Genomic DNA, 918,570 nt, shown 5'->3' with positions numbered 1-918,570 from the left:
CTTTACAAGTGTTCTCAAGGACAGGTGGGGGCAGAAAGGTGACCAAGGTATGGTTCGGGGAAGTTGGGATTGGAGGGAAGGATGTTTGCTATCCCTCTCAGTGCCCAGAACATTGCAGTGGTGGGAGCTTCTGTGGCCCTGATTAACATCACCGTATGTTGAGTACTTTGTCTTCTTACAGTCATAGAGGGTACTTCATTTCCCCAACACTTCCTCTGTCCTACACTAGCGGCATGGCAGTAACCAGGGTGGAGACTGGGAGAAGCATACGAAACTAAAAGGGCCCTGGTTAAAATTAAGTTAATGACAGACCTCTTTTTGGCTTCAGCTGGTGAATATGTGTGGCCTTTTTATTGCTGTCTTTCTGCAACAAGTTTAGGTGTTTCACACAGACACACCCAGAGCTCTGGCTGCTTTTGGGTAGCTAGGATATCCAAATTGATAGCATTGGTGTGTGCCAGATGCACACAGCTGTATTCATTTTGCTTTCAGTTGGCTGGCATGACTTCTAAAAGCTGCCTCAAGCAGAGGTTTCCAAACCCATGCATTCATCTTCTATAGAAGAGAGCATCTGTTTTCCTGGGTGGATTGAGTTTGGTGGTCTCAGGACCATACCCAGGACTATAGCACCTGGGGTGCAGGGCACTGAATAGGCAGGAACACTCAACTATCCTCTTGTCATTAGAGGTTGCAAAAGAGGCCCTTGGACAGGGCTATTTGCACAGCTTCAACCAGAGCTGTAATATTTAGTGGCTAAACAGCAGATGTCATCCTCCCCAGTTGCCTGATCAACATTTCATCCCCCCAAATCAATTCCTGGAGTGACTGCCCTGGTCACTCTGCCCTAGTTATGCTACTGCTTTAGAGCTGGCCAATAGTTAACTGATTCTGCTAAATGTGAGAACTGTTTTAGCCCAAATCATCTCTGTTCCCCTCCTTTCTCTCCATAAGCTCAGTCCTCACAAGTGCTGCCTCAGCCACAACCTAAGGCTCCACTGGTAACACATAAATATGTGTTATCACTGTTGGGCACCCCAGGCCTTTTGATGCTAATGCTGCTACATGGTAGCAGCAATGAAGATAAACTGCCTCTTTTTTCTTGCTTTTAAAAAGCTGCAATAGGCCTTTTAGCTACTTAGAACAGCTTACAGCTATTGTGAATGTCTCAGAGAACAAACAAACAGTTGTTTATCTTCATTTGCTACCATTGTGGAGAAGCATCAACATTCAAACCCATTGGCCTCAGGCAACCGCAATGGTAGCACTGCAGTCTCAGGGTTTAGTGCTCGCTGTGCAGAGATGGAAAAACCTCTTCTCTCTTCCCACCACAGCTGCTAAACCATCTTCCCACATGCCCCTTCCACATCCAGCCTCAATACAACCACCGCTGGATTTTTACTCTAAATACCTGCCCTGAGGAGGGGATGGTACATTTCTTCAGGTGAATTGACCACCATGCTCGCCTCCAGAGCTGTTTTGGGCTCAAAGTAAAGAAAGGAGTATTTTAAACAGGAACACTTTAACAGAACAATTAAATGTATAAAATGAAAACATGTTGCAACTCAAGTAGGATGTGTCCCAGCACCAGGATATACATGTTGAAAGTAGCTCTTAAATGGTTTCCTTTCTCCCCTAAAACTATTTGCAGCGTGCTAGGACACACAGCAGAGGGTACAGTCATTAGGCAAGTCCCAATGGCCATGCTTAAAAACACTCTAGAAAACTAACTCATGTGCCCTCATGAAACATGTGGCATTCCCTTGAGTGTATATATAGGGAAAGTTGCAGACACTGAGGGTCAAGAATCTAGCTACTGAAGGAAATTTTGGAGAGTGTTCAATTGTCTGCACTGCACTGAAACATCTTGCTGTGTCTGGTATCTCTGCCTGTCAGAGTGGTACACTGCTGAACACATACTTTTGCTAGTCCACATACAGTAGGTTACGTATCTGGTCGAAGGGAAACTAACATGACCACTAGCGAAAGAAGAGGACTTGAGTCATTTTTTTCCCTTTGGTCTTCTGTTCCATCAAGAGTCTCCTCCCCTCCTCATGGATCTGAACTCAACAAACCCTACCCGAATGAGGGAGCCCACGTGCATGGCCCAGCTGACTTGAAAGGTCCTCCTCGTGTGTAGAGGTGGCAGGCTCATGCCCCATAGCGTTAGCTGTTGATGGTTTTATCAGACAGTTACTTTTCTGCTATTTTAATTCTGTCAACTGCTGATTCTTGATTTCTGAGGCATCCAGTTTTCAGAAACCTCTACATGATGCTTTATTTCCTGGCTGCCAAACCCTAACAGCACTCAGTGGATTAAAAAAAAATTTAAAAAAATCTTCCCTCCTAGTCCTGCCCCCCACCCCCATCCCTATGCCATAAAGAAAACTTTTGTTCCAAACAAAATAGTCAGGGCTGAGAAGCATAAATACCAGTAAGATAAAAGTAAACATTTAATGCCACTATATTTTGATTTTTTTCAAACATCATATTTTTGACAATATGTTTCACACCTCATATACCACAAAAGGTAAGAGATTTTAGCCAGCAAACAATAAACTTTACATTTTTTAATGGCAAAAGGCTCCACGTAGTCATCTGACCAGCTTGCAAGTGTCTGCGACTTTCCATATTTTTTACTTGTCCTCATGCTATCTGTTCCATCTTTCCATTCTAATAAAATTTAGCTGATAAAATATATATCTGCTACTAATCCATCTCCTGGAACATCCCACTTATAGAGCCAGCATAAGCTCTTTATCCATTGGCTTGTCCACTCCCCACCTCAATTTTATAACACGGTTACTATGAGAAAGAACAGAGCCACAGACAGAATGAAATGGATTCAGCAAATCTACACTTCAATGCATAGCACTTAGATAAGCATTTCCAACTATGATGTGTAAATAAATTATAAAATACAAGCAACTCTATAAAACAAGAACATCCTGAGTTTACAAATAAATTATATCCTTCATACATAGAATATGATGTGGATGTTAGTTACCAGCAGTTTCAGCTTCCCATCAGGAAAGGAAGGAAGTAAAAATTAGAAAAGTTAATATCTATGTATACATAAAATATATATGTGTATGTGTGTGTATTGTATAGTAAATTCTCACACGCACATATACAATATATAAGGTGAATACATCCATATCTATAATAGAGTATATGTAATATAGATATAGCTGAAACTGCCTCGAGCACCATTTCATTACCATTATTAAAAAGTATGCGCAGTATTTGAGTAGGACCACTCAAAGTCAGATTTTTCCCCTTAAGAATGTTTTGAAGTTAGCTGCAAAGATTATCACCCATATTAACTATTCAACTTTCAGCCCTTCATTTATACTATCATCCCATATTTGCCTCCTGCTTAAATATCTATATAGAGATATATCTAGACATACCTAGATATATCACCTCACCTGATCATCCTTCTGTGATGAGGGCCCTGTAAGTGCAACAAACAGGGATCATGAACAGGGAGTTGACAAGTCTTTCATAACTTTGTTAGGATTGTTTGGAAACTTATTTCAGACAGCTAGCACCAACCAGCCATGGATCTCTGGTAATTGCTGAGTATTACTTAACACCCTTTGCACTAGCAAAAAGACCAAAATAACAAATCCAATTGACTTGTACCACTTCTACTAAAGTCAATGACAAAACTTTCAAGGATTTAATAGGGACAAGACAGTTTCTCCCTAAATTTGTGCCTTTATTTAAGGCTGCAGAAATTGGATGTGGTTAGTAAGAAATAAAACATGCAAGCTATCAACTGACTTGTGAAACAAGGGATCTGTTTAGGTCTATTTTCCCTACTCCCATATGGTATGGACTCTTTGACTTCTGCAGCTATGTGCTAGATGAGGAAATTATACAATAAACTGCACATTTTACATTATTTGGTCTCCCCTGTATTTGCCAGCACTTTGCCTACCAATAAGAACTGCTTCTAAAATCCCAAACTGCTTACCAGCTCCCAAAGCCACCCAAACCCCATCATCCTGCCCTCCAACTGCAGATCTAATAAACCACTGATTTAAAGGACTTATGCTGGCTAGATGCAGTCCTCTAAAAGTCAGGCTTCAGGGTACTGGTTTACAAATCATCAGGGCTTGACAGACGCACATTATCTTATTGGCAAGCTAAAATTCCAGGCTTTCAATTGATACAGACAACATTGTATTTAACACTGGTGGTTGCAAGATATCTGCCCTTAAATCCATGACAGTTTGACATACAGGGAAGCTATTTTGGATCATTTTTTATAGGTTTTAAATTTTCTGTCACTCTCAAGCCTATATATGGGAATTAAGAGAACCTGGATTCACAGGCTGAAGACTAGGGAGAAAAATATAAAAAAAACCCTCTAAAATGTTTCAAATACAGTTTTTTTTATGAAGCCTGGCATAAATCAGCTGCATGCTGAAGTATAGCAATATAAATGTTTTATTGGTATTCCTATAGGGTGAATGGCATAACTTAAATGCTTGCTATTTGTGACTTGCCTGGCCATCCCAAACCCATAGCAATAAAACCTTTATAGTATTGTTCACTGCTATATTGTGTGTGTGCATGTGTGTGTGTGTGTTACTTAGTGTGCTCTGAAAAGATATGCATGCCTCTCTGTACATACACAGCTATATTGTTACTGCTTTTCACTCAGAAAAAAAAAAGCCAAACCAGAAACACTTGCGGAGTAGTCCATATCTTTTACTCGTCACATAATTCAGACCCTGAGTTTATGGTAATAGCTACTGATTTAGAACAAACTACGTTATTGAGCTAATGGAGGAACCATTAAAGAAAAAGACTGAGAAGCCTATTGTTCCTTGCATATTTGGGGGCTTTTTGTAATTGCTGCTAGCTTTTTCAGCCTTGCTGCTAGCTTTCACATCTGTAATTCCCAGACACAGAGACAAAAAGAAGAACCTCTTATGTACCTTTTATGCTTTTATATGCTGTTTATATACCTTGCACTTAGTTTGGCCATGGTCAGACAGGATATTGCCATAGTATTGTTCAGCATCAAGCTGGAAACATAAGATTGGAAGGGTCATGTCGTCCAAGCCTTGTACACATTCAGGGTTTGTTATTTCTACAACATGCCAATTAGAGAAATTGCACTATGTGATGGGCAGAGGGTTCCAGGCTTATGGGTCCAGTCCTGCCATATTTTTAGAGTAATTCTGCATATACAGTCCTGGCAGAAACAAGCCACAGCACATGAAGAGAGAAAAGGAGAACACTAGTACAGCTCAGCAAGCACTCAAATTACAAGGTAACTGATTCTTTCTCCCCCTAGTTTTTTTTAATGTAGCTATAACTTCACAGACTTCAATAGAGTTGGTGAGAGAAGAATCAGGCTCAGTATAACTGGCAAATGTTGCTTCATGGAGGGACTGTACTAACATCACTTTTTTGCTTGCATTTTGTCCAAGTAATCCCTTTGGTTGCTTACAAGTAATAGCATTGGTCAGAAATAACTCCAAGGTTAGTAACAGGCTTAAACATGGGGACAAAAGAAAGAGATGGGTATGAAAAAATTCACAAGGAGCTACGGGTTTCCATAACCTTGGCTGTGCTTTTCAGTAGCTGAAGCACTGGATACAAAAGCTTTCCCAAAGTTCTCCTGCAGTAGGAGCCAATCTTTAAGTTTTGCCCAACACTGATCGATTGAGCTCGGCTCCAAGCTCTGCCCAGTGCCACAGGTTCTCAGATCTGGGTTTGATTTGAATTCATTTTTGACAAATAAGTTCAAAGCTTACGCACATCAATATAAATACTGAAGTTACCCGAGCATAAGTGATATCAGAATTAGACCCAAAATGCAAGCCAATACACTGATGTCTCTTTTAATCTTTTGCTAGTGCCTGACATTAGAGAACTTGCAATTTTCTCCCACTTACGTAAGCCAAGTGTTAACCTTAAAACCCAAGTAGGCCAACATTGCTGCCATGTCACTGCTAACCCCTAGACCTGAAACATTCAGTTAATGTACATGTCCAGTACAGCTAAACATCCTCTCTTATCCTCTTATTCCATTCATTGGAAAGATGTCCCATAGCAATACATTTACCATTTTGAATCTGCAAATAATTAAGCATTCCATCAAGTTGCTTTTACATATTTGGATAGGCATTTCGTGGGCTTTGAAATGCAGCGAAAGATTAGCAGCCATATTGCCACCTGCTGAAACTGTTGGACTTGAAAGTTTTTTTTTTTTATAGGTTTTCCTTAAAACATGGCCCACCAAGAGCGAAGGCAATTCAGTACGGTCAGAGACATTTTCAAATGTTCCATTTTGTATTTACAGTGATGCTTGAAATATATAACGGAGGCTAATAAATTCCAAAATAAAAGCCGTACTCACTCAGGCAAAAGCTCCATAGATTCAGATGGCAAATCTTAGCAGATTGTCATTGTTGTATATGTATTACAACATCTCTCAAAAATATTGTCAGGTATTAAAATGTGCACAAAGAAAAAACTGTTTTAGCACGCAATATGGATTTCTGATAAAACTAATAATAGTTATTTAGTGGCACTCATGTCATAAATAAAATATTTGTAAGCACTGTGCTTCTGCTCAGCAAATAAAACCCCTATGGACCAAATTCATTCTTGGCATATACTCTGTTGATTTCAGGGATCAAATTTAGTCCTGTATGATTAACAAGATCAGTACTTTACATATCATTTAAAATGACTGCTAGATAGATGGCAGGCTTATTTGTTATGCCTTGTAATCTTCAAAAGTAATATCACAACACAACAATCAAGATGGTAACCATCATGACCAATGGGTCTAAATATTATATGTAACAGCACATGTAACAAGTACTGCACTATAACTCTGAAAGTAATTCTACCAAGCTAACAGCTAAAGAAAAGGGATTTACAGAAGCAAAATTAAAACCATGTAAGTGATCTGTAAAATGCGTGAGATTTTGGGACCAAGGCCATAAGGACAGTACCATCCGTTCAGCTAAGTCAAGTGTCTGGTAATAAGAACATTTTCTTTGCGTTCTCTCTTTGTAGCATTTAATTTTGTCTGCATCAAGTACTTGCTTGATTTTCATATTTTTCTTGTCATTTATAATCTCTCTATACTAAGTACTATCACATACATACATAATGTACCAATGTCATGCAACTTCTTTTTGGTTAAGGAACACATCGTGCATCCCCCTGAGCCCCTGCTCTAGTGCTGATAAAGTCTAGTGATATGCATAAAGGGAACTCTAACATAATGGTATAGCTGGTATTTCACATGCACACAAGATGGGAATTTCCAATTTATGAAGCCTAGAATAGTTGCAACTTGGCCATCTTATGCATACATAGATTTTGTTACCATCATTTTATTAGGTAGTTGCCTAGTGCCATAAGATCTTAGAAAGCTTTTTGCAAACAGAGGCTTGCTCTTGTATCCATCCTCTATATGTCCACGCAGAATCAATCCCAGAAGTCAGAAACACGAGTGCCAAAGAGCTTTCAACCTCTGGCCTTTATCCTGCAAAAAACTGCTTGGGCACCTACTGTGGTCACACAGAGATCTACTAATTTCAAGCAGATCTCTCAGTAGAAGTCCTTCACATGCAGGACCTCTCAGTAGAGGTCCCTTGCAGTGCAGTTCACTGCAGAATGAACATCTAGACGACCTACATGTATGAGGTCTACAGGAACGTTACCCCTCGAGTCATCAGATATGGAGTCTGCCCATAGAGGTATAACATGGAAGAAAAGGCACCATGGGCAGCTGTCTCTAACCCTTCCCCTGCCTCCTCTCAGCCTAGCTTCTCACTTGCAAATTCAGGAACAGCAGCAAACAGTGTACGGCATTCTGGGAACTGTAGTTCCCTACAGTAGCAACAAAGTTTGCTGTTGCTGGGTGGGGGGGTGGGCATTTCACCCCATTTTTTGCTGCAGAAGTCCATGTCCAGAGGGCAAAAGAAATGCTGAATTAATTGGCAAAAAAATGGGCGTCATTTGTGTCCCCCCAGCAGCTGCAGCAAACTGCACTCAAATTACAAGGATATGCTCTCTGCAAAACCACAGTTCTCAGAATACCTGGCACTCTGCGATGCCCATCACCTGTGCCAGCAACGAGCATCTTAGAGGCAAGCCACTGAGGCTGTTCCACCGCCTCCCAGAGTCCTGGTATCCCTCCTCTTAAGCAGGGCCCAGGACACATGCCTTGCTCACCTACCCCATGTTACTCTACTGTCTGCCCGTAGGTTATACAGTAGTATTTTTCTACCTTAGTGTGTGTGTTTCAGATATATAATATCTCTTACACGCTCTCTATAGAATGCAAGCGAGTTTCCCACATGGAAAAAAATATATGGAATTGAACAAAAATCACTTTCCTACAGGTTTTCTTCCGTTGATTCAACAGAACTTAAAGGCAAATGGCATCACTAATACAGAACTCTGTAGTGTCCTCGTGTCTGTAGAAAGAGTACAATTCTCTGTGAAATTCTATTGGCTATTATAATGCAAACCTATAAAAGAGTGATTTCCCATTTGATTCAAGTAATTTCTATAAATCTTACTAAATTTTTATAGAACTTTTCCATAAGGGATTGCTGGTAGGGGCACAATAACGGTGCATTAATATTGCAGGGGGGCAGAAATTAAATTTAAAAACAGTAGGTAGACGCATACTGAAATAAATATGTTGAATTCTGTTCTCAGTTTCATGCTGACATTTACACTGCAAAAAGACTTCAGTGGTGAAATTGGGAGCAGAACTTATACTTACTACAAAAGCAAAGTGAGCCACCAGACTGTACATGGAAATAACTCAGTGCTATGAAATGAAATGTAAATATTTGCATGTTCATTGAAAGCTATATAAGGACATTTCTTTCCCTATACAGCTATCCAGGTACATGAATAACCAGGTGATCATATGTGATGGGCACCGAAGCCTGAATATTAGTTCTGTTGATGTGAGTGAGAGTTTTGCCATTGACTTTAATGGGATTTCAATTGGACTTTAATAGAATGACGTGCTCCACATAGTCCAAGTGCTATGTCCACTCATCTATAACTCTTGTTTATTTCTTGACCAACTAAAATTGAGCAGAACACACTTGTCAGATGTCACCACATCTATGAAATATTTTAGAGAGACGTGCGCGCGCGTGCACACACACACACACACACACGCGCGCGGTGAAAAATGCATAAGTGGGATAACTCAAGAAATGACTAAATTAAAATGTACCAGATGTTCTGTTCCCTCCTTATAAAACAAATCACACCTTTTTGGAATAATAAGCATGAATCCCTTCAGCTCAAAAGGTAGTTTCCTAGAAAATGATCAGCAACTGAAAATACAGGCTTGGGATGAAAGCATTTCTTTAAGCATGACTCTGGCATCACTAGTATAAGGCTAAAAATACAACAAAAAGGAGAACAAATGGTAAGGTGAGAGCAAACATAAAAGATATTTGCAGTAGTTTTCTTTGTCCTCTTCCATTGTACACTACAGAATATGCAGATTGTGAATATTACTGTGTCCTTGGACAGATGAAAGCATTTTAGGAGCAAAGAATAGATCATATAACCTTGCTCACTGCTGGAAACAATTTCAGAACCATCTAGGAAAGTTAACTTTCTCTTTGAGTGGCCTTACTCTGGTAACAATAAAAGACAGTTAACATTTATTCATATGTTGTACTGGTTAGGAAATAGTTCTACAAACACAAGTTACTTAGAAACAGCAAATCCGAAATAGGAGAAAACACCAAGAGAAAAACAAGCTGTAAATACGTTTCAAAATGTGTTTGTTTTTTGTTTTGCTTTTTTGTTTGTTTTTCTGTTTTTTCCTTTTTCTTTTATTGACTAGCACCATCTGTACACAAGAAAGTATGAACATAAATGTTTGGATAATAAAGATTTGCAAGGCACTTAAACAGTCTTTCTGTGTAATTTCTTTTTTACGAAGCTCTCTGCCATGGTCCTATAACCACCCCTCCTGCTTCCTCGGCTAACGTAGCGGAAGAGTCTTTTCTACTAGCAGTTCTTATATACAAACGTGTCCTCAGAGGCTCCTCAAAGTGCTCTTTCAGGCTAGGAGATTCGACATCCTTACATCTTTCTTTTTTGTTTTTTTTTGCATTCATTGTGTATTTTATTAATTGTTCTTCGGTATAATAAAGAAAATCTCTTCTCTCACACACACAGTTGAGACTTGACACCAACCTTCATCCTCATTTTGTTGTCTTTGGGATGCTGTTCAATAGGAGCGGGAAGGGGACTGGGGTGGCTTGAAATTCTCTTGAGGTTTGTTCTTTATCGGCGTCTGGAAGTGATGTCAAAGCAGGTGATCATCATGAGGTGGGCCTTGCAGAAGTTCACACGGTTTTCCAGACGTTCAGTCACACACTCCAATGCCTCCAGGTACTCCAGGGAATCCAACTCAAATACCTGCTCCAGGTCAACTAGAAGAAAGGAAATAAGCCGATGGGAAGACCAGACAAAAAGCAACACAGATTACTGGGAATCATGGGCCTAATCCAAGCCTTTGAGCCCAGTATTGTTATAGAAGCAGTGGCCAGCAGCTGCAGTCTGTGGGACGGGTGGCTTCAGCAGGGTGTCAGTAGCAAGGAACTTTGCCTATCACCCCTGCTGAGGCCATGCCACCACCGCTTCTCCCAGCCCCCCACTGCCCAGCTGCAGCACGAGTACAGCTTCCACCTAGCAGGGAACTGAGCTAGGATCACACAGCCAGAAGCTGTGTCTGCATTGCCACTACTTCCCCCCCCCTTCTGTGGCATGGATGTGGCTTCCAACAGCCTGGCCCCAGTGCAGCTCCTTGGTGCCCAACCTCAGTACAAGTGCTCTGCAAGTCAGATCCAGCAGCGTTGTGGGCCACTACAGAGGTAGCCTTGATTTGGCGCTTTCATTTAACCTGCACTTGGGGTTTTAGCTAAAAAAAGAATAATATGAATACTGTATGGGTTCCTTCTTGTAGTGTCATACTCTCCTCTCCTCGCCAGAATCAGGAATTACTGTACACTAAACCACACTTTCCACAGCCATATTCTCTGTCAGTGGCTCCCCTGCCAACAACCACAGTACTCGCTGCAAGTAATTTCTACTGACTGGTATGAAACAAAAATGGGTGCATGTCACTTTTTCCTTTAACCTTTTACAGGATATACAGAATATTACATTGTTTAGACCCCCTTTCCATTCAGGCCCCGGTTTGGCATGCACGAGTTTCAATCGATTCTTATTCAGGACATGTACTCAAGTCTTTTTGACTGTCCTATGCACTCTGCTGAACAGAAATCGATTTAAGCACAGGCTTAAGTGCTTTCTTGAGTTTGGGCACCTGGATGCCCAGGGCTGGCTTGATCTATTTGGAGGTAAGTCTAACTAACACATCAAAGAGTTGGAAGGTTTTATTCAAGTAAGTTGCATTGAGTTCAAAGGTCCTCCTGTGATAAAATCATTCATCAGTTCAAGTCAATTCAATTATTAAGGATTCTGGCTAAATGCCATGATCCCGAAAATGACATAACACACATACGACCATAATATAAATAAGTTCAAACAAAGTAACCGAACTACAAATATTATACTAAAAATAGAGCCCACCAACATAAAAACATTAATATAATAGTAAATCATGACATGAATCTATAATATTGTTGTACATAGATTTGATTTTATTGTCTCGGTTGTGGATCTAACGTTAAAATGTATCACTTATATCAGTAATAAAGGATATTTAACTCTAATTGACTTATAAGCAAAAATTGCAAGACGGTTTACCAAATTAGATCATTCATCAGGCTAACATTGTTAAGGCACGCCAATTTCTATGGCCAGTAGCACAGGAAGGAGTGAGGTGGGATAGAACTATGTCCAGGAACCTATTTACAGCTGAGCTGACTGCAGGTGCAAATCCAACGTGGGTCCGGAGCAAAACTGAACTTTTGCCTTTGGATCCACAGTATCATGCCTTAACTCAGGGGTGGGCAATTATTTGGGCCCACAGGCCACATACCAGTTCTGTGGAGCTGTCGTGGACTGGTCAGCACCCTCCTCTGCCCAACAACAGCCTGGAGCCTGCGCTCCGGACCGCCCACCCACTGAGCACTGGCAGCAGTGGTGGTGGCTGAACAGAAGCTGCTGCTGGGAGCAGAGGAAGAGCGGTCCCCACTTGCCCATGACAGCAGCCAGTGGATGGGCAGAAGCTGCTGCTGGGTTTGGGGGAAAAGTGGCTGCCTCCCCATCGTTGCTGCTGGGCCCTTCTTGCTGCAGCGGCTCAGAGCCCGTGCCCAGGCTGCCCTCCAGCTTCTCTCTACTCTAAGCACTGCCCTTCTGGGCAGCCTGGAGACGGTGGTGACAGCAGCAGAGAGAAGCTCCAGGGCAGCCTGGGTGTGGACTCTGGGTGGCTGCAGCAAGAAGGACCCAGCAGCAATGATGGGGAGACAGCCACTTTTCCCCCAAACCCAGCAGCAGCTTCTGCCCATCCACTGGCTGCTGTCATGGGCAGCATGGGCATGCCCATGGGCTAGACGGCACCAGGGCCAGGCAGGACCGAGGAACCCACTGCTGGCTGGACAAAGTCCTTCCGTTGCCCAGGTCAGGCTTATGGGCCATATTTTGCCCACCCCTGCCTTAAGTGCTCTGCAACTGCACTTGTACAAAGTGGGGAGGGGATTAATCTAATTTGCATCTCTCTTCAGAGCTCTGCAGCACATATATTAAGCCAAATAAGATTTGCTTAGACAGCGGTAGGCTGGTTGTAGTACATCTCAGCAAATCCAAGTCTGATTTGCACTATTTATCACTTCCGAACTTGGCTCAGGGCCTGGAATTGTGTAGTCTTTGTTTCACAACCAGGAAATGGAAGCAAAGGCACCAAGTGAGCAAGTGAATGCTGGTATATGTAAATATTCAGTGGTTGCCTTTATAATTTTTTTTTTTTGCTCTTGATAACTAGATGACATTCCAACAGCTTTCACAACACTCTGCTGGTGCAATTATCAAAGAAAAAAAATGTGACTTAAAGGGCAATCACTAACAAAAAACACATCGGCTTAATTCGTAATTTTCCTAAATAAAATAGAATTGGATGTTTAATATACCATTCCATCTCTGATTCTCACCCCTCAGCTTGCCAGTATTACTGATTCTTGCATAACCCTTGTAGTTTTTATAATGTTTATTTCTGGATTTTTATTTTTGACATTATTTCTGGTTTGATTGTGAATTCCTGTTAAGATGAAACTCAATGAACTTTACTCGTTTCTGGCTATAAAGGATCAAAATAATCCCTGGTGTAACTCCATTGGAACTAAGGGACAAATTGACTTCATAGTGTTATTCTGCAGTAGGTGAGATGATTTATAATACAGCATATATGTCTGAGTGATCTGAAGCCAAAAAAAAAAATCTCATTTTCAGGAGCTGTGGACTGAAACGCACGAGTGTTAATCTAGCCGTGGCAATATCCACCATTATAATGCTGTGCCATTCCAGTATTTGGCTGTCAGGCAAAGGACCGTTCAATTCTACTGGCAATGTTTAATAGGAATTATATGCAAAGAGCTGTAGAAATACTGTCAATCTAAACCTGGACTCCTTGGTCACACGTCAGTTCAATTGAGTTTATAACCATATTGGGTCACATCCTAGCCTCCACATCACAAAACCTTCTTATCCCACCCTCAGTAAAACAAACCAAAGGATGCTTATGAGTACAGGCAATAAAACAAGGTCCTTACATTCACTGAGCCATTTATTAGGATCCAGCATCAGGTACTGTTTGGTCACCTCCAGTTCCCTCATTAACCACTCATACTTGGCCTTAACCTCAGCGATTCTCTGCTGGCGATGCTCCAGGATTTTCAGCTTGGCGTTGAAACAGATCACCTCCTGTTGACCGGGAAAGAGGCGTAGGGAAGGAATAGGTGAAGAGTAGATGAAATACATGTGTCAGATCCATTCAGCCAGGCTGTCTTTCAGTCAGCTGTAACCACAACACATTGGGGAAACATGTTGATGGGAACCTACCGTACAATTAGTGCACGAACCCATCTCAGTAAAATATATGGTAGTGTCCCATTGAACACAGTCCGCCTCAGCGTTGACACTTTTTCAAATCACTACACTGAATACATTTTGACTACTTCATTCCCACAGCTGAGCTGTGCCTTTCTTTTCCATTTCCAGTGATCCTCGTTTCATCAGCAGCCCTAAATGTCCAGCAAACATCAAATGGGGCCCTAAACAGTTCACCCAGAAATCCTCTGTTACCTCCTCTCTCAGCCTGGTGCATATGATTAATGTGGCCTTGCACTCAAGGAGGCAGAGCTGGACCAGTCTGCCCTGCGCCTCATCTGCATATATATTTTTGGAGGATCCCAGACTTGTGACAAGATCACCTGGTTCCAGACATGAGTTGGGGAGTAAGGGCTAATTAGCACATACATCCTTTGTGGGGGGTACTTGGAGTACACACACATACTGAGCAGTGCTAAGCTCTGGTGCCACCATGGCTTGAAATGCTATTTGGCTCTGCTGGGTCCCAGCCCAATGAACTATATGGAAATTATAAACCTTTTGGCTTTGGATTAATAACATGCATCATTTGTACTATACTTACCTGGCAGGGGAAATACTATGATCACCAATGTGGTGGTAGTATTTCCCCTGGAAAAACCGTGACCACTAAGGTGATTTTCCTAGGTACAGTGGATAACCACTTTTCTGGCATAGGGTAGTACCTGGGCAGAGGTAATGTATAGTTAACCTTCCACTTACATTTCCAGTGGGAAGATCTTGGCTTTACGCCTACTTTGTGGAACTGGGAGACTCTTCCTTCGCTTGCTCCTGCGGCCATATGGCTGAGGGCAAGCAAAAGTCGGGGGCATCTGAACCCAAGCCTCTTGGCTTTGGCCTGTACATAGGATGCCCGCCAAATGATTGGGAAATATCAGAAGCCCCAGGCAGGAAGGATGTTTGCTGGTAGTAGGGCCAAATATGGTTCTTGAATGACCCATGGATTTGGAATTGATTTGGCTGATTTGGCCTGGAACACGAAACATTTTCCTTAAAAAAAAAATCATTTGTGTTATAAGTAAGTACAAAAAGTGGTGCTTGAAAGTGTGTTTGTGGAGTACTATGCTACGACTTGCAACAGTTTCAAACACGACAAAATCCATCAATTCTGGATGAACTGTCTACGGGCACCCATAATAATTTCCCTATATACCAATATCTACAGGCATGTTTATTTCAAAGCCAGTGTTTCTAAATTTGCCCTTTTCTTCTTTGTGCTCAGGGAATCAGGGTCTGATAATAAAGGAGGTGGGGATACTGCAAGGGGAAGAAGTTGGGGGTGGGGGCAGAGGGCAAAGGGGTCTTATATTCAACTAAATACAGTAATTAAGTTCCTTAGTGTAGGAAATCCATCTCAAACTGTATTGAAGCAGTCTGCACATAATATATGCAATTATTACTGGTAAACAAGAGAGGAAGTAACAATACCAGCCTTCAAGAGCTTTCAGCAAAGGGTTTTTTGTGAAAATGTCTCAATTTTTAAGCAGCTCCAATGAATCAAAATGGTTATTTTATTGTAGAGTGATCAGATACTGAGTACAGACCCCTGAGCTAGGTGTAAATGAGCTAGCTCATATACCATAAGCAGACTGACCATGGCTGCAGCCTAGATGCAGGATGAATTACCTTGTGCTGATCTCTGGTATACCATACAACTTGTTCTCAGGAAAGCCCATTTAATACTAGTCTGAGTGTTTCTATACTGTGCTGCAGGCTGCCATGTAGATATATCCATTGAGGTGTTTGAGGAGGGTGCACAATCATTTAAAAATGTGTGAGAATCACAATCATTTTGACACAATATCATAAACAGAAGTCAAATAATGTGATGTGCTCAAAAGGGATGGGAAGCCTCAGGGATAAAAACCAAGAGACATGAACAGGAAAAACTAGATAAAATATTGTTCAGGGCAGATCCATAGCTGGTGTAAATTCGGTTCCCTCAGCCTTTCCATGAAATTTCAATTGTCACCAGCTACAGAGATGGCCTTTAAAGTTTTTAGATGGTTTTTAAAAGCTGGGAGGACCAAGCGTGGGCAGATGGCCAGAGAAAGGCAAAATTCATAGCCACAAAATCAAAATGATCAAAAGCACAACTGCTTGCCAATCTAAGGGGAGATGGTGGCAGTGGCTCTCAGTAGAGATCCTTCAAGACCAGGACCAGGGAGCCCATGGTAGGCACAGATGGAAGGAGTGTTTGTGAGTATAACAATGATATAGTTGTATTGTTTGTTTTGTTGTTCCCTATTGAAAGTGGGGTTTTTTGATGGATTTTTGTTCTGGTGGGGAAAGTGTTTATGGCTGCATTGTAGAAGGGTTGGGTGTAGCTCACTGCACTCTGCCTTCTGGATAGTGCTGGAAGTAGCCTCTTCCTGAGAACACCAACTCTTTTAGAAGCTGGGGGTGGAAATAAAACCCAGAGAGCTAGAGAGTGGATATGCACGTGGGCATGCTTATGTGTGTACCTTCCAGCATACGGCCTGCTGGAGTCCACTGAAGCCTGCTGGTATGAAGCCTCAGAGAGTGGGGTTGGAGGGGATCTGCCACTTCGGGACTGCAGCTGAAAAGGCTGGAGTGGCAGGACAGAGGCAGCCTGCTGAGGGCCGCAGAGAAGCCAAGAACTCTGGGGTCAAGGGGGAATTTCAGTGCAGAGACAGTGACAATTCCTGCCGTCCACTGGATCCAGCTGGGGACTGAGAAAAAAGTACTGGGCAGATGTGAGTGAAGTGTTAGGAGACAGCTTGTTTTAAACCTTGATTTTATGTTCCGTCTTACCCAGTTATGTGGTAGCATTTTTTCCCCTAATTATTAAAGTTGTTTGTTTTTTTTTAAAATCCTTAAATATTTGTTGTCCCTTCAACTGGGTGTCCCACCTCAAGAAGAGTTTGCAACCTCACGGCCTGTCATAGTGCACTTCCAGTGGAGCTTCCAGTGAAGAAAGCTAACTTGATTTATAGCTGCTCATCTATGAACTTCAAATTTTGATTGTGGACCTCCTGTGAGATGCTGAGAGTGTCCCAAAGGCTACTCTGCACCTTTCAGAATCAGGCCCTTGAGGGAAAAGTGGGAATTAGGTGCTTGGATTACACTCACCTTGCTGTCCCCTCCTCGTCGCCGCTGGAGTCTTTCCACATCATCAATCTCATAGACTTTGATTTCAAAGGGTTCACCAATCCCTCTCTGTCCACTTCGCAGTGGGCCATCCACCCAACGGACCCCAGGGCTATTGGCAGGTTTCCTTACTGGGGAACTTGTATCAAGTGATAAAGCCGGGATGAGTCTTCGTCTCTGAGAACCTAAAAATGCATGAATTGTCAAGTGATGCTAGCACAGTTAATTCCTCTCATTTCTGCTGTTTCCAAAGGAGAGTTCTTTTAACAAATGTATCCAATCCTCTCCCACAGAGAGCATTCAGAGATAACCTAGAGGGACATGAAGGTTTGAGTTTGCTTAACTGTGAACATACAGTACATATAGTATTACAGCCCAGATCCTCAATGATATTTAGGTGCATAAGTCCAAGATTTAGGCCTAAGACAATCTACATCTCCAAACTTGGATCTTGCATATATTTCTTGATGTGCATAGACAGCGGTTCTCAACCTCTCTAGACTCAAGGCACCCCTCTTCCAAATGGAGGCGCCTCTCATCTGACTCAAGACACTCCTTAGATAATGCCAGCTCTTAGTTTTCACTCGTTTTTTGAATACAGAACAATAATAGAGCAATGTTTCTATTGCAAAGAATTCAGAAAGAACAAAACAGGGCAGAAGGGTTTTAATACTATGGATTCCTACTTGAAATCCCTGGGTTTATTTTGTGAATCATATAACAGTGCTAACACTGCGTGAAACCCTGAAACACCCTTGAAAGGATCTCAGGGCATCCCGGCATGCCATGGCACCCTGACTGAGACTCACTGTAAGTATTTGCAGCAGGGTCAATGTCTAAGATTAAATTAGACTAGTAAGGTTTATCTTGGGTTCCCTTGCTTTCTTTGACTAGTGGACCATTTTCTGAGAACAATGCTAACCTGCTCATGCTAAAAAGCCCTGTCACCAACTAGGTAAATGCAAATATTTAGGGGAAATACTTGTAAAGTGCAAAGGGTGCTTTGGCACACAATGTCTATTAAAAGTCACTTGGATACAGGCACTTAGCTAAGAGTCACCTGCATCTTTGAACATTTCCCACTCTAATACCATTGTCATATGAGTAAGGGGATAAAACATTGCTCTGTACACTGGTTAAGAAACTTATTGTAGAAACTTACCTGCAACAACTATTTCTTAATGTGGTTATCATTGCCAGAGTTTCATTAGCCTTATTTATACAAGAATTGATTTAAAAAACTCTCTCACTGGTGCACTACTGTAAATGGCTCTCCAGTGGTGGCCTAAAGGACAGGAAGCACACATCCAAAGATCAACTACAGGCATTTTTAACTACTGTGCCCTCCAACCCCTGGGTAGAAAGCCTACTGTTTTAAAAGTCCATCAGCTGCCCACATACAGCCTACATCAAGGGCAGCCAACCTGCGGCACACATCCATAATTGGCATGGAGAGCCTCCGTGGCACGCAGTTCAGGGAAGGAGCAGGGAACACAGCTGCAGATGGGGCAGGGAACAGAAAGCAGAACAGCAGATTTGGTAGGGAGCACAGGGCATGGGAGCATAAAGCAGAGCAGCAGATTAGGCAGGGGAAAGGATTTGTGTGGCACTTGGGGAGGGTGTGGGGCTTAGTTTGTGGCACACCTGCCAAAAAGTTTGTCCCCCACTGCTCTACATTAACTTGGCACCATTGCTGATGGTGGCAATGCAATGGTCTAGGAGTTTTTGGAAAACTACAGGGTAGACACGGTTGAAATGGCATAGAAACCTGCTGTTCTACTAACCACTGTAAATATGGTGCTGGCTTAATAGCATGTGGAAGAAAGCAAGCATGGGCATATAAAGTGATGGGAAACAGAGAGAAAAAGATTGTAAATCAAAAACAAATTGGTTACGTTTTTCTTCATGGCTTAATATTGTAAGAGAGACAGATGGGATCAAAAAACTTGGTTGGTTGGTTTGGTAGCCGCTGCACTATCCCTCCTAGGAGAGATTAGGAGGAAAAATACAGAACAAAAACAAAAGCCAGAGCCAGCCAGCCTGAATGAAACTATTAAATGGATCTCTTGGCTGCAAGAACTGAGCCACATGCCAGCAGGAAAGGGCTGCAGTATGACTCTATGTGGATTTTATTTAAAAACCAAGATAAAATCATTTAGCGGCATCTCAAGAACTACATTCATTTAAAGTTAAATGTAAACAGCATCTAAGCTACTGTCAAACCAGTGCTTGGGTAAAAGCTAAGCTATATTGACCTTCCAGTGTTTGCATTTGCAAATAACAAAAGTACTTCTCATTTTCCAACTAACATTTGCTGGTTTTCTGCCAACTGCAAATGGCTAGGTCCTTTCCCACTGACAGTGGGTGCTGCTGGTCTGATGAGATCATTTTATTTCCATCATGCCATTTGCTCTGTGAAAAAGCTTATAAAAGTGTCCTGCTGGGCTTCCTGTCCCCAAGCAAGCATCCTGCATCCCAGGCTATCCCAGTTTAAACCCTTTCCAGTATAAAAATCTCTGTCAAGGAAATGCTAGGGCTGCAAAGTGAAGTGTTCAAATGCCTGGAAAGACACAAAGTAAGGTTGCTTGTGCAAGCCTCATTCAGCTCCCTGTGTTCAAATGCAGATTTAATTGTCTCACCAAATGCTGTGTTCTCCTTAGGGCCCTCACAAAATGGGGCAGCTGTTCCACATATCACTTCTAGGCTCCATGCCATGAGCTGACTTTTAAGTAGGAGGAGCAAAAAAAAAGTTTCTGTTGGGCAAGTTATTCTCTAACTGCCTGCCTTAGGGTCCCTTGTTGCAACTGCTGTTGGTCACTGGATGAGATACACCACTGGGCTGATCCCACATGGCAATTCTTTTGCTCCTTTCCTGTCCTGTTTCTATCCTGGTTGTGGCCCCTAGTTTCATTTATTGTACCCTAACCAATCATCTCTGGAGCCTTGCCTCATTCACTGTCCTTCCTCAATCATCATCTGACTGGTATCAACAGTGAAACAACATATTATCCTATAATTAAAGGTATCTCATCATTAGGTTTGGCAGGATTAGATTTTTATTTGTAAATGTTGAATAACATCAATTTCACCACACACTCACAGATGAACACAAAAAATATTCCCATCCTTAATAATAGAAATTTATAGAAAGGGAAAAATAAGAAAAATAATGGCTGATGGAGTGCATGACAGCAATAGGAGCAGTCCTACAGCACCGTGTGGATTGTGGTTTGGACTGCAACTCCCAGAAAGCCCGGGGAACTGGGAACAAAGGAAGAGGAAGTGACAAAGTGGACAAGGGAGCTAGGGGCAAACGGAGACCGAGACTGATGTCAGGTCCGCTGCTTAGCTGGTGGCAGTCCTACAGTGTTATATTTATCATGGCAGGCAGTTAAACTGCACAATCCTGAAAATTTAAATCAATAAAAATCTAAATAAATACTTAAAAACAAGCATTGATATTATCCATCAAAACTACTAGAAAATAAAAATTGAATTCTGCCAAGCCTATTTGCAAGGCATGTACCAAAGTGCACAGATGTAATACTGGGTGAACAATCCTAGCTTTGGCATTGATGGTAATACAGAGCTTCATTCCACAACTCAAGTGCTTTTTCATATGTTTGCATAGACTTTCCCTGGTGTTTTCAAAAGGGAAAGGGATAAACTATAGTCATTCCCTATTTGCCAGACAGGAGAAGGACCTTTGGCTGAATCTCCAACCCATTAAAGACTCTTGTTAACTTCAGTAGCCTCCAACCTATGAACATGGTGAGTCAAAGGTTTCTGTGGTTCACAGTATTGATAAATGAAGGACGCAGGTCCTCTTCAGACATGCATTTACCTTTTTGTATACACAGGAATCCTTCAGAGCAGCGGTGCCAAAGATATGGTCCATGGAGCCCTATGATCCAGCTGGTGGGTCTGAGACTGATCCCACATGATGTATACAGCAAAAGCTGGCCCCAACCCCATGTACTTGCTGCATGTGGTGCAGAGAGCCAGTCTGGTATGTGCTACATGCAACATAGAAGCCAGTCTGGGGAATGCACTATATGTGGTCCCCTGCATGCTGGCTCCTGGGCCAGTCCAGACTGGCCCCATACACCGGAGCCAGAGTACATAGGGCTGGTCCAGTGTGGACACCTCATGCAGCATACAACCCAGGGGAAGCTCTACATATGAGCCCCAGACTGGGGTCAGCACATGGTGCGTGAAGTGCACAGAACTAGGCCAGAGCATGTACTATATGAAGTGCCCGCATCAGACTGGCCTTGTGCGCTGCTCCCAGGGCATGGGGTCAGTCTGTGGGCCCAATCCGATCCACACACTGGCTCTGTGCCCCTCATCCAGCCTGCAGCGCAGGATGAGTTTGACACCGCTGCTTCGGAGTTCTGCCTTGTGCTGTAAGCATGCTCACGGATCACACTCTCTATGTACCTATATGTTAAAGGTGAAACGCTACCTAGCTAAGGTGCTCCTTCATATGCATTGTCACAGGCGCCCTAGCAGCCTGTTACCAAATTTCAACACAAAAAATTGTAAGCATAAAACATATTAAAATTAATGGCCATCCTCAATTACTTATTATGTATATTTCTATAGTGCCTATGCTGCAAGAATAGCATAGCACATTACAAAGCAGGGTAAATATCAGAAGCAGCTGACATTTTTTCATCAAAATGTTTCTCGGCTTTTCAACCAAAACAAAATAAATTATGGACAATTTAATTTTGGTAAAATATTTCCAGGGTTCGCAGGGCAGGGTGGATTAATATAAACCCCCTCCCTTTAAGTAGTAAAATCGTTCTGTAAAATACCAGTTTCCAGGACGAGTATGTCTCTCTGGGTTTTAGTTTATAGTAAAAAAGAATCTGGTTTTGGTTTTCAAAATCAAATATTTTTTACCAAAGCTCAAAAATGATTTTTTTGAAAATTGAAACAGATCCACTTATTGGCATTTTGCTTTTTGTAAAAAAGGTTTTCACATGAAATTCCCAAAATCCCACGTGTTCAAAATGTTTCACTAAAATATAACTAAATATGACATTTAATTATATCAAATACTACTGTATGAAATATACATACACACACCATATATCTGGCATGATTTAACATACTTCTGACTGTTATTAAGGTTTTGTTATTTAGGTAGTATAAATGTGAAAATTGAGACAAATGAGGCCAGATGCTGTACCACCAAAGTGGTGTGACTGATTTCAGTGGGCATATGGCTCTGTCTCTATTGCCATTTATTCTTCAAATTTCCTACCGTTGTGCTTTCAATAACATATCTCCACTCATGGCAAGAGTAGGGAAAGCACTCATTTAGACAGGCTGTTGGGATTTTTAACACCTGTGTCATCTAGGCTCACTTGGAGTATGATGAATTAATTGCTGGTGGTCTGTCCTGCTTCTGATGGAGCTGCACCATTGGCAATGCACTGATAGGAAATGTTAATAAATTACTGAGTCCAGTGTAGATACAACAAGTGACTGACTTTCTGTCTATACACTACAAAAATGATCATGTTTATATATGGCTGGGACAAGATTACAGTTTCTTCTTGCCTCTGACCACAGAAAACATGGTTTATCTCTTGTTGATACCTGAGCCAAAACAATCTTACACAACATGGTTATTCCATGTTTCTTTCTGCTCAGATGGGAAAGAATAAATCTCAGGCTAACATGATTTACCCACACACTTGCTTAACATGATTAGTTTTGTAATTTACTCTGGGCCTCAGTGAGTTTCTTCAGATCACAAAACTCGCCAGTAGCTGAGTGAGCTTTAATATCCTCTCTTTTTATATAATCTGTTAGCATCAAAGTAGGTTAAAGAAAAGACAAGGCAACAACAGTGTGTCCTTAGCTGAGAAGAGGGACTGATTCCTGGAAGGATAACAGAAGAAGCAAGACACAAACAAGACTAAAAATGGTTGCCCAGTTTCCAAGCAGTTCTCTGTGGTCCCTCAGAACTAGAAACGAAAGGGCACAAATGGATTGCAAAGATGTAAATATTGTAAAGGTTTCTTTTTTTTATTTGTCTCTGCCACTGTTTGCTTTCTAGGCCATGAAGCACTATCTATCAGCACAGCAAAGGGACACAACAAGTGCTCAGAGAAGCCTTAGACCGAAGTACTTGAAATTAAATTACATGGAGACCAAGAGCGGTTGTTATCTATGTTGGTCTGAAGTTGGACAGAAGGCAGGGTAGATATGCACCTTATAATCAGTTAGTCTATAATGTGCATCTCTATCCTGTGCCTTCTACATTGAAACCGTTCTATGATACCTGCAGCCAGTTGGGAATTTTTGGATGAAAAATAATTCTAACAGAAAATGCCAATTTGTTTGACCTCAGTTGTTCCCTGAGCCCATGTCAGATTTGAAGAACTTCAGATAAGCCATAGACAGGTTTCCTACACCTCCCTAAGTGTTTTTTTGGGGACCCCAGGGTTTCTAGATGTGCAGTCCAATGCAGTCTCACTATAAGGTGGGTTTCATTGTGCCTAGTTGGTCATAAGCACCAGTAAAACTATTCCCCATCACTCACAGGCAGCCATTTACCCATGCATTCTTGAAACCTATTGCTTCAAACCAAAATGGCCACTTCAAACCCTTGCACCCAACTACCAAGCACAAAACCAGGAATACTAGCACCCTACAACATGCCATGGGTAAAAGCAAGGAAGATGAGGGCATTGGCAATGCCCTGCCATTGCACTGACCAGCTACTGCAGGAAAGTAATTAGTTACTATATGTTCAACATATGCTAAGAGGATCCTAGAAAGAGAACCATGCTTTGATAAGTTCAGGCTTGTCCCTGCCTAGGTGATCCTCCATCCCCAGTGCCAGGCCCCTCTGCAAGAAAGTAAGCACTGTAATACATCAATTAGTTTTTTAAATTTATAAAAGTTATGGAGGGGTGCCCGGAGTCCAACGAGGGGTGCCTTGAGTCCAAAAAGGTTGAGAACCACTGGTGTAGGGGGTAAGAGATATATTTAAAACAGGACTAACTTGGCAAAAATGGGACAAATGGTTACTCTAGGGAACTGACAAGACTCCTTTCATTTTTACTAAGTAACCAATGGATTTTGAGGGATCACACTCCATTCCACAAACTGCCTGTGCTAATGCTTCTAACATTTTTTGTTTCAACTTTTCAATATCAAACCTGAAGTGCTGAACTGCAGCCTGTTTTTACTGGTGAATCAGTCCATGAATCTTGAGGCCAATTAGTACTGCTATCTTACACAATGAAGCTACACCCAGACTGAAGGAAGATTGCGGAAAGAGAAACTACAAAACCTTTGCTGGAGAAAAGAAATACCAGCTGAAATCCAGATCCCCCCCCCAAAATCAATGAGAACTTTATCATTCATTCCAATACAGTCATTATTTGACAAGAAAACGATAGCTTTTCTATGGGTTTTTGAATGATCACATAAAAAATCTTAAGCAACAATATGGTTTCATTATAAATTCTATAGGATATAAAAAAAACTCAGAAAAGTTATCATTTTTTTTCTATCCAGTTTTATAGTAAATTTTCCATGGTGGGAGGTTATAGAAATAGGCTTTAAAAATGCCTGACAAATTGAACTACCCCATCAGGACAGTAATAAAAAAATGGAGAAACTGCAAGCATCTTCTGTGACCTTTGTCAAAACTGTCCCCGTCAGACTTGCTATATTAACTCTGGCAACACCTGTAGACCCTGTCATATCCAGGAAGTTACTGTAACAGAAAACAGAGGGAAGGGAGCAGCCAAGTCAGGGAGAGACAGATTGTTTTTGTACAAGACCCCTCTGCTACATTAACTTTTTGCCAAATGGTTTGAGACTTCAAACTGACAAATGCTGTGATTCCTCTTGTGTTACTAGAGAAGATTTGGACCAGCAAATGAGCCCATGCCTCACAACGCAGCATGGAAGAACCAGTGAAGCCAAAAAATCATCGGGAAATGAAAGTGGATATAGAGCTAATCCAAAGTCTGCCAAAGTCCATGTAAGTTTTATGAGCAATATAAATGGGCTTTGAATCAGGCCCTAGATGAAGCTGGTTTGTTACAGCATCAGCTTGTGACAGATGAAAACACAAAAATAGCAAGGATTGACCAGTTGGCATAGCTAAATGTGGTAGCAGTCTGTCAGACAGGGCGACAGAAACAGCTTGAAATGACGTGATTCAGCTACAACGCTAAGAATAACCTTTGTCCGCTGACTCCACAGAGGCAACTGAACTTGTGATTTTTATGTGATCATTCAAAAACCCATGCTATGCCAAAGAGTGGCAAAAGGGGTAACCAGTATCGGTGCAAACTCAGGGCTTTATTTAGGCATTTTACAACACACCGCCAAGCTCCTAGCCTCCCTCAGGGTATTTAAATTCTGTTCTATAGTAACCAAACACCAGCTTTTCTGCCTAAAGGCCAACAAAACTCCTCAACTGGTGAGAAGTGGTATGGTTTTCTTTTACTGAATCAAGACAATCCACAGGGATAACATTGTTTTGTTACTGAAATGGAGACTGATTGCCACACACACTGATCCTGCACCACCACTTCAGAGACCCACTGAACCTTCCACTCCCTGGAGTTGAGGCCTCCACATCAGGCCTCAACTATGGGTGCCCATCCCTATGTAGTGAAGCCGAGTGGATGACAGTAGCAGGAACTAGCTAGATTAATATGAGCCCACAATCTTTTAATAGGGATTCTTGTCTGGGCAGCCAGTGAGTCACCACTACATTTTAAGACTGCCTGTTTTTGTTCTACCAAGACAGTAAAGAAAGCAGGCAGAAGACAATAGGTCCAAGAGGATGAGCCTTTATTGCACAGAGTCTCACCAAAGTCCGTGTAGTTTTGTAGAGATAGAGGTCTATCTGCATTGATTTGAAAGCAGGAAGAGAGCAAGCGTGAGAGCAAGAAGGAAAGGAGGAAGCTATTTTTTATCTGAGGCTCAAAGGTTTTTCATTTTTGCAGGCTCAGGATAATGTATCTACTTTTTAGAGTGCTTTGGGTAGAAGTAAAATGAAAAAACCTCTTTGTGCTTGCTGTGAAACTGAAGGGAACTTAATCTATTTTAAATCTGCACTGATTAATTAATTGCTTATTAGTCTGGGTGCAGGAGGCACACTATATCTGGGCAGGAATTCCTGCTGCCTCTATTCCCTCTATTTAGTCTCTGTGATTTACCTGATTTCATGCTAAGTGGATTGGGCGAGGATACTCCGCCAAAGCAACATTTTAAGGTGATGGCCACAAAGCAGATAACAACTTGCTCATCTGTGGTAGCACATGTAGAGAAGGATTTAATCGTTCAAACAAATATTCTGTTTCCCATCAAAAATACCCATTTGGAGATGCACATTTATTAATGGGCTCTATGGGGCTGGGAGCTCATCAATCATGACTGTATAATTAATAAGGTGCTGGTAGAAGGCGACAGTGCACCACCCCTCTACTCTGATGCGTTGCTTACAAAGGCAACCACTTGACTTGGAGGCCGGACAGGTATTACATGCATCTGCACCCCCTCCTCCCACATGAAGTTAATGCAAATTCCCAAATGCTCAAATGATGTGCAGGTTCGCTCAAATGATGTGCAGGTTCAAGCAGCCTGCTGAATGGGGTCCCAAAACCAGAAGAGATACTGAGATTTGCTCAGGCGCCATCCCTCTTGGGACTCCTCCCCCTTACGTGGCTTTCCACGTACAAATTCCAACCCAATTCTACAGTGTTGATAAAGACAAAATAAAAAGAACAAAAACAACGTTTCCACAAAAAGGGGCAGGACGTATGGTTGCTCTATAGCAGGCTGCATCTGAACTGAGCTCACAAAGGGGAAAGGAGAGAGCGCACAAGCCATTCATAGCTGCACCCAGGATCATCAGAGTACAACTGCCTTTGTGCAAAGATCTTGCTGTTCAATGTTTTCCTTTCTAACACTGCAACTGAACTATGATGGATTAAAAAAGGGGGGGGGGGAGAAGAAGAAAAGCCTTCTGGGCAAGCAAAGCAGTCACCCCACGCACACACAATTTGTTCTATGCTTTCCTCCCATTAGCAACAGCATCCGCCTTTATTATAGCTTCAGGCCTTTTGCTGATTTGTCAAGGTTGCCTGTCCCATTCCCCCTGCTGTTCCCTTCTTTCTAGCAACTGGGTTTCTGCTTGGCTTGATTTGAAGAAGCTAGACTGACTGTTCCTCTTGCTCCTACTTCCTGTGGGATCTGCCCTCATGGTCAATTGTCCGTGACTGAATCAGCTCCTCCCATTTCCTTTGACTTTCCTCCTCCACATTTATTTTATTGTGCCCTTTGCCTGGTGTGGATCATAAAGCTTCTTTTTCCTCTTTGTTAGGCAATAGCATTTGCAGTGCAGCTTTTACCTTCCCCCCCCCCCCCAACACACTTGTGAGACTTGGGTGAGGCTGTGCTACAGAAAAGATAATCCACCTGCAAAGTTTAGGTAGCAAATTTTGAGCTGAACTTGTTGCAGCACAAAACATTCTGCATGTGCATTGCCATGGCACCTGCACTGCCTCCCATCCCATATCCTGTGCTTGCCCACCCAGATCACATGAGTTACCTAATGGTAAACAAGTAAAAGTCAGAACAAAAAATAGCATACTGATGTTTGTATCAGCAGCAAAGATAACTTTCATATGGCAAAATAGGAACCTCCTTCCCTCAGCACGTATATATAAAATACCGAGAGCTACAGTCTGTCCCGATTTATATTCTATACTACGCTTTGGAAGTAATATAAGACTCAGGGCTAATTCATCTTAAAAATGTCCTGCTTATATGCAGATGTGCACCTATCTTTAATTATATGCCCATGCAGAAATCAGGCATGTTGCGTCTTCAGTGGCACAGATTCCGGGACCTCCAAATAGGCTGTACCAGTCCGGATTATTCCTATTTGTGCCCAGAGTAGATATTTCTTTTACCTGTTCTGTCACTTTCCCTCAATTGCATCTCCATTTTCTCACCACATTCCCTGAATTACTTCCTTGTTTACAGGAGCCCGTCTGGGGCAAATTTATTGCCAGTGAATGAGCACTACTGAAACCAAATCAGGAGGCAGCAGTTCATGTAGCATGGCAGGTTGACAAGTAATTTGGGAGAAGTCCTGGGGGAAGGCCTATGTCACATGGGTTCAGTGTTCAGCACCTACACATCCATCACCTAGTGATTTTGCTAAATAATTATCTCAGTAGGGCTGGGTTTTGGCTCAGCATGTGTTCATCAAGTTTTGTAGTGCTATTGTATATGGAGATGACTCAAGACTGTGTATTGTCCTGAACATTATTGCTCTGCAGTAAATAGATTCGCTTGTCACACTGCCAAGCAAGCCAGAGACCTGGGACTCTGCTGTGACAGCATCAGCTCTAGACAGGACTGGGGCAGAAGAATTCCACTGAGCTAATTCTGTGCCAGCACAGTGAGCGGGTTTTATTTATACCCGGCCTAATGGTGTCTGACTCAATCATGCATGTTGCATGGGGCCTTCACTGTGCACAATAGCCTTCTGCCATTTCCTCTATTAAATCATTCCTATGTTCATACAGCTGAAAGCTCAGTGCTGGCACGTGGTAGTCAAGCGTGTAAAAAATGATTACTCTGATCCTTTTCAACACAGATTTGCTGCATGAAATGGCCTGGCTTTGACCTGGGAAAATCAATGCTGTTGTTTTAATGAACGGAAAAAAAAAATTGTGGCTGGGACCTCACTCATCTCTTTGTGCTATCCAGCCAGTGGTCACATGTTAAAAAGGGGTCACCAGCACACAAAAATTTGTTTCCCTTTATAATTCTTAACATCATTAGTCGTGGTGGGGGGAATGGAGTACATGAATTATCATCACTGTCATTATCATCATCAGTTGTGGATAAGTTCAGATGCAAGGGGTGGAGATGTCCTTTGGCTTTGTGGTACGAGAGAGATTTTGAAATTCCAAACACTGTGGCTTATTTAGTGTAAACATGAACCAAATTCCTTTTCACTTGGATTCAACAAGAAAATCTCTGCCTTTTTTGTTTCATCATTATCATTATGCTCCTGTTTCAAAAGGTTATGCTGCGTAATATCAGTTACAAAGTTTGAGCCAGACTCAAGTTATTTAAACTTCTACAATCCTCAGACTCAGCAGCTCATGTTTTCTTGGATTTCCATTAACAGAGCTAGACCTTAACTTTCTCTGAGGGCTTTTGAATGTGGAATTATCAGGAGCCTCTTAACCCCCAGTCTTAAAAAATATCACAGATACCAATGAAACCTAAAATGATAATGGGAGAATGTGAGGTTAAGAAACTACAATTATGTACAATTATTGTCATGTCTTAACAGCTCCCATTCTTATGACTGTTTTGGTAGTAAAACTAAGCACCAGGAAACATAAGAATTTTACTGCACAGCCCATGAAATGTTGCAGGAAGACACTTTAATAACCTACAAGTCTGAAGGTTCTGGCTGTGAAACTGAATAAAGAAAAAAATCATAACCTGGATTTGTCAGAGAAACTTCATCAGACGACAGGAGCCTAAAGCAGAACTGTGCATCTGAGCCCCCTTTACATGCAGGGAAAGTTCAGATGTGAATCCAAACTCTGTGACTCAGGGCATATGTGTGTAGCAAATCCAACCCCTTTTAGATTTTGGGAAAGTAGCTTGAATTAATCTCTTTACTATAAGGTCCCTGGCACATGTTACACTTAACACATGGTCAACCAGTTAATCATATCTTAAGTAGTTACTTGGCTGCATCTATGGCATGATAAAACAGTGAATAAGCCACAAAGTTACTACACAAAATTACACATATTTTGTGTAATAACTTTGTGACTGGTTCCTATCATGCCATTAATTGAATGTATGGCCAGGCTAGGGTCCCAGCTGTGGGGGTGCCTGGTGCACCCCCCCCCCCCGGCTCAAAGCCCAGATCAGCTGATGGTGCCCCCACTGAGAACCTGGATCAGCTGATGGGGCTCCCAGCTGCAGAAGCGTGGTATTTGTTGGTGCAGGGAGAATCTGGGATCTGGTGAGATGGGATCTGCTGCTTGATCCCACAATCACATCTCCTGCCATGCATGTGTGGCGTGGCAGGGAGTGTGGATCGTACATCAGATCCCATTGTGCCCTTACTGCATGTCTGCTAGGGGCCTAAGAGCCTCTAGTGCAATGGAGGCCCTTGAGCTCAATAGGGTTTCTTTAACTTCTTGTTTTTTTAACTGACACACAATGATCATTAACCAAACCTAGACTAATGGAACCTGCACGCCCTGTAGACACCCCTTCCTTCCCAGCCCAGCCACCTGGACAGAATCTCCTTCTTTCCCAGATGGACTCTTGCCCTTCTTCTCCAGCCCAAGTCCTTTATCTTCCTCCCAACTGAGAGCGCCCAGGTCATGCCAGCAGGCAGGCAACCAGCAATAATCATTTGTGCACTGTTTCCTGCCTCTAACTCGCTACTCGGGCCAAGCTCCCTCTGACCAGAAGCCCAGACCCGAAAGATCCACAGGGCTTGCCCCTGCTGAAACAAGCCCTGTCTCGCATGATTTACAACTCTCCAAGCTTAGATTTGCTTTGCTTTGCTTCTCAGACACCTTTTATTAAAGAACTGAAACCATTACTTTTTTTTTTTTAATTTGAACTAGAGGGACAGAAATGTAAACAGATGCATACTCCTCAGGAGAGGAAACTGTCCAGTCCTGAATTCACACTGCAAGCAGTAATTAGTCATAGACATGCCAACGCCCTTTGATCTAGCCATATAAAACATGGACATGGGTCTCTTTTATATACACAAGCCAATTCCAAAAAAGGGAAGGGGAAACAAAGCCTAAGGAAGATCTCTGTGGTTTCCATAGAAAACCTCATCCTGTTACAAATTGTACCAAATGCCCCTCTCTGTGCTATCATTCCGGTGAGAGGGCTCATTAGGATTCTGACCATTTTGAAACCTCATAGGAAGCAGGAACCCGGAACCAATAAATAACACATGGGAGTGTGGGGGGTGGTTGTGGGGGTAGGCACAAGACCTTCATCCACATTGTATGGGAAATCAAATAATGCCTTGGTGTACAGTGCAAACCTAAGTACCCTCCTGGCTCTCATTTGTTCTTATTCTTACCTCATTGCTCCCCGACATTATATACCTGGAACAGGAAGGCAGTTTTTTCATTTGTTTTAGAAAGCTGAATCTGTGGACTCAGTGATCAGTTCCGAGCATGACTTCAGTGAGTGATGTGCCCACTTGCACCGACTGACCTTGGTCCACTGGGGATAAGGTGCTATACAGCATAATAATAATGAGCATGTTATACTTTTGACCTAAAACTGTCAGTGGCGAGTTTACGAAGTTTGGCAAGTGGCACTATCTTGTCTTACAACATAGAAACGGAGGGACAGAGAAACTAAATAAGTTGTCCCTAGTGACACCATGAGGTAATAGCAGAACTAAGAATAAGATATACGGCCTGCTGACAGCACCATTCTGTCCAGCTAACCCAGCCCACAGTCCTAATTTCCTAAAATGTTATTGTGATTTTGCAATAGGAAGTTTGCTTTGAATGCAAAGCACAAAGAAGTTCAGGATGAAATTTTCAAAAGGGCTCCAAAGTTACTGCTGACTTCGCTGGGAGTTAAGGCAATGTTTTAAAAATCCCACCAATAATCATTTTTAAATGATCTCTGGCTGCATCTACACGAGATGTTGACTGTGCAGTAGTATTGGACAACTGCACAGTAGCATCACAAAAAAGACATCTGTCAGCACTACTGCACAGTAACTTGAGTTACTGCGCAGTCCTTCAGTACCTGAATAAACAAGTACTAAATGGCTGCACAGTTACAACTGCACAGTCAGCGTCTGTGTAATAAATCTTATAGGTTGCAACTCTTTCTAACCCCCTGGCAGTCTGTTAAACAGGAGCACTATACTATAGAAACAGAGAAGGTTAGGAGACTAGGCATAGTTGTGTCAGGGCCCGTTCTATAGGTGGGGATCAAGGGTGGCCAGCTAGACTCCATGGTAGGCAAAGATAAGAGCCAGACAGAGCACATTTCCCCCCCCTATCTACAAACAGCTTTTGGCAGCTCTGGCAGTTTTGCCTCCCTATTTTCAAAGGTCCTCCACCCTCCACTGCTACATGATGAGGAAAGTGACAGAGGTACCTATTCATTCTTAGGGAGAAGAGATTAATGGAAGGAGGGTAGAAACCAGAGAGTAAATAGCTGTACAGATGCTGGGGGTTGGAGAGGGAGGGACAATCTGTCACAAAAAGACTGTTACAAATAAAGCTTTCCACTTCACTTATCTTAAGGGTAACAGCATTAGTGGGTGTATGGTCAAGTCAAGTGATTTGAGGCTAGAAACTAAGACTTCCTGAGAGCTAACCCTGGCCCTATTTCTCACTTGAGATGGGTAAACTAATTAACTCTCTGCCTTAGTTTCCCCATCTATATAATGGAAAGTGTAATAATACTTACCTCAGTGGGAGGATTAGCTAGCAATTGCACACAACTTTGAAAACACACAATGCTGGATAAGTGCTAGAGGTTTTTACAATTAAGATCTGCTTCTAGCACAAGCAGTTGTTTCAGAGCAATAATGTAGTGACCTAATGTTATGGTACCACTGTTAAATGTGAAAAAGCTTGGGCTACTTATTATACTGCTGTGTTAATTTCCAAGATGAAGGCTCATTTCCTTGATGCTGTAATCACGTAACATGGCAGTTTAGAGAGCTGGTAGCAGAATGTAATGGAAAATAGTTTGTGAGAGTGTTTATTTTACGGGCAGAACATTAGCTGGTCAGTGAAACGTATATGTGTCCACTCAAACCCTGGAATTTAACTCCAGCCAAAAGTGAAAAGTATGAACTGGCCTTTTCTTTCAAAAGCTGTTACTGTATTCCTAATACCAAGGCCATAGCAACCAATGCATGAGAACCTACAAGCGCTGCACTTAAGAATACTGAAAGGCGAGGTCTTAATCATAGAAAAAATCTCTCTCTCCAATGTGTCAAGATTTCAAAAGTAATTGTGAAATCTGACAAGACTACTGGTGATTCCCTTAAAGACTCTTGATGGCATCTCTTAAAGGGGCTTTCTGTTGATTCATGTTGATCATGTATGACAGCTAGCATTTCTGTTAATAATAATCATAAATAAAGTGGACAAGGTTACCTGACCTGAAATGAGCACATCTATAGTGCCATATCCATTATGGCACAGTGGATCTATGACAGCAAATCAGGAAGGGTTCAATGCTCTTGACACCACGTATTAAAATAATATCTGTGCTTTAAGAGCTACACAGCTTTGTATGATGTTTTTCATGTAAAACATTACTTACCAGAAGCCTTTGAAACCAGAACAAATCTACTGGAAGAGAATATTTGTGTAACATAAAATGCACCAAACCAACATGGTTCTTTTCATAATATTACTATGATAAAAATATGTGAACAACACCTTGCTCTATCACATCCCAGCCTCTCCTTCATTTTGATCCTGTGTTGAAGTCATAATCCTGTTTTTATGACATCATAAATCTGTTGACATGTGAAAGACTGTGCTACCATCAAACACAGAATTCTGACTTTACTGCTGCAAGATCAAATGGAAAAAAGGAGACGGGTTATAAGAAACCTGAAGCCTTGTTAATTGTCAATCAAATGTTCAACATCAATGGCAATATGTAGGTGAGAAAGTTATTTTTATTTTATTTCAATTTTAAAATACATAAAAATGCCCTGTTATAGTCATGACTGAACCCATTCATTCAATAAAACACAAGAATTAGTATAGCAATAACACAAATATCTCTTCCACACAAACACCAGGTGAGCATCGCGAAGTTCTCTGTAAGACAACAGGTTTGGGCTCTGTTGGGCTAACAGGGTGGGCAGCTTCAAGGAAAAAAGTCCTCTAGTCAGCATTCTCTGCCTCAGATGTTCAAATCTAGGAGTTATTGGCCAAAAGGTATCATTGGCAGAGTTTACGTCTGACAGTGATGACTGTGGAGAAAGGACCTAAACACATGGGAAATTACAGTTCAACAACATGGATGGCAATCAAAAGCCAGAGCAAAGTCCATGCTTAGTGAAAAATAAATAATATTCAGGTCAGTTTTATCCCACATCAACCTGGAGTAGCTTTGAGGAGCAGCATAGGCACTACAGCTTTCTGCCTGCAGAATCTAATGACCTTCTTCAGGGAAACATCATAAGTATATGGAAATACCAAAATCTGCTGCTGACTTCCGTTTATCGCTGACCTTGTATATACACACTGCATTCTGACCCAAAGAGTCAAAAGCCTATTAGATAAGGCCTTACACTCTCTAGATATACCAGACAACATCAAGAAAGAAAACACTGCCCAGCGCAGAAAAAAACCCTTGTCCCCAACTTTGTCTTTTGTACCCTCTACAGAAGTGACTGAGCCCGTTCCCACCAGGTCCAAAGCCAGGAGCATCATTTTCAGCCACTTTGAGTTGGGAGAGCTGCTGCACCTGAGAGCCCCTCACACTCCATCCCTGGCTATAAGGAATCAAAACTGCTACCCCACAAAGTGGGGCAACAGAACCCAGAGCTCTTCTACAGCCACAGTCTAAAGAAGATACCAGCTTCACACACCCATCCGCCTATGTTTCCTCTCCCGCTGAGTAGGCATTACAGCTTTCCCTGCCCTCCAGGCTATCAGAGGAAGGGGAATAAATTGTCAGTCTCAGCAAGACTACAGGTGTTCTTAACATCCAATTATAGGCAGCTCTATGATGCTGGTGTCAACTTTGGAAGTAGGAGGTGAATGTTTGGGGTGAGCTTTAAAAATCTCAGGAAGCAGAACGTTCACTGGGGGGATACGTGAACCCAGGTGGAACATGCTCTGACTTGGCCCAAAGGGATGTTGTGTGTTACAGTCACAAGTACCAATGCAATTAGTGGGCCCCTTAAATAATCACAAAGACATACGGTCCTCCAAGTCTGTCTGTGAATGCTTTTAACGGTTGGAAGACTTTCTAAAGGTCTTTGTATTGCTCAATAATAAAAGGATAATGCTTTTACTGCAACTAACATGTGCAGTTTCATTTTACATAGGCCAGAGTCAGGCTCTGGGAAGGGCACCACAAGGTATCAACTGATTAAGACAAAATTCCAAGACCATAGCAGGTACAAACTCAGAGTAAGGATGGTCTTGTCCTGTGGAAGATGGTATACAAAGGCCATAAGTGCCTTCATTTTGATGATAGGCAAGGTTCTTTGGGTAGATGTGATATCTTTTATTAGACCAACTAAATAGTTGGAAAAAATGTTTTTTGTGAGCATTTGGGCACAAACACCCTTTTTCAGGTACTGGGAGATTCTACTGCTGTTCTGTTTTCTCCAAGGTGGCCAAGAAACTGAAGTATAACAAGAAGTCTGTGAAAATGCAAATGAATGGAAGTTTGGAAGACAATGGGTAGAGGTGGTAGAGGGAGGGGGAAAGGGGGGGAAATGTGTGAAGGAGTCTGCTTGAGGCAGGTTACCTGTGTCAGATATCAGGCAGGTTGTAATGTGACATAAATCCAATATCTATCTTCAGTCCATGATTTTTTGTATCCACTAGATTTATGAAGTGAAGTTCATAGGCTCATCTGCAGAAGGTGTTTTGTAAGTTCCCTTTGAGGATTAGAACTGAGAGATTGGAGAGGAAGTGATTGTCTTGTGAGAAATGGGTACCCACAGGTAATTGCATATTTTTGTCTTTGATGGATTTTCGATGGGCGTTCATTCTGGTACACACTTGTTATTTGGTTTCTTCTACATATTTTCCATCAGGGCATTTGCTGCACTGGATGAGATATATCACATTTCTGGAGGTACAGGTGTAAGATCCAGGAATGGTAATGGTTGTGTTGTGGAGTTCTGTAGTTATTGTGGGAGTGGTGGAGATGTGTTGGCAGGTTTTACATTTCTTTTCCTGGCATGGTCTGGATCCAAAAGAACCCCAAACCCAAAGAACCTTGCCTGCCTATGTCCTTAGATCAAAACAGCTACAAGCAAGAGCCCTTCATTTTGATGACTCTACTAGGTGGATTAATAGCCACCAACATGGCACGTTTATGGACAGATAGTAAACAAAACAGGTTGCCCTTGGCTTAAATGCTCCATCAAATTGGCTAGAACCAGACAGACGTCCCTGGCAGGCACTGTCTCTCTAGCTAGTAGGAAGGGATGGGAAAGGCCCTTAAGGAATTTTATCACTGCAGGGCTTGTATGTAACAGTATAACTTTACATCATCTGATTACAGAGATGACTGCTAGATGCATTTCAGCAAAATAAAAAGACACCTTGGGTTTCCTAAAAAAAATAAAAAAAAAAAAAGATAGTCCAGGATAGCCAGAGTTAAAGTAGATAGTAGAAGAAGCAGCTAAGTCACCCACACAGAAATTTCTTTCCACTTCACAAAATAAATCAGTCTGTTAAAAGTCTTTCTACTTTGTAAGGAAATAGCTTGTAGGTAAGCAGAGCAATTTCTCTAAAAATGGGTCATTTGGTCAAATCAGGCTTACAGGTGGGTCATGGCCATCTTGTGTTGCAGCACCTGTCCTGTTCTGGGAGATTAGGTTAGGAAGTGATGGAAGTGTGCCCGACTGAGTATCAGAATGGCCAGCCCTAGGCAGGCCAAACAAAATGATTAAGTCCAAGAACCTGTCTAAGCTTCCTGGGGATTTCCAACTCTGAGGATTATGGTTCTACATACAGAGGAAAGCCTCTGTTAGCCAGCTTGGCTCATACCCCTGCTGAAGTAAAATGCTTGACATTTGTTCTGGAAAGTCATAAACAGTCCCACAGTCAGAATACCCAGGTGTGAAAGACATCAGAAACAGGAAACAGTTACTGGTGGGACCACTGTGGTTCTCTAGGAAGGATCTCGTCAGAGCATTCTGGAGACCTGGCACGTGCAACACTATCAGTGTGATGTCACCCTGAAAATTCACCAGTTTGAAAGACACACCGCCTCCTTGCATAACAAAGTGGGGCTTGCTTCTCCTTATCTGTTGATGTGATGCCTCACCATGGTATTGCCAATTAGCTTTTGCCTTGTAACACCCTAATTAAAAGGCAAGAAAGCCTAGCAGGCTTGCCACTTTACCATTATTTCTAGGACATTTATGAGAACCATGGTGTGTGGGAAGAGGACAGGCTCTGAATCTTAGTGGCACTGAGATGAGCTCGCCTTCCCAGGTTTAGCCATCTCCTGGTAGGCAGGACAACTGAGAAAGTAACTCTACTGCAAACCTGTAGCAGATCCCTCCACCATCTTAAAGAAAATGGCATTTTTGAGACAACTGTGTCCAGTTGATCCATGGAGTGCTTGTTGGGTAGGCACACAGATTTCAACCTACTTCTAAAAGGTCATAGGTTAAGTCTGCCATGCCATCTGACATAGGTGTAAGCTGCCATCAGGCCCACAATTTCGAATTATACCATTGCTGAGATTCAGAGATGTGCATGAAGCTGGCTGATGGCAGCTATTATGCTCAGGAAATAATTACAAAACAGTACTGTTTCACCATTCTGAAGCATAGCAATGTTCTGGGCTGGATGAACTTCATCCCATGGTACTGAAGGAACTGGCAGAGGAAATTTCAAAGCCCTTGGCAATGACTTTCATGAAGTCGTGGGAGATGGGCCAGGTACCAGAGGACTGGAAAAGGGTCAGTGTAGTACCCCTCTTTTAAAAAGGCAAAAAGGAGGACCCAAGGAACTACAGACCCATTAGCCTTATCTCAATACCAGGAAATTACTGGTGCACATCCTAGAAGGCCATTTGAAAGTGTCCGGAGGAGGAAAGGCTGATCACAAGCAACCAGCATGGATTTATGACAACAAATCATGTCAAACAAACCCAATCTCCTTATTTGACAAAGCAACCACTTAGATGGATGAAGGAAAGCTGTAGATATAGTGTATCTGAACTTCAGCAAGGCTTTTAACAAGGTCCCATGTGGCCTTCTCATAAAAAAATTGGAGAAACGTAGGCTGGAAAAAACTACTGTAAGGTAGATAGACAACAGGTTCAATAGCTACAAGTAAAGGGTATTTATTAACGAGTCCATGTCAGAATGGCAGGAGGCTTCAAGTGGAGTCCCACATGATTCTGTCTTGGGTCTGGTGTTGTTCAATGTGTTTATTAATGATTTGGATGCTGGCATAGAAAGCTTCTTGAACAAGCTGTAGAGAGTATGACACTGGGAAGGACTGCGAACACATTGGAGGACATGAGCACAATTCAGAAGGATCTCGACAGACTGGAAAGTTGGGCTAGAGCTAACGGGATGAAATTCAATGTGGACAAATACAAGGTGCTACATCTTGAGACAAATAATCAGAAACACAAATATAAAATGGGTGACACCTGGCTGGATGGCAGCACTATGGAAAACAATTTGGGAGTCTTGGTAGACCACAGACTCAATACGAGTCAACAGTGTGATGCAGCCACTCATAAGGCAAATGTGGTTTTGGGATGCATCAATAGAAGCATTAGGTGTAAGACACGGGAGGTGATAGTGCCTCTCTGCTTGGCACTGGTTAGGCCTCATCTCGGATACTGTGTGCAGTTCTGGGCTCCACATTCTAAAAAGGACATGGAGAAGTTAGAAAGGCTCCAGAAGTGGGCAACAAAAATGATCAAGGGCTTGGGAGGCAAGTCATATGAGGAGAGGCTGAAGGAGCTAGGTATGTCCAGTTTGTGGAAAAGGCACTCAAAAGGGCACATGATAGCAGTCTTCAAATACTTGAAGGGCTGCCATAAAAAAGAAGGAAAACACCGTTTCTCCCCTGCTGCAGAGAGAAGGACATGGACCAATGGCTTGAAGTTGGAGCAAAGTAAATTTAGATCGGATATTCAGAAAAAAACTTCAGAATAGTGAGGCAGTGGAATACACTCCCCAGGGAAGTTGTGGACTCTCCATCACTGGAGGAGTTCAAGAAGAAAATGGACAGCCACCGTTTGGGGATGATCTAGGCGTAGCTATGCCTGTGTTCCCATGCTTCTGGGCTTTGCTGGCTCTCCCTCCCCCTGCTACATATGTCAGGGTGTTTTTAAGCCTTCCTCAGAGGCATTGGGTGTTGGCTACAGTCAAGGCTGGGGACTTCAACTGGGATATGCCAATGTTCCTGCTGGGAGCAAAGACAGAGGTTCCTGGCTTAGAAGGTCTTGCCCCTCCACTTAGGGTCAGCCTGATTGATCACAATATTTGGGGTCAGGAAGGAATTTTACCCCATGGTCAGACTGGTTTTGACTGGGGGGAGGAGAAGGGGAGTTTGCCTTAGCATGGCCCTCTTCCCAGGCTCTCTTGAGCATATACTGACATTTCAAAGAACCAGGATGCTGGCTGCCAAGGTTCACTTGCATCATCTTTGGTAGGTTAGGGTGCTAGGTCTGTATTGTGTCAGAGTTGATGGTAGTTTTACAAAGAGTTTTGATTATGGTTTGTACAGGATGGTTTGGATAAGGATGATCCTGCTTCTGGCAGGGGGTTGGACTATAAGACCTCCCTTCTAGCCCTACTTCTCTGTTTCCATAAATTCTGTGGACTCATTTCTTTTTCTTGTCTTTACCCTGGGACCCAAGGATTTGAAGACATGAAGAAGCTTTGTAAGTTTTTTTGAAGTCCATCTATTGTCTAATTCCTAGGCCCTGCAAGTGGTCAATTTCAGATTGAGCAGTAAGGGTATCCATCACTGACTGGCGTAGCTAAATTGTATGATATGTAGTTTTTGAATCAAGATTTAAAGTAAACTGTATTGGGTAGACTATGCTCTCAAGCAAAATCCTTTGCTGTTGTTTCCCCAACTCCAATGAGCAGAAATAAAGAAAAATGGAATAAAACACTAAATAACTAAAATTTCAAGTTAAAAGTGTATTGTCCCAGAGGCAGGAAAGCTATGTTGCAGAAAGCACAAACACAAACTTGCATTCTGTCATGCACCTGAAATTGTAGCTGCCTTTCCCTTATACACAGAGCTAAAGGTGCAGGTGTGACTGTAACAGAAATTGCTATTCGAAACAAATCCAAACTCCCACTTAAGGGGCGCATGAGCACCAGGAAAATCACTCAAAGTAGAATATTATTGACATGTGTTAGCCTTGCAGGGATATCTTTCTGTGCCTTAAATCACAAAAATACTAATGAAAAAAATTGAAAAAAAACCCTATAATCAAAATCCTCCTGCTTTAAGGAAAACAACAACCTGAAGCAAATTTAAGCTAAACTATTCATGGGAGAGGTTTTCACAAAGAAAATGTGGACCTGAATAGGGTTTTCACTTGTACGTAAACAAGATCTAAAAAGTTCAAAGCTCCAGAGACTGCCAGCACGGTAGCTGTTTCTTGTTCCGTACCTCCGCTATTACACACCACCTGTGCTTTGCCCTTAACTAGCCAATGCCCCGTGACTTGCCTTGCCTCCTATGGAGTAGCCAGCACCAATGGTTAGCCCAGAATCTGTAGAACACAAGCACACGCCTACCTGTGTTGGATCGTTTCTTTGCATTTTTTAGACTTCGGCACCTGCCGCTGACAGAGCTGCTGTTCTCGCTCATCGAGTCTTGCGCCGACGAAGCACTCCCTGTGGCTTCGCTGTCTCTCATCATGCTCTCATAACCACTGCTTCCCCCGCTGTGGTAGAACAGGGCTGTTTTGCCCATCGCTGGTGGTAGCTCCCCGCTCAAGACGCTGCTGTTGTCACTTCCGTGCCCGCTGCTACAGCGGTGAGGCTTCCGAGGAGGGGTGATTTTGCTGTAAGGTGAAGGCAGCATGTGAACAGCTGGTTTCTCATCTCCATGAAGGCCGCCCCGCTCATCTGTGTCTGAGTTTCCACGCAAATGTAAACCTCTGGCACTCGCGCTCCCTTGAAGGAGCTCTGAAATCCGGCCATTGACAGCTCTGAGGGGCAGTTTTGAAGCAAGCCCAGAGCCTCTGTTTCTGCTGAGGGACTGGGTCGACCAAGACATATTTTTCCCATTGGGAGGCAAACTGGAACTCTGTCCCACCGACTGAGGCAGAGACTTGGTAGAAAAGCTTAGTGTTTTTGTGGCAGAGGCAGACAGGCTTCGGGCCTTAGGGCTTGCCAACAGCAGCTTGCTGACTGCAGATATCTTAGATTGGCTGGCTTTTGGTGAGGTGCCTGCAGACTGGGAAATGCCCGAGTTTGTCGGCGATGATACTGCACTGCGGCTGAGGCTCCGTCCAGCCCTAGGCATGGTGCTGTCTTTTCCAGGGCTCATTTTGGAGCTTACTGAAGAGAGACTTTCTGCCCTTTCCAATGACAAGCACTCATAGTGGCTCACCGTGGACCTTCCCAGGGAATTGGTCCTGCTGGCTAGCTGCTCAAGTTTGGCACTAAATAACTTGCTACTACTGCTGCTACTGGTGTCAATGCTAGAGCCCTTCTGTTTGCCATTCACCTCATCAGGGAAGCTGGCTAGAAAAGAGGCTGGTTGGTTGGATGGGCTACTAGTGCTGCTGCTACAAGCACTGTGCTGAGGGCTAGCCCTGTTCTTCTGATCCAGGCTCGATTTTCTGACAGGGGGCAGTGGAGGGGTTCCTTTGGGGCGAGTGAGGACACAATGCTTGGGGGAAGCAATTTTCCTTTCCAGGGTGGCTTTAGAAGACTGGGAGTGAACAGGAGAAATGACTCCATTGTTCTCAGCAACACAGTGAGAGAGAGCGCCATCGTGTTCGTCCTGCTTGCTGCTCTTCTGGAGCCCGCGAGGGAGGCTGCCATTCTTTGTGCCGTCAAAGGAATGAACAGGGCTCTGGGTTACAGAACTGGGCAGTGCCATTTCACAACCATCCACAATCCTCTTTAGATTGTCAGATCCTGGAGAGCTAGAGGTCTCCCCACTGCTGCTGCTAAACCTGTCATCTGAGTTCTGCTGCTTACTGTGTTCAGGCTTGGCTGGACCCAGGCCAACTTCAGGCCTTGGCTCATCACTGCTACCACTGTTTTCTTTTTTTACATCAACTTCCCTCTTCAGCCACGGGTCTTCAAATGTGATATCCTTCCTCTCACTGGATTCTTTCCCTTCTTGAGGGTGAGCAACTTTAGCGGCTGGAGTTACACTTGTTAGGCCATCAGCAGTCTCTTGGCCCTTAAAAGAATTAACAGCAATACATGGATAAACAGTAATGTTGGTTTTCATTGGGATATAGCCTTCACAGCTACTAAGGTTTGCTGTGTTTTTAATTGTGACAGTAGTTTTCCCCAGAGCTGATATTTTGCAGCCTTTAATAGGTGGCACTTTATTGAAAGCTTCCTCCCCCATTTCTGACAGTATGAGCAAATTGTCGGCCACTGGATTCTGCTGGTCATTTAAACAAATCACGCTACTATTTTGTATGGCATTTGACAACTCAGAGATCGGGGGATCCGCCATTGCTTCACCATGCCCATAGCATGCCTGGGCTATGAAACTGTGGCATGATTGTTCACCGTCACTCCCTGTGCTCATTTCACTCAGCCACGAGCTAATGGATGATCGTCTGCTGCCATCATCCCTGCATTTGTCATCTAGTCCCAATTTTGGAAGTGGCAGGAACTGTGTTATGCTGACCTCAGAAACAGGAGCTGAATTAGAGTAACACTCCAGGTCTTCGCTGATGCTACTGATGATACTAACTGGCCTAGACCCAGAGGCCAAAGCCTGTACAGAACAGTCGCTGTTAAAGCTGATGATGCTGGTTGGGCGTCCATTGCCAAGGACCCCACTGATGGTTAGTTCTTCAACAAGTGTAAACACCAGCTCATCCTCTCCATTTAGCTCCAATGGCTGCTGTACCGTGACCATCGTGGCGCTCAGAATCTCTTTCTTTGACTCTGGGGCAATGTTTTGTTGCTGTTCTTCTTCAAGAACAGTCTCTCCAAAATCCCCACTACTAGTGGACACTGACTTTTTCATGATCTGAGGGCTCATTCCCACCGGAGGGGTTCGGATCTCTGGCTGCAACAAAGACTCACTAGATGCCATCCCAGAGTCCTTGTTCAGGTGTGCGGGTGGTGGAGCAGAGTTGGGCAATACTCCTTTCTGGGTGTAGACCTTGCATCTCTGGGAGGGAGAAGTTGGTGGCTTGTAATCTGAGGTCTTGGAGAGGCTTGCAATGCCGAGCCGTGGTGAACCCATTGGCCTAGGTTTGCCTTCAACAAAGCCACAGGTGTTGAGACCTTCTCTACTACTCTGTAGGTTTGTGCTCTGTGCTAATTGGGAAGAGCTGCCAGTGACACTCCTAGGAGAAGGAGGAGTTGAAACATTAGTAAGAGCTCCAGAAGGAACAGGGGATGGATTTCTCTGAATCTTGCTGATTGTGGCACTGATATTTTCTCTCGCTTCCTTATCTGATTGCTGACAGTCTGGTATGGTGTCTTCCTTATCTGATTCAGATAAGTGACTGAGCTCTCCCACTTGGCCTGGGAGAGGGCACTTAGAAACCTGGTCTGTGCTAAATTGAGCAGGCAGCTCTTCAAAGGGAAATGTGCTGGTCTCCTCACTGCCATCAATGCAGTCCAGCCTCTCCTGAAGCTCAGCAAAGGTGTTGCATTTCAGACAGTCTCTTTCAGATGTGCCAGGGTCTGTCTCACTTACTTCCTCCAACTTGCCATCATTTTTGGTTTTCTGTAGAGCAGGAACTATGGGGACAAAATCTGGTGGACCCTCATTATCTGTCAGCTCCTTATCAGAGAGGGCTGTGCCATTAGGGCCAACATAGATCACAGTGTCACAGGACTGTTCGCTGCTGGAAGAATAATCGGGATCACTTGATAAATGCAGGATAGGAAAATCTGGGTCAACTACATTTCTTGAGTGGAAAGGCCTCAACTGAGTGGGTCTCCGCATTCTCCCTTCTTCACAGGAGCTTTCACCACCAGAAGAACTTGATGTGTACTGTGATGAGAAAATAAATGTCAGCACTATGGACACTTTCCACACAGCACAGCTACAACAGAATCACAACTGCTATTGAGCCTTGAATGCATGGCATAACATACTAATGCAAACTAATAAGTACCTACTCCCACACTATGTGAAACATTATTACAACCTTTGGGGGACAGGTAATTAAGTAAATTAGTTATGTTGTACATCTGGTTAACTCAGAGTACTTAAACTTGGGAATTGGGTATTATCCTTTCTGATTTTTAACATTTGGAAACTGAGACACTCAAAGTTTAACCATCTTGCCACCAGAGGAAATAGCAGTGAACAAATGGCAGTGCTCACAAAAATCAAGTGTCTTGACTCTTGGTGTTTTATGAAAACCAGTAGGCCACGTAACCTGCAGTGAACCCACTGGATGATTGAGTCAGAACACTTCACTGGATCTCTTTTGACCATTATAGCTAGGTGGTTGTCAAAGACCTTACCTAATAAGCCTATGTTGTGAAAAGAGTTCACATTCACAACACAAATGAGGCACACAAGACAAGGAAAATCCTTTTTTTTTTATCATGATAAGGCATGTAGCTGGTGCAGTAGTAGCTGGCCTGTGCTTTCTATGGCCAGACTGCTATGACAAGATACAAACAGAATTGGTTGCAGATCATATTTAACCAGTAATCCATAGACCATCAATTTAAAATAGGGTCAGAAAACTTGCCAGTTAAACCAAGTTAATAATTTGGCTATAAAAGGAAGTAGGCCCCTAGAAGCAAAGAGATCACCATCATCAATCTCCTTTAAAAAATTCTACTAGATTTATGAAGAAACAGCAGGACTAGTGTGTCTGTGTGGGTTAAGACTTTCTGTGCCTTATCTGTCTATGAGGAAAAATGGGGGAACCTGATTCTTCATTTATTTTCATTTCCTTTCATTCTAAAAGTAGTAATATTTATTACTGTTTTAATTTAACTGAAAAAGTGCCTTCCCAGACACTCACACCTCTAAATATTAAGCTTAGAAAGCTATTATAATTTTTTGAAGTCTCTTCTCTATCTCAAGTTGAAGCATTTATTCCCTCAGCCTCTGTTACAAGCTTTAAACCACTCATCTAGCACAAAATACACGTAGCCCATACCCTTAGGAATTATGATTATTGATTTTGTTATCTGCTGCTCTTTAAGACCTCCCTATCTCATTAAGGGCTCCTTTTTCCCCACTAGAAGAAGACAAAGAGTTATACATCTTCTTACCTTAGTTTTCTTTTTCTTCATCCTCAGGACTCTGGATGCAATCTGGATGGTGGACAGTGTTTCAGCATAGTTCCCTGCAGCTGCCGAAATGTGAGCTATCATAGTGGTACGGCAGTTCATATTCCCCAGGGACTCCCTGAGCAACATGGTGAGCTTGCTGTCTCTGCAAAATAAAATGAATTAAGGCTACATTAGGGAGCTACGTTTCACTTTGACTGTCGTGATGTGACTTCGGGTCTCAGCAAGATTTTTTTTTCTTTTTAATGGAATCCTAATTACTATCATACTACAAGTTGGTATTATGTTATGTCTACGCTAAGCAAGATGAGAAACCCTTTGCCTAAAATTGGAAGTCCTTTCCTTTTTTTTTGCAATTCCTCCTTCCTGTCTTTTTTTCTAATTCCCCTAGCAGTTTTGCCACAGCTAAGATAGAAGAGAAAGGAGAAACTGCATCTTAGAGTAGCTCTCAGGAAACACAGTAGTCAAAAGCAAACAGCTACCCATTTCCCTCCCAGTCAGTATATGCAGCATACAGACAAACTGTGGTGTGGCATTTGAGGAGGAGATTAGATTAGATTTATGCCCTGATTGTCTTCTCAGCACTAGGGTATTGGGGTAATTCAAGACTAACCAGCGAGGTCAGTGAAGTTGAACCAGGATAAGACTGGTGGAAATCAGAAAACAATTGAGCTTTAAGAGTCTACACCATTGTTTGTCTATGTTAGATCAAACGAGCCTGCAATCTGCTTGCAGCATATTTTGTTTCTCGCCATTCATGCCCTGATGAAATAGCTTGGTGCCTACGAAAGCTTATACCTATCTGAAATAGTAAGTATCTAAAGGGCCACCCTACCAGGGAGAACAGGAAATTGTAAATATGGTGATTTAAAAGGGAAAGGTTACAAATATAATCCTTTGCTCATTAACGACTTGATATTGCAATCAGTGGTATACTTCCAAAAGTTTTAAGTGGGGACCTCTGACTGCAGGGGCCAGGTCACATATGGTAATGAACTGGGTGCTGAGCTAGGAAATAGAATCCCTTTTGGGTCTTGAAGTGAGGAAGTCTATCCTGACTGGTAGAGGTGTCTCCCACAGCTGGGAGGCATGAGTTTCCCAAGCAAGGATGTGAGCAGTCAGTCACCCATGTGCAGAGGTGAGTCACCCCTGAGTGGTGAAACATCTCCGTGGCTGCATGTACATGAACAGTGGACTGTGCAGTTGTTACTGTGCAGTCATTAGTACACACTCAAACAAATGCTAAATGAATGTGCGATAAGCAGCATTACTGCACAGTGCCATCCCAGCATGAGTGTTTTTAGATGTTATTGCACAGTAGCAATGAGCTACTGCATAGTAGCTCGTTGCTACTGTGCAGTAGTATTGCCATCATGGTTCATGCCTGGTGACACTACAGTGCCGTAGCAATGAGCCATAGCATCTCATGTAGATGTGCCCTGTTAGTATCAGACTCCTAGCAAGGTTGAGCAGACAGGTGCTGGCAGGTGAAGAGGTAGGATGAGGCAGCTACAGATGACCTTTTTGGTGCAGCTGTAGCTCCTGCAGTCTCTTCCTCCCTATGCACTGCTGAAGCAGCTGATAGGGATGTAGGGACCTGGTGGTGTGTCCTTCATCCATGCCTTGAGAAGCCACTGGGGAATAGGAGCAGAGAGTTCTCACACACGGGGCACGGCTAAATGTGCAAATGATGCGGGATCAGTTTACGCTAGAGGAAACTGACCTGGGCACACATTTACAAGTAAAGGACTCATAAGCAGCTTTGCAGCTCATGGCAGTAATCTGCTCCCACCCCTGCCAGCCCTGCACCAGCCAGGGGAAGCTCTAGCCTCCTCCTGGGTGCTAGCCTGGGGGATAGCAGGGAGTCTGGAGCTAGGAGCCAGCTGTCTCTTGGCAGGGGCTGGGACATTGCTCTCTGCTCCAGGGAGCTGCCTGCTGCCAGGGCAGGCTCCAGCACTGGAGCTTGGGCAGGCTCCACCCCTGGAGCCTGGGCACGGACAATGTCCCCCTGCCCTGGCAGCAGGAAGCTCCCAGCTCCAACTCCATGATCACGATTGCAGGGCCAGGGATGGGAGATTCTTCTCTCCCAGTGCCAGCTCCGTGGTTGTGGGGCTGGCACGGGGAGAGAAGAATCTCCCATCCCTGGCCCTGCGACCATGGAGCTGGTGCTAGGAGAGAAGACTCTCCCAGTGCCAGACCCCCAACTGTGGAGCTGGCCCTGGGAGATAAGAATATCCCAGCTTGGGCCCTGCAACCATGGAGCTGGTGCTGGGAGATAAGAATCTCCCACCCCCATTCCCCAATTGCAATTTTGAAGTGGAGGATAGGAGCTCCCTGCTGCTGGGGCAGGCAGACATTGTCTCCACCCAGGCTCTGGTAGCAGAGACGGCAGCAGGCAGCTCCTGGGGGCAAGGAGCAATCTCTTGCCACCTGCTGCCTGGGACTGCATTTGCTCCCAGTCAGCCATCTACATGTGCACTACTGCACAGTAAGTAATTGGGAGTAAATTAGCTACTTGTATTTACAGATAGCAAATTTACTCATGATTAGAGCAAATTACTGCACAGTAAGCATCTGCACGTGTAGAGGGTGATGCATACTGCACAATAATTAACTCTAATCTTGAGTAAAGTGTCTTGTGTAGATGTACCCAAGAGCTGCTAGGATTTCAACAATGGTGGGTACACTCTAAGGGGGCTGCTAGCAAGCAGAGCCAGTCTCAGCAGGCTATAGCAATGGGAAAGAATTCTTTGTTGCCTCATGGGCAAATGTAACTGTCATAACCCAAGGGTATGATTTTGTTTGTGCCTCGGCACTGCAGAATTATTTCCCGCCACGAGGAGCTTTCTTTGCACGGTGCAATTCTCAGTTGCAAAGAGAAAACCCTGGTGCAAAGGAGTTCCCGCCATTCACATGCAAATTTGTTCCCCACTATTGGCTGTTTCTAAATTATTCCCACGTGGTGGCTAGCGATTGGCTTGCTAGCTGTATAAGAGGCTTGAGCGGTTTCCGCCCAAGTTGGAGAACTCCAAGGAGAACCCAGCAAGGGAGGACTCCACAACCATCTGGAGGAGGAGAAGGAGGACTTCACATCTTGTGAAGAACTCTAAGCGCTGCGGAGCCTAACAAACCCAGCGTGTGCCTTAAGAAGGATATAGGGGCCTGATCAACCTCTAGCCTCTCCCCATCGCCACCTAATCCCTTGACGAACCCTTCCCTGCGCGCTTTCGTTCCACGGAGCCTAGCAAACTCCGCGTGTGTGTATCAGAGCTCTTTCCGAGTTATTTCAAGAGGCTCGAGTTTTTCTATGGGTCTTGTTCGTACGAGTTTCGTAACTGCAACTTAAGCGAAGTTTTCTCCTGCCTGCACCACGACCATCTATGGTGTAAGTAAAATAATCTTTAATCAACCGCTACGCGTCCGCCGGCCTGCATTCCCCGACCCACGTGCCAGGGCTGCTGGCCACAGCCCGCCGCGCGCCCCCAAAAGCCTCGGACCGCTCCCGGCCTGCACATGGCAACGAGGATGGGATCAGGGGAAGGCACGCTGGAGCTAGAATTAGTTAAGAACTGCCCTTGGCGCAGTGGAAAACACCAAGTAGAAAACTTTATGGAACTGGGGGCGCATATCGCTTACCACCAGGCGGGCGGAACTGGTGAGAGGTTTATCAGCGGACGCCTTTCGCTGAAGGGAGAAGAGGGAGCTTCCGAAGACGGAGCCCCAAGAGAGAGGGAAGTGTATCTTCACCCCATGGCATTCGGGTGTGTGATGAGTGATGAGCGGGTCCTGTTCAGGCCCCTCGACACTGTGTCCCTCGCCAGAGTCAACCCGGTAGGTGCAGTAAACCCGACCCTCACCCGGGAGTGTGCCCGTTGCCTAAGATGTGCTCGGGAGAGTGAAGAACTGGTGCCAATCGACAGGTTCGCCCCCTTTATGGTAGCGTCTAGATTGAGGGGTCGTGAGCTTCCATCCAAGCTCCGCGAAGACCTGGAGACGGAGGGACGCACCACGGATGAGAGGGTGGCCCCAAAACACAACAAGGGGGGAGTGCTAACTGCAACTTTTCGCACTGTAACCGATCTAATGCAGAAGAATTTAAGTTTGAAAGCCCAGCTGTATATGGCTGTTCGAGCGGTCAAAGAAGCGGCTGCGAAAGAAAATCTTGAGACGCCACGCCAAGATGGCGCCGAGCAAGAGGGAGACCACGTGGAAGAACCGGAAGAGAAGGGTGAAGCTTCGGAGAAACCCGCGAGAGTTTGGCCGGTGACCCCGCCCACCAACGCAGCGTCGCTTCCGGCAACCCCGCCTTCTTGCCGACGGAAGGGAGAATCGAGCGGAGGAGTGCATCCGCCCCTCCTGCCTGAAGCTATAACAGCAGCAGTGACTCCCAAAGTAACAGATCAGCCTGTAGCAACAACCAGCCGAGTTGCTACTGCCTACTATGCTCGCACCAGAACTGAATTGCAGGAGTTGTGCAGAGAATCAAGAATCCAACCTGAAGAAACTCTAGCTGTATGGTTGGGACGCTTGGTCGTGGAACTTGGGTCTGACCTGCTGAACCAGGAAGAAGCAAGCTTCTTGGTCAGGCAAGCTTCGTGGAGTAGAGGACATGTCACTGACATCGACATGGTGGCGTTTAACGTTCACTGGCCTATTCCACTGTCAGCGCTTGTTGCAGGACTGATCCGTCAAAAAGCCCATGCATGGCATGACGGACAGCCAGAACGTACCGGTGCAGAGCAACTCATGCTAGCGATCATCGGAGTCTCGTACTGTGCCTGGAACCCCAGAGCATGTGCACTAGGACTGACATCACTCCAGCGAATAAGACCATGGCCTCACCGTCATCTACGAAATCCTGGAACCGTTCCAGTGACCATTCACAGCATAGATAGTTGTCTTGAGGTTTATGGGCGAAAGAACATCGCTATCCTCTGGATTCTGCTTAACCCAATGGTGAACCAACCCATGAGTAATCTCCTTCGTCAGTTGTCATGACTGTGTATCCTGATGGAGCCAAGATTATCTAGTGATCGGGAATGTCGACACCCAACCGAGGCTCAAGGTGCAAAACACCGCGAATCCGATCTTCCATCATTGCCACAGAGAACACCAGAGGAGCAATACATGTTTGGATTTCTCCTACAGCGTTCTGGACTCAATAAGCGGCAACTTCGGATTTTAGGGGACGCAAGCCAATGGCAACTGGCCTATGAGTTAGGTTTCCATTATCTAGAAGAACTAGACGATGGCTCCTCGACGATTTCATCCAGTTGAGTGTGAAAGAGACGGTTGTCCGGAGTAGCAAACACCTGTATTATATGTTTTAGAAATGATAGTGTGGTTCCATGGAAATTTTGTAAATATTTTGATATATGTTAACTTATCTTCTGAGAGTTTTGTTCACAGATCCGGAATTCAAAGTGCGTGGCGGAGAGAAGCCCCAAGAAGGACAACATCATCAAAAGAAGCGAGGGCTTGACGCGCGACTTCACCATGACGCCCACTGAAGCCCTGATCGTGCAGTTCTTTGTTATAAATCTAATTATGTGTATATGTATTTGTGCTGGTTATTATTTGATTCGATCCCTGGAGGACGAACTTCTTATGTTAGCTAATTTTGTGTTTACCCGTTTAGTTCAATGACCCGTGGTAAGAACTCTCGATGACCCGAATAACGAGTGTATGGCATAATTCAGCTGTGCCTTCAGCAAGGGGGGATGTCATAACCCAAGGGTATGATTTTGTACGTGCTTTGGCACTGCAGAATTATTTCCCACCACGAGGAGCTTTCTTTGCACGGTGCAATTCTCAGTTGCAAAGAGAAAACCCCGGTGCAAAGGAGTTCCCGCCATTCGCATGCAAATTTGTTCCCCACTATTGGCTGTTTCTAAATTATTCCCACGTGGCGGCTAGCGATTGGCTTGCTAGCCGTATAAGAGGCTTGAGCAGTTTCCGCCCAAGTTGGAGAACTCCAAGGAGAACCCCGCAAGGGAGGACCCACAACCATCTGGAGGAGGAGAAGGAGGACTTCACATCTTGTGAAGAACTCTAAGCGCTGCGGAACCTAACAAACCCAGCATGTGCCTTAAGAAGGATATAGGGGCCTGATCAACCTCTAGCCTCTCCCCGTCACTGCCTAAACCCTCGATGAACCCTTCCCTGCGCGCTTTCGTTCCATGGAGCCTAGCAAACTCCGTGTGTGTGTGTATCCAGAGCTCTTTCCGAGTTATTTCAAGAGGCTCGAGTTTTTCTACGGGTCTTGTTCGTACGAGTTTTGTAACTGCAACTTAAGCGAAGTTTTCTCCTGCCTGCACCACGACCATCTACGGTGTAAGTAAAATAATCTTTAATCAACCACTACGCATCCGTGCCTAATTCTAGTCCACCGGCCTGCATTCCCCGACCCACGTGCCAGGGCTGCTGGCCACAGCCCTCCGCGCGCCCCCGAGGGCCTCGGACCGCTCCCGGCCCGCACAGTAACCACCCCCATTTTGTGATGGTCACATCATCATGCACAGATCTAAGCCTGGAGGCAGAGGAGGGTGTTAGGCATGGCTGGTGAAAAGATTCTTTGAGATACCACCTAAATGTGGCCACCTGTCTGAGCTTTTCAATCTTGCATTGTGCCAGGGACAGCAGGATTCCTACTAACCACCTAATCTGTGCAGATGCCAGATTAGGGGTATCAAACTTTTCCATCCCTGTGCACTGTGCCCTGTGTGGATCTGATCAGACCCAGAGGCAGTGCTGGAGGCCAGATAGCAGGGGTCCACAAGCTAGATACAGACTGTGGGCCATATATCTGATACCCCGGTGTTAAATGTTTAAAAAACCCCCAACATTTAGAGCTTTTTTCCCATCAATTAGATTTGTAAAAATGTTTGTAAATTTATGTATTCAATACACACGCCTTCTCCTGGTTAAAGAGCAGTGCTAATTGCTTTCCATTAAGCTACAGGATGATTTGAGAAACAGTCAGTGGCAGGGCGGGAGCACTGCAGTCTGACCTGAAGCACCACAACACTACACAGAGATTTTCTGCTGACAATCTAAAGGAGATGCACTTTCCTAAGGGCATTAAAGGTAGAAAAAGTATTGTTATGTCTAGAAGTGTTCCAAACTGAAGATGATACAGTAGCATACTAGACAGAATGATGAATATTTCTAATGGCTGAAAGCAGAATATAATAGACTAGTAGTATTTATTCAGTACTAAAGGAGTTGTTTCATTAGCTCCAATAGTAAGAGTTTATACTTTTAATCTTTCTATTCACTTCAGGGGGCTTTAAATCAGGCCCTTGATGTTGGAAGCCCTGGGTTCAACTCCACTGATGAGATACAGTGGCATGAATACATACATTTGTGCCAAACATTGGGAATTCTGCATGTGGTTCCACCTTTTGTGTGTTGAGCCCATGCTTAGTTAACTGCAATGATGGACATGCTTCTTTTTTGGACTGCTTAAGCACACAGGTATTTGGGTGGGTATCCAAACATCCGTATTCCAGAAATAAGCTTGAGAAGTTCATAACTTGAGATTTCCATTTCTTGGTTCAGCTGGGTCAGAAATACCAGTAGAACAGTGTCACTTGGTCTTTCTGCTTCTTTACACATTCAAGACTGTACAGCAGATTTGAGATGCAAACAAATATCCATATGGACTATATGGAAACCACCTCACTCATTTCATTTCTAACCTACACCATATTTGAACCCCCAGATCCATAGATAAAGGCTGATGTGTCCGGTTAGTGTCCTTCCTTCCCATCAAGGAATAATTAAGATGTCAAATTCTGTACATCAGTAACTGCCAACCTAAGGCAGAGTTACATGGAAATTATTAACATCTGCACAGAAATCAATAGCAAGCCTTTCATTTGCTCATGCTTCCATCAAATCAAAACATAGACTGACAGGGGAAAGGGCAACAAAATACATTCTGACCATGTAGGTCTCCAGAGGATATGTAACCCATACAGCTATCAGCAACATACTGTGGCGTGATCCTCTTAGAGAGTTATACATTATGAATATAGGACAAACGATGTCATCTGCACTATATCAAATAAAATGATTACGGAAAGAGTGACTATATAGATATAGATATCTATATATACATACCTTTACTCCTTCTGCAAACATTTAATTTGATACAGTGCAGATAACACAGTTGTATGTGTGCATGGTGTGTAGAAACATATACAGTATTTTTGTGTCTGTGCATATACACACACAGATATAGATAGATATATCTATATATGTGTCTACATACACACACACACGCATACATTTCAGCTGCTCTGTTAATATAAACCAAACAAAATGAAAAGGCATTTTTATAAGATTACCCTAAAAAGCAGCAGCAGCTACTAAAATCCAACAATCAGCTCGCTCATTCAGTATTAACTGGCTTTAACTTGGTTATCAGCTCTACTTGCTCTCAGATATAAGGAGCCTCCTGCTACTATTGTATGCTGAAAAATAGCTGCAAAAAAAGAGAATAAAAGAGGGTAATGTTTGCTAATCATAGATTTTGGCAAACATTTTAGACATTGTCCTAACATATGTTTTCTCATTCATGGTTCACTAATCATGTTTAATAGGACTTGCTATCATTTGAAGAAAAAAAAAGAAAGGGGAAGATATTAATCACAGGTATAACTTAGTAGCTGATTATTTTATTTTAATCTGTCCTTATCTCTCGGAAGTAAAATTCATGGTAAAATATTTTTATGGGAGAATAAATTCTAATGTTTGCTTAACAGACAGTCCAAGACATGGAGTAGATGCTTTGTTCTTTTAAATGCTGACATGGCAGTTTTGCCAGACTAAGGAAAGGCTGTAAATTGTTTCATTATGAAAGATGAGCTGATATTTGCAAAAACAAAATTATTTCAAGTGGAGCAGCAGGTTTTACAAAGAGGAGGTCTGGACAAAGAAATGTCTTTTGGGAGGACAAGATCATTACATATCCGCATGTTCTCCCCTGCCTAGATAAATTAAAATAACATGTTGGAAATATCAAACGATGCATCCTCCAGAGCTGATGTTTCCGGGCAAGTGATGCTGCTTTTATAAAGAGTAGGCAGGTTTGAGGAAAGGTCATTGCTTTTCTTACCATTTGAGTGTGACAATCACCCATTTTAAACGGTAAAGGCGTGTCCCTCTGCATGTTTCAAGGAATGCAGGTAATTCCTTTTCTATTCTCTACACAGAGAAACAAAAGGGTACATTTCATGGGCACAATCTCCATGCATCCCCACCATGTCCAATTTTTTATCAGTATTAATTTTTAAAATGTATTTTTGTTCTATCCATTAACATTTTGTGTTTTAGGAAATTTAGCATAATGCAGTCATAGTTGGCAGTCCCTCAATAGGAGATGGATGGTCTTCCAGTAAACAGGGAATCTGAGATCTGTATGTTTGACTGCAGACATGGCAAATAGTTCCAGGAGGAAGGAGTGGGTCCAAGTAATGTCAGATCACAGTTTTTTCTCTTTATCTCTCTTGTCTAGCTGCCTACATAGTGAGGTGAGTTTGCTTGAAGAAACAATGCCTTGTCATACATCATGGCACCACTGGGGACAACTTAGTGCTTGAAATTCCTAGGTATGTTAATATCACATTTCTCCAGATTAGGATTCAAGGTGTCCTTCAATTTCTTCTTTTGTCCACCTCTAGAGCAGTGACCATCAGTGTGTTGGGCAGATAGGACTTGTTTTAGGAGCTGGTTGTCAGGCATCTTTATGATCTGTCCTGTCTAATGGACCTGGTGCTGTATAAACATAGCTTCAATCCTGGTAGAGTCTGCTTGAGGCAGAACACAGCGTTCATTTTTCTGTCCTTTCAACTGATATGGAGGATTTTCCAAAAACATCAATGATAGTAAAATTCCAAAGCTTTCAGGTGTTTTCACTATGTCATCCAGGTTTCACACCCATATGGATGAGTAGGAATGACAACAGCCTGGTAGATGATAAGTTTGGTTTAGGTCCTGATATCACAATTATTAAAGACATGAGTTCGGAGACGTGCAAATGTAGCACAGTGAGATTTTATCCAGTGTTGAATATCATTATTTAGCTTTGATTGTGCTGAAGAAACTGTGCACATCATGGATATTGGCAACCTTTTGAATCTCTTTTGCTTTGCTGTCCCACCACTTGTTCTTTCATTCTCCAATCTTCCTCTGGGTCTCAGCTGTCTTGCTTCCATTTGGAGTTGATGTCATTCAGCCAAGCTTTGAAGGTTCTCCTTTTCATCAATAAGAGCTTGAAGTTCCCTATCATTTCCATCCAGTCAGTCCTAATGTTCCTTGATGTTGTAGAGAATCTCAGGGATTTTTCATATGCCTCAAGGATAGCCAGGGTTCAAATTACAATTTGACTCTTGGGGGGATCTGCAAAAAAAATTGAGCTGTCCATCATGATGCCTTAATAAAATCGGAGACCCTTCCCAGGTTATGATTTTTAAATCTTACAGGGGGGCTCTTGTCTCTTATGGGGGGGACTCAGCACTCCTGAGCTCCCACATACTTTGAACCCTGTGGGTAGCTTTCTAAAGGCTCTCCTAGTAATCAATTGTGTCAAGATCATCAGGGAGGTCAGAGAGTTTATCACTAAGGCACTGCTGTAGATGACCACTTTCAGCAGGATCTTTCAAGCACTCTGAGGGCAAGTGACAGGATTTAGTCAAGTTTAAAACAGAATTCTTCTTTTGTTTCATCATCTAAATGAAAGTTTAGATGATGAAACATCTAAGGTTGATGAAACATCTAGGGTTGAGACACATGCATTGAAAACTGTTGCATGTTGTCTGTTGGTGATGAAGAGTCACAAGATGCTCATTGATGCCAACTGGACATTCCAGCATCTGACTAACAATCTGGGTTTTCATTGCAAAACCAATGCCATGGATGTATTTATCTTTCTCAGTTTTTCTTTTCCAAATACAGAGGTAACCACCACCATGCTCTGTGAGCTGCCCCTCTTGTGTGTGTTTGGACTCACAAAGTGTGGCAAGGTCAATATCAAGTTATGCAAGTTCTCTGTCCACGAGTGCTGTCCTTCCTTCCACCCGGTCACTGTTAGGGTTGTTTATCAAGCTGCGGATGCTCCAGGTTGCAAACTCCATTACTAGATTTGGTCTGCAAAGAGAGTGATCCTACTGGATGCAGTTTTGCAGTCAGGTGAAACAAGACAATTTATATTTAGGGCATCCTTACTCGCCCATACATCGTGTGCAGAGTGGATCCTAAATAGGTCTGCTCAGTTGTGACAGCCCCTGATGAACTGTATAACTGTCTCAGTTCTAAGCACAAAAAGGCCACCATACAATCATTGCCTCCATGCAGATCCATGACTAGGGGCTTCTGTTAATCACTAGCGTCTGCCTCTATCACCACTCACCCATCACTGTAGGACAGGAACAACTTTCCCAGTCACAAAACAACCCTCAGAGAAACAACACCAATTCTTTACAACATTCCAACTTCATACTTGATGAAACAGAATGAACCAATCAACCCTCTAATATTATTAATCTCTCCATGCACATACTTATCAAAGCTGAAAAATCTGCCCTTTCCAAAGGCCTTAATTTCTGTCCAGAAAAATACCTGAATAAGATACTACAATGTGGAGAACTAGAAGAATGTTTCCAATGCCTCAGTCTGAAGGAATATTTCCACAAACAAAACAAATCCCCTTCAACATGAATTCATTCTGGGACAACATCGATGAAAATATTAACGCCAAGCTTGTAGATATGCGAGACAAGCTTGGATGTCATCCTGGTGTAGGATGTTGGTGTATAAGCTGGTAACATCCAAACCTGCCTCACATATCTACAAGAGCAAGATTACAACTCAGAGTACAGACCTCAAGATATGACTTGTTTCAACAATCAACACTTCTTCCAGACCATGGGCACAGTTATGGGCACCAAACTGGCCCCACAATATGCCAACCTTTTTATGATCCCCCTGGAAGAAGAATTCCTCAAGAACTTCACCATCAAACCCATGCTTTACTTGAGATATGTAGATGGCATCATCATTTGGACCAAAAACCTGCAATCTCTGATTGATTTCCATCACAAATTCAGCAATCATCACCCTCCATCAGACTCTCTCTTGCATAGTCAGAAAACTCACATTTCCTTTTTGTACAACATGATCAATATCCAAAATCGTAAAATACAAGCCACCATATACGGATCATATTTGTGGGAGTCCAGTGGGAAAAATAATGCAGCAGGGAAATCAGCATTGATTTGTAGCAGGCAGATCATGCCTGACCAATCTGATTTCATTTTATGACAGGGGCACAAAATGCTTAGACACAGCAGTAGAGGTGGATGTCGTTTTCTTGGATTTTAGCAAGGCCTTCAATACAGTATCTCATCCCATTCTCACAAATAAATTAAAAGGCTTGGACACAGATGTTTACACAGCCCGGTGGGTGGCAAATTGGCTTAGCGGCTGCATCCAGACAGTGGTAATAGACGGGTATCGACCTGGAAGGATGAGGGTAGTGGGGTGCTACAGGGTTTGGTCCTTGGACCTGTACTCTTCTGTTGGCTACAAATGTCCAACTCGGGATCCTTAAAATTCTAGTTTATTAGGCAGATTGAAACACTGTAATCATAAACCTTGGGGCTGGTCCCCACATACACACATGCACACACATACACACACACACAGTAGCAGGCTACAGAGTCAGGTATACCTATCCTACAAGTGCTGGAGTCTGTCGTTGAGGCTTCTTTCAGCGTGGTGTTATCTTCCAGAAGGGGGTCACCGGCTGGTCCTTCTGGCTGGACAGGTCTGGTCGAGTTGGAGATCAAGAGGCTGCCACTGAGGGTCACTTTTCACTGCCTTTTATCTGTCCCTGGCAGACTTTGGTGACTCCCCAGTTTTCAGGTTTGCCCAATCCAGGGGTCGTTGACCCTTGTGGGACTTCCCCCCCTCGGTGGCTACTGGACAGCATCTGTCAGCCCCAGGGGTCGTCCGCATGTATGTGCAGGTTTGGGAGTCCATTGATGAATTTTGAATAGGGCCCTGGGAGTGGTCGATGTGGAGATATTCAGCCCAAAAGTTTGTCTCTGGCGTTGATTAACTCAGGCCAGGGCTTCTAGCCCTTGATCAGTGATGTTTAGAGATTTCCCGGTTGTTACATTGTCTTCTATTGAGTTCTTCTGTTGGTTGATCTGCAGCTTCCAGGTGTTAATTGCTGCCTGCTTCCATGTTACACATTCAATCATGTTACACATTCAATCACTGATTCACTCGCTCTTTCAGGGGCCAGCCTGATACAAGGAAGAGCAGTTTGATTCCTACCCTTGTTAACATTGTTACAATGTATAACTTACTAAAACACATTTAGTTGAAAGTTGAGGAGTATAAAATATAAGCTACAAATGCCATGGCATACAAATAGATAAAAATACCAAACTACAAGGGGAGATACAAAATGCACACGTACAAATTTTAAAACACAATTCCTTATCTTAAAGTGAAAGAGAGAGGAAGGAAGAAAAGGTAGAAAAAGAGAAACATATCCAAAGAGGGGAGAGCAAATGCAGGCAAGAGGAAAAGGGGGCTTTCTGCTACACTTCAATATCTTCATCAGTGACTTGGATGTGGGTGTGAAGTGTACTCTGTCCAAGTTTGCGGACGATACCAAATTGTGGGGTGAAGTGCACACTCCGGAGGGTAAGGAACAATTGCAGGCAGACCTGGACAGGTTAGAAAAGTGGACAGTACACAATAGGACAAGGACAAGTGCAGAGTGCTGCACCTGGGGCGCAAAAATATCCAGCACACCTACTGGCTGGGAAGTGACCCTCTCAGCACCACAGGGGCGGAAAGGGACCTTGGAGTCATAGTGGACTCCAAGATGAACATGAGTCGTCAGTGTGACGAAATCGTCAGCAAAGCTAACAGCACTTTATCATGCATCAGCAGATGCATGACAAATAGAACCAAGGAGGTGATACTTCCCCTCTATGCGGCATTGGTCAGACCGCAGTTGGAGTATTGCATCCAATTTTGGGTGCTGTACTTCAAGAAGGATGTTGATAGACTCGAGAGGGTCCAGAGGAGGGCCACTCGTATGGTTAGGGGCTTACAAGACAAGCCCTATGAGGAGAGACTGAGGGACCTGGACCTCTTCAGCCTCTGCAAGAGAAGGCTAAGAGGTGATTTTGTGGCCACCTACAAATTCATTAGGGGGACACAGCAAGGAACCGGAGATGCTCTGTTCACTGGAGCGCCTCTTGGGGGTAACAAGGAACAATGATCACAAACTGACAGAGAGTAGATTTAGGTTAGATATCAGGAAAAACTTCTTCACGGTAAGGGTGGCCAAAATTTGGAATGGGTTTCCAAGGGAGGTGGTGCTCTCCCCTACCTTGGGGGTCTTTAAGAGAAAGCTGGATAGGCATCTGGCTGGGGTCACTTAACCCCAGCACTCTTTCCTGCATAGGCAGGGGGTCAGACTCGATGATCTGTTGAGGTCCCTTCCAACCCTAACATCTATGAATATACAAGAAACCTACAGACCAACATACATATCTATACAGAATAAGCAATCACTCTAAACACACCAAAAGCTGTAAATTACAGCCAAGTTCTATGATACCACCAAATTTTCACCAAGGAGAATACCTGTGATCATCACCTCACAAATCCCAAAACAAGGACACTCCTCCAGGGAGAGATAGATCATACTTTTGAAAAAGCCACCCGGATACTACACTAAGAATTGCTGCAGTACAAAAAGAAAATCCCCACGAATTGCACGCCATTAGTTATAACATCCTCCTTCCCTGAAACCTATTCAGAAAATCCTCAAACATTTGCAGCCCATATTAGAAGCAAATCCAATTCTTAAACAGAGCTCTCCAGAACCACCCATCCTAGCCTTTAAATAAGCACCAAACCTTGCTAACCTCATCACCGAAAGCAAACTCCATATGACCCAAACCACACCAAATGGATCCAGACCATGCCAGGACAAGAAATGTAAAGCCAGCCAACACATCTCCATCACTCCCACAATAACTACACTACACAACAAAACCATCACTATTCCTGGATCTTATACCTGTACCTCCAGAAATGTAATATATCTTGTCCAGTGGACCAAATGCCCTGATGGAAAATATATAGGAAAAACCAAACAACAACCGCATGCCAGAATGAAGGCACACTGAAAAATCCATCAAAAACAAAAATATCCAATTACCTGTGGGTACCCACATCTCCAATCACACCCTTTCTGATCTCTCATCTCTAATCCTCAAAAGGAACTTACAAAACACCTTCTGTAGATGAGCCTACAAACTTCATTTCATATATCTACTGAATACAAAAAATCATGACTTAATATAGACATTGGATTTATGACACATTACAAGCTTCCTGACTTCTAATTCACCAGGTACCTGCCTGAAGCTTACCATTTGCATTTCTTCACACATTTCCCCCCTGTCCTCCCCCTGCTATCTCTACCCATTGTCTTCCAAACTTCCACCTATTTAAAATTTCAGACTTGTCACACTTTTAGTTTCTTTTCTACCTTGGAGAACTCAGAACAACAGCAGTCTCCCAATGCCTGAAGAATGGTATTTATGCCTGAAAGCTAGCAAAGAACTTTCTTCCAACTATTTAGTTGGTCTAATAGAAGACATCGCATCTACTCAAAGAACCTTGCCTGCCTATTAAAAGAAAGACACCTGTACATGTCGTCTTTTAACATAGGGATGCCATTGTGCTTCAGCAACCACACAATACTCCACAGGAAGGAAATCTTAGCCTGATGGCAAGGAAAATGTAGATGACCAGAGGTTTCTATTCTGCTTCAGTCTTCATCTGCCTTTGCTGCCATTGTGAAGTATTCTTGCTTCATTTTCCTGCTCTGCCATTGAAGACATTTTTTTTTAATTGCTATTAGTCTGGAAATCTTGCTCTTGACTTCAGTGCCATGAATGTCCCTACCAGGAGAACAAAACTGCAGATGGCATTGCTCTCATGGTCACTTGTAGCCCACAAGCCTCTGCACCACATCTAAGTTACCTGTCCTTCCACCCAAGCCCCAAGAATCCATGGGAAAGGATTCACCACACAGGGAACCCACTCTGTAGTGAACATTGAAAGCATGATGCTGACTCAGCTGAAGAAAATGAAGGGAGTGAACCAGTACCATGATCCAGACTTCAAAGCACTACACTCATCATGAAGTCTGACCCAATCCCCACCAATACCACAATCGCTGCTGTGGAGAAGATCAGGAAAAGAAACTGCAGGTGCAGAAAACACTATGTTACGATTGTCACAGCAGGAGCCAGTGCTGCCCTGAGTGCTGTGTGGTTGCCCCAGGCAGGGAGCTGAGCTGCTACACCTGTGGATTCATTTCAGAGTCACATAGTGGTTATAGGGGTGTAGGCTGTAGCTGTGTTGGCCTAAGGATATATGCAGACAAGGTTCTTTGGGTAAATCCAATATCTTTTATTAGACCAACTTACATATTTGGAAAAAAGCTTGCTAAGAAGAATTTTTCCAACTGTTTGAGTTGGTCTAACAAAAGATATTAGATTTACCCTAAGAACCTTTTCTGCTTATAGTGGTTATAGCTCCATTAGCCCAGGGGCATCAAACACATGGCCCATGGGGCAGATCTGGCCCTTGGTTTTGCCCCTAGGTCTGATCAGGCCCACACAGGGCACAGCCTGCACCAGGCTGGTCAGTGGGCTGGACTGGACCCACGTCCCCTCTCCCATTTTCCCTCCCCTCCCTCAGAATATCTGATTCGGTGGCTGTTCCAGCTGGTCTGGAACCCATGCTGCACGTGGTGCAGATCCTGAAGCAGCTGGAATGGATGCTGCATGTGGTGCAATGGCCGCTTGGGTTAGGCTGTGCTGCACATGATGCCCACTATGGGATGTGCACCTCACATGGCACCCACTCCAGGTGGAGCAGGTGCTGCATACATTACTGTCCCAGAGCTGCCAGGGCAGGTGCCATGTGCAGGACATTCCAGCTGGGGCGGCTGCTAAATGCAGTACAACTGCTCTGGCAAGACTGCATTACCCACCATGCCCATTCTAGATACTCTGAGATCTGCATCACGTGCAGCACAGGTCCTAGACTGGCTGGAGCAGCCACTGGAGGAGGTATGCTGGGGGAAGGGGAAGGAGAGAGGGGTCTTGGGCCAGATCCAGCTTGCAGACCAGCCACATGCTACTCATCCAGCCTGTGCGGCCAAATGAGTCAGAGACACCTGCTTTAGCCCACATTTTTCCCAAGCACAATTCTCTGTTCCTCTGGTCTCTCCAGACAGGCCTCACTCCAGCATCATGTCTGCTTTCCTTTTGTCTATTCCTCCTCCCAGTCTTGCCTCCAGGCTCCTTGTTCCAGTCTCCTTTCCCAGGCACTCCTAGTCTGTCACTGGCTTCTAGTCCCAGCCTCCTTGCTCAGCCAGTCCAAGTCTCACTCCCTTCTGGTTCCTCAGGCTCCCTCCTCAAACATAAATTACTTGTCTCCCTTGCCAGCCAGTTAAATTCTCCTCTATCTGCTCCTAGTCCCAGTCTTCCCTTCTAACATCTGTGTTCTAGGATTTCCTTCCCACCTGCCCTTCCACCCAAGCCCAGGTTCAGCTCTTGCCCCATCTTCATTTGAATCAGACAGTTTCCTGATGGTTGTTTTAGCTCAGTAGAAAGACAGCCAGAAGAAAGAGTCTCTTTTCTCTCTATTTCAGTTCCTGTCAACACAAGAAGCACAGCTTTCCAGTGACTTCAGTGGGCTTTAGATCAGGCCTTTCATCAATATATTCTTTGTACCTTAATGCTGATGAAAGTATCAAAAAAGCCAGTAACCAATCATTTTTAAAAAATACATCTGCTAATGTCACAAGTAAAACAATGGCTCTTATGGTCCATTCATCTGCACACAGGGGGAAAAAAAACCCTATAGCTTTTAGCAGTCTCTGCCAAGAAGCCCATGACTAGATCAAAAGGATGAGGGCAGATTAGGAGCAAGAGGAACTGGCAGCTATAGAATAGCTTGCATAAGATCTATGCTGGTCTGTTTTAGCTAATGATGCCAATCCTTCAACTTTATAAGAACTTTATTGGCGAGAGCCAATTTATTCCAAAGGTAACATAAAGAAAGGAGGGAAGTGACCATGGCTTATTAGACAAGTAATGCGTAGCCCATGAGCAGATGAAGTGGTAAGAACTGGATATTACTTACAATATGCACAGGCATTTCACAGGGATTTTCATGACCATAGTTCATTCACTGGGGCTGTATACAGATGTTGCATGTGTCCTGAGAAAAATCATTTTGTCCCGGGACCCTACAAACATTCCAGACAACTGTCCCACTTCAAATCCTGCAGATATATGCAGGATAAAATGTGCTGTCACTTTTCTCTCCATTCCAGTTCTCAGCAACACAGGAAGCACAGCAGCAAAGCAGGCTGGAAGGGCTACACACGTCAGGCAGCTGACAAACATTCATCCTAAGGCATGACAGGATCTGATCCTGCATGGCAGGATGTCCAATTTTGGGATTGGGGATTAGATGTCAATCAGGGATTAGATCCTTATTTGCCAGGGGGAGCCTGGGATCATCTGCGGCTCCCTGGTACAAGCAAGTTGAAGACTAGGTGCCCACACTCAGCTGATTGGCAGCTGAGGCTGAGAACCTAACTTGGGTCTGGAAGTGGCCCCAGTCAACAACCAGCTCACTGTCAAAACGCCTGTGCTCTGAGACCTGTAAAAACCAGGTGTGTTGCCCAGGTGGGCTAAATATGTGTTTTTTTGTCATTGCACGACACCCGAGGATTGGATTGTAGCATCCTCATCCCAGGGTCCCTGTACATCAGGACCTATAAAGTGACATGTGTAGCCCAGTTGGGCTGCATACATGGCTTTTACAGGTCCTGGCACAAGGGATGTTTAAAAACTGTGTGTGTGGCTGGGCTGCACACATGGTTTTCTAACACCCCTGGCGCATGGGACCTCAGAATCAGGGAATGAGTCTTGATCCTGGAGTCCCTGGGCACTAGGGATGTCAGAAAGCCACGTGTGCATCCCAGCTGCACATACAGTTTTTAAAAGTCTGGCGCTCAGTGAGCCTAACATTGGTGAGAAACTCCTTGCTGCTGGGCTCATGGTGCTCCCCATCTGTATCTGGGGGTCAGGTGGTTCTGTCCCCCAGCCCAATTGGGAAGGCAACACCTGTGTCCTGGACCCTTGGGCTGCCCCATGCTGGATTCTGACACTCAGATGAGCCTCAGGCTTGGTTATAAACCAACCCCAACTGGCCACATGTTGGATTTAAGGTGTGATAAAAGCAAGCTGCAAAACTCTTACACATTATATGTGGAATAACTTTGTGGCTCACGGACTATAGTACTGCACCAAAAATTGACTTAAATGTGTGACCAGGTTACTACTTAAGGTGTGACTAACAGGTTAATTGCATGTTAAGTGTGTCAGAGGCTTAAGTGGTCTTGCCATTCCTGTTTTGATCATCTGGGTCAAATTCTGGGACTTTGTCAATTGTGACGTCCACTTACGGCCTTAATGAAAAAGCACTAAAACAGCTGTCCTCCAAATGAACTATTAAAAGGAAGAAAACTAATTACAGTCTTTGGACTTGTTGTTTTTCTGGGAGATTATTTAGGCCAGGGGTGGCCAAACTGCAGCATGGATGCCACAAGTGGCAAAGGCAGTCTCTGTGTGGGAGATTGGGAAAGGGACAGACATAAAAGCAGTGAATAGGACAGAAAGTAGAGAAGCAAAAACGGAGAGAGTACAGGGAAGGAAACAGATCAGGAAGGGAGTACAGGGCTAGAAGCAGAGAGCAGAGCAGCATATTGGGTAGGGGAAGTGGATCCACATGACACTTGGGGTGTGGGAGGTGGGGGGGGTGTGCAGGGCTAATTTGTGGCACACTTGGCAAAAAGGCTGGCCCCTTTAAAAAGATTTAGGCAACTCTGTTAGCTCTTGTTCTTAGTTGTTAAACTTATTAAAGTTAAACCATCCCAGAACACCCCACTTCACTGGGAATTTGATCAGTAAAATAACAAGAATATTAATACTACTAATGGAAAAAGTAAAGCTCAACAGAGAACATTATATTTTAATTTAGCAATAAGCCATTTCAGGATATGTGTTGCTGCTCTCTATTAATCCCAGACCTTGGTATCTTGCTAGGGTCTGGGCCAAAAGCAGAAAGTCATCATCAGTATAGGGGTATTAATATAACATGATAAGATAACATATGCTGGCAAGTGTCTTGTAATTAATGATTCATAAAGGTACATTAACAGTACAAAAATCAATAAATAAAGAAGTTATATTTGAGCAAGAAGCCTCAACTCTTCTCTCTTAGGTATGGGCATTATTTATTAGTTGTAAAGTTTTGTCTTACAGTACTACTCAAAGGCTTCAGTTGTTTTGGGATCCCATTGTGCTGCATGTTGTACAAACATAGGTGGAAGACAACCTCCATCCTAGAAGGCAGGCAAGGTTCTTTGGGTGTTATCTTTTATTAGATCAACTAAACAGTTGGTAAAAAGTTGTTTGCAAGCTTTCGGGCACAAACACCCTTCTTCAGGAATTGTGGGAGACTCTGCTGCGGTTATGAGCTCTCTAAGGTAGAAAAGAAGCTAAAGTAAAGTAGCTTCTTTTCTTTCTTGGAGAACTCATAACCACAGCAGTCTCCCAATGCCAGAAGAAGGGTGTTTGTGCCCGAAAGCTTGAAAAGAACTTTTTTCCAACTATTTAGTTGATCTAATAAAAGATAGCACATCTACCCAAAGAACCTTAGACCAAAACGGCTACAACCAACAACCCTGTATCCTAGAAGGTTCACAGTCCAAAAGATACAAAACAGATAAAGAGAGGATGCACGTCAAACAATTTCACAAGCCAACAAAGACAAAGAATGAATAGCCTAGTTATTTACAAGTTGGTTTTGTTCACATTTTAAAACCGGTAGAGTTAGAGTAGGGAATGGCTTAAATAGGCAAGTTAGGAAGACTAAAGAGTAGAAAAAGTAAGGTAGCTCAAGAGGGACAAAACTCATCAGTTGCTTAGTCATACAGTCTGAGATTCATGGGGAATCAAGACAGAAGTAAGCCTTAAGGAGGGATGTGAAGGAAATTAAAGCAGTGGCTTGACTGTTTCTCTCAGGGAATTCTTGGTATAATTAAGGGCAGCATAGAAGGAAACATAGACAACTGTTAAGGAGTCACTGACTGATGGGTTCTAAAGGGATAACCTCTAGCAAAGTGTGAGCAGCCAATGGCATCCCAGTGAGTTATTACATTGGGTAGTTAGGGTGAGGCTAAGTTGTGAAAATAAGAAGGTTGGGTTTGATGCACAACTGATTGGAGACCCAGCAGAAGGGACTCAAAGATGGGTAGATGTAGTCAGTGGGGGAAAAATCCTAGCAGCACTTTGAAGGAATATGAGAGGACAGCACAGTTGCCGTCATCAGGGATGAAAACAAGGCGGCTGCAGCTCTGAAGTCAGGAAATGACAAGGGGATGGGCAAGAATGACAATATTATAGCAGTCTTTCACATGTCTTCACTTTAAAAGAGCTTAACTATACATCTTTAATATTGTAACATCACTTCTGTGTGCATGTTTATGGGACTCACATAGATCATATATATGCATTTATAATAGCATCTATAATGTCTTTTCCCCATTAAAGAGAGAAAATAGTTAATGACAGAAGGACAGAGCCATAATATTCCCAACTCCATTTTTCTCCTTTAAAATTAACTACCCTCAAATCATCAAAAGGTGCTCATTCAAGAGTTGTAGCTTTTGTATCCTAGACTGACTGTTCCCAAGCTGAAGAAACTTCAGAAGCCTACAGAAAGAGCCAGAGGGCTGTACTGTAAACAGATGACAACATGAAAGCTTTAAGCTTTTATGGGGTTCTCTTGTTTGAGCAGATTAATTTAGACATTACATAAACAAGTAATGAGCTTTGCTCCTCTTGTTCTGCCTTACGTATAGCGGAATCAACTTACAATGAAGCCCTTATTATCGTATTTCAGATCCTCTGTAACTGACATATTAAAGACATAAATGTTCCTGGTATTCATAGCCCCATTCTGTGCAGCACATGGGTCCACCAGCTCTGGGGAAGCTCCTAGATGAATGATGTCTCCTTCATTTCCCTCATTCTTGATCCACTGTGGGGGAGTCACAGAGCTTTCTTCTCCCCAACCCTTTGGATAGGCAGGTGGCCACTGGGTACAAGAGGTAACAGAAGGGGAACATAAGGAACCAATGGACCAATACTGGGCAGCACACTGGACACCAATCTTTGCACACCAGCAGCCTAACTGTTGTCAGGTTTTTTTGTAAGCATCACAGAAAAGGAGTTTGTAAGAAGGGGTTTGAAAGGAGATAATAAAGCAGCTTTATGGATGGTTTACAGGGAGCTTCTCTAAAGATGGCACAGTGCACAAAGCATGAAGATGCTTGTCTTAAAGTGTAACAAGTGGGTGATGGAAGCTGGAATCATGGACTTGTCAGAGGTGAGAATCAATCTTTCCACACTGTATAAGAGAGAAGTGTGGGGATAAACTATAAAGCACCCTGAAAGTGAAGACAAGCAGATTATAGGCTGTGAGATAAAGGAGGGGAACTACTGGCCAGCTGCAGAGAGAAGGCCTAAGAAATCAGTCTTTGCAGCAGTACTCTGAATGGATCTTTCTGTAGCAAGCCTCCATTTGTCAAGGCCAGAAAAAAAGATGCTGCAGTAACTGCATTTAAGAAACAATGTGTGCCTGGATAAAAATCTCAGCTGTGCATAGGGTTACAAAAGGTTGTGTCTGAAAGAGACTATGCAAAAAAAATTGCAAGATTTAGAGATGGCCTCAATGTAAGGGCCTAAAAAGAGACCTGAGTCAAAGACACCCAGATTATGAAACCCATCAGTGACTGTCAGTATGGTGGTGGTATGAGCCAGAGAGAACATTCCCAACCCCTCCTCTACTCTTCTCTTAAGCAAATGGGAAACATTTGCATCTATGACAGGGAAAAAAGAGGAGAGAGTTGTAGGAGGTGAAGAGGATGATAATCCAGGGGAGGAGGGGAGGTCACGTATTTTGCCAACATTTTCTTGGAAGTAACTGCCAAGAACCTGTGCAGAGAAAGAAATAACACAGAGGGAGGAAGGGGCTGAGGAGTGTCAAAAGCAGAGAAGAAGTGGCTCAAATGTCAGGTGAAGCATTCATTGAAGCTGGAGAAGTAGCTGCTTAGCAAGAAAGTGGGCAGAGATGAAGGAACAGAGAACAAATGTGCAGTGGAGGAAGTCAGCCCGGTCATGGGATATTAATCAGCGGGACTCCCCAGAGCAAGGACAGGAGCAGAGTAAGAGGATATTGGGGTAATGAGGGAAGGGAAGGGTAGGGGCAAACCTTGTGGTATGAGAGAGAGGCAAAAGACCCAAAGATAGGAAAGAAAGAGGAATAGAAAGACTGGGTCTTGCTATCAGTGGAGGAAAAGAAAAAGTGAAGGGAGAAGAAGGCTGGGAACAGAGAAGACACCAACACAGGTAGGCTGGAAGCTATAGAAAGGCTAGGTGCCAAAATGTGAGAAGGGGGCCACATGGGACCAAAGAGAGACTAGGGGGAGATCAGAGATGGGGAAACTGTGTGTGGAAAACACATAACAGTACAAAAAAAAATCTGTTTTCCACTATATCATAACTCCTGCCATTTACAATGGCATCGTTAAAGCACAAAACTTCAGGCAAACACAAAGAAGTGGAACTCTAATGCTAAATGATACCGCACCCTTTTGAAAATGTCGGGTCCTAACATATTTTCTACTGAACGGAGGTAGCTCTATAAATCCAATGAGCTAATTAGGCTCCACAACCATATGTTGCAGTAAACTCTGTATGCAGCAATACTGGTGATGCTAGTGGGTAAAAGAACCTGATCAGCACATAGTTTTATATTGACTAGAAGGTGGTGGGATTTTTTAAAAAAACCAAAAAAACCCACAACAAAAAAACAGTCCACATAGTTTTAAATTTAAAATCCTTCAGAGGATTTACTCTAAAAATTAGCAAGTTACATCCTCAGATGGTAAGACAGAAAAGCTCCTTCCCTGCTGTCCCCTGAATAGCTACAGCCCCACACTTGAAAGCATTCAGGCAACTGGAAGAAAGGTCTGGTCCTGTCCTGGCCCAGTAGAAGCAGTTTCAGAGTTTGCAACTCCATCCCATCCTCCCCTTCAAAGCAAATCCATTCCTCTGTGCTGCTTAGCAGCAGCACAGCAGGAATGCCAGGAACAGGGTAGTTGGAGGAGGTCTGTCCAGCATATGCGTGGCCTCTAAAGAAGCTTTAAGTCAAGAAAAAAAATAACAACTAGTGAGAAAAAAGCAGGAGGAAACGTTTCCTGATATCCAGCAATGGGGGCTGCTTAAAAACCACCCTCCCTTACATCTCTCAGCCACAACATATTTTTACCAGTTCCCATGCTGACTAACACAGCAGGGCAGTGGTCTGGTAACTTCAAAGAGATGGCTTGAGAAAAGATGGGAGCCAGGAAGGCCATTGCTCTGGATAATTCAGGCAGCTTTGGAAAGGGATTTCTGTTTTTTGCCGAAGGGGAGCAGAGTTACCTTAGCTCCCGCTGGCTTCACACTGGTTGCTTATTGGCTTGCAGGATCAGGCCTTTACGAATAAGGTAAGGCAGTGATATTTTGAAACGTAGATACCTAAAGTAAGGCATCTAAATCCACCCAAAGAGCTGAAATATGTGATTCATGTTTTAGAAGGCCTGAACATCTCAGCTCCCACCAAACACCAGCCAGAACTGCTCTATAGTGCTGTCCTTTACAGTCATTACCTCCAGAAAAGCAGCCATCTCTCTGGATATCCTTTAGATGGCCGGGCAGTACAGAGGCTGCCTCCATGCCCAATCTCAATGCTGCTCCATAAACTGGTCAACGGTGCTTGCTGGTCTGGTTGATCATGACCCTTAAGGCTGGGGTAACCCTGACAAGTGAGTTGCTAAATCTGGTTCAGTGCTCTGATAGGCATTTATCTACTTCCTGGGTGAATAAAGGATAGGATCTTTAGTGGGAGAATGTATCCTCTTCCCTACTAATGTACCACATGCCAGATTTAGTCCAGTACTGCTTAGAGAGAAGCTGCTCAATTATAGTCGCAACCAACAGTGCTTTGCCCTTCTCCACTAAGGAGCACTACAAATATACCCTAAGTACCATGCCAGGGTTATTTCCTCAAGTGAAATTAACAACAAATGTTCATGATTGTTTCATGAATATTCATGACCTTCCAGGAAGATTTCCTAATTACTTCATTCTGGTTAGACTCATATGATTTACAGTAGCAGCCTTTTTAGTTTACATCCCCGCCCCCGCATCAAGATGCCAGCAATCTTGCACCCGTGACCTTCCCAATTTCCTGCCCTGGAAAGCAGCTCTAGTTATCCTAATTGCAATTCCAAATGGAGTGGTACCTGGAAATAAATTGACTGCTGTTCAATTTCAGAAACAACTCCATTTGGAAATGCAACTTGCATAGATAGATCAAATCTCCAGGAAACCGGGAAGGTTGCTTAGTCAAATACTTGGCATTTTGATTAGAAGGATTTTGCACGCTAGCCTTGTAGTGTGTACAGTAAGATAGGAAAAGATTGGGGAAACTCTACACATTTTTGCTTTAGTGAATGTGCTGCAAGTCATATCAGTTACTCATTTATATCAATGGATAAGTAAATAAAAACACTTCTTCCATATAAAACTTGAAAAGCAAAGTGTAAAACAGTGATGGCAGAAAGCTGATAACAATAAAACATGAGAAATGTCATGGATTTCAAGATTTACTGCCAGTTCTAATCATGTCTCTTAAGTCTGCCTCACACCACTCCAAAACTCCCTTTGAGCAAAACCAAAGACCTGCTAAGAATTTTCAGCTCATCTCCTCCCTACCTGCCTCAGAAAAGTTCTCATGGAAGTCCGGAGAAGTTGTGGGTGCTCAGATCCTCTTGAATCATCAGGCCATATATACTAAGGTGACTTGATATACACAGATTTAGTTACCTAAACTTAGGCACCCAAATTTGAGAAAGGTTGCCATTCCCCTTTGAAAAACAGGAAAGCTGAGATTACTTCTCATATGTATGTTCTACACAAATCAGAGGGGCCACATGCACAAGTTTTACTTCACAGAGCCCTAGCTGGATAAATTTACTGTATGGTCTCAGGACCAAAATTAATTCCTTGGATAATTTCAATAGTGTCAGTCCAGTTGCACCAGGAATATCTGTGGTGCTTTCAGACTACTTAACCCTTAACATCCCTATTCATACTGCCAACAGGAGAGGCTAATCAGGGTAGGAAAGAGATTTGGTACCTGAATTTCACCAGGGACTGGTCAGAGAAGAAAAACACATTTCACAAGTAGTGGATATGCATCAGATGGTACTGACCTTGGCTTACAAGTGGCCTGAACTGCACTTACAGTGAACTGATTTAGAGGTAGGACTTCATAAATCAATAGCCAGAGGAAATGAAATGTAGCTTCAAGAAAGATGATCTTGGGGAAAAAAATCTCAATCTCACGTTTGAAAATAAGCCAAACACTGCTTACTTTTTTCAAAATAAAAGCTAGGGCATAATGGACTCAATTAATTTCCCACTAGAGTCCAGTCACGGGCACCCACTGACTTTACCTGGAGTTGCAGCAGGCTTTATGCAAAATTAGCAGCTCAATATGTGACATCATAAAAAGAATACATTACATTTAAGAAATAAGAGATACCATACTTGACATTTAATTATGTAGAGTGTTTTACAATACCTTAAAAAATTGGGGCAATATAAAGCCTGATATTGCTGACACTAAAGTCAACGGGAATTTTGTCATTGACCTCAATGGGAACAGGATGTTAAATGCTTAATTTCTTCTTTATTTTGCTCACAGTTGGTAGTAGCTTATGTATAAAGGAGTCTGAATGAAACCAGAGACACTCTACTCCTAAGCTAAGTACTTCTAATGTTAAGTAAATGTAGCAGAATCAGTGTATAATGCCAATTTGTAAGAGATACATACATGCCATTTAAACCTCTTGAAGAATTAGATTAGGTGGTATTAATTGCATTTATCTTCATCTTTGAAGCTATTTAAAATATTAATGCTGCATATACATTTTCATGTTATCTGAAGTTTCACTCCCCCATAAATGGATTCTCATATTTATTGTGCCCACTACAATACAATTAATTAAAGAAGCACTTCAATAGTTTTCTGTATCTCTGACACATCAGAGGTCTCTTAGTGCCTTTGACACAGGAGAAAAAGGAAGTTCAAATATGTGGTATAATAATTGTTACACAACTTGCAATTTCACCTGAGCTAACCATAGCATGATATGAAGCCAAGCATGCATCTACCTTTTCTGAAAGTCAATCTCACTTTCTGTGGCATGCATTAATCTCTCCATGTTAGTGGCTACATCTCTACAAAGTTGGCATTCAGAACAATTTGTGAGGCAAGACAGCTACCCTTAAGTATTAATATTTATTTACATAATAAAATGATGATTCTAAAAGATTCTAGGTGACCTAACATGGCACCAGTAATAATATAAAATGCCAGAAACATTAAAAAAAATTCAAGCAGGAACTGAGGCCCCTGGCACATGTTACATTTAAGGGACAAATAATGTGTTAATCACACCATAAATAGCAACAGTGCTACACATTCAGCCAATGTATGACACCAGAAAGTAGCAAACCAGCCATAAATATATTCCACAAAATGTGGAACATCTATGTAGCTCATTTGTATGGCACCATCAATTGATTGTATAGCACTCCCATCCTAATAGACAATCAGCTGCATCAAAGGTGGCATGGGAACTGGGACAGCCCTGGTCCTAATGTCAAAACTGGGGAATGGGTTTCAAGGTTCCCATGGGGGATGCAGGATAAAGCATTTTAAAATATAAGGTGATGGAGTTGAGTTGCATGGGTGGTTTCTAGATGTCCTGGGGCACAAGGACCCCAGGATGCTGGAGAGGCTCCTGATGCCAGTATTCTGCTCCCCTGGGACTTCTAAACACCATGTGTGCAGGTGAGTGGTTCTGGCCCCAGGATAGCCTGGGATCTTGGACTGGACATGGGACTGCCTGGGGCTGATGACTGACTGTCAGCTCTAAGTGCAGGACAGCCCCAAGTCTGTCACTGACTGGCCTGAAGACAGTCCTGGGTCTGAGGACAGTCACCCTGCAAATCAGGGTGGGGGCAGCTCCTCAATGGCACAATTGGGATTGGAGGAATTTCATACCCTATCCCAAACATTGTATCTCCTGCCAAACTCCATGCATATCTGGCATGGCAGGTGATGCAATGTTTGGAATGGGGCATAAAAATCCTCCGACCCCGATCATGCCATGCCAGGACCCAGACACCAAAAAAAGCTTCTATCAACTCTTTTACTGTTTGGAGAAGCAAATCTTTCATACTCTTCAAAGACTTCTCAAACAAAACTCATTAAACAATGTCCCTTGAGGGTCCCAGCTCTGCTTTAACAGCAGTGTGAAGCTGGAGGTGGGCTCTGGGAGGCAGTGTTGCTTGACAGAATCGTAATGTATCTCAGATCCACCAGATTTGCAAAGGGTAGTTGCCAACTGCACTGCTCTGAAGAAGGGCGAAGCATGTTCCATCTATCATCCAATTAATTTGGGCTTATTAACTCTGTCTGAAAACCCATAAAGTGCAAGGAGGGAGCAGTCTTTGTGTTCATGGAATCCTAGGGACAGCATCTATACATGGCCCAGGATTAGGGTACAACAGAGGGAAGGCACAGGCTTCTTGTGAGACCTGGCAAGATTGCTCCTAGAGGCTTGATCCAAAGTTCAGTGTAAACAATGGAAAGAAAATGGGGGTCCCTGGTTAGGAACAGAGGACACAGGACTAGAAGGGACTTCCTGGGTCATCAAGTCCAGGCATTTGATATCACTGGTAGCCATGCAATATTAACCCCCTTAATAAATTATATCAAGATTCATTTTAAAAAGAGATATTTAGCTCCCCATTATTCTTATTTTAGAGCTACATTGCTCTGATGACTAGAAACCTTCCAATTTCCAGCCTAAACTTATTCATGGCTGATTTATTCCCATTTATTCTCATTCCAACATTATCCTTTAGCTTAAATAGCTTTTCTGCATCCCTTGTGGTGCTTAACTCCCTGTTGTATTTACAGAGAGCAAGAATATCTCTTTTCAGCCTTCATTTTGCAAAGTTAAAAAAGCCAAACTTGTTGCTCTTCTCTGTAGCTGTTCCAATTTGAATTAATTACTCTTGACCAGGAATAATTACAGTCCACAGCCTATAGTACTCCAATCTCACCAGGTCTAACTAGTATCTTAACAGTGACATTTATTCTTCCCTGTCTCTATTGGAAGTACTTCTCCTGATGCATCCTAGGATCCATTTGTGTTTTTCACAGCCATATCATGCTGATGGTTCATAGTTATTGATTAATACACTCTAGTTCATCTATTGTTTCCAATAGATGAGTCCCTACCTTATATGTTATTAGTCCCTAAATTCATGGCCTTGCACTCTGAACTACTAAATGTCATCCCATTTCTATTACTCCAATCGTCAAAGTCATCCAATTCTTTCTGTATGACATTCTGATCTTCCTCTACATTGATCAGATCTCCAAGCTTTGTGTCAACAACAAATTTCATTAGCATAATATTACTTTTTTGCAATCAGGTTATCAGTGAAAATACTAAGCAAGATGATCCTTGAGGAACTCCCCTAATAATTTCTGTCCAGACCAACACTTCCCCTTTCAGCCCAAACCATTGTCATTTTCCCTGTTCATTATCCACCTTACAGTTCCCCATCTTAACTAATAATTTCCCATGAGGCAGCATTTCAACTGCTTTACTGACACCCAGATAGATTAGATTGACCTAAATTCTCTTGTCTAAAGAAACAGTCATCACACAATGATATCAGGGTATTCTGGCACAATCTACACTTGGTTGCATTTAATTCAATTTCATTTATCTTCTATTCTTTAATTATTCTTCCTTTCAAAATTTGCTCTAAACTCTGAATACCAATTGGGGTCCGACCAATGGGTCTATAGTTGGCCACATTGCTTTTTTTTTCCTTATTTAAATATAAGGACTACTGCTTGCTATTCTACAGTCACATATACCAACCTGGATTTGATAGATTTCAAAAAATCCTTGTCTCTGGACTTGCAATTTCATGTTTCAGGTCATTCAGTATTCTGGGATGGGATTATCTCTTCCCCCTGACTTGAGCACATTAAACTCATTTCAGTTTTGCTTCACCTTAGATACTGTCACTTCCAATTCTTTAATCTGATCCTATTAGCTACTGTATCCTTGCCATGCTCTACATCAGTGTCCTTCAAAACTTGAGGTAGAATATTCTTTTATTTCTGGGTGCCACACCTAGATTACCTTTGATGTTGACCCTATCCTCACTGCATAGCAGCCTACTTTTTCCCTTGTCTTCTTTTGATGCATATGTCTAAACAGCCTTTTGCTATTTGTTTGTATTTCTTTTGTAAGATCTAATTCAGCTTGACTTTTGATAATTTTCACTTTACCCTTACACCTCCTGACCTACAAGCACTTAGGTACCCAAGCACATGGTTGCCTAAATACATTTGAAAAGATGGCCCTTACTCCCATACTCTCATACCTCTGTTCATCACCTTACGAAAAGGATGGTGATAGGCACTATTTATCATCAATTCCTCTTCTCACAAAATAAAAATAAAGGACAGAAACAAGCAAGTGTCAGTAGCATCACATTTTTCACAGAACATCCACTTCCTTCCTGACCTCACTATCCTCGTGTTCAAGGGAAATCTACTAGACACCTGGAACAAAAATTCATTGACTGGACACTAGGAACAAAGAACTGAACACCAATATTGATTTTATGACACACTATAATATACCCAATTCCTGAAATTCTTCCTACACACTACAGGTAATAATGATCCTCCTCCCATTTGATAGATCTTGATCTCCCAGCAATCAAGCTTCTTTTCTTCTGCTAATTATTTGTCTGCTACCCCTGGAAATTTCTCCTCCTTCCAATTTTAGAGCTCTACCCACTATTCTTAACAACCACTGTCTTTGCTTTCCTTCTCAGACATGAAGAACAATGCCTTGCACTGCAACACTTGTCTAGCTTTATCCCAATTATGCTGTTGGTCCAATGAAAGAAGATATCACACCCCAAAAAATTGTTGCCTCTCTTAAATCTCACAGAATTTCAAGCTGAATAGTAGAAAGCAGGATTTATGGCATGTGTTCATCAGTGGATGATGGTGGAAGGCAGAAGAGTTTTAATATTCTCAAAACAAGTAAGTGGTACAGCTCAGAAATGATGTGTGGTTTGCCTGAGAAGGTGTTTTTATGGGTGAAGCTGTTTAGTCTCCTAATTATAAAAACTTCAAAATGGTAACTGTAAGGTTTAAGAGTATTTTGAGTTTCTAAAGACATCTAAGAAGATATAACACATACAGGCTTTAAATCCTTATGTCCAAAAATTTTCCTATGTTACCCATATATAGCAGAACCTTTCAATTAGTATCACAGAAGGCAGTGAAACTAAGTGCTTGATCTAAATGCCAACATATTAGATCAACAAATTACAAAAGGGAAAGTCTCCATCTCCTAGGTTTGTCTTTTGGCTAAAATCAAGCATAATGGGAGATGTGTGAATTCACAGGCCTAGACTGGGAGCTGCATGTACTATAAGACACAGTAATCCAGAGACATGGATTTGAGGATATATATTTAGTATTCTGACTTTCATTGGCTATTGGATTTCAATATGGAACTATGTTGGGAGACATAAATATATTAAAAAGGGAAATGTACAAGTATATGGATATGATAGCAGTACTGATAATGTACTGATTTTAATTTAATGCATTGATTTCCCTACTCAAACAATCAGGTTGGTCAATTTTTTTCCAACCCACTTCAGATTCTGTGCAAAAAAAGTTGGCTTTGTTATATTCAGAAATGTTCTCTATGGTGACTCCCCCTGGATTATAATTAGGACTGTTGCCTCGCTCTAGGATTTTGCCAATTCTGTACTTTAGCTCTGCCAAAGGGAAATAAACAAAGGAAATTCAGACATGTTGACTAATTCTGCTCTCAGTGCCACCACTGAAGGCGATCATATTTTACACAAGTATAAAACTAGAGGCCAGAATCAGGCTCTTTCAGTACTAAACTAGTGCTTTAATCAGTTGTCTGCTGACTGGGCTGATCTTGTACATTCACAGCTATAGGCTGTCTTTTATTAATACAAGTGGGATGCCAAGTCAGTTGTCATTTTAGTCTGTTCTCATTTGCATAGTTTATTTCCTTCTTTCTGATTTTTGTTGGTAATAGCAGAGATTAGACAGAATACAGAGGCAGCAGCTGTCCATACCATGAAGTCTTCATTCACCAAAATCTGGATCACAGGCCAGAGTCTGTGCCTGCAGAGTGCTAAACAAATTCAATGGACCTAACTCCATCTTGGGTCCAGCAGGTGAAAATGTGACATATTTTCACATCATGAATGACTGGGCAGCCACACCTGTAGAGTGATACATCACCAGAATGGCCCTCTCTCTCTAGCCAGGAGAGCAAGTCTTCAGAGATAATTGGCTTTTGGAGAGATAGCAAAGTATCCTTCAATTACCATAAGAAAGAGAGCTTGTTGGTAGTTCACCAATGGAGAGGTCAGCCAGCAGTGATGCAGGAATTCCCTTATACTTCCATAGTCAGTTAAAAGCTAGCAGAAGAGGTGGGAGTACAACTATCTCAAGAATCTCCCCATCACACCTCTTTTCTTGCTCTTGGGGGTGGGCTCATGCTAAATTCCTTTTTCTCTGGTAATAGCATCTGAAATCCCACCATAGAGGATGGGAAAGGATTAGAAGCTATAGTCTCAATATAAGAGAATGTCTCAGTGTTGAGTTCGTCTACGTGGTGGTTCATTCCGAACCTCCTGCCATGGAAACCTAACCATTCTCAGGATCAATCTGGCGATGGCAGGACTCCCCCATGTAAGCACAGCCCTAAAATTGATCTGGATTTCCCCAATGATTTTTTAAAACTCAGACCTCCAAGATTCATCTCAACGGATTCTGATTCCTAGCACTAAGCTCCTTACTACAGCCAGAATTTCTTCACCTGTAGATCTCAATTAATAAATCCGTTTCTATTATGCAACAGCACAAATGGATCTAAACTGACATTTAATTCAGGGAATTTAACACTGAATGTGTCAACAGTACACACTCACACACACAAACCAAATGCTTATGAGCGCATCTTTGAGAAGGCAGTTTATCTGCTGAATGTACAGAACTAACTCAGCAGAAAAATGCAGCAGCTAATTGGATTACAAATGGAAAATGATCTGAAGAAATTAAAAATCACTTGGAGCATATATTAAAAGTGATAATCCTGTCCTATAAACCTTGTCAGACTTCCTGGTTTCAGAGCACAGCACTGACCTCACCAGCCATGCCCACCACCAACTACTGAGGAAAGGTATCAAATGGACCTTGTTCGGAGACATTTCCCTTACTAGTGTTAGGGTGGCTCTGTAATGATTACAGCCAGATTATTACAGTACTGCTATGACAAAACTTGAAAAATTAGTTACACAGATTTGTTAAGCCCTTAATGTCCATTGTCTGCTTATAATTTAAGATATGCGTCCCCCTAGTTTTGTCTCCGATGAATTTTGTGGGCAAAGAGCAAAGTCTCAAAGGAGCATGAAATAAATAAAGCCAATAACCAATGGACTGTTATGAGAGTTCAAGCCATTATAGCATTGTTAATAATTTCCAGTAGTTGGAAAGTAGTTATTTGTTTCATGTGATGTACGATTTTTATTACAATGTACAGCAAGTGGTTCAATATTCCCGTTTTCTTTACAGCCCCTTAGCTGAATCAGTTTCAAAAGAGTAATAATCACACAGAAGGGACCAAAGTCTCCTGATTTATAATTCATGCATCCCCACTGAAGATAATAGATTTTCATGTGTTGTAGATGAGAGGCGGAGCACTTTTATTTAACCCCTTATTTGCCATATGTAAGGAAGAACTTCATTTTAGTCCTGGTGTTTTTGTTGTAATCATTACATGAGCAAGTGCTAATTAGCCATCTGATAATAACAACTTTTAGTTATCACTGAAGGTTCCATATAGCTCATTACAACCCAGGCCTCCTTCTAAATAATCTCTTACTAATTTTTACTTGGGGACCTTTTGGCTAGCTCATCTGAAAATTACACACTGATTAGCTGAGTGGCATCTAGTGCTGAAAATTACAACATAGCGGGGGAAAAAACCAGCTCAGTTTTGAGCTCTTAATATTATAATAGGTGGCATTAAATCAAGTACTGTGATAGTGAATGTAAGCATCGCACCTGGCAGATGTAAAAGAAAACAAATAGGGTGACAGACTTATAACCCCCACAGGCACATTACATCACACCAAAGTGATGGAGCAGAACTATAAAGCCCTCAAAGTACCTTATCTTGCTTGAAAAAAAGAGGTATTGAGGCAGCGGTGGCAAGGCTGTCTCCCATGGATCCCTTCAACAGCCCAGGCATGGGAGACAAGTTAAGAGTGGGACTGAGTGTAAAAGGGTCATTTTACAAAGGGCAGTCACTCGACCACAACGTTCAGTGTTGTGGGGATCACAGACAGTACCGTGACCCACAGGAAATCCATCCCAAGCCATTATAGTTACTGTACTTTGGGCTTTGTCTGTGCTGTATCTCTGAAGATGCTGCAGAGATTTTTACCTAGACTGTTTTCCTGGGATGTGAAATTTAATTTTTAAATTAAGATTAGAAATAGCTGGATGCAGTCTCATGGAGTACTCAGCATTGAAAGGGATTCTAATAGAAGAACCAGCTCAATCTGGAGATGATTCTGAAAACATCTGAGGATATAAATTTTGGATATGGAAAATGATGTTCCTAAGATACTACACCTATGATACTGACTCCTCTATATCTTATTTCTGAAGTAAAGTAATAAAGAAAAATTACCAGAGAAATCTATTAAAGCTGAAGGAAAGACAATGCATGAAGTTCCACAGAGACGTAATTTATTAATGAGTGTTCAGGATTAAAGAACGTTAAGATGTTTTGTGTAGAGAATGTATCCAATCCATGTTCTGTACAGCTATGTATAAATTAATGTTAGTACAGCATATAAGTATTCTATATATAATAATTAATAAAAATAGGTTGATTGAGAGAGCATGTAAAGGAGACATTTAGGGGAAAGACTCATTGAAGAAGAGTTGTATGAAAATACAGAAGTGATGGAAAGTACAAAAGGTCCAATCCCTCTCCCCTCTTCTCCCCCCACCTTCCCAAATGCCCCCCCCCCCACTTTTAAGGGCCCTACCCTGCATTCCATATGGCTAGGGACAGAAATTACAGATACATTGGTATAAGTGTTTGGAAACTGTTTTCAAATCTGTAACACAACAGACATTCTGTACACCTAAACTGCTTTCAAAATGGCCAAAGACAGCTTAAAATAAACCTGGATGGATCTAGTATCAGACTTAACTAATTTAGGTTAAATCAATTCCCTCAACTTCTGTCCCAGATTCCTTCTACACTCAAGTTAACACAGTCCCCCCCAGCATGCCAGGATGCTTTGCACTTCCCCCACAAACCCCCCTTGCAGTTTAAGCAGCCTAGCCTTGGCCCAAGCTGTCTGTTTCAGCTAAGCAGGAAGGCATGCTCTAGTGCCCCCCAGCTTCCAGCCTGGGCCACTGCATGTGGCTGCATTTCTGGAATCAAAAGTCAATGTCTGTTCACTTGCTTATTGGTTCAATCTACACAATTTACATTAACCTGCAAAGAGTTAATCTATTCACCCTTGGGATTTTTGACAGTCTGTACTTAGCCCTTATGTGACAAACTCCTATTAAGAGTCAATCAGAATTTTGCTTGAGGACAACAGGATCTTGTTTGTAATTGTAACATTTTACTGTGTATTTATTGGATCCTGCACGAAATTCAGTAAAGTTAGAGATGTACAAAATTAATATAAATTTCTTGAACACCACAAGTATGGCCCTTATTCAGCCAATGGAACATAACTGTTTTTGGCTAAAACTTGAGGGACACAATAATTTTGCTCATGGTTGACAGTAGGTGTCTGAGCTAGAAGTATGTGATCTAGAGCAGTGCTTTTCAAACTATCTGATGTGGCAGACCGGCAATTTTTTTTCCAGTGGGCCAGGGACCGGTGTCTGGTTCAGCCAGTGGCAGCAACTGCGTGTAACAGCACTATACAAATGCGCGACCAGCTGTTTCTTTCTCTTTCCTCACCTCACACGACGTGATGTCACCTGGAGTGTTGGAATGTATGAACTGTGGTGCTATGACACATCAGTGTTACGCTTCTGAAAATATATTTCTTTCTTTCGTGGCAACTCGCTGAGGACCGGCTACTGGTGGCTCGTGGACCGGCACCGGTCCGCAGACCACCACTTTCAGAAACACTGATCTAGATCACTCTCCTCTAACCTTGCTTGGCTGAAACTCACCCCTAGCTGGCTAATGAGAATCTTCTGATCCACCTCAAACTAGTCACATGGGCTCCTGGCAGACACTAGTATAATGGCATGATTGGGATCTTAGGAATTTTATGCCCTATCCCAAAAATTATGCCTCCTTCATTATGCCTCCTTCATCATGGCTGCGTTGAGGCATCTGGCCTAGGGTTCATCCATTACCAACGTACTACCATTTTTTAACTTCTCCACCCACTGACCTTCCATTGAGCCATAAAGTTTGTGTCATATCGTACCTAGATTTCACTTGGCGAATTTCACTGGACTGTATACTCTCAGATGACAAAAAATGAATGACAGCACACTGTTCCTTGGTGCACACTGACAGCTGTGCAGCCACGTTGCTTATGTCCTCATTAGCATCACATGTCTTCAGCATGAAACAATGGGTGTATTTGACAATGCTGCCATCAGTGTTCCCCACTGCTGTGCAGTTTCCCACTTTGTCACAGACATACAGCATAGGCAGCCATTTTACTGTTAGTTTCTAAAGCAGAAAGTTTAAGAAACGTTTTTGAATAAAAAGCTAGAACTCTATGAGCTATTAGCTAATTTAGAATGAATTTGAAATCTAAAAGCAGAGATGAGTAGAAAAGAATGAGTTTTGTATTATGCAGAGTTCTGAGGAAAAAGGGGGTGAAATATTAGGTAGGTTACATGAAGAAATGAAGAAGTACAAAAGCTCTCAGTGGTGGCAGAAAAAAGAACAAGGAGCAATGGTCTCAAGTTGCAGTAAGTGAATTTTAGGTTGGATATTATGAAAAACTCTCTCATGGGGAGCACAGTAAAGCACTAGAACAGGTTACTCAGAAAGGTGGGGGAATCTCCATCCTTGGAGGTTTTTAAGCTCTGGCTAGGTAAAGCCTTGGCTGGGCTGATCTAGTTGGTGATGGTCCTGCTTTGAGCAGGGGGTTGGACTACATGACCTCCTGAGGTCCCTTCCAACCCTCATTTTTCTATGATTCTGTTTTCCCTGACTGGTCTACCCAGGCCACCAAGTGGTAGCAGCTGATGAGACAGCTTGCATGAGAGCCTGTATGCAGGAAGCAAAGCATTTTAGTGAATGTGGCTCTTACATCAATGGGTTCCTGTCATACTGAGTTGAACAGAAGCATTACTGGATATGAGGCTGTACTGATGAGGGGACAAATGACCTTACCAGGTACTTAATTTAGTAGGCCTGTCCATTTGGAGTTGTATTTGACATTAACCCCTAAATGATTCCAGATGAAGGAAGAAACACGGGATTTCAATAAAGCATAGCACAGAATTATTGCAAGCCATTGTAAAGGCAGTGCTGCAGAACCAAGAACAAAGTCTTTTGGTTATAGTTAGGGTGACCATATAGGAACATGGGAAATCCTTAGGGCAGGGGTCCAAGCCATCCACACCTCCCCCCACAGAAGCCCTGTCCTCAGTTGTGCTCTGGGTAGCTGCAACAGCTGCTCCCTGGTCCTGACCCCACTACCCAGTAGGGTCAGTCAGGAGCTGGGCACGTGTGGGCAGGTTCCTACCAATCTGGGACTTTTGCTTCAATTTTCTCCAACAGCTGGAAAGCGGAGACAGCCTATGAAATGTGGAACTGCCCCAGCCAATCTGGCACATATGGTTACCCTAGTTATAGTACCATTAAACAGCATATAACATCCAAAGTGGTAGTAATCACTCACCAAAAGAAGTGAGGAGATGGATCTATTGCCAGTTTGAACAGGTTGGGCCCTGGATTTGGGATCTCAAACATTACCAACTGAGGAGCCAGCCCCTACCGTAAACCTCACTTCTACTATATCCCATGAACCTAGGGGTAAGCAGCCTCTGCTCCAGGCTGGGATTATATTCATTAGGGTGTTCTAGACCTGCCTGGGACAAATAAGGCTTTCATCTTTACTATTCATTAGCCAACAACAGACACACTTTCATAGGTATGTGCTTTCTGAGACAAAGCTTGGTCCTCTTGCTTATGCAAATAGTTCCACTGAAGTCAGTGGGATTGATTCTCTTCCTACTAGTTCCTGCTTTTCACCAGTATAATTATCTGTTCAGTGCACTGAAGTTACACCCAACTTACTCTGGTATAAATCTAAAGGCCATCATGCCTCATGTGGCTACTCATATGAGTAAGGCAAACAGGATTCAGCTGTACATGTTTATACTAAAGGCACTCCTCCTCAGACTCAAGAATCCTCTTAGAAAAGGCCAGCACTTAATTTTCACTCCTTTTTTCACTCCAGAAAAACGATTAATCTATTGCAAAGACCTTAGAAGTACCACAGTGTGGAGGAAAGTTTTTAATACTATGGATTTCTATTTGAAATCTCTGGGTTTATCTTGTAATAACAGAATAACAGTGCTAGCAGTGCCATGACACCCTAGTCAAGAATCACTAGTTTAGATTCACTTAAAAGAGTTCTGACTAACTGAATACGGATGGAGCCATGCAGTCTTAGTACCTCCTTATATTTCTCACTAATACCACACTTTCTAGAAAACGTTCTCTGAAAATAGCTCTTTTTCCATCCACCGTATGTGAGCTGATTTGAATTCTTTATCTAATTACTGTCCTTCTGCACAGGCTCACAGCTTGAAAGTACATTAGATAAAACACATAAAATCACTGTTACAACAGACCAGAAACATATTTCCAGCACCAAACATTAACAGACACAACGGATTTAGCTACATTCTTAACGTCAATGGGTTGATATGAAAATGTATATTCAATATGAGAAAGATGGTTTCTAGGATCCCGGGCCCTATCTGTATAATGAGGATGAGGTATTATTACTGACAACTGGTATTAAAAGTGGCTCCCCTCACCTGCCTTACATCAAGCAGCATTGAAAAGAATTGTCTCTGAATACAGACAGTCAGTTTCAACACCCATCATAGCAGAATGCTGTATATACTCTTCTTTAAGCTTGCTAAACAAAACAAAGAAGTCTATTATGGCTACCAACTTTAGGACATCTTCCTTTTCCTCTAGCAGCAGGGTCTCCCAAGGTCCAGAGATTCACAGTTCAATTCTTGGTTGTAACGAGCAGGGTAGATGCGTGTTCTGCTCCAGTCAGAATTCCATGGATTTTGTCTCTATTAACGGGAGTATCGTTTTAGCAGTACTGAATGGAGACTCCAGGGGTCTCCATTCAGTACTTTTGACATCAGCTAGCATAAATTTTGACATCGATTTTCCTACTGAATAGAGCTTTTATCTTTTACCTAACTGCATATACTAGGAAACATGGTGCTGGTCCTAGATAACAATTTGCCTTGATTCCCATCTATAATTTAAAACTAATGATTTGAAAATCTTTTCAAATACAATTTTAAACAGCATGACTGGATAATACACCAGGTTTGTTGATGGGATGAATAAGATAAAACATGTTTATCAAAGCTAAAAACAGCTTTTTGAGGTTAACCTCACCTGTCCTTGTCACAGGCTGCTGGCAAACAGCTGTTGTCTGATGCCATTTGCAAAAACAAAATATTTTTAAATTCAGCTATCTAATGCATTCAGTTCTGCAGCATAAGAATGGCCTGATTTTGTTTAATATTTTACAAGTTGGTTCTTTCCAGCCTGCATAGCTCTAAAAAGTCAGTATCATTTTAAAAAATTCACTGCACATCTGTTCTCTTGGGTTTAGGCCTTCAGGCAACCAACATTCAGAAAACTTTGATCAGTGAGCAGCAACCAGTTGATGTGTGCAGCAGAGGCAAGAGGGTTATTTTGGTTAACTTCCTTTCTAATATGTTGCAAAACCTGAAGGAGTTTTGTTAAAATTTAGAAGGCGGAGGTAACAATTTGCATTTGCACTACAGTTCAAATACTCCTAAAACAAATATAATTGGCCCAGTTCTTCTCCTGTCTAAACCCATGTCAATCTCTTGACTTCAGTGTGTTTAAATCTGCTTTATACTAGTGTAAGTGAAAAGAGAAGCAGGCATGAAATGCTGACCTCAAAGATAAAGGCAAAAATTTTGCCATTAGTCACACCAGAATAAATCTGGAATAAGTTCACTACATGTAATGACACTGCTCTAGATTTACACTGCTGTAGGAGAGAGCAGAATTTAACCTAAGGACCTGGTTTAGTTCTCCATTAAACCTGTGTAAAATGCCAAAATCATCCTATGAGTATCAGTGAAGTTACATTAACGTAAACTAGTGTAAGAGAAGAAATGGGCTCATGGGATTTTTTCTGGGAAGAGTTTTTTCTTCTCCTATGTAATCCTGCTGATAACTTATTTTATTATCAGGAAAGTCTTGGGCCAAGGTCCTTAATGGTATTTAGGTACCTAACTCCTCTTTAGGTTGCTTATCTCCTAGTGAAATCAATGGCAGTTAAGTGCCTAGATACTTTTGAGGACCTGGGTGTGCATGCTTATTAGAAAATATATTTTTAAACATTAACACTGGAAATATCATACTGATACCTGACTTTGGAAAGGGAAAATCAAACAGCCCTACTTGAACAGCAATGCTAGGAACTAAGGAGAAAAACAAGGGCCAAGAGGTCTGTCCCTACAAACCCACTGCATCATGTGAGGCCCAAAATCAATAGGGTGCAGATCCATTTTTACTAGCTGATTACCTTGGCTCTGAATTCCCCAGGGTTCCCAATCACACATATTGGAAACAATATCACAGTACACAACAATTCCACTGGTAGGCAACATTTAACTCAATATCACATTACAAATTAAGCAGTTTATTTTTAGAGCACTACTGCATATAGCATTCACAGGCAAAGATTTTAAAGCTTATCTCATCCAGTTATATGTAAGCATATGCTAAGAGCTCTGTGCTTGAGCCTCAGCCCAATGTAGTCAATCAAAAGGGTCCCACTGACTTCAGTGAGACTTGAATCAAGCACTATGAGAACTTTATTGCATGTTTCGGAGAGAAAGGGACCTTTAAAAATAATTAAGTAATGAAGGAGGTGGACTAGATGAGAAAGTCAAAAAGACACCTAGGAAGAGTACCTGACATCCCACATAATTACAAGGATGAAGTTTTGAAAACTGAAACTGCAGGGATTCCTTTAATATACTGCAAGTTTAACATACCAAGAGCCAGCTAACTTTCTGGCTGTTGGAAACAGGACTGACTAGATAATATATTATTTTCTATATGTATATTGCCAATAATGTGTTACTGTAAATGCTTTACAGACAGACAGGAAGATAAAGGACTTGAACAGAATTAATCAAGATTTTTGTCCACAGAATTTACAAATACATTCATCCCTCAACAAATACAGGACTGTTCATTACAACATATTTGCCCAGAACATGTTCAGCTTCCTTTCACATTATTCTACCAAGAGTGTTTTTAGCACATCCCTTGGGAAATTATTCCATTGTCTAACAGGCTTTACCTTTGGCAAAATTTTCAGCCTAAATTTCCTTTTTTTCCTATTATTCCATCCTAACTGTATCGCCTTGTGTCACCGTAAATAAGTTCTTCTCTCCCCTATGTATTCCCATCCTTGAAATCCTTGCTTTCAGTTTGTCTTTCCCATTCCCCCCTCCCAGGGATGACACTTTAGTTCTTTTACTTGGCTCCAATAAATAAGTCAGCTTTTCCAGAAGGTTAATTATTCTTGCAGCGATCCTTTGAATTCCCTCCAATCTGTCAACCATTTTTCTGTTCTGAGGTACTCAGAATTTAATGAGATATTTTAGGAAATATGCACTAGTATATGCAGCAAGGAACTATTACTTCCCTTGTCTGCAATGCGATGTCCCTTTCCTGCACAAATTCAGCCTTGATTTCTGGGAGGGGAGGAGGGGATTAATTTCAACAATGACATTTGAATGCAGTCATTTAAGGTACTGGAGCTAAAAAAAGAAAAAAAAGAGACTGAAATAAAGATTGCAAAAATCATGGAACATTTTTAGTCTGCTGTAACAAACTGCATCTAACTATGCCACAAATGTGGCTTTTTAAAAATTGTTCAATTGTACATTAAATTAATTAGCACCATATTTGCATGGCAGAAAATCTGTTAATGCTCAGATGAATTTGAACTGGTGTGAAAGAGGTGAGAATGAATGGTTGTATACCCTGATGAAAGTGCCACTAATGCTCAAGATAGCATTTTAATGAATTAAGTGCATATTCGTTTATATACAAAATCAATACAACTGCCTAATTGAGCCTCAATCAAGTTATATTTGAACAGTAACTGCATATGGCTGGCTCACTTGTGCATTGTTGGCTGTGTATGCACTGGCCCTGGACCAACCTAGAACCATTTCCTGATACAATGGCATTCTTCTGGTGGAAATGGGCATTTAAATATTATTAATTCTCATTAAGTCTGACTAACCACAAACACTTTGCTTTTAATTTTCTTTATCTATCATTCTTTGCACACTAAAGGATCTACATGAGATAAATGTGTGAGTGTTTTTAAAAAGGTTTGATAGAGCAAGTTTGGGGGGCAGATTCTTCTCTCACATGATCTTATGTAACCAGGAGCCTAAGTCAACTGAGTTACTCTACAAAATCAGCAGAATAGAGTATCAGGGTCTTTGAACTTGCCAGACTAACATAATTCAGTTATAATCCTTGTGTTATCCTTATTATGTCTGGGATTACCAGTATGAAACTCCAATGCTAAGGAAGACCATTCAGTACAACTGCTGTGACCTGTGTCATTGCCTGTGAGTCCTTGGAAAAGATGCTCAACTGTTATAATTTGGCAAAACTCCACTGAAGCTAATCCAATTTAGAGAAGTTGAGGATGTGGCTTGTTATCTTTGTTAACCCACAGATCAAGCAAGTTATGATAAGTGTATGCAGACACAGTCCAGTCTTGGGGCTTCAGACTGTCTCAGTTATACAAACTCCCTCAGAGCAATGCACATTGCTTGCAAACCTTAGTGTTGCTGGCAAGTGAATTTCAATACTTTGTTATGCTTATATTCTTGAGCTAGAGTTTGATTTTTTTCAATGAAGTGCAGGTAAGAGGTTTCCTACATTTGCAAACTACCATGGCCCTACTCCTTCCACATCAGGTGGATCCCTGTAACAAATCAATCAGAAATTCAAACCAGCAAATGACAGAAGCATAGAAAAGTAAGGCTGGAAGGGATCTCCGGAGGTCATTTAGTTCAACTCCATGCTCAAGGCATTCAAACCATCCCATAAAAGTATCTGTGTAACCAATTCTTAAAGCCATACAACCAACAAATCAACAATGGAAAATCCCTAAAATGAGATTAGTAGCCACATGCTCCAAAAAACTCATCAGCTCAACCCTGACATGTCTGTGGTCCTCACTTCTCACTTCTGATCTTTTACTACATTCACTCTTTTTCCACTTTCCACAACTTCTAAAGTTCATTTTAGTGAGAGAAAGCCTAAAATAGCATAGTTCAAGTAGACTGAATTGCCTTTAGCTAGGACCTGGACAATTTACCTGCCAGCATCATGCAAAAACTTTGATTCTGAAGTTTCAAATAGCTAGTGATGGAAATTATTCTTTACAGATTAGTGAACACAAAGGTTTCTAGCTTTTTTCTAACTTGTAAGATAGTTATCTCACAATCATCAACATTTCTATGACACTCTCATAAAGCTTAATCCATCAGTGATGTTTCTTACTCTAATTCCTCCTTCGCTATAAAGTTCTCTCTTTTACTTTTTCCTTCCCAATACCCAGGGATGAGCTTAGGGGTGTGCGGGGCCCAGGGCATATCAGCCTGCATGGGGGGAGGGTGGCAAGCAGCTGGAGTGGTAAGCCAGCAGTGCACGGTGGCCACGCGGAGTGGTGTTGCCCTTGGCACATGCAAATGGCGCTGTCTGTGGGGTCTGTACGGCACTGTCCACGGCACCCCCTGAAGCACGGGGTCCAGGGTGGTCGTTCCAATTTCCCCCCTCAAGGGACAGCTCTGACACTACCACACTGGGCATTCTTGCATCCTCTAGGCTTCATTGCTTTTTCTTTCATTTTGTTTCTCTCCAGCATAATTTCTGCCCTTTCTAGTTCCCTGGTTTCCTTCTAACTTTTATTTGCCCTCATCTTTCTCTTTTATCTATCCTCTTTTTACTTCTGTTTATAGTTCCATGGGTGAATTTTGAGCCCAGTGAAGTCCACACAAGTTTTTTTTAATGACGTTGATGGAATTTGGAACATGGCCAAAGTCCATGTACTGAGGAGGACACATCATGGGGTGAATACAGCAACGTAGAAACACTGTGATCTCAGATAAGCATAAAAGGTAACTGAAGCCAATGGAATTAATATGTATATACAATGCAAGTTTTACGAGACCTGGGCCCATGGACTCAAGTAGCCACGAGCCTGTTTCTGTCTGCAACAAAGTGAAGAGCAGCCCTGTCATTCACTTCAGCGGTGTCACAACCCAGTGATTTTGGTGCCTCGGCACGGTGGAATTTTCCCACCACATGAGAGCCTCTTGCAAAAGTAAAGGCTTTCTGTTGTTGCAGAAAACCTCCGGTGCAAGAGAGTTCCCGCCATTCAAATGTAAATTTGTGTCCCGCTATTGGCTAGTTCTAAATTATGCACACGTGGCGGCTAGTCATTGGCTTGCTGGCAGTTTAAAAATTAGCGTGACTTCCGCCCAAGTCGGAGAACTTTGAGCACGCTGCTGAGTGCTTCTGAAGAGATCTGACTCGTGGCTGAGCTGATCAATAGACTGATCACCTATCGATTCGTCTCCCCGTCGTCGAGCGCAATCCCAGACGTATCCCTTTCCCTGCCGGCCCAATTTGTAGACAGACGTGCTGGCCTGAGCCCTGCCAGCTGGAACAACTAACATAGTTGTTCAGATGACCGGACCATTTTCGTCGCAACAGCAAGCAATGTAAGTAAAGTTTTACAACCATAAAGCTTTCTCAGCCTCTCTATTCACCAGCCCTCCCCGACAAACGAGTAATTATTGAATCACCTCGAGTTGGCTTTGGCCGTCCAAGACGAGCGAGAGCAGGTGTGGGCTAAAAAGAGATGGTCCAAGTTGTGATAACCCAAGGTTCAATGGAATATCATGTACACAGACCAGGGTCTTGACTGAGGGCCTTCAAGGTGACAAGAACTCTATCAAGCAGCAAACTTGGCCATTAAAATATTATTGTAACTGAAATAGCCTTTATTCATTATTATTGACAATTCCGCTGTCAATTCTTACATTCTGCTTTTTCTTACATGATGTAGGAAACTGCTTTTCTAAGTGGTTTGGGAGTGAGAGGGGGAGTCAGTGACAGGTTCCATCACCAAGTCAGGAGGGAGACTACTGTTGAAGATAAACTGAGGCACAAACATATGGCACTGCTGCATGTACAGCTGAAGATTTGGGGGTGGACCGATCAGCATCTTTTTTGCTGTCTATGCTGGATCTGATTCCACACTGACAGCATTTACAGTATATTATTACTGGTTTACCTTCACATAAATTAAAGGACTCTCTGGCCCATTGAGGCTATCAATGCAGTCTGACTTTACCTCATTTAATGGCATGAGTCTTTCAATTCAATTTGTTTCATACCAGTGCAAGTCCCTGTAATTACTCCTGATTGACATCTATGACAAGCCCAATACAAGTTCTTCAGCTTTACATTCTAGTGGATGGTATGTGAAGCATATGGCAAGGAGCACAATTACAAACAGAAATCAGTGAAGCCTCTGTGCTTCAGTTGTCAGATAGTTCTCTGTGTTAAGTTTTTTAGTTTGTGTTTATGTTTTTTTCTAGCTTTCCTCCTCTCCCTTGTTTCTTTAGAGCACAGAAAAACAGTAACTAAATCAGTGAATACAACAACAATGCAGTGAAGGCAAAACCAGAAGCATTTGAGGTTCTGATTATTGTCTCTTGCCATTTTACACAGATGTAACACCACTGACTTTAAATAAACAACTAAAGATTTACTTTCCCATTTAACCAAGAACAGAATCAAGCTCGTGCTGTTCATTCGGATGAACATTTTTCTTTTTTACACCAAAGAATGAGGCACAGGTTCGGATGATGAATTTAACAGACAACATATCACTGGAGGGAACCTTTTAACCATGATAACTTAACCCAATAGTTTTCTACTTCTTCCTCTTCTTGCTTTAGTGAAAAACAAATCAAAAAGGCCAGATTCTCCCCTCCATTGCTGCCATTTCATACTGGTGCAACTCCCTAAGTCTTCACTGTTAAGTCATTTCTACATTAGGATGAATCAAACCCAGAAAATATTTTTCTAATAATGCTCAGATTTGATGTTGTCCTTTTCACCCCTAGGTCGGAATACATTTTTAACAAAGTATGGCTGATTATCATCACCCTTGGTTTGAAGAAACTGACACAGCAGGAGGTTAAGTGATTTACCCAAGGCCACATAGTGAGAAAGGAAGGATGGTCTCATGGTCAAGGTATTAGACTGAGACTCAAGAGATCTGGCTTCTGTTTTAGGTTCTGGCATAGACTTCCTTTGTCACATAATATCCTTTTTGCCTTGGCATTCCATGTACAGATTAGGAATACTAATGTACTTCACATGGTCTCAGCACAAACTCGAGATACTGTAGCATTTGTGTAATTATGTTGGTAAATATACAAATTTATGGCAGTATACTGAACAGAATCAAGGTTTTGGGGCTCAAATCCACCTATCCACTGTCCCAGACTGCTTCACAGAATAAGCACTGATAGGTCAAAATATATGATTCTGTCAAGAAAACAACAAATTTAGACAGCACATTACAAGACAAGCTTTATTAAATAAAATAAAATCAGCAGAGATTTCTGGGAAAAAAAGGAATTCATACATCCTTGCACTTTTCCAAACGCAGTTCCCTTGCATTCTCATGCTCATTAAAATGTATAAAAATGATTATTTCCCAAACAGCATTACCATGAATTATCACCACCACTGTTGCCTAGCAACCAGAGTCATTTTTGAATAGTGAGCTATATAAACCAGTATCTGGAGTTTGTGCAAATAGATATTCATTTGAGGGTTTAAAAACATTCCTCTCGGAAATCAGCAGCAGATAATGCAGCACTAATGTAAATCTGAGTGCTTTTTTAAAGAAATAAAATAGCAGTAACAATTACTGCACACATCTCAGTAAAGCCTTTTCCCCAGAGCAGCCTTAAGGTTTAGATGACTTGGTCAGCTCTCAGGTTTAGTTCCTTCCTCTTTTTGAGAGTTGGGGGGAGCTGAATCTTTCTAAACTGTATGCAGCTATTTTACATTCAAACACAGGAAACAATCCTCTCCCATTCTTCTGAGGGACACACTGCTACTATAAAAACAATGGGACAGGGATGAAATCAAACAGCAATGCATTTACAACTGATAAAGGGAAGTATTATTTTTTACATATAATGCACAGTTAGTTGGTAAGACTCACTGGTGCAGATATGCTGGAAGCCAAGAGCTTAGTAAGAGTTATAAAAGGAATAGAAATGTATATGGTCTCTAAGAAAACAGATTTCTATTAGATGGGAGTGTGCGCGTGTGTGTGTGTGTGCGCACGCGCACGCATGAGACAGAGAGAATATGTATATACATATATCTCACCAGCATAAGCTCTCATACTCCACGGTGTAACCCTGATCTATTGCACGTGGTTATCCCCAAAGGGATTCTTGCCCCTTCCTCTGACATTGACCATGATTGAAAACAGAATTCCAAACCAAATATCCAGCCTGATTATTCCTACTTTGCTTTGCTAGCTCTCTATTTGTAGAGTTTATGCTGCAGCTAATTTCAATTGGTGTTATTATTTCCAATCTGTTTTAATTTTGCTGGGAAAATGGCTTTCAAGTTATTGGCTTCCAAGACTCCAAAGCCTTGTGGATATGAAGACACAGCCAAAATTTATTTCAGTACAGCAAATGGTTTTCATGGAGATGGCATACACAAAGCCAAATTAACCCCTGGCATAAATATCCACAGCTCCACTGAAGTCAATGGAGCTAAGTCTGGTCTCCCCAGCTATAGATTTCGACCACCATTTTTCACACTTCAGTTTGCACAATGAATAGAAGGTGAGGCCTCCCAGCACAATGCAGATTTGCATTCACAGTCTAGAGTACTGAACTGCTACAGTAAAAATAAAATCTTACGTCGATGTTGTTTAAAGCATGTGGCATATGCATGTTACGAGATGCTACAATATGACAAGGCTCCCAGAAAGCCATACGGTGTGTATTGATAGACTGACACATAAATACTAATGGCTGTTTAGTAACATGAATACTAATAGGTGCTTCATGCCGTATGGTGTTCTACAGAAGTTTGCTGAGAGCACGCACAGCGTTACAATGTCATATACAGAGGGTGCTACCACTCACAAACTGGCTGGTTCACAAATATTTACATTCATATTTTATCCTTAACAGTGTAATAACGTGTCCTTCTCCTAGAAGAGCTGGAATCCTGGCACAGCTCTAGGATAAAAGCTTTCATTGAGATACACCATGTGAGGAGATCTGCGAGATGAGCTATCAGGTTACAAAGACCTTTCAAAAAGTGCAGTCTGTTCCCAGTGATGCACCATGGACCTGGCCCTATTTCTCATCATTTCTCTTTGGGGCAATGTGGCACACAACTAGTAAATGAGAGAGTGTGGACAGGAGACTACTATTCCTGTCACTTTTGAAAAGGCCAGGAAATGGAAGGAAATTTTACCTTTTCTCATCTCCCCTGTCAGAGCTAGAGACAATCTGGTCCAAAATATATTAGCACATTCTACCAAATTAAATTCCAACCAGCTCCTCAGACAGGATTTTTATGAAGGTTGTGTCTGATTGACAGCTGGCAAATCATTTGTGCAGGCTTTACTTTTATGAACAAATTCAGGAGATGCTGACCAACTGGAAGCTTTTTGCTCCTTTTCACAAGACAGATACATATATGAACAACCATGCTGGCACTTCTGCCAACCCAAAGTATATAAACCCAAAAGTAGCACAGGGTAACAGCTGGAAATCACTGCAGGGAGACATTGCCAGTGCAGCAAGGGGAAGACATTTTTGGTATTGCCTTTCTCCATCCAAATCAGGCACTGCCAAGAAAGACAGCTGTTGTATTTGGTAACTATTCTTTGTATGTTTAAGTTCTAGCCCAGGGACCCTCATTAACATCCTTTCCCTCTCCTTTAGGCTGTCTTCTTTTCAATCCACAAAGAAAGATAAGGCATTTTTAATAAATACTACATTGGCAAGTAATACAGTTCATTTTGATATATTTTTCTATGAATTCATATAACCTATTTGAGTTTGACTGAATTTTAATAGCATGAACATTTGTGAAAGGCAGATGTTAAGTTTGCACAGCCAAGTACTCTTGTAAAATAAGTGTTAAGTCATTAAATACCAGAAACCTGAAGAATAGAGTTATAGTCATCCAATTTAGGATGAAAAACAAAACCATTTTGACCAGTTCCAATTAAACCTGAATTTTTAATTTCCAATACCAAGAAAAAAATAATTTCAACTCATGCATATATTTGAGAAACTAATCATCAGTCTGTGAACTTTATATGAAGGGTAAAAAGGGAAATTCAGGGAATAAAATATTTAACAGGATAGTTCACATTAGTTCACATAGCTTTTCCTACAGCTCTCACCTCCAGCCCTCACCAAGTCACCTTCATGAATGGTGGCATTCATTAGGACTCCAGATTATTAGATGTTGACCAGGAGATTAGTCTTTGCTCATGATGTTGGAAGCTATAGCTGCTGCTACCTACACTTCACACTTTCTAGGAAAACAATAACGTTTGCAAAGTCAGAATCATTTAGTATTTGGATAGGGAGGCTATGTGATTGCCTGGGTTGGATACTGAATCCAAACTTGTCCTCAGACTGGCACACATGACAAATAGTCTGAGACAACAATGAAGAGAAATGAGGACACAACATATCCTCTATGTGCACATTTCTTCCAATTTTCCAGAAGCTAACTGCAGTAGCACAGGTTAGTTGTCTGCTGTGACAAATGGAACATATCTTTTTGCAAGCATAAAGGTGCCACTCAAATTCACACAAGACTATAAAAATTTCAGGAACTTTGAAAATGAAGAAACTGTAGCTCATAACGCTGCAGTTTCAGTATATTATATGTTTCACAAGCTAATAAAGACTAAATTCACACAGAGGACAGGAAAATGTGAGTTTTAGCCCCCCGTTTCTTCTGGAATATTCCCTCAGACAAGAAAAGTTTGTTCTTCTGGAACAGACAGTGAGTTTGGCTCCCTAAGGCCTCAGATGACTACAGATCTTTGAACACCTATGAAAACTATGGGCTACAGTACACATTTTTACTCCTCTGGATATTCAAGTCAATGTGACCTTTTTTGTACTAGCCACCACCGCTGAAGATAAGGATATGCCCAAAACAATGCAATTCAGGAAATCAAAAGGTTGATTAAGTCAGGGTTATCATATGTAAGGAATCCAGAGTTACATAAGCAATGTCACATGACCATTGCACAATGTTACAACTAAATATGTAAAAAGACAAAATCATTTGTGTGTAGCGTTCATAGATCTCAATGGAGCTTCTGACTCCATAGACAGATTAAAATTATGGAAGAACTTGGCAACAACATCAATGGATAAAGCTCTCTTATCAAAAGATAAAGCTCTCAAATATACAACTATAGGATTGGTGGTAAACCCAAAAGTTTCCCAAGTATGAGAGGGGTACAACAAGATGTTTGCTTCCTCCAGTACTTTTTATTTTATTCCTGAATGAGCTAAAACAGGTGCTAGCAGAGAATCAATTCCATGTATCCATAATAGGGAATGACCCCATCCCTGTCTTGCTTTATCCAGATGATGCACTAAAAGGGTGTGTATACACGTGAATTTACATGTGCCTATACTTAATGCACCTTAGCCGATAGCGCATTGAAGCAATTTAAGTACATGTCTACACATGAATGCTTTAAAGTTTCTTAACATGGCTCGCTGGGTGAATGAGTTTGCAGCCTGCCCTTGTCAGCACCCTGGACAGCCCCTGTAGCCTGCCCTGGACAGCACCCTAGGCAGCACCCCCTGTAGCCCGCAGCAGCATAGCTGGGTGGCACAACCCAGCACTGGTTGAAGGGGTGGGAGCCTCCAGTCCCCCCAAACGTGTTTGGCCTAAACCCCTCCCTGTGTTCCTGCCTCCCCAGCATTGGACAAGAGCAGGCTGGAGCAGGCCCACGGGACCCTGTGAGGCCGCTGGGTGCCGCCAAGATGAAGAAGTGTCAGGTGCTGTTTTCCAAGGTGCAGATGCTGGAACTGAAGCAGCAGTGGTACCTGTTGGTGTGCTGACTGACTTGGGACTACGTCGGCAGAGGGGGCAGCAGGTGCAAGGGCTCCTGTCAAAGTACAAGGGAAAGTCCCCCCGCAACCCGCTGCAGGGGAAAGGGTCATCACAGCGTGGGCAGGGCCTCTGCTACCAGCTGCCCTTCACCTCTCCCTTGGGGCAGGTTTGCTGGCTGAGCAGTGCAGTCCTGCAGGGGTGAAACACCTCACTGCCCACCCAGAATTCGGGCACCCTTAAAAGCCCATGCTGGGACCCCCACCCAGGGCAGCAAACAGGCTGGGACTGTGGCTGCCCCTAGAGCCTGGCACAGGTTTCCCTGCTCCACCCATTTCTGTTCCAGGCAACCACCCGGCTTCCCTGCCAAACACTGCTCATGGGAGAGGCAGCATGAGCTCCTGGGGGCTCTGCACAACTCAGCCCAGGCAAGCTGGGTGCAACATGGATGGGGGCTCAGCCATGGATAAGGCAAGCCAAGGAGAGAGCCTAGCCCCCACCCACATTGCACTCACCCTGCTCGGGCTGAGCCATGCAGATCCTCCAGGAGCTGACACCACCTCTCCCATGGGCAGTGTCCAGCAGGGAAGCCAGGCGCTTGCCCAGGGTGGAGATGAGTGGAGTAGGGAAAGCTGTGCTGGGGGCAGATGCAGTCCCAGCCTGCCTGCTGTTCCATGAAGGAGCCCCAGCAATGGTTTTTAAGGATACCTGAATCCTGGGAGGGCAGCAAGGCATCTCACTCCTGCAGGGCTGCATTGCCCAACCAGCAAACCTGCCCCAAGGGAGAGGCACAGGGGAGCCACTGACAAAGGCCCTGCCTGCACTATGCTGCCCCCTTCCCCTGCAGGGGGCCATGAGGAGGCCTTTCCCTTGTGCTTTGACAGGAGCCCTCGCGCTTCCTGCCCCTCTGCCAATTTAGTTCCAAGTCAGTCAACACACTGACAGGTACTAGTGCTTCTGGAACCACCACTCCAACTCCAGCATCTATGCCTTGGAGAGCAGAACTCACCAAGTCCTTATCTTGGCAGCACCTGGCAACAGCACGGGGCCCCGCAGGCTTGGCTTCAGCCTGCTCAGTCGACATGGACAGCATTAAGGCACCTTAAGTTATATACACATGGGTTAAGGTGCAATTAGCCTAAAATTGTCATTTTAAGGGTGCATATGTGTAGGTCTGTGCCCTTAATGCACCTTAAAAATGGCTAACTGCACCTTAGATAGGCACATGTAGACGTACCCATACTCACAATAGGCCTCCAAAGGTTACTAGGTGCTTTTCAGAAGTACTGTACCTCAAATAGCTTGGAAATCAACAATTAAATCCAAGGTATTGGTTTTTGGGAATGGAAGGAAGAAATGAGTTTGGTTTTTGCAGGAAAAGAAACTTGAGGTGGTGTCTTCTTTTAAATACCTTGGAATCTATTTTAGCAAAAATCTGACTGGGAATAAGCACACTAAAAATGTAAACATTAGAGCAAAATAAGCCCTTGGGCACAGTTATACTCTTTTACAATAAGTTAGGCATAAGAGTGTTTCTGGCAGCACAAAAGGTCTATAGATCTAAGGCAGAGTCCATTTTATTGAATGGAGAAGAACTTTGGGGTGCTGACCCTATGGTCTACCCGAAAATGGAAAAGACATCTAATGACTTTTTAAGGTAACTTTTATCTCTGCCTAATTCAAATGATGGGGGCAGGAGGAGGGGCTCATGCACTCTGAAACCTGGTGGATAAACGTGAGCACCTTAACTCGTTTAAGAACCCTAAATTACTGGATGAAAAGTAGATCCTTTACATCTACCAGATACCTTAAGAAGGGTATTCTAGAAGCCTCTCCTCTGCCTAATAAAATCTGGGTTGAATGATAAAAGAACATCTATTTTCTCTTCCAGACAATTGGCCTGGGAAATGTACTGAGTCACTGACCTTATATTCCCCCCATACTTAAAACAAGACATACATTTAAAAATTAAAGATGTCAGCATGCAGATGGATACGATGGCAATGAAACTGTCTTGAACTTTCCCTTTTGTAAGATTAAGGAGCGCTCCTTTGGCCTAGAAACCTACCTGACTGCAGTGCAAAACCACAAAAAATAAGAGGCCATGACTAGATTGAGATTCACTCTAATGAGATATGCAGTTGTCACGCAGGTGATGTCAGACCCTGCAATCAGACAGAATATGTTCTTGTGGGAAGAATGACTTAAATCACTGTGTGTGGCCTTGATGGTTCTTTGAACAAATAAGAGGAAAATGGAGGTTCCCATAAGTGAGAAATGTTAAATACTAGGCTAATGAAGAAAAAACAATTTGGTTTCTTTCTAACACTCAGAGCCTGTCCTATACTCTCCAGGCGTATGTGCATTACTTGCACAAAGAATAAAGACCAACGTCAAAAAGAAATCTCCCATTTTGTTTTACTGTCCACTGCTTCAGTTTACCTTTTCTTTTATAATTGTCATAGACTGTGTTTAATTTTAATTTTGTGTGAACTGGTAGAATTGATCATTTAAATGCATGTTTTCAGCAATGACTGTCAATTATATAAATGTTATTATTAGAGGTGCACCAATAAAGATATTTTTTTGCTCGATACAGATGGCCAATAATTAACCAGCCATATCAGGTGATACTGAGCTGATAGCCGATATGCAGCCCAGTAGCTTGGTGAGCAGCATTCGGCTGGTAAGTCTTTGTGGGGGAAGAGGTGTGGGGGGGTAGATTGAGGCCCCCATGGTGGGGGAGGAAGTGGGGCAGGTGCTGCCCAGCCAGGGCAGGACATAGGATGGAGCCATGGGTGGCTCATCTGAGGGACACAGGAGTGTGGGGAGAGGGTATGTGCCCCCCAGATTTGTGTGTGGAGTGAAGGCGGGCTCTCTTCCGTGAGCTGGGGCAGGAGGCTGCGCCGCCCTCTTCCCAGCAGGGGGGCTCAGCCAGGGCTGCACTCAGGGCAGGCTGGGGCGAGGCAGATGGCAGCAGCACTGGGAGATGGGAGACTACGGAGTGGGGCGCTACACCCACCCCAAAATTTGCTGTAACCCCCCCCATAAACTCCCTTCCCAGCACTACTGCTGCCTGCCCTGACCGCAGCCCCAGTCCAGCCCCCCTGCCAGGAAGAGCCCGGTACAACCCCCAGCCCCCAGAAATCTGGGGGATAAATGCCCCCCCATGCCTCCCCCGGGGATGTACACAGCAGCAGGAGCCACCCCCTTACCTCCTGGATGAGCCGCTCTATCCCGGACCCCTGACCCTGCCCTGGCTCAGTAGCACCTGCCCCTGTCCCATCCCCACTCCCTCCCCCACTGAGTGGGCCTCGATCTTCCACCCCATGCCTCTTCCCATGTCCCTTTCACCCCAACAACCTCACCAGCTGGATGTTGCTCTCCAAGCTCCCGGGTTGCATTTATCAGTGACATTATCAGCCACATTGGCCAAAAAAAGCCGATTACCAATAACATCAATTTTCCTTTTGTCAGTGCCGATACGATATGGACAGATATATTGGTGCACTTCTAGTTATTATATGATATATACTTTTTATTGTTCATTTTATTGTATTATTTTGATTAAAGTTATAAATAAACCACTACTCCTACAAAGTAGTATATCAGAGAACCTCTGTGCTCATAACAGGAGAGGCTGAGTTCAGAACCAAAATTTCTCTGTTCATCCTAGCTGGATACCAAAGGATCACATACCATGCCACTGAATATAGGTTTTACCCTTTACTAGAGGGTGCTTGACTGAGTCCATGGTCCTCAGGCTTTAACTGGCTTCCTTTAGCCTCCTCTACACATTCAGCTAAAGAAGCAACATGCACCTCTGAGGCTGGGAGATCACAACCATGATCACAACCATGCCCTGCAGGTGCCAGGCACTGCCAGAACCAGAAGTCCCCTCAGACACAGACTGCCAGCCCCAGCTGAGCATGATGCACACCTGTGGCTGGGAGTCTGTCAACTCACAGGGTTCCCAGACAGAGACCCCGCTACACATGCAAATTAACGCTGGATACCAAACAACTAAAAAGTTAGAACACATTTTCGAGGTCTAACTTTAGAGTTGGCTGGGCCCTTTTTTGGTGCGATAGCTATTTTGCATGTGTAGCTGGTCTCAGTTTAATTGTGCAGTTAACCAGTAACTAGCTGTAACATGTAGAGGGGACCTTACTAAGTATAACTATTCAGTCTCACAAAACACATAAAGTGAACACCCACAAGCTACTTACAACTACCTACTATGTCAACATAGAACAGTACTTACTTGTATGGGATATGCTTGCTGCCATTGACAAGAGCCAGGATGACATTACCCAGTGCTGACAATGAGAGGCAGAGTCCAGAGCCTCCCTCCCGATTTTTGCTGAGTGCTTTCACACAGCTACCTAGGTCAATGAGGTGTAAGCGGCTGCGACCTCCAGACACTGCCATAAACAAACAAAGGAGAGAAAGACAGCAGTTAGCATTCTACTTTTGATGAGCTGCTCTAACAGCAGCTCCTGAAGAGAAACCTTCCCCAGAAAGCAAATGACATTGCTTATCATGACCTACCAGGAGCAAGCAGTCCAGAAAACACATCTAGTAATGTTAGCAATAACAAATGGTAGGGGACCTCTTAACTCATTTGCAGCATCCACTCACGGATATTGTTGTTCATTGCTGATCCATTTAAAAATTGCTGGTGTCAGCAATATGCTCACAGCTCCAGCAGGCCTAAATCAGTGGGAGTCACCACTGTGACCTTTTTTTTTTTGTTTTTTTTTATATATGGCTCCGCTAGGCTGTACTTGAGTTGTCCTTCTCACTACTGACTTTTTGATCCCCCTTGTTAGAATCACACATGTCATTGGTAACTACAGTTCAAGAGTCTGCTTGGTGCACAGCAGTTCTTACATAGTATCCTTGACTTCACTATTTGCCCTTGAATACTTGATGTCCAGTGCCAAAAAAAAAATCACTCCGTCAAAGTAATCATCTCTGTCCGATAATGTCCAGTTTTCTACTGGTTCTGAAGGAACATTTAGGAAGAATAATTAGCCTATTTAAAAACACATCAGAATTACAGGCTATTGATGACCACATCTTTCAAAGATATTTTCATAACTGCAAACATAACATTAACATTACTGCTATTTGTATCCAAATCCCCTTGGAAGTTTCAGACCACAATTTATTTCTACTTCATACCTGTCTTTTGGGAGTGCATGTTATTTGCAGCTGTACACTTGGTGGAACAGCTTATTGTCTTTAAAGGAAAAAGAGCTTCAAAAAATATGTACCAGGAAAACATACTGCATATAAAGAAACAAATTTCCTGGACTTTTAAAGCAGAGATAAGAAGATGGTTGTGTAGGTGAAAAGAAAGAAGGAACAGAGACCAAACTGTGGTGCTATGAATGTTAATAACAGTCCCTCAAAATGGGAAAAGAAAGTCTACGATAGCTGCAGTGGACATTTTCAATGCGTACTCTGTCTTGCTATTTTCCTATCAAATGTGTTAATTTTACAAGTTACAGATGAGCATTCTGTAGATCTGAACATTAAAGTCTACCTGAGGTTGGACTAGTTACTGAACTATTACTGAACTGTCACTGTCTACAGCGAAGTGAAATAATGACATTGGTATTTCAGAAGACAGTTAATAAGTGGACCCAAGAAGAGTTCCTGAATAAATACAGTATATGGGGGAAGTGTGGTATAAGTACCTAAAAAGAAGCGTGATCATTATACTTGGTTACTCAGTCTATAAGATCTGGAACAGTTTGCATGGCCAGTTTAAAAAACATGGTCACTGGAAGCAGATATATATGGAATCGGAGACTGAACTTGTGTATGATGTCGTTTGTAAATAAGGACCTATTTTGTACTAACTTATTTCATTATTGTCCTCCATGTTGTTGTTATTAATTATTATTATTATTATTATTATTCCTTCAGATTGATTGTGCTTGATTTAAAAGCACAGGTGTCTAATTAGATTTATGGAAGATATAAAATAAAGAACCAGTGAGAGTGTCATACCTTTGTGACTGGATCCTTTTAAGAAAGAACAAAACTATTGGTGTGGAACTATCAAGAAGAACTCTATGGCTAAAAACAAAAGCAAAGACAAGGTTAAAAAGGGCTACACGTGGAGAAATGGATACTTGCCACTTTGATAAGAAAAGATGATGGAAAGATTGAAACAATGACTTTATGCTGATGGTACTGAAGATATTTGCAAGATCAGTTTTCTAAATGATTGTTAAAAAGACATTTCCTTTTCCAGAAAGATTTGTGTTTCCCTAAACATAAACTAGGAGGACTTACAGAAATGCATATAAAACACTGTGGATCTCAAGCAAACTTCCTAGCTGAAATAGAGAAAATGCATCTGATTTTTGGGTAGTCGTAAATACTGTTCCCAGCTAGCTGTTTTGGAAGTCATCTGCAAGAAGTGATAGTTTTATACTTAGGATCAGAAATCTAGAATTAAGAGTACTGTTCACAGAAAGGAACTTAACCAAAAAAAAGAAAAGAAATAGAGAATATCATATTTGTGTTTGAGTTTCTGAAAAGGAAAATGCTAAAATTTGACAGAGTATCTCCATCTGTGTACCCTGCACAGAGATAATGGAAAAGGCCAGTCCATAGACAAGGGTGGTGGCCAGTTTCACTGCATCAGGTGGCCATGAGAAAGCTGAAGAGTACCATATTTTTTTTTTTGTTTAAGGAAATTCTGTTAACAGAGCTTGGTTTCTTTAACAACCTGAAGTTCAGGAGCTGTGGTCTAAGGACATGCAGCATGTGCCTACACAGGACAATTTATTGTGCAGTAGTGTAGTTCTCTACACAGTAAGTGTGTGCGTCTACACATGCAAATGCTTAGTGTACAGTAAACCTTGCTAGTCATGAGTAAATCTGATACCTGCAAATGCAAGCAGCAAATTTACTTGCGATTACTAACTGCACAGTAGCACTTGTGTAGACACCTGACCAAGACCAAATCTGCTCCCAGTCAGCTGGCTACCAGGGGGTAGGAGATTGCTCACTGCCCTGGGAGCTGCCTGCTGCAGGGGCAGGCTCCGCCACAGGAGCCCAGGCAAGGACTATAACCCCCTGCCCCGGCAGCAAGGAGCTTCAAGCCCCCCATTCCAAGATCACAATGGGGGAGTGGGGGCTGGGGGATCCTTATCTCTCAGCAGCAACTCCACAGTCTCAGGGCCAGTGCTATGAGATCCTCATCTTCCAGTGCCAGCTACGTGACCGCAGGGCTGGTGCTGGGAGATAAGGATCTTCCAGCGTTAGTCTTGCAGTTGTGAAGCTGGCGCTAAAAGCTCCCTACTGGCGAGGGCTGGGGAACCTGGTTCCCGCCCAGCTCTGTCTCATGGAGCCGGGGGAGGAACAGGATGGGAAACCTATTCTTCACTCAGCTCTGCAATCATAGAGCTCAGCAAGGAATAGGCTCTCCAGACTGTTTTACACCCAGCTCTGTGGTCACAGAGCTGAGCGGGAAACAGGCTCTCCAGCCCCCATCCCGTGATTGCAGAGAGGGGGCTGGGAACTGTTCTGGTCAGGGGCAGGTCTCAGCTCCATGCCCCGATCAGGTGATTGAGGCACAGGGCTTGGAAAGAGCTGCAGGGGTGCTAGCTCCCTGCCCCTCCTTTACAACTCTTTCTAAGTCCCCTGCTCCTGATCAGGACCAGGGCCAGGAGCTCCCTGCTGCCGGGGTAGGGGATATTGTCTCTGCCCCTACAGCAGGCAGTTTCCAGGAGCAGGATGCAATGTCCCAGCCCTGGCCAGGAGAGAACTGTCTCCTGGCCTAGTGCTCTCTGCCAGTCCCTGGGGTAGCACCCAGGAACCAGGGGCTGGCCTAGCACCCAGGACCCTAGAGCTCTCCCTGGTGGTGGCAGGGGTACATTGCAGGGATTCAGAAAGTGGGAGCAGTTTGCTGCCATTAGCAGCAAATCTGTTTCTACGTCACTGCACATGTAGATGCCAGCCCAGGAGTGTTTACTCAGGAATAATTTACAAACAAGTAAACTGCTCCTGCATCAAATGCACATGTAGGCACACCCGCATTATAGGTTTGGCATGTAACTATGATGGGGAAAGTCAACAGAAGGAGATTGTTTTCACTAACACAGAAGTCTCCTTGTAAAATCTCTTCATATTGATAAGAAGGAGACATGATCTATACCATTTCTCAGAACTGTTTGTAGTGGAGGAGTCCAATCCGCTATGTGTGAATGAAGTTAACATAACATACATTTGAGGGTGAAAACAGAAACAGGTACTAAAGAGAGGTACAATATACATACTCATTGTAAATTAGGAGATACTAATATAGTATTAAAATATATATATATATATAAAAACAAAGGGAAGTAAACATTTTGTTATCTCTTTAGGTTACTGAAAAGCACAGGAATATCTGGTAGGTGTTACCATTCCTTCTTGTAATGGGCAGAACTTTTCCTAATGGCATAATGCTTGTATGCTGCATGGTGGCAGCTGGTACACTACCTCTAATTGCATGGTGTAAACTATACCACATTAGAGCCACATGATAGATCCACTGGTAAAATTATAAGAAGAATATTCATTTTTAATACAGATAGGAGTTAAGTAAAAAGCAGAAAAAAGAAACTCCATGTAGATTTAAATACTACAGCTACATTTCAAAGGGCTCAGCCCCTTTTCCAAGGATCTAAGAGAAGAAAAGAAAAGTAGTATGAAAACAGGGAATGATTGCTGCTGTGGATTAGTAAATGGGGAGCACCAAATGTATAAGTTCCTACAACTAATGGAAGCATGAGGATTCATCAGCACCAAGAATCTCTGGTTGGAAGTGTTTTCCAAATGTGCATTGGATATGTTCAGAAGAGAAAAGAAATGAAATGAAACTTAAAAGACTGAATGTTGGGATGTCGGTTGAATTACACTGAATATCACCCACAAAAAAGGAAAAATATAAAGCCTGATTAGAAGTTGAATTTTGGAGTCTAGATTTGGACAAAGGGTTTTAAATGAGCTGTTCTAAACCCTGCAGGAGTCACCAAATAACACCACAACACACTGCATGTCAACCCTAGAAGTCAGCTACTGAGCTTTTGTGAAGCCTGCACATTGATTTTGCCATGAAAAGTAAGGAAAAGTATTTGACTGCTGCTGTTGATTATTCCACATGACTGACACGAGTATATATAAAAAATGTCTGCTGCTAAGATTACTAGGCATTGGGAATGTATTTGCTCTATTTGGTTAGCCTGATAAGATAGTTTCAGGTAACAGGCTGAGATTGTTTCCGATTTTCCCCAAGAGAAAATATGATAAACATAAAGATGAGTTACTCACCAACCTGCATCAAGTGAACTAGTACAATATTTTGTGCAGACACCTCAAGCACAATACAGAAAACTGTTGGTACATCCCTGTTACACAGCTTTGCTATATTTCTTCTATTGCCTGGGTAAAAAAAATAAGCTAGCATACAGAAAAGGGCAGCAGAGATATTTCCTAAACACAGGGCATGTCTACATATGCATTTGATCCAGCCTAAATTTACTCTGGTGTAAAATACTCAGTAATAGGCACTTTCAGGCAGGTGTCTACATAAGTGGGGATTAGAGAGAAGATTTGCACCAAGTTGCCTGCAGCCCTGCAAAGGGCATTTGCCACCACAGGGGAGAGCTCTAGGCTCCCCCTGAGCATTAGCCCAGAGGCTGGCAGGGAGCACCAGGCCAGGAGACAGCTGTCTCCCAGCCCCAGGGGGCTGCCTGCTGCTCGGGTGGGGACAATGTCCCCCTCCCCCAGCAGCAAGGAGCTTTTGGCTCTGGCTCCCCAATCAGGGGCAGGGGACTTGGAAAGAGCTAGAGGGAAGACTAGATCCCAGCCCCCTGCCCAATCTGCCAGTGGGACAACTAGCAGCTAGCTCGCTGCTAGCAGCCCCTCCAGCAGATCAAGGCAGTGGGTTGGGACGTACCCCACCCTGCCCCTCTCTCCAAACCCCATGCCTCAATCACCTGAGGCTGGACAACTTGTTCCCCACTCAACTCCATGGGCACGTCCACACATGCAAGCACTTGTACTTGCAGCAGCTCAAAGAGAAGCGGTGCAAATTTGAGCCGGGGCTTTTTGCCTCAGCGCATGTGCTTGGACATGCACTTTGTTGTGGAGCAAATTGTGCCACTTGGGGCAAAATAACCCTGCCTGACTCCTCCTGGATCTGCAGCCAGGGGGAGCTAGAGCCCAGGGCCAGTACCTGTGCTGTCCCCAGCAGTATAAAAAGCTGCCCTGTCCTGGCCCCATCGGTACAAAAAGCTGCCCTGGCAAGCAGCTCAGGGCTACTCACTCTCAGTATGTGAGGACACTACCCCTTGTGCCAGCTGGACTGGTGAAGCAGCCCTGAGAGTTCCTCGCACCCTTTACCCACTGCAACAGTCTGGCAGTGGGGGCTGCTGCCTGGCTATGACTTCCTGCGCACCTGCCAGACCTGGATGGGGACTGCACAGCCAGTAAAGGCATCTACCTCTCTGGGCCAGCTGCCAGTGGGCTGTGGCTGCAGAGTTGGCTTCTGTGTGGCACTACTGTCATGTGTGCCACTGCCCAGCGATCTGGGCAGCTATCACCCGGAAGATGTTCCGGGTGTGGTGGCTTGCTTTGAACTGTCAAAGCATGTCCTTCTGGCCCCAATTGGCCAGAGGGTCAACTATGGCAAGCTGGGTCCAAGGTGCCAGCTCTGAGCAGGCAGGGTTCTGCCACTGGCCTCCCTAGCAGGAATTTTGGTGTTCCCTATTTGAAAACTGAAAAATCCCTGATAAAAAAAATCCCAAAGTCACTCTGTAAAATACCCCAAAATCCATGTTCCTCCACAATTAAAACAAAAGACTGCTATAAAGAAAGAGAGAGAGAGAGAGAGAGAGAGAGAGAGCGAGCGATCAGTTGGGCAATGTTTTATTGATATATCTACAGTGGTAAAGCAATGTGGAACCCTACCAGTGTATCTATCATAATAATAAAGTGAACTCTAAATGCATATTTCATGAATTCATGAATACATGAATATATATTTTGCTGCCCTCCCACAGGGGCTATGGCCCCCTAACAGGGGCTACAGCTCCCCAACAGGGGCCAAATGACCGCCACAGGGACTACCACCCCCTAGCAAGACCCACATGCCCCACCCCAGACCCCCAATTTCTGCCCCACCTGGCCCCATCCCCTGCCAGCTGCTGCAGCCCCTCCGATGGCTGCCCCACCCAGCCCCACCCACTGCTCCACAAAACCCCCCAATGGCTGCCTTGCCCGGCCCCACCCCCCCCTGCACTCCCAGCTTCAGGCACCATCACTTAAAAAAAAACAAACAAACAAACAAAAAAAATCAAAACCCCCCCCCCAAAAAACCTCCCCCCACCCAGAAAAAAAGCCTTTAGGTACCCTAGAAGCAGGGGCTGGGGGAACTCTGGGGGGGGGGGCAGCAGGGGCTGGGGGGGGGTGTCTCGGAGGGGATGGGGCTGGGCACTGCTGGGATCAGGGGCCTCAGGGGGTGGGAATGAGGCCAGGCACCACCAGGATTGGGGGCCTCGGTGGGGCAGGGGGGGTAGATCCAGGCACCATCGGGATCGGGGGCCTTGGGGGGCAGGCAGGGAATGGGGATGGGCAGGGCAGGGCTGGGGAGGGCTAGGGGAGTGGGCGAGGCCAGGGGAGGTCCCCCCCATAGTCCCATCCCCGCTCCTCCAGCCCCTCCAACCCTTTAGTTACCAGCACACTGCTTCAGCACCAGGGCGAGGGACCAACCATAGAGATGCTCTGGCAACCAGAGGGTCTCTGTGGAGGACCGAATTTCCGGTTGCCTCAGGCTACAGTCTCTGCTCCACTTTTTTTTACCTCCAATTGTTTTGCAGTTGCAGGTAGCAAATTTACAGTTGCAGGTAGCAAATTTACTCGGGATTAGGGAGGTTTACTGCACAGTAAGCAGGTGCATGTGTAGACTCACATGCTTACTTCACAGTAAACTATGCTAATATGCAGTGAAGTGTCTCAGGCAGACGCATCTACAGAAAACTAAATATAATTTGATTGGACTTTATTTGGCCATGGACTCTGTTGGAAAACAGCACAACCTGAACCCACAACACATGCTTCCATTTTTAAATACAAATATATTCCATGTCGTATTAGGGTGGGAGTGTTGTTGTCTTGGTAATGGTCCAGAAAATGTACTACAAGCAAAGATATTATGTGATATCTTTTATTGGACAAACTGTATAGTTGGGAGAAATGCTGGATGAGCTTTTGGGCATCAAGTGCCCATCCTCAGGTCTCTGGGGGTATGTCTACACATGTCACTATGGCAGTGTTGTTACTGCACTGTGATTTAGTAGTTCCTTTTGGAAGTACTGTATTGCACTGTACACATGGCGCACGGTTATTTTTAGCAGCTACTTCACTGTACCAGTGTACTATACTGGAAGAGTGTGTCATTACAGGAAAGTAGCTGCTGGTCATGTGTAGACACCTGAGGATGCTACATCACCATAGCAAGCTGCTACAGCAACGTAGCATCATGTGTAGATGCACCCTGGATGCCCCAAAGCTTGTCCAACAGCTGTCTAAACTCTACAGCCCCGCCAATAAAACATATAACAAAAATCCTTGCCTCTCATAATTTTTTTTCCTATCTGAACTAAGGGACACTGATTTATTATTATGAGAGGGGGAGGAAGTAAGCTGTGAAATGGTTTTGGAAGAACAGTTTTGAGACCAATGATAGCCCTTGTGGAGACAAATGGAGAAATACACATCAGTTGAGACAAAGGTTTAGAAAATGTAGAGCTATTATTGGTCAGTGGTCTCAACAGTCAGTGCCCACTAAGACTTTATTATCCTTTCCACCAGCCTGGTGATGATATAAGAAATGGCATGGTATAGCTGGCTGATTGAATTTGGAAAGATACAAGAGAGGTTTGGTTACTTCAGATTCACTGGAACTGGTACAGCTCTACTGCAAAGAACTTCCTTCATTGCGCAGGAGACCATGGGCAGAATTCTATTTCACCTACCAGATGACCAAAGTGCAGTTCCAAATTATCCAACTACTGCGTCTGAGTGACTCCATTACTCTGTCTGGGGGCATAATGGATCCCACTAAATGGATGGGGGGCAATCCAGAAAGCAATCCTATTCCTATAACAGGGGTGCTTACTTTCTTAGTGCTCCTGATAGGTCAAGGTAAAAGAAAATAGAAATTATTTGATCTCCTTAACAAAGGGAAAGGAATCAGACAACAAACAAACCAGCCCTGCATAACCAGGTTTCCTAGAGAGGCAGAAACCAGCTTAAAATAAGAACTTATCTTTTGCATTAAGTTTTTGTTTTGTTATCCTATTCTACCTGTGCATTGACTAATCTGGTACTTCCCATCATGGCTAAATAAAGACAGTCAAAAAGCCCAAGGCTGAATCCATTCAATCTTCTCAGGTTAGTTTAAGCTGCATAGACTGAACTGATAAGCCAGAGAACAGACACTTACTTTTGATTCCAGAAATGCAGCCACATACCTGCAGTGGCCCCAGCCAGAAGCTAGGGGGAACTAAAGCAAGCCTCCCTGCTCTGCTGGAACAGACAGCTTGGGCCAAGGCTAGCCCAATCACTAGGATGACCACCCATCCCTAATTGGGTGGGACAGTCCCAATATTTAAGCATCAAGTCTTGGTCCCTGGCTGAATGACTCCAGGACAGCCTGTCCTGGGTTCCCCAGTATGGCACAGTGATCCAGGTTTTCCATTTGCTGTGAGAAAACCACATGAAACTGTGGATTTCCCCTTGCAAGCTGTTAGAGTTTCAGCCTGTAAGGGGATGCTTGGAGCTGGGGACAGCAAGACACAGGGGATGCCACATGGATGTGTGTGTATGTACACATGCACATGGCTAGCAATACAGCCCCAGACAGCAGCTTCCCCAGGTGCCTGCAGCTGGACAGCAGCTTCCCCAGGTGCCTGCAGCTAAATAAGGGGAGTGGGGCACAGAATGAGATCCCCATGGGGAGAGAAGGTGTGTAGCAGGGTTTATGGCTGGGGCCTGGAGCTAGAGCTGGGGATGCTGCCCAGCTGGGGTGATGTATGGGGCCTGGGGCAGGACTGTGCAGCTGCAGGGCCTAGCCAGGGAGCAGGAGCCATGGCTGGCTCGTCTGGGGAACGAGACAGGGCAGGGCAGTTCCGCACTGCTGTGTGCATTGCCAGAGATGGGGACATGGGTGGGGGCACATGCCCCCCAGATTTGTGCAAGGGTAGGGGAAGAGGTGGGCTCAGGGCTCCCCTGCCCTCAGGAACCCCATGCTGGCTGCACTGCCATGGTGAAGCAACCCTTGCCTGCCTGGTAGCAGTGAAGGCAGTGGCGCAGAGTTGTGCTTCCCACTGCTGCCGGTGAGGCAGGGGGTGCCCCACCGTGATGGCATGGCCAGTACAGAGCTCCTGGGGAAGGGCAGCAGGGCAGGGAACTGTCAGCCCTCAGTGGACAGCCCACATCCTTTTTTGTCCCCCCGGAAGATGGTCACCCAACTGCCTGCCCTGCAAGGGGAGGTTTGTGGGGAAGTGTAAAGCATCCTGGGACTGTGAGTTAACTTGAATCTGAAAGAGAATGGGGAAAGAAGTTCAGTAAACCGATTTAACCTAAATCAATTAAGTCTGATAACTACATCCATCCAGGTTTATCTTAAACCACTTTCAGCCATTTTGGAAGAGATTTATGTGCATTGAACTTCTGTTGTGTTACAGATATGAACTCGTTTCCAGTCACTTATACCAATTTATGTGTAATTTCTACCCCTAGCCCATGAGTAACTAGACAATAATTAAGATGAACTTTTACACAAGTATCCATTTTTTACCTTTACCTAGTTTTTTGAGAATGAAGAAAGGAAGCAATGCTAAAGAGATTTAAGAAAAAATAAGAAAAGCAAAAATGTATTACCTGTCAAACTTTAGCCATACTGTTTTCACTCACACATTCACATGACACAAATGAAAAACATCAAGAATAGTCAAGAGTGATGGGACTACTGCATTTACTTCATTGAGAAGTCAACAAAGACTTTTTTTAGGTTGGCAGAACTACTCACAATAGCACGTATGTAAAAATGAAGTTCTCTGTGCCCCACCAAAACTTCTAGAATCAAAAGTATACTGGTAGTTCTTGCTGAAGGGAATAAAGCCATATCATATAGCCATATTAAATCTGCAGCAGGAAGGCTCATAAAAATGCCTTAAAGCTTCCTTAATTCCATCAACTTTGATGGTGGTGCTCCAGCTTCTGACCGTGGTAAATTTGGCCTGCAATAAATCTGGCCAGTCAAAAAGTACAGCACCACAATGCCATTTTAACAATCCCTCTTCTTACCAAAATTACACTTTAGCGATTTGATCTTTGACCCAAGAGAAAGTGCTTTCTTGTTTTTACATAGTTACTTAAACCAGTATTTCCACTATCTTCCCATTGTTTTCTTAAAAACCCTTCATTATAGCAAAAAAAGGTCTCTGATAATTGCAAAGAGCCCTATCTGAGACTTTGGAATTCCCTTCTCATCCAACTATCAGCTACATCTGACCTTGCATGGCTTGTTGGGTCACCCAGCTATGGAAATGTCCAGTCAAAGTGGAATGTCCATGGGAAAAAAAAACCATATCTAGCCATAGGGAATGATGCATCTCACATTATAAACCTATAGTATATAAAGTAATCTTCTAATTAATTATTACAGCTAGAAGAAAAAAAAAACATTTTTTTCTCTACACAGGTTTTTTTTTTAATTATAGTTGACAGTGGTAAGAAGCTTGTATGTATGTGTGCGAGTGGGCGGGCATGGGTATATAAAATGCATGGAATATTAAATGGCTGTAGTGATATTCCCCTCAAAACCAGCCATCTTCATTCCTAACAATCAGTTAGCTGAAGCATTCAGTGTCATCCTTTCTACCGCAGGGTGCTTAATTAATAAACCTTTAGTTAATTGAGTTCTGGCTACCAATTCCACAGGGTTTATTACTCAAACATATGCAAACTACATTTCCATTTTAAGCAATTTTCATTCTAGCTCTTACACATTCAATAAGCTGTATGGCAATTCACTGCATTCAAATACTAGGTATAAATGTAGTCTGGGATAGCCACTCCTTGGACATCTTAAATTGTAGCCTGCTGCTACACACAAGACCCTGTAGTTAAGACCACAAGTAGTTAAGACCACAAGTTTAAACATTAAAGCCTGTTGAGAATTTTTCAACAAAACTTTTTTGTCAGAAAATGCCATTTTGTATAACTGGCAACTTTTCACAGGAAAGGGTTGGCTTTGATGAGGTTTTTGATCTAAAACAACCCAGTGAATGAGTTTTGAAAATGTCAAAATACTGCGTTTTTGACATTTTCTAAATGAAATTCCCATTTTGACAGGGTGAGAGGCTTTATGAGGTCTTGGAAAAACAGATCATAAGGAACAATCCTGCCTTACAGAGTTTTAGGGTGTAAATAGGACAGGCAGGCAAGCACTGGTATCCTCTATTTACACTTGGGAAACTGAGATGCATGGATCCCTGCACGAAGTCACAGAGGAAGTCTCTGGCAGACAGGGAGCAAACACAGATCTCCCTCAACCTGGTGAAGTGCCCTACCTATATAACATCATGCTTTTTTCCTCTTGCAGATAAAAGAGATCAATAGGTCAGAAATCCAAAAAGTGTGCATATGTGTGCAAGACAGAAGGTTACCAGACCAAGAGACTGAATTATTTTGTTTATCCACAGATAAAACCAAGAATGGGCACTGGCAGTACAGTACCAGCTTCCACACATCCTCCCCTGTGTCAGTTATGAACTACAGGGGCTGTCTCCTCATGACAAGAAGGGACTTCAGGTGGTATGATCTTAGCGTGGCCTCCATGCTAAGCCTACCAACAGCAATGATGATTGAGACCAATTCCATTGTTTTCATCCTCATTTTTGACATACAGACCTGTACAAACTTCCATGCCAGAAATTAGCACACTAATCCATTTTTTAATAGTCAGCAGATGGCAATACCGTTTAGTCACTAGTGAACCGAGCTGGATCTATAAGGCCAAATAAGTTGGCTCAGCTCCATTTGGAATGGAACCTATGTTCATTCACATGAGCAGAATATTTTGCCCAGAGCCTTTATAAGTAAAACAGTTTACTGAAATGTTGATAGTGAGGAAATAGAAGGGGAAGGTGAATGACTTACTTCCACCTTTGCCGCTCTTCTCCATGCGATACTGGTAGATGTGCAGAGTGAAGAGCATATGGGAGTTCCTGTGATCCTCTTCATCACAGTCTCGCTGGCTACCTCGGCGTGAGGCAATGGCTGCATCGAGAAAGAAGGCAGCCTTCTCCGCTGTGGGAGCACGAAGCTCACTCTGGTTCTGAAGCTATAAGACAACCCAAGGAAAAGAAAGCACAGGATTTGGCACTAGCAGGCAACATATCTTTGTGGCCCCAAAATCAAAGTCCAATGAGCCTGAAAAAATACTAGGAAAGAGGAAATACCCTTCCAAATCAGACCCTCTGTTCCTTTTGCCTGTTATTAGAAGGCCCATCCTGATTCTTTAGATCCACTGCCATGTCAAGGCTCCCTAGAATATATGGCTGTACCTTTGGCTGCAGACACAATATGAAAATATGACAACCAAAAATAATTGCAGGGTTAAAAGGATAAAGGTAAATGTTGGTCTGCTGGGTTACTATCCTGGAGTCATAAACCATATATTATATAACACTACTGTGGATTTGCTGGGGCTTTCTATTTCCAGTTCATCAAAATTCATTTTCACAGGTGTGAACAGGCATTACTAAAATATTTGCTCTGGAGAACTGAGATTGCTCCTTTATCCCCTTTTGTAGTTTCAGAGAGACATAAACACTTGCAGCAGAGATATAAATCTGTGCATCCCTTTTACACAGGTTGTCCAGACCTATGTCTTCATTAGTGTCCTCCCTATCTGCACCCAGGTCCACAAAATGTACATGAGAATCCTCTGTGTTTGTGGCAATGATTCTTTAAAGGAGCAGTGGTCTCAGAGTAAATAAAAAACCCACCTCATCACAATGATGGAAGCAGGGACCTCACTAAAAGGGCTCTTTGGGTATTTAGTTTGGCTTGAAAAACAAACAACAGACCAAAATGCTATTTTTGCATTTCAATAGAGATGGCCAATGATCTGAAACCACAATGGGAGAAAGAGAGAACCACTGAGGCGATTCCTCCCCTGCAACCTTGCTACACTTGAATGAAGGGCCCAAGGGAAGACAGATTCTGCCCCTTCTCTTCAGGGGCTGCCACAGGCCAATGCTGCCCTGATTTGAGCTTCCAGTTGCAATGGCACCTAAAGGCCTTTCGAGGCCTAGAAATAACTTGAAGGAGAAGTCGTTGGGCTCTGGGAAAGGAGAGGACTGTAGGCTGTGCATAGCCCTTGTGGGATTTGGAGAAGGAATGCAAAGCAACTTCCTCATACCTTTGCCCCATAGGCTTTTGCATCTACGTCAGGGTCAGGGCAACCCATTAAATGAAGCAGGACATGTAATGTACATACATTAACATTTGCTGGACCTCAATCATAGTTGCCAGCACTGGGAAAGGAAACTGCTCTTATCTTTCCCAAATGACAGCCGGGATGTGAGGTCAGATCTTATTAACCTGTGATAATGTTAGGAATGCGCGTGTGCTTTGTGGCATCTAAGATTAGTTTGCCTGCCGAAGTGACATGTGATTATGAAATATGATACTGATGACGGTACTGGGATTGGTAATACAGAGCTAGCCCCTCAGACAATGTTAGAGTCATTCCCCAGCCTGTGGGGTAGGCCTATTTGTCTGAGATTTCTACATACAGTGAGAAGTTTCCTTTTTTTAGCCTTTACCCTGCTGTGCAATACAGCCAAGGAGTCAGTTCTTTTCCTTAAAAGGAGCCCAGAAAGGGTTAATAAAACCCTCTTGGAGTCTAGATTCTTAATGAAGAGGACAATTTGTGGTAGACCTGTGTGAGAGTGTTGCCAACAACAAGAAAATGTACAGGACAATATACTGTCTAAAAGGTCTGCTTAAAAATAGCATGACATTTTGTGATTTTTTTCCAATATTAATGTTGCTGATTTTGTATATACATGTACACATTAATCTATTAGCATGAGTTCTACAGAGCTATTCATTTCAACAGTTCAACTATTAATTCAGTTTTGGTGTATGCAACTGTGGATCTTAGATGCAGTTGTTTTCTATACACACTAAATTTTATGGTATATTTTGGGATATTCAGAAATATGGAGGACCTCCGATACAAAAGCAAACCTTAAACATCTGACCTGAGTATACCCCAATGGCTTAGAAAGCAAAACAGCAGAATCCCAACTGGATTGTTATTTTTAAATCTCATGATTTGTAAGCAAGTCCTGTGATATTTCTGAAGTCTGACTTTCCACTTTCAATTGTTTGGGGTTGGTGCATCATTCTGTGGCCTTGCTTCTTCCTTCCCTCTTCTGACTCCTGAATCACTGGTGCTTTTATACTTCTAGGGTGCTTGTACATGTGACGCCATTACCATGTATACATGATGAAAATGTGTACAGTGTGATGCCATTAAGCCACACTTTGTGTGGCTTAATGGCATCACACTGTACATGTGCAAGAGTTTGAGTGGTTTTAAATGAGTTTGCATTGTTGCAAACTAAACTACATCCCAATGTAGTTTAGCTTGCAACAATGCTTTGCACCTATTAGTCAACTTGCTCCCCGGCTGTGGGAGAGGCAGGCAGGCAGGCTCTGCAGAAGAAAAGGATCAGGCCTGCTGAAGGCAGAAACAGGGGCCCAAATGTTTTTTTTTCCCCTGGCAGAGGCCGGTGGGGGGGAGGGCATGAGTTGATGGTGGATCAAGTAGCCCCTGAGCTGAAGGGGGCCCTGCTCCTTCCCTCTATTGTGGCAGCTGCCCCATAGTGCTCCATAGTGGGGTTAGGGAAGAGTTGGATCAGGCTAGGTGCTGCCTTCAAGCTGGGGCAGCACCCAGCCTACTAGCAGCCCACCTGGGTGGCCCTGGGGGGTGCTGCCACTGCAGAAGAAAGGACCAGGCCCCCCTGCAACTCAGCGGCCACTTGGCCCACCAGCAGCTTGACCCCCTGGCCGCAGGCAGGCTCCACCAAAAATAAAGAAAAAAGGATTGGGCCCCTTGCCATAACAGCAACAGAAAAATAAAACCCCTAAATTGAAACAGTGGGTTTCAATTAAAAAACCCACCATTTCTATTTAGGGGGCATGGAATGCAACCCTGAAGACTAAACCCCCGTCACATGTACTAGTGCCCCTAGGAGGCAGTAGCTCCTCAGTTTCAGGGGCTGTAATTAAGCCCTCCCTGCAGGCTTGCTCATACCTTATTCAGTTGCATAGGTACAAGGCCTGTGCTATGTAATAAAAAGAAAGAATGGGCACTTTTGTATCAAGTCAAAATAAAAAGAAGCTTAACAGAAGGCTGCTAACTCTGTTTAATGGTTGCCCAGGAACAAATATGAGCCAGTTAAGGTGTTTCTGCTGGCTCTCCATACCTGAAGAGAATAGGAGTCATTCTTGACCTACCCAGCTCAAGCATTTATTTCTTGGCAGCAATTAATAAGTAGCTATTAATGCTTCCTACAACATTACTAATGCCACTGCTATAAATAAGGTAGTTTACAGAGAGATAAACAGCCATATTACTAGCCTGCAGCTATTTGTGAAGTACTGTAAATATTTTAGCTTGCTGTTTTACCAAAGAGAGATCACACTTTTTTTCATTTGTTGTTGGAAGGTGGTGAATTGTGTTTGCTCTGAAGGTTTTCATGTTTTATTTCAAACACAGGCTCCTGCTCAACATCAGTGATCCTGGAGGTACAAATATTTAGGACAGGAAAGCAGATGGCCCTGCAGCTGCAGGTCATAAAGTTCCTATATACTGTAAACACTTTCAAGTCTACAAAGTTGGCACTTCAAGTAGCTCTTAGTTTTGAACTATCTCAGAGCTACACACACACACACACACACACACACACATACACTTTCTCCTCCCCTAAAGATTGGCTTCAATTTAAAATAAACCCTCGATTCACCTGCATGCCACAGATGGGGTCCTCACAAAGGTAAACCCCTGGGGACTGACCATCCTGTAGGCTGCCAGTTGCCACCTCTGACAGTAAGTCCCTCAGATTTTCTTCTTTTCCCCATACTTCCACAGCAGAAATCCGGACCGAGAAGCGGGCTCCCGTCTTCTCCTTGCGTTCGTTAATCAGTTTGAAGAGCCAGGAGATGGCACAGGGGATAATGCCAAGGTTCTGCATGGAATCATCTTTTCCGATCATAGTATATGATTTTCCTGTCAGGCATGGGGGAGGGGAGAAAATATAAAATAAAATCAGACTTGCTTCAACCAGAGCCTTCTGTCAAGTAGCATTGTTTTGCACAGTAGGAAGAAAGCAAGCAAGTATGGAAAATGACAGCACTGATAACTGGTAGACTGAACTGAGCTGCAATCCTCCTCTTTTGGATCATTCTACCACTATAAAGGGGTTAGAGAGCACCCACCTCTCCCTAGATGGAGATTCCCCTAAAATCCAGGGAGTCCCCAGCTAGGACATACCTGGTTTTGCAACTCCAAGTGCAGAAATCACACCAGAGGGAAATACTAAGTCTGGATAAGGTCAATGGCAGGGAAGCATGCTTTGCAGCAGCCCCTAGAGGTGATTTTATAGTATGATGAGGCTGGAACTGACAGAATTAGCCCTCAAACCACAGAGTGGCATAAGACTCTTTGTGGTCTCCTCTCTCAGCTTGCCCCCAACAGAAGCTTGGCTCATCCCATTATCTGGCCCAGAGTTGAGCCACAGAAGGTGATTTTTTGATACAGATAAAAACTTTTCCAAAGCTTGTTGTTGTTTGGTTCTAGGATTTTGACTTAAAGAAGTCGCTGCTGAAAAACTTCTGATGATACAGAGGTATACCAGGCATGCCCATCATTTTAGGTATTACTTTATATGCCACACTTAAGCATAGAGAAGATCCTTTCAGGATCTTCTACATTTCATAATACTAAACACAACTGATATTGATCGATATATACTTTTTTAGACAATTACTCATGCCTTTATTTTTACCTTATCTCAGTTCACAAGTTAAGGACCTAAATGGAATCTAGCAGTAAGAGGGTCAGTTCAGCAAGCTAATTTTAGACTTTATGACTATTTGTGGGAATGTTTATGAGTGTCTGCAGAAGTAGAAATGGTGGGGAGGGGAGTTAATGATGCAGCTGCATAGACTCAGTGAATGTGTTGTAGTCTAGGTTACATCACTAAAAGACTGGCAGAAATCATGACAGCTACCCTGCTGGTGAGTTCTATCCCTTGCATTACAAATGACTCCTGCTCCAGCATTAAAAAACCATGAAAAACTAAGGGTTAAAGCCTATTTCACTTTGTGTACCAAATGGTAGTTATACAACTGTTGAACTGTGGTTTTTGGCACCTATACAAAATGTAGGATGCAGCTCTAGGTGTGCAAGCAGCCATATGTTCACTAAGCATGCTCACTAGGGAGCTGTGCGGACTGGACAAAGACCCTTAATGTGGGGGGTGAAGAGGAGTGCTCTAACCACCAATCCACAGGTTAGACGTTATCCAGACCCTTCTCCAGTCCTTAAGCTCAATTGCACCTTGCATTTAACATTCATCAAATCAAATGGATGAAGAGCAGTGAGGAAGTTACTACCCCGCTGGGAGCAGGGACACAGGCTAGAACTCAGGAGCCCCCTCCCTTGCAGAATAACATCCACCAAACTTGGCATGTCTACACATGCAATTGATGCACATGAATAAATTCTGGAGCTTATTGCTCTGGAGTTAATTACTCCTGGGTGTGCCATTTGCGTGTGCAACTGGGAGCAATTAACTCCAGAGCAATAAGCTCCATAGTTTATCCAGGAGCAGCACAATGAGCCAGGTCAGAGCAGGCCCAGCTAGCAGGCAGGCAGCCCCCACACTGAAGAACCCTCATGCCCCAGCCAGCCAGGGCAGCATCTACACATGTGCTGCTGCAGAGTTATTTACAAGTATTATTCTGATGCAGAGTAAATTAGTTTACTCTGGCCTAATAGGGGCACATGTGTAGATGTGTAACATTTACTGCACAGCTAATTAGTTACCTGCACAGTAAACTTCTCATGGCACCCACTAAGCCACACACCTTCTGGCTTGTTTTCTTCCCCCTGGCCCTATATAACTTTCTTTTGATTGCTCAGGAGATTTGCATATTTCCAAAGTGGTAGGTTGGTAGATAGAGCTCTTTGCCGGGAAGTAGGAGATGCAGGTGAATGGGGCATAGATCCTGGATCTCCCATTCCCCAGGCAAAACCCTACCTCTAGACCATTGGGCTAAATCATGGAAAGACTGTTGATGTCATGGTTCTCCTCCTCCTTGCTTCCAGTAGAGCAAGTCTGTTTTACCACAGAAAAAAATAGAATTTGAAATTGTACTAAAGTGCCCAGCACTTGGAATTCTACCCTAACTGTTCAAGTATTCATCAATTCTGGGTGCACCAATGGAAAAACAGGGCCTGTTAGCAAATTGGACCATTTAATTACTAGAAAAGTAATGTCTGCTGAGTTTTTTGGGGGGAAGGTGGAGAGTGTGGATTTTTGCTTTTAATGCAGCATAGCTCTAGGGAGAGGGCATTTTACAGACAATAATGCATTTAGTACAGTCATTGCTATTAAAGAACCAGCATTTCCTAACAGATACCTCTCTAGTTATTGTTAGGTATTATTAAAGAGGACATAAAATTTTAAGTTAGAATGTTCATTATTTACAAAAGAATCTAGAGCATTGACCAAACGTTTCCCCTCTTTTCTTTCCCTTTTCTGAATCTTTGAAGCTTGGGTCATATAAATGTTTACAGAAAATGAATCTTGGCTAGACACAGAAAGTTCAATTCATCATGAAAATCATATTTATTTATGAAAGAAGAGGCAGCAGTTTATAATCCAACCAAGGTATAGAAAATATATGGCGTATTTAGGAACCCAATCACAATGCTTGAATATTGACTCACAAGTATCAAATACTTAAAGGAATACCTGACTAGACAGATCGTAAGCAAGACATAGATTAAAAATAGTTGCAACAGCACCTCTACCAAAGAATTCCAAACACAGGACACGTTTGGAAAAGTTAACTTGAGGGTGATTCATTAATGAGGAATTGAAGTTAAAACTATCTCATAATTTTTTATTACTTCTTTTGGAGCAGTGCCTACAGACATCAGGCAGGGTCAAGACTTCATTGTAAAAGCACTGAACAAACCAACAATTAAAAGGCAATGCCTGCTTCAAAGACCTTATGATTTAGGATTTGGGTAATATGCAAAAAATGATAAATGGACAAACAACAGAAGTGAAGATGCAGGAGAAACAGATGTGTGAACAGCATATTCCAATTTCAAATACTGTGGGTACACAACATGGGGAAATATGGGAGTTATTTTTGTTTTCCTTAATTAAAAATAACAAGTCATCTTAGACTCCAAGTGTATACCTCACATATGGAAAAGTAGTAATACCAACCTAGTCTGGCATGGCCAAAGCAGAAGACACAGCCGTCTGCCCCATTCACCACTGACTGGATCACCTCAGCTACAGTCCCAGCACATACTTCAGCCTGCCACAGGTAGAAAAAGATTAACAATGATATGTAATGCAAAATATTAAGACAATATTATCTATATTAACAGCTGTGATCTCACCATATTATTTGTGTTGCAAATAATATAGCGTCACCTCTAAAGGCCTATTCTTGCTTTCTGTACTGGCATGGATTGTCCCCTTGAGCTAAGGAGGCTACTGAGAACAGAAGGGTGACTGGGATTTGGCTCCAAGCCAATGAAGTTTCCCCACAGAATCCCTCTCTTGAAACTTCATCATCCTTTGAAAGAGGGTCTCTGTAGGTTAAGAAATGGCAGATGTTTCTCTTCCAACACATTTACTATTTGCTAAGACAAGGTGAATAAAATGCACATGACAGAAGCAGACAGAATCTGTATTTGGGAGAGCTGGTTGAAAATAAACAATTAATAACATTAACTGAAAATTAATATCTTGCAAAAATAAATTTACCTTTCTTTGTTAAAATAAATCAAATCTGAAAAATTTTCAGCCCATTCTATTGCTTCAAATATTATGGGCAGGATCCTGGGTGCAACAAGTGCTGTAAATGTGTTGTCCAATGTATGAGTGAATAGATCATTTGTAAAGACAGAGAGCACAACCACAACCATTTTGCATCATCTCGTGTAGGCCATGTTTCTAAAGTATTTCTACCACTGCTGTAAATTTCCACAGCTGGACCTATAGTAGCAATATTTAGAATGGGGGGGGGGGGAGGGGAGAGCAGAAATCTACTGTAGATAAGACATTTGTTGGTGTTTTTCCCCACATCCAGTTCACATACTTTTTATAGTAGTGCTTTCTAATTAGTTTTCTTAACTATCACTTTTAGTAGGCTGTATGGTATGTTTGGTTTATTGAGCTCATTAGGCAAAAATACAAATCTAAAAGGAGAACCATGGCATACACAGATCCAAGATAGAAAAACATCTTATTGAACAACAAAACCCTACACAAATATTCACTTGTTTCTTCATGAACTGAGGATATCTTCACATGATTCACAAGAACAACAATGGTTTGGGGGATACTATTAAAAATTGATATCTGATGTCTCCTTGACTAGACAGCTTCTTATGTCACCAGTACGATTAATTGCACATATATTATTAGAAACATCTATTTAACACAAAGACTCAAGTTGATAATCCCATTATTGATATATGCCTTAATCATGTGCTGCTGTTACTTGTAAGCTAAATTCAAGTCTGGCCTAAACCCCCAGAATTATGTAACATTGTAGAAGGGTTGAATTTGGTTCTTAAGCACATTAGTGTTTAGATCCTTATCCAACACATCATACTTTACTTACCTGAGATGCATCTTGGGGGAAAACAGCATCAAAAGCAAACATCTTTGGGGGAACCTGGTTGCCCCTTTTCTGAAAGGCATTCTGACCTCCACAGGACAATGGGTCATACAGAGTGATTTGCTTCTTACGGGGATCAACCTTTAGGAAGGAGCTGGACTCAGAGGTGTCCCTGGTGAGTGTGGAACAAATACGTACCATGACTTTCACCTGTCAGTAAACACAAAAAAGAAATAACCATCTAATTAGAGCATTGAATATACCCAAGTATAGGATTTTTTAAATGGGCTTTCAAATATACTGGGCCAAATTACACTTGCTCCAGGTGTCTGAGCAGGACATGATCTAAAATACATAATGAATAAAGCCAACAATTCCCTCTCCCTAGCCTCCACAAGGAAGTCATGTATTTATAATTACCAGGTACATCACTGTATTTTAATGTCTGTGTTACTCTAATACAGAGGTATTACATCACCTTCTTTGTCTTGCTATTAATATAAATTGAAAATTAACTGCACCCCAGTGGCCCAATTAAGCAAAGCAAAAGGTAATCGAGACTGCCAGGCTATCAGAGCTGGTGCTGTTTCAATAAAATAAGCACATAAAAGCCAGATCTGTAATTTACACCTTTCAAATTCTAATCCAAATGCAAAGACATGAAATGCCCAGTTCTTAGTGTCATCATCAAAGAGTTGTGAAAGAGCCCAGTTTTAATGGTCAGCTTTTGAAATGATCTCCAAGGGACTGGAAGGTAATGAGCAATAAAGGATTTGTTAAAACATGTTAGCTTACAGTCCATTAGATGACTGCATAATAAGGTGTTATTTCTCTGACTAAGATTCATCTCCGTGCATGTAATGAGGTTATGCAGTATCCTTAACCTAACATGTAAGCAATTTGGATATCAGCAAAACGGGATATAATTCAATCTGACTGGTTCCTTTATTTGACCCAGGACACATTGAATTTCCTAGGCTACATTCTCCATCTTTGTCAACTCATTGTATTTACTTGAATCCAAGATGAGGTTCTTTCCCTCAGTCAGCATGGGGGGAAGCCTAGTCTTAGATTCAAGCACCATCCCAGTGTAAGGGGCAGGGAGGCTCAACTCCAGCTTCACCTCTGGGCCCAGGGCTGAAGCCACAGCTAAGTTGCTGTCTGCCCTAGGATGGAGTGGCTTGCACCAGGGGAGGAAACCACATGGTGGAAGGAATGGAGAGGGGAGACCCATGGTGTGGCTTGGGAAAAGTGCAGGAGAAACCATATAGCTTGCCCCCCTGCTGCCTTCTCATCTTCCCCGCCACTGGTTCCTTCAGATCCAGCTCTAGCCCCGCTGGCTCTGAACTGGTCATGCCCTGAGCTGCTGCCATTGCTTTTACCTGACCGGGCTGGGCTGCCACAGGGGCCACTGCTGCTGACAGCCCTGAAGTGGAAGCCAGAGCCACCCAGAAGGTAAGTGGCAGGGGAGGCAGGGAGTTGTAGGGAAGGCAATAGGGGGACAGATGGCAAGGCACAGGTATGGGGGACAAGAGGCAGGGGGGCAAGCACTGGGGACAGGTAGCAGGGAGGCAGGCACAAGCACAGGAGGACAAAATGGGGAGGAGATCTTAAATTCAGGTGTCTTGGATTTGGATAAATATAGTGTATTTCCTTTCAAGTCATAATGGAGATCATTTTGTTCTAAAGCAGAATGACTCCTGACAACCAGGCTGAAATCATGTTTAAGCACCTCTTAAAGATGTGTTGTTATTTTATCAAATATACAGAAGTTTAGGTACATAAGGAGAAGTCAATTAAGTGGCCTCTTCCTTCCAGGGTCAAAGCACAACTACTGCTTTCATGCTGGGAGTCGCCTGCACGTGTATCAAGAGGAGATTATGTCCCCAAATTTGAGACAAAGACACAGCTTCTTTCCCTCCACAGTGCAAAGGGGGCAAACTCATGTTGATACCACCAAAAGGCAGCTTGTATATGTAAGGAAGGAATGGACCCAATGCCAAACCCTGCTGTCTTTCTGGGGATATGACTCTTTGTGGGTATGGATCCTCTTTCACGGTGGCATTAGCTTTTCAAAAAAGAGATGAGAGCAAATCAGAAGCTTTGGGAATTCAGAATCATTTGGAAGATAATGGAATTAGACCATAGATGAATCAGGTTCATTCTCTGTTTTAGTCCACCTTACTAAAAAGGGTCATTTGATCTTAAATCTTTTATCCTAAGAAAAAAAGATTGAGGAGCAAATGAAAGCTGAAAAATCTGGCACCCTGCATGTGACCCAGATACTCTAGCAGTGCCTGCAGCTGCTCCTCTGGAGACAGCCACTGCTGCTGCCACCTTCCCCGCTGTCACGGCAGAATCCTGCAGGAGGGCCGTGATCTCCTTGAGGCCCCCTCTCCGTGTCAAGTCGGCCCAAGGGCACCCTCTAATCTCGCCCGCCACGTCTTTGCTCTTAAGTTAAGTTGGGAGGCTGCCTTATACCCTCTTGGACACGTAAACTCCTGGACCCCTCGTGGATCTTGTCCAGCACAAATGGGTGCTTCGGGGCACCCTAGCCTTATGGGCTACGCGTGGCTCCAACCTCCCCTGATACCACGCCCCAAGCCTCGCAGATGGGATAGACGTTGGCTTGTCTTTCTCTGTACACCGACGCCCCCTCCTAGGGCTCTCCTTGCCCACTCCGGGCCTTCTCTGCGCTGTTGCCCCTTGTCTGGCCCTTCTCAATAGTGCCCCCTCCTGGGGCCTGCTATGCCCTTACTAGGGCTTCTCGATAATGCCCCCCTTACGCCCACACTCAGGCTTCTAAAATGCCGCCCCCTTCCTTGGGGCTTTCCGCGCCCACACCTGGGCTTCTAAAGTATTGCCCCCTTCCTGGGACCGTCACGCCTGCACTGGGGCTTCTCAACAGTTGCCCCGCTCTGGGGCTTGCTACGCCCATAGTGGGCTTCTTAAAAAGGCTGCCCCTTCCTGGGGCTCGTTGTGCCCAACTTGGGCTTCTCCAAAGTTGCCCCTCTCTAGGGCTCGGTACGCCCGCACTGGGGCTTCTCCAAAGTTGCCCCTCTCTAGGGCTCGGTACGCCCGCACTGGGGCTTCTCCAAAGTTGCCCCTCTCTAGGGCTCGGTACGCCCGCACTGGGGCTTCTCCAAAGTTGCCCCTCTCTAGGGCTCGGTACGCCCGCACTGGGGCTTCTCCAAAGTTGCCCCTCTCTAGGGCTCGGTACGCCCGCACTGGGGCTTCTCCAAAGTTGCCCCTCTCTAGGGCTCGGTACGCCCGCACTGGGGCTTCTCCAAAGTTGCCCCTCTCTAGGGCTCGGTACGCCCGCACTGGGGCTTCTCCAAAGTTGCCCCTCTCTAGGGCTCGGTACGCCCGCACTGGGGCTTCTCCAAAGTTGCCCCTCTCTAGGGCTCGGTACGCCCGCACTGGGGCTTCTCCAAAGTTGCCCCTCTCTAGGGCTCGGTACGCCCGCACTGGGGCTTCTCCAAAGTTGCCCCTCTCTAGGGCTCGGTACGCCCGCACTGGGGCTTCTCCAAAGTTGCCCCTCTCTAGGGCTGGGGTCTAAGCACTCCGTAAGCTGCGCCCTCACTGGCGCCGGGGTCTACATGTTGCTGTGGGTTCCCCCTGAGTACGCTGTGCCCTCACTGGTGCTAGGGCCCCCACACCACTGTAGGTCCCTATGAGTATGCTGCGCCCACTTGGGCGCTGGGGTCCTCACCCTCTGTTGTGAGTCCCCAGTGAGGCCTCCTCCAACCCCTATAGCCTCACCCAAACCACCAGTGTAATAAACAACCACAACCAAACACAAGCCTCTTGGCCACAACTTAAGTCAACGTCGCCTGGCTAAACCATGGTGCTCAAACCTCTTCAAGCTGCCCTCCTTCACTCGGCTAGAGCGGTTCCTACAGTGCTCACCTCCTAGCTCCAGGAGCTCCTACCTCTGTGACTGCTGGCAAGGAACTGCCAGCCTGGCTTTCGCCCTGGGTTTTATAAGGGCCAGGCCCTGCCTCCTACAGGCAGCTGATTCGCATTAGTTGCCCTGGCAACCCACAGCTGTGCTCCCTACTCACCGCCAGGGCTCCTTAGCACTGCCAGAGCTTCTCCCCTGCCAGTTTTCCCCTCTCTAGGAGTGGGGCAGCGAGGTGCACCGCAACACCCACCTTTTCCCTGCCCCCAGGCATCCCTGTACCACCAATTGTAACAGCCAAAAAAAAGGATGCCCCAGGTACCAAAAGTTTGAGAAACAGTCCTAAGAAAAAAAAGTTGTCATTAGACTATCAATTAAAGTAATGCCAAAAAAGTACTTGACCAAGTATGTTAAACATGCTCCTAGATTCCTGATTTTATTTATTTATTTTGCTTTGCCTCCCCTTTTCTCCCCCTTTCAATTTACTATTAGAGGCATTCTGTTCAGCCATGCCTTGAGTGGGTACAGCTATCAGTGAGCACAAAGAGAGCTACAACTGCTGAAGCAAGGTATGAATTTCACCAAATATGCTTATTTATTCCAAGTGAGTCTAGGCAGTTTGGGGACAGAATACCAACCAAGTCAATGGGGAACAGATGTAGTGAAACAGTGAGTCCTTAGAAGTACAAGAAAACAAAGGGCAAATATAAGCCTTTAACTGTTTGTTTGCTTTCATTCTCTTCCCTGTTTGCTTTCTCTGCAGTAACCTACCATTTTAAATGAATACCAGTGGTGTAACTAGAGTGAAGAAACTGCCCCAGGAGCCAACTTAGGTGGCCACTGGAAGTCAACACAGCCCTGTGCCCTGGGTGCCTAGCTTTATCACTGTGCCACTAATGGATACCCATATTTAGAACTGACATGCTGAAAATCAAGCTAAATGCAATGCTTTAAATAAAGATTAACTTCTTGGTATGGTTTAAAAATCCCTTTTTTCTCTATGGGTTTTTTGCTGTTATGAACACATACCCTGCAGATACTTGGTCATTGCATGAGCAGAGTAGAACTGGAGACTAACTGACCTCTTTGGGCTGAATAGGGGCTATGGAATTCCCATTATAACCTAATTTATACCAGTATTACAGCACTGTACCCCTGTCCCCTCCCAAATATACTGGAGTTCTTCCTGGTTTACACCAGTAACAGTAAAATCAGAATAAGACCCACTGCTTCTCATTGCTGAACTAGTGTACTTAATCCTGCTAGCTTCCAACAGATGTTACTATGTTACTGTGTTTCCAGAAGCAGATGTTTCATGATCCAGTTTTTTCTCTCCCAGGAGTAAAATGCCAACATAACTTAAATTCTAAAATTTCTTACCATCAGTGGCAAATATGCTGACTACACTACCATCACAAGAAGCTCCTCTTGGAGGCCCCTGGAGAAGCAACGTCTAACAGGCAGCCTAAATGTTTTTCTTATTAGCTCCTAGACTTCTAGTATACAAAGGTTTTCCTCTGAAGTTGTGAAGCAAGACAGTGGCACTATATTGCAACAAACTTTGCTGGTTTCAGCATATTGGTCTCATAATTTACTTTTAGGACACAAGCAAATGTTTCCTATAAGTTACAGAGAAGGATTGCTATATTTCCCTCTATTCAGCACTGGTGAGGCCACATCTGGAATACTGTGTCCACTTTTGGGCCTCCCACTACAGAAAGGATATGGGCAAATTGGAAAGAATCCAGTGGAAATCAATGAAAAGAGCCCAGTGGAGGGCACTGGAAAGAGTCCAGTGGTTAGGGGGCTGGGGCACATTACTTATGAGGAGAGGTTGAGGGAACTGGAGAAGAGAAGACTGAGGTGGACTTAATAGCAGCTTTCAGCTACCTGAAGGGTGGTTCCAAAGAGGATGGCACTAGACTGCTCTCAGTGGTGGCAGATGACAGAACAAGGAACAATGGTCTCAAGTTGCAGCAAACTAAGTTTAGGTTAACTATTAGGAAAAAAACTTTCTCACTAAGAGTGTAGTAAAGCACTGGTACAGGTTACCCAGAGAAGTTGTGGATTTTCCATCATTGGAGGTTTTTAAGACCCAGCTAGACAAAGCCTCGGCTGGGATGATCTAGTTGGGGATGGTCCTGCTTTAAGTAGCATGTTGGATTAGATGACCTCCTGAGGTCCCTTCCAACCCTCATTTTCTATTATTCTATATTTACCAGAAAATTATGAATTGGAGCCACAGATAAGACAGACACTCATGACACTTTAATGATCCCGGAAAATCACTGGACTGCCATACGCCCTTGTCAACTTAGGGAGGCAGTCTGTTTTCTCTACATGCCTAGATGACCAGATTTGATCAACTATATGGCTATCCAGTTTTTTAAAATGCACAGGCTGGCATTCTACTTCTGGCAGTGTCTATAGCTATTCACGTGCACAGGGCTATGAGTACAGGAATAGAGGGCCAGCCTGTGCATAAATGGTATGTTGGGCAATTAAATGATTACGTAAATGACCAAATTATATCGTTAAGGCATCCGGAAAGAAAAGAAAGTCACCCTTAGTGGGTGGCTATTTGCTATTAATCAGATGCAAAGTCTGATTCTGATATCACATGGCTGAAAGTCAGGTGTAGTTGCACAGTTGCACAGTCCATTACATTTTCCCAATCCTAGGCTGAAAATTCAGCATGAGCAATAACAAAGGGTAATTTGCACTAATTTGGCATTTTATAGGAGCCTAATTCTCCTCCCATTTGAACCAGTTTTCAGTCACTGCCACTGAGTTATTCCTGATTTGCGTTAAATTAATTAAGAAGATAATCAGACCCTGGACATGCAAAGTAAGTGCAAGTCACATCCCAAGGAACCTGTCAATGGGTGCAACAGAAACAGCAACAAACAGGAAAAATACAAGATACAGCAGAGGTGCCCTGTGAAATGGGAAGATGTATATTAGCAGCATACATGTAATCCTAGTACACTAACATCTTAAGAATAGTGAAATATATTACAAAACACTTAGGTTTGAGTTATATCCATTTGCTGATAGGAAGCCTAGGTTTATGGTTAAAACAAAAGAAGTCCTGACAGGCAGGAGCTATGGCCTCTATCTTGACCCAACACAGTACTGTCAGATAAATGTTACTTGATTTCTATGTCGTATTCCCCCATCAGTAAAATGGGTAGAATAACTGCGTGCCCAACAGGTGAGTTGTATCGCTACATTCAATAAGCCTGGAAAAGTATTTTAAAAGCCCAGAAGATACTCTAGACATGCAAAATGTTGTACTCATGAAAGTAACTTAACACTGAAGTTTTGTCACATGGAGATTCTTGAACTTTGGTTATGAAAATAGTACATCAAATATACTACATCAGGCAGAACTGATGGAAACACATAGCCCATTGCACTCCCATTTCACAATTTCATATGCAATTTCTGAATAAGTAGAGGCACTGGCTATAAAGCCAGCACAGGACCATGCAATCCTCTACACTGGGGAGGCAGCACAAAGGAAGGGAGAACAATAATTCATGCAGCTCTGGGGACAGCTCCACGAACTTAATAGACTTAAAAGACTTCAGTTCAATTTCAGCAACAGACAGGTTTGAAGATCACAGCTGCTGCTCTGGGAAAAGGAGAAATATTTTACAGTTAATTTGAAACCAGCTGAACAGTGGGATTTAAGAACTCTAATATTTTGTGCTTTTCCTTACAATTTATATTTAAATAAACTATAAATGGAGACTCTACGCCTTAAAGGGAAGAAATTGGGGTTTTTTAAGCTTCACTTCCTTCATGTCATTATTCTTTTGCTCCACTGCTGCACTTCTCAACTAATCTCCTGCAATTAAAGGGTTTAGAAGATAACACTTGTGATTAACAGGACCACTCCAGCAGCCTGCCAGAAGTTCTTACTGGTGTCTCAATAATTGTTCCGGACTTTGGTAGTGTCAAGCGTTAAGACACACCTCTAACTGTTTCTAGAGGGCAAAAAAAATACAAGACATGAAAGCATCCTCTGGGTGAGAGACATACTATTGAGAAACATTCCGGGCCAAATATCTCTCTTACAGCCATGTAAATCTTGATTAACTCAGAAGAATTACCCTGAATTTACATCAGTATGAATTAGTTCAGTATCTGGTCTTCTGTTTCTCCATTGTTATAGTTTCTTTTCTAGGGCATAAACCTCACCCCTTAATCCTGTCCACTCAAGAAGCAGTAGCATAATCCTTGCAGTCTTGTGCATGATTTTGTGGTCTAGGGCTTAATCTAAAGTCTACAGAATTCAATAGACTCATTGGGTATCTTTCCATCATTTTTGGCAGGATCTGGGTCCTGCCTCTGTAGCTTTATTTCCTCTCACATCAACTTTGCAGCCAGTGCTGCTGAATTCACTGATGGCATCCTGATTACAGAAACATAAGTGAATGCTAAATCAGGCCCATATTGCTTACACAGAGTTATGTTAATGAGTAGCTACATTTTTATGAATGTATTTCTTTACAGTGATAGCTGGCTTAAAAGGTCAACGCTCACCCACAGTTGCCACACAATAAATATTACTATAGGGAAATAATGATATCTTTATACCACCGTAAGATAACTGTGACTAAATGTAAACACTTCAATTGTCTCTCCTATTATTTAGATTGCCTGAACCATGTTTCCTCACTTTTCACCTTCTACAGTGTATTTCCATAAACACACTGATGTCTCATAGAGAAATGAATTTGTTAATTGTAGGTTTCTTCTCTGGGAAGCCCATTTAGTGACCTGCCACAGGAACCTTTATTATATTCTTAATCTGAACAAAAAGACAAAGCTTCTTTGGGTACTGGAAAGTAGAACAATCAGTGCCACAGAAAAAAAAATGCTAAAGCCAGCCAGTGATACTTCTGTCTCTCAAATGCCTGCAGGGATCTGTCTGGAGTCTTGGGAGTGAAGCATCGAAGGTAGGGGAAGGTAAGCTACACAAAACACTAATAACCAGAAATGGAGGTTAGAATAAGGGAACATAACAGTGCTTCAACAGTAAGGATATTATTACTTCCTTCTACCAAACTGTAAGATTCAGTTTGGGGCTCATTTATCTAATTATTCAGTGGATATGGCTAGACAGCTGTTGCTCTGGGCAGTGTGCTTGTCTTTGTGAGCTGCTTTATTCATCAATCATTTCAGCACCTTCTGTTGGAGGTGCCTTGTGGAGTGGGGGAAGGCAGGGATTGTGATACATTCAATGGGGAGACAGGCAGAACAGGGCTATTGAGCTATATTAACACTCCATCAGTATAATGGCAATCACTGGCTGCAGGAACAGCCTTACTGGAGGTTAATGAAGAGTGGGCTTTGTAATTTCTCACTGTTACTGCTGTAAATAACAGCGGCAGACATATATTTTTGTTGGAGCCAGCCACAAAACACTACAGTGCAATAAAATCTGTAACCTCTCATTGCTTATGCACACATACATTTTCACATGATGGATGTGATGCTAGAAGCTTTTCCATGGTGCCCAGAGGATTTGGAAGCATTTTGGTAAGTCACCATTTAAGGGAGTCTTGCTCCTTTGAGCTGTGTAACTGATAATGCTAATATGAAATCCAAATGGGTGAGATTAGCATTATCAGTTACATCTCCTTATGTGAAATCCAAATGAGTGAGACAAGGAGATCTGCCCAGATTCAAACAAATGCAGCCTCAGGTACAAAGGCACAGCTTAATAGAAGTCCCTTGGAGAGATTCAGCAGGGACAAGAAGTGAGGTGTACATCAGGTGGAAATTGATGGGGGGAAAAAAGTATCTTCTCTTTTGCCATTCCTTTGCCAGTGTCAATGTGGCAGTTTTAGCCGGGCTACTCCTCCCTTGCTCACCCACTAGCAGGAGCACAAAAAGAATCTGGCCCAATTCCTGACATGTTGCATGTGTATGTAGATGGCAATATAGATTTCTGCCACTGGCACGGACTTTGGATTCTGTGAGTCACAAGGTACCAGGATGCAGCAGGATAAGCAGATCACAGAAAGGCATCAGATGTAACACCCATATCAAGTTTCATTCATGTCTGCATTTTCCACGACTCTGCTAAGAATCAGATTACAATGTAGCATAAGTGGCTGCAACCTAAAGTGGCATCAAATGAAAGGGCATAAACTTCCATCCACTGCTGAGTTTTATACAACCGGATCTGTATATGATACATTACTTTGCCACTTTGCTACCCCTTGAATCCCACAGCAGCCAGCACAAAGAGAACATCAGCAGGTTGTAATTGCTGATCTCAGTGATTTTCCTAGCATAAGGCAAATCTCTGTGTGGCACAAGACTGTCACAGCTCCCTTCTCAGCTCAGGAACAAAACGGCATGGCAAGGGACATAACCAATCCATACTGTTTTCCTGCAGTCCTCAGGTACCATATGGTTCCAGGACTGGAGAGACACTCAAAGGCTGCTCTAAATTATACTGGGAGACAAATTAATCCTGGGTTGCCCCCAGTCCTGGATTTACATCTGATTTATGTACAACATATGAAAGAATGAATTGGACCCCACACCCTCACACCACAGTAAAACCTGTGCTAAAGACAGGAGAACTAGAATCACAGTCTTTACTTGGAAGAAAGTCTAGACAACAGGCCTGCTTCTGACCTAACACAGGTTTACAGCAGAACTGCGCCCTAATCCACCATCAACAGGGAGAGAAAAATTACTCTTCCATCCCTCCCTTTGCAGCTCTGATGAACAGCATAATTGCAAACACAGGTGGATGCCAGGAGTTTCAAAGATGCTAATGAAAGCTCCACTCTTCCTGGGGTCAGATTTTCCTATGGAAAACTGCACATGGGTATTTTTAATGACCTTTCAGACTAGGGTTCCTCAAAAATGCTAAGACAGTCAACAACTCATCTTCACTCTCTGCCCAAAGGCACAGAACGAGACTCCCATTCTTCTTTTCTGCAAACACATCAGCCCTTTAGAAACAATGTGGGCTCAGTCTTCAGATATGAAGGGTGTTGACAGACATGCTCCAGGAGGCAGGGGTGGCACTTTAATTAGCAAGCCACGCTAATTAAAAGTGCCTGAGTGTCACGAGTATCAGTGTCCCCACACTGAAAAATGGCAGCAGGGCTCTTTGAACTAAAGCTCATTGAATAAGTTTTAGTTTAAAGTGTCCCGCCACCATTTTTCAGCACGGGGACACTGATACACATGATGCCAGAACCTACTGGTGTGCGTTAATTTATGTGATGGATTTACAGCACGTCAGAGCAGCCTTGCTGCATGTCTGTAGGAGCCCAAAGGGTCTGAGTGCCAGTCTCCTAGTGCTGTATCAATGGACAGCCCCTTTGTTGTGCAGCAAATATATCAGTAGAGACCTGGGAGATAAGCAGAGCTAAGAGACCAAATCTATGCAGTGACATGCTATGTAGTGACATTGGAGCTGCTCTTCTGCACTTAGCACCCTGTCAAGGCAGTAATAGCCCCCCTGGCTACTGTAGACAGAGAGAATGACTGAGACTTTAAAGAGCTTACTGCCACTTCTCCTAGTCCAAGGGGGTCAAACTCATCTGGTCCCATGGGCTGGATAACTGGTGTGAGGCTAGCCCCATGGGCTGAGTTGGACCTCCCCCCACCCTCCCATGCCAGATCCAGTGCACATGGTGCCCATTGTAGCCAGTCTAGGAGCTGGCAGGAAGAAGAGGTCCAGAATCCTGATAATGGGCATTTAGCTGCCACCACTGGAACAAGCCACAGTGCTGGGCTTCTTGCCATGGTCCTGCTGGGGCTCCAGTGCTGTGGGTCTCACCCAGGCACTTGGCTGTCAACTGGAAGAAGATCTACGATTGCAGCCAGAATCAGGGCAAAAATCAGTGGGCCGGATGACCCAGCTCGGTGGGCCAGATCTTGCCTGCAGGCCTTACATTTGATATCCCTGTCCTTATCTCTTGTTAAACCACCACTGCAGACGCACTGTATCTGTGGCCATGCAGGAAGCCATCTGGGAGCTCTGCTCAACTGCATCCTCCTAGAAATCTGCTCTTCCTTCAAGGCAGAACCCATTAGAGCTGTCTCTGCCCAAGTGTCCTCACGTCCATCTGGAGAAAGGAGAGGGAAGCGGAGAAGTGTTTTTACAGTATCAACCTTGCAAACCTCTGCACTGTCATTTAAGATTCCACATTCCTATACACAAAACAGTATTTCTAAAAGTCCCAGTGTCCTCTTGGTGAAGCAGACAGGTATGGAAAGGTGCGTTATAACTTGCCAGGTACTTTCAGTAGCTTGTTTACCTTAACTCTAATAAGAGTGAGGGGACACTTAGGGTTTCTCAGTGTGAAGGCCGAGAGACAAGGAGCTCCTATATAACAAGTTACTCTGTTCCTTACCTCATCAAATGAGGATTTTAAGGGGAAAAACAAGAAATAAAGGTTGCATTTACAGGTGCTTGGGAATGGAGGGGGGTGTTTAAATTAGAGTGGTTCCCAGACAACCACTCTAATTAAAACAGGTCACTGTCACATGTATTAATCTCCTGCATGTTTAAAAATGGCTGGGGTATGCTTTATCTAAAGCTCATTCAACAAGGTTTAGATAAAGTGCCCCTACAGCCATTTTAAAATGTGCAGGGGACTGCCAGGACCTGGACTGGCTGGAATGGGCACTGCAATACTGGAGCGTTATAATTACAATGCGAACGAGCACGTGTATAGGGAGCCAAAAATGATTATAAAGTTACTCATGCCTTTCAAGTGCTGGAAGACAAACTATATAGGGATTGTGCAAAAAACTTAAAATACTTGGCTTTTATATTATTTATACAAATGATCTTCATGATTGCATGCAAAGAAAGATTTCCAAGCCTGCATATGAAACTGTATGGTGTAGCACCACAAATAATGAGCAGCAATGCAATCAGATAAGAAGGACTTACATTATTTAAAGCCAAGCTGGAAGAGGTGACAAATTGCAGTTTAATGTAGATAAGTGTGGAAAAATATGTGCAGAGCTAAGGTATGAAGGCTGATAATGATATCTGGAATACAAGATGGATGATTTAGGAGACTGAGGAGGAAAAAGATTTGGGAGTTCAGTAGGAGGAAAAGAATCCCACAGCTACAGACCAATAGGCATCTGTCATAAAGAAAACCAGCAGGAGAACAGCCTTGCTGGAGAGAGTTAATGTAAATCCAAGAAGGTGGCATAGTGACCTCGTGATTATGTGGACAGCACGTGAACCAGACCTCTGAAATCAGCACAACTTCCTTAAAAGGTGTATGGTGTGCAACAATGAGTTTAAGACTAGGATTCAGTGATTAAAGCGCCAGGAAAATATTAAGAAAGGTAATGATCTGCTTCCAAAGGAAAGAATGGGGGGATTGTGCAGTCAGGCTTTGTGATCTGATGTTTTTAAATGGTTCTAAGGAGACTTTCTCCTTCAGCCAACAATGGACAGGGTCTTATTCTCCCATCACTTTTACACCAATTCAACAGCATTTGCTTCACTGGAATAAGTCCTAATTTGCTATAGGAGAAATGAGATTGGAATCATACCCAAAATCTAGAAACTAGGAACCACTACTACAAAATGGTAACCGCACGCTACTTTTGTATAAAGGAGCTCAGGAAGTGAAAACAATCAACTGGGTTCCTACTCCAAACAACAGTAATATTTTCCATTATCATGGTGGAAGGTCCATCTGAGGATCTTGAAGTGTTTACAAAGATTCGTGACAGGCTCATGAGGCAATTATTTTTAAGGGGGGGGGGGAGGAGATAAAGCATATGGGGATTAAAGAACAGGCCTATATGAACAGCTCTCTTTTCCCTTTGCTTAGGAATACCAGTTTAGCTAACATTGCCCTTCAATGCAGTTTATTGAACTCAGGGCTACTCAGGTGCTCTGACCTTCAGATAGTAGCATCTGCAGGTACAGACTAAACAGAAGCCAAGGAAATCAGTCAGGCAACCACTTAGGCTTAATGAGACATCTGCTGCTGTTATATTACCAACTGGATATTAAAAACATATTTACTGAGCTTCAGCATAATCTGCAAGAATAAATCAGTACTTAGGGCTTGATTCTGCTGCATGTTTGGAGTCCACGGCACTGCTCACAACTCTCCTCTCCAGTGAGCATGGCAGAATTTGATCCTGAATTCTACCCTCATTTAGAGTTCCTCCAGTTCCAACAGAGTCAACACGGTTCAAGGGGATGCATGTCTTGAATATGGCTCTAAACAACTGATACTTAGAAAGCCCTGATGGTGTTGACCACATGGACTTGGGGCTAAACTGTGCTCTGTTACACTGATGAAAACCCAGAGTAACTCCAGGCCAGTATTCTAGATTTACACTGGTTAAGTGGCACTTTGATCTAAAAAAGGAAGATAAAAAAGATGAAAGAAAAATAAATGCAAGTGCACAGAGAAGAACTAAGCAGCAAGGAGAACTGAACTTGCCTAACACTTCAGTGGGTGCATCTACATGTGTGCTTAACTGTGGAGTTGACTAATTAGCTCCATAGTAAAGCATCACAGTCTACACGTGCCACTATTAGAGTGCAGTAAGTTAATTAACTCTGCCATAGGATAGTACTGTCAGGGTACAGGACAGTGTAATTACGTGCACTGAAACGTGTAGACTGTGGCAGGGGCTGGCTGAGGCACGAGGGTGCTAAAGTATGGGGACTGCCTGCTGCCCTGCACTTTGGCACCCTCATGTCCCAGTCAACAACTCCACCACCTAGCACAGCCACCTGGAGGCCAGGATGACCCCCCCAGACCATCAGCCAGCCCAGGGCTGCTCCACCCTGGTTCAAACTGCTGTGCCATAGACACTGTGCCCGGGAGCAGCTGACTGGCGCAAACTGCACCATAGTTTATCACATTGCCTTAATGGCATATGTAGATGCACCCAGTGAACAGCTAACTTCTTTATTCTCAGGTCTGGTTTACAGCATTGACTCATAGCCCTGAAGAATGCAAAAGCACAGCAATGTGAAATAGGTAAGTGGTGCACCCATCTGCTTAGTCAGTCTCAACACTAATGATTGCAACAATTGCTTGCTGCCTTGTTAAATGCTATAATAAATAACACTGGTGTCTACAGATAAAACAAGTAACTAACCGCCAGAGAATGAACATACCCAGCTTGCTAGCAATCATCGTGCAGACTATAAACAGTGTTCTGTGGTCCTTACACAGGCAAAATTCCCATTGACTTCAACCTTAACTGTCATCTCCTGACTTTGAGTGTTTAACTATGCAACCTTAACATTCCCTTAATGTAGCTGTTCTTTAATGGAATAATTCATTATGTTATGTGTAGCTCAGGGGCTATATAATTCTTTCTTGCAAGTAGCAACCTTTAATGAATGGCATCTGATCAATAATGCAGAATCCAACATTTGAGAATAAATAAAAAGCCTTCTTTGTAAGTTGCAGCTGTAGAAAATGTCAGAACCATTTATCATGGGTCCAGACTGATAGCCTGCAGCTGCTGTCCACAAGGACTATAAAACCTAACTTTGCTGAGTTGTGCAAATATGCCTTTGCATTGAACATAATTAGCTTTTGCCATGACCAAAAAACAAAATAAGGCCTTATCGAGTGAGCACATAATGGACATTACCAGAGTTTTTTAGAATGAAGCTTTGCCATAATGGTACTTTGTTCCTAAGCTACTTTTTACATCGGGTTATTTTATCTGGGTTTCCAGGTGCACTCTAAAACAATCTTCTTTGTAACTCTATACAGTCTGAGCTGCTTAATCTAAATCAGTTTGCAAAATGCATTTATATTTGGATTTTAAAACCTCAGATTAACAAATCAATTGCACAAACAGTACAAGCCAAGTGAATGGGAACCTCTTTACCTCCAACTGACATCCAGACACACAGATGAACCACGTTTAGGAGGATTATGTGGTCTGACTGTACTGGGCAAAGCACAAGCTCCTTTCAAGAAAAAGCCCTCTGAAAAGGCACGTGGCAACTGCATCCTCACATTCTACAATTCATTTTCACTGGAAAGTGGGTGGCAAAAAAGCCAAATTCCCAGCTGGTAAAAGTGAGCAGAAGGGTTGCAAACAAGAAATTTGTCTTTTCCTTGAAAATAATGCTGGAAAGACAGTACTGCAGCTACCAGACTGATCCTGTTGGACTTCTTTCTAAATCCAAAGCACTTGATTTTTAAGTCAAAGATATTTCTTTAGACAGCCAGACTTAGAAATCTCAGCCTAGATTCAAACACCCAGGCTGGGGTGTTTCTCCCATGTACACTGCCAGCAGGAATAGGTGTGCAAACTCTACTCTCAGCTGAATCTGTGCAAGTCCATTGTCTGGAGTCTAGATAACACTGTCTTGGCAACTCTGGGGACTAGGGCTAAGTACAGACAATCAAAAAGCCTGAGGATGAATCAATTCAGTTGTTGCAGGTTATTCTAAACTGCAGAGATTAAACTGAGAAACAACTGTACAGACACTCACTTTTGATTCAGGAAATGCAGCCACAGGTCTGCAGTGGCTCAGGCCAAAAGCCAAGGGGTGCTAAAGCTCGGGTCTCTGAAGCACAGCCAGCATGGACTGTATGTTTGCTTACTCTTCCTGTTACTCCCTAGGTCTCTGGGATTTGCAGTCCAGAATCACAGCAGCAAGACTCTGGGTTGTTCATCACTTCCTCTTCCTGCTTTCAGGTGACTCTGGGATTCATAGTCCACAGTTGCAACCAGCAGTAAGTTTTTAGCAGGGCACAACAGCTCTGCACTCAGGGGAAGTTAAGTTTAAACCCCCTCTCTGACCCCAGATGGGGCTTGCCTGGGGAGACGGTTTTTACCTTCCACCCCTCCTCTATCCTAACCCTTCTCTGTTGGAGCACACAGCCCAGACTAGATCAGCCCAGCTCCGGGCTAGAAAGCATGCTGGGATGTTGGGGGACTGTGATTTAACTTGAACCAGGAAGGCGTCTGGGACAGAAGTTTCATCAACTGGTTTGACCCAAATCAGTTATGTTTAATACTACGTTCAGCCAGGTTTATCTTAAACTGGTTTCAGCCATTTTGAAATTGATTTATATGCACTGACCTTCTGTTATGTTACAGGTTTAAACCAGTTTCTAATCACTTAAACCAGTTTATGTGTAACTTCTACCCTAGCCTAGGAGGTACAGAGGCACACTAATGCTCCTGTCCTCCTTTGGCTGGCCTGAAGACTAAAAGCCATAGTGGCAATTTCTTTCCCTCTTTTCCTGACAGGTCTGAAGCCAAGGCTCTGGTTTATGAAGAACAGCTGAAGCAATTCTGTGGAGTTAGACAAGCAGTAGTTTCATACTTTTGTCCTTTCTTCCCCTAGAGTTGGGTTATAGGGACAGCTGTTTTATCCCTCCTCTCAATTCAGACTGACTTTCATAATCTCCAATGTGGGCATGATGATGCCACTGTGATGTCAGTGTGCACATCTTAATAATCAAATGTTTCCAGAGCTGGGGGTCTTTAGGCCAAGGAAAATGGTGCAGGTCTCTGAGAAAAGCTTTGCACCTCTTGTGTTAATTCCTATAGCAATAGTACTGACTGTTACCCTGAGGGGGGGGGGGAATGTAGCATGCCACACCAGACAGTAGATATGGAAATTGCAGTCAATGTACATGTCCCCAAACTGAGTGAAGCAAGCAGTTCCCTGATGTAATAAAATATCTTTTGTTTCACAGTATTTCGTTTTATGTGGCTGTTGCAGCAATAACTTAGTACCAGCTTGGGGTGGGGGCAGATGGAGGGAAATGATTTTTGATGTCTGGTAACATTCTGTCACTCAGCACAAAATGGGTTAGAAATTAATGAGAAAATTTGTTTAAGAAGTGGAAGAATACATCTTTCCGCACCAGATTATAGCACAGGTGGCACCAGCAATCACGGTAAATGTACTGGGGGTGGGCAAGGAGAAGAGACAATAATTAATAGCACATAATACTTTATCTGATGCTTTTCATGCATGGTATAAAATGAAACTTGATGAAATTTTCACCTGATCTTCTATCAGTATTCCTCAGTTTATTCCTAAAGCAGCAGTTCTATGCTAGGAGAGAGGGGTGAGTTCCCTTTTCTGTCTTGTCTACTGCGTGAATGATGGTTCTATACCATGTGGGTCACTACAGTATCTGAACATGATTTCCTCAAGCAAATGGCACTATTCTCTTGAGTAAGGACTATCCATGTGTGTAGTGAGTGTAACGGAGAAGAGAGTCAGGCCTTTGGGCCAGGATCCAAACTGGAGATGTGCCAATGACGACAATAGTCACTCCAGATTTCAACTGGCATCACTGATGGCAAAACTTGGATCAATTTGGGTTTTTTTCCTTGTCTGTTTAAAGTGTAAAATCTGTTTTCAAGTGGATCTCAGAACTGGTGACAATGATTTTATTCATAAGGGATAATGGATTTGTTTGGATGGAAAAAAAACCCCACAGACAGCTTACAGAGACCAAGGACCAATACTGAAGCACAAAAATTGATAATGTAGTCCTTTTATGTGTTTTTATTAGCTGTTATTATGGTGTTCGTCTTGTTCAATAATTGGTATTTAACCCTGAGATTACTTTTCCAAGTTTATTTCCCTTGTTCAGGGGTTTTCAACCTTTTTGGGTCAGTCTACCCCCAGTGGCTGGTCGAGAAGGAAGGAGTCCCCCAGTGGCTAATCAGCAAATGTGGGGGGGGGGGGGGGGCAGCTGATGATTGACAAGAGGGTGAGGGTCCCCCAGTGGCCGATCAGCAGCAGAAGTGCCAGCGGCATGGTGGAAATGGAGGCGACAGCGCCTGCTGCCAAATACCCCAAGGCCTTCACAAGTACAGAGGTTTTCAACCCCCTCCCCCTTTCTACAACAGGGGTTTTCAACCTTTTTGGGTCAGTGTACCCCTGATGGCTGGACAACAATCAGGGGGTGGCGGGGTCCCCAGGCTACAATCAACAAGTGGGGGGGGGGGTCCCCCGGCAGCCAATCAGTGGTGCAAGTGCCGGTGATGCAGTGGCAGCGGAAATGGCAGCAGCAGCACCCATTGCCAAGTACCCCCTGAAGCCTTCCCAAGTACCCCCAGGGGTACATGTACCCCCAGTTGAAAACCCCTGCCCTAGTTCATTTAGGAAAAACACTGCAGCAGCACTCATCTGATAGGTAGACCAGGCAATAAGTTGCTGGGTTTTCTTTTTTTCTTTGTTGGTTTGTTTGCTTGTTTTAAACAACCAAGGGAGATTTCTAATAGAAACACAGTGAATTCTTACAAAGCATATTTACTATAAAATTCAAAATTAGGACCCAGATCTGGAGCAGAACTGTGAACATTTCCAATGTTTGGGATATTTAGATCTGGCCCATTCAAGCAAGTGAAGGCCAGTGGCCCTCTGTCACAGTTCATACATATGCTGTGTCTACATGATTTATGCATACTATATTCATGCCAAGTCCTGCTCACCTTACTTACCCATGTGGTCATGATTATTCATTAACATTCCAACCGTGTTGAAACACAGTGTCAGCTCCCCAGGTACAGCTGGGGAACAGGTACAAGGCCCTGGCAGCCATGGAGGATGCAGCAGAGGATGCCTTCAGAGGAGCCGATGCCACTCTATACACAACACAGTCTGAGCGATACCAGAACACCAAGAGGAAGAGACGCCGGATCCTCATCATTGGCGATTCCATCCTGAGAGGAACAGAGGGGTCCATCTCTTGCCCTGACCCCATGGCATGTGAGGTTTGTTGCCTGCCTGTAGCTCGGATTTCGGACATCACGGAGAAGATCCTGGACCTCATCCAATCCTCTGATCAATACCCCATGGTTCTCATCCATGTGGGAACGAATGATGCGGCCGGGGTCAGCCCAGACCACGTCATGAGAGACTACAAGGCTCTAGGGGCCAAACTCAAGGAGATGGGGGCACAGGTGGTTTTCTCTTCTATTCTTCCAATGAGCAGACGCAGACCGCACCACGAGGCATGCATTGGTGAACTTAACTGGCAGCTTAGGAGCTGGTGTTACCAGGCGGGCCTTAGGTTCTTGGACCATGACCCACATTTCTGCACAGAGGACATGCTCGGGCAGGACGGGCTTTATCTCTCTCCAAAAGGTAAGCATGTTTTTTCTTCCAGGCTGACTGATCTCATATGGCGAGCTTTAAACTAGGTTTGCCAGGCGATGGGGATGCAGAGGAACAAAAGGACACTTTGCTGTCAAGCCAGGTGACATGCACAAGTAGTACCCAGGTAAGTGACAGAGGCCAGGGCAGGCTTAGGAACAAGGGGGCGGCACATGCACCTACAGGAGGCCTCAAATGCCTCTACACAAATGCTCAAAGCATGGGAAATAAGCAGGAGGAACTCGCCCTCCTGCTAGCTAGCAAAAATCCAAACCTAGTGAGACTCACTGAAACTTGATGGGATTCTACCCAAGACTGGGCAGTGGACATCAAGGGCTATAGGCTGTACAGATGGGACAGAGCAGGGAAAAAATGGTAGGGTGTAGTGCTCTACATCAAAGAGCAATACACATCCTCAATGATCAGGATGGGTTCAGAAGAGGGGCTAACTGAGGCGCCCTGGGTTAGAATTCAAGGGGGTCATGGGGAAAGGGACTTGATAGTGGGCATCTACTACAGACCACCTCTACCAGGGGGATGAACTGGTCCTGGAATTCTCAGGTCAGCTCACGGAGACTGTAAAGTCAAGGGATGTGGTTGTCATGGGTGACCTAAACTACCCAGACATCTGCTGGGAGCAGTCAGCCAGGTCTGACCGCTCACATAGGTTCCTAGCTGGGATACAGGACCTCCACCTAACCCAGGAGGTGCATAGTCCCACCACGGAAAATGCCTTGCTGGACTTGGTCCTTGCCACAAGTGACGACCTGGTGAGTGGTCTACAGGTACTTGACCACCTGGGCGACAGTGATCATTTCCTGCTGGAATTTACTATCCAGCGCAGGGTGATGAAAGCAAGCAGTAAGGCAAAAGTCCTCCACTTCAGAAGGGCCGACTTCAATTAGCTAAGAAGATTAGTAGGAGAGGCACTGGGGTCTCAGAGCTTCAATGAGACAGGAGTCCAAGACAGGTGGTTGTTCCTCAAGGAGATGATCCTCCCAGCAAAAAGGGAGTCAGTCCCAAAGCACACCAAGGGGGGCAGGAGTGCTAAAAAACCCCATGGCTCAGCAACAGCATCCCAGAATTCCTGAAGGCAAAAAAGGAGGCGTAGAGTGGAAGCAAGGGGCTATCACCAAGGAGGATTACACCTCCATTGCTCATGACTACAGGGAGGCTGTTAGGAAGGCCAGGGCAGAGATGGAACTAGGGCTAGTGACAAGAATTAGGGATAACAAAGAGTCCTTTTTCAAATACATAGGGAGTAAGAAGAAGGCACCAGGGAATGTGAGGCCCCTACAGGACAGGCTTGGCAATCTGGTGATTGCAGCTAACGAAAAAGCTGACCTCTTTAACGAATTCTTTGCCTCCATATTCCTTAACAGGGACCGGGACATTTCCCCCACTAGGATTATGGATGGACCCAGGGGAGGCACCACCATGCCTAGGGTCAGGAATGACCTAGTTAGGGAATTGTTGGAGGGGCTGGACATGTTTAAATCAGTAGGTCCAAATGCTCTTCACCTGAGGGTGCTGAGGGAATTGGCAGGGGTCATAGCGGAGCCCTTGGCATGGCTTTATGAGTGCTTGTGGGGCTCTGGCCAGGTACCAAATCATTGGGAAAGGACCAGTGTGGTCCCCACTTACAAGAAGGAAGACCTGGGTAACTATAAACCAGTTAGTCTTACCTCGGTCCTTGGAAAGACCTTTGAGAAAATTATCAAGGAGCACATCTGCAAGGGCCCAGCTGGGGAGGTAATGCTCAGGGGCAACCAACACGGGTTCACTGAGGGCAGCTCCTGCCTAACCTGGTTTCCTTTTATGATCAGGTCACAAAGTCCCTGGACGAGAGCGTTGAGGTGGATGTTGTCTTCCTGGACTTTAAGAAGGCCTTTGACAGTTTCCCACCACATTCTCTCAAAAAAAAAACTAGGTGACTGCAGCATTGATGCCTACACAGTCAGATGGGTGGCACATTGGCTAGATGGTCACACCCAGAGAGTGGTGGTGGACAGATCATTTTTGACCTGGAGGGATGTGGGCAGTGGAGTCCCCCAGGGCTTGGTCCTGGGGCATGTACTGTTCAACATCTTTATCAGCGATCTGGATGTGGGCATGAAAAGCACGCTGTCCAAATTCACTGACGACACCAAGATGTGGGGTGAGGTGGGCATGCTGGAAGGGAGGGACAGAATCCAGCTAGATCTAGACAGGTTACAGAGGTGGGCAGAGGAGAACAGGATGGAATTCAACACAGACAATTGCAGGGTACTGCATCTAGGGAGAAGGAACCAGCAACATACCTATTGGCTGGGGAACACACTTCTTGTCAACACAGTGAGAGAAAGGGATCTTGGAGTCATTGTTGACTTCAGGATGAACATGAGCCGCCAACGCGAAGAAGCGGTCAGTAAGGCCAGCCGCACCTTGTCATGCATCTACAGATGCATCACAAGCAGGTCCAGGGAGGTGATCCTTCCCCTCTATGCAGCATTGGTCAGGCCACAGTTGGAGTACTGTGTCCAGTTCTGGGTGCCGGAACTTCAAGAGGGATGTGGCTAGAATTGAGAGGGTCCAGAGGAGGACCACTCACATGGTCAAGGGGCAGTGGGTCAGGCCTTACGAAGAGAGGCTGAAGGGCCTGAATCTTTTCAGCTTCCACAAGAGAAGGCTGAGAGGGGATCCAGTGGCCATTTACAAACTCACCAGGGGGCACCAGTGGGAATTGGGGCAGGCTCTGTTCCCCCGGGCACCACCGAGGTTTACTACGAATAACGGCCACAAATTGTTAGAGAGAAGGTTCAGGCTGGACATCAGGAGACATTACTTTACAATTAGGGCTGCCAGACTCTGGAATGGACTCCCAAGGGAGGTGGTGCTCTCTCCTACCTTGGGGGTCTTCAAGAGGAGGCTAGATAGATATTTGGCTGGGGTGTTATGACCCCGCACTCATTTCTGCCCAGGGCAGGGGGGTCGGACCTGATGAACTGTTTAGGTCCCTTCTGACCCTAAGCACTATGAAACGGTTAATAAATACAAAATAAATTACATAATAGGGTCTTTACCTTATTCTTAATTCCCAAGTCTGCCTAAATTCTGAAAGCAGCGTGGTCTCTTTGGTTTCAAATCATAAAAATAACCACATACCGGGCACGTTTACACATTCATTTTCATTCGCAGTAGCCTATTTTACTGCATATTAAAGCATCATGTAAAAACTGATGTTATGCTAATGTGCAGTAAAATAGTTTACTGCAGTAAACTATTTTAATAGTTTACTGCACAATAAGCATCACTTAAAAACTGCGTGCACTGGTTAACTGCACATTAAGGCAGCCTAATGCACATTTGTTTACCTCACACTGGAGGTACTAAATGTAATGTACATTATGAAAAGCGCTTTAATGCAAGTGTAAATGTGCCCACATGCTGCAAGATACAGCCAGGTACATTGTGAATGGAAGGGCAATCCATGTCCTTGCTAGTGTGGGACCTAGTAAGCCTCCTAGTATTTTTTTAATTGAGCTGCTACAGTCTATTATGTCAAAACATAAGAACACAGATTACATAAAATTGCATTAGGGGACTTTTTAAAGCTCTGATTAATGGCCTGATACACTGTAAAATGAATCCAAATTGTAAATTTGTACTTAGGGCTTTTCTAAAATATGAGTTATTGGCTTGACAGATTGTAATAACTCCTTCAGCAGTGGTCTTGTCTATGGTTCATATCCTTTCTGCACAGATCCCTGATATGTACAGCAAACCTAATTTACTAGCCCTCTTAGAGCATGACCACGTACAAGTTACAACTTCTTTTGAAATGCATGCTAAAATATTGGAGGTGACCAGGTGGACTTAGCCAAGAGGAAGGTGTGATTTATTTCTGTGATTTCCAACTGAGCATAAGGAGGTGAGGATGGCAACCCAAGTAAAGGACAACAAGAAATTGTTTTTTAGATACATAGGGAGTAAAAGGAAGGCCCAGGGAGGAATAGGACCCCTGCTAAATGGGCAGAAGCAATTGGTGACAGATAGGGGGGACAAGGCTGAACTCCTCAACGAGTTCTTTGCCTCAGTGTTCCTAAGCGAGGGGCACGACAAGTCTCTCACTGGGGTTGTAGAGAGGCAGCAGCAAGGCACCAGACTTCCATGCGTAGATCCTGAGGTGGTGCAGAGTCACTTGGAAGAACTGGATGCCTTTAAGTTGGCAGGCCCGGATGGGCTCCATCCGAGGGTGCTGAAGGCACTGGCCGACGTCATTGCAGAGCCACTGGCGGGAATATTCGAATGCTCGTGGCGCACAGGCCAAGTCCCGGAGGACTGGAAAAGGGCTAACGTGGTCCCCATTTTCAAAAAGGGGAGGAAGGAGGACCCGGGCAACTATAGGCCGGTCAGTCTCACCTCCATCCTTGGTAAAGTATTTGAAAAAATTATCAAGGCTCACATTTGTGAGAGCCCGGCAGGACAAATTATGCGGAGGGGAAACCAGCATGGGTTTGTGGCGGGCAGATCGTGCCTGACCAACCTAGTCTCTTTCTATGACCAGGTTACGAAACACCTGGACACAGGAGGAGGGGTGGATGTCGTATACCTGGACTTCAGGAAGGCCTTCGATACAGTATCCCACCCCTTACTGGTGAACAAATTAAGAGGCTGTGATGTGGATGACTGCACAGTCCGGTGGGTGGCGAATTGGCTAGAGGGTCGCACCCAAAGAGTCGTGGTAGATGGGTCGGTCTCGACCTGGAAGGGTGTGGGCAGTGGGGTCCCGCAGGGTTCGGTCCTTGGACCGATACTCTTTAATGTCTTCATCAGCGACTTGGACGTGGGAGTGAAATGTACTCTGTCCAAGTTTGCAGATGACACAAAGCTATGGGGAGAAGTGGACACGCCGGAGGGCAGGGAACAGCTGCAGGCAGACCTGGATAGGCTGGACAAGTGGGCAGAAAACAACAGGATGCAGTTCAACAAGGAGAAATGCAAAGTGCTGCACCTAGGGAGGAAAAATGTCCAGCACACCTACAGCCTAGGGAATGACCTGCTGGGTGGCACAGAGGTGGAAAGGGATCTTGGAGTCCTAGTGGACTCCAAGATGAACATGAGCCGGCAGTGTGACGAAGCCATCAGAAAAGCCAATGGCACTTTATCGTGCATCAGCAGATGCATGACGAATAGGTCCAGGGAGGTGATACTTCCCCTCTATCGGGCGTTGGTCAGACCGCAGTTGGAGTACTGCGTGCAATTCTGGGCGCCACACTTCAAGAAGGATGCGGATAACCTGGAGAGGGTACAGCGAAGGGCAACTCGTATGGTCAAGGGCCTGCAGACCAAGCCCTACGAGGAGAGACTAGAGAAACTGGACCTTTTCAGCCTCCGCAAGAGAAGGTTGAGAGGCGACCTTGTAGCTGCCTATAAGTTCATCACGGGGGCACAGAAGGGAATTGGTGAGTATTTATTCACCAAGGCGCCCCCAGGGGTTACAAGAAACAATGGCCACAAGCTAGCAGAGAGCAGATTTAGACTGGACATTAGGAAGAACTTCTTCACAGTTCGAGTGGCCAAGGTCTGGAACGGGCTCCCAAGGGAGGTGGTGCTCTCCCCTACCCTGGGGGTCTTCAAGAGGAGGTTAGACGAGTATCTAGCTGGGGTCATTTAGACCCAGCACTCTTTCCTGCTTATGCAGGGGGTCGGACTTGATGATCTATTGAGGTCCCTTCCGACCCTAACATCTATGAATCTATAACTAAAAATTTCTCCTGCTAGCTCATCTGAGAGCTAGGTTTTGTTTTTTTTAATTCACTTGGCAGATTTGGTGTCTGAAGATAACAAGTATTCTACTTTAAGATCCCAGAGCCCTTCCAAAGTACATAGAAAGTGGGTCTGGTAATTTGATATTCGCCTAAACCAAAAGAAAAGATCTAAGCACCCATGCTTTCTACAGAGTTCTTCAAAAGCCAAGCCCAAATTGGAAACTAAATTTTCAAACGGCCCTTTACTATATAATGGGTGGAAACAAAACTTGAACCCATGTACTCCTGAATTTCATGATATTGTGAAATTTGGGTCTTCCTTCCCAATATGCAGTTGAAACTACTATCTGTAATTAAAACAAATTAAAACACACAACAACCAAGCCAAATCTGAGATTTCCCTAGGACATGATTTAAAAAAAAAAAAAAATTTTGGTCAATCAGTGACTTTGATCAAATAGAATGTTTTATTATAAATTAATTTTATATTTTTATATTATAGTTTAACATAAACATTTCTAAATGAAAACTGATTGTGAAATGCAAAATGTAAATTTTCCAATTAGACATGGTCTAACTATTCTATTTTCACATTACAGAGAGGCCTTTTCCCTCCAAAGTTTACCAAAAAAAAATAAATAATGAAACAACATTTTCTGAAGGAAAACTGGTCCACTGGACATTTTCCAATTTATTCTAACAAATATTAGTTTAAATGCTGGTCAATGAAGACAGACTTTTTTTTTAAATTATCAGGCTAGGCAGAACTTGGGGAGTAACACTGAAGCATGTTCTATTGTACTGATTTTGAAGTTTTGCCACTAATTTGAAAACTGAACCAACGCATGCAATAATGTGGTAGATGATGCTTTGTCCATTTTGTACAGTGTCTGTACTTCAGGAATTAAGACAACTCCAGTGGAAACAAAATAATTATTTTAAAATCCTTTACATTAGCTATAATATTGAGGGAAATAAGATTTAGCAAATTGCTATCTACAAAAGAGTTCAAACCTGATAATTATATTATCTTTTTGAAGTAGTATAAGATGTTGCAGAACTAATCTGTACCCTCTCCAGAGATGTTGAGATATCTAAATCTGTATGTGCAGGTGGAAAGAGAGAGACATTCAACACATTTTCACCATTAAGGAAAAGATGCATCTTAATGTGCTAAAATGAAATTACCCAAATTAGAAAGCAGCCAACTCTTGCCAATGCTGCTCATGCATGCAGGCCTGGAAAACTCTGGGTGCATGACAGAACCTCACATCCTGATTCTGGCCCCTCCAGGAAGCGTCCAAGGGGCCATCAGGAAGCAGATGAAGTTTACTTGCCCACATGGGCGTGCAGAAACCTGCATCCTAATCCCTGTGCAAATAATTGCTAAGCCAAGCAGAAACAGAATATTTAAAGAGTCTGTCTTTAAAGCTGTTTTCAGGTAGAATATGGATAGATAGTAAAACTGTTTTAACAACATATACATGTCCCTCGTTTGGCAAAATTTGTGGCCTGATGAGCCAAAACATACAACATGAAATCCAGGCCCCACTGACTTTATTCACCGACTATTTGCCAAACAGGTTAGCATATTTTAGGAACCCAACCAGCTGGGGTCAGTCCAACCTTGAATAAAATATTTAACAGTGAAAAGGATTCTTTTAAGTGGGATGAACAACTTTTCGCTAGGAGCAAAAGAAGAAAATTAAAAAGGGGTGACCATCAGCTAAATATCAGAAAACGATACGAGTCCTATTCCGCTGGGGAAATTCTCACAATAGCGACAAAACTTCCCTTCCTCTGAACTTTAGAAACTACAGAGGTGAAATACCAGATGCTCTGCTATATGGAGCAATCTTGCAGTGGGCAGAAGTGTTTCAATAGGGCTTTTCTAGTTCTAATTACTATGGTTTTGTGGCACTCAATGAAATTAAAATTTCACTTTGAAATAATAAGCAAGGAAAGTTAATTTAGAAATGGTCCAACAAAGCACGTTTTGTGAGCCCTCTAAGTCAGCCTGCAGTGCTCACAATAGTGTGAGGCCACTAAGGCAAAAACTTCAGCTAGATTTTTTAGCATCTGGTTAACTGTGTGACCATTAATCACATTTGTTCTGAGATTATAGTACTAAAAAATGATATGGGTAATCAAATTTCCTGCTACAGTGTGTCAGCTTATTGTCCACGGGTGTCAGGAAGGAATCTTTCTCCCTCCCTGTGAACCTGGTTCACAGTTTATAATTTGTCACTTTCCTCTAAACCAGTGGTACTCAACCTCTTGGTGCCATGGGTCGGATGAGTGGCATGGGACCATCTGCAGGCCTGATGGGGCCAGTATGGTAGGATCAGACCCCACACCACCTCCCTCAGCCCCATGCTTCCAGACCGAGTTCCTGCACAGCCAGCCCCTGTGCATCAATCTGGCATGCTATCTAGCCCACTGGTCTCCCACAAGTCTGGAAATTTAGTAGGACAGTGCAGCAATTGCTGTCATTGCTCCCCCACCACCAATTTTTCAGCTATGGGTACTTCTATGGGTCAGATGTTATGGCTCCTAGTGCTGGACCTGGCTTGCAGGCCTCGGGTTGAGCACCCCTGCTTTAAACCATCAGGGAGCAGCCACTGATGAAATAAAGATTACAGGCTGCAGCCCAACTAATAACTTTCTTCTTATTCTACTGAGTGTGTTCACAGTTTAGTCTGGAATAATCAGAAACCAATGCCCTCAGGTTCTGCAAAGGTCACTGACCCTCAGCCCTAGGATCAAGCTACGTGGCTCAGTTCTCAATGTGATTTCTATGATACTGTAACACAGGAAGACAGGCACTGTCCCTACCCTAAGCAATTTATATAGTAAGAGCTCAGAATTGCCACACTTACCTAAAGAATCCCATGCCACTACATGTGTGAATAGTGTCTTCTAAATGCAAGTAAAAGTTTCAGAGCTTGGTGTTACATTATTCCCAGAACCTGTGAGATGGTCTTCATTATAGTGTCTTTCAGATGCATAGGGAAGATAGAATCAGGTGGAATTTTAATTTTCACCTGATATGAATGGCACCTTGCAGTTTTCAAAACATACCAAATGCTGCACTTCCTATAGCACTTTTATTCAGCCACCAATCAGGCAACAGGGCAAGTACTTGCCAAGATACTCTGCAAACCTCACATAATGCTTCTCACTTGCTCTTATTCCAGTCCTAACCATCTACTAAACAAAAATAGATACATGTAAACCATGTGGTAGACCTGTGAAAGGTGTGCTAAAAAGCATTCAGGGACCACAAGCTAATTTTTATACAAGGACAGAACTGGGGTATGTATCTAGAGATGAAACATTACATTAAACTACTCTGTCATTTGCATATATTAATAGCAAATGCATGCTATACACTAATACCAGAAACAATAGGGTTGACAGTACTGAAATAGTGGCACAGATCTGACTAGCAAAAAAAAAGTTTCAGAACTCCCCCTCCCCCACCTTATTTTTCACTGACAGGTACACATATTACACGCCAAATATCATAGGTTTTTGCAATAATACACACAAGCATTTTTCCAAAGCACTCAGGGCTGGTCTAAGTCTGCTCTATTGAACTCAATGATTAAACTTCCTTGGACTTTGATGGGCGGGAGCAGAGTGGGCCAAAATCTGCGTGCACCTGAAATGAAATTCCCACCCATGCAATACTGTGTATTACATGTCATAGGCGAGACTACAGTATCTTCTGGTAATATGCTGTACTATATGTATGATTTGTATTGCCTATTTGAGGTAGAACAGGAGATTTCTGAGGAAGTGCCAAGCAAACTTATGGCACTCATAACAAATAAAATAATAATCATCACTAAAGATCAGCTCTTCCTTGTGTGGCAGGAGGGAAAGATCTTTCCAGTCAGAGAGCTGTGTAGAGGCTATGATATTGTTCTGAAAAAATGTGAAGGCAGATTGTTTATTCGTTTCTGGTACAAGATTTCTGTATAGAAAGCAAATTACAATTACATTTATCCAGTGAGTTCCCTTTTCTCTGACCTTAAAAAAAGACTAGACATTTTTATTTTCAAACTCATTCCACACTAAATTTTTCTTTTTATTTTATTAGCTCTTTTCCATTTTATTAACAGAACTTTATGAAGTCTTTGCTAGGCAAACAGCAAATCTAATTATGCAGGCTTTTATGGATCAGATTTGTTTGTTATAGTGTACTAGAATGAGCTGGCCCCTATCTATAAGCATACAAACGTGACTTTATGTGTGTGTGATTGTGTGCGCATGTGCATGTGTACAACTATACTCATGATGAAAATACATGTTCAATCCCCCATGCTGTGAATTTTAAATACTTATGTACACAGATAGACGCACAGTTTTTAATTTTTAGTCCTGAACTGAGAAGATACCAGCCTTCTAAAAACTCAAGTTTATTCTTCAGTATCAGGTCACCTAAGATAACCATTTGTACTGAAAAATTTCTTTAAATTCTTAATTAAACCTGTTTAAAGCTTTGCTGAGAAAAATATAACATCTGCGAACAGCTGAAGTCTGAACGTGTGTGCTGAACATAATACTCCTTTCAGAATGCTATTCCCTTTTCTCTCTCCACTTGCCTTTTTTGCTTTCTGACACTCTACAGCTCCAATCCCCAGTTCTGGCTTGAGCCAAACCCAGAGTTGGTGTGCAAGACACATCTGGTAAATGGGTGTGAATCTATGCACCATGAAGAAGTCTGAAAGAAATCGATTTTGGGGAGGTTGGCAGTGAAGCATAAGAAAATGTAAAGTATACTGTTTAATTTCCATGACATCAAACTCATAAAGCCAAATTCTGTGCCCTCTTAATGCTGCGTTGCATAGCTCTGGCAATGCAAAACAAGCTTTAAGTGCCACAGCTGATCAGTAGTGGATTCTTCCAATGTAGGGGAAGTCCCTGGGTAACTACATGACAGTAAGGCCACTCTCTGAGTAAGGGACACTGCCAGAGCTCTCAAAGGTCTAGTGAATCACATACACTGATGATAACCTTATGCAGGTGGGGTGTGGGGGAAGGAAGTGGGGAGTGTTATACAGGTCTTGATTACAGCCAACTTAAGGTTCACTAAGATTCCTGAGGATATATTAGTTACTATAATTCAAACAGTTCAGCCAGTTTTAGTTAGAACTGATGCATCTTTCAGTTCTCCATTTTGTCTGGTAGCTGTTGTATTTTGTTATAGCAGAAACTTTAGCATCACACCACAGTAACCAACCTGGTTGACGTCTATCAAGCTAAGTGACTACTGTTCCTTCTGCTTCTCCTCTCTCCCCAACACTAAATCATTCTGCTCTACATCTCTGACCAAGAAGGGCAGATGGGAACTTAGCTGAATGTACCAGAAAGTCTAGCAGCTATTAATTGAAGAATGTAATGACAGTTTCAGGGAGTAAATGATTTAGGCTAAATACACAGTCAAGCTCAAGGCTGAATCGATTCAGTCTTTGCAGGTTAGTCTAAGTTGTGTAGATTGAACCAATAAGAAAACGGACAGCCATTCAGTTTTGATTCTAGAAACGCAGCCATGGCCCAGGCCAGAAGCCAGGGGGCACTAGAGCAGACCTCCCTGCTCAGTTGGAGCAGACAACTTTGGCCAAGGGTAGTCCACCCATCCTGCAAGGATAAGTTTGCAAGAGAGATGCAAAGCATCCTGGGATGCTGGGGAACCGTGAGTTAACTTGAACCTGGGGAGATCTGGGACAGAAGTTTAATAAACAGATTTAACCTAAATCAGTTACGTTTGATAATACATCCACCCAGGTTTATTTTAAATTGGTTTCAGCCATTTTGAAAGTGGTTTATGTGCACTGAACTTGTGTTATGTTACAGATTTGAACCAGTTTCTGATCACTTATACTGATTTATGTGTAATTTCTGTCCCTAGCCTGAGAGACAATCTATTCACCACAAGTTTTGTCTTCCATGACTTTTCTTCTGCATGGCTTTTTGTTAAAGCATGAAAATGGAACAATTTGATAGAGTAGGTTGTTTTCAGTTGTGTGTGTGACAGGGGGCCTCCTCAATGGGGCCGGGCTCCACGGCCCACCCACCTGTCTCTGGGCAACTGCCCGCCTATCTCGCCTACCACACCTTTGATGTTAATTGATTCAATCAGATGTCAATTAAGCGGGAGGCTGCCCATCTAGTGCCCTGATGCCAGGGGGCGCTCTCTGCAGCTCCTACCAACCCCTAATACCGCAGCCCAAGCCTTGCAGATGGCATCTTGGTGTTCACACGACCACTGGCCGCATACTGGGCCCCAGAATCATCCATACAGGACCCCTCTATGATCCTCTCCTATCAGGCAGCCACTCCGCCATCATCCGGGTTACCTAGACCCCCCGAAGCCATGTTCCCCTCTCGGGTGTGGTCCCCCCGGGACCTTCGGCCACTTGCCCTGGCCCACCTCCAGGCCAGTCGGGACCCCAGGCCCCCGGCTCTTGGGCGTCCCTCACGGTGGGCCCCTGGCCCTTTTGACTCCCATAGTCCTGGCCCCAGCTTGGGCCAGTCGAGGGTACTCTCCCCTTCGGGCTGGGTCTCTAGCCGCTCACTCGCATCCTCGGGCCTCACCGTGCCACTACTCCCTTTCTCCTAGGGGCAATCGCAGCACCATGCCCTGTATTCAATCATGCTCTCGGGGTCCGCCCTCTCTGGGCCCCTCACAACACTGGCCCTCTGGGCCCCCCAACAAACACAAGGGTAACCCACCTGGTGGTGGTGGGAGCTAGGGGTTAAGGCACCCCGACCCGCCTTTCACTGGGGTGATAACTGGCCTGGCATTTCCTGGGGGTTCCCGAGCCACTGAGAGCCTCACCAGGCCACCCACTCCCGGCAGGGTGCAGTTTCAGGTCATGCCCAGGACCAGGAGCCTCCTTATCAACCCCTTGCAGCTCCCCCTTACCTCCAGGTCGTTCTCAGCAGCCCTCCGGCCAGGCGATGTTGCTGCCTGGCCTCCAGCAGCCAAACTGCCCTGCTTATATAGGCAGCCCTTGCCTCTAAAATGGCTGCCCTAATCAGGCACCTGGAGGCTGCCAGCTCCAGGCCCTTAAAGTGGCAGGTACACCCAGTGCACTGCCACAGTGTGAATGTCACTCTTTCCAATGCAGCACGTTTACAAAGCTCCAGTAGCAGAACAAACTCATAGTGGGTGGATCCAGTCCACTAGGGAATGCCCAGGAGGTAAGGGAGCCCTGGATGGAACAGAGTAGCTAGAAATACAACCACTCCACAGTCTCTGATATAAAAACTGTGCCACAGGCTGTCAGGGGAAGAAAGGAGTGTTGGCAGAGCATGCTGCACTCCAACAATTCTCAGCCAATATAACAGCCACTGGACGGAAAAGAATTAAAGATGAGGATGAGAACAGTCCTAAGGTTGCATGAGGGGTTGGAATAAGGGATGATCCAAAAATCTGCAGAATGAAAGGAGATACTCTGAAAGTCTAATTTTTTTTTTTAATTTCCAAACTTGTCTGTGGAAGTGTGAATCCTACCTTAACAGATTCAGCGAGATCACTGCATACTATTCCAAAGGCAACATTTAGATAGTAGGTTCTAAAACTTCACTAAGCTTTAGACAATATTAAATCTAAAAAGAGATATCTATGAGTCCCTCAGTGTACAAAGAACAGAAACAAAAATGTTCTAATTAAAGAATTTCTTCTGTTATCAAGGGGTTTTGGATTAGCACAAACCACATCAGAGGAAGCTAGTTAATCCATGCTCAGTTCATTTGTACATCTGGGAGGGCAAACGATTTTAGCAGTCATTTTTATTTATGGCAGTTATAACATCCTGTCAGTTCAGTGACAGCAAATCCAGCATTATTTTTTTGGCTGAGTGATTAGTTCTCCCCTCCAAAAAATACACATAGGCTTCTAGCCTAATATTATAAATAGACTACAACTTGCCGTGCCATGTTAACTTAAGCAAAATCCATAGCATGTAAATTAATTGCAAAGATAATCTTCAGTGTCTTACAAACATGAACACAATGCAACAGAAACAATAAGTCATTTCAGGAGTGCTTGAACCTAGTGTGAAAACAGTGTTCTTTATTGAGCAATAGAATGACAGTAGACTGGATTTACAGTTCTATGGGATTACTGCATGTTACCATCTCAAAACTTTCTAACAAGATGCACAATCACATATAACTAAAATCGCATTGGAGTTATGCTGTTTCACATGAGTCAGAGTGCTGTGCCTCCATATTTATGTCTGTTTTTTTATGGAGTATATATATTAGTATATCCATACCACCTCATTCTTCATTAGAATGAAATGAGTTCCTTCATTTAATGCCCCAGAATCCCCACGTACTAGTTGTATTACTCCTGGTCTTTTTCTGTTTGCCACAGTTTAGACAAAGAAGGTTTTGTATGTTTTACTAACCAAGTTCTACTAAGTCAAAGTCTGAACTTTCAGGGGAGGAGATATTTTCCCCCCGTTCTTTAAATGAATGCCTTGTTGAACGTTTTGTTGATACAAGGCTGAAGAGAGGTATAGTATACCATAAGGGACTAGTTTACATATAGCAATACGCTGCTTTTTTATTAATGCAATCCATCATTTAACTTATACTCTCTGTTAAAAAAATAAAAGGTTCACATTCATATGTAACAGCTAGAGTAAGATTTGCAAGGCTCATTTGTGAAAAAGATATTGGTACTGTGCTAAAAAATAATTAACATCTGAATACACCCTGAATATACATTAAGGAGCATTATACCAGTGAGCAGAAAAGACAAAATATTCCTGGGAGAAGGGCACTGGATCATGGTATCAGTGGCAAAAGACTAGTGGGGAAGACTGAGCATCCGAGAGAAGGTCAGTCCAAGTACAAGACATGGAGACTAGAGCAAGAAGTAGCAGTGGGTGATCTACTGTGCTGTTAGTCTGAAATAGCTGCCCTAGTTAATGCTGTGAAAGGGCATTTCAAGCAAATGGCATGTGATGGTATCCCTGATACAGACAATAAATACCAGATTTCATAGACGTTAGGGCTGGAAGGGACCTCAAAGATCATCAAGTCCAGGCCCCTGCCCCAAGGGCAGGAAGTCAGCTAGGGTCCAAGGATCCCAGCAAGATAAATGTCCAATCATTTCTTGAATGAGTCCAGAGTAGGTGCCTGCACCACTTCTGGAAGGAGTCTCTTCCAGGTCCTGGGGGCTCGGACAGTAAAGAAATTTTTTCTTATGTCCAGCCTAAAATGGTCTTGAAGGAGTTTATGACCATTGGTCCTTGTTTTTCCTTGGGGCGCTCTGGTGAACAGACGTTCTCCCAGATCCTGATGCACACGCCTTATGTACTTATAAGCAGCCACCAGGTCCCCCCCTGAGCCTGCACTTTTCCAGGCTGAAGAGTCCCATGGCTCTCAGCCTCTCTTCATAAGGCCTATTCTCTTGCCCTCTGATCATGTGAATGGCTCTCCTCTGGACTCTCTTATGCTTCTTGATATCCTTCTTGAATTGTGGAACCCAGAATTGGATGCAGTACTCCAGCTGCGGCCTCAGCAAGGCTGAGTGAAGCAGGAGGATGACATCCTGAGATTTACTTGATTAGCATCTATGGATGTAAGCCAGAGTTTTGTTTGCTTTACTAGCTGCGACATCGCATTGGTGGCTCACGTTCATCTTGTGGTCAGTCGTGACCCCCAAGTCTCTTTCAGCAGTGGTGCTAGCAAGCATAGCACTGCTGAGCCTATAAGTATGCTGCAGGTTCTCCCCCGCCTTCCCCCCCCTGCCCCCGAGGTGGAGTACCTTACATTTATCGGTATTGAATGTCATCAGGTTTGTATCCGCCTACTTACTAAGTTTATCCAAGTCAACCTGGATCACTAGCCTGTCCTCAGGTGTGGACACTAAGATATGCTCCAAAGTTTAGTGTCATAGGCGAACTTAGCCAGTGCGCTTCTGAGACCAATGTCAGTATCGTTGATAAAGATGTTAAAGAGAACCGGTGCAAGGACAGAGCCTTGGAGGTTGCCACTGGTCACGGAGCGCCATGATTCACTGCCATCAACCACTAGTCTCTGGGTCCAACCTCGGAGCCAATTTCCTAGCCATCAGACTGTGGTGTAGCCGAGGCCACACTTGGCCAACTTTTCCACAAGGAGGTCATGGGACACCAGATCAAAAGCTTTTTTGAAGTCCAGATATATGACATCAATCTCTTCTCCCTTGTCCAGGTGATATGTCACCTGGTCATAGAAGGAGATGAGATTGGTCAGGCAAGACCTACCCACGACAAACCCATGCTGGCTATCCCTCAGGGTGTTGCCCTCAGCCAGCTTATCCAGAAGGGTTGCCTTGATAATTTTCTCCAGAATCTTACCGGGGATTGAGGTCAAGCTGATTGGCCTTTAATTCCCAGGATCTACTTTCTGCCCTTTCTTGAAGATGAATACTACATTGGCCTTCTTCCAGTCTTCAGGTACTTCACCTGAGCACCACAAGTTTTCGAATATTTTTGCCAATGGTTGGGTTATGACACCTGCCAGCTCCTTGAGTACTCTAGGGTGTAATCTTCCAGGACCAGCTGACTTGAAAGTGCCCAGCCTCTCAAGGTGATCCTTTACTAGTCAACACCGATGCTGGGTATAAATATGCCCTCACCCTGGCTGTCCCACGTCTTGCTAGGCACGGAAGTCCCATTGGACTGATAAAAGACTGACGTGAAGTATCCATTAAGCAGACTGGCCTTTTCCTGGGTGTCAGTTATCAACTGTCCCGTTTGGTTCAGCAGGGGTCCAATGTTACCCTTGATTTTTTTCTGACTCCCTACATATCTGAAAAAGGACTTTTTAATATCCTTGATATATGAAGCCAGATGGAGCTCGGTTGCAGCCTTGGCTTTCCTGATCCGCTCCCTACAGGTACGGACCAGTGCTGAGTACTCCTCCTTGGTGGTACTTTCAGCCTTCCAGCCTTTATAAGTCTGTCTTTTGATTTACGAGGTTTGGAGATCTGGGGCTCATTTACACATATAAATATATGATTGGTCCAAACCCAAATATTTTTGCCTTATTTTTCTTACCTGCCTCCAATATATGTACTGAATAAGTGGTAAATTGCACAGATTTCAAAGAGCCAGATCCCCAACTGATGCAAATTAGCATAAAAATCAATAGAGCTTCTCTGATTGCCACCAGATGGGGGTTTGGCCTGATCTGTTACATTATCATCTTTTGTTATGGTTTACAAAAAAATATGGCTAAAATCAGTATTAAAAATCTTCCCCTCCCTCGTCCACGATGGAGTAAATTTGGCAGGGTTCAGGGAGGAAGATGACAAGAGTTTGGAAGGCAAGGGGCATGGTTCTGCAGAGCCTGGCAAGCAACGAGTGAAATATGAGCCAGAAAACTAAAGGATGTCAGTGGTGGGAATGGGAAAGTGCAGTGAAGTATCAGGAGCATTTACAGATTATTTCAGTTTGGATTATTAACCCTTCAAGGCTTGCTGCCCACTGATGTAATTGATCTGTCACACTTTCTCCCACTGATGTTTTCCTTTGCTGCCTGTTAATGCAACAATTCTAAGTGAGACTGTCCCTGTCTAGCCTATGCACAGCATCTAGCACAGAGGATTCTCAGTCCTGAATGGGGCTTTTATGTTTGGGACAGAAATTTCATAAACTGGTTTCACCCAAATCAGTTAAACCTGATACTACATTCAACCAGGTTTATCTTAAACCAGTTTCAGTCATTTTGAAACTGGTTTATATGCACTGAACTTATGTTCTGTTACAGTTTCTGATCACTTAAACTTGTTTATATGTAATGTCTGTCCCCAGCGTTAAGGGCTACCACAGATTACGTCAGAAATGTAAGAGAAGACAGTACATTTAACTGCTGCCAAAGATCAGAAATTGGCAAAAAGCAAGAAACATGCAGAAAAGAAGGCTGCAGGAGTGAATAATAATGGGAATAGAGAGGAACTGAGCATTGTGGCCTAAATCCCTGTACACCCCCTATGAAGATGTACTGCCTGCTACAAGACTACAGTTGACAATTGTCAGCACAAATGTAGGGCTCTGTTTAGTTTAAATGTGTAGCTAAGTATTCTGGCCCTGATGGTCGCATGTAAACAATGCTGAGACAAAAACAAGCCAAGAGCATAGAAGCTAGTGAGATTGTTTACAGCAGTGGCACAGCTATTGCATTCCAGCCCCGCAGCGCTCCTGTACTGTGGGCTGGCAGCTTTTAGAAATAGAGGCCTCTAGGTCTGGGCTTTGTAAGCAATTTGCCACACTTGTCATCCCTGCTGTATAAAAGCATTTCCCAGAGGATGTTGTTCTAACAAAATTATCCACTGCAAAGGCCAGCAGCATGCTCATCTTGTCTCAATCAAGACAGCATAAAGAGGAAAGCCAGCCATGCATGTCTATCATTTGGACGATTAGCCTTTTTGACTGCAGACACTATTTTGAAAGGCTAGTTCTCAGAAGTACCTAATTTCTCACTTGGAAATTATTTCTCTTTGTCTGTCAAAACCATGTAGGGATGAATGTCCTCCGAGAGTGGTATCTAGTGGCTGACAGCAGAATCAATGTAAATACACTGGAAACATCCCTGTAACCTCTCTGTGACCAAATGAAACTCCAGTCTTTGAAATATGGGACAGTCAAAAGAAGAGGAAGAAAAAAAACCTTGCAAACTATTCACAGGGAATCTTCACTAATATGTCTGACACTGCTGCTGTCAGTCTTCTTTGCTTACCAAATTTTCTTCCTGCATCTCATCAGCTGCACAGGCTCAAATTATTTTTAAAGATGAAAAGGTTATGGCTAAACAAAAGGAAACACTCATCTTGAGAAACAGCTAATGGTCACAGTATATATCTTTAACCTTGAACTTTACATTTGTATGTTTGAGTTGTAGTACTGCTGCTTTTTAATGTACTTCTGTGAGGTTATGTCTCAAATATTTTAAAAGAAAGGGGGGGGAAAGCTTCCATTTACGTGAATGGTTTACAGAAAACATACTTATGGACCTACACATACTAAGGTCTGATGACAAGTCAATACAATTGGCAATCCCTCGCAGTTGAGGATGATCGTCTTCCATATTGCCTTATCTGTGGGTCCAAAAATGGCTGGCAAGGTCAATCCAAGATTGACAGGTTTTACTGTACCAGTTGAGAAGTAACAGTTAGGCTAGGGACAGACATTACATATAAACCAGTTTAAGTAATAAGAAACTGGTATAAACCTGTAACAGAACAGATGTTCAGTGCACATAAACCAGCTTGAAAATGACTGAAACCAGTTTGAGATAAACCTGGTTAAATGCAGCGTCAGACTTAAACCAGTTTGTCCCAAATCAGTTATGTAATGTCTGTCACAGACCCCTTGCTGGTTTAAGTTAAACCAGACTCCTCCAGCATCCCAGCATGCTCTCTGGGCTGTGTGGGGCTCTATGCTCCACAGCAAAGCTGACCCTTCCCCTCTGCTCCCTGGCTTGAGCTCCAGCAGAGACTACAAGATGTCCCCCCCCACTTCCCTGCCACCACTTCCTGCTAAGCAGGAATTCCCCCCTCCCCTCTGCCTTGCTGAGAGGCGTCTGTGTATTAACTAGCTGACCACAAGCTGACTATAGTCCGTGCTGTGGCAGACGGGACAAAGGCAGAATTAACAGGTAGTTGGTAATGTTGCTCTGTTGTTTTCTTAATGGGTTGATAAACACTGAGGTAGGGGGTAATAAACACTGTTATCAATTCTCTGCTGGGCTGGTCAGGAGAGGGGGGAAGGGACCCCTCCCAAATCAGAGCATCCTGCCAGGGCCTGGCCATGCCCGCATCAGCTCAGCACTACAGAAGGGAAGGGAGGGCTGCTCTAGCGCCCCCCCCGGCTTCTAGCCTGAGCCACTGCAGGTATGTGCCTGCATTTCTTCAGTCCAGAGAGAACGTCTGTGTGGTTACAAACCAGTTTAGCATTACCAGGTTAGGTTAGATTAACCTGCAAAGATTGAATCAATTCAGGCTCAGGCTTTTTGAATGTCTGTCCCTAGCCTTGAAGAAAGAAATTTACACAACAGTTTAAAGATTACCAGACAGCAGTGATTCTCAGTTGGGATCCCATAGCACTGTGGAGTGCAATGAAATCCCTTTAAGGGTGCAGCAAGATGTTATGCAGTATTCACACTGTTATGTGTACAAATACGTACATGTGATTCACAAGAAAAGCCCAGAGATTTTAAACAGGAATCCATACTGCCAAAAGCATTCTGACCTGGTGTGGTTTTCCTAGATTTTTTTTGCAACCAAATTGCTCTATTATTTTTCTGTAGGGGAAAAAAAAAAGAGTTAAAGCTAATAGCCAATATTTTCTAAGGGGTGCCTTGAGTCTACGGTTGAGAACCACTGCCATAGAGTCTATAATAATTACCATATTACAATCCTGAATAGTTTATATCAGACAGTTTGGTATGACAATTTCTTCCCCATTTAGCATTTCTTCCCTCTTCTATACCTTTAACATAGAACAAAGTGCCCAAATTAGCTAGGTTACCTAACAAGAAGAAAACCACAGAACATCTGTCTTTTATGCAGTTACAGCAGCCGCTATTTTCTTTTTGTTACTCATCTGAATATCAGTAAATGTGGACTAATACTGCAGCTGGCTTGAAGCTGAGTTTGCCAAACTGTAATCCCTCTTTATCCTTCCTTCTTGTCTCCTGTATTCTTGGACTCGATGTGGTCCCTGGCAGCTGGTTGGTTTGTGTAAACTAAAAGGCAGTGAGACATGACATAGGTGTTTTGATTTTACTTTTTTATGCAATGGCTGGTTTTTGCATTGAAGGCATGGCTGCTGTAGGACAGCAGGCCCAATGTATAGAACACAGGAAATTTCTTTTTTTTCATTTTATATAAAGTAGACAAAATATTTAGGAAAGACACTGCATTGACAGTCTCAGAGACCAAAAAAGACAACACACAATATAAGCAATAACCAGGTCACTTTACCTACCAATGCACCTCAAAACTCATCCATTTTGAACAGTTCACTGTCCACCCCTGTTTTATCTTGGGCTTGCTGCTCAGACTGCTGTTTCCCTCAGCTACTCTAAGCCTCTGGTCATCTGGGATCTTACTACTCTTGAAGACACCAGATGGTTCTCCTGACTCTCTCCTGCTTTTTTCAGGAAAGCATTTTTCTGTTTGATTTCAAATCTTTGCCATCAATACAGCTTGACCGCCTTCCCAGTACTGCCTCTTCCTACGCTCCCCAGGGCAGAGCCACTGTAGATGGTGGAGTCTGAGCTCCTCCCATTAACTGGCAATTTCATTTGCCGATAAGGAGTGGAGGGTGGGTCACAGCTCCACTTCCTTCTGGCCATTCTGTAGAGATTAATACTGCTAATCCCACACAGTTCAGTAAATGCTGAACCCAGCGCTGTTGGGTTCAGCCACTCATCATACAAGGGCGGTATTATACTGAGGTTCTTCTTACCATTCCTTTTTTCAAGCCATAGAAGAACAAGGCATCATTTGTCCCTCTATTTTTCAATTCCCATTAAGTAGAAACACACCGTGAAGGTGAAACCATCACATTTAATTCTAAAATTTCCTCTGTCTGTGAGAGCCATGAAAAATTTGGTTCATATCACCAGACCTCAAGAAAATGCCCAATTAATCATTCTTACAGAACCTCATGACCCTTTTTATGCCTTCAATCCAAACATTGTTTTGATAACTAGTCTTAAAGATTTTTGGCTTCAGACACTCCTAAAGAAAATACAAAGAACCATTCTAGCTGCTTAACTATCCCAGCTTGATTATCTTATCAAACAGACTTTCAACAACCATTACAAATTTGGATTTTGGTTCATTACATTTGAAATTGTGAAGCAGTATTGAAACATCAGTCTTGCACTTTTCATTCCTTAAATCTACAGAGGAAAATGCTAACCGTTCTTCAAGGAATTGGATGATGGGTAAATCATGAGTAGCAATGGTCTAAGATTATGGTGAGGAATCAGGTGGAGGTGAAAGGGCATTCTTGGAGTTTTGCTTTAAGAAGTTATTTGATCTTGAAATAACTGCTGGGTTTGTTTATGTAGTGGTGTATTTTTAAAAGCATGTCAATGAGACCCAGAACTTTGCATGGCTGTTCCTCTAACACACAGTTATAGGAATCTATAGCAAGGGAAGAAAAACTATTGCTGTGTTTAAAGCTTACAGTGATAAAAGTGGTGTTCTTTTTCCAGTCGCAGATATTTTAAACTTACTTGTGAGCAAAAACAAGTCTTATCTATTTACGCTTCTTTGTAACATGATTACAGTAGAAGTGAGATAGTTTCATTACAAGTGACTGGGTAACACAAATAAAAACTAAACTGTAGTGAGAAATGCTTGCTCTGATAAGTACTCTACTAAAGAAGTCAGTTCATAGGAATATTCCAAAAAAAGCAAGAAATAATCACACTGAAGGGCATGTACCTTTTTTACTGTCTATAGCACAGTCATTTCACTGTCATTGTACTCTATCTCTTCACTCTTCAGCACTTTCACATATATCCAGCTGCTATCTGCACAGTCTGTCTCTTGTGGCTGCCCTTCATCCAGCAGATGTGTCCAAACAGGTGGAGCTGCCTTCTCTTTGCCCTGTAAGTGGCTGCCACTTTTGTGTCAATCTTTTTTCTGAACATCTTATTTCTGATATGGCCTTGCCAGCTGACCCTAAGCCACTGTCTGTAATACTACATTTCAGAAGCCAGCAGTCTGTGGGCATGTCTACACATGCTATTACAGTGCATGAATAAACCATGGAAATTACTGTTCCTCAGTTTATTGCTCACGGGTGCACCATTTAAACACGCACGTGGAAGCAATTAACTCCAGAGCAATAAGCTCCACAGTTTATTCAGAAGTAGCACGTGGAGCCAGGTTGGAGCAGCCCCAACTGGCAGGGGTCCCCAAGGGACAGCCTGTCAGACCAGGGCTGCTTCCCTCAACTCAACATGCTACAGAGGGGCTGGCTGGGGCACAAAGGAGCCTTAGTGCGGGTCTAGCCAGCAGGCAGCCCCCACATTGAAGCACCTTTGTGCCCCAGCAAGCCAGGGCACTTATCGACATGTGCTGCTGTGGAGTTTTTTTACTTTGCAGCGGGATAGTACTTGTATGAACAAGTAACTTTCTGCTGCAATGTATATTCGTTTACTCCAGCCTAATAGGGGCGCATGTGTAAACGCCAAGACATTTATTGTGCAGTTAGTTAGTCAGCTGCACAGTAAACATCTCATGTAGATGTGCCCTGTGCGTGTCAGTCTGCTGGAAGGTTCAAGTCCAAGTTTTGAGCAGTTTATGACCCTGGTACCTGCTTTTCCATGAGTCACACCTGACAGGCATGTGTGAAAATGCATGGGAATCCTGGAAATTTCACCCTCTGTCCTCTTGCTCAGAAATGTTCATTCATTCAACCAGGGAGGAAAAAACAATGGTGTAAGTTTTGGCTAACCACCTAACACAATACAAACAATGAATAATGACCAGGCAGAATTAACACCTATGGAGCCACCCATGATCCAAAAATTATTTGGCTGAGCTACTTGGTGAATATCAACAAATAAGAAATATATGCAAAGGAAAAAAAAAATCAGTAGTTTGCAGAGTATCTGTTAACTAAGAGACTTTACTCGTAATGATCATCAATCAAAATACAATTTGACCAGCTTGTTCAGCGTCAGCACTGGGAGATGGCTTAGAGGAGATAAAGCTGCATGCTAGCTCTCAGGTGAGGGGAAAGAATGGAATAAAGCATCTGGAGAAGTGAGAACTGAGGAAGAGAAAAGGGGATCTGGCAGAGCCAATAGCTGTTCTCTCTGCTCCTTTGTATCAGCAAAAACACTGAGCTTCTTCAATTACACTGCTGCATGGACATACCAAGAAGCAAAGCGACTCTGTGGTTACTACAAGACCTGGTACGCAACAATTCCTATCCTTCAGCCACAGAAACAATCCCCCTGCTGGCAGTGTGGCTACTCAGTCTGTGTGCACCTTGAAAATGGCCTGAGGTTTTGTGCACTTCATCTCCCATCCCTTTATCCTATTTCCCATTAGTCTAACAGAAGAAATTGATATTTAAGCAGAAGTTTTCTCCACACATTTAACCTGCTGACTCACTGATGTAGACTTACCCCTTAAAGCATCACAGGACATTTCTGTGGTGACAAGATTGTGATTCATTATTCTGTACAGTAAATTAAATCCTTCAATAATAAAAATATTACATGGAGAAACTCTTTGGACTGCTAAACCGTATTAAAACAGGATGACAAATGATTTACAGTCTGTGACACTGAGCTTCCATATTGTTAGTTTTACAAATGGTGTTGCTTTGCAGCAAGCTGGTAGGAGTAATAGGTGTACCATTCTTTAAGCTTTAGCTATATTTCTGTATCAGACGTTCAATCAAATGGATTTACTTGATAGGCGTAACTCTCAATGGGCCAGCGTTGCTCAAACAGAACTGTGTGAAATGGCTGCACATCTCGCTAACCTCTTTTAGTGAGAGCTGAATTTGAGAGAGTCCTGAAAATGACTTAGTAAATAAGAAACAGAATAAAAAAAAGATCAGTCAGTACACTGAAGCAAATATACTTCTTATCTTGCAGTGGTGGCATAAAGAGGGATTCGCATTTTTATTAATTATTTTAATGTGACTGAAGTCTCCCCTGTGGATGCTCAGAAATCAGTTAAACTCTTCCTAGGATGACTGGATGGGGCAAGCATGAACACTGCATATAAGAATCAGGAAAAAAGAATTGTAAACTGAAATTCAGTTGCATATGAAGTCTTCCATTTCTAAGGTCCTGCCATTGAGACATCAGAGATCAAGAAATAGTCAGTGTGGAAAGAGCGGTGTCTACTGCATATAAAAGCTTATGTTATACATCTCTGATTTAGTCTACACACTTGGGGCGCCCCCTTGGGGAATGTGTAGATGGCAAGATGCAAATCTACCATGCCTTCTGCCTAAGATCTTTCAAGTCACCTAGAAACTGAAATAATTGCTAGCTCCCCTAATAAAACATTACTGCATTTAAATGTAGCCAGAAGTCTGGACATGTGAGACTTACAATGCCTTTTATGGGTTTGTACTGTAAACTGGGAGTGGGAGTAAGTGAACGAGCAAGTGAGTGAGCAAATGTCCTGAATACAACTAATAAGCTCTGCGTAAAGCTGTAGCAGTAATGCTTAGAGATATAACAAGAACAGTAAGGAAACAGTGAAAAGCAAAAGCATATTTCTCTCTATGTTTGCTGCACAGCAGTGAATTGTTTAAAGCAATCTCCAGAACTCTGCTTATCTGTCCATCCAGTTATTTTTAATTTATACTTCTATTATTCCTGCTGCATTATTAATATGCGCTGATAAGGTGGGGAATCGTTTGGCAGCGCTCTGTTGCAGCAGTGCCTCACACAGCACAATAGTTTTCATGATAAATAACTCCCTCCCATCTGAAAAGATTCATGATTCCCACTCCACACCAAACACAAGTCTCTTGGGGAGTTCTTTTCCTCATTTGTGTTGCTATTCAGTTTCCCAAAAGAAGCATGGGCCCCCTTATGTTTATCACATCTGCACATGTTGTTATCAATCAGTGTGCATGCCTTCACCTTCTGTGTGGCCAGAAAACACACATCCCCAGCTCCACTGTCAGATCTCTTGCCAGCACATACCTTAGCAATGCTCCTGATAGCTGACAGACATTTAAGGCAAAATCCAGCAGTTTTAGTTATTTTCCTGAGTTGCGAAGGCATTCTGAGTGGGACAGTTGCCAGGAATTGGGTCGAGATGTTGTGGCCATTCTAGTGGAGAGCATATTTCTACTGCTAATCAACTGTGTTCAGATATCCCTCCAAGGCCAAAGGGTGCAAAAAGAAAGAAAGGCTTCAAGGGAAGATAATTAATCCCGCACTGCGTACAACAATTTAAAATACATGTCATATCTCCTATGGGAGATGAGAGAAGGAGAGAAAGGATTGGTAGATTCAAGTTTTTCCACCTCCACATAGCTATAACAAAAATATCTGCTTGATGAAGGCTAACTTACAAAATTAGGTTGTGTGTAATACCTTTATTTCTTGTATTTTGATAAACACAACAGCCTTTTCTACAAAAAACCAATTATAAGTTGAGGAAGTACATGGAAAAACCCTGTAGAATGCAATATAGATGTAACCTACCATGGGTCTATAAGAAGGGAAAAGCATTCCATGGAAATTAATCTAAAAATTGTGGAATTTAATAGAAAATAAGGAAAATGTATCAATGCTTTGTATCACTGCACAGATGGAACAGAATTTCCTGTTACTTTTAGAATGATTAACCCAAATTATAGAAAAGCTATCATTTTCTCTTATATCCCATAGGGATTTTTCTTTAGAATAATATTTGTGTATTCCAAAGTATGTTCTGGTTTTATGTAGGAAAACAATTCTTAACGTTAGTAATACTTTTATTCTCACGAACTAACATACTCAGCTAATATGCTACTGGCCAGTCCTGTACCAAGTGACCTTGTGGCTGAATCAATAGGCTCAGCTGGATCATTAGTCAGTGTTGTTACAGCAGTGCTGTAGTGAAGCCTCCAACAGTTTTACCATTCTGTCAGTTCCTCTGAGCCCTGCTCATGGACACATGCAGAGAGGAGTCAAATACAAAGGGAAAAGGTCTAGGGGGTGGGAGGAGGGAGAAAAAGGGCTTTAGGAAGTTTGAGAGAGAAAAAAAATGTGCATAATAAAAGCTATGTTCAATGCTTACCATACACTGCCTGCCATTCTAATAAGATCTCAAAAGAAACTGCATTCCCAGGTTTGGAAAACCATTCAATACCTAATTCCTTATTCAGCACTGAACTAGAATTGCCCTTGTAATTTTCAGTTTCTTTGATCTTGACTTTCCTGATTTGTATTAGTCTCCTCTGCAGGGTTTTAAAACTGAGCAAAGAATTTGGGGGGCAAAGTTTGAAAATCCAGTATTAGCAGTTCAGCAAGTTGAGTAACTATTACATTATAATGCAACAAGTTATTTATTAAAGGATACAATGTTGATGTAAGGAGCACAGGAAGTTAACATTAAATATACTAAAAAGGTCCAAAGAAATCAAAATGAGAATGTTATATTCTAGGGTTTTGCCAAGGGTTTTCATTCAAACCTCATTCATATACACATTTAAGAGATTTCAAACAAATGTGGCAACTGTACTCTGTTACCACTTCAGCATCACAGAAGTATGTCTGAAACAGAAAACAATAGCAACAACAATAAAAAATGTAGCCTGTGGCCAGATGTTAAGGCTCTCTCTGTAGTTTCTTTCTTTAGCTTGACTATACTGCAATAGTCATGTCAACTGAGCCTGTGGACTGTGCATCATGGTTGGCTAGATGTCTACAAAATTACAGCTATGTATGTCACTGTCTAACCTCACACATGCACACTATCACAATACAATACCCTACATGTTATACTGTATATTACTGTAACAGGGGACCCTAGTCCTGTTATGGAGAAGAGAGGGCCAGGGAAGGCAGTGGCCTGGCCTTTAAGGCCAGAACCTTTGTAGCGCAAAGCAGGGGATACTTACCTGCTGTAAGGAGGGAGGCAGACAGCATGGAGAGGTTGGAGAAGACCCCAGCTGTGGAGGGAGGCCCTGGCTACACAAGACAGGGCGACCCCAGCTGCAACAAGCAGCTCACAGCACAGAGGAAGAGCAGGGACCCAGAGAAGGGATGAGGTCAGGCCCTGGCCATGGGCTCACACTTGCTGCAGGACCCAGCATGGGGAGAAGAACAAGAGACTGAGCACACCTGCACCCAAGCGGCAGGAAGCTCAGTCAGCTGATCAGATGAGTGGGGATGAATGAGAGATAAACTCTTCCCAGAACAGAAGAGGGAGACACAGCCGTGCAGGGAGACATGGATGGAAACCCCTCTGGCTAGGAGAGCTGATGCCTGAAAAGAGAGACATCCATTGACTGAGAGCAAAGGAGCAAGCAGACTAAGACAGACTGAAGCCCAGTAGGGCTGGTCATCCACGCACTGGCAAAGAGGAAGGGACAGAAGACCGAGAAAGGGGGCAAAGCCCCATGCAGTCCTGTCAGACTCAGAGCTAGGGACAGGATAGGGAGACAAGGTGCCTACAGCCTAGGCTTAGGTTCCTTAAAGACAGACTCTTGAAAAACATCTCAATTAGTAGCAGGATATGGCAAGTGAAAGAGGGACAAGAAAAGGAGCCAGACTAGGGGACCAGAGTAGGTACCAGGTACTGCCCCACTACAGGGGGGCAGGGCACCCAGTTGTCTCCTGAGGAGCACCCTATTACAGTTACAGTGTGGAACCTAAAAACATGCCCAACACAATGTCTACAACACTGTGGGCATGTCTTCACTGCCTCCTGGTTGCACCAGGGAATGCCCCAGTGAAGTACAGCATATCACCTCCACACAAGCTATATTTTAAAACAGCAGAAGGCAAGGTACAGATGCACCCTACAGATTCACTGAATCAGAGCTGCATTAGCTTTCGTGAGCCAGGGTTCACTTCATCAGGTACTACATAGCCATCTATGCACCCAAAACAAAGAGCTGATTAGTACATGCCCATTACTGCTGGAAGGAAAAACATTCCATCCATTTTGGACTGTTGCACACAGAGCAGCCATGCCCTCCTGACAACATTGACATGCCCTGTGTAGATAAGCCAATTATAAATGTGCAAAACCATTTTTTCTTTGCATGTCAAAGCAAAATCTTGCAAAAACAAAAAAAAACCTATGCTGAACTACATGAAATCTATCTTGCTCCACAATTTCCATTACACAATGCAACCATATTAAAGAATCACAGAAGGAACTTCTAATACTGAAACAAGACATTTGATTAGAATAAGCTAAACACCATTTTCTCTAACCCTGTTCCCTTCCTTTGTTTGTTTCGTAGTATAACTTCTGTCTAGAACTTTCCTCTATCCATCTACGTTTCCATCAAGTCACCCATCCCTACAGAATCTGAGCACATATAGGATCATTTCAGTGGGTACCACCTATACATACCAAAACATTTCCAAGATACATATAATAAAAGTAAGTTTCTGCAATACCTTTGTTTACTAAAAAACAACCTGTTATCCATATAGTTCTTCTTCTAGCGTTCCATCACAGTATTTTAAATGAGACAATTCTGGTATCCTTTCCATTTAGTGAATAAAAAATAAAAGACAGATGTTGACACCTCTCTTGAGTTATACTGCTGCAAAACTGGTCCAAGTGGGATCAGATTGGGAATAGGATATCTGATGTCTGCATTTTGATAGAGGTAGAGATCATTTGATTTTGCTGAGGTTGTCTAAAACCTGATTGTGATGGGAAGGATAAAAGATCTCTTTTTTTGCTTTTTCATCCATTGTTCTGACTGAAAGGAAATTTCTACCAAGTTACAGAGATATCTTTCCACTTAAAGACATAGTAGCATGAAGAACAGTGAATTAGCATGCAGTTTTAAGAGTAAAAGTCTGCCCCTACATTCCAGGTGTAGCTGACCACAGGAATTCCACCCAAGCAAGTTCGCCAACTAAGACTCCCAGTTTGCCACTTAAGAAGAATTGGGGACCAGTCTATCTGGAATACAACCCCCCCCCCCCCTCCCTCCCCCCTTAGGGGCAATGAATTAATCCCAAACCACTTGTAAATAGTTAACCAGGTAGGTGGCTGCTTGGAACCTAATCAGCTAACAAATATCCGGCCATAATAAAAAACCAACAGCTCAGTTAGTGAGCTTTGCAGGAAGCATCCATTAAACACAGAATACTCAGAAAGAAACCTCTCCAGAAAGATGCAGAAAGTCCTGCCAGGAGCTGCATGTAAAAGTGCTGCAGCTGGCAAAGAAGCCCTGGTTCCAGGGAAGGAATTAAGTGCCCTGCAGTTAAAAAGCCTAGATGTGAGGCAGGTAGACTCTTAGCACAGAGGTGTGCTCTGCCTCTGAAGCATGAGGGAAGGCTTCTTCTGTGTGACTGTTCAAGCTGTTTGCTAAGAAATGAGATCCTCAGAAATGGGTGCTCTCTGACACATGAGTGCCTGACTACGGTTCTTTATGAGCCAGCTGGGGAAATTGAAGGCAGAATATGCTTGCAATGCCAGGCCCAATCTCAATAGCATGTGCACGGAGACAATGCTCCTGATGCCCCATGGCAGGGTCAGTCCACCTCTGCACATCCCCTTACAACCACATATGGCACTGCAGGTGCATTCCCCCTTAATTTTCCCAACTGGGTCACACATCTCAAGCCCACCCAAGCTTCTTCATATAGAAAAAATGTCCATCTACATGGTGTCTGTCCTACCTGTGCCTATCTGCCCCTCATCCAAGGCTTTCACCAATGGGGCAGTCCAGGCTTGATACCTTCCCATCAACCACAGCCTTTCTGAAGCAGCACACAGCTCCTTATGGGCCAGGAACCCTACAGTAATCTAGGATGGTCTGAGCTAGTGGCACTGCCCAGTTCACTAGCTGCCCAGCAGCCACTTAGGCTACTTACAGGTGACTTAAGATGGGAATTTCTCACTCCCCTTAAATGAAGCTGTCATAGGTAACTTTCTGACTCCCTACACAAGAGTTAGTCATCTGATGAAATAGTAGTGCAGCAAGTCTTGCCCAGTCAGGCTGTGCTGCTGGCTGCAAGGCAGGGATTTAGGTAGTGGCCCTGCCTTCTCCTCTACCCCTTTTTAGGTTGTTTACAGCCTACAGAGGATAGTTCCTACAGACAGGAGAGGGCAGGGGTTACCATTTATGGCACCTCCTCCGTGGTGGGAGCATGGGTGGGTGAAGGTCTCCTCCGTGCACATTCTCCCTTGCTCACTCATGGACAAGCTGGACTCTGGCCCCATGTTCCAGCCTGGGGTTGCTCTAGCACTGTCAGAACAGGCTGTAGTTTAGAGAAAGACAAATTAACTGTACATGGAAAATATGATTGGGGGAAGTCAGAGATTAACACTGTTTACAGCAACTCTTCCAACTTCTATTAACTTCAAGCAGACTGAAGTGAAAAGTATTAAAATCCTCCTGGTAGTGCACACTTAGTAGGAATCTAGCCAAATTGTAGGAAGGCCTCAGCCAGATCCATTCACTGTGCTTGCAGAAGAAAATCTCAGTTATGAGCAACTCTTACTGGAGGGCAAAAGGCCACCTGGATTTCATTCCAAGTGGAACTAACTATTTAATTTATAGAACAATCATGTTGACAACAACGATGAACACACATGTCTCCTTTAAATGCCTCATGGGGTATTTCTTCTTTTTTCCCATTTTAGTAACCATGGCAACTTTGAAGAGAAAGTTTCCACAGTTCTCTTCAGAAATGGTTTTCAGTGGCAATGAGTAAAGCTCTCATTTGTCCTGTAACAGTTAACTTTTTTCTCTCCCTACATCCCAGTGATGATGGTTTCAGACAGACTCTTTCCCTGCTTCCCTTTAAAAAAGAGCTTCAATATGGATGTCAATGACATGAGCTACTGTACATATTTCAAAAGTTGTGTTTGGCTTTTTGCTGACCTTAAATCAGGATTTTCATAAACACTCACTTAATTCATACAGCCCTGTTGCCAAAAAAAATTGATCACATCCACAAATCTCCTTGGTGAAATATATATACATCTCCTATATGTTATTTTCCCTATGTCCTGTGTATTTAATCAAAACATACATCAATTTTCTTCCTTTCAAGGAATCTATACAATTCACTACATTCTAAACGTGTCTTCACTTTCCACTTCCTTTCTTTTTTTGTGTCCTTGTGACAAGGTATTTAGCAGAATTTGCAGATTTGTTGGGAGTCTGACAGGCCGCACTGTGAGCACTTCTGCTTTAGCCTTGAACTTGCAAACTCTGGGCGAAATAGTTGACTTTGCACCTTAATGCCTGTGCCTACACCACCCCAGCCCCCTTCATTTTCCACTGAGGAAATGAAGCAAATATTCAAAACATCTTTTGACAAGGGCTATTCAATTAATTGCAAGAGTTATAAACTACAGCTCATACAACACATGCTTGTTTTTAAAAATATTACTGTTTTGTTACAGATTGGCTCAAAACTTGTTGAGGCCAGGTGTGTGTAACTGTCACCCTTTGTTTAAGATGACTGTGAAACGTCTTTTAGTTCCATTCTGGGAACAAGTAGAACGATAGCAGTAGGCAAAACAGGTACTTATCTCTATCCTAAACAAAGGCATATCACCCACACAATAGATTTTCATAAAGGTATTTTCATATTTTCTCCCATGCTCTGAAGTCTGAACTACTTGGGCAGACAGGCTTTGCAGAGCATAGTTTTTGGCAGAGGTGTCTGTCACTGATTCACCCCAAAACCAAGTTGCCTTTGCGGTTCATCATGTGGCATGCATGGATATTCTCCCAATGTGGTGTTTGGTCTCTATTTGTAGCTAGTATGAAGCTGTGTTCGGTTTTGTCTGTATGTATTATAGCATCTGATATAAACAAACTTGTAATTTCATGATGTAATGGGAAGATAAGCAAGTAAACTATTTAGCATACACCCAAGGGAGATCCAGTTGATATGCATCCTGGCCAGACATGTGTGATTAAGAAACAATAGCCACTGCAGCTGCAAATGGTCAGGTGGGATAGTTAGCTCTTCTCACACCCAAGAGGAACCCAATCCCTAGACCAGACAAGTTGCTGGTGATGGGTGTTTGAGCAAAAATAGCCATTCCCATTCAGAGAAGGTCGTGTTTGCTCCTTGTACAGACTGAAACAATGGCTAAGTAAACTGGCCCTAAAGCTCTTTCTCCAGAAAGGGGAGTGAAGGGGGCAGAAACACCATCAGTCACATCCTACCTGGTGGAAAGGAAAAAATCCTCTGCGTTAACATAACTTCTCCTCAGAAACAAAAAGGAGATTTGGAAGATATAACAAGCAGGAAGAACAAGCAGGAAGAACTCGCACTCTTGCTTGCAGACAATAACTTTGATTGAGTGGGGCTAACGGAAACCTGGTGGGACCCTACCCATGACTGGGCGGTACACATTGAGGGATACAGGTTGTACAGATGGGACAGAGTAGGAAGGACAGGGGGCAGGGTTGCTCTCTATGTAAAGGAGCATTATACATCTACCCTAATCAAAATGGGATCAGAGGAGGAGAAAGTTGAGGCATTGCGGGTTAGGATACATGGAGGTCGAGGGGAAAGGGACTTGGGGTGGTGGGGGTCTGCTACAGCCACACCAAGAGGAAAAGCTAGACTTAGAATTCATGAGGCAGCTCTCAGAGGCTGTACCATCTAGGGACGCGGTTGTCATGGGGCACCTAAACTACCCTGACATCTACTGGAAGGAGCAGTCAGTCAAATCCAATCGTTCGCATAGGTTCTTAACCTGCATGTGGGACCCTCACCTAATGCAGGAGGTATACAGTCCCACGAGGGGGAATGCCTTACTGCACTTGGCGTTGGCTACAGGGGAGGACCTGGTAGGCGAGCTGCATTTTCATGGTCATGTTGGGGACAGTGACCACCAATCAATCGAATTCACCATATGGCATAGGGTAGGAAAGATAAGTAGTAGGTTGGAAGTGCTTGACTTTAGGAAGGCTAACTTCAGTGTGTTTAGGAGTCTAGTCACTGATGCACTGCAGGAGAAGATTACTGGGGAGATGGGAGTTCAGGAAGGGTGGTTGTTCCTAAAGAAAGCGATCCTTCGGGTGGAGAGGGAGATGCTCTCAGTACGAGGGAAAAGGGGGAAAAGTGCCAAAAAACTTCCCTGGATAAACAGGGAAATCCAGGGGAGCCTAAGGGCAAAAAAGAAGGCATATAGGCAGTGGAAGCAGGGGGAAGCTACCAAGGAGGAGTATACCTACTTGACACGCACTTGCAGGGAGGCAGTTAGAAAAGTCAAAGGAACTACAGAGCTGAGGCTGGCAACACAAATTAAAGACAACAAAAAGTCTTTGTTTTAGGTATGTAGGGAGTAAAAGGAAGGAGCAGGGCAGCATAGGACCCCTACTAAACAAGAAGGAGCAATTAGCGACAAACAGGGGGGACAAGGCTGAACTAGTCAATGAGTGTTTTGCCTCGGTGTTCCTGAACAGGGCTCAAGATAAGTCTCCTAATGGGTTCTTAGACAGGCATCAGAGGGACACCAGCCCCCTGTTGACAGTGACTTGGTGCAAAGTCACTTGGATGGACTGGATGTGATCAAGTCAGCAGGCCTGGATGAGCTGCATCTGAGAGTACTGAAGGAATTGGCCGGTGTCATTGCAGAACCACTGGCACAGCTGTTTGAGCACTCGTGGTGCTTGGGTCAGGTCCCAGAGGACTGGGAAAGGGCCAACGTGGTCCTTATTTTCAAGAAGGAGAGGAAGGAGGATCCGAGTAATTATAGCCCAGTCAGTCTCACCTCCATCTGGAAAGGTCTTTGAAAAGATTATGAAGGATCATATTTGTGGGAGTCCAGTGGGAAAAATAATGCGGCAGGGAAATCAGCATGGATTCGTAGCAGGCAGATAATGCCTAACCAATTTGGTTTCATTTTATGACAGGGTCACAAAACACTTAAACACAGGAGTAGAGGTGGATGTCATTTTCTTGGATTTTAGCAAGGCCTTCGATATGGTATCTCATCCCATTCTCATAAATAAAGTAAGAGGCTGTGACATAGATGTTTACACAGTCTGGTGGGTGGTAAATTGGCTTAGCGCTCGCACCCAGAGAGTGGTAGTAGACGGGTTGGTATCGACCTGGAAGGATGAGGGCAGTGGGGTCCTGCAAAGTTCGGTCCTTGGACCTGCACTCTTTAATATCTTCACCAGTGACTTGGATGTGGGTGTGAAGTGTACTCTGTCCAAGTTTGCGGACAATACCAAACTGTGGGGTGAAGCGTACACACCAGAGGGTAGGGAACGATTGCAGGCGGATGGGGACAGGTTAGAAAAGTGGGCAGTAGACAATAGGATGCAGTACAACAAGGACAAGTGCAGAGTGCTGCACCTGGGGCGCAAAAATATTCAGCACACCTACTGGCTGGGGAATGTCCCTCTCAGCAGTACAGGAGCGGAAAGGGACCTTGGAGTCATAGTGGACTCCAAGATGAACGTGAGTCGTCAGTGTGACGAAATCATCAGCAAAGCTAACCGCGCTTTATCATGCATCAGCAGATGCATGACAAAAAGAACCAAGGAGGTGATACTTCCCCTCTATGCAGCATTGGTCAGATCTCAGTTGGAGTACTACATCCAGTTTTGGGCACTGTACTTCAAGAAGCATGTTAATAGACTCGAGAGGGTCCAGAGGAGAGCCACTCGTATGGTGAGGGACTTACAGGACAAGCTCTATGAGGAGAGACTGAGGGACCTGGACCCTTTCAGGAAGCCGGGGGGGGGGGGGGGCGGAGGGGGGGAGTTATGGAGGCAGGCAAGGTAGGGGAAGCAAGTGACTGGTGCCAAGGTGCAAAAGGGGACAAATGGTGGAGGTCAGGCTGCTTCATTTCCTCCCCTCAAGACTCATCGGTTACCCTACTGCCTGCCCCCCTCTTGCTGCTTTCCCTACTGCAGAGTTCGAGCCATTCAATAACTAAATTCCTCCACTGTTTTACTCTATTTTCAGTCAAGTCTTCTAAGGTCCTACCTCTATGCCAAGATCCTGGAAAATCTGGGGTTTTCTATGTGTCAGGGCTCCCTTGGATCCAAGGCACCCTGCATGGGCTGTCCCAATCCCACCAACCCTGAGTTTCCCTAACAGCCCAAAAGACTTGCAATACTGACTGGTGTGGCCAAACAGAGTCTGTGGAGCTGTGTCATCTGGCCTGTGGGGATCCTTGTCGGTCTAGAAATTTGGCAGCAGAGTAGCAGAGTAGCAGTGGCAGCTCCTAGAGCTGCAGCAATTAGCACTTGTTCTGCCACTAAATTTCCAGACATATGAGGAACCCCACAGGCCAGAACACATGGCCCCACATACCACACTGAGCCTATGGGCTGGGCCCATGCTACTCATCTGCCCTATGGATAAGGTGGTTAAAGCTTGCATGGGGGATGAATGAATTGGGCAACCCGGTATTGACAAATCAGCATTTTCCAATGAAAAACTTGCACTGGAAAACACCAAACCCATTTTTTTTTCTCACCCACAGAAGTCAAAGATTTGCTATGCTGGGAACTTTAGTAACGTCCTATTGTTTCAGAACAAACCAGCCAAAACTCCAACCAACAAAGTCAAGTGTTGACCTTTCTAAACCCAACTCCACTTACTTCAGATAGGTCTACACTTTTCCTTTCATCTAAATTACAATGTTTGAGATGACAGAACTAACAGTTTCTTCAACAGCCATGTCAGAATGTCTACATTTCAAACAGGCACTGCCAAACAACAATGAAAATAATAATAATAAAAATAATTAATGTTTCAACAATCCAGCAAGCTGAAAATTTCCATCACTATATCTGAAATTCTCCCAGTCTGACAGGGAAACTGCATTCTTTATCTGTGGTTATCCATTTATTATGCCTCATACCTATCTCTGACATATTAAAATGTAAATTATGCTACAGAGTTAAATTGATGGGAACACTTCAATGAAAGTATATGAGCTTTAGGTCATAATTATAGGGTGACTCGTAGAAGAAATAATGGAAGAGGACAGAAATGGAATTGTATGCCTGAAACTGCAGGCTAGACATATTTTCTGTTAATGGAGATGTTTCAGAATAAAAGAATTCTCAAGGTTTTTTTTATTAGATGGATTAAACCTGAACATAAGTTAAGTCATTTGAAAAAAAAACTTTCTGTATAGATTTTTTTCCTATATGCACACAATAACAAACTTCATTTGGAAAAAATACCCTATGTGCACCATAACATGAAGCTAAAGCCCAATTCAGCCTTAGCATGACTCCATTTATCATGCTGAATGAAGTTACACTAGAGGTGGATTTGTCTCCAGGGGTGAATTCGATTGGCTTGTTGAATAGATTAATGCAATGCCTTCTTACTTCTGGAGACTCGGTTTCTTTCTTGAATTGTATTGGTGGACAGGCTAATCTGAGCTCTATTTGTAGATATTACAAAACTACTTGTACAAATAGCTTGAACCCTAGTGAAATGGAGGCCTAGAGATACAAGAGGACAGATCAGACTAAAGCAGGAACGCTGCAAATATGGACAGATCAGACTAAAGCACATTAGCAGAACTGTAGATTTATATTTGCATAGACCCTTTCCATGTTATGGGTGAAAACATGCAGCTCTCACTCAGGAAAAATTCCCACTGAAGTCAATAAGAGAATTGTCCAAATAAGGAATGCAAGATCAGGACCAATGCTACTATTAGTTCTTTGCTTTCATGAGCATATCATTCATTATTCATGAATAGAAACTCTATCCTTATTCAGAGACACCCCTTTTTAACTCCAGAAAAATAAGAGCTGTGAGACACCATGCAACTGGGAATCATTTAAAGATTAAATTAAACAAAACAGAGCTGTTCATAGCAAATGTTTGGAACCATAAATAGAGTGCCAATCCTTCTGTGCTCACTGAAGTCAATGACTGTTTTGCCAATCACTTCAGTGGGGCCACAATCAGGACTACACAGCACTTTTCATCCCCAAAAGGAGTACAAAGGGAGAGGGAGGACCTATAAGCCTCTGAGAGGGATATAAACCATGCATGAAAATAACCAACATGGTTCTGTGCAAAAACTGGAGTCATGCAACTTCCTGCCTCATTTTTTCTCTCAGTGTTTAAAAGTGATGGAAATACTTTATGTGTACAGTACATCCAGGATATGCATTACCATTTGTCTGTTACAAAAGGAGAATATGTTTTTCAACATATTCATTGTCTCTGCTTAACAGTCAGCAAATGTGGCCCACCAGAATACACTAAGTTTATATAAGAAAGTACTTTCTTTAGTAACTGTCACAGTGTGCTGCCAAATGCACTATGCCATAATTGCACTTGCAAAGGCCCCATTTGCATAAACATGGGTATTTGTAAAAGGCCAAAGGAAAGGGCTCATGCCCCAGGTAAGACAAGCAGCAGTTCCACTGCTATTCTGCCCCAGAGTTCAACCAGTGGAGGGCATTATAGGTGAAGGATTGCTGAGAGAGCAGAAAGATCAGTATGTCATCAAGCTGGCCTGCTTTCAATATTGTGTACTTGAGACTCTGGAATCAATCAATATTTCAAACAGCTTTAGGTCGGACGAGCAAAAAAAAAAAAATTCAACAAAAAACAAAAGACTGTTATAGGATGCTAATATAGGGCACTGACAGACATGGAAAAAACCAAAGCACACTTTACCAGAAGAGGCAGCATGTTAGTTTGACCCACCTCTGCAGCGTCTGTATAAATTGGGTGCTTTAAAGGGGCTTTTTGACTCTTTCATCCAATAGCTGATTCAATCCCTGTGTGCACCAATCAGCTATTCAATAGGCCTGTGCAAATAGGGAAATATTCAATTCAGATTTGACCGATTTGGAGGACGGTAATTCGATTCGGTGATTCGAATCACTGTCCCCATTCAATTTGGCTGAATCAGAATCGGAGATTCAGCGCTGATTTGGCACTGATTCAGAGATTAGGATTGGCCGGGAAGAGGCAGGCACAACCAGGTGGCTGCAGGTTCTCCCGTGGCTCCTCCAGCTGTGCCTGCCTCTCCCCAGGTGGGGGGAGCTGCAGAAGAAGTCCCCATGGCTGCCCTGCCCAGCCCCATCCCCCACCTGCCCAGCCTCCTGGCACTTTAAAAAAAAAAAATGACCTGCACTCACCAGCTGTAGCAGCGGCTGTGGGGAACCTGGGGTCTTCTGGCAGAGCCCCCCTGCACAGCCCCTGCTCCCCAATCACACCCCGCCACTGTCCGGCCCCACCCCCAATGGCTGCTCCTGCCAGCCCAGAAAACTGGCAATTTAATAAAAAAAAAAAAAGCCCCGCACTCACCGGGTCTGGCAGTGGCAATCAGGGTTTCTGGGCGCCCGGATTGGTGAGTACAGGGCTTTTTTCCCCCCTTTTTTTTTCACTTGCTGGGAGACTGGTGCCAGTTGAAGCACTCATCGAGGGCAGCGGGGGACAACTTTGCCAGGAGACCCCAGTGCCCCCACAGCCACTGCTACAGCCAGTGAGTGCATGGCTTTTTTTTTTTTTTTTAATGCCAGGAGGCTGGTGTCAGGCGGGGGATGGGGATGGGCAGGGCAGCCATGGAGGATTCTCCTACAGCCTCCCCTGACCAGCCGAAGGAGCCGTGGGAGAACCTGCAGGCTGTGCCTGCCTCTCCCCAGCCAATCCAAATCTCCAAATCTCTCTGAATCTTTTCCAAATCCATTCAGAAGATTCAGATTTGATTCAGACCTTTGAATGGGTCTCCTGATTCAGTTCAGATTCAGAGACTCAGGCCGAATCTCCTCCAAATTGAATTGACTACCGAAGCTTCTCACCGCCCTACTACTCAATCCCTACGTGCACCAATCAGCTATTAGATACATGGGTTAAAAAGTCCTGCTGAAGCACCCAATCTATACAGACGCTGGGCAAGCTGGGTCTAACTAATGTGATGACTCTTCTGGGCATGTGCTGCACTCAGTATGGAGGCACACTGAGCTTAAAGTAAAGCTCTGTTTTTTCCCCCTCCCACATCTGTAAGCAGCCACAGAAACCAAGCTGCTTCAGATATCCTGATGGATACGATATGTCACTGCTCCCACTAGTGGTAGCTGGAAACCCATTACGTTAACATAGGATTAAGTCTGATTCACTGAGTATGTGTCACCTGCTAATAAAGCTCCTGCTTTATTAAAAGGTTGCTTACAATAACCAAGCAATTTCATGAGTCCTTTCTGTGAAGTCTGATAACAAATTTAGGTGGACTACCAAAAAGAAAACACAACAGCTCTCATACTCTGTTAATGTCTGGCATCGATATATTTCCTCTTTTCAAATAAAAAAATTGCACTAGTGATACTTTTGAGACCTACCTTGCCCAACCCTGGAGTGTCTTTTACTTTGCTGACTGCCCTCAGCAAACATGGTGGTGCTGGGGGTGGGGAAGTCTGCAGGATACTGCTGAAGCTGGTGGAGAAGAGAGGAGAGTCAGGGACAGATGATGTAGATGGCCGATGTTTCTTCTTTTTAGAAGAAAGGTTCAACTTCTGAGCAGCTCTGTGAGGGAAAAATGACAAGAGTGAAGTATAAAAAACAACCTCAGCAAACAATCAATTATTATTAATGTATTTGTACCTTCACATGTACAAAGACTCCTCAGTTTTGACTTCATTGACCCCAAAAGCTTTAAAGGTCTCGTTTACAACCATTTCTTACTGGCATAATTGCATTGGCTTTGGTGGTCTGCAGTAAGTGGGATCAAAATTAAGCACTCCTGCTTTGTCACTGTATTGTCCGCCAATTTAGTCTGCAGGAGCTCTCCTGAATCTACAGTTCAATAATTACTCATTCAGCCATTTATGTTATAAAATAAACCTCTATCAATTAAATGTTTTGCTATTTGTGTTCACAAAGAATCATTTGTCACCCATAAGCCTTTGGTTAGAAAACGAGTATTTGTGGAATTTTTGGATGTAAGTAGCCACTATTATGTTAATTATGATTAAATGTTCAGGTGAATTAACTGGAGTGTAAGGAGCCTTGAACTAGTTATTTTAAAATTCTCACACCTCATAAAACATGAATCAGTCTGAAATCTGAACATGTGGTGACCCAAGTTATGCTTTTTGCAAGATGGAGAAACTGGAGTTGTATTAACAATTTAGTAAATTAAACCAATTAGACCTTGATTTAGCAACTTAACATTGAACAAGAATGATGTTGTTTGCCTAGGCTCTGAATCAAAAAGCTAAAGGGTTTTTGTATATTACAATGACAGTTTTATACCCTGCTGCAATTTAAAAATAATTGGTCTTTTTTTAATTTGGAAAGTTTTCTAATTTTGACAAAAGATTCAACAATTAAACTAGTCACTGTGATTTTGCTCAGACACCCTTCCCCCCACCCACCCATACATGGTCTATATTGGTGCCAGGTAGGCACCCAAAATCAGTGACAATGTTCGTGTCAAACTTCATAAACTAATTAAATCATTTTGCATCAAAGATTTTGAAGAGCCAAACATGAGTCTATTCGCACTCATCTCAGCTTTGAGTAGTTCTCATCCCTGCTGAGTAATTTTCTCTGTTAATCCCATTTTACCTCATAATAAATTAAGGCAGAGAGAAAACAAGGCCAATGCAGTCACTGACTCATTTTAGTCCTATATGTATACACCAAGCTTCCTATAATCAGAGACCTGAGGAGGAATGTCTTGCATTGAAAAGCTTGTCTAGCTTTATCCCAACTACATAGTTGGTCCAATAAAAAAAAGAGAGCACCTTAAGAAATCCTTGCCTCTTGTGTAACTTCTGAGCCATCATGGCTACAACATCACTCTGCTACTACTTTTCCTGATTTATCACCTAACCTTCCCTTTTATGACCTTTTCTGGAAAAATAAAGCCTAAAAAGGGTATCAACAAGAAATGTACCTTTTTTAGTTACAATGTTCTTTTGACTATGAGTTGACTCTTGACTATGAGTTGACTGTGTTTTACTTTGACATGCTCACAAAAGGATTTATGAATCCCAGTTTTTAAAATGTTTCCTGGCCTAGCTATAGTTATATTTTTCTTTCAAGCAAAATCTTACATTGCATACACAAGTATGAGGCTGTGCACAATCTCAGCTATGAGCCCTAAAAAACCCACTGCTGTATGCACATGCAAACTCAATAGTCTGCTTTTAAGGATAGGTAACTGCTAACACCTCAGGCTAAATTATAGCCTCAATTTCACTCATACAACCAACCCCATTATCTCACGTCCTGGATGAAAGCCAAACTCTCAGTGAGCGTGTCTCCTGAGCAGCATTGTCAGTTTAGCCATGGTCTCTTCCTGCCAATTTACTGCTCCCCAACATCAGGTTGTTCCAGTTTCTATCCTGATCGCTTAATACCCATAAACTACTTCTTGAACCAATGAAGAACATTTTTCTAAAAGAACAAAAAATAGGAGGATAACTGGCCTTTTCAAAACCTTGGAACTATATCCTGTTTTGACAGTTGTAACCTTTGAGATGGCATTCAAACAGAAGAACCTGGATTTTTTTTTTGGCCTGCAATGGTAAAATGTATGTAAGAGCAGCAACATGTTATATCTCTCTGCTTTATCCTGTTTTTTCCAAGAAAAGAAAAGTGTACTGTGTTATATTTGACTGTTTTACACTGTTTCTTTCAAGGAGAAAAAAAAATCAAAGGGAGGAGTATAGTTAAAAAAAAAAAAAAGCATCTGTGACAGTCTTAGATCTTGCTAGTTTTGAAATGTGATCAAAAAAGCAGTAACTAGATAATTCCCCAAGCATTTCAATAGACGAGTATGTTTAAACTGCCTTTAGGCTGCCAGATGACAGTAGCTAGCATGACATTCATTTCTTTGAAAAGCATATGCATGACAGACCTAAGAGGACTAGTAATGACAGCTAACCACAACTTGGTTGTGTAGTCCAGTAGGGAGGGCTGAAGTACCAAACCACTGCTTTTAGGCATGTTAAGTTGATGGTACTGCCTCATTCACTCTGAGGGCCATGACAAATAGGAGTCTGCTGCATATCTACTTGCATGTGATTAGTGGACAGGGCACAAGACTAGGACTCAGGGGACCAAGGCTTAGAACCCAGCTCTGCTAATGACCATTTGCGTGACTACAGGCGACTGATTAGATGGAGTGACTTTCTGTACCCCGGCTTTTCCTTTCACCATTTACCTGTTCTGCCTGTTCAGGCTGTGAACTTTTTGAATAGGAGCAGCCTGCTTTTTGATATCTGTATAGGGTCTAGCACAACTGATCTCAATCTGAGCCTCTAGTCACTACCGACATAATAAATAGTAACAGCAGTGTGGCCTGACATATAACCAGGAAGCTGATCCTACTCAGATTGACCGTACTATCTCATCTGATCCCAGTTGATCCAAGTGTGAGTCCAACCCTGTACTCAGCTCTGCTGCTGAGGATCCCATGAACTGTTTTATACCTTTGTACAAAACCAGAATGTTCATACTTGTCTACAAAGGGACACAAAGGAAAATTAATCCAAATTAACTGTTAAAGCATCTTAAACTGCCTGAAGCCCTTGGGTAGATGCTGTCGTTGGCCATTATTAAAGTGGCTTTATTTTAAACTCATAATTGATTTCTAAGTAACTTAAAATAAATCAACTGAGGTCCATTGTAATAGTGAATGACACATTACTGTTTCATAGTATCATAGGTGGTAGGGTCGGAAGGAACCTAAGCTGATCATCAAGTCCGACCCCCTGCCATGGCAGGAAAGAGTAGTGGGGTCAAATGACCCTGGCAAGGTGATCATCTAGCCTCCTTTTAAAGACCCCCAGGGTAGAAGCCAGGACCACTTCTCTTGGAAGCTGGTTCCAGATCCTAGCCGCCCTCACAGTGAAGTAGTGCCTCCTGATATCCAGCCTGAATCTACCCTCTGCCACCTTGTGACTGTTATTTCTTGTCACTTCTGGTAGTGCTCGGGGGAACAGGGACTCCCACAATGCCTGCTGGTCCCCCGACTAGTTTGTAAACAGCCACTAGATCCCCCTTCAGCCTTCTCTTGTGAAGGCTGAACAGGTCCAGGTCCCTTAGACTCTCCTCGTAGGGCCTGCTCTGCTGCCCCCTGATCATGCGGGTGGCCCTCCTCTGGACTCTCTCCATGTTGTCCACATCCCTCCTGAAGTGCGGTGCCCAGAACTGGACACAGTACTCCAACTGCGGCCTGATCAGTGTCGCATAGAGGGGAAAGATCACCTCCTTGGACCTGCTTGAGATGCATCTGTGGATGCATAACAAGGTACGGTTGGCCTTCTTGACCGTGTCCCCACACTGTCGGCTCATGTTCATTTTGGCATCAATAATGACTCCAAGATCCTTTTCTGCCTCTGCACTGATGAGAAGGGAGTTCCCCAGCCTGTAGGTATGCTGCTGGTTCTTCCTCCTCAGGTGCAGCACCTTGCACTTGTCAGTGTTGAAACCCATCCTGTTCTCATCCGTCCACCCTTGTAACCTGTCCAGGTCCGATTGCAGCCCACTTCTTCCTTCTAGCGTGCCCACTTTTCCCCGCATTTTAGTGTCGTCTGTGAATTTGAACACGGTGCTTTTTACCCCCTCATCCAAGACACTGATCAAGATGTTGAACAGCGGAGGCCCGAGGACCAAGCCCTGAGGAACCCCACTGCCCACATCCCTCCAAGTCGAATAAGACCCATCCACCACCACTCTCTGGATCCAACCCTCCACCCAACTAGTGACCCATTTGACTGTGTAGGGGTCGGCACCACAGTCTCCTAGTTTTTTAATGAGAATGGGGTGAGAGACAGTGTCGAAGGCCTTCCTAAAGTCCAGAAAGACTATGTCCACCACGACACCTGTGTCCAAGGATTTTGTGACCTGGTCACAGAAGGCCACCAGGTTGATCTGACAGGACCTGCCTCTAATGAACCCATGTTGGTTGTCCGTAGGGATAACCTCCCCTGCTGGCCCCTTGCGGACATGCACCAGGATAATTCTCTCAAAAAGCTTACCCAGGATCGAGTAAGACTAACAGACCTATAGTTTCCTGGGTCCTCCTTCCTCCCTTTTTTTGAAAGTGGGAACCACATTGGCCCTTTTCCAGTCCTCTGGCACATTGCCAGAGCACCATGAGTGCTCGTAAAGCTGTGCCAGGGGTCCTGCAACGACCTCTGCTAATTCCCTCAGCACTCTGAGGTGGAGATCGTCCATATCTGCTGATTTAAATATATCCAGTCCCTCCAGAAGTTCCCTGACTAGGTCCTCTCTTACCCTAGGCCTGGGTACACCTCCCCTAGGGCCTACAGGGGTCCCGGTGGGGGGGATGACCTGGTCCCTGCTCAGAAAAATGGAGGCAAGGAAATTGTTAAATAGGTTAGCTTTGCTGTCTGGTGCAACAACCAGATTTCCTAGCATGTCCTGCAGAGGCCCCATGTTACCCAGTACCTTCTTTTTACCCACTATGTATTTAAAAAAGGACTTCTTGTTGTCTTTTATCTGAGTAGCTAGTCCCAGTTCCATCTCCGCCTTGGCCTTCCTGACCGCCCCCCTACAGCCCCGAGCAACCGAGGTATAGTCCTCCCCGGTGGTGGCCCCTCCCTCCCTTCCACTGGGTGTACACCTCCTTTAATGCAGTTTAAATAAGTTTAAATAAGCTACTTTAAACTCACACTACTAGTTAATTTTGGATTAAATTTTCCTGGGAGTCCCTGTGTTAAAGAAGCCCATAGGGACTTTGTAAAAACTTAAGGATCAAGGCTAAAGGATGAGGGTAGTTGGGGCAAGATTGCATGAATATTGTGTTTAGTTTGAACTATCACAAAAACTCCATTGGGATGGCTCCATGCTGCACCTGGTGGTGCTGAAATGAGTCCCTGCTGCATCTGCTCCTCCTGTGCAACCTCCCAAAATGGAAATAACATGGCTGCCTTAGCGTGGTGCTAATAAAGCGTCCAAGCTCTCAGGAGGTTTGCAACACCTTGGGCATGTCTACACATTCATTAATTAATGCTCCCTAATTACTGCACATTTAGTTCAATACTTAATGAAGTACTAACTGAATGTGTAGTAACTAGACTTACTGTTCAGTAGTGCCGGCTCACAGTTTTTTTGTGATGCTTACTGCACATTAGCCTAATAACACTGCACAGTAGGCTATTAGCACAGCTTTTTTACCACTGCGCACAGTGTTATCAGGCTAATCTGCAGCAAGCCTCTCATGTAGACATGCTCCCTGATTCTGGAAACTGGTTGGGCAGTGTCATAGATGGGGATCATACATTAGGCAGAGGGTGGTTGATATGGGCAGGTGTGCAATTTTAAACAAGGTACTGTGGCATCAATTACCAGCTTCCTCCCTGGAGACATAATGAAGAGGATAGTTGCAATGCTACCATTAGCGTAACACAGGGTGGGTGAGTAGGTGCCCTGATTGCTGCCTAAGGGGAGGGTGCCAAGAGGGCAGGGAGTAGAGGGACACCTCACTCAAGGGCTGCTGCCTGCCTGGCTCTGTGCTTTCCAGCTGCAGGTAGCAGCTGGTGTAGGCAATCTGCATCATAGACTGTGAGGCGTTTTGGAAATCATAATTTTGTAGAGTGGCAGTGGAGTTCACTGATGTGGGGTAAGAATTGACCCCCTTTTTTTTTGCTCCTGAAATCAGATTTCTTTTCTTTTCTTTTTTTTTTTGCTCTCTGGATACTAGCTTCAGGAGCAAAAAGAAAGTGTGAAAGTCCCTCTGGCAGCAGCAAACTTCACTGCCAGTCTAGAGACTTGAGAGCTATGATTCCCAGAATACTTTGCATTCCATGACACTGTCTAGATCACTACTTGCTACTGTTCTTGCACTGATAGGCAACAATGTGCTGGGGGGAGGGCAAGAGATGACCGCTCCAGGCACATTTTTCACATTACGCCTCTGAATGGTACTTTCCAGAGTGGTGGTCCAAGTATTCCAGTTTGCCTTGTGAAAATTCCATCTGGACCTTGAATTCTCCCTCAGCCTGAAGACGGGTGTATATGCCTGAAAGCTTGCAAAGAAGGCAATTTTTTTGCTACTATTTAGTTGGTTTAATAAAAGATATCACCTCTGACTCAAGAGCTTTGCGCATCTCTTTTTCTCAGACCAACAGAGCTACAATATAGATCCCTGAAACATGGAAGATATCATGTTTTAGTCATTTGGAAAAATAAACTTCATTGCTAACCATGAAAGAAGGTTTTTTTTTTACCTCCCTGTCTGCCTCTGACATCAGAAACCTCCAGGGAAGAAGGTTTCTGCACATCACAGAGCAATATTCTCACAAAAGGACTCCAAGATACCCAGGAGAATAAACGTCCAACTCCTACCTCCCATGTGCAAAATGGAGTTTCTTTTCTACCTATGAGGATTTTTGCAATCTTTGGATTCTCCGTAGCCTGAAGAAGGGTGTATGTGCCTGAAAGCTTGCAAAGAAAGGAATTTTTTGTTACTATATAGTGGGTCTAATAAAAGATATTGCCTCTGACCCAAGAGCTTTGTGCAGCTGGACCTTGAAGCACTTATAACTAGCAGAAATTAATATACAATTGGTACTTACTAAGAACAATACACAAAGCTGGCTGGAAACGGCCTTCACCTGAGGGGATCAGGAAAGAAATCACACAACTATCTAGCCAACTGAAATATGTCAAGCTTAAGATGGTTAAGAAGTACCAGACTGTTATATGAGGCTCAATCCAGGAGACTCTCCTTCAGCATATTGCCAGCCCATGTGGCAGCAGTTGAAGTTACTGATGTACACAGCTGGGTTATCCAAGGCATGAAAAAACTGCAGCCCCCAATACTTGCCTAGATACTTTTATAAACATCAGCAACCTGGAGGCTAGTGATCTGGATCATCCCACAAAAGGTGAAACTCAAGAGAGATGATGTCAGTGAGTTTGTTTTATATGTAGGTAGCACAACCATGGTCGGGGCAAAGAGCTAAACTCACCAAAATCCCTTCAGCCTGAGTGAGTAGGCTACTTCTGCATTGATTACTTCTGAAAGCAAATGATGTTGGTGCTGTGGTGGTGGGTGAGAAAGCCAATAGAGAACACTGGCTATGAACGTTCAGTTAAGCCTAAGCACTGAGCCTACAACTATGAAAACCAGATGATAGTGCTGCACTGGCCAGAAGACTGGGAGTATGCTCTTTCTAAATTTGGTCAGCTTAGACAATCATCTGGTAGCTGGAAGGGTCGGTTTGGGTACTCCAAGAAGGCACCTGACCATGGAAGTGGCACAACAGAAATGCCAAATCATTGCTGATCTCCCTCTTCCCACCCTCAAAACTGCAGAAAGGGTACTGGAAAGCTGCTTAGACTTCAATCCAAATAAGAGACAGGTATAACTGGCAGAAAAGAGGAAATGCTTTGAAGATCTAGTTTTCCTGTTGACTATAGTTTATATATATAAAAAAGACAGACTCATATGGGGGCAACTTTTACCAAGACATTCAGAGGAAACATTATTTCTCTGGTAGTCAGAAGTAATTTTCCATCTCTCAAATATTCAGAAATGATGACATTATCTTCTGTATTTATGGCTGCACATAGAGGGAGGGATTTTCAAAAGCACAAAATGTGGACCTTACTCTGCCCCCATTGAAGCCAATTCAAAATTGATAAGGACAAAAAGCTGTAGACGCTCACTGGGGTTTATTAAAGAAACCAAGAAGTAACTGTTACAGGTACAAATCAGAAGGATTAGCTGCATTCTTTAGAAATGTATTCAGTGACAGAATTCAATTTTTAACATGGAATGAAGAGAATCCTGGGGTGGACCATTCCTGCTATTCATTAATAATCTGAATACACATTCAACCCTGACAAATACAGATTACTACACAGAGGAACGAATTATTTGAACTACTGATACACATTGATGGCTTCTATATTAACTGTAGCTACTAATAAAAAAAGACCTCAGAATTATTGTGGACAACTCAATAAAAAACACAAACTAATTACACAGCAACAAGTTGAAACAAGTTCAACAAGTTGAAAGAAGCAGTTGATATGTAAAGAAAGGGATAGAGAAGGATACAAAAATACATACTGATAGCATGCCCTCACTGTGAAAGTTTTGGGGTAGGTCCTTGGCTGGTATAAATCAGTAAAATGCCACTGACTTTGATGCATTCAGGATATACAGTAGCAGAAATAAAGAAGAGCCAAAGAAGGGCAAAACAACCAGGGTATAATGGGGGAAACGTTTCTTCTGATGAGATATGGGCAGTTTACTTTAGAACAGTAAGGTGACCAACTGGGTGGCAGGAATAGATGGTAGAGAGCGCATCAGTTGGATAGTGTATGTAGGTCTTTTTCTTAAAACAAGAACACAGAGACATCCAATGACACTGAAGTCCCCTAATTTTAGGATAACAGAAAATCCTTTTTTTTTTCCCACCAGGAAACAGTTCATACAATGAAACATAACTAAATATGTGCAACTTACCATCAAGAGACATCTATAATGTCAAGAGCTTGATTGGGTGAAAAAGAGGATTAGACAATTATGTGCATAATTAAACTATTATCTATAGCTGTATTAAGCAAAGATCAAACCTGATAAGGGACATATACTCTGATGCTTCAGTTCATAATCTACACCTTCATTACCTGAGGTTAGGACAAAACTTCCTGAAGAGGCATAATTTTGTATAACTTGTCTTTATGGGAATTCTACATTTTCCTCTGAAGCATTTGGTACTCAACATTCTTAGAAATATGACATTAGACTTGAGCGACCTTTGGCCTGAAATATCACCTTCTATTAGAGAGAGTAAGAACTGGACTTATGTTCATTTTTATTTGTGATTTTCATGGGAAAAATCTCTCTCCAGCTGCAGAATTACCTCTACTTCACTATCTTTAACTACTTCTAGAACAACTTTCTAGTTAATAATTCCATGTTACCAATGCTCATTAAAAGCACAGATCCAATTATATTCCTTATTTTTATGTATAACTTCCATTTCAGAATAGCAATACTTCACAGCTTTTCAAGTGGTGAGACTGTGAACACTTCACTTGTTTGAGTAACAATTTGCTAAGGGTAGTACAGATTTCAGGCCCACAGAAATTGGCACTTATCTCTGTTAGTAACACTGCTACATCTATACATCTAGAAATGCACTGGCTCCTGTGTATTACTGCTGTAATAGAAAATGGGCCAAAGTCTCATTTAGAAAGCAGCCATTTGCACAAAACCCTAAATATTTTCTCAGTGAACTTTAAGAATTAACACAGCAACAAATTTGGAAATTACTAGCTCCATCTATCTAAGTAAATATAGCACTGTATTTAAATGACAGTTTTACATATGCCACTAGCAGTGGGTGCCTTGGTTTCTATGCACCCAGGTTAAGACTACTATGTCTGGCAATTCCTAGGCATCTCAAATTGGGCACCAAAAAAACTGAAGGACTTAAATATCTGTGACCACATTATTGAAAATGTAGGCCATACTTCTTGCTGTCACAAAAACCAGAATTTGATGATGTCACCACATGCAATCTTCAAATGAGTCTTACTAATTAGTGCAATGCCAAAAAGACACACGGGAAACCTGCAGTTAGTTTTCATTTTCCAATTGAAATGTTTGCAAATATGCAGCTCATGCTGTGCTTTCTTCAGATTGTGTCTGGGATAAATGCATTTATTCTAAAATGAGTCTTTGTGTCTTGCAGGTCCAGAAAAAAGTAGCTTGAATGTAACTGTAATTAAAGTAAACAGTAAGATGATAATCACACAGATGTTGTGCTTCTCTTTTCAGGGAGCTCCAATGTGGGGCATGATCATTTTTGTATCATTATTATTTATTATTTGTATTTCTGAAGCTTCTACATAGGACAACCAGGATCAGGCTCTCATTGTGCTAGACATTATGGAACATGGAACATTTATGGCTCAGCCATCCTAATGGCAGTTTTAATAGCTTTGCAGGCTAGCAGTTCTTTCACACAGTCAGTGTTTAGGGGTTTGCCAAACCCAGGACAAAATGCTGATTTTGCACTGCAAAGTCAACAGTGACACTGAAATAAGCCATGAGAGAATATGGAGAGTGGGAGGAAATGAATGAGATGCGTTTCAGAGTGGTGCTCATGGACATGGTACACAGTGGCATAGACAAGATCTAACTTCTGTCAGTAACATGTTGGCTCCACTCTTTACTAACAGAGGGACATAGGACGGCACTAAATTAATACTATCCTCTTTGGTTCTGAGTGTATGTTCTTGTGTCATAACTTTGTCTTTCTACTTTGCCTTGTAAAGCACTGAGGTCAGTGTTGGGCCGCCCCATTGGCTCCTCAGCCAAACACATACACCAAATGTCTGAACCTGCGGTTCCTCTCGTACTGAGCAGGATTACTATTCCAAGGAGCCAGACTGTCACTTTACAATCTGCTCCAGCTAAAGGACGTAGCCTCAGTGTCCCCCTCCCCAGAGCATAACAGAGGATAAACTATAACTCAGAGTCTTGTTATGCGGAAGAAGCAACATATTTTACTCCTTCTGCCTGGAGTAGTTCTCTCTTTGGGCTTGGATGGAGAATGAATGGAAGATGGATTCACTGCCAGGGTTCCTTCCATTCTGTCGCCTTTCTGCTGCACAATAATTTGCCCCTGCTTTCACTAATGCAGCTGGAGTTACAAACAGTTCCCAGTCACTCAAGAGAAGCAGAAAAAACTATATACTCTGCTGCAATTCCATGTGCAGCCAAGTAAGTGCTCTGACAATGTAGCCCAATGAGACAAGCCAAGAATGACATAAGAATCCTGAGTTGCAAATTTCCTAGATTTATGGTTCCTGTCAGACACTTAATAGCTGCATTTAATTATTTTACAACAGCTTTAAAATCTGAAGATAATTTGAGCTTTCTGCTTGCACTGTTAAAGGTATCATAAATGTCTCTCTAGTGCCTGGTAAACACTTGGACCTTATTGTTCTCCTTATTTTTATGAATGCATTCAATTTCATAGCAACAATAAAGATGGTACTTTGCAGCACAATCTTTTTTTAATTCTTGGGTGGTACAATGTTCATTCTTAGCCTTAGGCAGCATCATAGTGACTGGACTGCACTAAAGATATGCTACAATCAGACAGAAATTCCCTTTTGTGACTGTAATGTACAGTAATATGGGGCCAAATCCCTTCAGTCCTTTTCTTAGGGCATGGCCCATGAAACCTAAGTGCTTCCTCACACAGATGATCTTAGTGACATAGCTTGCCGACCCTACCAAGTATGAAACTATCCAGCCTGCCAGGCTCCCCTCAGATTCAGAAAAAAATGGCAACAGAGGAGTGGCCATTAACACTACCACTGCTTCCAGCTTCCAAATTTTTAGACACAAGGGAAACCTGGCAGGCTGAATGACATGGCTCCATGGGCCAGATCTGGCCTGCAGGATACCCCCTGGCCTAGAATAAATATTCATGTTGTGTGATCACTAAGAGACACATTACTAACTTGACACCAAGGCTAGGGACAGACATTCAAAAAGCCTGAGACTGAACTGATTCAAACTTTGCATGTTAGTCTAACCTGGCTAGGCTAACCGGTTTGCAACTACACAGACATTCTCTCTGGACTGAGGAAATGCAGGCACAGGCCTGCAGTGCCTCAGGCTAGAAGCCAGAGGGTGCTACAGCAGCCCTCCCTTCCTTTCCATAGTGCTAAGCTGGGGGGAGGGAAGGGGGGGGCAGTGACCAGGCACAGGCAGGACCCCCACTCTGCCTGCAGTCCCAGGCTTTTCCCTGCTCACTGCTCAAGGGTGGGCGTGTTGCCCCCAGTTAGCACTCGAGGCAAAGACTGGGGGGGCAGGGGGCGGGGCAGTGCATGATACTGAGCTTTCAATCTCCCTTTCCGTGCTTCTTCATACTGTCTGCAAACCGGACAGGCTTGGGAGCCAGCAGGGAGCTGATAACGCAGCGCTTATCAGCCCATCAACAAAACCAAAGCCTCTCTCATTAGTTCAAGCTCTTCTTAAACAGCTTTTTTGAAGGAAGGAATGGAAGGGTATTACCAGCTAACCTGCTGATTAGCTCCAAAAAGCCCTAAGTGGGCACTGTCCTTTCTGCCTCCCCCGATGAAATTGGAGACACACACACAGACACCTCTCAGCATTAGCTAGCATACCACACGCCTACGATCTGTGGGGCTGGGGTCCGTGCTGTGGGAGATGGGAGGGAGGGAGGAGGAGGGGATCCCTACTTGAGCAGCAAGCAGCAAGGGGGGGGGGGTGGCAAGGGGAAGACAGGCAGACTCTGCTGTACCTGCAGTCTCTGACGGAGTTCTGGCCAGGGAGGAGAGGGGTGAGGCCAGCCCTGTTCTCTGGAGCAGACAGCACAGCCCAAGGCTGCAAAGTATCTGGGATGCTGGGGCACTCTAGTTTAACTTAAACCAGGAAGGAGTCTGGGACAGACATTGAATAAACTGGTTTGACCCAAATCAGTTAAGTCTGATACTACATTCAACCAGGTTTACCTTAAACCAGTTTCAGCCATTTTAAAACTGGTTTATGTGCACTGAACTTATTTTCTGTTACAAGTTTAAACCAGATTCTGATCGCTTAAACCCATTTGTGTGTAATGTCTGTCCTTAGCCCAACTGAAAATCAGACCCCTTTCAAATGTCTTAAGTTGGACATCTAAATACTGAGGAATCCCAAATCACTAGTTATTCTTCAATATCTAGGTTGTAATTCTTTATCCTTACTGTATGTGCAGAGTGAAGGCTTATTAGTAATTGACTTGCCATTCCATTTACCCCTGTTGTCTTTTAACATGCTTTTTGAAAACAGAGTAGTCTTACTATACAGTGCGCATAGTACCAACCTGTTCTTGTAAAGTTCTAGTGGGTCTTGAAAGTCAGACCTATGTCATATAATGCTTGATACAGGAATCAAACTAAACAATTACATTTGGCTAAATAAAATCAGATGGTTAGCATCAATTTAACAGGCAGAAAAAAATAGCTATGTATTTTTGTAAGGAACTCAAATTAAATGTAAGCACTTACCAATTACTGGCCTGGTTGCTTATCAATGGATCTCGTATCACTGGGGAAAACACCTCAGCCAAAGTCCTGACTCTTATGGAACTGAGCATCTTCAAACCTGCACTATAGTGACTGAAAGTGCAGGATGCACAGTACCTATCAGGGTAGCACCCACAGTTACAGCAGTCATACCAAAGATTAGGATGCTGGAACTGTGTTTTCTTCTACCTAGATATAGACGGACAGGCCCTTCCGTTAAAGTAACAGAAAGAAAGGAAGAGTGTTCTGTTTTACATTTACACTAATATTGTTCAAAATGATATAGCTGCACAAAACTGCCACACTTGAAAATTTTACCTGGAAAGCATTAGGGGCTTTGATGAATAGGAGATTGCTTTTAAGATGTCATCACAGAATGCAAATAGATTTTTCCAGTATTTGGCACAAAAGGATTTAGTAAACCACAGAGCCTTGTAATAAGATTGGGTCAAGGCAATAAGCATGCCCTTGTCCAGCTTGCCTGTAACTGAATTGACTAATGATGCAAATTTAAAAAAAATATCCAACATGAACCTTGCAATGAGAGGCCCACAACTTTCTGTCAATTTAATAATAGTCCTTAAAGTCATATAAAACAAACATTTTAACTGGCAGTTTCATGGAGTTTATAAGAGTTTAGTTCTTTTATTACCTTAGATGCTAAGGTCTGACCACCCACAGTGCAGCAAGCTACTTTGCTCCATCTTTGACCCACTCATCACAAAACTCTCATAACATTGTGAGCTAAAGCAGCCAAGCACACAGACTCACAATCCATTTTATTGTTGTTTAACCTTCTGGCTAGCAGAAGAATCAAATGGATATGGAAAGACTGAAAGAGTCAATAAGCTTTGTATTTTTCATTCTTGAGATCATATTTTGGAAGCCCACAAACTAAAAAATAGGAGCATATAGAAATCCATCACACAGACAACCTTTGATAGGCAGTTCCTGTCTTATGTTGCACTTTCAAAGTATCTCTAAAAATTTCTGTACAATTTTGTCTGATGCTTATTTAAGACCCACCACAAGATGACAATATTTCTTTGTGACAGTTTATTCAGTGGTTGCTTAAAACACTGTAGAATAATATTAAAAGCCTAACCCTATTCCAAAATTATCCTGTTGAACAATTGTTCTGACATGGAACCATACCTCCATATGACCTGAGGTTGCACTCAGTATTATCAGTATGCTTCTAAATTAACCTTTTAATATTCCTTGAGCATATGCCATATACTGCAATGGAAAAAACATGTATTTCTCTAGGGAATAAACTACAAAAAGCATTAAAGAATTCAAAAGCTCAAAGCACAATATGGTTTTAAAATATGGGATGTGTTACTTGTGGTAATTGTTCAAATAAGTTCTTGTCTGTCAAAGATTATATTAATTACAGCGCCACGTTTTTCATAAAACAATTTCGGTTTCTAAACTACTAGCAAATATTATTATTATTATTGTTTGTAATATGATGGGCTAACTACGATTGAGGTTCTGATGATAAATGATAAATTCTGTATAGAACACATAAGAAAACAATCCCTGTACCAAAGTCTTAAAACCTAAATAGACAAAACAGAAGGAAGTAGCATTACCCCAGTTTCAGAGCCAGAGCAGAAAAAGAATAAATGACTTGAACAAGAATATAAAGGAATCTATGGCCAAGAAAGGAATTCAACCCAGATCTGCTGAGCAATTCTGAAAACATTTCTAATGATAAAATTGAAGTAAATTTCATGCTCATGATTTTGAATACTGCCCCCCCCCTGCAATTTTCAATCCAAAAAGATTAAAGCAAGGTGGTTGGACTTTTGCAAAAAAAAGTGTTAGCTTTCTGACAAGTTAAGCAAAATTGGCTCTAATTCACAACACATTTCAGCTGACCAGAACCTGCATTTGTTTGAATGTAAAACATGGTTTTGCTAAAACTTTTGCCTTACTCTACTTCCAACCCCTGGTCTAGTGCCTCAAATACAAGACCACCCTTACCCTCTGACAACTCAAGAAGCAATTCAACAACCTGCTTCAAGAGTCATCTTAATTTTTTACTGGCTTTATTCATGCTAAAAGGTAATTTACTGAGAAAAATTCCAGGGCGAGGAAGCATTAACATTGTTGGCTTTTAGTGTTATCAATTAAATAAAACTTTTGTTCTTACTCTTCTATTTTCAATCTTATAAAATGAAAAATTAAATTAAATTAAATGCATCACAGGAAGTAGGAATTTGGTGCCCAAGAGCAGTAAATGGCACAGAGGTGTGACAGACACCAACAGGAAAATTTGCAAAGGATGCAAAGCTCTTTGCTCATTACCTGCAGGTCTTTCAGTGAAAAGCTAATTAAATTTTTCAGTCCTGGGAACATTTCACAGGGCTCCAAGCTTGCTTGTTAATTAAGCAGGGATGTAACTTTTATTTTTGTTTTCCAAGACAAGTATTTTATTTTTTTAAAGCCCTTTTTAAAAGTATGTTTAGGCAACAGCTCACAACACAATACTACCTTGTTAAAAAAGAAGAAATGGAAGGAGGCACAAAGAAAACAACACACTGATGGTTTTTCTGTTTTATGTCATCTAGACCCCAAAGTAGTGATTGACAGCTATCCTCTCTCTCCAGGAGCATTCACATGCAAAGCCCCACCAAGCTTAGGCCTCATCTATACCGATGAGATTCTGCCAGGGGACAGCAGCTGCCCCAAGCAAAGTGCCGGGGCATATGTTCCACTTCATTAATTGTGCCAGCAGGGTACGAAGCACACCAGAGAAAAACAGCTGCTGAAGGGGGCTGCAGAAGACATCAGCATATCTACATGCACCTTCTGCTGGCAGCTAGCTGGTGGGAGAAGCCTTTCTTTTGCTTGGCATGGTGGTGTTTGCCGTCAAAAATGAAGGGTCCAGAAAAGAAGCGGTTTTGAGTATGGATATATATGCTCATCATGTTGCTGGCAGAACTACAGAGTAGATCAGGGATTAAATTAAATTCTACCTCCAATTTTTTCTCTCTTCCATCTAGAATAGATAGTAACACTATCTCACTGACCCATATCCTGAAAGAACTAATCTCTTGAATAAAGAGCAGTTAACTCTGCCCATGGTTTGTTTGTTTTTTTATCAAGGTGATGACAGTGTTTGAGTCCTACTGGGCTTTTTGTAAGTACTACACATCTAAATAACAAGAAGAGCCAGAAAGACCTTTTTCTATTAAAGCAAAGATAAAAGAATAATCCTTTTCTTTCTTTTCGGAGGCAGAACCAGAATTGGTGAGCCAATTTGTCTGTCATGTACATCCTGGAACACTGCATGTGCTCTAACTACAGTTAAACAGAAATTATATGCATGGAAGCTTTAGCTGGTACAGTATGTGAAAGCTTATTTCCAACTCAATGGGAGCACATCACGCATCTTCTTACATCAGTACCAACCCGCCACAGACTTCCATACCTGCTTGAGTGGGTCAGGAGAGGAGGGGGCTGGAGAGAAGGGATGAGATGCAACAGGACTCAAAAGGAGACTCCTGTTGTCTGTTCTTTTCCTTCTTCTCAAACACCTTCCACTTTGGTTTCCACTCCACACATCCTCCAAATCACCCGATATTATAATTCTCTTCATTCTCCCTTCTCCTCTCCCTTCTTCTCCCATGCCCTACCCTTTCTTAATCCTTCTCACCTCCATTCTCCCTTTCCCTATTCCTTCCACTGTGCCTTCCCAACTTCCCTCTGTCACTTTCCCTCTCGATCTTCTCTACTCTACTTGTCCCTGCCTCTCCTTTCCCTCCCCCACTGTTCTCTCTCTCTATCTCTCTCCCCTTCTTCCTGTTACTCCTGTCCTCCCTTCTTCCCCATTCCCATCCCCTTTCTCCTCATCTCTTCCTTCTCCTTCCCAAATGATTCCTCCTCCTCCATGGGCCACATCTCTCGCTCCCACTTTGCCCTATTATTTTCCCCTGCCTCATCTGCTTCCCCCTCCTCAGCTGTGCCCCCTTAAGTCCCTCCCTCTCTTCTCCCTGCCCACTTTCTCCTGCTGTACTCTTTTCCCTAGTCTCCTTTTGACAGTATTTGGGAATGATCTGGGGAATGTGTTGAACACACGACCCAATTCTCCACACAAATTACTCCATTCCTTCTTACATTCTTGCACAACATGAATGGTCTCTTTGCATGCTGTGCACATCTCATCTGGACAGGCCATTGCCAAATGCCCCTCCTTCTTGCACCTTGGCAAATTCAGCTGTCTACAGTAACTAGCCAGGCTTTTATGGGGCCCTGAAGTGATTCCCAAAGGCAGGTGTTGCTACTGAGTCCACCCACAATAACACCCATGCTCTTAAGGCCCCAGTCCCAGGTCTCAGACCTCATCCATGTTCGTTATTCTCTCGCAGTGCCTCAGTATTCAAAATCTTACAGCTCCTTTTCAATGAAGTCCATATTGTTCTCAGGAGTCCTTGGTAGCCCCAAAATCAAAGTGTGCCAGGGTGGGATCTTCCCAACATTCCTTGCAGGTCTCCTAGGATTTTCAGTACACCGTCTCATCCCTAACCGTTACATCCCAGTCTAAATTGCTTGGCATCTGGATTAGGCAATTCACATCAAACACCCAAACCTTCAGTGCCCCCTGCAGCATCATCTTGCTGAAATCCAGCCAAGTCATCTTCAGCTTCGAAACACCTGAGCAAAAACCTTGCGTTGTGAAGATCCTTACATAGAACTGCTTCCTTCTCTCAGCTCTCATCCACCATTCTCCACCAGTGCTGTCTATCCAGTCTTTCCCGCCTCTTTCCTTACCACCATTCCAAATGCTGCTCCAGCCATGGCCGATCCCTCCTAAGCCTTCCAGCCAGACCAGGCCATCATCCTGATCTTGTCCAACAGGCTAAGAAGCTATCTACTAATGGAAACCTACCACAAGGCTTAAGTTAGTGCAGTCCATCTGAATAAGATATAGTGCCCATTGTGCTCAGTCCTCCTCATCGCCAGCTTTTTCAAGTCATAGTGAACCACTACATCAAACATATTTCGACATCCTCTTTACTCTCACAGCTGAGCAGTGCCTTTCTTTCCCATTTACAGTGACTCCTGTTTCTTCACTAGCCTTAAACGTCTGGCAAATATCACCAAACTTCTGTGTAGCTGAGAGGCTCTGTCACCCCCTCTCTCAGACTGTTGCATGTGATTAGTGTGGCCCTGCCCACTATGGGGTAGAGATGGACCAGGAAGTCCTGTGCCTCATCTGCATATACATTTTTTGAGGGTTCCAGGACTTGTGGCAAGAACACCAAGTTCCAGTCATGGGGGAGGGGGGGAGGGGGGGGCATAAGGATCGTTCATAGAGGGGTATCTGGAGTACACACACATACTGAATGGTGCTGGGCTGTGAGATCACCATGGCTTAAAACACTGCTGATTCTGCTGGGGCCCAGCCCAATGAACTATATGATAAGACATTAGCGTTTTGTGTCTGAACTAATATCATGCACAGTTTGTATTATGCATAAGTAGGTACAAAAGTGGTGCTCAAAAGTGTGTTTACGGAGTACCTGTGTTAGAATTTGCAGCAATCAGGGTTCATAGATTCACAGATGCTAGGGCTGGAAGGGACCTCAACAGATCATCGAGTCCAAACCCCTGCCTAGGCAGGAAAGAGTGCTGGGGTCAGACGCCTATCCAGCCTTCTCTTAAAGTCCCCCAAAGTAGGGAAGAGCACTACCTCCCTTGGAAGCCCATTCCAAATTGTGGCCACCCTTACCAAGAAGAAGTTTTTCCTGATATCTAGCCTAAATATGCTCTCTGTCACTTTGTCACCATTGTTCCTTGTTACCCCAAGAGGTGCCTTGGGGAACAGAGCATCTCCGATCCCTTGTTGCATCCCTCTAATGAATTTGTAGAAGGCCACAAGATCTCTGCCTTCTCTTGTGGAGGCTGAAGAGGTCCAGTTGGGTTTTTTTTGGAGTCCACTATGACTCCGAGATCTCTTTCTGCTTCTGTGCTGCTGAGAGGGTCACTTCTCAGCTAGTAGGTATGCTGGATATTTTTGCATCCTAGGTGCAGCACTCTGCACTTGTCCTTGTTGTACTGCATCCTATTGTGTACTGCCCACTTTTCTAACCTGTCCAAGTTGGAGCAAGAGTCAGACCCACAGCTGTCTTTAGTTCCCCTCTGCAGTTTCTGCCCTCCTCTCTGTTCCTTTGTCCCTTTACTGTCACATGCAGCTCACTTCTACATTGTGTTGGGGAGGGGAGGGGGGCAGAACCTGAGCAGGGTCTAACAGTAAGGGGCAGAAAGATTGCAGAGGGAGGATATTTGGGGGGGGGGGGCGCGGCGGCACAGGGCAACCTGATTCCCCCCAGTCACTATTTTCCCTGCTGTAGCAGTGGAAGGGGGATGAATTCAAGACAATGCTCCAATTTTATTTATTTAGTATATGCGGTTCTGGCATATTGTTTCAGCCATCTTAAGGCAAGGTCATCGCTAGTGTGAAGAGCCTGAAGGCCACTAGGTAGCATAGTAAACGGACATGAGTCAACAATATGGAATATGGCTTGAACTTGTCCATAAGGGCATTTGTTGTTATTGCATAGGCCCCATTGGTATAGTTTTGAGGCACAGTGACTTCATCCAGTTCAAAAACGGTTGATAAGTGCCTAAAAATGGTGTGGCTAGTTAAATTTTGGTTGACTGACTGTAGGGTCAAAGATGATGTGGTGATTGATTGGTACTTGTGCTGACCAGTCTTTGTGCTATTGAGTAAGTAAGGAAAAGTTAAAGGATTTTGAAAGGCTGGGCCATATTGGATATCTTGAGGGAAGCCGAGCTGTTGGTGGGTAGAATATGTCCCAGTACACTGGCAAAAGAGGATTATCATGGAGTCTGGGTAGTAAGTTTACTTCAGCATTTGTGTGATGGAGATGAGGGGAAGTACTGTTACTGCAGACTAGTAACCATGGGAGTAGTGGGGCACACTCCGATAACTGGATTCTACACGTGGAAAATTATAACAAATCATCTGGTAGTCAAGTAAATATGGTATGTCTCTTCACATTTACAGTTAAATATATACAGTAAGTTTTTGCAAATTAGAGATGAATTGTGGACTCTCCACAAGCTGCCAATTATCACATAGGCAATGGTTAGGCACCCCATTGCCTGCCCCTGGTCAAACATTGGACAGCAATATCTTAATTACTATTAACCTGTTCTACATTCAAATGAGGAAGTGGTTTACTGAACAAGGTCCTTCTCCACATCATGTCATAGGATAGATAATATTTCAACCTCTTCTTGACAAAGGGGATGTCATGATACTTTATAAGGTTATTTTTAAAAGTCAATCTGATTTTGTAAAGTTTATGCCATTGTTGACCTTTAACAAAGAAGCATTGCCCCCGAGCTTGCCATTTACAGGAAGTGGAGGGGTACAATTTTCTCCTAGAGGGATCCATAATCTGAGCTCTTCTCTATGTTATTTGATTGCCTCATCTTTGCCTGTAAAGGATGCCATGGTTCCTCAGCTTTCCAAGATATTTAGGCACATTAGCGTTTTAGGGAAGAAAGACTTATTAAGCTCTGTCCAGAAGAAGCAACAGTGAGGGCCTGCCTGTGCCCAAGGGAAAGTTTAAGAAACAGATTATACCTCAAAATAGAACAAGCCTATCCTGAATCTCAAGATTTCTTTTAATCATGTTGCCTTCATTTCCTGGCTGTGCCCTCTGGTATAGAAAACAGGATAGGGGAAAAGACTCTATCTCTTTTCTACTCCTTCTTACTCTCTTGGGAGTGATGTGAAGTTAGAAATGGAGGAATGTAGCAGTTCCCGCACTAAAACAATTCTCTTTGCTCTCTCTCCAGTCGTTTAACTACAATTGCAATCCTACGTTTTTCATTTTGAAAATCTGGCCACTCTAAGTAGGTTGGCAGGCTGGTAATTTAAAAACATAATAACCATGTTTCTACTATAGCTGGCCTGTAAAAAATGTGGAATTCAGTACTCAGCATTTCACCCCAAACACATTCACCATTGTATTTGGTTTAAACAAGAGGGGAAAAAAAGAACTGAAACCAAGTGAAGAGGATGTGGGGAAACTGACAAGAATGAAATCAGCAGTGATCTGGCACATAAGGGGTTGCCTACTGATATTTAATAACTCTCCAATTTATTCAGAGCAAAACACTCTCCTGTTGAACATCAGATCAAAATGAAAGCTTCATTCCACCTGTAAGGTATTGATCCATTTGGGACTTATCACTTTGGCTATATCACTTTAAGCCTTCAAGGCACTCAACAGAACCATGCCTGAAACTCCTCAGAGACTATTACAGCCTCTTTCTTCCTCCCCTGACCTTAACTCCTGCGTTTTACTGCTCAGCAGTTTCATAAATACCAATCATCTCCCATCTCAAATACTGTTTGGAAGTGTTAGTATATCTAGACCAGTGATTTTCAGCTGGGGTGCTGTGGCACCCTAGGGTACCTTGAGATCCTTTCAAGTGTACTGCAGGTGTCACACCATGCTAGTGCTGTAAGGTGTACGGACGTGATTCACAAGATAAACCGAGAGATTTCAAACAGAAATCTATAATTTTAAAAACATTCTGACCTGCTGTGGTCTTTCTGAGTTCTCTGTAACAGAAAAACTGCTCTACTAATTTTCCATAGTCAAAAAAATGAGTGAAAACTAAGAGCTGGCATTTTCTGAAGGGTGACTTGAGTCTACGAAGGTTAAGAACCACTGACTGAGACCCTTTCTCCTTGTTCAAAACTAAAAAGCACTCTAGACTCTCTCAAAATGCTGCCATAGACTGCTAATCATTTTACTTTAATAGGACATATTCAATTTCATGGACAAAAGTGGGATGATTTAACAGTCAGCATAAGGAGACTCCTATAAACACCCATACATGGATCCACATGGCGACCCATTCTTCAGGAATTGCATAATTTTTAATAAATAATTTTTCCACTTTGTGCACTCCCAACATCACCATATGCTGTGGATATATACTTTATATGAAACTCAAGCAGTTTCATTCAATGGTAGCCGATTTAGAAAAAGAGGTTTACCCTGAAGTAGCTGATATATATTCCACTCCCTACTCCCCCCCCAATATTTCCCTTAGTAGATTTCTTGGTGTGATCTTTTCTTTTTCCTCCAGTTCTCCTTAAAAAAAGATATGCATTAATATTTGTTATCCCTCCTACAGCACAGAAATGCTAGAATGACAAGTGTAACAGAAATATCATATACTGATAGTGAGAGAGACACGTATAAAGTTATGCAGTACAAGTACAGATTAATATGGCCTCATCTGCAAACAGGAGTTGTTATACCACTGTGACTACAGCAGTTTAATGAAAGCAGGACAACCCCCTACCATAAACCACTATAAATATGTTCAACTACCTGAAGGGTGGTTCCAAAGAGGATGGACCTAGACTGTTCTCAGTGGTGGCAGATGGCAGAAAAAGGAGCAACAGTCTCAAGTTGCAGCAAGGGAAGCTTAGGTTAGATATTAGGAAAAACCTTCTCCCAAGGGCAGTAGTAAAGTGCTGGAACAGGTTACTCAAAGAGGTTGTAGAATCTCCATCCTTGAAGGCTTTTAAGACCCCTAGACAAAGCCTTGGCTGGGATAATCTAATTGGGGATAGTCCTGCTTTGAGTAGGGGGTTGGACTAGATGACCTCTTGAGGTCCCTTCCAGCCCTTATTTTCTATGATTCTGTGATTTCTATGTTGATATTGATTCACTCAGGGCAGACCCACAGGGGGTGCACTGGCATGGTTGCACCCTCCTTTTGAAATAGACCATACCACTGGAGCCTTTGGGGACTTTAAAATAAGTCCTCAAAGCAGGTAATAATCGCCCCTCTTGTCCCCTCCATGTTCAGGGGCACATTCCCTTCCCTCTCTCTCCCACCTGCCACTACTAGTTTCCCTGCTGTCCCAGAGATGGGGGAAGCTTCAGAACTACACCTGTCTGCTCCATCTGGGCTGTGGGGGGGTTGGGATGGCAGCAGCAGGAGAGGTGATGGGTGCAGGAATCCTCCTCCCCACACCTGCCCCTGCCCACTGCTGCTGTCCCAAATGAGGGAAAACAGCAGTAAGGAGCAGGGAAAGGGTGAAAGAGAATGGGAAAGGACAAGCATCTGAGAACAGAAGAAAAAGTGGGGGGAATCGCACCTGCTTTGTGGACTTTAAAAAGTACCTGGAGGCTCCCACAGTGCTGTCTGATGCCACTGGGGGTGGGGGGCAGGGAGAGGGCAAAGACGGCTAGGAGCAGGTGTGAAGCCACCCCTGCAGCATGAGTTACTGCTCCCACACCCCACTTTGCCAAAGTCTGGATCTCCCCCTGGGTGCACCTATTCCCATATGGGAAGGTGGAGAGTGATCTTGTAGGCAATCATCATGTGGGAAGGGGTATCGGTATAAGGCACCTTTATAGCAACATAATTGTGTACGCAGTAGGGCAGTTGTATCAGTATAACTATTTCAGTAAACAGAGTAGTATTTACAACTGAAGTGTAACATCATAACAGCTGGGTATAGGGCAGACATCTCTCTCCATCAGATACGCTAACTGGATGAGCCTCTTTCTACAAATTGAAGACCACACAAGATTTGACTATGCAGTCCTTAATGCCTATTCTATTATTATAGCATAAGCAATGGTTCTTTGATCAGGACTTTTGGCCAAAGTGCCTGTGTAAGGATCTACTTTCTGTCCCAGATAGCAGCTGCCCAAATGGAGATTTAAAAAAAAAAGAAAAAAAAAAGCCCTGGCTGGGATTATGCACAAGTAGTGATAGATCTCAGGAGAAGTGATACATCAGCTTGGGCTCTTTGAATGGTTATATTTCACACCTCTGACACTGCATGGAGACACACTCTGATCACACTGAATGCAAATCAATAATCTTAGATGCAGTTTCTGTCAATCTCACAAGATACGATCTCGATCAACAGACCAATCTCAGATTTACTCATTTCTGAGTTTACTGTATGATAGACATGCAGCGCAAGCTCACTTCTGAAATGTACTGAGCAGCCTTCTGCTCCCACCAGAGTTGACAGGACTTAAAGCTACTGAGCATCTAGCAGGATTGGGCCCCATGTGCCTCACTAACAGTCATGTCTCTGGTCCTGCCCCATACTGAGCGTCCTCAGCTGTTACAGGAGAAAGTAGAAGCAAGGGCTGCTTAGTAACTCCAAGAAGATATTCAGCACCTCGAAGAATCAGGTCATAAAAACCTGTGCTCTGGACTGTATGTGCTATCAAGGGGATCTTTATACATATCTCACAATAAGAAGCACGCTATATATTCCAAATGCAGCTCTGCCATGCCCCTGTAACTGATGCTAGGAGGAAACACAGTATTAGAAGAGCCAAACTTGCTATGATGTTGGTTTTCACTACACCTAAACAAGAACATGGCACAAACTATAAGCCAGTCAGACTGGCCTGTGTGATGGTAATGCTAAAATACTCAGAAGCATATGGGGAAAAAAATGTAACCTATTTTAAGTAACTGTCTTGTACAATATGCAGCAAGCTGAGCTATTCTGAATGTCTGACATACTGGGCACATCTACACAAGATGTTTATCGCGGAGCTCACTAATTAGCTCCACAGTAAAACATCAATATCTACACATGCGGTGCTATTAGGCTGAAGTAAACTAATGAACTCTGCCATAGGATAGTACTTTCAGACACAAGTACTGTCCTATGGAAGAGTTATTTACTCCGCTGCAATGCATGTGTAAATGTTGACAGGGCTGGCTGGGGCACAAGGATGCTTCAGTATGGGGGCTGCCTGTCGGCCGGCCCGGCACTTAAGCACCCCTATGCCCCAGCCAGCCCCTCCACAGTACACTGAGGAGGGTTGGAGCAGCCTCATGTTGGCAGGCTGACCCCCACCCCCTGCCAGCCAGAGCTGTTCCACCCTGGCTCAATATGCTGTGGTCCCAAGCGCACATGCAAATGTGGTGCCCAGAAGCAATAAACTCCAACACAAACTGTGCTGGAATTATTCAGCAGCATTAATAGCATGTGTGGACACATCCAGTGTCATGTTGCCCTGAGCAAAGGAAGTTTAAATAGGTGTGTGTAGTTATTTGGAGATTATTGCTTGTAATTAGGTGCAATTATATCTGTTACGTAAATCCTTTGCAGGTTGAATTAGAGAAGGAAAGAGCCTAAGATAGTATGACTACAGAACATCCCAATCATTCCAAAGCCAGGGGCAGATGCAGATGGGGCACATTGAGTGGTTGCACCCCCCTCTGGAGGTGAGCCACATGCACAGTGAACGCTCAGAGATCACTAGCATGTCATCAGAGCTCCTGCTGGGAGCTCCATACCTGCTGTGAGCTCTAAGAGCTTACCAGCATGGAAAGTCCCGGCTTTCAAGCAGTTCCATCCAGTGCCTGTTGCTGTTTGCTTTTCCCCTCCCTCCTTCCCTCTCCCCTCCTGAACAGATCAGCAGAGGAAAGGAGGGGATCAGTAGCAATGGCGGTGGCAGCAACACTCACCCCTGCTTTCATGGAGCTTGAAGGGTCTGCATGGTCATCATTCATCTCCTCCTTTCCCCTGCTGCTCAACTGGGGAGAAGGAGGAAAGAGGGACAGAAAAAAGCTGCAAGCAGCCACTCCAGGCAGACCCTGTGCCAGTGAGTTTACAGAGCTCACAGCACATGCAGAGCTGTGCTGACATGCCAAAGTGCTCCGAGAGCTCACTGGCATCCAGAATCACAGAGATGAGTTATGACTACACACCCTTCAGTTGTATGGCTCATGTGCAATGAGTTTTCTTCTCTGTGCAGGATCCACACCACTGAAAGGGTTGTGCCTCCACTGTCATGTACCTAGGGCAAATTCTCAGGGGTGTAAACTGACCTCCACTGACTTCACTGACAATTTGTATCACCTGGCCTTCTCTGCCCAGATGCTACCTCCTTGAAATTGCTATTTGGATTCTAAACTAAGAGCTGCTTCCAATCTACAAAAAATAGTATCTTTTCAAAACACAAAAGAAAGGCTGAATTCTAAATATAACTAGGGCAAATTAAAAATGACAGTGCTAACTATTATTAAATTATTAAGTGCTAATTCCTTTCTTAATGGTTTTGATCCATTTAGGTTGTATGCTGATTTTGCGTCAAAGATAAAAAAGGACGTATCCAGATGCATATCTTTCAGATGTATTATTAAGCCATCCATTTATGAAAAAAGTCTGTATAATCTTAGTACTTGTAACTTTTCATGGTAACTGATGAACAGGCCCAGGAAACATATTGTTTTGATTATATTTTTAAACTGTGCGTATTGAAAGTTTTAAAGAAGCAAAGAAGATAATAATAAAACTCCTCTGATTTACTGTCCAAATAACCATAATCATATTACTTACACAGCTTTGCAATCCATCATCATCATCATCGCTACATTCTGGCTAAATAATCAAATGCAGGGAACGTTTCTTCCACTCCATTCATAGACTGATTTGCTCAGATGTTCCATCTGGAGTCATCTTGCAAGGAAGTGCAACAGTGTGAGGGTGAAGAAAGCCAGACACAAAACTCCTACAATCCCCAGAGACAGTGAGTTCCCAGAATAAACCCAAGAATCAAAATTCTCAAAATATTCCAGCAGCACTCCCAAGCTGACCTGGCCCCAAGATGCCAGCTCTGTTGAACTCCATGCTAAGTTTGCACCCAGAATCCACTCTACCAGTACATTTCTTCTCTGCTGAGTGTGTGTGTGTGTGTGTGTGTGTGTGTGTGCGCGCGCGCGTGCATGTGTGTGTGTGACAGACAGACAGACACGGAGACAAAGACAGAAAGAGAGGAGGAGAGAGAGAGAGCGAGAGAGAGAGAGATGTGTAGTCTGGACTAAAGTTAAATGTGATTTGTGTACATGGATGGCTTGTACATGCTGGCCTAGTAAGTATGTGGCATTGTGCAGTATATGGAGATGTGGTCACACACACAGACCTATAACTATGATTGTTTGCATAAAAGCAGAACAAGGTCTGAGTAAAATTCACCCCCACCACAAGGCACTATGCGCCATTTAACCCCCTAAACCCTTACACTGAAGAAACAAATGGAATCTAAATAGTGTGCAATACACTGTATAGACACTGCAAGAGGGAGTTTCAACCAGCATTTCCACGCAGTTGTCAAGGGACCCAATCTTACATAATGCTGGGCTCATCTACACGAGACGTTTCCTGTGCAGTAGACTAATTAGCTGCGCAGTAAACATCTCGGCATCTACACATGCGCCCCTATTTGGCTGGAGTAAACTAAATTTACTCTGCAGCAGCATAGTACTTGTATTTATCACCAAGATAGTATTTACAAGTACTATCCTGCTGTGGAGTAAATTAGTAAATGAGCTTACTTGTAAATACATGTACTATCCTACTGTGGAGTAAAAAACTGCAGCACAGTACATGTAGATGTTGACCTGGTTGGTTGGGGCACAAGTGTGCTTCAGTGAGGGGGCTGCCTGCTGGCTATCCCCACATTCAAGCACCCTCATGCCGCAGCCAGCCCCTCTGCAGCACACTGAGTTGGTGGGGAGCAGCCCCACACTGGCAGGCTGACCCCATGGATCCGCTGCTGGCTGGGGCTGCTCTGACCTGGCTCAACATGCTGCAATCCTGGATGCATGTGCAAACTGCATGCCTCAAGCAATAAGCTCCAGTGTGATAAGGAATAGAGTTTATTGTATCACATTAATAGGCATGTGCAGATGCACCTTCTGAGCATCTTTCAGGCAGGTCTGAGTTCACTCAAATCCCATTAATTTCAGTGGTAGTCAAACATGTGGAACAACTCAAGGGAGCTACTTAGACTCTAAAAAAACTGAAGTGTACCTGCTCTTCTCTGAAAAAGATATTGCATATGTAACTTTCCCACCCCATATTTTATATTGGCTTATTTTTCTCTGAAAAGACTATAGCTAGTAAATCAATCATTGCTACTATACCCACTGGTTTAAGGAGAGCAGTAATAGGGATAGGACAAAAAACCTGGGTTCTTTGCTGAGTTAGGATTCACCTTGTAAAGGTAAGGTTGTAAGAAGTATCCTGGGGCTTATGAAGCTGCAGCAGACTGCTACAAGAGACCGCTGAGGTGCTCCAGCTGTTTTTTGCAGCTTTTTGCTGCTTCTCTGGTGAGCTTCATGGCACTTCTTCAGAGCTTCAGCGGACCAAAGCAGTGGTGCCCTTTGAAGTGAAAACCAAAGCAAGTAGCCAAGCAGCTCATTCTTAATTCAACAACCTGCTAAAAATTAAGCAGGTTGTGAACAACCCAGATACAAATTATCTGGGTTTCACTGTATTTGTTATCGATTCTGAAGGGGTCCCTGAATTCTCTGTCAGTAACAGAAAAGTTCTTGGTAGTATAAACCTTTACTGTTAAAAAGCAAAAATCTTAAAAACATTTAATGACATGGTGTAGAGCTATGATATTTCCATAGCTCAAAACTCACAGGAACCTCCTGATGGAGCAATCTGAGATACAGCTCTACTTTGAACAGTCCCTAAAAGAGATGCACATGGCAATATTAGGCCGAGGGTAGGCAACCCCCAGCACGGATGCCAGAGTGTGGCATGCAAAGGTATTTTGCTTGGTACATGTACCTTGGGGCAGACGGCGAGGAAGGGCCTAGGGCTGTGCTGCCACAACAAGGATGAGGCCCTTGACGGCTTCCCCACCATCTGCCTTTGGCCCACCCTACATCTTACAAGTTGAGGTTGCTGGTGTTTTTGGCACTCTGCCCAAAAACTTCACCAACCCCTGTATTAGGTCTTGTTCTACTTCTCTGTTAACTTGAATGTTACCTCGCCATTTTGCGGATAGGAAATATAAAAGCCCATAAGGAGACAGAAAAGGGACAAAAGCTTTCATTTGAGATGTCTGTGGTAGTACAGGTGAGAGTGAATTAATGGAGCCATGTATACTAACTGCTCTCCTTCATGTTGGCCCAAACAGAGCAGTAAGAACATTCACCTGCTTTTAAAAGAATATGAACCTGGCTTGGATTCTCTGTTCTTCTGGAATAGATAAATACAAAAGTAAAGATCAGAGAAGGAGTAATGTGAGCAACTGCCTACTGGCCGCATTTTCTACATCAGGCCCTGACCTGGAACACCCCTTTTGCCTGTATGGCCTATACAAGGCTTAGTAGAGTTAACATGAGTCTTCTCCCTGACTTCAATGATCTGCATATCACCTGATAGAGAACATGTCAAACACAAGCTCTATGGCTTTGGAGGTGAGCAGCAGAGAGCAGAAGGCAGTACCCTGCTCAGATCCCTTGTTCAAGAGAATCTAGAGACAGAAAAGAGATGATGAGATCAGCTGGCTCATAATCTCTTAGCAGAAGTGAAGGCATTGCCTATTTGGCATGTTTGGTGATTTTTTCTACCAGATTTTCAATATGCCAGTAGTGAGGCTTCCAATGCTTCTTCTGGGTGACTATTCCACAGGTTAATAATAAAGTTCTTCTGTTTCTCTCAGAAAGATGTTTCCTGATATTCAGACTAAATTTCTCTTTATTTAATTTTCTCCAATTACTCCAAGAGCTATACCCCATTTATCATGCTAAATCATTCATCTCTATCCTCAGGGGTTATATACTTCACATATTTGTAGGCTGTTATCGTGTCCACCCCTTATCTGTCACTTAGCCAAGTTATACGTATTCAAAACTTGTGTTTTGCCATCAAAGTCAGTCTTAGTCACTTTTATTTTCTTCCTCTGAATTCCCTTCATTTCTCAACATCTTTGACTACAATGGAACCCAATATCCCTTCACACTTCACCACAGCTGTATAAAAAAGAGGAATAGTTCTTTCTATATAATAATGTTCCTGAACAGGCTTTTTAACTGCCACGTACCATGTCTAATGCTGTCATTAAATCTCTTTGGCATTATTGTTTACCAAGTGCCAAATCCTGCTTGCCTTACTCACAAGGCTTGTGTAACTGGAATAAAGCCCATAAGAAGATTAAGTTCTGGGCTTCTCCCTTCCACTGAATTTGTGAGTTTCAGGTTACTTTCCCTAGCATTTATTCTCTCTCTCTCTCATTCAGGGTTTTGTGCAATGACCATCACCTTGGTACCCAAAGGCCAAATTTTTAAAGGCAGATTAATGGAATGCAGGCACCTAAATACCTCTAAAATGTGCATTTAATAGTCTATTAGTCTATATTTTCCCCAAATGAATCAAGACAAATAGTTTTGCAAGAAAACATAGGATTGTTTGTGGAAGTTTGATATTTTCTTGCATATAGTATTTGAAGTATGTCTAGTATTTCAGCTTTTAAGACAGTTGTAACAGGATATGAATTGCTGCCTTTTTTATTATTGTCCCAGCTCAGCTTCAGCGGATCAGCTGCAAAGGTCAGTGTGTTTAAAAAACAGCTGGTATTTAACAGAAAGTATTGATCATGCCTGCAGAGCCTGATCCACAACCCAATGCAGTTAATGAACATTTATCACCAATTTCAAAGGACTTTGGATGAGACCCATTAAGTAACCTTGAATGTTTTGTATGGTGCTCAGTTATACCACCACTCCTCTGCACATGATCAGAAGCATGCATATTATTATACATATTTATGGGGTACAACTTATACCCTACTGCATTCCAGTCCATTTCAGTGGCCTAAAGCTGTGGACCAGTGGTTAGGAACATACCTATATCTTCTTGAACCCTCTGGGGTACTGGATGCATCCAGGGAGTAGTGAGAGTGCAGGGAGGTTGCAAGTTTTTGCTCTCCTCAGTACAGAGACTGCATTTGTGCCAGGTTATTCCATGGAATGCATGAGGACCAGGGAAGAAAGTTCTCTCTCTCTCTCTCTCCCAACCCACTAAGTAAGGACAATGCAGAAACCTACTCTGAGTGAATAGCATGACAAGAGCTGCAAAACAAGACATCCAATTTAAGGGGCTGCCAAAAATATTTATCTACTGCATGCCTCTAGTGGTTAATGGAAACTGTATATCAGCAAAACAAACCCTCACACACAGAGTAGGATCCCCCATGAATATGTATGATGTATCTTATTCACAGGTGGCAGCAGCTACTAAAATAATAATGTGCCCAAAGAGTAAGACAATGAAGCACTGCCTAAGGATAAATTCAATACTTCATCAGAACGAAATATAACCAGCATCTTAACATATCCTTTTCCATGTACTGCCATTTTAGAGTATTCCAGACACAGAGTAGATCATAGTTTCTCAACCTGTGGTACGTGTACCCCTGGCAGTACGCGAGACACAGGCAGGGGGTACGTGGGTACCACAACACGCTCTCTTTCGCCCTCTTTTCCCCTCTCTCTCTCTCTCGCCCTCTTTTCCTCTCAAAACTATGACAAAAAATTTGGTGCACCACATATTGTGCAGCGCTTTAAATTCCCCAGTAATAATTTGGTGTCAGCCTCAGTAATAATTTGGTTCAGCCCTCCTAGCTTTGGCCTACATCACCTGTACCCCAGGTACATACTTGAGTTGTGCACCCTTGGTGTAAAAGGTGGCAACCCTATCCACACTAGATCAGACATCTGTCATATCATGGCCTTATACACACAGCCCTTCTTCCACCATATGGCACACATTAGTCTGTTAATATAAAATCCCCTGGAAAATTGAGTGCTGGGGTACTTATTAAAATTTTCAGAAGTTAGGGGATACTTGCTTCGTAAAAGGTTGAGAAACACTGGAGTAGATCACACATGAGTCCTCATTACTAAGCCAGGATGGAAATGTGTTATGTGCTTGTCTTCTTAATGTTTTAGTCACTTTTCAATTGCAGGTTAAAAAACATGTGAAAAGATGCCATTCTGACTGGAATAAAACTTCCCTCTCCAACATCCAGTTGTTCTGGTCATTAGGTCACAGAGTCCAGGTGTGAGCAAGACAGTCCCATTTCTATTCTAGTCATCAGTAAGCTCTTTTTTACCTTATTTTTTCACATTTTTTCACATTTTATCACCTTTCTGGGCAGTTCAGAGCCCAGCCTCTATTTCTACAAAACCACTCATAAGGGGTTTGCTAGATCCTGTCCTCCCCTTTGTTAAACTCTTACTTCAGTGAATCAGAGCCCTCCACATGCATCCACAAACAGAATGTAGAACTTAACAAATGCCAATATATACTCCTGTGTTGATGCATAGGTTTGGATATCGATTAGAGCTGGCCACAGTTTGTTTTAAATAACAAATAGTTTTAGTTTAAAATGGCATTTCTCCAAAATTAAAACATTAACAAAAGTGTTACATTTCCCCCCAGAAATCTACCTTCTCTCAAAAATGTTTGCAAGCCTTTCTCAAAAAAAATCAAAATAGCTGTCAAGGAGTTTTGTTTATAGAAGACCCAATATGGACAACAAGTACATTTAATAGTTAATGATTTTTTTAAAAGAGAGAGTGAGTTTTGGAAGGGATAGAAAACCTTAAGAAGCAGAGCTTGAGCCAGACTTCAATCATAAGGAGAATTTTCTGCAGGGAAGATTTACCCATATCTGCTCCCACAGCGTTTCTTGTGCCTTAGAAGCCTGAGCCTTCTGGTACTGGCCAGTATCAGAGAGGATACTAAATAAGGCAGACCACTAACTTGGTCCATTATGACACTACCTATGTCCCTATAACACACTGAAGTTCTCCATGTTGCATCCCCTGCTGCTCCATGTACCGAATCAATTCAATAGTTGTAGACATATCAATATGGTTCTTGTCATATAGAAATGCTGCTTTTTGACATAGCCTTGACTTTGCTGGCTGCACTGATGTATCTTTTACTTGTACAGCTGACACAATTTCTACCAGGGGATGCTACATCTCTCTGACTCAAGGCATCCATGTAGTGCACTTGTAATTTAACAAGGCCATGTGGTACAGCGATGCAACATGGCTCCTATTGCCTAATGAGTCAAAATGAAGCAGTTCTTTCTGCAGTAATACAAGGTAGCCACCAGTTTCTCCAAGTCATTGTCCATAAATGATCCATGTTTTTCTGGTTGCAGGTACATTGCTTATTGCAGCATACACCATTCCATACAGCCCAGACAGATTAAGACTAAAACATCACTATCCAGCAAAGGGTGGGTAAAGTAACTAGTGGGGCTAAGGGGTTGGACTTCAGAAGGGCCAACTTTAGCAAGCTTAGAAGGCTAGTTAGTGAGGGGATGCAACTCAAGAACATAGAACGTATGGGGGTCCAGGAGGGTTGGAAGTATCTCAAGGGAGTGATCCCTGGGGCTCAAAAGGAGTCTATCCCATTAGGTAGGAAGGGAGGTAAGGGGGCAAAAAAGCCCCCTTGACTGAACAGGGAACTCCAGGAGAGTCTGGGGGCAAAGAAAGAGATGTATAGGCAATGGAAGCAGGGAGCAGTCACCAAGGAGGAATATATCTCGCTGGTGCGCTGTTGCAGGATTTCGGTTAGACAGGCCAAGGCGGGGCTTGAGCTCAGGCTGGCTTCAACAATCAAGGACAATAAAAAATCCTTCAAGTATATAGCGGGCAAAAGGAAAGCTCAGAGCAACATAGGGCCCCTGCAGGACAAATCAGGACAGCTGGTGGTTGACATGGGGAAAAAAGCGGAGCTCTTCAATGAGTTCTTCGCTTCAGTATTTCTATGTACCGACCAAGCCAATTCCCCCACCTCGATCATTGATGGATGTCCACATGGCACCAGTCCGCTTATGGTTAGTTCTGAAATAGTTAAGGAGCTCCTGGAGGAGCTGAGTGGGTACAAGTCAGCAGGCCCAGATGACCTCCATCCATGGCTACTGAAAGAATTGGCCAGTGTCACAGCTAAGCCGCTGGGACAGCTGTTCGAGCACTCGTGGTGCCCCGGCCAGGTCCCTGAGGGCTGAAGAAGGGACAATGCAGTGCCCATATTCAAGAAAGGGAGAAGGGATGAGCCGGGTAACTTTAGACCAGTCAGTCTTACCTCTATTCCTGGGAAAATGCTAGAGAAAATAATCAAAGAACACAATTGTGCAGACCCAGCAGGAAACGATGCTGAGGGAAACCAGCACGGGTTTGTCACAGGTAGATCCTGCCTGACAAACCTTGTAGCCTTCTATGACCAGGTCACACACTGCCTGGACGCAGGAGCCGAGGCTGATGTCATCTTCCTGGACTTTAGGAAGGCCTTCGACACAGTTTCACACCCTATCCTCATTGGGAAGCTAGCAGACTGTGGAGTGGACGCCTACACAGTCAAGTGGGTGGCCAACTGGCTTAGGGACCGCACCTAGACAGTGGTGGTGTATGGTTCCTTCTCGGCCTGGAGGGAGGTGGGCAGTGGGGTCCCGCAGGTTTCAGTCCTCGGACTGATATTATTCAATACCTTCATCAGTGATTTGGATGAGGACGTGGAGAGCACCTTCTCCAAGTTGGCTGATGATACCAAGTTATGGGGCAAAGTTAGTACACCGGAGGGCAGGGAGCAGATTCAGGCTGACCTGGACAGGCTGGATCAATGGGCAGAGAGAAACAGGATGCAATTTAATAAAGATAAATGTAAGGTACTGCACCTGGGAAGGAGGAACCCCCAACACACCTAGAGGTTGGGAAGTGTCCTTCTCAGCAGCTCGGAGGCAGAGAGGGATCTTGGAGTCATAACTGACTCCAAGATGATCATGAGCCAGCAGTGTAATGAGGCCATCAACAAGGCCAATCGTACCTTGTCATGCATTAGCAGGTGCATGACTAATAGATCAAAGGAGGTGATGCTCTCCCTCTATGTGGCACTGGTCAGGCTGCAGTTGGAGTACTGTGTCCAGTTTTGGGTGCCACACTCCAAGAGGGACGCGGGGAATCTTGAGAGGGTCCAGAGAAGGGCCACTCACATGATTAGTGGCCTTCATGATAGACCCTACGGGGGCAGGTTGAGAGAGCTGTATCTCTTCATCCTTCACAAGCACTGTTTACTAAGGCGCCCCAGGGAGTGACTAGGAATAACGGGTGTAAACTAGTTGAGAGTGGATTTAGGTTAGATATTAGGAAGACATTTTTCACAGTAAGGGTGTCCAGGATCTGGAATGGGCTTCCAAGAGAGGTGGTGCTATCACCTAGCTTGGAGGTCTTCAAGAGGAGGCTAGATAGTCACCTGGCTAGGGTTATCTGACCTCGGTCCTCTTTCCTGCCAGGGGCAGGGGGTCGGACACGATGATCCATTGTGGTCCCTTCCGACTCTACAATCTATGAATCTATGAATCAGTGATCTTGTTTTTCTTAACAAAGGTTGAAGCTTGTATCATGCACCCTTTGTATTGAAACATGACCAGGATCTGGGTAAGAAAACTTCTGAATTCAGGACATCATCCAGAAACACCACAGAGAGCCTAGCAAAGAGTTTTGTGATGAGATGCACACAAATTCCATAGAGACAATGTGATCCATTAACAATTAGAATTTTCTCCTAACATTCTTCCAAAAAGATAAAAAGAATAGAAAAAAATGGAAACGTGAAACCACACTCAAAGGAAATTAGAAAAACAAATAGAAAAGCAAACCAAGGCTGATCAAGGCATCCAATTGTCATCTGCAGTACAAAATTATTATTCCCCCTGTTTTTTTATTGACAGAATCTGAAGCAGATGGTTACATTAATCTAAATTAGTTTAAGTCCTGACTGAATACAGAAGAATAAAAATCAGCCAGCTGAAAAGAGCCAAACTATGACTAATACAGCCAACATTTCAAAGCAGTCATTGTAACTGGAGAATATTTTTAGAGTTATTATTTTAAGTCAGAAAAAAATTTAGTTGTCCTAGATTTAAAAAAACCAAACACACAGCAAAACAATTTAGAACTAGATGATGTGTGGCAAATGCTTGCAAGTCAGCCTATATCTTAGGACAGGGGGTCAAAGTCACTTGGCCCTCTGGGCTGGATCTAGACCCACTGCTGGAGGTAGGACAAGAGGCAGTAGCATCAGGGCAAGTGGCATGTGGATTAATGCAGCCATTGCTCAACCTTTCACCACTGAAACATGACCTCAGAGGGGGGTACATATCTCAGATTTGAGCATCCTGCCCCTGATTTCCTGGGCTCTCCATGGGCCAAAAAGCCCCCTATTTCTGATACCTCTGATTTAGGAATTTACCAGACCCCCCAACCTTCTCAGAACACAGGAATAAAGGTGCTATTGTAATAAAACCTTTATAACTGCATAGTGCATGGGGTGCCTTACCTTCTTTGTACTCCTTATACAGAGGGCAAAAAGAACTGAAGACCCTCTGTTCTCTCATCTTTTTCTGTATTTGCCAGCAAAGAATCAGCCCATGTTGCACTACTTATGGACAGCGGATTGAGCCACTCCACTAGATCAATGAGTGCTGGGAGGCCTAACATCCTCCAATAGGCAGCACAGATCTGCACCACCCTGCACCATCATTGGGCTAAGAGTGAGAGTCACAGTTCAGCCTCACAATCTAAGCCTGCTGAACTTACATTCTGCTAACATCTCTTCAGACTTTTTATGCTATGGGTACTGACAGAAAGTATATAGGAAACCAATGCAACCATTATGCAAAAATATATGTGTGCTCCCCATTATGGCACACAATAAACTCCAACCCTTTCTCATAGGCTTCTCTCTTCATTGCTTACTCCTGCTCCCTAGCGGCTCATGCAGGCTTCCTCAAGGACCTCTGTCTAAGTACTACCTGTAGGCTTCTGTTGCCCTGAAAACTTCCCATTCAAGATAGCCATCTGGGGAAGAGGTTTGTTTGCCACTACTGGCTCCAATTAGGTTTTCCTTCCACCTTATTTCATTAATCACTTAGATGTCCATATCTTCAGTAGGAAAATACTTAGTCATCATAATCAGGCAACTAAATATTTGCTCATCAGTGCACTCAGCAAGGATATACTTAATCACTGAAATATTTAACAGCATACAATATTTAGGCTCTGAGCTACTGGTGAACAACTAATCAGTTCCAAAGACAGCTTGCAATAACTTTAAATATTCATAGATTCATAGATGTTAGGGTTGGAAGGGACCTCAATAGATCACGTCCGACCCCCTGCATAAGCAGGAAAGAGTGCTGGGTCTAGATGACCCCAGCTAGATACTCATCTAACCTCCTCTTGAAGACTCCCAGGGTAGGGGAGAGCACCACCACCCTTGGGAGCCCGTTCCAGACCTTGGCCACTCGAACTGTGAAGAAGTTCTTCCTAATGTCCAGTCTAAATCTGCTCTCTGCTAGCTTGTGGCCATTGTTTCTTGTAACCCCCGGGGGCGCCTTGGTGAATAAATACTCACCAATTCCCTTCTGTGCCCCCGTGATGAACTTATAGGCAGCCACAAGGTCGCCTCTCAACCTTCTCTTGCGGAGGCTGAAAAGGTCCAGTTTCTCTAGTCTCTCCTCGTAGGGCTTGGTCTGCAGGCCCTTGACCATATGAGCTGCCCTTCTCTGGACCCTCACCAGGTTATCCGCATCCTTCTTGAAGTGTGGCGCCCAGAATTGCACGCAGTACTCCAACTGCGGTCTGACCAGCGCCCGATAGAGGGGAAGTATCACCTCCTTGTACCTATTCGTCATGCATCTGCTGATGCACGATAAAGTGCCATTGGCTTTTTTGATGGCTTCGTCACACTGCTGACTCATGTTCATCTTGGAGTCCACTAGGACTCCAAGATCCCTTTCCACCTCTGTGCCACCCAGCAGGTCATTCCCTAGGCTGTAGGGGTGCTGGACATTTTTCCTCCCTAGGTGCAGCACTTTGCATTTCTCCTTGTTGAACTGCATCCTGTTGTTTTCTGCCCACTTGTCCAGCCTATCCAGGTCTGCCTGCAGCTGTTCCCTGCCCTCCAGCGTGTCCACATCTCCCCATAGCTTTGTGTCATCTGCAAACTTGGACAGAGTACATTTCACTCCCTCGTCCAAGTCACTGATGAAGACATTAAAGAGTATCGGTCCAAGGACCAAGCCCTGCGGGACCCCACTGCCGACACTCTTCCAGGTCGAGACCGACCCATCCACCACGACTCTCTGGGTGCAACCCTCTAGCCAATTCGCCACCCACCGGACTGTGTAGTCATCCACGTCACAGCCTCTTAACTTGTTCACCAGTATGGGGTGGGATACCGTATCAAAGGCCTTCCTGAAGTCTAAGTATACGACATCCACCACTCCTCCTGTGTCCAGGCGTTTCATAACCTGGTCATAGAAAGAGACTAGATTGGTCAGGCAAGAGACTAGATTAGACCAGCTTGATTCAAGAAGACCTGGTTTAGTGCATTTCCGGCAACACAGCTCTTTCTTGTATCTTTCTGCAGCTTGAGCTTCCCTACACATGTGGATTAAGGGATGGGGCTCTGGTGAAAGGGTTACAGTTACTGGGGCAGTTGCAGGAAATAGCTAAACAGCAGTTTTTATATGTTGTGAGTTCAGCAACAACACTCTGGACACTCCTGTGTTGAACTACAGTTACTTATTATTATAATTCTATGGAATCGTATCCAGGGTGGATCTTAACAATTGCCCTCAGTAGATATATGCAGAACTTATACTTGCTCTGCCTCTGGCTTGACCCAGTCTTGTCCTGTGGAGAGAGAGAAACCAAGAATGTCTCTGGTTCCTCATGGCAGAAAAATGGACTCCCCAGTGCTGCAAAACTGGCACAAGCAAACTGAAGCCTGCAGTGCTAAACATGCGAGCTTTGGCTTTAAAGGGACAGTGCAAGGAAAATACAGTAAGACACAACAGCTTTAGCCATCTGAACTGCCAGGAATATACTGTCAGAGCTGTCAGAGTGGGAGACCTTGAAGACAAGATTGGAACAAGGGGTAGGACAACTAGGACAGAAGAAAAGCTGGGGCAGGAAAAGACCAAATTCAATCATAAATCATGGTAGAGGCAGACTGGGGCAACCGGGTGAAAGAGAAGCCAGGAACAAGCACTGAAAAGATGTCAAAATTCACAGTGGAGCTCTCTTCTGTCCAGTAGGGCAGACATCACTTTCCTGTTACAGAATGATTCATATTCTGATGCATGCTGCATTCATGGTCGGTCCACTGACAAAGAACATGCTCCGTACAGAGCCTGCCTCAGAGAAAACTTCCACTGTGCAGGAGCTCCTTCATGCGAAGATCTTTAAACAGAAACTCTCTTTCAGATTTTCATTAGCAAAATCCACTCCCACTGGAAAGTTCTGACAAAATCCATTCACTTCAACAATTATAGTCTCAATTATTTTAATCGCTAAATGACTGTAGATAGGGAGTTGTGGTGAAAAAAGGAAATCACTCACCGCTAAATAAAAACTGTAATAATGTTACTTAAACATCATTTTTCTCCAATTATATCCAAATGCATTAGTTAGCTAAAGGTTGCTAGCAACTCTTTAAGCCCCTCTTGTTGAATCAAAGCATTTGTGCATTATACAGACCTCCCAGGGCATCATCCTGCCTGTTTTCCTGTGAAGCCCAACATCCTTGTGCTCACACTGAACTCACTGCAGTACCAGGGCCTATGCTTGGGTAAGAATGCAATTTGGGGGTGTTAGGAAAAAGTCAACATTTCTCCTTTTTTGCAGAAAGCTTCAGTGAATATCATATTTCCTTTTTGTATGGCATGTGTAAGCCCAGTTCTAGACTAAGTCCTCACTCTATTAGGCATGGGAAACATGCAGAGAGAAAATATACCTCCTACCCAAAGAGCTTAGGAATTTGAAGATAAAAGACGTTTTCAGGTGCCTATAGATGCAGGTAGATGTTTTTTAAAAAGGTCCCTGAGTCCTTAAGGCATTTTATAAGTCCATCTAAATATCTATCTGTATCTTTAGGAGCCTTTATGAAGGCAACTAAATGCTCTTATAATCTAAATCAAATGATCAAAAAGAAGGAAGGCCAGCTAGATATATTTGCCAATAATTTTAACGTATTTATCTCCATACTGGCCTAATAAGACACATTCCCTTCAAAACTAAAGAAAACCCTCTAGCATAAAAATAAACATAGCAGACATTTTTAAAAAGCTCTCAGCTGTCTCCTAAATCTGCTTCCACTCAAGTGAGAGGGCTTTTCAGTGGCAACTTCAGCAGGAATAGAGTTAGAACAATGCTGTGTGCTGCAGAAAATCCTGAGTGCCCCAAAACAAAGGTCTCTCTTGCAGTGGGTTGGAAGAAAAGGGAAAAATAGGTATGACCATATCACAAACAGGTCTTATTATATATTTAACTAGGTATTTATGATTAATACTGGGAGTAGCAAAAGGTGCAAAGAGTAAACTTTAATGTATGTAAAAGATCAGAAAATGAAAGTCTATATGGTTTTAACCAGCTGCTGCCATAAGTATTTTCTATAACAAATAACCTATGAGTTAATCGTGTCCTTTGGCAATTATGTTGTAGCTTGTATTACTGCATTCCATTGCAAGGAATGATAGAACTCATACCAAATTATATCAAAATACTATTTTTTTTTAAATCAGTAATTTAGCATCTTCTTCCAAAGACTGTTTTGCTGAAAAGGAGATTGAAGATTCAATTACTGTTTCTTCTTTTTGTATTATCCTCCCCTGCTTCTCCTAAAATATGACATAATTTTTCAAGCTACCAGATCTGATCCTGTTGTCAAGAGCTTTCTGCTTCGCATCATATCCATTGTTATTAAGTTGAAAAGCAACTCTGCATCTTTTTCTATTGCATGCGTGGTAAAATGGAAACAGAAATTCTGTCCCCTAATATCACTGCTGGATGAAGTTCTTTGGGAGTAACCACCTCTGTGTAACTGACTGTGGCCTGCAATGTGAATTTTACATTCCCTGCTCGTATGCCATTTTCTGTTCCCAATCAGTAGTACTACACTTTCATTACTCTCTTTTTGGAAACCAACAGGCTGCACAAGCTAAGCCAAGCACCTGTTCTTGTAAACTAAGAAAGTTCCCTCCCCCAATGACCTGTAACTATGTACTTCGAAGCCCTTCCTGGCATTTTGAGCCAACTCAGAAAGCCTTTAAATTCAATTAGAATCTTTACTTCTCCTCTTGGATTTGTAACTGTAGAAATCAATTTAGGATGAGAGTGAGCAGGATCTTAAGATGTGCCGTGGGCATAATATTGAACTAAGCAGAGTTCCAGCTACTGCAACATATACACACAGAAAATATTAAATGAGGACATATTTCCATTCTTACCTATCCCAATGACAGCCCTATCCCATCACCTCAACTCCCCTCCTCTTTTTTCTCTCCTTTTCCCTCGATTCTGTTTATGGTGGTGACTTCGGGTGTCTGATTGGTAGTGTCCACGTGTTTGACTTGTGCCTTTTCCCCACATCCAGAGTGACTCCTTGACAGCATTTGTGTCCACAGCTGTAAGTGGTTTACTTCAAGTGGGGCTGGTTTAGCTAGTTGAGGGGTAGGGCTAGGCTAGGGAACCTTGTAAAAGGCAGCCCCTTATGAATAGGGGAGCAACAGAGAGGGAGTTTGCCCTGACTGTAGGAGGGAGCCAGAGAGCAGGAGACAGCATGTGCATGCATGGTCTTTTTTTTTCTTTTGTTTTTTTACAGCGTAGGTATCTTCCAGTGATCAAAGGAGGCAGAAATGGGTCAGCAGTTGTGATCTGAATGGGATGTGCCAGGTTCATGTTCCTCCCAGAGGGCCTGTCTTGGAGGAATAGATTGAAGAACTAGAAGCACAAGTATCCACCCTACATGCTACTGAGGACAATGAAGATTTCTTGGACAGGAGTTATGAAAGTCAGGTGCATGTTGTCTTGGCCTCTACAGGAGAATCCAAAAGGAAAAGATGAAAAGCATCAGCATATGACTACTAGAAGAAGGAGGGTCTCAGAATTCAACAGGAATAGACTGAAGTTGGTAACTGCTTTCAAGTTCTCTGCAGTGGAACAGCTGAAGAAAAGGCAAAGGTGAAGACATCAGCGAGCAAGATCCAGCGGACACAGCAGTCTAGACAGCACGAAGTGCAGGGCTCCAGAGATGCCCGCTATGCCAAGAAGGAAGAGAAGAATGGTGGTGGTTGGTGAATCTGTTTTGTGGGGGGCAGAAACACCAACTGGGCATCCAGATTTGGGGTCCTGGGAGGTGAGCTGCCTGGAGCCTGAATTCAAGACATCACAGAAAAATTGCCAGAGTTCATCCATCCTTCAGCCCACTACTTCTTCTTACTTATCTATATAGGCACCGACAATACTGCCAGGAATAACATTGAGCAGATCAGAAGAGACAATGAGGCTCCTGGCAGGAGGATTCAGGAGTTTGGAACACAAGTGGTGTTCTCATCAATCCTCCATGGACAGTAAGGGTGATCTTACCTCATGTAGGAGGTTGGATTTCTAAATGATTTCTACTTTTCTATCATTCACTTTGGCCTACTCTTGCACTATTCCATGCTCCTATCATTGTAATAGTCAAAGCTGAAGAAGGGCAGTTTGTGCCCAAAAGCTTGTCCAACATCTTCCTCAGCTATGAAATTGGTCCAAGAAAAGATATCACCAAAAATCCCTTGCTAGATAGGAATCATATGTACTAGACATCAGGGAGGCACTGAAGTCCCAGAGGGGAGGGGAGTTGGGAGTCCAAGAAGAACGGTCGTTCCTTAAGGAGATGATCCTCCAAGCCTAAAGGGTGACAATCCTCATGCAGATCAAAGGGGGCAAGAGTGCTCAAAAGCTCCCATGGCTCACCAAAAGCATCCAGGAACGTCACAAAGCCAAAAAGGGGGCGTACACCTAATGGAAGGGAGGGGCCATCACCAGAGGATTATACCTCCACTGCTCAAGACTGTAGGGGGGCTGTTAGGAAGGCTAAGGCGGAGACGGAACTGGGACTAGCTACCTGGGTCAAGGACAACAAGAACTCCTTTTTAAATACACAGGGGGTAAAAAGAAGGTACCAGGTAACGTAGGGCCTCTGCAGGACACGCTAGAAAATCTGGTGGTCACACCAGATGACAAAGCTAACCTCTTTAACAATGTCTTTGCCTCCATCTTTTTGAGCAGGGACCGGGGCATCCCCCACACTGGGATCCCCGATGGACCCAGGGGAGGTGCTGCCAGGCTCAGGGTCAGTGAGGACCTAGTCAGGGAACTTCTGGTGGGACTAGACATGTTCACTTCAGCAGGTCCTGACAATCTCCACCCCACAGTGCTGAGGGAATTAGCAGAGGTCATTGCAAGACCCCTGGCACAGCTTTACAAGCACTGGCGAGATCCCGGAGGACTGGAAAAGGGCCAATGTGGTCCCCATTTTCAAAAAAAGGGAGGAAGGAGGACCCAGGAAACTACAGACCCGTTAGTTTTACCTCAGTCCTGGTGAAGCTCTTTGAGAAAATTATCCAGGAGCACATCTGCGAGGGGCCAGCAGGGGAGATCATGCTTAGGGGCAACCAACATGGATTCATTCAAGGCAGGTCCTGTCAGACCAACCTGGTTGCCTTCTACGACCAGGTCACAAAATCCTTGGACGCAGGTGTCACGGTGGACATAGTCTTTCTGGACTTCAGGAAGACCTTCGACACTGTCTCTCACCCCATTCTCATTAAAAAATTAGGCAACTGTGGTGTCGATGCCTACACAGTCAGATGGGTCACAAATTGGCTGGAGGGCTGCACCTAGAGAGTGGTGGTGGATGGGTCTTTTTTGACCTGGAGGGATGTGGGTGGTGGCATCCCCCAGGGCTCAGTCATCTGACCCACACTGTTCAACATCTTCATCAGCGACTTGGGGGTGAAAAGCAGCTTGTTCAAATTTGCGGATGACACTAAGATGTGGGGAGAAATGGGCACGCTGGAGGAGAGGGACAGGCTGCAACTAGATCTAGACAGGTTACAAGGGTGGGCAGATGAGAACAGGATGGGATTCAATACTGACAAGTGCAGGGTACTGCACCTGGGGAGGAAGAACCAGCAGCATACCTACAGGCTGGGGAACTCCCTTCTCGTCAGCACAGAGAAAGAAAAGGATCTTGGAGTCTCTATTGATTCCAAAATGAACATGGGCCACCAATGTGGGGACATGGTCAGGAAGGCTAACCACACCTTGTCATGCATCTACAGATGCATCACGAGCAGGTCCAAGGAGGTGATCCTCCCTCTCTATGCAACATTGGTCAGGCCACAGTTGGAGTACTGCATCCAGTTCTGGGCTCTGCATTTCAGTAGGGATGTGGACAGCATTGAGAGGAGGGCCACTTGCATGATCAGGGGGCAGCAAGACAGGCCTATGAGCAGAGGCTATGGGACCTGAACCTGTTTAGCCTTCACAAGAGAAGGCTGAGAGGGGATCTGGTGGCTTTCTACAAACTGGCCGAGGGGGACCAGCAGGCAATGGAAGAGTCCCTGTTCCCCCGAGCACTATTGGGAGTAACAAGGAATAACAGCTATAAGTTGACTGAGAGTAGATTCAGACTAGACATCAGGAGGCACTACTTCACAGTCAGGGCGGCTAGGATCTGGAACCAACTTCCAAGGCATGGGGTGCTCACTCCTACCCTGGGGGTCTTCAAAATGGGGCTGGATAATCACCTAGCTAGGGTCGTTTGACCCCAGCATTCTTTCCTGCCCAGGGCAGGGGGTCAGACTTGATGATCTGCTCAGGTCCCTTCCGACCCTACCAACTATGAAACTATGAATCTAGACAGAAAGATCAATAAGAAAGATGAAGAAATGGAGGTGTTCACCCTGCTTACTTTTTACGCACGTTATTCTTTTCTGTTGCCCTGCTTCCTTTGCTTTGTTTTTAATATTGTAAACTTTTTGAGGCAGGGATCATGTCTTGATTTCTTGCATATAGCATAAAGAGAGGGCCTTGCTCTTCACTGAGGACTCTGGCAGCTAAGAGAAGCAGCATGTGATAACAACAATTCAAGGAGGAGGTATTTTGTGTTCAAAACTTCTGTGTTCCAATTATTTCTGACTCCTTTTAATGTTCAAAGTATATTTCAAAATGTATTTTAAAACATGCAGTCATTGTGGAAGAGCCATTGTCAACACTTTTGGGGAATTCTCATAACGGGAGACAAAACTAATCTTTGCTGCTGCAGACTGAAACATTATAAGAAAAGAGAAAGCAACTAGAAAAAGTCTTACAGCAAACAAGGCTGTATCAAGACTAATTTTCATCAAGGAACCACTACAGAATCTATCATATTAGGCTCTAATGTTACAGTTCTTCCAGTACATGAAATTATATTATTATTATATTATGTCTTAAACGGAACAAGCAATAAAATCATGTCATTTCCTCTGGTTCATTTTGGAATGATACTAATTAACATTTCCCGATCTCCAATTACATCACTTGGCTATAATTAACTGTGTAGAAAAATCATTCCTAATGACATACAGATAAATGATCTGTGAACTTGTCTTATTTTAGGCTAAACTGTGAACTTGTTCCTGGGAGAGTATTAGTGTGATGCTAAGCAGTGACAAGTGTATGGAGGTACTCTGAGACATTCTGCACGTGCAAGGACCATTTCAAGAAGCTTGCTACACAAAACATATTACACCTGCTTGACAAAAATGCAACTTCCGGTCCTTCACCCCACTGGTACCTGCTGGCAGATGTGAGGAAACACGTGTAGCGGATGGGGTGCCCTGGACAAAGAAGAAAATACAGTTCTATGAAGCAACACAAACTCTGTGCTGGCCAAACATTTCAAAACAGTTTTTGATGAAAACTAAAAATTTCCCATTAAAAAATTAGTGGACAACTTTTTTCTGAACCCTTGAATTCCCAAAGGAGCTCTCCTCAGACGAACTCTTCCCACAAATGTGATCTGGAAATAAAGAAGAGACTTTCCTTGCCCTCTCACAACATATCCCACAACAGTCCAAAACTGGAACAGCCCAAAACATGATCTTCTATGACATATACGTATTTAATCGTTGAGATTATTATAGCTCCCTCTCATGTCAAGGTCCAGCAAACATAAAAGCCTATTACCTATAAACTGCTAGGGGAGAAACTCCTTCAGCTCAAGTAGAAGAGGCTTGTGCTTTTTAATCTTGAAGGTTCTGGCTTTAATGACCATAGTGTCTGTAAGTACAGTTTGTTGCACATATCCCTAGAAGCAGAGATGATTTATGTAAGATCTATTCTAATAGGGCAGGCCAATCTGAAAAAAGAAGGTGAATGAGCTGGACATTAGTCTCTGTCCCTGCAGTATGCAGGTATAACTCTGGAAAAATCTTTTTTTCTCTACATTTTGTCTTCCCAAAATCAAGGGGCATGTCTTATTTGCAGGGTATATGGTATGCCATAAGATACAGTATTATCAATGGAGTTGTATGATGAAGTAACTGATCATGATCCTCACCAAAAGAGTCAAAAAAGCCTTCTTCAATATAGTGGTAGTACAGAAATATGTAAAGACTTGTAAAACACCATTGTCCTAAGCATATCAAATCCTGAAAAGGCGATGGGAAGAGAAATAATTTTTTCAGTCACAGGTTTTAATACCAGAAGGAGTCTTTATGATAATTGCATTTGACCTTCTACATTACTTAGACAATAGAATTTCACCCAAGAAATGCCAAGTCAAATATGTAACTTCTGTTTATGCTACTGCCTATCTTTTAACTTGAAGAAGAAAATGGAAATAGTACCACTAGTAGAGAAGAGGTAATATCTCTTTCAGCCCACCTATGCTGAGAACACTCAGCCTCAATATGTTTTTCTCAGGAACAGATATTTTGAACATTTACAGAGTATTTTTCTGCCATGTTACTAATTAACATGTCTGGTAGCCAACTAAGTAGGCACATAATATTAGAAGAACACATAGGTGGTATCTATTTTAACAAAAAGACAAAACAAAAAAACGAGTAGGCGGGGACGGCGACACGAGGCCTGCATTGGCGAGGTCAACTGGTGCTTACCGAGTTGGTGCCGCCAGGCGGGCCTTGGGTTCCTAGATAACGACCCATGCTTTCGGGCAGGGGACTTGCTGGGGCGGGATGGGCTTCACCTCTCTCCTAAAGGCAAGCTTGTCTTCTCTTTCAGGTTGGCTGATCTCGTACAGTGAGATTTAAACTAGCCTCACCAGGGGAGGGGGCTGCAGGAAGACGAGGAGACACCACCCGAGCAAGACAGGTGACACATGCAAGGAGTGCACAGGTAAGAAACAGGGGTCCGAACAGTCTTCCTAATTGGGGGGTGGCAAGCACAGCTATGCAAGGCCTTAAATGCCTCTATACCAATGCTCATAGTATGGGGAACAAACAGGAGGAACTCGCCCTCAGAATAGCCAGTTCAAACCCAGACATAGTGGGGCTTACAGAAACATGGTGGGATTCATCCCACGACTGGGCAGTTAGCATTAGGGGCTATAGGCTCTACAGGCGGGATAGAGAAGGAAGGAAGGGAGGGGGTGTGGCGCTCTATGTCAAAGAGCAATACACATCCTCTGCCAGCAAAATGGGGTCAGAGGAGGGGCAAGCTGAAGTGCTCTGGGTCAAGATACAGGGGGGTCGTGGGGAGAGGGATTTAACGGTGGGGGTCTACTACAGACCCCCCCCAACCAAGGGGAGGAGCTGGACCGGGAATTTTCAGGCCAGCTTGCAGAGGCACTTAAGGCAAGGGATGTAGTTGTCATGGGTGATCTAAATTACCCGGACATCTGCTGGGAGGAGCAGTCAGCCAGGTCGGACCGTTCCAGGAGGTTCCTGGCCGAGATAAAGGACCTCCACTTAACCCAGGAGGTGCACAGTCCCACCAGAGGAAATGCCCTGTTGGACCTGGTCCTGGCCACAGGCAATGATCTGGTAAGGGGGCTCCAGGTCCTTGACCACCTGGGTGATAGCGATAATCACTTGCTGGAATTCATCATCCAGCACAGGGTGTCAAGGGCCTGCAGCAAGGCAGTAGCCCTAGACTTCAAGAGGGCCAACTTCAACGAGTTGAGATTGGTGGGAGAGGTGCTAGGGTTCTCGAGGGCAGGGGAACTCAGTGCCCAAGATGAGTGGTCATTCCTTAAGGAGATGATACTCAGGGCCCAAGGGGTGAGAATCCCAACAAGAAGCAAGGGAGGCAAGAGTGCCCAAAAGCCTCCCTGGCTCACCAAGGACGTCCGGGAATGCCTAGTTGCCAAAAAGGCGGCGTACACCCGGTGGAAGGGGGGGAGGGCTGTCTCCAAAGAAGAGTATACCTCCACTGCTCGGGCCTGTAGGGAGACTGTTAGGAAAGCTAAGGTGGACATAGAGCTAGGACTACTGTCCAAAATCAAAGATAATAAAAAGCCTTCTTCCAAATATATAGGGAAGATGAAGAAGGCACCGGGAAATGTGGGGCCCCTGCAAGATGCGCTGGGCAATCTGGTGGTTGCGCCAGAGGAGAAGGCAGACCTCTTTAACAAATTCTTCACCTCCGTTTTCTTGTGCAGGGACCAGGACTCCCCCACCATGATTCAAGACAGACTCGAGGGGAACGCCTCAAGACCTGAGGTTGAGGAGGACCAGGTTAGAGTGCTTCTGGAGGGGATGGACGTGTTCAAGTCAGCAGGTCCAGATGCCCTCCACCCCAGGGTGTTGAGGGAGCTAGCAGGGGTTATTGCTGGGCCCTTGGCACGGCTTTATGAGCGCTCATGGTGCTCGGGCCAGGTACCAGATGATTGGAAGATAGCCAATGTGGTCCCCATCTTTAAGAAAGGGAGGAGGGAGGACCTGGGCAACTATAGGCCCGTCAGTCTTACCTCAATCCTGAGGAAACTCTTTAAGAAGATCATCAAGGAGCACATCTGTGATGGGCCGTCATCGGGGATGATGATCAAGGGCAACCAGCACGGTTTCATTAGGGGAAGGTCATGTCAGACCAACCTGATTGTCTTTTACGATCAGGTCACAAAAGCATTGGATGCAGGTGTCGCTGTGGATATAGTCTTTCTGGACTTCAGCAAGGCCTTTGACACTGTCTCCCACCCCATCCTCATTAAAAAACTAGGCGATTGTGGCATCGATGCCTACACGGTCAGATGGATTGCTAATTGGCTGAAGGGTCGTACTCAGAGGGTGGTGGTGGATGGGTCATATTCGACCTGGGGGGAGGTGGGCAGCAGAGTCCCCCAGGGCTCGGTCCTTGGGCCCGCACTGTTCAATTTCTTTATCAGCGATTTGGACGACAGGGTGAAAAGCAACCTGTTCAAATTTGCTGATGATACCAAAATTTGGGGTGAGGTGGGCACGCTAGTAGGGAGGGAAAGACTGCAGAAAGACCTGGATAGGTTGCATGGGCGGGCTAACAAAAACAGGATGCGTTTCAATATGGACAAGTGCAGAGTGCTGCACTTGGGCAGTAGTAACCAGCAGCACACTTATAAGATGGGAAACTCCCTTCTTGAGAGCACGGAGGCAGAAAGGGATCTTGGAGTCATCACTGACTCCAAGATGAACATGGGCCGACAATGCGAGGTCACGGTCGGCAGGGCTAGCCGGACCTTATCATGCATCCACAGGTACATCTCAAGTAGGGCCAAGGAGGTGATCCTCCCCCTCTACACGACAATGGTCAGGTCGCAGCTGGAGTACTGTGTCCAGTTCTGGGCACCCCACTTCAAGAGGGATGTGGACAACATTGAGAGGGTCCAGAGGAGGGCCACCTGCATGATCTGGGGACAGCAGGGCAGACCCTACAATGAGAGGCTACGGGACCTGAACCTGTTCAGCCTTCACAAGAGAAGGCTGAGGGGGGACCTGGTGACCGTCTATAAACTCACTGGGGGGGGCCAGAAGGGTTTGGGGGAGACCTTGTTTCCCCTAGCGCCCCCCAGGATAGCAAGGAATAACGGCCACAAGTTGTTGGAGAGTAGGTTTAGATTAGACATCCGTAGGAACTACTTCACAGTTAGGGCGGCTAGGATCTGGAACCAACTTCCAAGGGAAGTGGTGCTGGCTCCTACCCTGGGGGTCTTTAAGAAACGGCTCGATGCCTACCTGGCTGGGGTCACTTGAGCCCAGTTTCCCTCCTGCCCAGGCAGGGGGTCAGACTTGAAGATCTACAAGGTTCCTTCCAACCCTACTTCTATGATTCTATTATGTGATTCTATGAAAAGAATCAAATTTTAAGAGGCATGATCCATAAAATGCCCTGTGTGCCAATTTAAACCTGCTTGATGATTTGCAGATAATATATTTTATATTATGAGACATGCATACTTTGTCAAAATAACATATAGGGGCCAAACACTATGAATTATAAAATGTAATTAATTCATTTATGGTGATAATGAATCTTCTTCCCATATGGGTCCCCAAATCATTAAATGAAAAATCCACGTGCCTGCCAATGGAAAGGGGAGAATTTAATGTTGAGCCTCATTAAAAAAGCCACTTTCACAGCAAATACTTTTGGAAAGCTAGGTAGTCCCTACTGTGTACATAGTGTGCTCTATGAAGTAACAAAAAACAAGTAGGGGGGATGCCAATGGAACTTCGGCCCACAACATTCACTGGACTGACTCTTAAAACAGAGCACAAAGCAATTAACATCTATCTCACACGGGACCAAAATGGCCTTATGTTCTTTTATGAGTTCACGGATGGTTGAGAGCATAACATCTTAGCTTTTTTAATTCAACATTATCCAAAACCTGGACAGCAGCCAGACTTTATAGTGATGCAGTTTTAGGACTACATAAGCCACAACATAGTCTTGGAGACTCTTCTGAGAGTTCTGACGGAAAACCGAGTCAGTTTTGACAAGTTGTTGGCAAAAATAACTTCAAGCACTGCCAACATGCTGAAGGCATTCAATATGTTAACAGGTATTATACCATATGCCATTCATGTTACTTCTGTTAAGCTTAGTTTTCATCTTATCCAATGATCTATGCAGTGTTAGGAATTTTGTGAAAAAAGTATTCCTCTGGTTATTGGGATGCTAGTGCTAACAAAATAGAGTGCTTTAAAACTGGAAGAAGGGATTTATTCCCACTCCCTACGTGAGAATGCATAATACTGATGGGAAATGATTTTCACATACTACTCTGCTTTTTTGGTATTGACTTCATAGCAGATAGTCTTTCCGCTTTCTCAGGCTTCCTTGTCCAAGCACAAATAAAGAGGACTATTTCATTTCCTTCTAAAAAATAACAGACTGCAAGATTCTACTCTTGAGCTGTTTCTAGTTAAAACTACCTTTGGTAATAAAAGCACTTATCCAGTAGCTTATTCTGTAGGTTTATGGATGCCATGGGCAGATCTAGTATTTTGAAAAGGAGGGTGCAAATGATGAGGTGCATCATCACATTAAAACCCCCACATATTTTTCTCAAGTTAAAAATAAACTAGAAACTATACTAATACACTAGGGGCCCAGGGCTGTATCATTCCATTTAAGATTGAAGCAAAAACAAATATAACTTTATGGGAATGAGTTAAAAACCATTTGCAAGGCTGTGAACTTCATTACCTGGAGCAGCTAACAGACATCAGAATTGCAGAACAAAGGATAGCTCAATTAGTGGAACATCAAGACCATTAAAAAGAAGAGAGGTTCATAAACATCTGTGAAAGGAAGAGTTTAGAGGGATCAGGAAGATTTTAATGAGTCATGATGCCAAGCGACTTCCTCAACACTGCCTAACTAGAAATTCTGATGCCTCTGCCAGGCAGCTTGTCTTAAATTGTGGATGGACCAGGAATCAAAAGGGGGTGCAAGTGCACCAGCCCACTACCCTCCTGGATCCACCCAGATGGGTACAACTTCTTAAATTAGATACTGGAATAAAACTACTATGAATTTATATTTCCAAACTTCCAGAGATGGCAAACCTTTCTACTTTGGGGCAGAGGCATAACAACCAGGGTCTGCATGCTGAATGGCAGCAGTGATGGTCCAGGCCAGCTGTGGCAGCAGGTGCCATTCTTGCATCCCCTCTAAGGAATGTCCTGGTTGATCACCATGTTTTGCTATTACTTTGGGGAGGAAGAAAAACAGTCCATAAACCACAATAATGTTTGGTTGTTTGTTGTTTTTTTGGGGTAGGGTGGGTTAAACACTGGGAATGGATAACATGCCGACTCATTTTGGGCAATGTTCTTTGTTCAGAGTTTAGAGAGACGACTACCAAACAATATCAATGTTAAATATATGCAAGCTGTCTATGGTTCTAGATTGCTAATGAATTGCAATCCATTCTCAGCTGAATACTGTAGTAATTTGGGGATTATTCACATTAATTACTGGGGGGGGGGGAGCTCTGCTCCTTAAAAATATCAGGAACAAAAAGAATAAAGGTTTCAATTATTCCTTAGAAATGTAGGGCTGGAAGAGGTCTCCTGGGCCCCTGAGTCCTATCACCTGCATTTGTAGGCAATTGTTAAATAAAGGAAATTCCAAAATAACCACTGTAGTTCTCACCCACAACTACAAGGGACAATAGTCTAAATACCTTTATGCTGTTCAAACCAATAGAAGCTTCCAGCCTGTTTCATGAGCTTTGCCACAAGATTTTCAACCATAGAGCACTCAGAATTAAGAAACACCTTCGCTTCAATTGATATAAATGCACTATCCTACTCCCATTACAGTTAATGAAAGATTTAACATAAGAAGTATGCTAGAGATGCATCCAAATTTGGTCAGAAGGCATTCCCTTATTTCTAGAATTGATGTGCATCATAACAGTGTCCGCTGAAGAAAAATGTGAATTGCCTGCTGATGCCAAAATACACCAGAGATCTACTAAAAATAAAAAAGCCACTAAAATGTAATATAAATTCTTTTGGCTATATAGCTCTTCTGCATCCCACTGGTTAATGATTTTAAATAAAATGTGCTTTTCCTCACAAATCTCTCTGCCCCTGACTCCATCTGAATCTGTACAGATTTTTTATTGGCTGCTCTTCACCTGTCTGTTAGCTCTGCTTAAATAGATTATCTGATATAAAAGCACTGGAGTAAATCAGCAGCTATAGGGGAATATGCAAATGTCCTGTTCATCAGAACTAATGGAACCAGAAAGCCTCCAAGTTTCTTTGCTTACATAGCAATGAATTGCTTACCAGAGTTTGGGAAGGTCTCCCCTACCTTGGAAGAGTGCAGTTAAAGGTCAGGAAGTTCCTCTAGATGGCACTAATATGTTTAAATAGGAGAAATAGGAATTTGAATTTGGTTTACTAGTTACTTGCAGCTAACATACCTCATGCTCTGCGCTTTGGAGGTTTTTTGGCTGGACTTTAAACAAGTGCTCCAAAGCAACCCCCAAAAACTCTATGTAGGAAAACAGACAACACAGTACGAAAATCCTCTGAAAACAAAAGGTGTTAGGTAGGGCTTTATTTCTATCCATCTGTCAATTGGTACTAGAACTCACGGTAGCGTTCATGCACATGGCAAAAATCCCCTGGTGGCCACAGCAATTGCTGGCTAGTCCTTTAGCTTGTTATTTTAAGAGTGAGGCCAGCAGCAGCAATTGAAAAGCAAAATGCCTTTAGAATCTTTTTCCTGTAACAAAACATGGTTTGCAAGGCTCTGTACAAGACAGGAGCTTAGAACTAATTATTTCATTGCACACAGTGAAATTTAATTCAAGAACTGCCAGCCACAGCACTTTTCCCCTTCACTCTTTCCAGTGGTTGCCTCCAGATAAACAGGCTTTAGTTATGGTTCACAAATTCTGCTTGCCACGTGTTCTTCTTGCTCACAGTTTCATTTCCAATGAAGATTTTTGACACTCTGGTGGAGTAAACGATAATCTGCTACTCAACTTCTAATTAAGTATCTGGAGCCGATAGTGATAACCTCAGCATCCCAAGCTGACTTGTCACTTTTGAGGCCCTTGCAGTTTCCAATTCAATTTCTAGCTCCTCTGATCATGCAAGAGCAATTAGGTTGTAAATGTAAGTGCAATATAGAGCACATTATTACTGAGTATCATCTATAGGTGGCAGAAATTAAATGTCGTCAAAAGAGGCAGAGAAGCTTCAGCCAAGCGATACAACTGCATTTTCATTTCAGCCTGGTATTACAGTCACATTATATGTACTAGTGAATTCATATCCTTGCTCTTGTGCCTTGCATGCAATCATTGAAAGTGTGTCAGCTGAACAGACACTTCTGCTTGTTCTTTGGTTCTTCTGTATTGGAGTTTAAATAGCATTAGTCACTACATCTGTATTGCACTTCATCTTGCATTTTTGGAAAATACCAGGATTTCTGCAGATCTCTTATGTCTATGAATATGCTAGTGTTTTATGACAATAAATCAATATTATTTTATACTGTTCTCATGATTCAGGAATGACTGTATCAGAATAACTATTCTCTAGAATAACTCCACCACTTTCCATAGGTAATTTACATAGTAAGATAGTTTCCAGACTTTTGTCGGCATGCACTCTTTTGGTGATCAAATCAAACATAAAAAATTAGTTCCATATTGCTTTTTAAAAATATTCGGTCCTTTCTTCATTTATTTTGCTACAATACACAGTCCTGTACTTTCACAAGGCTTGTAAGATACTTTAGATCACCATTTCTATTTTGATTCATGTGTTGAAAAAAAACCCTGGGCTTTGGATTCTTGATATGAGGTGAGAAAAGCAGGTGTATCCACATTTTTTCACATTTTTCTTCAGGAGACATGTTTATAGGGGCCATCACAAAATATATTGTTGGAACACACTGCCCATGCTCACTCCTCCACTGAAAGTATGCACCAGGCTTTCTGTCCAGGTTCATTTGGAGATTCCTGCCCTTTAATTATATACAAATCCATTACATTTATAGTTTAAGTCAGTGGTGTTCAATCTTTTGGCCCTGCAAACCAGATAAGTGGCATGCGGACAGTCTAGGGGCTGGAGTGGGCCCCCAAGGCAGGACTGGGCCTGTGCTGTTTTTCCTGGCCCTGTGTAGTCCCGTGCTGCTCTGCACTGCCTTGCTTGGCCCTGCCCCGCACTGCCCTGCCCTGCCCCACTTGGCTCTGTATCGTGTCACACTGCCCCTGATGGCCCTGCTCAGCTGTGCACCACCTTGCATTGCCCCAATTAGCCCCACTCAGACCTGTACCACCCCACACCACCCTGACTGGCCCCACACACTCAATTCAGCATGCAGGGCCATGTTCTCAATCCTATGGGGCTCCACATGGGTCCAGAAAATCTGACAGCAGGGGAGCGGCAGTTAGCTGCCACTGCTCTCCTACTGCCAACTTTTTGGACCCGTGGAGAGCCCTGCAGGCTGGATTACATGGTTCCACGCAAGTCAGTGAGAGAGTTCTATTAAAGAAAGGATCACACGACAGGACCATTAATGGGTCAATGCAACCAAAACAATGTTTTAAAAGTGAACAATGTAAAGATCCTGGGAAAACAATAAACGCAAAAAAAGAGAAGCTATTCATATGGACATTTCTGAAGAGAGCCTTGATGCATTTAAAATGTGAGGTGCCTGTCTTGTAATATGATAAATTAAGATAATATGTTCAAATTTCCCTGATGCCATTACACTCAATCATACAGGGTGACACTTCTTTGATTTTCACTCTAAGGGTTCATTACATATTGTATAATTTAAACAAAATAACACAAAATCTTAGATGGGAATACTTCAGTCATTGCATAAATATATTTTTCAATGATGTCTATATCACTATTTCATGTTTATTAATAATTGACACGCTACTACAATTTGACAAAATGATCAAGCATTCTCATTTTAGTTTCTGGGTTTGAAGATCAAGCGGCAGACTTCTTTGAATTGTTTTAAATAAACTCTGAATACAATTATTATTGTGAAACGCAAGGAAAATTCACTTGCTAATTCAGATTCTGGTAATTGAGATTCCACTTTCCTCCCTTCTCATGACCTGATAAAATACCCCTGATCTGATAGCTCTGTCGTATCATAAGCGTGTAAGACTGAAGTTCAGTCCTTTGGGTACACAGACAACTATTTATCCAAACTATATTCACGTGGTCCTAGAAGGTAGATCATGCTTCGTCCTACAGCAAAAGGCAAAAAGAAAAACCATTAAAAAGCCCTGCAAAACAGTCCTTGCCAATCTGACTTGGAGACCATTTTTTTTCTGAACTCACATCTGACAATTAGTTTAACTCTGAGAACATAAGCAAGACACCCTGTGGAGCACCAACATATCCAGGCTGGTCTTGCCAAAGACAGGGCCTAAAGTTTCAGATGAGGGAAAAACAAAGAAAGGAACAAAACAAGCCCAGAAGTCAAACAACACAGCTGGTAGGATATTTCTTCCTGGCCTTGGTAAGCAACCAGGAGAAACGCAGGCTTAAGGAACACCTCTGCATCTGCAAGCAATTTACAGAGATCAAGTTTCCTTTCAACCCCCTTGTATCACATGTTCTGATTACCACTTGAAAAAACACATCCACCCCATCATACTCTCCCACACATTCACCCCATCATACTCTCCCTTTCATAACCTCATCTTGAAGATGAGGTTCCTTTACCCAATGCTTTGTTCAGAAGACCCTTCCAGACCTTCACTCTTCTAATGGTCAGAAAACTACTTAAAATTTCAAATCTAAATGTCTTTATAACTAGTTTGTATCTATTTGACCTTGTGCCAAAATTATCCCTTAATTTAACAAGCTTCTCTTCTTCCTTGATATCTACCTCCAAATGTATTTATAAAGACTAACTGTATGGCTCCCAGCCTTTTTTCTGCTAAGCTAAACAAAATCTCCTTGCCTGGGTCAGGTTCTCTATGCCCCTAACCATCCTAGTAGCTTTTCTCTGCAGCTGCTCTGAGTTAAATTTGGCTTTCTGCACATAGGTGATCACACTGTACCTAACTTTCTAAATGGGGTCTAGCCAGTGCCTTGGTACTGCCTCTAATAAGAATATACTGTCTAATGCATCCTAGAACTGCATTAGCCTCTTTCATAGTCACATTTGCAGCTCATAGTTATCATATGATTGACTAATATGTCCAGGTTCCTCTCTTCCTCCATTTTCTCTAAACTGTCAACCCCCATATTATAGCAAAAGTTCTTGATATTAGATCAAGAGGCTAGGTACAGATATTCAAAAAAGCCTGAGGTGGAATAGATCAACGTTATGCTGTTTTCTGTAAGCGGCATAGTTTAGATAGGTAGACATAACACACATTCACCGGGGGGGGGGGGGGGGGGGGGAAGGAGGGAGAGAGGGAGGGAGACCACGCAAATCTTAGACCGGGTTCCACCATTTTTAAATCAGTCTCCGTGTGCTGAGCTTCTGCTCTGTTATGGGCATAGACTGGTTTTGTGTGCTGAACTTCTGTGCTGTTACGAGTATAGATCCATTTCTGATTACTTATACTAGTAAAAGTGTAATGTCTCTACCTGGCCTAAGTGAAGACTTTGCATGCTTTGCTACTAAATTTCATACCATTGATACTAGTCCATTCCACATGGTTACCTAATTCTTCTTGTAGGATAACCAGACCCACCTCTGCAATAGCAATACCCCCTAACTTTGTATCATCTGCAAAATTCTAGTTTGGCCCAAGTTAACCTATGAAAAACAGAATGAGTCCCAAGCCCAATCTCTGGGGAACTCCATTAATAAGATCAAGTAACTCCCCTTTTGATATAACCTGTTGTAGTCTGCCTTTCAGTCGGCTCCTCTTAACCTTACAGTTATAGTATTAATCCCCATTGTCTCCATTTTATGCTAATAATTTATAAAACAATTTTGCTTAAAACCTTGACAGGCTGGAGTCACGATATTGCCTGATCCAAGATGTCATTTATCCTTCAGAAAGGATATTACTGGTCTAAAAAGTTCTTTCCCAGATAAGAATAAGATAGATGCTGGGTTCCATCCCATCTTCTGTTTATCTCCACAACCTTGGTTATTCTTTCCCTCAATATCTCTTCTAAGAAGTTGTGTAGACCTGAAATCTAACTATGTGGCCTGTAGTTGCTTGGTTCTTTTTCTCCTTTTTGTGAATCTAGGCACTAATTTGCAATTTCCTGATCATACTACCCCAGAATTGACAGATTTCTTGACGCTCTATTCAGGAGCTGCTGTTTCATATGCTTGCTCCTTCAATATTCTGGAATGGAGACTGTCACAATCCTAAGGAGATGTGGGGCATCTTGCATGGTTTCTTGAGTTTATTTTACCGAGTTAGTTTAGTCGTCTCTACATATAGGTAACGCTGAACTGTATTTAGCCTTATTGTCCCTGGGTTCATATGCCTTGTGGTATTTGATTTAAAATGTATCTTTATATGTTATAAAAGGGGCAGGACTGCACAATATGTTGACTTCCAAGAAACAATGAGTTTCGTTGGCACCTAAGGAGAGGCAGATAAGCAATAATCAACATCTGAAGATAATGTGTTTAGTCATGAAGATGCCCTCATACACAATGTTAAATTTACATTTTAAAAAGAGAAATCCTAACTTGTTTAATATGTAGAAACAGGGAGAACATTTCCTCCCAAGGGGAAATCAGGAGACGGCATACTGGATTAGCAGATCTTGCTGTCTGAAAGGATGCTCATATATTCCTGGTCCTAATCAGATCAGGAAAAGTTTCTGCTCTGGCAATTGCAAACATGCACCTTTGGACAGGGGGAGGAATAGGAAGTTTTATGCGTAGCGTTGCCCCCACAAGAATCCAAGAGGTGACATGTCTGAGTAGACAAATAAGCAACTGTCCCTAAGCCTGCCTTTGTATCATGGCTCTGTCTTTAGTCTCCCTGGATACAGGGGAGCCTGGACTCCCTCAGCATAAGTAAAGCAGACTGAGTAATGCAAGATGGCAGGATAAATGGCAGGAGGCCCTGGCAAATGAGGTCAAGAGGGAGAAGATGCTTTTTAACCTGTTGAAGCTGGCTTGGGACTGTATCCTTGGATCGAATATGCAGTGTAAGAGGAGGTTACTGTTCTGGTCTTCTCTTTTGTTTGTTTATTTTTGTATCTCCACATGTGGTTACTGATTTCTTCCACAGGTTCTTGTTTTTTTAATAATAAATCCTATTTGTTATCAGTTTATCCACTTATAGTCAGTATTAAGTGTGATTCCAGAGTATTTGACCATACAGGCTTGCCCAAAGACTGAAAAGGGGATCAATTTTTGCTAAGTGCACAATTGGACAAGAATGTGATTCTTCTAGCTGGCAAAACCCCCTCTGCTGAGAGCTGGCAAGGCCTGGGAGAGACAGCTAAGGCTGAAGTGCCACCGCCCAAGGACTTGGCTCCTTGCACATCTCAGCTGATGTTAAGTGGCAACCAGCAGGGAAGGGTTTGGAGCAAAAAGGCTCCAAGGTGGGGAAGCACTACAGAAGTATGTCTCTCAGGCATATCTAGGCTGCATCTGGGGCTGGGGTTTATCAGAGATATTATCCAGATCCCTCACTTTCATTGCAGTAAGCAATCTAGGTTTTGCTTGCATTTCACAAATAATAATTTTCATTACTACATTCTCAATTCCAATTGGGACCCTACAATCCTCATATAAGGTCCATTCTTATCAAAGACCAACTAAGCATTTATTCTGTACTTGGGCCATACTAAATGATATCCCTGATCTCTACCCTATCTTTAATGGACAGTCACCTATTTTAATTGTTTTATTCATGTCATCAAAGACCCTTTTACTGTTCTTTGTAAGGTCCAGTTTAACTAAACATTTGGCCATTCTCACTTAATTCCTGCACTTTATGGCACCTGAAAGATAGCCCTCCTTACTAATCAATCCCTTTCCTTTGAAGACTTTTACTTTTAATATCTTGTTTAAGGCACCTCCCATCCAAATATGTCCATAGTTCTTCCCTCCCATTTCTTCCTCTTGCTGGAGATGCAAGTTCCCAGCAGCTTGTGCATTTCTGTCTCTAAGGGCCTTGTTACACTGTAATTTTGGGCAGCTTCTGGAACTCTTAACCCCTGGATTGTTTTCACATTAACACCTTAAAGTGGTTTAAAACACTCAGTATGTGGCTCAAAGTTACACCACTCCTGGGCAGAGTTATCTCTGATCTGCACAACCCACCTTCTGCTCTATTAACGTGTAGCCGCTCCCCACAGATATGCTGCTCAGGCTGAAGTCCTCTGGTATCCCAGAACATAGTGACCCGTCCCCCATCCTCCAGGGGCAGATGGAAGCAGCTTCCCCCCAGCTAAAGCTGCTTGCGGGCATCTCTGTTCCCTGTGAAGAGGAGCCAAATTTAATGCTGCGGCTCATTCCTTTTCTGTCCTGCTAGGCAAAGAGTTCCAGTCCTGCAACTGCAGCAGCGCCCTGCTCCATGCATTCAGTCCACAAGCAGCCCAATGAGAGCTGGTGGCAGTGGAGTCTGCTGCTGGGAAAGACACTGCTCCAGGGTGGGGTGGCTGCAGGTAAACCTGGGCTGAGGGCGCAGGGCTCTGCCACTGCCCGTGTGTACACAGGAGAAGGTTTCTAGACTAAGGGTGCTCCAAATTCCATGCTAGCAGGAAGCCGAGCAACAATTGTGCAGTTCATGGTGTACTGTGTAACAAGACTCTAAGCAATTTCTTTAATTTTCAAAGTCTGCCCTTCTCAAACTTGAAAACCTTAAATACAGAACTGTTCTTCTCTGTCTTGTAGTTCACGCTGAACTAAATCAGCATATGATCACTATCCAGTATTATTTTCCACAACTAACTCTTGCATATGCTCCTTGCTACTAAACCTGAACCTAAAATACTAATCTCTCTCATTGATTCAGTAACCATTTGATAGAAAAATCTATCAGTTTGTAATGTACTATGATGTTGAATGTCATGTACAGTAATGTTGTACCATAAACTACAATGCCCAGAAGCCTCCAGGGGACTGGAGGAATGAACTGCAGCATGCACTACAACTCCCAGGGTGGTAGGGGGGCAGGAGGAAGTGGAAGGAGCAGCATCAGAGTGTGGGTTGCTGCAGCAAAGAGAAAGAGGTTCATGGCCAGAGAGTCGAAAGGAGCAGCAAGCTTTGACTGTGAGTTGCAGCAGTGGGGCTCAGATGTGGAACCCAGGTAGACAGCAATTAAGCACTTGATGGGACCAGACACTGGCTTGGAGCCCTCTGACGTTGTGGGAGGGTTTAAGGTTCTCAAGGGTGTATATTTTATGGTGTTAATGTTTTCTACCAGTTCCCTGTTCTTAGGTTATTTCACCACAGTGTCACTGTTTACTTCCTGTTAGCCAGATCCTAAGAGTATGTATCTTAATGTCAATGTTTATTTACCTGCATCTGTCCCCCTCTCCTTAGCCTGTTGGTTTGTGACCCTAATCTCCAGCATCTCCTGTATAAAAGTGGGAACTTCCCTTGCCAGATCCCTGTGCCAGTTCCTGGGGTTGTGGGGTTTGGTACAAGCAATTTCATCCAAGAATACCTGTGCCACATCCAAGTCTATACAGACCTCCTAGCACAATCCCTATGGGGCCCTTATTACCTTCCCTTCCCAGAATGATTTTCACCCCAAAAGATACTGTTGTGCATAATATATGACTTCACTGACACACAATACTGCACCATCATCTTTGCCCTATTTCTGTCTTCCATAACTAGCGTATGTCCTTCAAAACCTGCATTCCAAGGGTGATCACCTTCCTTCGTAGTTCTGTTATTCCTATAATTTCTGATGCCGTGCCCCATACCAGGCTTTCTAATTCTTCCACCTTATTGCTCAGGCTCCTTACACCAATGTACAAAAACATTCAGTTGCTTCTGTCTGGCCTTATCTAAGTTCCCAGGAGGCATAGGTACAGTCAATTTACTGGTTGAAATGCCTGCCTGTCTTCTACTTTTAACACCTTGCTTGTCAACAAGTATCTACCACACCAACATGAAACGGATCAAATTCATTTCATTTTGGAACTGTATCACATGTGAAAATCGACTGTCAGATTCCAGTCCTGAAAGGATTCGTGACTTACCCTTTGCAATGAATACCCCCAAAAGTTAAGAGGCTCAAATTCAGGAAATCAGATAGGCACCTGCTTAACTATCAGCATGGCTTTAAGTCACTTTTACTTCAGGGTAACATAGGCAATTGCTTGATGTTAAGCAGATGCTTTAACATCCTTCCAAAATAGGTACGTTGTCTTTAACTGCAGTCTTAGTGATAAAAGCTACTATAGTATCCTACTGACCATGCGGAGACTCATTAAGAACATAATGACAATATTAATACAAATAAAAACCATTTTATTTAGTCCCCTGCCTATATATGACTATGCAACAGGTATTGATATCTCATGATAAAACAGTGTAACACCATTAATACCATGCCGCACCTCAAAACATTTGCAAATTTAGTACTTTGCCTGCTCTTATTCAGCTTGGTTAACCTGGAGCTAATAAGATGAGATCACAGAAGAGAGAGCACAAGCTCTGTAGTCCAGTGGGAATTCCAGCAATACAATGCAGACCTGAAGGCACAATCCTGCAGTAGGTTGAAAGGCTGATTCATTGTTTCTGTACAGTTATTTGGGAAATCTTGTCATCAAAAGATGTGCCAGACGTACAGCACTGTATATTTTATTTAAAAAAACCAAAACCTTACTTCCAGAGAAAATTAGGCCACATGGTTAAATGATTCAGAAATAAGGGAACAAAACATTTCAGATTAAAGATACCTGTCCCCTTTGTGCATATTTCCTGGGACAGTTTTTAATTTCATGATTGCTTATATAATACTCTATTATCTCCCTCATCATCCCTCCTCCTCCCCCTCCCAACCCTGTAACCTTACTTTGGAGAATCTATTATGGTATTTTAATGGTTACCATATGCACCTCAATGTACCTGGCCAATATTATTCTGTCTGACTAAATGGAGTTAAATTAACTGAAACTACTAGGGAGATAAAGCCAGAAATGAAACAATGACAGAGATCAGACCCTTCCAGAGAGAGTATTAAGAATTCTGAAAGAAAACAACAGCAAGAGCTGCTACTCAACAAATGCCAACCTGTCTGGCTCCAACCAGCCTAAAAGATCTCTTTTTCCAAGGCCAGAACCTAGGATCAAAGAGGCATTAAACCTTGAAGATGAAACCTTTGGTGAAACTGGAAGACATGCTGCAGGTGAGACTCTTATAGACATCAGTACTAAATTATATCAGTAGTGGCTGTTTCTTTCAGACCAAAAGGAGAAGGCCTGAGCTGAGTGGAACCTACCAAAATTATGTGGATAAGACTGAGGCAAATACAGGCCTTTTTAAAATCATTTTATTATCCTTTCCCTCTGTTTGTTATATACCTCTAAGGGACTAAACAACACATTTGCTTTGAAGAAGCCAGTTTGGGGTCAGTTTAATCAACTGTAGATCACAAGCTCCCAGAGAGAAGATTTCTTGTAGTTGCCAAATATCATTAAGCCTGTCACATTACCATGGTTGTGAAACAGCAGGGCTACAACCTAGAAATCCCGGCCAGAAGCTGCTGAACCACAGGGTTCCATCCTGGAAAAAGGTGAAAGAAGCCAAGTCTATCTCATGACACCAAAGTTTCCTGACACTTAAATGTTTAATTATGTGGCCCTCTGTGCTGTTATCCTCTAGTTTTTAAATGTAATTTCCTGTGAGTTTTTGGTTAATTTGTTTTTAAAGAAGAAAGAGATTATAAAAAAAGCAATTCCATCATCTAGAACTTTTTGAGCAGTAACTACAGCAATGCCTGTTCTGGACATCTTATGAGCTCCACAAAAAGGGTAGACCTTTTCCAGACCCACGCAGCAGCTCAGCAAACTGTAGGAGAGGAACTGCCTGTGAATGCAAAGATATGGAAAGATGCAATAATAAAATGGGAGGAATGATCAATACAAAGCTTGTCCTCCTCAACCCAATAAAGATTCATTACACAAACTAATATCACTCACTATTTACAGCCTGACTTTTGCAGATCAATTTTGAATGCAGAGGCAAATGCCCACAAAGTGTTGGGCACCTCCATCACACAGAAGTATTGAAATTCCTGCAAAACCATCTACTGATACCAAGTCAAAATTTTAATTTTGCTCCTACTCAACATAAAACATAACATAAGAACTGTTTTCCCAAAGTCTTATTTTTTCAACACAGGTGGTCGATGCACTCAAATATGGTGCCTTTTTTGGCCAAGCAAGTTAGCAATGAAGGCCTTACTGCAGAGTGACCTCAGCAGCTCAACCAAGCAGCTTCAGCAAGTATCTTTTTGGACTAATACTTTCTAGTTTAAAAAATCCTAGGGCACTACCAACTATGATGCCTGCACGAACATTGAAACAAACGAACAGGGAATTAGTTTTCCCTGTGAATTAATGCAAAATAACTAACTTTTTAATATACAATTGCAGCTCTCTCTTCCATTCTGATAAAACAGGTCTAAATATTACTAAAACAAATCTAAATACTGGCCTCTTTTCCTTTCTGCTCAAAAAAACACATTTCAGAGTTTCCCACAAAAAAGCCTGCCAATACACTCTAACTTGATTAATTCATGTTACTGCAGGTTTGTATGATATCTCTGGATAAGACATTTAACTTCAACTGAGTTCTCACTGGAGTTTTCTCCCACTGAGGTGGAATTGACAACAGAATTGTTAAAAGGCAGCAAGTTCACAACACAGACAAATAAGGGGAGTCTGTAAATATCGCCTGACAATTTGCAAAGCTATTTAGGTCTATAATTTTCAAGCAAGTTTTCTTGTTTTCTTTGTTTAAAAGTGTTGAAGTTGTTTTTCCTAGTGTTTAGATCAACATACATGGAAAAGGAAGTCCTCTAGTTAGGCTCACAATAAACACAGCCTGACTACCAGAAGGATAAGCCCCTTTAGAATGTGTACAGTACTAATTAGTTTCCTTGCTAGATATTTCAATTCATAAACCATAAACCCTGAGAGTGTTTTCATCCTTAAAAGTTGCCAGAAATGACAGCACAAATTCCTTTTCTTATTATTTTTCAATTATCCTAAGCAAATTCATGCTTCTTCTAAATTTAAAACATTCTTTTTCTCCAGCTGCCACTCCAGCAAACTAAAATAAAACTATTCTTTTTCTGGTTGACCTCATTTGCCACCAAAAGAACTTCGACCCATCAAAGGTGTGTCATGGATGCAGTTATTTTACAAACTCTGGTGTACACCTTTGCACTTCTTGAAGACTAGATTCTGTAGTCTTCAAGTTTACTTAACAATTGTGTTAATAACATATGAGCCAAAGCAACACTCCCCCCTAGAACTTTATGAGTTCTATAATGCTAACCAGAGTTAAAACATATTGATATTACAACTAATAGCTCAGACTAGGGGCTGGCAAAATACGGCCTGTGGGCTGGATCCAGCCCACCAGGCCATTCTATCCGGCCCAGAGGGCCCCTAAAAAATTTAGAAAATTAATATTTATCTGCTCCTGGCTGCCTGTCAAAGATGACAGGAGCCAGGGGCAGTAGGACCCAGCGGGAGCCAGCAACAAGGCCAGCCTGGCCCCACCCCACCTCCAGTCCCCTCCCACCCCCATCCCCACCAACCAGAAGTCTCTGCCTGCCCCAGCTTTCACTGCTTCTCTGCGTGCCTGCTCCAGCACCATGTGGCCCCAGGCTGCATCACTGGACTGCAGGAGCATGAGGCCCGCACCAGGACCTCGGGGCCAGGAGCAGGATGGGGGGGGTGGGGCGTGTGTGTGTGTGTGTAATGAGGGAGGGAGAGACACAGAGAAAGCAATGAGGGGGAGTTGGGGGAGGGACAGAGAGAGAGAGAGAGAGAGAGAATAGTGTAATGTGGGAGGCACAGAGTATGCGTGTGTGCGCTTAAAGAGAGAGAGAGAGTATGCACATAGGTTGAGTCCCACAAGCACACCCCGCCATACATGCAGACCCCCACACCCATACCCCCTCACATACTCCAGCTACCCTCCCCCCACACACAGCTACAGTCCCCCATACCCACCCACACCCCACATATCCACACACACCCACATGCTCCCTCACCCCACACCCCCACAAACTCCCCCACACATCCACACCCCACATACCCACAGCCCCCCACAAACCTATACACACCCTCTGACCCACCCCCCGAAATATACAAGAGTAAGACTTCATTTTAAGCTATTGTGTAGTCACCTCTATGTACACTACACAAACACATGTAAATCAGGACAAAAATATTTTTTTTAATCAAATTAATGAATGTTGTAGAGTTTGATTTTTAGAATATTTTTAGAATATAATGTATTTTTCTGGTTCTGAGATGGCAAAAATCCTTGCTGAAAGGAGCACTCTCGGGGGCAAGGGGAGGGACTTCTGGTGGCAAAAGTCGGGGGTTAGGGGGCAGGACTTCTGGTCCCAAGATGCCAACCAGGGGGGCAGGGCTACCCATGTGGCCCCTTGACAGCTTGCCAAAACTTGGTAAGTGGCCCTCTGCCTGAAATAATTCTCCATCCCTGGCTCAAACTAATGTCACTCTACTTCCAACTCTTACTTGCAATTTAGCAGAGTGGTGTACTGAGGTAACTCTTCAAGAAGGATTAGCAGCAACTGTCAAAACTCTTCAGTATTATTTGTCCTTCCAACATTATTTTATTCAGCTATTAACACATTTAAAGAATGTTAAAGAAAATAAAAAATCCCACTTTAAGTAAAGAAAGAAAATAAATAAATAAGAATTGGGCAAGTCATATCACATAGGTGCTCATGATACTCTGGTGTCGTACAGTAGATATGACTTCTTTCACCATTTCCAGGATGGAACCCTGTGGTTTAGCATTTTCTGGCCTAGCTTTCTGGGTGGTAGCCCACTATTTCACAATCATGGTAATGTGAGAGGCCTAGCCATATTTGGCAGCTATAATTAACCTTTTTTCTGGGAGCTTGTGATCCACAGTTGATTAAATTGACCCCAAACTGGCTTCTTCAAACTGAATTCTGTAGCCTAAGGTCTTGGCCAACTAGACTGTAATCAACTGAGTTCAACCGGCTGAAGGTGAAAACATGGATAATGACTGGGATACAGACCTATCCCCCAAACTGCCAGACTCATGTAACTAACTGTCTTGATAGCAGGAAGCAAGATTGTTTCATGACATCTTTTACTAAGCCAGCTATATATTGGTAGAGAAGTTAGACAAGCTTTCACACACAAAATGCCCTTTCTCCAGTCTGGGAAAGAAGAATATACAACCTAAATTCAATACCAGAAAAAACAGTATAAGGTTGGCATATAATAGTCATGATGGTCCACGAAATAGATTCATAGATTGTTAGGGGCTGGATGGGGCCCTGCAGCTAATTGGGTCCAGCCCTTCCCCTTCCCCCCCCCGCCCCACTCTAGGCAGGAAGACTACTGGGGTTAGGTGACCCCAGCGAGGTGACTGTCCAGTCTCCTCTTGAAAACCTCAAGGGCAGGTGACTGCACCACCTCTGGAAGGAGTTGATTCCACAGTCTGGACACCCTGACTGTGAAGGAGTTTTTCCTGGTATTAAGCCTGAAGCGGCCTTCCAGGAGTTGTATCCATTCGTCCTGGTCTTCTCCAGGGATGCCCTAGTGAACTGTTGTTCACAGAGTTCCTGAAGAACCCCTTTGATATAGCGGTAAGCTGCTATCAAGTCCCCTCTCAACCTTCTCTTCTTTGGGCTAAAGAGGTCTGAGTCCCTTAGCCTTTTCCCATATGGCTTGCCTTGCAAGTCCCTAATCATACAGGTGGCTCTTTTCTGGGCCCTCTCGAGTTTTTCCATGTCCTTATTGAAGTGCGGTGCCCAGAACTGAATTCAGTACTCCAACTGTGGTCTCACCAGTGCTGAGTACAGCGGGAGTATTACTTCCTTAGTTTTACACAAGATGCATCGATTGATGCATGCCAGCGTGTTATTTGCCCTGCTGACCACCGCCTCGCACTGACAGCTCATATTCACGTGCTGGTCAATGTAAGCGACTGTGCCATTCACCAGAGCACCTGGTGCATGCCGGTCTGTCAGATGGCACCGTTGTCTGCAGGAAGGATTGTCAATTATCGAGACAGGTCCCGGAGGGTCCTCAGTGGTTCTCGCCTGCCATGACTTTGCTGAAAGAAATGTATTTAGTAGGGAGGAAGATGTATGCTCTGTCCCTCTTGGTCCCTTCCTTCGAACCTCCTGTTGATCTTCCTGTATTGGGGCTCTGCCTCCCCTACACCACACCTAACACTAACCAATGATGTCGAATCCCAGTCTTCTGGGTTTGGTCATGGTGTTGGTACACGTCTCGGCTGTTTGAAATGGTATATCACATACAGACGTCAGTTCGCCTCACTCGGTTCTTGCTTCAGAGGGACTGACCTAGCCTCTGCCTGGCCCCAGGTTACCTGGCCTCCTGGTGTCGGTTTCAATTCGCTTGGCTTGTCGTTGCCGTAGCATGGACAGCTGTCTCTCCTTCTCTCCGCAGGTTCCTGGTTAGCCCAATCTGCCTGGGAGTTGTCTGGAATCCATGGATCTGCCTCTGGTAAGTAATACTGCCCATCTGGGCATCTGTCCGCAAACTTGGCCAGCAAACTTTTCACTCCCCCATCCAAATCATTGATAAAGATGTTGAAAAGCACCAGTCCAAGCATGGATCTCTGAGGGACACCATCGGCCACTTTGTGCCAGGACAACACAGATCCGTTCATGAGAACTCTCTGGGTCCCACCCTGTATGTGAGAAGTAAGCATTTTTTTGGTGATATCTTTTACTGGACCAACTGTGTAGTTGGTGGAAATGTTAGACGAGCTTTTGAAAACAAAGTACCCTTCCTCAGGTAAAACAATGACATTTTAACTCAATTAAATGAAAATAGTTACTTAAAGAAAAGGAAGGGGGAAGCACACCTGTGGAGCAAAGAGGAGTTACCAGAAGTAGCTACAAAAAAAGCAGAGGGCAGAGAAAACTTGAATAAAATAATTTGAAAGGAAAGAGAGGCATTACTTGTTAGGGTACAAAAAGGTTACAAGACAGAACAGGTAAACTGTAAGAATCATCTTTAGTTTAGGACTGTCCAAACGGCAACCTGCAGGGGGTTAATATATGGTTTCTAGGCTGCCACCCAGCCACCACTTCCCCTTTCACTCCATGTGCTGCTGCAGGCATTTTCTCTATGCTCCCCTTCCCTCTAATTACTTTTGCTTCCTTTTCCTGGTCCTGGGGACAAGGAGGCACAGCCTGTGGTGCTAGCATGAAATGCATTGGTTGAGGGGAGGGTTGCTCATGTGCACAGTGTAGTGGCTGAGAAGGAAAGGGAGAGGCCAGCCAGCCACTGCACACATGGGCAGCAACCAGCTATGGCATGGCTGGGTGGCCTCTCCCTTTCCCTCTCAACCACTGCACTGTGCACATGAGCAACTTCCCCTCAACCAATGCATTTCATGCTAGCACCACAGGCTGTGCCTCCTTGTCGCCAGCGTCAAGGGGGTTCCACCCCAGGGCAATGGCTCTCACAAATATTTACCCTACTGCAGCAGGCTACATGGCATGTGGCCCCAGGTGTTTGAAGTTGGGCAGTTCTGACTTAATTAATGGTTTCTAGTGCACAATAAATGCAGACAAGGTTCCTTGGGTGAATTTGATATCTTTTATTAGACCAACCCAAATAGTTGGAGAATAGTTATTAAGCAAGCTTTCAGGTTCAAAAACCCTTCATCAGGCTAAGGAAGTTTCAGCAGTTGGTGTGTGCTCTTCCTGGATGGAATGAAAAGTTTTGCTCCCAGACCTATTTTCTGAAGATATTATATAGATATCTTTTGAATACAAGGATAGTAAGGTCAGAGATGGAGTGGTTGTTCAGTGAAAAGTGTTCTCCCACTTGTAACTGGGTGTTTCATCATGTTTTTGTGAATTGCTTCCGGTGCATAATTGTTGTTTAGTTTCACCCACATAGCTTCCATTAGGACATTTGGCGCATTCTATGAGATAAATCAGATTCTGTGACAGACATGTAGGATCCATGGATGGTTTCTGATGTTACTATAGGAGTATTCCAGAGAAAGTTTGATAGAAGCATGTTCATTTGTAATAATTTCAATATGCAAGTCCACATGCTCAATCAAAATGATGGAAATGTCTTCTGTTTATTGCAAGTGGAGTGCAGACTTGATGTTGCAGTTTTCTAAAAGCTACTTTTTAAGGTGGCTCATGGAGAGGTTGGCACACTGGGAGGCCATCTTTGTACCCATACCTATTGCCATGTTTGAAGGAGATGTCAACTGTTGAAAGTAAAACTGTTGTAGGGGAGAACGAAATGGATAAGTTGTGCAATATGTTCCAGTTGTAAACCTAAGTGCTGTTTGTATTCTTGCAGGTATTTCATGCATGCCTTCATGCTGTGGGATGTTAACTGTATGTGCTGGTGACATCCATATTGGAAGTGTGGCCTTCTCAAGTAGGTGGTTTATATTCCATTTCCTGTTGTGAAAGTCTGTTCTATTATATCTCACAGAAAACTTGCTTTTTGAGTGACAATTGGTTTGAGGACAGTTCGTATGAATCCTGATAGTTCTTCAGTGAGGGTACCACAATTTGATATGATGGTTCTGCTGGGCTCCCTGGTCTGTGCATCTTGGGAAGCATGTGAAATGTTCCTGGGGAGGGGGAAGATCAGTTTGTGTCATTTTTCTTGAAACTTGTTGAGTCCTTTCTTGAACTCAAAGAAAGGATTTGAATTCAAGGGTGAATAGCAGCATTCTCACCATGTTCCTTATAATAGCTGGTGTCAGAGAGATGCATGATAGCTTCATAGATGTTGCTTTCTCAGTTGAGGATGATCGAGCCACTTCTTGACTGCTGGTTTGATCATTATTTTGTTGTCAGATCTTAGGGACTGTCTGGCTTTCCTCTCTGAAGAGAGGTCGTAGAAGTGATTGTGTTTATTTCACTGTTAACTTTCTTCCTTAAATGTTATAGTCTTAAAAGTTATGTTATCAGGTAACAGTCACTTTTTGTACTAATTTGAACACACAGGACCAACAGCAAGACAGAGGAGCAAGAAGAGGAAGGGTTGGAAGCAATACCACTCCTTGAAAATACCAATAAATTGATGTCTGCTTCTACCAGCTGAGGATATAGTCTGTAGTTTTCTTCCCCCCAAAATACAAATTATTATTTACTGAAGCATGTAGCACAGTAGAGGCCTGGCTTCTAGGAACTATTGTAATATATCAAGAAGAAGATTCAGCCCTATGTTTGGATGATAGTTTGCAGAAATAAATCTTCCTAAAGGATTTACAATCTCAGATGGACAAAACCAAGAAAAGGTACCAAAGAAGAAAAGGAAGGGCAGGAAAAAGTTTACAAAGATGCAAATTATATGAAGTTTAAATGCATTCTATTTTTTTGATGAGGAAGGAACCTATATGTCATCCTCCCACTCTACTCAGCCTTGGTGAGACCACAGCTGGAATGCTGCATCCAGTTCTGGACACTGCACTTCAGGAAGGATGTGGAGAAGCTCAAGGGAGTCCAAAGGAGGGCCATACGCATAATCAGAGGTCTAAAGACCAGGTCATACAAGGAGAGGCTGAAAGACTTAGGACTGTTCATCCTGGAGAAGAGAAGACTCAGAACAGACTTGATGGCAGCCTATATTAGGGGTGTACATCAGGGCCTGGGGGAGCATTTGTTTATCAAGGTCCAAGTGCAGGGGGGCTGGACCCAATGATCTTGTAAGGTCCCTTCCAGCCCCTAAATTATATGAATCTTGTTATCTTACCTCAGAAGTTTATACAACTCTTTAAGAAAGGGTGACAATATGAAGAAAAAATTTTTCAGTTGATTATCTAACAGTCATAGCAAAATAGCAACATCTTGCTAGGGTTCCATGTCACAGTCATTGTGCAAAAGGTGAGTTACTGTCTGGTGTGAGTTATGGTGATTTCAAAACTGTCATGCATTGCAGCTCCAGGATTACAGAAAATCATTGTGCATTTACTAATTAGGACCCTGTCAAACAGATACATGCCACAGTAGTGTCACATTTGTTCCTTTTCTGATTAATTGACTATAAGAGGAAAAAGTGGTCCTTTTAAAATGATTGACACTACATAGATAGCACCCATTTGGCAATCAGAAAACTGCCCAACATGTAGCATGAGTAGTTAATGCCTCTACTGTTGCCAGGTCTGAAACTGCAGCTGTGAAATACACTAGATTGGCAAGGTGCTCTGAGCTGCACTGTAAGGAGTCTTAGTGAGGTGGGAACAGCTGAACAAAGGCTTAATGCTGGCTCCAATGTAATCAAGCAGAAATGACAGGGGAAAAACCAAAGGCAGGCTGTTACTTCATGGATTGCAAGGAACAACAAAATCAGTGATTTTAGTACCAAAATCCATGGGATTTGGCAAGTGGCCAGTGCCATCTGCATGACTTAAGTGGCTCCTACCCTTACTTGCAGGCCTCTTAAATGTCTTATACTGTATCAAGCTGGCTGCCTGTATCTTTGTGCTTTGTACCTAATTCTACACCTGCTGACTAAAGGAGTCAGACACCAGACATGACACTGAACTCAGGTTCCCAACCAGGGCTTGATTAACACATAGGCAAACTAGGCTCATGCCTAGGGCCCTAAGTGAAGAAGGGGCCCAGTTGTGCTTATTTTACATATTATAATTATTGAGTGAAAAAAGTAATATAAATATGCATTATTAAGTAGAGGTCCATGAGTTTGTTTGCCTAGGGTCCACTAAAGTGTTAATCTGACCCTGTTCCCAACATGGCAAAAAATTATTAAACAGGCCACGGGCATCAAACTGAGGCCAAATGAGTTGCTCAGAGTTTGTCTGTAGGCTGGATCCACAGGCTGGATATGGAGCATGGGGTAAGTCCACAGGCCAGATCCAGAGCACAGAGCCATGTCATCTAGACCACAGAGCCAGAAATTTGGCAGCAGCTATAGTAACTGCAGTGACACCTATCATTTAGCCTGCTGCCAAATTTCCACCCATGTGAGCAGCCCCACAAACAAGATGACACAAGCTCTGCACTACAGATCTGGCATGGAGGGCTGGAAATTTGGCAGTGAGGTGAACAGTGGCAAAATTAATTGTGGGAGCTCCCAGAGCTGCATAAATTAAATCAGCTGCCTCTCACTCCTATCACCAAATTGTCAGCCCCCGTGGGTGTTCCTGCAGGCCAGATCCAGAGTTCACAGCCATGTCATCTGTCCCATGTCATCTGGCTGGAAATCTGGCAGTGGGATGAACAGTGGCTGCCACACCTCCAGAAGCTGCATCTATCAACACTGTCACCACTCACCTGTAAGGAGGTGTTCAATGTGCAGAAGTCTGAGATCCAGCTGTGGTCCAGCAGTTAAAAGTCCCTGTGGCTGGAAGGCTAGAAAACAGTTGCAACTGATGACCAGTAATGACAGTGGAGCTACAGAAACAGTGAAGAGCTCCAGGAGCAGAGGACAAGGACATCCATAAGAACTACTTCACAGTAAGGGCAGCTAGGATCTGGAACCAACTTCCAAGGGAAGTGGTGCTGGCTCCTACCCTGTGGGTCTTTAAGAAGCAGCTTGATGCCTATCTGACTGGGGTCAATTAAGCCCAGTTTTCCTCCTGCCCAGGCAGGGTGTCGGACTTGAAGATCTACAAGGTCCCTTCCGACCCTACTTCTATGATTCTATGAAGGGAGAGAGAAGAGAGGAGATTGGTGTGCTGAGAAACTGGCTGGAAACCTGAACTCAGAGCTGACAGACCTTGGTAAGGAAGCTGGGTGAGTTACCTGCTTCCATCAGCCCACTGCAAAACATCTGGCCTGATGGGGAGCTCCACGGGCTGGATGAAATGGCTCTGTTGGCTGCATCTTTGACAAGCCTAAAATAAGCTATTGGGATAACCAAATATTATTCTTAATTCCAAGAAAGTGCATTTAAACAGAAAAACAACTTACCTAAACACAGCTGTTCCAGTCTAGCTTGAGTGATTCTTGTTTTGCTATCTGAACCCTTCCCATCATTCCATGCTCTTCCATAACTCACCACCCACTCAAAATAGCTGACAGGAAACATGCTCCAATAAAGATGGCTTTGCCTTAGTCAGCCAGTATGATGAAAGTCATGTGGGGGTCTGTCAGTCAGCAAAGCAAATAATGCACAATTAATGCAATAGCAAACCAAGAGAGGAATATGTTAAAAGCATTCCAGTTCCAGCTTTCAGGCCCAAATGCAGAAGACAGAAGAGTATATAGCCCTGGCATTTTTGGGGGGAACTTGTCTGCATAACTAGAGTATGTTCAAGGAGGTCTCCAATGCATAGGGTGACTATATGAGATGATGTGAAATCCAAGACACTGCTTGTCTGTGCCTACCCCTCCACCATAGGGAGTCAATGACCAAGTGTTCTTTACCCCACAGGTGTTAACCATCACCTGTGAAGTAATAATTAGTGTAATTGGGCTTCCTATGTCACACCTCCTGCCCCTCTGCCCCCACGCCCCAAATGCTCATTTTAATTTTTCACCAGCCATCCGGGACCAGCCTCTGAAATCCAGAACATGTATAATGTGAAACAATAAATTACTATGGTTTTATATTGCAGCAGTACAAGTGAAGAGGCAAAGAGGGTATTGACAACCAACTCTCAAAAATGCTAAATAATTATTGAGGGTAAAAATGAGAAAACCACATGATACTGGGGTTGTGATTCCCAAAAGCTGAGCTGATTCTAAAACCAGAAGGAAATTAAAAATGACCTTGTACAAATGAGCCAGCAAATGATGATCATTAACAGCAAGGCCAAGCCAGGCAGTGCTGAGAGGTAACCTAACTGACTATGACTGAGGGTTGCTATGGCCACTGGTTCAGGGAAATTTAGAAGGAAGCACAGGGACAGCAGAGACAGCCATGGTAAAAACTGAAAGGATATGTTCTGAAAAGCCATTCATTGAAAAATACTGAACTAACTGTAAACTAATGGAAAAAGGCACCCCACCAATCCTATCCAGAGCTGCTTCGATTGCAAAGACATTTATTTAATACTTTTTGTGCATTCAACGTTATTGATATTTGCAGGTTTGAGGCAACTCCTTCCTTCTAACCCCAGCCCATTATGTACCCAGACCATACTATAAAGGCCCTGTGTACAAGATGTGGCAGAAAAATGTACATCAGATTGATTTTCTTTCTTCTGTCCTAGCAGGCTATGTCAGCTGAAATACCTCTTAATAATTTTAATTAGTTTCCTTCCTTTTTTGTAAGGTCAATTGAAATTTAATTAAAATTATCTTCATAAAAGAAGCAGGGTTTGCTTAATACTGTTCAGCATCATTTATTCCAGGCAACCTGCACTCAAATAACTGTCCACTGGCCCATGACACTGTGCACAATTTATAACACAACTGCCAAAAAAAAAAAATGAAAATGAATTTGATTTTAATGGGAAGATGTAGTTAATGAGTACCAATTTTTCCAACACAATTATATTAACCACTAAGTTTTGCATTCAGTTCATTATCAGCTATGGACAGCCTAAACAGAGATAATTCTTGTTTAAAAGTTTCAGGAAAGTTAAAGCCTTTTTTGTGGGTGAGAAAAACGCACAGACATTTGGCCCATGTAGATTAGAACACAAGAAGAAAGAGAGTGAGACAACTTAGCAAGAAGTTCATCTATAAGACAAAGTGTCAGCACCATGTTCATTAGATCCTCACACTGAACAGGCCAAAGTCAGGGGAGAAAGTTGCAAAGATAATACAAAGCTCCTTCTGACACTGCCTGATCCTGTAAACCTGTGATTCTCAACCAAGGTGCCACAAAGCCCTTTCAAGGGTGCAACAGTGCCAGCAGTCCCTTGATATGATAACAGTTTTCCAGTACATAGAGAAGTCACTGGTGGGTCCAGAGATGATTCAAGAGACCAATCCAAGATCTGCATGATCTACAGTTCCAGGAGGAAGGAGTGGAGCATGGTGATGTTGGGCTACAGCTCTTTCCCTTCATCTCTCTTGCCTATACGCCTCCACAGTAAGGTAAGTTTGCTTAAATTAGTCAATGCCTTGTCATACTTTACAGCACCACTAAGTATGATTCAGTGCTTCAGGCTCCTCAGCATTTATGTTAATATTGTATTTCTTCAGACTGGCCTTCAAGATGTCCTTGAATCTCTTCTTTTGCCTACTCTAGACCAGTTACCATTGGCAAGTTGGGAGTATAGGACCCGTGTCGGGAGCCAGTTGTCAGGCATTCCTTATGACATGCCCTGTCTGACAGAGCTGATGCTTTATGAACATGGCTTCCATGCTGGTGGTATTTACTTGAGCAACACTCAAAGCCACCACAGCCAGGTGAAGCTGGCTCTGTTTCCAGGAAGGGTTTGCAAAGGCAGATTGGGAAGCAACTGCAACTGGCGTGCATGCCCCTGCCTGCTTTATTAACTACCAGGGAAGGGGGCACTGCAATAGGTGACTGCAACAGGTCACATCAAGTGGCAGCAGTACCATCCCCTTCCTCAGCCACCACAGTTGGCAGAGGGCTGGCAGGGCTGCAGGTGACAGGGCCTCACATAGAGGCATAGCAGCTCTGCCAGGGCTTTGTCTGCCCTACAGTGGGAAGGTGCAGCTCTGGCTGTTCACAGCTAATCCCTGGTGGGGAAAGTGGCTAGGGGGGAATCTGGGTAGTGTTTACTTCATCCCAGTTCCTCCTGCAGCAGCACAGGGACCTAATTGAGACCCCTAGCTCCAGCACATGAGGTGTTGGGGGGTTAGGATCAGAGTGGTCCTTCTCCAGCCTGGCTATCTGGTATGAAGACTGACAGAAGTGCCTGGGAGACAATGCAAGAGGGAGGCTGTGGGGGGGATCAGGACCCACACAAAACGCTTTCCTGGAAGGATTCTCTGGAGATCTGCACCAGCTCTTCTCTGACTGGTGCATGACCTGCTTCCTTGTACTAGACATTAGAACAACAGTTCTCAACTGCAGCCTCACCAAATTCAGAAAAATTATGAAGCTTAAAGAAGTTAAGAACCGCCACCATAAACATGAATGCATGGGCACTCCTCAGTTTACAGAAGGCCAACTGCCTTTTGTATTAATTATTTTTGTCCTGAAAAATTAAAAAATGTTTATTTTGTTCATTCCCTGAATTGGTTACACTTGATTATAAGGGAAAATCTAGATAGAAGGAACTAAATATTCTAAGGGAATTGGTAACGGTATAGTAATTCCTTCATATTTTAGCTGCTAATTTGAATCAGGTCTATTTTGGTAGTGAGTCCAAGCCATTGCTATGCCCCCAAAAGTATTTGCCAACTGTTTATTTTCTGAATTAAGCAGCTTTTCTGTTGCTCATTAATTATCAGCAGACATAGGTTGTTAAAGATGTCTTCTTTATTTCAGACCATTTAAAAATGCTTTCCAAGCATACCAGGCTGCTTTTAAACAGTTTACAGCATTTTACCTATCATATTGCTATTCCTATAGTTTGAATGGTCAGCTAAATCTGATGATATAGGTTCAGTTTCATGACTCTGCAACACCAAACATGCCAAGGGCTTCCAAAATGACCGTATGGGCACTTCAGTAGCAGATACTCAAGCAACTATGTAAAAATGCATTTCTTCTTTCTGTGAACATTTTCACAAACAAAATTTGATCTGTACAAATGATTGCAGGGTTTTTTTTGCAATATTTGCCCAGTTTACTCCAAAATCAGCCTTTCTAAAACTGTTGTCACCAAACAGCTGTCAGGTACTCACAAAGAGTATGACCTAACTTTCACTAAAGTCACTTGAAAGACTCCCATTAATTTAGTGAAGACTGGACTGGACCTAGAATGACCAGAATTAAGCAAACACTGCCAAAATAATATGCAAATATTCATTCAAAGAAATACTCAGAATTTACTTAAATGATGTTCCAGCCATTTTTATTTACTTACCACCTATGCACACAGAACTGAGTGCATATTAATTTAAAACAACAGTATGCTAGTAGCTATATACCCGCCCACAAATAGCAATCTGTGCAGGGAATTAGTTAAATTTTTGTCCTTGTTAGTTAGTTATCCTGATATCAAAGTTTAGAAGACACATTCTTGGATAAGACAAAAACCACAATGAAAAAACAATAATAACCAAATAATAACAAATTTAAGTCCCTCTCTGTATTTTCCCCCAGAGATAATACATTCTCAGCCTGGTGTTTCCTATCCACAAAATTAACAACGATGTGCATTTTCTGAACTTCAGGTTTTTCTTTTTCTTTTTTTTTCCTTAAAAAAAAGCTTGAAGCTGGTTTGGCCGTAGGGAATGTCTTTATGTGTGCATGCTAAAGAAAGATTCAATAAAATAGGTTTAGATGGGCTGTATAGTGGATTTACTTTCTTAGGTTGTGATTAGAGTCTAGTATAATTTTTTTTTTTATGGAAACATAAATATACATTGCAGAGCCTGAATGGAACATTTCTGCCTGTTTATGAATAGAGACCAATGCAGATACAGACAGAGCTTGTACTCTACAGGAACCACTAAATGCATATTTACTGTGGATGTGTAATTCTTCCTGCTATTTGTATTTGACAGAAAACATTCAGTGCAGATCTAATGTGCACAACCACTTAATTCTTTTCATCACATACAATGGAAACCATTCATTGAAAATCGAACAGATACTACAAGTACAACATTGGATTAATTATCCATATTTGAATGCATCCATCCAAGGAAGGAGAAGGAAGCAAGATACTAATGCCAATAATATTTGGAAAGCTGAAAACCAAATCTGAAAAGACCTAACAGTTGATTTGATTAACCTGTATTGCAGGGCAATGGCAACAGCAATCTGGAGACAGATGGAGCAGAATAAGAACAGGACTTTCTAACCTGGCACATGAATTTAGACAACATCAATTCACCCCATCCATTGATTGGGTGGGAGGGGGGAGTCCATAATCACCCCATCTCTTGATTCAGGTGTGCTCTTGCTGACATCTTCATGATTTATCCCAGGACTGTCCAACTGACAGCCTCCCCAAGGGCTTAACCTACATACTCCAGGCTCCTGGTCTGGGCACTTGTCCCATTGCTCCAGCTGCAGCCACTGGAGTCCCCAGGTTCTCCCTGCCTCCTCCTGCTTCCTCTGCCTGCCCTTGCCCCTGAGGGTGGTGTGGCATGGCCTGGGGGGCTCAGGGAGCCCACAGCTGTGGGTTTAGGGGTACCCAGGGACCCTAGATGGCATGAGGGCACTGATGCAGTGTGGCAGGAGGGGAAGGGTGGTCAAGGCATGCTGGATAGTCCACAGGGTGTGAGGCCAAAGGCGTGCAGCCGCCAACCACTCAGAAGTTGGTGATCCTTGATTTAAAGCAGAGGTGCTCAACCTTTTGACCCTGTTGACCACATGAGGGGCTCAGGACTGGTTCATGGGCCGGACTGGACCTCACATGCCAGGGTCAGGCCCCGGAGCCCCACTCTACCTCTGCCCACTGTGATTGAACCTTGGGGCCTCTGCCCAGTGATGTATGAGGGGATTGGGCTTGGGGGGCCTCATATTGCCTCAACCTACTCCCGTGTACAGGTTTGGCTCCAGGGTCCCTGTACTGCCTCCACCCAGTTCTGCATGCAAGGATCAGGCTCTAGGGACCCCATGCCTCCTTTATCTGGTCCCACATGTGGGGATTTAGCTCTGGGAACCCTGCCGCTCCCTGCCTCTGCTTGTCCTGTATGTGAGGATCAGGCTCTAGTGCCACCTCTGCCCCGTGCCACCTCTGCCCAGTCCTGCATGAAAGGCTTGGGCTCAGAGGGCCCCATACTGCCTCTGCCCAGCCCCATCTACACAGAGCCACAGCCTGTGGAGAGCCTCACGGGCCAGATAACAAGGTGCTGGGGACCAGATCTGGCCTGTGGGCCAAGGGTTGAGCATCTATGACTTAAAATAATGGATTCTGGTAGCTTTGCTTGAGCTGAGTGGTACCTTACTTCATCAGTGTTCATTCAATTCCACTGAAATCAACAGTTTGGGTCATGAATTAAGGAATGTACGGATAGCAAATCTAGGCCCTTTTTATTATTCAGTAAAATCTTGACCACCCACAGGGAAGTCAGTGGCAAAACTCCCACTGACTTCGAGAAGGAAAATATTTCACCCTTTTATTGTCATTCTTTAATTTTTTACAAAGCCAAGCTGTAATAGTCCCTGAAGTTCATAATAAAGTTTGACTCCAATGTGCTAGACACAATAAAAATGCATAACAAAGGGCATGTCTACAAGTTCACTAATGTGCCGTTTTAGGTTTAAAACGTTTTATCAGGTTTTATCAAATTGATATATTACACTTCTTTAATTTGTTATTAATTAAACTTTATTAATTTTAATAGGCTTCTCCCTCTCATTTGAGCGTACAGTACAACATGTTTTCAAGTTTCCAAGTGCTAGAGACATTTGTACTGACAGTGCCAAGCTGCACTGAGGAAGCTGGAGTCAATGAGGAAAAAGATATCCCCTACCCTATAGAGGGGACAACACCCAGTCAGAGCAGTCTTGCTGAGCACACCAGGAGGCTGCCTGAAGGAATCACAAAGAAGTCACTAATGTTAGGTGTGAGCTTTGGAGATGGATATGGAGCAGGAGATCACAAGGACTAGGGGCAGAAGTTACACATAAACAGGTTTAAGATGTCAGAAACTGGTTTAAACCTGTAACAGAACAGACGCTCAGTGCACAGAAACCAGTTTCAAAATGGCTGAAACTGGTTTAAGATAAAACTGGATGAACGTAGTATCAGACTTAACTGATGTAGGTCAAACCAGTTTATGAAACTTCTGTCCCAGACCCCTTCCTGGTTCAAGTTACTGTTAACCCCAACAAAACAGAGATCTAGCACCCTAACCTGCCACAGGTAAAGCAAGGGAACTATGGCCACCAATGTTCTGCTTCTATGAAATGTTGTTAATGTATGTTCAAGAGATCCCAGGTGGAGTGCCATGCCCTCTACTACAGAGGAAAGCAAAAAGAGGATGGGCAGGATTGGACCCAGATAGGACCTCCCCAGACAAAAGCCTGACCTTGTTGCGAACAGCCGAGAGGACAGTACTGGGATGTAAGGAGCTGAGAGATGTGAGCAGAACAGCAAGGGAAGATGAATTTAGTAACAGCCCTTTGAGCTGGGGTACAGTTGAAGAGACACTGAGACAAGAGAGAGGGCACATACAGGAGAGATAATACCAAAGGAAGGGAATAAGGGAATGGGGATCAGTGAGGGGAGGAAGAAAGAGCTGGACGGGGCCCAGGCAACTAGCACTGACAGTAATTAATTTTCTTTTCATTTATGTCCTGTTGGCCCAGAGGGAGAGGAGGGTGAACTCCTTACAGCCTGTGAAACACTTAACATGCTTGGATGTCCTCTGATGGGTAAGACATTGGCGTTCTTGGAGTGGAGACTGCATCCCTGTCTCTAAATGATGCTTGCCTGTAGCCAACCATTCCTCTGGCTCTCAGCAATCACACAAGTTTGGCCCTGGAGGGTAGCAGCGGCATGGCAGGCTGATCAGCCCCAACTGTTCAGGGGAAGCTGCACCAAATCAGTGGGCAGAACCCCACTGATGGTATGTATGTGGGGGAGGGAAGAACAAAACAGGGAACAACTCAGAGAACTGGAAAAGAAAAGCCCAATTTCCACTGGTATAAAATGAAAGGGAAATCAGGTCCACAGAGCACTCCTTTGGTGCTGTAGGGACTAGCTTTTGCACCCTTTGATGCTACCTCTGCCTGTCACAAGCAAAAACTTAAGCTGCTCTCTCATGCTAGCAGCAATAAAGATAGGCCCTAAAATGATTCAGGATCCATAAAAGATCTAAGTTCACCATAGTTCACCATATGCATTATTTGCAGCAAATGATTCATTTAGCTCAATAGGGTCCATAAAGGTAGCAGCTATTTCTTCTATCTCACCACTCATTGTTAAGAGACCAGTTTACTAATATTTAATTGCATTCATTCTGAGTCAATGAATTTTAACATTCATTGAAGCCCAAGGAAATCAACATATTATTCAAGCTCTTTATTGCTTATAGTGGTTTACAAACACTTTTGAAAAATCAGAGCCAGTTTTTTTCCCTTCAAACATACAAATTATTGGGTACTGTGGGATTCAAATCCGAGTTGCTTTATGATTTAGACAAACCAAAATTTTAAATTGGATACTTGCAAACATCCTTTTTACTGAGGCTTGTGTCAACACTTTAAGCAGCTGAGGGATTTTTACAACATTTTAGTATTTAAACAAGTAGCATTTAAGTTCTGAGACATACAAATGTCTGCCCAAATGTTTGCTTTCCATTTATAAAACAAATAACATAGTATGTTTTGGCATGTGGTACCTCTCAATCCTCATGTTTTCAAATGTGTTATAGAAGACATTTGGTGTGCTTCAGCAAATCTTATTTAAGGGAATTCTATCATATCATCATTTGATTTCATGATAAAGAACCAGACTTGATCAACGTGGCTTTAATGCATCCCAAACACTTAGTTAAGGTTTACTGTATATATCAGTAACATGAGAACAAAAATATTTACTATAAAAACTTTGCATCAGTATTTGACATGAACCAAGAGGCAGGGAATGAAATACCTCATAGTGTTTTTAAAGTCCGGAGAGTACTGAGTCCAGCATGGCAAGCAGAATCAGGAAGCAGGGAGTTTTGGGTGAATAAGGACAAGGAAGGGAACTTTAGGATTTCCACCAAATACTTGGCTTCCAAACACATGTGAATCAGGTCATTTTTATTCCCTACCCTCTCCTGGCTCCCTGTGACTTCACACCTGGATTCCTACATCCACTCTACCTTTTCCCTACCTGCATGTCCTCTAAAACCCATAGAACCTGCTGCAGATCTCAATAAGTCTGTGTGAACCACAGGCTTACTCTTACTGTCTGCAGCAGCTATTTGAAACTCTAAAACTCCAATGGGAAGGCAAACTGGATAAGAGAAAGGACTCAAGCAGGGGTAACTGGTGAATAGGAAGAAACCTACTATAATATGCATGAGCAATAAGAAAAATCAGCACACAAAGGGGTGTATTTCATGATTTTCTTTTTTTTTCCCTTGAGCCCCATGACCCGATACAAGGCAGAAGGCAAAAGTGGCCTGCAAAGATTGAATCAACTCAGGCTCCAGCTTTTTGAATGTCTGTCTCTATCCTAAGTGCCAGGACAACAAGGGCTTCACAGAGCTGAGCAGATCCAGTTGGCTACCATCCATTTGCCAAGCGAGTGGGACACGTTCCTAATCTGATCCACAAAAGAGGAAGAACCTGAATTTGGCAAAAAGTATTAAATCGCACAGTCCAATATCATATTTGTGATCCTCCACCCATGCACTACGCAAATAACTGCCTTGTTGCAAACAAAGACTTAAGAAGAAAATGCTCTCCATAAAGCTATAATTAGTATTTACTACATTTCTGTGGCTAATGTGGAAATTGAATCTCTGCTGAACTTCTTGCCTCACTGCCCTGTCCTTTTCTTTTCTGGGGGGGCAAGTGTTCAAGTATTAGGAAAACTGGGCTATTTTGTCCACAGCAGCAATGACAGGGACAACCATACTTGTCTCAGTTGCAATGTGGGGAGAGAGACAGGGAAGTTTTCAAAACAATGATTCCAACTCAACAATACTGCTCAAAGAACTAAATCACCCAGTACAAACTATAATATGTAAAGACATGGACTTTTGTTGGTGATATTTTTTATCAGACCAAACGTACAGTTGGGAGGGACCTAAACCAGTGGTGATCAACCTCTCGCCCATGTGCCAGATGACAGAACCCAACACACCTGATCATGGTGGCATGCTAGGGCACATGAGGCCACACTGGGTCACTCCATATCTCAATTTGGTGCACAGAGACAGGCTGGCATGCCACATCACACCCACAGACTGACCCTGCATGCTGACCCCTTGCTGGATTAGGCTGTGGTCAGCTCCACACCACTCATCCAGCCCATGGGGCTAAAAGGTTGAGCACCACTGATATAAACACTTCAAGGGCACATCCACACATGCAGACACGTGCACTTGCAGCAGCTCAGATAGAAGTGGCACAAATTTGAGCCAGGGGATTTTGCCTCAGTGCATGTGCCCAGACATGCATTTTGGTATGGGGCAAGTTGTGCCACTTGGGGCAAAATAACCCTGCCTGCCTGGGGAGCTAGAGCCTGGGGCCAGCACCTGTGCCCCAGCAGCATAAAAACCTGCCCTGTGTGGACCCCAGCAGTATAAAAAGCTGCCCTGGCAAGCATCTCAGGGCTACTTGCTCTCCTGAGCTTCTGGTGCCCATCCAACTGATATCTGGGGACACTATCCCCTTGTGCCAGCTGGACTGCTTCAGCAGCCCTAACCAAGAGTTCCCTGCACCCTCTACCCACTGCAGCAGTCTGGCAGTGGGGGCTGCTGCCTGGCTATCACCTGGTGCCACCTGCGACAGCCTGTGGCCCCAAGGCTGCGCACCTGCCAGACCCAGATGGGACCTGCATGGCTACACCAGAGGCATCTGCCCCTCTTTGCCAGCTGCCAGAGGGCTGTGGCTGCACAGTTGGCCTTTGTGCAGCACTACTGCCATGTGTGCCACCGCCCTGCCATCTGGGCAGCTATTGCCCAGAAGATGTTCTCAGTGTGGTGGCCTGCTTTGAACTGTCAAAGCATGTCCTTCTGGCCCAAAGTGGGGCCGGGAGGTCAGCCACCTCCAGCTGGTTCCCAGATGCCAGCCCTGAGCAGGCTCCTCTGCCTGGGTCCTGTCACTTGCCTCATGAGCTGGAGTCCCCATGTAAAAACTGCAAAATCTCTGATAAAAAAAAATTCCCAAATTCACTCTTTAAAATACCCCCAAATCCATGTTCTTCCACAATTAAAACTAAAGACCACCAGATATCTATCTATCTATCTATCTATCTATCTATCTATCTATCTATCTATCTATCTATCTATCTATCTATCAAGAGAGATGGATCAATCAGTTCGGTAATGTTTTATAGATATATTTACAACATTAAAGCAATCTGGAAGCCTATCAGTGTCTCTATCATCATAATAAAATAAATTCTAAATATCGATATGTTTTGATGTTTCTTTTGAATTTCTTATCATAGAACAATTAGAAGTCCCCATAACCCCTTCACTAAACAGGATGTGGGGATAGCTGCTCTTGCAGCCACAGCTTCTACCAACAGGTCTCATCATGTCTGGCAGCTGTGCACAATAGGTATGTGATGTGAGAAAGGGTTTGCAGGAGGGGGTGGGAAGGGCCATGGGTGTGTGGGTGGGTGTGGAGGGATTTTGGGGGGACTATGAGGAGGGGCTGCTCAGGAGAGGTGGATTCCCTGCCCCCCACAGGGCACAGCCCCCTCCGCAGGACCAGAAGCCCAACCTTTGCAGGGCATGGATGCCCTCCACAGGGCCTCAGCCCCCGTGCATGGCCCACGGCTCACCAGCAGCAGCAGCAGCCATCAGGGCACTCAGGGCCTCCAGGCACAGCACACGCCGCCCTCCCTCCCTTACACCCCCATGGGAGTACAGCTCGGCCCTGGCTGCCTGACACCTGGCACTGCCTATGCCATATCGCACAGGGCTGTGTGCCTTCGGACAGCTCAGGGCCACTCAGGCTGTCACCTGGGGCCCCGTGCCACTCGCAAGGACTGCATGTCGTGCTGGGCCACTTGCCCTGGACTATGCCCTGGCCCACTCTTTTCTGGTTTGTTTGTTTGTTTGTTTTGATAACTGGATAACCAGGTATCAAATTTTGAGCCCACACTGCAAATATGCAGTGCAGGGAATGTTTTTTTGTTCCCAGCATGCCTCTTGCCGCATCTCAAACTGCTCTGAGATGTGGCAAGAGGCACGTGTGAGCTCATCTGGACATGCCACAAAAAGGTACCAAAAAGCTTGTGTAGGTCCCTCCCAGCTATACAGTTGGCCCAATAAAATATCACCCACAAAATTCCTTGCCTCTCACAAAATGTTCCTGGACTACGATGGCTACAACATCACCCTAACACTACCAATACACAGAGGCCTCATTTTTCCTATACTGCAGTTGCTGAGATGCTATCACCCACTTCTCATGGTAATCAACAAGCAAGTTTGCTTGACTAAGGTTAAAATTAAATCTGAGCTAGGAACTCATGACTAGGTCCCTAGCATTTGAAAACTGAAATTGAAAGTAGTAAATCAAGTCCCTCCATTAGAGAGGTGAACACAGTGATATCAAGTAACTTACCCTCCAAAGTTTGGCAATTATTACTTACTTGCATATGAGGATATGATTAAAGTTTGTAGATGCAAAATTGGATCCATTACAACTCTTAAGTCACAACGTAAGTAACATAGATTCATAGATGTTAGGGTCAGAAGGGACCTCAATAGATCATTGAGTCCAACCCCTTGCATAAGCAGGAAAGAGTGCTGGGTCTAGATGACCCCAGCTAGATGCTCATCTAACCTCCTCTTGAAGACCCCCAGGGTAGGGGAGAGCACCACCTCCCTTGGGAGCCCGTTCCAGACCTTGGCCACTCGAACTCTGAAGAAGTTCTTCCTAATGTCCAATCTAAATCTGCTCTCTGCTAGCTTGTGGCCATTATTTCTTGTAACCCCCGGGGGTGCCTTGGTGAATAAATACTCACCAATTCCCTTCTGTGCCCCCGTGATGAACTTAAAGGCAGCCACAAGGTCACCTCTCAACCTTCTCTTGCAGAGGCTGAAAAGGTCCAGTTTCTCTAGTCTCTCCTCGTAGGGCTTGGTCTGTAGGCCCTTAACCATACGAGTGGCCCTTCTCTGGACCCTCTCCATGTTATCTGAATCCCTCTTGAATTGCGGCACCCAGAATTGCACGCAGTACTCCAACTGCGGTCTGACCAGCGCCCGATAGAGGGGAAGTATCACCTCCTTGGACCTATTCGTCATGCATCTGCTGATGCACGATAAAGTGCCATTGGCTTTTCTGATGGCTTCGTCACACTGCCGACTCATGTTCATCTTGGAGTCCGCTAGGACTCCAAGATCCCTTTCCGCTTCCGTGCCACCCAGCAGGTCATTCCCTAGGCTGTAGGTGTGCTGGACATCTTTCCTCCCTAGGTGCAGCACTTTGCATTTCTCCTTGTTGAACTGCATTCTGTTGTTTTCTGCCCACTTGTCTAACCTGTACAGGTCTACTTGCAGCTGTTCCCTGCCCTCCAGCGTGTCCACATCTCCCCATAGCTTTGTGTCATCTACAAACTTGGACAGAGTACATTTCACTCCCTCGTCCAAGTCACTGATGAAGACATTAAAGAGTATCGGTCCAAGGACCGAACCCTGCGGGACCCCACTGCCCACACCCTTCCAGGTCGAAACCGACCCATCCACCACGACTCTCTGGGTGCGACCCTCCGGCCAATTCGCCACCCACCGGACTGTGTAGTCATCCAAGTCACAGCCTCTTAACTTGATCACCAGTATGGGGTGGGATACCGTATCGAAGGCCTTCCTGAAGTCTAAGTATACGACATCCACCCCTCCTCCTGTGTCCAGGCGTTTCGTAACCTGGTCATAAAAAGAAACTAGATTGGTCAGGCACGATCTGCCTGCCATGAACCCGTGCTGATTTCCCCTCAGCATAATTTGTCCTGCCGGGCTCTCACAAATGTGAGCCTTGATAATTTTTTCAAAGACTTTGCCAAGGATGGAGGTGAGACTGACTGGCCTATAGTTGCCCGGGTCCTCCTTCCTCCCCTTTTTGAAAATGGGGACCACGTTGGTCCTTTTCCAGTCCTCTGGGACTTGGCCCGTGCACCACGAGCATTCAAATATTCCCGCCAGTGGCTCTGCAATGATGTTGGCCAGTGCCTTCAGCACCCTCGGATGGAGCTCATCCAGACCTGCCGACTTAAAGGCATCCAGTTCTTTCAAGTGACTCTGCACCATCTCAGGGTCTACGCATGGAAGTCTGGCGCCTTGCTGCTACCTCTCTACAACCCCAGTGAGAGACTTGTCGTGCCCCTCACTTAGGAACACTGAGGCAAAGAACTCGTTGAGGATCACTTAGGAACACTTAGGAACATCTTGGCCTTTAAAATATTTCCATATGAATATTTTATTATATACTATAATATACATGACTGCACTATGCATGAAGAGAGCTTTCTGAGGGGAGAAATATTTTCATAAGTTAGGCGTGATATTCTAACTTCTGGGTGGCAGAACACTGACAAAGTGAACCCTGCTGTGATCTTCAAGAGCTTTTGGGATCTGTCAGCAAGCAGGCAAGTTGGTATTTTTATTTCTATGTTTTAATTATTAGAAAATGTACTTTTCCATTGCTCCAGGCTGACAAACAATAAAAAAGATGCACAAATACAAAATAAATCACCCTGCCAGACCTTCAGATTTAAACACAAGCCATTCCTTTTATATCCCCTAGTCAGTTCTTAACCAGCCTCCCTCTTGAAAACCTGACAAAAGAGATAAGATAGGTTTTGCAGGCACTGTGAGACTGACAGGAGAGGCAAATTCCAGAATCAAAGACCCCTCACAGAGAATGCCCAGTCAACAGCCTCCTTCCATTTACACCAAGGGGGCTGTCAGCTCAAGTACTACAGCTCTGTTTAGCTGGTCTAACACCAAGAGAGAAGAGACTCTCTCAGTTAGCTAAGTAGTGAGTAATTTAAAAAATGAGCAACATGATTTTGGAAGCCTCCATTTTTGGGTGTCCACTTTAAAGTGATCTGATTTCCAAGACACTGGTGACACGGTGACAACTAGAAGGCAAGGTGGAAACGCACTATAATATTTTATATGTATAAATCAATGTATAAATATGACAGAGAGAGTGCATATGCATAAGCTTTTGTGAACCCAAATTCACTTCATCAGATGCTGTGAAAGGACAACATAGAACAAAGTAAAAGGGGAGTGAGTGATTAAAATACAATGGTGGGAGACCAGGAGGGAGGAAGAGTGCTGAGATGTGTATAAGCAAAGAACCCATAAGAACAAATGAGTCACAAAAGCTAATCCAGGTAATGGCGGTAGCTGACATAATAAAACTAAGTGTGGAGGCTCAACATTTTGTGAAAGCAAGGCCTCTTTGAGCTGGCTCAAGCCGTGCCCCTATACCGAGGCACACATTTTTAAAAAACAAAAACCTTTCTCTAGAGATTTAAGCAACAAGAAAAAGCCAGTGCCTCACTAAGAAACGTTAGTATAACATGCCTTCTTAAGAAGAGACCAGTAAGCAAGCAAGTTACTCATACCTTGCAGTACAGTCTGGCTAGATTCTGCCTGGTCCCTTACAAAGTTGCATGGTTGGGAAGGCATGAGAACTAGGCCAGGTGTAGAGCAAAGAGGACACTATACCACCCTCATGATTCTGCATAGCAACACTCCACTCTGCACAGATGTACCCCCTTTATAGCTAAACTAGAGAAGCAAGCATTAGATTTGAATTTAAAATTCCTTAAACGGGGGAGGTGTCAGAATCTGCAGTTTTAGTCTGAGCCCATTTCTATTTTCTACTTGGACCATTTCCTTTTATTTGCAGTGCTGCCTATATATATCTATCTTGTTCATCCTTCTCTTGAAATGGGATCCAGTAACAATAATGTCCTAGCTGTCATACCAGCTGGTATGTCTCCACACACAGCTTGTTGATATTGTTTTGGCTGACTGTCGGTTTTATTGTTGGATTCACCAGAGGTAAGGAGCAATATGATGCTATGCTGTCATCCAAGGACTGAAGATATAAAAGGGGCTGGCTGCACATTATCACGGTGTTATATGAATGAGATCAGTTCTTCAACTAAATCCATTAAAGCTGGGTGTTCCATCATGTGGGTCCTTTGCAGCTGCCTACTATAAAATCTGCTAGCACTTTAAGGCTTTCATTTTCTAATTTCACTCAGACTTTTGGTGGTCTTTTATCCTCCAAATCAACACAATCCAATAAAACCTTATGAACAGGGTCCCCTTCCTGAAAAAGGGGAGGCCTACTGGGTTTTTGGAATATCAAAAAGAGAATCATAATTTGTCCACACAAACTGCCTCTGACCAAAGACTGTGCAACTGAACTGGTGAGGGTTTTTTAGGGTAGCATCCTGGTTCCTTGTGAGCCAAGCATATAAAAAAGTTCAGTTATACAAAATCTAGATCAAAGGTTGGTCCAAACCTATGTGGCCCATAATATTAGGATAGTGAAGGCATGATGGGTTTTGCAGTAGACAACGCCACACAAGGCAGTGCAATGTAGCTTTGACTCCCTGACTAAATGATTAAATGGGTCAACTAGGGGAAGCCTTTCGCATGAGTCCAGCTGAGGGCTTGAATTCACCCTCTGGATCCGTAGTATGAAACCTTTACCATTCTGCTTCTGCACCCCAGTTGGAGAAGTTGTCAAACCTAAAATCTGCCTGACTAAGCAGACAGCTATTCGGACAGTTAATTCAGTCACAAATGGATATATAGCTAGAGTGAAGGAAATATGAGGCACATACTGCTTTAGACAACAGAATATGGCACTTAAAAATGTTGAAAGATTGCACCCCATGAGTCTACCAAGCTGCAGAATAATGGGGTTTGGTACATGTTACATTTTTAGAAAAATATTTTAAATGAGAGCGTTCTCTAATACTCTGCATGTTTGTCTGTCCAATGAGAGTTGAAACATTTGTTCTCAAGGACTGGGTCCACATGAGCAGGGGCATGCTCACAAATAGTAGTGGCACAAATTTGTGCTGCTACTTTGAACCCCAGTGCACGACCCTGTTCATGTATTTTGCAGTGGGACACATTGTCCTCCAGCTCTGGGTGTATTGGGGGGACACGGGGCGGGGTGGAGCAGGAGGGAGGGTGCTGGGGGAACACCCTGTGGCCCAGCCAGACGGGGAGACGCATGTGGAGCAGCTGGCTGCCTGCTCCCCCGTCTCAAGGTACCCTGCGCCCCAGCCAGTTGCTCCATGGCTGGCTGGGGCACAATGTGCCTCAGCGCAGGGGCTGTGCAATGAAGCCCCTGTGCTGAGGTACATGGAGAGAGGGAAGCAGCCTGCCCAGGGCTGCCTACTCCCCCGTCTTGAGGCTGGCTGGGGCACAGGGTGCCTCAGCACTGGGGCTCCCCAATGCACGGAGACAGAAGAACAGACAGCCCTGGACTGCCTGTTCCCCTGTTCCTACATTTGTCCTGGTGCTTGCCACTTTGGCATGGGTCAGGTAGCATTTTTTTTTTTTTGCTGCCAGGAAATCCCAGTAACAAATTTGGCCCTGCGCTACAAATTAGCAGCGCAGTGCACTGATCAATGTGCAACTTGGTTTGTGGTGCTGCAAAGAGGTTTGCCACACCACTAACTAAATGTGCGGGCACATCTGGATCCAGCCAAGAAGGCACAGAGAATCATAGAAAATTAGGGTTGGAAGGGACCTCAGGAGATCATCTAGTCCAACTCCCTGCTCAAAACAGTACCAGCCCAAGTCATACCACAGTACATTTTACTGTAGAGCTTTAAATGTTTGTGTTTGACAAATATAAAACCAGCAAGGGATAAAACCAGACTCTGGTATAAATTAGACAGGAATTTTTTTTCCAGGAACATCTGGGATATATGCGAGTAACCTCCATATTGCTAAACAAAGAGCTGGCATGAAGAACAGGGAAGAGATCTGTTTTCATTTAGAAGACTGTCCCTTGGAGCTAATATACTATATAATGTGTTTGGGATTCAAGTGTAACTATTTGTTAGGAATTAAAAATAAACATTGCTGTTGGATTTTGAAAACTGCACTTTATGTCAATACTAAAGATGAGCTCAAACCACGTGTATCAACAGTTATAAACTGGATCTCCCTAAACTATTGAAAAATGTAAATTTTCATCATAAGTAATTTTTTTTAAGTTACCTATGCATGTAGATCCTAAAATTCAAGGGAAGTCAATACTACTTAAGCTTTTAAGTGCATAGTAATTTTTGAAAATGGGACAGATTTTCAAAGGAATTTCATCAGCTAAAGATGCAGATAAGTGCCAAACATGACTTTCCAAAAGTACCCACAATCCCTTTTCAGCACCTAGCTGTAATCTCGACAATGTAGCCCTTGATCACCTTGGGAAATTTTAGTCCCACATTCTGTGGTTCTGGCATTTGTAATGGTCTTAGATTTGGTAATATAAAATATTAATATGAATGTATCCAAACATGAAAAAGGTCCAGGTCCATATCTGAACTTAGTGGCTTGATTCCATCTCCAGCCATATAACAAGCAAAAGATTTGCAGATCTTCTTCCCCAACTAGTTGCTATCATTTGTTAAGCAATAACATGTTTAGCATTATCCAAAGCAAACATGAAGGTGGTCCTCACCCTACAGAGCTTATATGGAGGAAGATTTCAGTTATTACTATACTGGGTGTGAATAATCTGACTAACAAATTGTGACCTTGGTGATATCATAGCAGAGTGTAGTACTGTAACGGGTGGCCTGTGATCTTAATCAGAAAGCTGCAGCTGTGGGAAGGATAATGAGGGCATGGCACTGGGAATCAAAAAGCCCAAAAGGCAGATAGGGAGGGTGGAGGGGTGAGAAAGAAATGTGCACTAGAGGCAGGGAACCCTTGTGCTAGGATGAAGACAACCCTGGGAAAGGAAGTCTTTAGTCACTGAAAAAGAATGCCCTGCTATAAAGTGGACAGTCAAGGCTGTACGCTATTACCTCCTAGGAGCCCTCTTCACACTGGTGATGGATCATGCACCTCTAACCTGGCTGAAGGCAACGTGAGACACCAACTCCAGGCTCATGTGTTGATACCTGGCTTTGCAGTCATCTGCATTCAAGATATGCCATCAACCTGGGACTGCACATAAAAAATGCAGCCTTCTTCTCCCATGAAAGAGGGGTGTTAAGTTTGGAAGAGTGAGTCTTTGACTTCACTCTTGAAGGTGGACATCTGTAACAGGGTGACCTATCCCCTAAAGAGAAGGCAGCTAGTTGAACTGAAGGGCTGCAGCTGTGGAAAGGCTAATGACGGCCTGGCACTGAGTATCAAAAAGCTCAGTAGTTGGAAGCTGGGGGGGGAAGAGGGCAGGCAGGCAGGAGGGAGAGTGAAGGAGAAAGACCAGAGGCAAGGAACCTGTATTTGAAGGAGGACAAACCTGAGGAAGGAAGCCTGAAGACACAGTGGCCCCATCTCAGGGTCAAGAACAATAAGACTCCTTTACTTGCTTTGTTTTGTGAAGGACTGTACAGGTTTCCCTCACTTTATGCTGTACGTGTGTTCCTGGAAAATGGCGCATAACTCGACTTTGCATAAGGGGAACCCACTTTACAATGTAACAAATAGGGATATGTTCCAGGACCTGAACTGTACTGACCCCCAGACCCATTTCTATCACTTTTACAAGACAGTTTTGGTACTCACCAATAGCAGACAGTAGACACAAGCACAGGATGGTGGTGAATGTTACCACAATGGGGATGGCAACTACAGAAACACGTGTTGCAGACAATGAGGAAGGAGCACAGATCCACACAGGAGACTATATTTTCACACCCACAATGCACTGCACAGAGCAGCTGACTGTGGGCTTCCACCACACTGATCACATAAGAGTGAATTTGCTTCACATACAACAAATTTTTAGTATAAAAAGCGTTATCGCATAAGAGCGAATTCACACGTATAGAACCTTTGTAAAGCAAAGGAAACCGGTATATAACTGGGGTAAGCTGAGAGGCGCTCCAGGCAGCAAAGGCCAGCAGGGTGAAAGACTGCATGGTACTAAGAATTGCGGAGAGAGAGATGCTCGAGGGAAGGACAAAGCCTGGTGCTACAAGTACCATCTCATATAACCTTCCTAGTAGATACCACAGAGACAAAAGATAAGAAATTATAGCCTTAGACTGCAGTCACACTGAAAATAACTGAGCCAATTCAAGGCTAACTGAAGATAGTCATTGTGAGCAAGCTGTCCAACATTTGATCCTCTGTGTTTCAAACTGAATCTTGTTTGAAATCAGTTTACCTATCTACCTGTTTGCTTTCTTAGGGAAACAAGTAACCATATGTTCAAGCTTCTTCCGAAACCTGCTTAGACCTCTTACTTTAGTTGTGCCTCGCACATTCTCCTAGACAATACAAGACACTGATTAATCCTATTGACTCAGGTGCTGCTCTTATCAGTCCACTCCACACAGGTGAACAAAGGGAATCTTATTCAAGGGCTGTTCACCAACATTCCCATCATTTATGTTAATTAAGCTTCTCGGATTTTGATTTCACCCCCTCCCAGCAAACATACACATGCATTCTTAGATTGCAGCCACTCCAATTAAATACAAAACATTTATCCCAGGCTCTAGTCTGTGCTGAAGGGTTGCTTTGCAGCAGACAGCATGATGGTGCCTGTGGATTCTCCAAGTTTCCCAGAGACAGGAACCAGATGCTATTGTTACTGCACAAAAATGATCTCTTACTATAAAAAAGGCCCTGGAAGGACTTTATTTAGGTTTTATGAGCCATCAAGTGAAACAGCTGTATAGTTTTTGCCTTGGTTTCATCCCAGTAATTTTAAAGCAGCAGACATTAACCCCAAACCTTTTTCCTTTCAATATAATGTTTTCTTCATTTTAGCCTAGGTTGTTAACTTTTCCTTTTAATTCATATGCCAAAAAATTAGTGTGCTCCTTTCACAGACAACTCAGGATTGTTTCTGACCTACCCATGTTAGTAACAAATGCCAACCACCTAATCTGATTAGTATCTCCAACCCTAGAGAAAAAGAAATTAAATGAGGGGCTTGGAACCCCAAGAGATTATTTCGTGGTACAGACTGATATACTTTATGAAGACAAGAACCTGACTATTAAAGAATAAAGATGTAAGTCTAGAAGCATGTCCCTGCCTATAGCAGACATGCAGATATGAAAAAAAAATCTTTGATGGGTTCTTTCATCTTCCTAAAAACAAAAATGGAACTTCCAGACATTATTGGTGAAAAGCACTAAAATTCATTAATAGATAATACATGAATTACGTTGCTAATTAGGCATGGATTCCTTCCAATTAAGAAAATAAGCAATTTATTAGTCCATAGCAATATTATCTTACAGCTATATACAGCATTTCTGGACAAAAGAGAGCCCAAAACTTTGCTTCTTATTATTGTATCATTGAGTTCTTGATTGGTATCAGTCTTTATAGATTTTAAGACATCTAATCTCTTGCATAACACAGGCTGAAGTTCTTTTCAGTATTCATTTTTTTGCTTCAAGTTCAGCAGCTGTGGTTCAACTACAGCATCTCTTTAGAAAATATGCAGACACCATTACAACTGTTAGTGAATCTCTACCATGATTAGTTAACTTCCCTGCTTAAAACATGCACCTAATTTAGAGCCTGAATTTGTTTGGCTTCAACTACTTGCCCCTGCACTTTAATACCCCTTTGCTTACTGGACTGAAGAGCCTTCTGGTACAGAGATAGCCAACCTGCAGCATGTGCGCCAAAAGTGGCATAGGCAGCCTCTGTGGGTGTGTCTACACATGCATTTAGGTGTGCCTAAATTTAATTAGCATTATCTTAATGTGCATTAAGGCTATTTAGGCTCATGTCTATATGTGCACATGTTAAAGCACATTAATGCTGTGTGTGTGGACTGACATGGGATTAAAGTTAGTCCCAAGTCTGTCCAAGCACAGTGTTAATGTGCCTTACTGTGACTACATATGCATTAATGCACTTTAGCTATTTGCACCTAAATTTGATACCTACGTTTGCAGGTATCAAATTTAGGCATGAATAGCCTAAAATTACCATTTTTAAGTGCATTAAAGGTACACACATGTAGATGCATGCCTGTAATGCACCTTAAATTGGGCTAAAGTGCCTTAAATCGACACGTGTAGACATACCCTGCATGTGGCACACAGCACAGTGGGGACAGGAGACACAGCACAGTAGTAGGTAGGGTAGGAAGCAGAGCAGCAGATCAGTCAAGGAACAAAGAGCAGGGTGCAGAAAGCAGAGCAGCATATTGAGAAGAGGAAGGAAATTGGAGTGGCACTTTGGGAGGATGCAGGATTAATTTGTGGCAAGCCTGCCAAAAAGGTTGGCCCCTACTGCTGTAGTATTATATTTCTGTTCTTTATGTAGGTGCTTATAGACTGTGATCTAATCACCTCTAATTAGCAAATTTGATGGAGCTCCTTGAGTCTCTCGGCGCCTAGCAAATTTTGCAAACCTTTAATTATTTTCAAGTCTCTTCTCTAAACCTCTCCAATTTAGGGGATTTTGGTATAGAGGGTCAACAGGTATAATCTTGAGAGCAGTCTTAAGGCTACCACTAAGTAGAAGTATCTTAACTCTCCTCTTCTTAGCCTTTTTCTCTTTAATTTCTCAGGTATAGTATTATGCAGAAGAGTACATTTACTGCTTATCATTCACAGTCACCAGTTCTCAACACTATCACAAGACATGAGATACATGCTGCTTTTCTTAAATTCCTAGAGTCACAGGCTTATGCAAGTTTCTCAACTTTCATTTTTAAGTAAGTTTCCAATCCCTGTGGACATGTGAAGAAAGGCCAAGAAAATATGAACCTTGAAAGGTTTGCAAGCCCTAAAAGTAAGTAAAAGTTCAAGATTTATATTTTGCAAAATACCATAGCCTTTTGGAATCTGACTTAAGATCTCTAAATGCCTGGGTTGAGCAGTACTGATACCTACCAAAATGTGTCTGTTTTAATGTGCAGTTGTTTCAGAATGGACATGTCTACACGAGACACTTATTGCAGAGTAAACTAATTCACTTCATAGTAAATGTCCCACATCTATACATGCAGACCTATTAGGCCTCAGGAAACTAATTAACTCCGTGCGGGGTAGTACTTGTAAGTACAAGTACTATGCCACACATGTAGATGCTGATGCAGCTGGCTGTGGCCTAAGGGTGTTTAAGTAAGGGCTGCCTGCTGGCTAGCCCCACACTGGAGTATCCTCATGCTCCACCCACCTCTTCACAGCATGTTGAACCAAGTCAGAGCAGCCCTGGTCTGGCAGGCTGACCCCACACAGGTCCCCTGCCAGCTGTGGCTGCTCCGACCTGGCACAACATGCTGTAGTCCTGGGCGCATGTGTAAACAAGCTTATCACATGGAGTTTATTGCTTCTTAATAGCACATGTAGATATACCCAGTATCATATGCTAGCAGACTACAGATCTTACAAAATATTTTTCTCTTCAGTTGAGTTGCCCTGTAAACAGGTGCTTGAACCTTGCATAGACAGACAGAGACTTTTGCCAGGTCACTTCTTGTTTAGAACAGTTGTATCTAATTAACTCTTATCTAATAAAAGGGGTGGAGATGCTTTTTAGAGACAGAATGAATAAGGGTAATAAATGAAGACATTCAGCAGAGAAAGTTTAGGCACAGACAACCTTGCTGAGAAAGTTTAGCCTTATAATCCAATATAGTTTAGTTTAGTTACTGATAAAGAAGAAAGGACTTTATACAAGATTTGGATACTCTGTTCAGAATAAACTAATAGCATCCTGTCTAGTGAACAAAAGATGCAAGTGTTAAATTTTCACTATGTGCCTTTTCTTGTGTTCTCTTCTTAATAAATTTAAATTACTACATCTCTTTGATCTCTCCCTGTATATTCATAAAAGATTCAATAACAAGGTGTTCAGAAAAAAAATCTGAAATAACTCCTGCTAATACACACCATAAGAACCTAATGATCGTTTGGCATCTCTGGTCTTTTCCTAAATTTTCACATAAAATATGAAATCCTAAAATCCCCACCACTTATTAAGTAAGTTTTTCTTAGATGGTAAGTAGATTCTCTACTGCTCTCATGACTGCAATAAAACAGATGGCAAGATACCTTTCCCTGCAGAAAAGTTTCTTTGAATGCTGCATCAAACCAGGGATTCTTCCCTGTTTCTCGTCTTTACTCATTTTTTTCTTCTATTATGTTTCCCTTTCTTGAAGGCCACCTAATGTAAAACAAAGGTCCCACCTCTAATGCCCTTCTCATATGTGTGCATCACTGAACTCTTATTCCTCAGATGTCACTGAGACATCCCAGGCATGTGCAGTTGCAGTCTGCATGATGACTATACCCTGGCCACCATATAGAAGCCAACCATGAAGAAAGGCCTGGGATTTGAAACAACTATGAGTTTCTGCTAGTCTGATAGGCATTTAAACAGATGTTCATTTAAAAAACATCTCTTGCTATAGTGTTGTCTTTTCATATTTTAAAGCCATACTGGAGAGACATAGACCCAACAAGCCAAGCAGGCAGCTGTCAGGCTAACGTTAGCTTCTTTTGAAAATAATGTAAAGAACTTCAAAATTTCATGTGGCAGCCAGCACTTCCCTAGTCGTTGCAAGGAAAAGCCATCCAGCTGTTGAATGGATTGCTCTCCTAACAAAACTCTAATTCTTTGAGCAGGTGGGCTAAGGGAACTCAGCAGACACCATAAATCATGGCTGGAATTTGAAGGCTGCTGGGGCAGCACTATAGCAGTCATTATCTTCAGCACTTCTCATAATGGCAAAGCAGTGATCGGAATTAAAGAACTGCAGCGTAATATAGGACATAGTCTTGTTATTTTGGATTTATGGGTTCTTGGACCTAGAGTATTTTTCCTTGTGTGCAACAACACCTAAACAGCTAGTGCTGCTTGAATTTTCTGTTTCCAAGGAGTGCAGCCATGTCACCTTACCGCCTCTCTGCTAGCCAAGATACAGACTCTATAAATCAGATCATCCCTTCTGTCACAGTTTGAGGAAAGAAAGAAACATGCACAACGGTAAATCAACACGAGGTTGTCTATGCCATGCTTGGCAGTCATGACTGTACTAGAAGTCAGAAGATTAATGCTGTCCATTTTTATTTCCACTGCCCTTAGAGTAAAAGCTAAGATTAAATACTAGAAACCTTAGGTAACAGGTGCTGAGGGATTACTGTGTGTGTTGCTAGCAATTTTTATCCAGGCATGAATCAGTTGCAAAGGAAGGCATCGCTTCTTTTTCCTTTGTCCTAAAATTTAGCAGGTAAAGAGTGCTGTAGTATAGTAAGCACTATGTGCTGTAGTACCAAAAGAGTAACAGTAGACATTAGAGAGACAAATCTCTCCTAATATCTCCTTTTTGAAAACACACTAAAATTTATTGTGATCTGTGGGATATAGGTGAGGCCAGTAGAGTGCCTACTAGTACCTTATCATGGTGTATGGAGAGTTACAAGAAGAAACAACATGAAGACTGAACCCAACAAGTGCCATATGATAGAATGTTAAAAAATGCCACCTGGATTTGTCAGCACGAATCCCTAAGAAATTCCCCAATGTTTAGCAAAACCGAGGAGAGGAGTTTTGTTGAAAGATATGAAAATCATTTAATAATGTATTTTGCAGTTGGGTACTGCTTTTCAACACAAAGTACACTGTGCCACATCCACTCTTAGTCTAAGCCCCTTAAAGCCAATGTGTCAAAGCAGTGATGAATTTGGGCCACTGGACTTGCATCTCTGAATATGAAGCTTCTTACCTGTAACAACAGCAGCTGATAAGGGATAAGCAGCACACTGAACAAACCCAAAATCTAGGAAGCATGCAGTGAAGAATACTGCTAAGCACAGAATCCAGAAAGAGTTTACGTTATATTTGCGTAATGACTACATGAGACCCAGAGCATCTACCATACAGTGTACAGATTAAATGGGTGTTTTGAGTCCATGGCCCTTTTGTGCTGTAGTATAATTAGATGGGGAAATGTTTATACTGTTGATTCTGAGATCTGGAAGGAAGCAGCCAATATTTGCTCAGTAGCTGGCAAAGTCCCCTGACACTTAGATCTAAAACTTGTCATAGATTATGAAAAAATGTACAGCAAATAAGAAAATAAATTTTAAAAGCCCATAAGAAAATCTACCCACCCCATACTTTAGAGAACCAGATGCCCAAAGGAGAAATTTGGGGGATTATGCCATTAGGCAACAATAGAAACTCTCAAAGCTGTCAAAAGAGAATATTTTTAGTGGGAGCATTACTATCAACAGGGCTCTTGACAGCTCGTTACATGGGAAAACTCCAGAACATACTAGCTTGTTTTCTTACTATCTTACTAATATATGTAGACACAGTCTTCCTTTCACTGTCAATAAAAGCAGGTCAGATATGTGGCAGGTGCAAAATCATGACGTACTGTCCCCTCAGGCATCCTCCAAAAACAGGTGCAGCATGTTTCAATTATCATACAACTACAGAGTAACATACCTGTCATGGATAGCAATTTTAATTTTTCTATTCAATGGTCAATAAATCCTTCTCAGATAAATGTTTGTTACACAGCATAATGAATCATTTTCTAAATAAATTACTGTTGAAAGGGACATGATGAATTTCTTCAGGTCCAGAAACTGATATTCCTTAAATTAAGATAAAACCCCATACATCCCTATGGGATTATTTTGATCCCTGAAACAGGAAGGGGAGTTGCCTTCTTTTGGAAGGATATCTAAAATGGCACCCAAACACATTTAATGTGCCTTGGAACATAGCATTATAATAATGTTAGGATAAAAAAGTAGTACTAGTTTATTTAATGTTATAATTTCCCCTGCTTATGTTCAATATCCTGTCTGGAAGACTAGGTCCATAATCTATGGACAAATTCTTGTCAAGCAAAACCAAAATATTATGTCCCCACTTGGCATGAAGAATGAGTTATATTTTTAGCATGATGCCAAATTAAGTATCACAGCTAAATTTCCAGCACTTAAAAACTATATTTATTTTCTGGACTTACTGTTTAATGACTGTTAATGATGGTGGGTATAAACTTGAAAAGATTTGGTGGTTTGTTTCAGATTTCTGGATCCTTCTGTTTTATACAAGGTTACAATATTAGAAACAGAGTTTGCCAATAATTTTTTATGAAAACAGATTTTAGTTAGAAAATGCTTATTTGTTGAAACCCAAACACGTCATGGAAGTGTGCTGGTTTGGGATAAAACAGTTGACAAGAATGACCCTGCAGGTTTAAGATGAAATTTATGTTAAAAAATCCAAGAGACAGTGAAGTATCCCTTGAAAAGCAAAAAACTTGTGGTCAAGGTAATCACCTGACCCACATTTAAATCATTATTCCCCTCAACCTAGATCAGAGATTTGAACTTGGTCTCCCACATCCCAAGGGAGTGCCATGACCACTGGCTTATTCTGTGGTAAGAATCTCTGCTTATGTCTTTTAATCTCTAACTTTTTGGCAAAAATCTTGAAAACATCTTGATACCATCCCCACACAGATCCCATTTCTCATCAGTTCTAGTTGTCTTAATTTGTTCCTATGAAGTCAATGGTAAAACCCACATTAGGCTTCAATGAGTGCATCTATATGAGATGCGTTAATGCACATTAGCTTAAATTAATGTGCATTACGGGCACATGTCTACATGCACACGCTTAGGTTATGGACAGGCATTACACATAAACTGGTTTAACTGATCAGAAACTGGTTTAAACCTGGAAGAGAACAGATGTTCAGTGCACATAAACGAGTTTGAAAATGCCTGAAAACGGTTTGAGATAAACCTAGTTGAATGTAGTATTAGATTTAACTGATTTGGGTCAAACTGATTTATGCAATGTCTGTCCCAGACCCCTTGCTGGTTTAAGTTAAATAAGACACCCCCAGCATCCTGGCATGCTTTCTGGGCTGTGTGGGGCTCTCTGCTCCACAGCAGAGCTGGACCCTTCCCTCTGCTACCTTGCTGGAGCTCAGCACAGACTGTAGGTGTCTGCTCCTCCATTCATTTGTTTCCTATTGACCCAAATAAAGCCTCCTTCACACCTTCTTTGTCATAATTTCTAACATTATTTCAACTTCCGAGGATTCTTTCTTCTCCAATTACAGTATATAACAGCTGGGATCTGGCCTCAACTGCTCGCCTGAGAATTCTCCTTGCACATCAGGGGACAGACACATCTCCAGTGGCAAAAATCTAGTGGGACCAACATGGAAAAAGAGCACATGACAAAGGAAGTGGGGAAGTACACCTCTAGTGAACCAATGAACAATGTGTGTGGTTCCTTAGGGCACTTTTACAAGTTCTCCAGGAGTGCGGGGGGCAGCACTTTAATTTAAGCGCCACAGCGTCTCATGTATCACCATCCCTGCAGTTCAAAACGGTGGGGGGGGGGCGCTTGAACTAAAGCTCATTCAACAAACTTTAGATAAAGCACCCCTGCTGCCATTTTGAACTTTGGGGACACCATATACAAGATGTAGGAGGCTGCTGGAGCGTGGTAATTACCACTCACAAGCAGACGCGATTAAACAAGTCTACTCATATGTGTTGGAACTATAGCACGTCGGCGCAGACTCTGCATTAGTGTACAGGTACCCTCAGAGACCAGACCCACCAACCATTGGTTAGTGAAGGCAGTGTGAAAAATCAAGTGGCTGTAATGGACTCTCTCCCCATTCTTGGGCAAAGTGAGTTTCAATGAATGGAAGAATCTGGCCCAAAGCTTCACACTTTCAAAAGTGGCCTCTAATCCTGGGTGCCTCATTTTACAGCTGCTGAAGGTGCAGGGCCTGAGAACACACAGTTTCAAGTCAAAAGGAACTACAAGTACCAGTAACTCTGAAAACCAGCCCACTGAAGTTGTGCACTTCAAACCTACAGCACCTAAAATTAGAGGCTGCTTTTAAAAATTTGGCCCGCAGACATTTAGGCTAACAGAGATCATTGTAATTGCAAGTCTCTCTGCTAGGTCAACCTTGAATTGGGCTTTAAGGTAAAAGTATCTGTAGAAATTATTAACAGATGTTTTTACCTTGTTGCCAGCATTCCCACTGACAGACAGTTAGTGGGGTTTTAATTCTAATAATTCCCAGCTTGCACATTTCTTATATAGCACATTAAGAAGTGGAGCACAAACACTGGCAACATATGTTTACTTTTATTTCTTTAAATGTCCAAAATGCAAACCACAATTTAACCGTTGGGTATAGCGTGTTCAGCCGATGAAAGAAGATTCTGTTAGGAGCAGCACAGTTGGGCCTGCAGGAAACCTAAACACGTATTTACCTAAACCTCAAAAAATAAATCTCTGGGCTGCTAAAGTTGGCACTTGCTTTTGGCATTTGAAACTTCTTAAACTTTGTTTACATCAGGAAACAAGCATTGCTTGAACAGTTTTCAGCAATGGGTTCAGGGGAACTGATACTCAAAGCAGTTTAAAGGTGTGTTGCCAACCTGAATTATCTGAAATTAGCCAGTTCAAAAAAAAAAAAAAATTCATGCTGCTAACAGTGTACCCTTCGAACAAAGCATACCTGTAAAAATGGGAATACTCATTCCTCTCATAAGGTGTATGCTCTCCTTCTCCTGCAAAGGAGAGCACACACGGGCCTCCCATAACTTCACGGACACATTCTGGCCATTTCTATACTCATGCTCAGATTTACCTTTCTACAATCATTAAACACCTGCTTGAAGGATCCTGAGAAGGGGCATGCAGGTGAGTTCCCCCAGGCAACAACCCACCAACCCCAGGTGTACAAAGCCATGGGTCAGCCCCCTCAGATCGTGTGACTGGCTTAACAAAAAACATGACATTTTAAAATAGTAGATGCTGGGGGGGGGAGGGGGGCATTATTATTATTATTATTGGGTGCCTGTACACATGCAGAGATGCTGCTCTGATGCAGTGTGTCATAGCACACTCAATCAATCTGTTCTGCTGGATTCATTAAGCAGCCTCCATGTCTGCTGGAGCATGCTAATTAGCAGCCTTCATGTCTCATGTATCAATGTCACCACGTTTCAAAATGGTGGCAGGGGCACTTTAAATAAAGGTCGTTGAATGAGCTTTAGTAAAAGCGCCCAAACCACCATTTTGAAGTGTGGGGATGCTAGTACACGAGACATTGTGGGTGCTTTAATTACTTCAGCTCACGAAGCCGCTGTAATTCACCCCCCTCCCCGCCCTGAGTGTATGTAAAGTTGATGATTATTATTAGCTTCCCAGTTTTTGTTCCTACACTATTTCCATTTTCAAATTGTTCCACACAAGCAAGCAGGCTGGAAACTTACTTTTCCCCCCTTCAATGGCAGCTTAGAATTTCAATGAAAAATCACATTGCAGCTTTAAGAAAAATTATCAAGCATCATGAAATACATATACAAATCACAAGATTTGTGGCCATATCATCATGCACGTGTGTAATAAATACAGCAAGCCTCAAAAATGAGACCGGGCCATGAGCTTCAAGGAGGTTGAGTACCCACTGAGCCCCTCATGCCTTTCGATCACTGCATCAGAGGAATGCTGCCAGCATTTTAACAAAGGACGCCCAGAAATATTTCCCCCTCAGCTCTGTACTCCCTGTAAAATGAACTAGAACAGAAGTCGGACTGATTCCAGTGATAGAAAGGAAATCAATTCAAGCTTCCCCTAAACTGTACCAGCAGTTTTAACACAGCACTCACAATAGCTCCTTCCAGCCTGTCCAGTAGTTCCAAAACTATCAGACAAGACACGTACACACACACACTCGGGAGCTCATGTGAAAAGGGTCACCAACAGTTTTTCCAAGAAAGGAAGCAGCTGTAATTGGAGCATGTCCCATGCTGAGTAGCCACACGCCTATTATATGTGAAGCTACAGTTTTATTATTATTTCCCCAAAAAATAATAAATATTTCAAAAGTCTGGACACATCTGTATATTAAGTGATGAATACTTCCTGATGCATCTATGAGTGAAGCTTTGTGTGACCTCCAACTTGTACTAAAAGCATAATAAAGATGTAGAAAGTGATCCCCAGAATAGATTATTCAGGCTGCTTTCAAGATTATTCATATTCCCTTTAGGTCCAAATAATCTGAATTTACTGATATCAGGATGCAGAATAAGCTTGCTGTTGCTTCAGATAGTTTATTATATTTCCCGACTGTTATTAACAGGACACAACTTTTAAAGGACAACAATTAAAAAAACTTCCCTGAATTAAAATTTTAAAGCTTTGTCAGGTCCAAAGAGAAACTGTTACCTATGCTTTCTCTCTCCTCCTGGGACTCTTGTCTCACAAAGATTACTACGACCCTATGGCCAATGGGAAGCTGCATTGAGACCCTGGTACCTAATGCTAACAGAACAAAGACTTTAGCACCATCTCTCATTTCTTCTATATTTGCTGTTTACCTAATATTTTCATGGACTACTGAGGTTGCCTACAATTATATTTGTGATAAACTATTCAGGGCAGGGAAATACAGATTAGTATATAATGCAGTTAGTCTAGATGAGAGGAAAGATCACAGTTTAAGAAATTTCCACTGCAACCTTATTACACTCTCTACAGAAGGCAATAAGGGACAGAAGGGTTAGGAAGCTTACCTCTGCCAGGATACCCTTACATGGCCATTGTTAAAGCTTAGCACTTTTGTGCTTCTCTGGCTTGTGGTTGCTCTACAGAGAAGTAGGGAGGATTATGTCAGAAGGTTGTTCTCCTACTGAACCTAAGCAGAAGCTAGCACTGACATGTTCCTCTGGCCTAACTGGTGGTGACATGTGCCTGTATCCTAGTCCCACTAATGAGGTTAGGCCAGTGCTAAACCATATCCATCAACTTGATGTGACCCCAAACATGGGATACACATGACAAACACCCAAAATGAGGGCCAAAGGAAAAAAAAAAGATGTATGCAGGAAAGCTAAAAGGCTGTAAAATGGATTCTTCTACTGTAAAAAATTCTCCATGTACTTGCAGTTTCACTATTAGGCTAGGGACAAAAGTTACTCATAAACCACTTTAAGTGATCAGAAACTGGTTTAAACCCGTAACAGAACAGAAGCTCAGTGCACATAAACCAATTTCAATATGACTGAAACTGGTTTAAGATAAATCTGGTTGAAGGTAGTGTTAGATTTAATTGATTTGGGTCAAACCGCTTTACAAAACTTCTGTCCCCAACCCTTTCCTGGTTCAAATTAAAATCAGAGTCCCACACTATCCCTGCATGTTTTGCAGCCTTGGGCTGGGCTGGGCTGGGTTATCTACTCCAGAGAGCAGGGCTGGCCCCACCTTTCTGCTCCCTAGCTGGACCAGTGAGGGCTGCCTGATGAGGGGGCGTGGGGGCAAGCCCGGCTGGGGATGCAAAACCCAGCTGGGATCTGGGGCCAGGAAGGGGGGTTAAACACCCTTTCCCCTGCTAACTTACTGCTGCCTGTGGCTGTTGACTACAAATCCCAGAGGCACCTGGAAGTAGGAAGAGGAAGTGATGAGCAACCCTGCAGAGTCCTACTGGTGTGATTTTACACTACAAATCCCAGAGAGACCTTGGAGGCAGCAGGAAGAGGAAGCAAACACACAGCCCACACTGGATATGCTAGAGAGTCATGCTCTAGCACCCCCCGGCTTCTGGTCTGAGCCACTGCAGGCATATGTCTGCATTTCTTAAATGTCTGCTCACTTCTGTTTCAATTTAATTTCTGCATTTTAAACTAATCTGCAGAGACTGAATCAATTCCTTGGGCTTTCTGACTGTCTGTACTTAGCCTTAGTAATACACATCCCAAATAAAGTTACATGAGCAAGGGACAGAGGTAACTAAAAGATAAAAGAGTGAAAATCCTTGCAATTAGAGATAGCCAACAGATATGGCTGAAAAATGAGGATAAATGAACTCAGCACCCATGCCAAGCTTAATGTTTGGAATTCATTATTTATATCTGCATTACTTGGTATTTCATTATTCTGCCAGTACAGTGCTTTCAACAATGTTAATTTTAGCTCCATTCACTCATGGGAATTTTGGACCATCACAAACATAGAAATGACTCTTCCAGCAATATCTTCGCAATTGATTATTCATGATAGACATTAGCTTTTTAACAGGCTTAGAGACCTGTCAGTCATAGGTACATGAAACATGACAGCCAAATACTGAAATGGCTGATAGATCTCCAGGCTTGTCAAAAGGTTCAGCATTATTGTGACCTTCAGAAGAGTCCCCAAAGCTAGCTGTTGGCCATAGGCTAAAGGTAATGAATATTACTGTTTTAATAATGCTGCTTTAGGAAGAACCAAAAAAGTAAGAGTTCAGCTGTTTTCAGTCTGTTTCAATTCTTCTACAATTTGTTTTTACCCAAACGTCAAGAAACTTTAAAGCCAGATGTTTATAGGAGCGCCCTACTTTTTTTTAATTCTCTACCACATTAACCATTTGTTTTTTTCCTCCAGATGGATGAGTTTCTATATGCCAGAATTATTCGAGTTATATATTGCCTATGAAGAAACTTAGAGGGAAATACTGTTACTCAAATATGGTGGATATCCAAATTCTTTTAAAAAACAAAAAAATGGAGCCTCTAACAAATCTTGTTTAACCCATAGATAAAAATTAGTAAATTGCCCAGGTAGTTTTTAATGTTTTTGTAATCTGTACACTGACATATGATATATATGCTTAATATGGAGGATAGCTCCTCTTCTACCATAAGCTTTAACAAGGAAAGGGAAGCTTTGGTGTTTATGTACAATACCACTACTTCCTGCCATCAAGCAAACCAGCAATTATTTATTTTTTTGAAACTCATATTCCAACAATATGAGCAAAGTGGGAGAAAGAGATAAATTATCATCATTCATTGGTGGATTCTCATATTGACTTTATATACATGTAAATAGATCCATAATGACAAGGCTATGAGAATGCAGGCCCCTGAAGGATGAAAATGAGCTATGGATTCCCTTTGATAAAAGTCAAGTTATGAGGGCTTTGTTTGGATTTGCTGACTTAGCACCCCAGAAGATGCAACCCAACTTCCTTTATATATGAAGGCATTAGGTAATTAGGTACAATTTGGAAGTGGATTAGTCATTTTTGTCTAGCAAAGTACCATTTTAAAAGAAACAACTCAAAGGTTATAGAATCTTTTTTTTTGGTTCTTGGTATCCTAACAGAGTCTATCTAAAGTTCATCCTATGAGTGGAAACTAACATATTGATAGAATTTTCCATTGGTTCCACTTAAAATGCAGCGACTCGTATGAGGGATTTTGGGTTTCATTAATATCCTACATTTCAGAGAAATTTATTTGGAGAAAATGAATCCTCTCAATCTGAAAAGTGAATGCTTAGCAAATTGGGCAAATTATTTACATTAATCCACTTAAATAAACTATACGAAAATAAGAGCCAATGCAAATCTGTGCTCCAGTCGGATACGCTCATCTAAGTAGACTCAGCAAATTTTAATAGCAGTAGCCTACAAATAAGTATAAAACAGCAGCAATTCAGGACCACTTGATACTGTACACACAATGCTGCAGTACCACATTTATAATGAGACAATAGCAGAGCTTTCTCAGATAAGGTAAACACAATCCACAATAGATTCTATTAAATGTTGCTTTTAAACATTTGATTTTAAGCATACAATCTTTGTTATAAATTATATTGTGTGATATCTGTTCAATACATATAGTCCTCACTATGGAAAGAAGAAAGATGAAGGAATTATTTTCCCCCCATACACAGTGTTTCCAAAGTTCAGAAACATTATATATTATTCTATTTCTTTTCAAAAGCCAAAAAAGTCTCATAGAAATAGTAACAACTATTACTATTATTAGAATAGTAATAGTTATTACTATTTCTATGAGCTAAGGGGTAGAAAGGTCACAATGAACTCCTGAGGAGTAACCCAATCTTTTAACATTCAAATGGCTCACATGAAGTGATTATAGAAACACTGGAAATATTGTGAAAATAGGTTGTTATCATGGTATTTCACTACCTGCTCATCTATTCACAAAGGATCCACTACACTAAGGGACACTTTATCCATCACACAGTGCCAAAGACTTTGGTGTACTTGCATAAGGAATTCATTTGGACCAAAAATCAATTATTCTATGTCAGCTTCCATTACAGCTTCCAAAATAAATCTTTCCATTCATAATGGCAGATCTGAGCCTGTTTTAAGAGTTTTAATACCTATTTAATAAGTGATTCTTGTTAATAGTTCTCTACAATTGGTTGAAAGATTTTTTTTTTTAATAACAAAACCCTGGTCATATAATGGCATTTTCAATTGAAACACTGACAGGAATGTATTTATTTTGACTAAACATTTTATGGGAAATCTAAGGCAGACTCATTGATTAATTCCACAGAGGCAGAGACCCAAACTGGAAACTTCCCTTCTCAATTTGAAAAAAAAAATACACGTTTTGACACAATTTTGTCTCAGGAAGTGTACAAGATGCTTGGTTTTATTACAATAACAAATTTCAAAGGTTGCTGTGAAATAGAAATATGAAATGGCCTTTCTCCATCTACCTGTACACTAATTATTTACCCAGTAAATTGTTTGTATATGTTCTCCATATTCAGAGACCTACTGGAAAAACTTACCATGATAACAGTACTACTGTAATGCTACTTTAAAAACATTCCTTTGATGTTTTTTCACCAGTGATCCCAAAGCACTTTACAAAAGCAAGAGTATCTTTTACCCATTCAGAAAGTAAGGAAGTGTCATCGTTAACTTTGGTCTAGACCCCATGTCTCCTGACCTCCAGAGGTATGCTCTGGCCTGTATACCCTATTGCTTCTCAGGAAGTCTCATCTCTTTTGAAAAAAAAATTGACCGTTAGAGTTGGTAACTCGAGTCAACTGGCCCAAATGAACATAGCAAACATTTTCTTAAAAAACTGGCAACATACTAAGGATATATTACTGATGCTTATAACACAATAGTTAAGTTAGGGCCAGATCTTCACCTGAGGTAAGACAACAAAATGGAGTTATGCTAATTTACTCTAACTTTGGGCCTAAATTATTTTAAAAATGCTTACTCCAACATCAATTTCCATTAGCAAAATATTAAAATAAGTATACTGTTGACTCTCTTTTGCGGCAGTACATGGTAAAAGCTACAACCTCTTACCAGCAAGATTTCCCATACCGGATGACACCAGTATACAGTCATTTAGAAGCAACACAGCTCCAGGGCACCAGTATGTTGCTGCTTACAGGCACAGATTGTATAAAGATCATATTGACAACATATATCAATATGCTCTATTCCTACAAATGCTGTGGCATGGTGTTGGGAGCTTTCCATCCTGTGATGACACCCATAAGGCCTTGTTTCATGTTACCCTTAGGATGTGCTAACTGCACTTAAAACACTAGCATCCAAATGTTCAAACAGTGAAATACATACTACGTGCTGCTGCAGCATAGTAAACTTAGGATTTTTCCCACAAGGAGTATCTCCAAATTGTATTACCTAATACACGTGAAGCTAATGTCCAACTGCTTCATGGGGGTATTATGTTCAGGAGACTTTGAGTCGGTAAAGGGGCTGGGACTGTTTGTTGGTCACAACCCCAGTACTTCACTGGAGCCTTGAACTAACTCCCAAGTAAACAGCTGTTGGTCCCACCCGCCCCCCATCCCATCCCACACCAAAGCCTTGAACTGAGGTGCTGGGGCTGGGACCAACAAGAGCCCCCAGCTCCCACAGCACACCAGAATCTTCAAGGGCTCCAGCATTTAGGACATGTTTTATTTAGACTGTAGTAAGCATTACCATGCAACTGCTTAGAAAACTTTCTAACTCATAGTAATGCTTGTTATGATCTAAATAAATGACTTCATAAATGTAACATGCAACAAAAGCCCTTAGGCAGGCTGTTTTGGTAACTTGGACTCTATGACAATTACAAGCAGGAAACAACCTATTACCCCTAACTCATCTTTTACATATAGATGTTCATACTGCAATAGTTTGGGCATATGCAAACACCCACTTTAGCTCAGAATTCCAATGCAAAGGCCTGCCAAAATCATCCCTTTCGTATTTCATTACATCAGCCCTTTCTAAACACCTCAACTGGAATCCAGCTGACTTGATCTGCCAAACTACTGGAGAAGAAAAAGGGCTGAAATGTCCTTTTACCTGGCAAAAAAAGATGCTGCCACTGAGGTGCCTGTTGATGTTTCACTGGCAACATAGGTGCTCTGGGAAGCAGGGAAGCTGTACAGAGAGGGCTTATCTGCATTGTAGCGGTTCAGTGCTGCTTCAGTCAGGCCCTCTCGGCCAGTCTCTGTCATCAGCTGAGAGATCTGATAAGAGACAGAAAGAAGATATAGCATTAAAATTAGATAGAGCTTGCTGTCTCACCTCTCCTCAATATGATCAAGTTTTGGAGGAGGGAGTGCAAGAAGTGCATTACATTCACCACACTTGTGTAACTATGTGTGTGAGTTTATTACTTTTATAGGGCTGTGTTGTAGTGCTTTGGCTCAGACTTCACCTTATTTTCATTAAAAGTAATGGAATAAAATCACCTCCTCACCCTGCAAATTTCAATTATGTGTGTGGTCTTCCCTCTGTTTGGAGGGGGGGAAATTGCAAGCCATTATCCTTGCTAGTTTCAGCAAAGTGAGGGTACAACAGCATTAGACAAAGATTACTTATTAGAATAAATAACCACACAAAGATCACCGACTGAGAAGCCACATTTTGTTCAGGAAAAGTGTCAAGTTGATGGTTACAAATATTATAGATGTTACAAGTTGATTATTTTTACTCCATGAAACAAATATGCATAGATTAAAGAAATCAGTACTTTTGTATTGAGTATTCTTGCTGATTTTTGTTTTTATATCAGCCCCCCAAAATCTGAGAAATGAAGGAAAGTGGCGGAGGGCGGGGGGGGGGGAGGGGGGAGGAGCAAGGGGACTACTAATTACCTCTCCTGCAACTCAGTGTTATAGCCACTCAGCCTAATAAAAGTTATTCAACACCACTGAATTGTGGTTTCCTGATGACCCACATAGTTTGTTTGTTTTTCTCCTGCGTGGCATACCCTTTATGGTGCACCCCCCCCCCCCAAGTCCCCTCTCTATTAAGAAAGATTTTGTCCAATAAAATCTCATTCCATTTAAAGCCTCTGAATTGAGTGTATGTTTGGTATCTTTTAACCAATCAGAAAAAAATGATTGTTTTCAGAGGCCAAGGAGAACAACTGCTGTTCAGCTATGACCTGATCCAGCTCCCATCAAAAGTCAAATGAAAGACTCCCATTAACTTTTGTGGGAGCTGGGTTAGTCCCTGCCCCTCAAGCAGCTCAGAATAAGAAGTGTAACTATTTGGGGGGTTTAAGTTTCTAGCCTGAATCTTTGCTTTTGCTGAGACTCCTATTGGCACCTCACACACTTCCTAAAAAACACTTTTTCTTCTTTCCTCACAGTACCCAAAAACACTGACAGTACTTCCATGAAGAACTGACCACACCTGAGCACTGCTAGCTCTCTCAAAATCATAGTGTATCATAGTGTATACAGTTCCTCACAAACTACTACTAATAACCTGACTTCTCCATGAAAACACTTCTACTTTCCACAAAAGTTTTACTAGCATCTGGTTATAAGTGAGCAATTTAGCAGGCTGGTTCCTGCAACCTGGCTTTGCTCCCCAAGGACCTCCTCAGCCAGTCCTCCAAAAAGCACAGTTTTTGCAGAACACACAAATACAGCAATCAACAAACAAAACCTTGTTCCAGGCCCAGTCCCCTGGCTCCAACTCTGACTGCAGTGCTTCCTCTTCTTGGTAGCAAGTTTATTTGGCTCATAGCTTGCCTCCTATCTGCAAACAGCTACTTCTCAGAGTTTTGCCCCTTTCTGCTCTCTCACTGAGATGTTAAACTTCTGGTGGGATACTCCCACATTATCTAAATGCCCATAGCTGGGCTTTGTCAACTGGGCTGACTGCTCCTTCTTAAAGGAACAGCCTAGCCTATTACCAATTAACTTCACACATGTTCTGTTCTTCTCTCCTCCAGCTATCTGCCTACCTCCCTGAAGTGTATTAAGTGCCATAATTAGAAATGGCTCTGTACAATTCTCTCTTACCCCCTAAGGCAAGGGAAAATCCAGGGGGGTCATAGTGGTGTGGTCACATCGTCCTTTGACCGCTACTCCACTCCAAGTTTCAAAACAACTTTGCATGCATTGCTACACTGGTATCAGCATCAGACATTTTGGCATTCTTGAGATTTGGAGCAGCCCAATCAAACTCAGCATAGTACAGTGCAGCACTGTGCAGGGCATGTGCAGGTGGGTAGGGGAGCACTCACCTCTCTCCCACCTTTTCAAAATCCTAGATACACCAGTGCCCTAAGATGACTATTTTATGACAGTTCTTTTTTTAATACCATATTTGAACAATTCTAAGACATGGTTCCCTCCCACACAGTTAACATGGGGAGAAACGCCCTTCATCTTAGAACTGAGTACAAGGATGGTGGGGAGGGGAGCAGATAGCTGCTGTGGCTGTAGGGGCTAAAGTCTCTACCTGGGGTTAGCAGCTGTTGCCTGCCTCCCCCCTCTGCCTCTGCAACCCACCATCTCCCCACCTCTTCTCCCCTTCTCTCCCCATGCAACCTCTACTCCTTTACTTACCCTTCTCCCTTCCACCATTTACCTTTGCTCCATGCCAGTATACTCAGCCTGAGGCACTGAGCATAGCCCTAGCTCCGCAGTAGCAGCATGCTTCCTGCACAGCTGCTACAGGGCCATGCTAGGCCATGATCAGTGCCCCAGGATAGAACAGGGATGGAGCCTGTCAGTGTGGAGTACAGGCTTGGGGGAGGTGGGAGCAGAGGCTGACAGGAAGGGGAAGCAGAGGCTGGGGGGAACAGGGAGCGGAGGCTGAGGGAGGGACAGGCAGGGAGCAGAGTTGGCAAGGGGTCAGGTACAAGTAGGGGGGACAGCCGCTTGACCTCCCTGCACAACTTGCCTTCCCATTACCTACCCCCTTGCAACAGTGGGAGGGATTAATTAAAGATGACCCTCCAATAATTAGATGCTATATATGGAAAATTATAACAGATTTATATATTTTTCCATGTATACAATCTAATTATTGGTGGGCTGTCCTAAATTCAGGGTCATCCTAGATTTGAGTAAATATGGTATTTGCTTTATGGCTGCTGTGTTTCATGTTTCAGTTATTGATAGCAAAGTTGCCTTGCAGTTGTGATGGAAAACCATGACATTTGAAATGGTTCTTACATCCTACAAAAGCTCATTCCAGACCTCCTGCTGAGGAAACTCTGCTTCCTGAACAGATGAGTTTTTTCTCCTCTATTGTGTCCATGCAGCTATCTTTTAGTCACCCTGGGCCCAGCCAACTGCATGTCTTGAAACTGGCATTATATTCTATGAAAGAACCAAGGATGCTCTGAACTATTTTCTTATTCACATATGGAAACCCCTAACCTGTCAATCCAATGCATGAAATAAGTTACACTCTCAAAAAGCTATTGCAGAGGCTGAAGACTTGATTCTTCTGCTAGTCTTAATGGGCATCTTTACATGTGCTCCGGGGTGGGGAGGTGGGCACTTTAATTAGAGCAGCTCCTGAGAGCCGCTCTTATTAAAGCACCCACAGTGTTTTGTGTATTCAGAGTTTGACAAGCCTTAGTTAAAGTGCCCCCACCACCATTTTGAAGTGTGGGGACATTGAATACATATGATGCCGAGGCTATTAGAGCATGCTAATTAGCACACTCCGGCAGACTGAGGCATCAGGCACATACATAGGTGTCCTATGGTTTTAACTTGGTTGCTTGGATATCCCGTGCCCTAGGAGCTGCATTAGTACTCTGGAAAGCACTGCAACAGTGTCCACCTGCCTTAACAATAAATGCAAAACCTGTCAACACATCTCCACTACCACCACAATCAATCAGAATCCATGGATCCTACACCAAGTGGCGGAACAAGCCCTGTGGGAGGAAGGAGGGCACATGGTTTCACAAACAGAGCAGGGTGGGGGTGGTGTGCATACATCCCAAGAGCAGGGGGTATGGCACATGGCTTCCAAGACTGGAGGGACAGGGGTGGGGGCAGGGGCAAGTGCACAGCAGTCTTACTTATGGTGGGATCTCCTAAAGAGCCTCCCTGGCTGAGCTGCTGCTGCTGCCACTACCACAAGGTACCTTGCCTGCACTAGCTGTTGCTCTCAAAGTGGCAGCAGCAACAGCCAGGGACTGTTTTGGAGTTCCTTGCATGAGTATGCTGCCAAGGAACAGACTCTGAAGGGGTGGGGAGCAATTCTGGTGCCCTCCTAACTTGGCACCTGGAGCAGGTGCCCCTCTCAATCACCCTGGATTAAGCTACTGCCTATGCATGTCTATCTCAAAATGTGGTATATCTCAAATATATCTCCAAATGCCCTCATAAAAACAACGTGGGTAAAACTAAAGAAAAACTACACACCAGAATGACCCCTCATAGAAAGATGATAAAGGACAGAAACTCCCAAACACAAGTGGGAAAGCACTTTTCACAGAACAACTACTCCACCTCTGACCTCTCAGTTCTTGTGATCAAAATAAATGTACAGTATCTTCCCAAGACAACCTGAACAAACATCAAAACCTTAGTGGACACTAAAAGCCATGGACTAAACACAGGTGATAGCTTGCCAGTTTCTTAGTACTCCACAGGTAATAACAACCCCATAATTAGGTTATCTATTCTACTGCACTTCTCTTGTTTTGCTCTTTGCTTCTACTTTACAGCTCTCTTCCGTTCCCTTAAGTGACTTTTTCATTTACATGGAATTACACACAAGCCATTGTTCCATCTATTATTTAGGTCAAGCTGTCTGCTTGTTTTCCAGACCTACGTGCCCAAAAGGCTGTTTAATCTCTCTCACAATTATATAGTTGGTCCAATAAAAGATATCTCCCCCCAAAAAATCCTTGTCTTTCATATATTTCCTAGACCAACACAGCTACAACACTCTAACTTAATCTTCCTTGTGAAAAGTCAATTTTCTTCATGTTTCTTGTGACTTCTGCAAGATCAGCTATGTATATTTGCAGCAAGTGAATCTCCCATAATGGTGCCTTATCTCACCTAATCATTCAAGAGACATAGACTGTCACCTATAGTCTTGCTGAGCATACGAGGATTTATGATGCTCTCCACAGAAAATGAACATACCAAGGCCTAATGTTATCCTGCACCTACCACCCCATGTACCCAAACTCAGAGAGACAACCATTAATCAACAGCCAGGGTTGACAGGAGATCAGGGGCTGGTTCATCCTCCCACAGAAGCCTTGGAGCTGATGGGAGATAAGAATAAGCTGACTTAGCTCAGTTGTAATTTGCAATTGAGAGTTCTCTGCATGCTGTCAAGTTCTGAAAAAGGATTTCCACATCCCAAACAATACATTTTCATTAGCATCAGCAGATCTCTAGAACAGCAGGATGGCATGGCTGAAGAGAAGTAGTTTATGCCAGCTGTGCAACAAAGACAGATTCTACTACCTCAAACGTTGTGACAGAAATTATCTTTCACCTCATCTGTAGATAAATAGCAGTTAAGTAGTCTTTGCAGTTATGAAGCCATTAAAAAAGTGGGGTTGCCAACCCTTAAACCACAACCACCAGTCTGCACCAAGCAAATGTTAAAGAGTCTCAAACTGATTGAGGACATTCCCCAAAGGGCAGGACTCTCAGGCCTACCGAAAAAATAGATCAGACACTGCATACAACAGATTCAGTAAATCACATTTTTAAATACAGGAAGTGCAACCACATCCCACATGCAAGCGCTCAAAAATAATCCAACACTCACCAGAAAAACCTGAGATTATTAGGAAGAGATATAGAGAAACTTCCCCCTCACCTAACAGACACAGACATTGCTCAGTGAGTAGAATTATAGTGCCTTTTAATGAGTAAGCACAACGATCTTAAATAACCACTACTTAAGTTGCTTTTTCTTATATTAAAAATCAAAAGGATTGAATAGGAAACGGGAAATGAAGGAATGTCATCACAAACACTGAATTTCTGTGCAAGGCATAGAAGAGACAAATATTGTTAATTTAGTAGTTGCACTTGGTTGGGTAAAATACAAAGGGTTTTCATTTATGCATTACAGGAACATAGGATCATAGGAAAGTAGCCCTTGAAGGGACCTCACAAGATCATCTAGTTCAGGCAGGATCATTGCTGAATAAACCATTCCAGCCAAGTGTCTGATTAACCTGTTCTTGAAAACTTCCAACGATGGAGATTCCACATTTTTTCTATGTAGTTTGTTCCAACACTTGGCCATCCCCAGAGTCAGACAGTGCCTCCTGATTTCCAACCTAAATTTCCACTGCTGCATCTTGAGGCCAGTGCTCCTAGCTCTGTACCCCTACAGCATCAGAGAAAAACTTATCTCCAGCCTCTCTGTAATAACCCTCCAGCTCTGTAATAGCCCTAATTTGAAGACTGTTATCAACACCTCCCTCCCCTCCATCTCCTCTTTTCCAGACTAAATAACCCTACTTCTTTCAGCCTTCCCTCATAAGTGTTGCTTTCCAGACTTATAATCATTTTTGTTGCTCTGGGTTGGACTCCTTCCAATCTGTCCACATCCTTCTTGAAGCGTGGTGCAAAAACCCAACACAGTATTCCAGGTGCGGCCTCACCAGCGCTGAATACAGCAGAAGATTCACTTCTCTTGATTTGCCAGTGACACTCCTGTAAATACAACCCAGTATGCTGTTGGTTTTTTTTGCAACAAGAACACCCTGTTGGCTTATACTCAGCTTATGGTCTACTATCATCCCCAGGTCCTTCTCTGCAGTAGTGCATCCAAGCCAGTCATCGTAAATTAGAATTATTACTCAGGATTTATATATCACTATATCATATATAATGCAGCTAAAAGTGCCCACACCTTATGGGAAGGGAGGTTTGCTGTTGAGATTTGCAAGCTGGGAAATACCAATATAGAGAATGAGAATCTGCAAGAGAGGCAGTGGTTTCCAGCTCACCCACCCTAGCTAACTACATGCACCTACCTGTTTCCTCATTGTTGAAGGAAATAGGAAGCTGTTGGCAATGTGTATACATCATCTAACAAGAGCAGGCATTCATTTCCAGTCCATAAATTCATCCACAGCCCTAGTAGAGCTCCCTCAGCTTGACATTCAGTAAGCTGCTGGTTTGCCTCCACATACTCCTAGTTTGCTTGGTCTAAGTTTAGCCCAACCCTGGCTCTTTCCTGACCCTCCCTGCCTCCCTGGCACACATGCTGGACACGGGCTCTCTATGTACCGCCCCCCCCGAACCCTTCCACCCTGCTTCATGGAAATTCAACCTCACAGACTAGCTGCTCTATGCAGAACCAGTGCTGATCTCTGCAGAACCTGCAGTAGTTGAAGCTCCTGCCCTTCCAGAGACGTAAGCCTGTGAGCCATGTAGGATTACAAATCTCCCCTTTAGAGACACAAGACAGTCTACTCACATGCTCTGTCAGGTTTACAGAAAACAATCACTCACTCCAGGGGCAGATGCAAAGGGGGTGCTATGGGGGTGCCTGTGTCACACACAAGCCCTCAGTTTCAGGGCTATAGCATTACTAGAACAGGGTGATAGGGACAGTAGCCCAGGTGTTGACTTGGGAGGAGGTGAAAAACTCATAGCTGCTGTGGCAGCCACACAATCACATCAACAATAGCTAGAAGTCACCAACTGCCCCAGATGTCTAGCTGCCTTTTTATGCCTTTGCCTGTGCCACATATGAGTGCCCAGTGCATGGCAGTAGCTGTCCCTCGCCTACTCCTTTTCCCTGCTGCCAAATTCAGTGGGGAGGGGAAGGAATTGAAGGGTGAACAGCAGCCTCATTCACCCCCTGGATTTCAGAACCATGTGACAGGAGAGGCTCTGGTCAGACCCTGCACTGATCAGCTGGTAACATATAGCTCGCTGCTCATGTGGCACTCCATCACAAGCCCACGAGTGGACAGTGAGTTTAGAGTTCATTGAGCATGCATGGCACAGCCAAAATCGGGAGGGTGTACCCCTGCTCCTACATCCACTACTGACTCACCCTTTGCTCTTCAGTAAAGAGTGAATTAGCAAAAGAAATACACAGATCTCATCAATATAAAAATGCCTACACATAGTACACAGCCTCAGTTCCCTCATCCTTAAACAGCATTTGGGCATATGCCAGAATCTTCCAAAGAATCCAAGATCACCCCTATCTATCTTCTACACATCATGAAAAGTCTCTCTGTCTCTCTTTCTTCTATGCTACCAGTTTCCACCTTCCTTAGCTACTCTTGCAGTTAAACTAGACTCCTCTGGAAACTGTAGCTTTCCATTCCTCTCCTTTGCCTAGACTTCTTGGGCTTTTATAGACAAGCAGCAAGGCTGCTCCAACGTGCTGTAAATCCAGCGCATTGGAGCAGACTCAATTAATCGAGTCTGCTGGAGTGCGGAAATTAATGCACTCCAGCAGCCTCCAGCGGTCACATGTATCAGCATCCCTGCGCTGAAAAATGGTGGCAGGGCACTTTAAACTAAAGCTCGTTCTATGAGCTTTAGTTCAAAGTGCCCTGCCACCATTTTTCAGCGCTGGGGCACTGATACACGTAACGCTCAGGCACTTTTCATTAGCGCAGCTCTCTAAAGTACCCCTTCCCCTGCATCCTAGAGCACGTCTATAAATGCCTCTTGTGTCTGGGTCCTTCTGAGTACCCCACAAAGCTCTTAGGCTCTTAGGCTCTGTAATTTTTTAGATTTAGTGCTAACACTTAACTTCTTTATCCACAATGTTTAGAGCAGCAGAATTCCCTATACCATGCTAGTTTCCTTAAGCGTCACCCTCTTGTTAATCAAAGGTACTCCCACTTGAAAGGGAGCCATCATCAAGCTAACATCCTTCTATTATTCTTTGTCTAAACATTATGGACGCTGACAGACATGGGGGGAAAAAATGCTCTTTACCAGAATCAGCAGCGCGTTACTTTGACCCAACTCCGCAGCATCTGTATAGATTGGGTGCTTCAGAGAGGCTTTTTGGCGCTTTTGTCTATTAGCTGATTCAGTCAGCTAATAGATAAAAGCACCTAAAAAGCCCAACTAAAGCACCTGATCTCTACAGATGTTGGATGAGCTGGGTCTAACTAACGTGATACCTCTTCTGGGCATGCACTGAGCTCGGTGTGAGAGTGCACAGAGTTTAAAGTCAAGCATTGTTTTGGGGGAGGGGGGGTCCACATCTGCTAGCAGCCTCTAAGACAGTACAAAAACATATAGCTGACTGCAAACATTCAGTGATACAGACATTTCATAGCATCAAGCAGAAGTCATAAACGGTATATGGTTAGATATCCCAAATCATCACAAGCTACTTACTGCTTGACCCCCACCTCAAACAAACATAAGAGCAAATAGCAGAACCCCAAGCCAGATTCTAGTAATCCCTCTCAGGACATACAGCCCAAGAAGGAGAAAGGAAAGGTGCTTTTATGCCAAATTTTGGGTTTGACAGAGAACATACTTGGTGCTCCACATTAAGTTAGTGCTGCTCAGATTTGTGGTGGCATCCTACAGCTATCCAAACCATCCTATACAAATTCATAATCTAACCTCTTAGTATAACTACCATCAACCTGGACACAACACAAGACGTAACACCCTAAACTGCTACAGGTAAAGCAAGGGGCTCACTGCTTTAAAAGGGTTTTAATAATATACGTTTAAGACATCCTAGGTAAGGGCCATGCCCCCTGCAACAGAGGAAGGTAAAAACCTTCCACAGTCCACATCAATCTGTCCATGAGATAAATTTATTTCCTGACACCAAATATGGTAATCAGTCTGACCCTGAACAGAGGGGCAGGAGTCTCTAGCCAGAAATCTCCAGCTTTAAATCCCAGCAGAAGCACTCCTCAGTCAAAGTCCCCAGCCTTGGCTGCAGGCAGTGTCCAATGCCTCTGAAGAAAGCTTAAAATAGACCTGACACATGCAGCAGAAAAGGCTGGTGGGGAGGAAGCAAAGCTCATTAACATAAGAAATACACACAGTAGAAGCAAAATATAGGCATAGCTATGCCTGGCATCATCCATCTGGCCCATGGGACAAAAAGGATGGGCACCACTGGGTTAAGCCATCAGCTTCCACAACATCTTGTGGCCATGAGTTCCCTGCTTTTATTACATGCTGCATGAAAAAAAGCCTTCCTTTTATTAGTTTTAAACTTACTACCTACTAGTTTCATTTGATGACTCGTTATTCTTGTATTGTGAGAGGCAGTAAATAATTAATTCCTATTTACTTTCTTTTTTCTATTTAATATTTTGTAAGCCCTTATGTCTCTGCCTCAAGTGTCTCTTTTCTAAGAGGCTGTATAGATTACTATATCAAAATGGAGGGGTACCTTGGACATTTCACCACCTTCAGATGTTCTTCATCTTCCTTTTGGGATGATGCTAAATTATCCATTCCAGTTGAACATATTCAACCCTAGTACTAATAAAAATGCACTTAAGGAACAAATACTTTGCCTTTAAAATTCTCTAGGATGCCTCAGATATTTAAAGAATTTGTAGAGAAGCCACCCCTCTAATTCTTACAGCATTTCTCTCTCTCACCCAAATTCAAATTACACCAAGTGAATATTAACACGCTTGGCATACTCTTTCAGGGACAAAGCAAGCCCAGCAAGTGCACTCAATATAAAATTGCCTGTTCAGTAGAGTTACATCCCTCCCTGACTACTGTTACAAATGTATTTTGTAGATGAAAAGGGACAACAGATTAATAGATTTCCTTACTCCCTTGCCCCTCTCCTTTGCAAATACACATGTTCCTTGTACACAGGGTCTATCAGAAGTTAAAGGGATGTATTTTGAGAGGGTCCTTTGTTAAAATACTGGCAACATATCAGTGCCTAGATCAGCAACAAAAGACAAAGCATGCAACAATGCAACCTTTCATACTACAATAAAAACCTTTTAAGCGCATGTGGGATGAGACATATGACCCTCCTAAGGACTTTTTGTCCTGTCTTGTAAGAGTAAGGCACCCATTAATCTCCTCCACCTTCTCTTTCTCTGCTTCTTGACAGCACGGGCTGGAGAGTCCTGAGGTAGATTCTCTATGTTAGATGAGAAAAATGACTTTGCAGTTAAATCAAAGGACTAGGTCAGTCATAGTAGGTACTATGCCCACCTCCAGTAAAAATCTCTTTGTATTTCAGTCTGTAGAATGGGGTTTTACCTAATGGTTTCTTACAACCCAATTCATTTATGTCTATGAAGCATCTTCAGCTGGAAGGTACTTTAGACATGCAAGCTATTACTACTTATGGTATATCTGAGATTTCCTTTGCTTTGACAGAAGCAGAACATTTGAGGCTTGCTATTGAAACTAGTTAACTACACCAGCAATCAATGAATTAGATGTCCAGACAATAGTGAAATCTATCAGTATCTAGAGCTAGGTACAGACATTACACTTAATACACTTTCAGCGTCCAGAAAGTGCTTTATAGAACATAACAGAACAGATGCTCATGGCACAAAGTGCTTTAAAAATGGCAGATCCTACTCATTTAAGGAGCTTTAATTAAAGTGTCCCACCGCCATTTTAAAGTGTGGGGACACTGATACATGAGTCATGGAGGCTGGCTAGAACATGCTAATTAGCACATTCCAGCAGACTCAATTAATTGAGTCTGCACTGACGTGCTGCAATTACATCACGTTAAAGCAGTCTCCCCACACACATACAGGCACCCTAAGAACCTGCGACTGAAGTCTCTGAGGCAATTTGCAATGTTTAAAGATAGGTCTTTCTAATCATAGAAAAGATAAAATTACTAGCCAACAAAAAGGTGATAACAGAAATGTCCCTCCCTCCCTCCCTCCCTCCCACACACTCACACACACACACACACACACACAGTTTTCCTGGGCAATCTATTCTTGCTTGCAAACCAATACAGAGTTCTCCATCCAATTTAAACCATAAAAGAAGTGTCTGTCTGGCTTAGCAGCATTTCAGAAATAAAAGGTTTCTTCTAAAAGATCCATTTTCTAAAAGATGCCTTGTTAAAAATGTTAGATTTAAAGGATACCTTTCTCTCAGTCTCCAAGCACCAACAGCATCATAAACACTTACAATTCCTCTTAGAACATATGCTCAGGAAGGAAGTTTAACAGCTTTACTTCTGGCTTGTGGTCCCTATGGTGTTTCACAAAGATAATGAAAAGCAATCACAGCATGTGTCAGGACCATCACAAAAGCTCAAAGTTAAGTACTGAAGATAGTATTTTTAGAGAAAAAGTGCACATACACAAAGAAAATAATACTTTTGGTTCCCCTCAAATGTTGATATTTTAAGTTACTGCTTAAGTCCTTATTGATAGTTTAGAAAGGACCTTCAACTCTTCCAAAATTAAGCCATTCCTCCATTTAATTTGCAGGGGCTCTGCAACTTCTTGTCTTTCAAGAAGCAGCATATACAGCTCATGATACATGTCCACTCATTCCAACAAACAAATTAATTGCAAAAAATTAATTCTATTTTCCTCACTGATTAAACTTGAAGCATATTCATTTTCATTTTAAAGAATGTCACATTATTTCATTTTTCTCTCGATTAATAATAAAGCCTAAAAATAGAGATTAATGATTTAATCTCAACAATATTGTAATAGTGATTTTGGACAAATAAAGACTAGCAGGTAAGTTCTACTGGGAAGGAACTGGGTTTGTCATACACTTCCAGTTTTCTAAATGACTCACCTCTATGCTAAAAAAAACATTTTCAGTTCTCTGCAGAAATTCTAACATTCCACATTAACGGAAGAAGAAAACTGACGAGAAGAAAGAAAACATTCCTCCTTTTCTGACATGTACAAACTATGGACCTCCTGTCAGAACTGATCTATAATATTTCCTTCAGATCTAAATTGCTACCTGAGCCTTTTGAAAATGAAGGCAAGAACCCAGAGAACCAGTCCCCCAACATTTGGAAACCTTTAAGGAATTGTAGTCTACCCTACCATACAAGTGTACAGAAGCTGGCGCAAGTAGGGGGAGAATATAGTGGGGGAAAGAGTCCTGAAATGTCATAGAGATGAGGGAAGTATTGTGATGAGGCACACCTGGCTGGAAAAAATTGTCACAACGAACCACAGTTATGGCTAAGACTTCTTCTTCACAATTAGGAATCTAATGAGAGACAGAAATCAGTGAGTTGCTGTCCACCTCAAGGCACGCATGCACCCACTGCTGACAACAAGCCTGGCCAGAGGTCTACTGAAGGTGCTTGCAACCTCCCTACCACCTACTGTGAACAACCTGGGCTCCATGACAGGGGGTAGAGGCCTGCCTGAGCCTGGGCTGGCTGTGGCAGGCAGCCGGGAAGCTGTAAGAAGTTACGCCAGGGTCCGCAGAGCCCCAGCCCGGCTCATTGCTGGTAGCGGGTGCACACGGGCCTCAGGGTGGATAGCAGGGAAGTGGCTGGGGCTCCACTGCCACAACAAGGATCAGGCCCCTTGCAGCTTCCTCACTGTCTGCCCCAGAACACCAACGTCTTATAAGTCAAGGTTGCAGGTGTTTTTGGCACTCTGCCAAACTAAATAATTACAACTACTCCTTGCTTAATGTCATAGTTACCTTCTTGAAAAATGAAACTTTAAGCAAAATGATGTTAAGCAAATCCAGTTACGTAACAGTAGTTACCTGCTAGCAGGCAGTGGGAAAACAATGTTATAACCAAACACTGCATGAGTTTAAACAAGTATGTTCTCTAATAGATCAGCAATGTAATAACGAAACAATGTTAACCAGGATGACATTAAGTGAGGAGTATCTGTACATTTATTTAGATCATTACGGGGATTGACAGGAGCCACTTCCACATAGTGATCCCTGGTAATGTCTCTGACAGCCAAGAGCTCCCTAATCAACAAAACCACTACAGTGCACAAAAATAAAGATACGGACACCATTTTTGTCATACAAAAGAAGAAGATCATTACAGTAAAAATATTATTAGTAACAGCTCCTGAGACCATACATACTGAGCTAAAATGAGTACAGTGATGGAGGGAAATCACAGTCCTAGAGTTGGGAAATTACATTTCAGAAAGTATACCCCAGAGTTCTGGAGTTCAGCAATGGAAAATTTGTTCTAAGGGATGCTGCAATGGTACTAGTGTCATTTTTCAAGTGGCTGAAGGCAGACAGTGTACCTGAAAAATGAGTGGTGCTGGCCAAAGTGAAGACAACTAGAATGATAAGCGGCCTTCATAAAGCCCAGAAAACACAGCTGCTGTTAAATGTGATCATATAAACTAAGGGTGCCTATACATGAGCATGGTGGCTGCAGACCTAATTAATCAAGCCTGCTGGAGAGTGGCAATTGACATGCTCCAGCACCCTCCTGTGTCTCATGTATCAGTGCCCCCACACTTAAAAATGGCGGCGGAGGTGCTTGGACTAAAGCTTGTAGAATGAGCTTTCGTTCAAGTGCCCCCGCCACCATTTTTAAGCAGGGGGTGCTGATACAAGAGGCGTGGTGGCGCTTTAATCAGAGCAGCTCTTGGAGCCGCTCTAACTGAAGTGTTGTGTTCCCTCCTGACCTTGGAGCATATGTAAAAGTGCCCTAACAGAAGAGCAACCAGAGTCTGATTCTGACTGCAGCCTGCAGCTCCTTGCAGTCCCAAATGAAGGATGACCTTTGGTTTCTACACCCCGGCCCAATGTCCTTGCACACTGACTACAGCTACTCCCCTTAGCTTCTGTGCAGATCAGAGCATCTTACACTTTAGATCTCTTGCAAGTCAACTCAAGTTGCTTTATATCGAAACTAGCTTGCATCCATAAACAAGGATTGGAGTGTTGCTGTAGCTTTTGTGGTCCATGAAATGCCTCTCATCCATAAACAAAATATTTTGTTGCAAAACGGTCTGAAATGTTAAAGTATGTGATCAAATAGGCTTTGAAAGTGGGATTGCTTTACTCTGTAATGAGTTTCCCCACATCACAATGGGTATGGATGCATCTGCAATGTTGCACAACTGTCAAGCCCACCTTCAGGTATCCTACTGCGTAGGTGAGTACCTCTTAAAAGCCGTCTTCCCCCTCCATTTGGTCAAACCATCTCATTCACCTTCACCCAAACACAGCACTATCAGCTGGCTTAACAAAGGAGGGGGTTTATTTATGCAAAGGCACTTGTATACTAGAAAACTTTGGGTTTTATTTTTTCAGTTAATATAAATCACTTTACACTGAGACAGAAGACTCTCAGCAACTTGCAAGAGCTCTAAAGCTGCCCTCTCCCATCATAACCACTGTTCTCCTGGGCAGTGAAAGAAGGCAAATCCTCCTATAGTGCAGTAAGCATCCCTGAAGCAAGAAGGTACAAATACGTGACAGCTGTAGTGAATCTAATCATATCCCCCAATACCAAGAGCCCAACATTTTTGGATTCACTTTTACTTTAAAAAAAAAATCCCTCTCATTCCTGCCTCAAAGAGCTTCATAGATCAGGATACAGCATTTTAAGGGATTTTTAATTTTCCTATGTTTTCACTGGGAACAGTTAATGACTACACCATTTACTCAGCCACTTGGCCTCCCTCCTCCTTACTTCTACCCATTCACTCAATACCACACATTCTTCCCCTGGCTTTTGAACTTTATTTACAGTACCTCAAAATCTGCAGGCTACTTTTTAACCTCTCTCTTCAAAAGGAATATTCAACAGGAATTGTATTTTTTCTGGCAACAATGAAAGCTGTATTACAAACAGGAAACCTGCCTATTAAGCTTCTATCAATTGACTGCTCACTTGGTTAACAAATTACTCCGCAGACCCACAATTAAAAAATATAGGCAGTATGCGTTGGGATGAAAAGATGTACCCCCAAGCATTCTTTGTTACACAGTCTATTTCATTTGGCCTGGCAAACATTTCCGTTTGGCCTTTGCAACCAATCACAGAATCTGATGGAGTCAGCTTCAGCCTATGAAAGTTTATGAAATATATATTAGACAATTTTATGACTTACCAAAGTAGATATATGTGCGCACACACGTGTGTGTGTGTTTTATATATTTATAATGCTTATGCTATATTAGACACACACAGACACACACACATGCACATACTTTGGTTGCTCTGGAATGTTATGTAAATGTAGTATATAGATTTTGATTGATAAATAAATATAATAAATATATACAAAATATAGCACAAGCATTTTATACACACATACACATGTGTGCGTGCACACATACACACACCCATACTTTGTTTAGTCTATAAGGTGCAAATCTACCCTGCCCTCTACTTGACTTCAGACTAACACAGCTAACTAGCTAACTAGCCTTCCACAATCCTTTCAGCTTGCTGGTAGGCTCCTAATCAAAGCATTTCTGAAGATAGTAAAACAATTAGGGAAAGAGACTGGGTCCCTCTGGGGGCTGCAAGCATGCATTGTTCCATCTTATGGGACAGAAGTTATACATAAACCAGTTTAAATGATCAGAAACCAGTTTAAACTTGTAACAGAACAGAACTTCAGAGTACATAAACCACTTTCAAAATGGCCAAAACCACTTTAAGATAAATCTGGTTGGATATAGCATCAGACTGAACTGATTTAGGTCAAATTGGTTGATGGAACTTCTGTTCCAGATCCCCTCCCAATTTAAGTTAACTCACACTGCCCTAGCATCCCAGGGTGCTTTGCAGCCCTGGACTGTGTTGTACTGTTTGCCCCAGCAGAACAGTGTCTGCCCTGCTCCTCTTCTCTAGCAGGAGCAATATCACCTCGGCAATATCACCTCAGTCTTTACAGGCAAGATGAGCTCCAAGGCTACTGCACCTGGTAGCACAATTTGGGGAAGAGGTGAGCAGCCAACTGGGGCAAAAGAACAGGTTAGGGACTATTTAGAAAAGCTGGACATACATAAATTCATGGGGCTGGATAGGAGGCATCTGAGGGTGCTGAAGGAGTTGGGCAATGTGATTGCTAAGCCACTGGCCATCATGTTTGAAAACTCATGGCAGTCAGGAGAGGTCCCAGACAGTTGGAAAGGGGAAAATATAGTGCCCATGTTTAAGAAAGGGAAGAAGGAAGATCCAGGGAATTACAGACCAGTTCGTCTTGCCTCAGTTGCCGGAAAAAATCAGGAAATCCATTTCTAAGCACTTGGAGGAGAAAAAGGTGATTAAAAACAGTCAGCATGGATTCACCAACGGTAAGTCATGCCTGACCAAACTGATTGCCTTCCATGATGAGATGATTGGCTCTGTGGATGCGGGGCAACCAGTGGATGTGGTATACCTTGATTTCAGGAAGACTTTTGATACAGTCTCCCACAACATTCTTGCAAGCAAGCTATGGGTTGGCTGAGTGCACTGTAAGGTGGACAGAAAACTTGCTGGATCATCAGGCTTTGAGAGTAGTAGTCAATGGCTTGATGTCTAGTTAGCAGCCAGTATCAAGCAGAGTGCCCCAGAACTCAGTCCTGGGGCTGGTTTTGTTCAATGTCTTCATCAATGTCTTTATGACCTAGAAGATGGCATGGAGTGCACCCTCAGCAAGTTTGTAGATGACACCAAGCTGGGAGGAGTAGTAGATATGCTGGAAGGTAGGCTAGGATTCAGACAGACTTAGACAAATTGTAGGATTGGACTAAAAGAAATCTCACGAGGTTCAAAAAGGACAAGTGCAAAATCCTACACTTAGGATGGAACAATCACTGGTACAGGCTGGGGGCTGACTGCCTAGGCAGCAGCTCTGCAAAAAACGACCTGAGGGTTACAGTGGACAATAAGTTGAACATGAGCCAACAGTGTGCCCTTGTTGCCAAGAAGGCTAACAGCATATTGGGGTGCACTGGTAAGAGTGTTGGCAGCAGATCAAGGGAAGTGATTATTTCCCTCTATTCAGCACTCGTGAGACCACATCTGGAGTACTGTGTTCAGTTTTGCACCCTCCTCCCCTTCCCCCCCCCACTACAGAAAGGATGTGAAAAAATTAGGGAGAGTCCAGCAGCGGGCAACAAAAATGGTTACACATGACTTACGAGCAAAGACTGAGGGAACTGGGCTTATTTAGTCTAGAGAAGACAAGACTGAGAAGGGATTTAATAGCAGCCTTCAACTACCTGAAGGGTGGTTCCAAAGAGGATGGAGCTGGACTGTTCTCAGTGGTGGCAGATGACAGAACAAAGAGCAATGGTCTCAAGTTGCAGCAAGGGAAGTTTAGGTTAGATATTAGGAAGAATTTCTCACTAGGAGAGTGAGAACAGGTTACCCAGAGAGGTTGTGGACTCCCCACCCTTGGAGGTTTCTAAGTCCTGGACAGACAAAGCTTTGGCCGGGGTGATCCAATTGGGAATGGTCCTGCTTCGAGCAGGGGGTTGAACTAAATGACCTCCTGAGGTCCCTTCTGCCCCTAATTTTGTATGATTCTATATCACTGCTCTAGCTGACAGAGAAGTGTGGGGGGAACCCTAGCACCAGACCTTGACTGTGGTCTGACAAGGAAGAGGAGAGGAAGGAAGGCCTTGGAGGCTTTCCCCACCTTTCTTCTCTGTTTGGGGGGGGGGGGGGACACGGCCAGATCCAGTCCAGCTGGCTGAATTGATATTGATGAGCTTTAAACCCCTACCTTGCCCCACACAGATCCCAGGCAGGGTCTGCCTGGCAGGGGTGGGAGGGTGGGAGGGAAGCCCTCAGAGGCTTTTGCCCCCCTGAGTGGAGAGGGGAGGCATGGCCAAGCTCTGCTACAGCCAGGTCCCCTAAGTATGATGGGGGGGAGGAGGGTATAAACCCCCACCCTGGCTCACAGCCACCCCAGCCAGGGTCTGTCTGGAGGGGGCAGAGATTGGAGGGAAAGCCCTCAGAGGCTTTTTGCTCCCACTCCCTGCTTGAGCGGAGCGGGGCCTTGGCCAAGACAGCCAGGCCAGACCAGGGTCACACCCCCCTTCTCTGCTCAAGCGGGGAGCGGGAGGAAAAACCTCTGAAAGCTTCCCCCTCACCCTCCACCCCTACCATGCAGACCCCAGCTGGGATCAGTGCCAGTCAGGGTGTGGTTTTAATCCTCGACCTCCATCATACTCAGCCAGCCATGCTGTACCAGGGTCTGGCCATGCCCCCTCTTTCTGCATGAGCAGGGAGGGGGAAAAGCCTTGGAAGGCTTCCCTCCCAGCTTCCCTCCCTTCCTTTTGGCAGTGGCCAGCAGGCTGGGAGATGTGCTTTAGTGCCCCCGGCTTCTGACCTGGGCCACTGCAGGCAGAGGGCTGTATTTCTGGAATCAAAAGTGAATGTCTGTTCACTTACTTATCAGTTCAATCTATGCAGTTTAAACTAATCTGCAAGGATTGAATCGATTCAGCCTTGGGCTTTTTGACTGCTTGTATTTAGCCTAAGTGGCCTGGAACATTGACACATCCAACAGAACTTGCAGTTGCCCTTATTTCATTCCTGTCTCACTTTTCCAAAGGTGAAGTTTATAATAAGTTACAAGAAAGATTAAGGGCCTTTGCATCAGTTTCCTTGACCTCCCTTGAATCTCTGGAGTCCATCAAGAATCTTCAATTTTTCTGTGAGAAAGCCATTTCCAGGATAACCTGACCATGTGCAGAGAGACAAATTCCCCTAGGGTCACAATGAGTCCTAGAAGCCCCATAGGACATATAAACTCCTTGACAGGCTAATCTCCTAGGTGTACAGCTCTCTTATTAAGAAGACTAATAGGAAGGTAGTCTCTTGAATAACTGAAATAAACTAAAAGTGAAAATTTAGGTTTAGATTAAGCATTAGTTCTTAGCCCAATAAAGAGGGAGATTCATAGCTGTCACACCACAGGAGTTACTTAAGAAAAGGAATATCTCTTCAATGAAACAGAACTTTCTAGATCCATTGCTCCCAAGAGGTGATAAGTGCCTCTTCCATCTGCTAGCACATTGCAGGGATGGGACCACAGTTCTACACACCCCCTGCCTGCCTCTGCAGGAAAGGGGATTATTGAGTGCTTCCCATTTGTATTTCCCTAGTATCTGAAGCAGCAATGCAGTACGACCATAGAAAGATTCATGATGGAGGTCTTATCCTTTATATACTTTTGCATCATTCCCCAGAGTTGGGATGATCAAGCCCTTTCTGATTAAGGCAACTGGTCCTGCTTAAACAAATTAGGTCATCCCTTGCACAAAAAAAGTCCCCAGAAAAGGGTCAAAGGGAGAAAGGCTTTTCCAAAATTATTCCATGGAAAGGAGGAAAAGCACAGCTTCTAACCCAGTAAAGCCCTTGTATGAGTATGTTGTGCAGCTAGGGCACAGTTCTTTAAGTTTGTGGTTTATTGAGACAATATACTCATTCTGAAAAAAGAAAATTCTCATCAGTTTCTGTCCAGCAGTGTCAAGACAGCATAAAAAATTCAAATCTTACTGTAGTTGCATCCACATCACAAACAACAATCTGTAAACCATTGACCTTTTACTTCTCTGCTGACATGAATGGCACTAGAAGCAACCAGAGTTATCAGCATGTGAGCTTAGCTTAAGTAGCATTATTGACCCAGAAAACAACCTCTTTCTATCTATACTAAGATAAGAAGCAGTATAAAGTACTATTATTGCTTTCTACGGAGACATCTAACTTGGATCATTAGTCTTTATTTAAAAGACATATGATAAATTGTTGTCATTCAAATGGGATATTGTCATTTAAATGGGATATGGTGAGGAGATGAATACTATTCTGAATTTTCAGTATGCAAAAAAACAGATGCATACAGCAGCTAAATGGAAATGGTGTGAAAGAATTATTCATTATATTTTACTTTATTACTTTGAGAACAAAAGATACATTTCTCTTCTTTTCCCAAACTGGATTCTCATCATGTTTGATGCACAGAAACTGAACACATGCATATCAGGTCAACTCTTAGACTAACCTCAAGATTTCAGTTCTCTTCATGCTTCTTACCAGTACATATCTCACAATTTTCTTTTATTTGGCTGTGCCTTAGCAACTTAGGCCTGATACAGAAATTCATTTTCAGTCACTGCTCTCCCAGGAGAACCCATAAAGGTACATATGTTCAGGCTTTTTCTCCCAGAGTAGAAATGGCTGCTCCATGAGAAAAAAAACCTGGGAGCAACTAGGGCTAAATCACTCCCAGGAGAGTTTCTCCTGAAAGAGCCAATGTCTATATATGCCATGGCTTCTCTCAGTGGAGAACAGAGTCCTTCAGGATCCCTGTCCCCATCATCTACCTGCCTCCCTCCCACTTTGAACTCACTGGACTCTGCTACTCCAGCAGGGAGCAGAACACCCCTCCCCACTTCAGAATTCCCACATTGTCCTTTAGGGAAACACAGGCTGACTATGCACTACTGTTATCTATCACCAGACAGACTAAGGGAGCTTGCAAAGCACAAGGGTCCCCCTGGCTGCACAGTGTCAGTAATGCAAGCTTTCCACTTCTGAGTGCCTCAGCACTTGAATTTCTGTACTTGCAGTTCTGGGTAAGTTTCTCTACCAAAATAATTATCCCAGAGTATTTTAATGTGTGTATGCAGCCCTAGTGAGATTTGTCCCTGGAGGTTCTAGCAAATATCCTGAACCCATTTAGTACCCAGTGGGTGCATCTACATGAGACATTTACTGCAAAGCTGACTAAAGAGCTCCACAGTAAAGCATTAGCATTCTACATGTGTGGTGCTTTTAGGCTGGAGTAAACTAATTAACTCCGCTGTAGGACAGTACAGTCCAACACAAGTACTACTCTACAGCAGAATTATTTACTTGGCTGCAACACACACGTAGGTGCTGACCAGGGCTGGTTGGGGCACAAGGGTGCTACAGTGCAGGTCTGTCTACTGGCTAACTCTGCACTGTAGCACCCTTGTGCCCCAACCAGCCCTTCCTCAGCACATTGAGATGGGTCAGAGAAGCCCTGGGCTGGCAAGCTGACCTCTGGGCCCCCCTACCAGCTTCACCCTGACTCAACATGCTATGGCCCTGGGAACATGTGCAAATGAGGTGCTGAGGAGCAATAAACTCCAGCATGAACCGCACCAGAGTTTATGTCAAATTAATTTCACATGTAGACAAACCCAGTGTCATTTTATTTGTTTCTCTATTACAAAAAATGATGGGTTGGACTGATTTATCTTTTTTTTTTTTTTTTACTAAGAGTTTCTTGAACAGACTTTAGTTTTGAAATTGTTGCTGTGGGTTTAACTAGTAGCGTTGGCAGGTGCCACCCTAATACCAATTGTTCTGTCTGGTTATATGTCAGCCTTTTGCTCAGAAGGCTATCTATATTTTACTTATAAAAGTATGGACTAGGTCACTTAATGAATCTGGCATCTGACGCACATACATTTGGGTAAACTCAGAAGTAGGTGATTATTCTCTCAGGCAATTCATTTGGCTTGATTTATCCATGTCGGGTAATACAGGTAGTCCTTGGACTTACGACACAAAAGGTTCCTGGAAATCGCATCTTTAGTCGAAACGTTGTAACTCGGAACCAATTTTCTCATAAGAAACATGTTACAAATGGGGGATTGGTTCCTGAACCAAAGCTCGATACCCTATTTTAACCAAAAATACCCCAGAATTTTGTACTCGATCAATTATAAATGAGTAATATAGGTACATTAATGTATTTATATTGTAAATAGCAATCATATTGATTTGGAAAGACTTCTTTGAGGTGATTTTGCTGGACTTTTTTGATGGGCTCTTGGTTGGACTCTTCTCAGGAGTCTTGGCTGCAGGTTTTCCTGGAGACTCGTCTGCTTTCTTAAAGAAAGTGTCCAAGGAAGTTTGGACAGATGTTCTTCAGGGAGATGGGTAACACAGCGAACTTGTTTGCTGGCATGGCATCACATGGGATCAAGCGTTATAAAGTCAAAACTGACATCAGAAAGTTGAAACAGGGTGTCAATTTATAAACATTGTAACTGCAAAATGTTTTAACTTGAAACATCGTAAGTCAAGGACTGTCTGTATTTTCAAAAGCATCTAAATGATTCAAGGGCATAATTCCAATTGATTTTCAGTGAGAATTAAGCTCTTATGTCACTTCTGATAGTGGTACTTGGACTTGTAACACAACCTACTTTTTCAAAAATTTTACCCATAGACTCAAATGTTCCTCATCCCAGTAGTCTTAGGGGTTTCATCTGGCCTACTTGGCAAATAAGCCATGCAGAATATTGCTTGCAAAGAGGTCACCTATGACTAAATAGGTAAAAACCCAGATAAGATATGAGGAAGACATGAACCATGCCTGTGGGAGTTTCAAGAGAAGCTCAACACCCAGGTTTACAGAAGACAAGAATTTGTTACTACACTACATAAAGAAAAATACCAGGCATGTCCCTCTGGGGTTAGCCAACACCAAAGGCTTGTGCAGAAAAGTACAACTGTATCCACACAGTGTGTTGGAGAAGAGCAGATCATTTTTTATAAGCAAAGGAGCCAGGGACAACATCATCCATAGAACAGAGAATCCTGGGAATTTTAAGATGTGATGCAACAAGTTTGGAAACTGATCTACATTCTAAGATAGAATCTTTATCCCAGAATATTTTTTCTTCTAAAAGCTTTGGTAACTTTTCATCATGCAGGACCCTGAATTAAAAAAAAAAAAATGATGAAGTGCCAACCTCTAGTACTTACAATAATTAATTTTATTTATATAACTTTTTGTTAAGCCAGCTTTTTTCAAATATTAACTGTCCACAATCTGAACGCATCCTGCTGAAATTCTTTAATGCCCTGATTCAGGAAAGCTTCTCTATGAAAAGAGCACTTAAGTCTATGTTTTGTGAAATCAGGAATTTAAGGCAGGATCATCCCTTTCTAAACCATTCTGGTCTTAAAAACTTCCAGGGATGGACTTCCCAATCTCTCTGGGTACCTATAAGTAGTCTGTTCTAATGTTTAGCCATTCTCATGCTGAGAAAGTTCTTCCTAATAGCCTACTACAATTTCCCTTGCTGCAATTTAAGACCATTATTTCTTGTTCTGTCTCCTGCGGCCACAGAGAACAGTCTATCTCCAATCCTCTTTGTAACAGGGTTACCTTCCTGGCCAGGTCTCTGCCTCCAGTCTTCCCCTGTCTCTGGGCAGTCTGCCCGCTCCACTCACCTGCCATGCCTTGATGAAAATAAAGTTCAGCTGTTACTTGAGTGGGAGACCACCTTTTGTATGTCTTGGCGACTAGGGCCGTAAGTGCAAGTTATATGACCAGTGCCCCATGCCTCATGGATGGTTCTACTATGTGTTAGCTCTCTGGCCTAGGTCCAGAGAAAACTGGGCACACAGTTGTAGCTCTACCATACTACCCTGAAGGGTCACTCTAATGCCACCCCTCTCTCACTAGGGTCCCATTCACTCAACTGGCTCTCAGCTGGCTTCTTTCATGCTGCTCTCTCTCCTGAGCCACATTCATACCACCCGGACTCTCTGGCTTTGGGCTTGTCTCTCCACACCTCGTTCAGCCCTGGCACAGTCTGTCAGGCATCTCCCATTGCCCTCACCTGAATGTTTGCTGCTCTACATCTGTTAGCCTACTTCACTCCTAGCCCCTCACCGGGCCTCCATGCCCCCACTGGGCCTCTTCCCTGTTCAGTGTGCCCCTCTCTCAGGGCCTCTACTCACTTGCCCACTAGCAGGGCTTCTCAATCCATCACCCCTCTGTCTCAGGGCCTCTACTTGCGCCCCCAGGCTTTATCCTGCTGCCTGGGCGCAGTTCCAGGTCCCTTCTCCAGCCTGGACTCTGCCTTGGGGCTCCAAACTAGCCTAGGCTCCCCCTGCTCTGCTGGAACACCACCAGAAATGTGGGGCTGAGGTTATAAGGTGCCCCTTCCTGCCTTTCATCAGGGAGGTAACTGGTCTGGCATTTCCTGGGGGCTCCCATGCCACTAGGAGCCCTACCAGGCCACCCTTCCCCGGCAGGGTGCAGTTTCACGTCTGTGTGTATCCATGATCCTAGTGCATAACAGTCATGCTGAATTATATTGCCCTTTGGTTCTGTGCTAACTGACTCCCATTTCCCATCCTTTTTACATTACTATTAGCTTGAGGCATGTTTCTTCCTCCATGTCACTGATACAGAATTGTAACAACAGTTAATTTCACACTTATCAGTACTAATGGGAGTTGCCATGACATTGTCTCTTTTCCAGCACAGTTACTATGTAGTTGCTACAAAAAGGAGGCTATATTTTGCAGAAGCAGTATAACTGGTGGAAGTGACCTCTGTATAAATTTAACAAGGTTGGTCTTAATAGTAATCTCTCTCATAATATATACTCACCTGTCTTGCTTTGATATTAATAAAGAGTGTCCAGCCAGGGTTTTTCAATTACTTGTATGACAGCAGCAAACATCAGTTTTAACAAGTAGTACATGTCAAGAATTTGAAAGGTGCTAGGAAGAGGTTTCATATAGGCCTGCTATCAAAACAGAAACAGTTCCTTCCTGTAGGTGTTTGCCTTGAGGCATAAGATTTGATTGCCCTTATCATTACTTTAGTTTGCATAGCTACAGACATTATTAGTGGTCATAAAATCACCCTGCTACAGTATTTAACTTGATGACCTCTTCTGGCAATGAATTCTACAGACTGACTAGATGCTGTGTAAAGATATATTTCAGTCTATTTGCTCTAAATTTACTGCTCTTCATTTGATTTACTGCCCTTTAGTGTTCTCTAGTTCTTATATCATGGGGTGAGGAAAAAGGAGAAACCAAGTCTATGTAATTTTGGAATAGCTCAATTAATCCTAATCTGTGGGTGTGTCTACATGAAACACTACTGTGAAGTGGTTACTGTGCATTTATTTAGTACTTGTATAACCAGAGTACTTGCAGTAACCAGAGTTACTGTGCAGCTGTGCCAGCAAACATCTTTTAAGTGACACTACTGCACAGTAGCCTAATAATTCTGGGCAATAGTGTATTAGCACTGCCTTTGGTGTGAGGCGTTACTGCACAGTATTATTCGGCTGTGTAGTCAGTATTATTTAGATACTGTGCTACTGCACAGTATTTGGCTACTGTGTAGATGAGCCCTGTATATTGTAAACTCTTTGGGACAGGTAAGTTCTCTGTTCTACCCCCCTCCCCTCCACCCTCACCCATGCAAAAAGCAACTTGCAAACCAGTGGAACTACTTGTATGCTTAAAGCCACACATGTACCATAATACATTGCTGAATGGGGATTTCTGTTTCTCATGCGGCATCAACCACACTCTCAGCATTTAAGTAGAGGCATCATCTAATTCTCTTTTCCAAAATAATCATATTTAAGCAATTCCTCATTTCATGGAAGTTCTGTCACGTTGCCAAAACTAATTATTTCTCTTAGTTGGACTTTAATTCTTAGTTTTAGCTTTCTTCTGGTAAAGTGATCAAAAACTGGAGGATCTTATTCCAGATTAAGTTGGGCCACTCTCTTTCTAATAATTCCATGTGTTACAGTAGCTTGCAAACTGCTACAGTATATAAAACAGATCTCTTTGATGAACAGACCATAATGATTTTATGATCTTTCTCCTCAGATAGTCACAACTGACCTGGAATGGATGAAAAACCTTGATCTAACCATGAAACATGTTGAAATCCCCAGCCCCAGCCCTGTTCTATGAAATAGTATAGTTCTGAGACATGGTCACCTAAATAATTTGTAGCCTTTTGGTTCCTTTTCAGCCATTCCAGCAGAGCCTAAGTACACATCTAAATAAGATCCTGCCCACCTTTTGTTACATATCAATGACACAGCACAATGCAGCGCTGTGCAGAGATACCCAAGTAAGCCACATTAGCATTGCACCCATGCTCATACACTCTACTTCTTAGTAGGACTCAATTAGCCTGAGCTGAGCACTATGCTGCTATGGCTATAATGCTTCCAGTACTTGGGCTAGCTTACTCAGAGCATCAGGCATCAGTGCCCAACACTATATTGCACTGCACTGTAGACAAACTGGAAAACAAAAAAAAAGTTACTGGCTGAACATGAGATTAGCTAAAGCTGGTCTTTTTCTATTTTCACTTCATGAAATCTGTGCTTTTGTCTATGTGGATCATCATAACTCATCTTCAATGAAACACCTTTGTCTTAGGGCTCTGGGTCTGTTGATCATTTTACAGATCCTGACTGAATATTCTTTAATGGAATTTACTAATTATTCGCTAAAAAGCTGAATGTTTGTTATTCTAAGAAATTAATGAGACAAAATAAAATTTTATAAACTGACCACTGATTTGGGTGACCACTTTCAAAACGTTTGTTAGCCTCATTTTGTTTCATGGCTATTTCGAGGGCCTTTGTTTTATTTCGATTTTGCTGTTTCAACCTCGAAATTGGTGGAAACAGTGTCAAAACGAAATGGTCAGTGAAATTTCACACAGCCCTATCATGTATCTGCTACTGCATGATAAAGTGCAGTTAGCCTTGTTGATCACTTCGTCATATTGATGACTCATGTAAGTGTGTTGGTGGTTCTTTTTGCCCAGGTGCAGCACTTCGCACTTGTCTTTGTTGAACGGCATCCTATTTTGTTCTGCCCATTTTTCCAACTTGTCCAGATCCATCTGGACCCATTCCCTACCCTTTGGTGTGTTAACTTTGCCCCATAATTTGGTATCATCTGTGAACTTGGACAGGGTGTTCTCTACACCCTCATCCAAGTCACTGATGAAGACACTGCATAGCCCCATCCAAGAACCAAGTCTTGCGGGACTCTACTGCCCACATCTTTCCAGGTCAATATAGACCCATCCACCAGCACTCTCTGGGTGTGACCCCTAAGCCAATTTGCCACCCACCTGAACACATAATCATCTACATCACAGCCTGTCAGTTTATTTATGAGAACAGAATGTGATACTGTAATGGAAGACCTTCTTAAAGTCTAGGTAGATGACATCTACCTCAACTCCTGTCTCTAAGCAAGAGAAACAAAGTTAGTCAGGCAGGATCTACCTGCATTGAACTCGTGCTGATTTCCTTTCAGCATTATTTCCCCTGCTGGTCTCCCACAAACGTGATCCTTAATGATTTTTGCCAAAGTTTTCCAAGAGGTGTGACTAACTGGCCTATAGTTTCATGGTTCCTTACTCCTCCCCTTCTTGAAAATAGGGACCACATTGGTCCCTTTTCCATAGGCCAGAATACACTGGGTGCGTCTACATGTTCATTAATGCGCTTTTGCTACTGTGCATTAAATTTAGTACCTTTGGGCACTTTTACATGTGCTCTGGGGGTGAGGGGGTTGGCACTTTAATCAGAGGAGCTTCAGGAGCTGCTCTAATTAAAGCGTCACCACAACTTGTATATCAACGTTAAAAATGGCAGTGGGGGCACTTGAACTAAAGCCTGATCAACAAGCGCGGGGACCAGTGCTCCAGCAACAAAGTTTGGCACCCAGTGCAAAACCCACAACAACAGACCATCCTCACCCCATGCACATATGCGAGGGGCACACCACCCCCCCATGCTTGCCTGGGAGTGCACGCAGCAGCAGAAGCCGCCGTTCCCTCATCCCCATGCCCCCCCAAATGAGCCATTCGCAGCTCTGTCCCACGCCCCACCTGGCTGAGTAGCGTCTGTTGGTGCCCCTTCACTCCGGCGCCTGGGTAGCCGCCTTGCTCACCACCCACCTTGCTACAGCACTGGTGGGGACACCGATACACAAGATGCAGGAAACTGCTGGAGTGAGGTAATTGCCATGCTCCAGCAGACTTAATTAATCAACTCTTCTCCAACATGCTGGAATTCCAGCACATCAGAGAAGCCTCCACGCTTGTGTATAGGCGCCCCCTAATGTGAGGTACTAAATAAATGTGCATGAAGCTGTCCTAATGTGCAGTAAAGTACATGCTTTTTTAGTGCTGCTTAATGTGCATTAACCTATTTTTACTGCATATTAACATGGTTTTTGATGTGACGTTTTAATGTGCAGTAAAATAGATTACTGCATGTTAAAGCACAGGTGTAGATGCGCCCAATGACTTTTTAAACAGGCCCAGGATGAGCAGTCTTGTTGGCTAAAATAGAAAAAACAAAAAACAACCCCTCCCCCCAGCCCACCCCCCCGCCAACTCCCAACCCAAACACAAACAAGCATATGCAAAATCTCTTGAAATCAACACAGGATTATCCTTCCTGATGTGTTTTTGAATATAATGCTGCTGTTTAACAATGTAAGTCATTTGCCCTTCTGTTTATATGCCACATTGAACCAGTTTTAATTTTAAAATCAATGTACTTACTTCCAGGGAGCATGCTAAAAATTCTTGTTTGATCTCTGCTGTAAATTGATCCCAGGTAGGTCTATCTACCACACGAACTAGAGTTGTTTTGTTCATTTATGCTCCAGGGTAGAATTATTATTTGATATATTTAAAATTCATAGCAAAAGGTACCAACATCAGGTTTTAATTTTTCTCATGCCCTTATACATCCTGGTCATTTTCCCTGTTGGCAGGAGATAGGAGAGAGGAGGCTAGAGATCAGAATACTGGAAAATTAGGAATGTTTAAAAATTCACTACTGTTCTCTCAACCTTACAGGTTTAGACTATCAGTTTTTTTCCCTGCAAAACTCATATAAAATTGAAAGAATTAAAATGTTTTCCTCCATATGAAAGTAAAAGTAAACAGCATGTCCCAGCCATTATCTTATAACATTGTTACAATGGCTACATGTGCTCTAAACTACATAGGACACAAAGATGAAGATAGTCCCTGCCCCAAGGAACTTGCACTTTTAAGTAATTCAGTAGAAACCTCTCTATGAAGCTCTAGAAATAAACAGAGATTAAAATCAGATCAGGATGTGTTGGTTGATATTTTTATAAGCAAACACTAAGATTAACTTAATTGGCCAACTGGGAACAGCAAACAGATTTAATTAAATGTGCTTTAATGAAGTCCAAATAAAACAACAAACAGACTCCTCATCTGACATGGTGCCTAAACTCTAGTAATCCATTCTAAAGGCTGCATGGTCTTTTTCATCAACATTTCATTTCCTCTTAGAGCACTCTAACAAGGGTTTTAAATGCATAGGAATTGCTTGTTTTTTACCTTATTAGCAAAAGTGTGTAAAACATTTGAAATCTAGGAAAGATTAAGTTTTATAAGGTCTCAATTTTGTTTTATTTATTTTTAATTAAGCATCATGGGCCAGGTTCTCTTCTTACGCTGGTATAAATAATTAAGTTGAGATCAATGGAACTGTAATATTATAAATTAGCCAAAGTGGGTATAACTTTAGGTCTCAAACTAGGTCTCATATTTTTCCCTAATATGCATATTTTTACAGGAGTCTGATCAGTATTTGCTGCACTGAGTTATACCACAGCAAAGGGAAAGCAAAAGAGGTATAAAGCAGCTCCAGATCAGAATGGCAAATGGCTACATGGGATGCAAGACACTGCTGAGGTGAGTGTTCTTAAGGTAAAGTTGGAACTAAGGTTTCCATATGTAGCTCCCCTGCCAGTATTATCTATCTTGTCTCAATGAGCTTTTTGTTTCCTAGTAATCAAAGCACGATAAACTGGGCACTGACTAAAGGCAAACAATATGATCCTAACCTCGGTTATTTCAGCACTAATCCAAAGTACCTCCCCTGACCTCAGTTAGTTACTCTGGATTCACACTGGTGTAATTAAGATCATGATCTATCTGCACATTTATACAAATAATAATTGGGAGTTTTCCTTGGAACAGATGAAGGAAAACTTTTGGTGAGACAAAAATAGTGTAAAAAAGGAGCTGCTAATATGTACAGATAATTCAATTAAATTTCTGTTTGCAGTTTTGGATTTCCATTACAGGGGTGTACATGGAATAACTCCACTGATGCCACTGGATTTAGATTGGTGTAAATTAGATTAGAATCAGGGTCAATGTGTTTGTGCATTATAGTCACCATTCATTTGGCTACTGCAGGCTATGTTAAACCTTCTGTGTCTCTAAGGCCTTGAAGTAAATCGATGCATAATTTACACCATAGCTACAAAAGTCAAGTAGAATGGTTCAAGTTACTCATCTCCTATCAGTTATCTTCAAGATTCCACAATTTGGTTTTCACATATGCAGATTCAAATTTTAAACTATGAAAATGGATGAAGGAACGAAACAGATACAAGAAAGAAAAAGGCAGAAATGGAGAAGTTGGATTTTTCAGCAGTAAAATATCATAGGATGTTCCCTAGGAACTAAGAAAGCAATTTACACAAGAAGAGGGCATTTTTGCATCTTCAGGAACTGTACTTGTGTTAAGATCTAAAAAAGCAGAGCAAAGAGCAAGGAGATGTACCCTGAACTATAACGCTTATTAAAAAACTAAGATCAGGGATACTAAATTCAAAACTTCAGAAATCACTGATTTAAAATTTACTGCGTCTTAGCTTTTCCCAAAGGCACACTTTCCAGTGATCTCCCTAAAACAAAGTCCCTATCTCTGATGTTTTTGTTTTCAAAAGGACAAAAGGACAATAACAGTAAATAGTAGACTGTATAAACTCATTGCAAATACAAAAAAAACTAGCAATAAATCAAGCTGTTTTCAAAATAGAGAAAAAACAAAAAAATAAATGGACCATAGCTTGATGAAATCTAATAGTGTTAGTTATTTGTTGGTTCATGTTTTCTATCTTGGTGGTAAATTTTCACCAGCCTGTTGTGAATTATTATTTCTTTTTCCATTTTGACAGCTCTGTCTTACCTTGACTCTTTTCCCATAGTCTACAAAAAACTAAACAACAACACATATGAAATTAAAAACCAGAGCTGTTACCTGCAGCCTAAGGCAACACGAACAAGGTTATTTTCCCAGGCTTTCACAAGCTGCGTGTGTGTGACCTTTGGCAAATCTGTGCATCAGTTTTCCCAAATACAAAGTGTAGAAAAATATCATTTACTTATTTCACAGATACGTTACAAAGCTTATTGGTTACTGTCTGTAACACATTTTGAGTTATTTGGCCGGAATTTGCTATAAAAATTTAAAAATGTATCACTATACAATTATTGCTGTAGTTGATTATTGCCTTGATTAGTGCCTTGTCACACCAGGCAGTTTCCAGTGGTATTTATATTTACTTTTTCTTCACCAGTCTTAGTGTAATACATCAGGAAAAGGTCTTAGGGCTGAATTCTTAACTCATGTGAGCACATACCATTCTGTTGCTGTCACTAAACTTGTATCTACTGATACTAGCAGCAATTGCTGCCTTTGGCTCTTTATGGTACCATTACAGGTTCCTCTGTAAAACTACTGTACACATAATAACAGTGCAAACAAATGAGTTTATTCCAGAAACAAACAATGGCTGCATTAATGTGGGTAAAATAAGCAAATTCTTTTTCCTTACACGTGGTATAAAAGACCTAGTGTGGTAAAAATAAATACATCTGAGGAGTGATAGATTACTTTAGGACAATTTGTTAACAACAAATATCTAAATAAATTGTGTTTCCCATAATACAAGCACATAAATGACAGTTTAGCCAAACAAACTGTCTTTACAAGTTTTACCTCCTGTTATCCATCTGTATGCTATCAGGTTGACCCATTGTTAATTATATTTTTAGAAGCCCAAGAGACAAGAGCCCCTTTTGTTAGGCACCATGCATATATGTAAAGAGTCCCTGTCCCCGAAATCTTGTGATCTAAGTAGACAAGGCAGGAAGGGAAACAGGCAGATGCACACAAAGTGACTGGTTAAGGTCACACAGCAGGTAAATGGCAAAGCTGGGAATAGAAGCCAGATGTCTAGGACCATACTGTCTCTCAAACCAGGATTTGTACAGATTTTATCTCATGGGTCCTTTCACAAAAATCCTAGTTTAATCTTCATCATCAAGTTGGTGCCTCTCTCTTCTCCTACCTTATTTCAGCAAGAACTAATACTGATGAACTGGTCTCTGGCAATGTTCAAAGCAATTCTTACACAGGCTCTAAAGTGCAGTACAGCACTCAATGGTACTGTTAAACCCTGGTTGCTAACACTGCTTCAAGGCATTTAGGATTATTGAGGGTGAATGAACCTGTGATGACTGACTAGGTCACATAGTAATGAAAAAGCAGTAGTTTAAAGGCAATTTTCCTGTCCTTTTTTTTTTCCCCTAAAAGCCCTAATTTATCTTAAAACAACCTAATCCTCAGTTTAGCATCTAAACCTATACCAATAATTACTAGATTTAGCACCTATTATGATACTTTCAAAATCTGTCAGTGGGACTTGGAAGAAAAAAGCCTTTACACAAAAAAGTCTTCTATAAACCTAAGGAATTGTGGCTGGGTACACTGTTTGGCCAAGAGGAAAAACAAAGAGGGGTTTGTTTTAATTTCTTCAGAGATAAAAATTCTCCAGCCTAAGACTCAATGCTACTCTGCTAGAGTTAACAGTAATTCTCTCACTGAGATTGGTTAGAGCTAGATCAGGATCTTAAATGAAATTTGCTTTTGGAGTATGTTCTTTTCATCCATTCATGTAAGACTATTTTGAAGGGATATGCCCACATGCAGGCAAGAACAGAATCTTATGTAATTGAGCTCTCCGCCCTTCTTTAGTATATGACATGAAGTCCCCAGCCTATCATGAAAATTGATTATTGAAAAAAAACACATAAACCCATACAAACATATCCACATTAGTTCAAATGAAATAGTAATTGCATCAAGATACCTAGGGGCCTGCATCTCTATTTACATGGCCACTTTAGAGATGTCTAACTGCGTGGGGGGTTGTTTTTTTTGGTATCAGTTCTTCAATATTAATTTTTGGGGGTGTGCAATGTGTATTTCCATTTTGTTTGCAACCTATGGGACTGATCTTCCATTCCATTTCACTTTGTTAAAGGCAGCGTACCTCCATTGGACCCAACAGGTTTATGCTGGGGCAAATGACTGATGATAGGTCACTGCTGTATAGTTACCGTACTCTGAATGTCCCCTGCATAATCTATTTTCACAGTTTTTGTGTTAATTGCATATCTTTTTCCCTCTGCAATACTGTATTGTGGTGAGTTAGTATAGTGAGGAGTACAAAAGCTCCAGCTGTAAACCAATGATGGTTGTGTGAGACCCCCAAGAACTGGCAAATAGAGAAGTCAGACCATGGTAAGTCCCTGAGTTTTCTCTTCTTTAGGCAGATTCAGGGGGCTGGCTTTGAGATATGTAGAGGGGTGCAGCCATGTGCTTCCTAAGTATAGGGATGTCCTGTTCCCCCTACACTTCTGAAAATACCATCTTTATTGAAGGGGAGAAGGGACCTGAAAGGGAAACACATCCAGGTATGGAGAGATTAACAGTGCTACCCCTCTCGAAATAGGACATTTACCAATTCTTTAGCCTTAATGAATTAAACTACAAGAAAACCTAAAACCAAAAAATATTTAATTGTACACATAACTGCTAAATTCCTAACTAATGGAGCCAAATTTCACCTCATTTGCACCAGTACAACCCCACCGAAGTCAACTGGGCCATAGGGTTGTGACTAAGGGCAGTACCTGTGCCTCCTTTTTTTTCCCTCTCCTCCTAACAAAGAGACTTGCAAGTAAGTGTAGCCAGCTCTATTTCTTTTTAATAATATAAAACTTACCCTTACACAAACTCATACATTTAAAAAGAAAAAGACATTCTTATTTTAACGAAAAAAAACCTTGGATTCAAACAAACAAACAAACAAACAAACAAACAAACAGCTGCTGGACTCAAATTGTATTTTACCAAATCAAAGAACGTATTTTATTCATGGTCTCACAGACACCACCAGTACTACTGCCTGTACTACCTGCAGGTAATTCATTGGACATTGGTAAGACTGTCAGTTGGACTAGAGACTTAATTTTTTATGCTTATGAAAATGAAGTCTCAGATATATTAAGGGACATGAGTGATGGTTGCTGGGGTCCTCTTTCTTTATGAGACACAGTTACAGATGTTTGCACTGAGATTTCCTAGTGACCTTAAGCATGACCAGCAGAGACAAACTCCCTCAAGGGTGACAGGTCATTACCCTCTATTCTTCTTAAATCCTTGGAGCCCTCCTGAGTACAGCCAATTATGTGAGGTAGTTGTGAAAGGTGAAGTGCGCTCTCATTCCCCCTCAGAGCAGATTGCCGCATTTAAAATATTTCCATCAGCTGAGAGTCGTGTTTCTTCACCTTTGGACACATGTAACCCCTTCTTGCTCTCGGGAAATCCACCCAGGGCAGGTCCAAAGTTCAGAAGCAGCTGGACAGTTGGCCTTCTTTCATTCATGCCATTCATATTGTCTGAAGAGGCAGCTCTAACAGATAGGCTAAACTAAACCTATTCAGGTTAAGGATCAGACAGGGGGATGCATTGTGGAAGTGCATGCCCCCTCCCCTCCGCTCCCCCTCTCCAACACACAGGAGAGAAATTTTGGTTTATTCTGACAGCAAACATACCAGACCCAATCCTTATCTCAGCTGTTCTTGCACTTAAACTTACTCAGTAAAAAGGGCATGATTTTGAACTCCTTTGTCTCCATTTTACACTGGTGCAAGGCAATGACTTGAGTGTACTCTGGTATAAAACACGCAGCGATTCTGGCCTTGAATATACTTTATATTACAAATTTCTCCATACACAGAAAATCTGAGGTCTCTGTATCAGCTTTTAACTTTTATTTTAGCAGCAAGTACAGCACAATTTATTACAAAAGGATAACTGGCCAAACTCTTTTTTCCCCCCTTAAATCTGTTGATTTAAAGGGAATTATCCCAGCAGAGGATCAGACACCACATTTCTATGGCCTTCAGAAATCCTTTATAGAGAAGAAGGTAATGGTTTTATATGATGGCACTATGGAATCACATTTCAAAATGATATCAGCCTCTGGCTATTTCCTCCTCACCTCCCACCAGCATATCATCTGAGGAAAAAAAAGATGCCATGGCTATTATTCTATTTTGCTGTGCATGCAGTAATATCATTCTCCACATTTGAAAGCTTACATCTTTTTTAAACAAAATCCCAGCTCAAATGGGGTCCCTCTAAAAACACCGTAATAGATTTATTAAGATTCCCCCACTCTCTAATCCTAATCTCTCAACTCATTTGTATACAGCAGACAATAACATAAAAACATCTTAGTCAAAGAGGCATTGCACTGATTTGTGTTCTGTCTGAGAGAGAGCTTTTGGGAATTTCTGGGGAGCTTGCTAATAATTTTTCATGTCTTTTTCTCTCTCTCACACCCCATCTTTCAAGGCCTCAGTAAGAATGAACTACCTTGCATTCTGCACAACTACCCTTCTATTATTTCTTGCTTCTAGTGACAGGAGAGAGCGAGCTACAGAGGAAGCTGGCAGATGCAGCAGATGCAGTGGGGGATGCAGCAGCAGCAACAACAGGAATGGATCTTCTTCATTTAGCTTAAAGGCAAAGAAGATGCTCTTATAGGTGATGCTATTCAATTTAGACCCAGGAAGTGTAACATCATGAAGTTTACTCACTTGGGTAAGCAACATTAAAAAAAGGATTTATGCTGCGCTGTGAAGATGTTGGTCAGAACCCTGCCAGAAAGGACTCTATGTTAATTTTTTTTTAACTACATAGGCCCCATCCAAAATCCAGCAGGATCTCTCTAGTCACCTGGTCTTTGTCTTTTGACAGATTCTACTTAGACTCTTAAGTTTCCGGGAAACTGGCCACAGCCATGCGGGCAGGGGCTGCTAAGAAATGGAGTCTGGCTGCTGGCCAGATCCACCATTTTGCCCACCCCTGAGATAGGATCAGACAATACCCTAATGATTCATCAGCTTGCCCTGTTTCAGGTATGTGATAAACTGAACTCTTCTAATTCATAATGAAAATGTCTTCACAGTTTGCCTTGAACTTTACACCAGCCTAACCATCAAGTGACTTCCTTACTTACGTGGACACTTTAGGATGATACAGTACCATAGTTTCTCGCATACAACACGAACCTTTTCTATTTCTGTCTATGAATGCAAAACCAAAAATAAAACCTACTGTGATCCACAGCCACTGGGAGCAGAACAATGCACAGGTTCAGCTCCCTAGTTGCTGCTGCAGAGTTATTTACTACAAGAAAAGATCTTTTTTCTTATTCTGCCTTTCAAAATCAAGGTGCATACCATATTCTGGGGTGTGCTGTATGTGAAAAATATGGTATACCTTGGCCATATTCAGAAATCAGCCTATTTAGCTCAGAAATATTCTACATAGCTCAAATGTAGATTTCCAACAGCATCAATGTGGCTGCAGGTCAGCTGAAGAATTCAGAATTTTAAATACCTGCAATGTTTAAAAACACTGAAGCCCAGAGTTTTGGTTGTGCCTCATTTCTAACATTTTATCTCTAAAGCCCCAGTTCATCAAAGCATTTAAAGATGTGGTTATTTTTAAAGTAGATGCATAAGTTCTTCCATTTTCAGAGATGTACTTAAGCATATGGTTACCTTCAAAGACATGTGTTAATGTTATCCTGAATAGGATAGTGGACTCAACCATGTGGTTATTTTCAAAGAAGATCCAATATAACCTCATAAATCTGGCATGCTCGGGACTGAGCACCTGCCGGAAATTTGAAAATTCCGTTTTTTTTAAACCGGAGTGGTGGCCAGTCCTGGAGCAGTGGCTGCACACAGAGTGGGGTGGTGGATGGTGGCAGCAGCCGCTGCATGCAAGCTTCCCCTTCTGTATCCAGGGGAGTGAAGGGGGAAGCTCAAAAAGTGATGGATTTTTGAGAATTATGGATTTTTGAGATCCAGATTTATGGGGTTATACTGTACTAAAATATTTTGCTGAATTGGGGCTAAAAACACCAAAAGGTTTTTTGAACAGTCTAATATTACTATTAAGCAGGTATGTAAATGTTTATTAAAATGGGACCCAATTACATATTGCATGAAGTCTCTGACAAGAGCTGTTTGACATAGTAGATATACTCTTGCATCTGGACAGGGTTCTGAAGTTATGGGGCAGGAAGTCAAAACTCCAGCTCTTCACTAATTGCAATCTCATAGCTTTCAATAAATTACAGGATTGTCTCACTCTTCTAACAGCACACAGGTTTCTTCTTCAGGACCTGATGATCTCATGAGGTCCTTTCCAGCCCCCTAACATCTATATCTCAGCTGAGTCATGGGACTCTCATACTCACAAGATAAGCTCCCTTAGTTCTTTTCAATCCATGGGATATTTTTTACCTTTTGCTTCCCTTGGCCACTTTTGTATCATGAAGGAAAAAGTAATGATTTTAGGATTATTAAGCCATGCATAAAAATGTCATTTGAGATCAAATCACACTAGAGTAATTTTGAAAAAATTACAATTAGCATGGAATTCAACTTCCCTTCCTAGGGAATCAAGATACTACTAGGCTATTAGTTTGAGGGGGGAAAAAAAATCAGATATAATTAGCCAATTACTACAATACACAAGCTTGACCTATCACTCCATGGTAAGGAGGTCAGCTGATGACTTATAACCCTATTAAAGTTACTGTATTTCTAATCATCAGTGACTTGATATAAAAAGGCCTTATGTCTATTCACAGGAAAGATATTTCAAACAAGTTTGTGAGGGGTGACAGAAGCATGAGTAGATTGAGGAATTTTATTTGTTTCACTGCCAATCAGTCTACTTTTCTGGGTTGAACAAGGGACAGTTGACAAACTGTGAACTTGAACTCCTGGTACAAGTGTTCCTCAGTCAATGATCCCAGGACAGAATCTCTTTAAGTCATTAACATTCAGATCACAAGCTAAAGCCACCACCATCAAGCACAAGGCACCATTTGCTCAGCATATTCCAAATCAATCATGTGGTAATGGGAGCCAACAAAACATGCTACTTCATCTGAGGAAGCCATGCAATCCAAATCAAGACACATCTTCCAGGTGATATCGGTCTGATGCTGTTTTATATACAAGCCATGTAAAAGATTCCAGGTCAAAACTTAATTGAGTAATAGCAAAATTGTCTTTTGCCTTATTGCCCTTGTGGGAAAGTAAGGGCAAGACATCCCACACAGAAACACAGGATTGAAAGGAACCATGTGGATCACTGAGTCCAATCTTGTGTTCACACAAGCAACCACAACCCCTTTCATAATGTGATCAAGCTCCATCTTAAAACAAATCAGGTTTTTGCTCTCGTTGCCCTTCTTGGCAGGCTATGGCAAAAGCTCACTGAACCGATGTTTAGAAAACTTCTAATTTCTCACCTAATTTATTCATGGCCAGGTCATACACATGTGTTCTGCTAATACTGTTATTTCACTTCAGCAGCTCTTCTTCCTCACTGGTATTCAACCCCCAAAGAGTTTTGCATGCTGAGGGTCTGGCTAGAGAAAAAGTAGTGTGGGCCAGATCATCCCTCCACTCCAATGAGCTGTGGCTCAAGCAACAGGAGTCTTTCCACTGACTACTGTAGGACTTCAATAAGGACTGAGCACCAGCACATTCTGCATTCTAAACACAGAGTACAGCACATTCTGAACGCTTACGGAGAAGGCTGGGAAGAAAGAGCACTGGGTTTTTCATAGATTCATAGATATTAGGATCAGAAGGGACCTATCAGATCACTGAGTCCGACCCCCTGCCCCGGGCAGGAAAGAGAACTGGGGTCAGATACCCCCAGCCAGGTGCTTGTCCAGGGTTAAGGGTGTTGAATAACTAAAAAAAAAAAAGGGGGGGGGAAGGAAGTTATAGGCTTAGAAATTAACATCCAAAAAGTATAACAGAACTACTGGAAATTTCAGTTACATCTATTTCTAAAGAAAATATTAATTCACTCATTTCATGGAAGGAACATTATGCTGATCATTGAAAACCCCCACATTTTCCTATAGTGACCATACAGTAGTATCACTAATATCCCAGAATAGCCTGATATTTGAAATAGGGAATAATTCTGGTAACTGTGGTAAATGACAACTTGCATGATGAGCTCTGTATGTCATTTTAGAAGAAAAAAATTGAGCTCAGCTTCTTTTCAGGGTGGATAACTGAAGTATTTTATTACAGAACACAAAGAAATAGCACTAGGATCTTTGAGTGGTCAGAAATACATACTTTTTTTTAAAAATCTTACTGACCAAGATTTTCAATCTTCCTGCTGCATTACCTGCCTAACATAGAACCAGGGAAAATACTGGCAACAAGCACATAAGCATATAACTAAAGTTTTCTGACACAATCCTGATCCCACTAAAGTGATTAGCAGGTGTCTTATCTAAAAAAAGTTTTTGTTTGTGTGTAGTGAGACAAGCCTGTGATTTAAAAAAAAATCTGAGATGCAATTATAAAACATGGCACAGAAATGCCCATGCGCATGCTTCCTCCCTCATATGACCACTGCTAGTTACAGTGAGCTGGACTACAGTACAATTAGAGTGGGAGGCACCATTGTGTCCAGTAGATAAGGCTGTGAACTGTGACTGGAGACATATATGTTCTGTCCTCAGCTCTGCTATTAACAGTCTGTGTGACTGGGCTAGCTCCCTCACTTCTATGCTTGCCTGCCTGACTTTTGTCACTCTAGTCTATTCATATGGCAAACATTTTGGGGTAGGAACAGTCTTTCACTGAGTTAGTACAGCACCTTGTTCATTTTCTAATATTGCTACTATAATAAAATATTTATTATAGAATTTATGCTGAGACACTTGTTCACCTACATATAGAATGAAAATACAATATCTGAACCTTGTATTATGTGCTTTAGAAGCAAATAAATTAGCCTGCAACTGTTATGGGCATTTTTACACATGGTTGTGCCACAGCACCGCACATTTTTTAAAGCACCCGGTGCTGCGACACCTGTAATTGTACAAGTGGTGAACTGCACGTCAGCACTGAGAAAATGGTGCGGCACACTTTTGAACTAAAACACATTAGAGGTATTTTAGTTCAAAAGCGCACCGTTGCCATTTTCTGTGCGCTAACGTGCATTTCGCCACTTACACAACTGCACTCAAAGCAGCGCAGTGCACGTCAGCTCACGTGCAGAGTAGACTCAATTAATCGAGTCTGCTCCAACTTGCCAGATCTTTGGCGCATCATAGGATGAACAGGTATGTATACAAATGCCCATGATGACTGGCACCTTAATCATATCCTGTTAAAGGTGTCTATCAGCAGTAGCCATTGAAACAGAAAGAAGTTAAACAAAAAGGAATAGGAAGAGAGTTGGAATTAAAACCCTGGATCTGAATATGCTACACACCCAGTTCAGATCCATTTCTGAACTTTACATCTAGTGCCCAATGATAATCACTACCAATTTCTTCCAAGAGCCTGTGCCTGAAAGAACCAATGTGTTACAACACAGCCTTGACCTAAATAAACCCCAAACAAATCATTCATCGTTGCAAAGCACCAGGACAAACTGGGACTTTCAGGGAGAACAGTGCTGTTATAAACAACATCATACATAAAGAGGAAGCACAAAGTATGTACTGTAAGCTTTCATGAATTGTACACAAATAAAGCCTTTGATAGCTCTTGGAACACACTCTAAATCATGATGTCTGTAGCTAGTAGGCTCTTTGTAGCTTAGGCTCCTGTTTTCTGAACCTTTGGACACAGGGATGTTTTTAAGTAGGCCAGAGAAAGGGACCCCCTTTCTTCCTTGTCCCCCACCCTGAATACCACTGCTCCAACCCCTCCCATGGCTTCTTAACCTTTTCCACATCAAATTCAAACTCCTTTTTATGAAACAGTAAGAGACCAGACATGTGGTACTCATCCTGCTGACATCAATACTCACATTTCCCATTAAAATCCTGCCTGTATCTACATCTTTGTTTCTTGCTCCAGGGACAGGAGTTATACATAAACCAGTTTAAGTCATCAGAAACTGGTTTAAACCTGTAACAGAATAACGTTCAGTGCACATAAACCACTTTCAAATGGCAAAAACTGTTTTAAGATAAACCTGGTTGGATGGACTGTCAGACTTAACGGATTTAGGTCAAATCAGTTTATGGAACTCCTCTCCCAGCTCCCTTCCTGGTTCAAGTTAACTCACAATCCCCCTGCATCCCAGGATGCTTTGCAGCCCTGGGCAATGCTGACTGCTCCACTGGAGCAGGAACTGCCTCGGCCCTCTGCTTCCTTGCCTGCTTCCTGCCTGTGTCCATCAGCCCATAGGGACAAGGATACAGACCCCCAGCTCCCCCTGGCCAGGGTCTACACAGCACATGGGGGGGAGGGAAAGGACCTATGGTGTCAGCTTTTCAGACCCTGGCAGCCCTCTCCCCTCCCCGCTTTCCCGCTGCTGATTGCTTCAGCGGCTGCCACACAAAGGAGGGAAAAGAAGTCCTCCCAGCCAGGTGCATGCCCTGCAGCCCAGCATGGGGGCACCAGCTCCCCTGCCTTGGAGAGCTTCCCTCCACCCCAGTCCAGGGTCCCCCAGCCTGGGCAGCCCTGGGGAGCTAAGGCAATTCTTCCACTCCTAAATCCTGCCTTAGTCCCTGCTAGTCTCAGGCAGCTCAAAGGAGCAGAGGGAAATTCTCCTGCTCTTCCACAGGTGGTTTTGCCTTAGCTGCTGTGAGTCTAAGGCAAAACTAATGCAGGGAAGCAGAGGAATTTCCCTCCGCTCCCTGGGCTATCCCTGAGACTAGCAGCTAAGGTAAATGGGTAGCATTAGGAAGAATTCCCCTCAGCTCCTGGGGCTGCTCATATTTTACTATGCAATATCATTAAGCTACTGTGCAGTAGCATCACTTAAAGGCATTCACCAGTGCTACTGCGCAGTAACTCCAGTTCACTGCGCATTTATTTAGTACTTGATTATACAGGTAACTAAGTAAATGCTCAGTAACCACTGCACACTAGCATCTTGTGTAGACACATAAATAATAAGTTAATAATAAAAACCACAAGTGGCAATTACTGCCAAGGTGTAGTGGTAGGGCCACTCCAACAAGAGTTTGTCAGAGAAGTAGCTTTTTATTTATGGAGACCTTAGTCCTGGTCTCATCAGTGTCCAGTGGGGAAGCATACAATGGAGCACATTTGACGTTCTCTGTTTAAGAGTTTTGGGTTTGGAAAAGCAAGGAATATCAAAGGTCAGAACTAAGGCGGAGCTACCAGAGTATGGCACAGCATATGTAATCCTAATCCAATAATATTGTGCCTTCATACAAACTTTTCCAAGGGTTAAAACCCATCTACTCTCAGACAGAAAAATACATTTAGATTCTACTTCACCTCTTCTGGGAAGAGGTTTGAATTCTTTGAGGGAACCCTCACAGAGTTACCCAAAACTGTATCAGAAGTTTTATACAAAAGTACCTAAAAACTTGAGCTCGCTGGGAACCAGAATTTCCATTCACTGACAAATTCAAGCATTTCATAAGAAAAACATTCAACTTGGAATGAAAAGCTGAATTTTTTTTTTTTAATCCTATCAAATGACCCCTCAAACAATATACAGTGGGTTTCAATTTTTATTCATGCCATTTTTCTCGCGTAAAACAAACATAATTTTTCCCTAAACAAGCTGCTAGAAATTGGAATGTGCATTATATGGGAGAAATACAGTAAAAAAACAAATACTGCCACTTGTAGGGCAAAAGCAAAAGTAAAGTCTGCAGTGATCCACAAGGAGCAAAACAATTAGCAGGCTCAGCTTCCTAGCTGCTCCTACTCAGTTACTTACTATGAGGAAAGATCTTTTCTTCTTCATTCTGCTTTTCAAAAATAAGGTGCATATCTTATTCTGAGGCATAAATGCGAGAAAATGTGGTATATTTCTTAAGAGTTTGTGTGGTGAAAGAAGATCATAGGAAATTTCCTTTGTCTGTGAATGGCTGTAAAGGACATTTCACAATAGGAAGCCCTGCACTCAGGACCATTGAAAAGTTGTTTTTTTCCGTAGCATTCCTTTAATTCCTTTAGGTTTGAATTTGTATAAAAAATTACATACAATATATGCAAAAAGGTACTTGTATAACATTAAGAGAAAGTCTACATGAAATGAAATATTATCAAAATGCTTCATCTTTTCTTCCCCTACCAAAAAAAAATGGTCAAAGAGACATTTCTCTGATAAAATAGGGATTTTTTTCCTTTGTTTGCCAGCCTCTTTTAGAAGAGTTCTGGTACAGAGAAAAGCTGGGTAAAAGATCTGGAACCACTGAGCTAGGAAGTGCCTCAATCAGAAAACTTGAGAAAGATGGCATAACTTCTTGTCTTCCAGCTACGGGTATGCCAACATAAGGAATTATTTCTGATTTATTTGGATTAAAATAGGGAGTGAATTTTAAAGAGGGACAGCTCACCTTGGTTAGGTCCCTGAGTAGATGTTCTTATTCCAGAATAGCAGAGCCTTACTTCAAAGTAGCATAATCCACTAATTCATTCACGGTGTGCCTTCCTTTAATAAGGCCCCATTTTTTTTTCTACAAGTGCATTAAGTAACAGATGTAGATAATAAATAGTGAAACTTCTATACACTGAAAATTTACCACAACACAGCTCAATGAAGTTGTTACTCCACTTTATTTTTGTAAGCACCATGGGATTTGGGAATTTTTACATTCATACCATCAGAGCTCTAAAGCTTTTCAATTCATTTCAGATCATAATGGTGCAATCTACAACAGAACTGCACTGAACTTTGTGCTATCTTGTAAGTTGAAACATTAGGCCAACTATCCTATTCTAAGATCCTTTTTCAGATCAAGTATCACTGTTTTCATTCATATTCCCTTGAGCAAGAAGTGAGAAAAAAACTTAGAGTAAACCTCACCAATGTACAGGCAGCCAGTCCAGAGTCTTTATGACACTTAAGATACAACAAAGCCTTTAGGGTACATATGACTTCCACTGAAACACTGCATAGAAATGAATATCATCCTGAATGTGAACCTCAGCCTAGGTCAGGTCCAGGTTGGATTTTAACTCCTATTAATTCCTTGAAAGCATTAATAATGCTAATTTGAAAAAAAACTCATGTTAGGAATATTGTTGTCCCTATTCTAAATTTACAAAAAAAAGCAGAGACATCAGGAGTGAGTTTGTGCCCTGGACAACAGACATACCTGATAAGATTTGAGCTCCAGTGTGCTGGAAGGGAGGCAGGGGGATCAAAACATTGGCCACATGGAGTGGAATTGTGGCAGGATGCTGTTGCAAAGCAAAGTGTTGCTGCCAACAGTCAGGTTAATCCTTCTCTAGCCCCGCGACCACCACAGATTTATATGGCAACCAACGAGGCAAAGCCTTTAATTGGGTGGCAGCTGAAGGACCAGGGAAAGATTAACGTAGCTGCTGGTGGTGTCAGCTCCCCTTGCAGCAGGATGAGGCTGAGGCCTCCAGTCCAAGCAGTGAGAGCTTGAAACTCACTGCCTCCATGTCCTTGACAAAGCACCCAGGGCTTGCCCCAGCCACGCACCCTTAAGTTATGCTACTGGCTGAAAATTAAAAAAAACAAAACAAAACAGCTAAATATGAAAAACAGCTACATTCAGATTCTCTTCTATCCTTTTCCCCTCTTTTTCAGAAGGAAGTCACTTCTCTGAAGACTGGAAATGACACACACAATTCTGACCAGATAGTTTGGTTCAGCCTATTACAGATTTCTGGACCAAATGCCAATTTGAAATCCACAGCTTGGAAAGTTCGGAGGTTTTTGGATCTGGTTTCTGCTTCTTACCCATCTCTACTCAAGGCTGCTATTTTTCAGCTGATGAATTACTATACCAGCAGATTTTTGAATTTACATTTGTTTTATGCACCCTTGGGTAGTAATTATTTACTCACTCTGTGAAAATAGTTGAACTCTCTTTAGACGTGCCCCTCACTGCTTCAGAATAGCAGCCCTGGGAAATGCTCACAGAGGTCCTTTCATTTCCACAGTTTTCAATGCAAGTGAAGCAGTCCTGTGATTCATACCCTGTATCATAAAGGGGGGGGTCTGGATTTCGGCAGAGGCTGGTGAGAAGAGGAAAGTTAGTACTCTTAAAAGTACAGTAACGAGGGTAATTCTTGGGTATGTAAAACTGCTTTTAAGGGCTTCTGAGTGGTACTGCTTCTGATCTGAGTCAGCATTTCCTCTTTTTGGAGCAGTGGTGTATCAGAAGGAAAAATAAGGTCAGTTTTCAAAGCACTCAACCTTATTTCTGGCAGGTTATCTAGACTATCTAACTAAAGCTAATTTACAACAGGAGATGCCCACAACAGGAGCCATTAAGTCTAGCCAGTCCCACAGCTCTTTTCCCTGGACATCAGTTTGACAGAATTATGATATAGGAAGGCAGAGAACCGCTGCTGGAAATGTAACACTGTTTGTCCCATGAGATTTTTCTCTGCTCCTCTTACCTAGAGAATAGTGAGCATTTTTTGATTATTGGTAAGGGGGATGAAAAAGAAATAATTCACAAGCAAGAATAATCTCAAGCAAGTAACTAAGTAACTAAAACATTTTTTCATTTCATCTTCAATTGAAGAAAAATGGATTTACCATCAAGGTTCTAATTAAGCTGGGATAACTGATATTTCCTGATGTTTTTCTCCCAGCTGGGTGTTCAAGCTATGAACGCTACCTACCTAAGGGTAAAACTAAAATAAATGCACAGATAACATAAAACTATAACAAATGATGTATTTGTCAAATTTCACCTTTTCTCTATCAATAAGATATACATCAGGATGCCCAAATGTATTCACCTTTAAAATTACTTGTGAATTTCTTCCCAAAGTTATGTTTTGTATTGATATAACTTGCAAACAGTTGAATGATAGTACTGGTTATTCAAACTTCAAGATATCTGTTTGGTCTTTGATAATTATATAAGACAAAGTCTACTATTTCTGTTCCCCAAATGGTCAGTTTATGAAGCCAACAAATATAGCAAGAATTTCATGATTTTGAATACTAAAATTGGACACAGAATTCAGAATTAATCATCATCATGAATGAATATATCAGAGAATTTTAATTTCCTGGGCAAACTGCAAAAAAAAAAAAAAAAGTCTTTTCTTTCCCAAGTCTGTTGAGAAGTAAGTGATCTGAGCTGACTAAATTATGGAGCAGACCTTTTATATTAGTTTGTCTATAGAATTTTGAAGAAGTAAAAGTCAAACATTTGAACTTTCAGGTTTATCTTGTGCTCTTATTGAATAGTCATATTATAAAAAAACTAAACAAGCCAAATACCAAAAATAACAAAAGAGAATGCAAGCACAGCCCATTTGAAATTACTTTCCTAATTCAAACAATAAATCAACCTTTTAAGGATACATTCTTTGCTCAGCTCTAGCCACTTCTCAGCTCAAACTCCAGATGATCATATCAGACACAGACTTCCCCTGATATGATTCAGAATCACTAGTACATGAAGCCCTGAAAACTGAAAGCCATGTATTTCCAGTTAAATTGATTTTCAATGCACTTCTTCTTTGACCCAATCTTCTTTGACATAAAGTATTGAGACCTCAATGCTCATAAATCATTTTTTCTTGGTGTAATTCTAACAGTCTACATAACTGATAAATGTTGTTAAATATTAACAAAGGACCAAGACATTCCAAAGGCATTTAGCTTCCTGACAATGCAACTAGGCATCCAGTGAGATTTTCAGGTTTTCAGAAACAGCAAGTTAAGGTACACCTGCACAGGTACTTTTGAAAATCCCACTATCTGCACCTATCTAGCTCAGTGTTTTAGTAAACATGGTAATAATCATTATTTTAGTTCCTAATGATGTCATTGGAGATCCCTTGGGATTTTCAAAAGCAGCAAGTTAGGATTCTCACCTCACCTGCTCAGGTACTTTTGAAAATCCTACCATCTCCATCTGTCTTGGAAAAATATAGTTCAGTTCACATAGTGCTAATGGGAGTATTCACATTTTTAAGCAGGAAAATTTGCATGACCAAACCAAAAGTGTGTGAAAATGGAAAAGAAACATGAATACAATGAAGGCAGTGAAAGCATGTCAATAATCTATTTTAGACCACTCACCTGGTAGGGATACAAAGTGACCCCATTTGTTCGTGACAAGGACCAGGTGCCATCAAGGTATTGGTGAGCTTGGATAGCCACTGAGTTCAGGATGTTGCCATTGCTGGGGCTGGTGGCCATTTGCAGGCTGACCTTGGCTTGGTGTCCAGGGGAACCATTTTTCTTCTCTACCCCATTGATGATTCCAAGGCTATTGGGTTTCCCACTGTGCTTATTGGCAACAAAGCTTGTGTAATTAGATGTAGCATAGGGAGTAGGCACATATGCCCAATCTCTGGGCTGCAGGCTGCTCATGTGTCGGGAACCCACTAAGGTGGGAATATTGGAGATGGGTGGAGGAGAGCCCGGAGAGGCATCATAGGGTTCAGTGTTGGCAGTCTGCTCAAGTGTCAGCACCATCTGAATGGCTTCCTGCTTCAGCTGGTTCAGGTGGGTAGCACAAACATCGCATCTATTGTCCCTCTCATTCCACGCCTTCCGAATAGTATTGGGAACTTGGAGTTTGTCATGAATTACTGAGGAGAAAGCCAGGTCCTGTAAACCAAGCAGAGAAAGGGAGGGAAAAATGTTTAACTGCAGTGAAATGTCACAACTATTCATTGTAGGTTTCAAAAGCCAATTTATGTGATAAGCTTTAAAAGCAAACAAAGGCCATTAGATCCAGTGAACCTGCGGCAGCAGCAAGGTTAAACAAAAATGAGAAACTGGGTTGTTCTCAGGAGAAAACTTATTTTACTTTTATTGATAAATGGCAAATATTATAATACCATCACAAGCTTTAGTGCATGGCAGAGAGAATGAATTAACCTGCTTTATCCCACTGCACCTCATCCCTAGCTTGATGAAATTAAGAGCAACTCCACTTAAGGCAAATGACTGATAAAATGTAAACCTTATCTGCAGATCAGTATTTGGCCCTTCAGAGCAAACAGAGTAATTGGACACCAGAAAATAAATTTTACCAAAATTTCATATTTTTCAGTTTTGAGGGTTCAAAATTGACCCACTGTGCACAAATATTTTAACCATGTTTTATCAAAATTGTTTTTAAATGTTATTTTACTCCCCCCAAAATAACACCTGGTTTTCAGTCAGAAACACCATTTTAGTAACAAAATATTTCAATACCAATTATAAACACAATTTTGATAAAAAATTTTAAAAATCATGGAGCATTTGGTTGAAAAGATAAAAGATACAGTCAAAATGCTTTCATGAACAGTTTATTAACTTGTAAGTGTCCTTTCGTCGAGAAAAAAACATGAAAATTTTTGATTGGCTTAATATCTTGTAGTTCACTGAAGTCCAAATTATGATACCCCACTAGTTGCAGGCAGTCATATAAAAGTCCATGAGTCACAAGATGAAGTAAAATGCTACCAAACTTAAAGTACGATTACTGAATTCTGGTCCCAATTATGCAGAGTGTTTTCAGCACTGAAGCCAACAGCAGCACTAGGGAGGTAGATAGGTCATACAGAGGTGCACTGATATATTGGTTGCCTATCAGATCAGCACTGATAAAAGGAAGATTTACATTATTGGCTATCAGCTTTTTTTGGCCATTGTAGCTGATAATGTTCTCTGATACTTATGCCTTCTTGCTGGGGCCCCCAGATGCCTGGGTTCCCTCTCACCCATGGAGCCGGATCCCATGGCCCCCGGATACCTGGGTTCCTTTCTGAGAGCTGCCCATACTGTCAGAGCTGCTCAGGCACCCTCCCCAGAGCACAGCAGCATGTGGAAGTGCAGCCCCTCCTGGGGCCAGCAGGGTCCCATGTGCTCCATGCCTAACTGTGCCTGCCACCAGTGGGGGCAGAGGGGGATGTGGGGGCGCAGAGGGGCAAAGCGGCTGCTGTGGGTCTTGTAGCAGGGCACCAAGATGTGCCTGCTACTTTAAGGGCAGAAGCAGCCTAGCCAGGTTGCTCAAAAGGCTAGGCAGAGCTTCCCAGCTGTTGGTTGCCTGAACAACTGCCTAATAGGGTAATTGGCCCACACCTTCAGGCGGTCAGTTGACCAGGCGGAGGCAGGGCCCTGGGAGACATATAAGCCTAGGACTGGAGCTGGCAGGTACACTCTCTCTCTCTAGCAACTGCCAAGGAAAGGAGCCCCTGCCTAAGTGAGCTACCTGAGACTAGGGCTGCCTACAAGAACAGTGAGGATCCAGGGGCCTCAAGTACTTAGGGCTAAGAGATGTGTTGTCCTAAGGGTGAATGTTTTACCCTCTTAAAGAGACAGAACACAGTCTCCATTAGTGATGTTATGTTGTAGCTCAGGGGCCTGAATTCGTGTTATTCAAATACGGTGTTTAATACGGCAGACCGGGATGTGGCTATAGGGGAGGTTTGGAAGCCTCATTAGTGCTCAGGGAAAAGGGCACAGGATCTGGGCAGAGCCGTTACGAGTGCATAGACCCTGGTGCCAGAGAGAGGGAGGCACACAGAGAGTGATGTAGAGCTGGGCACCAGGGATAGGCGTGAAGAGCCAGATGTCAGAGAAAGGCAGAGTTAGGCGCCTGTTAGAGAGGCACAGAAAGTCAGGCACCAGAGAACTTGGTGCCTGAGGGGTATAGAGACACAGGAGCCAGAGGGCTCCATGCCAAGAGGGCGTGTAGAGTTGATAACAACACTGTAACATCTGTGGGCATAGGACACAATAAAGGAAGGTTGGAGTAAAGGAAGGTTGGAGTCGTGTGTAAACTCCCAGAAATTGGGGCAGTAAAAGGACAGCTTCCCACATTATTATAACTAGTATCTTGATAAAAAGGCATGGCAGAGGAAACCAGGCAAACTGCCCTACACAGGTAGGCAGGCAGGTACTGCAACCAGGACCTGGAGAGTGCCCCCTGTCACAGGTCTGACTACGGCCCCGACCTGGGATCAGGGCCAGAGTGGGAGCCGCAACAGCTGCCTCCCCCCCACCCCCCTCAAATATGGAGGGTGGGGGGGGCTCTCCCCATCCCCTTCAGCCACTTACCATCCTGGGCAGTCTCTCCCCCTACCCGCTGTGTGCAGCAGGGTTCTTCCCCTGACCTGTCAACCCAGCTGGGTCATATTATCAAAATGAAGCTATTAGGTTAGTGTTCAGTGTCTGTTAGAAAGGTGTCTAGTTATGGGGGTGGGCCCTTTAGAAACACCCTGACATAATCTATAGGTCAACTACAGTAGACTGCATAATGAATAAATTGATAGGAACAGGCACTTTTCCATGTAGTAGTCTGGGCTACATTTCTTTGTAATAAAAGATGGGGAAAGTCTATATCTGGGCTGCTAGAAGCAAAGAAGAAAAACAAAAATGTAGGGCTATGAAAACAAAAAGCCACCCCAAATTCATTACCAAGAGGTTCATTATCATTTGTGAATCTCTCAGCCAACCAAAACAGAGTTTCAATCCTTTTCTATTCTTGCAAGTTTGGGCATACTAATCGTTTTTACCCAAGACCCAACTGAATTCAGCAGTTTCACCTGATTTTTGAGTTTTCACTGATTTCCTACAAAACCAGAAAGAAAACAAGGATTCCAAACTTATGCAAAAATGAAACCACCCTATAGAAGAGTTTGTTGAATGCCATATCAGCTACAGCAGACAAGTTTTACATGGTACTCATGTGCCTGCACTGGGAACAGACGAATGGGGAATAAGATAGGAATTGAGGGATTCACTGGTAGGAGGGTCATATTCATTATGATCCGTCTCTATTATATACTCAAACATTTTATTTCCACTGTTTAACTACCATGAACAGTTCCTCAGCATGCAGTGATTAATTGATTCATAAATCATGGGAGCTTTTTATGCACAGCAGCAAAAGAGCAGTTCTGGGAGCAGAAGCTCAAGAGAGCCATATAAACTGATGGAGAAACAACAGGGGGCTGAGATCTGATCATGCCTCAAGCTGGTCATTTCTATTCTGTGCACAAAGGGGGTCACAGCATCAAAGCATGTCACAAAGATGAGTATGGTGTTGCACAGCAGCCCCCCACTCCTCCTCTTCAACCTGCTATGAAGAATCAAGGGGGGAAAACAGTAAGCACAGATGTCAAACAAATCTTATGTTCCATCCTAGAGGTATGGTCTTTCTGCAGACCAATCTAGGTCAGCACATCACACAGACTACCTTACATATTTCAACAGGTTTTTGCCCTATTCGTTTATATACAGGTAATGCATTATGAGAGACTCTCATTGTTTTCCACAATGCTTGACAAAAAAACTGTCTATATAGGAAGACTATGTTCTTGGTCTTATTTCCAGTCTGCTTGATACATATCAGGGGAAAAAACCCCTATCAGCTCCACCTCCAGCTAGCCAGTTCCACAGAACTGGTTATTGTCCTTTGAAAGTTAACCTCCCCTTAGGCAACTGGGTTTGAACCCAGGTAATTACAAATAATATTCAGATCAAGCCACAGTACAATGTGAAAATTCTTAGATACAATGAAATAAAGTCTTCTTTAAAGTAAGCAAGTGAGCATGACATAAATAGTCAAGTAGCACAGAAGTTTTAGGGAGTGCTGGATACCAGTGACTTTGGCTTCATCTCAGTGTTAAAACAAACATCAGATCATTCTCTGATACAACAATAAACAGAGAGAGTGAGGAAGGAAGACTGCTCCTCCTCAGAAACAGAAGAGAACAGGCACAACTTTGGTATTGATTACCCTTAGGTATAGTCCTGCTAATCTGCCAAAATCCACTATATTGGTTGCACATTATAGAGTATGGGGACATTTTAAAATGTGGTATAACAAAAAATCAAAATAAATACAAGTGCCAGAAAAATGTGTCACTAGGGAAATAGATACTATATGTGCATTAATTGAATTTGGATTGGAAAAGTCTGTTCTCATAAGCAGTAGGTAAGTGGACAAATCCTTCAAAATGAGTTGACTATTTTTCGGTTTTTTACAGTGTTGCTATATGTTACCTATTCTGCTGCAGTGTTCCTGAAGGAGAGGATGACTGGGCAGGTAGACCTGTGCTACCTGAGGCATGGAGGAGGTTAAAAATACAGCGTATACAGCAAGGCACCTATGAAAACATTGTTGGGATTGCAACATAACACACCTACATGACAACTTTGGCTTCAGCATTTCCATGGAAGCAATCTGCAAGAGCTGCACAGGGGACTGCTGATTACTTTAATAATCAACAAGTATCTGGTCCCATTGGCATGTAGCAAATATAGTAATGGACAAACTGTAAAAGATAAACTTATGCTGGCTATGATAAATAACCACAATGTGAAAGGTTAAACATACTATCAGAAGTTCTGAGCTCTGCAATACTCAGCACTAAATCTCAGTAGAATAGGTTTGCTTGTGAAATTTTAGGCTGCGGTTGGAAATACTGTAACGTTATAGCGTTTGTTTCCAGGTCTGGCAGGAACACAGACATGCAGAAACATTCAAAAATGAAATATAAACAACATTTTGTCTATTTTGCAATTAAAAAAGAAAACAATGGTTTGAGTTCAGGCAAAGGTTCAGGATAGCCTTTATTCCTGTTGAATTGATTCACCCATCTCTAATATAAACAACTTTAAAATAAACTAGTATCCCTAATATAAACAACTGCAAGAGCTTAAGAAGTCCAAGGGTTTGAGAAGATAAGTCACAATGAAGACTGCAACTGAACTAAGCAGGAAGTGAGCTAGACAGAACCCACTGTTAGTTTTTCATTTTGCCATCTGATTACTGAAAGCACTTTTCCTACTCATTTGAAAGCTGAGGCTCAAAAAAGTGTTTTCATTTTGTCTGGAATTTTTGCTAGAGGATCCCTAGTTTCTGTTGTGATCGGTTACTGAGTTGTCACTGAAGCTTTGGCTCCTGGACTAACTCCATGAGTTGGTTCCTATTTTGGATTGGACATCCTTATGGCTGTCCCATCAGAGACAGAGTGAAACCTGTGATCACAATCCAGTGACAAAGAACAATGCTCACCTCTAATAGGTACCTGGTAATGATACACTGATTATGATATACTGAAGTGTGCACACAGAAACATGGCTCTTGTAAAACTTTATTCTCACTACTAAGATGGCAGCTCAAAGTTAGAAAAATCTGTTCTTCCTACCAAATAATGTACATCTCTGTAAACAGGGCTAGATTTCAACAGGAGGCATGCACAGTTGTGCACATATATTTGCACAAAGCTCAGTTGCTACAGTAATGGGGGGCCCTTCAAATAAGCAAATAGAGCTAAATGGATAGTTTGGAATATATTCTGCATGTATACACAGGCCAAGTACTTGTATGTCCATATGGGCAGTATAGTACCAATCTGGCCAAATGCACATGGAAATACCTGATATTTATACTGTATCAGAGAAGACTTTGGTGCACATACAGTGAACAAACACAAGTGTATGGGCACAACTGCATGCATCTAAGCTTGAATTGATGTCTCAAATCTTCAGGTATTTCCTCAGGCAATTATGATCTGACATTTCCAGGTTTTAGTACAGTTTCATCAATCTGTACTGCAGAGGACTTGCCTCTTCAATGGGCAAGGTGTGTTCCTCAATACCAATTTACTGATGGAAAGAAAGAGCAATGAACATAGAATTAAAAGATAGAGAGGTATCCTTCAAGAGTTGGGTTAGGGAGATCATTTCCTGCTTGGAGCTGTTTAAAGTGTTGCTCAAAGTCTCATGTGTTGTTTCCATTTCTGAAAAGGTACCAAGAAGCAGTGATCGATTCCCATGGAAGAGGGGGAGGAGAGCAAAGATCAAGGGACAGGCATTCTGTCCTCGAAGAAGTATGGTCTCCAGACTCTCACTCCACAGGAGGGGGTAAAAGAACTAATTAAGGAACCATTGGTGATAATGGAGGCCTTTTCTGTGATAAAAACCATATGGTTCTTCCCACTGTACAAACCTCTCTGCTCTAAGCACTTATTGCACTACTTTAAAGGTGGATCTCCTTTTAAGAATAAGTCAATACCTCTGTTTTTGTTCCTTATGTGAAGGTACTTGTAGCACATTTATTCTTAGACAGAACACTACTTATGAATTCACTTTCTCTGTGCATCTGGGCTACTTTTTAGACAACACGGTGACCCAACTTAAACATACCCTTCCTTCTAAAATTAAAATGCCTCAGATTTGCTGCTTTCAGAAGTCCACTGAACTTTCAAAAACAGCAGCTCTTTACTGTTAGAATGGTGCTACCTCTGTTGAAGAAATTAAACGTTCAAATAAACTGAGGTGAATTGGATTGTTTTCTTGAATGTGTCCAACAGAACTTAACCTGGTGACTATAAATTAGTGGCATTTCACCACCAAGCTGACCAGGATAATCTATCTGATTTTGCTGAGCAAGGAGCTGGTTTATTTGACCACTGAAGGGCTACAATCTACTCACCCACTCTGCATGATCTCCAGGGACAAACAAAAACAGAAGTCATACATAATAAAAGTGGCATGACAGAAAGATGGACATCCATTTTTCTCTTGTGCTCCACCCCTGAAAGAGATCTCAGTCCAGCCTACACAAAATGATCAAACCAATTCTTTATGCTCTCTTCTGTACAAAGAAATCCCTGTTTTCCCCTTATGCATGTCGGGGAGAATACCTTAGGACAGCAAAATGAGAAACAGAAATCCAAGGAGGTCTCGAACCCATTCTTCTCGAAGGAAATTCTAGAATCCTGATATTGCCTGTGCTCTACTGTGTAAACTTAAGGACATATTCCCAGTTTCTAAGGTGGTTACATATGCCCAAGATTCAGGCAACATGCATATGTTGGGGGGGGGGCACTTTTCTGAGGCTTAAGCTGGGGGGGGAAAGGGGGGGGACGTTTTGGAGGCTTAAGCCCCTGGTGGTTGTGCGGGTGCTTTGTCTGCACCCTCAGTACTCGATTGGGAGTGAACCTCCGGGTGACAGGAATTCCGGACACCAGGTCAACCCCACGCATTCCTATGGGGAACGGATGTTCACTTTATGCTCACTTAGCTTTCAGCACCAGAAAGATTCAAGTTACAAACAGAAAAGACAACATAAGAAGAACAGGGAAAAGGCAAAAAAAGTTTTCTAATTGCCCTGTGGATTGGCTTGTGGCTCTGAGGATGGATCAGCAGTGACAGACTTACAGCTGTACACCTCTGGCACACAGGTGCTTGTGTTATTATTTGATAGCTAGACAGCAGTCAGATTTTTAATTGGGTTGGAAAGAAAAGATGGCAATAGTAGCAAAAAAATCTAAATGCATAATCAATGGGGCAAATCTAAATCCTGCCCATTCACCTTGGCCATATAGCAGACTGAAGCTCCTTAGCCCAGCCTGACTTTGTGGCCCCAAGTGCATGAAGTACCTTGAATGGAAGGTTGCTACATAGCTACGTAGTAGCCAAGCCCAGGAACTTGTCCAAGGGGCAGATTTTGTCAACAGTGGTTTAAAAATGTGAACACCAAAACTGAATGCAGTTTTCTAGAAATGGTCTCACTAATGATGTACACAGTAATGAGACCACCACCTGGCATCTGCTCAGTATTCTCCTTGTTATATTAAGGATTGCATTTGTACTCTCAGCCACCAGAGCATGCTATGAGCTCATGTTCAACTGATTATCCACCGTGACCCTCAAGCCCTTTTCCAAGTCTCTGAATTCTAAAATACTGTCCCTTATCCCATGTGTAAAACCTAGAGGGTGACTTTGCATGCAGTTGTATCAAAAATGCTTGTTGTTCAAAGCTTCTGTGAAATCCAAAAAACCTCCACAGAAATGACCTGTCATTACCTCTCTAGCAACCTGCATGTCACGTAAAAACATTACCAGTGATTATTCAAAGTCAGATCCACTACAGAATTTTATCAAACACAGGTCCTTTTTCATCACATTAATCTCACAAAAAATACAGTTTTCGGTCTGAAAAAAACCCTATTTTTCATAAAGCTGTGTCCAGTGGTATTAAACGCTACAAAGAGACTTAGTCATGATCGTGTGAAGTCAGGCAGAAGAAGGCAGGGTAGATTTGCACCTTATAGACTAACTAAATCAGAGGTGTATAATGTAAGTTTTCATAAGCAAAGGGCCTACTTCATTAGATACTATGAAATCTGAATGATAAAGTAGGCTCTCTGCTTATGAAAGCTCATGCTATACATCTCTGATTTAGTTCATCTAAAAGATTCAAATCTACCCTACCTTCTATTAATTAAACTTTACTACCATTCTTTATTGATCTCTATTGAACTTTCCATGACTGTACCTGGGATTAATGTCAAAATACCATATTTACTCAAATACAAGACAAGGTTATTTCTTCCCAATCAGCATGGGGGACAAGCCCTTCATCTTACACTGGCATACAAGGAAACCACTATTAAATATATTGTTTATCTTTGAACTGCTGCCAAAAGCAGCATGTGCTCAGTAATGGAAACCAACTATGAAGCTGATTAAATGCAGCTAACACTGAACATGCCTATGTAGTCCATGGCCAATGTTGGGCAAACATGCTGATGGGAATCTTTTTTTTTTATTATTATTTGGGCGGGGGGTAAGGGGGAGGGCCTTAAAAAAACCCAAAAAAACTGCCAGTTCCTCTCCCAGGAGGAAATGCACACTGGTCCTGGAGGTACTGTGATACCAGGCTGGCACTTGGAGAGGCTGGAGCATGCTCTGACACCCTGCCCTGGTACCAAAATTGCTGGTGGGAACCTTTTTTTTTTTTTGTTATTGGCTGTGACAGGGGGCGGCTAAAAGCTCTACCCTCAGGCCATGCATGTCATTGGCCCTCCCCCATCCTGGGCAATCTGCACACCCTTGCCCGCCATGCCTTGATGTGATAATGATTGTTATTAAAGCATGGGAAGCTACCCATTTCATCACCCAATGCCCAAAGCCTAAATACATGGGTCTGACCTTCCCTTTACCATGTCCCATGCCTTGTGGATGGCATCCATAATTGTTATTCCTTACTTGGCCCCACTGGATCGTGTTCTCCCCCGCTTACGAAGCTCTCTTCGCTACTCAGCCCCTATTTGGGGTCACCACACTGCCCCTGATCGGGCTTCAGAACTTCTACATGCCTCTCATCTTTCCTGGCCTCCTAGTAGATCACAGGCCTTCACTCACCTAGCCACCTAGCAATCCCAGACTGCTCCCAGCTTCCCTGGCCGTCTAGGTTAGGGTTACCATATGTCTGGGTTTTTCCAGACATGTCTTCTTTTGTGGTCCCCTGTGCAGCGTCCGGCCAGGGTTTTAAAATAAGAGCAAGTGTCTGGCAGGACGGGGGGGGGGGGGGGGTGTCTTAGGAGTTGGGGGTAGAGGCAGGGCACAGACATATTACACCCCACCACAATCATATACCCCTCCCCTCTCTTCTCCCTCCTTCCCCCTTCCAGCTGTCCTCTTTTTTGATGCTGGAAATATGGTAACCCTAATCTAGGTCAGGGGTTGTCAACCAAGGACACATGTACCCCCGGGGGTACTTGAGAAGGCCCTAAGAGGTACACGCAGGGATGGAACACCATCATGCACCATCCTGCACTGCCACACAGGCATTGCTCAGCTGGACACAGGGGAAGCTCGCAGGCAGCATGCCACCGGTCTGCATTGTCGTGCGGCACCCCCGCACTCCCCACATCTGGCTGCATGCCGCCCCCCTCCCCCCGCATCCAGCAACTGGGAGTACACTGCTCCGTGTCCGGCCACCGAGGGTACACTGATCCAAAAAGGTTGAAAACCCCATATCTAGGTGATCACTGGCCTCTCCCCAAAGCCTCCCTGGCCATCCAGGTGATCACCAGCCTCTCCCAGCTTCCCTGGCCATCCAGGTGATCACTGGCCTCTCTCAGCTTCCCTGGCCTCCTAGTGGATCACAGGACTCTCTCAGCTTACTCCACACCTGTCCATGCTAAAGGGTAAACCACCAGGGTGTAGGGGCTGAGACTCTGAGGAGCCCCATCCCTGCCTTTCACTGAGGCAGCACAGGTGTGGCATTTCCTGAAGACCACCACACCACAGGCAGCCCGACCACACCATCCAGACCCAGCAGGGTGTAGATCTGGGTTATGCCCAGGACCACTGGAACCACACAGCCCTGTCCTAGAGCCTACCTATTTCGCTGTTCCCCCTTAGTGTGGTGTTACTCCTGGACCAACCCTCATCTGCTCTACAGCTTCCTCTCCCATGTAATTCATCTCCCTGTGGTCTCCAGGAGTTACCTAGGATGCCCTTCATATGTCCCCTGGTGCCAAGGCCCCCACCCCTCATCTGTGGTCCCTGGTACATTAGAGACCTTTGACCGATAAGGCCCTGGGCCCCAGGTTGCGCCAGTCAGGGCACTGAGCTGTCCATCGCCAGGTTCACCCCTTTCAGTGAGCCTTAGCTCTTCAAGTCACCTTGGACCCTTGGCCTCAACCAGACCAACTGGAGTAAGTAACCTGCCTGTCACTGGTCCCTTACCACCATCACTCCAATAGGTTGCTATGGCCCATGATCACCGGGGCCTCTCAACCTCCTTCTCAGAGTCATGGCTGCTCATCTCACCATGCTCTAATCTAACTACAAGCACAGGTACCCTAGGCTCTCTTTCTGATCTGTTCAGGCCAGGGCCAGGTTCAAGCTGCTCCCCTTCTCTCCCAGGGTCTCTCACCCTAGAAAAACTCAGGTCCAGGCTGCCCCAGGCTCTACTCTCCTTGTTATCATCAAGGCTTCTTCCGGCTGCTCAGGCAGCCACAGCCAGGCTCTCATCTTAGCTGCACCGAACAGCTTATCAGGCTGTAATGGTCTTGGGCTTTCACTCAGCTGGCCCACGTGAATGCAGCCTTCTCTATATTGAGGAGCCCCTCCCAGATTCTCTGGAACCTCCTCCTGCCCCTACTAGCTCCCCCTTTCCTTGGGTTCTCCCCTCTTTCTCAGGGAGACAAACTTCCTCCACAGCCTAGCAGCGAGTAGCAGCCAAGCTTAACCAGGCTACTCAGGCCCTGATGTTAGAGCCACCTGGTGTTAGAGCTTCCCGAACAACATGCTTCCCCTGAGCCTGTTACCCAGCTCAGAGTGGTACTCACATCTGCAGCCATCCTAGCACTGTGCTCTATTCAGGCTCACCCAGCTACTCCCCTTTCCAGGAGAGCTGCAACTGCTGTTGTTTGTCTCAAGGCTTCCCAGTTGCAACTGGCAGCCCTGCTCCCTGTCTATGGGCTTATACCCAAGCTACCTAACTCTCCTCCACTCAGGTGGCCTCTCAGCCATCAGATGACTACTTAATTGTGCCCGAGTGCCTCTGTTGGCTGTTCCGTAGCCTGCCAGCTCCCCTTAAAGTGGTAGGCACCCTTGTGCCCTGCCACAGTGGTGCTTAAAAAAATGGGCAGGTGTTCCCCCAGCAGGGAACAGGCACCAGGGACCAGGCCTGGAGGTACTATAATATTAAGCCAGCACCAGGAAGGCCAGAGCAAGCTCTGACACCCTCCTCTTGGTGCCAAAAATGCTACGTTACATGCTGACTTGGGGTTTTTTTGCAAAAATATTTATTTCAATATACATAAAATACATAACTGTACCTCTAACAAGCCCATCAACTGACCACTGGGGTTCACTTAGCAGAACAAAACACACTTTAACGGGCAAACTATTTAGTTCCATTACAAAGTTCACATTGTGCACCCATGCACCCATCACCATTCCGGTGCTTTCACTTGTCATCATCATCACTGCTTTCCTTACCACTGTCTACCTCAGAGGGCTTGCCTCCTATGCTGGGTTCCTCACATTGAGCACAGTCTACCTCAACACCAACTCTTTTTCAGGCCACTACACTGCAAACATTTTGATTTTCTCTTCACTCCCATAGCTGAGCTGTGCCTTTCTTTCCTATTTCCCATGATTCCTGTTTCTTCATCAGCCTTAAATGTCTGGCAAGCATCAACAAATGGGGTCATAAACAGTTCACCCACAATCCCTCTCTTGCCCCCTCTCTCAGCCTGTCACATAAGATTAATGTGGCCCTGCCTCCATGAGGTGAGCCTGGACCAAGTTGCCCTGCACCTCATCTGCACATAAATTTTTTGGAGGATCCAAGGACTGTGACAAAAACACCCAATTCCAGTCATGAGTGGGGGCGCTAATTAGTACATGGATCTTTTGTGGGGTGGCATCTGGAGTATATACATGTACTGAGAAGTGCTGAGCTGTGGAGTCAGCATGGCTTGAAATGCTGTCAGTTCTGGATGAATTAAGTCTATGGATATTATATGCAAATTACTACAACTTTATTTCAAGTGTTTTCAAATTTGTTCCTCACTTCCATGTGCTCAGGGAGAGCAGGGTCTGACAGTAAGGAGCAGGGGAAGGGGATACAGGGGGAAGAATTTGGGGGGAGGCAGAGAGCAAAGGGGCTACTTGAGCCCCCAGATTTATTTTCCCTGCTGTGGGAGGGGGACAAGTTCAAGGCAAACCTCCAAAAATTAAATTCTATACATGGAAAATTATATCAAATTTATAAATATTCCATATATAGAATCTAGTTATTGTGTGGGGTAGGGGGGCCATCTTATAAATCAGGGTAATCTATTATTCAAGTAAATATGGTAACTAGCCTATTGTTACCTGGGTACACATTTTAAGTCCTCCAAGACTTCTCCAAGATTTGTTAAATATCAAAATCAATGGATCACCTGAGGTCCAGTACAAGCAATGTAAAACTCTTACCACTTCATCTTCTAGGTTTCAAATTCAGTTTGCTTTTCTCACATCAGTACTAGTTACCTGTTGTAAAACAGTCCCAAACTACTGCTGGCATCACAATCAGCAATTTCCCAAATGACAGGGTCAGACGCCTGGAGGATGGTAACCAAATATATGGAGGTGAAGGTCAAAACATCTGTGCTTCCTACCAACCACTTCCCAATACACATATATAGGCTTCCTGTTCCAGTGGCCTTCTGGGGCATTTCCAGAAAGCTGGAACCTTTTGTAACTGATTTTCAGCCTGTTTTCTTTGTCCAACCTTCTGCTGTTATGAAAGCATAGTTGGTCAATAAAGTGAAGCCCCAGAAAGAGGCTGAACTTTCAAACTTTACATCTTGCACTTGTTGTGTATTGGATCAGAGCAAGAATGTTCTCTTCTCACAAGGTGAATATTTTCAGTTAATTTCTGTCTATTAATATGGTTCAGAACATGATTGTCTACTAGAGGTCTCTGCAGGGAGGATGCTCGTACTAGCCAAACCATAGATAGCAGTACAAAAAATGCTATTTGTCCTACCTAAATTGGACAGATATTATATATGCAATATGTAGGAGACTGAGGATAAACATTGTTTTTGACCATGGATTGGGAAGATGGTAAATAATTCATTTAAGAGAATGATGAGCATTCTCTTATCCCCCTGTGAAATGTATGGAAAACTGAAATGTATGTTTCTCCTCTCTAGTGTGAAATATGATAAGTAAACAGAGATGGCCTTGTTAAAAACATTTAGATACCACTCACAGTGGTTCTGTACTAAATAACCTACCAGAGCTCTTTTTGTCACTATGCCAAAGTAGCTGAGTCTTCCCAAAGTTTGAAAGATTCACAGTTTTGGGATACCCAAAGTCATAAAAATAAGCACCTCAGGATCCTGTGCATCTCCTTTATGCCTTCTATGTCACGTGTTTCTTTTGATGTGACCATACCTAGAATTAAATCAGTGGACAACTCCTAAATTGGAGGCAGGTCATAGGAGGAGATTTGCTATTTATAGTGTAAACTCGTACATCCGCAGCAAGGAAGGGATAAAAATGATGTGGAAGACATAAAGAACACCACCTATTTCATTAAAGGCATTTTATTTCCATCAAGCCTTCTTCGTATTGTCCTAACATGACTACTTCCATGTAGTCAAACACCTGACTAAAATATAGACGGTGGACATAAGGAGTGCCAATAGATGTGCAGGACATCTCCTCCAATGTGCTGTAATCACAGCGCTTCAGAGGAGAGTCAATTAATCGAATCTGCTGGAGCGCGCTAATTAACACACTCCAGCGACCTCAGCATCTTGTGTATCAGTGTCCCCTTGCTTCAAAATGGTGGTGGGGGTGCTTTTAAAGCTCGTTGAACAAGCTTTAGTTAAAGTGCCCCTGCTGCCATTTTGAAGCACATGACACTAAATAAATGAGACAATTAAAGTGCCTCCCTCCACCCTGTGTAAAGACATCCCAGGAGACCATGCCCTGTTTGTCCTATACAATCATGCAGCCATGAGTACCACAACATAGTTGTGAAATTGGCAATGAGAGTTTAAGGAAATGATGTGCAGAGTGCATTAGAAAAAAGGATCCTTGCAGAACATGAATTACTAATTGCATTGCTGGATCTCAAGCAGATACAGATTTTCGAAAAGAAAATTATAAAGCAGCTACTGCTATAAAAATAGATAAAGTAGTGTGAAATACCATAATAGAATACTATTTGATTTAATGTTCATATTGTCATAGACCCAAGACCAAATTGAAGGTCCACTGTACTGGGCACTGTATAAATCAGCGGTGGGCAAGATACAGCCCGTGGGTCGAATCCAGCCTGCCAGCTCATTGGATTTGGCCCACAGGCTTGCACCCACCAATTAATTGTATCCAGCTCTACCCGTGGCTGTCCCTACTACACTCTGCATCAGGCTGAGTCCTGCCTGCACTCCCAGCTTCCAAAAGGCATGGCTTCTGGGTAGGACTGTCGCTGCTGCAGATGCTTAGGGAATTGCTGGGCTCCCCTGGCCTCCAGCAACTCCTCCTGTCCCTGCTGCAGCACTCTGGTGGGACCAGCAGCAGTAGCCAGCATGGGCTGGGTTCAGCCCCACCAGGCAGGCATGGGACAGGCAGGTGGGGTGGGAGCAGCACCAGGAGCTAGTGTAAGCTTGGTGCAGCCCCGCCAGGCAGGCATGTGGGACGGAAGCAGCAGTAGCAGCAGAAGCCAACACAGGCTGGGCAGCAGTCCTGCTGGGCAGGTGTGGGACAGAGACCAAGGATGTCAGGCTTGGCTCCCTGTCCCCACCCTCCCCTCTGCAAGGGGCTTCTCTTGCTACCTGCCGGCAGCAGCTGCTTTTCTGCCCTTTGCAGCGCACTGGGAGCCAGGCAGGCAGTGCTGACCCCCTCTCCCCCCACCTCTGGAAGGGCTGGGCTCAGCCATGTCACAAAGAGTAGGCAGGGAGGAAGCAGAGGGGGAAGCCCCTCACATGCACACACCCAACCCACCCACACCCCAATCATACCCTGCCCCCTCAAATCCCCACCATACCCACACACACACACTCAACACTGTTCCACATACCCCACCATACCCACACACACCCCTACACCCCCACCATACCCCCCACACACACTTCCCACCATACCCACACACCCCCAAACCTCAACCACACCCCCACACCTAACCCTGCCACCATATCCAAACACACATCCAACACTCTCCCACACACCCCATACCCTCCACACACATCTACACACACACCCCTGCACACACACACATACCCAATAGTCCCACATACCCCACATCTCAACCACCTCCACACACATCTCACACATACACCCACACCCCACACAGACACTCCTTCCACACCCCGTAACCACATATTTCTGCACCACACACACCCCACCCCATCACACACAATATACAAGCAACACTCTCCAAAAGGAGTACTTCCTGGGGAAGGGGAGAGACTTCCAGTGGCAAAGATCAGGGGTTAGAGGTTGGACTTCTGGTCCCAAGCTGGTGACCAGGGGTCAGGGCATCTGTCAAGGGGCAGAGCTACCCTTGTGGCCCTTGACAGCTGACCAAAACTCATTAAGTGGCCCTGTAGCCAAAATAATTGCCCACCCCGGTATAAACAGTCTCTTCACCAAAGATCTTACAATCCAAGACATGTGATATAAAAGTTTAGTGGCACTTACATAACTGCAAAGCTTACAATTTGCCACTCCAAAATAATAGGCATATCTGAAACTCAAACTGTTAAATCTTTTATAACATCTTGTAGTAGGTATGTGTGACTTGGGTTTTGCTCCTTAAATCCTATTAATTGTTGTTATTGCTGTTGTCATTATTAATGGGAATTGAGAGCAAAAATCCCTATGCGACGCATTGAAATTGTATTCTAACACTTTTAAATTATCTCAGGGTAGATTACACTTACATGTGAAAGCTTTTAATCTTTGATGTAGTACCAGGCGGTAACCAGATATAGTTTGTATTTATAGCTGGTTCTATTAACATAATTATATTAAGGGCTTGTTAATGATCTAATTATCAAATTGCCTAATGATAATAATTTTTTTTTTGCTTAATTTGTTTTGTGTGCATGGAATAATTTGCAGTTATTTGCCTGTGATCCCTGGAACCCCTAAAAATCAGATATGACATATCAAAGCAGCTTTCTTGATGAGTGAAGTTTTAACACACAAATATATTTTTTTCTCCTGAAAAAAAGTTAACAGCTTGCTGATTGCCTTAGTTGGATCAGAGAGATGCCCATGGCCCATGCAAACCTCCCTCTCTAAATTATACCATTTAATATGTTTATGTGAAATATTACATATTAATAAAAACTAAAACTAAAGGGAAAAATATGGAGATGTCCCTAGTAGTCTTATTCCACAGGTGCTGAGTACTCACAAGTACCAGTGAAATTAATACAAGTAAAGAACATTCAGGGACCAATTAAAAGGTTTTGTTCTGTTGCGCTGCTCCAACAGGCATACAGGCCAGGCTCCTCATTGATTCCACTGGGAATACCCTCAAGAATAGAGTTATTCACACACCTTTTTTGCTGTCACAGCAATTTCAGGGTCTTAGGTCAGATCTATACACGGCTTTATTCCCCTCTAATTTGGGAGGGGTCAGGGGCTAAATCACGCCACCAAACAAATGTATATCAGCTCAACCTCTGACGTAGACTTTATTATACCAATATATAGTCTATTACTTGTACAGCACAAAAATAAAGGATTGTGGTTTAACTCAATGGGGGAGGGGACTGGGAAATTATATAGCAATGGTATAGTTTAAGTGATACAAGTGTTGTTTAGACAAGCCCTTGAAGTGTGGTCCCTGCTCCCACTGAGGTCAATGGCAAACATACCCGCTTAGGCCTACTAAGCTGTTCCATGCTAATTATATGCTGCTAATTTACATTAGCAAATCATTTACAGTAAACTTCATCTTATGGTATATGGAACCAGACCTGAACAGTGGCAGGGGCAGGATCTCAAGCTGCACAGAATTTAGGGGGCTGTAGCTGAGTACATGCTAAGTACAGGAGATGGGTGGGCAAGGTGTAGAAGGTGTCTGACATGGCTGGACAGACGAATGAATGTTGGAAGGAATCTGGAACTAATAGGGGTGGGTCCAGAGGGGGTGCAATGGCAAGGTCACACCCCGCTTTCAGACCTTGTCATGGGAGCAGCAGTTGGGGACTTAAGTCCTCAAATCAGGTCAGAATCAGCGATAGCAGCAGCAGCAGTGGGCAGGCTCCTCTTCCCTGCCTGATCCCCCAGCATGCTCCCTGCCAGCCCAGGAACAGGCTCAGAAAGGGAAAACCTACCCACTATCAACATCCTGAGTTGAGTCCAGCTCTCTGCACCACCCAGCTAGAGTGAGGCTGGAGCAGCTCTGGAGCTCCCCTGGCTCTTATGGCAACAAGTGACAGTAGCAGCAGCAGGCAAGGAAGGGAGGCAAGGGGAGGGGAGGGGACATGTCACTGAGCATGGAGGGGAAGAAAGGGGGTGCTAAGAGGGGCGTCTGGGAGAGAATTCTTACCTGCTTCAGGAGCTTAAAAAAGAGCCTAGCTGCTACTCCCACAGCATGGTCTGCTGTCCTCGTAAGGGGGAGGACGCTGGGAGTGAGGGTGAAGCCACCACTTCAGTGCTGATTGCTTGTCTTGCACCTCCATTTACAAAATCTGGGATTAGCTCTTAGGAATCAGTGCTGGGCGGGGGGTTGCTGTGCACTGAATATCTAGGGAGGGCCAAAAAAGGCTGACTACAAAGCTGGGTACAGGGGGTAACCTGGAGCCATCATTGAACCTGAACATGACTGACTGCTATTTAGACAGCACCCAGAAACTCAGTCTCTTTCCCATCAAGGTCCATGCAGTTTTATGTCCAATAAGCTGAGAGAGACTGAGGGGAGTAGGGCACCTGGCAATCAGGCTGCAGGTAGGATGGGTGCCAGAGTAATCTCTGCTGGCTAATAGCAGCAGTTGCAACTACTCCTACAGCCCTGCTGAATGGGCAGCAACACAGAGAAAAATGCCAAATGCATGAGTGTCACAAAAGATGTGTAAACTCTGGCAGCCCAGGCAAATCCCCCAGCTGACCTCAGTGGAAGAAAGAAAAGGCCCTTAACAAGCTCTTTAGAACAGGGATTGTCTCATTTTATGCTTGAATAATACCCAGTCTTATTAAGTGTTCCTGGAATATGAATGATTTTTCAAACCAGTTATCAGTACATGACAGAGTGCGTGAAAAGTTTTTTTGAGGGGGCAAACTCAGCCCTCCATCAACCTCAGTGGAGTTATTGCAGGAAGGCATCCAGGTTGTAGCCGTATTGATCTAGAGCAGTGTTTCTCAACCTTTTAAGTAGCAAGTACCCCTTAACTTCTGAAAATTTTAATAAGTACCCCAACACTCAATTTTCCAGGAGATTTTATATTTACAGACCGTGTGCTGTATGTTGAAAGAAGTGCTGTGTATATAAGGCCGTGATATGACAGATATCTGATCTGATGTGGGTAGGGTTGCCACCTTTTACACCAGGGGTGCACAACTCAAGTATGTACCTGGGGTACAGGTGATGTTGACCAAAGCTAGGAGGGCTGAACCAACCAAGGGTTGGCCAAAACTAGGAGGGCTTTGCGCAGCATGCTAAATTATTACTGGGGAATTTAAAGCGTTGCACAATGCATGGCACACCAAATTTTTTGCTATAGTTTTGAGAGAAGGAAGGGACAAGAGAGAGAGGAAAAGAGGGTGAAAGAGAGAGAGTGTTGAGGTACCCATGTACCCCCTCCCCTGCCTGTATCTCGTGTACCTCCAGGGGTACGCGTACCATAGGTTGAAAAATTATGGTCTACAGGCAAAACAAATCAAAACTTGTAGATGAAGTGATATCTTTTATTATCTCAACTAGATAGTTACAAACAAATTATTTTATTTAATGAAATAAAAATATTAATAAAATTGTTTTTAAAATTATATACATTTTTATTTTAAAAATTAAATAAAATATTTTGTTTGCAAATATCTAGTTGGTCTAAAAAAGATATCACCTCATCCAGGAGTTCTGGATCCCAATACTGCAGGAAGGAATTTGGTCCAGAATTTAATATTCCACTGATGTATGATAATGGCATGCTAGCAAATAGTTTAATACGTGTCTTTATGGTAAGTTTTGTAACAACATACAGCAAGGCTCTTTTGGTTGCTGTTTGTATTTTAACAGTTCTTCAGTTCATTACACATTTTTTCATTCCAGTGTATGTGAAATGTGTAACTACCAGTTATCACAGTACACTGTTCTATATCCCATCCCCCACACCTTCCTAAAACTCAAGTCCCCCAACCTGTTTGACTAATTCAGGGTATGAATGGGCTCACTTGGAAAGTCTTCTCAGCAGGGACTCAATGAGAGCATTCAGAGCTGAATGAGGCCAGACACTTCCCATCCCCCACAGCCCCTACCTTATTGCCCCCTCCCCCTGCACAAAAACAAAATACAAACGCTGAGTCCTTGGTACTGAGCATAAGGAAGAGGCATATAATGAACCCTTGCTGCTAAACAGTACCGTATTGCTGGCTCTGTGGCACTGATCTACAAGTGTGGGCTGAAAACATACCTCCCCCAGCCCCACCACAGCTCATGTTCTGTCCTGAATAAGCTGACTGCTGACAAGCCCAAGAAGGGATCAGCCTCTTGACTTGTGTGGTCTGATGAAGGCTAAGATTACAAATCTTTTTCCAAATATTCCCAAGTGAGCCACCCAAAAAAAAAGGGGGGGGAGGGGAGGGAGGAAAGAAAAGCTTCCAGTAGAGCCTGGTAACATTACCCAGCCCTCAAATCAAAATACATTCCTACTTGGGTTACAATGTCAGCTGAAAAGCTCTGTAATCAGCAGGGAGGAGAACGGACTTCCAGCCCTTTGTAAAGATTGAAGTCAGTGATCATGACTTCAGACTAATACAGGGCTCCCTGTGTATCCACAGTCACAGAATAATCGATAGGGAAATGGGAAAGTCATCTGAAAGGAAGGAGCTCTTACTTCTAGAGTTAGCCTTAGGCATTGCTGCACACACTTGAAATACACTGATTAGAGCTATGCACTCTTCCCTCCCCACAGGGCACCGCCTGCAATTAATTTATCATTTGAGACATCAACCCCTTCGAAACTCAGGCTCCAAGTTCTCCTCCACTGATCTAGTTCTATAGATACAGAAATCAAGCTTGGCACATGACACCTGATTTAGGAAAAGTTAACTCCCTTGAAAAGACAATGATTTTGTGATCGAGAAATATATCCTGTGGCCTTATGAAACACTTTATAAAAATTCCAGTTCCCATTCATTACTGATTATATACTATATAAGTTCCCCTGCTGCAAAATTCATCCAGCCTGAAGCATTGCTTCTCATTATGTAGTTACTGATAGACTGAATATCTGCATTTGGTATCAAGAATCAGTAATGAGGCCATTTATCTGCTGAAGGCATAAGCGACTGGTAGAGAGGGCAAGGCGGGGGGCACATGCCCCCTCTGACAGAGCCATCCCCACCACCGCTGCTACTGCCAGCTTCTGCGGGTACTTGCCAGCCCCATCCCTGCCGCCACCGGCTTCAGATGCAAGAGGCACCAGTGCCCCCCTAACTCAAGAGGCACCAGTTGCCCATGGCTGAGAAAGTTGTAAATTTGGCCCTTCCCCACAAAGAAGAGCAATAGGGGTTTGCGATACCTGTACTTAATCAACTTCCTTTCAGCTAAATAGCTAAATGCTAAAACAAAGCATTCCGAAACAAAGCAGTAAAGAAATCCAGATTATTTTGCACAATAGTTAATTTTGATGATACTACATCATCTCATCTTGTCTGTAGTGCCATTTCCAGAGTCTGGGTCACATGTGTTTGTGTTAAAGATTAGTCTCTATTTACCTTATCCTGCACATCACAAATCCCTCTGGCTCAAAACACCTTGCTAATTCTCTTAGGTTTGTTGCTGTTATTTTTACAGCAGACTGCTTTGTCTTCCACTGAAAAAAGCAGGGGTGGGTTTGAGCAATGAAGTCAATTGGACTTAAAACTGAATCGCATTATTTCTAGAGCTGCATCATACATGCTTTGGTGGGCAGGGAGGATGAAAAAAAATGTTAAAAATTGTTAATCTGATTCCAATGTATTCATCTTAGAAGAGATTGGAGAAGGCATCCTATAACTAAGTAAAGGCTGTCACTGGGGTTCAGAGCAAGCAAAAGGTTAGATCTGTAAAAGACCTTTTAAAGTTCTCAGCTCCCAGAAATGGAATCGAGAACTCTCGAGCTCTCTGTTAGGTGCCTCCACACAAGGGGAGAGTTTTGTGCCTCAGGATGACAATCACAGCAGGCAGGACTGTGTGGGGAACATATGAAGGCTGTGCACAGACATTCAAAAAGCCCCTGGAGGAAAGAGCTCTCTCGAACTTTAAAGTGCTATAAATTAAAGTGGGAATGAACTGAACAGACATTCACTGTTCGGTTGGGGGAGGGGGTAAGGGGGGGTGGCGTGCTCTCACTGCCTGCCTGCACTGGCCAAGACCAGCGGCAGGCATTCCCACATGCCTCCCAGGAGGCTACTGGAGTAACCCCTCTCTCCAGCCATCCCTCCTGCCCCTCCCACCCGCTGGTGACTGTCAGCAGCAGCTAGGGAGGAAGAGGGAGAGGGAATGGAGTGCCGCCACCAGGAGGCCCCCAGCTTGCTGCCTGGGGTATTGGGGAGGGAGCCAGGACTATGCAGCAGGAGGCTTCCCTTCACCCCCTGCCCCAGCCTCTTGACAGCTGCAGGCAGGAGCTGCATCATGGGGCTGTTGATATGGCTTTTTTTTTTAAAGAAATTTTTCATGTTCTAAGCCAAATCAAGTTCAAATCTGTGAGTCAGTCCAGAACCATAAGTGGCCCTACAACCAGCAAACATCCTCCACCCCCACCAGGGGCTTCAGATATTTCTAAAGTCTTTTGACAGACATCCTACATGCAGGCCCAAGCCCGGAGGCTTGGGGTTCAGATGCCCCCAAGTTTGACTGCCCTCACCCATATGGCTGCAGAAGCAAGCTAGGGAGGAGCCTCCCATTTCCATAAAGTGGGCTTTAATCCCCAACACCTTGGTGGGTACTAGACCATGCCAGAAGAACAGTTATCCCTGGGAACGCTTAAGGAAAACTGCTTTCATGGACCCAGATACATGGTGTTTCCCCAGCCAAGATGGCTTTTTGCCTGCCAGAAACTAAGGTGGGGAGCAAGCAGACCCCACCCTGCTGCACAGACCTGGTCCAGGCCCCTCCTCCCCCAAGACCCCAGCCAACAAGGTGTGGAGGGGCCCTCGTGGCAGGTGAAGGGGGAGACTCTCTTCCCCAACCTGCCTTGCCGAAACCTCATGAGAGCAGCAGTCAGAAACTGCAGCCCAGGACTGCCTGACTGGCTTTTTGCCATGCCAGGAACTGGGACTAGGGGGAGAAATGGAGCCTCTGTCATGCAGATCTAGCCTAGCCCCCACCAAGACTCAAGCCCGCAAGCTTGGGCAGTGGGGAAATGTGGGAGGGTGGAATCCAAGCAGCAGAGAGGCTCTGTCCCCCCACCCTTCCCGCGCAGGGAGGAAACAGAGCCTTTTCTGTCTCCTCTCTGTGACAGCTTGGATTAATCCAGTGTGGTCCAACACACTGTAATTACAGTGTGTCAGCCTCGCTGCTTGTGTATAGGCACCTGGAGGCATTAGATTTAATGCATATGAACTAAAGCACATTAATGCACATGTAGACGTACCCTGTATATACTGACTTGCAAATGCACTAGTAAATTTGGCTTGATGTAGGCATCTCTGTTCTGTGTGTGATACAGGTTACACACAGAGCTGAAGATAAGTTCATGAGGACCATTAGGTTTTTGTTATATAAGAAGACTGAAGGCAAGTGATCAAAGTAACAGAATATGTAGAAGAAAGTAATTAGCCCTTCTGCTCAGATTCAAAGCAAAGAATAGAGACACTACCATAAAATAATCAATAATGATCTTCAAACACAGGACAATGCAACAGTTGTAGGGGAAAATGCTCGGTGGGGATAAATATTTGCACTTACAAAGTCACAGAAAGACATCCACAATAAGTCTTTTGCACTTGCATATTGGGAATTGCCTTACTAATACCTGTAAATGATGGTTTGATTTCTACATCCTAAATGTCCACTTTGTTAGTATAGTGTTTTAATACACTTGTCTTGTTTGTTTGAACTAACAGAGTTCCAGTATTTTTTTGTATTTGGATGTTTAAGGTTGAAAACACAATTATACTGCAAAACTTGAACTCTTACCAGATTTTTTAAATTAAATTGCAAGAATTGTTGGTTAGCTTTCTTACTTCCTTGTATGTAAGCATTAACAATCACAACTGCAGCTCAAGCTTATTTTTGTTAGAGTCTGAAATTATTTTGCATATATTTTATGAGCATCCCACAAACACCTTTTAAAACATTCAAAGGCTTTGCTAGGAAAGAGAACAGGAACACGGGAATCTTTTTATTTTATTTACCTGTAAAGAGTCAACATGGGTGACTCTGCTGCTTACCACATGGCCTGAAAGGAAGGAATTACTGGGAAGTTTTACTTTTTAAGTGCTTTTGGTTCTTCAACTAACCATACACTGTTGATGCCACAATTTAAGCTACTCACATTTATTACTATCCATAGAGTTTTTGGAATGCTAACAAAACACCACCAGAAACCTTTTTTTGGCATCTACTACTATAACATTATGTGAACATTTTACTAACATGTACAACTTCAGAAATAGGGAAAGAAAAGGATTATGCGGTTATTGTTTGAAGTCCAGTCTAAACATAACTAAAACATAAAATGCTATGTGTGTATACACATTTATAACCACAAGGCCTTTTTTTCCTTCTTAAAGTTACAGACAGAAAAGTGTAATGAAGAGCATGTTGTATGCTGGCATTATTTTATTTGAACTAAGAATTATACTTGGACTGTTAGGACATTTTATTCTGAACCTTTGGGAAGAAATTTTCCCTTTCAAGCTTTTGTATATAATTGTTTTGACATGCGCTCTTAGCTACAATGACATCAGCATCATTGCAGCAATCTGAATATCTTGCATACTAGACAGTACAAAAAAGTGCCAACTTCACAAAATCTGTTTCATGGACTGACGACTGTTAGGGCTACTTCAGCAGTCCAGCTGGCACAGGGGGTAGTGTCCTAGATACCAAGTGATGGCCTCAGAAGCTCCTGAGAGCAAGTAGCCCTGAGCTGCTCGCCAGGGCAGGTTTTTATACTGCCGGGGCCAGCACAGGTGCTGGCCCCAGCCTCTAGCTGCAGATCCAGGAGGAACCGGGCAGGATTATTTTGCGCCAAGTGTAATAACTTGCCCCACACCAAAGTGCATGTCCAGGCACATGCACTGAGGCACAAATCCCCAGCTCAAATTTGTGCCACTCCTATTTGAGCTACTGCAAGGGCACATGCCTGCATGTGTGGCTGCACCCTCAGAGGTCTAGGTCCAGGACTGCCTATGCCAGGAAGGGCATATTATGGTAGAGCGGAGACATACAGGTCAGTTGCATCATACGCGCATTTAACTTGAGCAAATTCAACTATACGCGGGGTGGAAGGGGGGGTGGGGATTGAGTCTGCACACGGTGCTGCCGCTTACCTGGAGGCCCGGCCACCACCATGCTGCCAGCGGTGACTGCCTCCATCTCCAAAACCTCCTGCCACTGCCATGGAGCCATGCCCGGAGTTGTGTGGCCAGCCGCCAGTTGGCAGCGGCAGAGTGGTGGTGGCCAGGCAGCATGCAGCCATCCCCACCACCACCTCGCGCTGTTCGCTGCAAGCACAGCTCCGTGGCAGCGGGGGGAGGTTTTGGAGGCAGAGGCAGTCACCGCTGGCAGCGTGGTGGTGGCCGGGCGGCACGCAGACATCCCCACCACCACCCCGCGCTGCGTCGCTGCCACCGGCCACACAGCTCTAAGCACAGCTCCACAGTGGCGGCGGTGGGAGGTTTTGGAGGCAGAGGCAGTCACCGCTAGTCAAATTGCTGGCACGGTAATATGCAATTTGACTACACGCGGTTTTCGCCTTCTGCGCTGACTTTAGAACATAACCCCCGAGTAAGATGCGACTGACCTGTATCTGCGGTTTTGCTTAAAATGAAGATACATCCCCTTCTCTGAAGCAGACACACCCGTATCTTATGTCAGAGATAACAGTTTAGCTTGGCACTCTCTAGGGAGACTTCACTTTTCTGATTATTAAGCTGAAACAAAGATTATTCTCTAAGTGAAAGTTATGTGGCGACCCTGTGAATGTGTTACGCCTCAGCTCTGTATTCTTGGCCAACCCTGGCACAGGATGCAGTCTGTCTGACTCACAAAGGACTCACCCCCCCCCCCTCCTCTACCTAAACGAAACTTATTAAGATGCAGTGAGAGACACACCTAAGACCCTCCAGATAAGGGTGACAAGAGTGAACCAACTGCCCTAGGTCTCATTTGCATCCGAGATGGAACCAGATGACCATTCATTTACATGAGAGATGGAGAACAGAAAGCCTGAAGCAGAGACTGCAGTGAATTCTGGGACCAGAGAAGCAGGGGAGCACTGCATGATGGGGAATCTGTGCTTCAAATGTTAATCAACCTATGTTCACACACACCCAGCTCAGCATTTATCAGACCAGTTCTAATCTGGATTTACTAAGGACTTTTTCCCCCCCTAGACACACACACACAGCTCTAAATTTAATAGGCATCTTGGGCCGTACATTCCCCGGTCCCACTATGGGAGGCCTATTTAAACTTGATTGACTAAAACTCGGTTACCGGGTTAGGGAATGCTGAAGCAAGAGACCGAGTCAGAGGGGGTATGGGCAACATTTGAACAATGGTTAAGGGTTCATCACAGCATCCAGCCTGCTGGAGCCCTAATCACAGGTGTTGTCATACTTTTCCCGAGATGACTGGTGGGAGTCCTCTCCACAAAAGGTTATGAGCACCCCAATAATTGTCTTCAGTCTGTTAAAAGACTATAGTAAAATCTGGAAAAGTCATGCTAAGCTGAGGCTTGTGCACAACAAGTAAAAATCCAAAATCCTGATGCTGCAAGCTACCTATTGTTCCTGAAGAAACCATGAGATATCCCATCAGTATATCTGCCATCCATAGGAATCTCAAGCTGGCTCCCAAGTATTTGGGTTACTCCCTAATCTTAAGTGTTTCCTGATTATCAATCAGTTTCCTGAGATGTTCCAAACCAGATAACCCCTTGTCAATAGAAAAGACAATGATTTACACTACTGAGGGTGCTTCGAAGCAGCTGAACTGAGGGTATAAAAATCTGTAAAAAGTGTGTGTGCTTCAAGAAGAAGAAGAAGAAGGAAAGGAGAAGGAGAGGAAAAGGAAAGAAGAAGAAAACTCCTGTGCTGACACCATCCCCTGTCGTTCTTGGGACGCTGGAAGAACAGATCGTCTCTCTCTTCAAGGATTGTGCTACAGACTGTGCCTGTCAGCTTTGCAGCCTGAGTATCTTGGACTAGGTGAGATCCCAGCGCTCTCTCTCTTCTTTCTAGGCATAAACTTCTGAACCTGAACTGTATCAGTTAAGCTTGAGCTAAGTTTCCCCAAATACTTAGTGAAACCAGGGTAGTATTGTCATTGTTTGTGTTTGTTTTTCTTTTGCATGTCTATTACTAGTAGTACTATTATATATTTCATATGCTTAGCAATAAATAACTTTTATAGTCAAACTGGTAGTAATTGGGTATATTTTTCCTTCTCTGCTTCTCTTTCCTCCTGTGCTCTGCAGCAACGCTTCTTTTACCTATGCTAAAGATCCCTGTGAAGCCCAAAATTATTGTGGGGTCTGCTCATCAAGAGGCCAAAGATTGGGACATGCTGAGTTTGAAACACATAAGGGGATCAGCTTGTACAGGCTGATTGACCCAGTTTGACTCAGACGTGCCCTTATGAACTGAATGTTGGCCCATGAGGGTGTCAGCTGGACACCCAGCCGGATTCAGAGGGATTCTGTTTACCTGTGTGCTTGTGTCTGACTGCATTTTATTGTTGCTCTTATGAACTGATTCTTGGCATATGAGGGTGTCAGCCTGTCCACGCTGATCAGCCCGGCCAGGTCAGGCGTGTCACGTTAATTTGTGTGTGTTTGTGTGTATGACTGATTTGGTGACTGGAGGAACCCAGTCCCATTGAGACTGAGTCCTGCAAGATAGCTCCACTGGGGGTGAGGGCTTGCAGAAGGGAGAAATACAGCTCCGTATAGTAACACAAGCAGCACATTGACAGAATCACCAAGACCCTAGAAACTATCCCTAATAAATGAGCACACCCCAAAGTAATGGGCAAATTTGGTAACAAGTGAATGAACGAATGAATAAATGAATGACTCTGTGTGTGTGTGTGTGTGTGTGTGTGTTGCGAAAAAAAGCATATGCGGATACAGGATAGGATTTTCAAAGGCACTCACCATTGGCCTAACTCTGTTCTCACTAAAGTCAATGGAGACAGAGGTAGGCCAGTACTGAGTGCTTGTGAGAACCCCACCAGTTGTGCCTCCAGAAGCCTTTACTCAAGTGGTGCTTGTTGTCTCCCTCCACAATGCCAGAGGCCCTAATGTGTCCAATATGTTATTACAATTTGTATAATTGCCTAACTAAAACAAATGAAGTGAAAGACTAAAAACAAGTTAAGACCATTTCTCATACTGGTTGGTGGAAGGGAAAATGTCACAATAGCAAATCCAGACTTTATGCAACTTAACCCAAGTAACAGCTTTTATTGATTAAAATTATTAGCAAGCTCTACTCCAAAACCGCAAATTAGCCTAATTTAAAACATATTAGTTCTTTTATATATAATATTGCCCACAAGGATTATGCTCTTGCAAGAGTATGAAAGAGATCCAAACTTTCCCCTCCAACCATAAGCAATTTATTCTGAGGTCAGAAAAGAGAAATAAGCCTGTAAGCCTTTAAAATTATCCAAATTCTTTTAAACTGTTTAGGCCTGGTCCTACTTACAGTTTGAGTTAATGATAAAACTAACATTCACTCCACTGACAGAACGATCAAATCCCTATCTTCCTCTCTCATTCTTCCAAACTCCTTAAGATTTTCTTTTATTCTTCCAATCTTCTCATATATGCCATGTAAACAGGCAAGAAATTCTCATCTCCACCTGAGAAACTTAAAAATCCTCACCATAATGATTTACACTGAATGGTATTTAGCACCTTTCTCGCAGAAGGATCCTACAGCACTTTACAGACTGTGAAGCAATCTGCCTATGTAGAAAATATAGTGTCAGAATCCTATTAGTGGAGAGCCTAGCAGCAGCACTGCAGGCTGGGAATTTGAATTTTTTCCCCTTGAAAGGGAGATGAAAAATAACTTATCAGATTGAAACTACAGAGCAAAATACAAGTAGGAAGAATGCAATTACTTTTGTGTTTTTTTCCATTTTTCCTTTCTTAGAGGCAGAAAAGCTGTGACAGCCATCCTCTTTCACCAAGGTCCTTCTTCAGTAAGCTGTCCTTGATCTAGCTATGCTGTTGCAAATTAAAATGTCCAGGTTCAATATATAGCACCTTTCTCCTTCCGCTATCATCTGCTTTTTCAAAAGAGCTCTCAGCAGACATGTGGCGTTATATATCAGTCCCATAGTTGGGACATATCTTGAAAATCTGTCTGCCATTGGAGGAGCTCTGCTGCTGAAGATTTTAGAAGTTGTAAAGGAGCTTCTAATAAATTTCTGCCTGTTGCTAGGATGATAAAAACTCTAAAAGAGTATTTTCTAAAACAGAGATATGGAGGATAAATAGCCCTACAGAAGTAATAGCCTAAACAGAAACAAAATGTGCACGCACAGACAAATGCAGTTGTGAATGTTAGCACAGGCTTTGAGAAAAGTATATATTCTCTTTTATGTAGGTTCCTAGGCAGGACCGTCCCTAGTGGGGGGGGGGGGGGGGGGGAGTGAATGGGGGCGACCACCCCAGGCCCCACACTTTGGGGGGCCCTACGGACAGTGCCATATAGGCCCCGCTGCAGCCCTGCTGCCACCTTCTGTGGGCAGTCACCACCAACCCCCCGCTGCCGATGTCGCTGCTGCTGGCTTCTGCAGGCAGTCGTCACCCCCACCCCGCACAGGCTGATATGCCCTGGGCCCCACACACCTCTAGGGACGGCTCTGTTCTTAGACCATGCTTATCCATCATAGTACCTGACCATCTTGTAGTCACATTGATTAATGTGGTACTAGGCATCTGATACACAGAATCATAGAAAATTAGGGTTGGCAGGGACTTCAGAAGGTCATCTAGTTCAACCCCCTGCTCAAAGCAAGACCATCCCCAACTATATTATCCCAGCCAAGGCTTTGTCTAGCCGGGTCTTAAAAATCTCCAAGGATGTAGAGTCCACAACCTCTCTAGGTAACTTGTTCCAGTGTTTTACTACCCTCCTAGTGATAAAATTCTTCCTAATACCTAACGTAGACTTCAACTGCTGCAATTTGAGCCCATCGCTCCTTGTTCTGCCATCTGCCCCCACTGAAAACAGTCCAGCTCTGTCCTCTTTTGAACACCCTTCAGGTAGTTAAAGGCTGCTATTAAATTCCCTCTCAGTCTCCTCTTTTCTAGACTAAATAAGCCCAGTTTCCTCAGCCCCTCCTTGTAAGTCATGTCCCCCAGCCCCCACAACATTTTTGTTGCCCTCTGCTGGACTCTCTCCAATTTGTCCACATCCTTTCTGTGGTAGGGGGCCCAAAACTGAACACAGTACTCCAGATGTGGCCTCACCAGTGCTGAAGTGATGTCTGTTCTCTCATCCTCTCCCCAGTGAGAAAAATGCATGCAGTGGAGTGTCTTACGTTGGTAACTTCAGTTATTAAAAACAGAAACAAAACAAAAAAACTCAGATACTATGATATATTTATGCTAAAGAAGGCATGAGAGAAATACAGATGTTCGTGATGCTCCTTAGTTCCTGAAGGAGTTTGTTCTGTATTCTAGGGCTAGTCTCTGAGATAGCTCTCTCTCCCAGACAAACAAGCTTTCTCTAGAGTTTTACTATGCTAAAATAGCAGATTTAGCAATCACAATCATTACCCCAGAGTTTTAGTTGATCTTTCAGAAATGTTAAGCCCAGACCATTTAGTACCTTGAAACTGACTTGATGTTTTATGGGAAACCAGTGTAGAGCATGGAAGACAGACTGTGTTGCTGCGATGACCTGCAGCACGCCATACTAGCCGGAGTTTTGTAAGAGCTAAAGGCTCTGTGCTCGGGTATCTCATGTTACTCTCCCTCTCTCTATGTGATCTAATTCAAATCTTTAAAGCACTTATAAAAACAGCAAGATTCTAGCCCTATCCTTTGACTTCCTTTTGTCTTGAACACACTTCAAATCTGCAGGCTAGCAAGGGTGCATCTAGTTCTCCTTTCCCAATAATGAGCCATGCCAATCATTTTTGTCTCCATCAAGCCACCAGGCTCTAAATACCATGGATCAGAGTCAAGATGATATAAAATAAAACTAGAAAGCTCTGAGCCCAGGGTACTGGAAAACAATTATTTCTAACCTGATACCAAAACCCACCCTGCTCCCAGCAAGCAATTCAATTCAGACTCCTTTTTGTCTAGCATGTTTTGGTTTTTTACATCCCTCCACCATGCACCCAGCTACTCATTTGTGGGCTGTTGCAATACCCTCCTATTTCACTCAGCATGAAACTTGCAGAACCTCTGGGGCCAAGTACAAACAGTCAAAAAGCCAGAGGCTGAATCAATTCAGGTTTGAATTGATTCAGCCTTTGCAGGTTAGTCTAAGCTGCAGAGACTGAACTGGCAAGCAAGCAAACAGACATTCACTTTTGATGCAGGCACATGCTTCAGTGACTCAAACCAGAAGCCAGGTGTCACTAGAGCACACCTTTCAGCCTGCCAGATCCAGGGCTTTTACCCCCTCCCTGCTTAAGTGGAAAGGGTGTGGCCAAGCTCCAGCCCAGAGCTAGCTGGAGGGTTTGTCTGGGCTGAGGGGCAGCACCTGCCAGGCTGTGGAGGGGCTGGGTGAGGAAAAAGGTAGCATCACTGAATTCATAAAAACTTGAACAAGAATAGTCCTCTCTCTGAAGCGAGTGTGTATTGAACAGAAGAGAACAACCCTGAAGAGTCCTGCTGGCTGTGATCATGAACTACAAATCCCAGAGGCACCTGGAAGGAGGAAGAGGAAGTGATGAGCAACCCTGCAGAGTCCTGCTGCTGTGACTTTGAACTACAGAGACCTCGGGGGCAGCAGGAAGAGGAAGTAAACACACAGCCTATGCTGGGGGACTCTAATTTAACTTGAACCAGGAAGGGGCCTGGAACAGAAGTTTCATAAACTGGTTTGCCCTAAATCAGTTAAGTCTGATACTACAGTCAACCAGGTTTATCTTGAACCAGTTTCAGCCATTTTGAAACTGATTTATGTGCACTAAACATCTATTCTGCTCAAGGTTTAAACCAGTTTCTGAAGACTTAAACTGGTTTATGTGTAACTTCTGTCTCTAGCCTGAAAGTGGACTGTTAATATAACATCAGCAAAAAAAATAAAATGAGTGTGAATGGGATTGACAAAGGAAGTTGAAATAGATGGAAAGGAAAGTAAAAACAGCCAGAGATGTGAAGGGTTTTCTGACAAAAGAGCCTCACCCACTACATGCACTAAATTAGGAAACATCAGTATTCCAGACCCACAGTTTGCACTTAGTTCTTTCATTCAGGGATATTCAGAGGATAAAGTTGAATGGTAATTTAGAAAAAAAATTTATCAGGAACATTAATGTTATACTTATTAATGAAGATATTTGTGACCAGTTTCTGCTTCTGTTGAAGGACTTTTGTTGCCGACTTATAAAAAATCAGCAGTAGGTGCATCAGAACCCAGGCACTGTTTTACCAGTATGCCCATTCAAGCTAATTATTAATCTGTGCACTATGTGAATGGTGGGGTTTATTTAAAATTAAACAGGGGCCTGCTTGTGTATGTGTGACTTTTCATGATTCTTTTGCCATAGCTACCCCTGTTGGTGGGAGTTGCACTGATTCTCAGAGTTATATTCAATTAGCAATCCTAACTGTTCCCTACTGACATATTACTGAAGTTAGGAACTCAAGACTGATGCCAGCAGGAGTTTTTTCAGTTAAAGTCCAAACAAATGCATTCATTTAAATCTTTAGTGAGTAAATTTTGGAGGACACTATACTATGGCATTAAATAAAATAACCCTAAAGCTATCAAAATGTCACAATGAACATTGCATTGATCTAGATCAGGTTGCATGAAGTTAGCACACATGATAATTCCATTTCTGTCTAGAGAAGAACAAGAAATATTTTTCCTGGGTTAATTTGCTTTAATTCCCGTGAGGAAACCTTTAGAAGTTTACAATTTCAGATTCTGGATTTTCATCTTTTCAATGAGGACAAATGTAATGTAACCTGGACGGGGCTGTTCCAGTTGGGTCTGCCTTGTATTGCTCCACTAGTGGGGTCATTATCTATGAATATTGTCTGGTTTACATCATGGTTTTGCATTTTTTGTGAAACTTAAGAAATTAAGTGATTTTCATGAAAAATTTGATTTGCAACAAAGAGCCACAATATGGCCGCTTGCTGGGAGTTCCCCAGCAAATGGCCATATCATGGCATTTTGTTGCAACACAATGGTTGTTGCAAGCTGGGGAAAGCATTCTCCAGTCGGCAGCAAAAGCCTAGCAACTTAAGGGAGGAGAGAAGGGGTTGCAAAAAGGACAGGGGAGGAGAGAGCATGGGGATGGGGATGGGGATGGAGATGGGTACAGGAGGGGCTGTTTGCTCCTCTAGGTGGGAAAACTGGGGCAGAGGGGGTTGCAGGCACCTGGGGACTGCCTTGGCAGATGGCCTTGGCACTGGGGGGACGGGACTGTTTGCTCCTCCCAGTGGGAAAACTGGGGCAGCAGGGTTGGGGCAGGGGGAGAGAAGACATGTGCAAAGGAGCAAACAGCTCTTCCCCTACCCAGTGCCAGGGCCATCTGCCAAGGCAGTCCCCAGGTGCTCCCAAATCCCCTGCACCCCAGTTTTCCAACTTGGAGGAACAGACATCCCCTCCCTTACCCATCCCCAAGCTCTGTCCTCCCCCTGTCCCTTTTGCAACTCGCTTCCCCCTCCCCTGGGGTGCTGGGGGTAGGGGGCATGGGCTTTTCAGCAGTGATCAGAGGCCCCCAAGTCTCAAGGCCTGTGCTGCTGCAGTTAAAGCTGGCCCTAAACCTGCCCCCTCAACCAGTCAAGAGGCATAGGGGGTGCCACAATCTGGGTATGAAAATGGCAGCTCCTGCCACTATCAGGCCACAGTATTAGTGAGCTGGGCCTGCAAATTTAAACCAGGCCCCATCTATGAAGTTTATATGATCTAGAAGACATCCTAATAGAACATATAAGGCAATTTCCACAAAGCCTGAGTAAGAGTTATTGCAAGAGGTTTGTTTCATTAGATATAAAGGGATTTTAGAGAAAAGGGTGGTGAAAAGCATGTAGAAGCCCCATGCTTTCCTAGATAATTTTTTTAATGAGGCTCGATCAAACATGAGAAAAATATATTTGTGGAGGGGAAATAATTTACCCTTCTCCAGCATCTCGGCCACATATCCTCAGCAGGTATAAATCAACACAGCATCCACTGAAGTAAATAGACTATGCCAAATTATGCCTGCTGAGACTCTGGCCCTAACATTCTAAGACCCTCTGCTCACGTATGAAGACATTCCCAAGATAACAGACAACCTTGGGTCAAGGCCCAAAAGCAAATACAGGTGCCATAAAGTGTTTTATGATACCATGTATACAATAGGCGAGGAGGTAGTCAGCTTGCTATCAGCCACGAAATGAATGGAATGGTACTTTTTTACCCAATAGCTTTGATTCACTAAAACTTCTTAGTGAATGGACATAAACCCTACCACCATCAGAGGGAGATCTAAGGAAATGAAAGATGTACTGATATGAATCACCCTACACTAAAAGCATCTGACCAGGTAATCCTGTTCAGTTACAGATTTTCCAAGGGGCAAGATACTTGTTAATTCTAAAACCAAAGTATTCAAACCAATCTCATCTACATCAGCAGGGCAAAAGCAGAGTACATTGTCTGGGACGGCTGGGAAAGAACATTTACAGATACAAAAAAAACATTCCTAACCATACTTCAGCCTATCAAACAAGCAATTCAAGTTTTGTATCTAATGATGAAATAGACTGAGAGGGTATATAGTACGAATCAGCCATCATTCCAATTAACTGGCAGGAAGTAAAGGAAGACACATCGCTACCCCTGGCCTGTTCCCGCCTAACAGACTTTACTGGAACTTTAATATAAATAATAATGCTGTAATAACTGGAGGTCAGAGCCCTGAGCACTGTACAACATACACTGTGAGAGGCAGTACCCCAGCCATGATAAGACAAAGAAAAAGGTGATAAAAAAGAAATATGAATTAACCCCTTTTTGCAGATGGGGAAACACAGGGAACTTCTCTGCTGACTAAGAATGGACAGTGCTTCAAAGAACTTCCCGTGAATTATTTGCTGGAATAATCTGTTTTGTTGGAATTCTCAGTCTTTTTTGTTCACTTTCCACTACTTGCTAGCAAATTAATTTCCTGGCAAGAACATTTACTAAAGGAAAACCAGTCAAAATGAAGTACAGATTTGCAGAAAATGTTTTATACTCTGAAGCAAGAAAATTCTCACTGAAAATCCAATTCTCTGAGTTATGCTCATTCATTCATTCAGGGAACAGGACCTATGCCATATAACTTAAGTGTCCAGTGAAAGCATTAGTCCATAAAAAGCATTAATATAAAAATGAAACCTGACAGTAATTTACAGCCCAGACCACTTTTTCTGCTGATAGTCAAACTTCTACGATGAATTCAAAAAAGGTTCCAAGCAACAAGATGGAAAAAAGACTGGGGGATAGGGAAAGATATCTGGCCTTTCCTGCCAGCTGCAGATTGCATTTCCTAAGGCTTATCCTCAAAAGCAGCAAGTCTTCTTGAATAAGCATCGAGAAAACCACAAACCCTCTTTTGCACCTGTCCCTGAAAACGGATGGATTAAAAGCATATCATACTAGTTCTTCCATACACAGTGGAAATACATCTCTAATGTCATTCAACGAGACCATCCATCTTAACACTAAAACTGGAACTTCAAAGGGCAAAGAAGATCACTAAGCTCCAAAGCAAAAGTTAGCCATATGTCCCAGCATCCTCTTATCCCTTCATCCCAGCTTGCAAACACACCTGTAACTGCTGCCTAGGATTTTCTATGCCTTGTTACAAAGTGAAGTTTTTTGTGAAATACGAGATCAGAATATTTGCACCTCTCCTGTTTTGTAGTGCATACCTATTCACGCTTTTTTTCTGACCAATAGATACTTAACAGACGTTTTGGGAGCCTGGATACAGCGTGTTAGAGAAGACTCGATTAATCGAGCTTGCTGGAGCATAGTAATTAGTGCACTCCAGCAGACTCCTCAGTCTTGTGCATCAGCATCCCTGTACTTCAAAATGGCGGTGGGGGTGCTTGAACCAAAGCTTGTCAAACAAGCTTTAGTTCAAGCACCCTGCCGCCATTTTGACGCATGGGGATGCTGATACACAAAACGCTGTGGTGCTTTAATTAGGAACAGCTCTCAGAGGCACTCCAATTAAAGCACCTCCCTCACCCCTGCAGTGCATGTAAAAGTACGCTCTGTGCTGATGTTTCCAGCACCTCTAAACGTAGGTCTATACAGCAAATGAAGATATGACTGTACCATAACTATACCTACCTGCAGTGGCAACTATAATGACAAAGTAGAAGCACAGACTTCTATGTGAGCTGACAACCTGTATACATACTAAGGACTCCTACAGGCTCATGCAACCCATTCTGAGCTCCAAGCCACCATCCCTTTTTCACTGCTTTCATTTCCTGTGCAAAATAGATTAAAGTCAGCATGATATTCCTACACTTGATCATGTCTTCATTTTGCTGTGCAGACAAATCCTTAGTTTAGCTTTAAGTATTGATTGTTTAAACAAGTTCTAAGAAGATTTATGCCCTCCACACACTATTCTCTAATGCCGGTTCCTTATATTTGCATTTCTTATGTCAAAAAGATGTGTGAGCATTTGAATTTTTTCTCCACACTGATTGTGTATTATTAACTGCTTTTAGTAAAATAATATAATTCTTAAGAAAACTGAAGCTGGCCCCTCTAGGCAGAGGCAAGCTCTCTTGTACAGCAATCCATGCACTTCAGAACAGTTAAAAAATTAGTCCTAACCTAGGATGACTTAAAGAGATTGATACCTGACTTAAAGGAACACCTCCCTTGTGCCCCAAAGAGCTGAACTGCACAGACAGTCTAGGTGAAGCAGGTAAATTTAGATCATTAGGGTTAGGGACAGAAGTTACACAAAAACCAGTTTAAGTGACCAGCAACTGGTTTAAACCTGTAATAGAACAGAAGCTCAGTGCACATAAACCAGTTTCAAAATGGCTGAAACTGGCTTAAGATAAACCTGGTTGAATGTAGTATCAGACTTAACTGATTTGGGTCAAACCAGTGTATGAAACTTCTGCCCCAGACCCCTTTCTGATTCAAGTTAAATAACAGTCCCCCAGCATCCCAGGATGCTTTCCAGCCCAGGGCTGGGCTGTGCTGTCTGCTGCAGAGACCAGGGCTAGCCCTGCCCCTCTGGTTCCCTAGCTGGAGCAGTGAGGGCTGGCTGACACAGGGGTGGGGGTGAGGCAAGCCCGGCTGGGCATGCAGCCCAGTCTACCGGGAGGGCGGGGAGAGGGAGGGGATACTGCTCCCCCCAGGCAAACACAGGCTGGGGTCTGAAGGGGGTTAAACACCCCTTCCCCTACTCAAATATACTGCAGGCTGCAGCTGTGGACTACAAATCCCAGAGGCACCTAGAAGCAGGAATAGGAAGTGATGAGCGACCCTGCAGTGTCCTACTGATGTGATTCTGGACTGCAAATCCCAGAGACCTCAGAGACAGCAGGAAGAAGAACTGAACACACACCCAGAGAGCTATGCTTTAGCACCCCCTGGCTTCTGGCCTGAGCCACTGCAGGTAAATGGCTGTATTTCCTGAATCAAAGGCAAATGTTGACTTCTGTTTCAGTGTAATCTGTGCATTTTAGACTAACCTGCAAAGACTGAATTGATTCAGCCTGAGGCTTACCTAGCCTAAGTGCTTAGGTAAGTGCTTAATGGTGGGACACAGACTAGGAAACTACTTGCCCCAAGGATTCAGACAAAGAGAAAACCTGACTAACTTGTAGGGAACTGGGCTGGACGGAGGGTAGGAAGAGAAAGAGAGAAAATAGTGGATCTCTAGACACTTGCCTCTTCATTTATTTATTTTTTTGCCTGACACTTGACTACAGTCTTTTGGAAAAGCAACATCATTTCCGCTCCCACGTTTAGAAATGTTTGTTCGTGTGTATAATACAACTACAGTGTACTCTGTGTAAGTGTACTGCCTTGGTATGTAAAAGGCTATGCACCTACCCAGACTATGGACTCACCCAAAACAAATGTAAGCAAAGCTCATTAAAGTGTGCCCATTGCTGTCAGTGCTGTGGCACAACCAACCCCCAAAATAACTAACTCCTCTTATTTTCAAGGCTCCAAAGGCCAGTTTATGGGTTTCTACTAGAATCTTTGGAATTCAGAAGATAAGAGCCCTGGAATTAACTTGTTCCCATTTCAAAGTCTCACAGAAGTACTTTGACAGCTGCTTCCCCTTCATTCTTTCTGATACTAGCTATTTCACAGTTAAATGAGGTGCAATTACATTACAAAGTGGACAGCAGGGATGAAAGGTGCTATGACTTAAGCAGTTTATTTTCTTATCCACTGTTCAGATTACTAATGTGCATTATAATGTAAGCAACAGGCAACAAATGGGATATTCTTGTGCCCCCTTTCTTCAGCTAGCGGGGGGGGAGGGGGAGATATGGCAGCAATCAATGGCAAGGGGAGCAGTGGCAGTGGCCGAGGTAGAGAGGCATGGGCCGACCTTACTATGGCAGGGTGTAAACCCGCAAGGTTTGGGAAACCCTGGAGTATACCATGATAAAGGATCTGGGTCTTCTCTGCCACCTTACACCTTATATAATCATTCATACTTATGCAAAGCAGGAATTCAACATTGCAATTCTGACTTAGAAACATTTTGCCTCTGTTTGGCACACATTCTACATAAGCAGAAGTGACCACATACAGCACAAAGCAACAGACATTTTATAAGTAATAATAAAACACTCTGGCCTCAATTCACAGCAACTAATAGCTCCAATGAAGTCAGTAAGGTTCAAATCATCTGGGGATCTGATACAAGAAACGTGAAAAGGCAGACCTGACCTTGGTAAATTAACATCCCCTTCCCCTCTGTCACAGCAAATTCTGAAAACTCTTTAATCAACCCCTCCCCCCACCATCAATAGATAAAAAGAATTTAAATGTTAAAAGTGGGGTGCTTAACACTGCCATTTAAAAACTTTCAGATAACTCTTTTATGGCCAGGAATCCCCAGGAGAATGGAGGGTCACCACTGTGGTAGTGCCACTATTACAGGAGTTTGACACTAATTGGCAGGAATAGCCATCTGCTCTTTATGTAGCAGTATGATATCCTCCCATTAAACATACTGATTTAATACTGCAGTAGGGTCTATATCTTTTGCATATTTTATTTCTATAATTAGAGTGTGCTTTTTCAGATCTTCATACATATCTTAGCCTGAGCTCACATTAATAGTCTATCTGTACTGGACTGTTTGGGAAAGATGGCACTAGTTAAGTGTCTCTATCAAGTGCCTATATCTACTTGTCACTTACAGCTAGGCCAGACAAGAATGCAGTCTCACATGGTCTTGTTTAATCTTGACTGGCCAAGAAACCACCTGGAAGCCCCAGGTACCATAAGAGCAAATCAAGGAGTCAAGCTTGAACACATGGTGAGTATTAGACCAGAGAAACTAAATGAGTGAAAAGAATATGTTTAGCCCCACTGCCATTGAAAGATGGGAATGAATCTTCACTGCAACCATAAAGACTATAGCATACTGGGCAAACTGAGGAAAGATAAGCATTGCATGCCCAGCTACATTATACTTCGGCCCAATCTTGACTAAGCCAAAATAGACAATGTATGCATTGGAAAAACACTGGAAAAGTTCTAAGGTTAAGTCAATATAGTGCAAGGAAGAACTGTGCAGAGACATACTAGCTCCCAAACAAAAAACAGTGTAGCACTAATGTGAGAGACAAAGGTTTTTGTAGATGACACCTCACATTTTTCAGGGACCATCACAGCTACCACTTCATTCCAACTCTACCAGTGTAACGCTAACACAGCTACACAACTTCACATAATGGTGTTGGAGGGAGAGGAGGGAAAGGTCATCCAAAATAAACCATCTGTGTATACAAATTTAACTCTGGTGCATCTCAATTGAAATCAAAGGCAAGAAGCAATCTGTAATGAACTGTAAACTGTAAACACCCGTGCAGATTCCAGCTCACTCCCTTCCCAGCACCCCCACACAGTTTTTGAAGAATCACATCAGAAGTAAAAACCTACGGGAGAAGTCATGGGGCAGAGGTTTGCACTAATCCCTGAGGGGAGGATATCTTGGATTACGTAGCACATGTTCCAGCAGGGGGCTCAAAAACAGTGGCAGGATGTGAGGAACAAGGGACTGCAGAGGGAGTAGATGGCACAACACTAGAAGAATACTTGCTGCTTAGGAATATTTGATCCTACCTTCTCTTCACCTGTAAGAATGGGGAGGTGTGGAAGGAAAAGTGAAGTCAAGAGTTCTACTGGAAAAATCACCCTAAACCCTCTTGGGAAGTCTTTGAAGAATCTGAACACAAATTGCAAGCTGCATGTTGGCTAATTAGCTGGCATCTGTACTTGAGTCTAAAGATACCAAGCTCTCTAACTGCCATATATTATGATGGGAAAATACCAAGAACACAGGCCAAATCACCTCTCTAGTTACTGGCCCCTGTGAGATCTGACCAGTAGGTATCACAGAAGCAAGAAGTCGTCAGTGGATCTCCCCCTCAGTTCACAGCTGGAGGAATAGAACAGGGAGGAATAAGAAAAAAAAGGAGAAACAAGTCATACAAAAATCTCACTGGCCTAATCTATAACATCCAGTCTTAATTAATTCACAGACACTTTCTCTCTCACTGACATGGTAGCCTTTGCAAGGGTCTACTTCATACTCTGATGTCATAGTGCTATTTTTATATATAAGGCAGGCCCTCCAGCAGCAGGGAGTCCCTTCACACAAGCTTTTTAAGAGAAATGTCTCAGAAATGAGACGGGAAATCTATAATAAGGATGCACAGAGCCCAATAGATTTTCTGTAATTTGTACTTTTTGAGTAGGCAGAAAGGCAGTCTGAAAAGCATGCTTAAATGCATTAAAGAAGAAAAAAGCATTAAGATTCTTTTATTCCTTGTAATCCTATTAAAAGGAGTCACTGTGTCAATTTTCCTTTTTTGTTTTATTTTTTTAAACAAAGTTAGCATAGTAATTATCTTGCTAAGCACAAAAGACATTCTAGTAAAGAAACCTCAAATAAGGGTTTGTGGGGGGGAATCACTATTTAGTGCCAAGTTGCTTTCATGGCTGGTTGTCAAGCCTGGCACAGTGCCAGAGGTAGGAGATTTCACTAGGAAAGTTGAGTAAGTGGCACAGTCAAGTGACACATTGTCTTCTGCAGCTAAATAGGCTACTTTTTTACTCTGAATGAGGAAAGTTCAAAGATAGACAGAGTCCTATACATGGAGAGACAGAATACAAAGTTCAGCATTTTAACCCAACCCCAAATGTCGATGTTTCAAGTTACTGCTGTTAAGATGGTTTGTCCTTTTGATTTTGTTCTCTCCTACTTTCAAACTGGAGAGCTGAAATGGCCAAGGTTTACCTGTCAGGTGGAGTTCACCCTATCACCATCTGTGCTAAAAAAAACAGAGCCCTGCCTCAAACAGGTAGGCCTGAAGAAATGCAACAGTTTATAACTGGAGGGCAGCAATTTCAGGGTCATTTTCTCTTGTAGCTGCTTTATCAAAGCCTGGCAATATTTAACATTTTTGCTTAAATCCCCAGCTTCTGGAGACAACAGACTGCAAGAGAACCTCAGCTTAATTTTTTTTTTTTTTAATATTTATTAAGAAGTCTAGTAGTCATGGTTGCAGTGTAAAGTTTGTTAACAATACCCGAGCGCCCCTGAAAGTCTCAGGGAGCAAAAAGGGAAGAAAAAAAATATTTTAATTAAAAAAAAACAAAACCCTACCATGTTTTTGGACCCAACTCATTACTTTTGAATGACTGGAGCTGCTGCTATTTTCAATAAAGCCCTGATTCTGGCAGAAGTATATCCTAGAACAGAGGTTCCCAACCTTTTTTTGCTTCAACCCTAAACTGACCACCAACAGGACCTCCCAGCCTGGCACCACAGGGGCTGCTGGGAGTGGAGTGAGGTGGCGGCGGCCCAGGGGCAGGGAAGCCACCGTTGCCCACTTTGTGCACAGCAGCCCTGCCTACCCGCCACTCCCAGGCTGCATGCATGAGTGTGCATGTGCATGCGCGTGTGGGCCCTTTGTGACACTACCAAGGACCTTCCGCAACCCTTATTTGAGTCGCACCCTGAGGCTGGGAACCAATGTCCTAGAAGTTTTACATGGGGCAAAGAAGTGAATGTCGTAAGTATAAAACATCTCTTAAAGTCACTTTATGAGCACGTTAGTTCTCCATCCACGGATTGCAATTGCAAGACTAGTTCCATTGCTTGTGCAGTCTTTCAATCCCTTCACACATTCTTTTTTAATGCATGTGTATATATGCACACACACATGTGCACGCCCATTAACCACCTACATAATATGAAACTTTCTATATTACCTTATATCTTCAGAATTTCCTCACAGCCTGAAGACTCTGTGCATTTGGTATATAAAGAGACAGCCTGCAGGTGCTCATTAACTGGAAGAAAGAAAGGATCCCGGAAATATACCCGTCAAACAGCAAGATTAGCTGAAAAGGATTCTAATGGAGGATTTAATTGGCATTGTCTGTTTCAAGGTTTTCTCCTTGGAAGTTGCATTGACAAACATCTTCTCCTTTCCAAAACGACAATGGATTTGTTAGAATCTTTGAGTTAATAGAGATATTATGCCACTAAGCACATTGTTGAAGCCCATTAAACCTTCTGGTCTCCAGTATATTCAGACCTCAAGATGCTGGCCTATGGATGTCTCTCTTGACCCTAGCAAGCAGGGGGTCATTCTCTACCTCAGGGATAACAGGGGCTAGCAAGATTACGGGGAAAAGTCAACAAGTTTCCCACAGTTTGCTGTACTGCCAATTTCATCCCAGACTTCTCACCGTTCAACCGCTATGCCTTTAAACTGTGTTTGAATTTGCACTTTTCATGTTTTGATCCAGCCCTTTTGACCTCACTTGAAAAAAATCTTCTCTGAAAAACACATCTCTCTCGAACTGTAAACATCTGGAAATCACTGGCACACAGATGTAGAATAATTATAACACTAGTCTGTAATCTGCAGGCCAGGAGTCAATCGGATATCATGCTGGCTCTCATTAGATTGCACTCGCCAAGCAATTGCAAATGTAAAGAAGGTATCTTGGTAATGAGCAGACAGTCAGAATCAGAGGGAAATGCACATCTTGCAAACATGATATACAAAGCAGCATGACAGAAATACTGAAAATAAGGAGGCATTGGGGGGATACCTACAATGTTGCCTTGTCCAACCTTCCAGTTAATAATGAAGTTAATAATGTTGTTTCAGAAATATTCAAATGAGTTTTAAGCAAGCTACAAGATAACCTAAATAAATGTAACTGGGATTTTAGGCCAGGTTCATGGATTCATTTCAGCTGTTTTATAACACTCAATGAAGACAAAACAGCCATAAACCCAGTTTAACTGGCCAGTAGACTCTGTGTGGTTACATGTCACCAGTACACCACAATGTAGCAGAAGCATACTGGCAAATCTACCCCATTACCTTTTTAATTAAAGTAGGAATCACACTGAATGGGGTTTTTTTTCAAAATCACTCAGCATTGGCCAAGCTTCATTCCCCTAAAGTAAGCAGTAAGATGCTTCTTAATTTAATCGAGAGAAGAAACTGGTCAACTATGAGGGGTTTCAGTAATCCTATCCTATCTTCAGATATACCACACACACTCTTTGCAGATCTCCCTACTGGACTGATTCTTCTCAATATAATTCTGCTGGTATTTAGCTCTTTTCCGTTCTGATATTGATTACCATTAAGGTTATGTACAGATATTTTGGGGAGGTTAAATCAGGTTCAAAATGGCCACCCAATTTAAACTTAGCTTGTCCCAGTGCTGACCTTACTTACAGACCTGGTCTCAGTGACTGGCAATCAATCTAAACCTGCAACTGTAAAGAAGTTCCATGCACAAAAAAAAATAGTATACAAATTGTAGAACCAGGTTTAAGATAAACGTGGATCTACGTAGTATCAAACTTATTTGATTTAGGTCAACTTCTGTACACTTTCCCTGTGCAGCCCTGGGGGCTGGGAAAACCCAGCCACTGCTCTTTTTACCCCCACAGGGCTATTTTTTGCCCCTGCCAGTCCCTTGGTCCCCCCCTCCCCAAGCAGCCAGCCTTTTCAACCCCCATCCCACAAGCCACATTTATCAGCATTTACTGCTGCTGGAGTCAAGCAAGTAAGTCCCAGTGTGGGGTGGGGTAGGAGGGATGGCAATTTAAGTACTCTGGGGGGGGAGCCCACCCACCCATGGGTTATGCCTGTCCCCTCCACCCCACCTGTGGGTTGCACCTGTCCCCACAACTTATAGGTCACACCTCCCCCACATCCCATGCCCGACCCCCCCAAACCCAACTAGTCCCACCCCATTCTGACTTACCGGATATTGAGTAGCTATTCTGAATTGATTTAACCTGCCTCTAACGTCTCCAAATGTCTGTACTTAAATAAATGTTTCTACCCTTACTTAAAGTAGTACCTAAACAAGGACGTGAAAACAAAAGCTTCTAGTTTCTCCATAATTAATGTTGCAAATATGTTCCATATACATTCTTCTTTTAGTACCCCATATATTTGAGTAACAAGAGATGATTTGATCTGAAAAACAGCAAAGTTTAGTTACTCTGAAAAATTAGGAGAATTCTTCTGCAAAAAGCAAAGAGAACTGGTCAAACTGATTATGAGTGACTGATCATGGAAAAAAAAAGTTACTTTCATTATGGAATTTAGATTTGTGCCTGTTTTCAAGCCCCAAAACTTATTTCCAAACTTTCAAAATTTCCAGATAGCTGTACATCTTTTAAATCCCTCTGATCAATGAATATGTGTACAAAATAGACTGGCTTCAATAGGAGAGTAGAGGAATCCATGGGCTGATTTGATATCCTGGTTGCCTTGGTACCAGGTATGCGGAAAATTGTGGTACACCATGTACCAGGTATATGGTATGTGGGAGAATTTGGTTCAAGTCCCTGCTCTGCCTGATAAAAGTCAGGTATTTAATGTTGGTGCAGCAGGGGTACCCCTGCACACTGGGGTGTGCCTGCTCCTGCAAGGGTACAAGAAGACAGAGAAGCCACTCGCAGGTGGCATAGGGGGCTAATAAGAAACTCACCTGACCAAAAGAGGGCAGCCTGGAGCTATATAGCCTATATCAGCTATATAAGCCTGAACTGGTCAGACAGTCTCTCCCTGGCAACAGAGCAGCAGGGCTCCTGAAGGGACCTGGATTTAGCCAAACAACTCGGCAGGCTTGGGAACAGAGGCAGGTTCCCTGGGCCGAGAAACACTTGCCTGTAAAACCTAGTTACCTTTGTTTATGTTAAAACCCTAGAGGGTTTGAGGTGTCTGCCAGAGGGCTGAGATGCCTCTTGATTATTTAAGTTATACTGGTAGTTTAGCTTTGAGCCCTGCTGTGGCAGGCTCAAGGCTTATTTAGAGAACTGGTAACCTAGGAGTCCTCAGACTGAGAGTGAGGCCCAGTACAGGGTTCAGGAGCCTAGGAAAAGGCTGGGACCCAGACCAGAGGGTCCACATGCCCAGGGAAAGGTTGAGCCAGGCCAGAGGGTCCATGAGCCCAGAGTGGTCAAAGCCAGATTAGAGGGTCCAGGAGCCTGGAGGAGCGGCTGCATGCAAGACCAGGGGTCTGAGAGTTCAGAGGAAGACTGCGTAAGAGACCAGGGGTCCTAGGGCCAGGGGACCGAGTGTACAAATAGGTAACATCAAAGACAAGGAACACCTTTGAGACTTAGGGTGTGGGGTAAGGGAGGAAAAGAGTCATGCATTGAGCCCTTAAGGCTATGGGTGCCCTGGAGGGGCACAGATACCCATGTAGCCCTTGAAGCTACAGGGGTCCTACAGGGGCACAGGCAAGCTGATAGGGCCCATTGAGCTTAAGGGTCAAATCAAGGCTGTTGGGGGTTCAGGAGAGACCCAGTAGTACTGCAAATAGACTAAGGCTCATTATAATGCCCGTGGACAGCCAGCCTTATTCAACCTATTTAACAATTTTTTTGCCTCCATTTTCCTCAACAGGGATGGGACCAGGTCAGCCTGTCCGCTGGGACCCCCTCAGGCCCCGGGGGAGGCGCACCCAGGCCCAGGGTCAGTGAGGACCTAGTCAGGGAACTTCTGGAGGGGCTGGATGTATTTAAATCATCTGGTCCTGACGACCTCCACCCCAAAGTGCTGAGGGAATTAGCAGAGGTCATTGCAGGACCCCCAGTATGGCTTTACGAGCACGCGTGGTGCTCTGGTGTGGTGCCAGAGGACTGGAAAAGGGCCAACGTGGGTCCCATTTTCAAAAAAGGGAGGAAGGAGGACCCAGGAAACTATAGGCCAGTTAGTCTTACCTCGATCCTGGGTAAACTTTTTGAGAGAATTATCCTGGCGCATGTCCACGAGAGGCCAGCAGGGGAGGTTATGCTTAGGGGCAACCAACATGGGTTCATTAGAGGCAGGTCCTGTCAGACCAACCTGGTGGCCTTCTATGACCAGGTCACAAAATCCTTAGACACAGGGGTAGCAGTGGACGTAGTCTTTCTGGGCTTTAGGAAGGCCTTCGACACTGTCTCTCACCCCATTCTCATTAAAAAATTAAGGGACTGTGGTGTTAACACCTACACAGTCAAATGGGTTGCTAACTGGCCGGAGGGCCACACCCAGAGAGTGGTGGTAGATAGGTCATTTTTGACCTGGAGGGATGTGGGCAGTGGGGTCTCCCAGGGCTTGGTCCTCGGACCCATGCTATTCAACACCTTAATCAGTGACTTGGATGAGGGGGTTAAAAGCACCCTATTCAAATTTGCTGATGATACAAAGATGTGGGGGGATGTGGGCACGCCAGAAGGGAGGAATAGGCTGCAATTGGACCTAGACAGGTTACAGGGGTGGGCAGATGAGAACAGGATGGGTTTCAACACTGACAAGTGCAAGGTACTGCACATGGGGAGGAAGAACCAGCAGTATACCGACAGGCTAGGGAACTCCCTTCTTGTCAGTGCAGAGGCAGAAAAGGATCTTGGAATCATTATTGATGCCAAAATGAACATGGGCCGTCAGTGTGGGGACGCGGTCAGGAAGGCCAACCACACCTTGTCATGCATCCACAGATGCATCTCAAGCAGGTCCAAGGAGGTGATCCTCCCCCTTTACACGGCACTGGTCAGGCCGCAGTTGGGGTACTGTGTCCAGTTCTGGGCACCGCACTTCATAAGGGACGTGGACAGCATTGAGAGGGTCCAGAAGAGAGCCACCCGCATGATCAGGGGGCAGCAGGGCAGGCCCTACGAGGAGTGGCTAAGGGACATGAACCTGTTCAGCCTCTACAAGAGAAGGCTGAGGGGGGATCTAGTGGCCTGTTACAAACTAGCCAGGGGGGACCAGCAGGCATTGGGGGAGTCCCTGTTTCCCCGAGCATTACCAGGAGTGACTAGAAATAACGGTCACAAGCTGGTAGATTTAGACTAGACATCAGGAGGAGCTACTTAACTGTCAGGGCAGCTAGGATCTGGAACCAACTTCTAAGAGAAGTGTTGCTGGCTCCTACCCTGGGGGTCTTTAAGAGGAGGCTGGATGAACACCTTGCTGGGGTCGTTTGACCCCAGTGCTCTTTCCTGCCATGGCAGGGGGTTGGACTTGGTGATCTGTCAATGTCCCTTCTGACCCTACAAACTATAAAACTATGAAACCATGAAACCTCTAGAAAGAACAAAGCGTGGCAGGCAAGCAATTAAAAGATGGGCTGCAATAGAGAATGAGCCAGGCAGAAGTCACTTGGCCACCAGGCAGCATCACAGCCACCCCTGGGTCACAAACCTGCCACAATGGGTTTCCTCCAACCTGTCACCTGTGCCCTGGCCCAGTTATTGGCTGCTCTGGAGTCTCTCATTTTGACCAGGAATTCTATTTTGGGTCTAAGAAAACTTTCCCAATGAAAATGTTGACAAAACACCTCTTGAAATTTTCAATTTGGATGAGTTTGCATTTTCCCATTAAAAAACAAAAACAAAAAACAAATATCATCAAAAAATTCCTGGCAACCTCTAGCTGCAGTTAAGAAACATCACTGGCAGTCATTACAGCCAACATTAGTGGTGTGTGTATGAACAGTTTGCCCCCTGGTGGCTGGTTGCAGATTACAGACATTATAAAGCTCTTTCTACACTGGATTGAATAAGGATCATCCTGGGTGCATCTACACATCCCCTTTAATGTACATTAGCTTATTTTAATGCGCATTAAAGCAGTGTTTCCCAACCTTTTCCAGCCCAAGGCACACTTACATTAATAAAAAATGTCCACGGCACACCTGTTAAGGCATTCCCCATCCTCATACTTATTGTAGCTCATTGTAGGTCATTGCCATGGCAAAATTCTGTGGCACACCTGTTCATTGTTGACAGCACACTTTTGTGCTGTGGCACACTGGTTGGGAAACACTGCATTAAAGCATCACAAAAAACTGCACTTTCACTAATGTGCATTAATAGGCTAATGCACCTTTTTCTGGTACCTCACAATGGTGGTACTAAATTTAAGGTGCGTTAGCAAAAGCACATTAATGAATATGCAGATGTGCCCCCTCTAACTTTACATATGATCAAAGGAAAGTAGAGCTTGAAGGGACCTTGTAATATTTTCTAGTCTAGCCTCCTGCCCAAGGCTGGATCACTCTGGCCCTGACTAAAAATCATCCCAGTCAAGTAGTTGTATAGCCTGCTCTTGAAAACTTCCAAGGATGGAAATTCTACAGCCTCTCTTGGTAGCCTATTCCAATGTTTGCTCACCCTCACATTCAGAAAGTTCCGCCTAATCTAGATTTTCTCTGCTACATCTTGAGACCAGAGCTCCTAGTCCTGTTTCCTGTGGCCACAGAGAAAAGCCCATCTCCAGCCTCTCTGTAATCACCCTTCAGGTATTTGAGGACTGTTATCAAAAACGCCCTCAGCCATCTCTTCTCCAGACTAAATAACTCAAGTTCTTTCAGCCTTTCCTACTAAATCTTGCTTCCCAGAACCCTAATAATTTTTGTCTCTCTGTGCTGAACTGAAAAAGAGTGGAAGAATCACTTCCCTTGATTTGCAAGCGACACTTCTGTCAATACAACCCAGTATGCCGTTGGCTTTCTTTTGCAACAAGAGCACACTGTTTGGCTCATATTCAGCTTGTGGTCTACTGCAACTCTCAGGTTCTTCTCTGCACTACTGTAGCCAGTCAGTAATTCCATCTCAAGTGCAGGACTTCACTTGTGGAATCTGAATCTCATCTGGTTTGACTGCAGACCATTTTTTCCAATCTATTCAAGTTATTCTGGATCCTAGTCCTGACCTCCAGAGTGTCTGCCACTCCACCCATCTTTGTGTGATCTGTAAAATTTGTTAAGTATGCACTTAAACCTATCATCAAAATCATTAATGAAGATGTTGAATACCGGAGCTTGGGACAAACCCCCTAGGGAACCCCATTTGATACCTTCCCCAAATCAAATATTCTGCCATTGATGACTACCAGTGAAGCATGACCATCCAACCAGTTATTTATCCAACTTACAGTACTTTCATCTAGTCTTTATTTCGTTAGATTATAAATGAGAATGTTGTGGAAGACTCTGCCAAAGCCTTGCTAAAGTCAAGGTATCACATCCACTGCTTTGCCCCTGCCCCTCACCCCGCATCCACAGAGCCTGTGGCCTTATCATAGAAGGAAATCGGGTTGGCCAGCCATGACTTGCTCTTGGTGAATGTGCTGGCTATGCCCGATTACCTTGTTCTCCTCCAGGTTCTTAAACAGATTCCTTGAGGACCTACTCCATGATTTTCCAGGTATTGAGGTCAGACTGACTGGTCTATAATTCCCCAGATCCTACTTCTTCCCTTTCTTAAAGATAGGCACTATACTGTCCTTTTCCAGTCATCTGGGACACCTTACCTGACACCTATGAGTTTCCAAAGAGGATAGCCAATGGCTTTGAAATTACCTCAGTCAATTTCTTCATTACCCTAGGGTGCATCCCCCCTGGCCCTGACAACTTGAAAGCATCTAGCTTCTCAAAGTAATCCCTAACATGTTCTTTTGCTACTCTAAGTTGTTTGTTTCCTTCCCTATCTTTGCTATCAACTGCACTTGTCATCTGATAATGATCTTATTTGTGAAGACTGAAATAACAAACACATTAAATACTTCAGCCTTCTCTGCATTATGCATAACTAAATTGCCTTCTGCATTCCATAAGGGACCTATGGTTTTTTTGCTCTTCTTTTTACTTTTCATATATTTGTAGAATCTCTTCTTTTAAATATCTTTTATACCCCTTGCCAGTTGCATCTCCAATTGTGCCTTGGCCTTCCTAATTTTCTCCCTGCACGCCAATGTAATATTTTTGTACTCTTCCCTAGTACTTTGATAAGGATATACTGAAATTGTGATTCTGCAATTTTTGTGGAAAATGTGAAATCAGGCATTTTCCATGAAAATCAGAGAAATCCACAAAAAAAGAAGTCCCACAAAAAAGCAGGGAAAAGTGGGGCTCTGTGTAAAAATAAAAGGTTTGTCTTCTGCCTCTCCCCCCATCAAGGCAGCAGCCAAGACGGCTTTTTTTCTTGGCAGCATGGCTGCCTGGTGCAGCTGGGCCCATCCTGTGGTATGTGGGTGCTGTGGAGGTTGCGGGACAGGGCTGAGGGGCAGCAAAGCCTGGGCAGGGGGCAGTAGAGTGGCAGCAGCCCATCCCCGCACCTGTGCAGGGCTGGAGAGGGGTGGGGGGACAGCGTGGCCAGGCCGTAACATGGAGTAGGAGGCTGGGCCAAAGGAAGTAGAGCCAGGGCTGTGGGGGAAGTAGGGCCCAGTCGGAAAGAAGTAGGACCATGGTGGCCCATCCCTCCACCCACACATGGCTGGTGAAGGGATGGGGGGTTTATCTTCCTCCACCATCCCATGGGGGCCAGGGACAAGCAGGGAGTGGGTCCAGGGGCCAGTGACAGCCTATATGTCTGCCAACTGCCCCAGCCAATTGCGGGGCAGGAGGGGCGGAGTGGCCACGATCTGCCTGTGAAATTGGAGCCTGGGGCCATAGCGAGTCTGCAAAATTTGGTCCCAGGCTCCATGATCTGAGTACATCCCTATGACCAAGTATCCACTTTTTGTAGGATTCGTTTGCATTTCAACTCAATGAAGAGATTGCTGTCTAGCCAGGCTGGCCTCCTTTTGCAAATTGCCCTTCTTCCATTTCAGCAGGCTAGTTTGTTCCTGCACCCTTAAAAAGGGTCTCCTTAAAGTACAGCCAGCTCTCCTTTTCCACTCAGGACTTGCTTCCCAGTGAATCCTTCCCTAAATTCATTGAAGTCTGCTTTTCTGAAGTTCCACTGCTCTCCTTCCTTCCTCCCTTAGGGTCTTGAATTCTATCATTTCAAGGCCACTGTCGCCCAAGTTACCTTCTGTGCATCAGGCAGAACTAGATTGCCTTCTGTATTTCATAAGAGACCTAAGGTTTCTTTAGTCTTCCTCTTACTTTTGTTATGCTTGTAGAATCCCTTTTTATTACCTTTTATGTCTCCTACTGGTGTAGGAGAGTATTTCATTCATGTGGGCAAGCCACTGAAGGCACTTGTTCACACAAGTGGGGTTTAGTTCCCCTAAATTGAAACAGTGGGTTTTTAATTTGTGGGTTTTCAATTTAGGGGCTTCTGTCACTGTGATGAAAGTGACAACCTGCTGTTAGCTCACACTGCCCTCACTGCTGTGGGCAGGCTCTGATGGGGGGGGAGGAAGGGGGGGAAAGAGAAGGAGTGATGCGGGGCCCGATACTTTTTTTCCTTACAGTCTACCCACCTCTCAAATGACTGGGGGGCAAGCTGTGGCCATCCCTGAGCTACCCGGTCCTTCCCTCCACAGTGGCGGTGCCCCGTGGGTGGCACCTGCTCACTACCAGCTCACCTAGGCAGCCCCAGGGGGCACTTCCCACACAGAGGGAAGGTCTGGGTCTCCCCACAGCTCAGGGGGCCCTGGCAGCTTGCCCCCTGGCCATGGGAAACACAGGCAGGCTTCGTGAGGAAAAAAAAAGAATCGAACTCACTGCCTTTTTTTTTTCCCCCGAGCGAAGCCTGCCCATGCCAGCTGCTGCCGTGTTGGGCGGGGTGCTAGCTGGGTGGGTGCTGCCCCAGCTCGCAGGCAGCACCCAGCCCACTCCAATGGTGCATGAGGTTCTGGAAGCCCAGGCGTGCTCGGAGAAGCTCAGGCTTGGCAGGCTTCTATGCACTGTCCCCCATCACTTGGGACTACCCCACTGCTGGGGCAGTGTGGGAAGGTGGCAGGAGGGCAGCTAGGTGTGCTGGTGGCGAGAGAAGGTGGCAGAGATAGTGCATGGGGCGCTGGAAGCCTGCCAAGCCCAAGCTTCCCTGAGCATGCCTGGGCTTCCAGAGTCCCACACGCTGTTCCAGCCACCAGACATGTACACATGCACGTTTTTTTAATCCACAATGCGACAATCTGCCCCGAACTAAAATACATCCAAGGTGGTCTATGTTGCCACGCTCAAATAAATTTTAAAACAAAAAATTGTGTACTTGAACACGGTGATGCCATTATGTTAGACAAACGAGGATTTCTCATCACTTTTTATCACATGTACATGCCCTACCATCACATGTATGAGCGACCTGAAATTAACAATATTGAATTTATAAAATAAATTACACGGTAAGTTTTAATAGCAGCAGGTTTTGTCAACCTAAGTAACCAACCCTTTCTTGACTTGCTATTCTTATTGATATTAATTCTGTGCAGGGATGGATTCAGGGAGGTGCAGCAGTACAGTTTAACACCCTTTTGATTCCTGCTCCACCCCAACTTTAAAACCAACTAACTAGGAAAGGCAACAACATTTCTATTCAGGCAGCACTAAGGGAGTCAGTTGACTTCATGGTTTACTGTCATCTACCTGATTCCAACTGATCTCACTTCACTCCACAAGTATTAAGAATCCTCTGTCCTTTTTAATGATCTTGAAGTTCCATTAATCAAGTTATCCTTTCTTCTGAAATTCTGCTGTCTGTTGGCTATTCCTGGTAATCTCTCTCTTCTATTTCATAGCCCTGCAGACTGTTTTTACCTCTAGCTAAAGCCTTAACTCAGGTGTGGTAATATTAACTCAGATGAACATTAACTCAGGTGTGGAAATGATTGACAATTAAGTGCTGGATACACTGTCAATTTTTGTGTTACGAATCTGAATAAATGATGTATATTTAACTATAATGACTAAAAGACTGATAAAACAATATTTTTGGACTAGTTTTGCCTAGTTAGTTGTGTTTTTTTAAACTTAATATATAAGCTTGCAAATTAGTACACATTCCAATAAAGTTATATTCATTTTTGCTTTGATCTTAAATCTGAGTAATACAGCACTGGGCTCCTAGTATATTAGTAAATCTTCTAGCTTCTCTTTAACTGGAAAAAAAACCTATGTGTAGTATTATATGTTATGATTCACCATACTGCTGCACCTGCCTTTTCAAAATCCTGAATCCATCCATGTTAATGTCACAATATTATTTTGGATATTTTTAACATACAAAATATTTGAGATCAGATTTGTCTCATTTTCTTTTCCAGAAGTAAATTCAGTGTAGTAATCTAATGCCACCGCTGAAGTTAGCAGCACTGAATGTACATGGAATAAAGGTCATTGTACAGGAGACCCTTGCCATTTGCAAGGGATACATTCCAGAGACCCCCCACGAATGGTGAAATCCACGAATACATCAGGAGCATGGCAGTGGTGGTGGGAGCCTGGTGGTGGCAAGCACAGAGCTCCCACAGATGCTGCCAGTGCTGTTGGCGGTGGGAAGGAAGCATGGCGAGAATATGCGGGGAGACAGCATGCGTGGGGAGAGAGCATGGGTTTGAATATTCGCACCACGAATATTCAAAACCATGAATGGCGAATCCGTGAATGGTGAGGGTTTCCTGTATGTATGTGTTAGTAGCACTAGGGCTGTCAATCTAAGTTACCAACCCTTTCCTAATGTGAATAGAGTCAATAAAAATTATAATTCAATCATACAACCATAACAGGATTTGATCTCACTTCCTTTGAAATATGAAGCAACCAAGAGGTCCAGAAGACCATAAGAAACACTGCTGTTGGACACCTACCACCACTGCTTATCCCAGGCACTGCCCCCAGTCCCTGCTGCTGCCCCTGAAGCCTGCCACTGCAAGCAGAGCTGTCCCTACAAAGGTATTTTCATGAAGGAGATTTCCTTTCCTGGAGTGTCCTTAACTAGGTTTCCCACAGGAAAGTAGAGCCCAAGTATGATCCATCTATCCCTTCAAGTCACTAGAATGGCTTCAATGCCCAATGGACTGGGTACCAAATATGGAGGTCAGGGAATGCCATTATATACTGTATTTTCCTCTTCTAAAGGCTGTTTTTTAAACCATTTAAAAGCATTAATTAATCAAATTCCAAACCCAAGTGTTATTTACAATTATCCCTCATACACCAAGGTATCTTAAACATTCTGTTTCTGTTTTATCACATTTTTAAATTACCTAAAAGAACCAAATCAATGCTCAGACTTATATTTTATTTCCTCTTAGGAAAAATACAAGATGATCCCTCTCTGTATTTCTTAGTAGTGGCCAATGCAAACAGTTTTGGTTCCCTGGTATTTCCTATCCGTTGGGAGAAACAAGTCAATCAACCCATCAGGATAGCAGAACCCTACTAAAATTCACATAAATATATGACAGCTCCTTCCCCCTCAATGACTCCTCTGTGAATGCTCACAGAGGAGGTTTTAAATGAAAGCATACACTGCTAAAACGTATATACATTAAAGCTTTTCACTGTATACAAGAGCTGTGTGCTGGTCTATGCATTAAACAGGTTTCCAGGATACTCTCCTTTGCTGAATGGTCAGATGAAGGATTGCATGACAAAGAATTCCTACTAAAGGAGAACAAAAAACCATGACAAACCTGCTCTGTTGAAATCATATATAATCTCCTTGTAACAGATCCAATATACAACCCTGACAAAAGTCATCTGTTACCAAGACTGTGCTGAAGACTTCAGGGATCACCTTTATCACAGCAGCAAATGACTGGAATAAATCTTTAGGCAAAGCTCACAAAAGTAAGTTCAAAAAGCTCCATATTATCTGAAAGTAACAAAATGCAGTAACTCAAGGTTTCACAAACATTTTCATAATCTTTACCATAGCTGAACATTATACTATCAGTCCCTGTCACTTTTACAGAGCCTCCCTCTCTCCCTGTATTTGGTACTGTAACAGGGCAGCCTGGCAGGTAACCTTGATGAAGAGACCCAGCTGTGGGCTTTTAATAAGGAAGCCTCTCACTCATAGCTTAAAAACCCCAGAGAAGAGGGCAGAGGGAGCACACTGGATGAAAGAGCAGTTTGCAGACAGAAACCAAGCTAGAACCCAAATAAAACTGCTACCAGGAAGGAGTCAGGCTATTGAATTGAGCCAGAGCTACAGGGCCTCTCCTACTAGGGGTGCACTGATAAAGATTGTTTGGGCCATTCTTGATGCCCTATTGTTAATGAGCCACATAGGCCCATATCGATCCAATTGCCGAAACGCAGCATGGCAGCTTGTAGAGCAGTGTCCGGCTGATAAGTCTGTGGCGGGGAGGCGGAGAGGGCGTGGGAGGGGAGGCAGATCGAGGCCCCCACAGTGAGGAAGGGAGTGGGGCAGGGGCAGGCGCTACCTAGCCAGGGCAGGCCATGGGACGGAGCCACAGCTCGTCCAGTAGGCACAGGGGGTGGGGATGGGGGGCAGTTCCTGCCGCTGTGCACACCCCTGAGGAAGGCATGAGGGGCATATGCCCCCTGGATCTGATCCAGGGGGCACATACCCCCCCATGCCTCCCCCAGGGGCACGTGTAGTAGCGGGAGCCACCCCCCATCTCCTGGACAAGCCGCAGCTCTGTCCTGCACCTCGCCTTGGCTGGGCAGCACCTGCCCCTGCTCCACTCCCTCCCTCACTGCAGGGGCCTCGATCTGCCCCCTTCATTCCCCATCCCTTCCCCGCCCCCCTACACAGACTTACTAGCCAGACACTGCTCTCTAAGCTACCGGGTTGCATTCCTGGCCGTATGCATGCTGCAGCTGCACACATGCACGGGGCATTTATCGACGACGTTATCAGCCACATCAGCCAAAAAAAACCTGATTGCCAATAATGTAAATTTTCCTTTTATCGGAGCCGATATGATATAGATGGATGTACTGATGCACCTCTATATCCTACTGCCCAGAGAAGGGCTTAAGACTTCTGTTACTGGTTGTTGGTTGACTGGCTGGTTGGTTTGGAGTAGGGACTGTATTTTTGTATTTAAAGTTCTGGCTGAGGAGCTCCTTAGGGAGCAAAGCCAGCCTGCAACACAGCTTGGTCACCAACCACTTATAGTTCCAATGTGCCATCCTTCTGACAATGATAGCAATTAGTTACACAGAAATACAAGAGGATCCCTATCTGTATTTCTTAGCAGTGGCCAATGCAAACAGTTTTGGTTCCCTGGTATTTCCTATCTGTTGGGAGAAACAGGTAAATCAGCCCATTGGGATATTGGAGCCTTACTAAAACTTGCATAAATATATGACAACTCTTTCCCCCACAATGACTTCTCTGTGAATGCTCACAGAGGAAGTTTTAAATGAAAGCACACACTGCTAAAACAATAATTCCTCCTAATTATCGGGGAAATATCTGATGGTTTAGTTTTCTCTTAAGGCAAATAGCAGCTGGAGGCAGTCTCCATGCAACCATATAGCTATCCACAATCCACTAACAAAAGTTCCATAGTCCCAAGCTTGGGAACCACTGTCATAAATCTGAATCTGAAAAAGAGGGGGGAGAGTTTACAGTTAAAATATATGTCAAAATTATTATAGTCCATTATGTTAAAAGATTTTTCATGGCCTCAAATCAATAAGAAATGACAAGCCATATAAGTATGCATTGCCACAGATCTGGTACCCCCTTGGCATATAAATCTGATGGAAAAATCTAACAAGAGAGCAAACCAGGAAAGCCAAGGCTGCAATGGAACTCCAGCTAGCTACAAATATCAAGGACAATAAAAAGTCCTTTTTTAGATATGTGGGGAGCTGGAGGAAAAGCAAGGGCAACATCGGACACCTGCTAAACCAGATGGGACAACTGACAACCAATGCCCAGGAAAAAGCCAGCTTGCTAAATAGGTACTTTGCGTCAATTTTTCACCAGTCCCATGGGACACCCCTGCCCATTGCGGGACAGGGAGGCCTGGGTGAGGGAGATTGCTTACCCTCCATCAAAGCTGACCTTGTGAAGGAACACCTTGACAGGCTGGATACCTTCAAGTCAACCAGCCCTGACGGTTTACACCCAAGGGTACTCAAGGAGCTGGCAAGCATCATAGCTCAGCCCCTGGCACGGGTCTTTGAGAACTCCTGGCGCTCTGATGAAGCGTCCGATGATTGGAAGAAGGCCAATGTGGTGCCTATCTTCAAGAAAGGGAGGAAAGTAGATCCGGCAAACTACAGGCCCATCAGCCTGACCTCTATGCTGGGAAAGGTCTTGGAAAAGATTATCAAAGAGGCCATCCTTAACAGACTAGCTGACGGCAATATCCTGAGGGATACCCAGCTCGGGCTTGTTGAGGGTAGGTCTTGCTTGACCAATCTCATTTCCTTTTACGACCAGGTGACCTATCACCTAGACAAGGGGGAAGAGATTGATGTCATATATCTTGACTTTAAAAAACCCTTCGATATGGTATCCCATGATCACCTCTTGGCAAAAATGGCAAATTGCAGCCTCAGCCTCACCACGATTCGCTAGCTGGGGAATTGGCTCCGCGGTCAGACCCAGATGGTGGTGGTTGATGGAAGTCAATCGTCATAGTGCCCTCTGACCAGCGGGGTCCCTCTCAAGGCTCTGTCCTAGGGCCTATACTTTTTAACATCTTCAACAACGATGTAGACATTGGTGTCAGAAGTGGACGGGCCAAGTTCGCCGACAACACCAAACTCTGGGGTAAAGCATCCACACCTGAGGACAGAAGGGTGATCCAGGTAGATACTGACAGGCTCATGAAATGGGCAGATGAAACCCTGATGGTGTTTAACACCGAAAAATGCAAGGTTCTCCACCTTGGGAGGAAAAACCTGCAGCATGCTTATAGGCTCGGTAGTGCTTCGCTGGTTAGCACTACAGATGAAACGGACTTGGGGGTCATGATTGACCACAAGATGAACATGAGCCTTCAATGTGATGCTGCAGCTAATAAAGCGAGCAAAATGCTGGCTTGCAACCACAGATGCTTCTCAAGCAAATCCCAGGACAACATTCTCCTGTTGTACTCGGCCTTGGTGAGGCCGCAGCTGGAGTACTGCATGCAGTTTTGGGCTCCACAATTCAAAAAGGATGTTGAGAAGCTTGAGAGAATCCAGAGGAGAGCCACGCATGTGATCAGAGGTCAGGAAAACAGACCTTATGATGAGAAGCTGAGAGCTATGGGACTCTTCAGCCTGGAAAAGCTCAGGCTCAGGGGCGATCTGGTGGCCACCTATAAGTTTATCGGGGTGTTCACCAGGATCTGGGGGAATGTCTGTTCACCAGAGCGCCCCAAGAGATGACAAGATTGAACGATCACAAACTCCTCCACAACTGATTCAGGCTGGACATAAGGAAGAAGTTCTTTACTGTCTGAGCCCCCAAGGTTTGGAATAGACTGCCGCCGGAGGTGGTTCAAGCACCCACTCTGAACGTCTTCAAAACACATTTGGATGTTTATCTTGCTGGGATCCTATGATCCCTGCTGACTTCCTGACCCTGGGGCAGGGGGCTGGACTCGATGATCCTCCGGGGTCCCTTCCAGCCCGAATGTCTATGAAATCTATTAAATTTATGAAACAACACACTTTTAACCACTTATAAGATCAGATCATTTGATTTTACATTTTCTTGTTTTTTCTCAGTTTGTAACAAGGATAGCTATCTGTCCTCTGCTTATTGCATGTAAGCACACAGTAAATTAATTCACCATAATGTTAATGGTGCTTCCATCATGCCTTTCATCACTGCAAATCTTAGTACTGTGCAAAATACTAAGACTGGAAAACCAGAAACCAAAAGTAACAAAGATGTGTGAACAATTCAGAGAGATTTCGACAGATTGGAAATTTGGGCTAAAGCCAACAAGATGAAGTTCAATGTGGACAAATTCAAAGTGCTACACCTTGGGAGAAATAATCAAAAACACAAATATAAAATGAGCGACAACTGGCTAGATGGTAGAACTGTGGAAAAGGACTTGGGACTCTTGGTATACCACAGACTCAATATAAGTCTGCAGTGTGATGCAGCCACACAAAAGGCAAATGCAGTTTTGGGATGCATCAACAAAAGCATTAAGTACAAGACACGGGAAGTGATAATGCCTCTCTATTCGGCACTGGAGAGGCCTCATCTTGTGTACTGTGTGCAGTTCTGGGGTCCACATTTTAAAAAGCACATGGAAAAAATAGAGAGGATTCAGAGGCAGGCAACAAAGATGATCAAGGACCTAGAATCCAAGTCATATGAGGAAAGGCCAAAGGAGCTAGGCTTCTTCAGCTGGCGGAAAAGGTGTTTAAGCGGGGACATGATAGCAGTCTTCACATACTTGAAGGGTTACTATAAAGAAGAGGGAAAGCACCTTTTCTCCTCTGCTGCAGTGAGAAGTACACGGAACAACAGCTAGAAGTTGTAGCAAAGTAAGCTTACATTGGATATCCGGAAAAAACTTCTTCACTGTTAGAAGAGTGAGGCAGTGGAGTAGACTGCCTAGGGAAGTTGTGGACTCTCCATCATTGGAGGTGTTCAAGAAGAAGTTAGACAGCCACTGGTCAAGGATGATCTAGGTGTAGTTATGCCCATGTTCTACCATGAGTATTTCCCATGCTTCTGGGCTTTGCTAGATGCCCCTGACTCCCTTTTCTGCTGTATGTGTCAAGGTGTTTTGAAGCCTTCCTCAGAGGCATTAGGTGTTGGCTACAGCCAAGGCTGAGGACTTTGACTAGGGTGTGCCAATGCTCTGGCTGGAAGCAAAGCTTGAGGCTCCTGGCTAGAAGGTCTTGCCCCTCTGCTCAGGGTCAGACCAATCACCATGTTTGGGGTCAGGAAGGAATTTTACCCCAAGGTCAGATTGGTATGGACTGTGGGGGTTTTTGCCTTCCTCTGTAGCAGGGGGTATAGACCTCTACCCAGGACTTCTTGAGTGTATATTAACAACTTTTTATAGAATCAGGACACTGGCTGCCATGGTTTCCCTGTTTTACCTGTGGCAAGTTAAGATGTTAGGACTATATTGTCTCAGTTGATGGCAGTCTTATGTAGAGTTTAGATTATGCTTTGTGTGGGATGGTTTGGATAGGGATAATCCTACCTCAGGCAGGGGGATGGACTAGATAACTTCTGGAGGTCCCTTCCACCCTACTTCTGTTTGACTAACTCTATGACAAGAAGATGTGGGTTCAAGGTCACACGATGGAACCTGGTGAATTTTTTCCAAGTCCCTTCTAAGGCCAGCGGGATCCCAAAAACAATCCTACTTGAGCAAGCATATATTTTTTAGTTTGACATTCACTGGTTTGTGTTAATGTCTTCACAAATATAAATATAAATTCCAGTATATATTGTGAAGTTACCGTGTGCATGACTGGTGGAATTCCCCATCCTAGGGTAATTATGGCTCATGTTACAATGGCAACAAATCAGAATTACTTTCTTCAAACTCTGAACAAAGAACATAGTAGTATGCTTAAAATTATTTTCTTTGTATTGCTTCACTTAGAAGTATCAGATCAGAACACATCCTCATAAACCTGCTTTTAGTTTCCATTTCAAATAAAACCACAAAACCTCAGGAATTCATAAGCAAATATAATACAATGGAGTTGACCAGTTTCATTTTATTCTTGGCTTTCTCATATAGGCTCATGTGTAGGGAACACCAAGCACCCCAAGCCAAAGCTTGCAACCAAATGACAAAATCCATATGAAACAAACTCAGTTTCATCAACTTTAAGGTGAAGTCAAATTTCCAGGAATCATAGATTTGGAAGGGACCTTAAAGGTCATCTAGTTCAATACTATTTATTTACAAATGCAGGGCATGTTATTCCCCATACAAATGTGGGCAAGCTGCAGACAGCAGGAAAAACATAACTGTAAATGTATCTATTTGGAATCTTTGTTTTAAAAGGCAGTATTAATGGAAGCAATTTTAAAATATGCAATACTTTTCCCCTTCTCGCATACTCCTCAAGAATTTTATTTTCAGTTGCACCATTAACTAGGTTGAACTGGAGTTTCTCCAGAGACTTATGCTATGTAACCAAGCAGAATTTAGCCCATTGCTTTGTATTAATAATTTAAGATCTTGCATCCATCTTTTCCCCCAATTTTAATAAAAGCCAGAGAGAGAGTGGATTTAGGACTGGAAAATAGTCCAGTTATTATCACAGATAATTCAAGGCAGTTTCAGAATGCAGTTTCAGTACAGGACTTCAACCTGCTGAAACTGTAGTATTGAAATGAAGAGGTAGTCTCTAATTACTTTCTTAATTGCACCACTAATGATAACTATTTGCTATCTATCATTGATTTCTTTATTCCCTTGGCAATCTGTGGCTCAGAAAAAATAGCTTTATAAAAAGCTGCTGTGACCCAAAAGCTCAAGGGGCACAAAGGAAGTCAAGCGTGTGTGTATATATGTGCACAGGCAAGTATGTGATAGGTGATGGGTGATTTGGCATTCTGGGGCAGCTTGGGGGTGACTGCATCTCTCTGAGCCTTGAGTTTCTTCATATCACCTCCCACCAATGTAGAACTCTGCTGAAAGACATTTTGCTTTTCCATTCTCTGCTCCATTTAATCTGCTTGTCAGGAACCTGAGTGCTAGCCACCCATCCAAATACCCTGATATGCAACCAGTGCCAGCAGAGCCTTCTTCATCTGGGGAAGGTTAAGCTATCTCAGCTGGCTGACAGGCTAATATAAAAGATAAAAAATCTTAAAAGGAGGGCCTGAAAATACCAGTTATTCAGTGCTAATCCAAATAGCTGTGGGATATATGGACATCTTTTTCTGAAAAAATTATACACAGGTACATTGAGGTATCATGTTAAAATTCTCTGTGGCTCAAATTGTAGTGCCATGATGTATGAGATATGTGCACATAAGTGAGCTGTTTACAGTAAATTCCACAGAGACGGTCATTATTTAAAAAGGTGTGATTGATCCACGGCTTATATTCCACTTTTCAGGAAAATGTACATATAACCGGTGTCTTCCTTCCTCCACCCCTTGGATCAGTCCTTTCCTTTTTTATGTCCTTGTGACAAGGTATTTAGCACAATTCTCAGATTCACTGGAATCTGACAGGCTACACTGTGAGTACTTTTGCTGTGTTTGAGCTGTCATGAACCGAGGGCACGTGCAAACTTTGTCATTAACTACAGGCAAGATTCTAAAGACCTTACACCCACTTAGCTCCCACTTGAGCAAAATCTGATCTCATTTACTGCAGTTTAAATCAGGGTAGCTTGCCTAACATCAGTTATATCAATTCTGATCCACACGAGTGTAAAGAAGAGCAAAGGTTGGTTCTTGGACTTCAATGGTAATTCCATCTGGGTCACAAGAGAATACAGATATCTAAAAGGTGCTCACATACTGTCACAGTAAGTACAGCATAGAGAACAAATCAAATTTGGCCCTACGCTTGGTGGTTTATTATGAGGCTGAAATGCAGCTCATATTCCCTAGACAATTTTGTTGTGAGCTTGAGCAAAAAGCATAATCCACAGAAACAGTCTGACAAATATTAATTCCAGTGTAACACCACCAGGATTTTTTAAGATAACTGATTTCTTGAATTTATTCCATGCCATTTTATCAACATTTTTGCTCAGCTCACTGGATTTGATATTCCACATTCAAAATCTCACCTATGCTGGTTAGCAATGACTAGTTTGAAAAATCACTTAAGATGCTGTCTGATGTCTGCTTCAATTGACTCAAACACTTTCAGGGTGAAAAGTGCTGCCTAAGAATTCAAGAACAGACTTTCTGCAAATAGCTATGCACATGACTGAAATGTGCTTTCTTCCTTAAATTGTCCCTGTAACCTTGATGTTCACAGAAAACAAAATGCCAATTTGTCATGAAAACAGTGAGAACATGTTCATTTAAAATGCTAGATACATGTTTGATGGGGAACAGGAGGAGGGGACCTTTCATAGCATTTGCCCAGGTCTGTTTAACTATGATCCTTTTTATTTTCCCAAAGATGGTAACTTCTCTTCAGTGAGCAAGATGATCTAAAGCCATTCAATTTTCTTTCAATTAATTTCTGTAAAGAAATCTGCAGTAAAACAGCAAACTTGTTCATTTAAAGTAAAGCTGTTCAAGAATGTAAGGATTTTCTAACAAGCATATTACTGGTGAAAGAAACATCAAACACTTATCTTGTCATGCAGCCTCTGGTACATCAACAGTGCCATCACAGAAGAAATAAGGTAAATTAGCCCATACTGAGCTCCATGCTGCTATAGCTAGACTTCTACAGGTACTCTGAGCTAGCTATTTTAAAACTAGCCCAGGTATCTACACATTGCACTGCAGTCCTTTTTGAGACTGCAGTGAAGACATACTCTGTTTACTTAGGGAAGTTTCACTGCTTCCCATGTCTTCAGTGTGACATCAGTATTTTATGATATTATTTAAAAACCCAAAGGCCAGAAAACCAAGCCAGCCAGCCATCATATGCATATATGCCAGGGTTGAAAAAGTCAGAGAGGTTCATCTAGTCGTTAGTTTTAGTAACATATACAGCAAGTGGGTGAAGTCAGCCCCCTCAGCTGAATTGGATGATTAGCAACTCAAAAAAAAGCTTATTCCAGTACTCCATTTCTTGTTTTGCTTTACCTCTACCCTTCCTTCACCATGTCTCCATGACAGCCTGTACTAGTGAAGCAGAGAGCCACTGTAGCTATCATTTTGTTACTGTTTAGGACCCAAAGGGGCTTACCCCAGTTGAATCATTTTATTGCATTGCACTGCTGCTCATTTTTAAGTACACAGCTGAAGAGAATGGAGAAATAACTCTAAAGAAAAACTCCTTTTTGTCTAACAAAGCTGTTTTGTCCCCCAAGGAACATGCAATAGGAAATGAAAGTTGGACAGAAAATAGATTCCAACAGGAAACAGGAGGATCCCTGCCTAGAGCTCAGCACCAAGATATATCACTGTAATAACCCACAGCAGTGTTAGCTGGGGAACTAGGAACTTCAATCACTAATTCTAGAGGAAAAGATAGAATATAGCTCAGGGAAATAACATCAATATATTGAAAATTTCCACACTGGAAACTGAAATGAATAGCAAGAGTGACAGAACGCAAAGATCTAAAACACTGCTTGCAACTGAATTATAGTAAATATAAACTGTGTATACCCTGATGGAAAAAAAAGTGGCAAAAGCTAAAATTAGTAGATTTAACCAAATACTTCTGAAGCAGTTAAAAGATTTATCATGAAAAGAGGGAAATTTTAACAGTGAATTTAAAGAGTGTTAAAATTTAACACTCCATTTTAACAGTGAATGAAATACAGTTGTTCACAGGGTCAGGGAAAAGGTAATCTGAACATCAAGGGAAACACTTTCTGCTTTTTTCCCCTCCCAAGTTCATTTTAGTGGAACATCCCTAGGTTTCTATTCCCCTACCTGTTTCACTCTTGATCTGCATGATGTTTCAAAGGTTGTCAGTGGTATAGAGCAGAAGTATATAAGGAGCTATTACAGGAATGTGGGATGTACTCCTCATGCCCTCTCTCAGGGAATAGATCTCCCCCATGTACTCCTAACCTGACTCCTCAGGAGGTTCATGTGTTTGCCATGTTTCAGTACCATGGAGACAAAAATAAGGGTATGTGCAAATGTTTAGATCGACCAGCTGAAGTTCAACTGGTTGATTTTCAAACGGCTGATCCTGTACGTAAGTGCAAAGGGCTGTCTGCATGCTTGGTGGAGAGCTTGCAATGCTAAAAGCACCCAGTCAGGGGAACCCAAAGCATGCAATCGAGCCTGCTTTGCAGGCTCTTCTGCCTAGATACAAGCAAGTGAGGGCAATTAGCTGGTTCTCCAATATCACCTCCCTCCCTTACAGCTGCCGGGCTGTCAGATAGCAGACCCAGAGCAGGTCTGCTGTCTCCTCAAGCCTGCCAATTTCCTTTACAGCAGCCCAAGGGATCTATACCTCAGGTAGGCATCTTGGGGTCTAGTAATAGAGGATGGAGGTAGGCCAGTCAGTGTCTGCTGGGGGGTCCAGGGTCTCTGGGCCACTTGGGGGAGGTGATGGGCTGTGTCTCTGTGAGGAAGAATGGGTCAGGGGTCCCCACTCTCAGTGGAGGGGGGGGCAATGAGGGATAGGGAACGGTGTGGAGGATGGAGGGAGGGTGTGTATGGGGGAAGTGGAAAGATAGCAATGAGTGGCAGGGCTGTGTCAGGGAGGTGGGGGGCACAGTGGGGATGAAGGTGGTGGAGTGTGGGGGGAAGGGGAGGAATAAGGGATGATAAAGGGAGGAGGAGGAAGGGGGTGGCAGAAGTGGTTGAGCATCTCTGGGAATGGGTGGGTGGGGGCACAGCTGGACCATTTCCATGAAGTGGGGAGGGAGATGATGCCATGCTACAACATGGCTACAGCCAACAACCCTAAAAGTCAACAATGGCACATGAATAGAAACTTTCCAAATCATCTGTTTATAAATACTTCTGCTCATCCTACACAATTATACATAATGCATTTGTTATTCATTTTTTCCTCTTTTTATCCCCCCCCCATCTTGTTTTTTATAAATTCCCATACATACCTTCATGCATATACATATATAGATTGGAGCTGATCAAAACTGAAATTTCTAGCTATAGGAAATTGTTAAATTTTGAAATTTTTTTTGCCTCTCTTCCTGTGCTCTTTGTTTTTAGGACACACTCGACACACAGTGATGATTCAGACAGAAGGGAAAATGCAGTGTAATATGGAAAATGTAGTCAAGCTAATATGAGAAGATGTGGGGAGTGTGATAAACCCATACTGCAAATTATATGAGGGCCCATAAATGCAAAGACAGATAAAATTAAAATCAAAGTGACCAAAAACAAAATGTTTCAAATCAGGCTGACTCAACCCAAAACAAATTATTTACTTTCCGGATAGAAAGACTGAAAAGATTTCAGCAACAATGACGTTTTCTAGACATGTTTCTGAACCCCTTTTTTAATTAAAAAACCACATTGTACATTGTTAGAAAATTCCTACATAGCTCTAATATGCATATTGTGTCTGTGTGTGTGTATGCACATTTGTGCACAGGCATAAAAGACAGAAAGAGAGAGGAAGAAACAGAAGGGTGAAACAGCCGAAAATGTAGGCCCCAAAAAATCCACTGGAAAATTCCTTGTTGTTGACACTGTCACCGTTTATTGACATCTGGGCACACTAAGGGCTTTGCAGTCACTTGTTTGGATTTACCTGGGGCCTCTACACAATTCCACCAAAAGCCAAACAACAGTCAGTATTTTAATCTCTCTCTTTTTGTGGATACCAATTATACACTGGCTGCAAATGGTTCTTTCTAGGACACAAGTGGAGAGCATTACCAGAGAGACAGTATCTTGAGCAGCGACATAGAAAGCTTACATCTCATGGAGAGAAGAGCCCTAGCATGTACTAAATGAATCCAGTTTGCTGCTACAGGTTATTCCCAATTTGTTGGTTCCTAGTTTCCTTTACTTGAAACTAATAAAAGTGGAATTTGGATTTGTATCCACTGGGCCAGTGCAATTCTTAGATTCTGAGCTCTGGGAGCCTACTTTACAACTACCGACTAATGAATCATTTTGTGGCACAGCAAACCTGTGTATTTAAGGATTCTTGGTTATGCTCATCATTATGTTGCTTCCAGAGTAGGGGAATAAAAACACAGTAAAATCTTTGTAAAACAAAACTTTTAAATGAAGAAAAAGTTCACTAGAATGCAACAGACTCACTTCTTTGAAAAGAGAAATAGTATTTTTTTCTTTAAATGTAATTTTAACCAGACAAAAAATAATCTACAGTGGGCCCTATAAAATACACCTTGTAACTCATGAAGCTACGGCAAACCATTGAGAAGAAAAAACATCCCATGTGTTCTGTAACTCTAAAGCAAGCCACTGTCAGAAGCTCTGTTCTTATCAGAGTTTTGAGGTTCAATATTTCCAGATATTAAACAAACTCCCACAACGCATATATTGCACTTCTCCTATGCAACGGAATCTTTGATAGCAAATGCAAATTTGCCATAGAGAGACATTTCAATACACTGATATAATTTGATGGTTTGTTGAGATCTAGCAAACATGCATTGGTATAAATAGATCAACCAGGTTATCAGACAGTAAGCCCTTAGTATAGATCAGTGATCACTAACCAGTTGATACAAGCTGAGACAAAATACCATGGGGTGCTACAGTGTTTTAATTTAACCAATGATACCCAGCAACAAATGATTAGAGGGGAAAAAATTACATTTAATGCAAGCTTAAAAGCTGTCCATTATCAGAGCTCGATGAATGTGCTTATTTTAAACTCAAGCATTTCTGAGCTTCCTAACCTTGCTATACCTTTTGATTACTAGTGTTTCCTAGCATATCATGTATTTCAAAAAAGACCAGCTCATTTTGGAAAGGAATTATTCTCATCATACATGAAAACAGGCTGAATTTTACAGACATTGCCATGTTCTTTACTTAGGCAAAATGCCCTTTGTCTTCAACATTTCAGTGGGCGCTCTGCTTAAACAAGTAAAACAAGATCAAGCCCAACATCTTTGCTAGCTGCTTATGTGGGTCTGAAATTCTGAATGCTCCAGGCTCACTTAATGACAGCCCTTATGTTGCTGAGGACCTATATTCATACAAGTAGATCCATTGAAGTGAATGGAGCTTCTTCAATATGAGTAAGGGTTATAGAATCTAGCCTTTATATATAGGTGGCATACATATTACATTATGATATATAGGGCTTTAATAGGAAATATTTGGCAGCAGGTAGAAATGAATACAGAATAGTATCAGATGACAGTGAAATCAGCCTGGCTGACTGACACATGAAACAGAGAAGTAGACTGATAACATGAAATGAACAATATAGGTAAATTGTTCCACTTGAATGTATGCATGGCAGAGAATGAAATGCAATCTCTATGGCAATAGCTTGGAAAATTACAGCACTTTAATTCTGACATGTTTCTTCCTTTGTGTGTGTGTGGGGGGGGAAGAAAACCAACTCTTAAAATCACTTTTTCTTGCTGTCCTCCTTTTCTTTTTCATATTTTATTAATGTCATTTCTTTTCTTTTTTCTAGAATGTCTTTCTGAGCTTCTATTTTGCTGTGTCTAATGAACAGCACGTGCGCATGACAGGCAGCCTGCCAAGACTACACCGTTTTTAATGAAGTTAAAAAATGTTCCTCTGTGTAAGTAGCCAAAGCCTTGATTTTCCTCTTACACTGGTTTTACAATGACAAAACTTCATTAACTTCAGAGGAGTTGCTCCTAATTTATACCAGTTTAAGCCAGGTGAAAAGGCCATGGAAAAAGGGACTAGGGAAAAAGCAACTCAAAGTTGCCTCCTTACCAACTAAAACAAGGACATAAAATATCCATAACATATATTATTTAAATGGAATAAAGACCAGGGAGCAACCCATAATAAAACTGAAATCTGTACTGAATAAGAGTTTTGAGACTAGTGTTGGAGTGACATCATGGTCAGCTTCAAATTCGAAGGATGAACAACAGTCTGGGAACTATGCAAGAGGCAAGGATTTTTGTGGGTGATGTCTTGTTTTGGACCAACTGCATGCTTTGAATAGATCGTTTGAAATGATCCCCAATATAAAGTTTATTAAGGAGGCCATCCTTAATGGACTGGCCGACGCCAACATCTAAAGGGATAGCCAGCACGGGTTTGTTGCGGGTAGGTCTTGCTTGACCAATCTCATTTCCTTCTACGACCAGGTGACCTATCACCTGGACAAGGGAGATGAGATTGATGTCATATATCTTGACTTCAAAAAAGCCTTCGATCTGGTGTCCCATGATCGTCTCTTGGAGAAACTGGCCAATTGTCGCCTTGGGTCCCCCACAATCCACTGGCTGGAAAATTGGCTCCGGGGTCGGACCCAGAAGGTAGTAATTGATGGAAGTCACTCATCGTGGTGTCCTGTGACCAGTGGGGTCCCCCAGGGCTCTGTCCTTGGACCCATACTGTTCAACATCTTCATTAACGATGTGGACACTGGAGTCAGAAGCGGACTGGCCAAGTTCGCCGATGACACCAAACTTTGGGGCAAAGCATCCACGCCAGAAGACAGGCGGGTGATCCAGGCTGACCTGGACAGGCTCAGCAAGTGGGCGGATGAGAATCTGATGGTGTTCAACGCCGATAAATGCAAGGTTCTCCACCTTGGGAAGAAAAACCCGCAGCTTCCTTATAGGCTCGGCAGTGCTATGTTGGCTAGCACTATGGAAGAAAGAGACTTGGGGGTCATCATTGACCACAAGATGAACATGAGCCTGCAATGCGATGCTGCGGCTAGTAAAGCGACCAAAACGCTGGCTTGCATCCATAGATGCTTCTCAAGCAAATCCCGGGACGTCATTCTCCCCCTGTACTCGGCCTTAGTGAGGCCGCAGCCGGAGTACTGCGTCCAGTTTTGGGCTCCACAATTCAAAAAGGATGTGGAGAAGCTTGAGAGAGTCCAGAGAAGAGCCACGCGCATGATCAGGGGTCAGGGAAGCAGACCCTACGATGACAGGCTGAGAGCCCTGGGGCTCTTTAGCCTGGAAAAGCGCAGGCTCAGGGGTGATCTGATGGCCACCTACAAGTTTATCAGGGGTGATCACCAGTATCTAGGGGAACGTTTGTTCACCAGAGCGCCCCAAGGGATGACGAGGACGAATGGTCACAAACTACTACAAGATCGTTTCAGGCTGGACATAAGGAAGAATTTCTTTACTGTCCGAGCCCCCAAGGTCTGGAACAGCCTGCCGCCGGAGGTTGTTCAAGCGCCTTCATTGAACACCTTCAAGATGAAACTAGATGCTTATCTTGCTGGGATCCTATGACCCCAGCTGACGTCCTGCCCTTTGGGCGGGGGGCTGGACTCGATGATCTTCCGAGGCCCCTTCCAGCCCTAATGTCTATGAAATCTATGATAAAACCAAACATACACCAGATACATGTACATTACATAAATATACTTACTTGTCTATCTTATGAGATTTAGTTCTCATTTTATACCAAGAGGCTATAACCTTGAGGCTGGGAAACTTAGAGCAGTAAAAAGTACATTGTCACTCAATAAGAGCTGCTTTCAATAAGAATACCTCCAGTATAAGAATACCTCCAGAATAAGAAACAAAGTCTCTAAACATAATGAAATAAATTCCAAAGGGAAAAGTAGAAAGCTCACTACTTCAGACATTCAAAGCTAAACTAGACAAACACAAGAGGATATTTTGTGTGGAACAATCCTGGATATTGGATGAAGATTGTATAAGGCTGTGCAGTCTCCAAAGGGTTAATTTAATTTGACAATAATTCCTTCCAGTTTAAGACCTGCTGGAAATTTTAAGTAGGCCTGATTACTATAACTGACTTCTTACAATTTTGGGGGGAAAGACATTTTGTCTGGAAGGTAACCAAAAGCTTCCAACATGAAGTTAATCTCTCTAGCTTTCAGTCCCCATAATGATTTAACAAATGCATCCTTATCATAAATAGCTGTGTTCGTAGGGAACTCAAAGTGAGCTGTCAAGTTCTCAGAATAAACCAGAAGTGATAAATGATAAGAGAGATTTTGGAAAGGGGTAAATTTGTCTTGTTGACAGCTGAGTTAAGATAGGGGTCACTGAAGTCTCCCTCAACCCTACAGCTTAGCCCTATGTTCTCCCATACGACTCTCAAGGTTAAATGTTTTGCAGCCACTACAAAAGAACTCTGTGCATCCCTTTTCATTACTCTGATGAAGTTTTAGTAAATACATCTTTACTTTTCCGATGTACACGTTAGATACGTAGAAGTTGGTAACTGTTTGCTTGTATTTCTCTCTGTCATCATATCCCAACCCAGCCCACTTGTCATAGATGGAATTTTTAAAAAGTGCCTAAATGGAAAGAAGAGAACTGACTTCCACTGGAAATTGTGGTCCTAGGTTCTTTTAGAGAATCCCACCCTACATGTAGCAGGCACAGTAATGGAGCAAGCACTGAAGCAACTTTAAGGTAGGAGTCTTTCCTTTTCTAACCTTGCTGGAAAGTTTCTGTGTTCAGTCCCAGGAACTGTGAGAACAAAGCCAAACTACTGTGTCAAATAACTACTCAGAGCCAAGCCATCAAAGAAGCCTCCATGCATATGCCCAGGTTCAGATACAAAGATGAAAATCAGTGCATATCAATGGGAACTTTAAGCCTACAATTACCTGTTTGGAGTGCACAAAAGAGGAATTCAGAACTCACAGAACAGGTGCATTGGCAATTTATGAAGGAGCTGCTTAGGTGGCCCAATGTAGCCCTGTTAGTCTCAGATATTTCATTCTAAACACAATAACTTAGAGTCTAAATCGTAGAGCAGTGAAATTACTAGCTACTTCATAGAACAGTAGACATCAAAGCAGAAGCCGAAAAAGACTGCACGCAGAGCCCCTGTACTGATGAACGTTCTATGAACTGAAAAGCTTTGTCACCTATGATCAAAGCAATAATAAAAGCAATAATGGAACCACCAATTTAGCGAATATAAGCTTTTAGATATAATGGTTAGATTAATTGGTAACTAGGATAATTAACAGTGTAATAGGCTTTTGGTCTTTCACAAGGGTAGGTATAATATATTTTCAGATTTCATCTAGTGGGTAGTATTCTACAATGCAAAATTATCACATTATCTACTGCATACACTATAAAATCATATGGTTTTCAAAAAGTCCCTAATTTCTAATGAGAAAATGCCATGCTAGTTTAATGGTTGTTTTCTGCTCTTCTAAAATGTAACTGTTAAGTTCCACTGATGATACCAGGAACCAAACAAAAGAACCGATAGCAACAGCAGTTTTCTGGGTGCTAATTCTTCATGACTGGATATAACACCCCCCCCTCTCTGATCTTGTGACAGCCCTCAGTCTCTTAGACCAGGCCTTTCCAACTGATGGCCTGCAGGTCACATGCAGCCTACAAGGTTAGAGACAGAAGTTACACATAAACCAGTTTAAGTGATCAGAAACTGGCTTAAACTTGCAACAGAATAGAAGCTCAGTGCACACAAGCCAGTTTCAAAATGGCTGCAACTGGTTTATCAACCTGGTTGAATGTAGTATCAGACTTAACTGATCTGGGTCAAACCAGTTTATGAAACTTCTGTCCAAGACTCCTTTCTAGTTCAAGTTAAATAACAGTCCCCCAGCATCCCAGCATGCTTTCCAGCCCTGGGCTGGGCTATACTGTCTGCTCCAGCAGAGAAGGGTTGGGGCAGGTGGGGGGCAGGAGGGAGGGAGCCAGGATCTGGGTCCAGGGAGGGGGGTTAAACCCACATTCCCTGAATACAGAGCTGCCCTGCTGCTAAACTTACTGAAATATACTGCTGGGTGCGACTGTGGACTATAAATCCCAGAGGCACCTGGAAGCAGGAAGAGGAAGTGATGAGCAACCCTGGAGAGTCCTGCGGCTTTGAGTCTGGACTGCAAATACCATACACCTCCGGGCAACAGGAAGAGGAAACAAACACATAGCCCATGCTGGCTACATGCCAGAGAGGTGTTTAGCATCCCCTGCCTTCTGGCCTGAGCCACTGCAGGCATGTGGCTGCATTTCCTGAATCAAAAGTAAAAAGTGTGTCCAGGTGTTTCTCAGTTTAATCTCTGCAGCTTAGACTAACCTGCAAAGACTGAATTGAGACAGCCTCAGGCTTTTTAGACTGTCTGTACTTAGCCCAAGAGGTTAAAATGCAATCTGCAGACTCCCATAGACTGCCACTCCCCGTGCTACAGCTCCTGCTGTAGCAGTAGAAAGGACTCTGGGCTCCCCATCTCATCCTCCAGTTTTTGCCGACTGCCTGCACCCTAAAAGGCCTGTGGCACTGTCCAGGGGGAGCCCACAGCCAGGAGACTGAAGTGGGTGTCACCACCTGGCATGGTGTGTTAAGTGGGAGGGGCTGCAGAGGGATTAGGTGGACACCCAAAGGTTTGTGGCTCACACTAGTGTAATCCCTTGGGTGTGCAGCCCGCAGCCCCCAGCTGCTGAGAAGTTGAACAGCACTGTTTTAGACAGTACATGCAACATAGTTGTTGGCCAGCTGTGAATAGGTACTGCAACATAACAAGTCCACCCACAAAACATTGTTTTGAAAGCACAGGCACTGCTATTACAACAACCATCACTTAGACCAGATCCACAAAGGTATATGGATGTGGACTTTAATGTCTGACTAAGTCTGACATTCCAACCAGAGGGAAGTAGCAGAGACAAATGCACCTGCATTCATAATGGGTGAAAGTCACTGCTAAGAAGGGACCATTCGCTCCATGTAAATCCCTCTTGATCCTTAGACTAACTGTGATGTCCTTTTGCTGGGCCTCCAAAAAGGTGTAAAACTCACCCTAAATGCTATATGTCTTAAGAACAAACATTTTCCAGAAATTAATTCTTTTACTATCAGGGCAGCTAGAGTCTCTACAGATTTTACTTTAAAATTATACACAGCAACACCCCAAGCAATCGCACTCCAGTCAACTGCACATCAATGCACATTGTTTCTGCAAGGTTGTTGGTTATAACCATGTTGGTCTAAGGACATAGGCAGGCAAGGTTCTTGGATCAGATGTGATATCTTTTATTAGACCATCTAAATAGTTGGAAAAAAGTTCTTTACAAGCTTTCGGGCACAAACACCCTTCATCGGGCATAGGGAGACTCTGCCTTTTTTTCTTTCTGCAAAGCAATTTCTTCCCTTCTCCTGAAGTTCTATTAAAAAAAGCATTTTTTTGATCAAGAAACGTCTTACTATTTGGGAAAGCTTGGAAAAAAAATAAGAAAATTTAGAAAGTTAAAGTGCTTCGAAATGCAATGGGGATGGACAGAGGTGGCTTTTAACCCCTTTAAAAGGGGAGGGGGAATAATCATAGTTGCTATACTGGACCTGTCGCCTCTGCATGCCCTTATAGCTGTACAAATAAACTAAACTGTTGTACGTAGTACAGTTACAGCTCAACTGTGTGTTTTCATTACATAACAAGGTTAGCACCATTTAGTACAATTGTTTCATGTTCTGCTGTGTTTTCCATACTACCCTGAGATGTTTTTCTCTAGCATGATACTTAGAATACTTTGTACAATGCTCATCATAAAACAAGACTTATTCTGCTATATATCCCAGATACCTGGGGAATTGTAGGGGCAATTGGCTCTGTGGTTGGACTCAGAGGGTGGTGGTTGACGGAAGTCAATCATTGTGGTGCCCTGTGACCAGTGGGGTCCCCCAAGGCTCTGTTCTTGGGCCTATATTGTTCAACATCTTCATTAATGATGTGGACATTGGAGTCAGAAGCAGACTGGCCAAGTTCACTGATGATACCAAACTCTGGGGTAAAGCATCCACACCTGAGGACAGGAGGGCGATCCAGGCTGACCTGGACAGGCTCAGCAAATGGGCAGACGAGAACCTGATGATGTTTAATGCCAAAAAATGCAAGGTTCTCCACCTGGGAAGAAAAACCTGCGGCATCCTTATAAACTCGGCATTGCTATGCTGGCTAGCACTACGGATGAAAGGGACTTGATCATCTTATGGTCAGTCATGACCCCCATGAGCCTTCAACGTGATGCTGTGGCTAGTAAAGCGAGCAAAATGCTGGCTTGCATCCATAGATGCTTTTCAAGCAAATCCCGGGACGTCATTCTCCCCTTGTACTCGGCCTTGGTGAGGCTGCAGCTGGAGTACTGCGTCCAGTTTTGGGCTCCACAATTCAAAAAGGATGTGGAGAAGCTTGAGAGAGTGCAGAGAAGTGCCATGCGCATGATCAGAGGTCAGGAAAACAGACCTTACGATGACAGGCTGAGAGTTACGGGGCTCTTCAGCCTCGAAAGGCGCAGGCTCAGGGGCGACCTGATGGGATGTTCACCACGTCTAAGTTTATCAGGGGTGTTCACCAGGATCTGGGGGAACGATTGTTCACCAGAGCCCCCGCAAGGGATGACAAGGTTGAATGGTTATAAACTCCTGCAAGACCGTTTCAGGCTGGACATAAGGAAGAATTTCTTTACTGTCCAAGCCCCCAAGGTCTGGAATAGCCCACCATTGGAGATGGTTCAAGCACCTACTCTGAATGCCTTCAAGGAAAAATTGGATGTTTATCTTCTTGGGATCCTGTGACCCCAGCTGACTTCCTGCCCCTCAGGCAGGGGGCTGGACTTGATGATCTTCCGAGGTCCCTTCCAGCCCTAATGTCTGTGAAATCTATGAAACCTTCATCCCATTTTAGAAACAACCTTGATGCTTGAATCTCAGCAAGGACAGCATAGGAAGTCATATAATTTTACCTTCCCAATTTTACCTGCATGTCTACGTTTGTGATAGCCTATAGTTAAAATGGTGAAAGTCATTGCTGGTAGGCTCAAAACTGAACTTAGCTTTTTCTTAGACACATTTGAAATTTTCACATAATTATTTGTATTCTATGTACCAACCTGCTCTTTACTTAAAATAAAAATTTGTGTCAGCAATCTTGAAAAGCTCTGCAATTCATAGCTGAAGTTTCCATACAAAAGAAGAAAAATGATAAAGGAACACATCTTCCAAAGATTTTATACCACTTGATCTTTTAATATTGTCTTGAGGGTTGAAAGGGATCCCAGGCCATCATGTACTTGGGCACTTGGTTCAAAAGTCATAAATAGAGTTAACAGCCTGAGCTTCTCTCTTCAAATCATACCTTCAGACCAATTCTTTTTCCTCAGTAATTACACCCTCAATTTTTTTAAATTCATATATTAAAAACATAATGTCCTTGCCCTTTTAATTTCAGCTAGGTAGTCAACCTTCTTCAACCTGATATAGTTTTTTGTTCAGCTAGATAGCCCAAGCAATATGCATAGTCATCCACTGCACAGCCTACCTTTATGTGCAAGTCTGTCTCTCCTCCTGCAGGGTCCCTGGACACTAATTTACTTAGCCAGGTGGAATGTTTAGCCTGTTCCGAGATGTTCTCATGTCACTCCCTAGTGGCTTCTACATAGGAAGGATACAAGCCCTAATTCTACATAAAAAAAACTGTGAGTATTTTATAGGTTATCATTGGCCAAGTTTATAATTTGCTAGCTCTCTTTTTCCATGTAGGGTGTGCCAAAGTCTGGCAAACTTCTTTGAACAAGTGTGAGTAAACTAAATTAAAAAAGAAAAAAGTAGATCCAGGTATTTCATGGTCTGCCATGCAAACTGGCCCTCAAATCCTTACACTTCTCTTCAGGAAGTCTAATTTATCTCCAGGACTTGTTCCAAGCTCTGACTGCTCAAGCCAGGAAATAGTTCTATCAGTGGCATTTCCCACTGGATCACAAGCTAGCAAACATGAGTTATGGCAGTCTTTAAAACACTCAGTCCTCTCCTTTCTGCCAAATAAACAAAAATAAAACCTGGTTGACTAAAAAATAAAAACTGTCTGACCAAAAGACCAGGGTACTAAAAACCCGTCTTTCGGACACTTCTGTTATGAGCTTTTTATATATTTGCTAGTAACACTCAACCATCTTAGTAGAGGACTCTAACAGCTATGAAAGGAAGTGTGTTATATGACTGCAAAGTATTTTAATAGGATGTTCTGCTCTTTGAAAGATGGTAGGACAATCCTATGGGATACTACTACATTTCAGATTTTGCCTCTGGAAACATACCCCTTGATGGGGCATAGAGTCACTCACTGAAGGAGGAAAAGTGGTCTCTCAAAAGAGGTGTCTTGAGAAGTCCAACCACTAATTCCTTTTTATGCCCCAAACTAAAGTTTCAATTGTATGATAGGCAGTTGCATGACAAGCAACTCACCTTCCCCTCTCTTCCCTCACAAAGTGCTGAGTAGTTGCTAGGGCACAGAGTTCCCAGGAGGGGAGTTTGTGATACTCAAGAAAGACTTACTGGAAAAAAAAAAAAATCTATAACACTAAATTTCTAGAAGACTAAGAAATCTCTCCTTAAAAAGGAGTAACTAGCCTAAACTAGGTTTGGTTAGCTCAGTTTTTTGTTTTGATTTACTTAATTAAAAAAGTACTGTGAAGCTGACCCTAAGAAGATGCTGAGGGAGTGGGGGGATGACTTTGGCTTTAGTTTTGAAGAAGACTTACACAGTCTCAACACTGTGTGATTTGATCTATCCCAGTTATTATTGCTATTGACATTTTACAGGTGGGACACACAGAGAGACACCCAGAAGTGAGAGGCTAAGACACTGCCTTGGGTTCTACTCCTGATTCTAAAACAGACTTGGTGAGAGACTATCTACAGGTATTGAGAGGCAGCCACAGATTTTGCGGTTCCAGGGGGCTCACAAAGGCAAGGTTCCAAAGGAAAAAAAAATCTAGTTTGCAATGACCCATGAATACACAAAAGAAAGAGAGAAAGTATGGAATTACCTAAATTAGCAACAGAAACAGAACATAGCTAGCATAGCAGAATATTGCTAGTTTAGCTAGCATAGCAGAATACACTAACATAACCAGTCAGGAGCCAAGTAGCATAGTTCACAGAAAAGAAAAATCATGCCTTAGAGTTCTTTGGCACACAAGCAAAACAACAAATCAATGAAAACTTGTTGGCAAACTTTATTTGGTGTTTCAAAAAAATCTAAGACAGTATTAAGGAGTCATGGGGGTGAAAGGTTTGATACTGTTACGGGTATGAAGCTAAGCTAAGAAACGAAACAAAGAGCAGAAATAAGTGGCAGTTCCCAGCATAGCAAAAGATTAACAGCAGGATTCATACAAGGACCCTTGGTTATTTTTGAACATATATTTTTCTACATAAATGAATTCCTAGAGTTATGTTTACTCAACATGGTTTGTTTCTATCCAGAAAGCTCAGTGCCAGAGTCTATAGGTCCTAGAGAATAGGTGGAGCTTGGACAGAGGCCCATTGCTAATCACGTAGACATTTAATGACTAAAATGAAATTTTAATCTCCAGTCATTGACCTGTTCATTCTTTAGCCATTTTAAAAAGAAAGCGCTTTGATCCTGCTCCAACACAAATACTATTGTTTAAATATAGTATGGCAGTGTTCAATACATTAGACCTTGATCTGCAACTATTTCAGGGATCACTGGCACAGTTCACAATTCTTGCAGTTTATGTCCAAGGCTCTTCTGGCAGAGAAATGCTGGATTTTCTTTCTCGCAGGTAAACATTCATTTACCTGCAAGAAAAAGGTACTTTAACAGCTGCTGCCATTCTTTTCAACAGACATTTTAGTAATAGCCTCTCCAGAGGTTAAGAAGTGCAGGGAGATGACTGGCACCAGTGATTTGTAAAAGGTATTTCTAATGCTACAGATAAAAGGAAAAGCAGGTTTACTGCCCACTGTTTGCAAAACTGTAATGAAACTGGACTTTTCTTCTTAATTATATAAAATGTTCACTTAGCCCTGACAGACACACAAAGTCTCTAAAGGAAGACAATTCTTTCTTATAATCTTGGGAGAATTGAGCATCTTACTGTTTTTTACAATGCATTTTTCTGAGGCCACCACATAAATTTGTAATGTACAGCAAATACTATGAGGTTATAAATTGGCCTTGAAAGAAAATATATTCACATGATAAAGGGGGGAAGGGGGGGGAGGTGCTAGACAAAAATCAAAAGGGCAGGGAATTCAGAGTTCCTCTACATTTCTCATTTTAAAGGTTTCACACAGCTTAAATCAGAAAACAAAACTAACTTTTCAGAAGCTATAGGACCTGACTTTCATTTCACTTACACCAGAAGAAGCAAGGAGGCACTTCACAGAGTGCTTGATGTTCCCTTGGTTTAAGAGGAAAATCAAACCCTCATCTACTGTAAGGAAGCAGCAGCACCACCACCATGATTAAGAACAGACTTCCTGCTGTGTATTAAAAAAAAAAAGTTTTACAGTGATTCTTTGTCAGGATATAGCCTCTAACTCTCAAATGTTATATATAAAACTAACCTGAACTGCTGCACCAGAAAGCAAACAAACCAGTGCCTATCTCTACATTAGAGAGGAAGAACATTAGTATAATCAGGCTACAGTATCTTTCAATATTTGCTAACATGCATTGCTAACCTCATTTGAGGCACTGTAGATTGTACCATGACTTATACTGCCTGAAAAACATTAAACATAATTGAAAGAAAAAGGGTTTTGGTTTTAATTCAGAAATGCTAAACCCTATGCAAACCAAAATGCAGGGGATTCTACTATCCAATATTCCCATAGAACATCAAGTAAGGTTCAAGATTTTCATTTTTACCCTCAAGACATTCAGTGCCCTGGATACTGTTTCCAGCAGATCACCCAAAGCCACAGGATGAAGATCATGGCTGACAATTCTACTTCTCCAGCAAAGCTAAGAGATTTCCTACTACAAAGGTAACTCTTCCTGCACAGGAATCAGTCAAAGCCGTAGAATGAAATCCCACAGGAACAAATGGTCTTCACAAATATCACTACCTTCTGCTCCTAGTGCAACATGTGTTTCCACCTGCTATATCTGTATAGTCAAGAAAAAAATGCCTCGGCTCTTTACACTAGGGTTACCATATGTCTGGGTTTTCCTGGACACGTTCTCTTTTTCGGTCCTCCCATCTCTGTCTGGGCATTTTTTTTTTTAAAATATCAACAAATGTCCAGGATTTTGCTCTGCTCAGCATCAAAGATTTTCTCAGCACTTCCTGACTTGCCCTAACAAGGAGCTGCTTGGGGCTAGGGGAAGCAGGGGGAGAGTGACTGGAAGCAGGGGGCATCATGTGTGTCTGCAGGGTTGGAGAGTTGCAGGGTGGTAGAAGCAGCCCCGGCAGCTGGATGCAGGTAAGTCTATGGGGGGCAGAAGTTGGAGAGCTAGGGCTTGGGGACTGTCCAGGGGGCTATGTGTGTGGCATGAGTGTATGGACGGGATGAGTGTGTGAGGGGGGTAGGTGCCTGCCAGCACTGGGGGAAGCTGTCTGGGTGCTGGGGCTGCAGCAGGGCAGGGAAAGTGCCTGCCCCTTCAGTGGAGGAAGGGGGCAGAGGGGGCACTTTGGGGGCAGCATGGAGCTGCATGGCCAGGCTGGTGGCACCAGGGCCAGTGCCTGTGCTCACACAGGCAGGGCAGCCGGGAGACACTGCAGGGCTGGGGGGAGCAGGGGGTTGCAGGTTGGGAATGAGGGGCACTGGCAGGGCTGGGGGGAGGGCAGGGGGCTGCAGGTCAGGAGTAAAGAGCACTGGCATAGCTGGGAGGCTGTGGCTTGGGTGTGAGGGGCACCAGGTGGGGTGGGGGACTGTGGGTAGAGAGTGCAGGGCACAGGCAGTGCACGGGCATATCATTGCCCCCCCCCCCCCCATCCCTCACAATCATATTACCACTTCCCCCACCAACAAGTGTCCTCTTTTTTTAAACTGGAAGTATGGTAACCCTACTACACATAATTTTCTCCTGAGGAAATGATGGGAAAAGAACTTGCACATTCTACCCAAGGCACTGGCAAGTACTTGGATACTTCATTGAGAAGGCCAGGTCTATATGGCCTGCCTTCTGAGCCCACAACCACCCAAGAGAAACAAACCCCAGCCACTCCTCAAGAATTAAGCCATATTATATAGCTTTGAAGGGTCCTGGACACAAACCCCAGGACTGTTCTCAGGCTCTCCTGAAACAGAGAGTGGTGTTGAGGTATGTGCTCAGAACCACTTTAAGCTATCTACAATGCCTATTTACCAGACTGGGGTGCATGTGAAGCAGGGCTAAGTGAGTAAAGCTTGTTTCTCACAAGTGGTACCAGGCTGGGCAGGAAGGTTGTCTACATATGGCTTCCCTCTAAATAAATGCTTGCTGCTGATTAGCTAGACGTATAACCAAGGATCTCCCTGCATAAGCACCCAGGTCTGGTCTATCCCACCAAGTTTTGCCAATAGTAGCTGATTTCTGTTGCCACATGTTCACATACAGCCATATACAAATTTGATGTAAGGTAGCAAAATTCTGCCTTTCTGTTGCCAAAAAAAGGACGTGCCCCTGAATGATATCAGCACTCAGGTGACATACAGCCACAAGCAAAGCGCCAGACAGGGCATGCTGAGCAACAGAACTATGCTGACAGAAGTAGGCCAGCAAAAGTCCCGACACTGAAACCTTTTAACACAGACATTTCTCCACAGAAAGGTTTGCCAAGGAACAGACAATCTTTTTAGGGTCAATTTTCTCATTGTTGTGCAAATTAGTGATCTACAGTTGAGTATTTTTTAAACCAATTCTAGGTACAAGTGCTGGTAGGCAGGTAAGAGGTGGTACTAAGCTACACATGGGCAGCTCCCTTTTGTAGAAAGGTCCCTTTACTGTCCCCAGAAGGATCTCTCCTGCCTCCATGCCTCTCCAACATCCCAGACATCAATCTTGCAGCCAAGAAAACTGTTTGGGAGTGCACAGTGCTGTGCTCAGGATCACACAGCAGGTAAGTGGCAGAACTGGAAAGAATGTAGAGGTGTCTTAATCCTTGGATCTATGCAATGACTAAACTGCCTTTGGGAATAAAAAGACAAGTGTAAGGAAAAGGAATGAACCTACAAAACTGCATGTTATGACACACTCGCACATGCTAAGGATCTTGCTGTCTCCGAACAACCAAGTTTAAATGGGAAATAATTCAGCATCTCTGGCCTCAAATCACTACAGGAATTAACCTGATTAGCGAAGCCAAGGACAAAAGAGTGCAATTTAACCTATTCTAGTGCCTTAAAAAAGGGTTTATGGTTAAGTGATTCTCAATTGGGGAGCCACAAAATCCTTTTAAGGGCGTCATGGGCTACATGTTCACCTCTGCCCGGCCCCTGTGTGAGAAGGCAAGCACTGGAATATATAAATTAGTTTTGAGATAGGGTTCCACTCTGTTCAGAAAAGTTATGGAGGGGTGCCTGGAGTCCAAAAAAGTTGAGAACTGCTAGTCTATGGTAACTTCATTTCTTTCTTCAGGAATTTGAGTACTCACATACAGCAATCAGCCCTTGGGGCAAGCCATTAGTGAATAACGATCTGTTGCTACGCTGCCTCCCTGCGAACCCACCTGGAAACACTCCCCACCCAGGCCAAACCTCTACTAAAAGTAGAGTCACGTCCACACAGAAAGAAGAGGAAAGGCATGAGAGGGTAGACTGAAGGAAAAGGGGAAATAAGAGGGATTAGCTGTGAAATGGTAGTAAGAAGAGAGAATAAGAAGTTGGGTAATTGCACAACTGGGTATATCTAATCTGTAGTCATGTCTGAGCTCCTATAAACTGGCTAGTTCAGGCACTGATACGAGTCCAGCTATGGCACCATGGAACTCAATATAAATCAGTTTACCCACTGCTCAGCCTAAGTTTGCAGTTGGTCTAAGCTCCACGCTGTTGTGTTTAGCCTGCTAGAGGTACCTGAGCTAGCTATTTTAAAGGAAGAGTGTAGTAAAACGAAATGCAAAGTGCTTAAACACCTATTTCATATGAATGTCCAAATAGCATTTTAGCTAAAGACAACTCAAAGGGTCCAATGCATTCAACCTTTCTATTAAGATGTTAAGAGTTCAAAATCTACATCCCTAAGATACTTCAGGAGGTCTTCCGACAAAACCAGTTCTGACATTCCTCATAACAAACAAGCCAGAAGTAGGAAGGGGTTCAAATCTTTCTCTCTCAAAACAGCAGGAAAAAATGTAAGTCCCATTAAAAAAAAAACAACCACTTGCAGAGCCCTTTTGAAAGAGTATTTTACTTTCTGGATTTGTGAGTGTGGTGCATCATCTACACGAGAAATCAATAATGCAAACATGAGTTAGGCATAATAAGAAGCATTATGTAAAATTTCACATTGCTCTCTCTCTCTCTCTGAACCACTTATCTAAATTTTAAGTAAACCTATCGAATGCATGGGTCTGGGTTTTTCAGTTATTTCACAAGACTTCTGGAAGTCACAAGACTAACAGTCACTGTATTATACAAAGGAAAGAAAGGCTATACTGATCTCTTATAGTCTCCCTCCAAACACAGGATGTCTATTAGATTGGCTAAGAGGCATGCTGCTTGTTAAGTACACAATGTTTTAACACAACATGCTTTTATTCTGTTATAAACACTTAATAGCAAGCGCACATCACAAGACACAGTGGAGGGACTCCCCTGCTGGGCTGATTGCTTACCATTCAAAAGCTTACAAACCAGTTGAATTAACTACTAAATAAATCAGCGTACCTACCTCTTCTCTCCTCCCACAGCATTGTACCCCCTAGTGGCTGGCAGTAATCCAAACCAGACAAGGAAAGGCCATGGCTCCAGAAACACACACACATTCACTCCCCCACTACTCCACTTTTTGAGCTTAAAACTTGTCTTTTTATTAAGTCGGGGTTGCTAACTAATGAATAACTTTCTGCTTCCTCAGTTAAGAAAAAGGGGCAGGGGGAGGGAAGAACAGACCATGAATCTACTGCATTGAAAAAGACTGTGTGCAAGTGTGCTGAAAGAGCCAGAAGGGGGTAGAAACTTCTCCCACCTCCCTCTTAGCATCCAGACCTTTCTTGGATGTTGGATTTCAGTTAAAACAGCACTGGATCAGAACTGTGACATGAGAATGTGGCATAACTTCCTGCACTGTAGGTGCCATTTATTAGACCCAAACTGTGCTATAGATCCTGCCTCTATAACATTACTGAGACCCCAAGGTATTGTGAGGGAGTAGCCTATGGGCCTTTATTGGCACCAGTCATAGTGCATAAAATCAACCACATGCTTAAGTCTTTGTACAACTCGAGCCCAAGACTTCTAATGATGGGCCACATTCTGGTGTCTACCCAGTGCTTACTTCTGTTTTCACTTCAGTCCATCGTAGTTTTGTCTAAGTCAGGTCTGGGCAGAAACTATTGACCAAATCATTCTCTCCCAGGATTAAAATCTGAGAGACATGTCCAGAGGGAATAAAACTGACTTGGTTCTACTTGAAGAAATTCTAGTTTCCCATTATATTCTTCCAACAAGGACAGTGTTTTGCCCCTCCCACACCAGCCCCCCAGAAAACATACCAAAAGATTTTAGTTCCTGCTCTTAACAACAAGGGTTTCAGGGAGGGAAAGGGATCTAGTAGCTGTCAGTTAAATAGAGGTTTTCTATTAAGTGAGTGGTCACCAACCAATGGAGCTCGATCCACCGGTAGATCTTGGAGCCTCTTGCAGTAGATCTCTTGGATTCAATCCAAGGCAGGAGTGGGGGGGCTGAGTGCCTGCGTGCATGCACACGTGGGCCCCAGGCCAGCAGGTCAGTCCATGGGGAAGGGAAGGGGCGGGGGACTAGATCAAGGCCCCCATGGTGAAGGACAGTGCTGCAGAGGCAAGAGCAGGGGTAAGTTGAGTGGGGCCCTGGCCAGCTAGGACTTACCTGCTGGGGAGGTGTGCCCCCAAGAAATTTTTTCTCCCTCTACCTCGATCTGCGCCCCCGCTTTCCTCCCCACAGACTTACCTGCTGGGCGGGGACGCACAGTAGAACTTGGGTTGCTTTTAAATGCCAATGGTGATCTCCTGCTTAAAAACATTGAAGACCACTGTATTAAGTTCATGGAAAGAAGATGCAGGCCCTGTTCTGGAGAAGAGCAGGAGAGCCAACTATGCAGGAGGCAAAATATCCATATCCATTCATGACGAATCCCTGTTTTACTAGTATCTCAAGCATAAATATGCATATTCCAGTGTTAATGCATCTTATTAATTCCTTTCCTACTTAAATGCCCTTTCAAATCCCATGCACTAGCAAATTTGGCAGCACGCCAACTGACATATCCATTACTGCATGCATTTTCTGTCATATACCTGATATGAACTGCAGCTAGGAACTAGTTAAAATAAAATATAGCTTTAAATAATTAAAACCAGACAGAAAATGCTATGCCAGAACAATGGTCCATCTAGTCTTGTATTCTCTTTCTAAGTGACTAATGCTTCTGAGGAAGTTGTAAAATTCCCATAGTGCAGCTCATTGTGCAATAAATTATGAGGGGATTTTTCCCTGATCTCAACTGGGGATCAGTTCATCTTCTAAAACATGAGCATTGAGACCACTGGTCATTCAAGCCTAACACAACTGCAGTGGTAATTTGTGCGACCTGGAACTGAAATAGTCAAGACTCCGCTCTCTCTGGGATCAAAACCAAATTCCTCTAATTTCAACAGGGGTTGGTAACATAGCCAGGGGCTGGGGCAGCTTCAGCAGCATACTGACATTGTAGGGCTTCAGCAGCATTATGGAAACTTCACTTGTACCTGCATCAGTACCAGGGCCAAGCAATGAGGAGCTTCATCAAGGCCAGGCAGTGAGGAGTTGGATCCACACCACAGCCAGGTGGTGGGGAGAAGCAGCGCCAAGGACTTACCACTGCTGCCTGTTCCAGAGGGCTGGCCTGCCTGGGCCAGGTTTTTCTGGCTCACTGCTCTGAAAAGCTGCTGATCACTACTTGAAGAGACTTAGATAAAAGGTTCAGATCCCACTGACACTGCTAAATGGGCCTGATCCAAAGGCCTCCGCATACAATGGAAAAACAGGAGCAGTCTCACTGTGATAAGAGCTGCACCCATTTACTGCTCTTTTTCCTTTAAACCGTCTCCCAAAAGACTTTAAAACATCAGATTCCTTCTCCACTGACTTTTTTTTGATGATGTAACAAAAACTTGCAAAGCTTGGAATCAAAACTGTTTTCTGCCAGCCATCTAATTTATATCATTATTTGCAGTTTTAAGCTTAATTAGCACTATGTATCTGCCTGAGATGACTGAATACAGTACTGCACAAGGTTAGACCATATGGTCCTTTTTTTTTTTTTATTGCTGCTGCTAATTCTTGTGTGCCTATTGTCTCTCATAGTTCTTCTCCACTCCCAGACCAAGAACCCTCATAGATACTGTCACAACCCAAGGGTGTGATTTTTTGTTTTGTGTGTGCTTTGGCGCCACTGAATTATTTTCCCGCCAATTTGTAGCTTTCTTTGCAGTGTGCATTTGTTCTTTGCAGTTAAGAAATGCTCGTTGCAAAGAGTTTCCGCCATTTGTACGATAATTCGAGCCCCATTATTGGCTCGTGTGAAATTATTCACGTGGCGGCTAGTGATTGGCTTGCTAGCCGTATAAAAAGCTTGAGTGGTTTCCGCCCAAGTTGGAGGACTCCACGAACACCAGGAGGGATCTTCACGCCGTGTGAAGATCCCTAAGCACTGCGAAGCCTATCGGACCCAGCGCATTTCAAGCAGGCAACGGAGGTCTGATCAGCCTCTAGCCTCTCCCCGTCACCGTTCGCAATCCTCGACGTATCCCTTTCCCTGAGCGCAAAAGGACCCACGGAGCCTCAACAACTCTGTGGGAGAGACCCGAGCTTGTCGTAGTCCTCAAACGAGGATTTAATCGGAGCTGTGCCTGGAAAACTGTCCAGTCTACACCACGACCATCTTTGGTGTAAGTAAACAATCTTGAATCAACCACTACGCGTCCGTGACTAATTCTAGCGTGTCGCCCGTTTTCTCCGATCCAGCGTGCCCGGGCTGCTGGCCACAGCCCGCACAGTGCAAAAAAGGGCCCGGATCGCTCCCAGCCCGCACAGATACAACAGACAATATGGAACTTTCCCTCCACCCCATACATTACCAAGCACAAGCATAAACCCCTTATTTTCTCAAATAGCTTTGTGCCTTATGGGAAAGATTTTTCTGTTGGTTTGTACGGTCCTCCTCCCCGCCACACACACACACACACACACACACACACACTGTATCATCTCATTTCCAAAGCGAAGCAGCCAGGACATCTGTCCAGCCAATCAGACATCACATCTTCTAGTGAGAGTCCATATTGACCAGATGATCAGAATTGCCTCCATGCTGAGAAGTATACATTTCTGCTCCAAAAGCATGCCTCTGCTGTCACATAAGCACAGACAGATAATATCAATGCACACATACTAATGAATATGTAACACACTCCAATGCCCTTAAGCATCTTGCTTGATTCAGAAAAACAAAAAAAAGTTCTACATTGCAACACATTTCAACTGCAGTAGTTCCCAGAGGCCCTGATCAGAATTAGAGGCACACTGAAGAGAGCTGCGCACAAACATAGAGAAATATATGGTCCTGCCCTAAAGAGCTTTCCAGAAGAAACTAGACAGTGTTGTAGTATCTGGCCAGAAATACTAGTATTTTTTCATTTGAACTTAGATAAGAACTGCAGTAAGGACTGGGGGGGGTGTGTGTGTGTGTGTGTGTGTGTGTGTGTGTGTACACACACACACAACAGCTGTGTGTCCACACTTGCAAGCACGTGCACCTGCAGCACCTCAAACAGAAGTGGTGCAAATTTGAGCCGGGGCTTCTTGCCTCAGCGCACATGCTTGGACATGCTCTTTGTTGTGGAGCAAATTGTGCCACTTGGGGCAAAATAAACCTGCCTGGCTCCTCCCGAATCTGCAGCCAGGGGGAGCTAGAGCTTGGGGCCAGCACCTGTGCTGTCCCCAGCAGAGTAAAAAGCTGCCCTGTCCTGGTCCCATCAGTACAAAAAGCTGCCCTGGCAAGTAGCTCAGGGCTACTTGTTCTCAGGAGCTTCTGGGGCCCAGCCAATTGGTGCCCACGGACACTACCCCTTGTGCCAGGTGGACTCCTGAAGCAGCCCTGAGAATTCCCTGCACCCTTTACCCACTGCAGCAGCAGTCTGGCAGTGCGAGCTGCTGCCTGGCTGTGACCTGCTGTGCACCTGCCAGACCCGGATGGGAACTGCACAGCCAGTAGAAGCATCTGTCCCTCTGGGCCAGCTGCTAGTGGGCTGTGGCTGCAGGGTTGGCCTTTGTGCAGCACTACTACCATGTGTGCCCCTGCCAGGCCAGCTGAGCAGCTACCGCCTGGAAGATGTTCTGGTTGTGGTGGCCTGCTTTGAACTGCCAAAACATGTCCTCCTGGCCCCAATTGGTCAGGAGGTCAGCCACAGCGAGCTGGGTCTAAGGTGCCAGCTCTGAGCAGGCAGGGTCCTGCCACTTGCCTTCCTAGCAGGAATTCTGGTGTTCCCTATTGGAAAACTGAAAAATCCCTGATAAAAAAAATCCCAAAGTCACTCTGTAAAATACCCAAAAATCCATGTTCCTCCACAAGTAAAACAAAAGACCACTATAAAGAGAGAGAGTGAGACACAGAGACAGTGATCAGTTGGGCAATGTTTTATTGATATATCTACAAGGTTAAAGCAATTTGGAAGACTACCAGTGTCTCTATCTTAATAATAAAGTGAACTCTAAATACATGTTTCATGAATTCATGAATATATATTTTGCTGCCCCCCACAGGGGCTAACTCTCCTGCAGGGCCCACATGCCCCGCCCCACCCCTGCCTGCTCCCCCAGCCCCCTGGATTGCTGCCCCTGCCCCCCACCAGCTCCTGCAGCCCCCGCAATACCTGCCCCACCCAGCCACACCCCTCCCCTTGCTCTCCCAGACCTACCAATAGTTGCCCGCCCAGCTCCATCCCCTACTTGCATCCTCAGTCCCCCATGGTTACCCCCCCAACCCCAGCCTCCGGCACTGGAGAGGCTTTTTTTTTTTTTTTTTTTTTTTTTTTTTTACTTACCGAGCAGGAGCTGTGGGGACTCTGGGGACTCCTGGCAGAACCCCCCCCCCCGGGGGGGCAGCACAGGGCTGTGGGGGGCAGCAGGGCCTGGGCTGGGGCCACTGGGGCTGTCACCCTGCCCTGGTCTGTGTGGGCAGGGCCCCAGTGACCTCAACAGCAGCTGAAACTGCCGGTAAGTGCCAGGGGGAAGGGTTTAGGGTAGGGTTTGTGGGGGGATTCCCAATGCTGGAGTGGGGACCAGGGAAGGGATCGGGGGGGCTGAGGGAGAAGGCAGAGCCCGTCAGGGTCCCCCCCATGGTCCCCTCCCTCCTCCTCCAGCCCCCCAACCCCTTACTTACCGGCAGTGGAGCCTGAGTCCAGCTCCCTACTCCTGGCACATTGCCTGCACGGGCAGGCAGCATGCTTCAGCACCAGGGCGAGGGCTAACCATAGAGACGCTCTGGCAGCCAGAGCGTCTCTATGGAGGACCCAGCCTCTGGTTGCCCTGCCCTGCTTTTTTTCTGTGTGGATTGTTTTGACCCCTGGATATCCAGGGGTCTAATTTCACCCCCACGTTACAAGTTTGCAGCACGGGGAACATTTTCTCGTTCCTGCATGTGCCTCTTGCAGCATCTCAAAGGGGTTTGAGATGCTGCAAGAAGTACATGTGGGCTCGTCTGAACACGTCCCAAATGTCAAAATCTGATAGAAGCCTTCTCTCATTATAGTATACTCCTTATGTATAAGTGCAAAAGGGTACATTACTGCAATGCCTGTTCCAAAGCATGATTACAGTTGTTATCAAGAGAAAACCCTTCTATCTAAATAAATGAATTCTTCTTAATTTAAAACTAAGGCTAATTCCACTGAACATAACAAGCAAGTACCAAAGGACTATAATAAATCAATTTTTCTTGCCTGCAGTCCAATCTAGATTTAGCCACTTGGTTCATCTTAATAAACAAGTTACTCATTCAAAGGATAATGAATAAAATGTTTTGCCTTGAGGGACAGTTTTATTTAATAGTTTTGTATTACAATGGCAGAATGTATATTCTAGTAGTATGAATTATCTTCTGATTTCTGGAACATCTTGAAAATGTGTGGCCCATCTCCTCTAGAGTTACCTGCAAACTATAAACCTAATGTTCCCACTGTAGTGACAACTATTTTTTTTAGGAAACCATTTTGTGAACTGGACTGAAAAGAAGATAAAACATTAAACACTTCCAAAGGAAGGGGAATTCTTATTGTACAAGACCTGCTGTGCCCAACACAGCAAATGACTGACAAGGTCAACAGAATATTGAAGTTTAGAGGATTTAAACCATGATTTAAAAACAAGTAGTATGCACCTGAATTATGTTACAATCTGACAACTTTAAAAAAAAAAAAAAAGGAATAAGGCAGCTATCAAAGGATCAGTTTCAGAATGGTTGACACCAGCTGAGTTGTATGGTTATACATGCCATGCCTTGGACTGACACAGAGGAGACATCAGCTGCAATTCTCAGCTTCTAATGTGGTTTACATCCACACACAAATTTCTTATCCAGATGGATCTGTATTTTTTTTTTTTACTGCAAAGCAAGGACATAACCATGATTTGTTATGTGCATATAAATCAAAAATAGCTCCTTTGACACAAAAAAGATTTACTTCTAGTTTATACTACTGGCAGAGAAATCAGTATCTGACTGATATGGATTCATCTCAATTTAATCACATATATAGCTTTCCATTAGCTTCAGTGGCAGTATGGATAGGGGTTATGTTTATTCCTAAATATGCAATACATATCAAGAGGCCTTATAATTAGTACTTGTTTTCTCCCCTCTTCTGACCCAAAGTTTGCTAGTCTGCAGCTATTCATATTGTCACTAGGGCTAGAGCCAGAAGTTAAACATAAACCAATTTAAGTGATCAGAAACTGGTTTAAACCTGTAATAGAACAGAACCTCTGTGCACATAAACCAGTTTCAAAATGGCTGAAACTGGTTTAAGACAAATCTGGTTTAAAGTAGTATCAGACTTAACTGATTTGGGTCAAAACACTTTATGAAACTTCTGTCCCAGACCCTTTCCTGGTTCAAGTTAAATCACAGTCCCTCAGCACCCCAGCATGTTTTGCAGCCCTGGGCTGACTATGCTGTGCTGTCTTCTCTAGAGAGCAGGGCTGGCCCTGCCCCTTTGCTTCCTAGCTGGAGCAGTGAGGGCTGGCTGACAAGGTCGGGGGAAGGGGGAGCAAGCCCAGTCTGCAAGGGGGCCAAGCAAACCCCAGCTGGGGGGGGGGGGGGTGTTAAACACCCCTTTCCCTGCTCAAACTTACTGCAGGCTGCAGCTGTGGACTACAAATCCCACACACACCTGGAAGCAGGAAGAGGAAGTGATGAGTAACCCTCCAGAGTCCTGCTGCTGTAATTTTGGACTAAAAATCCCAGAGACCTCAGGGGCAGCAGGAAGAGGAAGCAAACACACTGCCCATACTGGACATGACAGAGAACCACACTCTAGCCCCCACCCCCTCAAATTCTGGCCTGAGCTACTGCAGGCATGTGGCTGCATTTGCTGAATGTCTGATTCACTTCTGTTTCAATTTAATCTCTGCAGTTTAGACTAACCTGCAAAGACTGAATCAATTTAGCCTCAGGCTTTTTGACTGTCTGTATTTAGCCCAGAAGAGCTGGATTTTTAAGACACTAATTGAGAACAAAGAAATACCCATAGTCTGGTATCCTGTCTCTGACCACTGCTCAATGTCCCATTCACAATACTTTGTTCTTAATCTGTACACCTTCACTCTCATTCCTGTTTCCTTATTTGTTTCTGGGACTAATGTCCCAGAAATCAGTCACTGTATTCTCAGTAGCCTCCCTGTTAAGGTGGTGCTTATAATTTTTCCTGGTGGGCCAAGACCCATTTTTCTCCGAGCGCAACAAATAGACCTGTCTCTGACAATTACCATTATCAGCTAGTTCACAATTAGTGGTTGGTTCCCCATGTCTATTCAAGGCATAAAAATTAGTAATTAGCTTAATGTGCAGCAAAGAAGTTTTAGGTTACATATGAGGAAAATCTTTCCATTCTAAAGATAGGTAAGCACTGGAATAGGTTACATAAGGAGATGGTAGAATCCATGAGACAGTAACTTCTAAAAACAGGAGAGAGAAATAACTATCAGAGATGGTCCAGAAATACTTGCTCCCACCTCAAGGTCACCTCCAAGCCTAATTTTTATGATTCTGCATTATGAGGAATCACACCTTAGTGAAAGATGCAATGCAAAACAGTAGGACCCGCTCATTCCTCCAACCCTCTGATACAGGGGAAGTCAGGTAAGATGCAAGAGAAGCTCCCAATGTATATTCTTAGGAATGATGCGGGAATCGATTCTTCCACTGACTTCAGAGTTACTCCCACATCACACCAATCTAAAACCAATATCAAACTGCTTATGGGAAGCCACCCTCCCTCCCCATACAAAAAAAATCCCACCACAGCCAGGCTCATGATAAATGAAACAAAAACATTACCATACCACCACGCCTCAGTATAGTTCACAATAAAGAATATGATGAAGGGAAAAGTAGGAATTAAACATCCCTCCCACTTACAATAGAGAAACCTTTAGCTCCATGCATAAGAAGAGCACAGATGAAGCATGTGCATTGTAATGGGATAAGGGCCAGTATTAAGAGATACAGAAAGTCTAAAAGGAAGGGAAAGATTTAAGGTAGAAAGAATGAGTTTGCAGACAGGAAAGACAGAAGTTTACATTTAAATTCTGTACCAAGCCAATAAATCTAGCAGGAGGTAATGTTTCTAAGAAAAGGGCCTGTATGGCCCAAAAAGGAAAGGGTTTTATGTTTTTTAAGATTCCCTAATACTGATGGTTTGATACCTCCCTTCAACTGCTGCCTCTTTGAGAAATGTAACAACCCAGGGGGTTCCTCCAGTTTATGTCCAGAATTTAAGTGTCATGCTGACTCACACCACAAAAAACAACATGTACCTTATGTAACCAGCTGCAATTAACCAAGGAAGCTGAACTATGGGATATAAAAGAGTTGCAGAAAATTAATACTCAAGAGTTTAAAACTTATTTGGAAATAAATTAGCTGCATACATTTGAATAATCATAGAATCACAGAAGTAGGGTCGGAAGGGACCTTGTAGATCTTCAAGTCCGACCACCTGCCTGGGCAGGAGGGAAACTGGGCTCAAGTGACCCCAGCCAGGTAGGCATCGAGCCGCTTCTTAAAGACCCCCAGGGTAGAAGCCAGTACCACTTCCCTTGGAAGTTGGTTCCAGATCCTAGCTGCCCTAACTGTGAAGTAGTTCCTACAGATGTCTAATCTGAACCTACTCTCCAACAACTTGTGGCCGTTATTACTTGTTATCCCGGGGGGCGCTAGGGAAACAAGGTCTCCCCCAAACCCTTCTGGTCCCTCCTAGTGAGTTTATAGATGGTCACAAGGTCCCCCCTCAGCCTTCTCTTGTGAAGGCTGAACAGGTTCAGGTCCCATAGCCTCTCATTGTAGGGTCTGTCCTGCTGTCCCCGGATCATGCGGGTAGCCCTCCTCTGGACCCTCTCAATGTTGTCCAAAACCCTCTTGAAGTGGGGTGCCCAGAACTGGACACAGTACTCCAGCTGCGGCCTGACCAGTGTCGCGTAGAGGGGGAGGATCACCTCCTTGGCCCTACTCGAGATGCACCTGTGGATGCACAATAGGGTCCGGTTAGCCCTGCCGACCGTGATCTAGCACTGTCAGCCCATGTTCATCTTGGAGTCAATGATGACTCCAAGATCCCTTTCTGCCTCCGTGCTCTCTAGAAGGGAGTTTCCCATCTTATAAGTGTGTTGCTGGTTATTACTGCCCAAGTGCAGCACTCTGCACTTGTCCGTATTGAAACGCACCGTTTTCGTCAGCCCACCCTTGCAACCTATCCAGGTCTTTCTGCAGTCTTTCCCCCCCCCTGCTAGTGTGCCCACCTCATCCCAGATTTTGTTATCATCAGCGAATTTGAACAGGTTGCTTTTCACCCCATCGTCCAAATCGCTGATAAAGAAATTGAACAGCGCGGGCCCTATATATATAATGAATATATATATAAGCAATCACTAGCAACAAGTAGAGGTTAGTATTCACTGCTATTTATTCATTCTTGTCTGGCAAACTTTTCTGATGATGGGAATTTAATTCTCTAGGACAGAGGTTCTCAAACTGTTGTCTGTGGACCACCACTGGTCCATGAGCTCCATTCAGGTGCTCCACAGAAAGACTGAGGAACAATTGAGAATATCTGTACTTGGCCCTGCACTTGATTTATTTTTTTTTACAATGGAGATCAAGGCCATTTTGATGATGAAGCAAAAAAGGTTATTAAGCAGTCTGCCAAAACCCCCAGCAATTTTCAAGTGATCCATGAAAAAAAAGTTTGAGAACCACTGCTCTAGGAGCATCCAGCGCTAGAAACTGATCCTGAAATCTGTTTCACAAAGTGCTGAGGTCGATGCCAAAACAGGAGCACCACCCAAAATGCTATTTAAAAAAATATTCTTCATGTTTATTTTATATAAATAATGCTGACCATGGGCAAAGGGTGTTCCAAGATTGATGGCCAAAATGTGTCTGATGTCACAGAGCTGTCTCAGGTTCCTCGTCAGCAGTCAATAATCCCAAGCCTTTCTTCTCAGCCATTTACAGTGAATGGACCAGGCTTTGTAAGTATATGAAATATGTATCTGACCCTATGGTTTGACAGGTGGGACAGGAAAAGGAAAGTCAGATTTCAGGAGGGATGTAGGTTGGCATGACAGTTGGAGCTCAGAACTGCAAGCTGGGGAGCTGGTTGCAACTAGACAACAAAACCAAACAAACCCATGTAAGAATCTCACTTACCCACAACTTTGCCCACCATTTCATTTATTGCTCAAGAAATAGAGCAGTAAGAGTAAAATAATTAGTCCTCATTCAGGGACAGCTAAATCCAAGGTGTGTAAGAGTTTTGCTTGAGTATGTACATTTTAAAAAATTGCACATACATGATGATGGAGTGTTTGGAACTCAGGTCCTTCCTTCAGCAACAAAACTGATACCTCTATTTAAAATTCCTTGCTCCCCCTGAAACAACACATCACACAAAACAAGGAAGTTGAGGAAACTGCTCTATCTGTATAGAATAATGCCATCCATTAAGGGACATATACTAAACCTTTTACTCAGATAAGTAAAAGAATTGATCTGCAAATGGACATCTATATTATATATTCAGGTATAGCAGAGCTATCCAACACACCCAATCCCTTGGGCTAGATCCAGACCAGAGGGCTCCTCAAGGGCTGGATCTGTAAGCAGCACTGGGGTGAGTGACAAGGCAAGCACTGGCAGTGTTGAGGTGAGCAGTAGAGTGAACATCAGGGGTTAATGCAGCCACTGCTTGCTCCCTACCACTGATATGCATTGTGGATAGTGCTCTGTGTTCCAGATTTTGTCAGCAGGCCCTGTCTCAATTTGCTCCCAAGTCCCAGTCCCACAGGCCATGAATTTGACAACCCTAAGTTACAGATTTAGGGACTTGGAAGATTTTATCATTAAAGTCAAGTGAGGAAGGAGAGGGGACTTTGTGTAACTCTGTGATGTTAGCAATGGCTTATCAGAGGACCTACAGGGCAAGAAAAGTGTGGCGCACAGTGCAAAATCGTGGCCAAAACTTTTAAAGCAAAAATAACCACAACCTTACATTGTCCTAAGCTCTACAGTGAGTTGGGTTACTGGGCATTTTGTCTGGTGGTCCAGTAGCTTCCTGGGTCCTCGGGGCTGATCTGCTTCTGTAAAACTCAACTCAGGTAAACTTGACAGCTGCTTCTCCCTCCTGCCCAAGTTGTTCCTGTATCTGCTAAGTACTGCTCCCCTCCAGCCATCAGTGTCTGATTTTTAAAAACTCCTGACAATAGCTATCTCAAAAGATAAAGGAAAATAAACCCTTCAAATATGAAGTGCATCTTTTTCTTTAAGATCTGAGATATGAACTGGCGTGTAGCAAAACTAGTCCAATGAAGGCCTTGGCTAGGAGAATTTCCAGGGTTTTCTGTGACTGTCCTCATGTCATACAATACCTCCAAAGTTGTGGCTTCAGCAAAATATTTCTTCTCACTCTCACCTTCCATTCAAACCCACTACACTCAGAATTCAGATAGCCAGATTTGCAAAGTCAAGCAACCTAGGGAAAAGTCTTTGTTTATCCAAGATATAAAAGGACAAGATCATGGTTTTATAATCTACCCTATATAAAGAACTGTGAATAATTGCTCAGGGAACATTTTCATCATGTTTGATCCCTCATGCCCTGTTTTCCTCAATGATACCTCTCATACACGCATGTTGGAGCCTTGCCTAACCAAAAAAAAAGGGAAAATGGTAAGGAACAGCCTAACAGAAGGAGACATTCTCTAGTTCTGGTAGGGATTACATGCTCTTGGCAACTAACAACACTGTTCAAATCCAAACACAGAAATGGCCTACAGTATTTTTCACTGTGGGTGCATCTACAAGTGCCCCCAACTGTGTAGTTGTTACTGCAAAGTCATTTAATATTTGCTTTAGCAAGTACCAAATGACCGTTGCTGCACAGTCCAAGCAGCACAGTAGTGTTGGCATCACGGCTTGTGCCTGCCAATGCTACATCACTGTACGCTATGGCCATCGTTACAACAACATAGCATCTTGTGTAGATGCTCCCTGGAAGAGTGTGAATTCATTTTACACACATCTACTTTAGTTGCCTTCAATTTCCTGCTTGCTACTAAAGCTCTGTGTTTCTTATTGTACATCTGAGGATTTTCATGGTGATTATTACTATTACTTTTGGACTATATTCAGACAACAGACTGAACAAGACTCATTTAGATTCCATGTAAAGGTCACAGAATCAAAAAGATTTAGGACAGACTATTCCCATCTCCACAACTATTCAGCAGTGCCAGTATGTACATACCAAACGTAAGCTTCTGTAGTTCATGAAATTTGCTGGTTCTTTTCTACACACTTAGTAAAAAGTTTTATTTTAAAAAATCCTCCCACAACAGATGGCAACTTATTAACAAAACACTTTTCTCACAAAATATTGAAAAACTTAAAGCAAAACAGTGTTGACAGAAAACTCTTGTATTTGATATTTTGGTACCACAGCAAAAATAATCATTTCATTGAGTTTCCCTCCTCACCTATAGACTTAAACAATGCTCCATCATAAGGAATGAGATTTATACAGAAAAGAGGAAGATAAGTCAGCCTGAAAACTGAAATAAAAAAAAAAAACAGGTAAAAGAATTGTTTGCACAGCCCCTCCCCTGCCCCACCCCAAAAAAACCTATATTTCTACTTTTCTACTCCATCCAACACACCACAGGATCATTTCATCTCCTAGTCATTAGAGCAGGTGGGTCCACGCTCACTAAAGGCCTTGGGGGTCTACTTGAATATGGTTTCCTTAAGGCAGCATGGAATCTCTTTTTCATCCCATAATTACTACATATAGGTGTGTTTGATTATAGACCTATTTAAGTGCACTGTTTCTTCAAAACTGACCTCAAGAGTTAAAGTAGTCCTGGTGTTATAAACTGGAAAGTTGAAGAAATCCTTTGGTGCTGATTACTGCAGCCATCTAGAAATGCTTAAAGAAACCAAAGAGTGCATACTGAGGAATTCAAAGTTGGATAAATATTGTAGAAAGCCCTCTGTACTGCTGGTCCATTGGTCAGATTTGTATATTTCCCAAAAATCAGCACCCTACAATAGTTACCTTTTTGCCCATTAAAGACCTACTTGTTCTTAAAGTCCTGCATTGAAAAGAGAGGAAAAGAGCCAAGAGCTGTTAAATTCACCATTGGGAGACATCACAAGCAAGGAATTAATTAGCAAATTAATTCATCCATTCACAGGCAAAAGGAATATGGTAAATTCTTTTTATCATCAGCTTCAAAGGTGCATCTGCTACATGGAACATTTTCATTTTGTGAAAGAACACTTTTTAATTCCATATTCTTATATATCTCGAGCAAGTCAGCACAAAAGCAATGCTTGCAGCAGCAAATGGAGGGTGAAAGAGGGCAAGAGAGATGTACCTTCCATATTTAATTGTGCTGAGTAGCATCTGTGCAAGCATTCTTGTAATTCATCAGATAAGCAAGAAATTCATCTGTCTGCATGGCTGTTTACCAGAACCACACAGTGACACATCCTATTCATACCTCATTGGAAAAACGATACAGTGTGACACTGCACATTTCGGTTTTTTAACCTCTGCTGCTTGCCTTAGGAATTTTAAAGCCAACAAGGCTTACCCAACGTATCTCCCTCTACAGACTACACAGCATTTACTTTCCAACCACCCTATTTTAGAATCCTTATATCTGATCAAGTCCTTGGTCCAGTTAGAGAAGAAAATGCTCCCTATTGTGTTTTTAACACATACACATGCACACACACACACATATGCACATACAAAATTGTAAAAAAGGACATACAATTTCAGTGACTGTTATCAGCAGACAAGGTAATATCCCCGATTGGAATGCCTTGAGGACTTTGAGGATTCTTCAATATGGATCCAAACTTTACAGTTTGCTCTACAATGCCTAGGGACAGACATTCAAAAAGCCGGAGCCTGAATTGATTCAATCTTTGCAGGTTAGCTTAACATAAGGCTTTGGCCAATGGGTCAAAATAAGACCCAAGCTGTCTGTACTCTGGGGAGTTTGTTTCCTAGCCTTTAGAACCTCCTTCTAATTATTACACAAAAATCTAATCTGTGCTTGAGGAATCTCTTATCATTAGGATTTTGTAAGATAATAAACCACTTACTTATAATTTCTTCTACTGTTTTTCCTAAATTTGATCTCCACTAATCATCATTATATACAACTTAAGTCCACCTACAGAAAGCTGGAAGCAATATCTCCCCAAGCACATAGGCTAGAAACAGATGCCTTCAGTGCTGTGTGATCAGCTATGCCTAGACATGTCACGACACAGCTGATCACACTTCGGGAGCATCTATAGAGATCCACGGTTGGCACGTTCCCCTCACTGCACCCCCCTCCCCAATATTGAGGAGCAGGAGAATATCCTTCAGGGGATTTCTCCACAGGCATAACTGCAAGCAGGTTCCCCCCAACCTTCAGATCTGTGCACATGGAAATCCCTTGCAGAGGGATTTCCCCACCCTGTCTGCAAGGGCAGAGGAGGGAGTGGGAGTCCTACTTCCATGCTTGCAGATGGAGCTGGGAAATCTGTAAGTGATTTCCTTGCACACATCTGTAAGTATACAGGGAGGGTTCAAACAAAGCCTCTTCTCTTCATGCTTTGCAGGAGCACATGAGGAAATCCCTTGCAGAGGGCATCACAAAGTGAAAGCAAACAGACCATACCTTCTGTTGTGCCACAAATGCTCAAGTTGCGCCCATGAGGGATTTCCTCACGGGCGCAACTTGAGCATTTGTGGCACAACAGAAGGTAAAACCTGCAGGATTTCTCCCCTTCCTCAACACAGGGGGGAACATCTGTGAGCGAGGGTTTTCACCCACCTGCAAACACATCCCAAGTCAGAGTGCCACAATCAGGGACATCTATACGCATCCCTGAGGTGCAATCAGCTGTGTTGCAACACTAAAGACATGTTTTTAGTCCCAGATACTTTGCAAACCCTCCTCTTCACAGGGTGGGTAAGGAACCTAAGGCTGTAAAGCATCTAGGTTCTATTGTATTCAATAAAAACAAGAGCTGTGTGAACAAATTCTCACTGTTTCCATCTTTTCACTAGGTTTCAAACTGAAAAAAAGTGGGAAGCTTGCTTCAAATTTCCTCGGTGTTGAAAAATTTGAGATATTATAGAAGACCTGAGGGTGAAAACTTTAGGGTTTTTGTGTATTTCCCTTCCATATGTTCTCTAGAATGCTGCATCTCACTCCCTACTTTGATATTTTATAAAGAGCTTCAGTTTAGTTGTGGGCTAGTTACAAAATTCTCTTCTATAGAAGACAGCCAGTATGGAATTGTACTTATAGCATTGATGCTCCTGGTTGCCATCATGACCACATACAACCAGAAACAAGCTTCCTATAAAATAGTACACATAGAAGTCCAAGACTTTAAATACACCCTTGTCCAAGTACCTCGTTTCTCAGATTTGATTCACTATCATTCGAGCATGCGTGTAAAACCTGGGATGGAGGCCAGGATTAACAGACGTGCATCCAGCTGAGCTGACATTTCAGTCCTTCCATGGCAAGTCACCAGCATTTCCTGTGCTGATCTGCACCAAGGCAATCTGTATTCCAACCCACTGGGCACAGTAAATCTTACCCTTCACAGCAAGGAGGATAAGAGAAAGGAATTCATGTGGAACCATGTCCTTTAAACATTTTTACTATATTTAGGTCCATTAAAAAAGATGGGCCATAGACCTAGTTTTCAGGAGGAGGGGAAAAAAATTACAGGAGAGAAGAAAATTAAGATTACAGATTTAAAGAGAACATTTGGGTCTCTTAAAGAGATGATTCTCTTTCTTTTTAGCCCTGTGAAAAGGGGGTGGGGATTGCTATTAGAAACCCAGAAAGTCCAAGAAGAATAAAGGGAACACCCACTACTATATCTCTCAGCTGTAGGTTTACAAGATCTTAAGTGGATAAGAACACCTTATGACATCTGAAGATTCTAACAATAAACACCAGGACAAATACATAGCATCACATTGTATTATACAAAAACTGAGAGAATAGTTCACAGTCTTCCGATGAAATCCAATGTAGCCATGGATCAGCAAGGAAGATATATGCATTTAGACTCAAACTGATAGATTTACATTTCTTTAAAAGACCCAAACAAAAAACCCTAATTCATTTGTATTACACAGTCACAAGCTTTGCAATATTCTGCTATCCCACTCATCTTGAGCAAGTACAATGTTTTCTTCGTTAACTCTATTTTTCATGCTAAGAATAAGCAAGCAGACTGTGTTCCTTACCTTCTTTCTATATTTTAAATGTTTATGACTATTCTTTTCTATATTGTACTTGTTCACACTTGCAGATCCACAAACAATGAAGAATCAAATATGTTTGAAGTAGTTGCTGGCAACCAGTTTTTACTTCCTGTTTCCAGTGGGTGGAGCTGAGCCCCACCTACTGGTTACTTACCTGACAACAGTGAAATAAATTGCCAGAGGTAACCAAGATCTAGGCCTTCATAAAGATTTACTTATTTGTTTAATCTTACTGCAAGTAGTTCCTTTGACATAGGAAAACATTGCAGGATCAGGGCCAGAAAAAAATCTTTCCCGAGAAAAAGGAATTCACAGTATTTAAAATCACACTTCTGTAATCACCATCAGTACTTTTAAAACATCATCAAAAGTGCTCTTGACACCTGTTGCTTGGTTCTCTAAAACAAAGGCAAATGACTGTCTAATTAAAGCAGCTCTGGATAAGGTTAATCAATACAACTCTAAATCATGTATGTTTATTTTTAAACTCTTCTTACAGAGAAACACCACCAAAAAAACAACAACTTACATCTGAAGTATGGGCAATTATGGACAACAAGTGCTATTTCAGTATAAATAGGGGAAAAATAAATGTAAATTATGGAACACTTAACTCCTACGAATTGGCTGTTAACTGAGACAATAGTCTACAAGAAGTTGTTTGGAGCATCTCATTAATAAAATTCAAAGTTGTTTTCAACAATTATGTGCAATCATTGTCATTTTATCACTGGCCAAATATAGTCCCTCATCGCGTGCTTCAATATATATCACAGATTGCCAAGAAAATCATACTGTCTGCAGAGGAGACTTGGAACTGTATCACACTGACAAAAGGAAATACCACATACTAATTTAAAAGAAAATGTTGGTTGTGGGAAGGAACTTGCTGTGAAAGAAAACCAATAAATATTGCTCAGAAATCAAGAGCAAGCCTTTATAAAACTATATTGCAGTAATTTGTGTTTTTGTTGATTCATTTTGATGGACCAATAGTATTTTCCAATCCTTCTTCTCTCTTTGGAATAAAAGTGCAGGCTTCCTTTAGCAGGTGTTCGCTATCAAATGTACCCCTCCATCTCAATTTTACTTCTTTTTTTTTGCACACTGAATGAAGAGTGCAAAATAGAAAGATGCACATGAGTATCAAAGATTTATTTATTAAAAGTTTTTTCCATGGTGTTCAGTGCAACAGTATTGAGCAGTTTCAGCATTAATTAATTTATTTTGGCAAAAATTATGTGGTAAAGAAAACAACTAATCTCTCCATCTGTATAACGCAGTTGGATGGGCAAGATGGTTCTTCTATCACCTGACCTACTGTAACAAGATCCAAAATAACATTATCTCGGTCCCTGCAGCATAAAATATTATCCTATATTTAGTCCTATCATTTGCAAGCCCTCTTGTGTTTGGTGTTCTATACTATAAAACCCTTCTGGAATCAGTCAAAGCAGCATCATGTATACAGCTAGGCCCAACAACTTTGTATCTACAGGCAACCCCCGTTTAGCGCTCTTAATTGGTTCCTGAAAAACCAAGCGTTAAGCAAAACAAGTGTTAAGTGAAACTGAAAGTATTTGACAACCCAAGATGGCAACCACAAGTGTTTTTAATGACCCAAGATGGTGACCATGAGCGTTATAACAAAACTCACTGAGCGCTAAGTGGAATCAGGTATCAATTTAAAATGAGCGTTATAGCAAAATAGTGCTAAGCTTGTATTGTTCTGCTGTCTTTTGCTACTCAGAAGAACAATTCACCCATCTCTGCAGACCAGAACTGGAGCTTCAAACCACTCTTAAATCAACCAGCAGTGCATACCTTACTTTCAAGAAAAAAAAAAATCACAAACATTTTGTATTTTGCCAATACATTCTCTAAAGGCTATCTATTTACAATTAGATGCTAGATGCCTCCATTTGCACATAAATTCCCAACACAGATTGTCAATACTGGCTGAAAAACTGAAGTTTCCCCTTCTTTATCATCCACCCTAGAAAGCTCTAGCATGGGCATAAGATCCTCCCATGACAGCCACCATCTGAGACTTAAAACAAAGAATGAGGTGTTTTTTATTAACTGTCACTTGCTAATTCCAAAGAAAAAAATGTGACCTTTTAAGACCAACATGGGATTGGAATTTGTTCTGCAGAATCAACTGAAATGCAAATCTTTAATAGAAAAAGTCAACTGTTTAGCTGCATTTACTTATAGGTCAACCAAAAATGTAAAAAATTGCAATGTTTTTGTGAATAGCTTATACTGTAATCTGCAGAAAAACACAACTACTTTTCTCTTCTTTAGGATTCTTATCTGCTCTTATCAAGAAAAAAAACAAGAACATAAAAAATCCCCACAATTAAACATAGGGCAAGATTCTCCTTTTGCATTTAGAGCAATTCCACAAAAGTTAATGGAATTGTCAAAGTAAAAATAAAAAATCAGATTGAGAACATCAAACTAAGATAAATAGCTACCATTACTGTGATAGCTGAGGATGGCACTATCTTCAATCTTTGGTGTATTTATCTTCAGGAGAGTCCACTGACATACAGAACCACTGCCATTCCCATTTCACAGAATGGTTTGCCCTAAATTACACCAGGAGCATGTGGTAGAAGAGAACTAGATATCAGGTCTTTCAGGCAAGAACCCAAACCACTAGACCAGCTGTCCCACATAAATGACAAAAGCAGCAAGATGATGGTTTTGGAAGAAGACTGAATGTGGGAAAACAACTATCCAGGATCAACCTGGTGGGGAGAAAAGTTTAGAAGGCACGTGAAATCTGAAGTGCCCCATCAGCTTTCTACAGATTGCTGAAAGCAGCATATCTGGTTTTCTGCTTGGAAACCCACCATGTAAGAGGAAGATCCCAAAGGACAATGATGGCAGACCTGGAACCATGTTGCCAGAACCAGTATGGAGCAGACTGCCTCTGCATGGATAACCCTATTCATTTTAAAATCCTCCAAGTTCTGTGGTGAAAACATGACACACATTCCACAAGCAATAGATAGAGGTAACCTTCCCTTGCTGCTCTCTCCTCACCATGGAGTGATTGAGAGAGGTCAGTGAAGAGATCCTCATCCTATGTTCCTACCCCTGAGGCTCCCTTTCCTCATGAAAACAAGAATGAACCAAGAAAAGCAAAGTCAATAGGCCAAATCCTATTTCAGTTTAGCCAGCTCTAAGAGGGGGTTGCTTACGGTGAGGGACTACAGATTTTCACCAGAAAAGCAAACTTAGCCCAGAGTTGAGAAACTTATCTAAATGGCAGAATTCTAATGATATTTCTTTCCCCCAAACATACACCAGCCATCAAACAGAAAATACTGAATTGTGCCTATGGGTTTTCTCACCATGCAAAAATAACCCTAAACTCTAGTCTGTTCCTGTAAAGAATTAAATATCATTAATGTCATACCTGCATTACTGAGGGGGAATAAAAAAAGAGAAATTCTGAGAGGAAGAGAAGGGCAAACTGCCTGCAGCAATTTTGCACTCAAAAAAGTGATGGAGTGGCAGGCTGTCAAAACACAGATACACTTTTCTGTGGTGTATGAACAACATAGCATCAGAATGAATAAGAGATATTCTCCTCTCTGCCTCTTTCCAACCTTGTTGCTTTATTAGCTCATTATATAATTTGTGTGTAAAACATTTACAAAATCAGTGAGGTGCTTGTGAAACTACCTGTCATTATCCCCCTTGTAAAGCAGTGATTTTGTTTAGGATTAGAATCATAGAAAGTAAGGGTTGGAAGGGACCTCAAGAGGTCATCTAGTCCAACCCCCTGCTCAAAGCAGGACTATCCCCAACTAGATCAGCCCAGCAAAGGCTTTGTCTCCCCGGGTCTTAAAAACCTCCAATGATGGAGAGTCCACAACCTCTCTAGATAGCCTGTTGCAGTGCTTTACTACTCTCCTAGTGACAAAGGTTTCCTAATATCTAACCTAAGCTTCCCTTGCTGCAACTTGAAACCATTGCTCCTTGTTCTGCCATCTGCCACTGTTGAGAACAGTCTAGCTCCGTCCTCTTTGGAACCACCCTTCAGGCAGTTGAAAGTGTCTCTTAAATCCCCCCTCCCCACTTCTCTTCTCCAGACTAAATGAGCCCATTTCCCCCAGCCTCTCCTCAGAAATCATGTTTCTCAGCTCTCTAACCACGCTTCCCTTCACTGGACTCTCTCCAATTTGTCCACATTATTTTTGTACTGGGGGGTCCAAAACTGGACACAGTACTCCAGATGTGGCCTTATCAGTGCCTAATACAGGGGAATAATCACTTCCCTTGACCTGCTGGCAAGACTTCTACTAATGCAGCCCAGTATGCTGTTAGCCTTCTTTGCAACAAGGGCACACTGTTGGCTGGCATTCAGCTTACTGTCCACTGTATCCCTCAAGTCCTTTTCTGCACAGCTGCTGCTTAGCCAGTTGGTCCCCAGCGCACGCACCTCTCTCAGAAGGCTAACATCCAAAATCTAATACTCTTCCATCTAGGAAGAGCACAGACCATCTGCAGACATTTCCTCAGCCTGACTAAGTGTTTGTGCCCGAAAGCTTGCAAAGAAGAATTTTTCCAACTATCTGAGTTGGTCTAATAAAAGATTGACCCAAAGAACCTTGTCTGCCAGAATCTAATGAGAGAGTTATTTACTTTCCCAATAGATCCTCATGTTGAGGTCAGGTTTCTACCTCCCTCGGGAGAATCCCAAATATCCTTGGACTTTTGCAACACAAACTTCAGAGAATTCTCTCTCAGTAAGGAAAGTAGCAAGGTTTAAAGACCTAAGCGAAAACCATGTTATCAGCGATCTCACAGTAAAATCAATACATTGAAGATAAAAAAATCAAGATCTCAATCACAATGGAAGAAAGCTGGAAATACAAGATGACAGCCAAAACAAGCACGTTAATTGCCACTCAGTTATAAGGCTTAGAAATATAAAGAGAGCTGCTCAAGTCTTTCTGTTTCTTTGAGGAAAAAATAAAGTTAATAAAAGGGACATTTCTCTAACCAGAGGTATAAAAGAATTAGCGCATTAGACATTTAGAGGAATTAAGGAAAAAACCCTCATTTATTCCCCCTTCCTACAAGGATTGGTTTAAAAAGGAGCTGCACAGGCTACCTACTGTATGAACCAGGTCTCTGCAAAGGCAATCTGTACACAATCAGCCCCAAATAAAACATGCTACAGAAAGAAAACAACATATAATGACTTGCTTTCATTCCCTTCCTTCTTCTATTTCCATTTAGGCCCTTGCAGCAGAATTGAATGAAAAAGACAAAATTTCCTCTTTGTTTCGCTAGCTTTTAAAAAAATCATGGCCAAGATGTACAAAAAGGGTTTTCTTAACATTTTAGTGATTTGGAAAGGTTGACAATCTTGCTATTTAAGTCTTCCCTTTATTCATGGCAGGTACAGTGGCAGCACTATGACTACATACTTTCTCACAAGATCCCACCAATATACCTCAGTTTTGATGTACAAGGACCACCTCTGTGAACAGGTAAGAATGCAGGCCATTCGAGTGTAGACTAAATCAACAAGTCTTTCAGACACTGAACTGAGGAATGAATGCCAACAAGGGTGTCATTATGGTGCTGGTTTTGGGGAGCTGAATACTGCTTAGTATGAATGGACTGAGATCAGCAGTTCTTTCTAAATGAACCAGTATCCAGAGAACAAGGTTTGAACATCACAGATATACAGCTGGATTTAAATTACAAACATAGGTGAAAGAGCAACATTACATATTTCCGAGTCCAGAACCAGGCACTCTCCCCTCCTAAACACCAGCAATCTGCACCAGCAATATAGCCCCTCCTCTCGTACCATGCCTCTGGAAGTGGCTATGGTGCTGGGATGCATAATAATTTAATTGTTCCAAAATGTCACTGGTTACCAGGGATCTGGTTTTTCTGTTTGTCATGGAAAAATGTGGATGTTCTCCTTTAAAGGAGAAAAATGTGGATTTTTCCCTTTAAAGAAGAAAAATGCAGGGAAGTATGGGTTTCCCCTTGCAGGCTGGCAGAGTTTCAGCCTGCAAGGGGCTGCTTGGGACTAAGGGGAGCAGGAGAAGGGCAATCATAGGCAGCGGGTACCACGTGTGTGTGTGCACACATGCATATGACTGGCAATACAGCCCTAGGCAGCATGGTGGAGAGGATCTCCCACAGCTGCCTGCAGGTAAGTTGAGGAGAGGGGGACATAGGCAACACGTGGGGGGACACAACTTATGGGGAAATTGAGCTGTCATCTCACACCAAGCCAGCATAGTGAAGGAGAGAGTGGGGTATGGTTGGCAGCTAGGGATGGTGTTGCTGCCAAGCCAGGGTGGTGCACAGTGCCTAGGGCCTGTGGCCTGGGGCCAAGGGCCGTGGCAGGAATGTGCAGCTGCAGAGCCTGGCCGTGAAGCAGGACAGAGCCACAGGTGGCCCATCAGGGAAGAAGGAGCAGCTCCCCACCTCTGTGTTGCTGCTACTACCACCACCGCAAGCCCTGCACCAGCCACACTGCCATGGTGAGGTGCTCCCTGCCCACCAGTGCAGTGTGGGGGCAGAAGCTGCCCCCACTGTGGCAGCAGGCAGGGAGGGGGCACCTCACCTTCACAGCCATGGTAGCTATGGCAGCACGGGTAGCATGTTGCTCATGGTGATGGCAGCAATGAGTCTCGCTGCCCATTCTTCCCTCCCAAAACAGTAATATAACTATAGGTGGGCAAGAGAGACACTAGCCCTGGGTGTCAGTTTAGGAGGGGTGCTACAATTGTCCCCCGTCTCTGCACAGTCTGTGTCCCAGCAGCAAGAGCATTCCCACAACACTGCTCTTGCAGCTGTAGCCACTGCACAAACATCATGCTGCTGCTGCTTTAAGCACAAGAGCCAGGGCAACCAGAGCACATGGCAGTAGCAGCAGACAGGAACTGTTTTGGGTAATATTCCTGCACCCCTCCTCCACTCTCAGAATCTAGACCCTCCCCCTCCCGACTTTCCTACAGAATTTGCCCAGGGCACAAACTCTGGTTGCTACACTACTGGCCCAAACAGTTATTCATCAAGGACTCTCTACTGTTATTAGCAGACCCTTCATTTAAGTCAAACTGGTAACCTGAATAAGAGTTTGTAGGATTGTACCCCACTGTTATGAATAAAATATACAATATATAGTCCACTATTGGGTTTTTTTGGTTTTTTTGTTACTAATTCTGAGAGAAAAACAAGGAAGAAAACAACTCACAGAATAAAGTCACTTAGAACAGAGCTGTAAAAGTTTTAGTATATTACCATCTTTAGCTATCTTAAAAGCTGGCTAACAACTTAAGTGTTTAGATGCTTTCCTTTCCCAAAGCAATGGCTTTCCCCCACCCCCACCCCCACTCATAAAGGATAGTACTGAAAGTGCACCACAGTAAAAGATCTAAGACCTAGAATTATGAGTCATTTAGCATAGTTATCTTTCTTCGCCTTTGGGTAGAAATGGCCTAAAAGTTATAATGTTATAATTATCCAGGTGGTGAATAACCCTTGCAGGGTAAAGTTTCTCAGTGGTCATGAAAACAGCTGTTTAGAAGGAGAACGGACCTGAACTTCCTTTAATCTGAGATCACATCATAACTTGAGTACCTTGCCCTTCCTGGGACTCTAGTTTATCGAGCACTAAGAAATCTCATAATTCTTATATATCTGGGTGAACAAAACTAGAAGTGTGATGTTGATACTGAATACCTTGCGTGGAATGTTTGCAAGTATCCAGAGGGACAGTCAGAAGTTTTTGTCAAATTATAGGTTCTTTAGAGCAGAAACTGGTCTCTTCCTATGCCTGTGGGTGTTTAACACCTACCCCAGTAGGGTCTTGATCTCACTTAGCCTACAGAGTTAGTATAAAATACACAAAATACAAAACCCAAGCATTATAAAATATTTATTTGGGAAATGCTCGAAGTTAAAAATCACACACAAAGCTCCTAGAACTAGAAAGTAAACAAATAACCTTTGCACAGCACATCAAACTCAGTCAATTAACAAGTTCAATGAGCTATCCTCTTTTCCCCATGCTGATCCTTCATTTTTATGAACAGAGCCATCATAGCCCATTCAGGTCAATCTAGAAAAATATTACAGTTGCCACTGCAAAATCATCATTTCCAGGTTATATCTCAGATACCAGAGGTGTTCTGAGACTGATGAGAAGGGAATGCTGAGGAAACTCAGCTGTAAAAGGATTTGGAATTGTTGCCAAACAATGACTTTAAATTACACCACAAATGAATAATGACATGTTGTAAATCCCGGGTCAGATTAACCTGAAACACAATGCCTACAGAGTGTTCTGGTCAACATGGGTAAGAATCACAATATACATCAAGAGAAAGGTATTGCTTTCATATTGTAGTCTTGGTCCAGAGAGTAGAATGCTTCAGAAGAAAATAGGTACAAGGGATGCCATTAGACTGGCCTTCAATGTCAAGGTTTAGCACGAGGCCCATACATTGTTTAATCCCAAAGTGTGAAGGTTTAAGCATGTCCTAAATGAAACACAGGCATTGTTCTGTTTTATACTCCTTATATACTATATACTATAATTATAGTAATTATATAGTATAATTAAAGTTTTCATCTTTCTCACTTGTTATTCCAGACCTGACAGGGGTAGAATAGGTGGACGCTAGCCCAGCAAGCTAATTACAACCAGAACCTTCCACAGAAATGGTAACAAAATAAATGAAAGAGAACTTGGAAAGACAGCTATGACAACAATAAAATAAGCTAGATAGTTCCTCCTTACATTAGTGAACACTGACATAACAAGTTAGCTACATTCTATTTATTGTGTTGAGAACTCAACCCTAGAAAGACTCTGTTACATACACAAATCATCATACTGTGCAAATAGCAGAGGACTTTGTGTTAAAAGTTAAAATAATGGGTGCTAACTGTCTGAAAGAATCTCTGTTGACCATTTCAGCAGAGAAGCCTACCATGGAAGAACATGGAGACTGAACTTGTCCATCCACTATCCAAAGTTTTGTGGAAACTTCTCTATCCATAATTAAAATGACCTGAATAACATCTGCAAAGGCATTTTATTTAACTGTTCATATCCTTTCCATAAAGTCAGTGTTTTCTCTGTAAGAGTTTATGGGAAATTAAACAGAGATGTATGCCATGTACACTGAAAAATATCTTGCGTTTAAAAGCTTGTCTAACTTTATCTCAACCATGCAGTTGGTCAAACAAAGGTATCACAAACAAAAATCCTTACCCCTTACAATATGTAGCACATGTATGTGAGTCATACTGCTGTCTGATGAAAAAAAAGAGTGAAACTGAGAAATTTTACCTTGCCAGATATAAGAAATATTAGAGCAATTACTGCCCTGATACAAAATGGGTGACAACTAGTTGAACAGCAGTACTACAGAGAAGGATCTAGGAGTCTTGGTGGATCACAGACACAGTAAGAGTCTACGGTATGACACGGATGCATCAGCAGGAACATTAGGTCTAAGATGTAGAAGGTGGTAGTACCCAGAGCCATCCCTAGGGGTATGCAGGGCCTGGGGCATATCAGCCTGTGTGGAGCCAGGGGTGGTGAGCAACCAGACAGCAGAGCAGGGGGAAGGGTGGGGGAGATGGCAAATGACCAGACAGCAGAGTTGGTGGCACGCAGCTGCTGCGGCAGAGCTGGACGCAGAGGGGCCTGTAAGACACTGTCCGCAGGGCTCCCCAAAGCACAAGGCCCAGGGCAGCCCCCGTGCTCACCCTTCCAGGTACAGCCCTGGTAGTACCTCTACTCAGCATTGGTTAGGCCTTATCTAGAATACTGTGTGCTGCGTTGGACTCCACATTTTAAAAAGGGCATGGAGAAATTAGAGGGCCCAGAGGCAGGCAAAAAAAATGATAAAAGGGTTTTGAAGGCAAGCCATACAAACAGAGGTTGAAGGAAATGGGCATGTTCAGCTTGCAGAAAAAGCACTTAAAAGACGACATAATAGCATTCTTCAAATATCTGAAGGGCTGCCATAAAGAAGAGGGGAAACACCTTTTTTCTCTTGCCGCAGAGAGCAGGACACAGATCAACGGTTTGAAGTTGCAACAAAATACAGTTAGACTGGATATCAAAAAAACTTTACTCTTAGAATCATGAGGTAGTGGAACAGGCTGCCTAGGAAAGTTGTGGAATCTCCATCACTGGTGTTCAAGAAGTGGGATCAGCATTGGTTCAGAATGAACTAGGAATAGTTACAGGTATTTCCCATGCTTCTGGGCTTTGTTGATTGATTGCCACATGAGGCCAGGAAGGAATTTCCACCCTCCCCCAGTCCTCTTGTTACATGTGTCAGGAGGAGGAAGGAGGGAAGGGTCACCTTCTTCAGGAGCACAGGGTGTTGGCTGCAGCCAAGATGGGGGATTTTGACTGGGGTGCGCCAAAACCCAGGGGTTCCTGACTAGAGGGTCTTGCCTCTCTGCTCAGGGTCAGACAGATCATCACATTTGTTGCCAGGAAGGAATTTTACCCCCTGACCAGATTGGTACACTGTGTGTGGGTTTTCACCTTCCTCTGTAGCAAGGGGCATGGCCCTCTTCCTTGGATCTCACAAACAGATTTTAACAACCCTTTCAGTAGCAAGACACTGACAGCCATTGTGCCCCTGCTTTACCTATGGCAGGTTAGGGTGCTAGGCCTTTTGGATATGTGACACGATTGACTATGTAGTTTTAATAAGAGGTTAGGCAAGAATTTGTATTGGATGGCTTGGACAGGAATGACTGCCTCAGGCAAGGAGTTGGACTAGATGACCTCCAGAGGCCTATGTAGCCCTACTTTTCTGTGATTCTATGGCCTGCCACCTAGAAGGAGTGGGCAAGTCTACACAAGATGCTTAATGCACAGTGGGCTAATTCTACTGTACATTAGCACGGCTGGCAAAAACCGTGCTAGTGTGTTCATGCACAGCAGCTTTAGTTCAATGAGCATTCAGTGCCAAACAAAAAGTGTTCAGTGTTAATGTACAGTAGCACCAACTATGGCACATTAAGTTTAGAATCTGTAATAACAGGTACTGACTTAATGTGCCATATTTACTGCGTATTAATGAATGTGTAGATGCAACCAATTTAACTGATCCTAATGCTCAAAGAAAGCTGGTACCTGGCTAAATGAACCCCAGATAAATCCCTTATGGGGTTGTACAAATGTACTATTAGATCTTAGTGCACAGCTATTATAATAAATCAAAAGAAGTCAATAAACCCTCCATTACAGTAGATAAGGAACAGCTCTCTACTGTGACATTGTGTAAGAATTTTTGTTTGCAGAGGCTTTTTGGCATGTAGAGATAAAATGCCCTCATGCATTAACATCAGTAGGAGGTCTGCCAATGGACAGAGTATGGTATCACATTATGATCCACTATGGACCAGGTCCCATTCCATCTATTAGGCACCCAAGTGGACCCAAGTGTGATTCTATTCTACCCTGCTTAAGTCCCTGAAAAAGTGTTATGAAAAGGTGGGTAGGTCTTCTCACTCCTCAGCTTTTTGTGATGTAGTCTTACAGCTAAAATGACAATCTACTCCAAAAACAGATACATTTATGGTTTTTCAGGGACTGCAATAGTGAGTGTGTAATAAGCAAGGATCCAGGTTTTCCACTGAAAGGAGAAAAACATGGGAAATGGCAGGTTTCCCCTTGCAGGCTGGCAGAATTCCAGCCTGCAAAGGGCTCAGGGGGAGCAGGAGAAGGGTGATCAGGCAGGGATCACCATGCACGTGTGTGTGCGCGCACACGTGCACGTGGCAGCCGTGAGAACAGCTCCCACAAGTCCCTGAAGGTAAGTCTGGAGTACAGGGATTGAGGACCCCACAGTGAGGGAGGTAGGAAGTTGGGCAGGACTGGGGATGGGCCTGGGGACACTGCCCAGCTGGGGCAGTACATGGGGCCTGGGGCTTTGGGCCCAGGGCCAGGGTGGGAATGTGCAGCTGAAGAGCCCAGTGGGGAGCAGGACAAAAAGCCACAGGCAGCTCGTCTAGGGAGCTGGCTCCCTGCCACTGTGCAAACTCCTGGGGGGGCATGTGCCCCCCAGATTTGTGCACGGGACAGGGGTGAATGTGGGCTGCTCATTGTGGGCTTGGGGCTTCCAGCCCTGTTACCCTCCTTCCCAGTGCCTCCGCTGCCCAGCGGGTGGTACCCGGCCTGGCAGGGCAGAGAAGAGCAGGGAAGCTCAGTGCTACTGCCAGCAGCCCCACATGGCCATGGTGAGTCACCCCCTGTCCTCCCAGAAGCAGCAGGTGTAGCAGCAAGGAGTTCTGCCCCCCACTGGTGCTGGGCAGGCAGGAGGTGCCTCTCCATAGTGGCATGAGTCTTAAACCCAAAATCAAATTCCAAAATTTATAGGTATTTAGAGTTTATTTTATTATACTGATTGAGGCTCTGGCAGGCTTCCAAATTGCTTTAAAATTGTAAATATATCAATAAAACATTGTGTTCAACTGATATATATGAAACACCAGTGTGTGTGTGCACACGCACACATGCATATATACTGGCATTTCATTTTGAATCGCAGAAAAATGTGGATTTGGGTTGGGTTTTTTTAAATCGGAATTCACAATTTTTTTAATCAGAGAATTTGCCATTTTTAAACACAGAAAATCAAGATCCCTGGTAATAAAATCACACTTAGGTGTCCACAGCCATTTAATTGGTCTAGAATTTGGCCTAATGTCCCCAGAATCTGCACTGCCCCCTTCTAATGGCTGGCCAATTGGGCAGAGCTATTTATGAGTTTGCCATTTTTCACAATTAACAGAAATCTCATATCATTATGTCAAGATAACAAGCTCAACAGATAAAAGTGGCGGGAACATGTGGTCTCATTACTAGTGCTTATCGCATTACTATGTGAATCAGCCCTTCTACATACCTCTGATCTTTCTTGCTGATGGATGCCGGGAGTGGCAAAAAAGTGTTACGGGATTCTAAACAGGTTTGGACTATGCTGCAGACTAGTTCATTATAAAAAAGAATGCTTTTCTGTGAGGTATATAATTTTCAGGAGGCAAGAGGAGGTGAGAGACATACAGGTCTGTGGAGAATTTTACATACCTCTTATAAAACCCAGTGGAGACATTTCCTAGCTTTTTAAACACATACAAAGAAACACTGTTTCAAGCATGGCTGTGAGTATACACAAAATATGGTCTTATTAGTGATGATTATTGGTTATCCAAAAAGTGGTTTCAGTGTTCAACCTTTGATTAACTCTAGCCTTCATTAATAGGTTCTGGAGAACAAGGCCACTCAAAACTGCCTTTGTGGATAAAAGGAGAGGATTACCATTACATTTAAATCTTAAACGTCATTGTTTTAATAATTGTTAAATAACTGTTATTGTTTTAATAATTCATACTAGACGCTTCCTTTTGTGCCTTTGCATTTGTAGCTGTCACATTAATTGACTAGTGCACAGGACAAGGTGATCAAACCTGACGTCCAAATTTGACTTCCATTTCTAGATCCAAGTTCAAACTGGGGCAATTCATTTTCTTTGTACCTCTGTTTCTCCACCTATGTAATGAGTTTTTGAACTACTTATTAAAAAGTGTTTCATCCCCGGAGCTCCAAGTCATTTCTCTGTATCTTAAGTCACTTTTCTTATAGCTTTTGTTTTATAAATTTTGCAACTAAGTTATTTTAAATTTAGTAGCATCAAAATTAAGTTTTGAAATTCTTCTCAGAAATAAAGTTATAGAAGGAGCCCTTTCTTCTATGTCAACTTACATCTGAACAGAAGTGACAGTTTCTAACATTTTCTGAAAGCTGGAAAAAATTCCAACAATGGATATTTAATAAGAAACTCCAGTGTCTCCATTGGATGTGGCTATAGTTAGGTACTTGAAACTTTTCAGTTCATTTCCAGTATTATGAACAGAATTCATTCTTTTTACATTCTGACAGACAGCAGGCCTGGCAGCAGTGCTTCGCCCTTTTATATCACAGATAAGACAAAAAGTAACAGTCCAGTTTTGGTCTCCTGAGACCCAACCTTCCAACCTTGTACTAAAATGAATAAGTCATATGCACATAAGTATCCTATATATTTCAATTTAGCTCCTCATCTTTGAGCTACTTCAATGAGTCACTGTTTGCAAAAAACTGAAATCCTCAGGTATAGCTCAAGGAGGAACAAGAAATAAATTAAACAAGATGTGGAAGAGGCACAAGAGTTTGCTGGCAGAGTTTAAACTGCTTGAGAGTGGAAGGGTGTTGACATCTGGAATAAGGCTGGCAAACTGATTCTTCCTGTGAGATCAGGGTCTACAAAATATGCCTTTTATGTAACGAAACATGAAGAACCTGGAAGTGAGGTGTTATGTGTCAGGTACCTGTGCACAACTTGTGTTTCAGAACTTTTTTTTCCAATCAGTCCTTAATGTCTGGTTAACCAACAGTCATTTAACATATGTCTGTCATTTCTCTGTTCTTTTGGACCCAAACCTGTTCTTGTTAAAGTCAACAGTGAAACACCCAATTATAGACCATAGTAGGTTGTAAGATGTTTAATGATAGGATAACGTAAAGTTATTTGTATTTGCTTGACCATAATTTGGCTAAGAGAAGAGGCAGAGACCAGAGCATGGGAAGCATTTTAGAAAATTCAAGAAAGACAAATTGCTACAAAAACGCAGCTAAACGTCACAAGGTCACTTAAGAGTATGTTTACTGCTCTGACACTAGCCAAGGCCAATCTTAAGCAAGAGACAGTTTAGACATGAAACAAAAATAGGCATATGAATATTAATTAGAGAAACCTCTGTAAGGAATGCTTTTATATTTTTTTACCTTATTTAGTAAGTTTTTTTGATATTTTAGCCAAGAAACAGAGCATATAAACTGGGTTTACCTTGAAATCTTTTGCTCTTCAGTCTCAACTACTAAACTGCCCACTTGCAAGTGCACTTGGTTGGCACTATTTAGCAACTCAGTTTTTGACACCTAGGTAAGAAAGTCCTATCCCTAGCACACTGGCCACCTGTTAGAGGCTTTTTATGACTTTAGGACTTAGATATGATTATTTTGCTTTCAAATATCAATGATTGTTATGCATTTAGATAAATGCTAATTTTATACAGTTTAATCATTTGCTTAATATACCTTATCTGTACTGCTTAGTCATACCTTTTTGTATTTTATTATTGAATTAGCTATTAAAATGTAGTTACCCTTATTTAATTTTAGTAGTACTGGTTCCTCCCAAAAGTAGGCCAAGTGCTTTACAGAACTTAAAAGATTTGGTCTCTAACCTGAATCTGATATTTAGAGTTTATGCAACAAGAAAGAATATGAGAGAGAAGTAGTTGAGGCAAAAAATAAAAAGAATATTAAAATATGACCATAATGGCTTAGAGATATGCACTTTTTAAAAATAAAAATATTGGATCACTTCTTGTGGACCTTATGGAAAAAGCAATCTATAAAAAATGTTGCGAGTAGAGAAGGTGTAGATATCACTACTAATGGATCTATCCACCCACCCATCAGTCCTTGTATCCTCCTTGAAGGAAGAAGTTGGAGACCAGAGCAGCACACACAGCTGTCTCTCAAAGAGAAACACTAAAAACAGCAGGCTATTGCTATCATAGCTGGGGCAATATGGAAGGGTGAATGGAGCAGTTATAAAGAGCACTATTCCAATTAGGGAAGTGAATGTCAGGCTGTTGAATTCCCTATCATTTCCTGGCACTACTGCCTTTAATTAGGCCTTGGATTGATTACTGCCTTTGTTCTCTATTGACCCTCCAATGACTCTGACGGGTTATATTTTCCCCTGCTACAATTAGAAGACAAGAGTTCTGAGTGTCAGCAAGCATTACACAGGCAGCCCGACTGTTTAGCTGTAAATTATTGAGCTTTTGGAGAGAAGTTGTATAACAACATCAATGAGCACTAAGCATTAGGAAAACAGTGGGCTAAAGTCAACCTTGGTATAATGCCACTGGCTTATACCCAAAATTAATTTGGTACAGTATATTTGCAGGTTATTCTTAAATCCTTTATTAAAAATGAGGCCAGGAGCCAAACAGTTGATACAGAATCTCCCACAAACCCTAATCTCTTATGGTTTTGCAAATCAAGTGAAGGGGAGGTGTGAGTTGAGGGGCAACTTCAAATTAGTTTGAGCATGTGTTCGATTTACAATATAACATAAGACAAGGATTGTTTTGTGTAATGAAAACAGAAGAAGAATGTTTTCAGTACACCAGGGCCGCAGATATGTTTTGCTGAGTTAGAAAGCAAGAGTAAAAACATTTACAAAACAACAGCTGTGTTTCTATATTATTATTCTTTGTCTGTCAGTAGCACCTACAGGCATTAAGAGAGTTTGGAATCCCATTGTGCTATGCACTTTATAAATACAATAAAAGAGTTTCCACCCAAAGGGTTTACAATCCTGGATCAAAACCCAGGCCTTCCATGTCTCAACCCTGTGATCTGTCCAGAGGCACTAGAAGGCAATGTGGTCCAAAGCACAGTCCAGGAGTTATCCTCTTTGGGTTTTACTCCCGACTGTCCCAAAGTCTCCCTCACATGACACCAGCAAGTCATTTAATATTCCTATACCAGTACCTCAGTTTCCAATCACATTTATTTATTTCACCAGGCAGGAAAAGCAATGAAAGACAGTTTATTAAAACATGCAAGTTATTTGTCTTGGCTATAGAACATACCCAAAGGTGTATTACTTAAACCAAAATCAGGCACCAAATGCAAACAGCCACATATTAAGACATTTTGAATGATTGTGAATGTCACTTACTCAGAGGGAGATTTATTTTCTTATTTAGCATAAACATTTTTTTTTTATAACATTAGGGACATCTCAGAGATCATGTGTGTTTGATGAGGAGAGGGTAGAAGAGACAGGCTATTTCTATGCACTAGAAAGGATCCTGAGATGCACGATAGACTCTCTGTACCACACTACCAAATAATTGTTCCTGGAAAGCCCACTTACCAACCAGAGGAGGATCAAGTGTTTGTAAACTTTAATGAAGTGGCTCCAGCATTCAGGTTCCCACAACATGCTCCTGAAGCACCCACGGCACCTGGTCCAGTTGGATTGGGATGCAAGGTGCATGTGGTGCCAGCTCCAGCCAATCCAGAGCAGACAACACATGCAGTGCGGGTCCCAGACTGACTGGAGCAGGTGTCACGTGCAGCACTGTCCTGGATCAACCACGACAGGCATCAGATCTAGCATGCAGGAAACCCACAAAACCTGCACCCCTCCCCTGCATAGCAGATCCAGCGCTCACTCTGGCTGGCTTGGCATTGCACAGTATACTGCACCTTATCCAGGACCCATGCTGAACGTGGCACCCACCCTGGAACAGCTGGAGTGGACTCCGCATGCAGCCAGACAGGACAGAGCAGGCATTGCATGCAGCACAGTGCTGGACTGGCTGGAGCAGATTCCACAGGTGCTCGATCCAGCATGCAGTAAGGGGCAGCAAGCGAGGGGGTGGTCCTGGACTTGCCCCAGGCAGGGCCAGCACCAGGGACCAGGTGATGTGGCTCCATGGGCTAGAACCAGCCTGCAAGCCCTATCTTTGACAACCCTGCCACAGGCAAATTATTTTTAGCTAGGTATCTGCTAACTAGTCAAGCAAATTAGAATCACCAGTGCATTCTGTATGACAGTGTAACTTTAGAAACAAATCACACCCGGGGTGTTCAGCAACAGTTTTATTGTCCCCACAAGAAAGCAGAAAAATAAGATGAAAGCAGCATGAACAGAACCAATAAAAATTTGGGAATGGAATATAAAAAACATGCATCATCAAATTCTCCTCTCATCCAGCTGTTACACTGGTGAAATGCCATTGGCTTCAGTGGAGTTATTCTGGATTTACTCCAGCATGAGATCAAGATTCATCCCTGTGAAAACGAATGTAAGCAGTATGAAGTTTTATTGCACTATAAATTAGCCAGAGCACAATTCTGACTAGGGTAATAGTTTCCCAGGACCCACCCAGGGAGTATCTGGCATTACTGAGACCTGCCTCAGGTTGTGGTTAATAGGTTGATTGGGGGGAAGGGGGTAGCAAGAACCTTGGAGTTAGTGTAGCACCTCCATTAAAAATGTAAGAAAATAAATCTCATGGGCTTTGACCCTGGAACCTGGTTTCCACAATATTTATCCATCCAAGTTTCTGAGCCTGAGCTACTGAGCCATCAACAATCTCCTATTAGCAGTACCCAAACTCCCAGATTTTAGGCCTGTGGAACACTGAGAAAGGAGAGGGGAAAAATCTTTTGGTGTCTGCATATTAAAAAGTAACACCAACCTTCTGAATAATTGGAAGAGCCTAGATAGAATGTAAATAACTTCTCTTGCAATGTAGGTCTCTTCATTAGTTAGGTGTTCCTCTTCCCTACTGTACACAGCCCAGGGGAAGCAAGTAGTGGGATTCCAGATGCAAAGGAACCAGCACTCACAGAAGCTCAGCTGTATGCTTCCTTGCACTCCCCAGAAACAAAGCCTCTAAGCAATCCCCACGCTCCTGAGACTGCTAGGTGTAGGAAACAACAACACAAAGATGGGCAGTGATCATTCTATATAATGTGCTATCCTGTCACCTCACCTTACAAGATCTGCAGCACTAAATCCTGACCTGTTTCTCCCAATTCTAAAAGTACAGGAAAGAAAGCCTTCATAGTCTTGCTCCTAAGTGAACTATTCTGACAATTAGGAAGGGGGTGGACAAAGCATCAGGTTTCCCAAATGAGTGTCCCAAATCTTCAGGGTTAAGATCTCTTTTTCTGGAGTTCTTCAGATGACTAAGTCTCTGCCTGGTTGAAAGGCAAAAAAAGGTGCTAGCAACTCAAAAGCTACATTTCTCTGTAATTTTCAAGCATCATTCTTCTTTCGTGGTTTTTCTTTCAATGAGGTGTTGCTAACCCATTATTTGTAACTGCCATTAGTCACTTATACACATTTCCAGATTCAATGAAGCACTTTAAGTTAGACAATAAATTTGTCAATACAGTACCTCTGTGCTTTCTTCCATGTTCTTGTTTAATTCGCAGTGCTTTTAGACACCGATTCTCAGCGCCAGAACTGTGTTCTTTGATTTGCCTTTTTAACCTATCCGTATAAACAACAAACATGCAGAAAAAGCTAGGGAAACCATGATTGAGGTAATTAAGCTCCACAATACATGAAGATATTGCTTTTTTTCCCCTGTGATTTTGAGCAAGCTTTAGTATGATACAATCATAACCATGTGTTCAAGATAGCATAAATACTTTGTATAGCCACAAGCTAAGAATGTTTAAAATTATGTTGTCAGCTGAGTAATTTATATCTAAACCCACTTAAACTGTTATTTGAAACATCCGTGTTTAATCATCAAAGTGTTTCCACCAGAATTAGGGGGAGGATAGGATAAAGATTTAATAAAGATAGACTTGATGACTGAGAAACACCATCCCATTGTGTCCACACTGAGCACTATCACAGAAGGGCATGAGGTAACAAAAGACAACGTTCCCTTACTCACTGAGGGTCAAAGTCTGATCTTCATTATAAAAGTAACCTTCTACTCCAGTAACACTGGCATGATGGACAAGAGAAGCTTTGATTCTGAGCTTTGCTAGAATAGTATCTGCAGGCAGCAAGAGGGAAAACATCTTACACTGTATGGCTAGGGAGAGAAGTTACAGAAACTTGTTTACATTGGTAGCAAAACAGAAGCTCAGTACACATAAACTAGTTTCAAAATGGCTGAGACTGGTTTAAGATAAACCTGGTTGAATGTAGTATCAGACTTAACTGATTTGAGTCAAACTGGCTTATGAAACTTCTGTCTCAGGCCCCTGCCTGGTTCAAGCTAAATCACAGACCTCCAGCATGCTTTTCAGCCCTGGGCTATCTGCTCCAGCAGAGAAGAAAGACAAAGAAAGAGAGAATGGGAACAGGAAGGGGGGGGGGGGTTACCCCCCTTCCCTCAAGTACAGAGCTGCCCTGTACTGCTCGGCTCTGCTAAACTTATTGAAAGTTACTGCTAGCTGCAACTGTGGACTACAAATCCCAGAGGCACCTGGAAGCAGGAAGAGGAAGTGATGAGCAATTTTGCAGAGTCCTGCTTCTATGATGCTGGACTGCAAATCCAAGAGATCTTGAAAGCTGCAGGAAGAGGAAGAAGTGCTAGAGAGCCATGCTCTAGCACCCCCTGCTTTCTGGCCTGAGCCCCTGCAGGCACATGCCTGGATTTTCTGAATCAAAGGTAAACGTGTGTCCAGTAGTTCCAGTTTAATCTTTGCAGATTAAACTAACCTACAAAGACTGAAGTGATTCAGCCTTGGGCTTTCTGACTGTCTGTGCTTAGCCTTGATCACTCTTTATGACAAGGTGCCAATCTGGCTGCACATATAACCATATCAGTACTGCTGGTACCTAATACTGCCTTATTAACTTGTAGGCAAGGGATTTGGTTTGGGTTTCCCTTCTAAACTGTCATTTTGGTAAATATCAACATGAAGAAAAATACAAACTATTTTGTCAAATTGATTGGCATCTGATTGCTAAAAGAAATCTCACTTTCTGGTGTTCTCCTATGCAACAATTGTTCCAAATACAAACATTCCACTTAAGTTTCCAAACCCTTGCATGCAGCTCTGCTTACATTTACACATTATAATTTGGGTCAGCTTTTTATCAACTAAACTGTAACATTAATAGGATTTCCAAGGGCCCATCTCCATTTAAATTGTCACTTAATGATCTCCACAATTTGAGACAGAAAAGCACTGAAGCTTGTCTAAATGCTACCATTAATTATAAAATACAGAGAAGCAATCACTGCAATAACAGTTCTTTTTTTTAGAAAAACTTTTTTGCTAAAACCAGAGAACTTTGTTTACAGAGCTACCAAGCCTCACAACTCAATAGGAGATGTAAGGATACCTGCCAACCCTGCAAATCATGTTCATCGACTTTAGACTATTTTAGTCAACCTGAGAATTGGTAAAACTCTTCACAGTAAATTGCCTCCCATACTAATCAATAACCAGCTAAAATGAAAATAAAGTCAAGTCTGATCTGTTCTGTTCTATCAGCACTTACAGACCCAGGCTGCCAAGCAACACAACAAGCTGCTGTCTTAAAGTTAAAGTTAATTGCTACATCCACAGAGCTGGAGGCAATCTTATCCAGGTGAGCCATTAGTTAGAAAGCATTATTCAAGGAGAGAGAACAAGATGGGTTAGGAAGGTTAAACAACGTAAGAGATCTAAAGCAACGTGGTATGAAGTTTGTGTGTGCATACTAAAGGAAGAGAAGCTGCATTATTTAAAGCAAGAACGGGGATCTAGCTAATTTAGTGACACCAGCATTTTGGCTGCTCTAACAAGCCTCACACTGCCTGACAGGATCCTTCGACACACTGTGATAAAGGGAAGCATTGGCATAACCTTACTGCTTCAGCCAGCACAGAAGAATCCTTTACCCATATCTGCACACACAGAAAAATTGTGCCCCCATTTCCACCCTGCAATTTCACAAAAGGGTTGCACAACCTGCAAATGAGGACACAGTTAAGCTCAAGGAGGTGCACAATCTAGAAGGAATTCAATAAATTTGCAATTAACTGTACATGTGCTGTTATGAGGATTTTTTTGTATTGCTAGTGAATTTTCTACCTTAACTTCCATGGCGATTGCTAACTTGTTCACAGCTTTCTTCAAGAAGACAGATATAAAATCAGTGTTATAACAAGATTGGAGAATGTAGTTTCTCTCAGCTGGTTCATATTAAAGGACTATAATAAGCTTCCCATGGGAGAGAGGCATAACATCCAGCACTTGTGGGAGGACTGGTGTCTTATACACTGCCTCTGCCTCACAATTAGGCTTTAGAGAACACTGCAAGCCATGGGCCAAGCTAAGCAAGAGCATGTTCTGCTACCCCATCACTACTCTGGAATAAGAAATTTCTACGAAATAACTCACTTGTCCTTCTTCTCTTCCCCACCTGAATTATGTTGCTGACATAATTAAGATGGAAAAAGGTGAAACAGGGCTCTATTTAGGCTGAAATGCCTACCTCCCTGCTGTCCAGCGCAAGGGACAGAATCTATGGCCTGTGGGCCATAAGAAATTGTATTTGGCCCACAACGCCAGAACAGCAGCAGCAGTCAGTGGCAGGGAAATCCACAAAATGGGATGCCACAGGGCAGTAGGGAAAAAATCGGCAGCAGCCAAGTTGCAGGCAGCAGCCTGCTTCAGATGAAGCTAAATTAATTCAGTCCACCACTGAAAGTAAAGTTCCTACTGCCATAATAGCCATTGCAGAAGCGTTCATGTTGCAGCCCCTGTGAGGTTCCAATGAATCTGCTAAGTTTTGCTAAATACCTTGTCGTCACTAGTCTCAGATGTGCATGATTCTGGAAAAATGTCCAACTTACGACAAGGACACGAGAAAAAGAAGTCCACTGCTGGTCAAGGGTTGCCAACCCCTGGTCCAATGGCATTTACGACCCTGTGTTAGGGGCTTAGGCTGCCTGTGCTAGGAGAAGGGAGGTGAGGTACCTCAGAACAGGCTCCATGAAAGTCAGTATGCTGAACCTGCAGCTACCTGGGAGTTAGGCAGCTAAACCAGGTGTTGACACCCTAAGGCCTCCAGGGCAGATGTGGCCAGTCAAACAATGTTATCAGCCCACAAAACTGGGACATCATGGGCAACATGCCTGCAACCCAGATGTTGCCACGAGCAGTGATTCAGCAGTGGTGGAATGGCGGTGGGGGAAGCAACCTTTGGACTGAGCTCTGTTCATTCAGTCTGCTATTGCTAAGAGGTTGCCAATACCTGACCTAAATCATGAGGTTAAATCCCATCTCTAGAGCCCAGTCTCTCAAAAAAGTCCTCTAGCCACCAAGCCATCTTGTTATTTAGCATTGAAATATTTGTGTTGGATCATCAGACAAAGTGTTTCCACCAGAATTAGGCAAGGGGAGAGGAGGATGAAGATTTAGTAAGAATAGACTTGATTTAAAGTTTGTTTAGAAAGAAGCTGTGGCTATATCTTATGTAATTGAAAACATATTAGTGACTCCTTGGTAACAAGGATGTATAGCAAGGAGAAGCAGGAACTGCTGTAAAGTGACATCATGGATATAGAGAAGAGACCAGACTAATACTACTTGTAACCATTCTGGATCATTTCTGGGGGGGAAGGGAGTAGGATGTAGGTTGATGCAATTAATTTTTGCAACTAGCAATTACAAGGATTTTTTGCAACTCACACCTCACAGATAATGCCTTTAACACAAGAAATCTGCAGAAGGAAAAGAACACCATTGAAACAAGATTAAGTACATGAGTGAAAATAATTATTTGCTTGGACAAAATCATTTTTTTCCATCTATAAAGCTAGCCAAACAGTAGGAAAAAAATGCATTCATAAACATTTTATCAACTAACAGAGAGAGAATCTGAATAAACCATTCAGCATGCAGAGATACTAATTGTAAAAGATAAACGCTCCACTTCCTGCTCTCTCTAAAGCAGTTTAATACTATTTATATTTTGTCAAGCTTTGTGTCATCTATTTGATCTTTGGACAGACATCGAGAGGCAAGCTGAATACAAAGCAAACACATTAACAAGTACAGTATGAGAATAGAATACCTAACATCATATTATTCATGGTAGTAGATGATAGAGGGTAATTACAATTATTTATGTGTATGAGCTGTTCTACTTCGCATTGTCCAGCTGTGGGAAGGCTGGGTGAAAAAAAAAAAGAGGGAATGAAACACCATCTTTAAAAACTTCCACTTTCATTACCATCTGCCAAGCAGATTTTTTAGCTTGACACTCAACTTTTGGTAAAGATGTCAGTCATGCAGATCTTCCTTTTTCTTCTGAAAAGATGTATATCGCATGTCTGAGAAATTAGTTTGCCATGTATTCTACTGCCATATCCCAATTCCTTCAGAGCTGATACCCTTGAAATGCTAACTACAGTTCCTGACTTCTCTGAAGGGAGCTAATGATCCCAAGAACTGGTACTGATCAGCTAGTACAAAATAAGACTGAGAATGCTACATGAGTGGTAAGGAGCGTTAGGGTGAGACTCAAAAGGCCTGGGTTCAATTTCATTTCCCCAGCTTTCTGTATCTGACTTTTCCTTCTGAACGGTGGAGGTGTGGTTCTCCCCTGATGTTTCTCTTATGCCAGTGTAACTTTTGACATGAATAGTTCTACTCCTTATTAACATGGCTTTAAAAAAATGGAGAATAAAGCTAGAGTCTCTTTTCCACAATGAGGTAATTATGTACAGGTTTCCCTCATTTTATGCTGTACATGCATTCCTGGAAAATGGTGTATAACTTGAATTCGCATAAAGGGAACCCACTTTACAATGTAACAAATAGGGATACATTCTAAGACCTCGACTGTAATGACCCCCAGACCCATTTCTACCACTTTTACAAGACAATTTTGGTACTCACCAACAGCAGACAGTACACATAAGCACAGGGTGGTGGTGAATGTTACCATAGTGGGAATGACAACTACAGAAGCATGTCGCAAACGAGTGAAAAACACAGATCCACACAGGAGACTAGTTTTGGTGTGCATCACTCCCACAATGCACTGCACAAAGCAGCTGACTGTGGGCTTCCACCACACCGATCGCATAAGAGTGAATTTACCTCGCATATAACGAATTTTTGGTATAAAAAGGGTTATCACATAAGAGTGAATTCTCACATACAGAACCTGCCTTAAGCGAGGGAAATCTGTATTTGCTAGGTCTTGCTTTCCTTAGCAGAGGTTAACTATGGATCTTCCAAACAATGAAAAGTCAAAGTCTTTTGTCTCTCCTTCCCAACCCTCACTCACTATCTATGCTACAAAAAAAGTAAGTGCCCTCACGGGACATTTATCTTGCTTAACTATACATTTGCCTGATCAAAGAAAGGAGCCAAAACCCTTGAATACATTACATATAGGTGAAAAGGGAATTCCAGAAGTAAAATGTCAGTACTTTGCCTGGAAAGCCACTTAGTTTCATTTCAAAGAGCTATACAGCTAATCAAAAACAGGCTAATGCTCCCACTACCAGTATCCATCACTGCAGAAGGCAATGCAGAAAAATAAATAAGTGATACATATTAAAGCAAAAGAAAAATCAAATAAAACCTACACCAAAGCAATGAATCCTATCCCCTCATTTCATATGTAGGTGGATAAATGATGTCTCAACGGAGATTTCATTCACATACAGGAATAGGGTACGCTGGGAAGTCTCAGTCAAACAATTTGCTGCAGATGCTTGCTTGGAGGAGCCATTTATCAGTGTCACCCATGTATATTACGATACACTACTTCCTCAGCAGCATGGATTCTGCACCAGGTTCCCACATAACACACTTTGGTCCCTGATATTTCAGTCACAAAAATAACCATTATTAGGGCCTTCCTAGTATTTGCTTATTGAAATAATTCCTGTTGTTTGAAGCGTGAGCTTTTGGAGTGGAAGAGGGAAGGAAAAAAGGAAGATTTCCTTTTCTGATAAAATTAACAAGCAAATTAGAAAGGCAAAGTTCTTCTCCTTTTTCTCTGTATTTATGTATTTGCTCGTTGCTTATAAAGAACCATCGCAAGTGTTCACCTCAGTAAAATTGACTCTGAGAGGATGCAGGCATTTTGGATGCTTCAACGTTGGTTACTCTAGAACAGAATGTTAAGCAGGGAAGGCAGAGACAGGCAGTGCTACAGGGAAGAGTTATTAACTGGAAAAGTGGCAAAAAAGGCTATTGATCTGAGGCAAACCCATCTGGGGGAATGAGCACTCGATTAGGAATCAGGAGTATTGCCTCAGTCCTGATCTGGTGTGTGAGTCCAAAAAGTCACTTTACTTTGTTTTCCTCTCCCATGCTTTCTTTGTCTTTTCTTTCTAGGTTGTTCGTGATTTGGGACAGGCACTCACTAGGTGGTTGTACACTGGCTGGTATAACAAGAATTTGATCTCAGTGAAGTTCTCTCAGTGCTACTGTAATTTATCATAATGAACTTACTGATATTAATCTAGAGATCTTGTCCTGCTTCCTTAGATCTCAGTATTTGGACAAGAAGGAGCTATGTTGAATTAAAAAGCGCTATAGAATATGGGCTTTGCCATGTTGTAGATGCAATTTAACACATTATCAGTCAGTTTCTGAGGCAAACCCGCAGTGCAACGGAACAGAGAGGCTCTGTCTACCACACTCCTAAGCTGTTCAAATAAGATGTACGTCTTAGTGCCAGAAAGACAAAAAATAAAAAAGTGAACCAGATTCAAGAAGGAAAATCCAATTCATAGATTCATAGATGTTAGGGTCGGAAGGGACCTCAATAGATCATCGAGTCCGACCCCCTGCATAAGCAGGAAAGAGTGCTGGGTCTAGATGACCCCAGCTAGATGCTCATCTAACCTCCTCTTGAAGACCCCCAGGGTAGGGGAGAGCACCACCTCCCTTGGGAGCCCGTTCCAGACCGTGGCCACTCAAACTGTGAAGAAGTTCTTCCTAATGTCCAATCTAAATCTGCTCTCTGCTAGCTTGTGGCCATTATTTCTTGTAACCCCTGGGGGCGCCTTGGTAAATAAATACTCACCAATTCCCTTCTGTGCCCCTGTGATGAACTTATAGGCGGCCACAAGGTCGCCTCTCAACCTTCTCTTGCGGAGGCTGAAAAGATCCAGTTTCTCTAGTCTCTCCTCGTAGGGCTTGGTCTGTAGGCCCTTAACCATATGAGTGGCCCTTCTCTGGACTCTCTCCAGGTTATCCGCATCCCTCTTGAATTGCGGCGCCCAGAATTGCATGCAGTACTCCAACTGCGGTCTGACCAGCGCCCGATAGAGGGGAAGTATCACCTCCTTGGACCTATTCGTCATGCATCTGCTGATGCACGATAAAGTGCCATTGGCTTTTCTGATGGCTTCGTCACACTGCCGACTCATGTTCATCTTGGAGTCCACTAGGACTCCGAGATCCCTTTCCACTTCCATGCTACCCAGCAGGTCATTCCCTAGGCTGTAGGTGTGCTGGACATTCTTCCTCCCTAGGTGCAGCACTTTGCATTTCTCCTTGTTGAACTGCATTCTGTTGTTTTCTGCCCACTTGTCCAACTTGTCCAGGTCTGCTTGCAGCTGTTCCCTGCCCTCCGGCGTGTCCACATCTCCACATAGCTTTGTGTCATCTGCAAACTTGGACAGAGTACATTTCACTCCCTCATCCAAGTCACTGATGAAGACATTAAAGAGTATCGGTCCAAAGACCGAGCCCTGCGGGAACCCACTGCCCACACCCTTCCAGGTCGAAACCGACCCATCCACCACGACTCTCTGGGTGCGACCCTCCGGCCAATTCGCCACCCACCGGACTGTGTAGTCATTCAAGTCACAGCCTCTTAACTTGTTCACCAGTATGGGGTGGGATACCGTATTGAAGGCCTTCCTGAAGTCTAAGTATACGACATCCACCCCTCCTCCTGTGTCCAGGCGTTTCGTAACCTGGTCATAAAAAGAAACTAGATTGGTCAGGCACGATCTGCCTGCCACGAACCCATGCTGATTTCCCCTCAGCATAATTTGTCCTGCCGGGCTCTCACAAATGTGAGCCTTGATAATTTTTTCAAAGACTTTGCCAAGGATGGAGGTAAGACTGACAGGTCTATAGTTGCCCGGGTCCTCCTTCCTCCCCTTTTTGAAAATGGGGACCACGTTGGCCCTTTTCCAGTCCTCCGGGACTTGGCCCGTGCGCCACAAGCGTTCAAATATTCCCGCCAGTGGCTCTGCAATGATGTCGGCCAGTGCCTTCAGCACCCTTGGATGGAGCTCATCCGGGCCTGCCGACTTAAAGGCATCCAGTTCTTCCAAATGACTCTGCACCATTTCAGGGTCTACGCATGGAAGTCTGGTGCCTTGCTGCTGCCTCTCTACATCCCCAGTGAGAGACTTGTCGTGCCCCTCGCTTAGGAACACTGAGGCACAGAACTCATTGAGGAGTTCAGCCTTGTCCCCCCTGTCCGTCACCAGTTGTTTCTGCCCATTTAGCAGGGGTCCTATTCCTCCCTGGGCCTTCCTTTTACTCCCTATATATCTAAAAAACAATTTCTTGTTGTCTTTTACTTGGGTTGCCATCCTCAGCTCCATGGTAGCTTTGGCCCGTCTAACTGCCTCCCTACAAGCACGAGCAGAGGAGGTATATTCATCTTTGGTGATCTCTCCCTGTTTCCACTTTTTATGTGCTCCCCTTTTGTCCCTTAGGCTGCTCTGGATTTCTCTGGTCAGCCAGGGAAGCCTCCTGGCCCCTTTCCCTCTTTTGCCTCACTCGGGGATCATCTTGCATTGTGCCCAAAGGATCGTTTCCTTAAGGCACAGCCACCCTTCTTGGGCTCCCATCTCTTCAAATCTCCTACTCTGCAGTGCATCCTTGACTAATCGCCTGAGTTCATTGAAATCAGCTTTCCTAAAGTCTAGCACTTTCACCCTACTAGTTACCTTACCCACTCGCCGTCTTATGGTGAATTCTATTATTAGGTGATCACTGTCCCCCAGATGGCTACCGATCTGGAGGTCCGCTACCATGTCATCTCCCGTTGCCAATACCAGATCCAGTATGGCATTCCCCCTAGTGGGACCATGTACCTCCTGAGTCAGGTGGAGGTCCTGTACACAGGTTAGAAACCTGCGTGAGCAGTGGGACTTTGCTGTCTGTGACTCCCAGCAGATGTCCGGGTAGTTTAGGTCCCCCATGACTACCGCCTCTTTAGCTTTTATGGTCTCCGAGATTTGCCTCAGGAGCCCCGAATCTCTTTCTTCCCCTTGATGTGGGGGTCTGTAGCAGACCCCTACCACCAAATCCCTTTCTCCTTGCCCCCCATGTAGCCTAACCCACAATCCTTCTACTTCGTCATCCTTGGATTCCGTCTTGATGAGGGTTGATGTATAATGCTCACTGACATAGAACGCAACCCCTCCCCCTTTCTTCCCCATCCTGTCCTTTCTGTACAGTCTATAACCCTCAATATGTACCGCCCAGTCATGGGATGAATCCCACCAGGTTTCCGTTAGCCCGACTAAGTCATAGGTGTTTAGTGCAAGCAGGAGCTCTAGTTCATTAACATTCCCAGGTCCAGAGAAACAAGTCACGACTTCCATTTTTTTTAAATATAACTAGGGATTAAATACCAAGCCTGAAATTAGCTGAAACCAGTTTTCTTCATCATGCCATGTCTGCTCTTCATACTGTTTATAAAGCGTGCACCAGTCTTCAGAGAGCAAAGGATGACTTTATTACACATAATGTAATTCTGTAAATCTTCAAGGTCTGTAGAAGAGATTGTCTAGCAATGAGCAAAGCTATATGTAAATTGGGAGTGAGGAACCTGTACTTACCACTCATTTCTTTCACCCTCAAATCCCATTAGTCTTTTCCATGCCTATCTCCCTCAAGCACTGCTCCTTGGTTACTCGTTCCTCCATTCCAAGGCCCACTCATTCCTTATTCTACTCCTTCAGGATCTAAATCATGTCCCCTTCCTTCTCTCAAGTTTCATGTAAATTGTTTTGGAATTTTGCCTCTTAGGCTCCCTTTGGGCAGAATTCTGCTCCATGCAGTAGATAAACAAAGTGCTTGAAACAAAAGGGGGCCACTGGGCCCATGGGACGCATGCTGGCTCCGCTGTGGGCCACATGCCAGTTGGATAGCCCTGACCTAACTAACATGTAGGAGCAATTTTATTAACTCCTCTGGCCATGTAACTGCCTGTATTATAGGAATAGGATCACCCTGTAGAGATGTACAGATATCTCCCTATTCCTATAATATGGGCACTTTTGCGGCCAAAGGAGAACAGAAGTTACTCCTACATGATGGTTGGGCAACCTACCTTGGTTGCAGGCCACACTCTGGTCATCCACCTGATTTCTGTTCTAGGTGAAATAGAATTATGCCCTTTATCTTTAAGTCCTCATTCTTCTTTCACTCCCAGAGATCCATGATAGTAACTCCAACCTAGGTTAAACAGATTTCTCAAGGCATGTGGGCAGGGCAATTCCTATTATCTAATGTACTCTGTAGTGTTCCTCAAAGTCAATAATGACTATGCAACATGAGAAGAACTAGACAACAACTCTTATTGTGGAGCAGTAGGCAAGCCTCTGAAGTCCCCTTTGTCTCTACCTAACCAACTGCTCTCTGAGGGATCATCTCCTGATTCGTAACTTCTTCAATCTTCTAAATTAGAGAGAACTTCTGTACATACCCTTTCCTGATATTTCTGCTCCATCAGTAACCTGAAGCCAGAACTGATTGATTCATGCTTTTGTTTCTCAGATGTCTCAAGTGACTAAGGGAGGCTAATTAAGAATAAGTATCATTAAGAAAACCAAAACACACAAAGCCCATCACAGCCCATCAACTCTATGAGACAGTAGGCATCCTCCGACCGATATGTGTAGGTGCTCCATACTTTCTGACAGATGCTGTCCAAAACATGTAATGAATCAGCAGACTCCTGAAAGTTTGGCCATGGCATCTTATGGGACTAAATCCTAAGTAAATGTATATGTAAAAGACAAGTTAAGATTCAGGATCCAATCCTCTCAGTTAAGGGAGGGCTGCAGTTCCATTGAAGCTTCAATTTATTCAGATTTCCCAAAACTCCAGCCAAGACTGGTAACAGGTATTTCTAACATAAAACAAAGGGCATTAATGTTTCCTGCACTAAGCAACAAGAATAACATTGTAGTTTTTCTGGTGTAGTTCAGCTTTAAAAAGGATAACTATATTCTCTTGAATGTATATATTTCAAACAGAATTTTATTTTTAAACCTGTCTCAAAAAAAACCCAAACTGCTGCAACATTAAGATGCCAAATACTCAACAGGCAATAAATCTTTTTTGCAATTTATCTTGGGTAAAAATTGGCTACACACTTACGGTAATATTTCAATAACCATGCTATGAAAGAGATGATTCAACATATTGCAACCATAGAAATTTATTTGCTAAACTAATGTGTTTGCTGGTATAATATCCACTTGTATAAAACCCACCCCCAGTCAGAAGAACGAATAATAAATTTTGCACTCAACCCCAAAATCATCTTTTTCTCCTCAGATTGCCCATTTTATCTGGCCTTCTCTGAACTTTCTAAAGAGCTGTGACAGGCTTATGGTTCTTACTGAAAACAAAGGTAGACAAAAAGGACAAGGGGAATCACAGAATACTCCACTTTCCAAAAAATATCGTTTTAAATTTCTGAGTGATATTGAGGCTTCTAAGCAGGACAGAAAAGATGATCTTACGAAGCACAAAGGGTAGTTAAAGGACAATCTCCCCTTGAAAGTCAATAGGGGTAAGGCATCTAATTTCCATTTGTGCCTTTGAAAATTTTCCCCACAGCATTTTGTTTGAATGAACATGAAAGCAACCCCTGATTAGTTCTGCTTCTTGTCTCAACCATATTCCCAAATTTTAAAACACAAAGATAAAGCAGGTAAGAGACTGTAAAATGAAAACACTCTGTATTTAACAGATAGTCCTACAGGCCAATTCTGATTTCACAATGATCATATGCCAATGTCATTCTATGGAGAGATTTCTGGCCCAGTCACCAATCAGATATGCAAATCAGGTTCCAAGTGTTACTTTAAAATGAGGAAATATTCTTATAACCTAGCTCTCCTAATACAAAGTCATACTCCATGGCAGGCAACCTCCATGGCAGGCAACATAGAATGATTTGATAAGATCAACTCTGTAAAAATCTTAGTTTTCACAGTTGATAAGGATAGGAAAGAAGGCAAGAACCATAATTAACCCAGCACCTGGATCTTAACTCCTCCATTCTGGGAAGAGCTTCCCAATAACCAGTTTCATTCCTGTATTTTTGTATCCCACACCAGCAAAAATACAAACAATGCTGTGGGAGATCTGTTATTATAAAAGGGACTTCTAGCACAGGAAACATGAGTTCTTATTAGTGTACCTTTGCATTTTGTTTATAACCCTTCCTGTAAAAATGCTTATAAATCTTTCACTAACAAACCTTCCAGTTGCAAGTTATTCTACCACATTCAGCCTGCTGCAATGACTAGCTACCCTCTTCTGTTGAATGCCTATTTATTTGTAGGTTCCACTTTATTAGCCTTCCACACCTCCAATAAAAGCCATCTACAGTCTAACAACTCCTTAAATGTTATGCTCATGCTGATTAACATGGTAGTCACTTGCACATTTTCCTCCAGATACAGACACATGCAAGCCTATTGTCAAGAACTTTCTTTAGACGTCTTTACATGAACTGGAATGACGGAGCTTTCAGAATGAGGGGAAAGGGAAACTATGCTTATGTATTACAAATGCCCTCTATCACCAAGATGCTTTTGTGTTTTTAATGCCAAAGGCTAAAGCTGCTCCTGCACCTCCCTCTGTGAAACAAATGCCAGCCACACAATCTCAGACACTGCAAACTCTTCCTATGGGAATGCTGCCAGCAATTCCAGCAGTATTAACCATGGGAATAGTAACATGATTTAGATGACTTGTTAACTTTTAATGATACCCATTAGAAAAGGGGAGACATACAAATCACAACTTTCAATTTGGTGCATTTGACTGCTGAATAATGTTTTTCTCTGCCTGGCGCTATTAAATAAGCAGAGAAACTAATAGAGAAATGAAGAGTAATGACTTCTAGTATTGCTATTCAGTGCCTGTTAGGAACAATGATTGCTCTGGTACCTTACTGCCTACTAAGCTTTTTGCTGAAGTCCATCAGGTGAATGGAGTAAGTGGGTAATTCTTTCAGTATTTGGTACTTAGCGGGTCAGAGGTTAATTTAAGCTATGAGACAGACAAAAATAAAATTATACAACTGAAATAAGTATCAGGAAATCATTTTGGAGTGTACAGATACTAGACTGAAGAACAAATATTCTTCTGAATAAATTCAATATAACCAAAGCATACTTGGGCAAAATTTGTCTCAGATTCATTTTGATGCTGAAAAGAACTTCTCTGAGATTCAAGCCAGGGTAGAATTTGCCCCTTGTTTAATGTTTCTCTTCTTTTCATTGCCCATTTCACCTTTCATACATTAAACGTTACAGATTAAATCCTAGCACACTAAGATGAGCAAGGATTTCCGAGTAAAAATCCACCATAAACTAGTGGCGCACCAATATATCAGTTGGCTATCGGATCAGCACCACTAAAAGTAAAAATTAAGTTACTGGCTATCAGTTTTTTTTGGTCGTTGTAGCCGATAATTACGGCCATATGCCCAGAGCACCCTGGCAAGTGTAGTCTGGTCCCCATGTCCTGTCACCGGCTCGAGCGAGCAGCTGGCAGGGAAGAGGGAACCGGGGAGTGGTAACAGGGTGCCACACTCAGCAACAAAGAGACCGTTACTGGCTCCTGCTGCTACCATAAAAACACTACATACACAGCAAGGCCCCGAGCATCAAGGCTGCCACGGAGATGTTGGGCTGTGCGTGGGACATTCTGCTCCACTGGGCACCAGGCACCTTTGCAAAAGTGGCTTCTCCCCAGCAACTGCAGGAGCTTAGCTGCATAGGGCCCACCAGCACTGAGGCAGCAGTGAACTCTGGGGCTCCAAATGTGCCTGGTGCTGCTGTCCATGCAAGGATCCACCCCACCCACCCAGGATGGCAGCACAGGCTGTATTGGAAGCAGGGCTGCGGGTAGGAGCCTTGGGCAAAGAGGCAATGGGTGTGGGAATAAAGTGGTCACCCCCTCTTCATTTAGGGCTAGAGCAGGCAGGAGGCGTGTGTTATAAATGCAAAACAATCAGAAAAATACCCTAATAAAATACTTCAATGTGGAGAACTAGAAGAATTCTTCCGACGCCTGCGCCTCAAAGAATATTTCCACGACCAAACTGAACCCACTCCCAACAACAACTCCTCTGACATCATTCAAGAAAAGATCAATGCCAAAAAACCCCAAAAAACATCAGATTGGACACCTCGCAGTGATCGAAACCCTAACCTTGACCGCTACATTGACTACTTCAGGGAAAGAATGAACAATGAAATAATCAGCAACGCACACCACCACAACAACCTCTCTCTACCAGAGAAAAAGGCCATAGAATCTCTAAGATCTAACCACCAAATAGTAATAAAACCAGCAGATAAAGGAGGAGCCACAGTCATCGTAAACCGTGAGGATTACATAAAGGAAGCCAACAGACAGATCTCTGACACCACCTACTACAAAGAACTACAAGAAGATCCTACTCCCCTTTTCACCAAAAAACTCAACAATACCATCAAATCATTTCCACCAAGATTACAAGAAAAACTACAGACCTTGATCCCCCCGCTACCTAACCCAGGGACTTTTTACATGCTCCCTAAAATCCACAAACAAGGGAACCCTGGCAGACCTATCATATCCAACCATGGGACCCTAACTGAGGAAATATCAGGTTTTGTTGAATCCATCCTAAAACTGCTTGTCACCCACAGAGCAAGTTTTGTCCAAGACACCATAGACTTGCTACGGAAACTTAAAAACATAGACCACCTTCCCAGCAACACACTCCTAGCCACCATGGACATTACCAGCCTATATACCAACATCCCACACCAGGATGGCATACATGCCTGCCTTACATATCTACAGGAACAAGATTACAACACAGAATACAGACCCAAAGATATCACTGAGCTTATACACTTCATCCTCACACACAACAATTTCACTTTTAATAATCAACACTTCCTCCAGATGATGGGAACAGCTATGGGCACTAAAATGGCCCCACAGTATGCCAACCTTTTTATGAGCCACTTGGAAGAAGACTTCCTCAAGAACTGCACCATCAAACCCTTGCTGTACTTACGATATAGCGATGACATCTTCATCATTTGGAGTGATAACCTGGAATCTCTAATTGAGTTCCACCAGAAATTCAATAGTCACCATCCCTCCATCCGACTTTCTTTAGAATACTCCAACACCAACATCCCCTTTTTAGACGCAAGGATCAGTATCCAGAAGGGTAAAATACAGACCACAGTATACAAGAAACCCACAGACCAACATACATACCTGCACAGAACCAGCAATCACCTGAAACACAGCAAAAAAGCTGTGATATACAGCCAAGCCCTCAGATACCACCGCATCTGTACTGAAGAGAACACCCAGGATTGCCACCTCACCGATCTTAAAAAGGCTTTCACCCAGCAAGGACACTCCTCCAGAGAGGTAGATCGCACGTTTGAAAGAGCCACCTGGATACCACGTGAAGAACTGCTGCAGTACAGAAGAAAAACACCCACAAATCGCACACCGCTGGTTATGACCTATCACCCATCCCTTGAACCTGTACAGAAAATCCTCAAAAAATTGCAACCCATATTAGAAAAAGACCCTATTCTTAAAAAGATCTTCCCAGAGCCACCCATCCTAGCCTTCAGACAAGCACTGAACCTCGCCAACCTCATCACCAGAAGCAAACTTCCTCAACCCCAGAACACACCAAAAGGATCCAAACCGTGCCATGACAAGAGATGCAAAACCTGCCCCCACATCTCCACCCCCCCCACTATTACTACACCCCACAACAGAGCTATCAGCATCCCAGGATCTTACAGCTGCACCTCCAGGAATGTGATATACCTCATCCAATGCACCAAATGCCCTGATGGAAGATATGTAGGAGAGACCAGACAACAACTGCGCACCAGAATGAAAGCACACCGGAAATCCATCAAAGACAGAAACACCCAATTACCGGTGGGGGCACATTTCTCACAGGAGGGCCACTCTCTCTCCAATCTCTCAGTCCTGATCCTCAAGGGAAATTTACACAACACATCCCAGAGACGAGCCTATGAGCTCCATTTCCTCAACCTGCTGGATACTAGAGATCAGGGACTAAACATAGACATTGGATTTTTGATACATTACAATCTGCCTGGCAACTGACTCCCCAGCCCAGCCCAGCCCAGCCCCTGGCTTGTTTACTTTTCATTCCATCCAGGAAGAGCACACACCAACTGCTGCAGCTTCCTTAGCCTGACGAAGGGTTTTTGAACCCGAAAGCTTGCTTAATAACTATTCTCCAACCATTTAGGTTGGTCTAATAAAAGATATCAAATTCACTCAAGGAACCTTGTCTGCCAAACAACCAAAAAAAGTTTTATTTATGTCAGTAGTTTAAAATGCCTTGCACTATTACTAAATATCAGTTATTGGATCAGCACCGACTGATGATTGGTTACTCATCAGCTATCAGTATTGGCCCAAAAAATCTTTATCAGCGCACCCCCTACCACAAACCACATGAAGTGAAGGGTATGAAAAATGATCCTTATTTTCCTTGGACACATGGGGCGTGTCCAGACAAGCCCGCACATGCTTCTTGCAGCATCTCAAACCCCTTTGAGACGCTGCAGGAGGCACATGCAGGAATGAGAAAAAGTTCCCCATGCCGCAAGTTTGCAGCACGGGGGCAAAATTTGACCCCTCCAGGGGTCAAAGAAACCCACACAGAAGAAAAGCGGGTGGGTAGAGGGTGAGGCAACTGGAGGCCAGGTCCTCCATAGAGATGCTCTGGCTGCCAGGCTCTTGTGCCAGGTGGATTGCTGAAGCAGCCCTGAGAGTTCCCTGCACCCTCTACCCACTGCAGCAGTCTGGCAGTGGGGGCTACTGCCTGGCTCTGACCTGCTGCACACCTGCCAGACCCAGATGGGGACTGCACAGCCAGTAGAGCTGTAGAGGCATCTGCCTCTCTGGGCCAGCTGCCAGTGGGCTGTGGCTGCAGAGCTGGCCTCTGTCTGGCACTACTGCCATGTGTGCCCCTGCCTGGCCAGCTATGGCCTGGAAGATGTTCCGGGCGTGGTGGCCTGCTTTGAACTGCCAAAGCATGTCCTCCTGGCCCCAAATGGCCAGGAAGTCAGCCACCTTCAGCTAGGCTCAGGATGCCAGCTCTGAGCAGGGTCCTGCCACTGGCCTCCCTGGCAGGAATTCTGGTGTTCCCTATTGGAAAACTGAAAAATCCCTGATAAAAAAAATCCCAAAGTCACTCTGTAAAATACCCCCAAATCCATGTTCCTCCACAAGTAAAACAAAAAAACACTATATACAGAGAGAGAGTGAGAGACAGTGATCAGTTGGGCATGTTTTATTGATATATCTACAGTGCTGAAGCAATTTGGAAGCCTAGCAATATCTCTATCGTCATAAAAAAAAAGGAATTCTAAATACCTATATGTATTGCTGCCCCCCACCAGAGGTTACAGCCCCCCAACAGCAGTCAAATGGCCCCTGCATGAGCTATGCCCCCTCCCCTGCAGGGCCCATGTGTCCCACCCCAACCCCCTGATTGCTGCCCTGCCTGGCCCCATCCCCTGCTGGCTCCTGCAGCTCCTCCAATGACTTCCCCGCCCAGCCCCAGCCCCCGCTTGCACCCCCAGCCCCCTGATGGCTGCCCCCCCCAGTCTCTGGCACTTAAAAAAAAAAAAAAAGCCTCTATTCACTTCAGGAGCAGGAGCTGTGGGGCCTCCGGGGCCTCCTGGCAGAGCCCCCTGGGCAGCACAGGGCAACAGTGTACTGCAGCACCAGGTTGAGGGCCAACAACAGAGACAGCCAGAGCGTCTCTGTGGAGGACCCAGCCTCCGGTTGCCTCAGGGCATGGTCCCATGGGACCTGGATATCCAAGGGGTTTGAGACACTGCAAGAGGTACATGTGGTCTTGTCTGGACACACCCATGGTGGGAAAAAAAGGCAACTTGAACAAAAAAAAATTCTTTGCAGAGTCAAATAGCTTTGGATGGCTCTGAGCAGAGTCAAACACCCTAAAAGCAATTGCACGCATCTGCAGGAGTGAAAATTATTGGGATGGAATTTGAAGCTCTTTTTATTTGCTTTTCCTCAAACCACCATGAAAGTGAAATTTTGTTTCCATGAACAATTCTGGAGTAAGAAAGCATTGTGAATACTCACGTACAGGTCAAACAGTCACAATCAAATAACCATGATCTAGGTAAGCAGTCCAATGGAACAAAAGGGAAACTATAAAGAGCTAATAGTTTATGAACAATCCACAAACTAAAATACATTTTTATAAGCAAATTTGAAGCAAGCTATTTGAAGATAATAAGTAAAAGAAAAAAAGATTAATTAGTTGAATAGACTGATTGAGAAGAAGCATTCACCCACCTCTAACTGTGAAGCAGCAATAAAGTCTCATATTTATAGCACTGACATGGATTCATGGGCACATCATGCCCTCAAATTTGTGATCTATTTCTGACCACACACAGCAACCTTCAACATGATGTTTCCCATAGCCACGCTCTCCTCTTGGCAGTAATGATTACTATAGTTGAATTAACAGAGTTAGGATGGAACCTTTTTGAGTGGTTGAATCCAGAGAGTAAAAGAACTTTAACAAAAAAATACCGTAGGGGATACACTTTCATATCCCTTCTAAATTCAGGGGGAATAAGGTGAACAGGATTCCATCCTATACCTAGCAGTAAAGGAAACCACTGCAATTTTAAATAGGCAATACAAAAATCTGACTTGAAATACTATATGAACATTTGTGTGATTCCAGAGGCATCAAACTTATTCTGGGTAGAAGGCCAACTTCTATTTTAAGAATGGATTATAAACTAAATCTTATTTAGGACCATATAACTATCTTAACTCTACAACAAAACTACCACTAATAAGAAGAGAAGCTTTGCACAAACATTAAGCATAGATTACTTGTCTTTATGTCATTAAAATTTTTGGTTAGTAAAATTACCATTGTATTTTGCACCACTCAAGAGGAGTGGGGTGGGGGACAGAGTAAGATGCAGGGCCCTTCTAGAAATCACATTTTTCCAGGAAACACAGTACTATTGCCACTGCTATAATATTAAACTAGAGAAGATATGAAAACTGCATATAACTCTGTATTGTAATACCACAGTTAGAATTAATCAACAAATTTTTGTGACTAACTAAAATGTAAATCCAATTAAAGGTGAAATAAAATGAAACAAAAAATCAAGTATACGACTGCTGAACTAATAAATAGCTCTTAACATAATAATGCTTTCCACATTTTGTCATCACAAATAAAACTGATATCAAGAGATGGACACTAAACCCAAGACTCAAATTTGGTTTTCAGATTTCTTTTCCTAATAATTATTTTCAAGGCCTGATGAAAGGAATGAGGATAACAGTTGAGGATGCCCCCCAAGGTCAGTCTCCCTGCCATCATGCAAAATTCTTTCTTAATGGACATTAAATATGAGTAAAATAATTATTGCAAGTAATGTGTATTTAAATAAAGCAGAAGTGTGATCTCTAAAAATGTATTTGAAAATGTACAGATTCAGCTCAGAACTCAAATAGAACTCCCTTATTTTCTAAATAGTAGGTGCCTCCCCACCAGAATGTACCAAACCCCCAAATTTATCTCATAGGCCCTGACTTTCTACATTGCTAAAGAACAGCTCCACACTTATAGGTCATTTTCACTTTTGTGGGGGGGCCAGCAGGAGAGGCCTGCAACCCAGGAACCCATGGCTCACACTAGTGTGGGCCCTGCTGGTGCAGCAATCAGCTGCTCAGAGTTGGACAAGCCTGCCATACATACATCAATGCATGGAGACACAACCATAGAACATTTTTCTATCGTGTAAATCTTGCTTCAATATGTATGTTGTATTAAAAAAACCTGCACCCATTTCTTTCAGATGAGGCTGTTTGTAATAATTGCACACTCCTTTACGTTCATAGATTGTTGCTTTCTGTTATGGTGTGCTTAACCTTAACTACGGCTTAGTTGCTTTCCTGAACTGAGGTCACAGTAACAACCATGGACTGACAACTGGCTACCCAAAACATGAAATGCACTTTTTTTTGTAGCATTCAACATGCATGCTCATGAAGTGTGAGGAATGTCACATACATGCTTTCATGCTATGGCATGACACTATGACATGAAAAAAGCCAGCAGTGTGACTTAAACTGTGACATTTCTCCAATTTTTGGCATGGATAATACACCACCCAAGTCATCTATAATGGTGAAGGCCAGGGACAGAAGTTACACATAAACTGGTTTAAGTGATCAGAAACCAGTTTAAACCTGTAACAGAACAGAAATTCAGTGCATGTAAACCACTTTCAAAGTGGCCAAAACTGGTTTAAGATTGAATTGGTAGTATCAGACTGGTTGAATGTAGTATCAGACTTAACTGATGTAGCTCAAATCAGTTTACGGAACTTCTGTCCCAGACCCTCTCCTGGTTTAAGTTAATTCACAGTACCCCAGCACCCCAGGATGCTTTGCAGCCCAGAGCAGGGTTGTCCCCACCCCTCGCCTCCCTAGCCGAGGCACTATCACTGCTCTGGCTCACTGAGAAGTGGGTGGGAGTGGGAAACTCTGTTCTGGAGTGTCCCCCTTGCTGCTCAAAGGTCATGGCCATATGCCGGTAGCCTGGGGGGATTTAATCCCCGTCACTCCCATTTCCCACTGGTGTGGGACCCCAGCTGAGGTCTGCCTGGCTTTCCCCCCCGCTCACCATTCCAGTAGTGAGAGCAGGGGTATAGCCAGCCCCCAGCCCTAGGCCTGAGGCGAAGTGGGGCAAGGAGGGGGGAATCACAGAGAAGCAGGGCTGGCCGAGACTTCCAGTGGTCCTCTAGTGCCTAGTTCTGTCCCTGCCTGAGCCCTGGCCAGACCCTCCATTAAAAACACCAGAATCTAAAAAGCAGAGGGTTTGTTTGCCAGGGGGGCTCTGTGCTGCTGGGGAAAAAAGCCACCAAGGGCTTCCTGTGGCTGGTTTTCTCCCCTGCCCCACTCCACAGTGGGGCCCAGCACTGCGTCCCTCCACCCTTGATCCCTGAAGAATTGATGCACAGAACCTCTCCTGGACCCGCAGCAGGGGAGTGGGACAGCCTTGCCTGCCACAGCGGCTCTGAGACAGCCCAGCCCAGCCTGGGCACGGGGAGCTAGGAGCAAACTGGGCACACAGCTCCCATGGTCCCAACCCAAGCTGCAGCTGGCTAGGAAGACCCCTACCCTGCCAGCCCAGCCCCTCTGCACCTACTTTCAGCCCCACAGCCCCAGCCCCTGGCAAGGTGGGTGGATACTGAGGCCAAGCCAGGCTGGGCAACAGGAGCAGGGCCCTTCCCAGCTGGCTGGGGCTCAGGCTGGGACCACAGGAGCTGTGAAATTGTCCTGGGCCAGCACAGCCTGCAGCCCCAGCCCCAGCCCCAAGAGAGGTGGGCAGATGGTGGGGCCAGGCTGGGCCACAGGGGCAGGGCCCTTTCCAGCCGGCTCAGGCTGGGGCTGTGGGAGATGCGCACCCAGTGTTCTCCCAGCTCCCCACACGCAAGCCGGGACAGGCTGTCATGGAGCCACTGAGGTGGGCAGGGCTCTTCCCCCTCTAGCTCGGGCCATGGGAATTGCAGCTGGCTAAGAAGGGCCCTGCCCCTGCCATCCACCCATCTTGCCTGGGGCTGGGGTTGGGCTGGGTTACAGGGCTGGCCCATGGGTGCTGCTGAGGGCAGGTGCAGAGGGGTAAGGCCCTGCCCAGCTGGTTGTGGCTTGGGCTGGGGCTGCGGGAGCTGTGTGCCCAGTTTGCTCACAACTCCCCACACCCAGAGTGGGCTAGGCTGTCACAGAGCCGCTGTGATGGGCAGGGCTCTCCCGCTCCCCCGCTGCAGGGCCGGTGGGAGAAGGGCTGTGCTCTGTGCAGCGCTGCCTCCGGGCTCAGGGCCAGAGGGGCTCAGTGCTGGGCCCCATTGTGGGGCAGGGGAGGAAAACCAGCCCTTGGTGGCTTTTTTCTCCAGTAGTACAGAGCCCCTGTAGCGAGCAAACCCTCCGCTCTTTAGATTGTGCTTGTATGGAAGGGTCTGGCCAGGGCTCAGGCAGGGGTTGAACTAGATATGAGAGGACCTCTGGTGGTCCCTGCCAGCCCTACTCCTCTGTGATTTCTCCTTTCCTTCCCTGCTTCACCTCAGGCCCGGGGCCAGGGTCTGACCATGCCCCCACTCTTGTTGCTCGACCCTTCAGTGCCAGCCGGAAGCCGGGGTCTGGGCATGCTCCCTCCTCCCTTCAAAAGCCTGGCAAGGGCTGTTTCCCCCCTCCCACCTAGGCACACCCTGACTGGGGTCCCTGCAGGCCAGCGTGGAGTTTGAAAACCCTCCCCAATCATACTCAGGCCTGCGGGGCCTGGCCACCCCCTGACCCCAATTCAGCTTCCCTCCAGCCTTCTGGCCACCGCAGAAAGGAAGGGAGGGCACCCTCTAGCGCCCCCAAGCTTCTGGCCTGAGCCACTGCAGGCATGTGGCTGCATTTCCGGAATCAAAAGTGAATGTTTATTCACTTGCTTGCCGGTTCACTCTATGCAGGTTAGACTAACCTGCAAAGATGGAATTAATTCAGGCTCAGGCTGTTTGAACATCTTTACCTGGGGCAGATTTCTGGCATGGATAACACGCCACCCAAATTATCTATACAGTAATGGTGAAGGGGTATCACTGTGATTGGCTGTACAATCCTATGCTTGGAAGCACCCTAATTATCCAGTGTCAAAGAGCTATGTCGTTCTGATGTGGCTCCATGAAAGCCTCTGATCCATGAAAACCTCCTTCACTCCTACATACACCATGTTCCTAATAATCTGCTAACATAAGCACGAGTCCCATTACATACAAATAGCCCACGTTGGTAATACATGATATGTTTTATTAGTTACAAGATGTTCCCCACTTCAGAAAATTATTATACCCAGACGGTGTTCTTGTAGCACAAAAAAAATCTGTGAAAATTCAAATATTCTCTTTTATAAAGAACTAGATGAATTCAGGTACGAAAATGACTTGGCAACATAGCACATGCAAGAAAAGGAGCTCAAAACAACTGGCTAGCTGTGGACTAAGTAGTGATCATAGACTTTTTAAATAATCAGTCTACAAACCCATTGCACAACCAGAGCAAGGCTTACATGTGTAAAAAAATTGAGGTTGGTCAAAATGTTGCTGCCCCTTCTCCCTCACAAAGATTTGCTTAAGATGAAGATTTCAGTCATCTGAGGTTAGACTTTCTTTTTCTAGGAGGGAAACACTAGGGTTTTTAGCAGGGAGGTCCTGCCTGACTAACCTAGTTTCCTTTTACAGCAAGGCCACCAATTGTTTAGATGCAGGAGCTGAGGTGGATGTTATCTATCTGGACTTCAAGAAGGCCTTTGGCAAGGTATCCCATACCATCCTTATAAATAAACTGAGGGGATTTGCCTTGGATGATTACACAGTAGACTGGGTAGCAAATTGGCTCAAGGCTTGCACTCAGAGGGTGGTAGTGGATGGGTCAGTGTCAACCTGGAAAGATGTGGGCAGTGGAGTCCCTCAGGGCTCAGTTCTGGTGCAGGTGCTGTTCAACATATTCATCAGTGATCTGGATGAGGGGGTGGGAAGCACCCTGTCCAAATTCACGGACAACACAAAATTATGGGGTGCAACTAACACCCTGGAGAGGAGAAACCAGATCCAGGCCAACCTAGACAGGCTGGGGAAGTGGGCAGAGAGCAACAGGATGCAATTCAATAAGGACAAGTGAAAGGTGCTATATTTAGGGAGGAAGAACTGCCATCATACCTACAGGCTGGGGGGCGACCTTCTCGGCTCCACTGAGGCAGAAAAAGATCTTGGAGTCACTGTTCAGTCCAGGATGAACATGAGTCGTCAATGTGATGAAGCAGTCGGCAGAGCCAATCGCACCTTGTTGTGCATCCGTAGGTGCTTCACAAACAGGTCCAGGAAAGTGATTCTCCCCCTCTATGCAGCACTGGTCAGACCGCAGCTGGAGTACTGCGTCCAGTTCTGGACACCACAATTCAAACATGATGTGGACAACATGGAGAGGGTCCAAAGAAGAGCCACTCGCCTGATTACAGTCCTGCAGGAAAGGCCTTGCGAGGAAAGGCTAAGGGATCTTAACCTCTTCAGCCTCTCCAAGAGAAGGTTGAGAGGGAACCTTGTGGTGGCGTACAAATTCATAAGGGGAGATCAACATGAAGTAGGCGACGATATGTTCACCAGGGCACCCCCTGGAACGACAAGGAACAATGGCCATAAGCTACTAGAGAGAAGGTTCAGGCTGGACATTAGGAAAAAGTTCTTCACAGTCAGGGTTGCCAGAATCTGAAATGGGCTTCCAGGGGAGGTTGTGCTTGCCCCATCCTTAGGGGTCTTCAAGAAGAGACTGGACAGGCACCTGGCTGGGATCACATGACCCCAGGGTTGGTGTTTCTTTTCTTGCCTGCCAGGGGCAGGGGGTCAGACTAGATGGCCCACTGTGGTCCCTTCCAACTCTATGAATCTATGAAACACAATAGTCTCAACCAACAGAACATAAACATAGGCCTGCTCCTAATTTCCAATTCACTCAACAGTGAAGGGCCTCTGTCATCCCACAGAGAAGACAGCATAGCTAGGAATTTAACAATTTCATTAGAAGGGATCTTCTCAACATAAATATCTTCACTTTTCCCTAAAGACCAATTGACCGTATATCGGTTTGGAGGAAATAGTCATAGCATTATGTCAGGTGCAGGAGTCTCTTATTGTGAATTGTGACTGTAGCACAAGTGATACTCCCAAGCTGCTTTTAACAGGAAATGTACACGCATTCGCCGTATAGGTGAAAACATCTGTCTTGTCTAATACAACTGTTCAAAGCAGTTCTAATCCCAAAACAAACAAGGATGTGGAGGACATCCCCACCTGCCAGAAGCTATGCAACTATAAAATGCATTGCAGATGAATTATACTAAATGTTTGGTACTGTGACCTGTGATGCAATAGGAAAGAATGGTTGATGTTGCCTAAACTTTAATGGAGTTAATCCTTCCAAATGCTGACAAATTACTGCTCCAGGCCATTTAAAATCACATTTCTAATGCAATAATCCTATCTGTATTACAATGAGTTCGGATGAAATGATTAGGTGCGTGAGATTTTTGCATAGCAAATTAAGTCACCGTACAGACTGGCCGTGCTTGTTCACAAATTAAAGGTCTGGACAGAAATTAAATTCTATTATTCTGCCACTTGCTAAGCTTTAAGAAAGGGTTTATTACTGTCCTGTCTCTAGTGGGAATGTTTCTAAAGTAGCTACAAGCTAAAAGGAATCTATTTTTCATTTTATGAACTGCAGAGTTATTTTATTATTAATGTTATTAGTCAAGTCTTTGACTACTGAATACATCTGCAATGGGAAAGGCTAAATCAACAGCATGTAGTAAACAAAAAACATGATTTTGTTACCCCAAGATATATATGAGCTTTTTAATAAAAACAGAAATTAACCTAAGATCACACGATTTATCCAGTTTCTAGACCTAGAATTGTGGAGTATTCGGCTAAATGTACCAGCATACAAATTATTTAACAAATCATGGTTTGGAAAACTAACCAGTTTTGGCCATCTCCAGTACTTAATGTGTGTTTCACAGGAAAATTTAGAGAGAAAGAGAGTAAGCACAAAAATTATTTCCCATTTGTATACATTGAAAGCACATAGTCACACTCTGGATTGTTCTGAGGCTCCAACACTGGAAAACCTGAAACTGTATGCTTGTTATGAACATGCATCTCGTCATTTATAGACAGTATAATTCAGTATATATGTATACAGCAAAACCTTTAATGTACCAAATGATTTTTTATACATACATCATCTCTATAATATAGCACCACTGAAGTCAATGGAGGCCTTGCCATTAAATTTAGTGTAACCCTATGGCTAAGTACAGAAATTTGGGGCATTAGGGGGAGGTTAAATTGTTTAAAAATGGCTGCCCAATATCAGGTAATTCAGGATGCGGGGGCTTTCTGGGGAGTTGGGGGTCCAGCAGACTGGAGAGGATTGGGGGTCCACCAGGGAATGTGGGGGCAGGTGTGGCCTGCGGGTGGGGCGGGGGGAGGGGGAGGCAGGTACAACCCATGAGGGGTAGGAGGCGCAACCTACGGGTGGGGTGGGGTGGGGTGGGGGGCAGGCAGGACCTACCAGTGGGGTGGGAGGGCAGGCATGACCCACGACAGGTAGGGAGAGAAGCTGCAACCTGAGAGTGGGGTAAAGGGAGCAGGCACAACCTGTAAGGTGTAGGGGGGGCAAGCACGACCCATGAGTGGGATGGAGGAATAGATGTGACCCATGGGTAAGGTGAGGTGGGGTGACGTCTTCCCCAGAGAAGCTAAACCCCCATCCCTCCTGTCCCTCCCCCCACCAAGACTTAACTTGCTTGGCTCCGGCAGTGGTGAATGTTGATAAAAGTATCTGCACCCAGAGCAGCTTATGGGATGGGGGTTAAGAACTCGGGCTACGGTGGGGGAGCAAGGAGCCAGGGGAGCAAAAAAATAGACCAGTGCAGGGGAAGGGGGGAGTAAAAAGAGTAGCCCCAGGGCTGGGACTAATGTGCAGGGAAAGTGGACAGAAGTTCCAATCACTGTTTTGACCTAAATCGAATGAGTCTGATATTACATAGATCCACGTTTATCTTATTTATCTTATCCAGGTTCTGCAATTTTAGACTGGTTTGTGTACATGGAACTTCTGTACAGTTACAGGTTTAGACTGATTGCCAGGTCTGTAAGTGTAAGGTCGGCACTGGAGTGAGGTAAATTTAAATCGGGCAGCCATTTTGAACACGATTTAACCTCCTGAATGTCTGTGCTTGGCTTATAAGTGCTTATATTAAAAGTTGAGGCTAGTGTCCATATTCCAAATGAGAGATTCAAAAACAGTTTTATGTAAGCACTATGATAGAAAAAGATTAAAATAAAAGCCAATCAGTATTCTTATTAATCTCTGAGATGGCTCCCATTCCGGTACAAATGTCCTACTATATTAAAAAATGCTGTTCCTAAAGTGAAAATACCTTAGCATATTTAAAACATACCACAACGTATAATTATGTAGCACCAATGACCATAGAACAGAGGTGGGCAATTATTTGGGCCCATGGGCCATACATACAGGGAGTTTTAGGGAGCTGTCATGGGCTGGGTCAGTACCTCACACCCTGGCAACAGCTCAACAAACCTCCTTACCTGGGATGGAGCTGCAGGCAGGCAGGGATGGGTCTGGGGCAGCAGCTTCAGTAGGTTCAGCCTCTGGCCTACCCTTCTACTTCAAGCCTCTGGCACCCGCCCAGCGCTGCTTCCAGCATGTGGAGCAGGAGCTGATGTAAGCTGTGGGGTCATGCTAGAGGTGTGGGATGGTTAGGGTGGGTGAGCAGGGAAGAGAAAGGAGGGGAGAGGGAGACAGAGAGAAGTAGCCCTGCCCATGATGAGCAGCAGAGGCCAGTGCTGGGCATGGGGCAAAAGCAGAACCCAGCAGCAGGCACGCTTGCTGCCTACGGGCCCACCAGATATGCTTGGGTCCCTTCTGGCTGTGGCCCTTCCAGGGCTGCCCTGTGGTTCCTCCTCACTGCCACTGCTGCCACCCTGTGGACCTGGGTTGGCCAGGAGGTGGTACAGGGCGGCAGCAGTAGGGATGAGCTGCAGGGCAGCCCCAGCACGTGATCCAGGCAGCCACAGCCAAAAGAGCCGTGGATGCGATGAGCATGCCACTGCCAGGTTCTGCTTTTGCCTGGAGCCCAGCACTGGCCACTGCCACTCATCATGGGCAGGGCTGCCTCCCTCTGCCTCCAATTCCTGCCCCCAACCATCCCTCATCTCCAGCACGGCCCTGCAACTTGCACCAGCTTCCACCCCATGCACCAAAAGCAGCACCGGGTGGGCTCTGGCATCAGTTGCAGACATAGGCAGCAGCTTCCCCCTGGGGATTGGGGGGGGCAGGCTGCATCAGCGCATCAGCTGCCATCCCAGGCAGTCACCCCAGTCCCTGGCAGGAAACTGCAGGCAGCATCCACAGCTGATGCCAGCATGGTCTCAGGGCTGCTTCCAGCACACAGGGCAGGAGCTGGTGTAAGCTGTAGATGGGGCCGGGACGTGCCCACCTGCCCAGCATGATGCAGCAGTCAGAACTGCCAACTCCCTATGGGCTGGATCCTATGACTTTGTGGCCACCGACTTGTGGGCTGGATACAGTCAGTTGGTAGGCTGGATTTGGCCTGCGGGCCATATTTTGCCCACCTATGCCATAAAACATGGTAATCAGTTTCAACATCTATGTGCTTCAGGGCAGAGTTACAATTCATTCTTACTGTACTTAACCTCTAAATGCAGGTAGCTAATTTATGTACATAATTTATTCATATCTGTAGCAGAAGGAGATAAAGGCTCTAAACTTTCTAACATATTCCAGTGGTATGCCATTTCAATGGTTAAAGCAAGGTGGATCTTTTGTAATTGTTAATGATCTTCATGCCACAGAACAAAGACCAACACGCAGCCCCCAGCCTAAAAAAACAAACAGGAATAAATTTTTCATTTTGTTGGCACATATAGAAAGACTGATTCTAGTGGAAGGCACACCTCAGTACTAACAGTGAACTAGTCAGAGGCAGCCTTGTTCCACGTTAAGTAATGCTTTTTCTGTACCAAATGAAATGCTTCACTGCGTAGCTTCACATATAAAGCTCAGTCTGCTTACACAGCAATTGTGTGATATTATGCTATATAGATATATGCAAACATTTAAATTATGATTGCTCCGTATGAAAGAATTTATGTACGTACACATTCAGATAAATCATGGCACATTCCATTATTCTCTATTATGTATACACCAAAATAAAACTGCTATTGGATAATTACATTCACTGCTGCATTATCAACTATCCAAAGTCACATATGAATATTAAATACAATATACATGGAAAATGTATTTTGCTGACTATAGTTATAAAGCTAATTAAATTGCTAGACAGCTTTTAGCAGCAACAAAAATGTGTTGTAAGACACTTGGACCCATAAAAGATTATGGATACATTTTAGATCCCCATTTGAGAATTCTCCCTATATCTTAGTTGTGATGGATTATTACCAGTTAACCACACTACTGTACTAGTCTATGTCCAACTTGATTCACAAAGTGCTGAGTACTTCTGAAGGGGATTGAGAACCATGTTTTTGGCCTGATCCTACTTCCACAGAATTCAAGGGCCAAGCTCCCACTGAAGATAGTAAGAGCAAAATTATACCACCTGGCTTCAGTGAGAGCCTTGAGAGTGCAGTACTTTGCAGGACCCTAAAAGGGTAATACACCAGACCTTTTCAGAGTAGTAAGACTGGAAGGGACCTCAAGAGATCATCTTGTCCAACCAGGGATTTAACCTGCACCCTTAATGTTACTAACACCTCACTTTATGACCCTTATCCCGCAAGTTTTACTGAAAAGACTGCTAACACCAGTGTTTCCGAAACTTTTGATACCTGGGGCACACTTTTTTGGATTAAAACTGATGACACATTTCACTCTTACACCCAAAAAGTGTGCATGTGTGTGTGTGAGAGAGAGAGAGAGAGGATAAGGAAGAGGCCTTGAGGCTAAAATAGTTGAGAATAGAGTTGCCAACCTTCCAGGATTACCCTGGAGTCTGCAGGAATTAGACATAAATCTTCAGGAGACTGCTAAAAGTCACCTGGGAGATCAATGATAGGGCATTCTTTAAAATAAATATTAAATGTTGAATCCAATTTATACAGTAGTCCAGTGCGTTTTTAAAATGTAATAGTAATGTGCATTTGCCTTTCTGACGTAAAGTCTATGCACTGTAATCCATCATGTGATGAAACCTCCTGGAATAGATTCAAACAGAATAGGCAACCCTAGTTGAGAAACACTGATCTAGCTAGTGTAATTTACAGGTGGTAGAAGTAGGACTTCACTCTGCTCTTTCCATTGTCTGTCCCCTCCCGACCCCTGGTCTTGTACTTCAGGGGACAAGGGCAGCCCCCCCACTGCTGAGGCTGCTCCTACAAAGTCTCACATAGTGACAATCACCCCTGCAGCCTCTCCTGCAGGCCTTGAGGTTGTGGGAGAAGTGGAGGGGATGAGCTGGGCTGCAAAGCCTGGATCCATCTGTGCATCCACCACCTACCCACTTGCAGTAGAGCACACTGCTGGAAACGTAAGGGCAGCACTGGCACTAGGGCTGCCTTGGGGGTGGGGAAGGTGAAGGCAGGCAGCAGCAGCTGTGGTAGTTCCTAGAGGAGCAGTTGCAGGCATGGCTGAAGTAGCTGGGCAGAACAAGGTGGTAGAGATGAGAAGAAAGCATTTATCTCCTCACACAGGAGGATGTCATGGCACACTTCTATCACTCCTGTGGTACACTAGTGTGCCTTGGCACATCCTCTGAGACCCACTAACTTACACAATCAACCCCAAGCAAGTCAATGGGACTGCACATATTATTTCTATTATGCTAGTGCCTGAGGACCATCCTAAGACTGGAAGCCCACTGTGCAAACGGTATCCAGGGCTTGCCCTAGAAAGCGTACTGTCTAAATAAAAAATGGCCAGTTTATGGTACAGGGGCCACAAGTGGCACAGGTGCTACTGTGTGTGGCACACAAACCCTAAGCATTCACTGAAGAAAAGCAGAACAATAGAGGCAGGGGAGCTCATGGAGCTAAATAGGGCAGACTGCTGAAGCAAGAGGAGGTGACACCGCTACAAGCCAGGTTAGCCCTTCTGGCCCTGCGGCTGCAGTTGAAGTAGAGGCCCTGGATCCTTGCTCGCCATATAAACCTGCAGCAATTATGGGGACAAGCAAGGGTTAACTTGGCTCTTGGTAACACCTCCTCTTGTGTCAGCATCCTGCCCACTCCACTGCAAGGCTGGGAGTTTGAGCCTCCTGCCTCCATTCCAGTGCCCCAGGGTGTAAACTCTATCAGGTATGCCTCTGGCGGGTAGGGTCAGAGCAGCACACGGAGGGAGCTGGGGCTTGACTTGCACCACACCTGCTGAAAAGGCTGGCTACCACTGGTCTAGATGGACAAGAAAGACAAAGGCGGGGGAAATAGAGACCCATATGTATACACACACTGGAGAGGAATGCTCTGTAAGCAGCATCATATATATATACATATATATGATAGATATATCATATATATATATATATGTATATATATATATGTATGTGTGTGTGTATACATATGTATGTATGTATGTATGTATATTACAAGTAAAAGGAAGAGGAGACTAGTAAGCTAAGTGAAAGAGAAGGCAGGGGGGACATCAAACAGAGGGGAGTAAGGAGGAAAGGGCAGGGGAACTGAGATTACTCATGTGTGAGCCTTGCAGAATAAGACCCCTATAAAACCATCATCAATGGCTTGACTTTTTTAAGTACACAGTGATACAGAACCACTAATATAAGCCAGTGATTTAATGTAGTTGGGAATCAAGGTAATGACTCTGGCCTGCAGTATGTGGTAATAAAGATCTCTACAAGAGTAGTGCTGAACAATTTTTTACCTTATATAATAAGAGCTATCCTTTATTACCTGACATTTCATAAAGGATAGAAAGCCTTCCAGTTTATATTTTATTCACCCATCTTTATATTAGCTGCTGATGAAGTGAGCTTGGGCTCATGAAATATTATGCTATAGACACCTCTGATTTAGTTAGTCTATAAGGTGCAAATCTAACCTGCCTTCTTATCTTGGCTCCCATTGCAGAAATATGCCACTCCCCCTCCTATCTCAAACTCACATTAATCACAGTTGTAAGGACACAGATCCCAGAGATGACAAGTTATTGCTGTTGCAAATCATGTAACCTGAAACTGTGCAAAATTTAATTCCAAGGACAACTTCCTTGGGATTCAGCAACATTTATTCATATTTAAACAATTTTAACCCTTTAAATATATTTCTCTTTTCCTGCTTGTGAATATGTCAGATAAAACAAACCAACTAATGGGATGAGATTAAAACTAGTCCTTTAGTCTCTTGTTCAGATCACAGTGACTGTTTCAAAAGGCATATAAATAAATAATGGTAAGTACAATGTAACAACAATCCCAGGGACCCTTCCACAGCAGTCAGCTCTTTTTCATGATACCTCTTTATCGTAACCACTAATGAAAACTCTTTGAAGTGGAAGAGTAAATATTATCATTTGATAGTACTTGGACCCAACAGTGCAAACAAAATTGCATTGTGTTACATTCTGGGAGCTCTAGACCTGTTCACAATACACTTGCAGGGTTGCCATGGAGGAGTCCAATGGTTACAATTCTGTTAGCACTCAATCAGCACAAGAAGCTGCTGATCGCCCTTTTAGGGTGTTAACTTTAAATTTCATACACAATACCTGTTTGTGTATGTGTGTGTGTTGGGGGTAGAGAGGGGGGATACCACTGATTTCAGAGGATGCTTCTGGTGGGTTCAAATCAAAAGGGCTCAAGACCTCATTTTTAACTGCTGAGCAGCTTAGTTTTCAAAAGCACTCAGATCTTGTTTAGGCTGCTTAAATACAAGCCAGATTCGCAAATATGTTCTGTGCCCAGCCACTCTCAGTATGACACAGATGACAAAATACATTTCTGAAAACAGAACATCTTCCCTTTAGCAGTTGCCCTTGTGGTTGAAACTGTAGACAGAAATACTGGAGGCTAGGGTGCAGCTTCTTGGTCTGCCACACAGTCCCTGTGCTGCAGGTTAGGCAGTTTGCTCTGTGCTTCAGTGCCTCAGCTCCCCATCTTTAAAATGGGGCTAACAGGATTTCTGTACCTCACCCAGGTGCAGACAGAAGCATTACAGGGAAATGTGAAACATGCTCAGATATTTGCATGCATAAGGGCTTCAAACATTTTAAAAGTCTGGCCTTCAAACAGGGCAGGATTATAAGGGGGACCAAGGCCCCTCACACATTAATGCTTTGTCCCAACGTCTCTCCCCCAACCATAAAAACTGGTACAGAAGAATTCATAAAACAAAATCAACAACAATGAAATAACAGAGGAAGGCAGAGGTGGTGCTTGGGGAAACTCGTGGAATCCCTAGAAACCTTCCAGATGTACAAAGCCAAAGGGGAGATTCCCATTCTGACAAAGCAAAAGAGGGTATTTGAGGCAAAGGGAAATCCACACAGGGAATGAAAAGAGGTGTATACAAAAATAACTACAACATTACAGCTGCATTTCCTTGTATATATATCTTCTTCCGTGTCTGTACATAGAGACAGGGGGAACTACATATACATACTCCCATGCACAAAGATTATATATACATACACAGATATACACACACACAAGAGAAGACAGACATGTAGTAATATACCTCTTGTTTCAGTCCCCATTTCTATCTCCCTTTCTCTCCAGCACCCTCTTTTGCTTTGTCAGAATGGGGATACATGAGGAAACTACACATAGAAAGACAGATATCTGTATTGTGTGTATGTGTATATATATATATTAAAGATATATGTGTGTATATATGTATACACACACATATATGTATATATTAGGGAGAGAGATATATGCATATATGTATGTGTAGCTGTATTTTACTATCTCCCATATATAAATGTGTGTGTACATGTATGAAGGAAACACACAGTTTGTATGTGTGTGTGTGTGTGTGTGTGTGTGTGCGCACGTACACACATGGAGGAACCCACACACAGTATTTTAATGTCTCCTCTATATTACATAGTATTTTAATATCTCCCTTATAAGCTCAACCCCAGCTGTACATTTTTGCTCAGGTATTCCTCCGACATGGATGATTTGGGGGCAAATTGCTCCAAAATGTTTCGCAGTCTTGGACATTTGTGAACCCATGTATAAAACAGTACTGCCAAAAGTGGAGACAGAGAGGAGAAAATCCCATGTGTGACCAGAAATTAAAATACACGCACAAGGAGGCAGATCTCCCTGTTTCATTCTCCATCCCTGGCCGGCAGAGGCAGCCAGCAGGAAGCCCGGGCCGGCTCTCGCCCTCCCGCAGCCCGGGCCGGCCCCCGCAGGGGAGCCCCTGCCCCTGCCCCCGCCCCGCCCCGCCCCCGCGGCGGCGCCCCCCTACCTGGGTGCCGCAGGGCGCGGGCAGCAGCAGGCGTAGCGCCTGGCGCTTGAGCTCGGCCAGGCGGGCGCTGCAGGCATCGCACCAGGCGCCGCGGTCGGAGCCGGGCGAGGAGCCGCCACCGCTGCCGGAGCCGGGCGAGCCGGTGCCGAAGCCGGGCGAGCCGCCGAGGGAGCCGGGCGAGCCCGTGCCCACGCCGCCGCCGCCCAGGCCGGGCCCGGAGCCGGAGCCAGAGCTGCAGCCCGAGCCCGAGCCCGAGCCGGGCGAGGCGGGCCCGGGCGAGCCGGCGAAGGAGCCGGGCGACGAGGTGCCGGAGCCGGGCGACGGGGTGCCCGACGAGCCCAGCGCCGAGCCCGCGCCCTCCGGGGTCGGCCGCCCGCCCGCGCGGGACTCCTCGTAGGCGCGGCGGTACCAGCTCTCCGCCGAGCACGGCCGCGCCGGGCAGCACGCCTCCGCCACCTGCGAGCGAGCGAGCGGGACACCCCGTCAGCGCCCGCACCGCACCACGGGCACCCAGGCACACCCCCCCAACTCCATGCACCCCCCGCCCAGGCACAGACACAGACACCCAGACACAACACCACCACCCCCCCCGCAGGCACACACACAACTCCAGGCACCCTTCCCCCAGGCACACACGCACACACTTAGACATACACACACGCTCACACATCCCCAGACACCCCCTAGACACACACACACCCCACACACATACTCAAACACCCCCAGACACCGCCCCCCCGATACATACACACACCGTGCCCCCCCCACACCCCTCCCTAGACCTACACACACACACACTCGGACCCCCCCCAACCCAGATACAGACATATCCCCCACACACAGTCACCCCCCTAGACATACACACCCCTCACACACACACACTCAGACACCCCCTAGACATACACGAACAGATACACACCCCTGCAGACACACACAGATGCACACCCCCACACCCATCCCCCAAACATACACCCCCCAGATACAACCCCCACATACCCCATACTCCCCACACACCCCTCCCTAGACAGACACCCCCCCACACGCACACCCAGATACACACATACACAAACATACCCCCACACACGGACACCCCCCCCCACACACACACACACTCGGACACCTCACAGACACCCCCCCCACACACACACACAGACACTGACACCACCCCAGACATACATACACACACATCCCATACCCCTTCTTAGACATACACACCCTCATACACACTCGGGCACCCCCCCGACACACACATACACAAACACCCCCCACATACCCCCATTTCCCCCCACAGACACCCCCCCTAGACATACACCCCACACACACTCAGAAGCCCCCCCAAACACCCCCCCACAGACACGTTCCAGACATACACCCCCTCACACGGCCCCCAGATACCCGCACCCCCTCCCAGATGCACCCCCAAGCCCTCCCCTAGACACACCCCCCTCAGACACGCAGCCCCCCCCCCCGCATACGCACCTCCCCAGACACACTTGCACACACACCGCTGCCCCCCCCCCGGGCACGCACAGGGGCAGCAGGGGGGCTGCGGGGCGACTCGTGGCCGGGGCTGGCAGAGTTGAGCGGGGAGGGGGCAGGGAAGGACCCGGCCGGGAGCGGGGCACGAGCCGGGCAGCAGCCCCCCGCGCCCGGGGACAGGCGGCTCCATCAGGTGACGGCGTCGGGATCATTTGTTACATGTCAGTTTGCAGAGGGAGCTGGAGCATGGGGACGGGGGGGGGTATTTGGGGACCGGGGGGAGGGTATGAAAGCCCTCAGCACAGATGGATTTTAAGCATCCGTGCCATTCTTTTATGGATAACTTACCCCGTATTTCCTGCTGCGGGTTGTGACTGCAATTCTCTCTTTATTCCCAGCCACAGAATTCATGACGGTTTGGGGGTTTGGGGTTGGTTGGGTTTTTTTTGTGATAACCAGGAGAATTTCCTCCAAATTCCCACTTTACATCCGCAAGGGAAGGTTCAATCCAGTACCACTCGCCCGCTGGAGAGAGAGCTCTGCGCTGAATTCAGCCTTTTTCTCCCCTCCAAAAAAACACCGAGCCCAGAAGCACCATCAATTCTCAGGCAGAAAAAAACCAACCCAATAATAATGTTAAGGATTTGTTGTTTCATCGAATCGTTTGTTCCCTCATTGTCTTCTCTCTCTATCCCTTTACACTCCCGGCTTTCCTAGGAAGAGCAACATCCAGAGTATCAGCATTGCTTACAGCCACACCGTGCAGTTTTCCTCCACAAGTGAGATGAATAAACACATCCAAGGTAGCTCGAGGAAGGTAAAAGAGCAAGAAGAAGAGAGCTAGGCTCTCCCTTGGAAGCAGAGCTTTCTCCCTCTGCTATGGTGCTGTGGGAACTTGTTTCCTTCACCAAGGTTTGTAACTGAGTTAAAAGAAATCCTCCAAAAATATCAGGATCCAGTCTCTGGGAGGAGCTTCTGAGTCCCTTGCAGCCAATATCCTTCTGCCCATTTGTGCCTGACAGTTTTGTACGGAAAGGGAAGACTGTGGCTCGGTAACACTCCTTGGTCAGCAGAGGAGCTGCAAAACGTTTGTAACCGACGCCTCTGAAGGCTTTGAAAACACTGCCAGAGCCTCACTGCAGTCCTGTGCCATACCTTAGCTGCTGAAGGGGGTCCATTTTATTTTGCAGTATTTCTTGATTGGCATTTGTACATTTTTTTTTTTGCTTGCTTCCTTCAAAAACAGAAGAAGGAAAACAATAACAAATAAACAATAAAAAACCCTTGTTGCTTCCACTGCAGTTATTGGTTAGTTGCCAATCCTCAGGGCTTTCACGAAGGTGATTTTGCAAGCCTGCCAAATTCTGTTCAAGTAAGTATGAAAGGGAAGCAAGCTGGGATGTTTTGCCCCTTCTACCTCAATCAATGCTATTTCTTTCCCTCTTGTAATTTTAGGTATACTGATTTAATTTGCAATCAAGGCTTATTAAATGATTTGTTAACAATAACATCTCCAACTTGGATCCTGCCTTTTTTGTTTGTTTGCTTTTTGATTTTCACAAAGGGAGGTTATTCAGCTGGAGGTGACCCCTAGCACCAATATTCCTAATAAACTCCCTCCAAAATGTTTGCTGGCTCTCAAAGAAAGTGATGAAATCAAGAGCTAAATGCCAGATCCTGTGATGTGGACAACAAGCAGAGTGCAAATCAAAAGGCATAATGCAAAGATTAACCAAGTTTAGGGCTGGAAGGGACCTCATGAGATCATTGGGTCCAGCTCCCCTGCTCTGGGCAGGAAAGACTGCTGGGGTCAAATAACCCCAGCTGAGTATAGTGCTTTTCCAGTGCTGCTGCAAGGACCTATCTGTGCTACTATTCCTGGTGTTCCTTCTATGCTGTGTTTGACTAGGCTTAAGCTACTCTGAAATATGCTGGACTGTAATAGTCATACAGGGCCAAAACTGTGCAACATGAAACAGTCATATTGCACTGGTGGATCTGGTCCTGAATACTGAAAAGCATAAATCAGATCAAATGAGTTAAACAAAGAAGTTGCTTCCTGGTTTCTAGCAAATGCAAAAAGAATTCAGATGACTTTTAATACTGTGCTACAGAGTTATTCATTCTATTAACAGGTATGTTCAGGACAACCAAGTGATGAAGAAAAATGCAATGCAAGTCCCAGTTCTCTAGTATTGCAGAACAATTGCATTTGCTTCTCAGTCCCACAGGCACAGAGACCATGAGCTCAGGCAGACACGTGCCATTTTTGCCATGGTGTATAACTTTTAATTTTCTGGGATCAGCATTTCTTATGGTGAACTGGCAGATTTACTTCATTTTTCATCAGACCTTTAACTAACACACTGCTAGATATGCCTGCCTAACTACATCTGTTGTGTTTCTGATCATTAGATTGTATGTAATGGCATGCGTACCATGGGAGATTATGGATATAGTGTGGGTAGGGGGCAACAGATTGGCTAATGTGCTTACAAATTCCAAATCAAAAGGCAACTGCATTGTTACAGATTGGGAGGGAGAGCATCTAGAATAGCTCTGAGTCTGTTTTAAGAAGCTGGTGGGCAGGAAACAGGTTTGGGGGTGGTTTTGGGTGGGAAGAGGGTGGACAACACAGTTCAAGCAAGGCAAATGAGGTGGTATTTTACAGCTGATTGAAAGAGCAGCAAACTCAGAAAAGAATTACCGTAACACTTTATGGTTTAGAAAAGACACATGCTGTAGGTAAGAGAGAGAGAGAGAAAGAAATGGTCCACAAGTTAAAGGATAACACCTGAAATGGAGCAATAGCATGGTGAACAAAGTGTTTCTACACTAGGAAAAAAACAAGACCTTTAATGGACCAAATCTGCAGTTTCACCAGTGGCCCCAGTTGTGGAGGCAGAAAGTAATCACATATTCTTTCCCCTGTACCCTGCAACCCTGCTCAGAATATGATTAGGCAACAAAATAATAAGTGACAGAGACCTGCTTACACAGAAGCCTTCAGTAGTATTGCCAAAGGACTGAAATACAGGTCCTAAATTTACCATTGTTGTTGCTTTCTAGTGTAGCCCAGCAAGAATGACAGCACCCAGCACCTCTTCCTCTAGTGAACCTGCAAAAGAAGCTGCAAGCGAAATATCATTAGCATTAGTGGCACATTGCTTAGCAGCTTAAATGCAATGGAACTGCACCCAGGAGATGAAATGGACAACGTGTAGTCCAAAAAACCTTGCAGATTTGTCATGTTGAACAACAGTGATTTGTATTCCAGAACAGCCTATTCCAAAGAGAAAATGAACAGCTTCCAATGGGCTGCGAGTGCCCTCTACTGGTCATGTACAGCTGGGCCAACCCCAGGATTTCATTCTTCTCTCTAGAACACTACTAAAATGTTCTTCTCTATCCAGTTTAATCCTGATTCTCTCCAGGCTTCACACAGCCACGAAGAAGGCCTTTAAAATCTTTACTTCAACTTGACTGATTATGAGTGCAACACCGGCTATACATTTTACTCTGGTATTCATTGAACATTTGTACTTCTGGGGCAAATTGCTCCAAAATGTTTTGTAATGGGGGCAATTACAAAATTATGTGTACAATAGTACTGCCAAAAAGTACAGAGAAGAGAAAATTCTAGGCATAACCAGAAATAAAATAGAATCCGTAGAAAACTCAGGTATTTGTCACTGGACTAAAATCTACTGACATGTGAAACTGGATTAATGCTATCAATATAGGAAAATAGCGTTGGAAGGGGCCTTTCCAACCACTGAGTCCAGTGCTTTGCATTCACAGACACCACTTCCTTGAAGAATTCTAAATATCATATGCACCACAAGCCCATAGGCACCTTATGAAAACAAAACCCGACACTTTCTATGACATGCCACAGGTAAAGAGCCGGAGAGACAAGGGCAGCATGAATGCTCTGCCACTCCAGTGGCAGAGACCTTACTAGGTTAATACAGGGCTCTCCAACTTCTAAGTGGCAGGGGGGGCCCTAGGCCTCTTGCCACCCAAGCCATCTGCTACCAGGGGCAGGGGAATGGGACAGGGGCAGGGGCAGGATGCAGAAATTGAAGGAGGAAGCCCAGCGATCCCCTCTGAAGCAGTAGGAAGCTGCAGGCTGCAAGTTTACTGTTTGTGGGCTGCACAGTGGCCTGTTGGACAGCCCGGAATTAATATATGCTTAGAAAATTCCAGGGAGAGGGCCATGACTCATGCTACAGAGCTTGCCAATCTGACCTGGATAAAAATGCCTACCTGACTCCAAGCTAGAGATTAGTTTGACCCTAAGCAAGATGAGCAAGACCCTCTAGCCAGGTACCCAGTAGGTTTCTAAATACTGACAGGAGGCAACTCTGCACCATAGTGAAAACACCCAACACTACCTGTGACCACTGACCAGGACTTCAGAGGAAGTTTAAAATAGGAACCCAGGCAAAGAGCTTTATGGGGGAAAACATTTTCTCTCTGACCCCTGCAGACAACTAACAGAAACCCTGAAGCATGAGATTACCAGACCGTGCCTGCCTAGAGACAGGAACCTTCGACTATTTGAAGAGATTCAGGTTCTTTGCTCCTACTCCTCAGTTAGGAAGAGCATTCCAAAACTTTGCTCCTTGAGTTGTTAGGCACCTTTTCCCAATTTCTCTAGGTGAGAATCCAGTCCATCTTTTGTATTCTTGTTTCTAGTTGCTTTCCACGTTAGGTGTCAGAAGAAGATTCTAATGGAGCTGAAAGATGGCATTTGCCATGAGCTGCTGCACTGCTGCTTGAAAGATAATTAAAGCAGTTTACCCTCCCTGTATGATGTCTAGAGTATGTAAGCAATCTTTGCTTATGATCTACCGGTGCTCTCCAGACCATATGATCATCTGGTGGCCTGCCACATGAGTTGTTAGCTAGCTGAGATACATTTAGTATTTTAGTTGAGTGTAGCTGTAATAATCTGTAGTTTAGGTTGAAAACAGTGCTCTTCCTAGACATACCAGTATTCTTAAGGCATTAATGAACTTCCTAAAAGGATATACTATATTTACTTGAATATAAGATGATTCTGAATATAAGTTGACTGCCCAATAATTAGATTCTATATATGTAAAATGTATATATTTGTTGTAATATTCCAGGGGGGCACTGCAGGAGAGGGTGTCATGGCTGGCTCTGGTGCTCTCAATGCCAGCCTGGTATTGCAGTACCTCTAGGCCTCATGCCACTTCCCTGCAGAGTGAACATACAACAGTTTTTTTAAGGGCCCCAAAAATGGTTCTCATTAGCACATTTGCCTAATATAGGCCTTGTGTTTATAGTCATGCTCAGTGTTGGCTGCATTTAATCAACTTCATAAATGGTTTTCATTGCTAAGTACATGCTGCTTTTGAAAGCAGTTTAATAATAGCCAATGTATTTAATGAGGTTTCCGTGTATGTGAATGTAAGAAGAGGGTTTTTTCTCCATGCTGATTGGGGGAGTCTTGTATTTGAGTAAATATAGTATATCCTTTTTATGTAGGAATTCTGTATGCTTGGCTAAACAAAAACTTTTTAGCTGATTTTGACGCTTTCTGATCAAAAGATAAATATCTTTTAAAATCTCAAACTTGGAATAGGACTGTTCTTCAAATAAAACCTCTAAGAAGTTTCTTAGGGCTTGGTCCCATTGATCTAACTGGATGAAGACATATGTCCCTTTAAGAAAATTAGTTAAGGTATAAGAAACTTATAAGCAAAAACAATTAAAATGTGCATTATCTCGGGTGAAAATATTAGCATAACAGCCTTACTTCATCATGGGTATAAATATATCAAAGTTAGGGTACCTGCACACATAGGCGACTGGTAGGGGGTGTGCATGCCCCCCCAATGGGGCTGGTCTCCCCCTCAACGGCCAGCATTGATGCTGTCGGTAGGGCTGGTCCCCTGACAGGGTCAGCAGCTTCTCCGGGTGCGCCCCCAGATTCAGGAGGCACCAGTCACTCATGCCTGCACAGAGGATGAATTTGATCTAATGAGGTCTTGCTCCTGAGTCTCAGTTCAGGGAATCCAGGGAATGCAAAGCACTCTACAACTGTGGCTATTAGCTGCATTTCACAGCTGGAAAACTCAGACAGGGATGCGAGACATAACTTTCCCTATAGCAATCAAGTAGTAGCGCTGGGAACTGAACCTACTATAAATCTTCCAATTCCAAGGCTCTTGCTTGGGAAAACTTTCCAGAGGTTGCCATTGGGTACTCATTTGGGCCTTAGAGTGGCCACTTTCAAAGGATTAGGGAGTATTCACAGCAGATTTTTGTGCTTCATTTTTCTTAAATGCATTCTCATCATTAGATCCATAAGCTGTCATTCATTCCTTGGTTATGCAACCACTACAATTTTCAGAACTTTTCTGATGCCATGTGTGGCTGTTTTATCTAGGGCACCCAATTTCCAAATTTCACATCTCCTTCTTCCATAGTTAAACCCAACAGTAAATGAGGCATTGAGGGACCTATTAGAACTGCCTTAAGACACATAGGCAGGCAAGGTTCTTTGGGTAGATGTGATATCTTTTAGTAGGCCAACTAAATAGTTGGGAAAAAGTTCTTTGCAAGCTTTCAGGCACAAACACACCTTGTCAGGCATAGGAAGACTCAGCTGGTGTTATGTCACAGAAGACACAAACAGCATCTCAATCTCAATTACAATGGTATTAAAAGAATAAGGGGTGGGGAAAGATTGTACCACTTCTTCAGGCTGCTGCTAGCAGTCTGTGCTATAATGCTTCAAAATGTGGAATGTATACCAAGACATGGGCATTTTCTGTTTACATGACCCCAAAATACACAATTTGAATTTAAAACTGCACATCATGAACCATCACACCATTCGCACATCAAAGGGACTCTCACTGCAGCACGTCAAGCAATGGAACATTTCAACAATGTGGTATAAACATTCTTCATTTCACTTTTTTTAAAGACCTCATTGAGGGAGAAGGAGAGGGGTTTGGGTTCATAGCATGGGAGATTCAGAGAGCTCCATTCATTTGCTTCAGGAGGAGAGATAGGCAGGATAAACATCATAGGACACAATCCAGTATGGGCTACAAGATTCCCTGCACGGGGTAGGTGAGGATGCACTTGTCAGCTTTTCCCTACAGATGTTCAAAAGATGGTTTCCTACTCCACCAATGTCTGTTACACCATCACAGGAAGTTAAACAGTGGGAGTGATTCATTAGGGCTTTGTATCTTCCTGATGCATTTGATTGCAAGAGAAATCTGCTCAGTGGGCACATCTACACATTCACTGATGCACTTTTCCTAATGTGCATTAAATTTAGTACCTCTGGGTGCCTATACACGAGTGCAGAGGCTGCTCTGACATGCTGGAGTGTGGCAATTGCCATGCTCCGGCAGCCTATTGCATCTCATGTACCACCGTCCCCTCACTTAAAAATGGTGGAGGGGGCACTTGAACTAAAGCTTGTTGAATGAGCTTTAGTTCAAGTGCCCCATTGCCACTTTTAAGTTCAGGGATGCTGATACAGGAGATGCAGTGGTGCTTTAATTAGAGCACCTCTCAGAGGTACTACATTTAATTAAAGCAGCACCCCCCCGCCCCCCTCGGAGCATATGTAAAAGTGCCCTCCAATGTGAGGTACTAAATCAAGATTTCACACTCAGGGGATAAGAATCTCCTATCCCCCAGTCCCTGATTGCAACCTCAGAGCAGGGGGCTTAGGGCTCCCTGCTGCTGGGGCAGGGGGACAGTCTCGACCCAGGAAAGATTTGCTCCCAGTCAGGCATCTATAGGAATGCTAACGCACAATAATTAATCACAAGTAAATTTGCTACTTGCATTTGCAGGTAGCAAATTGTTCGCAATTAGAGCAGTTTACTGTGCAGTAAGCGAGTGCACATGCAGAGGTGCATGCTTACTGCATAGTAAACTGCTCTACTGCACAGTAAAGCATCTCGTGTAGATGCACCCTGCATGCAGTATCACTGCTGAAGGTTATCAAAGCATTTTCATCTCTGTCTTTCACTTGTTTTACTGAGTGAGAACTTACAGCTTGTCATACTGGCTTGTTTGCATACTTTGTTTTTCTCAAAGTGGGGTACATATACCCCTGGGAGTACATGGTGAATGAGTGGAGAGTATGAGAAAGGAAGTAATGAAAAAACAGAAGGGAAAGGAGAAATACAAACAGAAGAAAAGGAAGAAAAAGAAAAAAATGAAGGACAACTCTAACATATACCTGAAGTTATTGAAGAGGCTACAGAGTGGCCATAGTGACAAAGTGTTACTTTTTATTATCCACAGTGGGTACACCATCTGAAAACTGTGGCAGCCATTGAGCTGGATCTTGCCTCAGATTGAGGATTAAGGTTGGGCTGGGATGGAATGTTATATTCATTACTGGTGAGAATTGATAATATCTCCATGTAAGTGATAGGAGATTAGGGAAGTTTCTTCCCCTAAACAAGGAATGGTGAGAGGCTCTGTTCCAAAATCAGTTGTTTATTTTAATAGTTTCACCAATTTTCTCCCATTCTTTCACTTCTCCAATTTGGAGAAAACTACGGAGAGTGATATTGAAAGAGCTTACTTTGCATCTTGAGCTCAGAAGTGGTGCTATTGGCCTGGTGTAGATGTGGGTATGGTATGGTCCAGAAAAATGAAGATGTTATCAGCACAGTGATTTACAATTGTGTAACTGCTGCTGGCCCAGTTTGGAGGGGCTAAGCCCCATTAACCCCAGCTTTCCACCACCTAATTATTGGGCATCTGTTGTGCTCTTGCTACAAAGAAACATGGAAGGAAAGAGGTATGAGCCAAGTTAGTCTGGAGTCAGGTAGGAGACAAAGTAGATTTGCACCTCATAGACTTAGTAAATCAGAGATATATAACATAAGCATTCATGAGCTGTGAGAAAAGTCATCCTTTTCCAGGAGGGGTTGGAGGTCACTAATAATGTCTCCAGGCATTCAGGCTGGGGAGTGTAGGTGACAACCAGAGGAATTCTGTTGTCCTTGTCTCAGGGTTGGTATTGTTGGCTATTGTAAGAACGAGGTCTGAGTTTGGGTTTGTTGCTATGAGTGACTACAATATTGGGATTGTATTCTAATTGTAGGAATTCCTGCTCCAGATCCATAAGGCGTGCATCCGAGTCAGTGGGATCAAAGCAGACATGGTTGTAATGTATAGCTTGGCTGTAGATGATGGAACTAATGGCGTATTTAGAATGAAAGCTGGTGGTGGTTAGTTAGTTTCCAATACAACACAGTGGCAGTGTAGCCACTGCAATCTTTCACTGTGGTGTCTAGGAAATGAATTTGCTGGGTGAAGTATTCCAGAGTTAGTGATGGAGAATGAAAGTTAATAAAATCCGTGTGACAATGGAAGTGAGAAAGTGGGCACTGCTTGTAAACTTGAACGTAAACAGAAGAGGGACAGAACCGAGTCCTAGCTCCACATCCACATTCCAGCTCAAACCTGTCTCTGTAATAGATGAGATGAAAGCAGTGAGGATTGGCTCTGTTTTGGATACGGATTTCTTAAAAGGGAGCACTAGCATCCAGGACATGGGTGTGGCCGCTATAGAAATGTGGGCTTTGAGTGTTTTCAGATGTAACCTGGCTTTGAACTGTAATCATGTTTGCACCATTGCAATGGAGTTACTCTGAATTTACAACAGTGTGCCTAAGATTAGAATTTGACCCAGGTAGCTCAATTTAGTTGCTTGAATATGGGGTTAGGCTCAGACTCTGCTCTATAAATAAATACTGTTTCACAAGAAAAGGGTTGGACATATCTGTGGCATCCAGCAAATCCTTTGAGGTATTAAAATTTATAACAAATCTCAGGATAAAAAAGGTGACAGCAGCTTTAACTTGAAGAGTCATCACATCATACACAAAAGCTTCTTTCCCAGGGCTGCTGCTAATAAGTCTGGGTAGCAGGTCTGATTTAACATTTTTAAAAAGCTTTTTTGGGAGGCATGGGAGATGTGACAGCTCAGCTGCTTATGTAAAGCTGCATATAAACAAGCTGAAATCCATCAGAGGGCCCTACAGGAGGCACCTCAGGAGAGATAAGAAAGAGGCCAGATTGCTGGACAAGTTTCACTGGCCAGGAGTACACTGGGAGGTAGTAGACTATTGTGCATTACAAGCATGTCAGTTAGCCCCAGGAAAACCTCCCCTAGCTCCACAACTGCCCTGTCCACAAATTGAAATCCCATTTGAAAGGTTCGCAAGGCATATCATGGGGCCTTTACCCAGAAGGCAATGAAGCGTACCAGTAAATCCTTGTCATAGTGAACTATGCTATGAGATACCCCAAAGCAGTCCCTATGGAGTTGATGTTGGTAGCTAAAGTAGCAGAAGACCTCCTGAAGATTTTTTCCAGGTAGGCCTACCCAAGGAGGACCTCACAGACAAAGGAAGTAATTTCATGTCACAGGTTATGGAGGATGTATATGGGAATCCTCAAATTAAAAAGTTGAAAACCTCAGTTTATCATCCTCAGATGGATGGTCTAGTTAGAAAGATTTAATTGGACCCTAAAGAATATGCTAAAGACATTTATAATGGACAAACCACAAAAACGGGGCCAGATGCTACCACTGCTCGTCTTAGCGGTATGAGACTCACCACAGGCTTTGGTGGTGTTACGTAGCTATATAAGGCAGACACCCACTGGGGTGTGAGTGCTTGCTTTGCAAATGATTGCCAAGCACCACTTTCTGCGCAGAAATAAAGATTAAGTTGGATCTTTCACCCCTGTGTGTTTATTGGCACAAGCGCACCGGGCACGAACTCACTGTCCTTTGGGGACAACAATTTCTGGCGACCCAGATAGGACTCTAGCTGACTGCCTTGCCCGGTCCACCTCTTCGGCTCTGGCAACAACTGTGGACGGCGCGAGGGCCAGGCACCACCGACCTTATTCGTCGGAGGTCTGACCGTCTCCTGGTTGCCTGAAGGAGTTGGGGAGGGGCACAACGGCGCAACGCTCTAAGGACCAACTTAATCAGGTGGGGCGAGGGAGGTTTCAATGGACTGGTGAGTACTTCTTTCCATATTTTGGGCAGGTTGGGAAAGAGACGGCTTTGAAAGTTCCGACCGTGTAGACGCCCTAGGAGAGTGAGATCGGGTGGCAGCCCCGTGAACTCCCTCACTGTCCTTTGGGGACAACAGTGGGATTTTCCCCTTCAAGCTACTGTATGGGCAGCAACTATAAGCATATCCAGGATTTTGAAAAGTGCGGGATGCATGAGGTGTGGCACGTCATCACATACAGCACAACATGTATTTTTCTTCAGTTACAGAGAAACTAGAAGCTTTACACTGCATCAGCTGCAGTCTCCCAGCCATATGGGTACATGAAACACTCCTGCAGCTGGGAGATTACATCAACTATGGCCACCCATCTGCAGGAGCACCCCAGGGGTCTCTGGGGTGCCCCTACAGCTGGGAGCCTGGGTCAGCTGATGGGGCTCCCAGCTTTGGGAGCTTGCTTCTTGTCAGTGCAGGGGGACCCTGGGATCAGGCTCCCCCTGCACCAGCAATAAGGTGCAATGGGATCTAATGTACATTTGGATCTAATGTACATTTTGCATAATCATGCCTCCTGCCATGTACATGTGGCATGGCAGGAGGCACAATTGTGCGGATTGCTCACTAGATCCCATTGCGCCTTTTTCTGCATGTGTAAAGGGGCTCTAAGCAAGCTATATAACAGCACCTGTTGTTGGTAGTATTAGCGAAGCCTCACTAACATAGTTAAAACCTTCACAATTTTTTCAAGTGTAGACAAGACCAAAATGTTGTAGCCCATCCCCAAAGATATTTTTCCCTTTCTGCTTAGCTCAGTGGTTCTCTCCCCATCTCAAATACAAAAAATTTCATAAATGTTATACAAACTCCTTTCTCAATTTCTGCCACATAACAAACCTACTTTCATAAAGCTTTGTGTTTGCCGTAAAAATCAATGCCTACTTATTAATATAATATTGATATGTGTTTCACGAGTAATAAAGATCTGGTGTTATGAACATGCATATACTCAAAGGGTATGGTTGCATGGCGTAGTTCACAGTTATTTTATTCAGTGAGATGTATTACAATGACAACACTACACCAATTTCTCTTTAGCTCAGGGGAGGGCAATTATTTCAGGTGGAGGGCTACTTACTGAGTTTTGGCAAGCTGTCAAGGGCCACAAGGGTAGCTCTGCCCCTAGACAGGTGCCCTATGCCCTCATTGCCATCTTGGGACTGGAAGTCCCATCCCTAGCCCATGACCTTTGCCACCCTCTCCTTGCCCTCCCGACGTACTCCTTTCAGCAAGGGTTTGCCATCTCAGAACCTGAAAAATACCAAATTGTCCTGATTTACATGTGTTTGTGTAGTGTACATCGAGGTGATTGCACAATAGCTTAAAACGAAGTCTTACTCTTGTATATTGTGGGGGGAGGTAAATATAGGTTTGTGGGTGTGTGGGGGAGGGTGTGGGTGTGTGTGTGGATATGTGGGGTGGGTGGGTATGGGGTTTCTGCAGGGCTGTGAGTGTGTGGCAGGAGGGTGGTCGGGGAGGGTTGTGGCATGTGTGGAGGAGGAGGGTTTGTCTACAGCCTCATCACAGCAGACAGAGCCACCCGTAGCACTCCTGCCAGCTTGGGCTCCGTGCTCCTGCTGTTCCCGGCCCTGGGGCACTGCCCACGGCCCAGTACTCCTGCTCACAGCCACTTGCCTCCATTTGCCACCAATGCCTTTCTGCCGCTTCCCCATCTCCCTCAGCTCACTGTGGCAGCACCACATCCCAGCTGCTTGGTCGAGATTGCAGTACGCAGCAGGAGCCAAGCAGGCCCGGCCAGCACTGCGTGGAGCCAGCCAAGAATCACAGGGGCCAGGCCAGCTCCTGCTGCATCCTGCGGCCCAGCGCTGCATCTGGCAACCACATGGTGCCAGAGCGACTGGTGGGGGGGTGGAGGGGAGTGGTGGCAGCACTAGGCAAATGGCTATGGCAGGTGAAGGGAAGTGGTAGTGAGTGCGGAGTGAGGTAGTGGGTATGCAGAGTGCACCGACAGCTGGGCAAGAGTGTGGGGCCCATGCTCATGCACTGGGGCCAGTGCTGGCAGGGCCCCAAGCAGGATGGCAGGAGTGTGGGGCAGGGGCCAGCAGGGCTCTATGGAGCCAGGCCAGGCTGTGCCAGCAGGAAAAGCGAGAGCCAGCCCAGCTCCAGAGCCCCTGCTGGCCCAGGCCTACACTTCTGCCATCCTGCTCTGGGCCCCTGCTGGCCCTCATGCACAGATGTAGACCCCATGCTTCCGCTTAGCTGTCACAGCACTCCGTGCACCCACTCACTGCCCTTTCCCCCCACCTGCTGCTGCTTTCACCACTTCCCTGCCCATGGCTATCACCGCTCCTCTCCACCCACCTGCCAGCCCCTCCAGCACCATGTGGTTCCTGGCTGCAGTGCTGGGACCACACAAGCCAGCCTGACCCTGAGGACTGAGGCAATCCCCCATGGTCCTCTCCTAGCTCTCCCACCCCACTTCTTATCTGAATTTTCCTCCAGAGTAGGGAGGTAGCAACAGCCTCACAGTCCCAGGCCAGAAACCTCTGCTTTGCACAGGACTTCTGGTGGGGGTGGGGGGACAGGGCCAGGCAGACTTTGCTTCTGAAGCTGCTTGGTCCTGCCAGTGGCTTCCCCTGGGTCCTAATGTCCCTGTCTCCTGTCATCGTGAACAGGCAACCAGGGGCAGATAAATATTAATTTTCTAAATGTTTTAGGGGCCCGATGGGCCAGATAGAATGGCCTGGCAGGCCAGATCTGGCCCGTGGACCATATTTTGCCTGCCCCTGCTTCAGTTCATAAATTCAAATACTAAATTTGACAGAATCTCATTTTCTCCAGCTCAGATATAATAACCATTCACTTTAACTATAGAACTAAAGATGAATCAAAGGAATGAGAATAAATTGTGAAGGCCTATGATTACAGAAGAGCAGATTGTGGCTCTGACCCAGCCCTGGACCAGCACCGTCACCACCCCATGACCCCACCCTGTGATCCTGGTCTCACCCTCCTGTCCCACTCCTGAACACTGCTGCCCAGGGTCCCATCCCACATAGGGAGTTTTGGTGAGTTTTTGCGTAGAGGGCAAAGGGATGCTGACCCGTCCTGTGACAACTCATCAAAATAGCCAAATAATTGCCCATCCCTGGTATAAGAGCTCCCACCGTCCTTCCATTTTCCTTAACCCCTGTATCCTTGCAGTCTTCATCCACCAGAAATAGAAATAGAAGCTAGAATTCATGAAAGTGCCAAAAATGTATATACTTATACAGCTATGTAAGTGCAATTTAGGCAGGGAAGGGCAAAATAGGAGTTGGCCCTTAGTGCACCGTGTTTTATGTTTAAAAAGTTTCTTTCTACTACGTATGTAATATTTCAGAAGCTGCAGGACATTCTGTAGGTACAACAGGTCTGCAAGCTTTAGTTTTATTTAAAACCATTTGTCAACATCTGATTTGTCTTTTCTTTTTGTCACTAAGGAAAGGGTTGGAAGTGAATTTTAGAATGAACTGATTCCCCAAAATGATAATGTCCCATTTCTCTCTTTGATATACTTTTATTGCGCTGATTATATTATTTACAGAGAAAATGCAGTGGGTGAATGACAGACATATCTATCTTCTGTTTCTCTCATGTGTTTATATTACTTGTTTTCTGTTTCTCATTGCCCTGAAAGTGACAGTCCTCTCTTCAGCAGCTTAGATGAGGAAACAAACTAGCTCAGGTGCTGGAAGCAGTTTAACTGTGGCAGCACAACGCTCAGTCATGAGCTAATTTATCCCATTTGAGCTCTGTGCTGACATGGCTAGACTGATTCCAATACTCAGACAAGCTGGTTTAAAGCAAGCTCAGGTATTTCTATGCTACGTATTCCCATATTCCCAGGTCTTTTGATAGAGTTCCTTTACAGAGGAAATACTTCCAAATACTCTATGATAATGGAAAAACAATCAAATACTTTGGCAGCTACTGGTACAAACTTAAGTTTAGTGGATGCCAGACAGCAATTAATGGGATTTTCTTTTCACTCATTGGAAAGCTTTTGCATAAAATAGGGCAGATCTACACATCGCCCTACATTGACGTAACAACACACTGCGTTACTGTACAGTGTGCTACAGTGACATAGTGGTCACATGGGTCTACATGTGATTGGCAGCTATGTCGCCATAGCGGTGCATGCACCCCAGTATAGGGTGCCACTCCAGTGATGTAGCAGCAAAATCTAACCGTGCACCGCACGCATGGCACAGTAACTGCTCATACTATGCTGTACTTGAGTACTTCCAAAAGAAGTACTAAAGCACCCATAGAGTGGAATTTATTACTCTATGGGCTTCAACACCCAAGGTAAAGGAGTGCAGAATTTTTTAGCTCTACTGTTTATTATGTTTACTTAGAAACTGAAGAGTGTCAGTAAATGCATCATTTAATAAGACTGAAAAAACTGCATTGGATGAGAGAGATCTAAACCTTGATCCAAAATAATTGGATTATATTGGCTTCCTGCTGCCTGAATACCTTTCCCTACAGCTATAAATATTATTGTTTTGTCCATGCATTTGGAGTCTATTCCTGCACCACTGAAGACAACGGAGAGGTTGATTTTAATGGAAGAGGACTGGGCCCTTGGAGAAGACTGAGGAATGGATCTGTTATGGAATCTGAGGGCTGGGCTGCTTTGGAATATATTCTTGTGGTCCATGGGTATTACATTAAGACAGGAGTGTCAGAATCAAGCCCCATGGGCCAGGGAGTAAAGCCATGTCAGAGCCAGGAGGTAAGGCTGGGTTGATGGGGCACCACATGCAACATGCTTCCCATTGTAGCCCCTGGTGCCACAGGCAGCACATGCCAGCCCTCCTTTAGGGCTTTCACTGCAGATAGAGCACAGGCTGAACCTAGCACCACAAGCACTGCCCGCAGCCCAGGGGGCCAGCACAGGGTATGTGCTGCATGCACACTGACTCTGGGGCAGTCAGATTCAGGCCCCAGGCCATTTGTATGTGCTGGAGCACCACATGTAGCACATGCCCCATGCTGGCTCCTTGTGAGGCCAGCAAATGGTGCACATAGTGCACAGCTAGGACCCAGCGCCATACAGAGCCCCACTAAACAGTGCTGCATGCTGGCTCCATCACAGCCTGATCCACACCAACCCCAGAGGCAGTGGGCAGGGCTTGTCTGGCATGAGTGCTGCATACAGCTTGCCCCCCGGACCAATGCCTTGTGTTGTGAGCAGTGCCTGTGGTGCTGGGTTCATCCCACACAGCAGACCAGCTTCGCATGCTACATGCCACATGCACAGTCAGCCCAAGACTCACGAGGCAGATCATGCAGCTCCATGGCTGGATCTGGCCCTCAGGCCCTATGTTTGAGACCCCTGAATTAAGGAAAGGCTGGTACTTGCTGAAGTCTTACTTTATGTTCATTTTATTGTAAGGGTTACATTTCTAATCAAGTGAGAGAGCACCTGGAGTCTGGGAGATGTGCTCTTCTATGACTGTTTATATCCAGATAAACAGACAGACCAGTACTGGTAGAGATGGTTCAATCAGGATGGGCTATTTCAATGGTTTAGTCAAGTTGTTCACATCCTCTTACCATATTTTCTTGTATACAACACAGACCCGTTCCCTCTAAACTAGCTGCTGGAAAGTAGGATGCATGGTATAAATTATGAGATATGGCTATTACAGTTTTTGCACGGTCAGCCCATGTGGGGGAAAGGTGGGGGAGGGAAGGAGAGAAGCAAGAGTAAAGCTGGATGTGTTTCACACAGAGCAGCACAATGAGCATGCTGGGCTCCCTAGCTGCTGCTGCTCAGTTACTTACTGCTACTTACCAATATTTTCAAGGAAAGATAGTTTTCTTCATTCTTCCTTTCAGAAACAAGGTGCATATCTTATTTGGAGGGGCGGGGGCATGTGTTATATGAGAAAATATGGGATACGCACGGTTGGAACAAAGGCTTCTCCATATTTAAAAGAAAGCTCACAAACCTTTGGGCAGAAACAGTGCATAAGAAAAGGACATTTAATTGGGTCAAGAGGCCTTGCTGAATGAGATTCTGCCTAATTAGGAAGAATTGATAGCTGCATTTTAAAGACTGAGACAAACTGAGAAACAATGGGCATCTAGGATAGATTGCAAATTCCAAATTAACAACATCAATGGAAAACAAAATAACATGAAGAATAGGGCATGCTTATATGACCAACCAAGGGAAAGATAGTTTCCATTCCTAAAGTTGACATATATTTCATAGAAATCATAAAAAGTTAGGGTTGGAAGAGACCTCAGAAGGTCATCTGGTCCACCTCCCTGCTCAAAGCAAGACCATCCCCAACTAGATTATCCCAGCCAAAGCTTTGTCTAGCCGGCTTTTGAAAACCTCCAAGGATGGAGCTTCCACCACCTCTCTGGGTAACCTGTTCCAGTGTTTTACTACCCTCCTAGTGAGAAAATTCTTCCTAATATCTAACCTAAACATCCCTTGCTGCAACTTGAGACCATTGCTCCTCAGGGCGATGTGTAGCGGGTGCATGTAGGTGCATGTGCACCCCTCTGAGCGTGGCAGTGCACCCCCTACAAAAAGGTGCTGGCAACACCACTGCTGGTGGCATCTGTGGGTGGTTGCTGACCCCAGGTTAGCACTCACTACCCCCCCGCCAACTCCCACTGCTGACAGTGCTGGCGGCATCTGCAGGAACTCCCGCTTACTGTCGCCACCGCCGCACTCGCACTGCCTTTGTGCCCCCCTCCCCTCCCAGCCGCCGGGGGCACACATCATTCATGTTGCTCCTTGTTCTGTCATCTCCAGAGAACAGTCTGGCTCCATCTTCTTTTGAACCCCACTTCATCTAGTTGAAGGTTGCTATTAAGTCCCCTCTCAGTCTCCTTTTCCCTAGACTAAATAAGCCCAGTTCCCTCAGTCTTTCCTCATAAGTCATGTGCCCCAGCCCCCGAAACATTGTCATTGCCCTCCGCTGGACTCTCTCCAATTTGTCCACATCCTTTCTGTAGTGGGAGACCCAAAAACAAACACAGTACTCCAGATGTGGCCTCACCAGTGCTGAGCAGAGGGGAAGAATCACTTCCTTTGACCTACTGGCAACACACCTCCCAATGCAGCCCAGTATGCCATTAACCTTCTTGGCAACAAGAGCACACTGCTGGCTCATATTCAGATTATTGTCCACTGTAACCCCCAGGTCCTTTTCTGCAGAGCTGCTGCCCAGCCACTCAGCCCCCAGCCTGTACCGGTACATGGGATTGTTCCATCCTAAGTGCAGGACTTTGCACTTGGCCTTGTTGAACCTCATGACATTTCTTCTGGCCCAATCCTCCAATTTGTCTAAGTCATTCTGAATCCTAGCCATACCCTCCAGAGTATCTACTACTCCCTGCAGCTTGGTGTCATCTGCAAACTTGCTGAGGGTGCACTCTATGCCATCTTCCAGGTTGCTGATGAAGACATTGAACAAAACCGGCCCTAGGACTGACCCCTGGGGCACTCCACTTGATACTGGCTGCCGACTAGACATTGAGCCATTGATTATTACTCTCTGAGCCTGATGCTCTAGCCCAGGGGTTTTCAACCTTTTTTAACAAGTGTATCCCTTCTGCCTCAAAGTTTTAGTTCATGTATCCCTTTATATTTTTCTCTTGTTTTTAAGGGGCAGGGAGAGGCACATTGAGGACCACGTGGTGAAGGAGGAAGCGGGCCTGGGGCAGGGATAGATGCTGCAGCTGGGGTGGAGTGAGGGATGAAGCCGCGAAAGCGGTTCATCCAGGGGACGTGGGGGGGGGCAGCTCCCATCACTGCATGCACCCCAGAAGAGGCCCAGGGGGCATATGCCCCCCAGATCTGTGTGTGGGGTGGAGGCACCTGGTGCTGCAGGCTGGACTCTGCACCCCGCTGCCCCAAGAGCTGCACAACGCCATGTGCTTGTTGCCAATGGACGGGCAGGGGACAGACACACACACACACACACACACACACAGATGTAGACACAGAGACACACGCACGCGCAAATGCAGAAACGCACACAGACACCCCCCCGCAGGTAAGGGTGGGGGGGCAAGGGTGGGCAGGGCCAGATCAAGAAGGGAGGTGGGAGAGTGTGTCTCTGTGCCCACTCCCAGGAGCACTGCCAGGGGGATGAGGGCAGCGGTGCCCCTCTGTGGGCTGCTTATGTGCTGCCCAAATGGCCAGATGGGGTGAGGGCTCACATGTGGCGGCCGCCGCTACCACCATCACCACCCCATGCTGCAGCCATTGCCATGCCCTGTGCTGCTTTCTCACAGCCGGTCACATGTAAAGCTCCACAGGCTGGTAGACCACAGCATCTCCCTGCGCCCCACCTCAACTTGCTCTCTGTGCCCCCTCCCAGGAGCAGGGATAGGGGTGCAAGGGCAGCAGTGCTCCTCTGCAGGGCTGCACATGTGCCACCCGGCCAGCTGGTTGGGCGTGGCTCGCACACAGCAGCTGCCACTGCCACCATCACCGTCCCACACCACAGCTGTTGCTGTGCCCCGCACCTCTTTCTCATGGCCGGTCGCATGTGCAGCTCCGTGGGCTGGTGATGGGCCTCGTGCCTGGCCAATTGCATGCCCCCTGTCACCAGCCCATGGAGCTGCATGTGCAAAAGGCCATGAGACAGTGGCACAGGGCGTGGCAACAGCATTGGCGCAGGGCATGATGGTGGCAGTGGTGGCCATTGCGTGCAAGGCCCCCCATCCAGCCAGCAGGGCGGTGCATGTGCAGCCCCACAAAGGGGCACCACTGCCCTCGCCCCCCTGGCCCTGCTCCTGGGAGGGGGCACAGAGAGCAGCTGAGGTGGGGGGTAGGGAGACGCTGTGGTCTACCACATGGAGTCAGTAATGCCCGATGCACCCCTCCCCTTCCTCCCCTGGCTAAGAAGCAAAGCATGGGAACATGCTGGGGAAGACGCTGCGTCTGCACCCCAGGGCATGCTCCATCTCCATCTGCGCGTACACCCTACAGCCTAAGTACCCCTAGGGGTATGTGTACCCCCCAGTCGACAACCCCTGCTCTAGCCAGTTTGCTATCCACCTTACAGTCCATTCATCCAGCTCATACTTTCTTAGCTTGCCTGTGAGAATGCTGTGGGAGACCATATCAAAAGCCTTGCTAAAGTCAAGGTACACCACATCCACTGGTCTCCCCACATCCACAGAGCCAGTCACCTCATCACAGAAGGCAATCAGGCTGCTCAGGCATGACTTGCCCTTGGTGAATTCACGCTGACTGTTCCTAATCACCTGCTTCTCCTCCAAGTGCTTAGAAATGGATTCCTTGAGGATCTGCTTCATGATTTTTTCAGGAACTGAGGTGAGGCTGACTGGTCTGTAGTTCCCTGGATCCTCCTTCTTCCTTTTCTAGATATGGGCACTATATTTGCCCTTTTCCAATCATCTGGAACCTCTCCTGATCACCATGAGTTTTCAAAGATGACGGCCAATAGCTCTGCAATCACATCAGCCAACTCCCTCAGATCCCTTGGGTGCATCCCATCTGGCCCCATGGACTTGTACGCATTCAGCTTTTTTAAGTAGTCCCTAACCTGTTCTTTCACCACTGAGGGCTGCTCAGCTCCTCTCTAAACTGTGCTCCCTGGTGCAGTAGTCTGGGAGCTGACCTTGCCTGTGAAGACTGAGGCAAAAAAGGCATTGAGCACTTCAGCCTTTTCTATGTCCTCTGTCGCAAGTTTGCCTGCCCCATCCAGTAAGGGACCCACACTTTCCCACACTGATCCTCCTCTTGCTACCGACATACTTGTATAAACCCTTTTTGTTATCCTTTACATCCCTTGCTAGCTGCAGCTCCAATTGCACTTCGGCCTTCCTGATGTTATCCCTGCTTACATGAGCAATGCTCTTATATTCTTCCCCAGTTATTTGTTCAAGTTTCCTACTGACCCAAGCTGGTCTTCTGCCATACTTTCTAGTCTTCCTGTGCATCAGGGTGGTTTGTTCCTGCACTCTCAGTAAGGCTTCTTTGAAGTACAGCCAGTTTTCCCGGACTCCTCTCCCCTTCAGTCTGGCTTCCCAGGAGATCCTGTCTATGAGTTCCCCAAGTGAGTCTAAGTGCAGGGTCCTTACTCTACTGCTCTTCATCTTTCCTTTCCTCAGGATCCTGATCTCAAACATCTCATAGTCACTGCTGCCCAAGTTGCCATCCACCACTACATTCTCCACCAATTCTTCCCTGTTTGTGAGCAACAGGTCAAGAAGAGCACGGCCCCTAGTTGGCTGCTGCAGCACTTGCACCAGGAGGTTGTCCCCAACTCTCCAAAAACTTTCTGGATTGCCAGCGTCCTGCTGTATTGCCCTCCCAGCAGATGTCAGGATGATTGAAATCCCCCATGAGAACCAGGGCCTGTGATCAGAAAACTTCTGCTAGCTGTTTGAAGAAAGCCTCATCCACCTCATCCTCCTGGTCTGATGGTCTATAGCAGACAGCCACCTTGACAACACCCGTGCTGCTCTTCACTCTGACCCTAACCCAGAGACTTTCAATAGGCCTATCTCCAGTTTCATACTGGATCTCTGAGCAATCATACAGGTCTTTTACATACAATGCAACTCCTTCTCCTCTGCCTGTCCTTCCTAAACAGTTTATATCCATCCATGTCAGCATTTGAGTCATGCGAGCTCCCACCAAGTCTCTGTTATTCCAATGACGTCATAGTTCCGTGACTGTACAAGGACTTCCATTTCTTCCTGCTTGTTACCCAGGCTTCATGCATTCAAGTACAGACACCTGAGGTAACTAGTTGATTACTTTGATTTCTCAGGAAGTATGAAAACACCTCCCCTGTTGCCCCCTCCTGCTTGCTCTTCCTCCAGGTCTCCCGCTTCCCCACTTACCTTAGGGGTTTGGTCTCCATCCCTTGGCAAACCTAGTTTAAAGCCCTTGTCACTAGGTTAGCGAGCCTGTCTGTGAAGAAGCTCTTCCCTCTCTTCATCAGGTGGATCCCATCTCTTCCCAGCAGTCCTTCTTCTTGGAAGAACATCCCATGGTTGAAGAAGCCAAATCCTTGCTGGCAACATCACCTGCACAGCCAGGTATTGATCTGTTGGATGCACCTGCTCCTGCCCAGGCCCTTTCCCATGACCAGAAGGATCAATGAGAACAACCTGAGCCCCAAACCCCCTCACCTTTGCACCCAGAGCCCTGTAGTCACTTTCAATATGCTCAGGATCTCCTGTGGCAGTATCATTGGTGCCCACATGAATAAGCAGCATGGGGTTATAGTCAGAGGGCTGGATGAGCCTTGGTAGTCCCTCCATCACTTCTCAGATCCAGGCTCTTGGCAAGCAGCAGACCTCCTGAGACAACAGATCAGGTAGGCAGATGACTCCCTCCATCCCCCACAGAAGGGAGTGTCCAACTACTACCACCCATTGCTTCTTCTTGGTGGTGGTCATCTCGATCCTTCCCACCTTGGTGAGGCCAGGCCTGTCTTCCTCCACCAATGGAACATGCTCCTCCCTCTTTGCTGCTAGGGCTGCATATCTGTTCTCCAGATGAACAACTGCAGGTGGAGGTGAAGATCTCTGCTTGCAAGCCTCCATCTTCCACCCTCTTGGGTGTCCATGTCCTCTCTTTTCTCTAGTACTGCATCTGGCATTTCTTCCTCCACAGTCCCAGAGGTCTCCTCCAGCATCAAATCAATGAACACCTCATGGCAGAGGATACTTCGGAGCCTCACCACCTCCTCCTGTAGTTCTCTTGCCTGTCACTTGAGAGAGACCACCAGGAGGCACAGCTCACACTGCAGGCACTCCCTGACCTGGCTGTCACTGGAAGGAACCTGTAAGCCACAGTCCTCATAGTGCCAAACCCAGACCTGGGTTGAGGCATTGAGGTGAGTGGTCTTGCCTGGACAGAAGCCTCAGAGGTGCAAGTAGAGGCAGTGCAAGTGGCTCTGGCATTGCAATGTCCTCCAGCCATTTCCTTTCTAGGAAGAACTATCTGCTTTAGACCCAGCTGAACTCCCCCACTCTTGGATTTCAGCCTCAGTGAAGGAACAGATTGGTCTATTTGTTAATGGGATTATTGGTGTGGATCAACAGCTTTCAGAGGTACATAATGTACTTTTTAGATATAGAAGCATCCTCATTACATTAAACACATAAACAGATGAATCAAGCCACTAACATATTTAAGCTAAATGACAAAGGTTGTGCACAATCAAATATAGTCAGAATAATTTTTTCATTATAATTGATATTATCATCCTTATTTGCAAGCCACGCTTTGTATATCAATGCTGCTTCCCTAATTTTAATGTTGCCCTTCTAATTAAAAAAAGAATAATAAACTGTTGAATTTCTTGTTTATAGTGTACTAATGGAACAAAACGTAGGTTAATTAGCCATTAGTATGACACTTAGATTTGTATATGCTAAGGAGTTATTAAAACCATAAAAAGTGAAACTTTAATTGAATAAGAAATCATTACTGATACAGTATCAGTAGAGAGAAAAGACAATAGGCAAAAGGCCCAAGTTATTTTACATAGTTCTTAATTAGAAGTGCTAATATTAATGAGTCTGCAAATTAGATGTGAGTAATGGCCAGTTCACATTCTTGGTTGCAAATAATTTGCAAGATCCATAAAAACTTCATGCAGACTAAGTTAGTGTTTGCTACTAAAGGCAACACCCTATGCACTTGGAGGCATACCCTCATGGAATACAGGTAGAAAGAATACTTAAAACTTGTAAGCTCTGAGGCCGTTTTCCTTACAAGCATCAGATCTGGGGGCTATGTCCTGAGAGTAATGTTTTCAAAAGTGTGAATATAATTCCAAGTGACAAATTCACAGATTTCTGTTGCTGGAATGTCTATCAGGTATGCTCTTGTGGTTACCGTGGGGCTGTAGCAGTTAGCAGTTACACCCTGGGGAAAGAGAAAGCATGCAGGGTGTACGTTTTTAGTGTGTAGACTGTAATTCTGGGTAATATTCAGGAAGGTATAGCTTGTCTCTGTATTTTCAGCATAGGTAATACTAGCATACTGGAACATTCAGGGACATGAAGGGAATGATGGGGAAGAGTGAGGGAGTGGTGAAACCACTCCAGCAGGCACTGCTGGTTAAGGTGAAGCCGTCTGTGACAATCCAAGACTTTAGCCCATTCTAGGGATATAGTTAAGGCCCCATTTACACTATTAAATACAATGTCCTAATGCATCTTATGTCCGCACACACAGGGGTTCAAACAGAACACAGACATTACAACTCTCATTTACATTATACTGCAAAAGAAGCTAAACACAATTTGTTTCTCAGCCATGCAGGTCACCACTCATTCTTCATCACTGAGAACAAAGCTTACAGGTAAAATATCAAAAGAATATAAATAATCCTTCCATTCCCATCTCATAGTACAATAATCACTTCTTATGTAGCCTGTATAGACTATTTTCTACTTTCAATAGCACATGGGCTAAATTGGCCAGAAGACATTTACTTGTACAAATCATGCTGTATGTATGTGGAGCTCAGATGCGGATACACAACATAATGACCACACTATACATTACCCTGGATTTTAATCGGCAGTAAATTTACTCTACAACAAGGATGATACACAGGACCAGCTCTCCCAGTCTATCCAGCCCAGGGTAGAACTCATGCTAGAGGCTGAATTCTCAGAGCTTACCGAACCAAAGAGTCTGAGATGCCTCTGAGCAGGGTACAATAGTGAGGGACGTGAAAAATGCAAAAGACAACACCTTTTCTGTGAATTGATGGGAGCAACAAGAAAGAAGCTTAACCAAAAAATACCAGGCACCTTACCTCTACCTACACATCTTTTTGGGTTTGTATCCATGATCCAGAAATGGGGGACAGGCTGGTTTAAGAGATGGAAAGAATCAGGGTGATGTAGCTTCCATTTTAAAATGCATCTATGATGGCTGATTTTGAAGTGTTAGTGAAATAATCTAATAACAAAACCTTAATGGTAACCGTGAGATATGAGAACAAGTGGCATCAGCACATGTGAATCTACTTTCTGTTGAATCTGCTAGTGTCAATGCATGTATAGTTTTACTTTATGTTTACAATATATTCCCTGCCTGCCAATCTGGCAGCACTCTCTCACACTTGTGGCTGGAGGCATTTATCTAGGAAGGCCTTGGACAAATGTAACAACTGGAAACACAGCTGGGATCCCACGAGTGGGGCATACATTTAATCAACCTGAAGAATTTGCTTTAATTGCAAATACTTGAAATCTGTTGGAATCCAATGTGACTGCTTATATTGGAACAATTGAGGCTTACGATAGCACCCTGGAGGACTAGCCTATGTATCTAGAGCAGCTGGAACAGTTTTTTGAAGTAAATGAGATTAACCTATGGAAACATGTAGCTTCATTACTGAGTTTAATGGGAGGAAAAACAGTTTACTGCACAGCCTGCTCACCCCAGAAAGACAGTAAGCATAACCTTTAAGAAATGAATGAAAATTATCCATGAGTATCTGGCCATTGGTTTTTGGAGAAAGGTTCAAGTTCCATAAGAGAAAGCAACTAGAAGGTGAATTTATTTCCTCTTGTATGACAGTTACAGAAGTTGTCAGAATACTGCAATTGTAAGGATGGACTTAATGAGGCCCTCAGAGACAATTTTGTTTGTGGGCTTCTTAATGAAGCCATGCAAAGAAAACTCTAAACAGACGAAAACTTCACCTTTAAACAAGCTGTTAGGATTGGAATAGGTATGGAAACTGCAGTAAAGAATGCCACAGAATTGCTTGGTGGAGTGCCTATGGAAATAGGAATGAATGTGTTACTAAACATGCAATGGAAGAGCCAAGGCAAGCAGCAACCCAATGTGCTATCAGTGTGGAAAAGGCTCTCATACCCCAAATAACTGATGGTTTAAAGAACTTTACTGCCAAAGTTATAGTAAAAAGAACATATCTGGGCTTTGGTGACCATGGTCTTCCACAGATCTCTTCTCTTTGAGGCATGCAGAATTTCCAGTGTTGATACATTCATCCATTTAGATAGACTTTTGACATAATTCAAACTGTCTTTCACAATTTCTCCTTCAGTCTTTCCAGTTACAACCAGACTTCCAATTTTCCCTTTCCTCATAACGTATCCAAGAAACTCCAACAGTCTCTTTCTAATGTTAATCAGCAGCTTCCTCCTGCAGTCTTCTCTTAACAAAATATCTTCATTTGAAGTGTGAGTTATCCAACATCCCTTCAAGATGTGCCTTAAGAACCACATCTCAGTTGCTTCAATTCTCCTTTCCATACTTGGCAATATTGTCCAGCATTCTGATGCATGCATGAGGACTGATATAACATAGCAATCCAAAACTCTTAACTGCGTCCCCATAGAACTTTTACTATTTGTCAATATCTTTTTCCATTTTCAGAAATGTGTCTTTTCCCATCCCTATTCTCCATTTTATTTCATGATCACATTTGCCATCTGATGATATCCAGCTTCCCAAGTAGTTAAATTTATTGACCTGCCTTATCTGTTCCTTTTCCATTTTGATGTTGCACCTTCTTTGTAATCACTATGCATTCTGTTTTTCCATGGTTAATATTTAGACCCTTCTCGCTTTTACTAACAATTTTATCTAAAATTCCTTGCAGCTTCTCTTCTGAATCAACTATTAAGACTGTCATCAATAGAACACAAGTTGTTCAAATTCTGTCCACCAACAATCAGCCCTGATAAATCCTCAATCTCCTTCAGTATTTTCGCACTGTACAAGTTGAACAAGTCAAGTGAAAAAAAACATAGCCTTATCTCTTGCCTCTCTTAATTTGGATGAAATCACTTAGTTCATTTTCTATCTTCCCTGCTGCAGTTTGGTCCCAATAGAGATTTCTCAAAAATTCTCAAGTCTTTACTGTCAATATCCAATTCTTCCAGCATTTTCATTAACTCTTCATGCTTGACTCTATTAAAAGTTTTGGTATAATAAATAAAACACAAGAATAGGTCTTTCCACATTTCTATTGCTCTCTCTGAAAACATTCGTACCAAGAACATAGCATTTCTTGTACCCCGATCTACAACAAAACTACATTGAATTTTTGCAATCTCCGGTCTTATTCTACTTCTAGCTCTCATCATCAGAACCTTTAATAGGATCTTTGTTACATGGCTCATTACACTGATGGTTCGATGGAGTTCACATTCAATGGCTCCAGGTCTTTTAAAGTTCAATTTACTGAGGTCCTCAGGTATTTCTCCACTTTCATAAAACTCATTGATAACAATTGTAAACTTTTGTAGGCCAAACTCTTCCAAACATTTTACTTGTTCTATTGCAATCTCAACTGGTCATGTATTTTTATTGGTTTTCATTCAGTTGATAACTGTTTGTACTTCTAAATTAAGAATTTTCAAACCATCCATGTTCTTCTTAATAGATGGCTTTTCCTCTTGACTTTCGTGGAATAACTCTTCAATATACTTTGTCCAATACTTGTTCTTGTTCCATAATTACATCACCATTCTTGGCTTTTATACAACACCTAGCAGTACATCCTCCTTTGCCTGTGATGCCTTTGATATTCCTGTACATTGATGTGACAACTTTATCCTTTTGTTTTTCTATCTCTGTACTTTTTTCATTAAGCCATTTTTCCTTTTCTTCATTGTACCTTGATCAAATTCTTTTATCCAGTTTCTTATTCTCTTCCATACTATGTGTTTTAATCTTTCTTCCATAAGTTCAAGGATTTCTTCAGTCATCCATTTCTGTTTTTCTTGCCTTACTTTTGATGGAATAATCTCCTTGGCTGTTTCAACTAGTGCTTCTTTAAAAATGTCCCAGTTTGACATATTTCCTTCATCTTCAAGTTCTTGAAAACAGTTTTTGACTTCAACTATGTACCTTTCTTTAATCAGATCTTTTTCCGTTACAATTGAGTAATCAGTTGCTTTTGGTTTCCTAAGGTCTCCTCAACCTTATTTGGATGGTGCATACTACAGGTACATGATCACTTCCACAGTCATGACTCTGGGTAAGTTTTCAATTGTTGAACTGCATTCCTGAATCTTCTGTTGATGGTGATGTATCAATTTGGTTTCTAATGTTATCTCCAGGACTTTTCCATGTATACCTTCTTCTCGGGTGGTGTTCAAACTATGTATTCATAATGACTTGATCATTTGCAACACATCAATCAATCCATCTGTGGTAAAGTGGGGGTCCCTGGCTAGTCACAGGGCTAGTTTCCCACCTGCCTTTGGGCACACTGCCCACTTGTCTCGCCCGCCACACCTTGTTGGTAATTAATTAGGTTGTTAATTAAGGTGGGAGGCTGCCCATTGTACATCCCAATACTGGGGGGGGGGAGGGGGGGGGGACTATCCATAGCTCCATTCCACTCCTACACCATGGCCCAAGCCTCACAGATGGCATCTCAGGCAGTTAACTCAACCATCGCCTTTGACCCTTAGCTGTGGCACCCAACCCTGGGGGCCTTTGGCTTCCATAAGCCCTGGCCCCATCTCAGGCCCAGTCGGGACCCCGAGCTTCTTCGCTCTTTGTAGGCGTCCCTTGCGGTGGGCCCCTGGCCCTTTTGACCTTTTGGTCCTGGCCCCAGCATTGATCAGTCGAGTACCTCAGTGGGGTTTTCGCCTCCTACCTGCCTTAGGGATTGGGGTCCCCCATTGCCAGCTCAGGAGCTCCTGGAAGCATGCCTGGCCTGTGGGGTCACTCCCCCAGCAGGCTCAGGTGCCTTCAGAAGCTTACCTGGCCTACCCTGATATGATGTAATATGGCCCACCTGAAGGTGAAAGCTGGGGTTAAGGTGCCAATCCTAGCCTTTCACCAGGGTGATCACTGGCCTGGCATTTCCTGGGAGCTCCTGCACCACTGAGAGCCCTACCAGGCCACCCACTCCCAGCAGGATGTAGTTTTAGGTCATGCCCAGGACCAGGAGCCTCCAAACCATCCCCTACAGCTCCTGCCCTTACCTCCAGGATGTTCCAAGCCACCTTGCAGCCAGGCAATGTTACTGCCTTCCCTGCCAGCAGCAAACTGCCCTGTTTATATAGGCTGCCATGGATCTAAAATGGCTGCCGCAATCAAGCACCTGCTGGCCACTTGGTTCGGCCCTTAAAGTGGCAGGCACCAACAGTGTCCTGCCACACCATCCCTTTCCTCTTTCATCTTTTTCACCAAGTCCACGAGGACCAACAATATTATCCACTCACTCACAACCAGCTTTTTTAGATCTCCCATCATTATGACCACTTCTTGCGGTTTGCATTGTGTCCTGGGAGAGAGTGGGAGGAAGGACCCCGAACCAAAAGGGAAGGTCCCTGGGAACAGAATACCCAGAAAAGAGAGGAAATAAACACAAAGATAAAGAAAAGAAACTACTTCTCTACAGCAGGAGCCATGGAGCAGCTGGAACAGAGAAAGAAACCCGCGTGGCTTATCAGCTGTGTCTTTATCCAGCTGAAGCCAGCCAATGAAGTCACTGGAAATCACCGGCCAGCAGGGATAAAACCAGCTGCCAGTGGAAACAGAGGAGGAGGAGGAGCAGACCTGAGTAGGACACAACCACAGGGTGTCCATCGGGAGGATCTTAGGGAGGAAGGGCAGCAGCCCAGAGAGTCAGAGGAGGCTCCGGGTACTGACCCTGGCAGCAGCAGTGAGGAATGACTCAACAGAGAGAGAGATAAGCCAGAAGCAGCCCCTGCAGCCAACAAAGGCAGCAAAGGCAGAGGGAACAGAAAGGTGGATGAGGCAACCCACACCTCAACAGGTGGGAATATCAGGACCAGTGGGGAGGTGGAGGAACCCCCCCTTTAGGAGAGTCCCGGCAGCAGCAGCAGGAAGGGCTGCAAAGAGTCAGGATACCTATCCTGATTACAGAGAGCGACCAGGCGTACACAAAGGGGCCACGAGGCACCCAAATAGTTACGTCACAGGAGGGAGAGAAGTGGGGAAGGACCATTCTCCAGGAAGAGGTGGATAAAGTGGGAGAGACAACCCAAGTAGGAGGACATAGGCACTTGGCCCCACATAGGGGTCCTCTCATAGAAAGGCCTTAGGGAACGAGGCACCCGGCACCCTGACGTAAGGGACCAGGAAAGGGGCCATGCAGATTCCCCACAATAGAACAGAGTATTATTTTGTGTTTCTCTTTTGCGTTTCCCCATTTGAAGGGGTTGAGGGTCAGGGAAGATGATATGGTTAAGGTATATGGTACAGGGCCCATGGGGCAACACATTTGGTTTAGGACCCTAGTGAAGTATTTTACGCTAGAAGGCACAGGCCTCACAATTGAAAACACCTACTGCAAACAATCTGGGGTGGGTTGAGCGAAGCAGCTTTGAGAACCGGTACCAAAGATGAGGAGGGACTCGGAAGGCCACCACAACTGTGCAAGAGTGGGGGTGTGGCCAGGAAAACTCAGTGATCCATCAAGGTGGCGTAAGGTTGGGGTGTAGGGGTGGTGGAGCCCCGCAAGTGTCTGTTGGGCAGACTTTGTGCCGCAGGAGGACCCTAAGTAGTCACCCCACCACTGAGAAACATTCAAAGTTGTGGCGGGAGAGATCAGGGAAGACCACTCAAGGAGTAAACATCTACTTGGCGGTGCTGGAGTCAGCAAGGCGTACACCACCAACTACTCAAACCAAGGCTGTACGTGACTGGGTGTTTGAGGCCCGACGGTCACACATTGCTTTTTCATTTTAGCAAGGTCTTCATAGAAATGATCAATGTCCTCTTCCCTCTCAATGTCCCACTCTCAGCTGTCGGTGCATAAACTTGTATTATTGCAATGTTGAAAAGTTTAGCTTTTATTTTCACAAGCATCACTCTATCAGATATTGCCCAAAAAACATGAAAACTTTTTGAGGCTTCTTCATCCAAAATCAACCCAGCTCCTTTTTTGTGAATCTGACCTCCTGAATAAGTGATCTTTACTTCTGAAACAATAATTCCAGCCTCTTACCAATGTATTTCACACAGACCTAGAATATTTATCTTTAATCTGCTCATTTCATGCTTGACGTTATCCAGTTTCTCAATGTGATGTAGAGTACTCACATTCCACATTGCTACTTTGACTGCTGTCTTCTGAGTGTGGACAGTAGCGTTCTGACGGTCAGGAGTCACCTGTCACACATAACTATCCTTACTGGGTGAGGTGTCCTCACCTTTTCTGTCAGGGACCCCTTTTACACTATTGTGTGTGTCGCAGGGCACCTCAGTGCTCTGCTCCTAGGGAGTGGAAACTGCCAGGGAGAGAGAGAGAGAGAGCCCTGGCAGGATATAACGAGCCCAGCTGAGGGTTGCCAGGGTAACGAGCACAGCTGCGGGTTGCCGGGGCAACTAAGGAGAGCCAGCTGCCTGTAGGAGGCAGGGCCTGGCCCTTATAAAGCTCAGGGCTGAGGCCAGGCTGGCAGTTGCCTGCTAGCAGCCGGAGAGGCAGGAGCTCCCTCAGCCAGGATATAGGAAGAACCCGGATTGCAAGTATAGCTTGCGAGAGCTCCAGAGGCTGGAGCAATGATGTTAAATTACAGCCAGGAGGCTTATGTGGTTATGGCCTAGTGCCTTGTGTTTTGGTTATAGCCAGGAGGCTGGTGTTTGCTTTAGTGTTTGTATTACACCGGTGGTTTGGGTGAGGCTATAGGGGTTGGAGGAAGCCTCATAGGGACCCCCAGAGGGGTGGGGGCCCCCAGCGCCTGAGGAGGGCGCAGTGTACTCATAGGGACCCACAGGGGGTGGGACCCTGGTGCCAGTGAGGGCGCAGTATTCTGAGGGGGAACCCCAGTGGTATGGGAACCCTGGCGCCAGTGAGGGTGCAACTTGCGGGGTGCGTAGACCCCAGCCCCAGAGAGGGGCGGCTTTGAGAAGCCCCAGCGCAGGCACGATGAGCCCCAAAGAGGGGGCAGTGTTATTAGGAAGCCCAGTGCGGGCGCGGTGAGCCTCTGAAGAAGGGCTAGCGCTGCGACAAACCCCGGAGCAGGGTAGAGTGCTGCGGTTGCCCCGGTGAGAGGGGGTAGTGGCGCGGTGGCCCTGGGAGAAGGGGGTAGCAGCGCCGTGGGCCCGAGAATCAGGCGGCGTTGCCGAGAAGTCCCCAGAGTGGGCGCAGAGAGCCCTGGACGGGGGGCTATATTTTAGAAGCCCGAGTTCGGGCAACATTGTAGGGAAAGCCCCAGGAGGGGGCACTATTGTAAAGGCCCCAGACAGTGGGCGACACTACAGAGAAGGCCCCAGAGAGGGGCAACGTTACAGGGAGGCCCCGAGTGGGCTCGGAGAGCCCAAGAGAGGGCAGTACAGCAGGGGAGGCTCCAGAGAGCGGGCGAGAGTATGTAGAGGAGACCCGAGAGACAGGCAGTGTATATATATACAGAGAGACATACCAGTGTCTATCCCATCAGCGAGGCTTGGGGCATGGTATTAGGGGTTGGTAGGAGCCACGTGTAGCCCATACGGCTAGGGTGCCTGGGAAGCACCCATCATACTGGGAGACCCCCAGGGGGTCTGGGAACACACGGGGACAGAGGTCCCAGCTAACCGTGCCCAGGGAGTCGTAAGGCAGCCTCCCAACATATACTAAACAGCAAAGACGTGGCGGGCGAGAATAGAGGGTGCCCTTGGGCTGGCCTTGACACGGAGAGAGGGCCCCTAAGGAGATCACGCCCCCCTGAAGGACCCCGTCGTGACAGTGTGATTTCTTAATTTTTGAAAGACCATGGATTATGCATGGCAAAATACTGCAGTAGGTTGCCACTTCTTGCTGCAGGTTGCCGAGCTCAGCTAACTTAAGCAAGTGTCCTCTATTGTTTTCCTAGTTGCACCAGACATCCACCAAATGAGATGATCCACCACCCTGCACCCCCAATGGCTTCAACAGTAACCCTGGTAAGGGAGGCTGATGCAATGGTTGCCTAAGGGTGTCCCAGAGACTGCAGTGATTAGAGAGTACTTGTCTCACTAGTACCCGAACAGTTAAAACTGTCCCACTGCTGGATGCAGTTTAATGTCATACCCAGGACTGGGTATGTGCTATGGTAAGAAATAAAGAAGTGTGTGTGGTACAGAAAGGGGAATAAAAAGGTGTATATATAATAGATATGTAATAGACAGCGAGAATGAAGTAGCTAGTCTGGGCTTATATCATGTGAACAAAGGTGATAAATGAGCCCTCTGGCTGACGCTCTAGTTTGCTAGGAAACCCCTTAAAATAGAGCTGGATACAGGCTCTGCAGTATGTTATCTCACAGACTGAATATATAAAAAACCTTAAAATTATTAAATTAAAGGAGACCCTGTTGTTGTGAAAAACACACAGGATAAAAGATTTTGCCAATGGGGGTGATGTCAGGGCCCACAGAATATAATCATAAACCACACCTCTTAGACTTATAAATCACTGAAAAAGGGGGACCCACCCTGTGAAGTCATGAATGGTTAAAAGAAATTCCCCTGGACTGGATTTGTGTAAAAGTGCTTCAGGTACTTTCAAAGGTCTCTGCAGAAACAGTTAAATAACAATTATAAGGGGCTGAACCAAGCCTCTGAAATATTCAAGGAAGGCACGGGAACTTTAAAACACATCAAAGCTAAGATAATGATACATGAAAATGCCCAGGCCAAGTTTCACAACGCTTGGCCAGTCATGCCAAGTTAGATGGGAAACTGAACTGCCTAGAAAGAGAAGGCATTCTTTCAAAAGTAGCCTTGAGTGAGTGGGCATGCCTATAGCTCCAATTTAAAATAAAAAAGGTGCAATAAGAGACCTCAAGGTTTTATAAATCCTTTACTGAAAGTTGAGAAATATCTGCTACCTCAAAGTGACAATATTTTTTCCACATTAGGAGGGGGCAGAGATTTAGTAAAACTGATTTAGCAGAAGCTCACTTATAGATGTAAGTAAAAGAAGAAGGTTATCTCACCATAAATACACAAAAACAGTTATACCAGTATAATAGATTAGTGTTTGGTATTGCCTCTGCCCCTGCTATATGCAGTATGCAATGGATCAAGTGTTACAAGGCGTTCTAAGAACATGGTGTTACTTGGACGATATTGGAACTGATGAAAATGAAGAAAAACATCTGAGAAATGTATATCCTTTAAATAGTTTGCTGAAAATAAACCACACGTGGGTTTGGTCTCATGAACATCAGAAAGCTTTCCTAGAATAAGCTCATAGGATGCCGTTTCACTTTAACCCATCATAGCCTATTAAGCTAGCATGTGCTGCATCCTCACGTGGCATTGGGGCTGTTATATCACATACTATGGCCAATGGTACTGAATAGCCCACAGCTATTGCATCATGATCATTTTCAGCAGCAGAACAGAATTATGGTTAGTTAAACAAAGCAACTTTAATTCTGGTGTGGGGAGTGAAGGAATTTAACCAATACTTATATGGGACAAAGTTTACATTGGTCACAGATCACCAATCCATAGTCTCACTTCTCCATCCTAAGAAAGGAGAATCTGGGGGTACATCTACACAAGACATTTACTGTGGAGTTACCTAATTAGGAAGTGGAGGGGTGTGGCCCAGTCCTGTGGGGGGAAAGAGGCATGGTCCAGCCCCAGCCCAGCTCCACGGGGGACAAGGGCTTGAGCCAGCTCAGCAGAGGAGGGAAAGGAGCTTGAGCTGGCCCCAAGGGACAAAGGGAATGTGGCCCAGCCCCATCCAGCCCAGGAGAAGGTGCATCGCCCAACCTCATTCAGTTGCCAGGGGTTGGGGGAGGGGGCATGACTTGTGGCCCCAACCTGCTACACAGTGCTTGGGGTTTGGAATTTGGCAGCTGGAGAGGGTGGCTGTATTTATTGCCCCTGTTCCCTTGCCGCCACATTTCCCAATCCATGTGAGCCCTGCAGGCTGGATACCTATGGCTTTGCAGGTTGCGTTTGGCCCACAGGCTGCAGATAGCACCCCTGTATTAGTCTGTGCAGACCATTCTCAGGGAAGTGCTCAGGAAGGTGACAGATGTTACCCAGAAAGGAAATGCAAGTCACCTGAGAAGACAGCAGCCTGTGCATTAAGCCACTATCATTTCAGAAGGGAGAGATAAGATGTAAGATATGTGAATGTGTTGACTCTGCATGTGTGAATCTTGAATCTGTTAATAACAGTACTTGTATAGTTATACTCTGTTTACAGGACAAATGTAACAGTAACTTCTGCATTATTAAGAAAAATTAATGTGGGGTGTGTGACAAGCAGATATGCCATTTTATGGGCAAAAGAAAGTATGTATGAGGTTTCAGTTGGATGGAATATTGATGTTCTGTATCTGTTGGAAATGGAAGCAAATGCCTTACTATTATATGTCACTGATGGTATAAGGAATAGGGTAAAAGTAGTGACAAACATGGACTTTTACCTTAACTTCTTTTTTCTACAACTTTGGGTGATAATGGTATGTCCTTCTACAATCTTAATTCTCATTAAATGATGTCTTTTATTGGACCAACTAAATGTTTGGGATAGACTTAGATAAGCTTTCGAATGCAATGCATTATTTGCATTCAAAAGGTAGTCTAAGTCTATCCCAACCTTGCAGTTGTTCCAATAAAGGATATCACCCACAAAAATCCTTGCCTCTTGCATATTTCCTGGATCATCAGGGCTGAGACATCACTCCAACAGTATTAAATAATGTTTTTTGAGTTATGATGTCAAAAAACATTGCATTTCTCTAGCAAAGCCTTTTGTCCCTGAATCCTACAGACATTCACACCCATGGTCCCATTTCAAATACCAGTAAAGTAAGCCAGATAAAATATGTTAACATTTTTTTCCCAGAGACAATGTTGTGCATGTCTGTAACCTAATTGTGGCTCATTTAACTTAATTGTGGTTCAGAGACAAGCCTATCAGGCTGCTCCCCCTGGCCACCTATTGGCAGAAGAGCAGCAATGCAGCTTCAAAGGATTATTAGTGTATAAACGGCTGTCTTGATCTGTCAAAATCAGAGATGATTAATCCAAGGTCAAATGAGATGTCAGTACCTTAAATCAGGTAGCTGTGGCAGTGAGAACTTTGTTGATAGCTGTAGATCAATCAGGCACAGCACATCAGCAACAGCAGTGGCTATAAGATGAACAATAGCATAGTATTTCTTTAAAAAAATACATGGTAAAAATGTAGATATCATTGTTATTCAGATAAATAAATCATCCAACAGTCTCATAATTCACAGCATTTTTAAGCAAACTTTTTTTTTACTCTATCTGCTTTTTTTTTCAAAATGCCCAGCAGCCTGAAACTGTCCGTATCTAAACAAAAGTCATTGAGATATGTCATATTTACTGACAGAAAGGAAGTTCCATGGACAAACCTTCTCCTTATGGTTCATATTTTGTTCACAGCACAGCTCAAGAAAAGTTCACTCAGTGGTCTCAGGTCAATGAACATGAGTGCTGGACAAACATTGAGTAATGCAGTGAGAGAAAGAGGAAGAAGCGTGGCCCTGTGGTACCCTTTTTATTGTCCCCGCTATTGTCCCCAGACCATACATTAAAAGTTAAATTTTAGCAATGATTAACGCATTGCTTTTGTCTCCTGTCTTTCTGTGATGTGTTCAGTAGCTGATTTGCAGATCTGATTATGATCTTCCATGTGTGTGAGCATTTTACCTGTCCTTCTCATGCTAACCTGTAGTCTCTGGATCTGAGACTACTGATAAAAACCAAATAGAAAAACGAATTATATTTGGGCAACAGGTGTCAGATGACCTTACCCATTAACTCTGCTGAAACCCACATTGCATATGTTTAGGTAGCCTTTTTAGGCTGGTCAAATCACACTTCTCACCTGATTTTTTTTTAAACTATCTTTACAAGGAAAAGGGGTACTCTGTTTAAATGTATATTGAGATTGGGTTTGACATTATTATGGAAATTATGATGAAAGTAAAAAAAAAACCGACCAAAGTCTGGTTCAGTGAGGAACATTATAAAAGCAGATAATGCAAGATCTTTGATGAGAACAGTTCTTCATACCTATCAATGACAACCTCAGATATATTTTTAATATAAAAATGATTTCATTACAGAAGAAAGCTACACAGGTAGGATTAGCCACTTAGTTCTACCTATGCTTCTGCTGGTGCTCCCTACCTCACATGTAAAGTTTTGATTCGTCTCTTTTTGGATTTGATTGAAGATTTGTATGCATATCTGTCAACCTGTTTTTTGTGCAAAACATCTCATTCTCAGAAATAACCTGTTCTATGTATCTACGTCACTATGAATGAAAATATTTTTCATGAATTCATTTTTGTGTCTAATAGATTAGGTTCTCTATTTACCATCTACTAAAAATCGCTCCATAGGAGTTCTGAGTGTGTAGGGCATGCTGAATCAAGACCTTCATCAGCAGATCATATCTTTTAATTTCTATGTATGTTATGCGTGTCAAGAGTTTATCATTCATCATTTCCATTTGTGACTGATTGTAAAGTCTTCTCCTCTCCAGTGATAATAAGCATAGAGTGTGCAATGGCACTCTGCTTCTTTGTTATCCAGAGATAACAGGAAAGTATTCTTGGCTTTTTGCTTCCAGCTGACATTGTCTCCTAAGGGAGCAATGGTTTCTGCTTATCAAAAGCTCTGTAGCATGTCATACAAAACTACCAGATTCTCTCACTGCTAGTTAGCACTATCCATATATATCAGTTCTTTATAATACTATTTACATGACTACTCTTTTCCTGAATGATCAGGCCCTGAAACAATGATGTCATGGAGGGAGCTTAAGGTGCTTGTGGGAGCTCCTAGTTAACATTCTGCCATCTCTCTGAAAGAGAAGTTATAACTATTCCTTATGTTTCGGGGAGTTAACCTATCTGGATATTGCTAGATCATCCCTGTTAGAGGGAATTTATCACTGGTGCTTATAAAAGTCCTTAGGATAGGGAAGTTTTTACTTGTAAGCAGTATGAAATTGTCCCATATATATAAAAAAAGAAAGTTCCTGGAGAAAAGTATTTCCTTGGAGATCATGCAGACCTTCACTTTGACTTATACCAACTCCCTCTCACCCTGATAATATAGTAGAAAAACACATACGCTGTATAGTTTTCAAAAACAGTGTACAGACTTTTCTAGCAACTGCACGTCCCATAAACAGGTTTGCCCAAAGGTATTGCCTCTTTTTCTTGGTTAAGTTGTGACTGGATGTGTCTACATGAGATGCTACACCGCTGTAGCAACTTGCTATACCGATGCAGTGTCTGCGATCAAAAACAGTGACACCATAGCTACTTCGCCATGGCATCATGCTCTCTCTCTATAGCGCATTCCTACGGTGACATAGTAGCTAAAAATAACTGTGCGCTGCTAGTACTAAATGACAGCACAGTAACAATGGCACCATAGAAGCACGTGTAGACACACCCACTAAAAACCATGTGGTTACATAAGAGAATGAAAACAACTGATTTCTCAGTCTCTCTGATCCCTGTATGTGCATGGAACCCTGCATCCAAGGTTTAATCATTGCTGCATATAAAAACTGTGAAAGCTTGGACAGTGTACAAGACAATGGCTGGGGCAAGACTGGATTGTGGTAACAAGACTGCCACAAGAAAATCAAACTCCGCTAATGGCTTGCAACCAATTAGGTGTTGAGACAGTGGAGTACTTGTGGTACCCAATACCAGACCCATGCTATAAAATATAAAAGTGATTAAAATTGTTGGCAGAGACCTGACCTGCTCATCTCATGTGTGTCCCTAAGAAAGCAAGAAAAGACTGAGCCAGTGAAGGCAAGGTAACTACATTTACATTTCAATTGACCTAGCAGTGGAAAAAACCCAAAAGACTAAATATGCATGTCAAGAGAAACTTGTAAAAGATACAGGAAAGATGCCCTCTATGTGACAAACACACTCTCCTCACATATCTCCCAACAAGCATCCAATGTACAAGGTGTTAACATGTCTGAACCATTCAATGCATGTCTGGAGTTTGATAAACAGACCATCACCTGTACAAGCTACTGTGAATGTGCCCCATTGATATACAAATACCCCAAAACAGGTTTGGTGACACCTCTAAGTATCCTGTCTTTCCACTCAAGGCACATCACCTGTAAATTGACCTATAATTGCAGGGGCTGCAGAAAAAACACCGTCTTCACACCTAGCCAAATCCAGAACAGGAGCCAGGCAATTAACAGTTGCGTTATGATGATCAACCTTTTCCTCCCTGTTTGTTTGGACTCTCATCAGCCAATCATCAAGGAAAAATGCTTTGAAGCTATGCAATTAAACAGTATAAAAACTAAGCAGATTTGCCAGCAAGGTGTGTGCAGTCCAGACCAAGCCATCCTGCCACCCAGCCAACAAGTGAAGGATCCATGCTTTGAGGCTGTACAAGAAATGCTTCCTGCCTGCATTGGGTAAAGAGCTCTGTGCAGCTAAGATAATACTAAGGACTAATAGCTTGTTTTATATTGGAAAAGAGTCTTTTTCTGTTATTTAGTTTTGTAGCTTGTTGGAAGTTATTAAAACAGGTCTTTCCGCTATTCGTCACTGAATGTTGTGTCAATTCTCAGAGCACTAGGTTTAAAAACCTGCTTTCTAAGTGCAACAATCATAGTCTACAACACATTTTTTGTTGGAGCTGCTTGACTGACATCTTATCAGTATGAAACAAAGGCAAAGGGTTTTCTTCATGTTAATGCAAGAAGAAATGTTACTTACCGGTAACTGGAGCCTTTCAAGTGATTGTCCATATGCACATTCTCTCTGTGAGTGTGCAGATAAGCATATCCATGAGCTTTGACCAGAGACTTATTTTGCCTTAGCAGTCTCCACAGTGTGCACCACCACCCCAACCCTTCATCATACAGGAAGGCAGTGAGCAGTTAAGTTTCCTCTTCACTCTAGTGTCCCTGGGCATAACTGCACATGGTCTAGCGCAGCTGTACCCTGTCTTGTAGAGGTTCTTGTCCTGCATATGGAGAAACACGTTGACTGATGCAGCCACCTCATTATCATAATTGAAAAGGAGGTCCTCTACTGCAGCCTAGATCTTCAATAAACTGGATCTTTGAAACCAAAACAATAGGGCCATGATGACAGCCATCACTAATGACTGAGAGGCAGTGTCAGCTACACCCAAAGATGCTTGCAGGGTTGTTTTAACTACCAGCTATCCTTCAGAAACTGGGATGAGCAGAGCCTTTTCTTTTTCCTTCTCAGGAAGAGATTATGCCAACTCAGCAGGACACTTGTAAACTTGGAAATTGTATTGACCAAGGAGCAACTAATGGTTCATGGTATGGAACTATAGACTGGCAGAATAAATCGGATTTGGTACTTGTCTTTTGGAGCCAACCCATGTTGCCTGGCCTTTTCACTGGCAACTGAAATCCCAGGCGAGGAGGTAACAGGGTAGGAATAGAAATATTTAATTCTCATAAGTGGCATGGCACCTCTTATCTACTTTTCTATCAAGAGTCAGGACACAGAGGCTTGCTAGACTCTCCTGGCAGGGTTCGTGGCTTCATTTTTTGACAAACTTCAATGGACTGGGTTGCTATAAATGCCCTTTAAGTTACTGGAAGGTTCAGAGACCACCTCTGATGAAAACTAGAAAGCCTGAGAAAGGGACTACATGACACTCTGGAAGCTTTAGAATCCTCTGATAGAAGGGGATATGATGGGGGAGGGTAGTACCCAGAGGGGATATCTCCTGAGGGCCTCCCTGTCTTGACTGGTTCAGGGACTGGTCTTGAACTGTGGAGCAGGCCAGCAGATGACTGCTAGGAACGTGGGTGGAAGATGGGAAAACAGTTATCCATATCATTCATTGTATTGAAGGAGAGACTGATATCCTCATAACCAGAAGGGCTGTATTGGATAAGGCAGATATGAACTCTGAGGTCACTGAGCCAAGGGTTATGATACCTACAAATGTGCTCAAAACACAGGATGGAGACTTCAAACAGCATTCCAGACAAGGAGACAGCACAGGGGGTAGTGCAGAATCACACTGGGAGACAGTACCAGAGCAGCATTTTGAGGAGGTAAGTTTGATCAACAGTACTGATGGGATCAGGCCAGCAGGGATGGAAAAACTAACTCTGAAATCAGTGCCAGGAATAGTGCTAGACTGGAAAAGATATCCCCAGTCCAGCAGTCAGTTCTAAGAGGATTGTTTCTAATGGCAAAGTTGCTCAATGACACAGGTAGAATAATTGCTGAGGGGACAACAATGATGAGGCGGTGCAGATCCAGGGGATGGAGCAGTGGGTGCCAGAGGCTCTGAGAGCTTTGGTATGCAGAACTGGACTTCTTGGGCACATAGGCATGTGCCAGACACCTGCTTTGACCTGTGCTAATAAGCACACATTGAAGCAAACTCGATTAATCAATTAATCGAGTCTGCTGGAGCTTGTTAATTAACATGTCTCTTTGTCTCTTTGGGCCCCTAGTCCAAAGGCCTGCTTTGCCCCTCTTCAGCTCTGGTCTACTCACTAGCTGGGCTCTAGGCACCCTCCTCTGCTCCTTGCTGCCCTTCTCGAGGCTACAGGCTCACCCACTCCTGTTCCCAGACCTACCTGTTGCATGGCCTGCCCCTTGAGGCTATGGGCTCACCCACTCCTGTTCCCAGGCTTGTCTTTCATGAAAACAAACTGCATGCAAAGAACTAAACCTCAAACTCATACTAATGCCCCTAGGGGGAGTAAAAGATAGCTTGAGTACATTGGCAATGCGTAGGGGGTGTACGCCGGTGCAGGTGCACCCTCTGTGAAGAGGCGGTGTCGGCGGTGCCTGCGGGTCGTCATCACTTGCCACCCCCACCTTGCCGCCAACACTGCCGGCAGCATCTGCAGGCAGTCTGTGATCGCCACTGGCTGTCGCTGCCAGTGGTGTCTGCGGGTGGTGGCTGACCACTAGTTGGCACTCACCATCCCACCCCCCCGCCACCAACAGTGCTGCAGCTGCCTGTGGAAGCTCCCCACTTGCCTTCACCATGCTCCTGCCACTGACAATGCCACTGCCACCTGCAGGAGCTCGCTGTACCCCCCTAGCCTCCGGGGCATGCGGCGTTCATGCTTGAGTAAATAGGCAGAGGTTTATAAGATGTCCTGAAGTCAACATACTCTGACTCCCCTAGACCAGGAAAAAGATGGGAAAAAGAATTCTGCAGTCGAGGGTCCTCTTCAGTTAGAGTGGTCTGCTTCTTGATTATAGATGTACCAGTCTTTTCAGCAGGAGATCCCCTGCTGATCTGAGCTGTTAATAATAAACTATCACATTTTATTTAACTACTGAACTGCATAATGAAGTTTAATGAACCTCATCAAATATCAGGTTTTTCTATAATCCTGGAATTTGAGACAGGTTCATAAATTTGCTGTCAAACCTAGGCTGAGATTTCAAGTGACCCTGAGCTTGTGAGGAAACTATGAAGAACTGGGTGGTTTCTCAAGGTACCAACCTGAAACCGGGTACATTAGCTGAGATTTCACTAGTTTTTTCTCCAAAACTTGGAGGGAAAATCCCCCATGCAAAATTCAATTTTAAAAGAAATTTCCTTGAACTGAAATTGTAGAGTTTTTCATACTTGTGTTACTTGTGTTGAAAGTTTTTGCTGGAGTTTTTACCTTAACTGCATTATGTGCTTATTATTCTCTTATTGCAAAATTTTAGCCACTGTAGCGTAACAAACCACCGCAGCATGTTTCTATGCAGAGTAACCTACAGACATGAGCTGGAATCAACCCTTCTTACATCCACTCAGAAAACACAGCTGTTTAAAGCCCGAGCAGAAATAGAATTCCTCCCATGAAAAATAGCAGCTTCTTTGAGCAAAAGTTACACTGTCATAGCTATCAGAGATGTCAGGCATTCAAACTGTGGACTCCCACAACACCACGTACCACAGCAGGAAGTTACACTCAGGTTGTTGTTTAGCTGCTGTAAGAAGGCAGTAAGCGTTTTTAGTAGCCTTTCCATAAATATTGCTTTTCTCCCCAAAACTTTGCTGTAAAATTTACTAAAATGACCATATCAAAATAATACCTCTAATTGGAGTCCCTTTGGCCAGCCACTAGATCGCATACTTTTATACATGAAGACAAAATGTACAATCCATTCTGCATGGCAAAGTGTACTGCTCACAGCAAGGAAGAGGTTAATATCTTAGCGGGAAATATTCTCCTCTGCCTGAAAGCATCACATCTAAAATGGTTTTCTTTTGTGCTACCACTTCAGGCAGATCTTCTTAAAAGGAGAGCCGTTCAATAAAAGGCAAGATAAACCAGATACATTCTTAGATGCTACTAGATTTTGGATTTTTATTCTATGAATATCTGAACAATATAACTTTTGGCTGCAGTCTCCTATTGAATGTGCCAGCTTGAACTGATACAGGCAACGCTTAGCTGTCCAGTAACAAGAAAGCCTTCAGCTCTTGGATAATACAACACTATAACTTTTATACTGGAGCTATACCTCCATTTGGTCTGGCAAGCTAGAATTCTCTTGAAGAGGCTGAAAGGTTTTATAGTGCCTTATTATCCAATACATAGTTTATAGCCAACTCCTGGAGTCATTATGCAGATAGAAATACCTTTGAAGTCAATTGGAGTTTTTTCTGGGCCTCAGGGTATAAAGACTGTGATCAATCTTTTGCACTAAATGAATAACGTATTCTTGGCTTTCAGCAGATTGTTAAGCCAAATAGTAGCCTGAGGGATTCAAAATGGGTTAAGCAGCAGAATCTTCTTTATTTGAGCCTGTATCCCCAATTTAAAAGGAAGAACATATTTAGCTCTTAGTTCAGATAAAACCCTATTCCAGTAATTTATTTCTAACAACTTATGGATTTTCTAACACTAAAAGTAAAAGGTTCAAAGGTTAGTTACTTTGACAACCAAAAATCTACCTTACAACATAGAAGATTATGAAATCTAGCCATATTCAATGAATAGCAAACTATTGGGTCTAGATCAGCATTTCTCAACTCATGGGTCATGACCCAAAAGTGGGCTGCAAGAATACATGAAAGGGTTGTGACCAAACTTAAAAAATGGATTTCTCCACCTTAAAGAAGAAAAATGTGGGAAACTGTGGTTTTTCCCTTGTAGGTTGGCAGGGTTCCAGCCTTCAAGGGGCTGCTTGGGGCTCCCCATGCCCCACACATACCCACCTCCTGCCCCACACCCTGGGGGACTGGGCCTGGGATGGGAGGCAATGGGTCAGGAGTGAGGGACAATGGGTCAGGACCGACCATCGATGGTTACAAATGGGTCCTACTACAAAAAAAGTTTGAGAACCACTGGTCTAGATTAGAATCATAGAAAAGGGCAAGAAGGACTCCCCAGAGACCATCCAATACAACCCCCTGCCCAAAGCAGAATCATCCCTATCCAAACCATCCTAGACAATTCATAATCTAAACTCTACATAAGACTACCATCAACCCTGACACAACACAGACCTAACAGCCAAACCTGCTACAGGTAAAACAGAGGAACCACAGTAGCCAATGTCCTATTTCTATGAAAGGTTGTCAATATATGCTCAAGAGATCCTGGGTAGAGGGACACCCCTTTCCCCACTACAGAAGAAGGCAAAACCCCCCCAATGTCCTTACCAATCTGACCATGAGGTAAAATTCCTTCCTGGCCCCTAAATATGCAATCGGTCTGACCCTGAGTGGAAGGGCAAGACCCACTAACCAGGAACCTCTAGCTCTGTTCCCAGCACAATCATTGGCACACCCCAAAATCCCCAACCTTGGCTGTAGCCAACACCCAATGCCTCTGAAGAAGGCTTACAAACACCCTGACACATGTAGCAGAAAGGGGGAGCAGGGCCAACAAGCGAAGCTCAGAAGCATGGGAAATACCCATAGGAGAACATAGATGTACACAGATCATCCCCGACCAATGGTTGTCCAACCTCTTCTTGAACACCTCCAATGATGGAGAGTCCACAACTTCCCTAGGCAGTCTATTCCACTGCCTCTCTATTCTAACAATGAAGGCATTTTTTCTGGATATCCAATCTAAACTTACTTTTCTGCAACTTCAAGCTAGTGGTCCATGTCATCCTCTCTTCAGCAAGAGAAAAAAGGTGTTTTCTCTCTTCTTTATGGCAACCCTTCATAAATTTGAAGACTGCTATCATGTCCCCTCTTAAATGCCTTTTCGACAAGTTGAACATGCCTAGCTCCTTCAGCCTCTTCTCATATGACTTGCTTTCCAAGCCCTTTATCATCTTTGTTGCCTAACTCTGGACCTTCTCTAACTTCTCCACATCCATTCTAAAATGTGGATCCCAGAAGTGCACACAGTACTTCAGATGAGGCCTAACCAGTGACAAGTAGAGAGGCCCTATTACTTTCATGTCTTGCACTTATGCTTCTGTTGATGAATCTCAAAACCTCATTCACCTTTTGTAGAGCTGCATTATGCTGCAGACTCATATTGAGTCTCTGATCTACTAAGATTCCCAAGTCCTTTTCCATAGTGCTGCCATTCAGCCAGGTGTCACTCATTGTATATTTGTTTCTGATTGTTCCTCCCAAGGTGTAGCACCTTGTGTTTGTCTCCACTGAACTTCATGCTGTTGGCTGTAATCCAACTTTCCAATCTGTCAAAGTCCTTCTGAATTGTGCTTGTAGCCTCCAATGTATTTGCAATCCTTCCCAGGAGTGTCATCTGCGAACTTGCTCTAAAAGCTTTTTATACAAATGTGGGAGGGGAGACAGAAGCCCCCCTCCCAGCATGTCCCAGGACCCCACCCAATGAGCCCCGATACTTACCACAGGGGCCGAGATGAGCAACAGCTGGGAGAAGGCACCGACACAGGCTCAGTGGCTCTGCAGCTGTCTGAGCCTGCAGATCAGTGAACCTCGGGGGCAGAGCTTGAGAGCAGCATGGCCTGCTCAAAAGGCAGCTGGGGAGACACCCAGCTGCTGGGAGGGAGAGACGGAGGCTGCCGGCATGAAGCAGACGGCAGACATGAGCGGGGAACAGCAGGATGCCGGTGGGAAGGACTGGGATGCTGGCGAGGAGTCTCAGGCAGCGGAGCCAAAAAGAGGGAAGCAGAGCACCAGCAGGGAGGAGCAGGATGCTGGCGAGGAGCCTCAGGTGGCAAAGCCAAGTGGAGGGAAGCAGAGCACTGGCAGGGAGGAGCAGGATGCCACAGAGGAGCCACAGACGGTGAAGCCGGGTAGGAGCGGTGGAGCGGGGTGCAAGGCAAGAAGCCCCAGCATCCGGCAGGGCAGCCCAGCAGGGAAAACCCCAGGTCTGGGCTCGAGGAGCTGGAGTTGGCCAGAGGGGCATGGCAGGGAGAGGAAGGTCATCCCTACAGTCACGGGTGAAGACCAGGCTCCGTGGGAGCGGCCAGGTATCCTGGTAGGGAAGGGCGGTGAGCGACGCCAAGACCCGGTGGGCAGCTGGATGAAGAAAGAGGAACAGGAGGCAACTGGCCCAGAGCCCGGGGGGGAAAGAGGCAATTCCCACCAGGTGGTGGGAGCAGGAGTAATTAACTCCTAACCTGTGTGTCCCTGGGAAGAATAAGTGGAGGAGCCGATGACGAGTCTCTCTCCCATCCCAGGGAGGCAGAAGGGTCTTGGGAGCCGGAGTCCCCTGTACTTTGTCGGTAGATGTCGAATGTCTTCACTGAGAGTGAAGGACCTTTTGAATTATTGTTACCCCAGGCTGGGGCGTGTTTAGTTTGTCCACAGGTTGACCTGAAGATTAAGGATCAATCCAGTAGTGATTGACAGCCGGACAAACCCGAACCCGCTTGGGGCAGGCCTCGCAGGTGAGAAGAGATCCACCCAGGGAAAGGTACAGGGGGGCTGAGCTCTCCCAGGCCGTGGATGTGGTAAGGGTGGGGTAAAGGGGAGGTTTGGAGCCCCATGAAGAAAGACCCAGGGTTACAACCTCTCTGAGACCACCGACAGGAGACTGCCTCCCCCATCTATCAACATCAAAGTCGTGGCAGGAGAGTAGGGGCAGCGCTCAGAACCATCTAGGTGGCCCTGGATTGCGGTCTCACCCTGATGTCATTAGGGAGGAAGGCACCAACCAAAAAGGGGCTGAAGCCATACAACACCTACCAGCGACAGCCAACATCCAAATTGTTAATAAACATGTTGAACAGCACTGGGTCTAAACTGACCCCTGTGAGACTCCATTACAAACCACCTGCCATTTTGACATGGGCCCCTTAATAATTACCCTTTGCTTGGGGCCATTGAGTCAGTTATTGATCCACCTTGTAGTAGTTTTATCTAGCCCACCTTTCTCCAATTTGTTTGTGAGACAATTGTGCAAGGTCTTGTCAAAAGCCTTGCTGTCAAAAGCCTTGTCAAAAAACTACCTTATAACATAGAATATATGTGAAACCAAGTAATATTCAATTAATAGCATGCTATTAGGTCTAGATTAAATTGATTAAAAATTGTAACTTGAATTTGTAGTCTCAGCCAAAACACTTTAAGATTTAAGTTGGGACAAAGATGTTTATTACTCATTGCATTAATTTTCACTGGAGCTGTTTAGACCCAGGAGAAGGTCCTTGACAAAAGACTTGACAGTCCAGATAGACAAAATAGAAAAGATGTAGGAGAAAGAAAAAATAATTACTCCCATTTTACGGATAGGAAATTGAGACAGAGTATATGTGGTTGCCCTATATGACAAACGAAATCTAGAGTAGAGCTGGGAACTAAACTTATGTTTCCTGTGTGCCAGTCCAGTTTCTTAGCTACAAGACTAATCTTCTCTTTAAAATAATGGTAATAAATTATAACAGGGATTTCTTAAACACATAAAGGGTTTTTCTATACTGCACCCATATTGAATGCTACCAGGCAGCAGCCAGGAAGCACACCCTCCCCACTTGATCCCACCTCCTGCATGGCAAATCATAGAAATGAAGCATTATCGCTGGCTTCAAATGGCTTAAACAAAAACCTCAGCTCTCTGGCTATTTTGAGAGTGCTTATTGGTGTATGCCCAGGACCACTCTAACATTGCCTACTTTGCTTTATTTTCAGGATTTGGTGCATGTGGAGTGTGAGCAAATGGATGAGGCAGGCTTCTCAGCAGTGCTCCTCAGCACAGCATGGAGGCTGTGTAGGCAAGTGCTAGGTGCTCAAAACTCAGGAAAACTTCAATACTTTATTTGGCTCTGATATTCCCAGTTAACTTCTGCCTAGAAACTGAAAGCTGATTCTGACCCTATTACAGATAATGGGAGTTTTGCCTTTGACTTCAGTGATAGCAGAACTGGGCCCTGGAAATGCATAGACAGGGGGTCAGGGAACACTGGATAAAAGTTTTCTATCCTGGAGCTGGGTCTTGTGATGAAAATTGTCCCATGTTTGGCAGCAGATGGCGCTTAAGTAATTGTACTAATAACAAGATAAGCAGATGAAGAGGAGATGTTGTGGTTGTAGCTCTGCCCTTTTAACTTGTCAAGTAACTTGGAAAATTAAACAAATAAAAGAAAGCAAGCTAAGAACGAACTTGAGAAACTTGCTAGAGACATAAAAGATAATAATAGAAATGTAAATACCTTAGAGGCTGAAGACCTGCTGAAGAGTCATAGATTTCATAGATTTCATAAGACATTAGGGCTGGAAGGGACCTTGAAGATCATTAAGTCCAGCCCCCTGCCCCAGAGGCAGGAAGTCGGCTAGGGTCAAAGGACCCCAGCAAGATAAGTATCCAAGAGTTTCTTGAATAAGTCCAGAGTAGGTGCCTGTACCACACATGGAGGGAGTCTATTCCAGGTCTTGGGGGTTCGGACATTTTTTTCTTAGGTTCAGCCTAAAACAGTCTTGTAGGAGTTTATGACCATTGGTCCTTGTTTTCCCTTGGGGCACTCTGATGAACAGACCTTCTCCCAGATCCTGATGTACACCCCTTATGTCCTTATAAGCAGCCACCAGGTCCCCCCTGAGCCTGTGCTTTTCCAGACTGAAGAGCCCCATGGCTCTCAGCCTCTCTTCATAGGGCCTATTCTCTTGCCCCCTGATCATCCATGTGGCTCTACTCTGGACTCTCTCAAGTTTCTCGACATCCTTCTTGAATTGCAGAGCCCAGAACTGGATGCAGTACTCCAGCTGTGGCCTCACCAAGGCCGAGTACAGCGGGAGGATGATATCCTGAGATTTACTTGAGAAGCATCTATAGATGTAAGCCATGGTTTTGTTTGCTTTACCAGCTGCAACATTGCATTGGTGGCTCATGTTCATCTTGTGGTCAATCATGACTCCCAAGTCTCTTTCAGCAGTGGTGCTAGAAAGCATAGCACTGCTGAGCCTATAAGTATGCTGCAGGTTTTTTTTCCCCCCCGAGGTGGAGTACCTTGCATTTATCAGTATTGAATGTCATCAGGTTTGTGTCTGCCAACTTACTAAGCTTATCCGAGTCAGCCTGGATCACTAGCTTGTCCTCAGGTGTGGATGCTATGCCCCAAAGTTTAGTGTCATTGGCAAACTTAGCCAGTGTGCTTCTGACACCAATGTCCACATCGTTGATAAAGATGTTGAAGAGAACTGGTCCAAGGACAGAGTGCTGGGGGACGCCACTTGTTACAGAGTGCCATAATGACTCGCTGCCATCAACCACTACTCTCTGGGTCTGACCTCAGAGCCAATTTCCCAGCCATCGGACTGTGATATAGCTGAGGCCACAGTTGGCCAATTTTTCCATTGGAGGTAATGGGACAACAGATCAAAGGCTTTTTTAAAGTCTAGGTATATGACATCAATCTCTTCTCCCTTGTCTAGGTGATATGTCACCTGGTCATAGAAGGAGATGAGATTGGTCAGGCAAGACCTACCCATGACAAACCCGTGCTGGCTATCCCTTAGGATGTTGCCCTCAGCCAACTTATCCAGAAGGGTTGCCTTGATAATTTTCTCAAGAATCTTACCAGGGATTGAGGTCAAGCTGATTGGCCTGTAATTCCCGGCATCTACTTTCCACCTTTTCTTGAAGATGGGTACCACATCAAGATGGGCACTTGGGAACCAGCAGCGGGAAGGAGAGGAGGCAGCACACGTGTGTCCCGCACGCACGTGTGCCCTTCTTACCAACCAACTGACCGGAGGCGGCGGCAGCAGCAGCAACAACAGAGGAATTGGCAGCGGGGGCAGCAGCAGCTGATCCCCCGAAGGTAAGTGGGGCAGAGGGACCCGGCGCAGCTGAGCCGGATCCGGAGGGGAAGCCCCTCAGGTCCCATATAGCTGAGCCGGTAGGGAGCCGCGCTCCCGAGCCGCGCGGCGCGAACAGAGCGCGCAAACAGGGGCGCTCTGTAAGGGCACGCTGGCGTTTGCACGGGCGTTCGCGCCGGAGGACGGGCCAGGAGGGCCAGGAGTGGGACTCCTGTAGGGGTAGGGCGTAGACACCGCGCAGGTCTACAAACAGCAGCTTATAGAATGGTGTCTACGAGGAGTGCTGCTAGGGCCTCTGCCCAGGGGGACAAGGCTACCAGGGGCAGGTCTGAGGCCTCCACCCAGACCGAGCCCATGGGGGAGCCGGTGTCCCCCTACCTCCTGGCCTGTGGGGTATCCCCAGCAGGGCCGGGGGGAGCAGAGATTGGGGGCCCCCACACCTGTCCAGCAGGTGCCCATCTTAGGGCTCTGGAGGCGCAGGTGAGGGAGCTCCGGGAGGAGGTTAGCGGGCTGAGGGGGATCAGGGAGGCGGAGGATGAAATTGACAGTTATTTCCTTTCCCTGCAGGCCCAGGCACCCAAGGAAGAAGCACCCCGGGGAATACCCTCCACAGCAGAGTGGCAGACGGTCACAGCCAGGACCGGAGCGGCACGCAGCGAACTGGTACCAGCTTCTCCAGTCCGACTGGTGAACAGGTACGAGGCCCTGGCGACCCTGCAGGAGATGGAAGGGGAGGAGGACACCCTTGGGCAAGAAGAAACACCACGTTCTTCACACTCCAAACAGATCAAGAGATCCACAATGACCCAGAGGAGGAGGCAACGAGTGCTCGTCATAGGAGACTCCATCCTGAGAGGTACGGAAGGACCCATCTGTCGCCAGGACCCCTCGGCACGAGAGGTATGCTGCCTCCCTGGAGCAAAGATTCGGGATGTGACGGAGGTAATCCAGGCCAGGATCAAGCCCACCGATTATTACCCCATGGTCCTAGTCCATGTGGGTACTAATGATGCGGCCAGGAGAACCCCCGATCACTTGATGGCGGACTACTGTGCTCTGGGCGGCGTGCTGAAGGAGTTCGGTGCACAGGTGGTTTTCTCTTCCATCCTACCAGTGACTGGACGAGGAAGACGGCAGGAGAACTGCATCAGAGAGACCAACTGGCGGCTTCGGCTTCCTGGACAATGACCCGCACATCACGACGAGGGACATGCTCAGCTGGGATGGGCTTCACCTGTCCCCCAAAGGTAAGCATGTGTTTTCTTCTAGGTTGGCGGATCTCCTCCGGCGGGCTTTAAACTAGGCTTGTCGGGGGGAGGGGAGTACGAGGGCAGGGGAAGCTGTGGACCACCAAACCATGTGGCACCCACAAGGACAGCCCAGCCTGAAGAAGGAGAACATTGGAAACCTGAAAGCCATGGGGAGGCCAGCACAACAGAACAGGTAAGGAACAAGAAGGTAAGAAACAATGGGCCCCATGGGACTGGGAGCGGGGGGGCAGCAAAGGCACCAGTCGCAGGGCTCAAGTGCCTATATACTAATGCTAGGAGCATGGGGAACAAGCAGGATGAACTAGCGCTCCTGCTTGCACTAAACAACTATGACTTAGTGGGGTTAACAGAGACCTGGTGGGATTCATCCCATGACTGGGCGGTACATATTGAGGGCTATAGATTGTATAGAAAGGACAGGTCGGGGAAGAAAGGGGAGGGGGTTGCACTTTATGTCAGTGAGCAATACACATCAACCCTCATCAAGACAGAATCCGAGGCTGAGGAAGTAGAAGGATTGTGGGTTAGGCTACATGGGGGGCAAGGAGAAAGGGATTTGGTGGTAGGGGTCTGTTACAGACCCCCACACCAAGGGGAAGAAATAGATGCGGGGCTCCTGAGGCAACTCTCGGAGACCATAAAAGCTAAAGAGGCGGTAGTCATGGGGGACCTAAACTACCCGGACATCTGCTGGGAGACGCAGACAGCAAGGTCCCATCGCTCATGCAGGTTTCTAACTTGTGTACAGGACCTCCACCTGACACAGGAGGTGCATGGTCCCACTAGGGGGAATGCCATACTGGATCTGATATTGGCAACGGGAGATGACATGATAGGGGACCTCCAGATCGGTAGCTATCTGGGAGACAGTGATCACCTTATAATAGAATTCAACATAAGACGGCGAGTGGGTAAGGTAACTAGTAGGGTAAAACTGCTAGACTTTAGGAAAGCTGATCTCATTGCACTCAGGCGATTAGTCAAGGAAGCACTGCAGAGTAGGAGTTTTGATGGGATGGGAGCCCAAGAAGGGTGGCTGTGCCTAAAGGAAACGATCCTTTGGGCACAAAGCAAGACGATCCCCGAGGGAGGCAAAAGAGGGAAAGGGGCCAGGAGGCTTCCATGGCTGACCAGAGAAATCCAGGGCAGCCTAAGGGCCAAAAGGGGAGCACATAAAAAGTGGAAACAGGGTGAGATCACTAAAGATGAATATACCTCCTCTGCTCGTGCTTGTAGGGAGGCAGTTAGACGGGCCAAAGCTACCATGGAGCTGAGGATGGCAACCCAAGTAAAGGACAACAAGAAATTGTTTTTTAGATATATTGGGAGTAAAAGGAAGGCCCAGGGAGGAATAGGACCCCTGCTAAATGGGCAGAAGCAATTGGTGACAGATAGGGGGGACAAGGCTGAACTCCTCAACGAGTTCTTTGCCTCAGTGTTCCTAAGCGAGGGGCACGACAAGTCTCTCACTGGGGTTGTAGAGAGGCAGCAGCAAGGCACCAGACTTCCATGCGTAGATCCTGAGGTGGTGCAGAGTCACTTGGAAGAACTGGATGCCTTTAAGTCGGCAGGCCCGGATGGGCTCCATCCGAGGGTGCTGAAGGCACTGGCCGACGTCATTGCAGAGCCACTGGCAGGAATATTCGAATGCTCGTGGCGCACAGGCCAAGTCCCGGAGGACTGGAAAAGGGCTAACGTGGTCTCCATTTTCAAAAAGGGGAGGAAGGAGGACCCGGGCAACTATAGGCCAGTCAGTCTCACCTCCATCCTTGGTAAAGTCTTTGAAAAAATTATCAAGGCTCACATTTGTGAGAGCCCGGCAGGACAAATTATGCTGAGGGGAAACCAGCATGGGTTTGTGGCGGGCAGATCGTGCCTGACCAACCTAGTCTCTTTCTATGACCAGGTTACGAAACGCCTGGACACAGGAGGAGGGGTGGATGTCGTATACTTAGACTTCAGGAAGGCCTTCGATACGGTATCCCACCCCATACTGGTGAACAAGTTAAGAGGCTGTGATGTGGATGACTGCACAGTCCGGTGGGTGGCGAATTAGCTAGAGGGTCGCACCCAAAGAGTCGTGGTAGATGGGTCGATCTCGACCTGGAAGGGTGTGGGCAGTGGGGTCCCGCAGGGTTCGGTCCTTGGACCGATACTCTTTAATGTCTTCATCAGCGACTTGGACGTGGGAGTGAAATGTACTCTGCCCAAGTTTGCAGATGACACAAAGCTATGGGGAGAAGTGGACGCGCCGGAGGGCAGGGAACAGCTGCAGGCAGACCTGGACAGGCTGGACACGTGGGCAGAAAACAACAGGATGCAGTTCAACAAGGAGAAATGCAAAGTGCTGCACCTAGGGAGGAAAAATGTCCAGCACACCTACAGCCTAGGGAATGACCTGCTGGGTGGCACAGAGGTGGAAAGGGATCTTGGAGTCCTAGTGGACTCCAAGTTGAACATGAGCCGGCAGTGTGACGAAGCCATCAGAAAAGCCAATGGCACTTTATCATGCATCAGCAGATGCATGACAAATAGGTCCAAGGAGGTGATACTTCCCCTCTATAGGGTGTTGGTCAGACCGCAGTTGGAGTACTGCGTGCAATTCTGGGCGCCACACTTCAAGAAGGATGCGGATAACCTGGAGAGGGTCCAGAGAAGGGCAACTCGTATGGTCAAGGGCCTGCAGACCAAGCCCTACGAGGAGAGACTAGAGAAACTGGACCTTTTCAGCCTCCGCAAGAGAAGGTTGAGAGGCGACCTTGTGGCTGCCTATAAGTTCATCACGGGGGCACAGAAGGGAATTGGTGAGGATTTATTCACCAAGGCGCCCCCGGGGGTTACAAGAAACAATGGCCACAAGCTAGTAGAGAGCAGATTTAGACTGGACATAAGGAAGAACTTCTTCACAGTTCGAGTGGCCAAGGTCTGGAACGGGCTCCCAAGGGAGGTGGTGCTCTCCCCTACCCTGGGGGTCTTCAAGAGGAGGTTAGACGAGTATCTAGCTGGGGTCATCTAGACCCAGCACTCTTTCCTGCTTATGCAGGGGGTTGGACTTGATGATCTATTGAGGTCCCTTCCGACCCTAACATCTATGAATCTATGAATCTATGAATCACATTGGCCTTCTTCCAGTCTTCAAGTACTTCACCTGAGTGCCACAAATTTTCTAATATTTTTGCCGGTGGCTAAACACCAGGGCTATGACACCTGCCAACTCCTTGAGTACCCTAGGGGGTAATCTGTTAGGACCAGCTGACTTGAAGGTGTCCAGTCTCTCAAGGTGATCCTTTATTAAATCAACACTGATGCTGGGTATATGCCTTCACCCTGGCTGTCCCGTATCTTGCTAGGGTGGGCTGTCCTATTGGACTGATGAAAGACCAACACAAAGTACCCGTTAAGCAGGTTGGCATTTTCCTGGGTGTTGGTTACCAGCTGTCCCATTTGGTTCAGCAGGGGTCCAATGTTACCCTTGCTTTTTTTCTGACTCCCTACATATCTGAAAAAGGACTTTTTGTTATCCTTGATATGTGAAGCCAAGTGGAGCTCGGTTGCAGCCTTGGCTTTCCTGATCACTCCCTGCAGGTACGGACCAGTGCCGAGTACTCCTCCTTGGTGGTCATTCCAACCTTCCATCCTTTATAAGTTTCTCTTTTGAGGCGTAGGAGGTCCTCGAGTTCCCTGCTGAGCCAAGGGGGTTCCTGTGCCCTTTTGCTACCTTTCCTCTGAGATGGGATGGCCAACTGACTCGGGTCAAGAACTTCAGTATTGCTTACTGACTTGCCAGCTTTGCAATGGATAGTAAAGGTGATCAGCTCATGGTCACTATGGTCAAAATACATGGGGAATGTGGCTCATGGTCAGCTTCCCATTGATTCTTAGGTCATTGACTATGTCATCTCCTTTGGCCAGTACCAGGTCCAACAATGCTTTGCCTCTCATCAGCCCATAGACTTCTTGAGTCAGGTAGAGCTTGTCCAAGCACATGAGGAAGCTTTGTGACCAATCGGATTTGGCCGAGTGCTCTTCCCACGAGATGTCCGGGTAGTTGAAGTCTCCCATGACAACCATGAACTGAGAGTGTGCAGCCCCAGCCAGTTACCTGGCGAATTCCTGGTTTAGCTCTTGTTTCTGGTTAGGAGGTCTGTAGTAGACTCCTACCATGATGTCCCCTGAGCCACATTCCCCATGTATTTTGACCCAGAGAGACTCCAGTCATCCCTCCTGGGTGCCAATGTCAATTTGGAGGGATGTGTAACTGTCCTTGACATAGAGGGCTACACTCCCACCCCTTTTATCTGCACGATCACGACTGTACAGGGTATATCCATCTATACCTGTGGCCCAGCCATAGGTGGAGTCCCACCAGGTCTATGTTATCCCTATGAGGTCATAATTATTCTTGTTTAGCAGGAGGACCAGGTCCTCCTGTTTATTCCCCAAGCTCCTGGCACTGGTATACAGGCAGGCAAGTGTCCCATTGGAGGTGCTTGCCTTCCACACAGATCATTCCAGGGCTGGGTTAGGGGTAGGTTCCCTTAAGTGCCTTAGCCTACTGGATTTACAAGGGTTGCCCAGTGGACTAGCAGTGGCGATAGTCCCCCCAAACCACGGCGGGCTCAGTTTAAAGTCCGGTCGAGCAGGTCAGCCAGTCTGGCTGAGAAGAGCCTCCTCCCCAGTGGAGTGAGGTGGAGGCCGTCTCTCCCCAGCAGACCACTGCCTCTCTCACCAAAGAGCAGACTGTGATTGTGGAAGTCGAAGCCTTCATGATGACACCAGTGCTGCAGTCTTTGGTTGACTACCGCAACCTGTCTCTCCATCCTCAACCCATGACCCACAACTGGAAGGAGCAAGGAAAAGACCACCTGTGCCCCCAGTCCCCTAAGCCCTGTCCCCAGAGCCCTGTAGTCTCTCATGACCCAGCTGGGATTGCTCCGAGCCATGTCATTCGTGCCCACATGGATAAGGAGCATAGGGTAGTGGTCGGAAGGCTGGAAAATCTTTGGTATCCTCTCTGCTATGTACTTCATGTGGACCCCTGGGAAGTAGCAGACCTCCCAGGATAGGGGGTTGGGGTGGCAGATTGCCCCCTCAGTCCCCCTCAGGAGGGATTCTCCTGTGATGACCACTCTGCGTTTCATTTTAGGGAGAGTAGGGGTGGGTGATCCTCCCTTGCCTGCAGGAGCTAGCATCTCTGCAGGCTCAACTAGGGTTGCAAGAGGTCTGCACCTGTTGCAGAGCCCCAGAGGGGAGGGGACCTTGGTACAGTGGGCCTTGGGGCCCATGACCACCTTAGTCCAACCCCCTGGCTGAACAGTATGGGAGATCCCCGAGTCCTCCCTTGTCCTAGGAGGTGATCTTGGTCGACCCTCTGCCTCCAGGGGGTGAAGGACCTGGCAGTAGGAGTCGATCTCCTGCTCACCATCCCTGATGGCACGCAGTCTCTGGACTGTGGCCTGGAGCTCTTCTATCTGGCACCCCAGAGACTTCAAAGTGGAGCAGACCTCACAAGGGGAGGTGGCCATGCTCCCAGTCACATGAGCCTGGAAACGTGCCAGGCAGCTCCCACAGCCGAGAGCCAGAGGCTCTGTCTACGTGGAGCTCAGAACCATGGGCTCCGTCTGGGTGGAGGCCTCTGAGGTGCCAAAGGGGAAGGCCACAGACTCTGAGGGGAACCTCAGGGTGTGGTGTGTGCCCATCTGTGTCGTGCCACTGGTAGGCCGGCTACCGATGGGACTGCCTACCCTAGGGGGCCCACTGGCAGGGCCTCGGGCCCTCCTGCTCACCCTCCTACACAAACTCCCACACTAACTTGTGTGCTGGGCCCAGAAGCATGCCTGTTTGCATGTCCTATTTGCGCTGCTTTCTGTGGGGCTGGGCGAAGTAGGAGCTGCCGCGCGTGCGGGGGGGGGGGCTGACTCTCCTTGGCTCCACTCAGCTGCCTCCCTGCTGGCTACATCCCTCCCACCATGGGCTCCTGCTTACCTGCGGGCAGACCAGGACTTGTCGGGGGTCCTGGGGTCTCTCCTGGGGGGTCCCTGGGTTCATAGGACCACAGTGGACTTTCACCTGTGCGTCTCTCACCAGAGTCTGGATCCGAGTCAGTCGGGTCTTTGGATGACCAGGGTGTAAAAAGAGCACTACAGGATGATGGGGCCATTGCCAAGAGACTAAATGCATTCTTTGCATCTGTCTTCGTTGTGGAAGATGATAGCTAGTTTCCCTCACCAGATCCACTCCTCCTCAGGGGCAAGTCTATGGAGCTGACCCAAATTGAGGATTTGATAGGTGAGGTCATAGAAGAAACTGATAAACTAAATAGCAGCAAATCACTAGGGACTTGATAGCATTCACCCTAGGGTCCTGAAGGAGCTCAGATCAGGAATTACTAACCTGGCACTAAAACAGCCTGGCTACCAGAAAACTGGAGGGCTGCCAATGTGACTCCTATATTTTAAAAGGGTTCTAGACAGGACCGAGGGAACTATAGCCTGGTGAGTCTAATTACCATTCCTGGAAAACTAGTATAAACAATAATAAAAAAGAGAATTGTTCAGTACATGGATGAATATGACTTGCTTGAGAGGAAACAGCATGGTTTTGTCAAAGGGATATCATGCCTCACCAATCTACTAGAGTTCTTTGAGGATGTCAATAAACATGTAGATTAGGGTGATCCACTTGACATAGCGTATCTGAACATATCTGAACTTCCAAAAAGTCTTTGACAAGATGCCCCATGAAAGGCTCTTAAAGAAGTTAGGTAGTCATGAGATTACAAGAAAGGTCCCCACTTATAGATTAGAAATTGTTTTAAGGATAGAAACAAAAGAGTGAGTATAAATGGTCAGTTTTTAGGATGGAAAGAGGTAAACAGTGAGGTCCCCCAGGGAATCTGTGTTGGGACTGGTGCTGTTTAACATATTCATAAGTGATCTGGAAAAGGGAGTGAGTAGTGAGGTAGCCAAATTGGCAGATGACACAAAATTATTCAAAGTGGAAAGACCAAGGTGGACTGTGAGAAATTACAGAAGGAACTTGCGCTGTTGTGTGAATGGGCAACTAAATTGCAGATTAATTTCAATGTAGATAAGTGTTAAATGATTTCATAGATTTCATAGACATTAGGGCTGGAAGGGACCTTGGAAGATCATCGAGTCCAGCCCCCCCGCCCATAGGGCAGGATGTCAGCTGGGGTCATAGGATCCCAGCAAGATAAGCATCCAGTTTCATCTTGAAGGTGTTCAATGAAGGCGCTTGAACAACCTCCGGCGGCAGGCTGTTCCAGACCTTGGGGGCTCAGACAGTAAAGAAATTCTTCCTTATGTCCAGCCTGAAACGATCTTGTAGTAGTTTGTGACCATTCGTCCTCGTCATCCCTTGGGGCGCTCTGGTGAACAAACGTTCCCCTAGATACTGGTGATCACCCCTGATAAACTTGTAGGTGGCCATCAGATCACCCCTGAGCCTGCGCTTTTCCAGGCTAAAGAGCCCCAGGGCTCTCAGCCTGTCATCGTAGGGTCTGCTTCCCTGACCCCTGATCATGCGTGTGGCTCTTCTCTGGACTCTCTCAAGCTTCTCCACATCCTTTTTGAATTGTGGAGCCCAAAACTGGACGCAGTACTCCAGCTGCGGCCTCACTAAGGCCGAGTACAGGGGGAGAATGACGTCCCGGGATTTGCTTGAGAAGCATCTATGGATGCAAGCCAGCGTTTTGGTCGCTTTACTAGCCGCAGCATCGCATTGCAGGCTCATGTTCATCTTGTGGTCAATGATGACCCCCAAGTCTCTTTCTTCCATAGTGCTAACCAACATAGCACTGCCGAGCCTATAAGGATGCTGCGGGTTTTTTTTCCCAAGGTGGAGAACCTTGCATTTATCGGCGTTGAACACCATCAGATTCTCATCCGCCCACTTGCTGAGCCTGTCCAGGTCAGCCTGGATCACCCGCCTGTCTTCTGGCGTGGATGCTTTGCCCCAAAGTTTGGTGTCATCGGCGAACTTGGCCAGTCCGCTTCTGACTCCAGTGTCCACATCGTTAATGAAGATGTTGAACAGTATGGGTCCAAGGACAGAGCCCTGGGGGACCCCACTGGTCACAGGACACCACGATGAGTGACTTCCATCAATTACTACCCTCTGGGTCTGACCCCGGAGCCAATTTTCCAGCCAGTGGATTGTGGGGGACCCAAGGCGACAATTGGCCAGTTTCTCCAAGAGACGATCATGGGACACCAGATCGAAGGCTTTTTTGAAGTCAAGATATATGACATCAATCTCATCTCCCTTGTCCAGGTGATAGGTCACCTGGTCGTAGAAGGAAATGAGATTGGTCAAGCAAGACCTACCCGCAACAAACCCGTGCTGGCTATCCCTTAAGATGTTGGCGTCGGCCAGTCCATTAAGGATGGCCTCCTTAATAAACTTTTCTAAGATCTTCCCCGGGATAGAAGTCAGGCTGATGGGCCTATAGTTAGCCGGATCCACTTTCCTCCCTTTCTTGAAGATAGGCACCACGTTGGCCTTCTTCCAGTCTTCGGGCACTACACCAGAGCGCCAAGAGTTTTCAAAGATCCGCGCTAGAGGCTGGGCTATGATGCTCGCCAGCTCCTTGAGTACCCTGGGGTGAAGATTGTCAGGGCCGGCTGACTTGAAGGTATCCAGCTTCTCAAGATGTTCCTTCACGAAGTCAGCATTAATGGAGGGCAGGGGATCACCCTCACCAGGACTTCCCGGCCCTGTAGCAGGCACAGGCGTCCCATGGGGCTGATGAAAGACCGACGCAAAGTACCTATTTAATAGGTTGGCTTTTTCCTGGGCGTCAGTTGTCAGTTGCCCCATCTGGTTCAGCAGGGGTCCAACGTTGCCCCTGCTTTTCCTCCGGCTCCCCACATATCTGAAAAAGGACTTTTTATTGTCCTTGATGCTCAAAGCTAGCTGGAGTTCAGTTGCAGCCTTGGCTTTCCTGGTCTGCTCCCTACAGGACCGGACCAGTGCAGAATAATCCTCCTTGGAGGTGACTCCCATCCTCCATCCTTTGTAGGCCTTTCTTTTTAGCCTCAGGAGGTCTGCTAGGTCCCTGGAGAGCCAGGGGGGCTGCTGTGCCCTCTTGCTGCCTTTCCTCCGAGATGGAATAGACTTAAATGCACTTGGGCTCTTCATTAGCTGTTACTACACAGGAATGATCTGGGAGTCATTGTGGATGGTTTGTTAAAACCATTAGGTTGGTGCTCAGCAGCCATCAAAAAGGCAAACAAAATGTTAGGAATTGTTAAGAATGGAATTGTGAACAAAACAGAAAGTATTATTAGATTCATTTATAAATCCATGGTGTGTCCATACCTTGAATACTGTGCCCAGTTCTGGTTCCCAAACCTCAGAAATGATATAGAACAACTAGAGAAGGTACAGGGTAAGGCAACAAGAATAATTAGTGGTATGAAGAAGTTTCCATGAGGAGAGCCTAGAAAAGCTAGGCCTATTCAGTCTAGAAAAGGGTTTATAAAATACTAAATAGTGAAAAGAAAGTAAATAGGGATTTATTATTTACTCTCTCTCTCAATGTAAGAACTAAAGGTCATAAAATGAAACTAGTAGGTAGTAAGTTTAAAACTAACAACAAAAATCACACAGCCTGTAATTAAGGTGTGGAACTCATTGCCACAAGATATTGTGGAAGCTGACAGTTTAACCAGATTCAGAAAGGGATTTAACACATTTTTAGAGTAGGAATACAGCCTCTGAATTCAAACTTCCTAGGCTTTAAATGCTGGAGGCTGAAAGTAGGGGAGGAACAGAGTTAAAACCCTGGTCATACCATATTCACTCTCCCTATCATCCACTCTGCCACTGTGTGTCTCAGGACCCTGGTCAAGATGAATTTATGGTCTGACCCAGTAAATGGCAACTTTTATGTTCTTGTATGTTCTTAAAGCAAAGACAGCTACTTGCTGCCTGAGGAAAGTGCTTAGCAATGTTTATGAGCCCATAAGCTCCTAGACTAGCCTTCATGGAGGACTCAGGAGCCTGTAGCCATAATATCTAGAGTGGATGGGGTAGTGGATATTTACGCTGTACCTCTAAGGTAAGATCTCATCCTCACGGGTGGGAACTGGACATGGAAGGGATTGGGATATGCCTGTGGGACATCTTAGCTTGTCTTAGCCTTTCTTGGGAGGCAAGTTGCAAAAACAAAAGAAAAGAAACAGGATGGTTGTCTGTAGCAATGGGGATTAGTTCCTACCATCTGCAGCTGGCTGGCTAGAAGCTATACCCAATCATTTGTGGGGAGCTGTGGGCAATGAGAATAAGGTCAGAAATAGACATTTGTTGAGGAAGAAGCAGTGGCAGGACTTGACAGATGGAACCAAGTACTTACTGTTAGGGACTTTGAGAAAACTCAGCAGATAGAAATGTTTCTCCATGCTGTCATGAATCTGAGTCAAAGGATCCATTAGGAAACCAAACCCTTGACACAGTTGAACACACTCAAGGCTATATGTGAGTTATGAAACACAAGTACGGTCTTGCTTATGCTTCCCCTACAACTTGCAGCTACACTGTAAAGACTTTGCACTCAGTTGGATCTGTAGTGCCAATGAGCCACCAAACCACAGCGGACTTTCATACGTTTCTTAGATTTTTTTAAAGTTTAGATAAAGGGCTTCCTTCTCTCTTCCTCCATTCAAATAAATCCAGAACCCTCTCACTTCTCTGGCATTTACACAGCCCTTCATTGGGTTGGAGCACCCTAGCCAGATGTCCACACTTCTCCATTAACCTTTGGCTTTACTTACCTATATAGAGTTACCCCAACCTGGTTCCACATCATGGAAGTTTCCCAATGTAACCCACTCCTTCCTCCAGGTTTCTGGTTTTCAGAGAGGAGTCAAGACAGCAGCAAAAAGAAGAATGCACGATTAGGATGATAAGCCAAGGGTGAATAGGGTTGTTGTTGTTGTTTTGGGGTTTTTGGGGGGGGGTGGGAGGAGGGTTGGTAAAGGGATGAGGAGTTGGAGTTAGTTGTTATTTGTTCCAAGATAGCTCTGACTAAGCCCCATCCCTAATTGCCAGAAATATCTTCTCCCTCTCTGTTCAAGGATTGTAACTGGGCTCTCTGATTTTACATATCTGTAATGTAGACAAGCCTTTGAAGTAGTACCATGAACAAAAAAAAAAAGAATGCACTCTCTCTGGAGCATTTTAGTACCTGTTAGCTAAGAAATAATTTCCTGAAGTGAGCATCCTACTGCTGATGTCAAAGATGAGGTTGGCTGGCAGTAGTGCAGAGAGAGCAAAATATAAACAAAACTCATTTGTGCCAGCTTCATCAGAAAATCAATACAATTCAATATTCATCAAATTGAGGAGAACCCATCTGTGGGAAGAAACTGTCATTTCAACTTACAAAGACATATTAAAGGCTAAAGAAATGAAGAAAGAACAGGAGACTTTTTTAATAGGCCTTTGTTCATTTTGCTTTAATTCACAAAACAGAAAAAAAAACCCAGAATATATCCATAATGATTATAGGTTGTTTTTTATTTTTGGTAATTATTGACACAGCAGTCAAACACTCCCACAGTAGCAAGGAATATGGGATACTTAGGACAGTGTCATTAAAAACAGCATTGAGCAAGGCATTGTACAAACAGAACAAAAAGATAGACAATGTGCCCAGAGGGCACAGTAGATTTTGATAGATAAATCATACAACTTGTATCATCGTGTTCAAATCAGACCTGGATAGAAAGTCTCTTTGCTTTGTAATTAAATATGCTTTGTGTGTGTAATAACTTTAGAAAGGAGAAAGTCAAACAATTAAAATAAGGTCCCAGGAATCAGGAAACGTATGCTCTGTTCTCAGGTCTGCCAATATGTAACATCACTGAACATATCTGCGCTTCAGTTTTCCCCAGCTGTAGAACGGTGTATACAGCACAAGTATATGTTGAGGTCCATGGAGTTAACATGTGAAAAGCTCTGAGATCTTTGGGTGAAAGCCAGAATCTGAATGAAAAATATTTATTTTGCAAGCTTCCCAGAATAGAGACTATTGATTTCTTTACATATTGCATACAAAACTAAGTACTTTGCTGATAAATAATTAATAGAGTTAATAGTAAAACAATGTAACTGCATGACATTTACTCACAATGGTCTCTTCCAACTCTTCTTCCATAATTTCCTTATTTTTAAACAAGGATTTCTGAGTTTCTCACTTTTATTTTTCCATTCAAAGCTGACCAAAATTTCTAATTTAAAGGTGGGCTGCCCAGGAACCAGAGAACAAGGGACTTTGCACAGGCATCATCCTTACTGAGAAAGGCACAGATCTTGTTTCTTGAAGTAAGTGAATTCATTTGTTGCCCGCTGGCTTGCTTGGCTGCAATTTATAATTTGGAGTTCTCTGTTTTGAGGTGGGCAGAGGCCTTTGTAGCTGAAAACAGGAGGAGAGCTCCCTGTCTTTGATCACAACTGACAGATAGTTAACTGATTAATCTAAATAAGGGGACAGGGTTGATCAAGACTTAACAAGCCAAGCATCAGGAGGGAGGAATTGTCCAGAAAACAGAGAATCAGTTTGTTTCTTTTATTAAACGTGGGGACAAGGAAGAGAAGATGGCGATGATGAATGAAGCAGCAGTGCAGGAGATTCAGAGAACTGGAGAGATAATAGAAATTAATGGACACAGAATCCATGGTACATACATTACTTTCATTGGAGTACCTGTGAGAGGATTTTTAATGGAACTCATGTAAGAAAAGATCCGAAGTGGAGTGCAGATGGAAGCTACTGTGGAGTCCAGGAAGAGATTTGAAGAAGTGGTGGAGGAAAGCTTAGGGAAGGCTGCATGGGTAACAGAAAGTTGGAAGAGATGTCTTAGTATATGGGAAGAGGAAAACCAGGTCAGGAGGGACCAGAAATAAAAGTAAAAGTAGTGCTAGCATTATATGTTAACTATGTGGCAGGCTGTAAAGAAGTAAGAATGGATGGTACGGATAAAACAGAATCTGAGTCAAAACTGATTTGCACAAAGATATTAAAACAGATTCTCCTATGATAAGGCTGGAAGTCTGCTAGAAACCCTTAGGTCAGATTTACCTAGAGAACTCTGTATTGTTATTAGAAAGGTAAACACCACAGCAAAGTGTGCCACTATGGGAGATTTCAACTCCCCACATAGACTGGAAAGCAAATGCTACCAATAATGGGTAGGCCCCAGATATTTCTGACACAAATGGACTGCTGATTTCTTCACTGAACACTCACTGAAACAACAAGAAGTGATGCTATTTTATAATTGGTTTTGTAAGTGATGAGGCTATTATAGAAGAACTGATCATAAAATACAACCTTAAATTGAATAATACCAAATTGATTCACTTTGCTTTAAAAAAGAAAGATCAAGAAAAAGTCTGCAATTGTGGTCCCGTTTTGATAATGTAAGAGAACAAGCTAGGGAAGTGCACTGGACTGAGGCACTCGGGGAGTTGAGTGTATACTAGGTCCATTAGTTTACTGGAAGTGGAAGAATCCTACACCTCTAAGATGTTATTAGTAGCAATTTGAATTTCAGTAGTGACTCTTGAAACTTCAGTCTCATTTCCCCCTTACTTTCTCAAGTATAATTATAAAATCATTTATTGCCCCCGACTCCAAATATTGACATTGTTTTGCTTCACTATAATGTCTGTTTTCAGTCTTTCCTCTTTTCCGTCTCCTATACAATATTCCTTTTGATATCCTCTTTTATCCCAGGCAGTCTAAAAACCTTCCTTGTGTTTAAAAAATACAAGACCCAAGGAAATACTTTCAGGAAGATTTTATTTGGATTACAATAACTAGGTCATATTTTGACCTCAAGAGTCATGCCAAAGAATGTATATCCACCCTAACTTCAAATTTACACCAACATAACCTTAACTCTGTGTAAAGCACTTAATTTTCATCTACTACCATCATTGAAATGTAGTCTTTGTAACGAATTTTATTTGTTTCTGGATCTATAGCAGCTGACAGCATTTCTTCCATTTCTTCCTGTGTAAAAGGCTCACCTGCAGGATAAGAGAAATGTCAGCAGTTTGTTTTGATACAGCGTGTTACTTCCAACATATCACTAGCAAAACTAGCACTAGCACTGGTTGCATTCAGAGTAACAACAGTAGAGCTGTAAGTGAAGAAAGGATAGAGACATGTTTATTGGAGCAGTCTATGCCAGAGCCACCACTGTTGCTAATACCAGAGCTATTTAGAGATAGAAAATGGTGAGACATTTCCTGAAAAAAAATCAAAACACTTACTGCTCACCGAACTATATCTCAACACCTAAACAGCATAAACACATTGCCCAGCTACTGACAGATACTTTAGCAGAATCATTTTATTTTCTCCCTACTGAGAGTTTGTATCCATACAGTGCATCACACACTAAAGTTAAACCAGTGCTTCTTAAAGTGGTGGTCCGCGGACTGGTGCCGGTCTGCGAGCCACCAGTCGCTGGTCCACAGCAAGTTGCCAGGAAAGAAAGAAATATATTCGCCGGTCCACAGTGAGTTGCCAGGAAAGAAAGAAATATACGTTCCAACACTTCAGGTGACATCATGTCGTGCGAGGTGAGGAAAGAGAAACAGCCAGTCGCACATTTGTGTAGCGCTGTTACATGCAGTTGCTGCCACCAGCTGAACCGGGCACCGGTCCCTGGCCCACTGGAAAAAAAGTTGCAGATCCGCCACATCAGATAGTTTGAGAAGCACTGAGTTAAACATCTTCACCCAGCAGTAGCTATGTTAGCTGTACTTGAAAGCATATGACATTCTCCCAGGTTTCCTTGCAGATATGCTGACACAGATAAACCTTAAAACCTAAGTCATTTTTATTATATTTATATATGCCATTTTCTCTACTATTGTCCTGTTAAGAATGTCTCCTGTTTTCCAGCACTCTGCAAGAACTTGAGCTTGCAGTTACTCCACTTAGATGTAAGACTCTTGTCTCTGCACTGTCACACTTATGGGATAGAAGTACTCAGTAGAGTGTGAGGGAAAGCTGAATCACTAGAAGATAATGGTCCCTCTTCTCAAAAGATGTCCAGGTGAACTTGAAAGTCCATCATAAATGGCATCAAGGCTAATATATTCCACAGAGCAGGGATGCTGAAAGAGACTAAGCATATCCTCAAGATCTGAGCTCTAAGTAAACTAATCTCTTCTGTGAAGAAGAGTCACTTGGGGCGGGGGGCGGACGGACGACGACACTAGCACAGCGGCACTGTCTTCCAAGGGAGGAAAGGAATCAACACACCAAATCTACCCACCTACTTCCTAGGTCTGCAACGTATTTCCTATTCTGTGATAATGCCAAGTCTGGTTGGAGAACCTTTCAAAGCCACACTGTCAGGAGTACAACTGGGATGTAGGCATTTGGGCTAGGGACAGACATTCAAAAAGCCTGAGGTGGAATTGATTCAATCTGTGCAGGTTAGTCTAACCTGGCTAGGCCGAACCGGTTTGTAACTGCACAGACATCCCCTCTGGAATGAAAAAAATCAGGCACATGCCTGCACTGGCTCAACCTAGAACCCGGAGGGCACTAGAGCAGCCCTCCCTTCCCTTCTATGGTGCTGAGCTGAGGCGGGCTGTGGCCAGGCCCTGGCAGGATGCTCTGATGTTCCCCAACTCCTGAGCAACCCAGCAGGGAATGTTTATCATCCCTAACTCAATGTCCATCAACCCATTAAGAAAACAAAGCCTCTCTTCATTAGTTCAAGGTCTTTTTAAACAGCTTTTCCAAGGAAGGACATTACCAGCTACCTGTTGATTAACTCCAAAGAGCCTGTCTCCCTTTGTTGTCTCCCACAGCACGGACTGTAGCCAGCATGTGGTCTGTTAGCTAATGTTGAGAGGTGTAAAGCAGAGGGAAAGGGAGAATAATCCTTGCTTAGTAGGGAGAAGCCAGGCAGATACTGGCAGTCTCTGCTAGAGCTCCAGTGAGGGAACAGAGGGGAGGGGGAATTCCTACTTAGCAGGGAGTGGTGAGGAGGAAGTGGGGGGCAGCCTGCAGTCTCTGCCAGAGCTCCAGCCATGGAGCAGAGCGGAGAGGCCAGCCTTGCTGTAGAGCAGAGAGCCCCACCCAGCCCAGAGAGCATGCTGGGATGCTGGGAGTCTGGTTTATCTTAAACCAGCAAGGGGTCTGGGGCAGACATTGCATAAACTGGTTTGAGCCAAATCAGTTAAGTCTGATACTTCATTCAACCAGGTTTATCTCAAACCAGTTTCAGCCATTTTCAAATTGGTTTATGTACACTGAACATCTGTCCTGCTACAGGTTTAAACCAGTTTCTGATTACTTAAACTGGTTAATGTGTGATGTCTGTCCCTAGCCTTGGGGCTTGACCACAGAGGGTCAAAACCCAGAGGATTAGGAAAACACAAGATCATGAGAGTAAGGGTCTAACAAGAGTCAGGAGAGGAGGAGGGTCAGGAGGCAGTGATCTGTATGGGAATAGGACACAGGCAGAATCACAAGCCAGGAGTCAGAAACAGGAAGCAGGAAGCCAGATCAGAGTCAATACCCAGGGGGACCAGAATAGGCAGTTATAGCTATATGGGAGCAAGATAAGGGTGATCACCAAGATAAGCCAGGAGCCAGCTGTCAGAGGCCAAGAATCTGGAAGCAGAAGGGGTCAAGGAGCCAGTTTGGAATAAACAGTCAGCAACCAAGAACCAATAGGAAGCCAGAAGGCCAACAAGCAGGACTCAGGGAACAGGAAACCAGGAACCAGCAAGCAGGACCTAGGACACTAGGAAAAAGCAGATAGGATCCACAGACTGGGAAACTAAGAACAAGGACTCAGAAGGCAAAAGCTAAACAGAGAACCCTCTCTTTTGTTAAGAAGCCTACTGAGCCCTGAGAAAATTGCCACTTACAATCAAGCCGCTATGCTCATGCAGGCAACTGTGACCTGAGGGTAGGTAGGCCACTAGCAGCCAGGGCACAGTACTGGTCAGTCATGCTGCTGCTGAAGTGTTTGGGGACTGCCCATTCTCCTACAAACTTGGCTATAGCCACCCCAAAATTCCCTGTAGCCCCCAGTTGGGTTAGGAGGTTGTTTTGGGCTTGAAATGGGTTGGGATTGTTTTTAAAGGCAGTGCCACTCTTTTTTCTTGTAAGACTTGGCAACACTGGTTTCCTCTTAGCCACTGATCAGCCTGCTCTCATCTGCTGCAATCTGTTCAGCTTCCCTTCTACATTATTAAGCTACCTACATGAAGAAATGCTCCTGTACCTTATGACAAGGCAGCTTGCCCCAGACGGCTTCTTGCAGCTCTGTAACTCTTGTCTTTATCTCCCTCCCAGCTGCACCTAGGAGGTACAAACAGCTGCACTGTGCTCCACAGCCCTAGAACTGGCTCTGTGGCTGTCGTGATTGCATATATGGCTCCAGCACATGGCCACGAAGGGGACCTGAGGCCCCACCTTGCTGTCCATCTGGAAGCACATGTGCAGCTGCTGCTGCCACAGAGCCAGTGCCGGCTGCTGCGGAGTCCAGTGCAGCTGTTTGTAGCATGCCTGCCACTTGCTGCAGCTGCCCAGAGCCTAGCCTGGCTGTGGTAGGCAACCGGGAAGCTGCAAACTGCTGCACTGGGTTCCCCAAGCTGGCTTTGTGGTGGCAGCAGCTGCACGTGCATCTTGGGATGGACAGCAGGGGAAGGACCAGGGTTATGCTGGCCCAGACCTCTTTCCGGCTGTGCACCCAGAGGCACACATGCAGCCAACACCACGGAGTCTGTACCAGGGCTGAGGAGCCTGGCGCAGCTTTTTGCAGCCTCCTGGCTGCCTGCCACAAGCTTTGGGCAGCTGCAGCAGGCAGTGGGCTGGCTGCAAACAGCTGTGCCAAACTCTGAAGGCCCAGCACCAGCTCCATGGCAGCAGCACGTGCACATGTGCCTTGCAGCGCATGGTGAGGAAGGGGCTCCCCCACCGTCCACCCAGAGCCATGCATACAGCTGCTGCCAGCAACAAGGATCAGGCCCCTCACGGCTCCCTCCCCTCCGGCATGCCATGCCAAGGCATAGGTAGATGTTGCAGTGCTTTTGGCACTCCAGCCAAAAACGTTGCCAACCCCTGCTTTAGTTAGTCACCAGGCTGGTCAAATCTGGCCAGAAGCCTCCAGAAGGGGCTAATTCTCTGCCCACTTCCTGTCCCTGGAGTGGCTGCCCAGGGTAAGCTGACCCTCCACTCACTGTGTATAAATCCCTGAACCAGAACAAGAAGTGTCTAGGCAACAGGTCTCAACCTGATAGTGTAACTGTAAAGGTGTGTTTTGGACCATCAAGTAAACCATAGCGATCATGAGACAGGTTGGCATAGGCATGGGGGAGGGGGGATGTGTGTGAGTGCCTCCATGCATGTGTATGTGTGTGTGTAAGAAATAAATATTTTTACAAAAAAACCCCCATGATGGTTCCTCTGGCTTGGCCCTCTCACTTGACCCCCAACTCCTTGACCCGGCTTGCTCTAAGACCAGGGGTTGGCAACATTTTGGGGCAGAGTGCTAAAAACACCCGCAACCTTGACTTGTAAGATGTTGGCGTGCCAAAGGCAGATGGTGGGTGAACTGCAAGGGGCCTGAACCCTGTTGTGGCAGCAAAGCCCTGGCCTGTTCCCTGCTGTCCACCTTGAGGTGCATGTGCCAAACAAAATGCCTTTTGCATGCTATGCTCTGGCACATGTGCTGGGGGTTGCCTACCCCTGTCCTAGACCCTGATCTCAGATTGATCTACTGAACTCCTGCCCTGCCACCTCACTTGACTTTAGATTCATCCTGCCTCTGACCAGCACCTTGATCCCTGAATGGCCCCAGACCTGGCTACCCAGGTCCTAGCCTGACATTGCCTGCTGCTCTTTTCCTCTTAAAATAACAGGGGTCTTTGACCCTTATTACAAAGTCATAAAAATTCAGCCAAAAATTGTTCTACATTACAATTTTCATCCACGTCATTCCCTTGTCATTCATGCTGTGATTAATACAATTGCAAAATACAGGTTTCCCTCGCTTTACGCTGTACATGAGTTCCTGGAAAACGGCACATAACTTGAATTCACATAAAAGGAACCCACTTTACAATGTAACAGAGGGATACGTTCCAAGACCTCGACTATACTGACCCAGACCCATTTCTACCACTTTTGCAAGGCAATTTTGGTACTCACCAATAGCAGGCAGTACACACAAGCACAGAGTGGCAGTGAATGTTTAGTTGGTGTGAAGAGAGGGTGGTGAAGACTTCATTGATCGACCAGGGAGAGGGGTATGAGATAAGTTAGTGGGACACTTAGAAGACATAATGGGGATGGCAACTACAGAAAAAGGTGTCACAGACAATGAGTAAGGAGCACAGACCCACACAGGAGACTATATTTTGGTGCATGTCACTCCCACAATGCACCGCACAAAGCAGCTGACTGCAGGCTTCCACCGCACCAATCGCATAAGAATGAATTTACCTCGCATATAACAGATTTTTTATATAAAAAGGATCATCGCATAAGAGCGAATTCACACATACAGAACCTGCATAAAGTGAGGGAAACCTGTATATGTAATGTGTGGAGGGACCTTATTAACAGAATTATTAATTTGTATTTTATCATGTCACAGATACACAAGAAAGGATGCAGTCAGGGAAATAAAATTATCTTTATCTGGAGAATTCGCAAATCAGGAGTTTTTGTTCTGCAGTTTTGACTCACCTAAGTCCTGTGGAAAACACGGAACCTACTCATGTGAGTATGGGGAACCATGTTAGGCCTGTATATGCACTGTATTTTCTCACCTATAACGTGCCCCCAAATGAAACATGAACCTTATTTTTGGAAGCCAGAATGTAGAGAAAAAGATTTTTCCAGAGTCATGGCCAACTGTGTGACATAAAATAAGTTTTCCTAGAAAGAAAGTCACCATGATGTGTGGCATCAGGAACTTCCTGGTGTGACAGACTGCCTCCTGTAATGCCACACTTTTGGGACACTCTGTTTCCAAGAGAACTTACTCTATGTCATAAGGTTAGGCCCCAGCCTCTTGCAAGCAAATCTGTAAGTAATTCCTGTATATAAAGTGTTGTTTCCATATCACAAGCCTCATCAAGATATTACTAGCAGCTTAGTTTATGCTTTAGGCACAATCTACCATGCTTAGCCAGTAGTTATAGCTGGGAGAGGGTTAACACAGGATTCCACTCTTTCAGTTTGCTGAGCAGACACAAGCGGCAGCCATGTTGGCAGCTGCATGGCATGCAGGGTATCTTCAGGCATAGGCAACTGGTAGGGAGTGCACGGGGGTGCATGTGCCCCCCGAAGGGACCGGTGCCCCCCCGAAGGCCAACACTGATGCTGTCAGTGGGGCTGGTGCCCCCTGACAGGGCCGCCATCGTTGACGGCTTCTGTGGGTGCCACCCCAGATTCAGGAGGCACCAGTCACTCATGTCTACAGGAATGCCCCATTTCCAGCCAACAAAATAGTTTCCCCGCTTAAAAAACCTGCCCCCCCGGCCAATTTGGGGTAAAGAGGTGCAAGCTGTATGTGAGAAAATATGGTAATCCATGATAGGCTACCATGATGGATAAAATATAAAGGCATCCTCAAGGCACCACATACTTGTATACAATTATTTTCATACAGACCAGTTTTACAAAATAAATCAAAGAATAGTTTACCTTCTTCAGTCATGCATTTGATTAATTCCTGTTTTGTAAGATATCCATTTTTATTCTGATCTAACACCTAAAACAGAAACGGAATAAAACTTTGGGTTTTTAATCTCACTGCTTTTCCCCTTAAGAGATATTTTAAATTTGTAGTTACAGACCTCAAATGCATGCAAAAGAACATCTTCTGGAATAGGCCGGTATCTGAAATTATTCAATTAAAAGAGTTAATGGTATGATTTGCAAAGCTACTATACTAATTTGGAAAGATAAATCCTAAACATTAAAGAAAAAGGGGACAACTGCAGACAATCTAGGGAAACTGACTATGCACAGTTTAACAAATTCCTGTTTGGTTTTACTAACAGTTTGTATCCTGGTGTCTTACGATTATCTTGTACTCTGTTTTTGCTTCAACCACAGGCAAGTTTGTTCTCTATGCCTGGGTTGGGTATGCGGACTATCAAAACTTGATATTTGACTAGTTCAACCTAGCCAGTACAGTGCTAATGCAGGGGTGGGCAAAATGAGACCTGCGGGCTGGATGAAGCCAGTCAAGCCATTCTATCCAGCTTGCAGGGCCCCTAAAAAATTTAGAAAATTAATATTAATCTTCCCTAGGCACCTGTCATGTGGCCCTCGATGGCTTGCCAAAACTCAGTAAGTGGCCCTCCTCCCAAAATAATTGCCTGCCCCTGTGCTAATGGATGCACCAGGAAATCTGTCCTGCCCAGGTGGGCTGGAAATTAACAACAGGTCACCTAGTAACTACTCTGAGGTAAAGAAAATGGGGTGGCGGGAGGGGAGGTTCTTGTTTATCTACAACCATTTATCTCTTGGGCTATCTATACTGAAGTGTAAGTATATTAGAAAACTTTGCAAAGCCTTTGTTTCGTATGCTTCAAATATAATGTTCCCCTGGAGAGATCAACTTTAAATCAGCATGCTTACATAGTTGAAGCTCTGGAAAAAGCCATTACTAAGCTAACTGGAAATTCAAGTTGGTCCTAAAATTGTTGGCTTCTGTGAAGGGGTAATAGAGAAAGTTTTGATGCTCAGGGTGAGAGAGGCCAAAGAAAGAGTGCTGGAGACAGCTTAGACCTAGAAAACATGAAATGTGCAGGTCCTCCATGCTGGGATCCAAACACAACAGCCTGGTTTATATTTAAGATCATAGCTGTGACACTTAAGACACAGTTCTATCCTGCAAATTGTGTGTGCTACAAAAATATATCCACTACAGGACAATTTAACCAAATTGTGCAGACATTTCACCTGCAAAAATGAACGCCACTTAAGTCAATAGGAAATCTGTATGCAAACTAACTTAGAAGCATTACATATAATACTATGGGGTTTCTTAAGCTTTCAGTAAAAGACACTAACACATTTCAATAATAAAAATTCACTAAAGATAATATTTTACAATAAAAGATAAATTAAAATGCATCCAGGCTCTGTGTAAATGCAAAGATCATTGTGTGCCTCTGAATAATATATGGCCTTCTTATTCCAGACATATCTACTAACCTTTTAGGCAGCTAATAATGTATATTTACTATACATGGCAGTTATTTTGTTAACACAAATATGCAACTGATTTATGATATTAGTAGAAACACACTGTGCCTATCAGTAAATGAAATTCATATATGCAAAAAACTAAAGATGAAAGGTCTTTATTCTGATATAAAATCTCTCCAGAGATATACAAGATCAGTTAGATGAGGAATTAATTCTGATTCACACTATATAAAACAGAAATATCATGCTATCATAATTCACAGTAATTGTAAACTATGAAATATTACAGACGTTGTTTTGGGGGATGTAGAACAATTACATTTAGACTAAAGCTAAATTTCCTTCCAATATCAAACTTAAATCAAACCCCCTTCCCCCACAAAAAACAAACATGAGCATAATTAATGTACAAAATCATCTCCATCAATCTGAAACAAGGTATACCACATATGGGTCTGGTTTCAATTACCTTTTTTCCATTAATACTTTAGTCATCATTGGAAGAAATTTTTCTAAATGAATATACCCAGTAGGTTCTTCTTCTTCTACCTAAAAATATAACATAAGGTTAGATAAGGATAGCAAATACAAAACTTAAGTGATTCATTAAAAACGTAACAAAAGAAACAGAATAGCTTGGCTCATGCATTAAATAATGGGGCTAGATTTTCTCATCTTAAAGCTAAAACACAGAAGAGAAACAGTTGTACTGTTTCCCCAAGTGGCCACGAACAAAAGTGGGTGAAGGGTAACAGCTAGTCAGACGTAGATAAGGTGACGATATGTCATGATTTGGCTGGGACACTCCTGGATTCTGTAGGTCGGCCAGTTGATTGAAAATCCTGGGCAGGAGTGCAGTGGGGAGGCAGAGTGGCATGATGCACCAGGCAGGTGGCTGGGTAGGCCCTGCTGCTCCTATGTGGGAGTAAAGACATGCCACATGTGGGCAGGGTGACGCCTGCTCCAGTTTGCCCACCTTGGTCCTACATAGGAAGCAACGGTGTCTGCCCGGCTGCCTGGCTAGTGCCCCATGAGTCTCCACTTCCCTGCCAGGCTCCAGCCCAGGACTTTTGACCAACCTGCTGGGAATGAGCTATGGAATCCTGGAGTGTCCTGGCCAAGCCGAGATGTCTGGTCATCCTAGGCATAGGTGAGATAGAAATTGAGCTCCTCCTCCCTGGTGTGAAATGGAAGCTGGGGTAAAGGTTACTGTAGGAAACTGGGGTAGAAGTGTCTTACATCCCCATATCCTGGAATAAACTGAAAACTCAGGATTTTGAATTAGACTTCCTTCCCTAGGCTCCCTTGTCAAGTGGCACAGTTCCCACCACCCCCATAAATAGCACTGAATGAAAAGACTGAAACTAATCCTAAATAACTTGCACACTACTTCTGATCTTTAAAATGTTTTACAAACATAAGCTAATTATCATAAAGCTACCTTGATTTATTATACCTGTTCCATGGACCAAGAAACTTAGGCAGAAGGACAAAGTAGATTTAATTTCAGCCATTAGTGGCCAACTGCTGATATAGCCATCTCCACCTGTTCAGACTCCTACCATAGACAAGAATATATGAAATTTGCACTTGTGGAATACATCCCTGGTTGAAACCAGGGTCGACTCCACCAGTCCAAATTACAGCTTTTCTACACTAGTGGTTTGCAATGGTCTTGAAATTATGGCAGATTCCCAGTACAGCCAGCATCTTACTAACTGTCTAAAACTATAGAACAAGTTATTTTCTAAACTGAATTTAAAACACAGTACTTTGTTCCCAGTTGTGTACTCAAACCTGTAGTTTTCTCTCATATGTTCTATAAATTGTTACTATATGCTGTTGTTAGTGATAACTTCTGACTTTGTACAGTATGCATCATAAACTGTGAAGCCAGGAAAAACTGCCACAAAAAAATTCAGCATTTAATAAAACATAGCATACATCTCTTTTTGTATGTCAGACTATTTTCTATGAATTATACATTTTATGCCCCTTTCCTGAAATCAGAGTAGGAAGCTAGGAAAATGGAAAAACAGCTTACATTTGAAGTGAAAGTCTATAAAATGATTTATTCTGAGCAATGTAGTGAAACAGAGACTTACTGCTAACCTGGGCCCTGCTTCCCAAAAGACTTATGCATGTACTTAACTTTAAACATGTGAACAGTCCCATTAACTTAAATAGGACCAATACATACACTAAAGTACATATGTAAATCTCTGCAGGATTTTAATCCAGTCTATGATGATATCCAAATGACAGCTGTTTTAAGAATGTTTAATCTTCCTTACTGGAATTTCTCAGACATCTAAATAGTATATAGCCAGAAAATTCATATATACAGCAATCTTAAAATTGTGAGTAATAAATGTGTGTACACATTTCTGATAAACTATCATATTTCACTTATTACAATAACCCAGATTAAAAGCCAGAGAAACAATGAGGTTAACATTATGCCAGGAGAATACTAAATGATAAACAATTAAGAATTCAAAATCGTTCAGGATGAATGCTTGAATTTTACAGAAAAGAACTGGGTTTTGTTCTCAAACTCAAAAGATAGAAAAACTAGTATTTAACCAAGAGAATGTTCAAAAAGTGTGATGTAATAGCCTTTTTACATTTAAGTTAACTTTTTTGCTGCGTGATCAACTGATTTTTTTTTTGCTTTCATACCACACTCATTACTACAGCATCTATGTGAAATACTTGTGACAAAAAAATATAAAGGGAAGAGCTATATCCTAGATAAGATGCATCAATGCGTCAATGTTACCTTCTACAATCAATTAATTCAAAATACTTGGATGTTTGTTAATGGGTACTATCTATGGAGTTATTGTATAAGATGTTTTAAAGGTACAGTATATCCTTCAGGATCAGATTATTGTGTTCTGATAGTTTAAAGATAAACAGGGCCGTCAAAGGAGAGGCCAAAGAGATAGATTGTCTTGTTCAAAGAAGTCTGAAAGGTTGGGAAAAATGATAAACAATCCTAGAACCAAGAAAAGGTTTTTCCAACCACCCAAATATATTAATAAAAGATTTGCTCTATACCAGTGATGCTCAACCTCCAGTCTTCAGGCATCTGGCCCATGGGACTCCCCAAGGGTTCGGAAATTGGGTGGTGGGGGAGCAGTAGAAATTAATACAGCCACCCTCCCCCACTGCCAAATTCCCAACCTCCACAGTGGGTCAGAGCCAGGTCAAGCCCCTTCCCCTCCATGGGACCAGGTTGAGTCTGCATGAATCCCTTTTCAAGCCATCAGGGCTGTGCTGGGGCTGCATGAAGCCCCCTTCCCCCTCATGGGGTTAGGCTGAGGCTGCATGAAGCCCCCTTCCTCCTGTGAGGCTGGGCCAGGGCTGACCTGCCCCACATTCTCTTCTGCACAGCTGGATGGTGCCCTGAAATGCCTGTCCAGGGTGCCAGATTGGAACCACCAACTGGATCTGGCTCACAGACAGTTGGGGCATTGCTCATCCAGCCTGCTGGGAAAAAAGGTTGAGCAGTACTGCTCTACATTATAAAGGGATAGAGGGATTTATAGTAGGTTTTTACAGCATGATAAAAAAGTGAGAGAGAAGATTTTTTGTGGGTGATTTCTTTTATTGGACCAACTATAAAGTTGTGAAGGCTATAATTTTGCTTTCAGATTTTTCCCGGATCATCACAAGTACATTATCATCTCAACACTAGCATAAAAAATAAAAGAGTTTTTTGTCATTCATGGGTGTATGTTGTAGCTGTGTTGGTCTAAGGAAATAGGCAGACAAGATTCTTTGGGTGAATTTGATATCTTTTATTAGACCAACTTAAATAGTTGGAAAGAATTTCTTAGCAAGCTTTTGTGTTTAAAAACCCTTTGTCAGGCTGAGGAAGCATCTGCAGTTGACGTGTGCTCTTCCTAGATGGAATGAATAGTAAAGAGGCCAGAGGTTGGTATGCATGCAAGAAAGGCAGTCAGTGAAGATGTAAATTGAGGAGTCAGTGAGTGAGAGAGAGGCTGGGGGCTAGGGAGAGGGGGGTAAATGTAGCAGGTAAAAGTAGAGAGGTACCAAGGGAGTCAGATGTCAGGCAGGTTACAATGTGTCATAAATCCGATGTCTATATTTAGTCCATGGTTTTTTGTATCCAAGAGGTTGATGAAGTGAAGTGCATAGGCTTGTCTGTGAAAAGTATTTTGTAAGTTCCCTTTGAGGATTAGAACTGAGAGATTGGAGAGAGAGTGGTTTGCTTGTGAGAAATATGCCTGTACATATTATTGGGTATTCTTGTCTTTAATAGATTACTGGTGTGCATTCATTCTGGTGTGCGGTTACTGTTTGGTCTCTCTCACATATTTTCCATCAGGGTATTTGGTGCACTGGATGAGATATATTACATTTCTGGAGGTGCAGGTGTAAGATCCAGGAATGTTGATGGCTCTGTTGTGGGGTGTAGTGATTATGGGGGTGGTGGAGATGTGTTGGCAGGTTTTGCATTTCTTGTCATGGCACGGGTCTAGATCCATTTGGTGTGTTCTGGGCCATAGTAAGTTTGCTTCTGGTGATGAGGTTAGCGAGGTTCAGTGCTTGTTTGAAGGCTAGGATGGGTGGTTCTGGGAAGATCTCTTTAAGAATTGGGTCTCCTTCTAGTGTGAGTTGCAATTGTTTGAGGATTTTCTGTATGGATTCGAGGGCAGGGTGATATGTCATAACCAGTGGTGTGCAATTTGTGGGGGGGTTTCTTCTGTACTGCAGCAATTCTTCATGTGGTATCTGGGTGGCTCTTTCAAATGTGCAATCTATCTCTCTGGAGCAGTATCCTTATTGAGTGAAAGCCTTTTTAAGATTAGTGAAGTGGCAATCCTGGGTGTTCTCCTTAGTGCAAATTCAGTGATATCTGAGGGCTTGGCTGTATATCACAGATTTCTGATATCACAGGTATCAGATTCACCCAAAGAACCTTGTCTGCCTTTGTCATTTAGGAACATCAGAATTTTCTCCCAAAAGAAATACTCTGAATTACATCGTAAGTTTTGATCCCATACGGTCCAAAATGGTTGACTTTAGGGAAGCATAGGTGCATGCAACCTTGGCTCCCTGGGCCTAATAGGTAGTCTGGGCTTCCCCAATTAAGTAGGGTGCTAACCTAGTAATCCATTGATCCACTCAGCTACCCCTTGCATCCATCTGGGTCTGGGGTGCCCCACTGCCCTCCAGGCTGGGTTTTACTTGCTACAGTAGTAGCAGCAGCAGCAGAATAAAGCTCTGCTGTTCCTCTTGCATCCTTTGCTAGAGCTACTGTTGCTGCTACAGCTGAAGCTCCTCCATCCATTTTTAATACTACTTCGGGGTTTATTCTTTTGGCTGAGACCTGAGCCTGCGCACATTCTCCAAGAGTAGGAGGTTGACACCTCAGGGGCCCCCCTCAGCCAGGCTTTTGCTCCCCAAACATCTCTTAGCAAGCCCCAGTAATAAACAAAATCTTTCAAACTGGCTAACCTTTACTCCTTGGGGCATTTCTAAGCACACTCCAGTAATATACAGTCTTTTAATAACTAAAACAAAGAAACAAAAAAAACCCAGCTTGTCATCTTGGACACTGAGAAGGGCCCCCTGTGGTTCCAAACTTCAAACTACAGCAGCGGTTCAGTTCCCAATCTGTACTATGTGTACCACCAGTGGTACACAGACAACCTATCAGTGGTACGTGTTAATAGATTTATTATAATTACTTTATATGACAAAAAATTGCTGGCAGTACTTAAGGTTGTATTGTTTTAAATTGGTGGTATGCAATCTGTCACAGTTTAGGAACCACTGCACTACAGACTTGCCCCTCCTCCTAACAGAGCTGTCTTCCATTCTGGTACTTCACCCCTCCCTCTGGCTCTGATTGCTGGGTTTTTTCATTCCAGTTCCTCTTTAGCCTTCACACAGCTGCAACCCCTCAGTCAGGCTGGCTGCTTCCTCTTAAGGAGACAGGCCACCCTGGATGCTAACAGATGTAATGTTTTGCATGAGATCAGCCCCCTGAAAGCGCTCCACAGCCATGCCCTAACAGAAGTGCATGGCTGCAAAACACTTTAAAATTGTCCAATCGCACAACACATTAACTGGTTCAGATAAAAGTGCTCCAAAGCAGAGCACCTTCATTAACTTCTGTAAGTCCCTGTGCACCCATTTCCTACCCATGCTGTCTGCTGGTTGGGTGTGGGAAGAAGGGAAGGAAGGGAGCAGAAGCAGTCATTAGAATCAGAAAGTAAAAACATTTCTCTCTCTCTCATACACACACACACACACACACACACACACACACACACACACTCTCTAATATTCCCCTGCCAAGCCATACATACACAAAATTTCTCTCTCCAAGCCATACTCACATACTCTCCCTCCCAGCCACACACTGGGCTGCTACTATTCCATTTCACAAGGAAGCATGTGCTGCCCCCAGCCTGGGGTGAGCACAGCTTGCAGAACACTGCAGAGGTAGCCCTGCGGGGTTGCTGCTGCTGTACCCAGTGAAGCATGCTGAAGCCCCACTGTCCCATCTCCCCCTGTCTTCACACCCCCTCTCATCCTGCAGATAGCACCACAGCTGGGGGTGGGGGGGGAAGCTAGGGGAAAGAGGCTGTAGACAGGCAGCCTTTCTCCAGTAGATTGGCTTCAGTCAGGGGGATGGCCTGGCCCCAACCGAGCCATGGGGTGGGGAAGGGGACATGGCTCAGCCTCATGGGGAAGGGGCATGGTCTGGCCCCAACCTGGCCTTGAGGGAGGGAAGGGGACGTAGCCTGGCTCTGACTGGGCGCTTCGGGTTTTGGAATCTGGTAGGGGGGAGAGTGTCCATATTAATAGCCACTGCTTCCCTACCATCAAATTTCCTGACCTGTGAGGAGCCTGGGGGCCTGATGCGATGGCTCCATGGGCTTAATTTGGCCAGCGGGCCAGAGGATGCACTTCCTGGCTTTAAAGCATTCTGGCTGCATTAGAAAGTACCTGGAAACAGAAACAAGCTTCTTCATCCAACCCCTTCAGTGCAGAAGGTGGCTTGAATTTAAAACTTTGCTTTCCTTCTGTCAAGCCTGGTAAGAGAGAATCTTTAGCTAGAAAATGAAGGTGTTCTATGCCACACTCTAAATAAAACAGTATCTTCTCCCATTTCAGGATTGTATATTTTAATGCTGAATTCACTGCAAAGGTGCAATAAAATATATGGCAAAAATTAAAATCCTTCCCATGACCTGACAAGTATTCAATAAATCAAACTGTTTTAGGCTTCACACATATTGAGGCAATGTCTAGGGCAGAATATTTTATGAAGTCCTTATGCTTCAACTAGCTGTTGGTCAGGAAACCAGAGAGACAGAGGAAGAAATATGGTAACTATTTATAGGAAATGTGAAGAGATAGCCTATATTAAGCAGAGCAAACAGTAAGCAAGCCCCAAAGGGCACAGAAAAATGATATGATACATTACACGTGAAAGCCAAAATCATTAGCTTGATTATGTGCAATGTTTAGCACCTTCACTTTCTGTTTAAATCAGTGGGTGTTATAGCTGCTCAACACAAGGCAGAATGTGCTCCTAATTCTCAGACTGGATGGAAAAAACATTAATGGCAGATATCCTCTCCAGAACAGAAACATGTGATGTGGCATACAACATAAAGTGTTGAGCATTGCTGCCAGATGTGTTGCTCATTGTTTGCCTCATACCCTGATAAAGCACTTCCTTGTATAAGAAATATTTAATAACTGATCTTGGAGACAATACTGCAAGTAGGTGAGCAGCCTCAATTCTCACTGATCTCAGAGTGAAACACCCATGCAATCACCAGTGCCTAAGGACTAGCAGTCCTGGGCTTTTCTATGCAGATAAATGCAGAAAGACTGGGGGAAAAGTCCTTTCTAGATTTGGATAGATGGTGCTGATGGGCAAGATTGGTGCATTTGCTGTCAGCCATTTAATCATTCAAAGTTTTGCAGATATTTAAGTTGTCCATTTCATCCTTCTCCTCCTCCCTTGTTCCTCCCAATCAAGGTACCTGTCCTTCACCCAACGTAGTGTTTCATCTTCGTACCACCTGCAAAAAGATGAGGTGGGAAATGTCTGTACAATGGCCCTGCCCCTTCAAGTTTCTCTACAATGGCCCTGCCCCCTGTAGAATGGCATCCTAGCCCTTCCTAGCCATCTGTTAGGAAGCTAGATAAAAAGCAGGAACTGAGACGTGGCAATTATAATAGAAAAGTAAGTATTCAAATAAAAAAATAATAAAAATGCCACTGGACTGATATTACCAATGAAAGTTCTTCAACCTGCCCTAACAGGGAGTAAAAAAATTGCAGCATATCACTATCACTGAAGTCTGAACACAGACTTATAGGATGAAACAACTACAAGCAGACCTGGACAGGTTGGACATCTGGGCACAAAACAACAGAATGCAATTCAACAAGGAGAAATGCAAAGTGCTGCACCTGGGGAGGAAAAATGTCCAGCATACCTACTGCCTAGGAAATGACCTGCTTGGTGGAACGGAAGCGGAAAGGGATCTTGGAGTCCTAGTGGACTCTAAGATGAACATGAGTCGGCAGTGTGACGAAGCCATCAGAAAAGATAATGGCACTTTATCGTGCATCAGCAGATGCATGACGAACAGATCCAAGGAGGTGATACTTCCCCTCTGTCGGGCGCTGGTCAGACCGCAGTTGGAATACTGCATGCAATTTTGGGCGCCACACTTCAAGAGGGATGTGGATAACCTGGAGAGGGTCCAGAGAAGGGCCACTCGTATGGTTAAGGGCTTGCAGGCCAAGCCCTATGAGGAGAGACTAGGGCACCTGGACCTCTTCAGCCTCCACAAGAGAAGGCTGAGAGGCGACCTTGTGGCTGCCTATAAGTTTATCACGGGGGCACAGAAGGGAATTGGTGAGGCTTTACTCACCAAGGCGCCCCTGGGGGTTACAAGAAACAATGGCCACAAGCTAGCAGAGAGCAGATTTAGACTAGACATTAGGAAGAACTTCTTCACAGTTAGAGTGGCCAAGGTCTAGAATGGGCTCCCAAGGGAGGTGGTGCTCTCCCCTACCCTGGGGGTCTTCAAGAGGAGGTTAGATAGGCATCTAGCTGGGGTCATGTAAACCCAGCACTCTTTCCTGCCTATGCAGGGGGTCAGACTCGATGATCTATTGAGGTCCCTTCCGACTCTAACATCTATGAATCTATGAATCTATGAAATGAATAAGTTTGAAATGATTTCTTATCTATAACAGTGGGCCCTAAAGAAGCAGCTTTGCACATTCACATTCATTGCTTTGGGAGTTTCTGGAACCTCCTGGCACCTATGTCTCGTGGTCTGCAGAAGCTCCACTTCATAACATGAAGCATTCAGCACCCACTATAAACAGAGGTGTAACTTCCATCCCTGACAGCAGTTTGTCTGCAACAGTAAAAACATTAACTGTTCTATCTGTTTGTTAGACATCTGATGGGTTAAAACATTTTCTTTTGTAAATAGTTATGCTGCAGGATATAATTACCCTCTACATCTGAACTCAAATTTATGCAATAAAATGCTTATTCTCAACTTGGTTTTGGACAATGTTTCTACTTAGCGGGCACATCTACACATGCCCCTGACTGCACATTTGGTACTGTGAAGTTATTTAGTACTTGTGTTAGCTTTAGCAAGTACTTAATGACTGCACAGTACCCGCCAATACTGCACAGTCCCTGTGGTTCACGGTTTTTAGATACTACTTCACCATAGCGATGAGCTATGACAATGTAGCGCTGGCATTAGGGTTTGTACCCGCTGATGCTAGTTCGCTGTAGCAACGAGCCCAGCGTTACTCTTTTTAAAAATATTACTTAATTTTTAATTTACGAATAAGGACTTACGGACTCCATAACAACTCTTGGAACAAAAAATCCGTTGAAGAAAGAATAAAGACTCAGAAGAAGAATCAGGAAAACCAGGAGATATTTAGAAGAAATAACAAAGGCAAACCATATCATTTTGGTAAAAAAGGGCAAAGTGTTGATGTGTTTTCAGCAGCGACATAAAAAAAATGTGGACCCCACCACAACAGATCAGTTTTGTAATACAATAGACTTTCGTCCTGAACTATTAAATGGGACCAAGTATCACGGAAAAGGAAAAAAAAATTTAAGTCAATTAAAATAAGTAGCACTGAAGTTACTACAAACACACAAAAATTTTTACCAGTGCAGCCATCTTGTTAATTTGCCCCTCAATTGTGTTCCTGAATCAAAGGGCCCATTAATACTGGCTAAATAACATGCTACAATTTGTATGAATAACAGGGATTAACAAAGAATACATGGCAAGTTTTTCCTCAGAAGCTTTCAGGGCATCTTCACATGTGCTCCAGGGGTCAGGGGAGGGATGCTTTAATTATAGCAGCTCCCAGAGCTGCTCTATTAAAGCACCTTCAACATCTTACATATTCAGTGTCCCACACTTCAAAATGGCAGTGGGGGCACTAAGTAGAGCTCGTTCGATGAGCTTTAGTTAAAGCACCCATTTTGAAGCATAGGGACGCTGAATACACAAGATGCAGAGGCTGCTAGAGCACGCTAAGTAGCATGAACCAGCAGACTCGATTAATCAAGTCTGCTCTTATGCACTGTAATTACAGTGCGTTGGAGCAGTGTCCCCGCATATCTACAGGCATCCTCTGAGATTAAAGTTAGAACTTTAATAACATTTCAGGAGTTTATTGGTCATTCTGTTGGGCCTGAGCATGTCAAGAAATAATATAGTTGGAGTTTGTGTATCCCAAGGAGTATGTAACTCAATTTTTTATTATCAGCAAAGGAATTTTTTCCTTGGTTCTTGACATAATGCGTCCATACTTTCTTGGCACTGAGTCACAGCGACCTTCTTCAGTAGAAGAAAGAAAAAAGACTCCTCTTTCTAGTCTATTCAGTATTGTTTCCATATCAGCCAGAAGGGTTGCTTCAGGGCAATTAAGGGACTGTGTTCCTGAACGAACTGCCTCCATGAAATTTTCAAGCTCTAGGAAAAAAACTTAGGTCTCCTGCATAACAATGAAGAGAAAAAAAAAACTTTTATGAGTTATAAAAGCAAGGAAAAAGTTACAAAAGACATAAATCACTTACCTCTGCAAGCATATCACGTAGTTCCGCCTCACTTGGGCAGCAACCTAATGACCTTATGATTGTACCAACTTCTCTGTAAAAAAGAGTATCTGTAAGCATATCTATAGAACTGCAGCACATGTGAAAGATCCAGCCATCAATCCAGAGTAAGTATGCATGCATGTGTGGGTGCATGGGTCTTTAGAACTAGGCCTAAAAAACTAAGGGCCAGATGCAAAAGCACTTAGGTGCTTAAAGTGCAACCTGCACAGAATTTAGGCACCTAACAACAAGACCTACAAAATCTCTACCTAAACACTTAAATGCCAAGAGGAGCTTTTGCCAGAAAAGTTACTTAGGGTGTCCAGAAGCACTGCCATTTGGGGCAAGTTGAGTATCTTAGCATGCAGTACCCACCAACTGTTTTAGAGTCATGAACAAGACATCCCTGTGTGTAAGTCCATTGCAGGGCCCCATCTTGTAAAACTGTTCTGAGTGTTCCCCAACACTACTGAGTTCAGCATAACACTTTTACAGCAGCCATAGTCACTTCAATTGAAAAATAATGGCTGGGGTGGAGAGGGCGACTAACTTTACAGTCTGTACTAAAGCCCTCACTCAGGCACTGGAAAATCTGGGTTATATACCTACCTCCATGGGTGGTTCCAGGATTTTATGGAAGCAGCAACCAGCACTGCCATGGTGGCTTCACCCCCACTCCCAATGCTCCCAATGGCAGACCATGCTGCGGGAGCAGCAGCCAGGGACATTTTTTAAGTTCCCAAATCCAGTAAGAATCCTCCCCAAATCTCAGCAACTTCTACTTTCCCCTCTGTGCTCAGCAGTATGTGCTCTCCTCTCCCATTCCTCTCTTCCCCCTCTCTATTTATAGCAGAGAGTGGTGAGAGCAGGGAAATTCTTACCTTTTGTGGGGACTTAAAGTCTCTGGCTGCTGCTCTTACAGTGTGGTCCAAATGGGCAGATGTGACCACTGAACCCACTCTGGTTCCAGCCTTGCCTATCTCAGTCTGAAGGGGTTCAAACTGACAGCTCTGACCACCAAAAAGTGTGCCATAGCCACCAGACTGAAAGGAAGAATTAGAGGTGTCTCGTATTAATCAAATAAAATGTGCTTTTTGTAGGACAAGCTTTGCAAAAAACCACAAGAAAAAACCTCTGTAATTTATTCTGAGAAGGGAACAATATCATCTGATTGATACTTTCTTGTAAACTTTGCAACTTCATGTTTAAAAGACAGACAATACTGTTGTTGGCCCTGTCAAAGTAAGTTCATCTTCCCTCTTCAAATATATCCAATGTTCTGAAAGATAATATTAATAATACTTTTACAATTTGGGTTAAGACTTGTGTTGTACTGCCACCTTCTGACACAGTAAAATAATATATTATTATAATGGGAGAAAACCTTGACATGAAAGAAATAATACACGTGAAACCAAGAAAGGATAAGACACCAAATCCTCAGGATGTTTTTGTACGATAATAATTTTGATTCAAGGTGGTACATTTATTGGGTTTAATGGACTTTCTAACTTCACTTCTCACATCTTATGGTCTCAATAAAGAGGTTGTGAAAGAAAAGTTTATTCACCCAATTTAGTTGTTTCAACATTTTCCCTAAGATACATATCCATTATGCAATAAAAATCAAGATTAAAGCAAATTTCATAGCTATTTAGCAAAGATTACAGAAGCAAATGACAATTGAAATAAACAAAGAATAGATATAAAAAGAAAATGGGGCTCATTTAAAGGCTTTTTTTCCATGTGAAGCAATGAAAGACATTAAGGCGTAATCTGATTTTTCCCTTGTAATTTAAAATATAAAAGCACATACGTAGACAGAAGTATGAGTAACACATATATATGAGTATGTAGAGCCATACCCTGCTAATCTCCACATCCAGCAAAAAATTTAAAAAGACGTATTGTCTGCATACACCTTCTGCTAATGGATGGTAGACACATACCCCATGCACGCAGCACTCAGGATTTTTGCCAGCAGCATCCATATGGCACACATCTGCCCTGACAGTGCCTGTCACTTCTGCACACCAGGGGCACAAAGGATGGTATGTGTCACCTGCACCTAAACTGCATCATCCAAGATGAAAATGACTCCAGGACAGCAGAAAGACAGGTCACAGAATGCATTTATAGGCCTCACATCTTGAAAAAAACCCAGGCAGAAAAATCTGCACAGGCAGGCAATTTTTCATTTTCTTCCAAATGATTGCGCATGTGCATATTTCTGGTTCTAAAGGAGTGGACCACTCCAGTTCAAAGATGGGAACTCAGAGACTCACAAAACAAAAACGAGAACATTGCCTCATCAAATTTCGCATCAGCTCTAAAAGCTTCAGAGACTGAATGTATGAATAGCGTTCAGATGACAGTTTTGCAGAATTCTGATATATATGTGTGTCAGTGAAGTTGTAGACACTGGCTGAACTCAGGTAGAATAAACTCGTAACAATGATAGGTAGATGCCTTCTAGCATGCCTTCATATAGTCAGAAATCCATTTTAGCAGTCTTTGAAAATGATTTGCCTCTCTTCCTTTAGCAATGATAGCAAAAAACCTATGTGAGGACCTGAGCAGCTTCTTTCTTTGTAGATAGGGTGCTGGGGCACACGTGATGTTGAGGCACGGAGAAATGATTCTCTCCTAAATGTACACTGTTTAGAGAAGAATATGGGAAAGTAAATTTGCTGATTCAGGCAGCATTCAGTGAGCACCTCTGGTAGAAGTTTGGGGTTTGTTCTTAGACTCTGTCTAGGCAAAAGACAACAAAGAATCCTACTCTCTTCGTTGAGACAATGGTAGCCCGTGATGACATTTCCATTTATAAGTAACAGCTGTCCACTGACACATCACCATCAGCACAAACAAGAACAATGATAGCCAAAGGACTAAAATGAGGTTCCACAGTAGGATGAGGCTGTTGATAGGTGGAAATCCTATTGTGGAAGGCCATGCAGGTACTCAGAATTATTGTTGCTAGAGCGCCCACTATCACTAAGGGTGTGTACAGAAGTTACATTTTTCACGTGATGAGGCCCCCAAAAGCACTCTGTAGCTGTAACACAACAAATGTTTCTGGCTGCTGTTCCTGCCCCTGCTAGCCCATCAGCTGCTTCCCACCCTGCAGCTCCTTCAGACGGACAGTGGATCTGGGATCACCCACCTGTCCTGCTCCTACACAGAGAAGTCCCTGGTCTTTACTCCCTAGGTCAGGGAGTAATGTACCAGGTGAGAAGCCCCTGTACTCCATGCCTCCCCACCAGCGGTTGGTTTTCCCCCAGTTCAGAGCCTGTGGCAATCCCCCTGACCCCAGCTGCCTCCACCTTCCCTGTCCTAAGACCTTTTGGGATCTTGCACCCCTTTCTCTAATCCCCCACCCCCACAGATTTGCTGGTGTGTATCAACTGGGATGAGGGAACATGTTCTGCCACAGGCAATGTTCAGCAGGTTTTTCTATTTAAAAAAAAGTTTGGCAACTTCAACATTATAAACTGAGGCATGTATCTTCCTCATGCCACATTCCCTCAAACCCTGTTTTGTGTCCCCAGAGCTGGAGACCTATGACGCAGAGCCAGGGCACTGGCACTTGAAGCTTTACTCCTCCAGGGAGCAGTAAGGTCCATGAAGGTGAAGAGGTAGTCAACCAGGGCTTCATGGATACGGCAGCCTGCTACTTCATAATGCCAGGGCCCCCAGCATTGGTGGAGGGCTTGGCCTCTCCCCCATCCCTGCACCACGTTTGCTTGTGCTGACAGGCCCAGTCAGTATGCTGTGCTTCCTTGGCCCAGGCTTCATGGAATACCTCCCCTCAGATCTCACGGATGTTGTGGAGGACACACACAGCACCAATGAGTCACGTCAGGTTTTCCTCATCCACCTTGAGGTGTGCATTGAGAGCCGGCCAGGGTGCCTTGAGGCGGCTGAAGGCACACTCCATCATCATACACCTGCTCAGGCAGTACTTGAAGTGCTCCTTTCAGTGGTCCAGCTGCTCCCATAGAGCAGGAGGGGTAAGCCAGGTCATTGACCTGAAGGGGGCGGGGGGAGGATGACATCGCCAATGACAAAATCAGAGAGCCTGGGAACATAGTGCTTGCTCTCCATCAGGTCAGGGAGTTGGGAGTTACAGCAGACACAGGCATCATGGGCACTGTCCACTCAGCTGGCAAAGATATGGGTGAAACATCCCCAATGGTCAGTGATGCCCTGCAGGATGATGGAGAAGTAGCACTTGCAGTTGATGAATGCCTGGGCACCCTGGGGCAAGCAGATGATGGGGATAGGCATGTTGTCCACAACTCCCATGCAGTGGGGAGGCCCATGTTGTGGAAGACAGGGACCACCTCCTGCAGGTTCATAAGGTGAATGAGGCAGTTTTCCAAGGTATCTTGGATAATCAGGCACACCTCCTGGACAGCCTCTCTGGCTGTGGACCTGCCCACACTGAACTGGTTGGCAATGAAGCACAGACTGTCGGGGGTGGCAGCTGCATGACAGTGATGGCCACCTGCTTCTCCAGAGTGAGACGTGGCCACATGCGGACATCCTAGTGCACAATGTAGGGGGCCATCTGGGCAACAATGTCCATGAAGGTGGCCTAGCGCATGTAGAAGGTCTGGAGCCAAAGTTCATCATCCCAGGTGCCAAGGATGATCCACTCCCACCAGTCCATTTTAGTGGCACGGGCCCGGAACTGGTGCTTAATGATCTGGAGATAGTGTCAGATTACCCTGGTGTTGTAGATGGTCTCATCCTCATTGGTCACATGGAAGTCTGTGGCACAGTCCAGGATTCTTGGCAGGCATGGGGTGCAGCAGATGGCAAGACACAGGATGGCTGGCTGGTGGCACATGGGCATGAGGGCGCATGCCATGGTGATCCACTGCTGCATCAGGTTCATCTGGGAGCACATGATATCCCACAGCCTCCAGTGAGAATCACACAGGGTGACCAGCAGGACCTGCCACAGCTCCTGGTCCTTGCTTGGGTACAGGCAGTGGGATGCCATGGCAGGGTGCAGGCTGGCTGGGACACACTGTGACAAGCTTGTGATAATAGTGGGTGCTTGTGTGTTGCTCAGCCTGGCTCTCATGACACATGCTGGAGCTGGGAGTGGGGGAGAGAGTCTGTGGTGATGTGGCAGGGGCCTAAGAGAGATGACCCCTCCCCCCCAGCTGGGCTGCTTGCTCTCTCAGTCCCGGGTACACTTTGGGGAAAGAGAACCCCCTCCCCCGCAGTGCACCCAGGCTGGCTGCCAGCCCCCGTGGTCCCCCCTGCCGTAGCACACCTGAGCTGATTGCTGCCATCCCTGGTCCCAGGTGTGCTTTGGGGAGACAAAGCCCTCCCCACCACAGCATGCCTAGGCTGACTGCCAGCTCCCCCAGTCCTGTGGCACTGTGGGGAGAGAAACTGTCTTCTCTTTTCCCCACCCCAGCCAAGCTGTGGCTCTCAGCTGGCTGAAGGGGGAAGGCAGGACTAGTATGAGAGGCTGTCACTGACAGCCCAGGGGTGAGAGACAGCTGCCCCAGGCTGCTTTTGGCAATCTTCAGCAGCCCTCAGATCACGCTGGGAGGCATGCAATATCACCTCCTGCCTCCTGGCCTTGGCCAGTGCAGGAAGGCTCCGAGCACCCCTCCTTGTGAACACACACCAAACACCAAATATCTTTTATGTTTGATCATACTGTAACTTTTAGCATTTTGTGTAAAGCGCAAAAGTTACAGAGTGATTGCAAGTGACTTCCTGCACTTCTGTACATACCCTAAGAAGCTAGAAGTGGACGGTAGTAGCAATTCAGGCTGCTGTAGTATGAACAAGTCTGCCAGTACCTCAGGCTGTTGCAAGCTGGACTTCCAGGGTACTGAAACCAGCTCACACCACAGTACTAAAAACAATACTGCAGCTTGTGGTGCCATGATGAGCAAAGCCAGAGGAATTCTTGGTGATGATGGTGCCACAAAGGCAGAGGTTGACATAGCCAAATTCTTGGTTGATGAGGAAGCCTTAGGTGATATTGCTTGCATCTGGATGTTGCTTCAGTCCCAAATCATAACCATCATAGTGGGAATAAACTTCAGAGGAAACCACTGAGAGTCATAAAGTCGGGTGAAGATGGTGTGGGGAGGAAGATGTTCTCATTTTTGAGGATCATTTTGTGGGATGACACGTCAGAACTATCCTTCCTCTATATTTGTACCTTTCCAAATGAGAAAATTTTGCCAGGTTTGGTTATTTTGGACACAACAGAAGCACTTAATGTATCTATCACTTTGTGTATTGCCTGTTTGCTTGAGGGGCAACAGTTGAATCACACAGCCCCTGAAGTCATTCTGGTTCCAGAACTAAGGCTACCATAAAAATGTACAACAGGTCATCACACTACATTAGAGAATAAAAAACATTTGTTTGCTAGTAGTTTCAGATAACCAACAGCAAGCTGCTCGGTTTTGAGCCAGGATATGGTTGAAAGGCTCTGAAGTACAGTTGGTACATCCTGCCCTTGACAGAGTATAAGGACATATCAGAGCACATGTATTGTACAACATACTGACACTACCAGCCCAAAGACTCCATGCTTGAGTACACAGGGCAGACACATGGCAATAGTGGAATTTGTATATGGACAATCACTCATTGGAGAACTGATTTAGAAGAGCATAAGAATATTACAAAATTCAACAACAGAGACATAGCAAGCAAGATGCAGAGATGGCTCAGTTTCATAGCTTATTTTCTGGCTGTAGACCAAAGACAAAAAGAAATGGGAAAATATGACATGGCTATATCCAATAAAAATAGGTGCATTTCTGGCAAAATACTCCCAAACTACCTCCAGTTTTCTGTCTTCTTATTGCATATTTATGAATGTGCTAAAGAATCTGGTATGTTAAACCAATGGAACGATTTACAAGCTTAAAAATAAGCATGTGCCAAACAGTTTGAGAACTGGGTCCCTTCTTTCAAAATAAAGCATTAAACACATTACTGGATGTATGAGTTATTTTTAGGTGATCTGCATATTTTTTTAAAGATAGAACTGTGCCCTTTTCTTACTCCTTTTTTATGATGCATAAAAGAAGGTTGGAACATATTTAAAGGATTTTTTCTCTTTAGCTTTATTTTGTAACTACTGGAACATCAAGTCTGGTTATTCTTTGTGTTAGCTGAAGTACTAAGTAGGGGCAGGTCTCAGAGATGTGTACTGAAAGCTGTTATACCCTACTTGAAGACTTGGGGTGACTAATCTTTCAAAAGAAATATTCTCTCTCACCATCAAACAACAATAGATAAAATGTATCCTTTTAAATAGTCTGAACACAAATCTGTCAACCCTTCAATGATTGTCTTTCAGTCTCCCATCTCTTATGATTTCATAATTTTACTGGTTCTCAGTAATGACTGGCTGTATTTCTACTGGAGAACGAGTGTCAACTGAACCAATGAAAGTTGCAAGCATGCAGTGCATCCATGCTAGTACAAATATGAAAGGAATACTGAACACGTTAGTAAAAGTAAATTTTATGGTAATAGCTTAAAATTACCTCAGAAATAACTTCATTGAAACACAGTCTTCTGATATATACAAATAACATGTCAAAAGAACGGTAAGGTTACAAAACCAAGTACTCAAAAGTTAGAAATTGCACTATTTAATATTGCCAGTGCATTTTTAACTGGACAGCCTTGTCTGCATTCTTTACAATACAGTTTTTAATTACAAGACCACATACAACTTTTGCCATAGGACCCTGGTCTCATTCAGTACAAGGATGAACAGTGCTTGTTACATGAGGGGCAGTTCAATATTTATATTATCCTCACTATTCAACATGTAGCTTCATACCCCTCAAGATGTGTTCAAAATACAGAATTCTTAATGTCTTTATGAGCTTCTCTATGATGCTTATGAATGTACTGAGTGTTTCATAACTATTAATAAATGTAATATCATCACTATAAATTGAGGTATTATCCATATTCTGCTAAAAATGAAAGAGGTGTTCTACCTAAAACAGTGGTTTTCAACCCTTTTTCATTTGCAGGCCCCCTCAGTTCTTTTCAAATGGAGGTGTGGACCCCTTGGAATTGTAAGTGTAGGTATTCACATACTTTTTATTTATCATAGTCATTTGTTGTCACCTTAGACATAGTCTGCACACCCCCAGGAGTCCGTGGACCACAGGTTGAAAACCACTGACCTAAAACTCTCATTCACCTCTGTGCAGGTCTATTTTATGCACTGAATGAGGAAGAGATCCTGTAGAAAAAAAAACATATAATCAGAAGCATATAATCATGCCACCAAAGACTGAAGCCTAATGTATACTCACAAGTGGACTGAATTAAGGTTGCAAAGGAAATGTAAACTGTCACTTCCTAACTTTTGAAGCAGTGGTTTGTAACCTTGAGCAGGTTTGTATATATGTATGTGTATAATCTTCTAGGTTAAAAACAAACCAAAACCTAAGAGATGCCATCATGTGGCTTTGTACTGACCTAAATGGATTATCAGGATACTTGGAATCTTTAGAACCTCTCTCTATCAAGCTCATGGAGTAAACAGACAAGTAGTCATAAGAGCCTATCATCATCCATGTGGATGAGCACAAGTAGGAGGAGGCATCAGTGAGTTTCACAGATATTTGCTAGCCACAAAGGAATGTAGAAAGGAATCCTGGGTTCCGTTCCAGGATTAGGAAGGGAATGAACTCTCATGGCTATAAACTATCTTCCCGTCTTCTACCCAAGTCTTAATCTGTCTCAGTCCCATTCTTTCCCCCTACCCAAGCTCCTTGTCCAATTTCAAGGTTTGTCTAAACAAGGCAATTAGTGTCACAAATTAGGATAATAACATATTCACCCAAATCCAAGACAACCCTGAATTTAAGATGAACCCCCCCCCAATTATTAGATTCTAAACATGGAAAATTATACATTTGTTTTAATTTTCCACATTTAGAATCTAGTTATTAGAGGGTCAAATTCTTCTCTCCCATCAGTGCCACAGGGAAAGCAGTAGCAGAGAAAACAGCAGCTGGAGGGCAGGCAGCCTGCCCCATACCCCTAGTCTCTCACTTGCTATGTGTCCCCTTTGTGCCTGCCCCCTTGCTTCCTGATCCCCCCCCTTCACATTTGCAACTTTTCTCTCTCTCTCTGCTGGGGGGTATGGAGCACTTGGCCAGGCCAGGCAGTAGTGGTGGCTCTGGCTCCAGCCACAGCTAGGGTCAGGTCCAGAGCCAGAGCAGCTACCCCCACTACTCCATGCATTCCCTGCACTTCACTCTGCTCTGTGCATCTCTTTTCCTCCCTGCACTATGCACCCCTTCCCCACGCTCCCTTCCCTGCATTTCACTCTGCTCTGTGCATCTCTTTTCCTCCCTGCACTATGCACCCCTTCCCCACACTCCCTTCCCTCCTGCACTCCCCTTCCCCCATGCACTTTCCTTGTGCTCCACATGTCCTTTGTCCTTCACTCTGCACATCCTTCCCCATGTTCACCACCTTTTCCTCCATGAGCCCCGCTATACTGCCTGTCCCCTTCCCCACATCCCTTCCTTGAGCTCTCCTTACTACATGCTCCCCTTCACCTCTACCCTTCCCCCACACTCCTTCCCCCACGCCCTTTTCCTGCAGTCCCTCTCACTCCACAGGTCACTTCCCCTGCTGTTCTTTTCCCTGTGCTCCCCCCACCTCCCACACTGTGCGCCCCTTCCCCATGCTCCCCTCTGCACTACACACCTCACCTCTTCCCCTGAACTGCACACCACCTTCCCTCTGCTCCCCCCACACCATGCATCACTTCCCCTGCATGCCCCCTGCTCCCCCAACCTGCTACATGACCCAACTTGGCCACATTCAAAGCCACAGCAGCTGCTTGCCTGGCCTATACTCAAATCTAAGATAAGGGGGTCCCTCCCCATGCTGAATGGGGGGGGAAAAAAACCTCATCTTAGATCCAAGTAAGTACAATAATTAACAGTATACTAGCAACTCCACACTAATTACCTTGCACAGAATGTTTTTCTGCAAGTAAATCACTTCAGTTTCTAGGATTATTTACCCCAAGAGCAAATTCCGAGCAGCTAGTACTTTGCAAACTGACACCCTAGATTACTACACACTAACTTCCTTATGTAATTAAACTTTCAGTCTCCTATAGCTGGGCTTCTCATTCAACTGAGCCCACCTCAGGCTCCTTGCCTTAGTCTCTTTGGACAGTTAAAGTTTCCTCCCATCCCCTCAGCACCTTGCTCTAGTCTTCTTGCCCAGCCAGTCCCATTTTTCTCCTCCTTCCAGCTCCCAATCCAATCTCATCCTTTAATCAATGAATAAGTATCTGGAGGATCAGAGCCAAAAGGATTAACTTCTCACAAAAGCAGATTTTGAATTTAGGGCCTTGTCTCTATATTATTTCTATGTGAAAAGATTTTCAAACCTGACATCCACAGTTTTATTACTTTCATGGTCAAACACTTCAAAAGCTTCTGTAATCTTTTTCTGAATATCTGCTATTGCAGCCTCTGAAAAAAAGGAAAAGAAAAGATTCAATAAGATAATTTTATTTTAAATTTAAGTACCAACCAAAAGAAAGACTAAAATCAGTCTCCACCCTGAAATGAAGGAATTCACTTTTGAGCTTCCCCATTCCCCACAAACCTTGGGGGAAAACAATTTCTTCAATTGTCTTCCTCTCTACTATATTAATCTTGGTTTGAAAACCCTCTTTTGGGGAACAGGAAGATGAGAGAAAATATTTTCCCTTTTACTTTCTTCCTCTGTTCAAAAGGCCCCAGACAGCAACAATCTCCCTATCATCCTTCCCCCTCCTCCCCACACTTGCTAGGGCAGTGGTGTAGCACAGGTGCCATGGGCAGCCTCTACATGTGGCATGCAGCAGATTGAAGAGAGGACATGCAGTACAGCCACAGATAGTACACAGAGCAGAAAAGCAAAGCAGCCAACCAGGTAGAGAGTACAGGACAGAGCAGCAGATCAGGCAAGGGAAAGGGATTGGAGTGGCACCAGCAAAGGTGTGGGGCTTAATTTATAGCATATCTGCCAAACAGGTTGCCCACCACCATGTTAGGGGATGGGTGTACCACTCTTCAGAGTCTCCTTTATGTTGCTCCCATAAATCAATGAAGCAAAGCACTACCAGATTACAGCCTTTGAAGCAACTCCCAACCACTCCTGGCCTGGGAGAAGTGGTTCATACTTCATTCAACCCAATATTCTCTGCACTAGGATCCAGAATGATCTGGATAGACTGGAGAAATGGTCCACAATCAATCAGATGATATTCAATGAGAACAAGTGCAAAGCCCTGCAAAGAAAGACCTGGGGGGTTACAGTAGACCATATGCTAAATACGAGCCAACAGTGTGCTCTTGTTGCAAAAATAGCCAACAGCATACTGAGTTGTATTAATAAAAGTGTCTCTTGCAAATTAAGGGAAGTGATTCTTCTAGTCTATTCAAGCCTCACCTGGAGTACTGCGTCTACTTTTGGGACCCACCCTTCAAGAAGGAGGTGGATATAGTGGAAAGAGTCCAGCACAGAGCAACAATCAGCAAATGATTAGAGGCTCAGGAAGCAAGATTTACGAGAAAAGGCTGAAAGAACTAGAGTCATTTAATCTGGAGAAAAGAAGATGGAGAAGGGATTTGATAACACTCTCAAATCCCTGAAGGGCGATTACAGAGAGGATGAAGATGGGCTTTTTCTGCGACTGACGGGGACAGGACTAGGAGCAATGGCCTCAAGCCACACCAGGGGAAATTTAGGTTGGAGATTAAGAGGAACTTTCTGACTACGATGATCAGATATTGGAACAGGCCACTGACTGAGGGAAACTGTGGAATCTCTATTCTTGGAAGTTTTTCAAGAGCAGGTTAGATAGACACTTGGCTGGGATGGTTTAGTCAGGGATGATCTCGCCTTGAGCAGGGGGATGGAGTAGATGACCTTCTGTGGTTCCTTCTAGTCCTACTTCCCTATGATTCTAGACCAACTCTTCCTGTTGCTTCCTTCTCCCTCCTTCCCTTGGTCACTTTCTTTTTTTTGTTTCATTTGTTCATCTGTGACTTCCTTCTATAGTTGTCTCCCTGTTTTGCCTTCCTCATCTAGTTTTTTTCTTTCTGAATCTACTTGGAGTTTAAATTTGTTTTCTGTTTCTCCCACTTTGAACATCTGGCCTTCCTTTAGAACTTCTCAGTTCCTATAGTGGGGCTACTATGGGGCTGTGCAAAGGTAATATAATGTACTTACTTGCGTACAATATGATTTAGATATAGCTTACTGGTCTTATTCTTCTCCCTGACGTTTCTCACATAGTCACTTATACATGTTCAACATGAACGTAAAAAGTGTAAAAGTGGAGGATTCTTATTTGATAGTAGTAAAAGCTTTGTTATCTGGCACCCATGGGGAATGGGGGGTGCCGGATAACAAAATATGCTGGTTAATTGAGAGGCCCGAACAGGCGTCTTTGCCTGTTCAGGCTGCCACTTCTCCCACTGCGTCCAGGGCGTCACGGCCCCTCCCACAGCATCACCACACTTCCTGCCGCATCGCCAACCCTTCCGTAGGCCCCACAGGCCCTGAGAGACAGGGAGGCAGGACACGCGCAGCCTGCTATGCCCCGGGCCATGGGGGCTTAGCAGCGCAGGCTGCTTTGTCTGGGGGCTCGAAGAAACCGGAAGTGCCACGGTGGGCACTTCCGGTTTCACTTTACCTTACAAGCCGGCATGCCAGTTAATAGAACATGCCGACTTGTAAGGTGCTGGTTAATGGAACTTTTACAGTATTTATACATACTCTGAACACAAGTTGAAACAACTATGCAATATGCAAGTTTGTGAAAACCTCTCTCCAATGCCTTTTTTTCCCCTGTAACAGAATTGTCTTATTGCTAACTTGGCTTCCTTCCTTGTCAGTACATTTTAGGGTTTCCCCCAAAAAATGGTGTATAGACTGGCATGCATCTCTAAAGAACTTACTGGCTTGATCCAGAGCACATGTACTTAATGGAATGACTCTTACTCCTGACAATAGGTTTTGCATATTATTTTGTATTTGCTGTTTTAAGCCTTATGTATACTGCAAAAATTACTGTGACTGACTTGGGGTTTCTAGAATAGGTAAGCTGAAACCAAAACTGAACAGCCTACCTTCAAGTAAATATAAATACAAACCTTTGAAGAACTGTGGCACCCTTTGAAGAACTGTGGTGTGAAGTGATGATATTAAATTTATTAATAGTTATGAAGCACTCAGTACATTCATAAGCATCACTGAGGCACCCTTTGAAGAACTGTGGTTAAAACCTAAGTGGACCTAATTGTAAGTGGGCTGAAGCTCAACCTATTGAAATTGATGGGAGCCCTTCCAATGATTTTGATGGGCCTTGAATCAGAACCCTACAGAGCATCTGCAATTCACAATTAACTAAATAGACACTTAGCTGTTCCTAACATCAGACCTTTAAATTCTAAATTTCTCCTTGTGTTAGAAGCAATGCTTCAGAAACATGGGCAGCTGGTGCCTCTTAAGTCTGGGGGGAGGGCACCTGCAGAAGCTGGCAGTGATGGTGGTGGCAGGGACAGGGCTGGTAAGCACCCACAGAAGCCACTGCTGGCATCGGGGACAGGGCTGGCAAGCACCCACAGAAGCTACCGGAGGTGTCAGCAGTGGGGACGGCCCAGTCAGGGGGGACACATGCCTCCCCATGTCCCCCTACCTATGCCTATGCTTCAGAAATGGGGAATAGTCAAGCAATTCTTCTAACACCTTAATAGCATCTGGCGAAGTAGGCTGTAGCCTATGAAAATTCATGAATCTCTGAGAAAGTCTATAAGGGCACTTTTACATGCGTTTCCCGGGTGAGGGACTTTTTAGAGTAGCTGTGAGAGCTGCTGTAATTAAAGCACCGCCACATCTCCTGTATTAGTGTCCATGGCTGTGTGTAGACAAAATGAGGGACATGTGTGCACAACACTTTAAAGCAGGTTAAATGCTTTTGCACTGCTTTAATGGTGTTGGTGTTTGCATGCATCGGTAGCGTATTGCGCAGTAATTCCAGCTGCTGTAGGAAATTCGGTGGTGTAATGCACCTTAACTGACTTGGGGTGCAGCAAACTAACTCCAAGGAGTTTTAGTTTGCTTCCCTACAGCTGCAGAGCAAAGCACCAGGCTCCGTGCAGCTCAAGGGTTCTGCAGGAAGCCCATGCAGGCAGTCTGGCAGCAGCCGGTGAAGGCAGGCTCCACCCAAGAAAAGTGGCGATTTTTTTCCCCTGGAGCCTGCCTGCCTGCCTGCCTGAGTTCCATGGAGACCTGGTGCTCCCCTCCACGGCTGTGGTGCACCCTGGGACACCCTGAGCCAGGTGTCTGAGGGCAGGTGCCGCCTGGGGCGGGCGACGCTGCCGCTGCCACAAAGGGAAGCACCAGCTGCACCCCCGCAGTCCAGGGACTGCTCCGCCTGCTGGCAGCTTGCTCTCCCCTCTCTGCCACTGGAGAGGCAGGTAAGTTCAGGTGTGTGCACAACACAGGGGGATTAAAGGGCTCTAAATTGAAGCTGTGTTTTTAAAAACCCACCACTTCAATTTAGGGCCCCCATTTCATCTACACATGCCCCCCTGAGCTTAAAAATGGTGGTGGAGGTGTTTGGGCTAAAGCTTGTTTTTAATCGCGGGGACACTGATACAAAAGACACAGGAGGCTGCTGGAGCACAGCAATTACCACACTTCAGCAGACTTGATTAATTAAGTCTGCTCCAACACACTGGAATTCCAGCACATCGGAGCAGACTCTGTGCTTGTGGCACTGTAAGGTGCCACACTGCCCTACCTTCTGCCTACCTCAGACTAAGACAGCTAACCAGCTTGCTCTACCTTTATAAATGTTATATCAGAATCTTAGTATCTTTGTAGACTAGCTAATGATTGTATTCCTGGTTCAATAGGTGACCTTTCTTCAGGAACTCAAGTAAATGAGAGTGATTAATATAAATTCCTAGTGCTGAAACAATGTATGTATCCAGCCTTTTGAAGTTTCATCAGGAGAAACAGCACATGCTGGTTTAACCTGGTTCAAGAAGCCTGAGAGACAAAGTGCCTGAAACTGAAAAAAAAATGACCACCTGGACCCGGGAAAAAGGCTGATCAGTCACTTCAAAAACTGATGTGAAATTGTGATCAAAGGGGATAGGACCTGGGGAGAGTATGAAGAACTTTAAGCCTGTCAGAGTCTGCATGCAGAGGATGGCTAACTGTCTTGGTAAACTGGAAATACACGTAAACTGTTAATTGTTTTATTGTCTGCTTTTTCCTGTAACGCTTGTTCTAACAAACAGTACTTTGCTTTATGAAACTAGTTACTGGTTAACCCTGTTATCATCCCCAGAGAGAAAAAAGCTCCAAGTGTTGAACTAAGCTTAGCTAATTAAAGTAAATCGCAGAAGCCTCCTGGGTAGATTCCTAATTTGGAAGAAGAATATGTTCCTGCTCCAAGAAATGTGACAGGCAGAGGCTGGAGACCTATACAGCATGCCCTCAAGGAGGCAGTAAACTCAAGGAGGCGGTAAATGGTTTGTCTAATTCAGAAACTGTGACAACACCCTAGTCTACTGAAATCTTTCACTTCATGGAGGATTCTGTCTACAGGTAAATGAAGACAGGCATGAACTGGTCCTCCTTAAGTTCTTTCTAAAAGGACATGCATATATAATAGCTACCCAATAAATACACCAAGCTTTATAGATCTGAACACATATAGCTCATAAGCAAGAGAATTTGCAAACTGGAAAGAGGCAGCATATAAAATTAGCTGGGTTGTATTTTTGCATTTTGTTTTGAAGAAAAGTAGCTCGAATGGAAACTGAAATCTGTTGGACCCAATCCCAATGCAAACAACTGCTTATTCCTAGCAATGCATATTATTTCAGTTATCATAGTATTTTTTATTTTCTCAGATTCAATTATTTTTACATTGCTTGAGCAATCAGAAGAGATGATATAAAAATAATTTATCAAATATGTTAAATACAAAGTCTATTTTAACACTCTTCCTTCTTCTTTCTTTTCCTTTAGTGTTTTCCAAATCCTTTGGAATTTTTAAATTTTCTCCTTTGTGCACTACGATAGATAAAGCTCCAGACACTGCCCCTTTTGCGAGAGCAATACAGGAAGGGATTCCTAAATGAATTCTCCTAGCCGCAGTCAGTCTGAATTTCCCCTCTTTAGACTGTTCAGGCCAACTTTGGAACCTGTTTCAACCTACCACTTACAGCCTCCCTGTCCTATTGGTAACATTTCTTCTGCAAAGCACCACTTCTGCAGCCAGAGCAGAGAACAAAAGCGTTTAAATAGATATGGTTCTTCCATACTCCAAGTAACAAGCATTTTAAAATTGTTTTTAGCTGATAAAACTTGCTAGAATCTATGATTAATTTAAACATATGCGCTTTCCTTTCTCTCCCCCTGCCCCAGGCCAGGTTCTCTGAAAGCCTGGCAATGGAACCATGCCAGTTTCAAAGCCTGCCATTCCTTTCACAGAACTGAGAAGTTACATTTGTTTGAAGAAGAAACGGCATCAGAAGGAGAGGTAGGCAAGTTGGGCCAAGATTAAACAGCCCCCAAAAATGCTAGGGTGCAACAGTTGACAGTTCACAGGGAAAGGTCTAGTCGCAAAGCAGTTTGAATATCATATTGTAGAATATGAAATTCTGAAATCCCCACAATGCACCCTTTAAAATTGTGACCTGCTTTCCAGAAGACCGGAGCACCAGCAGCTTGCATTGTCTTTACTGGGTGAATGGATGCTCAAGACCTCTCAAAAAATCAGGAAAATCATTCATTTTCCTTGAAAAGGAATGCTGAAATATTAATTTGTATTAACATTAACCTAATATAAATGTTAATAAGTTGCATCCATAACTGTACAACTTATATAGCTCAACTGTTGATATTACTTTATTTAACCTGTGAGAACTTCAGAATGTTTCAGACTACTAGACTACAACATGATTTCCAGTTTAGAAGTTCTAGTCTAGGGGTTGACAATGTTTTTGGACAGAGTACCAAAAACCCCCACAACCTCAATTTGTAAGATATTGGCCTGCCATGGGTGGATGACGTGGGCTCTACAAGGGGGTCGATCCTTGTTGTGGCAGCACAGTCCCAACCCCTTCCCTGCTGTCCACCCCAAGATGCATGTGCCAAGCAAAATGCCTTTGCATGCTATGCTCTGGCACCCATGCCAGGGGTTGCCTACCCTTGTTCTAGTCAATAATTTGTTGCCACATTGACAAATTGCAGTCACTCTTTCTCTTCATGGTTACAACCCACGTATTAGGTGTTCCAGAAGTATTTTCCCCTTCTCTATTTGTTTGTATCTTTTCAGTTTTTTACATATATTTTTCATTTACATTCTTCTTGACAAATGTAAAAGTGGCTATCTTTCTATAACCAGGAATATTTTGTTTATGATGTACAGGCAGTCCTCAACTTACAACATTTCGAGTTACAAAGTTTTGCATTTACAACGTTTATAAATTGACACCCTGTTTCAACTTTGACGTCAGTTTCGACTTTACAATGCTCAATCCGATGTGACGCCACGCCACACCACGCCCACGAACAAGTTCTCTGCATCACTCATCTCCCTGGAGAACATCTGTCCAAACTTCCTTAGACACTTTCTTTAAGAAAGCAGACAAGACTCCAGAAAAACCTGCAGCCAAGACTCCTGAGAAGACTCCAGCCAAGAACTCTTAAAGTCCAACTAAGAACCTTTCATAAGTCCAGCAAAGTCACCTCAAAGAAGTCCTTCCAAATCAATAAGATTGCTATTTACAATATAAATACATTAATGTAGCTATATTAGTCATCTATAATTGATCGAGTACAAAATTCTGGGGTATTTTTGGTAAAAATAGGGTATTGGGCCTTGGTTCAGGAACCAATCCCCCATTTATACATTGTTTCTTATGAGAAAATTGGTTCCAAATTACAACGTTTCGACTTAAGACACGGTTTTCAGGAACCAATTGTGTCATAAGTCCGAGGACTACCTGTAGTCAAAATGTAGATGCAGTGGAGAATTTTGTTTTCTATTGATACCAAGATGCCTTTTAACCCCTACTACTGAATAGAGGGGGTGTCTTACTAATCTAAAAATCAGGAGTGAAATAATGAGACTCTCTGGAACCATAAATCTGAATCCTCTCTTGGTTACCCTAAAACTTTTATCCTTCCAAATCCAAATAAAACTAGGATCAGGCAATTTATAGTTTTTGGATGAATCTTTTAGATAAAATATATATATAAATGAATGAATAAATAAGAACTGGGCTGCTCTGCATAACCATTAAGGACTGCGGAATACTCTTAAGCAGTAGTTCCCAATGTGGTGCCCATGGGTGCCATGGCACCCCCCAAGTTTTATTCAGGTGCTCGCACACATTTTCACAATCAGTAAAAATCATTATTCTAACAAATATTTTTTACCTAAATATTTTTGTAAGCAAAGGGAAGCTGCATTTTGAAGTCATGGATCTAATGCCATTTTAAGTAATGGATGAGATGTTCAGATTGATCTAAATTCTAAACATTAATATTCATATTGGTGCCTGCTACTTTCTCTCTTATATGCCCAAGGGAACATTCCAATATAAATGTTGGGAACCCCTGCTCTTAAGGGATTGCAATGGCTATTGGTCAAAATACACTACTGCAATAGTCTGTTTGGCTACTGCCTTCCACTTCAGTGCTAACCGTATTCTGGAGGATATACTTTATTAAAACTTCATTAGACACGGGCTGCCCATTGATGCCTTGTACCTTCTAGAACAAGGTGTCAGACTCATCTCACCCCACAGACCATAAAAGCATTACTGGGACAGTCTTTAAAAGCTACTACTAGTGTAGCTCAGGTACAAAGGACCATAGGGTAGTGCACCTAGGGAGGAAGAGCCAGCAGCATACCTACAGGCTGGGGAACTCCCTTCTAGTCAGCACAGAGGCCGAAAAGGATCTTGGTGTCATTATTGATTCCAAAATGAACATGGGCCACCAACGTGGGGACACAGTCAGGAAGGTAACCACCTTGTCATGCATCCACAGATGCATCTCGAGCAGGTCCAAGGAGGTGATCCTCCCCCTCTATGCGACACTGGTCAGGCCGCAGTTGGAGTATTGTGTCCAGTTCTGGGCGCTTCACTTCAGGACAGATGTGGACAGCATCGAGAAGGTCCAGAGGAGGGCCACTCACATGATCAGGGGTCAGCAGGGCAGGCCCTACAAGGAGAGGCTACGGGACCTGAACCTGTTCAGCCTTCACAAGAGAAGGCTGAGGGGGCATCTAGTGGCTGTTCACAAACTAGTCAGGGGGGACCAGCAGGCATTGGGGGAGTCCCTGTTCCCCCGAGCTCTATCAGGAGTGATAAGAAATAACCGTCACAAGCTGGCAGAGGGTAGATTTAGGCTAGACATCAGGAGGTGCTACTTCACTGTCAGGGCAGCTAGGATCTGGAACCAACTTCCAAGAGAAGTGGTGCTGGCTCCTACCCTGGGGGTCTTTAAGAGAAGGCTAGATGAACACCTTGCTGGGGTCATTTGACCCCAGTACTCTTTCCTGCCATGGCAGGGGGTTGGACTTGATGATCTGCTCAGGTCCCTTCTGACCCTACCAACTATGAAACTATGACCAGCAGGCTATGGGAGAGTCCCTGTTCCCCCCAGCACTACCGGGAGTAACGAGGAATAATGGCCATAAGTTGATTGAGAGTAGATTCAGACTAGATACCAGGAGGCACTACTTCACAGTCAGGCCAGCTATGATCTGGAACCAACTTCCAAGGGAAGTGGTGCTCACTCCTACCCTGGGGGGTCTTCAAAAGGATAGACACCTTGCCAGGGTCGTTTGACCCCAGCATTCTTTCCTGCCTATGGCAGGAGGTTGGACTTGATGATCTGCTCAGGTCCCTTCTGACCCTACCTACTATGAAACTATAGCATGTCACTTTGTGGCAACCCAGTTTCTGTGTTTTCAATGTGTTCCAATGCCATTGGAAAACACAGATTGCAAACTCAGCTAAAATATGGCATATACTTTGTATCATTTATGTTCAAGAAAGAAAAAACTCAGACTAGAACAGGTGCAAAGGAGGACTACTAGTATAGTCAAGGGGAATGGAGGTCAGCTAAAGAGCTTGGCTTGTTTAGACTAGCAAGACAGAGGAGATATGCTTACTGTCTACAAATATAATTAAACAACAGGGAGGGAGAAGAGCTATTTAAGGTACAGGCCAATTTAGCACAAGAACAAATGGATATAAACTGATCACGAATAAATTTAGGCAGGAAATTAAAAGAAAGTTTCAAACCATCACAGCACTCAAGTTCTAGAACAGCCTTCCAACAGGAGAGGTTAGGGTAAAAATCCTAACTACTTCCAGATGGAACATGGTAAGTATATTAAATGGATTATATTAGTAGTTCCCAACCTTTTTTCTCCTGCAGACCAGAACAGAATGGGGTGCACGGAGCCCGCTGCCTCCCTCCTGGGGCTGCCCCACCCTCCAGCTTTAACCCTGCATGTGCCTGCCGGTGGTGGAAGCCGCTTTCCCAGGCAGACAGACAGGGGTCCGAGCAGGAGGTTCATGCCATGACCTGGTAGCCAACACTTTGCGGCCCAGTTCCAGGCCATGGCCCAGTGGCTGGAAACCTCTGAATTATATGACCTGGCTGTCTGCAGATTAGATGCTATGGTTGTCTATCCAACCCTTTCTGAATTGTGGGTGATTATGACCTGATTTTTTAAATAGATCCTAGCTTTCTGAAGCCGAGTACCGAAAATGAGAGGCTGCTTTAAAAACTACAATCCTTTTGGACCTATCACCTATCAGATTCATTGCAAAGCTATGGTAATTAGTATATCATGCTCCTTACAAAAAGATCCAGTTTTGCCACATCCGTATCAGATAAACCAGACACCCTCAGCATCCCAGCATGCTCTCTGGGCTGAGTGGGGCTCTCTGCTGAGTGGCCCCTCCCCTCTGCTCCCTGGCTGGAGTTCGGCACAGACTTGCAGGCACAGAGCCTCTGCCTGGCTTCTCTCTGCTAAGCAGGGATTATTCCCCCCTCCCTTCTGCCTTATGCAAACACCTCAGCATTAGGTAGCAGACCAAACACTGGCTAAGGTCCATGCTGTGGGAGAGGACAGAGGCAGACAGGCTTTTTGGAGCTAATCAACAGGTAGCTTAATGTCCTTCCTTGGAAGAGCTGTTTAAGAAGAGCTCCATTAATTAATGGAGAGAGGCTTTGTTTTCTTAATGAGTTGATAATTACTGAGTTACGGGTAATAAACATTCAGATCAGAACGTCCTGCCAGGGCCTGGCCATGCCTCGCTTAGCTCTGACCTGTGGAAGCAAAGGGAGGGGTGCTCTAGCACTGCCCCAGGCTTCTAGCCTGAGCCACTCCAGGCATGTCTCTGCATTTCAGGGATGTCTGTCTGGGTTACAAACTGATTTAGCCTAGCTAGGTTAGACTAACCTGCAAAGATTGAATCAAGTCAGGCTCAGGCCTGAATGTCTGTCCCTAGCCCCAGTGTTTTTGTAGGTCTGTCCCTAGCCCCAGTGTTCCCTGCCAGCCCAGGAGCAGGCATGGGGGAAGGGAACCTGCCCACTGCCACTGATGTCTCTAGTTGAACCTGGTTCCACATGCAACCTGGCTGAAGCCAGACAAGAGTAGCTCTGAAGCTCCCCACCCCTGCCCCAGGATCAACTGAGGACAGCAGCAATGGCTGGTGGGGGAGGGGGAAAATGAGCAGGGAGAGGTGGGAAGGGGAGGAAATGTACCACTGAGAATAGAAGAGAAGAGAGGGGAGAGAAGATTCTTACCTTCTTCAGGGACTTAAAAAAGGTTCCTGTTGCTGCTCCTGAAGCATGTTCCAGTAGGCTGGAAGCCAGGGTACAGGCACCCCTACAGCACAGATTGCTACTCCTGTACCACCGCCCCTTTCCAAAATCCTGTATACACCCATACTTAGATGTGAAAAAAATAGTACAAAGACACTGAATGCAAATCCATTTTTTCTTAACTATATGTACTAGCTACTACTGAAGGAAAGATAATAGGTGTTAGATCTCCAACTCCCTGTCAGAATTGTATGTCTGATACTTGGCATTGTTTAAAAGACAAAAAAAATGTCTTTCAGCAAACCAGCTAATTTCTTATTGAATTAATTAGCCATAAGTAGAGCCAATTTTGGGGAGGAGGGAAGAGAAGAAAAAACCCTCTGCACTCTTCTGTACCATGGAAACAAGAAAATGTTTGTTAATCCAAAAGTACCTTTAAAACACATCCAATGAGACTGTCTAATTTCACAGTAAAGCAACACGCCAGAGGATCAGAAATATAGCCAAAGCCTGGGTTTGCCTATAGATATGAATGCATTTTGTTCTTTGTTTCTGTCTCAGGAGCATAACTAGATCTCCAGCTTCACTGTACTCTAACATCACTCTAAATATGTAAAGAAGCCCTAAGATCTCCTAAAAATTGAATTTTTCTCCTCAGGCAACTTTTAAAGTGGTGTCTGCAGGATACTAGAAAAATTGAAAATATTATTACAGTGTTTACTAGTCACAACTACTGTAGTTGAGATTACACAATAGTTTCCATTATAAAAGGAAGGATTTTACCCCAACATTTCCAAAATTTCTTCTCTAAACATAGGAAGTTCTGTACCTGGCCTTTAAACAAAAAATCCACTGACCGTTTTTTTAATTATGTGTATGTCCACACACACACACACAGAGTGCACATTCATTACCCAGTTTAATAATAGTATAACTTGACTTTTTGTCAGAAGAAAGAACTCAACTGCTGAAGCTCAGAGCCCCGAAGTTGGCCCATATATTAAAATGGGTCTAGGCATCAGGCTCCAGCAGAGTAATTCATGAACTCAGATTAAGTGCCTAAATTTCCTATGCAGTGGATGTGAACATTTAGGCATAGGCATAAGTAACAAGTTAATAAACCCTAGGCAAAAAAGCCTCCAGAGTGTAGGGTGGTGGTGGGAGTAAACATAGTGTCCCTGCATGGGGCTGCTGCAGCCCAGATTGGGGAAAAAACCTGCTGCTGTCCCCTTTAAGTCAGCACCCGAGGCTGATGCTGTGCTCACCTACCCCTGCTTATGCCACTGCACTTACCTGACTAAGAATGAGATTCACAACAGCTAAAATGATGAATGGGCAGAGGTTCTGATTTGGTCAGGGAGAAAATGCTGAAGAGTTGGGTCTGTTTGGAATCCTGCCTCTGCCCTTTGGCACCTAACTAAAGATCAGAGTTAAACAACTATGATATGAGAGCGAGTCACAGCCTAAATGTTGATGCCTAAATCAGCCCTTGGGTACAGGATTGGTGATACCCGCATTTTATGTAGCAGCTAGCTAAATGGGAAACCTGGACTCCAACCCAGTGTAGAAGAAAATGCAAAAATAACCCAGTAATGAGGGCACTCTTTAGGGAGGGGCAGTCCTGGATTCCAGTCCCTGGTGCCAACACTGTTTATGTAATTCATGTAATGGTTCTTTAATGCCAAAATACATAAACAGTCTTTGGGGCTGTCACGGCGGGGTCCTACAAGAGGGCTGTGATCTCCTTAAGGCCCCCTCTCCGTGCCTATTTGGCCCAAGGGCACCCTCTATTCTTGCCCGCCACGTCTTTGATCTCAGGTTAAGCTGGGAGGCTGCCTTACGTCTCCTAGGCACGGTTAGCTGGGACCTCCGTCCCCGTGTTCACCCAGACCCACCAGGGGTCTCCCTGTACACTGGGTGCGTTCCAGACACCCTAGCCTTATGGGCTATGCGTGGCTCCTACCAACCCCTAATACCACGCCCCAAGCCTCGCAGATGTACTGGACATTGGACTGTCAAAATACCTGCCCGCTCTCCCAGGCCTCTTCTGTAATCTAGCCCACTCTCGGGCTTCTTGTCTACGACACTGCCCCTCGCTGGGACTCTTCCTCTAATCCTGCCCTCTCTTTAGGGCTCCTGGTGCCCACTCTGGGCCTTCTCTCAAATATACAGCCCCTCTCTGGGGTCTCGGTGCCCTTTCTGGGCCTCCTCTAAAAGTGTCATCCTGCTCAGGGACCCTTGCCCACTTTGGGACTCTATGTCAAGCCTCCAGTTTCAGGCCCACCGCGTGGCTTCCCCTTTGCTGGACGCTGTACCGCTATCCCCTTTTCTTGAGGTCCACTGCAGCACCCTGCCCTTCTCTTGGGTTTTCTGCCGTGCTAGCCTGTTACCGGGCTCATCATGCCCGTCCTGGGCTTCTCACATAGTGCCCCCTCTCGGGCTTCTCTCATAGTGCCCCCTCTCGGGCTTCTCTCATAGTGCCCCCTCTCGGGCTTCTCTCATAGTGCCCCCTCTCGGGCTTGCTACGCCCACACTAGAGCTTCTCAAACAGCCCCTCTCTGGGGCTGGGGTCTAAGCACCCCGTAAGCTGCGTCCTCACTGGCACCAGGGTCCACACATCGCTGTGGATTCCCTCGAGTACGCTGCGCCCTCAGTGGCGCTAGACTGCACCCTCCCAGGCGCTAGGGCCCCACACCCTGTGGGCCCCTATGAGGCCTCCTCCAGCCCCTTATAGCCTCACCCAAACTACCAGTTTAATACAAACACTAAAGCAAACACAAGCCTCCAGGCTATAACTTAAGGCTGCCTGGCTGTAACAACATCATTGCTCCAGCCTCTAGAGCTCTCACAAGCTACACTTGCAATCTGGATTCTCCCTATATCCTAGCCAAGAGAACTCCTACCTCTCCAGCCTGGCTTTAGCCCTGGGCTTTATAAGGGCCAGGCCCTGCCTCCTACGGGCAGCTGACTCTCCTTAGTTGCCCCAGCAACCCACAGCTGTACTCCCTAATCACCACTAGGGCTCCTTATACACTGCCAGAGCTTTTCCTCTGGCAGTTTTCCCCTCTCCAGGAGTGGGGCAGCAAGGTGCCCCACGACAGGGGCCAAAAACCAAGGTCTGCCTTTTCCCAGGTAAATACCCTCACCACAGGCCTGCAGTGTTATTTGCTGTCCTTGTGGCCTCATGACTCTTGTCTTCTTTTCTGCTGTGGTCCAGCTTCAATAGAAGGAACAGAGGGCACCCCCATCCCATGCCCCCTCTAGCTGAATAGGGCCTAGAACCCAGAGCTCCCACTTTCCTCAGTAAGTACTTTAACCATTTCACTATTATATAAAAGATGGGCCACTATGGCAACAACTCTATTGCCTCCTCAGCCAGGTTTCTGAATGGAAATCACTATGCCTATTGTACCTGGAATTGAGTTCAATGCTCTTAGGGTCTGTTAGACCTACTTAGAGCAGGCCTATCATATGTTTCCCCTCCTCCAGGTGATTAGGATTCATTAACTAGGTGTCTTTGCACCTAAGTGGCCTTAGGCAGGGGATGAATGCCAGGACACTCAGCTCAACAAAGACAGTGACGGATCTGGGCATAACTTCAGGTGCATAAAAACTTTTCTGATGAGAACTTGAGATACTAACTGCCTCTCTGGCATTCAGACAGTTAGGCAGAATAATGGTATATTCCTCACTTGGATTTGGCCATAATTTCCATTTAAACTTCACTCTCAAAGAAGAACATTTGAAAAATATGAAGAAAACTGCAAAAACTATTCTAGAGCCCCAATGCAAAGGACTTGAGCACATATATCACATTAAGCATATTAGTCCCATTTAATGGAACTCCTTAAAGTTACACAGGTACTTGAGTGTGTTGTACTTAAGGACACCAGTGGTTTAAAATATCAACAGTGATCAGCAAGCCTATACTTAGGCTCCCCATGTTGCTAATACTGATGACATTAGCCATAGTATTTTTTTATTTCCCTAGTGTACACAAGACCCACATGAACTATTTCAGTTCAGAACTGATGTAAATTGATGTGAATTACACATTGGTGTGAGACCCACTATGTAAGTATGTAAATCTAAAAGAATCCAGAAGGAATCTATGTTGGTATAATACATGTGATGTGTGCCATCACAAGATGTCAGTTATACTAATCTAGGCTACCTCTAGACTGCGAGTTATCTCCTGTGACTTTATCAAGAGTCTTGAGCTATTTAGTATTTTCCTTAAAGCTCCATCGCTTGGGCTTACTGCCGTGCACTGGAAGTTCAGCTTTCATTTAAAAATATAGCCCTCACAAGTTCAGAGAAAAACTGGAAAATGTGACTTGAATGTGAAATTCAAAATTCAAAAACAAATAAAAAGAGTACCAAGCTTATTATTTGTAACTAAATATTTTAAGCCAATCTAAATATGTTTAATGCCCCCAGTTGGTAATGCTTTGCATTTGACTTTATATGTACTAAATCCTATTGTATCAGAAATTACGAAAAAGTATTAACCTGAAAAGTGCAAGTGGGCAGGTGGGTTTCTTAAGGATTGATTACATATTGTAATTGTAAACAAACTATTAGAAAGCAATTGATTAACCAATGGAACAACTTAGCAGCCCCTGAAGTCTGCTAATCAAGAGTGGATGCCATTCTGAAAGATGCATCTTTTAGTCCAACACAAGTTATTGGACTCCAATAACAAAAGTAACTGGGAAAAATCCCATGGTTTTGTAGAATAGATGATCTAATAGTCCCATTTGCCTTAAAAATCTATTAATTACATGTTATAAACTTACATTGTTTCAGAGCATCTTTCTTGTGTCAAAAAGACTGATGATTACATGACATTCTCATATTGATATAGGGATGTTCAGCATTTTCTCTTCTATACTTTTACACAATTGCTGAAATCCCAAGAGGGGATTTTCTTAGCAGTTCTACTTTAGGTGTTCTCAGGCTCACAACATAACATTTGTTTTCAGTTTCTTGTGACATCAGCCTCAAAATGTTAAAGCTTAGAAATATTTGACATCTTATGTCCAATTGGTAAAAAAAAAATCTAAGAGCACAGAAAAGAAAAACAGACTGAATTAAGTAGGAAAAAGGGGGAAAGGAACAGAGAGATATAAAGCCAAAGGCGATAGAGACATTTAGGAGACAGAGGGCATGTCTACACTTGCAGTTACTGCACAGTAAGCATTTTTTTTAGGCCGGTGTCTACACGTGCAACCATTAAAGCGCAGTAATGCGCTGACTTTATACTAAAGTTAGTCCCAAGTTAGTCCACACACATGTTACAGCACATTAAGGCATCTACATGTGCGTTGCTATTCAGTAATTAATTGGGCATAAGTCACCATAGTTACTGCACAGTACGAGCATGCATGTAAAGATGTGTGCCTGTACTGCACAGTAATTTTCAGTTACTGAGCAGTAATCTAAAACACTGCGCAGTAAATGTGCATGTGTAGATGTGCTCAATGAGAGCACAAAGTCAGAGTAGAATAGGCTAAAAATAAAGAAAAACAAACCTTTTTAAATAACACTGAAAAAAAAGTGGGGGCACTGTGGCAGGGCACCTTTGGTGCCTGCCAATTTAAGGGTAGAAAACAGGCAGCAGCCAGGTGCCTGATGAGGGCAGCTATTTTGGAACCAGGGATATAAGCTGGGCTGCAGTTTGCTGCAGGAGGAAAGAGGTAACATCAGGCTGAGAGGCTGCTCTGGGAATATCAGGAGGTAAGGGCAGGGGCTATGGGGTGGAGGTGACCCTTTGTCCTGGGTAAGATGTAAAACTGTACCCTGCTGGGAGTGGGTGGCTTGGTGGAGCTCCTAGTGACGTGGGAGCCCCCAGGAAATGCCAGGCCAGTTACCTCCTTGATGAAGGTGGGTTGGGGCACCTTATAACCCCAGCCCCACATGTTGTTCTAATGAGCAGGGGGAGCCCAAGCTCATTAAGGAGCCCTGAGGCAGAGCTCAGGCCAGAAGAGGGACCTGGCAGCAGGGGAAAAGCCTGGGGGCGATGACTAGAGAGACCCTGGGAAAGAGAGAGGTGATGAGTAATGAGACTCAGTGAGAGGGGTGACGACTAGAGTGGCCCCATGAGTGTGGGCGAGTGAGGAGGCCCAGTGGAGGAACAGTGGCCTGGCGAGGGGCCAGGAGCGAAGTAGGCCAGCAGCTGTAGAATTGCTCAGTCAGTGCTCGAGTAAGGGTAGCGGGAGACACCCAAAAGACTGCGCCAGGGCTGACCAAGGCATGGAGAGCTAAGCCCAAAACCGGGTGAGGCCGGGTGGGATGAGTGTGGCCCAGGAGAGAGGGCAGTATGGAAGAGGCTGGGTGAGAGCCAGTGGAGTGAGTGGGGACCCTGGTGAGAGAGGGGTGGTGTGTGAGTGGCCCTCTGGGGCTGTAGGGTAGTGCTACAACTGTGCCCAGTTTGCTTCAGCCATAGGCCGGAGAGGGAACCCACACAGAGCAACATCTGTGAGGCATGGGACCCATCGAGGGGAGGTCGGAGTGGGTATTAAGGCCCTTGTCAGCAGGGCAAAATAATGGGTAGCCTTCCGCCTTAGTAACAACATTCATATTTTTCCATCAAGGCATGATAGGATAGCTGGCAGAGACCCAACAAAGATGCCACCCTGTTACAGGCACAAATACAGAAATGCATAACATTAAGAACAAGACTAAGACTAGAGAATATGAGCCTGATCATGCAAACACTTATTCATATGGATAGAACCTTGCATATGTGTAGTTTAATTAGTGGGTCTACTTGTGTGAATAAAGTTATGTGCATGCCCATTATTAATTCTCTCTCTCACTGTGTACATCTCTAAAACATTTAATAAGGCACTGAAACTCAGATGAAGAAAAATTTAAAATAATAAGACCCAAGAGAAACCCTACCCATGAAACCTTGTGGAAGCCTGCAACAAGAAGTTCTAGGAATACCCTAAAGGCTAATTACTTGACAATACAATGGATGTTATTGTTCTGTCAGAACCACAATATATAAACTGCTATTTCTATGTTATGCTTTAGAGCACTGGTTAACTGGCAGAAATGAAAACCAAGAAAAGTGGCTAATGATTTCAGATGGTCCCACTTTGAGGATCCTGACAGACCTCTAAACAGGAGCCTGCCGGTCTGAAATAGCAGTTAGGAAGGAATGTCAACTGCTCTTATTCAGTTAATTGCAGGGTTGCTTCTGAAACCTAATGAGGCTAGTTCCTTCACCACTGTATCAGCCAATCATTTTTAAAAGAGAACTAATACTTATTACCTCATAAGGCTGTCAGGAAGACTTCTTAAATAGGTGGGAATTTCAGAAATGATTAATTACAAGTTAGGCATCCCCTCTCTATTGATTTTTCCATAAGAGTGAGATATGCCCAACTCACTCAGGAACAAGTCTATCTACTAATATGCAATCCATTTCCATATCGGAACATCTCAAAATCTTCAGTATACTTACCCTTATGATACCCTTCTGGGGCAGGGAAATATTACTATCTCCATTTTATGAACAGAGAAATTTATAGAGGAACCATAATTTGTCTAGGATCAAACAGGATATTTTGCAACATATGCAAGATCTTGATTAAAAAAACCCTCAACAAAAGGGGTTGTGTTTCTTTAATGTTATATAATTAAAATTTAAATAAATTATAAATTAATTATCTTAAAAGTACTGAAAAACACCTGAACATTAAAAGCATTACCCAAACAAACCACTACAAACTCTGGAAATCCAACAGCAGGCACCCTCAGTGCAAAGTGGTGCAAAACCATAGTATCCATTCATGGATGCCTAAGGAGCATAAGAAACAGCCAGTATCTCTTTAGCTGGACAATAAACTCTTTCATCTCCATTTTTTTTCTAACCAACAGTACATTTAAGTAGATAGGGTACAGGTGCAGAAGTTGAGGCCTGAGTTCTGTTACCAGATCTGCCTGGGACCATTTGGCAATTAGTTCAACTTCACTGTGCCTCGGTCTCCCAATTCATAGAGTAGGAATAATGATACAACTCAAAAGCACTTTTACTTAAAAAACTAAATATGAATGATCATAATTTTAAATATGGAACACAGTAATAGTTTGAGACTGAATTATAACTTGCTCTATCTCCATCTGAGCCAGAAGTCTACCAACAAAGAGTTGAACACCAGTATCTGGTCTGCCAAAAAAGCCAAGGAAAGCACATCACAATACTCTGTGCTCTACACTGGCAAATTCTTATTATTATTCTTGATCCTTACATATAAAATTCTATGAGGCTAAGTCAGAGTCAATTTACTTCAAAGTCACCTCTCAGTGCAAGTCACCAAGGTAGCTGCATTCATCAGGGCTACTTTGGCTGACACTTTGATTCTAATTTGTTGAAGGCTCTCAGTTATGGAATGTGTTACCATTAGAAATCAGGATGAACAAAAAATCTTACTGCTATGTTATTCGATGCAATATTTTTTTAGTATTCCCCTGAAATTTTTGCAATGAAGTGGCCCTAGCCGGGATTCTTATCCAGGATGCCACAGCACCCTGAGGTGCCAAGAGATCTTTTCAAGGGTGCCCCCAAGTGCAAGAAGATAAGCAAGGTGTGAGGAGATAAGCAGTTAAGTGCAGGCTCAGGGTGGTCCCTGCCTGGCTCCTCAGCAAGGAGGAGAAATGATGTTTTTGGAATGGGATGCCACTCAATTCACAGAAATTATGGATCTGTGGCTCAAGGTTTGGACTCTTAAGTTATGGCAAGACCCATCAGCGAGCCATGGTAGAGATCATCCTCAAATTGAAGGATTGTCAATGACAAGTTGTGTTCTTGAAAAGAAACCCTAAATTTAACAATGCTGTTATAAAGACCATAAAGCTTAACGTATGTAAGAAAAACATTTTGAATTGAGGTAATTATTGTTTCGTAACTTCCTTCAGATGCCTAAGCCTTATAATACTGAGTGCTTTAGGAATGTCTGCAATGTCAGCCTCAAACTTTTCCTCACAGCTCTCCACAAGTGTTTCTGGACAACTGCACTACCTCATGATTTCTCATCCCCGTTAAGCACCTGCACATGACATTGGTCACTAATGAGCTGACTGGACAGCTAACATTTGGAGCCTACAAATGAGCAGCACTGGACACTGGTACAGGTCTCTGTGGCAAGAAGGAAAAGCGGGAGTAGTAGACATCTGTCCGTCTTACAAGACAATAGGATTGTGGCAAGTGAGGCATCAGCCTGCTTTACCACATCGTGGGTGAGGCCACAGAGCCCAGTTCCTGACTGATGCTCCCTTCCGAACTTGTCACACGTGAAGTTCATGTGGAACAATCCTGAGTGTGCTGCAGGCTCCTTTCCGCACCATGCAATGTTTGAGAAAGATTATGTGAAGAAAAGCAAAGTGGTGACAACAGTGCAGCATGTGCTTCCCTCATCTTTGGATGCCCTGACATGAGCTGCTGGTCCAAATGTATTGCCCAATTCACCAGTCTTGTGTGTGGTAATTCCCGGAGATGGAGGAGGGAGCTAATGACATACTGCCCGAGTCCCCAGGCAGTGTTGCCAAGTCTGAAATATGAAATTATTGTATTGGAAGCTCAATATTACCAGAGTTTTTCAGCAAGTATTGTACACTGAAAAATCATCCCAATGAGTACGCAAGTAGGTAGGCAAATAAGTCTTCTCATTTACTTTATGTTGCTCACTATAAGCAGTGTGTGAATTAATGGGGAGCTGGGGGGGAGAAGGGCTGAGCACCCCCCCCCTCCCATGAGAGGGGAGAACCCCTGTAAGATTTGAAAAATCATAAGGGGGGGTGGGGTGGGGAGAGAGTCCCTGATCCAGATTGCTCCTTCACCTAGGTGGACTTGTTAATCAATGAACCAGTTTAATTTTTTTTTTTTTTTTTGCAGACACCCCAAGAGCCAAAGTATCATTCAACCCCTGACTAATACCACTAATATATAGATAGGTAGGTAGATACCTCTATCTATCTATCTATAGTGATGTTTCACAAATGTTAGGGTCAGAAGGGACCTCAATAGAACATCGAGTCCGACCCCCTGCATAGGCAGGAAAGAGTGCTGGGTCTAGATGACCCCTGCTAGATACTCATCTAACCTCCTCTTGAAGACCCCCAGGGTAGGGGAGAGCACCACCTCCCTTGGGAGCCCGTTCCAGACCTTGGCCACTCGAACTGTGAAGTTCTTCCTAATGTCCAGTCTAAATTTGCTCTCTGCTAGCTTGTGGCCATTGTTTCTTGTAACCCCCGGGGGCGCCTTGGTGAATAAATACTCACCAATACCCTTCTGTGCCCCCATGATGAACTTATAGGCAGCCACAAGGTCGCCTCTCAACCTTCTCTTGCAGAGGCTGAAAAGATCCAGTTTCTCTAGTCTCTCCTCGTAGGGCTTGGTCTGCAGGCCCTTAAGCGTAGAGCGGCCCTTCTCTGAACCCTCTCCAGGTTATCCGCATCCCTCATTTTAATCACAGAAAAATGTGGATTTGGGGTTTCTTTTTTTTAACCGAAAATTGGGAATTTTTTTTAATCAGAGAAAATCAAGATCCCCATTAATCCTACAAAGGCTGCAATGGAAAGTATTGTATAAATGTGATAACCCCAGCACACCTAGCAACCCTGTCCTCAGGGACCTGCGCCACACACATGGGATACTACAGCATAACAGGCCTAAATAAGGGCGCCTCCGGCCACAGCGCGCGCCTTTATCAGCGCCCGGCCCCGCCCCTCGCGGGCGCTGACGTAGCAACGGCTCCGTTGGGGGTTGGACAGGGCCGGGCAGCCCTGGCGTGGGGGAGGGGCCGGAGCCCCTCGAGCCCCTGGCCCCCGCTCGGCTCTGGAGGCCGCGCAGCCCCGCCTCGCTCCCTGAACGCGGGGGCGGGACTGGCCCGGGCAACGCCGCCCCTGCCCACCGCCCTCACGCGCATGCGCAGAGCGAGCGCGGCCGCGCGCAAGGCAGCGTCCGCTGGGGAGCAGGGGGAAAAAAATGGGCGCGCGTGTGCTTATTCCGGAGGGGACAGGGCCCTCGGGCGCCGTTGGGGCCCCTCTGGGGCCCCTCCGGCGGGTGGAGGTGGGGCCGGGGCCGTGCCGGGCTCTTACCCGCGGTGGCTCCCTCCTTCTCTTCCGCCATGGCCGCCCCTAACTGTCGCCATGGCAGCGCAGAGGCGCGCCCGGCCGAGGGGGAGGCCTGCGCACGCCCCCAGGCGGGGGGCAGTTCAACCGTCTCCCCCTCCCCAACGGCGGTTCCGTCCCGCGGGCCGGGCGCGGCCTGGTGAGCCTGCGCCGCCGCCGGGGACCGACCTCCGGATTCCACCCCCAGCGCAGTTGGAGCTAACTGCGGGGATGACGGCCATGCCCCTCCCCCGGGATCTCCCCTGGCCGCGCCACCCGCCCTCCGGTTGGGGAGAGAGAAACCGCGCTCCTTGCAAGCTGGGCCGCGGCAGACACCAGGGTGTAGTCGCAGCTCACAGACTAACCCTACTCGATGTATATGTATACGTGCATGCACCTGCATATAGATGTTCAGCTAAACAGGCCTCGCATGATATGTGTGTGCTGGTGTATACGCATGCACACATGCATAACTTAAGGCCTGTTCAATGGTAGGTGATAGGCAGTCTGTAATGGATGCGCATCCAATGTGTTCAGGGGTTCCCAGGGCCTGTTCCATATAGATAGAGATATGCAGATATAGATATATCTATAGATAGATAGCTCTATATCAATACTTCGTGTATATGTGTGTGTGTGTATATATGATCTAGATATATGTGTGTGTGTCTAAATAAATATCAATGTGTATATATAAATATATCTATATGTGTATAAATACAAACATACATTTATATATAGATAAATGTAGATGTAGATATATATCGATAGTTATATGTTATAATCTATAGATATATAAATGTATGTGTATATCTTTATAGATATATATCAATATGCGTGTGTATAATATATCTTATAGATACCTATATAGATAGATAGGTATACACACACACATAAAATGTGTGCTAGAGAGAGGGAGAGCGCATGGTTTCCCCAGCTGTAACTTACTTCATCACATGTGGTACAAGTCTTGTGTAGACTAGTTACAGTCCAGTTCAGGACCTACCTTGGCCTCTAAAGCAAGCCACTGCTTACAGATGCTGATGTATCTCAGATTCTACCCTGCGCTCTGCCTACCTTAAGGGAATACAGGACAAGATACAAAAGTTAGAACGTGGCAAGTTATTTTCCATGGAGAAGTTTCAGGTGCCTAGCTGCATTCTGATTCTGAATCCCAAACCCAGGGATTCAGCTGTTGCCATCATTTTACTGTGCTGATTTAAATATCAGCAATGCCACCATAATAATAATAAAAATCAGCCTGCTCTTTGCAAACACTACTATACCCTCCTGCCATATATTGTCTGTTTGAAGGCTGAATGGAAGAGAAAAGGAGTACTATAAAACATCCTATTTTATATTATAAAGTGTTTTGTTTTGAACATGATAGTTTTTTGCCACCAGTTAAAGAAATCCACATGTATGCGAGAAACTTTTTGTTCTTGAAAAGACACCAAACTATAGCTAAAACATTAAGTACACCTGATGCGATTCCAGCAGAGGTCTACAAAAGGTGGTCACAGCCTCACGAAGAAACAAACCAAGATCTGCAGTATGTGGGCACAGGAGGTAGTCCCTCAAAAATTCAAGGATGCCTCCATCATTTACCTGTACAAGAGGAAGGGAAATCGTCAACTCTGACAACCGCAAGGGAATCTCCCTCCTCTCAACTGCTGTCAAGATTCTTGTGAGAATCCTCAACCCGCTGACTGACCATTTAAACAACCTGAGAGTCGACGTGGCTTCAGAAAATGATGAGGAACCACTGACACGGTGTTTATAGTCTGGCAAAGCTTCAAGAAAAGTGCCAAGAACAGAACATCTACCTTCTCACATTAATCGACCTAGCCAAAGCCTTTGACACAGTGAACCGTGAAGGCCTCTGGGAAATCATGAGGTACAGATGCCCTGGAAAATTCATCAGTATGGTTCGACAGTTCAACAATGGCATGATGGCGCACACATCCTTGTGAATGCTCTGACCCCTTTCCATTCACAAATGGCGTCAAGCAGGGCTGTGTGTGCACGCCTACCCTTTTCAGCATGGTATTCTATGTAATGCTGTTGGATGCCTTGCAAGATGATGACCTTGGTATGGGGATCAGGTACTGTTTCAACTGAGACATCTTCAACCTACGCAGACTCCAAGTGAACTCCAAAGTCCAGATAGCCACGCTTTGTGACTTCCTCTTTGATGTTGACTGTGCATTATGCGCAGGCTCACAGGCTGACATGCAGCGGTCCATGGACCTATTCTTATCAGCCTGCGACAACTTCTGACTCACTATCGACACGAAGGAGACCGAAGTGATATTTCAGCGTTTTCCTGGCACAATACCCCAGGAACAACACGTCTCAGTTAAAGGCCACAACTGTCAATGATCAACAAGTTTGCCTATCTAGGCAGTATGCTCTCCTGTGCTGTCCACATCAAAAATAAAGTCAACGCAAGGCTAGCAAAAGCCAGCGTGGCTTTCGGCAGACTCCGTAAATCGGTCTGGGACCACAGAGGCATTGGCATGTCAACGAAACAAGTTTTACAAAGCCATCATTCTCCTGACCCTCCATTATGCCTGCAAAAGCTGGACTATCTACCAGTGTCATGCCAAGAAACTAAACCGCTTCCACCTGTGCTGCCTGTGAAAGGTACTAAAGATCAAGTGGCAAGACAAGATTCCAGACACTGAGGTGCTCAGAAGATCAGCTCTCCCCAGTATCCACAACCTCCTGAAACTGGGACAGCTAAGATAGGCCGGCCATCTTTTAAGAATCCCCAACACTTGGCTGCTGAAGAAAATCTTTTACGATGAAATGTCAAATGGAGTACGCTTTTGCGGTGCACCAAAGAAGCGGTACAGGGACACCCTAAAGGTCTGTCCCTAAAGAGTTTCAGCATTGACCCTCTTCCCCCCCCGTCCGCTGGATGCGGTCACCTTTGCTTGTGAAGGACAAACAACTAAATGCGTCCATTGGCATTCAAGGGAAATCCCTACTTTAATTTTGACTGTAAATTTCGCAGACATGTTTGCCATCCATGGTTTTTCAGGCTCAAAAGCAGCTGTGAAAGTTGAGAAATACAAAGATAATGGAATCAAATTGAGCTACATTGAGAGTATTATGTTTGTTATTTCAGAGTGTTAAACGTTTCAGTCAAGGGTTTGATGAAATGCAACTGTTCCAATATTTCACCTATTATGACATTTCTTAGACCCTTGTTGGTCTAGCCAACTATACTACTTTGTGTGATGTTTAAATGCAGCAAAGCAGAAGTGGCTACTTCTCTCAACAGACACGTACAGTTATGCAGCAAAATAACAGAACATTCAGAACAGGACCTCTGCTTAGTAAAACAAATTACTTTTTTTGTAGCCTTTGATACTTACAGGAAGGAGCAGCAGTTCAGTGATGTCCCTTATGCCAATTTTTCTCATTTTCCATGTTATCAAACATGGCACAGAAGAAAAAAGGTATGAGAAACTTCAAAGAATACATCACTAGTCTATCAGGACAACATTGTATACTCTGAACAAAATACTACATCCTTTTGAATGATTATGAATCATTTGGAAGCACTTAGGTGAGCTGACCTAAACTTCAGGAGAGTGTGAACCTGCTCCTGTTGAAGCTGTTGAGGGATGTGGGTTGGGGACAGTGGCTAAATAGAGGAAAGAAGGGAACTTAGAAGAAGAGTTCCAAGCAGTACATCTTTACCTCAGTCAAACCTTGTTTCATCTTAATTATAGAGGTCTTACCATTGAAGTGAAAACCTACTCTCAGTCAAGTTTCTGTTGTGGGTCAGTTATGTTTGAAACTAAGGAACAGAAAGAATTCTATTTCAAAACTAACAGCAGGACATTCCCATTGCCTTCTTTCATAGTCCCAGTTGTAGACTTTCACTCACCATTACTCATCTTTACCTGGAATTGGTATTGACGATTTTATTTTCCCCTGGTCATCTCATTAAAAGGGACAAGTCCCTTAGAACTCCTGAACAAATTGGATGTGCTTTTATTATGGGGTGCTTACCACATTAGTCTAAATATGCCTTGCATAATCCTATTCTACGCTTTATTTAGGGTCTTATATCCAAACCACAATCATTATATGTGAAATCTTGTATTGTTATAAACAACAATTGCTTGTCACTGCTGTTTATCAGGGGTTTCAGACCTCACAGTAGCCAAAGACAGCAGGAGTAGCTGAGACTGCTTTTTATGCCTTGATGTCAAACCAGCAAGCCAGTGATTTCACAGAGGCTTCTACCTTGTGCTTCTTAGCAGGTTAAGGGCTTTAAGTTTGTTCTCCCTCTCAGGCCTGTTTTCTCGCTTTAAAGCATAGGCTGCAGAACTGACATGTAAAAGCAAATTGTTGAAACCCATTTTAATTCATATTCCTGTTTGCAATGGCTGAGTTGAGGTTTCACTCATGGTCAAATTAGGTCATTTACACTGCAGATCTTAGTCCGGTCCTGAGATTCCATGGGCACTGGTTCTGCTTTCTGCTTTCTTTAATATAGCTGCAAATTCTTTTGTCACTTACAGTTCTTTTTAGCTCAACAACAGTATTTAGTCCCCTTCTGTGAGCAGAATCTCAACCACTTGGGTGAAAGACATGGTAAAAGCAGAGTGCTTTTGCCTGCATCCCTTGTTCCAGCCTATAGTTCCTTCTGCTTATGAGTAGCTTGCAGCCAAATATCGGCACCTGTTTCTCCCTAATCTTCAAGGCTTCAGTGTCTTGGCCAAGTACAGGAGCACAATACAATGCTGGATTTGTTTTAAAAAAACAGCTAGTTTTCTTTCTTTTTTTTAAATTTAATTTCCTGGCAATGTATGTTGAATAATCTCACATAGAAAAATTGTAGATTGAATGTTGGGCCTAAACTCTATGGTGAGGGTGTCCTTTTTAACTTAATGCACAGACATCTCATCCCAGGGTATGAGTGGGCTGAAACAGCTAATCATGTTTTGGCACAGATGCATATAAAAGGAAACCCAGAACAATTAATTCAACAGCTTGGAATGTCAGCTGCTATATGCAAGATCTTTAAAAGAACTCTTCTGAAAAGAATGTACCCTTTCAAGCTTGTATTCTCCCTTCCCCCCCGTCCTTTTTAAAAATGTCAGAAATTATCTTAGAAGAAAATGTGAAAGGAAATGTTATAAGAGAAAAAAATTACATTAGTGAATTCAATGTGCATATCAAAGTTGATCAGAACAACACCCTTAACGCTGTCCACATTTTCCCAAGTGATTGCATTATATATTGTCCTTAGAGGCTTCCACTGACTTGGGCCCTGTTATACACAACCTGCCTAGGTGATACTTTCCATTAATATCATATTTTGAAAGTTGAACAAATTATTCCTTACTTCTCCCGTACTAGTAGGAGTAAATATAGTACGTATCAGTGTTCCAAAAAATTATCAGTCTTTGAATACAGAACTTCCTTCTGTTGGAAAAAGTTGCAATACAAGAAACGTATAGTTAAAAGAGAGGGGAAAATCAATTCTATTAATTCTCTAGATAAAAAAATGAATATGTGTATTGAGATAAGCTAATAAAAATAAAGTATTTCTGCTGCATGCAGAAGTATCTACCTAGATACAAAACCTACCTGGATCCCCAGTGAGACCAGATATATATTAGAAATGACAGCCAGCTGGCATATTTAAGCATGTGTATTGTAATTAAAGGCTATAGTTTGCTCTCACACTCTGCCCCACTAAAATACCAAAATGAATGATAAAAGGAAAAACTACACACAGCACTTCACAAACTGAATGCACTGAGTTCCTGCAACATCCTCCATTCCAGGAAGACAAGCGAGCGATCACTTATAGCTTTGTCAAGGGAACACCATATAACCCCTGACAAATACTTGAGATGCAATGGAAGCAGAACTCAGCCTTGTGAACCTAGGAAGGATTGGCAACATAAGGAAATTCATAAAATGGATTGTTTCAAAATATGTGGAAGATTCACTATCATATTTCAAAGTAACCAGCAGTAGCATGGAATATCTTAGCAGTAGTCAACCCGCCCAGGTGCAGCTACCACTGACTTTGATGAATGACTAACTTACTGGCACCCTTCTCCATGTTCTTTTTCACTGCTCTTACATGCATACTGTCCATTGATTACCTTATGTCCTTCAGATGGAAGAGTGAGGATGTGGGAGAAGCCTTGCTTTCCCTTGGAATATCAGAACAAGCCTTTACCACCATCATACTCACATCTGACTCATGCTGCTTTATTCTAGAGATGAATTCACAAATAGCTTCAATATTTAGTAGTAATACAAAATTAGAAGGCTGCAAATCTAGATCTTTTCCCCTTTATAATGTGCAAGTAAAGGGAAGGAATAGGCAAAAAAGATCACAAACAACTTGTTTTTGGTAATGACCTTAAAAAAAGCCATTTGTCTCCTTCATAAAACAAGTGGAGACCAAAGCTAGAAACAACAACTTCTGTTTAAGGAGTCATCCCATTCATAGAAATAGTAGTTATAGGAGCACTGACAGCATTCAGTACCATCACCAGACACCAAATGGGACACAACCCTGCCTTAACAATACATGTAAAACTTGTCAATACATCTCCACTGTCATTACAGTCAACCTTTCTCCCACAAAAGATCCTACATATTTCTATCACAGAATATGGTGCACCTCATCCAATATAACAAATACCCTCATGGAAAATATGTAAGTGAAACTAAACACAATGCACCAGAATGAACTCTCACAAAATATATAAAAGGCAGAGACATGCTAATACTGGTAGGAGGATACTTTTCACAGAACAGCTACTTCCTTTCTGAGCTCAAAGCATGTTCAGAAGATGGACCTGGAAACAGAAATGTATAGCCTCACTGGACACTAAAACATGAACTAAATGCAGACAGTGGATTTATCACAACATACCTACTATCTGCTAATCTCTCTACACACCACAGTGAATGGAGCGATGTTGCTCTTTTTTAATTATGTTACCTATTCTACTGCACTACTCTTCTTTCGTAGCCACTCCTGATGTCTCTTTGCTCCTATTTTACAGCCTTCCTCCATTCCTTTAAGAATCTTTTCATTTATGTATGTAGGAATAGATATACTTTTGTTCAAACTGCTATTTAGCTCAAGCTGTGTCTGCTTCTCTCCCAGACCTAAGGAAGCGTAATCTGTGCCCAAAAGCTTGCTTAACATTTCTCCCAACTCCCAGATAAATAAAATACATCATCAAAGCGCCTTACCATTTTTTGTATCTCTGACCCTTGCAGTTATTGGATGATAAAGAAGATCAAGGAACTCTTAGCAGTGTTCGATGAGTACAATTTACTACTTACCCATAAGGCACTATGCATAGAGGGTGTGCTGTGCATTAGGTAGCGTGCAATATCTCAGTTTCTCTGGTGTGCACCTCTCTGATGACAGATATCGTTATTTTCATTCTTCCCTGGGTGAAACATATTGTCATGCTACTTTTGGACTAAATCCTTAATTTGCAATCCCCCATTCACCAACTGTAATGACACAGCAGGCCCCACTATGTTTGGTCCTCATAATACCTTTTTCCTTTGGAACCAATGACTGATTAAAGTGATTCAATAAAAGTTTCTACAAAACAAATGATTGCTTATTTACATATATAAGGAAGCAGAAAAAAGGACAAAACAACAAAACCTCTACCTCTGGGTCTTTATCCAAGATTTATTTCTTTTTGCAAGTTTTAGATAAATTCTACTGAAACCAGACACCTCTGCTTTTGGTCTGATAGACAAGCACAGCCACTGTAACACTGTCTCAGTGCCTGTTAGACTCATCTCCACTTGCTCACAGTCCTACTGTTTCCACAAGGATCTTAAATGTTTTAGTGTTCCTTTGATCCCCAGCTTAGACCTGGGGAAAACAGACTTGCTAGCTTGGTAGGAGCCAAGCAGGTGGCCATGTCCCAATTAATATGTCCTCCAATGTTCCCTTAAGGGGCACTGGTAGTTTCATTGGAGCTACCTTACCCCTGTCAATGATTTGCTTCCTATTCACTTCTCCCTAATAGCTTCCTCTGATGTAATATCATGCAGAATAATATCAAATAGGTAAACCCAGATGCATATAGTAGTGATACAAAATACAAATAATTCTCCCATTTTCCACAAAAGTAATATTATACAAACTATTTTTTGACATTAGACATGTTACAAGCTACCATACAAGACCTAGCCTTCTTTGTAAAGAAAAAAGGCACTTTCTGCTTTCAAGTCAAAAGTAGTCTTTGGTTCCAGGTGTAATCTGCCAGCAGGGCGCACACAAAGATTTTTGCTGCCCTAAGCATCATGCCAAGCCCAGGCCCAGCCAAGCATGTATATTGCCCACCTGCCCAGAGCACTGGCAGGCTGCCTGCCTGTCTAGGGTACCATTTTTGCCATCCCCTACAATTTGCTGTCCTAGGAAGTTGCCTGTATGGTTATGGTGGCCCTGTCTGCCAGGGTCCCAAATTTCACTGTCAGGCTTTGGTCTCTGTATGTTATAGACATACATGTTATAGACATCCTGGTGGATAACCTCATCCTACCCACATATAAGTTAAATACATCAGTAATATCTCTGGTGAGACCTATCAGCAGCACTTGATCCAGTTGATTTTCAGACAGTCCTCTCCCACTTGATGCACAGATGAATGGGAGTGGCTGAATCTAGAAAAGACAGAAGGTTTAGTAAGAAAATGGAAACACATCAACATTTTCCTTTCTCCACAGCATCTCACTGTTAGAAGCCAGATACTGAAAGTCCCTGCTCTAAACAGCCAGAGCGAGAAAAAAAAAAGTCTACATTTTTCTGCAGCTGCTTAGATGCCTGTGCCCCTTCCCACCAGTAGTAGCCACAGTGGTACATGTCTTTCCGACCTCCAGACTTGGTTATTGCCATTTGTTATATTTGGAAATCAAGCCAGAATCCTTGAGTACACTCCAGTTGGAACAAAATGCAATAATCCATCTGCCTAGCAACACAGGTTGCCATGAAAACTTCACCCAGTACTTCACTCTCTGCAATGGTTCTCCATTGAATATGGAGTTAAGTTCAAGGCCCCTGCATTTCCTTATAATCAAAGCCTAGGTACCCAAATTATTGCCTCTTCTTCTATTGCTATGGCCTTCTATGACATACATATTCTATCAAAACAATGAAACTATCAGCCACTAGATAGAACCTTATGTAATGGAGAAAACAATTTTAACAGGATCTAAACTTAGAGAATGGAGCTGGTGTTCCAGGAGACATGGAAACAGTGAAGTCTATGGGCATTCTTCACCAAATGCAAAGCTGATTTCTCCAATGCAGGGTTCCTTCAATTAGCTCTTTTACAGACAGCATGGGGAAACAAACAAAACAAACTTCTATCAACTTATCAAGCTATTATTCCTGTAGACTTGAGAAAGATATTATTGGGTGGGGTTTTTAAAATAATTTGAGAGGTTCTTAGGCACTATACTAATGATAGCCATATAACAAGAATACAAATAGACAAATACAGAAAGATTTCAGATTGATGACCAAAATAAGTCATGATCATACTAATGACTAGGCAACTGTCATGGAATGCAACTAGCAAGGATTTGAAGTGGAACCAAAAAGGACTTGGACAGAATTGTATTTTATGAACAGTCTGTCCCCATCTCTATCATTATCATCATCATTATCAGTATTGCTATTGTTGTGTTATTTGTTAGATTAATCAAATTGGTTAAATGACACACAGGTTATAGGCTGCACACAGACAGACAGGAATATGGACAAACACTTCTGATAGCTTCTCATTTACTAATAGTTAAAGGACAATGTAGAGGATGAACTGTTTTGAAATCCTTCACCTGCTACTGGATCACATAGAACAGTATGACCACACAACAGAGAGAAAGAGAGAGAGAGAGACCAGGTGGTCCAGCAGTTTAAGTCAAGAGTTTCTGGGACAAGCTAGGTCTACTTAAACTTTCAAGAAGTCAGATATGTTTACAGACTGTTGTGCTAAATCCCAAAATATTAAATAATACTTTGTTTTGAAAAAGCTGTTTTGAGGAACTGTGTTCATACACAGCTTTCAAAGGGAAGACTTTCAGGGACTGAATTCCATTGAGCCAATCTGATCAACCACGCTTGGTGCATGGGGCTATTATTGTACAGTACCCAGACTTAGGTTGGAATAATTGCAAGATTCCCTCGTTCCTCCCACCCCGCTTGCCCAGAAAAGTAAAAGCTGGAATACGTTCAGACACTGACAGAAAGATCAGAAGTGTAGCTACTGATAATTTTGTACTGTGGTTCGGAAAATTCTTTTTTTTTTAGAGGAAAGTGTAAAAAGCCGTACCCCAGGAAGTACGCTGAATCACCGTATCCCAGGAACATGGGCCAACAAACATATAACCCATCATGTAATTGTTAATATTCAGGAGTATCACTCTCATGGTGTATAGGTAGGGTTTGGTTGTTGTTCTTCTTAGGTCTTCCATTAACATTTTAGACGTGGATATATCACTGCTTTCACTGGGTATATACAAACATTCGCTGCACCTGCTCTACTATCACATCATTTACTTTAAGCTGCATGTTTGTAGATCACAAGTGGATTGTACAGACATTTGCCAATGCCCAGAGCCATACCAGGAATGTGTGTGAGCTACTTGGGGTGGAGGGAGGGGTGGGTGTGATTGGGGGGCTAGTGGGTCCATTGGGGGAATAATGGTGGAGTGTTGGTGGGTCTGCAGAGGGGTAGGAAGAGTTTAGCCCTGGGGCTGGAGTGAGCGGCTGGGCTTTCCCAGCCCTGGGGCTATGCACCAAATGTGTGTAAATGTTTGCTGGATCAGGTTCACCCATTCCTAATCAAAGCTATTTCGTCTGATTTTTGGCCTGATTTAAACTTCCCAAATGTCTGCACAGAAGAGCATTTAGCCTCCACATACCCACTATGTTAATGATCATTCAAAACAAACAAAGCTGGGCATAAGAAAAAGCAACCATCTAAGCTCACCTCATAGAGAGCTGCTTTCCTCTTAATGTACATTTTCATTTATTTAAAAACAAATTTTAGACCATCTGTTTGTAGAAACATTTTCAGAATTTCTGTCTATAGACTCTAAAGGCTACTGTGGGACATAACTAAAACAATATAACAAAAGGTCAAGTTCTGATCCACCAAAGTCCATACCCACCAAAGTCCATAAGCCCCATCCTGGGACCAAGATTTGTTTGTAATGGTATAAACCAATCCCTCCAACGTCAATGAAAAGATTCCAGAGGGACTAAATTTAGGGTCTAAATGCTTGACCTTGCTCTGATTTAAATCAATGGAAAGTCTCTCATTGACTTGAATGATTTAAAATCAAGCCCAAAGGTATGAATTTCCTCATTCATCCCAATTGGATTTTAATTAAGGTGGCTTTTTTCTACTACTTCCCTGTAAACATTAACATTGTAAGTCATTTCACAGGGGATTCCCTACATCAAAACAGCGAGTTAATTTGCTTCTCTTATGTTCTGGCATTCTCTTATTTGAAGAACATTGCCTCAGAACAACCTTTAATTATGCAAAGAGATTAATATTCTATCAGATACTCTGTCTCAGGTTTAAATATATTTTAGGTTTTGTCTGTGCAGACTAACAAGGACACCATGTGGACCCTCTTTCAAAACAAAGATCACTTTATTATTTTTATCATAAAGCATAAAATGTAAAAGCCTATTACTTTATCCTGATTTTCTCATAGCTGCACACCTTCAGAGAGAGTTAGATTGGCCTTAAGAAAAGAAAGAAACCAAGCTCTTATTCTTTTAGAACTGGAGAGGGCACCTACACTGTGGCAAAGTCACATGCGAGTGCATCAACTCTGTCTAGATAATTTGATATTTCATCCTGGTAGTAGTTTTATTGGGATAGCTATGTCAGGAGTGTGAAAAAACATCATCCCCCTAACCAAGATAGCTAGATTGGTAAACTATCTCACGTGGATCCAATTATACCAGCATAAAGTCCTTTCACTGGTATCTCTTACGTTGGTTAGGTAACTGGTATAAGATATATTGGTAAAAGGACTCTGAATGGTAGGAGATTTTGTCAGTATTGTTATACCAGCAATTCCTTCTTACAGATAAGATGTTAGAGACTTTTGTGAAAAACTGATGCTGATGTTATACTCCATTACCATGCAAGATGACTGGCATCAATAACATTCTTTAATATCCTAACACAACTGTTTAAATAAATTTCCTTGTGTCTCATGATTTTACATCTTATTAAAATACAAAAATAGACCCAAGTATAAATAAGAAATAAAAAAAAACCTCCGGCAAAAAATAGATAAAACTTAAGTGGGTTAGGAACTCTATTACATATTTCTGATGATTACATGGGGAGAGGCCTGCAAACAAGCAGACGTGTGGTAATTTTACTCCCAAGTGTATGGGACTACTTGCATAAGTAATGCTAGCAGTGCGCATTTTTCCAGAACCATCAGGTCAGTTGCAATCAATGTTTGCTCAGAGAGATTATAGGTATGATGTAGGTAGAGAGCAGAGTATCCAACGTGTGCCAATATACATACATGTTTTAAATTGCTAATTACATCCTTTGCATTGTGGAAATATAAATCCACCTTGGATTAAGTGTTGGTAAACCACTGAAAGATATAATATTTTACCTAATTTTATATTCCATGTATTATGATTTATTATTTACTATCACCAATAGTAAGTATTAAATAAGCCTAAAATAGCATTGTTTACAATATGTAATAGCCATTTTGCCCCCTTAGCCCACATCCACACAAGTTCACATATGTGTTTTATGGCACCTCAAAGGCACCTAACCAAGGAACATGATTTGGTTCTCTGTGCTGCATATTTGTGTCATGACCCAAAGGTCTGATTTTGTGTGTGCTTCGGCACTAGAATTATCCCCGTGGGATTACAGCTTCGTTGCACGGTGGAGTTTTGCTGCACAGAGAACCCGCGTGCAAGGGAGAGAATTCCCGCCACTTTGCAGCTGTCTTTTCAGGGTGCATTTTCTTTGCAACACAGAAATGCATGGTGCAAAGAGTTCCCGCTCTTCGAATGCAAATTTGTTCCCCGCTATTGGCTAGTGCTAAATTATTCCCACATAGCGGCTAGCGATTGGCCTGCTAGCCGTATAAGAGGCTTGAGCGGTTTCCGCCCAAGCCGAAGAGGACTCCACATCCATCTCGTGGGGACTCTGGGTGCACGGCAGGGTCATAGAAGCCCTGTGTGTTATTCAGAGGAGTTTGGCAGCCTGATCCACCGCCCACCTCTTCCCATCTTCGAGTGGTAACCTTTTATAAGACGTATCGATGAGTTTTGAGGCGCGCTTGTCCTGGACATCCGGAGTTCTGTCTGCGTGGAGCCTAGCAAATTCCACTTGATTGTTCGTGTTCTTTCTGTTTGTAACCACAACTCAAGCAAGTTTTCAGCCTGCACCGCGACCATCTCAGTGTAAGTAAACAATCTTAAAATCAACCGTTAAGCGTTTGTGCCTAATTCTAGCTCGGCGCCTGCCCTCTCCAGCCCGGCGTGCCCAGGCTGCCGGCCACAGCCCACGTGCAGCTTGACAAAGGGCCGCGGGTTTGCACCTGGCCCGCACATGGCGACGAGGATGGAATCAGGAGAGGGCTCGCTAGAGTTAGAATTAGTTGAGAACTGCCCTTGGAAAAGTGGGAGAAGCAACATAACAAGTGTTGCGGAACTGGAGGCGCATATCGCGTACCACCAGGCGGGCAGAACGGGCAGGAGATGTATCCGTGGACACCTTTCGCTAAAGGGAGAAGAGGGAGCTCCCAAAGCCGGAGCCCTAGAAGGGAAAGAAGTATATCTTCACTCTGCGGCGTTCGGGTGTATCATGAGCGACAAGCGGGTCCTGTACAGGCCCCTCGATGCAGTGACCCTCGCCGAAGTCGACCCGGCGAGCGCAGTGAGCCCGACCCCCACCCGGGAGCGTGTCCGTTGCTCGCGGTGTGCCCGGGAGATGAGAGAGCCGATGCCGATCGGCTGGTTCTCCCCTTGCATGGTGATACCTAGACTGAGGGGTCGCGATCGTCCGTCCGAGCTCCGCGAAAACCCGGAGACGGAGGACCGCGCCGCAGATGAGAGAGTGGTCCTACGGTGCGACAAGGGGGGAGAATTAAATGCAACTTTTCAGACTATGACAGATCTAATGAATAAGACTTTAAGTTTGAAGACCCAGCTGCGTATGGCCGTTTGGGCGGTCGGAGAAGCAGCTGAGAAAGGGGATCTTAAACTGCCCCGACAAGATGGCGCCGAGCGGAGAGAAGACCGCGTGGAGGAGCCGGAAGAGAGGGATGGAGCTTTGGAGGAACCCGCGAGGGTTTGGCTGGTGACTCTGCCCAGCAACGTAACACCGCTTCTGCCGACCACGCCCCTCTGCCGACAGGAGGGGGAGTCAAGAGGAGGAGTGCATCCGCCCCTCCCGCCTGAAACAGCAACAACCCCCACTGTAACGATAACTACAGCTCCAAAAGAGACAGCAACAACAACGACTCGCGAAGAAATTGATCGGCCTGCAGCATCAAGCAGCCAAGTCATCGATCCGCAGAGTGCAGTTCACGCTACTACCTATTACACTTGCTCCAGAGCCGAACTGCAGAATTTGTGTAGAGAATCCAGGATCCGACCCGAGGAAACTCTGGCTGTGTGGTTGGGACGTCTGGTCGTAGAGCTTGGGTCCGACCTCCTGGACCAGGAAGAAGCAAGCTTCTTGGTGAGACAAGCTTCATGGAGTAGGGGACATGTCAGTGACATCGACATGGTGGCGTTTAGCGTCCACTGGCCTATTCCAATTGCAGCGCTTGTGGCAGGAGTGATCGAACAAAAGGCCCACATATGGCACGATGGACGACCAGAGCACACCAGTGCAGAACAGCTTGTACTGGCTATTATAGGAGTTTCATATTGCGCCTGGAACCCAAGAGCATGTACGCTGGGACTGACACCGCTCCAGCGAATGCGACCATGGCCTCATCGTCACCTGCGAGACCCTGGAACCATTCCGGTGACCCTCGACAGCATAGACAGTTGTCTTAAGGGCTATGGGCAAAGAAACATCGTGGTTTTGCGAATTGTGCTTAACCCAATGGTCGATCATCCTGTGAGTAGTCTCCATCAGTTGCCAAGACTGCGCGTCCTAATGGAGCCAAGACTGTCCAGCGATCGGAAATGTCAACACCCAACTGAGGCTCAGAACACAAGACACCGTGAATCCAAACGTCCAGTATTACGCCAGAGAACGCAAGAGGAGCGATACATGTTTGGATTCCTCCTGCAGCGTTCTGGACTTAATAAGCGACAGCTTCGGATTTTGGGGGACGCGGGACAATGGCAGCTAGCCTACGAGTTAGGTTTTCATTACCTGGAAGAAGGTGACGACGACTCCTCGACGATTTCGTCGAGTTGTTGAGTGTGAGAAAAGAGAGAGAGCTGTCCAGTATAGAATCGTGTTTACATATCTGTATTTAATAGTGATAATAAGTTTGATCGACTGCATTATCGTGCGGTCCCGTGTGATTTTGTAAATAATAGTAAAATAACCATTTTAAGAAAGTTCTTTTATAGATCCGGGATTCGGAGTGCGTGGTGGAGAGAGGCCCCGAGAGGGACAACATCACTGAAAGGAGCGAACGCCTGACGCGCAATTCCACCATGACGCCCACTGAAGCCCTGATCATCCAGTTTTTTGTTACGAACGTAATTATGTGTATATGTGTGTGTGCCGGCTATTATTTGATTCGATCCCTTGAGGACGAACTTTTATTGTTAGCGAATTTTGTATTTGTTCATTTAGTTTCACGAACCGTTGACAGAGCTACTAATAACCCGGATGATGGATATGAAGTATAATTCTATTGTGCCTTCAGCAAGGGGGGATGTCATGACCCAAAGGTCTGATTTTGTGTGTGCTTCGGCACTAGAATTATCCCCGTGGGATTACAGCTTCGTTGCACGGTGGAGTTTTGCTGCACAGAGAACCCGCGTGCAAAGGAGAGAGTTCCCGCCACTTTGCAGCTGTCTTTGCAGGGTACATTTTCTTTGCAACACAGAAATGCACGGTGCAAAGAGTTCCCGCTCTTCGAATGCAAATTTGTTCCCCGCTATTGGCTAGTGCTAAATTATTCCCACGTGGCGGCTAGCGATTGGCCTGCTAGCCGTATAAGAGGCTTGAGTGGTTTCCGCCCAAGCCGAAGAGGACTCCACATCCATCTCGTGGGGACTCTGGGTGCGCGGCAGGGTCATAGAAGCCCTGTGTGTTATTCAGAGGAGTTTGGCGGCCTGATCCACCGCCCACCTCTTCCCGTCTTCGAGCGGTAACCTTTTATAAGACGTATCGACGAGTTTTGAGGCGCGCTTGTCCTGGACATCCGGAGTTCTGTCTGCGTGGAGCCTAGCAAACTCCACGTGATTGTTCGTGTTTGTTTGTAACCGCAACTCAAGCAAGTTTTCAGCCTGCACCGCGACCATCTCGGTGTAAGTAAACAATCTTAAAATCAACCGTTAAGCGTTTGTGCCTAATCCTAGCTCGGCGCCCGCCCTCTCCGGCCCGGCATGCCCGGGCTGCCGGCCACAGCCCGCGTGTAGCACGACAAAGGGCCGCGGGTTCGCACCCGGCCCGCACAATTTGCAGTGTGAAGGCAAATTTAGATACCGGGAAATCCCAGTATAAATAAAAAAACATGCAAAAAATGTGGGGTGGCGCATGTGGTAGCAGTGTGCGCCGCCCAAAACCAGAGCTTGGCTAGCCAGAGCCATGCTCCAGGCTCCGCACACCTGGATTGCTGCCACTGGAACCCCAGGACCCTATGTAAGGCTGCTGGGACCAGCCCAGGTGCTGGTCCCAGCCTCCCCTATCCCAGCCAGAGCATTTTTCCCCATGTGCAGGGGTGTGTGCCAAGGCAAAAAGCAGTGGGACGAATTTGTGCCGCTGCTTTTTTTCTCGCAGCAACTGCATGCCCCTGCTCGTGGGGATGCAGCCTAAATGTTCATTCTGTCATTCATGTAACTGTGTGTGGCTGTTTATTAAACCATGTAAGGAAATTAGCATTTTATTTGCCTGTTACATAAATGGTCTAGTGCAACTGATGTACCTATTGTTTTAGCCCATCTTTACAGACATAATTAGTAATTACATTTGTTGGTATTTCAGATAAAATCAACTAAACAAGTTTAGGATACAGTGATTTAGGCCCCCCATTTTGTCAACTCTTAGGCATGTTGGTAGCTTCACATAGGATTGGGCCTAACTCCTCCGTCCAGAATTTCCTTGTATACAAAGCAGAATTAACAATACCTTTCTACTGGGGCTGAATTGAATAAAAATATTATTTAAATAAAATACTTATGATTGACTGTGACATTTCAATAAAATGTTTATGTTGATTGTGTCCTTCTTTCCATTGTGAAACTCATGTGGCTTATTTTTTGAAAAAGGGTATGGGATATTCCACAGATATGGGAATGAGAGCTGGAGATAGAAGATCAAAGAGAGTTGCAATTTGGGTGCAAGGAGTTAGAGTTGGGATTCATTTATAGAGCTGGTAAGGCTAAACCTGTGAGACTGGATCATATTACTTAGAGAGTACATACTGAAAACAAGAGGAAGGAATCCAATATAGAATGGTGAAGGATCTAAGGAAATAGCATACTAAGCCCACTTAGGTGTGCATTTACATCTCAAACACAATGAGCATCCAAAGGAAAAATTAGTAACAGGTGCAGAGACCGCACATCCTTAGAACAAAGTGGGTCTACTTTTTTGCCCAGTCTTATTCCTACAGTTACCTGTATATACTTCTAAAGTCTAAAAGGAAGCCTCATTCTGATGTAAACATGTAGCATGGGGCTGGATCCAGACTTCTTCCTTATGCTAGCCATAAAGGACTTTTCCATATCAGTAAGCAGAAATGAAGGACTGAAATTTAGTACAGTACTGAGAATATCAAAAGGGGACATTGCTAGCATGTCAGCCAGTGCACCATGGCCTGGGAATCCCCAGCTTAATAAAAAGGGACCACACCCTTTATAGTCACATTATATAGGTGATATTTTTGCATAACATTCTAGTTGGGGATTCATGTCAGTGCTTTTCAGGACAGGAAATAAAAGGCATCTCCTAGCCCATTATGGCTGACTACCCAGAATTATACTTATCCTTCCCTGTGAGGATAGCTGTTAAGTCAGCTGTTAGACTGGCTCCACTTTTCCCCCTTCCAAACCTGAAACCAGGGGAAAAATGAGTTTTACTTAGCAATAGTTTGTCTTTCCATCTGCACCTGGAGATGTTAGTATTGAGGAAAAGACCCTTATTATCTCTACAAAAGATGTGGACAAACCTGTTACTCTCTAAACCATGTGAAAGGACCAGTGGACTAACTAGTTAATTTCTAGCCCAGTCATTTGAAACTTTTACAATATGCTGCAAAACGATAGCGTGGTAAGCTACTGCTGTAACAGGTTCTTCCTTTTGAACAAAGGTCAAATACATGCTCCTTCTGTTACAGCAACTCACATAGGAAGCTCTGATTATTATTAATCTTTACACTGAGCAATGTATCTGCAAAACCTTAAAAATGGCAACCACAGATCTGCCAAGTTGCTGATGAATAGATTTGGTAGCCATGGAGATAATGAATGTGATTTTTTCTGATCTTTTATGATGCTAAGAATTATCTCCTGTTCTCTTACTCAAAGAAGCTATATACTCTGGAATAATTCTGGCAGGCAGAATCCCCATAATAAATTTGGAGGTCTAGTTACCAGAGTGGTTGGAGCATTCCCCAGCAAAGCCCTCGCATGATTCCAGTGAAGTCCCCTTTCTCTGAGGAACATATTGCTACAAAGGTTCACTTCTACAGCTCTACCTTTACCTTTCTGTCTATCCAGGAAGATGTCACCATAGTATTTGCAAATGTAAAGTTAACTGCCTGCAGATATCAGCTTCCCCTCTGGTTTGAGAGACCTAGAAATGCAAAGGCATCTCTCAGCTTTTATATTATAAAGAGTAAAATTTTTATCTTTATAAAGATAACTTCAAAAACTATTACATAAGAGCACTAGATTAGTAATTCATTTTTCCCCAAAGTTCGTTGATAATTCAGAACTCCCCGGCCAGCTGTTATCTGCAAAAATTCATATTTGCGACAGCCCTAATACTCTCAGCAGTAGCCTAGGTATTTCTTGATTCTAGAGAAGATACTATTCTGTAGCTTAAGTTTAGAAGTGCCTCCATGTTGCTACTGATGAACTATTACAAATTCCCTCCCAGACAGTGGCAGCTCATAAGATTGTGGTTAAAAGGAAGGACAGCTCAGTCACATATTAGACTGTGTAGTCTTGTTAAGTAGGAACAGGACTAAGATAAGGGACTCCTGCACTCTAACTGGTTCTGACCTATGGTGTCTATAATCTTTTGCTTCCTTCTTTGTAAATACTGATGATAATATTTACTCCCTTAAAGAAGAAGAGTTACATTTTTTGTAGAGTACCACCTTTCTTAAATCCATACAAATACACACAAAATTGGCTGTGACCATTAGATGATAGACCCTTGCAAAACTCAGTGTTGTCTATTATGACAGACCCAGGTGCAAACATATAGGCTCCATTTCACATCAAGAGTTGGGATAAACCTACTGACTGCACACAACTAGGTTTCCCCTATACAAGTAGGGGTGGAGCAGTGTTGTAACTGGGATGGTCCAAGAATTATGAGAGAAGCAAGGTCTTTTTGAGTACTAGCTATGTTAGACCCTTGAAGAAGGGCACTTGGTACCCAAAAGCTTATCTTTCTTCCAGTATAGAGTTGGTTAGAGTTGGTCCAATAAAAGATATCATCCCCGGCCACAAAAAAGTCCCTTGTTTCTCTATACAGAAAGTCTATTAAATAACATTTTAAAACAATACCTTTTACTCAAGGCTAGACATGATTTCTGTTGCATTTAGGGCATTGTTTCCCAAATTCCTTTTGCTATCCATTTATCCCCTTCCACAGTGATGTGATCATAATGGACTGAAGCTGAACATATAGTGGAGGTGGGTAATGTTTCACAGGTCTCCCCAGTATAAAAAAGCTAGAGCTGCAATCACATGTAGCAATAAAAGCAACAGTATCCACTAGTATGTGCACTAGAGCTTCAGAAATCCAAAGGGAAGGTAAATGGGTGATACCTGGGACTTTGAGAGAAACGATGCAGGTGCAGTTTTTACTAAGAGACAGAAAGGCGACTGTGTATTGGAAAGAGAGGAAAAACTATAAAATAACAATATTAGAGACTGAACACAAAAAAGAGAAAGGATTAAAACAGTGAAGAGTGGAAAAAACTAACACAGAAGTGAAAATTAGATAAAACAATTTGGAAAGGAGACCAGAAACAGTAGAAAAATGGATGAGGGGGGGAAAAAAGATGGATATGTGACAAAGGCAAAAAAAGAGAGAAAGATTAACTTTAATTCTGTAACCATAATGTGGGAAAATGGTTTTGAGCCTTGAAAGAGGGATGAAGAGGAAAAAAAGAGAAGGCTCTAGCAATTCCCATTTTGTCAGGTCTTAAAAGCTGATAGATAAAAGCCTGTCTTGCTGGCAGTCAGGTATGTACCTGACAATATTCATCATCAGTGCTTAACTCTATCCATTTGAATGGTCCCATTGAGTTCAAGGGATAAACTCCACATGCACAAATTACAGCTTCCTTTTGTCTAAGCCAGAGGTTTACCCTGATGAGAAGTGATCTCATTTTTACTTCTGTATATGTTTTTCCACTCTCCAATTTTAATCCTTTCACTTTTTCGGTTTTAGTCTCTAAAATATTTTATAGTTTTTTCCTCTCCTAGTGGCTGGCAAAAGATGACTGAAATCAGAAGGATACTTCCAAAGTAAAGAAGATCAGAGGCCATGTTGTTGGTTGCACTTGCAGCCTCTGGGACAAAAACTTTGCCTTTACTTTAAAATAATCAGGACTTTGTCATCCCAGTAAACCTGTCAGAGTAAAGCTTTGCCATTAATTTTTACAAATGTGGTTCTGTATTTGTTCGGAGTAGTAAAATATAAGTGTCTTTAATAGTTTCAAGCTATTATTTATGTGTAAATTGCATGATTTGAGTTATTCAGGTTGTAACCATATTGGTCTAGAGGCAAAAGGAATTAGATAGCACCTCTACCACAAGTCCTGATTCCTTTTGCATGATTTGATACATTTTTACCTTTAAAAATACAGGATGTTTTACATATTTGACTCATTTCCCATGCAATATCCTTCTTTGCAATTAAAATATTGTATGCTATAACCTCTTTTTGAACTTTTCCCTTTTTGTCATGGCAAACACCCAGCATTCAGAGGTCTAATTATCAGAGTGGTTAAAGTCCTTCCTGCTACAAAATAAATAAATAAATAAATAAATAAAAAGAGCCCTAATGTGACTCCAGTGAAGTCTCCTTTTCTCGAGGGAACATATTGCCGCACAAAAGAACCTCCCATCTAATGGGTTTCTCCAACATCTGTGCCAAAAAAGCTGTCCCAAACAGAAGTTAAAAGCTTATTGGACTCTCTGTTTTCTGTTGCACTACCTTACCAGTAGGGATCAGTGTAATTAAAGTTCCCCCAAAACCACCTGGTCCTGTGATTTTATGCTATAATTTTAGCTGCTATAATTTTAGCTGCTCCAGTCGTTTAAAAAAAGCCTCGTCTACATTCTTCTCCTGGTTTAGTGGTCTACAATAGATACCCACCACAATGTCAGCCCGTGGTATTTTCCCTTTTTATCTTAGCCCAAACACTTTGAATAAATCTACTTCCTACTTTGTATTGGACCTCAGGACATGTGTACCGCCCCTTAATATGCAAGGCCACACATCCTCCCTGTCCAGTGCTATACCCATCCATATCAATAATCCCATTAGATGAACTATCCCACCAGATTTCAGTTATCCTTACCATATCATGATTTAGGAAATTACTATACAACTGGAATAATTATGAAGGTAACCACTGAGGGTAGGTAATTAGGTAACAAATTTAAAGCATGAAGAAATATTGGGAAACTTATGAACAAAAACAAAGAAACTGGAAATGCAAAGAGAAATCATAAACGCAAAAATTCCTAAAACACCTTTTCACAATAAGGTTTCTTCAAATAAGTAATGAACCAAAGGTGATTTCTGATTTATTTTCAGTTACTAAGACATGGCATACATTTAATTGAAGAGTTTGAACTTATTGGGGCAGTGATCTACAGAACTAAATGCTATGAAGCTAAAAAAAATACTGGGCTTTGTGAAGTTTGGGCGTCTGGTCCCAAAGACTAGATAAAAGTTACAAGAGATTGAAGGAAAAAGGTTTATTCCAAAGTGATTAATTAATACTATCTTGTGCCTTGTGCTTGTGTACCTTCATATGAGACTGAAGAGATAATTGCTTCATTTTCAGATCTTCTGAGTTTTGTTTATATTTGGCATTGTTTATAATGGCATTTCCCTTAACCATTAGACTATTTGAACATCTTCCATATAAAATAAATTGGCGAGAAAAGATCCCTTGTGGACTTCATGTAGCCTCCGGTTCTCCTCCCTTTTGGGGTTGCTTTTGGTGTAAAATTATCTTTTCTTTTTCCTCCTCCTCATTTTTTAAACTATGAATTCCATTGCTTTCAAGTTTTTGGTTTTAAATGTTGTGATAGGTAAGTCCACTGTTGTCATTTAACAAACAACCAGTTTTTGATTTTTATTTCTGTAACCCTGTATTGTAGTTAATAAGATTGCTAAACAACTGCCCTCATAAGTATAATATGTTGTCCTAATCATGGTTTTTAAATTATTTTTCCTTTCATTGGTGGCCATTTTGTACCTTACTGTGAAGTATGAAGAGAGTCCTGGATCAAAAACTTGTTCTGTCACAGGCATGATTTTTCTTTATGTGAAAGAGAACTCACAAAATCTGAAAGCATATTCGTACCTGTGCTGAGCTGTATATGTGCAACAGTTCAGCTATGAAGATGGGACCTTACATCGTAAATAATAAGAGCTGGGGATTCTAGAGATACGTTTTTTGCCTGACCCAGGAATTAAAGGATTCCTGCCTATAAATCCGAGTCTGGGAACATTTTAATTGACCTGAACAATTGTTAATTAGATATTAGAAGTATCTGCTACTTTACAGGAAGATCAATAGGAAAGTGTTTTTCCATGTTTTTTGAGGATATTTGTACGTGTCACATATACTGTTTCTTTAAAGCAGCATGCCCTTATGGGATATCTAATTCTGTTTTTAAAAACCTGCTCCAGGATTTTGTATTCCCTCTTTTAAAGCTGCACTCCCAGAAGTATGTTTAGACTATGGAGGTGGAACAGCAAGGTTAAGTGCAACTTTTTTGTTCTGATATTTCCTTCTGCATGTGAAAGTGTTCTTTGTTTTGACAAGGAATAAAATTAATAGGGGGTCTCTAGCTCATTTTGGTAATTCTCTATTTTGTTTTAAATAAGTCAACTGTACCCGTTCACTGGCAATCATCTTATTGTTTTAATGGAAGTATTCCAGTTGTTGCTGTATCTATTATGTTATTCTCTTTCTTCTTTTTGCTCCACTTCCAAAATAAAAGGCAATTGAGCAAAAATATATCCAGTATGGTGGCACTGGCTGATAAACATACTAGAGAACATAATTCAACATGCTTTATTCATTTTTCTAATGGTATCTTGTAAGCCGGGGTAGGCGACGTTTTTTGGCTGGAGTGCTGAAAAAACCACGTCTACCTTGGAAGGTGCCAGAGTGCCGACATGTCAGAGCCTGGAGCAGCTGTTTGCAGCCTCCTGGCTGCAGCTGGCCCATGAAGCCTGGTCTGCTTGCAGCAGGGCTTGCAGCCTCCCAGTTGCCTCCTGGGAGCAGCCTGGGCTCCATGGCTAGCAGCAGCTGCTTAGATCCTGGGCTGGTGGTGGTGTGCCAAGCAAAATGGCCTTGCGTGCCATTCTCAGCACGTGTGCCGGGGGTTGCTGACCCATTGTAAGCTTTTCTATTTGAAGTATAGTCTCTTAAAATCAGAAAGTTTAATATGAACTTCAAGGTGTTAAAATGGTTTTAAATATTGGTAGGTATATTGTTATTACCCGTACAAATTTGTGTGTTGGCAAATAGGTTTTTTCCTTATTTCCTGAATAGCAAAATTTGTATAATGAAGGCATTATTCCCTCTTTTCACTCTTCCCTTCTACCCTTCCTAGTTTCTATTTTCTCTTCCTCTTCCTTTACCACTGTCCCATTATTTCATTTGGGCAGATGCTGTTGTGTAGCTGTCCAAATTACCAAAAGAAAAATAGCTTGACACCTCTCTGATTCTGAGCTGTTCCTGCTATTGTGATGTTAGGTTAGCTCCCCCCGGGACATTCAACAGTAGCAGCCTTGTTGAGTTAATGTCTGAAGTCAGCATTAGAGAGACAGAACATTTCAGGATCTAGCTGTTTTTCCTTCCCAATCTGAACACTCCCATGTGAGTAACTACAGGAGTGTAGTGTAATGCTGCCTGCCTGACAGCTCTATACCTCTTCCAGACTTGGAGAAACTAAGGGCAGCAAGCAAGCCAGAATAAGAACAGGCTTCCTACTAGTAAGATCTAAGAAACTGTGGAAGTGCTATTGCTTTAGTCACAGGACATGCCTAGATCAAGAAAATAAACAGTTTTAAAGCATATTAGACAACAAATGTTAATTCACGCTTAATGTTCCAATCCAGCCAATTCCACAGGTGGAGTTTCAGCAATATTGTTATTTGATGATAATGCTATAATGCTGAGTTCATGATCAAAACAAAAATGGAGAAGAGTTATGACCAGTGCTATTCTTTTTTGTGAGGAAAGGGACTAGACCTTAATTTCTGTGGTATCCAGCAATATTAGCCAGGTATGTTAGCCTGATGGTTTTTGTGAAATTGTGTACAGCGGGCATGTCTACATGAGATGCTACATCGACATAACAACAAGCTACAGCGACATAGCTCATCACTATGGTGATGTAGCATTGGCAGGTACTAACAGTGATGCTGCCACTACTGTGCAGTAGCAACGAACTACTGTGCAGTAGGGTTGAAAACAATCCACAGTGCTGGCAGGTACTTTGCAGTCATATAGCACGTGTAAGGGTGCCCTGTGACACATAGTGAAGTGACACTTAGCTCTTAAACCTAGTTATGATTGCTCATAAAAACCCTTTTAGAACAACTAATGCCTCTCTTAGGACTGTTGTTTCTGATCACTTTTTCTCAGGAAGGCAGTTCTTTATTTTGGAAGATGACCCAGCTCTCTACTTACTCTCATCAGCCTAACTGCCCAATCAAGAGATTTTGCACTTAAGAGACACTTGAGTTATTCTCTCCAAGTAGAAAAAGTCCTGACCCCGATCCAGGAAGACTGTGACTGGGGAGGAGGGAATCATTAAAAAGACCTCACAAAAGTTAGGGTGGGTGGTTCCCCTGACCTGAATGCCTTCTTCACATTAGTTCTCTGTGACATCATATGACTTTCTCAGCTACACCTACTGTACTTGGGCTCTGCATAAGTAACAGGAAGTCCTTTGCAGTTTAGGGAGGGAAGGTGCATACCTCTTATCAGTCTCAATCTTGCAAGTCTGGAGTGTCTTTGAATGCTGAAGAGCATTCAGAATCCAAAAAATGTCCTCTCAGGACTTACTCCTTTAAGCCACAAGTTTCAGGCTCTGACAGGGGCCAAACAATTTATTTACAAAAGAAACATCCTGGCCTTTATAGGGACAGAGGGTGCCTAGTGTGGATGGTCATCTAGTTTAGCATGGAAGGCGTGGTCCCATTCCAGTGTGAAACCTTTCCCTTGACACCTATGGGAGGGCTTTCCTTGAAATTTATACCAAATATGCCTCTTGTTTCTGCCCCCAAGTTCTCTCTTGACTTCACTATCACATACTGCTTGTTTTGTCCCAGAGTAGTGGGGCAAGTGTATGTGGAAGATCTGCAGAGGGATACAGATGGCATTCTAGGTCTCTGTAACCATTTCACTGTGCTTAGTGAAATAACTGAAAAATTCAAACAGTACAGAGACCTGGCATTCTCTGGAGCAGAAGCAAAGTAATCTAAATATCTTGGTCTTTACGGATAATCTAGTAGAAATTACTATGTAGAAGTAAAACAAAGGAAGCCCTGGCATTTAAGATCAGTACCAAATCACAATTAGCAGCCTGAATTTCAGAATCATTAATCATTCTCAACTCTACTTGAAACAGTACCCCTGAAAACTAATCTTCAGGTTCATGGCACACAAGTACAGGCCTTGCAAAGAACATTTTTTCCAACTATTTAGTTGGTCTAATAAAAATATCACATTTACCCAAAGAACCTTGCCTGCCTATGTCCTTAGACTAACACAGCTACAACCAACACCCCTGGTTTTCACTGAAAAATTTCTGACTAGATCTGAGGATGTGAAATGTAGAAGGGAAGTGACTGACTTGGCATGCACACTCTCCTGCCATTCTAAAAGAAAGCTGATTGTTTTTGCTTTAAAGAGACTGAATGTTGATACTGCAAGTCTGAAAGCAGTAGGAATTAACCCACTTCAGATGCAGGTTTAGGGAAGGGAAAGAAAAGAGGCCTTATGGGTAAAATGATGCTTAGAATCCAAGGTAATAGGAAATGGAATAGTGTAAGAAGACCAGTGTCAAGGAAGCATAGAAAGGAAGAATTTTTATCTGGCACCAAAAGATCCATGCTACTTTGCCCAGCATATGGCAGAGGTAAATCTACATGATCCAGGCTATGAATCTACCTGATCCATGCTGAGCCTGAGCTAGGATGCAGATCAGACAACCTAGCTTTCACCCACAGTTTAATTTAAAATGTATTAAAGTCAATGGAATAATTATCGCCGTCTTAAATAGAAGTGTATCAGAATTCAGTCAGAATGAGAAGTATTCAAAGAGCATACATGGACTTGTGGGAAATATTAAGTATGACTTTTATCTACCCTCTGCCCTAGTTCATGTGCACAGGGAGAGAGGGGAGGGTAAGAGTTATTGCAGGAAAACTATGATAGTCTCAGTAATGTTGTAACCTTAATGGTCCAGGAATTATATGGGAGACAAGGATTTTGGGGGGTTGACATATTTTATTGGACAAATGTTTCATAGTTTCATAGTTGGTAGGGTCGGAAGGGACCTAAGCAGATCATCAAGTCTGACCCCCTGCCATGGCAAGAAAAAGTACTGGGGTCAAACAACCCCAGCAAGGTGTTCGTCTAACCTCCTCTTAAAGACCTCCAGGGTAGGAGCCAGCACCACTTTGCTTGGACATTGGTTCCAGATCCCAGCCGCCCTGACTGTGAAGTAGTGCTTCTTAATGTCTAGCCTGAACCTACTCTCAATCGACTTGTGGCCATTATTCCTAGTTACTCCTGGTAATAATGGCATAGTTGGGATAAAGTTAGACAACCTTTGCATTTGAAAGCTTGTCTAAACTTTGGCCCAGTGGTGCAGTTGGTCCAATAAAAGATACCAACCTCCAAAAATCCTTGTCTCCCATAAAATTCCTGGACAATCTTTTATTGGACCAACTGCATCACTGGGACAAGGATTAGACAAGCTTTCAAATGCAAAGGTTGTCTAGCTTTATTCCAACTATGCCACTTGTCCAATAAAAGATATCAACCCAAAAAATCCTTGCCTCTGGCAGGACCATTAAGAAGAGACAACAGTGAGGGAACCAAGAAGAAAGAGAATTACCCCTCATGGCTAACAATGGAAGAGGAAGAGCAAAATCAGAGGAGACCCAGGGTTTTAGTGAGAAGAGGTGAAAACAGAGGAAGAAAAACAGACCAAAAGACTCGGTACATGGGAATATCAAATTGAAACAATTAAGTATGGGAAGAATAGAAAGACACTTGATTCTGTCTTGAAAGATGCAGTTCCCTTTAGGAAGTGATAGTGTCAGGAAAGAGAAATAAAGTAACTTTAAAAACAAGACTACAGACTAACTAGAGGGAACAGACATGTCGTGATCTGATGAATGAATAAACATAAAAAAAACACAGTACATTTTATCTCTACTATTTATAGAAAGTTTAGCACCTTCTAAATTAAATACAGAAAACTGTTTTATGCCTTGAGACAGAAGAATGTATGACTTCTGAGAGAAGGTTTGAATCCAGAGGAATCCAATTATTAACTTTTTATTGCTAGGGTGTTTTTTTTTTACAGCAGTTGCTGCTATGTAAGCAGTTACCTCACATGTTAAGGATGACACCATTTGCACTAAGCTTTCTATTTTCAGAGGTTTGTATTCTTCTGTTGACTTGAGGATGGAGAAAACTTTTCTACATGGCCTGTCAGAAGGTTATGCTGAAATCCTGAGCAGAAAATCCCTTCAGCCACCTGAGTTAAAAAGGGGGAGAAGAATGGGAAACACATTAATCAAATAACTTTTTCTTGTTAAAGCAGATCTATAGCAAAACTAGAAAACTAGCTAAACTTCTGACATAAATACGATTCAGGGAGTGCATCTACATGTGACACTATAGTGCCATTGTTACTGCGCCATCATTTAGTACTTCCTTTGGGAAGTACTAAATGATGGCACAGTAACAGCCTGTACCATGCCCCGCATGCTACACAGTTATTTTTAGGCACAATGTCATTGTAGTGACGCACTATAATGGGGGAGCACATCACTACAGCGACATAGCTGCATCACAGTTTTTGCCCGCAGGCCTACATCACCGTAGTGAATTGCTATGGTGATGTAGCATCATGCATAGACGTGCCTAGTGAGGACATATCAGTTCAGGGGATATGTTCTTGCTTTGAGAGTGGTGACCATCTGACAATTGTGCACAACAGAAAAAATTAGTATGATTGCCCTTTTTTAATGAAGGTGGGCCCTGCCCTTTTTTAATGAGGGTGGGACAAAAAAAAAGTCCAATGTCACTAAATCATCTTGGACTTGAAAATTAACCAGGACTCTCACCTCTTCAACCACAATTGTTGGTGATAAGGATTTTGTAGGTCAAAATGTGCCCCCTGCTATCCCTGTAAAAATTTACTGAATGTTGTTCTGCTTCTATTAACAGGACCTGAATTTATTACTGTGATCTCAACTTGAGCTAAATTTCCCATTAACACCTGTAGCTACCCTCTTTCTTCCCTCTCAGCATTGATTGTCCTTCATAAAATTATACCGTTTCTACTTGGATGCGTATTGCTATAGTTAGGATTCTTAGTTTAGACATTGGGGTTTGAACGTCTTGAGGTAAGTAAACAATCTCTTTATGTGCATTAAAAGCTTCTAGCTGTTTTCATTCTCCATGGCAACAGGAGTACAAAGTGATAAGAACTTGTTACTAAAGTCGACTGCATATATGCAGGGAGCAGATGTCATGAGAGAGAAAAATGCATTTTTAGTTTTTCAGAGTAGGACTGCACTCTAAGTCTACGTTGGTGTACATTTTAAAGATAGAGGTATATGTATGCAGATAGGTGCATAAGGCAGGAGCTATGAATCCATAACCTGGGCTAGTGAGGATCCATAAAGTTTTGAACTTTGAACTTGAATGAGGGCCCTCAAGAACACTGCAACCTAGGGAAATAAAGTACCGGTGAGAACTGTGATCTGTATGTTTTCTACAAGAGGTGAGGACTCAGCCAAGCACTTGTACTGCAACCAGATTCCCACTCTTGAAGCCAGGTGGTATTTGAACTTAAGGCGTTAATGTTTAAGTGTTTAAGCTTCGTAGTTGCAAAACAATTAAAAACAGTGTGTGTGGACTAAAGTAGTACTGCTTGTAAACTTTAGGAAAGCACCTTGAAATAATTATTCTATTAAGATTTGAAGTGCCTTTCCAGGTTTGTAACCTCTGACTCTCTCACCTTGCTCAGAGCAATGGTATCATCACCTCAGCAAAATATTCTGGGTTTATCTATACCAAGAAAAGGGGATATTAGATGACTTGTGTTAGTTAATTGAATAAACAACTCCTACTTCCCTTGCAAATTAAGACCTTTTTACCGTTATTGAAATGGCACATTAGGCTCACCTCTGGGGCAAACTGAGATCTCCTACTCTGCAGTAAAAAGGTATTGAGCTGCATCTGCCCTCAGGAAAAGACTGTAGTAACCCCGTCTTATTCTATTCTATATATACTCTGTGTGAGGGGAACTCCAGCTGCTGCCATCCCATGATGCAGTGATGCTGGGGACTTTCATAGAGAGGCCTCCGGGTGACCAAGTATGGAGGCTGCTGCTCACTAAGGTGGCCTCAGCCTCTCTGACAGACTGAGCAGCAGTCAGGGGCTTTACAGTACATACCCAGAATAACTATCCTATATATTTAAAATGGTACACCCTCGAAATATAATTGCAGTTAAATTGTTTGTCACTATTAATATATCCTGCTTTAGGAAGCAAGTGAGTTATAGGTATGTGTATACAAGGAAATCTTTATACTAGTATGATTGTATGCACACAATTACTACTGGTATACTACTACTGGTATACAGCTACTACTGGTATATTAACAGAAAAAGTGTGACTGCCGGTTGAGAGAGCTTTTTTTCCAGTATGGAGCCAGGCCTAAAGATGCATTATACTGTTAAATAGTTTATTCCTGTATGGGAAGGGGCAGGTATACCTTTTATACTGATATTAACTGCATCTGGTTAATGCCAATAGTAAGTGTGTTATTACTGAACTAGTTATGTGGTGCACAAAGCATGTAGGCCAGGGCTATGACAGAGGAAGGCTCTGCTTGGCCCCAAACGTAGCAGTGGTGGGTCAGTCACAACATCAGGCAAGGGTGAAGGGAAAGGGTCCTAATGGCACTTGCTGGAGTCCCTTAGCCTAACTGCATTTGAGCCCCTTAGTCGTAATTTATTGCTGAATGTAGATATGAAAGAAAAATGAGCTTTTGGTCTAAATAGAGCTGTGTATCTTTTTCAGTTAAGGTGCAACTTCTTTACCAAAGTGTTTTGTTACACCCTCCCCAGTTTGGAGGGTTATTCACTGGTATAAAGGCATTACTTGTATATGGGTATAAAGGCACTGGTATAAAGGCATTACACACTGGCATTACTTTATTCCCCTCTTCAAAAGGAATAAGATATATTGGTCTAAAGGCCTTCCTAGCCACTGTGGCCTTGTCACCGTCTGAAGGATGACGCTTTGTGTCCGCTGGGTGGCCCAGCTTCTGTGTGCAGGGGAGACTTAAACTCTGGCAGCATTGGTTCCCCTGGCCCAGGCTCTGTCTGCACAGGTTTTCTTGCAAGATTAGAGCTGCAGCAACTTCCATGCTAGGGGCAAAAGTCTTCCCCTGCATCACCTATCTCGGCCTGGAGACTTGAGGTTTCCCAGCCGACTCCATCTCATTTCCCCGCTTTTCTATCAACTGATAAGAGTTGGAGGGGTGTGGGGTGGGCTGCTGTGTTGAGAGGGGCTTGTAGCGAATCATTCCCCTGCCCCATTACCCCTGACACGAGGCAGCTGGTCATGCTCCCTGGGGCAGGATGGCTGCCTGCAGTGTGTGTGTAGGTGTAGCATGCATATCGAGTAGTGTGTGTACATGAGTACATATGTGTGTGTAGAGTGTGTATGTGTGAATGTATGTGTGCGTGCACGAGTGTAAGTGGTGTGTGTATGTGTGTACATGACTGTGTAAGTGTAGTGTGCATGGTAGTGTAGTATGCACATGCATGTAGTGTGCATGTGCATGAGGGTGAGTGTATGTGAATATGTGTACATATGTGTATGTGTGTACCATATAAATGTATGAGTATGCGTACGTGTGTACATGTACATATGTATGTGAATTTGCACGGATGTGTACTTACGTTATGTGTATGCTAGTGTACATGTACGTGACTGTATGTGTACGTGTATGCGCCAGAACCTCTGATTAACGGCGGGCTGCGGCTCTGCCAGGTTGTGCCGCGCCGCGCCGGGTACTTACGGTAACGATGTGGCGCGCGCGGCGCGCGGCGGTAGTTACGGTAGGCGCGCCGCGCGGCGCGTCGCCGGGGGGGCGGGGGTACATACGTGCGCGGGGGCGGGGCGAGGCGGCGCTGCGTGCTCGGCCCCGCGAGGCGCGTCTCCCTCGCGAGCTCGGTGAAAGGATTTGGCGCCAGGCGGGTCCTGCTCTGCAGCTGCCGCAGCCGCACGCGCCCGCCCCGGACATCGCCTCGCGCCCCCGGCCGCCCGCCAGCCCGCAACCGCCGCCCGCCCGCGCCGAGCCGAGCCGCCCGCCCGTCCGCGCAGGCCCCGCGCCCCGCGCCGCCATGAGCTGCTCGCCCGTGAACGTGAAGAAGCTGAAGGTGTCGGAGCTGAAGGAGGAGCTGAAGAAGCGGCGCCTGTCTGACAAGGGCCTCAAGGCCGAGCTCATGGAGCGCCTGCAGGCCGCGCTCGACCAGGAGGAGGCGGGCGGCGGCCCTGCCGAGCCGGGCAACGGCAGCATGGAGGAGGAGGAGGAGGAGGAGATGCAGGCGGAGGCGGGCGGGGAGGGCGCCGCGCCGCCGCGCCCCGCCGACCAGGCCGCGGCCTGCGCTGCCGCCGCCGCTGACGACGACGAGGAGGGGCTGGAGGCGGCCGACGGCGACGCCATGGAGCTGGGCGAGGAGAACGGGGAGCGCGCGGGGGCCGGCGGCGGCGCGCTGGCCGAGGAGGAGGAGGAGGAGGAGGAGGAGGACGACGAGGACGAGAACGGCGACGACCAGGGCTTCCAGGAGGGCGAGGACGAGCTGGCCGACGACGACGAGGCCGCGGCCGGCGACGCCAACGGCCATGGCGAGCGGGAGGCGCAGGCGGCGCCGACACCACCGGCTGCGGCCCAGGCCCCGCAGCAGCAGCAGCAGCCGCCGCGCGCCGCCGCCGCCGCCCCCGCCGCCAAGGAGGTGCCCGGCAAAAGCGGCGGCAGCCCCTCGGCAGCGCCCGGTCCCGCCAAGCAGCAGCAGCCGCCGCCGCAGCAGCAGCAGAAAAAAGCGGAAGGCGGAGGCGGCCGCCCCGGGGCGCCGGGCGCTGGCGGTGAGTGCGGGCCCGGGGGTGTGTGGGGGGGGGTTCCCCGGGCGCACGCGCGGGGCCCCGGGGGGAGGGGGGGCGGTGCGTGGGGTCGGTGGGGGAGGAGCCGTTACGCCAGGCCGCGCAGTGGATGCGGGGGGAAGGGGGGGCGGCCGCGCGCTGGGCCCCGCGGGGGGAGGGGTGGTTCCGGAGGGGCCGCTGGGGCGCGCTGTATTGTGCAAGCGAGGCTCTGGGCGGGCGTGACGTCACTTCCGGGCTGGGCGCTGCACGGGCTCGCGTTTGGAAGGCTCCGTACAATGGAGGCGGGAGGGGGTGGAATCCCCCTCTCCGCGCGCAGCGCTGCGCCCCGCGGCCCGGGTACCAGCTTCTCCTCTCCTCTCTTTTTTTTTCTTTTTCTTTCCATTTTTTTTCGTGCTTTTTCTTTATTTTTCCTAAGCATTTAGAGCCCCTGCAAGCCTGGCAGGCTTGCTTTGGTGCGGCATTGTCTTTGTTACAGCTCACCACCCGTTTAAGTAAATAACTGCCCACTGCTTTCTTCACATTTATTTGGTTTTTCCTGCAGTTTTTTGTCTTTAAAACATGGGTGTGCCCTGTTGTGTGTGTCGTCGTCTCCCCCCCCCCCCCCATGTCTCCAACAAGAGCTTAATAGGCAGGCTCAATGTTTTCTAGTTGCTTAAGGAACTTCTCTGTTTCTTAAGTCTGGAATTGGATGCTAAGGGAAATTTGAATTTTTTAAGTGATGGGCCCCCGCCTGCCCCTTTTAATCAAGAAAATGTAACAATTACTTGAAATTTCTCTTTGCAGGAGATGCTAAACCAGAACAAAAAGTTGGCGAAAAGAAGAGGGGTGTGAAGAGACCACGTGAAGACCATGGTCGTGGATATTTTGAGTACATTGAAGAAAACAAGTACAGCAGGTAGAGGAGCTAATGTTATGCTGCACTTCGGCATCTGTTTGAAGTGACTCTGTTAAAGAACTTTAGTTGCATTTTATTTATTGTGTTTTGTTTTCAGGGCCAAATCTCCTCAACCTCCTGTTGAAGAGGAAGATGAGCAGTTTGATGATACAATGGTTTGTCTTGATACTTGTAAGTAAAGCTACTCTTTCTTACTTTCTAGCAATGTAGGTATTGGGGTATATTTCTAGTTTTAAACTAGCAACCTTCATTGTAGTTGGTTCTGTCCCCATTGAAAATGATTTACATGGAATTTTAATGTCCTTTTTCTTGCTTTTATGATGCAAAAAGTAAGAAAAACCTAATGGGGGTGGGGGGAGTCAGGGAGAGACGGACAAACTTTAAAGGAAGGACAATAATACAAACTCCTCCAATTTTGCTGTAGATACTTGGAGTGAAAGGCAGCGTTTCAATTTTGTATTTAAAAGGGTATAGTAGAACTAGCCCATAATACTAATCAGCTGCCAAAATAATGGAGAAAATAGGTGTTTAATGAAAGCATAAAACCATAGGCAAGCCAACCAAGTTTTTCTTGGTAAGTTTGAGAACTTAGTTTTGCAGTCTTTTGCACAGGGTCTTACAACTTTGCTGACTTGCAGGAAGGGAAAACTTCTTACACTTCCAAAGCTGTAAGTGCAAGTAGTAAAATGTTATGTGAGGGAAACTAAGGGCTCATTCAACTGCAAAATTAAAAACAGACCATTGGCTTATAAGTAGTAGGCTGTTACTTTGTTTGTAAAGCACTGGCAATCATGTGAAAGTGGGAAGCATGTTAGTCCATAGAATATAGTTTTTGTATTTGCATGCAGATTTTTGTGCAACGTTGACAAGCCTTAACTAGAATTAAGGAAAATGCTTCATTTCTTGAGCTAGCTATAATGTTAATGCTGAAATGTTTCACTTGCTTTATGACCTGAAACAAATTTACGCTAGTGTGCACATGGGTAAGTGACTAATCCAGAGAGTCAAGTCCTTAGTGTGCTATTGAGGACAACTTTTTATAACTCCTTGGGAAATGTGACCAGTTGATAGCATCCAGTGGTGTAATGAAGAAACTACAAGTGGACAGTTAGACATTTCTTGTAATAGCTGAAATGTCTAGAACTTGAATATGGTAGCTAAACTACCTTGTCAGTTAAAACTTACTTGTTGCAATTTAATGGCTGCAAATGAATAGCCTTTATTTCAGTAAGTCACATGCTTTTAATACTTGCTGATAGTAAGGAGTGATAAAAAAGAGACTTTATAATTTGGTTTACTTACTCTGCATTTTTTACAGCATTTGTATATGTGGTGGTTTCTCCACTTCAAGCTGCTCTTAAATGGGTTAAATTTGCATTTATAATACCTGACAGTACAATATATAGTATGTTTCAGGGGTAGCACAGACCAACTGCAGATGCTTCATCAGCCTGAAGTGTGTTTGTGCCCAAAAGCTTGCTAAGAAGAATTTTTTCCAACTATTTGAGTTGGTTTAATAAGATATCCAATTTACCCAAAGAACTTGTCTGCATATATAGTAGTATTTGAAACTTCAACTTGAAAACTACCCAGCTACAAACAGCTGATATTTGCTTAACTATTAAGCTGTCAAGTTATTCTTAATGATTGTCAGCTGCTGTCTTCTGTTCAAAACAGCTTGATAAATACTTAAAGCTTTATTATGTCTGGTATATATTACACTAGAGGCCTATAGTTTGAGGGGAAGGAGGGGGCAGTTGAACACACAGTAGCATCAAAACATTGTCACTCTTGAGCAGGTAGGTTTTGGTTTGGTATGAATGCCCCTCTTCCCCCCCCTCCCCCCCCAAAAAAACCCCAACAAATAAACCCAACTAGTTTTAAAATTACCCTGTTATTACATTAACCATTATTGCTTTAATCAAGATGAGTTCTTCTGGGCATCATTGTTCCTGATTGTATGCTTCTCAGAATGGTGCAGGAATTCTAACTTTAAAGCGCTCTTGCTTAATTGTTTTTGTAAAAGAATAGATTAAAACCTACACTGAAAATAGTGCATGTAAGCAGCTTCTCTCTTGTCTTAATAGCAGTTAGTTTTCTGTTGCAGTAATGCATGGAGAGGGGAGGAGGCCAGCTACCAATGTTTTGTTCTTTGATGACCATGGAGGAAAAGAGTTGGGGTTGCAGATCTTGGGAGGAAGGCAAGGATGATGGTTCCATTGAAATAAAGCTTGGTTCCAAAATTGTGGAGTTCTTTATGACCAGAAATATGTAACTTGTGTAAAGCAGTACATTTCCCTTTTTTTTGTTTAAAGTGATCTCTGTCAAATATATGCTGCTCCAATCCAAGTACAACGAAATACAAACTGAAAAGGCAAGACTTGGTAGTTGGGCAGCAGATGTATTTTTGCTTACCATTTATGCATCCCGGGCTTATTTGCCAGGAATAGCCACTCACTTTGGAAACAACTGTTCTGTCTTGAACCTTTTAATTCATAAAGTGTCTGCAAGTTAATTCTCTGGGGGCTTCTGTTATAATACAGGCTTCAGTTTTGGAAATGCTTCTCCAGTGCAAAAGTTCCAGTTGTATTCTATATACTTTTTAGCGGACAGGGAAATTTCAGTACTGGATCCTCTTGGCTCCTCCTTTCCCCCCCTCCCCACTTGTAGTATGATATCTTGCCTCACTAGCCTACCTCTGATTTGGGGGAAATCTCTCTTAAATGGCATGAATTTTTAATCTGACCTTTTATAATGCAGCCTATTTCAAGCAAGTATCAAACCAGTAATACCCTTAACCTTAAACACTGATGCTTGCTTTCTAATGGTCTGCTAACATGTTTGTTGTCATGTTGTAACAAAAAGTCAGAAGGAGAATACCTCATAATGTCCGTAAGTAGTAGATTGACCATATTTAGTAGCTTCCTTTATGAAAAAATGGGGAAATTTAGGCTCCTTTGGGGCATCCTGCTTAGTCAGTTACCTGAGATCCTGCACTGAGAAGGTGCTGCCAGTACTTAAATGGAGTAATTGGCTCAATGGAAGTAGTTTGGAGAGGTGTCCAAAGCCAAGAGCAAGAGGGTCGTGTTAGTCATGCCTGTTGCAGAACAACTTAAAAACAAGTATTTGGATTGGAGAGATTACTGAGAAAATTCTGAAAAATTGTAGCTTTAAGCTGCATGGCAAAATTTTTCTAACATTTCTAAGGCTACACTAAATCCATATATGAGCACGTTAATTTGGTTTAATTTTAAAGGTGCTGGGCATGGCAAAAAACCCTTTGACTAATAGAACTGTTGGTGCATGGCACCTTTGCAAAACAAATATACTTAAATGCCAAGCTTGGTCGCCCACACTTCATCTTGGCTATGAGCTAGCCTGCAAAATTTAGTATTGAAAACAAATAAACTGCAACTTTTATTATATTGCCAGATAACTGTGACCTGCATTTTAAAATCTCAAGAGACCGTTTTAGCGCTTCTTCTCTGACGATGGAAAGTTTTGCCTTTCTCTGGGCTGGAGGAAGAGCTTCCTATGGAGTTTCCAAAGGCAAAGTCTGCTTTGAGATGAAGGTAAATCAGATTAATACTTCAGTGAGGGATAATCTCTAGCATTTGAATTCATTGTTACCGTGATAAATTAGAGTGTAACTGTGGGCATTTCTAATGGGAAGAAATGTAAAATTCACATGCTTTTATACAACTTCTGCTATGGACCAAAGGAACAAATTTCAAAAATAACTTATTTTCAGAATTGCTGTCTTGTTTAGGAAAGCTGTATAAAGACATGTTGTATCTGGTCCTAGTTGTACACCAGAAGGCCACTGAAAGTTTTTATGTGTTTGTATTTCTGTACATCTTACAGTGTTGTAGGTAAACACAAAGGAAAAAATAGTAACTTATTCTAGCAGTTCTTCTGCATACACCTAGTAATCCATTCACATACAGGACTTGTAAATTCAACATTAGAGTGGCCACAGTGGGGAAAACCCCCCCCCAAAAAACAGACAAACAAAAAACACAATATAAAAGGCAGAGAGGGGGTGGAGGACAGCCTTGTGGAAAGTCAGCACCCATATGAGAAATGACACTGTCCCTTATGTGCTGGGAACATAGAAAAGCTAAAATTGATAAGATGCTGTTCCTGGTTCAGCACCAAGTACAGACAGTCTAAAAGCCCAAGGCTAAATTGATTCAGTCTTCCATGCAATTTAGACTAAACCTGCGACTGAACTGATAAGCAAGTGAACAGACAAACTTTTGATACTGGAAGTGCAGCCACATGCCTGCAGTGTCCCAGGTAGGAAGCTGGGGGGTGCTAGAGCACACCTCCCTACTCCGCTGAACCAGACAGCATGGGCCCAGGCTAACCCACCCACCCTGGGGGGAGGGCTTGGAGAGTGGGGGGAGGTGCAAAGCATCCTGGGATGCTGGAGGACTGTGAGTTAACTTGAATCTGGAGAGGATCTAGGACAGAAGTTCAATAAGCCGGTTTACCCTAAATCAGTTAAACCACTTTCAAAATGACCAAAGTCAGTTTAAGATAAGCCTGGATGGATGTAGTATCAGACTTGTGCGCATTGAACTTCCGCTGTGTTACAAACTTGGATCATTTTATACCAGATTATATGTCATTTCTGTCCCTGGCCTAAATCAGTCAAGAGCCAAAACTGAACTTCTTTGCACATTCCATATATGGTTCATTTGTTCTCCTTTCTCAAGGCCCCTGGCAAGCAAATACCTATCCATCCATTTTTCTCAGACTTCTCTAGCTGCTGTTTTTGTTGCTTGTAACTGGAGCAAAGTGAAATTGACTTGTTATTTAAGTCAGTCTTACTCTAAAATTGTTGAATAGTTAACAGCTGATAGGATGTTGTTCAATTTTCACTTTGATCAGCATTTTGCTATGTTGTAGCTATTGTAAATGTATGAAACTTGGTTGTCTACAGCTGTGAAGATGGTCACTTTTTGCATCTATGGATAAAACTTAGTTTGCCTATACTTAGTGAAAGCGGTGCTTGCCTGAGAGCTCTAGTTCACTAGGAGCTTTTCAGTGTAATGCTTCTAAAGAGGAGCTTTAGGTTATTCCTTCATCACTGTAGATCCACTGACTTATTTTTCTTCATCTAATACTGTATTTTAAGTTGCATTTATTGGCTAGAAAGAGATGTGAAAGAACATTGCACCTTTTTGTCACTGACCCAGAAGATGAAGACACTTAGCTTCCAAGAGTTAACTTTCATAACTCTGAATGACCTAGTCTTTTCTGGAAGGTGTTATTAGATTATTCATACTTAGTACTTGTGGTCCAGTGCTCACTGTAGGCTCCAACAGCTTATACCATGAGCTGATTTTGCTTGGATTTGATATTATATATCACTTTTTTTTTTTAATTTAAAAACAGATTACAGAGAAGATTCCTGTTAAACATTTGTATACAAAAGACATTGATATACATGAAGTGCGGGTTGGCTGGTCACTCAATACAAGTGGAATGTTGCTTGGTAAGATAACTAAATATTTAGCTTGTTGCAAAATGGTTTAAATAATCTGTAACCTTATTTTTGATGACCACTTGACTTGACTTTTGTAGCTCCTATTGTTGGGGATAACTCTTCGATTATAGTAAGGAAGAGGCACTTCATCGAGTGTTTCTCTGGACTTGGGCAAGTTTCTATGGACTTTAATAAATTGGGGCCAAACAAGTTGGCTCTTAAATATTAGAGGAGTAAAAGTTGTCTGTCTTGATTGTTATCAGTTATGTAATCTCCTAATAGTAAAGCGTTGAAATGTCTGAGTAACGTAATTTATAACAGTGTGTTCTGTATCTACTCTGACATCAGTAGGAATGGCATAACACTGACTTGAAATGAGAGAGAAACTTGTTGAATTAGTAGTAAAAATCAGTATTTTTACTTTACTTCTGGAAGCAAGCAGGCTATGAGAATACATTCCAACAAAGGAAAATTACTACTTCTCACAAGTGTAAATACTTAAATTGCTTTGTGTCACTGCTAGTGAGGCACCACCATTGCAGAGAATATTTGAGAATTCCTATCTTTTTGCCCAATGCACTCATTTGTGTTGGCTCTCAAATATTTTTAATAGGTTTTAGATCTTGTATCTGCTTTCTTTACCCTCTGTTTATGCTTTCTTGAGCGGGGGGAGGGAGAGATTTGTAGTATTATACAAATTCAAACTTTGAGTAACTGTTGGTGATCAGCAACTTAAATTATTCTAGCTGTTAACTTTTACTGAAACTAAATCTAGCAGTAGGATGTGATCACTCACTAAGGTAAAGTGGGAGTCATAACTTAGTTTGAAATGAATTGTAGTGTAAGAACTTCAAAAATATAGTAAAACAGTCAACCTGTTAAAACACCAGCATACTGAAAAAAAAAAATCCAGCTTGCTTTATACCATTACTGGTTTCTGCTAATTTTTGATGTCTAGCTGCAATTCCTGCGGCAGCATCTGTTCTGTAGGAGATCTAAAATTAGGTACAGCTTAGCTTGAATTTTAATACAACACCTTAATGGTACTTGTCAGTGTTCTGAAAAAGTAAATATTCGGTGAACCCAAAGGTTGTAACTAATTGCAGGCTTCTTTAAACTATCCTTTTTTTTTCTCTCAGGTGAAGAAGAATTTTCTTATGGATATTCCCTAAAAGGAATAAAGACATGCAATTGTGAAACTGAAGACTTTGGTGAGAAGTTTGATGAAAATGATGTGATTGCATGTTTTGCTGTAAGTTAATATTTATTTCATTATTTTTTAATATTGGCTCTTCAGACTTTGTTCATGTGGGAGGGGTTAATATGAATCAGTAAAGCAAAATTAAGTAACCTTGCTGGTTAACTTTTACCTTGATATTGCTTAGTATCTACACAGAGGTTAGACGTTATCATCTGTGAGTAGGGAAGCTAAAATGTAGATAAAACAATTAACAAAAAATGTAAACCCTTAAGGTTGTTGTTCATAGCAAGACTTTACACACAGGTAACCTTGACAGTCTTGAGACCCCCCCCCCCCCAAAAAAAACCCAAAAAAAACCAAAAAAAAAACCCAAACAACTTCTAGTCTGTAAGGCTTCTACAGGGAAACTCCAAAGTGATTATTTAGCATGCTGGAATGTCTCTTTTCTCTTTCCCTCTCGAATGCATTAATTTATTTTTTTTCTTTTTTGAACAGAACTTTGATGGTGATGAAGTGGAACTCTCATATTCCAAGAACGGACAGTATCTTGGTGTTGCATTCAAAATCAGTAAGGAAGTTCTTGCTGGAAGGCCACTCTTTCCACATGTTCTCTGCCACAACTGTGCAGTTGAATTCAACTTTGGTCAGAAAGATGAACCCTACTTTCCTGTTCTTGAAGAGTACGCCTTCATTCAGAAGGTTCCACTAGAAGATCGGGTTCGTGGACCAAAGGGACCTGATCAAAAGAAAGATTGTGAAGTAAGTCTGATATAATTTACCTTGAGAACAAACCTTTTAGAGGCAAGATTTTCTAACTTGGTCCTTTTGAAGATTCATTTCTTTGTGCTAGTGCTCCAAAGGTGTTTTGGGTTTGTTTTGTTTTTTTTACTCTGATGTATCTATTTGGATTCATCCTCCCTTATGCCTTCTTATGTTCCTTTTGTTGTTCAAACCCATTTTAATTAATGTAACCATACAGAGGCTATGGATAAGTCTAACATAGTATTAAACCATTTTAGATGGTATGGAGGGGTATGTAACCACTGTGCATCAGCTTGAACTAATGTAACTTTATCTGGTCCTATATAGCTGTAGTTGAGCTAAATCACTAACTTTAAAGCTATTTTATCAGATGTAGAGTTAGTGGTTTTGCTTAGTGGAATTGAGTAGATACATTAAACAGTTACAGTGGATCAGTTATAGACACCTTTAACTTCATGTTTCTGTGAGAAAGTGCCCATTAAAGGCTCCCCCCCCCCCTTTTTTTTTTTTTTTTTTTTTCATTTAAGATTCCACTTAAGCTGTGTAATAATATCTTAATTGTCTTAATAGGTAGTAATGATGATTGGCTTGCCTGGAGCTGGAAAAACAACATGGGTCACCAAACATGCAGCAGAGAACCCTGGAAAATACAACATCCTTGGAACAAATACTATTATGGACAAAATGATGGTGAGTCATAGTTATGCATGAGTGGGGTCCGCCACCCAAAAAAAGAGACTAGCTGGAAGTAGACTAAGCTTCTTAATTTTAATGTAATGTCTTGTTTTAAATACTACATCTCTTATTTGGTTGACTTGTTAGTGCATGCTAGTTAGAACTAGTGGTCCAGTGGCTAAGTTAGTTTCTGTTCTTTACTCTGTTTTTGTAAAATGTTTCTAACTTACTTCAATTTTTACCAAATCTGTATGATCAGCACTTCCTTCATTTTGGGAAATTTTTCTGTAGGTTGCAGGTTTTAAGCGGCAGATGGCTGACACTGGAAAACTAAACACGCTGTTGCAGAGGGCTCCACAGTGTCTTGGCAAGTTCATTGAGATTGCTGCTCGTAAGAAGCGGAACTTCATTTTGGATCAGGTATAGGCTTCAGTTTGAGAAGTTGTTTTTTCTTTTTTTTTTTATATTAAATCTTGGGTTAGTTAGAATAGAATGATTAAGTGAGATGCAAATTAGAATCTATTGCTTTATTAAATGAACTCAGTCACTTCCTTGAATGTCTCATTGAGTCAAACAGTTGAGTTTGTACAATAAACATTTTCTCTTGCTACAAATGATGAAGTTTAAGTTTCTGTGAAATTATGGGGCTTAAGGGGGGGAATAGTGTTGACCCCATTTCAGTTGTAAGATTGTGTAACTTTACATATGTGACCTCTTTACTTCCACTTACCTGTAAACTTCATTGCAAGTTCTTGTACAGATGTGAAGTCTATACACCATAAGTTTGACTTCCTTTTAATTTTGACATGACAGCTACGTGTAGTAAGTTACTGCATTTTTTTCAGACAAATGTGTCTGCAGCTGCGCAGAGGAGAAAAATGTGCCTGTTTGCAGGCTTCCAGCGCAAAGCAGTTGTTGTTTGCCCTAAAGATGAAGACTACAAGCAAAGAACACAAAAGAAGGCAGAGGTGGAGGGAAAAGATCTTCCAGAGCATGCAGTTCTCAAAATGAAAGGCATGGAACAATCCTATACTGTACTTTAGGATGCTGAGTATCTATTTCAAAGATTAATGTAAACTCTTAGACTTCAAATTTACTTACCTTTAAAATGGCTACTTAAAAAAAAAAAACCAACAAAAAACTGGAAGACTATTGTAACTTTTGTATGACAACACTATACTGTGTTCCCTCTGCTGCAGTCCTTAATGTTACTTAGTTATGTTAATATGCTTCATGCAGATGCACAAAGCTGTCTTGATGTAAAGTTGCCCTATTTAAAAAGTTAACGTTTGGCAGACACTGGTATACTGAGTGGAGGTTTAAAAAATTGAGTAGGTAAATGTTTGAATGGTACTGGGAACTCCTTGACTATTTTTTTCCCCCCCTTGTCCTTAAGTATTTTGTCTTTACGTTTTAGAGTTTTCGGTTCCTGGAATTTCCTCCCTATGTTTCATAGGAAGGGTGAGTTATGGGTTTTATTGTATCTATAGATATTGAACACTCAGTGTCTTCTCCCTTGTAGGGAACTTCACACTGCCAGAGGTAGCAGAATGTTTTGATGAAATAATCTATGTAGAGTTACAAAAAGAGGAAGCCCAAAAGCTCTTGGAACAATATAAAGAAGAAAGTAAAAAGGCTCTTCCCCCAGAAAAGAAACAGAACACTGGTTCAAAGAAGAACAAAAAGAGTAACAAAAATCAGTTCAGAGGACAGAGGGGACGCGGAGGATTCAACATGCGTGGCAACTTCAGAGGAGGTGGTAAGCCTAGAAACATGTTACATTTGTTAAATGGTATGTTGAGGAAATATTTTATAATATTTTTAAATGCAGAATACTCGTTACGGCTATGCTGGGGAAAATACCGACTCCTATTTTGCTTCAAGTTGAGGTCAAATAGTTTAAATTAACAAGGTAGCTTTCTTATTAGTGTTTAAATCCTGAAACAGTCTTATTCACATGGCTTGCTGAATCTTGAATCTTCATTTTTGGATTTAATAGTTAATTGTACAGCACATCTGTTGCATCTAAAGCCCTCACATAAAACATCAAAAGATTATCTATTTAGGTATTTACCTTGAAGTTCATTTACTTGGATAAGTCAATAGAGCAAAAGAACTTCCTTTCCCTAGATATAAGACTTGGCAGTTAATTGAAGTCTTGTATTGAGGATAGATTGTTCAAATGCAGCTGTTTAACTTTTTTTTCCCTCCCCAAACAGTACCTGGGAATCGTGGTGGATACAACAGAAGGGGTGGCAATATGCCTCAGCGTGGAGGTGGTGGTGGAGGTGGTGGTGGTGGTAGCAGTGGTGCCATTGGCTATCCATACCCTCGTGGTCCTGTTTTTCCAAGCAGAGGTGGCTATTCAAACAGAGGAAATTATAACAGAGGTGGAATGCCCAACAGGGGGAACTACAACCAGGTAATGTGTATTATAGCTCAACTTGGGTATTCAAACATTAGCTTCTTTTATTATAGAGTCTTTCAAAGAATTGTATGTTTGGATACCAAAGTACACTAATTCACAGTGACCGAACAGAAACCAATCCTTTGGTACAGGGTGGTAGCATAGAAGTTTGTTAATTGTTCTTGTTTGTTGCTTTTAATGTATGTGTGAAATTCTAGCATCCTAGTACAGTGCATGTTGCCTACAATTCCAAATACAGAAGTGGCTCTAAACATCAGTGAAAAATGCGTAGAGCTCATGCAACTAGTCTGGTAACTCACAAGACTGTCTGGGTTTAATAGGAATACAAAGTGTTTTAGTACTGGTGTCTTTGCTATCTACCTAGAATGCAGCTGAATCAGTACACATCTTCATAGTGTATTCCTGCAGTGAGTGCTATACATGCCAAAAGCAGTTAAACTGTACCGTCCTGCCTCAGTTCTCCCCATCCACTAGTTTTTATGCAGGCTCAGGAGAAACTGAGGCTGTTCTTTACTGCCCTGGGGAGTAATATATGATGTACAAGCTTCACATTAATTAACCATTTAAGTTTTGTAACCATTGAAATTTTGTGAAACAGCTTCTGCGTTAAACTGAAAGAGACACTACCTGAGAGAAGAGTTTGTAAAGAAACATGTAATAGTTGAGCATACATTTACACTAATTTTAATAAACAATGTAAATAAATATACTTCTGTTGTGGAGTATATGGAGACTTTGTTTTGTGAAAAGTTTGGGAGCTGCCTTATCCAGACTTCAAAAAAAACCGAACAAAAACCCCAAAACAAAACCAAAAAACCTAGTTACAGCACATATAGACTACTATCCTTGCCTCCCAGCTGTACAGCTGGAAGGCACCCTCTAATCTTTTTTCAAATAAAGGAGAAAATAACGGAAGGAGCAAAATAAATGTGTTGATACTATTCAGTCATTTAACTTCTTGACAGCAGTGCATATCTTGCTTGAGCTCAAAGGGCATACTAAGCCCAATCTTAATGTAGGCAGGAGAGACAGGTCGAAGTGAACTTTTCTTTAGTTAAGATGCCTGTTGTCTGACTGTAGGAGTTCATTGTCTTGGGCATTCTTACAGTCGTGAAACTTACTGAAAAGCAAAACAATATGTTTAAATGAAATTTGTTAATTGTTAAAGACTTTGTAACAGTTGCCTCTGTCAAAACTGTCATAAGTATTTAATTGCCTGTGATCAATAGACTTGATGTATTAAAAAAAGTAGGTTTTGTTTACCTTGGATTGTTGAAGAGCCAGTAGATGGAGCCCAAGCTAATAAACCTAGTTCATAGAGTTGCCTATGATGTTAGGCAAAAATACTGCTTTTTCTGTTTTGACAGCAACTCTCAAATACTACTTCATAGCATAGCTTGTATCTGAAACTTGGTCGACTTCCCTGCCTTCTATTCGTAATGGCATGTATGTATTGCATGCCATTTTGCTGTCTACATGCCTATGTAGACAGCAAAGACATAATGTCATGTATGTATTCTGCCTCGTCCGAGCAGAAACTATCCTTATAGCAATTTATGACACTTGTTTCCCTAAAACAATAGGGGGAGAGCATTTTTAGCTTTCTTAGTGCAGTTTAGCTTCTGGAAATAGGAAGTGTGACAATTGAGCTAAATACTTGTGAGACACTGTAAGGTTTGTAGAAGGACAGATACACTGGATTTTAAAACCTTGCGGTATGGGCTAAACAGATGCAGGTGCTCCTAAACTTTCTTTTTTTGTTACAGAATTTCAGAGGAAGGGGAAATAATCGTGGCTACAAAAACCAATCTCAGGGCTACAACCAGTGGCAGCAGGGTGTAAGTAACAACATCTAAGATCTTCCCGTAAGCCATAGGAATTTGGCTGTTACTTTGCACAAGATTGTGTATAATTTCAAATATCCATACGGATGATTTGTCAGGTGAAACTAGATCGTAAAATCTTGCTATAATTTCAGGCAGTATATTGTCTTAATTTCTATTCAGAAAGCCTAGAATATCAAGATAGATAGAATCTGATGCCCACTACCTTGAATTTGAGCTGCTGTTTATTAATGTTAGTGGTAGTTACAGACTTGGATTCACTGGATATTTTATAATATGCCACTATATGTTTTTGGAAAACTACTGCCAAATGAAAGTTCTTTTAAAATGCTTGTCTTAGTCTAACTTGTATATACCTATTTAAAGTAGAAAATGAGGTGGAGGTAATATCTAATTTTAAAATTAACTATTTCTGTCCATCTGTTGCAGCAATTCTGGGGTCAGAAGCCATGGAGTCAGCATTATCACCAAGGATATTATTGAATACCCAAATAAACGAACTGATACATATTTCTCCAAAACCTTCACAAGAAGTCGACTGTTTTCTTTAGTAGGCTAACTTTTTAAACATTCCACAAGAGGAAGTGCCTGCGGGTTCCTTTTTTAGAAGCTTTGTGGGTTGATTTTTTTTTCCTTTTTTTTTTTTTTTTTTGTACATTTTTAATTGCAGTTTTAAAGTGATTCGTAAGAGAACCTCAGCATTGTGCACGATAAGAGAATGTGTCAGTATTTCAGGGTTCTACATTTTATCTGTAAAATGTGACTTTTTTTTTTTTTTTACCACAACAAAAGTAAAACGTTGCTTTGTATCTGGTGTCTTCTTATTAAAAATTTTTTTTTTCTTTTTCCCCCTTCGCCAATTTCTGAGAAACAGTCGTGAGTCACTGTCCAATACAATAGAAATGTTAGCAACCAAATTCATGTAGAGGCTTATAGTGGCCCTCATGAATATCATGAGACTGTAAAAGCTCATATTACACTCCATCCTCTCTATGCCGTTTCTAAGGGGGGAGGGGGGCAGATTTGGGAAGCAAAAGTTTTCTGGCAATAACTAGAAAGGCTTTTTGTAACTTTGGAGTGCTGTAAAACTGGGGACAAAGAGGAAATCCAGTGGTAAATAGTGAAGGTGGAGTGCATGTAGAAGAGCTCTTAAAGTGTAAAACTTGGTTGCATTATTTGTGGAGGCTCAAACTTGTGAAGGTACAACATCATAAATTCTTTTCCATTTGTTCTGCATTTTGATTCTGAAAAGAAGCTGGCTTTGTCCATTTCTTATTAAACAAAACTTGTTGTAAATCAGTTGTCTAATGGGATCTATATAAAGTTAGCTGTGTGTCTGTAACCCTTTCCCCAGAAAATACTGTATACCTAGTGTGCTTGTAGTAGTTACTCCACCATTTTGTAAGCTAATGAAACTGTGAGTCACCCATTTTATATCTAATTTTTAATCATGTCTATTCTCAAATGGGTGTATCTCCTTAGCCTGCTGATTTCCTTTTCTCTTTAAAAAAGTGGGTGGAGAAATTAAACTTTAGACGTTTGTTTGCAATAAAATAAATTCATTTTACTCTTTGTTTTGGGATTCTCGCCATCAACGGTCTAAAATCCCTTTTAAACTTAAGAGAATGTATAAACACATGTTGGACAGCTCAGTCTTTACTCTGCACACTCAATATTTGTGTTTTAAAAAAAAACTGGTGGCTGTTGTCTGTTTATAAAGACTATATATTCCATATACAGTCCCATACCGTACTTGTGTGTGTTCATGTGTAGGAGAAACATGAACTTTTGCTTTGAACAAGTTTAAAGAGAAAACGTTCAGAGAAGGAAGGAGGAAGCAAAGTCAAGTCTAAGCCTACATAAAATCGTAATGACAATGTTAAGCTAGTTGTCATTCATTCTAGGGATATATTAGATAAGAAAGATGGATGCTGTTGTTACAAAGCTGAAATCTTGGCACAGTTGTAACGCATCTAGTAATCTCCAAGGCCAGAATTTGATAGGCTGTAGGTGTGGTAAAATTCCAGGAAATCTAATATTCTCATACACTTGGAGAATACCTCTACCTTTTTCCTTTTTACATTTCACTTTTTTTTTTCTCCCCCTTGCCCCTTACAACAAAAAATATTGTTTAGCCAAGGGGTGGGTGGAACTTACACTGAGAATTTCTAGAACTTGTTTGAACAGATAATAAAGTATTGATAGGTGAAATACCTATGCCTGCTTTCCACTACCCCTTGCCATAGAAAAAATTACAGCTGTTTTGAGGAGCATTCCCTGCCCCCTGCAATGTACTGCAAAGCATAGTTTTCTAACAAATGCACTAGTCAACATAAGTGTGGGAGATATAACCAGAGTACTTTTTGACAAGACTTGAGAAGTCCCATGTCACTGTTGGCATGAAAGGGAAGTTAAGGGTAGTTTGTTTGTTTGTTTTTTCCCCTTGGAGTTGATCATTTGCTTGTGATTTAGGAAAATACACAAAGCCCTTCAGCATTAAACATAAGCATGCATTAACAGTGGATGTACCAAAGAGTGTCTAATAATGAAAGGTACAGCTGAATGCTTGCAGTGCTGGAGAAGTCTGCAATTTTTTTTCCTGCAGAAATAAGTATCTCTAATTTTTCCTTTTATGAAAAAACAACAAACTCTTCTAATGTATACTGTCACAATTTGTGGTTTCACAAATTGCCAGAAAAAAATGCTCCTAAAACATGGAGAAAACCATTCACTACTTAGAATATGGAATGTGTCTTAAAATTGCTTTTTGGAAGCTTTTGCTGCTTCATAGTATTTTTTGTTTTAATATAAACTCAACATTTGAAATTTAACTAGTCCAATTTATAATGCATAGAGCTGGTATGTTTAAGTGGAATGGATCCTGCACAAATGTGATAATGCAGAATTAGCTTGTTTATAAATGTCAAGCTTATCTCGGGAGTAGTATCTGACGAAGTTTAATGCATACTATTTCTAGTGCTATAATGCAAGCTAAAAGGATAAATTCTCTAGAAATTAAAGAGCTAATTCTAATTACTTTCCCTTGAAACAACTTACCATTCAGTACTTGCTACAGTTTTTCTCTCTTGCCATACATCTTTTTGAGATTACTTTTTTGTCACTGAAAACACTTGCTGTTTGTCAACACAGTACCACTGAAGGGACCCACCTTTGTAGCTCACTTTAACACTAGTGTTACCAGATCTAATGTACTTAATATGTAATCCCCTCTCAACAAAAACATTAGCCTCTTATAAGTGACTCCTGTTTGCTTATGAAATGGCTAGCTTTCCAAGAATTGTGTTTTCAGTCCACATGCACTCCTTTTAAAGCAAAGGAAAACTAGCATTGAGTTGATTATATATAAATACTATTTCAACAAAGAGTACAAACTACAGCTGCCTTCTGCTAAAGGGAAAAAGATTAGCTATTTTGTTAAAATGGGTAATTCCTTGAGCATGCTATAAAGCCTTGTTTACACCAGGAGAAAGTAATACTTCTGTTAGAGCAGCTGCATTGCTGCTAGCAATCGCATGACAGTGACAAAAATGAGCTATTTTTATCCTGGCAGGAAAACTGGTGGATCTGCAGTAATAGCATAGTACCAGTAGACTTTCTAAACGTGTATTGTAGGCAGTTAGAGGCTTAAGTTCTCTCTTGCCAAATGCTATAAATTCCAGGGAAATACAGGATATGGATGATCAGGTTTTTCTGCCCCCTCCCCCAGTTCAGATACAGTCTTTAGGTTTATCTACTGGACCTGCTATGTAGATATTTTCTACTTTTATGTACCATTTGTGGTCTTCTACCTGTGGTTGTACACAACCCTGCCTTACAAAATCAGTTGGATACCTATGCATGTGGTGGTTTGTGTTTGTGTTTTTCTTTTTTAAATGCTGCAGGGGTGGTAGTGAAACCATGGGAAGATGCCCAGAAATACTTTGTATAAACAGAGCATGAAAATTCTGGCAATATCAATTCTTTTACACACACTTCTATGGCAAATCTTTTAAAACGCCAGTGTGAAATAAGAATTAAACTTAAGATCTTGGTTTGCCAGACTGTGTTACCACTGAGTTGTGAAAAGCCTGGCAAGCAGGGAGTGGCCTGGTAAACAGTAGGTTTTTGAAATCACATGGTGTTAATCACTTGCCAGACTAGTTTGTTTAACCTGCCACACTTGACCTTGCCTGCACTATGCAAGAGAATTCTTACTTGAACACAGGTGTCAGTAAATGATTTTGGCAATTTGGAACTGAAAAAGAAATGACATACTGAAACTGGGTTTATCTTGGTCTCTGCTTACTACAGGAGTGTGCAGTAATAATTTTATTTTGTTCAGCCACGAAAATTGTCACCATGTGTAATAGCATCTACATTTCCGACCTGGTTGTCATTTCTTCTTAGTTGCTTCATACAGGAATTTATTAGAACTGGTATTTTGGTGTAAAATACCTTATTGGTTCTGGAAATATGATAGCGGGGCTGCTTGTTGAAAATCAGCGAATTTCCAAGTCTTCCAGGAGTGATCCAGTTATGCTATCTAAATCTGTAGCACTTGCTTTCCTCATTGAGATGCTTTTCCTGCTTTGATAGACACCTGTTGAAGCCATCCTTCTAACAACCCCCCCCCTCCCCCCAACAGTTTAGGAGTCTCTAAGTTAATGTTTTCTGAAAATAGAACTTCAAACCAGTTCAGAAATCGAAGTGAATTATAGCAGGGCATGCATTACTTAGATATTACAGAAAGTGCAAAGGAACCTGAAGGTTGATTGTATATTGGCACTTGAAAAATGTGGGAGAAACAATGGAGTGTTTTACAGAAAGTAGTTTAGACTAGCAATGGTAATCTGGAGTGAGGTCAAGTAAGGATGGACAGCAACTGGGTGACAACATTCTTTTGAGAGAAAATAGACATTTCAAGAGTTGCTTTTAAACTTTAATACGTTACCAAACCAGCCCCGGAAAAGTTTAAAGCAAGCCTGTGAGCCTTTCAGTGCCCCTTTTTGTGATGCAAAGTAAACCATGGTTCTGGACAATATGGCTGCATTTGTTTGAGGGATGAAGACTTTTTCGTAGAGCAAGTTGCATCAAACCATGGTGACTTGAGTATTATGTAGCTTCTTTCTCTGGCTGTAGTAATTGAGGCACCAGCTGTCTGTTCCTTGTCACTGTGGGCCTTTTTAGAGCTGCAACAGTTGTACAAAATCAGTCAAGGGGAAGAGTGACTTGGATACTCCCTTTGACACTTCTCCTTTCCAGTTCACAAACGGAATGGCAGGAATTTACCGCAATGAACAAACAGCTGTGTGATCTCTATCGCTTAGAATTTACAACAAAGGCTTTTTAACTTACTGTATTTTGTTTAGTCTCCTTTATGGAAGTAGAATAAGGTTCATAAATTCAATTTCATTTTATGCTTTCAATATCAGTCCTTGTATATGAATATTAACTTAACACTTATCCAGAAAGTTTTGTTAAAAAGTGCTAGGATCAGAATTGTTTCTATAAAATCATAAAAAAATAGGGATGGAAGGACCTTAGAAAGGTAAGTAGATCAGCCCCCTGCTAAAGGCAGGATCACTCCTGTTGAAACCAGTTTAGATAAGTTGTTTGTCTAACCTGCTCCTGCTTTCCAAGGTTATGGATACCACAACTAGGGCTGCGCGAAGCTTTGGTCGCTGATTCAACTGGACAGAGATTTTGCCTGATTTGGTAGCTGAATCTCCGAATCTACATTGAATCAGGAGACCCTTTAATTTCTCTGAATCGGATTGGAACCCTCCAAATCAATTCAGAAAGATTCAATGATTTGGCCATAAACAGCTTTTTTTTTTCTATATACCTCAAGGTACCTGGCTCAGTGACTGGTGCCTCCCAGGTCTGGAGGGGCACGTGGGGTCCCCCCCATGGCTGAATGCCGAGCCGCAGGGGGGCCCCCAGCATGCTCTCCAGTGGATCAGGAAGTGGACCGAAACTACTTCCGGTCCACTTCCAGGTTTGCCGCCAAGCACATAGGATTACGCCCCCTTGCTCCTGTGGGACGCTCCATCCATCCCACCATCGCAGCATTCATGAGTTGTGCCCAATACCTTGAGATATGTAGAAAAAAACATTTAAAGCTGTGTCTATGGCTGAATTGCCGATTCTCTGATTCGGCATCAAATCTTCAGGTTCAGATTTGACTGAATCAAGTCAAGACAGTGATCCGAATCAACGAATTGAATCACTGTCCCTGATTCGGGCTGAATCTGAATCAAATATGGCCTGTTTTGTACACCCCTAGCCACAGCCTCTCTAGGTGGTCTATACCAATGCTTAACCACCTTTTATAGTTAAGAAAACCTTCCTAATATCCAAGCTTAATTTCCTTTGTTGCAGTTTAGGACTGGTTTCTCCTCCTGTCCCCTGCAGCTAATAGAATAGCATCATGAGCCTCCACAGTCACCCCTCAGGTGTGGGAAGACTGCTATTAAATCCCGGTCATCTCTAAGCTAAATAATCTCTGTTCTTACACCTCTTTCTCTGTAAATTGCATTTTCTAGATTTCTAATACTTTTTATACAGCCCCCAAATTCTTTGCAGCACTGCAGCCTAGCCAGTCATGCCTCAGTATCCTCATGTAATTGTTTCATCTTAAGTGCAAGACTTGGCTCTTGTCTTCATTCAGTTTCATTCAATTAATTTCAGACAGTTGTTCCGGGTTATCAAGATCAAGGTTATGGAAGTAAACAGTTAAGATGGTATCTATACTTAAAAACAAGTTAATAGAATTAAAATTGCAAGAGGTAAGAGAGCCAACTGCCAATTTACAAATGTTACAATTTGGTGAGGCACTGGGAGAAGGTGAGAAATTTGAGGATAAACCATGCTGGGCCTTATTCTTTAGCCACTAGACAGTGTGGTGAATGGATGAAGGAGTGGTTATCACTTCAGTCATACAATTCATTCTTCATTTCCCAGTTTTCAGTGACCTTCAATTTACTTGGGTGGCCCTGTAGGTGGTGTCACCATCTTCAGCCCTCTCTACACAAAATAAAATAGGTTTGTGTTTTTTTTATCATGAGAGTGCTAATATAAAATCTTTCTGTTGATTGAGGTAGTTTTAGTTTTACCTTGATGTGCTGTGTAAATGCCAAATACTAGAAAATGTCAAAAATACAAGCATTAAGAAACATGAAAGAATGCTTAGATAAGAAAGGGCAATTTTCCAACGTGCACAGCCTTCTGAAGTATGACCACTGAAGCGGAGGGGAAAGGGCTAAGGTAATCAAATGACAGCTGCTTGCTTCAGGTCCTAGCTGAAGGATTTGGAAGGGGAAAACCAAACCTCCACTAACCTAATTTATAATATCCAGCTTTATAAGTTGGTTCACTCACATACTTTCTCCCTATAAAGGTGACTGGTTTCATTGCATCCAGCAACAATAAGGTAAACCTTTCATTTCAATATGTAGATTTTTATCTGGTAGCTATCTTTTCAGAAAAATGTTTTGTCTTTTCTCACTATAAATGTAAGTTCAAATTTATGCAGTGTTATGCTTCTGAATTAGTTTTTCCATTGACTCTTTCACTCTGAGAAATGTCCACTAGAGTCCAGTGGAAACATATTTGCAAGGGACAGCTGTAAGACCAAGGCTAAAATGGAATTTAGGCAATCTCATTTTTAAAAGTTTAAGCTTTGCTGTTCACTTTCAGTTCTACACGGTCCTTTCATGGGCAAGCTGTCTAGATGAGCTGTTGCAAACTTTTCCTTTATAACAAGAAGGGGGGAGAAAAGTACAGCAGCTATTTCTAATGGTCTGAGAAATAATCTACTCTGGAATCAATTCCTAAGAGCACTTACTGAATTTGAATTTTCACATTGGCATTGGTAAATATTTATTTCCAGAAGGTGGAGCTGGCCCTGTAAATCCATAGGAACAGAACTTAGGCGAGTGCCTTATTGGTTACATTGGTGATTTGCAAGCAGGAGGATATGTACCTTGCAATCCCTTGCAAGGGTGTTAGTGCTGTGTGCAAATATGATTCGGAAGATAAATCCAGAGAATTCAAATAGGAATCTAGTGCTAAAAAAAATCTGACCTGTAATAGTCTTTTTGAGTTCTTTGCAACAGAAGAATTCCTCTATTTTACTTGTCAAAAAAGGAGTGAATGCTGAGAGCTAGCATTTTCTGAGGGGTGGCTTGTGTCTAAACGTGTGGAACCATGGGACAATATGTTCATTTTTTGTTGCACAGTGCATGCTGTGTGCCTATATATATCTTTATGATATAGAATTCTACATATTTTATATCACATAAAAGAAACTATGTTAAGGATATTAAGGTTGCAGAATCAAGTACTGGAACAACGCAAATGTCATATTTCTGGTTGCCCGGCCAACTTGGTCCACTTGTCTTGGCCCTGGCCTGGCCCAGCACACATTCTGTTCCAGTATCTGGGAGCTGAAAGAAACCTTGCTCTACCTGGTACTCCCTGGGATGGGAGAAGTGTCACCATGATGAGTGCCCTGACAGGTCTGGGACCAGTTTCCCTTCATCATTGATTTTACTCAAGAAAATAGCTGAAGAATAACATTTTAAACCTGAGCCCACACCGCTGCCAAGGGAATGGACTGCAATTCATTGACCTCAGCCATAATTTTAAGAACTATGCAAGTATCGTTTGAGCGACAGCTTGTCAGTTAACATGCAGTTGCTTATTGGAACCTGCCTCTGATCAGTGGTTGTTTAGTTGCAGGTCAATGTATGCTGTCTGTCGTCTTAAGTGCACCATCACCACTACTGACAGGCATTTTGTGAATACTCTGATAGGAGAACCCTATGCTTAGTAATGGTTTGACCCTACTGTGATTCTTATGTACTTTCTGTGGGCTGGATATGTAGCTATGAGGAAAAATGCATGCTGTACATCCAGAACTATGAACCAATCTTGAGCTGAAGAAACAAAATGATGAAAGCAAGTGTTACCTACCACCCTGGAGCTGTGAGAATGCACACATGTTGAGTTTCCTTGGATTTAGAATAGAAGAAAGACCCCTTTTCTTCTTTGAAATGAGGAAATAGTAGAAGTAGAAACTTCTTCCACTGAACTCTAATGAAGCTTCCTTCTTGTGTCCTAGAAAAAATAAGACCAGTTCACAGTTCGTAACAGTGTCTTGGGAAAAGGGACCATAAAGAGAAATAAGATAATAGATGGCAGACAATAAAATGGAATTGCTTGTGGTAGTCTTGGATGATGATCCATAGCACCCATCTGTCTCCCACCATGACAGATCTCACCCATGACATAGATGATGCAGCTTCCAAAGACTACATGCTGCCTGGACTGGATGTGAAATGGCTCCTGACAATCCTATCAAATTTGCTTATCTGTTAGAGCAGCGAATGCAGCATGGAGGAAGATTAAAGTTAGTGACCTCAGTATCTTGATGTGATAAATATATTGCCTAGGATTGTAGGAGTGTTCCTTATTCAAAATGGGCTTGAAAGGGGTTATGACTTTGGAGCAAAGGGCTAAACTGTGAATCTCTCAGGGACAGAAGACAGGTCTTTTTAACAGGTGCAGGGGATTTTAAGTGAGGTTGCCAAACAGTTCAGTATCCTCAGAGGAGAAAGTCCTCCATAAATGGTCTGTACATCCTTCAGGATTGCTGATACCATTGCAGTGTCACTGTTGTGATAACTGGCCATTGTATCAGAAACACTCTAGAGCCCTTTCTTGTGCATTTGTAGAATGACGTTGGAAAAAAGGGCCCTATTCTTGGCTCAGTTTTTAAGTAGTTCTGAAATGCAAAGGATATGTAATATGGATACTTATAAAGGTACAGTGAGCTGTGGTAGTTTTTTTTTTTTTTTTAAACTCATTTTAAATGCAGTTGAAAATCAAGTTCCACATCTGTTAATGCTACTAAGAGAGGGGGAGGGAGCAGGCTCTTGGCAGAATCTCCTGAAAATTCCATACTACTTCCTGCTTATCTTTATCCTGGGGTTGTTTTAAATGAGTGTACATGCGAGAGAAGTTTTCATTAAACTTCAGACAGATAAAAATAACTGTCAGTCCCTGGGCAGGGACAAACAGGATTACCCCACCAGGAACAAAAGGCTATTTATTACCCATCTCCATTTTTAAACTTGGTACTACACATAAATCACCTAATTTTAACTTTAAAAAGTTACTTCATTAGAATACAGGAAAACAGAAATATTTTTAAGTTCCTACACAATGGGTCTGTCTACATTTACACCAACTGTCTGCATAATGCAGGTATCAAATTTACACTCAAGTTGGTGTAAGTCACCATATTTACTGCACAGTACAGGCACACATCTACATGTGCACACCCATACTGCACAGTAAGTGCACATGTGTAGACATGCCCAGTTATTTTTTTTCTAATGCTTCAATGAAGAAGTAACTGAAAGGGGTCAGGAGAGAGACATAAATTCGGATATGTTCTTCCCAGAAGTAATGCTACTTCAGACAGGTTTAGCCTGTGATTGTCTCACCAGTTTTATTCAGAGAAACAACCACAGAGGGGTCAGTATAAGTGAAAAAAGGTTATTTTGGCCAGATTATGAGAATTGCTGCTGCAGTAGTAGCGGAGCATGATCAGCAGAATGTTGTTTTGTTTTCAAATGAAGCAATGCGGAAGTATATCATGTTGCACTGAACAATACATCAAACACGTTTCCTAAGGTGAAAGGTTTACACTCTATATAGCATAGGGTCATACAGAAGATCTAGTATCAGACTAGCATGACAAGTGATTATCACAAGTGAAACATACCAAAGTACTGGTTGAAGCTATGTATTCTCTGAAATGACCATGAAAATATTATATAAGAGTTGTCTAAAGGCTTATATGTACCAGTTTGTGATGCACAGCAGCTTTTTAACACCAGTGTTATATCCATCAGTTTACTGTGCTACCTGTTTGTATCCATACATTCTGAGAAAATTGGAGCCAGGGAGGAGGGAATGCCCAGAAGATGTGCACAAAATAACATCTGAGACAACATTCTCTGTGCTGGACGATGTTCCACAGAGCTGGGAGGAAAGGGGCCAGGCTAAACTAGCTATCCAGTTAGTTAAGCCAGGGGTTTCCAACCCCCAGGCCATGGCCTGTTGGCTGCCGGTCTGCAGGAGGGTTGGCTGCCGGACTGGAAGTCTGGAAGTGACCGGGCATACTGCAGACCGACAGCCAACCAAAAGGGTTGGCTGCCAGCCCACAATATGCCAGTCTGCGGTCACTTCCAGTCCATGGTTTGCCAGTCCGCAGCATAAAAAAGGTTGGGAACCCATGAGTTAGGCGATCCTAGCTTCAGTGCAGTGATAACCAAAGGCTTAGTCTACACTATAAGGTTATTTTAACAGAACTCTAATTTTGTCAATACAGGTTTGTTTCTATCCATATACAAACTACCTTTAATGAAGCAGAACCTGCCCACCCCTCCAATTTATTTTGGCAGAGTAATATCATATGGCAGCAGACAAAAGTCATGGTTTAGGTCTCTGGCAATACAAAAACATGACTAGCTATTATAGTTATTAACCAGATGTTAACTATATACATACAAGCCAAACTTTAAAAAAAAAAAACCCAAATAAACAAAACCTAAATTCTATTAAATAGTTATACCCTGTATCCAAGGATGTACAGGTGACAGGATGGTAAAAGTCCCCAGTATCCGTTTATGTATAAGATACATGACTTCAAATTTGAACACTGGAAGGTGAAAGCCCAAATATAGATTGTTACTGGTTGGGTTAGCAGGATTTTGTGGTATGCATGAGGTATGTTCTTAAGTCTCTTACTAGTATTAGCTACTAACATTAACAACCCATGTTTTTAAATGTAACAGCATAGGAAACACTGTAATTAATTTCCACTTTGAAAGATAATTTCTGGTAGCATATAGGAAAATAACAGAGAAAAAGCATATAGAGCAATTCTCCCTGCTTGTTTTGATTATAATTCTTTATCAAGGTGCCACTGACTCCCTTTTCTTTCCTTTGGTTTGTCAAAAGCCCAGCCACTCTTTCAACAGTGGTTTGTGACCCAACAATCACTTCCAATGTTTTTCTATGGCCGACAGTGAAGCAGCTACAGTTGGTACACGTCTTTCTAGCTTTTACCTTGAATACCTTCCCATTCTAAGCCACTCGGCTTTCGCTTCACCTTCACTGCTACTGTTCCCATTCTTTCTTACTTCCTTCCCTTCATGGTGCCTCTTTCTTCTTTTTGGCCTTCCATTTAGCTACTTCCCTCGTGGCAAATTTCCAACTCAAGTATATTTATTTATTTATAATTGTAGCACTCAAACCCTTGTGTTGTTCACTTTGCTTCTATGTTTCATGCCTCCTGCCCAACCTCTGTCTGTCTTTTACATGCTTTAGGACTGAGACCATTTTTCACTCCACTTGTAGAGCAGCTAGCACAGAGGGACCCTTACGTCGTACTGCTCTATAAATAAATGCAAGTCTAATGAAAACTAAGATGGCACTCCTGCAAACATTTATACTTCTGGAGTTGCCCCAATAAGCTCTGGAAGATGACTTAAATGTGTAATAATTTCCACCTGTGTAAGTGTTTTTAGGGATTGGAAACTAAATTTAGAAAACTGAACAGTTTCCAGCTTTGTTTTAACAATAGAAAGTGAGATAGCAGCTACAGGACCTTAGACAGCTGCTGAAAAGCTGCATGGTAACTTGGCAGAAGGAAAGGAATAATTTCAAACACAAACTGCTGCTGAAAGGGCAGCAGGGAATATTAACACCTTCTTCCCCTCTCAAAAATAGTGAAGTACTGATATTTTTAATCTTTTCCTTGCTATTTTCTGTTACTTGTCAATTAAAGGTATTTTCAGTTCAATGGAAGGGTATCTTCAATAACCCAATGACAAAAGCAATACAATTATTTAAAAGCTAAAATGTAAGGAAGGGTCCAAATGGTAAGTCACCTTGGCATGAGTATATGGAGCCTAATTATACATTTCTCAGTTGACAAATAGTTTAACCTTATATGACGGGTTAACTAATTAATATATATTCATTCAGAAAAAAATATGACTATTGATTAGATCTATTGCACAATGTAAGCATGTTACCTGACACTCCAGTCCAGTTGGGTCAACACCCCTTTCCCTCATGAAGACCCTAGATAACAGGTTAGCCAGTCAATCAACACATACAGTCTCTTTGATTTGAATCTTAATAAAATGTTACGTTATAACATTTTGTTAGTTATTCCCATAGATGCCATTTTGTTGGAAAAACTCATCTCTAATTACTGATCACTGCTTTGTGTGTGTTAACCCTCACCAACCAAGCCTGGGTGGTACCTCATTCCTTTCCAATCACTACTCTTTACCAAGTGTGAATTCTCATTTGCAGACTTTTGTCTTTCTACCTTAACCAGGACCCCTCAACCAAAAAAAAGCTCCAACTTCTAAACTTAGGTTGAAATTCCTTTATACTTTCTCTGGTTTTTTTTATACTTTCTCTGTTCTGTCAGATGGAAAAGAAACTCAGCTATGTATTAAAATAAGTTTGTAAAGCACTGTTTGGTACTTAGTGAGTTTCTCCAGTGTCATTCTCAATTGCTTTATGTCGCAACTAGTTTGGACAGAAGCCTAGGGAGAGGGAAAACTGCAAAACTAGACTAGAAATGCTTCCCTTTCTGACTTGGGATGGCTTTCTGTGACTAAGTGTGAGAACATATACCAATTTCCTGGTGAACTATGTAAACCCAGGAAAAAATACTTGAGTATATGCAAAGATTGGTTTGTTTATTTATTAAATAAAACATTAAACAAACTTTAAAAAAAATAAAACTTAGTCTTACTCTTTAACTTCCCAAATAAGATTAGATGAGAAGAAAAATGGAAAAGAAAAGGAAGAAGAAAAAAAATTGACTGTTCAGTCTGCTAGGAGACTAAATTATGTAAAGTCAAGTTTGTTGTATTTGACTTTAAATCTACTTAAAATTGAAAGAGGCTGCAAGTTTGTTCAATGCTTTAAACTGCATGTTCACAGAAAAAAGTATTTTGGCACAGATAAATGTTTTCAGATTGAAATGTGTCAAGCAGGAATTTGCACTGATTTACAATGACTCAACTGGAACACTTCAGAGTCAAGCAGTTAACATACACATATGTAACATTATAGCCCTGAGACAGACAAAAACCATTCAGTTCATAGAATAATTAGGTTAGTTAAAAAATAGAAACAAGTAATTACTTTAGACCAAAAGTTATTTATTGAATAGCAATAGTGCAGTAGTGCTCACTTCTGAGAGTCACTAAGCATCCTTGGGCACAAGCAGAAATGAGTTTTTATCTGATCTGGCCGCAGAAAGCAGTCTATAGCCATGCCCAGGGATTCTGGTTTTTCTTTGTTAAAAAACTAAAAATTCTCTGATTAAATACCCCAAAATCTGCATTTTTCCGTAACTAAAATGAAACTTACTATACATGTATGTATCAATTTAACACATTTTATTTAAATATTTACAATTTTAAAGAAATTTGGAAGCCTACCACTGCCTCAATCGTTATAATAAAATACATTCTAAATACTTATATATTTTGGCATTTATTTTTTTATCACGGAAAAAATCAGAGCTTCCCCTGCCCCCTTTGCTTACCAGGACATGAATCCAGCTGCAGCTTTCCAGTTTGCACTACTGACAAAACTTGCCCACTTTCTGAATGTACAACCTGAAGTCAAATAAGTATAAGACTTAACAGGAACATTTCCATTATTTATTTTGCAGCAGTAAAGCAGAATATTCCTGTTCAAGCAGGAACATGTTTTTTTATGAAACAACTTCAGACATATACACTCTATTTAATTTTAAGAATGACTAATGAGTACAAGATTTTAGCGATATAGGAAAGTTATAACATGGATAACACATTATTTTTATTGGAAAATGATGCTACCAAAACTAGGTCATTTTTGCAGTTATACAATGCTGTTTAAACAATTCAGAAACACTGTCATTAGTCCTCCGCAATCTTGAACAAAATTAGTAATTTCTATTAGACTCAGTGGGCCAGGGACTGAAAAGTCATTCCCATTCATACAAAACCATATTTGTTTTCTTTAACATATTCTTTAAACTGCTTGTTGCAGGGAGGGGTGGGGGAGGCAGTAGTTTAACAGATTTGATTTGTTCTCCTCCATCTTACAAGAAAAGGTAACCCTGGAAGGCTATTTAAGGACCCACCAAACTGCACTTGTCCATTGGGTCCCTCAATAATAGGTTAATTGCCACCTTGATTGTTCTTTTCTTTTATCTCCGGGTCAAACTGAGTGCCTTCATATATAATCTTGTTTTTCATTCCTTCTTGGATAATTCTTTGTTGAATCCTTAGTTTTGCATAATTGTATCTGCAATAGAACCTTGAAGAAAAAACAAACCATGTTTCCCCGCTTCACTTGAGTGACGGCATTGTATTATAGCTGTTCAAATGCTTAGTGCTGAAACCATATATACCAGGCATTTTATAATATTATACTTTATCAGCATTTATGCAAGTACTGGCACAGCGCACACATTGTTTTAAACGTGTAAGAAGTTCCACTAATTTCAAAGGAGACTGCTCATATATGTAAAGAATAGTACATCTTCAAGTATTTGCAAGATCAAAGTTTAAGTCAGAATGGGAAGACATTACAACAGACACAGATGAAAAGTGAAAAGTTAAGAATAGGACAAGGGTGTCTGATTTCTTGGGAGACCTATTTAAATGTAGTAATGATTTTTTAAATGTATTTGTAATACTTTTGTAATGTATGTGTTAAACTTTTAACATCTCTGAGGGCGTTAAGTTTTGGGAACGCATATAAATGGGGTGGAAGGACACATGGCTAATAGCATCATGTAGGAAGAACAGCATGGAAGATCACGGAAGCAGCCTAAGATTTTATGAAAACGTTTTCAGCCTGTCAAAATGAAGGAACACTTTACATACCAATAGCCTAAGGTTGTTAAAATAAAACCTCCTACTCCAAAGTCAAAAGATCTTTTCACTCTACCTGAAAGGAAAAATAAAAAGCAGAAAGTGAAATACAAGCAAAATTGTACGATTCATTAACTAGAACAGTGTAATATTTTTACTTGATTTTTTTCAGACTTCTTGCCAAAAATGTAAAAGAAAATAATAATAATGAATTAATACTCACTGGTGGCTAAAAAATGTCCAGTGGCCACAACTAAAGATCCCAGTGACCCATAGAGTATTGATTCTCGTGCACAGGGGACTTTCTGGACATCAAGGATTCCTAAAATCTTAAAGGACTAAAATAATTAAAAAAAAACAGTTATGAAAATATTTAGTCTTAGGCCAGTATTTTTTTGAAGAAAGGATGCACTGTAATTAAACCCTTCAACTCTTTTTCATTTTTATTAATCCCTTCTCCCCGCAAACACGCAAACAGGTTCTCTATACACACATTTGTTACACAAAAAGATATTTTTTTATTTTAACTCCTCAAAACTTTAAACAATCTCAGCAACTTTTGTTTTTATCCCAACAAAGCACCACCATATGAAACACCATGTAATTAAAACAGACAGGCCAAATTTATCCTTGGCATAGTTCAGAAAGAGCAGCAAATTGAATCAAAGCAATGATTCTGGCGCTCTGTGCAATTCAGTGTATATGAAGTACAATCTGAACACTTTATCAGAAACATTCATTCACTGTAAGCCCTCATAAATTAGGCTGATTTTAATTAAATCATAATACATTTCCTGTGTAGTCCCATTATATCAACACACTATATAACATTCTAGCATTAAGTATGTCATCTCAATCCACTAGAAGGCTAATTTTATCTCCTTGTAACAAAAATACCCAGGACTTTCAAGGTTATTTATCATGAAAGATGTTTGTAGCACAGCTTGCAACAAACTCCAAGATCACTGACCCATGCTTTATCAACCATTATTTTTATCTATCTTATCAATCATTGCTTTTATACATATTGCTTCATATCTTTATTTGACCTACTTTACAGTGAGGATAACACTAATCAACTCTAGTTAACACTGTAAGATATACAGATGAAAATAATCAGTAGCAGCCATGTTTTTGACACACTAGCTATGGCACTAAAAATTTCAGTCGTATAGCTATTAGTCTAGCGCGAGATGTATAGTGTCAACACTAGAACTGCAGTCTTCTGACTTAATCTACTAATTTTTAAAGCACATTTTACTACCATTTACTGGGATAGCTAGCTGTGCTGCACAAGCACCTCGCAACTAGCTAACATGGGAAGGACTGTGCTAGTAGGAGATAATTTGGGCAGAACCATTCAGTCCTTCATTATAACAATCTGGTGACCATCCATTTAATTTAATATGATAAATAAATTATATCTTCATTTTCATTCTCAAGAGAATGATAATGAGTACAGAAAAACCCTTGGAAATTCTAAAAGAAAAATATTTGTGTCTAAAAAATGGTTATGGTTATTAACTGACAATGTAGTTACCAACCTAAGTCATTTTATAGACTGAAACAGGCAGATTATTAAAAAAAAAAAAAAATTAGGGCCTTCTTCGAACTGAAGAAATACATATTTTATAATGGAGCAATTTCCATGTGGATCAACATAATTCTTCCACAAATAATCTCTAACACAACTCTTTATAAAAAAGAAACAATTCTTTATGCAGGCTTGGACTTTCTCAGGGGCCTTAGGGAACTGAGCAACATCCTCTTGAAAGTCCAAGCAAAAAGCAGTGTTGATCAGCCTTAGATGCTGGTCCTCATCTTGTGCTAAAATCATTAGAAGAAAAACGTTTTTCTGTAAGTCAAAATTGGTGATTGGAAGAAATATTACCAAGACTACTGTCAACTGATACAAGCACTTATAATGTTACATTTATAAGAGCTTCTATATGTATCCCTTTATCTTCTGTTCTGAATAAAGTTAACAGACAATAAAATTACATATATTAAATGGCGCCAATAGTGGCAGGGGTCAGAGTTAGGATGGAATTGTTGCATTTCCTTCAATTAAATGTATTTGTTCATTAAGTAAAAAAAAAAGTTTCTGCATTTTTCTGTGTTGTTGTTTTAAAATCTTTAAAATCTTCTATACAGTGTGCACAGTAATTATGAAGTCAATTAGCATCATTTAATTACAAATTATGGAATGGAACTGTATTTGACCAACATATGATTGTACAGAAGATACGATTTATTGTGAGGCATAAATAAGTTGCTATGTGATGCTTCTGACTTCAGGTATGAGAAGGGCTGTGGTACATTTTAAAATATCAGGATGTGCATACCCAGTATAGAAGACCCATTATGGAAAGTTTTAATACATAAAACAACTGATACTTAGGACCAAATCAACTTGTGCAACTGAAACAAAGAGGATTTGGCTCTGAAGCGGTGTAGTCCAGGGCTGTCAAAGATATAGCTCATGGGCAGCATCTGGCCCATGTTCTACAATCCATCCTGTGGGTCTTCGACTGACTGGCCATGTGTGCTGCACACAGCATGTGATGACTCTGACCTAATGTGCTGCAGGGGCTGGATGCAGCACAGGAGGCCAGTCATAGGCGCACACTGAATGCAGCACCTGTGCTGGAATGGGCCTGCATGGGCACCTCATGCCGAGTGCACTCCTTGCCAGCTACGTGCACAAGCCCTGGACTGAAGTGTGCATGGTATGAGGTGCCCATGCCAAAGCAACCTTGTGCATTGGCTCTGGTGCATGTGGCTAATCTGTGGGGCTGATCCACAGGGCCAGAAGAGTTTGACACCCCTGATGTAGTCATATCACATATGGTATTGGTATAATTTAAATAGTGATACATGGAAACAGACCTTTGATACCTCAGTGCTTTTGTTAAGGAGGCATGCACACTGCATATGTACCCTATGATTCATAGTTTTAAAAAGCTGTTTTTGTCTGCTGCTGCAGTTTTATGACAGGACTTTGCCCCCTGCCCTCCCAAAAAGATGTTAGAAATAAGACACAGACCCCCTCTATACTCCACTCATTCTACAAAACACTCTATGGAAATTTTTAACCTGGGGCTTTATTAAGTCACCTTTGGGGATACTGAATCCCTTATTCCACAGGTCATTCCAAAGAAATATACAGGCCTATTGTCCTAGCAAGGGGAAGGCAAGTGGATCTTGTTCCTGTAGGGGTTGAATTTGGGAAGGTGGGCGTAAACTCAGTTTCTATGGATGCCCAAAGCAATGGGGGGCAGTCAGCCCTTCCTGGGGGCACATGATACCCTGACTAGAACAAGACAATAGAGCAAAGCGGGTTTAACCCTGAGAAGTCATGTTGTCCCCCTTTGCAATATGAAGGTGGGTTTGAAAGAGGATAGAGCTAGACTGTTCTCTGGTGGCAGACAACAGAACAAGGAACACCGATCTCAAATTGCAGCAAGGGACGTTTAGATTAGAGATTAGGAGGAATTTTTTCACTGGGAGGGTAGTAAAGCACTGGAACAGGTAACCCAGAAAGGTTGGAGACTCTCCATCCTTGGAGGTTTTTAAGACTCGGCTAGACAAAGCTTTGGCTGGGATGATCTAGTTGGGGATGGTTCTGTTTTGAGCAGGGAATTGGACTAGATACGACCAGACTATGATAATATCCATCTTCGACGTTTAAGATCTTAACAGGTTTTCAATGCTGGAGGCTGCAAGTGGGAGAGGAACAGTGGGAAAAACCCTGATCAGACCCAGTTCACTCCCCCTTTCTGTTCACTCTTTGCCATCGTCTGACATAGGCCTATTTGATGTGCCAAAGGGGATCATGCCTCATGGTGTACTGAGAAACTATAAGCCTCCCTTAAGAAGGGAGCCCATTACAGACACTGATTCCTTGGGACAAATCAGTGGCGATGCATAGGGGGTGCACATGCACTCCTCCGAGAGTGCTGGTGCACCCCCGACAGGCAAATTTTGTTGTTTGTCCAACAAATCATAACAGAAAGGAAGGGAACCCGGTCATGCATTAATAACCATTCCTCCTGACACCTTGGGAAGGGGGCACCAAGCACAGTATGGGGGCCAGTACCAAATGCCCCCCCCAGGTCAAAGGAGCTCATGGATGCTGCCTAGTGAAACTCTGCCTAGGCATGTGAGCAGAGAAGCTCAAGGCAGCCCCACAGTCGCCCAAGGTCACTTCCCACCCCCTACAGCTTCCTCCATGGCCTGGCAGACAGGCCCACATGATGCCGGAGGTCAAGGCGTGCTTAGCGCCCGCGGAGCAATGGCAGAGCCAGTCAGGCAGTTCCCCCAGCCCTCGACCGAGCCATGGAGCCAGTGGCCGCTGCCTGAGGCAGCTCTGCCTGAAGACGCAAGCGGACCGGGCACAGGTAACAGCCCCGCAGGCCCCGGGGCTCCTCCTGGCCAGAGCCGCCCTCCAGCTGGGCCACGAGGGGGGCGACACGGCGGCCAGGGCGTGCGCGCGGAAGGGAAGGATGGGCCGCCGCCGTTGTGCGCACGCGCGGCATGGACTTGCCTCCTTCTCTCTCCCACTCCCCGCAACCTTCCCCTTCCCCACGCCAAGACCACTCCAGCCCCCTCGCCACGCACCGGGCCGACCCCCTCGAGGATGCCCACGAGGGCGAGGGCCGGCTCCAGCCCCCCCCGCACCTTCTTGGAGTCCTCCCTGTCCTCGGTCTCCATGACGTCACTCCTCCCTCCCGCTAGCCTCCAACCAGCGAGGCGGAGCCCGGGCTGGATAGAGAAGGCGCCAAGAGGAGCCGCTCTAGCCGCCCTGTCTCTATGGCGCCCGCGCGGGGTGAGATGGGGAGGGGGAGGGAGGCGCGCGCCGGCGCCATTTTAGGTCTAGCGCTGAGATTCCAGCCACATCCTTTGTTCCGTGAAATGGGTCACGGAGTAGCGCGCGCGCGCCCGCCCCGCCCTTTCTCTGTCCCTCCCTCCCTTCAGCCGCGCGCGCGCGTGCACATGCTGCGCGAGCCACGGGAGGGGGGCGGGACCTGGCCCGCTGGCTCCTGCCCCTCCCACCGCCCTCGTCGGCGCGCGCGGCCGTTGGGCTAGACCAGCGTTGTAAACTGCCTAAGCTGGGCGAGCCCCGAGGGGAGGCGAGGGCTGCCCCTCCCCCACCAGCATGGCTCCCCTCCTGACCCTTTGCATGCTTCCCCCGGTCGGGTTGGCGCAGGAGTCGCATGTGTCCCGTTCCTCCCCCCCAACACACACCTTCACCTCTTTTTTATGTGGGTTGTTGGGGGTAAATGTGATGGCACAGGACAGGCAGGGAAGTTACTTGGTGTCATGCTGTCAGTGGGCCAAACAGAAATCCTAAGGCCCTAAAAGCTAAAAAAAATAAAAAAATAAAACGGAAACAGGCCGAAGCTCCTGATTGAGCCATGTGTACCTGGGATGGGACAGGGGGGAGGGGAACATGGCATGCAACCATATAGAAACGCTTGAATGATGAAAACGTTGAGAAAGGGGAGGATTTATTTGGAGTAACATTGGGAAGTAATGTGGATTAATGGTAGATGATTAAGGGAGAATTTCTACGGACTTCTCTACCGAAGAAAAACATCCTGATGGTGATATTTACTCTAGACCAAGGAATAATTGTTTCTCAAGAAAGAACAGCTGAAGCACGTTTTCTATGTGTGGCAGATTTAAAGCTTAGCTAGGCAAAAAAATGACATGCAGGCAATAGGGAGCCATCCTCTGTTAACTAAATCGGGCATTCCTTGTCTTTTACATTGCTAACTTCTGTGAACTCTCTAAGTAGTAATGTCAAGGAGAGAAATATGGATGCATGTTGAATGATGTAGAACTGAGTTTTTCAGTGGGACAGACTGGAAAAAGGGATACTTTGCTTTAAGAACAATCCTATGTAGTGAGTAGATCCCTGAGAACATTAAATATTTAAAAAATAGGATTCTTTCCTTCCAGCAATGAAGACATTTAAATGGAAAGGAGAAATACACAGCACTGCTTATCAGATTTTTAAAAATCTTTGAAGCAGCGAGAGCAGTGGTATCAATTATTTAAATTTTCACACATTTTGTGATGGACGAGTGCTGTTAGTGTAAGCCGCTTCCTCCTCTTTCACAGGTTCACCCTCTCAAGCTTCTGCAGGCCAGCTCAAAATATGAGGAGAGCCTGATAGGTATTGGATATCAGTTTTAAAAAGTCAGAAATAGTTTGAATTATGATAGATAAAATACATTACTTGGAAAACTGTGCATCTATATTATCACCTGTTCATTATCACTTCATTACAAGTAAATTATGTTAAACTGGTCATGTCTACATATTCATTAATGTGCAGTGTCTACTGCATGTTAAATTTAGTACTTATATAGTCAAGTACTAAAATGCACAGTAGGCTGCTGTACTGTGCATTAGCGCAATCACATGCTTTTTGTATGACGCTTAATGCACAGTAGACTAATATTACTGCACATTAGCGTATTAGCATGGTTTTTGCCGTGCACGCTAATGCACAGTAGAATTAGTCTACTGCGCATTAAGCGTTTTGTGTAGATGCACCCACAGAAACCTAATGGTAAAAATCTCTCGAGAGTTTACAGTTTATACTTTTATTTTTTAAATCAGTTTTTAAAATGCAATGGCATTTTAAGAATTGATTTTTCAAACAGTGAGGACTGTAATATAAATATGCAATATGGTGGTATGTCCAAGATTAACCAGAGAAAATAAAGAAAAATAGATACATTTGTTATAGCTGATTAGGTGTATTGACAAAGGAAGTAAAAATTTTGGAAGAACAAAATGAAGAAAAAGTATTATTGCTTTGAAACAGCAAATTTTTCTAGCAGAGTTATTGCATACCAACGTATATGATGTAAATATAGAACCTTTTGTTTGCCTGTTTTATAATAAGCTTTTGTCTGAGAGCCAGCAATAATTAAAACAAATCAAATGTTCCTTTCGTCTCTTTATGAATATGTAATTTGTTCTATTTCTGAATGCTCTACAAACATAAACTGCATTCAAACCTATTCTAGCAAAATCACAGTAGAGTCATTTTTTTCTCTTCCCTTTGCAATCTCATTTACTTGCTTGATCTAATATGGTCATTGTTTCTCTAATGTGACAGAAGACTGGGTTTTTTTCCTTGTACAGTGTTAGGCTTGGCTACTAATAAGAGATAATAGGGTTATGTTAGGGAGGGGGGTGCTGAGTGTGACTACGTCCGTATTCTGAATGGGAATTATTTTTCACATGCCTTTATATTTATGAATAATATTTGATTTAACATTCATTTATTTGGCACATGAGGCAGTTGTGAAAAGTAATATTCTTAGATGGATAGAAATGGGAAGGAAGCATTAAAAGGAATAATAGTACATTAGATTACAGCATGAATACATGTATGAAACTCAGTGTAAAACATGAGTCTGTTGTTTTATGGCAGTAGTCCTAGTCCTTCTGTTTTTGGATGAGGAACATGGAACTATTTAAATTATTTAATTAACCTTTTTTAAATAAGTCACTTAGAAAAAAAGAAGGCATCAATAATTGCAACAATTCTGTTTCTGTGGTTTTTAAATTCAGTCAGACTATCCTCAAGAAATATTGGTAAAGAATTCCTTCGCTATTTATGTCCATCTGTTTGTGAGCGTAAAAAGCGAATAGGTTATGTGCTGTATTGCCAAATTGATAGATGATGCTGGTGAAGCCCTGCCAGATTGTTTGGGCTGAGTGTGTTAGCTTGGTTTAACCCAGCGTTGGAGGAACTTGGGGGCCTGGCATTCCTTTTCTATTAAGTAGATAAAGATTGGTAATGTAAGTCATGTATCTTCTTTGGTGTAACCCTGTTTATTAAAAAAGGAAAAAAACCTCAGCAGACAGCTTCCTTACTCAAAAATCCTTATACCATCTAGTGTCATGTCTAGGAGCGATACCTCTTTCCATCTCAGAGACATATGCACGACTTCCATTTTTGCTGTTGTGCTTTTTCTTGAACAGAGAGGTTGCTAAACAATTCCCTAGCAACCAAACCAATCCCGCCCCCCCTCCCCCGGGCAAAACCCCTCAGATTCTCTGGCTGTACCTAGTTTCAGCTTTTTATGCAGTGCAGTACCTTGTGCAATAGCCTTCTATTGTCTTAATTTAGCACTGCATAGAAGGAATTTAACTCTTCTCTTTAGCCTGGAAGAAAAGTGATTATTAGTACATTCATTAGCTTTAATCAGGGTCTGTGATCCTTTATAAATTAAAGACCTACTTGATGGCAGCCATTAACACTTTCAGGTATAACAATATTTAACTGATCAAGTGATACTTTGTTTTTTTCTCTTTATGAATCTGTTTTACAATAGCAGAATATAATTCAAGATAAGCGTATACAAACATCTACTATACAGGAAACAACATTTTATTTGTTATTTAGTAACAGGTAGTTCATATAGATTTACATTTTCTACTCATATCTAGACATCTATATTGTAATTACTGCCTTCACACTTTTTAGATGGGTAGATCTATTTTCCAGATCATTTTTTATTATTTTATTTTAAATGAATATGGTATTCATATAAAGTGCTAGATCAACACACAATTCAAGCTTAAGCAGAGTAACCTCATACCACTGTAGCCATGCTTCTTCCTGAGAGTAGAAAAGACCAGCTCTTTTCTGTTTTTGTGTTGTGATTCATTCCTGTCCTACCTACTGGGACAACTATGAAGTATGCCTTTTAACCATAGTTATTATGGTGGCTTTTTGTGATGTGGGTTTATGTGCACCTGGAACTGAAATAAAGCCAACAAGTTACTTCATGTAAACTCCTCTGTTTTGAATTTTCAGCTTCTGGGAATATATGTAGATGACCAAGAAATAAAAGGCTCCTTAATTTTCTCAACTCATGGGCAGACCTAAGATTTTGAAAAGGGGAGTGTAGATGATGTGGTGCATCATCATCATCACATACAACACAACACTTTGGTCTCCAGTTAAAGAGAAACTAGAAGCTTTACTAATATATTAGGAGGCTAGCATTACATTATTCAGTTTATGGTCAAAGCGAAAACAAATATAATTATTGGAATCGGCACTAATTTCTTTGGGTATATATAAGGTTTAAAAAAACACAACAAATTGGGCAAAAAATTGTCAAAAGATATTGGGTCATTAGTCCTGTATTTATTATGTGTACATCTCTGATTCAGACTGAGCATCTTGACAGTGCCTCCAGTACTTCACTCAGTCATTTCTACATCTGAGTTAATATTACAACACTTGAGGTAAGGTTTTGAGCTAGAGCTAAACAATCTGTAGGGCTGTAAAACAGAAGAGTGACATTACCAGGAATGGCTAAGGAACAACACAATTACAGGAGAAAGGACAATTTGATTAATGGAACATCAGGACTTTTAAAAAGGAGAGAGGGTTGCAGTAATGCCATGAAAAAATTGAGATCCACTATTTCCAAGTCCACTATTAGCCCTGGGAGCTGTGCGACTCCCTGTATGCCTCCTGCTGCCTGCCAAGCTGCACGCTGGCCACAGCGCATGTCCCCTGCTCACCCAATGCACAGCAAGATGCACACATGGCATTGCATGGCTCCTGGGGCAAAGGCAGGAGGGTGCAGAGCCCCAGCCTGCTTCTGCTCTGTGCACAAATCCAGGGGGCATGTGCCCCCGTGTCTCCCCTGGGGAGTGCATGCAGTGGTGGGGAGCCATCTTGCCCCCCCCGCCCAATGCCTCTGGATAAGCCACCCGTGGCTCTGTCGCATGACCCGTGACCCAACCCATCTGCTTGTCTGTGTCTTTGGGTACCTGTGTCTGTGTGTCTGCTGCTCATTCCCAAGACACAGCCTCCCCAGCCCTGCTGATGCCCATCACTCCTGACCCACAGTACCCTGCATCCTGCCAGGGTGTGCAGGGACCTGCCCTTCCTGGGCTTCAAACTCCACAAATATACCAGGCTGCACCCCCCCCCCCCCCCCGCTTTTCAAAAATAGCATCTCATGATTTACATGCCATGCCACATCTCTTGATTTTTAAGAGTTTGTGTCTCAGTTTTTGACATGGTGGGGTTGGCAATACTGGGGTTTTTAACATCTGTGGATTGGAGAGAGATGAACAGGAATCATGGATATGGCAATGAGCCATGAAGTCAATCGATTCGTTCAGTGCTGGCTGAACAGAATGGCTTCTGCTCCTCCCAGGCAGTTGGATTGGAGTTTGAGTAAAGCAGGGTCAAAGGGGTGTGTGACTGCACCACTGCACCCACCCTGGATCCACTGATGCCTCATCTCATCTGCAATGAACTGAGATATCAGAGACTTCTGAATATATCCCACCCCATAGTGGTGAACAAGTTAAGAGGCTGTGACTTGGATGACTACACAGTCTGGTGGGTGGCGAATTGGCTGGAGGGTCACACCCAGAGAGTCGTGGTAGATGGGTCGGTGTCAACCTAGAAGGGTGTGGGCAGTGGGGTCCCGCAGGGCTCGGTCCTTGGACCGATACTCTTTAATGTCTTCATCAGTGACTTGGACGAGGGAGTGAAATGTACTCTGTCCAAGTTTGCAGATGACACAAAGCTACGGGGAGATGTGGACACGCCGGAGGGCAGGGAACAGCTGCAAGCAGACCTGGACAGGTTGGACAAGTGGGCAGAAAACAACAGAATGCAATTCAACAAGGAGAAATGCAAAGTGCTGCACCTAGGGAGGAAAAATGTCCACCACACCTACAGCCTAGGAAATGACCTGCTGGGTGGCACGGAAGCGGAAAGGGATCTTGGAGTCCTAGTGGACTCCAAGATGAACATGAGTCGGCAGTGTGACGAAGCCATCAAAAAAGCCAATGGCACTTTATTGTGCATCAGCAGATGCATGACGAATAGGTCCAAGGAGGTGATACTTCCCCTCTATCGGGCGCTGGTCAGACTGCAGTTGGAGTACTGCGTGCAATTCTGGGCGCCACACTTCAAGAAGGATGAGGATAATCTGGAGAGGGTCCGGAGAAGGGCCACTCGTATGGTTAAGGGCCTACAAACCAAGCCCTACGAGGAGAGACTAGAGAAACTGGACCTTTTCAGCCTCCGCAAGAGAAGGTTGAGAGGTGACCTTGTGGCTGCCTATAAGTTCATCACGGGGGCACAGAAGGGAATTGGTGAGTATTTATTCACCAAGGCGCCCCCGGGGGTTACAAGAAACAATGGCCACAAGCTAGCAGAGAGCAGATTTAGATTGGACATTAGGAAGAACTTCTTCACAGTTTGAGTGGCCAAGGTCCGGAACGGGCTCCCAAGGGAGGTGGTGCTCTCCCCTACCCTGGGGGTCTTCAAGAGGAGGTTAGATGAGTATCTAGCTGGGGTCATCTAGACCCAGCACTCTTTCCTGCTTATGCAGGGGGTCGGACTCGATGATCTATTGAGGTCCCTTCCAACCCTAACCTCTATGAATCTATGAATCTATGAATATCAAAATGTTGAAAGATGTTCTTCTCCTGTTTTTCCATAATTGTGCATAAGTGATGGCTCTTTGCCTTGCTGCAGCGAGGTCCTTCTTACAGATCTCACCAAGGACTCGGCAAATGAGCAGGTGCTCCATAACCTGGACTTTACCACACTTGCATATATTTATGTCACTGGAGTAGCCCCATTTGATCATGCTTGTTTTCATAGTTTCATAGTTTGTAGGGTCGGAAGGGACCTTGACAGATCATCAAGTCCAACCTCCTGCCATGGCAGGAAAGAGTACTGGGGTCAAACGACCCCAGCAAGGTGTTCATCTAGCCTCCTCTTAAAGACTCCCAGGGTAGGAGCCAGCACCACTTCTCTTGGAAGTTGGTTCCAGATCCTAGCCGCCCTGACTGTGAAGTAGCGCCTCCTGATGTCTAGTCTAACTCTACCCTCTGCCAGCTTGTGACCATTATTTCTAGTCACTCCTGGTAGTGCTCAGGGGAACAGGGACTCCCCAATGCCTGCTGGTCCTCTCTGACTAGTTTGTAACAGGCCACTAGATCCCCCCTCAGCCTTCTCTTGTGGAGGCTGAACAGGTTCAGGTCCCTTAGCCTCTCCTCATAGGGCCTGCCCTGCTGCCCCCTGATCATGCGGGTGGCCCTCCTTTGGACCCTCTCAATGCTGTCCACATCCCTCCTGAAGTGCGGTGCCCAGAACTGGATGTAGTGCTCCAACTGTAGCCTGACCAGTGTCGCATAGAAGGGAAGGATCACCTCCTTGGACCTGCTTGAGATGCATCTGTGGATGCATGACAAGGTGCGGTTGGCCTTCCTGACTTCGTCCCCACACTGTCGGCCCATGTTCATTTAAGCATCAATAATGATTCCAAGATCCTTTTCTGCCTTTGCGCTGACAAGAAGGGAGTTCTCCAGCCTGTAGGTATGCTGCTGGTTCTTCCTCCCCAGGTGCAGCATATTTTGATCTTCCAGTTTTCATGCACAGGTGATTTAGGCATCGCTATGTTGGCCAGTCTAGATCAGCCCCTCTGGGAAAGTCCTTCTGGGGTTCCAGGTCCATTTCAGAGCACCTGATTGTGCAAAAAAATTCTTTTCATAAAGATAGTGAATATGTTGAAAAATGATGAACTAGAATCTTTCCATTTTACTTCTTTGTCAATTAAGAACTAATGTAAATTTTAGTAACCAATTTTTTTCTTCAGATTATAAAACTAAATAATGAATACTTTAAGCCTGCTAAAGATGACTTTATTATTCCTTATATTTTTCCCACAACTTGAATTCTTTCCTGTATTTGGGGGGTACTAAGCCTGTGTCAGCAATTATGTCCTGTGACAGGGAGCCAGAAGCTCCTGTCATTTGAAGTAAAGAGCGCAATGGGTTAAGCTTGCTATTCAGGGCTGCAGGAGAGAGAAGGCAAAGGGGAAATCCCCATGGGTGGCTGAGGAACTACCTGACCAGAAGGGGGCAGTGTTTAGAGGCCTATAAAACCACTGCAGGAAGAAAGAAAGGCAGTTTGGCCCTGCAGGGTGCAGACATAAGAGCTCCTGGGAGAGAGGAACTTCAGGAAAACAGCACACAGACACCCAAGCTATCCTGGAAAGCTGGGAAGTATGGCTTGGAGTGGGGTATTGACCCTGAGTGAAGATAAATTTTAGTTTGGAAGAGGTTGGCTTATATTTGTGTTACGGAAAAGTTTAACACCAGAGGACTAGATTGTGCCTGTATGGTATGATTGGAGGCCACATATCAGGGTGCCACATACTAGGCACTCAGGGTTTCAAGCTCTGAAAAGGAGTGAGGGAGAGCGAGAGACAGGGAGCAGGCTATCACTGAGAGGGCCAGAGCCCGTGCCCTGAGTGGGCAAGACCAGGGCTGGGGCCAAGGCTGTGGACCTGAGCTGAGGAGATACAGCCAGAGAAAGAGGGCCAAAAGACTGGAGCCCCAACAAAGGTTGGAGACCTGAGGAGGCCAAGTGTTGTGGTAGAGCCAGGGGGGCCCCGAAAGTGATATTTAGTAACATCTGTGAGGCATGGGCAGGGGAGGTGAAGGCTACAATTATTGTCCTTAAAATGGTGGGGCCCTAAGGCATGGGTAGGGCCAGGAGGGCCACGATTTAAGGAGTCAGATTAGTGCTAGTCAGGCACATGAAACAATAGACAGCAGAGGGATGGAGGCTTACTGTGAGACTGAGGGCCAGTCTCCTTAAGTATTACAAGATACCTCAAAGTATGGCAGCTGAGGTAGAAGCAGGGGGGGACCCTGAGAAGCTGGAGTGGAGCAGGGGTCACTTGGCCACAAAGGGGTGTCATGGCCCTTCCTGGGCCTGGGCCTGGGCCTGGGCCTGCTATATGTGCCTTCTCAAAATGTTACTGGGAACAAAAATATGTGTATATTTTTACCTTGTTGTAAACTTGTGCCAATCTTTGGCCCACAGCTTAGATTTTTCCACCTGGCTTGCACTGTCTGCTATTTTACGGGCTGACAGTTTTGCTGGCAGTGTAGATTGTTAAAAGTCGCTGAGGGTTCTTGCCTGCCACATTTGAATGTGAAATAATCTTGGGGAGGATGATGTTGACCTCTCTTCCTTCAGCGTCTTCACATGTACATGCGGTGTAGCTTGGGCCTGGGGCTCCACCTCCCCTACACCCCACCCAATGCCACCCAGATGGTGCACTGTCGAGTCTGATGTATATTTGTTTTGTCTCACTCAGTTATAAGAAGAGTCTGCCATGGTAACAGTGTTGTGGGCTAGAAGTGATAATATCCACAATGAGTGTCTGTATTCCTATTCAGTCACACATGCCCTTTCTCTATGCTGGAAACGTTGGGCCCGCCTAAACACGGTCTGTGCTGTCTCAATCATGGTTTCATTATTCTCCTTTTCCTTTTTGTCTTTCAGGTTTGCCATTGATCCAACTCTGATCATTGGTGCTTGTGTCCCATGGACGCTGCTCCAGTAAGTACGCTGACTCCTCCGAGTCTGTTTTGGTGCTCAGCCTCTCTACACTAGGCCTCCACCAGCCCCTGCTGGGGCAAGCCACCTTCTCACACTGCTCTGGCTGCAGCAGGGAACTCACTTCCGGTTCCTTCCTCGTATCATCCTGCGGCAGTTTTAAACCAGTGCCTGTGTTCTGCCCTGTGAATCGGTGCCGGCATGCACTTACGAGGTATGCCCATGCCAGAGGCACGTGCTCACTCCCTTCTTCCGCTGCCGGCAGCCCATTGGCTTGTGATCCTGGCATCTGTGGTGAGTCGCTCAACGTGGCAGGTTCTTCTTCTCTGCCACACCTATCATAAAAGCTACTGGGTTTTCAATGCATGTAAAAGTGCAAACATGTCAATGGGTGTGGAGGTTGAAATGTAAATCTGAATCCAAGCAGTAAAAACAGCAGGTACTTTTATTGACAAAAACCATGATATTTATTTTTACCATAGCAATTCTTTAAAAGTGGTCATGACAGCTGGATCCTGATTCTGCACTGGTTACTACAAGGTGAATTTTTCTAATCTTGTTATTTTGAACACATAATTTAACAACCTAGATCACAGGACCTTTCTCCCTGTCTGGTACTGTTTCATTTGGGGTCAGTATACCTAGGCAGGGAGTTGGACTAGATCACCTCTGGTAGTCCTTTCCAGTCCTATTTTTCTGTGATCCTATGAAAGAACCTGACTGTGGACTGCTAATGGCAACTATTGTCTTCAATAAACCACCGCAGTAGAGCACTACATTCACTTAAAGCAGCATTTAATCTTTTTGACCTTTACCATCAAATTTCAGTTTAAATTTATACAAAATTTTTTTTTTAAACACACACACACACACACACACACACACACACACAATTACAATATACAATATCAAATTGTAAAATGGCAGGTACATTTTTAATATTAGAATATCAAATTTACCAAATGGGAAGCAAAAAGACTTATTGGGAATCATCTTTTTAGCTTTGTCTGCACTGTTCAAAATACCTATCCCTGAAAATGGGTGCCGCTGAACCTGCTGATGAACAGTTTAGCTACAAGTGTAGCCAAGGACAAGCTCAGTACTGCTTTGGAAACTGTTGCTGCTCCAAGCAAACAAAAAGATGGAGCAGCTTCAGATCACTGTTGCAACAACTCTCGAGATATATAGCAATCAATTTATCTAAAATATGTTGTGTTTTATAAGGAACACAAAACTCTAAAACTCTTGGTTCAGAGGTGATACCTTTTATTAGACCAACTAGAAACAAGCAAAAAAAATTATCTTTCTTTGCAAGCTTTTGGGCATGCACACCCTTCTTCATGGTGAAGGGAAATCAAAGATGGTAAAAGTCCCCTTAGGTAGAAAATAAACTTCATTTTGCACGAAGGAAGCTGAAGGTGGATGTATGTTCCTCTGGGTCCATGAGGTCCCTTTGTGTGAGTTGCTCTTTGATGTGCAGATAAGGCAGTTTCTCTTCCCTGGTGGTGTCAGATGGCAGAAAGTTAGGAAGGTATAGAAAGAAATCTTTCTTTCTTGTTTAGCAATGAAGTTTATAATTTAAAAAAACAGCTAAAATTTGGTATCTTCCATGTTTTATAAGGCACTTAATACCGTTGCCTCAATTTTGGCCATAGCCATTTGGATTAAGCAGCATGGCAGAATGGTGGGGAAAAAAAATCAATAATCACAAAAAGGTTACCAATTTTCACTACTGCAACAGAAATAACAGTAACAATAACTTTAGTGAGTGTATTTGCTTAACATGATGCATTGCCTCATGCAAATTGTTACTGTAGAGCTAATGCTCCTATTTTATGCAGCCCACAGGCTGGACTTGGCCTGCTGTGCTGTTCTCTCTGGCTCACTGGGCTACCAGCAGTTGCCTGTGTCAGAATTTGGGACCCCTGGACTCTGTTGAACATAGCTTTCTGGCAGCAGGGGTGCAAGCGAGGACTCTGTGACACAGCCCTGTTTGTTCTGCAGGCCCTTGCTGTGATTGCCAGACCCACCACAGCCACTGCTGGACCCACTGCCATTGCAGCTGCTGTTCTTGCAGATCCAGCTCAACAGAAGTCCCACTGTCTGGATTCAGCCCAAGACCTAATGTGAATTTGACACCTTTGCTGTAGGGTAACTGTCTTTGGCTAAGCTATAGCTCTCACAAACGAATATATTCTTTCCTCTGACTGGCAGGGTATATTATGTAAGAATTGCATAACTGTGTGTCTATTGTGGAGAAAAGTAGGTTATGTATTTAAATATATGAAATAATCCACTGATTTCAATGTGTTTTTTAACCATTTGTAAGATTTCATATTATTCTCCCAATTTTATGTTCTATATCCTCTGTGACTGTTGACAAGCCTTATATTTACAAGTATTTGAAGTATTTGAGCTGCCACACAAGAAAAATAAATTTCCATTAGGAAATGCCTGAAGCCAGTTGCACATCAGTTATTTAAAAATATTTAACCATAACCTTCACTAAAGGGCTATAGATTCATATACTATAGAATCATTTCATTCTAGACTACTTTGTTTTTTAGTCTCAGGGGTGTAGGTTGTAGCCGTGTTGGTCTAAGGACATACATAGGCAGACAAGGTTCCTTGGGTGAATCTGATATCTTTTATAGAGCACACACCAACTGCTGAAACTTCCTTAGCCTGACGAAGGTTTTTGAACCCGAAAGGTTGCTTAATAACTATTCTCCAACTATTTGGGTTGGTCTAATAAAAGATATCAGATTCACCCAAGAAACCTTGTCTTTTTTAGTCTCTGTATTCACTACTCTATTATTGTTTCACATCCAAAAGTGTACTAATTGTCTCATTAGAGAAAGATATGGTCACTGCCCCTAAGAACATATGAAGTAACGTGACAAAACAAAATAGGACCATAAACAAAAGGGAAAGGAGGCAGGGGCAGGCATGAAGGAAGAGAAGTATACAGATCCCTATCTAAATCTTATACAGTTTCTAAGTAAGGAATGTGTATATATTTTTTCATTTTACCCGTAATTTGTATTGTTTTCATTCCCTTTTGTAGGTTTCAAGGTTAAAGTGTTTTTTTAAAGAAGGGTTTGAATGCCACACAGAGATGGAGAAAACATCTGAACCAATTTGGAAATAAAATGTTGGTAAGAAGACTTGTAGAATTCTCCACAGAATCCCTCCAGTCCAGTTTATTTGTTTACCTCTGGGAAAGCAGCATCCTCCTTCCTCAAAAATCCTGTATTTAACTACCTTGTGGACATCTCTGAAAAAGATTACCCCTATCTCCAACTCAAGTATTTTCACCTACTTTCCCACAGTAGGAAGGATGTTACTCAGTTCTAAATAACTGTACCTAACAATCTCTTAAAACATCTTGTTTAACTAAACATTGTATTAATTGCATCAAGAAAGGTTTGGAATCTCTGGTTAAGGGATTTATTTTTCTCAGAACATATAATCCTTTGTCAAATCCCAGTAGCTGAGCACTTCTCATTTTTGTCTTTCAGATTGAAGTATAAAGGTGAAGAATGCTTTGCTCCCTCTTCCTTCCAAAGGAAGCTACTCAAAATACTGTTCCTAATAGACAATAATGATTGGCAATTAAATTGACAGTATGTAAAAAAAATTGTGCCTCATCCCATTTGTTACCACAAAAGGGAAGTTATACAGGAGTGGGGAAGAAAAAAGGAGCATCTATCAACTCTTAAACTAAGATTTTATTCATGCAATTGTACAGCTATAATTATGTATGGATAGCAATGCTCATACAATAGCTCAGGTTACCAACCCTTTACTGGGGAATCCAGCAGGTTCTTGGTTTCCTGTTTCTCATGGTGGTGTTTTTTCTTCCAAGACGTAACTCAAGGCCCTTCTTCTATATCCAAGCAGCTAACTGACTATACAAAGCAGCTAGCCATATAAATAATCTACTTAGTTATGTAAAACATCTAGTCTAGCACACACTTTTGTTTAAAGGACTGTTGGCACCTGATCCAACTGGTTGGAACTGGGACAGGAAACTTTACACATTTTGAGAGCTGAGGGGTCTATTCAAATTAAAAGAGCTCTCCCATAGGTATGCAAAAATAGCTAAGGGTAGGGTCATCAGTCTTTTAGTCATGTAGAATGGCTAAGGGTTGGCCTATCATTCCTTCAGTTGTGCAAGGACAGCTAGAGGTGGCCCCTCTGCCAAGGCTGGGCCCATCTCCTTACACTATGCCTCAGTCCTACCAAATAAAGTTCTGTACAGGTTTACTGAAATCCACTTAAGCTGTACTATGCATATCTACATGATGAGAGGTTCAGTAAGACTTTGATATCACTTTCATATGTACCTTTAAATGAAAATTTACTGCAACCTGGACAGCTGTTTTCTCTTCTCCTTTTTGGCTCTGAAATTCTTTATTACCACTACTGATCATCTCTGTATACTTAGACTGAATACCAAATATTTTATTCTGTGTTACCTCAGGATATCCATATTTACAAGCCTTTGTAAAAACAATCATACCAATCCTGAAGTCTATCTTCACCTTGGCTACTTAAATTACAGTGTGGAAGCAAGAACATGCTTGCCTACACCAATGATGGGGTGCTTAATCTTTCCAGCAAGGGTACTACAGATATATTATTTGAATTATGCCTGCCCCTTTAAAATATTATTTAACTTTATTTCTATAATTAACCCAGATGCAGAGACCTAACTGGCATACCCACTTTTCTCTCCTGTACAATGTTATTTATTCCTTTTCTTCTTTTTCCTCTACCTTGAAAATCTGCATTAACTGAACCACTGATAATTTTAATAAAAATCACCATGATTTCACAGTATTTGTTTATTTTGTTAACACCTATCCACTTCTTGAATGTTACTAATTATGTCAAGTTGGGGTACCTGGGATTGATAGGGTATTTCCAAAATCATGAAACACATGTCTGGACTACAAACAAATGAGCATCAGTCCCTTGTAGAGATTAAGGAGTTAAGGAGAAAATATTAAGCATAAGAATAAAGTAACATCTTTGTTTTAAGGACAAGCTCTAGGAAATATCAGGGACAATTTGAGGGAGGGTAACCCTTTCCGAAGGTCATACATGCACATTCTCCAGCCATAATGTAACGTATCCGTTAACATATGCAGGTTAATGCTGTCTAAGCCAATTAGCACAGTCACCAGCGTCTGGTGGCAGAGACACTTGAACAAGTTACCATGAAGTCAAGGGCAAGGCTTTATAGCTTGTCAGTTGTTCTGAGATAACTGCCTGTGTACACATTCTTATTCCACGATAAATGAAAGCTACCTCCCAGTAGCTTAGTGAAAGAATGGTAACTATAACAGGTCAATTTTAATTTGTGATGGGGGAAGAGCATACACAGAATCAGTCCTAGACTTAGGTTGTAAATAGACTTTGCATTTGTCGTGGGAGAAAGCCTTTTGTCCCAGGATCCAGCAGACATAAAAGTCCACTGTCCTGTGTCCTGTCCCTCTGAAGTATGCAAGATAAAATGTGCTGAGGCCTTTTCCTGGGACATGGCTCTGTGTGCCTGTAGATTGTAGCTGCAGCTGTTTAGCCCAGTTGGTTAGAGCATAACACCAAGGCCACAGGCTTGATCCCTGGTTAGACTAGATGATCTCTTGAGGTCCCTTCCAGCCTTACTTCTCTATGACAAACAAGCCAGCCAGGCTGTGTGTTCTTATTGGCCACCTACTGGAGGAGAAGCAGCAGTGTAGGTGGGAAGGATGTACGTTTCTGGTCCCTGTGACTGCTGGATTGGTCTATACTTCCTTGTTGTGTCTAAGGGTCTTTCTGGGTTAGCACTTTAATTGCAACTCCCAATTGTGCTGCTTTTCCACCGCAACCCCAGAATGAAATTGCCTGCCCCAATCATGGTAGCAGCCTTCCCAGCTCTGTTCATATTGTCGTGGAAAAAACACGCTGTAGAATTTGGAATCAGGTCAGGTAGAAACTTTATTTCGATAGCTATCGGAGAGAGACCCTTACAGGAAGATTTCTGCTGTGGCCTCTCTAATTCACATCCAGGGCAATCAACCTTTTATAGATTCAAGACAAAGGGTTGCCTAAACTAACTTTTCCCACCTTGGGGCTATCTGTCTTGTGTCCTTCAGGACAGTTTAATGGTCATCTTCCTCTTATCTAAGGAATTTCTCTCTCCCTCCTTGAGGCCTTAGCCATCCTTTGCTTCCACAATATCAATTAAGTGGCTAAGAGCCCTACATCCACTTCCTTCTGTTCTAAAGTGCTACTTCCTCTTCAGTTGCAATCGGATGAGTGGCCATCATTTACAATCTTTTCATCTGTGTATTTTCTTCAAGCATCAGAGTCAAGAAAAAACGTTTTCCATTAAAATTATTAGGTTTTAATTAATCTTTTCTCTCTTTTTTATGTTTGAATTTTCAATTGTAAAACTGTTTAAAATTCCCACTTTTCTTAGATGCAACTGGAAGTAATTATGTTTCTGATTTTGATTTCAATGTAGAATAAACTTGTTCTCAATCAGCCATTACCAAACCACAACCAAAATGATTTCTCTTCCATTAGAAGGCATGTCTTTAATTAAGGTATTACTTACAAGCAATAAAAGATCCTAACCACTCCATATATCAACTTGTTAGTATTCAAACAGTTGCTGACAATTAATACACTAGAATCCATATCTTTTTAAAGTTTTGTCAGCAATCCCTCAATTTGAGGATGATCTCTAGCATGGCTTATTGATGGGTCTTGAGGTACAGATCTGTTCACTTGAGAAATTGCAAATCCTTCCACAGGGGATTTGTCACCTTCCTTTCGGTTGACACTGCAATGCTATTAGAGTTAGTTAGCAACCAACTCTTCCCAGCTCTTGATGTAGGCATCGGTTTTCTTGAGGTATGCCTTTAGTGTATCCTGAAAGTTTATAAGGTATAGAAGTTAAACTTTACCAGGTATAACAATGGACTGATGGATATAATTTTACTAAATGCATGACTACTCAACAATCCTCAACTTCATGATATTTTTTTCTTTAACATTGCAAAGGACATGCCTTATGGATTTTTTATCCACAATAAAATTAAATTTTCTCCTAATGTCATCATAATGAATAATCCGAGTTGGAACCTTATACCCTACAATATGGTTATCAAGCAATTTAGAGTCAATCCTGTTACTAATCTAAATATAAGGGTCACAAAGCATGCACATTTGTAGATGTATTTTTTCTTGAAAAAAAAAATTCAAATGCATAAGAATCCACAGAATTATTGAACAAGCCATAAAAAACAGCAAAATACTTCTTTAACAGCCAAATCATTTTTGCATTACTCAGACATTTATTGCCAGTTACTGCATGTATATATACTACACCAGGGGTTTTCAACCTTTTTTAATCAGTGTACACCCGGCAGATGCAGAATGGATTGTGGGGGGGCGGGGGGGGATGGCGGTGGCAATACAGGGTGATGGTGGCCATGTGCAAGCTTCCTGTCCCCCTTTTCGCCCAGCCCTGCTCCTGGGGTGTGGCGGTGAGTGGCGGCACTTTGTCCCTGCCTGCCCTCCCACCTGTGGGTACCCCCTAGGGCCTTCCCAAGTACCCCCGTTGACAACCCCTGTACTACACAACTGCTGGGTTGTACATTTCATAAACTGAATTTCATAAATGTTAACTAGCATTTATTATGCATTTGGGGGGGGAGTTGTTTAGTTTTGTTTTGGGGTTTTTTTTTTAATTCTTGAGCACATTTTGTAACAATTCTAATAATAGGAACACTAGGCCTTTGGGTCTTGAAAAATCAAGGTATTGCTGTATCCACTCCTGTCATAGGTTCTAGAAGCCTTTCACAATTCAGTTGTTATGAGCCCAGTATCTAACCTTGAGATACTAGCAATCTGAACTATATTATATTTTGTAAAACAGCAATATCTAGAAGTTTGCTTATCAATATTAACTCATACACTAACATATATATTTCTCTCAAGTCTCAAAATATTAATGTGGTTCTAGGGAGTCCAGGTTCCCTAGAGACAAATTATTTATTTTTAATTGGGTAAGAGTTAGTACTAACTTGCTCTGTCATGTATTAAGAATGTTAATTTAGACATGGGTAACTATTGGAGGAAGCCTCTGATATCTGGTAAGAAAAATCAGAGAATAAATATGTTTTAAAAAAATGTATATATATGTGTGTGTGTGTGTGTGTGTGTGTATGTGTGTACACACATTGGAAAATCAATATAAATTGGTTTTCCAGTCTTGTCTTGGTGACACACAAAAAGAATAATGAGCTGTCCAGTAGATTGCAATTAGATTAGCTTGGGCATGACAAATTTTTCTTCTGCTAGTCTTCTATACTTGGATTTTTTTAACTTAATTTAAAAGTCTTATTTTCCCATACAAGTTGTATTCTATGAGATTGGAGGTCCTCCAATATTTCCACAGACATACAAATTAGAAAAAAAAAAAGCAGAAACTAGGCAATAGCCACTTTTAATTCCTTTTGGACATATAATCCTTTTTATATACTTTACAAATAGGATAGAATTAGTCTATAATAGATTATGAGCTAATTTATCTGGTTTGCTAAGGCCAAAGGGATATTAAACCAGCTAGAGTTAGCTAGTAGAGAATTAATTTAGCTAAAGGAAACTCACCTGGCATAGGTGGCTTCATCACTGTCTGCAGAGTAAGAGGTAGAGGTGGCCATGATGCCTCTATTAGCATCTGGTCTATCAGGTGTCCTAACTTGCAGGGGCACTTTAACTAAAACTAATTAGAACATGAACAAGCACATCTGTAGGCAGCCTCAGATTCTAGGCTCTCCTTGCCCTTAGGAGGTTTGCATCTCTGACTTTGTAGCATAGTGCTCTAGCCACCACGCCATTTCAGGCACAATCAAGTACCTTCGGCAGGACAGGGATAGAAGTTTTATCCTCCCTCGAAAGCAGGAACTTAGGCTAGAACCCAGAACCTGCTCCCTTCCACCTCACTGAACCCCATATGCTCTGCCTTACATGCATCCTTCTGGCCCCATGTATTTCTCTCTCTCGGCTGCCCAGGGGGTCAGTTTCAAAAGAGGTACTGTAGAAGGCCCTGGAAAATGCCTAGCAGTGGTTTTCAACCTTGTTAGACTCAAGGCACCCCTTGGAAATGCCACCTTTTAGTTTTCACTCCTTTTTTGACTACATAAAACAACAGACCAATTCTGTTGTAAAGAACTCAACCAGAACACAACAGGTCAGAATGTTTTAGCACTATGAATTCCTAATGGAAATCTCTGACTATATCTTGTGAAGCATGTTAGCACACTTAACAGTGCTAACATTGATCATCACTCTTGAAAGGATCTCAAAGCACCCTAGAGTGTTGTGACACCTGGTTAAGAATCAATGGGCTAACATCTAGTGTGGTGGTTACAGCACTGTGCCAAAATGCCTCAAAACTTCAGGAAGATCTAGAATTTAGGTTCTGGGTGAGTACCTGAACCACTCAGCTCTTGGAATTAAGACATAGGAGAACTACCCTCCTCATTCTTAGCTTAACACCTATTAATCACGGGGCTTGGTTACATTTCTGTGACTTAGACACAGGTACACGCTTAGGTACTTATATCTGACATGAAAATGAACTGTTCGAACAACTTGTCAATAGCCAATAAAAAAAATTGCTGGCATTAGGTTATTATAGTTGAGGTTGGGTCATTAATCCTAAATGGTATGGCAAAATAAAAAATGACTGTAAGGCAAGCTAGGGTGTGAATTTACAATGCATTAGTCACTTCATAGTAACTGCTTATGTACAATGCTCTTACTCTAGCATAAATATGAAGTACCTTACCTCTCAATAAAAGTTAGTAAGCTACCTTGCATTTACTATGGGATAATTCTTTGTGCACAGGGAGTTACATGGAGTTGCTGATGTGCTATGAATTCATAACCTAGGTTCCTTCCCAGATGCTTTTTTTTAGCCATATCCTTAAAATTCCTGTCTTCCAAAATCACTAATGACTTCTTTCTGTGTGACTTGAAGACATCATGTACAAAGTTAAATACAATTGGAACATGTTAGTTAATCACAACCAACTCCTTAGCTATAAGGGACATGCCTTCTATGAGCAATCTGCCACATGTCTTCACTCTTTATAATGACTTTGATTTCAAATCCAAAGCTGACACAAATAATTAAGCAAAGCAAAGTACTTACTGGCTGTATCTGAGAAAAGAGAGGTAGTTAGCTGTGTTGGTCTGAAGTCAGGCAGAAGGCAGGGTAGATAATGCACCTTATAGAATAAAGCAATAAGATATATACAGATTATAAGCTTTCATGCACTCAAGCTCACTTCATTAGATGCTGCAAAAGGACAAGCATAGATCAGTGTATAGAGTGAGTGATTTGAATACAAAAGGTGGAAAGTGGAGGGGGAGGGGCAGTGCTGGAAGAGGCAAATAAGAGGCAAATAATAACCCAAAGGAACAGAGAAGTCAGAAAAGCTAATCCAGGTAATGGGCTAAGAATCTGTAGTCCTGGTTAAACTATACTTAATGCAATCCAATCTGTGGATGATTTCTTGTTCTGCAATATCTAGTTCAAAATGTTTTTTAAAATGCTGCTAGCTGAGAATAGCAATCCTGAGGTTCAGGGAATAGCAACAGACAGGGTTACCATATGCCTGGGTTTTCCCAGACATGTTCTCTTTTTTAGTCCCTTGTCCTCCAGTCTGGGTGGGTTTTTAAAATGTGAGCAAATGTCTGGGTTTTTGCTCTGCCTCTGCTTTTCTCAGGCACTTCCAGCTTGGCTGCTTGGGGCTGGGAGCAATGGGGCAAGGTGACTGGCTGTTGGGGGATCATGTGCTCTGTGCACGGGGCCCCGGCAAGCTGCTTGTAGGTAAGAGAGACAGAGACAGAGGGAGTGTGTGCACATGCATGCGCATGAGAGCTGTGTGGGAAGTAGGGTTGCGGGGAGCAGGGCCTGTGTGTTGGGAGCGAGGGGCACTGGCAGGGCTGGGGGGGAGAGGCAGGGGACTACGAGTTGAGAGCGAGGGGCACCGGCAGGACTGGGGAGGGCTATGGCTTAGGAGTCAGGGGCAGAGGCAGGGCACGGGCATATCACTGCCCATCCCAATCATCTTCCCCTTCTCCTTCCCCTCTCTCCTCCCCCTTACCTACTCTACCTTCCCCTCAGGTGTCCTCTTTTTTGATACCGGAAATATAGTAATCCAAGCAATAGAGTGTCCAGGGAAGTTAAAGTATTTTTCCATAGGCCTTTGTTTCTTTCTGTAGCCCATGTTAGGTCACCGCACATTCATTCCTACATGTAAAGATTGCCCTGTATGTCTGATGCAGACAGCAGAGAAGCTCTGTAATCAGGTGATGATGTGTATGATATTGGTAGAGTTGCAGGTAAATGAACCTCAGATATTATACTCCTTGTTATCTGGCCCAGTGATGATGTGGTCTGTATTGATGTAGTGGCACAGTAGGCATTTGGGTCCATTGCAAGGCCTGGTGCTGTGGTGAGGATAGGAGTCAGTTAGTCTTTTGCTTTCAAGATGTCATTTGAGGTTGGGGGACTGTCTGTAAGCCAGGACAGAAGAAGACGACTGAACTTTTAACAAAACTATTATCAATATGCATGCATCTTTCTCTGTAAATTAGCTTGATGTTCTTCTTATGCAGCCAGCCTGATGTTTTTATAAATAAAAAAAAATCTATTGGGATAGATTTTATAAAGATAGAAATATTGAACTGATTCTCTCAAATAACTCAATACAGGCACTCTTCACTTAACGACCGAGTTCCGTTCCTGCGACTAGGTCGTTAAGCGAATTGGTCGATAAGCGAGGAGCCGCCCCTTGATACTGCGTGCCTTGGCTTGAGACGCCGCGCTGCCGTTTCGACAATACGTTTCGTACAATACCGACTGCTTGGAGAGCTGGTCGTAAGTCCGTGCGGTCGTTAAACAGGTAGGTCGTTAAGTGAGGAGTACCTGTATTATCTCATATTATCATTATGTCAGCTTTGAAAAAACCCAGAGTCCCATGCAAAGTAGTACATGTTTTAGTGAAAAACCTAACCTCTACTATTAATGCATCTAAATACTGGACGATTTTTAAAAGATTCTTAAAACTTAACTTAATAGGAAAACACAAGTGTCTCTCCAACTTCCAAAAATATAGCAATAATTTTTAAATAGTCTGTATCCATTAACCCTTACTTTTTTTTTTTTAACATCAGGTATAGACTGTGAATCCATCAACAAAAAATAGAACTAGCAAGGACCTCAGGAGGTCATCTAGGGAGATGATCAAGTCTGTGTAGAAAACACCGGATAAATGTTTGTGTAACTGGCACTTTAAAACTGTTAGTGATGGAGATCTTACAATTTCTCTAGAAAATCTGTTCCAGTGCTGAACCCACCTGCACAGCTAGAAAGTTCTTTCTAATATCCAACCTTAAGCTCCCAATTTAACTCTATTATGTCTTGTCCTTTTCCCTGTGGATGCATAAAACACTTTGGGTGCAGACAGAAGTGACAATTTTCTCCCTATCTGGCCACAGAAAGCAGTTTATAGCCATGACCAAACACAAGAGCATGGCTCATGGCTGCAAACAGCTTAAACATGGCTGATCAAGTGAAAATCTGATCCCTCATTGCATGAGAAGTCAGAAGATGTTTCAAAATAGAGCATCTTCTGTAACTTGTGTCTGCGCTGCCTGCTAGCCTCGAGCTGTTTTCAGAATGGGGGGGGTGGGGGAAGAGAGTGGAGGGAGTTCAGTCTGGGGATTTTTCAGCCCCCCTGGAGGGTGAGGTGGGTGTTTTGGAGCACCCTGAGGTGGGGAGGCTCCAATTCACACACCCCACCCTCCAGAGCCAGCTAGGAACCCCTAGAACAAGTTCTCAAAAGACCAAGGAGTTAAAACTATAGAACAATAAAGCTTGTTTATTCAGAGCACCTTCTTTGTCTGCTGATCTGCTGTGCCCTCCCTGCTCTTCCGGGGCCTGTGTAATAACTTATACATAACACTAACAGTATCCACACATCTTCCCCCTTTACATGTAACATAACCACATATAATACTAACATTGGAAGTTTAGTTCAACCCACTGTTACAGCACATTTTAACAAGTCTCTATTAGTTTTTGTGTTTGCTTTTTAGCTCTAAATTATCTTCTCAGTTTCTCTGTATTCTCAATCCTTATTGGTTCAGTTCTTGTTTGGTGTCCTTGTTCAAATGTCTCTCCTGTGCCATTTTCAATCCCCTCTGTCGTTTCTTCTTGCTTTGTTGTTCACTCTTGTTTCCTTTGGTGAATCATGTGATGCTGGTTCTTTTTTCCCCTTTATGAGCTGTCATCTGTTCCTTCTTAACACCTGTCTTTCTGGCATGACTATAGGATCTGGGAGCTACTTGATGGGAAACTAGTGCTTTTTGTTTCCATGTTCATCCATCTGAAATAAGCCCCATATCTTTGTTGTGCAGTTATGGTAACTCCCTGGAACCTGTGTTGTAGTACTATTTTTGTTTGAATTTGTTGAATGAAAACATTTTTAAAACATTTTGCTTTTCAGTCTAATGAGCATTATCCACATGATTTGGAAGCCTGGTTTTGAATTTCCTGTTAAACACCATTTCTGCTGGGAACAATCTATGTTTCATGGGTGCTGCCCTGTAATTTGAGTGATAGATAAACAGCGGTGTGTGAATCTGTAGCTTTTTTCAACAATTTCTTCACTATTTGTACTCTATTTTCCACCAGACCATTGGCTTGTGGGTATTTAGGACTTGAGTGTTGTGACGGAATCTATATTTGTTGGAAAACTCTTTAAAATCAAGACAGTTGAACTGAGGCTTGTTGTCTCTTCTCACAATTTGTGGAATCCCATGTCTAGCAAAAATAGATTTGATTTGTCTTATGACATAGTTTGCTGTTGTGCTTTTGAGCAATGCAATTTCAGGATAGTGAGAATAATAATCCAGCACTAATACATATTTTTTCCTGCATGTATGAATAAGTCAATGCCCACTTGATACCATGGAGCCACAGGCTCTTCCATTACCATCGTGGGCTCTTTTCTTTGTGGTTATCTGTATTTTAGGCATGTTGTGCAAGCTTTTACAGCATCTTCTATGTCATTATTTATGTTGGGCCAATATAGAGCACACCTTGCTCTCCTTTTGCATTTTCAATGGCAAGATGCCCCTCATGTATTGTTTAACATGTCTTTCTTTAGCAGTGCTGGAACAAGAAGTCGTGAGCCTTTGAACAAAATGCCAGCTAGTGCTGACAGCTCTTCCTTGAACTGAGAGTAGGGGCTAGGTATACGTTTTCCAGGCCAACCAGAACAAATAGCTGTTATCATCAATATAAATCATAGTTCCATCAAGACCTTCAACATTTGTTGCACCTTTCTGTGAAATACTTCAGATGCAGAACACAGTCCAAAAGGAAGATTATGAAAACAATACCTTCTGAAGGGCATATTGAAGGTACATAATCTAGTGCTATTCTTTTCAAGGAGAACTTGCCAAAACCCAGAAGAGGCATCCAAAGTGGAGAAATATTTAGCTTCTGCCATGTTGCCAAAAACTTCTTCCCTGGTGGAAATGGGAAAATGCTCCTTTTTTGATGTGCTTGTTCATTTGCTTAGGATCAAGATACAATCTCAAGGATCCATCTTTTTTTCTGTTCTGACCAGTGAATGAACCCCAAGCAGTTGGTTGTTCCATGATGTCCATGTTAACTATACTAATTCCTTTTTCAGTTTCTCCCTTAGTACAAAGGGAACATTTCTTGGAGCATGTATGGTGGGAGTATTTGGTTTTCTTAGTTCTATCTGGTACTCAGTTGACAGTTTCCCTATACCTTGAAACACATCATAACACTCTTCTTCTATGTTCTTGCTTTCTAGTCCCCCAATAGCATCCATTTTCTTAATTAAACCTAGAAATTTGTAACCCAGTAATTGGCACTAGCTTTCCTGGGACTGTTAAAAACTGTTTTTTTATTAAATTACCTTTGTGTCTAACATGCAGTACATAAATACCCTTGGTTGCAATCATGTTCCCATTATATGTTCTAAGTCCCACTTTCTTATTCTCATAGTATATAGGTTTAGTTTTCATTTTTTGAATAATGTATTCTGGTATTACATTGACCTGTGCCCCTGTATCTAATTTAAAAGTTACCATTACTCCACTGATGTCCAGGGTAATTGTCCAATCCGCAGAAGAATTAACTTCTTCCATTGGGTCAGTGACAGACAAGGTTCTTTGGCTGAAGCTGGGGGCCGGTGACTGGAGGCTGAGAGCCGGGGGCCAAGGGCTGGAGCTGGAAGCCGGGGGCCAGAGGCCAAGGACTGGAGCCGAGAGCCAGGGTCCAGGTGCTGGAGCTGGGAGCCAGGGGCTGGGGCCAGGGGCCAGAGGCTGGAGCCAGGGACCAGGGGCTGGAGCCGGAGACTGCCACAGGCTCCCTGGCTCCAGGGAAGTGCTCCGTTCCCTCACATCAGGGCCGGGAAGTGGAGCACTTCCCCGGAGCTGGCGGAGCCCGCGCCAGCTGCCCACACCAGCCTCCATCCCTGCCTTGCCTCACCTCAGGGAGGAGCAGTTGCCTGCCCCAGTGAGGCTCCGCTGGCTCGGGGACACTGCTCTGCTCCCTGGCCTTGATGCCACGTGCCTCCTCGCTCCCTGAGGCCATGTGGGGGAGCAGAGCAGTGTCCCAGAGTCGGCAGAGCCTCACTTGGGGCAGGCAGCAGCTCCTCCCCGATGTGAGGCAAGGCAGGGATGGAGGCGGGGGGCTGGCGCAGGCTCTGGTGGCTCCGGAGAAGTGCTCCACTCCCTGGCCCTGATGTGGGGGAGCAGAGCACTTCCCCAGAGCTGGCGGAGCCCGCGCCAGGCTCCCGCCCCAGCCTCTCCTGGTGCATGGCCTTGAAAAGGCTGTGCATGGCCACACTTTTAGTTGTGCGTGGCTGCGCATGCATGCACCTTAGAGGGAACCTTGGTTGGTTGCTGTTTTCAGTTTCATCAAGTCTGAGGCTGGAATGTTGTAAATCTTAAAAAGGCTTTCACCCAGCAAGGACACTCCTCCAGAGAGAGAGATTGCACGTTTGAAAGAGCCACCTGGATACCATGTGAAGCACTGCTGCAGTACAGAAGAAAACCCCCCACAAGTTGCACACCGCTGGTTATGACATATCACCCCTCCCTTGAACCCATACGAAAAATCCTCAAACAATTGCAACCCATACTAGAAAGAGACCCTATTCTTAAGGAGATCTTCCCAGAGCCACCCACCCTAGCTTTCAAACAAGCACCGAACCTCGCTAACCTCATCACCAGAAGCAAACTTCCTCACTCTCTCTCCAATCTCTCAGTCCTGATCCTCAAAGGAAACTTATAGAATACTTCCCAGAGATGAGCCTATGAACTTCACTTCATCAACCTCCTGAATACTAAAAATCATGGACTAAATATAGACATTGGATTTATGACACATTATAACCTGCCTGACAGCTGACTTCCCAGGTACTTCTCCACTTTTCATCCCCCTTCTCTCTCCCCACACCCTCTCTCACCCATTGACCCCTCAATCTACATTTTCACTGACTGCCTATCTTGTATGCATACCAGCCCAGCCTCCTGCTTTTTTAACTTTTCACTCCATCCAGGAAGAGCACACACAAACTGCTGAAACTTCCTTAGCTTGACAAAGGGTTTTTGAACCCGAAAGCTTGCTTAAAAACTGTTCTCCACCTATTTAAGGTGGTCTAATAAAAGACATCAGATTCACCCAAAGAACCTTGTCTGCCTATGTCTTTAGACCAACATGGCTACAACCTACACCCCTGTAACATTGGGCCAGTGAGGAATTCTTCCTTTTCCTCATTGCATAGAGCATGCACCTGTTGTTTCTTGTGTGGCGCATCCTGCTCCTTTCTGCAAACTCTTTCAAAGTGACTGTATCTTTTGCATTTGTTGCAGCGCTTAGCAAATGCAGGGCATTTCATGGTTTTGTGGTAACCCCACAGCATCTGAGCTTACCATTGTTTCTTCATGCAATTATCTTTGGCCTCTGCTTTCCTGCTTCATAGTGAAGTCCTCCTTTCTGTAGTATTTATATGTTGCCTTAGGTTTTTGCAGTCTTGTAATCCTGTCTAGTTCAGCTTGTTCTGTTTTTTTCCTCCAGCTTCTGCAGCCTGGCATTTTTTATCTCATCCGCTTCACACATTCTAATTGCCTTTTCCAAATTAAGCTCAGGATCATCTAGCAGTCTTTCCTAAGGTTTGTATTCCTTTTAACCAATACTATTTGGTCTCTGATCATGGACACTTTTAGGTCTCCAAAATTGCATGTCTGGCTTAGCAGTCTGATGTCTTTGACAAACTCCTCTATTGTCTTACCTTCTTTCTGATGTCTCATGTGGAAATTGTACTGTTTCAAAGATTTCATTTGGTTCAGGTACACAATATTTGTCAAAATGTTTTATTTCTGTGTCATAGCTTTTCCATTCTGCTGTTGTCAGTTGTAGGCTATTATAAAGAGAAAGCACTTCTGGGCCTGCTATATTTAATAAAATAGCTACCTTGAGTGGATCTTCCTTCTCTGTAGCTCTACTGGCTGTCGTATATATGGTAAAGCTTTGCTTATATTTCTTCCAGTTTTCTGCTGCATTGATAAACAGCTTTAATTCCCCTGGAATTCAAAGATGCTCCATTTTTCTATCTTTCTCACACCCATTCCTGGTACAATGTTAGTTCTTAAAAGATCAAGGAGTTAAACTTATAGAACAATAAAGCTTGTTTATTCAGAGAGCCTTCTTTGTCTGCTGATCTGCTGTTCCTTCCCTGCACTTCCCAAACCAATGCAACAACTTATACATGAAGAAATGCAAAACTCTAGAACAAATCCAAGATAGTAAAAATCCTTTTAGGTAGAAAATAAACTTAATTTTGCACAGGGGAACTTTGAGGCTGGAAGTCAGGGTTCATGTGCCCTAAAGGTTGCAGAAAAAGATATTTTTGCGATTTCTTAGTTGGTCTAATAAAAGGTATCATCTCTGAACTAAGAGTTCTATAGTTTTGCATTTCTTTTTGTCTCAGATCAACACAGCTACCAAATACAACTTATACATAACATGCTTAAAGGTATCTACACACTCCCTCTGCTCCCTTTCCCCCCTCCCATTCTGAAACAGGGACAGGCTGGGAGAGGGGAGTGGCTCTTGCTAGTGGCTCTTGCTAGGCGAAACTGGCTGCAGGCTAGTACCCAGCAGCTAGATTCCCCTCCCCCCAGAACAACAGTAAACTTCTGTTTGTTCCAGGGGATCATTGTAACTTAGAACACTTCCTGGAAAGCATGCTCAGTTACAGCAGGGAGCTGTACTTCTGTTTGCGCCCTTTATCATTGTGACAGGGGGCTGTCCCGTGGCCAATCTTATGTCAGCCCATCCGCCTCTCCTGGGCAGCCCGCCCACTTACCTTGCCTGTCACTCCTTGTTGTAATTAAAATAATTAGATGGTTCTTAATGCCCTAATACTCAGTGCATACTACATGACTGGTGCAAGAAGGTAGGCCACCATCAGAGAACTTCTTCCCATAGATGAGGGTCCTGGAAACAATGTAGCTTTAAACCACAGAAGGACAGTAGAAGAGAGGGAGAGCAGACAATTAATGGTGACTTGTAAGAGGACCAGCACTAAGATCCCACAGCAATTAGTGAATATGGAGAAAAATGAAGATGGTGAAAATACTTCTAACCTGAAGGAGGGAGTATGCCAGCAAGTTGAAAACTATTTTGGTATGTACAACCTACTGGTTGAGTATCTTGTAGTAATATGGTGCTCAAACTCAGTGGGTTTAGCTACTTCTCACAAGACTGCAGTGTTACTTTAGATTATTTGAGAAAATCCAAGTCTGGCTTTATTGAAGTAAGGATGGAATTAAAATTAGAAGGTATCCAAAGCACCCACTGCCTGAAGTGAATGATGATCAATAGAAAAATGCAGTCAAAGATAGATTTACATGTATTAATGGATTTCCAGTAGATGCAACATTTAAAAATATCTTAAAGAAAAAGCCCTACTGGAGGATGTTCAAATGCAGGAAACAGCACAGAGAACATTTCAAATGTCTGTATTTTTAATCCTTAATAGAGAAACTGAAGCAGCAGTTGGTAGGGACACCAGACCAACAATAAAGGGCATGGAGCTGGCAGTGCTCTACAAGAAGCATTACTTGATAATGAAAAAGATAGAGAAATAATAAAATAAAGATTGGACAAAATAAAGGAGAAATGGGACAAAGGCTCAACAGGAAAAAGAGGAAAACAGACAAGGAAAAGATGGTAAAATGAAGGTACTGAGAGAAAGGATCAAGTGCCTGATGGCATTTGCTGGTGTCCTAGTTCTAGTCTATCAGGTAACCTTCAGGCATTTGCCAGAGATCATGAAGAATTAAACGGATAGACAAGACAGCCATAAAAAGAGCTTGACCCTGAGTCCGAAGACTGAAGAAGAAAAGGTGACTGAACTTGTTCCCCAAAAAGGAAGAGGATGTGGAAAATGTAGAAGTTTTTGAAGCAGGCCAAACACAAGTTCTGGGGAAGATAGCTAGAAAGTTAGAACCACTAACCCAGGAAACAGTAGAGAGAGAGAGAGAAGAAAAAGATGACTCTGGAGAGCAAGCACATAGAGCAAGCTAATGAAGTAAAGGTACTTGAACAGGGCAAGGGTGAGGCTAGGCATGAACAAAATAGGGGTAGAGACCCACTGCTGGGAGTTACACATGGAATTTAGAGATAGTAAAAAGAGTGAAAGGAGCAAAATGAGAAAGTTGCCAAGTTGTAAACAGAGTTGAAAGCTCATGCAGACCTAAACCAACAAAATATCAAGTCACTCAACCTGGCAAAGAATCTTGCTGCTCATTGGAAAAATGACTCCAAACTACTCGGGAATTATTCCTGTTGATGCAGAATGTTAATTTAAGCCTCATCAACAGTCTTAAGCAAATCGAAGATGAGAGAGAGAGAGAGAGCGCACACACTTTAACAATTAGTCAGAGAATGAAAAAGGAAACCAAGGGAACCCCCAGGTGTCAAAAGTGGCACAGGTAGCCTCTGTGTGGGCTGGACAGCAGACTGGGGAGGGGACAGACAGCACAGCAGCAGATAGGGCAGGGACCAGAAAGAAAAGCATCTGTTGCATGGCAGGCGATGTGATTGTTGGGATCATGAATCAGATCCCACTGCACCTTTAAATGAACAAGTGCCAGCAACCATAGAAATTCTGAAATAGCTGTGTAAGGAGAAAGCCATGGCCCAGAACAAATTGCAGAAAAGAAAAAAGCAATTATAGAAAGTGCTTGACAAACTCAAAATCAGTTTAGGTACGCTGCACTGAGGGTAAGGATATATTTTGTTGTGTAGAACATAGTTTCTCAACCTGTGGTATGCGTACCCCTGGGGGTATGCAAGACACAGGCAGGGGGTATGCAGGTACTCCACTCTCTCTCTCTGTCTCTCTCTCTCTCACCCTCTTTTCCTCTCTCTCTTGCCCCTTCCTCCTCTCAAAACTATGGCAAAAAAATTTGTGCGCCGTGCACTGCGTGGCACTTTAAATTCCAGTAATAATTCCAGTAAATTCCAGTAATAATTTGGTGTGCAGTGCTTTGTGTGGCACTGGGTTCAGCCCTCCTAGCTTTGGCCAACATCACCTCTAGCCCAGGTACACACTTGAGTTGTGCACCCCGGTATAAAAGGTGGCAACCCTACCCACACCAGATCGGATAGCAGCCTGTGGAGTGGGTCCTATGGGAACTGGATAGGCGTAGGTTCCCCCTCCCCTGCTGTCTTCTGAGCCTGAAAGGTATCAGCAGAAGGCTTGCTCATGAGGCATATGGTAAGAGTCAGTAGTACAGGAAACAACACAGAGTCCACTTTGTTAGACTGGCAGAGAATCTGGACAGTACAGTCACAGAGCTCATGGTATGAGAGGCTGTAAAAGAACTACTATGACTGTGGCCCTGCTGAGGCATAGGGGCTGAGATTGTGAGGCAGGCCTGCAGCTGATCAAAAAGCCTGAGGAGTAGGCCATTTACTTAGGGAGAAACTTGAGATGGAGACCCTAAGTATTATCCTGTGAGCTGTATGACAGCTGGAAGTAGAGAAGGGAGGATGTTAATAACTCTCCCTAGAAGGTATAAAAGCTGTGGTGCATTGAGAGTTACCTAGACTGAACTTCACAGCTAACTAGAGACCCCTACAAAGAGTCACTGCCATTGGCGTGTGAAAGGTAGGCAGGGGGCATCTGGTACATTCTCATGGATAGGTGCCCAGGTAGATAACTGTACTCAAAGGGAGCATCTGCACATTGCCATACAGCGATGTTGCTATGGCGTTGTGCTTTAGTACTTCCTTTTGGAAGTATTAAAAGCATGGCACAGTATAAGCGGTTACTGCAGTGTGTATGCAGTGCATGGTTAGATTTCACTGCTATGTCACTGTAGTGGCACGCTTATACTGGGAGTGCACCGCTACAGCAATATAGCTGTCAATCACATGTAGACCCACCTGAACCCTACATCATCGTAGCATGCCGTAGGGCGACATGTAAGTGCACCCAAAGAATAGATACCAATTGCTCAGTGTCTAACTGGAAGGAGGTTTCATGTGGGGTTCTCCCCTGGTCCTGGGTCTGATGCTGCTGAGTATCTTCATCAATGACTTGGAAGATGGACTTCCCTTCACAGCTAGTAAATTTGCAGATGATACCAAGCTGCAAGTAGTACCAGACATGTTGAGGACAGTATTAGCATTCAAAATGATCTTGATAAGTTGGAAAAAAGGCCCCAAAATAAATAGGACAGCAAGGACAAGTGCAAGTACTGGATTTAAAAGGAGCCATCAAATGCATAAATGCAAGATGGAGAACAAATAGCTAAGATGAAGTACTGTAGAAAAGGATCTGGACATTATCATGGACAGAAACCTGAATATAAGGCAATGGTATAATTCTGCAGGAAAAAGCTAATAGTGTACTATGATTTCTTAACAGGGGTGTTTGCAAGTCATGGGAAGCAATTCTTCTAGTGTAGTCAGCATTGGTGCTGTCTGAGATGGAATATAGTGTCCTGTTTTGGGAACCCACTTGAAGAAAAGTGTGGACAGGCTAGGAAGGGTCCTGGGGAGAGCAACAGAAATAATTAGAGATCTAGAAAATATAGGGAGAATGGTTTGAAGGACTGGAGAGTATTTCTTCTAGAGCTGAGGACACTTGAGAGGAGATTTGAGAAGTCTTCATATATAACAGATTTATTATTAAAAGGATGGTGACCAATTGTTCTTTGTCTCCAAGGATGAGGACAAGGGAAATTTAGATTGGATACTGGAAAAAACCTGTCATTCTATAGGTGGTGAGGTCTCGAAACAGATTATCTAAAAATGCAGAATCTCTGACACTGGGAGCTTTCACATGTAAGCAGGACAAGCAGGTTAGACACACATTTGTCTGGGATAGTTTAGCTGGGGGTGAATCTGCCTTGAGCAGGGTTTTGGACTAGATAACCTCTTGAGGTCCCTTCTAGCCCTGTTTTTTTAGGATTTTGTGAAGAGGAAAGGACTGAAATGCCAGCTTGGGAGCCATTTGGGGCTCCACTCCTTGGGAACCCTGTTCACAAACCCAGAACTTGAAGCTTTGTTTCTGCACAATTTGACCTCTGGGCTGGGCACTGAAAGAAGCTTTCAAGCTATAACTTGGAGTAGAGAGCCTATGTAGATACTGGTGTTATCTTTTTTGGATTTATAACTGTTAACATCTACTAATAAAATTCAATCTAAAAGATTGCTGGCACCCCAGGAACTTGTTTTCTGGGCAGCTAGAGACTGGGCCAGGCCCAAGGAATGGGCAGTGGAACATATCTCCTCCATCTCTTTGCACTCAAGTGGTAGATTCTCTCCTGAGCAGGGACCTGGAGAGCAAAGATGGTTTGAAGTAGAGCAACTTGACAGCAGGGCCAAGGAAAACTGATAAGCTGCTCTTCTTGTCTACTTCAGCACAGTTTATCTTTCTGATACTGGATGTTTGGCCATCTTATTGTCCTCAGGCAGGTCTCCCAAAAGGGATGGCCTGCAAATGGCAGAGGGTTTTCTGTGGTTGGTAAAATGTTTTGGGCAAAATCTTTTGCAACATACTACACCTGCCATATCAATATTGCCTTACAGAGGTCAGATTGGGCTTGCACTCTTGCAAAATGTGTAGGGTGGGTCCATTCTCAGTATTTGGATCAAGCTTCCAGCTCCTCTGATGTGAGAGAAACTATTTGTGCCTCATTTCCAATTCCCTGTAGGCTGAGAGGGACAAATAGAGGACTTGGGACTGATGCAAGAAGATGGGCAAAGAGGGAAAAAAAAGAGAGAAAAGGGTTGGAAAAAGACAGAAAATATTCAGAGTGGGAAAAGAGGATGAAAAGATCAGAAGAAGATAAATGAAGAAGCAAATGCCAAGAAGGCACAGTGGGAAAAATGTAAAATACATTATCACTTGAAAAATGAGGCTAGATGTACCAAGCTCTTGAAAGAGACAGCTCTCTTTGATGAGGCACCATTTGCAGTTGCTGTCCTAGATTCCTCCCTGCACTGGCTCTAGGGCTAAAATAGGGATTAAGGGACTTGGTTCCCCTTTCCCTGTTCAGGGGCTCTGTGATCTGGTTCAGTCCTCACTGGCAGCTAGGGCTGCATAAGTTTCATTTCACACGGTACTGCCATTGCCTGCAATGGAAACCGGTCAGGCATGGGACAGTCCTGGTTTGCCTCCTTCATCTTCCGTCCTTCCTCCCCACTCTCTTTGGTCCATACCTAGTCTGACCCTTGGGCCAGAGAGAAGCAGGGATTTTCTGCAGGTCCTGCTGGCTCTGTGCTGCCCCTGGCTCAGGGGGAAATTGCAAACCTATTCAAAGCAAAGCAGAACAGTCCAGTAATGAATTCCTCCAGTATCCTGAGAGCAAATCTACCTAAAAAGCTTCCTAGCTAAATTATTTCTATAGCAACTGGTTTCTATAGGAACCAAGAAACAGGCTGTGAGATCTGCAGTAAAATATAGTGATGGGATTGTCATGAGTCAATGGGTTCATTTTTGGTTACTCACCCACCTGTCCTTTCCTCCTGCCCCTCAGAGTGCTGTGAACCAGAGGTCTTGGACTGTGCGTTATTCTGGTAGGAGCCAGACCCTAGTTCTACCATGAGACCAGCAGAGTCTTGTGAATGCTGGGTGATAGGAAAAGGAAGTGATAACCAGAGGGTAGAGGGGATCAGGCTGAGAGAGAGACTGAAGATGTACAGCAGGCTTGGTGGTAGCTGCTTAAATAGCCTTAAGAGGCCTGGCAGCAGGATATAGGCCAAAAACTGAGAACCTGGCTCATAAGAAAGAGTCCAATTGCAAGTAGGCTGTTGCTGACAGAAAGTCTAGGTCTGGACAGAGCTTGAAGGGCAGCAGTAGAAAATGAAGCACTGGACTCTGCAGCTGCAGTTCTGAATACAAAAGCTAAGAATGAGTTTCCAGCAGCAGTGAGCCAGCAGCTCTCCAAAGGCTATACAGGGGCTGTGACTGGGTAGAAGCAGGGTCCTGTGCATGGCTGTACAGTGGCACCTAACTGTGTTGCAAGAACCCTGACATTTTGTCACAAAGCTTACTTCTATTTCCATTACATATTGGTCATCTCTAGGCTTCCACTCCCACAAAGCACGTAGAACTATAGTTATTGCAGGAGAAAATACCTGTTGAGATGAAATTTAATGAGTAATTATTTTTAATTCTGTGGCTTATTTATGGTGTTGTCCACCAGTCTGAGAGACACCATCCTTCACGTGCCCATGAGTGCCAGGGAAGCTTCTGGAGCTCATACCCCTTGGTTATGGGTTATGGGTTCTCTAGGGAACCAAATCACCAGCCCTTTGCAAGTCCCTTGAGTATTTTAGTAGACTCAGTTGGCCTAATAAAAGATATCACATCTACTCAAAGAACCTTGCCTGCCAGAGGAAAAAACACAGCATTTCAGGGCGTCTGGGAGAAACTGCTGTATTCCCGATTCCCAGGATCACAGGATTCCCGTGCCCCTGACTGAGATGCCCAGGGCAGTTCCCCTGATGTGTAGGTATCTTTTCCAGTTCCCTGCTCACTCAGGAAAATGTAGTTTAATTTGTTCCACCCACTTTCCATTTTCCAGGATTTCTGCATTATCTTACTGGCTAGAACCATGACAGAGATGAAAGCTGGAGCACATTTGTTACAGCAAAAGGACAAATGGATAGGAAATTCTGTCGAGGGAGCTGGATATTAGCTGTTGTAACCAAGCTGCTCCAGACAGCAGACTTGCCTGGGAGAGGGTCAGTATCATCCCACCAGATATTCTGCTCAGTGGAAAGGAGTTGGTGTACAAATAAAGGCGCATATGTACAACACGCAGCACCTTATAGCCAAACTGTCACACTCAGGATCCCTCCCTTCTTCACTCCTGCTGTTTAGCTGTGGATGGCATAATAAGAACCAGTGGCTTGAAACTGAAGGTCAAATCAGAAACATTTAGCAGAAAGAGTGATCAAACCAGGGAAGCAGTGGGTTCAAATCAAGACTGGAGCCTTTCTGGAAGATGTGCATTAGCCAAATACATGTTACTGAGGTCAATACAGGGGTGACTGGGTGAATGTTAATAGCAAGTGATAGGTAAATAGAATAAGTAGCGTAATTTTTCCTCCTGGCCCACTCAGATCAAACAGGTTGAAACCAGGTCCACATTCTAATCTAAGACTAACTTTGCTGAAGTGTATCTAGCTCTAAATATCCAGCTCTTACAGTCCCTCTTGCCAGTGTATTTGGCCTGAAAGCTTGTCAGCTTTCCCTGGGATGCTAGTAGGGCTCATCATCAGGTCCTTGAGACATTTCAGAATATAATTGGATTTTCCTGTTTCCTCTGGTTGATGACTGCCCAGGCTCTTTCTCTGCATTGGGAAGACCTTGTGGTTTCTCTGCTACTGAGTTCCTTCCACATTGTTTTCAGTACTTGAATTTGAGACCACCAAGGGAAACCCCAGCTTCTTCTTCCCCAGTCTGGGTGGTGCTAGGGAATCTGTGCTGCAGAGAACAGTGTTGGTGACACAGTAGAAGATTCTCTCTCTGAGTCATCACTAACCTTTGTGTCTGGGCAAGGTGCTATGGGATGCATAGCATGGCATGGTGTGACTCTTTAGGCCACTATATTCAATCTGGATTAGTGGAGTGGAACCACCTCTTCCTGGTGCATATATGGATGAAAAGGACACTGAGATTAGACACCCAGAAAAGACAGTACTTAGCATCTAGAACAGCAGCAAGCATCTTGTGTTGAGACCCCTGGGGTCAACAGACAATGTTTAAGGTGTCCACAAAAGATGACTGTGGTCAAAAATAAAAAATGTGAATACATACACTTACAATTTAAAAGAGTCTGTGCCTCCATTTGAAATATTTTAGGGGTCTGCAGATGAAAAAAAGGTTGACAATCACTGATGTAGAACATACTAAAATACACCCTTCCTGGTGTTCTGTACCCTCCCTCCATACCAGTGAATTGGGAGGCACTCAGGGTAAACTGGCTGCTCAGAGACCCTTCTTAATAATCCTGTAAAACAGTGGCTCCCAAGGTCAGAGGAAAAGTCAGATTTCAAGCTTGAGATTAGCTAACAGCATTTCAAGATGCCATCTGGTGGTTTCACATGGAATGGCCCTTGTTTCCAAATATTTTGTTTTGGCCTGCAGTTTCACAGCTATCATAACCTTAAGCCTTGCATGGTGTCAAAGAAACTGCATGCTAATTGTTCAGTATTTAATGGTAGCTATTTACAGCAAAGCCAGAGGTATATTCTCACAGCACACACATCCCCTTTGTATTATTTAATTTTGCAACATGGCTAGTCCTGTGATGTTAAAGCATCTGGGCCTGGATTTTCCATTTTATGTGTTTATTACCATTCTTGTAAGGTACATGTGAAACTACCACTCTTTTTGGGAACCTTTTTACACTCATTTCACGCAAGTGTGAATGACTAAATGGGGTTCAAATCAGTGTCTTACACTAACTAGACCTTCTAGGTTTTCCTCTTCATGAAAGTTTTAGTGTGAGGTGATACCAGAGTACTTTCTTACCTAAATGTAGAGAGAGGTAGTTAGCCACATGAATCTGAAGTCAGGCAGAAGGCAAGGCAAGGCGGCACCTTAGAGACTATGTGTTTCAGTGTAGCCACATTCTCTTGTGTTGGAGTCCCATCTCCATATTAGGAAAGTTTATCAACTGACAGTGCCAGTCATCTAAAAATTCCGGTTATCTGAGAATTATACTCAGGGAAGACCGTGCCATACTTGTAGTGCAAATTTTCAAAGAATTAATGTACAGTACATTACAGTATAATATACTGTAAAAAGAATAAAATAGTATACAGATAAAAATGCCATAATAGTCAGATACCCCAAATGCCAGGGCAGCTCAGCTGCAGGCTACTGCAGCAGGGGGGAGTAGCACGCACATTCAGATACCTTGTGCGGGTACCCTCAGAGTGGCACAGCAGGCAGGAAAATGGTGCGGCACAATGTGCGTACTCAGATACCCTCAGAGTGGTGCAGCAAGCAGCACGGCATGGCGCTGCGTGGGTCTCGCAGCTAAAATTCTGGTTGATTAAGTATTCTGGTTAGTTAAATGCTGGATAACAGAGATTTTACTGTATATGCAACAAAGAAACCCTACAAAGACAAATATAAGGTGCCTACACCTAGAGACGAAAGTAGAAATGCACAAATACAGAATGGGAGATGATTGGCAGGCAGTAGGGTTTGAGAGAAGAATCTGGGAGTTGGGGTAATTATAAACTCAACAAGAGCCAGCAATGTGACCCAGTCACCAAAAAAATCAAATACATGAACAGGAATATAGCATGTAAGAAATGAAAAATTATACCTCTCTGTGCAGTGCCAGTTAGACCTCAGCTGGATTACTGTGTGCAGTTCTAAGCTCTGGGAGATGTGGAGAAATTGGAGAGGGATGAGCAATAAAGATAATAAAGGGGTTGGAATGTAAAGGTTGGGAGAGCAAGGGATGGTGAGTTTGGAGAAGAGGGGATGACAGCAGTTTGCAAATATTTAAATGGCTGCAATTAAAAAGAGAGGGAACTGTACTCCATTGCCACAGAGGGTAGGTCACAAAGCAATGGGTTTAAACTGCAGCAGATATAAAGAGCACAAAAGAAGGATCCACACAGTGCTTTGCAGTCTTCTAAAAAATGTTTTGCAGTTTTCCTTACAATACACGCTTTTCTGCAAGTCCACGGTTCCCTTCTGATAACCTCTTCATGTGGTCCATGCTGGCTTTCATGTCTATATTATAAGCTGTAATAAAGATTTAGTGGCTGTCACCACAACTGCTTTACAAACATACCATTTATAGAAGGTATGTACTGGTTTGTGCCAGCATTTCTCCACACTTAAGCCCATGTTTGCTTCCAACAGTGTACGTCTACAGTGCTGAGAGGCTAATGGGATGTTTCCAGGCAGGGAAGAGTCAGTCTGTTGTACCAGGAACTGCCATTGTGTCACTGGTATCAGACCTGGGGTATTGAGACCTGCACTGTGGGATTTGAGCTCCCTTGAATCCCAGCTAGTGTTGTAATGGAGTTTCTGCTGATTATTCTGTTAATTTCATCAAGAAAAGGACTGTGGCTAAAGGTTCCTCCAGATTTAGAGTTATTAGCCTTCACTACAGGCAAGCTTCTAGTGGTCCCCTGACCAGTGTATTACCACAGCAGGCAACTTTTTTCCAAAAACACCTTATACTGAAGCTTGTTCCCTCAGAAAAAAGTAGCCTTCTTGATGGCTATGAGCCAAAATCAGGAACCACATGAGAAAAGCAGGTGATTCAGCATGTAAGGAAATGCAGCTAGACTTTATAGAGTAGTCAGTAGCCTCTGGTACATGCAACAGCCTGCCTCCTCCTGACCTGGGAGAAGGGAGAAATGAACAAATGGCCAAGACCACTGTGTATGGTGTAGCAGTCTGCTACTTGCTCAGAGTGAGTGTCTCCAATGAATGCTATACTCTCCCCTTTTCTACAACAAGAGCCCAGGGTCAGCTCCTGAGTTTTGGGAGATCTGATTGCTTGTAGACTTGCTGATGAAAATAGTGGGTGTTTTTGTACCTGGTACAATCCAGCTTTAGAAATTTATCTTATTTATTTGGCAACATTCAAGAAATAGTGAAAAGTAACTCTATCCAATGCATATGCTGTCAGAATTCTAAGGTGACTTGTGTTAAATGCAGCATATTTATTTGGATGTTAAGACTTCAGCTTTTTATTGGGTAAGGAAGACAGAAAGCAGAGCTATGCGGTTCCTTCACTAACCAGAATGAATGATCCTTTACTGAGAGGTGTCATTACTATCATAACGGTTAATTTGGGGACACAGAAACACAATTGCTGAGAAATAGGGAAAATGAGATTACAGTTCTTCCCCTCTGACCAGTCTGGTTTCTTTGTTCTTCACCTTCCTATTCCCTTATCAGTCTCTCCCTGCAGGCAGCAATTGGCAGAGAGCCCATTTAGCTCTTCTCATCCTTTTACATCCCACTGGTCATCCTTAGCACTGTCAGGCTGTTAAAGCAGCTGAATGTTTACTTGGTTCATGAGAAGTTCTGGGAGCATAAGCTTAAGCACACTCCTTCCACGTGAATCCAGTAGTGACATAGAATCATTGAAAGTCAGGGTTGGAAGAGACCTCAGGAGGTTTAGTGCAAACCCCTGCTCAAAGCAGGACCAGTCCCAACTAGATCAGCCCAGCCAAAGCTTTGTCTAGCCAGGTTTTGAAAACCCCCAAGGATGGAGCTTCCACCACATCTCTGGGTAACCTGTTGCAGTGTTTTACTATCCTCCTAGTGAGAAAATTTTTCCTAATATCTAACCTAAACTTCCCTTGCTGCAACTTGAGACCATTGCTCCTTGTTGTGTCATCTACCACCACTGAGAAAAGTCTAGCTCCAGCCTCTTTCAAACTCTGCTTCAGGTAGTTGAAGGCTGCTATTAAGTCTCCTCTTCTCTGGACTAAATACGCCCAGTTCCTCTAGTCTTTCCTCATAAGTCATGTCCCCCAGCCCCCTCACCATTTTGCCCTCCATTGGACTCTCCAATTTGTCCACATCCTTTCTGTAGTGGGGCGCCCAAAACTGGACACAGTACTCCAGATGTGGCCTCACCAGTGCTGAGTAGAGGGGAATAATCACTTCCCCTGACCTGCTGGCAATACACCTCCCAGTGCAGCCCAATATGCTGTTAGCCTTCTTAGCAACAAGGGCACACTGCTGGCTCATATTCATCTTATTGTCCACTATGACCCCGAGGTCCTTTTCTGCAGAGGTGCTGCCCAGCCAGTCAGCCCTGAGCCTGTACCAGTGCATAGGATTGTTCTGCCCTAAGTACAGGACTTTGCACTTGTCCTTGTTGAACCCAATGAGATTCCTTTTGGCCCAATCCTCCAATGTGTCTAGGACACTCTTAGCATAGACAGCTAGCTAAGGTGTCAAGACCAGGACAACAGACATAGCAGACCAACCCAGTCATGAAGTATAATGCTACAGGGAGTGCTGTCATTTTCCTGTAATCCAGTATAATGAGAAGAGCCCCACACCATGGCATTGCAAGTAGCTTACACAAAACTTAAATGTAACTTCAAAATGTTTTTTTCAAAATAGTGTAAAGAATGACAAATATGGTGAATGCAGTAATAAAACTATGGCACAGAGCAGCATGCTGGATAATACAGGCAAACATACACTCTTATGAAAATAAGCCTATTAGCTTCATTTGTTTGCAAACAGTTCCTTTTTTCCTCAGCGAAGTCTTCCGTTTGCTAAAAATGGCTGAAGTCATCGCAAATATTCTCTTCCAGAAGGTGATGCTGTGTATTCAGGGCTTCATGTGTGTTGCTTGTGCTTAGGTACTGATCATCTCAGTCAGTGTCATCTGGATATCCCCATGTGTGCACCTTGCAGTATAGCCTCACATAAGTCTTCATCAGTATGGTGATACACAGCAGACTAAGTTGTTGCCACAGGAAATACATTTTTCTTCTGCCATTTGGCTGGGTCTGGAGACATCATCCTCATTGTTGGTGCTATTTAGTTTCCACAAACTTTTTATGTCTGTCTGTGGGACAAAAACTTGCCTGTAGAGAACAGTTAGCAGTGGTATTTTGCTTCATGTTTTTTCCAGGCTGTATTGAACGTATGTAATGCATCCAAAAAAATTAGCTTTTTACAGCTTCATTTGTGTGCGTCTGAATTCTCTGTATCCATGATAATACTCCGTATAACATGGCCTTGGTAACGTCCCTTAAGACTTTGAATGATTTGCTGGCTACATGGTTAACTACTGTAACATTACCAGGTGGGAAAATAAGTCTTTTAAGCCAAGAGCCAAGCGTAGAAAGAGTCACTGCTTGTTTCCTCACACCAGGTCCCCATTGTGAGTAGTGGGTGGGGGCTTTGCCCTGCTGCTCCAGTTCTCCCAGGAACAGGAAGACTGAAGCAGCTCCTGCTCCCCATGCTTTTCCCAGAGCAGGACTGCCCTGAACGGAGGCAGCTGTGCAGAGGAGGTTACAGAGGGCAGTTGGCAGACTGAACGCAACTCTCCCAGGAATGTTTCTAGCTGCTTGATCTTTGGTATATTTGGTTAGGTGATCCTTGGCTTGCTTTTTTTTCTAATGTTGAGCAGTTTGAGCTTATGCAATAAACTGAAATATGCTAAAAAACAATATGAAATAACTGGGTGAAATTTAATAAGAGCAAGAGCAAACATTTTTGTCCTTTGGGAAAGTATCTGAATAATGGACATGCAGTTAAACAGAAGGTACAGTGCAACTATTTGCAGCAGACAGATGGATGTTACTATTTTTTGGTAGGAAGCCTGGAACAAGTGGGACCATACCAGGACCATGAGGACTTATTTTGGACTCCCAAAAGTTTGTCCTGCTTTTATAAGAGTTCTCACACTCCCTGTGCCACATGTTTGGAGCTTTACACAAATGTCCATAATTACCAGAACAGATTATCTTTGCAATAGTAGCCCTGGGAAGTAGGGTACTTTTGAAGCAGTCTTACAGATGGTCTTCTGCAGACCTCCAAGTTCAGTGTTTCTCAACCCATAGGTCACAACGAAAAAGTGGTTTGCAAGAATACATGAAAGGGTCGTGAACAAACTTAAAATGGATCAACAATCTTTAAAAATGGATTCTCTGTTAAAGGAGAAAAATGTGGCTTTTTCCTTGCAGGTAGGCAGAGTTCCAGCTTGCAAGAGGCTGCTTGGGGCCCCCCTGCCCCACACACTGGGGACCTGGGGCCTGGGAACAGGGGGCAGTGGGTTGGGAGCGAGGGACACTGGGTCAGGACTGGCCACTGATGTTTACAAATGGGTCCTGGTACAAAAAGGGTTGCAAACCACTGCTCTAGTTAGTTGGTAGACAGGGAGAATTAAGACTGTATTTCACATTGTGAAGTCATCAAACTATGATGATGCAATCAACACATGCTTCCATAGTAACAAAACAAACCATCTATTGTCCTAACAGTTTGATCCGTACAGCTGAACATGCTACACAGTCTTGGCTATTTCTCTGGGTTTAGAAGCTAATGCCAGGTAATTAAGTTAATAGAAACACATTTATAATAGTTTGATAAACAGGTAAATGTGTAAGGTTTATTAAGGGGATGAAAATGAACTAATCTTTAAACATATATCCCTACAGACACAGATATATACCAACAGTTCCTCTGTGGTGCTCAAGACCTCTACTTAAGAGAGAATCTATGAAGTGTTTTTAAAAGCATGAAAGAGCTGTCACAAAAACTGCCCCAGTTACAAAAAAGCTGCGTGACGCTGCCTGTCAGGTTCAAAGTTTTCCTAAATATCAAGCCTCACATGCCAACAGCAAAGGAGGAAACTAAGACGGATGCTAGTTCTAGTGGTTGCTGGTGCTTCAAGAATTTTTTTGGAACAAAATCTCAAAAGCTCAAGACGCAAAAACCTGCAAAATACAAACTGGTGAGTGAGCAAGTCAAGGAAGAGAGAATCAGCAAGAATAATGCTCCTTTCCTAAGACTGGTTAGAAAGATGAGTGTTTGGAGACAATGGCGTGAAGGAAAAAAAGAGGAAGCTAAGGAGCTGATTGCTTTGGATTTGCTAGGAAAACCCTGTGACACAGATTAGAACTGGAAACAAGCAAGTATTTACTGACCCTCAAAGCGTTCCCGTTTAGATTTTCTCTAAATCTCTTACTGCATTTATAAAGGCTATTAATTTATTTCTTACTAAAAGAAAATCTAAAACTTAATTCTGAACAACATTTTCATGCTATTGTCCTAGTAAATTGCTTTAGAAGAAAAATAGCTTATACGATATATTTTATAACCAGAGTGGAAACGCACAAAAAAATCACTATTGTATATAGAATTAAAAGATCACACTCGACTTTAAAGCAGTGACTTTCAGCTGTGGTGCTATGAGATCCTTTTAATGGTGGCACAGTATTACCACTCTTAAGTGTACAAACACCTAAACAATTCACAAAATAAATCCAGAGATTTCAAATAGAAATCCAGAGTATCAAAAACATTCTGACCTGTGATCTTTCTGAGTTCATTGCCACAGAAGAATTGCTCTTTTATTTTTCCATAATAAAAAATGAGTGAAATTAGTTTCTGAAATGGGGAGCTACTAAATTCAGAAAAGTTATGGAGGGGTGCCTGGATTCTAAAAAGGTTGAGAACCACTAGTGAAAAGTATCAAACTATATGTTAAAACAGAATATCTGGTACCTGTGATAATTCTGAATTTCCTATGTGACACTTACAGCTGAGAACACCCAGAGCCTGATCTCATCAGCTGAATTTTCACAGCTCCCATTCATCTATCTATGGTAAATTTTGTACGCACAGTAAGGAGATTAATGCACTTTTGGATATAGAAATCTTAGACCTTTTAAAAACTGGTGGCAGAAGCAGAGTCAATCAGGACTCTGTCATCCCATATTTTGAAAGCCACACAGATTCCTAGCCAGCTGAGGCCTGGAGGGAGATTAAGGAAAATAGGATTGAAAGGGACCTGTTAGGTCATTGAATACAGTTCTCTGCTGTTACCAGCAAACAATACATAATCCTTTCCACAGGCCTCCCCCCACTCGCCCGATACCTTCTGCTCTGAATTCTTTGGCCCAAAGCCCTTATGAAGGGGATCCTTGAAGTCAAAGATATCAAACGCTTCTCTTCACAAAGAAAAGACTGCCAGAGTATAAACTAATTTCTTGCAGAATGAAATAGAAGCCTGTACCTCTTAAGGCTGTCATGTTCAGCCGGAAGCTCTAAGAGGGAAGCTTCAACCCTCTTTTGTGGGTGGTAGGTTCTCACATTTTTCTAATGTGGTAAATGCTGCTATACTAACACAGAATGATTATGTGGCATTTATAACATCCCAGTTTACTGATATAAGCTCAGTTGTCTCAAAGTTTGCATAAGGGAAAAAAACAGTTAACAGAGAGAAAGGTTTAACGAGTCAATGGGTTAAAAATACAGCATTGTTTTTGGTCTTAACTTCCGAAATATTAATGTGCTTTCACAGTAAACTATGGAAATGTTTGCAGTTCTTCACACAAGAAAATTATTTGCAAATATGTCTTTGTCAACACAGAAAGACTGGGGGGGAATCCTCCATCACTTTTGTAGCACCATCCTCCTCCATAGAAGGCAACAGTTCTGAATAGGATGGTTGATACAGAGGCTGCTTACTGTCTAGGCAAACTACATTATGAACCACAAGTAGCTTGACTCAGATAAAATTCTGTAGCTGAGTTGCTTTTCTGAAGATTTACCACATTTAACGAAACCTTTTTGATCTAGGAACATGCTGTAGAACTACTGACAATTTTTCTAATGATTCCGGATTCTGCTGACTAGAAAGGTTGGTCCTGCTTAGTGTGGAAGTTGGATGGACTCACGGGACCTTAACAGTTTTTCAAAGGCAGTAGATATGTTTTTGTGTTTGCTGTGTCCAGTTTGGGACCAAAACCAGCATGATGATATAATAACGCATGGTTGGAAGAGCCATAAAAGCTCGCAAAAGAACCCAGTTGTTTGACCATTTGTGTTTTAATTCACATCATCTTCCATACAAAAAACCAAATTGGACATAAAAAACTACTAGATTATCCTCAGATCTTGAGGGTTCTGATTGCTCAAATTACATTTTTTTATGGGAACATGAATTAATTTGTTAGAAGTTGTCCCCTTACCAATTATTTTGTCTATAACATGAAGCTATGGAAAAAGTCCTTTGAAATACAAGGAGGAAAACTTCAATTGTTTGTACTGTCCTTGGCCTCAACGTATTAAAACAGCAAGCAGTGCCTGGTGAAATTCACAGCACTTTACCTTCCTGAATGCAGAATTGCTTCCCACTGCACTCATCTTTTCTTTCAGAGGCAAGCAGAAATGGAATCAGTGCACAGAATCTCTAATCTCATTACTGCTCAGATCCTGTCTCAGTTTAAGTAAATCAATCTGCTGTCTCTGGTTGGTCAAATCGTACTAGGTGAAGGGCTTCTCTTCAGCCTATGAGGAAAAAAAACAAAGTTAATAGTAGCACACTACTGTGTTCTGTGATGTATAAAAGTAATACCAGCAGCTCATACTGTAGGTTGCTAGTTAAAATTATATCAGGATCAAGATAGTTAAAATGAAGAATTTGTGAAGTTATTTTCCATAATCAGATTTGGATCAAGACACTGAAAGCAGAGTTATAGCCACTGAAATGTTCTGCAAACCGTTCACCCACAGTTTTTCATGGAGAGTGCAGTGGGAAAGGCAACAACTCTGATTTTATATGAATAAATAAAGGCTTGCAGTTGTAGGTGATGCTTATTCCTCTTAGTCAGAAGAGTTAGCTATGACAAATTTCAACTAAGCCTCTCAAGGTACAATAGAGCATTACTTTGAACAACTGCTTCAAATAATGGTCCTCCATTTCCAGGGTACAGTAGAAAATTAGCTTGGCTAATCATAAAGCAAAAATAGAGTTAGGAGGGAATTACACTGGCATTTCCTATATGCTTAAAGAAAAGCACATACTATTCTGCTGTACTGAGTGACATAACTCTTATCATCCAGACCTACACCAGCCCACTGTGCAGAAAACCACTGAATTAAATGGTAATTGCTTATAATAAGTTTGGCAAAAGAATTAGGGTGCAGAATAGAAAAATCCACATAAATCTCAAGATGTTTATCCCCACCCAATTCTATTAGTTCTGATAGTTACAGCTAGGGAAGTAAAGGAAAGGTACTGTGTCCTGCCTGGTTAAGAAATGGAGACAACAGTCTGGTTAAGCAGACATTCAAAAAAGAATCTTTTGAAATGACAATGAAGAAATAAAGGCTATTCTCTTCACTTGCCTGATATGGGAGGACAAAATGAGACTGCTCTTCCAGTTCATACTTGTAACCAAAACAATTATTTTTTTACTTTCATATCCACACACCCACCAACCCACCCACCCCTTCCATAAGAATAAGATAAAATTAAGATTTTGAAGCTGTAATGGAGAAGAAGTATATTGTTTTACTAAAAGTTGTGGTGATTGTCCATATAGGGTCTGAACTGCAGCTTGTCTATTGAAAAAAGTGGCACTGGAAATAAGACCCACTTCAACTTGGTCAAGTTAGCTTTAATTTTCATTTTGTGACAGCCTGCTCTAGTGAATTTTTGTAATTAGAGGAATAATTGATTAATTGGATCCATCTCCCCTGGGACACAAGCAAGTAAAATAAAACCCATTCATAAAGACAAATTTATTAACTGCCTGAATGGAGGAGGTGGGGGTGTTGGGGGTGGGAGAAGGAAAGAAGAAACTAACTGCTAGTGGAGGACTCATTAAGGGCTGCTACATATTTTTTGTTAAGAGTTCAATTTATTTTACTAACAGGAAGAACTCATGACAAATAAATATTCCCATATACTCCTGGTTACCTGCTGTGTCTGTTTCACGTGCCCAACTCTTATTTACAACCAGTTACATGTCTACGGTGCTCTGTAACTGTGTTACATCCTTCTTCAAAAGAAGAAAACTTCAAAGTTCCTCCTATCAAGGTAATGCCACGTTCAAATACCAGTAATAGTTAGTGAGCCTATGGTATATTTAGGCAAGTAGACTTTTGTTCCTTAGAAGTCTGAAAGCATCTTCCTCTCAAGCATGCACTCTACAGGGGAAAAATGTGAACAAATGCCATCATTATCTTCAAGTCCCTCCCGATGTAAAATGGGAGATGCCTTCCCTTGGCTTTTATGACAAAGGAAAGAATAATGAGTGCAATATATTTACAGTGAGAATCACTGCTATCACTGCATTGATCTTTATTATAGAATTTGCTCTATCAATAGGTAAGTCCCCAAAAGAGTAAATCCAGTTACCAGTTTTTGGTTTTTTTTTAAATATCTCATTTTGATTGCATAGCAACAACACTGATCTATAATGAGAAAACTTCATATTTCAAACTGAAACAACCGAAAGTTTTACAAACCTTATTTGGAAAAAGTTAGCATTGCCCCAACTGGTAACAGCTTTCTCTAACTGAAAATTCATTTCCACTAAACTAGCTACTACAAATAAATTAGAGTATCAAGCCCACTGCATCCAAAGTGAAGATTATCCCTGTGTTTATCCCGTTCTCCGAGTCATAAAACATGCTTCTCTTTTAAGCTATCAAAGAAGCGGTAAGGTAATACTGTAGTACTGAGAGGGAAAAAAGTGACTCAGTTAAGTATTTGGAATACAGTCAAAATACTTCAACAGCAAGCAGCTTTTATAAAAGTATTTTTAATAAATCAATGGATTTAAGTTTAACATGATAGCTTGTTGTCATGTCAAGGTAACAAAAGTCAAAATTCTTTGAATTTTATACAAATACTATGAATTACAGTAAACTTGTATTCAAGTTTACAAAAATATGTGTCATTGAAGATTGAACACCTTGTAACCAACTTTCAACAGTGAAAATTCCCATGTATCAACTGTGATTAGAATTGCATTGCTAGTTTTAAAATGTAATCCAACCGCATTTTTACCAAACTATTCTGAAGTTCTTGGTGCACACTGACAGCATATTGATTGTTTTGGCTTGCTGAACAAAATAAAATGGCATCTTAAATAAATAAAGATTTTCATAATTAAAGAAAATACAGCACGTATCAAAAGTAGTACCTTACAGAAAATCAAAGAAGGATGAGAAAGTAAACAGAGTAGAACCCTGAAGCAGTGACTTATTTTTCTACCCGTTTTGTGATGGAAAAACTCCACAAGTGTCCAGCATTCTCGCAGCATTTTGGAGTGGTCTAGTCCTAGCACAGTGTGGTCATTAGTAGACTAAAAGTGTCATCCCCTGCTTGACAGTAATGCTGGTGAAAAGTAACTTGCACTATTGCTAACAAATGAGAGCGACCGCTGGCAGGGTGGTTTCTTTTAGGCATCAAGTGGAGACTGAGTTAACAGCCCGTGATCATCATAAGCTATGGTACCATCACCTCACGATACAATAGGGAATAGGCTTCAGGGTTCAGAAGTCAGTTCCTTCATACATTTTATAAATGAATGGATGGCTTGAAATAAACATCACAACATAAAGACATTTTCTTCACCTATACAGCTACAGATAAAATGAGCATTGTTTGTAACAAACTTTCCAGTCTGCTTTATAAAAAATATTCTTTGTTTTACTACTTCTAAATAAAAACTGTGCTGTGATCTGTCATTTTGTTTCTTGCATTGTACATGCTGTAAGTTGCGTCTGTTTAGGAAAGTGTAGAGGTTTGTGACATAGCACTCTGGATAGCTCAGAAGCCTAAAAATCTGATTTTGGTACATAAAGGTTAGGTAGCAATGAAAACTAGTGTCTCTCCAAAATCTAAGAAAAGCTACAGTACATTGCTAGATTTAAAATTCATCAGTGGCCTCAACCCTGAGCTGAAGAGTAAGGACCTGCCTTGGCCAAGGGGCTTAAGTAATTTTACCACCTCCGTTCTACAGCTGAGGCAGAAACAGCATCTACATGCTATTGTCTTAAGTGTATGTAGCATTCAATTTACTTCCATTTATCTTTGATAACTGACTGGATAACTGACCACCACATTCATTTTCAATGAGGAAAGTTAGACTGAACTTTACTCAGAATTTCCCATGAAAATAAATCTGTGTGGAAAGTCAATACATCTGCTTCTGATGACTAAGCACACTTTGACTAGCAACCAAGGGAAACTGGAGTTACCATAGATTTAATAAGCAATCTTGAATATCCACTTGTTATTTATCCAAAGATTTAGTAAATACGTAACAAGAAACTACTCATTTAAGTAAGACGTCATAATACCTTGTGTTATTCCTAGAAACAGCCTCATTTGGTATCTAGTTTGATTTCTTAGCACTGAACACACATTTAACAAGCTATTTTACCTGGCTTCTTTTTCCCCCTCTCCACTTTACTACATTACCTCAAAAGAAAAACCCAATGTTTTGTTAAGCAATTACAGTTTGTTTGCAAATTGTTTACTAGTGGGCCCAACTGACCTGCTACTGAAGCCAGCAACAACATTTTCACCAACTTTGACAGGAATCAGTGGGGCCAGCATGGAGGCTGTGTAGAGAACACAGCCTAATCTGCACTTGTGAGAGCTTAAGTGGCATTGCTTGCCTAAGGTTGATATTCATAACCTACAGCATTATCTCCTCTCACCAACTGAGAGCTTGATTAACAGCAGAATCTACTGAGCCTACTGAGTCAGCATTTTTCTCTTAGGTTATTAAAACACCCTTATTTTAAAACCACAAATATTTCACTTAGTGAACATAGCAACAGACAAAACTTTTTAAGAATTGTTTGAGTTTTGTAATACAGATTTCTGTCTGAGCTGCTCATTTTAAAAATGGTGTTCTGGTTGTTTTAGGGTTTTTTTTTTTAAATAGTTCTCTGAAAGATCCTTTAGGCAGCAAGTCCTATAAAAATCAGAAGCTCACTCCCAGGTTTGTGCTATTATGGTTTTATAGGCACAGCAGAACCTTACCACATCTGTGGAGATGGCTAGAAGAGCCGTTGTAAAGTTACTATTTAATTCTAAAAAACATGTAGGTGAACAGTACAAGAGTAAGGCATTTCATATTATTCTCCAGTTATAATCATGTACCAACAAACTGTCATAGTTTCCAAAATAATGAAATCTTGGATCTGCTAGCCTGAGAAGCATAATGATAATTTGTAGATTCATGGGGTTCTGCTGTGTAAATATGCACGTGCATATGTAACCTTCATGTTTCTTGCCTTCACTGCATTTGACAAACAAGTTAATGCCATAGATGGAGATACAGAAAATCAAATATTCTCTATAATATTTTTGCAGTTGTACAAGAATCTTGTGGACAAGAATTCGCATTTTGTTTTCAGGAGGTAGGGATTATTACAAAAAGCTCAAGCAGAACTGCGAATACAAGGAGTATTGCCTTTCCCAACCCCTAAGCAAGTCTTGTATTACATTGTTTCAATGGTACATAAATGAAAGAAAGGGAATCTATAAAGCAACTCAAAGTATCAACTTGCTTAATTGAGATAAAGTTAAATAAACTAAGCAGTGCAATTTAATGAGTTTGTTCAAACCAAAATGACTTTCTATATGCCTGCTTCAAACAATATTTAATGGAGGAAGAAGGTGTAGCATCTATTAAAACTAAGAAATGAGTGTGCAGGGGTAAATGTATCACATAATGAAATATAAACTTCCTTCCATATGTGCAAAAATCTACAACTTAGTTAACATAGAGGTCACACTTTCAGTAACATCTCAGTTACTCACTATAGCCTACATTCTACCTCTTTATTGTAGCCCCTTTAAGTATATAGTACCCTGTTCACAGACATAGTGTTCAGCAATTTCTGGCAACCATCAGAAGTTGAAAGTTTGCCTGCCTAAATCATGAAGACTTCGGGCAAAATTTATCCCCAGCATGACTCCACTGCTTTGGATTTGGGTTACACCAGGGATGAACTGAGCTCTGAATTTCTCTTATTTCATGGTGGCAGGAGTCCATACTGGACTTGTAAACAGCAGTACACAATACTGTAAACAAATAACTTAAGTTTTGCTTTATATAAGATCTGCTATGTAAATCCAATTTTTGACAACTAGGTGAAAATGAAAAGGGTGGCTTCACACAAGATCCTTCCCCTTTCTCCCAGCGATTCTTTTCACTGCATATATAATCCTGAGCTGAAATAACAAGAATTGGAGAGAGCCATTTTTGCATACAAAAGGAATGTTTAGAATCAGCTCTCTGATGTTCTGTAACGACGTCAGGTGCTGGAGATATTAAAACAGAAATGTTTTGACCCATCTGTTACTTTGAGGAAAGATTTATGGTCTGGCATGACGTCCAGTTCTAGACCCAGATGCTGAGCTCGACAGGACAGCTGATGCTGCTGCATCCTCTGCTTCCTCCAGATCATCCTCCAGCTCCTGGCTTACACTAGATTGCAGTGCTGCAGGAGTCAGCCATTCCTTCGGCAGGCAGCTTTGGAGAAATGGTATACAAGAGCTGAAGTAGGCAAGGCGATTCACCCACCGTGGAATCTCTTTCCCACATAAAATCTGGGAAGAAATAATATTGGTATTCACATTATAAATTAATTACTAACAGACTGAAGTAGACAGACTGCTGTACAGAAAACCGAAATCTGGAATATCCTAATTACAGCATGCTAATGCCTTAGCCAGCGGTCGGCAACGTTTTCTGGTGGTGGGCTAGAATGACTCTGCTCAGGTGCAAAGCAGGCTGACACTAGGACCTGGCCACATCTGCCATTTCTCTGGCATATCTGCCACTACCACCCAGCTGCAGCATGGCATGGGCAAAACCCCCCTGCTGCCAAATCCTTCCCAACTTACTGAGGTGTGGCACAGGCAAAGTTCCCACTGCCAACACCTCAGCTTCCCAGACCATGAACTGCTGACCCCTGGTTTATGCCAGGGTCAACAAAACTACACGTTAAAGAAAATAAAAGTGTTTTAAGACAACTATTAATGACAATAATGTTCCTGAGCAAGAACCAACGCATTTACTTAATGTTCCTGAGACTTGCATATTGCTTAGAAAGAAAGCAGTTACGAGTCTGCAAGGTTGGACAAGCATTCAAGCAAATCCAATCGACCCAACCATCACCCAATCTACCCAAAGACAAAAAGAGGGAGGGAATCCAAATAAAAAAGCACTAAAATGACAAGATGGTATACACAATTCCTCATGAGCTGTTATCGCTTTAAAGCAGAAACTGAAGGAGAAAAAGCTCGCTTCAAGTAGACAATACATAAAACCATGCTGAGTTCACCAAACGAAATACTCGAGAACAAATGCAGTTGGGCAGAGTGATCATCCTATCATTGAAAGCCATGATCATGCATTGCCTCATTCACTGCAGACTAAATATTTCACAGTACGAGGCAGATGCCTAAATGTTCTAATACATTAAAAAAAATTGTACATCTTCCATATTTAGTGTGAATGGTAGGATTTCATAAGAAAGCACATAGCTGCTGCCAACTATGTTACACTGAATATGCATTTTATTGTAAATTTAATTAATTTTTACTTTTGCTTTCAATGACAGATTCCTGTTTTACTCACTGCACGTTGTCTTGACTGTCCAATTCTGGTTTTACTTAGTTTAATGTAAATTCAGAAGGAAGTTAATTGCTATCAGGAGATTTGTCTTCATTTACACTGTTAACTAACTAGCATTATATTCTCAGCAATTAAATCCTGATTTCTATTAAGTATCTGCCTTATTCACAGCACTGACTGGGACAAGAATGCAAAAGAAATATTATCATCACCTAAGAGAACTGTATGGTATTCTTGGCCTTTGGAAATAAATGGCAGAATTCCTGTTTCTTCCCCTGACTCCCTCCCCCACTTTTTAAAAAATAAAGTCAGTAATAAAAAGTTCCATGAAGGTCCACATTGAATAAATACTCTTTTTTGAAGATAAATATTTTACTTCTAATAAAAGCTAAGTGTTAATTTAAATGTCATTAAAAGGCATTATGAAACAGCGGAAACAAATTATTTTAGAGTAAGATTCCAGAAACCATCCCAGCTCTGGTCTCTGTGCAACAATTGTGCTTATATGTACAGTGTGGGGGGAGACAAACAAGAAACTACTCTATTGAAGTGGATTTACAAAACTTGTTTAAAGCAAGAAGACTGCCATAGAGAGGGTAATGGCTTAGGTCTTGCTTACAAGTGGCCAACTGATATTATAGAATTAGATTCAAGATCATTTGTACAAGTAGATTCCAAACGGTTTGTTATTCTGGAACAGAGATTACTAGTAAACTGTGAAACTATTTAAATTGGATTTTGCATGTTTGAGAATTCACTTAGAGAGAGGTCTGTTCTGTTTTCATCAATGAGCCCCGCACAAGACTCAAAGCACAGCACCCCAACATCTGTTGTAAAGTTGCATAACAGTCAGGTAGGCAGTCTCCACAGGAGCTTTGTCTTACTTTTAAGAAGAAAAGAGCCATGTGGGGAGTATGTTAACAACATTAATTTATAGAATTCTGTTGGTCACCAAAGTCTAGTTTTGGATACAATCCTAATTGCTAAGCAAGAATCAATGCATTTACTTAAAGTATCAGAAAAATATGAAGCGAAAAATAAAATATACACAATCGGCAGGACAGGAAAATGCTGTCCATCTATTCAGTTTTACAGAAAAGCTAAAGTCCACATTTGTTTACCTCAGATAAAGCTGAAGAAAAGTGATTGCAGTTTTTGTGCATTAAATGGTAGGCATTTCCTTTAAATTCTTTCCCAAGCTCATCCACAATTTTTTCTATGTCATCTTCCATGAAGTCGGTACTGCCTAGAACTACTGCTTCTCTAAAAACAAACGAAGATATCAGAAGATGACAATTCTTATGGCAGGTGCTCAACCTCCAGCCCATGGGCCAAATCCAGCCCACAGATCCATGGCGTCTGGCCTGCAGGGTTACCCACGGGTTCGAAAATTTGGTACTGGGAGAGTAGCGAAAGCAATGTGTGGCTGGATCCAGCCAAGCTTGGCCCGCTACCACATAGCAGGATCAGCACCATGCCTGCTCCCTGTGCATCCAGTAGGGCTAGGCTGCTCCCTCTGTCCCCCTAGCCCTTCAAGTCTGCATTGGGGTTAGGGCTGGAATAATTTGCATCTCGCCCTCCCTGCCCCCTGCAGTGTATCCTGATTGGGGCCAGGCTACCCTCTCCCCCATCTGGATCAGGGTCAGGCCACTCCCTGCTCCCCCTCACCAGGAGGCAAATCAGGATCAGGCTGCACACCCTCCACCCACCCCTCTATGGCTAGATGGGGCCCCTGCCACACCACCCCACATACCAGATCAAGCCTATTGGCTGGATCTGGCCTCTGGATGGACCTGGCACTGTCCATCTGGCTTGCAGGGCGAAAAGGTTGGGCACAAATGATCTATGACACAGAGAAGCTACTCTTCTATTGCTTATGTGCACTAAGACACTCTACATCATTAACAGTTTGGTATGGTTTCCACTCTATTCTCTTTATCTTCTTCTCTCTCTTTCTAATCCACCCATGCAAGTTCAAGTCTTACATCTTCCACACACAATTATCCTCTAACTTACTTCATCAAATGGAACAGCAGTCTTTGCCACTCAGCTTTTTTTTAGGGTGGATGCAATTTTTGACGCCAATATGTCTCCTAGGAGACAGCTCAGACATAGTAAAAAGGCCTTGTGTTGGAGAAAGAACACAGACCAATGAAGAAGAAATGCAAGAAGCCCCTAAGGGTAGCATTTCTCAACTTTTCAGCTTGGTGACCATTTATTCAAAGTTATTCACAATTTCCTTACATTTACTCTGAAAGGGAAAAGGTATTCATGGATAACAAAAATAAGTATATTTAATTGTATGTTTTAAGAGGCTAACAGGATAGTTAACCTTAAAAAGTTTGGGTGTATGACAAGGGGACTGTATTTTTTCCCCAGAGTCTTGCAGCTGTCTTCCCTACTTGTCTTCCATGACCCTGATAGAAGCTGAGAACAACCCAGATGGTCTGAAATCCAGGGGTTTTATTATATCTGTCTAAACCTTAAGAGTTAGTACAAGACAAAGTATATTAGTCAAAATCATGAGGACAATATCTTCCTTACTTAAATTTAAATGTTTCTCCTAGTTCAGCAGCATTTCCTGGAGAAATTTCAAATATGCCAGAAAAAGGGTAAGGATGACCACCATAAGCAAATTCTGAAAGAGAAAATACAGGATTTAATAATAGCAGCACAAGTCCAGATGTGTAGCGTTAAACTAATGAATGGGCAATTTCCACTTGCCATTAGGATCGTAAGCGGGGAACCACACATTCTACTTGTAAGAACTAAAACAAAGTGCTATCAGTGAATGCTTAAGTACACAATTTTGACTAAGGAAAGAAAATGAGAACTTCCACAAAACACGCTTTCTATATCAATATTAATTTGCTCATATTAAACTTGTACCACTATACAAAACATGACATGCAAAAGAAATGATTTTCCAACTTCATCAATGCTTGTACAAATGCTCCAATTTTAAACATGTGCAGAACTGAGGACTCAAATGATCCATGCTTTACTATGCAATGTATACAAAAAAAAAGTCACATGGCATTTGGCATTACTATAGCAGGCAAGGCTTTTGAAATTCTTCATTTGTGGGCTTTGTTTCTTTGTCTTACTGCAATATTTAATTTCCTTTTTCTATGCTTAAAAAAAACCCCCAGACAAATCCAAAGGCTGAACATATTATCTGCTGGCATGAACATAGATAATTAAGGCAAACAACAACCACACACTTCAAGATTCCACATCTTTACATGAAACTCCCTTTTGTATCTTTGAGATGAGCATGCATGCCACACCCACTACATAAAGCTTTGCATTATGCTGTGGGGGAAATAAAAACCACTCAAACTCGTATTACGTCCTAGCCTAGGGCTGAGTACAACCAGCTAACACATGTTAAACAAGACTTGGTCTATCCAGGACAGGTATAACGTCTTGATGAGCAATTTAAAAAACTAACTTACAAACAGCACTCTTTGAATTCATTTTTGGGCTTACTCCTGAAAACGTACCCTGTGATGCTGCTCTGTATGTTGATTATGGGTAGCCAAGTATCTAACCAGGATAATTTTTTAGTAACGTGGGGTGTGTCTGAACTAGGGCAGTAAGTTGTAAGAAGTACCATATTTACCCGAATCCAAGATAACTTCAAATTTAAGATAACCCCAAATAATTAGAGATTGTATACATGGAAAATTATAAATGTGTTACAACTTTCAATATACAGAATCTAATTAGTGGAAGGTAGTCTTAAATTTGTCCCCCACCCCCAGGAGTGGGAGGGTGGGGTTGAGGGGCCAGAGCCCCTGTGCCCCTTGTTCTTCTGTGTCTGTACCTCCCCCCCCGGGCACCTGCCACCTGCTCCTCTGTGCCTCTCCCCTGCTGCCTGCCCTACTGTACCTGACAGTACAATCCTTTTCTTAGATATGAGTAGATACAGTATTGTATCTTACATCAACTCTTCAAACTTGTATGGTAATTAATTTTTCATGTGTTATTCAAAATTTTAACTGGATTACCCGAAACTATCAAAAATGAAACAGTTTCACTAAGGGCATGGACACAAACTCCTGGAGCCCTTTCAGGAGAACCTTTCAATAGGGCAGCAGCTGGCAAGTTCTAATTGTTGTATGTGAACAAGCTGAGAATTATTCAAATGCACTGCTCCAATTTTAACACTCCTGAGGTGGTCATATGTCCACACCCTAGTAACATCTATCATTTTACTTTGGACAATATGCACTGGAAATTATACATCTATTCTAAAGCTGTTTTAATGTAGTAGGAGAAGATTAAAGTAAAAATGTTTTAGGGGTTACTTTTAAAAGCACACCAGTTTGGTTCTTTTAAGGACATGCATCACCTTGGACTATTCCCTGTTTAACAAAAATCTTTAGGTGCCATCTTCAAAAGAGGGGGAATTTGGACATTTTTGTAAATGTACTTATGCAGAAAGCAAAGCATCTTTTTAAAGGTTATACCATCAAATACAAACCTATTAACTGGGATCCAAAAAAGAGAGCACCATTAGAAACTGACACACACATTTCAATTCCTAACATATTCTTGCCTGTAATCTTAGGTGATCTTGAACAGAAGTGCAATTCTACCATTCACACTAAATGTGAAAAATGTCTAATGCTGGTGGGAGACTGAAGGAAATGTATGACTGTACTAGCCTCAACAAGAAGCAATATATAGAAACCCAAATAGGAACTACCAAAGCTGATTGAGGTGATTATACTGATATGACTGACATTCAAGTCTGATTCAGGGTAAGAACATAAAAATGGTAAACAAGAGGCAGAGAGAATTTCCCCTCCCATTGATGACACACATGAAGAATGCTTTTCAGTAGAGATAAAGAATAATTAAGACAGAGTATATCTAAGTTTCCTACACATACATACCTCTACCGTACACCTCTATTCCTGAATGGAAGACTCCAATGCCAAGGGAAGAGGTATATTCATTCATCCAATACTGAAAAAAAGAAAGACAACTACAATGAGTTTCCAGAAAAAGCTTTGGTAACAAAATGAATTCTGTCCAAAATACTGAAGTGTAACAGTTAATAATTTAGTAACACTCCATCATCATAGTCTCTTGAAAGGAAACTATAGAGCAGGGGTGTCCAACCTTTTTGAATGTGGGGCTGGATCATGAACTTTTTATCACCCAGTGGGCTGCTGGTAAGCCATATTCAAACACCCTCTGTCCTGGGCCAGAGAAACCCTGCCTGTGTAGCCCTACTGCACCTGCCTATTACTGCAAGGTTCATGGTAGCTGCTGGTGAGCAGGGGCAGGAGGGACCCATTCTGCATCCAGCCAGCTATTGCCCCAGAGACTGAAGGGGAGAAATAAATAGCTCCACATCTCCATCCCCTGAGCAGTGCAGCCCCACCAGCTGGCGCTGGAGAGGGGGGCTGGAGCAAGGCGGTCACTGCACTGCAGCCCCTCACCTGCCTGTCCGCATGGCCCTGCTCACCGTGGTGCCTGGCCACCTGCTCCCGTCCCCAGCAGCACGTGGGAATCTGGCTTCGGCTGCATGCTGCTCCGGATGGGACCGACCTGCCCGGGTCGGCACCAGCCAGCAAAGGTGGCGGTGGAGCCGTGTGCTGTTCGGGACTGACTGGCGCAGGTAGGGGAAAGTGTAGCTGAGCCCCTGCTGCTCCGGCTGGGCTCATCCTGTCCCGAAAGGCACATGGCTATTCCTCTTCCCACACGCACCGTGTCAGCAATGTCAAGCTGACGTGGTGCGTGTGGAAACCTTGTCCCTTCCCCAGCCCTTCAGCAGCCATTAGGAAGCTGCTGAGGGGCTGGGGGAGGGACAAGGGGTGGGAACAAAAGTAAACAGTGTCTACTTTTGTTTCCCATCACGGCACTGCAGGCCACAGAAAATGCCTTGGTGGACAAGCCTGCTATAGAGCATACCAATTTAAATTTACACTGGTGATGAAGATATGCATATGCAGTGAAACCTATATTTCTCTCTCATGTTTGGAAGCAATCAAATTTTGTCAATGTATATACCTTTTTGTTGGTGGCTACACTGCAGGTTGACTAAACTTTTCATCCACTGGAATACACATTGGAATCTACTGCAGCTGTTTTGCCCAAGCTAGTGTATATCATGTTTTCATACTTCATGTTTCTAATGTGCCAAATAAAGAGCATTAGAAAGAATATAGTTGTACTATGTATACAGTCATCTCATCAGCTGCACAATTTTGTTTAATGCTGGAAACAGTTAAACAAGAGACACTCATGGCTCAAGAGAGGTCTTGAGTCTAGGGCAGACAAAGTATACTTTGTCTTTGAGCTCCCAGCATCAGTCAAAGTATGAGCCAAGGATGCTAAGCTGTAGGCCACTTGGTGTGCATAACATATACCACTGTTACCACTTCACATGTCAGAATGTATTTTCTTACGTTACACATTAGGGGGCTTTATAAATCCCTTCAGTAGGTTTCCCTATATAACAAAAAGAAAAATTTAAGTATAGAAAATCATTACAAAGAAAAACGATGTTTCCTTGGATTAAATGAGTCCTTTTCCCTCCTGCTGCTTAAGGGCCTCATTCTTTTTAAAGCTAAAAGGACAGATCAAAATTCCTACTTTCTCTTATCAGCTCCTAATTCTTGAAGCAGCCTCTAAAAAGCTGATTTAAGATTCTCCTTGAAATAAGATTAACCACTCAAAAAATCCCCAGCTACTAGATAAAACATCTTGAAAGGGGTTATACAGTTTGGTTGGTAATGAAAAGTCTTTAAAATTAAGATGAGGAAATATTTTGTTGTCCTCAAAAACTCTCTCGTCCACAACAAAACCCATCACAATCTCTCAGTTTTCATTTACCTGGTAACAAAACAGATCCCATTTGTGCACATTTGGGAGCTGCGCCAAGACTGACATCAGGGTCAGCAGGCCTATCAGAATCTTGATTTAAGCAGCGTCCCCAGGTAAACTAATGTTTAACAAACTGAACAAACCCTACTGTATTTAAACAAGATGTTGATGCAGCAAATGTTCGTTGATGTGAAATTGCTATTAAAACAGAACAGATACTGATAATGTAAAACGTTACAAGTGTCATGCTTTTTCCTACTCTGTGCCACATAGAATTTTATGCTGTTTTACTATCGCCATAATAAATGACATTATAATGTATTCCAATCTGTTGAAGACATTCTTCTTGAAAAGCATTATTTTCCCAAAATTAAAAAGGTTGCTAAACCTTTGATCAAGAAGAAAGCAAAAGAAACAGAACCAGGAAAATGAATAGTTAGTTCTTCAATACCTGAAGAGATCCACTGTTTTTGCCTGGAGCCCTAAACAAATCATTCTATAAAGAATTTGCATATTGTATTTCCCTGCCAGCTACAAAACATAATGCATTTTGTTCACAAAGTAGCTAGCATTACGTCATCTTCAGTCCAAAATTAATGTTTATTAACTCATTTTTACTGATAAAAAATTTAAACATATGCAAAGTTGATCATTGCAGTTTTAGAGGATGCAAAAAGAAAACAAGTAAGCCATCAGTATTGGCCAAAAATAAGAGGTTTCCCTGAGTAAATGTGGGATTTTTTTTCAGACAAGGCTCTTTGGGTAAATGTGATATCTTTTATTAGACCAACTATCTGGTCTAATAAAAGATATCACATTTACCCAAAGAGCCTCGTCTGCCTACGCCCTTAGACCAACACGGCTATAGCCAAAACCCCTGAAACATGGAAAATATCAGTTTTTTCAAACACAGGTCAGAGCATAGGCGTCTTAAAACAAGGACCTCAAAACTTTTTAATCTTTTAAGGTTTAACAATATTTCCACACTACATTTCAGAACAAACTCTGCAGCAGTGAGTAGATGCTTTGACACACATGACAATCTTCATCAAACCAAAGGAATTTAAATAACCTCTCATATTAACACATCAGTTTACAATATTTGTCAATGTGAAATTCTGTCCTCTACTTATCTGTTGTAATCTATGTCACCCCAAAAGTCAGTGAGATTTCAAATATATAAAACACCAAAATTTAGTTTTAAATTAGAACCTCAGCATCAAATGGAAAGAACAGCTGAGCACCAGCAGCATTTAGCAGAGATATTGGTCCATATTGGATTGGCACCAATAAAAGGAAAATTAACATTATTGGTAATTGGATCTTTTTGGCCGGTATAGCCAATAATGTCACTGATAAATGCCGTGTGCATGTGCGCAGCTGCAGCATGCACGTGGCCAGGAATGCAGCTGGGTAACATGGAGAGCAGTGTCCACCAGTAAGTCTGTGGGGGAAGGGGCATAGGGGGCAGATCAAGGCCCCCATGTGGAGGGAGGGAGTGAGGCAGGTGCTGTCCAGCCAGGGCTGGGCAGGGTGCAGGATGGAGCCATGGCAGGCTTGTCCAGGGAGTGTGGGACGGGGCTCCCTCCCACCGCTGCATGAACCTCTGGGGGAGGCATGGGGGGCATGTGCCCCCCAGAGTGGTGGGCAGGGTGAGGGCAGGCTGCCTGTTGTGGGCTTGGGGCCAGGGGCTGTGCTGGCCTGTTCCTGGAGGGGGATGGGGACAGTGCTGAATGGGGGAGCTACGGGTGGGCGATAGCCAGGCCAAAATTTGCTGTCACCCTCTCTCCCAGTGCTGCTGCCACTCGCACCACCCCCACCCACCCCAAGTGCAGCCCTGGCCCAGACCCTGACCCTGACCCCAAGCCTGCAGCATGCCCTCACCCCATGCACAAATCTGGGGGGTACATGCCCCCATACCTCCCCCAGAGGTGTGCGCAGCAGTAAGAAGCTGCCCCTCTTCCCCGCCCCCCCCAGATGAGTTGTCCATGGCTCCATCCTGTGCCCTGCCCCACTTTGGCTGGGCAGCGTCTGCCTGTCCCACTCCCTCCCTCACCATAGGGGCCTCAACCTGACACCCCATGTCCTTTCCTTCCCACAGACTTACTGGCCAGATGCTACTCTCCAAGCTGCCAGGCTGCATATTGGCTATTGGATTGGTATCAGCTGATATGGCTGGTTAATAATTGGCCATTGGTATTGGCCAAAAAAATCTTTATCGGTGCTCCCCTAGTATTTAGATACCTATAAACACCACTACTTTAATACATTTTAAAGGCTTTCATTTATATCAGGAAGCATCAAAGCTTGCCCTACTCCTGCCAGAAAAATCAGGAAGATAAATTCCAATTCAGAAAAATATAATTTAAGTTCACCCCTAAATCAAGACTTGAGACAGAAAACAGGATTGGGATTCAGAGGAAGAGTACTGTAGTCCCCCTGGGAAGCTTGTCTGTGTGGCACAGCTGTAGATGGGTTAGGAAGCACAGCTGTAGAAAGCAGAGGAAGGGGCTTCAGAGTAGCACCTGGAGAGAATGTAGAGCTTTTTGGCACACCTGCCAAAAAGGTCAGATCCCACTGCCATATTTTTTTACCAACTTTTTTGCTTGCATTTAATACTCCTATAAAAACAAATCAATCCAGAGTGATTAAAAACTTAGTTATGAAGAAAAACAGGATGCTTAATTTAGGATTTGTTTTTTTCAATAAAAAGGGCTGACAAAAATCTCAGTGGGATAAGGACAGTCTTTTCTAACTTAATGTCTGTCCTTCAAATGCAGACTTTTGCTTGTAGAGCCAGGTGCTGAGCTACACATTCCAGGGAACTGAGACACAGTTCAGAAGCCATATATACTTTCATCAACTTTTCCTTATAACAATGAAAGCTGCAATGATCTTATGGAACTGGAACAAAAACATTTCATAAAAATAATTATTTTTTTCCAGGTGTTTTCTTGAAGGGAGAATTGACAGAAGTGGGCAGGTACTTCCCTAAAACTAAATGTCAGCTCCCAGTATCTGGATAGTAGCCCGCAAAAAAACACTGGCTTGGCAAGGAAGCATTCCTAACAAGTTTTCTACCCATTTATCACATTTTCTATACATAAGCCATATTAAAGAAAAAAAGCTACTCTTTTATTATGTATATATTAGAGTTGTGCTGCTACTAGGTTAAGAGAAAAAAACATATAACTAGAATATCACGAATTCAATGCTATAGCTGTTTCTGCAGCTGCCTTCTTCATAGTGTCCATTAAAAAATTTAAAAGTTTTAAAATTTAAAATCTAAATTGTTAACATTTTAGATTTGATCATTTAAGTCAGAAAATAGATAGATTATACCTCCTTATAAAAACCAACAGCTTAAGGTTCATTTAACAGAAAAAATGAAGATATTTAATTCCAGAAAAAAATACCTGGCTTTTTATTTAAAAAAAAAATGGAGCAGAGATAGGAATTGAGTATATACTTCCTATTCATGCCTTAGAAAAATTCCTCCATAGCACTAGTATTTAAAAATCTGCTACTACCCGCACAAAAATGCACATTCTCTTTAGTTTTATCATTTAGGGACAGATAAAAATTCTCTTTTGCTAGTCACGGCCAATTCCTTGCAAAGTTTACTAGACCTAAACATACTAGTACTGGTCCTATGAAGGGTTCCTAGACCTTATAAGTTTGACAGTCAGGCCTAAAAGTTACTCATCACTGTAATAACAACTTACCATTTTTCCTTTACTAATGTGGAATTTAGTGGCACTCGAATAAGAAATTCATGTCTGATACCTCCCAAAATCTGAAATTCCAATCCTTTAGACAAAATGGTAAATCTAGAGTTCTAGTTTTAATGATATAACTAGTAAAAATCATATTAAAAGGAGGCAAAGAAAAAAGTATGATAATTGAAACGATGTGTAGTGCTGCTGTTCAGTATCTTGCAACCTACTAAAGCATGGGGTGAGAGTGGGTGCGACACCAACAGCTATCATCAAATTAGCCCTAAAGGAGCACAGTGTGTGCACGTACCTATCATAGCTGCCTGTGTAGCAGTCATGCACAACTTTTACCTGGAGGTAGTAACACCTAGTTGAGAAGCACTGACATGGCTCCATATGCATGGTTTGGATATAGCTACGTGGCTGTGTTAATAAATAGATAAACAAACAAACAAATGGGGGTCACGTACACATTTTTTTCTGCTAAAAAGAAAATGCCTAGAAAAGGAATATAGGGCCAAAGGGTTTGGTGGCAACTGGGAGCACATTAAGCATGCTAAGTATAATCAAACAGAGTAAGTGCCATGAGTGTGCCTCATCCTGTGCCTTGAGGGGAGAATGAGGGAAGAGAATGCAGACCTGTTCTCTTTCCCCTTCCCATTAGAGGTTGTGGTAAAAGGAGACTGTGTGGTAAGGTACTACAAGCCAAGAGCTGTGAAAGAGAAAGCAAACATTCTGGCAAATAACTTGCCATCTCCAGAAGTGTGCTACACATGAAACAACTCCAGTCTGAAAAATTTACCTCATGAATGAAGAGGTCTTGAAGAGCAGAGGAAACTTCAGATAAAACAGAGACTGGCAACTAGAGGTGCACAGATACATTGGTCCAATATCGGATCAGCACCAATATAAAGAAAATTGATCGCATCAGAAATCAGCCTGATGTGGCTGATAATTTCGCTGATAAATGCCCATGCATGTGCGCAGCCACAGCACAGCATGTAGGCAGCGAGGAGCACAGCCCACCCAGCAGTGTGGATAGCTGCGTGCAGCTGGTAATTCTGTTGTGGTGGAAGGTGAGTGGGGAGGGAAGGGATGTGTGAGGGGGGCAGATCAATGCCCCCTACAGTGAGGTAGGGAGGGGGCAGGGGCAGGTGCTGCCCAGTCGGGGTGGGGAGGGGTACAGGACAGAGCCGTGGCTCGTCTGGGAAGCGTGGGGCAGAGGCAGCTCCCACTGCTGTGTGCACCCCAGGAGGACATGGGGGGTATACACCCATATCTGCATGGGGGTGGGCTGCAGCTGCAGGCTGGGGCTGCACTGGGCTCTTTCCGGCATGTGGGGGCTGCATTTGGGGCTCCAGGGCCGCGTCCCCGGCACATGGGGGCTGTGCTTGGGGCAGGTGGTGGCAGCGCTGGGAGAAGGCCGGGGGGGGCTATGGCAAAATTTGCGGTGGCTGCAGCCCCCCCCATAGCTCCCTTCCTAGTGCCGCTGTCGCCCACTCCAAGCAGAGCCCCGGCCCAACCCTCCCCCCACCACACGCATGCTAGGAAGAGCCCAGCATGGCCCTGGCCCGCAGCTGTAGCCCCCATCATGGGCACACACCCTCCCCCCGCCCCCATGCCCTCCCAGGGTGCATGCAGTGGTGGGAGCCATCCCCCACCCCCTGAACGAGCTGTGGCTCCGTCCCGTGCCCCACCCCATCCAGGCAGTACCTGCCCCAGTCCCAGCCCCTGCCCCACTCCCTCCCTTACCGCAGGGGCCTTGATCTGTCCCCAACCATTCCCTTCCCTCCCCCCTCCCCATCCACCACAAGACTTACCAGCTGCACGCAGCTGTACTGGAAATCCGACTGGTATCGGCTAATATGCCTCCTTAAAAATCGGCTATCGGTATTGGCCCCCAAAATCTAAGTGCACCCCTAATGGCAATGTTTCTAGGCTGTATGCCCAAGTGACCCTAAAATACAGTAATGCCAACGAAGCAGGCAACGGTAATGTGCATCTGGGATAGGGCTCAGTTCTAGGGATGCAACGCGAGGACCAGATAGAAAACTACAAATTTGCATTTTGGTATGTTCTCTTAAATGATCTCAGTAATATTCTAAATAAAAACTATTTCCTTTTGCTATTGGCAAGTTCATCTTGAAGACAATGGATACATTTTACTGTGCTTTATGTAAGCGGGAAGAATCCATAACTACAAAATGTCATGTAACACGCCACCAAAGCACACTTAAGAGATAGAGGCTTCCATTTCTTTGCACACAACCGTGGTCAGATTTAAACCATAAAACGCAGCAGTAAATCAACACAGGTCTAAGTATGAGGTTGATTCCTCCAAGTCAGTCACACATCCACTACTTGTTAAAAGGCAATTCTAAGCTATTTTCCCAAATGAGAACATAAAGCTTCTATGAATTATAGCAGTCAATTGAATATTTGCTACTGCCACAATTTTCACTTAGCAGCATTGAAGAAATTAGTGGAGAAACCTCAAAAGAACAGTTTTATACTGCACAGCTCAATGGAAAACTTCCTTCTCTATCTACTGACTCTCAAACTTGCCAGATTTTCTCGATATAGTGACAAAACCTGCGTGCAACATCTATTAAAGAGATTTTAGTTTAAGCTCTTGCTTGTAAATTGTGAACTAGTTGTGAGAGAAGTTAACTTGTAACAGCTGACAGGTGTGTAGGAGAATGTCAACTTTCCTCCTCAGTGTAGAATCTGCAATAGAAGCTAGGAAGGCAAATATTGACTAGATAGTAGTCAGATCTCTTAAAAATCTTACCATAAAAACCCCCACTCCAAAACTTTGTTTCAATAGGTGTCGATTGTCCAACAAAATACAAAGCCAATGGGGTGGACAGGGAAAGAAGAGACTTGGCAAGAACTCTATGCTTTCTTGGAGTCTGTCAAATTAACTAAACTAACTGCAGCACAGCACAGGCAGAGCTCTCCCCTCCGCCAGAGCCCCAAGTGACTGACTGTGGCATGGCATAGGAAGAACAGCCACCACTACCAAAGGCATGGCTCTGCAAGCCATGACAAAGGTCCATGTGCCACAGGTTGCTGCCCCTGCCCTACAGCAGTGAGTCTCACGTAGGGTGCTGTGAGATCCTTTCAGGAGTGTCTGCAGGATGTAAGCTCACACTTATTACTGCCCAGCCCCTAAGCAAGGAGGTAAGCTCAGGTCCCTGTACAAGAGGGTAAGTCTGTCCCTGCCCCCCACCACTCCTCCCCTGCCCCTCACCCCCAACCCACCTGCTGTGTGAGGAAGAAAATACTGTCATAAATAAGTTTTTGATAGGGGGTGGGGTGCTGCTCAATTCACAAAAGTTCTGGGAAGTTGTCTCAAGGCTGAGAACCATTGCTCTACAGAAGGGGTCAGCAACGTTTTTGGGCAGAGTGCCAAAAACACCTGCAACTTCAACTTGTAAGATGTTGGCATGACGGGGCGGATGGCAGGGGAGCCATGAGGGACCCGATCCTTGTTGTGGCCACATAGCCCTGGCCCTTTCCCCGCCACCCATCCAGAGGCATGCATGCCAAGCAAAATGCCTTCAAGTGCTACACTCTGACACCCATGCCGGGAGTTGCCTACCCCTGCACTATAGTGTTTACTTCTGCACACGGGACATGACAGACCCTTATGTCGAGAGACTGTCTGCATTGCCTTTATGAAAGGCTACAAAGACTACTCTGAACATTTGAGACAGCTGTGCCCAGCAAAACTTGGGTCTATTACAAATGTGAAAGTTATGATCATATCAAACTTCTCTAAAGTCTTCTCTCAAGCTCTTTAACATCACTGGGAGTTCCACTCTTTGACTGAGTTAGGGCTAGGATTTATTAGTGCAACATTAGCAGATGCTAGCCATCACATTTTAAAGTCTAGATGATACAAAGTACGCTGCCTTCAACATGTGCTAAACTTAGCCTCTGCTTTTCCTCCAGTGCAGATTTACAGCTATGAAGTGTTGTATAGCATAGAATGGCCTCATAAAAACATTACAAACCTGTCTCTTCATTAACAAGTGAATGTTTTGTAAAATGCCCACTCGCATCCAATCAACTGTCACCTCTGGTGAAGCAATGTTTCATGGAAGGAACTGAAGCACATTCAACTGTGTTTTAAAAAGTTCCCATAAAGAGAACCTGAATGCACTAGAGCCAAGCCAGTCTGTACACAGGAGACCGGGAAGGATGCCCAGTGAAGGTGTCTCTAGAGGCCTCCTCACAGAAAGGAAGTGACAGGGAAGTAAAGCAAGAGACAAGCAAGACTTCTACACTCACTGGACATAACAAAAAAATGCTGCAGTTACCCAGGAAAACAGCTCCTGTGACAAGTGGTGGCACTAAAGAAATTGGTGATAAAAATGTCACTGCCTGAAGAAGCTTTGTATTTGTACCTGAAAGCTTGCAAAGATCAATGTTTCTAACTGTTTAATTGGTCTAATAAAAGATACCACATCTACCCAAAGAACTGTGACTGCCTACTTTCAGCTGTTACCAATAGAAAAGATCATACAACAATGAGCCTCAATCAGTATGCCATAGTGTCCTGGGGTGCCATGAAATAACATTCAATATTCGCACTGTTAGGTGTGCAAACACCTGCACGTGATTTGGGAGATAAACCCAGACATTCAAACAGGAATCAACAGTGTCAAAAATGTTCTGACCTGCTGTGGGATGAGTTTTGTAAAAAAAAAGAAATCACCCTGTTATTTTTCTGTTATCAAAAAAACCGAGTAAAAGCTAAGAGCTGGCATTTTCCAAGGGGTACCCTCAAGTCTAACAAGCGATGACTTGAGTCTTAAAAAAACCCAAAACAAACAAAAAAAGGTTGAGAACCCCAGAGGATATAGCAGGGATTTTTAACCCGCAGCCTGGGGAAAAGCTGGTAGAGTCTACTCTCATTTTCCAGCATCAAAATGCACAAACAGAAGAACCACCCTTGAAATACTCCAAGGCCACATGAATGATAAGCATTACAGCCATGCAAGACAATTGTTTTTGTACATGTACATGGAAGTTATGCACTCCCAAAGGAAAAGGAAGGGAGAGGCACCAAAAGGGTGCGTGGGACTGGCCCCTAAAAGGCTCTTTTATTACACTGTGCCCATGCCAGGATGGTTTACTGCCTAGTTTGAACTTTCAAACTTTCAAAATACCTGGAACCCATTCATGGCACTTCTGCTGCCAGCACCTCCACCCCCTTATCCTAAAGGCTGAGTGTGGGGCCAGGCAACTCAACCAGGTAATGGTGCTATACCACTGTCCAGCCCACTCTGTCATGACCTCCAGTCTGTGGGCCATATATGCATGGTAGGCTGTATGCAGCATGGGCAGTATGTAACATGGGCAGTATCATGACATGGCCCAAGCTGAACCTATGTAACAATGACATGAGCTCAGCATGTGCTGCACACAGTGGGGATAAAATGTACTAATATAACACAGGCAAATGGAAATGGCTTGGCATAGTACCAAAGCATAAGCAAATATGGAAAACATCGTGTCACGGATATAATTGTGGTTAAACCAAGCCTGTTCAGACTTCCCCGAACCTCAGTGAAAAGGAGGATCCAACTCAATGAAAGTCCCTGAGGGAACAGAGAAGCCTGACCAGTGGACCTGTTCTTCCCTCAAATCCAAGGCTATATCCGTACGGTCTTTATTAATGCAAATACAGCTGTGCTGTTGCCTGTCCTAATAAAGTTTCTGAGTTGTGACTAGAACAGCCTCAGTGGCCATCAGCCTTGCTCTCTACCCTGCTCGGAGTCACAAGTCAGGCTCCTGGCTGAATCCAGGGACCCACGCAGAGCAGACTCACCCCTGGGGCACCTCAGCCCAGTGGGGGTGCTCTCCCAGGAGCAGGCAGGGGCTGCACTGGGAGCCCACCAGGCATGTTAGAAGCAGCCAAGCACTGGGAAGGAGGAAAGGTGCCCATCTTGGCTGGCAGAGGACCAGCAAGGCGCTGCTGCCCTCCAGTCACCAGAGGGGAAGGAAATGTGGTAATGTGCGCCCAGTGCTCTCCTCTCATTCCCTCTCGAGGGAAGTGACTCTCCTCCTCTATTTGGCACTGCTGAGGCCACACCTGGAGTCCGGTGTCCAGATTTGGGCCCCACTACAGAAAGGACGTGGACAAGTCACGAGGGCAATGAAAATGGTGAGGGGGCTGGGGGACATGACTGCTGAGGAGAGGCTGAGGGCACCGGGCTTATTTAGTCTGGAGAGGAGGGCAGAGGGGGACATTTAACAGCAGCCTGGAAGCGGGGCAGCTCTCAGCGGCGGCAGGCTGCAGCGAGGGAAGTTGAGGTCAGACCTGAGGAGAAACTTTCTCACTAGGAGGAGGCGGGAAGCCCAAGCACCCCCCCCAACCCTCGGGGCTGCGCTCTCCATCCCCGCAGCTTCCCCGGCTCTGCCCGGGCCAGGCGCACTCCCGGCCTCGCTCCCCGCGCAGGCCCGAGCCCCGCAACCAACGCCGCAACAGGTGCCGCCGCCGCCGCCCCACGCACCATATCGTACACGTTGAGGATCACTAGCTGGTTCGCCATGGCCGGGCCGCGCGCTGCCGCTCGGGCCGGGCCGGGCTCAGGCGGGCGGGCGCGGGGCGCTGCGGGCCCTCCCCGCCCTGCCCCCGCCGCCTGCTGCTGGCGCTGGCGCTGCGGGGCGCGGGCGGGCGGGCACCATGGAGCCGGGCGGCGGCGCAGGGCACCCCGGGGACGCGCGGGTCCCGCGGCGGGCGGGGCCTCGGGGGCGGGGCTCGGCTCGGCTCCGCCTCCCGCCCACCTGGCCCGCTCTGGGCGCCCGAGGCGGGGAGGGGCCGCCGGCGCAGCCCCTGCAACGACCACGCAACGGCCTGGCCCCGGGTGACGGGACTACGTCTCCCAGCAGGCACTGCGGCAGCGGGGCGGGCACGAAGGGGGGAACTACAGCTCCCGACAGGCGTTGCGGCGGCACTCGGGCAGGGACTGGGTGTACTCGCGTTGACAGGCCCATGCTGGGCCGGGTAGCCGCGTGGGTTGTGGCTGTGCTCCGCCCTCGCTGAGCTGGGGCTGTGACTGGGGGACACCCGGACATGGGCGTGCGCGGGCCTAAGGTTTTGGAAACCTCCTGTGGGCTGAGATCGAGAGCAGCTGTGCTGGTTTGGTACCGGAGCCGGGGTGGACTGAAGTGGCCGTGTGCAGTGGAGGGTGCACCCCGCAGCGATTCATAGATTTCATAGACATTAGGGCTGGAAGGGACCTCGGAAGATCATCGCGTCCAGCCCATGATTTTCGTCATTGATCTTAAAGTCTATGCTTTGGGACTTATCTATTGATCGATATAGATAGATATAGCTATCTAGATATCTATCTAGCTGTATAGATATCTAGCTAGATATATAGCTATATCTATCTCTGTGTATGTATGTGTATATATATAGATAGATCTCTGTATAGGGAGAGAGATCTCTGTGTGTGTGAGCTAAGTTTTTCACATTCCTGAAGCATAGACTTTAAGTACAATGTCAAAATTGTGAGAGTTGGCAATGCTGACCCCGGTCCAAATGCAGACAGGACTCCCTACCGGAGCCTCATAGTTAGCTTCCCGCTGGCCAGCTTCCAGTGGGAGGACCTGGCTAAAAGTGGACTTCATGGAAATAGGGGACTCCTCCCTAGCTTGCTCTTGCGGTTGGCTGAGGGCAAGCGAAACTCGGTGGCATCTGAACCCCAAGCCTACAGGCTTCAGCCTGCACGTGGGATGCCTGCCAAAGGATTCGGAGGTATCTGAAGTCCCAGACTGAAAAGTTGCCAGCAGCAGGGCCACATATGTTTTTTGAGTGATTTAAAGGATCTGGAAGTGGTCTGGCTAATTTGACCTGTAACAGGAAAATTTTTCCAAAATATAAAAGAAATAAATAGGCTTTTGGAAACGGGGTGCGGATGGGGCAGGGCAGCCTCACCTAGAACCTGGCACACACTTGGTCTCCAGTTAAAAATAAATGAGGAACATGACTGATAGGCTGGAGGCCCAGGGCTGCAGTATTCAGCATCGGATGGAAGCAAAAGCAAAGGGTAACTTCATTGGAATGAGTTAAAAACAGCCTGAGGGGCTGTGAAGCAGGAACTTGGTGGCCAGGAGCAGCTGACACGCAGCAGAATGACTGAAGAAATGCCAGCCTGACTGGTGGCATGTCAAGCCCCTTAGGAAAAAAGAGGGGGTGGTTGACACCCTTGGAATGAAGAACTTAGAAGAGACCAGGTAGATGACAATGTGCCATGAAATCAAGGCTTTCCTCAGTGCTGCTGGATCAGAAATGCTGCTGCCATTGCCAGGCAATTAGTTTTAAATTTTGGGTGGAGCAGGAATCAAAGGAGGTACCAGTGTACAACACCCCAACTCCCCCTGCCATCCACTGCTGCTTCCACATCCTCCTTAACAAGCTAAGGAAGTACAGACTAGACAGCCATACTGTAAGGTGCATTCATAACTGGTTGGATCATTGCATTAAACAGGTCACCAATGGATCCATGTCTTGTTGGGAGAAGGCATCAAGTAGGGTTCCCCAAAAATCTGTTTTGGATCTGATATTGCTTATCATCTTCATTACTAGTTTGATTGATGGCATCAAGTGCATGACGAGCAAATTTGCAGATGACATGGAGTTGAGTGGAGTTGCAAACGCTCTGGAGGGCAGCGCTAGGATCCAGAGTGAGTTTAATAGATGGAAAACGACTGTAATAGACCAGATGAAATTCAACAAGGAGAGGTACAGAGTCCTGCACTTGGGACAGAATAATTGCATGCACAAATGCAGACAGGGGAGTAACTGGCTACGTAGCAGTACTGCAGAGAAAGACCTGGGGTTACAGTAGACCAGAGGTGTCAAACTCACCTGTGGCCCTGGGGAAGAATCTTGTCTGTGGGGCTTCTTATGGGCTGCATCCAGTCTGGGGTGTGAGAGTGGCATGGAGTGTAGAGACAAGGGGTCTGGCTGTGTTAGAGAGTCCAGGTGAGCAAATTGAGGAGCTGTTGCTGCTGACAGGCATGCCCAGCAAGGCCAAAGGGCCGGGGATTCTGTGGCAGGTCATAGCCCTCAACTTCTAGTGGTCTACTGGTAGTTTGGCAGGCCAGGTACAGACCACATATTTGACTCCCCTGCAGTAGACCATAAGCTGAATATGAACCAACTGTGTGCTCTTGTTAGAAAAAAAAAGAAGCCAACAGCATACTGGGTTGTATTAACAGAAGTGTCCCTTGCAAATAGATTCATAGATTCATAAATTCATAGATGCTAGGGTCGGAAGGGACCTCAATAGATCATCGAGTCCAACCCCCTGCATAGGCAGGAAAGAGTGCTGGGTCCAGATGACCCTAGCTAGATGCTTATCTAACCTCCTCTTGAAGACCCCCAGGGTAGGGGAGAGCACCACCTCCCTTGGGAGCCCATTCCAGACCTTGGCCACTCGAACTGTGAAGAAGTTCTTCCTAATGTCCAGTCTAAATCTGCTCTCTGCTAGCTTGTGGCCATTATTTCTTGTAACCCCCAGGGGTGCCTTGGTGAATAAAACCTCACCAATTCTCTTCTGTGCCCCCGTGATGAACTTATAGGCAGCCACAAGGTCGCCTCTCAACCTTCTCTTGTGGAGGCTGAAGAGGTCCAGGTGCCCTAGTCTCTCCTCATAGGGCTTGGCCTGCAAGCCCTTAACCATACGAGTGGCCCTTCTCTGGACCCTGTCCAGGTTATCCACATCCCTCTTGAAGTGTGGCGCCCAAAACTGCATGCAGTATTCCAACTGCGGTCTGACCAGCGCCCGACAGAGGGGAAGTATCACCTCTTTGGATCTGTTCGTCATGCATCTGCTGATGCACGATAAAGTGCCATTGGCTTTTCTGATGGCTTCGTCACACTGCCGACTCATGTTCATCTTGGAGTCCGCTAGGACTCCAAGATCCCTTTCCGCTTCCGTGCCACCAAGCAGGTCATTTCCTAGGCAGTAGGTGTGCTGAACATTTTTCCTCCCTAGGTGCAGCACTTTGCATTTCTCCTTGTTGAATTGCATTCTGTTGTTTTGTGCCCATATGTCCAACCTGTCCAGGTCTGCTTGTAGTTGTTCCCTGCCCTCCAGCGTGTCCACTTCTCCCCGCAGTTTTGTGTCATCCGCAAACTTGGATGGAGTACACTTCACTCCCTCGTCCAAGTCGCTGATGAAGATATTGAAGAGTATCGGTCCAAGGACCGAGCCCTGCGGGACCCCACTGCCCACACCCTTCCAGGTCGATACCGACCCATCCACTACGACTCTCTGGGTGCGACCCTCTAGCCAATTCGCCACCCACTGGACTGTGTAGTCATCTAAGTCACAGCCTCTTGTTTACCAGTATAGTGTGGGATACCGTATCGAAGGCCTTCCTGAAGTCTAAGTATATGACATCAACCCCTACTTCTGCGTCCAGGCGTTTTGTAACCTGGTCATAAAAAGAGACTAGATTAGTCAGGCACGATCTACCTGCTACGAACCCGTGCTGGTTTCCCCTCAGCATAATTTGTCCTGCCGGGCTCTCTCAAACGTGAGCCTTGATAATTTTTTTGAGGACTTTGCCTAGGATGGAGGTGAGACTGACTGGCCTATAGTTGCCTGGGTCCTCCTTCCTCGCTGTCTTGAAAATGGGGACCACATTGGCCCTTTTCCAGCCCTCCAGGACCTGGCCTGTGCGCCACAAGTGTTCAAATATTACTGCCAGTGGCTCTGCAATGACGTCGGCCAGTGCCTTCAGTACCCTCGGATGGAGCTCATCCGGGCCTGCCGACTTAAAGGCCTCCAGTTCCTTCAAGTGACTCTGCACCATCTCAGGGTCTACGCATGGAAGTCTGGCGCCTTGCTGCTGCCTCTCTACAATCCCAATGAGAGACTTGTCCTGCCCCTCACTTAGGAACACTGAGGCAAAGAACTCGTTGAGGAGTTCAGCCTTGTCCCCCCTGTCCGTCACCAATTGCTTCTGCCCATTTAGTAGGGGTCCTATTCCACCCTAGGCCTTCCTTTTACTCCCTATATATCTAAAAAACAATTTTTTGTTATCCTTTACTTGGGATGCCATCCTCAGCTTCATGGTAGCTTTGGCCCGTCTAACTGTCTCCCTACAAGCACGAGCAGAGGAGGTATGATCCTCTTTGGTAATCTCTCCCCGTTTCCACTTTTTATATGCTCCCCTTTTAGTCTGCAGGCTGCCCTGGATTTCTCTGGTCAGCCAAGGAAGCCTCCTCGCCCCTTTCCCTCTTTTTCCTCGCATCGGGATCGTCTCCCTCTGTGCCCGAAGGATCATTTCCTTAAGGTACAGCCACCCTTCCTGGGCTCCCATCTCTTCAAAACTCCTACTCTGCAGTGCGTCCTTGACTAATTGTCTGAGCTCATTGAGATCAGCTTTCCTAAAGTCTAGCACTTTCACCCTACTAGTTACCTTACCCACTTGACATCTTATGATGAATTCTATTATTTGGTGATCACTGTCCCCCAGGTGACTACCAATCTGTACGTAAATCAAGAGAAGTGATTCTTCCATGAACCATGCATGCCTCCGGTGGCTTGGGGAGTGCAGCGGTGCTGGGAGTGTGGTGGCAGTAAGCAGGAGAGCTCCCGCAGATGCCGCCAGTGCTGTTGGTGGCTGGGGGCACAGGGGGTGGCAAGTGCCGACCAACGGTCAGTGATGACCGGCAGTGGCCAGCGGGGATTGCGGACCTCCCGCAGGTGCTCTGGCGGTGTCAGCAGCCGGGTGGTGAGCAGTGACCACCTGCAGGTGCTGGTGACAGTGTTGGCAGTGTCTTTTTGCAGGGGGTGCACTACCATGCTCGGGGGGTGCACATGCACTCGCATGCACCCCTTACGCATCGCCCCTGGATTCTTTCCCTCTATTCAGCACTGGTGAGATCTAATCTGAAGTCCTATATCCAGTTTTGGACCCCATGATTCAAGAAAGATGTGGATAGATTGAAACGATTCTCTCTTTAGACAGAAGCAGCATACATGGACAGGGGAGAATAAGATAGGAAGATCAGCTAGTTACCTGGTACTGGTACTAACACAAACACTGATGTTACTAGTGCTCTTCAACAACCAGGAGTCTGGAACTGAGAAACATATTTTATTTTCTCACATGCAACCCCCACCTTTTCCCCCCAAATCAGCCCCATAAAGTTGGGTGTATTTAAGCTGGGATTTTTTTTTTTTCTGCTGGAAAAGGAGCAGTTCTGGCGACGTGATGCTTGCCATGCAACTGTCAAAATGACTGCTGCTTGTGTATGCTCAGCAAACTGAAGGGGCAGAGTCCTGTGTTAACCCTCTCACAGCTGTAGCTGCTGGCTGAGCACTGTGGCTCATACCTAAAGTAGTAAGTGAGCTGGTAGGTTGGTAGTATCTTGATGAGGCTCGTGATACACAAATAACACTTTATGTGTAGGAACTTGTATAAAGAACTACTTACAGGAAAGAACTAGCAATCTTGCTACTATGCCTTGCAAGGGACTGGGGCCTAACCTTGTATCAGTCCTGGATACATAGGTGTATCCTGAAATATGGCATTGCAGGATACACTCTATCACATCAAGAAGTTCCTCATGCCACTCTATGATTCCAGGAGGACTTACTTTATGTCACACAGTTGGCCATGACTGTGAAAAAATCTTTTCCCGCTACATTTTCCTTCCAAAAACAGGGGATGTGGTGTATGGGAGAAACTATGGTAATTCTCTTACGTTATGTAAACTGCTGGTGTAGTTGGTAGCAAAAGAAGAAGTATCTTAGAAGTGTCTAGCAGAGGGTAGTTGTGGAGTTGGAGGTTTTTCTAAGTCAGGGGTGTCAAACCAATAAGGCTTGTGGATACCTTTCCTCCTTCCCCAGCATATCGCATCCAGTACCTGCTCCAGTTGGTTGGAGACCTACTGTGCATGTGGTGTCTACTCTGGGAACTGCACCACACACAGCATCTGCTCCAGCCAGTCTGGAACCTGTGCTGCATACACTGCTTGCAGGGATTGTGTGCAGTGTGGGTGCTGGACTGGCTGGAGCAGGTGCTGTATGCAGCACAGTCCTGGAGTTGCTGGAGCAGGCACTGCGTGTGGCATGTGTTCTGGATTGGGTCCTGTGTATGGCACAGTCCATGGGGGTTGGGCGCTAGCAGGGCAAGACAAGTAATTATTCCCCTATATTCTGCACGGGTGAGGCCACATCTGGAGTCCTGTGTTCAGTTTTGGGCCCCACACTACACAAAAGATGTGGACAAGTTGGGGAAAGAGTTCAGCAGAGGGCAATGCAAATAGTTAGAGGACTGGGGCACATGACTTATGTAAAGAGACTGAGGGAGCTGGTCTTATTTAGTCTGTAGAAGAGAAGACTGAGGGGGGATTTGATAGCAGCCGTCAACTACCTGAAGGATTCTTACAAAGATTCATAGATTCTTAGATGCTAGGGTCGGAAGGGACCACAACAGATCATCGAGTCTGACCCCCTGCCTAGGCAGGAAAATGATGAGGTCAGATGATCCCAGCCAGATGCCTGATGGACCCCCAAGGTAGGGGAGAGCACCACCTCCCTTGGAAGCCCATTCCAAAGTTTGGCCACCCTTACCGTGAAGAAGTTTTTCCTGCTATCTAGCCTAAATCTGCTCTCTGTCAGTTTGTGACCATTGTTCCTTGTTACCCCAAGAGGTGCCCTGGTGAACAGAACATCTCCGATCCCTTGCTGTGTCCCCCTAATGAATTTGTAGGCGGCCACAAGATCACCTCTCAGCCTTCTTGTGTGGAGGCCGAAGAGGTCCAGGTCAAAAGGATGGAGTTAGACTGGTCTCAGTGATGGCAGATGGAAGAACAAGGAGCAATGGTCTCAAGTTGCAACAAGGGAAGTTTAGATTAAATATTAGAAAAAACCTTCTCAATAGGAGGGTAGTAAAACACTGGAACAAGTTACCTGGAGAGGTTGTGGACTCTCTGTCCTTGGAGGTTTTAAAGACACGGCTAGACAAAGCCTTGGCTGAGATGATCTAGTAGGGGATAGGCCTGCTTTGAGCAGGGGGTTGGACTAGATGACCTTGTTATGAGGTGACAGGCTTAGGGGGCCGGGGGGGGGGTGGACTGGAAACCCCTGTGCTGGGGATGGAGGGCAGCAGAAGAGTGCTAGAAGCCCTAGCAAGCAGTCTGGGGAGAGCCAAAAATGGAAGCAACTTACCCGCTGCAGGTGCAGCAGCTGGAGGCATGGAGCGGCAGCTGGTGCTGCCCACACAGTTTTTGAGCACACTGTTGGTGCAGCTGAGGGGACGCCAGGGTGTGATGTCATCAGCCAGTGCCAAAGGATTAGAGGGCCCCAGGAAACCCAAAGGGATGCGTGAGTGGGAGGATGGGAGCAGCCTCTCAGTTTTGTGTTTAATTTTTTGTTCTGTTTGGTTCCTCATTTTGGAGACACCAGCCTCGCATGCCTTGAGCTGCCAAGGCAAGGAGGCCAGGAATGCCCAGAGAGCCTGGAGGGGAGACTCCGACTCTTAGCAAGGCCAAATGCTGGTTCTGCCAGGCTGGGAGGTACCGAGCAATGTACTGTGATCTAAGAACTACCACAATCCACACGTAGGAACTGAGTTTATGTTTAATTTTGGTTGTGGAGTTAGGGCCAAGGAGGTACCAGCTCTGCCTCTCAAGAGCCCAGTAGCTGGATAGTCAGCCAACAGGCCCTATCCTTGGAAGGCGGTCAGCGTGACTGGGGTCACAGAGCGGACCTAGCTGGATACAAGCTCAGGCCAGTGGATGCACTGCTATACATCTGAAGGTTGACATATGGAAGGGGTGTAGGGGAGGAGGAGCCCAAGAAGTATCTATATGGAGCATGCCCAAGGGAATCAATGACATACAAAAAACCTTCCTATTTCATAATAAGACCAAGGTGTGGAGGGAAAGCGACAGGAGGCTCCCTTAGGAGAAAGCATCCAATGGATGGTTGTGCCAAAAGCTGCAAGTACCCAGGTTTGGTCACAAAGCCCTGAGTTGCTTGGGAGCAACTGTTCGGGCTTAGACATGCACAGACCTCCTGAGGTCCCTTCCAACCCTAATTTTCTATGATTCTGTGTAGTGCATTGCCCACTTCGGCTGGTCTGGTATCCCCACTATAGTCCTGGCTAGACTGAGCTACACACGGCACCTGTTCTGGCTGTTCTGGGATCCATGCTGCATGTGCCTGCTTTTGTGAAGCATATCCTGGACCCTAGGTTGGTCTAGAGCATGCTGTGCCCTGTGTGGATCTGCTCAGACCCAGAAGCAGCACTAGGGGGCTGACAGCAGGGGATGGCTGTATGTTTGACACCCCTGCTCTAGGTCTTGACAGTACTTATAGTATTGGCACTGCAGTGGACCTGACTCTGTGTTGGCTAGTAAGCGTGAACTCCAATCCCCCTGTTGTAGGGCAGCCAGGATCAGAAAACAGGCATAAAGGGCACATCCACACATGCATGCACGTGCGCTTGCAGCAGCTCAAATGGAAGCAGTATAAATTTGAGCTGGGGCTTTTTGCCTCAGTGCATGTGCTCGGACATACACTTTGTTGTGGAGCAAATTATGCCACTTGGGGCAAAATAACTCTGCCTGGCTCCTCCTGGATCTGTAGCCAGGGGGAGCTAGAGCCTGGGGCCACCACCTGTGCTGTCCCCAGCACTATAAAAAGCTGCCCTGTCTTGGCCCCATCTAAAAAGCTGCCCTGGCAAGCAGTTCAGGGCTACTCACTCTCAGGAGCTTCTGGGGCCCAGCCAATTGGTACCTGGGGACACTACCCCTTGTGCCAGATGGACTGCTGCAGCAGCATCCGAAATCCATTTTTTAAAAATACCCCAAAATCCATATTTTTCCACAATTAAAACAAAAGACTGCTCTGTACACACACACACACGTATATATCTAGAGAGAAACAGAGAGACAGCGATCAGTTGGGCAATACTTTATTGGTATATTTACAACGTTAAAGCAATGTGGAAGTCTACCAGTGCCTCTATCATCTTGATAAAATAAATTCTAAATACCTATATGTGTTGATGTGTACTTTTGGTTTTCTTCGCACATGATGGGTGTGTGATAGGGGGATGTGGTGTTTGCAGGAAGGGGGCAGGAAGGAGTGTGGGGGAAGGTGGGTGTGTGTGTGTGGAGGGATGTGGGTTGGTGTGTGGGTAGGTGTGGGGTGATTCTTGGGGGGACTGTGGGTGTGGGGGAGCTTGTGGGGGGGCTGCTCAGGAGGGGTGGGTCCCCTGGCCCCCACAGGGAGCAGCCCCCCATCACATGGAATGCCCCCTGCCACAGGGACCCAGCTCCTCCCTGGAGGGCTGGAGCCCCTATCCCCCACAGGGCCCCAGCTCCCCCACCCAGGGTCCCAGGCACCCTGGAGGGCCACAGCCTACCCCTGCCCAGGGTCCCAAGCACCCTGGAGGGCCACAGACCCCCAGCCCAGGGTCTCAGCTCTCCCCTGGAGGGCCACAGCCCCCCCATCCAGGGTCCTAGGCACCCTGGAGGGCTCCAGCACCCCCACCCAGGGCCCATAACTTACCTTTAGTAGTAGCAGTGGGAGTGGGGTGCTCTGAGTCATGGTGGTAGAACCTGGCATGGCACGCGGGAACCACATGCCGGGCCCAGCCAGATCCTGCCGGCCCTGGGGACCATCTGCCACCTGGCCAGGCCATGCCCTTGGTGGCAGGACACAGCATGGCACATGGGGACTGCGTGCTGGTCCCAGCCAGGTTCTGCCAGCCCTGGGGCCTCTCTGCTGCCCACCCAGGCTGGGCCATGGTGGCAGGACCTGGCATGGCACACGGGGACCGTGTGCTGCACCAAGCCAGGTCCTGCTGCCCTTGGGGCCCCTCTGCCTTGGGAATGGCCCGGCCAGGCAGCAGAGGGGCCCCAAGGGTGGCAGGACCTGGCTGGGCATGGCGTGCAGTCCCCGCGTGCTGCGCCGGGTTCTGCCACCATGGCCCGGCCCAGCTGGGTGGCAGAGGGGCCCCAGGGCTGGAAGGACATGGCTGGGTGTGGTGCGTGGTCCCCATGCGCTGCACCAGGTCCTGCCTCTGCCCTGCTGTGCCTGCGGGTGGGGGGCATGCAGCGGGACCTGGGCCAGCCCTGTGTGGCTTGCTAGTCCAGCTTTGCACTGGAGCAGGTCACACAGCTCCAGGAGGCACGGGTCCTGCGGCCCGCTCTGGTGCAAAGCTGGACTAGTGAGCCGCACAGGGCTGGACTGGGTCCTCAGCCCCTGCAGCCCTGGGGACATCCCCCCACCACTTCCCAAACCCCCCAACATCTCCCTGCCACCCCTCACCCACCCACACCCATGAACGCCCCCCACCCCCTCTTACCTTGGACAGCGCTGGGGGCCGGAGGCAGCAGGAGAACCAAAGAGATGCTCTGGCCAACACTGGAGCATCTCTTTTGGAGGATTGACTCAGTTGCACAGTCTGGGACTGTGCCTTGCTTGGCTTTTTTGCGGAGCAGTTTTTTTAGACCCCTGGACATTTTTTTGTTCCTGCGCATGCCTCTTGCCCCGCCTCAAAGGGGTTTGAGATGGGGCAAGAGGCACGTGCACACTCATCTGGACGCGCCCATAGATGGATTGAAGAACTAATCCCTCAAAGCATGCCTTCTGGGACTTTTGAGTACTCCTCTTAAAGGCTCTGCAAACACTGTATTTTTCTTTGATATGTCCCATATCAAGGCATCTCGAGCAGAGTATACAGGGATCATTAATGTATATCAGTACTTCAAAAATAGGACAGTATCTGAAACCCAGGGACTTCTGCATTATGAAGGCCTGAGCAGAACAGCCCTAAATAAATAGAAAGTAAATCCCTTCAGTGATAAGAAGAAAAATAAATATAACCAGTAGTAACCATCTAATTAACTGTTATTACTGCATATTAATTTATACTACAGAAGTTGTTGAGAATGTTAAAAAGAGCACACAGGGAATAGTAACTCAACCATAGACACTGAAAAAGAATGCAAGAAAGGTCAGAGCATCTCTTCCCTTTATAGTATTAAGGGATGCACAAGGAGACATCAGACGTAGACGCTGCCTGATGAACACTGCCACAGCAAGCTTTCTGATGGGTGCAAAGGCACACTACTAGAGTAGAAGAGATGTGCAATCACTCAAAGAACAACTTGGCAGTTGGCACCTGCTCTGTGTTCCTTCTATCCATCTAGCATGCTATCTACACTTGCCCTTAGTTGTGCACATGGAGCTGATGCTGGAGCTGTGGAGCTCAGTGCAGCTGTTTGCAGCCTGCCCGCTGCTTGCTGCAGCTGCCCAGAGCCCAGGCTGGCTACAAACAGCTGTGCTGGGCTCTGGAGCCCTGTCACCAGCTCTGTGCTGGGAGTGGGGGAGAGACCAGGGCTGTGCTGCCTCAGGCCCCTCCCCCCCCACCTGATCCAGTGCGCGGGTGCACACGCCGGTATGGAGCTGATGTTGTGGCTCTGGAGCTCAGCACAGCCATTTGTAGCCTCCCGGCTGTAGCTGGCCCTGGCTCTGGGTAGCTGCTGCCAGCTGGGAGCCCGGGCTTCTCCCAGCAGGCAGCTAGGATGCTTCAAACCCTGCTGGGAGCAGCTTTCGCTCCAGCAGCTACCCAGAGCCAGGGTAGCTGCTGACAGCCACAGAGTCAGGGCCGGGGGGCAGGGACTTTGGGTGGGGGCAAGGGGCACAAGCAGGGCATCCTGCCATGTACCCCCTGCCCTCATTTTGTTTTTCTGGCATGCCAGCCCTCCAGCACCTTCCAAGGTAGGCATTGTGGTGTTTTTTGGCACTCTGGCCAAAAAGCGTTGCCTACCCCTGCACTGTAAGCTTACTGCACAGTAAAGTTTCCCTGGTAAGGCATCTACACATGTGCCCGTTGGGAGCAGTTTAGTGCAGAGCTACTTCAGCCCTGCTGTGCCCCACTAGAGCAGCCAGGGCGGGGCTTCAAGCTAGCCCCAGGCTGGCAGAGGGTGCCGGAGTCAGGTCCTGGTCTGGGGGTAGAGGAAACTGTCCTGCCTCCAGGGCAGCTGCCTCCAGGGCAGCTGCCTCCCAGTCCGTGCCCTAATCTGAGGGAAATATCCCCTCCCTTAGCTGCTGCTTCCCAGCCCTATGCCCTGACCCAACGGCTGGGGGAGGGGACATTTTCCCAGCCCCATGCCCTGATCTGCTGATCAGGGCACAGGGCTGGGATGCAGCTACCAAGGGGAAGGGACAGTTTCCCCACTCCCTGCTGTGTGGGCTGACCAGAAACAATTTGCTCCCAGTCAGCAGTCTACATGTGTGCTACTGTGCAGTAGTTACTGTACAGTGAATAGACTACAAGCAGTAGGCAACCATGTAGAAGACTAATCTACTGTGCAGCACATGTAGATGGTGATGATTAACAGTGCAGTACATTAGTCTTCTATACAATACAGCATCTCATGTAGACACACCTTTTATGAAGCAAAGTGAATAAAATTTGTAGGTTCAACTTTTTATTTATTAAATATGAATGTGGATTTGTAACATTAAGCATATTATTCCAATTAAAACATGCAATGAACAATATAAACTCTTCAAATCACTCACTTTGAAAACTAGAAAACTTTGGCTAGCCATGGAAATATATCCTCAAGTGGAACTATGAAAATTTATTCAAATATTAGTTACAATTTTTAATTGCTACATCAGGTTTGATGCTTGTAAGTTTATCTGTTAAAACAGATGATAACTTCTGCCAACTCTACATTTTTACTGAATGAATTAACATTTATTAAGCACCAATTAAAAACTATATGAGTAAAATTCCTTCAAGAATATAAAATCTAGTGCATTCTTAAACAATATAATTCTTCATACATAACTGTTAGGATAATTATGGAAATATAAAGTTTGCTGTGTCTGGATTTATTAAGCTTTGACAGTTGATGTGAATTGATCCTCTTTTGATGCTTTCCAAAGTATACCACTTAGATGAAAGATGTATGATTTTTTTGAACAGCTAAGTTCTTTCAAGTTTTAACAGGACTCTAAATTACAGTCAATATTTTTGTACAAAAATTGTGGTCACATTGTCAGAGCTGCGTCTACTATTTGCTATAAAAATACAATACACAGGCATTAGAATCACAGTTGTCAGAATACTTTAAAAGCAGTCTTATCTACCAAGGTTCTGAAAAATATTTTTAAATGAGGGTCTCATCTGTTCAAAATATAAGGAATTGTTTAAATCTCAGGTCCAGATAATCAGAAGGTGTAAATGGATTACACAGTGGAACAGCTCCATTTTACCCCAGCGGATGATCTGGTCTTGAGAGTTATTTGAAAAAAGCAACATGGTTGACCTATATTGGTGAAGAGGAGATATTGCTTACTGGATGCTCCCGGGGAAAGATGGGTTTAAGAAATTAATAAGAGCATAATTTATGTCCCTCAAACTGGAAACATAACATATTAACCATGCTAGTTTTATTATGCGGAAAGCTGCTTATGAAAACAACACTTAATCCAACCATACTTAAATTATTTTAAACATTACAGTGTTCTTATAATTTCTATACATAGAATGCCACCTATACAGTAAATAAATAGGTTATTGGTCCTTCTTTAAGCCCTGTGATGACTCTTTTGTATGATTTTGCAAGCCAGGGGATGGCAGTGGATCAATGTATCTGAGTGTCTGAAAAATCCTTGCATATTTGAAGTAGCTTAAGACAAGTATACCCAAAAACAGGGACAGTACAAAGATTGAAAACATAATGGTCTTGGCAATGTCAGGACTGAAATATAAAAGAAACGGGATTAACAATAAATATAGGCAATTTGCAAATCCTCCCTTTATTTAGTAAGAAATATCCCTGACATCATATTAACTGCATGCTAATGCAATATAAAACTGAGTGTTTAAGTTTTTATTTTGTTCCTGCTGGTCCTGATGATAAAAATCAATAGCAAAATCCAAGTGATATTCTACAGAAGTCAATGGCAGGCTCCTGTTGATTTTAGTGGGACCAAGATCTAACACTTTATTCTTTGATAGAAAGTGACAATAGTAGGTGCTCTTTAAATAGTTCATTCTGGTTTTACAGATTTTACTTGTTCCAAAGATGTACAAAAGTGTTAATGTAAAACCAGGAGTTACTGCTTAAACTGGAATTAAATTTACTGTATTATATGATCAGGATCAAGTTTTGAATTTGGATATTAACTCAAAGCCCTTATTACCTACCATACTTACCTGAATGCAAGATTACTTTGAATTTAAGACAATCCCCACAATAATGAGATTCTATAATGGAAAATGTATACATTTATTATAATTTTCCATGTATAGAATCTAATTATTAGAAGGTCATCTTAAATTTGTCTTCCCACTGCTGCAGTGGGGCAAGCAACAGTAGGGAGCAGGTAGGAAGGGTGTCAAGTAGCCTGATCCCTGCCCCTGGCTTACCTACACTTTCCCCTTGCTGCCTACCCTGCCATTTGCCCTCCTGTGGTTCCTGCCCACTCTGCCACTTGCCCCCCCATGCTGACACCCCCAATACTTGCCCCCACTTGTCCCACCTCTGCCTGCCCCATCTGCTCCTTCAACCATCTCCTCTCTGCTGCTATTTTTGCTCTTCCCCATGGCCTGGCACCCCTCCCCAATTGCTGCTTATCCTCTGACCCTCACCCAGCTATGCAGCAGTGGTTGTAGTGGCAGTAGCTATAGTTTGGAGTTGGGGCTAGAGCTGGTGCCATTACTGTTGTGTGGTCAGGCAGGGCCTGCAGTAACCATATGCTCTGGACCCCAGGCTGGAGTAGGGCCAGAGCTGGAGGGTAAGGAGCAGTGAAGGGGAGGTAGAGAGGCAGAGGCTTCAGGGGCAGAGGCAGTAGGGCAGTGACTTTGGCTCTGACTGACCTTAAGCCTGGGTCAAGGCTGGAGTCAGAGCTGCAGCAGCTGCCTGCCTCCCACTACAGTATTTACTCATCTTAGATTTGAGTAAATATGGTAGGTTGATAGAAGTTGGAAGTGTGGTCAAGTTGATTCACTGAATTCGGGTGCAAAATACAATAGAAGCCAAATTGCACTCTCATTTCCATCCATACGAACTCTATGGGTTTGTAGGGAGCCTCTGGCAAAATGATTTCTGCAATAGCATAGCTAATGAGAGTTGGTGGGTAGATGTGACAGGGCCTCTGCAAGGAAGGCCAACACCTGCGGATTTTGGAAGATCAATAGATCAATTGGCACATGGTATGGAACTCAGAACTAGCTCTGGCAAGATAGCAGGCACTTCCCAGCTGCAAGTACTTCCAGCAAAATTACAAAAGCCTAAACAATTTTTTAAAATTTTCATGTCTTTCTTTGGGATATATCTGCAAATAAATTGTGTTACCTTATGTTTTTGTAAAATGCTATGATATACATTTTATTGTTATATATATATATATATATTAACAACAAAATCATATTTAGTTATATGTACTAGCAATTACCTTTCTACTATGCCATATGTATGGACTGCAAAGAATGTTTTCAAGTCACAAAAACTGAAATTAAAAAAATAAAAATGATAAGAAACCTTCTCATGTCCATATTGCTTTATGTACTTTATAACAACCTGTATTTAAAAGTTGATTATCACATTCAGATTATTACAAAAAAAATTTGAATTTCTACGCAACTGTCAAGATGCAGTGTAATATTGGTATACTGGAGGTCACTTTTTTTTTTGACAGTGATGATTTGGGAGCATTTATACATGGATTCTGATATTCTTCCCATTTGGGAAAAAATACATTAGGTGAATTTTATCCCAATAATTGCACTAGGGCTGGCATAAGACCAAAAGGGAGATGACTATTCCCCCTACAGTGTCTGAAATACTGGTAGCTTCTAGAGCCTCAGTACAGGTTAGAACAGCTTTGAAAAATGTGTTTTGGTGTAACGAGAATAATCAGGGCACAGGTATGATAAACTAGGACACCAAGTTAGTAGTATACTACTAGCTGCACATCCTCCATGCACCAGATGTTGGCTGGACTGTAACAGTCAGCTGAAGTCAGGTGTCAACACGTGCCTTCAGGCAGCTGGTTGGTGGCAGTAGGAGCCTTATTTCACTTGGCAGAGTTGAAGTAATTGCCAACATAGTGGAGGGTTTTGTTTCCACAAAGGGACTTTGACTCTACACACTCAAAGTTTTGCTGGTAGAATTTTCTAAAGGAAATTAGACCTTAAGAAATTATTGTCCTGATGTAAAAGAAGGAATACAGTCTAATTCAGCCTCTCTCAGTGAAACTGAAGCTCAGATACACACACACACAAAGAACAAACCTATTAAGTAAGGATATACCATTTCTTACAGATTTTAGAAAAAGCCTGGTTTGACTCATATCCCAGGTTTATGTCAATGTTAGAGAGACTAAAAAGTGATCCTGAGGCTTCAGTTAACAAACTGCTGGGCTAAGGGGCTTTTGCCTTCCATTTCATAGAGATAGAAAGATTTCACATTCCATTCTGTAAAAGTAGGAAGAATGTAGGGTTAGGTATTTGGCCAAAAAGTACTGGATCAATTGATTGGTCAAATATTGTCAAATAATGGTCAAATATTTAAAGCATCAGTTTATTAGAAAAGTAAAGAGAGTGCCTTTAATGTTCAATAGGTATGAGATTTAATGTTAGTTACAAAAGCATTAGTTAGCTGTTATTGTGAACCAATGAAATACAACTCTGAAAAAAGCTGTAATGAATTATTATAACTAATGATGCTAGGCAAGTATAAATGTGAACAATAATCAAGACTGAAGAGTTCATCTTCTCTTTGGCTTTTATTCTGGAAATCCAGGGTCACTCGAAATAGTTATAAAATAACAAAATTAAAAAAAATAAAAAATAAAAATAAAACACACCTGGCAACTCTACAAGATAAAAATCAACTGTTAAATCCTAAGTAGGCAAAAAGCCAACTCTTCAATCATTTCACTTTGTATTGTCTTCATTAGCTTCAACTGCATTGTCTACATCTTCATCATCATTGGCATATCTGTCTTTCTCTTAGTCTGAATATTTAGTCCACATTTCCTCTTCCATTTTCTTTTCTTATCTTAAACTGTGATACATGGTCACCATCTTCCCAGCAGCAGACATCTTTAGTCTATTTCTGGTTTCTGAATGGTTGACTCCCAAACTGACCAATTTTGTTCTGTACATTCATTAGTGCATGGAAGTGTTAAATGCATTTCTGCCACTATAGCCAAACTGCCAAGAAGACATAACCCTTTTCACCATAATGAAGGAGTAAACTTTTTTCGTTCAGTTACTGAGATTGCATTACACATTGTTTTATAACTGACTTGGCTGATTTTTGCTTGATAGTTTGCTACTTCTGTCAGAATTGCTTGTTTTTTTATATCCTTTAAAAATTGCAAAAGCTACTAAATGCTACAAGCTTGTAGCTCCTCTGGGCTTAATCCTGCTATCACTGGGCACCTCGACATGTGTGCTTTCATATGCATTAGTCTACTTTAATGCACATTAACACATCACTAAAAAAAGTGCTATTTAGTTAATGCGCATTAAAATAGGCGAATGTGCATTAAGCATCACTTAAAACCCATGCTCTTTAGTTACTGTGCATTAAGACAGGCTAATGCACATTTTCCTAGTACCTCACAATGGAGGTTTCCTATAGATGTTCAGGGAGCTGGAAATCCAGTGCATCAGAGCAGACTAGCATCACATGTATCAGTGTCCCTGCGCCAAAAAATGGTGGCGAGGCACTTTGTACTAAAGCTCATTCAATGAGCTTTAATTGAAAGTGCCCCGCTGCCATTTTTTGGCACTGGAGACACTGATACATGTGACGCTTGGGCCCTTTTAATTAGCACAGCTCACTAATTAAAGCAGCCCCCCCATGCCTCCCAGAGCACTTGTAAAAATGCCCTGAGGTACTATATTTAATGTGTATTAACTAAGTGCGTTAATGCATGTGTAGATGTGCCCACTTATTTGTATAACAAATTTGTATAACTTATTTGTATAACAAATAAGTCTTCAGCCCCACATGGCTTAATTAGGGGAAAGGAAAAACTCAGGAGAGAGGAGCAGGACAGGAGGTGCCTGCTCCTGTGACAGTGAGAGCATGTGTGTATGTGTCTGTCTTAACGTCCATAGGACTGAGGGGCAAGGACCCCTCACTTCTGCTCTTGCTAGTAGATGACATAATGAAACAAATAAACAAAAATCACCACCTACACAAGGGTATTCTCAGTTTCAGGAAATGTTTGACAATTTTTAACTGTGGTCAACTAATAGGCAGTCAATTGACCAATCATTTGACATTTTTTGACCAGCCAATTGACTGGCTTGAAAACAGCCTAGGAGAGAGATGACTAAAAATTTAAGCAGGAATATTATTAGCTGAAATAAGAAAAGGTGGCGGATTTTCAAAACTGTATCTGAACTGTATTTCAATTTTAGCTATGTGTATTGGAAAATAACAAGAACTTCTAAGATCAAAGTATATCTTAAGCAAAATTATTTTTAAAATGTCAATAGGCAGTATTTTTTAATCATTTTTGTCCTAAATCAACCATTAAAATAAACTTTTCATGTTGCAAAAATGAAGAGCTAACCTGAAGTTTGGATCCAGTATCTTCACTTTGAACACATAAATGCCAGACTGTTCCGTGTTCCAAATGAGCGAATTTGAACCAGAGTGGTTTAAAATGTGATACTGCTGAGATAGGTCTTGCAGGTTTTTATGTGAGAACTCAAAACAGGAGTTATAATTCTAAACAGAAACAAAAAAGAGTTTCGTTATCTTTTGGGCTATTTTTGAAAACCAGTTAGAAACAGACCCCCACATACAGGGTTCTGGATTTGTGACAGCTAAAAAAAAAAGATAAATACATGAGGATTCAATAAGCATACACCAGTTAGAGACTAACTAAAGTACTCCGTTTCTGACTGTCTTTTTCTTTTGATAGCAGGATAGGGGGAAACCAAATCTAGCCAGAACAACAACAACAACAACAACAACAAAATTCCTTTAACTAACTGCATTTCTACTGAGTGCAGAAAACTTATTAGGCGATTTATTGATCTGCCGTATTGGTTTCCATATCTAAGTACAATAAACCAAGAATGGCAGACAAAATATAAAATAAATAGAAAATGAATAAGCCTCAAAAATATTTCAAAGCAATAATGCATACTTAGGGAAGGTACTGTCCTAAGTCTGAAGGGGCACGGAGAGGTCACATTATGGTTGAAGTCCACAGAAGAAATTCTTGGGTATATACAGCAAGGTAGTAACTCTTTGAAGCCTGTACAGTATACTCTCCTTCCCCACATTCAACCAGCTACATAGGCTAGGATGGAGACAATGAGACTTGAGGCCATGGCTCCTATGTACCTTGCATTATTAGCACTGGTAGGGGGTCTTAGGAGGGACCGAATTTCCAGTGGGATTCTGGTCAGCCGAGAGCAAAAGTAACTATTGTCTTCTCTCAGACGGTACAATAAATACTTATTCTGAAAGTTAGAAACTTACGTAAATGTCTCAATAATAATCTTTTCTGAAAATGGCAGAAATAACATCTCAAATAGTAAGGAAAATACTGTCAAATATGGTAGTTAACATTTTCAAGTAACTTTAGAACTTTTAAAAGAAAGTACTCTAAGGCTGGTATACAGATATGAAAGCAGCTGTTCTTATTTTACGTTTCCTTCTCCCTGAGAAATATTTAATTGTTTATCCAGTGCAAACTGGATAACTGAAAAATGTATTCATATTATTAATAAGTTATTTCTAAAAATGTAACTTCCTACCTGTGGCCCCCAAATATCATCCAATTCAATTTCTTGATTTTTATGGTTCTCAAGCAGTGAAAACCAATTCTGTGCTTCACGTGAACAGCCTACCTGTTAAAAAATACAAAACACACAAAATTATATTAGCCTCTGTGTATGTGAATCAGATGATGGCAGCAGTGCAGTGTATACATGAGTACAGCATGGCATTGTGTTTCAATCTATTTTATGTATATTTCTCTTATACCTTCTAAGGTGAAAGTACCCAGGTACAATTTTAAGAGAATTAAACATTAAAAGGAGAAGATTATGCCTGTAGTAGTAAACTGGTTGCAAAAATATTATGCTGGTAAAGAATGACAATGGGTGGACTTATAATAGCCCTCAGAAGCAGCCACAATATTGCACTGAATTCTGTCTGGAGTTGGCACCACAAAAGCAATATGTGCTTTAAAAAAAGGGACCTATATAGTGAAGCACTGAGGAAAGGTTATGGCATTAAAAAAGAATGAGTAGGACAGTGACCCCCACATGTCCTCCTTCGTTAATCACTGTAGGCAGGCCCTAACTCTACTGTAGTTAATAGTGAGAATTCAGTAATTTAAAGATCAACTGTCTTAAGTGCTCTAAAATCACTTGAATTGTCTTAATGTTTTATTTACTTCATGGAGGGTGCAAGGTGTAGGGGTCTATATTTGGGTTCACTTTAGCAAGGGGTTTGAGAATCTAAGGGTCAGCTGTTTAGCTGCTTAAGTGCCAAACATGCCATATATGCAGGTAGTAATTTTAATGCTGGTAAAATGGATGTGTAAGCATGTGTGCACACACTGAGCACATGCAGTAGTCAGTACAACTATGTATGTGCCAGTGTTGTGGACATGAATGAGTCTCCGCAGCATGAAAATGTAAACAGCTGGAAACCCACTACTAGCAGGTGTTAGACTCCAGAGGAGAAGCCTCCCATGTCTTAGCCCAATAGCTGAGTGGTTAGGGCACTTGCTCAGAAAGCTTCACAGTCCTGCTTATATTGTCCAGCTTTCCCCATGTTGCTTTCACAGCATGACCTGTCCCTAATAGCCTGTAAACTTTGTCACTCTGTCTAAAAATCAAGGCATTATTTTGCTTTCAGTTACATTTAATTTGCACAGCTATATTCTTCACAGAATTTTACTTTAAGAGCCATATGGATGCCATGTGCTAGTCACATATAGCAAATAGCTACTCACATATATTGTCCACAAACACAAGAACATAGACTAAAAGTCAAGGTGATTTTCATGGTTCACTTTTTGACTCATATTGCCATGTATTTTCTTCCTTTTTTGTCTTCTCTTTAATTATCTTTTAATTTTGATGGTTCACGCACTTTATTTTGAACAATCTATGCTGGTAAAACCAGTAAATAACATGCTAAAAATTTGTAAGTAGTGAAACCTGTGACTTAATACTTCCCTTCAAAGAGTAGCTGTCAGTTTATTTATACTTAGTTAGAAAAGTAAACATAAATAAAAAGGGCAAACTTTGTGTCTATCCAGTTCTACATCTGATATATTTAAAAATGTCATCTAAACAAAAGGAGGCTTACATCTCCCATAGATGAGTTGTATCCAAAGTCAGTTCTACCTTTAATCTCCCATAAAATATAATTTGCCTCAACCATTTTAACAAATGTGTTGCCATCATATCTGTAAAAAATAAAAGATAACTGCAATGTCAATGAATAAAAGCAACAGCACACCAATGGACAAATCCTGCTTTTGAATCCATGGCTATGGAGAGAATCATGGACAATAAGGTATTTATGTGCAAGAAGAGTGAGGTACAAGTAAGGTATTTCAGGGGTTCCTGCATAACTGTGAATTGGGACAAAGAGAGGGCAGCAACATGGATGAGACCGAAGGATCTCTGGCCATCTTTACATGTGCTGGGGTGGGGGGAAGGGGAGCAGCAATAATTAAACAGCCTGCAGCATCTCATGCTCTTAGCATCCTGCACTTCAAAAAGGGCAGCAGGGGCTGTTTAACTAAAGCTCCTTTGACAAACGTTAATTAAATCCCCCCCCCTCCCACCACCATTTTGAAGCACAGGGACGCTGAATACATGTGACCCTGAGGCTGCTGGAGCGTGCTAATTAGCACACTCCAGCAGACTCGATTAACTGAGCACATGTCAGTGCAGGTTTCGGGCCTGCATATATATAAGTGCTCTTTATGTAGATCCTCCTTCCTGGGCTTACAGAACATTGATATTTACTAACGTAATGCTCACCATTGGACTGAAGCTGTATTTTTGCAGCTTCACAGCACTATACAGCCTTGGGGAAGGTATCTGCTTCTTGCTATACGATATTGTACTTACAGAGCAATTTCAGGGCGAAAAGGATCTCTATAGTAAACCTCCATTAGGCAGCCATATTTATCCCAATCATAATCTGCCACCTAAAAAAAAGCTGTATTAATATATTGTATTTCCTGACATAATATGCAGATATATCAAAATAGAACTCCATAGTTCACTTACTGTATCTTTAGGTGATGAGTGCCATAAAAAATTCCTAATGTAAAGAAAACTTATTGTTGATTTTGCATATTTTAAAACATTTCCCTCTCTTTCTGATTCCAGCTGGATTGGTTTGCCTATGTATATGATTTAAAATGTCACATGCAATTTTTTTTTATGGCTTGAAAAAAAAAAGTGAAATTATTTTGTTTGCAAATCTTTCTCTATAAAGTTCTAAATTCTCCTGTATTACTGGATATGTTAGAGGCACTCTCAACTTAAAATAACACGTGTGCCTGAAAATGCAAAACCAATATTGGTATAAGCAGTATCCCAAACTAGTAACTAAAGCAGAGCTTCTCAACCTTTTTCGCCCCATGGCACACTTATCTAAATAAAAAAAGCACCGTGGCACACTGGACATGAAGCAGTGGGCAGGAGGGGGTGGCGTGTGGCCACCTGGACACTGATGGGGAGGAGGGGTGTGGCATGCGGCCAGCCAGACACTGATGGGGAGGGGTGGCACGCGGCCAGACAGACAGCAGCAGCAGGTGGAGGTCATGGCTCCAGCCCAAAATGCTGCAGCTCACCTGGATATACCTGATAGCACAACAGGGTGGTGCAGCACATCAGTTGGGAAATGCTGAACTAAAGGATACAAAGAGAAGAAAACTCCTCTTCCTTTCTGTCCACAGTAGCTTTACACTGTGCATTTGACAGTCTATTGGGTAAAATACTGACCCACTGATTCAGTGGGAGTTTTATCATTGACTCCAATGGGAGCAGGATTTCACTCTTTTTGTTCAGTCAGTTTCATTGATTCCCTTATAATGTAGATTTGATCCTGTTTTCACTTAAATCAATGACAAAAATCCCAATAATTTCTGCAAGTGAAAGATAAGGTTTTTCCTCTTTCTGTGTCAGTATTTTAGATACTGACACGATAGAGAATAAAACAAAAATAGTTTCTGAAATTTTTGAGGCTCAGGGGCTGGTGTTGTAACAAATGACTTCTAATTGGGCGTGTCTATATGAAAGCTTAACTTTCCATTAGAATAGTTTACTGCGACTTAAGCATGTGTGTCTACATGTGCACATGCTTACTATGCAGTAAACCTCCCTAATCCCAAGTAAATTTGCTACCTGTAAATGCAAGTAGCAAATTTACTTGAGATTAGTAAAGGTGCAGTAGTGCTCGTGTAGACACCTGACAGGAAGCAAAATCTGCTCCCGGTCAGCCATCCACCAGGGGGTGGGAAATAGCTCCCTGCCCATAGGAGCAGCCTGCTGCTGGGGCAGACTCCGCTACAGGATCCCAGGCAGTGACTAAGTCCCCCTGCCCTGGCAGCAAGGGGCTCTAAGCCCCCTGGTCTGAGATCACGATTGGGGAGTGCAGGCAGTCCCTGCTCTGCTATCGCAATCAGGAAGCAGGGGGCTGGGAGAGACCCTTATCTCCCAGGCTTGGATCCACAACTGTGGGGCTGCTGCTGGGAGAAGCATCTCCCATCAGTGCTCCCATGGTTCTGGAGCTGGTGCTGGAACTATTCTGCTGGTGGGGGCTGGGGAACCTGTTTCCTGCCCAGCTCCATGCTCATAGAGCTGGGTGGGAAACAAGCTCCTCAGCCCCCACAATGCATGCCCGGGTGGGGACAATGTTCCCATGCCCTGGCAGTAGGGAGCTCCCAGGCCCTGCTCCCTGATTGCCATCATGGAGCTGGGGCTGGGAACAGGCTGGGAGTTTTTTCTCAGCCCCCATTCCATAATAATGGAGTGGGGGCTGGGAACAAGCTCTCCAGCAATTGTGATTACAGAGCAGGGGCTGGGAGCTCACTGCATGGGGACAGTTCCCACCCAGCCTGGAGCTGGCTGGGCCCTGCCCCTGACTGGGACAGTTCCCAGCCAGCCCCAGAAAGCACATACAGCCTGGATATGTGGATATGGCTGGGGACTGTCCTATTTTGGGCAGTCCCCAGCAAGCTCTGGGCTGCACATGCAGACTTCCCTGCACAACCTGGGGCTGGCTGGGAACTGTCTCAGTCAGGGGCAGGTCCCAACCCCATGCCCCAGTTTGGTGGATGAGGCATGGGGCTTGGAAAGAGCTGGAGGGGTGGAGTAAGTCCCAGCCCCCTGCCCTGATTCACTGGTGGGGCAGCTAGCAGCGAGCTAGCTGCTAGCTGCCTAACCCACTGATCAGGGCAGGGGGCTGGGACCTTCCCTTCCCTGCAGCTCTTTCCAAGCCCCATGCATGTGATTGGGGAGCTAGGGGCAGGAGCTCCCTGCTTCCCAGGCAGGGGGACACTGTCCCTGCCCTAGCAGCAGGCAGCCCCCAGGGCCAGGAGACAGCTGTGTTAGCAGCCAGAGGAAGCCTGGAGCTCCCCCCTGTGGTGGCAGGGGCCCATTGCGGGGCTGCAGGAAACTTGGTGCAAAAAGCAGCAAATCTGCTCCTTAATCCCTGTATGTGTAGATGCCTGCCCAAAAACGTTTACTCCAGAATAGTTTACACCAGAGTAAACTTAGGCCGAAGTAAATGCATGTGTAGATGTACCCGTTATGTGGTATTGCTTGCCTTAGTTTCAAGTTGATAGTATTTTAAGCATTCCTTAAAAGGATACTAACTTGTTTAAAGTAATTTGTACTATATTTCTTGTTTGAAAGTAAAGAAAATTGCATTTGAATATAGACATACTGAAAAATTATAGTTTTATAACTAAATTTGTTTAAATTAAAATAGTTCTACATGAAAGTGAAGGAGGCCATATCTAAAAATCCTAGTCTTCTTTGTATATCTCTATTATTATTAATAAAAAATCTTACCCAGGTAATTTGTAAGAAGTAAAATTATGTTTGATACAGGTTATACCTGGAGGTCTGCGGAAAGATGGAAAAAATAGATGAATGGTATAATTTAAGGTTTTAGATTTAAGATTAAAACAATGTATGAAAATATAAATGAGTGAACTCTTCATTTATATGGTGTGAGAAACTGCCATTAGTTTTACAATAGCTGACCTATATTTCGGTACTTTGAGCTCTATTCACAGCAAAAGTTTTCCCTATAATTTTGATATCTGACAGGATATAGGCCAGATTATTTTTCTTGATTTAGCTCTCCTCTCAGGCAACAGAATGGGGCCACACTTACTGTCTATGTCTGGCTAGCTATGAATTTCCTGAGCAGAAAATATCTCTCCATTTACATAAATTCTGCATAGTCAGTTGGTGTTCCAATAGCAATTGCAATCTTTGGCAGCAAAGATAGGGAAGGAGTCAAACAGCCAAGAGGAATGGCAGAACAGGTTAGGGAGAAGTTACAGAAGCCAGATACTTTCAAGTAAGCAGAGCCAGATGAGACGTACCCTAGGATACTGAATGAAATAGCTAATTTCAGAGCCTTTGAGAAACATCAAGGTCAGGTGAGGTCCTGGATGACTGAAAAGGACAAATCTAGTGCCTATCTTCAAGAAAGGGAAGAAGGACTTTCAGGGGTACTGCAGACTGGTCAGTCTGACCTCAGTACTTAGAAAGATCATGGAGCAGGTCCTCCAGGAATCCATTGTGAAGCACCTGGAGGGGAAAAGAAGTGACCAGGAACAGCCAGCATGTAGTCACCAAGAAGAGTCATGATTGACCAACCTTATTCCTTTCTATGATAAGGTGACAGGCCCTGTGGATGGAGTGAGAGCAGTGGATATAATATACCTTGACTTTAGCAAGGCTTTTAACACCATGTCTCACAACATCCTCATTTAAAAGCTAAGGAAAAGCAGATTAGATGAAAGTTGAGTAAGGTACATGCATAGCTGATAGGATCATCGTACTCAATGAGTAGTCATCAATGGTTCAATGTCTTACTGGGAGGAGGTATCAAGTGAGGTTCCCCTGGGGTCTGTTCTAGGTCTGATATTGTTTAATATCTTCATTAATGATTTGGAGGATGGGATCAAGTATATGCTTAGCAAATTTGTGGATGATACCAAGTTGGGTGGAGTTGCAGATATTCTGGAGGGTACAGCTAGGATCCAGAATGACCTGAATAGACAGGAGAAATGGTCTGAAATCAATCAGATGAGGTTCAACACATACAAGTGCAAAGTCCTACACTTGGGACAGAATAACTGCATGCACAAATATGGACTGGAAAATGACTGGGTAGGTTGCAGTATTACAGAGAAGGACCTGGGGGTTGCTGTAGACTACAAGGTGAAAATAAGCCAATGGTGTGCTCTTGTTGCAAAAAAATAAAAATAAAAAGGCCATTAGCATCCTAGGCTGTATTAACAGTAATGTCACTTGCAAATCAAGCGAAGTGATTTTCTGCTCTATTCAGCCCTAGTGAAGCCTCACCTGGAGTACTGTCTCCTGTTTTGGGCCCCACACTTTAAAATGAGTGGAGACAAATCTAAATGAGTCCTGTTCAGAGCAACAAAAATGATTAAGGGCCTGGAAAGCAAGACTTATGAGGAAAGGCTGAAATAACTAGAGTTACTTACTCTAGGGAAGAGAAGACAGAGAGAGAATTTGATAACAGTCTTCAAATACCTGAAGGGCAAATTACAAAGAGGATGGAAATGGGATTACCTCTGTGGCTACAGGAAACAGGACTAGGAGCAATAGCCTCAAGATGTGGCTGCAGAAATTTAGGTTGGAGATTTGGAGGAGCTTTCTATGAGGGGAGTCAAGCACTGAAACAGGTTACTTTGAGAAATTGTGGAATCTTCATTCTTGGACATTTTCAAGAGCAGGTTAGACAGGCACTTGGCTGGGATGGTTTAGTTAGGGGTGAGCCTGCCTAGATGGACAAGATGACCATTGGTCATCCCTTCCAGCTGTTTTTTTCTACGATCTTCTCAAAATCATGGCATAGGCACTATGCCAAGGGGGAACAAGAGGGTTGAATCTGAGTGTGCCACTGTGGTCTGCTAAATTGCAGTGACAGACAGGTCTTTGGGAGCTTTTGCTAATGTTAGAGTAGCCCAACTGATGCCCTAACCTGCCCTGGTATTTGGACTAGATGTCTGCAGGATGGAGTTTTGTGGGCTGTAGGGCTCATCTTCTATCGTCTCCTGTGTAGCCGGGAGAGATGTAGCTTTCAGGCACAAAGGGCCCCTCTTCAGGTCTTCTTCAGGTTTTTCCTTCTAATTAGAAAGAAAAACATTTTCCAGATGGACCAACTGAAGTATATTTAGACAAATATTGCTACCTTATCAACATTTATTTTAATCCCAAATGAAATAAACAAGGATTGGAAAAGGGATCATTAAAACTTACTTTTGAATGACAATATGTCTTGATGGAGGACACCCAACAAATAAATAAGATAGCTGAAAATAAATAAATTAAACAGATCTATGTTATATATCTAGGAAACCGCTGCTTAACACTATTTTGCTTAGTGCTATTTCACCTATAATGCTCTTTTTACATTGATACCTGATTCCACTTAGTGCTCAGCGAGTTCATTATAACACTCACAGGCATCATACACCTGGCACTGAAACGGACATTAATCCTGACAGCCCTGATTCTGGTGATTTTGGTGGCTTATAAAGTGATTCTGGTGGCTTTAGAAACTGAAAAGTGAAAGTGAAAGTTGGTTTCGTTTAAGACTTGGTTTTACTTAATGCTTGTTTTTTCAGGAACCAATTAAGAGTGCTAAGCAGTGTGTATGTGTGTGTGTGTGTGTGTGTGTGCACATAGTGATTATCTATAGTACATCTCTGATATGTATTTACATACAATAAATCAGTTTAAAAAAATCAAACCATGTTGCAATGGATAGCAGCATAAAGGCATGTATAAATCAATTTGATATTAATCAAAATATGTATCTGCTGCAACTAAGCCAGCACTGACAAATGTATTTATACCTTATTATATTATTTAAATGATATTTTCAAATAAAAAACACATTTTTAAACCTGTTTTTCTATTAATGCCCTTTTACTGTAAAAGATAAATAGATCACTTAAATAGATTCCAGCTATCAAGAAGGACATTTGAATTCCTTAGACAATTAGTGAATACAGTGCACCACTCCCAAAACTTAAAAGTTTCACAGGGGGCTAGCCTCAGTGCTGAGGAGCTTTTAAGCTTTGCAGATAAAAAGTCTTGAGGATGAAGGTTCACAAGTTTGAGCTGAGGTATTGTTGCTACCTTAAAGGCTACTGAAATTATGGTAGTTTGAACCAGGACAATATAGTTAGTGGCAGTGCTGGTGCATATGCAACACAGCATTAAGGTGGCTACGTTCCTGGTTTTTGAATAGCACGCCCAAACCAGACACAGCATGTCTCACTACAGCATCAAGCAGCATTGCTTCCATAGCATGATACCAAGACATCATGCATTTTTCCAGGACCCAGCTTTTACATTTGGACAAATTCTTGATTTTTTTTACATTTTTGGGGGACTACAGGACAGCTTTTTCCAAGCTGTTATTATCCCAGCCAAGGAAGGATATTTGAGAATTTTATGCTGATGGGTCCTGCTGCTTCATTTAGCTTTTGGGACAGCTCTGCAGAACTCTACTTCTTTCAGTGATTTCCTTCTTATGCAAGATCCATTTTGTCTCTTATCGCTCCTGAACACTTTCTCAGTGTAGCAAAACCCCCAGTTTTGCTTTTTTTAATTAGTATTTAAAAATATACTCCCTCCCCTTCCCTTAACCATTTCTGACTTTCTCTCTGCCCTCTCTATCCCTTATAAGTGATTACAAGTAATACTAGGTAAGCTAGGCTAAATTCTTGTATGCTATTATTGTAAAAACCCCCTTTTTATATTGTAAATATTACTCTGTTATGTTTGTATTGATTTTTTTACTATTTTATATTGTATTTTGCATTGATTTTTATTGTTTCATATTAATACTGTATGGTTTAGGCCTGTGTCTGTAAAGTAATGTCAAGTTTCCATCTTGTAATGTCAAGTCTCCTTGTGTCCCCTGCCCAGGCATACCCTACTGTAACTGTTGTAACGGTGTGACTCATATCTACCCCTCCTATGTAAATTGGCTCCTGAATGAATGGGGATGAGTGAAGGTGCTTGAGAGACAATGGCAGTAGGTCTAAAAATAGCTTCCTCTGAATAACTGAACCATCAACTCGACGACCCAACCATCACCCTGCATTGACCCTCCCTGGCTCAAGATTTGGAAGACAAAGACTGCTGCAGAAACCAGCCAACCCACCATTGTGCTAAGGCTGCACATGATCAGTATGAACACCTGGAACCATCTGGAATAGGGCTGACTTTGCCTGGACATGCCCTCCTCGTAGGAGATCATAGGTAGTCTGCCCCATAAAAAGGGGTAGTGAAGACTGATTTCTTGGGACACCCTCTCCATCTGGACCAGCACCATGCCACACCACCTATCTACCCCAGAGACCCTGCTGGTGACCCCGTCTGGACAACACCTGCTAGACAAAGACCCTGACTGGCCATCGAGGACCCCCTTCCAGCCTGGATAGGTAGCTATCACCCCCACCCTCTCTTCAACCAAGGACTTGGTTGGACTCTGTTTCTCTTCCCTACCTGGACTCCAACCCTTCCACTGAGTCTCTTTGTCCTGCTACCATTGTGAGTGCGTGTGTGTGTGTGCAGGAACCAATAACTTCATGGGGCTGTGTAGTGTGTTGTCTGTTTAATAAACCTGTTATTTTGAAACCCTGAGTTGGGTTTTCGTCTGTTTCCTGACTCTTTCCTCCTTTCCACCACTTCTCTGCCCCCTGATCTCCCAGCTTTCTGCCTCAGTTTCCAGCCCTGATCTCCCAGCTTTCTGCTTCTCTCTCTTTCCTGGCTGTCTCCTCTTTGCCACTGGGCTTTTTCCCTCGCACCAGTAACTTCAAGTAACCCTGGGGTCACTTGACCTTAAGTAACCCCAGCTCCCTTCCAGTCCCCCAGTTCTAATCCTGGCCCCAGCAACTTTCATTCTCTCATTTTAACCCCCATCCATCTCCCTCCTTCCCTTCCTTCTGGAGATCTTTGACCCTTCATTCCCCCTCCCATAGTCACCAAGCACCCTAGGTATCCCAAGTACCCTAAGCAGACATATACACCCCACACCACCCAAGTTAGAAACTCACCTGTTTGTATGTGTTGGGTGGTATATACGTGAACTGGCGTATTATGTCTCTATCTATATCTCTGTATCATTGTGTACGTGATATATGAATGATTGATCTCTGTGTGTGTATTGGATGTGTATGTGCCTGAGTTGGTAGAGTGTGTGTGTGTGTAATTGATTTTTGTATGTGTGCATGTGCAATTGTACACCACGCCATCCTGTCTAACAGTGTAATATTGAAATCCTGAGAGTTGGCCTGGCCCCACAGGACAACATCAGCAGCACCGAGCTGTAACCTCTTCTTCCTTTGAATTCTATTTAGACAGCATACAGGTAATGTCAGGGAACATGGTTGTAGTTAATGAAAATAATATCTACTGGAGATTAAGCCTCAGGGTATAGATAAATGTAACAGTTGTATTGATGTCAAATGACACAGATACAAGCTGTTACAGCTCTTACAACTGCATGATCCTATAGTGATACAAGTGTACCAAAACTGCTTCAACTTTACCCTTGCTTTATTCTAGATAAAAGAATAAATAAAAATTGTAGTGCTTTAGGTTCATGCAGGCCTAACAATTGAAGTGTAATAGCTGCTGTGTAACTCCAAAGCAGCAGCTCCCCCTTTTCTTTTAAAGCAGCTGAAAGTTACATTTGTCTCTACCATCAGGGTAAAATTAGGGTCCTGGTAACATCAATAGTAAAATTCCAATTGATGTCAAAGGAAGAGAATTTCACCCTAAGAATCTAAGATGCAAGACCACTAGATTTTATCCAAATGATCTTTTTGAACTATAAAACTCACCTTTCTGACTGTTGAACATGCTCTTCCAGTCATACTAGGTCGCACTTCAACTGTCATGACACCAGTGGTTTCATGTCTATATTGGAAACACTGTCAGTGTTATGATTTTTTATATTTGTTTCAATATAGATCAATAATAGCACCAAATTAACTAACAAACTATAACCACAGCAATGTATTTATGTTTGGAGGCAGAAGGGAGTTTTGGCCTCATAGGTCTCAAAAGCAGATGCAGAGGGATAATCTGGAGCATATTTACTGGTGCATTTCTGGATCTAGAGCATTCAGGCAGGAACAGAAAGGGAATGGTCAGAGAATAATTGAAAATTAGGAAGGGATGGAAGGGACCTCAGGACATCATCTAGTCCAACTCCTCGTTCAAAGCAGGACCATCTCCAACTGGATCATTCCAGCCAGGGTTCTGTTAAGTTGGGCCTTAAAAACCTCCAAAGATGGAGATTCCACCACCTTTCTAGGTAATCTGTTCCAGTGCTTCACCATCCTCCTAGTGAGAAAGTTTTTCTTAATATCCATCCTAAACTTTCCTTGCTGCAACTTGAGACCATTGCTCCTAGTGTCATGGATTCACCCCAAAACCAAGTTGCCTTTGGGGTTCACAATGCCGTATACATGGATATTTTCCCAAATTAGATTTACCCCTGTGGTGTTTGGCCTCTATTTGTAGCTAGTATGAAGCGGTGTTCAGTTTTGTCATCGTTATGCCTGTATAGGACGTGATATAAACAAACTTTTGTAATTTCATGATGCAACTCACAGGTAGTCAGGTTAGGTATTTAGTACACACCCAAGGGGCATCCTGGTCAAATACATGTAATTAAGAAACAGAAGTGGCTGTACTTGCAAATGGTCAGGTGTGGTAGTTACTTCTCACACCCAAGACGAACCCAATCCCTAGACTAGGCAGGGTGTTGATTTCATAGACATTAGGGCTGGAAGAGACCTCGGAAGATCACCGAGTCCAGCCCCCTACCCAGGGGCAGGAAGTCAGCTAGGGTCAGAGGATCCCAGCAAGATAAGTGTCCAAACGTTTCTTAAAAGAGTCCAGAGTAGATGCTTGCACCACCTCTGGAGGAAGTATATTCCAGGCCTTGGGGGCTCAGACCGTAAAGAAGTTTTTTCTTATGTCCAGTGTCATGGGATGTGGTCCTCAGGGATGGCCGTGATACCCCTAGGGTTCCTTGACCATGCCAATCCTGCCCCACGGGCACCCCCTTTCTTTCCTGCCATGTCTTTCTGTCACTGTAATAGATAAAGGCTTCCCTTTAGTTTATATTTTGGGCACGGCCCTGATGGACCCCACTGAACCCTGTGGGTTCTTCGACCCCTTTTGGATCCTGCTCCAAAATGGATGCCTCATGGGACCCCCTCAGCCTTATGGGCTAGATGAGTGGCTCCAAACTGCCCCTTTACCATGCCCCAAGCCTTGCAGATGGTATACAGATGTTGTCTCCTTGTATTGAGGCCTCAGCAACTGTGCCCTCTCTGGCGCTGGGGTCTCCACACTGTAGTGGGCCCCCAATGAGGCCTCCTCCTTCCCCATCAGCCTGATCCTCCGGTCTACAAACAGGATCAAAATATGAGCCCCTGGGCTATAACATAATGCAATCAGTTCAGGGGGTGCTGTCCCTTTAAAACATTAAACCTCCCCCCTAGCACTAAGTGCCTTGAAGGCCAGAGTCCCTGGTGAGCTCCTGGAGCCTCTTAATCCTACTAGAAGTAGCACAGGCAGTATCTCCATTTGGCTTCTTCTAAGACAGCTCCTTCCCCCTTGGCTGCTGACAGAGAACTGCCTCTCTGGTCCCAGTCCTGGGGTTTATATATGCCCCAGGCCCTGCCTTTTTTGGTCAGCTGACCACCTGCAGGTGTGGGGTAATCTCCTCATCCCTGTTGCCATGGTAACTTGCAGCTGAGGGGTTCCTAACTGACTGCTAGGGCTCTCTCCCTAGGCAGTTTCTGCCCTTAAAGGAACAGGCAACTTTGTGCCCTGAGACATCCAGCCTAAAACAGTCTTGGACGAATTTGTGACTGTTGGACCTTGTCATCCCTTGGGGCACTCTGGTGAACAGGTGTTCCCCCAGATCCTGATGCACACTCCTTATGTACTTATAAGCAGCCACCAGGTCTCCCCTGAGCCTGCACCTTTCCAGGCTGAAGAGTCCCATGGCTCTCAGCCTCTCATCATAAGGCCTGTTCTCCTGCCCTCTGATCATACATGTGGCTCTACTATGGACTCTCTCAAGCTTCTCCACATCCTTTTTAAACTGCAGAGCCCAGAATTGGATGCAGTACTCCAGCTGCGGCCTCACCAAGGCCGAGTACAGCGGGAGGATGACATCCTGAGATTTAGTTGAGAAGCATCTATAGATGCAAGCCAGAGTTTTGTTTGTTTTACCAGTTGTGACATCGCGTTGGTGGCTCATGTTTATCTTGTGGTCAATCATGACCCCCAAGTCTTTTTGGCTGTGGTGCTAGTGAGCGTAGCACTGCCAAGCCTGTGCTGTGGGGTTTTTTTTACCTGAGATGGAGTATCTTGCATTTATCAGTATTGAATGTCATCAGGTTTATATCCACCCACTTTCTAAGGCTATCCAGGTCAGCCTGGATCACCAGCCTATCCTCAGGCGCAATGTTTCCTCTAAGGTGTAGCGATCCGTGAGCATGCCGCTTCAGTCCATGAACACGCTGTTACGGTCCATGAGTGCGCCACTTCAGTCCATTCCCGTTAATAGCGTAACAAACATATGACCGCTTGAATAGTAATTGAGTTCTGCTTAATCCTGGTGGGGCTCTGCAATGTGTCTCAAGGACAGCAATAAGGTATTGGGTTTATGGGTTTGCACCCACCTGGCTTTGAACGCTGGCTCGCGTGCTGCCTTGGCCCAAACTGAAAGGGGCGTATGCTCTTTTGTTTCATGGACTGTCTGAGGTGGGCTTCGGTTGTCCCTTTGGCCTTCTCTGAACTTTCCTGCCACTTCTTTGAATGTTATGTCAGTGTGGGGCTTGGCCTTGAAGGTCCCCTCAGGGATGACCACTTCGCTGGGGGATGTTCATGGGGCTCCACCTCTCCAACACCCCAGCCTTACACCAACCTCTGGTGGGATGCCAGATCTTGAAACGGCCACCTTTCCAGTGTGGATGTTCCTTGTGCCCTATTGTACCCCACTTTTTTCCTTGGGGGAATGATAATTAGCTGGATTGGGCTCTAAGCCTGAGACCCCCTTGAGCTGGCTGGCTCTATTCCTGGGGTTGGTATGGGTGCCCCTGTCGATCAGGGGTAAAGAAAACAAACAAAGAAAAGAAGCAAAAAAAAAAAAAAAATCCCAAAGGGTCTTCCCATCCGGTGTCCTACTGGTCGGCTTTTCCAGCCCTCCTGTTCATGTTTGGCAGTGCTCCCCCCAACGCTGGTCCCATGGGGTCCCTCTTTCCTTTCCACCCCTAGCCCAGTTCCCTGACCTGGTACCTAGGAGCAGTTGAGTGGGAACACTTATGCCTTCCCGGGGTTGACCTCAGCCTCTTTCTCTGGCTCACTGTGCCGGTTATGTCACCATTCGGCATCTCCACCGCCGAACCTCCTCGGTGGTACTAGGGGGAAGTCACCCCAGTGCTCCTCCCCTCCTGGGACTCGGTCTCAGCACCCCCGGTGCATGGGAGCCTCACTGATTCAGCAGCCGCCTGTCATCCGGGTGTTCCTAGTTCATGCTGGCTTAGTCCGCTGCTGGCATGGAGAGCCTCCACCTCCTCACTGGCTCTCCCTGCCTTACTGCCAGCGGCCGCTTTTATCCCTGCCGGCTGGTATGTCTTCATGACATCACCCACTGGCTTTAATTGCATAAAGGTGCGGCTTGTAAACCGTGCAGGCTCTTTTCTTCGAACCTCCAGTGTTGCTCCTTCTGCAGGTAAGTAGTTGCTTTGTATTTCTTTCTTTCTTTTCACGTTTCTTCCCACACTGTGCCCCGTGGGCAGGGCTTCCTGGTCCCTCTTCTTGCTATCCCCGGGATAGGGTTATTATACATTCATGAACAGATTTAAGAGTTAAAATTGTCACGAGTCACAAACAGCTGGAGGGTTAGGGTCTGATTCCCCTCACATAAAATCAGATACCAGTATAACCGCAGTACTTGAGTGTGTATTGATGAAGTAACTCCTATAGGTACTTACATATTAAATTAAATAGCTTTACCCAAACATTGTGCCAAAGAAAAGTAAAATAAAGAAAGCAGTAAAAGAGTTTTGTGCACCATTAGAAGTCATGTAAACTGCTTACATGCAATGGTTTCCTTCTATGGTGTTTACAGGCCCATATTTTCTTTTCATCTATGCCTTTGCAAATCAGCAGTGACTTAATTGAAAAATAGAAACTTACAGTGGTGTAAAACTTGTATGAGAGGGAAAACACATGCAGGGCCAGCCAACAATCTTTGGGGACCCCCTGTGGGATGTAGTTCTGGGGCCCCCTGATTCCTCTCCAGGGCCAGGAACTCTTCCCCCACTCAGCCAGTAACTAAATGAATGTTCCGGCATACCAGATGCAGCAGAAGAGGTGGTGGATTCCAGCCACAACAAGGTAAAATAAAACAGCAGGAGCAGTTCCCCGGCACCACAAGGAGGCACTCTGCCCCAGCCCCTGTCCCCGCCCCCACCTTGCCTCACCTCCTGGGAAGGAGCTGGTGGGGAGGAGTGAGGAGCTTATGTCTGGTAAATGTCCCACGCCACCAGGCTCCTGATACCTCCGCTGCGCTCCGTACCCAGCTCCTCTCCAGGTGCGTGTGCGTCATTAAAATGTTGGTGCACAGCAAGATTTTAAATTGTGTGCAGCCATGCACGCGTACACCTTGGAGGGAATCTTGCTCAGGTGTGGATGTTCTACCCCAAAGTTTAGTGTCATCGACGAACTTGGCCAGTCCGCTTCTGACACCAGTGTCCACATTGTTAATAAAGTTGTTAAAGAGAACAGATCCAAGGATGGAGCCTTGGGGGGACACTGCTGGTCATGGCTTACTATGATGATTCACTTCCGTTGACTACCACTCTCTGGGTCTGAACTCCAAACCAATTCCCCAGCCATCATACTGTGATGTAGCTGAGGCCACAATTTGCCAATTTTTTTATGAGGAGATCATGGGACATCAGATCAACAGCTTTTTTAAAGTCCAGATATATCATGTCAATCTCTTCTCTCTTGTCCAGGTGGTATGCCACCTGGTCATAGAAGGATATGAGATTGGTCAAGCAAGACCTACTCAAAACAAATCTGTGCTGGCTGTCCCTCAGGATGTTGCGCTCAGCCAGCTTATCCAGAAGGGTTGCCTTGATAATTTTCAAGAATGGTTTCTTTGATGATTTTTTCCAGAATTTTTCCAGGGATTGAGGTCAAGGTGACTGGCCTGTAGTTCCCTGGATGTACCTTCCTCCCTTTCTTGAAGATGGGCACCATATTGACCTTCTTCCAATCTTCAGGCACTTCACCTGAGCGCCATGAGTTTTCAAATATCTTTGCCAGTGGCTGGGTTCCTTAAGTATGCTGGGGTGCAATCTGTCGGGACCAGCTGACTTGAAGGTGTCCGGCCTCTCAAGGTGTTCCTTTACAAGGTCTACACCAATGCTGAGTATAAATTCACCCTCACCCTGACTGTCCCGCATCATGCTAGGCAGGGCAGTCCCTTTGGGCTGATGAAAAATCGATGTGAAGTACCCATTAAGCAGGTTGGCTTTTTCCTGGATGTCAGCTGTCCCATTTGGTTTAGCAGGGGTCCAATGTTATCCTTGCTTTTCTTCTGACTCCCCACGTATCTGAAAAAGGACTTTTTATTGTCCTTGATACATGTAGCCAGTTGGAGTTCAGTTGCAGTCTTGGCTTTCCTGGTTCGCTCTCTACAGGTACAGACCAGTGCAGAATACTCCTCCTTAGTGGTGATTCCTGTCTTCCATCCTTTATAAGCCTCTCATTTTAGGTGTAGGAGGTCCACAAGTTCCCTGCTGAGCCAAGGGGGTTGTTGTGCCCTTTTGCTACCTTTTCTCCAAGATAGGATGGACATCCCTTGTGCTTTCAGGATCGCTCCCTTAAGGAGCAACCACTACTCTTGGACTCCCCCCCCCCCGTGTCGAGTCATGGTCCCTTAGGGCCTCAACAACAAGCCTCCTGAGCTTATCAAAGTCAGCTTTCCTAAAGTTGAGGAAAGTTGATGATGTGTGTTTGAACAATAGTAGACATTCCTATTAAGAAAAAGCCACGTGTTGCTCCTTGTATGGACTGAAGCAATGGTTAAGTAGATTGGGCCAAAAATTTTGTTCAGAAAGTTACCATTAGTCACAAGGGGCAGACACACCATTAGTCATGTCCTACTTGGTGGAAAGAGAAAACTCATCTACACAACATTAATTCTCCCCAGAAATAAGAGCGAGATTTGGAAGGTATAACATCTTGTGCCTTACAACACAAGGGGGTTCAGGAAACCTTTAGGAAAGGGACATTTTTGGGCCCCAACTTCTGAGTTGGTAAAGAAACCAGATGCTCCCAAAACTTTGAGAATCCCATCTAGGGCTCATCTGGGACAAGCTGAGGGAGTCAGTGAACTGGCAGGCTGCTAGCCAAGATAAGTCATCTGCAGAGAAATAGCTGGTCACAGGGGACTGTTCTGAAGCTGTTTCTAGATAGAAAAGTAGTGTGAAGCCTTGTTTTTCTGACCTTTTATATTTGTCTTATCTCTCTCTCTCAAATTATAGTTACTTTTGCTTGTATGTTATACCTGTTTTGTAACAAAATCCTTTTCCTGTTTAGTCTTGTTGATTGTCTGTGACAAGCATGATGATGACATAGTAACTGTTGCTCCATCGAAGTGGGGATCTGCCTTCTGTTTTAGCAAACCCAGGGTGATAACCCCAAAGAATGGCAGACCTTCCTCTGCTGGAGCTGTGAAGAGCTGGTTTGGGTTGAGGGAGATTAAGGTTGGCTAAAGGTAAAGAGTGCCCCCAGGATTGACCCCAAGAGCAAGATCTATTCTGTCCCCTAAGGCCCCATCTACATATTACACTTAAGGTGTGATTAACCTTAAGTGGTCACCTGGCCACATGTTCAATTAATTAATGGCATAAGAGGAATAAGCTACTAAATTATTCCACAAAATATGTATAATAAAACTTTACAGCTGTTGCCTATCATGCCATTAATTTGAATGTGCTCCTAGGGGTTCCTCTATCTGGAAGCCCTATCAGCTGATTGGAGATCCCAGCTGATGCAGCCCAGGTGCACCTCTGAGCCTCGGAGCTCCCAGCTGATGCTGGCTCTCAGGCCCTGCACTGGAAACCCAATCAGATGACAGGGGTCCCAGCCACAGGGGTGTCCCATGCATCCCCATGGCCAGAAGACTGCAACTGAGGTACAGTTCCAGCTGCTGAAGTGCTCCAGACATCCCCACGACTGAGAAACCACAGCTGATGCAATCTCTCACTTGTAGAGATGCTTCAACTCCACTTATTCATAGAGATCTCTATGGCAGGAAGATTACAGCTAACACGGTGTCCTAGCTCTGGGGGTGCTTTATGTGCCCTTATGGCTGGGAGATCACATTAGCTGTTGTTTTGTAGTCACAGGGTTACATAAAGCAGCCCCATGGTTGGGAAACCATGTCAACTGTGGTCTCCCTGGTGCAAGGACCCCCGGAGTGCCCCTGTGGCTGGGATCCCAGGTCAGCTGATGGAGCTCCCAGCTGCAGAAGCATATAGTGCACCCTCATAGCTGGAAGCCCCATCAGATAACACAGGCTCCCAGCTATGGAAACTTATTTCTTGCCCCTGCACCAGCAGTAAGGTGTGAGGGGATCTGCTTCATGATCCCACAATCAGACCTCCTGCTATGCATATGTGGCATGACAGGAGGCACGATTATGTGGATTATGCATTATCTTACCTGCAGGGAGCTCGCTGCCTGACTGTATTGTACCTTTACCTGCAGGTATAGAGGGGCCCTAAAATACACAGCAGAACAAAGGGGAGAAACTTGGGTTCCTGGGCCCCCACAACATCTTAACATAACCCACAGCTCTTGCCAGCCTTACTTAGGAAAAAAAATCCTTTCTTATCCCAAATTTGGTGATTGGTTTGACCCTGAGCAAAAGAGCAAGATCCTGTAAGGAAGACACATCTGAGTTTCTGAAGTACCAGCATGAGTGACAGGTAATCATCAGGTACTGGTGTGTCTACATCCTAGTAGTTCAGAGTAAGATGAAAAACCTCTCCAGAATCTAGTAGCATTCATGTGGGGGAAAATTCCATCCTGGTCCCTACAGGCTACCAATAAAATTGAAGTATAGGACTGCAAGACACCTACCATATTACATATGAGTGACTTATGCTGGAGTGATCTATGTAGTACTGATGTTACTACTACATTACCATCACAATTTCTACAATATTAGAGATGGCAATCTCCTAACTTGAAAAATATTATAACCAACACAGGAAAATTCTGTGAGACTACATATTAATAGGTGGAGAGGAATTGATTCCAGAATTAAAAATAGTAGCTGCTTAGGTATAAGTGGATTAAGTAATCATGAACTGATCACAATTATTATGGGCAAACAGAATAAAAGTCCAAACCAGAAATATGTCTATGCTTGATGCTTTAAAAGATCTGTGCAAGGGTGAAAAAACGAGGTGTTCAGTCTATTGGCAGAAATAATTTAAAGAAAAAAAAGTATAAATTATAACTGGGAATTAAAAACATTTTAGTTAATGCTCAAAATACTTTCATAGGTGGGAAATAAAAGATCTATAAAATTTAAAAGCATATATAAGAAATGGAAGAAAAGGAAAGCTGATAATGATTAATAAATTGGAAGATAAGAATTATAGAAAATTTGATAAGGGAAGGAAAAAGACAGGTAAAAATTAATGGCCAGAAGAATTAAATATCATATAATTAAATATAAAATGTTTGTTAAATATACTAGGAACAAAAGGCATCCTAATGCTAGTTCGTTACTAGGTAGAAACAGTATAGTTATTGATAATGCAGAAGAGGACAAGCATTCAATAAATATTTTAATTTTGTATTGGGGGGAAAGAGATACTTAGATCATATGATGATGAAATACTTTCTAATATTTACTTAAGAAAATGTTAAAACAAGTACTAAAATTAGACATTTTAAATCAGTATACCTAGATAATTTATATACATTGGTTTTATAGGAGCTAAATGAGTAGCATATTGGAATTCTAATGTTGATTTGGTGATTTGGACATAAACACAGCTTTAAATGTTTTTTCTACATACCTCTAGTAGCAGGGGGCTTGTAAATGCTGCAATGCTGGGGCGCACGGAGTGTCCCACAGAAGTGCAGGGGGCTTCCCAGCATGCTTGGCAGCAGACCCGGAAGTGGACCAGAAGCACTTCCAGTCCACTTCTGGGTCTGCTGGGGGGGCCCCCCTGCACCTTTTCAGCTCAGTGACTGGTGCCTCCTGGGTCTGGAGGGGCACCCTGGATCCCTTCGTGGCTAATTGCTGAGCTGGAGGGGATTGAGGGGGCCCCCGGTGCGCAACCTGGTAGACCCGGAAGTGGACTGGAACTACTTCCGGTCTACTTCCGGGTTCACCTCCAAGCACGTGGAGGTCCCCCCCCCCGACCCCCCGCACTCCTGTGGGACACTCCATCTGCCCGAGCATCACAGTGATCACAAGCTGCACCTGCTACCTCAACGTAAGGTAGAAAAAACTTTTAAAGCTGTGTCTATGTCTGAATCGCTGATTCTCCAAATCAGCGTCAAATCTTCAGATTCGGATTTGGCCAAATCGAATTAGGGACAGTGATACGAATCAATTAATCGAATCACTGTCCCCGATTCAGGCCAAATCCAAATCTGAATTGAATAAGGCCTGCTTTGCACACCCCTAGGATATATATGGCATAGCCACAGCAGAAGCCTGCCCCCTGCTGCCTAATATGCCATTGTGGCTTTTCCCTCCATGATAAATGGAGGGAAAAGCCACAAAGGCTCATCTTTGAATCAAGTAAATATGATATATCCAAAGATTAAATTAGCACCTTTTGTTACAGTATTGCATCAACAGTTCACACTGAGGCAATCATCTGTGATGATGATCCTTTGTTTTTCTTTTGTATTTTTGGTTCTCAGTTAGACTACTTTACATTTGGCTATATTAAAAAGCATTTTGTTTGATTACAATAATTTAACTCATTGATTAACAATATGTTGCCCTCTTTATTTGATACCCCACCAATCTTTATTTCATTTGTAATGTTTCCAGCAAGGATTTGATTAATATTTTTATATAACTTTAACAAATTGGACCAAGCACTGATCACTCAAGGACCCCACTAGAAACAGCACTATTCTGTGATATTACCCAATTAAGAATTATAATTTGCAACACTTGCCCTGAACTCTACAGATTTAAATAACTTTTAAGCTATACTCATCAAAACTACTGGCCACATATTTAATATATGTGTAAATTGCCACCCATCTAATCATTTTAGCTATCTTAAAACATTTCTCAGTACTTACACTGTCTTCATATAATCAAGTGATTCACTATAGTCAACATTTTGATAAAATGTAATTGTCTAAAAGAAACAGAATAAAAAATAATGATGATTAGTAAAAATCCTTAAACAACAAATGTCACAGTATAGATCTAGGACATTTTAATGATACTAAGATCTTAAATAAGATGTAATTTCAATGTGGGTCCTAGATGAAGCTTATAGTCATCCTGAACTCATTATGTAAACCAGGGGTGTAAAACTCACACTGAACCCTGGGCCAGATTCGAACTGTGGAGCTCCCCATGGGATGGAACCAGTTGTGGTGACCAGGAGGGTGACAGTGGTTAACCAAGCTGTTGCTTGCCTCCTGCTGCTGACATGGCTGTCCACTCGGACTCTGTGCCCCAGATTTTGGCTGCAAGCCCTGCCCTGAATTCCTGGCTCTTCTGCTATACCTATGGGCCACAAGACATGGCTCTGTAGACCATATTTGGCTCATGTGCTGTAAGTTTGACACCTGTGATGTATAAAATCAGTTCCATATTGTCTACAAGTCTCATAGAATTTTTTTTATGCATGCATCATAGAATTTGTGATCCCTGAGCTGCTGAACCTGTCTTCTCAGGTGGAATTTGAATTGTACATACACTGTGTTTACATGTTTGTAGTTTATGTTCTGCACATTCCAGATTTTTGCATTTATTTTTTAAATGAAAGCATGTTTGGGATGAAGGTAACGGGTAATAACATTTACTTTATAATTAACTAGTGATTTTTCTTACTGATTTAGTAAGTAAACACAATTTAAACTGCAAAAATTATGTTAAATATTTTAGCAGAAAAGGGATGGTTCCAAGTTAGATTTCTGCTAGCAGAAACTCTGATGTAGGGCCTCAGCAAGTCTGCCAGAAGAGAAGCCTGAAGACGTTGGAAGCAGCCACTCCACACCCCTCTAACAATGTCTTAACTGTGCAAAATATTGCTCGAGCAAAGCAAAAAAGCATATCAAAATATATTATTTAGAAAGAAACATGTTCTATATAGGAACCATGTTCACATAACTCACCTGGTTTTTAGTACAGATTTCATGAGCGATTTCATACTCAACATGTGTCGCCTGTTCCAATAGTTCTGGCCTGTGGATTCTCACATCTACAAATAAGCCCAGATTCTCCTGAAATAATATTTGTGCCCAAAATGTCACTTCATCTCCTTTGTCCAGATAATAGACATTTAAATCTATGTTGTGATGAAATGCTAGATATGGGCATTCATCAAAAAGGCTGTAAGAAGTACCATGTACTTCCATTTTCAAGGGATAATTCTGGCGATGTATACCAGAACTATTGATGACCACAATGTAAAGGTTACCAGATGGATTCAAGTAAAGGACTGTGTTTTTACTTTCATTTTCCCATCTAGGGAGCAGTATAACATCTATTAAGTCAAATTTAAAAAAAAACATGATATTATTTTGCATCTTGATCACGATGTTTCCAGAATAATCTGCAAGAAAAAAAACAACCATCTTTACTGATTTAGGGTTTTTTTGGGTAGTAATTAAAATAGTCTTAAGAATATAAGTTACTGTCTCAAAAAAGCACTACAAACCTTCCTAAAACTGGAGACAAACACATTAATATCTATAGATAGATAACATATACCTTTTTATGCTCCCAACACAAATAGATCTAGAGACATCATTCTAAGAATGCATCACTTTGAATAAAAACAGATCATGAGAAGATCTAGGAGCAGTCTGCAGTTAAGAAGGATGGACACAAAGTACAGATTTTCTAGGATTTATCATATTCCACTCTAAAGAAAGACAAAAACCGAAAGAGATTACAACTTGTCTCGGAGAAGCAAAAAAAAAAAAGAAAAAGAGAGAAAAAAAGAATTCCCTGGCTCCCCCTCCCACCCCCATCATAGGCAGATTAATGTATGGGTCACCAGGTCCTGGGCCCAGGTGCCCCTGCCAATCAGGGAGCCCTGGATGTCTTGCAGGCATGCAGTAGTCCAGCCTGCAAGAGGTCCTGCTTGGGGCTGCCTGGAGATGCAGGGGTGGCACCAGCCTCTTCCTGGTATGCGGGAAGGGTCAGGACTGGGCTTGGCCAGGCTGGGAATGCCACACCTCTGTGGGCTGTGGGTGGGAGTGGGGTGGGCGGGCAGTCGTTGCAGTGCTGGGAGGGGTGGCTATGGGGGGGCTAAGGTGAATTTTGGGGTGGCTATTGCCTCCCCAAGCCCCACCTAGTGCTGCCCCTGTGCATATGCATGGCTACACAAGGCCAGGAACACAGTCAGGCAGCCAGTTCCTTGCAGGTAAGTCTAGTGGGAGGGAAGGGCTGTGGGGGAAGGAAGGGACATGGGGGAGCAGATTGAGGCCCCCACAGTGAGGGAGGGAGTGGGGCAGGGACTGGGGCCACTGCCCAGCCAGGGCGATGCATGGTACCTGGGGCGAGGGCAGGGAGTGGGACAGAGCTAGAGATGGCTTGTTCAGGGGGCATGGATGGAGGAGGGAGAATCCCGAGCCCACAGTGGACAGCCTGCATCTGCCCTCACCCCACTGGGCTCTGCTCTAGCTGTGGTGGGGGCGGGGGAAGCCTGGGGAGCAGGGAGGAGAGGTGGATATGTGCCACACCACCCCCAGCCTGGCTGGGTCAACCCTAGCCTCCCCCACATGGCACACAGGCCTGCCCCACCCTTGGCAGCGGCAGCACCAGGAAGGAAGGGGCCCCTCCCCCCGCTGCAGTCCAGCTCCTGCAGGTGGCCTCAATTTTATGTTTGCCCAGGGACCCAATAAATTTTAATCTACCTCTGCCCCCCCATAAATCTACCTTATAAGACTCTTGCTAGAACAATCTCTAAAGACTGACATGGCTGGGAATGTGAGCTAAGGCAACACATTATACACATGGATCATTAAAACTACCCCAAAATTATTAGCATGACAGCTGGTCTGCTGTAATGCTATCATATGTTTCCTTAAAGAACAAAGAACGAAAACCAAATGGAGGAAGAAACAGGACATAGAACGTTCACAGATTCATAGATGTTAGGGTCGGAAGGGACCTCGATAGATCATCGAGTCCGACCCCCTGCATAAGCAGGAAAGAGTGCTGGGTCTAGATGACCCCAGCTAGATACTCATCTAACCTCCTCTTGAAGACCCCCAGGGTAGGGGAGAGCACCACCTCCCTTGGGAGCCCGTTCCAGACCTTGGCCACTCGAACTGTGAAGAAGTTATTTCTAATGTCCAATCTAAATCTGCTCTCTGCTAGCTTGTGGCCATTATTTCTTGTAACCCCCGGGGGCGCCTTGGTGAATAAATACTCACCAATTCCCTTCTGTGCCCCCGTGATGAACTTATAGGCAGCCACAAGGTCGCCTCTCAACCTTCTCTTGCGGAGGCTGAAAAGGTCCAGTTTCTCTAGTCTTTCCTCGTAGGGCTTGGTCTGTAGGCCCTTAACCATACGAGTGGCCCTTCTCTGGACCCTCTCCAGGTTATCCGCATCCTTCTTGAAGTGCGGTGCCCAGAATTGCACGCAGTACTCCAACTGTGGTCTGACCAGTGCCCGATAGAGGGGAAGTATCACCTCCTTGGACCTATTCGTCATGCATCTGCTGATGCACAATAAAGTGCCATTGGCTTTTCTGATGGCTTCGTCACAGTGCTGACTCACGTTCATCTTGGAGTCCACTAGGACTCCGAGATCCCTTTCCACTTCCATGCCACCCAGCAGGTCATTTCCTAGGCTGTAGGTGTGCTGGACATTTTTCCTCCCTAGGTGCAGCACTTTGCATTTCTCCTTGTTGAACTGCATTCTGTTGTTTTCTGCCCACTTGTCCAACCTGTCCAGGTCTGCTTGCAGCTGTTCCCTGCCCTCCGGCGTGTCCACTTCTCCCCATAGCTTTGTGTCATCTGCAAACTTGGACAGAGTACATTTCACTCCCTCGTCCAAGTCACTGATGAAGACATTAAAGAGTATTGGTCCAAGGATCAAGCCCTGCGGGACCCCACTGTCCACACCCTTCCAGGTCGAAACCGACCCATCTACCACGACTCTCTGGGTGCGACCCTCCAGCCAATTCGCCACCCACCGGACTGTGTAGTCATCCAAGTCACAGCCTCTTATCTTGTTCACCAGTATGGGGTGGGATACCGTATCGAAGGCCTTCCTTAAGTCTAAGTATACAAGATCCACCCCTCGTCCTGTGTCCAGGCGTTTTGTAACCTGGTCATAAAAAGAGACTAGTTTGGTCAGGCACGATCTGCCTGCCACAAACCCGTGCTGGTTTCCCCTCAGCATAATTTGTCCTGCCGGGCTCTCACAAATGTGAGCCTTGATAATTTTTTCAAAGACTTTGCCAAGGATGGAGGTGAGACTGACGTTGTGAACCAGATCAGTCTCCTCATGTATCACACCAAGTTGTTCTGTGCATGTCCCAGCTGAGAATCACTGGTATAGGATGAAGAATACTTTCTTTTCTGAAACCTTGATTTTCTTCTAAATTGCTCTAAATATTCCTGATGGTCAATGTAAATTAAAGAAGCCGGATGCCACCATTAATTAGATGCATGCTGCAATCTATATTATTCTCTACTAAAAGATGGTGGGTACATAGCCAATGACTTAAGTGGGCCAAAGGCCTTTTATTAAACACTGATCCAATTGGAAAGAATTTGGGCCAAAGAAATCCTGAAAGAGTAATTTCTGAATTATTGCATGCACCCTCTTAGGGAGACTGGATGCTGACATCCATTGTTCACACCTCAAAGCAACTCCTTTAACCACAAGATCTAACCCAATATCAGCTGTATTCAACATTGACACTGTATTCAACATTGCCAGGACTTCAAGCCCTGGGATCTAGATTCCTTCATGAGGAAAAATCCTAGTACTTCCTCTCCTAACTCTGCCTATTTATTGCTACTACCATACCACCACCAGACTAAAGGAAACTCTTCATCTAATACAGTAACTATAAAAATAACTTCAGTAACAGACCAACTTAACAGAAGACACTAAAGTTCTGACTCTGCTGAGATGCAATTAGCTGTGGTCATAATGCCCTTTGAGGCTTTGGGAGGAAAGCATGACTGCATACAGGTTGCATGGGAAGCCCTTAACACACACTATAGGTAAGCATATTTTAAATTCCCGAATAGAAGATATACACTATGGGATCAATATGCAAAGAGAATCAGAGGACATTTTTATATGTGTTCCAGGAGGCATGGGTGGGGGTGCTTTAATTAGTGAGCTGCGCTAATTAAAAGTGCCCAAGCATCAAATGTTTCAGCGTCCCTGTGCTGAAAAATGATGACAGGGTGCTTTGATCTAAAGCTCATTGAATGAGTGCGATTCCCAGTGCATCGCAGCAGGGTCCCTGCACGTGTATAGGAGCCCAAAGAAGCTGCTGCTCTTTCAAAGGTGCTGAAGTAGGCACACCAGTTTTAAGATGTTGGCAGGACCGTGTTTTTACGTGGAGCTACCTTTACCTGAAACTTCTAGGCCTGTTTTAGAACGTCCCTGAGAAGGTAATCCTGTAAGACCAATGTTATGTCCTAATAAGTCTAATGACTTCTGGGAAGGAAGAGCTTTTGCCAAATACATAGAGGAGATAGGCACTTTTTGAAGATGACTGTTCTGGGGAAGGAAATTTGGAGCTCCCAGTTCAAAGGCTGGTCTCAGATTTGTTTAACAAATACAGCTTTGATATTGCATCTCTTGCTCTTTGAGTTATTAAAAAAACCCAAAACAAAATACAACACTACTAGTAATATGTCACCTGTCTAAGCAAAACAGTCATTTGCTATCGCCATCATTAAGTGGGTTGGCTACACCACGTGTGAGACTGTATTTGACACTTGTACTTGACAATTAGGATTGCATTTGTTGACCATTAGACTGAGAGGACCCAGTACTGAATAGCAAAGAAAAAGAGAAATTAATAAAAACAATGAAACATTAACATCACAAGTGATCCTAATTTAAATCCTCCTTCCAAATCCAATTACATACAAGATGTATTAATGAAAGAGTTTAGAAGCAAATAGCTACAGTAAGAATGCTGTTAACTATTCTGTGTTTCAACCAATGCTGCAATCAGAAGAAACTGAGGCAGCTGGCTCTGCTCTACACTTTTAATTTTTATCCTGGGGAGGGGATACGACAGCAATTTGGTTGTAAGCATGTGTTGCTGAACACCACTAGTTAAAAGATTCCAATTCCCAGGCATATACACATCAAGAATGGAACACATATAGGCTCCTGCCACACATTACACATATTACTTAATGAACTGGTTCATTGTACAATAAATTTAGACTAGCCACAAATGCAAAGTAATTATCACACAATTAACTGGTTAATCATGCAATAAATTTAGACTGGCTACACATGCAAAGTAATTATCATGGCATAAACATGTCTATAGAGATATAAAAAGAGTCAACCAGCTACAAAATTAGTGCTTGAAAATGTGTAACAACTTTACAGCTGGTTTCTATCCAGCTTTAATTTGAATGTATGGGTCACAGATAATTACATAGAGAAGATATACAATTTTTCATTTTTCTGTTGTACTTTCTATGAACATAGATACTTTTGTTCTCAGCCACAATTTCCTTGCTTTCCTTGCTTGTGCCATATATTCTGTGCTATTTGGGTACTGTATTCCACTCCATGTACTGCCTTATACTTATAAATTATGGAGTGCTTTGGGATCACTCAGGATGAAAAATGCCACATGGGAGCAAGGGACAAGCAAAAAGATAGAGGTGGAAGAGCAGATATGAACAACTGGGTGTAGGGTTACTATGATAATACAGGGATAAGCAATATTTGGTTCACATTTTCAAAGTTTCTTTCAGGAGCACGATGATGTAACTTTTTAAATTAAATTATAAACATATGACACAGAAAGAAATGATTGGTTACTTTATAATAACCATAGTTTTTAATGAAGTCCACATAGATTCCACACTAGTACATGCCTTTTGCAGGCACAAGATTAAATGTATTTTGGTTATCAGTGTCCATTGGTACTATGAGTGTGCTCTTGAAGTCCTTTTCACAGCAAGTGTTGTGTTGTTCGTCCTTCACAGGCAAAGACAATCACATTCAGTGGGGGGCAGGGTGAAGAAGAGAGAAAAGAAGTGGAAAGAAACAGGGAGGGAGAAAAGAGAAAAGGAGAAAAAAAAGGAAAAAGGAGAAAAGAGAAAGAGGAAAGAGAAAGGAGCAGGGTGGAGACTAAGTCTCATGGGTACATAGGTGACATATAAACACAATCTTTGCCTTGAACAATCTGCTGCAGCAGGGGCAGGAAAGTAGTGAGGACTGGGTAAGAGAGGCTTTTGTTTTCCTGGCCACACACCTCTTCATTGCTTCTGCTGTGTGTTGCTGTTCGAAGGCCAGTGCTCCGTTCCGGATTGATGATCTCCAGGATGGACGGTTGTGAGCATTTTGCTCCCACGACTTCAGGTCAGTGCCAAAACTCTTTAGGGACACTTTTAGGGTGTTCTTGTACCACTTCTTTGGGGTGCTGCAAGAGCATACTCCATTTGACAGTTTGTCATAGAAGATTTTCTTCAGCAAGTGAGTATCGGGCATTCTTGAAAGGTGGCTGGCCCATCTTAGCTGTGCCAGTTTCAGTAGAGTGTGAATACTGGGGAGAGCTGATCTTCTGAGCACCTTAGTGTCCAGAGTCTTGTCTTGCCACTTGATCTTTAGTATCTTTCACAGGCAACACAGGTGGAAGTGGTTTAGTTTCTTGTCTTGACACTGGTAGACAGTCCAGGTTTTGCAGGCGTAAAGGAGGGTTGAGAGAATGATGGCTTTGTAAACCTTCAGTTTTATTGACATTCTGATGCCTCTGCAGTCCCAGATGGACTTATGGAGTCTGTCGAAAGCCACGCTAGCTTTTGCTAGTCTTGCACTGACTTTGTCATCGATATGGACAGCACGGGAGAGCATGCTGCCTAGATAGACAAACTTGCTGACCATCGACAGTTTCAAAGTTTGATAGTTGGTAGGGTTGGAAGGGACTTAAGTAGATCAAGTCTGACCCCCTGCCATGGGCAGGAAAGAATGCTGGGGTCAAATGCCAGTTGTTGGCCTTTAACTGAGATGTCTGGTTCTTGGGGTGTTGTGCCAGGTACAGGTTGAAACATCACTTTGGTCTTCTTCATGCTAATAGTGAGTCTGAAGTTGTCACAGGCTGATGAGAATAGGTCCATGGACCATTGCATGTCAGCCTGTGAGTCTGCGCATAATGCACAGTCGTCAGCAAAGAGGAAGTCACAAAGTGTGGGTGTCTGGATTCTGGAGCTTGCTCAGAGCCTTCATAGGTTGAAGATGCTTCCGTTAAAATGTACCTGATCCCCATACCAAGGTCATTGTCTTGGAAGGCATCCAACAGCATGGCAGAGAATACCATGCTGAGGAGGGTAGGTGTGAGCACACAGACCTGCTTGACACAATTTGTGACCAGGAACAGGTCAGACCATTCACCATTCGCAAGGGCATGTGTCATCATGTTGTTGTGGAACTGTTGAACCATAATGATGCATTTTCCAGGGCATCTGTACTTCTTCACGATTTCCCAGAGGCCTTTGCAGTTCACCATGTTGAAGGCTTTGGTTAGGTTGATGAATGTGAGGAAAGGGCTGATGTTCTGTTCCTGGCACTTTTCTTGAAGCTGCTGGGTTGCAAACAATATGTCAGTGGTTCTGTGTCCTTTTCTGAAGCCGCATTCACTCTCAGGCACTAGGTCATTTAGATGGTTGGTCAGCCGGTTAAAGAGGACTCTTATGAGTATTTTGCTGGCAGTTGAGAGAAGGGAGATGTCCCTGTGGTTGTCACAGAGTTGGTGATTTCCCTTCTTCTTGTACAGGTGGACGATGGAGGTATCCTTGAATTCTTGAGGGACTACCTCCTGTGCCTACATACTACAGAAGATCTTAGTTAGTTTCTCCATGAGGTCATGACCACCTGATTTATAGACCTCCACTGGAATCATGTTGGCTCCAGCAGCTTTGCCACTAGACATTTGGTACGTGGTCCTTTTGGACTTCCATGATTGTAGGCAGAGCTTCTTGAAGTCCTACCAGGGACATAAATGACAAGGTGGACCCAACTATTTCTCAAGTCCTTGGAAAATATAGAATCCCAGAGGATAACGACACCACCATTATAGAGAATAAAGACAGGTCGTAGTATTCAGGGCCCATGCCAAACATGCAGATAAGGTGTGATAGGATCTGATGTGTGATCCATACAATTGCACCTCCTGCTATGCCACACATGCATGGCAGGAGGTGTGACTGTGGGATCGAGCACCAGATCCCATCATACCTTATTGCTGGTGCAGGGGGAGCCCAGGATCACGATTATAATAATAATTATGATCATGATCATAATCATGATCCTGGGCTCCCCCTACACTGGCAAGTAGCAAGTTCATACACTATACTATACTACAAGTAGCAAGCCCCTCAGCTGATGGGGCTCCTAGACCCAGGGGCACACCATGTGCTTCTGCAGCTGGAAGGCCTATCACCTGCTTTGGGCTCCCAGTCATGGGGGTGTGCCATGCACCCGAGGCTAGGACTTCCATTAGTTGACTGAGCTGCCAGCCACACCATATGCACCATGCACTCCCATGTCTGGGAGTCCCATCAGTTGATAGGGCTCGCAACCATGGGGCTGCACCTGACCACACATTCAATTAATGGTGTCATAGGAAGCAGCCACAAAGTTATTACACCTTTTTTTGTGAAACACCTTGTGATTTATTCCTTGTTTTATGGTGCCATTAATTGCTTTAATGTGTGGCTGGGTTACAACTTAAGATACAATTAACCAGTTAATCATGTCTTAAGTGTAACATGTGGCAGAGGCCCATGTAGAAAAGACATCTTCAACAACAACAGTTACTGTACTGTACACAGTTACTTTCCCTCTTTAAAAGCCAGCCCCATGTGCTGCTCTCTGGCCAGCCACTTCCCGGGCCAGGAGTTGCGAACCCAATGCAGGGACAGCATGCGGCACTGCTTTCTCTGCTGCCTCTGCTTCCCTATGCTATGGCTGCTCCAGCCCCTGGCAGGGATGACCAGTGCCCCACGCTCCTGCTGGCTGCTGTGCTGGCCCTGCTGGCCCACCACACCGACTGCCACCTGGCCTATGGCCATTTGGGGCTGCCTGGCTCTCCCATGTGAAGTGACTGCCTGCCCGCCCACCACGTACCATCTCAGGGCTGCCGCCATGCACCTGCTGCTTCCACCTCATCTGCCTGGCTGGACCCCGGAAGGGTCACTGATGATGGGCTCCAGGAAGCCACCACTGGGGTCACCATTGCCTTCCTGGGCCTCCAGCTCCGCTGCCTCTGGGCCTGCTGGGCCAGCCAGGACTGATGGCAGCACGTCCAGTATACCTGGGACAATGAGTAGAGGCTGGAGGCCTTCTGCATGACCGGGGCCACCTCCTGCAACCTCCTGGAGCTGCTCCAGCCCTGCCTGGAGTGGCAGCACACCGGCATATGGCTGCCTCTCCCTGAGGTCCCTTCCAACCCTAATTTTCTATGATTTTAAGACATTTTCAAGCACTACTCTATCATTGCAGCTAAATAAATATTACCAATAGACAGGAGAAGAAGAAAGATCAGTGGGAAAAAGCGCCAAAAATATCAGAGGTATGTATTGCCTTAAGTACTGCTGTTTAAAAGCTTCCTTACTAGTGGTAAGGCTTGTAATTAAAAACTTGCAATTAAAAGCTTGCAATTAAAGAATTTTTTTTGCAAAAATCTTGTTGGTCTAATAAAGGATATCATCTCTGCCATAAGCCCTGATTGCTTTTTCCTCTTGACCAATACAGCTACAACCTGGACTCCTTACTAGTGGGACACACTTCTAAAAAATCCATGTTGGCAATACTTGAAGAAAAATATCAGTTAACTACCTTATAAATATTTCTGTCCAGCTAAAATTGATGCATTTTAATCCTTATAGTCCCCTGAGTTTAATCATTTTAACAAATAATAGCAAATAATTGCTAGAGAAAAGATTTTTAGGAATCCTCTTACTTACTTCTGCCTTATACTTAAATTATATCAAAAGACAACAAACACTGTATACTTAACCTATTACAATTTGGTGAATACTGCTCCCATTAGTATATTCGGCTGGGGTAACATTTGTCTCATGCACTGGAGGAAATCCATAAGCTGTGTTGTTTCTATAGCTATAATACATAGATGTCTTGTTCCACAGCAGCATTGATGGCAATGCTGAATACATGAATTCCATCTTCATAAAGCCCTTGGAAGGAGCACTTAAGAAAAAGTTTCTAAGAACCCAGATATACCTATCTTCATTATATGTCACTACATAAAACATCCTAGAGGAGCTGCACCCAATGCAGGCCACCAATAGAGCAATTTCAGCTGGGCATGAGTCATAGGAAACAGTGCCTAGAGATAAGGAAACATCCTCTGGGAATCCTAGGATCTTTTGTAGCTTTGATGTATCTGTTATTCTAATAAAAACATTGTCACCATATCCAAGGTGCACGTCAGTTGATGTCCATATTGCTGTTGTACTTAATTTTCTCCCACTCTGTTAAGAAAAAAACCCCAATTAGATGCATAGTAGCAAACAAGTTAATGAAATATGTCAAAATCTCTATTAAAAAGCCTTGTGATAGTTCTTCAGTCAATTGATAAAGTGCTACTGGAATCAAATTACAAACTCAAGCTTTTATTTTTAAGTGATCTGAAAATAAGTTAGTTACATTTAAGCCACTTTAAATTCCAAACACTCTTTTATAGCTGGAGAAAACACAGAATACTTTACAGACCTAGTGAACTTGTATATTTCAAAATGTAAGATGAAACTTTACTAAAACTTACCTTCATTGGATATTCAGATGGACACCAAACCCTTGACTGTACTCCAATAATGTCTCCTTCTGATAGATCGTAGTCTGTTCCAAGTTTAAAGAAATCATTAGACTCCCGTTTGTAAATATTTCCATTTATTAAAAACAAGATTCCATCATCTGCTAAAGCCACAGCAGTTACATTTTGAGCAAGGTTAGAGGCCAAAATGTGTGATGGAGCTTTTATTTCTTTAGAAGTTCTGAATCCATCATTTGTATGGAAAGTTCCAAAATCTGTCAACACAAGTGCAGTTGTTGGAAAGCATGCAGACCACACAATGTAGATGTCACTACCAGCTGGTGAAGAGAGGGAGATGTCATTTGCATTGTTAAAAAATGGCTGTTCAGGTCTGGAAAGTATGTAAGGAGTATCTTGAACAAAGCAATCTTGAAAAGCTATTGCCTTTCCACGGATAATTGTTATGATGTCATCTGAATTTGCAGGTACCTTAATTTTCCAGAGCCTGAATATAGAAAAAGTGACAAATTGTCAAGATTTAAACTTAACAGGCTAAGAAAAATACTTTATTGACATATTTTACAGGTAACAACTCAAAACTAATTATACTTCACTTAACAACAATTTCTTTATGCATGTTAAACTTTTTCACATCACATTATTCTAAAATAAACTGTATCTGTGGTCAGTGTAATCTGCATGCGTGCACTGAGACAGCTATTTGAGCGATAGTGCTGTGGTTAGAAACGGTGTGTACTTCAGAGCACAACCATTTCTAGTTAAAATAGCATACCTTATCCCATTCCTCCAAGTTATTTTCTACTGTGTACCCATTTCCACTAAAAGCAAAATACAAAATAAAAACAAAAGAGTGGGAAGAAAGACCACGATTTTCCACCAGCAAAACTAACTTACCGCTATCCCTCTAATGCTTAGTATTTCAGAACTAGCTGAGAATTGTACATCTAAACTGTCTTCTACACAGGAACAAGAACGGTTACAGGTGACCAAGTTACAAAACGCCTGGACGTAGGAGCAAGGGTGGATGTCGTATACTTAGACTTCAGGAAGGACTTCAATACGGTATCCCACCCCATATTGGTGAACAAGTTAAGAGGCTGTGACTTGGATGACTACACAGTCCAGTGGGTGACAAAATGGCTAGAGGGTCACACCCAGAGAGTCGTAGTGGATGGGTCAGTTTCGACCTGGAAGGGTGTGGGCAGTGGGGTCCCGCAAGGCTTGGTCCTTGGACCAATACTCTTCAATGTCTTCATCAGCGACTTGGACGAGGGAGTGAAGTGTACTCCATCCAAGTTTGCGGATGACACAAAACTGTGGGGAGAAGTGGACACGCCGGAGGGCAGGGAACAGCTACAAGCAGACCTGGACAGGTTGGACAAGTGGGCAGAAAACAACAGAATGCAATTCAACAAGGAGAAGTGCAAAGTGCTGCACCTAGGAAGGAAAAATGTCCAGCACACCTACTGCCTAGAAAATGACCTGCTTGGTGGCACGGAAGCGGAAAGGGATCTTGGAGTCCTAGTGGACTCCAAGATGAACATGAGTTGGCAGTGTGACGAAGCCATCAGAAAAGATAATGGCACTTTATCATGCATCAGCAGATGCATGACGAATAGATCCAAGGAGGTGATACTTCCCCTCTATCGGGCGCTGGTCAGACTGCAGTTGGAGTACTGCATGCAATTCTGGGCACCGCACTTCAAGAGGGATGTGGATAACCTGGAGACGGTCCAGAGAAGGGCCACTCGTATGGTCAAGGGCTTGCAGACCAAGCCCTACGAGGAGAGACTAGAGAAACTGGACCTTTTTAGCCTCCGCAAGAGAAGGTTGAGAGGCGACCTTGTGGCTGCCTATAAGTTCATCACGGGGGCACAGAAGGGAATTGGTGAGGTTTTATTCACCAAGGCGCCCCCGGGGGTTACAAGAAATAATGGCCACAAGCTAGCAGAGAGCAGATTTAGACTGGACATTAGGAAGAACTTCTTCACAGTTCGAGTGGCCAAGGTCTGGAATGGGCTCCCAAGGGAGGTGGTGCTCTCCCCTACCCTGGGGGTCTTCAAGAGGAGGTTAGATAGGCATCTAGCTGGGGTCATCTAAACCCTGCACTCTTTCCTGCCTATGCAGGGGGTTGGACTCCATGATCTATTGAGGTCCCTTCCAACCCTAACATCTATGAATCTATAAGAAATATGCATAAGGTGGAGTTAAAGCACACAGACGGGTTATAACCAGGGATCCTGGTCTCCCCTGATAAAAAAATTGCATATTCTCTAATAAACCCATCAAAATCCGTGATTAAAATAAAAGCTCCCCCCAGATCTTCTGGTGCCCCTCACTCCACCCCAACAGCACCCTCAGCCCCACTGGTGCCCCTAATTCACTCCCACAACCCCCCCCGCCCTGCTGGTGCCCCTCCCCCCCAGCCCCATGGTCCTGTTGGTGCCCCTTGCACCCACAGCCCCCTGGCCATGCTGGTGCCCCTCACTCGCCCCCACAGCCCTCTGGCCCTACTGGTTCCCCTTGCTCCTCCCCACCTGCAGCCTCCCCCCTCCCAAGCCCTACAGGAGGGGGCCCCCAGCTGCCAGGAATATGGGACCAGGGACCAGGTCCACAGCCCCCCACCCCTGGCAGGAGGCTGCGGTTGTTGCAGCAGAGTGGAGCCCGGCTACTCCCTGCTGCCTGTCCGCTGTGGGCTTGGGCGGGGGAGGCCGGCTCACCGCTGCTGTGCGCACTTCACAGGGGGTGGAGAGACCTGTGCCCCCAGATCTGAGCAGGCTGTGCACTTGGGTGGGGGAGGTGGGGCCAGCTTCCCAGTGCTAAGCACACTTCTCAGGGGGTAGGGGAGACCTGTGCCCTCCAGATCTGTGTGTGGGGTGGGGGTGGAGGTGTGGGCAGGCAAAGGCTGCTCAGGTTCCTGCCCTGCTGCCTATCCCGGAGCCTCCTCAGCCTGGTGGGAGCAACCCGGCGTGGCAGGGAACAGCAGGGCCACAGGAGAAGTTGCTTGTCACTCCAAGCTCTGCGCTGCCTTAGCAATGTGATCCCTGCACATGTGGCTAAAGTGAGGGCAGTGGTGTGGAGTTGTGCCGATCAAAGCAGCTGCACGCACAGGGGAATGCATCACCAGGGCAGCACGGAGATTGCAGAGATAAGCAGCTTCTTTGCATGGCCCTGCTGTTTCCTGCCACACCGGGTCGCACCCATTGGGCTACAGAGATCCTGGGGAAGGGCAGCAGGGTGGGAACCTGAGCCTGAACCCAAGCCTGAGCCCACAGCCTGTGCTTGCCCCCACCCCCACCCCATGCACAGATCTGGAGGGTGCAGGTCCCCCCTGCCCGTGGGGAGTGCGTGCAGCACGGGAGAGCTGAGCTCACCGCCCCCCTGTAACCCCAGAGAAGCTGCTTGCTGCCCCATTCTGGTCCCTGCTGGGGCCCTGCAGCCACACATTGCGGCCCCGGGCCCCAAGTCCCATATACCGCCCGGCTGGGCAGCAGCCTGTCCCAACCCCAGCCCTGCCCAACTCCCCGCCACCCTCACTGTGGGGGCTCAATTTCCGCACTCCACCTACTTACTTGTGGGAGCTGCTTTCCAGGCTGCCTTGGGCCACGTGCATTAATATGCATGTGGCACCCCCTGCCTCACTGCCCTCCTCCCGCTCCCTCTCAGCCCCCTGCAGGCTGGAACTCTGGAACTTGCAAAACTACAAAATCTGTGGATTTCTCTGGTAAAATGAGAAATCCACATTTGCCTCTGGTAAATGGTAAAATCTTCAGTTTACTGCATTTTCCCATGGGAAATGGAAGACCCAGATCCATGGTTATAACTTTACACAGTGCTGTCCTGGTAGAAAGTGCAAGTTATTACAATAAAGCCATATTCTTGTTATATTGCAATAAATAGAAAAAATGCATTATTTTAAATTAAAGTAAAAAGGACAGATGAATAGGGAACAGTTCTGGCAGGGGAAGAGACATCCTATCCTTAGCTGGGAGAGTCCTAATGAAGTCTGCTCACACTATAAATGTCTGACCTCTCTGAGAAGACTACAGATCAGAGAGCAGGCTATTACTTTAAGGAGCCTGCTGGTGATTGACCAATGGAGATCAAGCTGGACTGCAGATTGTCCAAGGCTCAGCTGGAACTAGGTCTGTTTATTTTTGTCTCTCCCTTTGTCTTTCTCTCCCTTTGTCTCTCTTCACAGAACCTAGGAAGGGTAAAGCTTCTGAGGAATTCAGTTCAAGGGTTAAGCTCATAGGTGGAAAGAGAAAATATTATTTGGGGGGGGAGGGGGCTGAGTGTGCACCCTCCTGCAACAACTGCCCAGCAGGTAAGTCTGTGGAGGGGAAGGGGCAGGGGGAGAGGGAAGGGATGTGGGGTGGCAGATCGAGGCCCCCACAGTGAGGGAGGGAGTGGGGCAGAGGCAGGAGCAGGAGCCAGGGAGAATGGGACCCTGGGGTGGTTTGTGAGATGGTTGGAGCCTGGGAGGCTCATGCAGAGGTGCCGGGGGGCTCCCACCACTGCATACCCCCTGGGGGAGGCACGGGGGCCAGGTGCCCCCTTGATTTGTGCATGTGGTGGAGGCAGACTGCTGCTGCAGGCTGGGGCTCTGTGCCCCACTGCTGCTGCCTCAGGAGTCATGTTTGACACCATGTGCCTGCCACCACCAGGCTGTATGGCATCCCCTGCCAACCCAGGGGTGGCAGATAGATGGCATTGCACACAGCTCCCAGGGCAAAGGCAGTGGGGTACAGAGCTCCAGCACACAGTGGCAGCCCACCTTCACCCCGCACACAAATCTGGGGGAGGTACATGACCCCTGTGCCTCCCTCGGGATGCATGCAGTGGCGGAGCCCCCCCACACTCCTGGATGAGTCGCCTGAGCTGAAATCATCCTACAACCCGTCCTAGGACCCCATTCACCCCAGCCCCTACCCCACTTGCTCCTTCACTGTGAGGGCCTAAATCTGCCTCCTCCCCCTCCACGCCCATTCCCCTTCACAGACATGCCTGCTGTGGTGGGCAGTGCTCCACATGCTAGCAGGCTCTGATCCTGGCTGCCTGCAAGCTGTGGCTGTATGTCTGTCTGTGCATGCCCCTTCCTCCCCCTACACCCCCTGCCCAATGCAGCTGCCCAGAGCCTCCACCTAGGCTGCCCGGTGGCCATCTGCACTGCCACCACTGCCCTGTGTTTGTGGGGAGGGGCTAAACCCTGTTAGCCATGGCCCTCCACTGCCTATGGTTAAGTTTCTACTTTCTGTCCAGTAATAGCAGCTACCCTCTCTGATGAGAACCATACTAAATCCATGGATTCATCAGACACAAACTGGGTGTGATGGAGAGCCTAGCCCTTAATGATTTGAGATTTTGTGAAGGAAATTGGGGCGTACAGGATGCAGCAAAGAGCTGAGCATTATCTCTGAGGTACCTGGGCTGTTTGTTGCAGCTTTTATTTCAAAAGGCATGGTTTCTCCAAACAGCCAGACAGGACAGTTCATAAGCTTCTGGTCAGTGGAAAAGTTGCAGCCTTTGAAGTAAAAGCTGCAATAACAACTGCAAGACTCATTTTTAATTTAGCAACTAACTGAAAACTAAACAGGTTGTGAAGTGATAAAAGTTCCAAGATATCAATTTCCACAAGAGCGTGGAATAGGTTTATTTTAGTAATGGAGATAAAATGATTGGATATGAGCAAAAAGAGACATTTTTCCTTGTATATGCATATGTACCAATATTTGGTATCAATGAATATTTTTTGCATGTACTCAGTGCCAAAATTTGGTCTACACATAAATGTGAGCAAACAAAGCTTTTAATTTGGGCATGCATCAGCAAGTCTTTGGAAAAACAAATACCACCAATATTTTACATAAGACATTTTGTTTTTTAATTTTGCTTGTTTCTTCTATAAGGAAGAAGATGCATATCTATAAGGTACATATTTTCCCTGCCCTTTACTGCTCTGCTTTATCTATACTGTAAATAGTATGAGTATGAAGAGAGTAGAAAACAAGAAAAAAACATTATAGCTCACTTCATCAAGTAATGACTTACTAAAGCTGCCACAATTCATAAAAAGAATTATATACAATATGTGAAAAAAGTTTTTATTCCCTTGTTGATTTGTGTGGTAAAAGTTAGAAAAGGTATCCAATGCAAGCATTTTTTGGTATCACATATGTTGCTATAATGCCACCTAGTGATGAAACAGAAAAGATGCAAATAAAAATCATAGAATTATAGATAATTCAATTTGGAAGGGACCTCAGGAAGCAGGGCTGTCCCTAGGGGGTGTGAATTGGGGCTATTGCCCTGGGCCCTGTGCTTTGGGGGGCCTCACGGACAGCACTGTACAAGTCCTGCCATAGCCGCCATGAACCCCCACTGCTCCAGCCGCTCACCACCCCCACCCCCCGGCCCTGCATGGGCTGATATGTCTCGGGTCCCACACACCCCTACTGTCAGCTCTGTCAGGAGGTCATCTAGTTCAGTGATTCTCAACCTTTTTGTACCAGGACCCATTTGCAAACATTGACGGTCAGTCCTGACCCAGTGCCCCTCAATCCCGACCTGCTGCCCCCACCCCCAAGTCCCAGCCCCCTGGTGTGTGTGTGTATGTGGGGCATCAGGGACCTCAAGCAGCCCCTTGCAGGCTGGAATTCTCACAGCCTGCAAGAGAAAAGTCATGGTTTCCCACATTTTTCTCCTTTAAAGGAGAATCCATTTTTAAAGTTTGTTGATCAGTTTTTAAAGTCTGTTCGCAACTCCGTTCATATAGTCTTGCAACCCACTTTAGGGTCGCGACCCACAGGTTGAGAAATGCTGATCTAGTCCAACCCCCTGCTCAAACAGGACTATCCCCAACTGTATCCTCCTAGCCAAGACTTTGTCTACCTGGATCTTAAGAACCTCCAAGGATGGAGATTTCACAACCTCTCTGGGAAGCTGTTTCCAGTGATTCACCACTCTCCCAGTGAGCACGTTTTTCCTAATACCTAACCTAAACTTCCCTTGCTGCAACTTGAGACCATTGCTCCTTTTTCTGCCATCTGCCACCACTGAGAACAGTTTAGTTCCATCCTCTTTGTAACCAGACTTCAGGTAGTTGAAGGCTATTATTAAATCACCCCTCATTTCTCTCCTCTCCAGATTCTTCTTTCCCAGTACCAGCTCTGTGGTTGTAGGGATGGTGTTGGGAGATTCTTCTCTCACAGTGCTGGCTCTATAGTCACAGGGCCAGTGCTGGGAGAGAAGAATCTCCCAGCCTGGGCCCCATAACCACAGGGCTCAGGCTGGGAGATAAGGCTCTCCCAGCACTGGCCCCACAACCACACAGCTGGTGCTGGGAGAGAAAAATCTACCAGCCCAGGCCCCATGACTGCAGGGCTCTGTCTGGGAGATAAGGAACTCCCAGCCCCATGACTGCAGGGCTGGCAGTGGGAGAGAAGAGTCTCTGAATTCCAGGATCCTTACTCTGCTGCTCTCCTTCCTTACTTTCCTCAGTATCCTGAACTCAATCATCTTATGATTACTGCTGCCAAATTTTCATCCACTTCTACATTCCCCATCAATTCTTCCCTGTTTGTGAGCACCAGGTCAAGAAAAGCATGGTCCCTAAGTGTTATCTCTCCAACACTTGCACAAGTAAGTTATCACCCACACTCTCCACAAACTTCTTGGATTGCTTATGCACTGCTGTATTGCCCCCTCAGCAGATGTCAGGGTGATTGTGTACCATACCCTGCAGTCCCAGGATTTGGCACAAGAACCAAAAGTGTGCGTGTGGGTGGGGGGAGTTCTCACTTTTATATTTAAAAAAATCCTAGGATTAGGGTCGCAAACCAATGGATGAAAGAGAAGGAACAAATACAGGTAAAAAGGCATTAACAGTAACCTGTCCAGATCCAATTGCAGCCTGTCCCTCCCTTCTAGCGTGCCCACTTCTTCCCACATCTTAGTGTCATCTGCGAATTTGAACAAGGTGCTTTTCACCGCCTCATCCAAGTCGCTGATGAAGATGTTGAACAGTGCAGGCCCGAGGACCAAGCCCTGGGGGACCCCACTGCCCACATCCCTCCAGGTTGAAAATGACCCATCTACCACCACTCTCTGGGTGCGGCCCTCCAGCCAATTGGTGACCCATCTGACTGTGTAGGCATCGACACCACAATCTCCTAATGTTTTAATGAGAATGGGGTGAGAGACAGTGTCGAAGGCCCTCCTAAAGTCCAGAAAGACTATGTCCACCGAGACACCTGCATTCAAGGATTTTGTGACCTGGTCGTAGAAGGCCACCAGGTTGGTCTGACAGGACCTGCCTCTAATGAACCCATGTTGGTTGCCCCTAAGCATACACTCCCCTGCTTGCTCCTCGCAGATGTGCTCCTGGATAATTTTCCCAAAGAGCTTCCCCAGGACCGTGGTAAGACTAAGAGGCCTATAATTTCCTGGGTCCTTCTTCCTCCCTTTTTTGAAAAGGGGTACCACATTGGCCCTTTTCCAGTCCTATGGCACCTCACTTATTTAGAAAAGCTGGATGTGCACAAGTCCATTGGGCCAGATGCAAGGCACCTGAGGGTGCTGAGGGAGTTGGCCAATGTGACTGCAGAGCTGCTGGCCATTATGTTTGGAAATTGGAGATCAGGAGAGGTCACAGATGAATGGAAAAGGGCAAATATAGTGCCCGTCTTTTAGAAAGGGAAGAAGGTGGATCCAGGGAGCTACACACCTGTCAGCCTTACCTCAATCCCTGGGAAAATCATGAAGCAGGTCCTCAAGGAACCCATTTGTAAGCACTTGAAGGAGAAGCAGGTGGTTAGGAATAGCCAGCACAGATTCAGCAAGGGCAAATCATACCTGACCAACCTGACTGCCTTCTATGATGAGATGACTGGCTTTGTGGATGTGGGGAGAACAGTGAACATGATATACCTTGACTTCAGCAAGGCTTTTGATGTAGTATCTTACAACATTCTTGCAAGCAAGCTAAGGAAGTCTGGGTTGGATGAATCGACAGTAAAGCGAATAGAAAACTAGTTGGATTGTTGGGCTCAAAGGGTAATAATTGCTGGCACTGGATTTAGGACCCAGATATCTTGTTCTGGTGGGACCCAAAACCCTCAGTGACCATGACCTTTCCATTTTATAATAGGCAAATTTTATTGATGCACAGTGATAACAGAAAAAAACAATGCAAACAATTCTATAGCTACCAATCCTAGGGCTGTCATAAAAGTCAAGACACATCTGGCCGGGATGCAAGCTTCACTTTGAGGTTCTCTCTTGAATGTCTGAAGTCAGCACCCTGGAAGTCGGAGGCTGAGGCCTCCTCCCTTGGGGTGGATGAATGGGGCTGGTGGTATACCTTCTGTTCATGTACCTCAGGTTCCCCTCTTGGGGGCCCTCTTGGGGACCCCTCTCAGGGACAGGGACCCTTTGTTGCTCTAAAATCTCTGCTTCTGTATTCCTTTTCCCTCCTGATGACTCTTCATCTGTGGCTGATTGGTATCTCTGTGGTCATCATACTGTCCACATTCTGTCGTGACAGTATATTTCTTTGTTTTACAAGCCCATCACATGCACACATCTTAATTTGATCATTCCAGGCCTGTTCCTAATTTGGTCTGTTCTCCCAAAACTGGAACTCTCAGGCCCCCCACTCTTGGGCCTTGTGAGCTGGTGTCACCTTATCTCATGTTATGGAACAGTGTGGTACATTCCATGTTATGGAGCAGTGTGGTACACTCTACCAGCCTATGTATATATCTGTTGGCCTTGTTGTGTTAGACACCCCACCTGCCTTGAAGGCTATAAAACTGTGTGAGAAACAGGCCTTCAGAAATCAAGTAACCCTTGTTGCTGTCTGAACTATTGTTTTAATGCATATACATTTTACCTACAAGCCAATTCCCAAAAGCAAACCTTTAAGTGTCATTTTCTAGCCATCAGTTATCAATGGCTCAATGGATCAATGATAGCCAGTATCAAGTGGAGTGCCCCGGGGGTCAGTCCTAGGACCTGTCTTGTTCAATATCTTCATCAACAATCTGATAGATAGGATGGAGTGCACCCTCAGCAAGTTTGCAGATGACACAAAGCTGAGGGAGGTAGTAGATATTCTGGAGCAGGGGTTAGCTGCCAGTCCGCAGGAGGGTTGGCTGCTGTGGACCAGAAGTGGCTGTGGATCAGCAAACCGTGGTCCAGCAAACTGCAGACTGGAAGTGACCTGCATACTGCGAACCGGCAGCCAATCCTTTTTTATATTGAGTATAAAAAAGGGTTGGCTGCCTGCCCACAGTATGCCGGTTACTGCTGGTCCACAGTTTGCCAGTCCATGATCACTTCCGGTCCGCACTTTGCCAGTCCTCAGCATAAAAAGGTTGGGAAACCCTGTTCTGGAGGGTAGGTTTGGGATTCAGAGAGACCTAGACAAATTAGAGGATTGGACCAAAAGAAATCTCATGAGGTTCAATAGGGCCAAGTGCAAAGTCCTGTACTTAATATAGAATAATCCCATGCATCAGTACAGGCTGGGGTTCAACTGGCTAAGCAATAGCTCTGCAGAAAAGGACCTGGGGCTTACAGTGGACAATAAGGTGAATATGAGACAACATTTATGTTGTGTCCTTGTTGCAAAAAAGGGTAATGGCACATTGAATTGCATTAGTAGGTGCATTGCCACCATAGTTTCATAGTTGGTAGGGTCAGAAAGTACCTGAGCAGATCATCAAGTCCGACCCCCTGCCATGGCAGGAAAGAGTACTGGGGTCAAACGATCCCGGAAAGATGTTCATCCAGCCTCCTTTTAAAGACCCCCAGGGTAGGAGCCAGCACCACTTCTCTTGGAAGTTGGTTCCAGATCCTAGCCGCCCTGACAGTGAAGTAGCGCCTCCTGATGTCTAGCCTAAATCTACCCTCTGCCTGCTTGTGACCGTTATTTCTTGTCACTCCTGGTAATGCTCGGGGGAACAGGGACTCCTCCAATGCCTGCTGGTCCCCCCTAACCAGCTTGTAAAAGGCCACTAGATCCCCCCTCAGCCTTCTCTTGTGGAGGCTGAACAGGTTCAGGTCCCTTAACCTCTCCTTGTAGGGCCTGCCCTGCTGACTCCTGATCATGCGGGTGACCCTCCTCTGGACCCTCTCAATGCTGTCCACATCCCTCCTGAAGTGCAGCGCCCAGAACTGGGCGCAGTACTCCAACTGCGGCCTGACCAGTGTTGCATAGAGGGGGAGGATCACCTCCTTGGACCTGCTTGAGATGCATCTGTGGATGCATGACAAGGTACAGTTGGCCTTCCTGTCCACTTCCTCACACTGTTGGCCCATGTTCATTTTGGCATAAATAATGACTCCAAGATCTTTTTCTGCTTCTGCACTGACAAGAAGGGAGTTCCCCAGCCTGTAGGTATGCTGCTGATTCTTCCTCCCCAGGTGCAGTACCTTGCACTTGTCAGTGTTGAAACCCATCCTGTTCTCATCCGCCCACCCCTATAACATGCCTAGGTCCGATTGCAGCCTATTCCTCCCTTCTAGTGTGCCCACTTCTCCCCACATCTTAGTGTCGTCTGCGAATTTGAACAGGGTGCTTTTTACACCCTCATCCATCCTTCATCCTTCATCCTCACCCACCCTTCATCGCTGATGAAGTTGTTGAACAGTGCAGGTCCAAGGACCAAGCTCTGCGGAACCCCACTGCCCACATCCCTCCAGGTGGAAAATGACCCGTCCACCACCACTCTCTGGGTGCAGCCCTCCAGCCAGTTATTGACCCATTTTGCTGTGTAGGTGTCAATGCCATAGTCCCCTAGCTTTTTAATGAGAACGGGGTGAGAGACAGTGTCAAAGGCCTTCCTAAAGTCCAGAAAGACTACGTCCACCACGACACCTGCGTCCAAGGATTTTGTGACCTGGTCATAGAAGGCCACCAGGTTGGTCTGACAGGACCTGCCTCTAATGAACCCATGTTGGTTGCCCCTAAGCATAACCTCCCCCGCTGGCCTGTGGACATGCGCCAAGATAATTCTCTCAAAAAGCTTACTCAGGACTGAGGTAAGACTGACTGGCTTATAGTTTCCTGGGTCCTCCTTCTCCCTTTTTTGAAAATGGGAACCACATTTGCTCTTTTCCAGTCCTCTGGCACCATGCTAGAGCACCATGAGTGCTTGTAAAGCTGTGCCAGGGGTCCCACAATGACCTCTGCTAATTTCCTCAGCACTCTGGGGTGGAGATAGTCAGGACCTGCTGATTTAAATACATCCAGTCCCTCCAGAAGTTCCCTGACTAGGTTCTCACTTCCCCTAGGCCTGGGTGCACCTCCCGTGGGACCTACGGGGGTCCCAGTGGAGGGGGGCGGGGAGGGGTGACCCGGTCCCTGCTCAGAAAAATGGAGGCAAAGAAACTGTTAAAGAGGTTAGCAGATGGAGAGAAGTGATTCTTCCTCTCTGTTTGGCTCTATTGAAGCCACTTCTGGTGTCCTGTGTCCAGTTTTGGACCCCACCACTACAAAAAGGATGTGGACAAACTGGAAACAGTCCAGTGGATGGCAACAAAAATGGTTAGGGGACTAGGAACATGACTTCTGAAGAGAGGCTGAGGGAACCGGACTTATTTAGTCTGGAGAAGAAAGGACTGAGATGCGATATAATAGCAGCCTTCAACTACCTGAAGGATGGTTATAAAGAGGATGGAGCTAGACTGTTCTCAGTGGTGGCAGATGACAGAACAAGGAACAACAGTCTCAAGTTGCAGCAAGGGAACTAGTGAAGCACTGGAACTGGTTTCCCAGAGAGGTTGAGGCATCTCTATCCTTGGAAGGTTTTTGAGACCCAGATAGACAAAGCCTTGGCTGGGATGATGTGGTTGGGGATGGTCCTGCGTCAGGCAAGGGGTTGGACTATATGACCTCCTGAGGTCCCTTTTAACCCTACATTTCTATGATTCCATGAATCTATGACAGATCCCATTGTGCCATTAAATGAATGTATACCAGATTCCATACATCTACATGTAGCTATATCTAGATATTTACACTATGCCCATCAGCAGGGTTTCCTTTCAATCTTAAGCATTAAATAATTTTAATGGAATTCTATTTAAAATATATATTTAAATGAAATACTATACCCCAAGTCTGTAAATTCATCAGCAAAGTATTTGGTATTTCTCAAATGGGTTTCAACAACAGGCTCCTGTCCCAAGTTCCAAAAGTGCTTGCTAAGTATCCTAGAATTCTGTTTAAATAAAAGCTCTTATATGTTATTATTTTGATGTCCAACTAATCTAAAGTAATATATAGTAAATATCCTTACTAAAATACAGGTTAATATACACTTTACCATTCTAGTATATATATTTGTAAATAAGGTCCTGTTATTAAAAACATTTTGACATTTCAGCTAGTTTGGAATACATTTAGAACAGGGGTGGGCAATTTTATTGACTGGAGGACCACTTACCAAATTTTGGTGAGCTGTTGAGGGCCGCATGGGTTGCCCCACCCCCAGTTGCCATATTGGGGCCAGAAGTCCTGCCCCCTAACCCATGGCCTTTCCCATCAGAAATCCCTCCCCTTGTCCTGGAAATACTCCTTTTAGGAGAGAGAATGCTGCAATCTTGAAACTGGAAAAAAACCCAAATCATATACAAAAAATAAAACATCTACTATAACTTATTTCAATTTTATTTAAAAATATTTTGTACTGATTTATATGTTTGCGAAGTGTATCAAGAGGTGATGGCATAATAGCTCAAAGTACATTCCTGCTGTATATTGCGTGTGAGCGATAAGGGGGTGTATATGGGGGTGTGTGTGTGTTATGGGGTGTGGGTATGATGGGTGGATGTGGATGTGTGGGGTATGTGGTTGGGGCAGGGGCTGTGGGAGGGTGTGGGGTTATGGTGGGTGGGGTGGGAGAGAGAGACACGGGGCTGGGCTGCTAGCTCCATTGCATGCAGCTCTCATGAACTGCATCCAAGGCTCAAACAGTGCAGCCAGACAGACCCTGCACCCAGGCTCCACATTCCTGCCCACTCACCCAGGGTCCCCACTGGCCCCAGGACACCAGCATGGGCTCTGCGCTCCCACCCACCACCACGATTCCCCTGCTGTTTCTCTGCTTCCCCTTCCACATGTGTGACTGCCCATCGCTGCTGCTGCTGCTTCCCAGCTACCACTGCTGATACTCCCCATGCCCGCTGCAACTCCCCCCGCTGCTGCTGCTTCCCACAACCTCCCATCACTCCCCACACCACTACTGCTTTCCGCAGTTCCCCGCTGCTCCCCATGCTGCCACTACTTTCCACAGCCCCCCCCCTACTCCCCCTGCTGCTCCCAATGCCGCTGCCGTTTTCTGCAGCCCCCGCACCACCACTGCTTCCCTCCACCCACCCACCTGCTGCTTCCTGCTGTGGCTCCAGCCCAGTCCAGCAAGCACCATGCGTTTCCTGGATGCTGGGTGTATTGCAGTGGTTTCCCCCTCTCCCTTGTCTGATCTTATCTGACTTTGCACTAAGACAGAAAGAGGATGGGGAACAGCCAAAGGGTCACCAGGCCAAAAGCTAGAGAGACTTCCAGTTGGGGGCTGAGGATGAGAGAGGGGGTAAAAGGCTAGGGGTGGGGCGGAACTGGGCGGGTCTTGCTGCCCAGCTGCTGGGTCTTGCTGCTGTTGGCTCCCGTCATCTTTCACAGGCAGCCAGGGGCAGATAAAAATTAATTTTCTAAAATGTTTAGGGGTCCCGCAGGCTGGATAGAATGGCCTGCTGGGCTGGATCTGGTTGTCGGGCTGTATTTTGCCCACCCCTGATTTAGAATCTAAGTAAATTTCACTTGGAATCTTTACTGCAGCATATTCAGGAAGAAATTAAACACCCAAAACATACAGTGATAATTTATGGAACACAGTCAAGATTGTACATTCTTCACTGGTGCCATTAATGTAATTAATAAAACCACTGTTATTCCTCATAACTTTGAAGGTAATTGTAGCAAGACACTGGGACATGCCTGCTTCTTTAAGGGCACAAGCAGCCTGGGAGGCTGCTTGCAGGTGGTAGAGGGGAGCTAATGAGAGACTCACCTGACTGAAAGAGGGCTCAGGCTAGAGCTATATAAGCCCAGAGCCTGGCAGCCACAAAGTGAGGAGGCTCCTGGCAGCATAGCTCCTGAGGGGACCTGAATTTAGCTAAACAACTCTGGAGGCCTGGGAACAAGTTCCCTGGACAGGGAAAGACTGAGTTCACAGCCAAGTGGCCTTTGTCTTATGTTAAAGCCCCTAGAGGGTTTGAGGTGTCTGCCAGAGGGTGGTGATGCTTCTTGTTTTTTTAAGCTGTACTGGTACTTTAGCCTTGAGCCCTGTGGTGACAGGCTCAAGGCCTACTTAGAGAACCAGTAACTCAGGAGCCCTTAGACTGAGACTGGGGCCCAGTAGGGATCCAGGAGTCTAGGAAAAGGCTGAGACCTGGGCCAGAGAGTTTACGCCCAGGGAAGGGCTGAGCTAGGCCAGAAGGTCCATGAGCCCAGACTGGCCTAAGCAGGACTAGAGGGTCCACACTGTTTTGAGGGAGATGGTGTAAGGCAGTGTTTCTCAACCCAAGGTACGTATACCCCTGAGAGTATGCAAGACATGGGCAGGGGGTATGCAGGTGCTGTGTTTTGAGTTTGGCCTGCCCCCCTGCCTGGCGGGTTGGAGGCGTCTTTGCCTGCTCAGGCTGGAAGTTCCAGCCACCGACCCTCCCACTGCAACTGGTGTACTGGGGCTTTCACTCCCCAGCATCAGTGTGCCAGGGGACAGGGAGAGGGGCCCCTCACAGGCTGCTTTGCCCCAGGCCATGTTCCACAAGGAAAAAGCTTGCGGCGGTGAAACCAGAAGTGCCACAGTGGGACTTCCGGTTTTGCTTTTGCCACGTTGATTGGCAGGTGGGTACGTAAGGTACCAAAGGTTGAGAACCTTTGGTACCTTTTAGCTGGGGTCATCTAGACCCAGCACTCTTTCCTGCCTATGCAGAGGGTCGGACTCGATGATCTATTGAGGTCCCTTCCGACCCTAACATCTATGAATCTATGAACCACTGGTGTAAGGGACCAGGGGGCCCGAAGGCCCAAGGGATATATACGTAAGTTAACATCAATGAGAGAGAACATCTGCAAGGCTTGGGGTGTGGTGTAGGGAAGGAAAAAGAGCCATGCAATTTGCCCTTAAGGCTAAAGGTGCCCTATGGGTTCCTTTCAGCCTGAGTAGGCCCCTACCAGGCCTGAGGGCTTGATCAACCTAGTGGGACCTCAGGATCTCACGGCTGCCCCTGTGGCCACAAGCCTGTCACAGTAATCAATTAAATTATTAAATGAACTAGTCAATTGCCCATCAAGAATGATCTGTGGGGCGGAGCGGGCAGGGATGGAGCCCTGTACTCCCCTCCTCCATCTGGGTCCATTCCCCCTTTCCCTCCTGCTGCTTGGGGTCTGGGCCCATTCCCCCCTTCCTGCTGCAGTGGTGGGGGGAGGGGAGGGGAGGAGAGGAGTGGGCCTGGGCCTGATGTGGGGGAAGACCAGGCCCGAGGTTGGAGAGAAGCTGGGCCACTGCAGCGGGGGGAGCAGTGGGTCCAGGCTAACCTGGCGGTAGTGAAGGAATGGGAGGAGTGGGCTCAGGGTTGACATGGGAGAGAGGGGCTGAGGGAAGAGTGGACCTGGGCCCGAGGGGAGGAGGAGACCCGCTCCTCCCCTCCCCCAGCCGCTGCTGCATTGGGCCAGGCCCGCTGCTCTCCCACATCGCCGTGGCAGGCCCGCTCCCCTGCCATGTCATGCCCATTCCTCCCCCTCCCGTGTTGGGCCTGGGCCCACTCTTCCCTTCCCCCACTGCCACCACCGCTGCTGTGGCACACCCACTCCCTCCTCCCCCACGTTGGGCCCACTCCTCCCTGCACCACTGCCACATCAGCCCTGCAGGTGGCAATGACAATGGAAAGGGGGAAGGGCAGACCAAGGCCAGCGCCAGTGGCCTCACCCCCCCGTGGCATCCCGACTCCACTCCTTCCCTACACTGTTGCTGCCACCACTTCCAAGGAGCAAGGAGGGGGGGGGCAAGGCCAGCTCCAGTGGCCTTGCCCCCCCCTCTGCTCCATCATTGCCACCTGCAGGGAGCAGGGCAGGGGGGGTTAGGCCAGTGCTGCTGGCCTCGCCTTCCCTGTTCCATCTGCACCATTGTCATTGTCTCCAGGGAGTATGGTGCTCTGTTCCACTGCTCTGTCCCTCATGTCCCCATCCTGGTGGCATGTTGCCACCTGTTTGAACACTTTTTCTGCACAAGTGGGCAGAAAACAACAGAATGCAGTTCAACAAAGAGAAATGCAAAGTGCTGCACTTAGGGAGGAAGAATGTCCAGCACACCTACAGCCTAGGGAATGACCTGCTGAGTAGCACGGAAGTGGAAAGGGATCTTGGAGTCCGAGTGGACTCCAAGATGAACATGAGTCGGCAGTGTGACGAAGCCATCAAAAAAGCCAATGGCACTTTATCGTGCATCAGCAGATGCATGATGAATAGGTCCAAGGAGGTGATACTTCCCCTCTATCGGGTGCTGGTCAGACCGCAGTTGGAGTACTGCGTGCAATTCTGGGCGCCGCAATTCAAGAGGGATGCGGATAACCTGGAGAGGGTCCAGAGAAGGGCCACTCGTATGGTTAAGGGCCTACAGACCAAGCCCTACGAGGAGAGACTAGAGAAACTGGATCTTTTTAGCCTCCGCAAGAGAAGGTTGAGAGGCGACCTTGTGGCTGCCTATAAGTTCATCATGGGGGCACAGAAGGGAATTGGTGAGGTTTTATTCACCAAGGCGCCCCCGGGGGTTACAAGAAATAATGGCCACAAGCTAGCAGAGAGCAGATTTAGACTGGACATTAGGAAGAACTTCTTCACAGTTTGAGTGGCCAAGGTCTGGAACGGGCTCCCAAGGGAGGTGGTGCTCTCCCCTAACCTGGGGGTCTTCAAGAGGAGGTTAGATGAGCAATTAACTGGGGTCATCTAGACCCAGCACTCTTTCCTGCTTATGCAGGGGGTCGGACTCGATGATCTATTGAGGTCCCTTCCGACCCTAACATCTATGAATCTATGAATCTATGCACTCTGATTGGCTGTTTTCAGCCAATCAGAGTGCAAATAAAGCGTTACGGATAGACAGACAAACAGACAGACAGACAGATTAAGGCTTTTATAATATTAGAATATAAAGGATGCCAAAGGAAGGCAGTGCAGTATGGCAACATCTAATAAAGCAATTACCCCAGTACCATTAACGATGACACAAGGTAAATACCATCAAACTACCAAATGCACTAGAAATACGTATCCTGCTAAAGTTTATTGCATTGATCCTGTAAGTTGGTCCATGAGGTAGGGACCTTTCACCTGCGTGGATCCTTGTTAGATGCAGGGATAGATCTGCACAGATCATGTTCAGTTATTGGAGACACAGTACAGCTCCTTAAATTTCAGAGGTCAATTCTACTCTTCAACTCACCATATCGTCTTTAGGTCCCATGACTTCTTACACATTATATTTGCATTAAGTAAAATTTAACTGAATGCCATGGAAATTCGCTCTAGAATCTCAAAATCAAGTTTGGGCCTTTTCTTTCTGCATATTACCACCCACTGTAAGTTTTAAATTTAAATTTGGTCACTAACAGAGGTAACTAAGGAAAGAATTTGGCCCTACCTCCTGGAACATAATTAAAAATTCTGTTTATTATGGTAGAATGGATGGGAATCTACCTCACTCTTCTACACCTATGTTACCTCTGAAGTTCTAACTAGAACATAAAGGTAGCCGTCACTTTACTACGCTGAAATGACTATGGGTACATTATGCAATGTGTGAATAATCAGCGCCATTTTTAAACAAGCAACTTTTAAGGTTAGACATGCACTTAAAATGGAATTTTAACATACTGCTGAAGGAGAAGTTGCACTGTGATCCAATTCAGATGGAATTGCATTTTCTGGATCATATATCCATAAAGTTAATACCTGGCAAGTAAAAAAGAATACCTTATTGTCAAACATATTATATTATGATCCAATTTCTTTGGAAGGGACATCCATAAAGGCCTGTAGTAATTATATCATATAAATGAGAATCAACTTAGACAACATGAAAATTGGGTTCTGGTCCTGTGCTTCTTACTGAAGCAGAACTCCCATTGTCTTCACCAGGTAAGAGGGATTGAGGAAAGCCACATCCACTCTCTGTAAGATGAGCACTAATAGGAGAAAGAAGTGTGATGGGCTAGCTGGCAGTGACCTAGCCCTGGGGTTTTGAAAGGGCAAAAGATGATTGGAGGACTTGGGATTCCCTTTCCTCACCAATCAGGCCCCAGAGACTCACCCCTCATGTCCCCTGATTGGCCCCTTGGGTCACCTGGAGGGGGATAAAAGGGGCAGCACGGCTGACTCAGGGAAGAGACCAGTGAGGGACAATGAGGAAGGAGCTTCAAAGAGCTGAGCCAGTGGGGTGGAAGCAGTTGCCCCAGAAGAGCCTGAAGGAGCAGGACCTGCAGACAGCAGTTGTACCCTCAGCAGCACGGCATGTGGCTGGCAGGAGAGGCTTCTTGCTGGGCTCCAGGATCCCCTATGAGAGGCTGTAGCTAGCAGGAGAGGCTTCCCGCTTCAGCAAGGATCTGAGCAGCGACCTGAGGGGTTCCCAGCTCGGCTTCCAGCTCCTCCAATCAGAGACCAGGCAGCTTGATGTGAGGCCGGGGCTCCAGGAAGGTCAAGACCCCTAGCAAGTTGGAGCAGTATCAGCACTGGTCGCTGTGTGGCAGTGTTTCTGTCTACCATGGGAGAGATCCAAGTTCAAGTCCCAGCTTTGGTGACTTGGGGTGAGTGAGCTAATAAGGGGAAATTCCTCTTGCAGTGGGAAGGGGCCATTGTGTTTTATCCCCGTCCAGGTACCTAGGCCCTATATTTCTTTGTCCTTTGACATCTTGTATTTTGTTCCTTTTTATATTTCCCCAACCAGTATTGTTTGCTCTGCTGTTTGTGTTTTATATTTTAACCCTGTCTTTTGCCAATGATTGTAAGTGTCCAACCTTTGTTGAATCCTGCCCCCTTGGGGCACTGTAGTGTCCACTATACCCCCTGATTATGCCTGTTATGTTCCCAGTATTGTTCCCTCATTAAAAGGTATATGGTTAAGTCCCCAGTGGTGGTCTGGCTCTGCTCTATAGGGGGAGGAGAGTCCCTATACCTCCCACAGTGCTTGTGCACCTGCTTTGATTCCTTCAATTGGAGAATTTGGAGTACCACCTGGGTTACAGAAGCTTGCATAAGAACTTATTCTTTCCAGTTCTTTCATCCTGCCCTGAGCAGCACTTCAGTCTCATTTCTTCCAGTGGAGCTACTGACCCCTTTATTTCTGTTCTAGCGCAGGGGAAACATCAATGGGCATATTTCTTAAGAAAGAAACTTTGTATCTTGACAAGGAGAAGGTAGCTGTTGATAAACATATACCTCTGCAATTTGGTTCTATAACTGCCATGGAAACTGGGTTCTTCAGCCTGACAGTTTTTGGGCTTGCCTTCCAGCAACAGAACCATTTCTGATCAATTATGTAGTCCATTGCAGTCAGTCAGCAAAGAAATCATTCCCTGCATGCAACTGAACAAATGTCATGCATACTTTCTCTTTCTTTGCCTGTTCTTCAGTTGTTTAGAGTTGTAAAATTTATTCTTGGATAGAGGGGCAGGTTTTGGTGGTTTCTCAGAGGTGGCCACATAGAACATAATTCATGCTAAAAATAAAGCAGATTTTCCCTGTGGAGTCTTATTAAGTTGCACATATTTGGCGGATTGGATTCCACATCAGAAACTCAACAGTGTTCTGAATTTGGTTTGTAATAAATGGTGTATGTTCTTTTCTCTTTTGTATTTCCCTACTTGAACACTGTCAGGACAAGGCTGGGTGAGGCTCATGCTGTGCAGCCTGATTAACTGGGTCAGCTGAATCCAATGAACTAACCAGGGCCAGCTGAGACCTAGCATTTAGGAGCACTAAGTGAGGCTTGCTTCTACCTTAAGCTTAATGAACTAATGAGCACTAGCTTCCCTTTAATTGGTTTTATGTCTGCTCTTAAGGAACCCTTCCAGCATCTAAGCCTTGCTGCACAACTTACTGTGTCCAGTCCTTATGTGGCTCCTGTCATGGTAACTCCTCTGACACCCTGCTTGGTTAACCCACTGGTCAGTGTTTGGACTTTGGCTTGACCTTGGCTTGCTCAGTTAACCTTCTGGCTTGGTATTTGAACTTTGGCTTGACCTTGGCTTGCTCCTTGACCTGATTCCTGGTTAACCTTCTGGCTTGGTATTTGGGTTTTGGTTTGACCTTAGTTTGTTAACTGATCTGGAAGCTCTGGTTAGTCTTCCACTTCAGTTTTGGACTCTGGGCTTCAGTTCCTGCACCTCATTTTGGAACTGGGGGTGCCCTCAGTCATTCCTAACCCACCACTCATTCCTAAAACAGACTAGTCCTCACACTCAGCTCTACCCACTATGCATGGTGTGAAGCATGACAAACAACAATCGCTCTCATAGATGACAAAGGGGATTTTTCTTAAGAAATAATTAAATATATAAATTGTTATATAAACTGTGTACAGTTGGTAAAGGTTGTGAAATAACAGTGAATTCTATAGACTGAAGGATTGGTCATAGTACTTTACTATATATTGAAATTTTTAATCTGACTCATTAAATAATCAGTATCCCAAACTAGAAAAAACTCTAGAAAGCAGAGAGAGGAAAAAAAGGCCTCAATTTAAATCAAATCAGTATTTTGTAGACGTGTGGGGGGGAAAAACAAAACATAACTGGGGAGACTGGGATTAAGGCATTACAAAAAAATCAGAATTAAAAAATAAAATTTACCTGGGTATCATTGTTTGAGGGTGGAACTGAACTAGAGAGAGAGAGAAAGGAAAAGAAATTACATGCTGTTTCTAATTAGTGATAAATATGTGCTATTTTGTAAAGCAAAACTGTTTTGACACTCACCTTTTAATACCCTGCTTGCATGTTGTCTGGGAAACATTTCTACTATGTTTTATATATTTGTGCTTGGCTGGTCTACAGCTTAGATACTTCATCATTTATATAAAGGAAGACTTTCTAACTTGCTAATTTTTCTTATTTATAAAAAGAACACTAAAAAAATGACACAGCTTCTGGAAGCTGAATGCATAAATGTCTTCTTTTGAGTTCACCTTCTTTAAACTTGCTGTGAAACCATTTTGCTTAATTATTATGACTTCTATTAAAAGATTATTTCAAAAGAAAACAGGATCACAAGAAGAAAACTACTATTCAAGCATGTTGAAGTATATAATTCTAAGAGAAGCAGAAATCTATTTAAACATTATCTCAAATTACTAATGCCTAAAAATCTTATTTTAAGCATTATCTTTCTGATAAAGATGAGGACTTTATTTAGTTTCAACTGTGCAGAGAATATAGTTCTACTATACCTCCAGAGTGAAATTCTTGATCCATTTGAAGTCTGCAGTAAAATTATCTTTAAAGGGTGGAAGGTGCCTAGATTTTACCCTCCTTTTTTAGAAGCCAGAACCTGACACAGGCCAAAGTTTATAGTAAGGGAATTTTATATTAAAATAATTATAACTCAAATGCTTGCAAAAAAGACAATGTTTTGTCATACTTTGCCGGAAAATTCCCTTTAACTTCAGAATTAAACTGGACAGGCAGCAGATAAGGAATTGGCTGATTGTAAGGATATCTATTTGAGGGGGAAGGAAGAAAGAGGGAAGTAGTTATGCAGAGATAGAACTTCTTAGGGCATAGGCTTCAAGAAAGGCAAGCCTGGAAACTGTGAACCAGCAAGTTATTTTTGTATGTTTCTTCTGTATTCAAGGAAACAGAACCCTGTGTACAGTCCTTGTAAATGAGACAGGGTTAAATAAAACAACATACATGATGCACACGATCAATTTTTCCTTCACTGAAATTGTTTTTCCTTCTTTAAAAGAATCTGGGAAGGCCTAAGCACATGGCCAAAAGAAGGGTAACACAGACCATCCTCTCAGGAACACACAAGTGTGGAATCAGACAGACATATATAAACCTCGTGAGCATTTAAAAATGAACTAGCATAAGGAATAATACGAATCTAGTCAAAACAAAACAATAAAACACTTGTAAGCTTACCCCTGCCCTAATTTCCTTGCTGTCCTAAGGGACACCCCCTGAAAGTCCAAGGTATAGAATTGCCCCGATTCTGCACACATCATCTCCACATCAGTCAGTGTCCTCCTGCTCTATGAAATGGCCAGTAAGAGAGACTCTTAAAACCTCCAGTCCCCTTTGTCAGATGATCAAAATCCCCCATCACATGATCTGTGACTTAGTCATTTCCTTTGTGAAGTTCTGCATTGGAAAACTGATTTTTCCTGGACAGGAGCTATCTTTTTGTTCATAATATGCTATACCTGAATGGGTGATCATAATTTCAAGGCTCTTAGCTAGTTCTCTGAGATATGCAGAATCTTACCCTGTTACCTCCTCTGACTTCTAGCTTGATACTAATGTAAGGGTGATGTTGTAGCCATGATGGTCCAGCAATAATGTGACAGGCAAGGATTTCTTAGAGTGTTATATTTTATTGGACCACCTGTGTAGTTGGCATAACATTAGACAAGGTTTTGAATGCAAGACATTCTTCATCAGGCCTCTGATCATAGGGAGCTAGGCATAGCATAATATGGAGACAAATAACAGCAAAGAAGGCAAGCAAGCCCTACATTTAAAATGGGGTTTCCAGTCTGACCCAGCTATTAAAAAATATTTGCAAGCTATGCTCAGACAGATCCCCCAAATTATAAACTGGGGCATTAAGAATAACAGCCTCATTAGAAACGTTAGCTGAATACTGTTACATTATATATCCTCAAATATGCAGTCTATACTGATCTTGCCAGTGTCCATCTCTGACCAGTTTATGATGAGAGAGGTAAGATAACTGAATATCACATTACAGAACTAGGCCAAAAATATGTTCCCTAGTAAGTGACACGAGTATGCATTCAATGTACAGCAGCAAAGCTGTGCTATTACCAGTCATATATAATTATATATGTTGACTTGGGCATAGGAATAGACAATAAAATTAAGAAAGCACCCAACAACACAATTATGGCTTCTGTGAAGATGCATGCAATAAGCAGTTATTGTGACGTGTTTTTTCAGATGGCTGCAACTTCTTTGGTGAGGGGTAATGCAACAGTAGTCTGAACTGCTCCTACAGAAAGGGCAAACCATGCGTTTGGCAACTTTGGGGGCAATTAAATCAGGTGGAAAATCTGTCCCAAGGTTGGTATTGGCAAGAGATATGTTTGGCAACATTCATATAGATTAAATATGCATGAGAACAAAGAAATTATCTACCTGTTCCATGTAGAATTTGTTACCACATACCACAAAAAGCAATTCAGATCTTTGGCAAAAGGGATAAAACGGTCAGAGTACTCCAATTCCTTAAAAAAAGGGGAAAAGTATACTTTAGTCTTATGTACTGTCTGCATTGTACCATTATTTGTCTATTATCATATGAATACTTGCACACACATAAATAAATTCACAAAAAGTACAAATGAGTTCATTGGAATTACTCACAATTCGAGCTTTATACCCTTGTGAAGTCATTAGGAGTTTGGTCATTATCATTAATTTACTCAGGCAGGGCTGGATTAATGCATAGGCAAACTAAGCACATACCTAGGGCCCTGAGCTGTGGGGGACCCTAGTCCTTTCCTCCACGGCAGCAATGCGAATGACCCCATCTGCTTCCCTTCCCTTCCTTTCTCCTTCCCTCTGCTGGCCTTGCTGTGGCAGCAGTTGCTTCCTATAGCAGCAGCTCCAAGCTCCAAGCCCCGCTTCCTGTGGGCGGCAGCACCAGGGTGGAGAGCCGGGATTTCAACCTGCCTGGGACCCATAATATTATTTCCCTAGGGCCCACTAAAGGGTTAATCTGGCCCTGCAGCCAGGATTTAACTTAAAGTATTATGAGTGCCTTAATGTTTGCATATTATTTAATGTAGTATAACATTACATTTGTCACATACATTGAGCACCCTGGACTGGCCCCATGTGTGGTATACAGTGTGCAGCATGCTTCAAATAACACATGCACCTGCCTCACACAACACATACAGTGTGTCTCTGGACTGGATTCAGCCCTGGCTCTGCACACTGTATGCAGAGTATGCCAGACCATCTCCAAATGTCATATGCAGGGGTGGATGATAGGGCTCCATGGGCCACATCTCATACATACCTTATACATGTCCTCATGGTAAAACTGGGGAACTGCAGCCTTGACAATCTTATGGTCTGATGGCAGGGGAATTGGCTCTGTGGTCAGACCCATAGAGTGACAGTCGATGGAACTGAGTCATCGTGGTGCATGGTGACCAGTGGAGTCCCCCACAGCTCAGTACTCAGACCAGTACTCTTTAATATATTTATAAATGATCTGGATTTGGGTGTCGTAAGTGGACTGGCTAAGTTTGCAGATGACACCAAATTATAGGGAAGTGTGCTCACTCTAGAGAACAGGCTGGGGATCCAGGCTGACTTGGACAGGCTCTCAAGATGGGTGGATCAAAACCTGATGACATTCAACACGTAGAAATGCAATGTGCTCCACCTTGGGAGGAAAAAAAAGCCAAATCATACATATAGGCTTGGCAGCGCTGCACTCACTAGCACCATGACCAAAAGAGACTTGGGGGTCATGACTGACCACAAGATGAACATGAGCCACCAATGTGATGCCGCAGCTTGCAAAGGAAATAAAACTCTGGCTTGCATCTACGGATGCATCTCAAGCAAGATCCAAGAAGCCATCCTCCTGCTTTATTCAGCCTTGGTGAGGCTGCAGCTGGAGTACTGCATCCAATTCTGGGCTCCACACTTTAGAAAGGATGTGGAGATGCTTGAGAGAGTCCAAAGAGCCATGCACATGATTAGAGGTCAAGAGAACAGGCCTTATGAGGAGAGGCGGAGAGGCATGAGACTATTCAGCCTGGAGAAGCAAAGGCTCAGGGGTGACTTGGTGGCAGCCTATAAGTATATAAGGAGTGTGCATCAGGAATTGGGAGAATGTCTGTTCACTAGGGCACCCAAGGGAAGACAAGGTCTAACAGTCGCAAACTGCTGGAAGACTGTTTTAGACTGGAGGTAAGGAAAACTTGTTTAACATTCGAGTCGTGACAGCCTGGAATAGATCCTCCCCCAGATGTAGTGCAAACATCTACTCTGGATACCTTTAAGAACGTAAAGCAAGCATCTACTCTGGATACCACGGGGAGAGGGGAGTTCAAGAAGAGTGGTTGCTCCTCAAGGGAGCGATCCTCAATGCACAAACTATGTCTATTCCATCTCGGAGGAAAGGCAGCAAGAGGGCACAGCAGCCCCCGTGGCTCTCCAGGGACCTAGCAGGCCTCCTGAGGCTAAAAAGAAAGGCCTACAAAGGATGGAGGATGGGAGTCATCTCCAAGGAGGATTATTCTGCACTGGTCCGGTCCTGTAGGGAGCATACCAGGAAAGCCAAGGCTGCAACTGAACTCCAACTAGCTTTGAGCATCAAGGATAATAAAAAGTCCTTTTTCAGATATGTGGGGAGCCGGAGGAAAAGCAGGGGCAACACTGGACCCCTGCTGAACCAGATGGGGCAACTGACAACTGACGCCCAGGAAAAAGCCAACCTATTAAATAGGTACTTTGCATCGGTCTTTCATCAGTCCCATGGGACGCCCGTGTCCGCTACGGGACAGGGAAGTCCGGGTGAGGGTGATCCCCTGCCCTCCATTAATGCTGACTTCAAGAAGGAACATCTTGAGAAGCTGGATACCTTCAAGTCAGCCGGCCCTGACAATCTTCACCCCAGGGTACTCAAGGAGCTGGCGAGCATCATAGCCCAGCCTCTAGCGCGGATCTTTGAAAACTCTTGGCACTCTGGTGTTGTGCCCGAAGACTGGAAGAAGGCCAATGTGGTGCCTATCTTCAAGAAAGGGAGGAAAGTGGATCTGGCTAACTATAGGCCCATTAGCCTGACTTCTATCCCTGGGAAGATCTTAGAAAAGTTTATTAAAGAGGCCATCCTTAATGGACTGGCCGACACCAACATCTTAAGGGATAGCCAGCACGGGTTTGTCGCAGGTAGGTCTTGCTTGACCAATCTCATTTCCTTCTACGACCAGGTGACCTATCACCTGGACAAGGGAGAAGAGATTGATGTCATATATCTTGACTTCAAAAAAGCCTTCGATCTGGTTTCCCATGATCACCTCTTGGAGAAACTGGCCAATTGTCGCCTTGGGTCCTCCACGATCCACTGGCTGGAAAATTGGCTCCGTGGTCAGACCCAGAGGGTAGTAATTGATGGAAGTCACTCATCATGGTGTCCTGTGACCAGTGGGGTCCCCCAAGGCTCTGTCCTTGGACCCATACTGTTCAACATCTTCATTAATGATGTGGACACTGGAGTCAAAAGGGAATGGCCAAGTTCACCAATGACACCAAACTTTGGGGCAAAGCATCCACACCAGAAGACAGGCGGGTGATCCAGGTCGACCTGGACAGGCTCAGCAAGTGGTCAGATGAGAATCTGATGGTGTTCAACGCCAATAAATGCAAGGTTCTCCACCTTGGGAAGAAAAACCCGCAGCATCCTTATAGGCTCGGCAGTGCTTTGTTGGCTAGCACTATGGAAGAAAGAGACTTGGGGGTCATCACTGACCACAAGATGAACATGAGCCTGCAATGCGATGCTGTGGCTAGTAAAGCGACCAAAACGCTGGCTTGCATCCATAGATGCTTCTCAAGCAAATCCTGGGACATCATTCTCCCCTTGTACTCGGCCTTGGTGAGGCCGCAACTGGAGTACTGCGTCCAGTTTTGGGCTCCACAATTCAAAAAGGATGTGGAGAAGCTTGAGAGAGTCCAGAGAAGAGCCACGCGCATGATCAGAGGTCAGGGAAGCAGACCCTACGATGACAGGCTGAGAGTCCTGGGGATCTTTAGCCTGGAAAAGTGCAGGCTCAGGGGTGATCTGATGGCCACCTATAAGTTTATCAGGGGTGACCACCAGTATCTGGGGGAACGTTTGTTCACCAGAGCGCCACAAGGGATGACAACTAAGTTGAATGGTCATAAACTACTGTAAGACCATTTCAGGCTGGACATAAGGAAGAATTTCTTTACTGTCCGAGCCCCCAAGGTCTGGAACAGCCTGCCACCGGAGGTGGTTCAAGCGCCTACATTGAACACCTTCAAGAGCAAACTGGATGCTTATCTTGCTGGGATCCTATGACCCCAGCTGACTTCCTGCCCTTTGGGCAGGGGGCTGGACTCGATGATCTTCCGAGGTCCCTTCCAGCCCTAACGTCTATGAATCTATGAAGAAATGCTTGGATGCTTATCTTGCTGGGGTGATCTGACCCCAGGGCTGGACCTGATGATCTCGCGAGGTCCCTTCCAGCCCTAATGTCTACAAAATCTATGAAATCTATACCTGATTTAAGAGATGACCTGAAAATTAATTCATTTCAAAACATTTCCATATTGTGAGGGCAATCAGTGTCTGTTCTATCTAAGAGAGAAGCACAATCCTGAACACTGTTGCATGATCCCAAAGAGTTTGAGAAAGTTACCTGAAAAGCCTTCTAATGACAGTAGCCTGTTGGGGCTCATCTCTTGTTGCAGAACTTCCAAAGTACTTGATTTCTAGATCCTAATCAGCATAGTTGTTTAACACTAGTACCAAGTGGATTCCAGGCCTCAAGTAAACCTGATGCTTAGGGACTTAATGATACCAGGGTACAGTCACAGCCTAAGTGTACACTGTTATATAGCTTGTACACGGTCCAATACACCAGAAAGGGACTGTGAGCAGAATGAGAACAAAAAGAAGTTAAAAAGAGCTTGCCATGTTGGCAGGGGGAAGAACGAGGTGGAAAGCAGCTGGAGCAATGCTAGAAAAGGGGCAGCATCCCTGCACCTTTTCAATAAACAGCTGCCCTGCCTGTGGGCAGGGCTTGCCAGTTAAGAGGGAATCAGAAGGGGGAGGGGGGGAGAGAGAGAGAGAGGGGGAGGGGGAGGGATGATTGGTGGAGCCAGTGGCTGAGGAGGAGTGCTGGAGACTGGTACAGAGCCCTGAGTGAAACAGCACAGAAACCTTGCCACAGCAGGGGAAGTTCAGATCCAGGAAAAGAACAGGAATTTGCTCCCTCAAGTCTGTTGCCAGGAGACAGACAAGAAGGACACCTGAAACCTAAGGTTAAGGAAAGGCTGAGTGAACTGCAAGAAGCAGTCACTCCTGACTAGGAAACAAGATAAGGATTAACTCTTGTCTGCACTAGCACTTCAAGTCTCAGCACTAAGCACTTTGTATTGGCATGAGCACTTGGTTAGATAGTGTGGCCCAGGTGCACCTAATAGTTTAGGAATTAAGTTGTAGTTTGAGGTACTTGAAGATTCTATGGGAAGGTGCAATACTGATAAGGCAGTGTGCACTTTAGATAAGGCTTAGATGCAATGGTAGTAAAGCTGATGTATTTCAGATGTTATGGGAGACAGTGCAAGGGAGTGTGGCAGACATTTAGGTTGGAAGAACTGGACAAGACTGGGATGGGCATAAAGTATAGAACAACTGGACACTGAAGCTAGAGTAAAAATTGTGACAGCTCTGATGAGTAGCTTATCTAACGAGATATTTACTATCAAGATGGTGTAAGGCTGGGGTGTGAGGGGAAGGTGGAGTCCCAAAATCTTACCCTGGAAAGAGATTCACTGAGTTCCAAATGCAGAGAGTTGAAGGTGGGCTGTGATGGGACTGAACACTTTCCATGTCATTAATATCAGTATAACCATATGGCAGGCAACTTCATCAAAATTGCAGCCAGAAACTCCTAGGATAAGGAAGCATGGTGGCTTTTATTAGAGTACCAGCAAAGCAGAACCACCAGCAAGGCAAGTAAAGAGTGTCCAAGCCAACAGGGACCCATGGAGAAGAACCAAGCATAGACTGCTGAGTAGAAAGGCACTATCACCTCCCATGTCTGGCACCTACTGCTTCTATTAATGAATCCTAAAACTGCTTTTGCCTTTGGTGTGCAGCTGCATCATGCTGCAGATTCCTATTGAGTCTGGGAGTCTACAGACTCCCAGATCCTTCTCCAGAATGCTGCAATTCAGCCAGGTGTCACTCATTTCTTATTTGTATTTTTTATTCTTCCACAGTGTAGCACCTTGCATTTGTCAGTATTGAGCTTCATCCTGTTAGCTCCAGCCCAGCTTGCCAATCTGTCAACATCCTTCTATATTGTGTTTCCTGTCTCCAATGTATCTAGAAATCTTCCCAATTTTGTATTTTTTGCAAATGTGCTCAAGAAGTGTTCTATGCCAGTTTCCAAATTATTAATAAGCATGTTGAACAGCACTGGGCCCAGGACAGACCCCTGTGGGACTCCACCCAAAACCTCCTGCCATTCTGAAATGGGTCCATTTATAATTACTATTTGCTTGAGGCTTTCAAGCCAGTTGTCTATCCACCTTATAGTAGTTTTTCCAGCTGACATTACTCCAATCAGTTTATGAGAAGGTCACACAAGGCCTTGTCAAAAGCCTTCCTGAAGTCCAGATTGTATTTTATTAGTAGATGTTAAGAGTTATGAATCCAAAAAGATGACAAAGCCAGTAGGGAAATACAGATTGCCCGAGCGATTTTTACCACAGAAAGAGATCAAGTTTTTGGCATTTTTTACCACAGAAGGAGATCAAGTTTTTGTTTTCAGTAAGTCCATGCTGGCTGCTTGTGAAGAACTTTTCCTCCTCCAGATGCTTGAAAATGTACTTCCTTATGCTCCAGGAACTTCTGAGGTATTGAGATGAGGCTAATTGGTCTGTAGTTCCCCAGGTCCTCCTTTTTTTTTTAAAGAAAGGCACTAAGTTGGCCCTTTTCCAGTCCTCTAGTGCCTTGCCCATCTCCCACAGCTTCATGAATATCATTGCCAGGGACTCTTAGATCTTCTCTGCCAGTTCCCTCAGTAGGATGAAGTTCATCAGGCCCTGCTGGCTTCAATTCATTCAGATCCATCAAAAGCTCTCAGACTGTCTCTTTTGCCATTTCATCCTTCAGCTTCTCCCCTTCCTTATCGAAATAATCTTTATTAAGTGTTTGGCTGCAGTTTAATATTTTTGTGAAGACTGAGGAAAAGTAGGTGTTGAGTTCCACATTCTTTGCATCTTTTATGATTTTCCCCAGGCTATCTGGACTGACAGCTTCCTCAATCTTTCTTTTCTGGCCATCATACTTATAGAACCTCTTCTTGTTGTCTTTAACGGCTCTTACAAGATGCAGCTCATTCTTCATCTTTGTCTTCCTGATTTTGTTCTTGCAGGATCTTGCTGGTTCCTGGTATACTTCCTTGGTAACCTGCTGGAACAGGACCTGGGTAGACGGGGTCCTTCATCTCATTGTTTCAGGCCGTGTTGCTTGCAGTCTGCTCGTAATCCTTCCCTTTTCTGATTTGCCCACCAAGACTTGCTGTTAAAATTAATCTGGGAGGTATCTTGCCACTACACTAGGTGAAGGGGAGGAAGAACCTGACGATTCAAGAGTCTGGCCTGTTCTGAGCTGTCAGTCTCAGGATATCTGTGCCTTTTAGTCCTTTGTCCCATAAGTCACTTTCTTGCTTCTGCTGCTCTGCGGTCTAGAACCCAGAGCCCCAGGCTTGGCAAACCCACAACATAACCTCCAGGTGCCCAGCTCAGGTTCCAGCCTTGGGGCTTGTATGTCTGTACCTTTTAGCTTCTTCCTCCAAAAGGAGTATCTTTCACATGATGGCAAGCACCCTGGTATGCAGCCTTCTCATCTCCCCTTATCGCCTCTCCTGGTCTACCAGGTGTCCGTCGAACTGAAATTTCAATTTGGACTCATTTCCATCTTGAGATAAACAGATATGCTCTATAACATAAGTTTTCATTCCTTGGGCTTACTTCTCAAACTAAAAATACCAGCTCAGGTTTATTCCCTGCTTTGGATCTACTCACTTTGTCTGTCCACCCATTCTCAGTAACAGGTATTAACTTCTTGTTACACCTGCCCATTTTTTCATTGCCTGTATGCTTTCCTTTTGTACTTCAGGCATATTAGAAGCAACTTGTCCAGTCACATTGGTCTCTTCCCATTCTTCTTGTGCTTCCACCATGTTAGAACAATTTATTGTTGAGCTTCCAATACGGTGCCTTTTAGAAGTTCCTACCCCTTCTGGGTGCCTTGATCCTTTAGTCTGTCTTCCCATGGCACCATGCCTATTAATTCCTTGAGTCAGGTAAAATCTGCCTTTTTTAAATCTAGTGTCCTAATTTTGCTGACTGCGTGCTTTCCCTGTCTCAGGATCTGAAATTCTATCCTATTGTGATAATTTCCTTTCAGGTTGCCTGTCACATTCACATGCTCCACCAGTTCCCTATGGGTCAGGACAAGATCCAAGACAGATGATCCCCTAGTTATATCTTCCACTTTCTGGAACAGAAAGTAATCCCCATACAAGCTAGGAACCAGTTTGGTATTTTATCTGTATTATCCTTCTAGCAGATGGCCATAAAATTGAAGTCTCCCATCAGAACCATCCCATAGCTTTTGGATAGATTTGTTACCTACATGAAGAGTGCCTCTATCCACCTCCTTTTCCTGATCTAATGGCATATAACTCCTTACCATTGTATTGGTGCTGCCTCAGTCACTGTGCATCTTCACCCAAATGCATTCTGCTCTGCTATCTTCTCCCTTCTGTCCCATGGAACAAGCACATGTGTTTTTGACATCCAGGGTGACATCACCACCTTTTCTCCCAACTCTCTCCTTCCAAAACAAAGTTTAATCCTCAATATTGACATTCCAGTCATAAGAGCTGTTCTACCTGCAAGGTCTCTGTTATACCAATCAAGTCATAGTTTGGTTTTTTTTCACAGGATGCAGCTTCCAGCTCATCTTGTTTAGTCCCTATATTTTTTAAAAGTTGTATACATACATTGGATGTATTTTGACCTACTTGCTTCCCTTTTACATTGCTCGTTGCTGTCCTGTGGCGCTCTGACTCTCTCCCAGATTTGAGATTCTTTTTCTAGTACTTTCCCCTCTGGATTTGTTTGCTCTGTTGTTACAGAGTTTTGTTCACCATTCCCTGTGGAACCAAGTTTAAAGCCCTCCTTGCTAGGTTGGCCGGATGATACCCAAATAATAAATAATATTATTATTATTTCTTCAGAAATTATAGCATCAATGGGTGCATCTACATGTGCACTTTACTGTGGAGTAGACTAATTAGCTCCACAGTAAAGTTACTGTCTACACATGCACTGGTATTAGGGTGCAGTAAACTAATTAACTCTGTCTTAATAGTAAGGCTTAACTTTAACACCATCGTGCCCCAGCCAGCACCTGTCACCATCTACATATGCATTTCAATGCAGTTACTCCATCGTAAGATAGTACTGTTCCTGACAAAGCCTTGGCTTGGATGATCTAGTTGAGGACGGTCCCCAACAACCAAGGCTTTGTTGAGGACAGTACTATCTTACGATGGAGTAACTGCATTGAAATGCATATGTAGATGGTGACAGGTGCTGGCTGGGGCATGATGGTGCTAAAGTGCAGGGGCTGCTTGCTGCCTAGCCACACAGCTCCACACTTTAGCAACCTAGCACTTTTTTGTCCCATCTTGCCCCTCCACTGCCTGATGGTGCCACCCAGAGTCCAGGGATACCCCCCCCCACGCCCCCCACACACACGCACACACCCTGCCAGCCTGGGGCTGCTCTGGCCTGACTCAAATTGCTGCTGTCCCAGGTGCACATGTAGATGCTGAACCTGGAAGCAGTTTACTCTAGCTCAAACAGCTCAGGAGCTTATTGATTTACCTTAATTGCACATGTAGATGCACCCACTGTGTTTAAATAGTTTTTACTGTATAAAATACGTTATTAGTAGAAAATTATGAAATAACCACTCCACATTTGACCCTTTTTATTACTTTTTATTCTTAATAGAATAATGAAAAAAATCCTAATAATAGTCAAAGTCCAGGAATCAGGATTGAAATTGGAATCATAGGATCATAGAAAATTAGGTTGGAAGAGACCTCAGGAAGTCCAACCCCTGTTCAAAGCAGGACCATCCCCAACTAGGTCATCACAGCCAAGACTTTGTCTAGTCGGGTCTTAAAAACCTCCAAGGATGGGGATTCCATCATTTCTCTGGGTAGTCTTTCTGTTGCTTCACTACCCTCCCCGTGAGAGTTTTTTTCCTAATATCTAACCTAAACTTCCCTTGCTGCAACTTAAGACCATTGCTCCTTGTTCTGTTATCTGTCACCACTGAAAAGAGTTAAGTTCCATCCTCTTTGGAACCACCCTTCAGGTAGCTGAAGGCTGCTAATTAGCCTTCTTCTCAACAAGGGTACAATGTTGGCTTATATTCTTATTGTCCACTGTAAGCCCCAGATCCTTTTCTGCACAGCTGGGGCTTAGCCAGTTGATCCCTGGCCTGTACTGATGCATGGGATTGTTCTATCCTAAGTGCAGGACTCTGTACTTGTCCTTATTGAACCTCATGATATTTTTTTTTTTGTTCCAATCCTCCAATTTGTTTAGGCCTAGCCCTATCCTCCAGCATATCTACTATGTCCCCTAGCTTGGTGTCATCTGCAAACTTGCTGAGGGTGCACTTCATCCCATCTACCAGATTGTCAATGAAGATATTGAACAAAGTGGGCCCCAGGCCTAACCCCAGGGGCACTCCACTTCATACCAGCTGCCAACTAGATATTGAGCCACTGATTACTACTCTTTGAGCTTGACGATCCAGCCAGTTCTGTTGCAAAATTTCAGCAATTCATGGCACTCAATGGAACAGCCTGAAGATCCTGCGGTTGTTACAAATACATTTAAAAACCAAGTACGAGGGTGGTGGAAGTGCATGCAACTGCTAGGGCTTGGGTTCCAGCCCCTACCCAGGATTGGGACTGTAGCCACAGCAGCTGCCTTCCTCAACCTGTTGCCTCTTTACCTCATCTCCTCCCATACAGCCCATTCCTCCCGCTCTTCTGCTTGTCCCTTTCCCTCCACCCTTGCTCCATGCTGGCAGGTTCCATCAAGACTGTAGCCTGGGGCACTGAGAATGGCTCCAACCTGGCCCTACAGTAGCAGCATGCAGCCTGCACAACTGCTACAGGAACTGGGCTGGGACCATGCTCAGTGCCCCAGGCTAGAATGGGGACAGAGACTGCTGGTGCAGAGCAAGAGTCAGGGGGAAAGTGGGGTACAGAGGCTGGTAGGGAGGGATGGTAGGGGGAGCAGAAGTGGAGGGGGAAGCAGGGCCCAAGGCTGTGTGGGGGGCAGGCATAAGCAGGGGACAAGCTGCTTGATCTCCCTGCACCACCTGCCCCCCCTCTCCCCACTCTGCAGTGATGGGGAGATGAATTAGACAGTCTTCCCATAATTAGATTTTATACATGTAAAATTATATAAAAATGATACATTTTCCATGTATAGAATCTAATTACTGGGGGGGAGGGGGTTGTTTTAAATTCTGGGTTTCTTTAATTTGAATAAATACAGTAAATATTAAAGTGAACAAGCATTTGCTACAGTATCCCATCATACAGTTTGATATTACAATCAAATTACATGGCTCCTACTTTTAAAAATCTTCACTGTGCTGAATTTGGTACAAAAATGCTTAATGGTAGCATAAAAACTGTTAAAGGAAAATGGTAGGATAGATAGAAGGCTATTTGGTTCTTTAATCAGAGAAAATAAGGGAGGCAGTCTGGGTTTGTGAAACAAGCACACTACCTGGATATTAAAATGCTCATCGCTACAACAACAACAACAACAAAACTTGTTGTCAGCAGTCCCTTGATATGAGAATGACAGTCTTTCAGTGGGTAGGACAGTCATCTGTAAGTCTGAATATGACTGAAGAGGCCAGTTCACAATCCACATGTTCAACTGCAGACATGGCATACAGTTTCAGAAAGAAAGAGTGGATCCTGGTAATGTTGGGTCACAGCTCTTTCCTCTTGCCTCTCTTGCCACAGTGAGGTGAGATTGCTCAAAACAGTCAACTCCTTGTCATACTTCAGTGCCACTGGGAATCAATGTTAATATTGCATTTCTTCAGATTGGCCTCAGAGTCCTTGAATCTCTTCTTTTGCCCACCTCTAGGGTGGGCCATTGGCTAACTGGGGATATCAGGCCTGTTTTGAGAGCTAGTTGTTAGGCATCCTTATGACGTCTTGTCCAATGGAGCTGGTGCTATATAAACATGGCTTCAATGCCTGTGATTTTTGTTAGATCCAGAATTCTGGCATAATTTCTTTTGTCCTTCCAACTGACATGGAGGATTTTTCAAAGCCATCTCTGATGGTAACATTCCAGGGCTTTCAAGTATTTTTGTAATTGACCTGGTTTCATACCCATTTAACAGCCTGATAGATGTGAAGTCTGGTTTGGGTCGTGATTCTCAAGATCACTAAAGACATGATTTCAGAGACGTCCAAAGGTAGTCCCAGCAGATTTTATTCAATGTTAAATATCATCATCTATGCTTATTTTTTGGGAAAGGTGACTCTACCCATGTATCGGAAATACTCAGCATTCTCCAAGGACTGCTCTATAATTGTAAAATGTGCAGGAGCAGTTGGTTGTTTTGGGATAGGCTGGTAAAGTATCTAAATTTTTTGTGAAGCTGACAGCGAATCCAAGCATTTGACAGAAGCAGCTGAGAGTGATCTAGAGCTCTTAAATTGAGTGGGAACATATGACACAAAAGTATTGAAGATCAGTAATCGAGGTGTTGGTTATCTTGGATTCAGAATGTAACTGGCTGACGTTGATGAGATTCCTGTCCATGCATGCAATGATGGTGGCGCTGTCTTTAAAGAGTGTTATTCCATCCTCAGACCTCAGAGGGATGGCTCCTTATATGCTTGACTCTTAGATAGTTTTGGTTGCATTGGTCACTGGGAAAGCCTCAAGCAGGGGTGGTGCTGGGGGAGGGGCTTGGGAGGGCTATAGCTACCACTCCCGGCACTGCCACTGCAGCCCACCTGCCTGACCATGCAGCTGAGGCCTCACTCCCCACAATGCAGCTGAGCCTGGAAAGGTGCAGCGCTCCTGGCAGGGGTGGCACCAGCCTTTTCCCAGTGTGGGGGGGTCTGGGCTTGGAGTGGGAGGGAGTGGGGTGGGCTCAGCTGCGTGGGGCAAGTGGGCAGCGGTGGCGGCACTGGGAGGGGTGGCTACAGGGGTCTAAGGCCCCCTAGCACCGCCTCTGGCTCCCCGCCCAGCTGAGCCCAGCCCCGGCCCAGCCCCCCACCAGGAAGAGGCTGGCACCGCCCCTGGCCTCAAAGGCATCTATGAGGCATGTGAAGAATCTGTAGGCTTCTCCACAAAGAAACATTGGGAATGAGAACAATAAGAAAATTCAAGCTCTCACTGACAGAAAAAGGAGTGTCTTCAAAGTGTGGCAGAATGACATCAACTCCAAACAGAAGTGTGAGACCAGGAGGCAGGGCCCTCTAAGGAAGCTGGGGCTGGGGGCCCCTTTCATTTATTGGGAGAAAGTGGCAGAGTCTAGTAAGGGCTGGAGACTCCCCTTATGTCCCTGTAGAGATGGCAGCAGCAGCAGCCTGGATCTCGTACACAGCCCCGCTATACAAGGTCCTCCCTGTAGATTGGGAGCTGCCAGTGAAACCAGACATCTATCTGGCAGGACTGGGAGGGGAAGTGGAAGAGGCACTGACGTGGCCACAGAAGCAGCACAGCAATGGTGAGCTGGAGACTAGAGAGAGAGCCAGTGGTGGATGAGTCTTCACAAGCCAGGTGCTCAGAGGGGCACACCTGGTATGAGGTACCATAATCCCAGGAGCAGAGGACGGGACAGGTTGCCCTCAGAAACTGCAGCCAGGACAGGCCTGGAGACAAGGGAGCTCTTGTCCTGTGCTGATCTATGAGGGGTCTGACACAAACTATACAAGAGCAATGGTGTTGGCACAGGGTGAAGTCAAGGGCTCACAGTTTGCCAGTACAGAGCAACCAAGTCAACAGAGGGAAATACCCTGATGAATCAAGGGTGAGTGAAACTCAGTTGACTGTAGTGGTGTGATCACCAGAAGAAATTAACTGAGCCGACGGACTTGAGACTAGACAAGTATTGATGGAAATTAATTTGTTAATTAAGATGAATTAATTTTCTCCAATTGATTGAGGCCTGAGTCTGGATTGGCCCAGAGGGGACTTCAAAGGGATTAATTTGTTTGATCTACAAGTAATTCAGTTAATGAACTGATAGAGGGGATGAACCTAGCTGTAATTTGAACTAAGGCACTGACCCCTGTGAGTATATTGCTGACAAAAGACGTGATTGCGAGATCGCAGGTGCTTTCATTTGGAAAGAAATTACAACATCTTTACATCTGGCTGTTGTGTGGATGGGGTAAAAAGGGAGGCAGAGCCCTGTAGGAAAGATGCCTGCAGGACCTAAGTACAGGGCCTTCTTCCAGCAAGAAACCTCCCTCAAACTAAACGAGAACAAGATGTGGCAGGAGAAACAGGGAAGGTAGCTCCTGTGTAATACAACGTGGTGGTGTTCAAACTGTCAACCCTAAAGACCTCGGGGGGCTTAGTCTCTTGAACAGTATGTTGCAGGGCACTTAGGTGCCTGCTCCTAGAAGAGCAGAAACTGCCTGGGGAGAGCCCAAAAAGCCAGACAGGAGCCCAGGTGCAGGTTGCCATGGCAACCAGCTAATGATTAAATTAGCCTGCACCTGGTCAGCTGGCCAGAACAGGCAGGGTCCTGGGCCCATATAAACCCCATAATGGGGACTAGGAGGCAGTTCTCTGCCAGCGGCTAAGGGGGAAGGAAACCTCCTCGAGTAAGTGAAGGGAAAAGGCCTGGCTAAGTTCTGCTCCTAGTAATTTAAAGGGGCAGAGCACACCTTATGTAGCTTGTGTTATGTTATAGCCCAGGGGCTTATGTTTGGTTGTTGTTTTATAACACCGGTGGCTTGGGAGAGGCTATTGGTGAAGGAGGAGGCCTCATTGGGGCCCCGCTATAGGGTGGGGACCCCGGTGCCAGAGAGGGCATGGCATTTTGGGTGCACAGACACTGGCACCAGAGAGGGCACGGCATTTTGGGTGCACAGACCCTGCTGCAGAGACAGGCCTGCAGAGACCCCAGCACCAAGGGGCGCGGACACAGGGCTGCAGAGAGCCCAGTGAGGACAAGGGGCCGAGTTGTAGCAAGGTCTGGGAGAGACAACGGCAATACCATCTGCGAGGTTTGGGGTGTGGTAAAGGGATGGTTTGGAGTCATGCATATAGCCCATAAGGCTGGGGTGTCCTGTGACAACTATTTTTGAATGGGACCCACAAGGGGTCTGGGAACCCACGGGGTTCTGGGAAGTCCATCAGGACTGTGTCCGACTGGGCGTGAAGGCAGCCTCTCTATATCATAAATACATCAAGACATGGCAGGCGACAATAGAGGGTGCCCATTGGGCCAAATTGGCATGGTTGAGGGACCCTGGGGGTAACACAGCCATCCTTAGGGACCCCATCCCATGACACAATACAACATCAGACCTATTCTTGTGAGTACTGCTCACAAGAAGCAAGACACTTATTGCCACATTAAAGCAGAGACCTAGTGGAAAATCCGAGAGCAAAGAACTAGTGGTTGGAGGACAGAGCAAGAGAGATCCGAAAGTTTGCTGACAGCCATTCTTTATAAAACCACAAAAAATGAGAGACCATTATTAGGCTGCGATTCATTTTAATGAGACCTACAGTTGTTATGGGCAGGAGGTGTTGGATCCCATACTTGGACAGAATATGTTCTTGTAGGAAGAATGAGATGGATTATCTAAATCACCACTGTGGTCTTGTTCATTCTTTGAAGAAATAAGAGGAAAATTGATTTTTCCATTAATGAAAATTTTTAAATATATGGTTAATGAAGAAAAAATATTTGGCTTTTATCTAACAGCTCAGAGCTGCATGAATGCCTCTATACCCAGTACGGGTATTTGCATTACTTGCACAAAATTAAATAGAGTTCCCCAGTTTTATTTTATTGTTCACTGCTTCATTTTATCTGTTTTTTGTATTATCATATATTAATTTTGTTTAAATGTTGTTCAAATGGATAGAATGCATAATCTTACTGCATGATTTTAGTAAAATTACAAATTATATAACTCCTATTATTATATTATACAATATATTTAATTATATTGGTTATTTTATGTACTGTTTTATTGAAAGCTGTAAATGAACTATATAAAATACTTAACACCTCAACAAGATGAAGAGGGCTATTCAGATGTCTTATTCACCTTTCAGTAGACTCAGGGAAACATGACTAAATCTGGTTCACATTTAAAAATTTCCTTCACAGCCATTGGGTCTAAAACCTCAAGTCCTTTTTAAACAAAGAATTATATTATGGAATTACAACTACGTGGCTAGACACAGATTTCCATGTCTGCACAAGCACCAGATACACATAAACTTAAATACAGAACACTATTATTTTTTTTGTCTCTCCTGTTGATCTCTTACCTCAGTGTCAAGTATTGGTTCCAGTCTATGAGATCCAGAAATTTGACACTTCAGCGTTGTTGTAGGTGAACTAAAGTAATTAGCAAAATAAAACACACATCTGCCTTAAGTCTAGCATTAAGCTCCAGAAATACGCACAACCCATTCTGATTTAGTAATTTAGTAGACATTTCCTCCCCACATCATCATCTGTCACGAAGGACCATAAATTTCTCCTCCTCTTTACTGTCTCCACAATTTTTTAATATGCAATAATTAGACTGCACATTTGGTTCAAAATGTGCCTAAGAATTGCGTATCTCAGGCCTGACCTATAAAGGTGAACTTATGTATTTATTTTAAACTCAGAAATAGTGAAATGAGTACAATCTATAGCATGGACAAAGTTTCACTAAGGTAAAGGTACCATCTACTGGGATAGCTTATCTCCCCAAATTTATGAGAATAAATTATTATTGATAAACAGCCTTTTCCAGTGCAATTCCATACACTCTTTATTTTGTATAATCACCTCAATTATAGCAATTTCTAATCAAACCAAATATGTACAAAATTTACCCATTAAAATGTACTAAATGTACTAAATACATTTTAAACAGCTACTTATTTCAAATCCTGAATTCTATCTATCTATCTATCTATCTATCTATCTATCTATCTATAATAATATTACATGTATATACCGATCTATAGGACTGTATCTATATCTACAGATGTGTATAATTTTATTATACATACATTCAATTTATATATGTGTATATAGATATAGATATATAATTATAAAACATATATGTACATATACATACACATGCTACAACTAGATCTAGACAGGTTACAGAGGTGGGCGGATGAGAACAGGATGGGTTTCAATACTGACAAGTGCAAGGTACTGCACCTGGGGAGGAAGAACCAGCAGCATACCTACAGGCTGGGGAACGCCCTTCTCGTCAGCACAGAGGCAGAAAAGGATCTTGGAATTACTATTGATTCCAAGATGAACATGGGCCGCCAATGTGGGGATGTGATCAGGAAGGCTAACCGCACCTTGTCATGCATCCATAGATGCATCACGAGCAGGTCCAAGGAGGTGATTCTCCCCCTCTATGCAATGTTGGTCAGGCTGCAGTTGGAGTACTGCGTCCAGTTCTGGGCGCTGCACTTCAGGAGGGATGTGGACAGCATGGAGAGAGTCCAGAGGAGGGCCACTCGCATGATCAGGGGCAGCAGGGTAGGTCCTACGAGGAGAGGCTACGGGACCTGAACCTGTTCAACCTCCACAAGAGAAGGCTGAGAGGGGATCTGGTGGCTGTCTATAAACTTGCCAAAGGGACCAGCAGGCAATGGGAGAGTCCCTGTTCCCCTGAGCACTACCGGGAGTAACAAGGAATAACGGCCACAAGTTGTCTGAGAGTAGATTCAGGCTACAGATCAGGAGGCACTACTTTACAGTCAGGGCAGCTAGGAGCTGGAACCAACTTCCAAGGGAAGTGGTGCACGCTCCTACCCTGGGGGTCTTCAAAAGGAGGTTAGATAATCACCTAGCCGGGGTCATTTGACCCTAGCATTCTTTCCTGCCCATGGCAGGGGATCGGACTTGATGATCTGATTAGGTTTCTTCTGACACTAACAACTATGAAACTATATATATATTCAAAATTTACTGGACCAGTATGCTTTGAATATACAGTCATATTTCAGGGGTTTAGGTTGTAGCCGTGTTGGTCTAAGGACATAGGCAGACAAGGTTCCTTGGGTGAATTTGATATCTTTTATTAGACCAACCCAAATGGTTGGAGAATAGTTATTAAGCAAGCTTTCGGGTTCAAAAACCCTTTGTCAGGCTAAGGAAGCTTCAGCAGTTGGTGTGTGCTCTTCTTGATTCATTCCATCCAGGAAGAGCACACACCAACTGCTGAAGCTTCCTTAGCCTGACGAAGGGTTTTTGAACCTGAAAGCTTGCTTAATAACTATTCTCCAACTATTTGGGTTGGTCTAATAAAAGATATCAAATTCAGTCATATGTCAGACATTTTAAATATATATAATTTGGGTAAGAGAAAGTATTCCACTACACAGGCAAATGTTTAAGTTAGAATAGATCTTGTACAGAAACCCCAACACTAGCTTCATTTTTGTAAAGATGGTGGCAATTCACTTTTCTTTCTTGGGGAGGATCTAGATTTGAAAAAAAGTTGCTTTAATTCCTTTGGCATCACCTCAGCTCTTTTTATAAATCTTAACCCACAACTCTCTTTCAGAAACAAAGAATCCACCCACCAATTATTAAGAAATAAAAGTTTTCCAAAAGACTGTAGTCTCTGAACTCCATCTTATCAAGACATGGATGCAAATACCACCACCTTTTAGCTTTGGGTGGAATTTTCAAAAGTGCTCAATATAACACTAATTCCCACCTCATGAAGTTAGTTTTCCTTTTGAAATCCATACCTTTCATTTGCAATAGTACATACCACAGGAATATTCCAGCTCAGAAATAACTCTCCTTCATATTCTAAAAATACCTAAATGGAGAGTGGAGAATTTGTACTAGAATATACAAATGTACACTTTATGGAATTACAGGTTCAACTGTACAAGGATTGTAAGATTACAATGTTCCTTCAGTAACAACTTTCTAATTATACAGCAAAAATTAGTTTCCTTTAATATTTAAAATATTTAGGAGCAAATTCCAAAAATTCAAATTGTAGCTGCTGCTGAAGAATGGTCTCTATGGGTGCAGAAAGAAGAGCAGCTCCTTGTTACAACTCATAGCACTTTGCAGGAAGCGCTCTGAGTTGCAATGATTCCCCAAACCAAACAGAAGTTCACTGTTGGGTCTAAGAGTTGGGGATTCCAGCTACATGCTGATAGCCTGCAGCCTGGTCTCCATAGCAATGCTACTCCCCACTTCCAGCCTGAATGCTGTTTTCAGAATGGGAGGGGGGAAAGGGAGCAGAGGAAACTCCAGTCAGGAGTTTGAAGCCTCCCCACCTCAGGGGGGCTCCAATCCAATCCTTCATTGTGTGCTGAAAACCCCCCAGACCAAACTCCCTCTGCTCCCTTTATCCCCTCTCATTCTGAAAACAGCAATAGGCTGGAAGCTGCGCAGACATAAGTTACAGAACACGCTCCATTTTGGAGCATGTTTGTCTGAAGATTTTCGCAGGATCAGGACTTCTAAAGCAGCCTGCAGTCATTCACTTCGGTCTGGTCACAGCTGTAGGCCACTTTCTGGGGCCAGATCAGGCAAAAATGATCACTTCTGTCTGCACCCTATGGGATGATCTGTGAATTAGAAAAGTTCTAAAAACAGTCTGTAGAACTATTAAATAGGAGAAGAAAAATCAAGAGTAGCTATCAGATAGCAACATTGCCAGAAGAAAGGTAAGCTCGATTAGTGGAACTTCAGACCATTAAAAAGGAGAGACAGTCATTTACATCTGTGGAATGAAGAGCAATGAGCCATTAAGTCAACTGTTGGTGCTGCCAGATGGGTGGTTTTAAATTTTGGATGAAGAAAGAGTCAGGGAGTGCTTCTATTCTGGACACAAAATCAGCTTCCCTACTTAAGAGATTCAACTCAATTGTGGGGGGGGGGGGGCAAGGAAAGGTGAGGACGCATAATCTGTGAGTAAATACAGTAAGATATTGACTGTCTTATGAAACTTGTAAATAACACTTTCAATCACAGCAGCCATTTCTGTGGCCACTGTTAGTAGGCTAGAATATCTGGTTGAAAAGTTACATATACAGTAAGTAATGCCAGAGAGTATAGTTTAGAGATATGGGCATGTGAACAAGTTACAGTAAGACAAGGGGTTTGGAACTTTATCATCATCAGATGGTCTGTTAGAACTGTCTGTGTGCGTGCTCTTACTACACAGTAAAAGAAAGTAAACCCACGGCAGCATAACCCTCAATGAAATGGGTCAAACAACTGCAGATTAGCTCAACTGATTTGTAGCAGTGTTCTGATTCCACTCTGTCCCACCTGGCCGGAGGTTTGAGACCCCCATTTCTAAAGCTGTGGTACTTTTCAAGTCCTAGGCCAGAAAGAGTATTAGAAGTCCTGAAGGTGATAGGAGCTAGTCCCACAAAACTTCCAGTGGAGAACACAGGTGATGTGTAGAGGGGGCATGGGGGAAGCACATGCCCCCCTGAGATTGGCCTTCACTGGCCTGGGAGTGGGGCCACCGAAAGAAGTACCGGCTGGTGCCCCACCCAAGATTGATACCAGCTGGGGAGTGGAGGTGCCAAGAGAAATGCCAGCAGCACTTCTGTTTCTGCCCCTGCCCCAGACTCAGGAGGCACCTGTCGCCTATTCTGGGAAAGACGGGTTATTCTGCACTTCAGCTGTGTCCAGGGGCAGATTCAGGGGCATGAGGGGGGTGAGGTGTTGCAGTCACCTCCCCCCTGTTATTTTGATTTTTGCTGTAACTGAAGTTTAAAATCAACTGCTTTGCAGTGACAGCAGCAATGAGGGAGTTGATTGATGTCTTGGCTCATTACAATTTACCTGGCCCCTTCTAAACTCTATTTCACAGGTATTAATGACCCTCTCTCCTTTTTTAATGGTCTTGATGTTCCATTAATCAAGTATCCTTTCTTTTGCAAGTCTGCTGTTTATTAGATGCTCCTGCTAATGTAGCTTCTAGTGACGGCCCTGCAGACTGTTTTTAACTAGCTAAAAACATTACCTCAGGTGTGAAAAAATTAACTCAGGTGTACATCAAATCAGAGAAGGAAATAACTTTCAGTGAAGCACTGCACTGTCAACATGTTCAAGGGCAGATTTTGTTTTATGAGCTGAAAGAAATGTAGATTTAACTCTAATGACAACAGAACTTTAAAAACAACATATTTTGAGTCTTTTTCCTTAGTTCGTTGTGGTTTTTATACATAATATATGATATTGTTAATTAGTGCACACTCTAATAAAATTATATTGTTTCTGCTTTGATCTTAAAATGAATAATATAGCTCTAGGCTCCTAGCATATTAACAAAGCTTCCAGTTTGTTTTTTCTGTGGAGAAAAATGTGTGTCATGTTATATACAATGATGTACCACACCATCATCTGCAACCCCCACCTTTTAAAAAACTTAGATCTGCCCATGGGTATGTCAAACTTGTTGGGCCCTGCAGGCCAGATCCAGACCATAAGACTTCCCACAGTCATATGACATGTGAGCTACAGCATCCATCCCCACAACTGCTGGAGCAGCTCTTTCAGTGCAGTTTTCAAAACCAGGAAGTTAACACTTCAGCTGCTTAATATTTTTTTCCTCCATCCTCCCCCTCCACCTTTTCCCCTATGGATGATCTTAACCGCCAGGGGCAACTAAAAACCCTGATTCTGGGGGGAGGTGAGTGCATTAACTCCCTGGCTTCCAGATCAGGCATAAACACTGGGCATGTTGACTGCGCAGTAGCCAAAAAATACTGCGTGGTAGTACATCAAAGCATGGACAGTGATAATACACTACTGGGTAGTATTATTAGGCGACTGCACTGTAGCATCACCTAAAAGATTTCCGCTGGTGCTACTGCACAGTAAGTCCGGTTACTGCTTATTTATTTAGTACTTGCTAATACAAGTAGTAAATCAATGTACAGTAATGACTGTGCAGTAGTATCTAATGTAGATGCACCCACAGTCAGCACCGCAGCTCCAGCAGCCATGGGCTGAATCTAGCCTGCAGAGGTGGGTGGTTGTACCTGCCAGAAGCCCTCCAGGCTGGAAGACCTACCTTTGCAGGCCGGATGGTTGACACCCTTGCTGTACTTTAATAATGTGGTTTACATTAAGCTCAGGTAAGTGCACAGTCTTTTTTTTCAGGCTCCAGACCATGCACTTAAACAAAATACACTGTATCAACTAACAGTCCTTAGAGGAGGGATGCCTCCTATCCCTCCAAAAGGTCTATGTCCAGGAAAAACTAGAGTACTTTTACATGGAAACAAAGCTGGACATCAAAGTTTGATCCAAAATATTGCTAGACCCCAAACCTTGTTTGGCGGCTGCAGCAAAACAGAACAAGACCAGAACGACAGATGGCATGAACTGCCAGCCTGTGAATACGTACGGTGGTCCGGGTTGTGAAGAGAACGTAGGTTCCTTCGGGCGTCCTGTACCTGCCAAGAAAGCAAACCCAGCTGTGACGGGCCAAACCCATTTCCACGCCAAGGAAAAGTTGGTGGCCAAGCTCCTGCGAGGCGGAAAACAAGCAGGCCCCTGCAACAGGTGGCAAGGCAAGACCCTGTAGACCATATAGGAAGCATCAGGCTGCAGTTTAAGAAGCCAGGACCTGAGTGAGAACCAGGGCAGCAAGGCTCAGGTTCCCAGCAGGCTGCCCCATGGTGAGGTGCGGCTGGGCCAGGCCACACACAGCTATGGGGTGCCTGGGTGCCCTCCTCCCCACCAGGTAGCACTGGGCAGTGCAGACCCCCAGAGCCAGGGCCAGACACAGGCATGGGTAAAATGGGTGGCTGACCAGGGCCGGACAGAAAGGGAACACGAAAATGGTAATTTAAAAATTATTATTATTGTTATCTCTGGCAAAGTTGGGGGGGCGATACTAAAAGTTCACCTGGGGCTGCCAGGAGTCTAGGTATGGTCATTGGTGACACATAGGGAGTGCCTGAAATTGGCTGCACACCCCTGGTTGGCGATCCGCTGCTGGGGGACTGCCCCCCCCCCCCCGGAGGCACCAAATGCCCATGGGTATGGTGCTGCCCAGTGCACAGGGCTGAGGGACTCTTCCTCATGTTAAGGGTTTGAATTACACTTTGACTCTTCTGGATGGCTTGTGGGAGTTTAACACTACATACATTTCATTGATGAACAAGTCCACTTAAGTGACCCCCCATCCCCCAGGTTATGATTTTCAAATCTTACAGGGGGGCTCTCATCTCTTATGGGGGGCCTCAGCCCCAGCTCCCCCTAATTCAGACCCAACTCATGCCTTTCCCCCCTCAGCCCTGAGTGAAGCAAGCAGACCCCCCTCCCCACCTCCACAAGGCGAAGGCGCAGGCGCCCCCCCACCACAGTAGCAGTAGAACCAGCAGCGCCGCACCCATCGCCACCCCCCAATAACGGTTGCAGCCTCCACGTGACCCCAAACCCCGCCCCCGTTCGTTCCAGCCGTTGCTGGCGAGGTCACGTGACCCCTCCCCCCAACCCCGTCTCGCGCCCTCCTCTGCTGCCAAGCCTCCACCCCCTCTCCCTGCAGGTGCAGGGCCCCTCCGGGGCCTACGGCTCCCAGTAGGCACCGCGGCGGCGGCGCGTGGCGCTTAGCGGGGGAGCCGACGCGCTGCCCGCTGGGAAGTGTAGTCTTTAGGTGGGGGAAGGCCTGGCTCGGCGGGAGGGGGCGGGGCGGCGGTACCTGGATGCGGCATCTGGCAGCGCGGGGGCGGGAGAGGAGGAGCCCTTGAGCGCGCGCTGTTTCCTCCTCCTCCTCTTCTCCCGCCGGCGTCGCTGCATGTGCCCGGGGAGCCGGAGTGGAGCCTGCGGCTGTGGGAGCCGCCATGGCTGAACCGGGCAGCGCCGCCGCCCTGCCCAACGGCGAGTGTGCCGCGCCCGGGCCCGGCAACAAGGTGACCGTGGTGTTGGGCGCGCAGTGGGGCGACGAGGGCAAGGGCAAGGTGGTGGATCTGTTGGCGCAGGACGCGCACGTCGTCTGCAGGTGCCAGGTGAGGAGTCACCTTCATTCATCTCCCTTCCCCCCGCCCCCCCCCCCGCCGGTCTGGCGGCTCCATTTCTGCCCCCCGGCTCGGCGGCTCCCACCTCCTGCGCCTCCTTTGTCCCTGCCGCGCTCCGCCTCCCGCGCAACCAGCCCCCCCCACGTGCGAGCAGCCCGCGCCCGGCGGTGTTGTCCCCCCCCCACACACACACTGAGCGGCTGCTCTCTGCCGCGACCCGGCCACAGGGCGGGGTGATGCCGGCAGAGGGAGACTCCTCGCTAAGCCTTGCTATAAAATGAAGGTATTGGGAGCTCAGCATTGATTGTCTTTGCTGAAAAACCAGGAAAAGATGCAGTTAACGATGCCCGTAAGTCTTGTTTTTGGTATTGCTGGCTGGAGGGTGCCAGTGGGTGATTGAGAACTGGGTCATGAAAGTGGAAGTGTTTATTCAGAGGTAAGCAGGCATCCTGTGCTGACGCCCAGCCCAAAAGTCTGTTATGACTCCCTGAGGGTGACTCGGGTTTTGCATGTGCTGCCATCAGTTAGCTGCCCCAAAAATGATTGGGGTGCAGGTATTGTAGCCGTGTTGGTCTAATGACCTAGGCAGACGAGGTCCTTTGGGTAAATCCCAAATCCTAATTTGTATTAGATCAATTCAATTGGTTGGAAAAATTCTTTTTTACAAGCTTCCGGGTATAAGCTGTGGAGCGCATACCAACTGCAAATGCTTCCTCAGCCTGACGAAAGGGTATTTATACCTGAAAGCTTGCAAGGAAGAGTTAGACAAATAAAAGACACCACATTTACCCATATAACCTTGTCTGTCAAAAGTGATCTTTCGTTTTGGGGGGTGTAGGTTGTAGCCATGTTGGTCTAAGTACATAGGCAGACAGGGTTCTTTGGGTGAATGTGATATCTTTTATTAGACCAACTTAAGTTAGACTAATAAAAGATTAGACCAATTTATTAGACTTAAGTTGGTCTAATAAAAGATACCAGATTCACCCAAAGAACCTTGTCTGCATCTTGCATTTTGAACACTTGTACACTTATTGATTGTGCATTGTAAAAGGGTTGAAATTTTTGTACAGATACAATAATTGTTGTACACCTGGCAACACTTGCAGGGAGCCTGCCAGCATGGGGGGGCCTTGTGCCCCCCAGGGTTGTGAGCGGGCTCCTCCTCTGCTGCCAGCCCAGACACAAGGGCAGGGGGTGATGTTGGCAGAGGGAGACTCCCCTCAGGCCAGTGTTGCCGGCTCTTCAATATGAAATTATTGTAGAAGCAACCCCTGCTTAACACTGTTTCACTTGGCGCTATTATGCTATAACGCTCATTTGAAATAGATACTTGATTCTATTTAGCGCTCAGCAAGTTTCGTTATAATGCTCATGGTCGTCATCTTGGGTCATTAAAAATAATTGCAGTCTCCATCTTGGGTCATCAGATACTTTCGGTTTCATTTAATGCTTGGTTTTTCAGGAATCAATTAAGAGCACTAAGTGGGAGATGCCTGCATTGGAAGCTCAAAATTATTGTCTTTGCTGAAAAACTATGGTACATTGAAAAAAATATGCAACTAAGTCTTTTTATTTTCTTTATGTTGCTCGCTGTAAGCCTCCAGTGAATGAGTGAGAACTGGATCATCAAAGTTGAGACATTTCTTTAGTTTGAGGCAAGCAGTCATAAGAAAGTGCTGCCAGCAAACCCAAAAGTTAGTTAAGACTCTCTGAGAATGACTTGGGTTTTGCATATGCTGCATCAAATAGCTGCCTTGAATTATTGTACACTTTGAGCACTTTATTGTTAGGACACCATATATGGGTTGAAATTGTTGTATAAATACTGTACTTACCATACACCTGGCAACACTGCCGCAGGCAAAGGGCGGGGAACTGCTCAAGGTAAAGCTGTGTGTGGAGGAGTAGGGCGGGCAGCACTTCCTCTCCCTCCTGTTAGGGCTCTGAGGAGCCCGAGGAGCCGCCCCTGGCTCTTCTGAAAGACGCCATCCCTTTCACATAACTTGTTTGGAGGCTCAGCTCCAGGTGCTCGGAGGCCTAGATCGAGCAGGCGCGTCCCACGCCCACGCTGAAGTAGCAGCTTAAAAAACGAAGAGGTCTCTGGGCAGGCTCATCTCCTGAAGAGGTGACTGCTGTGCCATATCTGTCGCCGCTGCCGAGACCTGTGGGCCAGATCAACCGTGTCCAAGGCAGAGCAGCATCCCCAGCATTGAGGGATCCCACGAAATAAGGCTTTCCAAGTTCTTTTGTTTTTTGGGGGTGACTGTAGAAGGGGAAAAAGATGCAGTGTGGAAGAATGGCTTTGAGCAAAACTTTTGCTATGGCAGCAGCTTTTGCTGTGAAGCGGCTGCTAAAAAGTATGATCCCTTTATGAAAGAAGACTGGACTCAGTAACCCAGAAAGGCTTTTCTAATCCTGGATGGTTATATTCTATAGGCCTGGCTGTTTCTGTTGTGCACGGATGTATCTTTCAATGCCAAAGAGTGAGGCATCTATATCTTCTTTTAGAATAAAAATATTCACGTGTAGTTTAAAGTTCTGTTGTCATTAGAATTAAATCTACATCTAGTATCTTTCCAGGAAACCGAGAAAGAGGACAGAATTGAGTCTGTTTTCTCTGTTGGCAAATTGGCAACCCACTGGAGGGTGGAGGTGACTCCTCCTCTTATTTACTGGAATAGGCCTTGAAAAAAGGATCATAGCTTGTTTATAGAGTAAAATATTTACTAAGCTCACCTCCTGCTGATGTCAGCTCACCCAACCAAATCCATGCAGCTATTTGTTTCCGTCTTCAGCTCTTATACCCCACCTATACCAGGCCTCAAGTTCTTAGTACAATATGCCTTTAGCCCCCATGTATAAGGGGCTTTTAATTGGAACAGCCATAGTGACATAGCTGTTAACATCCAAAGTGGCTTGGCAAAGAGTATGTTATTGGTTGGATGGGGATGGTATTTAGTAGCCTGGGTAAAGGACCAGGACCAAAGAGTTCATAATCTAAGTTATATTACAGCAGCCAGTTTTATACTACTTTATACTACTCAGTTTCTTCAGGGAACTTAAGGAAAAGGCATTGCCAAAGGATGTAGGCTGGAATCAAATGAGATGTCAATGCTTTGTTGTGCCCAATACCTGTCCCAGCGCTTCACCAAGATTTATTGTATCACTTGATGACAGCACTTGGAACCAGGTTTTTAGCTTAGGTACAGTTGAACTGTTTAGTAACCAGCTTGTCAAAAAATAAGGAGGTGTACAGCTGCACCAGTTGTATATCCTCTAAACTCCATCTCGTGAAATTTGGGAAATATTGGGAATTATGGGAACACTGTTCCCATAACAGCGTTGAGGGCATGGCACTCTAGAAGCTACATTCGTCTTGTCAGAACGAGTAGCACTGGAGGGACTTCACATTTATATCTGTTTTGTATGCTGATATAAATTACATCAGGATCCAAAGAGGACAAATGAGTACCTATCCCAGGGTAACATGCAGTAGTTGGTGTTACATTGATTCATTACCAGGGATCTTGGTTTTCCCTGATTTTAAATAAATCACAACTTCTCTGATAACCCCAAAAGCTGTCATTTTAAATGAAAGGGCTTTCACTGCCCCCCCTTTCCCCCCCTACCCTTGCACCACCAGAGTGGACCCCTAGCTGCCAGGGCCACAGCCCCCTGCCCCCAGCAGGAGGTGGCATCTGCTGCAGTGCAGCAGAGCCCAGCTCCCCACCTCTCCCCCCTGGTGCCTGCTTGCCGCAGGCTTGGATGGGGGGGTGGGGCTGGCTCTGTGCTGCTGTGTGCACTTTGGTTGGGGGGGGCAGAAGGAACCTGTGCCCCACCAGATCTATGTGCGGGGCAGGGGTGGGTGTGGGTTGCCAATTGCTGGCTCAGGCTCCCTGCCCTGTTGCCCTCCCCCACGGACTCTGCAGCCCAGTGGGTGCGATCCAGGGCTGCAGGGAACAGTGGGGCTGTGCGGGGAGGCTTGTTGCTGCTCTGAGCTCTGTGCTGCCCCTGGCAACATGTTCCCTGTGTGTGCGGCAGCAGCAGGGGCAGCAGTGTGGGGTTGTGCCCCTCGTTGCGTACCCTGCATACACAGCAGCATCGCCAGAGCAGTGCAGAGCTCGCAGTGGCAAGGACGTTCCCATGCGGTCCCGCTTTGCCTTGCAGTGCTGGGTTGCACCCACTGGGCTGTGGAGGCGCCACAGGAGGGCAGCAGGGTGGGAGCCCAAGCCTGAAGCAGGCAGTCCATGCCTGCCCCTGCCTGTGGACAGATCTGAGGGGCACAGGTTCCACCCCCCCCCTCCCCCCCTGCTTTCCTGGGAGTGCATGCAGAGGCAGGGAGCCAGCCACTCTCCTTTGCCCCCAGATAAGCTACTCACAGCCCTGTCCTGCTCCTGACTGGAGACCTACTGCCGTGCACTGTGGCCCGAAGCCCCATGCACTGCCCAGCTGGGCAGCATCCCCAGTCCTGCCCAACTCCCTCCCTCCCTATGGGGCTTCAGTTTCCCCCCCCAGCTGCCTTTACCTGCAGGAGCGGCTCTCCAGGCTGCCTAGCGGCCATGTGCATATACATATGCATGACGCCGTCTGCCTGAGCGCCCTCCTCTCAGTCCTTCCTAGCCCCTTGCAGGCTGGAACTCTGCCAGCCTGCAGAGGGCTCTTTGCAGAACTGCAAAATTTGTGGGTTTCTCCATTAAAATGAGAAATCTACCTTTTCCTTTAGTAAAAGGGGAAAATCTGTGATTTTTCTCTGTCTCCCCATGGGAAATGGAAAATCCAGATCCCTGCCTTGTTACTAGATGAGGCAGAGGGGGTAATAGTCTTTTGCCCTGACAGACTGTTACGCTGGCATAAGCTGTGGGGAAAGCCCTACACTGGAAGGGCTTTATGCCAGATTCCTTTTAGGAAATGTTCTGCACCAGGGGTTAGCATCTTCTCTTTACCCTGATACAAAGTATGTTTACATGGGTGTAAACATGGTACCTCCAGTGTTATGGTTGCAGGGATGAGTGATTCAGTAAAGCTACATTATGCAGTTAGTAGCTACACCTATGCCAGGGGGCAGAGTCTTAGCTTGAGTACGTTCTAATTATTCCATTGAAATTAATGGAGCAACAACAGTTTACATGAGGTGAGAATCTGGCCCTCTTAAATTTTATCTTTTGAGGAAGAAAGAGAGTGCACATTTGAAAATAAAAATAATATATTTTGTTAGCAAACATAAATTAGCTATCTATGCAATTGTCTTAGTAAACTTTTTGTAACTCCTTAGAACTGATTGAATACCTTTTATATTTCCCTTTCTCTTCTGCACTGCAAAATATTTGGCATCTACCAAAATAACTCTTTGGGTTTGGAGTTAGAGACTGCTAACCTTCAGAGCATCACTGCCAGAGGTATCTGTTCAACAAATTGATCTGTTAGCCTGTTCAGATTTGCTGTGATGCTTTATTTTTATTTGAATGTCATGATCTTCCACTTAACAGCAAAGAAGTTTCATCCGTAGTTCAAAAAGTTTTAAAAAAGTAGCAGACAGCCTATTGAAGAGAGGAATGAACTTGAGTCTTGGTCTTATAATATTATATCTCGGTGAACTAAAACAGGTGCTGAAACAGGAATGCAATCGTTCGAATTTCAGGTATGGTTGCATTTTGCAATAGACTCTTCTCCGGCCTTGGTTTTTAAAAATTTTCTCTTATACAGCGGTATTTGCATAATTTTACTAGGTGAAGACTATGAGACCTCTCTGCATAAAAAGTGATAGAAATGCTGTGTTCACTTGTTTTTAAAATTGTTTCTTTGCCTTGATTATAGGCAAATCAGGAACTGGGTGTGCACATGCACCTGAATCTTGTTAGATAACTGTTTCTTTGCTGCACATGCTATGAGTACTTGCAGTACTTGTATTTTTATATTGGAACTTTTATATGTATTTTGTAATTTCAGCATCTTTAAGAATTTTGAAATATTTATATTCATGCTCTAAAAAAGAAGAATATTTGATTTTTTTTTTCAAACTTTGTATTGCTATACATTTTCTATTCCTTCCAGCTAATGTACAGTAATGAAATTAAAAAAAAAAAAAAAAGGCCTCAAATTAGTATTTCTACTAGTATACTTAGAACTCCATTTTGAATATTTTGATATGAAAAGAACAAACCACTTTTTTAACTTCAGGACTTTAAAGAATTATATTGTTAAAAGATGGTAAAGATTTTAGTCCTTTGTAGCTGCATCTAGACTGGCAAATTTAAGATCCTCCTCTAAATTGCTAGTGCTTCAGCAGTACCCAAAATAGCAATAACTGAGGCTGTATTTTCAGTAGCATTTCAATGAATTGTTCTTAATGTAGTGTCTTAAAAATGAGTCTCTCTCATTCCCATTCTGCTGCTGGAGTTGCAACAGTAGTGAACTGTGGGTCCTACATTTGCAGGTTCAGATATGTTTAACTCCTTCATCAGGAACACTTCCTTTTTTTCAAATTGCTACCTAGGTACTAGTAGAGATGGCTGTTTCCATATAAACACTTTCTAGATCTGCTTAGTGCTGGGGATGGGTTAGAATAGTGGGGGCCATTCTTTTGGCAGGCATGCCATGAATTAAGTCCTGTGTTTTCCCTGACTGCCACTGTGGTCCCCTTTTCCTGCCTATCCCACTGCACTGCTTCCTGCCATCTCCCTGATGTGCTGTGCCATGTGCATAGGCTTCTCATGCCACTTGTGGTATATGTGCTGCAGGTTGGCCACCCCTGTTTTGGGACATGGCATAGGAGGGCAGTTTGGTAGACTTGATTGCATTGTCAACTCCTTATTTGTTAAAGAATTGTTTTGCACTCAGTGCACTAAGTTGTACAGAAATGCAGTGTCCTTTAAAGACTAAATATTTCTGGTTTTGAATGACATGTTAGTTAATGACATGCTGATGACATAAAGGACAGATAGAGGTTCTTGCTTTCAGCACACAGACTGAAGCTCTTAACTCCTTTAACAAACTGGCAAAGCTAAAATACATTAGTCTTTCCAAGTTGTCACTTGGTACCTTTCTTTGTTAAAAAAGTACACCTTGATAAAAGCAAGTCTTGTTCATTATCTTCATAAAAGACTCTAGCAATGTTTTGCAAACAACTCTACAACAGCCAGCAGCTCTCTCCTTTCTCAACTGGTCTCCACTAGTCCTGAATAACAAAACATGTGCTCTTATGTTTCAGTTTCCAGTAACTGTTCTCTCAAAGACAGTGTACTATTCTTGCATCTCCCCTTTTTAAACATTTAGCTTTCTAACAATAACGCAACTTTAATAAACCATTTTTTTTGAAAATTACATTAGAACACTGTTGTTAACACGGTTCAGTAAGTCTTTGTGGTGCTCAGTGTGGTCTATTTGATCTGCGAGGTGCTGTTCAGCCTCCCCAGTGATGGAAGTGGGTGTCTGTTCTTTTAGTGCCTCTGTCATCTCCTCTGAGCAACTCCTTGAGTCAGCCTGTGTGTAGTTTCCAGGTGTTCACTCCTATTTTCCTCCCCTTATTCAGGAATGTGTTGCAAGTGTTTCCTGTTGCGTCAAAAAGATTGTCCATCACGAGCCAATACGTTGTGAGATTGTGGAGCAACCTTATGAATAACCCACATGTTTTCTGTTCCTACCTTGCACCATTATAAATACAAACTTCATCATTAGGCTTCAGTGCCTGCAACGTCTGTGACCCTTTGTCATGGTACAATTTTTGTTTAGCATTGGTCTTTTGCTTATACCTGTGTAAATCAGTCAGTAATGTGATTTGTTACTGTCAGTCTAGGTAACCTAGTTCTCAACTTTCTGTTAAATATAATCTCAGCAGGTGACAGGCGGTGTGCTAGAGGAGCTGATCTGTAATTCAGAGTTGAATTGCTAAATATGGATCACCACCTGAATCATTGGCTTTCTTTAATAATCTCTTTATTATCTTAACACCATTTTCCACAAGCCCATTAGACTGTGGGTATCTTGGGCTCAACGTAACATGCTGAAAACCATAGTCCCGTGGAAATTTGTGCCCCCAAAACGGGGGGGCATTGTCAGGCATAACTATGTGGAATTCCATGTCTAAAAATGATTGCTTTAAGGCACAGTATAATCTGCTGTGGAGTCATATTGTCCAATAAAGCAACTTCAGGATAGTGAGAAAAATAATCTAAAACCAACAGATAATCTTTGCCAGCTAGTTTAAAACAAATCAGTTCCCCCTTTGTATCATCCCTCTTGAATATCATTGTGTATCCACATTGGTTCCTTCTTCTTCTTAGGCTGGTATTTCTGGTATGTGTCACATTTATGTACAGCACTTTCTATCTATTTATGAGTGGCCAATATAATACCTCCCTGGCCCTCCTTTTGCATTTTTTTTGCTGCCTGAATGACCCTCATGTATTCTTTTGATCACACCTGCTTGTAGTGCTTTAGGTAATGCTGTCCTGTGGCCCTTGAACAAAATGCCATCAATCGCTGAGCTCTGCTTTAAATTGAGACTATGGACTTGGTATATAATGACCAGGCCATCAAGTGGTGATGGCTTTAATAACCTGCAGTGTGCCATCCTTTGCTGTAGCCACTACAAAATTTTGCCACATCTCATCTGATACTGGGTAATATTTATTTATTTTTATCCTGTTGACATACAGAATGTCAGATTCCATTTCAGCATCATCAACAGTGCTGTCAACTGCCCTAGACAAAATATCTGCAATCACTAGTTATTTGCCTAGTTTATATTCTAATCTCAAATCACATAACTGTAACTGAAAAAAAGTCTGTGTAGACTGGGAGTTATATCAGCTAGCCCCTTTCTTGCAAAGGTGACCAGAGGTTTGTGGTCACTTTCTGCCATAACCAGTCTTCCATATATAAAAACATGAAATTTATTTGTACCTGTGTATCAGAGTTAAAGCCTCCTTCTCTATCTGTGCATGTAGGTATTCCATTTCTGTGAGGGCTCTGGATGCATATGCCCCAGCAATAGTCATACTTTTGCAATAGGGTTGCCCCAACGCTTTTATTTGAGGCATCAGTGGACAATTTGGTTTCTCTTGCTTTCAAAATACCTGCAGCCTGGAGCTGTTTCAGTAAGTTTTTTTTTTTTTAACTTTGTGAATTCTTTGTCCATGTTGACATCCCATATCTGCTATTTTTTTAGTAGTATTCTGTTTGCTGGTATGCTCTGCCAGGTTTTCCATATACTTGCCTACATGGGTGATCATTCCAGGAGCCTTTGTACCCCTTCCTTATTTTTGGGGGTGGGATATTTGATATTGCCGTTATTCTCTCAGGATCCGTTCGCACCCCATTGTCTGGTATTTGTTCCCTCAAGTAGGCGATTTCTTTAACTCTGAATTGCATTGCTACCCTTGTCCTGCTGAGGGCTTTCTGTAGCCTCAAATCATGTTCCTCTTTGTTTCTGCCCCATACAAGGATGTCATCAATGTATACCTTGACACCTGCTTCTCCAGCAACTATTTGCTGCATTTTCCTGTGAAAGATTTCGGATGCTGATTTGAGGCTAAATGGGAATCTGCAAAAGCAATATCTCCCAAAGGGTATATTAAAAGTGCATAGCCTTGAACTTTTATTTGTATAAAGGAACCTGCCAAAATCCTGAGGATGCATCCCAAATTGAAATATACTTAGCATCAGCCATTTCACTAAATATATCTTCTCTTTGTAGGCAATGGAAAGTGCTTTCTTTTTACATATTTATTGAGCTCCTTTGGATCTAAGTATAATCTTAGTAGTTATAGAAAAAGAAAGATGGGACACTAATGAATGTGCCCAGCCAGTAGGTTCTTCTACTCTGTCAATTATTTTTAATGCCACTAATTGGTTCAGCTCTTCTTTTAGTTTCCTTTTGATGGCTAGAGAAACCTTTCTTGGAACATAAATGACCAGATAATTGGTCAGCTCAGTTTTATATTCAGTTTCCAATTTGCCAATGCCCTCAAAAACATCAGAATATTGGTCTTCTGTAAGTGTATGCTTGGCATTTGTTATCACATATATACTCCCTTAATTAAACCTAAATTCTGGCAGGTTTTTAGCCCCAGTATTGGCATAGTATTCCCTATGGGTATTACAAAAGTTTTATCATTTAATTTGATCCTTAATTTTTACCTCTAGTTCACATACTCTTTTGGTGGGAATCATTCTCCATTGTAAGCTCTTAGTTTTACATTTTTACCCTTGATCCAGTTTGGTTTTTGTTTTAACTTACTAACAATTAGTTCTGGAAGCACATTTACCTGTGTGCCTGTGTCCATTTTGTAGTTAATGACCCCTTCCATTAGTTTCCAGTGTAATAGTCTGGTCATCTGTGTCTGCAGCCACAGACTCCACGTAGAGTTTCTCCTCAGTGCTTTGAGCAGTGTTGACATGATATGTTGCATCAGTTTGCATGATTTGACTTCTCTGTGTTTGCTGCTGCTGATTGCAGACTCTGGTTATATTGCTTGCATGCATTACACTGTTTTCCTAGTGCAGGACATGGCCTGTTTGAGTGCCTGATTCTGTATTTCTTGCAGTTTGGTGCTATTTCACCTCTGTAACCTCATCCTTTGGGTTATCTGTGGATATTCCTGCTCTGCTTGCTTGTCGTTTTGCTTGCTGTTTACTTAGTCTACTGTAGCTGTTTCTGATTTTATTTATTTATTTTTTTTCCCTTTCCATTATTTGTAGAGTATGGAAAGTAACTTCTGCTGCCTAGCTCACTCTCACTGTTTTGTCTAAGGTCAAATTCACATTCTCCAAGAGTGTGTGTTTTGTTTTGTGTTTTCCTCCTGTAGTTTCAAACTTCTAATTCCTATTAGAGTCTGATCCCATGTAATAGATTCAGCTTCCCAAAGTTGCAGTCCTGGCTCATCAGCTTCAGGTCTGTTAGGAATTCCTCAAAAGATTCACCCTCTTTATACTCTTTTGTGAAACTTGTATCTCTCCTCAAAAGATTCACCCTCTTTATACTCTTTTGTGAAACTTGTATCTCTCGCAAGTGTCTCGCTTGTTTTTGGTATGCAGTATTCTGCAGACTTCTGTAACAAAGTCGCATAGCTTTTCCTCTCATCCTGGTTTAGTTGCATGCTATTAAAGACACTTTCCTCACAATGCCCCTTATGGAGCAACCTCCTGGATCAGGACCTGTCTGCAGATACCCTTTGGATCAAGGAACGGGAAATACGGGAAGTCACAAATAAGTTCCTTGTGACAAACCTCACTTGTCAACTTGTTGCCTTTTGAATTAACATGGTGAGAACCTGCTAACTAGGTTCAGGACAAGCCAAGGCCCCTGCACAGCCAGCCTTCACTGCTGGGGCCTCAGTGCTAACCCATTGTGCTCTTGTGAAGAGACACAAACAATATTACACATTATTGAGGAGTGTCCCTCTATAAAGTAAGAGGCGGATTCATAACTTTGAACTCATTTAATGAGGAGGCTATTGCTTGGCTCTGTGGACCTGCATTTGCTAAATAAAATAAATAATTAAAGATATCCATGTCCTCAGGTCTGGCTATATTCAGGGATATGGCTATTTTCTGCTCATCTTCCTTTGCATACCCTATTGTTTGCATGTATATGTCAAAGCTTTGTTTTATTTTTTTCCATGATTCAGCAGCTTTTTCTGACAGTTTCAGCTCCTTGGTGATTTTCAGATGCTCCATCTCTTCAACAGTTTATCTTCCCCTTCTCTTTCTTTGAACCCCACTCCTGGTACCATGTAATGATGAGCAGTACCATATGTAGACTCCTGGCGACCCCGGGCAAACTTTTAGTATCGGGCCCTGCTTTGCCAGAGATAATGATAATAACAATCGGACAACAGAAAAAAATTACCGTTTTTGGGCTCCCTTTTTGTTTGAGCCCTGGACAGCCGCCCGGTTTGCTCCTACCTGTGTCCAGGAGTATACCTTATTGATAAAAGCAAATCTTGTTTATTATCTTCATGGAAGACTAGCAATGTTTTGCAGACTACAACAACCAGCAGCTTTCTTTGCTCTCAACTAGTCTCCACCAGTCGTGAACAACAAAATGTGCTCTAATGTTTTATTTTCCAGTAACTGTTGTCATAAAGAGACAGTGTACTATTTCCACAAGAAGAAAAAATCCTTGAACCTGGAAATAACTCCTCAAGTTTGCCAGAACAAGACTATTGTCCATTCTGTCATGGGGCTATTTCAGTGATGGATGAGTAAGGGTCTACTCGGTTCATGATTCTGTGGATTTTGCAAAAAACACAAAATATGGGATTGTCCAAGAAATCCATTAAAAAAATAATAAAAACTTAATAATGAAAAACATAATCCAAATAAAATGTCTTAAAGAAGCAGTGTACTATTCCTACAAGAAGAAAAAAGACCAGTGGTCTTTGCTGCTACTGCAGCCCACCTGGAGGTAGGGAAGACGCTGGCTAGCGGGGCAGCACAAAGGCAGCAGTCATCTTGCCAAAGGCCGCTCCACCTGGTTCCAGCTACATGCAAGGCATCCCCTTTGTCCTTTCTCCTCCTGCTGGGGCATAGGAACCTACCTTTAATGGATTGTTTTTATTAAGGTAAGTATAAATTAGCATTTCTAAACTTTTTCTACAACTTGACATATAATTTACTTTGTATATCATGCACGAGCACATCTGGAAAATATCTGCCAAATGTCTTACTTATACTGTGACCGACCCGTGAAATTAGTTTAGTTTCTCTGCAATTTAAATAGAACCCCTATTGATGAGCACTGTTTGGGAGAATCCTAGATCCTAGAAAAATATGCAGTCCTCAAGCCTTTCACTTAAAGGGAGCAGGTGGCAAGTATTTTGGGCAAATCAATAGGGTTTGCTTTGGAAATAGGAGGGTGGGACCCTTCCCCCCCTACCCCCCCACCCCCTTCCTATGCCATCAAAGAAACTGAATTTTAGTGCAGGTTCTTCATTGTTAAGTTCTACTGTAAGTTGAATAATCAAAATTGGGCAAGAAAATGTCAGTAGTAAATGGTAGGGAGTGCTTAAGAGGTACATCCACAGTTAAGATCTGCCTTTTATGTGTTCTCCATCTGTTTGGATTTTTTGTTTTGTTTTGTTTTTTTAAACATTCTATCAAGATTTCATGGGCCAAGTGGTTTCTAACAAAGTTCATATGTATTGCAGTGCTATTGATATTTTGGTCCCAAATCAAGCTAAGGAGTTGGTGTTTATGATGCATAAGAAAATCTTTGCTTCTTGCTGGGATGTGGCTCCATCAGTGTTCAGCTGAATACCTGCTATCCCTGTTGTGAGACTGGAGATTTCAGCACAGGCCTTGGAATCACCCAAGGCAGAAAGAATGTCCTTGATGTCCTTGTACTGCAAAATTTTCAAATTAGATATGTTCAAACATTGAGTGGTCTTGCTGATTACCAGTTCACAATGTATTGGGCACTACCAGGAAAATCTCAGAGACAGACATGCCTGGTAAAGTAGATAAGGTTCTGCTCTTGCTGCAATAGAAGATCCTTATGTCTGTCTGAAACATTTTATACTTCCCAATTTTTAGGATACACTCTAGAATCAAAGCAGAACAGCCTTTCGCTCAGCTTAGCCAAGAAACATCTACAAGCCACTTTGACTCTACCAATAGGCACTGTTGTCCCAACCCACTGTACTAAAGTTCTTAGAAGGCTTGATCAATATGCATTACATCCAAACTAACCAATGGCTCTCAGTCTAGTCTTTGCAACTTCGACAGGCCCACCCTACAAGCCCTCCTGTTGCCACCTAGTTTTCTATCCAGACAATATGTTCCTAAGGGCACGCAGCAAGGTCCTGCCAAGAATGGTTGCAGAGATTCACTTCGACCAACAAATCCACTTTGTAATATTTTTCATAGAACCATCTATGGGCCAGCAAGTTCCACATCGAGATGAAGAAACACAAAAGTTTGACATTGACCATGAAATTTAAAGGAGCTGTAGGAGATTGAAAGGAAGAAAAGAGCAGAATTCGAGGTTCTCTTCTGTGGATATTGACTTGGGCCACAGTTGACGGATGATAAATATCTGTATTTATGTATACCTTGGGATTGGATGCACCTTTAACAGAGATGAGTTGTATTTATTGATAAGTAGTTTGTAAAAACAAGTCTTGTGTGTCTTCCTTCATGCTGGATGGACATCACTCCATACCCTGGATGAGAGATGTCCTGGTCTTGTACTTACAAAAGGCAAAAATCATTGTGTAATCTCCTTGTCAGTCTAGCCACAGCAGAAGGGATGAATGGTATAGCACTTTCCACTCAGGCTTTTTAATTGATCTCTGACAGCAGGGTACAAAATAATTGTAAGAAGATCTTCCTTGGCTCTTTAGAGCATGCTTTACCACAGCACTGCTGAAAAACATCCAGTTAAGACGCTTGTTGCAAAGCAGTCACCAGGCTCTGTGTTTGTATATTCACAAGACACCATAGCACCTCATCCAGAGGCTTCAAAATGGTATCTGACGAAGTGGTGCTTCATTTGCTGTTTTCCTCAAATTCTGAGATCTCCTCTTCAGGTAGATTGCTCACTGCTTTGGCATCCACAGTGGACTGTGCTTGTGGGCAATTTTGAAAGAAATATTGTTTTACTCTTCAGTTGTTCATGTTCTTTGAGGTATATTGTTCATAGGCACGTGTCATAGTCTACAGTCCAGCTCTTCCTCGGAATCCTGCAAACCTGCAGTTACCAAATCATAGGCACATTCTTCCCTTTAAGCCATTGATGGAAAGTATGCATGGCAGGACACAACAGTAGTGTATAGTGCAGGGGTGGGCAAAGTGCAGCCCACAGGCCAGATGTGGCCCGTCAGCCCATTCTATGCGGCCCATGGGGCCTCTAAAAAAAATTTAGAACATTTATATTTATCTGCCCCTGGCTGCTGGTCATCTGACCCTCGATGGCCTGCCAAAACTCAGGAAGCAGCCCTCCACCCAAAATAATTGCCCTACCCTGGTATAGTGACTACTATTCAAAAGCCTGCAAACTTGGGCATTGGATATGCATGTATGCCCCAGCATACCATGTGCTTATGGAAAATACATATCAGCCTCCAGCTACTGTGAGGTTAGAACTTCTTTTTTAGTCCTCTGGCATTGGTGTTTGACCAGGCTAGAAGGTTATTTTGTTTACTTTCTTCTGAGGACATTAAGATCAGATATGAGGAACTGTCTAAATGGGACAAAATGCTAAGCTTGATCATGAAAATGTCTCTATTGCAGTGTCCTATTCCAGGATTCTAGCAGAAATTTGACATCAGAGTAGATTGTCTCTTTCCAGAAATATAGTTTAGATCATCTACATTTTGGATGAAAAATAGTTTTAAACTTTCAAGCTTGCTTTATGACTAGGGCATCCTATTATTGCCTTGTAGTAATAGCATTCATGATTTTGGAGTACTAGCAGCAGAATGGTTACTATCTGACTAATGGGTCACTGCCGTACAGGCCTGTTTTTAATAAGAATGACAGAAATTGCAATTCCTTTGCTATGAAAATATGCCATGCTAACACTGCTGCTCTGTGGCTTGCAGATTAGCTCGTCATTTAGTTAGCCATTATTTAGTAAAAGATGTTCATTTGTCTACTGATAAACTTTAAAACTGAATTGTAAAAGAGTTTGCTAAAATCTCTTAACTTTTGCATAGGCTTATGCCAGTCATTTTGAAGAAACTTGTGTCTAAACTTACTTCCTTATTTTGGAAAATTTACTGGTCTAAAACCCTTCTTACACCTAAAGGTCAGCAAGATATTTGATCTGAAAGTATAGTCATCCCCACAATTAAAAATCAAAGCAAAAAAAAAAAATTCAGAGTCCCTGTGCTATATTTCAGGACTTAATATATTAGATAAAGTACCACAAATTTGAGGTCACTTGCATTGCTGCTCTGTTTTACTTTCCCTGTACAATGAGAAGCCATCTGAATTGTGTGTAGCTGCTAATATCTGAAGTATTTCCTGTTTCCACATTCAAAGGAAGTTACAGCAATATAATGAAGCTAAGACTAGAAAATGTTAGACTGGTAGAGATAACTTGCAGTTCTATACTTTAGTTGGAGTACTACTCTGCAAGAGGGGAAATTGTCTTATGCAGAATGCTACACGTTGGATTAATGTTGATCAACCGATAGGCTAACACCATTAAGATTACTTGAGCTCTAGTGTACCTCCCATGGAGAACATAGAATTTGGAACTGAGAGCAATCCAGTATGCCTATTTTTGACCACTTACCTTTAAAAAAAAAAAAAAAAAAAATACCTGAAAACATTTTCCTTCAATGTAGCTGTCGTCTCTTGTACATGGTGTTGAAGCTATTGCAAGCACATAGATTGCAAGAAGCTAAGAATCCTGCTGTGGGAAGGCTTACAAAAATAAATATTCTCATGATAGATTTATTTAGGTTCTTAAATCTAGATTATAATATTGCTTTTTTACTATCATAAAACAAGTATGATGTTCTTAATATTCAGAAAATGCAGTCATACATTCTGTTGATATTTCTAGCTTTAATTATTTCTATACTGAATAGGAATACTTCAGGCAAAATGTTAGTGGAGGAATTAAATCATTTAAAAGTTAATGAATAAAGAGTGAAAAAATGCATATAGCACTGTTTCAAGTAAATGTTGAACTGTTTTGTGTCAAAAATAATCTGTGCAATTTACTAAGAAGGTGTCTAGTCAATATAAACAGACTGAACAGTTAGACCTCTTTCAAACTGCTGAGTCCTTTTAATAAGCAGCCCTCTCAAACTGCTGCCATGAGCAATCTCTTGTACTGTCCTTGTTCTGTAGAAATATTGCTTTCTAACAATGAAGAACCAGATTTTGGGCAATAGGAACCACTGGTCTGAACTGTTGACTCTTTGGGCTTATTTCCAAGCAACATAGTTGATAGTAGAATAGCTGTGTTGAAAAAATTAATTCTCAAAAGTTATGAACCTTTCACAGTCCTTTTGCACAAAGGGCCCCTAGCAGGTTATCAAATAGCTGTCAGATGCTCAACACTTTTAGGAGACATTGCTATCTTTATACCCCCTCTGTGCATTCTGTAACTAATTCTGTACACGTTTGCCATTCAGCATATGTTTCAGAAGAGGATCTAGGATTGCCTATAGCAGATAAAGTCCAATATGTCTAAGCAATGGCAATCTTGTGAATACTGGCAAAATGCCCCCAGGGCGGGGTGACTCTAGTGTAAAATCTTTATCACTTTATCGTTAACAAAAAGGTCAGTGAGTCAGAGAGATCCTGAGTCTTCCAAAAAACAAAGATATCTGTCTTGGAAGTTTTCTGTTGGAACAGCAGGTGTTCAATACTGGTGGTTTGCTAGGAGCAGCTTCAACAGGGAAGTTTGTAGAAATGTTATTTCTAAACTTTTATAGTATCTTACCATGAATATTCTGACTTCTTACTGGTAATCTTTTTGTGTTAATTTGTTTATTAGCATGCCTTTTACTTTTTTAGGCTTCTGTGTACTTAGCTGTCTAGCATGCTGAATAGCTTAGATATTTAAGGATTATCAGCTAGCCGTCAGGGATCATGCTCTCTTTTTCTAGTAAGTGGTCTAAGCACATTGCATTAGTGAATTTGAAATAATGCTCTTTGGCTATCTTGTAACAGCAAGCTGTGATTAAAGTATTGTAGACAGGATAACTAATTTGATCTGTAGACTAGTAAATTACATTGTGCCTGTACTTTTATGTAGAATAGAATTGTGCAAACATTTTGATCAGTTAGAATGCTCTAAAACAGTACTCAGGACTTGTAATAGAGATGATATCTTTTATTAGACCAAGATTTTTGCAAAAATATGTCTTGAACTGCAAGCTTTTGGGCACAAACACTCTTCATCAGGCATCGGAGAAAAGATTGCAACAGTTCTCCTATGAAATATGAACTTTCATTTCTACCCAGGAGAACTTTTACAGTCTTTTCTCTGATGCCCGATGGAGGATGTTTGTGCCCAAAAACTTGCGATTAAAGAAATTTTTTTGCAGAGATCTTGTTGGTCTAATAAAAGATATCATCTCTATTACGAGTCCTGATTGCTTTTTCCTCTAGACCAATATAGCTACAGCCCGGACACCTAAAACAGTACTGTGATTTAATAGCAGCTAGGCCTTTGCGAACAAAAAGTTATTAGTGTCTTAATAGGTATTTTAAATATTGCTTATCTCTCAGATGTGTAGAGTACATTGCATGAATGTAGTTTTGCATCATACACATTTATTATATTTGATGACTTCAGCGCTTTCTTCAAGTCCACATTGTATTACAGAATTTTTAAAAAGCCAGGAAAGAAGGAAAATTTATTCCTTCTTGTGTTTTGTATTCGAAATGCAGGTTTTATCTACAGATTTTCAGGAAGACTGCCTTTGCCTCCAGGGTTCCCCTTTGATTGCAAAGTTAGTTGCATTATATCCCATCATAGTTATTAAATGGATAAAATCTGACCTATTGAAGCTTTTTTTATACTTGCAGAAAAATTCTGGGAGGGGAGACTATGGGGAATTTGAGTGTCTGTAGCCCCCAAAGCCCTATGTAGTACCAAACCTGCACTACTCTGATCAGGGCACTCTGATGTGCTACCATTTCCCTTCAGGAGCCATGGTGTGCAAGTGAAAGGTAGCAAATCAGAGTACCCCAAGCCAGGGGTGGTGTTAGAGGTGGCTTGGGGGGGCTATAGCCATCCCAAAATTCCCCATAGTCACTCCTCCCAGTGCTGCCACTGTGACTGCCCACCCCCCCTTCCCTTCCCTTCCCTTCCCCTCCGCTAGGAAGAGGCTGGCACAGCTGCTGGCCCTGAGCACAGATCTACAGGGCACATCCCCTCCCATGCCTTCCCTAGGGGTGCACACAGAAATTTGCAGGAAGAGGAGTGGCAGCTATTATGGCTGTAGGAACCACAACAATTAATACTGACACTGCCAAAATCGAAACCCATGGGCCAGATGAAGTGGCTTCTCACTCCGGATCTGATAAATTGGACACCTGTGACACAGATGATAAAATCTTTTTAGTAAAGGGACTTTTATTGCATGATGTTAGTGTTTAACATGACAGTCCAACTGTGGTTGAAATATATAAGTACAGTAGAGAGGCCTATATAACTAACTACCCGCTCTGTTTCGTCTGCTATGACTTGATGTTACCTGTACATTGATTTGGGAGGCTGTTCCCAAAGTCTGTAAATGGGCTCATTGAGTTTGTGCTTAGCCTAGCTTACTTGTACTGCCAGATACACTGGTGCTGTGTGTTTAGATTGGTACCTGTGCTTCCTGAGCATTACCGTGGTCCTACGAGCCCTAACTATGTTTTAGGGATGCTAATTGTGGCCTCCAGGCTCCCCCATAGCCACATCTGTGCCTTGCTCTGATTTCATTCAAGACTCCCTCATTTCTCCCGCTGTCCCCGTCCCTGCCTGGACGTCAGTTCACAACTTCAGGGGTCCCTGACCCTGACAAGACTGTCACCCTCACTGTCTCAATTTACTGGGTCCTTTACACTTCCATGGCTCAAAGTACAGAGTGCCTCCCACATGCCCCTCATGGCCTCCATCTGCCCCTGTAGTCGCATCCAAACCTCTGGTGAAAAGCACAAAACAGCTGTTTCCTAACTCAAACCTTACCTATGTTGGTGACTGCTGTAAAATGCTATCTTCAATCTGTTGGCTTCCTCTCGGCCTTCTAAGTATCTTTCCAAGTCCATGGTTTCCCTTCTGTAGTAGCTTACTCTGGTTGCAGATGAGTGAAGAATCATGAAAAAGTAATTGAGGTGATAATGTGGATGAGACTGGTCTTTCTACCAACAGATGTCCAATGGAACTCTTAACTGCGAAGGGTGATCAGTCATGGAGGAAAGTCTGTCAGAACAGATAAACTCCTTTGCAACTCAGCAGTGCAAGTGTCATAGATAAGCTGAAGATTTTAGTAACCTGCAGATATAAAAACCCCAGGTGCTTTAGAATGAATTTTTTGCCTTGTGATTATTAGTCCAACAAAAAGCCTTGGATGACTGCAGAGCTGTTGAAAGAATGGCTTAGTCTTCAAGTTTAGGCACAAAAGAACACGATTTTACCTTTGGATAACTTCTACCCACATCTTGGTCCCAAAGACATTATGGAACATTAAAGTGCACCCAGTTACACCTGTGTATTGTAGCCACTAGATCAAGGAATTATTCATGCTATCAAGGTAAACTGCATATCAGAATTTTTCAAAAAATTTTAATAAGCTTTGAAATGAATCAAACATCAGTGTTCTCTCTGCCTTTCATAGATTTCATAGACATTAGGGCTGGAAGGGACCTCGGAAGATCATCGAGTCCAGCCCCCTGCCCAAAGGGCAGGAAGTCAACTGGGGTCATAGGATCCCAGCAAGATAAGCATCCAGTTTGCTCTTGAAGGTGTTCAATGTAGACGCTTGAACCACCTCCGGTGGCAGGCTGTTCCAGACCTTGGGGGCTCAGACAGTAAAGAAATTCTTCCTTATGTCCAGCCTGAAACAGTCTTGTAGTAGTTTATGACTGTTCGACTTTAGTCGTCATCTCTTGTGGCGCTCTGGTGAACAAACGTTCCCCCAGATACTGGTGGTCACCCCTGATAAACTTGTAGGTGGCCATCAGATCACCCCTGAGCCTGCGCTTTTCCAGGCTAAAGAACCCCAGGGCTCTCAGCCTGTCATCGTAGGGTCTGCTTCCCTGACTTCTGATCATGCGCGTGGCTCTTCTCTGGACTCTCTCAAGCTTCTCCACATCCTTTTTGAATTGTGGAGCCCAAAACTGGACGCAGTACTCCAGCTGCGGCCTCACCAAGGCCGAGTACAAGGGGAGAATGATGTCCCAGGGTTTGGTTGAGAAGCATCTATGGATGCAAGCCAGCGTTTTGGTCGCTTTACTAGCCGCAGCATCGCACTGCAGGCTCATGTTCATCTTGTGGTCAGTGATGACCCCCAAGTCTCTTTCTTCCATAGTGCTAGCCAACAAAGCACTGCCGAGCCTATAAGGATGCTGCGGGTTTTTCTTCCCAAGGTGGAGAACCTTGCATTTATCGGCATTGAACACCATCAGATTCTCGTCTGACCACTTGCTGAGCCTGTCCAGGTCGACCTGGATCACCCGCCTGTCTTCTGGTGTGGATGCTTTGCCCCAAAGTTTGGTGTCATTGGTGAACTTGGCCATTCCCTTTTGACTCCAGTGTCCACATCATTAATGAAGATGTTGAACAGTATGGGTCCAAGGACAGAGCCTTGGGGGACCCCACTGGTCACAGGACACCATGATGAGTGACTTCCATCAATTACTACCCTCTGGGTCTGACCCCGGAGCCAATTTTCCAGCCAGTGGATCGTGGAGGACCCAAGGCGACAATTGGCCAGTTTCTCCAAGAGGTGATCATGGGAAACCAGATCGAAGGCTTTTTTGAAGTCAAGATATATGACATCAATCTCTTCTCCCTTGTCCAGGTGATAGGTCACCTGGTCGTAGAAGGAAATGAGATTGGTCAAGCAAGACTTACTTGTGACAAACCCGTGCTGGCTATCCCTTAAGATGTTGGTGTCGGCCAGTCCATTAAGGATGGCCTCTTTAATAAACTTTTTTAAGATCTTCCCAGGGATAGAAGTCAGGCTAATGGGCCTATAGTTAGCCAGATCCACTTTCCTCCCTTTCATGAAGATAGGCACCACATTGGCCTTCTTCCAGTCTTCGGGCACAACACCAGAGTGCCAAGAGTTTTCAAAGATCCGTGCTAGAGGCTGGGCTATGATGCTCACCAGCTCCTTGAGTACCCTGGGGTGAAGATTGTCAGGGCCGGCTGACTTGAAGGTATCCAGCTTCTCAAGATGTTCCTTCTTGAAGTCAGCATTAATGGAGGGCAGGGGATCACCCTCACCCGGACTTCCCTGTCCCGTAGCGGGCACGGGCGTCCCATGGGACTGATGAAAGACCGATGCAAAGTACCTATTTAATAGGTTGGCTTTTTCCTGGGCGTCAGTTGTCAGTTGCCCCATCTGGTTCAGCAGGGGTCCAGTGTTGCCCCTGCTTTTCCTCCGGCTCCCCACATATCTGAAAAAGGACTTTTTATTATCCTTGATGCTCAAAGCTAGTTGGAGTTCAGTTGCAGCCTTGGCTTTCCTTGTCTGCTCCCTACAGGACCGGACCAGTGCAGAATAATCCTCCTTGGAGATGACTCCCATCCTCCATCCTTTGTAGGCCTTTCTTTTTAGCCTCAGGAGGCCTGCTAGGTCCCTGGAGAGTCACAGGGGCTGCTGTGCCCTCTTGCTGCCTTTCCTCCGAGATGGAATAGATTTAGTTTGTGCATTGAGGATCGCTCCCTTGAGGAGCAACCACTCTTCTTGAACTCCCCTCTCCCTGTGGTCATGGTCCCTTAGGGCCTCACTGACAAGCCTCCTGAGCTTATCAAAGTCAGCTTTCCTGAAGTCAAGGACTTCTGTGTTGCTGACTGACTTGCCAGCTTTTCAGCAGATGGTGAAGGTGATCAGCTCGTGGTCACTGTCACCCAGCTTCCCATCGATCACTAGGTCATCCCCAGTAGCCAGTACCAGGTCGAGCAGCGCTTTGCCTCTCGGCCTATAGACTTCTTGATTCAGGTAGAGGTCATCCACGCACGAGAGGAAGCTTTGTGACCGCTCAGATTTTGCTGAGCGATCCTCGCACGAGATGTCCAGGTAATTGAAGTCACCCATGACAACTATGGTCCTGGAGCATGCTGCCTCAGCCAGTTCCCGGGTAAACTCCTGGTCAAGCTCAGGACTTTGGTTGGGAGGTCTGTAGTAGACTCCCACCATTGTGTCCCCTGTGTCGTGTTCCCCACGGATTTTAACCCAGAGGGTCTCCAGTCGTCCACCCTGGTCGCCAATATCGGCTTGCAGGGACGTGTAGCTTTCCTTAACATAGAGAGCTACACCCCCGCCCCTTCTATCTACACGATCCCTCCTGTATAGGGTATAGCCATCTATACCCGTGGTCCAGTCATGGGTGGAGTCCCTCCAGGTCTCCGTTATCCCTATGACATCATAATTATTTGCGTTGAGCAGGAGGATGAGCTCTTCCTGCTTATTCCTCAAATAATAGTGATTTCATAGAGAAGGATTAACCAGCCTGTCAGCATCAGTTGCTGGAGTAAAACAGAGAACCTTGTCAATCAATTGACAAATCATTGCTAGAATGAGAGCATGAGGGTCCTGCTAGATGTTTTTGAGAAAATTTGATGTTCCTTCTGGAGTGACACTTGAAAAACTCATGGAACTATAGATGCAAAAATACAGGCAGAGGGAGAAGTAATAGATGGTACATGTCCACTTTCTGATGTTCTCTCTCTATGGTTAATGCCACAAACAGGCACCTCACCACTCCAAAAATGTTCCTGACAGCATCTTGTAGTGCAAAGTGCACTCCAGTATGTCTTGGAGACATGCATGTACTAGCATTATCAAGATAGTGCAGAAGAAGATAATAGATAACACTGTATAATTCAACATAGGCTTTGTTTTGTATTAAAATAATGAACTCTCACTAGTTTGTTTCTGACTTGGTTTCACATCACCTTCCTGCCATTTTCATTGCAGTCAGCTTTAGGGTGTCTACTGACCATCCTGTGCTACAGGTATTGATCCTTTGGGGAATACTCTTCTGAATTTGATGAACAGTATGTCACTCTAGCAAACTGGAGTCGGTTATACTGATCTATTGCTGTATATTAAAAGCATTTGGAAAGCTTAAAACATGTCTGTCTAACTGGTGGACTGCAGCCTGCACTCAGTCTATGAGGTGATAATGCATGGCGTGGGGGTTCCCATTTGACCACCACTTCATTGTTCCAGAAGCTGTGGTAGCAGGGGCTGAGGTCTTTGGGGAAGGACACCAGGATGGGAGGCCTAGTGAGTTCGCTGCCCATAAAACGGCAACACCAGGGGGGCTGAGGTAGGGGGCTCATAGAGCTGTGATGGAGGGTTTCATTGCCCATGTGGTGGGGGGGGGTGGGGGCGGGTCACGTGATGGGAGGGAGGGGACTCGTGCACCCAGTGGGAATGGTAGCGGGGTTCAGTGTGGCAATAGCAGTGGAGGTCCTGCCCTTGCAGCCTGCACAGTATGTGGTTTGGGACTTTCAACTTGTATAGGCCGTAGTTCAGGGGTGGGCAAAATGCGGCCCACCAGGCCATTCTATCTGGCCCACGGGGCCCCTAAAAAATCTAGAAAATGAATATTTATCTGCCCCTGGCTGCCTGTCATGCGGCCCTTGATGGCTTGCCAAAACTCAGTGGCCCTCCGCCCAAAATAATTGCCTATCCCTGCCATAGTTGCTTTGAAGTTGGAGTGTTCTGCCTTAATATACAGGATGACAAAATTGGCAATGCATTTACATAGAGATTATTTATGCAAAGAACACAATTCTGGGCTTTAATGAAGGTTTATTAAGTTTCATGTTCTCAACTTTGCCAGCTTTTAGCATAACCTCAAGGTATGATTGCTCTTCTGTTTTAATTGTTACATTTTAGTGCTGGTAGTTCTAAGAATAACTATAGACTAGGCCTAAGTCAGCACGACAATGCAATTAGCCAGTAGAACTCAGTTTCTGTGGGCAAAACTTTGTGCTCGCATTGTTCAGTGGCAGCAAAACTCCTCCTTTCAGCCGGCAGAATAACCCACAGTAGCGGGTGAAAAAAGGTTTCTTTTGACAGAAGCTGCAGATATGCCTGTACCTTCCTAGAGTGCACTGCTCATGATGACCACAGCTGCTGGATCCATGTGTAGGGCTGTGACAGGTGGCACCTCGGGGCTGAGTCTCCTGTTGACCCGCCCACCTGTCTACGGGGCACTCCTGGTCTCGCCTGCCACAACTTTGCTGTTCCTACAAACTGATAGTAAATATGGGAGACTGCCTATTATATGCCCTTATACCAGGGGGTGCTATCTGTGGCTCCAGCCTGCCCTACACTGCAGCCCATGCCTCGCAGATGGCATCCAGGTTAACATTACTCCCAGTCTGAGACCAGAGCAAACTGAGTCCAAAGTTGGGCTCCACACACATGCCCACACACATTCACACCACCTCCCCTCTGACAGGAGGTCTCTTCCACTCCACCCTTCTTTCACTGGGGCCTCTGGCATATACTGCCCGTTACCAGGCCACACTCCACTGCCTTGCTCCTCCTTGAGCGGCCCCTCTGGGGCCATCAGGCTTCACTACTCTCATACTGGCCTTGCCATGCAGGCCCGTCGGTTCCTGCAAGTTCCTCTACTCTGCCAAACCCAGGGCTAATTCTGCCTCAAGCCTCTCACCGGGCACAACTTCTCATGGGGCTGGCCCTTGCGCTGACCTTCAAGTTTACTTCCATTCGACCCTACTCAGCACACCCCTTGTGCTGTCTGTCAGGCCTACTCCGACTTCAGCCCTACTCAGCCCCCTCACAAGCACAGCCCTTTAGGTCTACTTGCTCTTCAGCCCTACTCTGTGTGGGGCCTCCCAATGTTCTCCACACTACCCCTTCTGGGGTCTCTGGGACCTCATATCCCTGCTGGGCTTAGGCGCTGACGTGGGCATACCTGGCCCCACTACTCCCTCAACTCTGCATTTACTCCTCTAGGGTCTCTGGGATCGCTCATCCCTGCTGGGCTCAGGGACCTATATGCGAGCATACCTGGCCCCACTACTCCCACAGCTGCCTCCAAAGCCCACCCAAAGATGGGGTCTGGGGTTAAGGTGCCCCTCTTCACCTTTTCACCGGGGTGGTAACTGGCTTGGCACTTTCTGGGGACTCTCACAATACTAGGAGCCCTGCCAGGCCACCCTTCCCTGGCGGGGTGCAGGTTTGGGTCATGCACAGGACCAGGAGCCTCCAAACTATATCCCATAAGCTTCCTACCCTTACCTCCAAGGTTGTTTCTGCCTCTGCTGGTAGCAACGAACTGCAGCCTTTATGTGCCTTGTGTTCAAAATGACTGCCCTCATCAGGCACCTTGTAGCTGCTTGCCTCTGCCACAAGGGCCTTACATGGAAACTTGTGGTCAAGAAAAAAAGAGTATAAAATATTTTTTGGGATGTTGGCAGAGTTATTTAGAGGGGGGAGTAGCAGGATTGGAATATTCGGCAGATTATTTTTTTTTTTTAAGAGAGAACTGAGAGAAAGTTCTGTAACGAGATGAAATGAGCAGAGTATTAACATCTCAAACTATGGACGAAAGGTGGAGAATACTGAATTTCAGAACTGGAAACTGACTGCAATGTCTTGAAAAGAAGAATCCAGTTCTTAAACTAGTGTGGTTATGCTGGGGCTCTGATAAAACATCTGAAAGATCGGAAAAAAACCGAAAACCCCTTAATACATTTAATCTTTTTGTTTGTTTGTTGCAGAGTTTTGACTTCTTCCTGTGTAGTTTGTAGATTTCTATTAAAAATCCTGAAATGGTTCAGGTAACCTTAATATATTTTTTTTTAATGATTTTGCTGTGACATCAATTGATGAATTTACAAATTATGCAAAATAGAAAGGCAGGTTTAAAACAAACAGAGACTTGCTTTTGGATTTTGATCAAAATCTTGCTGACTTGGAAAGACTGACTGTATGTCTGTGTTTTATTCCAGGTTTAGGGGATGGAGCACCATTGTAATCTAAAAAATACAACTGGCTGGGATTTGCTTTAGTGCCATGCTGTCATTTGGCATTTGTTGCATAACACATTCAGACGGATAAATAAGTACCGTAGAAACGGACTCATTTTTCAACTTTAAATAAGTAATTTTGTGGCCTGAGTAATATTAGAGACGGTTACAACTTCCTGGCTGGATGGAAGTAGTAAGAGCTTTGACAAAAGGCTCTTGGGACTTATTGATTAAAATGCTGTTAAATGGGGTTTAAATAAATGTGCTGGATATGGCTTGCTGTGCAGCACACCTTTATCCCTACAGCCTTCATTGAACGGTGCCAGGAAATTCTTGACGCAGACCAAAAAAATGACAAGTATGTTCTTGTGACTGGAACAGTTTGGGCTTGCAAGTCTTGCACATAGTTGAAGCAGACAAGGCCACTGAACATTGTTGTGATATTTGCATGGCACCGGTAAGATGATAAATTCTTAATTTGTTAAAAGTTGGCTGTTAGTCTTGAGTTAATCACTTTGGCAATTATTTTTCCTTTCACTTCCCTTTGAGTAGATCGTTTGAATGCATATTTAACATTATGAAAAATGTTATGTTTTACTTGTGTATTAAATCAGCCGGTGAATATCAGTCTAAAACAATTTCTCATGCATGGCCAATACCCATGGGTTAGGCCCACGTAAACCACTACAGCTGTGCAGCTTGAATTTCCGTCCGTCATCCTCTTGAGCCTGGACCTCAAATTTTACTGTCCTTTCCTTTTGAGAGCAACAAAAATGTTCAACAAAACTATTACCTGTTTCTGTAATGAGGCAGCCAAAACTAGAGTAAGACAACCAAAAGTAGCAACAGAAAGAATATAAAGGCTTGTTAAAGTCAAGAGTGGAGAGAGACTCATTTTATGGAAGAAAAAAGATCAAGGGGAACTGCTTAAGCAAGAAAAGGATTACTGTTTTCAGCAGAACTGCTTAAAACTAGCTGCTGTTCTAGAACATCGAACTCCATTTTTCCTTAGCAAACATTCCTTTTAATAGATTCTGAGGGTACATGATGTGTAGGAAGGAAGCAGTGCAATTTTTGGTATGTTATCTAGCTTTTGCATGTGTCAGGAATGTATGACACTCTCTCCCTATGTCATGCAGGGACATGGACCTATGAATGTGGATCTTTATAAATCCTGTGTACATGAAACAATGAGCATGCAATTCACAGCAGTATTAAATAGCTTTAAAATACTTTATTTCTAAAATAAAAGGGAAACTGTTGTTAAACCAGTACTGCTTTGAATAGCCTCTTTAAAAGAGCAGTCATTCAGAAGAATGGAAAACTTATTTGTAAACATGTTGTTGTTTTCTTAATGTGTCAGACCTTGAAAGCTCATTCCCAGTGTTTGATCTTGAAAGTGTTGATCACTATCCAGGAGTTTCCTGTGCTGAATATGTAATATATCTGACCTTTGCACGTTAAGTCGCATACCTTATAGTGAAGATATTTTCCTTTTAGAAATCTCTACTAAAAGAACAGAGCAGGCTCAGGGATCTGACCCCAGTGTCTGGATGCACCTTGATGGCCTGATGCACTTGCTGTGTTCTCTGGCTTCCCTCACCTCTTGTCTCTCTCCTGCTACACTTTTTAATAATGATATACTGAGAAGGCTACCACTAGAGACTGGAGCAGCTTGGAAATGTCATTCTTGGCCAATTTCTTTGGGCTTCTGTGCTCCCAAACTCAATCCTGCCTCTACACTTCTCTAGGAGTACTTCTTTAAGAAAGGCCCCAGGGCTGCTCTGCCTTACCCATCATAGTAGGGGTCCTGTAGACCTTAAATGGGCCCATTTGATCTTAACAACACCTAAGAGCTATAATTGTGGTCTCCAGCTGCCCCCATAGCTATGCCCATGCCTCTCTGATATGACTCAGTTGTTATTTGGTGGGGACCCCTGGCCCCAAACCAACGCTTGGACACTCGCGCCTCACAACTGTCTGAGCTTCAGCGTCCCCAGCTTGGAAGCTTTTTCTCTGGCCAAGTCCCTCAGCCTAGGTCCATTGCTTCAGACCTTGGCTTGTGGGTCTCAGCCCCTCGTGTTCCTGCACAGAGCAAGTCTCCACATGCAAAGTACTCCCTGGAACTCTGCCATGTGGCCTCCAAACCTTCTTCCATTTCCACAGCCTTGTCCTCCATTTAAAAGTAAATGTAAACAATAGCAAACCGCTGTAAGCTAAAAAGGCTCAAACACAAACCCCATCTTGGGTCTTTCTGTGGTTGCCAAGCCCTCCCAAATAGCGGTCCCTTTCTCAGTATCCCAGGTACCTTCCTGGCCTGCAGCCCTCTTCCAGCTGCCAGTTCTGTCTGGAGCTCCTTCCGCTATTGTAACCTGGGCCAGAATTGCTATTCAGTCCCGTAGGCTGGACTTATATGCACCCGAGCCCTGCTGGTCACCAGATCTAGCACCTCTGCATTCTGCCTGTGGTTTGCAGCCTGAGTCCTATAGCTCAGTTTAACCAGGCTACCTACATCTGCTGCTTTCTGTAAGCTGCCCTGGCTTTGCTCTCCCTTCCTAGTAACAGGGATAGGAGTCCCTGTCTGCTGTTGGAAAAATACATTTTAAATTTGTAGTATTCTGTTAACTTTTTCCTAAACTTGAAAATTCTGTTCTTGTGTGAATGCTGGTTTGTTGTCTTCTGTTTTATCTTTTCAAGAGATGAGCTAATGTGAGGTAAAATCTTCACACACTGAATTTTGAAACCTGTAGAAATTCTACTGCGAGCTTCAACAGTCCCCAGTTCTGGTAATTCAGATTTACAGTGAGACTTTGAAGAAAGTTGAGAGTTTCTCATACTTTGGAAGCTATCTCTCGGAGAAGGATGACGGAGACAAAATCCAATATCGCTGCAAGTGTGCAAGTGCAGCCTTTGATTGCCTAAGGAAATGGGTGCTTGAAGATCATGACATTGTGTTCAAAACCAAGTTCATGGTTTATTAAGCAGTTGTGATCCTTACCTTACTGTACAGAGCTGAGATGTGAACAACATAAGAGATGCTTCTCCAGTGACTTGAGGTATCATCAATCAATCAATCAATCAATCAAAGGTCCTTCAAATCCATTGGGAAGACATGTGCACCAAAGTTAACTTCCTCTTGCAAGCAAACGCCATGAACATCAAGGAGATGATCATCTGACATGAACTTCGCTGGGTCGGCCATGTCATCTGGATGTTTGATTCCAGAGTTCTGAAGCAAGTTTTTTTTCCCCCAGCTCAGTCAAGGCATACACTCAAGAGGAGGGCAGAGAAAGCACTTCAAGGATGTCCTCAAGGCCATCTGGAAAAAATTCAACATCAACTTGTTGGGAGACTATCACCTAGGACTGCCCCAAATGGAGGTAGAGTCTGCTGCAAGGATCTCAGTACCTTGAAACCTCATGATGATAACAGGAGATGGAAAAGTGGGAGTGGCAGAAACACAGTTGCAGACTGAATCAAGAATATGGAGCCACCCACCCTGCATAAAAATGTGCCCGAGTTGCAATAGAACCTGTTGATCCCAGATTGGCATTGTCAGACATCTTTGGACCCACAGATAAGGCTGTTGTAGAAGACAGTTTTATCCTCAACTGCAAAGGTTTGCTGATGATGAATGTTAAATCCTGTAGAAATTTTGCTGCAGACTTCAGCAGGACAAGGTCTTCACCAGTAGTTTGTTCTTTTAATGTACCAATACAAATTCCTGCATTTCAGCTCTGGCAATGTTGAAACAGAATGAGGGTTTTTTTGTTTTTGTGCGTGTGTTGAAAACATAGTGGATTGGTCTTACTTGATTTGTGATCTTAAGAGATACTTTCATACTTCCCACTAGATCCTGGTTTCAAAACTGAAGTTTTAAGGCTAATGAGAGCCAAACAGCCTTTTCCAATTTGCAGCTTATACAGTGTTCAGTTAAAGAAGGGGCTTAAACTGATACCCAGCAAACTTAAAATTATATTTGTCCTGCTGTAAAGAGGCCTTTCAGAACTTTAGGCATGGCCTTTCAGAACTTTAAGCTGAATATAGAGGAACACTTGTCTTGGAAACTTAGGTTTCAACAGAGCCCTATGTTTGACTTTGTTGCACTGATAAATGGCTCATAATTCTGGGAGCAGGTATGCTTGTTTTGAAAGGTATAACCAAGAAAGATCAGGGATATTTGCTTGGCCAGTATCCTTTACAGTTTCATAGACCTAGTCTGGTTCTCTTTAAGACCTGAACACAGACTTCCTTTTTGTGTTCCAGTAATATTTCCCAATTTAATAAATCTTTTAATACTTTGTTTCTTGTAAACTTTCTCCTGTCTACCTATTCATTCCATGTAAATGGGTCTCCTGCAGCTTAGGAGGGACTACATTTTAGCTTGACCTAGGTTTAGCCTGTAACAGCTTTCTTTTTAAAGATGAAAATTCCGTGTCATTGCAAACTTGCTTTCTGGCTGAGGAAAGGATTTGGCAAGTCCATGCCTTGCTAATCATTGACCAGAGAAATATACAAGGGGCTGAGCCCAATATTGGAACTGTTCTTTCTCATGTTAGACTACTGGGCTGATCTGTCTTGGTATGTTAGTGAAACTGGGAGTATAACTTACTAAGTGTCCCCCGTTCCCCACATTTATTTGTAGTCTCAAACAATCAAATGACTAGAATAGTGCTTATAGTAGAAATTCAAGTTCAGCAGAACTATTTATGTAGGCAATCCTATTTGTAAAAAAAAAAAAAAAAAGGTAGTATATTGTTTCAGAGCATTTATCCTTTCTGCCTTAGAAAACGTTTTACACTTTTGACTCATCTTTATACATCTGATCCAAAAGAGCTTTTGGGGAAGCGGTTAAAGAAGATACGAGTTAAGAAAGAGTAATTATTTAAGTGTCAGTGAAAGCAGACATGGTAGAAAAAGGCACGCATTGACTGTATCAAGTTAAGCTGGACAGTTCACCTGATCTCACTTTCATTTATTGCTTATAAAAAGGAGCTGCAGATTTGGAGCCAAGGTAGCCTGAACTCTGTTTTGATCATATTATGTTGATATTTAACAATATTAAATACAATAAACATTCTTATGTTCCAGGGAGGCAACAATGCTGGTCATACTGTTGTTGTAGACTCTGTAGAATATGATTTTCATCTTTTACCCAGTGGGATCATCAATCCAAAAGTCACTGCATTCATTGGTAAGTATGGCATTTCTGTCATCAAAATTAACATTAGTAAGCAGCTAAGATTTTTGAGGCGCAGACCAAAGTTCAGCTCCCTAGTCAACTCATGGCACTTTACAGAAAGTGCCACGAGTTAGACTGACCCTCCCAACCCAACAGTTATTAGCTGTTGGGTTGGGAGGGCAGGGGAATCGAGCTCCAATTTGGGGCCGATCCAGGTACTGAGGCTGTGTTTCTGCAGCTTCTTCCCCTAGCCCCACCCCTCCTCTCCCAGTTCCTGGTGCTGTCCCAGGATGGGAGGGGGAGGGAGGTCTGTTCTGGGACTTCTCCAGCTGAAGTGTGTGTGGGGGGGGGACTCCAGTCTACCTGCTCTACCTTTCATCACTGGCTGGGGATGGATTTATACTTTCATGTAAAAAAGTGAACGATGACCTTTTTTTTTTTGCTTATTTATCATAATGTGTTAAACTGTGTACTTGTGATTTCCTTCAGGAAATGGTGTAGTAATTCATTTGCCAGGACTGTTTGAAGAAGCTGAGAAGAATGTAAAGAAAGGAAAAGGTGAGAACAGCTTTGAGAGAGTTTCTGAGTACCCTTGCCATGAAGTTGCAACCAGCAAGGGGTCCCCAAAGTTCCTGAGCCAACATGTTTGACTGAGTAGATATTTCTCTTTGGTCACTTCTGACAATACACTTCCCATCAGGGATCACCTTACAGCAGGGGTGGGCAAAATACAGCCCACGGTCCAGATCCAGGCCACCGAGGAATTTTGTTTGGCCTGCAGCAGGTTCCTCAGTCGCACCCAGCCCAGCTGTCGGGGGCAGCCCTGGCCATGGCTCACGTGAGCAGGCACGCAGTAGTGCTGGGGCAGTGTGGTCATAGCTAGACTCCATTTCCTGGCAGCCCTGGTGGCACTGGCTCCTTCCAGCTGCCTCAGCCACAGCTGCCAACCCTGGCCCCGGTGCCCAGGCACTCCAGCCCATTGGCCCCACCCCCACAGCTGGGGGCAGCACCATGCAGGCAAACTAGGAGGCTGGGATGAGACTGCAGGCCAGTGGAGAGTGATGTTTGGTAGCTGAATGGGCTGGGGAGACCCAGGATCTTGGGGCAGAACAGGGCCAGGGCTGCAATCTGCTCTCTGCATGCCCGTGGGGCCTGCACCCATCACTGGGTCGAATTCCTTCATTCCTATTCAACCTGCTTGAATTCCCCCCTTCCCTCGAATGGATGCAGGGAGCCCTGTGTGAACAAAGGTGAGAAGGGAGCTCTGTCCAGAAAGATTTTGGCTGAAGTTTCCGTGTCTTGCTTTGGCAGTGGGCTTCATGGACTGGGGAGGCAGCAGGGCAGCTGTGCTGGTACTGCTGTGGGGGCTCCTCCTGCTGGTGCTGCTGGAGCCAGATCTGTTGTGTCTGCAGCACACCACTGCCTTCTTGGCAGAGCCCCAGTTCTCTGGGCAGGGACGTGTGGGGAGCAGGATCCTGGCTCTGCCCCAGCCCTGTACTGTCACTGCCCCACAATTTTGGGGTGCCCCTGGCCCTGGTCGCTTGTCTCACTCCCAAACTCGCTATTTGCTGGCCCACAGCCCCATCCTACATACAAACTTTTGGTGAGCTGTTGCCTGTGGGGAAGGGGTGCTAACCTGGCCTGTGACAGCTCACCAAAGCTCCCTATGTGGTCTGCGTGCCCAAATAATTGGCCACCCCTGCTTTACTGCCTCCTAGCAGACCACATTATGATTTGTGAATTGCTTCTAAGCCTTTTTTATCAGTTTTGAAGGTCAGATATCAAATTTGAAAGTAAGTTGTTTTTCAGATGCAATAATGTCTCATAATTGGTATGTATATAACTCTTACTATATGAATGTATCTGCTACAGTTTGGAAATATACTAGAATACAAAGAGAAGCCATACAGCCAACATAGTTTTTTGGCCCAATATCCACTTTTTAAGTTGAGGGCAAGAAAATGTACTCTGGTCCCTGGTAGGCATGCCAGATGGCAATATGGTAGATATTGGGGTAAATACATTTTTTATAACTTTTTTAAAGAAGAAAGAAAGCTAAAAATAGTTCTCTGAAATGAACCTGAGTGAAGGAAAATATTAGAACTTGTCTGATAGTGAAGCTCAGTTTGTTCTAGGTACAACTGGAAATTGGAGCTTTTCAAGTGTGTAGATCTAGAATTTTTAGGTTGTGGTAAACAGTCTGAATTTCACTTAATTAAACTTCAGTGGTTGAGAATCGCTTGTGTTTCTCTAAAGTGAGATGACAGTTCAGTCCTTTTGACCTTCTCTCCCTTTCCAAACCTATACTTAGTCATGGTGAAAGAGAAATACAGATAAAGAAAAATGTTATACTAAACCCTAATGCTGACTTTCACTTATCTTTAAGGACTAGAAGGCTGGGAAAAGAGACTAATAATTTCTGACAGAGCTCATATTGGTAAGGTCATTCGCTGCATTTATTTGTACTTATTTCTATAAGAATTTCCTCAGGCATTGTATATACTTCAATTAATATTTTGTTATTAGTGCCTAATGAGTCCAAGCAGCAATTGGGGTTCTACTGGAGCCATTCTTTTTGCACATGTTTTGTATCAGGGTGGCTCATTGATATTCCCAGTGAATATCTTTCTTTGTTAAAAGAGCAAGTCAAAAGTTACTTTACTGAAGTCTTCATTTCCCACTTCAACATATGAATCTTTGAAACAACATGTGAAGCTTGTTTTTCCATATAATTCTTAATCTTACTGGTAAGAGGATTCCGTGGCTTTATGCTTTTTAGTCAGATTTCCAAAGTAACAAGTCATCTCTAAACTAAATTGCCAACTGCTTCATGAGACTGACTTTACAGGCTTGCCTTGAACAGTCTTCGAAGAATCAAAATAATTTGTTTTTCTCTTCCTCAAAAGTTTTGTTCTTTATATTTGCCTTTTGAAGATCACCATTTAGACATTGATTTCAACCTACATTTCAGAGTGCCTTTGGATGTACAGCCTGAAGTAGAGTCAGATTTGTCATCAGGGGCCCTGCAAAACATCAAAAGAAAACTTTTACTCCCAGATGCCACCTTGAGGCCTGACTACTGTGTTTACCTGGCTACATGAAGATTTCAAATTTAAGACAACCCCTCAAAAATTAGATTCTATACAGGGAAAATTATAAATTTATTATCTTCCCTGTATAGACTCTAACTATTGGAGGATCATCTTTAAATTTGTAATCGCCTCCCTCCCTACCCCCAACTACTGTGGCAGGGAGCAGACCAGCAGTGAGGAGGCAAGCAGCAAGGGGGATAGGAAGCCTGCCTTTTCCTCCTGTACCCCCCACCTTCTCCCCTGCCACTTCCCCATGCCCTCTGGTGTCTCCCCCGTGGGCAGGGAGCAGGCACTGAAGGGCAGGACTTGAGTTCTACCTTCACTGCCCCTACCTGAGCCACAGTCCCTGCACAACTGCTTGCAGTTCAGGGCAGGAGAAGCTCTGGGGCTCCCCCTGCATCTGGGTCAGCTGGGGACACTACCACATGCGACAGCTTCTGGCTAGAACAGTCATGTACTGTATTCTAAGATGAGGCTTGGTTTTCCACATGTTAAATTGCCTTGGAATCAAGCAAATACAGTACTTTCTGACTCTTAGTTATTCTGTTACCACTTACCAGCTTCCCATTGTGTAACTATATTTACATAAAATAGTATTTTAGTGAATGTATGTAATGATGTCCACAGGTATTAAGAAACTGATTTATTGGCATATAACAGTTTTGGGTCTTCTGAGGAAGAGCTAAAACATTGTGCAACATTAATGTGTGGGGGGAGCTCTTTTCTGGAACTTTAAAAGAAAAAAATAATTGCTATTTAGGCCTTATTTACATAATTTACACAATCTGCTAAGAAAATAAAGGAAATTGTTCCTTGATATCTATTTATCCTTGATATCTATTTATCTATCTGTTCCTTGACTCTATTTTCAGAATAAAGGTGATGCAGGGAAGGTTTTTCAGAATAACTGAGTTACACCAGGACTGCAGTTTCTGAATCATTATGCTGAAATAGCTGTTTGATCAATTTTCCCTGTGTCAACAAGGAATTAGAAGTCCCAGTTGACTACAGTTACCATTAGTGAAACATTTTCCTACTGTAAATGAACCTCATGGCTATCTTGAAAGTTGAGAGAGAGTTATTTCAACTGTAGCTAGAAATAATCTAGATGTGTATTGCCATCTAGCCACATGAAACTTGCCACACATGAAATGGGCATTAACATAGATAGGCAAGCATGACGGCTCAGAACCGATAACAGAAGGTGAAATTAGGCATATTCCATGGCTGCCTTGGGGATAACATGTTCTATTCCATACATGCTAAAAAGAGGAGTCTTTCTAAGAGGCTTAGATCATTATGCATAAAAGCTCTTAGGATATTTGAATATCCAGTTTACAAAGAATATTCTTTAATTTGTACATCTAAAAATATTGGCAGGATGTGTCTTGATTGCCCTTTTAATTGCCCCTCTTTCATCCACTAGCTAGCTTTCCAGCTCCCTTGTTTCCTCTGCCCCTGTTCCTCTATGGCTGTAAAAATTAAGGTCTTAATTTGATATAAGCAGTGTAACCAGTCAAAACAGTAAGATTGTCTTGCTTTTTTCCAAGAAAATTAAAAAATGGTCCAAGTTATCTAGGCTGAACTAAGGATTTAGATCACTTAAAATCATAGGGAAGAAGTGAAAATAGAAAACAAAATTACTGTTAGAGAAATGCTAGAGTTCTTATTAAATTTGAGTTGGCTGTGTTGTGTATTTTTCCTTCCTTTTTGTGCAACAAATAGTAAATCTGAGGTCTGGGGTAATTGTTTTTTGACCTTCAGGAATTCAGTGTGTTGAGAAAAATAAACTTTTACAGAGGCATCAGTTGACCTGTAATCTATTGTAGTGCTATACTTTAAAGTGTTGTTTTTCTCCCTATGAGGGGGGGAAAAAAGACTTGAATTCTTAGAAAAATAATTTGTAGAAAGAATCTTTCATTTCTGTTTGCTTAGGGTAAAGTTTTATGCAAATTTGCATTCTAAGGGTTTTTTTTATTTTATTTAGTATTTGACTTTCATCAAGCTGCTGATGGCATCCAAGAACAACAAAGACAAGAGCAAGCAGGAAAGAAGTATGTAACTTTATTTTGTGTGTTAAATACAGGACAGCATAAGTTTTAGAACAAACACAGCAACAAGAATCTAACATGTTTGACAAACTAAAGACAATAGAGTAATAAAAGGAATTATTGAAGTTGAACAAAATGTTCCATGGTTCATTTCAGACCCATTTGTTATTAGTAGGAGATAATAAGATCATGCTTTTAGAAGTGTGGGTCATACCCCTTCTTTTTGTTTAATGGAAATCGCTAAATTGACTGTTCTTTCATAGTACTTAAATTAGCTTACTTTGGACCTGTATGTTTTGACAGACTATATTTTCAGCCTGGAAACACTGTCAAGGCTGGCAGGATTGAAATGACATGTACTCACTTTATTTTGTTTTCAGAAGCATACTTAAACATTTATGCTATATATTGCATGCTGCTTGCTGTCTCCATTTTTGGGGGTTTTCTTGTGAGTTTTAAAACTGAAATACCTTCTGCTTAACTTGTAAGTTTCCAAGAACTTGCTGGGTCTTGGGAATGGAAGCAGCTGGCAAAATGAATAGCAGAAAATGAGCTCAGAACTGTGGCTTTCTGAAATGTCTATTTTAGCCTTATTCTGGAGGGCTTCTCTATATAAGTGAAAGAGTAATGCAGTCTGCCGCTGCTGATACTGCCAGTAAAAGATGTTGCTCGTGATTATGACCTTTGAAATGGATGCTTGCTTTTAAGAAAATTCACTGTAACTGCTTTCAGTTGCTTTTACCTATGGCCGTCCTCAAATGATATGCTTAGTTTTGTCCAATGCTTGGCATCTTTTATTTCTAAGTCCCTTAAGAATTAAAAAACAAGGTGAAAAGGAGGTGATTAATTGTTTCTCGTGAGCAAGTGATTACATCCCAGCTTGTAGCTGAGAATAAACTTAAGGTCTCATACAAATCAATATCAGATAGCATTTATAATAAGTCAGATACACAGTTAGCTGTGAGAGACCTTCTTGAATGATTAAAATGAAACACTGCATATACTGGCCTATATTATTTATTGTATTTGCCCAAGTCTAAGATGACCCTGAATTTAAGACAACCCCATAATTAGTAGATTCTAGATACGAAAAATGATAAAGTTGTTTTAATTTTACATGTCTACAGCCTAGTTATTGGAGAGTCTTCTTATATTCATCCTTCCTGTTACTGCCCGAGGGAAAGCTGAGGCTGGAAGGCAGGTAGCCTTCACCCCTTCTGCCTGTCCCATTTCGGTGCCTTCCGCCTCCTACCAGTTGTCTCCCATTTGTGTCTGCCACCCTCCTCCCTTACTTTTTCAGCTGCTCTTACTTTGTCTCCGCTGGGGGCATAGAGCACCCAGCCAAGCCAGGCAATAACCACTGCTTCAGATTCAGCCTCCAGCCTCAATTGGGGGCAAGGCTTGAACTGCAGTGGCTTCCTTGCTGTTCCACACTCCCCTTCCCTGTGCTCCCCCTGCACCTTATGCTCCTTCCCTGCATTTCACTTCCTGCACGTCCTGCACATCCCTTTCCCCATGCTCTTCCCCTTTCCCCACACTCCCCCTGCTCCACACATCCCTTTTACCTGTGGTCCCCTGCCACCCCTTCCTCCATGCTCGCCCCACACTGTGTGCCCTTTTCCCTGTGTTTCCCTCTGTGCTTCACACCCTTTCCCCCACACTTCCCCCTGCACTGTGATCTCTGCGATCCCCCTACTCCATGCTCCACGTTTCTTCTGCACCCTTTCCCCACACTCCCCTCACTCCACGCATTCCTTCCCCCATGCTCTTCCCAGTACTGTGTGCCTCTTCCCTGTGTTCTCCCCTTCACCGCACATCCTGTTCCCCATACTCCCCCCTGCATTGTGCTTTCTGCATTCCCATTTCCCCATGCTACCCTTGCTGATTTCTGCCCAGAATGGAAGCATGGAAATACACTGTAAGATGGCTGTTCCTTCTTTTCTTTCACTTTCCTCCAGCAGTCACATGGAGGAGGAGGTGGAATTCAGAAGGAGCAGATCTAGGGGGGCACAATGATGTTGTCACACCAAGCTTTGATTCCTGCTCCATCCAAAGTGTAAAACTGATTGTCTGGCAGCAGCAGTTATTTCTGTTCAGGAATTGCTGAAGGAATCAATTGCCTCCATGGCTCATTGTGACCTACCTGATTCCTGCCAAGTGATTTCTGCTAACATACCTGATTTCTTGCTCCATAAGGGTTATCATCCCCCTCTTTTTAATAGTCTTGGTGTTCCACCAATCAAGCTACCCTGTCTTCAGCAATTTTGCTGTCTTTTAGCTACTCTTGGTTTCTTATCTCCTATTTCACAGCCTGGCAGACTTTGAGCTCTTTCCAAAATAGTAGATGCACCTGAAGGAGTCTAGTCTTCAGAAGTATCTAGCACCGTTTTAGTTTTGGGCTGAGCAGGCAAGAGTTTCTGACAGTTCAACTGTGAAAGGGTTAAAACTGTTTTCTGCCTGAGTAGGAAAGGGATGGTGCACGAGCTAAAAAATTAAACTAACTGTGCTCTCTGTGTGGCTATAACTCTGCAGAAATCTTTTTTTTCCCTTCATTCTGCCTTCATAAAACCAAGGTGCGTGTGAGATTTGTGTGGGACGTGAGAAAAATACATTAGTTGTTCTCCCTCAAATTTTTCTTCATCAGCTTTTTTTGTTGGTGTGGTATGTACAAAAAAATCTTGACAATAGTTATGCAGCTGGTATTAAGACAAAGGCCTAGTATGTTCATCCTTATTGTCTTGTTTTGTACTCTTGTTTGTATCACCTGCTGTCTTGTATATTCCAACTGTAAGCTTTTTGTGCTAGGGACTGTCTCCTTGCGTGTTTGTAAGGCGCACTCCCAGTTGCAATGTGTTGCTGGGGACAGAACCTGAAAAATCTCAGCCCTGTTACACGTTTTAATCTGATGGTCCTGAATTCTCCATCAGCTTCAGCACTGAACACACTAAAGCTTATTAGCCTTTTGTAAAAAGCAATCGCCTTGTCTAAACCACTTGCCTTTTTTGCTTATCTGCCCCTCCATGATCCTTATTTTTGTTTTTTGTTTTTACTCTCCATTCCTCAAGCTAGTTTCCTTCTATCTACCCCATCAACTCTATTTTTAAATAATCTTCCCTCACTCATGTTCTACTCAAACTGTTTTCATAAAATAAACTTTATTAGAACAAAAACTTTCACTCTGTAAAGAAAAGGCATGTTACATCTTGTCTAAATATAAACATAATGTGATCCTTTTTCCTCGACTTCCCACTCTGAACTCCACTCTAACCTTTTATTGATCTCACTTTTTCTGTCTCACTATTGCAACCTCTTCAATGACTCAGAGTTCAAGGCAGTTATTTGTGATACTCCAGCAGAATGGCGTTTTAAATTAAGTCTGATAATTAATATCCCTAACCAGTTAACAAGTTACTAGCACTGTACAGGGATAAAAATGTCCATCTGCCAGTGGATGCTGCGACTGGGTATCAGTCTAACCTTTTTTGTTTTAGGTTGGGTTAGCTAATTCACATTTGTTTTTTACTTGAGCTTTCTTATTAGAGTGTTTCTAATGAATGGTTTGAAAGCTAAGCAAACTGATCCCTTTTTAAAAAAAATAGCACAAAATGTTTATTTTTGTCAAACAAGTTCTGTTATGATATAAGATTGACTTTCAAGAAGTGCTAGAAGAATCCCTGTGGAAGATTTTGCTAAAATTCTTGGCTCGCTTACTTCTGAAACAATACTTGCAAAGTACATCAAGATTTTTATCTGTAGTTGTTCCAGGGTTTCATAAAAGTTTAGTAGTATTACTTAAAGTTAGTCCATGAAGTCCTTCTTGGAAATCAAGCATAGAGTTACTTAGCCATCTTCAGGATTATCTGATATGTAACTGTGGCGTCTGCTTTATACAGACTGCAGATTTATTAGCTTCTTTCTCATTCTTTTCAGTAGATCAAGGTTGAAGTAGTATTTCCTTTCTGATATCAAGAGAGACCAAGAAAATTGTCTGTTGTGATGCTGTTAGCTTGGTGATTTTTCTGCCTCTGGTTTCAGGAAAAAACTGTTCTAATATCTTATTTCATTGAATGAGTTGCTCAAGTTTTTAGATTATAGCAGTAGCATACGTCCATTTATATTCCAATCCTTGAACATTTTAGATATGAATGACTCCTACGCTGAGCAAAGTTTGTGCTCTCCTGGTTCCTGTGTAGAATATAGTATTCAAAAGAAAGTTTCCCTATGTGTATTCTAAGGCAGTCCTTCGTTTTCCATCACTTTAGATCACTGCCTACAAACTCATCAGGGGAGATCAACAGCAAATAGGTTGAGCCCTTTTCTCCCCAGTGCCACCTGGGGTGACAAGGAACAATGGTAATAAGCTGATGGAGAATAGGTTTAGGTTAGAGATCAGAACGCAATATTTTACAGTTAGGGTGGCTAAAATCTGGAACCAACTTCCCAGGGAAGTGGTCCTCACCCCTACTTTGGGCAAATTCAAGAGGAGGTTGGATGATCACCTGTTTGGGGTCTTGTGAACCCAGCATTCATTTCTGCCTGTGGCAGGGGGTCAGGCTAGATGATCTGTTCGGGTCCCTCCTGACCCTAGCTACTATGATACTATGAGAGGAAGATCCTTTGTACAGTTTTCCTTTCTGAGGATTTTCTTCCTCTAGATGTGTGAAAGCTTTCAAAAACAGAGTCCTACTTGTTAATCTCCATTTACGTCACCAAGGGATGACAGTAGATTTATTTCCTTGACCATACACTTGAAGAAGCAACTATCAGTACATTTTCATTTAGAAAGAGATGTAGGTCAAGCAGAAAAAAATACTTTTTTTTTTTTTTTCAAGAAAAGCTCTGTATATATGGGAAAGTGAGAGAGTTGTGTTCACAAACAGGTATGAATGTTTTGAAATGGGGGTTTGTATTAAAATGTGAAAGCACTTAATTAAAAGTAAGCAAAAATGTATCTAGTATATGTTAAGAATGAAACTGCATTACTCATAACATGATTTGCTTTTAAAATTAATTTTCAGTCTAATTTTGAGAATAACATCATTTTTACTTTTTTGAAAGTTTGGGAACTACAAAAAAAGGGATTGGTCCAGTATATTCTTCAAAAGCAGCTCGAAGTGGACTCAGAATGTGTGATCTTGTTTCTGATTTTGATGAGTTTTCTGAAAGGTAATTTTTATATTTGAAATTTATGTTTTCCAGCATAACCTCTATATATTTGATATGTCTATATGTAAAAAGGCCAACAGTGTTTTGGTTGCAGTAATAGTATATTTTGGTATGTTCTATATAGATATGGGATTTCTGTATTTTAAAATGTCTTAAATGAATGCCTCTGAATTTTCCTTTTTATGGTGTAATAACAAAATAGCTTTATATCAAGGGGTTCAAGGTGTGGCAAATTTAATTTAAAATGTGTTTGACAAAAACTATTAAAGATAATTTCTTGTTTTTCAGGTTCAAACTGTTAGCCAATCAGTACAAAGCAATATATCCTACCTTAGAGATAGATATTGAAGGGGAATTGAAAAAACTCAAGGTAAAACAATTTCTGCTTTTAGTAATTGTCATATTTCAGTGTGAGAAGTTTCTTTCAAAATGGCTCTCATGAATCTGAGATTGATATCCATAATTTAAAGGCTGCTAATTCTTACTTTAAGAAGACTGTGCTTGTTGACATTGTTTGCACTCTTTTTTTGGAGTATTCTCCTTCAGGAAGGCTATTATAAACTAAAAAGGAATTGTGTATGTTTAGAGTACAATTGCTACTTCAGGTCTTACCATAGAGTAAGGGGATTTGAAGGTACAGTGTTTACTTTAATATAAGATAATCTTATATTCAGGATCATAAATTTGTTATAATTTTCTAGGTATAGAGTGTAATAATTGGAGGAATGCCTTGAATATGTCCCCCTCCCAGTGCTACATCAGGGAAAATAAATCTAAGGGGGGTCAGGTGGCCCCCTTGCGCTCTACCCCTTCCCCTACCTTGTACATGGAAGTGAGGCAAATTTGAAAACAATGTATGTTTACACATGCATTAATGCGCTTTTCCTAATGGGCATAAAATTTAGTACCTCCAGTGTGAGTGCATGATTTTTAAGTGACGCTGAAGGTAGCCTATTTTACTGTGTATTTGTATAATAGCATGGTTTTTTGTGCATTCTTTAATGGTGCATTAAAATAGGCTGCTGTGCCTTAAAGCATACATGTAGACACACCCAGTGACTTTTAAATAAGCATGCCTGTAGTCATTTGCACATAGGCAAATTACCATGGGTATCCATGGACTTAGTTCAGCCACAGTTGATTTATTATAGCTCTCTTAAACTGCTACAGGTTTTAACACAGGTACTCCATAAACAAACCTTTAAGCAGCACTTTATAACTGTTTATATATAGTATAAACTATGCATGATACTAGTCCAAATCCGAAAGGCTTAGTAAATGTGTGTACTCCAGATACTGTCTACCCCGTCCCCCCCTAAAGTATCCATGTGCAAATTAGTCCCCCACTCCTGACCCAGAGCCCAGGTGTTCTCATCACGAGTCCTGGGATCCTTCAAAATTTTTCCTTTGTTGCTTATTCTTTTTCCTTCTAGGGAGACAGCCTCTGTCAGGGGTTTTCAACTCCTTTTAATAGATGTACCCCAAGTGGCTGGACATGAAATGGTGGCAGCGTGGGGTGGTGGGTGGCTGCAGTCAAGCTCCCCCATTCTGTTCCTGGGAGGCAGCGGTGTTCAGTGATGCTTCGTCCGCACCCGCCTGGCTGCGTGTAGCCCCTAAGGCCTTCCCAAGTACCGCCAGGGTTGACAACCCCTGCTTCATGTCCAAACCACAAATCCTAAGGTTCCCCTTTCTCATTACCAACACATAGTGGCCCTATCTTCCTGGTCAGAAAGGACTTGGGTGGGCTTCCTTCTGCAGCTGCTTAATATCTTTAGAATGGTCTAGAAGGAATTTCTTCTCAATGTATTTAGCATTGCTTTCTTTTCTCTGCTTTCTGCATGCCAAAGGAATGAGTGGATTGTCAGTATGGGCAATAACAACACTTAAAAAATCAAACCTGATTACTTACACAGCAGAGTGGTACTCTTGACTTCTCTGGCTGGCTTTATTGCAGTGAATTTTTATAACTGGTATATACTAGATATTAAACTTACATTTATTTACTCTGTTTTTATAACTTGCAAATTAAATTCAATGTTTAAAACACTGTTTGTGTTACTTAGGGCTACATGGAAAGAGTTAAGCCAATGGTGCGGGATGGTGTTCATTTCATGCATGAAGCTCTCCATGGACCACCAAAGAAAATCTTGGTAGAGGGTGCAAATGCAGCACTACTGGACATTGATTTTGGTAGGTATAGCTTTGTTTTCCAGGAACTGTCCATAGGTCTGTTGTGAAAGCAGTCTGCTTGTACAGTATTATGGAAAAGCCCTAGCCTTTGTATTTAAAGTCAGATTTTGTTAGGAGAAGGGGGAAGGAGGACATTAAGTGATTTGCATATGTTTGGTCTTTGACTCATAGGCTATGTATTGAGGTGACTTAACAAATTGTTCTTAACTTGGGGCCTGGGAAAATGAGGTGTTAGTTACATTTGGGAAACTTTTTGAAAGCCAGTAAAATTGTGCATATGTATGAGAGAAGCATTTGCATCATCATTTTAATTTTAAGGTTAATTTAGCATAGAGTATTTCTAATACAGATGAACTATTTGGCATGTAGTTGACTAGTTTATATGTTACAGTTCTGTTAAAAAGCTCAAGGTATTGAAAGCTCTTAGCATTTATAGTTTTATATTTCAAGGTTTGTATTTGTGGAAGAGTTATGGAAAAGGCTTCATGAGCATTGCGATAATAGTAAGGTATCCAAACACATTACTTTAAAGATACGTTGAGTGTAGATCAGTAAAACAACTTTCAAATAGAGAGGCTGACAAACCTGTATCTCTGTAAAATTTAAGGTGCTCATTTAGGAGGCGTCTTCCTAAAAGAACTCTTTCCCCATGCCATGCTGCATGAATTTTGTTTGCAGCCCCTGAAGAACTGCTGTGAATACGTTCTCTCTGAGAACTTCTCACAGTTTGGAAACTTTCTCAAACCCATCATCCAAAATACTATAACTGAGTTTAATTATGCAATGGAAACCTTTTTCTTCCCTTGAACAATTGTTGGTGTGTGTGGAGTGTGTGCCCTTTGAATTGCTTATTTTGCTGATGGTAACATATATTGAATTGTGTTGCTGCTGTTTTAAGTGTTTAGATTTATTTTTTTTTAGAGTTAGATCATTGATTCCTGAAGCACAAATAAGCACTCTTTTTTTAGCTTTTTCATTTTTATGCATCTAAACAAATACGGGGTTTTCCCTTATTATTTTTATCTTTAAAGGATGGTAACATAAGAAATTAATTACTTAACTGATGAACAGAGGAAGATAAATCAATGTAGTAATATGAAAATACAATTGAGTAAGCTTGTTTCTAATGCCATGAAAGTTTCTTTGAGTTCTAGTGAAAACAATCTTATATTAAGAAATTATTAATCTGGAGTGTTTTGACACTCTTAAAATAAATAATTTTAAAAAACATGGTGATTTGGTTTTAATATTATAGAAACCTATGGGTGTGTACTTCATTTTCATCAACTCAGTAGTTTGCAGCAAAAGTGGGATTCAGATTTCTGTACTCCTTCAGTTCAAAATCTTGTATTAAAAAACAAGGAGTAAATAGAATGGTTTGCTCTTTGCCTTGAAATATAAAAGGTTTGGTTGTTCTTGAAGCATACTATTTCTTTTCCAAAATAAATTACACGGGTCTCTTGATAAAAGCAGCTGTTCTCCATTGTGAATTCACTTTATAAATCCTTTAAGGTTCTGTGTTGGCAAGAGTTAGCATGACTTATGGACTGCATGTAGACCTGTTTTTCTTTCATCTCTTCTCTTCTCCCTTTCTTGAATCTGTCCTGTAAACACTTCATTTCTCTAACAATTTTTAGAAGAAGTTTTTAATAACCTTTTTCACATAATTCTCCTCCTGGGATTTTTTTCCTACCAGCCTAACAACTTGAAACAAAAAAGCTCAAAATATTGAGGAATGGTTTAAAATATCAACAGTCTCTGCCTACAATGAAAAATAATTTCCTTTCAGATAAAGGGGGAAAGTGTTTGAAATCAAGTAAAAAACAAAACAAAACCCCAAGTTTTCTACCAGTAGTTTTTAATATTGTGTACACCAGCTTCCTTACTTTAGTTGGGTTGGATATTGAAAAAGTTTGTATATTAACAAATCTGAAAAACTTTTTAAAAGTTCTTGGTTTGGCTTGGCATGAAAGTTTTATAATTTCAACTTCCTGTTTATGGGGAGTTTTCAAAAGCAGTGCATATCAATAAAACATGCTGAATGAAGCTGTCTTCAATGCCATCAGCTCTAGCATAGATGGATAGTGGCATGGTTTTTAGACATGGCATTAATGCCTGTGATGATAGTTCAGAACAGTCTTCAAGATTTCATTGTCGTTTCTCAGATGTATCCATTGTAGCGTCAGGGTTGTCTCTCAAGTTTCCTTTGGATATCAGTGAAAACTTAGTCTGTTAAATTGTGGATGAGAGTGAAGTTAGATTAATATGCTCAACTGGGAACTAGAAGTTTATTGCAATGACTCTTATGGCATAGCCTGAGCCATTAGGTAAGTCAGAAGTATATTACCTGTCTGTTTTCCTCACCTGTAGAATCAGGTTAAATACTGCTTTTGAGAAATAAACTCAACAATATTGAGGATTAATTAAAACACGGCACAGCAGATTTATCTGGATACTTCAGTTTTTCTAAGTGGTCTGTCTGAGTTCTAGTTTTTTTGCTGTGACTCCTTTCTTACACCTCTCACCTGCCAATCCATGCTGAATCCTATTTGAAGTCTCAAGTGAAGGAGGCTTCTTACCATTCAGTTCTTAGCATGTGATGAAGCTTGAATTCATAGTCTTAAATCAAATGTAAATTAGTAATTTTTTTTGTCACATTCCTTTAGGAAGTGATTTTTCCACCAGAACTGTACAAAACTTAAAAATGATTTTCTAGCTGTTTAGTGCTTTGGATACTTTTTTAGGGATATTTGGTTTACCACAATAACCAGACCTTCTTTCTGTATTGAGGACTGAATCCTCTGTCGAGCCAAATTTTCATCAGTGAATGACTTCTTGGGATATACTCTCTTGTAGGTCTTTTGAAAGGAGTACAGGCACACCGCATATTACGCGTGTTTAACTTGCGCGAATTCAACTATACATGGGGTGGGAGGAGGGGGCGGGGCTTGAGTCTGCACATGGCACTGCCACTTACCTGGAGGCCCAGCCACCACCACGCTGCCAGCGGTGACTGCCTCTGCCTCCAAAGCCTCCTGCTGCCACCATGGAGCCGTGCCTGGAGCTGTGTGGCCGGCCACCGGGCGTGGTGGTGGCCGGGCGGCACGCAGCCATCCCCACCACCACCCCGCGCTGTGCCGCTGCTGCTGGCTGCACAGCTCTAAGCACGGCTCTGCGGCAGGGGCGGGAGGTTTTGGAGGCAGAGGCAGTCACCGCTGGCATGGTAATATGCAATTTCACTATACACAATTTTTGCCTTTACACGCTGCCTTCAGAACGTAACCCCCGCGTAAGATGCGAGATGCCTGTATGTATGCTAGATGCATCTTAAAATAACATTTTCATTTTTGTGTTAAAAAATAAAACTCTTTCACTTGAACCAAGACTAAAGGTTTTATAACTTTTGCCAGAGTTCTGTTAGTAACCTTCTCTGAAGCTGGTCTTTTGGTCCTGTATATATGACCCATAAAGCACCCTCTCTCCTCTCCCCCCCCCCCTTCCCCCCCCCCCAATTTAAAAGACAGCGAATTTCTATTGTCTTTAGATATCTGTAAAGTCTTTGCTCAACAATCTCTCTTCAGGTTCTCATATTTCTGCTCAGAGTGAATGTATTTTTAGTAGCAAAATGAAGCAGAGCTTTCTGATGACTTGGTCCAATTTTTATGGCTTGCATGACTCCTCAAAGTTTTTTGCCTGGGCTTGATCCTGTGCCAGTTAATAGAAAATTTTACTATCGAGTTTGATTTAATTGGATCAGGCAAAGTGAACAGGGTACTAGTAATTTTATAAATATGAAGAAAACTGATCTGCAGAGTGTTTATTGTTTTTTTTTTTTAATATTTAAATGAAATCTTACAAAATTCACAATACGCTTTTCATGGTTATCATACAAGTAATTTATGGCTCTTTTTAACAGTATCATACTCCTCAGTTTTTTCTTTTTTCTGTTTTTTTTTTTTTTTTTTTTTAATAGGGACGTATCCTTTCGTGACCTCTTCTAATTGTACAGTTGGAGGTGTTTGCACGGGTCTGGGTATGCCACCTCAAAATGTGGGGGAAGTATATGGAGTTGTAAAAGCATACACTACCAGAGTTGGAATTGGTGCCTTTCCTACAGAACAAAATAATGTAAGCATTGTTCATGCTAAATGTGTCATACAGGTGGAAAAATAGCTGGGCACATCTGTATATTCACCAGTAATACTTATGACAGTGAAGGGCATGTGGTCACTTGTACAAAACTTATCCTAGCATTTTACATGAGACATACACTGCTGTTTTTTGCCTTAACTAAAGGTTCAGTTGCAGGTGTTATTTATTACAAATAGTTTGCCTTTTTGCATGAGATACTGCTTTCCAGTTTTATCTGAAGCTGAATTCGCTAGGCTGGTAGTTTGACAACAAGTGACCTGTTTCACAGCATTGCTCTGTGGAAGCAAATAGCCATTACACTGCTTAATCAACATGCCATGTTTGAGAAAATAGCATGCCTGCCTTCCTGTCTGTGTTTTGTTGGGCATTTTTTGTCTTGGAGGGCAGGGGCTTTGTGTAATAGGGAGGTGCTAGGATTATAACAGTGTTGTATTTGTGGTCAAATGTAGTTCATAAGTACAAAGTTACTATTAATTCAGTGAGACATAGCATGGTCTCACATGGTTATGTTCTGGTTTTTTTTTATTAGGAAATTGGAGAATTACTGCAAACGCGAGGTAAGGAGGTTGGTGTGACCACTGGTAGGAAAAGAAGATGTGGCTGGTTGGATCTTATGTTACTCCGCTACGCCCACATGATTAATGGATTCACTGCGTGAGTAATCTGTGGTGCTGATGATTTCATCTTCATATGTAGTATACCAAGGATTACTGCAAATTGTATACATATGAAGCTCATCAGTGCTAGCATAAATTGGCACTACTTAAATGGATGCTACAAAGTTTAGTCAGGCTTAAAAGTTACGTTGTGATTGTTAGCTTGGCAGTTGTCTCCACTGAAATTCCATCAAGGTTCCCTAGTCTTCTGCAAAGCGGTTGTGTACTGTGAACAATAGATCTTAAAAAAACTAAGTATGAAATTGAAAGGTAAGAACTTAAATGAAAATCCCTTTTTATATCCCATGTAAGTTTTTAAAAAATATATATATTTTAAGGTATTTTGATGTGTAATAGAGGTAAAATAATTTGTCCCTATTCCAGTAAGTATATTTTGGAAACCTACAGTTTTATCGGTCAACTTTTTATACTAGTGGCATTTGTTAGCATAGTGTATAGTCGGTGCTTCTGTCACAGAAGTTGCTAGAAGCATTGTTAGCTTGCCAATTGATTTTTATAAAGCCTCAGTTCCAATTTGCTAGTCAAATAGTCTTAATCTGTGTAATATTCTGAGGGTCTCTTTTAACTTTTCTGCCTACCTTTGCATCCACTTAAAAACTGATACCTTGTGGTTTAGAATTTTTGGCCTTATGTAAACTGGAGCAGAATTGTCTCTGAAAAAATGCATGCGGAAAAATTGCAAGGGTTTAACAACCCTCCCACCCCCTGACTTGCATTTGTCACATCTGTCTATATTACAGTGTTGCACATGCTTCTGAATTCTTGCTTCACTGTCCCTTTAATTATAGTACCCTGTCACTCACTGTTAGGGCAATTGCAGGAACTGCTTACATGTAGCTTATAGTGCTTGTCATTTCTGGGCATCCCTCAGGAAGTCTTAGGGCACTCATGGCAGAATGTAAGAGGTTGAAAAGGCCACATATAACGATCAGATTTTTGTTAGGGTAAAAGATTAAAAATCAGTGAAAGAAGCTCAGATGAAGCTATTTAATGGGTAAACCAGTATAGATATAAGCCTGTACTTGAATTTTCCTTTTTCTTGCCTATTTTTGTGACCTAACCAAATCTGGGACGCATTTTGTATGTAGAATTGCACATTTTTGGAATACAAATAACTGTTGAACAGTGCTTTTAATTTTCATTTGTTTGTTAAACAAATGCAGTATATAGCTTCCACAATTGTTTAGTTTTATGCAAGCTAAATTTATCAACATAATTTATTACAGCATGATCTATAGGTTTCCCTCACCAACCACGGTTTTGAGTATCCATGGTTTTGCTTCCCCAGCCCTACTGGAGGGCCCCCCCGGCTGCCAGGGCTATGGACCTAAACCTGCAGCCCCTGCCCCTGCTCCCCCCTGCTGCCTGTTGCAGGCTGGGGCAGGGAAGCTCCCTGCCATCGCACGCACTCCTGGGGGCCAGTGGGCTCCCACCCTCCTTTGACTCCTCCAGGGCCTCCAGCACCTGGTGGGCACAACCCAGCGTGGCTGAGGACAGTGGGGCCACGTGGGGATCTCACCACTGCTCGCCCCCTTGCTGCCCTGGAGATGCGTCTCCTATGCCTGCTGCTGCTTTAAGGGGTGCAGCCCTGCACTGCTGCTTTTGCTGCAGCCCCGCACGGAGGAGGTGTGTTGCCAAGGCAGTGCAGGGCAAGCAGCGGCTCCTGTTCCCTGACATGCTGGGGCATGGGAGAGGGAAGCAGGGCCGTAAGGAACAGCGGCAAGCAGCTTCTTTATTTACACTATTAAAAGTAAATAAAAGTGATTTTTATACACTGTATGTTCCTTTATTGTTCATATTTAAGTCCTTAGCCCCATTTTTCCCATAAACCTTTTGTCTGACCAATCACAGTTTTGCCAACCATGGGAACTTTCAGGAACTTAACCCCTGCAGTTGGCTAGGGAAACCTGTATTACTTAATCATACCTCAGCTACACTAAGCTTTATAGACCTAGAGCATAAAACTCATAAATTGTGAGCTAATGCATGTAAAGTACAAAAATATTTAATCAAACATAAGCAATATTGACACTTGTTAGGGGGAAAAAGTAGAGCAGGGTAGATGGATGGATCCAGTGGGAGTGCAGTGGTGCCAGTTGCACCTCTGTGATTCCTTCTCCACCCAGACTCTAGCTAAAAACCTTCACTCAGGTGTGGTAATATCAACTCAGATGTAGGAATGACTGACCATGAAGTATTGGAGGCACTGTCAGGACACTCAAGAAGGCTAGATTCCTGAATAACTAACGTACATTTAACTATAATGACTACATGACTAATGACACAGTGTCATTTGACTATTTTTTGCCTAGTACATTGTGCTTTTTAACCCTTATATATACCCTAGCAAATACATTCACATTCCATTAGTTATATTGTTTTTTGCTTTGTTTTTGAACTAAATAACTTGTGCTAGCCCCCTAGTATATTAGTAAAGCATCTAGTTTCTCTCTAACTGGAGAAAAATGCGTTGTGTTATACATGATTTGCCATACCATCTGCACTTCCCATCTGCCCATGGGGGGCCAGGGTATCTGTTCATAGCACCTGACAAAGTAGGTTGTTGCCTGTAAAAGTTTGTGCATCGTTAAACCAGTGAGGTGAGGGTGGGACCTTAGAGACTACCATCTGCCTGGACACTTGTCGGCTGTTGTAAGGGAATAGAGATGCTTGCAATTTTTTTTATGTAGTTACACTCTTGCTTACTATTGGATGTTAATATAGTTGTTAAAATCATTCCATACAAAGCAGAATAAACAATTAGAATTGTCCACTTAATGCCCCAGACCAGTCCCTTTATTTAATAGGGAATACTGTTTCTTAGCTTATGTCCTTTTTTATACAGAGCCAAGTCCAGAGTTGCTTATTGCCTTTAGTAAGCTTTGTACTGGGTTAACAGTGGCCCTGTTTCAAATTGAATAGCCTTCTTTTAAAACAGAAATGTGGTTATTAAAATTTTAGAAAAATTCTAGCCAATTTTCGATCTTAATTTTTCGTGTTATAAGATAGCTGAAATTTAGTTTAGAGTATACATTTAGTATTAACAAAGCAATTATGTTTTTTTAATAGGTTGGCTCTTACCAAATTGGATATCTTGGACATATTTCCAGAAATCAAAGTGGGTGTTGCTTACAAACTAGATGGGGAAATCATACCTCATTTTCCTGGTGAGTCTATTTACAGTTACTTTCTTGAGAGGTCATAGTAGCGTTCACAAGCAAACAGACACTGTGCATGCATGTACATGAACTCCAGAGAGTTTGGGACTGAACTAGTGTCAAAGCCATTTTTTAACTTCTCAAACAGTGGCCCAAAAGGCTTTCCTACTGAGAAATAAATAATTCTAAAATATCCAACAGTTTTTAAACAAAAATGCCAATGCTGTTTTTATTCCACTCGCTTAATACAATTTACCATAATGAATCTAATCATTGAAGAGAAGAGAAAAGTAGTTCTAATAAATGTATATATTTAAAACTATTCAAAATTGTATTTCCATTGTAATGCTGAATTTTTAAGGTTTGAAGTTTTGAGAGATTTTTAGGGATAAAGGGAAACATTGTACCCCATTGAATAGCTAGAAGTTTTCACCTTTTAATAAGTATATAAGTGTATAGATGTTAGCTCTGAAAGGTCCCAAGTTTTATTACCTGAGATCTTTGGAGCTACTCACACTTTAATGTTAAGAATAGTACAGACAGAGATTAATTAATAGCAAGTGACAAACCTATCTGATTGCATGAATTAATGTTAGCCATGTTTATAATCATATGTGTGATAGTGTGTAGATATTTGAGGTGGTTGGAAAAAAAATATTTTTAAACCCATAGAAGCTATAACTGATTGCTTCCATCCCTGTCTTATTATTTATCCAAAGATGAACAACATATTTATTGAATGTAAGTTGAATATTTCAGTAAGTGTTTTGATTATTTTGGTTTCTAGAGGAAAACAAAGCAGGCAGTTGATAGGCATGGATAACAAACCAGTTAAATCTTCCTGCTAAGGAACTTAGAGCACTAATGTATGTTCTTATTTAGTCCCCATAATCACATTCTTATGGAAGTGGTTGATCAATAGCATATCTATCTATATGTAAGAATTTATCCATAAATAAAAAGCTAAGTAACTTTATTCTTTGTGTAGGACAAAAATAATAATTCTGTGTGGTCAAGGCCAGGGGCAGGTTGCTACTGTGTAGTAGGATTTTCAAAAACATTCAGGATTGGCCTTATTTAGAATTCTTTAAATTCTCAACGTATGTGGGAGAATATGGGAGCAGTTTTAAAAAATCTGCTTTTATTTTTTCATGTGGCTTGGTCTGATTCTCTTTAAATTGGTTTTGCTATCTAAATCCATCCTCTTTATCTTCATACAACACTACAAAATAAATGCAGTATAAGTTGTTGACTCAAGCATTCATTACAGTGTTTTATATCTTAGACTTTACTTACAGTTTTTAAAATGCACCTATTCTGTTCTAACTGCATGTACAGAATAGAAAGAAAAGATTACAGGCAGACAGATTTGCAAACGCATAGTAAATTCTTCCTCGGGCAAATTAATCCATCAAGACTATCAGTAAACCCTTTGCTGTTAATCCTTTTATCAAAATACTCCCTTATTAAAAACAGTGGAAATAGATAAACATTGCAAGATGCTTTAGGGATAAATTCCAATATTTCCAGCATGCAAAAGCCTATGATTGGTTTTTGTTCGTTTTTTTTTTTTTTCACACATGCTCTGTTTCTAGTGCATGTCTGTGCAATACCATAATCTTTTTAGTAGCGTCTTGGAGCACACCTGTGTGTAGCATACCTAGGTGTCCAGGATCTGAGAGGGTATAAACAGCAGGAGTATCCAAACCACTCTTTCTTTTTACAGTACCCTGGTAAGGATCCTGAAGTCCCAGGGTCCTGTTTAACTGCTCCATGAGTCTTTGTTAAAGCCACTCCATGTTTTACATTTATGCAATATCCTAGGGCCAACACCGGTGGGGCCCAGAGCAGGCTGGCAGGAGCGCAGGGTCCTGGCCAGCAGGGGCTCTATGGAGCCAGGCCAGCTCCCCCCTCTCCCTGCTGGTGTAGCCCAACCCGATTCCACAGACCCCTCCTGCGCCCCACCGGTGCTGGCCCTAGGACATTGGTCCCAAGACATTGGGACACTGGTCCCAAGATGGTGACCAGGGGGTGGGGCACCTGTCAAGGGATGGGGCTGCCCATGCGACCCTCAACAGCCTGCCAAAACTGGGTAAGCGGCCCTCTGTCCAAAATAATTGCCCGGCCCTGTGCTATGCCAATATGAGTATTCAGTTCAGCCTTAAGTGACAGGCTGTTGATAACAATGGAGCCAGGGCATGTAAATTTACTTGCAAAATCCAATAGATTGTTGTTGTGATTGCTGGTGGTAAATCAGTGTTCTGGCCCATAACATTGGTTTTCTTGATGCTGGTTGTAAGACCGAACTGTTGGCAGGCATGAGTGAAATGACCCATGAGGCTTTGCAGGTAGCTCTCTGTGTGGGCTATCAGTACAGCAATATCAGCAAACAACAGCTTGCAAATCAAAACTTTTCTATACTTCAGTCTGTATGGGGATACATACCCTGTATCTCCATACCAAAACACCATGCAGGGTGGCCTTTTAGATCCTACAGAGAATACAGTCTTTCTTTCCCTAATATAAAAATCAAGGTAATTTTCCTTTTCAGGATTTAAGGAGCCCTATTTTATCCAGCAGGCATCTCGTAAGACCAGCCAGGAAAGTGAGCAGAAAGACATACAGGAGGCAGACATCGAATCTCTCCAGAAAAGTCTCCTCCTCATTTGACAGTACTATGACTGCTATGGTATTCTGGTTCTGCCTAATACCAGCTCTTTCAAGAATTTATCAGGAGAATGGATCATGTCTTGGAAACTGAGTGAAAAATGGCAGACAGGCGTTACCTTCTTTCCTTTATTTTTTATAAACATTTTTAGAAGCCTGTGATATCTGGGATTTAAGTTACAACCATCCTCCAGGAGATGCTTAAACAGAGACTAACCAAAGGACAAGGACTGTAAAAGAGGTCAATATCCTTGGTCAAAATTCATATTACTTGGCCAGCTTACAAAAGCATGTCAAACTATCAAACACTTCTGACCAAATTGGACTTGTTAAATTGGGACATAAATTCGAATCATAGAAAAGTGGGGCTGGAAGAAACCTCAAGAAGTCATGTAGTCCAGTGGTTCTGAACCTTTTTCCTACCAGGACCCATTTGCAAAGATCGATGCCCTGTCCTGACCCACACACCCCTGGCCCTGCTGGTGCCTGACCCATAGTCCCCTGCTTCCCCCTCACCCACTGGAGAGGCCCCCAGCTGCTCCTGTCCCACTCAGGCCAGAGCATCGTGGCTGCAGTAGCTCTGGCTCATGCAAGCGGCAGTGGAGCGAGTCTAGTCCCAGCATAGGCTAGAGGAAGGCGAATAGGCCTGTGGCACCCCGCTTTGCCCTGGGCTGGGACTGCTGCAACCTGCCAGGCAGCCTGGTAGTGGCCCTGTATCCACGGGCACCAGCCTGATGCCACCAACCCAGCCACACAGCTGTCTCCTACCCCATTCCTCCTCTGGAAGGGACAGGTGCCTTCCCACCACCCCTCTGCCCTGCCACAGCTTGTGACCCTTTGAAATTCTTGCAACCGACCCACTTTTGGGTTGCAACCCATGAGTTGAGAAACACTGGTCTAATCTAACCCTTTGCTCGAGGTTGGATTATCCCTGACTAAACCATTCCAGTCAAGTACTTGTCTAACTTTCTCTTAAAGACTTCCTCAGATGTCAATTCAACAACCTCTCTTAGTCATAACCACAAGTGGTTAACCACCTACATAGTGAGAGAGAATATTCTGTCGCAGGGGACAAGACTAGGAGCAACTGACTTAAACTGCAACAAGGGAAACTTAGGTTGAATATTAGGAAAAGCTATCTCCATCCTTTGTATAGCTGCACTTCAGGTATTTGAAGATTGCTGTCAAACCCCTTTCCTTCCACTCCATTCCTTTTTCTCCAGACTAAATAATCCCGGTTCTTTCAGCCTTTCCTTTTAAGTCATGTTTTCCAGACGTGTAATCACTTGTATTGCTAGACTTTCCGCTCTTTATTTTTCCATATCCTTCTCAGAGCGTGGTGCCCAAAACTGAACACTGTGTTCCACATAAAGCCTTACTAATGTCAAATACAGTGGAAAAAACACTTTCCGTGATTTACAAGTAACACTCCTATCATACAGTTCAGTTGCTCTTGGTCTTCTAACAAACACAATGTTGGAAAATATTCAGTTTATGGTCTGCTGTAACCCCCAGGTGCTCTTCTGCTATACTGTGACATAGATTGGGGAATATCTGGCTGTCTTCACACATACAATTTTTCTTTCCTAAGTGCAGGACATAGCATATATTTTAACACTTGTCTAAGCACTTTGGACCATTCCTTCAGTTTATCAAGGTCTTTCTTAATTCTAATCCTGTCTATCCTCCATACATTCTGCAACTCCACCTAACTTGGTGTCATCTGCAAAATTGCTAAGTATGCACTCAATTCCATCCTCTAGGTTGTTAATGAAGATATTAAACAGTACTGGACCCAGGTCAGACCCCTGGAGAACCCCATTTGATACTTCCCGTAACTAGACATCAAGCCATTGATGACTACTTGTTTTTTCCAATGAGTTGATTTATAACAATCTAGCTAGTTATGTATCCACCCTACTGTATTTCTCATTTATCTGTGTTTCTATAGTTTAACAATGATAATGTAATGGGAGACTGTCAAAAGCCTTACTAAAATCAAAGTGTATTGCATCCACTGTTCTCACCTTGTCATATAAGGAAATCGGGTTGGTCATGCATGACTTGCTTTTGATGAATCCATGCTAGCTCTTCCTTATCACCTTGTTCTCCACTGGATGATTAAAAATAGATTCCTTGATGATCAGTTCCATAATTTTTCCAGGTGTCAAGGTCAGACTGACTGGTCTGCAATTTACAGCATCCTCCTTCTCCCCTTTCTTGGGCACTGTATTTGCCCTTTTCCAGTTACTGCTTAAAACTATTGCTTCAAACTTGCAAGACACTTATTTTCATACTGTGTCATTTCATCTATAGAAATTACCTCAGTTTGCTTGTATGAATATCTTATTCCCAATTCAGAGTGGTATACTTTAAGCTTCTGTACAGTCCTGAGGGTTGTACATAGCTGGTCCTGGCTGCACATCTGAGTAATTCAGAAACTTAAGTTTACCCATTTTTTTTTTTAATTTTTTTTTTTTTTTTTTTAGTGACTGGCTGATATGGGATCATTCAACTCAGATTAAAGTCCTGTTTCAACCCCTACTCAACACAGCATACTTAGGGGTCCATCCACTGGGAAGGGCTGATATACCACATGACAGATTCTTTGTCAGTCTGCCTCACTTGTTGTTTAGACCCATCCAAAGGTTTTGTTTCAAGCTCATGGGATATGTAGCCATCTGCACTTGTGTGACAGTTTGCCAGACTTCACCTTCACTCGTTGCAAGGATAGTTGAAGTTTTTGTGTCTTATGAGAGATAAAAGATAGACATGTTGGTTGTGCGGGCCGGGAGCGGTCCGAGGCATTCAGGGGCGCGCGGCAGGCTGTGGCTAGCAGCCCTGGCACGTGGGTCGGGGAATGCAGGACAGCGGACTAGAATTAGGCACGGATGCGTAGTGGTTGATTAAAGATTATTTACTTACACCGTAGATGGTCGCGGTGCAGGCAGGGAAAAACTTTGCTTTAAGTCGCAGTTACAAAACTCGCTCGAACAAGACCTGTAGAAAACTCGAGCCTCTTGAAATAACCCGGAAAGAGCTCTGGATACACACACACGAAGTTTGCTAGGCTCCGTGGAACGAGCGCGCAGGGAAGGGTTCGTCGAGGGATTAGGCGGCGACGGGGAGAGGCTAGAGGTTGATCAGGCCCCTATATCCTTCTTAAGGCACACGCTGGGTTTGTTAGGCTCCGCAGCGCTTGGAAGTTCTTCACAAGATGTGAAGTCCTCCTTCTCCTCTAGATGGTTGTGGAGTCCTCCAACTTGGGCGGAAACCGCTCAAGCCTCTTATACGGCTAGCAAGCCAATCGCTAGCCGCCACGTGGGAATAATTTAGAAACAGCCAATAGTGGGGAACAAATTTGCATGCGAATGGCGGGAACTCCTTTGCACCAGGGTTTTCTCTATGCAACTGAGAATTGCACCGTGCAAAGAAAGCTCCTCGTGGAAGGAAATAATTCTGCAGTGCCGAAGCGCACACATAATCATACCCTTTGGGTCATGACATTGGTCAGGATTGTCAGAAGGTTATTTTCATTAAATTGTTGGAAGGACTGTCTACATGTATGCAGTGGACTCCCAGAACTTCCCAGAAAGACATTGACAACTTCCCATCCATCTGTGTCAACTCAAACATGAGGGAGGTGCTTTGTAATCTGGTCTACCAAGACCAGTCTTCGTTTAAATATCTTGGAGCTGACAGTTGTTCCCTTAACATGCACAGTCTTCTTCCCAGTACTCTGAGTACTATAGTATGTGTTGATGGACAAGGTCACATGAATATACTGTATCAACAAGCAAAATGTTAGAATAGAATAAGAAATCTAACATACCTTGTTCTATGAGAGAACAAAAGAACAGGGTGCAACCACCTTGTTTTTCATGGCCCCAGCTATGGGATGCTCGAAAGCATGTGGAGTAACAGTGCTATTCTTCAAAAAGATTCAGTTCTCATGCAGCTGGTTCTTTAATATTGATTTTCTTGAAGGATGTGGACACTGATCTATTTTTTTTAAAGGTAAGCCCCTGCCTATATCTATATCAGAGCCACCATTTAGGGCCCTTTTTGCTATTTTGGTTGCAGTATTGTTCCTCAAGCTAAGGGGTAGCATTAAATAAATCTTTTTGGAGGTTCCGTCAGTAAAAGAACTAAGTTGGGGCTTGATTAAAATGATTTCTAGCTGTATGACTGGTTCTTTAAGGTGATATGAGTCTATATTAGTTACATAGTAAACAGACTTTTCTTTTCCTCTTCAGCAAACCAAGAAGTCTTAAATAAAGTAGAGGTTCAATATCAGATACTCCCAGGGTGGGATACAGACATATCAAATGCAAGAACATTTGATGAACTTCCTATAAATGCACAGAACTATGTTCGCTTTCTAGAAACGGAGCTTGGTGTTCCTGGTAAGTAGAACAAACTTTCACATGTAAAGAAACCCATCTGGAATAGAAGCAACTTAACTTCTATTTCTCTTGCCCTTCTATTAGTGAAAATTACTCAATGTGCATCTAGAGTGATAGAATTTGAAGTTGATATATTTGTCCCTTGTCACTCTGACACTAATGTATTGCTTTGTTTTAACTGTAAAATCTAAAAATAGGGAACACTTAAAGGTTTTTAGTATATTTGTGTACTTTTTTACCAATTAGTTTTTGTTCTTTTAATTAAATTTCTGTTTTTTTTAATGGATTTACCAACACTTAGTTGTGTTTACATTTTCTTGTGAGGAAAGATTGCCTGGGAGTCGGGAGACATGGGCTTCTTTCTGATCACAGAACATGATTGTTGGGCAAATATTTTAACTTCAGTGTTTTAACACCTATTTCTGAAAGGGGTTATGAGACTTAGACCCCTGCCACATGTTATGTTTAAGATGTGTGTAACAACTTAGTCGCATCTTAAGTTGTAACCTGGCCACATGTTAAAGTAGTTAATGGCGTCATAAAACAAGGATTAAGCCATAATTTTTGTGGAATAACTGTGGTTGGTTACTATGACTCCATTAACTGAATGTGTGGGGCCAGGTGCGCCCCATGGCTACAAGTCTCATCAGTTGGTGGGGCTTCCAGCTGTAGGGAGTACCATGTGCCCCTGGGGGCTGGGAGCCCACAACTGATGGATTCCTGTGGATGAGAGTCCGATCAGCCAGGAGGTCTCCTACCAGTGGGAGCTTATTACTTGCCGTTGCAGGGGAAGTCTGGGATAGTGATCCCTGGCTCCCCCTGCATTAGCAATAAAGGAGGATGGGATCTGATGCCTTATCCCATCCTGCTTTATTGCCTTTTCCCTTATGGCAGGAAATGGGGTTAGGTAGATTGCACGTCAGGTCCCTTCATGCCTTACTTGCATGCCTAGCAGGGGCCTTAATTTTAGGACCTGATCGTGTTACTTTTTAAGTCAGTGATGCAAGATCAAGCACTTGGAGATCGGACACAGAGATATTAAAGAAATGCAGTGTCATTGCTTAATAATGAATACTACGGTTACTAATGATGCATAGATATTTACACAGAAGAACATTTTTTTTTCTTTTACAGTGTCACATTTGAGTTTATGATAAAAAGTGAAAACTGTTCTGTCACCTTCTTTTCTTCTGCAGTTAAATGGATTGGAGTAGGGAAATCCAGGGAGTCAATGATCCAGCTGTTTTAAAGATTTCAGATGCATGGAAAGACCATACACTCCTCAAAAGACTGATCATTCTTAAATGTATTAATAGCCCGCAAAGCAAAGATGTTGAAGATAGATCTTGCATGGAAAGAAATGCTAGAGATGGTCTCACCAAATCAGTTGCTATACCTGAAAGACTTTGACCTGTACCTGTATCAGCTGTCAACTGGCAATTTCCAGGACATTTGTCATTATTGTTGCTCATGGTGCCACCAGGTTTTTTCTTTTTTATCAAATACGTGCTCCATAATGTAATTCTTGGTTGAACAAGCTAAGATGGCATTGCTTTCATGACTGTTTGTCTTTGTTATCGTCTCTCTGCTTTTGGCGGTGTTACTTCCCTGAAATTTTAGACAGTAAAATAATGCAGTTTTGCACAAATAGTTTTATGTCTTCATTATTTGTATTCTTAAAGCTGTTGTATCCTTTATGGCTGTTGTGAGTGATTAAAGAGAGGGACACAAATGATTTTATAATGCTATAAACACTGTCTAAATTATTGTTTGAGTTTTTTGTTCAGAAAATTGTGATGGTGACTTGTTTGGAGTATGTAAGGGTTTGTTTGTTTTTGAAGGGTACAGCACAAAAACACTTCACACTTAATTTACACTTAAGCATTTACAAGAAAATATGCCCACAGACCTAGAAATTTGATATTGTAAAAAGCTCATTTATAGTTATTTAATAACTCTTCTAATTTTATTAGTTAACTTTTAAAATGTTAATTTAGATGGCTGCATTTCAAGAGTGCCTACTGCCAAAAAGCAAATGTGTTGCCAAGGAAGCAAAGTTGTTTTTTTTTGTTTG

At 43.6% G+C, this 918,570-nt stretch overlaps 7 protein-coding genes and 3 long non-coding RNA genes across 24 annotated transcripts; 4 read left to right on the top strand and 6 right to left on the bottom strand.

Annotated features, from left to right (window-relative positions):
* Positions 1-2,426: 2,426 nt before the first annotated feature.
* On the bottom strand, positions 2,427-500,787 carry KIF26B (kinesin family member 26B). The gene is made up of 15 exons (XM_059716126.1): positions 500,414-500,787; positions 498,587-499,042; positions 342,638-343,171; positions 294,735-294,901; positions 183,216-183,399; positions 123,432-123,638; positions 122,021-122,114; positions 118,520-118,782; positions 114,636-114,819; positions 101,665-101,824; positions 45,404-45,566; positions 40,748-44,159; positions 17,191-17,393; positions 13,761-13,911; positions 2,427-10,460 (listed from the first exon to the last, which is right to left on the bottom strand). Exons 1-15 carry the CDS (start codon positions 500,474-500,476, stop codon positions 10,312-10,314), a joined length of 6,390 nt encoding a protein of 2,129 aa, XP_059572109.1. The 5' UTR covers positions 500,477-500,787; the 3' UTR covers positions 2,427-10,311.
* LOC109286420 (uncharacterized) lies at positions 499,040-501,573 on the top strand. The gene is made up of 2 exons (XR_002094436.2): positions 499,040-500,286; positions 500,783-501,573. It is a non-coding gene; the product is annotated as an uncharacterized LOC109286420 (long non-coding RNA).
* A 63,818-nt stretch (positions 501,574-565,391) lies between these two features.
* On the bottom strand, positions 565,392-618,229 carry EFCAB2 (EF-hand calcium binding domain 2). Of its 2 annotated transcripts, XM_019500638.2 has the most exons (8): positions 618,003-618,229; positions 601,736-601,849; positions 595,414-595,498; positions 584,955-585,027; positions 574,284-574,363; positions 572,452-572,494; positions 572,300-572,366; positions 565,392-565,638 (listed from the first exon to the last, which is right to left on the bottom strand). In XM_019500638.2, exons 2-8 carry the CDS (start codon positions 601,770-601,772, stop codon positions 565,523-565,525), a joined length of 501 nt encoding a protein of 166 aa, XP_019356183.1. In that variant the 5' UTR covers positions 601,773-601,849; positions 618,003-618,229; the 3' UTR covers positions 565,392-565,522. The 2 variants fall into 2 exon arrangements, with proteins under 2 accessions (XP_019356183.1, XP_006273192.3); XM_006273130.4 differs by lacking the exon at positions 601,736-601,849 and having other exon boundaries at positions 618,003-618,228.
* A 28,005-nt stretch (positions 618,230-646,234) lies between these two features.
* Positions 646,235-650,108, bottom strand: LOC109286412 (uncharacterized). The gene is made up of 2 exons (XR_002094430.2): positions 650,018-650,108; positions 646,235-647,993 (listed from the first exon to the last, which is right to left on the bottom strand). It is a non-coding gene; the product is annotated as an uncharacterized LOC109286412 (long non-coding RNA).
* Positions 650,109-650,261: 153 nt separating this feature from the next.
* Positions 650,262-665,965, top strand: HNRNPU (heterogeneous nuclear ribonucleoprotein U). Of its 2 annotated transcripts, none has more exons than XM_059716077.1 (14): positions 650,262-651,084; positions 651,883-651,994; positions 652,092-652,165; positions 655,427-655,566; positions 657,398-657,497; positions 658,628-658,740; positions 659,185-659,448; positions 660,022-660,141; positions 660,418-660,546; positions 660,972-661,140; positions 661,649-661,882; positions 662,346-662,548; positions 664,321-664,392; positions 664,828-665,965. In XM_059716077.1, the coding sequence occupies exons 1-14, from the start codon at positions 650,343-650,345 to the stop codon at positions 664,879-664,881; spliced, it is 2,526 nt and encodes an 841-aa protein (XP_059572060.1). In that variant the 5' UTR covers positions 650,262-650,342; the 3' UTR covers positions 664,882-665,965. The 2 variants fall into 2 exon arrangements, with proteins under 2 accessions (XP_059572060.1, XP_019356095.2); XM_019500550.2 differs by having other exon boundaries at positions 661,649-661,885.
* A 13,187-nt stretch (positions 665,966-679,152) lies between these two features.
* LOC102562029 (cytochrome c oxidase assembly protein COX20, mitochondrial) lies at positions 679,153-685,132 on the bottom strand. 2 transcript variants are annotated; one of them, XM_006273128.4, is made up of 4 exons: positions 685,050-685,132; positions 680,593-680,707; positions 680,382-680,445; positions 679,153-679,809 (listed from the first exon to the last, which is right to left on the bottom strand). In XM_006273128.4, exons 1-4 carry the CDS (start codon positions 685,080-685,082, stop codon positions 679,671-679,673), a joined length of 351 nt encoding a protein of 116 aa, XP_006273190.1. In that variant the 5' UTR covers positions 685,083-685,132; the 3' UTR covers positions 679,153-679,670. The 2 variants fall into 2 exon arrangements, with proteins under 2 accessions (XP_006273190.1, XP_019356127.1); XM_019500582.2 differs by having other exon boundaries at positions 684,990-685,082.
* On the top strand, positions 684,514-699,636 carry LOC106738368 (uncharacterized). 5 transcript variants are annotated; one of them, XR_002094450.2, is made up of 6 exons: positions 684,514-684,769; positions 694,741-695,088; positions 695,277-695,334; positions 696,799-696,945; positions 697,862-697,952; positions 698,316-699,636. It is a non-coding gene; the product is annotated as an uncharacterized LOC106738368 (long non-coding RNA). The 5 variants fall into 5 exon arrangements; XR_009456122.1 differs by lacking the exon at positions 684,514-684,769 and adding an exon at positions 685,133-685,197; XR_002094449.2 differs by lacking the exon at positions 695,277-695,334.
* A 33,075-nt stretch (positions 699,637-732,711) lies between these two features.
* Positions 732,712-754,963, bottom strand: DESI2 (desumoylating isopeptidase 2). Its single transcript, XM_006277696.4, has 5 exons — positions 754,653-754,963; positions 742,474-742,546; positions 740,114-740,207; positions 738,691-738,832; positions 732,712-736,539 (listed from the first exon to the last, which is right to left on the bottom strand). Exons 1-5 carry the CDS (start codon positions 754,689-754,691, stop codon positions 736,306-736,308), a joined length of 582 nt encoding a protein of 193 aa, XP_006277758.1. The 5' UTR covers positions 754,692-754,963; the 3' UTR covers positions 732,712-736,305.
* A 12,637-nt stretch (positions 754,964-767,600) lies between these two features.
* On the bottom strand, positions 767,601-856,902 carry CATSPERE (catsper channel auxiliary subunit epsilon). 6 transcript variants are annotated; one of them, XM_019500612.2, is made up of 22 exons: positions 856,805-856,902; positions 855,506-855,554; positions 851,865-851,938; positions 849,417-849,486; positions 833,175-833,263; positions 830,646-830,676; positions 827,674-827,751; positions 821,856-821,962; positions 808,728-809,220; positions 807,960-808,434; positions 797,884-798,323; positions 796,837-796,895; positions 786,288-786,363; positions 782,686-782,738; positions 780,232-780,285; positions 777,439-777,472; positions 777,277-777,356; positions 776,504-776,603; positions 774,937-775,029; positions 773,739-773,896; positions 770,601-770,654; positions 767,601-768,901 (listed from the first exon to the last, which is right to left on the bottom strand). In XM_019500612.2, the coding sequence occupies exons 1-22, from the start codon at positions 856,900-856,902 to the stop codon at positions 768,715-768,717; spliced, it is 2,952 nt and encodes a 983-aa protein (XP_019356157.2). In that variant the 3' UTR covers positions 767,601-768,714. The 6 variants fall into 6 exon arrangements, with proteins under 6 accessions (XP_019356157.2, XP_019356159.2, XP_059572020.1 ...); XM_019500614.2 differs by lacking the exon at positions 856,805-856,902 and adding an exon at positions 856,432-856,525; XM_059716037.1 differs by lacking the exon at positions 770,601-770,654.
* Position 856,903: 1 nt separating this feature from the next.
* Positions 856,904-918,262, top strand: ADSS2 (adenylosuccinate synthase 2). 3 transcript variants are annotated; one of them, XM_019500616.2, is made up of 13 exons: positions 856,904-857,015; positions 888,847-888,949; positions 889,427-889,495; positions 891,324-891,374; positions 894,017-894,083; positions 899,139-899,246; positions 899,535-899,616; positions 901,310-901,436; positions 905,410-905,564; positions 906,118-906,242; positions 909,335-909,432; positions 916,347-916,496; positions 917,693-918,262. In XM_019500616.2, the coding sequence occupies exons 1-13, from the start codon at positions 856,947-856,949 to the stop codon at positions 917,743-917,745; spliced, it is 1,257 nt and encodes a 418-aa protein (XP_019356161.1). In that variant the 5' UTR covers positions 856,904-856,946; the 3' UTR covers positions 917,746-918,262. The 3 variants fall into 3 exon arrangements, with proteins under 3 accessions (XP_019356161.1, XP_006269542.1, XP_019356162.1); XM_006269480.4 differs by having other exon boundaries at positions 856,904-857,111; XM_019500617.2 differs by lacking the exon at positions 856,904-857,015 and adding an exon at positions 857,446-857,469.
* Positions 918,263-918,570: the final 308 nt, after the last annotated feature.

The sequence above is a fragment of the Alligator mississippiensis genome, chromosome 1 (genome assembly GCF_030867095.1).
Source record: "Alligator mississippiensis isolate rAllMis1 chromosome 1, rAllMis1, whole genome shotgun sequence".
Taxonomy (NCBI): Eukaryota; Metazoa; Chordata; order Crocodylia; family Alligatoridae; genus Alligator; species Alligator mississippiensis.
This window is presented reverse-complemented; position numbering and strand designations above follow the sequence as displayed.

What these genes read in the sequence shown, in the direction of transcription:
- LOC102562029 (XM_019500582.2), bottom strand. Translation starts at nt 685,082, where the DNA reads ATGGAGACCGAGGACAGGGAGGACTCCAAGAAGGTGCGGGGGGGGCTG. An exon ending in TGGACATTTTTTAGCCACCA is followed by an intron (nt 680,446 to 680,592) that starts GTGAGTATTAAT and finishes TTTTCCTTTCAG; the next exon opens with GTAGAGTGAAAAGATCTTTT. An exon ending in TTAACAACCTTAGGCTATTG is followed by an intron (nt 679,810 to 680,381) that starts GTATGTAAAGTG and finishes TTTTTCTTCAAG; the next exon opens with GTTCTATTGCAGATACAATT.
- HNRNPU (XM_019500550.2), top strand. Translation starts at nt 650,343, where the DNA reads ATGAGCTGCTCGCCCGTGAACGTGAAGAAGCTGAAGGTGTCGGAGCTG. An exon ending in TACAAGTGGAATGTTGCTTG is followed by an intron (nt 657,498 to 658,627) that starts GTAAGATAACTA and finishes TTTTTCTCTCAG; the next exon opens with GTGAAGAAGAATTTTCTTAT. An exon ending in ATGTGATTGCATGTTTTGCT is followed by an intron (nt 658,741 to 659,184) that starts GTAAGTTAATAT and finishes TTTTTTGAACAG; the next exon opens with AACTTTGATGGTGATGAAGT.
- EFCAB2 (XM_019500638.2), bottom strand. Translation starts at nt 601,772, where the DNA reads ATGCAAGCTGCTGGTGCTCCGGTCTTCTGGAAAGCAG. An exon ending in TCCGGTCTTCTGGAAAGCAG is followed by an intron (nt 595,499 to 601,735) that starts GTCACAATTTTA and finishes CCTTTTTTTCAG; the next exon opens with AGGCTGCAATAGCAGATATT. An exon ending in AATAAAACTGTGGATGTCAG is followed by an intron (nt 585,028 to 595,413) that starts GTTTGAAAATCT and finishes TCTTTTTTACAG; the next exon opens with AGAAGTTGGTACAATCATAA.
- DESI2 (XM_006277696.4), bottom strand. Translation starts at nt 754,691, where the DNA reads ATGGCGAACCAGCTAGTGATCCTCAACGTGTACGATATG. An exon ending in TCCTCAACGTGTACGATATG is followed by an intron (nt 742,547 to 754,652) that starts GTGCGTGGGGCG and finishes TCTTTTTTTCAG; the next exon opens with TATTGGATGAATGAATATAC. An exon ending in GGAGAAACATTTAAATTTAA is followed by an intron (nt 738,833 to 740,113) that starts GTAAGGAAGATA and finishes GTTTGTTTTTAG; the next exon opens with AGAAGCAGTAGTTCTAGGCA.
- CATSPERE (XM_019500612.2), bottom strand. Translation starts at nt 856,902, where the DNA reads ATGCAGCGACGCCGGCGGGAGAAGAGGAGGAGGAGGAAACAGCGCGCG. An exon ending in CATCTGAATATCCAATGAAG is followed by an intron (nt 808,435 to 808,727) that starts GTAAGTTTTAGT and finishes TTTTCTTAACAG; the next exon opens with AGTGGGAGAAAATTAAGTAC. An exon ending in ACATATGGCATAGTAGAAAG is followed by an intron (nt 768,902 to 770,600) that starts GTAATTGCTAGT and finishes TTTATATTTCAG; the next exon opens with TCCTGACATTGCCAAGACCA.
- KIF26B (XM_059716126.1), bottom strand. Translation starts at nt 500,476, where the DNA reads ATGAATTCTGTGGCTGGGAATAAAGAGAGAATTGCAGTCACAACCCGC. An exon ending in GCAGCATCTTTTTTTGCCAG is followed by an intron (nt 183,400 to 294,734) that starts GTAAAAGGACAT and finishes TTTCCCTCACAG; the next exon opens with AGCTGCTCAGAAGTTGAACC. An exon ending in TGAAGAAAAAGAAAACTAAG is followed by an intron (nt 44,160 to 45,403) that starts GTAAGAAGATGT and finishes TTCTCATCACAG; the next exon opens with TACACATCAAGTTCTTCTGG.
- ADSS2 (XM_006269480.4), top strand. Translation starts at nt 856,947, where the DNA reads ATGGCTGAACCGGGCAGCGCCGCCGCCCTGCCCAACGGCGAGTGTGCC. An exon ending in TTTGATGAGTTTTCTGAAAG is followed by an intron (nt 899,247 to 899,534) that starts GTAATTTTTATA and finishes CTTGTTTTTCAG; the next exon opens with GTTCAAACTGTTAGCCAATC. An exon ending in AATCATACCTCATTTTCCTG is followed by an intron (nt 909,433 to 916,346) that starts GTGAGTCTATTT and finishes TTTCCTCTTCAG; the next exon opens with CAAACCAAGAAGTCTTAAAT.